This window comes from Alligator mississippiensis, chromosome 1, assembly GCF_030867095.1.
Source record: "Alligator mississippiensis isolate rAllMis1 chromosome 1, rAllMis1, whole genome shotgun sequence".
NCBI lineage: Eukaryota > Metazoa > Chordata > Crocodylia > Alligatoridae > Alligator > Alligator mississippiensis.
Window position 1 is genome coordinate 143,209,912 of NC_081824.1, and position 1,153,433 is coordinate 144,363,344.

General features: G+C 43.4%; 11 protein-coding genes and 3 long non-coding RNA genes across 33 annotated transcripts; 6 read left to right on the forward strand and 8 right to left on the reverse strand.

Annotated features, from left to right (window-relative positions):
* Positions 1–436: 436 nt before the first annotated feature.
* On the reverse strand, positions 437–92,034 carry LOC106737578 (uncharacterized). Of its 3 annotated transcripts, none has more exons than XM_059714824.1 (15): positions 90,635–92,034; positions 89,372–89,538; positions 84,657–84,749; positions 68,665–68,781; positions 64,841–64,999; positions 49,524–49,610; positions 46,507–46,645; positions 44,242–44,342; positions 29,578–29,679; positions 11,999–12,064; positions 7,607–7,713; positions 6,618–6,678; positions 4,359–4,564; positions 3,470–3,563; positions 437–2,006 (listed from the first exon to the last, which is right to left on the reverse strand). In XM_059714824.1, exons 3-15 carry the CDS (start codon positions 84,744–84,746, stop codon positions 1,944–1,946), a joined length of 1,392 nt encoding a protein of 463 aa, XP_059570807.1. In that variant the 5' UTR covers positions 84,747–84,749; positions 89,372–89,538; positions 90,635–92,034; the 3' UTR covers positions 437–1,943. The 3 variants fall into 3 exon arrangements, with proteins under 3 accessions (XP_059570807.1, XP_019335255.1, XP_059570809.1); XM_019479710.2 differs by having other exon boundaries at positions 88,550–89,538; XM_059714826.1 differs by lacking the exon at positions 49,524–49,610 and having other exon boundaries at positions 88,550–89,538; positions 90,635–92,033.
* Positions 92,035–99,261: 7,227 nt separating this feature from the next.
* On the reverse strand, positions 99,262–133,501 carry SFT2D1 (SFT2 domain containing 1). Of its 5 annotated transcripts, none has more exons than XR_009455635.1 (10): positions 133,363–133,450; positions 125,541–125,629; positions 120,249–120,335; positions 114,770–114,852; positions 110,717–110,798; positions 107,457–107,492; positions 106,622–106,680; positions 102,558–104,746; positions 101,965–101,994; positions 100,053–100,108 (listed from the first exon to the last, which is right to left on the reverse strand). XR_009455635.1 is itself a non-coding variant. In XM_014596820.3 (9 exons), exons 1-9 carry the CDS (start codon positions 127,751–127,753, stop codon positions 100,069–100,071), a joined length of 525 nt encoding a protein of 174 aa, XP_014452306.2. In that variant the 5' UTR covers positions 127,754–130,154; the 3' UTR covers positions 99,262–100,068. The 5 variants fall into 5 exon arrangements, 2 of the variants coding, with proteins under 2 accessions (XP_014452306.2, XP_006271701.1); XR_009455634.1 differs by lacking the exon at positions 133,363–133,450 and adding an exon at positions 127,735–131,583; XM_014596820.3 differs by lacking the exons at positions 102,558–104,746; positions 133,363–133,450 and adding an exon at positions 127,735–130,154 and having other exon boundaries at positions 99,262–100,108.
* A 20,265-nt stretch (positions 133,502–153,766) lies between these two features.
* MPC1 (mitochondrial pyruvate carrier 1) lies at positions 153,767–171,603 on the reverse strand. The gene is made up of 5 exons (XM_006271640.4): positions 171,420–171,603; positions 162,514–162,517; positions 160,772–160,868; positions 158,217–158,349; positions 153,767–155,010 (listed from the first exon to the last, which is right to left on the reverse strand). The coding sequence occupies exons 1-5, from the start codon at positions 171,488–171,490 to the stop codon at positions 154,992–154,994; spliced, it is 324 nt and encodes a 107-aa protein (XP_006271702.1). The 5' UTR covers positions 171,491–171,603; the 3' UTR covers positions 153,767–154,991.
* A 21,518-nt stretch (positions 171,604–193,121) lies between these two features.
* LOC109281236 (uncharacterized) lies at positions 193,122–195,710 on the reverse strand. Its single transcript, XR_002087825.2, has 2 exons — positions 195,650–195,710; positions 193,122–193,405 (listed from the first exon to the last, which is right to left on the reverse strand). It is a non-coding gene; the product is annotated as an uncharacterized LOC109281236 (long non-coding RNA).
* Positions 195,711–199,011: 3,301 nt separating this feature from the next.
* On the reverse strand, positions 199,012–733,318 carry RPS6KA2 (ribosomal protein S6 kinase A2). Of its 4 annotated transcripts, XM_059714848.1 has the most exons (22): positions 732,863–733,318; positions 728,186–728,230; positions 389,543–389,659; positions 383,378–383,459; positions 338,348–338,428; positions 337,406–337,485; positions 326,957–327,063; positions 308,171–308,208; positions 307,146–307,288; positions 288,156–288,226; positions 287,023–287,111; positions 270,748–270,812; positions 251,914–252,016; positions 243,584–243,714; positions 240,951–241,076; positions 219,967–220,056; positions 216,514–216,672; positions 215,117–215,278; positions 207,587–207,663; positions 207,093–207,210; positions 201,669–201,806; positions 199,012–201,270 (listed from the first exon to the last, which is right to left on the reverse strand). In XM_059714848.1, the coding sequence occupies exons 1-22, from the start codon at positions 732,923–732,925 to the stop codon at positions 201,145–201,147; spliced, it is 2,211 nt and encodes a 736-aa protein (XP_059570831.1). In that variant the 5' UTR covers positions 732,926–733,318; the 3' UTR covers positions 199,012–201,144. The 4 variants fall into 4 exon arrangements, with proteins under 4 accessions (XP_059570831.1, XP_059570837.1, XP_019335396.2 ...); XM_059714854.1 differs by lacking the exons at positions 728,186–728,230; positions 732,863–733,318 and adding an exon at positions 672,521–672,676; XM_019479851.2 differs by lacking the exons at positions 728,186–728,230; positions 732,863–733,318 and adding an exon at positions 495,553–495,905.
* LOC109281235 (uncharacterized) lies at positions 589,962–620,348 on the forward strand. The gene is made up of 4 exons (XR_002087820.2): positions 589,962–590,110; positions 590,227–590,310; positions 616,671–616,779; positions 619,566–620,348. It is a non-coding gene; the product is annotated as an uncharacterized LOC109281235 (long non-coding RNA).
* Positions 733,319–793,513: 60,195 nt separating the features above from the next.
* On the reverse strand, positions 793,514–841,823 carry RNASET2 (ribonuclease T2). Of its 2 annotated transcripts, XM_014596840.3 has the most exons (11): positions 841,720–841,823; positions 841,283–841,375; positions 838,544–838,648; positions 834,393–834,459; positions 825,792–825,847; positions 821,918–821,975; positions 820,607–820,677; positions 802,665–802,778; positions 799,058–799,103; positions 798,774–798,848; positions 793,514–796,345 (listed from the first exon to the last, which is right to left on the reverse strand). In XM_014596840.3, the coding sequence occupies exons 3-11, from the start codon at positions 838,639–838,641 to the stop codon at positions 796,169–796,171; spliced, it is 762 nt and encodes a 253-aa protein (XP_014452326.1). In that variant the 5' UTR covers positions 838,642–838,648; positions 841,283–841,375; positions 841,720–841,823; the 3' UTR covers positions 793,514–796,168. The 2 variants fall into 2 exon arrangements, with proteins under 2 accessions (XP_014452326.1, XP_006261115.1); XM_006261053.4 differs by lacking the exon at positions 841,283–841,375 and having other exon boundaries at positions 841,720–841,816.
* A 16,507-nt stretch (positions 841,824–858,330) lies between these two features.
* Positions 858,331–901,659, forward strand: CEP43 (centrosomal protein 43). 4 transcript variants are annotated; one of them, XM_019479842.2, is made up of 14 exons: positions 858,331–858,689; positions 863,375–863,428; positions 867,185–867,239; positions 867,946–868,034; positions 868,549–868,683; positions 873,917–874,000; positions 876,992–877,051; positions 888,015–888,235; positions 894,400–894,480; positions 894,694–894,806; positions 895,470–895,538; positions 897,210–897,249; positions 897,833–897,926; positions 899,045–901,659. In XM_019479842.2, exons 1-14 carry the CDS (start codon positions 858,606–858,608, stop codon positions 899,117–899,119), a joined length of 1,254 nt encoding a protein of 417 aa, XP_019335387.1. In that variant the 5' UTR covers positions 858,331–858,605; the 3' UTR covers positions 899,120–901,659. The 4 variants fall into 4 exon arrangements, with proteins under 4 accessions (XP_019335387.1, XP_006261111.1, XP_019335388.1 ...); XM_006261049.4 differs by lacking the exon at positions 894,400–894,480 and having other exon boundaries at positions 858,336–858,689; XM_019479843.2 differs by lacking the exon at positions 876,992–877,051 and having other exon boundaries at positions 858,337–858,689.
* A 51,451-nt stretch (positions 901,660–953,110) lies between these two features.
* Positions 953,111–958,677, forward strand: CCR6 (C-C motif chemokine receptor 6). Its single transcript, XM_014596739.3, has 3 exons — positions 953,111–953,249; positions 954,670–954,738; positions 955,453–958,677. Exons 2-3 carry the CDS (start codon positions 954,688–954,690, stop codon positions 956,533–956,535), a joined length of 1,134 nt encoding a protein of 377 aa, XP_014452225.1. The 5' UTR covers positions 953,111–953,249; positions 954,670–954,687; the 3' UTR covers positions 956,536–958,677.
* Positions 958,678–962,327: 3,650 nt separating this feature from the next.
* Positions 962,328–988,577, forward strand: LOC102563082 (monocarboxylate transporter 10). 6 transcript variants are annotated; one of them, XM_019479707.2, is made up of 9 exons: positions 962,332–962,636; positions 967,883–968,145; positions 969,980–970,195; positions 972,034–972,243; positions 974,834–974,985; positions 976,104–976,266; positions 980,610–980,729; positions 985,282–985,484; positions 987,974–988,577. In XM_019479707.2, the coding sequence occupies exons 2-9, from the start codon at positions 967,899–967,901 to the stop codon at positions 988,184–988,186; spliced, it is 1,524 nt and encodes a 507-aa protein (XP_019335252.2). In that variant the 5' UTR covers positions 962,332–962,636; positions 967,883–967,898; the 3' UTR covers positions 988,187–988,577. The 6 variants fall into 6 exon arrangements, with proteins under 6 accessions (XP_059570875.1, XP_019335252.2, XP_019335250.2 ...); XM_019479705.2 differs by having other exon boundaries at positions 962,334–962,588; positions 980,526–980,729; XM_014596722.3 differs by having other exon boundaries at positions 962,335–962,636; positions 980,526–980,729.
* An 8,877-nt stretch (positions 988,578–997,454) lies between these two features.
* On the forward strand, positions 997,455–1,072,303 carry LOC102561979 (centromere protein J). Its single transcript, XM_019479701.2, has 21 exons — positions 997,455–997,632; positions 1,006,222–1,006,822; positions 1,008,133–1,008,229; positions 1,016,040–1,016,285; positions 1,017,317–1,017,430; positions 1,022,501–1,022,642; positions 1,029,986–1,030,094; positions 1,035,290–1,036,730; positions 1,037,921–1,038,047; positions 1,040,373–1,040,535; positions 1,042,317–1,042,532; positions 1,043,432–1,043,578; positions 1,057,404–1,057,562; positions 1,060,106–1,060,217; positions 1,060,469–1,060,575; positions 1,060,874–1,061,029; positions 1,063,606–1,063,710; positions 1,067,625–1,067,765; positions 1,069,464–1,069,548; positions 1,069,933–1,070,053; positions 1,071,176–1,072,303. The coding sequence occupies exons 2-21, from the start codon at positions 1,006,379–1,006,381 to the stop codon at positions 1,071,363–1,071,365; spliced, it is 4,422 nt and encodes a 1,473-aa protein (XP_019335246.2). The 5' UTR covers positions 997,455–997,632; positions 1,006,222–1,006,378; the 3' UTR covers positions 1,071,366–1,072,303.
* On the forward strand, positions 1,046,300–1,051,211 carry LOC132244016 (uncharacterized). The gene is made up of 2 exons (XR_009455645.1): positions 1,046,300–1,048,262; positions 1,049,821–1,051,211. It is a non-coding gene; the product is annotated as an uncharacterized LOC132244016 (long non-coding RNA).
* Positions 1,072,304–1,078,724: 6,421 nt separating the features above from the next.
* TTLL2 (tubulin tyrosine ligase like 2) lies at positions 1,078,725–1,091,019 on the reverse strand. Of its 2 annotated transcripts, XM_019479703.2 has the most exons (2): positions 1,090,812–1,091,019; positions 1,078,725–1,082,810 (listed from the first exon to the last, which is right to left on the reverse strand). In XM_019479703.2, exon 2 carries the CDS (start codon positions 1,082,791–1,082,793, stop codon positions 1,081,111–1,081,113), a length of 1,683 nt encoding a protein of 560 aa, XP_019335248.1. In that variant the 5' UTR covers positions 1,082,794–1,082,810; positions 1,090,812–1,091,019; the 3' UTR covers positions 1,078,725–1,081,110. The 2 variants fall into 2 exon arrangements, with proteins under 2 accessions (XP_019335248.1, XP_059570892.1); XM_059714909.1 differs by lacking the exon at positions 1,090,812–1,091,019 and having other exon boundaries at positions 1,078,725–1,083,560.
* Positions 1,091,020–1,094,643: 3,624 nt separating this feature from the next.
* UNC93A (unc-93 homolog A) lies at positions 1,094,644–1,128,449 on the reverse strand. The gene is made up of 8 exons (XM_006259329.3): positions 1,128,110–1,128,449; positions 1,121,068–1,121,249; positions 1,115,605–1,115,834; positions 1,109,991–1,110,119; positions 1,104,626–1,104,843; positions 1,102,289–1,102,424; positions 1,100,556–1,100,687; positions 1,094,644–1,095,166 (listed from the first exon to the last, which is right to left on the reverse strand). The coding sequence occupies exons 1-8, from the start codon at positions 1,128,194–1,128,196 to the stop codon at positions 1,094,901–1,094,903; spliced, it is 1,380 nt and encodes a 459-aa protein (XP_006259391.1). The 5' UTR covers positions 1,128,197–1,128,449; the 3' UTR covers positions 1,094,644–1,094,900.
* Positions 1,128,450–1,153,433: the final 24,984 nt, after the last annotated feature.

A 1,153,433-nucleotide genomic window follows, 5' to 3' on the forward strand; every position in this document is an offset into this window, starting at 1 on the left:
CTTGTAGTAAATTTTTTGCATGAAATTTTCCCTTTCTTGGCAACTGGCAAAAAATGTAATTTGTTTTCATCATTCTTTTTTCTTTTAGATCTGAATAAAGGTTAGGCGATTTTCTTCACTAGCCATAGATCAGATTTACAACAATTTGTTCTGGATTCCCTTTGCTGTATTTTTAGTATTAAAAATGGCATGGTTCAGAAATCAGACTAGTTATCTTGAGGTAGAATAATGCTAAATCTTGGTGAAATCTTTTCTGTAGTTGAACTGGATCAGACACATCAATTGAAACTTGAAAGCCTGGTGACAAGCCATGAAGAACAGCTCAGAACTGAAGACTAATTTTAGAGAAGATGGATGTGATTTTTTTTTTACATTGTAGTTGAAGAGCCTCTTAAAACCAGCATACCTTGGAGTGATGGACTGACTGCAATCTCAGTTTGCTATTTCCAAAAATGTTTTATTGCTACATTCTTCATTTCCTAACCTCTTAAGTGCTTGTGTCTTAAGACCTAATACTTATATTTTTATTTAAAAATGTTTAACAGCATTCATTTTTGTATGAAAATATACTCTGGCTATTTAAGCTGTACTTTCTTATTGGCATCTGTAATTTAGTTCCTTGCATGGTGTGGAGAATACTAGATTGCCATTTTTCGTTATTTTTTCAGTTTGCTGCAGTCTATCCATGGGAAATTCATTTTTGATGCCATTACTGAAAGCTAAAGAGTAAGGCTGCTTACTTAACTAGTTTTTAACAGTGGTGACTGTTCATAAAACAATGTGCAACAGCAGTTCCACCCTTTCAATAATTTAAATACAAAGAAATACCGGATACTTGGTATTCATCCATGCATAAAACTGAACTTTAAAAAAAAATTCCATAGCTATAAAAGGCAGAGAAAAACAAATCTGATCCTCTGTAAACTTCACTGATACTACATTTCCTAAAGAATCAGGGATACAAGCAAGACAGTTAACACTGGTAATCTTTCTTTTCTGCAGGGAAACAAGTGCTCAGTAAATGTAGTGATGTTTGAGAGAAACTTTTGATCCACTAACTCTAATTGTTCTATTTCAAAATAGGCAGATCCTAATGTCAAGTTGGCTCACCTTCTCTCATAAGCACTCTCAGTTTGATTTCCACAAGTGTATCTTATCCCCACTCCCATCTGTTCTGTGTCTTCCTACACAGTGCACAATGTCCTACCTCTTTGGAGCCAGTAATGTTGGTTTGCAAAATGTTTGTTCAACAGTAAATGAGAGAGCCTGCATGAACTTAAAATGCAATATCTTAGCATGCCACACACACAAAAACCCCTAGTTACATACATTAAATAATAATTAGACTTTTAATGCCAGACATATTTATGCTGTGTACTAAGAGGCTTGAAATATGGATTATATAGAGAGAAATTACTATAAGACCATACAGAACTTGTATATTTTTGAAGCTGAGTACATTTCTAACGGGTTGCCATAGACAATTTGTCTGCTTTCTCAGAAGGAAATCTTGCGTCCGAGTAATTGATCACTTAAAGTACGCTTACCCTCTTTATTTCCTTTCTTTGATGTCACTGCTCCATGTGAGAGTTCAAGTTGAGAAATTATCACTGATTTAATCACAAACAGTCTTCACTACAGTAGCACAAGTCAATTTGCTGGGGAGAAGCTAGCAAAATACCACAGTAAATTATTGGTTTTCACAAAATAAGACACATATACCATATCTTTTTAAACATTACATAATAATGGTCTAATTGAAATGAATGGCAAAATTCCCCTTTATTTCAAATAGGATCAGGATTGTAAGAAGTGACAGTATATGGATTTCATATTTTACATATCAGAGTCTGCAAGTTATGTAGTTCTTTGATCTACAAATACAAAACTGCACTCGATTATTCCTATTTTGAATGTCTATATTTTTTCCGTCGTTTTCCAGCTTAGGAAAGGGCTGCTTCTTTGTCTGCATAATTTATCCAGTAAGTAACTGCTGATTTTGCCTCCTAAAATAAAAAAAATAGTTTAATTTTATTTGAAAGAAAATGGATATATAACCATACAGTTGTATTAAAATTAATGTATGCAACATAAATCTGTAATTAGTCTAAACAACATTTTAGTTGAAACAGCTTGTTAGAACATAACTTAATACTTTACTATAAATAAATACAGATAAAATAAGCAGTAAGTTTGGTTTAGCTTTCTCTCTTCTGATTGGAGCTAGACAGAAATGTTCGTGTATTACTTGTTGATAGGAAAATGCAGCTTTCATATAACTGAAATTTTCCTAAGGAAATCTGTCAATTTTCCATACAGCAAGCCAAAACTAATATTCAACTTTTGATCACTTCCACATGAATCTGAATATTTAATGTTGCTTAAATGACCTAAATATTTCCATGCAGTATTCAACTGATGTTGTACCAGTGATAGTCCAGGAAATATGCGAGAAGATACCTAACTGAGGAAGGGTACTTTGTGACTAAAAGCTCACAAAAAAACCCACCCCAACATACAACCCCTTGCCTCCCAAATATTTACAGTCAGTTCAGCATTCATCTGTAGTCTGGTGCAGAGTGTGTGTGTGTGTGTGTGTGTGTGTGTGTGTGTGTGTGTGTGTGTAGGGTGGGGTGGGGGGGGGCAGGGTGGGATGCCTCAGCTGTAATTCTCACAAATCTATGAGGCACACTAGGCATATCTGGTTAAATGCTGAACTGACTGTAAGCACATAGCTTGTAACCTGTTTAGGTTTTCCAGAAGAGCACCTGAAGCATGTCCTCAGTGGCTAAGAGCAAAGTAAATCTCCAGTTATCTGCAGCTGGTTCATTCAGTGGAGAACATAAAGAAATGCTACTCATCCCCTTTCTGCCTTCTTACTCTGACATTACCATTAACCGCTCTCTATTTTCCAGCATTATGTTGTCTCTTCCTAATAGCTGCATTCATGCTTCCATGCTTCATTTGTCATTCCCTAACCTTCCTAGTCTACAATGGATCCCACTCTACTTTTATCCAACATAGCCTCATCCTAAAGGCAGCTGTTCAGGAAAAAGGGTATTGTTTTGATGAGCTTTCTAATGATAAAGTGAACCCCAGGAACTTGGTCAAACTTAGATTCTGCCTTTGTTGTAGCAGGGTAATTTGGCCTTTTCTTGACCACTGGCTGCAAAATCAACCTCCACTTTGCCAGACTCTTCCCATTTCAAAACGACAAAGTGGTGGATGAGGTTTCCTTTAAATAGTTTAAGCGGAAAGAAAAGGCAGTTCCCCAAAATGTATTAAAAGTGGTCACTTGCCCAAATTCTGGTTGTTTCCTGGGATGTCTGTGTACATTGGAAGGTAGCACTGGATGTTTCATGAGTTAGTATGACAAGTAACCTTTAATCAATGCTTTAGCAATGGGTGATACTTCTTCACGTTGTGCTGCACTGATTTAATGAAAAAAGAAGAGTGAAGATATACATACCACAACCCGATTCTTCAGAACCACATCTTCCAGGGTTAGAGGCACAGGGATCATTTCAGGCAGGACATGGACATTGGATTTCTGATCCTTCAAACTGTAAGATACAACCAAAACAGCTCTGAAAATAGAACTTCCTCTAAATCATTTGGCTATTCTCTCTGTACAAGTCAATATCATAGTGCCATAGTAGTAACATCATAATTATTATTGAGATAGTGTCTTGTAATTTTTACTTTTCAGTTTCTTAAAACAGCCCCTTTTGGGTAGAGAATTTCCATTCCTTTTCTGACACAGTAAAATTTACCAAGCAGTTTTTTTCTAAACTCCAGAAAAGTCAAATGGATTTTATTTGTTCATGAGAATAAAGTCCACTGGTAAGAAATTTATTTACAAGCATTCCTTCGTTTAGGTAAGTCCAAAATCATTTTGCTTTAAACATTTCAAATTTGGCACAAACTGCACACAGTCTTACAGAGAAAACACATGCTTGTTTGAAAAAAATCTGATTCCAAAATAACAAAATTATGGATATTTTAACAACATTCATCCTGAGTTTGCACAGCAGGTTCTTCTCAACTTCAGAAGAAAGCACCAGGGTGTGATGCTCTGAATATTCACTGGTGAGGATATTTGAAAGCTCACACCTACGTGTATTTGAATATGTGATTGCTCTAAAGAACTGCAGTGTTTAGAGTCAAATTTACAAAAGGAAAAGGGAACAGCAACCTTATTATTTATAATAAAACAAGTTTCTATTTCCAGTCCAAAGCAACAGATACAGGCACTTTATTCAGATGAGCATGTCTGATTCCTTCTGCAAGGACACTGACATAGAACTGTGGCCGGATGATGTGGTTCTGGAAATTACATTTAGACAAAACCTACTCACACTTCAGTGTCTCCTCTATCTTCATCTTGTTTTTGCTCTGACCCATTTCTCAAGCCTTTAAAAACTCTGCTCATTTTGGAGGGGCCCCTGTGATGTTGTTCCTGCTGCTTCTTTCTCATCAAAACTGGAAGTACATTTTCTCTTCGCTCTCTTTCAGTGGGGCTGGTTCCAGGTTGTTTATGATGATTTGGAAACAAATAATCCATCTTGGGATAATAGGAGTACAAATTACTGTTATAAAAAACAGTACTGCATTTCCAAAGCAGAGCACTGCAAACTGGTCTCTAAAACCCCCCAAAAGATACTGGAAACAAAGCCCCAAACAATATGATTTGTTCAATTCAGCACAAGAGCTCAAACTTTTGACTAATATCTGTCAGTTACTAGAACCATCTGTTACGTTTTAGACAAGTTTCTATTCTTGAATCTGCCAACTTTAGTTGGTCACTTTTGTGACCTACTTTGTCTGGGTTCAGGCTGGGGGATCATACTCGGATCTGATGATCACTAGTTCAACTGCCTATAAAATCTAGAACAGGAGGTAGCTAAACGAGTCTTACAGAAGAAGCCTCTGAAAGTTGCGTTCCCTTTTCAAACCAAAGCCATAAAAACCTGACTCCAATAAAGAACAATGTTCAGTATTAGACAGACCTCTTCACAGACTGCTCTTTGGCATTTTTCAATAAATAGGCACCTCCAATCAAATACAGCAGGAGGGAAATGTTATTTATTGCTTATTCCTTTTACCTTGAAAGAATGTTGTCTTATATTTGCCAATAAATCTATTGTTCACAAATCAAATGGAACTCAAGAGATCATTTTAAACACAATTAGATGGGGACAGTCCCTTAAATTTTCCTTTTGTCTTCACACATATTTCCATAGGTTTTATTACCACTATTAAAAATCTAGCTTCACCCATTTGGCATTTTACAAACATTGGGCAGGTGTTACTTCCATTGAGGTCAAGATAAATTTTACTTCTGAGTTCACTAAGACCAGGTCTAGACTCACACTATTGTTTTATTTTACCCATAAACATGACCACAATGTGGAAACTATTCAAATTTGTCACTGGAAATATTTCATTGAATTAATTCTGACATTTCTTCAAACAGATTATTCACCAATACATTTTAACATTTGAAAAAAAAATCTATAGATTAATATTTTACATATGATTTATTCTATGTATTTTTCCCATCAATTGTTAAGTTAGTTACAGGTGAAAGTTTTTTGTTGTTTGTTTGTTTTTTTATTTGACTAGATCTAATTTCAGATGGAGGCATAAACAGCCGTCACTCTGTGAATGTCGAACTAAGATAAAGCAAAACTCAGTTTATGGTAAAACTGAATGAAAGCTCCTACTAGTTTGCAATGGAGCATCCAAATCGCAATTTTAGCTAAGTGGCAAATAAATCAGCTTTACTATAAGAGGGTTTTATTGTATACTTGAGTGGTGCTTAATCTTCTGGCCCCGCAGGCCAGATGAATGGTGTAGGGCTAGTCCACAGGCCGGACTGGGCTCTGTGGTGCCCCTGCCTGGCCCTGTACAACCACATCAGGCCCTGAGCTGGCCCTGTATGACAGGATCAGGCCATGGGGCCCTGTGCCACCCCCATGTGCCAGGATTAGGTCCTGGGGCGCTGAGCATCCAATCCACCACATGGAAGCTCACTCTCCATCCCATGGGGCTCCCCACAGGTTTGAAAATTTGTCAGGAGGGAAGCAGTGCCACCAGTCCCCCACTGCCAAATTTTTAGACCTGTGGGAAGCCCTGCAGGCTGGATGGCCTGGTACTGGGGGCCAGATCTGGCCTGTGGGCCAGGGGTTGAGCACCCCTGGTATACTTTATTTAAAGATCTTGACTACTAAATTTGGCAGATTTAAGAATAAGATTCTAAGAATAATTTTACACACGTACACATGTGCACGTGATATAAGCCCAAGTCAAAATTTTAAGGCTGAGGCATTTTGTGTTACTGCTCTAAAACCTGTTTTTAGGCACTTCTTACATTTCAAAAGGTTCTCTGTACTCATTGCTGTCTTAACAATCAGGCCATTTATTTCTCTGCCTAAAACTCTGATCTCACCTTTAAAAAAAAATTCAAAATATTCTTAAACAAAACGTTCTAGACCTATAACACTTGTAGGGACTACGCACCCCCAAAAAGAGCTTTAGCTATGACTTTGCTTTGGGGAGGTAGTTACTAAAAAGCAGAGGGCAGAGATGATAGCAGTGATTGCTCAGTCACTTACCAGATCACGGACATCATAATCTTGTTCAGTCACTGCAAACTGGCCATTTTTCTCCAGCAGCCTGTTCCAGGTCGCACCAAACAGAGAAAAGCAAATTTAGAAGAAAGGAGAAAAGATCATCATTCTTTGCATATACAGCAGATGTTACTTTAATTGCCCAAATACTGTTCTTTGACAGTGTCCTCTGGCCATTTCCGCTTAAAAATACAGCACCCCTCCTGTCAAGCTGTCAAACTGCCCTGATAAACAGAGTCTATTGTGCGGTGTGCAAGATAGTGAAAGCAGTGCAATACTAAAGTTATACTTTATATACAGCTCTACCCACAGCTACTTCTGTCACCCCCTTCTAACTACACAGTCCTTATTATACAGAACTTGAGGCTGGAGGGTGGTGTGAATGCACACAGATGATTACTGAATAGTCAGTGGTACATAAGCTCCTTTTCTTCTTTGAAGTCCTTTCACTTGTGGGAAAATAGCAAACAGTGCCCCATTAACTAAATATGGACTACAGCACTGTTCTCCCAAACTGGCATCAGAGCACAAGGTGAAACCTAAGGAGCACTAACTGGTAAAGGTGTGTGCTGACCTCTGAGCTACTACTGTTGCAGATTTACATCAATAGAAACTACCTGAAGTAATCCCACAGATTCTGGTGGGGCTCTTATGGAATGGGTCTCTACACCAAAGCCTCTTGCAGCTTGTTCCCAAGATGCTGGTAAAGAAGCCAAGTGCTTATGATAAAACCCTGTTTATTTATGGAGGACACATGGTGAGATCTTTAGGTCATGGACCATCCTTTTTGTTTTGGGTTTCAACAGTGCTGACCACAATGGGATTCTTGTTCATGTCCAGGGCTCCTAGGAACCACAGTCATCACCACAACTAGGTTATCTAGCCAAACACAGAGCTGTGCGTAAAAACAGTAGAAATGCATTATGTTACTTTCAAAGAAAGTTTCATACAATTTGCTCAAGACATTAACTGACCTTTTGGATGATTTCATATTAAGAAGTGCGAGATAATACATATGGTGCAAATAAATGAGACGCCTTTCATCTTCATAATGCTTCCTATTCCTTTTCCAAGTTTTGCTCTGGAAACAAAAAACAGTGTGTTACTATGACATCTTACACAAAATGTAAGTTTACTGAACTTCAGGTGAGATTTCAAAGGAATTTTTACATAAAGGTAGAAAGACAAGGATTCCTTTTAGGTTCCTATACTAACTCTTACTACTTAATGACCACCTCCCAAAATGCCCATGCATAGATTTCATTTGAATAAAAATGAAGTTTTGCATTCAATAAATGCTATTAACCATACTGAAACAGACTCCAATCTACTACAATGATAAAGACACAAAGTAGCAGTGCTGAAGCCATTTTACACCATTGTACATTGGTCAGAATGAGCTCAATGAAATCTAATTCTTTTTTTCTACTAGTGAAAATATAAATTTGTACACAGCACACATTTGAAAACGGTAACCTTTTCAACTGCAATGCAATTCCTGTTGCATTTAGCTTCCCCTATATCGCCACCTGGCCAAATGCACTGAAAATGACTTTATAGCTGATTTCTAGTTTTCCCCTTATTTTGACCAAATCCATTCTCATTGCTTTATGGTTAATTGCATTACCCATATGCAGCATGCTTCTTACACTCTGACATATATGGGATAGGGCTTTCACTATGATTAAGTCTGAAGAACAATTTTTAGCCATTAGGACTGCAGATCTGAGAAAGCAAATCTTTTAAAATGTGTTTATTGGAATTCCACTCCCATACCAAAAAAGAAATTTAGCATAGTAAAAACAGTTATGAAAATCCGCCCACATTTTGTTGATTAAATTATTTCAACTGTCATGGTCATGAAAAGGTGCTGCTTTGGTACTAGAATTTCCTTTCATACATTTCATAGACATTTGGGCTGGAAGGGACCTCGGAAGATCATCGAGTCCAGCCCCCCGCCCAAAGGGCAGGAAGTCAGCTGGGGTCATAGGATCCCAGCAAGATAAGCATCCAGTTTCATCTTGAAGGTGTTCAATGAAGGCGCTTGAACCACCTCCGGTGGCAGGCTGTTCCAGACCTTGGGGGCTCGGACAGTAAAGAAATTCTTCCTTATGTCCAGCCTGAAACGATCTTGTAGTAGTTTGTGACCATTCGTCCTCGTCATCCCTTGGGGCGCTCTGGTGAACAAACATTCCCCCAGATACTGGTGGTCACCCCTGATAAACTTGTAGGTGGCCATCAGATCACCCCTGAGCCTGCGCTTTTCCAGGCTAAAGAGCCCCAGGGCTCTCAGCCTGTCATCGTAGGGTCTGCTTCCCTGACCTCTGATCATGCGCGTGGCTCTTCTCTGGACTCTCTCAAGCTTCTCCACATCCTTTTTGAATTGTGGAGCCCAAAACTGGACGCAGTACTCCAGCTGCGGCCTCACTAAGGCCGAGTACAGGGGGAGAATGACGTCCCGGGATTTGCTTGAGAAGCATCTATGGATGCAAGCCAGCGTTTTGGTCGCTTTACTAGCCACAGCATCGCATTGCAGGCTCATGTTCATCTTGTGGTCGATGATGACCCCCAAGTCTCTTTCTTCCATAGTGCTAGCCAACATAGCACTGCCGAGCCTATAAGGATGCTGCGGGTTTTTCTTCCCAAGGTGGAGAACCTTGCATTTATCGGCGTTGAACACCATCAGATTCTCACCCGCCCACTTGCTGAGCCTGTCCAGGTCAGCCTGGATCACCCGCCTGTCTTCTGGTGTGGATGCTTTGCCCCAAAGTTTGGTGTCATCTGCGAACTTGGCCAGTCCGCTTCTGACTCCAGTGTCCACATCATTAATGAAGATGTTGAACAGTATGGGTCCAAGGACAGAGCCTTGGGGGACCCCACTGGTCACAGGACACCACGATGAGTGACTTCCATCAATTACTACCCTCTGGGTCCGACCCCGGAGCCAATTTTCCAGCCAGTGGATCGTGGAGGACCCAAGGCGACAATTGGCCAGTTTCTCCAAGAGACGATCATGGGACACCAGATCGAAGGCTTTTTTGAAGTCAAGATATATGACATCAATCTCATCTCCCTTGTCCAGGTGATAGGTCACCTGGTCGTAGAAGGAAATGAGATTGGTCAAGCAAGACCTACCCGCAACAAACCCGCGCTGGCTATCCCTTAAGATGTTGGCGTCGGCCAGTCCATTAAGGATGGCCTCTTTAATAAACTTTTCTAAGATCTTCCCCGGGATAGAAGTCAGGCTGATGGGCCTATAGTTAGCCGGATCCACTTTCCTCCCTTTCTTGAAGATAGGCACCACATTGGCCTTCTTCCAGTCTTCGGGCACTACACCAGAGCGCCAAGAGTTTTCAAAGATCCGCGCTAGAGGCTTGGCTATGATGCTCGCCAGCTCCTTGAGTACCCTGGGGTGAAGATTGTCAGGGCCGGCTGACTTGAAGGTATCCAGCTTCTCAAGATGTTCCTTCATGAAGTCAGCATTAATGGAGGGCAGGGGATCACCCTCACCCAGACTTCCCGGCCCTGTAGTGGGCATGGGCGTCCCATGGGGCTGATGAAAGACTGACACAAAGTACCTATTTAATAGGTTGGCTTTTTCCTGGGCGTCAGTTGTCAGTTGCCCCATCTGGTTCAGCAGGGGTCCAATGTTGCCCCTGCTTTTCCTCCGGCTCCCCACGTATCTGAAGAAAGACTTTTTATTGTCCTTGATGCTCAAAGCTAGCTGGAGTTCAGTTGCAGCCTTGGCTTTCCTGGTCAGCTCCCTACAGGACTGGACCAGTGCAGAATAATCCTCCTTGGAGGTGACTCCCATCCTCCATCCTTTGTAGGCCTTTCTTTTTAGCCTCAGGAGGTCTGCTAGGTCCCTGGAGAACCAGGGGGGCTGCTGTGCCCTCTTGCTGCCTTTCCTCCAAGATGGAATAGACTTAGTTTGTGCATTGAGGATCGCTCCCTTGAGGAGCAACCACTCTTCTTGAACTCCCCTCTCCCTGTGGTCACAGTCCCTTAGGGCCTCACTGACAAGCCTCCTGAGCTTGTCAAAGTCAGCTTTCCTGAAGTCAAGGACTTCCGTGTTGCTGACTGACTTGCCAGCTTTTCGGCGGATGGTGAAGGTGATCAGCTCGTGGTCGCTGTCACCCAGCTTCCCATCGATCACTAGGTCGCCGACTAGGTTATCCCCAGTAGCCAGTACCAGGTCGAGCAGCGCTTTGCCTCTCGTTGGCCCATAGACTTCTTGAGTCAAGGTTTCCTTTGTTTATAATTTTCCCCTTCTACTATTATTTTAAATATATATATAAATATTTTGGGAGACTGGGGTTAATGGGTTTTTGGCATGACTGAGAAATACCTTGACTATGCTATCAATTTGCCTGATTGATCAGAGAGCTTGATCCAGTCTCTGAAGCCCTGAAGCAAAATGCCTGGACAGCAGCATTGAGTTTACAGGAGAGATCACAAGAAGGCTAGACTTTACATTTTTGGTGTAGTGGGCTGTGAAACAACTTTTCTACCGTCTACTTCTCAAACTCATTTAACTTTATCCCAAACATCCAATTGGTCCAATAAGAGACATCCTTGCCTCTCACGTAATTCCTGGACCATCACGACTACAAAATCACTCTATTTCTCAAATGCAACTTTTGTTCATCTTTAGCCCACCACTGCACATCAGGCCAGGCTGCAGGGTTTGGGAAGGGATTAACAAGGTAAATCTAAGGAATACACCCCACACCTGACAATGAATGATCTGTCCTGGGTGACCTCAACACTGATAGCAGTCAATCAGAAAGTTGAAGGAATACTTTTCAGCACCAGACCCTATGGAAGATGAAATGTCACTGTGCTCAACCCATTCCCAGTTTGCTATCAGCAAATCCCAGAGGACTGCTTATTTGTTTTGAGCCCACCTTTCATTTTCATTTTTCAGGAACAAAAACTATGTACACAGGGCCACCCTGAATAGCAGAAATGTTAAGTAACAGTGAGCCTCTGCCAGAAAGTCAAAACCAGCTTGCTTGGCTTTGTAGTTCTCTAATCAGTTTAGTAAAGGTGACTTGTGAATCTCTTTGGCAGGAAGCAGTTTATAGTACAGTAACTTAGCCCATTGTCTGGCCTTTCTCAGCTCAGCTTCATTACTATTACCATGATAAAGACAAGTGTTTTTTCTACTTCCCTTTTTTCCTCTTCAAGTCTCTACTTGCTCTTGACTTTTTTGAATTTCACTTTGATACTTTGACACCTTGGTTCCTCTCCCAGACAGAATCATTACAGGAGCTCAAATAAACCCTTTGGGGCTGGGGGGGGGAGGGGGGGGAAGAAGGGTAAGTGATATAGAGATGTTGTGAAGATCTGCTGAAGGGACTCACCACCTGCCAAGTTCTGGATTGCTCTTCAGGATTTTTTTGCAATTCAGAAAGCCAAGAAAACAGCATCTGTAAAAAAATATTCAACACTCAGATACAGCATAAGACAAGAATAACTGAAGTGGGCCCCACAGAGCAAATATGGGCCCCAATTTCCCCACCTAACAAGTATCAACAGTGATGCTCCACTTTGGCTCTAGTGAGACCTCAAGCACCTTCCCTGAAAACCTGAGAAGACTGGCAAGAGTTTGAAAAATTAAGGCCAAAATCTGTTTTATGTCTCGCTCAAAAGCCTACACCTTTCAGGAGCACAGTGGGTGCTACCAACCTGCTGCTCCTATAGCAATAATGATGCAAGTGCGGGGGATGCTACCTAAGTCACCAATGCCATTTCTTGGAATACCTGGATATTTTTTGGGAATCTCCTATCTAAATAAATCTCTTCTTGGATTAGGAGGTCCAGTGACCACAAGCTGCTAGCGCTGCAGTCATAAAATACCCCAGAGAATAATAAAAATATTCTAGTATATAATAAAAAGGCAAATCCCCAAATCAGACATCACCAAGTTATTCTATAGTTCTCTGACATCAAAACAGTAAATCACAACTTAGTCACAATTCTCAGTTAGAGTTGTTATTCCAATGACTGAAAGAGACACTCATTTGCATCAGTACAAAGAAAGGTAGACAGCTGGTAGAACAATGACAGAGCAATATAGCAGTCAGCCAGTCTCCGATCCATGTTGAAAGGGAAAATAATATATTAAATATTTACAACCTGTGCTCTAGTGAGGTCATAAATCATCTCTGTCCAATGTATCTAAATATACCAGAAATCAGCCTCAACAGAAGCATCCCCTTGTATCACTCTCTCAAAGATCTGCTTTATTTATGTGGGATACTGTTACACATTAGGGAGTGAGACAGTTATTCTACAGAAAGTAAATCTTGTTGCCTTTTATTTTTGACTTATGCCCAATGCCTTTCCCACTTCAACTGTATCTTTTCTAGGGCCTGATTCTCTTCCCTGTAGTTCTATAAATTTCAACAAAGTTCATTCTGATTTAGTGTTGTGAGATTTGAATCAGGTTTGACGCATTATGAGGTTAAATTATTGTTGCTTAGGACCACTGTAACTAAGGTTGTAGCATGTGTGACTATAGATAGTTTCTTGGCCACTTTAGCAGAATTTATTACTTTATGGGCATGTTTACCCATTGCCCTATGGCATGCTACAGTGTGCAGCATAGCAATCACACGAGTCTGCATGTGATCACCAGCTACATCACCATAGTGGCACAATCCCCCAGTATAGTGCACCACTATGGCAACGTAGCGGCAAAATCTAACCATGAGCCATGCATACGGTGCAGTAACCACCCATACTGCATCATACCTCAGTACTTCCAAAAGGAAATACTACAGCATGACACCGTAGCAATGTCACTGTACAGCAATGTGTAGACGTGCCCTGTATTCCTCATAACTTGATCTGAGGAGGCGTAACAAATCATTCCAATTGCAAGTGAAGCCTAGAGATGTTCAGGTTAAAGCAGTTTTTTAGAGGTAGACTCTTCCTCACAAAATTTACAGGTACTGCCAGTTTTTCATTAAAAGAAAAAATCTGTGCACCAAGCTGTTAATTCACTAGTATTTTGTCATCCTTTAGAAAAGCCCTTTCCACAGTTCATATTACTTTATCAGTATATTCATAAGGAGCCATTTTTTCCCTATACTTGCTGATTTTAATAAATCAAAACTTTTACATATATAACTCAGTAGAAGCTATCTGTCTTGGTACACATTTATTTACATAAGGAGTCTGAAGGGGAGAAAAAAATTAAATGGTAAGGAATATTAAATGGTTTTATTATGCACTGTTAGAGGATTCTCAGTTACAAAAAAAACAAAACAAATAAAGACTTAAACTAGTCCATAAACACATGTTTTTCCTTTATCTGCCATTGATCATATGGGAAATGTCCTTTAATCTAATAAGTAAATTAAGTTTTAACTGGAGATTGCAAAAATGAGTTAAACATGTTTCTTTTACTTCTGGATTTTAGAACAGCATATGTGAAAGAACACAACAAAATGGAAAATATTTAGATAAAAATTATGCTACTCATACTAATTAGAAAAATTTAGTCAGGCCATATATTGTCTTCTTTTTTGCCACCTTTCTGCCTTTTCTAAACGCATCTCTAACACTTATTGGATCTGGCAACCCTCTGGGTCAAATTCTGCTTCCAGTTATGCTGGTATTAAATTGGTAGAATTACTCTGGCTTCAGTAAACTTGAATCAAAGTCTGGTAAAGTAAAAAGCCCACCCCCAAAACAACAGCAACAAAAACAAATAAAGGGTAGAAACAAGCACAGTGTGTAATTAAAGAAAAAGTAGAATTGTTTTATTCTTAACCATAACTTTTAAAGATAAGTTGTTTACACATACTGTCTATATAAACACACATACAGTTCTCTTAAATACTTTGACAAATTATTAAGGACTTTCTCCTGCAGTTAATAATGTAGGCAATATTTTATTTAGTCTTAGTAGAAATTTAATCTCTGCAACCTCATTTTTCTGTTGCAGGATATGACTTGGTTATGTAACAGAACAATAGATCAAAGGCAGACACTAGGGTTTGGTTTTGTTTTTTAATCTAATGGACCAATTTTTGAGCACTAATGTCTCAAATTATTCTTGGATTGATCCAGCTCCCACTGAAATCAAGAGGGACTCTATTGTAACCTTTTCGGTTGAGTTATCTCATATTGCTTCTCAATGTGTAGACAGAGTTTTTAACCAAAAAGTACTTCTGCAATATTGAAATATGACAATTTGTTTCTCCTTTACATCACCAGTTTGGACTTTTTCCCTCCTTACGTTTTCTTGGGGAAACTGTAAAAACTTACAGAGAAAAAAACTGTTTAGAATTTCACTTCTCCAATTCTAAATATAGTATAAACCATGAAGATGAATGCCTTTACCAGATCTGAAACAACTTGATTTGGAAAGAAAGAACTAACACATCTTATGAATATCCCTTATTTTTCAGTGTTGAAGTGCTATAGCTATTATGGTCCAAGAAGTATTCAAGAAGCAAAGGGGGCTTTTTTTTTGTTGGCGATATCTTTTATTGAATCAACTGTATAGCTAGAAGAGACACCGAGAAATGGCATTGTGTGCCTGAAAACTTAGATCTAACATCTCTTCCTACTATGCAGTTGATTTGATAAAATAGATCAGCAAAAAGCTCCCTTGTTTTCCCCTTACCTTTTTTAACAGATGTCAGGACATGGCAATGTATTTGTACCCACAAGGTAAGTAAACATGTACTCTCCACCTTAAAAATAAATAACTATGTTTATTTCAACAAGTGTACATTCATATAAAAGCATAATTATTTTCATATGAATATTTGATAGGATTCTATGCTTTTAAATTAAACACAGTATGTTAGATTGAGAGAGCACAAATTTAGGGAGGAGAGGGGGGAAAACTCCTATATATTAAGGATCTAATTTTAAAAGCAACATTAACTGCTCTTGATTTATACTAGTTTAGAGTCAATCACTTACATGACCAGTAAAAAAAACAACCTTTTTTATATTATCTTTATCCATCTAAATATTAAAATAAAAGAATGGGAGGAAAAAAGGAAAAACATATTAGTCCAAAATTAAGGCTCAGATTTAAAGAAACTCCATGTACTCTAAGTGTTGGTTCCTGGTTTTAGCCCTCTTTCAAGCAAATTACATTCTTGGTTTTGTTAGATCCAGAGCAATTACTCTGGATCTGCAATGAGATACCAGAGATTAGAATCTGACCGGAAGTTCCCACCATACAAAGCGATTTAAGATTTTACATATGCACAAGGGGACAAGTTATAGCTGCCGTGGGAACTGTAACTACACATTTCCTGGTTTGTGAGAAATTAAAATCTCAACTTTTACTCTGCATTTAATGTAGCTTTTCACACTTGACAAACTGTATTTTCAGCTCAGATTCCAAGATGGAATAAATTATTTCCTTTAACATTTATGGGGTGGTGTTTTCATTTTTTTTTAAAAGAAAAACTGTTTAAAAAAAGTACATACTCATATGCATACACACATCAAACTACACATTTTAACTACAGTACCTTGAGCAGTTCCAAGAACTTCCACCCCCACTTCTTTACTGATATCTCAACGTACCTGAGGCAGCTAATTAAAAAAGGAAGTGGTCAAAGTCATGCTTTTTTGTAAACTTCAAAGGTGATCCCCTCTCCTTCCTCCTCTTTACATTTTACTGTCTGGCTTTCTACCCATCCTGCAGCTGTTAGCTAAGCCTGTGTTTCATGGCGTCAAACCTGCCTCCTCACGGTCCATAAAGTTACAGCAGGAATCGTGATATGCAGGTGTGGAAAAGGGAAAAGTGCAGGATGGGCCCGTTAATGATTTTTCTGGCACCCCATGCTGAGCTGCTGAAGAAAGGCAAGTGGCTCTTTGTTTGGAAAGGTATGCTGGGCCATATTACTTCTCCCACAGCAAAGGTGTTGGTTTTTCACTTTAAGGGCTGTTTACAGAAATGATTCACCTTTAACACAGCTTTTAAAAAATGCTTTGAGGCTTTAATTAGATATGGGAGTTGCATCACACTACTACGAAGACTTTTACTTTCCATTTAACCTCCCATTAGATGATTCAATGATCTTTTCCAATGATGAAAAACAGCCAGTGTCAACTATGCAGACTAACACAGGAAGGGTGACAAAATTAAAAATATTTTTGAGCTAGTTAATGCCACAAGCCTTAACCTGGACCCCTAGCACACATTTATATTTGGTTGGGGAAGATAAAATAACCCAGGCATAAAAAGTCTATTTTCTCTGATTTATGAAATCATCTGAATGTCTGCTTAAGCTTAAGTAGGTGTGCTTAAGTGTGTTCAGAAATAATAATGCTTTCCTGAATCAGATCCCAAATATGTGCAGACTAATTTAGGAATAATTCCAAACAAATTGGAAGGCAAGGAGTTTCAGAAATGGCTGCCTAGAAATAGTCTCCTAAGGCTAACACTTTCAAAAGTGCTTAATTTAGGATCCCACAAGCCCTTGTAAGTCAAGGTGACTTAGGCTCCTCAGCCCTCGAGACTTCTTCCCCTGACTCTGTGCTAAGGTACTAAACAAATGGGGACTGAGGTGCACTATACACTTTGGGACCCTCAAAGTCCACTGAATTTGGTGCCAAAGGACTGAAATTTAGGCACTCCTTTTATAAGATTTTTGACTCGGCATGTGTGCTTTACAGATAGGTGATATTTACTGGTCAACATCAGATTGAAAATAAGGTGCAACAGGGTGTGGGTGGACAGAAAAGGAAATTGTAAGCAACAGAAAATGATTTTTTAAGTTTGAGAAAGTTTAAAAGGGGCTATTGAGACTAACAGGACATCTCATATTTTCTCTCTTATTTTGTCTTTTTTATGTTGTCTCAGTCTGGAAGCATATAGGCAGGGATCTATTTATAGTCTCTAAAGTAAGTTTTTTATCTATACCAAATTTTAAATTGCAGTAAGTGAAAACAGCATGGCTGGTGCTGTTCAAATCAAAAATAAAGTTGCAAGACTTCATTGTGATCTCACTTGGAGCCGCAGGATGCATATGCCTTAAAGGTCTGACGACAAATTGATGAATTTCAAATGCCACACACAGTTTGTGATGATCCTTCCCAAATTGGGACTTCCCCAAATGGTAATATTATCATAGCGATGCAGAGCAGAGCAGTGGCGGGAGCCTTGGTGAGGGCTCTGTATCTGGGGCTGGACTCCATGGAAATCGCGCGTGACCAGGTGGAGAGCTGCATCTGGGGCTGGGAGATGCCGCTCCCTGCCTGGACGCGTTTCCCCATCTGGCCACATGCAGTCTCCATGGAGACCAACCCCCGGCCTTGGCTCCGGCCCCAGGTGCAGCACCCCCACTGGGGATCCCACTGCTACCGCTGTCCCTGCACCGTTATGTCCCATGCCAAGCCATTGGGGCTGGGGGCTGCCACCCCTGTGTGGACATGCTGGGGTGAGCTGAACGCTGGTATGGAATGGGGGTGCCCCAGCCCCATCCACCTCCCCCAGCCCTGGCCTAGTCCTGGCCACTGCAAGCACACAGGGGGGTATGGAGTCACTGCTGGGTCCACCCCACTCCCTCCCCTGCTGTGGGCTGCATGCCTCGGGCTGGGGGAGGGAACGGGCAAAGGGAGGGGGGAAAGAGGATAAGTTCCCCCCACTTGGCGGGCTTAGTAGTGACACAGCTACCCCTGCCTCTGTCTCCCCAGCATCTGCTGTCTTCTCCCCGTCATGGGTGCTGCAGCCCACCAGCGAGGCCTAGAAGTGGCTTCCAGCTCTGCCATGGCCCCATGCTGTCACTGTCCCAAGATCCCAGCCCTGGACGGAGCTCTGGGGAGATGCATGGGCAGGGTGTGCAGACTGGCAGGGAGCTGCTTCTGGGACTGGGCTGGGAATTGTGGGGTGATGACAACATGGGGCTGGGATGGGGCAGAGTTGTGATCCACTCCTTGCTCGCCCCTGCCCGGGCAGCTGAGCATAGCTCTGACCCAGCCGTGGCCCCACACTGTCACAGCCCCACAACACCACCCTGTGATTGTGGCCTTGCCCACCTGTCCTGTTGCTGAACATTGCTGCCAACGTAGGGAGTTAGGGTGAGTTATTACACGGGGGTGGGGGTGCTGACCTGGCTTGCGACAACTCACCAAAACAGCCTGCGTGGCCCTCAGGCTCAAATAATTGCCCACTCCTAGTGAACGGGTTTATTTTTAGTCCCAGGCTTTGACAGAGGAAAACAGAAAAGGATTAAAGGGAACAAACAATTCGGGTTTTTTTGCCCAAATCCCAGATGTTTGTAGTTTTTACAATAGTAGTATATGACCCAAGGTGTTAAAGAAATAAAAGTAAATAAATAAAGATGCTCATGTTAGAGCTGGGAAGAAAGCACTTTGGTTCAACAGTGGTGTGGCAGCTTTATCTGTCTCGCTTCATTCTAGTCTGTGATTACAATACAACTCATTTTTCTTTTTTTTATTTCACAGGATACTATAGACAGACTTTAAAACATAAACTTGGTTTACAGGCTACAAATAAGTATAATTCCTGCCAGGCCAAGACAGCTGCATGAATCAAAGGACTACTGATGCTTCCAACCCAGATGCTTTTGTTAGCTTATCAGTCATACATAACAAGAAACTCAAGGTTTTAAATCAGCCAGGCACTTCTGTGCCTCCTCTCTCTAATTTTAGGGTCTAGATGCTACAGAGACCAGCAGGATTACTCCTAGCAAGTAAAGTTAAGCATGTACCTTCATCTTGGCAAGTTCAGTAGAGCTCTGTTTTGCCTGGCTGGGTGTCAGGAGGCACCATGCCTATGTTGTCTAACTAATGGCAATGCCCTGTTTCAACACCGTTGCATGACAGACATTATAGGGAGTAAAATTGGAATTGAGACCTCACAGTAGTACATAAAAATATAACATGAAATAATTCTTACCCTAATAGGTTTACAATCCTCAGTGCCCTCTCTATGCTCCTGGCAGACCCAAATGCGCTTACATTAGAAATGCTGCACTGAAAGTGTTAAAAAAAAAGCTAGACACCATGGGCATGTCTACAAGAGATGCTTAACTTTGCATTAGCATAGTTTACTGTGAAGTAAGCATGTGCATCTACACGTGCACATGCTTACTTCATAGTAAACTTTCCTAATACTGAGTAAATTTGCTACCTACAAATACAATTAGCAAATTTACTTGGCATTAGTAATGGCACCATAGTGCTTGTGTAGATGCCTGACTGGAAGCAAAATCTGCTCCTGGTCAGCCATCCACCAGGGGGTGGGAGATAGCTCCCTGGGAGCTGGCTGCTGCTGAGGCAGGCTCCACCACAGGAGCCTGAGCAAAGACTATGTTCTCCTGCCCTGGCAGCAGGGAGCTCCAATCCTTATCTCCCAGACCCCACTCTGCCATGGAGCTGGGCAGAGAACAAGCTCCTTGGCCCCTGCCCAGCATGCCCGGGTTGAGACAATGTCCCCCTGCCATGGCACTAGGGAGCTTCCAGCCCCTGACCAGGACATTTCCCAGCCAGCCCCAGGCTGCGTGGGGAAGCAGTGCAGCCTGGAAGTAGCTGGGGACTGTCCTGCACATACAGACTTCCCCATGCAGCCCGGGGCCGGCCAGGAACTGTTCTGGTCAGGGGCAGGTCCCAGGCCCATCCCTCTATTGGGTGATTGAGGTATGGGGCTTGGAAAGAGCTGCAGGGGTGGGTAGGTCCTAGCCCCTTGCCCCAATGTGCCAGTGGGGCAGGTAGTAGTGAGCTAGCTGCTAGTTGCCCCACCTGTGGATAGAGACAGGGGGCTGAGATCTGCCCCTCTCCTGCAGCTCTTTCCAAGTTCTGTGCCCCTGATTGGGGAGCCAGGGCCAGGAGCTCCCTGCTGCCAGGGCAGGAGGACATTGTCTCTGCCCCGGCAGCAGGCAGACTCCATGACCAAGAGACAGCTGTCTCCTGGCCCAGTGCTCCCTACTAGCCCTTGGGCTAGCAATCAGGGGAAGCCCCAGTGGCCACAGGAGTGCACTGCAGTGCTGCAGAGAACTGGGAGCAAATATGCTCCCTAATCTCTGCGTGTGTAGACACCTATGCAAAAACTCTTACTAGGTGTCTACATGTGGCCATTTAATATGGATTAGCCCAATTTAAACCACATTAGAGGTGCGTGTCTAGCCATGTGCACCCTTAATGCAGCTTAAAAATGTCAATCTTAGGCTATATGAGCCTAAATTTGATACCTGCCCAAACCAAGTATCAAATTTAAACAGGATTAGTTAATCCAGATTAATGCACATGTAGATGTGTTAATGCGCATTAACACAAGGGCTTTAGCTCTGGGTATCCCCAGCCACTATGGAGCCGACTGGAGCCTAGCCCCAGGGCTCTTGGTTAGCTGTCTCTCCTCAGCCTTCAGCCATTCTGTACCTTGGGGCACACTGCACAGGGAGCCTAAGGGAGCCATGCTGCCTGCAGCAGTGCACCAGGCCCCATGTGCCCACCTGGGCAGGACCCAGGCCATGGGCGACTGGTGCCTCCTAGGTCTGGGGAGGCACCAGATCACCAATGGAGGGGGGGGAGGGGGGGCAGCAGCCAATCACCAACATAGGGGGGTGTCTCCCAGCAGCCGATTGCTGAGCCAGCGCAGAAACCGGAATTACACCTCTGGTTTTGCAACTGGCGCTTCTAGGGGGCACATGGCCAATCTCAGGAGGTGCACGTGCACCCGCATGCACCCCCTATGCATTGCCAATGATCCAAGCAGCCTCTGCCCATCCTGTCCCCTAGCTGAAGCTGCTCCTTGGCCACAGGTGAGTGTAGCAAAGGGCTGCAGCCTGCTGCATCCCCTGCCCAGCCCTGAGATTCCCGCTAGGGATGCTGGCCATGCTCTTTACGGTAGCAGGGCCAACAACTGCTCCCTGCTGCTCCTCAACCCACAGCCCTCTCTCTTTGCAGGCACTGTAGTGAAGCACCTTTGCTGCACAGTTTCCTCTCCCTGGCTGTTCCCCTGTCCTGGGTGCTGCTGCCAGCTCTCCAGGGCCAGTATCATAGGGACAGCTGTGCAGGGGCCCCAACAGCCAGTGCAGGCACTATTTCAACCCCAACTCCACCCACATGCCCATGCCCATCCTGAGTGCTCAGGCTCCCAGCCGGACCAGCTGGACCTGGGCTGCCCCACAACCCTGCTGTCACCTGGAGGGTTACCTATCACAGCAATACATGTTCCTGCCCCCTGCTACCAAGGAGAACATCACCACTGGCATCAAAACTTTCCTTGGCATGTGACAGGTCTGTGCCTGACCAGCTACAGGGACATGGGCTGCTCAATAAATTGCTGAACTGTGTCCTGCCTGCTTGCATGCTGTGGGGGGCAGGGGGAGGGGGAGAACCTGGGGCCAGGGGAGTGTGGGTGGGCCAAGCAGAGAGCGGGGCTAGGGACTGGGCCGGGGCCAGAGGTGGGGACTGGGAGTGTGGAGGGCCCTCCCCCAGTGTGGGACTTACCACATTTCTGGGGCTGGCAAGGCTGGTGGCTTGGTGTGGGTCTCCCCGTCAGCAAGGGCAATCAGCTGTGCCCAGTGTCCACACCCCATAGTGTGTTGCTGCCTCACTCTCAGCCCAGCCCCACAGCCTGCCATGAGGAGTGGCTGGCCACACTACCGTCGGCTGTCAGCTCCTCCCCAGGGGGAGGCAGGCGGCTGGCCGGGTGGAACCAGGGGACTAGGCTCAGCAGGCACACTGGGACCAGCTGGAGGCCCTGGATCAGTGCCACATGGAGCTGTTCCAGCAGCAACTGGCCAGCCAGGGCTGGTCAGTGGTGCCCATGTCCAGGCCCTCCCACACCTGGCCCCTGGCCCCAGCCCCACAGGAAGGCCTCTGCTGCCTCCTGCTTGCAGTGGCCCCTGACATTTGCTGCGGCTCCTGGACCCATGGGGGAACTGTCCGTGGCCAGGGTGCTGGCTGCCTGTCACTAGGCTCTGTGCCCTCAGCACCCCACTGCACAGCTCCCACTCTGAGACTCAGACAGAGACTCTGCCTCTTGTACATAGTTTTCAGTTTGGGAGGAGGCTTTTTTATTGTTGGTGGGTGAGGAGGGTGATGGAGGAGGTCTGTGTGTTGGGGAGGGAAGGGAGAGGGGACTCTGTTGGTTGAGTGGGGAGGGATGGGGTGAGGCATAGGAGAGAAATAAAAGTTTTCATTGCAAACACATGCATGTCCTGACAGTGGTGCTGGGGGTAGGCAGGGGGTAGTGGGTGTGTGGGCAGCAGGGCAGGTGGGTATTGACAGGGCTAGATGGGTGCACCTCCATGTCCCATTCCTGCAGCATGATGTTCTGTCACAAGTCCTGAGTGGTGCAGCAGCCCCAAAGGCACTGGGACTGGTGGGACAGGAGAGCAATGGCAGTTGTGGCAGAGGCACCCTGGAGCCTGTGGTTGCCGTGGCTGGCAACAGCAGCAGCAAGACAGCAGCTGAGCAGCAGCAGGGGCCCCAGAAACCACGTACCAGTCATCCAGCAGGTGGGGGTGTCAGGCGGTATCAGGTGGCCATGCGCCAAGTGTGTGGAATGGCAGTGGGCAAGCAAGAAACTGTGGCAGCCCTGAGAAGTTCAGGAGTCTGTCCCTGGATGCCAGGGCCAGGAGCTGGGGTAGGCAGGGCTGGGAAGCGCTGCTGTGACAGGGGCACAGCAGGCATATGCTGTCTGTCTCTGCTACACTGCTGCTGTGACACAGCCTAGAGGTCGTAGTGCAGAGGGTGTGTTTTTAAGATGGCTACTAAGTGCTGGGAGCTTGCTATAGCTTTAGCATGGCTGCCAAGAGCTTGCAGCCATGTGTCTGGAGGCCTGAGCTCCTCCAACTGGCCACAGGGGCACATGGCAGGTCTGGACTGACCTGGAACTAAAGTTAATCCCAAATCCCACCACATGTAGACACCTGCCAAAACCCACTCAATCTGCATTACTTTAGCGGGCATTAAATTTAAGACCACTTAAAATCATGTGTAGACATGCTCACTGTGCAGTAGCTTACTGCACAGTAAATCTAGGTTGGAGTAAATGCATGTATAGATGCGCCCCCTGAGAGTATCAGCCAGACTGGCTGTAATGGGTGAAATACACAGTTTGGTCACAATTAAATTATATTCAGCACCGGGTCAGCAGCACTTATTGTTGATGACAGGCAACTACACCAGATAGATTTCTTTAGGAGAATGATGCATAGAGCATATAAACATTTCTGTATGGTCACAGATGAGCTCCTGACAATAGAAATCTGCAGAAGAAAAAAAAAAAACTGAGCTAGTTGCCTTTGCTCGCATAAGGATCCCTCCTGCCATCTTTTTTCCAACTATAGCTGCATGGACTCTCCTTCAATCCTCTTGCCTGGTGCTACAGCAAATATTATTCATTCCAGAACTCTACAGAAGTGGGTTTGTGCCCAAAGTAAAAAGCAAAAATATATAGAATATATTTTGAGTGCTGGAGCATGAAGTAGGAGGAGAAGCTGGAAGAGAGGACACAGTGATGGAAAATGTTGGCTTTAATATATTCTTGCTGAGAAATATCCCAAGCTGGCTTCTCAGCTGTCAGAAGAAAGAGTAAAATGATCTCGTGAATAATTGCCTTTGCCAGTCCCCTTGACCGCCAGACAAAGCTTTATTTACCCATCCTGCAGCCATGTGTAGGGATCCCCGCTTTCTGTTTGACTGGCTACATTTTAACAGTGAAGCGTGAGAAACAAAATCTACTTTTAAACCCAGCAAATATCAGCAAACTTTTTTGTCAAACTTACAGGGCATCTAATTACAGTGACTAGCTATACTTGATCATGTCTGTAATACACAAAAATGTTTTCCCAAATCCACTAATTCCTCAGGGAAAATTGCTATATTGGAAGCTCTTTGGGAGGGGAATTTTTGCTCTTTTGTGTTTTGATAGCACCCGAGTTTCACTAGATGCTATCACAGTCACTATAAGAAGTAAGTTTTAGTAACTGAAAAGGAGAGAAAGAAAGGTCTAGTGCTTAGCCCATTAGCATGGGTCATAAGAGACCTGGTTTCAGTTTCCTACTATATCATAGGCTCTCTGTGTGACCCTTGGGCATGTCACTTAATTTCTCTGTACTGCCATTCCCATGTATAATAAGGAAATTATAGCCTATCCCTAACCCACAAGGGATCTGTGGAGGAACAATGCAGTAAGGATTTTGAGCATCTCACAATCTATAGGTTCCTAATCAATTCGTGATTTCGTGAATTTTATAGAAATCATGAAATTGGACATTGTCTGCAAAATCGGGCATTGCCTGTGAAATTCACAACAACAAAATTACTAAAAATAAAATGCTGACTCCCCTGTGGGAGCCAGCAGTCCTCATGGCTGCTGCTGCCCAGCCATACAGCCTGCCAGAAGGTGGGGGGCCACCAACACAAAAGGGAGCAACCAAGATGACAGCTGCCCCTGCTTCTCACTGCTGACTGGCTGAGAGGGCTGCCTGTTATGCAGCCCCACTCCTCTTGGCCAATCAGTGGTGATGGGCAGGGCTGCATGACAGATAGCCTTCTTGGCCAATCAGCTCAAAAAGTGGGGCCATCAGGAACCCTTGTCCAAGCAAAGCTGTGGGGGGACCCTACTGCAATAAGTCCGTGAAAATGGCAGCAGGCACAGTGATCTGCCCAGAAAATTTTTCACCTGTCTCCTTGATTTGGGCAGGTCCCTTGGCAAAACTGGCTAACTGTGGCCTCGACCTCACCTTGATCTGTTGGCTGGGGAATTGGTTCCACGGTAGGACCCAGAGGGTGGTGGTTGATGGAAGTCAATTGTTGTGGTGCGCTGTGACCAGTGGGGTCCCTCAAGGCTGTGTCCTAGGGCCTATACTATTTAACATCTTCATCAATGATGTAGACATTGGTGTCAGAAGCAGGCTGGCCAAGTTTGCCGACAACACCAAACTCTGGGGTAAAGCATCCACACCTGAAGACAGGAAGGCAATCCAGGCAGACCTTGTCTGGCTCAGGAAATGGGTGGACGAGAACCTGATGGTGTTTAACACCAAAAAATGCAAGGTTCTCCACCTTGGGAGAAAAAACCTGCAGCATGCTTATAGGCTCGGTAGTGCTACGCTGGTTAGCACTACAGATGAAAGGGACTTGGGGGTCATGATTGACCACAAGATGAACATGAGCCTTCAGTGTGATGCTGCGGCTAGTAAAGTGAACAAAACACTGGCTTGCATCCATAGATGCTTCTCGAGCAAATCCTGGGACGTCATTCTCCCATTGTACTTGGCCTTGGTGAGGCCGCAGCTGGAGTACTGCATCCAGTTTTGGGCTCCACAATTCAAAAAGGATGTGGAGAAGCTTGAGAGGGTGCAGAGGAGAGCCACGCGCATGATCAGAGGTCAGGAAAACAGACCTTACCACAAGAGGCTGAGAGCCATGGGACTCTTCATCCTGGAAAAGTGCAGGCTCAGGGGTGATCTGGTGGCCACCTATAAGTTTCTCAGGGATGTTCACCAGGATCTGGGGGAACGTCTATTCACCAGAGCCCCCCAAGGGATGACAAGATCGAATGGTCACAAACTCTGCCGCGATGGATTCAGGCTGGACATAAGGAAGAACTTCTTTACTGTCCGAGCCCCCAAGGTTTGGAATAGACTGCCACCGGAGGTGGTTCAAGCACCCACTCTGAACATCTTCAAGACACATCTGGATGTTTATCTTGCTGGGATCCTATGATCCCTGCTGACTTCCTGTCCCTGGGGCAGGGGGCTGGACTCGATGATCTTTCAGGGTCCCTTCCAGCCTGAATGTCTATGAAATCTATGAAATCTAATAAGGTATCATAAGGGAGGCCACAAAAAATGCATAAAATAGGCCAACCAAAATGAGAACCATTTAACAGAATTCCTAAATGCCATGTAGAGTCCCTTAGAACAGCAGTGCTCAACAGGTGAGTGGTGGCACTGTTAATTGCTGTAGCTTTCGGAGCCACAGCAATTAACACTGCCACCATTCTGGACTGAGGGGGGGATCTTTGCAGGCCAGATGACACAGCCCCATTTGTAGAGCCTGGCTGGTGCGTGGATTGCACTTGCAGACCGAGCTTGCATGCTGACCCCATGCTGGATCAGGCCTGTGGACTGACCCTGCTTGCAGGATCTGACCTGTGGACTGGCCCCATGCTAGTCAGCCAGCCCCTGGGGCTGGAAGGTTAAACACCAGGGCCTAGAAGGATGATTCTTTATTCCACTGAGAAATTCTGTTGTAGGGAGCTCAGGTCTCTCAAATGCTATAGTTTCTCAGAGCAGTTTCTAAAAAAAGCACATTGGTTTTCATCCCTGTTAAGTCCTATAGGACAATTTCATAGCCAAACATTCATATTTATACAAAAGGATCTTTGCAACAGAATATCAGATTCCATTTCTGACAATTCTCTCATTTTCTAATATTACTTTAATGCAGTTATTATTCTATTATAAAATGGGCCAGCTAAAAAGTTTCAACTCTGTCTATATGGGACAGACTGCAAAGGGCAGAACCCTATTTTACTTCATGGGTTTCAGTGGCAGTTATCCAACCATGTAAATGCCACTTTTGGCACTTCTGGGTAGTTTTCAATTCAACAAATGATAAACCTAAACTAACCAGGCCACTGGAACTGCCATTAATCTTTACAGGGAAAGGCTATGTCTTATCACGATGATGAATACAATTTCTTCTGGACAAACAAATATAAATTTGGTTTCTGCAATGCCACAGATTTCAGTCCTTTCAGGGCCATTTGTCCTACATGCTAGAATGTAAAGACAATTCACCCATAGCAATTTAGCAAAAACTTTCTTTATTTTCTCTCTGTCTTGAGTTAAATATACCCAACAGAACCATTCATCTTAATGCTTAGGCCCTGATGCACCCAGTATTTCTGGTGGGCAGAGCCCTGTGCTCATCTAGAAATTAGTAAAATGGGGTACTTCTTTGGCGCTGGAGTCTGCTACTTGGAGCTGCTTGAAGGATCAAAGGCTGTCCCCACACTTCCAGCAGTTTGCTCTGCTGTGGGCAGATGGGCAGATATGGGGCCAGAGCCATGCACTGCAGCCTGGCTCAACCCCTCCTCTCCTCCCATGCTCCCAGAACCAGTGAGAGGGGCTCTGGGGGTGGTCACAGGTAAGGGTCCCCCCCCACCAGCAGCAGTATTAGTGGCAGGGGCCACCCCTGCTCCCTCAGGTACATATCAGGGATGGGGAAGGGGCTGACAATGGAAAGAGTAAGACATGGCAGGGTTCGGATGTGTCCCGGCAGCCTTCACCTGGTACCAGTTAGAGCAGTGTTCTTAATTTTTTTTAGCCTCTAAGCACCCTCTCCATATTTTTTCTGAATTTAGATTGTAGCTCAGTGATTCTGAACTGGGGATCTGCAAAATTCAAAATTGTTATGGAGAGGACCTTGAGGCTAAGAACTTTGAGAAACACTGCCTTAAGCAGACTTGCAGAAGAGGAATTTTAGGAGGAGCTAAAATCATGGACAGGGCTCTGTGGATGAGCTCAGGGAAGGGAGAACTACATGGATGGAGGCATGAAGTACAATAGTGTAGGGATGCTGCTGGGTGTCCTGGGCAGCATCTATCTTTTTTTTGCTCTCCCTTTCCCTCCATCTTCCCACCTCCCAAGCCAGTACCCAGGGCAGTTGCCCTGTTCAACTCACCTTAGTAACATCACTGAAAACAGCAACTGCGGAGGAAGCTGACAAATAGGTGAACCTACTGGCAAAGTGAGACATTCTAACAAAGGACAATAAAGAGCTAACTTGACTACAGCTTTGAAGATGAAGAAAACCAGTTTAAATGCACTGTGATCCCATCAAGTGGAACTGGTGGAAAGACTCCAAGAGAACTGCTTGATCAAAGCAACAGGCAAAGAAACTACTCTGTCAACTGTACTTTGTATGAACTAAAGCAGGGCTGTCGAAGTGGCTGGAGAACTCACTCCCCTCTGCTCCACCATGGTGCATACTATGCCACTCCATTGTGCCACACCTCCAGGAGCAGGGGCATGGGCAGGGGCAGGAATTAAAATCCACAGGAGGGAGGGGGAGTCCTAAGCCCTAGCCTGCTGATACAGCCATAGCAATAGGGAGAGTGACGGCTGGATGTGAGCCCAGAGGCTGCAAATTAACCATTCCCAGCCTGTAGGCCACAAGTTGGCCAGCCCTGGACCGAAACATGTGTGCATCCAGAGGATCTGAGGCTGATAGACAAGTCAAAACAGGATGCTATGAAAGCACAAACATGAGCTTGACTGTCCAGGTGGAAAGAAAAGATGAATTTCAGTATAATGCAACACTGGAAAACAAGCAACCTATGTACTACTTGTCTCCATCAGCAGAAATAACAGGCACGTGTTCATTTTAATGTCACTAAGTGAAGTTCATTTTTTCTCTACCGAGCCTGGGCAAGACCTTGCTGCCACATATCTGAAATAATTAGTAGTGCTGATGGTAAACACAAGGCCAGAAGCAGACTTCCTTGTTGCATGCCATGCATATACAAACAGAGCGTAATTGAAGCTAGAAACCCTACTTTGAACAATTTGGAGACGTTTTCATTAAACACACACACAACTAGCCAAAAACCACATCAGCCCGGTAAAATGTTGGTGATCATTCAGTTATAGCAGAAAGAAGAAGAAAACCAAGTGCCCATTTGTGCATTTGTGTTAGGAGGAGCAGACAGAAGTTGGAATTACCTTGCAGTCTGGTCCGTATGATTTGTCATAGCAAAAAATCACAGCTCCTTAAGGGCTTTAAACCTAGGAATAGGAACCTTCTGACTCATGAGTGCTAACAGCCAAAAGTTATACCTGGTGCGATTCTATTAAAGGGAATCATACTGGGGATGAATTTGGCCTTTATCCCCGATATTCAGCCTTGGCTCGATGAACAAGCAAGCTGAGACATTCAGCTAAATGGATGCAGTGACGGCTGTGGTTTTCTCACTTACCTTAGGAAATATTTGCTCAGTTTCTTCTTGAGGCTTCATATGTTTGCTTGGATGATGAATTGGAGGTTGGTGGGATGCTGATCCCAGTACAGCTTCTGAGTTCTGTAAGAGGATGAAAGCAAACTAAGTCAAGGGCACATGTTCTTCATGGTGCATGAAGAATACGTCCCCAACTGATTATTTCATTACAGATTTGTATATGAAACCACTTCTACGCTATTTTGAAATGCGCCTTCAAGTGGAAAAGTATACATAACTATAACAAACAAAGTCACTGATGTAGAGATCTTTATCAGTTCTTTACTTAGGCACAACTCATTTGCCATAAGTAATATAATATTGAAGAGGGCCATATATGACCCTACTCTTGTCTTTTTAACTCAGCTACATGTTTTATTAACACTGTGATGGATTCTAATTTCATTTGCAGCAGCATAAATACAATATTACTGTATTAATGTAACTGGAATTGCTCCAAATTAACTCCAATATAACACTGAGAGCATATTCTGTTCTAAGTAGATACAGTTATTTAAACATACAAAAAGCCCTATGCATTTTCTACAACTATTTAGGAAACTACACCGGCTCTTTATATTCTTAATACAAGACATAGACATGAGGCATATTATAAGATTTAATTTTAGTCCCAGGCAGACATTCCCAGTACATGGGGGCCCCAGGGCCCTGCCCCCCAACCTCGGGAAGAGGGCTGTTACCTGAAATGCATAAAACTTTCCACATGTCCATTGTCTTAGGGCCCCACCACCCAGCAAAAATAAAAGTCAGGGCTTATGGTACCAGGAATGAAGCATCAGGACTTCTTGGAGTCCAAAATCAAGTCAGTTCAATTCAGTCCTTCATACATCCAAAGTAGATAAATTAAGTAGCATGTAGTTTGTGTGTATAGATAGACTATTTGGAGGAAACCTTAATAACTAAGTTTCTGTTCGCTTTGAGTGAACACTGAAGATACCACAGCACGTTTTGTAAAATAAGCATTATTCTACAGCATCCCTTCACTACAATTTCCTTAGTTTGTCTCACCTCATCACTATGCAGTTGGTTGCCATCCTGTAGGTGGAAATTAACAGAGCTGTACATGATTTCCTGAGCATTTCATTCCATTTTTGTCTGAGCATAAACTACAGAAGAACACCATATTTTTTGATGCTTTCTCTTCCAGTTGAAATGAGGACATGTAAAAGGTGAATAAAATGTGGTAAAAAATCCAAGTGAAACTCAACCACTATATAGATTTCATTTGGGTCAGCTGAACTGCGTTTTGGGCAAAGGTTCAAATGAGTCTTTCAATGAGTTTGGGAATCGTCATAATCCTCATAATTAATGCAGTGAACATGGTTCAATGAAAAAAAAAGGTCTTTATCAAAGAAACCAGATTGTAACTTTGAGATTACAGGTTTGATCGTAACTTCATAGATATAACAGTTTTCCACTTTTTGTGAAACGTTTGACTTAGTTATGCTCGACATTCTGATTACAAATAGAGCATTATACAGGATCAGTAATGCACACTTCCTGACAGTGCTCAAAACAGTTGTCAGTGGAGAGCCATTGTCAAATTGTATTGTTTCTAGAAAAGTTCTGCATGAGGCCCAATAGTATTCAGCATCTTCACCTGTGACCTGGAAGTAAATATGAAATTGCTGCTGCAAAAATTTGTAGATAGCACAAAGATTGATGAAATGATTTCCAACAGTGAAGAGTGGGCAGTAATCTGGATTGCTTGGCAAAACTGGATGCCTCTCTGGAAGATATAGTTTACCGCAAACACCATTAGGGTTAATTCAGATGTGATTGGGTCAAATATAAAATAAGGCCCTTCTGGCCTTAAATTATATGAATTTGCAAAGAAAGTAGTAAATGAACAAAGGGCTGGGTGGGGGGAATTTTAAGAGTGAGTCCCGTGAGGAGCAGACTAAGGCAATATATTGCTACTCATTTTGTAAAACAAACTCACAGGACTAGGGTCCTGTTAGAATTCTTCAGGTCACAAGATTACTGCCCAAGCTTCTATCCACAGAGAAGACAACTACAAACATCCTTATTACAACAGGCAGTTTAAGCACAATGCCAGCTGAACAAAGAAAGAGTGCAGTGTATTAGTCTCCCTGACTTAGGGCCAGATGTTAGCTATCCATTTTACTCTGCAAACAATAAACTGGTTTTCTTTCTCAGAAGCCCACTACATCCTGCAAACAGAGATGAAACAAGAGAGAGTTGTTTTTGTACCAACCCTGAAAGCATAGACAGGCAACATTTCACTGTCAAATTCATGTACTCTTAGCATATTTATTCTCAACTATGAAAATTACAATACATTGAATGCACAAATTTATTCCATGTATGTACATTTTAGACAAGATAATCTCAGGGTAATGAACTTAATTATAATGGCTGTTGCTTGAAATAATGTATTAAATGTAAGGGTTTTGCTTTAGCTTGTTTCTAATAAATAAAAAGCGGGAAAGAAGGTTTTGTTGGGTTTTTTTGCTTTTTGCCTTTTTAAAAAGCTTTACAATGGAGAAGCTGAAATGTTTATAAACTAATAAAAGGTTAAATTTATAAGGAAAATATTCAGGAAAAATCAGCAAAATCTTGTACAATGGGAAAATGGATTGCACAAAACATCAAATATTGTTCAGTCTCTGTTAAAAGAGCAGCACAGGTGAGGTTTGCTTTTTATGTTACCCACCGCACAGTCCTGCAAGTAAATGCAGGTCCATGCTTTTGGCTGAGGATCTCTTTCAGGAGAGATTTTTGCACTCAGCAGCCAAAGTGTGCCAGCACTGGAGTGAGCAGTGTTATCGGGTGTTAGCTGCAGCACTCTGATACATCCTTGAGACCTAGCACATCATTAGTGATATCTTCACAACTGAATGTGCGGGTCTTAGGTCATATCCCAGACAAAGCAAAGGATAATTTTCAGAACCAAAAAAAAAGAAAAAAATTCCTTATTATGGGCCTGCAGGTGTTCTTCTGTACATTTGTTTTCAGCTTTGTTATTGAAGCAACTCGTGTTTTTAATAAAGCTTCTGCACTAAGATGCTGTTTGACAAAAGACAACACTGGGACTTGAACAAATGTTCATCAATGCACTGAAGTAAACTGGAAGAGGAATGGATTTTGCAATGTAACGGAGACCAATGTAAATAGTAGGCCTGATTCTCTGTGTTGGCACCCTGTGGGATCTTTGACACCACTCTGATTTAGTAGTAGTTTACACCTACTTTGAATAGGCATATATGACACTCCAAGGAACGGGGTGACAGAAGAACAGGTCTGAAACACATACATTTCAGAAAAAGTTCATGTAAGAGCGATGTAGTCATGATGGTTCCAGAAATTCTGTGAGGCAAGAATTCCTTAGAGTGATAGCTTTTAATGAACCAATTATGTTGTTAGGATAAAATTAGACAAGCTTTCAGACATTCTTCCTCAGACCTGGAAACCCTCTGATAATTATGGCAGTTGACTTCTGTAGCTATTGCTTCTAAACTACATGCACGAATAACTCCATATTTTCATGTATGTAACAAAATAAAACCTATGTTGAAAGAAACATGTTGCCTAAATAGAGACAGCATGTTATCATTTTATAAATATAGCATGTGTGAGCAGGTTATAGCATAAGCAAGGGTAAAAAAGCTTAATATTTGTAACATCAGTCAACACAGAATTCACAGAAGTCCAGTAACAAGTGTTCAGTCACATGCAGACTAAAGGAAGGATATCTTGCATTCAAAAGCTTGTCTAACGTTACCCTAAATACATAGTTGGTCCAATAAAAGAGACCACTCAAAGAAATCCTTGCCTTTCACATCAGCAAAATACATTCACCACTTTCTTTTATAGCAGTATATGATACATACATATTCTTTATTATATTATACCTTTCCACATGGAAGAACAATGTATTCAAACTGTGACTGAACACTTGTAATAGGAATTATGTGAATCCTATCTGGACATTTATGTACCAATATTAAGACACTTACATACCAATATTAAGCCTTTTCCCTTTCCTATACTATAACCTGCTCACACATATAATATTTATAAAATGATAACATGCTGCCTATATTTAGGCAATGTGTTTCTTTCAATATAGGTTTTATTTTGTTACACACATACACACACAGATACTTTTTATAATGGTTGTTACACTCCTAAAGTTCACTTCTCATCACAGCCCTGAGAGTTTTCTGCCAAGCTGAGAACAGCTCCTTGGCATGGCTGAGGCAGAATGGGATTGCTGAACAGCCATATTTGCACGGAGAATATTGAAAGTTCACACAAGTCATGACAATTCTTCTAGACTTCCTACATTCTGCTGGCAGACTTCTTTTCTAGTTACAGTCTTGTGGGCATGCTACGGACTCCTATTAAACACAGTTGGAAACCCAGTGACAATTATGGCAGCTGACTGCTGTAGCTATTGCTTCTAAACTCTGAGCAAAACCAACCCCATATTTTCATGATAACAAAGGAATATTCTGACTCTTATTTTCAATATGAAACTGCTTTACATGTCAAAAGGCATCAGAAACTATACAGTATAAATTTACAACACACTAGCTGCTCCATATATCAAGGCCTACATGGATCCTCTTGCTGTCTATTAAGTGTGAGGTAGTTCAGTTTGCTTTCAAAGTGGCGTAAACCCCTTTCTTACGAAGGCATAAATGCATGCATGGATCCAAATGAAACTCCTTATTTTAGATAGCCAAGTAGCACTTATGCCATTAGTTAGCCACATAAGTATCATCTTAGGCCACTTAGATTCTAGATCTTATTGCCCCGGGTGCAACTTGGTTTGTTCTTCTGGGCATGTTCAGAAAAAGATCTGCTCTGGCAGTTTATGTTATGTGGCAATCCCATTCTGCTCCGGAACATGTGGCAATCCCATTCTGCTCAGGGAGGTCTTCTTACCTTTTTTGCCCAATAACTGAGTGGTGAGAGCACTTGCCCAGGAGGTGGGAGATCCAAGTTTTAGATCCCCATTCCCCACCCCAGCCAGAGTAGGTTGGAACCTGTATCTCCTGTTTCCAGGGACCATTTCTCTAATCAGGTCAGCAAAACCAAGTGCCCTACATCCCTCTTATTGACATGGGCCCACTGGGAGCCAATAGAGGAAGATATGGGGAGGCAAAGGACTCTGTGGCTCAGTGAGATGGATGTTGGAAGGGAAGAAACCCTGGATTCTGGGCCCTGTCTCAGCTCTCAGTACTGTTTCTCCATTTTGTCCAATGATTATTTCATGCAAATATGGAAGCACTATTAGGGGGACTTCTTCTCCACACTAGCCATGGTTTTTCTGTGACCATGTTTCTAGGGCTCGCATAAGGCTCACATACATTTGGAGCTGTTGTTACTTGTGGACAAGCCAAGAACAATATGCAAGCAAAAACACTCCAACTTTAACTCTGAATGCAGCAATATTAAAGTTGGAGTGATTTTGCTATATTTGTTTTGTTCTCGGCTTGTCCACAAGAAGCAATGAGAACACAACAGCTGCTGCCCCTTTTGCAACATTCCTCTTTGGCAACTGCTCTGAAGGTACTGTGTGTTCATATCCACAGAGCTGTATGCCTCCCTGGGTGGAAAAGAATTACCGCAGAGTGTAAGTGACCAAGGCAGATCCCTTCTGACCATGCCCAGAGGGACCAGGTGAGTTCAGAGTGAGGAATACGCTCCAACTTCTGCTGAAGTATCCCAAAATGCCATGTTCATGGATAGTTACTCTATCCCTGTGGCATCCATGTACAAGAATGTCCTAGAATTTGCCCTCTTCAAAATATGACCCCTAATGCTACATGTCCCTTCAACTGTCATCCCATCCACCTCTAATGCTCTTGAACATGCCATTTAAAAGACTGCTTTGCCTGTCTCTCCTCCAACATACTCCTCACCCCTTTCCTATCTGGCTTTCATCCTCTTATCTCACTGAGTCAGCTCCCACTAACATCCCACTACTCTTTCTGGCTACACTGTCTCAGGATTTTGGCTTTGTCCTCTTCTGCCTCAGGGATCCTGCACTCTGCAGTATAGATTCATAGATGTTAGGGTCAGAAAGGACCTCAATAGATCATCGAGTCCGACCCCCTGCATAGGCAGGAAAGAGTGCTGAGTTCAGATGACCCCAGCCAGATGCCTCTCTAACCTCCTCTTGAAGACCCCCAGGGTAGGGGAGAGCACCACCTCCCTTGGGAGCCCATTCCAGACCTTGGCCTCTAACTGTGAAGAAGTTCTTCCTAATGTCTAGTCTAAATCTGCTCTGTGCTAGCTTGTGGCCATTATTTCTTGTAACCCCCGGGGGCACCTTGGTGAGTAGAGCCTCACCAATTCCCTTCTGTGCCCCCATGATGAATTTATAGGCAGCCACAAGGTCGCCTCTCAACCTTCTCTTGCGGAGGCTGAAGAGATTCAGGTGCCCTAGTCTCTCCTCGTAGGGATTGGCCTGCAAGCCCTTGACCGTACAAGTGGCCCTTCTCTGGACCCTCTCCAGGTTATCCATATCTCTCTTCAAGTGTGGTGCCCAAAACTGGATGCAGTACTCCAACTGTGGTCTGACCAGCATCCGATAGAGGGGAAGAACCAAGGAGGTGATACTGTTTGTCATGCATCTGCTGATGCATGATAAAGTGCAGTTAGCTTTGCTGATGACTTCGTCACACTGACAACTCATGTTCATCTTGGAGTCCATTAGGACTCTGAGATCCCTTTCCGCTTCCGTGCTGCCGAGCAGGCCATTTCCTAGGCAGCAGATATGCTGGATATTTTTCCTCCCTAGGTGCAGCACTTTGCATTTCTCCTTGTTAAATCGCATTCTATTGTTTTTTGCCCGTTTGTCCAACCTGTCCAGGTCTGCCTGTAGTTCTTCCCTGTATGGTTGCCACCTCCTCCTATTTGACATCCACCCTCCCTTGACATTCAGGGTTCTGTCCTCCTTTTGGACAGATATTCTGTCCTCCTTTGATTCTGCTCCCATTTTTCTTGTTTTTCAGGGTCTCCTCTGGTGGGATCCTATTTTGTTTTCCTATGAAAGTCCCAAAGATCTGTAGCCTCCGTTACCTCTTATACATCCTATCTTGGGGAACCTCTCTGTTCATAGTGCTACATCTGTTATCTTTAGGTCAATGACTCACAGATCTGTATCTTGCTCCCTTAAAAACACTGGACTTGCTACAGTCTTTCTAGATCTTCTTCCACAGCATAATAAGAATTCTGTTCTCATCAATTGAATAGCCACCACACTTATCTGACTTTCTTGACAGCTATTAGATTGCTTCTTTGGTAGTCATCACTCTGGTTGATATAAAATAGAACTATGATGATATAGACCTAAATTATGTGCAAGGTCCTTTTACTCTGTGGCAAACTTGTGTAAGACTAGGAATTCTGCAGCAGTTCTGATTGCATTACAAGTTATGGATTTAAGTGTCAAGCATAAAAAAAAAAAATCAGTACAGAAGTCCCCAAGTTCTTATACAAGTTATATACATACATACATACATACATGTGAGATACATGCACACATACCCATGCACATGCATGCATGCATTGCTGTGGCCCCATTTTCAGATTTCAAGAGGACAACGATTTTCAACTTGACCACGCATAATTGTATCCTAGACATCATTTGGGTCAAATGGCAGATTTTAGCAATTGAGTAGGAGGTAGCAGGGCTTTTGGCTAATAAGGAGAAGATAATTAATTTCCCTACCTACTTTGGGAAGGAGAAGACCGTCTAAGAGTCACACTAAGGTTATGAGACAAAGGCAACAGAAGCGTATGTCTGTTAAAGTTAACTCCAGTGAAATATGTTACAATTATGACATTTAAACTGTCATCTTTGCATTTCAGAGCTAATAGCCTTCTAAGAAGAATGGGATAGTTCACACTTACGACAACTACTAGGCCTGGCTGCAGATTCAGAAAGACCTCTTCATCGGTTAGGTTTGCAAGATTTCCTTCACTAATAATTAAGGCTACAAATAATTAAATGGAAGCTTAAGCTCTGGAAGAACATGTCTATGCAAGGGATATCTTTTAATGCAAACTGCATAGCTGTGGAACTGCAAAATATGCAGGGCCCTGCTTATACTGTATCAAGAACATTGCTGAACCTTATTATGTGACAACAGTGCCTTTTTTGAAACAGAATTCACCTTCAGCACCTACTGTGAAGGACAGTATTATCTACAATAGATGGACCTAGTTATCTATTTCAAGTGTTTTTGCTTAGTGACCAGGATTTTGAGGACACTTAACAGAATTACAGCTTTATTGTAAAATATTTTCAACATTGCTTTTTGCTCTGGTTTACCAAACTTACAAGAAGTATTAAAAAGGCATGCCTTTCTTAAAAGATAAATAACATGGGAGAACTACATATTCTGTGCCTGGCTCTCATCTTCTCTATGACCTGTTTCCAACACCTTGGCAGTACAAAAAGCCCCTTATCATAGTAGTATGATGGTCCTTACTATCAATAAGAGTCAGGCCTGGAAATAGTCCTGCCTTCCAGTCCATGACTAGGGGTAAAATGTTTTAAAGAATTGTGAACTGCATGCGTCTGAGACTCTTCATTTAAACTATAAATGAACATTGTCCTCAGCAAAATTGGAATTACAAGCAGGTAAATTATATTATACATTAAAGTGATGCAAAACAGTGTTTAGATTAGAAATATTCTTAAAGTTAAATATAGCCATTCAAAAATCTACAAAAATCTTCATTAATAGGGGTATAGTATATGGCTAAGGGGTGGGGCTACATGGGGTGGGAATATGATACCAAAAAAAATGGGGGATTGTATTCCCCATTTATTGGTATTGGGAATACCTGGGGTGGGAATGCAATATCAATAAACAGTTTAGGCCATGCCTCTACACAAATTTGTGCTAGTTCAACTAAATCAGTTAAAAATGCTTTGTAGCTAAACTAATGCCAGTCTGTAAGTGAACAAGGCCTTGAATTTTTTGAAACCCAATTCTATCTCACAAGACACTCTGAAAATCTTTTGGGTTCGTTTCTTTACTGCTTTTCATTCTATATAGTTATTTATCCCCATGCAAGAGTGAATGTGTAACACTATCATTGCAAACTGTTGGCATTTCACAACCACTTTGTACAGGTTTCAAAGAGGAAGCAAGTTGCCGTAAGATGTTAAAGCCTGAAAAATCAGGCCTTCTCTAAGGAAGATATTTTGCTTATGCTTGTTTGTAAATCCTTGCTCTCTCTTCCCTATGAAAAACAGGGCTCTTTAAGAATTTCACACTTATGCGTCCAAAACACAAACCATTTCATAGCTATATACAGATTTTTCTTTAAGTTATTTTTCCATGCATTTTAACTTTTCTGCACAGCATCTTCATGGCACTTAATGTTGTCTCTGTTGGTGCTCTGTCAGTATAATGTCCTGAAATCAGTTTTAATTCATTTTCAAATGGCACTTTCCCTTCTTCATGTTTAAAAGGCTCCTTCATTTTATTTCTCTCACATCTCTGTGAACAATCTCTTCTGCTTCAGTGAGGCTCATCGTAACAAGGATCGAGCCAAGATATATTTGCCTTAGACCTGGCAAACAGGGGCCCATGTGGCCTACCTTTAGACTGGGGCAGGATGAAAGGGCAAGGAGGCCTCCTCACGGTTTGCTGTCATCTCTACTAATCCTCCCTTCGTTTAGAAACAATTAGAGAAGTCACCTGAAAGTGTCTACAGAGAAAGTTCTCTTGATGAGTTATGAGAAGCCAATCTAACTCCAACAGCCAGTGCCAAAATTCTGCTCTTGCTTACATACATTGGGGAAACACTGTTTAGTGGAGTTACTCAAGATTTATAATTGAATAATACAGGGTTTGGCCTTGAGCCTTAAAAGAGGAGCACTAATTTGTGCATGGTCAGTGGCATAGAGTAAAGCCAGTTTTCCATGAGTGTAATATATTTAAAAGTTATCTTGTGTGTGTGTGTGTGTACACACACACACGATAACTTTTAAATATACTACACTCGTGTGTGTATGTATGTATGTATACACACACACATTGTACTTAATATATTTATTTTTACACAGTGTTTCATACAATAAAATTCACCTTTATGCAGAGGGGCAATGAAAAGTCTCTACGGGATATACACCTATGGGCTCTTTTGAGGTCTTAAGCATCATAATGGGCTAGCCCCCTTACCAAGGACTAATTTCACACACTCTGAATAAATTGGTGGAGACAAAAAATGAGCAAGTGCAGCTTATAGGAGTAACTGTGCAGCAAAGCAAGAGGGAAACGTGAACCTTGTCTAGAAACTACTTTGTGGACAGTGTACTAAACTGGATTTTGCCTGTATGACTCGACTACGCATTGCAATACAAGGGCAAGACTGCAAGACTGTCACCTGAAGTCAAAGTGGGAGTTCTGACCACAAACCAACTAATTGCACAGTGAACCCTCCCTACACAAACCCTCTTTTATACTGCACCTAAGCAATATTATTCTTTTTCTTTAAATACTGTTATATGCAGTTGACGACTCAAGAAGGTATGAGAAGCCCTTGACTGCAGTGCTGCTAGGACTCTGCTGTTATTACGTTCATACGATGGTGGCAACGTGTCCCAGCAGTGACATGCCCAAACAAACATCACTCATCAGCTCCCATTCACATGTTCCAAACCTGTGGCAGTGAGACTACCCCAGAGATGCACTCCCCACTGCCCCATGTTCATTCTCAAGATCTTTGTCTCTGGCATCATTGAGGATGATCACTGAAGACAACCCCTGCACAGCTTTACATGTGCATTTCTGGGTTTGGCATGTGTGAGCAGGACCCAGTGGGTGCTTGGGAGTGCCTGTGTTTGGACATAATTCCAGCAAGCCATGGACATATGCTACATATACCAGCTAAATCAGTCTTTCATTGCAGCCACAGCTAATCCTGCAGCTACAATGACATGATAACATTTCAGAGGAATTAGTACATGATGGAAATAACAGCTGACTATGGCTCAATCCAGCCAAAGAAAAAATGCAAGTAGGAAGAAAAGTTATGCAGAGAGGAGCTGGAGGGGATGCTACCCTCACTCGCTACCAAGGCTACCCACTTTCCAATCACTGAAGGCAGCCTTGCAGTCCTGAGCAACGTGAAATGGCCAAAGTCTGTTGCTTGGGCAGCGCAGATTTGGATCAGTTATAGCACAGGTGGTGTTTGGGCTAGCTTTGGTAGTGGTCAAGTCTCAGCTCTAACAATGACCCCTTCTGTGGCTCAACCATTTAATTCTTTCAGGCCTTCACTTTTCCATCCATAGAACTGCTTACTTACATCACAATATATACTGTTAGGTTTCATTTGTGTTTGTATAGTCATCTAATGATAAACAGTACCATATAAACAGGTTTTTTGCACAAATGGAGCTATCAATTAAAATATAAAAAGAAATAGGAATAACCTTTATTTTGGTCTTATAGCATTCTCAGACCAAGAATATATCATTATGGTTGCCCTTGATGATACTTCACTATCCAGATTATATTTTAGTCAAGATTAATTTAAATAGCCAGACATCAAGCAGAGTCCAAATGCAATTGTACACCTAACTCACACACATACTGTCACTCATTGCATGTATAAATCAGGTATTCATGTGCACAGATGACCAACTGTGCACACTGGTATGCTATTCAAGTAAAGCCACATGCTTTACTTTACAAAGCTAAACCTGCCTGAAAATCTAGACCTGCATTACAACATTTCATTTAGCAAGAAAAGGTGAAAACTGACAATATTTTTTTACTTTTTGTAGTAAGAGAGTGTGTGTATTTTTCCTCATGGCGTAAACAATTTTAGTAAGTCCAGCATGTGAAATGTCTGCCAGACAGACTTTATTAAATTAAAAGATAAACGGGGAGATGGAACTACTGAGTCCATAATCATAAGACTGCTTTTGACTTCTCTCCAGAGCATGCAGTACCCAGGAAAAGAATGCAAACTGCAAATTAAACCTTCAGTTAGCTTCAGCAACCTGACAGACTGGCCCAAGAAATACTGCTATGTCTAGCAAATCGGAAGAGTGATGTGTTCATTGCACTGAGGTGTGAAGAACCCAGCCCATCTCCCAGGGCACAGCTGGTGAACTGTACACAAGAGAGGGGAAACAAGCAGGGTGGAGTGGGGGAAGGATTGGGGAAGGGACCCAAGGTAAATTAGGCAACATCTTGTGCCTCCTACTTCTTCTACCTAGACAGTTTTGGTTGCCACATCACCTGGAAGGGATTTTCTACTTGAGCAATGTTCTGTGGAGTGTTAGATAATGTCACTGGAATTAGGAGTGTGAATTAGGTTCTCAAAGGCTTCAAGTATCATCCATTACTTTGCCTTACACACAGTCTTATTCCAACACAAGATACTGAGAAAGTTCTTATTTGTACTGAAGCTGTCATGGATATGACTAGCATTAAATAAGCAGCCACATATACCATAAGTGAAAGGCAACACTCTTTGGAAAGAAGATTATAACCTGCACACCCATGAGACACAAAGTATATTTGTCAAGAAAGGGAGATTTTTGATGGTGAAAATTCAGCAAGCCTGGTCTCTCAGTCTTTTTAGTCAGCTTCTCTCTGCAGAAAATAAAAATGCTTTTTTGTAAATTTGCATTCCCTAAATCTCTCTCCTTTTCTATTCGTATGCCTTCAGATCCTCTCAAGTGCTTCCCCTTCCACTAGGGCTCTGTATGAAAGGCACAAGATCTGGGATACAAAGAGGAAGGTGCACAGCCACTCCCAGCAGCAGCAGACTCCTCAATCTCACACAATGCTTTTTTTAGCAAGAAAACACTGTGTGAACTTTAATTAATACCGTTGGCTAATTACTTCTTACCTGAAGAGGTAAATGACTTCATACATACAAACAGTGAAACAATGGTAGCCTTACTCTCAAACTTTCAAGAGAGTAAGCGGACAGTCCCAGGCCAGCCTCCTGCTGGCAGGGAAGAAAGGGCAATATCCATTTGTTCTTGTTTCATTTCCAAGAGTCACTCGGGGTACATACAGATGTTTGAGGAGGTTAGAGGGAGTTCAGACTGCGTCAAAAGTGGCCACCCTATCTAATTTACTTAGCCCAGGTGTGGACCTTACACTTCGATTCCTAGTTAGGTCCATCTAAGTGTGATCTAAATCCTGTACAGAAGTTCAAGACAGTTAGATCGGTCTAAAATGGGCCAACCTGATCTAAGTTAAGTGTACTTCTGAGGTAGTCTATCTTAGATTGGGTCTGGTGAGACTGACTAACTGAACTTCTGTGCAGTTCCCAGAACAGATCTGGGACTGGGAAAGCGCAGCCACTGGCCCCAGCCCTTGGGGCTCCACTTTTGCTACCTCCCTCACAACAGGCACTAGGTTATTTTTAGTCCTCCAGCCCCTCCGCCACATGTACAATCCCTGCCCCCATGGACTGGCTGGTCAGGCTCCCTGAGCCCACCAAACTTCCTATCCCTCAAGCCACTTCTGTTGCCAGTTTTACCAGCATTCACTGGTGCTGGGACCCAAGGAAGTAAGTCAGAGGGGGGGAAGCAGTGGGCAAAATGGGGGGAAGGTTAGTCGCTGGAGGGGGTTGTTTGTGTGGGGGGGCAGGGCAGGGGGCTAAAAATAGCCCCCTGGTCCCAAGGGGTGGGGGAAAGACCCCTTCCATCTCCCAAACAGCCCCTCTCCCACGGACTATGCTAGTCCCCTGATCCCATCAAACCCTTCCGAACCCCGCCAACTTCCTCTGTGGACCCTGCTTGCCCCCCAGCCCCTCAATCCCCCCTGCAGACCCACTAGCCCCCCCCGATCTCCCCACAGATCTCACTTGCCCCCCTGATTCCCTTGCAGACCCCGCTTGCCTCCCTCCCAATCCATCTGATCCCTCCCCAAGAGCCTGCTTGCCCCTGATCTTCCCAAGCCCCACCACTAGCCCCCACATCCTGACTTACCTTAGATTGGGTAGCCATTTTTAGCTCAAACCAACCTCCCCCCAACCTCCCCAAATGTCTGTATGAGCCCTCAGATGCTCTGCTCATAGCTACAAGTATAAGAAACTGGACAAACAGAGGTCCCACTTCCTAAATACAATCTGGCCCCTTTATGCTACTTGGTTCCTTGCTGGGCGTGGGATTCTCAGTTGGCAAAGCCAATGCTGACAACAAGAATTCCTTCCCCAACCCAGAATAGGGGCCACGTTGGGGAAAAGGGGGTTGTGGAGGGGCAGAGGTGCAAGCTCTTATGCCTTGATCTATACTTAACATTTTTGGAAGTATACAGCAACTTTTGGTTAAGAATTTCTCTTTTTCTCAAACACACAACATACCCACCTTACCAACATAGCTATGCCAGCAAAACTGTCCCCACAGAAGTACTGTCTTGCACTTTTCATTGCAAATGAGCCCTATGGAGCCTTTGGTTGGGGAACCCCCTAACTGGGTCTGTTGCACGTGCAGACAGGCTTTAACAATTGAGAAGCCTACTCAGAGGTGGTTCTCTCCACCAAAGGATGCTTGGGCTCAGGAGATAATCCATCCTAGGTCAAGCAGGAAGCATGTTGAAGCTGCACTGTTCGGAAGAGGGACTTTTAGGGACTTTCTTTGTTGAATATGAAAGAATGACTTACTTTTTTCAGCTGTCCGTAGCATTTGTTCAGAAGAGCTTTGGTTAATTCTGTTGCACTGCTTCTCCCATGAGCATGTGAAGGTGAAGACTTAAGAGCAATCACTGTAAAATAAAAAAATAAAAAAATAATGGCCATATTTTCCTGTGTTATAAATAATGTTGTAACTAGCAACTAAAATGTGATTCTTTTTGTTCTGGCCCATTATTATAAATGTTCCTTCTTGCTCCCTAGTCTTGATAGTTCAACTCACTCTCTACATGGACTTTGAGAACCTTCAACACCAACTCCAGTTTGAAAGCAGAGCTAGGTTAAGCATAAGTTTTGTAAAATCTTACTAGACTGAAAGGCTCAGTCATTTCCTTCCATTGAAAAACCCACAGAAGGGAACAAAAAATGATTTTTTGGTGCATGGACAATTCAAGTAAATGGTGATTTTCAGTGGGAGGTCAGAGAAAGTAACAGTAAGTAGCAGCTGCATGGAAAGGGCAGGGGGCTGACCTTGGATTCCTCCAGATCTCAAGGTTCTGTGGAGAATCCTGACCCCACTTCATGCACTTCATGCCCTGCTGCATGTTGTCCTAGGAACTTAAAATGACAGCAAAACCAAAATAAGTGGCTGTGATATTACCGATCCGCTGGTCTACAGCTGAGGAGCACTTCCCGTTCCATTCCACTGAAAGAAATTGGACCATGAATTCTAACACCACCGCAAGATCACAGGAGAGTTATAGTGAGCTGTCCACTTAAAAGTGAAAAGGTTTCAGAGAGGCATGCCACTTGGAACATTACCACAAAAGTGATACAAAGTCAGCTGAAACTAGTATTTCTTCCCAGTCTCTGGCTTAATAACTTGTAAAACCATTACAGTATTTCTTGCTTTCTTCCTCAAGCCCTGTAGCCTCCCCTGCATGATTCTCTGCCCATGTTTACTTAGTTAAAAGCCAAAGCATTCGATATATATATAATTCTCTCTCATTATTACACATGCAAAGAATAAACAGAATTTTATTTGATAGAAAGCTTTGGTTCCGATTTTCAAAAGGTCACGTGCAGAACTGAACACAAAAATATGAATTGGCATAGTCGGCAACTAGTTGCAAAAGCTGTTTTGGTAATCATGAATGCAATTTTTTTTTTATATAGATATAGACACCCCCCCACCTATGTATGAAATGACCATGAACATGCAAAAAAACTTTAAAAAAAACCCCAAACCCTGAACAGAAAGAAACTAAAAAAATATGAAGTTTGAGTTGCATTTATTCTACTGTAGTCCATTAATTGTGCACTTTGGCTGCTAAAGCATTGGCCAGGAAGAAACTATTGGTTCTAAAGCATGAATTGTATTGCTGAATTTTCCTATTGCAGTTCTGCTCCCTTTGAAATTGAGTTTACAGTTAAAAAAGGAAAATGTATTTCTACTAAGCTCAAGTCAGCATTCACTGATCTCAACAGGCTTCTTTCCAGTGACAACAATGGACTGTAAATCAAACTCATGATTATGATGCTACAAGTCCTCAGGCTACCTGAAAATGTTTGTGATTGTGATAATGGTGGTTCAAATAGTTTGCATATTTTTTAAAGAATGAACCCAGAATAGTCCTTTAATACTATTACTAATATTATAATTTTCATATTATAATATTATTATAGTGTTACTCAGAGGTCCCAATAAAAGCAATTCCTCATTATAATACCAGTATACCAGGTTATGGGCTAGATCTTCAGTTGGTATAGACTAAGACTGACTGAATTGTATGAATTTATCCTGATTTCACATTAGCTGGATGGCTTGTTCCTCTGACTCAAGTTTTACAGTTTGAGGCTTGGACCCTACAAAAATATTGCTGTGGTCACAACACTAATCTCCTTTAGATCCCTGGGACTAGTCATGGCAAGTAAAGTTATATGCAAACATGTTTGCAGGATCATGGCCTGAATTAAGAGACAATGAATCAAATACATGTAAAACAAATGGAGGGAGCAAGGGAGGAAGGACAAGAGTAACTGAGAGAGGAACACGTGATTCTATACACAGGCTATGAGCACAAATTGCATGTTTTGATGGATTATTTTAAGAGGATACAAATGACTAAACTATATTAAATCAATTATCATAGTCTGTTGAGTGCATCCTCTTGTTTTTATGTTTTATTATGGACATTAAAATTTGCAAATTAAGTTAAATTAACTAAAGGGAAAGAGAGAGAGAGAGAGAACTATTAAAAACATTCTGACACAAAAAAAATGTGTAAGGAACTCAACTTTTTGATTTTACAGCCTGAAGTTTCTCTTTAAGCTGTGTATTGTGACTGCCTTCTAGGATCAGTGTCCAAAAGTCTTCATAATCTTGCTGGTTCTTTAAGATTCCTTGTCTAATCAGGTCATTCTGCAATCCTACAATCTTTAAAAAGAGAGAGAGAGGAAAAAAGGAAGAGAGGAAGTTAAATGAATAAAAAGTATATTATTTCAAGTTCCTATTAGCTTTATATTACTTACTATTCTTATTATGTAATTAACAAATGCAGACTGAATCCTGCCATAGCTGACACAATGCATGTGAGCAGAGAAACTTTCTAATATGCCCACTGTTTCACAGTTTCATAGTTGGTAGGGTTGGAAGGGACCTGAGCAGATCATCAAGTCTGACCCCCTGCCATGGCAGGAAAAAGTACTGGGGTCAAACAACCCCAGCAAGGTGTTCATCTAACCTCCTCTTAAAGACCCCCAGGGTAGGAGCCAGCACCACTTCGCTTGGAAGTTGGCTCCAGATCCTAGCCGCCCTGACAGTGAAGTAGCACCTCCTGATGTCTAGTCTGAATCTACCCTCTGCCAGCTTGTGACCGTTATTTCTAGTCACTCCTGGTAGTGCTTGGGGGAACAGGGACTCCCCCAATGCCTGCTGGTCCCCCCTGACTAGTTTGTAAACAGCCACTAGATCCCCCCTCAGCCTTCTCTTGTGGAGGCTGAACAGGTTCAGGTCCCTTAGCCTCTCCTTGTAGGGCCTGCTCTGCTGGCCCCTGATCATGCGGGTGGCCCTCCTCTGGACCCTCTCGATGCTGTCCACATCCCTCCTGAAGTGTAGCGCCCAGAACTGGACGCAGTACTCCAACTGCGGCCTGACCAGTGTCACAGAGGGGGAGGGTCACCTCCTTGGACCTGCTTGAGATGCATCTGTGGATACATGACAAGGTGTGGTTGGCCTTCCTGACCGCGTCCCCACACTGCCAGCCCATGTTCATTTTGGCATCAAGAAGGATGCCACTGTACTGGAGAAGTTGTATGTGCCTGAAGATTTGTTCAGTGGCCCATATATAAGGTACTCTGGGACATAACATATTGTACTTCTGATACAGACTGAAGCCTGTTCACTTTCCAATGTCTTCTGAGCACAACATCTAGCACCATACTGATAGAATGAATGCTTTACATATGCCTCTTTTCTTGCAGAGCACTCCTCCCTGGGGTTGTGATGAATGCTCCACCACATTAGACAGTGTACCTTCCATCTGATTAGAACGTGCTACGGGGATACTCTGTCTGGCGACCTGTGCAGAGGAAGACGCTCTCTATACGCCCCCTCACCACCGGTGCCACGAGCAACATAGAGCACAAAGTAGGAAGTTCTGGAGCTTTGAATCTAAATATTATTCCTTTAGCACTGGACAACATTTCCTTTAAACCTGTACAATTTCAGTGCCCTATAAAGGTGATGTATGATGGCAAAAGGAGACATCATTAGTATGATATCAAGAGGAGACCTCACCTGTGAACTGTAGGAATACTTCCCCTCCAATTTTAAGAAGCAAGAAGGGCATGCATGTATGGAATGGAGCTAAAAGACGCATGCTGGGCAATTCTGGCATTTAGATTTACTTCTCTCTCAGAGAAGTAAAGAAAAGCTTCTCAGGAGTTCTGCAGTCACAGCAGGCTTTCAACACTAATTCAGCTCTTACTGAACCAGTTTGAGTAATCGTTATCTATTTAATAATAAAGGCAGCATAACCATTTGAGAAGCATGTGAAGGGAAGTTATGGCTTTGGATTCCCACCCCCCCCACCAACCAAGCAGAAAACACAGGACTAAAATTTGTGTGCATCTAAAAAGAAAAGACCAACAAAAACTGCATGCTGGGGGGAATAAACCCACTTCTTCCTTCAGTCTTAACAGATAGTATTCCTTGCGTTTACACATGCAGTTCCATTATATCCTCCTCAGCCAATTAGACCAAGTTAAAAGAGCTACTGTCCATTCTAGTAGGCCATGGTAAAGTGCTGACCACAAACAAACCAAGGACCACAAAGATAAAATGTATTACATTATCTGAAACCTCTCTCCACCACAATAAATCTATTCTACATCAGCACTGGCTGATTTACATCCCCAAATCCTAAGAAACATAAAATGTTCTTACTGCATAGATAGTTCTACACTTATTCTATTACCAAGAAATTGATCCAATCCCCCGTGACTGTGCTTGCTTCCACATATAAAAATCTCTCTCTCTAGCTATATATAGACACACCAAAGTGAAAATCTGCATTTGAGAAAGAACAGTCAGATATGCAGATTAAGCTCAGCTCCTAAAGACAGACATAGATAAGATGCAATTCTCAGGGGTCTGAGAGTTGCTGTTTAGGATCTATTTGTAATTCAAAAACAAAAAATCCCTGTAAAAGAAGCAGATAACTCACAAGCACAGAATTGGGATATTTTTACTAGTTCTATTCTTTCCATATTAGCAGTAACTGAAACTGGTTTCCCTCCAACAGCTGCTCTGTGGCTTTTTCAAAATGGGTAACTTCAGTCCTTTCCCTAATAGACAAACATTTATGTAACAATATGGAGTGGCTAACTGGCATGCTTTTTTGGCAGTCTCAGCAGGGAGGCCAAGAACTGAATAGGAAAAGGGTTTGAAATACTGATCCATAGAAGAGAGAAAATTGCCTGAAGGCAGACTGGTAGGCAGGATGGGAAAGCTCAAAATGCTGCAGTGTACGGTATACTTGCTCTACAAGTAAATTGGAGGAGTTTAATGCAAAAGTTGTTAATTCATTAAGATCAACCAAAGCTGAGAGAAGGAGAAGGCAATTTTAGGTGAATGCAGAGATTTAGATAGACAAAATAAAAACAACATCATGAGTTCATTTAATGTATGTTCAAGCAGAGCTCGATGGCAGACACAATAGCTCCAGATTGCTAAAAATAAGACACATTCATTATAACATTTTACAAATAATTCAGGACCCCTAGTACAAGGAAATGTAATTCTTGCAGCATACCAGATAATTACTGGACTGCGGAATAGACTCAAGGTACTTAGCATCATGAGATAATCTGCAGCAGGGCACTTGATGTCGAGGCGTACACTTAAAAGCAAGATGAAGTTTTGGTCAGTATTTTTTTCCAGTAGCTGGGAAACAAAGCACAAAACAAATGACAAGTAAACATTCAGCCACAGGAAGCCATTAACAACAGTGGGCACCAATTAGGACTCAGCAGGTATTCCTAACACCGCCTGGTGCTCTAGTCCTGCCTCAAATGCTTTGACATAACACTCTCAAACTTAGGCTTAGGAAACAACAGGCTGTTTCATTTACTCAGCAATTTGTAGCCACATATTCCTGCTGATAGGCCCATAAACCTGTTTGTAGTCTTCTTCTGTTTCCCTTCAAGTTTGTGTCATTAGAAACTGCAATTACTGTCTGACCAAAGGAGGACACTTTTCAAGAAAGAAAATAAAATTAAGATAATGTGAGCCTTCTCTCTCTTTCTTGTCTCTTATTTCCAAATTCTCTTCTGGCAATGAATATAAAACACAATGGGTGACTTCAGGAAAATCTGCTCACAAAGAAAATACGTGCTATTTCCAGCTTTTCTCAACATAGGCATTTCAGTTTTTTTTAAATGAAAAAACAAAACAAAAACAAACAGAATTTTCAAACACACTGCGTTGTCAAGGAAGGTGAGGAAACCGTATCCTTCTTAAAATTTAGCCATGAACTTAAATGGTGATCATTTGCATAACAAACACATTTCCCCCAACTGAGAAAAAAGTAAGAGAGCGAAATAGCTGTCATTTTAAAACGTTTGCATTAGTTAAAAGATATTTTCCAATTATACAGCAAGGAATTTAAAAGGATTGTGCAAGCATTTTAAAAACCATTCATGAATTATACTTCACCCAGCATCCTCCTGATAGAGGCAAATACCACTTGCAAAGAATACAGGATGTAATAGATTTTTATTCTTGGGCCTCAAGTCTCCAGAATAAGGCAGGCTGAGAATTCCCAAAGCCATTGGGTCAACTTAAGTCAAGAGGAACAAAACCCCCTGGAGTTACACCATTGAAACATCAGTGAAAGATCAGAATCCAGCTCATGAAACTAGGCTCCTCCTTCGGCACATCATGAGAAATCCTGACCCTGAGAAGTGGGTGGAAAGAGTCAGTGATTCCACTATTTTACATAGATGTCAGGGAAAGTGCTTCAGCCATCGTTCTGCCAGATGTAAGTTGATCAAACCATTGTTACCAGTGAAAATCTAAGAATTCTTCAGATCTTCGTTAATCAACCTGTGATGTTTCTGATTAGCTACTTACTACAGGGAGCTCCTAACAGCCTGTTTTTAAAATACCCAACAACAACAACAAAAACTCTGTAAGTCTGATCTATTACAGATGGTTCAGTACAGTCCCTCTAACTGTTGGTTGTAGTAGACTCAGAAGCTGAATTTCCCAGTGAAAACTAACCATTGGTCTCAAAGGGGTCAAGCCTACAGCAGGGCTTCTAGTAGAACTTCAAAATGTCTTGGGTCTTGTGGTGAACACCCTGGTATGGATATATGGATGCATAGTAGATACATGCTGTTAGGGCTTCCCAGCACTTGGCAGCCAAGATCCCTGAAGGATCATCATCCTAGCACCTCAGAATCCTGAAGTGTCTCATTAGTTCGGCTAATCTGATGGAACGTGGCTAGTAGATATCAAAGGGATATGAGATGCCATCAGCATGCAGAGAAGTAGCCCATTCGTAATATGTTAGTGAAATCTTGACTCCACACTACTCCCTGTGTCACAGGAACACAAAAAATCAGCACTGCAACAGGAAGAACTTGGGGCTCTGGTTGTCAGAGTTTCACTGGTGTAATATGGAGGCTTCAGCTAGTTTGCCAACTTTTATGTCTAGACAAAGAGCTGGGAAAGTATTTGGAAGTACAAAATCTCATAGCGAACTGAAGTGCTGTTTCAACACAAAAAGACATACAAACAACTAGAACTCTTGGTTCCAAAATGATACCTTTTGGATGAACCAAGCGTTCTAGTTTTTTGTATGTATTTTTGTCTCAGACCAACATGGCTACCAAGTACACCCCGTTTCAACACAAAGACCTTTACTGAAGAGACCTTGCCGTGTCAAGACTCCTGCCATACAGGAAGAGAGAAACTGTACTTGGAGTTTAAGATACCAAACCTCTCCAGGCATTGAAACTGAAGTTGCCTGAAAACACAGAGAAGATAGGGAAATCAAGGAGAGAAAGAGAGACACCAAGGAACTTGCTCATAGTCACAACAGAATCTATTGGTGGTAGGACCCAGTTCTGTCCTGAAGACGGATCATCTTTCTTTGACTTGGATCTTGAATGGTCTAGGCTAGAGTACAACATTATATGAGAGCAACTTCCTTAGAACTACTTATTTCTCTTGAGACCACTACTTCATTTCACCTAGCATTTTGCCATCATTGTATTGCCTCTGAGATTCTTTTTTTTTATTCTCAGTGCTGACAGCTTTTTGGCTTCATTGATTATATTGTTTAATTACAAAATACCAGTATTTGTGTCCCTAGTAAAATTAATTTCTTATTGCTCTGAACGTAAAAGGAAAGAAATATTGAATTTAATAAAGTAACTTAAGTTATTTTTTCCTTTCCATGCTAGTACAGGAAACACAAAATAATCCTACGTGAAACATAACACTGAACAGCAAAAATATTCAAACCAATAGGAAACCAAAAGTCTTCTCTCTCTCTTTAAATGTGGAAACAATTTTATACCTCTACTATTACCTATTCATGTAGCCTTTAAATTAATACTCAGGTTGGATCCAATCCAGGTATTTACACTCAGTAAAAACTCCCATGGATGTCATTGGTGAATTGAGTCATTGGTGAATTGGCTACAACTTACACCCCTGTATTGGTGAATTGAAGGACTTCAGGTCTGTGCCCCTAAAAATGCACACTCTGTATTATACTCATCTTTTACATTCAGCACCCTGAAAAAAGCAAACACAGTCCTCAATCCCCTGGAACCCACATATGTGTCATCAATTTGCTGAATATTTTACAAGAACCTTAAAAGACCCAGGATCCAGAACCAGCCTGGAAACAAAGTGGGATTTTTCCTAGCATCTTTTACTAGCTTCTGATTCAGGACTTCTACTTTTGATTTTAACTATTTATAAAAGGCACAAAGCACCAGGTTTGTCTCAGATGTGGGTCTAAGAGATGTACATTGAATGAAACAAGAAAAAGGAAACTTGAAACCCTCGATTCAGTCACATTGCTGTGCTCAGTTAAAGCAGCCATGTCTCAATGAGTTAAAAAGATTAAGGTTAGAAATCTGTATTGCTACAGCCTGGTCTATCTGTACATATGTCACTATCTTACTTTAACCTCACTTTTAACCCATCATGACAATACAGTTACTGATCCCAAAATGGTTAAGGAAATGAACAAAACACTTTATTGCTTTGACAGCTCAGTGCAGCCTAGCCCTGCCTTATCATAGAGCTTTATGCTGCCCTCCAGTAATGCAGCAGACCTAGGCTGTAAGAGAGAGAAGGTGGCATGTACGCTCACATGTGCAGTTCTGCAGCAGGATCCCCAGTGATCCTAGCCCAGGGGAGCCAGCAGGGCTGGAGATCAGCACCTAGCTTTTCCTGTGAACAACAGAGGCAGACAGTGGCCAGCACAGCTCCTTAAAAGTTATGGCAGTTGGGGTACACATCTGCTCACAGATTATCCCCAGGCCTCCCTGCAAAGGCTGTGGGACCTGTGTGAACCTGAGGGCAAGCCCCTTGCCTCCATACTCTCTTGAATTGTCTTCCCCAGCAAGGGAAGCATAAGCAGGAAACTCCCAGAAGCTCTCTGTCCTCCTCTTCTATATTTTTCTAAAGGATTGTAAAATATGGCTTACAATACGAGGAATAATTTTATGGCTTAAAATAAAAACAACTGATATTGTTAATGGGACATTGAAGCAGCTAATGGAACTCTATGAACCAGTCGCAGAATGTAAGATTGAATACGGTTTCACTCTTGATGGAAGCACTTTTCAATACCATGGATGCAACAGATCATGTTCTTAATGTTGCCTGATCTACATAGCAGGTACTTCAAAAGCATTGGAAGTAGCAAGGGCTGGGTGCCCACATCTGCAGCTCATTCTATGGAACCACTGCCATCAGTGGTGTCATTAAGTACTTCTGAAGTCCTGAATCTGCAAAGCATTGACAAAATAATCTAACAACGATGTGCCAAAAAGTACTCATGAAGTCTTTAATCCTTTAATCCATGGGTGCATTGCTTAACTCTGCATAATAAAAATGCTTCCAAAATTTCTGGTGAAAAATACCATTAATTTATAAGTGAAGATATTCTACCCATTTAACAAACTGTCTTAACTCTTGAAAGGCACTAACTGAACTGTGATCATTTTCATGATAAAAAACTCAAAACATTTAATTCTATTTAAAAACTGAGAAAAATATGCATTTTGATTCTAAAATTCTATATTCTCGAGAATAGCAAATATTATTTCTGTTATCTAAACTGTAACATCCTTCCTCTGCTCCATTTCCCTAAAATCCACTCTAGCCTAAACCTTGTATAAACTAAAGTTTAACTTCACAAACTTTTTTAATGAAGCATTATAATCTACACAATAGAGTTTGCAATAGAAGGTTTGAGATGATTTACACTGTAATGTCTATTCAGAGGTATTTGTTATAACTCTTAGTTCATCTATATGCAGAAGCACTATATTATTTTCCATGACTTGCTTTACTTGTTATTCTTTACTTGTTTTCATGTTAACCCAGTTAGCCTAAAAACATGTACATTTTTGCAATATAAAGATCTAGGCAGTTTAGGAAATAATCATTCAACTATTAAATTTAAAAGAATAGAAAAATTATCAGAGCCTCATTTTAGATATTGAGGCCTTAATGATACAGTCCTTGAAATTCACTTTAAAATCTTTCTTTGTCCAGGACTAGGTATGGGGATCTATATTTTTCAGTCTACATATGGAGAAATGCACATACTGAACTCTCATTAACATTCAGTGGGATACAGTAATATGACGCCTTAAACACTGACGTGCAAATAAATCCCATAATAGTAAGTATTAGCATAGTTTTACAAATCTGAATGACAACTTAGTAATTGGATGCAGTGGCTTTCCACAGGATTTTAGGCGCATTGGCACAAGGGTGTGGGATTAGCTTGCACTGAGGCTGCCCACATTGCTTTTGTTTGTGGACAAACAGAAGACACCAGGTTGCACAACTATGCATCTGACACTTTTCTCTGGCAATTAAACTCACTAAAACTCAGACAGTTTAAGAAAAAAAAAAAAAAAAAATCAATCAATCAGCCAGCCAACTAACAAACATTTATAAAACTGATAGGAAAAAAAAAACAACTTTAAAAAACACACAAGAAATTTACTTAAATTCTCTGGATGCTTATTTCTTATTGCATGAATACAACTGTAGTCTCTAACACTAAATGAAATTTTCATGAGCTATGAGATTTTAGTATTATTTCCTATAATTCTTTGGCTCCTTAATGGGACAGAGATGCATGTAGATTTTGCTGGTCACTATGCAAGAATGACACTTACAAAAATCCATCCAATTCCCTCCCCATCTGTGCCTTTCTAACCTGCCTACCATATACAACACACACGCCATCTGGGAGACAACCTCCAGTATAGCCAGGGTAAGACTTGCTATCCTGGTTCACACTGGCCCACAGGTTCATCATCTAGATGACCTTAGGGGGCAGGACTTATTAAAAGTATAATTTTCAAGTGAGGTTTAGAATGAGGGGGTTTGGGGAATTCATTCTTTCATGGCTACCCAACACCAGATTCAAACAACAACAAAGATCTAGAAATGACTGATTAGGCCTAAAGTCAGACAGGAATCTAAAGAAAGGAGAGGGAAATAAATTTAACATTGGTACAGGACACTGGAGAATCTGAACAGCATTCTTATCAGTTCTTAATGATAATGTTTCAGATATACTTTTTCATTTTTGATATTTCTATTATATTTTAATTGATTGGCCTGGATGCTTTAGGAAATGCAGTTTAAAACTGCTGAGAGCTTCAAACATAGCCAGATCTGACTAAGAAATAATCAAGGCAGATTCATCTATCACCAGTTATATAAACAAAGATAGAATGAATAAAAGAATACCCTCAGAGACAAACTTCACAGGAAAAAATGCCAGGTTCATTACAGATGAGTGCAGTGTAAATAGAGACAGAAAACAAGATAAACTGACAGAAAACTATTCACAATGTTTTAAAACGTAATGTGAATTTAACAAGAGTTATTAACCTGCTTGAAAAGCGACTCTTTTCTGCTTTGCAAAGTTTCATACTATTTCCTTGATAATCTGGTCTGAAAGACAGCTGTATTACACTAAATAGGGTTGGAGTGGATTGCAGATGTGATATTCCAGGGCATTCGCAAGATGCAAGGTTTGTTAAGCAATATCTTATATTGGAATAACTATATAGTTGAGAAAACCAGCTGATCTGGCAGCTCTCCCATGCATATAGTTTGTCCAATAAAAGATATTATTAAACAAACCTTGCTCCTTGTACTTCTGGCAGACAGTCCTTTTGTATGACTTCACAACAATTACAAACCTTGCCTACACGCAGACTTGCATTTTTTTTTACTTAAGCATATATTTAAAATTGATTTAGCTACACTGGTGAAAATCTCTTTGTAGATGCTCTCATTTTAGTATGAGAGAGCTAATAATCAATTTAACCTAAATCTATTGGTTACTAAGAGCCTAAATAGAAATAAGCCCTCTTTAAATTTAAATGAGTATCTACGGGGGAATTTTCCCTGTATTAACTAAACATTTTAAAACCAATTTACATTAAACTAGCATAATTTTCTTAAGAAGATAAACCATTAGACTCTCAGAAACAAAATTTACTATAATGGCTGAGACCATGAAATAAAGCTATTACAACAGTATTTTTCTAAGAAAAAATCGTTTTCAAAATCTATTTTTCTGTGGTAAAGTAAACTAATATCCATTACTAAACAAATCGCTATGTATTTGAGGCAGGAAAAAAACCCCTAAAACATTTTACATTTTTTAGATAAATGTCTACTTTAAAAAAGTCAAATTTAGGATTTATAAATATAATATTTAAAGAATGTCTTCTCTGTTGGGAACTATGTAGCTACAAACATAATTCAATGCAATAGTCCCTTGTTAAATATGGAAAAAAGCATTTCCTTTAGAAGAGGAAATTCTCTTAAGGAAGTTGTTTTAAGATAAATAAAAGTTCAGGATGAAGCCAGCAAAAGGTGTGAAGGATTTCTCTTTGATTTCCCAACTTGTGTATTTGGGCTGAGACACAGACTACATTTTATGCACATATTAATAGGATGCTAATAAGTCTACAACTCTTCTTTAACATGGACCTGTAGAGAGAACCAGATATGTGGCACCAGATATATTAGCCTTCTTAAACAGTTTTTTTCTCCCCTTTCTTGCAGAGAGAACCAGATTGTGAATTTTTAATTTCAAGTTAAGTTGAGGATGACTTGCAGTCAGCCTATTAAATTAGACTGTTAACTCTGTCACTCTCCATTCAAGCGGTCTTTAAAGCTCAAGAGAGTAGCCAGGTCTGTTTAGAATAAAAAACTACTCATGTTAACTGGGTCAAGAAAACAACTCTTTCAGCAAAATATTGCATCACTAAACATCCACAGCACGCTGTTATCTGAAGTCTCTTAGAGGACTGAAAAAACTCATCTTAAATTTGCTTATTTTTTGGTTGTTTCTTGTTTGAATGGATCTTCATTCCTGAATAATTTTATCCTGACTGGTTACTTCTCAGCTAATGGTAATATCTTTTTTTCCCCCCAATGACATTACAATAGTTTTTACAAAACTATTTGTGAGTCATAAAAAGATTTTAACACCACACAGAAGATTAGATACTTAGAAGAGATAGTATTAAAAAAAACCCAAGATCCTAATTTCCTGAAATTTCCCTAGCAAATAAGAAAGGAACACAATGCACTAGAAAAATATATACCCAGTTCTACAGGAACTGAATTCAAGAACTAAGTTTAGTGGCACACTATTGATTTAAAAATCATATTGTGAACATTTTACCTCTTTCTAAGCACAGTGTGCTATTATTGACAGTTTGTAGTTATTTTTTATTTATTTTTCAACTGTTTTGTTTTCCCATTTCTTGTAGGACCAATGAAAAAAAAATCAATTGAGCCACATTCAGTTTGGTTGATAAGTCTGTTTTATACTCAAATCAGGAGACACTACAAAGGAAGGTGTATTTGACTCATTTGAAGTTTGAAAGAAAAATCATGAAAATATATATAACAACATGAGGTTGTTAATATAAAAACTAAATCCTGGATCAAACTTCCTGGGGTATGAAGCAAGCTGTTAAAAGTTTCAAAAACATCTTAGGTCCTTTTCAAAATTTACTCAGAACCAGATGAGCTGATTTCTAATGCGTTTTGGCTAAATAGTGTAGATGTGGCCAAATGGTGTCAAAGCAGTATGTAAATCCCTTCTTCTTGGCTAGTAGGTATCTAAGCTGTAAGTCTTGCTTCTCTATGAAACTTATTTTCTATAGAATAAAGGTATTTGTAGCAATGTTTGTCCCCATCCAAATTAGCTAGCAAAGCCTGGGGAGAATCCAGCATCAGGAGTATAGTTTTTATAAGCCAACCTTAATTCAAATTTTAGCTCCATCTATGAAGGGTTTTAAAACAAAAATTATTGTTTTTCTTGTGGCCATGCTTAGAAGCCTAAGCATTGACCAGGACCCCAAGTTGCACAATATTTTCCAAAGTTCTCCAGAAATCATCAGCATTTTTCAGGCCATCGAAACATGAATGGAGAGGAGAAGCTAGGGGGTCTGCACCATGGCAGCTGCACACAGAGAGCAGGATAAGCATTTGTAAGTGTGAAAAACAAGCAGCGGTACACTGCGGGGCTGTACACACATTTGTGGAGATTAGGAAGAGGTTAGATCAAGTTAAAAATGGCCACCTGATCTATGATAAATTGAGGTGGGGGGGCTGGCAGAGGGGATTGAGGGGAAGGCAGTAGGTAGGGTCTGTGGGGAGGGGGTTGCTGGGATCTGGGAGGGTTTGGCAGGATCAGAGGGGCTCACAGGGTCTGTGGTAGGGCTTTGGAGGGGTGGGGAGGCTCTGTCCCCCAACCCCTAGGACCAGAGGTTATTTTTAGCTCCCTGACCCCTCCAGTGAACCAACACCCCATCCCACATGGCTCTCCCCCCACCCCGGCTTACTTTCTTGGCTCTCAGCACTGGTGCATACTGAGTCTGGGGGGAATTTGGTAATATACCTACTACATGCATTTGTGAAGAGCTGAAAGGTAGTGATTCTCAAGTCAGGTGCTGAGGCACCTGGGAACACCATGAGATCCTTGCAAGAGAGCTACACAATATTAGCACTGTTTGGGCTTATCGCATGAGTCAAGTGTAGATGTATGCATGCCTGAGATTTCCAATAGGAATCCGGGGTGTTGTAGCCATTCTGACCTGTGGTGCTCTTTCCGAATTGTTTGCAACACAAGAATGGTTTTATTCTTTTCTTTAATCAAAAAATGAGTGAAAGCAAAGAGCTAGCACTTTGAGAGGTACCAAGAATCTAATGAGAAATGCCTCGTCTTAAAAACATCGATAATTACTGCCTAAAGGAATAATAGGGAAGAGATGGAGCCTGCAACACATTTCAGATAGGACCATGATAAACAAGGAGACATTCTGCCCTTTCACAGAAGCTCAAGTTATAACCTAAAGCTCAGTTAATATAAAGCAGAACCACTGCTTACACTACCAACCAGGTGGCTCTGGACTATGAACGGGTCATGTTTCAGTCTGCAGGACATTTCCACGGATCTGGGAGTATCTGCTGGTGCAGATTTAAATTAGAGCACTGCTGACACTCCACCTAGTACTTCATTGTGGATACAGGCTAACTCAAGATAACATAAGCCAACATCCACCAATCCAATTATTTAGTGCTAGTAATGAAACCAGTGTTGCTTAGGTGTTGTTTCACAGTGAGGTAGCTCTCGTGCCATCTAGACCAGTTAAAGTGAAATAACTGCTGCAGTAAAGATATGCCCTCAGAGACACAAGCATCCTAGAAACAGTACGCGCTATTCAGTCCTGCAGATCCATACGACTAGGCCAGTCTTGATAGCAGAGACAGAACACACTATGTAGTGACTTCTCCAGTCTACTGGAGTAGGGATTGCTCCTCTAAGGAGCTCTGCTTCCTAGGCCGAGTGCTTGACTCAGGTAAGGCACAGATCACCGTGCCTCCTTTCATTTTACCACAAGGTAAACATACTGAAAGTCAACACTACAGTCTGCCATGAAGTTGACCTCAGGAAGTTTACGTGATGGGGAATCCAAGGTATATTAGTTGCCCTATACTTTAAACATGGGATAGCTCAGACTTGTAACTAAACTAAATACACTTACATACACTCCTGTTTTGACACTGAGGATAGGCCCTTAAGAAATATCTTACCAGGCCTCAAAAAAGTCTCACCAATAATTATGTTCTTTTTCAGAATAAGTATGAGTTATATGAAAAAATCTGATTTGTGTGGTTGTATTTGCAGAACAAAGAAGGGCAAGGCAGCTATAATTTAACACAAATAACCCTTGAGTGAATGATAACCTCAATTTCACTCTCACCAGCAAAACCATCTGTTGTAGAGCTAGACTCCTTTATGGAAATGTCTGTAGAAAGTATACATGGAATGGAAGTCCTAAGCCTGAGGTTACATCCTTGACCGCTGTATTTAATAGCCCCAGAAGGATCTACCTTCCATAAATTTGTTTAATCTATTTTTGAATCTGGTTATACTATTAGCCTCCACTGTCCCCTGTAACAATTACCTTCCCAAAAGTTAATTATATGTTGTATAAAAACGCACTTCACTTTGTGTTTGTTTAGTCCACCTAGCCCAGGATACCATCTCTGACAATGGCAGGAGTGGGTTCTATGGAGGGAGAGCAGTGAACTGGATTCAGCTAGTGATACATCTTCATAAACTTGGTTTTTCTTTTCTTTGCAGATATCTTAGGGTTGTTAAGGTGGCTGGTTAGCAACACGTGATCCTGCAAGTTGTCCTTCAAAAACATCTTATTTTGTTTGAAATATTAAAAACAATGGACAAAGGTTGGTGAACTTTAAAAGAAAGTTTGTAGGCCTCAGTAAGATCATAACCATTTGGTAGAAGCTTCCATAGGAAAGCACACAGTGTACTGATTTTTTTCAAATGTAATTGTTCTTTACAAAGTATATTAGAAAAAAATCTTGAAAAGGATATTTATTTTCTTACTGCCTAAAATAAAGTTTCACAAAAAACAGAATTTTCACCTTAAATCTCAAACTTTTATATTTTCTTCCTTTTTTAAGGTCTCTAGAACCTGTTCAAGCTTGATAAGTTGCATACATTTAAAAATGACAGAAAGCCGGGGTGGTTGGGGAAAAGAAGAAGAGGTAAAAAAAATACTGGCCTGGATCTTAGAAGATTGGTGTAACTCCCTGCTCAGAGATCTTGCAATGAAATATAAAATTAACTAACTCTTTCCAGGCCAACCAAAAATGAATTCCATAAAACTCCATTATTTAGAATAAGACATAATAAAAGAATAGCGTGATGGAAATGTGAACAAACTTCAGCATCGTTTGACATGTATGAAGCAGCAAGGAACAAAAAGAAAACCTGGATGTGCGTATTAAAAACCAACTTGGTTTCCAGATTGTCTGTGGCTGGCATTTAAATAAATTTAACATTTATTCTGCATTTAAAATAAGGATTAAATGTTCTGAAACTGCCTCTAATACCCAAGGGAAGTACACGATTCTCTTCCTCCCTGTCTCCTCATCCACCTTCAGGACTTCATTGTAGGATTGGCTGAAATATTTTCCCCCAAAACTGATTTGACCAAGCAAAAGATTTTCAACTAAAACATGTTGATTTCCCTCTTACTTTGAACTTTTCATCAAAAAACCTCAAACCTCTTTGGTTTTACAGTTTTTTATCCTGTTGGTAACAGTAATCAAACATAATATAAGCGCCACCTAGTGCAGCTTGTGATCATACAATTAGTCAACTTCAGGCTAATGACCTCTTTAAACAATTAAAGAGGCAGACTTATTGCTGTCCAATTGTTTTAACTCCAAACTACTAAGAACCCTGTGCATCATAATGCTGCATGATCACAAACAGCAGTGAAATACTGTATTTCCTAGCAAAATCTTGTCTCTTGCATTTCCCAATTTCACCTGCATCCTGCTGGTAAGACAATTCAGGTACCCTGAAAATGATTATTATTTTTTATTATTGAAATGCTGCCGGGGGACACCAGTCATAACTCATTACTTTGTTGTATTATAAACCCTATAGACACCTTACAAAAACCACAATTTTTTCCCAGAGAACCTTATGGGGACCAGTACACAATTAGAGCCCATTTTCACATTGTTGTATGTGTCACTATGTGAAACATGCTAGACTGTAGGTCCTTTACTCATATAAAAAGTCCCATTTATTAACATAAGTAAAGTCAGCTTGCACCAACATGAATTGCACAGCTAATTGATCCTGAGGTCAAAATCCAAAACACTTGCACATATTAGAGTCCTCAGCTTTATCTGTCAATGTAGGATGAAGCATCATCCAGAAATGCTCTCTCTACATTTCTTTCCATTTAACCTCTAGTGAATCACCAAGGTCCAGAATGCTTTATTACCCAGTTTCAATTTTTTTGGCCGCTTCTTCAAAAGGAGATTTACATTAATTCTCAAAAGGGAAATTCTCTAGTTGATACAATTGGGTACAAAGCCACTGACTAATGCTCCAGGTCTCTGCTAGGTCTTCTAAGAAAAGTGACATATGAACAGAATTTCTAATGTAAAAAATAAACAAGAGAATAAGAGTCAAGTCCACAATAAGCTATATCCCCAGACTTCTAATTGAATGTTGTACATCAATAAAAAAAACCCAAGGTATGTGTAAAGCTGGCAGTAATTGCTTGCAATATCTCAGCTTGTTATCATATATTGATTGTATGGGGTATGTAACTAAGCAGTTTCTGTTATTTCAACTATTCATAAGGAAGGTGGAAGTCAGTCTTTGGAGAAGTATCCAAGGTATGAACTAAGCAGATCTGAGAAGAAACCATAGAACAGTCAAACTTGAGAAGAAGGACTGAGCTAGACTTCATTATAAAACACAGAGGTATATAAACAAAATCAAACCCTGGGAAGAGATGTCATTTTGGGCTCTACTGTATTTGTGGACTGTAGCTTACAACAAGGAAAGATAGCTGCCCAAGCAGTTCAGACTTTTCCTTTGCATGAGTTGAACAGTTTCATTGCTACTTAGTCACTTACATAAAGGGCCTTAGTCAACTACATATAGGGCTTGATTCCCAAAAACACTGAGGGCCCAATATTCATACAAACTGCAAAGGAGCTAGGCCAGTGCAAAATGTGTATGTGTTAGTCCAAAAGATTCAGTGTCCCTTACCAACCAGTTGCTCTTCTACAACAGAATCAGAAGGAAATACTGGAATAGGTGAAACAAATATATACAGATGTTAAGGCACAAAGTCCCACATGAAGCCATCTTGTGGAAACCAGTTGGTTTGAGGAAATAAGGGCACCCATGAGAAATCTAGAAAGGTCCCTTTAGCAAGGTGGATAGAGCAGCTGATATTGAAATAGCAAGTGCAACATTTGCGGCTTCCAGAGAAGCCTAATACTGAACGTCTTGCTGTGAAACATTTGGGTTTGCAAATGTTAAAAGGGCTACATTCAGTCTACTTAATTAAAAAATTCTAAAAGATTTTTGAAAATGAATGATGGTGAGCTTCACTCGGTAGTACTATTATGATGTTCACTGGTGTTAACAGTGTAGGCATTTAAAGAACATAGAGAAGATACCAGTAAAATGTGCATGCTTATGCAATTGCAGTTAGTCATTCTTATCGGAGAACACAACACCATAATACAAGAATTCTGAGAAGCTCTAATTCATTTAGGGAGATATTTGTAATTTCACTAAGATTTAAACAGGGGATCCAACATTTAACTTTGGTTTGTATGCTGCAGCCTTCACAAGTACGTTAGGTAAGGAAAACATGGTTTGATGATTTAATTAATTATTGCATGATAAACAGAAAAACACATGTTATTGTCTCATATATAGTCCACTTTGCGTTCAATATCCTTAGAAAAAGAGAAGTTACTTACCAGTAACTACTGTTCACGAGTCACTTCTGTGTATTCTCACCATTTGCCTGCCAGCCTTCTTCTCTGCCTCAAAGCTGTGATGCGTTTTTAAAACTCTTTATTGCAAAATATAAGACACCAAAATAAGGCTGTCTATGCTGAACCTGTACCTTCCTTACTCCCTCCAGAGTTCTCCCTGTTGCTCTGACTAGTCAGCTGAATAGAAAACTGGCCAGGCATGAGAAATGAAGAAAATGCGTATCATAAAGTTCTGCTCTTACAACTGCTGTTATTACTTTCAGAAGAAAATGGGACTAGATTATTTTTACAAATAAAAATCTTTTTATTAATTCAGCCATTGCAAAATTCCCATTTCTGAACCAAATAATGGTCTCCTTGTTCTCCTATAGCATGTGAGACCAGATATTGTAAACTGGAAGAGAAAGGACAACCCCTTCTGGAGATGGAAGCCTTGACAGATACAAATGAATTATCAAAGGGACAGATTTTAGATATTGGTAGGAAATTAAATATCCCTGCTAGCAACCTGCAAAACTGCCATGAAAAGCCAGGTCCACTGGGGATGCATCCTAGTACTTTCATGAGTTTGACATAATTACCCTACTCTGTACAAGGAAGCACATCTCCTGATTATATCACTTGTTATCAGTTTTTTAGTGACTCAAATGAGAGCATTTTTAATCTTAGCCTGGAAAAACTTAAGCAACAGTCAGGCTTTTAGCCATTTTTCTGCCTGCAGAAAGTCCTTTGGTTGGAAATGACCATATTTTACAAGCTATCAATCAACCAAACTGCCAATCCTTCAATAGGAACAGGGATGTACAGTTAGTTAAATCTCATGCAAGCGTGCAAGATTTTTGCAAACACTGAAACAACTCTCAAATTCAAAAAGAAAGCAAAAGGTTTCCATTCAAGTCTTCCATTCTTACCAACATTTCCCAGTCTATACTTTGAGTAAACAAATTCCCTTTCTCCCCCATATAAAATTCCTACCTTTTTTCTTCCTTGATGTTCAAGAATTTGCTTGAACCTGAGATCAGACATTTGGATCTGAATTCGCTGCTTTTGAACTTTCTTATTCAGTAAATCTTTACGGTGCACATACATGGCATTTTTCAGCTTCTGGAGATTCTTGTACGTTTCATGATGACGCTGAAAAAATATAGCCGTATTAAATTTGGGATTATTATTTATTTTTAATATAAGGTCCATTTCCCCCCTAACCAGTCTCTATTTCTTAGTCTCAGGTAGTTTCCTATTCAAAATGTAGGCATATTCCTAGAACTGACTGAGAATCATTTTTTTTTTTTAGTTTCAGGGAGTTGTTTGTGTTTCTATTTCATTTTCCCCCATTCTAGAACAGAACCCAAAATACTTTGAAATCACCTATGATATGAAATTCTGAAAAAAAAGAACCCCCCCCATTGAAGATAAAAGCATACAGTTCTGACAAAAGTGCTTCATTCTAATTTTGACTTTTATAGTGTATTTTTAGTATTAAAAACTGATACAAACCATTTTGAAATAGAAAATCAGAAAAATTCTTCCCTCCCCTCCACAAGCGGGTAAATTGAAACATTTCAACCTTTGTGAAACATTTTTTAATTTTTGTTGCAAAACAGGAATGTTTGAAATTTGTGGCATTTCATTTTTGACCAAATATTTCACTGTGACAAAATGTTTCATTTTTGACCAAATTGGGCATTTTCCCAATGGGAAAATTAACTATGGAAAAAAATTTCTAGCCAGAGGTACTCATTTGATTTGAATTCTAAATACAGGCAGGGAGTACATGGGAAAGTAGGACTCCTAACCCTCAAAGCAGGAGAACATGGGAATGTAAAGTAGGAGCATCTTGAGTTGCTCTTGAAGAAATAATAGGAGGTATCATCTGTGAGAATCTTTGATACTTGTGACTGTGTCGAGTGATATATCAGTGAAAAAGTAAAGCATCTGCATGGGGGAGGGAGCAGAAGAACATGTTGCTTTCATCCACCCAGTGGTTAAGCCTGCAGTACCATCCCCTACAGTAGACACAGGGCTCTTCCAAAGTCTGCAGTGATGTCCTGTGCAATCCAAGGCAGAAGTAAGCAAAGAATTTTGCCCCTAAAGCAAAATTAGGCCCACTCAGTCACAACCAACCCTCCTTTGTAAACAATGGGGTGGGGGGGGGGGCGGATTCTGGAAAGAGAAAGAAAAAAACTCATTTAAGATTTGAATTGCCTGGGACACACCCAATGGAGCTTAGATTTTATTTAAAATATACAAAAGCTATTCATAAAGTAGCTGTAGAAAACTGAAAATATTCCAGTAGAGAGACATACGTGCTAGTCTGAAAGCAGATAATTCTATCGTGTTGGTTAACTTCACATTTCACCACCACCTCCTTGCCAGCGAAACCATGGTTATAGGCCACATGCACACAGAGCTGTGGCTACATTCTGATACAATGCCCACTCATTCAAGCACTGTTTTTATGTAGCACTCACAACAAAGAACCTGCAACCGGCGTGCACTGCTGTTTCTTGTCATACATCAGCTTTACAGGAATGCTCTGTACAAAGCCTTAGAAAGAATAACATACAAAAAACTAGAACCCTTGGTTCCAAAACAATACCTTTTATTAGACCAACTGGAAAATGGCAGAAAAGGACAATTTTCTTGCCATTTTCCAGTTGGTCTAATAAAAAGTATCATTTTGGAACCAAGAGTTCTAGTTTTTTTGTAAGTCTTTTTGTCTCTGACCAACACAGCTACCAAGTACACCCTTAGAAAGAATAAAGCAGCTGCAATCATACTTCTGAGGTGACAGATAAAACCCAGGAAAAAAGAATAAAATCAAAGTGGTTTCAGTTTAGGCTCTTTTTGGAGTGTATGAAAAAATCATGACTCAAAAAAAATAAAAGCCCTTTAAAAAACTATTTGAATAGCTGATTCTAGTTACACTACTTGCATTCCAGTGTCTTTAAATGAAAAAAGGAGGAAAAAAAGTTAAAGATCTTTGATATATTTAAGATTGCCTTATTGCAACAAAAAGCATATCAAAAACACCTACTTCCTCCAGGATTCTTTGGGCTTCTCAGGAACAATATTTAATACAACTTCTATGCTAGCCAAACACCTGCTGGGATTTGGAACACCGGCTACGCTAGGAATGTGCATTATTAAGGTGCTTTAGATAAAGGCCCGATTATTTTTCATTTGATCCAGCAGAAAGCCATTATACAGAATACCTTACAGAAAGATAATATGCTGCAAATGGAAATGTAACAAGCCAATACTGGTTAGCTGGGATGAGATGTTTAGAGGCTGGAGAACAGGTTTAATTTGCTAGTATTTCCTTTCATTTTTTTCCCCACTTGATCCTGTGTTCTTAACTGTAACACCATAAAGAACACAAGAATTGGAGCCTTTGTTATGCATTCATTTAAAGTGCTAATGTACTAATAGGTCATGCACCGACAATAAATATGTAGCCAGACAATGTCCTGTATCTTGCAACGTGCTTGTAATGTAACTACAGCAAAGATGCCAAGTTAAGATGAGCCCCAGCAGGTGGCAATGTTGATTGTAGTTTGGTTCAGCAAGAACCGGTCTCATGGGTCCCCGAGGAGCACTTCCTTATCTACTCTGCCCTAGCCACAGCAGGGGAATTTCCATGGTTCAAGCCCCAGTAAACTGCAAATCCCATTTACAGTGTGTGGTTTATTGTGTAATGTTTTCTTCTTCTCTGTTTCTTGGGGCCCCTGGTAACAGAGGTACGTCAATTATCCAGTGAATGTTGATACATCATATATATTACCATTTAGCCAGGGCAACATATTGTATATATTGCACATACTGTATATGTATAAAGACAATGGAAAGAAGAGGGAAAAAATAAGAGAAAAGAAACTTCACAAAGCTTGAGTTCCTGAAAGGAAAGTGCATTAGAGGCTTAGACAGAACAGAAAAAACACCCATTGCTGTACCTCAATACAGTAACAAGGCTTTGGCACCTCCCAGAACATCATGGCCATGACACTATTGCATGGCACTGCCATTCAAAACTTTATGGGAAGTACCTGACCTAAAGGAAAATCTGCTTTAGTGCTCAGCAATGCTGGGGCTGGCATGCAAAGCATATCATTTCTAATCATATCTCAGAATCTAGTGGTAGACATCCCCCCGTATCTACCAACCACATTACTACTGCATAGTGAAGCATATGTTTAAAAGATGGTTTCTTTTAAAACAAACTGCCTTACTTCATATCACACATGACAACTGTCACAGAATTAAACAGATATTCATGTTGTCCACATAAGGCTGAGCTTAGTTTGATTTGATACCTAGCTGTATATTCTAATAGGCTATCTTCAAACAGTGTGCAAACAGTGACAAAGTGTGGCAATAATAAGCAAGCTGCCATATCTAAAAGGCCATCAGCTAAAAGTATCCTGATTCGCCTGTGAATTATACTGGTAGTTAGACCACTTGGATCTTATGAGTCTTCCTGTTTGCCCTTAGCCTTAGTCTTTAGGTACCTGGAGTGCCTTTGTGAGGACGGATTCTGTTATTAGAACTGGACGGTTAAGCCCATTCCCCTCTTACTTACAATAAAATAAACCACTAAATTTAAACAGTGGGCATGCACAGAATTAACATTATCATTGGCCAACTAATGAACAGCTTTATTGAATAACCACTGTAGAAACCACCAGGACAACACATGGAAAATCCTTTGAGTTGAAACAATGATCATTCCAGTTGTACTGAGTTAGAAACTACTAAGTCTTCAACTGCTGCGCTACGTGCACATATTGCACTACAGTTACCTGTTCCAAAAGGGCCTGTTTCATTACTTCTTCTTTGTCTACCTCATGAAGTGTTGGCTGGTTGTTACTCTTCTGCCTTTTTTTATCTTTCATCATTTGTTTTTGGTTTTCGTCACCCTGGACAAAAGATATCAAAACATGGAGGTGAACACTCCTGGTTCAAAACAATTGCCACATTGTACATATTCAATGCACAACAGAACTTTTGCTTCCTGCTGCCTTTCATTGAAGAACATCCAAATAGGGTTGTGACAAAACTTGGGATAGATTTTAGAAGTATATTTTCAAATTACTACACAAATGCTTTGATTCATTAAAATATTTTCATTCACTTATAGTTAAGTAACAAAACTGGGTAGCAATATATTCCAGAGAACAAAGTACATCGGTATAAGGCTTTGTTTCCAAGGCTTTCAGTAGATGACTTCAACATATGTGCACGGACAGCAGATTGATCACCAACAGCTTTTCACCATCCCCAGAGAAATGTAAAATCTTCAAGTATCACTTCATTCGCTTACTGGGAATTTTGTCTTTTACAAAAAAAGGGGGAAAAGGCAATTATTCCGGGTAATACACACTCACAGACATAGACTTAATTACTGTGTCTAAACAAAGCAAAAAAAACTTCTTTAAATGGGAGTTAAAGTGGAAAACTCTTATCAAGAAATGTTTCTGCCCAGTCTGGAAATAGCGTACGTGCAACAATGCCTACTTTAAGGCATTCCTAGCTGCCATAATCTTATTGTTTCTAGAGACAGGATGCTGCAAGTTGCTGAAAGGAGCCTTGGTAGTTTCCCAGCACACATGGTAATAGCTCCACACAATGCAAAGCTTCTTCAAGCCACTGACACCAACAGATTTTGTAAAGTATACATAAGACCCAAAGTTTCAGGAGTGTGCCTATGGAAGTAATGCACAGGGCAATTTTTTTTACCAGAGAAATTCTGTTGGAATATCAAGATGTCACAGATAAATCCTCAGACCACCAAAAAAAAATCTTAAACCATCAAACAAATAGCCAGTAAGCTAGTAATGAAACCTTCATCATATCTTTTCAATCTTATTAGAACAATATAATTTAATAAGAAAAATGTTAGAATGCCAGGAAATTCCCATTAATGTGATTTAGGATTTCTTAAGTACCTTTAACTTTGTCTTTATATTACACTGTAGGCACTACCATATCTAGTTGGAAGAGGCATCTTTCAGGCTGTATCTAGAATCTAGAAAGTGAGCAGGGCCCACCCCAATACTTACAGAGTGAACATATTCAAAATAGGGACCTGATATTCTTTGAGCATGAGATTTTTGTGGGAATTGTAGAGAGAGAAGATGGGTTATAGGGTGAATGTGGGATGAGTGAGTACCCTGCTCTGTATTAATCTATAATCTCAGCTCAGCTCAGTTTCAGATCAAGGACTTGAAGCCCCAACAATCAGGAAAAAATAATCCGTTCAATTAAGGATTTTTATGCATCCAGCTCAAGATGAGCAAAATATGTGTTTGAGATTTGGTTTGTAACTGTTCCCCCCTCCTATTTACAAAGAATGTGTGTCTGGATGGGGATCAAAGTTTTGCTCAATGAGCCCGTTGCTCACAGCAGGAAGAGTCCCCCTTTCATTGTCGGGAATTCTTTGCTACCAAGGACACAAGGCAAACAGACATAATCCTAACGGCTGCCATTCCACAAAAGGTCTGCATGAGCACACAAAGTTAAGAGGGGGAAAAAATAAGAGAGACAGCCATGACAGCAATTACAACTGAAATTAAAGTGCCTATGAGCTTCACTGGTAAAAATATAAACTAGCTTTATTGTACAGCAGGATTATGGAGTAAGGGGAGGAAAAATTCCTTATGAAGGGCTAAACAAAGTCTATCACAGAAGACTCTACCAATGCCTCTCTCTTGCATTAACACCCATTGTTGTAAGACTTATGAGTGGAGAACAGAGACAATTATTGCCACATGGCCTCAAAAGGCTGTTTTGTAGCTCCCATAGGAAGTAGCAAGTGTAATGAGCACTCTTTAAATCACTGATGGAGATGCATACACTTCCCACATTGAGACTAGTTTTGAATGCCACCTTGGTTATTTGACTCAAGAAATAAACAGATAATAAAAGCACTTGCACTTTACTTCCTTGAAGATGCTGGAGATAGTGCTTCTAAAAGACAAAAGGACATGACTATGGTCCCCCTCTAAAATAATATTTATTGTGCGATTGTGTTAATAGTACTGTACACTGCAGCAGGCTGCATGTTCAAGAAATCTATCTTGTGATACAAATGGCAAACCAGTCACAAAGATGTTACTTATTACACGTGGAATATCTTTGTGGCTGATTCATATTGCACTTTAATTTGAATGTGTGGCACGTTCATTTAAAGGGCACGTGGGGAACTAAGGTGGCCACTGATGCATCCCCAGAATACAGGACATCCCCTTGGTGAAGGATGCTGCCACCACCTCAGTCAATCAGCAGTGAGGGGTGGGGCCACTGGGTCCTCTTGCCAGTCAGCAGCAAGGGGTGGGACCACCATAAAAAGGCCACCTCCCTCCCTTCCAGACTGGCTTGGAACCCTGCCCCTCCTGGCTGTGCACCATCTTACCTCTAGGCACAGCTAATTGAATCATGAGGACAAATGATTGACATGTATTTCCACCAATGAACTGAAAAACAGGACTGTTTGCAGTCTGTTTCTCATTCAGAAACAGGCAGGGGGAAAAGGGTTGAAAAACAGGATGGTCCAATATGAAACCGGACTAATGGCCACCCTGTGCGGAGCCCAGACTCAGGAGCTGCCCCCAATTCCTTTAAAATTGTCAGTATGTGGGGAGTCCCACACTGGAAACCAGCTCCCTGGTGCTGGGCCACCTGCAAGGCCATTTAAACTTTCCAATGCACAGGGAGCCCAGCATCAGTGTGCGGCTCAGCAGCAAGATTAAAAGGTGCATGGGCAGTCCAGCACTGGGGACTGACTGTCCAGTGCTGGGTTCTCTGTGGGCCCTTTAAAGGTTTGGGTGCATGAAAATGTCTTTGGTCTATATATTAATTGCAATTTGCTATTTACATATAATTATTTTATTTGATGCATAATGATCTATATTTGCAATCTGAGGCACTATCAAGAGAAAAAAAATGGGGAAATAGGTACTTTATAAATATATCCAGATGAGGAGGGACTATTATGGCATCTGTGGCCATTTCCTGAACTTGTAACCAGAAAATTCATTTGTACCCCTGGCTCAAGAACAAAGGCAGCTTGCAAAAGTTGTCACTTATTGCAGCAAGGCAGGTCTGAGCCAACTGTAGAATACCAGAAACAGTCTAAGAGGGAGATCACTGATAAGCAAGGTAAATTAGTCTGCTAGAGGCTCCGTGTTCCTGCAGCAGCTACACTATTTCCACCACGTGAAGGTATGCCTATACCTTCTCCCTCCTGCTATCAGGAAAATAACCACACGCACATTTTCGGTGCGTGCCAGATAAAACAAAACAAAACAAAACCAAACCCCAAAATAAAATGTAATATAGCTGCTGCTTGGCGTGGGAGTAGGCTGTATCCAGCCTCACTCCTAGGCTCTCAGAGTCTTAGGTGTGCTTATTGGCATGCCTCCCACCCAGCCCCATTCTCCCCCTGGTGTCATTCTGACAGTAGTGACACCTGATTTTTTATTTTTTGGCATGCACAAAGAAGAACTTCTGGTAGGAAATCACCAGGAAAGAACTTCTGGTAGGAAAACAGCGTTTGAGACACCTTTAAGGCCATTCGGTTGGGCTTCCCAGTCACAGTACGCAAGCAAGGTATTAAACACTAAAGAAAAGAAAAGAAAAAGAAAAACCCTAAACAATAAAAATGCCCTTTGGACAAGCTTACAATGTACACGCTTCCCCCGGTTTATGTGGGTTCTTTATATGCAAATTAGCTCTAATGCAATGAGAATATTTAGACCCATAATTCATTATACGCAGGTAAATTCACTCATGCAATCAGCATAGATGCCCCCCCACCTAAGCAAGTAAGTCTGTGGGGAAAGGGGAAAGAGCCCCACTCACCCCAGCCCTGGCTGCAGCAGCCTGGGAGGAGCCGACACCAGCTGCCTGCACCAGGGCACCGCACAGCCCAGGAGCAGAGATGAGTGGGGACAGGTGGAAACACAGTGCAGCCCAGTGGCTGCAGGCAGCTGGTGCCAGCTGCTCCCAGAGCTGCTGCAGCAGGGGCTGGGGTGAGTGACGCTCTGTTTCCTCTGCTTTGCTGCCTTGTGCAGCCCTGGGAGCGGGACTCCTCCCCCTGCCCCTTCCCTAGTCCCAGCCTTACTCCCACACTGCCATGGGAACCTATCCCTATTTGTTACATTGTAAAGCGGGTTCTTTATGCAAATTTGATTTATGCGCCATTCTCCAGCAACACATGTACAGCATAAATCGAGGGAAACCTGTAGTGAAAAAGAGAATGGGTCATGTGGTCCTTACTTGAACCCTTTGGGAGGAGTTGGGGGGAAAAAAAAGAAAAACTTTGGTAAATGAATCCTTCTATTACTATGCTCAGGAAGTAAGAACTCACCTAACAACAGTCACAACCAGAACATGTGTATTATTTGGGAGGAGGCAGACTGTGCATGTGTACTCCCTCCGCTTCTGCAACTAAGTCTGTGGAGGAAGGGGGGGGCAGATTGAGGCCCCCACGGTGAGGGAGGGAGCAGAGCAGAGGAAGAGACAGGGGCTGGGGTGAATGGGATCCTGGACGGGCGGTGCGACAATCGGAGCCCGGGCAGCTTGTCCAGGTGTGCGAGGGGGCTCCTGCTGCTGTGCGCACCCCAGCAGAGGCCCTGGGGGCACATGCCCTTCCCCAAATCTGTGCGCAGGGTGGAGACAGCTGCTGCTGTAGGCTGCACTTTGCACCCCACAGCAGCTGCTGCTGCCTCCAGACCTGCACAACACTACGTGCATCCCACCGCCGTGGGGGCAGGAGGTGCAGTGCAGTCTAGCAGTGGCAGTTGTGGTGTTGAGCCGCTCCCAGGGCAGCTGCAGCAGGGTGCAAAGCCCAGCCAGGGCTCCTTTCAACCCAGTCCTTGCCTCTGCCCTTGCCTGTTCCCTGCTCCCTCCCCTCACCACAGGGGCCTTGATCTACCTCTCCTCCAGCCCCTTCGTCTTCACAGAATAGATTGATACTTGCCTGCCATGCTGAGCAGACAGTGATCCACACGCTGGGATGTGATCCTGGCTGCATGCACATCCCCCCCACCCCTGCTGCCGCTGCCTGAAGCCCGCAGCTGGGCTGCATTGCGGTCCTACCCACTGCCCCATGTTGGGGGGGGACTGAGCCCCCTTAGCCTCAGCCTGCCACCACCTATGATAAGTCCAATCTAGTAGCACAACAGTAGTTCTGGGTAGGATGCATCTATCAATATACTAACTAACTGTTTCACTTGCTTTAAAATGTGTCCACACCATTCAGTAAACTGTGTATTCAGAAACTGGTTCCAGATGTTTCCAGTTGCTGCAACTGTTGTAAAAAAATATTCCAGACAGAGCCCACCAGTCTCCTTCACTACAAGACCCCAACTGTGAATCTGTACACCAAATGAGGTAGAAGCCCCATAGGGAAAAAAAAGCATGGAATCACATAGTTAAAACCAGTTTTGTCAGTCCTGAATGCATACAGAGGGGCAGATTTAAGATTGCCTAGGCAACCTAATTCTGACAATTCCTAACTTCCCTGTGCTTGACTTTGCATCCAGTTGTTCTCTAGGCTTGCCTGCACATCCTTTACTAAGTTTAAAAAGTAGAACAAACAAACAAAACATTCTGCCATGTAGCTTCATATTGATACTTGTATGGGTTGTCAGCAGGAGTAGGACCTTTAGACCCACAATACTAAGCTGAGGCAAGAAAGTAATTGGCAGTAATTGTTCTCTGTGGACCAGTCACAATAGAGGTAGCTGTCTCTCTTTCACACACACATTTGACTATGAGATTTCACAAATATTTTGTAGTAGTATAGGCATGGTAGGACTTATGATCCTGGGATTTATGCCAGGTTCTGAGGGGAGGATACTCTAAAAAGTTACCGCATGTTTTGTCTGTCCTTCCTAAATCTGAACCCTTTTGCTTCTGACTCCGCATCTTCTTCCTGGTCTTCCTCCTTCATGGACTCCTTGTCCACCATTGTTCCATCCCCAGGACTAGCTCCCTGTCCTGACATTCTTATTCAGTCAAGAAACTTCTTCCTCATCCTCTTCCAGGCTGTCTGTATCCTGGTGACAGAAGTGTTGAGACCACAGGAGGGAGTCTTCCTGCTTCATTGCTATTAGGGGTGTGCGAAGCAGGCCCTATTCAATTCGGATTCAGATTCAGCCCGAATCAGGAACAGTGATTCGATTTGTTGCTTCAGATCACTGTCCCCGATTCAATTCAGCTGCAACTGAATCTGAAGATTTGATGCTGATTCAGAGAATCAGCAATTCGGACATAGACGGCTTTAAATGTTTTTTCTACATACCTTGAAGTACCAGCATAGCTTGTGAATGCTGTGATGCTGGGGCACATGGAGCATCCAGGAGGCTTTGGCTTCCATGACCACAGTCCATGAGCTGCTGGGAAGGGATGGCCCCCACCTCTCTCTGCTGGGGAGGAGACTCTTCTTAGCCAGACTGGCTGACCTGCTCCACCTGGGTTTTAAACTAAACCCTCTGGGGGATGGGGGGGACTACTGCCACTGCTGGCCTGCTGAGCAACCCTTGCAAAGCCAGCAGGCCAAGGCATTTAAGGGAACCCATACTGGCCCCAGCCCTGGAATAAACTGTAGGCAAGGCAAGGGCCCCCAAGGGGATACTTGTGTGCCTATACACAAATGCCAGGAGCTTGGGGAATAAACAGAAGGAACTTGTCCTCCTGCTAAACCAAATAACTATGATATCATAGGGATAATGGAGACCTGGTGGGACTCCACCCATAACTGGGCCACAGGTATAGACGGCTATACCCTGTACAGGAGGGATCAAGTGGACAAAAGGGGCGGGGGCGTAGCTCTTTATGTCAAAGAGAGCTACACGTCCCTACAAGCCAACATCGGTACCCACGGTGGACAACTAGAGACCCTGAGTTAAAATCCGTGGGGAACACGGCACAGGGGATACTATGGTGGGAGTCTACTACAGACCCCCTACCCAGGGTCAAGACCTTGACCAGGAGTTTGCCAGGGAATTGGCTGAGGCCACGTGCTCCCGGTGTACGGTTGTCATGTCTGGATAGTTAAATTCTTCCATCTCATGGGAGGAGCACTCAGACAAATCCTAGCAGTTGCAAAGCTTTCTCTCATGCATGAATGAACTCTATCTGATGCAGGAAGTCTAGGGGCTGATGAGAGGTAAAGTGCTGTTTGGCCTCATACTGGCAACCTGGGATGACCTAATCAGCGACCTAATGATCAAAGGGAAGCTGGGTGACAGTGACCACGAGCTGATCACCTTCACCATCTGCCATAAAGCTGGCAAGTCAGTCAGTAATACAGAAGCCCTCGACTTCAGGAAAGCTGATTTTGACAAGCTAAGGAGGCTTGTCAGTGAGGCCCTAGAGGGCCACAACCCAAAGGGGAGGGGAGTTCAGGATGAGTGGTTGCTCCTCAAGGGAGCAATCCTGGATGCACAAGCAAAGTCCATCCCATCTTGGAAGAAAGGCAGCAGAAGGGAAAAGCAGTCCCCTTGGCTTTGCAGGGAACTGGCAGACCTCCTGAGTATTAAAAGGAAGACCTACAAAGGATGGAGGACTGGAACCACCACCAAGGAGGAATACTCTGCTCTGATCCTGGTTTGCTTTCTGCAGGTCTGGAAAGCCAAGGCTGCAATGGAACTCTAGCTAGCTACAAATATCCAGGACAATAAAAAATCCATTTTTAGATATGTGGGGAGCCAGAGGAAAAGCAAGGGCAACATTGGACCCCTGCTAAACCAGATGGGACAACTGACAACCCATGCCCATGAAAAAGCAAACTTGCTAAATGGGTACTTTGCATCGGTTTTTCACCAGTCCCATGGGACGCCCCTGCCCACTGTGGGTCAGAGAGGCCCAGGTGAGGGAGATTCCTTGCCCTCCATCGAAGCTGACCTCATGAAGGAACACCTTGACAGGCTTGATACCTTCAAGTCAGCCGGCCCTAACGGTTTACAAGGAGCTGGCAAGTATCATAGCTCAGCCCCTGGCATGGATCTTTGAGAACTCCTGGTGCTCAGGTGTAATGCCTGAAGACTGGAAGAAGGCCAACGTTGTGCCTATCTTCAAGAAAGGGAGGAAAGTAGAGCCGGCAAAGTACAGGCCCATCAGCCTGACCTCTATCCTGGGGAAGGTCTTGAAAAAGATTATCGAAGAGGCCATCCTATACAGACTAGCTGATGGCAATATCCTGAGGGATACCCAGCATGGGTTTGTTGCAGGTAGGTCTTGCTTGACCTATCTTGTTTCCGTTTATGACCAGGCGACCTATCACCTGGACAAGGGGGAAGAGATTGATGTCGTATATCTTGACTTTAAAAAAGCCTTCAATCTGGCATCCCATGATCAACTCTTGGCAAAACTGGCCAACTGCGGCCTCGACCTCACCATGATCTGCTGGCTGAGGAATTGGTTCTGTGGTAGGACCCAGAGGGTGGTGATTGATGGAAGTCAACTTTCTTGGTGCACGGTCACCAGCGGGGTCCCTCAAGGCTCTGTCCTAGGGCCTATAATGTTTAACATCTTCATCAATGATGTGGGCATTGGTGTCAGAAACAGACTGGCCAAGTTTGCCGATGACACCAAACTCTGGGGTTAAGCATCCACACTTGAGGACAGGAGGGTGATCTAGGCAGATCTTGACAGGTTCAGGAAATGGGCGGACGAGAACCTGAAGGTGTTTAACACCAAAAAATGCAAGGTTCTCCACCTTGGGAGGAAAAACCTGCAGCATGCTTATAGGCTCGGTAGTGCTACGCTGGTTAGCACTACAGATGAAAGGGACTTGGGGGTCATGATTGAAGGCTCATGTTCATCTTGTGGTCAATGTGATGCTGCAGCTAGTAAAGTGAGCAAAATGCTGGCTTGCATCCATAGATGCTTCTTAAGCAAATCCCGGGATGTCATTGGCCCCTTGTACTTGGCCTTGTGAGGCCACAGCTGGAGTACTGCATCCAGCTTTGGGCTCCACAATTCAAAAAGGATGTGGAGAAGCTTGAGAGAGTGCAGAGGAGAGCCACACACATGGTCAGGGGTCAGGAAAAGAGATCTTGTAATGAGAGGCTGAGAGCCATGGGACTCTTCATCCTGGAAAAGTGCAGGCTCAGGGGTGATCTGGTGGCCACCTATAAGTTTCTCAGGGGTGTTCAGCAGGATCTGGGGGAACGTCTGTTCACCGGAGCCCCCCAAGGGATGACAAGATCGAATGGTCACAAACTCCGCTGCGACTGATTCAGGCTGGACATAAGGAAGAACTTCTTTACTGTCTGAGCCCCCAAGGTTTGGAATAGATTGCCACCAGATGTGCTTCAAGCAACCCACTTTGAACGCCTTCAAGACACATTTGGATGCTTATCGTGCTGAGATCCTATGATCCCTGCTGAATTCCTGCCCTTGGGACAGGGTGCTGGACTTGATGATCCTCTGGGGTCCCTTCCAGCCCAAATGTCTACTAGTCTATGAATCCCACAGGAGTGCGGGGGAGCCCTCCACGTGCTCGGTGGCAAACCCAGAAGTGGATCCACTTCCAGGTCTGCCGCGGAGCGCACTGGGCCCCCTCCCCCATGCTCCCCTGGCTTACCAATTGGCCTCAGGGGGACCCTGGTGCCCCTCCAGACACAGGAGGTACCAGTAGCTGAGCTGGGGTAGGGCAGGGAGGCCCACCCCCCCACACGCTCGCCAGCGGACGCGGCGTGGTGGGGGATGGCCCACATGCTCCCCAGCGTACCCAGAAGTGGACCAGGAGTGTTTCTGTTTCACTTCTGTGTCCACTGCCACATGAATGACTGGTGCCTTCTGATTCGGGGGGGGTGGCACCTGCAGAAGCTGCCAATGGCAGCGGCCCTATCAGGGGAGGCACCAACCCTACCAACAGGATCAGTGTCGGCCATCAGGGGGGCACCAGCCCCATCAGGGAGGAAATGTGCACCCCCATGCACCCCCTAAGTCACCTATGTGCTGCCGAGAGCACTGGGGACCCCCCCCACACACTTCTGTGGGATGCTCCATGAGCCCCAGCATCTCAGCACTAACGAGCCACCTGGTACCTTGAGGTATATAGAAAAAACATTTAAGGGGGTCTCTATTACTGAATCTCCAAATCTTTCCAAATCGATTCAGACGGTTCCAGTTTGATTTGGAGAGATTAAAGGGTCCTCCGATTCAATTCAGATTCAGAGATTCAGCCACCAAATTGGGCCGAATCTCCACCAAATCGAATCAGGGACTGAAGCTTCGCACAGCCCTAATTGCTATGTGCAGGTCGTAGTAGTTTCATAGTTTAATAGTAGCTAGGGTCAGGAGGGACCCAAACAAATCATCTAGCCTGACACCCTGCCACAGGCAGGAATGAATGCTGGGTTCACAAGACCCCACACTGGTGATCATCTAACCTCTTTTTGAATTTGCCCAAGGTAGGGGCAAGGACCACTTCCCTGGGAAGTTGGTTCCAGATTTTGGCCACCCTAACTGTAAAATATTGCCTCCTGATCTCTAACCTAAACCTATTCTCCATCAGCTTATGACCATTGTTCCTTGTCACCCCAGGTGGTGCTGGGGAGAAAAGGGCTCTATTTGCTGATGATTTCCCCTGATGAGTTTGTAGGCAGCCACCAGGTCCCCCCTCAGCCTCCTCTTGCCGAGGCTGAACAGGATCAGGTCCCTCAGTCTTTCCTCGTAGGGCCTGTCCTGCTGCCCTTTCACCAAGCAGGCGGCCCTCCTCTGAACCCTCTCCAGGCTGGCCACATCCCTTTTGAAGTGCGGCGCCCAGTACTGGATGCAGTACTCCAACTGCGGCCTGACCAGTGTCACACAGGGGGAGTATCACCTCTCTGGACCGGCTTGAGATGCATCTTTGGATGCATGACAAGGTATGGCTGGCTTTGCTGGCTGCGGTCTGGTATTGCCAGCTCATGTTCATCTGGGAGTCAGTAATTACTCCAAGATCCCTTTCTGCCTCTGTGCTTTCAAGAGGGAAACTCCCCAGCCTGTATGTATGCTGTGGATTCCTTCTCCCAAGGTGCAGCACCCTGTATTTGTCTACGTTGAACCCCATCCTATTCTCGTCTGCCCACTTTTGTAGTCTGTCTAAATCTAGTTGCAGCCTCTCTCTCCCTTCAAGTGTGTCCACCTCGCCCCACATCTTAGTGTCATCAGCAAACTTGGACAGCGTGCTTTCCACCCCCTCATCCAAGTCGCTGGTGAAGATGTTAAACAGTGCAGGCCTGAGGACTGAGCCCTGGGGGACCCCACTGCTCACATCTCGCCAGGTTGAGTACAACCCGTCCACCACTACTCTCTGGGTGTGCCCCATCAGCCAGTTTTTTACCCATCCAACTGTGTAGGCATCAATGCCACAGTCGCTTAATTTATTGATGAGGATGGGGTGAGAGGCAGTGTCAAAGGCCTTCTTAAAGTCTAGAAAGACCATGTCCACGGCGACACCATCATCCAAGGATTTAGTTACTTGGTCATAAAAGGCAAATCAGGTTGGTCAGACAGGACCTGCCTTTGATGAACCCATGCTGATTGCCCCTGAGCATGATCTCCCCTGCTGGCCCCCAACAGATGTGCTCCTTGATGATTTTCTCCAAGATCTTCCCGAGGACTAAGGTGAGCCTTACAGGCCTATAGTTACTTGGGTCCTCCTTCCTCCCTTTCTTAAAAATGGGGACCACATTAGCTAGTTTCCAATCCCCTGGCACCTGGCCAGATGACCATAAATGCTCATACAGCTGGGCCAAGGGCTCCACGATGACCTCTGCCAGCTCCCTCAATACCCTTGGGTAGAGGGCATCTGGATCTGCAGATTTTAAAGTGTCCAGCCCTTCCAGAAGATCCCTAACTACATCTGCACTGACCCAAGGCCTGATAGAGCTATCCCCAAGATTGTCCCTGCCTCTGGCAGGAGGGATGTCCTGGTCCCTGTTCAAAAAAAGAGGCAAAGAAACTGTTAAAAATATCAGCTCTCTCATCTGGCGTAGTCACAAGGTTACCACTTGAGTCTTACAGGGGCCCTACATTGCCTGGTACCCTCTTCTGGCTCCCAATGTACTTGAAAAAGGACTTTTTGATGTCCTTAATCCTGGATGCTAGCCTGAGTTCCATCTCTGCCTTGGCCTTCCTAATAGCCACAGTGGCCTGCCCATATTTAACATTTCTGAATTCAAGCATGCTCAGTGGAGATGTTGTCTCTAGACAATGTAGCTGCCAAACTCTAACTAGTGTCTAGAGAGCTGGGGGAAGATGACATTTTTCAAAATACTGCAACTTGGCCAACGGTATGTCTTGTCTCCCCACAGGGACAGCAAAAGGCAAATCCTTAAAATAATGGAAAACCTCCAGCTATATTTCATATCCTTGCTCTGCAGCACTAGTTTCCTTAGGGAAATGGTTATATGAATTATTTTAACTTGGGCAAAAGAATGTATTCTCTGGTTATATCCTTGAAAGTGTCTGAATAATTTTGGCAGAAACTTTCAGCAAGGGGGTTGGGGACTTAATTTAGAGCAGACACATGGCCTGGAAAAATATGTCATTCCAAGTGGTTTAAGTACAGCAACATTACAGGCCGATGAAAACATGGGCCAATAATGGGAAACGCTGAGCCAACTTAGACCCTGCTGGAATATCTACTTATTAAAAAAAGACACACACACAAAATCCACAACACATGAGCACTTCAGACAGTCATACCCTGATCCAGCCTCAATCAGAAATTTAAACAATAATAGAAACCAAATTTATGGAAAGAAGTTAAGCAGAAGGAACTGCTGAAGGGGAAGGGTTGGTGTTCTCATGTAAATAAATTGTCAGAACACATTATCTGCTACAGCCCTTTGCAGAACCGCATGATTTTTTTGCGGGAAGTCCAATGCTTGGATTTATAGCACTATAAACGCTTGCCAAATGCCCTAATAGCTCTCACATCATGCAAAGATGCATTCAGTTCCAAATTATGACATACAGGGGAGACCTTAAAATTTCAAGTTACTTGTATCCCAATAACTGTGAGCAGTGCCCATGTTACCTCACCAGTCTGAGGAAAGGCTATAGTTACCACTGTTACTATGGCAATATTATGTACAAAGTACACAAGCAAACTGATGCTTTCATCTTCTGTCTTTGCACTGCCAATATACTCTCTCTCTCTTTTTTCCCTTGTTTTGAGGGTGATCAGCTGTACAGGGGGGAGTGATCGTTGTTTCCCGAATTTTGCTTCATTGCTTTAGTATAATTTGAAAAGGGAGGAAGGGTCATGAAAACATCAGTCACCGAAAACATGGGACAGGCAAACAAAATATTCTTTTTCCACCTTCAAAAGAGATTCAGCACGTCTATTCTTCTTCGCAAGCCCAGCAAACAAAACTGAACCTCTATAGTCCAATAGAAGAATGCCCGGGTGGGAGCAAAGAAACATTTACACACCCTACTGTTGCCAAGGGAACAGCCCAAACATTCGCTTTTGGCATATTTATTAGGAATCACTCCCCTCCCCCCCGGGCCCTTTGCTTCTCCAAAAAAAAAAAGGATTCAGTCCCACATACTTAATGGCTGTGAAAACCGTCTGGTGCATTACTGGGAATGGAGGCATTATTTTTGCTATTCAGAACAAACTCATAATTATTCAAGATAAAAATAGCTAAATGCAAGAACAGATTTTCTGGGTGAGAACACAGTACCAGTATAAAACTTATTCAGCAGTAGACACTAGATTTACAGCAAACTCCTGCTTACTGCTTTTCTATCCCTTTTCTATACTGTTACCAGTTAGCAATACTGGGTCCTTTATACTTCTGCTTGAAACATTTCCTTTTAACTGGTAATCCTTCAGTCCAGGAAGGGTGAGAAACAGGATTATTAAAACTGAAAGGCTGGTTTTCGGTGTTAAGTGAATATGCTTGGTTATCCAGAAGCTATAGGATGCATCAAAAAGGAAGCAGTATTAACTAGCCATTTCAGTCACTGCATTGTGCAATCTCAAGCCAACTCATGTTGACCTGAAACATCTCATCAATAATATATTGATAACACTTACTTCACAAAAAAGACTGTGAAATTTTGTTCATTTAAGCATGTAAAATGGGAAGCACTATAGGAGTGCAAAGTATTATTATAAAGTAGACACTAGCACACAGGAATAGCTGAATTCCTTCATCTTTTTCATTTATTTAGGAAACTTTTGCAAATTTGGGGTATTCTCTTGTGTAATTTGACAAAGTAATAAAACTTTATCAAGCACTCTCTTCCCCACTTTTCATGACTTCCAAGGTACTGAGCAATCACATTAAAAACTGTTTCTCTTTAGCAGTATAATTCTGTTATCATTTCAATTTGGATATTTTGGGGCACTGATTTGTATCCTTTTACTTGTACTCTATTAACTACTATATTATATAGATTTGATATTTTTAAACTAGTGTCTAGTGCATGTTCAGCTCATTTAAGAGTGAAGTTACATGTTACACTTAGATCATACTAAGGGTACTTACAACATGAGAATCCACACATTAAAACTCATTAACTTATTCTAAATACCCTCTGAGTATCTCACCACCTCAGGCAAAGTTTAACTCTGGGCCATGCTACATATCTACTGTTAGGGTAATTTCAGTTGGCTCTGAAGAGAGAAAATGAGCAATCTGCAGTCCTCCAACATCCCAAGATGCACTCCTTCCAACTGCCCCCTTCCTCTCCCCCACTGTCCCACCTAAAGGAAGGATTGCACCTAGGTGTCTTGGTCTCTAGCCATGCCCTTCCTCCCCTACCCTCTATTGGCAAGTCAGAGTGAGGCAGGCAAAAAACAGTATTACCCCTTAACATGCAACTACTCACAGCATGTTCCAACTTTAACCACTTAACATTCAACAGATTTAGTATGGTCTCTAAGGGTAACGTGCAACTTTGCCCAAAGTAAGATTGCTTCATCATAGAAGGCTGGGACAGACTTTTTCTGTCCCCTGTGATGCCCTATGTAACTGTCAAGAAGACAGACTTTTTTGGGTCACAGGAAAAATAAAGTGAATTAATTGCCTAAGGATATAAAGTACAAGGAGAAAGGGGCCCACATCTCTTCCTCTGTTCCAGAGCCTTATAAATTTAACTCTGGCTCCACATTCTCCCAGAATAAGGAAGTACTATACAGACACATGATTAACATGTTATTTTAGGTTAAACCAACCAACATTCAGTTTCACCACTAACCATATCAGCAACGGAGATATGAACCAGAGTTCTGGAAAGACAACCTGTTCCAGAAGCACCAGAAGAAAAAACTAATCCAAATAAAATAGTGGGAACAATAAAAAAGCTTAGTCGTTATTACTCTGTAATCATCATTAACATGGTATTTCCAGATTTAAGTTTCAGGATGTTCTATAACTAGGAAACTCACTTTGAGAGCTCTTCAGAATTAGAACTTATTAAATATGTCTCTGAAGGTGAAGATTAATTCCCCTCAATTCATATTGCCAAATAATCTTCTGTATAAGCAATTAGTTAATGTTTTGCCCTTTCCTTGTTTGTTGCATATCTTTCACCTGAGTCAAAATTTGAGGGGAGAGGAGAGGGACCACAAGAACAAGTGCTTTCCTTATCAAGATATATAAAACAAACAGGAATACTAAGCCAAAAACAGAGACGAGGATTTCATCATCCTGGCTTGCATATTTTATTCATGATGGAGTAAAGAAATACCATCTGAGGATAAATATATACTGCTAACCTTATCACATTAAAAAAAACACTCCATTCATAACAGTCTTTTCTAAAGAATGATTACCTCAGTTCTGCCAGGAAGTGCCTGATAAGTATTCAGAAGTGGAGGAAATGTACTCTTTTTATAATGTTGAAGCTGGTTGCTATGACCCATTGTCTGTAACAAGGAAAAAAAAAGTAAACAACACTATATAAATAGAGGACAATATTGCTACATCTAACTCGGTTCAAGTCAAGTCAAGTCAGTCCCAAAGCCGTTGCGACTCTTGGGGCACTTTAGATGCCGTGCATCATTGAATCCTCAGGCCAAGGGACCTGGTGGTGCCCATCTCCTCTCCAGGTATGGATGGCCATCGGTCTTCTTTTTAGTCCTGTTGTGTGTCCACACACCCTTCTCACCCAGGCAAGCCCAGGTGGGAGTGCCAGTTTAGTCGCCAACAACCTGACCACGGAATAGACTGTCCTGGTTTACCTGGTACCAGACAGCAGACCAGGAGAGGCCTAGCCTGATAGCATCTAACTAGGTTAGAATTACTAAATGACAAAGCCACCCTTAAACATATTATGAAAGATTTATATTAAATCATAAATCTTACCACTTATTCAATTTGGCTTTTGGGGGGAATTACTCATCAGATAGTACACAAGTTAACACTCTTTCAAAGAAACACCTGGCTCTTGAGCATGCTCTTTGGAATTATTTTTCCAGCCAAGAATTTGTGTTTGTTTGTTTGACAGGACATAACCAATTTAAAAAAAAAAATCTTTGAAGAGAACCTGCCACGACCTTTATGGAGCTATGCAAACCATGCCACTGCTGCCATACTCTGGCTTCCAGTAAAACAGTTTAACATTATCCAGTGCCAATTGTCCTGTCTGTCAGCATTTTTAAAAGATGTACACCCCTTTTAATTCCTTTAAATTCTATTGGAAACTGGCTAGCATTCCTCCATCATGCTTAAAGGTAATGCTGCATCAATCATCTTTCTTCTAAATACAGAACTGCAGGTTACATTTCAGTCTAGGTATTTGTATGGACTTCCTGCTCAAACAGAGGTAGCCTTTGTGGGGTAGCTCAGGCAGAGGCAAGTAATTAGCACTATCTCTGCAGCTAATGGACAGACAGGATTGTGTAAAGGCACTACATTACTTATGATTCAGAAAGCAGCCCACACTAGGTAATGTGACATGTTTGAAGCCACTTCTGCATGGCACAGCATGTTTATGTTTTAAATCTGTCTTCTGACATAGACATTAGAAAAACGTGGCTTATCTGGGCTAAGTCCCTAAGGAGGGATGTGGTCCCACAGGTTTCTCTTCTACCCTCACAGATGCCACAGCAACCCCTGCAATGTGGTGGAAATTCTACAGCCCAGGACAGGTAGAAAGGAAGCAAGCATGCTCCACAGCGTGTCTTCCTTCTTAGGGCTGAAAAGATTGCTCATCAGTTTATGAAAGTATATAAATGTTGCCTCCCTGTCAGGCCAGGCCTCTCTTGGTCTGCTACCTGGTACATGTAAACCAGTACAGCCTGTTCCAGGGTTGGGTTGTCGGTGACTAAACCAGCACCCCCACCTGGGCTAGCCTGGGTGAGGAAGGTGTGTGGACACCCAGCAGAACTAAAAAAAAAGACCTGTCAAAGGGCAGATGAGCTCCCTGTGAGCCAAACGCCATCCATACCTGGAGAGGAGATGGGTGCCACCAGGTCACTTTGCCTGAAAAATCACCAATGATGTAATGCAACTCAACTAACTTCAGAAGGGGGCTGTTACAGCCATTGGGAACACATAGAGGGTGAATGCAGGTCCACATGCACGCCCTGAACTTGGTGATGCACCCCCTGCAAAAAGGCGCTGCCGGCTCACCACCCCCACCCCCAACACCATCGGCAGCATCTGCAGGCATTCCCCAATTGGTTCTGGCCACTCCTGACACTGCCAGTGGTGGCTGCCGGTGATCGCTGACTACTGGTCAGTGCTTGCCACCCTGCCTCCCCCCAACACCACCAACAGTGCCACGGCTGCCTGCAGGAGCTCCCTGCTCACTGCCGTCATGCCTCTGCCACCAACAATGCCACTGTTGCATGCAGGAGCTCGCCATACCCCTCCAGCCTCTGGGGGCACGTGGCGTTCATGGTTACAACATCTAAGATGTCTCAATGGTTGCAGTGGCCTCAGGACTAACTTGATTTGATAATGTTGCCTAGGATAACAGACAGCAGATTTCAATGATTCTGAAGGTCCCTTCCAGGCCTCTGCTCACATAGAAGTTACATCACTGGCTGACCTCAAATTAGGTCCTCTTCCATGGCGTAGTTTTCCCCAGAGTTGATGCATGCAACTGCAAAAACAATCTAGACTCCCTGTGCCTACATGTTGGGAGGGCTGATAAGAAACATGGGAAGCACTCGGGCACTCTGGACCTCTACTACTTCAAGGTGGTTAGCCCAGGTGTAGCGTTGTCTACACCTTCAGGGGACAGAACCCTTGGCTAACTGGTAAAAAGAAGGAGCAAGCCCTGGCCATGCCACTTAAATGAGTAAAACTGGCAGGAAACCTTATTCACAGATACTCAATCTTCCCCAAACAGACTGTAAGAACTGTTTACACATTGGCATCTGATAAGGTAGGTTGTTGCCTATGAAAGCTCATGCCTCTGAACCAGTAAGTTTTCAAAGTGCCAGACTGCTCTACCATCGACCTGACTTCAGACTCACACTGCTTTCATTGTTTCCTAGAACACAGAAGAACTACACAAGCAACTCAGCTTTGAAAAGAAACGGTAAAATAGGAGGGAGGAATAAATACAAGAGACTTCATTTCAGCTAGACCTGGGTCTCTCAGCATTAGCAGCAAATGCATTTCACCCCAGAGGCTGCTGCATTTCAGCAGCACAGGGAAAAGCTCTCCTGCCTAGCAGTGGAACTGCTTTTTGCTCAAAGCTTTGGGATTCCTTCAGTAACAAAAAGGAAGCTTATACGAAGTAGAAACTTGGACAAATAACTAGGGAAGAACATAAGAGCACTGCTCAGGCATGCAGGGATGAAGTCAGGAAGGCCAAAGCACAACTGGGGTTGCAGCTAGCAAGGGATATGAAGGGTAACAAGAAGGGTTTCTACAAGGATGTCAGTAGCAAGAAGAGGATCAGGGAAAGTGTGGGTTCCCTACTGAATGGCAGAGGCAACCTTTTTGAGCAGGGGGTTGGACTAGATCAGTGGTTCTTCACCTTTTTTATATCAGGATCCATTTGTAAATATCAATGGCCAGTCCTGACCCAATGCCCCTCATTCCCCACCTGCTGCCCTCCACCCCCAGGGGCCAGCCCCCCAGTATGCGGGGCAGGGGATGGGTGTGCAGTATGGGGGAGGTGTGTGGGGGTGGTGGGGTGCCCCTCGCAGCTTGCAGTTGGCAAAGAGAAAAACCCCGGTTTCCCCACATTTTTCTCCTTTAAAGGAAAACACATTTTTAAAGTTTGTTCATGACCCTTCCATATATTCTTGCAACCCACGGGTTGAGAAGCACTGGACTAGCTGACTTCCTGAGGTCCCTTCCACCCCTAACTTTCTATGATCCCCTAGGAGGGGCAAGGGCACATCCTTGCAAGCTCCCCAGTCTTTCACAGGCCAGACCAGGCTGCAGGGCTCTTCCTGCTGCCCTGTTCTCCAAGGGTGTGGGGGATGTGCCCTCCTCCTGGGTTAGTTTTACAAAAGAACTGAGTACCCACAAGGACCAAAGACGTGAAATTGAGACCAAGACACTGAGCTAGGAGGCAACTGGGTGGCAGCTCAGAGGAAAGGCAGTAGCTCAAGTTGCCAGGAGACAGAGAAGAGAATCATTGAAAGATAGGGTCAGAAAGGACCTCAGGGGCTCATCTCGTCCATCTCCCTGCTCAAAGCAGGACCAGCCCCAGGTAGATCATGACAAGGAGCAGAGCGGGCAGCCGCCGGCCAGGACTTACCGCTGCCGGGCGATGAGCAGCTCGGGGCGGGGGAGGCGCTGGTCCTTGGTGCAGCCGCAGCCGCGTCCTGCGGGGCGTCGCCAAAGCAGCCGCCTCCCGCCCTGCCCCGCCCCGGTGGCAGCAGCGCCCCGCGCCCGCGCGCACGAGCCGGGGGAAGCGGCTAGGCACCGAGCTGGGAGAAGGGGCTGCAGTGCTGGCTTCCCTCTTGAAAGAACAAATAACCCCCAAACACTTCCTGGCTCCCCTCCCGCTGATACTACCACTCCTACTAGTAATCCTTGCTGCTGCTGCGGGAAGGGAATCTTAGTTTTCTGAGTGATGGTAACTAGGGTTTCTGCTGGACTCTGCCATTCGGCTTGCGCTGGGTGCTGCTCGGATCCTGGCTTCAAACTGGAAATCACCCCTTAGCAGCCCCTCCCTGGAAACTTGAAAGAAGTCGCTTTTGAAGCGTCTTTGCCCAGTTTCCTTCTGGTCCCAAAGCTGCGTTCAGAAAGTGCTCTTTCACCCAACCCGGGAACAGTGCGGAGCTGCAAAACGGCCTCGGGCAATTACTTCCTGCTCCACCGAGCGCCTGCTTTTTAGGGGCTGTTAGGAGCCAAGGGCAGGTCACTCAAAAACCTGAAGCTAGTTTCAAATGGAAGTGTCGGAATGGCTAAAATCTGGATTTATTTAAAAAAGAAATCATACAAAACTTCAGGATGGCAACTAGCTTAGCACAGGCAGTCTCATGGTTTCAGCAACAGATACTGCATCCTTTTGGTTAACTTAACGGGCTGCTGCTGCACAGTAACACAGCATCCTGATCAGCTTCTCCCCTTTTACCTAATGCCAGGATGCCGATAGAAAGATGAATGGCACCAGTGCCACCCTTGCACTTGTGGTTGCTGTTCATCCTGGTGGAAACAGCAGGGTCTCCAGGAGATGCAATCACTGCTACTCATTCGTCATAACAGCTGTATAGGAAGTGTTGCCACGTGGAAGAGGTGCACCTGGGGGTGAGCACACCAGAAAGCATCAGTGAAGAAGAGGCACAGTGTGGCACCCAGCATTTCATGCAGGTCTACCTTGGCTATTGGATTTTCAGCACAATTAAAAAAGATGGACAAAATGCAAGGAAGCAACAGTAATGTTTAGGGAACCCTTTACACCCCAGAACTGGCATGTCAAGTCTAATTAAGAATATTTCATTGTCTAGGAGTATGTCAGAAATAAAGTACCTTTTCTTGTTCCCCTTCCTTTACTTTTTTGCGGGGTTTAAAAAGGAGCCTAGAAGCTGTGGCAGTTGGTTTGTGGAATTTTTTTCCCCCATTAGAAATGCAGGTCACATCAGACCTCAAAGACTGCTGTGGCAACTAAAAAACTCAGGAAACTATGATACTGCAAGAGGCATGAGACTCGAGTGCTTTGATTTTAATTTCAGGGGTGTAGTTAGTAGTGGTGTTGGTCTGAGACAAAAAGACATACAAAAAACTAGAACTCTTGGTTCCAAAATGATTGATTGATTTTAATTTGATTCTGCTAATTAACTCCAATTTCTAATGGTATTTGAGAAAAAAAAAACGTTTTAAGAATTACATAAAAATGACCCTCTGCCCTTTTAACTAGAGTGTAAGCATTCATAAGACACATGCTTTAGTACCATTGCCCCCAAACAGAGACTTGATATTTTTTGCTATTTCTAGAGATAAGAACAAACTTGTTAAAAACCCACATCACCTTCCAGTCCTTTTTTTATACATCACAAAGCAGCAGGAAAGAGTGTAAGTTAAACCACTGATACAAACTACATTACTGGCCTTTATGTTTAAAAGGTGGGTGTAGTTGCTCAGAAGTTCTTGAAATGCTTGCAGCACAGTCAACATTTAAAAAATTAGTAAGATATTAAAATTGCATAGGTCTGTCCTAAATGCTATGAATTTCAAATCTCGCTGAAGACAAAGCTGCAAGTGCTCAGTGCATCTGAAGATCTGACCTTATCACATTGATAAGAGATAGGGAATTGAGCTTCGTGGTAACTGATGATTTCTAATCGCAGGTTTATCAGATAGTATCAGAGTAGTAGTTTTAAATGCTCTCACTCCTTACCCAAAAGAAAATAGAAGTGAAGAAAAGCGAGCTGGCTGGAGGGGAGGGAAGAGAACCATCTGTTCACCAGCCAACCTAGCGTGGGAATGAACCTTTTTACAGGGCATATAACACTTTATTATGTGGGACCAAAAGTACTTGGGCAATGCAGAGCACAGCACAATTGTAGGATTTGGGAGAGGATGACTGCATCTGAGAAGTAATAAATCCTTCATGCATTATGATGTAATGGCAGAAAGTTACATCTCTGATAGGCACATGTAAATAAAGTGCAGGAAGACTGTACTGAAAGAATATTACAGTCTCCTTTAGGGACATGTTACATGACTGTGCTAAATGCTGGGATGTATCAATGCACATCACTCACAGCAGGCAGCTGAAAGTATTCAGGCACCTCACAAGGGGCACTCAACAACTTAGTAGAGTCACATGAGAACAAATGAAGCTTTAAGTCTGCCAGGTACTAAAAACTTAAATCAAATAAAAAGCACTATGGAAATGATATACAAATGCATTCCATTGGAAAAAAAGGAGAAAAGCCCAGTATCCATTTTTTGTAGGGTGAGGTTTATACTTTTTTTTTTTCAAATATCACATGCTACAATCTTGGTTTAAATGATTGGCATTGCAATAGGAAAACTTAATGAGGGTGTAGGCAGGTGAGGTTCTTTGGGTAAATATAATATCTTTTACTAGCCCAACTGAGTAGTTGGAAAAAAGTTCTTTGCAAGCTTTGGGGTGCAATCACCCTTCTTCAGGCATAGGGAGTCTGCTGTTCTGAGATTTCCAAGGAATGATCAGCATGAGGATGATCATCTGTCAGCTTTAACTGGTTTATATTGACTGCAGAGAAGGCTCTCTCACATACGTACATGCTTTTGAATAGAAAAGCCATTCATATGGTATTACAAAACATGCAGAAAATGTGTCTGAATTTCCAATCAGGCTAGTTCCACCAGGACTGCCCCTTTGAAACAGCCTTTCAGGGGTGAAACTTCGGGAACCCCTGCTCTTTAGTAGCCATCAATGTCAATAAAGGTGTTTATATCCCAAATCCTAGCCGGAATCTAGAGTTTGCTGGATTGACTGTTAGCTGCAGCAACAGGAATTCCTGGTTGATCTTTGACTAGCTTCTCTGCATTTGCTGAGAAGTATTGTTTGATGCTAGGCAGTATTTAGCTAAAAACATATACAAGATGGGTTGGAAGGAAGCAGGTTTCCTACCCTGAAACACTAGCTATTCATGAATGGCACAATTTGCTCTGTAGCCAAAGTGGTTAATGGCCAGATTCACATGCCTTACGGCTCTTGAGGATCAAGTGTATTGACTTTTAATCACTTAAAGTCACAATGATTAACCAAATTTCCCAAAGTGACAAAAAAGTCAGCTACAACTCAACCACTACTGTTCTATTTAAGTGAATATAGCCTGAAATCAAACAAGGATTAAAAAAAAAAAGTGTGTAGTAAGTTGTAATTGTTAAGGCAAAATAGGTTCAAGTTTAAAGAATGTTTGCTATATTAAGAATGAAATGATAAAATTACAAGTCATGCAATATGGTTCTAAAGGTGCTGAGGTATTTTAAAACAGTGTTATATTTCATGTAATGTTACAAAACACTTTCTAAATTAAGTAAAATCTGAATGATTTTATTTAACATTTTCTAATTCTACATAGTTTTTATGCTTCTTAAAACAGCTATTTTACATTTGTAGTAGATTAGGTCATTATTTTTACAATTGCCAGCACAGGGATATTTAATTAGTAGACAGATTGTTGTAGAGATCAAGACAGAGAGTTTATGCGGTTTCTGAACCACAACTTTCTGAAACCAAATCAGAGAATTTTAGCTATGTTATTTAAAAAAAAGACAAAAAACATAGAATACATTACTACTATTCCCCCCATCCTCCAAAACTGGTAAATTGCTTAAATTCCGTTGATTTCATGGTAGTGCCATAAAAAACGTAATTTGATGTAAAAATTTAATGAGCAATGAACATTTTAGTTTCTAATTACCAAAACTGAACAGTACTTTACAGCTTGCTTGATAATTCTAAATTAGTATTTTCTAATAAATTAAAACATTTCTTATTACAAATTCATAACGTGTTAAATATTTAAAAATGTAACAAAATTCAGTGAATTATAATTGTGGCAACAAGAAGTCAATTACATGATATGCCCATTTTCACATGCTTTCACTTCTCCTTCCAGATAAAGTTTTTCATACTTGTTCTCAGTCCCAAGGACAATTTTTAGGAGCAGGGGGAAATTTCAGTTAAGTGTTGCCTGGCTGTTTTTTAAAGTAATTTAAACACTGTGAGACCGAGACAGGTTTCCCCATGCATATATAAATATATATAATAATATATAAATATATAACATGGAGAATTTGGAATATCATATGTTTATTAGAAACAAGTAACTCTTGACATCTCTGAAAAAAAATTTAGAAAAAAAAATGAGGATTAAAACAAACACTTTTTGTGAACAGAAGCCTATTTTTTCCCCGTTTAACCAAAAAATATACATTGATATTTTTTTCTAAATACAGGTACAGGCATTCAGGGTTTGACAGTAGTTAGACAGTATTATCAGCACACCAACAGCCTATCACACTCATATTATCTCATATTTTCCTTACAGCCCCCATTCTCATCAGTGTTCATCCATTAGAATTTTTTCTTGTACTTTAAGCCAGGGCTGCTCAACCCCTTCCCCCCATGGGCCAGATCTGGCCTCTGGCACCATGTCATCCAGCCCACAGGGACCCCCACAGACTTGTGGGGAGCCTGGCAGGCCATGGCCCTATGTGCTAGGGTGGGCACACAGGACAGTGTGCCCCCCCCCTCCCTTGGCATCTGACCGGGGGAGCAGCATGGGACCCAATGCTGGAGCGCAGGGTCTGATCTGGCGCATGGCCCATGTCTGACCTGCTGGACCAAAAGGTGGAACATCACTGCTTTAAGCTCCTTGAATCAGAAACGTAATCTGTCGCTCTTGTTTTATGTGCCCTGAAACAGATAGGGGCTTAGTTCAAGCACAGGGGGCCCTAAGCACTCCAGTAAGACAAATAGTTAATTCTGCAACCCCAGGCACAGACAGTGCAGAGCAGCTCTGAAGGGTTCAGCTCAACTCTGCTCCCTACTTGACCTGGCTGCACCTCACCATAGCTCTTATTTGAGCACGGAGCGAAAGAGCCACCGTTGCGTCTGTGATGGGCCAGAAACGATGAGAGAGGCGAGGGCTTCTTAGGGTGCTTTAATGGGGCCAGCAATGCAGCCAGGATCAAGGTGGACAGATATTGCTCCTCAGGTCTCTCGCTGATTCCCTAGGAGCACTGGAGGACAAACAAAACTTGTGGCAGAGGTAATATCTGTTATTAGACCAACTAAATAGTAGCAAAACCAAAATTCTTTCTTTTGGGCTTTTGGGCCCAGGCACGGGAGAATTCAAAGCCTGTAAAAGTTCTCCCGGGTAGAAAAGAAACGTCGTCTTGCACAGGGGAGTTCAGAGATGGCAGCGTCCCCCAGGGCACAACAGTCCGTTTCAGAGGCAGGCTGCTCGGAGGCGCGGACAACGGGCAAAGCAGGCTTGTCATCAGGCCGCGTCCGATTGCAGGCAGGGTGTTGACCGTGGCTTCTACCTTGTTCAGCTGGGAAGTTTTCGTTTCAAGACGGCGGATTACCGTATCGCCCGTGATTCAGGGGTACTGGTTTTAGCCAACGCGGCTCCGGTCACCCCCCAAGTGAGCGGGCCGGGGACTCAGAGGGCGCGCAGGTGGGGCAGGGCGCGCAGGCGGTCGCGGCCGGCCGCGCTCTCCACCTCGCGGAGCCACTCGGTGCAGCGCCGCACCAGCCCCTCGCCCGCCACCGCCCCGCGCTGCCCCGGCTCCGGCCTCGGCCCCGGCCCCGGCCCCGGCTCGGGTTGGCGGGCGGCGCGCTCGGGCGGGGGCCGCTGCTGCTGCTGCCGGCGCTGGCGGGAGCCCGTCCTCCCCGCGGCGGCGGCGACCGGGGCCAGGGCGGGCTGCGGCAAGGGCGCGGCGCCGCTCCGCCGCTGCGGACCCATGGGGCGGCTTCCTCCTCCTCCTCCCGGCTCCGGCCGCAGCTCTGCGTCGCCCTCGCTCCCAACGCGGGCTGACGGCCGGGGGCGCCGCAAGGTCCAGCCCCGCCCAGCACAAAGCAACCGCAGCGCGGCGCTCCGGACCCTAGGGGCGGAGGGGGCTCCGCTCCGCCCCGCCGCGGGAGCCAGAGGCATGTGTTCAGGCACTGTGGGTGCACCTACACGTGCACTTCGCTGCACCGCGGGCTAATGCGCTGCGCAGTACATTTGCTGTCGTCTGCACAGGAGACTAACTCATAGGCGATAGTGCCACCTTTGCCAGGGGGGCACGTGCCCCCCCAGCGACCAGGAGAGGTTCCTAGTTGGCACTCGCAGGTGGGGCACCGATGCGCACACCTGCCCCCCATCACCCAAGCAGCAAGCACAGCTGGTCAAGGGGCACACCAGTGCTCTCAGGGGTTCACATGCCCCCCACCTACACTGGACTAACTTGCTGCTGCAGGGGAGTAGTGGCAATAGCTAGCGCTGGTCCTGCTCCGTGGCTATGCTTCCAGACGCCATGTCTGCTGTGGCCAGCTCAGAGCAGGGCCCACACACCGCCTTCCCCAACACAGCTGGATGGGGCAGGGACAGGGCCAGACACAGGCATGGGTGAACCGGGCAGCCACCCAAGGCCCAGGCAGAAAGGGGGCCCAAAAATAGTAATCTTTTAATTATTATCATTATCCTTGGCAAAGGGGAGCTGATACTAAAAGTTCACCTGGGGCCACCAGGAGTCTACACACCATGCCAGGCTGGGATGCCCCCCCAGCCCTATCTCCACAGGGCCAGATCAGGCACGGCCCCTGCTTTGTTCACCTGACCAGGCTGCCCACAGCCCAGATCCTGCCAGCGGGGCAGGGTGCTGCCGACGCAGCGAGTAGGGCAAAAGATTGAGCACTACTGCCTTCAAGCGATGGCTCTCATCCTTCTTAATCTGTAAGACACCCCACATTACACTTGAAACTCCCCTCAGAAAATGCCAGCTCTTACCTCTCTCACATTTGTTTTTTGTTTTTTTCCTAAAGAAAAATACTAGAGCATTTTTTTTTTGGGCCAGGATCTAAGACCACAACAGGTCAGGATGTTTTTAGTGCCCTGGATTCCCATTTGAAATGGGAGCAGGCACAGTGCGAGCTGAGGTGGGGGGCGGGGGACATGGCCGTGTCTTGCACAGGTCCAACAGTGCCCCTTGCCCCTCTACTACTGTATCCCCAGTCGCACTCTGTTCCCCCCCCCCCACCTGTTTACCCACTTGGGCTGAGGGAGGGCAAGTTGTTGGGGAAAGCCCCACCAGGAGTGCCCGCTGGCCGGCAGGTACTCCATGTCTTCCCCCAACACATCCTTGCTCCCTCGGCCCCCAGCCAGCTTCCCCCGCAGTGGCAGTGGTGTGGTGGCAGCCGCCACTTGTGAGCTTCCCCACTCCCCGGCTGGGCAGCACTTGTGTGGCTGCCCTCGCCCCCCTCCCCTGGGAGCAGGCACAGAGATGCACCCCTCCCCCATTCTCAACCTGCCCCCCAACCTTTCTTTAACCCCGTCCCTCTACACACACACACACACACACACACACACACACACCCCTGCTGGGTGTGTGCGCATGTTTGTTTGTGTGCCTGTACGTGTGGGGAATAAGGGGCACAAGCAGGACTGGGGAGGCCGGGGGGGGGAAGGGGAGGGGAGTGACGGACACTAGCCAGGCTGGTGGGGGAGGTGGGGGGCCTTTAATTTTTATCAGAGAATTTGTGATTTTTTAAATCAGGGAAAACCAGGATCCCTGTTATCACTTGTTGAAACTGTCGGTTTACAACCTGGAGCATCCCAGTACCCATATCCTAAGATGACCCACGAAATACATTTTATGAACTGAAACCATCTTAGTTATTTGTTACAGATTTCGTGTCAGAACATCTGTATGCAATTTTTAAATCTTTATCAATGCATGTGGAATGTACGGAAGCTGTAGTATGTTTAAGACTCTTAACCATGTAGAGTTAGAGTTCAGTTGTATATGCAAAGAACAATTTGCCCAGTAACTACCCTATTTTCTCCCCACATACTACATCCCAAGTACTACACACACCTTGTTTTGAAAAGGCAGAATGAAGAAAAAAATCCCTTTAACCCAACTGTTTAGAATCAATTTCTCCTTTAAAGGCATGCACCACAATTTTCAATCACCAGTTTAAGAGGCAAAGGTGAATGTGGTAGGTGAGTAAATATGCACATAGTGTCTTAAGAGAAACAGATAAGGTAGAATTAGGGTAACTAGCAGTGCAAGTCCAAAATTACTTTACAAACATTTCATAAAAACAACTAAAAATCTGAACATTAGCTGATTGAAAACTGAGCGATTAATTTACTAATGTTTGGAGTCCAAGCTACATTTTAGGCAACTTTATGGAAATACTTAAACAATGATTGAGAGAATGAGTGTTTGCACTTCAAAACACCTGTCAGCAAGCTTTCATTTTATGTGACTAAACATTTCTGGTAACGGAATTGGTGTAGATTACAGTTCTGAGTTCTAGAAGACCACTGAACTTTTCACAAAGTGATCTAACAGCAATATGATACTCTAGCTCGTGCAGTTAGGATGATGAATTTAGACAGTGAACACATGGATTGTGTTTAACTTTAAACATCTGTGACCCTCAAGGAGAGAGAGGAAAGCCACAATCTCTTCCATAATATCTATATTTTTTTCATGGACCAGCTATTATTTCTGCTTAAATGGAAAATGCATGGAAAGTAATGTTATAAGTGACAGCAAGTAAACTGCAAAAGAAACTATTCCCATTTCTCAGGATCTTTCTGTCACCTTTTATAATTTTCCGAGAGGAGGCTGCTGTTCTTTCTTACATATAGTGGCTGCACCCCCATGAGTGTGCACGTTTCATGATGCCTCAAAAGTTTTTTCAACCCTGTGCATGTGATTTGGTTCTCTGTGCTGCATATTTACAGAGCAGAGCCAAATTTAGATGCTGGGAAATCCCGGTATCAGGAAAAAATGCAGAAATAAAACTAGGGCAGCACAGGTGGCAGCAGCATGGAACAGGTGGCAGTAGTGTGCACTGCCTGAAACCAGAGCTTGGCTGGCCAGAGCCCATGCTCTGGCTGTTGGCCAGCCTCTGCGCACCCAGATTGCCACTGCTGGAGCCCCAGGAGGCCCCCAGGTAAGGTTGCTGGGCCAGTTCAGGTGCTGGCTCCAGCCTCCTGTACCCCATCTGGAACATTTTTCCCCATGCTAACCCCACATGAAGTGGTGCGTGCTGGGGCAAAAAGCAGCAGCACAAATTTGCGCCGCTTTTTTCTCTGCTTTTTTCTCCTCTGCTTGTAGGGATGCGGTCTGTGGGAGTTAGCAATAGTGCGCTGAAATAGTGCCCTGCCTCCTTCAACCTGACCCTAGGGGACTGTGATGGACAGCTATTATTCTAAGTCCTTGCTTTAAAATCCTCTCCCTCAATCCTGTTCTATTAACTATCTAGATAGAAATGTTGAGCGATCTAGGGGGGGAAAAAAGAAAGGGATTTAAAGGCCAATAATATTCAGACACCAAGCTCAGTTTCACCTATAAAAAATATAAATGCTCTTTCCCAGCTACCCCATCATCTGAGAATGAACTCTCACATGAGAAAGTTTGTCAAAAGGTAAACCTGTTAAAAATGGAAATATCAGTAGCAAAGAGAAGGAAACTTGAGTCTGTCTGCCTGTCCGTAACGCTCCGGGCCAGCTATGCTGAGAGGGCACATGCCAATTGGCTGCAAGGGCTCAGAGGAGCATTACAGAGGAGGTGAGGGAGCTGCTGCCCCCCCCCCTCCAAACAACAGCTGTCAGGGAGGGGGTGGCAGCAGGGAAGAGGGGAGGAAAAGAGGAAAAGGAGTGGGAAAAGGGGGATTCCAGTGGCAGCGCCACCCACCCCCCCGCTACTGCCACCACTGCCTGGCCCCAACAGCCAGCAGAGAGGGGGAGGTAGCAGGGAGGGGGGGGGGGGATAGGGTGAGTAGAGGCATGTTGCATGCCGCCGAGTGTCAGTGGCCGTGGAAGCTTTCCCCCCCTCCACCATTCCTGGGAGCCAGTGGCAGCACGGGATGCTGCAGCAGTGGGTGTGTGGGGCAGGCACAGGCCCGCACCAGGAGCGACGAGGGGTGAGGGGAGCCCTGTGGGGCCAGAGGCAGGGGTTGCCCACAGGGCTGGACATGGTAGGGTGAGGGGACACAGGAGGCAGGGGTGGGGATGCGGGGGGTATATATTCATGTGTATTTAGCCAACAGAAGCAATTCTCCAAAATATAAGTATAAAGATGTTTTATAGTAACAATGTATATATTTTATAACTGACATTTAACAGATTAATTTTCAGTCTGACAAAGCAGGATAGCGAGTAGCAAAATAGATTGGAGGTAGTAAACAAAAGTGTGCTGAATTAATTTCAAAGCGAATTTTATATTGTTATATACCATTTGTGTAATACTTTAATTTCTTGCCTTTGTAGCTCAGATTATGTTTAATAATACCAGCCTCGATACTTTTAAAATAGTTTTTATTTTATTTCACAATCACTGATTTATATTATCCATAAGCTATTTTAGTAAAAGTATTTTTTTTTAAATCTGAAAGTAAAAAAGTTGGCATTCAAAATGTAAGCTCTTTAGCAAATCTCAGCAAGCTTTTAAAAGCTCTCTCTCACATTCACATCAAGCTTTCCATACACTGCACATGTACAGGCACTTCAAAGTAGCAGGGTAACTACACTATACCAAACCTTTCATTTTAGCAATGATTACAAAATCTTGGTTTTTGGGTAAAGCATACAATGAATAATGCATAAATAGTAATGTCATAAATCAAGTCTTAGACAAAACTGTATAGGAAACACATATATATCTAATATATCTAAATATATATATCTATAGGTTGGAAGCAGGAGCCATAGGATAGATGGATATATATATATCTATAGATATATTTTTTCCCTATACATACATAATAATATGTATATATTATCCCAAATCCATAGGCTCTGCACCTATACTGGGGATTTAACTGTGTTAAAACTCTTTGACACAGTTTCCGTTAAGTTGGCTCTGCAGAAAGTGTTAAAGATTATGCTAGTTTTCAAATGTTTCAGAATAAAATACAAGTTTACCCATCCTGTGTTTAAAATCAGTTCTCCTAAAATGATTTAATCCCCAGTGTACAAAAGGGAACAAAACTACAAAACTGTCATTAGGCACTTCAGGAGTTGAAATTTATAATTTTCTAAAGACACTTCTGATAAAATATAGTTGGATTTAAAAAAGAAAAGCATTCCAGAGGTGTTTTTGTTTTGTTTAACTTAGGCAGGAAGTAAAGCATTTCATCACAGCATCCCTAAAAAAAAAAAAAGATGACAATTATTTTTTTTTCACGCACAAAAGCTGCTACATTCAAGTTATCAATGCTTACTACACTATACATTTTTTAGAGTAAAATTCAGTTTTTACAAACAAACCTCAATTATTCATTGCAGAATTCTGACTGATCAGATCCCCTGAGAATTTGAAAGAGTCTAACAGGGCCCTACTGAGCATTTTGTAAATTGGTTTTATTGACGAATCTAAATGTTCACGGTCTTGCTTATTTTTATTTTCACAAAAACAGATTCATTTGTTCATGAGCAGACTTTTTGTACTTTGTTTTAAATCTTTAAAAAAAAAAAAAATCAAGAATGTTATTATACTTATTAGCCAATTGCCCGTCAGGGATGACTGGGGGGCGGCCCATGGGGGACTAAACGCCACCATCCACCACCCCGCACTGTCACCATCTCTCAGGAGTGGGGGGTGGGGTGGGGAGTGTGTGCACGCCCTGCTTTCCCCTCCGTCCTCCTTGGCTACCAACCTGTGCTCCCTTCAGGGAGCAGAGCTGGGGGGGTGGGGAGGAGCCTCACCCCCCGTGCTGCAGCCCTGCTCCTTGGAGGCAGAGGGGGACAGCAGGGACAGCCCTGCCATGACAGCAGGGACTGAAAGCAATCATGGCAGCCGTCATGGCAGTGCTCCACTGCGCTGCTACCGCCTGTCCAGAATGCTCTTGGAGCACTCTGATTGGCTGCCAAGACAACCAATCAGAGCGCAAATAAAGCATGCACAAACAGACTAAGGCTTTTATAATATTAGGATAAGTCAAAAGAAAATCAACTATTACTGTGTACAAGGCAGCAGTGTGTCTTTAAATTAAAATCTCTCTCAAAAATTGATGCCAAGAAGAAAGTTCCCATCAAAATGGAAACAAATGAGCAAGGGTCAGCAACATCCAGCCTGAAGAGTGACTGGATCCGGCTTGTGCTGCTGCCACTTCTTCCTGGTCTTCTCAGTTGTGGTCCAATGTGGGACGGATGGTTTCAGTACTGCAGTAGTGCACTTGTGCCTGAGCCAGGTAGCTGAGAGCTGTACTGCCACCACTTCTCCCTCTCAGCTGTGGCATAAGCCCAGCTTCTAGCCAGTGCAGATCTGTGCTGCAGCCAGGGCGCTGGAGACTGGGAGAAGCAGAAACAGCATGCATGCAGCTCCCAACTGCCTGGCTCCAGTGCTGGCATGGACAAACCCACCGCTGTGCTTCTGAAGTGGCCAGCCTGTGTTGGACTGAAGCTGGGATGTTTTAGCCTGTGCCTTAGCAATAAAAAATTGCTGACTCCTGCCTAAGGGTATTTCTGTTGCTACAGCTTTTTAGTGCAAATTAAAACAAATGGGTACCAAGACAAAATATGCAATATTTTTTCCTATAGCTATAAGAGAGATAACAGACAAATGCTTACTTGAGATGGCAGTTTACTTCTATTATCCCAAAAAGAATTATTAGGCTATTATCACACTTCGTGTTATTAACTAAAAAAAGGCATATGGGGTTTAAATGAACACAAGGTATTGTAAAGATAAGACACTTATATCCTATTTCCATATCAATACTTTGATAAATTTAGGGGTACTATATACAAAGAGTGCATTTTCTGAGTTGAAGACCTAGAAAAATATCTAAAGCTTAAAGTATACAACTAAATTACTGTTAATCTGTTAAATTTCAGAACTATTATGGGTTATATTGCAATTTAATTCCCCTAAATCCTATACTTAAAAAAATACCGGATTGTGTTTATATTTTCACAAATTGAATTTAGAGATGTCTTTTTCCAGAAAATAAATTTTACCAATTTTATTTATATGAACATACAAGTAATTATATTTTCTCACCTTGCATAAGGAATGTATGACAGACTATACCTGAAAAGGAAAGGAAAAAAAGTTGAATTTGAAGGGTGTGTTTCATTTTTATATGGCAATTTACTTTGGATTAGCCAAGAATTAAGGAAACAGGTTTTACTAACAAAATCTAAGCAAGTTACAACTGCTGAAAAATAAAGGGCTCTGCATGCGCTACATATATTGCCAATAATTTCTCATTAATTTTTTTCTTTGAATTTTCTACGCATTACAAATTCCCTTAAATATAGATTTCAGCATATAACAGAATTTGGTGGCTTACTATTACTTGACAACTCTTAACACATTACTTTCTAAAGATTAATTACTTGATTAGATTAAATCTGCAATTCTCCCAGAAATCAAGAAAGGAAAGACATCAAATAAGGTTCAAATATTACAGAAGTAGAGCAGGATTTGATATGTGAATGTGTACATATGTTGTTTTCTATAACTCTACAAATACAAATGAAGATTATAATAAACTAAGGAACGCACAATGGCATGTTATTCTTACAGTTCATATGTCATTACTTTCTGAAACATGTGCTGACAGCTCCGAACATTGCATTTTAGTCCCTTACCTTTCCTGCTCAGATCCAAGGATGGATTTTATAGCCAAAAGCCACAACTTTGTTATTGTTCTTCCTAAGTATAAGGCATTTACTTGGGTCCAGTACCATGTTGAACAGGATCTATTGCAAAATAAATAGTTACCTATCCATAACCTGAGTTCAAGATGGCCTCTGTGTATCCGTGCTCACAGAAAGGCCAGTCAATGCAGAAGGTGGGACAGTTTCATAGCATACTTGTTAGGGTACTCAGGCACCCACCCTCCTATTCTTTTCCTCTGTATTCCTGATTGTGCTGAGGCCTGGGCTATACAATGAGACATGCTGCCCTCTGCTGCCTCAGTTTCTTCCAGCTCCTCAAAATCAAGATGCTATTAGAACTCCTAGGAAGAGGGGATGGGGAATGTGAATATGCAGAGTCCCTCTGTAAGAACTCTGGCTACAAGTAAGAAACCTTCATTTCTAGATTCAGTGTCTTCTCCATACTGCTGTTTATGAGACTGAGGGGGAATTTTAGGTTTTTAATCACCTGAGCTTCCAAAATCTCTACTGGAAAAACTGCTCTACTTGTAAGAGTTGAGAACTGCACCTATGAACAGGGATCATTTTCAAAAGTAGCATGACTCCTAATCTCAAAAAGAGGGAACATGTGTAAAGTATGACTGTTAGGGTAGCTTGTCATATTTTATGCTTATAGAGTGGTGGATTTACATATTGTTTAAACTTTTTTATGTTCAGCCTTATTTAATCATTGCTCAAGTTTTGTATAGCCTCATTACTGTTGATCAGCTGGCCTTGAGTTGCTTTTGTAGAGCTCATAGTGCTTGCTCATTATATCTTTTCCTTTTTATCACTGTGAGAAGTTCTTCTAACGTTAACACAGCAATGGCCTTGTTACCAGCTCAGATTAACTGAATTTGGCACTAGCCAGTTGAATCAAAGGGGTGAAATGGTTGGATATGTTAATGAAAGGTGGTAAGGGAAATCAATAGACACTGCGCACAGTAAGACACAGGAAAAAGGCCAAACTAAGAGGCGTGCTCGTGATGGGTCTGTTGAACAAAGGGATATGCAGACAGGATAAAATATGGACACTATGCTGACTACAGAGAGACAAATCTGAAAGCAAAGAGTCGTTGAAGGAGTGACGTTGAAGAAAAGCATAAAAGAGGGCAGCAAGGAAGCTAGGTGTTGTCGTTGGCATAAATCCAACCTTTAATACCTGCCTGGACTGAACCTGCCAACAATGCACCCTTTGTTTTGAGGAACCGAGTGGCTGTCTTTTCTGTTCAGCAAAGTAACATCTGGGATTGGGTGAGATTATTGTACTGAATGTTCTTCTCTCTCTGTATATAGAAACTATTAGTACAACAAATGTTATCTTAACAAAGTTAGTCTTTGATTTTAGGACACCGAATTGTCCGTGTTCATATTTCACATCCCTAAGCGCTATCTGGTGAGCAGTGGTGCTAACAATGACTGCTGAAAGTCTCTGTTCAACCAGTTGTCTAAACAAGTAAAAAGACACTAGCATCTCAAATGCATGGCTACCATGAGTAGGCACTAAACATCAGTGGGTCATTAGATAAGTCATAAGGCTTGATTTGCATTAAAAGTGGTTGTATCATAACACAAGGTACTTGCAGTGTCTGGGTCTAAGAGAGATACACAATTACACATTATTTCAAGTCACAAGCTACAAAACGACCTAGGTCAAAAAGAGAGGGCACAGGAGCACAGAAATATAGGACTGGGAGGAGCTACCTGGTCTATCAAGTCAAATTCTCTGGGACTACATATAGCCATGTCACAGACATTTAGTTTAAAACAGGCCACGAGACTATCCACTCCAGCCCTTCCCACGTACCAGGCACAGAGGATGTTTTAAAAAACACAGAAACTTTACCTACAAATGAGCCCCCAACTGCACACAGAACCTCAAACAAACCCAATGAGGAGCCACAGGAAAGGAGCAGGAGAGGTATGAGAGCTGCTAGTGTCAACATGAGGAAACAGAACTTTCCAATAAACATGTTGTGCTGCCAAAGAGCCCACACTAGATGAAATTCCTTGTCTTTCTTGGATGTCAGAAAATATCTCAAGTAGATACACCTTGACCTTTGAATTCCTTTGACACCTCCATAGCTCCTGCTTCCAACGGAGGACAATAGTGCTTTTCTGAGAAGTACCTTTGGTCCCAGCTACAAGAAAAAGTTAGCACGAGGTAGACTAGGGTTTGAAAACATATCATTCATCAGCTAGTTTACAGTAACTGCCTGCATGTACAAATTTATCTTGCAGTAAGCATGAAATATGCCTTTTCACTGAAGAGCAAACTAAGTTACTTCCCGTTTTTGAGAGGCACCCTAGCTTATACCTTATATTAGTTTATTTGTGTGATCATATCCTCTAAATAGAAAAGGTGGATGGATAGGGTAGAGAAAGAGATCAAATTAGTGAAAACGAATCTGCTGACTTCCGAACACTGATATAATAAGAAAGTTCTATCTTCCAAAGGTCAAAGGGAAAGGGTTTATTCAAACTGGTCTTACTCATGTATTTGAGGTCTGATGTGCAAACACTTGGTCAAAACAGAGGGCTGTTTTCTGTTCATTCAGGGTTTAAAAGCCTTTATCCACTTCTGTGGCTGAATAGGAGGGGTCTGCTAGTATGAGAATAACATGATGGGGGATAGAACTGAATTTGGCTGTGTAACTGCTTTACAACCACCATCCAGACACTGGTAAATTCTGGCTCATGTCCTCCAACCTTGATCTACAAGAGCATACACCTGCCTTGCAAATATTTCAGACTAAACTACTTTCGTTGTCAGCTCTACACCCGAGTAATCCAATCCATACTCCTGCTATAGTGCGACTCCAATTCAGCCAGGTGCAACTGTATTCTAAATGAACAGTTACAATGTTAGATGGATGCAATTCATCCAAAGACAGCAGAAGGGATATTAGCTAGTCTCAGAATAAGCCCCTGTCTTCCAAATCAACAAAGACCAACTGTTTTGGTCCCACTGTTCCTCTGTCAGACCCCAAAACCAATTTAAAAAAAAATTAAAACAAAAAGCAAATCTGTCACAAAATATTTTTACCTAATACTTAGAGAAAGTAGAGTTATAACAAACAAACAAACAAACACTTAGTCCATAACATCTATTCCGGAAGGAACAGCAGTAGATGTCAGAACAGGGGAAAAAAGTATATAGAGGGGACAGACAGAAGTGATCATTTTTGCCCAACCTTGCCACAGAAAGCGGATTATAACAGAGACCAAAAACTAAGTGCACAGCTGCAAACTGCTTCAAAAATAGCCAACTGGGTGAAAAGCTGAACCCTCATTGCATAAGGTATTAGATGAAGATGTTTCAAAACAGAGCATCTTCTGTAACCTGCGTCTGTGCTACCTTCCAGCCTGTCGCTGTTTTCAGAATGGGAGGGGGGGAAAGGGAGTGGAGGGAATTTGGTCTGGGGTTTTTCAGCCTCCGAGGTGGGGGAGAGGGGGCTCCAATTCACCCACCCTACCCTCCAGCACCAGCTGGGAAACCGCTAGAACGAGCTCCCTCCATTCCCTTTCCCCTCTCCCATTCTGAAAACAGCTGGGGCTGGTAGGGAGGAGGGGCTATTACTAGGGGATACCAGCAGCTAGAGTCCCCTCCCCCCTGGAACCAACAGTGAACTTCTGTTTGGTCTGGGGGATTGTTGCAACTCAGAACATTTCCTGCCAAGTGTTCAGAAGTTCAGCTCCTGGCTGTAACTCAGTCTGCACCCAGACTGTTACTTTCACGGCAGAATACAGAACAACGTGCTATCAATACTGAATACATTTTAAAAGCATGGACTGATTAATAATAAGAGAGTTTAAGGATCACACTGACTACATCTAAAATTACCTTGCAGAAAAACGTTCAATAAGTGTGAGCTAAATCCATACATAAACTCTGACTTAGTTTAAAAGACATGCGAGTTAAACCAGATTTGTTAAATAAAATATTTTCATATGTATTTTGCTTATAAGAAACTGTTGAGGCATGGGCAATTCAAAATTAATTTAAAAAGCCTTACCATGTCATTGCAAAGAACTGCAATATGCAGAATAGCAGGGCCAAACCTTTCTTACCCCACTGAGACAAAACAGAAGAAATATTGCAGGTCAAGTTATTTTCCAGAAATCAATGATATTTGTAACTGAAAATATTAGTTTACTCAACCAAGTCTACCCCAAACTTTAGTTAAACCTGATGCTGAATGGTCAAAACTGAGGAAATTAAACATCTTAGTCGTCTTCCCTTCTTCATTCTACTATTGATTATAGTATTGCAATAGCATTCCAATTGAAAAGATTTTATTAGCATTTTACTATACAGCTCTTCCCTTAATTCTGAAACCCTTTAAGATGAAACAGTTAAAGACTTGACTATCTCCTCCACACTCCCATGCTTATTATTTATGCTTCAACCATGTTGCAAGAGATATTCATTTCTGAAACACATTACTTTCACCCCACATTTTAATATTTCAATTATTAAAATAGGACTGAGATAGTTATGATATTGCTTAATTATCAGTTCAAACTTTGTCTTTTTTCCCTTACTCATATTAAGAGCTTATATTCTAGGCATTACATATTTTCCCATAGTATGCAGCCACAAGACCGTACTTGCGTTGCAGCCAGGATATTTAGAACCACCAGCCCAAATGCAATTGTGGACAAATTCTTCACTTCCATTGAAAGGGAAGAGTGACATGGCACAAGGTCACCCATCCACTTTCTATTTCAGTGAACTTTAAAAATGAAGTTACCAAGTTTTTCTTAACCACTAGTTGGAAGAAACAGACTACTGACAGAGTTAATAGCCCATCTGTGCCAGCTTAGAAAACATAAATTAATATTACTTACCCAGAACACAGCACAGAGTGTGAATATAAAAGAAAACTGGAGGGGTGGGGGGAGGGGGGAAAGAAAAATTAGTGCACGGTATAATTGTTTCTATATGTTTTTATTAAAGTAATGAGCCTTTCAGAATTCACTACCTAAAACAAGTACATTCAAGGCCTGCCCTGCAGTGAGCACTCTGAACTACAACATTCTATTCCTTCAGTAAATGAAATGCCTAAATTAATGTTATCTTTGCAGTCTTAAATCAGACCCCTTGTGTGCATACACAATTCATACTTCAATTACATAATCATTTACTATTTTTGCATAAAAAAACTTTGCCTCATTCTGTGCAAGGAAGGGGTACACTCACTTCACGTACTATCATTTAAAATGTTGCTTTCTCCCTGTTATTTTGGCCCCATACCTTGTTTACTGAATGCTACTGAAACACTAAAGAAATAATTCATTCCCATGGGTATTTCTAGCTGAAAACTGCAATCCCTGTTTTGTGGGAAATTCTGAAATTAAAAAAAAAAATCCAAAAATGAATGCAACCATTTAAAATATATTTAATTTTAAAAAGTCAAAATAGTACTTCGTTTTCAAGCTTCTCAAAACATCCCCATTACTTCTCAAGCCACCCAGAGGCCCAGCACTCTGCCAGACACTTCAAAGAGCTCAGAGGTCCTCTGAGCTACCAAGGAGCCACCTGGCAGGTTCCCTCCCAAGGACAGGGAGTCTGGAACTAGGGACCAATTTCATCCCATCCCTATGTTCCTTCTTCCAAACTACATACCCTACCTCACTCAAATCTGTCTCTGTTTCATCAGAATTCAAGTTTGGTCATCTTCTCTGCCAAGCTGCCTGGGCCCTCGAAGGGGAGATGTGTGGATGTCTGTGGTTCCAGCTCTAGAGGTAGGCTCTCAGCTTTATATTCTTGTTCCTGGCCCTGAACCCAGATTGGCTGCTAATAATCTGGATTTGCAACTGCAGGCATACTGCTCAGCTCTAGGATTTATGCGCATCCAGAAAACATGAAATCTTTGGGGAATTCAACCAAAACGATCTAGCAATTGTTTTCTAAGCATGTACACACTGATATCTCAAAGGCTTATAACAGCCAAATATGGCTGGTTTCTCATGGAGGTTAAAGGCACATCTCAAGCACAAAGGTCAAAATCTTGCTAAGTATCAAGTCATCACATCAAAGAAAGTGGGTAGACTTGAGTTTCTCCAAAATAAAAAAAAGGGTATTCAACTGTTTTTAACATTGTTGCAATATGTATACAACTTATAGCAGCAACCCAAAAAGATGGGGGAGAACTATTATCTCCACCATCTGTAACCAATTAATAAGCTAGAAACAACTACTATACAAGACTAACTCAAGCAGAAAAGGGTATCAGGGTGCTCTGAAAGGAGAAGCATTGGATGACATGGTCCTTAACATAATACTAGGGGTACACCAATAAAGATTTTCTTAGCCAATACCAATGGCCAATTATTAACCAGCTATATCGGCCAATACCGATGAGATAGCCGATTTACAGGAATGCAGCCTGGCAGCTTGAAGAGCAGCATCCAGCGGATAAGTTTGTGGGGAGGAGGGAGCAGGGATGCAGAGAGACCCCAACAGTGAAGGAGGGAGTGGGGCAGGTGCTGCCCAGACAGGGTAGCGAATGTGACCTTGCAGGTGCCTTGTCCAGGAGGGGGGGAAGGGGGGCAGTTCCCCACCACTGCGCACACCCCTGGGGGAGGCACGGGGGGCATATGCCCCTCAAGATTTATTCTCAGGGTGGAGGCAGGCTGGCTGCTGTGGGCTCGGGGCCAGGGGCTGCGCCAGCCTTTTCCTGGTGGGGAGGCTGGGACAGGGCTGCGCTCAGGGAAGGTAGGGTGGACAGTGATGGCACTGAGAGGGGTGGCTACAGGGTGGGCTACAGCCAACCCAAAATTCTCCATAGCGACCCCCACCAGCGCTGCCCACTCCACCCCCACCCATCCCAAGCACAGCCCCTGCCCAGCCCTCTGCCAGGAAGAGGCCGGCACAGCCCCTGGCCCTGAGCCCGCAGTGGGAAGCCCGCCTTTTCCCTGCACACAAATCTTGGGGGGCACATGCCCCCATGCCTCCCCCAGGGGTGCATGCAGCAGCGTGGAGCTGCCCACCCTCCTTCACCTCCTACCCAGCCCCCCACATTTCCAGGACAAGCCATCCGCAGCTCTGTCCCGCTCCCAGGGTCACATTCACTGTCCTCTCTGGGTAGCGCCTGCCCCTACCCCTCTCCCTCCCTCACCATGGGGGCCTCAATCTGCCCCCCCAGGCCCCTTCCCTCCTCCATGCCCCATCCCCCACAATGACTTACCGGCTGGATGCTGCTCTCCAAGCTGCCAGGCTGTCTTCCTGGCTGTGTCCATGCTGCATCTGCGTGCATGCACACAGCATTTAATTGGTGACATTATTGACTACACCGGCCAAAAAAAGCCGATTGCGTTAATTTTCCTTTTACTAGTGCCAATCCAATATATGACCAATATAGATCAGTGCTCCTTTACATAATACAGGATCCTTGAGCTTGAACCCAAGGGAGAGGGTACTCCTTGTCCCCTCCTCCCCCTTCCTTTTCTTTGGAAGAGAAAGTACAGTCCTTGAGATAAAGGACCAAGGACTAATGGAACAGACCATAGAGAAAGCAAAGTTGGCAATCCGCTTTTTTAAAAGCTTTAAATTAACTTTCTGTTCCCCTGTGAAGGACTAGTCCTAATCCATGATGACAAAAAGACTATTCTACTAGGGCCATGCCACACATTCAAATCAAAGTTGGAGAAAAACAAGCTATAAAGTTGTTACATGTTTTCAAGCACTAACTTCATAGCTGGCTGGCTTTTTTATAGCTTGACAGACATTTTTCTGGTGTGTTAATTACTTTGCATATGTGACTGGTCTAAATTTATTGTTCAATTAACCAGATAATTGTATAATATATGTAACGTGTGACAGGGGTCCTACAGGCATTGATGGAGCCATATGACAAGGGGATAACACCTTTTCCTAATTTTATTCTTGGGGATGGTTGAAGGATTTGGGGAGAGAAATTGTCTCAGGCACCACTGACCCCCCATGCATGGAAAAATCTTAGTCCAAATGGCTAGTCTAGAGAAGCTGAAAATAGGGACTTGCTGGAAGAGATGGAGACATTTCTAATAGATGGTGTTCCCAGTCTTTCTGCCAGCAATCCATCTGTTAACCTTTTGAAGCTGAAAAGTAGATAGATAGTGCTTACCAGCATAACGAGTGTTGCAATTAGTCTTGTTGGCTCAAACATTTTTTTCAGCTGCTTCATAGGTCCCATCAGGAAGCATGTACTAATAGGAAAGTAAGCAGGGAGGGAGGAGGAAATGGTGAGTCTCTTTCAAATAAAGCTTTGCAAAGAATTGTAACAGTAACTTGTATTTAGAAAGCCTACCACTGAAGTTTATATATAAACTAGAAAAAAAGCCTCATGTCAACATTCAGTAACAGATCCTGCTAGCATTAAAAATGAAAAATCCCTTTATATTTGGGCCTGAAAACAGCCATATACATCTGCTCCTGATTTCCTATCAATGTTACTAGCTATATTGAAAGGGCAACAATTTTTATTGTCCGGTCATCCTAAAACTGCCTAAAAATGATTTTTTTTCTGACTTTGAGGAAGGTTGGAGGATCTGAAGTAGGAAATTTTGCAAAGTGAGCTTATCCTGTGCCATATATCTACAAGAACTTTTTGCTTCAATATAAATGTATGATCCTCAAAGCTGCAAAGAAACTCTTAAATCTAACCTAAGGAATGAAGCTACTGCAGCTGTTTGGTGGCATGTGTCAGCACTGTTATACACACTCAAGAATGTAGGGGCACCTTTTATTTTGCCTGAGCTCAGCCGATTAGCAAATGAGCAAACATGGGAGCAGGCCCTGCAGTTCTTGCCAAATCCTCCACCCTTCTTTTAAGCCTGAACTGTACCTAATGCACAAAGAATAAACCCTGAAAATATTTCCTGAGGTGATGATACTAATCATTTTCTTTTCCCTATGAAAGGCATAAGAATAAAATTAAGTTAATTTGGCAGGGAATATCAGCTTTGCCTACTTCTAATGTGAATGAAACATCAAGAAATATGTAGGATAGATAAAATAATCACGCAGAAGGGGAGAATTGATTTAAATGTAGTATCTTACACCTCTTACAAAGAACTGAAATGTTACTGAAACAAAGGAACCGGACAAAATAATTGACAGACATTTTGTACTTTTACAGCACCTTTGAAGATCCTCCACATTTTTCAAACATTAGTGTTATACTGCCTGCAAGGTACAACATATTAAGATGACCTTGCACTGTCAGATGGACTAACTGGCTCTGAAGTTAAATGACTATCACTGTTGCAGAAAACTGGCAAGAGCCAGGAACAGAATATATGTATCCCAAGACACCAATCCCCACCTCCTCCCCCAATCATCAGTATATTACACAACCTATTGTTAGAAGTTTCAGAGGTGTGGGAGGGGGCTGTGTCAGGCTTCTGGGGCCTAATCCAAGTGCACAGGGCATGAAGGGGATAGTGGCAGGTGCTAGGATCTGATACTGGCACTCTGGGCTCCATCCAGCCTGTGGATCAGATCTGGGCTGCTCATCTGGCCTGTGGGGCTAAAGGATTAGTGCCACTGATCTAGTCAAACATTATACTACACTGTTAGAGCTCTAATTTAAGAACAATCAGCAGAAATGATCCAGTAGGAACATTTTAGAAACTTGACAGGTACTGTTCTGCAGGATGTACATCCATGTGCAGTACCTGGATATGAACAGCAGAATTGCATGTTGATGTCACTGTAAAATCACCTGTGCATGTAATACAATTCCCTACCAACCTGAGTGGTTATTTTCTCTTTTTAAAACTTCCTATTACATGGTTGCAGTATAAAACTAGTCTTTAAGAAGTGTACATCTTCCCTAGATTAAGCTATTGCCATTTTCTTTAAAGCCATATCTGATCTACTGCTGACAACACCCATAAGGCCTGATGCAGGATGCTAAAGACATTAAACAATAATATCTATATTTCAAAGGAAGCTTTGAAGAAAGGGCAAAGAGAATGAGGTCCCTACTCTGATCCAATTTTCTTCAAAAACTTATTTTAAATGGTACTGCTAATTACTGCTTCTTGGAGGAGTCAGGGAAGGGCATCATAACCCTTTCTAAGCATTAGAGTTCTGCACAACATTAAGATTATACACCTCCTGTTATGCTACCATGTAAGGAGATAAAACACTGCCATCCAAACTCCTAGTATACAGTGCCCTACATGATTCAGTTCTTCCCCTCTAGCTTCTATAAAGGACCATGAAAATGATGAAGTCTTTAGACTTCTGTGTTACCAATACAGAGATATAACTCAAGCACACATCTTCTTAACCACCAGTGTAACCACAGCCGACACATCCTACTGGTTGCAAGGAATCAAAAGATGATTTAAGTTTTGAGACCACTTCTTTCATCTAAGACTGACGTGATGTTTTAAGTGGGGAGTAAAGAACTTGCCAACACTCCTCCAAACTTCTTTCAAAAGAACTGGCCCAAACAACATGCAGCATGCCATACTGTAGTTACTGCTCTATTTGGATGGAGAAAGAGCTGCTTCCACATCTACTTGCATCCTTTCCTATCAGGAAACACTATAACTTGCCTTTATGGTTCAGGTTAACCCTGTACTTTATCTACACATGAATTAACTGTTGTAAAAAGGCTAAAGGAAGTAGCAGTTTCTCTAGTACACAGTAGTGAACACCTCATAAGCCAGAGAGGTAGATATCACCATGTCTGTACAAACCAGACTCTAATGTGGGGGTGTGCAAAATACAGCCCACAGGCCAGATCCAGACTGCCAAGGGATTTTGTCCAGCCTGCAGTGGGTCCCTCGGTCCTGCCCAGGCCAGTTGTGGGGGGCAGCCTAAGCCATGGAGTGTGTAGCCGGTCCCACAGCCCCTAGGCACACATAGCAAGGCTGGGATGGCCAGACTTGTTTTCCAGCAGCCCTGGTGGTGACAGCTCCTTCTGGCTGCCGCAGCCCACACACCTGGCCCTGCTACGTGGGCATCCTGACCCATCCACCCCGCACCTACTGGGCAAGGTGCACAGGTGAATAGCGTCTGGGAGTGAGATGGGTGGGTGGGGCCAGGGAGACCCCGGGATCTTGGGGCAGTGACAGCACGGGGCCAGGACCCAGAGAAGAGCTGTGATCTGCTCCCTGCATGTCCCTGGGACGAGCATGGGTTCTGCAAGCAGGGGCGTGAGGGCAGTGGATCGCGCCACTGGCCCAGCCCTGTTCTGTCACAGCCCCAAGATCCCAGACCTAGACCCAGACATAGCTTCCTTGCCTGCCTGTGGCCCCCATGCCATCCGCCCAGTTGTGTGCCCTCCCCACATGGCTCCCAGCCAGTCTCTATGGAGACGCTAGGATCACAGGGCAGTGACAGTGTGGGGCTGGGGCAGAGACCTGCAGGGAGTGGATTGCATGATCTGCCTATATGCCCCCGTAATGGGTTCCGGTTCTGCAGGCAGGGACATGTAGGGAGCGAACTGAAGCTATGCCCCAGCCCCATACTGTTACTGCCCCATGATCCTGGGGTCTCCATGGAGACTGGCAGGGAGCTGTATGGGTAGGGCATGCAGCCAGGCAGATGGGATGGGGCTGTGGGTGGGGAGCTGTGTCAGGGATCTTGGGGCACAGGTCAGTGACAGCACAGGTCAGGGGCCCGGGGCAGAGCTGCAACCTGCTCCCTGCATACCCCTGCCTGCGGAACTGGAGCCCCTTTCAGGGGTGTGGGCAGTGGATTGCAATTCTGCCCCAGGCCCCAGCCCTGCACTATCACTACCCCATGATCTTGCCCTCTAATCCTGGCCTTGCCCACCCGTCCCACTCCCGAACATGCTGAAATGCCTATATGGAGAAGACTTTAATTATCTGAAGAGGAAGGAAGTCACAGAAGGATGATATGCGCACAGAAATTCAAAATATATAGTCTATACCTGCTAGCCAAAGTAAAAATCCATCTAGATGTATTTATGAAGCAACCATATGAACTACAAAATAATCTGAGAGGGGCAAATAAGGAATTGCTATTCACTTATTGTGATTTAAGTACAAAATAAGAACTTGAAATTGTAAACAGCATTGTTTCTCACAGTGGTCATCTTTAATGTAATGGTCAGAAAATTGGTTATATCAACTGGAAATTCAGATAAAAATGTTAAATACTGTACTTCTTAAATGATAATTAAGAAAATAATTCATACCTGGCTAATGCAGCAACATTTCCTAGGGTATAGAAAACAGCAAACCATTTCAGTCCTGATGGAAGCCATAACAGTGCTGTCCCCTACATGAAATTGAAAATATGCACGTTTTATCTGCTACTCCAGTTTATCTATTTTACATTTACTTTTGCAAGGCACATGTTTTCAGAGACTAACATCTCCATGACCTTCTAGTAGCATAGTGTATTCAGAGATTTAAGTTATCCAGTATATTAATATCTTCCTGTACTGGCAAGTGAGCTACAGTGATTTAACACACTGAACTGGAACTCCTAATAAGCACAAGTGTGAAAATTATTTATGTAATCCCACTGATAAAACTTATGTTTGCACAATGCGGCCTACTCAGGACTATTACAGTTTAAATTAAAAATCTTTCATTTAGAGTTGTAACTTCCTATATGTAAGTGGAAAATATTAACAAAGCCGCAGTAGGCTCGCAGTACTCATACCCAGACCAAACAAATTCATCCTCCCTGACGTTTTACCCTGCACTCACATCCCAGATTAGCCATTCCCCAAAGAGAATTCTGAGACAACAAAGCTAGGCTGGTAAGCCAAGTATGCAAGGGCAGGGGAAAAGAAATGGCTTAGTTTAAATACTTTCCTTTTACAACATCATGCTGTCAGCACCCTGATAACCCAAAAACCCTCTGCTGAGTGCAACTGCCAAGAGCTGGCATGGGAATCCTAAAAGGGAATTGGAACAAAGACATTTGGGGCTTCTTGGGCCACAATCATCATCTTCAACTTCAAAAACCACCCAAAGGAGGTCAGAGCAGAGATGTAGCACTCTCAATGAAGACTCTCATACAGTCACATTCTGCACCAACTATAATTTTATAATACCAACCCACATACAGCACACTGCAATAAACCAGTCTGAATAACAAAAGAAAGAGTACAACTATCCATTTCAATACCCAAAAGGAAAAGGTGCAAAATCTTTGACAACTGCTTGTCAAATACATGTTTACGGTTACTGCTACCTGATCAGCCAGAAATCTAGGCAAGACCATATTATGAATATATGTAGCAACGAGCAAGGACATTTGTACAGAGCTCGCCAATACCTTTTCAACACTGGTGGTTAAGTTACTTCAGATACAAAAGATTTCCAGGTACACGTCAATTTTGTTATGGATTCAGAAGCCCCCCCAAAAATGATCTTCATTTGCCTTCCTAGACTTTCACAGGTCACCTCTGATTCAACATTTTACTGGCCACATTCCAGACCTCATCTTTGGTCTAAATGTCAAGGCAAAGGACACTGCAAGACAGCTGCTATCCTGGAAAGACTATTACTCTCTTTACAACCTCTTCTAGCTCCCAACACTGAAAAGACAAATATTTCCAATTTGATCATGAAGTACCACAAATCCCAAAGCTTTCTAAAGGACTACAGCAGTGTCCATAGGATGAGTGGAGGAACTGATTATTCATTTTATATTTATATATTAGCCTCTATTGTTAACCTGTTAACCCCCAAATAGCCCCTTAAACACTGGCATACACATTTCCTTTTTTTCAAAACACTATGCCAAGTGAAGAAAGGTGGACAGAAATCCACACACCAATCAATGGTAGAAAACAAGGCTGATATGGCCAGGATGAAATGCAGAAAATTCCTCTCAATTCTATGTTGAGGCTGTATTACAGGAAGCTCAGTAAGGAGTTTTCTTAGCCTATTGCTTCACATTTCCACTCCAAGGAGACATCCAGGCTATTAAACTGCTTTATCAGCCTCAAGCTCCTACCAGCCTGCAAAGGTGCCAGTCTTGCCCATAGTTCTGGAATAACAAGCCATGATTGTTGCCAGCCCTGGCCATTTTCAAGGGGCCTACACTAAGCTGCAGGAGTGTTGCTAAGCAGAAGGCCCAAAGCCTATTGCCAAGTAATCAGTGTGAACCTTTGCAGATGTGACAGTTAACTTGGTCAGCAAGTAAAGGAAATGATCAAACACAATTAAAAAGAAATCACAAGGTCTGAAAGGATAGATCGGCAAAATGGCATATTTGACTGGTGACTAGAGTCTATTTCCCAGCAGTCCCGGCTCCTGGCTGGTTTCCACGGAGACTCCAGGAGTGTGGGGCCGCAGAACTGCGGCTGTCCTGACCCAACCTGGCTTCATGGTGTCACGGCCCCTCACTACCAGGGTCTCCACGGAGACCAGCCAAGAGTGGCATGGGCAGGGCACAGAGCTGGGCAGGGAGATGCTCCAGGGTCAGGGCAGAGCCGTGATCCGCTGTCCATACGCCCCTGCAATGAGCGTGGGTTCTGTAGGAAGGGGCATGCAGGGAGCGGATCTCTGCCCTGGCCCCACCCCATGCTGTCACTGCTGCAAGATCCCAGGCCCAGAGCAGCTCACCACTCTGCCACGCACCCTGCCGGTCCCAGCTGGTCTCCATGGGCATCCCAGGAGCATGGAGGCATGACAGTGCAGGGCCTGGCTGGGGCAGAGCCCCAGTTCTGTGGCCCTGAGCTGGTTTCCCTTTGGGCTCCTGGGGTCTCCATGGAGACTGGCTGAGAGTTGGGACTGCTGGGAAATGGAGTCCACCATGGCCCAATTCTGCTTGGACTTGGCCCACCCCTGAGATAAGGAAAGACCACATATTAAATAATCCATATACACTATATCATAGCCTTAACATAGTAGTAGTAGTAGTAGTAGTAGTAGTAGTAGTGAGTGATGTAACTATAAGCCTTAGATGTTATTTTTCTATAATAGATAGATTGTTGTTAACATTCTTAGATTATTTTTAAAAACAAAAACAGACTTGTCAGAGACCATAAACTATAGCAAAGAAGAAACAGGAAACCCTCCCTCTTTCCCAAGGATACAAATCCCAACTAATTGACATCTTCAAGTCCACAAGAGATACAGTTTAGTCGAGTTCCAAAAGTTTCAGTGAAATAAATTAAAAAAAAAAAAATCAATCAGAAATCATTTCTTAGAGTATTAGAACCAGCCATCTATAAATATTGGGAACAGGCTGGAGGGAAATTTGGAGAATTCAGTAGCTTCAAAAAGACCCACTGCAATCTGCGTTCCACCATCCTCCCACTTCTCGAGTCTCCCCAGGTAGTATAGGTCAGAATCTATGTTGTGCTGTTATGGGTAGCAAGATAAACATTTATCCTAAGTCTGTTTTCATGTTTTACAGTGTAAGCAAATAAAAGGTTGGTCTGTAGAACTGTTTCTGCCTCTATCAGTAGCCTACCCACAAGGTTACCTGCAGTCTGGGCAACACAAGCTCCTACCATTCTGCAAAGGCACCAGTCCTGCCCAAAGCTCTGGAATACAAGCCATGGTCAGCAACTTCACTGCTCTGATATTATCTGGGCAGGCCTTCAGCAATTAGGATAAAGCTTTGGGGCACTGCTTGGGGAGTTTATTTCGTTACATATTATTTTAGTTTAATATTTGTATCCATCCTCAGGTTTTTACTGTAAGCCACCCTGAGCCTCTCTGGTTGGGGAAGAAGAGGGGACAGCATATACATTTAATAACAAAACTACCTACAGTAAGAAAGAATGGTCAAGTGCTTCTTTTTGGAAAATAAATTTTTCTTGTGGCTGTTTCAAGACAAGAGTAAACTCTCCAAGGGCTAAGAATCATCAAGAACTTTATCACTTACTGCTCTCAAGGCAAGGTAGTAGTGTTCTCACTGGCTAATTTTGGATCCCCTCTGCCTTAAGTACTTTATAGGACACGATCTCCAAAGGGTTTGAATTGAAACTGCACATGCTTCTCTATTACCGATGCTATGAATAGTTCAGACAAAGAGCTGCATAATTAGTAGCTACATCCAGGAAAGCATACTAAGTATTATTTCCTGGGGAGAAATCTTTCAGCTTTTTTTCTATTTCTACTTAAATATTGCATATATTGCTCCATCTTTCTAAATATTCAGGTTAATGTAGACACCTGGACAGATGTTGAGAACTTATGTAAACAGGTATTATTTGTGTTTGATTTAAAGTGTCTCGTGGCAATGGCACAAACACACAGCAATATTTGCAAAAGCATGCCTCCATTTACCACCAAAAAATATTCCAAAGCAACACTCAACAAAAACTACTTAGCCATGGACCTATGTATCTCTTTGATATGAAAAAGATGATCAAATTATTTTAAATTGGGACAAATAATTCACCATGTTGTATTGAAGCCAATTATACAGATTTTCTGTGTGGTATTCACACTACTGAGAAAGAGAACAAGTCCACAATATCTAATGAGGAAAGTTTTATTCTCTCTATAGCAAGTGATAAGACAATAAATTATGCCTTTTTATTCATTTTTTAATAAAGGAACTTGACTGATAACAATATGCGCAAGAAGTTCCTTTGTATTCCTTTTGTAGTTTGTACTTTATTAAGGCTTTGATGGAGAAGATGGGATCTTTTAACCTCTGATTTTCCCTTGTAGTAGATAACTGATGAGTCCTTTGTCTGTTAGGTGCTCTTAACATTAAAATGATGACTGGGATTATGTCAATATAGAGTATAAATCAAATTTAAAGAGATTAACATAAACCATAGGGCTTCTAAAAAAACAGTCGGTCCAAGCACATTCTGCTCAGGCAATTCTGATTTTTGGAAGATCCCATAACTATACACTAATACATCACAAGAATGTCACTGCTGTACATGATGGTTGACAGTTTTACAAAGGAAAACAAATGGGTAGATAAAAACTACTTTACTTGTACAACTGACTATTAAAATAGGTTTTTCCTCTAATGGCTTAGTACTTTCTACAACATACACACAGACAAATTTTCACAATTGATTCTTGATTCTTGGATACCAAGTGTGATATCTTTTCACCCTGACTTCAGGATCCAAATTAGCTGAAGTCAGTAGGCATCACAGGTGCTCTGTCCCAGTAGTTCTCAAGCAGTAGATTGAAGAGGTGCTGCAAAGGCAGATGGAGAGGGAGGATATCAGCCAACCCACTCCTCACCAAATGTTCCAGAATTAACATGTGCGAAACTAGTTTAAGTGCCTTTACTGCGTGTGTAGCAGATTATGAATGAGGTAGGAACACACCTGCATAGAGGATAGGGAAAGGTGGGATGTGGGGTCAAAGAGCTTGAGAATCACTGCTCTATACCATGCAAAGGGCCACAAAAAGTGCAACGTTTTGCTCTTTCATTTGGATTACTGTATTTTAATTCAGAATACTATGTAATGTACTAGAGACTATAACACAGTATATTTTGTCCATACTTAATAAGACCTATCATTGCACCATCTACTGTAAGTAGGGGAAAGATTGCCAATTGAAGGATCTGATACTTTATAATTCACACAAAGAACTGAATTCCTTTAAATCTCCATTATAACTATTGGCCAAGGGTGTTCAGTATTTAACAGAATCAGCCCCAAAGTGCAAAGACAATCTAAGCTGTATTGTAGTATACTCAGAAAGGTAAAGAAAAACGTCACTTACAAGAATGGAACATACGATGCCACCAACAAAGCATATCGCAAACCATTTCACTCGAGTGCCGAAACTAAGTGATGAGTTATCAAAGACCTTGTAGGGAGAAAAGAAAATTAATGGTTAGTTGTTTGAAATTGATGGTTCCCAAAGTTTATATCATTCATTTGTATTTAAAAAGCTTTAATAGAGTATAAAGAGATACAACTGTTCAACCTGAAACAAATATTAATATTTTATATACTTCTCACAAAAAAGCAACAGTTACCATATTTAACATACTCCGATGTAAAATGAGATGAAAACTTAGGCTTTACAAAATGTCTTATTAATTTCAAATACTCTTATTGACATTAAATAATAAATGCTGCCCCCCACAGACAAGTAAACCTACTCATCATCAAGCACTGACAAGTGAAGGTTCTGGCACAATCATACTAAATTAGCATATGTATCTTCTGGGGTGAGCTCACCTTAGTGAGCAATCTTTACACATTTAGCAGCTGTCAACTACCTTGAATGTCAGCAAGACAGGACCTGCAGGCAGGATTAAGCCTGCAAAGAGATTTGATTTGATACATAGTGGGGGAGGGAAAAATCAGGAGGCATACAGCTGTGCCATGCTGCCCATTCCCTCTGCAGCCATCCCCACTGCTCTCTTGTGCCTCCCTTTATCCACACAGCAGAGGGGCTGGGGATCCACAGTGAAGGGAAGCACAAGTGTCTTGGGTGCTCTGGAATGTGGAGATTTGTGGCCTGCGGCACAAGCTCTAGTCCACAGTGGCAAAAGGCTGACAACTTCTGCTTTAGAGTACGTAGAAAAGGAAAAAAAAAAAGGAGGTACCATCACTGTCGATACTGACACCAATTATGCTACAACAAACAGAAAGCAGCCATTTTGCTGCTGTACAAAAAGGGAATGGCAAAAAACCACCCATTTGCTGAATAGAATAGACCATGTAACCAACTTTGACAGCTGGGGTGTGTGAGGTTCCCAGCCACAGGACTTGGTTCCTGCCAGTGCAGAGGGAGCCTGGGATCAGACTCTCTTTGCACGGACAGTAAGGCACGATGGGATGTAATGTGTGATCTAACAATCACGCCTCCTGGCATGCAGAAGAGTGCTTGGCTACATTTTAACATTAGTTAACAATCTTAACACAAAGGAGACTATTAGTTTTTAGCGACTCGATTTCAAAAAGTGCTTAAACAACTGAAGAAGCCTCTGAAAGTTGTCTTCAGTAGCTATTCTTGCTAAGTTTTAGTTGCACCAATTCCATCATTTGATCACAGGAAAGATTTCAAACATGTTAACATGAGGCAAGCTTACTAAAACACACTAGTACTGCACTTAAGGAGACCATAAAGATACAAGACAAAAAATTCAAAATACGCAAAAGATTTGAGTCAACGTCCCAAAGAAGTTAAACAAAACTTATGTTCTGAGGCACTTATACAAAACATTACCTACAAGCAGATCCACTGCAACCTGTTCTATTACTGAAGCTTGGCCTACTAAACAGGTCTCAAGAAAGTTTTAGGCAACAAGTCTAGTCAGATGGCATGAATGAACACACAGTTAATTCACATTTCTATTGCTCATGTGTCTGTAAAACATAACATTTCACCTAAAACATATGCATAACTTCTACATTTTACTTTAACTGTAGTGTTTTCCTATGGTAAACACACAGACCACTGTATAGCAGTCATTCTTAATCAAATTAGCATATATGAAAAGGAGAAGTTGAGAAAATACTGATCTTCTTAGTATGTATATATCTTGACAATGTGTACTAAAAGATCCCAATCCTGAAAGTAATCATCTAGGCAATGACGCATACTACTGTTAGATTAATTTCAGATAATAAGATTACTCATAGTAGACTTCATCATGTGTGCAAATCCTTGCAAGATCAGGGCCTGTCTGATCCAACTTCTAAGTCAATGGGGACTTAAATACTATGTGGATTGGATCCTGAAGACCTTGAATCCAAAAAGTGCTACAATTTTAAGCACATAAAAATGTTAATGAGTCAATGGGGCTAAACAAAGATAAAAATTTAATGATTTACTTTACTCTTGCCTGAATCTATCTTCCCACTAAAAAGAGAACAAAACATACACCTTACTATATGAATGTTCAGCTTCTTCAATCTAAATAAAATATTCAAGTATTTCATTTAAAAATAAAACATGACTAAAAGTTACCTTTTATATTTACTGTCAGATTGTATTGTTTTCTATCACTGTAGTCAAAATATTCAAGATTTTTTTTCTTGTGTTCAGCAACTAAAAGTCATCTTTACAAATGAGAGATATTCTGCTTACCTTGTTAGATCCAACTGTGTATCCTTATGCAGGCATAAAAAGAAGTAGATAAAAGTGTAACCAATTGTTGTATCAACAGGTGGAGTACAATGGAACAGTTTTATTTATGAACACAGAAGCCACTGAGCAGGAGGGAGACTTCCCTGCAGAGAACTATAGATACGTACATATTTGGATCAGGCATTCAGATACACTGATTCATGGAAATAATTGTATGAGTACATAAACAATTAAATCTTTCCATTAAAAATACAGTATATTATCAAGGGATAAATGCCTTTTGGTCGGGATTCAGAGCCACCAGCATGCTTTGCAGTATGTATATAGGTCACTCAATAGGAAATGAAGAAAAGGATGCATGGGTAAGATTCTAGTCACATCTCCTAGGGGCAGGTGGCATTTATGCCATTTCTTGCAGCTGCAAGTTAGGCCAGTTTCACATTAACAGGAATACAATTATAAAACCCTACCTAGGCTTAATCAGATAAAGTCATAACCTTAGTAATTCACACTTGGAAAGGAGGGAGACCCCATCCCGCTATTGCACATTAGCCTAGTGCAGGGGTTGGCAACCCCGGCACATGTGCGAAGCATGGTATGCCATGGCCAGCCCTGGCTCTGGGTAGCTGCTGCCAGCGGCGGAGCCCAGGCTGCTCCCAGCAGGGCTTGCAGCATCCCAGCTGTCTGCTGGGAGCAGCCTGGACTCCCGGCTGGCAGCAGCTACCCAGAGCCAAGTAGCCGGGAGGCTGCAAACAGCTGTGCTGGGCTGATGCCGGAGCTGTGGAGCCCGGTGCAGCTGTCTGCAGCCTGCCTGCTACTTGCTGCAGCTGCCCAGAGCCCAGGCTGGCTACCAACAGCTGTGCTGGGCTCCGAAGCCCAGTCACCAGCTGCGTGCTAGGAGTGGGGGAGAGACTGCGGTTGTGCTGCCTCAGGCCCCTCCCCCACTGCCTACTCTGATTCACAAGTGCACGCGCTGGTACGGAGCTGATACCTGGGCTCTAAAGCCCGTCACAGCTGTTTGCAGCCTCCGGGCTGCAGCCGGCCCTGGCTCTGGCTAGCTGTTGCCAGCCAGGAGCTTGGGTTGCTCCGAGCAGGCAGCTAGGATGCTGCAATCCCTGCTGGGAGCAGCCCAGGCTCCAGCAGCTACACAGAGCCAGGGGCACAGGGGCTTTGGGTGGGGAGCAGGGGGCAGCAGGGCTGGGGGGCAGGGGCACAAGCAGGGCATCCTGCCATGTACCCCCTGCCCTCATTTTGTTTTTGTGGCATGCCGGCACTCTGGCGCCTTCCCAGGTAGGCATGCTAAGGTAGGCATTGTTTTTTGGGCCAAAAAATGTTGCCTAGCCCTGGCCTAGTGGTTAGGGGAGCCGCTTAGGAAGTGGAGGACTTGGGGTATAGTTGTTCAGCCTGAAGGGGTTTGAATCCTAATCTTTTAGTTCCCAGGACAATCAGGCTACAGGCTGAATTGAGCTGAAATCACCCTCCACCCTTATTGCTGAAGCTGGGTCACTGGACACCAGAGTATGCAGAAGTCATGGGGCCAGGAAGATAGCAGGCAAGACAGCATTCTTCTGTAGTCCAGTAAGAAGGGCCCTCCTCTGGGATGGAAGAACCAAGCCCTGGGTTCTGGTGTCTTAGATCAGAGGTTCCCAACCCCCAGGCCGTGAGGGGTTGGCTGACGGTCTGCAGGAGGGATGGCTGCCGGCTCGGAAGTCCTGAAATGACCGGCATACTGCAGACCAGCAACCAACCCTTTTTTAACACCGAGTATAAAAAAGGGTTGGCTGCCGATCTGCAGTATGCTGGTCCGTGGTCTAAACAGGTTGGGAACCACCGTCTTAGACCACTTATACATTAAATAATTCTTGATCATAAAACACATTGGGAATGTCAGCAAAACTACCCAACCCAGCCTAAAAGAAAAATCTTTAGGAATCCTGCATTTATGCAGGGGGTTGGATAAGATGCCCCTCAATAGCCATTCAAACCATATGATTCCATCTTTAGCCAAGTTATTTATAACAGCAAATTTAGCCGTTGTACAAGTAGTTACAGCTGTGAAAAATGAAGCTCTGTATGCACTACTGAGTTTGTATTTACTACGTAAAAGATGGTCCTGCTCTTTTCTAACCACTCAAGAACCAATGTTTTTATTAGTGATGTTGTATGGCAGAGGTTAGTTATACTAAAGGAGCAATACTTAGTGGATGTCAAAGCACCTCAGACTGAGCTGGCTATGTTTAAAAATTATTTTTAATGCAAGTTAGAATTAATTTCATGTTTGCATAAGTTCTGAATAGACAAGTTTGAATGATAAATTCAAGCGGGGAAGCAGTGGCAGCGGAGCGGAGCGGAGCCACAGAGCAGCGCAGGTGTGGGCTCTGTGCATCTGCAGGAAAGACCCAACAGCATTGAGGGGGAGGCAACCATTTTTCGCCTGCGTTGGAGTAGGTGCAGGGTGGCCTGGGGTCGGGGCTGTGTGCATGGGTTCCAGTTGGTCTGCGCTGGCCAGGGAAGGCCAGGGTTGGGGCTAGGCAGTTAGCTGCTGCTGGGCCTCGCAGCGGTGAGGAGCTGCAGGGTGTACGGACTCTGGCCTGTTGAGTGGGGGTGGAAGGAGGGGGAGGAGAGGTGCTGACCGGCCTGCAACAGCTCTCGAGAATGGTCTGTGTGGCCAGCTGGCCCAAATAATTGCCTGCCCCTGCTCTAACAAATGCCTTTTTAAGTAAGCATCAAGGATCCATTTTATTGGCTACACGGTACTTGAGACATTCAAGTCAGAATGAATCAATAACTTATTTTACTTTTTTTGCTTATTTGGCACATGGAGATAGAAAAATAATTATTTTCCCTGTAGGAAATGTACATATTAACACACTGAATAGACAACTTAATTCTCTGCCAACCTTTAAACCTTATTCATCAATTATATCCTATTATTACCAGCACACACAATAGCAGAATAATGTTTCCCACCATTCTCTGAGGGGCAAGTTTCAGCTTTGTCCTGGAAGGAGCACCTCCAAATAATGCTTCAGTTTTCATGTAATTTCCAGTCTTGGCCTCTGCCAAAAGAGGAGACTGAGATAATTGTATATCAGCATTGTAGTAATATCTCAACCAAGGGGCAGGGGCACACTGTGTTGGGAACTGTTAACAGTGCAAGGAAATATGCCCTATAAAATGTTTACAATCTTAGTTTGACACAAGGACAACAGGAGGAAATAAACACAAGATACAGAAAGTAAGAGAGAGAGACTAATACTGGTAGTTTTTTACTATTGCATTATATTGGTTTAACATAAGCAAAAAGTGAAAAAGATTGATGGCTTCACAACTGTGATACAATACTTAGTAAGCAGCCTTGCTGGAGGGGTGAGCAAAAATACCCATGTAAACTCCATACTGTGTGATTTATCAGAACTGTAAAAAAGGGAAGGAAGTTTGTACAGCAAACACCTCTTACCATCTTTAGTTCTACTGACACTAAGCAGTTTACTTCTGAAAGAAACAAAATCCACAACAACAAAAAGGAACTAGTGAATAAAACCCCCACTGTTTTCTATAATCAAAATTTAATTCATAACCCAACACAAAAATACAGTAAGAGGTCAAGGAAATGGCCAAGTTATCTAGAACTGAGAAGGGAGAAGACAAAATCAGGAAGGGAGGCTTTCTGAAAGATAATAAACTGTTTCATAATGTTCTAAAACAAGGGCCAGCAACGTTTTCAAATGGGCTGGAACAACAAGACTCCAGTTTGGGGCAGGCCGGGTGGCTTTGGCAGTGTCAGGAGCCAGGCATTTTTCCCTGAACCCATGCTGGGACCAGCTTCCCCAGCCGGGGCATGAGCACAGCTTCCACCTGGAAGGGAGCCATGTCGGGAATCTGGTCAGCTGGCTACTGAACCTAAGATGCTCTCACAACTTTGCAGCCCCCTGCTCTGCAGCTGCAGTATAGGCACAGCTTCCAGTCAGTAGAGAGATTCACCAGGGCTGGGCAGCAGAAAGTCACATCCTCAGTGCTGCCACTTCACTCCCCACTCCTCCAGCTGCTATGTGAGTGCAGCTGGAAGGTGCCCAGCCCCATCTCAGTTCCCCACTGGCCGGAAGTTGTGCCTGTGCTGCAGCCAAGGATCAGAGGATGGGAGAAGCAGCTGTAATGCAAGTGCAGCTTCCATCTGCCTAGGCACAGTGCAGCTCCTAACTGCCCAGTCCTAGCACAGGCACAGCCGGAGGCAAAGCCTTCTCAATCCACAGGCCAGATCTAGCGGCTTCATCAAATCCAGCCCATGGACCATATGTTGCCAACCCTGCTCCAATACATAAACTGAGGTTGAAAAAATTAAACAAACAAGTGGTTCTCACTCCTTTTTGGGCTTGAGGCATCCCTCTATAACTTCTGTGAATTGAGTGGCATCCAATTTCAAAGACTAATTTAGATATTATAGTGCATATCTCCTTATACAAAGGCTGGGCAGAAGGGGTGATGACTGTTCAGGTACCCTGAGCCTGGGTTATCTGCTTATCTCCCAACACCTCAGAGCACCCTTCAAAGGATCTGGCAGCACCCCAGGGTGCTCTAGAACCCTGGCTAAGAATCACTGCAACCTCTCCAATGAAGAGAAAAAAGGTTACTATATTTTTCTTTCCAAATTTTTTTCTTACAACTATCTGCTACCAACAATAACTAAAAGCTTTTCTATGTGGGACTTTACATGATCATGGGTAAGTGAAATGTGCTACCAAAAGTGAAAGAAGAACTGTGCATGAGCCACGGCCTACTAAAATGTGATTTACATGGAAAGAAATTTGATGATCCCCACTCTAAGAGATCAGTATTTTTGTTTTGTCAAGGGAAAGAAAAGAGACATACAGGTTTAAAGCTTAGTAACTTGCCTTTTCCATCAAGGACCCGACACATTTTTCCTTAAAATTCAGTAAGGGTCATTCTTAAGCTTCCTGAGAAGCATACATGTGGAAATTAAAAAGTTGGAACAAAAGTGATAAAAGAAACTTTAAAAAAAATCATTATGCACATTCCATTTTACACACAGTTCCAAGTTATAGGAAAACAAAGCACTGTGAATGTACCTAATAAATGTATTCCTATTTACCACGGATGGCAAACTTTCAGTTTGATCTACTGGGAAGCACAGAAGGCTGCTTACTTTCACAGCTGACAGGCATCTTCAGTTAGATAGAACTTGTGTCTGGATAGACATTTTGCATCATCTTTGTAACTAGCACTGCTTGAAGTGCCACCTGGATACCACGTGAAGAACTGCTGCAGTACAGAAGAAAACCCCCCACAAATCGCACACCACGGGTTATGACGTATCACCCCTCCCTTGAACCTGTACGGAAAATCCTCAAAAAATTGCAACCCATACTAGACAGAGACCCTATTCTTAAAAAGATCTTCCCAGAGCCACCCATCCTAGCCTTTAAACAAGCACCAAACCTCGCCAACCTCATCACCAGAAGCAAACTTCCTCAAGCCCAGAACACACCAAAAGGATCCAGACCGTGCCATGAAAAGAAATGCAAAACCTGCCAACACATCTCCACCACCCCCACAATTACTACACCCTACAACAGAGCCATCAGCATCCCAGGATCTTACAGCTGCACCTCCAGAAATGTAATACACCTCATCCAATGCACTAAATGCCCTGATGGAAAATACGTAGGAGACACCAAACAACAACTGCACACCAGAACGAACGCACACTGGAAATCTATCAAAGACAGAAATACCCAATTACTGGTGGGGGCACATTTCTCACAGGAGGGCCACTCTCTCTCCAGTCTCTCAGTCCTGATCCTCAAGGGAAACTTACACAACACTTCCCAGAGACGAGCCTATGAGCTCCATTTCATCAACCTCCTGGATACTAGAGATCAGGGACTAAACATAGACATTGGATTTTTGATACACTATAATTTGCTTGGCAACTGACTCTCCAGCCCAGCCCAGCCCCTGGCTTCTTTACTTTTCATTCCATCCAGGAAGAGCGTGCAACTCCTGAAACTTCCTTAGCCTGACAAAGGGTTTTTGAACCCGAAAGCTTGCTTAATAAATGTTCTCCAACTATTTGGGTTGGTCTAATAAAAGATATTAAATTCACCCAAGCAACCTTGTCTGCCTATGTCCTTAGACCAACACGGCTACAGCCTAAACCCCTGTAACTAGCACTGCTACACTCTAGCAATGATGAAACAGCTTTTGTGACTGAGGACAGACAGAACGGAAGATGGTCCAGTGATGACACTGTCCATCAGTTTTAAATATTCAAGAGAGGGTTTGCACAATAAGAATGCCTACACATGAATTCTACAACTTTTAGAATTATATTTCACCTCAGTGCTGTACAAATATTTTGGAGAAAAGACCTGCATAACTACTAGCAACTGAAAGGTTTTTAGCTTAGTGCTTATAATTCATATAATTTCCAAAAAAAGCCCTACTAATACATTTTAATTAGGTGAATTCATAAATCTCCTCTCTCTTTCACATCTTTATATTTCAAACAGCTGTAAGTATACTGTCATTTTGCAGTGTGATAAAAAACCCCACAAAAAAGCTTCCCTTTCATGTGCTCAGCCAACATTACTTTTTTTTTCTGATACATAACAAAGGTGAATGGTAAGAGATCAGAAGGTTTGTTTAATTTTACTTGCTAGATTTTCACTTTCTAACAGCAGCGCTGACCACCACCAACATTCTAGCTGGAGCTCCTCCTCTCAGAAAAGCTTTGAATCTACTACAGATACTTGGCATTGCCTAAAATACTCCAGTTTACTTCTGCGTTTTTAAAGTGAGCCTTTCTGATTCAACTTCTCAGCTAAAGGTTCTTCCTGAACCATGATGAAAAGGATGTCACAATTTACATGGTGCACATGCAATTTTACAGCTGCTTGGCATCCAACACAGGAAACCTCTCAGTCACATGCCTATAAACAGAATTTAAACTTCAAGCAACTTAAGTGTAGAATGGACAAGTGGATGTACAAGACATGGTGCAGAGCCCAGCAGTCTTGCTAAACAAGGCTCCAGTATTTTTCTGTTACACTAACAACAGCTTTGCAAATACATGCTTTTCAAAGCAAAAAGTGAATGCTACATCTGCACTAGCCGTTCTCTCAAGATGGGTCATAAGAAAACCCACATTCCCCAAGGATGTTCCATGGGCTCAGCTCCACTGGTGACAAACAACATTATCTAATTCTGCTCAGAGCAGCAGACCCATCTATACCAGTGCTTCCATTCTAGAACTGATGGCATGAAGAGGTATGAAAAATCCCAGTCCTTACAAGACCAAGTTTAGCATCACAGCATGTCTGAAAGTACTGATGTGTATCATAAGCATCCTACATTGTAAAAAGATTGGTGTTCATATATTGACATAGTTGTCAGGAATGCAGTTTCAAACTGTACAGAAAAGAGTATGATAATCCTTTATACAGATAAGACCATTATAGCTTTTGATGGTTGATGCCTGTACCAGATCAATCAAACTGTGCGCGCATCTGCTCCTCCACATGGTGGAAAAGGGAGAGCGAGCATCATGAAAGTACTCTCCAATACTTTAAATCTAAGTGAGGTACTTAAGAGATCTAAGTTAAATGAATCAACAATAGGATAAGAGATTAATTAAATAAGTGGGGAAAATGCAGTTTAAGACACAAATGATGCTCTGCCTTAATCATGCACAATACCATCTACTAAATTAGTGGTGCTTAACCTTTTGACCCCACAGGCCAGATGAGTAGCAGGGTGTTGCTCCTTGCATGCTAGGGCTAGGCACTGTGAACCCAACCTCGTGCACAAGGCTTCCCAAGGACCTATGGGGAATAAACACCATTGGCTGGATGACATGGTGCCAGACAGGACCCACAGGCTGGGAGTGGTGGGGTGAGCACCCCTACACTAGATTAGCAGAAAAGGAACTTGGGCATGATTATTGACAGTACAGTGAAAACCTCTGCTGAGCATTAGGTGGACAAAGGACATCAAATGTCCAGATATTTTTTAAAAGGCCTTTATTAGGCCTTCAGCAGTGTTGGCTATAAACATACTGGTCTAACGACATAGGCAGACAAGGTCCTCTGGGTAAGTGTGGCATCTTTTATTAGACGAAACAAATAGTTGGAAAACTTGTTCTTTACAAGCTTCCAGGCACAAACACTTCTTTAGGCATAGGGAGAGCCTGCTGGTGTTTGTGCGCTCTCCTGGGTGGAAGAGAAGCTACCACACTTACCCAAATAATTTTTCTTTATTAGGCCTCCACAATTGTTAAATGGTACATTCCAGCTCAGGCACTCCACATAGAAATAAAATAACAGAAATCAAAGTGGTGTTCAGCAGGATGAAAACAGTGATTTAGGCAGGGAGAGAGGGCTGTATGAAAAGAGAAGGCAGACTGAACTTCAAGGCTAAAACACAGACTGATCTGAGTCAATACCTGGGACAAAAGAAAAAGAGCAGCACAGCTCTGGATTGACTATTCAGGCAATCAACTTAAGTGAGCCTAGATCAGTAGCTCCCAAACTTTTTTTCCTGCAACCCTAAATCCAGGTCACAACCCCTGCTCCCGACTCACTTATGCCCGGGGCCACCAGCTGGGCCAGGATCATGGGGGGCAGCAGCGGCGAGAGCTGAGCAAACCGTGTGCCAGGTCCCACAGACAGGAGGGGCGGAGCAAGGGGCAGATCCCCTGAGATCCTGATTTGGGTTGCACCCCGAGGTTGGGAGACAATGGCCTAGACTGTCCCCAGGAACTGTGTTAACACATATTGCCCTCAGTGCCTGCATTCAAAACAGACACGGATTTCTCCACAACAAAGCCTTTTATCGTGGGATCCTATAGACTCATATTGGGACATCCATTGTCCCAATTTAAGTATCTGTGAAATACCAGAGAGTATTTTTGGCTGTAGCCATGTCTGGCTGTAGAACAGGAGTAGGCAACGTTTTTTGGCCACAGTGCCAAAAAACACCATAATGCCTACCTCGGAAGGTGCCGGAGTGCCGGCATGGCAGAAAAACAAAATGAGGCCAAGGGGTACATGGCAGGATGCCCTGCTTGTGCCCCTTGCCCCCCCCAAGCCCGTAGCCCCCCCCCTCCTGCCCCTTGCCCCCCACCCAAAGCCCCTGCCCCCCAGCTCTGCTGCCCTTTGCCCCTCACCCAAAGCCCCTTGCCCCCACCCAAAGCCTTTGCCCCCCAGCCCTGCTGCCCCTTGCCCCCCACCCAAAGCCCCTGTCCCCCAGCCCGGGCTCTGTGGCTGCCAGCAGGTACCCCAGCTCTGGGGAGCTGCTGGAGCCCAAGCTGCTCCGGGCAGGGCTTGCAGATGCCTGCTGGGAGCAGCGTGGGATTCTGGCTGGCAGCAGCTCCCCAGAGCCAGGGCAACTGCAGCCAGGAGGCTCCAAACAGCTGTGCCGGGCTCCAGCACCAGCTCTGCACCAGCGCGAGCAGACATGCCTTGGAGCAGGCAGTGGGGGCAGGGCCTGAGGCAGCGCAGCCCCAGTCTCTCCCTTGCCTTTGGCACAGAGGTGAGGAGCCCGGTACAGCTGTTTCTAGCCAACCCACTGCTGAAGCTGTCCAGAGCCCGGGCTGGCTACAAACAGCTGTGCCGGGCCCCTCACCTCGGTGCGGGGAGCAGGGGAGAGACCAGGGCGGTGCTGCCTCAGGCCCTACCCCCACTACCTGCTCCAAGGCGTGTCTGCATGGAGCTGGTGCCGGAGCCTCCCAGCTGCAGCCACCCTGGCTCTGGGAGCTGCTGACAGCCGGGATCTCACGCTGCTCCTAGCAGGCAGCTGCAAGCCCCACTCAGAGCAGCCCCGGCTCCGTCGCTGCCAGCAGCTTCCTAGAGCCAGAGCTGGCCACCACATGCCAAGCAAAATGGCCTCATGTGCCACGCTCGGCACATGTGCCAGGGGTTGCGAACCCCTGCTGTAGAACATAGGTAGGCAAAGTTGATGCGTTATCTTTTGGTCTAATAAAAAATATTACACCTACCCAAAACAACAGAGAGAACACTTTTTCCCAGGACAATCAGTAAGGCACTAATTGACGTCAATGGCCATTGTAGCGGCATGTATAAATGGCTGTCCTGTGTGTTCTGATGGGTGACAATCAGACCTAGGGTAAACCCACTGCCTGTTTTTACTTCTGAAGTGGGACAACAGGCCAAACGCAGATAGGATACAAGCGAGAACATTTGTTTCCTCAGGGACAAGTGCTACTCATCACCAGGGAAGGCCTGTGCCACATGGCAGATTACAGTGGGTGGGGTAAGGGAGGCTTGCTGGCTCCAGCAGCAACAGTGGCTGGCCCAGGAACCTTATGGGAGCAGCAGCCGCAGCAAGAAGCCCGGACACCAGCTGGAGTGCAGCTCCAGCCAGCCAGGCTCGGGTGGCGCACACTCATCTACAACCCTGTACTTGGCCCACGGATGCGACAGTCCTCCGGATCGCCGGCGACAGGAAAGAGGTCGTTGGCTCCCACGCCAGAAGGCTTGGTGCCAGCACAGCATGTCTCTGGCTACTTAAAACCAATGTGCCCAGGTGAAAACGGGAGGCCGTGCTGTAGGAACCCCCCGGGGCAAACCGTGTCTCCCCCGCCCAAGGCAGCAGCGCGGGGAAGCGCCTTGGGCGCGCCTACGAAGGGGTTGATTCAAACGGGAGCACGGGAGACCCTAGACGGACGAGCGCACTGCCCCACCCCAGGGGCTTGCGAGCAGACTAACGGCCACAGTCGCTTCTCCCCGGCGCGGGGCCGAGCCCGGAGCGGTACCTGGGCCGTCAGCCCCTGCTCCTCGTCCTGGTCCTGCCCGCTCAGCACGCGCCGCAGCTTATCCATCGCAGCAGCCCGCCCGCCACGGCACTCAGAGCCCGCGCCGCGCCGCGCGCCGCGCCCCGCCCCCGTCCCGGAAGCGCCACACGGAACCGGAAACCGCGAACGGCCTTTTAAAACAACATCGGCTAACGTCCGACACCTGGCTCCGCCCCAGCACCGACCGCGCCCATATAACCACACCCCCCTCCTCCAAACTCGCGGCCGCCAGCCGCTTCTTCTATTCTAAGCCCCGCCCAGCCTGGTACGTCACCTGATTAGCATGGACCCGGCCCCCTTGCCTAACCACGCCCCCTTCCCCAGCCCTCGCGCAGTATCCTGCACCGTTTGCCCCGCCCCTTCTCCTCCCAGCCCCGACCGCCGGCACCGACAGTGCCCATTGGCTCATCTGATGAACGCGGCCCCGCCCCTCTTGTCTAGCCACGCCCCGCTGCCCCAACGATCGCGGCTGCCCACCTGTGCCCTTCTCCTCGCAGCCCCTCCCCCTCGTGGGTGGGAGGGGCTTGCTGCTGGTGTGCTCCAGCTGTGCTGGGTGCTCTGCGTACAGGTACTGCATGTACAGGCAGTATTGCCAACTATATGTAAAAATTTAAATATATAGCTTTATTGTGTGTGTATATATATATGTATATATACACATATATACATATATATAGATACATATACATATATACATACATATATATACATACATATATATAAACGTGAAAAACGTAACTTTTTAAAGAAAGCAAAGTTTTTTCACATTCCCGAAGCGTATACTTTAAGAACAACGCCAACAATCGTGAGAGCTGGCAACACTGTACATGCGCACTTGCCAGGTGTACAATAATTTCAACCCTTGTTCAATCAATAATAGGAAAAGTATTCAAAATGTAGGAAAATTTCTGAGGCAGTTCACTGAGGCAGCGCATGCAAAACCCAAGACACTGTCAGAGAGTCTTAACCTACCAAAAAAAGGTAGTTATATGCAGGTTACATAAAGTGATTCTTCCCACCATTCAGTACTGCTGAGGGCTTACCTGCAATCCTGTGTCCACTTTGGGATCCTGCATTTAAAAAAAATGTGGACACATTGGAAAGAGTCCAGAGGAGAGCAACAAACATGACATACAAGGACAGATTGAAAGAATTGGGATTTTTTAGTCTCAGGAAGACTGAGCAGCGGGGATTTGATAAGACTCTTCAAAAAGGAAAAAAAAAGTTGTCATAAATGAGATGATTGCATTTTCCTGCCCATAGGGGAAACAACAAGAAGTAATGGCTCGAACTATAACAAGGGAGATTTAGGTTGGATATCAGGAACACCTTTCTAACTCTGAAGGACAGATTACTTAAGAAAGTTGTAAAAGTCTCTTCCTGGAAGTTTAAGTGCAACTTAAATAAATATTAGTCTGGGTGGTTTAGATAGGGACAGTTCTGACTTGGAAAAGGGGGGTGTTGGATGAGGTGACCTCCTGAAGTCCTTTCCAGCCATATTTTTCCTATGGTTTTATATCAATGTAAACAATGCTAATTGGACTGCTTAAGCATGAAAATACATTTAGTTTTCCTTTTCTTTCCAGCAATGTAACACAAAAATGGTTCTATGTTAGTGTGGATATTGTAGAAAATAAGAACCAATATCAAATTTGCAACAGAAAGACAAAATGCTCAAATGTCAAGCATTTTGAACTTTGCTGTTAGTATTTCTCTCATCTCTTATACAGTTCAAATACAAAAGGCCTTTTTTTTTAAGCCAAAGGCCAAGGGTTCCGTATTTCAGGTTGACTGTGGTGTCCATACATGTACAACTTCATAGATCTTGGTAAGCTTTCTGGTGAGTGGAGAGAGACTTGGGGTAAAAGTGGTCAAGGTGACTTAAGTGCCTCATCTCATTTTAAAAAGTGACTTAGGCACTTACATCCAGATCTAAATAAGCATTTAGGTGCCTCATGGAGCCAGGTAGAACCAGGCCCAATGGGGCCAGGTTGAAAATAGGAAGGAAGTGGAAGGAAGGTCGCTAGATACAATATTAACTGCTTTTTATTATTATTTTTGCTCCCTTAACAGGGATGCCCAAACCCCAGTCCCATTCTTAAAACTAAAGTTTTTAATGTGCTCAGAGAAAACAGTCATTTCATTTTGCAAAGTACTACTAGACAACAGTAGGAACACGTTTGATGGGATGACGGCTACCATAAGGCAGAAACAAACCAGAAAGTCATTTAATTGCAAACAAAACAAAGTACTGACCTGGATACCAGTGCACAACCTCTCCCCCCCTCCCCAATAAAATAAAACCCACCTTCATAAAGACATAAATGTATCCCCCGCATACAATTAAACATGCGTTTCATCAGAGGTTCTGTGTTTGACAGAGCAACTTTTCTCTTGTAAAGCGAAAACTCGGGAAATACATATATATTTTAAAGGAAGTGCCTTTGGTAGAGCCAAATATTCTTAGCTCAGGAGCTAGCTCTGGCTTGCAGTGCTAGATGGAGGGGACAATTCTGTAAAATCTCTCTCTAGCTGGTAGGCTGGTATCCTGTTTAACCCCTTAGGAAGAATTACTACAATTTTTTTGAGAAGATATTCTTTGAGCCTTTCCAGGAATGTTGCCTTTGTTTGTTTCACCATGATAAGGTATCCAGTTATGATAGATGTCATAGACATTAGGGCTGGAAGGGACCTCGGAAGATCATCAAGTCCAGTCCCCTGCCCCAGGGGCAGGAAGTCAGCTATGGTTATAGGATCCCAGCAAGATAAACATCCAAATTTCTCTCGAAGGCGTTCAAAGTAGGTGCTTGGACCACCTCCGATGGCAGTCTATTCCAGACCTTGGGGGCTCGGACAGTAAAGAAATTCTTCCTTATGATCATCCTGAAATGGTCTTGCAGGAGTTTATAACCATTTGACCTTGTCATCCCTTGGGGCTCTCTGGTGAACAAACTTTCCCCCAGATCCTGGTGAACACCCCTGGGAAACTTATAGGTGGCCATCAGATCGTCCCCGAGCCCACACTTTTCCAGACTGAAGAGTCCCATGGCTCTTAGCCTCTCTTCATAAGGTCTGTTTTCCTGACCTCTGATCATGTGCGTGGCTCTCCTCTGCACTCTCTCAAGCTTCTCCATATCCTTTTTGAATTGTGGAGCCCAAAACTGGATGTAGTACTCCAGCTGTAGCCTCACCAAGGCTGAGTACAATGGAAGAATGACATCCTGGGATTTGCTTGAGAAGCATCTATGGATGCAAGTCAGCGTTTTGCTTGCTTTTTTCAGCATCACACTGAAGGCTCATGTTCATCTTGTGGTCAATCATGACCCCCAAGTCCCTTTTATCCATAGTGTTAGCCAGCATAGCACTGCCGAGCCTATAAGCATGCTGCAGGTTATTCTTTCCAAGGCAGATAACCTTGCATTTTTCAGTGTTAAACACCATCAGGTTCTCATCCGCCCATTTCCTGAGCCTGTCAAGGTCACCCTGGATTGCCCCCCTGTCCTCAGGTGTGGATGCTTTACCCCAAAGTTTGGTATCATCGGCAAACTTGGCCAGCCCGCTTCTGACTCCAATGTCCACATAATTAATGAAGTTATTGAACAATATAGGTCCAAGGACAGAGCCTTGAGGGTTACCACTGGTCACAGGGCACCATGACAGTTGACTTCAGTCAACCACCACCCTCTGGGTCTGACCATGAAGCCAATTCCCCAGCCAGTGGATTGTGGTGGACCCGAGGCCACAGTTGGCCAGTTTTTCCAAGAGGTGGTCATGGGATACCAGATCGAAGGCTTTTTTTAAGTCAAGATATATGACATCAATCTCCTCTCCCTTGTCCAGGTGATAAGTCACCTGGTCGTAAAAGGAAATAAGATTGGTCAAGCAAGACCTACCCACAACAAACCCATGTTGGCTATCCCTCAGGATGTTGCCGTCAGCCAGTCTGTTAAGAATGGCCTGTTTGATAATCTTTTCTAAGACCTTCCCCAAGATAGAGGTCAGGCTGATGGGCCTGTAGTTTGCCAGATCCACTTCCCTCCCTTTCTTGAAGTTAGGCACCACATTGGCCTTCTTCCAATCTTCAGGTACTTCACCTGAGCACCAGGAGCTCTCGAACATCTGTGCCAGGGGCTGAGCTATGATGCCTGCCAGCTCCTTGAGTACCCTTGCTTGTAGATTGTCAGGGCCAGCTGACTTGAAGGTGTCCAGCCTCTCAAGGTGTTCCTTCATAAGGTCAGCATTGATGGAGAGCAAGGAACCACCCTGACCTGGGCCTCCCTGTCCCGTAATGGGCAGGGGCGTCCCATGGGACTGATGAAAGACTGACACAAAGTACCCATTTAGTAGGTTGGCTTTTTCCTGGGCATCGGTTGTCAGTTGTCCCATCTGGTTTAGCAGGGGTCCAATGTTGCCCTTGCTTTTCCTCTGGCTCCCCACATATATAAAAAAGGACTTTTTATTGTCCTTGATACTTGTAGCTAGTTGGAGTTCCATCACAGCCTTAGCTTTTCTGGTTCGCTCCCTGCAGGCCCAGACCAGTGCAGTATATTTTTCCTTGGAGGTGGATCCCATCCTCAATCCTTTGTAGGTTTTCCTTTTTAGCTGCAGGAGGTCCGCTGGTTCCCTGGAGAGCCAAGGGGGCTGCTGTGCCCTTTTGCTGCCTTTCCTCCGAGATGGAATAGCATTAGCTTGGGCATCGAGGATCACTCCCTTGAAGAGCAACCACTCTTCCTGAACTCCCCTCCCCTTGGAGTCATGGTCCCTTAGGGGCTCACCGACAAGCCTCCTGAGCTTGTCAAAGTCAGCTTTCCTGAAGTTGAGGACTTCTGTATTGCTGACTGACTTGCTAGCTCTACAGTAGATGGTGAAGGTGACCAGCTTGTGGTTGCTGTCACCCAGCTTCCCTTTGATGGTTAGGTCACTGATTAGGCCATTCCTGGTTGCCAGTACCAGGTCGAACAGCGCTTTACCTCTTGTTGGCCCATAGACTTCTTATGTCAGATAGAGGTTATCCACGCACGAGAGGAAGCTTTGCAACCTCTCAGATTTAGCCGAGCACTTTTCCTACAAGATGTTTGGGTAGTTGAAGTAGGCTTCTATGACCGTCACTGTGAACAGCCAAGCAGCAAGCAGGCAGAGGCAGCCCTGAGCTGCCCACAGCATCTCCCTTCTCTGAGCTGGTCACCTTTAGCATCACTGCCTCCAGTGCAGTTATTTAGATTTACTTAACTGCTTCTTTACTAATAGCTTAGGAATCTCTCCAACAGCACTCTCCATTCTTGCATGGATACAGCATTATAGGAAACCCCATGCAAGCCATTATGCCTGCAGTTGCACAGTTCTCTCAAACTAGGCTGTCTGGGAAGAAGACTGCCACTCACATACTCCAAAGAAGACTGTTAGAGGAAGTACTTTTAAAGAGTTTTCACACTTTTCTTTTTTCCTACTATTGCAAGTCTAAACATCTCTGTCTGTGTTAATCAGTCTCCTCAGCTGGAGCACCCTTGGGAGGTACAGCTTGCATTACTGCTAGAAGACTGACCTAGATCAGGAAATGAAAGATGTGCACAAGGGAGCAAATGGTCACTGAGCTTCTCCATTTCAGAGAGGTAGCAGTTGATACAATAAGATTGGAGAGACCACTTGCCAGAGAGTGCAGAGATGGATAGAGGCTGGAAGGACAGCATGCTTCAGGAGAAGCAGAAGAACTGGAAGGTGCATTTCTTCAGGCAGCTAACTCAGATGTTGAAGACTTGGAGAAAGCAAAATACCCAAAAGGTTTCCTTCCCCTCAGCTTCCTTTGCATGTTCTAGACTAGCGATTTGGAATCAGGGTGCCCCAGTTAAAAGGAATTCATAGTGTTAAAAACATTCTGATCTGCTGTGGTCTGAGAGGTCCCTTGAGTCTAAAAAGTTTGAAAACTACTGCCCTAGACCAGGGGTTCATATAGCCCCATGGGCTAGATGAGTGGCATGAGACCGATCCATGGGCCAGATGAATGGAGCAGGTCTCCCCTCCTCTCCCTACCCCTACATATAGGATGGATGCTGTGTATGCAGCATTGGTCCTGGATCAGCTGGAGCGAGGTTTGGATCTGGCATGTGGAGGACCCAAGGAGCCCTGCATGCCAGATTCAGTGCCCATTCTGGTTGGTCTGGGATTGTACTGTATTGTACATGGTGCCCACTCCAGGACCTGTTGCACACAGTGATGCCCCAGGTCAGCTGTAGCAGGAACTGTCTATGGCTCATGTTCTGGACTGGTCAGAGTAGGTGCCATGTATGGTGCAGTCCTGGACCAGCTGGAGCAGCGCCACAAGCACTGGAACCAGGATGTGGGTATGGGGGGAGGGGGGGGGGGCCGGGAAGGGAGGCAGACTGGCCCCATGTGGGGTCAGCACTGGGGTCCAGATGATGTGGTTTCATGGGCCAAATCTGGCCTGGCTGCATCTTTGACACCCTTGCCCTGGACAATTCCATGTTTGTGTAGCCATACAACCTCCTCATATAGGGCATAGATCAAGGCAAACCCCTCACCCCATTCCCTGTGACAAATTACTGTATGGTTTTGAACACAATGCAATTCATTTGTCTTTTTTTTAAGTTAAAGACATTAATGAAAAGGAGCTTTGTTTCTAATGCTTTCAGCATACCAGAAGTGAATGTTTCTTTACCTTGTTTACACTCAGTGTTTTTTCTTATTAGCAATCAGAGTGGATTTATTGTAAAACAGCACGTAACAAAGTGGTGCTAACCTTTTCTTCCCAAGGAACATCTAATAGTAGGTCATACATCATTATTATTATTTACTGGTCAAGCTGCTCACACAATAAGAAATTAGCACAATTTTAAGGTACAGAATTGATAGGTATCTTTTAAACCCTTTATCAGTTGAACAGTTCCTAAAAAAGCTTTAGCTGCTGTCCTAGTAGCTAGCTCTTTAACTTTAGCAGGTGGTCTACTTCTACCTGCTATAGTGCTGACAAGGTTTCCTCCTCTTTGCTTAATGTACATTGTTTAATACACAGCATGAAGCAATAACAGTGGTAATATTTGCCTTGCTGGGACTCAGCCGAGTCATGAGGTATGGCCAGGGACATTTCAGTGCCCCAAAGCACAATCAATACAGCCTGCACCTGCTCAAACAATAGCTGAATCTTTTCTTGCCAAGTAACTATTGTATGGCAGGAAAGTGAAGGGTAGGCCAAATCTCTCAATTTTACACAGGAATTTTAATCCCACGAGGATTAATGTGCTGACTGCAGAAGACTGTCCCTGCTTGCATCTTTTGGCGAAGTCCTGCCTTCCTTCCTGAGTGTCAGGGACTTTTCCTGACCAGTCAGCAATCATAACGGTGGAGGCACTGGGGCGGAGCAGATCCACAACAAGCACTACAGAACTGGGATGTGTCCCTTCAGCTGCCTACTAACAGGCCTGAGCTAGCCCAGCATCTGATGCCCCCTTGTGGTCAGACTTGCCTGCCAGTGCTCCTGGGCTTCCTCTATCTCCCCTGTTGCCAGCTACAACTTGATCTTAATATATATTTGAGAGCTGCCTCCCGAGGCTATGGTAGTCTCTTCTTTGGCATCTTCTCCTCTTAGTTTAGTCCCAGGGATTTCCCCCTTACCCCAACCCTCATGGCTACACTGCCCAACTCCCATGGGGATATACTTCCTCTTTAAGATAGACCATAGGGACTATATTGTGGCCTCCAGCCATCCCCAAAGCCACACCTATGCCTTGCAGATGTCTCTCAGTTGTCATTGGAGTAGACCTCTGAGCCCCAAACTGACACTGGACCCCTCAAGGCCCAAACTCTTGTCCAGGTTTCAGCCTTCCTGGCTTCAGCCCTTTATATCTGGTTGAGCCTCCTCAGTCCAGGTCCACTGCCTTAGCCCTTGGTTTCCTCGGTCTGAGCCCTACAAGTTCTTGACCAAAACTGGTCCCAAAGCACACTAAACTCAAAACCAGAAAAAAATAACTGGAACACAAAGACTTAACCACCCAGTTACGGATCCCAAAGTCCCCTCAGGGACATAGCAGTCGCCAGAATCATAAGAAGCCAACTTTATTTCCCCAGCCTCAGGGTGCCTCCTTTTCCCTAGCAGTCAGCTATGTCATCCTTTCCTTGCAACCTGCAGACGTAGACTGGTTGCCCCAGCCCAGAGATGGGCTTAAATGCAGCCAAACCCTGTTTCTTCCGCCCATGTGACTGCTTCCCTTGGAGTTGTGCCCAGTGGTTCCTGTTCAGCGTAACAAGCTGTTTGGATTTCCTCTGCCCCACAGCCCTCTTTAGCTGCTTAGCAGTCCCAGGTGTTGAGGCTGGGTTTCTGCTGGTGGCAGCATCTGCAGTAGTCTGCCACTGCAGGCCACAAAAGTCTTGCTCCCCTGGGGACCCTGATCTTCCCTCCTGCTCCCCACCTCCCACTGAAGCTAATAGGTTTGGAGTCACCTGCCACACTACCACACTTTGGGAAGCCCATTTCTTAAGTTCTTTCAGTTTTTCTACACTATGGGGTTAGACTAGATGACCTAGTTGGACTAGATGGACGTCCTGAGGTTCCTTCCAACCCTAACTTTCTATGATTCTACAATTTCCAGACTCACAATCCTGTGCAGAAGGTTATGCTTAATGACCTTGCATACCTGCCTGACTACTATTCCCCAGAATGTATATTTTTCTAACCTCAAGCTGACCAATAGCAATCTGGACTTGCAAGCTTCCAGAGCACAATCACCACTTATTTTTCCATTTTTCCAGGATGGAATGTAGCTTTCCTCATTTAAAAGGTCTGCAGCCCATGTGAGAGCTGGTTCTCTTTCCTTTTTCTGCTGGTGGTTGCATGATTGTGAAGTGAGGAGGCCCATCCAAGAGACAAGTCCTCTTTCAAGATGTCCAGGCTATGACATAGCTTGAGAAACCTGTGCCTTAGTAGCCATGAAGTCAGCTCCAGCAGGCCTGCAGAATGAGAGCTCCAAGGAGGCACTCATTTGTACTCTCGCACAGAGACAGTTAAAGGATTTCAAAGATCTGCTCATCCTCTCCCACAAAAATGCATGTGAACCGTCTCTTCTCAGCCAGGTCACTCAGCACCGCTCTGAGAAGGCCCTTTTCTCAGTGGCAGCAAGAGTCCAACCAGCCCTTCAAACAAATTTGAAACCTTCTAGCATGAGTCTTCTCTAGGGAAGGAGAGGGATTAACTTGCGTTGAAGCCATAAGCAGTTGCTCTGTACAGTGACACATTTTGACACACAGGATCAATGTCAGCTCTTGTACAAGTAGACCTGGCTCCACTGACGTAGAGCAGTTTCTGCTTATACCAGTGCTGAGTTTGGCTCAGTGTTTGTAGGACAATAGTGTCATGTAGTTGGAACAACATGACCCAAATTTGAGAATGAAAGAGGTGGCTAAAAATTGTTAGGCTTGTTGCCATAGCTACCTGAAAGCTCTAGCAAGAAAAGGCAAGGAGTAAGAGAAAGAGAAGGAGAAAAAAAGGAAGGCTAAAAAAGAATGAGATATCACAGCCAGTCAGAGGATGGGGTACACGGAGAGGGGGGGTACACCCAAAGAAATGTGGCTTTATGAGACTTTGGCTTAAAGCAAGTTTTCAAAAGTCAGGATTTGTGCTTAATGGAGTTCCATGACTTCCGTAGCCTATTTTCTACAGCCGTGGTTTATTGGCTTTGGTTATTTATAGGTGGTTATTACAGTAATAAAATTATGTACAAGGGCAGTGATTAGACTAGCAACAGCAAAAAGGGCTTTTAACACTTGTCCAAGATTAGTAAAAACCAACTGCATCAGCTTAGAAGGCAACTTTGACTGTCTTCAATGAATAAAGTCCTCGGATCTTGCAGTGGCTTACTTCTTGATTTTCAATCAAAACACTCCTTTCTAGACCCCGGGTGCAATGGAACTAGAACTGTGTCTAGCTCCAGTCGTGTTTACACAAGGCACTAGCTCCCAGGGTTCTTCTTCAAATGTGGTCAAGATTTTTAGTGTACCATCTATCTTTAAAGTATCGAGTGGCATAGACTGAAGACCCAAGTGAGGTGGTTAGTGCTTGTCTGCTGTAGTCATTCAAATATTGAAAGCAGTCATCTCTGAAAGCTCACAGTCACATGGTAAATGAACTGTATTAATAAAGGATCTGATTTAAAGCCCACTGAAAATTCCTATGGACTCCAGTAGGATTTGGATCAAGGCAAATGTGCTCTGAATTCCTATCTCCTCCTTTGACCCCATCCCTCAAAAGAAAGTTAAAAAGGGACCATGCATGAATAAGCCTGCCTGAGCTCACTTCCCCTTTTCGATTCACCTCTCTCCTGGCCTTGCCTGGGTCTATCTGTGTCCCAAATAGCTCCTGGCTCTCTGTGGGGTCTGTAAAGTGCCATACCCTTCCATCAACGAGCATGCCGCTATCTGGGCTGGGGGACAGGGGTTTCTTCTCCAGGTGTTGTGAGGTAATCACTGTTACTTGCAATGTGGTGGTGGGGTCTTCACCATGTGTGACTTAGGGATCACTATAGTTGCATCAGTACAGGGACAGCCAAGGGTTTTTGTTGTCCTCTTTTGTCTTCTAATAGGACTGTCACAACTCCTTCCTCAGCATTGCTTCTTATCCCTGTCACAGTCCAGTTTTTGCATTCCCTCTGTACTGTCCATATAGAAATCTTCATTCTGGTGGTTATCTTACAGGCCTTGCACTTCCCCTTCTCTGATAGGCCCAGGACACCGAAACCTTCTTTCTAAGCAGCAGCACAAGGCTTAGGTAAACTTCTGTTTTCATGCAAAGCTGTGCTAATCTGCTCACAGAGATGCTCTAGGAGGAAGAGAAGCATCTTCAGAGCACACTGGAGATCTGAAAAGGAGGATGGGAGGTGACAGTCTTACTAATAATTGCTTTAAAAATCACTTCTGGACAGGATTCTGTCCTGTCAGAAAGTACATCTTCTCCCGTCCCCACCCAGGAAAGCAAAGAAAAACTTCAGTACATCAATAAAAAAAATATTAGGGCTGGGTCTACATCAGGCTTCTAAGACTGGATCTGTAATTGTGATACAATAGAACATCATAGAATTGTGTGTTGCAGACAGCTTGTTCAAGTACAAATGTGTTTAAGCCAAATACTGTGTTTTTAGTGACAACTTGGAGTTTTGCAATGGTGTACAACCCTGCTGACTTTTGACCTTTAATGTGCCTTACTTTTCTGAACACTCTTCATCCTGTTTCCCTTATTGACTCACAGGGTACTGACAGATGTGGAAAATAAAAAACAAAATAAAACAGTGCTTTACTGGAAAAATAACCATGTTAGTTTGACTTGGGTCCCCAGTGTCTGTATAGTAGTTTGTGTGCTTCAGTGGGGCTTTTTGGTGCTTTTATCTAATAGGTGATTGAATCAGCTATTAGATAAAAGCACCAAAAAGTCCTGCTGAAGTGTGTGAGCTATACAAACATTGGGTGAGCTGGGTCAAACTGACGCAATTCCTCCTCTGGGCATGTGCTGTGCTTGGTGTGGGGGTATGCCAAGCTGAAAGTAAAGTGCTATTTTGGGGGGTTCCATGTCTCTAAGCACCCATTATGTGGCAACCACATACAGGGTCAGCCTAGACCTCATTGATGCTGAGGCAAAAAAAGGGGTCTGTCTGAACAGTTTGCTTTCTCTGCTGCTGGTAGTAACTGCTGCAGTATATTCTGCAGTTTGCTGCTGCTTCTGCCTGAACAGCGAAACGTGGATACAGTTGTCTATCTCTTGAATGTCTCTGTTGTTCTTCATGAGCATCTCACTGGAGCCGAGCACAGGGACATCAAAAACACTGGTTTACAAAGGCACTTGCTGAGAATGTAACCAGAAAATGGTTGCAGTTTGCTGCCAGCAGACTCCTCAGATTCTAATAGTTATGGTATAACATTTAAGGTATAAAAAGATCTGACCAACAACTTTACAAAGCCCCATGTTTCCCCAAAATAGGCACTTACCCCTTTACGCTCCTGTAGGATTCCATGCTGTTTATGACGTCCTCAGCTTAGCATGTATCTGGGCATTTCATGGAGCAGGAATAACTAGAAATCTATGTAAGCACTACTGCACAGTGGCACAATTTGGATACAACCATCTTGGTAGTGAGATGGGTCACAATTTGCCATGTTTGCCAGAGGATAAATGCCCTGGCACACATCATGGCTTACTTGGTTGATGCATCTTCACAAGGTAGGCATAGTATATTAAGAGACACGCCAAATCAAATTTGGCTATCCACTAAGTCTGTGGAAATATCTTTCCTACTGGCTATCACCCATAAAATGGGTATATTAAATTTAAAAAGTCCCAATGGAAAGTGTTAATGAACAGCAAAGAAGCAAACCCTTCCAACATTTTGTATCAAACTTTGCATAAAAAAAACAGTGGTGCTTGGCTCACCCTTCTCCCAGCCACCCCTCACAGGCTGCTCTACTTCCTCCTTTCCCTATTCAGCCAACCTACCATTTTCAAAGTCACTTTTCCAAGTAGAAATATACTTTATTATACTAGCGTAAGTTTTGTTCATATGATTTTGACCTTTTTGTCCCTCCTGCATTCTCCCCAACTTATTTTTCATCCTTTTTATCCTCAGTTCTTTGGACTTTTCCTTTTCATCCTTCCCTGCTTTTTGCTTGTAATCCATTTTTTATTTCTCCCCATTTGAACTCTCTTTCCCTTTTTCATAATGGTTACGTCTACACATTCATTAATGCACTTTCAATACTGCGCATTAAGTTTAGTACTTCTAATATGAGGTGCAGCAGCTGCACAAATGTGTAGTAGTAAAAGCAAATTTTTTTTGTGGTGCTTAATGTGCAGTAAACTAATTCTACTACACGTTACTGCATTAGCACAGTTTTTGCTGTGACACACTAATGCGCAGTAGAAAAGTTCACTGCACATTAAGGCACGTTGTGTAGATATGCCTGTCACAGGGCACCCCAGTGCCCCTGCTCCTAGAGAGGAGAGACTGCCAGGGAGAGAGAGAGTGCGCGCGCGCGCGAGCCCTGGCCTGGTATAACGAGCCCAGCTGAGGATTGCCAGAGTAACGAGCGCAGCTGTGGGTTGCCGGAGCAACTAAGGAGAGCCAGCTGCCTGTAGGAGGCAGGGCCTGGCCCTTATAGAGCCCAGGGCGGGAGATCTCTGTTAGCAACTGGAGAGGCAGGAGCTCTCTTGGCTAGGATGGGGGAAGAAGCCAGATTGCAAGTATAGCTCACGATAGCCCTGGAGGCTCAAGCCATGATACTAAGTTATAGCCTAGAGGCTTGTACTTTGAGTTTATATTTGGCTCTGTTTATTATACCGGAGGTTTGGGTGAGGCTGTAGGGGTTGGAGGAGGCCTCATAGGGACCCCATAGGGGTGGGGTGCTCTAGTGCCAGTGAAGGTGCAGCTTGTGCGCCAGTGGAGGTGCAATTGGTGGCGAGGAGCGCAACCAGTGGGTTGTGGGCGGGGAACTGAGACCCTGGGTTGTGTGCAGGGTGCATAGACCCCAGCCCCAGAGAGGAGCCCAGTGTGGCCCAGAAGGTACCAGAGAAGGGGACCAGTGCAAACCCTGAGAGGGGCAATATTGGGGAAGCCCAGGACAGGTGCAGTAAGCCCTAGAGAGGGGGCAACATTGTTAGGAGGCCCAGTACGGGCACGGTGAGCCTCGGGAGAATGGTTACTGCCTAGGCTAACCCTGGAGCAGGGGAGAGTGCTGCAGTTGCCCCCCAGTGAAAGGGGGTAGCAGCGTGGTGTGCCCTGAGAAGGGGAGAGCAGCGCAGTGGGCCAGAAAGGCCGGAGGCTTACTATAGTCCCAGAGCAGACAAGGGTCCCGGAGCAGGACCACACTTCTAGAGAAGGCCCAGAGGGGGCACTGAGACCCCAGAGTGGGGGATATCTAAGAGAAGGCCTAAAGTAGGCCTCGAGAGCCTCAAGAGAGGGGCAGTATATTAGAGAGAGAGAGCCCGGAGTGGGCACAGAGAGGAGGAGCCCGGAGGTGGTGCTTCCATAGAGTGTACGGAGCAGGCCCGAGGGAGCGGGCAAGTTGATTGGTGACAAGACAATGTCCAGAAACATCTGCGAGGCTTGGGGCGTGGTGTTGGAGGAAGTTGGAGCCACACGTAGCCCATAAGGCTAGGGTGCGTGGGGAGCACGCATCATGCCAGGAGACCATAGGAGTCTGGAAGGGCCACGGGGACAGAGGTCCCGAGTAGCTGTGCCCAGGGAGTCATAGGCAGCCTCCCAATCATATTTTCCAGCAAGACATGGCGGGCGAGAATAAGAGGGTGCCTTGGGCCGGCCTTGACACGGAGTGAGGGACCTCGAGGAGATCACGGCCCTCCTGAAGGACCCCACTGTGACAGTGCCCATTATCACTTTAAACATTGACATTTCCCTGACTGCAGCCACCTAAATGTTCAAGAAGACTGATATACATACACTGAGTAATACACACAGGGGTTGTTAGTTCAGGCAATTACTGTCCTTGAGCTGCAAAGGAAGGATGAAACTACAATAAAATCAAATTCAGCATTTTAGGTGAAAGCTACTGAATTAGCTGAATTTCCTTTCTGCCCTGATTTAGCCTGGCAATTCCTAAAGTCCTGTTTTCCAAGTTTTGCCCAATCTCGGCAATCTCCAAATAGTTCATTTGCCTTTTCTAGTGCCAGCTTCTTATTCTAGAATCTTTCTTTGGGTTTCTTTGTCTGCCACTTTTGTCCCTGACTCTCTTCCACATTCCACCCAGCCTGCCCCAGATATCACCATTCTTCTTTGTTAGGAGAATACAGCACTTCCCTCTGTGCCGCGAACAAATATAACTTATTAACAGCACGTTCTCTCCAAGGGCTGGCAGGCCTCATTGTCAGTGATCGGCTGAAGGGAATCTTCACGTGCAGGCTTTACAGTGGAAAGAATCCCGGTATTCATACTGGGAGCAACCAAAGCAGAATGGAGAGAATATACCGTGCACACTTTATTTGAGGCAGGTTATAACAGAATTGCTCTGAGTGCCTTATCTTCATTAAAGGAAACCCTTGAGGCAATCCCTTTCCCTCTCTGGTCCCTCTCCGATTCTTTTTTGTTTGTGATTCATCCTGATAGTACCAAATAATTGCAACCTGTGAATGGCAGAAAAGCTCCCTTTCAAAATCAAGGATTTATAGAAGAAAAACTTTAGTCTCTCAAGGACAGAACAAGTTCTGTGGGTTAATGTCAGGACAAGCTAATAAATAGTCAATCAGTTGAACAATTCAGTAGGGCTTTTCCCCCACAAATTTCCATCGTTTCCTCAATGGAATTGTGATTGCCTCCCAGTAGAATTCCCAAGGCCACAATATTGCTTGGCAGCAGCATGTGGTGCTTACTGAAAGCACCAAGACATCCTTTTCTGTCTGGAAACATGGAAGAAGACCTGCCATCAGGCATTGTAGAGGGCCAGGAGAAGCTAGGCAGGGTCTAATCCTATTGCAATGCAGAAAAACTAGGGAGAAAGAGGAGACAAGTGGGGGTACAACAGCAGCATATGCTTTATCAAGGACAGGACTTATCTGCGCTTGAACATTAATTCAGATTCAGGCAGGGTATGAGTTTAAAGCATAACCATTATTATTCCTGAATACCTTCTTGTCTGAATGCTTCAATAGGCTTTCTGGAATAGCCATTTAGAAATAACCCTGCAGGTAGTCCAGCTGTAACGAGACTTAACTATATTCGTTCTTTATGCCAGGACATCTCCACTCTTTTAGCCTCAAAAATTCTTCATAGGAAATTCTAATGAAATGGGTGTACCAAGTGCAAAGCCCTTTACCACAGTAAGGTGGTCATGGTCAAATAATGTATAATGCCATGTGCTGAAAGGACTTTCTGTAATTTTTCAGTTGTCCAAGATACCATCTCCCCAGAAGGCCAGTACATTAATTAATCTCTGTGCTCCATGTGCAGGGGAACAGAGTGATATTTAGTTACACATTTACAGTAAGTATTACAAAACAGATTGGGAAACATGACAGATTATTCCTGTTGAAAGTGCTCTTGTTTAGGCAACTAGGTAAGCAAGAACAGTGAGGATCTCAAAACGGTCAAAGCCCAGCCACAAGGTGGCACTCTTTCCCTCTAAACCAGCGGTTTTCAAACTTTTTGAACTGAGCCCCTTTGAGCTGAAATTTTATTGGCACCCCCCAACCCAGACAAAAACAGACATGCAAAATATGGTTTCATAAACTTAACTTTTCGTATCGAATTTAGCCATTTCAGCTTCTGCCTTTCCTTTCGGAACAATATCTTTGGCACAAAGTACTGATCCATTTTCATCTTGTAACAGTATGAAAAATATCAAATTCACCAGCAGAATAAGCTGCGCTTAGGGTGACCACCTTTTCAAAAGGGGAAGGCAAGACACATGCCCACCTCCTCACTCCTCTGCCACTGCTGCTGAGTGGAGCAGGGGCGGCTGCAGACTGTGGGCTGGCTGCTGCAGGCTCGGGCTCCCCACCCTGCTGTCTTTCCCTTGGGAGCCCCACACTGGCCATGTGCCCCCTGCCTGCTTGGCAGCAGCAGGGGGCACAACTTCATGCTGCCACTGCCCCCACTGCTGCCGGTGTGGGGCTCCCAGGGAGAGGGCAGCAGGGCTAGGAGCTCTGAGCCCACATCCAACCCTGCCCCGCACACAAATCTGGGGGGGCACATTTCCCCCCCCCCTACAAGCTACCTACAGCTCCATCCCACTCCATGCCCTGGCCAGGCAGCGTCCCAAGCCCTGCCCCACTCTCTCCCTCACCATGGGAGCCTTGATCTGCCCTCCCTTTTCCCTCCACCATACTCTTACCTGGAGGGAGCTGTTCTCCACGCTGCCCAGCTCTTTTTCCCAGCCATGTGCATGTGTGCGGATGCACACATGCACACGGCATCCCGTGTCAGCTCCCAGCAGCCCCTTGCAGGCTGGCAGTGTTCCAGCCTGCAAGAGGAAACACGCCATTTCCTGATCCATGTAGACCATGGTGCCACCCCAAAATGTTCCTTCGTGCACCCCCAGGGGGGCACACCCCGCAATTTGAAAACCGCTGCTCTAAACTGTATGCTGGCTGAATTCAGGCTGACAGGTTATGAAACATCCAAAAGATCATGGCTACGTACCCAAACACCTAGAACCCTCAATTCCCTTTAAAGCTGTATAGTACTTCACAGAGGAGGCCACTTCAGTAAAAACAATTGGTAGCATATACCTTAAGGGAGCATACTTTATTCACCTTCAATTCATGCAAACAGTTCTTGAAGAGCACTGATGCTCCAGATGTGTGACTGATGGTCATTTGCCTGGAGGACTTATACCAAACTCTATACAAATTAGAAGTGAAAAGGGAAGTCGACTCTCCTTCAGAATCCTGCTGGGACCCAGTAGATCCTCATCAAAGCCCAGTTCAAAGGGGTTTTCTACATCTGAAATAAGGTGGCATTTTATGCAGTACCACTGTTACAGTTATCCTGGCTCTTTGCTGACTGCACTGTGGAGCAAGCTTGACAACCAGGGATCCTAGTTTTCTCCAATTTAAAAAAAATCCCCCGTTTTCAGTTAAAAAAATAGTAACCTCAAATCCACATTTTTCTATGAGTTAAATAAAACACCACTAATATATAGATATAGATATCTAGATATACATAATTTCATTTTAATCATGGAACAATGTGGATTTGGGATTAATTTTTCTTTTAACCAAAAATTAGGGATTTTTTTTTTTTTAATCGTCGAAAACCAGGATCCTTGTTGATCACTTTCCTGTAGCTTTCGAGATCGGAGTGAAATCACTCCAGAATGGTTGTACCTGGCTCCATTTTTCATTTGAACTTGCCTGCATAGATGGGACACTGGATGTTTCAGCCAGACTGAACAGCACCACAGTGTACAGATGCCTTTCCTCATTTCAAATGCAAAGCTCCCATGGATGCTATGGACCATAATTGGCAATGCCTTCCAAAAGCAGGGTTTCATTCAGTGAAGACCATATAAAAATGCTCTTAATATCCCCATTATATTCCATGGAGAATCCATGCTGTCTTGCAAAGGGGGTGACTCTAATGAGAAGAACCATTACCCTAGTCTCCCAAATGAAAATGCCACTAATCTCCCAAACCAGAAAGCCAACTCTAATGTATATTTGCAGAAAGTCCACTGAGCCAGAGCTCCCCACTGTCTGCATCTCAACCCAGTATTTCCTGCAGAATTGGAAGGGGAAATTGGGTTGGCCTCCGAGGTATACAAATCACATTTATGAACCCTATTATGTGTTATCCATGACCTTATTTTTTTCATCTTATTAAGAAAACAAAACAACACAGTAAGTGTTATGTTCTCGTGAACAGAAAACTTAAGCACATTACCATGTACCACTCTCCTCCTCTATTAACAAGTCTGAAAATAATCAATTTAGGGATATGTAAAAATGTCAACTAGTCACAAAAAGGGAGCTGTTCTCTTCCCACTTTCCCCTAACTTTTGTAGAGAAACTACAAGAAGTCCCAGTTCCCAGTGGTGTCTTTTTTCCTGAATATGATAAGTCCCACTTAGTATAAACTATCCAAAAGCTGTTTGATATCTGTTAAAATCTCTTTAGTCTGAAAATAATAAACTTAGGTTATTTGCTGGAAGATTTTGAGATGCTATTAATTTACATTTTGCAATTTGACTAAATTAATACTACAGAAATTGAAAGAAAAACTCTTTATAATTTCAGCTGCTGAGATCAATTTTAATACAAATCTTTTTTTTTTTTAAACTAGCGTACAGCTGGAATGCTTGATATGAGTCAACTGCCCTATTGTCCAAATCATCCAGTTGCCTTAAGTTATTCAGTGTCTAGACTTTGGCCCATTTCATCACATAGCCAGAACACTTGGTTTGAGTCAACTGCCCTATTGGCCAAATTATCTAGTTGCCTTAAGTCAAGGTTTTCAACCTTTTTGGATCATTGTACCTCTGGCTGCCAAGTGGTGGGGTGAGGGGTGGGGTGGTGTGAGGCTGGATGTGAAGTGGCAGTGCCTGCTTGGCAGCATGGGACAGTGTGTGGTGGTGCTCCGTCCCTGCCTGCCCACGTGTACCTCCTAGGGCCTTCTCAAGTACCCCCAGGGGTATGCGTAGCCCCAGTTGACAACCCCTGCCTGAAGTTATTCAGTGTCTAGACTTTGGCCCATTTCAATGTCTACACCCAATATTTAGCTCCCCAAATCTTATGGTTAACAGGAACTTCAAATGTCATCTGTCATTAGGAGCTGCTATTCCTAAACCATCCTAGACAGCAGTCTATGCAGCCTCTACATAAAAACTTACAATGAAAGGGATTCCACAAATTTCTTGGGAAGCTTTTTCCATTGTTCTACTGTTTTTGCAATTAGGACATTTTTCCTGAGATCTGCTCCAAACCTGTTTGTTGCTGTCCTAACCCATGGCCTTGCATCCAATCTTTTATGACAAAGGAGAACATTTTTCCCATTTTTCTAGAGCAGCCTTTCAAATATTTGAAATCTGCTATCATGACATTCTTCTCCCCCCCTTTAATCTCCATTCTTCTAAACTGAACATGCCCAGTTTCTTTACCCATTCCTCCTATGGCTTGTTATAGAAACTATAGGTTTTCTATATCCTTCTAAAAATACTGTGCCCCAAATGGGACCCAGAATTCCAGTTGAGGCCAAAACTGCAGATGATAGTTCCATTTTGCAGTGCAGTGTTTAATATACATATAGAAGCACTGAAAGTTTTGACCCGTGTTGGTGGTGTCTTACAAATAAAGGAGCAGAAAGGAACTTCCCATTAGCATTAGCAGCAACATCATGCATCAGTCCTTCTTGTGAAGAATCATACAGCAACTATAACTCTGGGCGGGATTCCCAAATCAGAAAGATGCTACTAGTATAATCATGCTTTTTACTTTGTATTTGTAACCTCTTATTGTCACAGGTCTATAGACGGAGAGGGAAAAAATCAACTATTGCATCATGTGGCCTGCTTGATACAAGATAAATAGTTAACATTATCTTGAAGTTGACAGATTCCCATAGCTGGAAAGACTATCTTCAGTAGCCATTTGTGTGTTATAACAAATAGAATTACAAAAAAAAATCTCTCTCTCTCAGTACTACATGCTCAAGTGGAAATTAATAAATTAGGTTAGATGACAACTCAAATTTGGGCATCAAAGGAGACCAGAAATCATGGTAGTGCAGTTCTTCTTCCCCTGTCTGATCTAATAATGTTCCCTCCCAATTTTTTTAAAAGGAGCAGGTTTCTTACAGAAATATAACCTATATGACAGCAAGTCTGTCACAGGCAGCTGAACACCAAAGAACTCCACAAACCAAAATACTCTTGTTCTCCAGTTTATTTTAATTTTACTTCAGGTCATTACAGTAGATTGCCCATACCAGAAGCTTTGATTCCATGGGAACTTCCACATGTAAAGGATGTTCTTCAATACCTCCGACAGCAGTATTGTGAAAAAAATTAACTTGAAGAGTTGCACTGAAAGGATTTATTGCCAATATTTAGAGACAGATTTTACTGTTAAAAAAATGTTGCATTAGAAACAATGTCTGTTGCACACATTATGTTAAATATATTTGCATATATTAATACCACTATCAAAACATGTGACAGAACTGAATAGAAAAAAAGTCAACTGCCACAACATGAAGTTGGACAACTACAAGCAAAAGATATTTGTCCTTCCCAACTCTTCAACATCAATTTAACTAATAAAAAGTTCTCCATTTCAGTAAGAATTGGAAAGATCTTCAGAGAATCAAACATATAAAGTAAGGATGTCAAAATTCATTTACAGCTTCTTAAATATGGATTGTTACAAAAAAACCCCCAAAAACCAAAAAAATTGTTACGTTCCTTCAGTTTACAACTAGACTTTGCTTCTTTCAGGTTAACTCCAGGGACCAGGGGTTATTTCCTCAAATAAGTAATATACACTTTCAGGTTAGAACATGGGTCTCATTACTAAGACTAGACTGGAACCATAATAAGCAAATAACCTGAAGTGGCCAATGTAGAATGTGTGCTTGCAAATCAGCAAGTCACTGTTGAAGTCTGGTATAAATTCTAAATGATAAAATATAGTCAGGAAATACTACATTAAATGGCTTTTTAATGTTTAATTTGTTCTGCATATGTATGCCACCTACGTATCTGTGGTTATTATCTTCCAAGTTCATGTTGGTTTAGCAAGTTTAACACATTGTGTGAAATCGTCCTGTGCCTTTAGTTTCATAGCTGGTTACAGTTCTCTCTTAAAAATATTCTACACAGGATTTGGAGGAGGAACTTCATTTATAGAAAATAAAAATTGTGAGGCAGCAAACTGATACATGATTTATATTGCTAAGGAGTATTTTTTTAAAAAGCTGTAAGTTAGTGGAAGGATGGTGTGTCATGTTGGTAAAATTTTGTATTTGTGATAAATATTACAATGGATAAAAACAATGCAACAATCTACATCACAACAACTGTAGATGGCAACGCTCTTCCTTTGCTGTAATTCAAGATGAGCAGATTCCCTGGTTTTTTGTTCAAATTTAGAAAATTTACTTCTTCTTTTCCATCCTAGGGGGGAGCAAAAAAGAAGGAAAAAAAAAAAAAATCAATGCAAGGTTAATTACTCAATTATAATTGATTAAAGCTTGGGCTTACAGTGGAAATTGCAACTTGGATATGGCCCCAAATAGGGTGATCAGTCTGACCCCGAGTGGAGATGCAAGCCAGGAACCTCTGGCTTTAAGTCTCAGCAGGAGCAGTGGCACACCCCAATCAAAATCCGCACTGGCTACAGCCAACACCCAATGACTCCCAGGAAAGCTTAAATCCTGACACATGCAGCGGCAAGAGGAGAAAAAGTTCCCTCCTGGCTTTATGAGGCAACCAGCATAGTCCAAAAGCTTGGGAAATACACATAATAGGCTATAGGCATCCATACAATAGGGATACCCATACCCACAGTCGGCCCAAAATCATCCCTGACCAGTGGCTGTCCAACCAGTGGCTGTCCAACCAGGTCCCGGTGGACTGGAAAAGGGCCAATGTGGTCCCCATTTTCAAGAAGGGGAGGAAGGAGGACCCAGGCAACTATAGGGCAGTCAGTCTCACCTCCATCCTAGGCAAAGTCTTCGAAAAAATTATCAAGGCTCACATTTGCGAGAGCCCAGGACAAATTAAGCTGAGCGGAAACCAGCACGGGTTCATAGCAGGTAGATCATGCCTGACTAATCTAGTCTCTTTTTATGACCAGGTTACAAAATGCCTGGACGCAGGAGTAGGGGTTGATGTCGTATACTTAGACTTCAGGAAGGCCTTCGATATGGTATCCCACACCATACTGGCAAACAAGTTAAGAGGCTGTGACTTGGATGACTACACAGTCCGGTGGGTGGCGAATTGGCTGGAGGGTCGCACCCAGAGAGTCGTAGTGGATGGGTCGGTATCGACCTGGAAGGGTGTGGGCAGTGGGGTCCCACAGGGCTCGGTCCTTGAACCGATACTCTTCAACGTCTTCATCAGCGACTTGGACGAGGGAGTGAAGTGTACTCTGTCCAAGTTTGTGGATGACACAAAACTGTGGGGAGAAGTGGACACGCTGGAGGGCAGGGAACAACTACAAGACCTGGACAGGTTGGACATATGGGCAGAAAACAACAGAACGCAATTCAACAAGGAGAAATGCAAAGTGCTGCACCTAGGGAGGAAAAATGTCCAGCATACCTACTGCCTAGGAAATGACCTGCTTGGTGGAACGGAAGTGGAAAGGGATCTTGGAGTCCTAGTGGACTCCAAGATGAACATGAGTCAGCAGTGTGACGAAGCCATCAGAAAAGCTAATGGCACTTTATCGTGCATCAGCAGATGCATGACGAACAGATCCAAGGAGGTGATACTTCCCCTCTATCGGGCGCTGGTCAGACCGCAGTTGGAATACTGCGTGCAGTTTTGGGCGCCACACTTCAAGAGGAATGTGGATAACCTGGAGAGGGTCCAGAGAAGGGCCATTCGTATGGTTAAGGGCTTGCAGGCCAAGCCCTATGAGGAAAGACTGGGGCACCTGGACCTCTTCAGCCTCCGCAAGAGAAGGTTGAGAGGCGACTTTGTGGCTGCCTATGAGTTCATCACAGGGGCACAGAAGGGAATTGGTGAGGTTTTATTCACCAAGGCACTCCTGGGGGTTACAAGAAATAATGGCCACAAGCTAGCAGAGAGCAGATTTAGATTGGACATTAGGAAGAACTTCTTCACAGTTAAAGGCCAAGGTCTGGAATGGGCTCCCAAGGGAGGTGGTGCTCTCCCCTACCCTGGGGGTCTTCAAGAGGAGGTTAGATAAGCATCTAGTTGGGGTCATCTGAACCCAGCACTCCTTCCTGCCTATGCAGGGGGTCGGACTCGATGATCTATTGAGGTCCCTTCTGACCCTAGCATCTATGAACCTCTTCTAGAACACTTCAGTGATGGAGAGTCCACAACTTCCCTAGAAAGTCTATTCCACTGCCTCACTGTTCTGAGAGCAAAACACTTCCTTTGATATCCTACTCTGCTGCAACTTCAAGCCATTGGTCTGTATCCTACTCTCTTCAGCAAAAGAGAAAAGATATTTTCCCTCTTCTTTATGGAAGCTCTTCCAAGTATTTGGAAATTAGTATCAAGTCCCTTCTTAAGCATCTATTCTGCAAGCTGGACATGCCTAGCTCCTCTCCTTGTATGACTGACCTTCCAAGCCCTTTGTCATATTTGTTGCCCACCTCTGGACCCTCTCTGACTTCTCCATGTCTTTTTTCAAATGTGGAGCCCAAAACAGCACACAACACTCTAGCTAAGGCCTAACCAGTACCAAGTAAAGAGGCACTATCACTTCCTGTGTCTTACATCTAATGCTTCTATTGATGCAGTCCAAAACTACAGTTGCCTTTTGTGTGGCTACATCACACACAGCACACTCATACTGAGTCTGTGACCAATAGAAACTCCTAGATCCTTCTCCATAGCGTTGTCATCCAGCCATGAGTCATACATTTTGTATTTGTGTTTTTGATTATGCTTCTTGAGGAGTAGCACCATGCATTTGTTAGGACTGAACATCATCCTGTTAGGTTCAGCCTAGCTTGTGTTGAGATCCCTCTGAATTGTGCTCCCATCTTTCAGTCCTTCCCACTTTTGTGTCATTTGCAACCTTACTCAAGAAACTTTCTATGCCAGTATCCAAATCATGAATAAATACATGGGACAGTGCTGGGCCCAAGACAGACTCGACTCCAAACCTCTTGCCATCCTGACTAGGATCTATTTATAATTACCCTTTGCTTGTGGTTACCGAGCCAGTTGTCTATCCACCTTATAGTGGTTATTCTCATAAACAAATTGGAAAAAATGTGGGATAGACAGGGAATGTGGGACCCTGTCAAATGCCTTGCTGAAGTCCAGAAACACTATATCCACAGCATGCTTTCCTCCACCAGTTACTTTGTCAAAGGAAGAGATCAATGTGACATGGCAGTGCAGCTTTCAGCATTTTTAAGTCTTTTTTTTTTCCATCCCCCCCCCATAGACAAGCTTCCCTCCTTCAGGGCCTGCTTTCTAAAAGCTTAAAGCTAGAACTAGAAAGAAAATTTTACAGTAAGGGTCCAAAAATATCTGGTAGTAGATACCCATCACTAGCTACAGACAATGCAATAAACTGCAACTGTCCTATGCTCAATTCATATATACAATGCACCAAAAATAAGCTTGCAGTTGCACTTTCCGATTCCAAATTTTATAACATCACTTACGTGTATTTCATCAGTCTGCCCCCTTGGATAAGCTGTGCACATTCATTAGTTAAGTGACATGCAAACAAAAGCCAGTTTCTTGGTTGCACCTTATAGGCAAACCTCATAAAAGTCAACGAGTAACAACATAGTGCTGTAAAAACAGAAGACAGCGTGTCAGTGGTTTATTTTTAAGGACACTGTGAATTAAAAAGAAAAAAAAAAAAGCTATATTTTGTGACACCATTTTTATGCCATCAATACTAATTTCACAGCAAACAATGATTCAGTGATGTAGCAAGGCCATTTTCATAAAAGGGAAGGATCTCAGCCCATGCCAACCATTCTACAACATTCTTCTCACCTGCTCTTCAGCTGAAGATGCACAGTTGTTGCTATACAAACACAGAATTAGAAACCCCCACAATGGATTCCCCTTCTAAACCCCAAGTAAAATTTGCTCCATTTAGGATCAAATCAATCCCCCAGGAATCTTCTTTTGCTTTTAAAGACTTAAATGTGAACTCACAAATCTGCAACTACGTTGACATCTTTCTAGCCAAACCCATCTAAAACATGGGAAAGTTTAACACAGGTTTAAAAATGGGACAAAGGTTATCCTCTCAATAAGCCACATTTCCCAACAAGAAAAGTTAAAGTGGGTTAAAGTATAACTTTAACAATCTGAATCTTCACTTAAGTGCACTTATGGCAGGGAGTAGAAAGTTAAAATCCAAGGACAGTTGTAGAGTAAAACATTGTTTTTAGATGAAAGTTCAGAAGCAAAAAATGTGTTTTGTAAACCTTGGTGAAACAGCTCTTGATAACAACAGAGCTCAACTCCGAGGAGAAAAGTTATTTGAAAAGAAGCATTTACTTTTCTAGAAGCAAGAATGGGGAAGAACAAATGGTTTCCACTTATTTGTATAAGGTGTCTTACATAAACTCATAGCAATAATGCTGTGGGAGGAGAACAAGTACAGCAAAGACAGCTAATTGTTGCAATGCTGTCAGAAGGCAGGCGACTGCACTACTAAATGAGAAAACTTAGTTACATAACCTTTAGCTTGAGAAAAGGGGCTCCATGTATACTGTACAACAGTGATGCTCACTCTTTCGGCCTTGTAGGCTGAAAGTGACATGGTGGCAGTCCATGGGGTTGGGCCCTGTATCGCTCAGATCCTGCCCCATGCCACCCAGATCCCGCATGCCTGATCTAGTGTGCAAGGCCATTCTATTAGCCTACAGGGCTCCTCCTGGGTCCGAAAATTTGCTAGCTAGGGAGCAGCAATTAATGCTGTCATCACTTTCCTGCTGCCAAATTTTCAGACCTGTGGGCCGGATGCCAACCTGCAGGCCGGGGGGTGAGTACCCCGATCTACACTAGTTAAATGAACATTGTGCTGTAGTGCACGTATAGAGCAAAGTCCTATTTAAGAGTTGTGTAACTTCACTACTTTAAAATCCTCCTCCAAAAACTAAGGCTATTTTAGCTGCACCTCTCCCCATATGTAGTGGGCAGAGTTTCAACAGTGACTTGAAGCTCCCATTTTATATGAGCAACACATTTTAAAATGAAAAGATGAAACACGCCAGTGCAACAATGTTTTCAGTAACCACTCAGTGTCAGTAGAGAAATTTGGAAGGGCTGAACAAAGTGACACTTCAGTGCTTTCCCAAATGTTACCATTAATTAAGACAAGACAACAGACCCTTTGCATAGTTTCAGGGGATGGGGAAGAATCTGATCAACATACAGATGAGTAAATTAAGGAAAGAGGTTAGCCAAACTATAAATACGTGCATTTATGTGTTCTAAAAGCTGTATATTACACAGTTAAAATGACTTATAATGCAGGGAGAAAGTAAAGTAAAATGAAAATGTATCAGAAGAGGAAGCAAAACAATACACATATCAGAGGGAAAAAAGACCCTTGACAGTAAAAAAAAAAAAAGAAATGTATTTTTAAGAAGTAGATATTCTAAATGCACAAAACAAAGACGACTCATTTCACTACTCTTCCAAGAGTATTTACCAGCAACCTTTGAGATCAGTGTTACTCTCTGAAACCAGCTTATTTTGCTTTGCTAACAGCATTTCAAATTTTAAATTATAAACCCTTTCAGTTCTCTACTTTGCCAATACTGTAACTTAAATCCTGTATCACAAGTAGCATCAATGAAAGTCCTGCTATTGGAAGGATAGGACAAGAGTTAACATAGATGATTAGTAAGAAAAAAAGATGTGGAACCAACTTTCCAAGAGTAACTAGTAATTCTGGGTACCCAGGTCAACATTCTTCAAGGTCTTCATATATCCAAATTACAGCTCATTTCTCCTGGAATATAGGGCTCCCATAAAAGGCGTCTTAAATGACACACCAAAAAACTGAAGTTTAGTTATTTTAAAGTTGCACATTATACCATTTAAAATGTAACAAGCATCTTCCTTTAACAACCAGCTAGCACACAGATTAAAATTAGAACTATATTTAAAGAGAAGCACTTGAGATTTTTTTGTAGACTTTCAATAGTTTGCTGAGATTAAGTGTAATTATTTCAAACACAGGTCTTACCAAATGTCATTCGGCCACTAATGATCTCTGGAGATTTCTTCATATCATTAATAGCAGCGATAGGAAGTCCCCAGTTAGCTACTGGCCCCCAAAAGTGCTGAAAATAGAGAGAAAAAGGAAAATTGACTTTTTTTTAAATCATGCAGAATTCTGGAAAGGTAGCATCACGTTAGAGCTGACTTTCAAGTTAGAATACAGAGAAGTTTCAGGCACGTAATGAGAAAATGCTGGCCTATTTTATATAATATTTATGTTCTTCACTACAGGGAAAATCCCAATATCCTCAAGTAAATAGGTTTAACACAGTTCTGCCTATGAAGAGGATGTGAGCAAAACAAACCAACCATTCGCAGGCCATCAATTAGCAGCACAACTACTCTGCGGTCAGCACTGTAACCTCACATCTAGAAGACAGCTTACCACCCAACTTAATGTGCATCTTATTTGTTAGAGACTGATCTCTAAACTGCAAGTCTAAGTCAATAAAGGTTGGAAAAAACCCTCAGTTTATGAACTGAGGGGTCATTTTAGGGTGAAGGATGGGCAGGTTGCAACCAGTATGTTAGATCTTGAGGTAAATCACACCACCTTAAACCTGCTGGACAGGAGAAGCATTCTATTAAAACTACAGCGAAATAGAACGATGGAAGACTGCTGCTTGAGGACCAGGTTGCACACAAGCTTGAATACTGGCTGGGAAGCCACAGGGATTTCCCAGAGGTCCAGTAAATCAAACACCTATTCTCTGGGTTTAACTGAAGCTCTGCAGTGCTAGTGGCTACATGCATGAAAGAGCCACGGTTAGAGAAAGGAACAACAAAGCTGAAGAAGCACTGAGAGCGACCGAGAAAACAGCAAAGGATTTTTGGGGCAGGATGTTTGCGAGAAAGCTTAGCACCATGCGCAGAGAAACTGCCATCTGTTTGATTTTTACTTTGGGTAGGGAAACAGGACTTTGTACATTCTTTGGTACAATCCTGTTTGTTTGCAGACTATCAACTTGTCCTTCTATAGACAAAGACATGACCCCTCAAAATGATTAGCCACTTAGGTCAGATGGGATAAATAGGAGAGGTATAAATTGGACACTTTCCCCCCCGCCCCCAGGACAATCTATAGACCTTTACAGTTAACAGAGTCATTCTTGTATCTATTTGAAGATGATATTCCAGTAACTCAGTATCACTGGAATCAGGGAAAAATGAGGTTCTTCACATGTAATTGTTCTTTCTTAGCAAATTGTGAAGAGATGAAGTTGACCAAGAAAACGCATCAGCATCAGAATCACTGAATTCAAATCTAACAAGACAATCACTGGTCACAAACCATGAGAATTAAGCTAGTAGGACATTTCATTTGTACCTCAATGGTAATGACTAACTAAAGACAGATGTGCTATAATGGCACTTACCATTCTGAGATTCTACTTCCAGATGACATTTGCTATAGTTAGAAACACAACGGTGGAAATTCAGTAACAAATAGAATTTTGTTATTTTGGGGTGGGAGTTGCATGTGATCAATTTATTTTAAGAGTCTCCAAGCTCATTCTCATAACCATAGCTTATTTGTGACTGGACGTACATTTTTGAAGTTTGGTCTCTTTATGGGGGCTTCTTTACAAGTCTTTTACTAAAACTTGAGAGTCTTGGAACTTGGCAATACATTTCCTCACATAAGAGTCAAGCCAGTTCATAAATTTACAAGTGACTAAAATTAAGTAAAAAAGGTTTTTTCCTTACCGTACTATTTGGTGAGCAATAATCACGGTTCATAATTCAGATGATGCATGGAAAGAGAAAAACAGAGTTAGTTTCCTTCAAAAATCAGTGTCAAACTATTGGTTTGCAATGGAACAAGACATCAGTAAGGCTGATTAGTAAGGCTCAATTAAATTTTAGTATTCAAAATGGAAATGATTACATCAGTTTTTCCCATGTAGAAGGACAATTTACCTAACAAGTGCAATCTTGCCGTTATGTATCTTGCCGTTATGTAACATAGAAGAACCTTATCCTGGTCCCACTGTCGTCAGTAAAAGTTTCATGATGGACTCAAGTGGGGTCAAGATTTGACCCTGGGCCTTTAAAATCAAAAGCATGGCACAAAAGAGTCTAAAGGCCTTCACCCAAGCAACAAGCTGAGACAAAAGTCAAAGAGTTCAGCTTGACTGGTTGCCAAAGAGAATTCTGATATTACAGAGATGAAGCAACCAAACTTAAACTTCAGTAACACTGAACAATTTCAATCGACAACTTCTGTAACCTGTACCTTTAACTGAACTCGATGCTCAGAGCATGTTACGATTCAATTGCCCATGTCTGAATGCTAGATAACAATGTATGTTTAAGATCATCTGCCATTATGTAATGCGAGTTATGCTCTTAAGCAGTCAGAGATTTGAAATTGCAAAGCATTGCCTTGAGCAGTATACCATTCACTCCCATGGTAACACACCCTTACAGCCACATAGAAAGGCAGGCGGTGGTGCTAAATACATTGCTTTTACTTAAGTAAGAGTTTCCAAATGCAATAGCCTGTTCACAACCCATACATATTATGACATCTTTAAGGTGGTAGCCTTTGCTTTTGTAGTCATACTGGATATACATTTCTCTCAAAGCTCCTGATGTCTTCCATATTTTGTAACAAGACACTTTATGGACAATGCTGCAGCAATCCCACATGGAAGCTTGTTACGAAACTATTTTATGACTACAGTTTTTCAAAATGACAAATCTTTAGACATTTGTGACAGAAGCATGGCAAGCTCCTTGAGCACCCTGGGCAGGGTTGGGGTCAGGGATTATGCCATCCACTGGAAGTTAGACGTACCTGCCCGGTCTTCACATTCAGACAGTAACTGTGTGGCCTCAAGCTGTTGCTGCTGGGGGCAGGCTTGTCACACACTGGCTGCAGCAGCCCCTGGGGTCCCCAGGAACTGCCCCTGGTGCCCCATGCACCCACCTAACACCAATGTTATTAGGTTCTGGGTTCTGCCTGCCTTAACAAAGTCTCCTAGAGGGGATGGGGTATGATAGCAGTATAAGGTTTGCCCCAAATAGCCGAAATACTTCAAGGGATGTTCTTGCCTCAGGCAGAGGGTTGGACAAAATGACCTCTGGAGGTGCCTTCCAGCCCTATTTCTCTATGATTCTAAGTACAGGCAGTCTTCAGACTTACGACATAATTGATTCCTGAAAAAAATGTCTCAAGTTGAAAGGCCATAACTCGGAACTGATTTTCCCATAGGAACAATCTTATAAATGGGGGACTGGTTCCTGAACCAAGGCCTGATACCCTATTTTCATGGAAAATAACCCAGAATTTTATACTCAATCAATTATAGTTGAGCAACATCTATATAGCTACATTCATGTATTTACATTGTAAATAGAAATCATATTGATTTGGAAGGACTTCTTTGAGGCGACTTTGCTGGACTTTTTGAAGGGCTCTTGGCTGGAGTCTTGCCTGCAGGTTTTTCTGGAGTCTTGTCTGCTTTCTTAAAGAAAGTGTCCAAGGAAGTTTGGGCAGATGCTCTCCAGGGAGATGGGTGATGCAGTAAACTTGTTCACTGTGGTGTCAATTTATAAACGTCACAGGTGCTGTTTGTTGCAACTCAAAATGTCTTAAGTCAAGGACTGCCTGTATAACTAAAAGGTTGGATATGGACCATTTTGGAAATTTCAAGCTCTTTTTAGAGCATCCCTTCAAAAACTAGTATTTGTACTGGAGACTACAATATAAACTAAAAAAAAATTACTCCGATACAGTAGCACAGATCTGTATTTAATTTTCAATTAAATACTGTTTTATGTTACCACACAATTTAAAAGTAAAACCTTAGGTAAATTGTAAGTACATTATAGGAGTTATTGAATAAAGCTGAAGGTTCTGATAGGTGGGCTTTGGGCACTTAAGTGACAGATGAGACTTGTGATAAGTTTATACCTACTATTTCACTCTTTTTGGAACCACAATCACTTGACTTCTCCCAGACCCGAGGAAGAAAGCAAGAGATAGAGACCACCACAAACTACCCATCTATCTGCATCCAAGGTACAGCCAAAAACTGCTAAATGTAAGCAATCAGACTATCAATAATGAAACCTATTCATGAAGGCTGAGAGGGATGACTAGGATAATTAGTTGGTCTAATAAAAGATAACAGATTTACCTAAAGAACCTTGTCTGCCTAGGATAATTAACACTTTTCTGTATACACTCTAAAAGATAACACTCAAATACCTCCACCACACAAGGGTAGAAAGTTTTTCAAAATATGAAATCTTTTCTTTGCAATTTTATTCAAATCCTTAAGTCCATTAAGTTGTCTTCAATCTATTTTTCTTTGCAACACACTAGGAGAGAAAAAGGCTACAAGTGCAGTAAAAAGTTACACAAGGCATTTCTTTTCTCAGATGAAAAGCATTCTAGGATGAAAGTCATTGCTGGCAAGAGGTAGTTTCAATTTATACCACCCTAAATACAATTGTATCTTTTTATGCAAGGAGTGGCCTGTATTTTTCAAAACCGATTAGGGAAGGACTGGAAGAATCCAGGTTACAGAGTTTGAAGGGGATCCCCCCACAGGGGATTAGATTTGGCCTGCAGGTAGGGACATGTGGGTAGGTTAAAAGAAAGGCAATTATCTTCCTGGGCAGAAGAAAACTTTTCCCCAGCCAAGAAACTAAAAGATCCTTTCCCCCCCCTCTCATCTTAGTGTTTGCATAACTTGTGGCCTTTATTGCAATCTGAGTGTCTAATCTTTCTGATTGGCGCCAACTAGGCTGTGCCCCCATAGTTGTAGGCACTACACTAACATCAGTGACAACCTCTCAAAGAACTTCTACTTTAAGACATGAGCATTTGGTAATGGGTGAATGAGACAAGTGGACCAGAATAATAAATAGAATGTGGATGATTTTTAGTCAGACACTGGTAGAGATCATAGCTCTCTGCTGACTTCCTCATTTTAAGCTTGCACTTTACTGTTTGCATCAAGAAAGAAACAATTTTTGAGGAGGGTCTCAAACAAAAACCACGGTAAAGTGTTTGTGAGTTTGGACAGGAACCTGTTCCATCCTTTTTGTAAGAGATGCCATGGGAATAAGTGTGAAAGTGCTTGTTAAAAGAAGAGACAAGGACTTCTTAGGGTGCTATCTTTTACTTTCCCAACTATACATTAAAAGATACCACCCTAAGAAATCCTTGCCCCTTTCAAAATTCCTGGACTATCATGGCTACAACATCACTCTAACACTACCTTGCTAAAGTAGTAACAAGAAGCTGGCATCACTGGGCCAGTACAATCAGTACTTTTTTTTTTATTAGAAGTGCAAAATAAAGCTGTAGTATGTTGCAGAGAGCTTTGTAAGCAAGGAAAAAAAGTTGAATTTGGGGCACTTGGAACAAGAGTAACAAATAGTAATTGACATACTTAGAGCAAAATGCTAAGATCTTAACAGCAGCATTTGGAATGGATTTGAAAGCCAGGATAATTCAGACAAGGTTCTTTGGATAAAGCTGATATCCTTTTCAGTTGATTTAATAAAAGATATCAGATTTCCCAAAGAACCTTGTCTGCTTTTGTCCTTAGACCAACACGGCTACAACCAACACCCCTGAAACAAGGATAATTCAAAGCACTGAAAACCATGCCCTATTTAATAGAGGCGCACTAATACATCAGCCCAATATTGGATCGGCACTGATATAAAGAAAATTGACTGTAATGGAGATCGGCCTGATATGGCCAATAAGTTGGCCAATAAATGCCTGTGCATGCGTGCAGCACGAGCACAGCCTGGTGGCTTAGGGAGCTGTGTCCAGCTAGTAAATCTGGTGTGGCAGAAGGGGGGGGGGGGGACGACAAATCAAGGCCCCTGTGGTGAGGGAGGGAGGGAGTGGGGTAAGGGCTGGGGCAGGCGTGGAGGGGGAGGTGGCTCCCACTGCTGCGTGCAGCTCAGGAGGGCACAGAGGGGGCATGTGCCTCCCAATCTGCAGGGGCAGGGGGAATGCAGTTGCAGGCTGGGGCGACGCCTGGCTCTTCCCAGCGCATGGGGGCGTTGGACCAGGGCTGCACTTGGGGTGGGCAGCAGCAGTGCTGAGGAGTTATGGGGGGCTATGGTGAATTTTTGGGTGGCTGCAGCTCCCCCCCTGTAACCCCCTCCCAGGGCTGCTGCCACCCACCCTGAGTGCAGCCAGGCCCAGCCCCCCCCACCAGGAAGAGCCCAGCGCAGCCCTGGCCCCAGGCCCAGCCCATAGCTGCAGCCCACCCTGCCTGCGACCCACACAGATATGGAGGTATGTGCCTCTGCTCCCCCCCCCCCCCCCCAATGCCCTTCCAGGGTGTGCACACAGTGGTAGAAGCCAGCCCCACCTCCCCGCATCCCCTGGACAAGCCACAGCTCCATCCCACGCCCACCCTGCCCGGCTGTGCAGCCCCAGCCCCACTCCCTCTCTCACCGCAGGGGTCTTGATCTGTCCCTGCACGCCCTTTCCCTCCCACCACAACAGACTTACCAGCTGCACACAGCTCCCCATGCTATATTGGAAATCGGATCGGTATTGGCCAATATGCCTCCTTAAAAATCAGCTATCAGTATCAGCCCCCAAAATCTCTATCGGTGCACCCCTACTATTTAACACTTGCATACTATAAACTCAAGCACATTTGGTACAATCTTAAGATTCCTGAATACCTCAGGATGCAGCTCCTTGCAAAAGTACATGACAGGTAGGAATAACGGTAGAACACAAAGCGAGGACACAAACGCTTGGAGTCCTTTCAAAAAGGGGAGCAGCTGGTATATTCCAACCATTGTGCGAGAAAGGTTTCAAATGCAGCAAACCCGTTCCAGATTTAATCCTGGATGAAGAAGTGTTAAAAGATGTCGACAGACATAACCCTTAAACCTTTTAAACCACAACCATATATGCAACCATTCTTTAAACCACAAGTATTCAGACATACAAGCCAATTTAGAACGATTTGTACCTCCTGAAATGTTTCAAAAAGTATACCTGGAAAATCAGGTATTATTTTGAAATGGCCCTTCTTGAACCAATGCACTAATATGTGCACACACCAAGCTTTCTATAAATAGTGTCTGGTCCTCCAGGCAGTCCCTTCTGCACCACTCCTCATGCCCTCTCCCTGATACCGCACCAACCCCTGCGTGGCACCTGGGTATTCTGATAACGCAGCCAGAACTCTACTACCCCAACTTATATTGACTGCACTTGATCCAGCCCTCAGCCATCCCCAGGCTGATGGGGGGGGGGAGGGGGAGGAAGCAGGTCAGGTGAGTAGAGGGGGTACCTCTGCTGCTTTTGGTGGAAATATCCCTCCCCATCCCCCCATCAAAAACCACTTGTTAGTTTCATTCCACTGGTGTCAAAGAACCAAACTTCAGGGCATCCCAGCCTGATCTGGCCTGGGGGGTAGAGGCATGTGGGTAGGTGAATAGAGGGGGTGCCTCTGCTTCTGCATTTCCAGCAGGCTGCCCCAGGTCTCCAGGGTTTTTAAACAGCACTTTTCCCCAAACCACTGGTCAAATCTCATTTCATTCTTGGCAATGGACAGAGGCATTGGGCAGCTCTCCAAAGCACCCAGCACCCCAAGAAACCACCTGCCTCCCCCCCCTGCCAATCAGCCTGGGATGCCCCAAAGCCTGGTCAGATGACAGCACTCCAATGCCTAAAAGGCGATTGTTCCATGTAGGACCCTTGGTGGTGTATGTGATGACATCTTTAGACTTAGGCAGCTGAGAACCAGTTCCTAAGCAGTGACATTCTTGGAGAGGTTCATGTGCTATTTGCAGCAACCAAAGTTGGAGTGAGTTTGCTGCACTTGAATTGTTCTCAGCTCCTTCACACACAGACATTAGAACTACCAGCTGGAGCCCTTTTTGAAAGGGCTTCAAGGATTTGGTGTCCACACCCCCACTACCAACAACCATATTGCTTGCATTAGCCAGACACATGGAAAGAACAAGTTTTTCACTACAGCTTTTTTCCCTTTGCCTCTTAGGAGTCATTTGTAAACCAGTGAGTGAACTAGCAGAGCAAAACCAAATAAGTTGTTTTGTGGGACCCTTTATCTACCATTATGGACAATAAAATAATATAAAGTTATCCCCAGAACCCCAGAGCACCCAGCACCCCAGGAAAGTACCTGGCCATCCCACCTCCACTAAGATCAGCCTGGGATTCTGCAAAGCCTGGTGAATTGCCATGAATGGAGTGACATTGATAAGCACACCTTGGGGCAAACGCTGCTGAAAAGCAGCAGAGACTTTGCACAGCTTCCCCACTGATAACTTTTAAAACACCACTTCCCAGCAAGCTGTCCCCTACTTGTAAGGGTAGGGTAGGCAGCAGATGCAAAAGCGGCTCTCAACCCATCTCCCAAAGCTACAGAAAAATGGTGGATCTTGGTTGCTCATTTGAGTGTGTTTTTGATTTTTAGCTGCTCTTGCAACTTCCAGGAAGAAGGAAATAAAACCTTGCATGACTGCCACGTTCCTCCCCCCTGAGAAACAAAGTGAACTTGGGCTCACAAAACCATGTACTCTATGTAGGTATTTATCTTAGTTAGTTATTGTATGAAGGTGCATATCTACCCTGCCTTTTGACTGACTTCAGCCTAAGACAACTAACTACCTCTCTCCTCCCTGTCACCATTTCAAGGCAGATGCATCTTTCAGCCTTTTGAAAACTCATGCCAATTGCTGCATCAAAGGTAGACTGAGTGAGATCAGTCTTTTTGGAGGGCTGAGAAAAACAACCTGGCTGACACATCTGGTGGGAAGTTGTAGCCTTTTGCAAAAGACAAGCCGATCTGTCAATCCCTTGATTACAATCATTAGTTCCTAAAGCACACTTTCCCCTCAAAAATATTTGCTCTACATTAGAGACACACATTTCTAAACCTGAAAATAACAGTTGAATAAAGGAAACCTTGCACAACAAAGCAAAAAGTGTTACCCAAACCTCTAACTTCTTGGTTTTTTTTAAGTGACAGCAAAGCAAGAGGAATAATATGAATCTAACCTGATAGCAAGAAAGGGTCACATAAACTCAAAAAGTCACCATCCTTCAACCTCTGTCAAAGCATTCATCTTCAAGAACTTACTTTCAAATAAATTTCTTGTTTAAAGACTGACAAATTAAGGAGAAATGAGAGTCAGTCAGCCCTATTTGAAGGTTTTATCCCTAGAAATCAGGGCACTCTTTGAAAAGCTGCAAAGGGCTGCAGCCTCATCAGTATTTTTAGTCACTTTCTAGAAAACTGGAGTTAATAAAACGATTCATGCTTTAGAGCATTGGAGTATAGCTAACACAAAATGATTTCTATTTATAGTACATCATGGGACTTCTATGATAATGTTCAGCCCAAAGACGAGATAGACGTCAGAACGACTTAAAACGATGGTGGCAGAAAGTTTCACCTTACAGGAGATTACTAAATTATGTTCCTGTATAATGGATCCCACCTTATTCTCCTAACAGAGAAATACTCCATCATTACTTGCAGGATACCGTTTTCTAGGTGGAAAATGACTTGATTAGAATCTTTTTAATTGCTTCAATCAGTGGTGCAGGAAGTACCTGACAACTAAGTTAGATGGTTCAGTTACAGAATAATCAGCCAAAAGTTTCCTAATTGACTATGTAGTTCTTAACCAAATTTTCAAATGCTACTCAGCCATTTTCAGAGAGACACGACACTCACCTAAATGGACTGTTGCTGTATGTTCTCTCACACAAACCACAAATCCCAAGCCACTAGTGGTTTTTCAATTTTCTTTTGTAGCTTTGTGCAGAAAAGGTCAGGTTTTTACTATATGTGGTGGAGTACGTCTTTTCTCCAGTTGTGAATTACGTGATTAACACCTACACTATCTAGTTCTACTGGTATCAACCAATGTACTCAAGCTCTCTCTTTTAAGCTAGAGTATGTCTGCCACAATTTGCTTAAGACACATTTGTTGTTGCCAGCCTTTTGTTAACACTGATGAATTGTGTAGCTCCAGAGCCAGTCAGGACCAGGTGTCACTGCATTCGATATTTAGGGCCTGTCTACACTGCAAACTTAAGAGTATTCGACAGCAAGCAAGTTGTGACGTTCCATGTGTAGCCCCTCCCCAGCCAGCACCAGCTTGGTTGGGTTGGGACAGCACTGTGGGCAGACTGGTCAACACTGACCCTCACTGATCCGAGTTCAGGTCTACTACAGCTAATGGACCCACACAGCCAACAGGACCAACACATGAAGTCCGCTTCTCGACAGATTTTTTTCCCCCCTCCTTTAGGCTTTCAAGATCTGCTATACACACGCATACTTATGTACCCATATAGATATTATGCATATACGCACACTACACATGCACAACACTACTCATGTACACCAACACTATACACACTATAACCGATGCAGGCATGCCCACACCACATATGCGCACCCCCACTATACCCTACACACATATTTATGTACACATATACACAAACGCACCCACTACACACTCCCACTATATCCTACACACACACACACATATATATATATATGCACGTATATACATGCACATATGTGCACCCCAAGCGCCGGGAGGAGGCAGGGACTCGTTCCCCCGCCGCCCACCTCATCAGATAGTCCCTGAAGTCCTTGCTCCGCACATAGTCCGCCGCCTTGCGCACCAGCGCCCCGGCCATGGTGGAGGTGCTGGGGGGAAGGGGTGCTCTCGCGGCGCTGCCCGTTCCGCCGCGGCCCGGCTGCACTGACACCCCGGCGCGCGCAGCCCGAGCAGCTCCTCCGTCACGGGCCGCGCTCGCTTCCCATTGGCCGAGCGCCGCCGCGCCCCTGTAGCGTGGGGAAGGAGGGGACGGAGGAAGGCTGCCGTAAAGCAGGGCCCACGGAGGAATGGCGGGGGTGGTGGGGCGACGCGTCGCAAAAGCCCGAAGAGACAAGGTGCCCTAGGCCAGGCGCTGGTGGGGGAAGGGATGTAGTCTGGGAGGGGAGCGAGACAGCGCTTTGCTGATTGGCTGCTGGATGGAGACCGCTTGTCTCCTATTGGCTGTCGGAAGGGGCCAGTCCGCCCTCCCCCATTGGCTCATCATCACTTGCTCGCCCCAAGGGCAGCTGAAGTAGAGGGAGGATGGCATGTCCTGCTTATGCGCACGCGCATCGCCTCTCCTTTCTCTGTTTATCAATATACACACACCCCCCGTTCCCCCCTTAAATCCCTTACACACACACCCCCCTTAAACCTCCCGTTGTGCACACACACGTACACACCCTTTCCCTTACACCTCCCCCTTACACCTCGGTATTACACACCCACTCCTTTCCCCCTTACACCCCCCTTAGGCATGCACATACAGACACCTACCTCACCCTTATACACCCCCCCTCCCCTGTACACACACTGCCCCAGAGCAATCGCACACACAGGCACACACACACTGCCCTGCAGCAATGGACTTTCCATTTGTCCCCTACCCCAGATTCATTCTGTGGCAAGCACTTTCCATGGCCTCTCAGGGCAGAGATGCCCTCTGACCCTGTGCACACAGCCCCCATAACACAACACCTGCCGTCCAGCGCAGCCCTGCGGCTACTGGCTAGCTGCTTCCTTATCTCTGACAGGAGAGAGAAAAAGAACCGGTCCCATTAATCCCTGAGGATCTTCCCTTCCGGGGGGAGTTCCCTTGCCCTTGCCCACTGGTTCTCAACCTCTAGGCTAGAGGCCCCCCCTCAAAAAGTGGCAGCTCTTGCCTTTTGCTAGGTTTTTGGCTACAGAACCAGAGCAGTTTTGCTATTGCAAATAATTCAGACCCCACCCATGGATTCCTATTTGAAATCTCTGGGTTTCTTGTGCAAATCAGGCTTGGCCACCTCAGAGTACTGACATAGTGTGACATCCTGTGTCACCCCTGAAAGGATCTCAAGGCACCCCAAGGTGTTGTGGTATTGGCTACAAATGTCCAACTTGGGATCTTTAAAATTCTGGTTTATTAGGCGGATTGAAACACTGTAATGAAGTCAAATCATAACCTTGGGGCTGATCCCCTCACACACACACGCACACACACAATAGTGAGCTACAAACGTTGGGGGCGGGGGGCACCAGAGTCCAGTATACCTATCCTACAAGCACTGGAGTCTACCGTTGATGGCCAGTCGAGGCTTCTTCCAGTGTAGTGTTATCCTCCAGAAGGGGGTCGCCGGCTGGTCCTTCTGGCTGGACAGGTCAGGTGCTGGTCAAGTTGGAGATCAAGAGGATGCCGCTGAGGGTCACTTTTCACTGCTTTTTATCTGTCCTTGGCAGACTTGGGTGACTCCCCAGTTTTCAGGTTTGCCCAATCCAGGGGTCATTGACCCTTGTGGGACTTCCCTCTTGGTGGCTACTGGATGGCATCTGTCAACCCCAGGGGTTGTCCGCATGTACATGCAGGTTTGGGAGTCCATTAATGAATTTTGAATAGGGCCCTGGGAGCGGTCAATCTGGAGATATTCTGCCCCAAAAGTTGGTCCCTGGCGTTGATTAACTCAGACTGGGGCTTCTAGCCCTTGAACAGTGAAGTTTAGAGAATTCCCGGTTGCTACATTGTCTCCTATTGATTTCTTCCCTTGGTTGATCTGCGGTTTCCCTAGGTGTTAATCGCTGCTTGTTACTGAAGCCTGCTACTGTGTTATGCATTCAATCACTGATTCACTCGGTCTTTCAGGGGCGCGCCTGATACAGAGAAGCGGTGGTTTGATTCCTGTCCTTGTTAACGTCGTTACAGTGTATAACTTACTTCTAAAAACTAAAACATTTATTTAAAAGGTGAGGAGTATAAAATATAAGCTACAAGAGTAATGCCATGGCACACAAATAGATAAAAATACCAAAATACAAGGGGAGATACAAAATGCACACATACAAATTTTAAAGCACAATTCCTTATCTTATAGTGAAAGAAAGAGGAAGGAAGAAAAGGTAAAAGAGGAGAAACATATCCAAAGAGGGGAAAGCAAATGCAGGCAAGAGGAAAAAGGGGCTTTCTGCTACAGTGGCACCTTGGTTGCAGAATCACAGCTCTAGCTGGAGCCTTCCAAGCTGGGGTGGGTGTGGTGGCTGTTGGTTGTATCACATCCTCAGCTGCAGAAAATGTGACTCTGGGATCCCTTTTCGCTGCTGTGCTGCTGACAAAGTCATCCCGCATCCTGTAAGGGTGCTGGTGATTCCTTCTCCCTAGGTGCAGCGCTTTGCACTTGTCTTTGTTGAACTGCATCCTATTCTGTTTTAGCCACTTTTCCAAGATGTCCAGATTTGCCTGGATTCATTCCCTACCCTCTAGTGTGTTAACTTTACTCCATAATTTGGTATTGTCTGCACATTTGGATAGAGTGCTTTCTATGCCCTCATACAAGTCACTGATGAAGACATTGGACAGCACAGGTCCGAGGACTGAGTCTTGTGGGACTCCACTGCCCACAATTGTCTAGGTTGATACCAACCCATTCACCACCACTCTCTGGGTGCGACCCCTAAGCCAATTTGCCACCCACCTGACTGTGTAATCATCTACATCACAGTTGCTCAGTTTATTTATGAGAGTAGGATGAGATACTATATCGAAGACTTTCTTAAAATCCAAGTAAATGACAGCTACCTTGACTCCTGCATTTAAGCAATTTGTGACCTGGTCATAAAAAGAAACAAAGGTAGTCAGGCAGGATCTACCTGCTATGAATCTTCCCTTCAGCATTATTTTTCCTGCTGGACTCCCACAAATGTGATCCTTAATAATTTTTTCAAAGGTTTTCCCAAAGATAGAGGTGAGACTAACCGGTCTATAGTTTCCCAGATCCCCTTTCCTCCCCTTCTTGAAAATAGGGACCACATTGACCTTTTTCCAGTCCTCTGGGACCTGACCTGAGCACCATGAGTGCTCAAACAGCTGTACCAGTGGCTCTGCTATGACACTGGCCAATTCCTTCAGCACCCTTGGATGAAGATCATCTGGGCCTGCTGATTTAAACACGTCCAGTCCTTCCAAGTGCCTTTTCACCAAGTTGGCACTAACAGTTGGTGGGCTGGTGTCCCTTTTGTGCCTGTCTATGATCCAGTTGGGATATTTGTCCTGATCCATGTTCAGGAATACAGAAGCAAAAAACTCATTGAAGAGCTCAGCCTTGTCCCCCTATCTGTCACTAACTGCCCTAGTTAGTCCTGTAGAGGTCCTATGCTACTCTGTGCCTTCTTCTTACTGCCTACATACCAGAAGGAGTATTTTTTGTTGTCTTTAATGTTTTTTGCCAGCCTAAGTTGCATTTCCGCTTTGGCCTTTCTAACTGCCTCCCTGCAAGTGTGGGTCAAGTAGGTATACTCCGCCTTGGTAGCTACCCCCTTCTTCCACAGCCTATATGCCTCTTCTTTTACCCCTAGGCTTTCCTGGATTTCCCTGTTCAGCCAAGAGGGTTTCTTGGCCCCTTTGCTCCCTTTCCTGTGCAATGGGATTGTCTCCTTCTGCACCCATAGGATCACTCCCTTTAGGAATGACCACCCTTCCTGGACTCCCATCTCATCAATGCTCCTGTTCTTCAGTGCCTCATTAACTAATCTCTTGAGCATACTGAAGTTAGCTTTTCTGAAGCCTAGCACTTCTGCCCTGCTGGTTATCTTTCCCACCCTATGTCTGACAGTGAATTCAATCAGGTGATGGTCACTGTCCCCTAGGTTACCTTGTGTCTTTAGATCCCCCACCAAGCCATCCCCTGTAGTCAGCACCAAGTCCAGTAAGGCATTTCCCCTAGTGGGACTGTATACTTCCAGTGTTAGGTGAAGGTCCTGTATGCAGGTTAAGAACCTATGTGAATGGTTGGATCTAGCTGCCTGCTCCTCCCAGCAGATGTCAGGGTAGTTTAGGTCACCCACGACAACCATGTCCCTTGACCACATGGCCTTTGAGAGCTGTCTCGAGAATTCCAGGTCCAGCTTATCCTCCTGATGTGGTGGCCTGTAGTAGACCCCACTACCAAGTCCCTTTCCCCTTGACCACCTTGTATTCTGACCCACAATACCTCAATTTGCCCCTCCTCTGATCCCATCTTGACTATGGAAGATATATATTGCTCCTTAACATAGCAACACCCCCGCCCCCTGTTTTCCCTACTCTATCACATCTGTACAGCCTATAGCCCTCAATGCTTACTGCCCAACTGTGGGTAGGGTCCCACCAGGTTTCAGTTAGCAATGTTAGTTGTGCAAACATGATTAGGTGCAATGTTAGCAATGCTTAGTGTGCAAACCCAGACATTTCAAATAGGAATCCAGAGAGTTACAAAAATTCTGACTTGTGGTATGAGTTCTTTGGAATAGAAACTGTTCTTTTATTTTTTCATAATCAAAAAATGAGTGAAAACTAAGAACTGGCATTTTCCAAGGGGTGTCTTGAGTCTAATGAGGAGTGCCTCAAATCTAAAAATGTTGAAAACCACTGGTTTAGGTGCTCAGGTCTTCAGTTCACTCATCCAAGGAACCTGACCTTGCTTCTCCTAGTTTCCTCCTAGATTAATTCCATCACGGTGCCATTCCTTTTGAGAGAGCTTTTAGCACGTGTGCTCATGTGCAGGGTCATGGGACCAGCATAAAAATATTATGGGATACTTGAAGTAACTCCACTGCACCTCTAGGTAGCTGGGGATGGCTAATCCAGGACCTGCCAAAGTTTGTAGGGGATTAAAGTGAATCATTTTTAAGATTGTTTTGGATATGAAAACAAAAGGATTTTTTGGAGACTTGTAAGTAGCTGTAGGGGCCCAAACATACATCATATAAGCTTTTCCTGGATTAAAGGTTCATGTCTAATATGAGAAACAATCAGCATGCTAGCCAGGTATTTTATGGCTCCTACACTCATATGTAAAGCAGCCTGCTAGGAGAGGCCTCCACAAATGTTGAACATTTTTTCTCTGAGGCAATGAATTAGAATGAGGGAGTAAAGGCTCATTTATCCTAAATAAGTATATTTCTACAGTGCTTACGCATTGAGTGAAAATAGATATCAGGATCCCATGTTCAACCAAGGACAGCCTATCCAGATTGGTTGCAAGATCAAGGGTTGACTTGAGATCAGTCTAGCCGGGCCAAGCACAGAGGTTGTTAGGGCATTTGGAGGAGGGTAGAGTGGGTAACAGTTAAAAGTTAAACCAAGGCAATCCTTTAATGCAGATTCACTTAAGCCAAAGTAAGCCTTTTTTATCGAGTTAGCAAGTCAGGAAACTGGCTTGCACAACAAAGATATGAGCCAAGATTAGAACAATCAAAGTACTTCTTCTGCATTTAAAGTTTGCACTGCTTTATCTTGATCTTGAAAAGTTATTTACTTAAGTCAGTGCTCTTTTCTAGTATAGACAAGGCCTTAATTCCTCTCCCTATCTATTCCTAGGGATTGAGAAGTGCCTAGAGACAGAAGGCAAATAGATGAACTGAAAACAGTTAAATCAGTTGAGAAAAAGGGGCAAGGAAAGAGGAAATTTAAATGCTCTATACACTCAACTCCTAATTCAGCCTTGCAAAATTCTACTCCTCCACTTGCCCAAGTTGATATTTTTAACAGTAAAATGAAGTATAATTATGTCTATCACTGTAATCATCAGCTCCAAAAAAGTGGTGTAATTGGCTAGCAGTCTTTGCATGAAACAACTCATCCTCTTAACAGGTATTGAACCTGATGGGAGAGGGTAAAGTATGTAGTGCCCAGTCACTGAGGCACCTTCCCTTCACAGCGGAATGAGTTGGAGTGATTCTTCAGTGAGAGAGATTCAGTGGTGTGGGCTTAACAGTTCTGAGGAAGGAGCCGTAGGTATAACCTAGACTGGTGGAAAGGGTTGGGCTGATTGGGTCTTGTTGTTGTTTTCTTTGTGAATAAAGCCAAAGCCGAAGATTAGGGTTAATTAAATCTTCTACTTAGTGCATGGATTACCCATTTTAGATAGGCAATTATGCTGGACTAATATACTTTCATAACAATTTTGCAAGGCAGCTTTAACATGCCAACTCTGATGCATCATGGGTGAGCCATTCAACTCCACAGGGAGGAGATGGAAGAGAAGATGGAAAACAAAGACACTAGCAAAAATTTCAGTGACAGGTAGCCATCATGAGAAATCATCCAGTTCTTTGTGAGCACAGAAATGGAAGAGTCTTTTGTTGCTAGAAATCAGGATTGAATCTGTAATTATAGTAGAAACTTTGCAGTGGGACCCAAGGGATGTGATTCATGTAATGCAGATATTACAAGGTCCATTGGTAAATCATTATATTCATTTTGTTCATACACTCACCTTATCAGATTCATTTTTTCTGGGTGTACATGGGGTGTGGTTCCATAGGATAAGTACAAACAGAGCCTAACTGGACACTATAGAGAAATTTAGTCTCCGGATACATTTCACCAACGATAAATTCATTTAAAACATTTATAAATATTTCAACAGAGTGGGGGAACACTGCACCATAACAAAGAAAGGAGTAACCTCTCTTTTCCTCCCCAGAAAAAAAAAAAACCTCAGACCCTAAACAGAAACTTGTCCATTTGACCCAGGAAAGCACATAGGGCAGTCATTTAGGCCAGAAAGGGCCACATTTAGGTATGATATGAGCATGGATAACTACACTAGCCTCAGTAGGGTTAAACATGCTTACATTAAGTTATGTTTTTTGCTTTGGTGACTGGAGATTTCCATGATCATCTGTGGGATTGTGACAACAACAAGATAGTTTGGAACCTGTTGATTTATTGGAGAAAGCCACAGGTTCCTTTTGGTGAAATCAGTGATACATATTCTGATAAGGTCAACTCTGTTACCTTTGACCTAATTCTCATTAAAAACACCTTTGACCCAGTTGTTGGACAAGGGCATAAAGGAAAATATCAATAAACCACAGTGGATAAATAAACATTAAGCTAAGCACATTAGATGAATAATTGAAGGGTAAACATGCCAAAGTTTTCCAAAGCCATTAGGATCAAGGTGAAATGATGGATACTGAGCTATCCACACAATGATATTTTAAATATACAGCTGTCTGCATACATCTTTAACCAATTCTTCCATTTGAGATGCTGACCAGTTCATTACCATTCCATGGGAGAGACAGGAAGGAGACAATGACTCTAGTAAAGCGACCAAAACGCTGGCTTGCATCCATAGATGCTTCTCAAGCAAATCCCGGGACGTTATTCTCCCCCTGTACTCAGCCTTAGTGAGGCCGCAGCTGGAGTACTGCATCCAGTTTTGGGCTCCACAATTCAAAAAGGATGTGGAGAAGCTTGAGAGAGTCCAGAGAAGAGCCATGTGCATGATCAGAGGTCAGGGAAGTAGACCCTACGATGACAGGCTGAGAGCCCTGGGGCTCTTTAGCCTGGAAAAGCGCAGGCTCAGGGGTGATCTGATGGCCACCTACAAGTTTATCAGGGGTGACCACCAGTATCTGGGGGAACATTTGTTCACCAGAGCACCCCAAGGGATGACGAGGTCGAATGGTCACAAACTGCTACAAGATCGTTTCAGGCTGGACATAAGGAAGAATTTCTTTACTGTCCGAGCCCCCAAGGTCTGGAACAGCCTGCCACTGGAGGTTGTTCAAGCGCCTTCATTGAACACCTTCAAGATGAAACTGGATGCTTATCTTGCTGGGATCCTATGACCCCAGCTGACTTCCTGCCCTTTAGGCAGGGGGCTGGACTCGATGATCTTCCGAGGTCCCTTCCAGCCCTAATGTCTATGAAATCTATGAAATCATTCTAAAGTGAGTATTAAATCCATTTAGTTTACATACATGTTATCTGAGTTCATTGGATGAGCTAACCTAAGCATACAGAATATATATAAGAACAATACCGACAGAGGATGAGATTTTTAAAACTGTGTATAGGGGTTGACATTACTACGAATTACACCTCTGAATCCACTAGATTGGGGTGGGCAAAATATGCCCACCAGGCACTTTCATTTGGCTTGCGGGCACCCACCAATGACTTGTACTCTGGGCCCCCCACACACTCTCCCACATAGTATGCAGCCCCCACTGCTGGCAATAGCAGCAGGCGGGGGCACTCAGGGCACTCATGCCCGGCACAAGCACTGGTGCTCGTCGCTGTGTGGCTCCGGCTAGTGCTGCACATGAAGGCAGGGAGCACAGCCTGCCTGGCCCACCTCTATTAGAGGGGCTCCATGTAGCATGCTTGAAGTTCTCACATGTGCGCGGCACCAGGGGAAGCCCTGTGCTGGAGCCTACTGCCTTCACCACTCCTTGCCGTGCAGGTCCTGGGACTCCACGGGGAAGCCGGGAGCAGGAGTCCCTCCACTCCCAGTGGAATCCTGGTACCTGTGTGGCAGGGGGCAGGGAAGGCAGCTGGCTCCAGTGCAGGGCTTCCCCTGGTGCTGCACGAGTGTGGGAGCTGCAGGCATGCTACGCAGAGCCCCTGTGATAAAGGCAGATTGGGCAGGCTGTGCTCCTTGTCTTTACATGCAGCGCTAGCTGGAGCCATGCGCCACCAGGCACCAGTGCCTGTGCTGGGTACAAGTGCCCCAAGCACACCCATCCGCTGCTGCTGCTGGCAGCAGGGGCTGCACGCCATAGTGGGGCTGGAGGGGTTCCCCCCCCCCACTGTCTCAGGGCAGGTGTGTGGGAAGTCCCCACACACCCCCGACCCTCCCTCACACCCACATCCTGTCCCCACTCCCCACCACGTATACACCCCCCCAACATACCCTATGCCCCCTCCCACAGCCACACCCTTTCACAACTCTCCACACACATCCAAACACTCCACCATACACACACACACACCCCTACCTCCAACCACACCTCCCACACAATATACAAGAGTAAGACCTTATTTTTGAGTTATTATTCTATCCCCTCTATATACAGTATACAAGCACAAATCATGACAAATATTTTTTGCAATAAAACTAAAATATGTTATATTAGGTGTTTGACTTTTAGTGTATGACTTAGTTTTTTTCTGGTTTCAAGATGGCAACCAACACCTCTCAAAAGGAGTATTTCTGGGGGGCAAGGGGAGGGACTTCCAGTGGCAAAGGTCAGAGGTTAGAAAGCAGAACTTCCAGTCCCAATATGGCAACCAGGGAGTGGAGCAATTGTTGAGCGGCGGGGCTACCCATGTAGCCTTCAACAGCTCACCCAAACTCGTTAAGTGGCCCTCCAGCTGAAATAATTGCCCATCCCCTGCACTAGATGATTTGACTGTCACATCCAGAATAAATTATAGGAAACTGAATGACTGGTTAATGATAATTCCATTAATGGCTGGAACGATAATCCCAGTCAGGGGGCTTGTCAGGAAAAATATATGATGTGATTATCTAATATAAGACTCCTTTAAAACACATGTATAGGGACCACTGTTATTCAGGCTCCAGGGAGGCAAAAGCAGGCTTCCTGCAGGCTCACCAAAGCCAATTTCAATTCTTTTTTAGGGTGGATACTCTCATATCTCTGATTGGCTGAGGGAGCCCACCATGGGACTGATTACCATTGAATGGCAGCACACAGCCTGTTCTTCAGAGCTAGGGACAGAGCGCATTTATATACATACCTTTTCATGCTGCAATGTGCTGGAGATCCAGCACATTGGAGCAGACTTCATTAATTGAGTCAGCTCTGCATGTGACCTTTGCCACCTAACCCTTGACCTTTGACACCAGAAGTTTCTCCCTTTGCCCCCCAGAAGTACTCCTTTCAGCAAGGGGTTTTGCCATCTTAGAACCAGAAAAATACCAAATTATATTCTAAAAAGTGAACATCTATAGCATTCGTTAATTTGATTTCAAAAAATATTTTTGTCTTGATTTACATGTGTTTGTGTAGTGTACATAGAGGTGATCACACAATAGCTTAAATGAAGACTTATTCTTGTATATTGTGGGGAGTGGGTATAGGTTTGCGGGGGGCCGTGGGAGTGTGGGTATGTGGAGTGAGGGAGTGTGGGGGGAGGGTGGCTGGGGTTTGTTTATGGTAGTGAGAGTGGGGTGTGGGTGCATATGTATGGTGGGGTGTGCATGTGGGACTCATCCTATGCACGCACACACACACACACACACACACACAAACACTTTCTCTCTCCCTATGCCTGCATACACAAACACACTCTGCCCCCAAGCCTGCACACATGCACACACGCTGCCCCTGAGCCTACACATACCCCTCCCCACTGTACCAGCGCGGTCCCATGTTCCACGGTCTGGTGATGCAGCCAGGAGCCACAGCCATGTGGTGCTGGAGCACAGCGGGGGCAGGAAAGCAGGGAACTGGCTGGGGGTGGGGTGCAGCTGAGTTGATCAAGCCTGCAAGCCTGCTGAGGACTCCCTCTGGGCCCTACTGCCCCTGTCTCCTGTCAGCTTTGACAGGCAGCTGGGAGCAAATAAATATTAATTTAGTACATATTTTAGGGGCCCCACATGCCGGATAGAATGGTCTGGTTGGCCGTATTTTGCCCACCCCCAGTTTAAGTGATCAGAAACTGGTTTAAACTATAATAGAGTAGAAGTTTAGTGCACATAAACCAGTTTCAAAATGGCTGGAACTGGTTTAAGATAAACCTGGTTGAATGTAGTATCAGACTTAACTGATTTAGGCCAGACCGGTTTATGAAACTTTTGTCCCAGACCCCTTCCTGGTTCAAGTTAAATCAGAGTCCCCCAGCATTCCAGCATTTTGCAGCCCTGGGCTGGGCTGTGCTGTCTGTTCCAGAGAGCAAGGCTGGTCCTGGCCCTCTGGTCCATAGCTGGAGCAGCAAGGACTAGTTCACTTGCCTCACTGCCTGGATCACTGCCCCCCCCACCCCAGGCAAACCCCAGCTGGGGTTTGGGACAGGGATGGGGGTTAAACTTTCCTTTCCCTGAGTACAGAGCAGTCCTGCCCTGCCCTGCTTACTTAGTGCTGGCTGCAACAGTGGACAACAAATCCCAGAGGCACCTAGAAGCATGAAGAGGAAGTGACAAGCAACCCTGTACAGTTCTGATGCTGTGAGTCTGGACTGCAAATCCCAGAGACCTCAGGGGCAGCAGGAAGAGGAAGCAAACACACAGCCCATGCTGGCTACCTGACAGACAGCCACGCTGTAGTGATCCCTGGCTTCTGGCTTGAGCTACTTCAGGTATGTGATTGCATTTCCTGAATCAAAAGTGAATGTCTGTTCATTTGCTTATTGATTCAATCTTTGCAGCTTAGACTAACCTACAAAGATTGAATCAATTCAGCCTTGGGATTTCTGACTGACTGAACTTAGCCCAGCTATTTTAAGAAAGTAAAACTCACCACTTACTAAACAACAACATACAAGTAAAGGTCACCACTTAGAATTCTTAATGAAACCATAATATATAAACTTTATTAAACAGCAACTTTTATTAAGTGCTAACTTTTATGGAATGCTGACCAGCAGGCAAAGTCCAGTGCTGCAAAATCCATGTTAACAATTGAAAGTGAGCATGGAGCAGCCGCTGATATTTCCTGGCAACATGGCCGGTCTTTGTGGAGTGAACACTTAACCATAGATAGAGTTGGCATGCTCCACATCCACCGAATTCATGAGGACTGTGAGACACTGTTTTGCCAGAGTGTAGACAGAATCCTAAAATACAGTTACATTCACAGGCAACTGGCACTCTTTGACACTGCTTAAAGAAGTGGGATATTCCTACTTGTACTGTTTCCCTCACCCAGGAATGGACTTGAGCAGCTGAGCATCAAAGATCAGCAGAGCCACCTGGTTTGGGTAAAAAAAATGCACTTCCCTAAGGAATCAGGCAGCCAGTTGCCTGAACCTTGGTGGATTGGAGGGATCATATCTGTCATACTGGTGGAGCTCAACAGCTACTTCCTGAAATACCTTCCTTCTCCACTGGTTTTCTCATTGACACTTGGAAAGTTTGTGCAATGATGTCCTGGCTTTAACCCAGATTAGTAAATCCATCGCTTTTTTGTGAACCTGGTGGATGGAAGGCTGCTGGCCCTCAAACTGAGTGAAAAGCACCATGAATTTTGTGTCATTTTCTGCCACAAAGGCCACCTACTCTTTAATGTCTCCCTTCTCCAGGATATCCCTTAGCTGAAGCATGCATTGAGTGCCCAGTCTGATTTCCAGCTCTTCAGCCATGAACTGCTGGTAGTACTGGATGTGTTTGGCATGGTACTGGACGATGCTGAACCACAAATTTCAGCGGGTGAGCACAAGCTCTGGTGGCAGCACAACAGTAGCACATGATTCCTCACTCTGATTGGCAATGGACTCCTTGTACCAGAGCTTATGGCCAGGACAGTGTTTGAAGGCTTTCTTCATGCTGGACACCAGACTATCCACAATACAGAACTGCATGTGCGAGATGTCAATCACCAATGACAGGATGTGTGCATTGTAGATGACATGTACAGAGCTGGTTATCACTCCCTGGAGCACATCAGGGAAAGCCTTGCACATGTACCTGGCGTTGTCGGAAAGGAAGGCTGAGAACAGCTTTCACGACTGCCTGTTGAATAACTAACAGCCTCGAGGTGGACTGGCTCTGTCTGTAAAACAGGTAAGTGTTCACCTGTCCAGCTCCCACTTACAAATAAAATATGCAGCACGTAGTTGTCCTGACTGCCTATTGTTTCGTCAGCCACAATGGAATTGGAGTTGAACTCTGATACTGCAGCTTGTGTGGATGGTGTGTGAAGCTATCACCTGTGGAAGATATTCTTCCCGAAGCCTGTTAGCTCTTGGAATACTTCCCCCATTTGGCACGTTGTCCTGCAAGCACTGTGTCTCAGAATCAGGTGGTCAAGCTTCTGCAGAGGGATATTTGAAACTGTGAATGCCTTGACCAGAGCAAATATAGCCTCTCGTCTTGCCAGATTGCTTTCAGTGGTCTTTTTGAACATCAAGGACATGGTGGTTTGTCACTTGCTCTGTCCTTCAGCCTCTGAAGCAGCTTTTTTCTTCTGGTGTACTTCTGACTCTAAATGGTGATTGATACTATTTTTTTGTACGAGATCCAGAGTAACACTACACAAGGAGCAGAAGAGCTTGCCACCATTTGAAGAGGGCCTGCAGGAAACTGCTTTGCTCAATTCATGGCAGAAATTTTCTTTGCTATGTATGGCATATTTACACTGCTCTTGCTCATCTTTTCAGCCTGCACCGTGCAAAATGCTGAAATCATAGAATCATGGAAAATTAGGGTCGGAAGGGACCTCAGGGGGTCATCTAGTCCAACCCCTGCTCAAAGCAGGACCAGGCCCAACTATATCATCCCAACCAAGGCTTTGCTTAGCTGGCTGCATGTCAGGTGAGTGGGGTGAGTCTGGAAAGAAGGAGGAAAAGGGTTTCCCTTGACAGGTGCCTGCCTCCACAGCTGGATGTGGGGCAGGAGCTTCCCCCAGCCTTGCGCAGGTTTTGCTGAGCATTGCTTTGCTCTGCTGCTGCATGAGAGGAGAATTTCCCTCTTTCCTTCTCTGTGCAGCAGGGCGGAGCAGGGCTTGGAAGACCCATGCCAGGTGCTTGCTCCCACTGCCAGGCCTGGGGTGCAGGGTGCCCCGGCTGCTTCCCTCCACCTGACATGGGTCACCTGAGTCCTGCTTTGCCTCGCCACCTAGAGAAGGGGAATGGAAAACTTCCCTCCACTCTTGTGGCAGCAAAATGAAGTGGGGCTTGGGAAAGCTCTGCCGGAAGTGGGGAAGCCTGTGCGCTGCACCTGGCTATGGGGGCAGGCACCCGGCATGCCTATGCATACAGCCTCTAGGGCAGGGGTACTTATCTGCTCCACGTTGGGCAGGGCTTTTAAACTCCCTGCCAAAGCGGGGAATCAAACAACCTGATTGACTGAGCTATGGCTGGGGCTCAGCCTGTACTAGGCTGCCCCTGGAAATGTGTGGGGCTTCCAGTGTTTCTGGGGCTCTGCTGCTTTTCTTCTCTGTGCTTCAGATGTTTTTTTTTTTTAACTTTTTTTCCATGCCCTCCCTCTCCCCCATGGTTTCAGGCTATTTCTGGCCAAATTGCAGTTTCCCAGGGCTTTGCGGGAAAGGTTACATTTTGGGCTTGCCGCTGAAATCCCCTGGAGCCTGAATTACAGTGGCCCCCAACTATAGCCCAATATCCACATACTTCTTGACCTCAGAATTCCCTCCAAAGTATGGTGGTGTCCAATGGTATTATCGAATCCTGGTCACATCATCTCTTAGGAGGACCTCTGTAACAATGTATTTTGAATATAAATGGAGTAGGAAACTCTCAGAGGGTATGAACTTCCTCTTCTCATACCCTCCTCCCTACTCAGATTTAAAATTTACCAGAAAGAGAATTTTTAGTAATCAGTAACATTCCCAACCTCGAAGATTTTGTGTTTTTATTACTCTCTAAGGGGTAGCTAGTTCTTTCATGCCTACTTTGCTTCATCATCAACTGCTTTTTGGTTGTTACTTATTTGCCTTTAGAAAAATGCTAAAGATCCTATAATGCAAATCCTGAAACATTACCGCAATGAGAGGACTGAGGTGGAGTCCCAGGAGGTCACTTTGACTCTGTATAGGCCTAGGAATCTGCCTCTTTGGAAATGTTTTTGCAGGACCAGGCCCCCTTTTTTTTTAGTGTTTATGACCCAATTTTCAAAGATGCCAAAACCCAATAATCCCATTGAATTTGATAGGAGCTGCATGTGCCCAGCTCCAGATGGTATTTTGTTATTAGCAGTGTACCTGAATCACCTAGATAGATAGATAGATAGATAGATAGATAGATAGATAGATAGATGTTAGGGGCTGGGCACATATAGGTAACTTATAGATCATCGGGTCCAGCCCCCCTTGGGCAGGAAAGACTGCTGGGGTAAGATGATCCCAGCAAGATGGGCATCAAGATGCTTTTTGAAGATTGCCAGGGTGGGTGACTGTACCACCTCTTGAGGGAGCCTGTTCCAATACCTTGGTACTCAACTTGTAAAGAAGTTTTTCCAACTCTTAAATCACTTTGCTTTGACACAAATGTAACTCAATTGTTACTCTGTTCAAGGAAGAAGAGAAACAAGCACTATAAGGAGAAACCCTTTTATATAACCCTAGGGTTTTTCTTTAGGGAGAGGGGTCAAATTCCAGTCCCATCAAGGTAATCAGGAGCTTGACCCTTGGTTTGGCTGTTTAGTTTTTTTAATTAAAAAAAAAAGCAAAAACAAACAATGCCCCCCTCCCAGCCCCTCACTGTTCTCAAGCCCTCCATATCATTGATGACAAATTCTGTTCTTTGTTACTACAAACAGTTAATGACTTGGAAAAGGTAAAATAAAAATTCAGTGTGAAAAAGTCAGAAACTAATCAAACCATCATGCTTTCCCAGGATGACTAGTTCATGAAGTCCTTGGAGCTGCACCAAAGATGAATTTGGTTCATTCTAGTTTTAGAAGAGTAATGTATTACTTGACAGTTGGTTCAAGGGGTAAGCCTTCCTTTCCTTCATATAAGGAAACTAAGGGAACTGATTCATGTTTGATAACTATTGCTTTTTCGCCATCTAGTGACCAATATGATTACTGCATCGCTAATGTTACTGCTATTGATTTCCGTTTTGAAGTCTTGAGAATTTTTATAAGAACATATTTCAAACAATCTTACTGCAGATTATTACAGGTTTTGACAACGTAGCACATGACATGACACAGTGGGTGCATCTACATGAGACCCTAACAGTGCAGTAGGTTAATAATACTGTGCAGTAGCATGTCACAGCACAAACAGTGCTAATACACTACTGTGCAGTATTATTAAGCTCCTGAACAGTGCTGTCACTAAAAAGGCATTCACTGGCACTACTATGAAGTAACTCCAGTAATCAAATATTTAGTACTTGATTATACATGTACTAAATTAAATGTGCAGTAACCGCTGCACATTAATGAACATTTAGAAATTAGAACTGCAGATGATGATCAGCTTCAGTTCATAATTTCAGTTCTTTTCCACCCTAGCAAGGCTTTGCAGTAGACCAATGGCTCAGGGGAACCAGCTAGCAGAGGTGCCTATTTTAATAGATCAGATTGCCTATCCTAAGTGTCTGTAGATTCCCAGGCTTTTTTTCTAGTTTAATTACATTTGTCTTTTGGAAACCCAGTGGACTTACTTTCTGCTAATGAGATTTAAACATGTCCACTGCAGGATAACAGTTATTATAATACTGTATGTTCCTTTAAGATCAGAAGGGGCTATTAAGTCATCTAATCTGACTTCCTGTGTATCAGAGGCCATTACATTTCACCCAGCTATTCCTGGACTGAGGAAACACTGGTGCTTGTTTGAGAAGTGCTTGAGTTTTAAAACAAAATGTTATAAAATGTTCCAGCTTAAAAGAGCCCCCTATTCTGGGGGAGGAACAAAAACGTTCTGTATTTATCTGTCAATATAATTGCTCCTGACTCTTATTCAAGTATAGATTTTTTTTCTTGGGGGGTGGCCTTTTGGTTTTGACTACCACAGCGTTGTATTCCACTTTTATTCCTATGCATGCATACATACAAATTGAGTCCATTCTTACTTCCCTAATAGGTTTTTTCCCCTGAATGCTATAGCAAATGAACCCAAATACAAAGCACAACCCTGGCCCATACTCTCAACTTTGCTTAGGTTTTAATGGATATTATTAATCAATTTGTGCAGATGTGCCTGAAGTGAGACAGTGGATGCCAATCAATCTGTATCGACCAATTAACACTTTAAAAAGCACTCACCATTATTACAAACATGGAACTATTGTTACACTTATGGAGCAAAGGCTGCTGAAATAGTGTCAATCAGTGATGCTCCCCTGACTTCCATGACTAATATACCAGTTTATAGCAGATGAGGATCTGCCCTGCTGCTTACAGTCCAACTCTGGTTATTGCAGCTAATAGCATTTAGTCAAAACTTAGCTTCTAAATTCACACTAATGTATACTTGTCATCCACCCATGCTGCACCCAGAAGATGTTTAAAGTTCATACTGAATCTTCAGTTTGAGAAGCAGCTATGTGGAAGGGACGAATAAAGCAAATAAATGCCTAGCATGGAGTATGTTAAAGGGAGAAAAGAGTAGAAAATGATCAGAGGCTTGGAAGGTCAGCATTAATGAACCTGAAGTGGGTGGATGTTTATTTATTAACATGTTTTGAACAGTGAGCTTCTTAATAATATTAAAGTATGCCTCTCACAGCAAGGAGTTAAGATTTATGAACTGAGCTGCTTCTTTCAATAGCAGCAGGGCCCTCGGCACTGGAAGAATCAATTAGGCAAAAGTATGCCAGTCAGAACAGTGCGTAGCATTGCCAAAGACTCTGAATCACTGGCCTTTTTGTAACGTTAGTTCCGAAACAAAGAATGGAGGTGATCCCAGACCAACCTGGGGAGAGGAGTCTGCATGTTTAGAAAACAGAACAAGATCAACTGACTGCATACTTAACTGTTGGAAAGCCTGTCATCCAACAGGTATACTGCAGTGGTAGATGTGGTATCCTTGGGAACTGACCTCTGTGCGACATAAGATCCTGGCCTCTCTGACTGTCTCACTGCTTCTAAAGGAAGGTCCTTTTGTTGGAGACCCTTTGGCTGTTATGATCCAGAAGAAGAGAGATTGGCTGCTATCTCTTCCTTGTATATCCACAGGACCTGGCAGCTGTGATCAGTCTGACAATTTAACAAGGGCCCTTTGGACAAAGCACTGTACCAACATATAGCAAATACGATGATCTGTGCCCCAGGACAATCGATGGATTAAATACTAAGATGGAATTTGGGTAGGTTAGGAGGAAAGGTAAGAGTGTAATGAACTGAGTTTTCTAGAATATAGAAGCACACCTTTTCAATTCCTATTCTCCATCCAAAAGAAAGTGGTTACTTATCAACAACTGCCGTTCTTCAAGGCTGTTGTTGCTGCAGGTTTCTTTGCTTGGTAAATGTTCTTGAAATCCGTTCTTTTGGGGAGTGCACAATCATCTTCCCTTCATGACAATAAATGTGTAGTGTCCCCTGAGCATCTGGTTTGCTCCTTCTCTGTAGTTGTGGGGAGGAATACAGCTGGCGATCAAGTACTTTGAATGCCAGCTGAGCTTGGCCTGTTGTGGAGCCAAAGAAGGGGTTTAGAGGTAAATTTCTTTCCTTCCCTGCAGACTTCTTATTTGAATGCCCTCGCATGTTGTTTTGTTTTCTGGGAAAATCCCATTTTCTGAACTAGAAAGCCTTTAAAAGCAAGTATATGAGACACATTGGCCTGCTAGCCAGGCAAGGCTTTAAAAGTTAGGTCCTTTGAGTCATTCAGGGAATGGGCCTTGTGCTTAGCTCTGCTTAATGTCAGGTTCAGGGATCTCAAACCCCGTCCTTACCCTCAGTTACAAAATCCCTAAATCTGGGCTAATAAATGTTGTGTGGATTTTTTTCCCATCCTACTGGTTTTCCTTTGAGAGCAGATCTTTACAGTTTAATATAGCTCCCTAATGAAACCATGTATTACTGAATATGTGACTGGGAAGAGGTGTTGGCAATGACACTAGATGATGGCAACATGCTTAAAGTGGCCAGGATATATTCTGGCATTTGATTTTGGAAAGTTACTTAAATTCACAAATGCAGTGGAAGTTACTGTTTCCTTTTTCATAGTCATGAACATGGTAGAAGAATACTACAGGCAAGTCCATGAGCTCCCTTCCCACCACCCCCACCTGAAACATGTACCTGTACATGTGAGACATATTGTACTCCACTGCCCAGCACATATTCCATCTACCTGCCGGGGTATTTGCCCTTGCAGAATATTTAAAAGCTCCCACAATGGGGAGCATCTCTCTTCCTCTTACTATGTGTTTGGCAGAAAGAAAATTATGGGAATCAGAAGACCAATTTTTGTGGGCAACAATTTCTGTGCAAAGCATGCACAGAGCTTGGTCTCTATTTCTGCCCCACTACTGACCGGAATAAGTGCCTGATCAAATTGCCCATATGACCCAGTGTAGAGGGAGTGGAGGAATATACCTTATATAATGTTCAGTTTTGATTTTTGTCCCTTGATACCTTGCGCTAGAATAGATTGTTTCATTATAGAATCAGCTGCAGTGCATGGAGTATGTCCAACCCTTCCTTTTGTGTAGGAAGCACCATCCTCTGGCTTGCATTCCTAACTTTGCCAACTGCAGTAGGCTTTACCGACTTTGGGCTAGATCCACAAAGAGGCGTTGGTGCTTAATTGCTGCTTTCGGTAATGTAGTCCAAAATTTAGATTCTTATAACCCTGCTCAGCTGCTGCCTCAACCTGGATGAACCTAAAGTCCCCAGGCACCTACATTTATGCTGCTGGGGAAGATGACCAGAATTTCTCCTGGGCCCTGTCAAGATTCACAGACCTTGAGTTTCTCTGTCTTCCCAATGGGACCTAAAGTAACACGTGTTCTCACAGCACATCTGCAGGGTTAAGACCTTGCTCAAAACATTGGTGATGATACCACTTTTGCCCGATACTCTAGTGTGCTGATTGGACCGTGATTGTGAAAACCCATGTCGTCCTCTGCCAGAGAGAACTTGAAGCTACATCTCCCTTCTCCCTAAATATTGGGGTACTGAGTGTTCTGCAGTGGGGCCCTATGTGGAAGCTGTTCACTTTTGCATGGACTTTACTGGGCCAGAGAGAGAGAAATGGTAACTAGTGCAGGGGTATCAAACTCATCTGGCCCTGTGAGCCAGATTGGGCCCACAAACTTGTCCTGCACACTGGGTCCAGCCCTGCATGTTGCATGCAGTACATGTCAGACTGGCTCCCTGAATCACATGTTTGGCCATATCTTTGACACCCCAGTTGAGTGGTTAGAGCACTCACCTGGGAGGAAAGAGACCTGTGTTCCAGGGTTCTGCTGCAATAAATAGTGAAGTAGTCCATGCAAAGTGGGACAGCTTTAGTGGGAGGGCTTCAGAGCTCACTCATCCCAGTACACCCTACAGTTTAGTGGCTGGGATACTTTTGTGTAACATGTAAGTTCAAGTTTCCTCTTATACCGCAGGGATTTGAATCTGGGCTTCTTGTATATTCCAGGGAAGCATGCTAAACACCAGGACACTGGGTATGCAGGAAGCAATGGCAGTAGCACCCTAGGACCACATCTTTGCTGTAGCTTGTGAGAAGATCTGATTTTGCTGCCTAACTCCAGGAACAGGTTTGTAGCTGTGGATTCCAAACTGAGGAAGGTGTCTAATTCCTAAAAAAGGAGACAGCTTAAGCCACACTCCTCACTGTGGCATTTCTTATCGGCTAGTTTACTTGCTCTGTAGCACACTACCCCTTGTGGATCACAACTTTAGGGCCATAACTTTCCCCATGAATTGCATGGACAGCTTAGGTTCCAAACTCAAGAGTTCTGGACAACACTAGGCATCAGGACACCTGAGTTATTTTTGGATGTAGGCCTCTGCCCTCAAGCCAGGAGTCATGCAGGTGGGAAGTGGGTCACGTTTGTAATTTAGCCCAAGCCAGGGAGCCAGCAGTATGGAAAAGGCAGTGAGAGACCAAGTGACTGAGAAAAGACAAGTGTGATGCATGGGAGAAGTAGGAGTGCTTCTTGACTGATGGAAACCATTGAGAGGGCAGGAGGGGGGTCTGTTCCTTTGGGGGAAGGAGAAAGTCAGGAGTGTGAGAACAAATACAAGCAGATAAGCATGTGTGGAGGAGAACATAGGAAACCAGAGTATTTGCAATCAGAGTTCATGGGATTATGCTCATATTTGCTTCCTTAGTGCTGGGACCCTCATGCTGCTCTTTGGGGAGGTGGGGACACAAACACTGTCTTACATCAGCACTCTTATGCCAGTACAACTCCTCTGAAGGCACTGGAAGAGCACAGGTATTAAACCGGTCACTCCAGAAAAAGCAGAACTGAGCCTTTGAAGGAAGAGGGACTGATATCATTTTACTTTGTGGCCACTGTTAAATTCAGTGGGTAGGCAAAGTTATAAAGGCTGAACGCCAGCCCCCAGCAACATCCACAAGATCCAAACCCAAGAAGACTGCAGAGGGGATAGAGGTAACCATTTAAGGTAGCCTCTGTAGAGACTTTGGTTTGGTTGGAAGTGAATTCCCAGGCTTGTTTGGTGAAAGGACTGAAAGGAAGAGTGAGTAAAGATTTACTTTATTCCCTCCCAAACTGCAGGTTTCACTCCTCTGGCCACCCAGAGAGAATATCTTAGCTTCTGTTTGTAAAGACTACTGCAGGGTTTTATGAGGAACACATTCACTACCTGGCCAGCACTTAGAAACTGGCAATGAATCATGCAAAACCAGAACAGGGTCCATTTTTTTTATTTCTTTATAAAGAAAGAATGGGCATGCTAAGCCAAAATGGCAGCACACAGATGAAGGTCAGTACTGAGGTTTCTCCGCAGGAGCCTGCCACAGGAAACTCTTGCCCTGTTGCAAAACAGCTGAACGTTTGCCCCAGCCAAATCCCCATAGCAGGCAGCCAGCCCACCCTTCAGCACAGTCACAGCTCTTGGACGTTTAGTTCAGACAATTTCACAATACCATCAACCCATGTGACAACATGGCAGCAGCTGTAGCAGCAGCAACACTGGCAGCGCACAGAAAAAAAAAAAGGAGCAAGGAACTTATTTGCAAACAGTTGTATGTAACAATATAGAAAGTCCAAAGATTATCATCGTGTTATAAAAATATTACACTTCATAAAACCATGTATATCCCCAAAAAATTCAGTTCAGAAACTCTGGGAAGCATAATAAAGATCTGTACACTGGTGGCCCATTTCAAACAGGAAACATAAAAAGCACCGACACTGGAAACCATTATTTGTAAATGTGAATGTGAAGTCTGTAAACAAAGTGCTAGATCATGAACTATAATCACACCAGTTACTTAAATAATAAGCAAGGAAACCCCTTGAAATCATTACTTCCCAAAGGCCAGGCTCTGCTACCCTTATGAAAAACAGAACCTGACTCAGAGTTCTCTCTCTGATTTCATAGGAGTTACTTTCCATCTTAAAGCTGCAAGAATAAAGATGGCAAGATTTGGTTCTGAGTTGCAATCAAAAGCAAACTTTTAACAAATGATTTTCTTTCCTGTTTCCCACCTTTTAAAATTATTTTCTCTCCCTGGTTTCAAAATCCTTCTTTATCAAAAAGGCTATAAGTGTCCCTCTTTTGCCTTTCAAGCAACAACATTACAAAAATTATGGATATCACATTTATTTAGGAAACATAATGGTGCACAAGTTGAGCCTCTAATTAGACATAACTAAAAAAAAAATAATTGGTTGTGTAGCTGCAAATGGAACACCATGTTTGAACAATACTGGCTGGCATGAAGGGACGCATTTTCAAATTTAGATGCTAAACTTGCACTCACAACTAAAATATACAGAACATTTACATGTGCAAGCTTGTATTTATATGCACAACCAGGCAACTAGCTAGCTAGCTGATTTGCATGTGGTGTCACTTAATCTACACACCCAAATGCAAGGCTTGTGCTCACAGAATTTAGTAACACAGTTTCACAAGCTGGTTGAAGATTTGGCTCTAGTTACAACATGATTTTTCAATATGTACAACATTTATGCACAAACCCCCCAAACCCTGTTTTAAAGTTAGATTAAAAGGTTTACTTACGTTCCCAATGAAAGCCTTAACTCTTTTTTTGGTGATTTTTCTGTGTTTAATATAACCTATTTGGTCAATTCTTGTAGATCTGATAAAATGCTTGCTTGTTACTTATGTGTGCGGTTTAATATTTATACTTACAGTAGGGAACATATACTTAAACTGCAGACTTGTACTATACAGAGCAGGGGCGGGCAATTATTTTGGGTGGAGGGCCACTTACCCAGTTTGGGCAGGCTGTTGAGGGCCGCATGGATAGCCCCGCCCCTTGACAGGTGCCGTGCCCCCTGGTCACCATCTTGGGACCAATGTCCCAGGGCCAGCACCGGTGGGGCCCAAACCAGGGCACAGTCTGGCAGGGGTCTGTGGAGCTGGGCTGGGCTGCATCAGCAGGGAGAGAGGGGAGCTGGCCCAGCTCTTTAGAGCACCTGCTGGCTGGGACCCCACGCTCCTGCCACCCTGCTCTGTGCCCCGCTGGTACTGGCCCCGGGACACCGGTGCGGGCCCCATGCTCCTGCTGGCTCCCGCACCCGCTCACACTCAGTGCCCCCCAGCCCCGCGGTACAGGCAGGGGGCAGCACACAGCCCCAACTCCCTGCTTGCTGGCAGGGAAGAAGCTGGTGCTGAACATGGGGAAAAGCGGCCCTTTGCCCACCCCATGGCTGGTGCTCCCTGCTTCAGGTGCTCACAGCCCATGCAGGGCTGTCTGGAACAGGCACAGGCAGCCCCATGTGGGCTGCAAGCAGCTACAGCACGGGGCACTGGCCATGGGGCGAGTGAGGGGCCGCTTTTCCCCGTGCTCAGCACCAGCTTGTAACCCGGCCCTGCTGCCAGCCTGGGCTCTGCGCCGGCTCCAGGCTCACCCACCAGCAGCAGCAGCTGCGGCCCCCCAGCTTGCCATGCTGGGCAGTGTTGACTGCTGCTGGCCGCCCAGAGCTCGCGTGCTGGGCAGCCCAGAGGTGGTGGTGGCAAACACTGCCCAGCGCGGCAAGTGGGGGGGCCACAGCTGCTGTTGCCACACGCAGCCCCGATCGGCGAGCCCGGAGCCGGCATGGGGCCCAGGCTGGGAGTGGGGCCGGGTTACAAGGTGGTGCTGAGCATGGGGAGGGGGAGTAGCCCCTCACTTTTCCGCACTTTGCCCATGATCAGCTTTTCCCTGGGCCACTTTTCCCCGGGGTCCTCCCCCCCACCCTTACCTGAGGTTCCAGCACAGGGCAGCCATGTGGTCCCAGGCCAGAAGCCCCTGCTGGGTCTTCGGGGGGGGGGGGGGGTGGGCAGCCAGGTGGGCCCTGCTGTTGTGGGAGTCGCCGGGCTTCCCCTGGGTCCTGCTGCCCTTGGTTCCTGTTGTTTTTGACAGGAACCAAGGGCAGATAAATATTAATTTTCAAAATTTTTTAGGGGCCCCATGGGCCAGATAGAATGGCCTTGCAGGCCAGATCTTGCCCACAGGCCATATTTTGCCCACCCCTGATATAGAGAGAGAAACTAGCTGGGTTACTGGAAGCAGTCTAACTTTAGCAACACACAGCTCTGTGCAGGAAGCAGGGTACCTTAGACATTGCTTTAATGTTTTAAGATATACTTCAAAGGGAAGAAATGACTCGGCTTGCAATTTTTTCTTAGTTATGATGTATAAAGTTATCCTGAACTACTTTACTGAAGTTATTTCAGGGTTGTTTTTTACCTAAGGCATGTCAAAGCTGGTTTTCCCAATTGCATTGCTTGCCTATCTTTGAGGAATCAGGTGGCTAGGGAGGTCTCTGGGCCCTTGTGTAATGGAGTTGATCATAAATCTTTAATATTTCCTCAGTCCTTTATATTGAGTGGCACAGGCCTTAAAATAAAGTTTCAAACAGTCCAAATAAAAAACTCTTCCCTTCTAAATTAATCAGTTTTTACTTTCATGTTTTCTTTAACATCTACCAGTGTTTCAGAAATTCAGTCTTCTATCAAAAACAAAGTATGTAAAATTTGAATCTCCTCTGTAAAACAGTCTGATTTAGAAACAAAACCCAATGTTTCTCACGTCACGCTTATATATTGGATAGAGGAAAAACTGCACAACCCAATTGTTTTTTATTAGTATTTCACTTCTAACTCAGTGCCTACTTGCTAATTGGATTTTTATAAACACTTTAAGAACCGTTTTTCAGAAAAGCTTTAGCCTGCCAGTGATTTCTGAGCATAGTTTTGCATGTTCAGTTTGCTTCTGCGCAAAAATCAGAGTGATTTATTTTTGGGGACTGAAAAGGCAGCACAGCACAGATAGGGCAGGGAGCAGAAAGCAGAGGAGCAGATTGGGCAGAGGAAAGGGATCAGAGTGGTATCATTCAGGGAGGGCACAGGGCTTGATTTGTGGTAGGGGGCAAAAAAGGTTGGCCCCCACTGGTTTAAAGGATGATATAAGGGCTGTGCAGCACAGAGGGGTGGGATAATCTGCCATTCACATAAATTTAATGATGATCTCTGACTGAGACTGACTTAGGCCATGGAGAGGTGTTGCATTTGTAGTACTAAATACAGCTTTGTAGTGCTACAAAAAGTGAGCCTACAGTCATTCAAGCTGTTTGTAGCACTACAAAGAGGCCAAATGCACCACAAAATGATACCTCTCAGTAGAACTACATGTAAAGCTTACATATACTGTCAGTTAGATATGGGGCTATGGTAGTCTGTAGGACCCCCAGCATCCCACAGTCCTCGTCTCTCTTCATGCCCTCCCCCGCACCAAGGCAAAGGGAAGGAAAGGGACTGTCTGGTCTCACTCTACCCATGCCTGAGCTGGCAATTTGACTGAACAGATGGCTCCAGAGGAGTCTTGAGCCATGTGTCAACTCCACTCCCAGGACCTCTGTCTGCCCTGAGGCACGTATTCAGACTCCTTCTGAGCTGATGTCTCTGCCTAATTGCCAGCTTGGGCATAGTATGAGTAGGAGCATGGGGGTGGCATTTATTTCTTAGTGCCAATTCCAGGCTCAGAAAGGAAGTGGTAAAGACATGGCTTTCATGTGCAACAAACTCTAATGTGAGTAACTGTGTGCACCATTTGTGTGTAGACAAAGTGACCAGGTTTTATAAACTGGGTGCTTTCTGCTCAAGCCATAGATGAGACCCAAACATGCCAAGAAGCTCCTGGGAGCTGCTGAGGAATCGCAACTCCTTGGCCACTGATCTGAGTCGTAGGTAAAGCTGGTCTTTACCTTGACTGACTCTGCCCGTAACACATAGATTTCACTGTGCAGGTGTATGCATTGCACTCTAGTTGCTTTGTATACCTTGAAGATGCAGGTATTTAACCATACTAGTTTTAAATAGCCAAAGACACTAGGTCACTGTATAGACTAACAGCCTGCATTGTGATATCTTCTAATTCAAGGTAGTTTTAAGACTTACAGGAGTGAAAAAAAACACCTAATAACTCTCCCGTAAGTTTAAAAAAAAACTTGCTAAGTCTTTGAAGGCAAAATTTTTGACTGAAAATCTTATTGCTGAGCTAAGGAGCTAAAAGTTTGTAAAGGAAATTCTAGCATAAAAGTATCTGCAACAGTGATAGCCTGTAATTCTCCTTTAAATTACTTTTAAGGTTGATTGTAGTGAAGAGAAAGCTTCTCTAAAACACCTCTTCAAATACTGACTGAATATATGTACTAGCCTGGATAAACTGGGACAGTATGTACATATTTTTGGATGCCCTGGCAAAAATCCCCTAAAGGGCAAACACCATTAAACATGATTTATAAGCTCCTGAAGTAAAATAATATAATCAAGGTAAGCTAACAGTTGTTCTTCCACACTTGGCCCACTCTTTGCATGGTGTAGCCAGGGAGATAGCTGGTAAGTCAGAAAACATTATCTTCATGTAGTTGGGATCAGATTCACACTGTTCATCATCTGGCAGAATAGGGTCATGGAAAGTGGTAGACTTGGCCCACAACAGTATTAAGATGAAAAAAGAAGCTTGAGAGAATTCAAATGAAATCTGTCAAAAGGGAGCTGGGCTGAATGAAGTAGCTGTTTCAATTTTCTCTTTTGAGAAAATTGCACAACGGCAGCACTGACGGATCAACAGGAAATCTGGGGGCAGGCAAAAAACTGTACATGATATGTACACAGACACTTTTCCTTTCCCTATATGACATGCTTCTGCACATAGAGCCGCCTTCTCACGTTTGCTCAAGCAGCACAAAGCATTTGGAGTCCCAGAAAATCCAGTTCCCCCCCTCGAAATTTCCCTCTTCTGGGCAGAATCCTTCCCTGAAGCTGCCCTGCCTAGTCCCAAAATAGGAGTTATTCCCAGTGGAAACAGAGTGTGTCCAGTGCTTCTGAATGACTCCATGATATCCACCTGTCCCTTGAGATTGTTGACAGTCAAGCATATGAAGCTGCTGTGATTTGCCCCAAGAGCGACGCAGAAGTGGTCTATAGCCACACCTCCCAGTTCTGTACCAAGCACAGCTTAGTCAGACCAGAAAATCAGGGCCCTCTGTGTTTTATATTACATAAAGATACACAGTCATGTGCATATGTGCTCACACAAATCCAAATTAATCCATTCACCTTGTGAATTTTCACAGCATCATTTATTCTAAAAAAAGAGTAAGAGCTTCAAGGAAAGCTGCTTCGCAGCGATCCTGTGTGCACAGCACATAAACCAGAACATTAAATATTGGCTTAAATTAAGTGTAAATTTAAAAATAGACTCACACAAACAAACATAAATTTCAGATCAACATCAGAACATACAGTCGTAGGAAGTGCATTGCTCTACCTAATGCAGCTCTTTGTTCCCCTGGATACACTGGTGCAATGGGTACAGGTCTACTGATTCCAGTTCAGCATCAAGATGCACAGGCTATTCAGCAAGAAAAGCATGACCTCCAGCATACAAAGCTCCATGTTCACATTTTCTTTTTTCCCCCCCTTTCACAACAGAAAATGAAAGCCAACATAGTACATTAGTTGCTCCTGCAAAGCATCCGAGGTGATGAAATTCACTTGGAAAACACAATTGACAAAAGCACTAAAAATAAACAATTCTAGCCAACTTGTGACCACTCACAGCCAAGATGGATAACAAAAGGAATTAAACATGTCTTGGATCTAGCATCACAAAACCTTGCCCCATTTTTTTCTGAGATCAGAAACTGTAAAGGAAGATTTAACTAAGAGTTTTTTGGTGAGGTTTTCTTTCCCTGCACTTGGAAAACCTAGCCACCGGGGGAGGGATCATTTTTGTTTTCTTTCTTATGTATCCTTCGTCATCACTGTTATCATTGCATCTCATAACAGAGTCACCTGACCTCTTTAAAAATTGGTGCCGGGAACAAACACAGAATAGGAAGCTCAGCCCTTAATGAGGAGAGGAAATGCAAAAGGTAATAACTATTTGGTGTCATATGGCACCAAATAAGACTACATAAGCAGATACTTATGGTCAGAGAAAAGGGCAGGGAGTCAGATGTGATCGTAACTTGGTCTCTGGGGCTGTCTCTCCCTGTGCAAACAAACAAAGGAGGGCTGACAGGACAGATCCAAAAAGAGACCTGGGAAAGCAGCAGCAGCAGCAGCTGTCCATTTGGCCCATCCTAGCTTTAGGAATCTCTTGGCCCACCTGGCAAAGGACCACGGAAAGGAGACTTCCCACCACTCTTGTTGGCATTCCCAATCTGGCTTCCTAAATGTGTGTGTCAAACTCCTTAAACACCTGTTTGTGCTCTCCTGGCCAGGCTGTTCCTGCTCGCAGTAATGCTCCTCAGAGTCATTCTCTGTGCTATCCCTACACCCACCCAGGCCTTTTTCTAGATATATTTCCCCAGACACCCTCAGCTTGTTTTTCCAAACATCCCGCTTGGTCCAACTTAGGCTTGGATGCCATGGAGAGACCAAGCCTAAGTTGGACCTCCCTTCCCATGGAGCCAGAGGTTTCTACTCATGAAGTCCTGGCCAATCTCCTTCTATAGTCACATGAATCCCAACCATTCTTTCTGAAGATTATATTTGTAAGGTTTTCTGCTCTTACAGGGCCAAACCCTCAATTATGTTAGGGTTTGTGACACCTTCTCTTAAAGGGGCTCGGACTCTGTTCCACAGATAACGCTGGGGGAGTGCAAATGGTTTCTCTGAATCAGCAGAGGTGCTCATCATGGGCAGCTCTTTCTCCTTGGCTTTGTGCAGGACTTGTTCCTATGTGGTATCCGGCACTGTCTCCCTAGTCTTCAATTCCTTTGGGGCTTCATTACAACTGATGATCCATTGGCGTATACTGTGTACAGGTTGAGATAATTCACCGTGATGCAGGCTGGCAACATTGAAAACTTTCAAACCAAACCACTTGCTTTCACAGCAAAAAGTGCTTTACAAAAAGAAAGTGTTCTCACAGGATATCTTAAGGATTCCAAAAATAGCACTCTTGGGAGGGAGGGGAAGGGAACACACTTTATTTGGCTTTAACTCAATAAGGAAATGGAGCAATTGGTAAAATTGGCACATCTTTGAGAAGTTGCTAGCTTAGGAACTTGACCGGAAGGGTAAAAAGAACAACAGAGCAAAGGATAACTTTGCCTTATGCTGGACTTCTGCTATTTCTGGTGATTTCATGAGCAAATTGTCTGAAGTTCTGCTAATTGAGTAATAAAGAGGAACCTCTCAAAAAGCAAACTGTTGGTTTTCAGTGAGGCATTCTTGGGGACTGCTACAACCTTGTTGAGGTAAGTCTTTTCATTCCCCTCCTCTGAGCCAGATTGGAGGACAATACAGGTTCCAGCCTTGGTGCCTGAGGTGTTCGGTTTAAAGCAAAGTAGGTGGCTGCCATTGCCCCCTGCAAGAGGAGAAAGAGAAAATGCTGCGATTATGGCCAGTTCTATGATTTCTTCCTTTTCCTTCCCTGACTCTTGTCCCAGAGCAAAAGGATAATCTCCATTAAACATTACAGATATAGGGCTTGGTGATTCTGATTCTAAACATTGGGTAGTGGAACTCCTGCCAGTTCATTACACAGCAATAGAAAGTTACAATTACTTGAAGAGGACAAGTGGAAAAGCTGTATATATTTACTGTAATGCTATATTAGCCTTGGGCTTGTTGGGGAAAAAAACCCCTCCCTAGTTCCTATATCTCCAGCATGTTGACATAAAACCCATCTTCTCATTGTTAGTCAGCAAACGGAAAGGAACCTTTTCACATGGGAACAGGATGTCCAACAGACACTATGCGTACCTTCACCAGGTGAACATCCTGTCTGCTGAGTTGATTTTGAGACAGATATTCCCTGTTCACTATCCACGGGTGTCTTAGCACTTGAACTGCTGTTAGTCGCTGATGAGGATCTACATGGAGCATCTTGGACACAATGTCCTGTGGTTGAAGAGGAAGGGAAGAGTAGTAGGAAGGAAAAGAAAGTAATTACGTTCTGCAGAAACTGATTGGAAATATGTTACCAAGATCTTTCCCTCTCGTTCCACCAACAGCAAATATTGTAAAGGCTTAAATGTGGGAGACATCTAAGCTTTTATAATAATTTGCAAATTAAAAACATAACTTTCTAATCATGATAATAATAGCAGCAATTTTCAAACCCACACTATGCTGAAATCTCATGATCCCATCTTGATCCAGTGGTGCTGCTGTGAAAATGAATTATGATGAAGTAAGTGACAATATAGAGGTGAAATCTGGATAGCTTATTAAACCATCATCTGAAAACTGAGTCTGTAATCTTCACAGAGACACGGGCAGGTTAGTAGAGCTGGAAATTTTCTGATAGATTGTATTTTTGTTGGAAAACTCCAGCTAAGATGGAATAGTGAGTACGAGTAGGGAAGTCATTTCACCTGTGTGTATGGCAATGGTGTGACTGATTCTAGAACACTAGATTCTAAAATCCAAGAATTTAACAAAGAACTGTCTAAATCACAGAGACTGCAGAAAGAGAAGAGCCAAAAAAATGATTCAAGGGCAGGAAAAATGCCACCCAGAAAAGACTTAAAGAGATCAGGTGGTTTAGTTTATAAAAAAAGAATTTTGAGAGGTGGCTTGACTAGTGCCCAAGGACTTCCACAGAAAGAAACTACCAGTTAGTAAAAAGTTCTTTAAAGTACTGAAGAAAGGTAAAAGCAAGAAACAATGGCTGGAAGCCATATTCAAACAAATGTGAATTAGAAATAAGGCACCGATTTTAACATTAGGGATATTTAACCATGGCAACAAACTACCAAGGGAAGTGATGGATTCTCCAGCTTCTAGGCTGTTTACATATGTGAAAAACCCCAAAACAGCACTTCACTTTCAATTCAGCATGCCCCGGCACCAAGTGCACTGCATGCACAGAAGAGGCATTGTGTCAGTTTGACCCAGCTCACCCAGCATCTGTATAGATCACGTGCTACAGCAGGACTTTTTGGCGCTTTTATCAACTAGCTGATTGAATTTATCAAATAGCTGATTGAAAATTGATGTGATGCCTCTTCTGTTAAAGCTCTGTGTTATTGTTTGTCTTTTTTATGTCTGTCAGCAGCGTTAATATCTTTAAGTCAAGACTATCTGGAAGATATGCTTTAGTTGAAACCAAGTTACTGTCTGTATTACAGCAGAAACTGAGTGAAGTTCTTCAGCTCTTGCTTTCTAGGTGGTCAAACAAAATGATCTAAAGGTCCCACCTGGCCTATGGCTGTCTGAGTGGATGTCTTGCAGCTAAAGTGCAGAGGTAAGATTCAAAGGCCATCATTTCTAATGCTTAACTCTTCCACAGACTTCCTGCATTACTGTATTTACACAAATATAAGACAAGGCTTGTACCCACAGTCAGCATGGGGGGAAAAGCCCTCATCTTAGATTTGCATGCAAGGACAACTAGTTAAATACATTGCCTATCATTAAATGGCTGCCAAAAGCAGCATCTGCTCAGTAATGGAAACCACTGGTGACACATAGGGGGTGCACGCACACCCCCTGAGATTGGCAGTGCACCCCCTACAAAAAGCACTGCCAACACTGCTGGTGATGCCTGTGTGCAGTTGCCACTTGCTACCCCCCTCCTTGCTGCTGACACCACCAGCGGTGTCTGCAAGTGGTTCCTGATCGCTGCTGGCCTCCGCCGTTGCTGCCGGCAGCATCTGCGGGTGGTTGCTGACCACTGGTCAGCAGTCACTACCCCCTTCCTTGCTGCCAATGCTGCCATGGCCACCTGCGGGAGCTTCCTGCTCAGCCCGCCCCTGCCACTGACACCGCCATGGCTGCCTGTGGGAGCTCTCTGATTGCCACCACCATGCCTCTGCCACTGCCACCACCTGCGTGGTTGCTGTGCTCCCCCAGCCTCCGGGTCTTCTCGGAGTCGGGTTGCTTGGGAATGCAGCCCAAAGTGAGTGGTAAACTCCATCTAAGGCTAAATACCGGCACGACACTGATAGTCAACAAGTACCGTAAGGGAAAGTTGAAAAGAACTTTGAAGAGAGAGTTCAAGAGGGCATGAAACTGTTAAGAGGTAAACGGGTGGGGTCTGTGCATTCTGCCTGGAGGATTCAACCTGGCGGGCTCGGTCAGCCAGCCCAGGATGGATCCCCCTCGCCCCCCCCTCTGCGGGGGTGGGGCGGGGTAGTTGGGGACCGCTGCCCGGATGGCCCTGGCCCCTGTCAGGCACCCTTTCACCGTGGCGGTGCACTGCAATCAGCTCTGCATCAGCTGGGACGGTCTGGTGGGCAGGTGTGCATACAGCGTTCATGATGGAAACCAACTATAAAGCTAACTGAATGCAGCCAACACTGAGCATGATTATAAAACACATGGCCCATATTGACAAACATACTGATGGGAACTTTTGTTGCATGTGTGCCCCCTAAAAAATGGGTAGTTGTTTCCCCAGGACAAAATAGGCACCGGGCCTGGACGTACCACAATACTGGGCCAGCACTAAGAGAGGCCAGAACAAGCTCCAACATCTCCCTAGGTGCCAAAAAGGCAGATGAGAACCTGAGGATCTTTTTTCTTTTTGGTCTTGAAACAAATCAAAAAGGAAGCTGTTCCCTCCACAGGGAACTGACACCAGGACTGGAGGTACTGCAATACCAGGCTAGCACCAGTAGGGCCAGAGCCAGCCTTAATGCCCTCACCTTAGTGCCAAAAATGTTTGATCTTAGCAAAAGGCTAACACGCTACCTCAAAGATAGGTCAGTGCAGTCCATCTAAATGAGATTTCTGACAGTGTCTATTGTGGTCAGTCCTCCTCAGCACCAACTCTTTTTGAAGTTATGGTGAGCCACTATATTGCATATATTTCAACCTCTTCACTCCCACAGCTGAGCTGTGCCTTCCTTACCCATTTCCAGTGGCTGTGTCGACATGAGATGCTGACTGCACAGTAGCCTGAGATTACTGCGTAGAATTATCATGTGTCAGAAAGCATGATGCAATGCAGTAGTCTGGGGCTAGTGTGCAGTTACCGTTTTGAAAAAGTTGTTTGTCAACACTACTGACTACTGTGCAGTCATTTAGTACTTGTTTATATAAGTACTAAAGACTGCACAATAACGATTGCAGTGTCAGCATCTTGTGTAGATGCGGCCAGTAGGGCTGTGCAAAGCTTTGGTCACTAATTCAATTCAGCGGAGATTCGGCCCAATTCAGTGGCTGAATCTCCAAATCCGAATTGAATCAGGAGACCCTATAATCTCTCCAAATTTAATTGGAATCCTTTGAATTGATTCAGAGAGATTTGGAAAGATTCAACAATTTGGACATAGACACAGCTTTAAATGTTTTTTCTACATACCTCAAGGTACCAGGCAACTTGTGAATGCTGCGATGATGGGGTGGATGAAGCATCCCACAGGAGTGCAGGGGGCTCTGCAGCATGCTCTGCAGCAAACCCAGAAGTGTACCAGAAGCACTTTCTGTCTGCTTCTGGGTCCACCAGGGAGTGCGCTGCCCTGCTTTGGCGACTGGTGCCTCCTGGTTTTGGGGGGGCACTCAGGGTCCCACGGACAATTGCTGAGCCAGGGATGTATGGGGGGGGCCCCCGTGTGCTCAGCAGCAGACCCAGAAGTGGACACTTCCAGGTTTGCTGCTGAGTATGTGGGGGGCCCCCCTGGGCCCCCCTGCACTCCTGTGGGACACTCCTTCCTCCCCACCATCGCAGCATTCATGAGCTATGCCTGGTACCTTGAGATATGTAGAAAAAAAATTTTAAGCTGTTTATATGGCTGAATCGCTGATTCTCCAAATCATCATCGAATCTTTAGATTCAGATTTGGCCAAATCAAATCAGGGACAGTGATCGAAATCAACAGATCAAATCATTGTCCCTGATTCAGGCTGAATCTGAATCCAAATTAAATATGGCCTGTTTTGAATACTCCTAGTGGCCAGTGATTGCTGTTTTTTCACCAGCCTTAAATGTCTGGCAGCCATCACCAAACTGGGCTCCAAACAGTTCATCCAGAATCCCCCTGTCATCCTCTCTCTCAACCTGACACATATGATTAGTGTGGCTCTGCCCTCCATGAGCTGGAGCCAGACCAGGTTGCCCTGTGCCTCATCTGTATATAAATTTTTGGAGGGTCCCAGGACTTGTGACAAGAACACTTGGTTCCAGTCATGAGTGGAGGCTAATTGACTCTCATTTCCATGTTAGCAGGGGGAGCAGGATCTGACAGTAAGGGGCAGGGGGAGAACAGGGAAGAAGTTGCGGGGGTGGGGGGCGGGGGACAGAGAGCAAGGGAACTGCCTGATTCCCCCCCTCCCCACCCCCCTGATTTATTTTCCCTGCTATAGCACTGGCAGGGGGAAAAAATTCAAGGCAAACCTCCAGTAATTAGGTTCTGTACCTGGAAAATTATAACAAATTTATAAATTTTCCATATATATAGAATCTAATTATTGGGGGAATTGTCTTATATTCAGGGCTGTCTTATACTCAAGAAAATAAGCTACTTTGGACAAGACTCTTTGGCCAGTCTGAGACACTTTGGACCTAATTCTCAGAAGTGCTGAGTACTTCAAGCACTTCAGATTTTCTGTACCTTTGAAAACATGTCTGGGACCTCAAACATTTGACTATCCAAATTAGGGGCCACATCTGAAGCTGAAGGCTATAATCACTGTGTGCTGCAGTCTTTTCATCTATAAAATGGAGTCAAGAATATTTGGTCCTCTCTAAAGGAATGTTTGTAAAGTCAACTAAAATATTTGAGTGGAAGGTGCCATGCAAATACAATGTCAATTATTATTAACATAAGACCAAACATTTTCAAGTGTACACTAAAATGTAAGTTTATGGGTTGCCTTTTAAAGGTTTGCTGTAGTGAGCAACAAAGTGATCTACAAATAAATAACACATCTATGGTATTGGGTCACCTACATTTTTGAAAGTTTCTGCCAAATAAAAAAAGGGGGTTTTAATATTTCAGTATTCAATATATTTGTAGGTTACAGGGTCATATAATATGTCACAGTCAAAACATGGTGCAAACATTTCTAATGTACTAATTCAAACGGAACAATAATAACATACACATTTCTCATTGAAGGAGACATAAAGAATGAATATTCTGTTGATTTTTCCTCAGATTTTCTAGAAAGGATCTTATGACAGAAAGAATAATTGTCCGTTTCAGTAAATTAGACTCAAACCATGACAAATCCACTGACCTTTGCAGCATCTGAAACTGAATCCCAATTTCCTCCTGTAAGTGCATATTTGCCACTGCCAATCCTGGCCAAAATCTCTTCTGGGGTGTCATCTGGTCCATTTGCAAAAGGGGTGAACCTGTTCAAAAAACATCACAGACATGTATGTATTGTAGTTTGCAGGCACAGAATTACAGTTTCTTATTTTGTAGTCCTGACGCCTGTAAATAATCATTAGGCCTTTGAGTAAGGACTGCAGAAGCATCTGCTCAGTTTTCATTCAAAGTATAGAATATGCAGACGTGGTAATCTGTGTTAGCTTGAAATCAGGCAGAAGACAGGGCAGTATGGCCTCTTAGGCCAGGTTCACAAGAGCAGGAGCATGCCTTTACAGCAGCACAAATACTAGTGGCACAAATTTGTGCTTCAGTGCACGCCCCTGCCCACGTCTTTTGCAGCAGGACACATTCAAGGAATTTTGAAGTGTCCTGTTAGAGGAAAACTCTTGCACTTACCCCGCCAACATAGTGTACAACAGGATCCCTAAACTCCAGATGTCACAGGCTGCGTCATAACCTTGCCGTTTTAGGACCTATGTTAAAGAAAACAGAAGACAAAAATAAGGGGGTCAATTTATGTTTCTAAATTCGTAACTTCTGAATGTCAGGGATGGATGTAGCGGCAGCAATCTCTTCATATTGGCAGGGTAATTCTGGCATACCAGTAGAGTATGTTGTTGTCTAGGGCAGCAAAATATTCAGTAATTTTGTGTGTATGTAAGGAGGGGATGGAAAAGGAGGACATTTACCGCTGTTTAAGGTAACAATCTATTTAGCTGCCCCTAGACACTTGATTCTAAAGAACCCACATAACAAAGAAGTTTCCTTGGAAGCTTTTAAGAGCAGGTTAGACATTTGACTGGGGTGCTTTAGTCAGGGATGATCTTGTCTTGAGCAGGGAGTTGCATCAGATGACTTCATGAGGTCCCTGCCAGCCCTATTTTTCTGTGAATCTATGAGAAAGAGACTGGGTTTTCAAAGTGTCCCAGGGGAGCGGGGGCACTGGGAGACCCCCGCGGTGGCCAAGGGGTCTGCTTACCTCCCGCAGGGCCGGAAGACCCGAAGAAACTCCACGTGCCGGCGCTGCCGGCGCGGGTCATCAGCCGGGCGTTTATCCGGCTGTGGCTGAGCGGTGGGGGCGAGGCACGCCGGCCGGGAGGAACAAAAGGCGGCCCCGCTGAAGCAGCGGGGCAGCTGAAGGGAGAGAACTGGAGCGCGGAGCCCCAGTGAGCAGGGGATCAGCCGCCACCCGCAGAGGGCGGGACGCCGCCGGGTAGAGGCGGAGCAGGCTGCGAGCAGCGCAGCGGAGCACCCAGAAGGGAGGAGACAGGGGGAGAAGTCAGCCCCAGAGGCGGGGCAGCAGCCGGCGGGGAACCCGACACCCGAGGCAGCGGGAGGCGTAGCAGCTATCCCGAGAGTGGGGCCAGCTGTAGCCGGTATTGCGAAGCCGACGGAGCGGGTAACTGTGGCCGGGACTATTGGGGAAGCAGAGAGGACGTCTGCATCCCAAGGAAGGAGGGATCAGGGCAGCACCCCCCAACTGGGAGGGCATACCCGGTCCGAAGACAGCCGGTAGTGGCTAGGGTGACCGAGCCGAGAGAGGACGAGATGAGGACGGGTGAGAGGCCAGGACAGAAAGACCTGAGGTGGCGTATGGCAGGGGTGTAGGGGAGGACGGAGCCCCGAGAGTACCCGCAAAGAGGCGTGCCAGCACCAGGGGATACCCCAAGGGAAGACCCCCCCACTGAGAGAGTCATCAAAGTCGTGGCAGGCGAGTTCTGGGGTCCCCCTTAATACCAGCCGGGGCAAACCCTGGGGCGTACCAACGAAGCTTGGGGGCGCAAGATCCCGAGCCCGGGCGAAGGCGGCGTGCGAGCTCCTAATCGAACGGAGGCGGGCACACAAAGCAATGGCTCAAACCAATTATTCACACAAGCACACTGAAAATGTGTAGACTGGACAATGTAAAGCAAGGTACAGTCACCCTTACATGCAAACAAATCACAGAAGAAATCAATATTGGGACTGAGAGACACATTACTAACTTTACTACTGAAGCAAAATGTGAACAGTCTTTACAGAGTTTAGTTAAAATGATTCTAGACATTAGTAGCATGAATCTCTGGCAATGTAAAGCGGGGGTACCTTTATACACATCTAGGGTCCCGTTATATGGCTAAAGCATTGTAAAATAGCTTTTGTGTAAATGACATTTAGGCCCAAGGGTTTGATTTTCGAAACGGTCCATGTATGAATTCAGTTATCAGACCTGCATGCCAAAATCAGCTTGAGTGCAGGACGTAGCATTTTGTGAAACCCTGCATCTACACTTGGAAAAATAATGGTTGAGTTTAGATAAGACTTAGTGAGCACATATCAATCAACCTCGCTTGACCTAAACATGACCTTCACCAAGCTTGGGCAATGGCAGAACACGCTTACTCTCCTCCTCTAGGTCTGGCCTTACTGCATCTGCAACACTCTTGGTAATCTCCAACCCAGGAGGGAATGTCTTAAATCTACAGGAAAATGGGTCATGTTTAAAAGCATTTGCCAACATGTTTTAGCAAGTGTTTTTTTTTAAAACACTGGAATAGACCGTTTTAAACTTTAAAAAATATGCTGGCTGGTGTATATTGACCCTAGAGATATGCAAGTCAAAAGGCATCAACCTCCATGTACTCAGATGACAAGGTTCACAGTTAGGGCAGTGGTTACTTAAGGCTATCTAATTGATGGCCCACAGGCTGCATCCAGACCTGAAGTCCCTAGGCCCCTAATCCTGACATGGCTCCCCTCACTGCTCCAACTGCTGCTGCCACCAGAGTCTCTGGGCTCCCCCTCCCTCCTTCTGCTTTTGCTGTCTACCCCTACTCCTGGTGGCCCACGGGGTGGCCCATGGGTACCTGCAGCTGGGAGAGGACCAGGAACCCTGCATGGTGCAGTATGGGGGTGATGGCATGGTCCAGCAAGGGGCAGAGGGGGCCATGTGGTGTGCAGGGCTTTAGCATGGTGCAATGCGGGGCAAGGAGGCACCGACCTGGTGTGTCAGGGAGGCATGTGGCTAGGGTCTTGAGACCACCAGTCACTCAGAAGTTGGACATCCTTGATCTAAGACATATTAGGTGACCCCTCCTCTAGCATTGACCTCCCTTCCTAATCTAGACTTACCCACTGCAAAACAGAACCCCAGAAGGATTTGCTTGTCAAATCACTTCTCAAAATATAACTGCACTTAATATTAATATTGGAATTTTAATCAAATAAGCCCCTTGGGTTATACTAGGGGCACTTAAATTTGACTAGGGAACTGAATGTGGTTTAAAATATGTATCTAATCCAGCTCTTAGCTCAAGAAACTGCAAGCCACTTGAGAAATGGGGGTACTTCAGATGTTACCATTCAGTGCTGAAAATGACCCAGAAGTTTATCTCAAATCATCAAACCACTAGGCTATTGTATCACTGGGCTAAAAATATCATGAACATACTCTCTTCACAGGTATTTTCTGCTTTGACTTGTAATGGAAATTGGGAAATCTACAGGAAAATAAAAATTAAAAATAGCCCTTACATGTTTGTAGACTAGAAAAGGTTCTGTTCAGATTTCCATTGACATTTGAACAATGAAGTTTGCTTGTTTTATATAAAATGTCCTCCTATATTTGGTCATGTAACAAATGGTTTCTTTGGCTTGTTTTTTCCCTGAATGAGCCTGTTTTACTCTTTGCAGAAAGCATTACTCCCACCAGGTGGTGTACTGGTTCTTCCTCTTAGAACTCAGTTAACTATGTGCCTTCTGCTACCAAAAATTAAACGCTTTTCATAATAAAGGGAGATTTATGTAAGCAAAATGTGTTATCTCACATTTGTCATCCTCTGCTTGTATCATATGCTCAACTGACTTCTTAACTTCCTATTTAATTTCATAAGTACATTGCAGAAATAGTTGCAGGGTGGCTTAGAGAAAGTACAAGGCAAGTCTGGGCTGGAGGACACATTATATTATAGGGAAACTGTAGTAGCAGCCCTTAGGATTTATTTAAATTTTCATCTGTAAACTACCAGTTCTGAAAAATGTTTTAACTAATCTCTAATGTTCCCAGAATTTCTAGGACATGTTTTCCTCATTGTGAGTTGCTGAGAGTATGATTTCTGCCTTCACTTGGCCTTAATAAAGTGTAATCTGACAATGTGATGGCCTGGCGATGTTTCTGATTATGGACAGTGTACCAAAATATTTAGTAATCAGAAGAAACACTTAGATAGTGGAGGCATGTTATTCGTTGAGAAAATGTCAATATTAAAATCTTATAAGCCCAGTCCATTTTCAGTAGAAAAAATTCTATGGTTATGCAACCACAGTACCTTTTTTCATTAAACCTAATATATTTTAAAGAGTTAGTTCCACATTTCAGAATTGAAAATCAACCAAACAATGACTAAATAACAGATTTTCCACTTAGCAGTGGAAGACATTAAAACAATAATAAAATACCTGTATTGATTTCATTGTTATGCATTGAATATGGCTATAAGCAGTCAGTGTGGCGACATCTTTCGTTATACCAACTAGATAGTTGCAAAAACAATTTCTTTATTTGCAAGCTTTCGGGCTCATGCACCCTTCCCCAGGCAAAGGAGAATGCAAAGATTGTAAAATTTCTCCCAGGTAGAAATGAAACGTCATATTTCACAGGAGAGCTGGACGGTGGTGTAAGTTATCCCGTCTGGGAAAGTTCATTTAATGCAAATTAGGCTTGGATAAAACCTAAAAACATCCTGCTTGCCATCAGACACCTTTGAGTTAAATAGACTGCTCCGCCTTTTATCTGAGCCTAATCTGCATAAAATGAACTTTTCCAACCAGGAGAACTTCTACCACCCTCCAGCTGTCCTGTGCAATATAAAGTTTCATTTCTACCTGGGAGAAATTTTACAGTTTTTACATTCTCCCTCACTGGAGGAAGGGCACATGAGCCTGAAAGCTTGCAAACAAAGAAATTATTTTTGCAACTGTCTAGTTGGTGTAATATAAGATATCACCTCTACCGCACTGCCTGCTTTTGCTTTTTAGACCAACATGGCTACAACCTTTACCCTTGAATATGGCTATACAGAAGGTCCCTGAACAACCACACTAAGTGGAAAGGAACCCTGTGTAGTTGTTATGAAAATATGGTGGACCTCCTGACACTTTGAAGTTGTTACAAGGAAAGAAACTGCACTGCAGAAACAAGAAGCAGTTGACTGAACGTGTGGTTGATTGGAGTGTGTTGACTGCTCAGTGATCTACAGTAGATCATTATAGGTCACAGAGCAGAAGCTTGTGTCCAACACTGTGAATCTCATCATAAGACAATGAGAAGATGTCAGCTCAATAAATGTCACATTTTGACACTGGATGGCTACAATCCATATTTTTTAAAAGCATCTCAAAAGGACTGCTGATAGGAAAACCAATCCTATTTTTCACTTCACAGTTATAAGCTTAACTAAACTGCTAAGTTTTCTTGTGGTGATTGGAGTATTATGGGGAAATGGGGTTGTGAAATGGGTACCAGCTGACTGAAAAATGATGTCTGACAGAGGACGAGATGCAATCTTATGATAAGAAACACTTCTGTATTTTGTCATAGGGCAGAAACTAGCAGAGACAGACAAAGCTGTACATTGAGGGTACAAGAATAAGCTCATGAACATGACTTGAAGACGTGATAAAAAATCGCGTGGGAGCTAAACTTGTTGAAACTTCATAAGAAGAGCAGATACGGGTTTGTCCACCAGCATTTCAGGTGGACAAACCCATAGAGAGTGGGCAACTTAAATCATTCAAACAGGGAGAGAAACCCAATCCTGTTCCCATGGTTACCAATGAGCATAAGAGAAGTAGAAAGGAAGAATGCTAGTTTAGTTTGGAGCACTAGCCTTGGGACTCAGGGGGTAGTTTCTGCGTTGCTGGGCAAATTGCTTATCTTCCTTTTACCTTAGTTCTCTATGTGTAAAATGGGGATAACAGCTCTTCCTTGCCTACAGTGTTGCAAGGACAAATATATTAAACACTGAGAGATACTTAGATGCAATAGTGATGAGGACCATAAAAGGACCATAACTGAGAAAGAGAGATAACATTCCCATAATAAGCCACACTCTGATACCCTTCCTTACTCTAGACAGCACTGGCTCAACAGGACAACACAAAGGGTCAGGTACTATTCAGTGGGCACATCTACATGTGCTATTCATGCTGTAAAGGCTAACTGCACAGTAAAATACTGTGGGGTAAACCTTCCCTGGGAGCAGGTCTACACATGCTCCCTGTTGGAAGCAAATCTGGTTTGCCCAGTGCAGGGCTGATCCTACCCTCTGACCCCCTGCAGCAGCCGGGGCAGCTCTGGGCTCCCCTGGAGTGCTGGTCTGGGGACTGATAGGAAGCATGGGGGCTGGTCCCTATCTGCATGGTGCCAGAAGAGCTCTGCCAGCTGCAGTGGCAGCTGTCTCCTTGCCCTGTACACATTAGGAGGGGTCCTGATGTTCAGGGGACCAAGAGACTGTTGCCACTGCAGAGCTCTCCCAGTCCCCTGTACATGGGGACAAGCAGAGTGCCCACTGGGACTTCCCTGCACAGTTGGGGGCTGGATGGGAGATGCCCTGTAAGTGGGACAGCTCCTGGTCAGCCCATGGGCTGCTCAGATAAATCCTTGCCCAGTTCTCACCATCCCTGGGCTGCTTGGAGAAATCCCCACACAGTTGGGAGCTGGCTGGGTGTGGTCCCAGAAGTGGGACATCTCCTAGCCAGCCCCCAGATGTACAGGGAAGCAGAGAGCTGCCCAGATCCAGTGCTGCTTGACTCCCAGCTCCTGTGGGGAGCCAGGAGATGAGCAGCACTGGGACAGGGTGGGGCAGAGAGCTATCCCATCCCAGTGTTGCTCCTGGTAGGAGCTGGCAGCACCAGGACCTGGGGAGTTCTCTGTCTCCTGTGGATTTCTAGTGTTGGGGCTGACTGGAAGCAAATTTATTTCTGGTAAGCTTCTACACATGCGCTACTGTGCAGTATGTATTAAATAGTTAGTTTACTACTTGCATTTACAAGTCAGTAAATGCAAGTAGTAAACTAACTATTTAATACATACTGCACAGTAACTAATTTATTGCTAACTGCGCAGTAAACTAATTTATTGTGCAGTAAATGGTGTGCACATGTAGATGGTGATGCTCTATTTCGTAGTAGATTAGTCTACTGTGCAGCAAAGCATCTCATGTAGACACACCCAGTGAAAGTGGCCTACAGGAGAAATAAGTCTAGAGATTTGTACCTCAGATGGGAGTCAGATATGCTGCCACGCTAAGGACTTAAGGAGGATGGGCTAAACTATGCTAGAGTGAGCTGAGTTCCTTACAGTCATAAGACTTTACATCTGTACTATAACTCCACAGATTATACCTACCTGGACTACTGCTTGAGAAGTTCAAAGGGAGGGATATTTTGCAGAATCTTTCTTGTTTGACACACCTGGAATCCTGACATCCTAACTCCAGTGATGTCAACAGCCAAGCTCCCACTGACTTGACCAGGGCCAGGATTTCATCCTAGAGATGGTCTCTCTCCTGATTCTTGATTAATGTTGGCTTTGGCATGGTGAATCTGAATCCTACATTTTGATGTGGTTCACTGAAAGGCAACCAGCCTTCTATTCTTTTTGAAGAAATAGTTGAGGAAGGAAGTGGTGCTTCTACTTTGGTACTCACCAAAGTGATAGATAAGTCAGTCCACCCAGGCACTGGCTTCTCTCATTAGGTGTATGGGGATGACAGCAACGACTGACAGGAAGAGGAAGCAGCTGGCAATGGAGCATATTATTTTCATCCCTATTCTAATTTCTGCCTTATTCCTTTAAAAAAGGCAGAGAGCAAAAAGGACCACAAAGACAGAGAAATGCTTTCTGACCTAGTTTCTGCACGCATAGTTTATGAAAAATAATCCTACCTCAGGGGCTACAAAGTTGGCTGTATAGCATGGTGTCATGAGCAGTCCATTCTCTGCTCTCAACTGTTTGGCGAATCCAAAGTCACAGATCCTGATGGAATCTGGGTTTCCTGATTCATCCATGTAAAGAATATTACTGGGCTTCAGATCTCGATGCACAACCTTCACAGAAAACAAATCAATAATACATATAAAGAAGATGGTTACAGCACTCAAGTTTTTGGTACCATTCTAAATTTCTTAGAGTATAGGACAACAGTGCAAAAAAGTCTCTTATTTGAGGTAGGTAAAGAGTAGTCCTTGAAAGAAATACATTTTTTTGTGTGGTTGTTTTTAAATGAATGAGCTGAGGTTATGGATGCAGAATTGTACTTCCATTAAAATCAGAAATAATAATACTTGTGCTGATATAGCAAGAGGGAGGCAGATGTTCCAGTGGAAGGAGTCTTTTGTGTGGGTTAGCAGAGGCAATTACTGAAGAAATACAATACAGCACTCTAAAAATACAGGAAGCTCTTGGGATCTGAAAGGTTTAATCCTTCCATTAAAAGGGCAGATTGCCAGAGGAGGAAAGTGTTGACTCATTCAAGGGTGAGGATCTTCCTGTGACTTTCTTAACATGAGTGGCTCACAATGAAAAGGAGACATTTTTATTTATCTTCATTTCCCTTCCTAAAATACTGTGCTCTGTTTTGCTAGAAGTGCCTCGATTTCAGGAGACGTGAATAATCTCTATATGTGACAACTCTTTTGGAAAACTGTCATGACAACGAACTAGGCCAGGCCAAAAAAACAATGCTCAAAAGCCCCCGCCAAACTCATTTGGACCATGGTGATGCAAAAAGAAAAGCTATTTTACTAGATCATCAAAAATGTTGATAAATTTTTTGAATTGCTACATGTAGAGAGGGCAGGTTTCCAAACTGAGCGTCATTATAGGATGTTTAAACCTTTTCCCAGTAGATACCTTAATTTGTATGTACACTTGAAAAATAGGCCTTTGCTTTTAGGTCTAAGTGCTGATCTGAATATCCAAAGTGTTTGAATTTTGATATTTTATTATATAGCTCTAATCTACAAGGTGGTTGGATACTACAATGGTAGCTGTGGTATCAATAAATAACACCATCAACATAGGTAGAACTAAAAACTGGAATAATTTAAGATGAAAAATACAAAATAAACAAAAGGCATTTGGTTTGCAGAACATCAGGAGGACCTCAGAGACCATTCTGCACATTGGACATAATTATAGATATTAAAAAAATAAGAATTTCCAAACTTCTGTCCATTCCAAGAACTGGTCACACATTCTGGTCAGTCCCTATTTTACATTTCTTTTCTAGCAAACAGTTGTTAACAAGGCTGATGTAGAAGACAGAGGCAATAACACTCACACCCTGGGAATGCAGATAGTCCACAGTCTTGGCAATAGTGCAAAGGACAGCACTAGCCTCTCGTTCGGAGAAACACTTCTGTCGAAGAATTCTGTCTAGGAGCTCTCCTCCTCGCATGAGCTCCATCACCAGGTACACATATTTTCCATCATCATAAACCTAGAAGAGCAGAAAACCAATAAGATGCTATAGATCTATTAGACTAGCTAGCAGTGGTCTCTTTGCAGTGACCCTGGCATATTACTGTAAGATGCTGAAAGAAGAAAATAGGTGCTAATATTTGAAAAGTGAATTTTATGCTCATTATACCTAAAATGTATAAGTATTTTTTTAGAACAGGGGTTAATCAAGGCTGCCGACTCATCTCTGAAGCCACTATGTAGCCTACCTACACAGAAGCCCAGTTTTCAAAGTCTGCTCTGAAGTCAACAAAATATTAATAAACCAAGCTGTAGATGCATTACCAACAAATGGATCTTGAAATCTTAGCTGGCTTTAAACCAAACTTCCTCACAGTAATTTGCTCTTCCAAGTTCTACAGTGTAAAATTTGCCATTTTAAATATCAATATGTTCCTTTGTCTCATAATCAGCTAAATGAACTGCCTTATTCTTGGCCAAGACTCACCTTCAATGATATCATATAGCACATACTTTGCTGTGCTGGTAAGTAAATCATTTATGTTAGTTTCAAAATATGTTGACATTTTTACATAATTCTAACAAAGCATGACTGGAAGGGATCTCAGGAGGTCATTTAGTCCAACCTGGACTGTAAGGCAGGATCACCCTGTCTAAATCACCCTATCAAATTGTTTGTCTAACCTATGGCTTGTGGGCCAGATCTGCCCCCCTCCCCCCCCAAGTGACTGGATCCAGCCTGTGACATGGGGGATTAGCAACAACAGCTTTCCTAATATCCAGTGATTTACTACCCCCCTCCCCCTCCTGCCCCCATGAGAAAGTTTTTCCTAATATTTAACCTAAACTTCCATTGCTAAAATTTGAGGCTATTGATTTTTCTTCTGTCATCTGCCACCGCTGAGAACAGTGTAGCTCCATCTTCTACGGAACTGCCCTTCAGGTAGTTGAAGGCTGCTATTAAATCCCTTCTCAGTCTTCTCCTCTCCAGACTAAATAAGTCCAGTTCCCTCAGCCTTTCCTCACAAATCCTGTGCCCTAGCCTCCTCATCATTTTTGTTGTCCGCTGCTGGACTCTCCCCAATTTGGCCACATCCTTTCTGTAGTGGCGGGGGGGGGGGGGGAGGGGGCAAAACTGGACATAGTACTCCAGATGTGGCTTCACCAGTGCCAAATAGAGGGGAATAATCACTTCCTTTGATCTGCTGGCAACACTCCTACTAATGCAGCCCAGTATGCTGCCAGCCTTCTTTGAACAAGGGCTTTCTCTCTCTCTTCCCACTATGTCTGATATTGGCAGCTACCTCCCTTCCCCCTTTCTCCCTCTGCACCTCCCCAATTGGAGGGGAATGGTGGCCTGTGGTGCAATTGGATCCCAAGCACATGACCTACTACTCTAAAAGGTGGAGCATCACTGGTCTAACACCTTAAAACTACATGAAGAACCCTTATGCACAGTTACTAGACACAAAGCCCGGAAACATCAGGAGCACCCTAACTTGCCACAGGTAAAGCCAGGGGACAAGGGCATTATCAATGTCCTCCCACTGCAAAGACAGGAAGTAGTTTGTTAAAATACACCTCAATTTTAAATGTGTAATTGAGAAAAAATGTTGCCCAAATTGGAATACAGCAAATTTAATTTCATTATCCTTTGTTAGAATGGGTATTTATATGGATAACAAAAATATCCAGTTCTATAACAGTCGATCCTAAACTTTGCTGGAGGGGTTGTAAAACCTCATGCTTCAGGTCTTAAGACAAATTCCTTCCTATCTATTCAATCTATTAGGGATTCTTATGAGCTCTTTTAGGATCTAGCAATTTCCTGCCCCTTTCCCTAAGCATTTGGTACCAGCCACTGCTGGAGACAAAATATTGGACCAAATGAACCATGAAAGAGACCCATTATGTCAATTCCTAGTTCCTTTGTTTATAGGCTACAGATAATGTATGGGTCTTTTTCTGCCTATTTAGCAAGCACAATACATAGGAAGCTTAAAAAGCTCTTTCCAGACTACTGTCCAAATGAATGGTAATGAGTTTTAATGTGCTTATTCATATAAATATACATATACAAACACATTCTCCTTACTATTCAGTTGGATGCTTGGTTGGAAAGTGCCAATCTCCTATACATTGCTGCAGTTTTATTGTGTTCTATATCGGTTCTTAAACCAAGCTCATGACCATAGTGTTTGAACTCACAAAATCATCCTAGCTATCTTGTTTCCAATTCTTGTAACTCCTAGGCAAATATAGATTAGGGCTGTGTCAATATTACTTAAAGATTATCAGCTCTTGGTATAAAGGAAGGAGTGGGGTGCCAGAAACATCATATAATTTGTGACTTAAAACTTTTGAGAGGCTGCATGATTAGTGTTTCACAGCTTTCTATTTTCCCCTGGCCCACTGGCTTTGCAAATTTGGAACTATGGTACTCCAGGACTTTGCATATTTTTGGAAGGGAGACCATTTTTTGTGAAAGGGCACCTTTTTTGTTTAACTGCTCCACGTGAGACAGCTGGCACAATTAGTCCTCATCTATGTTAGGGAATTTTAGCAAGTACCTTTTCCACCAGTACTGCTATCTCTTGACTCCCTAGTATAGACAAGGTAAGTTCCAACATTTCTTTACTACACTAACGAACGCCACTCAGGGAAAGGGATAAAACATCTTCTAGGGGTCTGGGCTGGTGCTGCCATTGACACCGCTGATACTATGGCTAGCACTAATGGAGATTTTTTCCTAGGGTCGCCTCATGTATACAAAGCCTTAGTGGCCTTGGTAAGGCAAAGTCTCTTCTGCATTTTCTAGTTTCGCAAGTGGAAGTTAAAAAAAAAATCTCTTATCATTATATACAAACCAGGGATATCCCTCAGGTTACATATAACATTACCTCACACAACTAAACAAGTATCAGAATTTGCACATGAATTGCTGTTGAACCTGACATAGCGATTCCAGTTATCTAATCTGTGTTTGACAACTTGTTTTGAAAAAATAGGTGGAGAAATCTTGATCGTAAGCGCTGTAAGAAAACCAAATTAGTTTTGATTCTCTCTGGCATCATGGTATTTCAGATCTGGTTTTAGGGCAGAGTTAATAAAAAGGTATTTGCTGAATGCATGATCTGATGAATTGCCATCTTTTTATCCAGTTATTAAATTGACATTTTTGGTGACTCAAATAGCTGTAGTTTTCACTGTGGCTGCAAATTAAAATTGAAGAGTTTTCCAGATGCATCATAGCAGGTGAGCTTGGTATTATGAGGAGAACTGTTTAATGCCAATGTGTTCTGATATTACTCACGTCTTTCAGAGTAATGATGTTTGGATGCTGCCCATATCTCAGGAGAATCTCGATTTCTTCAGAGGGGTCTCTTTTGCTCTTATCAATTATCTAGAATACAAGAAGCATGGAGCAGTAAGATACAGGCTAACAAAAGTGAACAAAACAGTGCAATATCTACAGTTCAAATGAATTAACTCTGAAAATTCTTCTGTTAACCATCCATCTAGGACAGGCAAACCCAACTTCTATGATCCTGGGTTGGCAAACTACTATAAAAATAGACTGTTTGATAACTAATTTGAATTTTGAAGATGTGCTTTCTCAACCCAGTTATGTTTTTCAGGCCTGCAACTTTGTTTGGGCTTAAATAATTGCAGGTATGAGGGATGTCATCTAGACATCAAACTACTTGAGAAGTTAGATGACAGACTTGTCGTAAGCAAAAATAAATGCCTGCATCCATAATAGTGGCTTATATTTGCATCTCCCTTGATAAATGAGTAGAAATTGCTTGTCAGATAGGTTCAATGACAATGAAAATGTATAGACACACATTGCATTAAAGAGGTATTACAGACTTAAGAGTGGCTGTTGTTGGGGCTACACTAGCAGAGTGATCCAGAAGGAGATGCATTGCACCTAGCACTATGGTTCCACTTTGGCTCCCCTCCTCTGAGGAAGAAATCTGCTTTGTACATCACATTTTCAGCACATACATTTATCTCTTCCACTGTCCAGGAGTACCGAGCTCAGATAAATTCCAGCCTTTAGATAGCAGGTCAGAGGAAAACATTATACCTGCTGTTTAAATGCCACCTGGGCAGGGAAATCCTGCTGTTAGGATGTCATTTATTTCTGATTAGTACTTCTAACAGCTGCACTTGGAATGTCAGTCAAAGAAGCTTGGTCATTTGCCCAACTGAAAGCTTCATGTTCCACACTGAATTTTAATGCTTTTCATTCCACAGACACAAATTGTAAGGTGAAGTAATGCCATTTCAAGTAACCAGAGGAAAGTGTCCTAATTTTGGAGTCTCTGTTATAACTCTTGTCACTAAAGTTCAAAGACCCATTCTACCAAATGCCTAATTTTCCAGGAAAATGTCTTTTGGCTTGAATTTCTCCTGGCCAGAAGAGATTTATTTTACCCTGAGAAGTTTTAGGGGCATCACCAGTGAAGCTTTTGAGTACTGGGGCTCTGAAAAAAATAATTGCAGCATTTTCACATCATAACTCAATAACTGTTGACTTTGTTGGCTTCAAATTCATGATGGGTTTAGTGCTCTAAGGGCCCTGACAGATGTTGAATTAAAGGCATGATGTATTCTGATGCATGATCCCAACAATCACACTTCCTGCCATGCCACATGTGCATGGCAGGAGGTGTGACTGTGGGAACTGAGCATCAGATCCCATCACACCATTTTGCTGGTTCAGGGGGAGCTTGGGATCATGATCCCAAACTTCTGCTGCACTGGCAAATTGCAAACTTGGCTACATGTGCTCCTCCAGCTGGAAGCCTCAAGCTAATGGGCGGTCCCAGCCTCTGGAGCACTCAGGAGTCTTGAAGGGCTCCAGTGTGCTCCAGAAGCTGGGAGCACTGGCCAGATGTTCAGTTAAAGGTGTGATAGGAAATAGCCATAATGTCATTTACACATATTTTGTGTAATAACTTTGTGGCTTATTCCTTGTTTTATCACACCATTCATTGACTGAATGTGTGGCCAGGTCACTACTTAAGACTTAATTAACCAGTTAATCATGTCATAAAAAAAAGTCTGTCAGGGGCCTAAGAGAACTAGTACATGCTGTGAATTTGACACAGTAACATCCACAATAATAATAAAAATCATGAAATTTCTGCACAGTGATCTGTAACTCTGGCACACAATTGAATAGACTAAGTGACTGGAATAGACATTTAAATATATCTGTAGGACTAAAGGAGTCAGTGGTGATAGCACACACCACTGTTCAGTTCAGTGAACTGTTCTCAATTTACATTATGAGACCCTAACCAAGGGTTAGGGAAAGTTCAGTTCTCAATTTACATTATGAGACCCTAACCAAGACCAGGAGCTCACTATGCTAGGCACCATACAAACACCTAATATGTTCTTGCTTTGAAAGGTTTGCAGTCTTAGACAAAATAATGAAAACAGAAACAGGGAGATGAAGTCACTTGCTCAAAGTCCTACAGCAGGAGTGTGGTAGAGGTACCAGTAAAACGAAGATCTCTAACACTAAGCCTAGCATGCTGCTAACCGGACTGTGCACCATGTTTACAGTAGGTTAAACCAGAGAACTTAAAGTGAAGCATTAAAAATATCCACTTCTTTTGGGTTGTTGGTTGTAGTCATGTTGGTCTAAGGACACCTGAGTATACATCAGAAATTTAATACTCATGAACTGTAGTACACATTTGAATTTCTTAAGAAGAATACATCCTAATGATCTGATTCTTCTTCTTCTTGTGCCTCTATACCACATTTGACCACTTGACCATCTGGTTCTTTATCAATAGTTATGTAACACATATTTAGAAATCTGAATGTGGGTCAGTGGTTTTTGCACATATGTGAATGAATGATGAGAAAATGAATAATACTAAAGAAAGCAATTCTAGAAAAAAATCTACTATGGTAATTTCTTCTGGAGTGAGTAAAATAGATGACTTATCTGAAATCATACAACACTAGTTGATAGAGTTGGGAACAGAACTCCTGAATCCTGGACAGTGCACTAGGACATGCTGGAACAATTTTCTCTCTACAATGCTTCTCTTTCATTTTCACAGGGCACATTTACATGTGCAATTAACGCAACTGAATAAAATCCAGTGAAATTTGAGTTGGAGTAAACTAATCTGGATGTCACCACCTACATGTGCATTTAAGCTCAATAATTTACTCCACCATTGGATAGTACTTATGTCTGCTGGGACTATTAGATGGTGTAGTAAATTAGTCTACATCGGCCTAATTGCCATGCAAATGTAGATGGTGATGCTTTACTGGGTAGCAAATTAGTCTATTGTGCAGAAAAGTGCACATGTAGATGCACCCACAGTGTCTTAACACATGACCCATGACTAAAAAAGTGACAAGAAAGGTGTGACTACCACACCTATTGCAGGTGCTTCTACAATTCAGACTGATTGCAGTCTTTGGAATTCGTATATTATATTTTCTTGCATACCATGTGCCCCAAAATAAGAGACACACTTTGTTTTTATAAGGCAGAATGAAGGAAAACAGATTTTTCCTCGTAATAAGTAGCGCAGCTAGGGAGCTGAGCCAGCTCATTGGTTTGTTCCATGTGGATTGTGTGCAGACTTTCCTTTCACTTTTGCTAGTAAGAAGAAGAAACTGGTCTTACCATATTTCCTTGTACATAATGCACACTCAAATTTCCAGTGCTGTTTTCTTTTGAAAATATGACCATAAATGTCACAAAAGGCCCTTCTGGGTCCTGAGAACAACTGCAAACCTTTCCTTATTTAGGTCTCTAAATGGGAACTGAGCTTTAGCCCTATAGTCCCCAGTGACCAGATGGACTAATGAAGCTGTTGCAAGGGTTTAATGTGCCATATTTTCTTGCATATAACATGCCTTTGCATATAACACACTCCCTATTTTTGGAAGGCGCCAAGAAGGAAAAATATCTTACCTTGGAGTACAGGTAAGTACTTCATGTCTGAGGTCTCCTGGTTTGGGCAGGGGGAAGTGTGCACTGAGGCTTGAGGACTGGGGCCTGCGCATTGGCACTGGGGCTGGTTCAACCTGGCATGCCAGTGCTGGGATCATGTGATGGGGCCTGATCTGGCACATGGTTGGGTAGGGGGTGCTCCCCATGTGTCTGGAAATTTGGTGGTGGGATAAGGGTACAGAGCAGTGGCAGCATTAACTGCCATGGCTCCCAGAGCTGTGATAATTAATCCAGCCAATGCTCCATCTCCCTGGCCCCATGGCTAAATTTTCCAGTAGGGAGCCTTTTTCTATTTATATAACCCCAATTTTCCCTAGCTGGTTTTGGGGGTTATATAAGACAGAAGACAGTATGTTCATAATGCCTTGAGATTCTGGCAAAAGGGACAAGAGGTGTGTAAATGTAAAGTGTTACTTTGGAAAGGAGTGGTTATAATATATGCATTGTATATAGTTATCCCTTGTAATTTAAAGTACAAACATTGCTGTATATTTGGGGTAGGTAAAAAGTTACAAAGAGATGCAGGTTCATGAGGTAAAGCTATGAGAGATGATAACAAAAGAGGAGAGTATCAGAGAGTCGGCAGGCTTCGGGCATATATTAACTGTATGCTTAATGAATAGAACTTTCAAAGGCTCCAGACCCCTTCTCAGCTCTGTAAACCATTTATGTACTAAGTTTCTGCTTAACTGCTCTGTCACTTTAAAACCAGTTGGAGAGAGAAGGATTTGACTGACAGTTCACCCTTTATTTTCCTGCATTCATTATTCAAATTAAAGGAGCTAGACTGAGAGTGGGAGAGCAAATTACAGGAAGACAGGTTCCCAAAAACAAGCAACTGAAGGCCAAGATTCCTTTGGGAAGTTTTAAACTGGAGAATGATATACAACCCCACCCATATTTACATGTACATGTTGTTCGTTTTAGTGTTACAGAGTATAGAATGATCAGTAAAACAACAATACAAGTGTGATATTTGGGATGGGACATAAAATTCCTTGTGTCCCTGTGGGGTCACCCCCAAGTCAATCCTCTGAATCAGGCAGGGGACAGAGCCTGATGCCTAGCTGAGCACTGGGATTGGGCATGGGAAGCTCTAGATGCCAGTTGAGGTCTTGGAGCTGCCCCCACCAACTACTGTATGGGCACATCCTCACATGCAGGGGCATATGCCTGCAGCAGCAAAAATAGGAGTGGCACAAATTTGTGCTGCAGTGCATGCCACTGCAGGTGCATTTTGGTGTGGGGAAAATTGCCCCGCTTCAGGGAAACTGCCTGTTCCCCTCCCTCCTAGCTACCAGCATGCTGGAGGAGATAAGGGACAACTAAAGAAGTGGAGACACTCTGGCCGGCAGCCAAAGCATCTCCTTGGAGGACCAAGATTCTGCGTCTTCCAGCACATGCTCCCCTTGTGTGCACTGCACCACTTTTTAAATGCCTTTTTCTTTTTTTTCTTTTTTTTTGCTACTGGGGTTTCTTGGTAAAATTTGCACCTGACCTCCAAATTTGCACAGCAGGGCACCTTTTAACATTCCAGGTATGCAGTTTGTTGTGCCACAAAGAGGTGTGCAGCACCACAAACCACACATCTGCACATCTGGATGTGGCTTCTGGGGCTGGATGAATTTGGTAGCCTTGTTCTACATTATATGTAGAACATCTTTGTGGTTGGGTTGACACCTCAAATTGACTGAATGGTGCCTCAATTGGCTGAATGTATGGCAAGTTGTAGTTTATGGCACAATTAACATGTTAATCAGGCCATAAACATAATGTCTATCAGAGGCCTAAAATGCCACCCTACTTTTCCCTTTGTCTTTCTGTTAACAGAGACCATTCTACACTGATCATTCTGTTTCCCTAAGCCACCTATTTGTCTCTTGACAGTCATTTTTCATCTATCTCCATGATATCCCATGAACACTTCTAGTTCTTTACATACAGAGGTTAACATTTTTCCCCCTGGGAAGTTGTAACTCTCATTTTGAACTGAACTCAAGCAAATAGACATGTGCACATGCACACACATGCATGAACACACTAATATTATATTAGGAGACTACTTTTATTTTCTTTTTCCAATGCTAAGGTATCAAATCATGTGAGAAGGTGCTCCCATTTTGATCTATCTCTCTTCGTGGTGAGGAACACAAGCTCAGAAAGACATACTATTGTATAAACAAACTGAAAGTACATAGTTTCATAGTAGTTTCATAGTTTCATAGTAGTTTCGGGTCAGAAGGGACCTGAACAGATCATCTAGTCTGACCCCCTGCCACTGGCAGGAGCACACGCTGGGATCACACAACCCCAGACAGGTGTTTGTCCAAATTCTTTTTGAATTTACCCAAGGTAGGAGCGAGGACAACTTCCCTAGGAAGTTGTTTCCAGATCCTAGCCACCCTAACAGTGAAATAGTGCCTCCTAATCTCTAACCTGAACCTATTCTCCAGCAGTTTCTGGCCATTGATCCTTGTCACCCCAGGTGCTGCTGAAGGGAACAGGGCCCTTCCTATTTGCTGCTGATCTCCCCTAACGAGTTTGTAGGCAGCCGCCAAATCCCCCCCTCAGCCTCCACTTGCTGAGGCTGAACAGGTTCAGGCCCCTCAGCCTCTCCCCATAGGGCCTGCCCTGTTGCCCTCCAACCAAGCGGGTGGCCCTCCTCTGAACCCTACAGCAAGGGCTTTGGTGCTTTTGCAGAGCAGAGCTAAAAATCAGATATAGGGGTTTTTTATTATGTTGAAGAAAAATAAGGGTGCAAGCCACAGGATCACTATAAATAGATTTTTTATATATGTCAGTCTTCCTGGGTTCACTGAAAGACTCTTCTGTGCTAATCCTAGGTGATGCTTTTCTTTAGTGGGGTGGTTTCAATGCAGATAATATGCAGTGTCTCTTACTGTTTCACTAATAAAATCTTCATGTATTTTACTGTCTAGCAGAAGGCAGGGGTATACTTCCATCTAGGTACATTTACGAAATAAGCCTTATAATATTTTAAAACAAAAGAGGTCCTGTCTAAAGGAAAATACTGAATCTTCCTTGCTTATCATGTCAAGAAGTCATCTCACACTTTGCAAAGTGTTCATAGAATCAGTGGTATGGAGAAAAAAGCATACAAGAGGATTCCTAACTATTAAAGAAGGCAGACATTCTGCAGAGATCCTTGAAAGAGGCCTTCCTTGGAGCAGGATGGGTCTGAATGTTGAAATCAGATGCAAACAAATGTATTCGAGGTAGCCCTAGTCTGAAAAGATGGGCCAGGAAACCAGGTCCTTGATCTCCCATTCAGATGCTGAGAGATGAATCGGCCAAGATGGCCTGCACAGATATTTTGGATACTTGGGAGGTGCCCTGCAGACAGGTATATCTGATGCTGGATGCACCAGTTCCATAGCCAGGCACCTTCCCTGCACAGAAGCACACCACCCTGCCTGGTGTCTACTGTAAGCTGTACATGATACCCTTCAATGGAAAGGAGGAAGGCTTGATAAGGTCTTTGTACCATCATGAATTCCAACATATTGATAATTTTGCTTCACACTGTAACCAAAGGCCTTGTGCCTGAAGTTCAGCAGCCTGGGCTCCTCAGTATAACAAAGAGGTGTCCATTTTTATGAGTACACAGAGATGTAAGGGGAGAAAAGACATTTCTTTACACACATATGGAGTGGGTCCTTCTAAAAGGGAAGGGAAGCCTGGGCAGCACAGGGAACTGTCAATCTCATACTTAGAGAATATTTTCCTAGGGCATAGATGGTCCACATCTAGGACTATATGCACCTGAAATGAAGTCTGGCATGTGACATCATGGAGATGCAGGAGGCCTTGTGGCTGGGAATCAAGAGACAGGTTTTTACTATCATCACAGGCCAGCCAGATGAGTTATTGCAGCACAGGTTTTTTTTTGACCCTGGGAGATCCTGGGGGTCCATCATGGATAAAAACCATCATTCTAACCATGCTACCCCTTTTACCATGCAGTGGTCCACGTAGAAGTAAACAGTGACTTTTTAGGCCATCTCAGCTACTACTGAGAGAACCATGGTGAGAACCCTTGCTGCTACTGAAAATCTGAAGAGATGCATTTTGTGCTGGTAATGATCTTGATACATCACAAATTGGAGGTATTTTCTATGTGAAGATATGAAAGTAATGTGAATGCCAGTCCCCACCCTGCAGGGACATCATAATAGCTGCTAAACTGACTTCCTTGTACTTGAGTCTGTGGATGAAGTTGCTCAGTCTCCTTAAGTCCAGGATAACACAACCTTTCCTCTTCTTGTGCAATCTCTTCTTTCTGAGATGCCAGGGGAGCTGTTTTGTTACTTCCCCTGGAGTTTACAAGGAGTGTTTCTGCTGCATTATATCTTGTGAGAATTGTATCTTGTGAAAAGGAGTAGAAAGGGGGATTTTGAAGGCCTAGCAAACTAAATTTTATAGCACATGATGGTATCTAGAACTCAATGGTCTGAGGTAATGTGAACCTATGCAGATTGCTGGCAGCTGTCGAAAGAGGAGAAAAGGAAAAGGAACATCAAATGCAATGGTAGGCACCTCATCATGACCATATCTTGAAAGGCTTTGTCCACTGCCCCATGTCTGATGTGAGGCAGACAGTGCAGTAGAGGAATGTTTGCACTTATGGAACTCTTGATGTATTCTCAATGGTTGTAGGTGTTAAAAGCTGAGCCTGGCTGGCTAGTCAGGTGACTGGAAGGGGGCAGGCCAGAACTATAAAAACCCTGGGCTTGGTGGCAGTTAGAGGCAGCGGCCAAAGGGGAAGGAGGCTGTGCATTAGAGCTCCACAGAGAGGCTGAGCAGCTGGTCTGGCTGCTGTGAGAAGGGAACTCCTGATGACTCTCAGAGAAGTGGCAGCAGCACCGCAGGGAGAAGCAGCACAGACAGCGGGGAAGCTGAAGAACTAAGAATGTAAGCTAGCATGCTGCCTTCTTTAATTTCTATTTTTTTGTGGTTATAACCCATTGACTTACTGTTTATATATATTTGTTGATTGATAGACCGGTGGTTTGTGGTCAAGGCTGTAGAGGAGGAGGAGGCCTTGTTAGCGCCTTGGGCACAGTCATAAAAGGCCAAAGGGCCTAGTGCACTAGAGTGTGCAGCCGTACAGGGCCGGTGGCTCAGAGCTGGTTGCAGGACTTTTAAGTTGTATCCCAGTGGGGGGATCTTGGCTAGTAGCCCGAGCTAAAGGAAAGGGCGCTCTTGGGTAGTGGGAACTTTGGGCCACTGACCAGACTGGAGTTTGCAGCCTGCTGGCTCTGTGCCCAGTGGACAGGCCTCTGGGCTAGAAAGCCTGGGCTCCAGATTGAAGACAAAAGGAGAGCCATGGGCCCCGAGAGGATTAAGCAGCTAGAGCCTTGGAGTCAAACCCCATCTGGTGGGTTTAGACTGGTAAGCCTAGCTAGAAAAAGATGGGGGACAAGGCCCGTGGTGGCTAAGAACCCCAACACAGAACTACAATAGGTAGTCTCCCACTTGTAAGAACATCTAAATAATATTTACATCAAGATGTGGCAGGCGAGTAAAGGAGGGACTCGAGACGAACGAGAGAAATGAAACATTAAGGGACTTCAGGGGTACCCCTCATAGGCAAAAAAAAGAAAAAATGCCTCTGGGGAGGGCAACCTGTTACAGTGGTAAACAGACTCCAAGGGAGGATAGGTAGTACCACAATGATTGGGTCAGAGATGTGATTGGCTGTGATGCTGGACTCATAGGAGAAACTTTACTAAGGACATCCAAGGTTGAACAACACACCACATGGTACTGTTGTGGACAAGGCAGCCTAGGAAGGAGATAAATGCCAGAGATGAGGAGGGCAAGGTGGATTTGGGAAGTCCCCCTGTGCCCTGACTAGATGAAGCATGAATTGTGGATTTTGGCACTGAAGCAGAAGTTGGAACAGCAGAACTGACATACTGAGGTTCTCAATAGTAGCCTAAGGGCCAGAGCTGAAGGCCAGTTCTGGAACATCAGTGCTGGCAGGTCTACAAACTTCAGCCAATTTTGGGCTTCCATGGGTGAGACAATGGCAAGACAGGTTTTGTGAGGAACCCCAAACAAGTAACCTTCCTTGGAAGCCAGTCTCTCTGGAGCTGAGGAGATGAAAGTTTACTGTGAAAAGCCAGTGATGGAGGACTCTTAGTACCCAGCTGAGTTTCATAATCCTGCAACGGAGATGGATCCCACAACATGAAGTCAGAGCCAAAAGACACATCTGGATGAAAGTTTTTTTTTTCTGGCTGTTGATTTGTAAAGGTTTGAGGGAAATAGGGGATATACTAGAGAGCAAGAGAGAAGGCAGCCAAGAAGCACTAAGGCCCGTGACAGAAGCACCAGCAGTGTGGTCTTGAAAAAAGTTGAGAGAAAGCTTTTAGTCCAAGTGCTGGCTAGGAGAGGTTTGGAGTTGGGAATAAAAAAGTTAGGTCTACTCTTTAATTCTTCCTGTGGTTAGAAAAATGAGACGTTGGTATTAATAAACAAGATAACATCAAAGATGCCTGGCTCCGTCATCATTTTTTCTTCCTAACTGTAATAAACCACAGGGCTCAGAACTGAATCAAAATGATGTAGCAGTAGCCAGCTCCTGCACTCATACTTCCTGAGAGAAATCAGACTAAACATTTCTGGTGGTGGCACTGGGACCTGTGCTACCTGTATATTCCACTACTATGAAGTGTGGTTAGATTCTTCCATTGGAAAACTGGCACTTCAGTAGGGATGGTCCAGATTTATAAGACAGAGCTAGAGGTGTGTCATTCAGTATTAACATGGCTAGGGTTCAGATCAAAAACCATAAAAATCTTCCTTTGATTAAAGTTAGAAAACACATGTAGAGAAGGCAGGGAAAAGGGGGTAGCTTTTATATAACCATTTCCAAAGCTGCTGCTTCTTGTGTAATATGCTTTGAAGTATTCTTAAGTAGCCTCCTTGGGATGTTGGACTGGGTTAATCGCAATTAATAGGGTAGCTGTATGTCGAAGAGTCATGTAATACTACTTGTGAAAGAGTGCTTTACAAGGTGGAGGGCGAAAAGGAGGAAAGGAGTAGAAAATAACTCTTTCCATGGGCTTGTGCACCTTATTTGTGCCACATATCTCCAAGTCATTTAATATTCATGTCACCCCTGATGGAATAGTTCTTCTAACTACAGATAGGATAAACAATGCTTTTGAAGAAAAGCTGTGAAATAGTGAATGCAGATATTTTAAACTGGCTGTTTCACCTGTAATATTAATTCAAACAGAAGTGACATAGAAATTGAAGTCTTCAGTTCTGTATGACTGGAAAATGTACAGGTTTCCATTTCAATAATATTTCTTTCTAAAAATAAGCCTTATTCATGCCAAGCATCTGTTTTAATTTGGTTCTTTTCTGATGTCAAATTATTCAGGCTGGATGAAAATCACTGAAGAAAGGCTAACATTATTTAAAGGACATGGTATAATTTTACATTTAAGATGTCTCAGAGGAGAACTATTCCAAGTCTCATTGTCTCTGAGGGACAATCAGCTGTGCTATTAGTTTTGATTAGCTTCAGTGATTCACTTACCCCCATGGTTAAGCCTTTCAGAAAAAGCAGTACAATGAATATTCAAATAAATTGGCTTAATTAACAATAACACATAAAAAGAATATGGAATGGTCACAAGAACAAGTTGTGAGGGGAGAGTAAAGCTCAACAGATATAGAACATGTCCAGTCACTTCCACATATTGCTGATACAGAACAGTAACCTGCAATGATAGCATCATTACTTAATGCTTTCATGGTAACTATTATTTTCCAAACAATGTACCAACATTAGTTAATCCATCCACACAGTTCTCTGTAAGGTAGGGAAGCTTATTTTACAGGATAGTGTTCTACACAGCTCAGTGGAGAGGGCTTTGCAATAGAAGTGATGGACAATAAATACACTTTTGCCTACCAGGTACTAGTGACTGCCAGTGGTCCATGAAGGCCCAGCAGGGCTGGGATTCAATCCACAGAGAAGGGTGACCAGGAAGCCAAAGAGATCACTGCAACAAAATGACCTTCTCTTTGAAAAAGACCTTTCTCTCTGCCTGGCTGAAACAGCTTCTTGTTTTCAAGTCCTTATGATGGGCCCTTGCACAGTCTAGATCCTTGGACTAAATATACTGTTCCCTTGATCCTGTATTACTTAATTTCTCCCTCCTCAGAGGATAAGCTGAGAAGTGGAGGCAATGACATTTTTCTTCCTAGCATACATGGTCAGAAAAGGACATGTGCCTCTGGCCCTGCATCTGTAGGGCTACTTACTGCATCATACGTATCAACGATAGATCAAACTTATTTTCATCTGAAGTGAGTAGGGTCTTATCACTTCCCTGAGGAGTCCATTCTACTGACTAATTTCTCTGTCAAAATTTTCTCTTAAACTTTTCCTTTCTTTGCTTCGAACCACTGTGTTTCGTCTTTGCTCTCATCAAGGACGGGCTATTTGCCACTCATAATTTATGTCACTTTGAAGATATGCATACACTTTGATCCTGTCTCCCTGGAATCTTGTCTTGCTTACCTTGCCTGGACTCTCTTGACAGGTTGTCTCGAAATCATTGTATAATTTCTGTTGTTTATTCTTTATACTTTTCTAATTTGTCTATATATCTGAAACTAGGGGGACCAGATTGACATGTATAGTCACCAAAGGATCTCCTTTCATTAGTAATGATCTGATATAAATTGATGTGCTACAGGTAGATCTGCTCAGAGAGATTTTGTATACAGGTGTGTAAATAGGTTCGTGCGCACGCGTGCACGTGTGTGTGTGTGTGTGTGTGTGTGTGTGTGTGAGAGAGAGAGAGAGAGATGCTCAGAGTGAAAGAATGATCAACATATTCATTTGTTTTATCATTAAAAAAGAAAGCACCTTCTCATAACTGGAGGCAAGCAGCTTCACAGATTTAATAGACATTAGGGCTAGAAGGGACCTCAGAAGATCATTGAGTCCAGCCCCCTGCCCCAGGGGCAGGAAGTCAGCTGGGGTCAAAGGATCAACACTGACAAGTGCAGGGTAACTGAACCTTTGGGAGGAAGAACCAGTGGCACACCTACATGCTGGGGAACTCCCTTCTCACCAATGTCGAGACAGAAAAGGATCTTGGAGTCATCATTGATGCCACAATGAACATGGGCCAACAAAGTGGGGACGCGGTCAGGAAGGCCAACCATACCTTGTTGTGCATCTACAGATGCATCTCAAGCAGGTCCAAGCAGGTAATCCTCCCCCTCTATGTGAGGGGGAGTACTGAGTCCAGTTCTGGGCACCGCACTTCAGGAGGGATGTGGCCAATATAGAGAGGGTCCAAAGGAGGGCCACCCGCATGATCAGGGGTCAGCAGGGCAGGCCCTACGATGAGAGGCTGAGGGACCTGAACCTGTTCAGCCTCCACAAGAGAAGGCTGAGAGGGAATCTAGTGGTAGTCTACAAACTAGTCAAGGGGGACCAGCAGGCATTGGGAGAGTCCCTGTTCCCCCGAGCACTCCCCAGAGTTACAAGAAACAATGGACACAAGCTAGCGGAGGGTAGTTTCAGGCTAGACATTAGGAGGCGCTATTTTACTGTCAGGGCGGCTAGGACCTGGAACCATCTTCCAAAAGAAGTGGTGCTGGCTCCTACTCTGGCGGTCTTTAAAAAAAGGCTGGATGAACATCTGGCCAGGGTCGTTTGACCCCAGTACTGTTTCCTGCCATGGCAGGGGGTCGGACTAGATGATCTGCTCAGGTCCCTTCTGACCCTACCAACTATGAAACTATGATCCCAGCAAGACAAACGTCCAAATGTCTCTTAAAGGAGTCCAGAGTAGGTGCTTGCACTACCTCTGGCGGCAGTCTGTTCCGGGCCTTGGGGGCTTGAACAGTAAAGAAGTTCTTCCTTATGTCCAGCCTGAAATGGTCTCGGAGGAGTTTGTGACCGTTTGATCTTGTCATCCCTTGAGGCACTCTGGTGAACAGGCGTTCCCCCAGATCCTGATGCACACCCCTTATATACTTGTGGGCATCTACCAGGTTCGTGCTGAGCCTGCGCTTTTCCAGGCTGAAGAGTCCCATAGCTCTCAGCCTCTCATCATAAGGCCTGTTTTCCTGCTCTCTGATCATGCATGTGGTTCTCCTCTGGACTCTCTCAAGCCTCTCCACATCCTTTTTAAATGGTGGAGCCCAGAATTGGATGCAGTACTCCAGCTGCAGCCTCACCAAGGCCGAGTACAGTGGGAGGATGACATCCTGGGATTTGCTTGTGAAGCATCTATGGATGCAAGCCAGAGTTTTGCTCACTTTACCAGCTGCAACATCACATTGGTGGCTCATATTTGTCTTGTGGTCAATCATGACCCCCAAGTCCCTTTCAGCCAAGGTGCTAGGAAGTGTAGCACTGTCGAGCTTATAAGCATGCTGCAGGTTTTTCTTCCCAAGGTGGAGTACCTTGCATTTTTTGCCATCACGTTTTCGTCCACCCATTTTCTGAGCCTGTCAGGGCTGGCCTGGATCACCATCCTGTCTTCAGGTGTGGATGCTTTACACCAAAGTTTGGTGTCATTGGTGAACTTGGCCAGTCCGCTTCTGATACCAACGTCTACATCATTAATGAAGATGTTAAAGAGTATAGGCCCAAGGACGGAGCCTTGGGGGACCCCACTGGTCACGACGCACCACGATGATTGACTTCCGTCAACTACCACTCTCTGGGTCCAGCCTCTGAGCCAATTCCCAAGCCAGCGGACTGTGATGTAGCCGAGGCCACAGTTGGCCAGTTTTTCTATGAGACAATCATGAGATACTAGATTGAATGCTTTTTTAAAATCAAGATACATGATGTCAATCTCTTCTCCCTTGTCCAGGTGATATGTCACCTGATCGTAGTAGGAGATGAGATTGGTTAGGCAAGACCTACCCACAACAAACCCGTGCTGGCTATCCCTCAGGATGTTGCCATCAGCCAGTTTATCAAGAATCATCTCTTTGATATTTTTTTCCAAGATCTTCCCTGGGACAGAGGTCAGGCTGATGGGCCTGTAGTTCCCTGGATCTACTTTCCTCCCTTTCTTGAAGATAGGCACCACATTGGCCTTCTTCCAATCTTTGGGCACTTTGCCTGAGCACCAGGAGTTCTTGAAGATCCGTGCCAGTGGCTGAGCTATAATGCTTGCCAGCTCCTTAAGTACCCTGGGGTGTAAACTGTCAGGACCAGCTGACTTGAAGGTGTCTAGCCTCTCAAGGTGTTCCTTCACATGGTCTACACTGATGAAGGGTACCAATTCTCCCTCGCCCTGGCCGTCCTGTGCCATATTGAGCAGGGCCATCTCTTTGGGCTGATGAAAAACTGACACAAAATACCCATTAAGCTTTTCCTCTGGCTCCCCACATATCTAAAAAAGAACTTTTTATTGTCTTTGATATGTATAGCCAGTTGGAGTTCAGTTACAGCCTTGGCTTTCCTGGTCAGTATTTTAATCTTTATATCTTCTTTGCAAGAAAGAAAACATCAGTGCATATTGAAACAGCTTTTGTTTAAAAAACTGGGGTGAAGATGAATGGCTGGGGTGAAAGTCTTGTGAAGGTCAAGGGTGACAAATAACTTCTGGGGAAATACTGGAAAATATGTAATTTGGCAGGAGCTGATCCAGTAGTGGACTAATCCACACTTGATTAGCCTAATTTCTTGTGAAACCTGTTCCACTTTTATATTAAAAAAAATAAATAAATAAATGAGAGAGGGAGATTATTCTTACTTGTGGCCCTTATCTTCATAGTTTCATAGTTGGTAGGGTCAGAAGGGACCTGAGCAGATCATCAAGTCCGACCCCATGCCATGGCAGGAAAAAGTACTGGGGTGAAACGACCCCAGCAAGGTGTTCGTCTAACCTCCTCTTAAAGACCCCCAGGGTAGGAGCCAGCACCACTTTGCTTGGAAGTTGGTTCCAGATCCTAGCCGCCCTGACTGTGAAGTAGCGCCTCCTGATGTCTAGTCTGAATCTATCCTCTGCCAGCTTGTGACCGTTATTTGTAGTCACTCCTGGTAGTGCTCGGGGGAACAGGGACTCCTCCAATGCCTGCTGCCCCCCCCGGCTGACTAATTTGTAACAGGCCACTAGATCCCCACCTCAGCCTTCTCTTGTGGAGGCTGAACAGGTTCAGGTCCCTTAGCCTCTCCTCCCTCCCTTAGCCTGCCCTGCTGCCCACTGATCATGCGAGTGGCCCTCCTCTGGACCCTCTCAATGCTGTCCACATCCCTCCTGAAGTGCAGCTCCCAGAACTGGACACAGTACTCCAACTGCGGCCTGATCAGTGCCGCATAGAGGGGGAGGATCACCTCCTTGGACCTGCTCGAGATGCATCTGTGGATGCATGACAAGGTACGGTTGGCCTTCCTGACCACGTCCCCACACTGTTGGCCCATGTTCATTTTGGCATCAATAATGATTCCAAGATCCTTTTCTGCCTCTCTGCTGACAAGAAGGGAGTTCCCCAGCCTGTAAGTATGCTGCTGGTTCCTCTTCCCCAGGTGCAGCACCTTGCACTTGTCAGTGTTGAAACCCATCCTGTTCTCATCTGCACACCCCTGTAACCTGTCTAGGTCCAATAGCAGCCTATTCCTCCCTTCTAGCGTGCTCACATCCCCCCACATCTTAGTGTCATCAGCAAATTTGAATATGGTGCTTTTTACCCCCTTGCCCAAGTCACTGATGAAGATGTTGAACAGTGCGGGGCCGAGGACCAAGCCCTGGGGGACCCCACTGCCCACGTCCCTCCAGGTCAAAAATGACCCGTCCACCACCACTCTCTGGGTGCGGCCCTCCAGCCAGTTAGCGACCCATTTGACTGTGCAGGTGTCGACGCCACAGTCCCCTAGTTTTTTAATAAGAATGGGGTGAGAGACAGTGTCAAAGGCCTTCCTGAAGTCCAGAAAGACTACATCCACTGCTACCCCTGCGTCTAAGGATTTTGTGACCTGGACATAGAAGGCCACCAGGTTGGTCTGACAGGACCTGCCTCTAATGAACCCGTGTTGGTTGCCCCTAAGCATAACCTCCCCTGCTGGCCCCTCGCGGACATGTGCCAGGATAATTCTCTCAAAAAGCTTAGCCAGGATCAAGGTAAGACTAACTGGCCTATAGTTCCCTGGGTCCTCCTTCCTCCCTTTTTTGAAAATGGGAACCACATTGGCCCTTTTCCAGTCCTCTGGCACTATACCAGAGCACCACGAGTGCTTGTAAAGCCGTGCCAGGGGTCCCGCAATGACCTCTGCTAATTTCTTCAGCACTCTGGGGTGGAGGTCATCAGGACCAGCTGGTTTAAATACGTCCAGTCCCTCCAGAAGTTCCCTGACTAGGTCCTCACTGACCCTAGGCCTGGGTGTGCCTCTCCTGGGGCCTGAGGGGGTTCCAGGGGGTGGGCTGGTCCAGTCCCTGCTCAGGAGAATCTTATATCATTCCACATACAAATGGACTCCTGACCCCTGGGCAGAACTTCCTTGAAGCCAGTAGGGCTTGCCATGTGGACAGGCCTCTACCTCCACCACTGAGCTGGCAGGATAAGGGCCAATCAGAACCAACTCAAGCTTGCCTAGTGAATTTTTGTTGTAATATTTCCTGCTAGATAATTCATTCATTCATTCATTCATTCATTCATTCATTCATTCATTCATTCATTCTATGACTTTATGTAAGATAGGAGCTTCATAGACAGATAAAAATAGATGTGATCTCTCCCTTGAAGAGTTTATAAGTCTGCTTCATTCTGATGAGACACCTCCCAGTGTCAGAGAGAGAAAATGTCCAGATAATACCAACACTTTGACTATCAAGGAGACTTAGGAACCTCTGGGCAGAATTTTGCCTTTTTCTGCTTCAGTAAACAGGCATTTAAATATCAATTTTGTTTAAAAAAATCCCAAACAAGTGCACCAGCCTCTAGACAGTCTTAGGAGACTACATTTATCTTTGAAGTTGTTCATTGCTTTTTGCACTTAGTAATGAATCCCTGATATGGCTGCGGGTTATAAGGAGAAAACTCTGTAGATCTAAATCTTATTGTGTATTCTCTAGCCTTTAAATAAAAATGCTTACATGTTTATTTAGATCTGAAAACCAGCAAATCATGACTATGAACATTAATGGATGGGAGAAAAGAAGGTAACAATAATTCCCACACAAGTTGGACCTAATACAATTCACTCAGCAACCAATTCAATAAATGCTTTTGGCTGCTCATCTACATGAACTTTGCAATAATAGCTGTCATTCTGGTGGGTTAATGACTTTCCTCTATTGATGGCTTCTCCACTTATATTGTATAAAATATATAAAAACATATATAAAACACAGAAAAAAATGTGAAAACATATTTAAAATTTAAGGGGATGGCTGGAATCATAGTGCTTCCATCAGTGTTTTATCTAAACAGAAATCTCATTTATCCAGAGACGTGTCCAGGCAGCAAAGTTTGGCTTTTAATCCAGACCTTCTCATGTACTGGGAATGTCTGGAATCAGGACATTGGTTTGATAACTTGTAGAGGCATGGAATTCAGCCATGGTTCCCGCTTTAAGTTCTCAAGATCTAAGGGCCTAACTTGGGACCATTTCTACCTTATCCTTTTTCAGACAGATTCTGTCCTGTGGTCCAGCCACTCTCCCTGGCTCCATTCCCATGAAAGGACTGAAGAGCCATCAGATGTTGCCAACAGGAGCTATCTTTGGTATCGGACAGTCCGTATTTGGCATTGAGTTGCCTAGCTGGCTCCTATACCACTAACCCTTGCAGCCTCTGCTATAGTCGGCCTGTTGGGACAGAGGAGGTCACAGCTGCCAGCACCACTCTGCTTTGGCTATTCTCTGCTAATGGACCTCAGGGGCCAGAACCAAGTTCCTAGAATCAGGGAGATACAGCTAGTTCCTTGGCAGTTTTATTTCAGTTTGTGCCAGAGAATGACTGGCACATTGGAGAAACTAGCTCTGTATGGTATGTGTGGATCCAAGCTTAAAATCAGGAACAGTTTTTGAAGAAAATAAACCTTTTCTCCAAGACCATGAACTGTATCAAATCTCCTGCACTTTTTCTGACATCAGATTTGCCATTTGCTCCAGACTATGGTATTTCCTTTCTTCCCCAAAACATAGCACTCAATCTGTTATTTAGGATTTCATATCAGTTGTTTTTCTTCAATACAACATTCCTCTCACTTGCTCCAGCATTGCTTTTTATTTAAGAGACTTATTTTCTCCAAGCATTGAACTAATTTAAACAGTTTGATCTGATTTTCCTTTGCTTCTGACCTCAGTTACAGGCATGCTTAAAAATAAAAAGTGCTCTTTGCTGTTTAATATCACTGTGCATTTACTTTACCCACCTTTGTAAGCATGATTGATATTTTAAAAGAAGAATCTGAAGCAAAGCAGAGCTCTATAAAATGAGGGGTGCTTTTTTCCCCCACATCCCTTAATTTTGCCAGTGTCTCCCCAAGTGACCTCAGAGAAGTGAGTGATATTTATTTATATTTTAAAACTCAGTGCCAAATATTATACCTCTGGAAGTCATTTTGCAAAGAAATGAACTAACTTTGGAATGAGATAGAATAAAGACAAAGGATAGAATTTTCCTTACACACCCAGAAACCTTTCCAAACTTGGTCCCACCAGGATAAATAAGGACAGAGAAGGCATCTCAACAAGACTGGGGAAAAGGGAAGAAATGGTATACATCTTAGCAAATAAGTCCTGCTTCTGGGTTAGGGAGGTTTTCACTTTTCAGGGTGGATTTTCTAGTTGTAGCTCTGACTCAGTTATTCTGTCTCAGTTCTTTGCTGACTCAATATATTCCTACACAGCTACAGTAAGTAAACCCTAACAGTGATTATGCGGCATGGCGTGTTTTATTCTCTGTACAACTGGGAGAAATTATTCATTCAGTGGCATCATTTGCATTTTCCCACAATGATTTCACAGTCATATTTTTTAACTCCGTCACTGTTGATTTATCATTCCAGTGGTGGGATGTCATGGCGCTTCGTAAAATGCCAACATACCACCGTAACAAATAGCCTTTTAATGAGGTAGCACCAGATATCTGGAACATTTGTATATTATAACCATTATTATTATAGAATATAATAGTATATTTTTCCTTATAAACTCACTGTGTTAGGAAGCAAAGAGAAGGTCAATCTTAATCAATAACTCCAAAAAAATCTAAGAAGAATGATTTTCATTGGGCCTGTGCGAGTAGGCAGCTATTCGATCTGGCTTTGGATCTGGCTGCTTTGGATGCCTGTGATCAGATCTGGAGCTCCAGATCGGTTTCCCACTTTGATCCAGCTGAAGCGGCTCCGAAGCTCTGGAGCAATATGAGCTTTTACATAGTATCCATTTTTTTTCTCCAGAGGCTAAAAATGTTTAATATTTGGAACCTTTCCTCCAAAGACAAACCTTTTATACCATTAGTCAGGCTTGTTGGCCTCATCTTATACTATCTCTAACACCTGGATATCCTTTATTTAATACAGGCAACAGATGCTGCAACCTAATACTCCAAGTGTGACCTTTCTGAGGAATTATACAGAAGGACTTTTATGTCATATTAGAAATGAATTCCCTCACGTGTACACCCTAACACCTTGCTAGCTTTCTTTGCTGCAGCTGTGTACTGTGACTCTATTGTTACACTACTGCTCTACAAAGCTTGAAGTCCCTAGATTTTTCTTAAATGTGCAACAAAGTTCCTCTGAGTCAGTGTTTTGATTCTCTGTTGAATCACTCCATTGTTTTCCCCTGTGCAATGATAAGTCTACTGAATGCCAATTAAAAAAAGGAAATCTGATTATTCACAGGTGACCATGATAGTGCGGTGTATTTCACTGTGCAAACATCTCTAATGAGGACAGGAGCCCATTAGAGTTAAATGGACCACAGAGAAAGATAAGCAAAGTTATGTTGTGTTTATAGGGGCTGTATTTTACAATGAATTATCCTTTATTTAGAGCTACTTCAGTTTATATTCTGTTAAAATATTTCATCCAGACATGTAACAAGGAGAGTGACTGAAATGACTAACCATACAGTAAATATGAATGTACATGACTGAGTGGTCCCTTTTACTTGATGAAATTAAGGTAGAAGAATGAACCTTAATATCATCTTCTAATATATCCCTCTGGAAAAAAATCCCCACAACAAAATTCATTGGGCAAAATGATGCCCAGGGTCATGGAGCAGCCTTGACCACATATTTGCATCTGGCAGGGTGATTTCTTACCTTCACTGCAAACTCAGCTTCTGTTGCTTTGTGCACACACCTCTTGCATACTGAATAGGAGCCGACTCCTATGTCCTCCTTGATCTCATATCCATCTGTAAAGTGAACATTGTTCCCATGTAACTGCTGTAGAGAAAGACAAGTAAAACAAGAATAATCAGAAGACAAATCTTCTGGTTGCACGTAACAGGATAATCTAGGACAACCATTATAAAAAGTTTGGTGCACTTTATCCTCTCTATCCAGCTTTCAAAATCCACTTTCCTTAGGCATTATATTGTTTAAGTTCAGTTCAGTAAAACAATAGCTTTTTGGCTGCTATCAAAACAAACATGGAGTTCTTCCTTCTCAGTTTCTTTCCAAAGTAACATACAGCTGTGTATCTAGAAACAATCTCTAGGATTTCCCAAGCCAGCTATAGAATTTGGATAGCAAATTCCCATTAGATATTAGTGGGAAGTGGGGGTCTAAAACTTCTAGGCAGTTTTCAAACAACCCAGCCTACAGCTATTTCTCATGACAACGGAAATGTTTTTATAATACTTTCCAGGCTGGATCCTTGTCTGGTGTAGATATCAGTGTAGTTCCACATGTGTCAAATCAGCTATACCAGGGGTGGCCAACCTGTGGCATGAATGCTACAAGTGGCACAGACAGACTCTATGTGTGGCAAGCAGCAGATCATGGAGAGGACAGCCGGCACAGTGGCAAATAGGGTAAGAAACAGACAACAGAACAGCAGATCACGCAAGGAGCAGAAAGCAGAACAGCACATCAGACATGAAAAGGGGATTGGGGTGGCACGCAGAAGAGCATGGGACTTAATTTGTGGCATGCCTGCCAAAAAGGTTGGTCCCCACCGAGCTAAATCAACTTATACCAGCCAACGATTTGGGCCAGGGCTTTCCAGGCATGTTTTATTCAGATCTGATTTCTAAGGTAGAAAAGTTATTTCTTTCTTAAGTTGAACATAATATAAAATATATATATACATATAAATATTTAACAAGAGCTGGGGAAAAACTTTACAAGATAGGGTTTCCATTCAGTAGTGTACCTAAGGGTGGACAAATGGGCCATCAGCCCAGGTGTTGGTGTAGAAGGGATGCAAGCATGGTGGTTCCCCAGGGAGTCCATGCCATGTAACAGTAGTGGCCTCATCCTGAAGCTGTAGTAGCGGCAGCGAAGCATGTCAGCAATAAGAGGAAGGTTGGGGAAAGTGTGGGCCCCTTACTGAAGGGGGGAAGCAACCTAGTGATAGATGATGTGAAAAGGGCTGACATACTTTATGCCTTTTTCACCTCAGTCTTCACAGGCAAGGTCAGCTTCCAGATTACTGCACCTGGCAGCACAGTCCGGGAAGGAGGCGAGCAACGAACTGTGGTGAACGAACAGGTTAGGGACTATTTAGAAAAGCTGGACATGTACAAATCCATGGGGCTGGATGGGATGCACCCAAGGGGCGCATCCAGACAAGCCCATGAGTGCCTCTTACAGCATCTCAAATGCCTTTGGGATACTGCAAGAGGCATGTGCAGGAACAAGAAAGTGTTCCCTGCGCTGCAAATTTGCTCCAGCTGATGCTGCAGGAATGGCCTCCAAGTTCCCCTACTCTTCTTAGGCTTTAACTTCTTGTCCCCACCCAGGGCAGCACAGGGCAGGGTGACATGGCTCAGTGCAGGCGGAAGTGCTGGGAGAGTCCAGAATGTGGTACAGTGGGGGAGCCTGCAGCCAAGGAGGTGAGGGGAGAGGCTGCCTTCTTGCTTGCCTGAGCAGTGCAGCAGTTGGGAGAGTTGCCTCCCCATGTGTGCTGCCAGGGCTGACCCTAGGAGGGACCTGGGGCAAATCATCCTGTGTGGGGCCCCCTTAACACCACACAGGGCTTGTGGGACCTCCACAAAGGTAGAGTAGGGGTGGGGGTCTCCCCTGCACCCAGGGCAGGGGGGTCTCCATACTTCTTCCATTGCGTGCGGTGGAGCCACCAGTACAAGGCAGGCCCTGCGGGAGGGGCCATGGCCACTCCGCCTGGGGCAAATCAGCCTGTGAGGGGCCCCCTTAACATGTGGGACCCCCGCAAAGGCAGGGCATGGGTTGGGGTTTCCCCCATGCCCACGGCGGGCGCTCTCTAGACTTCTTCCGTGGCATGGGGCAAAGTTGCCAGCACCAGGCAGGCCCCACAGGAGGGGCCACAGATGCTCTGCCCAGCTCTCCAGAACCCCCCAAAGTGCAGGGCCCAGGGCGGTCATCCTGATTTGCTGTACCCTGGGGACAGCCCTCCATGCCGCAGCAATGGGGGTGCTGCCTGACTGCACACATGGTGCAGTAATGGGGGGTGGGTAACCTCTTGCCTTCATGGTGCTGGGGGAGCTTGCAGCTGTGAAGGGGGTGGGGGGAGGTGGCTATAGCCCCCGGCTGCTAATAAGTTGGACAGCTGTGTGCTAGTGAAAAGGAGATGTGAACATGAAAACAAAAACAGAGGACAATCTTCGCTCGCTTTCCACTTATTGCTAGCTATATGTGATCATTCTAGGAGTACATTACTTTGAGGTAGTGTCATGCTGATACAGATGAATGTAACACACATGAATGTACTCAGCTTATCAAATGTGAAGTGACACACCACATGTTAGTACCTGCACAATCGGATGAACTGGGGCTTTGTGCAGATCTTGTTGTGCAGGTTCCTGGATCAAGTTGGATGCAATAAAGCTGAATCCTCGAAAAAGATGATGAGCATTGGCACTTGGAGGAACACCAGGGGAATCTGTGGAGGAAAGGTAGAGGGGACTACATGAGTTGGACAACTACAAATCAGAAAGTCAGTAACTTGCAGCTGTGAGGCTCCCTGCAACTGTCCATCTGTAAACCCCATTAAACCAGCAGTCACAATCCACCCTCATTTCAAGACTCTGATATGCATTAATTACCCTCCCCAACCCCTAGGTCTAAGCATAGGAGGGAGCCTTCATGCATGGATATCCTTTCTCTTGCACAGACAGGTTGCTGCACAGAGTTACTCCAACATCATTCCCACCCAAGTCACTTCAAAGCACAAGGGCCTATGCAGAAAAGGGGCAAAGGAGTCACCAGGCTAGAAGAAGGAAGAGGTAGACCAGGACATAATTTTCTGTTTGCCCCTGTGGAGAGTCCCTAGATAAAATATAATAAAGCTTAAAACTGTATAATCTTTTTAGTGGAGCTCCCTGAATATCTAGGCCACAGGAGCTGCCATGGCCAAAGGGAATTATTGGTGGTATAACATGAATGGAGCTGTATTTAGTGGGACACTAGTGAAACAAAGGTCTTGGACAATGACAGAAGCCTGATGCCTCTACATAACTGATTCCTAGTTTGGTGGGGATCTGGGGGGTTTAGATGTAGGAGCAGCAAGGGTGGCATGTGGGGTTTTCCCCAGATGGACCAAATGGGCAGAAACAGTGAAAGAAACCTTAGGAAAGTTTCCTTCCCCAAAGCCCTAGTCTCTTACTGCAAAACCCATGGTAGGAAGTGATGTGGGTCATAACAGCATTAAATCATTCTGTCCTTAGTATCCTTTGCCCAAACAGCATTCCCTGATAGCCAACCCAACATTCAGCAGAAACTAAACATGCTGCTGTAGCAAGGAAAGGATTTATATTATAGACCACTTAAAAAATCAACACATAATTGTTTTTATGTACACATTTTATCAAGATATTTTCATAAGCAAATAATAGGGGACTTCATAATATCTCCTGGAACCAACCATATCTTTGTGTTAGACAGATATGCGTTATACAGTCTGTGGTATCCAAGCCTGTTTATATTTTATTTGTTCCAAATTACAGTCAGTGTCTTTCTAAAAAGACAAGGTTAAGGAGCTAGAACTCTCTTAGAAAAACCTCTCTTGGGAGAAAACATACAGAAAACTGTTTCACTTGAGCAAATAAAATACAGTCCATTTGAATGATGCACACAACCTGTACTTCCTCCATTAACATTAATACTAGTGTTAATTGGCACCAGCAGGGAAGACATGCAGCGAAAGAGTGCAGTTCATGGTCCTGGAACTACTAGGTAACTCAAATATTTCTTATAAAATGCAGTAAGAATAATGATCTGAGGAAAAGGTGCTCAGAGCAGCTCTTCTGAGGCCTGCATATGAAGAACATAGTAAAGGGAAGTAATCTGTCTGACAGCCGAAGGTTAGCACAGCCAAGACTGCAGCTGGCTCTGTACCTCGTCTGGGGATCAGCCTTGGCTTTGACACAACTAACAAAGGCATGCAGTGAATCACCCCCTCCTTAGAGTGAGAGAAAGAGCACAGTGGTTCATTAAAACGATCTGTGCTGGTTGTTCAGCTCTTGGTGTACTGGAGAGTGCTGTCCTTACAAACACACAGGCAGGAGTCTGCAGGCCTCTTATTTAATCAGCCCTCTGAAAGGCACATGCATTGCAATCGGCTTTTCACACCCAATTATTCAAGGGGAAGAAAACATGCTTTGAAACAGGGATAAACCCATTTCCTAACCTACACAACTGGTTCCTAGCTTGGTGGGGATCTGGTGGATTCAGATGTGGAAGCACCATGGGTGGCATGTGAAATGCTCTTAGAAAACATTTGGGCATATACATTTGCACTTTAGGGAAGCTTGGATCCTGCTCCCACCTTTATCACAGATCTCTGATGAGAAGGTATTTACAACTTCATACAGGGGTATAGGTTGTAGCCATGTTGGTCTAAGGATACAGGCAGACAAGGTCTTTGGGGGAATCTGATATATTTTATGAGACTAACTTAAATAGTTGGAAAAAAGTTACTTTTCATTCCATCTAGGAAGAGCACACACCAACTGCAGAAACTTCCTCAGCCTGCCAAAGGGTTTTTGAACCCAAAAGCTTGCTTAAAATTTTTTTTCCAACTATTTAAGCTGGTCTAATAAAAGATATCAGATTCACCCAAACAACCTTGTCTTTACAACTTCATCACTTAGACCCAATTTCTCTATTAATAATCAGTGATCAACAAGGATTAACAATTTTGTTTCCAAGCATAAAAGCTGCCTAAAATTAGTCAATTTGTCTATAAACATAATTTTGAACTGTCTACACAAAATGCAACCATGTTTCAACAGGGCAGTTAAAACATGATAGTTATGTTTTCCAACCAACTTATTTTTGTACTCTGAACAAATCCAGCAGCATTTAATTCTACTGAGGGCAAAATGATCTTGCACATTCAACTGTCAAATGGTAAAAGTAACAACACTCTGTCTCAGTACAGCATTATTCATAAAAGTATCTCAAAGTTCTGTTGACACCATTGCTCAGTCAGCTTTGGTATACTGTTTTGAGGTAAAGGAAATCATCGTTTTAGTTTTATAGAAGGGAAAACTGAGACAGAGAGATAAAGTGGCAAGGTCACTGAGGAAATAACTGGCAGAGCTCAGAAATTTGCCTGTTCTGTAATACAGGCAAGCATCATCCATTAAGACTGCAAATGACATTTCCATTTGTGACTGGAGCCAAATTTAAGGCTAGGTGTTCAGAAGTTAAATCCTATTTTAAGTTCATTACATCATCTTCCTATTTAGGCTGTGTTAATAGATTCATAGATGTTAGGGGCTGGAAGGGACCTCTCAAGATCATGAGGTCCAGCCCCGCTGCACTTGGGCAGAAAAGACTGCTGGGGTTAGATGATCCCAGCAAGGTGAACATTCAGACATTTTTTTGAAGATATCCAGAGTAGGCAATTGTACCACTTCTTGGGGGAGTCTATTCCAGACCCTGGATACTCAAGATGTAAGGAATTTTTTCCTTACATCTGATCTAATATCTGGCTCAGATTCCCACAGAGCTGAGGAATCTTCAATTGGAAATTGAGCACCTAACTCCCCTAGGCCCTTTTGAAGATCTCAGCCTCAAGGTGCTTCTTTTTAATATTGGATGTTCCTAGTGTCTTATTATATCAAATTTCATCAGATTTCTCTTTTTCATTTATATGTATAAATGCTATATAAATATATCTCATGTGATTTATATATTATATACTATCTATCTATCTACACATATATAGTATATAGCCTTATATATTATATTGTGTGTGTATAATGCATATTCTATAGTATGTAGGTGTGTTTATATGTGTATATATACATACATACATATGTACATACATACATATTATATTCTGTTTCCTGCCCTGAAGGAATTCTATTACACAGTTTCTTCAACTGCACTGCAATATAATGTTATATAAAACTGTCATGTAATCACAGAATCGGAGAGAAGTAGGGCTGGAAGGTACCTCCATAAGGCATCTAGTCCAACCCCCTGCCTGAGACAGGATCATCCCTATCCAAACCATACCAACCTCTGTCTAAGACTACCATCAATCTTGACAAACACAGACCTAACACCCTAACCTGCCACAGGTAAAGGAGGGGAACCATGGCAGCCAATGTCTTGCTTCTATGAAATGTTGTTAATATATGCTCAAGAAATCCCAGGTAGAGGGCCATGCCCCCAACTACAGAGGAAAGCAAAAATCCTCATAGTCCATACCAACCTGACCGTGGGGTAAAATTCCTTCCTGACCCCAAATATGGTGCTCAGTCTGACCCTAAGTGGAGGGGAGAGACCCTCTGGCTTTGGTCCCAGCAGGAGTATTGGCAAACCCCAGTCAAAGTCCTGAGTACTGGCTGTAGCCAACACCCAATGCCTCTGGGAAAGGCTTAAAAACATACTGGCACAAGCAGCAGAAAGGGGAGGGGGAGCGGGGTAACCAACTCCTTCCCTAAGAGGGGGCCCGAAAACATGAGAAATACCCAAAGCAGAACATAGGCATAGCTACACCTAGATTATCCCTGAGCAGTGGCTTTCCAAACTCTTCTTAAACACCTCCAGTAATGAAGAGTCTACAACTTCCTTAGGCAGTCTATTCCACTGCCTCACTATTCTAACCGTGAAGTTTTTCCAGATATCCAAACTCAACTTATTTGCTGCAACTTCAAGCTATTCTCTTCTCTGAAGCAAAAGAGAAAAGGTGCTTTCCTCTTCTTTATGGCAGCCCTTCAAGTATTTGAAGTCTGAAATCATGTTTCCTCTTATGTGCCTTTTCCACAAGCTGAGCGTACCTAGCAAAGGATTGCGTTTGAAGGTGGCACTCTTCAAACTCTAAACTACTGTATTTAAGCACAGTACTGAATGCTAACTGAACTTTTCAAATTCACTTCTCTTCAATCCTAAACAAGCTCATATTGATTATGTTTCCCAGCATAAGTCACTTATTCAGCAACAAACAGCTATTTTACAATTGTGGTTCAGTGGTAGAATCCTTGTTTTCCACACAGGAGACCTGGGTTCAATTCCCAGATGCTTATACAACTACAGCCATGGAGGGACAAAGTGTCTGGACCCAGTCTGACCTTTGGATTGTGTCCCAGTGGCCTAAAGGGAAGATGGGAGGTCTGGGAAGCCTCCACTCCTCCAGAAACTCTTGCCTAGGCATACGCATCAAAGGTCTGGGTGACCTCTTACGCATACACCATCATCCTGAAGAAATTATAAAATATGAATAGCAACTGAAATACACACTAGGCTTCTGCAGTATAATTCCACCTCTAGGTAGGATATAATAAAACACTTAAAATTAAAATATGCATATTATAATGATCCACAGCAAATGGAAGGTGAAAGTTAAATGTTATGAGCAAAGAGGAACACAACCTACCACAACTAAGAAGCTAATTATTTACTGACCCAGACCCAGAGCATGTAGAAGAAGTATGGGACCATTAACAGTTTTCCTTTTCTTTTTCTTAACCTAATACAGTATTGCCATTCAAAAGAATTTGTAAGCCAAGAGATGTCACTGGAACAAAGATTATTTTGGATGGGGCTGACTCTGAAGACCCTTCATGGAGCACTTGAAGTGTAAACAGGTCTTAAAGTGACATTAAAATACCCTAAAGCCCACTTAAGTATTTAAGCCATGTTAAAATCATTGAGCCAGATTCTTTCTTACATTAAGGCCTCCTTATACCATAGGCACAAATACCACAATGGTAGAGAACAGTTTCTCTCTTGCAGTATTTTGCACACCCTAACCATAATAAATGTGTTACATCTCTTTCTTTTGCCAGAAAAGGTAGGGGTTGAATCCAGCTGTTGGGGAATACTTAGATTAGTTTTCAAAAAGGCAAAAGACAAAACTGTGGGGAATGTTAAGTGAGGCCCATTTCCAATTGCTTTTAATTTAATCAAAACTGATTCACTAAAATTTCATAACTCCTATTGTATTTTGGGCCAGTTAGATGGCTGATGTTTGAGGCCAGAAGTCATATTTTTCTAATGCTTAAGTGACCAGTCAATATGCAGGAAGCCAGTGCTAGAGCCGGGATTGGTGTTCAATAATAGGTAGTTATTGATACTCTGATTTTTTGCTCACAAGGCTGCGCCGCTAGTACAATTGCCCCCAAATGTGCAACTTGGCATGCATTATTGCTTTTATGAAATGGAAATTATAAATAAAAATAAGGCTAACAGTACCATGTGGAGCATTTACTGGTCATTAATCATTTGGATGTTATGTGCCAAATTCTCTGTTATCATGACTTCTATTGACTCCAGAAATTTGGACCTTTCATCATTCTTACTATGTATCAAGTTCAGTGTTTTAAGAGATTTACAATTAAATAGCATACCTATGTAATACAGTTGTAACATGTGGCGGTGAAGCGCACCCACAGGCGAGTGAGGGGGAGAAGAGGGGACCCACGGACCCTAGACCCCGAGAGCAAGCCCCCAGGAGGGCATACATACTGGCAGAGAGGCAGCGGGAGGAAGAGCCGCAGCCGCGCGAGCCGCCATTACGCCGGCTCTGGCAACAGCTGTTCATCGCGCGGCGAACAGCTCAGCCAATCCCAGCGGCCGGAGCGGCCGCTGCGGGAGGATTCAAAAACGCCGACAGGAGAGGGAAAGAGAGGAGCCAGGGGGAGAGAGTACGGGTGTGCGGTCCGTGCTGCCGGCTCTCGCACGGAGCGTCGAGAACTCCGACTGCGGGTCTCAAGCAAGCAGTATAGGGAGGAGCGGGACGCCTTTCGCCAGCAGCCAGGCGAGAGGCGATCAGAGAGTGCATGCCGAGGCACTCTCTCCGCTGCATCCTGAAGCGGCAGCCGCACAGGAAGCAGGGGAGCGCCCTGCGGACGGGAGGAAAGGGGAGATAGCGGAGGCCCCAGGAGGGGGCTGGAACCAGGGGAAGCAACCACCAGCTCCCCCTGGTCCGGAGGAGTGTTATCTATAAGGAAGGAAAAAGGAGAAACCCCTCTCTGCAGGAGAGGGGAATGACCGAGAACCGGGGAACCGGGCAGAGGCCATCATACTGGGCCCGACAACACCTGAAGGACATCGCCCGGCGGCTGGCGTATGGATGGGGTGTTGGGGAGGCGGAGCCCCGTGGATCACCGCGTCCGATAACTGTGAGTACCACCGCCTATCGGGAGGCCCCACCCAGGATAAAGAGCTTCACTGGAGACCCCTCCGAAGGTAATTGAGTACGTCCAAGGTGTGGCAGGTGAGTTGAGGGGAGGGGCCACACCCCGATAGGTCAGACGGAGCGAGGCGCAGGCTCCACATAACATAACACAGCATAGTTGTAACGTAGTTTCTACGGTTGGAAGGGACCTGAACAGATCATCAAGTCCGACGCCCTGCCCTGGGCAGGAACGAGTGCTGGGATCATAATACCCCAGCCAAATATCTATCCAACCTCCTCTTGAAGACCCCCAAGGTAGGGGAGAGCACAATTGGGAGCCAATTCCAGAGCCTGGCAGCCCTAACTGTAAAATAATGCCTCTTGATATCAAGCCTGAACCTACTCTCAATCAATTTGTGGCTATTATTCCTTGTTATCCCAGGTGGTGCCTGGAGGAACAGAGCCTCACCTATTTTTTGCTGGTCCTCCCTGGTGAGTTTATAGACGGCCACCAGATCTTCTCTCAGTCTTCTCTTGTGGAGGCTGAATAGATTCAGGCCCTTTAGGGCCTGGCCTGCTGCCCCCTTGACCATTAGAGTGGCCCTCCTCTGGACCCACTCAAGGTTAGCCACATCCCTCTTGAAGTGTGGCGCCCAGAACTGGATGCAGTACTCCAACTGTGGCCTGACCAGTGCCCCATAGAGGGGAAGGATCACCTTCCAGGACCTGCTTGTGATGCATCTGTAGATGCATGACAAGGTGCGGTTAGCCCTACTGACTGCTTCCTCGCATTGGCAGCTCATGTCCATCCTGAAGTCAACAATGACTCCAAGATCCCTTTCAGCCACTGTGTTGTTGAGAAGGGTGTTCCCTAGCCTATAGGTGTGTTGCAGATTCCTTCTCCCTACATGCAATACCTTGCACTTGTCTGTGTTGAATTCCATTCTGTTCTCATCCCTCCACCCCTGTAACCTGTCTAGATCTAGATGGATTCTGTCCCTCCTCTTCAGTGTGCCCACTTCTCCCCACATCTTTGTGTCATCAGCGAATTTGGACAGCGTGCTTTCCACGCCCACCTCCAAGTCGCTGATAAAGATGCTGAATAGTACAGGCCCGAGGACTGAGCCCTGGGGAACTCCACTGCCCACATCCCTCCAGGTCGAAAATGACCCGTCCACCACCACTGTGTACTAACTTGAACAGCTGCAAAGCCCCTTGAACTTGATGTCACTACATTAAAAGTAGTTAAACAAAAATCAGGCAGTCAAAATAGATATTTTTGTTTTATCACAGAAATATCAGAGGTCTTTCCTTTTTGCAGGGCATATCCAGTGACAGGTTGGTGAAGTCATAGGTTTATTCCTAAGTGCAGGGCACCTATAGATTATGGTTTGATGATACAAGATCTACTGCCCCACACAAAGGACCCAGAACTGCTTAATGTAGTTGGGGTGGATCTATTCATGGAAAAGATCTATCACTGCTGTTCTAGTTTACTTCAATGCTAACCTGTGGGGGTTCGTGATGTGAACTCCGGGTCAAAATGAAAGGTGTCTTCTGGCCGTCCCACTGCTGGTTTAAAAGGTGGCTTGATTTCTCTCCTATATAGTTTCTACAAAAACAATGATAGAGAATAATCAGCAACATACTGTAGTGGCAGCAAAGTTCAAGAGCAGGTTATTACAGTTTTTTAGGACATCCACTGATTTATGTGCTACACTTGTAGGGAGTGACATATATGAAGAGAGAGATGCTGAACTCTTGTTGAGTCTAAGGAATTAGGATCTGCGCCCTAGTGGGTTGCTATTTTCAACTTTTATGATCCAGTGTCTATACAAAGATGTTTTGCCTGCTTTTTTAGCCCACAGAATGGCATAACATTTAAAGCTAGGTAGCACCTGGGTATTTGTTGCTCTTTAAGATCTGGCCCAGAATGTCCACTTGGGGTGGGAAGAGATATGTTTCCAAGTGGTTTCTGCAACTGATGGGCTTGGTTAAGTAATGCTAAGGGAAAGGGTTACTTTAAGAACCAAAGTGCTTGGTGCATTGGAAAACAGGAAACAGAAACAGCACCTGCAGCAAGGAGGTTCTGGCTTAATCAAACAAGTTAGTGCCTTGTCATTTATCACACCTGGAAGAGCAGCTGAGAGGGAAAGGACCAGGACTAACCCTTGCCAAAGTGAGAAAGCAAGAGGGTGATCAGGTTAAATAATGGGTAGGTCAACTAAGAGGGAGAACAAAAAACAAGGGATGGTACGGGGCAAGTGCAGGTAAGTATCCCTACATAGGTGGACTTCTTTTGGGGCGACAGAGGCACAAATGGAAGAATCTGCTCACAACCAGTAATAATAATACTTGCATCCCACACTCCTTTCAGATAAGGTTTTCATAGATGCTTTACAGATGTTAATGCATTAAGTCTCACAATACTCTGCTGAAGTAGAAAATAATTTTTTTGTCCTGACCTGAAACCCACTGATGTCACAGGAATCATCCACATTGACTTTAGTGGGTCTTAGGTCAACCCTTCTGGGAACTAGCAAAGATCACACAAGTGCAGCTTTGAGAACTGGAATCAGAACTTAGTTCTGAGTCCAGGCCCTTGTTTCAGTCACCTGACTGTTCTCCTTTATATCAATGGTCTTGCTTTCAGCTGGCAAAGGCCTCCTTTAATTTACAAAGAAAGCCCTCAGTAATTAATATGTGTAAGTACAAATGCAGTGTTTGTATTAACCTTCAATCCACAATTAGAGCTGGGAACTTCATGAACATTTGGAAAGTAAACTTACATTCTAACTCTTAAAAAATAACACAATTTCATAAGGAGTTGATGTTTAAAAACATAAAATGGATCTAATTACACACTATTCCATCCTTTTACTTATGGGAAGATACTCTGTAACTTATGGTTTCTGTGATGAAATATCTCTAATACACAGTAGGGGTGTAAGAAGAGGGCCATATTCGATTCGCATTCAGATTCGGCCCAATTCGGGGGACAGTGATTTGATTCATTGATTCATATCGCTGTCCCAATTCGATTCGGCCAAATCTGAAGATTCAATGCTGATTCGAAGAATCAGCAATTTGGCCATAGACAAAGCTTTAAATGTTTTTTCTACATACCTCGAAGTACCAAGTACAGCTCGTGAACGCTGAGATGGTGGGATGGATGGAGCGTCCCACAGGAGCATGGGAGGGCCTCCCGCATGCTTCGTGATGGACCCCCCCATTCCTCCCTAGCTTGGCAATCAGCTGTGAGGGGACCCTGGGTGCCCCCCCAGACCCAGGAGGCACCAGTCACTGAACCAGGGGGCAGGAGGAGGGTCCCCTGCACTCTCCATGATGGACCTGGAAGTGGACCAAAAGTGCTTCTGGTCCACTTCCAGGTCCGCTGCTGAGTACACTGGGGACTGCCCCCCCCTCCCCCCCCAACTCCCATGGGACACTCTACCCACCCCACCATTTCAGCATTCACGAGCTGCCTGGTACCTTGAAGTATGTGGAAAAAACATTTAAAGCTGTGTCCATGTTCAAATCATCAAATATCTCTGAATCGATTTGGAGGGTTCCTATTCGATTCAGAGAGATTAAAGAGGCTCCTGATTTGGTTTGGATTCGGAGATTTGGCGACCGAATCGGGCCAAATCTCCATTGAACTGAACCAGCGACTGAAGCTTTGTACAGCCCTAATGCACAGTATTATCTACAGTATAGCTAAATCACTGTATTTACTCAATTCCAAGATGAGCCTCCCTTTCCTCCCCATTTAAAGTGGGGAAAAAAGCCCGTCTTGGAACCAAGTAGGAGGCAGTGAGGGGGGTGGAGAGTGGGGGCTGTCAGCTGCTCTTGCTCTGACTCTAGGACAGGGTCAGAGTCACAGCTGCTGCCTGCCCCCACATTGCTTCTGCCCTGCTGCTTTGGGCCCCCCTGCCTGCTTCCCTCTGCTGTTTACACTTGCTCTGGGGCCAGCAGGCTGTGTCCCTGCTCCAGCCTAGGACATGGAGCACATTGTTGCTCCGGCCACAGCCAGCCTGGGAGCAGTGGAAGTGGCACAGCAGCTCCAGCTTGGATTCCCTTGTAAGTCTGAAATGCTGTCTTGGCAGAATTGACACCTTTTTCCCTTTTTCTTCAAATGGACACCATGAGCTGCAAGTGATGTGCACACAGAGGCAACTAAGCACAGAGGTAGTGTAAGCAACTGCTGTATGCAAAACAAAGTGTAGATAGCTGTAGAATGTAGGAAAACCATATAGAAACAAAACCCAAGGATAGCTCAGTAGGGGAGAAGTAAGTTCAGAAAGAAATAAGATGAGGGTGAAAGAGGGTGACAGATTGATAAGGAAACAACTACTGTAAAAAGTAATTGGTGAGGATATATAGCATGAAGTATATAGAAGAGGACTATAAAAGGGTAAAAAAGCCTAAGGAAACAACTATATTTGGGGAGCTATCACCAGCCAGAGGAGACCAAGCTGATCTAAACTGCGACCCCCGGCATCATGATGACACCTAGGTAGTTAAGTCATCATGCATCATTTGGAAGGCAGTGTAAGAATATCTTTACAGACTGTTTGGGGATTTTCTTGAGTAGTGGCATTGCTTTTGTGCTCATTAAATTTGGATTTGAGACTAGAATGGGTAGGATCACTGATCATTTCATTCTGTTCATGCCACCCCTTAATCAAAATTGAGTGTAACAGATTTGGTGTCCCTGAGTAGGCAAAAGCAGGTTGGTGGCTTCAGAGGGTGAACAGAGATTGGAATATCCACATTTAATGAACCTTCCTGGGCTCCAAGGGTTGTAACCTTGACTCATGGGGAGAGGGACTTGCTGAGACCATACAGGATCATAGGCAAGAAGGGAAAATCTGATTTAGGGACCTTTCCCCTTCCAAAACTAACACCATGGCAACAGAAGTAGAAGAGTTTGAGAAATGGGTGCCAGAGTCTACTGTGCCCCAGGTTTGGGGCAAGGGGGCATTTGAGAATGAGGAGAACACTTTAGAGGATTTTTGTAAGTAGTGGTCCTATTGGATCGCCTCTGAGGAAAGTCCATGCCCAGATAAAAAGACTAAGAACTTAGCAGCATTACAGGGTCTATTTATGGTAGCTAAAGGACTGGCCAAGGAGTTGGCATGGGAAAGCAGAAAAGTGCAGAGTTGCAGGATAAGTGCTATCAGTAAGAGCAACAGATAGAAAAGGAAGAGAAACAGAGTCAGGAGATAGAAAATTTAAAGGCACAGATGGCAGTGTTGCAGGAAATGTCTTTGAAGAATGCTTGTAGGATGGCTGAGGCAGGGCAAGGATTCCAGAAAACATTGCAAATGATAGAAGGAAAAGAAAAGGGTAAGGAAAAGCCAGTTGATACCCTTAGGGTGGAAGTATGGCATAAAATGCTACAGTACAAAAAGCAAAACAACATAGATAGTTTGCCCATGGCAAAATCGCTGAAGAGGCTGGCAGAGCATGAAAAAAAAAAAAATAAAGCCAAGGGGAACCAAAGCAAATTCTCAGCTCCCCCATGAGCTGAGAAAGAGTAAAACTGCCTGGCACCTCCAGTTCAGCTCCTTGTTGTCACTGGCATCCATTATAGCTACACTGACTTTGTGCAGTTCAAAAATGTGATACAAAGGGGAGTATTGAGACAGGCAATGGTAAGGAACCCTTCCTCAGCTAAGGGCTACAGACAGAAGTGCAATTCCCAATTTTTGCAAAGTGTTCTGAGTTACAAAGTTACCCTAAACCAAACAGAAGTTCACTATTGGCTCCAGGGGGAAGGGGAATCTAGCTGGGCTGGGAGCCTGCAGTCAGGCTCCCATAGCAATGGCCAGGGCTCTCTATCAGTGTTCCCTGTGTTTAGAATGGGAGCAGGGAAAGGCAGTGGAGGGAGCTCATTCTTGGGGCTCCCCAGCTGGTGCCAAAGAGCAGGGTATCCCATCTCATCTTCTGCAGGGGACTGAAACCACCCCCAGACTACTCTCCCTCCACTCCCTTTCCCCTTTCCCATTCTGAAAACAGCAACAGGCTGGGAGCTCAACAAACGCAAGCTACAAAAGATGCTACATTTTGAAATGTCTTTATCTGATATCTCATGCAAAGAGGGGTCAGATTTTTCACCCAATCAGCCATTTTTGAAGCTGTCTGCAGCTGTGCACCTTTGTTTGGTCACAGCTATAAACTGCTTTCTATGGCCTCATCAGGCAAAAATTGTCACTTCTGTCTGCACCCAAGAACAAGTGGAGGGGAAGAATGGCTTTTTGACTTTAAAGCATTTAATCAGAAAAAAAATCAAATCATTACTACCCTTCTCACAAGTAAAGCAATTTGAAAAGGGAAATCTAAATTCACACAGAACCAAAGGAAAATAGAAACGGAGGGCTCCTTTAGATGTGCATGGAGCCAGCTCTGACACGTTGGAAATCCAGCGAATCGGAGCAGACTCGATTAAGCAAGTCTGCTGGGGTACAGAAATTAATGCGCTTTAGCAGACTCTGGCATCATGTGTATCAGCATCCCTGCACTGAAAAATGGTGGCAGGGCACTTTAAACTAAAGCTCATTCAAAGTGCCCCACTGCCATTTTTCAGCGCAGGGGATGCTGATACATGTGATTTTGGGTGCTTTTAATTAGCATGGCTCACTAAGTAAAGCCCCACCCCCACTGTGCCTCCCCAAGCACATGTAAAAATTCCCTGAAAGATCACAAGCTTTTTTACTTTAAAGAGTTGAATGGTAAATTCTCCCAAGTGTCTAGTTACCCAGGACTCCTTGTTCAGATAAGTTTGAAAAGATGTTGTTAGCTGACCATTGTGGTATTCTGAGGTCACAGATGCTTAAGAAGTTGAAAGCTTTAATTAACTGTGCTAATATTTGTTTGTGAATTGGAATGTGTCATTATCAGGAAGGTGAAGAGGCTATCCTAACTGCAGCCCCTGGTGGGTTTCTTTGTAAACTCATCCCCACAGCCAAATACTGTTGTCAGAAGGGAGTGCAGATGTTGTTGCACTGCTAAAAGAAAAGGTGAGGGGTGTCTTTGTTGAGTAAACAAGATTGTGGTTTAAATAATGTTTGTGTTAATATTGTGGGATCTGATCCTACCCCCCTCCCCCAACAATGTGAATATCTCGAAAGTAGAGGAAAGCTTAGCAATTAACAGTTTGTTGGATCAGAGAATGTTTACAGAAACTCAAAATACAGCTGTGTAATCAAAGGGTGCTTTTTTCCCTTAGATGTTATTTTAAACAAAAAGGGAAGAAGTCCTGACTAGCAGAGAATAGATCTTATCACTAAATTGTCTGCTCCCACAGACATTGCGATTTTGAAGTCCTTTTTAGGACTGCCAGGGTTCCCAAAAAATTGTATCGAGGAATATGCAGAGAAAGCCCTATTGTATAGGTAGTTATGTGGTTTAAAGGAGGGGAGCCATTTGGAAAAGTAAGAGAGAAACCCGGGTTTCTCTAGTTTGTTGATGGATCCAGCTATTATAAAAAAAAAAAAAAAAGAAAACCCACTACAGGTTATGCAGCAGTCACTGTGAAAAATATGAAAGTTCAAAGTGGGAAAAGTGTTCCACATTCAGGCAAGGTGGTAATAGTTGCAGCACTGGAAAAAAAACACTCCTGTAGAAGACAAAGTGAGCATCTACTCAGATTTAGGACTGGGTTATCCCTCATAAACTGACTGCCTGTGTAAAAGACACAACTTATAAATGCCAGTGATGAAAAACCAGTAGCACATGGTACCAAATTAATGTAAGTTTGACCGTTAGCCCTGAGAAGCACAGAGAGCATTAGCAAAGGCATTCAAAGGAAAAGAAATGGTCATTGTCAATAAATGTGGTTTGCTTACAGCAAGTTGATAAAAAGGCAATCCAAATTAATTAAAGATGGGTTGGTTAGGTATTTGGGAACATGGAAAAGACTAGGATGTAAAATTGTCCTTGATCCTCAGGGCCTTAGGGAGACTGCAGCTGTTCATGAGCTCAGTCCTCACAAGGTGATGACAGGCCAAGAAATGCAAATGCCTGAGCAGTGGTGGGTAGCTGGGGATATACCTGAAGGTATGCAGACCTGAGTGTTGAGTAATAAATGGATGCAACAGATGTTAAAAGCAGTCTTAGATACCCATAGACAAGTGGCAGTAACCCTCAAGGTAAACCGAGACCAAATGAATAAAAATTTTGGGCCACTAAAAAAAACTAATAGAATGGAAAGCTGAAGATCAAGGAATGTACTGGGCCTACCAAAAAAGGCACATGCACTGTGCTTTGTTTGGGCTGGCCCTGACAGAATAGTAAAGAAAGCTAGATCACTGGGTGCATCTGCATATACCATTAAGGCGATGTGATAAACGGCGCAGTTTGTGCCAGAGTCAGCTGCTCCCGGGTGCAGCGCCTGCATGTGCGCCTGGGACCACAGAAGTTTGAACCATGGTGGAACAGCTCTGAGCTGGTAAGAGGAGGGCACATGACCCTCCTCTAATTAGATTCTGTACATAGAAAATTATAACAAATTTATAAAATTTCCATGTATAGACTCTAATTATTGGGGGGTCATCTTAAATTCAGGGTCATCTTGGAATTTCATAGATATGGTCATAGCAGACATTTTAGTTTTCAATTTGCTAAGCTGAATAAATGGCAAGACATTATGTAGGACAATATCAGCACCAGCACGAAGCAGATGTTTGTGGCCATGTTATAACACCCTGGAATACAAGGATGTTAATGCTAACAGAGTTGGAAGTGTGGCCACAATAATTAATAGTCAATTCAATGTGAAAAGTTCTGCTTCCCCTTCTCTGTAAGGAAGATGAATGGTTGATTGTTGTGCACCATAATGGAAACTGTGCTCTGAATAATTAAAGCCAAGTGCTGCTGTAATTTGCTACTGTCACTCATCAACACATGAAATGTGTCAACTTAGTCATTAGCACATCCCTTCTTTCAGCTTCATAGAATTTTAAAAACCCTTTGCAAACTCTGGGCCTCACCATGGGCTGAATGCCTCCTGACAGGTGCTGAGTGCCCTCATCTCTCACTTCAATGGGAACTAAAAATACTCAACATCTTGGAGGAGGCCCTTTTTATTGATTGGTCTTCACCTAGAGAAAGTTCTCGCTTTTTGCTTCCCTTATTTTCCTCTTCTTGGAGAATAGCAGCATGTTCTAAAACACTTCTTTTTACTGCACAAGACAGACAAACTGACTGGCCGCATCCAGATGAGCAGGGCCATGCGCTTTCAGTGGCACAAACAGTAGTGGGACAAATTTGTGTTGCTACTCTGTGCTGCAGTGCTTTGTTGTGAGATACATTGTCCTACTCTGGGAAAACTGGCCTTGCCCAGCGTCTCCTTGCTCCCAGTGTGCTGGAGCAGCCAAGGTACAAATGGAACATAGAGATGCTCTGGCTGGAGGACCAGGTCTCTCTTTGTTCCAGTGCACACTATTGTAGTGTGCATTGAGCCAATTTGTTCCCAGCACCTGAAATCCTGGTAGCAAATTTTGCCCGTCTTGCAAATTTGCAGCACAGGGCATGTTTTAATGTTCCACACATGTGGTTTGTGGCACCACAAACCACACTCCCCTGCTCATCTGGACACAGCCCCTTAGGGCTAAGCACATGAACTAACTTTATAGCTCAGCCTTTCAGGTACTAGAAAGTTTAAAAAAAAAAAGTGTTAGAATTGTTTATCATACAAAGAATTCCATTTTCTCCCCAGGATAATGATAATCAATCACTCCCTGTCTGGCCTCCTAGCTTATTTCCTCATCTAGTCTTTCCACATACTGCTGTTGCTGCTTTACTTGTGTTACTTATTCTTAAAGCACATGCTCAATTACCAGGGAAGCACTTCAAATTTGACAGGACCAACCTCACCCCAAAGATATGGCATCACAAACCACTTATTGGGGGAAAGTCTAGAGGAAAAGTGGCATATATCAGTGAAAAAGCCTCAGTCAAAATCCTTCCCTGGCATTTCCATTTCCATTTCTGATTAGATAATTCCTGTGTCCTCTCTTAAACCATGTTATTGGCCACAGCCAAAAGCCAAGCTGCCACTTCTTTATATTACAGCCATGTGTTTCCAGCTTCTTGTCTGTATCTGTGGGTGCAGACAGAAGTGCAACTCCCTGCTGTAACTGAGAAAGCTTTGCACAAAGTGTTCTGAGTTACAACAATCCCCCGAACCAAACAGAAGTTCACTGTTGGTTCCAGGCAGGGAGGCAAATTTAGCTGCTGGCTGCCAGCTTGTAAGTGGTTTCCCCTAGCAATGGATGCTTTTCTCTCCCATCCTGTCCCTGTTTCAGAACTGGAGGGGGGAAAAGGAAGACGGGGAGCTCATTTTAGGGGTTCCCCAGCTGGCACTGGAGGGTGGGATGGGTGAATTGGAGCCCCACTCCCCACTTCAGGGGGGCTCCAACACACCCACTCAGCCCTTCAGCGGGGGCTAAAAAACCCCCAGACAGAACTTCCTCTGCTCCCTTTTGCCCCTCCTGTTCTGAAAACAGCTCAAGTCTGCACTGCCTCCCAGCCAGATGTTACAGAAGATGCTCTGTTTTGAAATGTCTTCATCTGACAATGACGGTTCCTATTTTCACCTGATCAGCCATTTTTAAAGCTGTCTGCAGCCATGCACTTGTGTTTGGTCATGGCTATAGACTGTGTTCTGTGGCCAGATTGGATGAAAATTGTCACTTCTGTCTGTGCCCTATAAGTCAGTTGGAAATCATGGACACCTAGCTTCTGGATTTGACCCCTGAAGGTTTTTTAGGTGCTCTTGATTGCCTACCTTGTTTTGCAGCTCACTGACATAAACCACATATTGTGCTATATCCTGAGAGACTTTTAAGTCCTCCTCAGGCACTTACAAGAACAATTTGGATCAGACCCTCAGTGACTTGCCCACAGTTGCAGGATGGGTTAGGTACAGAGGGAGGAATCCTGGTTTTCAGTCTCCTCTACCTGCTCATGCTGTAAAATTTGATCTAAATTTGGATTCCAAAACACACTGTGAGAGGACAGATCAAGATTTTGGGTTAACTCTATTATACAGGCAGACTCTTTGTTGGATTTTGACCATGATTCAGGATTACAGTTAGATCTTTTTTGAGGGTGAGTGCATTCAGGTGTCTGGTTTCAGTCTGGACCCATCTCTACCTTTTGGAATAGTATAGGAAGGAAATTAAAGAAAATACTCGCATCATGGATAAGGAAAGCACTGGCCATTTACCAAGGCGATAAGAATGTGGATGCTTTCTTTCAAATTAAGCTCTTCAAAGAAAGGTGGGTTTCTGCATGGCTCATCCAAAAGACCAAAATGAAGAAAGGATACAGCAAATCTGGACCCAATCTGGATTCTGAATGTCAGGATGTCCACATCTATCTTTGGCATAACTTTTGGTAAGTTTTAAGTTACAGGGCAGATGCTGAGCTACTATAGTCCTAATTCTATACAAATGAAATCAGTGGGAATTTTCAGTGCAGTCAAGATCTGGCTCAATTTCCCCAGTTATGTGGCCATTTGGGAGTATCCAATTTAACATTTGGAGCATTCACATGCCGATTTGGGTATCTTTATTTAGGTACCCAAGATCGATAATGTATGTGCATCTATTCTGCACAGTTGTAAAGGGCTGGGAAAGAATTCATGTTTTCTCCTTCACATTTCATTTCTGTATCCTTAAGAGAGAAGTTCCTCTCAATCTGTTATTGACTGTTTAATTTTGCCTCAGAGTAAAACAAAAAAACTTCACAGTAGGGCTGTCATATTGGCCAATAACACAAAAATACAAGTGATGGATGTGAGAAATGACAGTGCATCATGCTGAACTGTATAGATTTAGTGACTGGGAATTTTGGCTGCTTACAGACATTTAAAAAAAACTACCCCCAAAACCGGAAGAAGCAGCACATTAGTTTGACCCAGCTCTACAGCATCTGTATAGATTGAGTGCATCAGCAGGGCTTTTTGGTGCTTTTACCTAAAGCTGATTCAATCAGCTATTAGCTAAAAGCACCAAAAAAGTACACTAAAGTGTCTGATCTATACAGATATTGGGTGAGCTGGGTCCATCTAACGCGATGCCTCTTCTGGGCATGAACTGAGCTCGGCGTAGGAGCATGCTGAGTTTAAAGTACAGCGTCATTTTTTTTAATGTCTGTAACCAGCCGTTATGATCAATAGATGTGAGAATGACATAACACAGGGTGTGATGATGAAGGATGCCCTCATCCCTCAACTTTACCTGTGGCATGTTAGAATGTTTTTGGTGGATTTATTTTTTTTTGGCAATATGCCTTGCAGTTATGTGACACGGTTGTTTGTATAGTTTTAGGAATAGGTTAGACAAGCACTTGTATGGGATAGTTTGGATACGGATGATCCTGTCTTCAGTAGTGGGTTACACTAGATGACCATCTGAGGTCCCTTCCTTCCCTATTCTTCTATGATTTAGGCATACAGACTTGGATAAGTATCTAAGCTTCTTTATGTTTCTCATTCCTTTCCTTCCTCTTTGAGCATCTTGCAATTAATATATTCAAATTAATACATAATTGAATCATCCCCAGAATGCACAGAAACCTCTAGCAGTTTGGGAATTAATACCATCCAAAGCCACATATAATTTGGAGGTTTAACCCTGACATTTTTTTGTAACCATGCCCACAAAATGTTTGATATTTTTGACAAAGGTTTAGGAAGCTCATCAAGATTTTAGCTGGTTTGGCAGTTGAAAAGATTTCTGTTATGCAGAAATGCTTCTTATATTCAGTTGAATGTTGGGAGTCGGTTAGGACTTTTCCATCAAAATTTGTTTACAACAGGAAATGCAGAGCTTGATCAATCAAATTTTTCTGCTGAATCTTTAAAATGTACTTTGGATTTTTCCAATGCAAAAAATTTTGCCTTGTGTGGTTTGTTCTGGATCAGTTTTACATCATCTCAGACCTGCTTGCACTGATGCAATGCCACATAAAGTTAGGGTACTTCATGTCCCCATTCTTTCCTTTGGACTAGCCTTTCCTTTGTTAGCCTGTCCCTCCCGGATGGATAGTGATCCCTCCTTTGGTTGAACCACCAAAGCATCTCTTGGGAATCACTTGGCCACAATATGCTAGCTACCATGAAGCACCGTGGCAGCTCAGAAAGGCACAGGCTAATGCTGAACTAAACTGAAATGAAACAAGATGGTACACTGGTTCCATCCCACCCAAAACTTTGATACCCCTGATTTGGGACAAAAGACAAATTTAGGAATGCCATAATTTTCTACAGGATGGAGTTCTGATGGAAAGTCAATACTACTTAATTTGTTTTGCTGTTAGGCTTCGCTAAACTTTCTGTCTTGGTCTTTGCTGCTTGGTTAGTCAATGGACATTTCTTCCACTGGGACTCCTGTAATGTACCACAGAGGCTGGCAACAAAGTTCTGGGACTCGTATCTGTTCCTTATAATTTAGCAATCTTTCATTTATCATAATCTTTTCCTTTCATAAATGTATGCATGAAAAGATAGAGATGTAAAATACCTTGTGCAGGTGTCTTGCACATATCAAGAAAAAGAAAATGATTTAATATAATTAAATAGTATTTAGTCATTCCTTGCACTGAATGAGTTTCTTTGATGAAGACCTGTATACTTTCCAGAAATAGAAAGATGTGGCTGGTTGCAATGATATAAGGGAATAAACTCCCTTGATACATACAACTGTCACAGAAAAGCCAATAAGCAAACAACAAGCTGACCCACCTTTTAAATGTTCAGCTTTAACTAGATGAAACTGTTTCAAAATGACAGAAGAGCTACCAGAATTCAGACCTTGGGGCCTGTTTCTGCTGCTGATTAACATCTATAATTTAGTTCATTTGTATTGTTAATAGACTTTTATCTCTATGATGCAAGTAGTTTGGGTAAAGGAAACAGACTTTGAATGGTCTTCCTTCCCCGCTCCCTCCTTCAGCTACTGAAGGCATTTGATAGAAGGACAATAATTTGCTACTTTGTGATAAATAAAGTCCCAGATTGGCATTTTATCTAGATGATCCTATGAAAAAGCTGCTTTTCAGCTCTTCTGACTGAGGTCTGCAAAAATGGATTTCACAGACCTTGTGGAAATCTAAAAATTCTTCAGGCCTGACCTGTAAGGAGGGAATTAAAAAAAGAAGAAGAAGAAATATGGGTACAAATTCTGCCCTTAGACACTGGTGTTTTTAATCAATTTAAAGTCAATGGGAGCCCTACTTGTTTGCCTTAGGAAGAACATTGTCCTAAATGTTGTAGAAACTAGGTACATGAAATGCAGTGGGAATTAGATACCTAACTGCCTAAGGTTACTTTGAAAATCTCAGCCTTGGCTTTTAATCTAAAAGACAATCCACTTATTTTTGGTAGTACTAGAGTGATGTTGTAGCCATGATGGTGCAGGAATTTATGCAAGAAGCAAAGATTTTTTGGGGTGATATCAAATATCAGGTGATCTGATGAAGAATGCCTTACATGGGAAAGCTTGTCTAACTATCCCAACCCTGAAGGGATAAAGTTAATCATTACATCCTCAAAAAAATCTTTGTCAATTCACTTGTCTAAAAGAAAATCACCAAATTTGTGCCAGGATGGTCTGGGGAAAGCTTCCTAGCACTGAGACCAAGATTCACCAAAGTGATGTCTTTTCTGTTTCATGCTGGGAAGTGTAGACTTACAGCTGTTGTTGCAGTAGCACTAGCAATGCCAAGGAGTTTTTCACAGGGATTAACCTGAGTTGCAATTTGGGCATGTGAATTAAGAACTAGAGACTAGATTATCCATTATTCAATTTGAGCCACTTAATGCAATACAAATTGCACTTGAATTGCCTGGACATTTTCACTTAAGAATTACAAGGTTGAAATAATCACGGATAGCGTAAAATTGGCAAAGAGTGCTCCTATACCACAACCCGCTGTCTTGATGTAAAGGGGAGGAATGCAGCAATGAAGAGATGCGTGTCTGGGATAGGGATGAGAAGGGAGGGGGTCTGATGGAGCAAGAGGACCTTACAATGAAGTTAAAGTTACCTCCCTTCAGCTTTAGCTTATGCTAGGGGCAGGTAGCCAAGGATAAGGGACTTGGGGCCAGCTTCCCTCCTACAACTAAGCAGAAGGCAGGCTCACTTAAGAATCAAGCCTTAATAGCTCAAGTCCCTGTATTGCTGCTGTTATTTATTTCCCATTTGCTGCACAGTGGTTGAAAGACCTATCACCAACATTCCTATCCATGAAAAGGTGCCTGTGGTTGAAATATGGTAAAACATGACTTCGGTTGAAGTACCTAGACTGGGTAAACTCAAGGAAGTACAGTGTGGTTTTTGAGGGAGAAGTGGTAGATATCAAAACCCAACCTGCCTGCCTCTGTGCCCACTGGCTGAGGACACATGCACAGCAACCAGGTTTCTCTTGGCCTCCCACATACATTTAATACTCTCAAATTGCCCCTACTTGGAAGATGACCACCTGATGTATAAACTCAACTCAGGTAGCACCAGGAAAGCAGCTGACTTCATTCATCCATGGGGATGTTCCTCAGTTTTCAAGGGGCTGATTGGAGTGGTACTTGGAAGCATATACTGTTCCTCCTGGCCATTATTCCTTGATGGCTCTTGATACAGAAGTAGATTCTCTGCAGTGTTCAGCTTCTGCTAGGTGCAGCAGAGCAAGGCTTACAGCTCTCCAGTCTGCTGTCCCAGCTCCAGTCCTGGTGCATGTTAGATCAGCCTGTGGGATGTTTGAATGGTATCATCTGTAATATGGCTCTTTATGGATCCTGCATGGCTGGAGATAGCTCCCAGCTGCACTGCATTTTAGCTACTCCTTCTCCCTGATTTCACAATGTGCCTTCCAACCCTCCTTGTAGCTTGTATTTCAGGGGTAAAAGAGAAAGCCAAGGGACTGGTTCTGCTAATGCTACCAAACGATTTAAGGGAAAGTTTCCATTCCCTTTGCTTACTGATCAAGGCAAGGAATCTATTTCAGTGTGCCTTAATCTGAAGCACATATGAGGATCTTTAATCAGTGCTTTCCTTGGAGACTGAGACTTTGGGATGGTGTGTATGGGCAGCAAGGAGGTATTTAACCTCGGCAATGCCTATGCATTCCAGGATCAAGCTTATTTTTTCTTTTTTCCTTTTTTACATACTGACTCTGCATCACAGATGCTGTATTTGGTAGACTTGAAGTGCTGGCACAGCAAGGCTCTTTCCTTACACTGCACATAGCTATTCATTGTGCTGGCTGCCTCATTTACATCAGACAGACTGTCTGGAACATGCTGTGTGTGTGACTGTTCAGAGAGAGAGAAAGATGGAAAAAACACACGAGAAGTGATTATCGCAAGAGGAAGATATGTGGTCCAGAGACTGAGACCTCCACTAACATAACCTAACTCAACTTTGATAGGTATCTTTGTGAAACAGACATCTCAGCTATTCATTTGTCTGTTGATCTATCTGCATTTTCAAGGAGTCCATTAGGCATCTAGGCATCCTGTACATATTTGGAGGGAGAAACTAACTCTTCATTCAGTTTTGAGTCTCCTTTCCCCTTAGAATTACATTTGGTGGTTGCTTCCCCAGTCATCAAATAACTGCTGCATTGGGTAAAGGCTGGTTAAAAAAAAATTCTCTTACACTGAGACAATCAGAAGAGTCTCACTCAGTCTGATCGCTGGCAATAAGTGTGATCCATCTAGAGGACTACTGGCAGAAAATGATTTCCCAACGGTCCCTGAAAGCTTCTGACTGTCAGCTTTGGTGTCCCTTGTCAACCACAGCTGCCACAGTACTTTCAAGGGGACAGGCAATCCAAGAGACACTTTGCCCCTTGCCTATTGATGATCTTAATGATTTTAGCTGTAAAAAAAATGCCAGTATTCACATTCTGGCTCGCAAGTGTTGATCTTTGCTAACAGCCTGCAAGCTGATGTCAAGCATTTCATAGAAAATTAGTACTACACATCTGTTCTGATGCATTCCTACTGCCCAGTTCTGTCTCTTTCAGTCTATGGAGGGCTTGTTAACAGCTGGATGCATCTTTTTATTTAGACATAAAGGCCTGGCTTTTACTGCCAAGCTCATGCTGACTCAAGCCATTTTGAAATGAACACAGTCCACCTGAATGTCTGCTGTTTAGAAAAAGGGCTTAAGTGATGTCAAATTAAGGCTGGATAGGTACAGAGAAAATTCTGTAAATATAGTCCAGGTTAATGCATTGGTGTTTTATGACACTTACCCATCCTACAGGTGCACTCTAAACATTAATCACATTGGAATGGAGTGATTTATCTGAAGCCTACAGTGTGGTTAGAACTGAGCAGTTCCCAAGCGCACTGTAGCTAATGCAGTCACAATGCATCTGAGGGTTGCTATGCCCCCTGGAGCAGGGCCTGATCTTTCTCCTAGCTCCCAAGGAAGTGTCCTAACTACCAGAGATGTGTTCAGCAGGATGAAGAGTACCCTCTACCCTTACTGTTAAAGGTGGCCCATTGGGCAGCCAGGAGGAGAAGGTATGTGGAGCCAAAGGAGAATAAGTCAGTATTGGGTACTGCCCTGCTCTCACTGCTATTTATCCATTTTATCCAATGACTAACTCACTGCAAATCACATACTCAACATTAAGTGTAGGGGCCAGACCCTAGGGTGCCCTCTCTGGCCATGCCCATCACCTTGAACTACAAGGCAAGAATGCCTCTGGCTTGGTCTTTTCCAGCCCTACATCTCTTTTCCTCTTGGTTGTCCAGTGGACCAACCAGGAGGGAAGGAGGATGTACTTGGCCTTGCCTACCCCATGTCCTGAGACTAGGAAACTTTTCTTTGAAGTGGGAGATGAAGACTTACTTCCTAAACCTCTTCATCCCTGGGCCTTACTATTTAAATATGGAAAGATCAACCTGAAATGTAAATATTAGTAAAAACTGGAAATGGAGAGAGAATTCGAGAATGTAATGCTTGGAGAAATGGGAGGACAATCAGCTGGGTTGAAAGTGAAAATCATTTTATCATCTTCTAGCACACTACCAGGTGATGTGCCAACTCCTCTGAGTTCAGTTCAAAGCTGGTTCCTGAGCTTTGAGGGTATAAAGCATGCTTTCATGGACATACACTGCCTGTAGTTTGAAATGATATGGGTTCAAATGAACTCAGTGTTTTCGAAGGGATTAACTTCTTTATGAAGTCAGGGAGAAAGGTTAGAATCTGACTGGTTCAGGTACATTCACACTGTTTTCCCTCAAACAGTAGTTACAATAGTAGCCATGTGACTTGCTTCATGTCACATGTCCAGTGAATACAATGTTAATACTAGAGTGACTGGTGCCACAGAAATACCATAAAAGACATCAGATAAAATGAGATTAGTGAATTTTAAAGGATCTGGCCAGCAGAAAAGTCCAAGAACCAGAGACCCAGGAAGAACAAGAAAAGTCTATACATTTATTTTTACCTAAAAGTTTGTACCTTTGAATAAAATCTGAATTTGTATTAGTGGTAGTTCCAAATCGGAAACTACACCAGAGGCTCATTTTAAACCTGTTAGAAGTTTGAATCGGGTGTTTACCTGAATTATGATGTGAAATCATTATGGCTAGGGACAGAGATTACACATAAATTGTTATAAGTAATTGGAAACCAGTTCAAATTTGTAACATAACAGAAGTTCAGTGCACATAAGCTGCTTTCAAAATGGGTTAAACTGGTTTAAGATAAACCTGCATAGAGGTAGTAACAGACTTAACTTATTTAATTAAATTGGTTTATTGAACTTCTGTCCCAGATCCCCTCTGTATTCAAGTTAACTCACAGTTCCCCAGCATCCCAGGATGTTTTGCACCTCCCCCCTCTACTCCCTCCCCCTTGCAAGGTGGCCAGGCTAGCCTTGGTCCAAGCTGTCTGTTCCAGCAAAGCAGGGAGCATGCTCTAGCACCCCCTAGCTTCTGGCCTGGGTCACTGCAGGCATGTGGCTGCATTTCTGGAATCAAAAGTGAATGTCTGTTCACTTGCTCATTGGTTCTATCTATGCAGATTAGACTAATGTGAGAAGATTGGATCAATTCAGCCTCAGGCTATTTGACCATCTGTACTTAGTCTATAAGATGTAACTGACTGCAGTAAGACAAACTATTGCCTACTGTCTCCTGCGTCACGTTAAACACTTCTTATTTGCACAGTGTTACTTTTGTTAAAATGTCTGCTGTGCCAATTTCAAATGTTGAAACAAAATTAGTCTGTCACCTCAGTAGGCAGTCACCATTTAGATGGAAAGCTGCTGCTTTCTGCTCTGGATGGATGAACTGCATGCTCTATAATGAAGTCTAGTCTTTACACACTGAGCTACTTTATGCTTTTCTATAGTTCTCATCACAATATGTAAGGATGAGTCCTTAGCTTGGGCTTTGGATGAGTTGTGCCCTATAGTGACAAAAAAGAGTAAGAAAGCTACTGGATGACTGAATGTTCTTACAGCATAGGATACTTCAGGAGCTGTCCAGCCACCTATAACAGCTCTTAAAAAGCACCCTGCCTGCCTTCTTAGCAGAGGGATGTACAAGAAAGGCTGTGACATAACTAGAGCACTTTTGTGCTTTGCAATCTCTGTCAGCCCACACTGTCCCTTGAGGCTGCTATTAGTAGCCATAAATTAGGATAGTCTCAAGGCTGTGCTAAATTACCCTGGACGTAAACTGGTTCCTGGCAGCCTCTGGCTTTGCAAAACACAAAGGTGGCATATAGCCATCTTTGTGTCTCTGGTTCTGTACTAAACACAGCTCAACAGGCCTACAGACATGGGCCTAATAATTTTACTGGGGATATATAAACACATAGATAGAAAGACGCAGATCAACAGAGAGCTTTCTCCAGCAGTGCCTTTTTCCAAATGAAGACCATAAGCTTTGTTTTGCTTTCAATACGAAATAGCACAGGAATTCTTTATTTAGAGCTGCTCCATTACACTCCAGCTCCTTGGTTTGGGGCATTAAGTTCTTCAGAGTGCAATGTAGTAATTATTCTGTGGACCTCTGGGAAGAGATTCAAATTGTATCATAATGAGCCAGCTGATTAAACAAAATATAAACAAGAAGTTTGAAAAAGCGGTGGATGCTGAATGTACCTTCGTTTTCTTTGGTGTTAAAAGAGAAACATGGATGCCAATCAAAAGGTTTTAACTCTCAGGTCATGTATTGCAGATTTCATTCAAGTAAGCTTTTCTTTTGTTTTTTTTTTTTTTTTTACATGACAGATCCAGTTTCCAGCTGGTATTCACTAATTCTACCAAATCCCACAGTACAATTAGAAACAATACTGCTCTACTTACATTCCAGTCTATAGTAACAAAGAAAGGGTGACGCTTAATTTCTTCAACTCCATCCAGGCCAGCACCTGCCGAGACAATATAAGAAAGGGAGAGAGAGACGGAGTCAGAGTAAAGCCAGGCCACAAGGAATGGACAATATGAAATGTTTTGTCCTTTTTTGGAAAAGCCAAAACTCCCACCAAACTACCTATTTTACTTAAAAGAACTGAGAAATACCACAAACTGTATAAGCCATCATATATATATTCCAAGATATTTCATGAATGGAAACACAGTGAGCAAGGGAAAAAAAAAACACTTCAAGATGTCAAGGTTGTGTAGTAAAGCGTATGTAAGATCTTCATGGCCAACTTCCCATGCTTCCTATAAGACGTGAATAAACTGCTGACATGCAGCACGTATTAAGAAGGCAAAACTAGGAGTATGCAGAGGAATTTCCAATCCAGTGGTATTACTGCTACCTAACACTTGTACTTCATACCTTAGTCTAAGTCACTGGAGATATGTCTTATTATCCAATTAATGGAAGAGACAGGTGCGGAAAACTGTATTGCAGATAACTTTATGCTCAGAATTTCAAAATTGTCAGTCAATTTTGGGCATCTCAAAGCTATGGGTGCCCATTTAGAGATACAACCCTTTCATTTGCATTGGTACCAAAACCCTGAAAGTCAAATGCTGTTCATTCATTGACAATTTTTATTCTATTTCTTATTTATTCCATAGATGATTTAATGAAACTCCTTTGGGATTTTATTGCAATACATCTAATTTTTTCATTACTTTTACCTTATGTCTTCATTTGACATCCTTTTTCATTCTTTTCAGCACCTTAGTTTACTTGCTTCAGTGCCTTCAGGAAAATCAACAGGTGTTCACTAATAATTAAACAGCTGTCAGATTTAGTGGAGTGTACCATATTTTTGGTTCATTTGCTTTTATTAATAATGTCTTTCATTCTCCTCCAGGGGAAATAAAATCTGGATATGAAGACTCTGCATTGCATTTTTGGGGGCCGGTTCTTCTGAGGTGCTGAGTCCCACCAGCTGTGTGCTAAACATTAATTCCAGCTGACATCAGTGGGAGTTCAGGTGGCTGAGCACCCTGTAGTAGCCATCAGAATCTCAGAGGACTGCATCTTTATATGCAAACTTTGTACTTCCTGAAGATCAACTTAACAAGCAGTTTTATAACAGGTTTTGTAAATTCAAGCTTTTACAAAATGGGACATTACTAGTATTTGCCAAAGTGCACTGACCAGGAACGGCTTCCTACAGCCTGCTTAACACTTGCTGATGACTATAAAAAAAAATTCTTGCTTAGTATATGCAGGGTTGTCAGGCAAGTACACAAAGTAGCTGATCAGACAGGGGTGTTTATAGCTTTTATTCCCCTTCCTGCTGCAGCGTTAACATAGAAGAGACTTCTAGAAATCAATAAAGAATTGGCCAGCTACAAACTTTGTTCCAACTTCTTAATAGGAAGCTGCATACACCCTCTAAGTTCAGTACCCTCACCAAATGACCTATGAAATATCAAGGTAAGCTAATTCTGATTTTTGTATGAAAAAGAAGCAACTGATTAAATCAGCAGGATTATATTAGTGTAAAGCCACTGTCAGAAGAAAATGACATCCAGAAATGGTGCTTAAAAGAAACAATGGTGGAGTCTATGTGTACAGAGGTGGTAACAGAGCTTCATGATTTCTTATATAATGCTTCTTCCTTAACATATGGCAGAAATCATATGCCCAAATGCTGGTCTCACAGAAGTGGATGGAAAAAATGTCTTATTGGCTTCAGTGAATGAGGATAAGCCCCTAAGTATCTGATTAGATTTGATTAGATTAGATTAGCTGGTAGCCTTCTCTTGGATGTGGATGATTGATGATGCTTTCCCTTTTCTTCTCTGCTCCTTTGTTCCTTCCCCTATCCCTGTTTTCCAATGCAATTCACTGCTGCTGTCTCCTCATAAACAGTTGACATCAGTATGTGGCAAGAATGACTCGTCTTTCTCCAGGGACTGAAATCCCTTCCAGGCCTCCTCTCCTATGATCTTATAATCAGCTACAAGTATAAACATCTCAAACATCATGCTTTTCCTCCTTACTTCTGTATCTGAATATCATGATCTGATTAATTCCACTTACACTAAAGTTGGTTTGGAAGATGCACTTAAACAGAAATCCTAGTTGGAAATACCACAGAACGGGGGGGCCAACCTGCGGCTCCAGAGCCACATGCGACTCTTCAGAAGTTAATATGCATTTCCACTTGGAAGCTGGTATGCTTGTGCAAAGATTCAAGGAGATGGATATTAACTTCCGAAGAGCCATGTGTGGCTCTGGAGCTGCAGGTTGGCCACCCCTGCCGTAGAGCTCTGGAATGTTAAAAATGTATTGCTATGAAGTTCATGGTTTGAGTCCATATCATGGTAATGTATTACAGTGAAGAGACTGTGGTTGTTAATGGTCTAATTTTCACAGGAGAAGAATACTCAGGATTTACACTAAAGTTAAAGGGAAAGCAGAGTGCTCTTGCTTAGCTCCTCTGAAAATCTGGTCACAAACTCTATGGGATAACCTTTTCATATTTGCTCATCACACGTACATTGTTGCAGGGCACTAAGATGCCTGCTCCTTTGAGGGCAGAAACTGCCCAGAGAGAGGGCCTTAGGAGCCAGCAGAACACCCACAGGTGCAGGTTACTGTGGCAGCAGGCTAATGAGGGAATTAGCCTGTACCTGCAGCCAGTCAGCTGACTGGAAGAAGGCGGGGCCCTGGGCGCACATAAACCTCAGGGCTGGGACTAGAGAGTTCGTTCCCTGGCAGCAGCCAAGAGGGAAGGAGCTCTCATAGAGGAAGCTAAGTGGAGATGCTTGACTGCCTGTCCAGCTTCTGGTAGGATTAAGGGGCTATAGGAGCTCATAGGTACTGGTGGCCAGGGGAGGTCCAGTAAATTGAAAGAGAAGCTTGTCTTCTAAAAGGGGTTGGAGTGCGGACCTTATGTTATGGTTGTGTTGTAGCCCAGAGGCTTGTGCTTCCTGTTGTTATTTAAACCAGTGGACCAAGCTGAGGCTATTGGGGGAGGAGGAGGCCTAATTGGGACACACTATAGTGTGGAGACCCCAATGCCAGAGAGGGTACAGTGACAGGGGGTGAGCAGACCCCAGTGTGAGAGGGTGCAGTTACTGAGGCTGGACTAAGCTGAGGGCTCAACACAAGAAGACAACGTCTACATAACATCTGTGAGGCATGGGGTGTGATAAAGGGGTGGTTTTGGAGTCCTGCATCTTGCCCATAAGGCTTAATGGTATAAGGCACCTCCTGAGTGTAGGACCCAATAATGGGGTCTAGCAACCCACAGGGTTTAGAGGAGTCTGTCAGGACTGTGACTGGGCAGCAACTCAAGAGCATCCTCACAATTCATCATTTATATCAGCAAGCTGTGGCAGGCAAGATTAGTAGGCTCCCATAGGGCAGAGCTGGAACAGTCACAGTGCCCTACGGACATCATGGCCATCCCAGAAGTGGCTGTACCATGACATACATCTACTATAACTGTAACAAGTAAATATATGTTCTTTGATAAAGAGACATGTAAACAGGACAAGATAATCCGTATGGGTATCTAATTTCATAGGGACTGACAGACCTCAGAATAAAAGGTGAATATGTAGTAGGTTACATAACCACACCATGTAATGCCCACACAACATTCTGATAATCTCACCAACATCCCCTACATCTACCATATTTACTCACAAATAATACACCCCCCCCCCCCCGCATTGGCTTTCCACAATTGTGATGCATATCTTAAGCAGCAAAGCTGCTTTTCTGCTTAGAATACCAACAGTGACATTTCTATTAAGGCAGAACTGAAGGAGTCAATTTTATGGCTTATTAGTATAGTGGGCAGACTGAGCTATGCTAAGGCTCTTAGCCATAGTTTATGCCTTCCCAGAACTAAGCAATAAAATTGTACAGACTGCCTTAGAAGGCAGTGGAAAAAGTGAGTGAGTGCCGTGACTGGTATGGTAGGTGAACCAGGTATATAAGTTTCCCTAAAATGAAACAAAACCAAAAACTGAATAGGACTGGAGTACCTTACCTCAAAAGATGAGGTAAGGAACTTGAGGACTGGACAACTTGGGATGAGAAAGTTATAAAAATAATGGACAAACAAAGGAACAGCTATCTGTTTGTGTTGTTACTGTGGCGAAAGGGACCATCATACAGTGGGTGTCTACTACAGACCACCCAACCAGGGGGAAGAACTAGACCAGGACTTCTCCAGTCAGCTTATGGAGGCGGTTAGGTCAAGAGATGTTATTGTCATGGGTGACCTAAACTACCCAGACATTTGCTGGGAGGAGCAGACAGCCAGGTCTGACTGCTCGTGTAGGTTCCTGGCTGTATTACAGGACCTTCACCTTATCCAGGAAGTGCACAGCCCCACTAGGGGTAACGCCTTGATAGACCTGGTCCTGGCTACGGAGGATGACCTGGTGAGGGGACTGCAGGTCCTTGACCACCTGGGCAATAGCGATCATCACCTGCTGGATTTCACTATCCAACGCAGGGCGTCTAGGGCTCACACCAAGGCTAAAGCCCTTGATTTCAGAAGGGCCAACTTCAATGAGGTTAGGAGACTAGTGGGGGAGGCACTGACGGCCCAGAAGGTAGAGGAGATGGGAGCCCACGAGGGATGGTCGTACCTTAAGGGGGCGATCCTCCAGACCCAAAGGATAACAGTCCCTGAGAGAAGCAAGGCAGATAAGAGTGCTCAGAGACCCCCTTGGCTCAGCAAGGGCATTCAGCAGTGCCTGAGGACTAAAAGGGAGGCGTACAACCACTGGAAGGGAGGAACTATCACCAAGGAGGAGTACTCCTCCTCGACCCGGGAGTGTAGGAGGGCTGTTAGGAAGGCCAAGGCAGAGATGGAACTCAAGCTAGCGTTCAGGATTAAGGACAACAAAAAGTCCTTTTTCAAGTACATTGGGAGCAAGAAGAGGGCACCAGGCAATGTAGGGCCCCTGCAAGATGCAAATGGTAATCTGGTGGCCACGTCAGACAAGAAAGCTGATATTTTTAACAGTTTCTTTGCCTCTGTTTTCCTGAACAGGGACAGGGATATCCCACCTACCAGAGGTAGGGACAATCTTGGGGATAGCTCTATCAAGCCTTTAGTCAGTGCAGATGTAGTTAGGGATCTTCTGGAAGGGCTAGACATTTTTAAATCTGCAGGTCCAGATGCCCTCCACCCAAGGGAGTTGAGGGAGCTGGCAGGGGTCATCGCGGAGCCTTTGGCCTGGTTGTATGAGCATTCGTGGTCACTTGGCCAGGTGCCGGGGGATTGGAAACTGGCTAATGTGGTCCCTATTTTTAAGAAGGGGAGGAAGGAGGACCCAAATAATTATAGGCCTGTAAACCTCACCGTGGTGCTCGGGAAGCTCTTGGAGAGGATCATCAAGGAGCACATCTGTGGGGGGGCTGCAGGGGAGATCATGCTCAGGGGCAATCAACCTGATTGCCTTTTACGACCAAGTAACTAAATCCTTGGATGATGGTGTTGCCGTGGACATATTCTTTCTAGACTTTAAGAAGGCCTTTGACACTGTCTCTCACCCCATCCTCATCAATAAATTAAGTGACTGTGGCATTGATGCCTGCACAGTTGGATGGGTAAAAAATAGGCTGATGGGGCGCACCCAGAGAGTAGTAGTGGACAGGTTGTACTCAACCTGGCGAGATGTGAGCAGTGGGGTCCCCCCCCAGGGCTCGGTCCTTGGGCCCGCACTGTTTGACATCTTCATCAGTGACTTGGACGAGGGGGTGGAAAGCACGCTGTCCAAGTTTGCTGATGAGATGTGGGGCGAGGTGGACACACTTGAAGGGAGAGAGAGGCTGCAACTAGATTTAGACAGACTACAAAAGTGGGCAGACGAGAATAGGATGGGGTTCAACGTAGACAAATGCAGGGTGCTGCACCTTAGGAGAAGGAATCCACAGAATACATACAGGCTGGGGAGTTCCCTTCTTGAAAGCACAGAGGCGGAAAGGGATCTCGGAGTCATTATCGACTCCAAGATGAACATGAGCTGCCAATGCCATACCTTGTCATGTATCCAAAGGTGCGTCTCAAGCTGGTCCAGAGAGATGATACTCCCCCTCTATGCGACTTTGGTCAGGCCGCAGTTGGAGTACTGCGTTCAGTACTGGGTGCCGCACTTCAAAAGGGATGTGGCCAGTCTGGAGAGGGTTCAGAGGAGGGCCACCTGCTTGGTGAGAGGGCAGCAGGACAGGCCCTATGAGGGGAGACTGAAGGACCTGAACCTGTTCAGCCTCAGCAAGAAGAGGCTGAGGGGGGACCTGGTGGCTGCCTACAAGCTCATCAAGGGGGATCAACAGCAAATAGGCAGAGCTCTTTTCTCCCCAGCACCACCTGGGGTGACAAGGAACAATGGTCATAAGCTGATGGAGAATAGGTTTAGGTTGGAGATCAGAAGGCAATATTTTACAGTTAGGCTGGCCAAAATCTGGAACCAACTTCCCAGGGAAGTGGTCCTTGCCCCTACCTTGGGCATATTCAAGAGGAGGTTGGACGATCACCTGTCTGGGGTCTTGTGAACCCAGCATTCATTCCTGCCTGTGGCAGGCGGTCAGGCTAGATGATCTGTTCAGGTCCCTCCTGACCCTAGCTACTATGAAACTATGAGATGGGGGGCAGTTGTGGAATTTCTACTCAAAGAGTGGGAAAGCTGGAAGCAAGCATCCCACACACCCAGCAGAGGACCCAAAGCTGGTACCACCGAAGGTCACTGCTATACAGTCTAAAGGAGCCATTTGCCAGGTCATATTACAGGGAGGAAATTACTAATAGTGTTAGGAGTTACTATTAAAGTTCACTTGATACCAAATCAGATGAGGGGCTGTGTCAAACCTTGGAGGTCTCTGGCAAGAAGAATCCTATTGGTAACAATTAGAATCTACTTGATTCCTGACGGTGCATCTTCACTCAACAGGTGTTAATGACCCATTCTCCTTTAAATGGTTTTGATGTCCCACTACTCAAGCTATCTCTTCTACTGCAATTCTTCCAAAGAATTTAGCTACTGCTGATCTCTCTTCTCCTATTTCACAATCCTGCAGAATATTTTTAGCTCTATTAAAAAAACCTAGGTCTGCCCATGGAGTCCAGTCTTCAGCAGCTGCAGCTTCAGCATTTGGCAGAGCTGCCAAGAGCAGCTGTAAATTCACTTGTGAAAAGGGTTCAAACTGTAACATTTCCCTGAGCAGGAAAGGGAGCATGAGTGAGGTTAAGACTAGGTTCTGTCCCTGTGTATACAGCTGTAACTCTAACTCTGGAAATCTATTTGCTTCTTCATTCTGCCTACCCCAAAACAAGGTGCATGTCTTATTTGGGGTGGCCTTTGTGAGAAAATACGATATTTATTATCTATTGGTTGTTCCATTTAGGATTCTGCAACAGAAATCAGTCCTGTCAGATTCTTCATGCCTGCCAGTAGCCCTGTTAAAGTCAAAGGGGAATTCTGTTAGGGTGTTAAGTTTGATCCATGATCCTTTCCAGGCCTGGGCCTCAAGCCGTGTTAAGCAGTCTTTCAAGTCACTGATATTTGAAGGGTGGCCTATAACCTACTGGAGCATGTGTGATTTGCCCAGAGGACCCTTGAAAAGTAGACACTGAACATTATTTTCACCAACAGCAAATAACCAATTGAAGTACATTCCATAAAACATTAGGATTAATATAAAAGCAGTACATGTTAATAATGGAGAATACAATTATTTTTTAAGACTATGGTTATGAGCACATAATTATTTTAAGTCTCAGTCGTTCAACTAAAAATGCCTACAAACAATAATTATACTCATAATACTTTCCTGTTGTTTTATTATTGAATTGTTATAGGAAAAGGGGCACTGTCAGAAGTGTGGAAGTTGTTGAATTAGTTGTTCAGAAATGAACAGAAAAGGTTTCCTGACTTGCAGTTTCTGTGGATTATATTCTTTACTACCTTTTAGTCTCAGAATTCTTTCCATTAAATCACTTCAAATACATTGCTCATTTCAAATTTGAGAGAGAAAGGTATACAGTGACCCTGACACAGTGGAAAGTTCTTTACAGCAATCAGACCTGTTATTTCAGTAAAATGCTGTAAGATGGAACAAAAAAGTGTTTTCAATTTAAAAACCATTTTCTTTGGGGAAGCTAAGGAAAGTGGGGGAAGGGGAAACTACAATTACTGCTTTGGGTGCCATCTAGACCCTACTGAAATAAACCTTCAACTTACACTTTCTTGGCATGAATTCTCAATTATACTAAGGTCCCCTTATGCTATTCCAGCAGTGTAAAAGGGCCCTGAAATCTTGGTATTAAAGGCCTTAGCACAAATAAGAATCAGGCCCTGTTGTTTCCAAAGTTGGGTATCTGGATACATCTACATATCCTGCCAGTCCTTTCCCTTCCCTGGTGTTTGTCCTGCAATTTCACTTCTTCAGGGACTCAGAACTTCACTGGCCTGTCATTGCTCCCTGACTCAGTGGGATGTGTAGCCAATGCTAAGAGAGCAGTGATATTGGACTCATGTTACACTTGTAGTAGATGGTATAGATCAGGGCTGTCCACCTTCTGGTCAGCCAGGAACCACATACCATGTGGCCCACAACCTTGGGGCCTGCATGAGGTGTGGGCTACAGACCTGGGGGATGCTCACTGTGTTGGTGAGCCACAGACCTGGGGAAAGTTTACCATGTATGTGAACTACATCACTGTCAGGGCGGCTAGGATCTGGAACCAACTTCCAAGGGAAGTGGTGCTGGCTCCTACCCTGGGGGTCTTTAAGAAGAGGCTTGATGCCTACTTGGCTGGGGTCACTCGAGCCCAGTTTTCCTCCTTCCCAGGCAGGGGGTCGGACTTGAAGATCTACAAGGTCCCTTCCGACCCTACTTCTATGATTCTATGTGGGTTACCTCCCCCCACCCCAGGCTCTCCCCCACCATATGGGCAGCCTAGTGAGCACCTCCTACCATGTGCACAGTGCAGGAAACCTGGTTCCTCCCCCTCCCAGTCATGCATGCCATGAGGGCAGTCTCCTGCTGTGCTGTTATGAACCCAGGAGTGTGAGCAGAAAGTAGAAGCCAGATGGGGAGGATGTGGGGGGAGGCCTGAGAAACCCGGCTTCCAGGGCAAAAGCAACAGGGGTGGTGGGGGAGGTCGGGGAACGGCAGCTGGGTGGGAGCCAGCAGGCTGCATACTAACCTTTCAGAGCCGCATGCAGCCCATGAACCACCAGTTGGACACCCGTGGTATAGATCATACTATGGTTGACTCAAAACTGGGTAAACAATGCTTAGCATGAGGGTCTATATCATAAACCTTCTTTAAAGTTTGAGCAGTGTACCAGGCCTTAAAAATAAAACCAGATAAATAGGATTACCACCCTCCCTTTTGCTCTGACCCCTCCTTGTACTTCTAATATTATTCTAGCATTCACAACCTGAAAACAACTAAAGTGTCAGAGCAGTATTTTATAATGGCCATTCACCTCTAATTCTAGTGGTTCATTAAGCACTATTAGTTAGAACATCATAGAGAGAGTTGGGGGGAGGAAGGCAAGATGAAAATCAAAATCAAGTAATTTGTAAATTGTATTTTGCAGCTTGCTAGTTAGAAGTGCTATAGGTGAAAATGCATATGCTTCCTAGATTACTAAACTTTTAAACCAGCAATTGAAAACAAGCGCTTGATCAATGATGCGGTCTCTTCTTTATTTTAGTATGCTTCATTTAATTTTCAAGGGATTTTCTCTGCCCGAATGTCTCACTCCACTTTCCTTTAACTATGGACTTTTATACGTAACTCACTGCAGGCTAATATCTACAAAGCCAAATTATTCCTTTTAAGTACTGCCTTCTACCAAATGGTTAGACAAATTGTTGGCTAATTTAAATTCTGCTCCTCTCATTACGAATAACAACCTGTTTTAATCATCCTGCCTTCACATTCTCATGCCATTAGTCCTAATTCAGATATCCACAATAAGATTATCACCAGTATACCCAAAATGACTATTAATGTTAATTTAGGACAAAAAACATCTTTTCATTTTGCTTTGCCTTAGCTTTAAAAATCTTTATTTAGATTCTTCATTTACTGTTATAATTAATGTCTACCTTGCTCCCAATCCCTTCGCTACTACAGTAAGCATCAAGTTTTAAAACCATGATTGTCAGCAATTACTCATTATTTAAATGGAGAAAACCTTGAGGCTGGGATTTTCATAGCAAGTTCCCAAAGTTAAGCTCCTAAATCCTTACTTAGCTTCATAAATAAAGTGGCTTGCTCTTCATAAGTGATTTGCACCTGGTAGTTCCCACCAACTTCCCACTGCTTCCATCTCTTCTTTTCTGTGGATCCCACTGTGCACCCCTCTTGGCGTCAACAGTTGAGGAAGCCCTGAAAATTAATTCACTCCCACTTTGGATCCTCGGTATAATGCTGGAATCCATGAAAGGAGCAATCTCAAGGACAGGATGCAGACATGGGGAAAGAGAATGCAGACAAGCAGGGAGTCATAGAGCAGAAAAGCTCCCCAACAGTGAAGCATATTCCCTCCAGAGCCTGGACTTGAACACAAGATTCCTAAGTCTCAGCATCCTGTGACTATCAGGCAGCTATCTATGATCCAGGGCTGTCCCAAGAGCTGGCAGCTGGCTTCCCAACTGACTGACTACTCAAGCTGACCAGCTCTCTGGATTCTGGGTTGTCCAGAGGGGGGGCAGGCAGGCTCCCTGGCTTCTGAGCTGTTCATTTGATAGGTAGGTGAGCTACTTGGGTTGCCTGCCTGATAGGTTGGATGGACTGCCTGCCTGCCAGTTTTTTTTAATCATTTTGAGATGTGCTTTTTCTTTCCAGTTCAGAGTTAAAATATTTCTAAATCTCAAAATCCTTTTTCTGTGAAATGGAAAACCTTTTTCCCTGCATTACTCTATGTAAGTAATTTCATGAGATAAAAACAATGTAAAAAACTTCAGATTGAAAAGTCAAGCCCTCAAAAGTTAGGAAATGCAAGAATTAAGGTTTCTTGGTAGACCTGACTTGAAGCTGGTGCTGCCTGACACACTTTGAGAGAACTGACTGTCTATTCCACTTGTTTCAGGAGCAGTCTATAGTCCTATAGTGCAGGATCTTCTGCATCTGTGCCTCCAAAACATTCTTTGGTTGCTCCTATGGATCTTTCCTTTGGAGGAGAAAAACCTTCTGGAAACAGGATTCTCTGCTTTTTACCTGTACCCCCCACAGGTAGTCGAGTATTGTTGTCTTTGATAGATTTCCAGTGTGCATCCATTCTGATATACAGTTGTTGTTTGGTTTCTTTTACATATTTTCCATCAGGGTATTTAGTACACTGGATGAGATGTACAGTATAACATTTCTGGAGGTGCAACTGTAAGATCCAGGAATGTTGATAGTTCTGTTGTGGGGGCAAAGAAGAGGACATGCCAGGTCGAGCTGCTGATCCCCTGTGCCACAGGTCAGATCCAGTCACTTTGGGCCATTAACTGAGCTCCACTGGTTTAGGTACTGGCGTAATAGATAGGGTTCAAAACCTGCATAGGGAGCGGTGGGGTGTAGGCATCGTCACTTAGTCAAGGAGTGTATCTATGATTCCAGCAGTGTAAAACCAATGTGATATCAAAAGAGCTCTGAGGAAATTCAGGCTTGAGGAAGGTTTAGCTGAATCTACGAACTAGTGAGTTGAACACTAATCAATTCTTATCTCACTGCTATGGGCAGTAGGAGGGAACTGAAGGAGGGGTACAGCCACTTCATTCTTTATGCCTTCTCATGGCAACAGGAAATGGCAGAGGGCATAAGTGTTTTCTTGACAAACACTGCTGTTTTTGGTTAACTCGGAGCACAAGCATCTATATTGGGATCCACACTGACACACAGTTGAAGAAGAATGTTCATTTTACACACGAGTACTGCTGTAGCCAACAAAGCATTGAAAGATTGCATAGCAGCCTGAGGACACATACTGAGAAGAAGCTTCCGTTTTCCAAATACACATCATTATTAGAAATTGCAGGATCCATGGCTCAGCCAGATGGTGATGTAACTGGACTGCCAGGCATTTTCCTAAGAGCTGTCTGTCAGAATGCTAATGCTGTGACTGCTACATGTAGACTCGAATGCACTATATAGCATACCTTCAACACTGCCTCAAGTGCTTGAACAGCTAAGTACAGCTGCCAGAAGAAAAGAAAAAAACCGCTCCTGCATTACTTGCTTGAATACATCTTGGAACAAGTTATTTGCTCAATTTAGCTTTGCATTCCTACTCCTGTCCCTAGTCCAAAAAAATCTTAGAAGCATAAATAGTTACAGAAGGGAACAACACATCGCTCTTCACAGGTTTCTCAGTATTTACACTATTCAGTGGTTTCTTCTCCAAAAGGAAAGTAATAAATCAGCCCAGTGGAGGTTTTGGCAGCTAATGTCAGCTAATGACATATTTAACCAGGAGCAATTAGCTATTTCTTTTCCTATGGCAGATCTTGCAGGGTCGAAGAGCCACTTTCCTTCTTTTCCCTGAGGTCTTTTCTTTGCAACCCCCTAAAAGTTTTGAATGCAATGTATTTCCAACTGAATAGTGGGGATATAGGAGAGCATAAAAAGAACATGGCTAATTGGAGGTAATGAAAGCTGTACAGTAAAGCAACTGTTTCCTTTATTTTCTGAAAAGCATAATTACTCCAAAGTAAAACCACTTTTATTCCAGAACAAAGTATCTACATGGTGGAGTTATAGCTGAATGGCTGGGATACTATCCCATATAATCAAGCCCACAGTTTCTATTCGTGTATCCATTTACTATAGGGGTAAGAATTAATGCCAGCATTGTACTAGGCAAATATCAATTATGATGACATAAAAGCTCTGAAAATCCAGCAGTTATCTCAAAGCTACATTTTTTATGACTATCCAGTACAGGATACATAATATTAGTGACTTAAATTCTTCTGGTGGCAGAACTGACAGTGCAACTTTAAATAATGAAATGGAAAAAAATAATGTTTAATTGGACAAGAGTTCCAATCCATTCTCAATGACATCCTCTGTTTGAATTTCAGAATCTTGGGCTTTAAACTTCTCCATCTTGCCTTCCACTTCCCTGAAAACTGTGTCTAATTTCATACTGTGGTATTACTTAATAGTGGAGACTCTACAACAGTGATAACAAGTTTGGAATTTTTTAAATATTCTAAAGACGATGAGAAGCAATAACCTGATTAGTCCCTTAGTTTGCTAGTTTGTCAGTTTCAGGAACAGAGTCCTTTATTATGAGGTAAGGCTACAGTAATCCCCCCAAAACTAAACATGGAAGAAGATGGACCTGCTTAGGATGCAGCAACAGGAAGAATTGTAAAGACTTGCAAAACTTTTAAAGATGGGGAAAAAAAAAGTCATGAAATTGGCAGTAGAGCGGAGAAGAGGGATAAATTACTAAGAGAAATGGAGGTAGGAGAAAAAGGAGAGTTGTCAAAATAGAGAATGAGAAGCTAAATCTTCCTGCAACTACTCTTTTTCCTTTTGCCTCTTTTCTTTTTGAAGTCATTCCCTTGTTTGCCTAGAACAGAGCAAGAGATTAGGGAGGTAGAAAGAACTTAAAAAAATTTCATAGAACAAAGCAATACTTTAATTAATAGTAGCACAAAGCATGTCTACACAAGATGCTTTACTGTAAAGTAGCATAGTTTATTGCACAGTAAGCATGTGTGTCTACATGTGCACATGCTTACTGCACAGTAAACCTTGCTAATATCAAGTAACTTGCTACCTGCAGATGCAAATAGCAAATTTACTCACGAGTAGTTACTGCGCGGTAGTGCTCGTATAGATGTCTGTCCAGGAGCAAATCTGCTCCCGGTGAGCCAGGCACCAGGGGGTAGGATATAGCTTCCTGCCCCTGGGAGCTGCCTGCTGCGAGGGTGGGCTCTGCCACCAGAGCCCTGGCAAGGACTATATCTCCCTGCCCTTGAACCAGGGAGCTCCAAGCCCCCTGCTCCAAGATCATGATGGTGAAGTGGGGGCTGGGAGATGAGGATCCTTATCTCCCAGCCCTCACTTCCCAATTGCAACCAGGGAGATAGGAGATCCTTATCTCTCAGAGCTAGCTCTGTGTTCGTGGGGCTGGTAGCGGGAGATCTTTGTCTCCCAGCCCCCACCCCAGGACCATGGAGCAAGTGCTGGGAGATAAGGATCTACCAGCACTGGCCTCATTACCACAGAGCAAGCATTGGGAGATAAGGACCATGGAGCAGGCGCTGGGAGACAAGGATCTCCCAGCACTGGATTCCTGATTGTGGAGCTGGCCTTGGGAGCTCCCTGCTGGCAGGAGCTGGGGAGCCTGTTCCCTGCTCAGCTCCATGAGTGCAGAACTGGGTGGGGAACAGGCTGGGGAGCTGAGCAGGGAACAGACTCTCCAGCCCCCATGCTCACAGAGCTGAGTGATTGCAGAGCGGGGGCTGGGAGGTCCCAGCCCCAGCTCCCTGATTGAGGCAGGGGACTTGAAAGGAGCTGCAGGTGGTGGGAGGTCCCAGCTCCCAAGCTCCCCAACCTGTTCCCCACTCAGCTACATGCTAGCAGAGCTGAGCAGGGAACAAGCTCTCTAGCCCTAGCCCTGCAATTGTAGAGTGGGAGCTGGGAACTGTCCCCGTCAGGGTCTGTGCCCTGATCAGGCGATTGAGGCATGGGGCTGGGAAAGAGCTGCAAGGGTGGGGCAGATCCTGGCCCCCTTACCCATCTACCGGTGGGACAACTAGTAGTGAGCTCCTGGCTGGGCCACTGTACTGGCACATGGGGCAGAGGGGCTCACTGATACTTGCCCCAATGGTAGATGGGGCAGGCGGCTAGGACCTGCCCCACCCCTGCAGCTCTTCTAAGCCCCATGCCTTGATCGCCCAATCAGGGCATGGGGCTGGGACCTGCCCCACTCCACAACTGCAGGGCAGGGGCTGAAGAGCCTGTTCCCTGCTCAGCTTTGCGAGCATGGAGCTGGGCGGGGAACAGGCTGGGGAACTTGGGGGCTGGGACCTGTCCCTCCCCTGCAGCTCCTTCCAAGTCCCTTGCTCCAGTCAGGGAGCTGGGACTAGGAGCTTCCTGCTTCCTAGGCAGGGGGACGTTGTCCCCACCCCGGCAGCAGGCAGCTGCCTTGAGGGCAGGGAGCAATGTCCCAGCCCTGGCCAAGAGACAGTTGTCTCCTGGCCCTGTACTCCCTGCCAGCCCCAGGCTAGTACCCAGGGGAAGCCTTGATCTTCCCCCTGGTGGCAGCAGGGGCCCATTGCAGCGCTGAAGGAAGTGGCAGTAGTTTGCTGCTAGGAGCAGCAAGTCTGGTCCCACATCCCTGCATGTGTAGATGCTTGCCCGGAAGCATTTACTCATGAATAGTTTACTTGCAAGTAAACTGATCTTGGAACAAATGCATGTGTAGATGCACCCACAGTGTTCCTTTACTAAACTCATCTTTGATACAGTTACTCTTGTTCATCCCAGCATAAACAATTTAACAACCACATTTTCAAAGGCGGTACCTACTACTATAAACTGAATCCATGTACCAAGTCCCTTCTGATATCCCCCCAGAACACCAGTACCTTCTTAATGGAACTCTAAACGGTAGAGACAGCACTAGGTAATCTCAAGTACTTCCTCTACACTTATTAACACTTAAATGGGAGCTAAGACGAAAGATAAAGAAAAAGCATTTATGATAAAGGAGGTATTTATTTTTTTGGTAATGAAGAGGGAGGCTCCTTGTTCAAAATGCTCCCAGAAAGCTAAATGACACAGAAATGTATTATGAGCGGAGATGAAAGAAGAATTTGGCCTCTCTCCCCAAACTGGACCAAAATTATAGACAGCTCATTAAAAATGTCACTAGTGTCTTATTTTCCTATGTGATTATCCACAGGGGTTATATTACTCAGCTCAGAAATGCTGGTGACCTACACTACTTCTTCAGTGAAGAAATAAATTATGAATTAATCTCAAGCTTTGGATTCCAGTGCTGTGCCTGATTTTCTTGCTACTGTGCCCAGTATTGCCTATGGTTGCATGGTTGTATGACAAACATAAATACACATGCACACATAATGGAGAGGACACCTACCAATTACCATGCACTGAAAGAAATTATTGCTGCCACATTCTACACAGCAGAAATGGAAAATGCAGAAATCCATACCTAATCTGTTGGATGGGTTCCTTTTGAAGAGGGCTCGTAACAAACTCTGGGCTTCTATGCTCAAAAACTGAGGCATTCCCAGCTTGGCTCTGAAAGGACAGAACATTTCCTCCAAATTTTCATATTTACAGCTGCAGTTCATAGCTTAACTTAATTGGGGCATACGTGCAGCCACACACACACACACACACACACACACACACACACACACACACACAGAGATGTACGCACATACTCACATGCATTTGTCACCAAAGGTGCAAATACCTGAACAGATTACAAAAAGACAGCATAATCTTCCTCCTATTGAAGCTGAAGGAAGTTTTGCCACTGACTTCAATAAGAGCAGGATGAGACCTGAAGCACCTTATACTACACCACACAGTTAAGGTTGCACACGGGTTCTAAGGGGTTATTTGCAGATGTTTCTACATTTTTTCAGTCTTTTCCCTTTATCTTTGGCAATCTTTTTCTTCTCTCCCCCGCCCTCCACCCCCTGGTTGTTCCTCATTCAAGGGCAAGCACAAATAAATTCAGAAGTCCGAGTGCAAATTTTTGGGGGGAATGTTTTTGAGCCGTAATGGCTTTTTAAAAAAAGGAAGGGAGCAACGGTATATTTTGCTTTGTTTAAAAATCTCATGCTTCTATGAATAGCTCTGGTACTTCAGTGGTACATGAAAGAAATCAGAAATTGACAGGGAGTATGTGCACAACCTTGCAAACTTTTATGCATGTGTTCAACATTGATTTAATGTGAAGAGAGGAAAGTGAAGGGCTTAAAAGTCAAGAAATGACCACACAGAGTTTTTACCACCTTAACTCTGCTCCCCCTTGTACATGTCTTATAAGCGAGTCTTTTATTACATTCAAATATTTTCCCTGAAAAGCCCCCTCAACAGGTTTATCATAAATCACCCATTCCATCTCCTATAATTTATTTCTGAATGTGATTTTCAAACCATCTAGTAGACTCAGAAGTGCAGTTTGTAGTAATGTGAACCCCTATACACAGTTTTCAAAATCTCATCCTCTGTGTGTATTTGTTCTTAGGTACATTCTGTATGCTTAGGTTCAATAGCTCATCCAATGAGCTCAGATAACACGTAGGTAGACTAAACGGATTTCATACTCACTTGAGAATGAGAGCCATTGTCTCCTTCCTGTCTTTCCCCTGGAATGGTAATGAACCAGTCAGCATCTCAAACTGTAGAATAATAAAAAAAGGTAATAAATTGATTTGCTTTATGTAGCATTTCTATATTTGACTTATTTTATTCACTTCAATTTCACTTATAATGAAATGTTTAGACTACAGAGGTCAAAAAATAGAGTTATACAAAGAAGATAGTAGAAATTTACTTGCCATCATAACCTATACAGAATATCAGAGACCAATACTATATTTCTCCTCAAAGGACTGCCTATGGAATTGCTCACACCTAGAACTTGGGAATCATGCACTAGTAGAAATGTATAACAGCTTGGTTCTTAGGGATTATATGAACCTGCTTCCTCCCCCTTTCATTTACCTGGACTCATTCCCATCGTTTTTTTTTACTTTCAGATCTAAACAAACATAAAGACTCGAAGCAAAATCAGCTGCAATTACTAAGTTTTTCCAGACTAATTCATGAAAACATCAATCAGTCAGGGTTCCTTTGAAACTGAGCAATCCTTTCAACAAGCCTGACCTGAATTTCACATTTATAATGAAAGCCCAAACTGAGGAAGCTTCCTGGGTTTGAATTTCATTTTGCTTTTCATGCTCGTACCAACAGCATCATATCTGGCAAGATACGTAGTATTGGTTGATGTGCAGACAAAGAGAGACCAGGGACATAATTCAACTATGGCATATATTAGAGCAACTTCCACTGAGGATAATGGGTATTGTGTCTGCTTACATCTGGATTAGGCCTGGGACCCTTCTTTGTAATAACATATAAACTGCTGAATAGTCAAGTTATTTAATTATAAGCATTTACAATAACACCTTTGTGTTGAGTTGTACCTTACCAGGTGAGTCATTCTGCTAATTACAGGGATGCAATTTGTGTAGTAAGGTCCTATTTAATATTGAAATAGGTGAAAAAATCTTACACAAATTTGACTTCTCCTTTTACACCTTAAATAAGTTCCCCTTAAGTCTTGCCATTAAGTCGTTATTGCTTGCAGAATGCTTTTTCATTTCTGGAAGTCTCAAAGCACCTTACGAAGTTGGGTCAACTTTAATATTACAACAGTTCAGCTGAGGAAACTGAGGCAAAGTGATTTCCCCAAGGCCAAAGAACAAATCACCAGCAGGGACAAGATATCCTGTCAGTCTGTCAACCTGTTGATGCACTGACTCACGTTTCCTCCATTTTGTTTACTATCAGGTAATTAAAATTAACGTAAATTAGTCTAGGAATAATAAGCAAGTACCTGGTGGTTGTTTTTATTTATCTTGGAATAACCAGGACAGTGGTAAAATTTATTCTGCTTTAATTAAAACAAATAATGTAAGACACTAATATAAACAGCTCATGTATACTTACACATATATCCATTTCACTATTTCAAAGAATATAAAAAGTAAAACTAATAAAACCCCCAAGGAATAGCTGCCCTGTATTTATTTAGGGCTAGCAAATTTTTAAAAAAGAAAACAAACAAAAAATCCCTATCCCAAAGCTTAAAAAGGAGCTTAAACTTCTATAAAGGGGAAGGGGAAACCCACATTTTTTTTTTCTCCTGGAAATTTAGGACAATAAACTCTACATCCCATTGACTTCCCTGGGATAACCCCAGTGAAAGGGAGGGCAGAATTTACATTTAAGTTTAAAAGTGTCAGACAAATATTTTTTGATGATATCTAAAATAAGTTCCTCCATTAGGAGATGTGTGTACATGCATATTTGTATGCATGTATAAATACGTACCATATTTACCTAAATCCAAGATAACTTCAAATTTAAGATGATCCCTCAATAGTAAAACTGTTATAATTTTCCATGTTGACAATCTAATATTTGGAGGGGCCGTCTCCAATAAATCCTTAAATTTGTCCTTCTCACTGCTTCAGCAGAGAAAGCAGTGGTAGGGAAGGTCAACAGCTATAGGGGGCAGGCAGAACCAGCACCATGTCAGACCTAGAGCCAGATCTGGAGCTGCTGTAACCAGCACTGCTGCTGCCTAGCTAGGCAGGGACTGCAGCCAGCCTGTGCTCCATGCCCCAGAGTCAGAGCTGCAACTAAGACTTAGCAGCAGTGGGAGGGGGGAGAGAAGAAGTGGCAAGGAGGCAGAGGTGATAGGGAGAGACAGAGGCTGCGGGAGGCAGCTGGCAGGTGGGACAGAAGCTGCAACTCCAATTCTATCTCAACCCCAGGTCAGGTCAGGGCTGGAGCTGGAGCTGCCTGGCCTACCGCCTGGTACTCAAATCAAAATCAAGGGACTTTTCATCCCATACAGAATAGGGGGAAAACCTTGTCTTGGATTTGAGGAAATACAGTATGTATGGGAGGCATGAGATGTCATGCAACAAATAAAAATGAAATGGAAATATTCAGACAAGGCAAAGTGTCAGAAAGATCAGGGCATTTCCTAAAATTGAAAATCTCTGCAAATGTCCCTTTTTTAGATTCACTTTCTGTGGTATTTTAACATATGCTTTTCAAAGGTGAAGCTGAGATGGTTATGAAGTATCTCCTGATTTGTATTAAAAAAAAAAAAAAGCATTACATAAATGTTAACTAGTTTTGTCTTCTTTCATCAGCGCTTCATTTTAATTTTTTAACAGAGATTGGCACTATTTACTCATTGCTGCTTGAAGTGAAATCATTGCATTCCTTGTAGATCTTAAGTCATTCCATATTTAAGAGAGATCATTCATCGTCATCATCATCATCATCGTCAAGCACACTGTAACTTTATGCACACTAAACCTTCACTCCTGTTGTGGTGACCCTAGCACTGAGTTATCTAACGTAGGTGGGGAAAAAACCTAATTTTATTTGAAGATTCACAGTACCATTTGCTGGCAGTGTCTGCACAGCAATAATCCATAAATTCAAAGTCTACAAAAGCAGGCTGCCAAGCTCTAGGGGGTTAGTTTCACTCAGAACATCCCCCAGATTGTTTCATTCTGTTCTGAAGAAGTTTCTCTACCTGAGCTACCCAAGCTACTGCATTTCCTGTTTTAGGTAAGGTGCAGTTCTGTGATGCTCATGAATCTGTCTTTCCTAAAATTAAGAACCTTCATGCTTATGTCATGCCTGAATGAAGGCAGACCTAGACACTTTCAGAACCATAAATATCATGGAACCATTTGACCTGATAAGAGCTCTTAAAATGGTGTCACCAGCAGTCAGTCACCAGGAAAAGCACTGCATGACTTAAAGATCTGGATCAGAGAAAAAAAGAAACACCAGTATGATAGTTGTTTTAGCTGGAGAGAGGACAAATCAATAGTCAGGAAGGCTTAACCTCTTTGAGGAGACACATCATTCACATGTGCAAGCTGGACTAAGATATAAACAAGACCCGACAGGAAGGTTGGGAACGGTGGTAGCCTTGGAGGGTCAGAAGGAAGTTATTATTTTATTCTGATTAAATGAAATTTTCAGTAACACTTTCAAAAAGTGCCTAAGTGACATAGAAGTTTAAGTCCAGGTTTCAAAGAGACCTACCCTTCAGGAGCCTAAGCTTCATTCAAAGGGACCAAGTCATTTTTTTTTTTTCATTGGGACTTAAACACTTCTGAAACCTGAAGCCTTCATTTAAGCAATGAGAGAAGTACTAACCCCAAGCTGTGTCTATCCCACAGCTCCAAAGAAGATGCTGTGAGTGTGAGTTCGGTATCTAACATAGTAATGTAAGTATAGTTGGACGAGCTGGGCATGAGCCCTGGGCACTGCCTAATGGGGGTGCAGAATGGAGCTGGGATGGCACCTTACCCTGCTATCCTCTCTCTCTCCAACCCCTCTGTACTCTTCACCCTCTCTGAAGCAGCTTGGGTTTGGCAGTGGGGAAGGCAGAGGAGTGGCAGTGCTGAGAGTTGCAGGAGCAGTGGCTGGTAGTTTGCTGCTGCTAATGGAGATGTCACCTCCTTTTTGCTGCTGAAAACCATTGTTTTTTGGCTGCTTGACACACAACGGTGGCAAAAAAGGTGGCAACATCTCTCCATGCAGCAGCAAATTTCTGGATGCTGCCCCTCCTCTACACACTGCACTGCCCAGGGTGCAGTGTTGGTCTTTGATCTAACATGTTATCCCTCTAATGCTTTCTCTCTTGTCATCTTCTTGCTATTAAACACCTAATTAAAAAACCTGACTGCTACAGTGATTTAATTTGGTACACTGTCTGATACTGTATCAGGTGACACCAGTCTGAGACAGCCTGGTCAGAGGCCATGTAGAAAGAAAAGGTCTGTTGTTTCCACTCGCATGGGATACCATAGAAAGAACTGATTTACCACACAGGCACAGAGCACCAATCAACCTGAACATAGGCAGTTCAGATGCCACACTGTTTAAAACAAAATAAATTCTGTAAGTGGTAATAAGCTGTGTTAGTAACTCTTGTGCATGGTGAAGAGAACATCTTTTACCTCTACCTTCAATCACCAGCAATTTGTTACTGCATTTCTCTAATTACATGTTTCTATTATAAGGGTCACATCAACTTCAAGAGACATGCACTTAACATTAATATTTAAAAGTCAGTGCTGCTACAGTGCATCATATGTATCTGTGTTTCTTGCTTCACCAAGTTGAATCAAGGCAGCAGCTGGAAGAACGCATTTGTGTTTCTGTAACTGCAATGCTAATGTGCTTAATGTAATGCTGAAGAAGGTTAAAAAAACATTAAGTAAACAGCCAACCCATCTTCAAAAACTGAAACAGCTCATCTTGTCATTAGTTAAAGCCACTGCACAATTCCCTACATATTCCTGTTGCTTATCAAAGAATATTAGCAATCCTGCTCCACCCTGAATATAAAACTTGATAAAGGGAGTTAACAATAACAGCTATAACCCCTTCATGTAGACAGAGCCTTTGTTGGGGGGAGGGAGGAGCACGGAGGTCCACAGTGCAGGGACTGGGAGTGAGGCTGTAGGCCTAAACACACATTATAGGATTTTGGTCACATGAGTAGGCATCAGACCCTCTCTAGAGTGTTGCTAAAAGGTTCAGATTCTATCCACCCCTCGCATGTTGGATATACCTTAGTATGTTCCTCAACCATTGTCTACTTATCCCTGGGATCTTATATGGGGCCCAATGGCCTGGTTCCTGCCCACTCCTCTGTTTCCCACCATATACACACTCTGGCACCATTATGGTATCCTCATTGGATACAAGATGGCAAGTGCACCATCCTTTAGCTCTGAAGGACTGCTGCCTTTTCCCAAGCCTGCCTGCTCTCCTCATACCAATAAGTAATGGGAAAGGTAATATTTTTAATATCCCAGTTAGTTGATCTCATAGAGCATTTAAACACACTTTTTTTTCCCAGTGATGTGCTGGATACCCTCTGCTTCAGAGCAGATTCAATAGAGTCTGCTCCACATGTGAGCTGAGGCAAACTGCACTGCGCCATGTGCAGTTGTATAAGTGGAGAAATGTGTGTCAGCATGCCGAAAATGGTGGTGGCGGTGCACTTTTGAACTAAAGCACCTCCAAAGTGTTTTAGTTCAAAGGTGCACCGCTGCCATTTTCTCAGCGCTGACATGAGTTTCACCACTTATACAACTGCATACATCGCAGCGCCAGGCACTTTTCAAAGTGCCCAGTGCTGCAACGCACACATGTATAAAACAGCTCATAGCGTGCCTATAAATGTGCTGCAGGGAGAGGGAGGGGGGCATTTTATTTAGGGTGGTTCCCAGAGAGACTCTCTAATTAAAATATTACAGTGTCATGGGTACTAAGCCCCTGCGTGTTTAAAAATGGCCATAGGATGCTTTAACTAAAGCTCATTCAATGAGCTTTAGTTAAAGCCCCCCCAGTGGCCATTTCTAAACCCGTGAGGGATTATATATGTGACGCTGCAGCAATATCAGAGCATTCTAGAGCAGATTCAATAAATCGAGTCTGCTCTGATGCATTCGAACCACACCACATCAGATCTCACATATAGGCACCCAGAGCGATGCTCAAAGATTCTCTAGCAACACCATGCTATGGATTATGTAGCCAGTGGTTCCCTAGCAACAGCATACTATGGATTATGAATTTATGCTTGTCTAATGAGTAGCTGTGAGGGAGTCTCTGAGGGCTCCCTAATTACCATGCTAGGCATTATAGGATGCCATATGTTCCTGCCTTAGTTCATAACTAGCTACAGTATTTCCTCCTCTTCTACTTCAACTCATGGTATACTTTGATTTGAACCAGACGGTAATACTTATTTGATTACTCTAGATGGCAAGAAAATGAGAGAAGCAGTCCCGCGGTGCCTACAGTGGAAACCTTGTATAAAGACTTTGCATACTTGTGTAGAAGGGGGAACCGTACTCCTTGAGGGTATATGTAATGGGAACTGGCTCCTGCTTCAGATAAAAAAGCAAGTCAATGTCTGGGTGTGGGGAACACTAGGATGGGAGCAGAAGATGGGAAAAGAATAGGCTACACAAACACTTGAAGGCCTGGTCTGCTGAAATATTGTGAGCTCGGGGTGACGTTCAATGTTGCACTACAAACCTGAGTCCACATGATTTCAGAGAGAGAAACATTTGTGTCAGGACTCCTTGGTTGTGATCTCAGCTCTGCTAGTGACTGCCTATGAGGTCTGGGCAAGTCACTTAATCAGCATCTCATTTTTCCCATTTGGAAAAAACAGAGTTAATATTCATGGTGTGAAACATAACTAATTAGTGCTTGTAAATAGCTTAAAGATCTTCACATAGCAGGTGGTATACAAATCCAAATTCACTTCCACAGGGATGGAAGTACAGTTATACTTAGATTTGATTCTTGGTATTGATCTATTCAAATAAGTACTTGTACACTGTCCAGTGCTTCGTATTTAAGATTTTGTAGTACGATTAAGTTTTAAGTAAAAGTGATAGCGGAACAGAATATTTTCTTTCTGGCCAACAGCCTGGTAAGATATGAAGTAGTTTTGTCTGCTTGCACAGATGTTGTAAGTGCATTCTAAAACAAAAAAAAAGATTTCATTTTATTCATTATGTATTTATCACACTGTGTAGACACATTTTTTTTATCCGTGGTCTCCAAACCTGTCACCATTCACACCCATGACTATTCTTCCCCCACATGCACATAAGGCTGTCTGGCTGGTACAGGCTTTCCCTCACAGTTAGACATCCACAACTGCCTGAAGGTTTACTGCTCTGTAAATCAACCAGAGAGCACAAGAAGAGACCAGTGCATCTCCTGGCCTTCTAACAGACTGATGACAATCTCAAAAACAGGCTAATCCACCAGGATCAAAAATTGTGTTGTGTGTTCCACAAATCTCTCACAAAGCAGCAACAAATAGACCAGATATATCTACAACTATTTAACTCTTCGGGTGAATCACTTAATAATGATATCCTTGATGAAAAGCTTTCAGTAATGTCACTGGAGCAGAACTATATCTAGGTGTAACAGACAGCCCTTGCCCTGTTACTGGGGGAAGACTATGAGGCCAGCAGGACCGTCAAGGGCCCTTTAAGAGCAGGGCCTTTGTGGCCCAGAGAAAAGGGAGCTTATGGGAGGAAAAAAGCAGCTGCAAGGGCCTTCAGAGAGAAATCCCAGGTGGCAAGCAGCCAAAGGGAAAGGGATACAGCCCCTGCAAAGGCCAGTAGCTCTGCCCTAAGGAGTGGCCAAGTGCTTAAGTAATTGCATCCAAAGGAAAGGCAACTAGCAGGGCTGCAGGGTCTAATAATCAACCCCTGTACTCAGGCCAGACAATAGATCTGGCTAGCTGGAAGTGGAGGGGCTTGGGGAATAAGAAGACTTACCCTCAGGCTACAGGGGCATTCTAGCCCTGGCTGGGGAGGAGGCAGGACTCCCAGTCAGAAGACACTGATACCCAGGAGCTCAATAAGAGGAGCCCTGGTGGGTAAAAGGGAAGAGAAGATTTATTTTTTGTGGTTTCCTTTTTATTCTTGGCAGGGTTTTAAATGGATGTTAGTTTTGTTGGCGAGTGCCCGGAGTGGTGGTATTTTAGCTGGAAGTGGTTGCAAGCATTTCTTTTCCTTTTGACTAGAGAACTGGTAGAGGCTTGGAGGGGAGGTGGAGGCTGCACTGCAGGCACCTTAAAGCACCCTCTAAGCTTAGCTTATTGTAGGAAAGAAGACCACACATGAAGGGGGGGGGGAGAGAGAGAGAGAGAGAGAGAGAGAGAGAGAGAGAGAGAGAGAGAGAGAGAGAGAGAGAGAGAGAGAGAGAGAGAGAGAAATTTAATCCCTTCAAGGCTAGACCAGGGGCTTAATCCCCAGTCATGCCGCTGCCGCCAAGGAGACAAGGCCTAGCACTAAAGGTAGCAGCTAGATTAAGTAGGTCTGAACCAAGAGAGATGCGGTCCAGACAAGTATAAACAGGTGGAGCCCTATAGGAAAACATTAACTCCAAGGCTCTGGAAGTCATGTCCATAATTGGTTATTTTATCAAGATGTGGCAGGTGAGACTTTTGGTGGTGGTTTAGAAGAGCTAGAGTGGGGGCAGGCTAGCCAGCCAGAGGGGGCTACTCCTGCCACACTAGAGGTCTAGAATCTGTTCCTAGGAGTGAATGGAAGTCAGGAAAAGGGAAAATAAAATGAGTCTGGTTATAACAAATGCCTCCCTTTCACAATTCTGCATCCCTCATCGCACCTGTATGTAAACAGAGCTAAGCCTGGCACCATCATTTACTAAAAAGAGAATCAGCTATTGACTACTGGGTGAAACAAGATATTGGAGTCAAGATATGATGGCAGATTTATAGTTTCATTGAACAAGACTGTTTTGAGAAACACGCATTGGATTACCTTATGATAACAGTGACACTAGTCAGTATATACAGCAGAAGAGCTACTGTTTCTGTTTCTAAGTGTCTGCCACCAAAAAGAGTCAGAGAGCAATGTTGGCATGAAGTTGAGGCAAACCCTACTTGATTTCAAAAAAGCCTTTGACTTGGTCTCCCATGATGTCCTCATGGTAAAATTGGAGAACTGCAGCCTCGGCAACCTTACAGTCTGATGGCTTGGGAACTGGCTCCATGATCGGACCCAGGGAGTGATAGTTGATGGAACTGAGTCAACATGGCACATGGTGACCAGTGGCGTCCCCCAAGGCTCAGTACTCTTTAATATATTAATAAATAATCTGAATTGGGGTGTCAGAAGTGGACTGGCTAAGTTTGCAGACGACACCAAATTATGGGGAAGTGCAGACACACTAAAGGATAGGTTGGCAATTCAGGCTGACCTGGACAGACTCACAAAGTGGGCGGATCAAAACCTGATGACATTCAACTTGGAGAAATGCAAGGTGCACCTTGTGAGAAAAAACCCACATCATACTTATAGGCTCGACAGTGCTACACTCACTAGCACCATGACCGAAAGAGACTTGGGGGTCATGACTGACCACAAGATGAACATGAGCCACCAATGTGATGCTGCAGCTAGCAAAGCAAATAAAACTCTGTCTTGTATCTATTGATGCATCTCAAGCATGACCCATGAAGTCATTCTTCTGCTTTAATCAGCCTTGGTGAGGCAGCAGCTGGAGTACTGCATCCAATTCTGGGCTCCACACTTTAGAAAGGAAATGGAGAAGCTTGAGAGAGTTCAGAGGAGAGCCATGTGAATGATTAGAGGTCAAGAGAACAGGCCTTATGAGGAAAGGCTGAGTGTCATGGGACTCTTCAGCCTGGAAAAGCGAAGGCTCAGGGGTGACTTGGTAGCAGCCTGTAAGTATATAAGGGGGGGTGCATCAGGAAGTGGAAGAACATCTGTTCACCAGAGCACCGCCAGGGAAGACAAGATCTAATGGTCACAATCTGCTGGAAGACTGTTTTAGACTGGACATAAGGAACAACTGTTTTACTGTCCAAGTCTCCAGAGTCTAGAACAGACTCCCTCAGAAGTGGTGCAAGCACCTATTCTGGATACCTTTAAGAAATGTTTGGATGCTTACCTTGCTATGGTGATCTGACCCCAGCTGACTTCCTGCCCCTTGGGCAGGGGGCTGGACCCAATCATCTTGCAAGGTCCCTTCCAGCCCTAATATCTATAAAATCTACTTAGTTTGGAGTCAGTAGCAAATTTTTTATTGATTAATGAGACCAGGTTTCGATCCTTATCAGGTAAGATTATTTATCTAATACAAGTAAATAATAATAATACTCTGCACATTCCTTCATCCTTTAAGAGGATGTTAGATGAGTCCTCAAAACACTCCTATGTGTTTTGTAATAGAGTAACGGAATAGCATACAGCTTGATTCTCCCCTATGCCTGAGAGAGTAGGGTGACAGGGAGCTGATAGCATCTTCCTGATTCCTCTTTATCCTGTTACCATGTGCTGCGAATTGAGGTCAATGGTATAACAGATGAGATGACTGGGTACTACGACGCAGTGGCAGTTGTGAGTGTTAAGATAAATACTATTTCATTACTCTCTCTTCACCCAAATATTTAGAATTTACTGCAGAGAGTGGATTTCTCACCCTCTTGGTCAAGATTTCAGATATCAATATTATGGCTCTCATATTTGTTTTCTATTAAGGTATATATACACCCCAGCAACTAGCATATTTGCTTTGTGTTCTGTAAAATGTTTTAAGGAATATTTTAACCAGAATATGGACATCATTTCTTTATATCTGATCTTTGGACCATCATAGACACAGCTCTTCTATCAGGGCATGTTACTGAGGGTTCAAGGAAAATAGTGCATAAAATAGGTATGCTCAGGGGAAAGGGATAGAAACAGAAAATCCTCCTGTACCTTTAGCATCTAGAAATCCCTTTTTACTGTTCCAGTCTATTAATTGTTAGAAGGGAAAAAATTAAAGTGATTAAAGCTGCTTTTCTCTGAGGTGTCTGGCAGCACTCAAAGGCTTAAGCACCAGCTTACAGTTGATTTCCCTATCTCAACTTCAACTTTTTTCTGCAGGTCATTTCCAATGTTTGTGGCAGGCTTGCCAGTAGCACCCCAGCTCACCAGCTTGAAAGGGCTCAGAGTGATTTGTGGGGCATCTCCCCCTCCCTACCAATCAGGAAAGGTAAGGGGATAGGCTTGCCTCGCCCCTAACCAGGGGCAAGGTGAGAAGACAGACCAGAGGGGGAACTAACCCCTCTGCTTTCTGATTGGTCCAGTCTCAAACTGGGGGCACAGCCTCCAGAGGGGATAAAAAGGGAGTGTGCCCAGCAGACGGGCAGCTTCAGTGAGGGACAATGAAGAGGGCTGATGAAGAGCTGGTGGAGTTGACAAGCGGGGCAGAGCAGTTGCCCCAGTAGTGTCCAGGGACGGGAGCAGCAAGCGGCTGCATCCCAGCCCCGCCACAGAGGGAGCCGCAGCGACAGTGCACAGCCTGGTGCATGGAGGGTCTGGGAGCGAATGGGACCTCACCCACTGCATGGGGCAGCATGGGTCTCCAACCTCCAGCACGGTGCAGGGGCCATGGTGCACAGGCATGGAGGGTCCAGGAGCAGATGGGACCTCAGCAGCTGCACAAGGTGGTGCAGGTCTCCAACCGTGCATGAGGCAGAAAAAGGGCCATCGGTGCACAGGATGGTTCACAGAGCCATATTGCTGAAGGGGCCCTGGCAACTGCACATGGCAGCATGGGTCCCCAACCCTGCATGAGGCAGGAAAAGGGCCTTTGGTGCACAGGACAGTGCATGGGCAGAGCGTGGGCTGACACACCAGGAAAGCTGCACGAGGCAGCTAGGGTCATTTCACAAAGGGAGGAGACACCTCCCCCCTCCCCCACACCGGAGATGAGTTGGGCCCCATCAGGCCTACAGGGAGTCATGAGTCCCCCTGGAAAGGGATTTCCACAGGGGAGGAGAGCCCACCATGCTATGGGTGATGGAAGGAAAGCCCCCGATGGGAGGGGGACATATTGCCTTGGGGTACAGCAAGGGATCGAGGGCTCCTGCTTGCTAAGGGGGTTCCCAGGTTAAGGGGCCCTGTCAGTTTAGTAGCCTGAGTGGAGTCCAGGGTGCTCTACTGGGCGAAGGGGTTCCTCACCGGGTTGTCATTTCTTCATTGGGCTCAGCTGTGTGCCTGGTATTGGTATTGGCCTGGTATTGGTATTTATCATATATAGTATTTTATGCAAATGTGTTTGTATGCCATGTAACCTCTTATACTAATTCTTCACTATTGACGCATCACTGTCAGTCATTTGATTACTGACCCTGTCAACTAAGCCCCTGAACCTGCCCCCACCCTGAGCCTGTAGGAGGGGCAAGGCTGCAGTCTAACCCAAAGGCCACTGGGAACCAGCCATATGCATGGGTTTGGGGTTTAATCAGAGTGTGTTTGGGTGATTTGTGGGCGTGTATGTATGTATGTATGAGTTGATGATTGTAAATTATAAATACTTTTTTAATATTAAACCTGTACATAGGTAAGATTTATTGAGTGTCCCAGCTCTTTGCTCTTTAGGAAGAAGAGGGGAGCTGCATACAACTAGGCAGTCACACCTCCCACAGCACACCTGCACCCGCTGACCACCCCTTCATTTGGAAAGGGGGTACCTTTCTGCGTACCACCCCAGTTACATGTTAAGTCATGGGGAGGGAAGCAGGGGAGAAAGAGAGATGGAGGGGGAGAAAAAAGTTTCAGATTAGTCAATACCCTGAAGAGGAGACCAAGGAGACTCTACTATTACATGGAAGACAGAGAAAAAAAATCTACGTGGCAAATAAAATTTACTTTTACTGAAGGCAGATCATGAAAAGGCACAGACTTACTCCCAAAGTAGGCATGTAAAAAGGAGCTCAGAAGCTCTTGTGTAGACTGGCATATGAGATAGAAGCTTTTAATTTCACTGATCCAGACTTAAGTAATTATTGCCTTATTGTCAGAGGCACTGAGCACCCATAACTTAGTCAACAAGAAATATGGATAATTAGGCCTTCTGAAACATGGGCCAGAAGTAACAGTTTTGAATTAACAGCAGTCCACCACTTAGTCCAGTGGTACAGCTTACAGAAGTTAAATTTGGCACTGATTTATCATTGTCCCCCAACCTTTTTTCCTTTGGTGACACCTGGTGTATTTGTTTGGGGCAGGAGTGTCAAACATTCAGCCCATGGGTGGGATCCAGCCCACCAGTCTACTGATGGGATCCTGGAAATTGGGGGCATGGCTAGAATGCAGGGCTTATCAGAATCCAGAGCCCCTAGGCCCAAGTTGACAATGCCATTGGTGGCAGGAGGGGAAGCAAAAGCTGTGCTAATACAGACTTCCTCAGGCTGCAGCCCTTTGCCTTACCACTGCTGCTGTCACAGTGGCTGCCATACTGGCCCCTCTAGTTCTGTCACAGCTGCCCGTGACTCTGTCAACCCTTTCAGTCCCACCACTTAGGTATCTAAGAGCCTGTGGATACCTGTAGGTACCTAAGAGCCAACCCCTCTGGGTCCCACTGCTGACCCCTCCAGTCCTGCCGTAGCCATTCTATGCCCTTGGCCAGTTCTATCCCACAAGAATCCCATGCTGTCTGGACCCATCCCAGGACATGGGATGAGTTTGACAGCCCTTGTCTAGGGTATGTCACTCATCAGAAAGCACAATGCAGTGCCATGTTGAGATACTCAAGAAAGCTCAGGTACCAGTAGTGGTATAACTGCATTCTGCTGGGCTAATTTACCCTGCTTACCTTTTTCAGTAGGGTTCATGTCAATGTACTATATCTTTTTTTTCAAAATCTGGACTACATGACACAGTGTTGTGCAATGTAGATACACCTTCAGATAGCCTGCTATTCAGGAAAGGAGCTTTGTTTTTTTTCATCTGTCTGTTAAGTGCCTTGTCAATTAATGAGAATAATTTAATGACAATAAGGCTCAAATGATGTTATTAGCAAAGCTAACCGCACTTTATCATGCATCAGCAGATGCATGACAAATAGAACCAAAGAGGTGATACTTCCTACTCATGACTGTAGTGGCTCAAACTCAATCCTTAAGGGCTCCAGTCATGACCTCCATCCTTCCCTATAGCCACACCCATGCCAAACAAAGTGCCACTGTGTTATCCTTCACTCTCCTGTTCAGGCTCCAGTCCTTTGCGCTTTGGTCCACAGGTCACTCTGGCTGTAGGCCTTGAGCCTAGGCCCACGTGCTGTGGCCCAGCTTCTTAGCCTCCGCCTCTTTCTCAGGCCTCAGGCTCTAGTCTTTTTGATTGCTGCTTGCTCCAGTCTCCCTCTTATCCTCTTTCTCTGTCTATAACACACTGACCCTGGCAGGGCCAAACCTGAACTGCCTCTTTGGTGCCCCTGCATGGCCTCCTAACCACCCAAGAACCACAAACTGGTCCTCTGAATGTTACTATGCTTATCACAACAAAAGAATGAAGCCCATCAAGGTACTCCCAATAAAAAGAATAACCTGAATTAAAATTATCCCCACCCTGGGTGAACTGAGAACAAAAGAAGTGGCTTCTTGCCTTTGTATGTCAGGGTTGCCTTTACCATAACTCCTGGCTCTACAACAGCTTGCCTGGGAGATCTTTATTCTTCCTCAGCCAGAGCTAGAGCAACCCCGCTGGCAAGTCTCTTACACCATACATCCCTCCCCATCCAGCAAACCCGTCCTATCACTTGGCACAAGCACAGTAGTCCCTTATTAGCCCTTTCAGCCCTGCTTGGATTCACTACACTTGTGGCAGGGTTGTTGATGATTTCTGATAGTCTGTCTCCATTTCCCCAATGGCTGCTTGCCTCCAAGGGCTTTCCCCTAGTGACATTGTTGTCTGCATTCTTATCCCTTCAGGCCACAAAGACCCTACTCTTAAAAGGCCCTCACAGGTTTTGCTTATCCCCGAGTCTTCTCTCAGTAACAGGGCAAAGGTTCCCTGCAAGAGAGGGGGAGAAGGGGAAAGAGGAAAAAATACCTCAAATCACTTGGGGATATGAACTGAGTTGCATCCAAATGGCCAGAAAGTTTCTTAGGATAGAATGAATGATTTTATAAAGGAACAAAAATGTGCCCTGAAATTATGCAAACCATAACTGGTAAATGAAGTTCAAAAATGTGGATTTAACTGCAAAAATCATTTAGGTAGCAGGTGTGGCAGAATGCCATCTCAGTCTCTCCCCAAACTCTGCTATCAGGCTTATTACTTATCTGACAATTTGGTTACCATGGTCACTGCAGAGGGCAAGCACCCCTGCCCCTATCTGCTTCAGGTAACCCTGAGTTGTAACCTGAGCTGGATACACTCCTGAGGGAGGAGGGGACCTGCTCGCTCTGCCTATGTGACTGGCCTCACACACCTGGGAAGCGGGGGGGTGGTGCTTGAACTCCCTATTATCCTAAGCAATAACATCAGGACTGGGAGGGGAGCTAAAGACCCAGCAAGTCTACCTGGCAACCAGTGATACATTTCAAATTGGTTGGCTGGCAGCCAACAGCTGCTGGCCTTCATTGGATCAGGTAAATAAGGTTATCAGGTCTATATAAGTTAAAGACCACCCAGGAAAAGGGGTGACAGCCATGATGAAGACACAGAGAGTAGCTCAGCTCTTTCGCTCTCTCTCTTGAAACACATGGACACACTATGAACTGCCTGCCTCCAGAGGAAAGCTTTGTCAGCTTCTGGATGATACTTGTGAGTAAGCTCCTTAAAATCTAACCAGATACATAGCTTACAGTAACATAGATGTGTAATCAAAGGCTATCCAGTCAACCCATTTGCTCTAAGGTATTTCTCTGATATTGCTCTACCCTGTGCCCTCTTCCAAACCTACTCCTTGTAATCAGCTCTCCTCTGTACCTAGCATGGAAGGCTTATTGGAAGAAGGTCTAGAGTATGCTTTAGGCTCCCCTTGGTCCGGCTGACTAAGGGAGACCACTATTTGTGCTTCAGACCAAGGGAAGCACCCCAAGTTCTTCCAGTGGGTCGAGTACCCTTCAGGTCTATAAAGCCTGTGTATCTCATGAGGCACAGAGCCACTAACAGACCGAGACTCGTGAGTGGTGGCAGTATTACCCCCAGGCTTGTGCGTGTGCTCTAGGAAGGGTGTCGGCCAGATGTGAGGTGCCCCCAGGGAGGCGCTTGGAGTCTGGAAGGTGGTCAGCTGCAGTGAGGTGGGTGGCTCAGCACAGGAGCACCACCTACTGGCCTGCCACAGCAGGTATGTGATAGGTCCACAGGACTAGAAAGGCTCTCCTTGGGCATGAGTCCAGTCCCTAGTACTACTGGCATCAGGTCATATAATCCTCTTCACAGATTTATCAAACTCCATCTTAAAATTAGTTAGGTGTCTTTGTTCCCCTTACTCCCATCAGAAGACTATTCCAAAATCTCATTACTCAAATGGGTAGGGACCTTCTTTTAATTTACAGGGTAAATTTATTCATGGCCTGCTTATACCTTTTTGTTCCTGTGCTAATGTCATTCTTCAACTTAAATAGTTCTTCTTCCTCCACAGTGGTAAGTGTTCTGATGCATTTGTATACAGCAATCATATCTTATATTTTAGCTTTTGTTTCTCTAGATGACAAGGGGCTTCCCATTTTCCTAATCATTTTAGTAATCCTTTTTTGCACCTACTTGAATTTCATTTAATCTGCTTTGAACACGGCTGACCAGAACAGTTCACGTTGTTCCAGATGAGGTCTCACTAGAGCCTTTTATAATAGCATCAACACTTTATTTTTTGTCTCTACTTGAAATACCATGACTGCTACAAGATTACATTTCAGTGGGGATGATGTTGGTGCCTCACAGATATCCTGTGATTACCAATATTTCTCTTCCTCAATCATTTGTGATTTGAGTTCCCAACTTCTAGAATAAATTTTTATTATCATTCTCTAAGTGTGTGATCTTGCACCTTGTATTCTTACATTTCAACCCATTCTCAAATATTGTGTTTCTCAAGATCAATTAGTTCTTCCTATAACTTAGACAGCCATATCATAATATCTTTCATAGACCAACTGAGCTCCATCTTAAATGTTTGTGCTCACTATTCTTATTGGAAGCCTATTTCAGAACCTCACTCCTCCAGTGGATAGAAACCCTGTTTCCAATATAAGTTAATTCAGGGCTGTTTATATCCATTTGTTTGTGTGTCAACATTGTTTTTTAGCTTAAACAACACTTTTCTATTCTTATTATTTACCCCCCACCCTCAAAGTCTGTACGGATAATATAGACAACACTTGCAATAATCCCTCAACCCCTCTGATTTAACAAATAATATTCCATGTGGGATTATATCAAGTACTTTATGAAATTCTAGGGAAACTGATTCTACTGCATTTCTTTTGCCTCAAAAACTGGTTATTTTATTGAAGTAAAGACATCAAGTTAGTCTACTTTTGATGAACCATTTTTAATTTTCACTTATTTTCCATTTATTTCCATGTTTTAAAAGTCAGCTGATATAGCTTCTATATGGATGAATCCAGTCTATACAGCTGACCCCTAAACAGTTGTGTAAAGGCAATAAATATTTAAGAAACAACAGAAAGATGACCCTCAACCTGATAATCTAGTTCAATATCTTGTAAGAAACAATTGCCACTGAAGTTCGAATCCCTTTCCTCTGAGCCAATTGATACACTTGTGTATGAGACCACTATGTGATAGGTGGCAGACATAATCCTAATAACTAGACAATTTGAAAGGATAAGCAAAAGACCAAAAGATACCTGCTACCCTAGCAGTTCCTAAGGTCTGTTTAAATTGACTTCTTTCTTTTGTGACTTGGTGATTTTTAAAATTCTGTTTCCCATACCTCATCCTGAAATACCTTCAGCAAACAGTAAGAAGAAAGCAAAGATCCAAAGAGGTCATAATCAAACACGATGATAAGAGATTGGGAGAGAGGAAGAAAGAAGACACACCTTTTGTCAGCCTATTTCTAGCAGAGAAAATAATATGACTCCAAACAGATAATCCCACAGACCACTAACAAAAACTCACCATGTCTGGTGTCAAAACTAGCACTTGAAAGCTTTAGTTTTACTGATATTGAGACAATAACTGAAAAGTGAAGGGGAAGCACAACTGCACACAGAACTACCAAGGTAAAATGAATGCCCTCTAAAATGTGCTCTTTTTACATAACAGCAAAACACAGATGAAGAGGGCAATTTACCCCAGAAACAGGGTAAATTATCCCACACTGAACTCCATGCTGCTGTAAGTAAACTGCTTACTGCAAACTAAGCTAGTTTAAAAGCTGGCCCAGGCATCCCTATGCTATGCTGCAGTCTCCTCAAGTAGGGACTTGAGTGGAGTGTGGTGTCGTACAAAGCTGATCACCTTTTCCAGGATTAACACAAAAATAATGTGGGTGGCAAAAAACAAGGTGAAGTGGAAGGGGGAAGGGAATAGGGAGTGCTGGCCAAGGACACTTTGGTTCTTTGAAGGTGCATTTTTCAAAAACTGATCCCGCTAGGTTCTTATGAAGGAAGATCCTATGAGAACACCTAAATCATTAGAAATCAAACCAAAGAACATGTAAATCTCTCTCTTCTCAGTACTGCCCAGCATTAGATTAAATGCTGCAGAAACTGAGTCCTGCTGGGTTTCCCTGAGAGGTCAGGGACATCCTTCTGACAGCTCCTACTGTGGGAAATTGCTTCCACATTGGAACCGAGTCAGTAGATAACAAAACACTTACTTTATTTGTTCTCAGGGTGCTTGTATTTTTCTGCACTTGTCCTGCTTTTTTCTTTTGGACTACAGTTATAATAATGGCTTATTGTAATCAATTATAACAAGCATTTTATGAGAGAATTAGCAGGAGGAAAGAGAGAAAAATTAGAGGCCAAATGTCATCTCATATGATGTCTGAAGTAATTAGTTTCCTATTGCTGATGCCATGCGAATGATCAAGCAATTACCACCCATATATGCAATCCACTAACTGCTGATAGTGTTGCTACTTAAACTGAAAAATCAAAACAGCTGCTTTTCCCCTTTCCCACCAAGAGAAGAAGTATAAATTCACCATTACCATTAGCACACCGAAGGACCACCAGTCTGCACTCTGTGTGTGCCCTCGCCGGTTGACCACCTCTGGAGCCATGTACTCTATTGTTCCACAGAAAGAATAGGCTCTCTTGTCATGGTCAATGGCCTCTTTGCTTAGACCAAAATCTGGACATATGTTTTAAAAAAAGAGGAATTTGGTTAGGTCTTGATTTACAATCAGAAATGATCAAGTTAAGTTTAAACAGCACTTTTTTGTTAATGAGAAAGGAAACAGCTTATAGCAGGAAGTGAAGAATGTGAAAGCCATGTTTGTCTACAAAATATTTTACATGTACATAAATGCCAAAATGGAAGCTGGAGGTTGCACAGGACATGGTTATGTGTGAGCAATATTGCCAGCTAGTACATGCACTTTGGGGGATGTTCACTATAGAGTGGGTGATATCATTTTCCCACTTGCTCCTGAAGATATGGCCCTGAGATAGAAAAGAGAATTTAAACAAACAAAATGTTGTTGTACAAGCTGGACTGGAGCTGGGCACTGAGAATAACAACTGATTTTTTGCAAATAAAGTACCATGGAGAATATAATAATCACAAATTGACAAACATGAAGTAATACCCTTATAATATCACAATGCAACACACATCTCCATTCATGACATCTTTTCTAGTCTAACAATTTGAAAGATTTCATCTGGAACTAAAATTCATAATGGGAAGGTGTGTTGTTTTAAGGACTCATGGACTAGAAGGCTGAAGCTGGAAGTCATGGTCAGAAGCGCAGTTTTACCTGCAACATTTTATCTTAATGCAAACTTCCCTACTACATGCAAGTGAAGGATGAAGCAATGACCAGAAGAAAAAGGGCCACCTACTGAATTACCAGTACCACCTCTTGTTGCACCTAAATTTCTCTTGCAACCTTTTTCCAAATAGTGACCTAAGATCACAGCTTGAGGGAAAGTGACACATGGTACACAGTACAGTGGATTGGCAGGCTTGTACAAATCAAGTTGCAGTAACCACACACTGCTCTTTACATACCTGTAATCTTAATGTGGCCCTCTTCGTCTAGGAGGATGCTGGAAAGCAAACGAGAGAAAAACAGGATTAGGAAGATGCATGGTATACTTTAGAAACAAAACAAAACAAAAAAAATAAAGGCAAGTAAGGAAATATATAAAAATCAGACACATGCATAGTGGCCTGTATTTTTAGTTCCAAGTTAAAATAAAAAAATCCTCTGGAGTTCCTTTGCCTAAAACATGAATAACCTGTGAGGGCTGCACAAAGAGCCTCAATGATGCACTGAAATACCCTGAACATTTGGTTGGGAATTTCCAGTCCATGTAAATTAAGCCCAGAGGGTGCATCTACACGTGCACTTTAATGTAGACTTACTAATTAGCTTCACAGTAAAGCGTTACTGTCTACACGTGTGCTGGTATCTTATGGCAGAGTAAATAAGTAAGACGAAACACATGTGTGGACAGTGACAGGGGCTGAGTGGGGCACAAGGAAGCGAAAGTGTGGGGACTGCCTGTACACGGCTGTGCACTTTAGCACTCTTGTGCCCCAGCCAACCCCTCCACTGCTTGACGCCACCATGCGGGCCTCAGGGCTGACCCCCTGAGCCTGCTACCAGCCTAGGGCTGCTCTGCCCCAGCTCAAACTGCTGCTGTCTAGGGTATGTGCAAAAGCTGCACCTGGGAGCAGCTGACTCTGGCTGAAACAGCTCTAGAGTTTATAATGTCTCATTAACTGAATGTGCAGATGCACTCAGAAAGACCCAAGGTCTGCAGGAACAGACTCACAGTTTCTCCTTCTAGTTGCTCTTGAGCTCTAAGCTGCTGTGGCTGGACTGCTATTCGTATAGTTTATGGGTAATTTAGGCAACACTACACTAATCTGCAGCTGCTTTACAACTACAATGTAGTCATGTCCCAGGAAGTGCAGAGTAAGTGGACTTTCCCTCTTTTTAAGATCAGATGCATTTCATAAGAGGACCCCACCCACTTTTTGGGTATATCATTATTAAATGTCAAACAAACAAAAACTAAAAAGACATACAGACTTCCATGAATAAATAAAAAAATTTGGATTTAAGGCAGGTATTGTCAATACTCTCAATGCTGCAGGTACTTAAGAGAAGGTGTTTTTATCAAGTAGGATTTAGGCAACAGATAGATCTATGGGCACAGTGTAATAGATCAGTAAAAGGAGGGTACCATATAATACCAAAGAATGGAGGGAAATATTTTTTCTACACTGACCCCAAATATTTTTTTTTAATTTTCCCATCAAAACAAAAACCTAGAAAAAACAGTGGGGAGAGGTCATAGTTTTGGAGAGTTTTAAACTTTTAAAATTAAAGTAACTTTGGAGCCAAAATGTCATATTTCAATTGAAAAATGAAAGGAAAATCAAAATATTTTGTTTAAAAATGATTAAATAAGTAGGCTAAGTACAGACAGTCAAAACTCCTGAGGCTGAATTGATTCAATCTTTACAGGTTAGTCTAAGTTGCATAAATTGAACTGATAAGCAAGTGAACAGACATTCACTTTTGGTTCCAGAAATGCAGCCACATATCTTCAGTGGCCCAGGCCAGAAGCCTGAGGGTGCTAGAGCATGTCTCCCTGCTGGGCCAAGGCTATCCCACCCACCCTGTGAGAGGGATTGCAGGGGAGGTACCAAGCCTCCTGGGATGCTGGGGAACTATGAGTTAACTTGAATCTGGAGGGAATCTGGAACAGAAGTTCAGTAAACTGATTTGACCTAAGTCACTTAAGTCTGATACTACATCCATCCAGGTTTATCTTAAACTAGTTTCAGCCATTTTGAAAGTAGGTTATGCGCACTGAATTTCTGTTGTTTTACAGATTTGAACTGGTTTCCAATCAGTCATTATAGTGGTTTATGTGTAATTTTTGTCCCTAGCCATAGAGTTCAACTTTTCCCATTGTTTTTTTTTTCATTTTCCTCAGTTGAAAATTTAATCGGATGAATTGAAAATGAACTTTCAGAATACTTCAACCGACCCAAATACTCATTTCTGATGGAAAAACATTACTCGTATTGCTCCACTCTAATCCTATTCCCTTGAGCCTCATCTGTTGATTAACACAGTTAATACTGTACCATTTATGCATACCTTAGGAGTTCCAGACTCAGGAAATAAATGTTGCCATCTTGAAGGGAGGTATTGCAAAAAGGATTCATTTAGGCTGTGTTGCTTTCTAACTTATCTTTACAGTATGAAAAGCATAACACAAAGTATTTCATCTAATTGCTGACTCACTTCCTGGAAAAGATTTAATTGGTAGTCCCTGATTGCCTCTGGTTTTTAAAGATGTCTTCCTTCCTCTTTTCATGCTATTAGGGATGTTTTAACCCCAGTATCCCAGCCATATTCCATCATGAAATCCAGTCACCCAGCCACCTAAACTTTCTTTCCAGTCCAACTAAATCATTTTTTGCTACCTGCCCACATTTAGTAGATAATGTTTGTGTGTATTGTTTAACAGATATTTTCATCAGTGAAGATAACTTTCTCCCAGCAATGCGTAATATGATTTCTATTTATAGGCAATTGTGAAATATTTCAGTATTCCAAACAGATTTGTGAAGAAAAAGTGGAGAGGTTTTTGTTTTTTTTAATGAATTCAAGTATAGGAAAACACTGCACAGCTGTCTACACTTATGTGTATTTTTTGGCAGAATGGAGGTAACAAATGTAAAACTTTAGTCTTGCAGCTGATCTCGGGGGTACGTACATTTGTTCCATGCTGACACTGTTTCAGAGGGACACTATGACCTTTCTGTGATAATTTTTCCTGATCACCTTAGTTTTTAGCTTGGAAACAGAAATGAATGAGGTAGACTTGTGACTTGGAGCAATTTTTCAGTATATTATGTTTGTTGCCCTAATGAGATTGGTGTCCTTTTAATCAACAAACAGATGAAACGGTTTTCTCTTTTCAAGCCTGTCAAGTGTGGAGTCTGTCATGCTATCTGGCTTTATACTCTGAAACATTCAGATCACCCTAACACATATTTAAAAGACAGCATAATAGAAGCAACACTGATAGATTAGCATGTACTAGCATTAGCATCTTACTCCATTAAGATGTTGTCTTTGCACTGAAATACAATTAAAAATGGATGATCTTCTGTAGTGCTATTGCAGGCAGGGAACAGGCTTTTACTGTGTATAATTCAATAATAAAGGCTAACAGCTGAGTCACTATTATTTGTTCAATAATTAAAGCTGCTTCTCCTCCACACTCCCTCCCATGTCCTTGAGGCAGCATGATTTTTTAATCTAGCAGTGTAACGGACATATTTAAACATGCCCTAGTGACTGCTTCCTTTCAAGAGGATCCCATTTTAAGTAGAGAATAGAGTCATAAGCTCCATCATCCATGTGATTTAGTCAGAAGCACACATGCACTAATCACAGAGTTTTGACCCTGAAAGAGAGTAAAAAAAATCCCCTTGCCTTCCCCTCCCTCCCCTGAAATTTTTGCCCTGAAGCCCAGGGCAAACCTTCCATAGTAGAAATCCAAGGTTGTAAGCTCTGTAGTGATTGCAGGCATGCTACCACCTACTTGCAGAGCAGGACAGCAAGACCACCCTAATATTCTCACTAGAGACATCAACAGTATGCAGCTGATTTGGTACTGTAACACGCATGCTACTTTTTCCTTACATGACCCATGGCTTTCATATTCCCATGTCCCTTGAACAGTACATAGCAATGGCTTGGAACTAATGTTAAAACAGCCACTAGGCTGCACTGTCAAGGACGAACAGGGGGAAAAATATGCAGTGGACTGTCTGACAATGGCGCCCTTGTCCTCACACATATTTTAATAAAAATTAACAAAACTGGTTTTTGGGATCAAAGGAGTAAGAGCAAGGATAGAATATGGTAATCTAATGGAAGAGTATCTGGCATAAACCACTGAAGTTAAAATTTTACTAGGCCATCTGAATTGTTTTTCGTGACTTATAGTACTATGGCATAATCAATATGAGAAATTAAATACCAGTTGCAGCAACACATTGTATAGCCCTTTGTCTCCTTTTTCAAGACTCCTGTAAATCCTACAACTTTAAGGCACTGTACCATGGTTTTATTTATCAGTGGGTATATCTACATGTGCAATTAATGTGACTTGATCAGCACAAACAGCATTGGAGTTTAAGTCAACTGTTCCCAGGCACAGGATTTCACAATGTCCCCGAAACCACAGTAGTTCGAGCTGGGGTAGAGCAGCCCTGGGCTGGCAGCAGGCTTAGGGGCCCAGCCCTGGGATCTGGGTGGCAGTGTTGGGTAACAGAGCTAGGGACAGACATTACACAGAAAGGGCGCATCCACATGAGTGTGCATGTGCACCTTGCAGTGTCTTGAAGCCCTTTGAGACACTGCAAGAAGTGCATGTGGGAATGAAAAAACATTCCCCACACTGCAAATTTGCAGCCCGGGGGCAAAATCAGACCCCTGGATATCCAGGGGACAAAAAAACCCACGGGGGAAAAAAGTGGGGCAGGACACAGATCCAGACTGTGCCCTGAGGCAACCAGAGGCTTAGTCCTCCACGAAGACACTCTGGTAGCCAGGCAGAGTGTCTCTATGGCTGGCCCTCGCCCCGGTGCAGAAGCATGCTGTTTGCCAGGGCAGGGAGCTGGACCTCAGCTCCTGCTGGTAAGTAGGGGATGGGGGGGTGGAGGAGGGGACCATGGGAATACCATGCCGGTCCCTCCCCAGCCCCCCCGATCACTGCCCTGCCCGGACCCATCCCCCACAAGACCCCCCGAACCCCCGGTGGTTTCCCCACCCAGCCCATTCCCCCGCCTGCTCCCCAGTTGCAGCCCCACCTGGCCCCATCCCTTGCCTGCCCCCTGGCCCCCCCGATGGCTGCCCCACCCAGCCCCATTCCCTGGATGATCCCCCAGATCCGCATCCAGCCCCATTTCCTGGTTGCCCCCCCAGCCCCCACTGATGGCCCCTGCCCAGCCCCAGCATCACAGCAATTAAAAAAAAAAAAAGCCCACACTCACTGGCAGTAGCAGCTGCTGTTGGGGTCACTGGGACCTCGTGGTAGAGCCAGCCCCCACGCAGCATGGGGCTGGGTTACAGCTGCAGCAGCCCCAGCTGCCTGACAGTGCACAGAGCTGCATAGCGCCCTGCCAACCCTGGCCACACCCATGCAATGGGGCAGTGGTAGTGCGGGTGCCAGGCGGCTGGGGCTGAGCCCTGCTGCCCTGCACTGCACAGGGGGGCTCTGCCATGAGGCCTCAGTGACCCCCCCCCCCCCCATGGCAGCTGCTACTGCCAGTGAGGGTGGGGCTTTTTGAGTCCTGGACTGGTGGGGCCAAATGGGTAGAGCATCAGAGGTGGGGTTGGGCGGTGCTGATCGAAGAGCCCCACTACTCCCCACTGTGTGGAGGGGCTCTGCCACAAGGCCCCAGAGCCCCTGCTGTGAGGTGAGTGTGAGGCTTTTTTTTGTTGTTGTTTTTAAGTGCCAGGAGGCTGGGGCTGGAGTAGCCATTGGAGGGGCTGGGGGTGCATGCAGGGAATGGGGCTGGACAGGACAGCCATTGGGGGTCTGGAGGAGTGGGCAGGGGGTGGGGCCAGGCAGGGCAGCAATCCAGGAGGCTGGGGAAGTAAGTGGGGGTGGGGCATGTGGTTCCTGCAGGGGAGGTGGTAGCCCCTACATGGGCTATGTGCTGCCGTGGCGGGGGGGGGTGCTGTGGCCCCTGTGGGGGGAAGCAAAACAGATAGGTATTTAGAATTCATTTTATTATGATGACAGAGACAGTGGTAGCCTTCCAAACTGCCCAACTGATCGCTGTCTCTCTGTCTGTCACTCTCTCTCTCTCTCTGTATATAGTGGTCTTTTGTTTTACTTGTGGAGGAACATGGATTTCAGGGTATTTTACAGAGTGACTTTGGGATTTTTTTATCAGGGATTTTTCAGTTTTCAAATAGAAAACACCAGAATTCCTGCTAGGGAGGCAAGTGGCAGGACCCAGGCAGAGTACCCTGCTCAGAGCTGGCACCTTGGACCCAGCTGGAGGTGACTGACCACCTGGCCAACTGGGGCCAGGAGGACATTCTTTGACAGTTCAAAGCAGGTCACCACACTGGGAACATCTTTTGGGTGATAGCTGCCCAGATGGCTGGGCAGGGGGCACACATGGCAGTAGTGCCACACAAAGGCCAACTCTACAGCCACAGCTCACTGGCAGCTGGCCCAGACTGGCATATGCCTCTACTGACTGTGCAGTCCCCATCTAGGTCTGGCAGGTGCACAGCAGGTCACAGCCAGGCAGCAGCCCCGACTGCCAGACTGCTGCAGTGGGTAGAGGGTGCAAGGAACTCTCAGGGCTGCTTCAGCAGTCCAGCTGGCACAAGGGGTAGTGTCCGCAGGTACCCCAGGCTGGGCCCCAGAAGCTCCTGAGAGCAAGTAGGCCTGAACTACTTGATAGGGCAGCTTTTTATACTGCTGGGGACAGCACAGGTGCTGGCCCTAGGCTCTAGCTCCCCCCGGCTGCAGATCCAGGAGGAGCCAGGCAGGGTTATTTTGCCCCAAATGACACAATTTGCCCCACACCAAAGTGCATGTCCGGGCATACACACTGAGGAAAAAAGCCCCAGCTCAGATTTGCACCATTTCTATTTGAGCTGCTGCAAGCGCATGTGGACGCACCCAAACCAATTTAAGTGATCAGAACCTGGTTTAAATCTGTAACAGAACAGGTGTTCAGTGCACATAAACCAGTTTCAAAATGGCTGAAACCAGTTTAAGATAAACCTGGTTGAATGTATGTGCCCGCCTCCATTCAGTTAGGCACTCCCATGCAGCCTTCGCTCGGACTAGGGATCGTGTCTGTCCTAGGCTCGCAGGTGGACCCCACAGGCTACCCCTGCTGATGTCAGGGGGTCCCCTTAATTCACCTGCCACGACTTGGGATGTCACCTCAGTGGATGGGTTCCCCCTTGGGGCAGCCTCCAGGGTCGCTGCGCCTCCCAACGGGCACTCACGGGGCTTCAACCTCCCGTACACCCCAGCCACTCGCCACCTTGGGTTGCTGATCTTCAGGCCCCTTTTTGGTGTCTTCATCTCTTCCCCAACTCTTGCCCATGGCTCACCTGCTGCGTGCCCAGGTCTTTGGGCCCGGTATGTGGTCCGTGAGGACCTCCGGCCTGGTCCTTCCAGTAAGGCTCCCTATCGTTCTAAACTAATCACCCTGTGACGTTATGTGCTTAATCCCACCACCGAGCTAACCGAGGTTCCTAAGCTAATGGACCAGGAAGCCCGCAAGGGTGCCTCTGGCCTCTGGGCCGCGTGGTTCGCCCTGGGCTCAGGTTCCACCACCCAGGTGGCTCACCCACTGGGGTGTTGAATCCCCGCCTCTTCCCACGGATGCTGTGGGCCGCGACGGTCCACTGTCCAGCCCTGCTTCGGGTCTTCATCCGCCCCTTGGTGTGGCCCGACGAGGCCCCGTTGGACCCGCCCCTCTAGTACCTTTTCTCCAGATCCTCTGCGGGGCGCTGCTGCTGGCTCCGCTGCGAGTGCAGCTGCTGGTACCCCTGTCGGCGTTGCCCCACCTTCTGCCGGTTCTCCAGCTGACTCTGCTGCTGGCGTTGCAATCAGCTTCCCTGCCGCCTCTGCTGCTAATGTTGCAGTCAGCTTCCTTGTCGGCTCTGCTACCGATGATGCAGCTGGCTTCCTGGCCGGCTCTGCTGTCGGCGTTTCTGCCGACTCTCTCGGAGCCTCTCCTAGCTCCGCCCCCGGCTTTCCACGCTGCTGGGCGCAGTGGCTGATTCCCTCTGAGTGAGGGCTCTTCGCTCCAGCCTCCACGCATCAGCCGCCCCTCCGTCTCATCGGGGCCGCTTTTTATGTCTCCCGGGCGGCGTCTCCCGCCCACGCTGCTCGGCCACAGCTGGATATATGTGCGGCTAATCACTTTCACCGGTGGTTTCGCCGCGTGCCTCTCCTCCGGCTCTTCAGGCTCTACGGGAGGTAAGTGGGGCTCTCTTTTGGCCTGGGGCCCTCCTGCCACCCTAGTTCCCCTGGGACAATGTAGTATCAGACTTAACTGATTTGGCTCAAACCAGTTTATGCCATGTCTGTCCCTAACCCCTTGCTGGTTTAAACTAAACCAGACACCCCTAGAATCCTGACATGCTCTCTGGGCTGGGCAGGTTCTCTGCTCCACAGCAGAGCTGGCCCCTTCCCTCTGCTTTTCCCCGTGCCCCCCTCTCCCACTCACCACTTTCTGCTTAAACAAAGATCCCTTCCTTACCTCTCCCACAGCATGGACAGTGACCAGCATGTGGTCTGCTAGCTAATGCTGTGTAAGGCAGATAGAGCAATGTCCTCTTAGGGCTTTTTGGAGGTAATTAACTCTTCAACTGGTAATGTCCCTGCATTGCTTCCTCCACAAAAAGCTGTTTAAGAGCTCGTAATGAGCGAGGCTTTGTTTTCTGATGGAGCGTTAAATGCTGATAACAGAGCTGATAAATTCTCTGTTATCAAGAAGAGGGAGGGGAACCCCATCCTAATCACACTGTCCTAACTGGGCCTGGCCATGGTCCCCTCAGCTCCCTGCAAAAGGGAAGGGAGGGCTGCTTTAGCACCCTCCAGATTCTAGCCTGAGCCACTGCAGGCATGTGCTAGCATTTCCGGGATGTCTGTCTGGGTTACAAACTGATTTAGCTTAGCCAGGTTAGACTAACCTGCAAAGATTGAATCAATTCAGCTTCAAGCTTTTTGAATGCCTGTCCTTAGCTTAGAAGGGCTGGCTGGGGCACAAGAGTGCTAAAGTGTAGAGCCATGCGGCAGGCAGCCCCCTGCAGTTTAGCACCCTCATGCCCCATCCAACCCCTGTCACCATCTACACATGCATTTCAGTGGAGTAAGTAACTGTGCCATAAGATAGTACTGTCCCTAACTACTATCTTACAGTAGAGTTAATTTAGTTTACTGAGTCCTAAAACCAGCACACATGTAGATAGTGATGCTTTACTGTACAGCTAATCAATCAACTTTGCAGTAAAGGGCATGTGTAGATGCATCCAGACTGAGGAAAACAAGAAGGAACTTAGCTTGAAATGTCTTAATATCTGTCACTGAGCATCTGAAGGGTTTGTTTTTGTAGAACAAATAAGCTGCTTTCTTCCACAGAGAATCTGGATCCTCTACACTGAAACGTTTTTGTAAATCAAATGAGACATTTGGTAATTCCTGATGTCTCTGACCTCAAGACAACATTATCACATGTGCACAAATTTCTAAAAAAAGTTCTTTACCAATTCAGCAATACTATTTTAATGAAAGAATTGAGAAACGTTTCTTACAATGTAAACAATTTAGTTCTCTTTGCTTATGAATAAATATACTTGGGAAACAAAGTGCAAACAATCTATGACTAGAAGGAAACATTACTCAATTACTCAACTTTTGGTAAGTTTGTGAAGCAGTCAACATGCCTGACACTAATTATGCTGACAACATTCAGTATATCTTACCAGTGACTGTGGAAAAAAGCTGCTTCTTTCATTGTTACTTTGGTTTCCTCTTTCCCTGCCCTACCATTGTATAGTTCCTTTTTATCCTGTGGTGACCAACCAGAGCATCTGTCCCAGCACGAGAATGACAGTCCCCAAAACTCTCGTGCTGTGGCACCAACAGAACAAGTGTACGGAACTTATGCAGTGGCAGAAGCAGCAGTAGCCAGCGTGAGGGGAGCATCCAGGGTCAGGTACAGCAACTTTATACCATGATAACTGTCCACATTGGAGGTGTGATCTGGTTTAACTATTTTCTGGCACACTTAAAGCTGTACTGACTTTTGTGCATAGACAGGGCCTTAGGAGCACTGATAACATCAAAAGGACTCCTTCTATAGCTTTTATTAGTTGCATGCTTTCATGTTCATTTATAATGGGAAAAGCTTATAGCACGCTCTATGATTCAGGTTGCCTGACAACCCCTTGTAGGGCCTTGTTTCACCTTGCTTATAACTTTGTGAAACTGTAATACTTTGGGTTGAAATTTCCCTACTGGGCATCTGACTTAGGCTGAGTGTGTGCATGAGCATGCGTGTGTGTGTCTGTGTGCAAGCCCATGCAAGTATGTATACAAATTTCAGCCTAAAAAGGTTCAGCCATTTTCAAGAATGAGAATAAGGAAAACAAAACAAAACAAAACATAACATAACATTTTGTCAGTGTTAGAAGATTCTGGTGATATTGTCTTTCCAATGCTCTAGAATCTCCATGTTTTGGAACAATGATTTGTCATTTGGCAGTGACTGGTGCTTGCATCCTGTATCTGCTTTTTGGTATCTCTGAAAAATCCATCCACATTCAGCTAAGTTAGGAACCTTTGAAAAACTGCAATAGCCATACGTTCAGGAGCACCTGCACGGGGTGGGTGGAGAGTGTTGGCAGCTCTCGGCTGCCTGCACTCTCCCACTACAAAGCAGATGTTCACTGCTAAACAGTAGCACAAATTAATACCATCTTTGTCACAGCCACAAATTTGAGCACTTGTGGCCCAGCAAGGGGCATACATATCTGCTTGCTCAGCCTTTGTGCCACCATAATATTTTTTACGGTGGCACAAAGGTGACAAAAGGTGAAGTCTATTCCACCCTCTGATTACTGATCTTCTTCACTATGCTGTTAGCAATGACGTATGAACCCCCTGGCAAAAGTGTTTGGTGCCCTCTAGTACTGGTCCACTATCCCTGCTATCAGATCATAGAATCACAGAAGCAGGGTCAGAAGGGACCTTGTAGATCTTCAAGTCCGACCCCCTGCCTGGGCAGGAGGAAAACTGGGCTCAATCGACCCCAGTCAGGTAGGCATCAAGCCGCTTCTTAAAGACCCCCAGGTAGGAGCCAGCACCACTTCCCTTGGAAGCTGGTTCCAGATCCTAGCCGCCCTAACTGTGAAGTAGTTCTTACGGATGTCTAATCTAAACCTACTCTCCAACAACTTGTGGCCGTTATTCCTTGTTATCCCTGGGGGCGCTAGGGGAAACAAGGTCTTCCCCAAACCCTTCTGGTCCCCCCTAGTGAGTTTATAGACAGTCACCAGGTCCCCCCTCAGCCTTCTCTTGTGAAGGCTGAACAGGTTCAGGTCCTGTAAACTCTCATCGTAGGGTCTGCCCTGCTGTCCCCGGATCATGAGGGTGGCCCTCCTCTGGACCCTCTCAATGTTGTCCACATCCCTCTTGAAGTGGGGTGCCTTCTGAACAGGTTGCTTTTCACCCCGTCGTCCAAATCACTGATAAAGAAATTGAACAGTGCGGGCCCAAGGACGGAGCCCTGGGGGACTCCGCTACCCACTTCCCCCCAGGTTGAATATAATCCATCTACTACCACCCTCTGAGTATGATCCTTCAGCCAATTCGCAATCCATCTGACTGTGTAGGTATCGATGCCACAGTCGCCTAGTTTTTTAATGAGGATGGGGTGGTCGACAGTGTCAAAGGCCTTGCTGAAGTCCAGAAAGACTACATCCATGGTGACACCTGCATCCAATGCTTTTGTGACCTGATTGTAAAAGGCAATCAGGTTGGTCTGACATGACCTGCCCCTAATGAAACTGTGCTGGCTGCCCTTGAGCATCATCCCCGATGCCGGCCCATCACAGATGTGCTCCTTGATGATCTTCTCAAAAGAGTTTCCCCAGGATTGAGGTAAAACTGACGGGCCTATAGTTATTCCAAGAGCTCACATATCAGAGGTCTGTTGTGTGAATCTAAAGGTACCAACCCTGCAGAAAGACTAGGTGGGTACCAATACCAAAGCATACTTGCTGGAATTTCATGTTTTCCCAACTGTTTTCAGGAGGTGAGAGGAGAATATGCTTGACCAATGTGAAATGGGATAACAGAAACTGGCTGGAAAAGTGTGCACAACAGCTAAATTCAAAGACCATTATTAAGGGCACGAAGTCAAGCATCCCAAAGTAAGGAAATGTAAGATTTAAAGTAGCCGGGATTACCTTAGCTTGTCCCCTTGGCATACATGCATCATGATTCAATCTTCAATGACATGATCATATATGATTTTGTACACAGATTCCACTCAGTTCACAAGATTGAGAGTATTCAAGGAATTATCAGGGTTGTACAGTGCTGGATGCTGTTGTTTGTAGGAACCCTGCCTCATTTGTACAAGTTGGACAGTATGTAGTGAATAAGGCAAGGGACTGCAGGTAGATAAAGAATGGTCCCATATTCAAGGCAATTGAGTTCATAGAACCATCAAAGTATAGAAAATTAGGGTTGGAAGGGATGTTAGGAGCTCATCTAGTCCAACCCACAGACATCCAGTTCTGTCCTGAAGAACTGGATTTTACCTTTGCTGCTCCTTCAGAGTTTCTATGTGGTAGTATGTCGCTTATACCAGCCTTTTTTTTTTTTTTTTTTTAAACAAATGGTCACTAGTTGATAACTAATTGGTCACTAATTCATCAGTTTCTAACTGGCTGGGGTGCTGAGCCCTCACAACTATAATCAAAATCAATGGAACATGTACTCCAAGGATATGAAGTGCTATAGCACGGGTGGGCAATTATTTCAGGAGGAGAGCCGCTTACTGAGTTTTGGCAAGCCATCGAGGGCTGCATGACAGGCAGCCAGGGGCAGATAAATACTAATTTTCTTAATTTTTTAGGGGCCCCACGGGCCAGATAGAATGGCCTGGCAGGCTGCATGCAGCCCACCCCTGTGCTATGGAATGCTAAGTATTCTGAAAAAAATCAGCCTCAAACTGCAAGAGGCAAGGATTTTTGTGGCTGATATCTTTTACTGGACCAACTGAATCACTGGGATAGATTTGGACAAGCTTTCAAAGGTGGTGAACTCTTCTTCAGGTCTGCACTGCATGAAAAATCTTGTCTAAGTTGATCCCAATGTTGCAGTTGGTCAAATAAAATATATCACCCACAAAAATCTTTGTGTTGCACATATTTCTGGAATCATCAGAGCTACAGCAACACTACAAGTCTCAAACTTGGTGCCCAAAATTAGTGGATACTTTTGACCTTTATCCCTCTATGGCCAGTTTTTATTTTATTTTTTATATAAAAAAAAAAATCACTGACATAGATCAACAAACTTTACTTCCCCTTAACTATTTTGTTATATAGATTTACATTAGGATTATTTCAGGTGTTGGTCTGAAGCAGGAGGAGATAAAGAATGTGCCAACTATCAAGAGAAAGAAAAGTATCAAAGTGAACTCTAGCATATGATTCCCAGTAAAAAATTCAGAAACAACAATTAAATGTACTGTACTTATTTACTAGCTTCTCTATGATACTCATGACTGTAGTTTCAAATTTCTTAGCAAACATGAACAAATTAATCCTCTAAACAAAACTGCATAAAAGAGTTGCTGGCAGACAGCAATATAAAAGCACATGGCATTTATAGTTATAGGATGACAGATGTTCTCTTATTTTGATATTATGTAATAAAGCAATACACATATTCTTTTATTACTCTAATTCAGTGGGTGGCTTTCCGCATTTGATGAAATATCTGGTTCTTAGTTTCAGTCACTTAAACAAAAATTACTGGAAGTTTTAGTCATCTGTGAAATGGTCTTTTGTCCAAATGACTAAGTTTCAATCATGTCATTCTAATGGTTTACCAAAATGAAAGCAACATATACATGCAATTGCAACTAAAGTTTATCTTACATTGTGTTTTCTTTGTGGACAAATATTTTTTTCCTTTCTTCACCTCCTCACACCTATAAAACCCAGCTTCCAGTATAATTGGTCTCTCATTTCTTTCAGAAACTGAAAAAACTAATCACACACCTTTCTAAAGAAATAATTGCATATTATTGAAATTACATGTCATTAAAGGGAAAAGCATTGCCATGTTATAGTTCATAGAATCATAGAAAATAAGGGTTGGAAGGGACCTCAGGAGGTCATTTTGTCCAACCTCCTGCTCAAAGCAGGACCATCCCCAACCAGATCATCCCAACCAAGGCTTTGTCTAGCTGGGTCTTAAAAACTGCCAGGGATAGGGAGTCCATAGCCTTTCTGGGTAACCTGTTCCAGTATTTTACTACCCTCCTAGTGAGAAAGGTCTTCCTAATATCTAACCTAAACTTCCCTTGCTGCAACTTGAGACCAACTGATCCTTCTGTCATCTGCCATCACTGAGAACAGCTTAGCTCCAGCCTCTTTTCAACCCCGTTTCAACTGCTTGAAGTCTGCAATTACTTCCCCTCTCAGTTTTCTTTTCTCCAGACTAAATAAGCCCAGTTCCCTCATCCTCTGCTCATAAGTCATGTTCCCCAGCCCCCTAACCATTTTCGTTGCCCTCTGCTAGACTCCCCACAATCTGTCCACATCATTTCTGCAGTGGGGAGCCCAAAACTGGACACACCTCCAGATGTGGCCTCACCAGTGCTGAAGAGAGGTGAAAAATCACTTCCCTCAATCTGCTGGCAACACTCCTACTAATGCAGCCCAGTATGCTGTTAGCCTTCTTGGCAACAAAGGCACACTGTTGGGTCATACTCAGCTTACTGTCCACTGTCCCAGCTACTTTTCTGCAGAGCTGCTGCTTAGCCAGTTTGCCCCCAGCTTCTATCAGTGCATGGGGTTGCTCCGTCCTAAATGCAGGACTTTACACTTGTCCTTGTTGAACCACATGAGATTTCTTTTGGCCCAATCCTCCAGTCTGTTGAGGTCTCTCTGAATCCTAGCCCTACTCTTCAGTGTATCTCCCAGTCCCCACAGCTTGGTGTCATCTGCAAACTTGCTGAGGGTGCACTACTTCCCATTTTCCAGGTCACTGATGAAAATGTTGAACAAAAACAGCCCCAGGACCAACCCCTGAGGGACTCCACCTGATACCAGCTGCCAATTAGACATTGAGTCATTGACAACTACTCTCTGAGCCTGATGATCCAGCCAGTTTTCTATCCACTTTACTGTCCATTCATCCAACCTGTACTTACTTAGCTTTCACGCAAGAATGTTGTGAGAGACCATATCAAAAGCCTTGCTAAAGTCAAAGTATATCACATCCACTAGTTTCCCCATATCCACAGAGCCAGTCATTCAAATATAATAAAGGGCTTAGTCTGTTTGGCTGTGTGTCTGTCTGTTCGTAATGTTTTTGGTCAACTGTGCATGTGCCGCCAAGAGGATGGGTGGCAACTGACTGGGGAGGATGGCGATTTGCTGAGGATGCAGAGACGGAGGTGGGCAGGGGTGGAGGCAGACGTGCATGCACCCAACAGCCGGCAGGGAGGGGGAGGCATTGGGGATGGAGGGGAGTAGGGAGGGGAGGGGAGGCAGGGAGGTGGGGGGAAACCCCGCTGGCTCAGGGAAGGATGCGGAGGCAGGTCTGGGGAGGAAGCCCCCATGCCGGTGGCTGGAGGAGGAGGCAGCGATGGTGCAGAGAGTGTTTATATGGCTGGTCCCAAAGGGTGAGCGGGGGGCGACCATGTAAACACTCCATTATTGTAAATCCATCATTCATGATGAGCAATTGGCTAGTGTCATCATAAAGGAAATCAGAGTGATCAGGCTTGACTTGCCTGGTGAATCCATGCCAACTGTTCCTAATTACCTTCTCCTCCAAGTGCTTAGAAATAGATTCCTTGAGGATCTGCTCTACGATTTTTCCAGGGACTGAGGTGAGGCTGATAAGTCCTCCTTCTTCCCTTTCTTAAAGATGGGCACTATATTTGCCCTTTACCAATCATCCGGGTCCTCTCCTGATTGCCACAAGTTCTCAAAGATGATGGCCAGAGGCTCTGCCATCACTTCAGCCTCAGCATCCTTGGGTGCATCCCATGGACTTGTACATGTCCAGCTTTTCTAAATAGTACCTAACATATTCTTTTGCCACTTTGACTACTCACCTCCTCCCCAAACTGTGCTGCTAGGTGCAGTAGCCTGGGAGCTGACCTTGCCTGTAAAGGCTGAGGAGAAAAGGCAATAAGCCTTTAATCCTTGAGCCTTTTTTGTATCCTCTGTCACTAGGTTGCCTCCCCCATTCAGTAAGGGACCCATACTTTCCCTGACACATTCAGAAATCCTTCTTGATACCTTTTACATCCCTTGCTAGGTGCAACTCCAATTGCGCTTTCACCTCCCTGACTTCATTTCTGCGTGCCAGAGCAATACTCTTATACTCCTTCTTAGTTGTTTCTCCAAGTTTTCACTTCTTACAACCTTCCTTTTTGTCATTTATCTCACTGAAGAGTTCCCTGCTAAGATAAGCTGGTTTTCTGCAATACTTGCTATTCTTCCTGGACATTAGGCTGGTTTGTTCTTATGTCCTCAGTAAGGCTTCTTTAAAGCACAGCCAGCTCTCTTGGCTTCCTCTCCCCCTCAGACTGGCTTCCCAGGTGATTCTGCCCATGAGTTCCCCAAGTGAGTCAAAGTCTGCTTTTCTGAAGTCCAGTTTTCTGTGAGTCTTCTGAAGTCTGCTTATTCTGCTGCACTCCATCCTTTCTTCAGGATCCTGAACTCAAGCATCTCATGGTCATTGCTGTCCAAATTGCCATCCACTACTACATTGCCCTCTAATTTTTCCCTGTTTGTGAGCAGCAGGGTCAAGAAGAGCATAGTTCCTAGTTGGCCACTCCAGCACTTGCACCAGGAGATTGTCTCCAACAGTCTGCAAAAACTTCCTGGATTGCCTGTGCACTGATCTATTGCTCTCCCACCAGATATCAAGGTGATACAAGTCCCTCAAAAGAGCTAGGGTCTGTGATCAAGAAACTTCTACTAGCTGTTTGAAGAAAGCCTCATCCACCACTTCCTTCTGGTCTAGTGGTTTATAGCAGACAACCACCACAATGTCACCCTTGTTGCTCTCCCCTCTGATCCTAACCCAGAGACTTTCAACAGGCCTATTTCCAGTCTCATACTGGAGCTCGGAGCAATTATACAGCTCTTTAACATAAAGCTAAACTTCTCCTCCTCTTCTCCCCTGCCGGTCCTTCTTGAACAGTTTGTACCCATCCATACCAGTGCTCTAGTCATGCAAGCTACCCCACCAAGTCTCTGTTATTCCAATCGCATAGTTCTGTGACTGTGCAAGGATTTCCAATTCTTCTTGCTTTTTTCCCAGGCTACGTGTATGCATGTTCAGTCACCGAAGGTAACTAGCTGATTGCCCTGATTTCTCCCCTCCTACTTGCACTTCCTCCAGGTCATCCACTTTCCTGCTTACCTCAGGGCTTTGGTCTCCATTCCCTGGCAAACCTAGTTTAAAGTCTTCCTCATTAGGTTAGCAAACCTGCCTGTGAAGATGGTCTTCCCTCTCTTTGTCAGATGGATCCCATCTCTTCCTAGCAATCCTTCTTGGAACAAGAACCCATGGTCAAAGAAGCCAAAACCCTTCTGGTGACACCAACTGTGTAGCCAGGCATGGATCTGCAGCATGTGTTTTCTCCTGCCCGGGCCCTTCACCATGACCAGAAGGATCTAGGACAACAACACCTGAGCCCCTGTCCCCTTCACCCTTGCACCCAGAGCCCGGTAGTTACTTTTGACCTGCTCAGGGTCTCCCCTCACAGTATCATTGAGGCCCACATGGATGAGCAGCATGGGGTAGTAGTCAGAGGGCCAGATGAGTCTCAGTAATCCTTCTGTGATATCTCAGATTCAGGCTCCAGGCAAGCAGCAGATTTTGAGTCAAAAGTGAGTCTTCAGCCACCATCACATGTTGCTTCTTCTTGGTGGCAGTGGTCTCGATCCTTCCAACTTTGGTGGGGCCTAGCCTGTCCTCCTCCACCAATGGAACATGCTTGTGACAGGGGGCCATTCCTGGGCCTATCCAATGTTAGCCTGGTCCTCTGTTTATGGGTTAACCACCCTCCTTTGTCTCCCACGCCTTGATGGAATAATAATTATGATGTTACTCAGGCAGGAGGCTGCCCATTTACTATACCAGGGGTTGCTATCCACTGCTCCGAATATGGGACACACACACACACACACACACACACACACACACACACACACACACACACACACACACACACACACTCATTTTTAAAACATTATGTTTTTTATGGAAAATTTTAACTAAAATAATCTCTAGTGAAGTAATTGGGATAGTTACTAAAGGTATTTAAAAAAATCCTGGAAGTTCTCTCTTTTGATTCAGTAGGCTTACTAGTATTCAAACCTACTAATTTATTTTAATTTATTTTAAACAATGTTCCTATCAAAACTGAAACCTGCCTAGACACACTTAAACTGGCAGCAGACCTGCACCACACTGTTTACATCACATCAGGATTAAAACCAAATTAAAATGGCTCAAATCTACAGGAATGACATTTTAATCATTACTACTGAAATCAGAATTAGGCCTTTATCCATATTGTTTTTAAAATGGGGCTATTTGGTTTCAGGTAATAGAGCAACCACTCTGGCTGACCACATAACACTGGACTACAGCCAGTTATGTCCCCTCATCTTGGGTTAGAATGGTAGGAAGGATACCCTTATTGATAAGGCATTAGACTGTGACTTAAACAACCTCAGTTCAATTCTTAGCTCAGCCAACATCCTTCTTTTCTGTAACTGTGTGCTAGTCACTTCAACGACCCTGCATTTCAGTCCCCCATCTGCAATGAACAATGCCTAGTAGTCCCTTTGCTCAGATACGTGCAGATGAGGGATATATAAGCAGACACATAAGATGAGGAACAGGAAAGGGCCTTTGGCATTTTGTCACCTACTAGTATAATAAGCAACAGAAACGAATAAAAGCAATTGAAAAGGCTTGCGTATTTTCATTTACTTACTTTTCTGGTTTTAGATCCCGGTAAATAATTCCAAGACTGTGGAGGTGATCTAAAGCCAAGGCCAGCTCAGCTAAGTAGAACTTGACGTCCTCTTCTGTAAACATTACCTAGCCAGAAACAGAAGGACAAGTTTATTTATGACACAGTAAGAGACTGACTTACTATAAGCAACCACAGGGGAGAAATCTCTAACTCTGAAATGCCAGAAAGACCAGAAGATAAGATTCACTCTGCCAGTATTTGCCTGAAAGCATATAAACCATTTTTATCAGGTCCTCATTTCTTACAAAGCAAAAATGTATTAATTCTTTCTATCACTTAAAACATGCTGCTTTCATTCTTCTTTCTGGTATGCTTAGACAATATCACATACTTATTAACATTCGGGCCTGATCCTATAGCCATTGAAGTCGATAGGAAAATTTGTGAGTTTACAGCAAGATCCTTAGAGGATGTCTATATTACTACCACTGTAATTTTGTGCTTGCTGCTGAGAGGACTGCGCACCCCCACCTGTGACTTGCTCCACATGCAGAAATAAGTCAGAGAAGATGCCTTGAAAGTGACTTCCCAACCCCAATGCCACTGTGCTCAAACTCCCTCCAGAAGGATTCCCTACCTTATTTCCAGGTTTGGTTTGTGATTTGGTGGGCATGGCCATACTTTTGGGCAGCACACACAAGAGCACCAACCATATCCTTGATACCTGGATGTACTTTTAGTTCACTAAAATCTCAACATTTCATTCACAAATTCCCATAAACTGAGATGTGGACCTGTTCTGAATGAAAATGAATTTACATGTATGGCAAAGTGGGGCTCCCCGCCTAGCCACAGTGCTAGGTTCCCCACTTGCCTTTGGGCACACCACCCACCTGACTTTCCTGCCATGCCTTGTTCTTAGTTAATTAATAGTTGTTAATTAAGGTAGGAGGCTGCCCATTCATGCCCTGATGCCAGGGGGCACTATCTGCAGCTCTGTACCTCCCCTACACTGCAGCCCATGCCTTGCAGATGGCATCCTGATGTTACAGTGCTCCCAAGTTTAGGCCTCATTGTCAGGCCTCAGTCACACACACATTCATACCGCCCTCCTCTCACCAGGGCCTCTCACACAGGGTCTCTTTCATGCATCGGCAACTTATTCTGCCTTGCTCCCTTTTGAAGCGGGCCCCTTAGAACATAGGCTTAGCTAGTCCATTCCTTGGGTGGCAGACGTATAGTCTTTCGGGCCTCTCCCGCGACCCTCACCGGGGTACTGGCCAGCCAATTACCCAACCAGGTCTAAGCTTGCTCTGGACCCTTCCAGGGGCAACTCTATAAATACATATGTAAGCACACTGGGCTTTCAGCCCTCTGGTTTTTCCCCCTGCTTTACTGGGGCTTCTCATCACCGACCCCTCACTGGGGCTCCACACAGCCCCCTCACTGGGACTACTCATCTCTGCCCCCCTCACTTGGGGCTTCAGATCTCCACCCCCCTCACTGGGGCCACCCCCTCACTCAGGGCTACACACCGCCCCCTCACTCAGGGCCATGGGGGCTCCCCTTCCTGGTGGTCTCAGGTGGCCATAGCTGTGCCTGGGCCCAACTACATTTTCTCTGGGTCTTGCACCCCCCACAGGGCTCAGGTGGCCGCAGCCATGCCTTGCCCCCATCACCGCCAGGTGATATTGCTGCCTGGGCTGCCAGCAGTGAACTGCCCTGTCTATATGGATGGCCAGAGCTTTAAAATGGCTACTGCAATTAAGCACCTGTTGGCTGCTTGGCCCCAGTCTTAAAGTGGCAGGCACCACCAGTGCCCTGCCACACACCTTCCCCCTTTAAATGGTACATGGGGGATGTTTCCCCTGCTGCTCCTCCAAGCAGGCTCTCCTCAGAGCCTGTGAGAGCCCTAAAGTGGCGAGCACCCCAAAGGTGCTCCGCCACACACCTCCCCCCTTAGATCTGGGGGGGGGTTCACCTGGATGCCTTCCCTGCTGGGCTCTGTCCCAGCCTACTGCAGCCCCTGCCATGTGATGAGCCCCCCAAAGGTGCTCCACCACAATATGCTTTCTGTTTTAGAAATTAAACAATGGCACTCTGTAGTGGACGGTTGTGCCCTTGTCTGAATGCGAACAGGACTCCCTACGAGAGCCTCATAGTTAGCTTCCCACTGGCCAGTTTCCAGTGGGAGGATCTTGGCTACATGCTGATTTTTATGGAAATGGGAGACTCCTCCCTAGCTTGCTCCTGCAGCCATACAGCTGAGGGAAAGCAAAACCTTGGGGGCATCTGAACCCCAAGCCTCTGGGGTTAGGCCTGTACAAAGGATGCCCGCAAAAAGACCTGGGAGAATCTGAAGATCCAGGCTGAAAAGTCTGGGGTGGAGGATACTTGCCAGTAGTAGGGCCACGTATGGTTCTTGAATGATTCAAAGGATTTGGAACTGATCTGGCTAATTTGACCTGGGGCATGAAAAATTTTCCATTAAAAAAAATCCCCAGAAACTGAAAGAGAGGGTGTCATGGCTGGCCCGGTGTCTCAGTACGTCCATGCTTGGTGCCAGTTCCCTGTGGGGTTTTTGGAGGGGAGGGTGTTGGAGCTTGCTCTGGCCCCTCTGAGTGTTGGTTTGGTATTGCAGTACCTTCAGGTCTGGTGCTTGTTCCCTCCTGGGGCGAGCAACTGCCAGTGTTCTTTTAAGGGCTTTGCGCACAAGAAAGGTCCCTATCAGTATGTTTACCCCATATGGCCATCTGTTTTATAGTCATGCTCAGTGTTGGCTGCATTTAATCAATGTCATGGTTGGTTTCCGTTACTGAGCACATGCTGCTTTTGACAGCAGTTTAATGACAGACAATGTATTTAATGAGTTTTCCTTGTATGCAGTTATAAGATGAGGGGCTTTTCCCCTCATGCTGACTTAGGGGTGGGGGGAGCACCTCCTCTTGTATTTGAGTAAATATGGTATTTTTTCAACCTATAACTAAAGGGTCATTATAAAATGTGTATATATGTAACTGTGCAGGAAGATAAGAATACACATTGAGCATAAAAGCATAAATATATCATGTAAAAGTAAATAGAACAAGCCACCTCAATAAATATTTATACTACATACGTGACTAAGAATTACTCAGCATAGTAGTGACTAGAAAAGTCCATTGCTGAAAAAAGCTGAAATATTCAAAAGCTCAGATTCAAAATTGCAGGAAACTTGAAACAGAAACTGAAGAACAAGAGATTGACAGAAAAAGTTGCATAATCCTAATTAAGGATACTACTACTCGGGCCATAAAGCATCAGGATTTTGAACTGAAGACCTTGATTTAAAAAAAAAAGAAGTTTAAGCATAAAAATAAATATACTCCATCTAGGATATGCAATTTAAGCAGGAAAGGAAAGCAAAGGAAGAGAGGAAAATAACTAATCTCTATCTTCATATCCTATGGAAGTTATGCATTGCAAAATGACAGAATAATACATTCAGCCACAGCTTTTCAGACTCACATATTGTAATACTATGCACTTTGTTCTAAATCTAGTTAAGTCAATGGGAGTAGAATCAGTTATCCAACTAGGAAATCATAACTAACACACTTTTTTCTATAATGTTTTCTGCCACATTATTTTGGCAGAGAACAACCAATGAGTAGAGATCAACAAGATGTAACTAAGAGTTGTAGATCTTGAAATCCAATTCATATTGAGAACTACCAAGGTGCTGGGACTAATGCTTGAAGGCCAAAGGTCAAGGGAAGCCAGTACATCACTATGGGACACACTCAGGAAGAAGCTGCACTTTTTAGAGTTGAACGTAAATCTGAGGCTAGCATTTAGACTTTGGGGGAAAAAAACCTACTTTATCTGACATAGTTCTTTATCTGTTCAGAATTTATGATTTTACTTTGGAGGCAAGATATGGTATTTCTCCTACCAAAGATGAGATGATTTGTATAAGAAGCCAATAGATCGTGGCCATTAAAAATTGCTGTCACCACAAACTGGAGATATTTACCTTTCTTAATATACATTTATTTTTGTTCTCTTTAGTTCTTTTTCATTTAAAAAAGCCTTCCTGCTGTGTTTCAGATGCCTACATAACATTGTAAGTATTGTTCTCTGTGCAGTTATCTACCTGGGATTAAACTCCTTCACACCAACAAGCAAGACTTGTTCTCACCATCTTTATTCCACACACAATTCCCTGACTCAGTTACAGCAGATACAGTAACATTCCTATCAGGATGCCATTTTAAAATTCATATCATATTTTAAAGATCTAGCTTTAGATCTAATTGAGCATTTTCCACACCACAGAGTGAGAGAAGAGCTGGGACAAATTACCCAGATATTACTCTAATGCCATCACAGACAGAATTCATACTGGACCAGAAATGACTCCTCAAAGAGTCTAGTCTGGGGAGGATATTGGATGCCCTGGAGTTGCCTTTTAACTGATAGAGTGTCACTGTGGCAAGCCAGTAAGGGGTGCTCCTGCACTGAGCCAGCCACCTCACTGTGCCTGACCACCTTCCAGGCTCCAAGTGCCTCCCTGGGGCTGCCTCACATCTGGCCGAGCCCCTTCCTGGAGCACACCTGCTAGCCTGGGGGTATTGTTGCCACCACCCAGGGGCTGACTGGATCCTGACTCTGTGCCTCCCAGGATAACACAGGCCTAGTCATCCTTGAGGGTACTCAACCCACTTCAAGAACTTGGGATGCTTCCCTCAGTCTGCAGCACAAATAGTGGTCTCCCTTAGTCAGCCAAACCAAGGGTACCCCAAGGCATAATTTAGACCCACTCCCAATAAGTCTCCCATGCTAGGTACAAAGGAGAACTTTATTGGTTACATGGAGTAGGTTTGGAATAGGATACAGAGTAGAGCGATATCAGAGAAATCCCATAGAGCAAATTGGCACAGCTGGGTAGAGTAATGTCTGAGTAATTTGTCCCAGCTCTTCTCTCACTCTGTGGTGTGGAAAATGCTCAATTTCCTCAGGAATGTATCCAACTCAGGTTACCTAATGAGAAGGCAGGATAATGCTATAGCCCTAAGTGATAGTCTTGGGAGTTGTCTCCTTTTTCTGGTGGTCAGTAGTGCAAGTCAGAAATGCTTATGGTTCCCTTCCCTTGGTGGCTAAAGCATCTTTCACCATGTCTTTTGGAGCAGAGACGGAAAGGACTGGAATCTCAGGAGCAGACAGAAGCAGAGGTGATCAACTCTGATGCTGCTGCACCTGAGCAAGTGAGCATGAAAAGCAGCAGGTCAGCAGCTGTGACAGGAAAACTTCTTGCCCCACAGGGAGTAGAACTGCTTCTGGCAGCTGCTACAGGAGACAGCATTATTTCTGCTCTCCAGGCCATTGCCTAGTTTCCCTGCTCAGCTGCTACAATCTGCACATTACGTTAGACCTCATGGCTGGGTCCACTTTCCACCCTTACTGCCAGTGGTTCCCTCCAGCCGTCAGACCTTCCTTGCTCCCTTGTGCAGCACGTTACATTTGTTGTGGAGATGGAAGGGACCTCAGGAGGTCATTTAGTCCAGCCCCCTGCTCAAAGCAGGACCAGCCCCAACTAGACCATCCCAGCCAGAGCTTTGACAAGTTGAGCCCTAAAAACCTCCAAGGATGGAGATTCCACCACCTCTCTAGGTAACCTTCTCACCTAAACCCCCTAACCATTTTCACTGCTCTCCACCAGACTTTCTCCAACTTGTCCACATCCTTTCTATGGTAGGAGGCCCAAAACTGGACACAGTACTCCAGATGTGGCCTCACCAGTGCAAAACAGAGCGGAATAATAACTTCCCTCGATCTGCTGGCAACACTCCTACTAATGCAGCCCAGTATGCTGTTAGTCTTCTTGGCAACAAGGGCACACTGCTGACTCATATCCATCTTATTGTCCACTGTAACCTCTAGCTCCAGTTCTGCAGAGTTGCTGCTTAGCCAGTCAGTCCCCAAGCTGTAACAGTGCATGGGATTCTTCCATTCTAGGTGCAGGACTTTGCACTTGTCCTTGTTGAACCTCATGAGATTCCTTTTGGCTCAATCTTCTAATTTTTCTGGGTCACTGTATCCTAGCCCTACTCTCCAGTGTATCTACTACACTCCCCAGTTTAGTTTAATCTGTGAACTTGCTGAGGGTGCACTACATTAACAATCTGGAAGGTGGGATGAAGATATTAAACAAAACCAGCCCCAGGACTGACTACTGGGGCAATCCACTTGATACCAGCTGCCAGCTAGACATTGAGCCTTTGATTATTTACCAGTTGAGCCCAACAATCCAAACAGCTTTCTATCCACCTTAAGAGTCCATTCTTCCAACCCATACTTTCTCAGCTTGCTTGCAAGAATGCTGTGGGAGTTGGTATCAAAAGCCTTGCTAAAGTCAAGGTATGTTATGTCCACTGCTTTCCCCACATGCACATAGCCAGTCGTCTCATCGTAGAAGGCAATCAGGTTAATCAGGCATGACTTGCCTTTGGTGAATCCAGGTTTGATTGTTCCTAATATCATCTTCTTCTCCTCCAAGTGCTTAGAAATGGTTTCTTTTGAGGACCTGCTCCATGATTTTTCTGGGGACTGAGGTGAGACTAACTGACCTATAGTACCCTGGACCCTCCTTCCTCCCTTTCTTAAAAATGGGCACTATATTTGCCCTTTCCCAATCATCCAGGACCTCCCCTGATCACCATGAGTTTTTAAAGATAATGGCCAACGACTCTGCAATCGCATCAGTCAACTCCCTCAGCACCCTTGGATGCACTGCATCCAGCCCCATGGACTCGTACACATGCAACTTTTATAAATAGCCCCATACCTGTTCTTTCACTACTGTTGGCTGCTCATCTTCTCCCCAAACTATGCTACCTGGTACAATAGTCTGGGAACTGACCTTGCCTGTGAAGACCAAGGTAAAAAAGGCATTGGAGTACTTCAGTTTTTTCATCATCATCCATCACTAGGTTGCCTCCCCCATTCAGTAAGGGTTGCACATTTTCCCTGACCTTCCTCATGTTGTTTACATACCTGTAGAAACCCTTCTTGTTATCCTTCACATCCCTTGCTAGCTGCAACTTGAATTGCGCTTTGGCCTTCCTGACTTATCTCTGCATGCCCAAGCAATATTCTTATACTCCTTCCAAATTGTTTGTCCAAGCTTCTGCTTCTTGAAAGCTTCTTTTGTGTGTTTAAACTCACTGAAGAGTTCTCTGCTAAGCCAAGCTAGTTGCTTGCCACATTTCCTATTCTTCCTGCACATTGGGATGGTTTGTTACTGCACCCCCAGTAAGTTTTCTTTAATATACAACCAGCTCACCTGGACTCCTATTCCCCTCAGACTGGCTTCCCAGGGGATCCTGCCCAGGATCCTGCTCAAGGGTTCCGTCTGAGACTTCTAACTTTGGATGAGCATAACCACTGGTATCCCTAGAATATAATGTTCTTAAAACCATAAGAACTGCCATTTCCTCAGTCAGACCACAGGTTTATCTTGCCTAGTATCCTGTGCTGCACAGAGGCAGCATAGATGCTGAAAGGGAGCGTGAAGTGGGTATAACCAGGCTTTCTTCCACTGTTCCTCTCTCACTTCCAGCTTCTACCATTTAAAGGCTAGAAAGTTTGAATTCTGAGGCTGTACCCCTAACTCCCATGCTCAATAGCTATTGATGCTCGTTTCCTCCAATAATCTGTTCAATCCCTTTTTGCATCTGGCTAAATCTCTGCTTCCACAACATCTGGTGGCAATGAGTTCCACACTTTAATTACACGCTGTGTGAAAAGGAACTTCTTTTTTGTTAGTTTAAAAATTAGTTTCCTTTTATGACTGCTAGTTCTTGTATTGTGAGAGACAGTAAATAATAAATCCCTATATATTTTCTCTTCAACATTTAATATTTTGTAAATCCTTATCATGTTCCCCCTCAAGCATCTCTTTTTTAAACTGAAGAGGCTCAGGCTCTTTAGTCTCTTCTCACATGGAAGCTTTTCCATACCACTAATCATCCTTGTTGCCCTTCTCTGTCTTCCTGTCTTCTGCTAGCAAGAGGCAACACCAGAGTTGATCTGTAAGTGAAAATACTGTAGTACTTTTTCCAAAAAATAACTATTTACTATGACTACACTCTGTAAATTTAAAAACATCACCTTTTAGATTAGAGCAATGCTTTAGAAATCTGGTTTGCATTATTCACATGCACCTTATCTCTCTCTTCCCTCCTGTAACTTCCTTCACTTTGGAGACCCACACTCCTATCTACATTTTAACACACAGGGCACATCTACATGTGATGTTTACTACACGTGATGTTTACTGTGGAGCTGGCTAAATAGGTAGTACTACCAGACACAAGTACTATCCTACAGCAGTGCACATGTAGACACTGATGGGACTGGCTAAGGCATGAGGGTGCTTCAGTGTGGGGGCTGCCTGCCGGCTAGCCCTTGCACTGTAGCAAGCACCCTCATGCCCCAACCAGCCCCTCTGCCATATGTTGAGCTAAATCAGAGTAGCCCCAAGCAGGCAGACTGGCCCCTGGGGTTCCCTGCCAGCTGGAGTTGCTTTGTCCTGGCTCAACATGTTGCAGTCCCAGGTGCATGGTCCAATGTGATGCCTGGGAGCAACAAACTCTGCAGGAAAACCCAAATTTACATGTATGATGTTTCTACTTTTGCCAATCTGCTTCAATTTCAGGATTTGCCAAATACTTGTTCCCCGTCAAATCAAATATCTTGACCTTGCATCAGTAAATGTTTTTGATGTCACTTCCACATTTGAGGATAACACATTGGTAAAATTTGAGTTCAGTAGGTTCCATGTTGCAATTTGCGATATGAACTGCTTGAACATTATTGAGTTTTTGGATGACTCGGATGATTGCTTTCCAATGCTGGGTGTTATTGCTTTGGCAAGTCTATCAGCGCCCATTGACACTGCAGGCTGAGAGAGATTTTTTTTTCCCCCTTACAAAGAGGTCTTACAAAATGACAGATGTAGAACTGATGATGACAGCTTCACAGTGTATGACATGTTGTTTCAGAATCAAGGAAGACACTAATTGCAAGTACAAGCTGCCATTAATTCTGCTAAACAAACTAACAGCTAACCTTTTTATTAGCCAATGATTTTAATTGCACACAGCAGTGATGGTGTTAATAACAAATACAGCATTATTTAAAAGCTTCTCTGTATGCCGATATAGTGAAAACTATCTAACTGGTGACCTTTTTATGAATATTATTTTCTCTCACAATGCTGTCAATAATCTACCAAAAATTATTGTACCAAAATCATAGCCTGTATCATGGCCAATGCAAAAGCCTTTTTTGTTGCAGCCCCTGTCTATATCCTGTCTCTCTTCCTCATTCTGTCTTTCTCTTTTTAGAATTCACCTGAAAATAATTATTTTCCTGTGTGCATGTCTGAACTTTCTCCTCTCTGCTTTCTTTTGTTATGTAACTATCATGCTATAGGTTTTTAACTGTAAAGCAGTGTGGAATACTGTCTGTACCAAATGTTCTACACAGGCTAAAAGGTGCAGTATTATGAATGATGTATTTTTAACAAAAAGTAACACAGGAAATGAGAACCAGGATTCTGGATCAGTCTTCATTAAATTAGAGAAAGATCACTGAAGTTGAAGGATTAGTTACCATCTCTCTTCACGTCTGAGCACCGTATTATTGGGACAGAAGAAAAAGATCAGGGTTAACAAGCTGAGGCATGGTGCCATAAGTCTCTCAGTGCTCCTTTCATGGGACTTGACAGCTTTGCTGTGCCCTGCCCTGACAGTGCCTCCAGAGGACCTTGTGGAGACACAAAGCAGATTAAATCCTTGCCTCACTGAAGTCAATGGGAGTTTTGCCACACAGTTCAGTGGGACCAACATCTTGCCCATCATGATTCTGTATTAATTCCCAAGGTTTCAGAAACAACCCAGGGAGGAAGGCAATTAGCCGGTTAACTAAATGAACCTTGTTGCAATAAGGTCAGCAGACTGAGGAGAGAACTGGACAAAGAGATGGGAATTTTACTCACTGGAAGTCAGGATACTGAATGGTAGGGAAATACAAGGGCTACCTTATCATTCAGAACTTGTCCTGCCACACATGGTCATCTCAAGCATGAGCATCCCCAGGTAGAGAATCTGGCTGGGTACTTCTACTCTCTCCCCATTACAGCCAGCCTAAGCATCTTGCTAGCAAGCCTGGGGTTATGCTTCTAAGAAGCAGCAACCAATGACTGGATATTATGTGAGGCAGCACTCCACAAAGTTACATGATGTAAACACAAGTATTAAATATGCTTAGAGAAATTATAACATATTATAGCTTTAATTCAGTTATATTAGAATGGAGACCGCTCCCCCCGCCCAGAGGTCCACCCACCTCCGTCAACCTTATTTGCATTCTGAAAATCCAGGACATTTTTTTTTGAATTCTCACACAAATCTATGGGCTTACCTCTTTAGAGAGCCGTGTGAAAAGGTCCCCTCCCCGCAGGAAATCTAGTATTAGATACAACTTCCCCTCTGTTTGAAATGCTGCATTAGAAAAGGATGGAAAGATTGGAAGTCTTAATCATTACACAGTCTCCAAAGAATGAATATTATTGATTAATTCCACACTGTCCAATCTATAATTCTCCTATCATTTTAAGCTTTCATATTTTTTAAATAAATCATTTAGCTTCTCTACCAAATTGTGCAATATTGCCTAGGCCACAAGGAATAATCTGACATTAGCTGGGAGATAGATGTATATTACTAACATTTTTTTTCCTTCCATTCCTAGTATCTGTAGGTCTAATACCACTTTACAATGAGTAGAGGGAAGGAAGAAAGATAGCTGGGCACAGAAGGCACTAAAACTGTAGAAGGGAGCTTTGCCTATTCAAAATGTTCACATAAGTCCCTTAGCACTAACAATGGGACTCTTCAGTTGGGTTGAGACAAGCAGTTGTATGCAAGAAGTTGCTTTTCATAAAGCAAGCTGTTACATTAATTTATGGACATTTTAATTACTTAGTGTTTATTATTAACAAGTTTTAATTCTTAGATGCTCTGGTTTCCTATTTTTTCCCCTGATGATGGTGGATGATGGGATTGCTATATTCATATTTGTTATCCTACCAGCACCTCCTCACAGCACATTAGCATCACATTACACTTTATATCTAATATACTTTCACAGAGGAGGAGCCAAGATCTCCATCTGCTGAAATTTTCCAAAGAAACAAGGACTAGAAAATAATTTCTCATACTAGTGACATACCTGCAATAAGTAGAAATGGAGTAGTACTGAGCAGAGGATAGTTATGTGAAACAATAACATATCTGGTTACAATTCCCTCCACCCCACAAACTGAAGAGTAAATGCAAATGCTTTTTTTTTTTTTATATTTACCATAATGAAGCTTGACTATGAAAGGATGGTTCACTTCTGCCAAAATATCTCTCTCCATTTTTGATCGTACCCGATCCCAAACTATAAAGAAAGAACAATAAGAATAACAATAGATTAAAAGGTGATGTGGTCCACTAGACAGAAAATGGGGCTGAAGTTCAGGAGACTTGGTTTCTATTCTGGACTCTTGAAAGTAGCCTGCTGTGTGACCAATCAATTCACGACTCTGAGCCTTTGTTTCCTTACCCATCCTCTTGATTGTCTCATCTACGTAAGCAGTGAACTCTTTAGAAGAGGGCTCTGTCTGTTTCTGTCCGTCTTTCTGTTTGTGGACTACCTACTGCAATGGGGCACTACTGTATTCCAAACACCAGGGAGAATATCATGTTTAATGTTCAGAGATTATGTTAATGTAAAAAAGTAAACCTATATAAAATTTAGCATCCCTCTTAAAAATACATAAAGCATAACAGCAACCAAGCCCGCCAGGTTAACCCTGCATGAATTTAAATGGGCTTGTTACACCGTGCTGACATTAGCAGTAAAGATGACTCACTGTATACCACTCTCTAGATCTGTTATTTTAAATCTTGCAATCAAAAATAATCATTAAAGAGAAAAGTCAGCAGCTGAGGTAAGAGAAGAAGGTATTATTTCCATGTGCAGGGGTAATTACTATGGGGGCAAAAGCAAGAGTGATGATTTCTGGTTCAAATGAATGGACAGTAAAAGGAAAAAAATAATTAGAGGTTCACCGGGTGCAAACTAATCAAAACTGAAACTGAAGATTGGGTAGCAGCTGCACTGAGCAGACTGCTGAGGCACCAAGATAGCTTGCAGTTTCCAGACTGAGGTCTCTTGATCATCATCATTTTTTTTCTTGATTAAAGGTTTTATTCTTTTTTTTCCAGATGCCACATTATCAATTCACTTCTCAGCCAGAACACCCACTGTGCATGTTGTGAGGCTATTTTAGACAACAATGCATGACATCTTCTTGTGCTGCGGTTGTCACATGCATGTGCCTGAAGTATGTTGAAAAGTGGGAGACTTCATCAACCAAGTCATGACTATATCCCAGTGCAATTCAGCCAAGTAAGTATGGTCTTGAAATCCTCATTTGCTAATCAGGCTGGTCCCTCAATACAAAAGGCAGGGCAGATTTGCACCATATATAACAACTAAATCAGAACTGTATAACCTAAACTTTTATAAGCAGAGGGTTTACTTCATTGGATGTGCCCCTCCCTGCATACAAGCCATTTTTTAGTTAAAATGAGTTACAGTGGTTGTGTCTACACTTTCATTAATGTGCCATAACAGGTACTAACTTGATGCACTGTAAATGGTGCTGCTGCATATTAGCACAGATGAATGCTTTTTAAGTGACGCTTAGTGCCCATTCAACTAAAGTTTCACTGCATTAGAGCAGATGAACACTTTTTAAGTGATGTTTTATGCCCTTTGGACTAATCTACTTCACATTAGCACAGATTTTGCCAGCTGCACTAATGAACAGTAGAATTAGTCCAATGGTCATTAAGTGACTCATGTAGATGTACCCACTATAACCCAAATCCCATTTCATGTCATGAAATCATGCAATGGAAAAGCTAGGCAGAGGAATCCCATTTTGAATCCCACAGAGATCTGAAATGGGATTTCAGTCCCACTGTGGACTGCTAGTAGCTGCTTAGATCCTTTTGGAGGAATGCTGGGGGAGAAATCACTAGGGTGGTGCGAGGCTTCGAACACTGTTTTGGATCTGGAGAAGCTTCAGACGCTTCAGTGTCCAAAGCAGCATAACCAGAGTGAAGCACTGGTTTCATTAGGCTTTCTGAAGTGGTTTGGAGCTGCCAAAGCGCTTCGGAAAAGTTTCGGAGCCGCTTTGGAGATCTGGCCATAGGGTATAATGGGGAAATCAATGAAATATCTATAACTTAGGGGGTTTTTTGTATGATTTTGATGAAATTTGCAGGAGTGGTAGCCTCTTTGGAGAGCATGAAGCCTGGCAAGTTTCAAGAAGATAAGTGCAGGGGTTCGGGGGGAACTGCACCCCAAATTTGTGAAAGCCAAACTCATGTCACGTCTATGTGTTACAACACAGGGGGGTAAAAACTGCAGGGGTGGTGGCCCCTGGTGAGGCCATAAAGTCTGCTAAGTTTCAAGAAGATCGGTGTAGGGGTTCAGGGGGAACTGCACCTCAAGCTGCCGACAGGCAAAACTCGTGACACAAATGACCCTGTGTGTGTTAATGTGCAGCGGGCTGAAAACTGCAGGGGTAGTAGCCCCTTCTGAGGTCACGAAGCCTGCCAAGTTTCAAGGAGGTAAGTGCATGGGTTTAGGGGTAACTGCACCTCAAGGTGCAGACAAGCAAAACTCATGACATTGATGACACTGTGTGGGTTAAGGTGCAGCAGGGTCAAAGCTGCAGGGATGGTAGCCCCTGCTGCCGCCATGAAGCTTGCCAGCTGTCGAGGAGATAGGTGTAGGGCTTCTGGGTTCTGAGGCCCTGCACCTCTAACTGCTGACAGGCAAAACTCGTCACATGGGTGCTTGTGCAACTGACTGTGTCTTGGGGCAGGAGTGGGGGGGGTGGGGGGAAACTACTGCAGGCTTGGCTGCTAAGCTACTGTGTTATCAGATACCAATCAATCATGATTCACTCAGGGACCAGCTCAATACACAGTTGCTAGCTAATGTAGCCAGTTAATTAGCAACATTGAACACCTACAAAACCAGAGACTAAGGAGAGCAGGCCCGGATGAGCTCCATCCGAGAGTACTGAAGGCACTGGCTGACATCATTGCACAGCCACTGGCGGGAACATTTGAACACTCGTGGCGCACGGGCCAGGTCCCGGAGGACTGGAAAAGGGCCAATGTGGTCCTCATTTTCAAGAAGGGGAGGAAGGAGGACCCAGGCAACTATAGGCCAGTCAGTCTCACCTCCATCCTTGGCAAAGTCTTTGAAAAGATTATCAAGGCTCACATTTGCAAAAGCATGGCAGGAAAAATTATGCTGAGGGGAAACCAGCACGGGTTCGTAGCAGGTAGATCATACCTGACTAATCTAGTCTCTTTTTATGACCAGGTTACAAAACACCTGGACACAGGAGTAGGGGTTGACGTTGTTTACTTAGACTTCAGGAAAGCCTTCTGGCTTTCCTGAAGTCCACCACCTCCATACTGGTGAACAAGTTAAGAGGCTGCGACTTGGATGACTACACAGTCCGGTGGGTGGCGAATTGGCTAGAGGGTCGCACCCAGAGAGTTGTAGTGGATGGGTCGGTATCAACCTGGAAGGGTGTGGGCAGTGGGGTCCCACAGTGCTTGGTCCTTGGACCGATACTCTTCAATGTCTTCATCAGCGACTTGGACGAGGGAGTGAAATGTACTCTGTCCAAGTTTGCGGATGACACAAAACTGTGGGGAGAAGTGGACACGCCGGAGGGCAGGAAACAACTGCAAGCAGACCTGGACAGGTTGGACATATGGGCAGAAAACAACAGAATGCAATTCAACAAGGAGAAATACAGAGTGCTGCACCTAGGGAGGAAAAATGTCTAGCATACATACTGCCTAGGAAATGACCTGCTTGGTGGCACGGAAGTGGAAAGGGATCTTGGAGTCCTAGTGGACTCAAGGATGAACATGAGCCGTCAGTGTGACAAAGCCATCAGGAAAGCTAATGGCACTTTATCGTGCATCAGCAGATGCATGACAAACAGAACCAAGGAGGTGATACTTCCCCTCTATCGGGCGCTGGTCAGACTGCAGTTGGAATACTGCATGCAATTTTGGGCGCCGCACTTCAAGAGGGATGTGGATAACCTGGAGAGGGTCCAGAGAAGGGCCACACATATGGTTAAGGGCTTGCAGGCCAAGCCCTATGAGGAGAGACTAGGGCACCTGGACCTCTTCAGCCTCTTCAAGAGAAGGTTGAGAGGTGACCTTGTGGCTGCCTATAAGTTCATCATGGGGGCACACAAGGGAATTGGTGAGGCTTTACTCACCAAGGCGCCCCTGGGGGTTATAAGAAATAATGGCCATAAGCCAGCAGAGAGCAAATTTAGACTAGACATTAGGAAGAACTTCTTCACAGTTAGAGTGGCCAAAGTCTGGAATCGCTTCCAAGGGAGGTGGTGCTCTCCCCTACCCTGGGGGTCTTCAAGAGGAGGTTAGATAGGCATCTGGCTGGGGTTATCTAAACACAACACTCTTTCCTGCCTATGCAGGGGGTCAGACTCGATGATCTATTGAGGTCCTTTCCAACCCTAACATCTATGAATCTATGAGAGGAAAGAATCAATACAGACAATCAACTGCCCTAAGACAGACACAGTCAGTTGCACAAGCACCCATGTCACAAGTTTTGTCTGTCAGCAGCTAGAGGTGCAGGGCCCCAGAACCCAGAACCCCTGCACCAATCTCTTCGACAGCTGGCAGGCTTTGTGGCCACAGCAGGGGCCACCATTCCTGCAGCTTTCACCCTGCTGCACCGTAACACACAGGGTCACCCATGTCATGAGTTTTGCCTGTCAGCAGCTTGAGGTGCAGTTCCCCCCTACCCCTGGCACTGATCTTCTGGAAACTTGGCAGGCTTCATGCTCTCAGTGGAGGCTACTACCCCTGCAAGTTTCATCCAAATCAGACAGAAAACAACAAAGTTATCGATATTTCACTGATTCCCCATTATACCCTATGGCCAAATCTCCGAGGCAGCTCTGAAGCTTCGGAGCCGCTTCGGCCAAATCAAAGCAGAAACCCAGTCTGGAGCTCTGGATCGGATCACTACCATCTGAAGCAGCTGGATCCAAAGCTGGATTGAATAGCTGCCTACCCACACAGGCCTAGAAATCACTGCTAAACTGCATAGAACTCTATTAGGCCACTCAGACTAATATGAGTGCAACCCCATAACTAGCTGTGCAAAATGAAGGCAACCCCCCCAAAATATACATTTAAGCCATGTCTGTCCTACTGCTGGCCTGTAAGCCCCTGCAGCTGTCTCTCCCACTGTTCCCTAGCAGGACCTGTTCAGTGGAGAGCATGGAGCTGCATTCTGCCAGCACTACCAGAGAGTCAGAGGGGCATGAGCTCCTGGCACTGCTGAGGGGTGGGGGATGTGTGATGCTGGTGCTGCCTGGGGGTCTGTGGGAGCACGTACAGCCAGCACAGCTCATGCAGCACAGACATGTCCCAGCAGGTCATCGCTGCATTGCATGGCCTGCACAATGTGTGGCCTCAGCTGTGTCAAGGAAGGACTGCCCTAGTTTAAGCCATGTATCAGCCCTCTGAGGTGACTAAGTAAACAGGCACCCACCCACACACCACTGATGACTGCATAACTCATTTGTAAAACTAGCATACCCATCAAGGACAAAAGAGGACATTACATCACCCACACCCCATGCCATCCAATGCTCTGCTGCACTGACATTTATTTCTTTACATCACATTATGAAAAAGATTTAGCTTTAGGTAATAATCATTATTAGCAGAGCTGGCATTTGTCTGTCTTTGATGTGGGTGTACACTTGCATCACATATGTACAGCTGGGTAGCTAAAGACATGAACAACAGCAGTCCTCCCTCACTCTCTTGTATATGTAGTCTCTGAAATGTGTCCAGGATGGGTGTGTTTATAGGAGGCCCAGCATCCTGTTGTGCTGGTGAGACCAAGGAGGGTTACTTGCTGTTTTGGGAAAGTGTTCCATATGGAAGGGTGGGTGTATTAAAACAGGATGACAGCATTGCACTGGAATATTGTGGGAGGAGAATATTTGTCAGTAAAGGGGAGACTGAGAGGAGTTGGGTTGGAAGCCATGGATGGGTTTCAATATTGATTCTGCATGTTCCATCTGACTGTAGGTAATGGTCAGTATTCCCTTGGACTGCCATTTGGGATTCCCTTTTATTGTCTGTAAGACAAATTCATTTTGAAAACTGATTTCTAGGTTTGGCTGGCCACAGTGACCGTAACAGAGGACCCATGCTGTGTAACTGTCTCTCTGCCACTCTTCCCACTGTGCCCAGCTGTCTCAGATCATTAAATGTAACTGGGCTGGACAGCGATTACATGTTGTGAGACTTACTCAACCTGTCATGTTGCAATACCATCCACCTCCCCATGTGGTGACAGAAGCAGCAGACTGCGCATGGGGCACTGAGGAAAATACTACATCATCGCACAATGCACATTGCTTTATCTTTGCAGATGAGCTCTTTTTAAGTGTCCTTCACCAAGATGGGATAATTGCCTAGCCAGTAGCAGCAAAAAACCACAAAAGGTTGCTGAAGCACATCCATCCTTAAGCAAGGAATAAGGATTACAGTTTGACATGCAGGTGAGTGATTTGCTTTCCCCACCTTATTGTGTTACAGAGGTCCTTTGGGCGGCAGCCTTGTGAGCTTAGATTTCCCTGGCATCCCACTGTCACAGAACTGGTTGTTCATTCCCTTATTCAGACACCCTTTTACAGTCTGTGGCACTACAGAGATCCTCCTATTCCCCTCCTCCCACAGGCCTGCTCCTACAATGTTGAGCTGTGCATGATATTAAACTTCAAAATGGCCCCATTAAAGTTATCTAGTTCTCTCCAGAGAGTGATGTATGTCAGGGCAGTGTCAGGTGATGGAATTCTGTTCCATCTTGGCTGTTTCTTAAGCACCAATTGCTGTAGTATCTAAGTGACAAAACAAGGTTCTAGGCAGTGTAATTCAAGACCAAGACAGTCTTTCCCTCCTATCTTTACCCTTAATGCTTTGTTGCTGCAAGAGAAAGAAAGGTTTATGCTATCCCATTCTGCCACCTGCTATATGCATATGCTCATCCTCTTCCTGGTCCTGTTTTTATCTTTGGCACTGGTGGTAGGTCGAGCTAGGATCCATGGCAAAAGATCTTCCTGAAAAGATAAGGCTTTCCATTTAACTTTTCCAACATGTCCAGATTCTAGCTCAGGCTGACTGAAGCTCCTGAGGAAATCTACTCCCGCAGTTTTGAAAAGAAAAGTGAAAATGTTCTATCCTTTGCACTTTATTCTTTTGTGCCAGAGTCTAAGGCACCAAAACTGTCCCAAAACTTTTAGTGCTCACATCCAGGCCTATAGTAAGCCACATAAATGGACTGTTCATGATCTGTATCACATTTGGGCTCCATCATTCAGATTGATGAGTTCTGCCTGGTTGGTCTGTGCAAATAAGAGTGGAGTCAGCATATGTCATTGTACTTGTGGGGCCATGACACCTCAGCCAGTGGCTCAAAACACACTTCTGTTCCTGCAGCATTGTGGTACATTGTAGATACTGTCAAGTAGGCCTGTGCGAAGCAGCTAGTATTTGCTTTGGATTCAGATTCGGCTGACTTGGGGGACAGTGGCTCAATCTGGTGATTTGAATCACTGTCCCGAATCGATTTGGCCAAATCTGATTCGGAGATTCAGCTGCCACTGAATTGGCCAAATCTCCAAATCAAACAGGCCCCATCCACCACCCACTCTCCCAGCCCTGTCAATGGCTGCTCTGCCTGGCCCCAGCACCCTGGATCTTTAAAAAAAAGCCCTGCACTCACCGGCTCCTGCCAGGCAGAGGGGGGCAATCCCTGCTACCCCCCACTGCATGGGGGGGGGGCTCTGCTGCAAGCCCCCAACAGCAGCATCTGGTAAGTGTGGGGCTTTTTTTTTAATTTTTTTTTTTTTTTAAAGAGCTGGGAGCTGGACTGGGCAGGGCAGCCATGGGTGGGGGTTAGAGGGTGCTCGGGGGGCTGGAGGAGTAGGCAGGGGATGGGGCCTATGGGGGTCCCACCCTGCTCCCCTCCTTCCTTCTCCAGCCCTCCCTCTTCCACCCCCTACTTAGTGGCATGGAATCCAGGTCCAGCTCCCTGGAACATCAAATGGGGACTGCCTGAATCTCAGAAGCTCTCTAAATCTTATCCAAATTGATTTGGACCTTTTTATTGGTCTCCCAATTCGATTTGGATTTGGAGATTTGGCTGCTGAAATCGGGCCGAATCTCCTCCAAATCAAATCGGCACCCGAAGCTTCACGCAAGCCTATTATCTAGGACTAGGTCATTATGTGGGTGTGCAGAGCTATGTTTTATCTCTTGTTGGATCAGCTGGCATGGGAGACAACTTGCATTAGCCTGGATTCTTTTCCAAAATGATCTTGCCTATGAAGGCATCCTATTCAGATGGATGCCTTCTTTTTGTTTTTATTTTGTTTATAGATTCTTTTACACTGCGCCTTCATACCCCAAGCTTCCTATATCATGTTCCAATTTAGTATGCTCCCATCACTTGACTATATGCATGGGTTTTTCTCTTAAAAGATGCAGTTACTTCTGATCTTTAAAGTGGAGTATCCTGCCTGAGTTGCACTAGCTCCTACCCATCTGTCTGTGCTGTGAAGGATCTTGCTGAAAAGACCAAGTACTGCCTTCAACCCAACCAGCCCCCTTTTAGATTTGCACCACTTGCAGAGGTTTAAGCAGAGCACAGACAGGGAGGCAGACTGCACAGTGGTTTGGCAGGTGATAGGCATACTAACACAAGATGTTTACTTATCTAAGCAAATAATTTATTCACTAAGAATAGGGTTCATCTGCTGAACTCTTATTGACAGGAAAGCTTTTACCCTGTGTATCCAGCACTGGATTTGGTCCAAAATGTGTATTTTGCCTCTACTCATTAAGTTGTACAACACAGGAAGAAAAATGATATAGAGAGAGGAGCACAGACCTCAGAGTTAGAAAGCCCTGGCTTTGCCGCTGACTTGCATGTTGTGTCTTAACCATAAACAACAGATACTAACCTGACTGGTAGAAAGCAGCAATGACTAGATTGTAATCCTTACATGCAACAGTGGAGAAAGCACATGCTAATTTGAAATAAAAGTTATCCACATTCAGTGTGTTCATTTAACATGATGGGTCAGAGAAGGGAGGTGGGGAAGCTGTTTAGAAAGAGGCATGGATTTTTATCTGGAGGATGATTGTAGCTTACCCAGCCAAATTCCTGGATTTCAGATAAGAGGAAAAGAGAAAGAAAGACTACTTTAGAGTGTTTTCTACTGTTAAAAAAGGTCTGCTCTAGAGAAAATCAGTTGTATATTTTACCCTTAAGAAAATTAAACTAAAAAGCCTCTCACCTCATTCAGACTGATTTTCTGACATCAAATCTGGTTAAGATTTAAACAAGTATTAATTTTGGCCAGATGCATTTTACAAAAGCTAGAAGGGTCAGTGCATCTCTACCTTATCTGCTCTGTCAGATAATAATGATCTATTGACTTTCTTTGTTGTAGAAGCCAAAGCATATCCATCAATTCAGCAGGAAGTTGGGCCAATTCAATACAAGCCTTTAATTAAGCAAATTGGAACCTAGAGAATCTGAGAGGAAGGAGTTTATAGCAGATGCAGTTATTTTCTTATAAATGCTGAATAAAATTGGTAGCTAGTTGAGAGGAAAGATGGAGAAACTTACTATAATGTGGGTGACTAGATAGCTTACATGATTTCCTAACTCTACTGAAGCCAACAGGCATAATATTGCCACAGACTTCAGAAAGGCCAAGATATTACCCTTGAATTAATTTGACCAGTCACTGCCCTTAGAAGTCTTCTCATTTCATTCCCAGGGCAGGGTCATTTTAAATTTTATTTAAGGGATGTCACCCTTTAGTCATCATTTAAGTTTGTGGCTTATATTTTATTAGGTTTTGAAATGAAGGGAACTTCCTTTGCTTTGGTTTGATTTGGAGTGCAAGCTGACATTTCCTCTACTAGATAGGTCATTTTCATTTGTTTTGCAGTAAGGTTTTGAATTTTGCCAGGAACTTGATGCTATGTGGCACTTAATGATTTTTGTATAGCCAATATACAAGTAAACAAAAACATACATTTAGGCCTGTGAGGCTGTTTTAATTTATATGAACAAAATTATTTTTAATGTAGTAAAGAGAAATAAAAATGAAATAGCACTGGCTTTTAAACTAAACTATTTATGTTGCTTCATTGATAGGTTGTTCCCCCAGGGAAAATGAGCGAGCAATATGTATGTATGTGTGTGTGTGTGAGCATGTGAATGTGCGCGCGTGCGTGTGTGTGTGTGTGCACGTGCAGGTGTGTAAGAGAAGGAGAAAGAGACAGTTTTTACTGATAGTGGAGGCTATAATTAAACACACAGCTCTAAACAAGAACATTTAAATTATCACAATTTTCTCCAAGAAACTTCTACTTGGGTGGATTCTTTCCATGCTTAGACTTAGCCTGAAAAAGAATTTGTTTGAAAAGTATGAACATAATCAGCTCAGCTATTTATGGGTTATGCAATCATGGAAAAAGCCACACTTGCATGTTCCAATGGCTTCTTTTTTTCCATTTGTCTAATTCCTAGAAGAAAGACAAAGCTCTAAGCTTCAAAATTTGCTTATATAGCAATCTACATGGTGGGGAAATATTATATTGGAACAAATCTGCGAGGCAAGGATTTTCAGCAGGTGATAGTTTTTACGGGACCAGAGATCTTGGACAAGCTTTTGGGCACAAGGTGCCTTATGCTCAAACCTGAAGAATGGTACCTTGTGTCCAAAAGCTGTCCCACTGCAGTCAGTCCAATAAAAGATGTCACCCCCAAATATCCTTGCCTCCTTCCTGGTCCACCACAGCTACAACATCACTCCAGCCCTACCACATATTGGAACAAATCCACTACAGCAGTTTTTATATAGTGTAGCTGAGTTTACTTTGTTTAACATTTGTTTCTGCCAGCATAAGTCAGGGTGCATGGTAGTAAGGGGGTCACAGACTCAGCTGTACCTTGGACAGCCATCAACAAGGAAATGCTGTCCTCAAATTGAGTGGGGCCAGGCAAATGAAGAAAATATACATTGGGAATTGGTGGCAACATGCATATTTGCTGAAACACTGATGCCCCTTCCAGTAGCAGGGCTTGGAAGGAATTAAGAATCCCTGAGGGAGGGAGGTGAGGGAAATTGGCTTTGCTCCGCAACCCCCAAGAAATGAAGCCCATCTGGTGAGCTGCAAGCTTCGCAGTGTGCCTCTCCCTGTGCCAGCTGGGGCCAGTCTAGCACATGAATATCTAAAGGGGAGTGGTCTTGTAATCAAAAGAAATGATGCTCCTTGGATGCTTGCTACAGATATTGGAGAAAGATTCATTAAGGGAGTACTCATTATGAACTTCTTGGTAGGTCTTTGTTCTGCACATCTGAGCACCAAGTGGCCCAATGGAGGACTTAAGCAGCTGGAAATTTCTGTCACAATAAAATCCTTGCAAAGATAAATGCAGCTGAGAAATCCAAAGCAGAAAGTGTTCAAGCCTAGGTTTTATGTTGCTGCTAAACATCAAGGACTTCATGCTGATATCAATGAGTTTTGTGCACAGCAAGAGTGACTTGATTATGTCTTAAAAGAAATACTCTCAGTCAGAAAACCATGGGCTCCTAATGTAATCAAGAGACCCAAATACATATATTCCATCTAATTACACCTGGACACCAAAAACAACATGCCATTTTTATGCCCAGAAGCAGTATTCCCTCTGAGCTGCGCGGCATGTGTGGTCATGCAGGTGCACTCGTCACACTGCTAGGTGCGCCTGCACAGCTGTGCAGCTTAGAGGGAACACTGCCCAGAAGTAAGCATAGTGGACTGTGTTTTTCTGTGAACGTTTGGTCATATTCTAAATAATACTGCTTTGATTATGATCACAATTTTTCTTTCTGAATGTTTGTTCCTTACTGGCATGCACTGTCACAGAAACAAACATTGAGCTAAATGTTCAGCTATCTACCCCTAGCAAATTTTGCATTGTACAGTCGACTGTAATGTTAAAAAAATTGCAGTGGGTAAGGTTTGCAGAAGTACCTACATGATTGAAGAGATCTGCTTACACTATTTAAGAGAATCAATTTTTACAGGTTTATAAGGAGACAAATAGGGAAGACCTTTTTAATAGGATTTCAAGTGCCTAGGTGTCCAATTTCCATTGATTCCTATAGGAGCTTGGCATCCAAGTACCTTTACAAAAGTGGTATTACCTGCTGAACTCTTGAATATAAGGCTAGGTTCCTTAGTCTCATACGTCCATGTTAGGTATTTAACACCTAACTCCTATTTAGAAATCAAAAGGTGTAAAAGGAGTTTACTGGGAGTTAGCAAAGTGGGACTGGCTGGTAGTTCCTAATGAAAATTTTACTTTGTTTTGTTTAATTGCTTAGAATCATAGAAAATGAGGGTTGGAAGGGACCTCAGGAGGTCATCTAGTCCAACCCCATGACTCAAAGCAGGACCAGCCCCAAATAGATCTCCCAGCCAGGGCTTTCTCTAGCTGGGTCTTAAAAACCTCCAAGGATAGAGAGTCCACCACCTCTCTGGGTAGCCCATTCCAATGCTTTACTACCCCCCTCATGAGAAAATTCTTCCTAATATCTAACCTAAACTTCCCTTGTTGAAACTTGAGACCATTGCTCCTTCTTCTGTCATCTGGAGAACAGTCTAGTTCCACCCTCTTTAGAACCCCACTTCAGGTAGTTGAAGGTTGCTATTAAATCCCCTCTCAGTCTCCTCTTTTCAGCTAGGGACAGACATTACACATAAACCAGTTTAAGTGACCAGAAACTGGTTTAAACATGTAAAAGAACAGGCATTCAGAGCACATAAACCCATTTAAAAATAGCTGAAACCAGTTTGAGATGAACCTGTTTGAATTGATGTGGGTCAAACCAGTTTATGCAATGTCTGTCCCAGACCCCTTTCCAGTCTGGGTGCACATGCAGATGTATGCCTGGGAGCTTCCCAGGAGCAATAAACTCCACAATTTATTGCTGCCTCTTAATGGCACATGTAGACACCCCCTTGAGCGCTTAAATATACATTATGTTCTGGAACAAAAAATGTCTCTGCTATAACCCAAAACTTGTAAGGGCCTTGTTACATGTTATACTGTGAGCCTCACAGATGTTTGATGGGTGTTAGCGCTATCTTGAGTTTGGAGCAGTCATACTTCCAGACAGCAGGAACTTGGAGGACTGAAAGGTAAGATTCTGTCCTCCCCATTCTTGGCTTCCCCCTTGTTCCCCATGGCTCCCCCAGTTCCCTGTCCTACCCCCCAGGCTTCTCCTGTTCCTCCATTCCCTCTCCCCCGTTTACTTGTAGGTGCTCATGCTGTCTGTCCTGGGGGAGCAGGTAGGAAAGGGTTAACCTGCCTGTCCAGCCACTGCCTCTGCCACTGGGCTGTGGGCAGAGCCAGCCTAGAGCAGCTTGGGGGCAGGGGGGGAGGCAGGTTAACTCTTCCCCCCCTGTTCCCCCCAGACATACAGTGCAGGCAACCACAAATAAAGGGGGACAGTGTCAGGTTGGGGGGGGGGCAGGCAGTGAGTGGGATCCAATCTGGGCAATCAGGGAAGGGAGGGAACAGGTGGTGTGATTACACCAAGGTGTAGCCTACAGTGTACATTAGTGTTACACTACCTGGGTAACATGGATCAGAGATAATCCTGCTCCAGAGTGGTACAACTTTATTTTGAGACGCCTAATGAGTGCTTAAAACTAAATGTCAGGTGTTAATGTGTTGACAATCCAGATGTCAAGAGCTCCAGAAGCTGCCCAAAATTGCCATGTAACAAGGCCCTAACAATACGTTAGAATTCTAATACATATCAACTTTTCAGAGGCTCTCAGAGAACTTAACATGCATTAATTAAAACTCATCCTTCCACTGTGAGGTCATTATCCTCATGTTAACGAGCACAACTGAAGCACAGGGTATTCCGTTTCCCTTTGTATATATATGGCAGCTTCCTAGCAGCGTACCTGGGCTGACCCTGTCTCTATACTGTGGATGTGTAAATGTATGCATGCACACTGTCTATGTGCAGTTGGGCCATGCACTGGCTGGGCATGTCTGTTCTTGATGCATGCTTTCTAAAATGTAAGCCTGGAAAGAAGCAGCAGGAGGAGTAGGACCCTCCCACCTTTTAGCTCTAACCTCTGAATGGTGAGGGCGCTTACTTAGGAAGCTGGAATCCAGTTCCAGGCTTCTCTCATCCCAGAGCTGAGTTACCAGCACAGTGCTCTAACTACCACACCATAAATTGGGCAATATCTGGTCCCTTCACCACCTCTCCTTTTGAAGCTGAGTTATTGTACTTTACATTTAATGGAGAGCAGTACAGTGGGAAAACTTTTGTTCTACTGGTAGGGTGGCCATCATAGAGGACATTCCAGTTTTCTGCTACTCTGTCCTCTATTGATATGAAACCCGATGCCTTTATGTCCTCTATTTTTCTCTATTTCTTGACGAGAAAAAATAGAGGACATAAAGGCGTCGGGTTTTGTATCATTAGAGGACGGTGGACAACTGGACTGTCCTCTGTGATGTCCACCTTATCTACTGGCCTGTTTCTGTCCTCCTGGCTTCACATATCTCCCTCTCTTGGCTTCCCAGTGGGCCAGATCTAGAAGAAACAGTAGAGAGGAGACTGGATAATACCTACTATGGTGAAAGCATTGTGCTGGGAAGTTGGAGAAATGCAAGTCCAAACTCCTCTGGGTGAGCTGGGGGAGAAGGGGTATCTAGCTTCCTGGGCAAGTGCCCTAACCACTCAGAAACAGGGGATGAAACATAAGAGTTCTCCTCTGCCATCTAATACCAATATTAGTTCCAAGTTTCTGACCCATTCTGTTTTTGTGACTTGGATGAAGGTGTGCATCCAGAATGAGTATACACACTTAGCCACGTGGGGGCAAAGTCATTGCATAGCTGACTGTACCAATCAATCTATGCATACTGCCACTGTCACACAGCTATTTAGACACACAGAGTCATATAAAATACTGCCTTCAGTGTTTGACCCAAGGTCACATTAGAAATCAGTCGTTATGGTCAGGAAGAGAAGCTAGATATCATCGTCTCATTAAACTGCTAGGCAAGCTCCATCTCTTTGTAAAGTTCTTAATAAAAAACTTTAAACTTACAGAAAACAAAAGGCATGTTAAGTTGTGAAAAATCATTTAAAAATATTTACAAAATTAAGGACAAAATATTGCACGCATCAAAAAAGAGGTGTAAGGGTAAAGTTTTAAGTTTTATACATGGGTACATGTTTACTGGCTCTTCAATGCAGTATACCCAAGGTTCCTTAATAGTAGATACATGCTCATATAAAATGAGTCAAATTCTAATATTCACCCTATAAAATACCAAGGAGGGTATAATTAGGATCACACTTATCAGCTACTGCTGTTATTGGATGGCTAGGAGCACATTTACAAAAATCCTGATGAAGAACAGAGACCGCTGCTAGTCACTAGGAGAAGAAGTACTGCCTCAGGAAATATAAGATTGCACAACTTGAAATAAATCTTGTATGCTCATGATCATAGATCACCTATATTGTTTCCTGTAACAATAAAAGTTTAATACCTCAGCACAGGCTTATCAGGTTCCTCTGGTTTTCTTGGTTTAATAAATTACATTTATTTAGAATTATTTATCTTCTTTGCTGTCAAAAATGCAAGTGGTTTAGGCTTTTGTTCTCTTGAATTCTATTGCAACCTACAGCAATTTAATATTAATATTTTCTTTAGCTGCCAAGATGGATGATATATTATTACCACAAGAAATATTAGTACTTATGTTATTAACTGTCTCTTGCAGGTAATAATTGCTAATTGTAGGAATACTAGCAATTTTAAGACAAGAAACAAGTGAATAAAACCAGCCTTTGGACCTTAGAGGTCAAGCTTAACTGGGTCATAAGCAGCTGTGGAAATTGGGATGATCATTAAGAAAAGTTGATAGCTTTTTGAAGCACTTACACTAGGAACACTAAATTGAAAGAGAGTTAGTTAGCTGTGTTAGTCTGGAATCATGCAGAGACTAATCTTAGTCCCAAGTCAGTCCATACACAGTGTCAATGCATTTTAATGCCTGCATGTGTAGATGCTGGCCTATTTAAATTTAAATCAGCATACATGCGTATGTAGACACACCCTGTGACACCTTTTGGACTAATTCATAGAAGTATATGCTTTTGTAAGCATCTGATGAAGTAAGCTGTTGCTTACAAAAGATTATCTCTCTTGTAACAGGAAGCGTGGGGATCCTGTTATTTTAAGGAGAGAAAGAGTAGCTGACAGGGTCCAGGCAGCAGAATACAGACCAGCTGCAAAAGGGAGGGCAGCAAAAGAGCACTGCTGCCTGGGCAGACAACAGCTCGTTAGAGTAAAGGGGCATATCTGTGGCCTGGTCCAGAGAACTCTGCCTACAGCAAGTTACCTGCTAGGAAATAGGCAACCTAGGACAAAAAGCTATGTCTGCCTATGGCAGAGCTAGGTGCTCTGTAATAGGCCAGTAGGACAGAGCCTGGCTTGGGCAGCAGGGTAGAGCAGCAGTCATAAACTGCCATGGAAACCAGCTGTCAGGTTTTAAGGAGAAATCCCTATAGGTGGCTGGGGTCATATACCATGGAATGGGATGGGCCACCTGGGCCATGACCCAACCAGCTTTTAGCATGTTAATTTAGCTAGCTACGCAGCTAAAAAAATACCTATACAGTTTTAACCGGAATGACAATTGCACATTTGTGGGTTATATAAATTAATGTGTTGAAAGTTGGTTGGGGCATGGCCTGGGTGGCCCACCCTATTCCGTGGCCTATGGCTGGGGTGCCACCTGACAGGAAAGGGCAATGCTTAGGCAGCATATAAACCTGCAGCCTGAGCCAGGTCAGGCAGTCTAACCCTGCAAGCCACAAGGAGAGGAGCTTGGGGTCAGGAATACTTCAGGAGGATGCCTGGAAGACTTCTGGGCTGCCAAAAGGACACTGGTGGCTTACAGAGAAGTACAACCCAGTGTAACAAGCAGCCTCACTGCTCTGGCAGTAAGCTACTGCTGATGTCTAGACTTAACGTGGGTTTACTCTGTGTTACAGTTAATGGCCTTGGAAGTCCTTAGTTATAGCCTGTGGACTTATTCCTTTGTTGCAGTTTAAACAAGTGATTTTGGTTGATACTATTGGAATGATATGGAGGTCCCAATAGTTCCTGAGGGCACATAAGTGTTTTGAGCCCTGCAGAGGGCTGGGGGCTTAGATCACCGAGTCGGCATAAGCAATGCCCAGGCAGGGCAGAGACAGGTCAAGGGGGCCCAGTGCCCAAGAAGGGCAGACATTAGCACCAGGAGACCCAGAAACAAAGTGAGCAAGACCAGATCTAGAGTCAAGAAGCCAGGTCCAACACAGTGGGCCTAGGCTAAAAGGCACAGGGAGATTAAAGGGGCAGAGGCTGCGAAAGTCGATGTCCCAACAAGGGAGAATGACCAAACAGTACTGAACAGACCGAACAGTGACCTGCAAGGTCTGGGCAGGACTGTAGCAGGGGTTTGGAGGCTGTGAACAGATGGGCAGGGAGGGTCCATGAGTGTGAGGGCAGGGACAAGGCAAGTGGGGTCTTGAAGGGGCCTGCTGGCTGTCAGAAGAACTGCTCTAGGCCCCATTAGGCAGCCTCCCTTTTGACCAAATAATTACATCAATGCATGGCAGGCAGGTGAGAAGGGGAGGGTACCCTAGAGCTGGAGCAGAACAAGGATTACATGGTCACCAGGTGGCGTCACCGCTGCCCCTGGAGCTTGAACCTCTGTGAATGAGTCAATCTATAAATTGCTACTCTGTTCTGACTCACTAAAAATGGTTTCACAGTGGGATGGTCTCTTTTTCTTCCCCAGATTCATTCTCTACATTTTAAAATTTAGTACCAACTTCTAGACATTAAATATGAAAAAGACCAACAGTTTTACTCTATTTAGCCAATAACCCTACTCTAAAGATAACGAACACGAGCCTAAAATTCCTTAGCACTTTTCTCTAACGTCATCATTTTTATTTTGAATTAATACCCTTATAGCTATTGTCATGTTGATGTGTTGATTAAAAAGTAGCATTTCTAAAATGGGGCATCATCACCTATTTCTCCCTTTTCCAGAGCTCAAATGTTTCGTACCTGTTGGATGTTCCCAAGTTAAGTGACGGTTTGCCTTGTATTCATTATAGTCATGTTACTTATTTAACATGGAAGAACAATTTCTCTTTTCTCATATGAAATAGAATGATTCAGCGTTCCAGGAACTAGTGAATCTTTCTGAGTTACAAATTTTAAAGTCCCTTTTAACCTATAACTTCAGCTGAATGTAAGTGGACTATAAATCTAGCTTGGTGTAATCAATTGCCATTTCCTGTCTTTGCTCTTAAACCACACCTGGCAGGAGGAAGGCGCACACAGAATTGTGGAAGATTTGTGGCTTTCTCTACCATGAAGTGTGAAAGTGACAGTGTTTTGGCTTTCGCACCAGATAGTCACTACAGTATTTCATGAGAATGAAAAATGCAGTTCTTATGATTGAAAACTGGTAAGCATCACCACTGACTTGTCCAGGAACATCTAGAGACATGTGGTGAAGCCCCCTCCCATTCTCTGCCATCACCACATGCAAACACACTAACTACTTTGTGTCAAAGAGGGCCAGACCTACATCAAGGGGCTCCAAAAATCCCAGTTCTGGCCAAGGGAAGTTTCCCCCAGTTCACAGTCAGTGAAGGACTGCTATAAGATTTCCTTCCAAGGAGCTACCTGTAAAATCAGGCATGGATGGCAAGCTGGGGGTAGGAAAGGTATGCTGAGGGTAGTAGAAAAATGCTCATGGAGTAACCATGAGATGATGATGTAATAGATAGTCCCTAAGAACAGCTAAGTTATGACACAGGTTTCCGCCCCCCCCCCCCCCCAACTTCCTGAGGCAACCCACAATGGGGATGGTAAAGGCACTGTTAAAGTAACCTTAGCTTCCCTTGCCTTTGTTCTGTGAAATCTGTGCTGTTCCTCTTAAAAGGAGGAGCACAGCAACCAGCATCTGGTATTTTCAAGCTTGTTAAAGCCAGGGATAAAACCCCCGAAAGGGAATTTCTGGGAGGGAAGAGAGAGAATGTGAAAGAACGCCACAATATCGGAGTTTCTGGAGCTAGTGGAATTCTGCATTATCCCATCAAAAAAAAAATAAATCTTGATTGTGGCTAGCACAAAGACTAGTGGTTCAATATTGCTGGTTGAAGCACACCATTTTTGGTGTTTTGATTTCATTCATGAAAAAATATTTAGAGAGAGAAAATTTTGAAACTTTTCACAAACCAACATTTCTTTTAAAAAGGAGGTAAAAGTTGTTTTTTATGAATAATTTTCAACTCATTTTCCATTGCTTTTATTTTATATTATTACATTCTAAATTTCAATGATCTCAAATTAAAAAATTAAATATACACATTAACTTCAAAAATGAAAAATCAACACTTTCATTAAAACAAAAATTGAAACAGGCTAATTTGGCATTATTAAAATGCTTAGTTTAGATTTTTTTTCTAAAACAATTTTAATTGCAATTCCCATGTTTATGTGGAAAAATGCTCCATTAGAATTTTTTTTTTTTTCCAGCTCTAATATTCAGCATTTGCAAGACTCACTCAGGGGAAGACCAAAAAAGCAGCTCACTTTTTTGCACAGTTGACACCAGGGATTTTTCTAATAAAAACTGTCACAGGAGGGGTGGAATACCATATATTCCTGATTCTAATTTTGAAAAACTCATGGTGATATAATTTTGGATGGCAAAATCATTGTATAAAGTGTCCTTTTTAAAAGCACATACTTAAATTACTAGAGTTAGCTTTTGAATCAGTAGTAACACATGCATATTTCTTAGGCTAGAAGATTTTTTTAAGCCACTTAGTCTTGTGAATGAATTTATCCCAGAACACTGAACAAATGTTAATGTTCCCATTGAGCAAAACAGCAAGTTTGATCATGATCATACTCATTTGACCTTTCACTCTGAACATTATGTATCACACCAAACGCTTGTTCCCCTAGACTGTTTCCTCCTGGTAAATAGAAAGGAAATTTTACTTGCTCTTACAAAGTGTCTCATGCAAATATTTTGTAAAGATTAAACTGCAAATGCTTTGAGTTGTGAAATAAACAACTAGATACAGTTCATCTTTCCCTAAAGAAGGGTTGTTTTGTTTTTTACAAAGTCAAAAACATAAGGACCGTCACTTTATTAAGGAGATGCAAGACACCCTAAATTAAATTAATCTCTTTTTATAAAACTGGGCCACGGGATTCATAAGGCAAATTAAAAACCAGGGTTCTGTAAATATATACATGAGAAGTAAAAGAACAGCTGTTGTCCCAACATTGCAAGGAAAATACAGCACTTAATAGTAATTGGCCCCCTGGCAAATGTTCAATGCCATAAACACCTTCCAAGAAAGTGGATGGTGAAATCAAGCATATCCTAAAGAACTGGATGAACCTGCAGCTCTGAGCTAGCAACAAGATGCTGCACCTCTCCTACTGGAAGGGGGATGGATGCCAGTGTCCCTCATCTGGGAGACCTCTGTGACTTCATGGTAGTTACCCATGCGTTCTGCCTACTGATATGCCCTGATGACCTGGGGAGCACCATCGCCACCAAAGCCCTGAAGGAGACCACTAAGAAGAGGATCGCTAGGCTGCCATTCAACAAGGACCTGGCCACACCCCTGAGCCGACTGCTAGAAGACAAATTTAGGTAACATGGTGGGGACTTTGCCTTTCTATGGAGCTGAGCCCACAGTGCCACGTGGCACCTCTGGAAGTCCATCAGCTGGATGTGGTAGGACACTGCAGGCATTGATCATTGGGACACCTGGAGCATGAGAGCATTCTGATATACTCCAGAGTACCCCCATTGCTACATGGAAAGGATGTGATGCCTCATGGTATCTGATACCATCCGACAGTCAACAGACATCTATGTTGAGCACCTTGATGGGCCATTGCCAATATAAAGACAGCCAACTGAGACCATCTCCCTGAAACAAGACATAGTATGGACTGAAACCCCCTCCCACACCACAGACTCGCAAAGACTGTTTATTGCCCTTGTACAATTACTGGGGTGGGGGGAATGTTCACTTCATACTAATATCCATTTTCTGAGAAAGTCTTGCAACTTGACAAACGGTACAAGTTCAGTTACTATGTATAGGGGCTTGTTTCCCTTCTTTCTATAACATCATTCTGAAACTTACTCCAGACTAACATAGGCTGCATGACTAACTGCATGTTTTAAATTGTGTCAATACATACCAATTAGGTACCCATGTGGTATCCACACGCAAAGTCCTTTATTCTCTTTCAGCTCTACAAAGCCATGTAGATAACCACAATTTTAAGTGTTTTCTAATGAAGTTTCAATCTGTTAAAAAAAAACAAATATTCTGCAAGATAGCTGTCTGGTGATACAACTAAAGAAACCTTCAATACAATCAGCCAGTGGTTTAGTATGTGAAGCAAAAGGAAGGTTATTTCTCATGTTTAAATATGAATGAAAGCTAAATCTAGTTTTTGTGCAGGTGCCAACTCACAGTGACTAAGAGTTTGCAATAGATGATCTTGGGTCATATGAACTGTAGGGTTCTGCTAGAAAAGACTAATCTGCTTTTTTTCCCCTCTCTCACAAGGAGGAAAACATAATGCTTAATCCATTGCAAGTTTCCTTTCCAGTGTAGACTGAAGCAAATGTGGCACTGATGATGAAAGAGATGCCAGGGTTTAGAGAGTTTCTGGGTAGAATCATGGCCTCATTAAAGTCAGTGACAAAATTCCCATCACCTTTAAGAGAAGTATTTCACCCTCTATGTATACATTTCTATAGTCAATTTTGAAAAATGCATCTATCAGTTTTATGTCTTCTCCAGCTATCCAGCAGAAGATCAAATCATCCTCTCTTCTATTTTAGCAGAAAACTCCAGAGTTGAACATGTATAAACTTTATTAGGCAATGACTAAAGGTGAAGAGGATAAAAACAGAAAAGTATTTGAAGGACAAGCACGAAGGAGGGAGAGGAATTATGTATCAAATTAAAAAGAGGGGAGAGGAGTGTATAAATAGGAGCAACTGGATGGAACTCATGAAGAGAACATTTATGCTGAATACCAGGAAATGTTCTTGTCAGTATGATCTATTAGCACTCTAGAAGCAGTGACAAGGGAAGCAATTGGATCCCCTCAGTTGACACATTTTAAAAACACATTAGACAAAACAAACTCCCTGGTAAATTTATAATAGCAAACCAGGCCACAATAGCACAAAAGGAGAAGATGACCTCTCTCTCTCTAACCTTTATGACAGTGGATGTCAGGCAGTAAGAATTCAATCTTGATATAGTGCAGCTTTCAGAAACTTTCAGATTCTGTTACACTCCAAAGGCCTTTGCAGGAGATACTGAAATCTCTCTATTGTCACTAGGATCAGCATTTGAAAACCAGAACAGTAAAAGAAAAGGGAATATTAGAAGTTTGCCTCATTCATGAACCTGATTGAAGGTGACAGAAGTGGCGAGGGACACTGGTTGCCAGCTGTTGCTTTAGCTTCCCCACTGGCAGGCAATCGCAGTGTGACACAGTGAAAGAAAGGCATTATCTCCAGTCAGGTCACTCCTCATTATTCTCTGATTCCAGCTCCCACAACCTTACTGCTCACTCTTCCCCTGCCACTTTTCATGACCTTAATTATCTCCAGGGGCCAACTCTTCCCATGCAATTATTACTAACATTACAGTTCCCATTTTGCTCACGCTATTGCAAATTCCACACCTCTCACTATGTCTCAAACCTCACAAGTAAGTTCTGGAACCCAACCCTACACCAATCCACTGACCCTGTCTCCTGAAATCTCACCCAGCCACAGAGATATACTCCTAAGTATCTGAGCAGCTATTAGCACCTGCCAGACAGCATTCCAGGGTACTCAAAAGTGGGAAAGCTGTAACAAGCTGAGATGAATGAATTACTTAGATTACAGTAGGTTAAGTCATTGGCCAAATCAAGTGAGTTCATGTTTATCTATAAAGAAAAATGGGAAAAGGAGGACCCAGGGAATTGCAGACTGGCCGGTCTAATTTCAATACCTAGAAAGACAGTGGAGCATATCAATCAATTTGTAAGAACCTAGAGAATAAAAATAAAATTGGTAACTGTCAGCATAGTTTTGTCGAGAGCATATCATGCCTAACAACCTGACTTTCTGCTATGTTCAGGTAACAACAGACCTTATGGACTGTGGGGTCAGAGAAACAGTGGATGTGATATACTTCAACTTTAGCAAGGCTTTCAACACTGTCTCATTCCATTCTCATATGTAAGCTACGTAAATGTAACTACTATGAAGGGGATACATAATTGGTTAGATAAAGGTGCTCAAAAATAGTCTTCAATGGCTCCATGTCAAGCTTGGAGGAGGCATCAAGTTTGGCTTCCTAAGAATCTGTCCTGGGTCCACTACTGCTCAACATCTTCATTAATGGGGTGAGATTTTGGGGAATGCTCTAGGCTTCAAATGGCAAAATATTAGTTCTGAGAAACGGAAAAGAAGAAATCCATTTATCTGCATTTGTCTTAGCAAAACTGAACAGTGGATGGAGACAGGCAGGCAGCAGAAACAGGATTTCAGTCACAACGATGAGACCATCAGGCATCATAATGAGAGGCACATCATGTAAAACAACTCTGAACAAATCCAGAGGGAAGATTGGAAGCCAGTTGGGTATAGAGTTGGGCTGAACTCATACATGAATGGGAGCATCCCTAGGTCATTCTTTTGGCTCAGTGATATGGAAGGAGGAGGCTGTTAAGTTTATTGAGACTAAGGTGCTATGAAGTGAGCAGAACCAGTGTGCGCTGCTTGGGGAAGAGTATGCTGTGGGAAAGAGTCTGATCCAAGGGGGCTGTGTGAGCAGTTGAGCAAAGTATGAAAAAAAGAGAGCATGCGAGGCCATCATACAATTCAGGGGGGAAAAATGCATGAGAGGGGAAGAGAAGGAGAAAAGGGTCATATGAAATACTAGCCTGGAGGAAAGTGTGTGTGTGTGTTTTCAGAAAGGAAAAAAAGAGAAGAAACTATTCTTATCTGGCAATGTTAGGTTACTCAATGCTTTTTCATATGCGTTTCAGGGGAGTTTAAAAGTGCCTACTTGCCTATCACTTAGATTCTACTTAACTGTACTACATTATATTTGTGTCTACTTATATGAAGGGAGCCTAAAACTTGTACTTCAAAAACCTGAACTCCATACACATGAAACTCCTTCCAACTTTGAAAGACTCTTGTTAGTGGCAATTGCCTGCATAATGGAAACGATGCTACTCTATGAACAACATCTGCACAATGACCCAGGGCGTAATTCATTGTCTGCATAATATTAACTTTGCCCAAATGTGAAAATATACTGGCCTATAAAATATACTATAGCCTCAGAGAGAATGTCAGTTAAATTACTGCACCATGGAAACCTCACTACTGTGAGCAACTGCAAACAGATAGAAAATGTCACAGACATAATCAAGAAGAAATTGTTATTGATGCTGATTGCTGGTCTCTGATCATCATTTAACATCTTTGAACATATTGCAATTGTGAGGTTAAATTTATAGGGATTGTCATAACCAATGGCTGTTATATAGAGTAGCAAATTATCCATATGGAGTAGCAAATTATTTTTCTTCCCATTGAAAGTAACCTAGATTCCAGACCACAGCTTCCTGAACTATGGAATCTCACTTTGCTTGAAGAACAGCTGATTGCAAGAGTACACCCAGTGCTACCTGTGTGCAGAAACTGTGGCAGTAATAGTGAACATATGGTCAACCTCACATAACAGGTTGATGCTGCAGCAAGTTGTCTGCCACATAAATGAGACCCATTGCCATAGATCATATTGCACTGTAATACAGTAAATGGATGTGTTGGCTTCCACATTAATTGACAAAGAGTAAGCATGCTTTTTCATATTTGAAAAAGAGATATTTTCTACAGATGCACAGAAATCAGTGGATACAATTTGGTGCAACTCCCTGAAGATGACTATGTATTTGGTTTCTCACCAAAGTAATAGGTAGATAGAAACACAAAGGCTTATTATATAAAAGTCATTCCATGAATACAACTCAGTCTGCAGAGGAAAACAACAAATACTTTTCATATAGAAAATTAATCCATGTAATGGACACACATTTCTAGACTATCAGTGAGTTTAGGACTGCTGAGCATATTGCTGTAGCGTTTCCAGCACTGTTTTTTTCATGGAGCTATAAATTTTCAGTCAAGGAGATTTAAGACTGTTAAATCTACAGCTACTGATCCTTGAATGCTTTACAAAAATAAGAATTGTGTTAACAGTTGTTCCTGATGTATAGATGTTTTGCCATGAAATCTAGAATTTAAAAGACTTCAGTTCAAATGGAGAACAACGTGATTTTCATTATCATCACCATCATCATTGCTTTAACATACAACTTCAAACGTGCAGGTCTCTAAATGCTTTACTAAGAACATTAGTATCATTATCCACATTTGGCAGACAGTCATTAAGGATTTGGACATGTGCCTTGTGCCTCGTCCATAGTCACCTTGTAGGCCAACAGCCAAGAATAGAACTGACTAACAATTTAACTGACTTGCACCCAGCCATTATGCAACACTAACACCAATGACGGACTGAATTCTATGATGTCAATTTAAAAGTGAGCTAAAGGAAAGACTGAAAGCCTAGCCCACACATGTCAAAAACCTAAATGTTCTATCATTCGTTTCTGAGAGTACTAATGCATACTGGTGCACATACTGCTATAAGCTCTTGGATATGAAAGTTTTTACAACTTTCAACATGGCTAACATGAAGCACAGCTGCCTTTTACTGGCCTGAACTACACAGATCTCAAGACACAGATGTGCGTCAGTTGATGCCAGAAGGAAGGGTGAAAAGAAGGAATGCAAAACTCCATAATGAAAATCTATTAAGTGTTTCATAGATCTTTGAGAATGGCTCTGTTTTAATTTGTTAATTTGTCCAAGTTTCAATGTTAGGGATTTCTGGTATCACACAAGGTCCAACACCACAAAAAGTCCACAGATCCATACTATTTCATGGCTTGAAGGAATACCAAATGTTTATGCTTGATATGCAGACATTAATAAAGAATATTTATCAATGATAGTGAAATATTTTGGCAACATTGTGACCACAGTGAATCCTCATGTAGACATTTCAGCACCACTCAGACATCTGTTCCAAGGACTGTTATTCAAAAATATGATGTAGTCAAAGATACAATTTTCATTCATGAAGATGCTTAGGTACATTTTATAAATTATTGCCAAAGACACAACCTACATATTGATTAGTAGTGTAGGGTAGGAGGGAGGAGGAAAAGCAGTAACTGGGAGTGCTATTTTAAGATCCCTGGTTGATATCTCACTTAACTGATCAAGAATGAAAGAGAGTGCCACCTCAAAACTGTGAGGAAACAATCCTTTGAGAAACCACAGGAATAATGCATATACTAATACTGCTGGGTCAGCGTTGATATACAGGCATCCTGGCCACTGATGTTCTGGTCTGTTACATATTTAAAATGCAAGTGAAAGAGAACTCAGGTTGACAGCACTCAAGCAACGGTTGGGCTAGGTTCTCAGGAATGACGCAAAGGATAGCAGTGTTGTAAAAGCTGAAGTACAAAGACTGTTTCCCCAAGAACCTGCAGTAAATAATTGTGCTTCACCAAAGGTATACATTTCCTATTTTATTAGAATGAACACTAAAACACTGATTCATTTCAGTTCGTGTTCAGTCAAAACAGTAGTTAGCACAAGGGAAGGAGAGGGTACTGCTGTTACCTTCTGTGGTTAACATTTATCCACTAACTGTAGAAGATCGGGAAGTGCAGACCAACAACAGAGTTTTCAGATTTTTACAATAAAGGGTAAAAATAATTAAGGAAAGAACACCAGCTGTTCTTACGTTCATTCTGAATCTTCAACCAAGAGCTAACACAGAGCACAGTGATTGTTATAAGCACGAAGTTATATCTACAATACTGTCAGAAAAGCTAGAGAAACCAGCAAAGAGATTATGTACATGGAAAGATAATTTAGAGGCAAACATCTGGAAAGAGTCCACATTGTTAGAAATTTCAGAATCTGAGTGTGAACATGAAGCAGGTGCTGAGTATCTGCATGTTCTTCATGAATGGGTGATTGCTGTTGGCATGGGAATGTGACCAGGTCGCTTCTGAGTGCAGGACTAGCTACTGGTATATTCCCAATCAGCTATAAAGAAAAACTATAAGCAGTGAAGTAACTAGGGGGTCATGACTGTGGCAGCCACCCTGTGTGATGAGCTGTGAAGCCGGGGGAGCAGAAAAAAAGCAGGTGCCACTGCAGCTTCATGATCAGGTCAACAGCAGTGATAACCAGAAGCTGCTACTGTCCTTGTGTATAACAGCTGCCTCAGGTGCCCAGCCATGTCAGTAGGCTCTGACTATAAACTCTTCCACCTGGGATACCACTGGCAGGAAACTAACTTACTAGGTAAGCCCTAGTGACAAGTCAGACAAAAGCTCTATGTTCTTCTTTCTCCCCTTAGGCAGCAGTGTTATTTAGGCAGCATTCACACATCAGATCTTCAGCCTCTCAGCAAGGCTGTGATAAACAGTGACCCACTAAACAAGGTCTGGCCTTAACCAGGCCTCTCCCACACAAAGGAGAAAGTTGGAGGTTTGTCTTCTTTTTCGACCAACCTTTTAGAGCTAGTCTACACCACTGTAGCAGTGGTTCCCAGGGAGACAGGGCTGAGTTTTCTCTATGCACACAAGACCAGGTATGTTCCAAGCAAGAAATGCATCTGTGAGGCTACTCTGGGTTCATCCCTCTGTACTTACTCTTGAGCCCTCAGTCTCTGGCAAGCCGGAGAACAGCCTCACTGGCAAAGTTCTGGGTCTGAAGGTTGCCTGCAAACTTGTATGGGTAAGGCCTGCTCAGAACCTCTGCTCAGGGTCAGACAGATCACCATATTTGGGGTCAGAGAGGTTTTTACCCCATGGTCACATTGGTATGAACTGTGGGGATTTCTGCCCTCCTCTGTAGCAGGGGTCATGGTCCTCTGCCTAGGACCTCTGGAGCATATATTGACACCGTTTTATAGGAGGACAACATTGGCTACCATGGTTCCCCTGCTTTACCCGTGGCAGGTTAGGATGTTAGGTTTGTGTTGTGTCAGGGTTGATGGTAGTCTTATTATAGACTACCATGAACCCTGGGATGGTTTGGATAGGGATGATCCTACCTAAGGGGGTTAGCCTAGATTACCTCTAGTCTAGAGGTTCCTTCCAGCCCTGCTTGTCTATGACTCCATGACACTTTCTCACTAGTACCTTCTACTACAAAGGTGTAGACAAGTCCCAGCAGAATTGACCTCTTCCATTTGAATTTTTCCCTGCAAGCCTGATAGCTAATGCAGATATTGCTCCAGGGCTAGTTAACCCTTTCCTGGCCAGCTTGGGACTTGCATAGCCCTCACCAGGATAAGGTGAAGCCACTGCATGTGATACAGATCTCAGTTACAAGTGGAGGGCCACATACAACAAGCCAGGTGGCCTGATCATTTTTTTTATATATAGATCTATACACATACACACCTATCACAAAAGCAAACAACACTAGCCTGATGCTTGATAGTATCAGACACCATATGGGGGTCTTTGCTGCACAAGAGCAGCAGATTTTGGATTTACTACAGTTGGAAATAGCTGCCAAACAAAATAATACAGGCAACATGACAAGAAAAAAGAATTGTATAATCCAGGAGAAAGTTGGAAGTAATAAAAAAAAAAAAAACCAACTATGATCAAGTCCATGACTTGCGCAACAAATAGCAAACATGGGTCTGAAAGCTTTGTACTGATGGTACCTACAAATGCTGCAGCTTTTTGCTCTGAAAATTGGGATTGATAGAAATGTCAAAGGGTTAGATAGCAAACTGGATTTTAAAAAAAAGTTACAAAATTATTTGGAAAAATTGCATTTTATTAGAATAATTGATGAAAGGAGTATGCTAGGCCAGTCAATTATTTGGGGGGGGGGAGAGGAATCACCATTCAGTCTATTGGGCTACTTACAGGTATAATTCCACAGGATAAAGCACAGGTGCTTCTTAAGAGCTTTGAAAAATAATTTTGTTCCATATTTTATCAACAGCAAAGTAAGACCTAATACTCACCTAGGACAATATGAGATACCTTGGACATAAGGGGATGCACAAATGGCTGTTACTAGAAAACTGGTATGAATGGACAAATTTTATTTCTGTAGAAGCCCCCAGACCTTGGAATGCTATCTTTTAGCTCCAGAAAATAAAAATGTGGTCTCTGCAGAGTCTTATGCAAAGCACTATACACATATCTACTAACTGTAATGCAACTCAAGGGGAAAATATTAAGATTATATCTTGAAATTAAGAGCAGAGTTATGCTAAAAGCAATTTTTTTTGACAGATAAAGGACTGGACAGTAGTGCTTTTGGTATGATTACCCACATGGCACATGAGCTGAGGTGCAAAACACCAAAAGCCACATGTCTAGTAATTTGCATAGTGTTTGATAAATACAAATATAGTACATGAATTGCCCACTGCTGGAATGCCAGCAATGTAGTTTGCACTAGGAGACAACAACTTTCAATTGTGGTTTGGGCTACGACTATCCATAAGTTTCAGGACCGCAACATTATCAAGACTGTTGATGACATTAGCTAATATGAATACAAGGTGAATTAAACAAAGGTCACCATTTCCAAGGCCCAAATATTTGAGAACCATGGATTCAAGTGTCAATAGATAAGAATGCAATGAAGTTGGATATTACTTTGGATACAGGTCCAAGAGTCCTCATGTAAAATTGTCTACATGAGGTTATGTACTTCCCTGGAGTTCATGACCCAGGCTAGAATTTGAAGAAAAACATAACTCTGTGTACTTGCCTGTGTATCCTCTTTGAATAAAATCCATATTCAAAAAGACACATTACTAAGCTATAATTTTCTTAAGTTAATTAAAGAATGTCATGATCAAATTAAAGTCACAATTAAAATTCAATGAATAAATTAAAATTGAATGACTAAATGGATACACTCAGGTTATCAAACCACCAAAATAATACAAGCAGACAATGAAATCAAAACAATGAGAATGACATTTCATAGTTTCATAGTTGGTAGGGTCGGAAGGGACCTGAGCAGGTCATCAAGTCCGACCCCCTGCCACGGACAGGAAAGAATGCTGGAGTCAAACGACCCCGGCAAGGTGATTATCCAGCCTCCTTTTGAAGACCCCCAGGGTAGGAGCGAGCACCACTTCCCTTGGAAGTTGATTCCAGATCCTAGCCACCCTGACTGTGAAGTAGTGCTTCCTGATGTCTAGCCTGAACCTACTCTGTCAACTTATGGCCATTATTCCTAGTTACTCCTGGTAGTGCTCAGGGGAACATGGTCTCTCCCATTCCCTGCTGGTTCCCCTTGGTAAGTTTATAGACGGCCACCAGATCCCCTCTCAGCCTTCTCTTGTGAAGGATGAACAGGTCCAGGTCCCATAGACTCTCCTCGTAGGGTCTGCCCTGCTGTCCCCTGACCATACAAGTGGAACTCCTTTGGACCCTCTCAATGCTGTCCACATCCCTCCTGAAGTGCAGCGCCCAGAATTGGACACAGTACTCCAACTTCAGCCTAACCAATGTCATATAGAGGGGGAGGATCATCTCCTTGGCCCTGCTCGTGATGCATCTGTGGATGCATGACAAGGTGCTGTTAGTCTTCCCGACCGTGTCCCCACGCTGTCGGCCCATGTTCATCTTGGAATCAATAGCGACTCCAAAATCCTTTTCTGCCTCTGTGCTGATGAGAAGGGAGTTCCCCAGCCCGTAGGTATGCTGCTGGTTCTTCCTCCCTAGGTGCAGTACCTTGCACTTGTCAGTATCAAAACCCATCCTATTCTCATCTGCCCACCCCTGTAACCTGTCCAGATCTAGTTGTAGCCTGTCCCTCCCTTCTAGAATGCCCACTTCTCCCCACATCTTAGTGTCATCCATGAATTTGAACAAGGTGCTTTTCACCCCCTCATCCATGTCGCTGATGAAGATGTTGAACAGTGCGGGCCTGAGGACTGAGCCCTGGGGAGCCCCGCTGCCCACATCCCTCCAGGTCAAAAATGACCTGTCCACCACCACTCTCTGGGTGTGGCCCTCCAGCCAATTTGTGACCCATCTGACTGTGTAGGCATCGACACCAGTCACTTAATTTTTTAATGAGAATGGGGTGAGAGACAGTGTTGAAGGCCTTCCTAAAGTCCAGAAAGACTACGTCCACCGCGACACCTGCATCCAAGGATTTTGTGACCTGGTCGTAGAAGGCATATACTAATGCTAGGAGCATGGGAAACAAGCAGGATGAACTAGCGCTCCTGCTTGCACTAAACACCTATGACTTAGTGGGGCTAACGGAAACCTGGTGGGATTCATCCCATGACTGGGCGGTACATATTGAGGGCTATAGATTGTACAGAAAGGACAGGTTGGGGAAGAAAGGGGGAGGGGTTGCGCTCTATGTCAGTGAGCAATATACATCAACCCTCATCAAGACGGAATCCAAGGATGAGGAAGTAGAAGGATTGTGGGTTAGGCTACATGGGGGGCAAGGAGAAAGGGATTTGGTGGTAGGGGTCTGCTACAGACCCCCACATCAAGGGGAAGAAAGAGATTCGGGGCTCCTGAGGCAGATCTCGGAGACCATAAAAGCTAAAGAGGCGGTAGTCATGGGGGACCTAAACTACCCGGACATCTGCTGGGAGTCACAGACAGCAAAGTCCCACCGCTCACGCAGGTTTCTAACCTATGTACAGGACCTCCACCTGACACAGGAGGTACACGGTCCCACTAGGGGGAATGCCATACTGGATCTGGTATTGGCAACGGGAGATGACATGGTAGCGGACCTCCAGATCGGTAGCCATCTGGGGGACAGTGATCACCTAATAATAGAATACAGCATAAGACGTCGAGTGGGTAAGGTAACTAGTAGGGTGAAAGTGCTAGACTTTAGGAAAGCCGATTTCAATGAACTCAGGGGATTAGTCAAGGACACACTGCAGAGTAGGAGATTTGAAGAAATGGAAGCCCAAGAAGGGTGGGTGTGCCTTAAGGAATTGATCCTTCGGGCACAAAGCAAGACGATCCCCGAGCGAGGCAAAAGAGGGAAAGGGGCCAGGAGGCTTCCCTGGCTGACCAGAGAAATCCAGGGCAGCCTAAGGGACAAAAGAGGAGCACATAAAAAGTGGAAACAGGGAGAGATCACCAGAGATGTACATACCACCTCTGCTCGTGCTTGTAGGGAGGCAGTTAGACGGGCCAAAGCTACCATGGAGCTGAGGATGGCATCCCAAGTAAAAGACAACAAGAAATTGTTTTTTAGATATATTGGGAGTAAAAGGAAGGCCCAGGGAGGAATAGGACCCCTGCTAAATGGGCAGAAACAATTGGTGACGGACAGGGGGGACAAGGCTGAACTCCTCAACGAGTTCTTTGCCTCAGCGTTCCTAAGTGAGGGGCACGACAAGTCTCTCACTGGGGTTGTAGAGAGGCAGCAGCAAGGCGCCAGACTGCCATGCGTAGACCCTGAGATGGTGCAGAGGCACTTGGAAGAACTGGATGCCTTTAAGTCGGCAGGCCCGGATGAGCTCCATCCGAGGGTGCTGAAGGCACTGGCCGACGTCATTGCAGAGCTACTGGCGGGAATATTTGAAAGCTCGTGGCGCATGGGCCAAGTCCCGGAGGACTGGAAAAGGGCCAACGTGGTCCCCATTTTCAAAAAGGGGAGGAAGGAGGACCCGGGCAACTATAGGCCAGTCAGTCTCACCTCCATCCTTGGCAAAATCTTTGAAAAAATTATCAAGGCTCACATTTGTGAGAGCCCAGCAGGACAAATTATGCTGAGGGGAAACCAGCATGGGTTTGTGGCGGGCAGATCGTGCCTGACCAACCTAGTCTCTTTCTATGACCAGGTTACGAAACGCCTGGACACAGGAGGAGGGGTGGATGTCGTATACCTGGACTTCAGGAAGGCCTTCGATACGGTATCCCACCCCATACTGGTGAACAAATTAAGAGGCTGTGATGTGGATGACTGCACAGTCCGGTGGGTGGCGAATTGGCTAGAGGGTCGCACCCAAAGAGTCGTGGTAGATGGGTCGGTCTCGACGTGGAAGGGTGTGGGCAGTGGGGTCCCGCAGGGTTCGGTCCTTGGACCGATACTCTTTAATGTCTTCATCAGCGACTTGGACGTGGGAGTGAAACGTACTCTGTCCAAGTTTGCAGATGACACAAAGCTATGGGGAGAAGTGGACACGCCGGAGGGCAGGGAACAGCTGCAGGCAGACCTGGATAGGCTGGACAAGTGGGCAGAAAACAACAGGATGCAGTTCAACAAGGAGAAATGCAAAGTGCTGCACCTAGGGAGGAAAAATGTCCAGCATACCTACAGCCTAGGGAATGACCTGCTGGGTGGCACGGAAGTGGAAAGGGATCTTGGAGTCCTAGTGGACTCCAAGATGAACATAAGTCGGCAGTGTGACAAAGCCATCAAAAAAGCCAATGGCACTTTATCGTGCATCAGCAGATGCATGACGAATAGGTCCAAGGAGGTGATACTTCCCCTCTATCGGGCGCTGGTCAGACCGCAGTTGGAGTACTGCATGCAATTCTGGGTGCCGCAATTCAAGAGGGATGTGGATAACCTGGAAAGGGTCCAGAGAAGGGCCACTCGTATGGTTAAGGGCCTGCAGACCAAGCCCTATGAGGAGAGACTAGAGAAACTGGATCTTTTCAGCCTCCGCAAGAGAAGGTTGAGAGGCGACCTTGTGGCTGCCTATAAGTTCATCACGGGGGCACAGAAGGGTATTGGTGAGGATTTATTCACCAAGGCGCCCCCGGGGGTTACAAGAAATAATGGCCACAAGCTAGCAGAGAGCAGATTTAGATTGGACATTAGGAAACACTTCTTCACAGTTCGAGTGGCCAGGGTCTGGAACGGGCTCCCAAGGGAGGTGGTGCTCTCCCCTACCCTGGGGGTCTTCAAGAGGAGGTTAGATGAGCATCTAGCTGGGGTCATCTAGACCCAGCACTCTTTCCTGCTTATGCAGGGGGTCGGACTCGATGATCTATTGAGGTCCCTTCCGACCCTAACATCTATGAATCTATGAAAGGCAACTAGGTTTGTCTGACAGGACCTGCCTCTAATGAACCCATGTTGGTTGCCCCTAACCATAATCTCCTCTGGTGGTCCCTCACAGATGTGCTCCTGGATAAATCTTCTCAAAGAGCTTCCCCAGGACTGAGGTTAGACTTACAGGCCTATAGTTTCCTGGGTCCTCCTTCCTTCCTGTTTTGAAAATGGGGACCACAATGGCCCTTTTACAGTCCTCTGGCACCTGGCCAGAGCACTACGAGTGCTCATAAAGCTGTGCCGGGGTCCCGCAGTGACCTCTGCCAATTCCCTCAGCACCCTGTGGTGGAGATCATCTGCACCTGCTGATTTGAACACATCCAGTCCCACCAGAAATTCCCTGATTACGTCCTCACTGACCCTGGGCCTGGCTGTTCCTCCCCTGGGTCCAGCCAGGATCCCGGGGGGGGGGGGGGAGGGGGGTGTCCTGGTCCCTGCTCAGAAAAATGGAGGTAAAGAATTTGTTAAAGAGGTTAGCTTCATTTAAAGCAACTGATTTCTGTTACCTTTATGTTGAGAATATTTAAGAAGGAAAATCCAAAATTCCAGCCAGGGTTCTAACAAATACAGTGTGTTGACACAATTGATGAAGGACAATTCACAGGAAGTGAGTGTTGGTATGACTCTTGCGTCTGCATTCTGGCCATAACCCTTGTTTCTACTGGGGTAGAATCTATCCCCACTGCTGTCTGTCCATTTTATTCAGTGACTAATAAATTCAAGATTCAGAAAAACTATTGAGGGTCAGGCCAGAAATCAAGGCCTCCTCCCTTCCCAGGTAGCATCCATCTCTGCCACAGTCACTCTGGCCTGCATTCCTCCTGGCTCCAGATATCATTCCCTCCTAGTTCTCCAGTAGGCCAAATTCATGAGGAGAGTTGAAGAGTGCTCTCACTAAGGCCTAGCCCATAGCCTGGGATTAGAGCTTCAGATTCCAAACTCTTCTGGGCTGTGGGGGCTGAGAACCTGGGGTCTTTCACTTCATGAGCCAGTGCCTAACCCTTAGGATATTGGGCAAAGAGATGGAGTGCTCTCCTAAAACCACCCTGGACAATCCTATTCTGATACAGATTAAAATCAAATTTAAAATAAATGTTGGGATTTATGCATCTATATAAGGGGCACATTGTCAATGTGGGATCCCCATACTAACAGAGATATCAGTGAGGACTGTGGCAGATAGGTGTGGGGCAAGGAATGGCAGTCCATTGAACCTAGTGGATAGGCACTTCCACTACCACTTGGAGAAGACTGATTGTCACATACCTAATGAGAGTTTCCCTGGAGAGCAGATGTCTTGTGGCCAGGACTGTAGATACCTGACGTGAAATTGGGCATGTGATAAGAGGCAGCCAAGAATGGACAGACAGGCCCTGACTGATGTACTGAGCTGCTGCTCAACCAGCAGGATGAGTTCTTGCAGGAGTAGAATTGATCCTGTGGGAGATAAGCTCTAGCTATTGCAGAGTTCAAAGCTGCTTCTATGAACTCCAGGCTGGACTTGCTCACCAAGCATCCTATAGCATGAAACACTCATATAGGGGCAAGGAGGCTCACTGGCACCTGCTGGAAGGTGACACCCTTGCACAAACCAGTCATTTAGATAAGTACAGACTTCTACCTCTGACTGTTTGAGGTTTACAACACTGAGAGCACCTTGGCGAAGGCTGTCTGGGGTGTCAATAGGCTAAATGCAAAGATTTTTTTATGGGTTGTGGTCCTAATTCACCATACTCTTACCAGAGTCTGTTTTCTTTAGAAAGATCTTATCATGATATGAAAACTGGTGTCCTGAAGACAGAGATATGAAATCCAATACCATTTCTATCAAGATGGTATGATTTTGGCTAGTATGGCCATCTGAAACTTCAGTTCTACAATGCTTTTATATGGTCTTGGGTTTTGTTGGGATCATTTCCCATGCACTCTGACTTATGAACCACTTGCATTGCTTTGGGGCCAATTATGTAGATCTACAAATTGTGAATAGTCAATCTAGTCCAGTCCTCCCACAGTAGGAAATCTTTAGGCCTTTGGCCATGGTGAAAACTTTCTTCATTGAATGATACTTTATTTCACTTAGTCACTTAGATTTGACTGCAGATCAGACATCCTTCCAAAAACAAACAAACTAATAAAAAATAAAGAAGGACCTGGATAGGATCTTTGCCAAGAAAATGGATCTAAAACTTCTGGTTTAGGTAATGGACATAAGACCCACAATCAGCAAAGCTGTCTCTAGAATCTAATGATCTAACCAACATCCTTCCCATGAAAGTATTCTTGTGGTTGTTCAGGGTTCTCAGAACACCTTAACATATTCAGTTATTTTAACCCAAAAAGTATTGGAGAACTAATATACACGCACAATTTGTCCTACTGTCCTAAAATATGCAAGTAGCATGCAGGCTGATCAGAAAATTATTCTATTTATAAATTAAGTAGTTTTTCCAGGCCCAGCTCAAATATGAGCCCATGAGCTGTGCACACAATATAACAAATATGAAATTATTTTATCAATGAAAAGAGGTGTGGTTCAGATTACTTCAAATTTTGGTTAATCTCCCTTTAGGAGTTTGAATGTAATGGAAAATGTAGCCCTTGAGCTCATCTAATACTAGCCATTTTCCTCACAGTTGTTGCGGTAATTAATTGCCCAGTTAAGATTCCAGTGTAGATAGATGGATACAGTGACAGTAGTTATCATTTAAACAATGCTCCCTAGCAGGGACTAAGGGCCTTGCTAGACCTTATGCTGTAAACCGCACAAATGTTACGTCGGCATTGATTGGCTTAGTGGAGCAGTCACACTTTAAGGTGAAAACTGCCTTTCACCTGCATAGCTGTGACTTACCAAGAGGCTTGGTGAGCAGGGGCAGGACTAGAAGACTATGTAAAATGTTTCTTAATGCAAATGAAGTCAGTGCTGTTAGCCACAATGTCTTCAAGTTGCGTGTGTTTCTTTTTTTAGTCTGTTGTGAAAAAGGAGGAAGCAGAATTGAGGCAGTCAGAGAAGGAAAAAGTTTGTTCTGGGTAGTAATGATCTGGCACTCTGAATGTATTGGTGTGTCCGAATTCTTTCCTTGATTGTAATCTAAGCAGCCAAAGCCAATAAATACACTAGCTCCCACTGGACAGAGCAAGTGCTGCAACCCCAAGGCGCTGCTTGAGCAATGAGGGCCCAATCCTTTTCTCCCCTACACCCTCCCTGAGTACCACTCCGATCCCCCTTTCCTGTCTGATCTCCTGCTCCACTTTCTGCTCCCTGCTCTGTCTTCCCTGCCCAATATGCTACCGTAGTGCCTGACCCCTCCCTGATCTGCTGCACACCACACAGAGGCTGCCAGTACTACTTGTGGCATACATGGCACAGGTTGGCCACCCCTGGCTTAGATAAACAAGGTAGTGTGAGATCCATAAGTTTAATAAAATGCAGCATATGGTAATTTTTGCATTGTACAGTGTCCTTGTCATTTCAGTTCATGAAAAGAAATTAAAAAAAAAAATACATCATTCAGAGGAGCCTCCAGAACTAGGTATACCTGTTAGAATCAGAGTATATTGGATGTATGGGGGAATGCGAGGGGAGAAGTTGTACACTATTGCCTTGCTGTAGGACTAGATGACATTTTAAATCTCTTTTAGTCACTTTCTTAAATTCCTTTGCAGTGGGACTTTTTTGCCTGACAGCAGGATCTTCACAGTGATGCACTATGAATTGTTACAAGGCTATCATTTTATCAAGACCTTATGCAATATGAATTCCCAGCTGGCTTGAACAGAAACAGATAATAGAATCCATAAATGCTGTATGCTCAGAATTTATTTTTATAGCTAAAAGTTTTGCCCTCTCATCCAAATATGAATCCACACTCTGAATGAAATTGCTAAAGAACAGCAAGAAGTAAAAATACACCCATACAGAATATAAGATCTGGATGTATACGAGTCAATCTCCTTGGCAAGAACAAAAAACCCTGAAAAGTCATGATGGTGCTATTTTATATTTCTGAGACAGTTTTGACCTGTGCATTCTTTGCATTGGCCTTTGTGAACTGCTTTGCAATCAATACTAATAGTAGTACTTAAAATTTCTGTATTCTCAAGATGGCATTCTCTAGTATACTTGCCTACACATGTGAATGTACACACAGCTACTTGTCTTTCAGCAAATGGATACATTCTTTTCAGAAATCATCTTCCAAGTAGTCCATTGAGGAAAAGAAATACATAGGATCTGCCTCTGCTCAGGGCAGAATTTTCCCTGATTAAAACAGACCAGCCAGTGTTGGGATGTTACATAGACTTTCATAGACATTAGGGCTGGAAGGGACCTCGGAAGTTCATCGAGTCCAGCCCCCCGCCCAAAGGGCAGGAAGTCAGCTGGGGTCATAGGATCCCAGCAAGATAAGCATCCAGTTTCATCCTGAAGGTGTTCAATGAAGGCGCTTGAACGACCTCCGGTGGCAGGCTGTTCCAGACCTTGGGGGCTCGGACAGTAAAGAAATTCTTCCTTATGTCCAGCCTGAAACGATCTTGTAGTAGTTTGTGACCATTCGACCTCGTCATCCCTTGGGGCGCTCTGGTGAACAAACGTTCCCCCAGATGCATATTGCTTTTCAAATTAGTTTTAGTCTTACCTCTTTCTGCAAGTGTATCTTAGTGTGCCCTAAGCACCCAACATACAGATCACAATGAGTTGGGATGAAATGTATCTGCCAGATCCTGTCTGAAGCCCATTCGCAATATGTTACAGCCTGCCTCAAGGAGAGATGGGAATAGCCAGATAGTCTTGCAATACAGGAAATCAGAATAACCTCTTTATTTCTGGCCCCCAGAACCTATGTGCAAATGGGTTATGATCAGGTTGGTGACAAATGACCATTTACGTGTGGGTGATTGTATGTCTTGCTAACCAGATACAAGTGTCTTATAAGTTTTAGAGTGACTTGTAAGTTAAGCAGTAAAAACAATTATTTTAAGTCAGGGCTGTCCAACTTTGGTACCGCCAGGGGCTGCAGGTGATGGCAACATGTAGTCTTTGGTCTGTATACCACATGGGCAGCCTGCTGCAGAAACAGCCTCCTTGGGATCCTCCCCACTGCACAGGCTGTGCCAGCAGCACACAGCTCCCTGACAGCAGCATGTGGCACCCTGTCTCCTGCCATGTGGGTTATGCTAGCCACATGTGGATCCCCACCTCCCACGCAGCAGTCCCCCAGCCCTCACTGCATGGGCTGCGTTGGTGACATATAGGCTCTTATCCCCTGCCAGCAGCATGTGAACCCCCATCCCCTACCCTGTGGGCTGAGCAAGTATGTCAACCCCTGCCCACCCCACCCCCCCTCCCAACCACATGGCAGCAGAAGAGGCTGCTTCTGGGACCTGTGGGACATATGTTAACAACTCATGAGTCACATGCAACCCACAGGCCACATGCTGGCTCCTCATGGGCTGCCAGTTAGACAGCCCTGTTGCAAGCTGTAAGGAGAAATATTTTAAAATTTGTTTTAGACATACAAAATTTGATTGGGGAAAAGAGGGCTCTTTACCTTTTACAAAGCCTATGCGACAGGATGAAGTATTCTTCAAGAGGCGTGCAAGGCCCAGCTTTCACTTTTTCTGAGTTCAAGACTCGGTGGTGGGGAGGAGGGAGAGAGATCTTCATTGCAGTTAGAGATTACCAGGCTGGCAGCCTGGCTATCTAAGGACAGTTCCCCAAATCTGTCTTTCATAACATCAAGGCAGGGGAGTACTAGGGCACCAGAGTAGGGAGAAGGGCAGAGAAGGTTGTCAGGGGTGCACCCAAGAGAATGGAGTTCTGCCACACCTGTCTAAATGTAGATGCATAAGTGAAATTTAGGGTCACCTGTTTAGATTTTACTTACTCCCCTGGCATAATTAGATTTGTCCTTCTGAGCACACAGGTGCCCCAGCCAGTTAGCTATTAGGCTAAAAAGGGAGAAGGACCTGTTCCACCTTCTCCCCTGTATTACAGAGTATACATTCTGTGTAAGTGGCACTGGCTGCCACTTGTGTGTCTGAATTTAGATATATAGCTGCCTAAAGAGGGGTTGGATTTGGGGCTTAGAATGGAAAACCCAGTTACTTGATACACAGTGTCTTGGGTGGCATCTACTGCAAGGGACTTAGTTTTTTTAAGCTCAGTTGTTCAAAATTTGGACGTTAATAGTTATGAATATCATGACTAAGAACATCCTGGATTCTCTGTGGAATTTATACGGTCTCGTGGAATCTATACATTCCATTGGTGTCATCTGTACAGTTAACATCATAACCCTACCTTAAGCTCCAGGGATAGGGACAGGAATCACTTCAAGTTGAAGTGATTCCCAGCTGTGCACAGTGTAGGTGGGCAGGGATGATCAAACCCTCTTTTAAAGATCAAATAAAGCTGTCAAAACTATTAACCTTGATGCCAAAATTGCATGGAGTCTCATTGACAGGAACTTCCACTCTTGCTCTTTTTTAATTTTCTTTTCCCCCATGACCCTGGGATTGTGTTCACTCTTGTTCCTCAGGTAAAGTGGCTGTCAAGTTAGCATATTTACAGAAGATACTATTGACATCCCCATATGTTTAACCCAAACTACAAACATTTATTCATTGCCTTATGTGGATCCCTATGGTAATGAACAAAAGTTTGTAGCCTGAATCAAAAACTTGGTAGCATCCACATTCATTTTGCAAATATAATCAACTACCTTGAGTTAATCTGCAATTACTTAATTTGTGGTACAACAGTTGATGAAGATGAACTCTGTGATTGGAATTTTGAGTGTGTTACCAACCTGAGCACGGCAGAAACTGGATTCAGGAGAGATCTCAGCATACTTACAGCTTGAGCGCCTTGCAACCAGTGTAAGAAAAGAGAAGGAAAAAGGGGATGCCACGGTACATGCAGCAGGAGGAAAATCACAAGCATTTGAGGTAGCAGAGAGTATTATGGCATGGTAGGAAGATAGGACACTTGGCAAGGTTCTGAAGGACTGTAGGGGCCTTTTCACACATTCACTTGCAACAGGTACAAATAACTAGAATGCAGTTAAACGTCAGTACCTCTTAGGATATAACCCTCACCTGAAAGGAAACGTCAGGAGAGCACTTAACACATGCTGAACTGCTTGAATATGGATGTTATTATATTTTACCCTTCCTGTGTGCTAAATACTCTTGAGACAGCAGGGGAAATATCATGACCACTATGGTGGCAGGGGAAATACCCTGACCAAGGTAATGCAATTAAAATGGCACCGTGTAGTGGAGGGCAGCATCCTTGTCTGCTTGAGGACAGAACTCCCTATGACAGCCTCATAGTTAGCTACCCACTAACCAGCTTCCAGTGGGAGCATCTCGGCAACATGCTGACTTTATAGAAATGGGAGACTCCTCATTAGCTTGCTCCTGCAGCCACATGGCTGAGGGCAAGCCAACTCAGGGACATCCGAACCCCAAGCTTCTGGGCTTGGGTCTGCACGTAGAATGCCTGCCAAAGGATTTGGAAGCATCTGAAGCCCCAGGTTGGGGTGGAGGATGTTTGCTGGTAGTAGGGCCACATTTGGTTCTTGAATGACTCATGGATTTGGAATTGATTTGACTGATTTTACTTGGAACACAAAAAAATGTCCTTAAAAAAAACCCAACTCTTAAGATGGGAGTGTCCATGTGACAGGTCAGAAAATGATGAGTTAGGTGGGCTCTGAGTATCTCAGAGTAACACCTTTTTTAGGTGAAGAATTTCTCTGGCTAGTATTAGGGGGCTTATATTGCAGTAACATCAGTCTGGTTCATGGGGCCAATATGAACAGTTTGCAGTCCTCCAGCAGCCCAAGATGCACTGCTCCCAGCTCTCCCCACATGGATGACCTACTGTCCCAGATTGACAGAGAACCAGAGAGCTGGGCATCCACAGGAGAGCTGGGGCCAGGTTGAGTTGAGTTGCTGGTATCTGCAGGGGAGCTGGGAGAGCCACAAGAGAGCTGGGGAGCTACAGACATACTTGGCAGCTCCTAGCCACAACCCTGCTTACTAGCTGTCTAGCAGAAAGTCAGAGCTAGGCATACCAGTGAGGATATTGACCCTTAACATGCAACTGCTCACAACAAGTTCTAACTCCAAAACTGTATAACGTTTCCTAGAGTTAGCACATGCAAACTGTAACATCTGACAACATCCCATGTGTCTGCTTGCATTTTAGTTGCACTTAGAAAATGTTAAATTGAACGTAGACACCACTCTAGGTCAAACCCCTCTGCAGAGGTTAAAATAATCTCAGCTTTGACACATTTATGTGAAAAGAGCTAAATTTACAGATCTTTTACAATACATTTGGTATCATTTACTAACCATTTTCTCCAGGGATCTAGAATACTAATTCGGTCTATTCAGTGGTGAGGCTGCTGTATGTTGCATGAGACAAAACCAGATGCTGTTTCTCCTCCAAGTATCAAAGTATGTGCCATTTTTGTAGCAGGATGTGAGAAAGCACAGTTCTTACCTCAGAGGAAGGGTTCGTACAAAACAAAAATAAGTGGTGTGTCTGCCTTGTGTGCCTGGAGCAAGGCATACGGCAGTTTCCACAAGGGTGAGGAAACACACACACAAAACTAAAAACGTTGTTCAATTAAAATACAAATAAAAGGACTTGAGGATTTGTTCCAGTATAGGGATTGTGTGCTCGCTCGCTCTCAGTTTTTAATGTTCATACATTTCAGAGACATTTAAGTGGGTATTGGCACCATATTATTTTGCAGGAATATACTTCTAAATTGAATGAAAGATCAGCAGCTACTTCATCGTTTTTAAAATTACTGTTTTTAAAGAAGTTTGACACTGGAAAGAGTGCTGAGCGCTGCTTACTTTTACATTTACCTGTTTTGGTCGGCATCTGAAAGAACTGCTTGTGCCCTGTCATCGGCCACTACTCTATAGGTAGTTTCAACAAAATTTTCTAGGTTGACCACTGACATTGGATTCTCCAGTTGAACACTTAAGAAGGATTTTACATTCAGTGTTCTCAACTTTCTAAAAATTAGTTCCCTCCAAAGCATCTTAGGCTGGGCATGGCATGGGACATATCAACCTCACACTGAAAAAGAAAGGGAGAGGGTGAGGAGCTGATGTGAGTTCATTCAGTCTTGCCTTGCTTTATCTGCAAGCGCTGTCAGGGCCAAGCCAACACAGTTGAGTGAGGTTGAAGGGGGAAAACACATATTTCTTACTATCAACCTGAAGGAAGGTCTGGCTGGGACAAGTAGCTAATCAAATACTGTTAGGTGCCAGAACCTTTCTGGGGGGAGCTCGAACTGACGTGGCAATACCTAGCCCTTTTTCCACCCAAGGTGTCATGTTTACTGCACTACCTGGGAACTACATATGGTCTGAGTGAGACTACTTTAGCTGACAGTCCACTCTAGATGACTGACCAACATCCCACTTCTCTTGGCTTGCTCCCAACTGAAGTCCACACACAAGCTGTAAAGCAGACTGTCAGAAGCACACAGAAGTTATTAGTCAACTGAAAGTCTGGTCCCATAGGTCTTCATCTACATAATGAGAAATCCTTGACAGAGGGCCTTTTTTTAAAACCAATAGAGTTACTTTTTACAGTTGCATTTATTTAAATTTATTTCAACAACAGAAAGTGCCACCACACAGATGCAAAGTAACAGAAGCCCCAGAGATCGTATAAATAACCCTTATTAAAAACAGCCAAGAAATGATGCAGAACTAGCAAATACCAAATTCCTTATCTATTCTCAGGCTCCCATATAGTACGGCCAACAAAGATAACACTGAATCAACCCAGTGAAGTCTATCTGAACAGGTATGACAAGAATAAAATGAAAAAACAGCAGAACATTTCATTTTCCACAAAGGCAACCAAATTTCTTTTTGCTACTTAGCCTGAGTTATTGCATGCATTATAGAGGGAACAACACCGTTTATTTCTCTTTAATGTTATCTTTTTTCATAGCAATCATTGCACAGCTTTGCTTGCACAAGCATTTTACTCCTTATGAACACACAGTGCAACCATACCTTCTGGTGATAGCAACAGCAGCATAGTGGATTTTCTCAAAAATGCCTAAAGCCATCAGAAACAACAGTAAAGATTCTTGTTTTTTAATAAAAATGCAACGGTCCAAGTTTCAGGATCATCTTCCTATTTGGTGCTTAAAATCAGTCTGAATGGAATGTAATCAGAAGGGCAAATATAAATTCAGGCTTATCTGTTGATTTGTGGGTGCTGCCAAATGGTTTACTAAATGTTCCCTCACTTGCATTTGCAAATAATTGCATCTGTTATTCTGTGCTCGAAGTTATTTGCAGGGCAATAGTCCACTGAAAACTTGGTGGTCAGGTTGATGCCCTTTGGGGAAGGAAAAAAAATAAATCAAATCAGGCCCCGTTTACCTACCTTTGCTCTTTATCAAGATCAGCTCAGTAGTGTAACCAGGATGGGGCAACCTGGGTAGCCACCTAGGACGCTGACTTGGGGAGACGGGGGAACAACTGAAAAATATCAGCTGCCACCACAGTCACATAATCATGCTAGTGGCATGGCAGAAACCAGAAGTCATCACTGCCCTTGTGCATCCCTCTGCCCTGGGCACCTGGTTGCCTTCGTTCAGCTCCTAATGATGTGGAATTTTAGAATGTGACAGGAAACATGCTTTTGGCATTTTTAGTTCCTATTATGCTATAGAATTGCAATAATTCCTAAAATTACAGTAAAGGAAATTTTATAGTACAAGAAAGAGGGGGCCATCAGCCTCATAGCTTAATTCTTACCTTTCAGAGTTGCTTTCTTGAGTACCTTCATCGCATAAAGCTGCCCAGCATCAGATCCTTTGATCTTCCTCACCAGAAATACCTACAGAAAGCAGACATCTTATGCAACTAAGAACTATGCTTTGAGCTAAGCATTTGCTGCATTTGACAGAGTAATGGATACAGAGACTTTAAGCATTCTAATGAAAAATAATAGCTGAAAATGTTTTGTTTCTATTTCACTCACAAGTGGCTAAATTAGCCCTGGAGAGCTTCATTTTGTAACCTATTACTCCTCCGTAACAAAAATATGTTCAGTATTATCAAGTGCTCTTACAGGGTGAATAATACCAAACAATATTTGCAAACATGTCATTGACCTGAGAACAACTTGACATGAAAACAAAGGATTTACCATTTATTCCCTAAGGTGCTCACCTATTTAAAATGGAATAGTCATTTGAATCACAGAGAAGAAACAATACCATGTAGTTTAGGCTGTCAGTCATGAATAATGAGTAATGAACAGTCTAACATGTAGTTGTCTGAGACACAGCTGAAATGAACAGTTCACTTAACAACCCATAGGTACTCATTGCAAAATTACATCTTATTACAGTGGCTACAAAACACTACAGATCAAAGTCTGTTCATACAGTCTGCATGAACAGAAAAAGACTAAAATTGGACAGATCAATTGATTACTAGCATATGGGCAGTTTGCCTTACCACATATCTGAGACAGGTTTGTATTATTGCACCTTCTGCCTCTGCAAATTTACAAAGAAAGCAAAATATTTTAAAAGTTAAAATAGTGAACACTTTCTGCTTTGCTATGTGCAGCAATTCTTTCTACCATCATCCAGTGTCAAAGCTAAATCTCAGGTAGGATGAGAATGAAAGTCAATGTGAACCTCGCAATACATCATGATGCTTTGTTCTATCAGATGAGGTGGGAAATGTAAGATAAGCAGGATTTTTCAGTGAATTTCCAGTACCTACAGGTTCTGGGGTCAAAAACTTCAGAGAACAGTTTTTCTTTTTTATTTCAGACTGGGCAGAAATTGGAAGAAAAGCAGAATTCAAAAAAGCAATGAAAGGTAGCATTCAAAATAATAACTGACAATAAGCCTCAATTGGGTTACAAAGTTTTGTGGCTGTCATTTTAGCCTGTATTGGTTCAGGCATCCTGCAACTTTATCAACTCTTCCCACCCACAGCACACTCTTTCACTTGTTCACTGAGAAACATTATTTAAACCATCTCTTGAAATTATTTACACATTTTTGGTGATTTTTTAAAACTATGAGTGGATCCCATTTGGTTTTCTGTGCATGAGGTATATGCTGCTTATTAGTTGGGCTATGCTAGTAAGCAGGGATAAGACAAATATATGTTTTTCATAGATTGTTAGGGGTGGAAGGGACCTTGTAGTTCATCGGGTCCAGACCCCCTGCACTAGGCAGGAAAAGACAACTGGGGTCAAGTGACCCCAGAGAGGTGACTGTCTAGTCTCCTTTTGAAGATTTCCAGGGTGGGTGACTGCACCATCACTGAAGGGAGCTTATTCCACAGTCTGGACACCCTGACTGTGAAGGAATTTGCCCAGGATTTGAGCCTGAAGTGGCCTTCCAGGAGTTTGTATCCATTGCTCCTGGTCTTTCCCAGGGGTTCCCTAGTGAACAGCTGCTCACCGAGTTCTTGATGTACTCCCCTGACGCAGAGATAAGCTGCTACCAAATCCCCTCTCATCCTGCTCTTCTCTAGGCTGAAGAGGCCCAAGTCCTTCAGGCTCTCCTCGTATGGCTTGTCTGACAAGTCCCTGATCCTATGGGTGGCTCTTCTCTGGACACTCAAGTTTTTCACATCCTTGGTGAAGTGCGGTGCCCAGAACTGGACACAGTACTCCAGCTGCAGTCTCACCAGTGCTGAGTACAGTAGGAGCATCACATCCTTAGTTTTTCATGAGATGCAATGGTTAATGCATGCCAGAATGTTGTTTGCCCTGCTGGCCACAACATCTCACTGATGGCTCATGTTCATGTGATAGTTGATCACTACCCCAAGGTCCCTTTCTGCTGTGGTGCAAGTCAATTATGATACCGCTTCTGTTTCCTAATCTAATAAAGGTAGAAGGTAGGGCACAGTGACACCTTGGAGACTAACTCATTCAGAAAGGCATAAGCTATTGTAGGTGACAGCCTACTTTATGACATGCCATGAAATCTGATGAAGTAGGCTGTTGCCTAAAAAAAGCTTCTGCCTTTTGTCTTCTGCCTGGACTTCAGTCTAACACAGCTAACTACCTCTCTAACCTGATAAGCATAAGAGTACTTGCTGGGAGTAATAACTGCATTTGCAGAAGTGCAAAATCTGGCTTCTGTAGGCACAGATACAACTTTAAAATGTATTTTTCCATTAACATCCTTGCTAAGATGAGTTCACTTGTTCAAAAATTTTGTTTGCTTCCCAAAAAGAGGAAGATGAGCAGGGGCAGCGTCAGCCTCTTCCCAGTGTGTGGGCTGAGGTGGGCTAGACAGAAAATTGGGGGTGCTATACTATACAGCTTCTGGACAAATATACTTATTTTTTTTTTTGTTTGTTTTAACAATACCCACTTAAGGCACCACGCCTCTGTGGGCAGGAGCAGGGTGGGCTCAGCTGTGCGGGGTGGGTGGTGGTTGCCTGGGGGGCAGACATGGGGCTTAGACAGGCGTGTCACTGGGAGGGGTGGCCGGGGGGGGCTGAGGCAAATTTTGGGGTGGCTATAGCCCCCCAGCCACCCCCAATGAGACAAAAAATCATAGGCAAGTGATTTAAAAAGCCAGCTATTCACAGAAATCTTTTGTGCTTTTTCAGCCAGCTCTTTTGAGCAGTAGCGTCTGCATTATTCTGACAGGAAGACAGAAGTCACAAAACAGGTCTGACTAACACTAGATTTTGGCATCGATATCCACCTGTACTAACTGTCATGACATCTTTAACACCCAATAAAACAGACAGCATCATAGTTTAACTTTTCTTAAGATGAAGTACACTCTCAAAAGCACAGCAAACTATACTTGCAAGGATATGAAACTCTAATTGTAGAAATACTGATGAAAAAAAAATAGCTCACTGTGCACCACATGATCTTGTAAAGCCTGTAATACCCCTATGGCTGTAATAAGCAAAATTATCAATTTAAGTTATTAGTCACTTGTCAGCTCTTCTGTCACATGGGGTATTGCAGTTGGTCTGCCTTACCCTCCAGAACAGATGAGTCAAGGAACATTGTTTGCTGTTTTAGAGGACATCAAAATAATTATCAAACCAAAAGGGAAAGAGAACAAATGAAAATGTATTGTTGCAAAATTATGTTGTCTTCTTACTATTCTTAAAAGGCACAGTCAAGTGCAGAAGGACTTGTGGAAATTCCTTCAGGTGAAGCAATGTAGGTAAAGTTAGATATTGAAAAAAAATGGCCTAATTCTCAGAAGTGCTGAATACCCACACTGACTTCAGAGTAAGCACTTGTATCTATTAAGAGGAGAGTTGGACTACAGGGAATAATCATGAAGGGTAATGGCTTGACAGCCTGGAGACTACTGGCCTATGAAGTTAAACAGATATTTATAGAACCATAGAAAATTGGGGTTGGAAGGAACCTCAGGAGGTCATTTAGTCCAACCCCCTGCTCAAGGCAGGATCATCCCCAACTAAATCATCCCAGCCGAGGTTTTGTCCACACGTCCCTTAAAAGCTTCCAAGGATGGAGATTCCAGAGCTACTCTGGGTAACTTGTTCCAGTGCTTTACCACCCTTCTGATGGAAAACTGGACAGAATGAACCCTGTGTCCAGAAACTAGATTTTCTTTGGGTAAATACATCAATGGGGGAAAGCACATTAGCAATAGCAGACACTACCTATATTATCTATGAAATGCTAACACACAAACAGTCTACTAACACAATTATTAATAAAAACACAACAGTTTTTTTCTAAGATGGCACGTGAGCTGCTTCTCAGATATTTTGACATACATGAGAAGCTTACACTCACTTTCCTAGGAATTACAAATGGAAGAAAAGATCAGTTCATTAGGAACAAAGGAAATGAGAACTGGCAGTTCTAACTGCTGATCTTGAAAGAAAGCAAAAATCACTTAAAAAAAAACAAACCCCTACATCATGCAGCTGCAGCCAATACTAATCTGGGCTGCTGGTTTCTTCGTGTTTCTTTAGTGCAAGTAATCGCAATAGAAAACTCAGAGGTCTTCTGGGTCAAAAGTCTGGAGGTGAATGATAAGGTTTCCAAATTCCCTCATTCCAGGGCAGATGTAGCAGCCACAATGGTAGCTATCAGTTTGGAACGTTTATGAAATATTTTGGGATGTAGTTTCTTTCAGGAATAAAATTGTAGAACCTGGCTCACCACTGTATTAACTCTGTTGTATGACCCAACAGATTTCAGGGGGGAGAAGAGGGGTCACTTTCTGGGTAAGGAAGACCAATCCAGCATTTAAACCTTGGAAATATTTTTAGAATCAAACCAGCAAAAATAAGAAATTTAAAGTAACTAGGATTTCTGCATGTGGTGTAAATAAGACACACAAGCCAACAGTTGATGGTCACACCTACATAAGTTTGGAAATCTCATTCAGTTAGACGGCAGAAATCTGGTTGGTTTACCCAGAGAACTTCACTTCACATAAAGCTTTGAATTTCTCTTCCTTTTTCCCCTTACCTTATGTCCCCATTTAATGCTACCTGGTTAGCAAAGAAAAATCATCTTGTGGTTAAAGTATCAAAGAAAATAATTTAGGTGAAAGCTTACTCTTTGTATTTTGTTTATATCGTGTATGCATGGCATCCATACAGAAGTCAAAGTGTATGCACAAACATGGCTCTGATGGATATTAAAAAGGGAAGTACTAATTAAAAAGCATCTTAGTTGTATTAATTAGTTAGTTAACAGTCTTTAGTGATATCGTGCTTTTCATCCCAGGTGACACTGTAAATTGTAACCTGAGTTTAGATATGGGGAAAATCATAACAAATGGAAGGAAAGCAATTTGCCCAGTGTCACTCTGAGCACTAACAGACATGACGGTTTGTTGCATGATCAGCTACTGAAAGTGCTTTACAGCCATGTACTGATAGAAGTGCATGGCTGCAGAATGCTTTAAAAATCCCCGATCACATGACAATATGAAACCTCACTGCATGAGGGTTCAGATGAAGGCACTCCAAAGTGGAGTACCTTCATTAACTTCTGTTAGTGTGTGCTGGGATCAGGGCTGGGCTGAAGCAGCCTGGCTCTGCTCCTGGCACTATCTTCAAGTTGGGAGCGGGGGTAAGGGAGGGGAGTGACTATGGCTGGGGAAACCCCAGACTGAACTCACTCCCCTGCCTTACCCCACTCTTTCCATCCTGAGAGATCACAGGAGCTTGGAGAGTGGGGTGGGGCTAGTGGACAGACTAGCAGTTGCATGGGAAGCCTGGCTTGACCGGGGACAGCAGCAGCAGGATACAGTTTCTCCTTCCCTATGCCTGCTTTCAGGTTGGCAGGGAACACCCAGGGAGACAGGGCAAGGAGTGGAATCTGCCCCCCACTACCTGCTATTGCTGCTGGTCTCAGGCTCTTGGCATAGCCCACCTAGAGCAGGTCAGGAGTCTGGAGGTTACCCACACCCCCATATCAGTGGCAAATGGGGAGAGAAGGAATGGGAGGGAAGAGCAGGTATCACTAAGTATGTTGGGGTAGGGAGGGGTTGCTAAGAGGGGAAGGATTCTTATGTGCTTTGAGACTTTAAGTCCCTGGCTGTAGCTCCCATAGCATGGTCTGAAAGGGGTTGGGACCATGCTACTGCATCTCCTCTGGATCAGCCCCAACACTCATGTTGAGTGTATGACCAGGCTCAGGTCCATATTCCCCAACTCATCTCATTTATGGATTTCAGGAAAAAGCAAAGAGTGTTTTTTAAAAGGAAAGGGTTTACTCTGTTCTTCTGTCTTTGCAACTTAATTTCTTTCAATTGGATGGAACTAGTGCAGTTCAAATCAGAGTTAGGGCCATGATGATATATTTTGCCAATGCTTGAGTGGTCTGTAAGGTGGCCACCCTGCACTGCTTTCTGCCTACCTTTAGACTAACTTGGTTAACTATCTTTTCCCATTTCAAATGACAACATACAGTACACTTACCTTTCCATAAGAACCTTGTCCCAATACTTTCAGCAACTCAAACTGTGAAGGATCTGCTTTTTCAAAACCTTCCTTTACATGATGACTGATGTCTATTTCTTTCACTATCCCTTCTTCCTGTAAAAGAAAGGACAAATAAAACATTAAAGCTGTTATGACAAGTGAAAAGAAACACAATGCTTATTTAAAATTCTATCACATTAAGCTACCAATTGTCGGAAACTTCAGATGGTAAGAAGGATGCCTTTTCTAATACGAACTATGTATTAAGATTTCCATTATCATCAATGGAGTGAGAAAGGCAGTTGCTGGTGGGTCATATGCTATCTGTTTGTGGGCCACATGTGGCCTGTGGGCTGCTAGCTGGACAGCCCTGTTTTAAAGTACAAACTTCCACACTTAATGATAGGTGAATGCTTTCTCTAAGTAAATTAGCACAAAACAAAATGTTTTATGAAATGTATTTATGAAATAACTGCCTGCCTGGATTTATTGAAATCTTATGAAGACTCTCACGTGCAAAGGTATTCAGTGAGTTCCTCTAAAGTCAAATTATCATGGAGAAATAAAGCTGGAATGGATCAAGAGATCATCTAGTCCAACTGGGGATCGAAACTGTGACCTTGGTAGGATGAGGGCATTCCACATAATGTAAGAGATGGCCAAGATGGGGCTCTAAATTTGCTGTGATTACAACTGCTATGATACACTGTATTGTGTAGTCTTACCTAACTCAACTCTGATTTGTGTAGAACTCATTTTAGCCAGTGTGAGCCTCAGAAGCATCTCAAACTCACCGTCTGCATGTGTTTTGTTTTTTTTTTTTAATGATGACAGTGTTCTTTATTAGATGCAAGACTTCCTACAAACCAATCACTTCTGATCCTCACATCTGGCAATGTATTTCATAGCATTTGCTCATAGTCAAGATCAACACAGATGGGCTGCCCGTCTCATCTCTGCACGCAACAAACCTGTTGTTTTGCCCCGTTGTTTTCCTGTTCTTTTTTTGCCCCGTTTTTGTATTTTCCCCACAGTATAGAATTGTTAAAACAAACTAAAATGTAACTTAGCAAAACTCACAGCTAGATTAAGGAAGAACAGAGAGGCTAAACAGAAACATTTGAGAGTACCTAAACTTTGGGGTTTGGATCAACTGTGTATTGGTTCTGAACTAAAAAGTTTGACTTAATAAACCAAAATAATCCCATATTTTTGCTAAAATGTGTACCATACAGAAATTGTCTAAAACCAAAATACTCTGTCCAAACCTAGATGAAATGAGAGATGGATCCAAATGTACTCATGTTTTGATTCTGCAAATCATTCCACAGACAAAACTTTGTACATACAAAACCAATCCTGGTTTAATTCACATCAGACTGACTTCTTTAAAAGCACTTCTGACTCCTCTTCACTAAACATTCCTTCTGCCCGCAAAACACCCTGGATGAAATCTTCTTTCCTTGAAGCCCAAAGCAAAACTCTAATTAACTTTTTGGGGCCAGAATTTCAACTTCAGTGCTTCCTATTCATTCAAGCTATGTTAGCAGATTAAAACAATGAATGGACAGGCTGAAAACTATTTCATAGAGAACTGAAGCATCATATACCTACAACCTTATGCTTATTTTTCTGTTATGCTATTGTTTTACCTTTAATTTTTAGTTTCAGGAACTGAATCCTTAAAATGGTGCTAATTTTGTTGGCTGAAAAAATATTAGCAAAATACATTATTCCCTGGGAATAACAGTGCATAATTAATTCATAACTTTTTAATAAGCCAGGATTTTAATCACAAAACAATTTAAGTAACATCAGAGAAAAGAGATTGTTTAAGAGGAAATTCTACACAAAAAATTAGATCTACCTTTTTAATTCAAGGATCACAGATTTTAGAGATGAATAAAAAAACCCAACCCCCTCCCTCCTCAAATAAACCTCTATTAGCTTATTTGACTTGTCTAGGCTAGTTCTAAATGCCTCAAACAATAAGATTTAGACCACTTCCTATGGAAGATTATTCCGCTTTGGTTTGGCTTAATTTCAAAATGCTCAAAGGTACGTCAAGTTACTTCTCATATCTGCCTGCTGTGTTCTTATGAGAAAGCAGGATGTTCTCTAGGAAAGAAGAATTCTTGGGTATTTCTATAATTGGCCTCCTTACGAAAACGGAGCAGAAAGAATGGAAGAACACAGGGGTCACTAGCTATGCCAATAATGGCAAGTCAACACTATGTCTGTATTGTTGATCAGTTACCCAAAAAATGGTTGTTGGCATCTGATTAACATTTTGATGCATCTTTTTGTCACCAAAATCAAGCACAAACTTGAAAAGACTGTTTGAGCCTGTGAACATTTCCAGAATCACTTGGAGACTTCAAGCTCCAGCATATCACATTGCTGATACTGAAATACAGGTGTATAAGGAAGAAAACACTGAAAGTGGAAAAATCAACTGAGGCAGCAAAGCTTTAAGCCACAATTTCATATTACTATAGGGCCAGACTCTGGGAGGTGCCAGCTTCCCCAAGATCACCTGAATACAATGACAGCTGGGGGAATGGGAAGAGGAGGTATTCAACCCCATACAAAATGGAGGCTCAAAAATATTTGCTTTGGCAGTGAAGTTCCTATGTACTGGTGAGATTATAGCAATTCCCTGGTGATTCAAAGAGAGAAGCCATGGACAATCCAAGAATCATATCTTTAGATAAGCAGACTACACATGGCATTAGCAACCTGGAACTTTATTCATGGATGTAAAGAATGGAAACTGAAATGAAGGCTAAAAATAACACTATTAAAAATTCAGTTGAGCTCCACTGAGTATTCAAACCCACCTTAAAAGGAAAACATCACAGAACTATAAACTAGTTCTAATTACAATAGAACACATTACTAAAAGGAAGTTAAAAGTTCTTTTCCTCTATAAAATAATTCATATTCAGATAGGAAAATGTAATCTTGCAAGTAGTTGGCTGGGAATACAGCTTATCATTTCAATACACAATAAACCAGGAGTCTTTTGAAGGCAAATTATTCGGAAAAAAAAAGTTTAATGGTGGTTAATTCTTTAACTGAACAGTGCATTTTACGTATTTTTAAAATGCAGGAGCTTTAGGGTGACCTATGTATAAGAATGAATAAACACCGATCTGACGTCATCTGCAGAAAGACACAGAAGCCTGGGGCAGAACACTTCAATCTGCTTGGACACTACATCACTGACCTCAGGATTGCTGTTCTCAGGCACAAACAAATTTAAGATCAGTTTGAACAGGAAATTGGAACAAGATATCATCCACAAACTGGACTGTGCTGGTATGGTTTAAACAGGGACTATGGATTCTTATTCATTACCTGGATTATCTTTTGTGACCCACTTTATTTTTATGGGTTTACTGCTCGTTTGCTTTTCTCTTAGCACTCCCCTGTCTCTCTCTCCTTCCCTTGTCTTTTATATTCTAATTTCTCTCTCCTTAAACTCTGCTTTCTGCACATACTTTCACAGCATCTGATGAAGTAAGCTTGGGCTCACAAAAGGTAGTGCTTTCTGTATATATTTTATTTAGTCTATAAAGGTGTGTATCTACCCTACCTTCTGACTGACTTCAGACTAACACAGCTAACTGTCTCACTGTAAGGGTCGTCAACATTGGGACAATAGTTATTAAAAGAGCCTCTGTATGTGTGTGTGTGTGTGTTTATATAAACTATTTACTGATCTGATTTTTCCCACCCATCATGTCTTCCGAATTCACTCTTTCTTAACAGAGCACAATATCCAGTGCTTGCTAGAGCACTTCATTTCTCTGATACAGTTAATCAGGGCCAAACTCTGAATTGGATTAGTGGATGGGCAAGGATCAGATTCCCCTAGGCTTTATCACAGTGAGCTGTACGTTAGAATTTACCTGATGGGTGTTCTCTCCCTCTTTTTAATCAGTGCAGTTTAGCCTAATTCACAGCTGCGTGTGATGCTCAGACTGCACCTTACTTTGGGAGCACTCCCACTGAAAGCATTAGGATTATTTGTATAGCCAGGTATCAGTCAATACTATTAGAGCTGGCAGCACTGTGGCCAAGGTGAAGAAAGCAAATTATATTTAAATCAATTGTATAACTGCATGTCAGAGGTTGCTCATTACAGTCAAGGTGACTTTCACTCACTGGTCGTGTCTATACGAGACACTGACTGTTCAGTAGCTCATTACTATTGTGCGGTAGCATCACATGGCATGAAGTGTGATGCTACTGCACAATAGTAACAAGCTACTGCGCAGTCAGTGTCACCAAGAAACTATGCAGGGGCACTACTGTGCAGTAGCGTTAGTAACAACTACAGTCAGCATCTCATGTAGATGCAGCCAGTATGTACAAGCTACAGAACATTTGAGACAAATTTCTGGACTTGATAACCCCCCAAAACCAATGCAGAATAAAGAAAAGATTCTTAACTGTATCACAAATATGGGATTAGTTATTAATTATTAACTGCAGCAGAGGAAAGGTGTAATTTCTCTACCCTCCTAAACCCAGATCTGCAACAATATAAATTTGAGGGGATGGGAAAGCAAGTCTTGGAGGAAGATGTGATGGCCTGGTCCAACACCCACTGAAGTCAAAGGGAACCTTGCCATTAGCATAGAGAGTGTTAGTCTGAAATCAGGCATAGCATAGAGAGTGTTAGTCTGAAATCAGGCATAAGATAGGGTTGTACCTTACATCTTTCCATTACCTTCAACAGACAATGGATTCAGCTGTGGTGTACCGTTATTGGCACACATAATGAGGAAGGGATCTCAGCACACAGGATTTCTTGCTGATGAAATCTCACAGGCAGAATTTTCAAGGTGGGTTTTGATTCACTGGGTGATCGAAATGAAAAAAAGTTGCACAATTCCATCTGTCAACAGCTGTGTATATAGTAGCCAGTCCTTCTGCTCCCTGCTGACACGAAAGGGTGCGCCTGACTTCAACTGAGTTAAATCTTCTATAAACTTCAGTAAATATTTAAGTTTGCACAAAACAGAGGATCCAAATAGTGACATAAGTAAAATGGATGTTATCAGCGGCCTGCGGAAATCATGTGATATAACCACACGCACGCAAATGTGCACACAGGGAGATGAGCCTGAATCCTTGATGACAGAAGATGATCTTGCCAGGTCCCTTCCAGCCCTAATGTCTATGAAATCTGAAAGACCAGAGTGCCTGTCTGCCTAGTGTAGGAAAGGGAAGCGGATGATTTAAGGCTTGGCATTACAGTACTGTATACTCCGAAAATCCTACTGAAATCAGTAGGACTTTTGGATTCCCAACGCACCCTGAAGGATTTGAATGGAAATGAAACTAATTTTCTGCAAGCGTACAGTCCTTTGTGAAATAGGAGAACATATTTTCTTTTCCCACATGCAGAGGTGGATAACGCAGATGCTCCTGCTTTGGAGCTCAGCAAAATGCAAAGGTAGGAACTAGCTCCTCTCCATGGCAGCATTCTCAGTTTAGTCCCCAGATTGATTAATTAATCAATTAATTTTTACACACAAACCTTGGCGAAAGAGCAACTCCATGGCTGCCTGTGAGCAACCAGAGGGAACACGTCCAATTGCAACGTAACTCCTCCTTGCATTGCTGTGTGTGTTGAGGGAAGAGGCACATGGAGTACCTGTAAAAATGGTCTATATCTGCAGTGGTTCTTCTCTCTTCAAATAAGCAGTCTTATGCCCTGCCTGCACCACAGCCCCTAGTCAGCACCTTGGAGAAGTTACTTCTTGAAAAACTTTGAGGCTTCCCTCAGTTTTCTACTTTCAGTGACCTCATCCTTCAGGTGAGGAGGTGACCCAAATCCCTGATTTAAGATACAGGATCCAGCAATTTCAAATCACTTGTGGCATCTTTCCTTGTTTCTTTTCCAAAGCAGCAAAGACATGTAGGATTGTTTACTCCAGCAGTGGTTACATTTCAGAGGCAAGCAATTTCATAAAGAGTAAGATAAATAGAACATAAGATGGGATAAAACTATAAGAAGATTATCCTAGAGACTTTGTGATATGATGAAGTCACTACGCTTGACCCCACCCTTTGCATGTGTAGATACCAAGAACAATAGCCAGCAAAATAGTGCCCCAGAAACGAGCACAAAGAAACCTTACCCTATTTTCTCACATACCACACATCCCCAAATAAAAAACACACACCTTGTTTTGGACAAGGAGAATGAAGAAAATACATTTTCCAAATCATGGCTGAATACAGATGGCAGGGAATCCTAACCGCAACAGCTGGAACTGTGAGAGGTTTACACTGCAGTGCAGACCCTGAAGGGTAAACTCTGCCTCATCCCTCCCTGAGGCTGGTAGGGGAGAAAGCACAGAGCAGCCATTTTTCATCAGGGTCTCCCTGCTTCTATTCTTCCATGTTTCTATCTCAGTAATGAAAAAGATATCAGCTTTCCTACATAAGACACATACCCAATTTTGATTTTTAGGAAATGGGTGTGTGGGGTATGCAAGTAAATATACTAACTTTAATCTTCAGAATAAAATGGGTATTATTCATTTACAACTACCCTCCCACCCTCAAATATGCTGGCTTTGTGCTTTAAAGGGCAAGGAGAAAAAGAGGAAAAAAGTGAATAAGTGCCAAGTGTACAAAGAAATGAGACTAACTCCCAAGAAATAGAAGTTATTTCTCTTCCAGAAAAAACAATATTGGCTCTTTCAACCTGTACACAAGATAACTTACATTTTGACCATCGATCTTGCCATTTGGCTGGTTGCCTCCCATCATTAAACAGCCAATCACCAAATCATGACCAATCACTTCCAAGCATCACAGACAAAGCAATATGCTGTACCAACACTGTTATTTAATGTATGAACAAACGTATTTAGTTGAAATCCTTTCTCTAAAACAAACCTTCTGATGTGCAGAGTAGATGAGACAAGTTATTGATATCAGTAAGTTAAGCTTTTGATCTTGATTTTACAGGTTCTAACTTGGCTTAGGTTACTAGGGAACAATTTTTATTGTCCAATCAAAGACAATTCAAGTGCCACCTAGTACATAAAACAAATTACTGGCCTCAATTCAGTTCTCTGAGGACAGGTATTCATGGAATAAATGAAACACTTCTGCTAGCAAACCCAAGTCAAACTCTAGCAGCTGAAGTGAGAATTTCTAAAAGAAAAAACTCCAAGGATTAATGGTTTATAAAACAGGCCTGTCTTTTGCCCTATTGTGAACTGATGTAAACTGGGCACTAAGACCATAAACATCAGTTTAAATATTTGTTTCATCAACACTGGACTAGATCACATTGAACTCTAGGGTAAGTATATACAGCTTGCAGGGAAGCCATGGAAGTTGTGCCAAATATCAAGTTGGCTTGTTAATGCATAAGTAGTAGTACAAGGAGGCTAACAATACTTTAGGAACTTGTACAGAATTTTAGTATAGAAAATACCTTATAGTATTTTAGTAGAAAGTGATAATCTTGAAATGGGATTTTTCAAAATCATCCTATGGACATTAACAGAAAACTGTACCCTTTGTGTAGAAGCCCATTGGGTGGGTCAATAATCCTTACCAAACATTAATTGGAGAACACTAAGATGTCTCTCTCTAATCTTGTTTCTATAAAGCCCTATTGGGTCAGCCCTATAGAACCCAAGTTGTATAGGACTCTTCCCAAAGGGAAAATATATGACGCTCCCTTCCCCTCTACCCCAGACTTATTTTATTCCATACCTGTTTCCTTCTTATCCCTTTTCTATTTAGAAATATTTCATGAACTTGTTATTTTCACCTCTGATTACTATGTAGTAGGTCAGACTAAATGTTTATAAATGGCCCTTTCTAGTTTTAAAGCTTCTTCATGTTTCTTGACACAAGCTACAATGTGTACTTAAAATTAGGCAACATTTTCATTATTTAATAAATACACAAGCATACACTCAAGCCTCCAATAATAATAACTTGACTTGCTGGGTTTTTTATTATTAGCTGGCAACTCAGCCTAAGTTTATGTAATGATTTTCAACTTGGATGATTCTAAGGTTTTCTTTAAGCTATGTGAAATATAGAGTTTCACATGGTTCAGTGCAAAGCCAAGTAGAAAAGTCTATGCTTTTAAATATTTTTTTTTCTTTTTAGTAACCAGGATTCAGGTGAACCCGATTAAAAATCAGACTTTCAAGCCAAAGCAGGGCTTCAAAAGAGACCACAGGAACCAAAATACAGCTGCATTCTGCTGAATTGACTTGAGGAGGTCCAGGGTTAGGGAACCAACTCAAGTTTGAGTTTATTATTTTTTACAATAAAAAAATAGGTCATTGAAGCAAAGAGTTAAAAGAACAGAACATATGTGCAACCATCTGGCCTCCCAAGAAAGTACAGTTAGCTAGTCTTATTCATACAGTGGCAATCCACAAATACTCAAACACATTTGTGAATTTTTAAGAAAAACAATCTTGAAGTGAGTCACCCTGTTAAAAGGATAAGAACTCAATAATGCCACTCTGTGATACAAGTAAGAACAGGAGCATTCATCTAAGTGTTATTGGTCTGCATCTTTGAAAAGGACTTGAGGCACGTTGTGGTATTAATTCCCAATATACTCCAGTAAGTTGTGTTTTTGAAGGTGAGCATGTGACCTGAAAAGCTATATGGTGACCTAAGAATGCCAGGCAATTGAGACTGCATTCACAGCTACAACAATACTCTACCCCTACTACAACACAGAAGATACTGAAATTCACCGTTTACAATAGAAAATCTACACCAGGAAGAATAAGGAAGCCAGACTACACTGTGAGTCTGTACAAGAAACATAACATTGTTGAACACCTCTCCCACCTATATACTTGGTCCAATAAAAGATATTACAAAAGAATCTTTGCCTTTCATTCTAAAAGAAATAAATGTTACGCTTTAGAAATGCATTTCATAGTGCTCCTAGTAGTGATATTCCATCAACACAATATCATGACATCTATAAAGGTTGACTAAAGCCTTCAGAAGTGACGCTGTAGTTAAAAAAAAAAAAAAATGCTGTATTTTTTTTTAGGTTCTGGTTTTACACAGAAGAGGCTGGAATGCCAGAGCTTGAGTTTTATACCTCTACTTCTTTTAAAGCTTCAACTGCTCCAAGGTCAGAGGCAGAGAGTGTAGGATAAGCAAGGTCAGCTCTGGTCAGAGCAGGAACTGACGCTTCTTGCAAACACATCTGCAGTTCACTCCACAGCTGTTGGTTCTTACTGAGGAGTCAATAAAACACTCAGATTTAGACAGTTCCCTGATCTGTGCATACAGCATGCACTTGGCTAGTAATAGCCTTTGTCATTATGGAGTTCCCTCTCTTTTTCTCTCTCTAACACAATGATTTTGTACAAGCAAAAGGCAGAGGCCATTATATGATGGTTTTTATAAAATGCCACTACATATACTCAACAAGTACAACACAGCAGGTACAAGCCCCTGCTGGTTCAGAAAGCAGGCACAGAAATTATTTTCAACAAACATATGCCATTTTTCCTCATCCCACGACTTCACGGGAAAGGAACGTCTCTCAGCTGTCCTCCTCCAGCCTGAGCACACTAAATGATAACAATGGGAAAATGGATGGGGGGGAATTTGGGAAAAAAAGAAACAGTGCCAAACCAATACGAAGTATCTCCCCACCGCAATGAAAACTTTGAAGAGCTAAATAAGTAACTTCCTACCAACCCAGTCAAAGCTTGTTCTTTTCCCAGCTGACCCTGTCTGTCAACACCACCTAAAGTACAGGTGTCACAGTTCCCAAAGTTCCCAGACCAGGGGGTTGTTTTAATAAAATGCAGCAGTTTTTAAAACAACTTTTTTTGGTCTTCTGTAAACGTATCTCCTCTGCTAAAGAATCTTCCAGGAACACCACCCTCTGCTGTGACCACAGCTTGCTCACCCACGTCGTATCTGTCTGTCTTCTTTGGTAGAGTTCCAACATTTTAAAGGGATCGGACCTTGGAAATCAGAGGCAATACTAGCACTTTCAGTGCCCTGGGCAGATATGTTGTCAAGGGGAAGAAAGGAAGAATACCGAGCACACCCTGCATCATGGCTGCCACCACTGTGCAAGCTCCCAAGTGGTCACTCTACTGGCATCTGGGGTGTGCTCCACTCACCCACCCCTAGTTATGCTACTGTTGGAAATTTACCCTGACTCACATGTGCTACACACACTGGAGTAGCATCAGCTTTTATGTTTTCTGCCAGGATGATTCAAGTCTCTGCTCCATCACAGACTTTGTTTGACCTTGGGCAAACCAGGTTTTCTGGGCCTTAGTCTTCCATCTGTAAAACTAACAGTACGTTCCTACCTCACAGGATAAATGCATTAAAAGGATTAGGAGGGCACTCAGCTACCCTAGTGTTAGGAAAGTAGACAAAGATGCAATATATTCAGGGCGCTATTGATTTAGGAAACGCTAATACTATCAAAAGGCTCCAGTTCGTGGAGTATTCCAGTATTCTGCTACTTTGAGGCCTGGAATAAACACCTGGTTGATGTTTTACTAGTGCACGGGACTGTGAAATAAAATGGAAGCTCCAGCTGCATTTGGCAGATAAACAGCTTAAGGAAAGTGTTTGCCACAATTGTCTGCACTTCTCAGGTGACTGGGATAAAGGTAGCTGCTCACCATGACATCCTAGTATAGCAAATAAAGGATACTGTAATGATGCACTTTTACAGCTACATAGTGATTTCTATTTTTTTTTAAGAATTAGGTCATCTGTAAACTGCAAACCCAGGGAAAGGTCTAAAGTTCATGGCAGAATGCAGGCATGGAGGGATCAGAAGAGAATCTGAAATTTGACTCAATTTGCAACTCAAGAGAGTTTAAAGAGGGGAAAAACAACAAACAACAACACACAATATTTTGCTATTTAGGGTTTGCTTGCATGACATGGTAATTTTGAGGTCCTCAGTGAGAGAAGCATCCATCTGTCATGTCATCTAGCAACAATCCCAAATTGTATAATTAAGCATTAACTAGTGCTCAGCCAATGCTTACAGCTTTGCACAACACTATAATCTAGTTAATGGAAAATTATGTTGTAACAGTTCAGTTGTACTGTATGGGGGGGGGGGGAGGCTATCACAGAAGCAGTTATACCCACATAGTTTCATATCATTTTTTTTATAGTTTGGAAACCCAAAGAAGGAGCTGAAGGCTGAGGGTAACGATGACACTGTAGCACAGAGGAGGATGGTTTCAGTATTTAAAGCAGAAAAAAAAAAAAAATCAAAAGTATGCTGGACCAGCATTTTGGAACAGAGCAAAGGATACAATTCTATATTAGGGATAGAGTGCATATGGGGGGTGGGGGGGGAATATAGAGATACTACTCAAAGGAAAAGGTGACAAGACTTTAGCAACCACCTACATACAGGGACAGAATTGTGTTAACGGAGATTGTGTGAACAAAGAGGACACCAATGGTTTGAGCCTCAGAAGTAGGGACAACAGTGGGTTTTGCCCACAGTAACAGAAAGGATTAGAAAGTTCAGGTTTGAGCTTAAGCAAGTAGGAAATCCCACAGGAGATAAGCACAGCAACAAGCTCAAAAACAATAGTAGTTAAATCTCAAGTGTGGAACCAGGTTTGAGTGTCACTGGTATAATAACAGGGTTTATTAATAACTGTTTATATTAGGCAACTGAAAAGGGAGAAAGGTAGAAAAAGAAAGCAGAAGTGGCTGAGGAATGCAAGCAGAGATGAAGGAAGGTAAAAGACCAAGGAAAGGAAAGGAAACAGAGATAAAGCAGAGGTAAGAGGAGAGTATGGCTTTATATCACCCACACACAAGTGGAAGGGGAGGGATGATTTGAGAGTAACCAAGTCTGTAAACAAATCAAATAGAAGCCGCACAGTAAAGAGCCCTTTTAGTTCTGAAAGGGGGGTCTCAGCTTTCACATGTGTCTTAATTTCCACATCCAAAGTCCAGGAGTGTAACAAGTATCTTGAAACGTATGCACATTGTCCAGTCCACAGTCCCCTCCCTGCAGAATCCTTTTAATCATCTAGTGTAATCAAATCATTTCATACAAGGGACTCACTAACATAGCAGATGCAGTTAGGAGGGAGACCTGGCAACTTGTGACTGATGAGCCTGGTAAAGGACTACACAAACTACTGTGGTTCTGTTTATAACAAATTAGGCATTGCAGCCGGTGACAAGTGTGATATATGCCTGTTCACACCCTTAACAACCACCTACACATCTGTGGAGACAGCACTCACACAGTGCTATATAGTCACTGTCAGATTAGTGAGGTACTGGTGATGGGTGTTATTTACTTCTCCACAAGAAGTGGAAAAATTTCCAGGTTTAATTACAAAATGCCGAAGTGCAAACTTTAGTCCAGTTTGAGATCCCCTACTGCTATTTATGAACAACCCATTTTCATTAGACTTCAGAATCAATTGGGAAGTTTCACAACTGATAACACAGGTAACATTGAACCACAGGGGCTAGACACTGATTTAATAGCCTGCCCAGAGTGACGGGAAGGACACAGCTGCAGAGTCAAAATCTTGCCCTGTTTTCTGCTCACACTGGACAGAAGGGCAATACCACATTTTTTTATACAGTGGCATATCCCTGCCCATACACACAGCCAACTTTCTGGGCTGCTGTGTGCAGATATGGAAGGATAGAACCATAGGTCCTCCCTTCCCCAACTCTTCTTCCACCTGTTACAGAGAAACAGCCCCTGGATTGCCCAAAGGAATCGGAACTCATGGTAGAGGTGATATCTTTTATTAGACCAACTAGATTTTTGCAATCCAATTGGTCTAATAAAAGATATCACCTCTACCACAAGTTCCGATTCCTTTTGCCTCGAGACCAATATGGCTACAAGCTGCAAACCTGAACTCCCCAACACTTTCAGAGCTGTAATCACATCAGTGAAGTAAGAGATTAGAGGGATTAGAGAAAGTAAGAATGTTAGTACTTAGAAATGAGTTGCAATTACTAATCTGGGGTAATTTAAGAAAGGTATAACTCAAAAACATTTACAAGTATTTACTGAATCGTAAAGAAATGCAAAACTCTAGAACTCTTGGCTCAGAGATGATATGTTTTATTAAACCAACTAAGAAATCACACAAAAAAAATCTTTTTATCTTTTTACTGAATTATATTTTACTGAACCTTAGCACATAAAATATTATTTGGTCTTTGTAGTGAGCTTGCTAATTTTAAGACCAAAAACTGTGCTAACCCTAGCCACAGAAGTGCTAAATATGGCCTTAAAAATAGAGCTTGTTTGTAGTTTTACCTACTGGGCATTTCTAATATGGTGGGGACCCAATTTGCATTTACACTGAGGGCCTTGTTATACGTAAATTTTAGGCCGCTCCTGGAGCTTAAGTTCCTGGACGATCCATACAGTAACACCTGAAACTGGTTTTAAGCACACTGGTTTAAAGTTACGCCACTCCAGGACAGGTTTATTTCTGATCCACATTACCCAGCTCGCGTTCATTAATGTGTGGCCACTCCACACAGATGAGCCACCCAAGTTGCAGGCCTCCAGCATCCCAGGGTGCAGTGTCTCCTCCCACACCCTCCTGTTCTGTGTAAACAAACTTTCCACCCCTGAACCCTACTATCCAAGGGGCAATTCTGGCACTAAGCCAATCCCCACCCCCCACCCCCCAGGTGTGACCTTCCCACCCCCAGGGCTGCAACCCTCTGCAAGCAGCCAGCAGGGCACATGCCAGCTAGCCAGGTCATGGAGCACAGGCGGGTCCAGGAGCAGGGTCTAAGGCAGGGCTGAGGCAGGAACAAGCTAAGGGGCTGAATCAGGTCCACATGAGCTGGGGCTTCCTTGCCAGGTCAGGGGCAGTAGCTCCCCCAAAAGCACCTTCCCTCACCACTCCCACCTCCCAGCCACTCCAGGAAACGCAACTGATGCCTCCCAAACCCCAATCCCACATCTCAATTCATTAAAACATGAGATCTTATTTAATTTACTTCTTTATTTCTTTTTAATTTTGTTTCACTTTTTATTTTCTTTCAGTGGCTGACTTCCTTCATTTCACCACCCTTCCACCACCCCCATTTCCTTTTCACACCCATTTCAACTCTCCCCAACCCCTCTCACTCCCCCTCTTCTCCCACCTAGAGCATGGAGAGGAGCCTGTCCTGGCTCACTTGCCCTGTAGTAACTCCTAGCCTGGCTCCCACTCACCAGGCTTCTAGTGGCAAGTCACAGCTGTGCAGGTAGGGGACAATCAGAAAAGGTTTTCAGCCTTAAGGTGTCACTGCTCCAGAATTGAGCTAGCACTAACACCAAGCAACATTTGAGCAGCTCAAAGTATAACATGTAAAGGGCATGAGGTGTCTTTACACTGGGTTCCATGTTGCAGCCATTCCATTCATGGAAATCCTGCTGAAGGCAAGGATATGCAGTCATCACTGACATTAATGGAAGAGAGCCTCATCAGATAAATGTGCTATCGTGTAATATACCCTAATTTATTGAGCATTCTGTCTGAAGAACAATCTCATTGCACTGCTCCCAGTACACAGATTTCCTTGCACTCCAAGTCATGAAAAATGTCAAACCAAGATTAACGTGTCCCTGCCATGTATATTTAATGTGCCTGCAAACATCTGAAACTTTCTTAGCTGTAACTTAAAACTCATTGTGGCAAATCAGCATGGTAACTACTGGAAGGTTTCATAAAACATTAATATGTACTCCAAATGGTTTTACTGAAGCTAGAAAGAATAGTGTAAATGCACAAGCTCTTCTGAGAACACAAACATCCATCTTCAGGGTAAAAATCCATGGCAAAGAAAGATCTTGTAAAAGCAGAAAAAACCCCACAGCTGGAATGGACCCAAACCCCTCCCAAGGCTAGACCAACCTACCTACACCATTCCTGACAGTTTGTCTAGCTTGCTCTTAAAAAAAAATAAATAAAAAATCTCCCATGATGGGGATTCCACAACCTTTCTGGTAATCTATTCTAGCACTTAACTGCCCTTACAGTTGTGAATTCTTTTTCCAAATGTCCAACCTAATTTTCTCCCATAACAATTTGAACCCACCACTTCTTGTTTTATTGTCAGGGGATATGGAGAACAGTTTATGGCCTGCTTCTTTGGCTTTTTTAAAAAACATATTTTAAGACCAGTATCATGCTTCCCCTTGTTCTTCTCTTCCCTATAAGAAACAAACCCAGTTCTTTCAATCTTTCCTCCCAGATCACATTTTCCAGACTTCTGATCATTGTTAACTGCTCTTATGTATTAATGGACATATCCAGGAACCATTACCCATGCTGCCTATACCTGCCAGCCTGGACTGATACAGAGGGAATGTTCCTTTTTGGTAGTCATGGAGCTGCTTCCCTATAGCTACTACAACCCAATAGCTGAAGTGTCTCTGCAGTCCCTAATGTAGCATCTTGTGGGGAGAACTGAATATTTCACCTCCCACCAACACCAGCACACCCACATTGCCCAACATCAGCAGAATCCTGCACCAGTGGGCAATGGAACAGGCAGGAAATGAAAGAGAGGAAAAGGAGCAGTGTCTATTAGGTGGTTTCAACCACAGATCTGTGTACCTTTGATGTGAACGGGACACAGAGAATATACATTTATCTTCCGAGTCTCTAAAGGAAAAACCTGCATACCGTGCTGTTTTTCTTTGGATAGTCTTCCAGCCCCAAATATTTATCGTAAGCTTCAGTACAGCAGATGGTACAGGATTGCCTCTAGCCTTTGAACAATCCATCACAAAGCATTCTGGACTTCAAAATTGGTTAATTTGTCAAGCAGAGAGAAAAGAATGAGCACAGACTCAAGGTATTTTTCCTACTCTGCATTTTATTTACACTCTATCGTGCCAGTTGCTATGTTGAACAAAAATGAACTAACAGTAAAAAGCAACAGCATGATTTACATGGATGTTGCCACCCTCCCACCTTTTTTGCTTTTTTGGGTTTTTTTTACTTCACTGAAGCACAGTACTGGAGTCACACTGAGTCAAAAAACTGCTTCTGATTGCAATCTAAGCCTCCCTGAAATACAATAATATCCTTTGTGATGAAGGCTTCAGTTAAAACCACTATCTGACCCAGCTGGTTCAGGTGTCAGTGAAAACCACAACAGAGCTGGGGCCAAACTTCTCTGTGAGGACCAGATGTAGCAATTTAATCATTTACTGCTCTTATGCAACAAGAATGGAAACCAATTTGAACTCATTAATCCCCTCTGAAGACCAAAGAGCCAAGTGCTGGCTGTTCATGTCCCTTAAACTCGAAGACATATTTTTAACTCATCAGCCAACTCTTGCTAAATGTCCACTAAGTAAGTGTACCTGCCATGGCTTGCAACTCATTGCACTGAGTCTCAGCTCAAATATATAATCTTCATCAAATAACTGGTTTCTTTATTGCCTGTTACTATATGAATTAAATTATAGTAAACAGTGGCATAAAGCACATTGGATGATATGTTAATAAAAGCATTTAAATCAGGGTCAACAACTAGAAGCTAAAATTAAAAATATAGCAAAGAGAAAAGATCATGTGAAGACAATGGGGGAGAGCTACCAAGCAAGGCTGAACACACACTAAAACATGATTTCAGACAAGCATTCAATCAAATGTCTCAGCCTTCTGGCTAATCAAGTGTAGAAGTCCTGTGATCCTTTATTTTTCCAATATAGTCCTTCCTGTTACCATAAACACTAAGCAATGGCAAGCTTCTAGAAGAAGCAGTGGTGGGTAAAACAGTAATATTTCAACTAAACTGGATGAGATTAAAACTTTAATGAAACATCTCAGTTTAAATAGTGCAGAAATTACTAATAATTTGTTAAATGCTGCACACTCTTATTATTTACATCTATATAAAAGCTCCTTCTTTGCTTCTGTACATGTAGAAAGGACATGCAGTGCTTCAGCATGAGACTCAGGCTTCTTGTTTCAGTTGCTCATATTTTTCTTAAATAGGTCATTTTGGGGCAAACAAGTTTTTAGAACTTTGGTCTTTCATCAAATGTGAAAAAGGTGGCATCTCCTTTCCCCAAAACTTGAGATAAATCAGATACTTTAAAGATCTTTTCCAGGTTCCAACATATACATTTTTTGCACAAGATGCTATCAAAGCCTTTGCCCGCATAAAACTCTGTTGAAGCCAGTGAAGTTATTTACTGGTTACAGCCACACATATTATTAAGCAGTGTTGCCAGACACATCTAAAATGACTGTAAGCTGAAAACCTGGGCGTCTCTAAGTGCAAAAACTATTTCTCCTTCTATAGTGAGTAGCAAATAACCTAATATTTTTTTCTTTTGCAGGTAGAGGGAGTGTTAAAACATTAATGTCAAGTTCTAATTTTGACTTCTACTTGTGTCAACAAGCTGCAATGAGGTTTTTAAAGACACAGAAATTGATTTTTAAACTCTTTCTTTAAAAGTGAAAGGCATTTCAATTCCATTTAAATGTATAAAAATAAACCCACCCTTCCACATATGTCATAAATGCATCCAGATGATTTATGCCGCATATTATAAAAACTAATGGAGATGCACAAAATTATGGTTTCTGACAAGTGGATAAAAATCAAAAGCCTTTTTTTTTTTTTAAAGAAGCACTAGAAAAAAAGAATACATATAAATATATCCATAGATAAATTATATAGATTTAGATATAGGTGACAACAGGAAGAAATGATTCAGCTTAATGTCCTCAGCTGATTCCAGTGGCGGCAACGTGGCATTAGGAAAGGTACAAGGAAGAGCAGATGGGTCCCAAGTAGTTCAGGGTTTTACAAATTAAAACCAGAACATTAAACTTTGCTTTGAAAACTAACAGGCAGCCAGTACAGGTCACATCTCAGGTAATATATGCAGCAAAAAAGAAGTAGTAATAGTAAATAAATAAGCTGCCACCTCTTACACAACTGCAAGTGTTCAGATAGACCCAAACTATAGCACACCCTTATAACCCACCCAAGCAGACCAATCTCAAGGTGAAAAGGAGTGGACCATGGCAGTAAGTTCCACACCTGAAAAAAGTGATCAGTCTCCCAGCCAGGGGCAAATGAAAAACAACACTGTCCCATGGTTAGCATACTGGATGTGAAATCTTGAGCAAAGCAAAAGGATTTATAATCTGTGTGGATACTGAAGTAAACCTTAAGCAGAGTCAGCACCTCTAAACCCAAAGTGGCATAGACCATCATTTCAGGTAGGGACTAAGCAATCCAGCAGGGCAATTACTAAAATTGGTGGTTCAAACTAAGCCTCAATCTTTATCTTAATTTATGCCTGCAATTTGCAAACTCAGATCACTCCTTCTACTTTAACATCTACAAAAAAAACCAATCAGCTGATTATAGCAAATGGTATGGGTCACCTAGGGACAACACCTCACTCATCTACAAACAATTCCTATGCAAATCATCACCATCACCACCAGATTGTAGCTATGCCTTGCCTATCCAGTTTATTCAGACACTGTACCTCTTCCCCCTCCCATGCCTTTTGTCACATTTCCCACTTTAACAGCATATGACTTTTGTGATAGAGACCATGCCATCTCCTTCGCATTTGCACAAAGATGGTGAGTATGACTGGAAAATGTTATTCACGAGCAACGGACATCACAGGATTTTATTCCAGATGTTCAGAAACCATTTTGTAAATATAAGAACCAGGTCTAGAAAACCATACAGATGGCAGAGTAGATGTGCACCTTATAAACTAACTAACTAACCAAGATATATACAGAGCATAAACTTTCATAAACTTGAGCTTGTTTCATCAGATGCTGTGAGAGGACAAGCGCAGAGCAGTGTATAGAGTGGAGCGTGATTTGAATACAGAAGGGGGTGGAAAGGAGGGATATTTTTATTCCACAATTTCCCATTCAACTGTTTTTTGAAAATATGCTGCCTGTGAACAGCAAACCTGGAGGTCAGCAATGGAGCTTCCAAGGCAAAGCAACCAAAAATTATGCACAAACTAGATTGTGTTCAGCATGGTTTAAACAAGGACTATGGATTGTTATCTCATCACCTGGATTAGCTCTTGTGACCCCTTTCTTCCTACGGGTCCTTTACTTGTATGCCTCTCCCAGCACTGCCCCATCACCCCTTTCCCCTTCCTACTTCCTCCCTTCCCACCTGTTGTATTCAAATCCCTCACTCTACTTTATATGCTGCTTTGTGCTTGTCCTTTCACAGCATCTGATGAAGTGAGCTCAAGTTCATGAAAATTTATGTTCTATATGCATTTTATTTAGTTACTCTATAAGGTGCATATGTACCCTGCCTTCTTCACAATTTCAGACCAACATGGTTAACTTCCTGTCACTAAAAAAAACATATTCATAGAAGTAGTTTTTATTCTTGCTTGTAGTCCCATGGCTATCAACACGGAGTCACACGTGGAAAAAGAGCTGCTTTTGTGAATAGGAGTTGAAGTATCAGGCACTGCAAAAGGGATATGAAAGGCCATTACAGATGGCTAACACAAGATGTTCAATGAGGGAAAACAACTCTTGCTCATCATGGCAGCCTGCCAGTTTGCTAGAATTTGTTGCTGATGGTACAAGAGGAGGAATTGTCAAATATGTGCCAAATCTACTAATTTAAAAAGTGAATTGGGCATCACCGTCTGTTGCAGCTAATCAACAAAATGAGATAAGTGGGGCAACAAATTATTCCCCTTTGAATCAACTGGTGCTGTTGTCTCTTTAGTAAACACGAACAGTTTTTCAGCATGTTTCTGCTACATTTTCAAGGAGTAAACTAAGGGCCTGATTCAGAGCCTATGGAAAGACTAACAGAGCTGGTCTATACAGAGTCTATACGAGCAAGACTCAGAGAGAGGGCAGGATTGGGCATGTCCCACCAACCCAAGTGCACCAACGTGATCCAGAGCCAGAGGTTGCTCTGGCTCATCCCCAGCACCCACTCTTGAGTCCCCAGTCTCTGGCTGGCCTGAGAGTAGGCAGTAGCATAACAAGTAGAGTTGGCACCCAGGGGAAACCCTGTGGCCTGTGGTAGAGCAGGAAAGGTGTGCGATTCCAAGAGCAAGGGGCGGGAAATGTGTGCAGAAGTCTTACCTACACCAGAAACTCCTATGCAATCTCCAGCTGAGCAGCTGCTGCCACCACCACCACATACTCTGCTCACCCCAGCTGTTGGTCTTAAAGCAGTGGAAACAGCAGCAGTCAGGGACTGTTTGGGAATCCAGGGCATGGGTCTGCTACCAGGATGTAGATGCTGCGGGTGTGGGAATGGGAGTTTCCAACACCTCTCCCACTTGGCTGGGGAAAAGGGTGTTCTTCTTGCCCCTCTCTACACCCTGCCCCCTGAGTTATGCTGCTAGCTCTGGGGACACATGAGGAGCAGGCTAATTTCCAGCTCACAGACAGGTCAACAGACTTGGGTAGATAGGGCAGGCTCAGCACCATTTTCCAGGAGGCCCACTGTGGGCCTGGGACAGACAAACCTACAGGCTGCTCCTGACTTTGAATCAGGCTCAATATACATAATAAAGTACTGGTTCATGTGGAAGACTTGGAATGAGGAATCCACTCTGGATTATCCAGGATATTATATGATCACACAGCAGAGACAGCTAGGACCTGCTTCTGCAAGCCTTACCAAAATAGAGCAGTCACTATGCTTTTTCATGTAACTCCTACTCAGGCTAAAGGTTTGAAGGGTCAGGCCCATGGTCTCTTGCTGAAAAACTGCATCACGTTTTGCACAGTGCTGTTGAACCAGATACATGGCATTATTTCAGACCTACAAAAGGAAGCACTGAAAATGAACACGGAATCTCAACACCTTTAGGCAGGCCAAAGCTACAATGGAGCTGAGGATGGCAACCCAAGTAAAGGACAACAAGAAATTGTTTTTTAGATATATTGGGAGTAAAAGGAAGGCCCAGGGAGGAATAGGACCTCTGCTAAATGGGCAGAAACAATTGGTGACGGACAGGGGGGACAAGGCTGAACTCCTCAACGAGTTCTTTGCCTCAGCGTTCCTAAGTGAGGGGCACGACAAGTCTCTCACTGGGGTTGTAGAGAGGCAGCAGCAAGGCACCAGACTTCCATACGTAGATCCTGAGGTGGTGCAGAGTCACTTGGAAGAACTGGATGCCTTTAAGTCGGCAGGCCCGGATGAGCTCCATCCGAGGGTGCTGAAGGCACTGGCTGACATCATTGCAGAGCCACTGGCGGGAATATTCGAACGCTCGTGGCGCACGGGCCAAGTCCCGGAGGACTGGAAAAGGGCTAACATGGTCCCCATTTTCAAAAAGGGGAGGAAGGAGGACCCGGGCAACTATAGGCTGGTCAGTCTCACCTCCATCCTTGGTAAAGTCTTTGAAAAAATTATCAAGGCTCACATTTGTGAGAGCCCGGCAGGAAAAATTATGCTGAGGGGAAACCAGCACAGGTTTGTGGCAGGCAGATCGTGCCTGACCAATCTAGTCTCCTTCTATGACCAGGTTACGAAACGCCTGGACACAGGAGGAGGGGTGGATGTCGTATACTTAGACTTCAGGAAGGCCTTCGATACGGTATCCCACCCCATACTGGTGAACAAGTTAAGAGGCTGTGATGTGGATGACTACACAGTCCGGTGGGTGGCGAATTGGCTGGAGGGTCGCACCCAAAGAGTCGTGGTGGATGGGTTGGTCTCGACCTGGAAGGGTGTGGGCAGTGGGGTCCCACAGGGTTCGGTCCTTGGACCGATACTCTTTAATGTCTTCATCAGCGACTTGGACGAGGGAGTGAAATGTACTCTGTCCAAGTTTGCAGATGACACAAAGCTATGGGGAGAAGTGGACACGCCGGAGGGCAGGGAACAGCTGCAGGCAGACCTGGATAGGTTGCACAAGTGGGCAGAAAACAACAGGATGCAGTTCAACAAGGAGAAATGCAAAGTGCTGCACCTAGGGAGGAAAAATGTCCAGCACACCTACAGCCTAGGGAATGACCTGCTGGGTGGCACAGAGGTGGAAAGGGATCTTGGAGTCCTAGTGGACTCCAAGATAAACATGAGCCGGCAGTGTGACGAAGCCATCAGAAAAGCCAATGGCACTTTATCGTGCATCAGGAGATGCATGACGAATAGGTCCAGGGAGGTGATACTTCCCCTCTATAGGGCGCTGGTCAGACCGCAGTTGGAGTACTGCGTGCAATTCTGGACGCCACACTTCAAGAAGGATGTGGATAACCTGGAGAGGGTCCAGAGAAGGGCAAGTCGTATGGTCAAGGGCCTGCAGACCACGCCCTATGAGGAGAGACTAGAGAAACTGGACCTTTTCAGCCTCCGCAAGAGAAGGTTGAGAGGCGACCTTGTGGCTGCCTATAAGTTCATCACTGGGGCACAGAAGGGAATTGGTGAGTATTTATTCACCAAGGTGCCCCCGGGGGTCACAAGAAACAATGGCCACAAGCTAGCAGAGAGCAGATTTAGACTGGACATTAGGAAGAACTTCTTCACAGTTAGAGTGGCCAGGGTCTGGAACGGGCTCCCAAAGGAGGTGGTGCTCTCCCCTACCCTGGGGGTCTTCAAGAGGAGGTTAGATGAGTATCTAGCTGGGATCATCTAGACCCAGCACTCTTTCCTGCTTATGCAGGGGGTCGAACTCGATGATCTATTGAGGTCCCTTCCGACCCTAACATCTATGAATCTATGAACCCTGCTTCAGTCTAGGATCTGAAAGACTTTGCAAAGAAATGTCACCCATTCTTTCTACCACTACAAAATAAGTCATAACCATTTATTCTTGTTGGGAATATTTTCAGAAACAAACCCCGAATCCCTCTGCGTCAGTGTCCTGAACACAAAGGGATTCAAGCAGACTACTCATTTCTACTCTAACAATTTCACTGCTAAATGGTCATGCCTGGTATAGAATATTACTCAAAGAGGGGCTGTAAATAAACTGAATAAATAAACACCCCTAGAAATGTCCTAGATCTGAATGAAATTTCCACTGAAAAGACACATGCCTGAGGCTATAACCAACCACAGAAAGAGAGAATATATAGGAAACATTTAGATGTTTCTACCTTCACAGCAAGACTGAAAACTGCTCACACGGCATGAGGACAGCTGCTCAAGTCTGAACAAAACCTTCCTGCTACTCCCAGCTTTATCATGTCCAGTAATTCACAGCTAATTGAACTAAATGTTTAATTAGTAGCTGTACAGTTCATCAGGTTTTATTAATCAGAATCTCCAGTAATCTAGTTAAAGTGGCTCATTAGACAAGCAAAACTATTTGGACATACAAGGTGAACACATGATCAGAAGCTGAGAAGCTTGTTCTTTTATTTTTTGCTTTCTGCCGCATTGTAGCATTCAGCCCCCTTCAAAAGTCCAAACACAGGCTTTATTCTACTGAACACTAGACCCCTAAGCCTTCAAGCCTCTTGTTTTGAAGTGAGGTGCATTTCACAATTTGCAACTGCAAATATGAAGCAATGAAAAATTGATGGCTTCCTTTTGTCCTTTTGGCTGTCATGGAAAGGACTGCTATTTACATTATTTTCTCTGGGGAATACACTGCTAGAATTTTCCATTGGATAATTGCTCTTGTACTGTATTACCAAAGTCCCTTCTGCACTGACCTAATCAACATCAACAGGAACCAGGGCTTAGTCACATTTCTAAAAAATTATATTAAACTCACACAAGTTTACTTTTCTTAATTAACTGTAACTACTGCTATTGAACTATGTGGTTATTCTTTAAAATGTTAGAATACATGTACTGGCTATAACTTCTGCACTTGTGGGTAATATAAACTGAAAAGGTTAATCTAGGTCCATTTTTCTTTATTAATTAAAAAGCTGTTTGCCTCTATAGCATCATCCAGCATTTGTGTCAAAGCGGTTTAAAAACATGAATTTAGCCTCACAAAGCCCTGTGAGGTAGGTATTAACTTATGCAGAGTAGGCACCTGAGAGGCAGCAAGGTTAAGCTGCTTGTCCACAGTCACACAATGAGTCTGGCAAAGCCAGGGATAAAAGCCCAGGTTTTCTGGTTCTTGTGCCTAATTGCAAGACTACACAGCTTTGAATCCTAAGGCTAAATTAATCTGGGCTTTGTGCACATCACATTTTTAGATCTCCAGAACGTGTGCATATTTTGTGCATCCCACATAGATGAATAAAGGACAAACAGATTTCTATTTTACTGAAACAGACTAGCCTCAGCCAAGGTACAGGTATACTTAGAATAGCATTACTGCCTCAGAACTGCATTAATATTTTAAGTATGTAGTTCAATACACTTGGGCTTTCTGTAGCATGAAGACTGCTCCCTCCATATCCCCACATCAAATGTACCCATCTTGATGTCTTAAAACAGGGCTGGCCAACCTGTGGCATGTGTACCATGGCAACCTGTGGCATGTTCATTGGTTATGGTGCCCAAGCCACAGGGCAGCTAACACAGATCCATTTACCCACGTAAGAAGCCCATGCAGTATAGGCAGCCCCTGGCTATTTGCAGGGAGGGGAGCAGTTTAGATCCTGAAGTACAAGATAACAATGTGAAAAAGGTTCTGATCTACCATGCCATCTTGTCCCCCAAACCAAATTCCAACCACAGCATGCATAAATAACTTAGCACTTGACAAATAACAGGGCCTAGTGGTAAGAATGCTAATGTAGAAGCTGGGAAACTCCCTGCCCTGTTGGTGATGTCACTTAGTCTCTTCTCTGGGACTCAAGGAGGATGCACGCTTATTGTGGTTTCCATTAGATTACCACATTAATTTACATATCATATGCCCCTGAATAAGATATAGACCTTATTTTGGGAAACCAGAAGGAAAAGGAAAAAAGAGATTTTTTCAGAGTTTTCCCTACCACAGCACAGGCTGTTGAATCCTCCCAGCCAAGTGCAGGAGGAGCAGAGTCTACTTAGAGTCACTCATCATCCTCTCACTGCCACTCCATGGGTACAGTTTTAACCATCTCAAAGCCACTGCCAAACTGGCAGCAGCTTTTGTCTGCTCCCACATGGAAATCCATTATCTCATTTAAGCCACGTACCCCAATTTTAGAGGGCTAATTTTCAGGGGAAAGAGGTGTGTGGTATACAAGTAAATATGGTAACCTGGAATTCCTCTAAGACTGACATTACATGGGTGTGATAGACCCTTAATGACTAAGTGTTCTTTCCATTTTACAGATGGGTTACTAGAGAAGAAACAACTTAGAGTTGATGTTCAGGAATGCTTAGCACCTATAACTCCAGCTGAAATTGAGCATAGCTGCAGCTCATTATCTTTGAAATATCATTCATGTGTGGGTGAGACTAAAAATCCCACAACTGCATGTCCTCAGCTCCAGTAACAACAGGTGGACCAAGAAAGCTAATTATTCATACACAAGGAATTTACTCTAAATCTCCTGCTGCATATGTCATTTCGAAATTTATTTAGCTTCATTGCCTTTATTGTATCTGCACCCCTCATGCTCATGCATCCTCCTTTTACTTTTTTTTTTTTAATTAAAAAGGCTATTTCCTGTCTAAACTAAATGTTGCATTGATTTTACAAAAACTTGCATCATTGGCCTTAACCATTACATGGGATAGGCAGTGTCTACTCTATTTACTAAAAGATAAGGAATGAACAAGTCAAAAACAGTCATTACCTGCAGATACTTTTGGAATAATAATCTTCACAAATGCTCCACAGTCATTTCTAAAGGTAGAGAGGATTAGCACTAGAGAAGTTACTTTTACCTCACAAAGGGAGAGAATGGTCCTATACTGAAATAAATTAGATCATTTCCTGAAATGCCACTGCTAATATTTCAGAGAAAAAACAAAAAGTGCCCACAGTAATTACTAAGGACAGATTCTGCTATACTTATAGTGAAGAGTATCTGTAATAAAATAAGATTCTACTTACCTTAAGGAATGGGGAAAGTATTTATTCAATACTACCTGAAGCCCTAATCTTGTGACATTTACTCATGAACTTCATTTTTGGGATAACCTGTAGGTATACAAACTTACACACATGCTTAAGTGGCCGAAAGTTTCTTGAACATGGTTAGCTCATCTGTGATATCAAGTTGTGTTTTATTTTTCTTTGGCTTTGCTCTTTTTACGTGAAAAAAATCCATTTATTGCAGAGAAGTGCAATTTTCCACAGAGGAATAACTTATTGGGAATTTGGTTTAGAGAATTCTGTGGTTTTAAGAGTCTTTAAAATACCTGCATGTGAACATTAGAGTTGAGTGATATTTTTAAAATCACGGATATCTTGAAAATATTGTTTTTTAGGTTTTTAAAATGGTCTTTAAGTCTATGAAATGGTTTCCCTGTTTTTAAAATCTTATTTATTTAAGGTCTATCTTTCAAAAATTAGAACTTTTATTTTTTTTTAAAAAAAATCATTGCAAGAAAGACAGGAACAACTTCTTACAGCAACAGGCTACTTTTTTGGCAAAAAAATAATATGCAGGAGGGGAAGTTTTGCAAAAAACTAGAAAAGTTTCTCAACGTTTTTCAGAAGGCTGCTGCTTAGTGAAGATTTTTTTCCTGGTGTGAAAAGTGTCAATGACCTGTAACTGAAAATTCAGGGAAATGGGTTCAGGCAAATTCAGGCAAAGTGACAAAAGCTAGGGAGACAGTAGAAGGAGAAGTAGAACCAAGAATGGAAAATGGAGAGAGACCTGAAAAATCTACCAGGTTTGATATTATCTTATATGGCATGCCATATGCAATACTAAAGATCTTGAAACATTAAGGTTTTATTTCCCTATTACCCACATGCATAATTGAGAACTGTTAAGCCCTTTTATCAACACCTGCTCTCATTAGCTTTTTTGGGACACTTCCTCAGAGGCAATTCCAAAAAGCCACTTAAGCTGGGCACCTATAATTGAGGCTCTCAAAATCAAAACTGCTTATGAATAAGTTCTAAGTTACTTGTTCAAGGATGAATAATGAAGGTTAGTGACAGAGCCAGGTCTTTGACTTATATATAACAGAACTTGTCAAAAGTAATTCAGGAACTCGGGGATATAAGTTTTTCTTTTTGTAATAAATGTTTATACTCTCTTTTTAAAGCATCTACTCTATTTACTAGATCTGCATTTTTGAGCATTAGAAATAATAAACTTATGCCATTTATCTTTTTATTACTTATTCACTGTTATAAGGAATATTAACAGGGAAGCTTTAGCCTAATAAGAATCTATTTCTATGACCCACCCCAAACCTCCTTACCAGAGATCAGGTCATGCAAAGAGAAACATGTAAGGATCTCAGAGCCACTTCATCTGGCTAAAAGAGTTCTCTGTGCAGCTGTATGTTCCATTTGGCATCAGGCTGGGGGGGGGGAAACTATCAGGAGACAAGCACTTTACATTCCCAATAAAAACCATGGGAGATCTATAAGCCCCTGCCTGATGCCATCTTTAAGATCCAGGGGACTATTCCTTTAGAGGAAAATTATATGGCAATATTGCCAGATAAATAAGATCCTTCTATTCAATATAAAGTGCATCTCCTGGGCTAAGTACAGACAATCAAAAAGCCTGAGGCTGAATCGATTTTGTGTTTGCAGGCTAGTCTAAACTGCAGAGATTAAACTGAGAAAGAAGCGAACAGACATTTACTTTTGATTTAGGAAATGTAGCCACATGCCTGCAGTGGCTCAGGCAAGAAACTGGGGGGTGCTAGAACATAGCTTTCTGGTGCACAGCCAGCATAGGCTGTGTGTTTGCTTCTTCTTCCTGCTGCCCCCAAGGCCTCTGGGATTTGCAGTCCAGAATCATAGCACCAGGATTCTGCAGGGTTGCTCAGCACTTTTTCCTGCTTCGAAGTGCCTCTGGGATTTGTAGTCCACAGTCACAGCCAGCAGTAAGTTTTTAGCAAGGCAGGGCAGGACTTGGAGGAAGGGAAGTTTAACTCTCACCTCCCCGGTCCCAGACAGACCTTCAGCCAGGGTTTGCCTGTGGGGGGTGGGGACAGTCCCTGCCTCCCTGACCTCCAACCCTTTTCTGCTAGAGCAGACAGTCCGGCCCAGCCCAGGGCTAGAAAGCATGCTGGGGGACTATAATTTAATGTGAAGCAGGAAGGGTCTGGGACAGAAGTTTCATAAACCAGTTTGACCCAAATCAATTATGTCTGATTCACCCAAATTTATCTGAAACTAGTTTCAGCCATTTTGAAACTGGTTTATGTGCACTGAGCTTCTGTTCTGTTACAGGTTTAAACCAGTTTCTGGTTACTTAAACCCATTTGTGAACTTCTGTCCATAGCCCCAAATGTCATAACTTCATAAAACATGAGTAGTTTTTTTAGTTACATGGGTGTCTTCCTACTGAAATGATTTTTTAGTTTAAATATATTACCGAAAAAATGTTTTTCTTCTTTCCTGCCCAAACTAAAAGTACCTGGCTAGGTGCAGAAGACTGTTGTCCTTGTACAGGTATTCAATTTCCATTGAAAAAGCAATTTTCTGCTCTGGATGAGGTGAAGTATCCATTTTTGAGCTATTATAAAAAGCATCTGGGTTCCTCCTGGGAAGTACTCAAGTCCTAGTATCAAATAGCACAGGCTGAGGTCCTTTAAACAAACATCAAGTGAGCTGTAAAGGGTAAACATACAATGGATGCCACATGGTGACAATGTAGGGAACTCAATGTGCAATGACTTAAGTCACTTTTTTTTTTGTAAGCCAATGCTAAAAAACTCCTATAATACACACAGCCAAAAGCATGTGCTCCATGCCTGAAGTTTCAATAGCTGAGCATTGGAAAAAGAATGAAAGGTTATATACTACCTTAAAATGGGCCCAAAAGTATTCAGTTTAAAGTCAGGATTTGCATTTCTACAGTAATGTGAGCCAGTTGAGGCTGCTGCATGTTGAAAGCACTGATTTGCTTGCTACCCATAAGATTAGCCCCAGCCTCAAGCTGATAGGAGATAACTGATTTGTAAAGGTGACAAATGTTGGTTTTTCCTAAGAGGCTGTGCGTTCAGACATGCAACATTTGCAAAACAGGCAGCTTCTGCCCTGGCCTGACCCATTCAAGAGCAACCATAGTAACAAAATCCATTTCAGTGAAGGGAATGAAGCCTCAGTCTCATGTCAGTTGAAGTTCATGGACAGATTCCAGGTGACTTTGAATCAGGCCAGTACAGAGCTGATATACCCCAAGCAGTATTACTTTTCTGTTCTGAGTCCTACTTTTCCAATACCTGACAGATCACAATGAAAGCTAAGCGCAATCATTTGACCTTTTTATTCACTGTAAAACAAACCAAGCTGTTCTTCCAATCCAGACACTGTCACTATATTTGGCAACATTTAGACTTACTAAAAAATCTTAATGTTAAGTACTATATCCTACTGAACTTTTAAAATGTTTTCTTATACTTTACAGTAGTCACCAACATTATGGCTAATGCGTAAGGTTATGTACAAGTATTGTATTTGGAGTGACCTAATTGGGCTTAGGTTGATCTAACTACCCAATCTTGCAGGTGACTTAAATTGCCCAACAAATGAAAAGCCCAATCTAAGTTAGTGCAGTAACTCTTCAGGTGAACTAACCTGGATAAAGTTGGGTTAACCCAGTTTTGGGAATAAATGTCTGCACATGTTATTTATTCCGATGCGAGGAAAAAGAGGGAAAGGGGACAGGAGGCTTCCTTGGCTGACCAGAGAAATCCAGGGCAGCCTAAGGGTCAAAAGGGGAGCACATAAAAAGTGGAAACAGGGAGAGATTACTAAAGAGGAGTATACCTCCTCTGCTCGCGCTTGTAGGGAGGCAGTTAGATGGGCCAAAGCTACCATGGAGCTGAGGATGGCATCCCAAGTAAAGTACAACAAGAAATTGTTTTTTAGATATATAAGGAGTAAAAGGCAGGCCCAGGGAGGAATAGGACCGCTACTGAATGGGCAGAAACAATTGGTGACGGACAGGGGGGACAAGGCTGAACTCCTCAACGAGTTCTTTGCCTCAGTGTTCCTAAGTGAGGGGCACAACAAATCTCTCACTGGGGTTGTAGAGAGGCAGCAGCAAAGCGCCAGACTACCAAGCGTAGACCCTGAGATGGTGCAGAGTCATTTGGAAGAACTGGATGCCTTTAAGTCGGCAGGCCCGGATGAGCTCCATCCGAGGGTGCTGAAGGCACTGGCCGACATCATTCCAGAGCCACTGGCGGGAATATTTGAACGCTCGTGGCGCACGGGCCAAGTCTCGGAGGACTGGAAAAGGGCCAATGTGGTCCCCATTTTCAAGAAGGGGAGGAAGGAGGACCTGGGCAACTATAGGCCAGTCAGTCTCACCTCCATCCTTGGCAAAATCTTTGAAAAAATTATCAAGGCTCACATTTGCGAGAGCCCGGCAGGAAAAATTATGCTGAGGGGAAACCAGCACAGGTTCGTAGCAGGCAGATCGTGCCTGACTAATCTGGTCTCTTTTTATGACCAGATTACGAAACACTTGGACACAGGAGGAGGGGTGGATGTCATATACTTAGACTTCAGGAAGGCCTTTGATACGGTATCCCACCCCATACTGGTGAACAAGTTAAGAGGCTGTGACTTGGATGACTACACAGCCCGGTGGGTGGTGAATTGGCAACAGGGTTGCACCCAGAGAGTCTTGGTGGACGGGTTGGTTTCGACCTGGAAGGGTGTGGGCAGTGGGGTCCCGCAGGGTTCGGTCCTTGGACCGATACTCTTTAATGTCTTCATCAGTGACTTGGACGAGGGAGTGAAATGTACTCTGTCCAAGTTTGCAGACGACACAAAGCTATGGGGAGAAGTGGACACGCCGGAGCGCGGGGAACAGCTGCAAGCAGAGCTGGACAGGTTGGACAAGTGGGCAGAAAACAAAAGAATGCAGTTCAACAAGGAGAAATGCAAAGTGCTGCACCTAGGGAGGAAAAGTGTCCAGCACACCTACAGCCTAGGGAATGACCTGCTGGGTGGTACGGAAGTGGAAAGGGATCTTGGAGTCCTTGAGGACTCCAAGATGAACATGAGTCGGCAATGTGACGAAGCCATCAGAAAAGCCAATGGCACTTTATCTTGCATCAGCAGATGCATGACGAATAGATCCAAGGAGGTGATACTTCCCCTCTATCGGGGGCTGGTCAGACCGCAGTTGGAGTACTGCGTGCAATTCTGGGCGCCGCACTTCAAGAGGGATGCGGATAACCTGGAGAGAGTCCAGAGAAGGGCCACTCGCATAGTTAAGGGCTTGCAGGCCAAGCCCTATGAGGAGAGACTAGAGAACCTGGACCTCTTCAGCCTCCGCAAGAGAAGGTTGAGAGGTGACCTTGTGGCTGCCTATAAGTTCATCACGGGGGCACAGAAGCGAATTGGTGAGGTTTTATTCACCAAGGCGCCCCCGGGGGTTACAAGAAATAATGGCCACAAGCTAGCAGAGAGCAGATTTAGACTGGACATTAGGAAGAACTTCTTCACAGTTAGAGGCCAAGGTCTGGAATGGGCTCCCAAGGGAGATGGTGCTCTCCCCTACCCTGGGGGCCTTCAAGAGGAGGTTAGATGGGCATCTAGCTGGGGTCATCTAGACCCAGCACTCTTTCCTGCCTGTGCAGGGGGTTGGACTCGATGATCTATTGAGGTCCCTTCCAACCCTAACATCTATGAATCTATGTTCATAGTGTAGCCCAGTTGCTTACCCCAGCTTTAGGGGCTGCACTGTGTCCCCCTCCACCCAACACTGACTGGGCTATAATTAGCCCCCAACCACCAACTCTCCCTCCCACAGACCTTCCATCCACTCTGATCTCACCAATTCCCTACAGACCCAACACACACTCCTGCAGACCTACAAGCCTCCCAGCTTCCTCTCCCAGCCTACTTTTAGGCTACTTAAAAGAAGTTGCACGAAAGTAGACCGGGTGTGGTGACTGTCTGTACACCTAAAGCTTGACCTGCTGGGGCAGATGAAGTGCAGGGGGGCCCTCTGTGCTCGGCAGCAAATCCAGAAGTGGACTGGAAGTACTTCTGGTCCAGATCAAGGTTGGGGGCCCCCCCTCGCACCCCACCAGACCCAGGAGGCACCAGTTGCCAAGCTGGGGAGATGTGGGGGGTGGGCCCAGTGCACTCCCTTGTGGACCAAAAGTGGACCAGAAATGCTTCTGGTCCACTTCTGGGTCTGCTGCCGAGTGTGCCGGGGAGCCTCCCGCACTCCTGTGGGACGCTCTATGTGCCCCAGCATCACAGTATTCATGAGCTGCCTGCTACCCAGTGGTATGTAGAAAAAACATTTAAAACTGTTTCTATGTCTGAATCGCCAAATCTTTCTGAATCGATTTAGAGGGTTCAGATTCGATTCGGAGAGATTAAAGGGTCCTCTGATTCAATTTGGAGATTTGGCCACCAAATCAGGCTGAATCTCCGCCAAACTGAATTGGGGACCAAAGCTTTGCACAGCCCTACTAGAAAGCTTCCCTGATAGAAGAAAGGCTCTCCCCCGTTACCACTAGTGTTGTTAGCAGCTAGGGGACAAGGCTTCAGCTTTAGAAGGTCATCTCTCACCATAGCTGGCAATTTGGATTTTCCAATAAAAAGATTAAACCAAGAGATCTTAGGGTCATGAATGTTGTCACTTTTAGCATTTTACCTGATTGGCTTTCAAGAAAATAACACAGTTCCAAGGCTGTCTAGGAAAAAAAATACACTTCCAAGGATGTCCAGTGTGAGCCATATTCACTGCATTCCCTGATACAAGACTCAGTGCTCAATCACAGTCAATATAGGACACAACTTCCCTTAAGAAGAGGAGAAATTTTGGCAGCTCCATAAAATAAATTATGCTTTATGATGTTGTATTAGAATGGGTGCTAGTTCAAAGACTCCACTTGATCCTTACAAACCGATTCTCAAGGTACTCAATAGTGTGGAATCAGAAAAAATATATGCCTTAAACTTTGATTATTTTAGTTATAAGATGACATAACCGCTTTGTGTAGAATTGCTGGCTCTGTACAGTAGAACAGATAAGGGCAAGTGTTTGTTCTTTGTAACTCTTCTGCAAATGCTTCGCTCACCGCGGCCTTGAAGGTAGAAAAAAAAAGTATGTACAAAGTAGATTTCCAGGTGCAAGAAGGAGGTTTGTAAACTAACCTCACCTCCCTCATAATTCCCATCCTGATTACAGCAAAGAAATAATGAAGTAATATTATAGCCACTTTTCATGCTAATTCCACTATATGATCATGTGAGTTGTAAGCGACTGTTAAAAAGTATATAAGCCTCCTGATTTTGCTCTTGGGGGGGGACCCCTTCCAAGTGCTTGGGAAATCCATGTCACTTTGGAACTCCCCCTACAGCTGTAGTTTCTTTTGAATAAAAGCTTCTGCTGACCTGACCCAAAAGTACTCTGTGTGTGTTTCCACGACAATTCCTGGTGCCGTGATTCGGATCCAGAACACAGGCTGAGGAAGGAGGACCGCAGGCTACCCCCCCCCCCGAACCCTGAGGCGCCAAACTTGAGAGGTAAGAGACCTAATTCAAAATCTCTATTGGGGTTTCGGAGGAGGACTGCCTGTAGGCTCCCAACTTGGCCGTGGTAACTGGATCTGAACCTTGTTAAAACAGGTCAGTCTGAACCTTACTGCCGGCTAAAATTTTCTGTCTGGTAAAGGATCCCATTTTGTGTCTGGTAACGTAAGTTTTAGGGAGAAACTGTTTGAGGCACCTTCATCCAACAGCACATCGGGCTTGTAGTTAATTAAGTAAGGCGGTGTGGGGTAGGAGGTCTGGCTGGCTGAATAAATGTGCATGTGTGTGTGTATTTAGAAATATGAGCCTCTGACCAGGACTGAGACTATGGTTGGGCTCAGCCGCCCCAATTCTGCCTGACGGCAGTTTTGAAAGCAAGGGGGCCCAACTGGAACCTCGTGACCCAGTGGACAGGGCTTATTGAATGAATGTGTGTGTGTATTTAGAAATATGAGCCACTGACCAGGACTGAGACTACGGTTGGGTTCAGCCGCCCCAATTCTGCCTGACAGGGCAGTTTTGAAAGCAAGGGGACCCAACTGGAACCTCGTGACCCAGTGGACAGGGCGTCTGAGTGATTTTGTCTTTTCCAAACCCCTTGTCCCAGTAGCTTCTGCCGAAAGCAGGAGTGAAAGGATCCCTCTAGTGTTTCCCTCCCCATTTCCATTTTATGAGCCGGTGTCGGGTCAGAAGCCTTTTGTCTGGGCAGTGAAAAACTGCGGGGCAAGGCACTGAGCGGCCCGGACATCCTAAATAAGCCTCTCCTACGTCTCCCTGTGTGACTGAAAATGGGAACAAGTCAGTCTAAACAGGTTCCTGTCCCCCCTAAGGGGACTCCGGCATACTTTATGTACACACACTATTCTCCCGAGACTTGCAAGTACCTGGATAAGTGGAACTGGTATACTAGGGATGATCCTGTAAAACATTTTCCACAGGAAGGAACATTTGATCAGGATAAAATAGTACACTTGAGAGGGGCATTAGAGTCCCGTGGATCCAAAACACCACAAAACCCATGGGACGCGTTCTTTTATTGGTATGATGAAATGTCCAAAAGGTGGACAGAATCTCAAACTAGGAGCCTAAAAGACTCTCAAGAAAAATTAAAACAGCAGTTAAAAGCTGTTCGGGAGAAATTGGCTGCTCCCCCAAATTACACGCTGGCCACCGCTCCGATGTATCCAGCATTGCCCAGGGCGCCCCCACCACCGGAGCCAGCAGAGGATATCCTTGACCTTTGTTCGAACCCTGCTCTCCTGGGACTCCCACATCAGCAACAACCGGTTCAACATCAGGCTGCAGCCCAGGCTAGTGACCCATTAGCTGAAGCTCCTTCAGTAAATCCATCCACGGAGCTTAATAGTCCGGACTCATCCACCATATCTGCCACTCAATCATCACCAGTGTGGCAATTTACTCCTGGGTCACAACCCACCACAGGTGTATTTAGAAGAATGGAAATAGGCATGGAAAGATCTCCCATCAATCTGAGATCCCGAACTGCACAAGTTTACCCCCTAAGACAAATGCCAGGCATTGGCACCGATGGACAAAATATAGTACCTGTGCATGCACCCTGGACTCCAGGTGATTTCTACAATTTAACTCAAAAGTTCCCAAAAATCAGGGAAGACCCAAAAAAATTTCAGGAAGAATTGCAGACTGTTATAAATTGTTATAATCCAACATGGGCTGACATTAATCAGCTCATGCGATCCATTTTGCCCAAGAAAACTATGCTACGTCTGTACGCTGCCTGTACTTGGCCAGATCAAAACCCAGGGACTGGCCAAGACTTTATTGACAAGAGAAATGCTTTGGTTCAGGCAGTTCTCACAATTTGCCCAAAAAAGGCAGACTGGACCAAAATAAATACCTGTAAACAAAACAAAAATGAACACCCAAGTGACTATTTAGAACGCCTCAAACAGGCATTTGAATGATACTCAGGAATAGATAACCCAGTCGGAAATGCTAAACAAGCAATAGTGGCAGCATTCGTCCAGGGACTTAACCCTAAAATTGCTGAGAAAATTCAAACAGTAATTATTGGCTGGGAAACTAAAGATTTGACCGAAGTCCTTGCTGCGGCTAACCATTTTCATAACAAATTGGAACAGTCTAAAGACAGTGCCGAGTTTAAGTTAATGGCCTTACAGATTTCTCAGTTGCAGGGTCCAGGTAGAGGAAGGGGACGAGGACGGGAAAGGGGAGGCCCGGGTAGATTCAGGGGAAGAGATAAATCCTTGAGCCCACAAAACCCAGGCTATGGGAACCAATGTCATTATTGCAAGCAAAAAGGACATTGGAAATCAGAATGCCCCAACCGCCCCAGCCAAGGACCCAGACCCCAGCCCCCACCTCCACTTCCTGTCAATTTTCCCAGTGTTGAATAGGACAGCCTGAGGGACAGTGACATCATTGCTCCTTTGCTTGCTATTGACCAATCTGGTCCGTTTGTTGAATGCCTTATTTCTGGTAAACCTGTCTCCTGTCTTGTTGACACCGGAGCGTCCCGCTCCACGCTAAAGGCTGCTGAGTTTCCTTTTCTACCTTATTCTCCTGAAACTATAAATGCTGTCGGTATAGGCGGACAACCTATCCCACATCCCGTCTCTGAACCTGTCTCCATCTCTATTGGCCCTTTATCTGAAAATCATGCCTTTCTTCTTAGCCCCTGTGCACCTGTCAACCTTCTTGGTAAGGATTTGCTGTATAAACTGGGATGCGTGATTTATTGTAGCCCAGATGGTGTTTACCTTGAGGTACCGGAACATAGAAAAACCGAGCTTGTGGCTTTGCTAACCCAGGAATACTCTGATCCCGACACTTCCTTCTTGCAAGAGGAACTGTTGGCACGAGTACCTCCACAGCTGTGGTCCACCCATGCGAATGAAGTGGGGCACATGCTGAGTGCTGAACCAGTGCGTATCATCCTAAACCCTGCCAAGCCACTTCCTCGTGTCCCACAGTACCCCATCTCAAAGGAAGCTGAGGAAGGGATCAAGCCTGTTGTTTCCTCACTCCTTGAACAAGGGATTATTGTCCCAATACGCTCCCCTTGCAACACACCTATCCTACCTGTCAAAAAACCTGGTAAAGATACGTATCGCTTTGTGCAAGATCTTCGAGCTGTAAATGCCGCTGTGTTACCCGCTTTCCCCGTGGTCCCTAACCCTGCCACTATTCTTTCCTGTATCCCTTCAGATGCTACATATTTCACAGTAGTGGATCTTTGTTCTGCTTTTTTCTCTATCCCCGTTCATAAGGATAGCCAGTATCTGTTTACATTTACTTATCAGGTATTTCAATATACCTAAACAAGACTCCCTCAGGGATATACAGAGTCCCCAACCCTGTTTTCCCAGATCCTAAAAAAAGATTTGGATCCTATCACGTTCAAAGGGGGGTCCACCCTTGTTCAGTACGTTGATGATCTATTGTTAGCCTCACCCACTTTAGAGGCCTGTGAGCAAGATACTTTGACACTCCTCACAGCTTTAGCTCAGAAAGGCCACAAGGCCTCAAAATCTAAATTGCAGCTCTACAAGTCTAAGGTACATTATTTAGGGCATGATATCTCAGCAGGAGAACGACACCTTTCCCCTAGTAGAGTTAAAGCTATCCTCAACATTCCCAAACCTATGACTAGAAAACAGATGAGGGGATTCTTAGGTGCAACGGGTTATTGTAGACAGTGGATCCTGGGTTATGCTGCTTTCACAAAACCCTTGCAAGCATTCACTCATGATACCACCCCGGAACCCCTCCCTTGGACTCCTGAAGCCGAACAAGCATTTGTGGCCCTTAAGCAAGCCCCCACTCTTGCTCCTGCTTTTGGACTTCCTAATTATAAGAAACCCTTTACCTTGTTTTGTCATGAACGGGAAGGAATCGCTTTAGGAGTACTCACTCAGCTGCATGGTGAAAAGCATCACCCAATTACATATTACAGCTCTGCCCTTGATCCCGTAGCTGCGGGACTTCCTCCTTGCCTCCGTTCAGTTGCAGCTGCTGCCTTGTTGGTTGAAAAGACAGATTCTCTAGTTTTGGGACACTCTTTAACCGTTACAGTTCCACATGCTGTGATGGCCCTTCTGCTCAAGGGCAAAACTCAGCACATTTCCAATTCCCGTCTTACTAAATATAAAAAACTTCTACTGTCAGCTGCAAATGTAACCTTAAATCGCTGTTCAATTCTGAATCCTGCGTCACTTCTGCCTATTGCCTCTGATGGTGAGCCTCATGATTGCCTGTCTATCACAACTCAATTGTTAACCCCTTGAACTGACCTCAAAGACATTCCTATCCCAAACTCTGACCTTGTTTTGTTTGTTGATGGTTCCTGTCTTAAAAATGATGCAGGCAAATTCGTTGCGGGATATGCAGCATGCACTCAGTATGCTGTTTTGGAAGCCTATTCTTTATCCCAAGCTCGTTCTGCTCAAGTTGCTAAACTCATTGCTTTAACACGTGCTTGCATTCTTGCAAAAAATCAAACCACAACCATTTATACTGACTCTAAGTATGCTTTTGGTGTTGTTCATGATTTTGGACAAATCTGGAAACAAAGAGGGTTCCTCACTTCATCAGGGACCCAAATCAGTCATGGTTGTTATATAAAAGCGCTCTTAGAAGCTGTTCAATTGCCTCTTGCTATTGCTATTGTTAAATATAAAGCTGATGAAAAACCCTTTGATGATGTCACACGAGGAAATGATCTGGCAGACCGTTCTGCCAGAAATGCGGCCCTTTCTGGCCCACAGGCTCCTAACTCTGTTTTTGTTTGTTTTTCAGCAGACCAGTCTCCTTTGGCTAGCCTTTTAAGTCTGGCCCTTCTTCAAAATCAGGCCCCCAAAAAATAAATAAATGACTGGCTGCGTGCAGGATGTTCACTGCACCCCGACTCTCTCTGGCGCTCCCCGGACGGCCGCCAGGTGGCGCCTAGAGAGCTTTTGCCACATCTTGCTCGTTTAACCCACTCTGTGGCCCATACGAGCAAAGGAGAAATGATTGCTACAGTACAAAGAAATTGGTTTGCCCCAAATTTTCCTTCCATGACACAACAGTACTGTAGCTCCTGTCCCATCTGCTTAGCTCACAACATTGGGCAACGGGTAAAAACGACACCTGCAGCCCATCCCCCTCCATGGGGACCGTTTATAAATCTGCAAATTGATTTTGTGCAGCTACCTAAGTGCTGTTCTTATGAATACATTCTTGTTATTATTGATGTGTTCTCTGGATGGGTGAAAGCCTACCCATGCGTACATGCTGATTCCATCACTGTAACAAAGAAATTGCTCAAAGAATTCATCCCTAGATTTGGATTGCCCCTCACAATAGATAGTGACCGTGGCACCCATTTCACAGGACAGATAATAAAAAACATCTGCCAAGCACTCAACATACAGCAACACCTACACTGTAGTTATCATCCACAGTCAAGTGGTGCTGTAGAACATAAAAACTCTGATTTAAAAACGCGCATTTCAAAGATTTGTGCTGAAACAGGCCTCAAATGGCCTGATGCACTGCCCATTGCTCTTATGCACATTAAAAACACTGTTAACAAAAAACATGGCCTAAACCCTTATAAAATACTCATGGCATGACCCATGAGGATGCCAGCTACACCACCTGTTGCCCCTCACCAACAGACCTACAATTAACTGATGAAACTGTACTAAATTATTACAAGACATTAATGAAGTATGCCAGGTCTGTTCATTCACAGGTCCAAGAAGCCTTACCTCAACCACCGGATGTTCCCTGTCACAACCTCGAACCAGGGGATTGAATCTACGTAAAGGTCTATCAACAAAAAAACGCACTTCAACCCAGATGGAAAGAACCTTTCCAGGTACTTCTGACCACTAATTCTGCTGTTCGTTGTCAAGGTCACCAAACGTGGACTCACGCCTCGCACTGCAAAAAGATATCACCTCCATTGGACCCCGAAACAGCTGTATTCCAACCAAGGTTGGGATCTTTCCCTGAGGCCAAGGACAAAGACCCTCAGGATCTCACTCAGGCAAGTGAGGAGCATCAGGGTGCGAGTGCTAGTAACCTCTCCCCTGAACCCAACACCTCAGCCCAGCCGGATTCATCAGTTAAAGAACGAAGATATCATCTTCGGCCTCGAAGAAAGTAAATGCTCCCATTCGAAAGATCACCACCTCGATCAAGACCAAGAGCCGACATTATCAGTCCTTTAGGTAACTTGAGCCCAGAGGACGAAAAAAGACTTTGGCTGCCATCCTGGGTTTGGCTGATAGTGTTCTTTTTCTTACTGGTGCTGGTTATGTTTGTTATTAAGATTCTTTGTCCCTCCTGTATCTAAAAATGACACTGATATCCTTATATATCACACTTGGATATCTCAGTATCACCCAAGGGAGGTGGGAAAAAAATTTGTATTTACAGATCTCCCATGCGGTGGCTCAAGCTGAAAATAAAAGTGACTGCTGGATATGCTCTCACAGCCCAGCACACCTACACCAAGGAATCCCAATGATCGGAGTACCAATATCCCCCCAGCAATGGGAAACAATAAACGGCGGCTTCGTTAGACACTACTCTTTAGCTGCCCATCGGTCCGCTCCTAAAGAATGGAGGGCCGCCCCTGCTAACTGGATAATCTCCCCAAGAATAGAGGTGCCTTTCTGTTACAGATCCAACAACACCGGAGCTTATAATAAAGCCACACCTGTAGGACACTACCCTCATTGCCTAACTACTCTAGATTATAGCCCTAGTAGCACCAGTGGAATCCTGTTGAATAACATACCCTCTCTCAATTATACAGGATTCAAGGTCTACAACTTTTCTAAGGAACCTCATGTTGCACTCATTGCAAACAGATCGGAATTTTACATTCACTCCAATTTTACTTCTTATAATATATCTTGGTCCAGCAGGATAGCAGCTGAACGTGGACCGTCCTATACGATGCATATCAATCAAAAGTGCCGAATAGGGCACAACAACTGTCGAGATTTGAGTACCCTTTCTGCCCCAGGCCTTTACTGGCTCTGCGGAAACAGGGCTCATAAAATCTTGCCCTGGAATTGGGTGGAGACATGTACTCTTGGACATGTTATCCCTGGTTTCGAAATACATAGTGCAATATATCTGGAACAAATAAAAAATTTCAACCATCACATGAAAAGGGCAGTTAACCCCTTAGCTACCAGAAACACAGGGTTCCATCGATTTGTGAGAACCTTCATACCGTGGCTTGGAATAAGAAAATTGGAACTAGCCATAATTAACATTTCAGCCACAATGGAAGCTATGGGAAATGCCACTGCGGATGCAATTCAGGCTCTGCAAAAACAGATCTCCCAGATCTCACAAATAACTATACAACAACGCATAGCCCTAGATTACCTATTGGTATCCCAGGGAGGAGTATGTGCCTTAATAAACTCCACCTGTTGTGTCTATGTCAATCAGGACATGCGAATCGAAACTGACATTCGCAAAATCCGAAATCATTTAAGGGTCCTACATCAAGCGGCCTCAAAAAATACTGACTGGGGTCTAGAAGAAATGTGGTCTTGGCTAACCTCCTGGCTCCCAGATTTCGGGGCCCTTGGCAAGAAAATCCTGTATGGAATATTGTTTGTCTTGATAGTTCTGATAATGTTCTATGTCTTAATGCAACTGATCCTCTGCTGCGTGAAAGCCAGCAGGGAAAGCTTTAACAAGACAAAAAAACCCACAGCAGAGTCTAGAATAATGGTGTTACAAAAGTGTGAGCAGATTAAAAAAAAACATGAAAGGCTGCATGATAAAATAGAGGGGCTCATGAGAATGGAAATTTAAGGCTAAAGTGAGACTAAATAGTCTCAAAGGGGGGGGGCTGTGGAATCAGAAAAAATATATGCCTTAAACTTTGATTATTTTAGTTATAAGATGACATAACCGCTTTGTGTAGAATTGCTGGCTCTGTACAGTAGAACAGATAAGGGCAAGTGTTTGTTCTTTGTAACTCTTCTGCAAATGCTTCGCTCACCGTGGCCTTGAAGGTAGAAAAAAAAAGTATGTATAAAGTAGATTTCCAGGTGCAAGAAGGAGGTTTGTAAACTAACCTCACCTCCCTCATAATTCCCATCCTGATTACAGCAAAGAAATAATGAAATAATATTATAGCCGCTTTTCATGCTAATTTCACTATATGATCACGTGAGTTATAAGCGACTGTTAAAAAGTATATAAGCCTCCTGATTTTGCTCTTGGGGGGGGACCCCTTCCAAGTGCTTGGGAAATCCATGTCACTTTGGAACTCCCCCTACAGCTGTAGTTTCTTTTAAATAAAAGCTTCTGCTGACCTGACCCAAAAGTACTCTGTGTGTATTTCCACGACAATAGGTATGTCTACACATTCATTAATGCACTTTTGCTACTAAACATTAAATTTAGTACCTCTATGTGAGGTATTGAATAAACGTGCATTAGGCTGCCCTAATGCACTGTAGTGAAAGTGCACCCTTACTTTAGTGACGCTTAATGTGCAGCAGCCTATTTTTACTGTTCATTAGTATATTGGCATGGTTTTTAATGTGATGCTTAATGCACAGTAAAATAGATTACTGCACATTAACACACATGTGTAGACACACCCAATGGGGCAATAAAAAGGATTAAAAATCTTTCTATTTCTCTATTATTAAGAAGACTGCTGAAAATTCTTCAGAGATGCTAATTATTGTAGTCTACCTCTGTGGAATCATAAGGGTTGGAGGACTTGTATACAAGTATGGGGGTGAAGGACGTTGAATTCCATGATCCTCCAACCCTTATGATTCCACAGAGGTAGACTACAATAATTAGCATCTCTGAAGAATATTTTCAGCAGTCTTCTATTACCATAACAATATCAAGGTAGTGGTGGCTGAAGCTTGTGTACTTTAAGTCGATCACTATAAAAGCCATGTATCTTGATTTCTATTTGAATTAAAGTCTCTAACTTTTTCTAAGGTAGCATTTAAACAACATGCAGATGCCTATTTTATGCTAGCTGCTTCTTGGTTTTACACTAAAAATGCTTAATTAAATAGTTCTAAGATCTTGCACAGTACTTGGAAAATTCTATGCAGTTCCTCAGATGATTGCTTATAATTCAATAAAGACATAAAGATTACTCATGTCTAATAATAATATTATTGAGGGCAAAGAAACTATTATATTCTTTGAAGCAAATAGACTTGTATTGCTACTCACACCTACGCATAAGTACCCAATGTGTTAGAAGTTAAAACCAACCAGCAAGTTTTTTATTACACATTTAAAAAAAAAAAATCTCTTCAGGTTACTCTCAGGATATAAAACCAAAAGCCACATGAAACTTTTATTCTCCCCACCCCCTTCCCCCCGCACGCGTGCGCACACACACACACAGCCTGCTAGATTGTGCCTCAGTGCAGGTTTTCGTCCTGACATTTTTTACACTTCGATCAACTGTATCCCTATTCTTTCCATCTTCTCCTAAGGTGCATATTATGAGTATCCCAGTGCTCTTAGGCCCTTGTGAAATATTTTCAAAATTATATTGAACGAGAACTTCAAATTGCTTTTGAAAATCCTGCAGAGGGATTCTGACGCACAGAATCTACAATATTATGCCTGTTACTTGGAGGATTGTCTATTGTATTACAATCATTTCCACTCTAAAAATGAATTATTCACCACTGAGGGCTCTCATTGCATGCTCTAGAAATACTTTAAAGAAATCAGACCATTTTGATTTATTTCTGTGTGAGAGAGAAAAAAAGTAGCACTTAAACCTGTAATTTTTGTCTCAAATAAAATTAAGAGGAAAGAGTCCCCTTGATTTGTGATTTCCTGGAATGCCGCTTAATCATGTACCATCCTTGGTATGATTTGTCACCAACAGGGACTGGTACAAGAAACTCTGAAGTAGGCAGCTCAGGGTTTTATGCAATTGCTTGCATTGAATGACTTTTAGAAATTGCCAGAATTGCGAAGCTGAATAGTCTTCACATGCTTCTACAAATTTGGCAGCCATTAAGTGTGATGCATGCTGTCAAAACATGGGGTATGTAACTCAAGCAAGTCATTAGGAAAATAAAGGAAAGTTTCCTTAACTTAGATCAAAAGCACTCTACCTTTTTCCCTTTGGCTTCATACAATACCAAGCATAATGGATTCCTTGCCCATTATTAGGGCTTGTGTGTGCTTTGATAATATAAACAATAAATGACATTTTTTGCAGAATAATATATTGATTCCAATTATAACTTTAATGTGATTGATTGATTAATATTTGCCTTTTATAGTGCTATCCCAGGGCAAAGCCCTGCCCTAACTCTCCAGAACTACACATTGGAGATTAGCTGGGAAAAGAGAGGAAAGTAAAAGCTCCACATGAAGCAGGATGGAGTGTAGAGGCCTTCTTATTCAATCATGTCACACTTGGCACTACAGCCAAGAGGAAGTATTGGCTCCACTTCTGCCATGGACTGCTAGGCTTACCTAAGGGTTTGCTGTTCACCAGCTGCCTATCATTTATTCCATTTGTGAAAGGAATAAAACAGTCACACACAATATGAAAATAATATCTGTATAACTATAGATACATTGACAACCCCTTGGAAATACTCCAGCAAACCTACTCCTGGCAGTCAAACTAAACTAACCATGACCTGAATTTACCTATAAGAGATTAGATGTGAGCTTCCTACAATGAACTTGTCCTTTATCCCCTTTTCTGCCACACTTCACATATTAAGCAATACATTAATAGGATATAAGTTGACATAACATGTTGAGAGAACAAAGATATTATTCAGCAAAATGTTTGTGGCAACAGTAAGCTGAACTACTTTCAGTGCAGCCAATTTTACATGTATGCCTGTACAGTTTTCTAGTACAGATACCAAGGTGTCTTTCAAAAAGAAAGCATCTCACAAAAAGAGATAACAATACTGTAAATTAATGTCATCCCTCACTTCTGAGCTGCAAAAGAGACTTACAAAAATGTTGCCAGCTGTAAGCTACAGTGGGAGAGCAACGTTATAGGTGGTTCACAGAATGAGGGAAGCAAATTTTCTTTGGTAATATCTTCTACTGGACCTACACAGTTGATCCAATAAAAATATAACCAATAAGCCTTTCTGTCAGCTGTAAGATAATTCAATTAAAAAAAAATGCAAATACAAAGTACTTCACAATGCACCCTGAAGGAAGGCAGGCACGGGCTGTGGCAGATCGCTAGAAGTACTGGAGAGTCTGAGGAACTTCAGACTCACTGTAATAATTACTACCCCCTGGCAGTAGCCCTCATAAATTCAGCCCTCAAGGGTCCCCAAGGCAAGAGTCCTATAGGAAATTTTAACTGCGATACAATTGTAACCTGGGTACCTCTTGGAGTACCACCCCCTCTCCAATTGAAGGAATCAAAGCAGGTGCACAAGCACAGTGTTGGTGTAGGGACTTTCTTCCCCCTATAGAGCAGAGCCAGACCACCAATGGGGACGTAACCATATACCTTTTAATGAGAGAACAATACTGGGAATATAACCTCTATAAACCAGGGGTTATAGGGGTCACTACAGTGCCCCAAGGGGCAGAATTCAACAAAGGTTAACAGGGTTAACAAAATATAAAACACAAATAGCAGAACAAACAATACTGTTGGTGAAATATAAAAAGGCACAAAATACAAAGTGTCAAATGACCAGGAATATAGGGCCTAGGTACCTGGAAGGGGAGAAAACACAATGACCCCTTTCTACTGCAAAGAGATTTTTCTCCCTGTTAGCTCATTTACCCCAAGTCACCCCACCTGGGACTTGAACTTAGATCTCTCACATAGTAGCTAGAAACACTACCACACAACCACCAGTGCTAGCATTGCTTCAACTTGCTAGGGGTCTTGACCTTCCCAGGGCCCCAGCCTCATGTCAAGCTACCTGGTCTCTTATTGGAAGAGCTGGAAGCAGGGCTGGGAACCTCTCAGATCCTTGCTGGAGCTACGGAGCCTCTCCTGCTGGCCACAGCCTCTCATATGGGATTCTAGAGCCCAGCGGGGAGCCTCTCCTGCCAGCCCCACGCCGCGCTGCTGAGGGTCCAACTGCTACCTGCAGGTCCTGCTCCTTCAGGCTCTTCTGGGGCAACTGCTTCCACCCCACTGGCTCAGCTCTTGCCAGCTCTTTGAAACTCCTTCTTTGTGGTCCCTCGCTGGTCTCTCCTTGAGTCAGCCGTGCTGCTCCTTTTATTCCCCTCCTGGTGACCCAAGGGGCCAATCAGGGGACATGGAGGGTGAGTCTCTGGGGCCTGGTTGGTGAGGAAGGGAATCCCAAGTCCTCCAATCATCTTTTACCCCTTCAAAACCCCTGGGCCAAATCATTACCAGATTGGTGAGGAAAGATAAATCCCAAGTCCTCCAATCATCTTTTGCCCTTTCAAAACCCCTGGACTAAGTCACTGCCAGCCAGCCCATCACACAAGTAAGTGGCACACAATACAGAGTGATTCCAGGCCATTCAGCTTCAACCAAGCCAGATGAAGAAATAAAATGATCCAGTTATCCATTGTAAGTGTTTCCCATTGTCATGTATGGGCAGATGTTTGCTAATTAACAGATCAATAGCTGCTTGAATCAATTCCTGCCCATTTCCACCTCTACAACCCAATCACAATCCCTTTCCATTTTTTAAAAGGTGAATGCAGTTACACCTGACAATACATAGAACCTGACAATACGTGTTTAATCTATGCGAAAATAATAATAGACATATATACCAAGTTTTACCTCTAAATTGTCACTGTCTTTGACAAACTGGGAATGCCCTCATGTTTAATGGCTTGTATGCTTCTGGTTGGGAGGAATGTGTCATTTACTAATCTGTTTGAGAAGACAAATTCAGTTTTCAGAAGCCTACCTAGATCTCATGTCATAGTTAGAATCTTACTACTAATGTCCCAGGTATTTATTGCATAAAGGATCATATTATATATGCACTAGGTTTTAAAAAATATAATCTATTCCTTTATCCATTTAACACATATATATTTTTTGAAAGGAAAACTGCAATAGGCCTAGGTTGAAGGTTGGACTTTCAGGTTGGTCAAAGTTCACTATGGTCTGAATTGAGTGAATTTAATAACACCAAAGGTTGTTCCAGGAAAATTCTCTTGGCATATATGGGCCAGATGTGGCAGAAAAGTGTCAGGACAGAGGGAGGTATGAGAACGCCATTGGAAACAAGAGGACAGAATGGAGGAAGGATCTGGTGGGCATTATGCCATGGAGGGACCAGACAACTGTATTGTATGATAGAGCCAAAATTCTGGGAACTGCCTTCAGCTCCCTGTCCTTCCCTCTCCACTACCTATGCAGAACTGTAACACAGAGGAGAACTGAGCTCCAGGACTTTTAGGCTTGCCACAGGTATAGAACAGCACATAGTTGTGCTGCCTCTGCAGGTGCAGAGTCAGAGCATGTGTCTCAAATCCACTCCTGTTCCTTCTTGCTTTGTGGGAGTGAGGAGAATACAGCTGCAACTAATTTTGCCCACTGGACCCAGATAGCTCTGCTGTTTGACATAACGTGGTGGTGGTAGAGTGGCTACAGAGATCCTGCTCCCACTCTTTACTCTGGCCCCTTGTTCAGTGTGCTACCAGAAGCAATGAATTGAATAGCTTGGGAGGGAGGTGGTTGGAAGGGTTGGGGGGTGGAAGGGGGAGGTGGGGGGCTATCCTGCCTCTGCATGACCATGTTAAGGGTAAGGACAATTAAGCCCTGCATGCATTCACACATACACCATCTCAAGTTTTCCTTGACATCCAGACTGTGCTCCCAGGATAGCAGGAGTTGGTTTCAATTCCCTGATCCTGGGCCACCAAATCTTAGCAGAAGTTAGAGGGTCTGCTCTAATAGAGCTTATGCCAGCAGATGATCGCTGGGCCCAACTTTGTCCTGCCCCTTCCCCTTCTCTTCTTATTTGCACTATGAGCATGGGAGTGGATAGTTGACATAAAAAGCAGCTAAACTGGTAGATTCCCTTACACAGAGAGTATTCTCCTATGGAGATCACTGCATGATTTGAACTTCATTGTGTAGCATTCATACTGATTAAACATGCATCTGCTGGAGTATCCAGTCCACTATATTTAAAGGGTATAGTACAATGAAAAGAAGTGATGCCAGACCTTTCCTTCATACCCACAAACCTGAAAAAGGAATTAGCAAACCACCTGAGCAGATTACTAATATACTGTTTTGCATACATTGTATCAAAGGAGAAACCAGCAAAACACAGTATTGTTTCTGGAAATCCACTTCTCTCTGTGCCCTACAGGAGGATCATAGTTAATTTTAGCATTACAAATGTTGTGAAAGAAGGTAGCCTTCCCAGGTGAAGGGGGACCAATGTGCACTGATGTTGGAGACCTGCTGTGCATAATTAATGGTGTCCTTTCAGGAATCAAGTTCTGCTTGGATTCCTAAAGGAACTACTCTACTTAAGCAACCACGCTTGTTAAATGTATTTCCCCAGGAAAAAAGAAATATATATATGTTTAATGAAGCAATTTGATCAATTTCTGATATATTTCACCCCAGGTCTCTCTCTGTACAATCCAAATCCATCCAGCAGATAATTAAATCAAAGATGGCTATAATATCTCACTTACTAAATTACCATGCATTTGCCTAATTAGCAATTACAGCCCACTGTTGCCACAGACAGTTGCTGAATAATACCTCTGTTCCACTGTAAGCTCTGACACAACAATAGAATGTAATAATGCACTAAAAATGTACTATGACTGAATAACAAGTGCCTTGCCTAAATTAAAAAGGGGTCCCAACCTCAAAGGCAGCTGAAATGCTAAACAAGAAATGCAGAGACAGGGTAGGCACTAAACCTAAAATTAATTAGAATACCAAGATGTGAAAAACATTTTAAAAACCTAAGGATGCAAGCTTTGGAATAAACAGGCTATAAGTGTTGTTTAAAATGCTTTTCTGGCTTATTGTATTCTTGATCTGCCACTTCTAAGGCCTCTGCCCTTTCCTCCATTAAAGCCAGTGTAGGATTTCACCCCGACTTCAACAGCAACATGAGCAAGCCCATACACTCTAAGGAATTAAATGTTACGGCTATTCTAAAATATTCTGATTTAGAGATCACTTAAACATGGATCCTACAAATCATGTACTAGGTATGAAGTCAGACTCAAAACTCTTTTTTTTTTTTTTTTAGATATTTCAGAGAGTCCAAAATAAAATTACAGTACATAAATATTCACAGGATCATGCACTATAGTCATTGTATTCTTCAGTGAAGTGTACAGACCCACATCAGATGGCAACACCCCCCGCCCACCCTAAAACCTGTTCTAAAATGAACCACTTTTGTCACAGATACAACCTGACAATACTGAACAGGAGCCTTCTGTTTCTCCCTATAGGGAAAATACTTTAGTGTACTTCCCAGCTAGTTTTCTAAGATGCTGAGGGTGAAAAAAAAATATTGGGTTCAAGTAGGCTATCATCTCCATTAGTACCAGTAGGTAGGATTACTCAGGCTAACGCAAGTAAATGGTTTCTTGAAATGCACACATGATGTGGCAGGAACAAATTATATCCAGTTGCCAAGAGCTCATGTTCATGTCAGCTCTTTGTGTGGCCACCAGCTACACGTGCTGTAACTAAGTTAGATTTCACAACTATAGCAAAAAGTGGTGGTGTCAGATCTGCAGCAATTCCTTAACAAATATGTAATCTGGGCACACCCCAGGCTTTCACAAAGCATCAAAGCTATTTGTTCACCTACCCATCTTAAATTCCCATCCAGAGATTATTTAAGAAAGTCAGTAAGTCAACAGGATTCAAGAAAATATAAGAAAAAAATAATTTAAAAAAGGTGTTTTAATAATTCAGCTTCTACATTTTATTTTTCTGTCAAGAAGAATGTCCTATACCTTATCTAGTGACTTCTCAAGTGATACAGGCTTCAAAATAACTGGAATGGCTATCTTTGTAAAAATATTTTAATTTCCTTTTAGAAGCTCATTTATGTATACAACTGATATTTAGAAAAGTTATTTAGACAATAGAAAGAGCCAACCCTTTGCAAAACTTTTGTTGGAAATCTCAATGAAGTTTTATCATATTCTATCCGAGGAAAAAAGTGGGGATGTTTAACAAATGAACTAAGATTTCTACAGAACCAGTGGGAATTCAAAGGGCAAATCAGTTTTATTTTTAAAAAATTCAGATAATGAACTTGGACTGAAAAGATGTTTTGGCCAAGAAAAAAGAAATGTACAAGAATATCTCTTTTTAAAACGCAGCAGCTGAGAAATCAAGAGATACAAGAATTTAACAAATTTAAAAATTTGCAATCGAACATACTAATACACTATACACAAGTACGCAATTTGCAGCTTAAAAATGCTGTCTGCTAAATTTATGACAGTAAGATCCTGTGATACATTTCTGCCTGCAGGTTTCTATATACAGACATATATAAAAAACCACTGATCATCTTTCATACTTATCAGCAATCCAGTGCCTTACTTTGTCCCTTTTCTTTTCACAGGACAGGGTGAATATTGTCTTTCCCAAAACCAGAGCAGCAATAATAACATAATCTCACAGCTGAAGCTATGATTAGTGAACAACATCATATTGAAGTGCTACTATCTAGATGTAAAAGCTTCAGCAATGGATTTTTTTGCATCCACTTGTAGAGATTGGCAGTGCGGTTCTGACGGTACAACTTGGTCACTGAATCAGAACTTCTAAGCAGTTCAACCCAAATTACTGCAATGATGGAATATTTTAATAGCAAAGGGTATGGAAAATGTATGAGTATTATTAATATTCTTGCATATGTGCTAAGTCAGCTGTTCCTCAGATCTGTATATTAATTCATGCCAAAATAGAACTAATAACTGGGTGTATAACTGTTCACTCAAAGGTTACAAAAATGAGTCAATAAAACACCTCTAATTTGTAACTGGACCTTTCTTTCCCCATTCACTGAACCTCTCGTCCTGACAAGGTGTCCATGAATATCTTTTCAGTTTCTTTGTCAGAAGCTTGATAAAACAACAAAGATTGCTAACGTAATCCTGAGATGTTTATATATACAGAGCTATTAAGTCAGCTATTTTCAATATACTAGTTTTAAGAAACAAAAAAATATTAAAACAAGCACATAAGAAGACTGATTCTGCAAAAGCCAAGAAGTCTTCAGATTCTACATGGACTTGAACTGTATGATGGATTTTACATTACTTTTACATTTATAATCTATAGTCTCTAAAGACAGCATTTTTAAGGAGACTGATTTTGGATGTCTCGGTTTTCACTTAGATTGTAAGCCCTTCGGCGAAGAATGGTCTTTTTGTTCTGGGTTTGCACAGTGCTTCTTACAGGGGAGTCCTGACTTACTGTTGTTGCTTCTACATGTCACAATAGTACATTAATGTATAGCATAGACAGCATCTTTTATGGACCTGTTTTTCATAGGTGTTGAATATTTACAGCACCCATTCGATTCAGTTAGAATTGTAAGACATTTCCATGTGCAAAAATTGCAGCTTTACACATGGTCTTCAAAAACAGAAATACCCCAAATCAGAGGACAATTGAAAAATACTGACCCTACAACCTGCACTTGTGAAAGTTGACAGATGGGCTATGGCCTGAGAATACTCATCAATCTGAGCAGAACAGCAACAATGGCTACTGTACAGTCTCACGAGATTTTGAGAGAGAAAGCAAAGCTTCTCAAGCACTGGTACATTAACTTAAAACATGAAGACCTCTTTGTATGCAAAAAAACAAACAGAGAATAATCCATTCTTCAGCTTTAATAGCCTGCATTAAACTGCAGTAGCCAAAGTTGTCCTTCCTCAGTTTCTGTGACAAGTCTGTATTAGCTGTCCTTGTTACATAAGGAAAATCAATCCCAAATCAGGGAACAGTGCCTAAGGGGGTTCATAAAAATTGAGTGCAAATCCTGTACACCAAAAACACAGTACCAAGTCATTCCCATGGCTACACAATCAGTTCACACTGAAGTCAACCTGAAGTCTGCCAGAACAGAAATTACTTCGAAGACTGTGCTGCCTATGAAGGCACAGTAGAGCACTAGCCCACATAATGCCCCTCTGGTCAGCTTTATTGCATCAGTCAGTCCATCTTTTCATATTAAATGCGACTGCTTCACTAACTCCTTCCAATTAGTGTGACACAGAACAAGATAGGCAGGCATTCATTTTATTAGGTGCTGTAAGTACTTCCTTTAATAACATTTCAAGCTATTTTGAAGTACATGGCCCAAAGCATGTCCATTTGCCTAATGTACATATTCATTTTAACAAGATCTACATAATGGATAGGAACAACCAGGGAGGGAAAGAATTCCCTCTCAAGAACATCTTCCTGAATGAATGGAAAACCTGGCTGCATATTAATGCTTTCTACTACTATCTCTGCAGAGTACCAGCATCATATACCACTCAACCTCTAGTTAGTTCAAACACTACTACCTCAACTTTACAAAGGACACAGACTAAATAAATACCCTTATCAAAGAAGAGTTGAGACTCTGTGAATTTAGGCAAGACTGGTCTGTTGAGGCCACCACAATTTCAGTTTTTCTTTTAGTTATAGAACAGTGGTTTTCAACCTTTCTTCATTTGTCGATCCCTAAAATATTTCTAACAGAGGTGCAGACCCCTTTGAATTGTAAGTGTGGGTATTCACTTAAGGGGTCCATGAAAGATGACTATGATCAATCAAAAGTATGTGAATACCCGCATGTAAAGATACCCTTAATCTTTACTCAGGCAAAAGTTGAGGTGGGGATGGTAGAATTTATCCATGCCTTGGGGGCAACAGTTTAGGGCCCAATTCTGATGTTCTTCCACATCCCATATACCTTTGGAAAGCTTACTGTTGATGTCTGCTCTCTGGTAATTTGTTACTGGGGAATTTTGAAAATTGTTTTCCCTATAAAAGAGAGACCATGGAAGGTTTTAACTCCAAAAACAGAACTTGCATTGCTGCTTGTTTTTAACATTGTGTGTTTAGATTGTGTACGGGAAAAAATAGCAATGTCTTCCTAACTAATTAAACTTCCTTGCAGATGTTATCAGAGAAATATGAAGTTTTACTAGACTACTACATTTACTTCCCCTTGTTCAAAGAATCATAGAAAATTAGGGTTGGAAGTGACCTCAGGAGGTCATCTAGTCCAACTCCCTGCTCAAAGCAGGACCATTCCCCCACTAAATCATTCCAGCACCCTCCTAATGAGAATGTTTTTTCTAACATCCAACTTAAACCTCTCTTGCTGCAACTTCAGACTACTGCTCCTGGTTTTGTCATCTGTCACCACTAAGAACAGGTGGAGTTGTTGAGGTGGATTTAGAAGCTGACAGGCACAACCTTCTATTTTTCTTCGTCCTTTATGGTCAGAGAAATATTAGTCTGGGGATCTCCATGGGTCTGCGGACCACTGGTTGAAAACCACTATTATTCCCTAGTGATACATGTGCAGCTATATATAATGTAATATATACACATGCAGCTATATACACTGTAACATATTTGCTGCTGCTGCCACCACCACCACAAAAAGTACTGCCCACAATCACACATTTTTTTGGTGGTGGTAGTGGTGGCAAATACATTATGCAATGTAGGATATACAGCTGCACATGTATAACAAACATTTGTCAATCACTTACATTGAGCTACTGCAATCTTTTGCTTTTAAAATCTATTTCTAAATGTGGGAAAAGTGGGAACTTGGGCCCAAATGAACACCCACTGAAGTCCAAGTGAACCTTTCCATTGGCTCTCTTGAGCACTGGATCTGGCCCAGCCAGAACAGTTACCATACACTGAGGTATAAACACACCTCTTAAATTCTTTAAACACATATTTACACAGTGTTCCAACACTGTTCCCAGAAGAGATGCACATCTTGTCTAAATATTGCAGTATATATGATACATGGACACACTCACTGAGCACAATGGAAGCACTGCCATCAATCAGTACAGATTAAGGAATAGTTTAAGCCTCATCTTTGAATTTCATGCTTTCCATAGTTTTAATCTTATTTTAAAACATAGCATGTGCATCCATATGTCACGTGTGTCTAAGATAATCCTTGAATTACAGAACAAGGGCCAGATGGTGATCTGCAGTTGGAAACATAAAATAATTTTACTTGAGGCTGGTTCTGAAATGGTAGCTCCAAAGTGTAATGAAGATACTAAATAAATAATGCCAAAACCTGCATAGCATTGGTCATTTTCAAAGGGCTGTACCAGCTTCAATCCCAGAGAATTAATGCAGTTTAGAGAACAAGAAACCATAATGCTCATTTTAAATATAGTTGCACACCTGAGTTCAAAGTTCTGTGACAGATTTCACGTCTTAGAAAGAAGGGGGGCAGAGGATAGAATGACAATTATGGGATCTAATATATTTTAAGACTTTGATATATGACTGAAGCCATTTTAATTCTGCCTTGGAAAGGCAGCATTTGAAACCTACTGCACGGTAGGAATAGGTCTATTTTTAGTAACTTTAATTAAACTCTACTTGAGCTTTAAACTTAAAGACCCTTAAAATAAAAGTTTGCACACCAAGACAGTGTCCTCTGAGCCCCACTGAGCACCCCCTCTGAGCAGCCAGCCTTTCTTTTAAATTGCTCTGGTTTCACTAACACTAATTGCTAGGGTGGATTTTACTTCTCTATAAATAGCCCATTTTTGGAAGCAAAAACAAGTTTTCCCCCTCTCTGCACTCTAATCTCAACAGATGAGCCTTAGCAGCATCAGCATATAGGATCTCTGTACCCTGTAACTGGCTGAAACCAGGAAATATTTAAGCCATGGGTGTAGGGCTAGCTGGACCTCTTTTCCTCTTTGGCTTATCTGACTGCACCTACTCTGGTATTCAGGTTTTGTGTCTTTACATTGTTGAGGGTAGATCCACTTGATACTCCAACCCTTAGCTTCTATTTGCGTGCCTACTGGGTTTATTTGAGTGTGACACTGTAGTTCTACTTTCAAGGTCTCTGACCAGTAACAAATGCAGTAAAACTTCCTATATTTAATACAATATAATTATATGGTGAATTTTCTACTAGCCTGGTCAGCATAGCAGTGGCCTAGCTAGGCTGGCGAGACCAGGACAATCACCTTGGGTGCCCACTTGCACAACCTACTAAGGAGGCTGAAGAGGCCTGATGCTAGGTTCAGGGTCAAGGCAACTGGACTGTGAAATGTCCATTCCCAAGATGGGTGTCAGGCTCAGTGTCCAAACACAGTTCATTTGCATGCTGTCCTGTGCTAGAAGCTCAGAGTGTCTAAACCCTGTTCAAACCCAGAAAGTACAACATGGGACACAATGTTTGAAGCCAGTACAGCAGCCAAGTAGATATTTACCAGAAGAGGTCATCCAAGTTAACAGTGGTAAAGGAAAAGTCAGAAGAAATTGGGAACATTTGGGGAATGAGAAGGTTTTAAGTAGATTACAACTTCCTTGCCTCTTGTATCCACTTATCAACATCTCACTGTTTTTTTACCTACAAGTTTGTTCTGTAGGAAGTGCTATACTGAGGTTCAGCAAGGACAAGTCCAAAGTTCTGCACTTAGGACAGAACAATCCCATGCACCAATACAGGCTGGGGGCTGACTGGCTGGGCAGCAACTCTGCAGAAAAGGACCTGGAGGTTACAGTGGATATGCTGAATATGAGCCAGCAGTGTGTCCTTGTTGCCAAGAAGGCTAACTGCATACTGGGCTGCACTGGTAGGTGTGTTGCCAGTAGGTCAAGGGAATTGATCATTCCCCTCTATTCAGCACTGGTGAGGCCACATCTGGAGTACTGTGTTCAGTTTTGGGACCCCCACTACAAAAAGGATGTGGACAAATTGGAGAGAGTCCAGCAGAGGGCAACAAAAATGTTGAGGGGGCTGGGGACATGACTTATGAGGAAAGACTGAAGGAACTGGGCTTATTTAGTTTAGAGAAGAGGAGACTGAGAGGAGATTTAACAGCAGCCTTCAACTACCTGAAGCGGGTTTCAAAAGAGGATGGAGCTAGACTGTTCTTAGTGGTGGCAGATGACAGAATAGGGAGCAATGGTCTCAAGTTGCGGCAAGGGAAGTTTAGATTAGATATTAGGAAGAATTTTCTCACTAGGAGGGTAGTAAAACACTGGAACAGGTTACCCAGAGAGGTGGTGGTGGAAATTTTGTCCTTGGAGGTTTTCAAAACCATTGGAGGTTTTTAAGACAAAGTTTTGGCTGGGATGATCTAGTTGGGGGTGGTCCTGGTTTGAGCAGTGGGGTGGACTAGATGACCTCCTGAGGTCACTTCCAACCCTAACTTTCTATGATTCTATGGTTTTATATTAATTAATGACGGCATTTTCACATCCCTAGTGGCCAGTTTCATCACAAAACATACTTCTACAAGTGTATTTACACCTCTGTTTGGCTATGTGAACAATAAACTCCACATTTTGCTTCTTTCATGGCTCAGTTCCACTGAAAGACTACAAAGAACTGACACAGGGTACATCCGTACTTGCTATTAAGGTGATGCAATACACTCTGGGGCAGTTTGTGCCAGAGTTAACTGCTCCTGGGCACAGCATCTACATGTGCGCCTGGGACCACAGCAAGTAGAGATGGGGTGGAGCAGGCCTGGGCTGGCAGAGGGACAGGGGGTCAGTCCCAGGCCCCAGGTGGCAGTGTCAGGCAGAATTGGGGCTGGTAGGAGCCAGGGGTCTAGCCCCCAGTTGTCTAGGCTGATAGGGTGCAATTTGCACCCAGTGGTCACCATCCACACCAGAGTTTCAGCACTGTTAATTACTCAGCTGTAAGATAGTATTGTCCCTGATAGTACTATCTTACAGTGGAGTTAGTTTACTGCACCCTAATACCTGTGCATGTGTGGATAGTGATGTTTTACTACGGAGCTAATTAGCCAACTGCAGTAAAGCACACATGTAGATACACCCACCATATCTGAGACCTTTACAAAGCAGTCTTTTATAGTTTTAACCCTCAGGACAGAAGGAATTTTGGTTGCTTGCTACTGGGTTATTTTATTGTCCCACTTTCTGCCTAAAGACTTTCCACTGTGATTTTACCAACAAATTGAAAGCAGCTATATGCTCTACTTTGTCACTTATAAACATTCATTTTATAGATGCTAAAAATTACAGGTAATGTAAAAAGTATGCAATATTATTAGTTGGATAACCAGGAGATATTTAACTTGTTAGGACATTCCAAGACAATTAGCTCTTCCCCCATCTGTCTTTCATCATCCCCTATGCCAGTAAAATTAATTTACTGGAGAGTAGGATGGATACTAGAAATAGCTTTCATTTCTTTCACTTATTCCTCTTTCTCTCTCTGCCATCTTTTTCTCCCTCCTACTTCTCCCATTAAGTTCATTCTTGTGTTGTGGGACTGACACATTCCTTCATAAGAATTTGACAGAGATAAATCAGCAGCCAGTCAATACCAGTATTTTCTTTTTCTCTAACCTCTGTTCTTCCTTCAAATGATTTGACATCACAAGTAAATACAGTTTCATTTGCATAGAGCAACCCTATTGGTTAAAATACTTCATTTTGGCATTATTCCTTACACTGAAACAAGGTTTTAGATTTTTTTTTTTTTAATTCTTCCCCTACAGGCATTTTTTCCAGGACAGGGAACTTGTGTTGCTCATACTTGTTAGCATCAGATCCTTTCAATTCTATGGACAGACTTGCTTGTTCATTTCTTTCCTGCAATCTAACCTTACACTGTCAATATTACCCTGCAGCTCTGTAGAAAAAAAATGCATGCAACATATTGTCTGTATTGAATCATCAAATAAACTATTTTGGGAAAGATGAGTCATATGGGATGTACTGAAAAAAATATTAGTGGGTATAAAAACAACGGCTGGGATTTTCGACAGAGTGAGGTAGCGGTTCCGTTAGGCCTGCTCTGAAAATTCCAGCTGACATGAATATTTACTCCAACTCATCATTTTGATTGCTTCAAATCTGCTATAATCCCTTATTTTAATGCTTTCTATTTTAAAAGTTATGCTCAAAAAGAACTTGCATTATCAACATTACCTCTAGTAAAATCTTACAACCTAAAAATCAAAGTTTTGTTCCAAAACCAGCTTGCCTATTAAAGAAAATGTATTTTAAAAGGACACCTTAACCACTTGTATATGGGCAGAAATTATTGAAATAAGCTGATGCACTTGATTTACTGTTTTACTATAAATGACTCTGTCCTACATTTTATGAAGCGTAATGAAAACTGGTTACATTTACTAGTAACATACCCATTGCCCATTTTGGTGAGGTGGCTGGGGTGTAGGCAATTTTGTCCAATGGTCAGAGCCAAGCTCCGTAACCAACGCACAAGCCAAAGGTAAGAGCCAGCTACAACAGACTGGGACATAGGTGGTTAGAAAGTCAGCACCAGGAGGAAAGCAAAAGTCAAAAGCCAGTCAAAGCTGAACACCAGATGAAAAAAAGATACGCTATCTTATATATTACTGACCCAAGCCCCATTTCTAAGGACTTCTGCAAATATCTGGGCAACCCATCCAGGCACAACTACAAAGGCCAACTGATTGGTCCCAGTGGGGGCGGACACTGTTCCAAAAAAGCTGTAAACCAGCCCTGAGACTGTTATACTTTTGAATGGAAGGGTGGCCATTACTTGAGGTCCTGTAGTAATTTCCATTTAGGTATGTAAATCTTGTCTACTTATAAAGAATGTGAAAAATCCTGCTTCACTGACAGCAGGAACCACACAAGTGAAGAGATTCTTTGTTCACAGTTCTACACCCTTTGTAGCCTGCATATTGTCCCCAACAATGTTCTCGGTGTTGTCATGTTCCCAGTGCTTCTCTGGCTGTTTGTTGGGTAAAAACCTGGGGTATTTCAGCGCTTTCACATATGTTATTTTTCCCTGTAAGCTCAATGAGGTAACTCGGGCATGCATGTGTACCTAAATATTTGCAAGCTTTGAGGAGCTTTATTTTTTTATTCTTCAATAAGGAAGTGCACCTGCCATATAAATGTCCTTGTGCTAAAGGACATAAGTTTTCTAACTTTAAAACAGGCCAGAAGTATCAGATAGTTGCTGCACTTCAGTGAAAGAGATTGCTGTGGAGCGATCACAGAGTCCTGCTCCTCCACACCCACTAAACAGGTGGTACTAGGGGGACTAATATAGATTGCACAGTCCCAGGGAAAAGGCAGACCCACAACACACTGTGGTTGCTGGTGTTTCTGACTCACTCACACTATAGTTACAATTTTGTAAGATGTGAAATAAATTAGTGAAAACTACATTTGTAAAAATGTCATTTTGCTTTAAAAAAGCATGTGATCATAAGCACATGCATACATGTTTTGTACGTTGAAGGGGAGGGTACTCATTTGCTATGCCTGCAGCAGTATTTGCAGGATCTAGACCTAAGTCCCAGTTTCCCACCAGTCACTTGTTTCTACTCCATTCACTTTGACAAACAGAGATGCTCACAGCACAATGCACTTTCAGTGCTTTGTATCCACAGCGAGCAATACAGTATTACTCTAAAAGTGTCCAGCATCTGCATGCTGCTCTAGCAAAAAAGCATAAGACTGAAAATCAGCATCTCTGTTGAACTGAACATCATTTGTCCTTCACATTTTATAATACCACCTTCACATTTCTGTGAAAAGTACTTTTCTCTCTACTCACCAGAATGGTGTTATCATTAACATGTTATCCAATGTCTGACATGGCAACCAGGACAGGGATTCATATTCCCTTCTACCTGTTCACTGATGTTCTAAAGGACATACCACAGTCAAGATAGACATAAAAAAAGGGCTGGATGATGTTAACCATACAAATGTTGGATTGGACTCTGCTCTGTCTTACATCCATGGCCCTTCTGGCTGCTCAGGGGAGAAGTGCTGGCTGTTACTGATGGAGATTGTCATTTAGTCCATTTGTGCATACCCTTTTTTCTTGTCATGTGATGCAAACTGGGCTGAAGTACATAGATAATAAGGCCACTTCTTCCTTTTACCATCCAGATCTATTTTCTGGCCTTCCTGAAGAAGAAAAATCAATTGGGAAGCAAACCAAAACAGGATGAAAGCGACTAAGATGAGATATAAGAGTGTATTATCCCACAACTAGTAAAAATGCCAGCGGTAGGCTTGAACTGCATGGGAGGTTTTCAAAGCTTATAATACAAGGGAAGCGCATCCTGCTGCAGTAACAATTTCACTAGTGTATCAGTGGGCATGTCTATACGTGCATTTGATGTGGGAGGAGTTTACTTGCAAATAAGCTACTCATGAGTTAACACTCCCAGGCAGGCATCTACTTGTGCAGGGAAGCAGAAGCAGATTTGCTACTAATGGCAGCAAACTGCTCCCGCTTACTGGGACCTTGCAATGGGCCCCCTGCCACCACCAGGGGGAGCTGGAGGCTTCAGCGGGCTGGAGACCATCTTTAAAATCCAGTCTTGCTCTCTGGCCAGCAGCAGCATCCAGAGCATGGAGGTAGCATGTGCCAGCTGTCTCGCTGCAGCCTCTGCCTCCCTGCACCATGGCTGCTCCAGCCACTGCCCCTGGCAGTGATGCCCAATGTCCCAGGCTGCTGCTGACTACTGCACTGGCCCTGCTCCCGGTTGCCATCTACACACGCATCATCGTGGAGTAACTACTTGTGAGTAAATTTGCTTGTGGCGGCAAGGTGCCCCCACAGGCTCCTGAAGGGGAGAGGGCAGTCTCCGTGGGCCCCAAGCCACACAAGCAGCACCCCCTGCCGGGGAAACTCACCTCCAGGGACACAGCCGGAGCTGGAGCTGGAGCTGGAGCTACGGCCGTGGCCGTGGCCGTGCAAGCCAGCATTATGCCAGCTGTTTAATCAGCTGTTCCCCGGGTGGGGAAAAGCCGAGTCAATTGCGGCAGCCAGAACATCTGCCACAGGAAGATTGAAAAGCCCCACTGGGACCTGGGGGGAGAGGAGTGAGGGAGCATGCCGACATGGAGCACGCCAGGTGTGCTGAGGCTCTTGTGGGGAGCAGGAGCAGTGCAGCCAGCTCGGTGCTGGCATCCGGAGCAGGGGAAGCTGAGCCCCTGTAGTAGACTCGGAGGGAGGAGGCAGTCCCATGCCCCTCTCATAGATTCATAGATTCACAGATGTTAGGGTCAGAAGGGACCTCAATAGATCATCGAGTCCGACCCCCTGCATAGGCAGGAAAGAGTGCTGGGTTCAGATGACCCCAGCTAGATGCCTATCTAACCTCCTCTTGAAGAACCCCAGGGTAGGGGAGAGCACCACCTCCCTTGGAAGCGATTCCAGACTTTGGCCACTCTAACTCTGAAGAAGTTCTTCCTAATGTCCAGTCTAAATCTGCTCTCTGCTAGCTTGTGGCCATTATTTCTTGTAACCCCCAGGGGCCCCTTGGTGAGTAAAGCCTCACCAGTTCCCTTCTGTGCCCCCATGACGAACTTATAGGCAGCCACAAGGTCGCCTCTCAACCTTCTCTTGCGGAGGCTGAAGAGGGCCAGGTGCCCTAATCTCTCCTTATAGGGCTTGGCCTGCAAGCCCTTAACCATACAAGTGGCCCTTCTCTGGACCCTCTCCAGGTTATCCACATCCCTCTTGAAGTGCGGCGCCCAAAATTGCACGCAGTACTCCAACTGTGGTCTGACCAGCGCCCGATAGAGGGGAAGTATCACCTCCTTGCTTCTGTTCGTCATGCATCTGCTGATGCATGATAAAGTGCCGTTAGCTTTCCTGACGACTTCATCACACTGCCGACTCATGTTCATCTTGGAGTCCACTAGGACTCCAAGATCCCTTTCTGCTTCTGTGCCACCAAGCAGGTCATTTCATAGGCAGTAGGTATGCTGGACATTTTTCCTCCCTAGTGTCGGGGCCGAGGGGCTGTGGCCAGCAGCCCAGGCACGTGGGCTGGGGAAGTCGGCACGGCGAACTAGAATTAGGCACTGATGCATGGAGGTTGATTAAAGATTGTTTTACTTACACCGTAGATGGTCGTGGTGCAGGCAGGAAAACTTGCTTGGTTACAGTTGTAGACAGAAGAAAAGAAGAAAAGAAGAAAACTCGAACGATGAGAGCTCTTTAAACTGATACGAGAGTCCGTGCTGTGACTCTCAACGAACGCACAGGGCAGGGGTACGTCAAGGATCATCCGGTGATGGGGAGAGATTCTTGATGGCTGATCAAACCATCATTCGGTCTGAGATATATGTAGAAATCCAGGAGATAATCATGGACTCCTTGCCGGAGTTCTTTCGGATTTCTCCCGGAATTCTTGGAATCAGGGTTCTCAGGATCCTCCTGAGATTCTCGGAGATCTCTGACTTGGGCGGAAACTGCTCAAGCCTCTTATATGGCTAGCAAGCCAATCGCTAGCCGCCATGTGGGAATAATTTAGAAACAGCCAATAATGGGACACAAATTTGCACGCGAGCGGCGGGAACTCCTTTGCACCGGGGTTTTCTCTCTGCAGCTGAAAATTGCACCGTGCAAAGAAAGCTCCATGTGGCGGGAAATAATTCTGCAGTGCCAAAGCGCACACACAATCATTGGGTAATGACACCTAGGTGCAGCACTTTGCATTTCTCCTTGTTGAATTGCATTCTGTTGTTTTCTGCCCATATGTCCAACCTGTCCAGGTCTGCTTGTAGTTGTTCCCTGCCCTCCGGTGTGTCCACTTCTCCCCACAGTTTTGTGTCATCCACAAACTTGGACAGAGTACACTTCACTCCCTCGTCCAAGTCGCTGATGAAGACATTGAAGAGTATCGGTCCAAGGACCGAGCCCTGTGGGACCCCACTGCCCACACCCTTCCAGGTCGATACCGACCCCTCCACTACAGCTCTCTGGGTGTGACCCTCTAGCCAATTCACCACCCACCGGACCATGCACTCATCCAAGTCACAGCCTCTTAACTTGTTCACCTGTATGGGGTGGGATACCGTATCGAAGGCCTTCCTAAAGTCTAAGTAAACGACGTCACCCCCTACTCCTGCATCCAGGTGTTTTGTAACCTGGTCATAAAAAGAAACTAAATTAGTCAGGCATGATCTACCTGCTACGAACCCGTGCTGGTTTCCCCTCAGCATAATTTTTCCTGCCGGGCTCTTGCAAATGTGAGCCTTGATAATCTTTTCAAAGACTTTGCCAAGGATGGAGGTGAGACCGACTGGCCTATAGTTGCCTGGGTCCTCCTTCCTCCCCTTCTTGAAAATGGGGACCACATTGGACCTTTTCCAGTCCTCCGGGACCTGGCCCATGTGCCATGAGTGTTCAAATATTCCCGCTAGTGGCTGTGCAATAACGTCAGCCAGTGCCTTCAGTACCCTCAGATGGAGCTCATCCGGGTCTGCCGACTTAAACGCATCCAGTTCCTCCAAGTGACTCTGCACCACCTCAGGGTCTAACCATGGTAGTCTGGCACCCTGCTGCTGCCTCTCTACAACCCCAGTGAGAGACTTGTCTTGCCCCTCGCTTAGGAACACTGAGGCAAAGAACTCATTGAGGAGTTCAGCCTTGTCCCCCCTGTCCGTCACCAATTGCTTATGCCCATTTAGTAGAGGTCCTATTCCACCCTGGGCCTTCCTTTTACTCCCTATACATCTAAAAAACAATTTTTTGTTATCCTTAACTTGGGATGCCATCCTCAGCTCTATGGTAGCTTTGGCCTGTCTAACTGCCTCCCTACAAGCACGAGCAGAGGAGGTATATTCCTCTTTAGTAATCTCTCCCTGTTTCCACTTTTTATATGCCCCCCTTTTTGCCCGTAGGCTGCTCTGGATTTCTCTGGTCAGCCAAGGAAGCCTCTTGGCCCCTTTCCCCGCTTTTCCCCGAATCGGGATCGTCTCCCTCTGTGCCTGGAGGACCATTTCCTTAAGGCACAGCCACCCTTCCTGGGCTCCCATCTCTTCAAAACTCTTACTCTGCAGTGTGTCCTTGACTAAACGCCTGAGTTCATTGAAATCAGCTTTCCTAAAGTCTAGCCCTTTCACCCTACTAGTTACCTTACCCACTCAACGTCTTATGATGAATTCTATTATTTGGTCTCTCCTCTCCAGCAGTCTATTTTTTTGGGTAAAGAGCAAATTAGAGGTGTCTCGTCCAGAGGCAGCAAGGAATACACCAGCCTACAGAAGCTGACCTTGTCAGCGTCCGAGGCAGAGACACTAGCTGTCAGGACAGCCAGGCTAGCCCACCAGGACCCATGCCACCACTGGTCCCCCTGGCAAAAGGGGTTGACTGAGCATGGTCGAACGACGCAGGTGGCACCCATCCGGTTGGTGAGTGGGCGGGGTGTAGGGCAGGTGGAGCTCTGCAGAACATCACACCCAGACAGTGAGTACTACTGTCCCTGGGGTCCCCCAGGAAGAGGATCTCCACTGAACCCCTCCCTTTCATTCAATAACACCAAGTCATGGCAGATGAGTTGAGGGGAGGGGCCCCGTGCCAGATGGAAAATACGTCACCTGATGTAAACCCCACCTAAGACACCTTCTATCACATTGCTACTAGCATTTGCAGATAGCAAATGTACTTGTAAGTAGCAAAGTTTACTATGTGGTAAGCATGTGCATGTATAGACACACAAGCTTAGTGCACAGTAAACTGAGCTACTGCATAGTAAAAGCATCTCATGTAGATGTAACCAATGCACTTACCTTGGTTTAACTACTGACGCCCAGATTTTCAGAAATCCTGAGGTCAGTGGAAGATGTGGGAGCTCAGCATCTCCACAGCCCAGTGTGCTGGGTCTGCAGTTGTTGAGCAACAGCCACAGGCATAAATGTTTACAAGTATCTTAATAAAAACTGGTATGAAAACCATTAATAAATTAAGTATATACAACAAAATAGTTTCCTGTTCTCAATTTCCAGGTGACAACATTCATTAATTGTGCATCTATCAATCAAAGCCAATGATGGCTAAAATATTTTTCCTACAACCTTTTACTTCTCAGTACTAGCAAGCAAATCATTTAGACAAACCTTGAAGAAAGCAAAGCAGAGCAAACCAAAACAAAACACAGTTTTATCCCTGGTGAAATTTTGTTAGAAAGCGGGTCCAATGGTTCACACTAAAGTTTGCAAAAGGTACATTTTTTCCTTCCAACCCAAATTAGAAGCGTATTTTTTCATTTTAATGAGGCTGCTGGTACTGGAGATAGCACTCCAATTAATCAGTAGGAATTTCCCCTTGCTATTTCATTAAGGAGCTGGCAACAAGGAATGATAAATAAGTCCAAATTCCACACTCCAGTTCCCTTAGCTCAGTGCCTGTGATCCATTACTGTCACCTTTAGCTGTGCTACTAGCAGTAAGCTAGGCACCTTCACAGGTCTTATTTGACTTGTAAACCCAGACAGCTCTGATGTCAACTGCTGTGACAGAACAAAATTCTAATGACAGGGACCACTGTCAACGTATGACACACTTTGAAAAAAGTACTCCTAATGAGAGCCGACCCTGGAACCAATGACACAAAACTGCTCTGCTTTGCAGCTCCAAGGAAGGTAAAAAGCCCAAAAGTTGCCAAGCAGCTGCCTCAGGGTTTAAAGAGTTATGTTTGTAGTTTTCATGCAGTTTATCATTAGCAGCTGTTCACTCGTTCCCTGGTTAGGGATACAGTACTGAAACAGCATGTAAAAGGGAGACTGAAAGGCTTGAGAAACCAGAGGTTGGGGGGAAGGGTGGAAATCAACCACAACAATAATTTTACTGTTTGGAAGAACAGCTCCTTTGTGATAGTGTCTGGATCCCTATGATACACAAAACAAAACTGACTTTGGCTTTCTTTTCAGAGTGGGAAAATGGGTGAATTTAAAAAGGAAAAAAGCCAGTTAGAATCCTGGATGCTGGTAGTGGAAAGAGGACTTTGGGCCTCTCTCATTTCTAATCATAAATTGGAAACTTACCCAGGTCACCTGCTGCCCAGTACCTGCTAGCTACATAGTGTCTTATGCAAAAAAAAATGCTTTTTTTTGGTCTCACGCCAGTCCCCTGCAGGTAAGCATACATGTTAAAAAAAAGCACTAACCCACAAGCTAAGGGCCAAATAAGTACAGAAACTAAAACGACCTTATACCTGTTAAGAAGTGGTTTCTTCAGGGTGTTTTGGCAGAGTAGCAGAGGGAAGCTTGCTTCTAGCCATAAACAAAAGACTTTGGTTTCCAAGACTCTCAACCCATCAACTTTTGCAAATACTTATTCCTCAAAGAAGTTATTATGAAGAAGAAAGGACAAAGATACTATGAATGAGTTGGATAAACATCTGGTAACAGCTGGTATAAACTGTCACCAACTTGCAGTGGAGTTATACAAGTCTACACCTGCTGAATATATGCTCATCTGAACTCCAAACCTTGTAAGATTTGCCTATAGCTACCCAGAAGTTTGGAAAACAAACATAAACATTCGATTTAATTTATGTGGCTGATTTATTCCTTGAGTGTCTTTAGTGTGCTCTTGCCTTTACAGAGGAGATGAGCTAATGTTCCCCAACCCAACACATCTCTGGTAAATAGACACATCATGGACCTGATTACAAGACACCATGGGTGCATCTACAGGAGATACTGACTACATAGTAGCCTGATATAACTGCAATACAGTTGTATGGCAAAAACCATGCCAAGATGCTACTGAACAGTAGTACTAGGCTACTGCACAGTAACGCCACTTAAAAGGCATTCACCAGTGCTACTGTGCAGTAACTCTGGTTACTGCACATTTATTTAGTACTTGCTTATACAAGTACTAAATAAATATTCAGTAACCACTGCACAGTACCTGCTCATGTAGACGCACCCCATAATGCCAAAATGGTTGAAGTAATTCACTTAATTACATTACACATATTTAATTCTTTGGTGGATTAGTTTGAAGAAGCATCATGAAAGATATGCTTTTAAGGAAGGGATTTGAATGAGATGACAGTGAGACATATGTGCAAGTGAAGGAGAAAACTCACAAAGACGTTAATGGTAGAAGAATACATTAAGAGAATCATGAGTAGAAAGCAGACCACTGAAGAAAGAAACTAGCCAAATAGATTCAATTATTAGATATACAATGCCACCCACTTTGGCATTATGGTAGAGTTAGTAGGAATGTAAGTACTTTTTTTTCAGCTTTAAAGAACAATAAGCATCTGTATTTCAAGGTTTTCCTCTCTACAAACAACAGTTCTGTGACTGTCTGCTCCATGTACAGCTGCCTTTTTCAAATTTCTCAACTGACATTAAAAATGTGGGAGTGTTATGGTCGTTTGAGATTGTGCTACTATTCACATGCCTAATGCAACCTGCTGTGATGCATCCTGACAGGACTTGTCACCCAGAAAATATGATAAAAACCTGTGTTCTTGCTTGCAGGTCCTTAACACACAGAGGAAAAATACACCTTTTTACTGATGGAATGATTGGAAATGAGTATTGGTCAAGCAGGTCATTGCAATTGATAATCTGTAAGAAGAATTACTGAAGAGAGAGAGTTTTATTTCCTGTAATGAGTGGAAGAAACTACCCATTCACATTTTCATCACCCAAATATTTCTAAAGCATTCTCTCTCATCATAGTTAGCTTAATAAACCCAGAAGCTATGTGTATAACAAGCAGAGGCACTGTCTACCTTTCTAACAGGAATGGAGCATAATTTTATTTGATAAAAGTACATGGTGTCAACTGGAATCACTGGAATTATTTGCATTGCAACATTTGCCTCTAAACCTGAGAGTACTTTTTTTTCTGGGGGAAATGAAAAAAACAAGCCCACTGTAGGCCTCCCTATTTAAGTGGCTGCATTTCTACCATAATCCACAAAAAGAGATGAACTTATTTGAGATAATGCAATGTCTAATGACTTCAGATACAGAATGAGTTTTTGGACAATATGTGGAGCAGAGGGGTTGAGAGTTTACATGGAGTATTGTATCCTGTTTTGGGCACCATACTTTAGGAAGCTTTGGACAGATTGGACAAAGGAGAAGGACAGCAATGATGAAAGGTCTAAAACTGTGGCATAAAGGAAGGGCTGAAGAATTAGCATTATTTAGTCGGGAGAAGAGAAGTTGAAAGGGGATTTGATAAGCCTTCGAATACAAAAACTTGTTATAAACAGATTGGTAGTTAATTATTCTATAGGTCCACAGGGAAAAAGTATAAATAGCAATAAGATTACATTGCAAGAAGAGAGAATTTGGTGGAATATTAGGAAAAACTGTCTAATGCTGAGGGCAGTGATTACTGGAACCAATGAGATTTTAGGGTTTCCATCCCTGGAAGTTTATAAGGGTAGGTTGGACAAACATTTGTCTGGAATGGTTCAGACTGGGAGGATTCTGCTGTGAGCAGGCAGTTAGACTAGATGCTTTTCTGGGTTCCCTTCCAGCCCCACCTTTTCCTGTGATACTTTGAATGTGAGAACTGGCTGAGAAAAGAAAGTTATTGATAACTAATCCATAATTTCAGATAGTTCATAAGTATTGAGAAGAAATACTTTATTACTCTTTCTTAAAATGGCCAAGACATCTGTTGTGAGCTGGTTGTATCCCTGGCATACAGTACTGTATTACTCAGCTGGTTGTATCCCTGGCATACAGTACTGTATTACTCAGAGGCATTTTAGAGCATCTTTACCTAGGCTTGTTTAGTTTGTGATTTGCAGGAAGTACAGTAGGGTAACATTTTCATTCTCCCCCTAGTATACCATAGGTTACACTATTAATAATAATCAGGCATATAGCTCCATATAATCACACGTTGCTTCTCAGAGTCAAACATATTGCTCACTAGCAATTGTATTTGGTGGATGGCTGTACTCAGCGTAGAGGATGTAAATTGCTCCCCATACATCACTATCCTTGGATTCTAATAAACATTTCAGAAGTGATGGGTATTGTCTGAACAATGATTTATATCCATCAACCAAAATCCACCAACCAAAAGGATACCGTTGTTCAGTCTAACAGTACTCATTCATATCATACCCATAGACCAGAATAGGCAGGAGGAAGGCCAAGGAGCCTAATAAGACCAAGTTGAGCAAGAAGTGAAGTCAACAATACAGTTCCAGAAGTTCAGCTACACTGGAGGTCCACCAATGCAAATAGTTGGACAGCCCCAGCAAATCCCTATTTTTCATATCTCAAATCAAAAGATGAGAGAGTAATTTTAAAAAAGGACCCGACAGGAAAAAGGGGAAAGAAATTGGAAATAGTATTATGGGAGTTCCTGATATTCACCAGCGTGATGTTGGGACTCTGCCTTGTGCTCACCATACCTGAAAAAATAGCAAGAATTGATATAGACATACAGAGATTTTACAAGCTGTCAAAGTGAGAATCCATTACAAAAGATAAAAATCTCCTCCTCTAAGAGGTAAATATTGCATGGGAAATTAATCTCTTGGTCTCTAAATCAGGGGTAGGCAATTATTTTGGCCGGAGGACCACTTAGATAATTTTAGTGAGATGTTGTGGGTTGGGTAAACTCGCCTCTCCCCTTGCCCCCGCTCACCAAAATTCCCTCAGTGACCCCTGTGCATGGCCGAGCAGCAAGCAGCATCCAGGATCAGGATTGGCAGGCAGGATTGGGGCTGGAATTGGGGTTGTGGGGCAATGAGAGTGCTGGGCTGGGGCAGAGTTGTGATCTGTGGCCCGCATGCCCCTGCGACAGGCAATAGCTCCATGGGCAGGAGCCTGTGGGCAGTGGATCACAGGTCTGCCCTGGGCCCTGGAGCCATTCTGTCACTGCCCAGAGATCCCAGGGTCTCCACAGAGACCAGCAAGGACCCACGCAGGCAGGGCACACTGGCCGGGTAGAAAGCCATGTCTGGGAGCAGGACAGGTGGGCGGGGCCAGGACCAGGATCTTGGGGCAATGACAGCACAGGGATGGAGCCCGAGGCAGAGCCGCAATCTGCTGGGACCCACTGCACGGGCATGGGCAGCGGATTGAGGCTCTGCCCCAGGCACCAGCCCTGGACCTGCACTGTCACTGTCCCGTGATCCTGATCCCTGGCCCTGCCTACCTGTCCCAGTCCTGGATGTGGTTCTCTGCCCACCTGTGGCCCCATCCTAGCTGCCCATCCATGTTCCCTGCCCGCATGAGTCCTGCTGCCAGTGATGGGTGTGGGGCAGATGGGCCAGGATACCTGAACAGTGATGGCAGCTGGAAAGAGCCACTGCAGAGGATGCTGGGAAACAGAGTCTGGCCACCGCACTGCTCCATCCCCACTGTGTGCTCAGGAGCAGCAGGACCAGCTGCACATGCCATGGCCCAGCCTGGCCTGGGCAGAGCTAAGGGACTCACTGCGAGATAGATAAAATGCCTTGGAGGGCCAAATCCAGCCCGCAAAGTATATTTTGCCCATCCTTGCTCTAAGTGTTTGATAGATGAACCAGGACCAGAATGACTTATTTATAAACTGAAATTTCTCATTTCACAAGTCAACTTGCTACATCCTTCAATGGGTTAAGGATTTTGTTTTCTGCTTTTGGTCCCTTCAAGCCACCTTTGCCTCTCTCAGCAGTTCCCCCTCCCTGTTCCCTATCTTTTGAATTTAAAGTACTTTATGCCTTTCTATTTTCTACCTCTCCTTTCTTCTAGTCCATTCATAGCTTCTGACTATGTAGGCTATTGTCTGTGAAAGTTCATACCTCTCTGAACAAGTTAGTCTTTAAAGTGCCACCATGCCCTACCTTGTGCCTGACTTCAGACTAACTTGGCTAATTACCTCTTTCCATTTCACAACAATTAAAACTTTAAAGGCACTTTTGAGCAGAAATGGTCTCCTTCCTCCTTTCTGTCAAGCAAAGCCAAAAGGTCTTCAGCATGCAGCAATTGATGAAATTTCCATATTATAAATTATAAAGTCATGTGTAGACTATAGCAAAAGTTTAAAACAAAACTGTTCTGGCCCTCAAGAGGGAAGCAAATTTCTATCCTCCTTCAACTATTCACAACCCCCGTTAACATAACAAGTGGAAAATTAAATTTTAACCTCTGGAGAGATTTTTATTAAACTAAATCAACTGAAATTAGTTTTGCCTCTAGTAGTTGGGAACTGTGTTACTAAAACAGGATCACTGGGAACTGGATTGTAGATAGACACAGGAGGGACACCAGCCCACCAATTGTTAGCGCAGACTTAGTGAAGGGGTACTTGGAGGGGCTGGATGCATTCAAATCAGCGGGTCTGGATGAACTTAATCCAAGAGTGTTGAAGGAATTGGCCAGTGTCATAGCAGAGCTGCTGGCACGGCTGTTTGAGCTCTCATGGTGCTCTGGTCAGGTGCCAGAGGACTGGAAAAGGGCCAGTGTGGTCATCTGACCCCAGCGCTCTTTCCTGCCCAGGACAGGGGGTCAGACTCGGTGACCTACTGAGGTTCCTTCCAACCCTAACATCTATGAATCTATAAATCTGGGGGGAGGAAAGCAAGCCCTGGATGCCCAGTTCCACCATAATATATTTATTTAGGTTATTTTTACAGTTTTCTCCAAACAGTGGGGGCAGTGAGGTATCATGAGAAGTATTACTGGATATCTATATCAATAGGTAGGGTGATTAGGGCAAAGGACTGCTGTCCAGGGTAGTATAGGGTTAGGGGTTTTACTTACTGTTCATTTAAATGTACTGCGAGTTTATTGGCTTTCCCCAAATTAACACTGGGTTACTTATTAAATACAAGCAATTTTAAAGATGTGGGGCTTATGAGAAGACTGTTAATGGTACTCTGCAGAGGCATGTCATTTCCCAGAGTTCTGGGTAGAGGGTCAAGTCCATGGCATTTGTTTTAGGGGAAACCCCTAAGATGTTATAGTGCCTTTGTCTGTCCACAATGTCTGTTCTCTGTTGCATAAGTCGCTACACAGCTGTAAGCCCAACCAGGTTTAAATCACTCCCATGAGAGTTTCTCCTGGGAGAATAAATGTCTATACCCATTCTCTTCTGGGAGAAGCCATAGCACAGTCCTCCAGGCTCCCAGGATGATTTGCCTCCTACCCTTTAGGAAACAGTATATTAACTCACTGGATTCTGCTGCTACAGAGGAGCAGGGAACAGAACACATCCCCATATTGTGCTGCAGGGAGACATAGTTTGGGTCAATCAATCTAGGCTGCCCTGTGCACTGCTGCCATTCTGTCTGTGGGCAAACTGAGGGAATCTGCAGAATGCACCAAGATATATGCATGGGGTCCCCCTACCTACATAGTGTCAGTGCTGCAAACTCTCTGCTCTTCAGAGACTTGGCATATAATGTTTCCCAATTTAGGCATCCCTGGATATGTTTTTCTACCAGGAATACAAACCTGGGAGAATTCTCTTAGATTATTTGAACATGTGTATGCAGGCCTACTTAGACTCTGGCGATCTTGGCAAATAAGCATTTGAGTCCCTAAGAATATTCATTTAATCAAAATTAACATAGAAAAGCTGGACCATGAATGAAAAATTAATTGGCTGATATCCACTGTCTGACCAGTGGGAAAACAAGCAGTAAACCAAACTAATAAAAATAAATAGAGATTTTTAGAGTTATTTCCATTTTCATACTCTAACATGGTATCAGTGGCAATGTCTTGGATGCTGATTTTTGAAAAGCATATGGATTCTAACAAATTATCTCAATAATAGCATTGTCTAATTTCATCTTTTCTGTTGCTTTGTCTAAATGGCGGATCAAGTGAAGCACCTATGAGAAGAAAACAGTAACATCATCCCAAGATATGGATCACCTTTGAAACTAAGCAAGATTGGATACAACACAGTGATAATAAATTCATTTGGAAGAGACTCCAGTTACCAAAGGGAAGGAATTCTTAGCTGATCTGAAGGTTTGCTGGCCTGGAACTGCTAGCGTCTGAAGCAGGCGTTGCTGCTAGTGTCTGAGGCAGGCTTGCTGGAATGGCTGTGTGGGGCTAGGGGTGTAGAGTTAAAAATAAATAAATCATATCCTTGACTTCCGCTCCTATGCTAGGAATAGAGAAGCAACTTACACTGGCTAGACTAGAGTCCCTCTGGGGGTGTAGCTTATGTTACACAGGTGGTGGTTTACACACACCAACAAAGGAACTTGTTTGGGCTGGCATACGCTGCATCTCCATGAGTAGGCTTTGCTTGTATAGTTGGAACAGCAAAACATTTATAGCACAGACTAACCCTTGATATTTTGGTATACTGAATATGGCTTTGGTGGCCATGATAATGATTTCCCTAGAGAAGTCTTGCAGAAGCTGTTAGCAGTAGAATTTGACCTGAAATGAAGCAAAAGCAGAAGCAGCTATATATACCAGTTTACTGACAGTAAACCTTGGGGAAAAACTGCAGAGAGGAGACAGCCCAAAGCTCCTGTAATAGCAGATGCAGAAGCAGTTGAAGCAGGAAAGGCTGGACAGTTAGAGACCTTTGGATGGTTTTGAGTGGTCTTTCTCTGTTCTGTACTGACTGCCTAATCACTCCCTATTCTTCCCTCATTCTCTTCACTTTAGCCTTACTCGTGTTGCCACACCTGCCCTATTCTGCCCTACCCAGCTCCCCTGACCCATCTTCCCTTCTATTTTATTTCTATTTCATATAATCATAGAACCATAGAAGTAGGGTTGGAAGGGACCTTGTAGATCTTCAAGTCCAACCCCCTGCCTGGGCAGGAGGGAAACTGGGCTCAAGTGACCCCAGCCAGGTAGGCATCGAGCTGCCTCTTAAACACCCCCAGGGTAGAAGCCAGCACCACTTCCCTTGGAAGTTGGTTCCAGATCCTAGCTGCCCTAACTGTGAAGTAGTTCATATGGATGTCTAATCTAAACCTACTCTCCAACAACTTGTGGTTGTTATTCCTTGTTATCCCGGGGTGTGCTGGGGGAAACAAGGTCTCCCCCAAACCCCGCTGGTCCCCCCTAGTGAGTTAATAGACGGTCACAAGGTCCCCCCTCAGCCTTCTCTTGTGAAGGCTGAACAGGTTCAGGTCCCATAGCCTCTCATTGTAGGGTCTGCCCTGCTGTCCCCAGATCATGTGGGTGGCCCTCTTCTGGACCCTCTCAATGTTGTCCACATCCCTCTTGAAGTCGGGTGCCCAGAACTGGACACAGTACTCCAGCTGTGGCCTGACCAGTGTTTAACATGTTCCCTCTGAATTTAAGCCCTGATCCACACCAGAACTGCAAATAACATGACATTTGCTGCCATCACATTATTCACTTTGTTTGCGTCTCATCCCCTTTCTCCACTAAGTGTCCAGGTCTGCTGTCTATTTATTGAAAGCTCTGGGATGGTCTGCTAGGGAGTGAACAGACCTTGTACAATGGGATTCTGTTCTTGTTTTGCTCTTACCCACACCTACAGTAAATGTTAGTAACACCAACAGTAATAGCTACTCAATCTTCCTCCTGTTGTGATCAGCTGAAACCCTGTGGCTGCTGCTACAGACTTAGCAGAGAAGGTTGCCCTAAAAATAAACCTATCTATAATCCATTCTATGAAGACATAACTAGATACTGAGCCTAAAGAAAAGAGGGATAAACTGAGTTGGAAATGCACAGCATTTTTAAGACTACAGAGCTTTGGGATAACAGCTGATATTATGAGCTGCTCAGCGAAAACCACTTGAAAGGCACAATAATCACTTTAATTGAACCTACAAAGCCCCCAAGAGACAGTAAGGACTGCTCTATTCATGATTTGCATAGATAAAGTACACCTGTAATAAACATCACCCAAAATGACATTCAGTGCCCTTGGGCTGTGTTCTGGATGGGCACTAAATACCAGAGTTGAGCTCACGAACTATTAGACCATAATTCTGTCCCCAGCCCTATCCCCTGTTTGTCATAGAAGGATAATCTGTAGAGGTTCATTTTCACATGGTCTGAGGGTCGCACCTTTTCAAAATACAGTTTCCTGCATTTGTTTATGCTGCTGGATACATCACTTAAACAAGAAGTGGCAGGGTTTATCTCTGTAGAACTGGTGAAAGTGCAAAGCTGGGTGAGCCTCCCAAAGGCCAAACATGTTGTTAGGAACAAAAACACCATTATCACTGGAGCGTGAAACCCCCTCCTGCATGCTCCTCACAGAATCATAGAAATTAAGTGCTGGAAGGGACCTTAAAAGATCATTGAGTCCAAGCCCCCTGTTTTGGCCAGGAATGCTGAGGTTACATATATAGGCTAAAAACTACATGATGGTGTCATCTTGTCTGGAAAGTTTGAAATGCAGGAGAAGGGGGGAAGGAAGAGAGGGAGAAAAGAAAACAAAACAGGAAACAAGCACACACATGGATTTTCAGAGTGATGGGAAAAAGGAACTATGACTGTCTGGAGAAGTGCTAGGATTATTGAACAAGTAATGGAAATTACCTTTGACCTTATCCCATTATCTGCTGAAAAAATACATACAATTATCAGCTCTCCCTCTGTGCTCAGCAATATTTCTGGACTGACTGACAAAAAACATCAAAGCAGGAAGCTTTCCTATTTTGACCAGAACATAAAAGGCAGTAATTATGAAGCACAAGAAAAACATTTTTCATTGCAAGCCATAATTAGTCTGTACAGACCAAAACCCCAGTTCTGCAACTGGGTCCACACAGAAAATCTATGCAGAGCATCACTAACCCCAGTTCCAAATGCAGGCCTGGGACCTAGCTCACAATACTTCAAGGCATCGATCATGCTAAGCATTTAAGCACCTGCTTAATGCATGGTCTTATTTACAGGTTTCACTCACCAACCGCTGGGGTTAGGTTCCTGAAAGTTCCCGTGGGTGGCAAGACAAAAGGCTTATGGGGAAAAATGGCAGGTGGCGGGCTGATGTGCATCCTCAGAAAACTGTGGTTACTCAAAACTGTATACCATGGTAGCCAAAATGGTATATAGAATATTAAGCATGGATACTCAAAACCATGGTTGGGGAGGGAAACCTGTACTTCAGTGCAATAGTTACATGCTTAAAATTAACTGTGTATATATGCCTGTCTGATTTGAGACGGTGTTCTCAGGTTCAGGCCACCACTGACGTATCTGTTTTGACAAGTTTCATGAGATTCTGATCGGCACCAGATATTTATTTCTGGGCCTTTGACGATGCTAGGTAATTCCAGGACTCAAAACTATGTAGAGTTAACAAAATCAATAAGGCTTCTGATCATCACTTTCCAAAAAGGTGATGGTTGAGGCACATTAGTAAATCAAGGCAGAGGGAGCTCATCTTACTGCTACCCATCCTATACCCAACCCCAAGCCTGAAACACTTACACTCCTCAGTAACTTTATACATGAGCAGTTCCATTAAAGCCTGTAAGTTTTTACAGGACCTCAGATCTCAACTGTGCTGAACAAAGGCCTTCACGATACAGCACTGTTCAGGAGGATCTACTCAATTTACAAAACCAACATGGACACTGTAAAAAAAAATGTGAATCCACCTGTAAAACAAAATACAATTTTTACTATGTTAATAGCTAATAAATGAAGTTTATATCAATAGAATAGAACAACACATTTAATGTCATTTTTGCTGTGCTGGACTTGAATCTCCCCAATAGCTTCAATCCTCAAAGGAGGTGAAGAAAGCAAAACTTTCCAAACAACATCCATACGCCAACAACAACCCTACAGTCCATGATAATGTCATCAACCTATCCAACCACATATGCAGTTCAGCTGAAGAGTATGCACTATTGCATGGTCTTTCTTTCTGCCATACTACTGAGCTCAATAACATGCAGCTGTATGGAGACTTCAATAATATTTTCCGCTGCCTGAAACCAAAGGAATATCTCCATGACAAGGGCCATACAATGATAAACCTTCCATAGACTGGACCCATACACAGCATAAGAAGGACAGCTCCTGGACTCCACTTGAGGGCCACAGCCCCACTCTGGAGTTGTAAGCAAATTGTCTTCGCCCCCATGACCATTCTGAGATCACCAAAAAAAACCATTAACATTACAACCTAAGTCCTGTGGAATAAAGTGCCAAACTCAGCCTTAAAAACAATCCAGATATTATCATACAGTAGGCTGATAAGGGGTGTGCCACTTGTTATGGACAAAACACGGATACATACGGGAAGCTGAGAGAACATTTTCCAGCACAGAGCTTTACAAACTCCTGACAGTATCCTATAGCACAATACCAGGAGGAACTGGATAAACTCTTAAAGGATCTACCTTGGGAATCACAGGAAGGAATTTCTGCCTCTACCTCCCAGAAGCCCAAGCCAAACAACTTTTACTTGTTACCCAAGATCAACAAACCTGGCAATCTAGGACAGCCCCTTGTCTCTGGCATCACTGCCATCATACAGGGAGTTTCTGGCTACATTGGCTTTATCCTATTCTCATATGCTACTGGCGCTGCCAGCTATTTGAAAGACACCACAGATTTCTTAAAGAAACTGGGCTTCGTTGGCAAGCTTCCCCAAAGCACCATATTAGCTACCACGGATGTCACATCTCTGTACACCAATATGCCTCATGAGGATGGATTACAAGCCATTAAGAACATTCTTTGTGACAAGGACACTGCTTCTGTTTCCATTACACTCTCCTGCTTTGCCCTCACCTATTTTAGATTTGGGGACTCCCTATACCTACAAACAAATAGCACTTCCATGGACACATATATGGCCCCGCAGTATGCCAACATACAGTAAAATCCCTGTTATCCGGCATGAGTGGGGAATGGGGGGTGCCGAGTATCTAAAAATGCCGGTTACCTGAGGTGGGTGATTTTCAGCTGCATGCGGAGCAGAAGGGTGAAGGGGGTGGCAGCTGCCGCAAGCAGAGCAGGGGCTGGCGGGGTGGGTGGTTGTGGCGGCCTCACATGGAGCAGCTGCAGTTCAGGGTGGTGGGTGGCAGTGGTGGACGCTATGGCGAAATTCCTCCCCCGCCACTGCGTCCGGCCAGAAATTCCAGTTAAGAGAGTGTTCTGGTTACTCAAATGCCAGATAACAGATAGAAGTCCCCTTTCTCCACAGCTGCCCTCATCCCTGCAAAGTACTTAAGGTACATCAAAGACATCTTCATTGTTTGGACACATGGGAAGACATCTCTAGAGAAATGTCATCAGGACTTTAACAACTTCCACCTCTCCATCAAACTAACTCTGGAATAGTCCACCCAGAAAATTAATTTCCTAGGTACTACAGTGAAAGTTTTCAAATGGATACTTCATCACCATATCATATCAGAAACCAATCAACTGTCACAGCTACCTTCACGCCAACAGCTTTCATCCTAAGCACATTGCTAGGTCAGTTGTCCACAACTAAGTTCTATATTACAACCATATCTGCTCTGATCCCAGCAACTTTTCTGACCCCTTTTTACCTATGGGTTTACTGCTTGCTTGTTTGCCTTTCCCAGCATTGCCCACATCCTGCCCCTTCTTGACTTTTATATTCAAATTACTCTCTCCATTTTATACATTGCTTTGTGCACATCTTTTTACAGCATCTGATGAAGTGAGCATGGGATCATGACAGCTTATGCTATATATACACACATATCTCTGATTTAGTTAATCTATAAGGTACAAATCTACTGTGCCATCTGCTTGAATCTCAATGCCATGGGAAGTTTACAGGATCTCTGCCTCTTTCAGTTTTTCTACGATAGTCCTGTTTTTCCACATTTTCTCAAACAAGGGAAGAACTTCCTTTAAATGAACAAACATCTCACTTATAGTATAAAAGAAAGGCAGAACCAGGTTTCCTGGCATTAAATGAACAGAGATGAATAGGATGTTTTGCCTATTTTCAGTCATTATATTTTCTTCACATCTTTTATTAAACAAGGAATATGGGCGCCTGCAGTCTTCTAGCATAGGGCAGAAAGCAAACAATATACTATGAGCTGGCAATGTAGAAAAAAGCAAATGTAATCATTATCATTTCTGAAGATAACTCACCATTGGCTAAGGGCCAAGCCTGCTTGGAATATCTTTTGGAGGAATGCAGAGACAAAAGGGAGCAATGATTGTGCTGGGCACAGAACCAGGAGCCAGAACTACTTGGATCCCTAACAAGTGAAGTGTGCACGGCAATAGGTAACTGTCTCACAGGCACGCGGTCGATGAGCTGGGCTTCCCACAGGTAAATGACTCAAGATAAAAGCTGGGTTCTAGCACATGCACAAACATGTATACACATATGTACGCTTCAGAACATTTTTCACCCTTCTTAGCTTAGGAACCAGGAGGAGATGGGAGCCGCAGTGGAAAGAAGGTAAATTCTCTCCAACTCCCACATCTTGGGCAGTGGTTGTGCTGAGAGTAAGTGGAGCTGCAGGGTATTTCTTGCCCCTTGCACACTGCAATTGAAGCTCAGCCAGGATTGTGGGAGAAAGGAGAGAGAATCACTGAAAGTATGTGTTGGAAGCGACCTCAGGAGGTCTTCTAGTCCAACCCCCTGCTCAAAGCTGTACCATCCCCAATTACATCATCCCAGCCAAAGCTTTGTCTAGCTGGATTTTGAAAACCTCCAAGGATTTCTTTCATTTCAGCTTTTAGGGAGTGGGACATTCTGGAAAAAAATTCTATCTTTCCATTTTTTAAACCATCCTATAGAGTTTAAAGAACATCCATATAGGATTTAAAAGATATTCAATATCCAGGTGTCTCACTGTGGCTTTCAGAGGCTTGAGCTTGAGTTCCAGGTTGAAATCTACCCCTAAATGACCCTAATTGTAAATGTATACCTCCTTCTTCACCCTGGGGAGTCAAAGGTGGATGGACATAATGCATATAAAATGTCCCCTTGGCTATTGTTGATTACATGAACCAGTGCACTTTAGCCACGTTTACTTGATGGGCCATTCAACTTGGGCAGACCACTGACTTTATAATATAAGTTCTGCAGGATGGGCTTAAATAAGGCATGTGAGAAGGCCAGCACTGCCTGTTAATTCCACCTGTTTTCAGGACATTTTCAAAAGAAATGTTCTTATTTAAATGCATCTTTTATATACCTATGTATAGATACTGATCTATATATTGGGATTTTCTAGAAAGGGACAGAGACCTATGGAAGCTACAATGCTGTACTATTACCTTTCCTTCCTTTAAGCCCCTTAACAATAGTGGGGAACCACATAGTGCTTGAAGAAGGGAGGGAAGGAAGGAAGGAAAAGAGATGTATGTCTATGTACACAAGCATGTGTTTGAAAAGAGTATTCTCTTGAGTCCCTTCACCAGGAAATGAAGCTATTGTATGCTCCAAATCCCAGTAAGGAAATACTGAAAGAACATCAGTTCACTTAATATTTACAAATCCCAGCCTGACAGGGAACTCTCACCCCAGAACTGGAGGGGGGCAGGCCTTTTACAGGGAGAGTCTGTGTGCCTCAGATGGGGGAACTGTGCACAGAGACAACAGAGTGTGGAGAAAATTTCCACGGTTACCAACAGCCCTGGTATTTAATGCATTTATTTATCTGCCCTGTAGCAGATGCATCAAGCCCAGCAAAGCAGAACCACCCAATGAGAGAATCCTGGGTGTGCACAGTGTGATGGGGCAAACTGGCCAGGAGGTGAGGGGCTTAGGAGTAAAAGATGGCTAGCCTCAAGCCAGTGATCAGTTGAACCCTGACTGTGAAAGGGAGAGGACCTTCCAGGTGCACTGCTGTGGAGCCAGAAGGAGACAGTAAGGAGAGCCCTACTATACAGGCAGAGAAGCCTCGTGTTCTTTTGCTCTGCCTTACCTTTACCCCAGGGTGGGAATAATTCTGTTCCACTTGATTTTGTGAATACCCAGGGGGACTGCATCTTCCTTTGTTTTCCACAATGGTAGAGATAACTAAAACCAGAGGATGGGATGTGGCTAATAAGAAAGGACTGGAGACCGTGCAGGGGGTTCCTGGGAGGCATTCTGGGTTATGAGCCCAAAGGGATGGAGACAGGGGCAGGTTGAAGCTGAGGGGGCCAGAGCCTGCATCCTGAAGGCAAGAGAGGGGCATGCTAAAGGCCGAGGGGGCCAGAGCTTGAGCCTTGACAGAGCAAAGCATGTCTGAGGAGAGGCTGGGACTGAGAAGCCAGGCCAGAGCCAGTGGTCCAAGGCTTAGGAGTCCCCAGCTAGAGCAAGTAGTGGGCCAAAGCAAAGGGGGCTGAAACCTGTACAAGCTGGTATCTGGGTTGAGGGTAAAATCTGTAAGGCATGAGTCTGGCTATAGGGACAGTGGAAACCACAAATCCAGCATGTGGTGGCCTAAGACACCAGTAGGACCAGGAGGACCACAACTTAATGCCCAAGAGGCAAGTTAGTAGGGGACTAGTTTCACTCTGGGGACCTTGAGGCAGCCTCTCAAACATCAAGACATGGCAGGAAAATAGCAAGGGAAGACTCTCTCAGGAGCCAGGCTAGGGCATCAGAGGGTGTCACAGCCACCCTCAGGGCATGGGTCCTGTTAGGCTACTGGTGGGTGTAACTAAAGCTGGGTGACTTGGGAGGTGTGGAAAAATAACAGCTGCCATAGCAGCCAATCAGCCATACCACTGGCACCAGCACTAACAACCAGAGCCACCAAGCTGCCTGGCTACATCTCTACTCCCCATCAGACAAAAGCCCCAAAATGAGGTCAACCAGGCTTTGTGATGCACACTGAAAACACAGCCTTCCAAGCTGAGGAATGGTGAGGTGTGCAGATAAACATGTTGAAATGATTTCATTTCGTCATAACCTCTGCTTCCAGGATCTGCTGGACCGAAGCATCCTAGATCGTTCAGGAAGAACCAGTCCTTTTGTTAAACCAGCCAAGGAAGACAAACTACAGCCAGCAAAACACTGAGGTAATAGGCAGTCTCAAATTCTCTCTCATCATATCTCTGTTTGTATTTTTGCAAGGTCACCATTTTGTTCCTACTTAAGAATAGCAAGATTCACTTCTTTTCCTTAACAAACTTATGAACAGCTGTGACAGCTGCAACTCTCCAGGACTCTTCTCCTGGCCCAGCTGAAATAAAAATGGAGATCTCAGAAAAGAAAATGTGGCCTTCACCACATGATGACCTTGGACACATGTTGAGCCTTGTCATATGGAGGGACTAATCCTGCTGTTGCTGAGTATTCCAGGTGGTCCTGCTATATTTCATGCTTTCCCCTTCCTATTCCTCAGTTATCTTTCTGCACTTTCCTGTCTTAAAATTCTCTCTCCAGACTTCCTCTAGGCCTTATATAAGCTGCCAAGCCCCTTCCCCCCCACCCCGCCTCTTTTTATCATTTTTTATTCTTTTTTCATTCTATATTTAGTAGTTTTCCTCCTTTTCCATTTAGTTTCCTCATTCTCTTATTCATATTTGTTTTCTCCTATGCATTTCCGCTTTTCATGGTCTTCCATATGTTTGTTTCTTTTGCTCACCTGCTTCCTATTCCCTCCATTCATTAGCATCACTGTTCCTGCGCAACAGCTCTCTGACCTGCTTCTATTTCAGTCAACTTCCTTCTTTCCACCTGGTGTTGGAAAAAGTGTCACTGAAAACACTTTAGACAAAAGCTCCAGAAGAAGAATTTCAGGAGCATTCAGTACCCAAAAGCTTCCACTAGGAAAAAAAGCAGAGGTGCCAGCTACTGAGAGCTTTTGGAAAATCTGGCCACTTCATTGAAAGTGTTTTCTTGACCATCCTCTGAAGCACTGGATATTGGTAAGAGCTACCATTTGGCAGCAGGTGCACTGGTGGTCCTAACAATACTTAAAAGCTTCTCAGGTGTCTGACTTAGCTTTGGCTAAGAAGCCTAAGCTTACACATAGCTCATGGATTCAGGATAACACGTTATGTTAGAACACATTGTATCATGAATTACATTATATTATGCATTATATCATGCATTACATTATAGTTCACACATTCAGGATCCAACCGATTGTCAGATCTGGGATCAGGAAGGAGCCCTCTCCCCATCTACTGTTCTTCTTCCTTCCCCCAACCAGATCAGACTGGCAAAGCCCATTCTTTTTCTTTTCTCTCCCCTCTAGTGAGGGACACGTCAACCTCCCTAGAATCACCTGGGTCTGTTTTAACATAACAAATTAGCAGCTCTTGCTGTAATTGCCACAGGATTGGTAATATTCTTGTTTGTCCTCACCTTTGCCTACAGCACACTGAATTTGTTTTTTTAACCTGGGGGCATGTTGCTGTGGTGTGGGCAATACTGGATTTTTGGGTGCACCCATTTGGACACCATGGTAACTCAGGGGACTGGACCTGATGGCCAAGGAGGTCCATTCCAGTCCAATGGCCCCAAATATCTAAAGAAGAATGGAAGCCATTGGATAACATCCAGCCCCATTTTAAGTTTACAGCTGATCAGAAACGTAACAATGACTTGGATTTCACCAAAACATGTTAATTTTGCCAAAATCAAGAACTTGTCACAGGAAACACGGTTCAGTGGCAATTTCTCAGGTACAGGATGGATTTTGTAGAGAAACAGAAACTCACACCACAACAGCCAGCAGGTTAGGATACTCACCTGTCATGTGGGATACCCAGGTTCAACTTCCTACTGTCCGTGATTCAGACTTGAGTCACCCACATCACAGGTGAGCTGTCAGGAGTCTGCTTGCCTGATGCCCAGACAAGTCCCAGCTGGCACTGACAGCCTAGGTGAGACTGGCTGCAAGCTGCCTGAGTGCACACTGCTGGCCCCAGGAACGTGCTTGGGTGTGACTGCTGCACAGAAGCAGTAGTCCTTGCAGTGCACTGTGAGTTTGCAACAAGACAGGGTCCCTTTGTCTGGCCCCAGTGTGCCTGATTCCTTGCTCCTAGTCCTGGTTCCTGCTCCTTGGTTCCCTGTTCCCTCTGCCTTGCTCCTGCCCACATCCTTGCCTCGCTCCTACCTGCATCCTGCCTTGAGCACCAACCTCTTGGACTCCCCAGTATTGTGACACCCCAGACATGATCTTCTCAGGCTTGTGCCTTTGCCCCTAAACCCTAATGACTGGGTCGTACCCATGATGTAAGCATGAGGGGGGGGGGGCATAGAGAGGGAGACACCCCTCAGAGGCAGGGAGTTGATGCATTTTTGTGATGATACAGGGAATCTGACTTTTTTAGGTATAGATTATGAAATTGCTGAATGCCTGAGTAGATGTGGAGTTGGTGATACATCGTCAGGACTGCATCTCTTCTTATCTCCCACACCAGAAGCAATGGAGGAAGTGTTCATTTTGGATGGCTCCCATTCAAAAGAACTGCACATTAGATCATTGGAAAAGGCAGTATCCTGGGGAAATAGGTCCTTGAAAGCTAGTGGGCAGACCGAGTTAGTGCTCTGTGAAAGTGAGCATGTAAGCTACTGAGGAGAATGAGAAGGATTAGTACTGGACTGAGGTGCCCAGACCACAAAGTCCATGTTCCATGAACAAGGAATAGGAAGAAAGCCAGTGCCAAAGAAGTGTACTAGGAAGGTCCACAAAGAGAGATTGCCTTTCTGGTTCCAGCCTATTCAAACCAAGGGAAGCTAAGAGCCTGGTGAGCGTCTGTTTAGGGAAACTCTACCAGTGCTTTGTGAAAATACTGCTTAGTGCTTACAGTATAGAGCATTTTCTGTCTTCAAATGCTTTGCAAATGTGCAGCCCCAGAAATGAGATGGGGAAGTTTATGGACTGGATATGAAGCACACACTGGAGTTTGGTGACCTGGAGACTGAAGAAATCTTCATTCAAGAAATACCAGTACATTTTCCAAAGAAATCTATTCTTACTTATTATCTGTGTAAGAGGAAAGCCAAGAATTTTTTTAAAGGGTTTTACCATGATGATCATACTGAGAAAACTCCTTTGATCCAAATAACCTAAGTAAAATTGTTCTCATTTCTCTATATTAGCTACCTTTCAATAATGTTTAAAACTGAACTGTTGAGAGGTTGTGAGATGGCCCTTAATTAAAACAAGTAGTATCTCTCTTAAATAGTTGTATTATTGTATCCAAACAGCTCACAGTATTTAATGCATTTATTTTTACAATACCTCTGTGACACAGGGAAGTAATATCAGCATTATGCTACAAATGGAGAAATGAAGCAGTGTGAGCTAAGTGATTTGCCCAAGGTCACACAAGAAGTCAATGGCAGAGCAGGGAATTGAACTCCAGTCTTTCAAACCCCAGGCAAGTCCTTAACAACTAAATCATCCTTCCCCCATCTAGAACATACTGTAACCCATACTTCACACATTGTGGCAGCTCAGCTATATGCTGTCATCTTGCATAATGGGTGCCGTCATTTTAATGAGAACAAGAAAATATGCATACTGTCACCAGTTCAATTTGTCTTCACACTAGGTTGGTAAATTAAACACCACCACACAGATAAGAAGCAAATACTGAATTTGAAGCACTGATTCTACTGAATTATTAGACTACAGTAGTGAGGGCTAGAGAGATCCATTTTTAGAACCCTGAAAATGTTTTTTAAAATATACAACTAGTGATTTCATAGGTGAATGTTTAATCTACAAGGTAAAAGCACAAATCTTGTCACTAGCTGATGAGAGAAAATATGAATCTGTATCTGAATACTGTAATTACTCATTCCCTAGAAGTCAACAATGTGCTAGATTCTACCTAGAACAAAGACTGTTTCTGCCACCAAAAGTTCATAGTCTTTATTTGGTGCAACAATAACTGAGAGTCATAAACAGACAAAGGGGAAAGTTCCTTTCAGATTTGCTGGCTTTTGGTTGAACTTTCACCCCTTACCTCTCCTGCTACAAGTTTAATTCCAAAAGTGAGTGTATGAGGTACTTAGCTAAGACAATAGAAGTAGCATACGTGTTTCAGCCGGAGGCAAAATAGAGGATTTCATTACCAGTATTTCTGAGGGGGTGGGATAGATCATTAAGGTGAGGGTCTAAAAGACCCAAAAGGAGAAGAGGGTATGAAGGTAGAGAGGAGAAGATCGTGATGTAGAAAAACAATCTGGCCACGGAAAGGGGCAGAATTTAGAACTGTTTATGTAATCATTATGAAACAATTTGAGAGCCCTGGATAAAGAATGAAAAACAGGTTGCCAACCTTTCACTTGGCATCTAGCAAAACTCAAAGCTGAAAGACCACCTGTCATAGTTAGTGAGAGGGCACAAAAAGTATTAGAAGATAAGCATCAATCTTTTTTGATGGCAAGCGCTTTGGGGAAATCTTTTGTTCTTGTTTCTGTACAGCACATAGGACAAAGGAGTCTTGATTTACAACAGGGGCTTTTAAGAGCTACCTCAACTGAAATTAAGGAAGCAATTATGGATATAGGTATGAATATGGACATAGCATTTTCTTTGACAAAATATTGCCATATTACAGGTTTACATGCATCATTCCTTGCAAATAAATGCGTTGTGCATGCACCCACACAATTAATGCAATTGTAGTTGCATCATATTCTTTCTGCACAGTATAAATTTAATGCTTGTACACTACCAAAAAAAAGTAAAATACTACCACACATTTCTGGCTAGCATTCTCTCATGAATATCAAAACAAATTGTCTGACAAGAGTGCATGAAATGCCACTTAGCACGTAATGTCTGTTATACACACCCACATGAGACATTAGCCCCTTATACTAATTAATATATAGTTTATAATGCTTCAAGGCAGGGTATATGGAAGATGGAGAAATACAAGAGATAGATCAGCTCTACTTCACCATTATATCATTTTAAATTTAAATACATTCACGTCCTTTAATTTTGTAAACAAGATAGGCCTTTCCCACTAGCTTCCAACTAAGCATGACTACCAGGCATTATTGGAAGGATAGTGCAAAGTAAAAATCATTACTCAGATTATATTAAGAGAATGCATCACTGAAAACCTCTCTTACAGGCTCATCATATCCTTAAATTCCTGTTTGCTTCCTATTCTGTAATACTATTTCAGTAAACAACTGCACCTGCCTGGCTTCCCCCTGCTCCTCCTCCCCCCCCCCCCCGCACCTTACACAGACACCTCTCAGCATTAGCTAGCAGACCACATGCTGGCTGCAGTCCATACCGTGGCAGACGAGACAAAGGCAGAATCAACAGGTAGCTGGTAGTGTCCCTCTGTTGTTTTCTAATGGGGTGATAAACACTGAGTTGGGGTGATAAAGACTGTTATCAATTTCTTTCTGGGCTGTTGAGAAGAGGGGGAACCCCTCCCTAATCAGAGTGTCCTGTCCAGGCCTGACCATGGCCCCCCCTGAGCTCAGCACCATGGAAGGGAAGGGAAGACTGCTCTAGCGCCCCCCAACTTCTAGCCTGAGCCACTGCAGGCATGTACCTACATTTCTTTGGTCCAGAGGGAATGTCTGAATGGTTGGAAACTGGTTCAGCCTAGCCAGGTTAGACTAATCTGCAAAGATTGAATCAATTCAAGCTCAGGCTTTTTGAATGTCTGTCCCTAGCCTTACAGTTTATAGAGTTTGTGCTAAAAGTCTACAGAACATAATGTAGCATGATAAGCTTTTCTGTGTTTGACTGCATGATAGACAGCAAGAATAGAATTCCCTTTAGCATCTATAAAATTACTACAAACCCTGTCAGCAAATGTATTATTCTATACCAAAATCTGTAGGAATTCTTCAAAAAAAGTTAGTGCAAAGCCTCTTACTTCAAAATACATTATAGTCACTCTAAATGAATGTCTCTCATCAACACAAAGACAATCATTGGATTCCAAACTAAATAAAAGGCTAAATGGTAAAGGTAATGAAACTTGTTCATAACATCGAAAGGATCTTGGTTATCTACATGAAAGACAGTTGCTAACACCCTTACAGCATCATGCACTAGGCCAGTTGTGGCAATTCCTACAACAGATCATCTCCTTTATTTAATGATTATCCAAAATATTAGTAAATAGCTGCCATAAGTAAATGAATTCCTTTAAGGTTCAAAACTAGAACCTTAATTAGAACCAAAAACCAAACTAGAACCAAAACTAGAATTTACTCTAGTTCAAAACTAGAACATGTGTACAGATCAATAAGTGGATATATTTGTTTCCTTTAGCAAATTCAGATACTCACTTTTTTTAAAGCAAAACCCTTGTATACATCCAGAAGTTCAGGTTTAACAGGAATTAACAGATTACTGGAGGAACTAAACAACCTCTTAGATGACTATGTTCATACACCAAAAATCTACACACTACTGCTCTACAGCACTGAGAGAACGTGGTCTCTCAAGAAGCAGATGAAGAGCAATGAGGCAACTTTAGCACTACTTGCAGTATTCAGTGAATCTGGCCTGTTGGTTATATTAAAAGATCTCAACCTCCCTAGAGTCAAGTCTCACTAGCTCAAAATGCATTTACTTAGGTTTTATTTAATGAAAATAAATAGGTGGATATAAACATTTCAAATACCTCATTCCTGCTGCATACACACATCAGGGTGCCTGCCACATGCAATTTTATTAGTGCTTTTTTCTTTTCTGCATGGAAGAATTTTCCATTTTAGAGGAACTGATGAAACTCTCATGATCTGAGCCCAAGTCTGGCAGCAACTACAATTAAGTGAAGGAGAAGGGGGCAGGCAATCTCCTGACCTAAAAATATAATTTTAGAAGTAATATTTATAGAATATACTGTCAGACCTAGCTGCTATACTAACAATCTACAACATACAATATCCAACTGAGACAAATTTAGCATGCAGTGTCTGCAAGCCAGGCCGGAAAGAGACTCCCTTTTCTTTACATGGCCGGCTGCTCCTTTGCACGGACGCCAGTCCTAACGTTATCAATGGTAGTTCACAAAATACAAACAGGACAACTACAGCACCAGAAGGTGGAATTTAATTGATTGGTGCTGTTCTTATTAATATGTGCATTGCTAATATAGAGTAATAATAGACCACCTGTAGTAATAGGGTGTCAGGGGAGGGAAAGGGGATATTCCTGTATTGAAAAAATTACATTTCTGGGTTGTGATGTGCGAAACTGCACCAATCCCCCAATTGTGGCAAAAATCTTTTCATATACCAGGGCTCATTAGAAATCCGAAGCAAAGAACAGCTTTGATTGGGGAAGTAAGTCCCCTAGTTCTAACTCGCAAAGTTTCACACACTGAGTTTTGTTGTGAGGTTCAGGTTTTTAGAGCCTGCTAAAAATCAAGAGGCGGCTTAGCTCCAAAAATACCAGGGCGTATGTGCTTTGAGTTTTATACAATCATCCCCATCTGTAAATCAATGCAGGTTAGCTTAAAATTGTATGTAAAATGGATGAGATGGATACCCGTATCAGTTTACTTCTTTCAACAAAGATAAGTGAAGGGTGGTTTTGAGGGGGAAACCATGCAAAGATCAATGGCTCTGCAGGACTTCAAAGTCCAGAAACTACAATAGGCAAAAGTTAGCAATGTCAGCTGATCTTCCCTCTGTGATTTTAGGTTTGTATAAGTACTGAGAGTTTAAACTAAAATTCTGAGGGTGAACACACACACAAGCCAAAATAGGGGCATAAGTAGGCATTGGTATAGAATAATGACTGAATTAAGCTTTTAAGACAGAAGTGACTAATTGCTCTTTTGCAAGATGCCATAATAACTGGGCTTCACTGCTACTAACTAGTGTTCTGAAAATGCTGCAGTAAGATTTCAGAATTGCAAACAAAGGTTTCACCTTCATTTGGAAACCTGAGCCAATCCCTCGAGACAAAGTTGAAGTTCTGTGAATCTAGGAGGCTCTGCAAGAACTGCTGGTGTTGCAGGAACAGATGGCTAGAGCCAGGTTCCAAGGTGAGAGGAAGGGTAAGCCCACTGGGGATTGGGAAGAGCTGGGTAAGGAAAGCTTTATACAGGTGAGGATTTGCAGAATAGGCTGTGTGGGAAATGGGCATATCATGGTAAGAGCCACATTTTGGATTTGACTTGTAACCACTGGAATATTGTCCAGCCCTTGAACAGAGCTCAAAATCAGGAGCTTAGAGCAGCTCCAAATGAGCTTATTTTACATTGAAGACTCTTGAGTTGAGTTCTCTCCATTGTCTGTGGAAAGTACAAGAAGGCAAAATCTGAACAGCAACAACATACTGTTCCTACTGTTACAATCTGAGATATAGAAAGGGCAAAAACCTGTACAAAAGATGAATGAGACCCCAACAAATCTAAATAACTCTAAATGGTAACTTTAAGGAGATGAAGCCATAATTTGAGAAGAGCGAGACCCTCAGGTCTGATTTTAAAAGGTGCCAAGCAGCCTCAGCACCTTGATTGCTGAAGGATTGGTGGGTATTCAAACCCTGGTAATCAAGCCAGAAGACTATGCCCATCAGTGTTCAGTGTGTCCAGATCCTGGAGCTTTAAAAAAAGAATCAGGAACAGAAAAATCCATCAGGAAAGGCAGCCTACAATATTTTACTTTGTAACTGGAAAATGGGAAGTCTGTGCGTGTCCCAGAAGAGGCAACAGTGAATCCCATACAGTGACAGTCCACTCAGAAGACAGACAAGTGCTTTTAGATGACAATGATAGCCCACTGACAGCTCAGTTCCTGTGCCCGGCTCAGTCTTATGAATGTCACTCTGGAGAAAGAGTACAAAAAGAAAAAGGAAGCAGCACAAAAATCTGTCTCTTGGCTACGTATTAACTGTGCCTTAGCTTCACAGCTCAATGGGGCCGCAATAGTTCCTGTCAATGAGCAAGAAAGAATGGATGAAAGGAAATGGAAGAAAGAGAAATAACAATAAAAAGCCCTAAACAGTAGATAAACAACAGGAATGCAAGCAAGAGAAAAGGACTGACCTATTTCTCATAAACCAGGTTAGTTAAAATGCTCCATTTAAAAAATGACACAGATTATATATTTTAGGGAAAAGATTACATTTTTTATCTATTCATTCCACATGCCTTATAAAGGGATGGACATTTTAAAACCATGAATTAAGTTTTCCATGATTACTCAGGGGGAAAAATACTTTGTAAAGAGGAAAGTAGGGAATTTCCCCTTGCTAAGGAACATCTCATCACATCACCAATGTCTGTCTGTTATGACTTTTAAAATTGTTCTTGCCAACAATTACTACACAAGTGAATTTCATGATTCAACTTAGCCATCTCTCTCAGCGAAACAGTGAGAAATGCAAGTTGCACCAGAGAAAATGCTCTCACTCTGAGCAGAGGCCAGGGGATTAACTGGATATCAGCATCATTTTTGTGATTGCCCTTTTTTAGGGAAAGAAAATGGTTATATGTAGCCTGGCACTTTTGAGTGAGAGAAGAATACTATTATACAGGACTGAAATGATATGCAAATGGCAAGCTGGAATGCAATGGTGTATTATTTTTTAAAAGTCTGACAGTGGACAGCCTTTTTCCATGGCAATTTGAAGGAGTTCACATGAATTTTGCTTGGTAATCCTTACAAGAAACCTTGTACTTCAGAATTTCAGTATCTCCTGCTTATTTACTCATGATCTCTTTTGGGACTTTTCATGAGATTTCTTAGCTGGGAAATGTGCTTCAGCCCAAAGGAAAGATGAGAGGAAAGTAAGCGAAGATTGTATTTCTCTACCCTACCAAGGGAGAAGCCAGAACTGTCAGCAGTCCAAGGAGGGAAGGCGAATGTCTGGACAGAGCAAAGCCCCTATAGGTGTTGTGCGGGGGGGGGGGGGGGGGGGGGGGGGGGGGGGGGATGAAGGAGGGAAGCTCTATTCTTCCATGTTGTACAGTTTTGCTGCTCAGCACATTTTCTTCAGTGCCTCCAGAGTTATTATTTGAATGAAATGTCATTCAGGTTTCTCACCTCCATTCAGAAAGTGTGGAAAGTATTGTGGGTACAGATTGAGAGGGAAAAACAATATAGGGTTGCTTCAATTCCTCCTCTTTTTGCCTCTGCAAAACTTCTGCAAGGGCAACATTTCTCATCGAAAACATCAGTTACTTCCCAGCTCTGGTAACATTTATCATGATGCTTTCTTGCTTAGACCAATTTGCACTTAATATTGTACTCATGCAACTGTCCTATTTTCAGCTGTGAGTTAATCTCTGAGAAGTTTTTATCCTTATTATATTCAGGCGTTAAAGATGGAGTCATTCATCAAATCAGAGAGAAAGGCTACCCTTACATCCAAAATTCAAATGAGAATGAAAAGCTATCCACTTGTCTTAGGTTCCTATTGCCTCTACTTCAGAAGTTACATACATGGTTTTACACTTCTAAATTCCCAGAATTTCTTTATAGACTGAAGAAAAGGTTTTAGCAAAGAGGTTTCCTACCCAAAACAGTGTTGTTTTGCAAGACTAGCAGACATTAAAAAGCTCTCCAGTTTTGTAACTCTGCAGGGCCTGAAAATAATTAGATTACACAAGTATATTTCAATTTGTTTTTTGTGACCCTTGAAACAAAACATAGAAAAGTTCTTCCTCTGAGGGCTCTTAGAATACACTTCAATCCATTTTTAATTAAGTCTAAACAATTTTGAGCAAATACAGTTAAGACCATTGGGCCTTCCATAATGGTGAGTGATTCCAGGGTATTACAGACTTTGATAATAGGAGCATACTAAGATTTACCTCTGTTAATGCCTGTTTCAACAATTAGCAAGCAAAGTCAAACATAACCGGAAAAGGTGCACAAGCCTGATGCAAATGAAACAGCAAACTCATCTCCACCCAGGAAAAATATGTACCTTAAAAGTAGTGGTACAAACAACACTTGCAAGCAAATAGGACAACAGAACAGTTAAGAGGTCTTTTGTGTTTCATCAGGATGAAAATTAGGCCTATCGGGTTGGAGGGGAGAGGGGGGATGGAAAATGAGACCAGAAAGAACTGAAAAGTGATGTTATTTCCCAGCCCCACTCCACTCCATCTTGATTGTTTTCAATGTAGGAACATTTTTAAAATTAAGATGTTTTTGAAGCGCATACAAAATGTCACATCTGGATACAAAGCTTCCAAAAAAAGTTAAAATTTTATTATGTTAAATGGCCTGGAAACAAGTCATAAGTATCTTTTCATCTGAAAATACTGTTTTCAGCTAAGTAGAAATGTAGCAACTTTTTTAGGGCAGTCAGTAACTGTTTCCCAACAGTGGGCTCATCTACATGTTCATTAATGAGCCCTAGTTACTGCGCATTTGGTTTAGTACTTCCTTATGGATGGGTGCTTTAAATCTCTTGCATAGTGCCTCACCTTTTTAGGGGTGCCTCGAGTCTAAAGGGTTTGAGAACCACCAGGCGTGTCTACATGAAACACTTACTGTGCATTAGCCTAATAACACTGCGCAGCAGTGTGACAGTTAAGAGGTTGCAGACCCCAGCTGCCTCACAGCCCTCCCAGGGTCTGGATGCTGTGCGTCCCCCTCAGGAAAGGGGTGTGGCTTTATTTCTCGTGCTGCCTCCTGACTCAACCCAAGCTCTGAAAGGTAAGCCTGCTACACTTACATTACAACAAAGGTCTTCTGGCTGCCTTCAACTTGCACATGAAGGAAAAGGCCAAAGCTGATCACCTGCAGGGATTTTGTTTTGCTGGTGAACTTATAAAATAATAATTAATTGTACTTTGCTTACTTGTTTGTCAGGGGAATTACCTAGGAAACAAATATTATAAAAGGGCTCCTTTAGATCTTCTAACAATATGTCTGCAAATTTACATACAAATTATACTTAGCATTTGGGGTCCTGGCATACTGCCAATGAAGGTCTCTGTTAGAATTCCCAGCCAAAATGCTGATTGCTGGGATTGTCGAGTTTGACAAATGCCAGGGAAGGCAGTCAAGCCAGTAACCTTTTCCAGGGCTCTCCTGGTCCTGGCATACCACACAAAAGATAATTCAAATCTTAAATATATGTGAAATACTGGATGATTTGATTTCTCCTTTCCCTCTCAGAGGATAATATTTTTAAAACCATAAATAGTAAAGAAAGAAAGAAAAAGAATAGATAACAGGCAGCAGCAATGGGTGGGGAGGACCAAAGATGCAATTTGGCAGCTGAAATCTACCCTTTCACTCTGCCTTGCACACACTGGAATGTTGTCCCTGCCAGTTAATACCAACTGTGTGGCATAGAAGACTAATTTAATGTAGAATAGCTTTATTGCACTGCTTTTTAAACCATTGTATATTTGGCAACAGGGATGCCATCTATCCTCTATACCAGTGGTGCCCAACATTTTGGCCCATGGGCCAGATGGGCAGTGCCAGCTTCAGCCTGGACTAGGCCAGCACGCAAGGCCAGTGGAGGGGTCCCAGCTGGCCGTGGGGGGAGGGGGGAGCAGCCCAGTCCTGATCTGGGTGGGATTGGGTGGGCTGAAAAGGCCCCTATCTGGATATGTGGAGGGGGCAGGGAGTAGCCTAGCCCTATGCAGGCATGCACAGGGTGGGCCCAGCCCTGATCCTACTGTGCCACCGTGGCCCAGGCAGGACTGGAGCTGCTCCCCAGCTGCTAATCTTTTCCAACCCATGTTCATGCAGACCAGATGTCACAGATTTGGCCTGTGGGGCAGAAGTTGAGCACCCCTGCTCTATACAAGTGCTCTCTGTAGTCTCCATTGCATTCTATATTTTTAGAGTAATTTCTATGGAGCTCTGCTTACATTGTTACAGTTACAGTAGTCTTACCCCTGATCAACTCTAAATAATGTGAGACAAAGTTCCAAACAGGCGCACACAATGATTGATCATCTCTTCTCTAAAACATACACCCAGTCTACACCAAGTCTAAGCAAAAATAACAAACAAAAAAAAAGCAAACCACAAAAAAACCCAAATCTACTTTCTGCTTATCTTCACTCTCAAGCTGAATAAATAAAATGTAGTGAATAACAAGAACAAACAAACTCATTTCCGATACCCATATGCACTTGCAGCAATCCTGGCTCAGGTCACCAATCTTCAGTTTTCTGCAGTAAATCACAAAGGTAACGAGCTTGCCTGAAAGGCAGCACTTTGGGGAATGAAAGAAAGTTAGGAGCGATGAACCTACCTTTGTAAAGTGATAACAAGATGTTGAGAGATAAAGCCATGCTTATTTTTTTCCATACAATCTTTAGAATCCTCCTGCAGGACTCCAACTATAGTGAATTACTGAGTAAAGCCATGAATCATATCTATTATAAAGTCAGCTCTAGCATGAAGAGGAATAATTCCCTTCCAGTAGAGATTTGCTGACTTACAACAAGATTCAAAGTTACTGGCAAGATGGCTGAAAATGTGTAGGCTGTTGCTTTACATCCTGACAGATAATAGGTACGTATAGGATTATGTCATATTTTACACATACTCTTTCTGGTGGGTTTTTACTGCTTAATTCCAATACAGCCACAATTATAACCCTGCTTTCCCATTCAGGCTGCAATGCAGAGCTGGATCTGCATGATTTTTTATTGTTTTATATGCTCAATCCTACTTTCATATCTGATCGGCTCACCTGACTAAAGGGAAATTCTGCCAAACAAACTGTCAGTGTTCCCTCTATCCACTTATAAATTGCCATGCTCATTTATTTAAGCTTCATAAAATAGCTGTCACTTAGCCAAACTATTAATCTTTCATTAACTGGGATTATAATAGCATCCCCTAGCTTCCCCTGCTCTCTCTTCCCAACACAACACAAAGCCTGGAAATATCAGTAGAGTCGGGGTGGCAGGGGGTGTGGAATGCATCCTGCATTGGAACCTTCTTAAGTATCTTTTCATTGTTAAAACTTGCTGTCTTGCTGCTAAGTCCACCATTACTGAACTATCCCTTACATACAAGACTGAACTGCCAGCATGTTTCCAGTTGTTTCACATCCTACAATACATGTAAATATTGCAGCGCATTAAAATGAGAGAGAGAATGAATGTGTGCATCTATATACCTGTATATTTATCTCTCTCTTTCCTAATACACACACACACACACACACACACAGAGAGAGAGAGAGAATCTCTCAATGTGCAGGAGGTTACCCCGATTCCTTACACTTGCCTGTGACCTGTCTTCTTGTAGCTCAGGACTTACCTTCATGCTTGTGGGGAAGGAAGGTATAGGGGCCAAAAAGCTTGATGCTAAAAAGCTTGTTCAACAGCTCTCCCAACTATACAGTTGGTCCAATAAAAGATACCATAAAAATCCTTGTCTCTCCTACTCACACAAACAGGAGAGAGATTTATATTTATCTAGATATAGATATGATTGATTGATCTCTCTCTCAAATATATATATATATATAGACAGGCATGCACATGGACACACACACACACACGCTGTTAAAAGCCATATCTTGGCAAATAGACCTAGGCAGTTGCACATCATGTATTGAAGTCATATGACTGGATCGATAACTGTAGTTATGCACATGGAGAAAGATTATAAAGCCACTTGCATAAATTTAGGTGCCTGCAACTACAACAAAAGATATAATATAAATAGATGATTGTGATTGCAATAGATGAACAATGGTCTTTACTAAACCTAGACAGGGAAAAGTTTTTTGTTCTTGGCACCTTCCACACTTCCAAAGTAATACCTGCCCCAGCCCTCACTCTGAGAGCTGATGAAGCTGTCTCTGAGACTTTTCAGCATAAGAAATGTAGTTATGTTGTAGTACCAGTTCCATATGCAAATAAATGCTTGCTTACCAATACAGCCTCAGCCAGGAGGCCATAATCAATGATCTAGTTAAACCTTATCCATTTCCCAATACTTAGCTCTTCAGTGAGCAAAGCCAGACCTCATAAGAGCTGATGATACCACAAGTACTGAACCTAAAAGCAGGGCAAAAAAAGCTGCCTTCTTTCCAGTACTGCAGATCTTTAAAACAGCACCAAACTCCTGCTAAAGCATCACAACATCAAAACTCAGCTCTTGTCAAACAAACAAATAGCATCCATATCCTTGTTTTTTTTAAATAACTTATGAATACATCTACATGTATTTCCTATTACTGTTTTAAGTTTTGGGTTGTTTGTGGGGTTTGTTTGTGTTTGTTTAATTTTTTTTAGGAACTTTCTTGTGTGCAAAAGATGCACACAAGGAAATCAATCCTTTCACAAGGGACCAGGTGGAGGCAGAGAAATGCCATTAATATTAAACAGACGCACAGAACTTGGATCTGTGGTGCACTCTTTCTATACTACATACAAGCTGCCTGGTGTGGTTTGGAGCTGCCAATCCCTTCTCAGTTACATGACCCTGATCCCAGCTTAAAAACACAGTACTCAGCAGGGGATTAACTATCCACAGGGTACAGCTGTGTCTCCTCCATCCTCTGGCTTCTGAGCACCTTCACACAGGCACAACTACTCTTGGACTTCAAAACAGTCTGTGTAGTCAAGCCCAGACAATAATGCCTCAAGACTTTAGGCTGAGTTTTTGATTGTAGCTGTGTTGGTATAAGGACATAGGCAGGTACCTGCCAGACCTGACCTGACCTCTTACACTTTTCTTCCCCCCGCCCTGCCTTCCTCCCTTCTCCTCCCATCCTTTTCTGCCCTTTATCTTCCTAATTTCCAGCAATTCACTTTTTCACAGACAGCCTCTTTTCTACCATGAAAATCTACTACTATAGAGGCTCCCTTACTCACTTGTGACTTTTCCCCTCCTCATTTTTCCCCCTTCCCTTCCCTGCTCTACCTTTTTCTTCCCCAAATTTCCATCCATTTACATTCTCACTGACATCCTGCCACACTTTTAGCTTCTCTCATTCCTTGGAGTCTCAGACCAGAGGAGACTCCCTATGCTCGGAGAAGGGTGACTGCACCCCAAAGCTTGCAAAGAACTTTTATTCCAACTACTCAGTTGGTCTAATAAAAGATATCACATCTACTCAAAGAACTTTGCCTGCCTCAAGACATTAGGAAAATGTTTAGAAAGTTGAAAGGGAAAGAAACATGTACACAAGAGAAACCTGAATTGTTTGTTCGGGAAGAGGGAGATCTTTGAAAACAAGGCTAGCTTTCATAAAGGACTGTGACTTCACAAAGGAAGAAGAGCTTCTTCTCAGACAAGTGGCTATTATTGATAGAGGGATTCCAATTGGAGAGACAGTAAAGAAGCCATAATATTTACAGTCTTCAAACGGGGGTAGAGAACAAGTGGTGGATGTAAGTCTTCTCTTCCCACCAGCTCTCTGAATCTTTCAATGAGTAGGATCTTACCCAGATTCTTTACACTTGCCTGTGATCTCTCTTTTGTCATAGCTCAGGACTTACTCTCATATTTATGGGGAAAGGAGATCCAGGAGAAGCCGGCACACGGGATTCTACCTATCTGTTCGGGCTGTAACTTATGACGCGGTTCAGATGCGGAAGAGCTGGGAGGGCTAAAGAATTCCTCAACGCACAATGCACAGCAAGTGTATATGGAAAAGGGGAGGCTGGAGAAGTGCATCAGCCATCTCTCTCCTCATCATGTAATAATAGTTATAGATGGAAAGCAATATAGGAAAGACTTCATTGGTATCATCCTCTATTTCATAACTGGGGAAACCAAAGAGGAGATCTGACTTGCTCCAAGCCACACAGCAAAATTAGTCACAGGGCTGCAACTGAAACATACATCTCCTGTCTCCCAGCCTTCATGGCTCCAAAAACAATCCCTGTAAAAATAGTAGGACCTGCTAATGCCTCTGTCGTGAATAGGTCATCCAAAGACAAGGGAAGGTGAATGATGTTAGACTTGAGGATTTCTCTTGAGGAACAAGACAGGTTGTCCTCAAAGAGCAAACTCTGCAAAAGGAGACTGACAAAAAGCAGGAAGAATGCTTTCTTTGATAATATAACTTTTATTCGGATTAACTTTACAGTCAAAGGATCAAAGGAGAGGTTAGGGGTTAGGAATTTTGGGTACAAAATTCCTTCCTTCAGGTCCAACTGTCCAAAGAGAAAAGTGTTCTTCAAAGCAAAGAATAATTGAACCATAATAATACTTGGTGTTGGCTACAGGAGGAGCATCTGAAGTTGACCAATTAAATTGCATTTCCTGCTGTCAGCTCTCCTTTGTGTTATGCCAGGATAGTTGATGAAAAGCATCCTGTACCTGAAAGCTTGTGTAATATCTAACAGCTCCCTTAACCATAAAGTTGGTTCAATAAAAGACACTAAACAAATTGAGCTTCTGCTTTTACCTGGACCAACCCAGCTACAACACTACAACTAAGTAGGACATATTACTGATATAGAACAACACTTGAGGACAAATGAATCAGAATTTCCCAAGGGAATCCAAAATAATGATTCTGGCATACTGTATAAGGAGAAATCTAAGCAACCATTAGCTATTTTCCTCAAGGTTCCTCTAACATAAGCCTGCTGGAAAAAGAAATATGCCAAAAGGTCAACCAAAAACTGGTAAAAGTCTGTTAGAACAAATATTTTCTTTTCATCTTGCCATCACCCTCTGCCAACACATAGAGCATGCAAAACTTACTCACTGTCAGGATTAGACACCAGATCCCCAGATAGATCATTGTTAAGCTTTTACACGAACTACAGGCTCACCTGACTATACAAGGATGATATAAATATAATGGTGCCTTAGAACTGAGCTCAAGGATGGGATATGGATTTTTTTAAAGACCAGGTTTGTACAGCAGACATAAAGGGGGAAGTGATCAGAAGTGCAAAGCATAATTAAGTATCCAATTTCCTTTGAAAGTTATTGGAGTTGGTGTCTTAAACACTGTTTGCATATTTGACCATCTTTCACAAGTGTGTTCCAACTACCACAATGGACAATGTTATCCCTGAGAAGGAAAAGGATGTTGAACATTATTTTAAAAATACGAGGAGAGATGGAGACCTGGAATAAATGGAAAGGGCTAATCTAGGAACATTTTCATAAAAATGATATGTTGCATTTTAAATAATTCATCTGTTCCAGGCTGGATGATTTCAGCAAGAAAATATCCTTCAAGGAAACTTCTCTTATAAACCTCTTGTTTTACTGTTTATAAATTAATATCTATCTGGATACTTACATAGCCTCAGTCACTATACTGCTGTGGCAGGGCACTCGGGGTACCTGACACTTAGAGGCCAAGCAGCCTGCGAAACCACTAGCAAGTGTGGGCCAGGGCTAAATGGGGGTTCAGCTGACCCAGGGAGCCAGCCAGTATAAGTCCAGGCCCTGAGGGAAGCTAGCAGTAACATCTGGGAGCCTGCTGAGAAAACACCACCTCAGCAGGATGGCTGCAGCTCCAGAAGGCCAGTTTGGAGATAACACCAAAAACAGTCTGGAGGTTTGAGGAGGAGGAGGTTCCCAGGAGGACCAGAAAGCGTCCAGAACTTAGTGCTAGGCTGAGAGTGTGAGAGCAGAAAGGGTCCAGGAACCCCAGAAGGGGGTTTAAATATAAGAAAACATCTTTGAGGATGCCATCTGCGAGACATGGGGCATGGTGTAGGGAAGCAATGCAGCCTCGCAATTAACCCATGAGGCAGAGACCATATGCACCTGATGGTCATTTGGAAGAACAATTTAGGAAGCCCTGGGACAGCCTCCCTCATTAAGATAACTAACATTAAGGCATGGCAGACGTCTTGAAGGGGTGACTGTCCACAAAGTGGGGGCTGCAGGGACTCCAGGGGCTTCACAGCTACCTCTGGAAAAGCACCTTGCCACAATTATCTCTAAAACTCCCAAAGTGTTACACTACAACCAATATTCCAAAAGTGTCAGACAGCTCAGAGTACCTACTTACTATGACATAAAAAAGTATCAAACTGGATTTATGAAGTGGCATAAAGAACTGGAAACATAGTTAGCAAGTCACATAAAAAACAACTCAAAAGATTGGGCATTAGCTCTATGATGCTTTGTTATGACAGATGTAGAGTAAATTAGGAGTGCCAGAAGAGAGAATATCCTTCACCAAAGCAAAGAATGATGGTAGTGCAAGGATATTGGGTATTGGTAACATAAGCAACACCTAATATAGGTCAATTAAACTGAATCTCCCACTCTCAGCTCTCCTTTATAAATGGAGGAATCCTGGACAGAGGTGGGCTGAATGGTCTATTAGTTCTCTACTTTCATGTATCCTGAAGCTACCATCATTCAGCAAATCTTGGAAGTATTGAGGCACAATTTAGAATAGGACTATTAGGAATACAGCTATATAGAAAATGGTTTCTTATGTGATGAAGTTTTTAAAGATTTCAAAGCTTTTTCCACCTTGGAACTAGGATAAAACTGAGATCTTTTGAAGTTAAAACTCACATACACATAGGACATGCACAGGACACGCAGTGCTGTCCTGGAATGTTGGGTTTACCCAGAAATGTGAGACTCACATTCCTGATGTGAGCCAGGAAGACCAAAAACTTCAACTGAGGTCTTCCACATCCCAGGTGAGTCCTCAGCCCTTGGCACTTCAGGGGTGCCTTTTGTTTCCCCATCCATGCCATCGGGACCTGAGAACCATTTCCAGTGAAAGTTCTGTTGGAACGGCAAGGTTCTGCTTAAAATAAAAACCAGTAGCACTCTAGGCCCAGATTACAGTTTGGACTAGCATAGCTGCTTGGAAGGCAAAGTCCTCATTTCTGTTGGGTCCCAGCCCCGTACACAGCCATCCCATTATATCTTTTCCCCTTGCCCGTGCTAAGGCCCTTCAAATTTAATCAAATTCCTACAGTAGAAAGATACTGAAGGAGAATCTTTCTGATGATTGGGCCAATTGGGGAGGCAGTAAAGGTGACATAATATTTATAATGTTCAAATGGGGGTAGGAGAATAAATGGCTGATGTAAACCTTCTCTTCCCTCCACCACTCTGAAAGAGTAGGTGATTACCCAGACAACAGCTCTACAAAACTGTCAGCTAGGACTGTCTCACCCAGGAGTTGTTCTGATTCGCTCAGTACTCCTAACAGATAGGATCAGTCTTTTTCCATTCTCTTCTGTTCCACAAACACAGAGAAGTTGTGGCTGTGTCTACATAATAAACTGGACGCCTTCCTACACTGGATGAAGTGTAACAGCATATCCCAACATGAGCTAGGTAGCCCAGCCCAGAGTTAGCTCTCACCTAAAGTGGCGTAACTTTGAGACACTCAGAGGGCACCTAGCGTAAGTCAGTGAGATTTAACACATGGAGATTCATATTTTAAATGCCCTTAGTGGCTGTGTCCAGATAAGTGTGGACATTTGATTCCCCAGGGACAAGTAGCAGTGCTGTACCTTGCATCCCAGCTACTTGTCCCTGGGGAATGCCTGTACCACGCACACTTTGGCACTTGGCAAGTTATCCCAGGGGTGACAGGGGAGGCTGGGGCCAGCACTGAGCTTTCGCGGTCTTGGGTGCCTCCTGGGGCTGCAGTAGTGGCAATCCTGCCAGGTGGAGCCTGGCTGGCAGCTGCAGCATGGCTACAGGCAGCCAGGCTCTGCTTTTCAGCAGCACACGCTGCTCATGTGTGCGCTGCTCCGCTTCTTTTTTCCATGGGGTTTTTAAACCCCTGGATATCCAGTGGCCAAAAAAAAAAAATAAAAACCATGGAAAAAAAAAGCAGAGTGGCGCACACACAGTCAGTGCACCCTTGCAACACAGAGAACAACTGACTGTGCGGTATGTGGCGCTGCAGACGTGTTTGCTACATACTGCACAGCTTCACTCGTCTGGACGTGCCCAGTATGGTTTAACTGTAACACATAATTTCACTCTTACACTACAGGTATGTTGCTTCCAGCTTAGGAAGACCTTGCACGAAGCTGTGCTGCACACTGAAGGGCACCGTGCCCAGGCATGGTAAATTTACCTGCAGACATGGCCAATGAGATTCAGCATGGGCACACTACATCCTTAATATCACTATCCAGGCATACATCCTTTCCTCAAGCCATTGCAAAAGGAATGGAAGAAGCTAGTGTTCTTATTTGGAAATACTCTGTATGGTTAAGCTTGGTTCTAGACAGCGGGGAATTGGGCCAAAAGACTGTACATTAGGGTACAGAGTGTGGTTTGGCAGTCATATAAACATTACAAGTGCCAACCCTGATAGGGTTTTGGTTTCAGGATGTACTTATGTTTTCACAGTTATGGATTCAGACTGGGGTATAGTGCTCTAAATAGACTACAAACCACAAATCAAGACAGGTACCCATTATTAGGGATGAAAGGTAGAGTTTCAAACTCAAAAGGAAGATGGTGATTATTTGCTCGTTCCTGGAAAATAAATTTTAGTTTTTCCATTTTCTTCAGCAATGTTTAAAAATGAGAAGGGCTCCTCCATCATTGGAGTAAATATTATAATTAAATTCTTTGCTTGTCAAGCTCTTTCCTCGTTTGTTTTAGTAGAATGGCGTATTTAACTTTTTATTTATAAATCAAGGGATATTCATCCCTGCTGTAAGACACATTCCATTGGGGCTCAAAGTCTTTAGCAGATCTGAGATGTGCGCACTTTCTCCTGATGGTTTTCCATTTATGCTCTTTGACACTCAGTCAGAACTATAAACAAAACTCTGCTCTCAGACACACACATGCAATTCCCATTGCCTTCAATGGATTTTCAGTGGATTTCAATAAGAACTGTGTGCACATGTACAATGGCAAAAATTCTCTCTCTCTGATTAAAACATTACATCCCAAAACATCTTATATATGAAGGCCAGTATATTGAAAAATAATAAGCTTCAAAACTAAACATGTAGACAATTTTAAATTTCACCCAGGTTTCTTCAGAATCATACAAAGTATGCATGTTCGATACAATTAAAATAAACGAACAAACCAACCCCCCCCACCACACACACACACACACACAAAATGCATGTTTTTATTTATAACAAAGTTGGTCCTCATTATCTAAACTCATCCTGGAGTGTAAAATCCAACATCCAAATCATTATCCTATTTGTTCTATCTCAGCTAAAGTGATATTGGTGAACTGAGTTAATTAAGTAAAGGTCAAGTTTCAGGCTATGACTTGCAAAGTCATTTTCTGCATCTATACTTCTGATCTGTAGAGCTACAAATCTCATACAGCTAGGCTTAAACAAAGGAACAGCAGCACAAGCATAACGGGGTGGATAAAACGATCAATAAAACCTTAGTTAATAGACCGGATGTTATTTTAAGCTTAATCTATCTATCTGCTGTAGTTTAAAAATATAAATTAGTTGGAGATAAAAGTATCTGGTGGGAGGGTGGAGAACTAGGTGCCTTAACTGCAAGCCAGTAAGCAGAACACTACTGTGTGCATTTTTCTCTAAATTCCTTCCCTTAAGTTTATATTTTTGCTCATGGTAATTTCCATGCACTGACCTAGTACTGTCTTTCTTTATAAAATGTCTACCTGTTTGAAGGAAGAACATTCCTGTGTCTAGATATCTGGTGACTGAGAAGGCTTCTTTACACGTAAAATTTGGTTGATGAATGCTAATTTGCTCACAATTACAAATTTACATACAGAAGGACTAAAGGAGGCACATTCACAGAGGTGTTTGGTGTTCAAGTTTGGTTTTTCCTCTAAATAGGAACATCTCTGATGATTTTCACGCTTAAATAGCAGAACAGATTTTATGAATCATTTTTTCTTCCTGGTTGGAACAACCCCTATTCCCTGCTGCATTATAATACTGAGTCACTTTGCATAAAGTGGGTTATTACTGCCAAATAAAGAAAGGGGGAGAAGGGGAATAGATGTAATACTCCAAACTTAGATGGGTTGTAACATATCTTTTGAGCCACTTCACAAACAAGATCATTTTAAATTTGATAAACTAAACCATTTCAAGACGACATCCTACCTACAGGGATTTAAAGAGGAATCCAGTCAATATAATGTGATAGCTATGGCTGAAAGGAGTTTTAAAGCCTTTTAAAAAATATATATGTGTTTGAACTGTTGTAAATTTAGAGTTGTGCTGGTCAGAGTCAGACTGTGCAGAAAACTAGGTCATTAGTGGAATAGAAACTGCTCCTGATAGACCCATGGCAATGTCCCTGGTGGGACTGTTACCTCAGAAATCACCTTGCCTGCTTGACCCTGGCACTTATGATCAGTCAAGATGCTCTTGTTTGTCCTTACAGTAGAAATCTGTAGTGTAAGTTCCACAGCTCTGGACTAACATTGCATTTACTCTGAAGGAGCATGAATTTGATAACTTCCATGGTGTGTTGCAAGGTGTGTCTATTTGCATTAGGACTGACAAAATTTGGGTACACAGCTGGAGAAGGCAGGGGTGTTGGCATCCTGTAGCTCATCGTTTGATACCAACATTATCTTGTTCATGGTTTTCTATTGTGTAAATGGCTAAGAATGGGTGAAATAAGCTAGGCAAGCAATAGCAAGGGATAGATGTTTTATTATTATTTGAATTGAAATCTTTATCTGTGCCCTGCTTAAGCAATGACATATCAAGAACTTTATGTTCAGTTCCCTGGCACCCAAGGTACAACACTAAGGGAATTAAATGCATTCTCCTATTATAAGCTTGGTCCTCCTCTGAGGTACGCTGGAGAAAAAGCTACACAAAACAAAAACAACAGAAAACCCCAAGAGCAACTACTCCACTAATGTTACTGGAAATATGGAGGCACAAAACAAATGAGAGAGAGGAGGAGGATCAGGCCTCCACATAAGTTTGTTTAAATAAAGGGGTTGCAGATTATCTGCAATGATAAAGTGAGTGACATAAATAAAACTGACGTTTATTCAACTGATCTCACTTCATGCCGACTATTCACAGCTCAAATGCCAGGGCTCAAGAACAATGCCAAAGAAAGGAAACAGAAAATCTGATTCTATCTTCCTTCACACATTCTTGGATATTAATATTTTTTTTCATTCAAAATGCATTTCCTCTCTTGAGACTGCTAAATCATGTTGTGCGTTCATTTGAAATTGCTTCCCTTTCTCTCCTGCTGACCCCACCAAAGATAAACTCCTTATCAATAAGTGAAAAATGCCAGGAAATGCCAGGATGCATGGACTAGAGAAAAACTGAATGTAAAACACTTGGCACAAAAGAGACTCTCTAGGCAGGCAGGCAAGGACAATTCCTAGCCGGTATGGAATAATTAGGAAGTAAAGCAGAAAACTGAATTAAGCGGAAACCCTAAACTGAAGTAGCTTAATGTGTGGGTGGGGCAGGACAAGTAGGATGAGAGGTTGCTATAGATTTTGGTGCTGTTTGTGCAAATTTAGGTGAATCGGCAATTATTTCTTTCAACTTCATGGATGTCCTGAATCAGGTTTCCTTCTCACATGCTACAGTGACAAAATTAGCCTAAGTGACACATTAAACAGATTTTGCAAGATACAGGATACTGCCAAGAAAAGTGCTGAGTGACATCGAAGCAAAGCAGTATCAATGTAATCCTCATCACCTACAGAGAAAGAGCACCTTTAACAGCTTATTGTGTCAGCAAGTGCAGGCATCCTCTCCTATATCCATAAGCAGCACAGAATAGCATTTGCTGCATATAACAAACTTAATTTAAAAAAATTACCTCAAATCTGCTTAAACTTGAGCTCTTGGAGCGAGACTTCTTGCGGAGATAAACCGAGAAGAACCTACGCACTGTGAACTTCTTCATGTTCATTTCCATTGCCCCGTCAGAAGCCCAGCGCAGAGCAGGAAGGAGCTCCCACGGCAGAGAGAGCTAATGCATCCCAATTGCCCCTTATTTATATCCACAGAAGAGAGATTCTCATAAGTATCTGCTTCTCTTCATCGAGTCTTATACAGCTAGATGCACAGAAAGCGTATTGCAACAACCATCAGGGTTGGCAGTGCAGTGCTTGCGGCTCCGAGCATAAAAGCTTTATACTCTGTCTTGCTTTCCACTGTTTACATTTCAGTGCTGCAAGCTGAACTCTCTTTCCACTCCCTCCCTCCCTCCCTTGCCTTAGGTCCTACTACATCCAATCAGACTCTGCTTTTGCTGCATACATAATAAGCCCCGGCAGATGACAGCTCCCACATCCCAGGCATAGCAGGTTGGAGATAAATATTAGATGTGCCTATTGCTTGCACTCTTGTTCCTTTAGTCTTTTTTCAGTTTCCTACTTTGTAAATCAGTGCATGCTGCACTTCTGTTTTTAGCCTGGAATTTCAACACAGTCATAACTACTGTTTTACCATGCTGGCCAGATTAGAGATGAATTAAGCACTCATAAAAGATTCTCTTGGGAAAGGATGGAAGAGAGACACCATAAACCCACCGCAAGGAGAGAAGCATTTGAAACTTGATTTAGTTTGTGGGATACCTTTTTTTTAAATCTGACATAGAGATTTTTTTACCCTAACCAGAAATTATATATTCCCTTGTGCACAAGGCAGAGATGACAGATTATCCACAGGCTTTACATAAAAATAGCCCATGTTCATACAGCTCTTTGAAACTAGAAAGCTGTCTATAATTCTGAAGTATTATGATCATTGTCATATTGTGATGGGAGGCTACAATCCTTCTCTCCAAGGATATGCAAAGCAGTAATGTTAAGGTTCTGATTATACCAGAAGCATGCAGAACTACAGCTTTTCAGCACAATTTTTAGGTTCTTATTAAAACAAACTGAACGCCAAGGTGATCCAAAATGTTTCTGCGTCCACCACTTGCGGTTTGATCAAGTTGTCCTTGTTTGCCCTTCCTTTACAACTACTAAAGAGTATCAAGACGTGGTTTTCCCCCCTTGTCCTCATATGGCAAGTAAACAATCCCAGTGATTTATTTTGAGTCACCTGAACCAGCTATGAGAGAACAATGACAATACAACATTGGGGAAGACTGTCAGAGGCTGGAAGACTTGCACCACAACAGTCAGCCCATATTAAAAAGAAATATATTGATTTTGTGCTGGCTTGCAAGTGTTACAGCCTCCTATTCTATTTTTTTTAATCTAGCCACTATCTGTGACTGCAACCTTCTTCAACCCTACCTTCTGGCACCCTAGTAAGGACCTTGTGGAATCCAGAACATAGTTGGGAGAATCATCTATTTTCCCCATTGCTCTGATCAGGTTCTTCTTTTCATCCTCCCATTTCCTGCACTGGCTTCTTTTCATCTTCTACAACAAATTCAAACTGCCATGCACCCAAGGTCCTCCACAGTTTGGGCTCTGGCTAGCGTAGAGGTGCTATCACAGTATAGGAGTTCTGGTGTACAATACTGGGGAGAAGCGATTACCAGCACAGCTGTACTTTGTAACAGGAAACTGAAACCACCCTTACCAACAAAACATGCTATCAGACACACGTGCTGTTGTGTAATTATAGCTGCACTGACACTAAGGGTTTTTGCTAGCACAGTTATGTCACTCAAGGATCACACCTCTGTATAGCCCTGACTGACATAATTGTGCCAGCAAAAATCTGTTATGTAGACCTGGCCTAAGGTAACCACTTCACACTGTGACCTTTATTCTGCCATTTTTCCCATCCGGTTGCTCTACCACTCCTGCATGCCTAATAATCCTCTTATTACCTTTCTCTTTATCTTATTTCCATGAAATTCCTCATACCTGTAAGAAGGCATGTCCTGGACCACTCAAGGAGAAGCATAAGTCTTCCCAGGGATGACAACATTTAGAACTAATGTTGTGATCGGGGCAGAAAGAGGGGAAGAGAGGAGGTTGTGGTCAACATATACATATTTTAAATATATAAACCATGCTGGGTTTGAAGAATTAGGTAAAAGACATAAAAGATAGAACTGCTGAGCTTTATCATATCTTTCCGTAACACACAAAGGAAAACCTTTTTAGGTCCTACCCTCCTGTTTTGCATGCAAAGGTAATGAGTATTACCCAGCTCTTAAGGCATAGAAAGTTATCCTGCTTGTACAAAAAACTTAAAGCACCCGAACAGTCCTACCATTAAGCACAGCCATTACTATTTTGGTATGAGTTTTGTCACTGCCTTCCCATTCTATTCTGTATTTCGCAATCTAAAAACACAGCATCTTGCAGTCATCAATGAAGGCCATTAAATATGTTTGATCTGCCATCAGCTTCAGAGATCATGACCTAAACTGTCATTTACCAAGTGCTCTTTCTTAATTTGTTGAAAATTATGCTCCTTACCTCCGCTCCCCCAAAATAAATATTAAAGCATGTTCCTACATTCAAAATGCATCAACAATTTAACTATCAGATTAATCACTATCCTTTGATGCTTTACTTTCTCTCATCCAAGAGAGAACTGACCTATGCCTTTGCACATGCTTGTGAGCAGATAGTTAGAAAATTAGTGGGGTGAGGGAGGAGGGGGAGAAAAGTGAAAGGAAGCGGACAGGGAGGAGTCCGATTCCTGGCACTCAGTTGCCTATATAAGGGCAAAGACACAGGGTAGAAAACACATTGGCTGACTAATAGCTTGAACAATAAACTTGAAATAAAAAAATAAAATATAAAAAGATCAATACAAGAAACTAGCCAAAAGAAAAACCCACCACAAAGGATAAGCACAGAAAAAAAGAAAAGATAGATTAAAAAAGTATTATGTTCACCTCTCGTGCTTCCAGGTCACAGCATTTAACTTTGATTCAGAAAAAGGAATGAATAAAATTCAGGTCTCAGAACAGCAAGCCCATAACTTTCAGCAAGCAAGACAACATCCAGTTTGCTCAATAACTCTAATAAAAAGGTACAAGCCAAGAAATAAATTAGATTAAATTGGAACATTCATTGTTATATTTATAAACATGCAAGTACCAGATCACCTACAATGTGAAAAATTCATTGCACTTAGAAATTCATGGCAGTAAATTATTTATCAGCTTCCCTCTGAGTAATGTTACTACCAAGGACCTTGGCTGAAAATGAAATCCACCAAATGGCTATGTTTAAAGCAAGAATAAACAAAGAAAGTGGGGGGGGAGAGGAAGAGTCAAATGACACACTTAGACTCAGCAGTATTATTTATTTATTTTTTATTCTGACTTATGGTTTCTAAACTAGAACAGTAATTGCTGTAACATGCAGTAAAAAAGAAAAATGAAATTACCCTGCTGTCATTTAAGTTAAATGGTAAACTTCATTCATTTTAACAGGAGCAAGGTCAAGACTAAAATGTAATGGGATCTGGGACTCAACCCCAAAACAGAAAGTTAGAAAGGAAACTCAGAGGGAGAATGGATGTTTGTTGATGCAAATTGCTTGGGAAATTCCTAATAATCTTACTACCAGGAATAGCGTGACCCTTCCTGTTGTTGTAGATGGAACATATCCAGGTTAGTAAAAGTCAAGCCACAGGGGCCTCTGGATGCAGATCTAGGATTCTTACATTCAGGAATTAAAACAACGTATGGTAAAGTAGATCCTAAAATTATGTTAGTGGCAGGTGTCACACAAACCACTAGAGACAAAGAAACAAGGCTAATTATTTAATAGAAAGAATACGCAAGTCTGAGACTTATGCCTCAACTGCAAGCTTTAGGTTTGAGGCAGGAATTACTGGGAGAAATTCTATGCCCTATGTTATGCTAGAGGTCTAACCCTGTGACCATGATAATAAGTCCCTATTAGCTTTGAAATACTGGTATGTGAATCTTAAATCACTGTATAAAGCTACAGTGATTCTGCTATTTTAGCAAAGCAAGAGATAATCACAAAAAGATGTTACATGCTTTATATGATACCAGTGTTACCATCCCAAACATATTCCTTTTAGAACAAGGAAGATTTTATTATTGGCCATGAATGCAAGGGGCTTATCAATGGGTAAGTCCCCAGATACCATTGGGCAGGCCAACACAATGAAAAATTTCAAGGTGAAGTGATGAATAATTAAAATAAAAAGCAAATCAGATGTTGAGCTGCATTAAAATTGTGTCAGAATAATACTGAAAGCATATACAATGATGACATTCCCTTACCTTGAATTATGCATTCAGTTATGATTGGCCCTTCTCAAAAAATGTATAGGAAAAATAAAAAGGCTCTAGAGAAAGAAAATAAATTAAGGGTTTCCATATAAAGACCAAATAAGATTAGGAATATATGGTTTACAGAAAGGAATGAGAGTACCACAATATAGGTTAAAGGAGACTATGGTGTAGAAATAGTAAAATAACCATTATTCTTTATGCCTCTTTGAGTATCAGGATTAAAACAGGTGTTCCAGGAGCATTCAATAAGCAAAATAAAGAACAATAACTTCCCCAAGGTGATTATATGTTATGTGACACTTTCAATAATTGCTACTTCCTGGTCATGTATGTTGTGCCAAAGCAGTGGGCAGATTTCCATACAGCTTGCGTTTCTTCAGTATGTAGCTTCACTGCATGTTCTTCTTCAAAATATAGGGTGGATTTTGATGAGTATATCAAAATGGTGTGGTCAAATCTGAGTGCAAATTCAGATGCCAATGTTACTAACTGCTACACTCCCACTTCTATACAGAGCCACACTAGCCTAAAAAGAGGTCCACTGGGGCCCAGAAACATGCCCCAAAAGAGTACGTGGAATAATTTGTGTCAGCCATTACATACCCAGAATGATTCTTACAGGTTGTGAGGGAGTACTGTAAGGGTAACTTCACCAGCTGAACAGAAAAATATGGAAATGTATAAGGCTAGGTTTAGACAATAACAATTACACAAGGGTTAGGGACAGGAAATAATAATGAGGATAAGGTTAAAAAAATGAAACCAGAACTGTAGGGCTAGGGATAGACATTCAAAAAGCTTGAGCCTGAATTGATTCAATCTTTGCAAGTTAGTCTAACCTGGATAGGCTAAATCAGGTTGTAACTGTCCAGACATCCCAGACATGCAGGCACATGCCTGCAGTGGCTCACACTAGAAGCTGGGGACCACTAGAATAGCCTTCCCTTGCCTTCTACAGTACTGAGATGGGGGAGAGCGTGGCCAGGCAGGGAATTGATAACAGTGCTTAATCATCCCATTAAGAAAACAGAGGGACATTACCAGCTACCTGTTGATTCTGCCTTTGTCCCATCTACCACAGCACAGACCAGAACCAGATTGTGGTCTGCTAGCTAATACACAGACACTTCTTAGCAAAGCAGAGGGGAGAGGGGAATTCCTGCTTAGCAGGGAGTGGTGAGGGGGAAGAGAGGGAGCAGCCTGCAGTTTCTTCTGGAGCTGCAGCCAGGGAGCAGAGGGGAGGGGCCAGCCCTGCTGTGGAGCAGAGAACCCTGTACAGCCCAGAGGGGATGCTGGGGGAGTCTAATTTAACTTAAACCAGCAAGGGGTCTGGGACAGACATTGCATAAACCAAATCAGTTAAGTCTGATACTACATTCAACTAGGTTTATCTGAAACCAGCTTCAGCCACTTTCAAACTGGTTTATGTGCCCTGAACATCTGTTCTGTTACAGGTTTAAACCAGTTTCTGATCACTTAAACTAGTTTATGTGTAATCTCTGTCCCCACCTTAGCTGTCTGCTTTTCACCTCTCCATTTTATACTCTTCACAAAGAAGATTGCTGTTGTTACCTCCCCTCCTCCTCCTCCACCCTACCCCATTACAGATGGCACAGAAAGGGGAAATGACTTGCCTAAGGTCACCATGCAGGTCAGTGGCAGAGCTAGGAACAGATTTCCAATCTCCAGCATTCCAGCGCATTTCTCTCTCCTCTGGGCAATAAGAAAAAAAAACCTGTCCATTTCATCCCTTTCTCCCACCACTTTCCTCGCTTGTCTATGCATTCCCTAATTACATCATACCAATGAGTAATTTAGAGACAAGATCTTTCTGTCACGTGCCCATGAAGGACACAGCACACTTTAGGGATAAAAAAAAATGGTACAAGTAATAATACAAACAGTATCAAAAGTAACAAAAGGAACAATATGAACAATAATACCAAAGAGTAACACAAACGGTAACCTGATGCTCCAAGTACTTTTGCAGTTTTGACAGTGCTGTGATAATCTAGACCAGAGCCAACATTTGCAGCACATGCTACTGCCATGTGTTGCATTTGGTAGTATTAGTAAAGTGCTGCCATTAGGCATTTACAACACACCTAAAGCTAATACAGTATGTGAGATGCTCAGGTGTTGGCCACTTGTTCACATACTGAGAATCAAATGTAAAACTCTGTTTCCTATTTGCCTGACAGAATAGCTCACAGTGCCCACGCAAAGAATTTCCTAGAAATTCATGGCAGGGCGATATTAGCAGCAAGTTCCAGAAGGCCCCACAAAATTAGATGTGCTGTCCAATAAACTGGGAAAGATGAGCAGCTGTCCCTCCACAATTCTTTGTCTTTTAAGGAAGAGTAGAGCAGCCTTACAGCACCCACAGTTTCAATGTCTGAGTAGTATGGGCAAGGCCTTAAGAGGCGGTGTCCTCCTTATCCCCTTAAACAGGCACAAAGGCCAAGACAAATGAAGCAGTAAGTCTGTTGATTACTAAAGGCATTATTCAAGTACTCTCTGGTGACCTTCTGAAGGCTGACCAGTGTAAATATAACTGCAGCAATGGTGAAAGTATTTCCTGATCTGAAGGGACCAGTTTTGCTCAGTATATGCTGTAAGCACCCAGACGCAGCACTGATATTCTTTATTCTTATTAATGGATGCTAGCCAACACCTTCAAATGCCAGATCTTAGATGGACACCTAAATAAGATGCTTAATATTCAGAGTTGCTGAGCACCCGTTGCTACCACTGAAGTCAAACACAAGCATTTCATCTACTTTAGTTGTATGAAATAATACTGGGGCAGGGATACACAGTAGCACAGGAGTCGTTCTGTGATTACTAGTGCTTGAAACCAGGGAGAGGGTTTCATAAGTGGTATTAAACTGGTGATACAAAAATAGTGGATATTTTTCCTTTCTCTGGTCTTGCCTTGTTTTCTTTCAGGACAAACTCTGCTATACTCTATTATTTAGCAATAGCTATACCAGATGTGGTGGGTCATCCCAGAAAAAAGACAGCCCATTATTGTAATTATGGTCACTGGAGTCCATATATCTTATCCTATGCACTTCCTCCAAAGTGATCTCAAATCAGTTTGCATTGGATGCTACTTTAAGGGCACATCTACACGTGACACTACATTCACCATTGCAACACCATAGCGATGTAGTGTCAGCGGAAAACAAATCATGATGATGCAGTTACGTCACCATAGCAGTACTCTCCCTCAGTATAGTGCATTGCTACGGTGACATAGAGGCTAAAAATAACCATACGCTACCGGCTGTTACTGCACCATCCTTTAGTACTTCCTTTTGGAAGTACTAAAGGATGGTGCAGTAAGAACGGTGCCATAGGGGCACATGTAGACATACCCTAAGAGAACTTGTTCAAAAGAAATATGCTGAAAACACACCAGTTGTCCTTATTTGTGCGAGAGAACTGGTGCTAAAGCAGAAACACTAATGCCAAGACAAGATGACGATTTTGATTGATTTGCTTGTATAGGAATAAGACATTTCAGTTCTCTCAAGAACTGCTTGGGCTAATAATAATCAGATTTGAGGAGTATCACTATATCATGACTGCGGTAGTCACTGTGGCTCCCCTACCAGACATGCGTTTTGTCACCCACAGATTCACTTTATTAGCATCACTGTACACTGTAGATGGCCGGTTAACTAAGGGTTATGTTTAGCATTGTCTGTCTTGAAAACACGTTAGTGAGCACAGTGCCAACTAGAAATTTTATTGATGTTGTTGGGTCTTTTATTTTCTTGGCTAACACCATCTTCGCTGCTTTTACTTAACTTTGGTTGACTTAGGTTCAAATAGGGGAAAACATTTCCATTTCCCTTACTCTCTGCCAGTCTCTGCCCCAGCATGCTCCAGGGAAACGGCGAAGGATGCAGTTTTCCCCCCATGTCTTTGGAGAATCAATAGAAATAGACACAGTCATCTTATAAGTGAGACTAAAAAAAAAAAAATTAAATTAAATTAAACAAAAAAAATCAGGCTTTGCATACAAGGATGCTATTCAGCTGCTGGTGCACTTTTGCAGATATTTATGAATATCCACTTCACTTCGAACAGCTACCACAATGTTTTGTTTGTTTGTAGACTTCAAACGGTTTCTAGCTTTGGTCAGAAAATAAAATTAGCCATGAATCTGGCAATGCCATGAAGGAATATGTGCATTAAAGGACTACTAATGTGCAGCTCCAACTTGCTGAGACTGGCAGAAAGATCTTATACCTGACAGGATGAGTAATTTATACTTTGGGAACCCTCACCCAAGTCCTTCAGTTTTATTCTTAATAATACGTGAAGACAAAGAACAAAGAGTCTTATCACTTGCTTTTTTAGAGGTGGAGTCACTGTTTGTCCTTCAGATGCTAAAACACAGAGGAAACGGGACTGGGCCTAAAGCTTTCAAATGGTGGAGGCAGACAACATAAAAAAGAAAAAAAATGGACACGCCATGGATTGACTCAGGAGACCTGGATTTTAGCCCGTTCCACTGACACTTCCTGTATGACCATACAGGAAGGGCAACTCATTTATCCCAAATCCTGAAAATTCCCAGGCTCTCTCTCGCTGCTGATCCCCTGAGCTGCAGTTGGCCAGATCTAATCTCTTCATGGACCAGATCTAGTGCATTGGCTGTAGGTTGCCAACCCCTTCACTGAACTATTATTTTAAATTATGGCTGGTGCTTCTTCTACAAGCACCACCAAAATAGAAATGTCTATAACTGCTGTCCTTCGTGTTGAACTCAATGCTGTCCATGTGTGTTATGTGTGCTTGAACAATACTACCGAATCAGGCTCCTCAGGGGACTTAGGTAAAGGGACATATATGTTCCTGAATTACAAAGCAGCCCTATGCAGGAGATAGGCACCAAGATGTTCTAGCTCAGCTAAAATGATAATACCTCCTGCCATGCACTGTAGCAGAACTTTAGGTACCTATGGAACTTTATGGGCAAATACTTAGGCATCTACAGGTACTTAAAGCCATATTTTTCAAAGACACGTGTTGGAACTTTCAAAATAACTCAACTCCCACTGAAAACCAGGACCAACGTGTCTTACGTGGGCACCCAGAAAGTGAAATACAAAAAGTACTTTTGAGTTATTTCCAAACTCTTGAGCTTTAGGGTTTTTTTTTAATTGATGGAGTTGTCACAACTCTTTGCGAGTTATATAAAGACATCCCTACCTCTAGGTATTTTAATACTAATAGCTAATTCCAGATACTCTCACCACTTTCTCTGCCTGTTCTTGAAGTGGCTGCTGTAGAAAAAGCACAAAAAAAAATTAGAAATGTCAGAATACACCCCCCCTCTCTCTCATTGTTGGCAGTCCCTTGATATATGGATAGCAATCTTCCAGCAAGTAGAAAAGTCATCAATGAGTCTGTAAATGCCTGAGGAGGCCAATCTGAGATCCACGTGTTAGACTACAGATATGGCGAATAGTTCTGAGAAGAAAGAATAGATCATGGTGATATCTACCCCTCCATCTCAAATACAGTTATGCATGTGCGGGAATGGGAAAAGGTTTGCAGCCTCTACTGGCTGTGCAGTCCCCATCCAGGTCTGGCAGGTGCACAGCAGGTCACAGCCAGGCAGCAGCCCCCACTGCCAGACTGCTGCAGTGGGTAGAGGGTGCAGGGAACTCTTAGGGCTGCTTCAGCAGTCCAGCTGGCACTGTCTAGTCTCCTCTTGAAGATTTCCAGGGTAAGTGATTGCACCACCTCTGGAGGGAGCTTATTCCACAGTCTGGACACCTGAACTGTGAAGAATTTTTTCCTGATGTTAAACCTGAATTGATCTTCCATTAGTTCGTGGTTATTATTCCCAGTTTTCCCCTCAGGTGCCCTGGTGAACAGTTGCTCACCAAGCCCTTGATGTTACCAGGTCCCCTTTCAGCCTTCTTTTCCTCAGGCTGAAGAGTCCCAGATCCCTCAGCCTTTCCTCATATGGCTTGGCTTTTAATCATTTACATGTCTGATGCTTTACTTAGTCCAATATGTTGTGTGATGCACGCTCCTGGTTCTGAAGTCAGTGTTTTGTGTATAATAAGCCATATCAACAAAATACAGTGCCACCTACTCTAGCAGAAAGCAACATGTTCTAACATATTAATGCCAATTTAAATGAATTATGCTGCCAGTAACCTCATTTTGAAATCTTTTATTTAGAAACAGCACAAGAAACTATAAAACAGTGATTTTCAGCTAGGGTTCCATGCATTCTTAAGGGTGCTGTGGAGTTCTACACAACTTTAGCAATGTTAGATACACAAGTACCTACACACAATTCACAAGATAAACATAGAAATTTCAAGTAGGAACCCAGTGTCAAAAACTTTCTGACCTGTTGTCAGCTTTTTGAGATCCGAGTAACCAAAGAACTACTCTAATATTTTTCCATAGTCTAGAAATGCATGAAAGCTAAAAGCTGGCATTTTTAAGGGGCGCCTTGAGTCTAACTAAGGGTGCCTCAAGCCTACTGAGACTGAGAATCACTGCTATAAAAGTAATTTGGTTTTTGAACAATGACCTGATGCTACCAGAGATTATAAATGGTGTAAAATTGAGTCACTATACAACCACAGAAGTTTGGCACTTTCACCCTGGTATATTACAAAAATGTTTCCCCCATTCAGATAGTTTCCTATGGTGTTGGATATATGTAATTTTATTCTTTTACTGTGGAGAAGTGTGGACTGAATTATCTGCTTAGTGGACAGCTGGTGAGGGCTGCTTCTGCTTTTTTTTTTAAACAGGTACCACAGGAAACAGTTTGTATGAAAGATAAGCAATAAAAAACAATATACTAGCTACGTATGATTCTCACATCTACTCATTCTAAAGAAAATGTTTGTAGAAACAAAACTTCTGCCTGAAAGAATGCCTAGAGATATTCCTATCATAACTGCATTAATGTTTTAAGAATAAACCATATTAAAAGGGTAAAGAGAAGTTGCCAGATTCCTAGTTTTCTTTGGGTTTTATGTTAGTCTTTACCTGTTATAGTTTCAAAGAAAGTGTTTAAGACAGAACTTAAGCATCAGTGATATATGCCTGAGTTTGCAGAGAGCCTGACATACATGCAATTTGTTCCTTTATTTTTATGGGTGTGAACTTAACTTGTGTATGCCATTTCCTACAACAGAAATAGCAGGTACATGTACATGTACATAAAGATCTTTCAGTACATAGATGTCAATTTTGATATTTTCAATGCCACTATTGCTAACAATTTTACTGCTCAAAGCATGCAAGAAATGGAAATATCATATTCTGAAGAACTGTGCCTTTCCAAGGAAATGCCACTCCTCCATGGACTATCGGGGAGCAAAATGCAGAAGGTGTTTAAAGGCTTTCTATTTTAATCATGCATAACACAACTGGTGTGCCCAGAGTATGATTTCATTTTGACAGGGTTGAATTTTGGAAAGGCAAAATGATTTGATGGAAAACATTTGCCACCTTTTCCATTGCTTCTTATACTTTCCCAAGGCAGCTCTTGCCAAACTGTGGGTTAGCACAGTTGGCTAGCAGATGCATTAGAGTAATCTCAAAGAACTACCACCTTTAATGTACTTTTTGGAACACAGCTGCCATAGTTTGATCTCAACTTCACCAGCAAGCCAAATTATGCAGAACGTGACTCAGAGAGAGCACTACTGGAGCTATAGATTCACATAGATTTCAAGCATTACCCTTTCCCCGATGCTCACAATGCCACAGCAGTGTGGCTTGGGTTGGATTCCCAGAAGTCGCAAATACTTTATAGCTGCACACCTTCAAAAATGAACAATGCTGTAGTAGATCTTTTCATTTTACTGTGCTCTCATCTGAGAGAGCTTCCTCCATCCTGCCCCCAATTATTTTCAACTTCTCCGTCACCTCAATATATATTCTATTGCCCTTGCTTGCTAGCTCTTCATCTTTCTTCTCTCTTAAAATGTGTCACTGATTCTCCTCTTCCACATCAAATCACTGCAATAAGTGTTGGGCTCTTTCTATTTACGTTCTGTTTAAGAGCCTTCAGAGAGCACTGCAGCCATGTCTTCCAGCCTTTTCCTAGAACCATGAGAACTAGAAATTTAGTGCAAAAAACAGAGGTATCTATAGGAACAGTGTGGCTATGTTGTCTGGAAAGCCAGCAAACAGCCAGAGAGTCCTAACATATCAGCATTAACCTGCATAGCTGGCCAAGGGCAGCCTTAGCCACCACAAAAACACTTCTTTAAATTCCCAGTCCCCCAACCTCTCTCAAGACATTTAACCTGTAACTGTTAGTGGAGCAAGAGCAACTTCTTACATTTTTTTAAAAACAGAAGCTATAAGGCACTGATAGATTTGCAGACCCCCGCTCTAACTCATGGCACTTTACATAAAGCACCGTGAGTTAGAGCACCCTGCCTGACCCAACCGATGTTTACCTGTTGAGTTGGGGTAGGGAGGGGAAATCAAGCCTGATCCCTTCTTCACACAAACCCCATTCTACTAAGCAAAGGGGAAATGGATGGGAGGAAACACCAATTCAAACCTACAACCTCCTTTTCTTCCAGCCAAGCAGCAGCAAAATAACTGACAGTAACCAGAAGCTGATAGAAGAAAATACACTGACCTGAATAAGTAGCCCCTTGTGAAAGGAGCCCAGATGTGTGACAAGAGGAGCTCACATGTTCTGGAGCTTGTGCTTGTGCAGACTAAAAAATTACTTCAGGCTGCCTGTCCTCAATCAAGTCCCTAAACAGTGTAGGGGAAGGATTTACAAGCCTACATACAAATGCCCTGTCTTCAAAGGACTTATACAGCAGAAGCTTACAACAGAATTTGGCCCACAGTTCTTAGCAGCTGGCAAGTCTTTTTCACATTTGTTCTAAAATGCTGTTCTAGTCCTTGCAATGGAAATAGCAAATACAAAGACACACACAATTTCTGTACACTTAAAAATCTTCCGAAGTCAGCAACCTATTTGTCTTAAAACATATAATACCAAAATACAATTATATCCATATAACAAATAATAAGCTTATTCAATGTGTTGAAAACACTCTTATTTTTACAGTACACTACTTTGAGGGAACCAGTATACTGGTCAAACTCCCTAGATCAGTATTTTGCATTTTGAAGGCAGAGGGAGAAAAAATTATTTGGGGGTGCACCTTCCCAGCAGGCAAGTCCCACCTGGCCAGGGCCCCACTCAGTTTACCTCTGCTCCTGCCTCTGTGGCACTGTCCCTCACTGTGGGGTCCTCAGTCTAGCCCCTGCCCCTTCCCTCCCCCACGCGCTGACCTGCTAGGCTGGGGCGTGTGCGTGCATGCACATGGGTAGTCAGCCCCCCACCCCAGCCTCGGATCAACTCCAAGAGGCTTTGAGATCTACCGGTGGATCGAGATCCATTGGTTGGTGACCACTGTCCTAGGATCGTATTTGCCTTTTGCACAGCTACAGCACATGGGTGGCTCACAGTCATCCTGGGATTATTATAACCACAGGTTCTTCTCCTTAGTCATTTCCAATTGATCAACTGCTAGCCTATTGCATGAGCTTTCATCCCATTTTTATGACTTTAGGCCTTAAGGTCATTCTGTTGTGCCTGAATGATGTCCCAGTCCTCCTCTATATTGATGAGGCCTCCTGATTTTCTACCATTGGTAAATGTCATGAGCACATTCCTCTTGTCACAAGGTCATTATTGAAAATATTAAACAAGATCACCCCTAGGTGAATCCTTAAGGAACTCTACTAGTAAGCTCCCTCCACTCTGACAGCTCTCTTTTCAACTCTATCTGAAATGTTCAACACCTGGAGTTGGGAATACTGTTATCTACTTGCTCATTACTTGCTATGCCACACTTCATTAGGTCTGAGTTTTTCCCCATCCATGCTACAAGATTCTACTGGCATCTGAGAAAATACTTTAAAAACTGAAAGTAACAGGCCATGCTATTATTTAGCACTCCTCTTTCCCATGCCTTGGGAGAAAGGCATGTCTTATTTCTCAGATTACTTTAATTATATGGTATGACATATACAGGGGTTTTTTTAATGCTCATTCCAGAACAAATCACTCCACAGGTATGCAAAAATGTTTAGCAGTAGCTGGAAAGCAGAAGCAGAGGGAGGGACAAATATTTAAGCTTTTGGAGGAAAGACTGATGAAAAGACAAACCACACATCCCTTGCAGTTTGACCTATAGACCTTTCCCATGCTTCTCTCTTTCAACTCCCTTCTAAAACACACCCTAATAATATCCTATATGCTAAAACATGGGGAAAGGAGAGGATGCCAAAGAGGATTTTGCTCAGCTACTACTCTGAAAAGTTGTTCAGGAAAAGGGTTACCTAGCAGGAGTTAATTCTGCTTTCTGAAACATGGGTTCACTTGCCTACTTCCTGGGCATGAGACATTTTTGACCAGTTGGGACCCTGGACAAGTTCTCATATTCCACTGACTGCAAACAGCAGATAGTAAATACCCCTCTCTCTCTCTAATGATCCCTGCACCCAGAGGAGAGTTGAAAGATGAGGGATTTCAAAGCACAGGAGACCTGTGAAGATGACAAACTCAGAGGCAAAAATTACTACCAGTACGTAACCTCTTTTTTCCCCATCATGATTGTCTTAGGACAGTATCTCAGCTTGCAACCTTTCATTGAGACTACTATATTGTATTTACCCAAACCCAACATGACTATGAATTTAAGATGACCCTGCCCCCCCCAGTAATAAGATTCTATACATGGAAAATGTATACATTTGTTATAATTTTCTATGTATAGAATCTAGTTATTGGAGGGTTGCCTTAATTTGTCCCTTTCCCCTTCTCCCCCATCACTGCAGCACAGAAAGCTGTAACGGTGGAAAAGTGAGAGAGTCAAGTGGCCTGGCCTGTGCCCCTTGTTGCCTGTGACTCCCACCATTCACCTCCCTGCCACTTGCCCTGCAGCATCTCCCCCATTGTACCTGCTTCCCCCTGGGCTTGCACTCTCCTGCACCTTCCCTCTGTGATGCCTGCCCCCCAGCCTCCTGCACAACCCCCGGTGCCTGCCCCACCCTGCCACCTGCCCCCTGCGGAGGAGAGAACAGAGGTGACAGGGAAGGGGAGCAGAGGTAAGTGGGCAGAAGTGGCAGGGGGTAGGTAAGAGGACAATGACTGTGGTTTGGACTTCATCCCTGAGCCCAGGTTGGAGCCAGAGCTGCAGTAGCCTCCCGCCTCGTACTTGGAGTCCAAGCCGAGAGGTTTCTCCACCCATGTTGAATAAAGGAAAAGCCTTATCTTGTAGTTGAGCAAATACAGTATTTTAAAGGTGCACTGATTTTTAAAGTGTGTTAATGAAAACAACATTTTTCATTGAGGAAAATAAGTGTCTCCCCTCCCTCCTTCCCCTTCCAATGCACCTGGAAGTTAGATTGGATTCAGAGATACTTTCCATCACCAAGGCAGCACTAAGTAGCCAAAGTGTATGTGAGACTAGCAATATACAAAGAAAGGCAGGAAAAGCCTAGTTTTTGAGTTTTTTCTACTTTCTAATTTTCTAATTTTTTTTCCTAATTTCTCTGTTCCTTAAGAACTCCCAGTATTCCTCCCTGAGTTGCCCAGACAATGGTTTTCAATGTGTAGTGAACCTCAACTGTCAGTGCATTGAGGAGCTATTAAGGTACAGATACCCAAGCTAGTAGGTGACCATGAAATCATTTGGCTCCAGTAGTCTACTAATGAGAGCTCTTAATCCATGTGTCCCGTCTCTGTCATAGGATCATAGAAAAGTAGGACTGGAAGGTCATCTAGGAGATTGTCTAGTTCAATGTCCTGCTCAAGGCGAAATCATCCAAATTTAAATCATCCCAGCCAAGTATTTGTGTAATCTGCACTTAAACCTGGAGACTCCACAACCTCAATAGGTAACTTATTCCAGTACTTAGCCATCCTCACAGGTAGAAAGCTCTTCCTAACATCCAAACCAAATTTTCTTTGCTTAAGATTTACTTGCAATTTAAGTAATACTCATAAGATGGCCTTGTTGGCCTGTCCCCTGTGGTGTCACAGTAGTCTGTCACCATCCTCTTTATAGCCACTCTTCGGATATTTGTGAACTGTTATCAAACCCCTCCTAAGGCTTTCCTTCTCCAGACTAAATAATCCTATTTCTTCCAACCTTTCTTTTTATATCGTGTTTCCTACACCTCTAATCATATTTGCTAGTCTCTTCTGGATGCTATCCAATTCGTCTACATCATTCTTTAAGTCTGATGCCTAAAACTGGGCACAGTACTCCAGGTGAGGCCTCTTAAACCCTGATTAGAGTGGAAAAATCATTTCCTTTGACTAGTAGACAACACGCCTTTTAATTTAACCAGATACTGACTTCTTTTGTTTGCAACAAGAGATGACTCATATATTGACTCATATTCAACGTATGGCCTACTATAACACCCAGGTACTTTTCTGAGGTACTACAACCTAAGCATTCTTCAATTTGTATGTGTGTATTTAATTGTTCCATTCTAAATGCAGGTCCTTACTGAATTTCATTTGATTAATTTCAGACCATTTTTCTAAGTTTGTCAAGGTCACTCCGAACTCTAATCCTATCCTCAACCTAGCTTGGTGTCAGCTGCAAATTTACTGTGTGAAGATGTTGAACAGTATTGGACTCAGGACAGATACCTGGAAAATTTCACTTGATACCTCCTCCCAGTTAGTCAGCAAGCCATTGCTGATTACTGTTTGAGAATGATGATCTAACTAGTTATGTATCCACTTTATAGCAGCTGTATCTAGTATATTTCCTTAGTTTGCTCATAAAAACATCTTAGGAAGCAGTGTTGAAAGCCTTGCTGAAGTCAATCTGTATTGCACCCATTACTCTCTCCCTCATCGTTAAGGTCTTTCACCTTGCTGTACATGGAAATCAGGTTGATCAGGCATGGCTTGCTCTTGATGAATCTGTGTTGGCTGTTCACTACCCATTGAGTTCTCCTCGGGGTGCTTAGAATGAGATTCACTGATAATATTCTCCATAATCTTACTGGAAATTGAGGTTACACTGACTAATTTGTAATTCCTTTGATGCTCCATTTTCCCAGGTTTTTGTAAAGATAAGCTCTATACATGCCTTTTTTCCAGTAATTCAGGCCTTACCTGGCCTCCACGAGTTTTCAAAGATAATAGCCAATGGCTCCGCAATTACCTCAGCCAGTTCCTTGAGTACTCTAGGATGAATTTTGTCTGGTCCTGCTGACTTGAAAATATCCAGCTTCTCCAAGTAATTTCTCTACTTTAGGCTGATTATCTCTTCCCCTATCCTTGTTGTTAACTCTGCTCCTTATCTGATAGGCTTACTCATGGAGACTGGAGTAAAAAAGACATTAAATACTTCAGCCTTTTTGGCATCATCCTTTATTAGACTGCCTTTCCTATTCAACTTGTAGGATTTTTGCAAGCACATTACCTGTAAAGGAAGGGTGGTGCTTGGTTGAGTTGGTTCTAATGTCACAACAGCCCTGCCTAAGCCTTACCAGAGTTGCTGAACTAAGACTTCCTCTAGTCTATACAATCATAGCAATTAGACACAATAATCATTAATAGTTTAATTAAAGCCTAATTTCTTCAAATGATGCCTATCTGCAAGATTTCAATTAATATTAACTATGGAAAGTTGACATTATTCTATTAAGTTCATTTGAGATAAATGAAATACTGACACCTGCTAAATGTTGGAAAAGGCTCCATTTCTAATGAATTTTAATGCAAAACAATGAACAGATATGCACAAACCTTCTCCCAAAAGTCACTTTAATTCAAAGAATAGGTGTCATATGCTCAGTGCTGCCTTTTTCATGAAAAAATAGGTAGCCTGAATTTCTTCTTTAACAATAAGATGAACCTCGTCTTAACTCTGGAATTACAACTATTGCCCCTATGCTTTTATGAATACTTTAACTAGATTTGTTTATCTTTTGCAATAGAAAAAGGAAAAGGCTGGTTCTGGATGACAGAGAACAACCAAGGGAATCCTTGCAGTGAGGAGGGTGTTTATAACCTCTTCCCCTGGAGTGTATGACCTAGGAACATTCCTGCACTCCTGCTTGCCAAGTATGAGTTGAAGAGCTTCCATTGCCAGGTAGCAAGGTATGAAACTGCTATGGTGGAACTCTACAGAGCCAATGCTATGAAGGGGTAATAACAACATAAATGAGCATCTAGATTTTTCTCTGTACATGGCATTTGCTCTGTTACTGAAATGGCCAGAGACATAACAGCCTAGGTCTATGCCCTAGGTGGCAGTGAGGGCAGGGGTGCCAGGAGGAGGCATGACAGCTGCAGCAGTGGCTACTGTTTTTATGCACCTATAGGTGAGCACTCAGGGCTGGTGCTCAAGTTACCCACCGCTTATTATGCTAATGAAAACGACACATTCAATAATACCATCTATAGAGAGAGACTTCTTACCAAGCACCAGGCTCCCTTTGAATACATTTTTTAACTAATATTTAATGAGCTCTCGTTAATGCTTTCTACTGACCCTCCATCCTTCTTTGTCCGTCTTGGTCTGTCCTTTAGTAATAGATGTGTGGAGTAGGAACTGCCTTTATTTATATCTTGCTCAGAACTCAGACACATACTACTGTGAGAATGACTAACCATAATAACATTTCTGGTGAGTTTTCAGTGTACATTCTTTGAAGCTAGTCTGAGAAGTCCTTGGAGCATTGTATCACGTCTGAGTTCTGCAATGTTTTCCTGTTTACACAATTCAGCAGGTTTTGAAGTGTGCTGTACAAGGTGTAATGCAATTCAGCAACCCTTTCAGACTTTGTACGTCTTCTATAAAGAGACAGATTCTTTGCAATTGTCCCTGAACCAGATATTGTGGTTGGTATCCTTTTTCTAGGTATTCATGATAAGCAATACAAGTGTGAGATGCACACCTGCATCACTTAAAGAGTCAAGGTTACACAGAATGTATTGTACTGATCAGGCCTATTGTTCCTTTGAATTCTGTATGCAGCCTCTTTTTTGAGACAATAGTTCATGCTTCAGAAGAAAAATAAAAAATAGAAGTAGTAAGCTCACTGTTTACATAGCTAATTATGTCATACAGCTTGGCCAGGGTGTGGTGATGTGATCTACTGAAACCTACAGGCAATCAGTTCACACCCTGAAGGATAATATTTGATTACCATTACTTTGGTTTGCTTAAACAAAAGCAATTTGACATAAAACTACCAAGCCCTTTATAAATGCCAGCCACAATAGGTATACCTGGTTAACCTTCTGTGATAGTGAATTTGACACATGGTTATAAAGTATTACTGCCTTTTATTGGATCCAAATGTAGTGCTTTTTAATTTTTTATGAGAATGTCCCTTAATTCACTTGATCAGATATGTTCTAAAGCAAGACAATTGTATTATGTCTCCACTGTGAGTTTGAAGACATTGTTTAAGTTTTTTTTTTTCCCTTCTCCTCTTTCTAGGCTAAATAATCTGTTTTGGACAGTATCTTAAGAAAATCCTACCATACCTCTAAGCCATTTTCATTATTTTTCCATTCAACATTTGCAGTTTCCACTAAATATTTGTCAGACTTCAGGCAGCATGCACTAGACACAACCTACCTTAGATAGAGTGCATCTACATTAGACATCTACTGCAGCGTTGATTAATTAGCTCCACAGTAAATGTTGCATATCTAAACATGTGCCCCTATTAGGCTGGAGTAAACTAATTAACTCTGCAGCAGGGTAATACTTGTAAAGACAAGTACTATACTGCTGCAGAGTTTTTTTTACTGCACAGCAGCACAAATGTAGGTGCTACTCTGGGTGACTAGGGCACAAGGGTGCTTCAGTGTAGGGGCTACATGCTGGCTAGCTCCACAATGGAGCACCCTCATGCCCCAGCCAGCCCCTCCACAGCATGTTGGGCCAGGTGGGCCAGCCCGAGGCTGGCAAGCTAGCCCTTCAGTCTGCTGCCAGCCAGGGCTGCTCTGACCCAGCTCAATGTGCTGCAGTCCTAGGCTCACATTCAAATGGCTTGCCCAGGAATAATAAACTCTGGAGCAATAAGCTACACATGTAGATGTGCCTGCTATGATATACATCCTTCAACATAATTCCACATTCATAATGACTTCTATTCCACAGTATATCATCTTTTTCAAGCATCCTATATACTGCATCAGGAAGACAGCTCCATTCTGCTCTTCTTGACTCCCAGTCCTTTTTCCATCAGCATATCAGAGTTTTAAGCTGCATTTACATTTGCCAACATTTGTCATTTTAATAGATTTAATTTATGGAATACCCTTTAATTTCTTTCTATTTTGTACATTGACTGAACAAGACACTGCATTTGCTTCTTTCGATTTTCATTCTATGGGCTTCAGTTTTCTCGATCACAAAATCCAATTTATTTAGACGAGTACTTTGTCCCAGAAACCAAAAATGCACAGAAAGAATACACTCCAAAATAATTCCCCCTGTCCCCGCCCCCCCAAAATGTAAACAGTGAAAAACAACCTCCTCTTTCTCATCCTCTTATTCAGACACCATCTTGTACAGCAGTAAAAGGATAATTTCAAACAACACTGAAGTTAAAAGAGAAAGGGAGCAGCAGCAATGTCCTGTAGATAATTTCGCATCTCTGAAAAGAGGAACAACATTTTTCTTACACATAGAAGGCAGGTTTAGTAAAGACTGGTTGGAAAAGTACAGAACAGCAAAATCTATACAAAGTATGTGAGCCTAATTTTGCAAGTAGTTGAGTGAGTCACATGGAGTGCACAGCACCTTCATCCAATGGTTTAACTAGGAATTGAGGCTTTACAGGAAGCACTTATCATCCAGCTGGATCAGGCCCTTTATGTTTAGTCATAACAGGAATGCATTCCTTAGTTCACTTCCGCTTCTATTGTTTTCATTGTCTCTATAAATCGCTAGATCAACAGGTATATGATGCATTATTTTTAGACCTGTCAAACAGTTTTCAGCGTTATTTTACTTCCAGCTGGCTTTTGGATTTCACAACAGCTTTGAAACAATTGGCTACTAATATTAACATGGACTGAATAGTTAGACAATTTGCTAATATTGGCTCATAGTGACTGCTTACAGTTTCTGTCTTGGGGGGGAGGTGTGTGTATATAATATTACAGTATATATAATATAATATATATTCTTCCTTTGTTCCTTGCCTTCCCTATATCAGCATCATTACCATAATATCTAGGAAGACAGGAATGGAAATGGAAACACTATTTCTTCCTGGTGTACAGTGCTTGCAAACCTTTAAGCCCAATATAAACAAAAACAGATTTGGCCTCATTTTTGTTTTTTTTTCTCCTTTGAAAACTTTTAACTACATAACAGTACCATCTCTGCTGCAAATGTATACTGGGTCTTATGCTCATATGATCAGAGTGTACAGAAACACTATATCAGTTCCTGTTTATAGCTATTACAAACCACAAATCTGCATCTTATACCTCCAAACCTTGGCAGCTTATAAGGGCCACTTTTCTCTTGGGATTCTTTTTTGCAAGTAAAACATTTCTTCCATAATATTAAAAAAAAAAAAATAAGATAATGAAAAAATTAATGGACAGCAGCTTAAAAAGATACAACAATACTGTTCACAAAAAAATCTTGTAACAGTTGCATCTTATTAATTATTATTTGATGCACAGATGGCTTGGAAGAGATTCTGGTGGTAGTACTTGTATTTTCCTCCCAAGCCGTTATCAGTGTAAAAGTAATGACGATTTCTCTTTAATTAAAAGGAAAGCTTCTTTATTAAGCTCCTAGCAGAGCAAATACTGAAATGCACAAAATGAGAGATTGGATGTATTTCTTCCAGATTTAGAGCTCTGCACTTCTTGCTTTTTGTTTTATAATGTCTTCTACCAGAGGAACTCAAAGCACATTAATGACAATTGTCTAAGTCAGAGGTTTTCAACCTTTTTTAAGAAGTGTACCCCTTCCGGTGGCGGCGGCCAGATGTGGAGCTGGGGTGCGGCTTCTACGTAGTGGCCACTACCACCACCCACCTCCCTGAGCTGCCTCTGCATCCCACTTTCCTAGGGCTGGCCACACATGCGGCTCCATGGGCTGCTGATGGGCCTCGCACCCAACCAATTGCATGCCACCTGTCAGCAGCCTGTAGAGCCACATATGTGACCGGGTATGGGAAAGTGGCACACGGTGGTGGTGTGGGGTGGTGGATAGCAGCAGCGGTGGTCATGTGCTAGCTTCCTCTCCTCACCCCCCACATCCAGCTGGCCAGGTCCCATGGTGCACAGGGCAGCACACGGGCCCGAACCTTGGGAGCCAGGGAACAGCAGAGGCTGCTCTGGTTAGCCACCCAGCATGAAGACAGCTGGCCAGAGCCTGAAGGGCCTGGCCTGTGCTAAGAGCCCTCAGTGCCAAGCCAGGGCATGGGGAAATGGTAGTGCTGCAGCATGAGGCTCAGCACCCAGGAGCCAGCAGCTGAGAAGACCTGAGCCCTCGGTGGCCAGAGCGGGGCACAGGGTGGAGAGGAGCCCAGCGGTACAGGAGAGGCGCTCCAGCAGAGGAGACCCCATCGAGCTGCGCCCTGACCACCGCCACCTGAGGGAGAGTGAGTCATTGGGCCCTTGAGTCCCACAGGGGAAAGATGTTTGGGACGGGCAACTCCAGAGAAGGGGCTGGGTGAGCAGTCCCCACCCCCCGCCTAGTCAAAGCCCTAAGGGGAGGGGCCCCTGGTGCTTCCTGGACACGCCACAAGGGACCCCATTGGAAGGAGGACTTTCTCTTGCCATGGGTCAAGGACAATATTAAGGAATAGATGTTATTAAGATTGTTCATGTTTATGCCTTATATTTTGTAATTGAAATGTTGTATTGTGATGTCGTAAATAGTGTTATTTAGGGTTTGACATTGGTTATTCATTAGTGTTCTCTGTGTAAATATATGTATATGATATTTAGTTTTGTTTATGTATATTATATCTTAATAAATTGTATATAGTTAAGAACTTTGGGCTTGGGCTAACTCTATAGAGGAAAGAGGGATCTGCTTGAAATTCTGGCATCCCTCTCACAGCACCCACTCCTGCCTACCCATCCCATCCTATTGAGAATAGGGCACACCCTTGGGTGTACCCGGGTCACATTATCATTAATGATTAGAAAAGTACAAACATTTCAATGGTCAGAAAACCAATTCTCCTTCACTGGTAGTTAGAGTATGGAAAAATATACGACTTCCTGCCCCTTGGGCAGGGGGCTGGACCTGATGATCTCGCAAGGTCCCTTCCAGCCCCAGTGTCTGTCTATCTATGAAATAAATATCACATTCAGATGCATGCCTCAGACTAAATTAAGTGTCAAGGGAAAAACTGTTGATAAGAATATAAGCTTTTAGACTACATGATTCTGATTTTAAACCCTACTCCTGAAAGCATATGCATGCATAACTTCAGACATGTTAGCGATTGCATTGAAATCACTGGGGCATAACTGCACAAGTAGTCTCAATGAATTGAATGGGACTACTTGTGTCCATAAAGTTATAGGATTTCTTAGGGTGATATCTATCATTGGACTATATAGTTGGGATGAAATTAAACAAGCTTTCAAATGTCTCCCTCGGGTCTGATCACAAGGGGCACTTTTACACATGCTCCAGTGATAGGAGGGCGGTGCTTTAATTAGAGCGGCTCTAAGAGCCATTCTGAAGTGCTGCAGCATCTCATGTATCAGCGTTCCTGGACTTCAAAATGCCAGCAGGTGTGCTTGAACTAAAGCTTGTTCAACAAGTTTTAGATCAAGTGCCTCCACTGGCATTTTGAAGCACGGGGATGCTGATACACAAGACGCGGGAGGCTGCTGGAGTGCAGTAATTAGCATACTCCAACAGACTTGATTAAGCAAGTCTGCTCTGATATGCTATAATTACAACGCATTGGAGAAGCCTCTGTGCTTGTGTACAGGCACCCAAGGAGCCAGGCACGACAGTAAAAATAGCAGTGGCAGGGGGTAAAAGAAATTCCCAGGGCAGGCAGACACACAATTAGTAGAAGAAAAGAAGCTAATTGCTAAGAGATCAAGACCTATCAAAAGGGAGGAGGGTTATTTTCACCTTACCTGTGTGGAAAGAATTTAGGGGTCAGGCAAAATATAACGTGCCATAAAAACGATATTAATGTTTAGTCCTCAGTTCTTAGCATCCAGCCAGCTCAGCATCCAGCCAGCATAAATGTTGTAGCTCAGAGCCACAATGTCACTCTTACACTACCATATAGTTATACACACACCGGTGTTTTCAGGATCAGAGCTTTAGACAGCAAACGCCTCTAGGGAAAATGAAATTCACTGAGCATGCAGTGAGTATTTGACTAATACACAAATAATGAATGAAAAAAATATTATAGTGTCTTATCTGAGGAACCAAAATATCTTATAAAACAGAGAAGGAACACAATGAAAGGTACAGAAGAACACTACAGAAAAGGAGATTGAAAACAGAACTTTTGCTTGTTTCACGTGCAGAGATGGGGCCTGGGGTGGCATGGATGCTAAGGCAAGTGTTTGAGAGCTCAGAGGTTGCAAATTCAAGGCCATAGCAGAAGCACTTGTGGCACAGCACTGTCAGATTCCAAGGAATCTGCAAATTCTGCTAAATACCTTGTCACAAAGGCACAGAAAAAGAATACACAGAGACGAACTGAAAGATTAGTATGTGATAATATGTCCTATGGTATTTGAGATTCATATAACTGAGTTCATTGTATTGCTCACAATATGCTATGAACAAATAACAATATGGACTTATCTTCCTTCATGCACCAGAATGGTTCTGGATTGTGATATCCAGGGTATTACTCATTCATCGATATTGTGAATTCTACTAGAGTCTGAAAGCTAAGAAAGATTTCCTTAAAGTAGGTTTATTGCAGAATGACTATTGCTTAGGAGAATGCAAGACAACAAGACTGTTCTTGTCTGAATGTATTGTTTATTCAGCTTTTGTCAAGCCTCATACTAAAGACACCAGAGCCTTGATAAGTAGCAGAATCATCAACACTTTTTATTTAACAGAGTCACTTCACTCATTGCTTACTTTCTATTAGACTATTATTTTCCTGCTTTTTTTTTTTAATTAATTTTTTTTTTAATATTAAACAGCAAAGAACTGCAGGAAAGCATGAGTCACTAGATCTTGGCTTCTGGTACGTTAAAAAGTACATTTTCTGGAGACATTTTCACGTAATGCTTTTTTATATAAACTGCTGTTGGTAATCTTTTAGTGTAAAGACTTTCTCAAAATGCACTAGCTGCAGTAAGAGTTAATGTAAAAGTTTCAGTAGCTCATAGATTCATAGATTCATAGATGTTAGGGTCGGAAGGGACCTCAATAGATCATCAAGTCCGACCCCCTGCATAAGCAGGAAAGAGTGCTGGGTCTAGATGACCCCAGCTAAATACTCGTCTAACCTCCTCTTGAAGACCCCCAGGGTAGGGGAGAGCACCACCTCCCTTGGGAGCCCATTCCAGACCTTGGCCACTTGAACTGTGAAGAAGTTCTTCCTAATGTCCAGTCTAAATCTGCTCTCTGCTAGCTTGTGGCCATTGTTTCTTGTAACCCCCGGGGGTGCCTTGGTGAATAAATCCTCACCAATTCCCTTCTGTTCCCCCGTGATGAACTTATAGGCAGCCACAAGGTCGCCTCTCAACCTTCTCTTGCGGAGGCTGAAAAGGTCCAGTTTCTCTAGTCTCTCCTCGTAGGGCTTGGTCTGCTGGCCCTTGACCATACGAGTTGCCCTTCGCTGTACCCTCTCCAGGTTATCCGCATCCTTCTTGAAGTGTGGCGCCCAGAATTGCACGCAGTACTCCAACTGCGGTCTGACCAACGCCCTATAGAGGGGAAGTATCACCTCCCTGGACCTATTTGTCATGCATCTGCTGATGCACGATAAAGTGCCATTGGCTTTTCTGATGGCTTCGTCACACTGCCGGCTCATGTTCAACTTGGAGTCCACTAGGACTCCAAGATCCCTTTCCACCTCCGTGCCACCCAGCAGGTCATTCCCTAGGCTGTAGGTGTGCTGGACATTTTTCCTCCCTAGGTGCAGCACTTTGCATTTCTCCTTGTTGAACTGCATCCTGTTGTTTTCTGCCCACTTGTCCAGCCTATCCAGGTCTGCCTGCAGCTGTTCCCTGCCCTCCGGCGTGTCCACTTCTCCCCATAGCTTTGTGTCATCTGCAAACTTGGACAGAGTACATTTCACTCCCACGTCCAAGTCGCTGATGAAGACATTAAAGAGTATCGGTCCAAGGACCGAACCCTGCGGGACCCCACTGCCCACACCCTTCCAGGTCGAGACCGACCCATCTACCACGACTCTTTGGGTGCGACCGTCTAGCCACCCACCGGACTGTGCAGTCATCCACATCACAGCCTCTTAATTTGTTCACCAGTATGGGGTGGGATACCGTATCGAAGGCCTTCCTGAAGTCCAAGTATACAACATCCACCCCTCCTCCTGTGTCCAGGCGTTTCGTAACCTGGTCATAGAAAGAGACTAGGTTGGTCAGGCACAATCTGCCCGCCACAAACCCATGCTGGTTTCCCCTCAGCATAATTTGTCCTGCTGGGCTCTCACAAATGTGAGCCTTGATAATTTTTTCAAATACTTTACCTCGGATGGAGGTGAGACTGACCGGCCTATAGTTGCCCGGGTCCTCCTTCCTCCCCTTTTTGAAAATGGGGACCACGTTAGCCCTTTTCCAGTCCTCCGGGACTTGGCCCGTGCGCCACGAGCATTCGAATATTCCCGCCAGTGGCTCTGCAATGACGTCGGCCAGTGCCTTCAGCACCCTCGGATGGAGCCCATCCGGGCCTGCCGACTTAAAGGCATCCAGTTCTTCCAAGTGACTCTGCACCACCTCAGGATCTACGCATGGAAGTCTGGCGCCTTGCTGCTGCCTCTCTACAACCCCAGTGAGAGACTTGTCGTGCCCCTCGCTTAGGAACACTGAGGCAAAGAACTCGTTGAGGAGTTCAGCCTTGTCCCCCCTATCTGTCACCAATTGCTTCTGCCCATTTAGCAGGGGTCCTATTCCTCCCTGGGCCTTCCTTTTACTCCCTATATATCTAAAAAAACAATTTCTTGTTGTCCTTTACTTGGGTTGCCATCCTCAGCTCCATGGTAGCTTTGGCCCGCCTAACTGCCTCCCTACAAGCACGAGCAGAGGATGTATATTCGTCTTTAGTGATCTCACCCTGTTTCCACTTTTTATGTGCTCCCCTTTTGGCCCTTAGGCTGCCCTGGATTTTATATTACATATTAGCTATTTTATATTACACGGAGGAATCACATTATAAAGATATACCATGGTAAAATAGAATTAAAGTCCCAAATTCTTATTCTGCCTTAGCAAGACCCCTTTTATAATAAAACAAAATGTATTACCTATGCCATTTTACATAGAAATTCTGTTTTGGAGTAAATGGTGTGGGCATTTCTTTCATCCCACCTGGACTTGCCAAGACATGGCAAAGAGGCCATACAGGGTCCCTCCAGAAGAGAATCTAATATGAAAAAAATCATACCAAAGTGGATGATTTTAGTAGAAATGTCATTATGTTCTGCTATATATATTATAGAATTCATTTTGTCTATATATACATACACCAGTTTCTTCTCCCTCTATCCTTTCCCAAGAATTTGCAGCTTCATTCTACTGCTAAGTACTTATACTTTCTGAGAAAAGTACATATTAGTGGGGTATTCTCTTTTGTTTACAACACTTCCAATTCCTAGTTTCATAGTTGGTAGGGTCGGAAGGGACCTGAGCAGATCATCAAGTCCGACCCCCTGCCATGGCAGGAAAGAATATTGGGGTCAAACGACCCCGGCTAGGTGATTATCTAGCCTCCTTCTGAAGACCCCCATGGTAGGAGCGAGCACCACTTCCCTTGGAAGTTGGCTCCAGATCCTAGCTGCCCTAACTGTGAAGTAGTGCCTCCTGATGTCTAGCCTGAACCTACTCTCAGTCAACTTATGGCTGCTTTTCCTAGCTACTCCTGGTAGTGCTCAGGGGAACAGGGACTCTCCCGTTCCCTGCTGGTTCCCCTTGGTAAGTTTATAGACAGCCACCAGATTCCCCTCTCAGCCTTCTCTTGTGGAGGCTGAACAGGTTCAGGTCCCATAGCCTCTCCTCATAGGGCCTGCCCTGCTGCCCCCTGATCATGCGAGTGGCCCTCCTCTGGACTCTCTCCATGCTGACCACATCCCTCCTGAAGTGCGGTGCCCAGAACTGGACGCAGTACTCCAACTGCAGCCTGACCAATGTCGCATAGAGGGGGAGGAGCACCTCCTTGGACCTGCTCGTGATGCATCTGTGGGTGCATGACAAGGTGCATTTGGCCCTACTGACCGCGTCCCCACACTGTCGGCCCATGTTCATTTTGGAATCAATAATGACTCCAAGATCCTTTTCTGCCTCTGTGCCGACAAGAAGGGAGTTCCCCAGCCAGCAGGTATGTTGCTGGTTCCTCCTCCCCAGGTGCAGTACCTTGCACTTGTCAGTATTGATACCCATCCTTTTCTCAATTCCCCATGGGACAGGGTCACCCTTGCCTTTCAGAAAAATGAATCCTGGAGTGTTGAGTAATTTGAAGCTTTTAGAATTGAAAGAAGTTAAAAAGCTCATCTGTTGTTGTTTTTAAAATAGAAGCTGATAACCCTTACATATTCTACCCTACATACCTCAATTAACACCTCAGTTAATAGGTACTCTCCTATTATTGTCCTTTGTAGTATGTTCTGTCATAAATCATCCTTACATTCTGAATAAGGAAAATCCAATCCATTTGTCTTAGCATCTGGTTTAAACTTATTTTCCAGGACCTCTAACTTGCTTCTGACTTTATCACTGGTTCTACAGTGCTGCTACTTGGCTTCTCGTGTAAGCTTCTACAACCATTTTGTAACGTGTTTTATTGCTGTGACCATAAAACAACAGGTCATATTGCCAGATATTATTTTACAGACACTTAATATCCGTATTTCTCAGTACTGAATCCAGCACCCCATCACTACTGCCTATCTTTTCTTATGCATAGCTCTTCTTTCTGAGATACAGCTGGGTTCTGAGATGTCTTCATTCTGTGACCTGCAAAATAAAGCCCCTGCCATTGCTTCTCTTCCTGACTCATTTTTTGTGAAGAACACATGACATTACAGAATGTTGCTGTTTATCAGACCTTTTTGCTCCGTACTATATATACTGGAGTTACTGAGAAAATGCAATCAGACACTGTACAACAAAATCAGCTAACTGAGTAAAGTAGGCAGAGGTCTTAGCTAAAGAACAATAAGTATTGAAAGCTGAATCTAGCATATCATTTACAATTTCTGCTTTTGAGTTTTGAAAATGGCAATGAAAATTATAACGACATAGGATCTCATAGAATGTACATGCCTTTTTATACCCTGTCTGCAAAACTAATTGTATCAACACATCCCCACAGCTGCTACTCTTTGGACTTTCTTGTGGATTAGTAAAAAAAGTCGATGCGTCTTCAAAACACAATTCCAAATTGCAATTTGTCTTTCCCTCTCATTAGCATCAATCAGAAAGACTATACTCAAGTCACTAGAGTTAAATCAATTCTGTATTCTGCACTAACAGCACTGTGCTAACAAAAGGTCTTATTGCACCTGCCTAATTCATGCTGAGTAGATGCAGAAGTCCAATTGAAATCAAATTCAACCTGTGTAATGTAGGGCTATACAGCTCAACATGTGTAAGGGTTCCAGCAATGGGATCAATAGTGTTATTCATCCAGGGTCTCATTCATCAATGCATTAGTGCAAGTTTTATAGTGGCATGACTGCACTGAAGACAATGGGCTTACACCCAGGAGAGAGAGCCTCTGTCTGTACAAAGCTTCTGTTAAAGCAACATTAGCCAGGAATCAATATCTTACTTAAAATTCCTTGCATTTGGATTTGGAATTTTCATTTTATCCATTTTTCATTACTTTATAGTGACAAGGATCTGCTCTCAGCAAGATGGGGAGCACAGTCATGGACTAACACCTTAGCAGCAGAAGAAACATAAGAGGTATGGTTTGCAGGAAGATGATGATCATTCCTTATGTATTCAGAGTGAAAATTAATCTTCCAAAACCACATCAAATATAAAAACAATCTGGGGAGCAAGTCTCATTACAGATTTAGCTGTTTAAGGACTGTATATGACATATGAACAGAGAGACAGATAACCGTGTTAGTCTGAAGTCAAGCAAAAGGCAAAGTAGATTGGCACCTTATAAACTAAATTAGGTATACCAAAGCCTTCCCCCCCCGCCCCCTGCCAACTATGAAGTTGATTGAATGTAGACAACACTGAGCATGACTATAAAACATATGGCCCACATTAGGCAAACATAATAAAGGAAACCGTGTGTGTGTGTGTGTGTGTGTGTGTGTGTGTGTGTCCCTTAAAAAAAGAACTGGGCAGTTGCTCCCCTAGGAGAAAATAAGTACCATGTGGGAGGTACTGCTATACCAGGCTGGCACTCAGAGAGGCCAGAACAAGCTCTGACATCTTCTGCTAATGCAAAAAATGCTGATGGGAACCTTTATTTCTGTCCCTTAAAAAAATGGGTGCCACAAGGAACTGGAACTGGGCCTGGAGGTACTGAACTAGCAGTCCAGCACCAGGAGGGCCAGAGCAAGCCCTGACATTCTAGCTGATAGGAACCTTTTTTTTTTTCCCATCTCTCTTCAGTGGCCCTTAAAAAAAGACAAAACAAATCAGGTAAGCGTTCCCTCAGTAGGAAACAGGTACCAGGCCTGGATGTACTGCAATATCAGGTCAACACATGGAAGGTTAGAGCAAGACCCAACACCCTCCCCCTATTGCCAAAAATGCTACTATATGCCAATAGAAACCTACTACAAGGTTACATCAGTATAACCAATCTGAATAAGACAAGTAGTAATGTCCATTAAAGATGGTCCCCCTCAACAGTGACTATTTTTAAAGCCACGGTGAGTCACCGCACTGCATAAATTTTGACTTCCTCTTCACTCCCACTGAGCTGCTCCTTTCTTTCTTATTTCCAATTACTTCTGTTTCTTCACCAGCCTTAAATGTTTGGCAAATATCAACAAACCAGGAGGTGAAGCTGGACTAGGTTGCCCTGTACCTCATCTGCATATAAATTTTTGGAGCATCCCAGGATTTGTGACAAGAACACCTGTCCTTCCTGTCACTGGTCGGGGACTAATTAGCACATGGATCCTTTGTGGCACAGTGTTTGGAATACACACACCTATTGAGTGGTGCTGAGCTGTGGGATTGCCATGGCTTGAAATGCTGTTGACCCTCCTGGGGCTCACCGCAGTGAACTATACAGTAAATCACAATCCTTTGTCTCAGACTAACATCATGAATGGTGCGTGTGTCTACATGAAAAGCCAAATGCACAGTACACTAATTCTACTGAGCATTAGTGCATCATAGCAAAAACCATTCATCAGAATTAGTCTACTGCACATTAGCATCACAGTTGTACTGGCATGACTATGCAGTAGTACCAGTTACTGTACATTCAGTTAGTACCTGTTATTACAGTTACTAAACTTGAATCTGCAGTAACCACAGCACATTAATGAACATGTAGACATGCTCAGCTTGTACTACATATAAGTAGGCACCAAAGTGTTGCTCAAAAGTGTGTTTATGGAGTACCTGTGCTAAAACATGCAGCAGTTTCAAAAAGGGTAGCATGCATCAATTTTGAATGAACTAAGTGCATGGGTGCCATATGCAAACTGCTACAGCCATATTTAATTTCAAGGTTATTGTTTTCAAATTTGCTCCTCACTTTTATGTGGTGAGGGATAGCAAGCTCTGACAATAAGGAGAGGGAGAAAGGGCTGACAATGGAAAAAGTTGGGGGGAAGCAGGCAGCAAAGGGCTACCTAGCCCCCGAGATTTATTTTCCCTGCTGTAACAGTAAGAGGGGGACAAATTCAAGGCAAACCTGCAATCATCAGATTCTATGCCTGGGAAATTATAACAAATTTATAAATCTTCCATATTTTTCATATGGGGTCATCTTATAATCAGAGCCGTCTTCTATATTGTCATAACCCAATGATTTTAGTGCCTCGGCATGATGGAATTTTCCCGCCACATGAGAGTCTCTGTGCACAGCAAACGTTTTCTGTTGCAATAGAAAACTCCGGAGCAAGAGAGTTCCCGCCATTCGTATGCAAATTTGTGTCCTATCATTGGCCGATTCTAAATTATTCCTACATGGTGGCTAGCAACTGGCTTGTTAGCCGTATAAAATTCTGTGCGACTTCCGCCCAAGTCGGAGAACTTTGAGCATGCTGCAGAGTGACTTAAAAGAATTCCTGACTCGTGGCAGAGCGAATCGATAGCCTGATCAACTATTGATTTTTCTCCCCATCGCCGAATGCTATCCCTCGACGTACCCCTTTTCCTGCATGCCTGGTTCGTTTACAGATTTGCTGGCCCGGGTTTTGCCAGCTGGAGCAACTCATGTAATTATTTAAGCAATCAGATCACCTGCATCGCGGCTCCTAGCGGCGTAAGTAAAGCCTTTTTGCAATCAATATGTTTTGTCTGCCTCTCCATTCACCAGCCCGCCCAACGGCCGAGCAATTTGTAGATCACCTCAAGTCGGCTCCGGCCATCTGAGACATGGCGACGAGGATGGGATTTAAGGGCACGGTGATGGAGACAAACCTAATTGGGTGCTGCCCTTGGCGCACCGGGATCCGCTGCATGGAAAATGCAAACAATCTATGGGCGCATATCGCCTACCACCAGGTGGTAGAAGGGGATGAATGAAATATTGACGGCTACTTCTCCGTAAAGAAAGAAGAAGTGATCATAAAAGAGTGGAGAACAAAGCTATCCCTTGGGGAGTTCGGGTGTATAATGGGGAGCGACCGGGTCTACTATCGACCCCTGGAGGAAACATCGGCCATATCCCTAGCCGGGGTGAAGGCGCGGAAGGCAGAAAGGCTGACCCCCACTCAGGAGTTTGCCCAATGCACCCGATACCTGAGGGAAGGAGGGGAACCCACCCCAACGGACTGGTTCAACTGTCCGGATTTGGTGCCTGGGTCATGGGGTCATGAGCTCCTCGTTCAGCTCCGGGAGGATCTGGAGACCAAGGGCCATCACGCGACCAGATGGGGTTTAACCAAGTGGAAAAAGGGAAAAATGATGAATGTGTTGTTCCGTTCAGTTCCGGGTCTACTAAGGGTATATGCAAATTTGGAGGTTCAACTGCATACGGTGGGCAAGGAGTCGCTGGAGTGGACGGCAGAGAACTCCAGAGCGACGCTTATCAATAGTGCTGGCCGCATGATGCCGCTAATAGAAAATGGCACCGAAAGAAACGCGAGCTGTCCGGAGAACCCGGAAAAGAGGGGCGGAGCTTTGGAAGAACCGGTGGAAATCCGCCTAGCGACCCCGCCCCCTGAGGTGACGTTGTTCCCAACGGCCCCACCTCCTTGCCACAGGGAGGGGGCAGTGGGAGGCAGGATGTATCCAGCGCTCCCACCTGATGAATTTAACTCTCCCTCTGCCGCAGCTCACCCGATAGCTGTTATGAAGCGTGTTGCAGATGAAGAAGGTACCACACGTACCACTGTTACCTCTCGCACATGCACCCGACCAGAAATGCAGGACCTTTGCAGGGAATCTAAAATAAAACTGGAAGAGACTTTGGCCATGTGGTTGGGGCGACTAATAGTAGAATTCGGATCTGACATCTTAGACAAGGAAGAAGCAAGTGCCCTGACCCGACAAGCGGCGTGGAGCAGAGGGTGTGCTACTGATCTGAACGTGGTCATGGACAGTACACACTGGCCCATCCCACTCCCGGCGCTTGTAGTGGGACAGGTAACCCACAAATTCCACGCCTGGCATGAGGGTCACCTGCAGAAGGCCACTGCGGAACAACTCCTCTTGGCCATAATTGGAGTGTCATATCTTTCATGGACCCCAAGAGCAAATCCAGTGGGGCTAACGGCAACCCAATGCAAGGAGAGATGGGCTCATCGTCACCTATCAGACCCCAGAGCAATTCCAACGCCTCTGGAAGCTATAGACGCCTGTGTAGAGGTATATGGAGGGACAAATGCTGTTACGCTCCGACTCTTTCTGAACCCGATGGCAGGTCAGCCAGTAGGAAATCTCTTAGGCCATCTCCCACGACTGCAGGCGCTCATGAAACAAAGTGAAGGAACTTCTAATGATGTAAAAGACCGATCTTCGGCATACCCAGTCAAAGCACTGAGACCAAGACGTCAAGAATTTAACCCCTGGCGAGAGCTATGGTGGTCACCTCAAAGAACATTAGAGGAAAAGAACATGTTCAGGTTCCTTCTCAGTCATTCTGGACTCATGAAACCTCAACTGCGTATTTTGGGGGATAAGAACCAATACCGTCTGGCCGAAGCATTAGGATACAAGTTCAAGGACCAACCAAAAAACGAGTAATGGCTGTCGGCTCTGCCGGCGGCCTTCTCCAACTCAAACCTGACCCCACTGACCCTTGTCCTTACGCCGAACTTACTGTCTACGACCCTGCTGATCCAGATGACCAACAACGAGTACTCTTCCTCCTCGATACTGGAGCTCAAGTTAATGTAATTACCTCAACGATACCCCACTAGAAAACCACCAAAATGATTAAGGTACAAGGACTTAACACTATTGCACTCACAACAAAAGTCAAATTCTTAGTCCAAGGTCATCAATACACTCTAGAGGCCGTGCTAGGGGGCATCAACATTCTAGGAATCCCGGGGATTAAAGCGCTTGACCTTAAAGAACAAGTGCTACAAGCGTTACCCATTATTATCCCAGAGCAGGATTGTCATCGACCAACGCTTCGTAACATCTCCACCTGGCAGTATTGACCAATCCCAACCAAGGGTCCCCTAAAAAAGTCCCTTACTGACCTCCTGCGGCGACTCAAGCAACGAGGTTGTATTAAAACCATAACTGCTAGCACCCACCTGTCACCAGGATGGGGAGTCGCGAAACCTGGAAAACCCACCGAAGCCCGGCTAGTCGTCAATTATAGGGAGGCCAACAAAAGATGTCAAGTACTTCAACAACCTAATCCTTCTACTCTACCACAATGCATGTTTGAGATGGCTCAATTCCAGCGAAGTAAGTGGGTCGGGGTCACACTGGATTTAAAAAACATGTTCTTTTCAATTCCGATAACTGACCCTGAAGGAGTACTAAATATGTGCATTGATGGCACTATGTACAGATGGAAGGTTTGCCCGCAAGGGTATCGCAGCGCTCCGTCGCTGGCTACTGGTGCCATGAACAATACCCTGAAGAATTTTCATGCCTCACATTCTCTTCCCCCAGAGGAGGAATTAAGAATCTGGAGTTGCTATCATGGGTCGTGATAGTTCCGTCGTTATTAATATAGTTAACCAACTAGTCGCTCACCTTCAGAGTGAAGGATGGCCGATCAATGAGGAAAAGTCATGCCTACATCCTGTAGATGACATCACGTTCCTCAGCACCCGATATATTGGTTCCATCCGCCACGGAATCTCACATGATGGTCCTAACATCGATCCATTAAAGATGTTCCTCCCTGTTACTAAGAGACACTTTTAACAGCTTTTAGGTCACTTAAACTGGTACCGGCATTATGTTGAACCCAGTCATTTGGCACTCCTTACTAAATTACAGTGACAGATCTGTGACAAATCCCGAAAATCCACACCTTGGATGGAAGGAGATCAGCGGAACCTACTTCGCCTGTTAGCCACAGTTAAAAACACACAGCTCCACGCAACCAATCTTGGTGAGCCATTAATCGTAACCCTTGGGTTCACCACAAACCACGTGTGGGCTGTTGTGCACAACCCTCGCGATGAGCTAGTATACACTGCCCATAAGACGCTTCAAGCGGCACAACATCGGTATGGAGCTATAGGGAAAATCCTCCTAGCTGGACAACTAGTGGAGCCATTAGCAAGGGGGCATGGGACACTATGCGCTCCCGGTACCACATTGTTACCCTTGCTGGATGCAGAAAAAGTTGACCCGCATTTTCAGGGGGAGCATAAAACGTGGAATACGTTGGTGCTTACCCACCATTACAACTGGCACTGCTGGAAGTTTGAAGATACGATGCCCAATCCTAGCCCAGGAGATGAGGAAAAGGTCCCTACACTGTATGGAACCTCTGCCCTGGCATGGATGGCTTCAGATGGAACTTCCCGACATGGCGGAGGCTATAGGTACTATTGCAAGGCTTGTCACGATAAGGAAATATTTCAAGCCTACCCGGATGACAACTCGGCCCAAAAATGTGAATTGTTAGGATTCCTCAAGGTACTGGAGCATTGTCTGACACATCATGACGATACGCTCCCAGTTCCAATTATCGCAATCGACTCGCAGTACATTTACAAGATTCTTACTGGTACAGCCCTTCCCACCGAAAATTTGGATGATTGGCAAGACATCTGGAAAACGTTAACTAAATTTGCACGGCTCCCGTTGGTTAGGCACACTAAGTCACACTGTCCGGACACTGACCCAGTGCATGAGGTCATCGATAAACTCTTAGAAGACACACTTCGGACTGATGTAGTATTACCCATTACCACTAACTCTGGTACTGAAGTAAGTCCGTTCCTTGCGTGGCTTCACGAAAGTTGGGGTCACCTGGGACCGCGAGCTTGCCATCAACGTTGGCGCCAAACCATTACGGAGCCGGCCTCGTATGGAGTTCGGCGCGATTGGGAAAAGGTAGCTCAGGCCTGTGAGATATGTGCTAAGGAGAAGTGTCATTGAACCAAACATCAGCTCGGAGCTTTCGACTCTTCGCAGTTCCAGGCAGGAAAAGTCTGGCAGGTAGATCTGCTAGGACCCCTCCCAGGGTCTAAGCCGCCAAATAAAGGATTAGTCATTGTCGACTTGGGAACAAGACAGTTACAAGTCATTCCCTTATGAAAAAGCAATGCCACTGCTGTTGTTTCTGCTTTAACTGCTGTATTTGCCACCTGGCAACCTCCTCATGAGATTCAGTCTGATGGGGGACCCCCATTTAACTCTAATGCTCTAAACAAATTTGCTCGTCTTCACAATGTAGCATGGCATCTCCATCTGCCGTACCACTCACAGTCCCATGGCGTTGTAGAAAGACATATAGGCCTATACAAAGAACAACTTCGTCTCAGAGGGGGAGGGACGTTTAAAAACTGGATTAAATTCAGTCACGATATTCTCATCTCACTGAACACCGCAAAAACGTTATGGGACGAAGCTAATGTCAAAAAACCTCTACCTTGGGAACCTAAATTCCAACCAGATGAGTTAGTGTGGGTCTCAATACCGCACCCCCGCCAATCTCATCCACAAGTTCACAAAGGAACAGTTCTACGATCGGGACAGTACCCTAATACCTATTCTGTCCTATTAGAGGAAAAGCCTGATTGTCCCCCTATTATCGTTCATCACAACTGGATGACTCGTCGTTCCGACGTTCACCTAGTATCTTTATAGCAAATTCAATTACGATTCTCTTTTGTTTTGTTTTGTTGTTGTTTTCTTTCTTTACAGGCCTGACCTCAACAAAGCAGTAATCTACAGCCGCTCGATTGTGAGATCCGTCGAGCACCCAACTGCGGTTCCTTCGAGTCAACGTAGTGACGGCTATGGAGGGGGCACCGAGGCAGCAAATGTCCGCTGGGCCAGAACTCGCTCTGGCGCTGCTCCTCTCTCATTTCTGCTGCAGTGTATTAGTTAGACCTGTTGTTGATCCATATGTAACAGCAGTTTGGGGGAAGAATGTCACATTAAAATGTATGATTGACATGAATGAAACCATAATACAAGTTTCATGGGAAAAGATATATGATAAAAGTGCACAAACTATTGTTGTGCATCATCCCGAATATGGGGTCTCTGTTCAAAGAAAATACCACGGGAGGGTGTTGTCTAGAAGTTCTTTGCCCATTGATGCAACGATTAGTCTGCATAATGTGAGTTTCTATGATGAAGGAAAGTATATATGCAAAGTAACTACATTCCCATTGGGAAATACACAATCGTTAACAATTGTAACTGTACTTGTTGAGCCCACTGTAAGTTTTACCAAGGGGCCAAATTCTCTAATAGATGATGGAAAGTGGGCAGTGGCAGCCATTTGTACAGCAGCCACTGGGAAACCCGCTGCAAATATAAGTTGGGAAGGAGACTTTGGTAAAATGGAATATAATTCAATTTCCTTTCCAAATAGAACGGTAACAGTTATAAGCCGATATAAGATCATTCCCACTAAATTTGCGAGGGGAAGGCATATAACTTGTATTGTGAAACACCCAGCTTTAAACAAAGAAATAAGATACTCTCACGTACTAGACATCCAATATGCCCCTGAAGTATCAATAACTGGTTATGACGGAAATTGGGTTTTTGGCGGAAAAATTGTTCAGCTTAAGTGCAATGTTAATTCCAATCCGCCACCTATAAAAGTCACCTGGACCAGGCTAGATGAACAGTGGCCTGCGGGTTTAGTATCTGTGAGTGATACGCTATATTTCAGTGGCCCATTAGCCTACGAATACATTGGGACCTATATTTGTAGGGTAACAAATTCCATTGGTCAAAGAAGCGATCAACAAACTATCCATATATTAGATCCTTCTATTATTACTACACAATCATCCACGGTTCCATGGTATCCTTTAACTAATAACATTACAAGTTTGGCATCAGCCTTAACCTTAACAGCGATGCAGGAAGGCAATTGGGGTACCATTATCGGTAGCGTAATGGGTGGAGCTTTCTTTCTAATATTTGTAAGCATTTTAGTTGGGGTTATCTGTTACGAAAGAAGGCGAACGTTCCGTGGCAACTATGTCATTGAGGACCACACTCCATCGACTGACATAGAGGAAGAGTCTCAAGTAAATGTTTCCCAGTCAGCTGATGATTAATAATTATTGTCATAGGTTCAAGTTGTTATATTTTATAGTTTGTTAGAGACCGGTCTATAAAATTATTTGTTAATATATATATTTGTTACTTAAGCGTTGCAAAACCAATGAGTCTTTAGACGAACTTTACTTGAGGCACGCTCATGTGTTTAAAATTCCAGCTGTGCCGTCGGCAAGGGGGCATGTCATAACCCAATGATTTTAAGTGCCTCGGCATGATGGAATTTTCCCGCCACATGAGAGTCTCTGTGCACAGCAAAAGTTTTCTGTTGCAATAGAAAACTCCAGTGCAAGAGAGTTCCCGCCATTCGTATGCAAATTTGTGTCCTATCATTGGCCGATTCTAAATTATTCCTACGTGGCGGCTAGCGACTGGCTTGTTAGCCGTATAAAATTCTGTGCGACTTCTGCCCAAGTCGGAGAACTTTGAGCACGCTGCAGAGTGACTTAAGAGAATTCCTGACTCATGGCAGAGGGAATCGATAGCCTGATCAACTATCGATTTTTCTCCCCGTCGCCAAACGCTATCCCTCGACGTACCCCTTTTCCTGCATGCCTGGTTCGTTTACGGATTCGCTGGCCCGGGTTTTGCCAGCTGGAGCAACTCGTGTAATTATTTAAGCAATCAGACCACCTGCGTCGCGGCTACTAGCGGCGTAAGTAAAGCCTTTTTGCAATCAATACGTTTTGTCTGCCTCTCCATTCACCAGCCCGCCCAACGGCCGAGCAATTTGTAGATCACCTCAAGTTGGCTCCGGCCGTCTGAGACATATATAAGTAAATATAGTATATAACTTATATTTTCATGAGCTGAGGCTCACTTCTTCTGATGCTGTAATGAAGCTTCAGCTCATGAAAGCTTATACTATAGATGGCAGACAAGGTTCCTTGGGTGAATTTGATATCTTTTATTAGACCATGATTTGATAAAAGATATCAAATTCACCCAAGGAACCTTGTCTGCCTATATCCTTAGACCAACACGGCTACAACCTAAACCCCTGTATACTATAGATGCACATCTAATTTAGTTAATTCATAAGGTACCTACCCTCCCTTCAGGAATCAATATCTTATTTAATATTCCTTTTGGATTTGGAATTCTCATTTTATCCATTTTTCTTTATTTTATGGGAAAAAGGATCTGCTCTCAGCAAGATGGGGAGCACAGTTATGGGCCCTAACACCTTAGCAGCAGAAGAAACGTAAGAAGTATGGCTTGTAGGCAAATGATGATAATTTCTTTTGTATTCATTTTATATCCCTGTCCCAAATAGCAGAACAAATGACAAGGCAGCTGAATACCATAGGTTTGATTCTTCTGACAAACGCACCCCTAATGAATCAATAATACAAATAATTCAACCATCCTCAAGTGCTCTGCACGTCATTTGATTAGACTGCAGAGCCCACTGTGGATTAGCATCCACTGAAATAGTTGATTTGTAACAAACTGATATTTCTTCTCCATACAACAGTTTTCACATGCTACTCAGCAGCTCAGTTGTAGTTTCTGCCAGAGAAGCATTCACAACAGCAAACCTTGCATTAGTCACTGATGAAGTACCCCAGCTTTTCTATTGATTTTATTCTGTTCTGTTTCATCTCAGGTGTCTCAAAAAGAAAAGGGTCAACAGGACATAGAAGTTCAGGCTTTAAACTATAAGCCACTGATTTCTGCTATATAACCTAATATACCTCTAGTCTCCATTTCCTTTGTAAAAATTGACTTCTTAAAACCAAAAAAGAAAAGAAAACTGAGCACATTTATACAGGTCAGAACACAAGGGCTCATGATGGCTTTTTCAATAAGAAAAAGACTCAGAGATGGTCACTGAGTTGTTTGGTTTTTTTTTTAATAAACTTGCAATAATTTACTATTGAAGGGAAAAAAGGGTTTTGTTGCACACTTTCAAATCAATAGACATGATGCTACCACTCACAGGCATTTATTCAGGATTGGGTCCTTTAGACTTACAATCTAGTTATTTTTCTATAACAATATACAGTCAACCTTCTCTGAAATTGTAAATTGTAAGGAAATTGAATTGTAAGGAAATTGTAAGGAAATTGAATTGGAAACTGTAAGGAAACCTTCTCTGAAATTGGGATTTAGGCTATTAATGGAGTCATACAGAAACAAACCTGGCTTAAGGGTCAGACCTATATATTTTGGGGCACTATCAGATCCAATTGTATAATGAGAGGAGCATTTTAGCACCTCACAAATTCAGCTCCTTCAATAGCAGGAGCTACTTTACAAATCTTGTTCCCCTCCCCCGACTTGTTTCTTTTTTTTTTCTTTTTTGAAGAAAAAGCTAGTAAGCAAGATGCTAGGTGCAATTGCATAATGAGCCTTACTTTGCTAAATCACAAAAACCCAAGGGACCATTCAAGCAGATACTCCCTGGAATAATATGGTATGGTGCAGGGCAGGGATTTTCTACCTTTTCACACCCCAAATCTCAGCACCATTCAGTAATTTCCCCCCTCAGTGGTCCTTTATCTCCTATTTCTTTAGTTGTGATGATTACTGTTGAAATAAGCAATCACATGAATTCAATAGAAAATTACATCCCTACTACAGAAATAATTTAATTCTGTATATATTTCTACAGGTTTTTTAAGTAACTTTCCAAAACCCTATCAAGTTTTTATAACGCACCTATTGTCTCATCCTCAATAACATCCTATATGACATTCCATATAAGACTAATATTGGGGGGAATGGATTATTCCCCTCTATTTGGCACTGATGAGGCCAATCTGGAGTATTGTATCCAGTTTTGAGCCCCCCACTACAGAAATAATGTGGTAAAATTGGAAAGAGTCCAGCAGAGGGCAACAAAAATGATGGAGGAGGCTGGGGGCACGACTTATGAGGAGAGGCTGAGGGAACTGCTCTTATTTAGTCTAGAGAAGAGATGACTAAGTGGGGATTTAATAGCAGCCTTCAACTACCTGAAGGATGGTTCCAGAGAGGATGGAACTAGACGAGAGGTGGCCAAAATATGGCCCGTGAGCCAGATCTGGCCCACAGAGGGACTTTGTCTTGCCTGAAATGGGTCCAGTGGTCCCACCTGGCCCAGGCACCCTCCAGCAAGTGGTGCATCCTGCCACCCCTGGGTGCACAGCTGGGCTGGGGCAGCTCTGCAGCTGGACTCCATTTCCCAGCAGCCCTAGCAATGGCAAGTCCTTCTGGCTGCCACTGCCACTGCTGACCCCAACCCCATGGAGATGGCCCAGGACATTCACGGGCAGCGCCCGAGCCCTGGACTGAGCATGTAGCCCTGGTCCCAGTCCCTGGCCCAGCCCATATGAGGGGTCAGTGTCTCTGCAGTGCCCATTCTGGACCTGCCCACCACTGCCACCAGCACGGCTTCTGGGCCACCTCAGTCCCCCATGCCCAGTGGGGTGCAACAACAGAGCAGCCCCAGCATGGACTCTGGGCAGTGGCAGTGAGAAGGGCCCAGCGGCAGCAAGGGGAGGCAGTCACACTGAGTACCAAGTCCTGCTTTTTTCCCTGTACTCAGCAGCAGTTTCTGTCCAGCTGCCACAGCCACCATTTATTCTGGTGGTATGGATGGATCTGGAGCAAGTGCTCCAGGGACTCTGACCCCCTGATCAAATTAGGCCAGGGCTAGGGCTGTGCACTGGTGGTGGTGGCAGTAGCAGGAAGGAAAGCCCCGGCGTGGGCTCTGGGCGAGAAGGCTCTGGCAGCGGTGAGGGGAACATGGTTGCAGCTGCCACCATGTCCTACTTTTTCCTGGCACCCAGCAGAAGCTTCTGCTCCTCCTTGGGCTGCACAGCAGCTCCAGCCCTTCCTCGGGGTAGAAGACTGGCCTGGAGGAAGCACTGGTGGCAGCCCTGCTGAAGCTGCTGCCTGCCCGCAGCGCCATCCCACATAAAGGAGGTTTGGTGAACCATTGTGGGGCAGGAGGAGATGGGTGCTGACCCAAAGTGTGACACCTCCCCAAAACTCTTTGTGGCACACAGGTCCAAATAATAGCCCACCCCTAAGCTAGACTGTTCTCAGTGGTGACAGATGACAGAACAAGAGCAATGATCTCAAGTTGTATCAAGGGACATTTAGGTTAGATATTAGGAAAAACTCTCTCACAAGGAGGGTAGTAAAGCACTGGCACAGGTTACTGAGAGAGGTTGTGGAATCTCCATCCTTGGAGGTTTTTAAGACCCGGCTAGACAAAGCCTTGGAAGGGATGATCTAGTTGGGGATGGCCCTGATTGAGGTTGGACTAGATGACAGCCTAAGGTCTCTCCCAACCCTAATTTTCTATGATATATCATTTTTGTTACGTCACATTTTCTCAAGCACATATAGTTTTGAAGATTTTATTCTAGGATACCTATATATATATATATATATATATATATATATATATATACACATACATATACACACACACACACACACAGAGTATTCTTACAGAAAATTTCATGAAATGCACCTTTCTCCCCCTATTATGACAAGTTTATTATTGCACACTGTCACGTACTGAAGTAGAAGTGTTGCAAAGTTCAATATATACATAGGGAATGTTAATCAATGTTTAATTGGATTTGCATGAGTATGTTCAGCAAAATGTTACAAAACATCACAAGAAAGTAGCTGCCTATAAATTGTACTCATTGATGTAGCTAAGAATAGAAGGTGGCCCATATTTTTTATATATACTTTAAATGCTATAAAAAAAAAAACTAAAGAAAGATTTAATCCAAAAATAAACTCCTCCTGAATGTGGATACAAATAAATCTTTTTTTCTGGTGGCAGAAGATACATTGCTCATATTTTTTAGTTTATTTATTTGCTGAGCCTTGTCACTTAAAGACTGAATCACAGATGACACGGCTGGGAGAACTGGGAATTCATTAACATCCATCAACATAAGATGTAAAATATGCTAATCTGTGGTTTGCCATGTGTACCCCAGCTCACTCACATTCTCTGAGTAGTAGCGGTTTAAGACACGTATGCTAGCATAACATTTTGACAGAAAAGAAGGAAATGAAAACAAGTGAAACAAACTGGGAACAACAAAATGGAACCACTGGAAACGGGGAGAGGTCATGATGCCCAACATATTAGTGTTGGTTACAAGATCTGAATTTGTGCATGGACAGCTACTTGTGATCCCATCAGAACAAAAACGAGGGCTGGCTGCCTGAATCCGACACATGCACATTCTGAATCAAAGCCATTAAGGTTCAAAGTCCTTTTCACTGGGATAAATTTGGTACATATATGATGCCTATCACCAGCTCCCATTGGCTTCAGATTGATTGGGCTGTGCATCCCAAATGACAGATTTTCACCTGTTTGTATTACAATCAATAAATCTGTCAAATCCAGAGAAAATATTTTTGCATTTCAAGTCAGTCTGAAGTTAGAAATAGTCCAGAGGTGGGTAACAAGGATGATAAAAGGCTTAGAAAGCAAGTCATATGAGGAGAGGCTGAAGGAGCTAGGCATGTTCAGCTTGAGGAAAAGGCTTGATGAAGAGGAGGAAGAGTGTCTTCACATACAGGCTCCCTAACCTAGTGAGAAAGGCTTTAAATTAGGTTCATTGTCGAGATGGAAATACCAGCAGTAAGTAAAGAGCCAGATGACCTGGATAAATACATAGTAGAGGCTGCAATAGGGAAAGTTTTAACAATATTCTCAGAGAGAAATTAGTTACCTAAAATGTTTATATATATGAGAATCATGGGGAACCAGCAGGAAGAACTGGAAGCCCTGATACAATAATGCAATTATGATGTAATTGGGATAATGGAGATGGTGTAGTATAGTTGGAATACCATCATGAATGGGTATAACTTGCTCAGGAAGGATAGGTAGGGGGAAAAAGGAGCCTGTGTTGCTCTACATAGAAAAAGACATGTACGTTTGTTGCGAGATGCACAGAGATAGGCCTGTTGAAAGCCTTTAGGTAAAGGTCACAGGGGAGAATGGCAGGGGTGATGTCAGAGAGGGCATCTGCTGGAGGCTGTTAACCCAGGAGGAAGAGGTGAATGAGTCTTTCTTTAAACAACTGATTGGAGGTTCCAAATCAGACCTGGTTCACATCAGAGACTTCAATAACTGTGACATCTGCTGGGAGGGAAACACAATAGTGCCGTCAGTCCAGCAAGTTCTTGGGGAATGTTGGGGATAATTTTTGATGCAAGGGGTGGAGAGGCCAGCTAGAGGGGAAGCTCTTTTCAACTTGCTGTTTACAGTAGGGAGGAACTGATTAAGAATGTGAAGATGGAAGGTAACTTGGGTGACAGGGATCAGAAAATAAGATAATTTGGCTCTGACAGGTCCATGCTCCCCTTAATATTGATTGGAAATATAAGCCATGGGGCTTGGAGGTACCCTACCTGTGTCTAGCTAATTTAGAGAAGAAATTCCAAAAGTCTGGGATTCAAAAGTCCATCTCCCTAAGCTCTTGCTACTCTTTTCTGAAAAGAAATAAAAGGAGAGCCTTACTGGGTTTCATAGGTAAAGCCAAGAAGGAGATCTCCCATTACATTTGGATTAACAAACTAAGGGAATACAGACTACATGAAAGTACTGCAGCGTGGATGCATAACTGGTTGGGTCATTATGTTCAGTAAGTAGTCATTAATGGCTCAGTGTCTACTGGGGGGAGATATCGAATGGGACTCCCCAGAGGTCTGTCCTGGGCTCAGTGTTGTTTAATATCTTCGTTAGTGATTTAGAGGATGGGAGTAAATGCACACTTAGCAAATTGGCAGATGACACCAATTTAGTGGAATTCTGGAGGGTAGAGCAAATTCAGAATGACCTTGATAAACTGGAGAAATCAATCAGATTAAATTCAACAAAGACAAGTGCTAAGTCCTTAGTTCAGAACAACTGTGTTCACAAATACAGACTGGGGAATGAGTGGCTAGGCTACAGTACTGCAGAAAAGACCTGGGAACTACAGTGGACTATAAACTGAATATGAGCCCACGCCCTCACTTATCAGGGGGGCTAAGCATTAGAACAGACTACCCAGAGAGGTTTTTGAATCTCTATCCTTAGACTTGAGGTGTTCAGTTCCAGCACTGCCCATTCCATTCTTTTGATCCTCTGATGTGGCCATATTTAAAATTTGTTTTAAGGACTCTGATCTAATCACACAAAGGACTCTCTCCTTCCTCCCGCTCCCTCCCAAGAAAAGGAAAATTATTTTAAGATTTCTTGAAATATGTGTTGCAACTAATTATGTCTGCTTTATCTACTGGGTGTTTCAGAAAGAGCTTTTTAAAATCTTGTCTGATACTACTGTAGATATCACTTCTCTGAACATGCTTTCGGTGATCGTAAGCAAGTCAGAAATGTAGACACATTAGTCAATATAGACACTTGGGATCAGAAAACTACAAATATAGCACAGTCAACACTAGCATGTTTGCTATGTGCACAACAGCAAGAATAATCTAACATCTGTGTCATACAGTTATTCACAACAACCAAGGCACCTGTAATTATTAGCAAATGACTGCACAATGTGCATTAAAACAAGTATAAATAGGGCCTGGTTTAAATCGCAGGCCCAGGTTGCTAATATCATAGCCTGATTGTGGCAGGGGCTGCTATTTTCATGCCCAAATCATGGCATCCCGCCCTGACGCCCCCTGATTGGCTGAGGGGGCAGGTTTAGGGCCAGGTCTAATTGCAGCAGCAGAGGCCTTGCTCTCAAGTTCTCTGATCACTGTTGAAAACCCAAAACCACCTCCCTCCCTGCTTCACTGGACAAGGCAGGAACAATGCTGTTCTCCTCTGCTGGGCTCCTGGCCAATTGGCAGCAAGTCCAACACTGAGGGAAGGGGTCGCAAAAGGGGCAGGGGGAGAAGAGAGCTTGGGGATGGGTAGGAAAGGAGCTGTTTGCTTCTCTGGGTGGGAAAACTAGGGTGCAGGGGGTTGGGGGTGCCTGGGGGCTGCCTTGACAGATGACCATACCACCGAGTAGGGGGGCAGCTGTTTGCTCCTCCGCATGGATATTCTGTCCCCACCCTACCCCCTGTCCCCGACCCCCAGCACCCCAGTTTTCCCACCCAGAAGAGCAAATAGTTCTTCTCCTACCCATCCCCAAGCTCTCTCCTTCCCCTGTCCCTTCTGTGACCCCTTCCACCCTCCCTTGGGCTGCTAGACTTTTGCAGCTGGCTGGAGAATGCTTTCCCCAGACTGCAGCAGCTATCTTGTTGTAATGAAATGCCATGATATGGATGCTTGCTGGAGCAAGTGACCATATTGTAGCTTTTCATTGCAAATTGCATTTTTCACGAAAATACTTAATTTCGTGATTTTCACAAAAAATGCAAGAGCATGATTTAAACCAGGCTATAATTATAAATCAAAGCAACAGATAATCAAGTACTGAATGAGATGGCCCTACATTTTGAATTTAAGACCCCCAAGAACATTCACAACAGCTTAGCTGAAAAATACATCATATTTGTGTTTTTAGCACAATACGAGAGAGGGTGCTGCCTGCATTATGTATTCAGAACTCTGTCCTTGCCAACTAGCTTATTCATGAAGCTATAAATTAAAACAGGCACACATACATATAGAATAAATACACTACTAGACATATTTATGAGGGTAATGGCATTCAGAATAGAAATAAATCTTACCTTTAAAAATTGCTTTTAGATAGCTAATAAGTGATTTCTGTATTTGTATGTTGAAAACTTTGGCCTTTGAACAGACTGATTAGTACATTCAGGTTGAAAAGAATCAAGAAAACCACAATTCCTGTATTTTTCTTTTTAATCTAAACAAAATGTATAACAAGGAACCGAATAGCTGTTAATCTAGATTTGTATTAGATTCATCATTTCATAGCATCACATCCTAAATCTCTTTTCCACACAGACAGAAAAGCAGTTGTCAAAAATAAAGCACATAAGTAAATTAAGCAAATCAATTTTGCATCTAAGGCTCTAAGCCAAAGTCCCTCTGGAAACGGTAGCTGTAGTTTGAGGAGGTTCATTTGAAAGGTTCTTTAGGTCCTTATCTCAACCCCAGGTAATTTGTAAAAAACAATATCCTAGTATAATATATTAAGAATAGCAAATACAGTTTTTGGAACTAAACATTAGGATACTTGCCTAAAAGAAAAAATAAGTTGCAGACACATGCAGAAATTTTTTCCCCACTTTGAAAATAACAGCAAGCAAACAAACAATCCGTTCAGGTTTTGTCAATTTTCAACAGGGAGCATTTTTTCTCCACTTTTTAATCAAAAACAAAACCCCCCAACCTTTTGGCTTGGAGAGTTGAAAAAAATATGCTGCTCCAACCTCCTGCCCTCCCCCAAGGAAAGCAGATATTTTCCTTTAATTTTTTTTTGGCCAACGGACCAATATTTCAATGGGTAATTTTCAAGCAGCATTACTAATTAGCTCTGCTGATATTGCCTTCAATACCAAAAGCCATCAAACCACAAAGATATGCAGTTGAAGAAAGAAATTTCCTAGATTATTGTAAATGGGCCAAATACTTCAGTCCCAGACAAACTAGGTACGTCTACACATATGCTTTACTGCATATTAGACTAATCTAATGCACAGGAAAGCATCACCAGCTACACATAAACAGCAATTACTGTGCAGTACATTAATCTGATGTGCCATTTGTTACGACCGACAGATATGGGTACTAGAAAACAGCGCTTTAAACTAATGCGCCATACCACACATCTAGACACTGACCCAGGAACAAAATAGCTCTTAGGTCAGGCAGAAGGGGGCCACAATGGCTGCTTGGCTTAGCCCCAAGTGCCAGGGGGCAGGGGGAAGCTGTCTCCAGCTCCAAGGGCAGCTCTGATCTCCAGGTCCATGCGGAGCTTGGGACAGCACCCCATTGCCCCGTCCCATCCTCCCACCCCCTGAGCTCAGGGCTAACCCTGAGCTCTGCACAGTTCAGAGCAGCCCCTGAAGCTAGGGACATTCCCCCCCACCCCAAGCTCTGCATGGCTTAGAGCTACCCCTGGAGCCAGAGACAGCTCCCCCATCCCCCGGAGCTCAGGGCTAACCCAAGCTCTGTGCAGCTCACAGTTCCCCCAGAACTGGGGGCAACCTTCCCAACCCCACAGTGCTCAGAGCTAAGCCTCGAGCTCTGTGTAGCTCAGAGCTGCCCCCAGAACTGAAGACACATCCTCCCTGACCCCCCAAAGCCCAGACCTGACTCCCTGTCCCCCCTGCAAGCCCAGGGTTGCCCCCAGAGCCCCCTGCCAGCCTGGGTTGGCACCTGCAGCGGGGGCCTGGAGCTCCCCCTAGCAGCTTCAGGAAGGCAGAGCAAGACAGGAGCAGCTGCAGGCTATTTTGCTCCTGTTGGGCTCAATTTATGCCTGACTCAGGTGCATATGTAGATGTGTGCCCAGGCACAGTTTACTGTGCCTTAATTTACTGCACAGTAAATTTTGGTGCATTAATTCCATGTGTAGACACACCCACTCTGATTGATTTCAGGAAAAGCTTTTCCTGAATATGTGAGTATCTGTTTTATTCTAAGGCAAAGATTTTGTTACTAGTTACTTAAGGGATCATTTTGAAGTGCAAAAACAGAAAACTAATAATGGCAAATGGAAATATACACAATGTAAACTCTTCAGGGGTATATTTAGGGGTACAGTGTACACTCTTTAAGGATTCCTCAGTAGTGCAGGAGCATAACCTGCTGTTAAATAGCCCCAACGGGGATTATAAGTATTCAACACTGCCCCTTACTCCCCAATATAGACTACCTGTATCGCAGATTTATGCAGGATAAACAGCAGTATTATGAGGCAGCTGCCCCCCCCCCCGTCCGCCCCAAACACGTAGGCAGAATTGAGCTGATGCAGACAAGAAAGTTGCCACTACTGATATAGACCTGTAATGGTTCATTCCCTCTGAACAGCAAGAGAGAAATTGGAGAAAGACAGGAGTCAGTTTTCCTCCCACACTTCTCCTGATGTGACAGGACTACAAGCCTTTCTTACTTGAAGAAGAGTATAACTTTGCAGTATACCACATCACCTGTACCAGCTGCAGATAAGGGCTGAGGAGGCAAGTCAGGGCTTTCTGGCTTCCCAAGGCCTGCGCCTTTCCCATGAAACCCACTAGGGGTTTGTTTTTCTTCTACATGGAAAAAAATAATAGAGAGCTTAGGGGAATTAGACTTCTGAATACCAACATTTCAAAATTCAACTAGACATAAGCAGGGTACCTTGAAGCCTCTAAGATGCTGATTCCAGTCAGTATGTAGGGGAGTTATACAAACAGAGCTGGGGAGAAGAAAATGCACCTACCAGAGCCAAATTTGGGCTCATACACAGCTCTATTCAAATACACAAAAGTTAAATGCAAGTATTTAAGGGTAAAATGTCCCTGTTAGTTCTCTAGAAGTCATTAAAATGGCTTTTCTTTATAATTGGCTTCCAACCCTCTCCTTCCCCCCCCACCCCCGAAACAAAACAAAACCAAAACATATACAAAACCACTTTTGGGGGCTTTTATTCAAAATTTCTCATACTAATCTTTTCAACTATTTCTGGAAATGTAGTCTGACTGGAAATTCACTGATCTTTCAGAGCTGTTGCCCTTTCCTTTTCATTTTAACAGGATGTTTTGAGTACAGGGCTTAAATCAGATGAGCCTGTGATCTACCCAGTACCTGCTTATATCACCCATCTGATGCAATCAAATAGTCCCAGAATTCAGAATGGATGCAGAAAGGCGAGGGACAGAGAAGAACAGACTAATGACAGTGCCCCTATGCAAGCTCAGTTGCCAGAAATTGAAACTTAGCAACTGGTTACAGCTTTGTTATGATTCAGTCCCTCTTCAAGTATGTGAAAGTGAGGATGAGGGTTGGTGTCGGGTGGAGTCAGAACATGCAGTTACTGATAATGCAACCACAAAACTCCAACTCTTGATTTGCCAATACATTTTAATGTTTTTTTTCCTGTTTAATGGAACTGTTTCAAGACTTAAGACTTAAATTTACAGTTAAGCACCATTTAGCAGATTAACACAGAAGTCAGATGTATCTTTAAGTCTTTTCAAGGGAAATGGCAAGATGTGTTTAACACCTGTAACATTTCCTGAGCAGATGTTCATAACAAGATCTTTTTGCCTTATCAATAGAAGCAGTAGTTAGTTTTACTTATATGTTTACTTTTCAAAAAACACTAACAAGTTAGTAACATTGTAACATTGTTGCTACAATCAGTTCATTTCCCCCCCCCCCCCCTCATATTTTTGTTCTGGAAAAAAACAAATTGTCTGGTTTGGAAGGTGAGTAATTGTTTAGGTCTTGTGGACTATAAAGGTGGAAGTTCTCTATCAAAGGAGCAGTGTGAGCACCAGCAGTGCAAGCTTTTTCCAGCTGCCTTAAAAATATGTCTAAATTCAGACATGGAAGTACCTGCTGTAAGGTAACAGTAATTTGGGTTCAATCTCATCAATATTTCATCTTCCTGCTAAGGTTTCTACCAAGGGTGTTTCTGTACAATCTTGCCAATTCCCCCTGTTCCCTAGGACCATCCTAGTTTTGACTCTATTAGGCTTCACATCAGTATAATCTGATTTGTCCCATATAGTAGACAACCAGGATCCAGGACAGTCTCTGACACTTGTATCCCCTGGGGCTCAAGTTCAACCTGGCTCTTGACCCTCCACGTGCCACCTGCCAACCACAGTGGAAAATGTGTAGGCTTGAATCACTTTGTCTATGTCCACATATTTCTTGTGCTAGATAAAATAAAGGGTTTGGGGAGCCTTTAAGAGATTGGTTTAATCTGACCACTGCGACTATCACATGTCCCTGTAGAGGTGAACTGTAAACCCAGGGTGCCTGCAAAATTGGAGATCTGTGAAAAGATGGGTTTCATAGGTTACAGAGTCTGGGTTTGGTCATGCGGGGTAAGCATAAAGCCCATGAGTCTCCATTTCCATTTCCCTAAAGGAGTAACAGGTAGAATGTTTATGCCTAGGACATGTGACAGAGAGGCTAGAGAGTACAGTCTTCTCAGATCAAGGAAAGCTAAGAGCTCATAGGCCCCCTGAGGTGGGACCCAAACACAGCAGCCCAACGGATGCCTGGAAATGGCATTTTATCAAGGCTAAGTGGCAAGGGCCAAATATAATTGCTGCATATTTCAGAAGCAGAGCCAAACATATAGTTTTGGTAACAGAGCTAAAGAGTCTGAATTTCACCAACTGGTCTAGTGCCTGTTAAAGCCCTTGGTCTACTAAGAATTGTTCAGAGCAAACAAACATTGAAATTATGGGTCACCATAGATAAACACTGTAACTAAAATTCTTTAAGAATTTGATACCATATTAATTGTGCCTCAAACTCAGGCTACTTTGACCCAGAAATACCCATGCGGGATTGGAAAGTTTAGCAGGAGCAACCAACTAGCTTCTTAGTATCTCAAATCACAGCTATTAGATAGTCACAGCAGAGAGTTCTGTTGCTTGTGAAAAAGAAATCACATCTTAATCTTGCTGTTTGCTTTAAAAGAAATGTTGGCTTGCCCAACAGATGGTCAGTAAATAAGGGGATATAAATATGATAAAAAAATAGCAATTATAATGAGTTTATTATGCCTGGAATGATGTCTTGGTTTCTTAGTTTCCTTATGGCCATTTTCCTGGCCACTGGTTTCCATAGATTCTTGGAAACAGATGGACTAATAAATACTTTTACATGGCGCGGGGGCCATGCATGTAACCCGAGAGAGTTTATGCAGTACTGGATATGTCTCTAGTGTATTCCATTCTCTACTGTAATTACTGCCCTGTACTTGTTTATTGTCCTTAATAAAACATTGCCAGGAGCAGAAAAAATGTGTAGCTTTTGTAGTTCTGTATAGTCCTACCCTCATGTGCAGTGACACTGTCACATCCCCATTTTTTTTTAATGCGTACCTACTCTAAGGTGCTATAGGGAGCAGTGTTGAGGATTCAGTGGGCAGAACTTTTCCTTCTGACTACAAAAATCGGACAGGAACCTAGGTGCTCTGCTTACATGGTGGTGTCAGCCTCAGAGCGTATTAAAAGCAGCAGCTCCCTATTGTGTGGCTGAGGAACCATCAGAAACGAGTTACATAAGCTGCTGTCTCTCCTAGTTAAAGTTCTAGGTGGGATGCTATAAACTTTCTTAATTTAGTCATGACAGTTGTCCTCTACTGTGGCTGCCAGGATATTCAAAGTATAGATACTCTGTCTAAAAGTCTTGTGGTGGCCAGACGCCCTTACTTAAATGTGTGACTTGGAGTAGTGAAACTGTATAGATCTTTCATCTACTGTGCTGTTATTTCAAGAACAGTGAATGGCACATTGAACCAAATGAGATGAAAGCAAATTGATTTCACAGATGACTAAGAAAAGGCTAAAAGAGAAACAGAATGAACTGCAAATATTTGTGGGATGTATATACCAGTGACAGAAAAAAATTACTTTGGATGGTAATAAGAGAATAGAAGAATGAATGGGAGAGAACAGGGGGATGGACATGAAAACTAAGAGAAGGATAATATTAAACAAGAATGAACATTCCAGATGAATAGCTGGACAAACTCTGACTATCTTTAAGGGAGTTGCTGGAAGAACCATTGTTGGGGATATTTAAGACTAGATTATGTATGCTTGTGTAGTTTAACCACAAGTACATTTACTACAGGAACAGGGAGATAAACTGCCTGACCTAATAGATATTTTCCATCCCTAATATCTATGGATTATTTCTTCTAAGCAGGGCAGTGCAGGAGTGGCAGATAAGCCACTGAGTAGCAGTTGTCATTCTTCAAGCCATCTGCTATACATTGTGGTTGTTTTAGCTCCTCACATGTCTCAGCACCCTTTACAGGATCTCAGAGCACTTTTAGGATGCCACATCACTCAACTGAGGATCACTGGCCATCTCAGGGCCAGACAATGTTACTAACTAATGGGAATACCTTTTGAATCAATCAGTACTACTGAAAACAATGGGGATAACTCATGGTGTAAAGCACTAATCAATAAAACGTTAGGGAGAAAATCTAGTCCTTAGTAAGCTGTTTGAAACTTGTGATGCTCCTTCCCATCACTCTTAGACAAGTTCTCCATTATTCGTCCTGTGCCTAATACCCATAGAAAAGTAATCTGGGAATGCAGTGACTTGAAATCTGTTTCAATTAATTAGTCTTTCTAGTACTCCAGCCCAAAATGTCTCCAGCCCAAAATGCTGCTGCACACTGATTGGGAAACGCTGCTGTACATGATGTGTGCATTACCTTCTACAGTTTCTGTAGGCAAGTCTAACAGAATTCCCTCGTTCTGTAAGTCAAACATGCTAAAAGATAGTCATTAGGTATTGCACAGTCTATTCTGCATAATGATGGACATGTGTATATACAGGAAGGTTTCTGCAAAGTATCAACAAACCGGTGCATTGTTAAAATAAAAAGCTTTCAGAATTTGCTGTTAAGTACCCTGTCCATTGAGTCTGTTGAGTACAGTGGCGGGGTGGGGGGAGGTATTCTGATGATGCAATTCCTCCAAATTGTGTTTCACTGACTATGTGAGTCAATAGGTTATCACTAACTATATAAGCACTGAGCCAGGAATTTCATGACTATCTTGCTTAGGTGGTTTAAAGGAAGCTGGGTTGATTTGTTTGTTGGAGGAAATTAGTTAATTTTCTAACTTGAGTCCAAACCTGAAGTACTTTCGTTCCTAACATGGAAGTTTATGAGTAATGTATGAATTTTCCTAAACCTTAACGACAGTTTGGTTCCTTTTTAAAAAAAAAAAAAAGTTAAAAAAAAACAAACTAACCATGCTTAATCAAATGGTTACACATTTAAAAGCTGACAAAGCCTTAACTCCTCTGTTTCTTTGTATAACTCCCAGAAAACATAGAATAATGAGTTCAATAACCAAGGCCTACAATAACCACATGCCACATTGTCTCACATACAACACACTCTTTCCTGAAAACCAGCTACTGGCAATTTTAGTGCACATTATACATGAGAAATACAATAACAGCAATTTTCTCCTGGTAATCTGCTTGTCAAAAAAGGGGTGGTTATTATATCTTGGGGACATGTTATATGAGACAAAATATGATTTGCCAGGGGTACCATATGCACATTTACTTTCACTGGCATGTCATGAACACTTCAAGTTACTAAATGACAATAACCAACCAATCATCTAGTCTATCCTAAAGGTGTCATGCAACCTTTATTTTATCAAAAACAATCTATCATTCAGAAGAACAGTGCACAGATAATTGATGTGTCCTTTATGATCAATGGATCCTAATATAAACCATAATATGTGTAGACAAGTTAACTATGTGTATTATAGACAGTGAGTCAGGCAAGCTGTGTACTGCAGAACCTTTAAAAATGTAGTCAAAGTTACAGAGCCTGGAGACAATGAGCTGAAGATAAAGTTTCCGGAGTTCAGCAATCAACTATCCACTGTATCATCCTGAGATGCTGTAAGTGGGTCACTTAGCCTGCTCACTTTTGCAGAGAATTCACTCCTTAAGAAGCACCTCAGCCAGTTCTCCAACACAAAATTCAGTCTGTAAGAAAGCAAACAACCAAACAAAATCCCTCTGCCCTCTCCAGGACACTGGGATGGGAGCCCCTTTGCAGCACAGAGCAACCTGGTCATTCCTCACAGCAAGCGCTTTCCTTCACAGCTTGCTTTTTCCTCTCTCTCATTTACTTTTCTGGGAGCTTTTAAAGCTCCCAGTGGGAGACTCAAATACTTACCTAAATATACCACAGCTAAGCTTTCTTAACATGGGGCTAACTGTAGACAGACTGTCCTTTTAGATGCCATGGCCTGGAAGTTGATATTAATAATGTAACAGGTTTAAGAAAACTCACAGATAGAGCTGTAATAGTCTAATCAAGTTCTACAGGGCACTACAGAACCTTACTGGTGCTACCAGAATATAAATGTTCTCTATTCATCTTCTAAGCAGTTCTTGGCTCTTCTTCATGAGTTAATATGACTTCAACCTACAAGAAAATCATTGGTTCCAACAGGTCCCACAATAAATACAATATTTTATGGAGATGACCACCAGATTACCATTATAAAATATTTTAAATAGTTAAAGCCAAGTGTACCTCTGGATCTTAGGACACCTGAAGCTAATCATATGCATCCCTTCTGGGGGAAAGATGGGAGAGTATCCCCACATGGACAGCTCCAAATAAGGAATTAGGAGCTGTGGACTTTATGGCATGTGGAGAGCTGGTAATACTATCCTGTGAAACAAAACTAGCTACAGAAAACCATTAAGCCTGTGCAAATAGGGAAGTATTAGATTTAGATTTGGATTTGGATTCAGCTGATTTGGAGGACAATGATTTGATTCAGAGATTCGGGTCACTGTCTGGAATCAATTCGGCCGAATTGGCTTAGAAAGATTCAGTGCCGATTCGGCCATAGACTATAATGGAGAATCACTGAAATACCTATAACTTTGTCATTTGTTGGCAGAGTTGCATGAAAATAGCAGGTATGGTAGCCCCTTCTGAGGGCATGAAGCCTACCAAGTTTCAAGGAGACAGGTTTAGGGGTTTCTGCGAAACTACACCTCAAACTGTTGAAAGCAAAACTCATGTCATGTGTGTGTGACGGTACAGTGGGATGAAAGCAGCATCCCACCGCTTTCCCTTCTGAGGTCATAAGGCCTGCCAGGTTTCAAGGAGATAGGTGCAGGGGTTTCTGAGAAAGTGCACCTCAAGTTTGTGAAAGCAAAACTCATGACGTGTATGTGTTAAGCAGTGTAGGTTGTAGCTGTGTTGGTCTAAGGACATAGGAAGACAAGGTTCTTAGGGTCAATCTGATATCTTTTATTAGACCAACTGAATAGTTGGAAAATATATCTCAGCAAGCTTCCGCGTTTAAAAACCCTTCGTCAGGCTGAGGAAGCATCTGTAGTTGGTGTGTGCTCTTCCTGGATGGAAGGAATAGTAAAGAAGTCAGAGGCTTTCTTGCATGTGAGAAAGCCAGTCAGTGAAAATGTATATTGAGGCATCAGGGAGTGAGAGACAGGCTGGGAGGCGGGGCAGGAGAGGGAATGTAGCAGGTAAAAGTGGAGAGGTACCTGGGGAGTCAGATGTCAGGCAGGTTATAGTGTGTCATAAATCCAATGTCTATATTGAGTCCATGAGGTTTTGTATCCAGGAGGTGGATGAACTGAAGTATGCTGTTTCTACATCCCTCCCCCAGAGCACTATGATTGAAAGTGAACTCGAGGAAAGATCACAGTCACTGCCAGCTACAGATGTCAGTCTCCTGCCCCTCCCCCCCACTCCCCCTTCCTCTTTTCAGTTTCTGTTTCCCTGCAAGACCACCTTCTGAATCTCTGAATCTTTTTCTGAATCTGTTCCAAATCGATTTGGATGCTTCAGATCAATTCAGAGGTTTTTATGGGTCTCCTGATTCGATTCAGGATTTGATGATTTGGCCTTCAAATCGGGCCGAATCTTCTCTGAATCGAATCAGCGACTGAAGCTTCATACAACCCTAAAACTATACCCAGAGTTGAGCCACTTATGGCCCAAAACAAGATATCAGCTTCTTCAGAAGAATGACACCATACAGAAAGGGAAGAAGAGGATGACCTAGAGAAAAATTAAAGTAGAGGCAAAAAAAAAAAAAAAATGTTCCGTCCATCAACATGCCAGCTCAGCCTTAACAAATATGCACAAACAAGAAACAAATGGTGGAAATGAATGAATGCCTTCCAGAATTAAAGTACAGAAAGAAAAAGTAGCATCTTTGGATAAAAAAAAGACTACAATGTTGTGTCCCAGTGCATTCTGGGTGAGAGACTAAAGATGAGGAAAAACATGGAGGTAAAAATGGTATGCATTACATATTGTGTCAGGGACTGCCATTAATGTTGATATATTAAAATATATTCTTTAATATACGTACAGACAAGGTTCATTGGGTGAATTTGGTATCTTTTATTAGACCAGCTTAAATAGTTGGGAAAAAAAATTTCTTAGCAAGCTTTCAGGTTTAAAAATCCTTCATCAGGCCTGAAACTCAAAAGCTTGCTAAAAAAAAAAACTCATCCATGAAAATGCCACTGCTTTTAGTTAAGAGAGAACAACAATGTAAGTATCTTCAGCAGAATGACAAAACGGTTTCAGATGTGAGCTACAGAATACAGTCACTTGCTGAAATAGAAGGGAGAAAGGGAATTTTCCTGGGCATGTGATTAGACCAGCTAATTCACCCAGGCTGAAATACGACCAGGATGCTGAGACAACTTTTGCAAAGAATATGGTATTTTCATAGCCCCAAGTGGTCAGGAAGAAAGCTATTTTTCTTATCTGAAAGACAGGGAATGTAGCAGCATGCAGTATTATTGGTTAAGTAGAAGTTTAGCAAAGGATCACCACAAACGCTATTTGCTTGGTTATCTATGATACCTAGAACCTTTTTCACCCAAGGGCTAGGGACAGACATTCAAAAAGCCTGAGCCTGAATTGATTCAATCTTTGTAGGTTAGTCTAACCTGCAGAGCTTGAACCAATTGGGAGGTGGATAAACATTCCCTTTTCATTCCAGAAATGCAGGCACATGCCTGCAGTGGCTCAGGCTAGAGCTAGAAGCTGGGGGTGGGGGTACTAGAGCAGCCCTCCCTTCCCTTAAACAGTACTGAGCTGAGGGGATGTGACCAGGCCCCGGCAGGATGCTCCGATTAGCCCAGCATGGAATTGATAACAGTGTTTATCATGCCTAAGTCAGTGTTTATCACCCCATTAAGAAAACAACACGGGGACATTACTAGCTACCTGTTGATTCTCCCTTTGTCCCATCTGCCACAGCACAGACCGGAGCCAGCATGTGGTCTGCTAGCTAATACACAGACACCTCTCAGCAAGGGAGAGGAGCGGGGGAGATTTCTGCTTAGCAGGAAGTGGTGATGGGGAAGAGCAGGAGCAGCCTACAGTTTCTGCCAGAGCTGCAGCTAGGGAGCAAAGGGGAGAAGCCAGCTCTGTTGTGGAGCAAAGAGCCCTGCCCAGCCCAGAGAGCATGCTGGGATGCTGGGGGAGTCTGATTTATCTTAAACCACCAAGGGGTCTGGAACAGACATTGCATAAACTGATTTGAGCCAAATCAGTTAAGTCTGATACTACATTCAATCAGGTCTATCTCAAACCAGTTTCAGCCATTTTCAAATTGGGTTATATGCACTGAACATCTGTTCTGTTACAGGTTTAAACCAGTTTCTGATCACTTAAAGCAGTTTATGTGTAATGTCTGTCCCTAGCCAAGGAGTACTCAGCTTTACTTACTTACAAGTACCTGGGCAACCTGGCACTACCACAGTGGAATACAGTATAGCAGCAGACAGAATCTTCTACCACTAAAGAGTTGCCTGTTTCTTGAAGACCAGAGACACAATATTTGTCCCCAGAATGATTTTAAATCCCAAAGACAGGCCTAAAAATGTGGAGCTCAAAACAATTACTGTAGGTTAGATAACCTACCAGCATACTGCTACCTGATATAAATGGAGCATGAGAAAGGGGATGAAGGCAAGCAGATATCTGCAAAACATATCAATAAGCCTATCAGTATTTGCATGCAGGGATGTATATTGGATAAGCCAACATCTGGGATGTAGTTTACCAATAAAACCTCACAAATATTCAGGAGACACTGATATTTTCCCATGTACATTTTAATTTAATTCTCTCATAATGCTGTGGCCCTCTGGATGTTCCTTGCTCACCTGGGCTCTCTGCGTAGGACCTGGAAGACCTCTGAAGTTCAGTGAATTCATTCCCAATGCCCTAGCAGCCTTTATGTAGGAGCAGGTTGCAGGTCAGCATTCATAGTCTAAGCCTGGGACAAAGGCAACCACAATTTATGAATTGACCGGTATGACCTGACATTATTTGGGAAACCATTTTGCACATTTCTGAAGTAATGGTGAAAATACAACAGAAATATGAAGAAAACCAGCTGATAAGGATCAGTCAAGTTGCTTATTACTGATAACTGAAAACTCTGTGATGGAAAAGTCATTTGAATTGGTCATGTAGCACGATTCATGATCACTGTGTAACAAATAGAATCATAGATGAAAACAAGTCTGAGTTCATGAGTAAGGCCACCTCTGTGGTTTGCTTTCTTGTGGTAAGGGATGTTTTTCCTGTACTTGATTCTAGAGCATACATTTTGTTTTCTTTCACTACAGAAGTATTACCATATAGAGATGCTGCTGTAAATTATTTATGTTTCTTGGGCTGGTGGTGTGTGAATAGGAGAGAGAATTGCTTTCCAAGGAAAGGCACTGCAGAGTTTCTGCATAAATCACAGTAAATATCCTGGCCATGATTGTGGCATCATTCATGCTGGTGTAACTCAGGGGTAAGTCCCCTGAAGTCAATGATGTAATGCTGATATAAGTAGGAAGGCCCATTGTCTGATGAGGCCAAAGACAATAAACTGACTGGGAAAGAAACAGCTATGATTGTTAGTATTTTAATAGGATAAATAGTTCTATGAGATCACAAAAGCTTACAGAGAAGTATTGTAACTGCCAGTGGCATCACCTTTATCATTAACAATGACTATTTAATTATGATACTAACTGGATGCAGATAACTGCTTCTGGTACTAACTGTCACAAGGAAAATGCTATTTGTCCTCAGGGAAAAGATCTTGGACAATCATGCTACAAATTGTCTTTCTCTAGCCAGAGCTTTTGGCTGTAGGCACAGCGCATGCCAATAACTTGACTAAAAACTGCAGAGCCTTGGAAAACTTGACAGACCAGAATAAATGAGTGCACTAGAAAAACATTCCATCTCACTCCTTGACCTGTAGACCTTGCTGTTTTTGCCTTTCCAGAGGTTTTCCACCTATTGTGTACTACTTCAACTATTATTCTCAGATATTTGTGGTAAAAAGTTAGAAGTGCATGTTGTTGGAAATACAATCATTTCTGTCTGGACTGGACAGATCAAACATAGCAGGCAATTATGGCACTTCAAGGTTTTCCTGTAGCTGTGGGGAAGGAAATTATTATGGAGATGGAAGCTGTCTAAAATATGCTTAAGCTCGCTCATATTGTGCTTTATTAAAATGGTATGCATTGAACCATGGGTGGATCTAGGATTTTGATGAGTTGGGGGTGAAGGCTTACAGATGGTGTGGTGGATCATTACACATGACATAACACATATTTTTTCCTGTTGAAAAGAAACTAGAAGTTTCAATATTAAGTAGAGGTCTAAAGCTATAATATTCAATTTAAGATTGAAGCCAAAAAAAAAAAAACCCCACAAAAAACTGAAAGAAACCAAAAAACCCCAAAACACTGTATTGGAGTGTGCATTAATTCCCTATATCATATATTATGTATAAAAACACAAAAAAACTAGGCAAAATAATCCAAAGATGTTGTTTCATTAGTCCTGAGTCATTATATTAAATGTGCATTGCTTTTTCAGATTCAGAAGATAAAATGAAACTTTCTTGAGCATCTGGAAAGTGCCTCCAATGCTTCATTGAAAGTAATTTCCGCACCTGAGCAAAGGTTCACCTGAGTCAATATTTCCACACCCAAGTTAATGTTTTTAGCTCATTTAAAAGGAAAGAGGATTGTTAATACCTGTGGAATAGAGTTTAGAAGGCATCAAGCAAACTATAATGAGCCATGAAGTTAATTGACTCCCTCGCTGCTACCTGAAAAGAAGTGCTGCTGCCTCTGCTAGATAGCTGGCTTTAAACTTTGGATGGGCCAAGAATCAAAGGTGGTTGCTAATGTACCAATACACCTCCCTTCTGTCCCCTCTCCCTCCCTGCCCCCAGATTTGTCCTCCACTGAACAAGCTATGCTGATGGGCAGAAGGTCCTTCAGGAAGAAACTGCTAGCCACATGCTACTGTAGCTGGATTCCTACTACAGTACATAATACTTTGGGTGAAAAGGACAGCTCTTCTTTCAGCTTGTCTGCACTTCTATATTCCAACCCTTTGTTATTATACAAATCACAAAGGGCGCTGAACACTCCTGTTGACTAGCCCTGGCTGGGGCAGAAAAGATTTTTTCATTAAAAGAATTATTATGTTTAACTTTAAACTATGCCATTTCAAGAGGGAACTGATGGTCATACCATTTTTGAAGCCTTAACAGTAATTTAAAAAAAATGATGCATAGGTAATGTCAAATCATTTTTTTTACCAGAAAGGTAAATGTATTAGCTTCATTTCCTGAATTCCTACTGCAAGAAGATAATTGCAGATAATTAACCACGGAATCTGAGACCATACTACATAGCATTTCCACCACTTGTAGCCTAGATCTGGTTTACATGAAGTTTGCCCTGGTTGCAGCTAACAGTAGGTAATGGAGTAAATAAGCATGTATAAAATCCTAACCTGGACCAGCACAGTCATTCTTTGCGGCTCCTGACCCTGAAAGATCCTTCCAATCCTCTCACTAGATTATTAGTAGTATTTCTTTCTACTACCATAATGCCTAGAAAGCCTACCCCTGGATCATAGCCCCATTGCGCTGGGCACCGTACACACAGAACACAAAGATGGCTCAAGCTATCCTGGGGAAAATATGGTTCATAGTGGTTTCCCTTATCTTCAGTAAATGTTTGCTTCTAGGGTAGTTATATTGTTGATTAGCCACCACTAGGAGAAGTCAGGGCAAATTTAATATAGACTTGGATGTAGCCAATTCTTGGAAGGAGAATGGGATTACCAATATGAAAGAAAAATCTCAATGAAACAGATGGGCAACCAACCAAAACCTTGCTTGTATAAACTCTCAAGCTCTCAAGAACGGAATGGACAGCAATTACAGTCAGGACTAAATGTTGGCAGTTGGCTTGGAAAACTCAGTAATGCTGCCTTAATGTTTACAATATCCTCTATAGAAAGATTGAAGAATACTGCATACACTAAGACAGAACAGACAGGTTTTTTAAAGGCCATCGCCACACTGTAGTGAAAGGCACATTATAAATGCATTACATAGATTTTGTAGTGTCAAGCTTTTCATCTGGTCCCCATTTCTATAATGGGCTCATTAAAAAAAGCAAGATTTTAGAAATCCCAAATTTTGAATCTGGTTCTGAACATTTCCAATAATAATAAGCAAAATAAAACAAGTAAAGTACTTCTTTTATCTGCGTAAACAGAATCCAACTTGCTGGATCAAAACAATGCTCACCTACAAATGGAGAAGAAGTTTCCATGTCCCTTGGCTAATACAGTTTGTCTCTTTGCCTGGTATATTCTTGGGTCACAAGATCACAAAATCAGCAGCGATGGCAACCCAAAGGACTTGTAAGGATATTCAAACAACCTAGAGAACTGGATTGCTGCTCCTTTGCCTTTGCATTTCTATCACTATCAAATGGTACATACATATTTTAGTAGAGAGAAGATGAATAGTATGGTTATGTGCACTACTTATAAAATGTTTTCTAACTTATGTCAAGAATATAAACATTTATGTCAACCACATTAGATTCCTTATAGATATTGCACTAAAATGGTGTTATGACTGACTGAACAGTTTGAATGGACTTAAAAATCTACAACATGGAATGTTTATAGCCTAATTTTTTAATTCAATAGATCAGCACTCCTAGCATCAGTGCTATATAAATATATTTTCCACAAAGAGTTTACAAAAATGATTAACAGTGACATGTCTTTCTGTTTGTTAATAGAATGTATGGACAGGATGAATGCTATGCTTCCATGGTGATGAACTTCCTTTGCAGAAAGTACTAAAGCAAATATTTTTATTTTATGTTTTCCCAATGAAATCAGATTATTTTGCTGTCAGGCCAACTGAAGGCTAGAATTAAAACCTTTATTAAATCAAATATTTGGAAGTGCCTGGATGCATGCACAGCCTTGCCTGCACTAGGGAATTCTCACCTGGGCTAATATACCAGTTAAGTGTCAGAAATGCTGGGAGCTACAGCATATGCTCTTTGGCTCTATTTTTAATACCATGCCAATTAAATTTGACTTGAGCTGCTTTAGTTGATGTGTTGCTGAAAATAGCTATTGGAGTCAGAGAGCCAGGTACACTAAGGATCTCAATGTTATTAACACTAGCGCAGATAAATGAATACTAACAACAGGGTTGCTCTTTTGTAAAAATTCACTGGTGTAGACAAGGCTTGTAGGTAGTGGAAGGGATGTGAAGGGAGCTGTTCAAAAATAGGAAGTGGTTTTTATGTTTGCTAGTTTTCCTCCCTCGAACACTTGGATATTTGAAAATTTGATGGCTTGGTGCACTGAGATTATAGGGTTTTATGGATTTATTGATTAGTCTTGTAAATCAGAACCCGATCCAGCTCCCATACTGAAATTGAATTTCTCACCATTGACTTAAACCAATGACTGAATTAGGAGTTAGATTGATCCATAATTTAGTATGCCGATTATCTTTATTTTATATTGTAAGGAAAAGTAGGGGAGTATTGGTCTATGTTGGTTACTTCAGTGTTTGTAAAAAAGGGGGACAGGAAAATTAAAGGAAGAAAACAAAAGTAGCAGCATTAGCACTGAATTTTAACAATTTAAATATGAAAGAATCCAAAAAAAGTTATGGATAGAAAATGGCAAGACTTCACTTTGACAAAAGCTGGGAAATCAGACATACCCATGGAAGTTCACTCCTTAGCTTTTACTCACCAGTAGGTAGGCACTAAAATAATTTTACCAGATTTCTTTCTGAAAGATCATCAAACCATTATTAAAATGATGGTGTAACAATATATGTTCACATAAGGTTCACAACTATTTTTACTTAGTGGATTTGGTATTAGATCTATTACAAATCTATCAAAGAATCGGATATTGACTATTTTTGCAAAAGCAGTGAAGGTAGTGAGGCACTAGATGGGGGGATAAGGGGGTGGTGTTCAACTGGAAATCTTGGAAAAATCCAGAACTGTCACTGTTTAAATATGACTGACTTGCAATGAAAGATTTAAAATGGGCTCTGATCTTGGCCCCAGTCCTCAAGACAAGAGGGTCTACTATTGCAGACCTTTTACAGAGAAATAAAATCTTTGTAAGAACAAATGTACTAGCAATATATCATCTATCTTATGGAATATTAAACACCTGAAGTCACTGGTATTACTACCAGGAAGAATGAAGAACTAATGCTTAATTATTTTTGACATGCAATGACTGAAATACAAACATAGAACCTGTCATAATGATTTAGACTAATCCTCATTTATGTAGCATAACCAGTTTGTGCATTCTCCTCAGTAGAAGAAATAGAGTTCTTTCAAATACTTCCCACTAGGACACATAAAGAATGTGAGCTACAGAAAACTTAAAATGTTCTTACTATAGTAAAAATATGAGGCCAGATTCTCCTGAGCTGTTATTAATCAAGTGTGTTTTTATTAAAGTTCAAGGAATTATAATAGCATAAAATGGGGGAGAGAGGCCACATAAGACATTTTGCTTTGAAAAAGAATTTTCAGCACATGGCTGTTCAGCATATTTTGAAAATTGTGCTCTTTGAGATGTCTCTGGTTGGGCACAAAAAACACTAATAATGTTTGATAATTCAGCCAGAGATCTGTTCTCTCCTCACCCCCAGCTTACATGGCATAGAAGGTAATAATAATATTAGCTGCTCAGGAGACAGACGCATGCTAAAGCTTGGGTTTTAATATTGGGTGCCTCAATTACATAGGTTTACGAATGAGTTTGAACTGACACTGCACTGTATTAAAAAAAAGCCCCTTTTTCACCCGAACCTTGGGCCAGAGAGACAGGCCAGTCTAAGACACTCCAGACAGAGCAGTTTGATTCCCTTCCCATCACACTAGTGATGTCCTGCACGATGAATGGTTCTGTGCTGGCTAAACTGAGATTCAGGGCTTTAAGTTGGTTTGATGGCATCCCTGATCTCCAGCTGTCTGCATCACATTCCATGTCTGCAGTGTTGGCATTTAGAGATGGAGGGCTTTAGGTGCTGGAGCATAGGGAGCCCACTGGCTAATGGGCCCCTGCACACGAACAAGTTGAAAGGACGTTGAGAGAAGCACAGCATGAGGGACTGGTCCCCAGTACTGTAGTTCCTAAAGTACTCTTTGAGCATCTGGGTGGGCTGGGACCCAAGCATCAGAGACCCAAATCCTTGATGCTGGGCTGCTCATCGACCTGTCATGTGGGCATATGTAGCATGGCAGGATGTGCAGTTTTGGGGATCCATGATAAAAAACATCATATCCTGATTGCACAAATAAATTAACATCTGCCAGGGGCCTTACAAAATCATACATTTGAAGTACAGCGAACTAACCTAACTCAAAGATGATGATGGATACATTTAGGACACACTTTAAGAATGCCACCAACATTATTTCCATGTCCAATAAAAATATGGACACCATGCACAAGGAGATGAGGAGGTCAAACTGAGAAATTCTATACAGAGTGAGAGAGAAAGAAGCCCAAACCCTCAGCCTGACAGTCAAAAGCCTGAGCAGAGGTGCATAGGATCAGAACAAATGGCAGAAATCCATGGAAGCCCTGAAAATGAGAAAGGATAAAGGAAAGAAAAGAAAAGATCTACTATTAACAACAAAAAATAATTCACAACAGAAGTCCAAAGACATCTCGTAGAATGTAGCTACTGACAGAGAAAAAGAGAAGGTGGGATAAAAACAAGCAATTAACTTACCAATGAATGTCACTGTATCCTTGGTGATGTATCAAGATTTTACTTCATTTTCTCTAATCATAGAGCATCATACAAACATAGTTAATTTCAACAAAGCTTTCTCAGTAATGTCTATATCCCTGCATGCCAAAAAAGCAACAGCCAGAAAAAGATAGAACTGGACTTGCAGTGCAAGAATGAACTGCCATTTTTCTATTATATTCACCTAGCTGTTCTACTGAAATCTTGCATGTTACAGCAGGCTTGCTTAGGTGAGAAACATGAAGAGTATTTTAGGATGATTCACAGGCACCAGACAGCACAATGAAATGCTCATTAAAAATAGAGGCTCTAAGGCAGGGGTGGGCAAAATGTGGCCCGCCAAGCCATTCTATCTGGCCCGCAGGGCCCCTAAAAATTTAGAAAATTAATATTAATCTGCCCTTGGCTACCTGTCATGCAGACCTCGATGGGCTTGCCAAAACTCAGAAAGCGGCCCTCCGCCCGAAATAATTGCCCATGTCTGCCGTAAGGAGCCAGGACAAATTATAGTCAAGAACACTAACAGCTTTAATTTGTAGAATTAATATGTTATATATTATCTCCAAGAGATTGTGAAGCCAAATCATACTTGAAGATACTCCTGCTGAGTTACAGAACCTCCAATGACTCTCAAAATAGATGCAACAATTTAAAAGGTCCAAATCCTTTATTTCTCTCTCATGTGAATCGTTGCACTATTGAAAGCCAAAGCTCCTTCATTTGCAGCTAGCCATCTTCAGCCTGAATGGAAACATTTTACAAAATATGATGTAATCTCTCTGGTCATGTGTAAATAGTAAGCTATCATGTAAAACAGCAAGATTACCAGTGACATCATCATATATGCAAAACTCATTCTTTAATAGATTACAGATTACTATAACTTGAAGTTTAAACTAATATCATACCCATTCATTGATATATAGTGACATTTCTTATTTAGCCACACAACAGGTACAGTCATGAACAGAAATAAAAGTTATCCTAGAATACCAAGCCAGTAAAGTTCAACCATGATATGAAGAAAATATGTAGAGAGGATAATTTGGTATTTTAGCCCATTTGATCCTAGGCCTACCTGCTAGGACTGCCAACAGGCATACAAATGCCAAGTATTGTGTGAAAAGGAAGCTTGCCATGTCTGGTTAACAGTTGATAGACTGTAATGTTTTCTAGATACATCATTTTAATTTTCTAGAAGAAACAAAAGTTAAGGTCTAAAATAGATGTCAGTGTATACAGATAACTCAGGCATATCATTGTTTCTGGACAGAAGGCGATTGAACACTGAAACATCAAGAGCACCAACACTCAGATTCAGAGCAAGTCTAGTAACTTATTCCTCTTCACCTACATATTTATCTTACTATTCACCAGTGATGTTTATCACCTCTTTATATTTAATCCTATCACTGAGTAGTATATCATTTAGCTAATTAACTCAATAAATTAAATAATTCCAGGAAACCTTTATTATTTTGGAACAAATGAATTTCCTATCTTTTAAATTCTTGAGTTTCTTTGAAGTTTATTCTTAATAGAGGTGAAAGTATGGAGTTAAGGATACAGAGTAAGAAGGGGAAGGTGGAGAACAATTTTTGCATTGTGAAAGTCTTCAAGAGATAAGTTATTTTTCCTGTTCTATATCAGGATGAACCTGAGACCATTAAAAGTCCTTTATAAAAATCAGACTGCACCATCCTAGAATAGAGTGGTACCTAGGGCATGTATTTGGGATGTGGGAGACCCAAGTTAAATATTCACTATGTCAGAGAAAAAGGAGGAGAGAGAGAGTCTATAACCCTCTGAAATGTGACACTGAGACATCCCTTTTGTCTCGGACGGCCGGAGCCGACCTGAGGTGATTTAGAAATTGCTCGTTCGTCAGGGCGGGCTGGTGAATGGAGAGGCAGACAAGGTTTAATGGTGGTAAAAACTTTACTTACATCGCGGGTGGTTGCGACGGAAACGGTCCGGTCATCTGAACAACAATGTAAGTTGCTCCAGCTGGCGAGGCCAAAGCCAGCAAATCCGTCCGTAACTTAAGCCGGCGGGAAAAGGGTACATCTGGGATTGCGCTCGGCAACGGGAAGAAGGATCGATAGGTGATCAGTCTATCGACCAGCTAGCCGCAAGTCAGATCTCTTTAGAGGCACTCTGCAGCGTGCTCAAAGTTCTTCGAGTTGGGCGGAAGTCGCGCGAATTTTTAAACGGCCAGCAAGCCAATTACCAGCCGCCACGTGTGAATAATTTAGCACTAGCCAATAGCGGGACACAAATTTACATTCGAATAGTGGGAACTCTTTGCACCGTGCACTTTCTGTGCTGCAAAGAAAAATGCACCCTGCAAAGACAGCTGCAAATTGGCGGGAACTCTCTCCTGCATGCGGGTTCTTTATGCAGCAAAAACCCTTGCTGTGCAAGAGGCTCTCACGTGACAAGAAAATTCCATAGTGCCGAGGCACCAAAATCACTGGGTTGTGACACCTTTCCCAGTAAGTTTTAACTATTTAAAATTAAATGGAACTGCTGCAATGGGAGAAAAAGGGACCCATTCCAAAACGGGAATCTTACCTGGGATATGGAAGACAGACTGAAAACTTCTTCCTGAAATAAATCAAGCATGGATTCCAACGTGAATCTCCCACATCCCACATGAAGGACTTACGGCTCTCCTGCAATGGATCACAGTGTCTCCCTCTCTATCTCTTGGGTCCAGGATGGAATTTTGGCTCAGGGAGAGCTTTCCTACTGACATTGGTAAGTAGGTTCCTTCAACATGTCTGGTTTTAGCAAATTAATCCTGTATTGATGAAAAATTGGAGGGGGGGACGGGGGGTTTGTAAAATTTCCAACCAGTTCTAACCCTTATTGTCCCATTTCCTGGAATTCTAATTGCTGCTGCAATCTGTTGTCAAACATTTTAAACTTTAAAGGGTTTTCTTGTGGAAAAGGGTCAGGGGATAAGTCTATGAATTTCCAAGAGATCATGGCATAGAGTAGGAAAGTGAAAAAATGTAGATTAACCAAGTTGTTTTCTCAGGGTCTGACCCAGAGAAGTGTTCAATGCTTCTTGCAAGACAAAGAGCACTCAAATCCTATTGATATCAATGCTAATTGAAAATACTTCCCAACATACAGAAGGTTCTCAACTCCTCGCACATTTGGGATCTAAATTCTTCAAAAAAACCCAAAACTAGTCTCACACCCAAAGCTACCCAATAGTTTCTCTTTTGCAGCCTCTGGAATTATTCTTTTTTCACACAGCTTGTTTATCATTGTTAATATAAGCAGGAACAAATGTGTTGTAATAAACTACTGTATTGTGTTGTGTATTACTAGGCTTGGCAGGATTCAATTTTTATTGGTAAATGCTGATAAACATCAATTCTGCCTCACTCTTACAGACTGATAAAAAATATTTCCATAATTAATAATCAAAATTCATAGAAAAGGGACACAAGAATCGGCTTCTGTCGCAGTGCCAAGGTAGGCTCCTGCTCAGCAGTGACTAGAGACAGGTGGGGAGGTGGGCTGGGCACTGTGGCTAAGTACAGACAGTCAAAAAGCCTGAGCCTGAATAGATTCAATTTTCACAGGTTAGTTTAACCTGTGCAGTTCGAACCAATAAGTAAGTGAACAAACATTCAGCTTTGCTTCCAGAAATGCAGCCGCATGCCTACAGTATCCCAGGCCAGAAGCCAGGGAGCACAAGAGCCTGCCTCCCTGCTCTGCTGGAGCAGACAGCTTGAATCTGGAGGGGATCTGAGACAGAAGTTCAATAAACTGATTTAACCTAAATCAGTTAAGGCTAATACTATATCCATCCAGGTTTATCTTAAACCAGTTTTGGCCATTTTGAAAGTGGTTTATGTGCACTGAACTTCTGTTGTATTACATATTTGGACCAGTTTCCAATCACTTATACCAGTTTATGTGTAATTTTTGTCCCTAGCCTGTGTGAGTGTGCATGTGCGTATGCATGCGTGCCCCTGACCCCACTTCCTCAGCTCAGTGTTTACAGGGTTCCAGCCAGCTGGCCTTGCAAACTCGGGAGGGAATTGATAGACAGAACAAGCCACTGGCTGCAGGGGGAAGATGCCACTTCAGCAGCTGGAAGTTTCCTTGCCAGGGAGCTGGGGAGAAGAGAGGGTGGGCAGGGAGCAGCAACTACCATGGGGCAAAGGAAAGCAGGCACTGAGTTCAGCAGCACTGTGTACAGGGCCCGGCAGTGGGCTGACAGCCCAGCAGCACAACAACTTCCCCCAGACCTGCTGTGTGCTGGCTGGAGAAAAAAGTGCGTGTGTGTTCATGCGTGCATGCGCACTCCCACACCCCTAATTTTACACAGTCCTGAAAATTTAAATAGATAAAAATCTAAATAAATGCTTAAAAATAAACATCAATTTTAGCCAGCAAAATTATTACAGAATTAAAATTGAATTCTGCCAAGCCTATGCATTACACATTGTTGCCTACAGCATCTAGCACAACAGTGTACTAAGCAATGTTACAAATGCAAGATGTATATGCCACTGTACCGAGTCTGGTATAATCTGGACCAGTATGACACCCAGGTTATGTTCCTTGTTCATAGTCAGCTCATAATCCTTTCCAGATGTAGCTTATTACAGTATCCATGAATGGAAAGGATCCTTCTTCTTACAGAAAGACTCAAATATTTAAGATGTAGTGTACTTTGGAGAGATTCTCGTTCATTGTATTTTTTTTAGATTCTGGAAAATATAATTGCAATAACTGAAAATGTCTGCACGCTCACCTCAGTTGCTGTGACTGCAGTTAGGTTTTTGCACTTCTGTATAGCTATTTAGTAGGGCTATGTGAGGTTTCAGTCCCCGATTCGATTTGGCGGAGATTCGGCCCGATTCAGTGGCCGAATCTTCAAATCAAATCAGGAGACCCTTTAATCTCTCCGAATCAAATTGGAACCCTCCGAATCAATTCAGAGAGATTCAGAAAGATTCAGAGATGTGGACATAGACACAGCTTTAAAATGTTTTTTCTACATACCTCAAGGTACCAGGTGACTCGTGAATGCTGTGATGCTGGGGCAGATGGAGTGTCCCACAGGAGCGCAGCGGGATCCCCAGCATGCTTGAGAGCAGACCTGGAAGTGGACCAGAAGCACTTCTGGCCTACTTCCGGGTCCACCAGGAAGCGAGTCAGGGGGCCCCCCCTACACCCACTCAGCTCAGCGAATGGTACCTCTTGGGTCTGGGGAGGTACCCAGGGTCCCCCTATGGCCAATCGCAGAGCCGAGGGGACTCAGGGGGGCCCCCAGTATGCTCCCCAATGCAGCCAGAAGTGAACCGGAAGTACTTCTGGTCCACTTCCGGGTTTGCTATTCAGCAAGTCCCCCCACATTCCTGTGGGACACTCCATCCACCCCACCATCACAGTGTTCACAAGCCACTCCTGCTACCTTGAGGTACGTAGAAAAAACATTTAAAGCCGCGTCTATGGCCGAATCACTGATTCTCTGAATCAGCTTCAAATCTTCAGATTTGGATTTGGCCAAATAGAATTGGGGACAATGATCCGAATCAATGAATCAAATCACTGTCCCCAATTCAGGCCAAATCTGAATCCGAATTGAATATGGCCAATTTCACACACCCCTACTATTTAGTATGTCTTTCCACACACTGAATAGTTTGTTGTAACAGTTCACTTTAGACAGTAATCGATGGTAGAAGCCATCGTAAATCCATGTTCTATGCAGAAACACCTGCAGTTGATGTGTCATTTTAAGATATTTTATTTAAATTCTAGATGTAGAATTCACAGAATGAAAATATCAGACATTCTCATTATTGTAGTGATAAATATATCCTGATTAAAATGCATAAAAATATCTTCTGTTTAACAGAAAAAAAGACTTTAACAACAGAATGTCAGATTATCCTTCGGGATTTTCACCATAAATTATTTCCATTTTCCAGGACTATAATAGACATTCTGCTAGGCCTCAAAATCTTTCTTCCACATGCTAGTAATCTCACAGGCAAAATGACAGAGAAAGACATCTTCCCAAAGCCTATTATCCTTCCTGTTTCATTTCCAGGCTTTTTACTGGAAAGCATGTGCTTAAGGTGATAAGAAATAGGAATTTTTCAACTCCTCAATATAATTCAAAGGAATTGAATTTGCTTACTATATTTTATTGAAATATATGGGTATTTACAGCCAGACAATGCTAAAATATGTCTACTACTGAGATGTTGATATCTTCATCTTGTTATGGCAACTTATTCTATATAGATGTGTGCAGTATCATTCTGATTAGTTTGTAGGTTTCTTTATGCCAATTCATATTTTTAAGAAATACTCTGGGTATTATGCTATTAAAAAGGACATAAATGAATAAATGCAATAAACATATTTGAAAAGACTGTTTGCAAAAACCATCCTAGCCAGCACAAGCTCCCTCATAACCCACACCTCATTATGTAACGTAATTGCTTAATAAAACATGAAAATACTGATTTGTATATTAAAATGATAATATGGATGCTTCATCAATATACTTTTGTAGGGCATATTTAGCATGAGTATTATTCCAGTGTGAATTTAGAATAGACAGAGAAGCAGTGGCCTCACAGGCTTGTCAAATGAGGACCTAAATGAGGACTGAAAGTATATCTGCATATGGGTGTGCATGTCTTTTGACTCATAACAGGAAGAACTCAGAACATCTTTAGCTACATTATTAGTTTAAGATAAAGAGACTGCAGGGAAAGGAGAGAAGACCTTCTAAACTGAGAATTCAGAAAAAGACAAAGAAAAATAAAACATTTGCAGAATAACTTCAGCTTCAGAATCATGAGTCCTCTATACTTAGATTCTCTATATAGTAGTGTAGCTGGGGGGGGACGGACAACCAGGACAACCAGCCCCAGGCACTGCCTTTGAGGGGATTGGAGAGAGAGGGGAGCAGGTGCACAAATAGCCTCCACCATAGCTGGTGGTTGGATGCACTGCCGCCACCTTGTGTGGTACCACTGCCGTGGGCACAGAGATGTCCTGTTACACTTCTGTCATATAATATCTATCAATAGATACATAGATAGATAATTTATAGTACACTTAAACTGACAAATAATAAATACCCCAGAGTTAAAATTCCTTGAATTGATCAACATTTCTGATGGAAACTTTTCAAGAGAATATGGACAACAATTTCAGTTTTAATTAACTTTTCTGATTTTTCTTTCAGGAAAGTTCAAAGCAAAACATTTGCTTCAAAATGTCAACACTATGAAGTGTTGACATTTTGAAAATAAACATCTTGTTTTGGTAAAAAATGTTGAGATTTTTTCATTTTGTTTTTTTTTCCAAATCAGAGCTGTGAACATTTTTGATATTTTAACTTTTCATCCAATTTTGGAACAAAAACAATTGTTGAAATACTGTAAATTTCCTGAAAGAAATTTTTCAAACAGCTTCTGTAATTATGAAAAAAGGGAAGCAATTGTATGCCTCTTAGGTACCACAACCAGATTAATGTCCACCCTATTATCTCTAGACCCCTAAGATCTAGTGTTGTTTAGGCCATTGATTAAGCAAGCACAATAGTATCACCAAAAGGCTCTCTTCTTTCTAAAGACACCAGTCAATGACATTGGTAGCAATCTCTGTCCTTGGATGATCTATAAATGGAAGAAGTATTGGTGCTCATGACTCATGTATATTTGGCAGCACTGTGGGCAATCTAGCACAGCAAGTTCCCACCCTATGTCTGGTTCCAGCCTGGTATATTCCAGTCTTTCAATTCATTCTTCTCTTTTCAAATGAAATTAAAATTCAGCCATCACCCTAAAGCCTTAAAGAGTAAAAGTAGCAAGAATATTTCTGCTGGGTGGGCAGGGGGCACCTCACCATGTCTGTGCAGCTGGCATGGGGCTCTGAGAGGAAGTGGTAGCACTGAACCTCTCCACCCTCTTGTGCCAGGTCCTGCTTGCTGGGCCACAGAGACCCCAGAGGGCGGGCAGCAGAGCAGGGAGCCCCACAGCAGGCAGCCCCCATCTTCCCCAACCCCCACAGGCTTTGCTCGGCTCTGCTCCAGCTGTGCCTCCTACAGAGGAGAGGGGGGAGGCTGGCACATTTCAAAATGCAAAGGCACAACAAAGTGGTCACCCTGCATTAGCCAGCTACCCATTTCTGCATTAGCCAGCTACCCTTTTCACAGCCCTGTTCTATTCAAAATCAGCTTCTTCAGCCTTAACATATAATTACATTAAATAAACTATTTAATAAAATGCTCCAGCCCTGCATTACCTAACACTGTTATTTGATGGCAAGCAATCCTGGATGAGCAAGTCCCAGAAAACAATTTTGAACTGTGTTAACCAATATATGCATTTACTGTTTAATCACCATTTGTGCTTTCTCCAAAGTTTCCACAAGTGTTCCCACATAAAAAGCCTATAAAATAATAATTTCACTTTATAGTTCTGTAACCTTTACTACAGTCTCCCAATTCATGCAATATTAAAACTGACATCCTTGGAAACAGCTCTCACACTAGGATCAGACATCACATCTCCTTGCAAGTGTCATCAATAGCTGTCTAAGTAGTCAGAGGTTTGCTCCCCTGTCCTGTCTCAGTTTCTGCATTAGCCAGCTTTGCTCAAATGCACTTAATTGTACTTTGATACCAAGAATAAATCTATGAACTCTTGGGCTGATTTCATTAGTACCTGCTTTGAAAATGCACATGCTTAGAAATCTTATTTCAAGCATCAGGAGAAGGTGTTTAAAAGATTCTAGGGTATATTTGAGAAGGACTACCTGAAAAGAATCCAGATACAATTTGCCAGCTAAAACATGGATAAACATGTGTATAGTTACTAGAGTCCTAACCCTAGCATTTGAATTAAACAGGTAGACACCTCCATTCACATGAGCTTTCATTGCCTTTAGTGGAACTCCACACAGTCAGGTTTTTACACCTGTGTAGAATCTCTCTGAAGTTAGAAGTGCTTCTTCACATAAGCAAGTGAGGATCCAGGTCAATGGTGAAGTCACAGCTTAAAATCAAGCCTGACAATTGAAGTTCAGATTCATATCAAAACAGTTTAAAATGGGAATGAAAGGCAGGGTGGCTTAGACACATATTTTAGGGTTAAGAAGGTAAAGGGGGAAAAACCCACACCCTGGGTGTGTCTACATGAGACACTTTACTGCCCAGTAGACTAATCTACTGCACAGTAAGTCATCACCGTTTAACTGTGTACAGCAGCTACTACACAGTAAATTAGGCTAATGTGCAGTTTTCTTCTACCTGTAAATACAGGTAGTAGATTAACTGCACATTAGCTACTGCCCAGTACCGCTCATGTAGACACTATGGAACAACTGTTCCCTCCCTAGCCGCTGTTTCCCAGCCCCCTGCCCCAATCAGCAGTTTCCTAGCCCCCTGCCATGATCAGCAGATTGGGGCACGGGGCTGAGAAAAAGTGTCCCCACCCCTGTAGCTGTTTCCCACCCGTGTCACAATCAGCAGATTGGGGCAGGGGGCTACGAGCTAGGAAAGTGTCCCCTCCCTCGCAGCTTTTTCCGAGCCTCCTGCCCAATCAGCAGATCAGGGCAGAGGGCTGGGAAAGCATCTTCTCCCTTGCAGCTGTTTCCCAGTTGCCAGGGAGGGGACACTTTCCCATCTTCCTGCCCCAATCTGCCAAGCAGGCAGGGGGTTGAGAAAGTGACCCGATCAGGGTATGGGGCTGAGAAACAGCTGCCTGGAGGCAAGACAGCCCTCTGAGCTCAGGCCTCACTCCAGTGCCAGCACCCAAGGGAGCCTACAGCTCCCCCTGGCTGTTGTATGGGAGCAGAGCAGAGCAGGAGTAGTCCTGCTCTGAACTGCTCCCTTTGGGAGTAAATTTGCTCCCAACCATTGCACATGTGGACATGCTCCCAGGAAAAGCTTACTACACAGTATTTTACTGCACAGTAAGCTTGCTGAGCATTAATTGCACATGCCCTCTTTGGCCTGATATAGAGTAATTGATAGTAAAGCAACAGAAAAGTCTGAGTGGTAAATCAGCACTCACTCTAAAGTCGCAAAAAGCTTAACAAGAAAACTGAAAAGAAAACAACCACGCACTATGCTGCTGAAATTTGCACAAGTACAATACAAAATAGGAGATAAAAATATCTCTCCTCACTGAAAGAGATTCAGCTAATCCCATTTCCTAGCCAGTAACCTACTCTTTTTAATCACATAATTTTCAATTCTTCATATTCTGAAGAAAGAATCATTAGTTTGGAAGGAGGGGCGGAGGTTTATTTTGTTTCTGCTTTGCAGCCAGCTTGGCCAGTTGAACAAACTGGATCCAAAGGTAGTTTTCATGAATTAAGAATTCCAATTCCACCTCAGGGATTTATACCCAGCTGTCTGCAGAGAACATGTTAAAGCCAAGAAAGAGCTCTAGAAATACACTGGGCAGAAAAGAATGGCCAGGGAAACTGTGGGTTAACTATTCAGTAGAGAGAGTGAGCAATTAACAGAAGACACAAAGTAGGTAGAATAGCTCACTGACTACTTTGCATCATAGCTCACAAAAAAAGAAAAAAAAAACATCAGCTGTAATCAGGCAGTTGACAAAATTAATACTGACAAAGAAAGAAAAAGGTTGCAGATTATGGGAAGTAAGGAGTGCATCAGAGGGACTCAAAAAATTAATGTATTTAAATCAGTAGAAGCTTGCAAAAATCATCCCAGGTTGCTTAAGCAACTGACTGAAGAAATTTCAGAGCCATTGGCAACAATATTTGCCAAGTCAGGAAATAAGCAAGGTCCCAGAGGAGCAGAGATGGCTAACATAGTACTATTCTCTACAAAGGGGGAATATTGTACTAAGACACTGGAGGTGATACAACCATTTTACTCAGCACTAGTTAGATCTCACTCAGAGTATTACGTGTAGTTCTGGGCTAGAGAAACTGGAGAGGATACAGAGGTAAACAGCAAAGATAAAAGGGACTGGAATGTAAGCTATATACGCTGAAAGGTGGACAGAACTAGGTATGCTTCATTTGGAGAAAAGGAGAATAAGGTGGGACATGATAATAATTTTCAAATACTGAAAGGCTGCCACAGAGAGCAGAAAGCTGAGCACAGATCAGGCAGGGAGCACAGCGCAGGGGAAGGGCTTGATCTATGGCACACATTCCAAAAAAGCTGGCTTACATTGGTGTAGAGACACCTAAGCAAACTTTAAATGAGCTACCCTGGGTACTACAAACAGTCTGGCCATAGTGGCACTGAGTTTTGCATAGATTAATTTATATTGCTTCTAATCAGTGTAAATTAGCTCATGCTGAGCTCCATACTTTCTCAGCTGACTACTTTGAATAGCTCAGCTAGCTCATTTAAAGGTTGGTTTGCTATACCTTAAACTGCTACCTTCCCTGTAATCATAAGTACCAAACTCTGTCTTGCTAGCATCTTGTGCCCATGACGCTAACAGATGCTAAATGATGCTCTTATTCACGTGCTTTGGTCTGAGTCCAAGAGATGTCATTCCTTTGTATCTTTAACCACCAACAAAGAAGAGCATGGAAGGAGACAAAGCTAGGGACTCAAGAGGTTAAACATTCAATTTTCTCACTTCATTTGAGACTCACTGGCCACTAGTAACAATCCCTCTATACTCTTCTACCTTCTGGTTCCCCAAGGACTCGTTGGCCTACACGTTCTGCCATACTGAGTTGACTGAGGGGAAGTATCTTTTGCCCCCAGGCTCACCTGTAGCAAACATTATAATGCAGAGTATGATGATGATATTCTTTTCAGGAAACACTCCACTGACCAGCTTTACTGGATGTTTAAAAAACATTCTGACAAATATATTTTTTGAAAGAAAATTCTGATCAGGTAGAATCAACACATCCTGTGAGAATGTATGAATTTTAATGCAATTTTGATACAAAAATGGATAGAAAGTAGTTATTTTATGTTTCCTATTTTCTATTTCTTATTTTTAAAGCTTTACAAACTAGAATAGTTTCCTACTTAAAACAAACCCACAAAGTAAATTGTTTGAATTTGAAACTAAAAATTGTTTCAATCTTTGTTCCAAACTTCCGTTTTGAAATTTATTTCATTCTGATTCCAAACAAAATAGGGTTTTTTTTCAATTTCAGAATTTCCTATGAAATAGAAATTCTTGTTCATAATCAACTCTGCTATTCAGTATTTATCATTCCACTGTTGGTACTCCCAGCTCAAACAATCAGTTTGTATTAGGCATGAGGGGAAGACCCACAGCTTTAGTACTTATCCCAATATTTTAGTGTAAAAATATTGATTAGAACACCAGTGTAAATACTTAGCACTTATTCAAAAAAAGTCAGATTAGGAACTTTGTTTTACCCAAAACCTTAAAGCTAATACCTTCTGCCGTGACTAATTGCTAAGTTGACACATAGGGAAGCTCTTACCAGTATACATCTTGCTCATAGACACCACCTTCGTGCATTCAAGGACAGCAATGATGGTATTTATCTTCAAACCAGACTAGATGAAGGTTTGTTCAACATCACAAGATTTAGAGCAAAAACAAACATGAAAGAACTGATTCTGAGGGATTTGCTGTCAAGGATGACGTGGTAAATCTCTAGATGTCAGCAACAGCTTTTGCCATTTGGGTTCTAGAATCAGCAGGAATCTTGACTTTCAGACTGAATTGACTAACAGAATTAGAAAAGCAGCTAAGAATTTGGGGCTATTACAGAAACATGCATGAAATAACAGCAAACTATCAATCAAGGTGAAGATACAAATCTATCAGACTTGTATGCTGTCATCCCTGCTTTATGGTTCAGAAACGTGGACTACATATGCTAAGCACATCAGGAGACTGAACAGCTCCACATGAGATGCCTGCATAAAATCCTGAAAATAAAATGGGAAGACAAAACACCAAACACAGTGGTGCTGGACTACACAGGACTGACACACTTAGAAACCATTATCAAAAAGAGGAGGTTCTGATGGCTCGGCCATGTCAGGAGAATGAGAGGAGACCATATCCCCAAGAATATTATTTTGTGTAGCAAGATTCGAGATGGCTCTAGAAAGTGGGGTCACTCTCCATGGTTGGTACCATGACACACACAAAAATAATGAGAAGTCATTCAACATCAATGTAGAAAGCCGAGAGGAGTGTGCAGAATCTCGTCCAATATGGAGAGAGCATCTTGCATTAGGTGCACTTCGGCATAAAGTGGCTTTGATCCAGAGGATGACAGCAAAGTGAAAAAGAAGGAAGCAGCCTGCTGCAACGTTGGACTCCAACTCAGACAACACATGGATATGTGAAACATGTAACAAACTATGTCACTCTCAAATTGGGTGCGAGCCACAAGCAGATTCACCAGGCACCTGACTAGACGTCTTATGCAGTTGCCTATTAGATGCCATCTTTTTTAACTCCCTGGAAGGTCATTATGCAAGCTTAACCTGCATAGCTATGTAGATCTGACAAAAATCACAGACCAAGGTGGTACCTGCTTAGACCCCAGTAACTTAACCATCTCCATATAACCAGGTTAAAGTCTAGGAGGGTATAATACTGCAGTTGCCAGGACTCAGTTAACTTGTTTTCATGCCTTCTGTTAACTAAGTCCTGGCAACTGCATTACTGAACAACTCCTACACTTTTTGCCAGTGTTGTAACATTGGTCCCTCAGGTCAGTTGGAATGTCAATATGATCTTCGCCACTAATAAATATTTCAAAACTAACAATATATTTTCTGTCATCTTCTAGGGGGCAAAGAAACAGAGATAGTCAAGAGACAGTAAGTCCAAAGTGAAGCGAGACAAAATACAGCAAGTATTTCAAACAGCTAAGCCAAGCCCTCCAATCAATATAGCTTTTATCTTCATTACAAAATTTAAAAAAAAAATGAAGTATAGCATACAACACCATGATCACTCACCAGGTTCATGTTGTAAAGTTACATTACTGAACAGGAATCAAAGTATCTCGTCTTAGCTGCACGTTACATAAGAAGTTGACATATATGATTCATGACTCACTTCTCTTTCACACCCCCACATTGTTAAAAATACTTTTTTTCTTAAATAGTTTCTGTGCTAGGTCTTGCTTCTTTCCAAGACAAAATATACATAGAAGAACAATGTTAGAAGAAAAGCTGAATGAAATACCAGGAAATACAGGTTATGTTACAGAAGCAAGAACTAAGGTTACTGCTATTATGCTTGGGGTTGACAGTACTGCCTATTATTAAGTTTCCTGTTATAAGGTCTTATTTTCAGTTGTTTATAACTTTAACAAACTTTGACCATTTTGATGGAAGTTTTCTCTGCTAGGTGTCTCCTGAGGCTGATTTTCTTTGTTTGTTTTATTCAGAAATTTTCAGCCAAAAACCAGTTTAACCATTTTTGAAAATGAGGCTAGAGAAAGAAAAAAAATCATTTTTTAGTGAACAAAATATGCTACATTTCAAATGTCTTTTGATTTTAATCTCTCTGTGCCCCACTTCCCTATATGCAAATTAAGAGAAACGTCTCCTAATCTTATATGGGGATAGTTAAGGGTTTACCTAAATCACAGGGGGACTTACCCATTTTCATAGGTTGATCACAGCATAAAGTTCTAATTCCACAGTAATTTTGTGGTGGCTCAGCCCCTTGGTGCTGATTGGCGGAAAGGTCCCGGCGGGAGGGGAGTGGGCAGCCACCACCTTGATTCCTGGCTGCCTTTTGCAACCCAGCTCCGTGGTGCTGATTGGCAGAGAGGCCTTGGCAGGGGCAAAAGCAACAAAGGGGCAACCATCCCTCTCCCTCAACCTCCCACCCTGCTCCCTCCACCTTCTCCCCATACTCAGCTCCAAGACTACAGGGCTTCCTGTGCACTTTTCTCCTCTTGCTAGTAAGGTTTATTATTATTATTACTATTATTTTATTTTATTTACTTATTCTTTTTGGCAGTGAGCTTGCCAAAAGCATGGAGCCCGTACTTTTTCACGGAGCCCACCCAAAATCATGGTTTCTGCAAAAAATCACACAATCACAATTTTGGTAAGTCCTTAATCATAATGTATATGGAAAGGAAGGCTGAATTAAAGTTCCAGAAGTAGCCTAATTTCTGGCATTTCCTAATTTCTGAGCTCTTGACTTTGCAGCATTAAGGGCATATTTTTAATATAAGGGGTTTTTTTGGTCTCAGAAAAGTTAAACTTTTAATGAGCTCAGCTTTATTTTTACAGTTCTGTTCTTTGATATTTATTACATAGATAAAATAATTTCAAGTCAAATAAAATCATTACAGATACAGAAGTGGGTCCTGCAATATTCTGTGCATTCCCAAGTGGAGTGAGTGGGGATTGATTTATTTTTAGGCAGAAAATGACCATTCATCAAAACCACAACTGCCTCAGGATGTAATTTCTGTCAAACCAGAAATCGAGGGCATGGCTATATTGCTACTCAGGGCCACTGTCAAGCCCATACAGGCTGACCATCTACATTGAAAAATCCCTATGTTTAACCCCTAGTGGTAGGCCATCATGAAGCCATGAGCTTTTCTAAGCCCAGCTTCCACGTTTACTCATCAGCACCTCCCTGCACTGCAGCTGAAACTCTCTTGGAGGTTGTAGACAAAAAAGCATGGAAAATCTTCCAGCAATAAACCCTCAAATTGCTGTTCTCAACTTTCACCCTTGGCACCACACTTCCCATCGCTACTGCCTGTAACTAGGGCTGAGTACCAGCAGAGCAATGAAGTAATGAGTGAGGTGATCCCTAGAAGGGCCCCACTCAAAGAAAAGGAAGCACAGTAGGCAGCAGTCACAGGGTGAGATACAGACACGGAAAGGCAGCTCTTTTGGACTGGGCTAGTTGAAAGAGACCCTCAGGGTTTACTCTAATACCAGTAGAAATTTAGCAAGAGACAGACCTATCCCAGAATAGCTGGGAGGTAAGGGCACTCACTTGGAAACTGGGAAACCCTGGTTCAAGTCTCTGCTCTAAATAAGACAGCATTTTCTTGGAGCATTGTCTATGAAAGGTCTCTGTCCTGTCCCAGCACAGGAAAAAAGCAAGCTAACATTGAAACCCCAATTTTTTCCTTGAATAGAATTCTTACTTCATGGCCAAACCAACTTCCTGAGTTCTCTCTCTACTTGAGTCATTGTGACCAACAGTGTCATCTTTTGACCAGCTATGGCTCCCACAAACCCCAGCACTGTTAACACTGTGAGTATTAAATCTGCTCAAAGAAAGTCTAAGCAACAGTAGTTGTCATGTTCCAATGAAGTCTTTCAGTGTGGCTTTATCCCTTTATCATTTAATTAAATCACCAATAATTTCATTTATAAATGGTTAAGCTTGGCAAAACCTCAGAACAATTATTACGGAAAACCAAAGCTAAAGACACTGAAAATGTATCACAACTGGGGGATTTGGTAATTGGCATTCACCACCTCTGCAGGGATAGAACAAAGTTTTGTGGGAAGATATGCCACAAGTGGCTTTTAGGCTGCCTGCCAAGTGGTAGGTCATTCTGAGATGCATACAACAACATGGCTGCTGACTCAGCTGCAGCAGAATATATCTGTCACCTTCCAAACCACGTGCACTCTGAAGTGCTAGGGGATACCAGCCTGGCAGTGATTTAACCCATCATGTGGAAAATTCAATTTACAGCACAAGCCAATAAAAAGAAAAGAGCTCCATAGAAGGAAGCTAGTGACAACATTACTCGGTGGGATTAGAGATTGTGCAAATGCCTTCTCCTGAACTCTTTCCAGGAGCCAGAGAAGACCCTTCTCTCTGCATGAGCATGCTAGGGAAGTTGCTACATGGCAGCTAAACAGATCGTCTAATTCAGGTAGAGCTATTTGCATTGGACATAGAGAAACTTAGACTGGAATATGCATTTTTCAGCATAGAAGTACTCTCTGTGGGCTGGAGAGCTGAAAATCATCCTGGAACTCCATGTGGACTCTAACATAGTAGTAGAAGCCAAGAGCCAAATGTATGGGCTAATCTGTTACCTGTTCTAGCTCACTTCAAGGAAAATAAAAACATTTTTAAGTTTTGTATGATCAGTAGAGCAATATTATTTTTATGGTGCAATATCTTTCCAAGATAAAGGGATATCAAGTTCACTTTATTCCAGTGTGAGACAGAGTATCGCTCCTGACTAGGGGCACCCAAGGAAAGAAACATTGGCACAGGAATGCTTGACTTGAGATCTCAGGTCCTACAGATCTATTCCGGAAGTGCTGGTGAGGGAGCCCAAGGCTGGGAAAGCAAAGGTCTGTTGGAGTGACGGGCAGCACTGGCAAAACAATGGAGATAGCCCAGAGATGGCATAGCAGAGGACTATGGTTCAGAACTGGGGGTCACTGGAAGAGTTTGGGGAAAGCTCAGGTCTTTGTGGATAAAGCATTTGGGGTACAATTTATTTCCCTATTCTCATGATAGCAGCCAACCTCTGGAATGGCTAAGCCTGCAACCCATGGGTTTATGCTTCTTTTCTCCAAGGGCATTCTGCTTAGTTAAGAGAGCAAGCAAGGTAAACACTGCATCATGTTGAGCATTATGTTGCCTTCTGGTAAGAAGTGAAGACTAGATAGATTTCACAGGATGGTGGGAAAGGATTGGGAAAGGGGGTAAAAAAAACCTCACTAAACCAAAGATAAAGAAGAATGTAGAATGCAGAAAATTACAAATGGGAGAAAAATGAGAAAAAGACTCAGACAAGGACAAGTAAGTGAGACAGAAAAAACGGTTAGAGAAAAGGAGTCAGAAGCAAGTATGTGGGGCATGACATAAGGAATAGGAAACATTCATTTTACTGACCCATTGCAAACTTGTACCCAAAGACACTAGGATCATTAAATATCAATCACAGGAACCCAGTAAATGGTTTTGGATAATGAACCTGATTCTGTAAATGCAAAGGGAGAACATAGGTATTAGTCTGTCCATCTTTAATTGGGCAGCAGAAAGAGAGTGTAGTTAATAATTATGTGCAAAGGAAGGAGCAATAGGAATTCCAAATCACTAGGACTCCCAATACCACACATGCACCAAATACTAACATAGCACCACTTATTGTGCATGGGTGCTCATGTAAAACTTTGTTTATTACCAGGGCTGCCCAAGAATTCTTTTTTAAATTACAATCTACAAACATTTGACTGGCAATTATTTTTTTATTTTTTTTACTGACATACATTTTTACTTGCAACTCCTCTGTCAGGCACTAGATGGCAGTAACAAGGGTCAGGTTCAAATATCAATTTCATAGACATTAGGGCTGGAAGGGACCTCAAAAGATCATTGGGTCCAGCCCTCCACCCAAGGGGCAGGAAGTCTGCTGGGGTCAAATGATTCCAGCAAGATAAACATCCAAACATGCCTTAAAGGCATCCAGAGTAGGTGCTTGCACCACTTCTGGGGGGGAGGGGAGTCTGTTTCAGACTTTGGGAACTCAAACGGTAAAGAAGTTTTTCCTTACGTTCAGTCTAAAAGGGTCTTCCCGGAGTTTGTGACTATTAGACCTTGTCATCCCTTGGGCTGCCCTGGTGAACAGGTGTTCTCCCAGTTCCTGGTGCACACCCCTAATATATTATATAATATAATATAGGCCGCAACCAATCCTGACGGAGATTCTTGCAGGAGGATGAACTGTGCTGATGTTCAGACCCAAGGTGGTGCTGCGCTGTCTGTTCACAAACCATTACATCCAGCCTCATTCCAATGATAGATCTTCAGTTGAGCTCATGATTTCTTAGTTTTTTACAGACAGCTCATTTAAAAAAAAATTATGGACAAGCATTTTTAACTTTTTTAAAAACAGACTGGTTGTAAACTTGCAGACAGCTGGAAATCCCACTTACCCTTCTTTAATACAGTGTTGGTGAAATGCACAATACACATCATAAAGAGAGCATTTCAATTTGCCTTCACTGGGCAGACCTGGATACTAGTGAAAATGTAAAACCCTTGAGAGACTTAAACTTGCAAGTTATTTCACATAGAGGCAAAGTTCACTCACTCTTTTCTAGAGGGGCCCCATCTACTTCTCTGTTGTTTAACTAATCATGAAAGCTGACTAAGTTTCTAGAAGTTCAAATTTCAAAACACTTTGTTGCCATTTGTGACTAGCTGTTCTCCTCACATTCATGAGGATTCCACAAAGCTTAATTAATGGTTATGAAGCTCTTTGCAGGCATAAAACAAATAGCATAAATCATTATTATTTCTATTATCATTCTTCAAAAATAGAATAAAAACCAGGAGACAATAGGAGACAAAACCACTCCATTTAAAATTCAGAATCAATTTCAGTTCAGATTCATTTATAATTGTATATAGATGCATGTGAAAGATATTAAAAGATCCATGGGAACAGGTTTTACATTGCACTGGAAAGATTTAAAAACAAATTAAAACCCAGGAGCCAATTTTACCCCTTGGGCAACTCCACTGACTTCAACCAAGTTACATCAGGAATAGATTTCCTTAGAATGTTAATTAACAAACATTAGAGGGTTCAGATTACTCAGAAATTCAAAATAAATTTGAGTTCATTCCCAGACTACTGTGAAAGACTTAATGGGGAGGGGGAAAAATACCATGGTTTTCATACTGATCTCATTTTAAAACAGTTTTACACTGTTGAACCTCCATTGATTTGACCTGAATTATTTCCAATTTATACTAGTGTTAGTATGATCAGGTTCAGTCTGTATGTTTTCTGCCATCTGGGCTGGGAGCCCCCATCAATCAAGTGTAGCCCACAGAAAAGATAGAAATAAACATAGAAGAAGCAAAAAAAAAAAGCTGGCTGCACCCTGGTTTGTGAACTGGAACAGATTGTGAAAAGGAAGCTGAACTGAAAGAAAAAAAGAATGTTGAAGCATTGTTATCTGCATGTTAAACAGCTTTGCTTTGTCACATACTTAATATTCTCTGCTATACAATGCAGTCTCTTCAGGCCTCATAAAAGTAGAAAAGCCCCTCCTGCCTCAGTTAGCCAAATACTGAACTCACTGGAGTCATACTTACTACGCACCAAGACATTGAATTAAAATCCCATGTTGGCAAAATCACATTGATAAATCTAGTATTATATTAAATTGAAAAAAATCCTTTATCCCACCCCCAGATTAGTGGTTATCAACCTGTTTAGACTTAAGTCACCCAGCTTTATACTCCAGGCTCCTCTTGGAAAATGCCAGCTCTTAGATTTCATTTAGATTTTTGACAAAAGAAAAATGGCAAGGGAATTTTTCTGTTGCAAAGTACTCAGAAAATCCACAACATGTTAGAATGTTTTTGACACTATGGATTCCTATTTGAAATCTTTGGATTTATTTTGTGAATCATGTGTAGGTGTTTTTGTACCTGACACTGCTAATATTGAGCAGCACTCTACACAATGCTTAAAAGGGTGCCATGACTCCATGGTTGACAATCGCTGCCCCAGAACACTTTTTCTGCATGTAGAGTGTACTTCATTTATTTATTTACAGAATCCACATCCCAGTGTTGGCCAAATACCAAATACAAACAAATAATTTTGGTTTAAATGGTCAGCATTTATTTCAGCAATGCAGAAAAGGCATTTTTAGAAATAAATACCATGGCAAATTATATCACTGAAACATGCTGAATATAGGACCTTAAATGCATGGCCCATGTGTTGCAATATTCTGTAAAGAACATTTGGAAATTATCGGCTGTTCTGAGCATAGAGTACACGGCTTTCTAAAGCAGTTTTAATTAAACATAATAACAGCATAATTACATTTCTTAATTCAGTATGTTGGTGAATGGCAATGATTGAAAAGAGCCTCTATAAAACATTAATATCCCCACCCAGTATCTTTTTCATGGGATAACTGCATAGGTTTCAATAAGCCATGCTTGAACCTTCACTGCAACATTGGAGGCAATGCAAAATCTATCCTCATAAAAGGAAACTTATGTTTTTTAAGTAAAAGCACTTATGTTTCATGCCTCTTTTTCAAAAGCACTCCAACCATTACCCATGACAAAGCACATGCTAACCAGCCTTCCTCTCTTGCACTGTTTTTGTAGAGATGAAGGTGGCTCTCTTGGCCAGCTTACTGTTTTTGTCACTTACATATTAGAAAAGTAATATGGATTATATATATCTGCATCTATAGCTATCTATCTATCTATCTATAGATATTTCTACATTTGTCACCTCATGCACCTAAACCCTAACACTGCTAGTGGTGAAGGACATGGGCTTGAAAGGACAAGCAGTGAGTTTGCAAAGAAAAGCAGCAATAAAATTCCGAGGAAAGATGACAAAGGAGCTAACTCCCACTCCAGGCTTCTCTTTACTCATCTTTTTCTAAAAAGATAAAAAGTTGGCATAATTATCTGCTGGAAGAATCTAATAATGGAACAAAAACTGAACACAGTTTTTTAACAACTGACCTGTGAAGAGTTCTCAAACTAATGCTGATTTCTTAGTCATCATGGCCAATGTCCCTATTTACCCAAGGTAAGATTCAGGAAAACTCTGACTACCACATCACAGAAGTCAGCATGAGGCTCTCTCAGTGTTTATGGTTAAGACCTGTATAAAAGCCAGATGGGATTTTATTAAACAGAGTCCCTGCTGATAAAGCCCTTGGTCTGCCTCTGTCATATTCTCATAAGTGCTGCATGAAACCAGTCACAGTGGGTTTTAGCCATGCTTTGTGCTACCTTCTGTAGCTGTAAAATTAATTAAGGCTGTCAGATTTCCTTTTCTCGTCGGCATCTCCATTGCTGTCTACCCCTGGAAATTTCTGTCATATAGTCATCAAACCGTGTTAGAAGACATTTTTCTAGTCAATCCCCCAGTAGTATCTTTGGCAGAAAATAGATACCACAAAACTGTCATAAAACGCTCTTTGTACTGCTGTACTACAAATATTTACAATAATTTATAGTCGTGCTTCCTGAACACTTGTAAAACAGTTATTTTATCTGCAGTACCAGATGAGTAGTCCCCCGTCTTCTGTAGCTCTGATGCTGAACATGTATTTTTAAGGCTGTAAAGCTCAGCACTTAGAGATGCATATAGTCCCTCTCCTTTCTACACACTCCAAGCATACTTTAATAGAAATTTAAATATATTTCTAAAGGCAACCAATGGAAGCAAAAGACTTTAGTAGCCAAGCTCCTACACATCTCCATTCACTTAAGACTTAGGACTTCAGAGTTACACTTCACCTAGACACATTCAGCAATACAGAGCATACAACAGTAAACTGAACCTTAACCCTTGCTGGTTTTGCTTTCAACTATTTTACGTAGTTGAGAGTACCCACACTGATACAAACAAGTTACAGAAAAAAAGTGGCAGGTGAAAAATGTATCTTCTTTTATCACTTAGGCACCTTTAGTGCTGACTGATAGGATCTGAGGAGCATTTTCTTAACAGACTGAATGCATAAAGGGAGGATACAAAGTCACTCAGAAACAGAGTGGTCCAGAGTCCCCAGCCAATGGCTGAGGAACACAGAACTGGATCACTGAATCTAGTCCCCTGCTATCACAGCAACCACAGGATACAATCCCTTTCATAAACTGATAAAGACCTACTCAGGAAATTCTTAGCTAAAAGCTGTGTTTTAAGGGCTTGATTTTCAAAAGTACAGATCTCAAAACGGATACTCATGGATGCTGTAAGCCAGGGCTGTCCAGCTGGTAACCTGCACGCTGCCTGCAGCCTGTGCAGGGTTACTTTGTGAACCCCAGGATCCCGCCCAGCTTCTGTTCCTCCCTGAAGCCAGGAAGGTAAGCGTGAGACCAAGGTGCTCGACTATGCAGTACAGAAGGTGACCATCCAAGGTGTCTGGGGTGTACCCTTACAGTGTGCCACCCCTGGGTACCTGTGGCTTGCACTGGTGTAGCCCACAGAGCATGTGGCCCCTACCTGCTTACAAGCTGGACAGTCCTCCTGTAGGCAAGCAGAACCTCAAAAAAGAAGTCCAAGGTTTACAATGCTTGGAAAAATTGTTTAAAAAACCCAGGGTGGATGCTTACAGGATTCTTTACCCACAAAGGAACAGGGCTGTCATTCAGCAGATACTGATCTTTACAGAACACTTATTTGACTTTAAGCTTCAGTTTCATTGCTTGGTTATAACCACATGTGATGCTCTGTACCCCTGTGTGGAACTTGCAGATAGAAGAAAACCGGACTGGGTGGATACAAGGCTACCGCAGGCATAGGCAGACCACAGTTGTTTTGCTGTTGGCAGATCCTTCAGTTAAGAAGGAATTATTAGTGAATCTGGTTTGTAATTTTTAATCAAAACTCATTTTTGCTGAAAAATGCCATCATCATAGAAATCCAAACATTTCTGAACAAAATGAATTACTTCCACCTGATGCTCTATTTAAAAGACTGAAGGGATGCATTTCCATTTTCAGAACAAAATATTTTGATTTCCAGTTTTGGAATGATTTTTTTCAAAATGAAAACCTTTTTCCACAGAAGAATATTTCTCATAAGTGCAGTAGGATCAAGACCAGAATGAAATATGTTGATTATAACACACAAACATGTCAGTCACCAGCAGATAGAATAAAAAGAAAATGAAGTTAATGCTTCAGGACATAAGACCAAACTGACAGTGGTTGGATGGGGAAGACAGCCTCTTCTGCAATATCTCATCTGGGATTGTAATTCTTAAAACATGTTTGTGGTACAATCAAAAATCATGTGAACATCCTGAACTCCTGTGCAAGTTCGTCCACAAGTGTCAATTAACCACCACAGTCACTTCATATGCAAAGGCTGTGCTTGCTCATGGTGGCAGGGATATGCAGGGATGGTTCTCATCTCATTAATACCCTAGCTCTAGGCTGGGGGGGGGGAAGGGGGGGTGAGGGTAGGAACTTTTAATCACAGAAAGTAACTGGAAAAGGAGAAAAGTCCCTTCTTCACTGTATTTTTTTTTTCCTTTTTCCTTTTTTTTGCTTTACTCTTGAGAGTTAATTTAACAGTAGTCATGTTTCCAGTCTGACATCCCAGGAGACTTGTGGAGTCATTGAATACAAGCAGCAGCAATAGAAACTTCCCAGTGTTACTCTACTAGTGTTCTTCAGTTTAACTTGACAGCTTGTTCAGTCTTCCTGCCTATTCATCCTTGAGCCTTCTGATGTGACAACTTATATAGGGACAACTATGATGGTAGTTTTTGTGATGTGGATGCTTATCTATTAAGCAATGGACCAAGATCACTAGCTAGTTTCTTTTAAACCACTGAGCAGCTGTATTCAGGAGGCAGCTATGTTGGGTTCATCACAAGAGAAAGGGCTTGTACAATCATAAAAGAACTCTGTAAATTATTATGTCATGTTGATAACATTAACACCCTGCCCCCTCCACCCCTCCCCAATAGTCACTACTGACTTGGACTATCAGAAATTAAAAAGAAAAGGCATGCTATTTAATTACCAATCCTGAGCTGTTCAGCCTTCAAGAAAAAAGATTATAGGAAATAATTGCCAAGACAGAAAAGCTCCACTCCCTTGAACTTCACTATTGGATGCTTGGAGTTATACTGAGGGGAGCTAAGGTATGGTAAGTGGTAGTAAGTAGGTATGGTAAGTAAGTAGAATTGTTCCATGTAAGAATTTGGGAGACAGCATGTCGTTATAAATAGGCATCCAAATTGCATTTGTAGTAAATCAGTTACTGAGATTCATTTTACTGTCCTGATTGATAATTCATTTAACAGTCTGCCTTTCCCAGAAACTCATCCCTGGAGTCAACTCGCTGTCAGAGCACTGGGGAAGGCTGCTTAACTAATTTTTGCTGCCAGACTTTTTTGATCATAGCAACCATGCGGACTGCAGAATATTCATCAATATTTGGTAGCTGTGTGCTGAAAAGCAGAGGTTAAAAGAGTTGAGAAATGTCAGTGCGTCTTTCCTCAGGGTTATAATCAGTCTGATTTAACATGTCCTTTAACTACAGAATAAAAATATCTGTTGTATTATTTTTTTTGTTCTTATTTTTTTTCCCTCTCTCTTAGGATCTGATGGGGATTTTATAGATGGTAATTATACATCTTTCTATGTTTAATCAGAGGAATATTCTTTTCTGGCAAAAATGACTCACCTTCATATATCTTTTAATTACCTGTTCTCCAGCCACTGGTAGGAGATAGGGTCACTGCTGATTGGACTGAAAACAAGGAGCTGTTTTTCCACTGCTAACTAGGTCTACTCCGAGATTTCTCAATTTTATGCTATAGAAACCACTTATAATAGAAGGTGTCAGGCAACCTGAATATAGGGGGCTGCTGCTTTTCCTCTAAAACATTTACTGCATGTTACACATTTGAAATGTCACAGAATTGCATAGAAAGCAATAGGAACAAATGTTTTAATAATGTAAACAAAGACATTGTAAATAAATCAATTCTAAGTTCTCCTTGAGAAGTCAGTCTGAGGATTTAAAAAAAAAATCTTCTGTACCTGCTTTTGGAACTGTGAATTCTTTTGGAACAAGTATCAGTTATACACTGTTTCCGTACAGCACTGACCATGCTGTTAGCATGTAAAGAACAATAATTAAGAGCAGAATAAAGCAGATTGCTTTCTTTAGTATAGAGTTGGTTTCTCAGATAATTGTTTCCAAATGAATCAAGAGTGTTTGATCTACACCAGTTTCCTTCTGAGATTCTGTTACAGTCTGGCAGGCCTCACAGTAAAGGAACTTTCACTGATATTTACCCTCAACTGTCTTTAATTCAAATACCCCAGGCTCAAATACATCCCAATACTCTACTTAATCTCACTTTTACTATCAGAAATATGCATCTCCAACTTCTTTCCTATGTTGCTAGAAAAGCTTTTGGTGGTCACACTTTAAAGTTATATTTATAGATAGTTTACTAAAGGGGCTAAATTAAAGATTAATAGATGCTTCAATGAATAAATACATCAATTGCAGAGAGTTAGAGTCGAACAGGTTAATAAGTTTCCATAGGGGGCTGGACCAGATCACCTCCGGAGGTCTCTTCCAGCACTGCTTTTCTACAGTCCTAATTGTTTAGAAAAATATGGCTTACATCTGTCTAGAATACAAAAGACTACTCAAGCTGTTAAAAACGTATTAACCTTTTACATTCTTAATCTATGCATCTTTAATATTGAAGACTGAATATGCTGTGAAAGACTGAAATCTAGATCACTCAGGATAAACAACCATTGTCTGATGTTATGGTGGCACAAATGTGACAATTTGTATGGCAACACAAATGCCAAGCATATAGACAGTCACCACCATTTGTTGTACCACGTAAGTGGCATGACACAAGGTCATGTGCTGCTTCATCATGGGTGACATCTATTTGGTCTGCGGCAGTAGAGTGCGGGCATCCTAGAGCTTCCTGCATTCTACCACCACTCCAGGCAGGTGCTCAGGGGGCTTGAAAGCCCAATCCTACACACCCCAGGTAGGGGAAGTACCCTTAGATCCCCAGAGCCCCTGCCTGGCTTTTTATGCTTACAGAGATGTACCCCAAGGGCATGTCTCCACAAGCGGAGAAAACCTACAAGTCCCAATGGAGGCACAGGACCAGGGGAATCTCAGGTGCCCATACCTCCACAATAGGACCCATGTGACCTCAGACCTCCACACTGCTTCAGGCAGAGGTCAGGTAGGATCCTGACATAGAGCAGCATGGGAGCAGGGGAATCCCTAGCACCTGAGTACCTCCTTGCTAGGACCTGCGCTGGCCTGTGCTTCACGCAGAGGCACAGATCCCCATACGGAGGCACTGGGGGCTGGGGATTCCCCAGCTCCTGAGCTACCCCTTGCCTCTGTGCCATCCTGTGCTGGTACCTGTGCTGACAATGCAGGGCAGCAAGGGAACCAAAAATCCCTGGGCAAGAGGAACATGTAGCCCCTTGTACCACATTAGGACAAAGGGCAAGGCATGTCACCCAATAAAGTAGATCAGCTGTGACCATACATGTCTCGCCACAATGGGTCTGCTTCAGTTTGGTGATGCCCGTTTCTACCCACAGTGCTATGAACTGGAAAGAACATATTCTCAAAAAGAAGCAGTAGCAAATAATGGAAAAGTACAGGACAACTAAATTAGTGCTAGTGAAGAGTTTGCTACTTCATTTCACGTGTACTACTTCCATTCTTTTTTTTCCCCTCTCCTTAAAGTAGTTATTTCATAATCCATTAGTTGAACATGTGGCTCTTGGATTGTCCTCTTCAATCATCTCTGAACTCCCTTTCCTACTTACTAGGAGACTGTTAATCTTGTACCGAAGGACTGCTGTTGATGACCAATAAAAAGTGAGTATTTTCCTTCGGTTACAAAAAGTTTCCATTAAGTACATCATTAAGTTAATTAGTGTAAAACACATACAATTAAAATCTAGACCCAACTTGTTTCCTTCCCTCCCTCACAGATGTACAGTAATGGACCTCTCATCTCTATTGGTGTGAATGTGAAGATAGAACAGATTGTCCTGGAAGCTGTCCAGCAAAAAGTGGTTTGTTTGTGATTCTTTAAAAAGTGTTGTGATTTTTTAGGATAAAAGATGCATTAAGCATTAGCAGTTATATATTAGTGCAATGAATGCATATGAAATACCTTAGCTTTATTGGATGAGCTAGTTAAAATGATCACTATGGCAAACGCAGAACATTTTGTGGAACTCAGATAACTACAACTCAATCATAGGATTCTGTTATGTTTGTCTTGATGTTTGACTTTGTATTACTAACTTCACTCACCTGTAAAGTTGATGTAATATTAACTTACTTGTCCTGCCTAACCAGAGTGTTGTGAGATCTCATCAATGCATGTTTAACTAGCACTTCCATGTCCTGGGATTAAGGGATCTGTGGAAATGCATGGGATTGCCACCCTTATTAGTTTAGCTGCTTCTAAGAATCATACACCTCAATAGTAGGGAAAAAAAAAAATCTTACTTTTAGTATCTACTTATTCTGTTATTTTTTTACTATTCATTTTTAGTTTCAGTTATTGAGTTTCAAGGTACTTAAGACTAACAATTTCCTGTATTAAGGATGCAATGATTTATACTTTAAAGTGGGAATTTGCAAAGGAAAGTGAATGAGTTTGACATCCAGATACCAATGAAAATCTCTCTCCCGCCCCCCAACAATCCTTCCCAATCCCAGAGAATGAAAATGAAAGAAACATGTCTTGGTGTTATAATGGAAGACTGGAAATCAGGATTCCTAAACTCCTCCCAAGACTGTCATTTACTTAGAGTGAACATGTCTATGCAAGACATTTATGGCGGTTGTCTAATTAGCTCTGCAGTACTCTCAGTGTAACCCTATTACACCACAGTAAACTAACAAATGCTGCTGTAGGGTAGTACTTGTCAACACAAGTACTATCCTATGGTAGCCTAATTTAGTGCACTGCAATGCACATGTGAACACTGATAGGGCTGGCTAGCTCCACAATGAAGCACGCTCATGCCCCAGTCAGCCCCTCCGCACTATGTTCTGCTTGGTTGGCACAGCCCTGGGCTGGCAGGCTGACTCCTGGGTGCCCCCTGCCATCCAGGGCCACTCTAACCAGACTCAATGTGCTGTGATCCCAGGCGCACAGGCAAATGTGGCACGTGGGAGCAAGAAACTCCAGCATGAACTGCGCCAGATGTTATTCAGTGGCATTAACTGCACATGTAGACATGCCCTGTGTGACCTCGGAGAGTTACTTTCGCTGAGCCTCCCTGTCCCTGTAAAATTATGATAGTGGTGCTATTTCACCTATATCTCTGTTTAACTTATGCAACACTCCTCACCAAATTATCTGAGCAACACAAGGTGGTGGTGGTGCTTGGTTAAGATATGATGTAGAAAATGCTTTAAAATCCTTGGATGAAAAGACCAAGGAATCCTTTAAAAAAAAGAAAAAAAAATAAGACCCTTTTTACAGAAATTTTAGTAAGAATGTTATGCATGCTCCTTTTGCTAACTGAATGCAATTATCATTATTTATACATGGGAATAAATCTCTAATGCAGCACACATTAAGGTAATCCATACAGTCACAAAAGTGTAGCCCCTTATTAACTCTGAGAGATTAGAAGCTTTGGAATTATTAAAGCAATAGGAATATCCCATGTGGGTCAGAATAACTTCAGTCTTATTCATTTCATTGCACCAATTCTGTAGTTCATTCCACATCTTGAAATGAGTTACGTGAGGTGCCAGCTTGAAAGGAGGTGGCAATAGGTGGATGTCCTTGAAAGCCCATGTAGTAGTGCACAATGTAAAAGATTCTCTGGCATTAATAAGGCAGGAAATGACAACCAGAATGAAAAGGAACTGGGCCAAAGTTTAAGTCTGAGTCTAAGCAGAGCTCACCCAGGTGGTGTGCTGCAGATGCAGGTGACGGTGTGTGTGCAGTCCACCACCCTTGCCCCACCATCCATCCTAGAGCTGTCCTTGTGGTGCTGTGTATGTGGCCAAGTCCTGCCCACTCCCATCCAGAGTAGCCTGCACTGTCCTCTTGCCCATACCTGCTCCATGTCCACCAGACTGCACTGACCCAGCCCCAAACAGCGTGCACAGCTTCCCGGGGGAGCTGCTATCACAGCTGCCAAGGTACTGCTCAGCTTCCCCCCACTACAGCAGCTCCTCCTCCTTCTGCCCCTGCAGCACCACTCCGGATAGCAGGTAGCACGGGGAAGTGGTGGTAGTTGTGGGGATACATGCTGGTACAGTGTAGTATTTAGCTCCCCACTTATGACAGGAAGGACAGGTGTCCTTGTCACAAGTCTTCGGATGCTCCAAAAAATGTATATGCAGATGAGGCACTGAGCAGCCCGGTCCAGCTTGTATGCCTTGGTAAAGACGCTGATGATTCCCTGAAGGTCAGCTTCCAAGTAAACACACGCTACAGCATCATCAGCATGCTGGAGCTTGATGATTGCAGTCAGGGTGTTTTTGGTTTTGGCTCACAGTTGGCTAAGGTTAAGAAGCTTACCATCCATTCAGTAGTTTAGCTCCACTCTGCCTGGAAGCTTTTTGGTGATCAGATGTAACATTGTGGCAAGGAATATTGAGAAGGGTGTTGAAGTGATGATGTAGCATTGCTTAACTCCCATATTAACCTCAAAGGGATCTGTGATAGATCCATTACTGAGAACCATTGCTCACATACCATCATGGAACATGCAGGGAACGGTGACAAATTTCCATGAACCAGTAGCAGCCTTAGGGGAGGCAAATGGGGCGACTGCCTGGGGCCCCACACTTTACAAAAATAAAAATTAATTACAATGAATATTTGTATTTCATTGGTGTCTGAAAGTCCCCATAGGCATGAATGGGGTAGACCTGGCATCTGAAAATCCCCATAGCAGTTTCATGGGTAGCGCAAAGTGAAATTGAAATTGAAAATGTCCAGCTTGCTTATAGATCAAAAATTAAGCCTCTAAGGGGCCCCAAATTACTCTCTTGCCCAGGGCCCCAGCAACCCTTAGGCCACCACTGCATGGTCATCTGTACTTCAGAAGAATCCTCCACAAAACTTCTTGGCTGACACAATTGAAAGCTTTTGTGAGGTCAAAGAAGGCCATGTAGAGAGGTTTAGGTTGCTCCTGACATTTCTTCTGCAGCTGGCAAGCTGTAAAGTTCATGTCAGTTGTGCTTCTTAGTGCCCTAAACCCACACTGCAGGGGTATAAGTTTTAGCCGTGTTGGTCTAAGGACTTAGGCAGACAAGGTTCCTTGGGTGAATTTGATATCTTTTACTAGACCAACTCAAATAGTTGGAGAACAGTTATTAAGCAAGCTTTCGGGTTCAAAAACCCTTCGTCAGGCTAAGGAAGTTTCAGCAGTTGGTGGAAGAGCACACACCAACTGCTGAAACTTCCTTAGCCTGACGAAGGGTTTTTGAACCCGAAAGCTTGCTTAATAACTATTCTCCAACTATTTGGGTTGGTCTAATAAAAGATATCAAATTCACCCAAGGAACCTTGTCTGCTTAAACCCACACTGACATTCCAGGAAGAGCTCTTCAGCAAGTGGAAGGAGATGGTTCAGAAGGGATCTTGCAATGATCATTCCCATGGTAGACAGCAAAGGCAATCCCTCTGTAGTTTCCAGTCAGACTTGTCTCCTTTCTTGAAGATTGTCACAGTCATGGTATAACTGAGGTCATCTAGGATTTCCTCATCATTCCAGATCCTTAAGATGAGGGCATGAGGCTGTGATGTCAGCTCCTCTCCTCCCATTTTAAGATTTCTTTGGAGATTCCATCCACTCCAGATGCCTTGTTTTTCCATCTGCTTCATGACTTTCCTCACCTTGTCAAGGGTTGGAGGGATTCCAAAATTATCTCTGACTGGGTGTTCAATGTATTGGCTCACCATGACTTGAAGAAGAGTTGGTTGAGCACTACCTTATATCTTATTCAGATAGGTTGTACTGCCCTATCCTTGTGGTCGGCTCCCATCAGCATCTGTCTTTTTGACTAAGATCAAATGTAGCACCAGGTCTGCCTCTGTTCCTCCTGGTGCTGGCCTGGTATTGCAGTACTTCCAGGCCTGGTGCTAGTTCTCTCCTTGGGGGAGTAACTGCCCTTTTTTATGGGCCAAAAAGGGGGAAAAAAGGCATTTTTTTATACCAGGGGTAGGTGTTGGAGCTAGCTTCTACCTCTGAGTACTGGCTTGGTATTGAAGTACCTCCAAGCCAATTCTCATTCCCTCCTGGGGGAGAACTACCCCCCAGCCATTTTTTTAAAGAGCCACACCAAAAAAAAGTCCCTATCAGTATGTTTGCCCCTTATGGGCCATATGTTTTAAAGTCATACTCAGTGGTAGCTGCATTCAATCAGCTGCTTAGCTGGTTTCCATTTTAGAGCACATGCTGCTTTTGGCAGCAGTTTAATGATAGGCAATGTATTTAATGAGGTTTGCTTGTATGCGAATATAAAGCACAGGGCTTTCCTCCACCACCCCCCCTCACCCCCCATGCAGAGTGGTGAAAAACCTCATCTTATATTTGAGTAAATATGGTACTTTAAAACTCCACTGAGGAACATGCCCCTCCCCTTGAAGGAGGACACTGGCCTGCCACTTGAGCAAGTTGGGTTCAGTTCCATTTGGTCACTTCCTATTTGATTGGTGTCCCTTTGCTTCACCTGTCTGTAACATGGAAATAATAGCATTTCCCTACCTAATTCACTAGCAGAATCAAAACATTGGAAAAGTCTTCTATTTTGGATTAACTAAAATATTTCTCTTCATTCAGCACAACAAAAAATGAAAAATAATAACAAAAACATATTTTCTTCTATTTTTTTAATATTAAAAAAAAATAAAGTTAGGCTAAGTTAGCCTCATTGTTGTTTTTTTTTCCCAAAATGAAAAAAAAAATCATCATACATGTCCAAATGACACAAGAAAGAGGAGAAAATTACAGATATTTCGTATTTCCTTGCTAGCCAAAGGTTTTCAGCAACCAAATCATCACAATAGTTTTAGTCAATCCAGAACTGTATTTTCTTGGATAAATAAATTATTCACTCAAAAGTTTTGCCTGGGTATACACAAAAGCGCTGAGAGTTATTCATAATGAATGACCAAGAAAATGATGTTTCCAGAAACTGGCCATTTTTAAATGCGTCATTTCAAACCAATATAGACACTCTATGAGCAATGAAATAACATTTTTTTTCAGATGTATATGTAAAACAACCTCATCCAAGTTTCTCCCCTAGTTGGCAAGCAAACATGTACAATTTTAGGAAGAAGGCTTATTACCAAGACTCTGATAGAGAAGGAAGAAGACAAAAATCAAGCCTATTTCTCTCTTAAATATACCATAATACCAGATCCCAAAGGTCTGAAAATATTTTTATTAGCATAAAAGTACAAATAATTAAAAAATGGATCATGATATTGATATGCAGCATTTCCCCACACATCTTTTCAAGGAAATAGTCTGCATATATTTCTTTTGGCAATAGTTCTGCAAGCTTATTCTATCCAAGATCTCCCGCGCAATGAGTGGTAGGTAAATAGCAGATGCTCATATAAATCATCCAAAATAAAGTTTTTATTTAATTGTTTAAACTTCTGTTGAGTTGTGAAGGCACCATCAGTACCAGCATCCTCTATGCTATATTTCGCTGAATGAGGGAAACAACTCTCTCTCTCTCTCTGTAGACAGTCAAAAAGCCTGAGGCTGACTTGATTCAGGTTAGTCTAAACTGCAGTGATTACATTGAAACAGAAGCAAACAGACATTTACCTTTGATCCAGGAAAGTTAGCCACATGCCTGCAGCGGCTCAGGCCAGAAGCCAGGAGGCGCTACAGCACAGCTCTCTGGCACATAGCTAGAATGGGCTGTGTGTTTGCTTCCTCTTCCTGCTGCCCCCAAGGTCTCTGGGATTTGCAGTCCAAAAATCAAAGCAGCAGGACTCTGCAGGACTGCTCGTCACTTCCTCTTTCTGCTTCCAGGTGCCTCTGGGATTTGTAGTCCACAGTTGCAGCCAGCAGTAAGTCTGAGTGGGGGAAGGGGTGTTTAACCCCCCTCCATGGCCACAGACCCCCTCCAGAGTGTGCCTGGGGACTGGTCTGCATTCTCAGCTGGGCTTGCACCCTCTACCCCCTTTGTCAGCCAGCCTTCACTGCTCCAGCTGCAAAGTAGAGGGACAGGGCCAGCCCTGCTCTCTGAAGCAGACAATACAGCACAGCCCAGGCCTACAAAGCATGCTGGGATGCTGAGGGACTGATTTAACTTGAACCAGGAAGGGGTCTGGGACAGAAGTTTCATAAACCAGTTTCATCCAAATAAGTTAAGTCTGATACTACGTTCAACCAGGTTTACCTTAAACCAGTTTCAGCCATTTTGAAACTGGTTTATGTGCACTGAGCTTTTGTTCTGTTACAAGTTAAACCAGTTTTCACTTAAACCCATTCATGTGCAACTTCTGGCCCTAGCCTCTCTCTCTCTCAAAAAATGCTGAGATCTCAAACAGAATTCTAGGGAAATATATGAACTATTCAAGCATTGACAGCTATTTAACTTTTTCTAGTTTTTGAAAGGTGTTAAAGGAGAGAGAGAGAGAAAGGGGGGGGGGTTTGGCCTCATTCCTTTGTATTTTTAATTTTTATTTTTTGTTCCTGCTTAAAAATGTTGCATCTTCCAAACCTTGTGTAGCAGTATTTTTTTATACTTCAGGCATCTTTTATAAGATTATATACTATTATTCAGTGATAGATGGCATTATTCCTGCAACCAGAGATAGGAATTCAGATTTTCTAAAACAGAAAAACCCAATACTAACAGTGGATGTATTGAGATATGTAATCGAAAAATAATTAAGGAGCAAGAAAGGTAGTACTAATGTCTGTCGTACCTTTGAAAGGGTTAATCAAACTTCATAGCTACTAGATAATGACCCACCCTTGGGATCATTGAACACTCTTTTCAGGATTCTCTGATGCAATAGTATTCTTGGGAATGCTACTACAATGAGAGTAGCAACAGCAGTAAGCTGTCCCTCCACTCTACCTTAAAGCTTTGGGGGATGGGAGATGCAGGGATAGGGAGGGTACATATGTTCAGAGAGTTAGCTCAATTCATTTGAGCCAGACAACCTCCTCTCTTGCCTACCTGTACAGCATCCTTTGAGCTGGTCTGTTCTGAATAGATCTTTTAATATCTTTTAGTTGTCATGCTTCTAAATTGTCACCAATTCTTTATCACTACTGCATCATCTATAGACACACTTACCAATCCGTTTATACCTTGCCTGACACCATAGTTCTCCAGCTCTGATTGGAACCCCTGGGTAGCAGTGCAGTGTAAATGAGTACATCTTTGGCAGGTTTCTTTTTTTTTTTTCAAATGACTCTATTTGTAACACTGGAAAGTATTCTTCTTCAAGATATATATACGCAGTAGTCTGTATTACAGAAACTGGAAATAAACAAATGCTACTGTTAAATGTAGAAGACAAATTAAATAATTGCCAAGAGGTATTATTATTTTATTTGATGGGAAACTGATGCCTTAATTCTATGGGTCAAGTTCTACAAACATATCAAATAAATTGCAGTCAGTTTCGGTACTTTCAAGCCTGGCTGGATTGAATAATCAAAACCTTGAGTGAACCTTGAGTGACAGTAAATCTAACCCATCTGTCATACCTGTATGTACTTATACACATGAATGATAGTAAATCACTTCCATACATTTTCCACTGAAATGGCTAGACTTGACCCACAGATACATATCAAGAAGGATGTGTATTTTGTCATCATTCATAAATAGATATCCAGAAGTACTACTTAAAGAATTATATCATGCTAGCAGTTGTTGCTGTTGTTGTTGTTAGTAGTAGCAGTGGTAATTAATGGGCACATCTACATGAGATGCTACATCGTTATGGCAATGTAGCATCTGCAGGCACTAATCATGACATGGGCACTACTGCATAGTAGGGTCGAAAATGACCCATGCACTGCTGGACTGTGCAGTATCAACCATGCGGTCAGTGGCACATAGAGATGTGCCCAGCATGTACTTTCATAAGTGCAAGGAAGAGATAGCACGGGTGTGTAAAGCTTCAAGAATTTAAATGTATAAATCCTACATTACAGCAAATTGTTATGTCTAAATAATGTTACAAGCATACATACTGCAGACTAGTGCATCAACAAATAACTCAAACAGTAATCCAAAGAGATTAATTAGCCTTTCTGGGGAAGTCCTATCAAGTTTACTGGAGAAAACAAGACTTTTTTATAGCATATTTAAACAAACCCCTGCAATTCCATGGCACATATGGTTCTTTCTCAAATTTTATAGAAAAGATTCAACATTCTAGAGAATGGATATTATTCTTTATTATATTCAAAGGTTTTTGGAGTAATTAATTAGTTTGTACACAAACCTTTTTAGTTCTTTGCCACTGGTGACCATGAAGGTTAGCAATAAGGCCCAGAGAACCTGCATTAAGAAAAGCACTTTCCTTTCACCCCGGGCTGATAGCACTCTCAGGAGCAAATCCACTTGCAATTTCAGCAGCAGCTGTAATAGGCTTGAGAGGAAGCTGTACGCAGTAGCTCTCAACTAGGAAGGAAAATCCGCCTAATTATAAAAAAACCCAAAAAAACCCAAACAAAAAAACCCAAACAAAAACCAAACACTATCAGTGAAGTTGCTTGGACCCAGTATATACTCCTAAGGGGGAAAAACCTCTCAAACTGTTGGAGTATGTTAGCATTTTAAAAAGGTAGCTCAAGCCATTATCCTAAGGCATTCACGTACTAGGACTGCAGCCTAGGGGCACTTGTACACATGACGGGGGTTTAATATCCAAGGTTTTATTCTATGCCATCTAAATTGAAACCGCAGTTTTTTAACTGAAATCCACTCTTTCTATTTTTCTATCATATTACGGCAGAGGACCTGATTTTTTTTTTTTTTTTTTGCAGCCAGAATCTGCCCACAGCTAGTTGGTGAGCTGCAGGTGGGCCAAGAAGCCTCTAAGCTGTGGGGGGCTCCAGTCCTTCCCTCCATGGTGGCAGCACCCCCAGGGCCACCTAGGCAGGCTGCTAGCAGGCCAGGTGCTGCCCCATCTTGGAGGCAGCACCTTGCCCTATCCAACTGCTCCCCAAGCCCACCCGTGGAGCAACGCCCAGCCGGCTTCCAGCCTGCAGGCTTGGGGAACAGTTGGATTGAGTCAGGTGCTAGCTCTGAGATGGGGCAGCACCTGACCTGCTATTAGCCCACCCAGTGGGTCCTGGGGGGTGCCACCACCATGGAGGGAAGGGCTGGGGCATCCCACAGCTCAGGGGCCACTCAGCCTGGCAGCAGCTCTCCTCCCTAGCTGTAGACAGACTCCACAGGAAAAATAAATAAATAAAAGGGATCAGGCCCCTCACCACTTCAACCGTCAGAAGGCACCTGTCAGCAGGCCAAGCTACAGGGGACCCTGGTCCTCCCCTCTGCAGTGGTGGCACCTCTCGGCCATGAGCAGCTGGGCTGCTAGTGGGCCAGGTGCTGCCCTAGCTCAGAGGCAGCGCTTGGCCCAATCCAACTCTTCCCTGATCCCAAGCTGGGGCAACACCCAGCCCACTAGCTGCCTACCCCAGCAGCCCCAGGGGGTGTCACTGCTGTGGAGGGAAGAATCAGGGCCCCCTACAGCTCAGGGGCCACTCACCCCTCTGGCAGTGGGAGAAATGGGCAGGCTCTGTTGAAGAAGAAAAAGAAGGATCAGGCCCCTTGCCGCTTTTGCCTTCAGAAGGTGCCTGCTCAAGGCAGAAGCAGTGAGGAGCCCAATCCTTTTTTTTCCACAAATCCTGTCTGCATCTCTCGCAGCTGGGGGGGTGGGCAAGCTAACAGCTGCACTGTTGAAATTTGCAACATTGGAAACTAAACTACATCCAGATGCAGTTTAGTTTGCAACAATGCAAAGTAATTTAAAAACCCCCAAAGTCTTGCACATGTACAATGTGACACCATTAAGCCACACAAAGTTACATTTTTGTCATGTATACTTGCTAATGGCATCACATGCACAAGTGCCTCAGGATTTCATCCTTTTTTTTGTTGCCAGTGTGCATGCTGGGTTTTCTCAACTACAACCACAGGCACCATTTTGCAAGTACACAGGAAATAGTTTCCCATCTCATGGTAATTTTTCAAAATTTGAACATTTTTCTTACTGAAAGACATTTTAAGGTTACTGTGTAAAATATGAGAGCAAGAGGCTAGTGCACATGAAGGACCCACCTCAATATTTAGGATACTCTCCTGGGTCACGGGAAGGAATCCAAGCATCAGTCTATAACATCTCCCAGGGAAGTTCCCTAAGCACCACTTGCTCTCCTTCTGTTGTCTCAGGTCAATAAGAGAGAGACTTTCTGGACAAAAGTGAAATACTTCATCAAAATCAATATGTTCCTGTGAAAAGTTTCACAGGAATAATAATAATAAAGTATTGAGAGAGAATAATAATAATAATTATTATTATCATTATATAAACCAGTCTTAAAGCAGCCCCATAATATACAAGTCAGTTCAAATATCAGGAAACAATTCTTTCCAATAGCTTTTGTTATTATCATCACTTGTAGTGATATAAACTTTCATCTAAAGCTCTTAAGCAAATCTCACAATACCCTTCTGAAGCAAGTGTTACTGCCCTCAACTCATAATGGATAAGGGCGAACTCCCCAGCATCACATAGGAATCAGTATCAGAGACAAGAAATGGACCCAAGAGTCCTGAACCACAGTTGGCTACTTTAGTCACTAGACACCCTCCATCACTATGAAGAACTGATTTAGGGCTTGTGATAGGCATATGTTAACAAACAGATAATATTTTTAACCAGCCAATAAAATAAACTAAAGCTGGGAACCCAAAGAGTTTAGGATTAAATGTGAAAGATCTTTGGGGCTGCTAATGCTAGCTAGGACAAACAAGATATTCAAACTGTTATAAATATATCTGTCATTAAAGTGAGAGATGGTTAAAGGAGAAGTCCTATGATGAAAGACTTGTGACTGAAATGAATGGATGACTCCATAGACAATATTACATTTACAGTGGTAAGTTGCAGAAGACCGCCATCATGGTCTAGTATATAGGGCTGTATGCTGAGAGTCAGGAGACCAGCGTTCTCTTATGTGCTACTACTGACTTACACTGTGGCCTGGGCAACCCACTTCCCCTCTCTATCTAAACTTTATCACTATTTTCCATTTAAATTTTCATCTCTTTAAGAATAAACTGTCTCTTAGTATACATATGTGCAGTGTCTAAAGCTATGAGGCCCTTCCCAAGCAGGGGTCTCTGTACCTCTCTGTAAACAAACAAGAACAACGAAGAAAAGATGGGCCTGAAAATATTAATAGGCCTGTATAGGATGGTGAAAGGCAGAATTAACATGTCACGAGAGAAAGCTGAGGATCTTTTTCATAGGTGTTTCAGAGAAATGAATTATATGGAAGGGGCAAATGAATGAACCCAAGTTACTTGTGAGTATAAAGGACCATAACAAACAATACAGCTATAGGCTTTGAAAAGAACATCCATCATCAAATTTCTTTTTCATCTTGAATGTCTGTTTGAGGAATGTCATGTCAAAAGTTAAGGCAACCACATGAATGATGACAGCACAAAGTCTGTGACTAAATAAAAGTATTTCCTTAGAAAGTGGGACGGAGCAGTTGTGTCAAGAAATGACAATTTTTTTTCTATAAAGAAAAAAAAAATTCCCTAGCTATGAGTGGGTATTTAAATGTTACACAGGGCTCTGGTTCCATTTCTACTTAGTTGGTTCAGTGTGATGGGCCTACTCATGGATTTAGGGTCTGTAGCAGACAAGAAAGGCAGCAAGAGTTCCTAAATGCAATGTTGTAACAAGAAAGGCCACTGTAATACTCAGGAACAGGGAAGTAATTTTATTTGACATAGGACACTGGTGAGACTGATACTGACGTACTTCACACAACTGTGGTGCCCACATCATTAAAAGGATGTTGAGAAATCAGAGGGTGCAGAAAGAGAAGAACCACTAAAATGATTCAGAGACTAGTTAAAATGGCCTATGGTGAGAGACTTAAAGAGCCTGATTGGTTTTGTCAAAAGGAAGTTTGAGAGGTGGCTTGATTACAGTGTATGAGTACCTTCCTGGGAAGAGAATACCAGGGATTGAAGAGGTCTTTAACTTAGCAGAAAGAGCACAGCAAGAACAAAGGCTGGAAGCTGAAGCTGGACAAATTCAAATTAGAAAGACAAGTGGTTTCTTATTTGTTTTCTTTTGTATTGTTTTTAAACAGTTGAGGGTGATTAAACATTGAAACACTACCAAGCAAAGTGATGGGCTCTCCATGTCATCACAAGGCAGGAGGCTTTTCTAGAAAATGTGGTTAAATCAAGTACAAGTCATTGGGTTATACTACGAAAATAGGTGCAAATTAATGGCCTATCATATGTAGCAGTTTATATGATTTAATCGTTTGTTCTGGCTTTAAACTTGGTGCATTTATAACAATTTAGAATATAAGAAGTCACTAATATAAAATTCATCAAGTGTCGTGATATACAGAACCACAAGTTATTTTAAATAATTGCTATTTATTAAATAACTGTAATTACAGACAAACAGAATTTCATATTGCTTGAGTTCTAGCTCTTTCTCCACCAATGATACCCTACCCTAGAACTTCAAGCTGTACATGGAGTTATCTAGTGGTTAAGTAATAGACCACAGTTATACCCCTTGCAATATTTCCAACTCCTAAATGACAGCTATACATATTCTTTTAAATGAAGTATGCCAGTATAAACAAGGTTTTATCACCTTCTTGAAACAAGCTTTTCTGATCAGGCCATAAGTTAGAAGTGAGGGAAAGAAAAGATACAGGATGTTTTGTCCTACTTTTCCAAAGACAGTTTGTTTTATTAGAATAAACTTAAAAAGAAAAAGATTTTTAGAAGATCAAGTTACATGATGATCAATGTTTAGCTCTCCCATGCCACATACGGAGCTTCCATTCATTATCAGTGAGTTTGAGCAAAGTGCTCAACACTTTCCACATATGGCACTTTTATGGTATAAAATCTCAAAGATCAGGAGTGTGAGGTAAAAGTAGTGAAGGGACACAAATAATCCAGAACACCCCTTTGCAAAAGAAAATACACGTTTCCCCCACCAACCTTGGTTCTGCCAACCACGGTTTTGAGTGTCCACACTTAATATTCTATACACCATTTTGGCTACCATGGTACACAGTGTTGAGTAACCATGGTTTTCTGCGGCTGCGCATCAGCCTGGCACCTGCCATTTTTCCCATAAGCCTTTTGTCTTGCCAACCACAGGAACTCCTAACCCCAGTGGTTGGTGAGAGAAACCTGTATTAGTTCGCAATATTTAAAAGACTATCAGGTATACACGTATTTCTTCAGCATCCTAAGTAGCTTGCCCCAGCCAACATGCAGAGCTCATGACTCCTCTGAAGCTGGAGAACTTGAATAATGCCCGTCAAGAGCTCTGAGCTGAAAAGTGGCTTCTCAAGCAAGATTAAGTACCACTGTTCACCATGGGCACTGACAGACATGCAGCTCTCCACTGTAACTCACGGTGCTTTGCAGGAAGCACCATGAGTTTCAGTATTCCCCCCAACCCAAAAGACATTTGCTGTTAGGTCTAGGGGGTTAGGGGAAATCCAGCTCCAGTTTGGAGTCACTGTGTGTCTGCAGCTACTCTCCCTTAGCCTCCCCCGCCCCTGCACACCTCCCCCATCCCAGCTCCAGTGCTGTCTTCAGAATGGAGGGTGGGGGGCAGAGAAACGAGGAGGGAGCTCAGTCTGGGGTTTGCCCACCTGGTGCTGGGGGATGGGGTGGGTGGACTGGAGCCCCTCCCACCTTGGGAGGGCTCCAACCCACCTGGCCCACCCTCCAGCGCAGGCTGGACATACCCCAAACTAAGCTCCCTCCCCTCCCTTTTCCCCCCTCTCATTCTGAAGATAGCACTGGGGGCTCCATTTTGGACTGCCTTCATTTGCACCCTCATGTCACACAATCAGGCTCTTTAAAAGTGCTCTGCAGCCATTTAGTCCTGTAAGGGCATGGCTGTAGATCACTTTCCAGGAGCCAATTGCACAACAAGTGTAACTTCTGTCTGCACCCCATGAGGCACAAAAGTGATAGATAACAAAGCCTGGCTCTTACTATGGTTATTGCCAACATAATAGGAAGTGTTTTCCTTATGTTGAAGTGTTCTTGAGTCATTCACTAACGTCAAGTAACTGATTCATTCACCTGTGTTCAAAAGTGCTCTATCAACTGAAGAGGAAGCTGTTAAAAATTCAGAAGCAACTTTAAATGCTCCCTCCCTCAGAAGACTGGACCCAAAATAGAAACCAGCAGAACAGCAAGTTCTACAAGACCTGCAAAGCCCTATTCTTTAGTCTTCATTTCTAAAAATGACATACGATATAGGTTATAAAACATTTGGTTTACCTAGGTCATAGGTCCTATGACACGAGCTATATGAAATTCAGCAGTTTGGGATCTCCTAGGAGTCAGTAAATGCTTGCTGCTTTGACTTATGCACGTATACGTGCATTTGAGTGAGGTTTGATTTTTCAGGTTCCAGCCAAAGCATTATAACAAACCCCAAACATTAAAAAAAAAAACAAAAAAAAACATGAGTTTGGCCCCCCCAAAATCATAAGACTTGACATAAAAACTGTAAGGTATTTTGAAAAAAAAAAATTTTGGTTTTTATTAATTTGTATTCTGTCCTTTCCCTCCTAAAACATATCAGAGGTGTCACAAGCTTTTCCAGCTCCCTACGAGGGAAGTGAAGAGACAGGAAAAATGGGTATCTTCTCTGGCCAGGTTCTGCTCACTTGAGTGGCAGCCACTTTTGCTGCTGCTTTAACAGCACAGGTTGGGCTGCAGCCTCTGAGGGACAGACAGTGGCACTGGGGAACTGTCCTGGTGCTGTTCAGCTCTTCCCATGTCCAGGGACAGGGATGAGTCTCCCATGGCAAAGCCCCCATAGCAGGAAAAGGGCATCCTTCTACACCCCCTCCCACCATCAAATATTCTGCTGGTCATGGTGCTGCCCCTGGCTGACTGCCCCTGCCCAGCTCCCTATGGCTGGGTTTTGCAGGGCTCTGCATGCTGTGGAACGACTCCTGCAGGGGAGGGTACCACAGGAGTCCTCCCTTTAAGACAGCACCCAAGACTGGTGCCCCTCTCACCCTACTCTAGTTATGTTTCTACCACACACTAGACTTTAGGGTATGCTTCCTGCACATATTTGGGGATTTCTCTGCAACTTTGAGGGTTAAAAACCCTTAGATAAAACATAGGCTGAGTTTTCTATGTACTCTGACTCCAACAGCTGGAGCTTTAAGAATAATACCAACCACAAGACTCAGCAACACTGAGAAAGCTGCCAAATCCCTTTTAGGTTTGGGTCAAAACCCTGAATCACCGCTCCCTCTGCCCCCCCCCTCCCCCTACACACACACCTGTAGGAAATGGGGGTTTCTCTATGAAGCTCTCATTCAAGGTTTCACAAGCTGGAGGTCTGGTTTTACATTACAAAGTTTTGCCAAGGTAGCCATGGCAGCAAGGGCTGTGAAATGATCGCACCCCCAAATTCTTGCAGTAAAGAATTGGCATGGGTTTTTGTTAGTTACCATTTGTGTAATCAGGCCTTTCCTTATTGAGTTTTTTATTGTGAGAAAGGTAGAGGGAGGAATGGCAAGAACAGAATAGTCAGTAAGAGTAAAGGAGCAAAAAAAGGCAAGAAGGGAGGGGAGAGGCAGGAGAGTTGTAGTTTATCACCTTGCAGTTAGAGGTTACAAACTTCTAATTTTCAACCTGGACTGTATAGGCATCACGACTGACATCAACCTGAAGGAAGATTGTGAATGCAGATAAGGTAAAGGATACATAGATTTTATTGATCAGTCCCTCCCCTGTGTACAGAGTAGTTGTAGAGACAGTATTAAATGCTATCTAATTGAATTTCAAATCTCAAACACTATCATAATGTTGGCTACAAATGTCCAACTCGGGATCCTTAAAATTCTGGTTTATTAGGTGGATTGAAACACTGTAATGAAGTTAACTCATAAACCTTGGGGCTGGTCCCCACACACACGCACACACGGTAGCAAGCTACAAGAGTCTGGTATACCTATCCTACAAGCACTAGAATCTGCCGTCAATGGCCAGTCGAGGCTTCTTTCAGTGTGGTATTATCCTCCAGAAGGGGGTCGCCGGCTGGTCCTTCTGGCTGGACAGGTCGGGTGCTGGTCGAGTTGGAGATCAAGAGGGCGCCGCTGAGGGTCACTTTTCACTGCTTTTTATCTGTCCTTGGCAGACTTTGGTGACTCCCCAGTTTTCAGGTTTGCCCAATCCAGGGGTCATTGACCCTCGTGGGACTTCCCCCTTCGGTGGCTACTGGATGGCATCTGTCAGCCCCAGGGGTCGTCCACATGTACGTGCAGGTTTGGGAGTCCATTGATGAATTTTGAATAGGGCTCTGGGAGCGGTCGATTTGGAGATATTCATCCCAAAAGTTGGTCCCCGGCATTGATTAACTCAGGCCAGGGCTTCTAGCCCTTGATCAGTGAGGTTTAGAGATTTCCCGGTTGTTACATTGTCTTCTATTGAGTTCTTCCGTTGGTTGATCTGCAGTTTTCTTAGGTGTTAATGGCTGCCTGCTACCGTGTTACACATTCAATCACTGATTCACTCGCTCTTTCAGGGGCCAGCCTGATACAGGGAAGGGCAGTTTGATTCCTGCCCTTGTTAACATTGTTACAATTATAAGTTACTTATGAAACTAAACACATTTAGTTAAAAAGTTGAAAGCTGAGGAGTATAAAATATAAGCTACAAAAGTAATGCCATGGCACACAAATAGATAAAAATACCAAAATACAAGGGAGATACAAAATGCACACATACAAATTTCAAAACATAATTCCTTATCTTAAAAGTGAAAGAAAGGGGAAGGAAGAAAAGGTAGAAGAGGAAAAACATATCCAAGGAGGGTAGAGCAACTGCAGGCAAAAGGAAAAGGGGCTTTCTGCTACAACAGAGGGTATGTGAAAATATTTGCCACACCTCATCTACAATCAGGCAACTTACTTTAATCCATGTGATCCTAGAACGGAAATGGCTTGTGTACATTTGCAAATTCCAGGAGCCATGCTGGGAAACTGGTGTAGTAACTCCAGGTATCGGAGAGGGGCACGTGGGTCTTCAGAGGGGGTTTATCTGTCTGGGGATGAGGTAGCTAGGGGGCTAAAAATAACCTGGTCAGAGTGTGTCAGGAAGAATGGGAAGGGAAGGGTGGTTAGGAATCACTGCTGCCCTGGGGCTGGAGCAAGTAACCAGACTTTTCCAGTCAGGAGCTGCACTCTGAACGTGTGCAGATGTTCAATTGATTGGGCTAACCCATTCCCTATCTAAGTTAGTTCATCTCCTCAGGTGAACTAGTTTAAAATTGGACATGCCATTTTTTGCCCCATTCCACCTCCCCAGATATCTGCTCAGATCAGCACTTAAATCAACCTAGATTGATTTAAAGGCAACGTCTGCACATACCCAGAAGTGAAACTTTGATTTTCTCCCATAGTGAAAATTAGTAGTTTCGCTGTTTATGGTACTGACAGTGACTCATCTAACATAAAAGGCCCACTACACAGCAAACTACAAAGATCAATGAAGGCACTTAACCCAATCAGAAAGCTGTATAGATTTTAATCATTAAATGAGTCATTTGAATTTTAAAAAGGAATTGATTGCAAAAACAGCATTACTTATGCCATTTAGTTTTTATCCACATAGTAAAATTCTGAGATCATGGGCACATGAACCAGTTATGAGGTAAGTTAAGTTGGGTGAACTCATAGCATCTCCGCTTCTCTGAAGTAGGAACATGCACTTACCCCATAATAAACATTAGGCAGCTCATTCTACTTTCATTGGTGGGGAAAGTATGTGTTCATCTCAGGGTAAGAGTGTGCACATTGGCAGCTGCCAGGAAGTATTCATTATGCCAAAACACCCCCAACCAATAGCTTACCCTGTGGAAACCTGCTCATGTGTCTACCCCTTAACAAAGCTGATAATGATGGGACTAGTTGCAGTGAACATTATGAAAAAATGGGAAAGGAAAGGCAGACAAGGAACTAAAACAGTAACAAAAACATTAACTGGTGCCAAACAGCAGCACCACCTATGTACTTCACATGCCAGGTTTCCCTCTCCCCATTTCACGCATATGTGCAACCCATGGATTGCTGTTTGTTAAATTTTACCACCTTCAGTCTGATTTGCTGAGGGTGCAATTCTGCTACAACCTCTCAGTTTTAACACAAGTTGGAGACAGTGATATTTTTGGCTAAATACAGACATTCAGAAGGTTAAATCAGGCTCAAAATGCCTACTTGATTTTAACTGAGCTTATGCCAGTGTCGACTTTATGTTTACAGACTTGGTCTCAGTGGCTGGCCATTAGTCTAAACCTGTAACTGAACAGAAGCTCCACGTAAACCAGTCTAAAAACAGCAGAACCCAGTTTAAGATCACCCTGGATCTATGTCATATCAGACTCATTCAATTTAGAGTAAACCAGTGCATGGAACTTCTGTCCCCTTCTGCTGCGCAGCCCTGGGCTGGGAAAACCCAGTCACTAGCCCCAGTGCTCTTTTCACTTCCCTCCCACCCTGCACTGATATATTTTTTGCCCCTCTGGCCTCTTGCTCCCCCCCCCCGCCAGATTTTATCAGTGTTTGCCACTGCCAGAGCCAAGCCACTAAGTCCTGGAGGGGGGAGCACATGAGGGACTGGAGTATAGGTTTGCTGGGGAGGACCACCCCACCCCACCTGTAGGTCGTGCCTCCCCACCCATCCTCCAGCAGACCCCTGATCCCCTCCAGCCTGCTGGATCCCCAACCCCCCAGCTACCCCTCCACCCCATCCTGATTTACCTGATGTCGGGCAACCATTTTGAATCAATTTAACCTCTTCCTAAAGCCCCTAAATGTCTGTTCAAAGCCTTAGAGTCTGGAGGTCCCCAATGTGTTGGGTCAAACAACAACCATAACAGTCATTACAACTGGAAGTTTCATTCAACTGCTGCACAAAGATAACAATATTTCCCGAGATGCACCATTAAAAATACAAAGTATTTCTGTACAGCCTCACCTTTCATTACAAAAATTCCAAATCACTTTGCTGGAAAACCAACATTCCCCTCCACCGCTCCCATGAACAATATTGTAAGAAATTCATACATTAGAATATGTTCAGTTAAAAACTTGCTTAGAAGCTTCCCCCAGAAAACAAAAGTTCTGCTTCTTTTCAAAAGATTTCCTAATGCAATTTTACTTTTTGGCTTGCTTTTTTTTTAAAAAGTCTCATCTTACTTTAGTTTTTTTTAAATAAAACCTAAAAACATTCGGTGTTCCAGTTATGGAATTTGGATTGTCAGGACACCTCTCCCCACCACCACCACCTCCCCTTCTTAATTTACCTCTCTTAGAAGAAAAGTTTTACAAAAACAAAATGGGAGGGGCAAAGTTTTTACAGCTTGTTCTTTACAAAACAAAAAACCTCCCAAAAAACCCAAACAAACCGAAAAAACTCCAAAAAACAACCCACCTTTCCAAGTGGAAAACAGTAAGGAAGTGTGAGCCAGTATACTTCCATCCTTTCTCCCCAGTTTTCAAACCTCACTAGTTGCTCAGGTGTCAGAAGCTGCCTCACTCCAGCCCATGCCCCCTGAGCCCTTCCCTCACCCTATCAGCCTTCCCCCTCCCTGCGACCCCTGCCCTGCCCTCACCCCCATATCTCCTCGCCTAATTTAGTGGACTAGAACTCACTATGGAAACCTCCACCCTTCTCAGCCAGGCAAATTAACCTCCTGAACCAGGAGGCCAGGTTGTTTAGACAGAACTAGAAGTAAGTTGTCCTGAAGCAGGGTGATGCAGTTGCCTTTGGGCACTGCTTCAGTGGGCCTCCTCACTTATAGGCAGCACCATACTAATGTGGCTATTTTACTTCTACCTCAGAAAATAACAGCCTCAAATGTGTTATCTGACACCTTCCCCAGGCTTGCCAAGGAATTTGATATGGGCAATGTGGACTCGGGCTGTATATTATTAAGACCCTGAGCTGGACTATGCCTGAGCCAGGTGAGCAAAAAGACCCATGAAAGCAGCAGAGGCCTATACAATGCACTGTCTTCATGAGAGGGAAATTGACAGGAAGTGGGAGGGCTCTTTGGCAGTAGAACCAGTGTCCGCAGATGGGAGCAGCTCATGAAGATTTAGGCGGTCCCCTTTGGAGAGGAAATCAGGGAGATACCAACCAAGACATAGTTTAAGTAAGATCCAACTGGTAAACAAAAACAGGGATGGAACAAAAAGTCTTGCTCGGTTGAGACTGATGCTGTAAAACAAAAAGAAACTAATTTAAAAAGAGGATTCATGAAGAAACACTAGTGCCAAGAAGATCCGTAGGAAGTGACTGCATTTCAAACTAACTTAACAGGCTTGGCAAAGTGAAAAAAGGAGGAGAAAAAAAATAATTGCTCAAACTGCATACATCCAGATTGGAGGGAAAGCCGAAATGCACCTATGCCAGTCAACAGGGCACGTAATGCTAATGCACATAGCTTCTCCTCTCATGTGAAGTCTTTAACTGGAATTGGGATCTCTCCGAATGATATGCTCTTGTTCAACCACAAAATTATAGGGTTCAATGCAGCAGTTACTTGGAGATATTCTGTGGCCCAAGTTATGCAGCCAAGCAGATTAAAATGGTCTCAGGGCCAGATTCTATACTGCCTATTAGGTGTGTAAATGGATTTAGGCACCCAAGTGTGCTTTTGTTTCACCCTGCCCGAGTTCCCCCTCCATTTGTCAGGTTTCTGGCCAGCAATCTTTTCGCGACTTACACAAACTTGTACATGCAGAAGAGCCACACATATGCAATTCCCTACGTACCTAATCGGTGTGTAACCTATCCATCTACACGCATGCACGACCCAGCTACATGCATACTGTAAGAAAGCCCACCTCTGGAGAGGAGCCATGGCACTTCCTAGCAGCCAAATCAACCCTATGCTGCTTACTCTGGTCTCTCTGGCTACTACCCTATCTTCACCTGCTGCACCTTTTGATATTTAAATATAAATTTTATGAATTCAGGAGACTTCCCTCAGAGTCCCAGAGTCAGCCTTGGGTGTTTCACTTGGCCCTGCTCATTACTGGACAGCCTTGGTCTGGACCTGTCCCTAGTAAAACTCCCTGAGCAAGGAACTGTGCTTCAAGGCTAGTCCCAGCCATCGCCACCTCCCTCTTCCTCTCCCTGCCCCCCACCCTGTGCTCGAGGCCCCTGGCCCCATCTCATTGCACTGCACTGGTCCTTCATCAGTACTCTGGGCCCTAAGCCCACTAACTAAAAATGCTCCATGCCTCACTGGCACCCCTTGGTTTCAGTCTACCAGGCACCCTTGCCCTACTTGTCTTTAGCCCACTGGGCCTCATGCCCCCAACTCACAGCATAGAGTGCTTCCCAGATACCCACTATAGCCTCCAACCTCCCTGTAGCCATGCCCATGCCTCACAGCTGAAATGCAGACACAAAGAAAACCAACTATGACACCTAAACTACTTATCTCATGCAGGACTCCCAACCAAACTCCATCCTTCTTCAAGATCAGGACCAGGAAGAATACTCTAACCCTGGCGGCAGGCTTATATAAACCCTAGCTTGTCCCACTTCTGGTCACTTGATCTGGGTTTCCCATTAGTCAATCTAGGCATGTCCCTCTGCAGCCTACCCCACAATAATCAGACTCACAGCTCTGTGGCCAGCTACTCCTAATCAGATATCCTCTACACTGCCTTGAAACTAGGCCAGTTCTTTTGTAAGCTGCCTTCTGAAAAAGCCTTGCAGCCCCTTTGTCTGCTGCTCTATTCTATCTACCAGTAGCAGAGGTTGTTTACCTGCCTACTTAGCAATAGCCTACTTAGTTCTGCTGCAGTTGCTTTTTAATCCCTGCCAGGAGCCCAGCCCTCTAAAGACCTTGTTACACAATAAGTTTAGACAGCTTCTGGAACACTTAGGCCCTGGACTGGCTGCACATTAAGAGTTTAAGTGGCTTAAAATTCTTGTAATTCATCTTAGTTATGTCACTCCAGGGCAGATTTATCTCCAATCCACCTAATTTTTTCCTGTTCCATTACCATGTGGCCCCTTCCCACAACTATTTCATCCAAGTTGAAGTCCTCTAGTATCCCAGAATCCTCTGAACTCTGAGGAGCCCAATCCTTTTTTCTCTGGAGTTCACATGGCACCCGCTGCCCTGCACCCTGCTGGCTGGGTGTCTGCTTGCCAGATGCTACCTGAGCTTTGAGGGACTCAATCTTTATTTTCCCCCAGAGTGCTTAGTGACTCTGGTGCCTCCCACTGCTGCCCAGATCAGCTCTGCTTTCGCTGGCAGCAGTGTGGTGGGTAGGCACTGCCTGAGGTCTGGAAAAAAAAGGATCAGGCCCCTCAGGGAGTGAGCTCCAGGACTGCGGCCCTGGAGCTTTCTGGTCTTGTTGAAGCTGACAGTGGCTCTGCGCTGAAAGCAAGGCTGCCAGGGCTTAAGCCTGGTGGCTCTGTTCTCCGTGTAGAGCCGCTGTGTCAATTTCAGTGAGACCAGAGCGCCCCAGGAAGCTTCTTCCCCAGGTCTCCCTGCTCTCGCTGAAACTTATGTGGTGGTGGGCCTACTCTCTGCCTAGTGGGAGCAATGAGCGGGTCCTGCTCTGAGCCTGCCCTTTGTTTACCAAACCTCTAATGGCAAGTCACAGCTGTGCAGGTGAAGGACAGTCAGAGCAGGTTTTTCACTTTACCATGTGACTGCTCCACTAAGCTGAACAACACTAAGCTGATTAGTATTTGTTCAGTTTACAGCATAAGGTCTAACAAGGCCCATAGTCCATCTCCTTTCCCAACTTGCTCCTTGGTAAGCAGCTGATAGCGTTCTTGCAGCTTTGGAGCACTCTACTCTCAGCTGTCTTTTTCTCCCAGCTGGTCACCAGTCAGCTGTCTCACCCTGTCTGTCACAACCAACTTACACACCCACACTGCAGGGGTAATAGAACTGCAGCCCCTGTCTCTCTCCCCTCCCAAGGTACTCTGAGTAAACTGCATCTTATAACTCAAGGACTCATCAAGTAGAAAAAAACAAGACCAGGAAAAAAATGTTAATCTGATATAAAATACTAGCCAATTTTTAAGCACACGCTGCCTAGTGAGCTGGTATCTGGCAAATCACAACCCAGGATACTGCCAGTACTTTGGATGCATGGCAATCTGAAGAGGTGAAAATGTGAGGAGTGGGCTAGGATTATTTTAAGTTGACAATATATTAATCCAAAACAGGCTATTCTGCAGCTGTTGTTTATTACATATCTATTAGATAGATACAAACCCTGGGATTCTGCTTCGTAAACAAAACAACAGCCCACTTCCCCACAGAACCTGAATTTACAGGTCCAAGTCAAGGATACTTTTTGCATCTGGCTATGCGACTTAAGCTGTTGTCTTATATCAGTGCTTGAATTTACAGCTCCAGAAATGAAAGGTAAATGACCTTATCCTCAGCATCACCTACATCCTATGAAACTAAACCTAGTTTACAAAAACAGCAAAAAATAGCAAAGCCACAAAGTAATCATTTATTAATCACTAATGTGATTCTTTTTCCAAAAAATGGGAGGTTTTTTGTACCTTTCCAACAAGAACAACTATACAAAAACTGTACGATTTAATTTTCCCAGTAAGGGACTTGCTCAAGCCTGGAGCTTGATTCTCACTGAAGGAAGTGTTGTTAAAGCAGAGCTGTAATATATGGTGTTATTAGTCATTCTAACATGAGGGAGAGACTTTGAATTGTTATAGAAACATTAATAAGAAAAAATGAGAGAACTCTGCTAATAACCTATGCCCTGACATCATGAATTCAGGATTGGTGAGGCAAACAAATTGTTCATTCTACCCTTCTGTGGCATCATTGGGCACATCTACACATGCAAATAATCCAGGAGCAAAGTACTCTAGAGTAAACTCTCCTGAGACTGGAAGATTGTTCCCTGCCCTCAGGAGCTGCCTGCTGCTGGGGCAGACTCCACCACCAGAGGCCAGGTGAGGATGTCCCCCTGCCCCAGCAGCAGGGAACTCCCAGGCCCACTCTGCGATTGCAGGGCTGGAGTTGAGAAATCCTTATCTCCCAGACCAAGCCCCACAGTCACAGGGCCTGGCAGCCCAGGCTGGGAAATCCTTACCTACCAGACAGCCCCAAGGTTGTAGGTCCTAGGCTGGGAGATTTTTCTCTCCCAGCACCAGCTCCATGGTCATGGGGCCAGCACTGGGAAATCTTTACCTCCCAGCTCATTCCTCACGACCACAGAGCTGTCACTGGGAGATAAAGATCTCCCAGCCAGGCCCCACAACTACAGAGCTCGGGTTTGGAAATAAGGATTTCCCAGCACAGGTCCCATGATCGCAAAGTGGGGGCTGGGAGCTCCTGGCTGCCAAGGCACTGGGGGGACATAGTCCCCACACGCAGAACCCCACAGGCAGCTCCTGGGGGCAGGGAGAAATCTCCCACCCCCTGCTGCTCAGCTGACTGAGGGCATATTTGCTCCTGGTCACGCATCTACGTGTGCGCTACTGTGCAGTAAGTAATCTTGAGAAAAATTTGCTACTTGCATTTGCAGGTAGCAAATTTACTCAGGATTAGAGCAAATTACTGCACCATAAGCACCCGCACGTGTAGACAGTGACACTTACTACACAGTAATTAGCTCTACTCTTGAAGTAAGCATCTCATGTGGATGCGCCCAGTGAGTAGAAATGACCTTGCATCTGTTTGAAATAAAATCTGCGTATTGTACAATAAAGGTTAGATTTCAATTGCAGAAAATTCCAACTCTCAAGCATCACTCATCTCACTGTGTGGATCAATTTTAATGTGAAAATTATCAATTCTTCAGAGCAAATGGAAGAATTATTATAAACAAGGAAGAAACAATGAGTTTCTAGTTGTCTTACAATGGATGATTAAAACAATTCCTTAATGGATATGATTTTCCAATGGGTAACAGGATAAACATTCCTCCTCCATTAACATTTCTCTTTGCGGATCGTGGGGTACATATAATGATAGTTATGATTTCCCACACTGTTGTAGTAAAAATAGGAACAAAAGGTGCTTTTGAAAGTAGACAACGTAGGTGTCTTGTGTGGGAGCATTTTTATTACAATAGGAGAAATCCTTTCATACCATTGTGAATCTGAATATAACTATACCTGCTATAGCAACACAATGAAAAAATGGAAGGAAATTCTCTGTTCTTAAAAGCAGCCCAGGAAAAGTTATACCCCTGAAGCAAGAGTTCATCCACAGTACACATTAAATATGGGTAATTATGAGGACATTCATTTTGAAAACTGTTTAAACAGAACTGAACTTAATTATAAACCATTCAAAAGGGGAGCTAATTAGCACCAACCTTTGACTCACACCTGAGCCAGTTCTTTGAGTCAAGAGTGTTTCCTGTGATTAAAATATAAAATAGACATACTTTGGCATACACTGGCTTATCAAGAGCATTGCAAATGATAACTCAAGAGTTCTCTGGGTAGACATAGTATATACACATTATTTTCAAGATATTCCCAATTGTACCATACTATAAAATGAACTGTGTGATTGCTCAGCAGGACAAACTGCTGGAATTTTTCCAAATGGGGGGAAAATAGTACTGTAATTGCTTTTATATTTGTAGAAATGTTAAGATTTAAACTACATGTTAGGTGGGGGATTTTCAAAGGTACACAACAAGTAGGCACTTGCACCCTGTTGACTTTTCCACATAATCTGGAAACAGTACCAGCTTTCACTGGGAGTTCAATACCTTGCTGTCTGTGTGCCTTTGAAAATTTTCCCCTATGCACAGCATCCCATTGATAGAATTGGTACCAGTGATCATTTGAAGGACAGCCTAGTTGCCAATACAAAAGCAGACTTGTAAGCACAGCATTCCTTTAGATTTCTAATTTACTTCTTACTGAGCTGGAGGTTAAAAAACCCATGTGTATGAACAACTTTTAATATAGTAGCTACACAATAAGTGGACCTTACCCTAAAAAGCTTTAGTAAGTTTATTCATTCACGTATGCAAGAAAAAAAAAAGATACAAGTCTCCTCGACTACAATAGAACGCCCTCTATCATTTAAGACACCTGGATTGATCTAAATACAGGCTGGTAAATACTTATACAGTCTGTTTGTTTGTTTTATAAGGTATACAGATAATTTCAAAGAAAAGACTCAAGCTATGGCACAAAGGAATATATCCTAAGCTGACTGGAGATCTCAACAGGCCATTTGACTTACACAGCAGGTGTTAAAGGTGAGCTGAAAATGAGCAGGGAACTGATTTTGCACCCCTTTTCTTTCACTGGTTGGGGAAACATCATTATTATTCTGCTTCCTCTTTCCCTTTGAAATAATCATGGATGTCATATGGTGTTCTCTGGTTTTGCAAGAGGATTTCTAAGGAATCTCAAATCCCCTAATATGTGATTTGGAAGCTCTCTCAGCCCTATGTTGAAGAAATATGACTGTTGAATCCTTAACAGAATCATTTATCTGAAATGTTTATAGGATGATTCCGTTAAATAAGGGTTAACAAACACCAGCTAAAAACAAGAGGCCAAATTCTCTACACAGGAGAGACTTCATCCCATACTGTTTCAAACAAGTCTGAGGGAAAAACAACACATCCTCTCTATGAAAAATAATACAACATTTTTTTTTATTGCAAAGCAATCAGAAAGACCACAACAAGCCAAATGTTTGTAACCCTGTGGATTCTTGTTTGAAATGGTTGATTATATCTCATAAATCATGTTTGTACACTTAACAGTGCTAAAATTGCATGGCATCCCACATCACCTCTGAAAGGATCTCAAGGCACCCTGGCTGAAAATCACTCTTATTAGTGTAATGGGCTAGCTGGTAGTGACCTAGCCCAGGGGTTTTGAAAGGGCAAAAGATGATTGGAGGGCTTGGGATTCCCTTTCCTCACCAATCTGGTAATGATTTAGCCCAGGGGTTTTTTGAAGGAGTAAAAGATGATTGGAGGACTTGGGATTCCCTTTCCTCACCAATCAGGCCCCAAAGACTCACCCTCCATGTCCCCTGATTGGCCCCTTGGGTCACCTGGAGGGGTATAAAAGGGCCAGCGCAGCTGACTCAAGAGAGACTAGTGAGGGATCACAAGGAAGGAGCTTTAAAGAGCTGGGCCAGCGGGGCAGGAGCAGTTGTCCCAGAAGCACCTGAAGGAGTGGGACCTGCAGGCCGCAGTTGGACCCTCAGCAGCGCAGTGTGCGGCTGGCAGGAGAGGCTCCCACTGGGCTCCAGGATCCCCTATGAGAGGCTGCCGCCAACAGGAGAGGTTCCCAGCTCTGCTTCTAGCTCCTCCAGCAAGAGGCCAGGCAGCTCAACATGAGGCCGGGCATCCGGGAGGGTCAAGATCCCTAGCAGTGTGGTATAACACCAGTATTGGTGGCTGTGTGGTAGAGTTTCTGTCTACTATGTGGGAAAGCTGAGTACAAGCCTGTACTAGGGTCACTTTGGGTGAGTGAAGTAACAGGGAGAAATTCCTATAGTGGTGGAAAGGGGCCACTGTGTTTTCCCCCCTTTCTCCCCCTCCAGGTACCTAGGCCCTATATTCCTTGTTATTTGACATTTTGTGCCTTTTATATTTCACCAACCAGTATTGTTTGTTCTGCTGTTTGTGTTTTATATTTTGTTGACCCTGTCTTCTGTCAACTGGATGAATATGTATAAGATTGTAAGTGTCTAACCTTTGTTGAATCCTACCCCTCAAGGCATTGTAGTGTATACCCCCTGGTTTATACTGGTTATATTCCCAGTATTGTTCTCTCATTAAAAGGTATATGGTTAAGTCCCCATGGGTGGCCTGGCTCAGCTCTATAGGGAGAGGAGGGTCCCTACACCTCCCACAGCACTTGTGCACCAGCTTTGATTCCTTCAATTGGAGTAGGGGTACCTCTTGGAGTACCACCCAGGTTATATTAGTCTTCAGAAATCATGATAAATTGCAACGAAATAATCAGTGTGCGTGTCTACACGTGCTATTATTGCTTTTGAATAAATGCTGGAGCTTATTGCTCCAGAGTTTATTGCTCCTGGGTGCTGTGTCTGTAAGCATGCCTGGGAGCGCAGCACATTGAGCTGGGTCAGAACAGCCCCAGCTGGAAGGGGGTCCAGGGGAAGCCTGCCAGCCTGGGGCTGCTCTGACCTGGCTTAATGTGTTGCAGAGGGGCTGGTGGGGCATGAAAGTGCTTCAGTGTGGGGCTAGATTCTCACAGAACTATGTCTCCAGAAGCTGGCAGCTCTTTTAAAACATGAGATTCATGGTAAAATATCAACCTGGTTTGCTGGCATTGTGCAATATCAATGTATGCCCTCTCAGGCTGCCAGTTCAAGGCCTGGAGTGAATTTCAAAGGAACAGGGTCAAGCTTTCCCAAGGCCAGAATTACCATACTTCTAAGGGAGGGATTCCAGTTCAAATGTCTGTTTTCCACTGCAGACAATTAAGCCATCTATAAACTTACTAGGGGGGACCAGCAGGGTTTGGGAGAGACCTTGTTCCCCCGAGCACCTCCCGGAGTAACAAGGACTAACGGCCATAAGTTGTTAGAGAGTAGGTTTAGACTAGACATTAGAAGGCACTACTTCACAGTCAGGGTGGCTAGGATCTGGAACCAACTTCCAAGGGAGGGGGTGCTGGCTCCTATCTTAGGGGTCTTTAAGAGGAGGCTCAACATTTACCTGGCTGGGGTCATTTGAGCCCAGTTTTCTCTCCTGCCCAGGACAGGGGGTCGAACTAGAAGATCTACAAGGTCCCTTCCGACCCTACATCTATGAATCTATCAGGCTTCATTTTCTTGGTGTTGTACGTCTTCATCTAATCAGTTCTCCATTGGCCAACTGAGTATTCCAGGAGAGACAAATCCTTAATTTCCAATGTAAAACGAGAAAAAGAACCACCCCCAAAATACAACACCCCCCACCTCCCAACCCCATTTCTTTGGTTTCCTTTATATAACATAAAGCGGCAGGGGGAAAAAAAAGACACTGAGCCTATGCTTTATTTTCATTTGCAGGTCATCTATCATAGATCCCCTTTTGTGGTGCAAAGCACTCTCAGATGAAATGGCTCTGCTACAAGTGAAGGGTCTGTCCTCAGGGAATAGTACATAGACAAAAGAACTGAATTAGCTTTGAATTTGAAGCTAAATATTACAAAGGGAAACATCTGGGCTACAAAGGATAAGGAACTCCGAGAAGAGGAAACAACAAATACCCTGGAGGCAGATTCTCTATTCAGAAGCCTGAATTGTGCTGCTTTGCTGCTAAAATTCATTCTTTTCAAAGTCTATATGCAGAAATTGCATGTGCATGAATAAAAACAGGCCAAGATAATACAATCCTCTAATAATGTCCCCTACCAGAGACAACCCACTTCTCAGTTCTGAGCGTGCTAACCACTTGGCAACACAACAGTATCCCTCTGTGATGCCAAGCAAGTATTGTGCATGTTTAGATTGAAGAATTACATTCCAAAGAATATTTAACCTCAAGGAAAATCAATACTAAATGAGTATGTTCAGCTGTGTATCTGCCACAGTAATACTTCACTGTATTGGCAACTGGGGACCAATTAGTTTTCTGCAACTGGGTATGTTTTGATCTACTCAGCTTCTGGGGTACCACTTCTATCCAATACTATGCTGTTGAAAAAATGCTCTCTAATGCTGATCCATTTCTGCACAGCAAAACTGACTCGTGGTTTGTTTGTTTTTTTTGCTCAGTACCTTATTCATAAACTAAAGCTACAGTCAGGAATTTGAAATAAAGTATGAGATACAACAGCTTGGAAAATTGAAGCCAAACTGTGGGAGCTTGTACGCATGATAGTGGGGCCATGTACACGTGACAAAAAGTGACGAGAAATTGTCATTTGTCTAACATAATGGCATCACCATGTATATGTGCATGATTTATCTTCATGTAAAAATTTATTTGAGCATGGCAACTTAGACTACCTCTGATGTATTTTAGTTTGATCCGGGCAAATCATCCCATTGTGGGTAAAAAAAAAATTGTGCACATGTACATGTCTGGTGGCCAGAGAAGGTGCCAGAGATGGTGCATGGGGTGCTGGAAGCCTGGGTGGGCTCATGGAAGCTTGAGCTTGGTAGGCTTTCAGCACCCCATGCAGCGTCCATGGCACCTTCTCCAGCCACCAGCATACCCAGCCACCCTCCTGCCACCTTACCACACTGCCCCAGGGGCAAGCCAGTGCATTCCTGGGTGGTCCCAGGCAGCAGGAAGGTGGCAGGGAAAGAGCACGGGGCATTGGAAGCCCACCAAGCCTGAGCTTCCCTGAGCACATCCAGGCTTCCAGCTCCCTGTATACTGTTGTATTGGGCCAGGTACTGCCTGAGAGCTGGGGCAGCACCTGCACAGCTAGCACCCTGCCCAGGCAGCCCCAGGAGGTGCCACTACCACAGAGGGAAGCACCGGGCCCCCCACAGCCGAGGGGCCATGTGACCCAGCTCCAGCTCGCGCAGACAGGCTCCGCTGTGGGGGAAGGGGGAAAGTGGTGAGGGGTCCAATCCCTTTTTTTTTTCTTCAAAGAGCTTGCCTGCCTCTTCCATGGCCAGGGAGTCAGCTGCTGGTGGCCCCTGAACTGTGGGAGGCCCTGGTCCTTCCCTCTACAGTGGTGGCTTCCCCTGAGGCTGCCCAGGCAGGCTGCTAGTGGGCAGGTGCTGCCCGGGGAGTGCTACTGCCACGGAAGGAAGGTCCGGGACCACCCACAGTTCAGGGGCTGCTGGCAGCTTGCCCCCCTCCCAGCTGCAGGAGAGGTGGGCAGGCTCTGCTGGGGGAAAAAAGAAAGTTTTGGGCCCCTTGTTGCATTTCCCCACCCCCCCAGAGGAGCCTTCCCCCAGCAGTGGGGGAAGGAGGGAGCTGACTGTCTGCCATCACTCTGACGGAAGCCCCTAAATTGAAACAGTGGGTTTTTAATTTGTGGGTTTTTAACTGTGACCCACCATTTCAATTTAGGGAAACTAAACTGGAAGCTGGATACCTTCAAGTCAGCCGGCCCTGACAATCTTCACCCCAGGGTACTCAAGGAGCTGGCGAGCATCATAGCCAAGCCTCTAGCACGGATCTTTGAAAACTCTTGGTGCTCTGATGTAGTGCCCGAAGACTGGAAGAAGGTCAATGTGATGCCTATCTTCAAGAAAGGGAGGAAAGTGGATCCAGCTAACTATAGGCCCATTAGCCTGACTTCTATCCTGGGGAAGATCTTAGAAAAGTTTATTAAAGAGGCCATCCTTAATGGACTGGCCGACGCCAACATCTTAAGGGATAACCAGCATGGGTTTGTTGTGGGTAGGTCTTGCTTGACCAATCTCATTTCCTTCTATGACCAATCACCTGGACAAGGGAGAAGAGATTGATGTCATATATCTTGACTTCAAAAAAGCCTTCGATCTGGTTTCCCATGATCACCTCTTGGAGAAACTGGCCAATTGTCGCCTTGGGTCCTCCACGATCCACTGGCTGGAAAACTGGCTCCGGGGTTGGACCCAGAGGGTAGTAATTGATGGAAGTCACTCATCATGGTGTCCTGTGACCAGTGTGGTCCCCCAAGGCTCTGTCCTTGGACCCATACTGTTCAACATCTTCATTAATGATGTGGACACTGGAGTCAGAAGCGGACTGGCCAAGTTCGCAGATGACACCAAACTTTGGGGCAAAGCATCCACACCAGAAGACAGGCGGGTGATCCAGGCTGACCTGGATAGGTTCAGCAAGTGGGCGGACAAGAATCTGATGGTGTTCAACGCTGATAAATGCAAGGTTCTCCACCTTAGGAAGAAAAACCCGCAGCATCCTTATAGGCTCGGCAGTGCTATGCTGGCTAGCACTATGGAAGAAAGAGACTTGGGGGTCATCATTGACCACAAGATGAACATGAGCCTGCAATGTGATGCTTTGGCTAGTAAAGCGACCAAAATGCTGGCTTGCATCCATAGATGCTTCTCAAGCAAATCCCGGGATGTCATTCTCCCCTTGTACTCGGCCTTAGTGAGGCTGCAGCTAGAGTACTGCATCCAGTTTTGGGCTCCACAATTCAAAAAGGATGTGGAGAAGCTTGAGAGAGTCCAGAGAAGAGCCACGCGCATGATCAGAGGTCAGGGAAGCAGACCCTACGATGACAGGCTGAGAGCCCTGGGGCTCTTTAGCCTGGAAAAGCGCAGGCTCAGGGGTGATCTGATGGCCACCTATAAGTTTATCGGGGTGACCACCAGTATCTGGGGGAACGTTTGTTCACCAGAGCGCCCCAAGGGATGACAAAGTCAAATGGTCATAAACTACTGCAAGACCGTTTCAGGCTGGACATAAGGATTTCTTTACTGTCCGAGCCCCCAAGGTATGGAACAGCCTGCCACCGGAGGTGGTTCAAGCGTCTACATTGAACACCTTCAAGAGCAAACTGGATGCTTATCTTGCTGGGATCCTATGACCCCAGCTGACTTCCTGCCCTTTGGGCAGGGGGCTGGACTCGATGATCTTCCGAGGTCCCTTCTAGCCCTAATGTCTATGAAATATGAGATCTATGAAACCCCTCTCATGTGTATAAGCACCTTAAGTTGCTGGAGAAAAAAGGAGTGAGAGAAACCTTGGGGACAAGGTCTAGGGAGGAACTGGGTAATAGTTAACCCTTCACCTTCTAGTTAGAGCACTGTGTTAGGAAGTGTGAGAACTGCAAGTTCAAAGCCTTGGTAGGTGAGGGGAGCCTGGAAACTGAGGGTGCATCCAGAAGTTACATTTGTCATGTGATCAGCCCCTTGAAAGCACTCTACAGCCATGCTCTTATAGGCCTGTGTGGCTGTGCATCATATGAGGGTTCAGATGAATGCACTCCAAAGTAGAGCGCCTTCATTAATGTCTGTCAGCACACGGCAGGGGCAGATACTGTCTTCAGAATGGAAGGGGAGGGAGTTGCATCTGGGGTTTGCTCAGACTGCTGGAGGGTGGGGATGGAAGGTGGGGCCCCAAGCGGGGCGGACTCCAATCCACCCACCCCAAACGGAACTCCCCCCCCCCCTTCTCTTCCTCTCATTCTGAAGACAGCACCAAAGCTGGGGAGGTGGGGGGGGGGGAGGTCAAGGGAGCTAGGGGAGAGCAGCTGCAGACAAACAGATGCCCCAAACCAGAGCTCAATCCCCCAACTCCCTGGATCCAACAGCAAATGTCTGTTGGGTGAGGGAGGTATGCTGCAACTCATGGTGCTTCCTGCAAAGCACCATGACTTACAGCAGGGAGATGCATGTCTATCAGTGGCCTGAGTTTCTTGCTTCTGAGGTGAGTGTCCTAGCTGCTCAAATTTTAGGGGCTGAAATATGGGAAAGCCCTTTTCCTCCTGATTTTGCTGGGCCACAATTTTTGGATTTGTGCTCGGGTTCATCCATACAGATTCATGTACCTGCCCAGCCAGAGCCTTGCTTATTCTACATGCTCAGCAGCTGTGTGGAGGACTGAGGCCCCTGGCAGATGTTACACTTTAAGACATGATCAATCAGTTAATTAATCAGTCTTAAATAGTAACCAGGCCACATGTTCATGCAATTAATGATGCAATAAAGCAGGGAATAAGCCACAAAATTATTACACATATTTTGTGTAATAATTTTGTAGCTGGCTTCCATCATGCCATCTGAACTCACGGCCAGGGTGCACCTGGGGCTGAGGGAGCTGATCGCCCAGTTCTTAGAGTACATGGTAGCATTGAGCAAGTTGTGCTTTAAGTGCCAAAAATGGCACTAACTAATGCCCAAAATGTTGGTTATGAAACTTACAGTTTTGTTTGCTGCTTTTGTCAAAATATCCCATGACAAATTTTTTTTTTTTAATTCCACACACCTCAAAACCAAGGAAGTTTTTCTTTTTTTTTAAATATTTCTGTATCAGAAACAACTACTGTATCAGAAACATCAAATGCTTTCTGCTGTGTTTTGTTGATTGTGGTATTATTATTTCTTAAAGAAATACAGGTAGCAAAATTAGGTCTTTGATAGATTTTTGAAAATACCTTTTTTCAAAGGAATTAATGAACAATCCTATTTACAGAAGTCTACCATAGTCTTGAGCCTTTTTGGAGGTAGGGGTATACACTTAAAACAAAGCTCACCTTTCCATTTATAAAACAAAACTAAGCAGCAGATATAATATGCATGCTTCCAACTAGTGCTTTTTATTTGACTCCCCACTTGCTTTATGACATATATCTGTTTAATGCTTTTGACATATTGCTTATGTTAGGTATTGATTTCTACTGTAATTTGGCTCAGCTAGCAGGACATGGGAGGAAAAAAAAGCAGTTCTTCATGTTAATAGAGAATTATAGAAACGTGTCTAATGTAGAGAGAGAGAAGAAGAGTTTGGATATCAAACCAGCAAAGGATTCATTTACAGTGCAACAGCAACAGTTCTAGGAAACTGGGCATGACTTTCAGTATGTATTAGGAGCACATGCATGCTATTCCTTCCCCTTTCCTCCACAGGATGAACCTAAGATCTTTACCCTGGGGAAGATCCTAAGATCTTTACCCTGGAGCCTGAAAGCCTCCAGATCCTTCATAGTTTGTAGGCTCCCCCCAGCCCAGAAAGAGCCTGTCATACAAAGGGAACACTGGGAAGAAGCTGTTCCATGTTTCTTGGAAGCTCCCTTTGTGTTATCTATCCATAGCAGATCGTAACCTCTTTGAGTCTGGGATTGTCCTCAATTGTGAGTTTGTAGAGCCCAGTGGGGACTCCTGATGCTTCTTAGAACAGTTAGGTGTTAGAAAAGTAAACATTATATCATCATCATCTACTGAAAAGTCATACATAAAATTGTAATAGTGCCATAGGCACTGACTTTTATGTTTGCCAGGGGATGCCTAAGATGATGGACATGTGGAAAGTTTTATACATTTCAGGTGACAGCCCTCTTTCCAAAAGGGGGACAGGATCCTCAGATCCACACGTACTCAGCTCCTCTGAATACTGCCACTCTTCTGGTATCATAGCACCATTCAGTCCCCCTTCCAGATTCTGTAAGGCTCCTCATTAGAGTCTTCACACACATACACAAAGGGGGCCAGACTTTTCAGTGCTTTGCATGTGTACAGTAGTTCCATCTTGTGCAAAGGTGGTTCAAAACAAAGTTTACTTGAAATGGAAATGTCATACATTAATATAAAATATAGGAGGGAAACTTGGCCCTCGGCCTTTACTTTTTCTTGACCTGATTAAAAAGGAAAGATGCCCTGAGTAGCAGCCTGTTTTTCTCTTTTTTCAGTAAACACTGCATGCACTTATACTCACTATAAAAAGAAAAAACTGACAATATTTATGGAAAAGTGTGATTTTCATCCTGAACTACATGAGAATATTTGGGTTCCCAGTGATAGTTCTTTGAGTTTGTTCCAGTGGACAATACTGAATGGGCAGAGATTTTAATGAAGTAATATGCCAAAATGAGAACAACTGTATTCTGTAAGACAGCATGCTTGGAGAGGAAGAAAGAACTATCAAAAGTAGCTATTGTGATCATGGTAGCTCAATAGATGGCATCCACAGAATATAATTTTTGTAGCTCAAAATAATTTAAATGGCAATGCTTAAAAACCTGGAAACAGTAAAGATATCAAAAAATGAACGAAGTTAAAAGAGTTTTTATGCCAAAGTGCCATTATATTCAAACAGTGACTTTCACACTGAGGAAAATTAATTAACAGGAGAAACACTTTTATTTCATATTCTATTTGGTTGCTCATTTTCTGCATTCCTTGGCTATCACTTCAGGTGTTAGTGATGTTTAACAGCTTTCTTTCATGGTTGTGCTCCATGTCTTGATGGACCAAGAATGGACGTCATAATCCAGTTTCACGACATTACCCCATCACCATTGAGACTAAATCACAAATTCAGTGTTACCAGTGCAGTGTAGGAAGATGGAATGGAAAGAAGCAATTCTCATTCAATCACGAATTTCTTAAGTCTTTAGAAAATATGGGAGAAACACAAATATTTAAGTGATAATTCAAATTATATTTTGAACGCTCACAGCAGACTGGGAAGGAAATTAGACTGGAAGAACCCATCAACAAATCAGTACTCTATAGCTAGGGACCTAGCAAATTTGCAATTTCACAGATTCTTTGAAATCTGGGCAATATCTGTGAAATCCCCTGGGGGGGAAAACTTACAGAAAGGAAAATGCTGGCTTCTCAGGAGCCAGCAGTCCTCAGTGCACTGCAGCAGCCCTGTGGGGTGGGGAAGGGAGGGCTGCCCAATCCAATGGCTATGGGCAAGATGGCCACTGCCTCTACCTCTCACCACTGACTGGCTGTGAGGTCTGCCTGTCATGTGGCCCTGCCCCTTCAGCAATCAGCAGTGAGGGGCAGGGCTCATTACAAACAGCCCTTAAAGCCAATCAGTGGTGAGGGGCAAGGCCATGTGACAGGCAACCCCTACAGCCAATCAGAGAGGGACAGGGCCACTGCTGCCCTTGGCCAAGGGCATGCAGAGGGTTGCCACGCTCCAACCATGAAATGGCTACCTGGGCCTGCATTCTGCCCATGAAATCATGGGGCAGCCCCCATGAACTAGGTAGGTCCCTATCTATAACAGTTTTGAAAACTCAGAATATGTATAATATTTCAATAAGTTCTGAAAAGCACATTGCAGGTTTTTTTGCATGTGTGAGAAAAACTGGTCATCTCAAGGAAATGGTTCAATAGTTAAGTGTATTCATATCAGCTCATTTTCTTGGATTGAAGAAAATCAGGTAGGAAAAAGACATAAAGATAACACACAGAACTAAGATTAAGAGCCAAAACCTTAGTCACATTAGTGTAAATCTGGTTAGTGAATTGTAACTATAGATACATTTACACCACCAAAAAACAGGGTGAGAGAACACCAGCATAAAGCACACTGCACCTTCTCTACACACAATCTAGCCTCCAAATTACAACTTCCTAAACCTTAAATGCTGGAGACTGCAAGTCAGAGTGGAACAGTGGAGAAAAAAACCCTCAAAACTTGTCATACCCAGTTCACTCTCCCTTTCAGCATCCATTCTCTGCCACTGTGTGACACAAGATACTGGACAAGATGAACCTATGGTCTGCCCAATAAATGGCAATTCTTATGTTCTTACTCTCAAGAAAAAGCTAACATAGCAGCATTCATGTGGTGCGGCATGAAGAGCAGATAGCTTGCTCTCATGGGAATTAGGAATAATTTATTGGAATAGGTTGCTATGTGACATACCTCCTCATTGATTGTATGGACATGCCCTAAATGTCCTGAAGTATGCAGAAAAATAAGGAGATGGCAGCAGAAAAGACTATGTAAGCAGATTTCTCAGAGAGCTTTTAAAATAGTATTGTAAAAAAGCCTCTCAGAGAGGCCCTAACTCATGGATTTACTGAATATTTATAGTACTCATTGTTTCACATCTCTATGCAAGTAACACAGATTTGAGAAACAAGTTCAGTTCTCAGGACTCAGTGATTAATGGTGGCATACATTACTTTCCCAGAAGCCACTGTATTGCTATAACTCATTGAACTCAAGTCCACTAAGGAGTATGTTCTGCAGTTCCATTTACAAAGTAAACACGGCGCCGAATCAACTCTTCTGTCAATTAGCATGTCCTCCCCATATCAGAATTCTTCATAAAGATATTTTCTTGAAATAATATATTCTCTCAAATACTTGATAAGCAGGGATCTGGGTTTTCTGTTTGCTTCAGAGAAATGTGCATTTTCCCTTTAAAGGCAAAAAGCTTTAAAGGAGAAAAATGCAGGAAATTACAGCTTCCCCTTGCAGGCAGACAAAATTCCAGCCTACAAGGGGGTGCTTGGGACTCAGGGGAGTGGGACATAGGGGGTGCCACATGCATGTGTGTGTGCATACACATGCATGTGGCAGCCAGGCAGCAGCAGAGAGTGACTCCTGCAGCTCCTTCCAGGTAAGTCTATGAGAATGGAGGATGGTGAGGGGGCAAAGGTGATGTGTTGGGGGTAGGGGTTCAAGGCAGTGTTACAGGGAGGCACATGCCCCTCCTAGATTTCGGTGCCCACAGTGGGGCACAGGGCTGTAGTGGGGCTGGACAAGCTGTAGGTAGGAGCCATCTCCGCAGCCCAGCAGGCAGGACCCAGCATGGGTGGGAGTACCACTCCACCATGCCTGCCAAGGCGAGGCACCCCTGCCCACCTGGCAGCAGTGGGAGCACAATGCCATGCCTCATCATGGCAGCACAGCATTCCTGCCCAGAGCTGATCCAGGCCAGCTGCAACCCCGTGCCCCACACCCCACTGTGGGTGCAGAAATCTTGGGAGGCACATGCCCCCCTGACCCATTGCCTGTGCCCCCTGCTACCTCCCATGCATGGCCTTTGCCCACACCCCTCCTTCTTCACACACCCACCCCTTTTGTCAGGGCCATCCCTAAGCAGGGTGAATTGGGGCAACTGCCCCAGGCCCCATGCTTTGCAGGGCCCCCATGGAGCTGGGTGGAGTGGCCATGGTGACTCCATGCCACCACTGCCAGTTTCATGCCCAGCCGCTCGCTACCCCTCCCACCACCACCGATTGTGGCAGCAGTTTCTTCGGGTCTGGGGCACATGGGATAGAAGCAGGGGCAGGGCCCCACATGCGCTGATTTGCCACAGGCCCCACACCCTGCTCAGGTCAGCTCTGCCCTTTGTCACATACAGTCAGGAGTGAGGGGCATTGGCATAGCCAAGGGGCTGTGGGTTGGGAGTGAGGGGCCTGCCATCAGCATATCAGGGTTTCTCAGCACAACAAAGTAGGAGGGGAGGGATGCCAGCTGCCGCTACAGCTGGATCTGTGTCCTGGTAAGCAAAAGGGGAAGGGGGATCTCTGATTTTCCATGATAAAAAAAAAAAAAAACAAACCAAAAAAATCAAACAACAAAATATATGGGTATTTAGAATTTATTTAATTATAATTATAGAGGTACTGGTAGGCTTCCAAACTGCATTAAAATTGTAAATATATCAATAAAACACTGTGTTCACTTGATACATAGATACACACACACACACACACACACACACACTATATATATATATATATATATATATATATATATATATATATATATATATATATATATATAGGGTAGGTGTAGGGGCAAGGGCAGGATGGGGCAGAGCCACTGGTGGCTCATTCAAGGAGTGCAGGGGGGATGGTTCCCACCACTGTGCACACCCCAGGAGGTAATGGAAGGGCATGCCCTTGGATCTGCCTGCAGGGCAAGGGTGGGCTGCTGCTGCAGGCTAGGGCCAGGGGCTGCGCCAGGCTTCTCGTGGTGCAGGGCTGGGCCAGGCTGCATTTGGGGCTGATGGCAGCAGCAGCAGTGGGAGGGGAGGGTTGGGGGGGCTGTGGAAAATGTTGAGGTGGCTGCAGCCCCCCACAGAGTCCCACTCCCAGCACAGCCACTGCCTGCCCCAAGCACAGCCCAGCCTAGCCCCGCCACCTGGAAGAGCCCAGTGCTACCCTGGCCCCAGCCCACAGCTGCAGCCTGCCTTTGCCAGACATGCAGATCCAGGGGCACACACACACCCCCATGAGCTCTTGGGGTGCATGCAGTGGCGGGAGCAGCCCCCCATCCCCCGGATGAGCCGCTCCCAGCTTTGTCCTGCGCTCCACTCCGGCTGTATGTGCCTGCCCCTGCCCCAGCCCTACTCCCTCACCACGGAGGCCTCAATCTACCCCCCCATGCCCCTTCTCTCCCCCCTTCCCCCACAACAGACTTACCAGTCAGATGCTGCTCTGCAAGCTGCCTGGCTGCCAATTGGTATTGGCTGATATGGCTTGTTAAAAATCGGCCATCAGCCCAAAAAATCTCTATCAGTGCACCCCTAATACACACACAAAATGCCTCTCTCTCATATATACTTCATGGCATTTTATTTTAATTGTGGAAAAAAGGGGATTTTTAATTTTTTTTTTTTAATCAAAGAATTCAGGATTTTTTAAAATCAGAGAAAACCAGGATCCCATGCTGATAAAACATAACTAATCACTCAGTTCCAGATATATTCCAAGCAAATGGGGATATATTATTTACTTTTCACTTAATATTAGAAAATGTGGAAAGGAAATCTCTAATGACTTCCAAAATTCATGGTTCAATAAGAATTACTTCTTTTCACTCCTCCTTCGTACACTATACAAATAGCACTCACAAAGCCTAATGACCTCTTGGGAGGAGAGATTAAATAGAATGTAAATATAATTATCAGATTATCAGGGACTGTTGATGCTTTCAAAGCAGAGAGCAGTGTATTGGGGCATGAAGTTAGGCAGAGGAATATGTCTCAGAAACAGATTCTGAATAGAAGGGTTTGCTGTCTAGAAGAAGGCCACTTTATGGAGATGGTAAAAGAACAATGCAAAATTCTCTTCTGTTACTCAGCCCTACCTAGTACTCAACCCTGTCCCACAGTAACAAAGATACAGGTTCTTAAGGATTGGCCCAGCCACATCACAGCCACGGGGCTTCACTATAGTAACTTCCAGTAAAGCCATAGGGCTCGAAAGAAGAAATAAACTTCAAACTTAAATCAACAAATGGAAATGAAACATGCTTTCCTACAAGTACAATATTGTCTTCTGTGTAGAGCAAAAATGAAATTCTCCAGTTCAAACACCAGAAAAATAGCATGGTCTTTTCACTGACAAACTGGCAATTTCCTAGGTTTTTAAAACAATAGAGCCCGGTTGTCAGAGTTACTTATTTGTTGTAGTTTATCAAGTGCCTGATATCATAAATGAATCCTGCTGTCAGGCTTGTTGCCCAAAATAAAAAAAAATTATGGCTGAGATTTCTTGTGAGCAGTGTATTAAAGCACGTATCTAATGAATGATGAATAACAGATCGTATCTTTATGCAAACTATTGTACAGGGCATCCTAGAGTAAGTGCCAGCCAGAGTAGTGAATAGCCCCAGTAAACAAAAATGTTATCATACAAAAACAGTACAGGATAAATATTGACTTTTTATGATCTTATGTATCTAGATCATGTTCATATACTATTTATTTGGCACCCAGAAGTGATTTTTCAAATCATCCTTTCCCACTGACTGGCTACTAATTCGAATTCAATGTTGGTCTGCCAGATCTACCAAATATAAGATCTAGGTAACAATGATACATTGTTAGATTATTATTCATTCAAATTAATCCTACAACACTTCACAATTTTACTGATATTATCTGCTCTGACCTAGACCTTTAGCTATGATTGGGAACCTAGTCAATTCACAGTTTCGTGGAAATTCTGATATCAGGCATTGTCCATGAAATTGAGCAATGTCTGAAGAATCCACGAAGAAAAAAAATAAACCTTACTAAAAATAAAATGCTGGCTCCCCAGTGGGAGCCATAAGTCCTCATAGCTGCTTTGGCCTGGCTGTGCAGCCAAGATGGTCACCAAAGGGTACACTACCCCAACAACATCACTATTAGCATGAACAAACTAGGGCTCTCATCCTTCAAAGACTTTACACAATGCGAGTAATCCCATTAAAACCAATGGGACATCTCCAGCAGTTTACTTGAGAATGGTAAATACACATTTGACTGACACAATGATCCATCACCTACAATATTTTCTCACACTGAACCACATACCCCATGAGCTTTCCCTAGAGAGTGGCCTTAAGGCTAGGGACAGACATTACACACAAACTGGTTTAAGTGATCAGAGACTGGTTTTAAACCTGTAACAGAACAGATGTTCAGTGCACATAAAGCATCTGAAAATGGCTAAACTGCTTTGAGATAAACCTGGTTGAATACAGTATCAGACTTAACTGATTTGAGTCCAACCAGCTTATGCAATGCCTGTCCCAGACCCCTTCCTGGTTTACCAGAGTCCCCCAGCATCCCAGATGCTTTGCAGCCCTGAGTAGGGCTCTCTGCTCCACAGCAGAGCTGGCCCCTCTCCTCTGATCCCTGGCTAGAGCTCCAGCAGAGACAGCATAATCAGCAGTGTCTGCCTGTCTTCCCCCTGCCCGCTCCCTTCCCCCCCCCACCCCCGCCTCACCACTCCCTACTCAAGCAGGGATTACCTCCTCCCCTCTCCCACAGCACAGACCATAGCCAGCATTTGGTATGCCTGCTAACGCTGAGAGGTGTCTGTGTAAGGCAGACAGGACAAAGGTAGACAGGACAGTGTCTGCTTAGGGCTTTTTGGAGTTAATCAACAGGTCAGCTGGTAATGTCCCTCCATTCTTTCCTTGGAAAAAGGTCTTTAGACGAGTTTGAACTAATGAGAGATACAAAAAACTAGAACTCCTGGTTCCAAAATGATACCTTTTATTAGACCAAGTGGAAAATGGCAAGAAAATTGTCCTTTTCTGCAAGCTTTCAGGATCAAAGTCCCTTCATCAGGCTCTGGGAAAAGTGTAGATGGTACAAGATGGTAAAAAGTCCCCATACATAGGAAATAAACTTCATTTTTGCACAGAGGGAGCTGAAGATGGAAGTCTGTCCCTCTGGGTCCATGAGTGTCTTTGTGAGCTGTGTTGAGTAGATCTTTGATGTGTTGATCAGGTAGAATTCCTTCCCTGGAGGTGTCAGATGGTAGCCAGGGAGGCAAAACAAACAAACAAGCAAACAAACAAACCCCATTTCCTTGTTGTTCTGCAATGAAGCTTAAAATCCAAAAATTGCCTAATGCCCAAGATGCTGAATTTTAGCCGATTATGGATTTTAAACTTTATTGCAGAACGACAAGGAAGTTTTGGGGGTTTTTTTGCCTCCCTGCCTGCCATCTGACACCTCCAGGGAAGGAATTCTACCTGATCAACACATCAAAGAGCTACTCAACACAGCTCACAAAGACACTCATGGACCCAGAGGGACAGACTTCCATCTTCAGCTCCCTCTGTGCAAAAATGAAGTTTATTTCCTACGTATGGGGACTTTTTACCATCTTGTACCATCTACACTTTTCCCAGAGCCTGATGAAGGGACTTTGATCCTGAAAGCTTGCAGAAAAGGACAATTTTCTTGCCATTTTCCACTTGGTCTAATAAAAGGTATCATTTTGGAACCAGGAGTTCTAGTTTTTTGTATGTCTTTTTGTCTCAGACCAACACAGCTACCAAGTACACCCTTGAACTAATAAGAGAGGTTTTTGTGTTCTTGATGGGGTGCAAAATGCTGTGTTATCAACTCCGTGCTGGCTCCCTCACTGGTCAAGAGGGGAGGAGGGGGGCGAACAAACCTCCCTAATCAGAGTGTCCTCCTGGGCCCTAGCCACACACCCTCCCAGCTCAGCACTGTCGAAGGGAAGGGCGGGCTGCTCTAGCACCCACTGGCTTCTAGCCTGAGCCACTGCAGGCATGTACCTGCATTTCTTTAGTCCAGAGGGGATGTCTGTACAATTACAAACCAATTTAGCCTAGCCAGGTTAGACTAACCTGCAAAGATTGAATCAATTCAGGCTCAGGCTTTCTGAATGTCTGTCCCTAGCCTAAGTGTACGCGAAGTAGAAATGGGATCTTCCTAAACTCTGAAAAGTAATTTATTGTATGGGAACAGAGAATTGGCTGGACAATATCATTGCTACTGGGTTTCCAAGAAACATTGTCGCTAGAATTAACTTGTCTTACCAATTTTCACTACCACCAAGCACAGGAAAGCAAATAAAAATCAAGCCTTTTTGTGCACATTAGACATACTACAGTATCCATTAGCTGATTAGATTTCAGAAAGTTTACCTAGCAAAACTTTAATACCATCTTGATTAAGCAGATGCGACAACTACATTAGCTGTACATGTCGCTTCAGCAGTATTCCTTAGCAAGCTTGTAAACTCTGATCACCAACACAACAAACACGGACTCATTTGCAATAGACTCAGGCCAGTAATGGCAAAAAGAGTAAAGAGATGGTATGACAATGGAGAGGCCAATTACTATTAATAGAGAAGAGTTAAGTGCATTGTGGAGAACCACAGAGAGATTATTTAGTTGCATAAAAACAAGAATTACAGGTGCATAAAATATTCCAGCTATTTGTGCATTTGTAGGTAAGCTAGATGGGTGGAAGAGCCACTGTTGTTTAGAAAGCACTGCTCTGTTCATCTGGATAATGCATTTTATCTTTTGTTCTTCTCAGCATGCATTCCCTCTACCCTCATTGAACTCGTCTAGGCTTTGGTTTTAGTTATGACTAAAGTCACCAGCAGGATGCAAAACACCGCCGAAGGCAACAAAGCACTTCTTATATTATGCATAACACCAGCCAAAATAGAAAAAGGGTTCTTGCTTTAGTGCAGACGAGAAGAAATCATGTTAAGGAAACTCATTCTGGGAATGTCTTGCTACTGTGTGATTCCCAGTCCTTTTTACCTATTCCAAGTGTTCTCAAGTAAGGCCAGTCAAGAGGTATGCATTTTTCATGAAAGAAAAGTTTCTGATTTGTAATGAAAAGCAGAGAGTTTGGGGGGTTTAGAAATAAAAAAATTATTTGACTTTTAGTCCCCCTTCTCCTTTTACCATTTTTTTTCCTATCCCCATTTTACCTCTGAAAAAGGGGGAAAGAAGACAAGAGATAAAATGAGGGAAAACAAGAAGCACAACATCCCAACAATTTCACTTTTAAAAAAAATAAGACTCAGAAAATAAGAAATCTCCAAATTTCCCACATTTTCTAAAAGAAACCAATCAATGGTTTGCTGTACAACATGTGGCAACACAAATTCACTGCTAGCTCTATTCTCATACCATCTCATAGCCTGGCCCACATTTTAATATAATCACTGTTTTCAGGGTTGTTTTTTTTTACTTCCCTAATACTAATTCCCATTTGTGACTGCATAATGTCCATGGGGTATCTACAACAACTGCTTATAAAATGTTATTGTAGTACTAGCAATGCGCTTAGTGCATTGGCACTCATCTCAGTGAATCTTTGTAAGCAAAAGAAATGGAAGAGAGCACTAGCCCCATGTGAGCAACCAGGTTCCTATGGAACATTTTTAGGGAAATCACTGGCTTACCTCATAAAAGCAAGAATTACTGTGTCTTGCCATGTTACAGAACATGTGCATCTCTGATTCTGTTTGCGTAGAAGATGCACCTCCACCTTGCCTTCAAGCAAAAGGAAGATTCAGTAAAACTGATGGAATATGCTGATGCCAGATTATGGGGTTACTGTAATATTTCTATTTTTAAACTGTATTCACATTGTAATAATGTTGCATGCCTCAGTTTCTCTCTAGCTAACTTACGGGGGGGGGGGGGGGAAATGGGTTAAAGAGATGATGAACCCAGACTTTCTGACCACATGATAGAAGATACATTCCTCTACAAAAACAAGTGAACTGCTGCGTTGACTTACTTCAACAAATGGTGGAAATTGCAAGTAATACCTAGGTGTCAAGAGGAGGAGACTGAGATAAACATGTTAATGGGAAGAATGAACAAGGAGGTTGCCAGGGGGAATTTGGGGGAAAGTGCAGATGGAGAGGCCAGAAGAGGAGTTTTGGGGGCTCAGGCCATGAATACTCTTGGGGGCACTCAAGGTTATATGAGCTGGATTGAGGACTGAGGGACTATTTAAAGCCATCAGAGGAGGGGCAGAGATTCTCTAGCTGGCCTATGCCCCAATAAATGCCCTTACTGAAGAAACTGTCTGCTATGCTGCTTGAAACTTTGGGTTGCACTGGGTCTCCCCAACTGGAAGAAAAGTCCCACTCTTAGGAACAGAACTGGATGCTTGCTTCTTCAGTCAAGGCCACAGGGAGGTAGGGAAAGTAAGAGACCAAAAGGCCAGGATCTCAGAGTGGGAAGAAGTTCCCAATGTCCCCCACCCCCTTTAGAAGCCAGGTTTGGGCCGACTTTGGGGAGCTCTTTCAGAGATCAGACAAAGCCTTAGTAGTCCTGAGCAAGCATCCCTCAGGACACTCACGCTAAGTACAGACATTCAAAAAGTCCCTGGTGGAAGTATTCTACTGTACTTTACTTAAAGCACTGTAAGTTAGAAAGGGAACAAACCCAACAGATGGTTGCCATTCAGAGGTAGGGGGTGGGGCTCACAGCCTGCCCACACTGGCCAAGGCCAGCAGGTGAGGGGCACTCCCACACACCTCCAAGAAGGCTGCCAGTGCAACCCCTCTCCCCAGCCCTGACTCCCCACCAACTGGTAGCTGTCAGCACCAGAGGCTGTAAGGGGGAGAGAGCCCCCACCACCACAAGAGTTGCCCTATAGCTCGCTGGCTGAGGTCTCAAGGGTGGGAGGGTGAAGCCCTGAGCTGGTCCATGCAGCAGGGGGGGCTCCCTTCTCCCCCAGCCACAATTCCTGGTGGGGCAAAAAGCTGGCTTGGACAGCCCTGTGCTGCAGTTTCTGGCTGCAAGTATCAAGAGACTGGGGCAGTGTGGCAACGGAGGGAGCACCCCTGCTGCATGGTCTTGGTCTGTGCCCCCCCCCCCCCCCAGACCTCAGCCAACAAGCTGTGGGGGCCCTCACAGTGGGGGGGGGTCCTCCCCCACCCAAGCATCCTTACAATGGCAGGTAGAAGCTGTAACATGGGGGTGCGTGACCCACTTTTTGCCACACCAGGAGTTGCAGCTGAGCGGGGGTGCTCCCCATCATGGAGACTAGCTCCCCCCCCAATACCTCAGCCAACAAGATGCGGGGGGAGAGGGACTTGCAACAGGAGGGGCTCCATTTGCCCTACTCCCCACCTGACCACACAAGAAGGAGACAGAGCCTTTTCGGTCTCCTCTCTGTGACAGCCTGAAGGCTGAGCTACACTGGTGCTCACCAGGAGCAGATCAGTACTGGTGGAGGCTAGCAAGCCATCGAGCAATGGGCCCCTTGGATGCCGGGAAAATGCAACCTACTTTAACTCAGAAGGGATGTGGTACAAGCGCTCATTAAAGCTCTCTAACAGAACGTTTTAGTCTGATGCCACCCACCTCCATCCAGGGTTAACTTGGATCCAGCATTTTTAAAGCACTTTATATACCATAAGCATCTTTAAAGTGCTTTTTGTGTGCTTAACACACATTGTGTAACTTCTGTACCTAGCCTCAGTGACAATGCTTCATAAATAAAACAATCAAATGCAGTATCGATGGGCAGAAAAGAATCAATAATGGGTTGCACTGAGATACAGGAAGAATCACATGCATTTTCTATTGACACAAGAGCCCAACAGCTTGGACTTGACAGTTCATCTGGATTCAGTGTTAAGGCCTGCAGTTCCATACACAAAATCACTGGGAGTTTGGCCCGAGTCAAGATAGCAAAAAGGCTCTTTTTTTTTTTTTCCATGCTGTATAGAGCATCTACATTCGGTTTATAGCAAAAGGACCCATACCATTTGTCAGTCCAATGCACTGTGTAAATTAGTGCTGTGCAATCAGAACTCCTAATACTAGCACACAAAAAGTGGAAGGTTAACAGCAGTAGGAGCAAAGAAGTATTATTCCTTCAGCTCAAGCAGTGTTTCTGGTGGTGAATGTTCCCCCTGATAATGACTCCTTAGGGAAGAAGAGAGTCAAATTTGTGAAGAACTTTAAGAAAGTCTCACATACCGTTTGAAGAAAACTAATGGGTATATTAATTATTGTGTGTTTTATTGCTATTTTTATAGATTTGATATAAACTCTTCTAACAGGTTCTGTAAGTGGATCATAAAACTTATCTAAAGGTGACCAAGTAGTGAGCCCATTACCACTGAAGCTTCCGATCTGTTCTCACAAATCAATACTTGCCAGTAGCCAAGGCCCAAGAGCCAGGGTGTTTTGGAGCCTGCAGAGAGCCATTCATATATATTCGATTAATGCTTGCTTTTATTCCCTTTCCTAGCCTTTCCACTGAAAGGATTTTCACTAGCTGTCAAGTGCTTCTAATTCAGCAAGTCTTTTCATAAAATGCAATGGATTTCTCAACACCAGCACACTATGGCAAATACTGACTGATCAATAGAACATATCAAAGCTCTGGGAGCAACAATGAACCAAGGGATTGCTTCATTTAAAAAAAAGCCACATAAGGGTTTCAGATGTTGTCACTGTCACTTTTTAATGTCTTTTCAGGAAGAAGTGGGAAAGATGCTACCTCAATTTATTCTAACATAAGTGCTGTTTTATTCAAGCCAGACACACCATCCATGCCTGGCCTCACTGTTGACAAAGCAATCAGGTGGATTAAACAGTCTACCATCTGTCTACTCTCCTGAATAAATTGTGGAAATAATACTGCTGGCATTGGAAGGAGCTCCCTGTACAGTAATCAAGACAGCAAAGACTAAAGTAAAGCTTAGGACACTGAACCGTAAATACAGCTGATTGTCCATTAAAAAAAAAAGAATGCTGCATTTGGTTGTTTTTAAGATAACGTTGCTTTGTAAATCAGACATGCAAAAGAAATGTACCTGAACTCAGATCCAAAGAGCTCCCATCCTAAACTAGAGAGGATTTTCAAAGTACAGATCCAAATTTTGGAAATTAGGCCTATAGGCCCATCTAGGATAAAAGGAGAAGAACAATGAAGGTGGAGTAGCTGTTGCATGGAAAAGTCATTTTTGTCCAGGAGGTTTTGCAGCATTTTCCTGGTTAATTATTTCCTGCTGTATTTTTGTTTGCATGACTGACTCTGGAAATATTTTTAAGTAGGCGAGGGCTCTTGGCCTTTCTAAGTACTAGCCCTTTTAAGAGAGAAGTGCTTTGTTAACCCACATTGTCCTAGTGGAAATAACAGCAGGAAGTAACATATCAGAGCACTGTTTGTAGGGGATTCTGCACATAAGAATGAAAAATTAATTTTATTTTGCTTCTCAGGCCAGAAGGATAGTTCATGTCTTAATTAAAATTTACTAAATATTGACATGCAAGCCCGTGGCTTTACTTTAGAAAAGAATGCAGGTTTTTGTTGTTTTCAAAAGACATTTTATAATTTATCTGCAGTGTGTGCCCTTTGCTGGAGAATATTAATGGAAAAAATTTCCAAAGGAGCAAAGGCAATCTTCTTTAGCTGTAGATGGATACATGATTCACTCCACTTGTGCGGTGTTATCTGATAATGAAAGTGCACTCTTATAAGTAGTCAAAGTTACAGCTCCTCTCAGGAAACTGACCATAACTTTCCATTTCTGGTTTATTTAACAATTTCATTTTATCCTCTTTAAAAAAACCCAAAAAACTCTCTTTAAAAAGTCATAGCAGAGGCTACCTTAGAGACTAATTCAGAGAGGCATAAATTATACAGAGGTGACAGCTTACTTTGTCAGACATTATGAATGGATTTGCAAAAAGCAGTTCTAAATAGAAGGGAATTTAAATACAAAGTATGGTGGGGAGGGGCTGGAGAGCAAAGGCAGCTTAAATAGGTAAATATTAAAAAAGGATAAACAAGGTAATTAACCTATAGAGGGACACAGGGGTTATAAAAGCTTTGCAGCCCCCTATGAAAGTGTATGACTCTCTGAATCAGTTGGTCTCCAAGGTACAACCCAGCTCTTCCTCCTGCCTGACTTCAGAATAACATAGCTAACTACTCCTATTTAAAAGGAACAATGTAGGCTATAAAAAGTCATTGTTGGCAACATGGAGATTTTAGATATTCTTGGTTGGAATCAATCAGAGCAAGAGACAGAAAAAGTAAAATGGGTAGGGATGGGGAAAGAGATAACTAGGGTGATAGGGAGCAAAAGCTGTCCCAGTACAGGCTGCTGGCCAATAACTTGAGGAAGAAGGGGTATGACATAGTTGTGTCAGTGCTGATTGCTGGGCACAAGGAGTATGGGATCCAAGCAACCAGGGTGCCCTGAGAGTGTACTGCAGTGGTGGGCAATTATTTGGGCTGGAGGGTCACTTAAGAAGTTTTGGTGAGCTGTTGTGGGCCAGGAGAAGGGAGCACTGATCCAACAAAGCACAGTGTGGGAGGGGAAGGGGCAATTAGTCCTATCTGACCCTCGCCCATCCACCTCACACCCACCACTGGGGTGTCAGACAGAGCAGAAAGGCAAGCTGGGTCTGCATGGAGAACAGCCCCAGACCCCTGCAGGCAGGGCACACCCAGCTGGGTAGATGGCATGGGACTGTGGGCAGGTGGGTGGGTCCAGGGCCAGGATCATGGGGCAACGACAGCACAGGGCCAGTCCTGGGGCAGAGACACAATCCATTCCCCTCGCCCCTGCCCACAGAATCATTGGAGAGTGGATTGTAGCTCTGCCCCAGGCCCCAGCCTCACGCTGTCACCTCCCTGCAATTCTGGCCCCTACTCACCTGTCCCATTCCTGGATGCTGCTCTCCACCTGCCTGTCCATCCCATCTGCCTGGCTGAGCACACCCTGCTCACTGGGGTCCTGGCCTGCTCTCCATGCAGACCCTGCCTGCCTGCCTGCCTTCTCTGTCCAGTGATCGTGGTGGTAGGTGCAAGGTGGACTGGTTGCAGCAGTCAGAGTCCAGCTCCTACACCACCCCCACCCCACTGCATGCCCAGGGGCAGCAGAACCGGCCACACATGCCATGACCTGGGCTGTACCCCATGTCTGGGCTGGGCAGGGCTGAGGGAGTCCCCATGGGCTGGAGAAAATCCTGTGGTGGCCTGAATCTGGCCCATGGGCTATATTTTGCTCACTCCTGGTCTACAGAGTACCCCAGTGCTACTCCAAGCTGATTAAGTGCCTCATGGTATCTCACACCATCAGGTGATCATGGGACGTTTACATTGAGCATATCACCAGTTGTCATTGATATGCATAGGCTGCATGATTAACTGCATGATTTAGATTTCCTTGGCATACCACTGTAGAAGTTTCAGGCTTCATGGCCAGGATCCCCCCTGGTGGCCACACAATCCCTGCTGGGCTCCAACTCTAGGGTGTCCCCTCCTTACTCACCCACCACACCGTGGTGTAGTTGTTTTATTAGGAGGGACGCCATCTAAGGGTCCTAGAGCAAACCTAAATGTAGACTTCCTCCTCCTCAGTTTCTACTCCCATGCCTTGCAGGTGCTACTCTTTCCTCCTGTCACACACCACTCCTGGGCTCTGGGCTCCCAGACACAGTCCTTGCCCCTCCTGGGCTATGGGCTCCTTAGCCCACTCAGTCTTTGGATGTGGTCCCTGACCTCTGGTCTCACTAGACCCTGGCCCAGCTCATAGGCCAGTTGAGATCTCCAAGCAGTGTTTTAGGAAATGCCCTGCTGATGCTTATTCCTCCTAGGCTCCAGACCTCCGAGCACTCTTGCCCTGCTGTCATACTGCCACATATCTGGGCTTTGGCCCTTAGGACCTATCCTCTGCCCCCTGGTCCCAGGCTCTCTTTCTTCTTAGCCCCTCCTGGGCTCAAGCACTCTTCATCTGGGCCCCAAGCCCACTATTCCTTCTGGTCCCTCCTGGGCTGACCTGCTGACATATGCCCTTCCTGGGCTACAGGCCCTTTGGCCCACTTGGTCTCCAGCTGTACAGGCTCCCAGCCCCAGCCTCTATGGCAGGGGCGGGCAATTATTTTGGGCAGAGGGCCACTTACTGAGTTTCAGCAAGCCATCGAGGGTTGCATGACAGGCAGCCCAGGGCAGATTAATATTAATTTTCTAAATTTTTTAGGAGCCCCACGGGCCTCAAGCCCAGCTCCCTCCTGATCAGCACCAGCAGCCTCCGCAAGAAGCCCCTGCCACACCTACAGGCTGCTTTTTCCTCAGCCTCTCGGCTATTAAAAGTACTACAGGTGCACCAAGCTCTGTCACAACCACTCCTAGGTACACATGTAGCTATCATGTGTAGGGTCTCCTGTACGGTCTGCTAAACCTCTCAAACTATGTAAGCATTCTAATTTTAACATTTTGTCCATGAAACCCTGGCATCTGCAACACAGGCGAGGAAAAAGGTGCAATGTTATTCACGAAGGGAACTAGGCAAGTTGCAAGTCTAAAAGCCATGTTTCTGACTATGCTCCTTGTGCTGATTTTGGTAAGGTTTCAAAGGATTATCCACAATCATACAGATTAGTGTGGATTTAAAAAGAATTAAGGGATTTTATATGTTTTTTGTACTCTTCATTCTGTTCAATTCAGTTAATGTGAAACTTTACCACACTGCTAACCTCTATTAACCATTTATAGCTACGGGTCACTTCCAGTTTATGTTTGAGCTATTTGCAAAGCTGTATGAATTATAATAGTTCTTTACTCATAATAAAAGGTTCACAAATTACAAGAACACTTCAAATAAAATGAATGGGCTGAATCAATGCTTTTATCCCATTGCATATTACAGTCGCTATTATTCTGTACAAAGCTCTGTATGGCTGAATGTATGTTTCCACTTTATGTTGTTGACAATGACTCAGTAACCTCTGGTATCTGTAACCTTTGTCAGATGAGCCCTTTTCCATATTTGAAATTTCACTTCAATCCTGTGCTTCAAGACATCAAGGGCCTATTTTTTTTCATTACAGCCATGCACAGTATTTAAAAAGCACCCATCTGTAAAAGCTTTTTTTTTTTTTTTCCTCTCAAAATCGGCTTGTAGGATTTTAGGATAAACTTATTAATTAAAAAATATCTACATGTATCCATTTGGAACAATGTACAATGATAAGAACAAGTAAAACAACAATGAAACAAAGCAAGAGCCACTTCTGCTCCATCGGTGCAGTATTTGAACATCAGCCTGCATCATATTGGCTGAAGGGCACAAGGATGAATGGATGGGCATTAAACCACCTGTTTCAAGGGAGGTGGCTTCCTACACAATGTACAGGTGCTCCTCCTATGTTTGTTTGCATCAATTCAAATAAAACATCTGTCCTAACCCAAAGTTATTTGGGTAAATGTGATACCTTTTATTAGACCAAGTAAATAGTTGGAAAATTGTTCTTTGCAAACTTTTGGGCACAAACACCCTTCTTTAGGCATAGGGAGGGTCTGCTGGTGTTTGTGTGCTCAGGAGCTATGAAGCCTTCTTCAGGCATAGGGAAAAACTCTTCCCTATGCCTGAAGAAGGGTGTTTGTGCCCAAAAGGTGGCAAAGAACAATTCTTCCAACTATTTAATTGGTCTAATAAAGGATATCACATTTACCCAAAGAGCCTCGTCTGCCCATGTCCTTAGACCAACACGGCTAACCCAAGTACTTCGACTGGTGGCTTCAGCTTTGCTCTACCAATCCTATTCGCTAGGATCTGTTGACCTGAAATCCTGTCTTTTCTGATGAACTCCCTCATCTCCTCCGTTTCCCTTTGATGGTTCTTCTCTCTGCCTCTATTGTTTTTGCTTCTGTTGCTTTCTTCCTCTCCACCTTCCTCCCTCCACTTGCATGAGCACCAGCAACCTATGTAAGGAGCAAGTCTGGGTGGGTCTACCTGACCATTTCCTCGTGGTTGCTTATTTACAATAGCTTACATCCCATTCACTCAGCTGCATCAGAGAACGGAGTCTCTTCCTGACTTGAAAACTAGGCCAAGACTGGGGCCCAGGTATATTTTATTCATCAGACTGTAACTTTCATACACATATACTTCCATTCAAATTTCTATACATATTAGGGTAGACCCTCCATGCTACTTTGAGCAGCTCAGAAAACTGGCTCTCTCTTTCTCATTTCAGCAGGGGAGTAGGCAGATAGTTTTGTCATTCTGTATCCTGATTATTAATAATGATTTAAGTCTGTCCATGAGCATGCATGGATGCGTGGTGTTATGAGAGCCAAAACATGAATCACTTTCCCAAGGTATAATCTAAAAATGACTTTGGATTAGAAAAACTGACTGTAATACAAGAAGCAGTCTTCCATTGATGGACTGTACTGGCACAATATTGTGCCCCATTTAGTACTGGCATTGGTGCTTAAAAATAATGCTTGTTCTAGCCCAACAAGAATTGGGATTACAGTGCCATAAACAGCCTGGCAAACCACAGCAGGTAGGTATTTCCTGATGCAGGTTATTATGAGGAGCACTGGAAGGTACTGCAGTGCTATAAAGGCACAACCAGGAACACTTTTTGTACTAAAACAATTAATCGTAACAGTAACATTTTCATGGGGAACTAAAACATTTAGTAAGTATCTTGTTTGCAGAAATGTACAATAAATATTCTGTGTGCTAATGCTGCCCCACAAGACGCCCATTGTCACAGTACAGAAATTTTAAGAAGGCTAATGCTAAGGACTGAACAACAAAGCTTCGATAAGCATAGGACAGGGAAATAAGAAGCTCCTTTGGATGTTTCAGGAACAATGTTACTACTAAAAAGATTTCAGTATCAAGAAGCCATACATACCTGCTGTTTGTAGGAGAAATTAATATCAATATTGTTGATATCTTCTTAGAGAACTGAAAAAATACTAATGTCTTTGTCGTTGTTAAGTGCATAACACTTTGTAGATGTTTCCAATATGGACACCGATTAATTTATTTGCTTTTCTCTTTCAGTGACTTCCTTCATGGTGTCTGTAGTTGAAGTTTAGATTTAATTATTTCAGATGTAATATATGTCTATATCCCAATCTCTAGCAGATCTTTTTGAAAACTGACACACTAGATTTCCATTAGCAAGAGAGAGAGTTGAGGTTTATTAATAAACCAAAATACTGATGAATACTTCTGCATACAATTTGTTCTGAAAGTTTTTAAGTTGTCAGAAAATGTTCATCATTTTTGACCAGCTCTAAACACAGCACAGAGATGCAATCCCATCCTCAATTCTTTCTGTATGGACATAATGGCATAATACTGCATTTGAGAACACCTCTGGTTTTTTTGTGTTCCCAGATGTAAACTGCCATTCTGCAACTTGGGGAATACTTTCCATTTTATCTTTGTCCTCATGACCCACTTCTGCTTTTTGGATTGGAAAAAATCCAGGGACCTAGCAGACCTCCTGAGGCTAAAAAGAAAGGCCTACAAAGGATGGAGGATGGGAGTCACCTCCAAGGAGGATTATTCTGCACTGGTCCGGTCCTGTAGGGAGCTGACCAGGAAAGCCAAGGCTGCAACTGAACTCCAGCTAGCTTTGAGCATCAAGGACAATAAAAAGTCCTTTTTCAGATATGTGGGGAACCGGAGGAAAAGCAGGGGCAACACTGGACCCCTGCTGAACCAGATGGGGCAACTGACAACTGACACCCAGGAAAAAGCCAACCTATTAAATAGGTACTTTGCGTCAGTCTTTCATCAGCCCCATGGGACGCCCATGCCCGCTACAGGGCCGGGAAGTCCGGGTGAGGGTGATCCCCTGCCCTCCATTAATGCTGACTTCGTGAAGGAACATCTTGAGAAGCTGGATACCTTCAAGTCAGCCGGCCCTGACAATCTTCACCCCAAGGTACTCAAGGAGCTGGCGAGCATCATAGCCCAGCCTCTAGCGCGGATCTTTGAAAACTTGGCGCTCTTGTGTAGTGCCCGAAGACTGGAAGAAGGCCAATGTGGTGCCTATCTTCAAGAAAGGGAGGAAAGTGGATCCGGCTAACTATAGGCCCATCAGCCTGACTTCTATCCCAGGGAAGATCTTAGAAAAGTTTATTAAGGAGGCCATCCTTAATGGACTGGCCAATGCCAACATCTTAAGGGATAGCCAGCATGGGTTTGTTGCAGATAGGTCTTGCTTGATCAATCTCATTTCCTTCTACGACCAGGTGACCTATCACCTGGACAAGGGAGATGAGATTGATGTCATATATCTTGACTTCAAAAAAGCCTTCGATCTGGTGTCCCATGATCGTCTCTTGGAGAAACTGGCCAATTGTCACCTTGGGTCCTCCACGATCCACTGGCTGGAAAATTGGCTCCGGGGTCGGACCCAGAGGGTAGTAATTGATGGAAGTCACTCATCATGGTGTCCTGTGACCAGTGGGGTCCCCCAAGGCTCTGTCCTTGGACCCATACTGTTCAACATCTTCATTAATGATGTGGACACTGGAGTCAGAAGCGGACTGGCCAAGTTCGCAGATGACACCAAACTTTGGGGCAAAGCATCCACACCAGAAGACAGGCGGATGATCCACGCTGACCTGGACAGGTTCAGCAAGTGGGCGGACAAGAATCTGATGGTGTTCAATGCCGATAAATGCAAGGTTCTCCACCTTGGGAAAAAAAACCCGCAGCATCCTTATAGGCTCGGCAGTGCTATGTTGGCTAGCACTATGGAAGAAAGAGACTTGGGGGTCATCATTGACCACAAGATGAACATGAGCCTGCAATGCGATGCTGCGGCTAGTAAAGCGACCAAAACACTGGCTTGCATCCATAGATGCTTCTCAAGCAAATCCCAGGATGTCATTCTCCCCCTGTACTCGGCCTTAGTGAGGCCGCAGCTGGAGTACTGCATCCAGTTTTAGGCTCCACAATTCAAAAAGGATGTGGAGAAGCTTGAGAGAGTCCAGAGAAGAGCCACGCGCATGATCAGAGGTCAGGGAAGCAGACCCTACGATGACAGGCTGAGAGCCCTGGGGCTCTTTAGCCTGGAAAAGTGCAGGCTCAGGGATGATCTGATGGCCACGTATAAGTTTATCAGGGGTGACCAAGGGATGACAAGATCGAATGGTCACAAACTACTACAAGATTGTTTCAGGCTGGACATAAGGAAGAATTTCTTTACTGTCCGAGCCCCCAAGGTCTGGAACAGCCTGCCACCGGAGGTTGCTCAAGCGCCTTCATTGAACACCTTCAAGATGAAACTGGATGCTTATCTTGCTGGGATCCTATGACCCCAGCTGACGTCCTGCCCTTTGGGCAGGGGGCTGGACTCGATGATCTTCCGAGGTCCCTTCCAGCCCTAATGTCTATGAAAAAAAAAAAAAATCTATGAAAAAAGAAGTGTGTTGCCTTGCATTTTATTTAGTTATGCCAAAAGGTAAAAATAACCATTTAAATTATTCTTGTTCACCTTTGCTGAGTAACTGCATAATCATACCTGACAAACAGTGTTGGTGCCCAAAAGCTTGTGAAGAACTGTTTCCCCAACTATATAGTTGGTCTAATAAAACATATCACATCCAGTACTGTAGCAAGGAAGTTTGGTGCCCAGGGCAAAGCCCACAGTGGCAGCCCACCCTTGCCCTGCGCACAGATCCCTGTCTGGGCAGTGCCTGTTTGAGCCCTTTCATTTCGGTGCCCAAGCAGTCGCCCCGCTCCCCCCAGTGCTATGGCACTGATCACATCTACCCAAAAGTCTTTCCTGCCTAATCATACTACTGTCACTTTTGTTCCTTCTTCCTCTGTTTACTGCTTTGTTAACCCTTTCATTGCAGCAAGTCTGAAATCAGATTCTAAACTTTTCAAGGCTGAAACCTGTGAGGTGCTATGTACATTTGGGATGCAGCAAAATAATAAATATTAACAAATATTTGCTAACATTCTAGGAAGTACTTACATGAGAGGACTGAAAGATGCATCTCAGGTGCTTCCATTCCCTCAAAAAATGTAGTTACCCTGCCCACTCAGAGAGACCAAAAGGAAGGAGGATACCAGCATCATGTTCTCTTTGGCAGCGCAGAGGAAGATCATAGGTTTGTGGCCCTGAATCTGCTTTTATGTATGAAAAGATCACAGCTGCATACACCATCTGAGGAAGCAGGACTTGTGCATAAATCAAACAGTAACCTTCTGTAAATTAATTTGCCTCTCTTAGCAGACCAAGAATACACTAGAGATTTTTTCTTCAAAGTAAGGCACCACGAGGTTTCTCCTGCCTAGTGCAGGGGGACCAGACCAAGTGATCTACAAGGTCCCTTCCAGCCCCTAACCATCGATGAGTCTATGTCCTTGCATTTTCTATCTACATGATGCCAAATAGCTTGCAACTTTTAAGAGGACAAGGCTATTTAAGGTACAGTTTTGATGCAAAATCTTTTCTCTATAGCTTAAGCAATATGGTCATTAAGGGACAAGATAGAAAAACATTTCACACCAATTCCTGTGTCCCATACAATGCTGATGACACCAATAATGTAGTACAGAACATTCTTAGATTTCTGATCCATTTTCTTTTGCCATCTCCCCTCCTTACTGGTTAGCTGTCTGCCTCACATCCTCAGATGTCTTACCAAAATTTCAGTTTATTTTCCACAATGCTTTTAGAAAATAATACTAATAAATGGTATCATTTGTCAAAAGTCAAGATAATAGAAAGGTATTAGATGCCCAGGGGAAATAAGTAAATGTTGTAGCTCTCATTTCGTTTTTGTTCCTGTCACTGCAGTTATTTTGGACATATGTATCATGTTCCCAGTCTACCTGGGTAGCTGCCTCTTCCCTGCAATAAATGAAGATGAATATCTGCAATTCTAAGTTGTTTATGAGGTGACCCAGGTCCTTGATACCTGGGGCCCAATTTGTCACTGATTTGCATCTGGATGAAGTGAGTGTAGGATGCTTCCGAGTCAGAATCAGTGGTATAACTAGGGTGGGCAAGCAGGGCACCAGTGGCCCTGGGCATCAACTTAGAGGTGTCCCATGACTACTGCTTCTGCTCCGAAAGGCACCATACTTCCTGGTCATCCTCTTGACCACAATGCTACATATTTAGCACAAATAAGTAATTACACAAGCTGCAAAGAGTAAAGAATCTGGCCATCAGAATCCAGACATTTCAGTGTCTGTATAAATGGGTTTTTTAATGCCAATGCTTTCATGGGCTGGAAGTGTCGTTTTCTTACCCTCTCCACTCCGAACACACACACAAAGCCCAGCCCCATCATCTTCTGTTCATAGAGACATTGGCAATTTCCTGCATTAGCAGCTGGATAAATTTGTTTGAGAAGTAGTTAGCCATGTTAAGCTGAGGTCAGGCAGAAGAATGTGCACCTTATAGGCTAACTAAGATATATAGTGAACATAAGCTTTCTGTATGCTCTCTCTATGTAGAGCTCACTTTATCAGAGGCAGAAGCATATAACAGTGTATAAAGTAGAGTGAGTGATTTGAATACAAAACAGTGGGAAGAAAGGAGGGAGAGGAAGAGGGGAGAGGCTAGGGAAAAGAGGGCAGCACATAAGGAAAAGAAGCCATAGGAACAAAGGGGGCACAGAAGCTAATTCAGGTAATGGGATAAGAGTCCCTAGCCCCTGTTTAAATCATACTTAGCAAGATCCAGTCAGTGGATGATTTCTTGTTCTGCAATTTTCAATGCAAACTGGCTTTTGAACATTTTGTTGCCTGAGCACAGCAGTCCTGAGGTCAGTACTTGACTGTCTAGGGAGGTTAAAGAGTTCTTCCCCAGGCCTCTTTCTTTCTGCAGTTGATGTCAGATCAGTGTTCATTCATTCTTACACATAGAGACCACCCCATCTAGGCAAAAAAGAGGAATTTGAAGTACTTATCTCTGCCATTTCAGCCCCAAATGCTCTTAATTTTCTAGGCTTGCAAGCCCCTTTCCTTTGAGCAAATGGTGACAGGCAAGTTGATTCAATGGAAAGATTTTTCCCCCCTCACTCCTCTCTACAGTAAGAAAAGGCTTTGGTACCTAGCAAAAGAGAAGGAAAGAGGAGGATGGAAGAAGCCAAGTGCCAGAGAACATAGCCATAAAAACTGAAGTGCTTCTATTGTGGCATCTGTCCTATGGTACAAAATATCCAGTTATCTGAGCTAGCATTCCAGTTATTAAAGAATACCCTTATATTGGCCAACATGGCCCAGGCAGGGATGTTTCTGCCTTAAGCAGTGGGTTGATTGACATGACCTCGTGAGATCCCTTCCAGTCCTTTTTTTCTATAATGCTAACAAGTTAAGCGTAAGGGACAAAAATGCAGATTATGTCAAATGGGTGTTTCTGGGATGGACTCTCCTTTATACATTATTCATTAAATTTGCATACATTATACACACCACAAAATGATCAGTAATATTTGGACTTCTCTTTCTTACCCCAATTCAATCTGAAAACCTCAGTTTTCTACAGAATGAGTTTTGAAAAAAAAAATTACTTGGCAGGCCAAGAATTGAACCTCCACCCTCAAACAACTGAAAAGCATTATGTAGGTGTTTACATCTTTTTGTTATATACTTTTAGTCATGTCACATCAAATTGAATGGTGAATGCTGCAAAAGGGCAGCTATGACCTATTATGTGGCACATCAATGTGTAGTGTCCTAACATACTGCCTGTTCTAAAACTCAGGAAGGATAGACTGCATTCACCTCTTTCCAGAACTGAAGGCAAGCCAAAGAGCATACATTTTCAGATGGGTCAGAGGCTAATAATGGGTCCTTTATTTTAAGAAATCTTCACAGTGTAATTGTTATTTTGATGTGGAAGTCACATGATACAAAGCCAAGTCTGGTTCCGAACATTCTCCAGATTTGGGGGAGGAGAATTAAAAAAAAAAAAATCATGGCTTGATCCAAATTTTGCTGTTAATCACTAGGATTAACTGTTGGATAAACCCCAAGTCAGAAGACCCATCAGAATTCTTTGATATTCAGAATCCAGGTCCAATTCCAAATTCTAAGGTTTGAGTCTACTGCTAAATTTAGCTTTAAAGGTTATAAACACCTGACATCTAAAAAGGTCAATGAAAGAACACACAGAAATATTTATATTGGGCACATTAAAATCCAGAAAGCATCAGAAAGAAACATCTTCAGTACAGTGTTTTTGGAAGAGGTATTATTCCATACCGAAAAAAAGAGAACTTTCAAAGTAGTTTTAAATAAGTCAATCATTGGCCTTCTGCAGGTTCATTTATTCTTTAATATGTCAAAAAGACAGAGAAGAGCCACAAAAAATTACCACTTAGAAAAAGTAGTGAACTACTTTAACAGGTTAGTAAGATGTTTACTGTGATAGAGTACATGAAATGACAAATGTAGAGCAGTGTAATGGGAAAGTATCAAGCCATGAAAAAAAGTGACAGCAACAGATGATAATTCCAAAGGGTGAGATAAAAGAGAACACAACAGCATAGTAACAAAAGCTGGCTTCATTTGCCTGGAAAAGGGTTGGGGGAAAAAATCCTCATTTTGTAGCTCCTGTGCCACTTTATGAAAAATAAACTGCAAAGGAGCAAAATCTAGGACAGCACTTACTCAAAGCAAAGGATTGTGCTGCCAAAATTTGTAGGCATAGACAGACTAAGCACATCTCCCAGCACCAGGCATCTGCAACAATAACATTTTCAAATAGTATATTTGTGTCTATTTGTATAACAAATGGAGGGACTGGTAACAAAAATCTTATTTTCCTGTAACCCTAATCTTTTAACAGGTAAATACAATGTATAGCAATACATGTGCTGGCTTTTACTGCTCAGATCTGATGAAGAAAGACAAGCTTTTGAATGAAAGTCAAACTCTATCTAAACTATGCAGCTGGTCCAGTAAAAAGATATTACCCTGAGAAATCCTTGCAACTCAGCACAATTGCTGGACTACCACGGCTACAACATTGCTCAAACACATCTACTGAAAAAACAGCTGCCTTCTCCTGCATCATTCTTTCCTTGGATGGCAGGTACATTCATGCAGCCTCCTGGATATGTTTCACTGCTACAACAAGACACAGACATATTTGCCATCTTTAATACTCTACTCCTGCCAATTCTCACAACTTACTAGCTTTCCCTGTGATATTATGGCACCATTTGGTGGCACTCACAGTTTGTGGATTGCATTGAGCAAGAGGCTCCAGAAAAGTTGCTTGTTTACTCCATAGTTGCAACACATAACAGGCTGGAAGGAGAGCAGCATGAAAAAATTTCAACAGAACAATTTTCCATTGAAAAATGCTTTATGGAAGAAAATATTAATTTTGACAACTTTTTAAAGGAAAGACATTCAAATGAATTATTGTAAGCTCTCTGGGGCAGGAATTATTGGTTGTAGCTGTGTTGGTCTAAGGACATAGGCAGGCAAGGTTCTTTGAGTAGATGCAATCTCTTTTATTAGACCAACTGAGTAGTTGGGAAAATGTTCTTAGCAAGCTTTTGAGCGCAGTCACACTTCGTCAGGCATAGGGAGTCTCTGCTGGTCTGAGACTCCAAGGAATGAGAGAAGCTAAAGGTGTGACAGGATGTCAGTGAGAATGTTACAGACTCCACCTAGGAAGGAGGAATCCCCAGCACACCTACAGGTTGGGGGATGTCCTCAGCAGCTCAGAGGCTGAGAGCGATCTTGGAGTCATAGTAGACTCCAAGATGAACATGAGCTGGCAGTGCAACAAAGCTATCGACAAAGCATAATCACACCTTGTCATGTATTAGCAGATGCATGACCAACAGATCGAGGGAGGTGATACTCCCCCTCTATGCGGCATTAGTCAGGCCGCAGTTGGAGTACTGCGTCCAGTTTTGGGTGCCGTTCTTCAAGAGGGACATGGAGGATCTGGAAAGGGTTCAGAGGAGGGCCACCCACCTGATTAGTGGTCTCCATGAAAGACCCTACCAGGAGAGGTTGAGGGATCTGGATCTCCTCAACCATTACAAAAGACGACTGAGGGGTGACCTTGTGGCCACCTATAAATTTATCAGGGGAGGATAGCAGGAAATTGGGGATGTGCTGTTTACCAGAGCACCTCAGGGAGTAACTAGGAATAATGGGTGCAAACTAGTGGACAGTGGATTTAGGTTAGACATTAGGAAGAAATGTTTCACAGTAAGGGTGGCCAGGATCTGGAACAGGCTTCCAAGAGAGGTGGTGCTATCACCTAGCTTGGAGGTCTTCAAGAGGAGGCTTGATAGTCACCTGGCTGGGGTCATCTGACCTCAGTCCTCTTTCCTGCCAGAGGCAGGGGATCAAACACGATGATCCACTGGGTCTCTTCCGACTTTATAATCTATGAAGCCAAGAATGTAAATAGGTAGAAATTAGAAAGACAAAAAGGTAAAGCAAGGGAGAGAGGGGGAAGAAAGCAGGGGGAAGAAGAAAAAAGGCAAAAGGGAGACACACAAGGTAGAAGAGAACAGCAGGAACAGTTTATCAACATGTATAGATCCATCACTTTTTGTATTTAGTGGCACCCCAGTTGAGAACCCTGTTGTGCTGCCTCAGCTTACGCGAGGGGTTCTCAACCAGGGTGTTGCTGCCACTGCCACAGCCACATGGACCTGCCCCATGCACCTTGTACACAGCCAGATAAGCCAAAAGCAGACAGGTGCGCTCACGCCACTCCCCCACATTACTCGCTGAAACAGAAGTGCACAGGACAGTTCCATGTGCCCCATGCTCCCGTTTCAGGGAGAAGTGCGTCAGGCCAGACCAGGAAGGGCTGTGTGGCAGGACCAAGCACTCCTGCCCAGTTTAGAGACTTATCTGACTGTGCAGGAGGTGCATAGAGCAGTTCCACCTTGCTACAGCTGCAGCAGTAGCATCACCCTGATGGAGAACCACTGCTCTACAGCATTTAGCAGATGAAGGGGTCTTGTCTATGACCAGTGCTGCTTAGTACTAATGGTTTCATCTGTCTTGTTCATCTGTATTAAAGACAAATGAGGGTGTTAATATGATACAAAATTGGTCAGATGAAAAAGTCAAAATGAAATTTTTTTTATGTTGAAACAGCATATATGGGGGGGGGGGGTGTTAATAGTTCTGAACCAACATATCTTTCAATTTATTTATGGAAAGTTTCAAAATTGACTCTTTGATCCGATTTGGAACCAAAAGAAAAATCAAGTTTTAAAATGAAAGAATTTCTCATGGAACAGAAATTCTAGTTTCCAGTCATCTCTAGTCTCAACATTGACTTTCATTCAGAGATATGCTATGGTAAGATAACTAAAAAAAGCTTATTTAATTAAGAGAATGATCAGATTAAAAATACAATAAACAGTATGTGTAGTATCTCTAGCCACATAATCAGCAAGAATTAAATTAAAACGGTACCTCTTGGTTTAGTGGTAGTAATGTAATCATTTTACCATCCTAGAGATTGCTTTCTCCCACATCTGACCTTCCACTCAGCCTACATATAAACACAAGCCTTCTGGCTGTCCCCATCTCTCACCCTGGTCATAGATTTCAGACTGCTCTACTCTTCTCATCTTGGCATATGAAACACACATCCAGTAGTGTAACATGGGCTGGGTGAGTGGGGCATGTCCCTTGGGTGCTGCATTAGAGGACAGGGACCAGCAGATGGTATATGCTTCTGCCTCTGATAAAGGGTTGGAAATGGAGAGAAGAACTGACCCCTATTCTTTGGCACCAAATTCAGCATATTTTTTGCCCCCTGGACATGGGCTTCAGCGGCAAAGATATGGAGTGAAAGTTCACCCCCACACCCCACCCCAGCAGCAAACTTCACTGCCAGTCTAGAGAACTAATATTTTCAGTGTCCTGTTGCCATCCATGAGATTGCATGATAAAAAGGAAGGGACAGGACAGGTAAAGGTGAGACAAAGCTGCCCAAGGCACATTTTTCCATGCTGTACCTCTGCGCACATCTCTTCTCTGTTAAGCAGTCTGTCCCAAGATGGCCAATATTCAAGACTACTAAATTGCTATAGCTAAATAGTTTTGCACATTAGTAGTCAAAATGAATGTCCTTCACTCAGTACCTTCCTCCCAAAACAATCTGTGCTTGAGAAATGATCTGAGCAAAAGAAAACCTCTCATTGACTTTAATGGGCTTAGTATTAGGCCCTTGATGCTAGCCTTTATTAATTATGCCTTATGAGTCTTTATCCTTAGAACAGTCATCCTGAAACCAGGTTGGTCTAATTTTAAAGATACAGAAGTTATGGAGTGCAAGCTTAACCTAAATCCTTCTGGATAGCAAATATACATTTATGGTACTTTTCTTAGAGTGTCATCCTAATTACAATGAAAGACTAGCTGAAGAAAGGAGAGGAGAGGGCAAGGGAGGAGAGGGGAGATCAGTAAGTATAAAGTTATGTTCAGATTGAGGTATTAACACTGCAGTCACTTCTACAGGATAAATTAAATCATGCTGAGATCTGGCCTGTTGCAGTTAGACCCTGTATCCAAAACAGCTACTTTAACGTTACCTCAGGTTTCGTGACACTCCTCCTACAGTGAGGACAAACCCATAAAAGAAGCCAAAACAAGAATTAGTTCATGCTTTCTTGAGAATCAAAAACATTTGTTTATATTGCTTACAAGACCACCCAGTTTTAATCCATTTCAGCAGCCTGTATGCATTTCAACCGTGCTTCTTGGTTTTTAAAGTTGATAATTATCTTTGTAAGATATTCAGTGATATCCAGCAAGTATGTTCTTTTTATGACTCATATTCCTAAATATGTGACTTGTATATCATCACTATGAGTTGGGCACAAATCTTTATTGCTCATTCAGTTTTGGCTTCAGAGCTTTAGGAGGAAAAAAATTCCAAAATTTCTCACTTTTGCAGAATTTAAGAAGTTCAGCACCAGCCTTGTGGAAATGATGGCAGCATGTCACCTTCTGAAACTATTAAGTATGTAACATGTTACTACTGTGCCCAATGAACTCAGCAAACCAAGCAAGAAGATAAGTTTGCACAGGAATCATGAAGAAATGCATGGACATTTGGTATCCAAATTCAAGGCAATGCAACTGAAGAAATGAAAGGTTATGCCTATTTATTTGGGTCAAATGATTCATAAAGATAGTGATCAGGATAACAACATAGGGTGAAGACTTTATTTTGAGTAGCATCCTGGAGACAAAAGCAGTTACAGGGAGAATGGAATTATTTTGGGAGGGTCAATTTGATATTTGCCTTCGGTTCCATTGAGGCACATGGCAGTTGGAGTTCAGATTCGTCATGCTCCCTTCTCCAGGCTCCTTAGCCACACTACATCTCCCATGATATCCCATGCCCTCTAACCGAGCCAAATTGTGCATTATGGGAGATGCATCTGCGGCATGTCAAAGACGAAGCTTATTCAAAGAGTTTGACCCACAGGAAAGAACAAGGCACCTGGAATTCCCAGGAGGCATCTTAGGGGGAAGCCTTTTTAGGTTGAATTCATTTGAAAAGAAGCAAAGTGTTTCATTTTGGTGTAATACCAAAAAAAATAACATGCTGGAATTCAGGAATGTTAAAATCCTTCATTCCCAACAAAATGTGAAAATAAAGTTGATATTTCTGAATCAAATTTTTTGGAGATTTTTGCTCTGCAAAATGTTGTAATATTTATGACTTATCTTGATTTGAGAACAAAACAAGTGTCAAAATACTGGAGTTTCCTATGAGACAGAAATACCAATTTTCACTTAAATCTATTTAAAACAAGACCAGGCTCATATTAGAGGAAAAGAACGAGAAAGAAACAAGTTTTTGTTTTAAAAATCTTAGCATAGGCCTCTGGCTGTGAATTTGGTTAATACTGGTATATTGTCTGGACCAGTAGTTTTCAACATTTTTTCATTTGTGGCCCCCTAAAATTTCAAATGGAGGTGCAGACCCCTTTGAATTGTAAGTGTGGGTATTCATGTACTTTTGATTGATCATAGTAATCTTTTATAGATCCCTTAGACATAGTCTGAGGACCCCCCCGGGCCCACTGACTAAAAGGCAGAAAACCACTGTTTTAGACTGAGCGAGTTGCGTCTTATTTCATATTAACATGGCATGAAGAATGGAGCCATCATTATCAGCTAAACCATATGAGGAAATACATTACCAGCCAAGCAAGTTGTAACTAACAAGAAAAAAACTTTAATATTTGAAATGTTGCAGGTTTAACTCTATATCATATCAAGAGACCTGATGAAATACAACTTTTAGAAACCAAACAGCTGAGCAAGAACCTTTAGAGATTTCTATTAGATTGTCTATGTCCAAAGCGCACAAAAAGAGTAGCAATGCTGCAGCTGATCTTACTGCTTTCCAGAAGAGCATGATCTGTGGCTACATCTACACTGCAAGCAAAGGTGCACTTACAGGAAGCGCTGACATACTTACACTAGCTGTATATCACACCAGTCCAGTCAACAATAGCAGTAAAGACAGGACAGCACAGACTTCAGCACAATCTGCACATGCCCAGTGGGGACCCAGAGTACATCTCAAGTTGAAAACCCATACTCAAGTCCCTGTTTCCAGTACTGGTGTCACGTAAGCCTGCTTGGTTCCGACTCCCTGCCCTACATCTATGCCTTCCTTTGGCTGCAAAGGCAAACCCTATTTGTGCTCTTGCCTGCAGAAGAAATGCTTCTAATGCAAGCAATTGCTTCTTAAATTTCAATCTCATTTGATTTAAATCTGTACAGCTTTCTGATTGGGTTAAGTGCCTTCATTGATTTTGTAGTTTGCTGTGTAATAGGCCTTTTATGCTAGATGAGCCACTGTCAGTACCATAAATAGCAAAGACACTGACTTACTGAAAAATTAGTAGTTTTGAAGTATGGAGGGAAAACAAAGTTTCCCTTTGGGTGTGTGCAGATGTTACATCTAACTAAGGTAAGGTTGATTTAAGTGCCGATCTGTGCAGGTATTTGGGAAAGTTGACCCGGGCACAAAAAAAAAAAAAATGGCAGGTCTGATTTTAAATGAGTTCACCTCCTTAGGTGAACTAGCTTACATACAGAATGGTTTAGTCTAACCCATTGAACATCTACACATATTCAGAGTGCAGACCCAGGCTGGGAAAGTCCAATTACTTTCAGAAGGAATCTGAGACTACAGCACCTATTACCAGTGCATACTTTGCAAGCTACTGCTCTAAATTTCTCCTCTATGGGTGTGTCTACACGTGCAATTAATGCGAAGCAATACACTCCAGTGTTTATCACACCAGTTTATTGATCCTGGGTGCACCATTTGAACGTGTGCCTGGGACTGCAACATGGTGAGCTGGGTTAGAGCAATCCTGGCTGACAGGGGATTCTGGGGCGCAGCCTAACAGCCCAGGGCTGCTCCTCCCTGGCTCAGCATGCTGCAGAGGGGCTTGCTGGGGCACGAGGGTGCTCCAGTGTGGAACTAGCCAGCAGACAACCCCTGCACTGAAGAACCCTTGTGCCCCAGTGTCTACATGTGCGGTGCTGCAAAGTAAAAAAATTCTGCATCAGAATAGTACTATCCTGCTGCAGAGTCAGTTAGTTTACTGCTGCCTAATAGCACTACATGCATAGATGCAAGACATTAGTCTACTCCACAGTAATTAGTCTACTCCACAGTAAACATCTTGTGTAAGCATGCCCTGTAGGTCTCAATCACAGAACATATCATAAATTGTGACCTACAAGGAGCAAGCAGGAATTTTACTTAAAGAAATTTGTTTAACTTTAATGAAAAAGCCACTTTTCAGAGCAGAGATACAAGCTGGCAGCACATTCAAAATATCCTAGCTATGGTTATGGCTCTGTTCCCCTTCCCCAACAGCTTACAGCAGTGACCATCTCAGTCTGTTACTGTAGATCTCAAGTAAAAATCTAGAGGCAAGTACTGTGTTAGATATGGAAGTGACAAGTATGCCCAAAAGATAAATAAAAAGAACTTCACAAGCAGACAGGCAGTGCTGAAACCTTTGTGCAAACCATATGTCTATTTTCACAGTTAAGTTTCAGTTATCCAAAGTGCAATGTTAAGAGCTGGAAAGTTGCGAATCTCACATCAGTGAGACTTGAAAAGGCACCGCTAGTGCATGAAGAACATTTTGGAATTAAAATAAAGGAACCAGAAAGGAGCCATACCTGTTATCTAGTGGCCAAAAACAAGTCAAGACATCAAAGCATTAATGCACTACAAGATTTGCCTTATAGGATATAGGCATGCCACAGCAGGAATCAAGATATTCTGCTTCTGTCCTGTAGGTAGTGAAAAGATCCTAAAAGACAACCAACTTTGACATCAATAAAGTACTAAGGAGGATTTGAGGATTTTCCTTATCGGTTCCAGAAAAGGATGGTGTGTGTGTATACACACACACACACACACACACACACACAAACAAACAGAGAAAATCGTCAAACAACTGCAACCCATACTAGAAGAATTCTTAAAGAGCTCTTTCAAGAACCACCCATCCTAGCCTTTAAACAAACACTGAACCTCAATTGGATTCAGACCATAATAGGTCAAGAAACGTAAAACCTGTCAACACATCTCCACTCCACCCCCCCACCTGCCCCCCCCAATAACTACACCCCACAACAGAACCATCAGCATTCCTGAATCTTACACCCGCACCTCCAGAAATGTAGTACCTTACATCTGATGCACAAAATGCCCTGATGGAAAATATGTAGGAGAAACCAAACAACAACTGCGTACCAGAATGAATGCAAACCAAAAATCTATCAAAGAATAAAAATCCCCAATTACCTGTGGGTGCACACTTCTCACAAGACAACAACTCTTTCCCTCCAATCTCTTAGTTCTAATCCTCAAAGGGCATTTACAAAACACCTTTTGTAGATGAGCCTACGAACATCACGTCGTAAATCTACAAACAATCATGGACTAAATATAGATATTGGATTTATGGCACAGTATAACCTTCCTGCCATCTAATAACCCCAAGTAACCTGGGGTTTACCAACTACATTCAATCACCAATTCAACATTCCCCCTTTGCCCCCACACCTGTCTCGCACCTATTGTCTCCCATGGCCTCTGATCCCCACTGTCACATATTTGAATTTTCACAGACCTGTATTTTACATATTCACTTCTCTTCCACCATAGAGAACACATAACACCAGCAGATCCTCCCTATGCCTGAAGAAAGGTGTTTTTACCCAAAAAACCTTGTCTGCCTATGTTCTTAGCCCAACACAGCTGCAACCAACAAACCTAAAGGATATTGGAGGCAGATATAGCCCTCATTCATTAATGGATGTCAGTAGTTTTTAAAGAATAATATCTTTTGGCCTGGTCCTGGAATGCTCCCTATAGGGGGAGAAATATTGAGGACCAAGCCATGTGTTTTGGATAGTTCCACTCATTTAATGTTTAAAGAGCAAGAAGACACAAGATAAAAAGCTTAGCAGTGCATAAAGTGTACAAAGTCACAAGAATTCTTTAAGAGATCTAAGATGGTATTTCTATAAAAGATAAGGATGGGCACATATCAACAACAGGAATACAAAGCAAGTACAAAACCCAAGAGAATGAGCTTTCTAAAAAAATACAACAATGATCAGTCTTAAGAAACCATGCCAGAGGCCAGAAAACTAGGTTAAACCAGCCTGAGGAGGGCCTTGGGGGTGGTGGGGGCAGGAAATTATGCTGAAATCTTTAAATTCCTTCAGAGGGATTGCTTAAGACAGGAGCTTACCTACTGGAAATGATCTTTTGTGTTGATTTCAGCATATATGCCTCAAAGACTCTGTACTTTCCAGCTGGAACTGTGGAATTCTCAAGGTTTTAAAATTATTCATTTGGTAAAAGTTTTCCAGAGATGATAAAACTTTTTTTTTTGTAATAATAGAATAGCCCAGGGGAGTCATCTTATTCCACTGTGCAGGCATATAGCTTTCCCAGTCTCTGAAAAGGGCAGCCCAGCGTGCCTACAGAGCATGTAAGCACTGAGCAGGGAGTTTCTATAGGCAACCAGTAGGAAATGCTCAGGTCCAGAGATGTTTGAATTTCTACCCCTCAAGTATAATTCAGGGCTGCCAATTGCACACCTCAATCCACTCAGGTGGAGGACTCACCTCCCTTTTGCCTAGTAGTACAGGGGTTAGGGCACTCACTCTACAAGTAGTCTACTTGGGATATAGGTCCTACCCACCCTGAGGGGTCTTTAACCTACATCTCCCACTTCCCAGGACAGTGCCCTAAGTAGCAGGCTGCAGAGTCGTCTCCCCTCTCCCCTATTGAATCTAATTACTGGAAAAAAAGGAAAGCAAAATGTTACGGAGCCAAAAGGAGAACAAGTACAAGTGAGTCTGGTTCTGTCACCATGGGAAGAGGCACACACCTAGAAAGGAGGAGTCCTTGGGTTCTGGCCTATGCTCTCAATGCTGTTTATCCATTTTGTATTTTGAGATTATTTGTGAGAATTTCCCGAGTCCTGTTCTACAGCAGTGTTTCCCAAACTTTTCCAGCCGAAGGCACGCTTACATTAATACAAATTTTCTGCACCACACTTGTTAAGGCATTCCCCATCATACCTATTATAGCTCATTGCCATGGCATAATTCCCCAGCACACCTGTTCATTTCTGATGGCACACTTTTGTGCCATGGCACTGGTTGGGAAACACTGCTCTCCAGGTTGACATCAGGCATGCTTACAGTGATGCATAAAACTTTTCCGCATATAAACTACTGACTTTTTCCCCCCTGAAATCTATTGCATGGCACTTGTGGATAGGTCCTTTGACATAAGAATGATATTCCACTCACTATATACCTTAGCAAGAAGAATACATCCTTCTCAGGCTGCTCCCAGCCCATATATTCTCTTCTTATTTGATATTTTACAATATACCCATAGCAATCAACCATGAACAGAATTGTTTTTTGTGCAAAAAAAGCAAACACATACCCTGTAGCTTTTCAGAAATCTTTGATCTCAGTGCATCACCAGCTGCCACCCTCAACGGCATGTTGGAGAGAGTAGGCATATGACTGAGCCAGTCACTAATTTTTCTGTCCAAAAGCCCAAAAAGCTTCATTGGTAAAGAGGTTTATAATACTTTGCCAGGTGCAGAAAATTAATTCTGATCTCCAAAGGAAGAAAAGAGGGGAGGAAAGCGACTTCCTGGAGGCAAACAATACACAAAATACACCAGTATTTTTTAACTCCAGGTTTCATAGATGTTAGAGCTGGAAGGGACCTCGTGAGATCATCGGGTCCAGTCCCCTGCCCAAAGGTAAGTATCCAGGCATTTCTTGAATGTATCCAGAATAGGTGCTTGCACCACTTCCGAGGGAGTCAATTCCAGACTGTGGAGGCTCAGACAGTAAAGAAGTTTTTCCTTATTTCCAGTCTAAAATGATCTTCTAGCAGTTTGTGACGGTTAGACCTTGTCTTCCCTTGGGGTGCCCTGGTGAACAGATGTTCTCCCAGTTCTTGATGCACACCCCTTACATACTGAGAGATGTTCATTAAATGCCAGTGGCAAAATTCTGCAGGACCATGCAACAAAATCTGTTCCCAGCAGGAAATAGATGCTTGAGGCAAGGTCCTTAGCAAATACACAAAGCTGACAGGTTAGTCATACCTAAACTTTAGCCCCCTGCACAATTTTCAAACAATATGTAGCAACCACAAGTAAAGGAGCTGGTTGGAAAAAGTTGGAAGGGAGGTGCAGGGAGAAGGGGTGGTAATGTTCTCTTACCATTTTTTTTCTCAAAATGTTACATTATAGTTAATGCTAAGTTTCAAGAATCAAGTTCTGCGATACCACAGTACTGTAATAAAAAAAGAGTCTGTTGTAATAGCATTGCATTACAGTTTGCTCACTCAGCATAAGGCTCTGGCCTTTAGTTGCTATAACAACACTGCTGCTTAATCTTCAAAGATCTTATTACTATTCTATACCCAAGGGAAGCTATTATCACAACTGGGGAAGAATAACTCTGGGTGGGTCAGGGAAGGTGCAAGAGAGGAACAGAATTATATCATTTAAAAGGGAGATTGCTTTTCTATCAGCAAATTAACTGTTTTGTCCAAATCCATGGTGATACTGCAAAAAGCAGTTTCTTTTCATTATTTTTATTTTCCCAAATTATTTAAAGACAACTAGATAAAGAATTAAGACATACTATTAATGTGCATACCAGGTCAATGCATTGACTAAAATCACATCAGCCAACAAGTAAAATCCCCCACCTTTTTATTTGCCATTTCTCAAGCATATTATTTCCAATATGGCAGAAAGAGTCCTTACGGCTTGTGGCACATAAGGACTGTCCCCCAGTTGAATACTATTTTACAGATTTTTCACTGTGACACTACAGAGACCCTCTCAGTCATAAGTCACCTACCACTATAGATGTGCAAGTTTCAGGAGAAAGGTCAAGAGGTCCTTCATCATCAGCAAGAGAAGCAAAAGCACTGTCCACTGAAAGTACCCCCAAATCCACACACAGGAAGGGCCAGCTTTCTGCTGTATCCCTTTCAGAGCTCGCTAAAATATGCCAGTGGGTCATGGCTGCAGAAGATACGGTAGCCCACAGACTGCAAAACAAAGAGAGCTTGGCAGCTACTACACGAATTACTGCCCAAGTTGGACTGAGAGAAAGCAACAAGGTGCAGTTGCAGCAGGCAGGAAGTGGAGATCTCCTGGTAGTAGTTATGATCCCTGGGGCATTTTCTCTTCCAAGACACAGCCCTGAGACAGAGGACTATGAGCAAAGTTGTTTTGTTCTCAGTACAGAGAACACTGCCAATTAAAGCATTAGCTTCTGGGTAAGCAATATTGTGAGAGCCCAATAAGTGCAGCTAAGACAGGATAATTTTCTGTCAGGTTCATGGATGTGGCAGCCTACAGTTTGTCCATCTTATTTTTATTTTTAAAGGGAACAAGAGGAGGGGGTGCATGAAGAGCAGTGGCCCACCACATCCAATGCCTAGCCTGTGGAAGACGAATCAGATATTTCACCTCCTTATTTTATATTAGAAATACAGGAAGATTTCCTGGAAAACATAAGTCAGCCCCAGAGAGCTACTCCCATCACCTTTCATTTCAAAGATCTCTTGTGAGCTAAGAGGAGGGGCATTAAATGTCCTTGAAGGTTAAAGGCAGCTCAGTTTTCTCAGGCATGAAGTCAAAAAAGTTTTTCCAAACAGGTCCTGGACATCCTTAAATCTTAGAGTAGGTCCCCTAGCATGGATGATTAATAAAATTGAAGGAGAGCACCATCCAACAAATTTCTCATGTGCATAGTTTTCAAGATAGGGCACACTGCTTGTTAATATTAAGCACACGTTGAAGTCAGCCAGCTGTTACTTGCAAAAAAGTCCCACTGATGTCAGTGAAAATGTGTCAACACATAAAGGGTGCCTTGGGATTGAGGACTGTAGGATCAAACCCAGCAGAATTCAAATGCACTAAGGCTAAAAAAATTAACTAAACTATACCATTTCCCTAGGGCACAGAAGGTGCAGCTAAGGTCACCTGTTCCATCCCAACACTGCCAAACTGGACCCATTTGGGCTGAAATTTTCCATGCCACGGGGGTTTACCTTGGACTGAATTCTTTTGGACAGTTCCAGCTAAACTGGTTCCACCATTTCTGAGCATATGCTCAGAGGAAAAAGTATCATTTTGCTCCTGTGAAAAGAATGTTTATAAATGTCACTAGGCTGTCCCGCTCGTTCCCAGAGATCCATCTATTATTCTATACACTAAATGAAGAGGGGGGAATTGGGGCAGACCTAGAATTTTGAAGAGGGGAGTGCACATAGTGCATAGTGCATTTCATACAAATGAAATGACATTTCTCCAGTTAAAAAGAAACTAGATTCTTTACTAATATGCGAGGAACCTATGGCTGTATTATTCAGTTTAAGATTGAAGCAAAAACAAATAAGTTCATTGGCATGGGTTAAAAAACGGTTTGCAGGGCTGTGAAATGGGAGCTTCATTACCAGGAGCAGGTAACAGACAGCAGAACAAAGGATAGCTTGATTGGTGGCACATCAAGACCATTCAAAAGACCAGAGGGTTGTTAACACCTGTGGGCTGAGTTTAGAAGGTTTCTAATAAGCCATGTAGTCAATTGAGTCCCTCAGTTGGGTGGAGCAGGAATCAAGTGGGGGTGTAAGTGAACCCCCCTGGATCCACCCCTGCACATGAACATATCATACCTGTATCACAATGATTATACATAAAAGGCCCAAATTAAAGTTGCATAGGAAACCTTAATTATAGCATTTCCTACCTTTTGAGTGCTTGTCTTTGCAACTTTACTGTTCTTTTAACATGGTCTTTTTTGGATTGAAAATAGTATGCAATATGTTGTGCCATATATTATGCAAGTTAATAAATAGCTGTCATGGTTGTTACAAAAAATTAACTTAAATATATTTATTTTAAAAATAAAGAAATGATGTTAATCCTGAAAAGTAAAGGGCTTCTGAAATTTAATTGTGTTTTGGTGAGTGGGTGTGAGGGAGGAATTAAATTTCAGTGTTAAAAAAAAAAAAGTAGCAGGCAAACAAATGCAGCATATAAACACGCAAGGTAAAATTTTCCAGAGCCTATTAAGGTTCAGTAGAACTTAGGATACTACATTGCTTTTGGGGCATTTGGAAATTTTGCCTCCAGTGTATTTAAACAGACTATAATGAAACCAGTGATTGCATCTGCTGTTGCTCACATTAAAACAGTAATAATTTAGACTGTCAGTTCAAACTACTAAATCCATGCAAGCTAGAAACATAGGACATCTTTACATGTGCTCTGGGTGGGGCATTAAAATGCCATCAGTGTCTCATGTATTCAGTATCTCACGCCCCCTTCCCCTGCTGGAGGGGCAAGTGCCTCCCACACCTGGCCTCCAGTCACCCTTACCCTCCACTCCCCCCAGTGCCAAGCAGCTCCTTGCTAGGGCAAGCTGGGAAGTGCCAGAAAAAAAACTTTGATGCTGAGCAGGGGTAAAGCAAAATCCTGGACATTTGTTGATATTTTTAGAAACCACCCGGACAGACATGGGAGGACCCAAAAGAACGACATGTCCAGGAAAACCTGGATGTATGGTAACCCTAATGTCCCCTGCCACCATTTTATAATGTGGGGACACTGAATACTCATGACGCTGAGGCTGCTGGAGCATTCTAACTAGAAGGCAGGTGTCCGGCACGTGTATACGTGCCCAAAATGAAAGAGTGAATCCTTGCAATACACTCCAAACAGGGGGATGCAGGCACCTATGCGCACTCCACATATCCTCTCACAAATAAGCACTTCCTTTAAAGCGAAGTTACTTTATTAATATTTTATAGGAATGAAGCGTCTCACTACCAGGAGTGTGCCATCAGACTAAGTAGCTCCAGCCAAACGGCAGCATAGACTACTTCGTCATTCATAGAAATGAGAGCCGGGTTCTGCTTGTTCTTAAATAGGTTCTGGTGATGATTTTTTTCAAGGCCTCCATCAAGTCACTTAACCTTTCTGCATTATCTGTAAAAGGGGGATAATATTGTCCACTGTTAAAGTAAGCAATAAGGGCAGACTAAATAATAGCCTGGTAGTTTGAGCACTGTGCTGGGAAGCAGGAGGTTCAAGTCATCTGAGTGAGGAAAGCCTGCAACCTGGATCTTTCTCTTCCCCGTCATGGATTTTTTCTGAGGCTACATCTTCAGGACTTAGCTCACCTAGATATGCACGTACAGAACCCTATACCAGCCTGGCTTCAGCTCAGGCTATTGAACATGCTCAGGAGCTGTGTGGACACGGAAGCAACATCCAAGGGCCAAAACCAGCAGTTACGTAGCTGGATCAATGCCATTTGGGCCTGTAAAGTGAAATAGGATTCTGCCTTAATGTCCATAAACACCATCTACCCAATGCATTTATGAGTTGGTCACAATAGCAGCCAAACCAGAACTGAACTTGTGACCATCACAGCTAAAAGTACACAACTATACAGCTAAAACAAAAAACCTGAGAGCTGTAGCAGATTCATCCTCTGCAAATCAAGCCCAGCAGCAGACAGGTGACACACACTGGCCAACAGGTTACACTAATATTAACCAGAACATGCATCCAATCCTCCGGTGATGAAAAGCCTAGAAGCCCCAGACTCCCTGCTTACTTGGATGAGCGCCTCTTCCAAAGGGCTTTTTAACGTTGGAAATGATGTGCTAATCCCAGTACAAGCAGCCTGTGACTACCTCCTGCAGTAGGGAGTGGGGGCCTCAATAGTCCCCCACCAGCAAAATCCAAGATGCAATCAGACAATAAACCAAGTCAATTAAATATTAACATCACCACTCTGTGCACAGTGTTGTCATCGCAGTGAACATTAATTTGTTACACAGGAAATGAAAAAAATGGCAGTATCCAAAAATGCCAACACCAGCCCTGACGAATTCCAGACCCTTTACAAACTGTATCTGCCGCATCACTGAAATGAAGCCTCCCCCACCCCAACCTGAGGTCAAAAAGGGCACCCTGCTAGACACAATGCTCTGCCTAAACGGCTCAGAACTTAAAAGCAGCCTTGGCAATAGAAAATAAGCATGCATATGCCACAAAGAAAAAACATTACTGTTACAAGCAGTCCTGGATGTAACCACATTGAATTCCATCGCTTTTTGCAGTATATGAAGTACAGCGACAATCAGTTTAAAGAGTAACAAAATACCTTGACCATATATATGACTCGCATATGCATGAAGGTGCACAAAGACATCTACAAGATCTGTGCGCTGTCAGATTCCGTCGGCTTTATGTATCTTTTAGTTCCTTTCTTCTGTATTGATGACTCAACCATATGTTCTCTATGTAAACCTTCATTGGTGGTGGTGGGTAAGAAACAGAAACGTGTGTTACAAGCTATCACTGAGCAATATTCTGCCAATATTGCAATCATTATCAAATCATCATTCTCTGCACGAAAAAAAAAAAAGTCAGGTTCCACCCTCCTAACACTACAGAGGTAGTATGCATTTTCCCAAATGATATCAGCAGCTCTACATTCATGAGGAGGGGGGATGGCAGCTAATGTTTCCATTTCCATTTTTCCTTATTAACAGAAAATGCATCCCATTTATAACCAGTGAACATCTATATAACCCATTTTTAATAAAATATGTTTTTTCTACTCCACCATGTCACTCAAGTCAAAAAGTATTCCACTAGCTTTTTATTTTCAGTCTCAATCACTGAATTATAGTTTATGAAAAAACAGGGACTTTTATATCCATATTGGAAATCAAGTAGCTTTTGTAATGCATGCCAACTTTTACACTGGCTTCTAGTTAAACAGCTTGCAGTATTCTATAGTAGGAGCACATACCACTGCGATTTCCACTTTTCTTTTTTGGTAAAACTTTCAGAGGAATCACCAAATTATGTGAGCAATGGTAATAATGGAAGAAATGTATACTATGTGGTACTTTTAAAGGACTTCTCCATCTTTAGAGTGCAGTTCTTTGAAAAGTAACTGTACAACAATGGTAACAGATCTGTTTGTTTTACATATTCATTCTAACTGCTGACTTCAGTGACAAGAGACCATTTATACTTTTTATTCCTGTTTAGTACTGCAAAACCAAGCCAGTTAAGAGACAGTACATCTTGTACTTTTGTGCAATTGTTTACTAAGTTCCAATCAATTACACCTCTAAGAGTCTGTTGACTAAATGGGTTGAAGAAGTACCTGGCACTAACCTGTAATAATGATGCTAACGCAAATGAGGGAGAAAAAAGTAATTTATTAGTCACCACTTGCTGAGTTGGGGGATCTGGTAAGTAGAGAAACTTTTTTTTACTGTAAACTAGATACATCTGACATAGCAGCACAGGAACACCATAAAAGCTGGAAACCTATAATATCACTTTGTAGAGTCATTCTTCAGAGCAGAACTTACTTTTCACAAGTGACCACTGGAGACAGTCATGCAAACTCTTGTTCAAGTGAATGTCCTTCTTCAAGGGGACAGAATCAATAACGTATAGAGGGTGAGTAAAAGCTACTTAATTCAGTAAATGTTCCAAAGACCAAACCTTGAAAGGAAACTTCCACTATTGTGATGAACTTTCATATCACTCTTCCAGTTGAAATTTTCTGAATAATGTAGTGAAATTGGTACAATTTTTTAAGAAAGCAGTTAATTTGAGGGCACATTCTCCCCCCAAAATTGTTAGCATTTCTACCTCTAGCTTCCTAACCACACCCACAAATCTAAATACTATTATGTCTATGCATGCACTCATGCATACACTCACACAGGCTAGGGACAGACAGTCAGAAAGCCTGAACCTGAATTGATTCAATCTTTCCAGGTTAGTCTAATGTGGCTAGGCTAAATCACTTTGTAAATCGCAAGATATCATCTCTGGACTGAAAAAATACTGGCACATGCCCACAGTGGCTCAGGCTAGAAGCTAGGGGGCCTAGAGCAGCCCTCCCTTCCCTTCCAATGAAGGCTACGGGAGGTATGGCCAGGCCTCAGGGCTGAGCTGAGCGGGGCATGACCAGGCCCCAGAAGGCCACTGTCATTAGGGAGCCCCCGCCCCCACCGCCCCCTTGATAACAGAGCATTTATCAGCATTTAGCACCCCATTAGAAAACAATGCCTCACTCATTAGTTCAAGCTCTCCTTAAACAGCTTTTTCCAAAGGAAGGAATGCAGGGACATTACCAACCCAGCTGTTGATTAGCTCCAAAAAACCCTAAGTGGACACTGTCCTATCTGCCTATACAGCATTAGCTAGCAGACCACATGCTGGCTACGGTCCATGCTGTGGGATAGAGGAGGAAGAGATCTCTGCTTAAGCATTGAGTCGGGAGGGAGGGGGGCACGGGGAAGCCAGCAGACCATGCTGTGCCCACAAGTCTCTGCCAGGGCTGCAGCCAGGAAGCAGAGGGGAGGGGCCAGCCCTGCGGTAGAGCAGAGAGCCCCACCCAGCCCAGAGGGCATGCTGAGATGCTGGGGGAGCCCGATTTAAACTTAAACCAGCAAGGGGTCTGGGACAGACATTGCATAAACCAGTTTGACCCAAATCAGTTAAGTCTGATACTACATTCAAACAGGTTTATCTCAAACTGGTTTCAGCCATTTTCAATGTGCTTTATATGCACTGAATGTTTGTTCTGTTACAGGTTTAAACCAGTTTCTGATCACTTAACGGGTTTATGTGTAATGTCTGTCCATAGGCCCAGTAGTTACAAAACTGCATCTACAAAAAGAAAGAAAAAAAAAAAAAAGAATCAGAGGCCAGGCTCTGGTCCGTTTAGACACCTGCATATTCAGATGCAATCCTCATGACAAAACTGTGGCCCATACATAGATAGTACAGTCATTAGCTAGACTCCACATGCTGCAAATAGCCAAATCTTAAAGCCATCCATTCCATGAAAGCACAGACTTGTCACTACAGATCAAAGAAGTTATCCAGTAGTTATCTATTGACTGTGACTCAAAGGTATCTTTAGTTGTCATAGCACTGAACATTATATCTTTTTAGGTGACTAATAACTAGAAAGTGAGATGGCCATTAGGGCTGGAGTAAAATATTAATTTTTTTGTACAAGAAAGCTCTCCAATATCTTGATAATTGGAATTATCACAGAGAAAGTCTGCAGAAAAACTGGGATTAGAATCCCAATCTGAAGACTGAACTTTAAGAAATCTGAAGTTCTTTAACACACATCCTGAGCTAAATATGCAGGTGTACTGACTTTTTGGAGGCATGTTTGTACATCAGAGGACAGTCATTTTTCTGGCACATTATGCCCATCATCATAAGCATTTGAAGGGATCTGAAGCATCATGTACCTGATTTTCAAGCTCATATTACTATAAATAGAAAATAATTGTATTGAATTCCTCCTACCTTTGATAAAGTAACTAAGCCATAAACATAGGAGCCTATGTGTGAATTCAATCCGGTGTCTTGACTGTGGTACCATATAAATGAACCTTTCCTGGGAGAGCAGGTTGCTATGGGACACCAAACACTATCAATGCCCTACTGCTTTTTCCACACTGAATTATTCTCATTTCTTTCTGGGTTACACCCACCTTCACTTTATCAGTTTAAACAGTAGCCCAGGAGTCAGATCCTGTAATACAGGGATGTATTTCTGAAACTATACTTTGGTAAATCAGAATTTCATAAGGTACACAATTCACCTTGCTGCATCATGCATTTTTACTCATCATTTTTTTAGGTTTGGAGCACTATATGTGAAAGCATGGGGGGAAAAGAAAAAAACATCAACAATGGGATTACACTAAGGGTAAAATTTTCCGATTATGTGATTAGATGTACACACATCCTTAATGACAATAAAACTATGCATTCTTGGGGAGGGTCAAAATACTATTCAATTTGCACCAGGATCTCAAAAGGATTGCAATGCAAAGGTGAAAGATGCCACCATTAAAATCTGAACACTTCTTTAAAAAGAACGCATGCATCTTCAGCAACGAAGAGGCTAAAACCTACGAAAAATTACATGCTGTCTACCCAATTTAAAAAAAAGTGATCCCTCCACTTTTTATTATTCCAGCCAGATTCTAATCAAAATACTGTAACTCTTTGGTTTAACAAAATTTTATACTATAGAAATAAATAAGAAATCCTATTAATATGAAATAACACTATACCATGAAAATGTGAATTCTGAGAGACCCATGCTGAACAAACTGATTATACATCTCATCTGTTGCTAATAACTTGCAAGCTTATTAGGATTGTGAGGAGTGGGGAATGAAGGGAGGGAACAGTAACTGCATATTATTTAAGCCATAGAAAGATGTTACTTTTTTTTCACAATAAGTCTTTCATGCTCAAACAGTGTAGATATCTTATGTGCTTTGCAAAAAAGCCAGACATACAGGTACAAAGTCCACACAACTATGATCTGGGACAAACTCAACATTTTAGACAGTTGGATTTAAACCTAAAAGCAGTATGCTCTCAGTAATTCTCCAGTGTAGCTCTCCTATTCATAAACCTCCCCCTTTCACCATGTATCTGGAAGCAAAATTGGGCCAATAGTATAATTCTAATATATGGGCATTTCTACTTTGAGAAAGTGAGATAACACCAGCTTTTTCCTTTAGGTATTCTTTTAAAACTGAACATTGGTCCATGTGGTGCATCCTTTTCTACTACCTGGGATCAGATGTCTCACATTACATGAAACTATTTCAGAGCTTTCACATTTTACATAAAAGTGTAGAATGCATACTAATACTGAGACAGTGCATTAAGGGTAGAAAATGACAACAAGCACAGGCAGATGAGAAATCCCATAAACTGAAACCATACTCAACTTAGACCATTTAGCATACCTTATCTCTAGGTGCATCTTAAGATACAATGCAACGCATCAAAACCATACACCAGAATTACTTTGCTTAAATAAAAAGTAATGCATCTCACCCAGAAGACCTCACAAGATCAATGCTGCAATTGCCAAACTTTGTTTTCACCCATTTGATTAATAAAAACAAAACCAAAAAAGAAACACCTTACCTTTTTCAGGAACAGTTTCTGTAGTTTTTTGTGAGGCAGCTTTATCATTTTTTTTTTCAGATTCAAAACTGTGATGTGGGTCAGATATTGCAAGTCCTAGAACCATTCTGCCGGGGCTCAACACCTTTCATCTTCTGTATTATCTCGTTGCAACCGGCTTAGCCCAAAGCATCATCAGATTCCAGCTCCAATGAAGCAACAGATTAAAAGGCAAAGGCTAGGCTGGATCTAATCTTCAACTCAAATCAGGTGGATACACACAGCAGCTCTGGCTTCATCTGAAGCACAGCGCTGCTTGTCAGCATGGAGAAAAGAAAGAAAGCAGGCAGCAAGCCTGAGAGCTCCACTCCTCTCTAGAAAAAACTGCAAAGTTAGAAAAGGTTCCCATCTATTTAAAAGAGGCATGTAAATCAACACGAGATGAATGGGAGTTCAATACCTGCCACATCCTTCAAAATGCAGGATACAGAGGAGACTAGATTGTTACCCAGGACTGAAAAGTATCCAGCTCAGCCTGCTGTGTGCAGCTTGCCACAGTACACCTGTTAATTGAGAGTTTTGTATGACTCAACCCAGCACAACAAAATGAGCCTGTCATTTACATTTCTTTTTTTAAATGAGTTAGAGACATTTTTCCTCTGAATGGGCAGAAGAGACTACACAGAGGTTGGTCTCCTATATGTACAGCCAAAGTGATTTATACAAATTACAAATCCTGGGCTTGAGTAATTGCCACATGGACAGGCAGGTTTTCTGCTCCTCTGCCCTCCCTTCAAAGGTCTAACAGGAAGGTACAGCTTTATGCTCTGACCAGGCTAGGCAGCAGGAGGACACACAAGGGTTGTGATGGTTCTGACTTTGCATTGCTTGAGCATGTGTTTCTCGAAACCCAGAAGGAATCCCACTGAAATCAATGGGATAAGCCTATGCAGAGAAAGAAGGAGTTATCTGTGTTAGTCTGAAGTAAGGTGGAAGGCAGGGCAGGGAAGATTGCATCTCTAAGGTGCCACCCTGCCCTGCCTTTTGCCTACGCATAGTGTGGACATAGCCAGCTGAACTGGGACCTAAATTGCTACATTCCTATTACACCAGGCCAAGGCCTTGCCCCGTCCTGTCCACTTTGGGGACTTTTCAGGGGAGAAGAGGTTGCTGGTGGTTTATAAATGCTACAATCCCCCACCTAGCATACTTCCTTCCACCAGTTGCCTTCTCCACCCCAGTCCCCCTCAAAATGTACCATTAGAAAGTGGCATTGCCCACCAGCACCAAGAGTCAGCTGGGGGACAGTGCATGCTGTATTCTGATTGGCTATTTGGGCCATTTGATGTCAGAGTTGTCTGCTAATGCACAGAAGTGTAGAACTGGGATCTCATCATGTGACCTAAAATATGCCCCATAGTGGTAACAGGCAATGGAAAGAAGATAATACAGGGGAAATACAATACTTAAAAGTAAAAAAAAACCAAACAACCCAACCAATCAAAAAAACCACTCTGAAACAAACAACCCACCACCCACTCCCCAATATTTCTGGTTTTGTTTTTTTTCTTTTTTAAGTGCTATGAATCTCTCTTCAAATAAGTTAAAGCTAAAAACCCAATTAAATCTGTAACCAGACTTTTCCCCTGTATCTATGTGTATCTCTGTTCTTCCTCCCCCACTATACTTGCTTTTTTTCCTCTCCCCTCATGTCTCAGCTACCTCAGGAACTGAAATGCCATGGACACTCACAATTCACTGCGAAGTTTTGATCTTATAAAGAGTTGCACATTATGCATAATTTTCTTTTGATGAACCCCATTTCAGAAGCCATTGAGACTACTCATATGATTAAAGGTAAGCATATGCTTAAGTGTTTGGAGTGTTCAACACTTAACAGAGCATTGAAAAGATGACACTACTTATTACCAATGAATGAGGAAGAAATACTTCTTTATCCAAGATAAAAATATTTCACCACTTGTAATTTTAAGAGCACTAGACAGAGCTGGAGAAGCCAACTAGCCACCTGACAAACCTTTTGGAAGGGAGCATGAAGCTTAGTACCTGCAGTCAAACTGGCCCCAGAGATGTCCCACCATAAACTGAACCAACTACCAAAACTATAGTCAATGGCATTCTTCTTGAAGGAGAAGGAAAAGCCAAGGGAGATACAAACCAGGACTATGACAACCTCTAAACAGTTGCCAGGAGCAGAATATTACTCTCAATGAAGACAAGCTGAAGCTAGGGAGAACCAAAGTCCACTATGTTGGGCAATTATTTGCTTCTGGCAATTTCAGAAACTGAGAGCTAGTAAGGAACTGACCGAACCAAAGGATGTCATGGAGTCCAGCAACAGATGTGGATGTCCAACTTCCTTCACAGATTCTTCACATACCTATCTGAAGCCTAGGAGCCCTTAAGATATTCGATATACTATGTGTGCGGGCCGGGGGTGAGCCGGGCCCATCTTTGCGCACGCAGGCTGTGGCCAGCAGCCCGGGCACGCGGGGCCGGAGAGGACCGTAGGGTGGCAAGGCACGCATGGGCTAGAATTAGTCACAGAGGCGTAATGGTTGATTTAAAGATTATTTACTTACACCCAAGATGGTTGCGGTGTAGGCTGGACAGTTTCCAGGTGCAGCTCCGCTTAAATCCTCGTTGGAGGACTATGACAAATTTGGTTCTTTGGCCCTGGAGTTGTTAAAGCTCCGTGGGTTCGAATCCTTAGCATATAGGAAAGGGATACGTCTAGAATTGCGCTCGGCGACGGGGAGAGGCCAGAGGCTGTTTAGACTTCTGTTGCCTTCTTAAGAAATGCGTCGGGTCCGTAAGGATCCACAGCGCTTAGAGATCTTCACACAGCGCAAAGTCTCCTCCTCCTGATGTTCGTGGAGTCTTCCATTGCGGGGGTCTCTTCGGAGTTCTCCAACTTGGGCGGAAACCACCCAAGCTCTTTATATGGCTAGCAAGCCAATCGCTAGCCGCCATGTGTGCATGTATTAGAATTGGCCAATAATGTGGCATGAATCTTCATACAAATGGTGGGAACTCCTTTGCACTGTGCATTTCTGAGATGCAAAAGAAATGCACCATGCAAAGAAAGCTACAAATTGACAGGAAATTCTCCGTTGCACCGGGGTTCTCTTCTGCAGCAGAGAACTCCACCGTGCAAGGAAGCTGCAATTTAGCGGGAACATAATTTAGCAGCGCCGAAGCACACACAAACAAAAAATCACAACTTTGGGTTGTGACATCCCCCCTTGCTGAGAGCATAGCTAAATTATGCTATACACTCATCACTCTAGAACCTTGTCGCGAGTCGTCAAACAAACAGATAAGCAAACAAACAAATAAACAAACATAAAATTTGCTGCCCTGGAATTAAGTTACATAATAATCAAGAAACAATAATTAACACAAATACATAATCTGATTTATAACAAAATTGCACGATCAGGGCTTCAGTGGGCATCATGGCAAAGTCCTACGTCAGGCCCTCACTTCTTTCGGTGATGTTATCCCTCTCAGGGCTCCTCTTCGCCACGCACTCTGAATCTCGGATCTGTAAACAGAAAACTCTCAAAAATAGATTAATGATCTTATTCAACAAACTTAAACAATTTTCATGGCTCAATTGGATGAAATCGTTGAGGATCCATCATCTGGCTCTTCTAAATAACGAAAACCTAACTCATAAGCCAATTGCCATTGGCCTGCGTCTCCTAAAATCTGAAGCTGCCTCTTGTTAAGTCTGAAACGCTGTAGGAGAAATCCAAACATGTATCGCTCCTCTAGGGTTCTCGGTGGCAGTGGTGGAAGATCAGATTCACGATGTCTGGTGCCTTGAGGTCCGGTCGGGTGTCGACGGTCCTGATCAAGAGACAATCTTGGCTCCATCAGGATACGCAGTCATGACAACTGACAAAGAAGATTACTCACAGGTTGGTTCACCATTGGACTGAGCAGAATCCAAAGGACGACCATGTTTTTTCACCCATAAATCTCGAGGCAACTTTCTAGGCTGTGAACGGTTACTGGAACGGTTCCAGGATCTCGTAGATGATGGTGAGGCCATGGTCTTATTTGCTGGAGTGATGTTAGTCCCAGCGCACATGCTCTGGGGTTCCAGGCACAGTACGAGACGCCGATGATTGCTAGCATAAGATGCTCTGCGCTGGTATATTCTGGCCGTCCTGCATGCCATACGTGGGCTTTCTGACTAATTAGTCCTGCAACAAGTGCTGGCAGTGGAATAGGCCAGTGAGTATTAACTGTTATCATGTCGATGTCAGTGACATGTCCTCTACTCCACGAAGCTTGTCTGACTAGGAAGCTTGCTTCTTCCAGGTTCAGCAGGTCGGATCCAAGTTCCATGACTAAACGTCCTAACCATACAGCTAGAGTCTCTTCAGGTTGAATTCTTGATGCTCTACACAAATCCTGCAGCTCAGCTCTGGTGCGAGCATAGTAGGCAGTAGCAATTCGATCAGTCGTTGTTGTAGGGAAACCTGTTCTTTCGGGAGTTGATGTTGTTATAGGCTGAACTGCTGCCGCTGGAGTCACTGCTGCTGTTGTTGCTTCAGGCAGGAGGGGCGGATGCACTCCTCCGCTTGACTCTCTCCTTCGTCAGCAGGAAGGCGTGGTCGGTAGGGGCGTCGCTGCGTTGCTAGGTGGGGTTGCCGGCGACGACGCTGCATCGATGGGCGGAGTCGCTGACCGAAATCTCGCGGGTTCCTCCAAAGCTCCACCCTTCTTTTCTGGTTCTTCCACGCGGTCTCCCTCTTGCTCGGCGCCATCTTGGGCTGGCGTTTCAGGCTCCTTTTTCTCAGCTGCTTCTTTGACCGCTTGGATAGCCATCTGCAGCTGGGCTTTCAAACTTAAATTCTTGTGCATTAGATTCATTACAGTACGAAAAGTTGCACTACATTCTCCCCCCTTGTCGTACCATGGGGCCACCCTCTCATCTGCGGCTCGTTCCTCCGCTTCCAGGTCTTCGCGGAGTTCAGATGGTAGCTCGCGACCCCTCAATCTAGCCGCCATGAGGGGAGGGAACTGGCCGATTGGCTCCGGTTCTTCACTCTCCCGAGCATATCGTAGCCATCGGGCACACTCCCGGGTGAAGGTCGGGTTTGTTTCGCCCGCCAGGTTGGGTCCAGCGAGGGACACAGTATCGAGGGGCCTGAACAGGACCCGCTCGTCTCTCATTATACACCCGAACGCCGCGGGAAGCAAATACACTTCCCTCTCTCTCGGGGCTCCGTCTTCGGAGACTCCCTCTTCTCCCTTTAGCGACAGGTGTCTGCTTACAAATCTTTCACCCGTTCCACCCGCCTGTTGGTAAGCGGTATGCACCTCCAGTTCCTCAAAGCTTTTCACTTGGCATTGGTTAACGCACCAAGGGCAGTTCTTAACCAATTCTAGCTCTAGCGTGTTCTCTCCTGATCCCATCCTCGTTGCCATGTGCGGGCCGGGGGTGAGCCAGGCCCGTCTTTGCGCACACGGGCTGTGGCCAGCAGCCCGGGCACGCGGGGCCGGAGAGGACCGTACGGCAGCAAAGCACGCACAGGCTAGAATTAGTCACAGAGGCGTAATGGTTGATTTAAAGATTATTTACTTACACCCAAGATGGTCGCGGTGTAGGCTGGACAGTTTCCAGGTGCAGCTCTGCTTAAATCCTCGTTGGAGGACTACGACAAATTCGGTTCTTTGGCCCCGGAGTTGTTAAGGCTCTGCGGGTTCAGTAATTTCTTTCCCACGGAGTTGTCGAAGCTCCATGGGTTCGGTTCTTTGGCCCTGGAGTTGTTAAAGCTCCGTGGATTCGAATCCTTAGTATATAGGAAAGGGATACGTCTAGGATTGAGCTCGGCGACGGGGAGAGGCCAGAGGCTGTTTAGACTTCTGTTGCCTTCTTAAGAAATGCGTCGGGTCCGTAAGGATCCACAGCGCTTAGAGATCTTCACACAGCGCAAAGTCTCCTCCTCCTGATGTTCGTGGAGTCTTCCATTGCGGGGGTCTCTTCGGAGTTCTCCAACTTGGGCGGAAACCACCCAAGCTCTTTATACGGCTAGCAAGCCAATCGCTAGCCGCCACGTGTGCATGTATTAGAATTGGCCAATAACGTGGCACGAATCTTCATACAAATGGCGGGAACTCCTTTGCACCGTGCATTTCTGAGATGCAAAAGAAATGCACCATGCAAAGAAAGCTACAAATTGGCGGGAAATTCTCCATTGCACCGGGGTTCTCTTCTGCAGCAGAGAACTCCACCGTGCAAGGAAGCTGCAATTTAGCGGGAACATAATTTAGCAGCGCCGAAGCACACACAAACAAAAAATCACAACTTTGGGTTGTGACACTATGATGGAGTTCAGGGACACTCAAGTAGTCGAGAACAAACAGATGTGATAGAGAGAAAGAGATGGAGACAGAGAATGAGCGCACAAGTAAGTGCAATCCTAATGTACTATAACCCTGTGGAACAACGGTTTCACACTTTTGGCCCCATGGGCCAGGTGAGTAGTGCAAGGCCAGTCCATGGACTAGATGGGACCCCACATGCTAGTCAGGCCCACACACCCAGATCCAGCCTTGAGCACTGGGGATTGGGCCTCCAGTACCCACCCCCATCCAGTCTCACTACAACACTGAGCTACCACAGTGCAATTATTGAGACTCCAGTGTTGTGAGGAGAGAAAGTACTGTCCATGAAAAGTGCTACCGGTGACAGATGCACTAAACAGTGCTCACCTTCCAGGGTACCCCACAGACAGCTCTGTGGAACAGGAAAGACAGTCAATCCACATGCTGATAGAAAGCTCCAGGCACTCCAGCAAAAACAACAGATGTGATGGATTCCTGCAGGCAGTAAAAGAGTTGATGCTCTAGGGCTGGCCAGATCACAAGCAAGCACCATGAAAAAACCCTGTTCTACCCAGGGACAAATGAGCTGTGTGCAAGATGGGAGCTTTTTTGAAGGGGTTTGAGCAGTGATCCCAGCAGATTTAATAGATAATATCATAAGATAAATGCATGTTTCACAGTGAGGGTTATCAACTAATCAGACATGATTCTCCAGTTTTAAAAAAATGCGTCTAGAAAGCACAAAGGGCATGATGACTGACAATGAAAGAGTCTACAGCCTCACAGAATCCCAACCCAGCCCTAGGGGAAGGTTGGAATTAACCTGTTCACATTTAATAGCAAGATCTGCATGGTCTCAGTTCAGATTCTGAAAGCTGGTCCATCTGGAGATGGTGCAGCCAAGAACTGTCATCTAGAAATCACAGGCCCATAGAATCTTAGAAAATGAGGGTTGGAAGGGACCTCAGGAGGTCATCTAGTCCAACCTCCTGCTCCAAGCAAGACCATCCCCAACTAGACCATCCCAGCTAAAGCTTTGTCTAGACAGGTATTAAGAATCTCCATGGATGGAGATTCCACCACCTCTCTGGGTAACCTGTTCCAGTGTTTCACTACTCTCCAAGTGAGAAAATTCTTTCTACTAACCAGCCTAAACATCCCTTGCTGCAATGTAAGACCATTGCTCCTTGTTCTGTCATCTGCAACCACTAAAAACAGTATAGCTCCATGCTTTTCTGAATCCCCCTGCAGATAGCTGAAGGCTGCTATTAAACCCTGCCTCAGTCTCCTCCTCTCTAGACTAAATAAGACCAGTCCCCTCAGCCACTCCTCATAAGTCATGTCCCCAGCCCCCTCACCATTTTTGTTGCCCTCCACTGGGCTCTCTCCAATTTGTCCATATCCTTTCTGTATTGGGGGCCCCAAAACTGGACACAGTACTCCAGATGTGGCCTCACCAGTGCTGAGTAGAGGGGAATAATCACTTCCCTTGTCCTACTGGCAACACACCTACCAATGCAGCCCAGTATGCCATTAGCCTTCTTGGCAACAAGGGCACATTGATGGCTTATATTCAATTTATTGTCCACTGTAACCCCCAGGTCCTTTTCTGCAAAGATGATGCTCAGCCAGTCAGCCCCCAGCCTGTACTGGTGCATGGGATTGTTTTGTCCTAAATGCAGGACTTTGCACTTGTCCTTATTAAACCTCATGAGATTCCTTTTGGCCCAATCCTCCAATTTGTCTAGGTCACTCTGAATCCTAGCCCTACCCTCCAGCATATCTGCTACTCCCCCCAGGTTGGTGTCATCTGTAAACTTGCTGAGGGTGCACTCTATGCCATCTTTCAGGTCATTGATGAAGACATTGAATAAAACTGGCCCCAGGACTGACCCCTGGGGCACTCCACTTAATACCAGCTGCCAACTAGACATCAAGCCATTGATTACTACCCTCTGAGCCTGATGCTCCAGCCAGTTTTCTATTCACCTTTCAGTCCATTCATCCAGCTCGTACTTCCTTAGCTTACCTTCAAGGTGTTGTGGGAGACCATATCAAAAGCCTTGCTAAAATCAAGGTACACCATATCCACCAGTCTCCCTGCATGTACAGAGTCAGTCACCTCATCATAAAAGGCAATCAGGTTGGTCAGGCATGACTTGCCCCTGGTGAATCCATGCGGACTGTTCCTAATCACCTTTTTCTCCTCCAAGTGCTTAGAAATGGATTCCTTGAGGATCTGATCCAAGATTTTTCCAGGGACTGAGGTGAGGCTGACTGCTCTGTAGTTCCCTGGATCCTGTTTTTTCCCTTTCTTAAATATGGGCATTATGTCTGCTCTTTTCCAATCATCTGGGACCTCTCCTGATCACCATGAGTTTTCAAAGATGAAGGCCAGTGGCTCTGCAATCACATCAGCCAACTCCCTCAGCACCCTCAGGTACATCCCACCCGGCCCCATAGACTTGTACACATCCAGCTTTTGTAGGCAGTCCCTAACCTGTTCTTTCACCAGTGAGAGCTGCTCACATCTTCCCAAAACTGTGCTACCCAGTGCAGTAGTCTGGGAACTGACCTTGCCTGTGAAGACTGAGGCAAAAAAGGCACTGAACACTTCATCCTTTTCTGTATCCTCTGTCACAAGGTTGCCTCCCCCATTCAACAAAGGACCCACACTTTCCTTGATCCTCCTCTTGCTACCAACATATTTTGCAAGGAATGGCACAACTGAAGTGCTACGGTCAGACAAGGGGTCACAGTATGCAGCAGAATACAATTAAGAGCCAAATAGGGATTTGAGAACAGGATGTCTTCCTCTGGTACCTGCAAAGCACTAGGAAGCCCAAGTCAGCAGAAAAGACAGCTAAGAGACAGATGGCAAGAGGAAAACAGACAAAAAGGGATCCCTGCCTGGAAATGTTCAACTATCACGATGCCCCTCCCAGATACTACTAGCAGCCCAGCCCAGGATTTTATGGGGCAAACATGGTTTTTTTTCATGACCGTACCTTACTGCTGCTCAGTGAAGGAATAACACATGTGACACAGAAGCAATTAGGAGGCTGCCAAGGTAGGCAGACAGCCAACTATAAATAAGATATGACTGAGACCACTTTAAACAGATAAGGAGGTCTGGGTCCAAGTAATAAATAGCCACACAAAATGGCAAAAATCTATTGTTCAATCTGCAATAGAGCACAAGTCACATCAAGCAGCTGCAGAATCAGGACAGAAGAAGATAAATTTCTGCAGCTACCTGAAGGTTAGTGACACATCTGGACAAACAGTCAAACTGAAAATGAGGAAGTCATAGAAAAAGCACTATCCCTCAGCTGATCTGGTATAGGAGAGTCTGAAAAAGGTATAGAAGCAACTCAGAGTACAGACAGAACACTAAATGCTTTCTTTCAGCAACAGAGTGAAAGCAAGTCTCCCATCAAGGAATGGGAAGGTGGATTGAAGATCAGTGTATATGGCAAACACTGAGGACTGATTGGCTGCCGTGAGCAACCACAACAATTGTTCAAAGGAAAGATGCAACTGACATGGGAACTTGGTAGGAGCAGCACAGGTTGCAGGTAGTTCTCTTATGAAAAAGCCAGTTTAGTTTTAAAAATATGGAGTCCTTTCATATTACTACCCAACATGCAGGACAGAAACTATGGATGGGGCAGCAGCCCTTAAATACCTGCCAGTTGTAACTTACATAAATGTGGCTGTCATATTAGCTCAGTGATTCTCAGCCTGGGCACTGCAGCATCCTGGGCTGCCTTGAACCCTTGTTAGCACTGTTAAGTATGTAACCATGATTCATAAAAGAAACCCAGAGATTTGAAATAGGAATCCATAATCTTAAAACATTTCTGCCCTGTTGTGGTCTTTCTGAGTTCTCTGCAACAGACAAATTGCTCTAGTATTTTTCTGCAGTCAAAAAATGAGTGAAAGCTAAGAGCTGGCATTTTCTGAGAGATGCCTTGGTTCTACCAACAGGTGTCTTGAGTCTAAGAAAGTTGAAAACCACTGTACTAGCTTTCCACGATCTGCAGAGCCTGCCAGCAGAATTCAATTATTTCCTACCTGTGTGGACTTTTAACTCCCTTTAATTTTCCCTGATCCTGAGGAAGGGCATGTGAGCCCAAAAGCTTGCAGAAACAGACAATTTTTTATGATTTCTTAGTTGGTCTAATAAAAGGTATCATCTCTGAACCAAGAGTTCTAGAGTTTTGCATTCCAGCAGAATTCAAGACATTTAAGCAGTGTTAATTTAAGAAGTGTGAGAAATGACAGTATGTGAAAGATCATTTCTCACCCCTTGTCCTCGCCTCTCAGTGGAGATTAGGAGGGTGGCTGAAGCTGGAGCTCCTTTGACACAAAGATAAGCAGAAGCTACATACAAGCTACGGGTCTCTTGATAGTCCCTTGACTTTGGAAGCTCCCATCCCCTTACATCTGCCATGATGTAAAACCCACTTAGTCTGATGAGGATTTTCAACATGGAGTATGTTGGAGCTTGGAGAGCTTTGGATTCAAATGTATCTCCCTTGTAAAAAACTGCTCACCTATCTCGATGATCTCAGCATATTACATCCCTAATGGTCTGTATTTTTACTCGTGAAATGGCACCCCTTATATAGAAAGCGCATTTCAACTGGCTTTTTTCAATCTAAATTAAGCAAATAAATGTACTTTGAAGAAGCACTATAGAAATGTTAACAGAGGATGGTGTTGTGCCTTTAAGGTAAAGTCCCTTGATGTTGGGTCTCTAAGATCAATCCTCTTTTCAAAGGAAATCCTGTTTTACGCTAAATAATTTTAAGGGTTAGACTGGAAACAGCACTGAAGTGCCTTTTTTGTACTGTGTTAATGCATCAGTAATATTTGAAGAGTTCTGAAAAGCCACAGCATTAGGGGGAAGCTTAAAAGCAGTCTGAACTACAATTCTAAATTCCTCCTTTTTTTTCCTTAATGGCTCAAGGCATACCTTTAATATTATTTAAGGGTGTGTGTGTTCTAAATTCTGCCACGGTTACTATGGTAGATAATTATTTTTTTATTAAATGTCACAGTCAATGGACATCACGCATACCATCTCATCCTTGCAGCTGACTGTATCATTTAAACAAGAACTAATGCATTTCCTCCTTACATTCAGGCATCACCACATGCCCTTTTGTCTGCGTCTGCACATTGTTTTGTGCTATATATGGTTCATCTTGGTAGTATAACTGAAAGGCATTCTTTTTTGTGGCACAAAGAGGTGGCTTGGTACATTGCTGAAAATTTACATTACGCCCTGTATGTTACCAATCTGGCCAATGCTGGAAAATCATCACCTTTAATAAACGATAAAGCAAAAAGGCTTAATGAACTATAATCCTGTTCTGTCTCCTGACCCTGACATTTCATAGACTTTATAGATGCTTTGATTTCATAGATGCTTTGCCCCTGTGAGAGAGGAGGGCATTTGGCACCAGACAGAAGCCATTCCACAAACAGAAGGCAAGGTTGTGCCTTGCTTGACTAAAGAATGGATGCAATATCCTCTGAGTAACTCATTCAAAATAATGGAAGAAACTAAATTCTGCATTGTGTACTCCTGTATGTTTGTACCATGCCCACCACTTTTGCATATCATAGAAATAAAAATCCATCACACCGTTCAGTAAGTGTTAAACTGTATTTATTATATTGAGATCTACTGATCAACAGCCCCACATAAGAGCAGGTGTCACATTAATTATTGTTCTATTCCAGTCTATTGTATCTACTGTTCTCGTCTCTTTTGTCATTGTCAATTTTACAACTTAAAAAGGAAAAAAACAAAAACAAGACACCTACTTACCAAGGCGGTGAGGAAGAAACTTGAAAAAGCAGCCATTTAAAGCATTCAAATTTAACATTACATTTTGTCCCTATCAATGTGTAGGACACATCTAGTCAACATGGATTCCTGCACCTGATAACCCTTCCTATTACTTCATGTTCTGAAAGATACTGTTCTTCTCCTTGTTATCATTTAACTCTATGGTTCCAGGTAGTCCAGTCATCAACGACCTCATCATGCTAGGTGCTTTAGAAATGCAGAACAAAGAGAACGCCTCCCCACCCAAAGCCAAATCAGGAATCCAGCAATCCCTAGTGGTGATGGGTTCTGTGCTGTTGCATGGCCCACACAGCATTTTAAATACAGCAATCACGCTCACAAAATGATTAACTAGGAATGCTTTGGGAGTCCCATAATGTAAGTCAGTTTCTTGCTTGGCCAATTGACTTACTTGCAAATATACATTAATATTTAGGTTTCATCAGACCCAGCAAGATTTGCTTGGGTTTAGAGAAGAATCCATGGATATTTAAATAGCCTGAAGTGATAAATTTTCTCTTCACAGTAGGAACTTTGACATACAACTCCTGGTAACAATCATATTGTGTAGTTACCAGTATGTCAATACAATCTCTTTATTTTCAAAGGGCAGCTCTGCTGGGTATGTTGCAGGTAAAAACCATGCATTGGCTACACAGCAGAATCCACTTAGTGTTTGGCCCTTCAAGCAAAAAACTCTTATTCACTTTGTTGAGAGTTTTTCTTGGTAAGGATTGTAGGCTTACACCTGGAAAGACCAGCTTTACTCCAGAAGGCAACCATGTTAAAATGTCATAATCTTACTCCACAGAACTGTTCACCAGGGGTGACCAACCCAAAGCACACATGCCACAAGTGGGGCACTGGCAGCTGCTGCATACAGCACACAAGCCCTGGGTTATCAGTAAATGGCAGTACTGGAATAGAGGTAGCTGGAATTCAGCCTCTGGCTATGTAGAGCAGAGTAGGGGCAAGTTGCTGCTGAGAGTAAGTGTTTGGTATCACCACCAAAATCCAGGCTGACCCTGCCCCAGGCCCCCCGCCTCTATTCCAATGCCCTAGAACACAAAATCTATATCAAGGACACCTCTGGGGAGTAAAGATAAGAGTGGCAAAAAAGGAAGCAACAGAGCTTAACTTGCAGCTCACCAGCCTAAAAGGTTGGCTACCACTGACACATTGTAATAGCAGTTCCCCTTCTCCTCTCGCTCAGAGTCAACCAAGAAAGGATCGTTTGGTAGGGATGATGCTGTCTCAGGCAGGGGGGTGGACTGGTTGACCTTTAGGGTCCCTTTCAGCCCTACTTCTCCATGATTCTGTTCCTTTTGATGTGACATTGGAATTGCTTATTCACTTCCAATCAGCTGTACCCATGTAAATCCATCATGGAAATTGAAACTGTACAGCTGTAAATGAGGAATGTATGCCTAACCCCACCCCTTCTCCCAAATAACTGACAAAACTAGCTTGACTTCCAAATTTGTGGAACTGGCATTTAGGGAAAAAATCTAGTTGTTTTCAAGTACAGTGTGCTTGATTGGGAATCTCAGATTCAGGAAATAAACTCATGGGCCTTTTTTTCAGTCACTTTGTAAAGCTGGAAGTTGCACTGTCAACAAAGTCACTTTGAGGAAGGAGAGGAATGGTGAGTTGGGAATGGTGCCTATTTCTTGCTAGGGCAACTGGGATGCCTCCAACCCCAAGTGCCATGTTTTATTCAGTTTTCTGCCATCACTGGCAGAGGCAACTGAATCTAACTTTTACCCTTGGGTTCTGTTTACTTAGTTTGAGCAACAGCTGGTCTGGTAGAACTTACTCAAGTTTTTGAGACAGCATTTGAGCAACCCCTACCTCGTAGCCCACCCTCACGCCACACACGGGCACCATGTGACCAACCACTACTTCATAGCCACACACACACAGAGCATATGTCCGACCACTACCTCCCTTGATGTTGGGTTTCTAGGATCAACTTCTCTTCAAAGAAAAGCCTGTTTTACACTAAATAATGTTAAGGTTTGGGCTGAAAACAGTACCAAGGTGCCTTTTTGTACTGTGTTAACGCATTGCTAATATTTGCACGCACACACATGCACGTGCACACATGCACACACACAGCATACGACCACTACTACCTCATAGCCACACACATGCGCATGCGCGCACACATACACACACACACAGCATATGACCAACCACAACCTTATAGCCACCTATATGCACACGTGCGCGCACACACACTTTCCTTAGTATCTATCCTTAGAGAACCGAAGCAGAGGAGTGGGTTTCTCTTAACTGTGGGCAGGAGGTGGACCCTACCCAACTACAGCACCTGCTTTCTTCCTTCCTAAAGCAAAAAATAAGAGGCTTCTCCATAGTGTTGCTCTCACCTCCCACACAATGTGTCTAGATTTTAAAGCTTCCAACAATAAATCTGTAGTGCTGTTTTTTAAAACTTCAGCATCTCAGGGCTCTAATTTCTTGACTGAAAACAGGGAGCAATTTTATTCATTCATTTTAAGGAGGATTTTCCTCTTTTCAGCTATAGTTTTGTGGGGGTCAAAATATCTTTACCCTTTGAATATCATTATCATCCCTTTGAATTTGGAGTTCACATACAAAATATTTATTGAAAAGTGGTGCTCACAGATTTGGTCTCCTGGGCCAGATTATTAGCATAGGGCTACTTCATGGGCCTGATCAGGCCATGCTGCCTCTGCCTGGCCAGAGCCTGATCTCAGCCAGTCAGGACAGCACAGGTCCCCAAGGTCTGACCCCAGTTCATAGGGGCAGGGCAGAGGTAGAAGCAGTAGGGCCCCAGGATCCAATCCTAGCTAGGTAGAGGCAGCATCACCCCCACCCAGACTTTGCCTCCTCCTTCCAGCTGCCAAAACCATGCCTACACACACTTCTACGGATGTTTCCTGCAACTTCCTCAGTTGGAATGCTTTGCACACATAGCCCTATGAATGTCCTAGGTTAAGAGGCACAGAAATGAATTTGGGGCAGATCAATAGGATGAGGTTTTTGGAACCTGTGTTCCAATTGTACCTTTTTGCCTCTTTGTCTAGGCACACACAGTTGCAAAGGCCTGGTTTCAGACTTGCACCAAAGGCTGGTTACCCATTTGACCTAGCAGGATACTTGGTCATTCAGGTTAGGAAGTCAAAAGAGGCTGGATGTGATGCTGGTCACATCACTCCCTGCCTATCATGAGCTACAGAACTGAAGTGCCTTAATCATGCCAGCCTAATAGACCAGTTGGCTCAAATAGACCTTTTACCTTTTTCCCCCTTTAAAGACAAACACAGATGCTCCTGCTCAGAGTTTAGTTTGAAGGGACCAGCAGCCTTGTTTTACCCTGGTCAATTTAAATGATAGAAGCAGAAAGGAAATAACTCCTTTCTGAAGAGTTATTTAGATCTGAAGAGTCAGTATTAGAATTTAAGTCTTTTTACCCCACAAATGTAAGTAAATCATCTATTGTGTTGGTATATTTTTCTTCCTTAATCCAAGTGCTGCAGAAACCCAAATGAATCACGTCTGGAAATCTAATCTCAACTGTATGTGCAAACTCTGAAAATAAATTATTTAGAGAGCCTTCTTGAAGAGGCCAGGAAGCCAAGACATCAGAAAGATATCTTGATTTCTGTAAACCAAGCACTGTGTTGGGCTTTCAAATACCCTCCAAGATAGAAAGTTAAGCTGGAAAATGTAGTCAGGTTGCCTAAAACTTGCAGTTTAACCATTCAAGTGTCATTTAAGATGCTGTCAAGTAGTATTGGAGAGATTAAATCTCCTTTACATCTTCAGCTGCTCTACAGCTAAAATTATAGCCCGGGCTTATATTTAAGGTCATTGTTCACCCCCCATTCAGACCTCTCAGCTCATGAAAACAGGAGATATTTAAGAGAAAATTTCAAAAAAATGAGGAAATAGTTTTTGAGAAGACACTTTAATATGCACAGTTCTTTAAATACTTCAAAAGAGTCTAATTTAAGACTTAAAAGTCAAGTAATAGAGCCTTTGAATTATACAGAGAGGTTAGATTTTGAAGAGGGCTTAGCATGTTCAAAACAGTTTTGTACATTGAATGCCGAACTCCTTTTAAGATCTCGGTGTCACTGTCTCAGGGGGTCACTAAGTAGTTTTGAAAATGAAAATCTGGCCCCAACTACAAGTCCTGAGCACTTGAAAAAAAATCTCTCCCCAATTGGTTTTGAAATCTGGTCTATAGTACAAAGATGCCACTGGGAAATTGCATTCCTATTATGGATAGAATGAAACTCTCACTATTTAAGATTGTAACCCAACTTCCATTTTAATATTATCTTATTCCATTTTATTAAATGCATTAATCATGTTTATTAGAGATGTGTTTAAAAAAAATCAGCACAGAATAAGACTACATTCTAGCAGGCATTAAGTTTCATAGTTTCGTCTCATAGTTGGTTTCATAGTTGGTAGGGTCAGAAGGGACCTGAGCAGATCATCAAGTACGACCCCCTGCCACGGGCAAAAAAGAATCCTGGGGACAAATGACCCCGGCAAGGTGATTATCTAGCCTCCTTTTGAAGACCTCCAGGGTAGGAGCCAGCAACACTTCCCTTGGAAATTGATTCCAGATCCTAGCTGTCCTGACTGTGAAGTAGTGCTTCCTGATGTCTAGCCTGAACCTACTCTCGGTCACCTTATGGCCATTATTCCTAATTACTCCTGGTAGTGCTCAGGGGAACAGGGACTCTCCCGTTGCCTGCTGGTCCCCCTTGGTAAGTTTATAGACAGTCACCAGATCCCCTCTCAGCCTTCTCTTGTGGAGGCTGAACAGGTTCAGGTCCCATAGCCTCTCCTCGTAGAGACTGCCCTGCTGCCCCCTGATCATGCAAGTGGATGTCCTCTGGACGCTCTCAGTGCTGTCCACATCCCTCCTGAAGTGCAGCGCCCAGAACTAGAAGCAGTACTCCAACTGCAGCCTGACCTCCCCTCACCCAAATTAATCATATGGTGGTATGTAAATTAAATTTCAGGCTAGGGACAGACATTTAAAAAGCCCAAGGGAGAAATGATGTAAGTTACATGGTTTTCTGTAAGAAGTGTACTTTCAATCAGTAGCGAACAGAACACAGCTTGCCCTGTTATACAAACATATCGGCCAGTCACCATACCGGCCCACCTCTCTGTCTGGACAGCCTCTGCCTGCCTACATGTGCCTGCCATGCCTTGATGTAAACAATAAGTTGTTTTGTTAAGACAGGAGGCTACCTATTTTAAAGCTCAATGCCAAGGGCGTATTACATGTCTCTGAAGCTCCCCAAGCACAGAGCAGCCCCCAGCACTGCAGTGGGGTCTGCACAGCATAGCCGCAGCTGCCACTTGGCTTGTGCTCAGGGCCAGTGGCTGAATAAGCTACCTCCTGCCAGGAGGGGAGCACAGAGCAGTGGCTGTGGCTGGGCTGGGTAGACCCTGATGCAACTCTTCTGGTGCTGAGCCCCACCATTTTGTGGCAAGCATAAAACATCTTCCCTAAACCCTAAAAACATGCACAAACTTTAATTGATTTCTTCCCTTCAAGCTGTGGACAAGCAAAACTCATGACATGGGTGACACTGTGTATGTTAAGACACAGCAGGGTGAAAACTGCAGGCCTGCTAGCTCCTGCTGAGGCCACGAAGCCTGCCAACTGTCAAAGGCATAGGTGCAGGGGGGTTTTGGGTCCCTGTACCCCTAGGTGCTGACAGACAAAACTCGTGACATGGGTGCTTGTGCAACTGACTTTCTGTCTTGGGGCAGCTGATTGTCTGTATTGATTATTTCCTCTTCTTAGTCTGTGGTTTCATAGCTTGTTAACTTGTTATGCAGTAGCTAGGTACTGTGTATTGAGCTGGTCCCTGAGTGAATCATGATTAGTTGGTAACTGGTAACACAGTAGCTTAGCAGCCAGGCCAGCAATAGTCCTCCCCCCTCCCCTCCCCCAAGCACCCATGACGCGAGTTTTGCCTGTCAGCAGCTAGGGGTGCAGGGCCCCAGAACCCCTGCACCAATCTCCGTGACAGCTGGCAGGCTTCATGGCCTCAGCAGGGGCTACCATTCCTGCGGCTTTCACCCTGCTGCGTCTTAACACACAGTGTCATCCATGTCACAAGTTTTGCTTGTCCACAGCTTGAGGTGCAGTTTCCCCCAAACCCCTACACCTATCTCCTTGAAACTTGGCAGGCTTTGTTGCCTGAGGAGAGGCCACCACCCCTACAGTTTTCACCCCCCTGTGGTGTAACACCTACACGTGACATGAGTTTTGCTTTCAAGAATTTGGGGTACAATTCCCCCCAAACCCCTGCACTGACCTTCTTGAAACTTGGCAAGCTTCATGCTCTCCACAGAAACTACCACTCCTGTGAGTTTTATCCAAATCAGACAAACAACAACAAAGTTATAGATATTTCAGTGATTCCCCATTATACCCTACAGCCAGATCTCCGAGGCAGCTCTGAAGCTTCAGAGCCGCTTTGGCCGGATCAGAGCGGGAACCCGGTCCAGAGCTCTGAATCAGTTCCCTGGCATCTGAAGTGGCCAGATCCAAAGCCAGATCGAATAGCTGCCTACTTGCACAGGCCTACAATCTATTATGAGATATTTCATCCACCAGTCCAAACACCGGCAGAAGAAGATTTTAGGGAGATATTTATATTTATTTATGTCAAGAAGCAAGATTTTTTGCGATATCTTTTATTGGACCGATTGTAGAGTTGGAAGAGCTGTTGAACAAGCTTCTGAGCATGAAATGCCCTTCCCTCAGGTTATACAAATCAAGTATGCCCCTGATGGTTCAAAGGTTATGCTGTTGTTTGATAAAGGATGACTAAGATTTAATTCAGTCATAGGTGATTTTGCTTGTTGGAAGGAAGCAAAGTCAAAGGTTTTAAACAGCAGTCACCTGTGCTTAACTGACAATATAGGGGTAAAATTGTCTCTGTCCAGGTTAGGAATGATTCCACTAGCTAGGATAGTGTTTGGGCCCTTCACCAAGGAAACTTAAAAAAAATATCTAGAAATGATGGGGAAGAGAGGGGAGAGAAAGGATCTGCAGCATGGCAGACAGAGTTTTGAGACTAGTATATTGAGGTATCTCAGATTAGTTGTACCTACTTATGCAGTAAGTGAAATAGTAAGCTTTACTTAAGATTGTATGCGTTCATATAGGACTCTTATGCATTCATATAGGACTCATTACTTATTACTATATGGGACTCATTACTCATACAGGACTCTTATTACTTGCATGCACTCATATGGGACTCAAATTACTTGAGTTCTTTTCTCTCCGATTGCTATAGATAAATAAGTACTGTATTATTTGAAGATTTTGTCACTGCCCTTTCCTGCTGACCACAGCTACAAAAAGTCAGTCTCTGCCAGATGTCAAATCCACCAAGGCCTGCTGATCAAACAATGATGGTTAATAAAGAGGTTATAGTCTGTATGATGAGTAAAAAAGAAATAGGATGAATTGGAAGATCCCATGTTGAGAGAAACACGTGCTAAGCCTGTCAGTTCAAAGGGATGCCCATAAGTAGAGTACGAAGAGGTGAGAGAGGCCGAGTGAAAGGTTATAAGCACAGCCAACTCTGAACTGCAATACAGGCAGTTTCTAGAAGAATTCTACATATGTGGCATCCCAGAAGTAACTCTTACTCTGACTCCCAACACAGAGCTACAGCATCAAGACATACAGCACTTCATTGTCTCAGTTATAGAAAGACAGTTGAAAGGGAGTAGGCTCAAATAATTTATTCCAGCACATAAAGCACTGTTGTACCTATAGTAACTATAATTGTCTCAATAGCACACAACCTATACTTTCAAGGTTTGTTAGACACATAGCTATCATCTGAAACCAGCATTTAACTATTTAGACATTATTTTAAAAAATCTAGTTCATATCCAATACTTAGTTAGCCAAGATGTATCCTCCTGAAGCAGGGGTGGACAATTATTTTGGCTGGAAAACCACTTAATGAGTTTTGGTGAGCTGTCCAGGGCGACAAAGGTAGCCATGCCCCTTGGCAGGTGCTCTGCCCACTGGTTGCCATCTTGGGACCAGAAATTCTGCCCCTATCCCTTGACCTTTGCCACTGGACGTCCCTCCCTTGCCCCTGGAATTACTCCTTTTGGGAGGAGGAGGGGTTGCCATCTTGGAACTGGAGAAAAAAAACAAATCATATACTAAAAGTCAAACATCTACTATAACATACTTTAATTTTATTTCAAAAAATATTTTTGTCCTGATTTATGTGCGTTTCCATAGCATATATAGAAGTGACTGCATAATAGCTCAAAAATAAAATTTTACTCTTGTATATTGTGTATGGGAGTGTGTATGGAGTGTGGTTGGGGGGGGTGTGGTGGGGCATGGCGTGGGTGGTGGGGTTGTAAGGGGGTGTGGTTGTTTGTGTGGAAGGGTGGAGGGTATGTTGGGAGTGCGGGTGTGTGTATATGTAGGGGAGTTGTGGGGGCAGCTTGGAGTGTGTCAGGGTGGTGGGAGCACAGAGCTCGGAGCCCATGCCCAGTGGGGTGGCAAGAGTGCAGAGCTCGATATAGGTGTGTGGGGTTTGTGGGGTGTGAGGAAGGGTGTGGGGACCCTCCTCCAGGCACCCACCCCATGTCATACAGCCCCTGCCACTGATGGCAGGCAGCAGGCCCTTGGGGTGTTCGTAGTCTGAGCAGGTGCAGCTGCACAGCGGCACATGGCTCCAGTCAGTTCCAGGAGCTGCACATGGCAGCAAGAAGCAGAGCCAAGCTGACCCACCTCTGTTGCATGGGGCTCCCCACGGCTTATGTGGAGCCCCTGGGACTTATGTGCCACTGGGAGGAAGCCCCACACAATGGAGCCAGTGGCCTGGCCGCACTCCCTGCAGCCTCATGCAGCTCCTGGGACTCCATCAGGAAGCAAGAGAAAGCAGGAGGTCCTGCTGCTGCTGTGGCCAGTGGTGGGGCTGTGTACCATGGGGGGGGTCCCCACACCCCTCCACCCTCCCTCACATGCCACAAACCCACACCTGTAAGCTACCCACCCGAGCTCCACACTCCCACCACCTCACTGGCTATGGGTCCTGGGCTCCGTGATCCTGCCAGCCCCACACTCCATGCTCCCGCCCAGCTGTAGCTTCCCCCACCTTCTGCCACCACTTCCCTACCTGTTGCTTGGAGCAAGTGGTGCAGCAGGGACACGAGGAGCCACTGGAGGCCAGAGAAGCCAAGTAGATCCCCTGGCAGCTGCAGCAGTGATGCCTCCTAGAAGCTATGCGTGCTGGCTGGGGCCGAGGCCAGGGCCAGGGCCAGGTCCCTCCCATGCATGAGGGTGGAAGTAAAGCCCACAGAGTGTGCAAGGTACAGTGCAGTGTACACAGACTGTGCGGGGTACAATTGGTGGGTGCCTTTGGGCCGGATGAAATCACCTGGCAGACCAGATCTGTCCCTCAGGCTGTATTTTGCCCACCCCTGACCTAGAGAATCACTTCTATTCTGCTGAAGTATATAATAGATAAAAGCTCATAGTGTGCTATTTTCCTGATTCATCTTCAGTCAACTGACTATCTCTACCACACTATTGCCCAGACCTAGACTACAAATCTTCCTTGTCTGTCATTGACACTCTCAAACACTCAGCACTGCTCCACAGGAGACTGTCCCCTGAATATCAAAACCATGAAGGCAGTCTATGAACTGCTGAAGATGGGCTAATTAGTATTGGAAGCAAGCTAATCAGTGCTGTCATTCAGGAGTACTAATGAGCCTTCATACAGCATGACTGGTGCAAGGGTGGAGCCAAGATTTCAGAAAAGGGATTGTAAGAGCAATGACATGCTGAAAGGGTGGCTGCACCCTAGCTCCCAGCCCCCCTGCTCCCAACATTAGGTGAGCAGACTGCACTAATGGAGCAGCAGCAAAATTTTTTAAAAGTCTCTCAAGCAGGTAAAAATCTTTCCTTCCCTTCCATGCGCAGAGGTATGTTCCTTTCCCTGCTTGCTACTTCCACGACCCACAGCTGAGCCCTCAGTAAGGGTGGCTCCAGATCCTTACATCCTGCTGCACACGGAGGGGAGGGGATTCTTACTTGCTTCAATGACTTAAAGAAGAGAGGCCCTGGCTGCTTCTCCTGTGGTATAGGTGATTTTAAAAAGTTGAGGGGGGGTGAAGGCAATCAATCCCCACCACTGCACCCCACTTGATCTGCCCCTTAACAGCTATAACTATTGTTTTTGGTTAAGAAGACAACCTGCATGATGCCTTCAAACATGCCACCATAAGCCAAAGCATAGGCCACAATGTTTATTAACACACTGTTGAGCAGCTATTCTTCACAAAGCAAGAGCAGTCAAATGTTGAAAGTTAGTTTTCTAATGCTGTATTTTTTTTTAAGTATTAGAGGCTGTAATTCTTTACACTTGCTTAGGTACTTGAGTAGTAACATTTTAGTATTATTCGGTCTCTAATGTGCATTAATGAGAATAAAGGTACCACAAGCCAAGCGGCAGCTGCGGCTATGTTGTGCAGACCCCACTGCAGTGCTGGTGGCTGCTCTGTGCTTGGGGAGCTTCAGAGCCATGTAATACGCCCTTGGCATTGGGCTTTAAAATGGGTAGCCTCCTGTCTTAACAAAACAACTTATTGTTTATATTAAGGCATGGCAGACACATGTAGGCAGGCAGAGGCTGTCCAGACAGAGAGGTGGGCCGGTCTGGTGACTGGCCGATATGTTTGTATAACTGGGCAAGCTATGTTCTGTTCACTACTGATTGAAAGTACACTTCTTACAGAAAACCATGTAACTTGCATCATTTCTGCCTTGGGCTTTTTAAATGTCTGTCCCTAGCCTGAATGTTAATTTACATACCACCATATGATTAATTTGGGTGAAGGGAGGAAATCAGTTAAAGTATGTACACGTTTTCTAGGGTTTAGGGAAGATGTTTTATGCTTGCCATAAAATGGTGGAGCTCAGCACCAGAAGAGTTGCAGAATAACCATATTGGTACTTAGTTTTGCAAGTGAATGTATAAGTTTCAACTGAGCTGTGCAGTGACAGTTAAATCCAGCCAAGTACGGCGAGTACTAGTGCTTCTGCTTATGGAATGAGGGTCTTCAGAATCTATTCTGCATTTTGGAAGTGCTGAAATGAAGGGAATGGAGGAGGGAGAAAGCTTATTCAGAAAATAATTTCAAAGGTCCTTTGTATATTCTACATGGTGCAAAAATATGTACAATTGTACATAAAATCTGCAGATGCTTTTGCAGATCTATGAATGGGAATTCCATGGAGTTCCTATGTGTATGGCAAATATAGTTTCATAGTTTCATAGTTGGTAGGGTCGGAAGGGACCTGAGCAGATCATCAAGTCCGACCCCCTGCCGTGGCAGGAAAGAGTACTGGGGTCAATTAACCCCAGCAAGGTGTTCATCCAACCTCCTCTTAAAGACCCCCAGGGTAGGAGCCAGCACCAATTCTCTTGGAAGTTGGTTCCAGATCCTAGCTGCCCTGACTGTGAAGTAGCACCTCCTGATGTCTAGTCTGAATCTACCCTCTGCCAGCTTGTGACTATTATTTCTAGTCACTCCTGGTAGTGCTCGGGGGAAAAGAGACTCTCCCAATATCATATTGTTCTGGTATAAATTCACCTCCTCCCTCTTACCCCAAAAAAGAACCATCAAAATCAAAATCAAATCATATGGAAGATCAACCTATAAACAGACCCCTAATAATTGGGTTGTAGTTGTTCCATAATGCCCAATTTTTCAGTTGACTCTCAGAGAGAGACTGACTGAGGTTTGGGAGGGAAAGGTTTTCTCTTCTCCCCCTCCCCCCACAAAAACTGAATCTGAAAATATGGAGCTGATTTTTATGCAGAGTTGACTTATAACCAGAACAATACGATAGCTAGTTTTGAATCTCTATATACTATATTATACACATGCCCCATGAGCCTGAACTTGAGCATTTGGTGTGGCCTTCTAGCAAATTATTACTGCCCTATCAACTTTAAAGGTAATGTATCCAGTCACAGTAGATCATATTTTGAGTGCAAAGATGGATGTAAGATCATAATTTAACCTAGTTTTCATGGCAGACAATATGAATGCGAGGACAGAACTTGGCCATTTAAGGTGTCATGAGAATGGATTAGGTTTTAAACCACGTGCTATTCTTGTAACCATAATTGTCAACAAGGGTGAATTCACATTGCATGTAAAATTCTCATTGGAATTAGCAAATCTGATAAGGGTACTATCAGAATTAACACACTTCATATATTCAGGAAGACAGAACTGAAAGTTGTACTTCTGTATTTCATTGTATTAATGTTCTGTTCTCTTATTCACTGGCCATTCTTTGTTTCCACACAAGTAATCTCAAAGCATTAGAATGGTCAACCAGCCAAAATTAACAAAATACACATTAATGCAATCACTTTTGAAGCTATTAATCACAATCCTTACACCCTCCTCAAGCCTAGGACTGGCTGTACTATATCTAAGTCATGGTCTTTCTAGTCTAGTGTCCAGGACCATAACCTTTTAGGGATGTCTCCCACCTCACCTTAATTATGCAGTTAAATATAAATTTGTTTTTCAGAGACCTTTTTTTCCTAACAGAAAGCAACTAAGTTAAACCTATGGTTTATCTCCGATTTATAGATGTGGTATAGTTGAGAGTATGTGTGTGGGTGTAGCCCTGGCATAGCATGCACATGTATGCGCATACACACACACCACTATAACAATGGTTTATACCCTGATCTTGGGGCTCATACCCCTGATTAATTCACATCCTGAGTCCAGCTCAACTCTCCCTTAACAATATCATGTGTCTTGCAATTTGACAACTCCGTGTCCTGTGTGTAAAGAAGTGTTTCCTTTTACTGATTTTAAATTGCTTTTAAAATGTTATTAGATAGCACCATGTTTTTATATTATGAAAGAGAGGTAAGGGCATGACTACTCATTATTTGATACATCTCACTCACACCCTCTCAAACATATTCTCTCTCCCACCTTAAGGGAGTCTAACCTTCAAAGCATTTCCTCTCGTCAAACTTATAATTATTTACACTGCCTTTTTTCAGATCTTTTCTTTTTCCACACAGTTATACCCTTTTGGCTAAGTAGAGACAGTCAAAAATCCTGAGGCTGAATCAGTTCAGTCTTCACAGGTTAGTCTAAGCTGTGTAGATTGAACCGATAAGCAAGCGAACAGACATTCGCTTTTGATTCTGGAAATACCATCATATGCCTGCAGTGGCCCAGACCAGAAGCTGCGGGGGCACTAAAGCATGCTTTCCTGCCTAGCTGAAGCAGACAGCTTGGGCCAAGTTTGGCCTGCCCACCCTGCAAAGGGGGGTTTGCAGAGGAGGTGCAGGACATCCTGGGATGCTGGGGAACTGTGCATTAACTTGAATCTGGAGGGAATCTGGGACAGAAGTTCAATAAATCAGTTTAACCTAAATCAGTTAAGTCTGATACTCCATCCATCCAGGTTAATCTTAACCAGTTTTGGCCATGTTCAAAGTGGTTTACGTGCACGGAACTTCTGTTGTGTTACAGATCTGAACGAGTTTCTGATCACTTATACCAATATATGTGCAGCTTCTGTCCCTCGCCTTTGAGTTGAAGTGATCAGAACTGAACATGGGATTCTAAGTAAGAAGATGTGATTAGTTTAAAATACCCTTTGTTTTCAATATGTTTTATTTAGTTATTTTTCACAGAGGACAACTTTACATACCTGAAAAGGATTCTGAAGGAGAGATGGTGCTGGAACCCAAAACCAACTTTGCATCCTCAACAGGTACCAACAGCAGCATAAGGGCTAGCAACAGTGCAATATCTGTGTATGATTAAGCACTTTTAAAAGTTATGTTTTGCAACAGTCAAGATGCTGAATTTTAATACATTTAGTCTACCCAGGACCAGTATGTTTTCTCCCCTTATTAAAGGAATCATTAACAAAGTATACACACATGCAGATAGAAAGAGGGAAAAAAACAACATGCAAGGTTTTTCCACCCATTACATAGATGAAAAGCTTCCTATAGCTTTGGAAATTATCCCATTATCTTACAGAATGTAATGTAATAACACTGTCATAATTATAAGCCATCACAGCAGTGGGTATAATATACAAAACCATATTCAATGCAATTAACTACATGAATATTCAGATGGCCAAAAACATAGAAAATCACAGCTGTTACAAGGTCTTTCCTATTTATGGGACAATAACCATATTTTGGGCTAAATAACAACAGTCTGGGTATTTCTAATAGTCCATGATAGTATTACCATCAGGCTAAGAGATAATATACTCAGGTTAGCAGGTCCACAAATTCAAGCAATCATAACACTGAAGTGAATGTATAATTAAACTTTATCTCCAGACTATAATACACTGGACAGACAGGAACCCATGCCAAGGTTTGAAAACACATTGGAGAGTCTAAGAACAACACTTTCTCTACAGGTCTGCACGGCACCATTGAAAAAAATAAGATCCAACTGACTGGGGTAAGGTGGAAGTCAGAATCATAGACTACCAAAGTGGCTCCGGGGCTGGTATTTTTTTTTAATGAACCACATTCAGTACAAAATTCCCTCTCTTAATCAATTAAATTATTTTTCTACATTATCAAATAACAATAGTAGCCACCATGAAATAAGCCACAAATGCTTCGAACTACAGCTGAGTATACAAGAAAATAAATCATGCATCTTTCTAACAATGTCACAGGATCCAAATATCATGGTCACATCCATAGGTAAATCTTACAGAAAGTCTTAGAACTTCAGCAAAAGCTCCTCCATTCCTTTATGTTTCAGAGGTTAATTATTCTCCCTTTCTGGGAGATGCAAATATTAAAGGATATGTATTCAGTTTCAGAGCAGTAGGAACAACGCCAACACTACTTCATAGGAAAAGTAAGTTTGATGTTTTGATATAATTAAACAAAATACAAGAAACTGGAGATAAAGAATAGATCATAACATCTACTCGATAACTCCAGGACCAGCTTGAGAAATTCTGGGTTTTGCCTACTGAGGTATTTCTATTGTACAAGGAACAGAAATAACAACCTTAAGCATAGATAGCTAGAAAGATGTCCATCTCATTTAGGTATAATTATTCTGATTACAGGTACTTGCCTCTGAATAAATCTATATATACTCTTTAGGGATCTATTGCTGTAGAACAGTACTGCACCAAGTAAATGTCCTTAAAAACAAACAAAAAGAAAAGCAACACATACACAGAAAACGACAGTGCACCGATAGTCTGTGTTCTCACCTAAACTCTGTAGATCTCTGCATATGATAATAATTGCTTATTTGTAAATATCTATATAGAACACAATCTTTTTTTTTTTCCTAAGGGAGCAGTCACTTTTTGGAAACAAGGAAACTAAGGCAGCCATATTTGTCAGGGATCAGCCAAAATAAAAGTTGAGCATGGCAAGTGCATGGGTATTTGCATATTGTACTGCTAGCCAGAGTGCAGGTATTGTGGCATGTAATGTGCAACAGTGAGAACGGTACATTCATTCTCATGCTCTAACTGGCTGAAGTAATTTAATATTAGTGAAACAAAAAATAAAATTTCAAAAGTTCAAAATGATGCAATATTGTCACCATGACTACTCTGGGACAGGGTATTCAACTAACTTGACTTCTCAGTATGTTTGTCCAACATTGGATTTAAATGGATCTTGAGATGATCACATGATCAGTTATGCACAAACAATAAACACCCCCTAAAACAGCAGCAGCAGCAACAAAAAATAACGGTTTAGCCCCTGTTTTTGTGGAGAGGGGTGCAGAGGGGCAGGGGGTTAAGACCTTGTGATCCTCAGCTAAGGATGCAACACTCAGCTTTTGTTCATACTCTTACTTAACTACAGTTATATCTGCCTTGTTTTTTTTTCCTCCAAGCAAGACAGACCTCTGCCGTCAGTTAAAGTTATTGCACATTTAATTCATTTGTTTCTATTAAGAAAGAATGACATTTCACTTAGCCTTTCCAATAACAATGTATGTCTGCACTGGAGTCACAAGCATACTGTAGAGATACCCAAGTGTTAAGAAAGCCAGCTTCAGGACCCAGTATAATCACCTAGCCACAGGAACATGAAGCTCAGTACATGGCAATTTACTGTGCTAAGAAAGAAAACAAATTAGCCTATGCTAAGTTCTACCACAGCTAGACCATGAGTTATTTGAGCTACCCTGCTCAAAGCATCAAAGACCAGTTAAACTGCAGTAATTACACTGTAGGCATATCCACAGTCTATTTCTCAGTCTGCTGCATATGGTATCTTTAAGCTACTCTATTAATTAAGAAACAATAGACACTTCTGTAGCACCTTCTATAGAATTAATACCATGTTGTGAGCAAGTCACTCACCCAGCTTCCTTATTGAGGCCAGTCACCTCTGCGGTCAGGTTTATAGGCTGTTTATTTTACCAGGGCAGACTTATTCCCACCCCCAAATAAAAGAAAAGCCAACAAAACAAATAAGTGTGCAAACAGCAAATAATGAACAAACAAAACTGAAAAGCTGCGGTCTTTTCCCAGGCCCTGGGAGGAAGAACACAGACTTGGTGCTTCTCCCTAAGGAAAGGAAGTGACGGGCCAGGACCAGGACCAGATGTGACCACACCCCATGCCTCTTCTCTCTTTTCCACTCTGCTTCTGGAAGTTTGTAGGCCTCTTTGTGGCTCAGGTCCCTCATCAGTTGTAGGTGCTGTCAGCCTTCTAGCTAGGCCGACTCTTAACTCCTGCTGAGTCCCAGGCAGAGCATCTCCTTCCACTTGTGCTTTGCAGACTTCATGGAATTTATCCTACCACATACACTCACCAATACAAGTGAGGTAGGGAAACAGGTCCAACCATAAAGACACTTTGCCAAAGTCAGTCTGCAGCAAATTTGAGGCATGCATCCATGTCTCCTTACTCCCAAAAGGAATTACCGCAGGCCATCCTTCTCCTCCATTTAGCAGCATTTCCAAGAATTACATGGTCTAACCCCTGAACACTGGATTGAAATAGCTGTCCTAGCACTTTCTTGTTTCAATACCAACTAACCTGTAAGCATTACACAGAAGTCAGGGTATCCCCAATGATTTCTCTTACCTTCTCTGTTTCACGTGGTCCTGTCACTTGCCATATTAATTCTTGCTTTGCCTGATAAACATAGAAGTTAAATACTTGAGTTTATATAATAGCATGCACAATTTCCTATGGAGGTTAAAGAAGACAGACAGAAACCGTTACTGAAAGCTTACCACTTTTCTTGCTCTTTTGGTACGAAACATGAAAAGCCTCCACATGCTTATGGTTTTTAAATGCGTACCTAAGTCTTGACTTTTCATGAACTCTTCAGTTAAACCGTCAGAAAGTAACATCATAAAGCTTTGCACAACTTCTTTTTAGTTGACAAGAGGAAGTAGCAATATTTACATCATAAACCTCAAAACTCAGAGTTGTCAAGAACAATGTTAACTTTAACATTGCTTGTTAACTTTAAAATTGCTGGTGCCATTTACTAATCAGGTAGGTTTCCCACAGAAAAAAAGGCAGATTGCCCCATGTCAATTTGTAAGAAGATTCAGCAAAACCATGTTACTGAGGTTATGCTTTACATTTTAAAAAACATGGTTGGCAGAGGCCCATCTTAAATTCCAGTTAAAAAACACTAAGTGATTAATCTTTATTAAAAGTATATCAGTACATTGATTCTTATTTTCTAAGTAGCATCTCAGAGCTGTCATCTGCCACCGTTTTATAAAGATGCACAATCTAGTCTCTAAAGTGATATAATCTAGTCTCATATAGTGATACAAATTGAATATTACATAGTAAAATAATGTAAAATGTTCATTTTTAAAATCCAATACCATGTGAGGTTCCACTGGTTTGAAATTTAATTTAAAGATGGGTTGAAACCAGAACACTAAATGAAAACCCATACCACAGAATTCAATTAAATGTACATCTAGATTGATAGCTGAAACTTTGGCTAGATTCTACCTCTCTTGCTTGGATCTGAAGTAGGCAAACAGAGATATTCAGATTTGGACAGGAAATTGAATTGAACTTTACAACCTGAGTACATCTCTAGTCTAATTAGAAACCAGGAATTCTGCCAAGGTTTGCAAACTTTTTGGACAAGCCACAAATTTTGAGGCAGTGCAGGAAACAACACAACACTCAATAGCTTCAATTCAAAACTAAGAAAGTTGGTTACTCCAGCTGGGTTTCACCATATTTTTGAGAATTGCTTGCACTTTTCCAGCTTCTGCTCTGCTCTCTTCCTGTAGCATAGGAGGAAAAAACCCAAGCACCAATCCAAAGCAAAATAGAGGTGGACTACTAGTAGCAGAAGCTGCTCTATGCTTCAGTAATGTTGGTGTACTCTTTCAGCCTTTATCTGTAGGACCATAGTATTGTATGATAATTGTATATTTGTAATATATATGTTTATTAATATCAATTCCCTTTAATTTTTTTATATATACTGTATATAGTTAAGTATCTCTTGTCTTGGCCTGACTCTATAGGGAGTAGAGGGATCTAGCCTGTATATTGCAGATCCATTTCACAGCACTCCTGCCTGCCACCCATCCCTTCTATCTGGAATGGGGAGCACATTACTTGGGTACACCTGGGTTACATTGGTATTATATTAGTACCCACACCACAAAGGAGGAAAGTTACTAGTTCAAAGATCATTCCTTTATCTGTGTGTAGAAGGTGTTGCAAGGATGACTTCTGTGTCATGTGCAGCTGCGGTTTCTATCTGCTTCCTTTCCCCAATGAGGATATCATCACCAGTATCAAACAACAACATAGGAAAGAGTCCAGTTCTAGAGACTGTCATGGGATTTTAAGGGCTGAAAAAACCACTGGGCTGCTCTTTCTTCTAGATGTAATAGCTCTGTCTGCTACTAGTGCTCATGTGTCTGGGCAAGCGTGTGCATGTCCTACCCTACTTTTTCTCTCACATTCTTCTTTCCTGTATTTCTGATCTACAATTTCTCATTTCCCACCCTTTCAATCTTTCCCCCTCCATAAATCCTCAAGGGCTCCGAAATCTGTGTGGTTTCTTCTTTGATGGTTGACATGATGTGTCTTGTGCCTAAGGATTCTTTGACGCTGTTGGTAGATAGAAAGAGCAGCGGTAAGTGATTAAGGCAGCTGGCATCATGTCGTTATATTGCTGGTGTTTTCTTGACTACTAACTTATTCTAATGTCAGAGTTTTTGTGAAACCCTGTGACATTTTCCAGCATGTTCAGTCTTATACACATACCGCTAGATGTCAGTGTTGCCCACTGTATTTTATGGCTGAAGCCAGCTGTGTCACACAAGAAGTATTATCAAAGCCCTGCTAGTTCTAAATTAAGAGGGGTTTAGATCTGCATAGCACTGTCCAAGGAGGTGTGCAAGAGTATCCTGCTCTTTGCCTCTCACAGGCAGGTCCTAGGAAACTGCAAACTTCTTAGATCATGCCTTTGTAGAGCTAGTCTACTCAGAAGAATGAGACAGGGCAGTACAGTAAAAATGTGGGTCATATACCAGGCATGTATAACTGTTAAAACATTGAGGTTGATACTGTAGGCCTGTCCATTAAAAGAAGCTGGAATGCATGGCTGTACTTTAGTACTTCCTTTTGGGGACGCACCTCTCTTGGCTTACAGGCAGCCCCCAACCTCAGCCGAGATCACTGTAACAACAGGCTATCCAACCCCTAGTCTCAACAAAGGCCTGGCAACAGATCCAAGTGCCAGCTGTGCCCCTTCATTAACACAGACAACATGATCACTGGACCAAATAACACAGATTATAACATTTAGGGTTAATTCACCTGTTCTTCTACCAATGTCATGTATGCTATTACCTGCTTACAGTGCCCCTCTGCTGCCTACATTAGACAGATGGGGAGATCCCTATATGAAAGAATGAATAGACATCAATTTGACATCAATTTCAGAAAGACACAAAGGCCTGTGGTAGAACACTTAAACCTTTCTGGACATTCAGTTGCTGACTTCAGAGTAGCTGTTCTTAAGAAAAGTAAAAAGCAACTTAAATGTGAAATTGCAGAGCAGAAAATCATCCGTAGACTCGATTCTATTAAAATGGTCTAAACAGAGACTCTGGATTCTTATCCCATTACCTGGATTAGCTTTCATAACCCCTATGTCCCTTAATGGGTTAACTTTTCAGACCCAGGCTTTTTCAGCCATAGGGAAACGGAGCTGCCGGCATGTGAGTTACACTGTGGAGGGGGTGGGGCATGCTTAGTAGTTTCCTTAAGGGAATAGATAATGGAGTAGTTTCCTTAAGAAAATAGATGATGCACCCCTGCTGGATCTATCCCTGGCCCTGCCCTCTGCTTTTCTCTCCCTTTCCCTATATTTTGTATTTAAGTGACCTTATTAATTCCTGTGTAGTACCCCTGCTCTCTGAAATCCCATTCATAGCATCTGATGAAGTAGGCAAGAGCCTATAAAACTCATGCCTCTCTGAACAAGATAACCTATACAGGTGCCACCCTTACCTGCCTTCTGCCTAACTTCAGACTAACACAACTAACCCCCTCTCACAAACCTTGTTATTATCACAGGTTAAAACTGTCACTCATCAACTGTGGCTGTCTCTTTAACTATAGAGATGAGACTGAGTGCCCAGCTGCATAATTGCAGTGTCTGTAGTAGTGCAAGCACATTTCAAGGATCCATGAATAAAACCATGATTTTTAAAAGGAGTCACATTTTTGTCCTCCAGGTGTCAGACTGTGCACACGTCTACTCTACAATGTAGGAAGGTTGTTGCAGCTCACGTGGAGTTAGCTTTAACTGGGTAAGCCTGATTACCAACAATGGCATGTGGTCCAGTGTGGGCTGAAAGAGTCTACTTAGTGCCACGGGAACATGCTCAAGAACTGAAGCTTGCGTGGTTGTGGCTTCACTGCTAACAGTAAAGGAGCTGGCTAGAATGAAGCTAACTTGGGCATATCTGCATGAGCTGCCATTAAATCTCAGGACTTCAGTACCAACATAACATGTGTCACATGCAGAACTGGGTCTGCTGGGAAAGGTATCATGATCTTACAGCAACAGCACCAGAGTTCACTATCCCAAAACAGAGCACCCTCTAGTTCTCTTCATTGTGAAGGAAAGCTTGAAAAATGTGACCAGCTCAAGAAAAAAACAAACCAAAAAAAGAACCCAAAGATATGACGGGCAAAATGTCTTGATAACATGAGAGAGGGTTGCCTTATGATTTTTAAACACTTGGGACTGGCAACATTGCATATACAATGCATAGGAAATAAATTTAAATAGCACAGGGCCAAGAGCCATTGCAGGAATTAGAAGTGAAGAGATGGAACGAAAGGGAAAGACCTCCTAGCACCCTGTCAACAGTTCCACCCATTCAGTTCCAGCCTCTCAGAGAGACAGACAGAGAGAGAGAGAGAGAGAGACTGTCCAAAGATCACATCTTTAGAGGACCCTGCTTCCTTCTAAAAGAGGACTAGCATTATACTCTGTTTCTTTTTATTGTTCCTCATGCTCTCATTGTAGAAACGCAGTAAAGAGCAGGTTGCACAGAGATGCTGATCAGGACCGTGCGTATTAGTCAACTGACAACTAGAGTCCTGGGGCCAACTCATAGAACTTGCTGAGCAACAAAACTCATGGGAATGGCAGGTGCTCACCATCTCCCATAATTTCACTGGTACAGAGGAGAACAGTCCTAGTAAGATCCCCTCTGCAGCAAGAGCACAAACCTTTATATTTCCCTCTGCAATCAACACCTGCCTTGTGTAGACGTTACTGCAGTTACACCCTTCCTCCAGACACCTGCAGGGAGCAGGTAGTGGCCTTTTTCTGCCTTAGGCAGTACTAGTGAAGAACCAACCAAAGCTGTGATACGTTTGGGGCTGGATGGATAAGGAATGCAACGGGCCTCATTTTCCAGGGCCCAATTCACACATAACAGCTCTTACACTGATGTGGGTTCTGCCTCCTCTGTGGTTATAAAGACAGCCAGCCTGACCGCAAGAGTCAATTGAAGCTGAAAAGCCAAAGGAGCAGAATCTCACCAAGGCAAGTGGGTTGTGGCTGGACAGCTCTCAAGTTCCTGGGCATGAAAAAATAGTAAAGGCTGGAGGTGAACCATCATGGACATTGGACAAGGTGTATGGAAGAAGAGATCAAGGCATGGGAGAGGAGATAGGACATGACCAGAGAGTATGGCATTAAGTGTTCAGTGGGATGGGCCAGATTTAGCCAGGTCAGTCCTCTAGCACTGAAGAGGACAAAGTATTGCTGTGCAGGAAACAGTGGCATGGGCCAGATGGCCAGGACAACGTGTAAAATGGTTGTGCAGCTGGAAGGAATCTGTACAAAGTACTAGTTTCCTTTGTTGTGGGAAACTACTGTAAACTACTGTTAAACTGTAACTAAGTGGACTAAGAAAGAGATGCCCACCTCCTCTTATAAGTTAGAACATATTATCTTTCTTCTCTTCCCCCCACCTATACTTGTAGGCTGAGCAGATTTTTACAATTTCATTTTTTACACAGCTATTCTTCAGAGTCAAATGTACCGTATGGCTGTCCTCATTGTGGGAAAGAGATATGCTATATAGACTTTTCTTAAAATGCAAATTATTTATTCAAGTGACTAGATAGTAGGAGAACAGTCTGTCTGCCAGCTCATCTATACACATAGTATGACACACCATATTTTAGGCAAGTAGCCCAGGGGATTACAGAGTGCTTCACATCCATTAAACAAGTGTCACAGTGATTCAGGTTTCATGAATCATGAAAGCTATATCACAGGATCAATTCAGAGTAACACCCAAACTGAAATGCCTGCTATTGGACTGTGCAAGCATGAATAAGTAGAGATGCATGAATGCCCCAGTAGTGTAAGAGTGATGCAGCCATGATGGTCCAGAAATTATGTGAGGCAAGGATTTCTTAGGGTTATATCTTTAGTGGACCAACTATATAGTTGGGATAAAGTCAGAGAATGTCCCTAACACTCAATTACTTTCTTCACTGCACTGCCCTTTCCCACAGTACTGCTTTCTGGAAGAAGGAATGTCATAAACACGGTCAAAGACCTTTAAATAAGGTTGTGATGACATGTTAATTGCCTCATCTTAAGATAGTCATAAAGGGCACTGACAGATGTGGAAAAAAACCCAACCCAGCACTTTTTCAGAAGAGGAAGCACAGTTAGTTTGACTCAGCTCCCCAGCATCTGTATAGACTGGGTGCATCAGCAGGGCTTTTTGGCACTTTTATCTAATGGCTGATTCAATCACTCTGTCACCAACCAGAGTTCTGCAATTAATAGTTTTTCACAATACCAAGTAGTTACCACATTATTCATTTGGGACACCTACCACACTGCTTTGAGACACAAGGGGTATGAAATAACATGTTGAACTACAAAAATAGATGTAATTCCTAAAGGGTAGCACCAAAACCATCACAGTTCCATAAGTCCCCGTGTACACTCGAAACTGAACTTTCAGGAAATGCAGATATAACATTGTTGTCCTCTGAACTAGTTACAAGTCCATGATTGTGGTCTTGATCTCATTAAGACCCCTGTGACACCACGAGCCGGTTAGTGGGTACTCTAAACCCAGTTGTATTCAACACAGAGAAACAAAATTTAGCGATGCAATATTTAGCCCTAACTAGCAGAAACATAAACCAAACTTAAATAAAACCAATTGAAATGCTAAGTTAAACAAACATGTTACATCATCCTCTGGCAACTGTCAGACTCTAAAGCTGTTCTACCATCAAGGGAAATTAACAACTCTGAAATAATGTTAGCTTGTGTTAATAGTACAAATTTCTTATGTCATTATCACCATAATGTAGATTTGCAATATAAATGCTGCTCAGAAAGGGCCCCTGGGTTTTTCTCTCAGGTTCATAAATAGTCCTGAACATCAAAACATATCAGTGAACCAGAAATATTTTAATTTGCTACTTGCATTCACTTTCAGATTACAAAAAAGGTTGCATCTCATTTCTGAAACAGATCCCCCTTATCATAAATCTTAGCAAACTTCAGCTGGCACCCAAAGTGCAGAAGATAAGATCAGAGCTAGAGCCACAGTTTGGAGGGAAATGAAGCTGTCATTGAAGTGATCTGATCTTTTATTTTTGCCATTTGCCAATGAAAACTTCTTTTTTATTAGATTTTGCTTACCTGAAATGACAGTTTCTTTTCAGACATCCATAAAGGTGCTTTTAAAATGTAGGGATATAGACAAACTCTCTTGTGGCCCAAAATACAGTAGGAGACAAATACACACTCTCTCACTTAGGCCTTTGGGATGGAGGGGGCAGAGGTGGAGAATGGCTTATGCAGACTGCTAGTAACTGCTAGCCACCATCAAATGAATGGGATACACTACATCAGAGAAGGCATAATAGGAGACAGGGTGGTTGAGGAGCATCTATTTACCATGCTGCCACTGACTTACATTATGATCTTAAGCAAGGTACCTCACCTCTGTGCCATCACAACATACTGCCTTGTTTTCCCCTGAGGACAGTGTTACTGAGAAGTCTCAAAGTAATACCATAGTCCACAGTCAGATTTGTTCTTTATACCAACATTTCTGGATTTCCATAGGCAGAGATTCACACTGTTGCACAGGAGCTGTCTCATTAATAAATATTAATGAATAAGAGACTGCAGGGGGTGATAAACAATTTCTAAAAGAGTAATACAGAGACAAGGTAAAAGACTGACACGTTTTTAAATAACAAAATCCAGGTGGCAACACAGATTCTGATACTGTGTTGAGATAAAGTATCCAGAAGAAGGCACCTAAAGAAATTACTGGAAAAGTGAAGATGCTGTCATGGAGATATTTGCATAAAAGATATAGAGGGAGAGAGGAAAGGAGATCTCCTTCAGTATTTACACTGAGAGTCAGGTTGTAGCTACCCCTCATTTGCAAATTATATCTTCAAGCTAAGCCCATGCTTAAATGCTTTGCTGAAGTCAGGATAAAAAGAGTTTGGAAATAAACTCATCATACTAGTGACTGCAGTTTTGCATGACTTTCAGAAAAGTAAAAGAGGGATCACAGAAAATAGGACCTGAAGCAACCTCAAGAAGGGATGCACTCTATCTTTCTCCTCAAGGCAGGATATACTGTAGTTCCACAATTCCTGACATATGACTGTATAACCTGTTCCCAAAACCACCAAGTGATGGAGGTTCCACAACCTCCCTACCTATCCATTCCAGTTCTTAACTATCCTTACAGTAAGAGAGGTTTTTTTCCTAAAGTCTAACTGAAAATCTCCTGATCTATTTTTGCGCATGACAATTGTATTTGTTCCTTCTCTTGTATTTGGGCAGTTGACTTGTTTCTATTTAAGTGTAGTATTTTTTTGTTTTTCCTTTACTGAATTACATCCTAGTTATTGCAGACCATTTCTTCAATTTGTCATGCTGAATTTGTATCCTGGCCTCTAATACACTCGCAAACCCTCCCATCTTGGTATACTGTAATCCACAAATATAAGGGTATTCTCCATTTTATTATCCAAGTTATTAAATGAAAATGTTGACTAGTAATAGAAGCAGGATGGACCCTTCCAGAACCCCACTTGATGCATTTGACTGTGAACAACTGATCACTGCTCTTTGTGTATGCTTTTCCAGCCAGTTGCATAATTTCCTGTCCTCCAGTAAATCTCATTTAAACTATGTTTCCCCTCATAACTAGTCTCTAACCTGCTCTTTCCTTATTCCAACCTGAATTCTTATCCCTTTGTTGCTGATGGTAATTATATTAGCCATCGAATCACAGTTAACCTATTTAATGACAGCATTTAACACTTTAGCCTTCTTGGCATTATTTTTATTAGCTTTTCTTCCTTACTGAGTAGTTTCCTTAAGGGAACAAATGATGGAGTTATGTTGTGTTTATGCATGTTGAGATTGATGATGCTTTTGTGTTTTATGGTTTTGTTATGCTGGTTTGTAATTAAAAAAAAATAGTAGTTTCCTTAAGGGAATGTCATGTAAGATGGTGGCAAAAGCCTTACTAAGAATCAAGATGTCACATCAACTCCTTCTCCCCTAGCCACAAGGGCAGTTACCCCGTCATAGAAGGGAATTAGCTTGGCAAATCCATGTTGGCTCTGAGTTATCGCCTTATTTCCGAGGTGCTTACAGATAGGTCACATCTAGCCCTCAGGCATGCATCACTGCTCCACTCACCATGCCCATGTCTGCGTGGCACTGAAGAAAGACTAATGCAAACAGTAAATTTTTAGTCTAGACATGGCCACAGATTGTCTGTTTATTTGCTCCAGTATATTTTCATGAATTGAAGTTAGGTTAAATGTTCTAGAGTTCCCTGTTTTTTCCTTTTAACTCTATAAAGACAGGCACTGTTTGCCCTTTCACTGTCTTCTGGAGTGTACATCTTCCAAATTCTTAAAACTTCTTGCTAAAAGCTCTTGGATTGCTTCAGCCAGTTCCCTAAGTACTCTGCAGTGAATTTCATCAAGCTCATCCGAAAATCTCTGATTTACCTACATAGTCTTTAACCTAGTCTTTTCTACTGTAACCTGAGTTCTTGCTCTTTTGTTGCTGATTCTAATTGTGTTAGCCATCTGACTACAGTTAACCCATTTAGTGAAGACTGAAAGCATTACATCTTTTGGCCTTCTTGGCCTTGCCTGTAACCAGCTTTCCCCTCTGTTCAGTAGTAGGACAAGATTTTTCTTGCTCTTCCTTTTGCTACAACTGTACTTGTGGAATACTCTCTCGTTGGCTATTATATCCCTTCCTTATCTTATTTTCTTGGCCATTCTGATTTTATCCCATACATACCCTTTAGCTGACTTCATGAATTTCATGAAATACTTCTGGTAGGCAACTGTGCTTGCTTAAGCTATTGGCAAATTTGACCTCAACCCTAACCTCTATCCCCAGTAAAACAATGGAACACATGCTAATAATGAAAGCAATTACTTGGCTTCTAAAGGATGATGGAAAACAATGAGAAATGAGCAGGATGTCTTTGTTAAAGAAAAAAAATGTTTCCAGGAAAAGAAAGTTAACTCAAATATTAACTAAATAAACTTTGGGTAATGAGAAGTGGCAAAGTATTAAGTTGGGTGATTTTTTCAGCAGGAAACTCTGTTAGAGCTTCTCAGATTAAATTCTTTATTCAGTGACCTAAGAGAGGCAGTAACCAAACTGTTAATGACATACATAGATAATATTAAACTGGGAACACCAGAGTCATTGCTGGTGTCAGACTAGGAGGAGTCGTTGATACTAGGACTGATTTTATTCTGTTCAGCATCTATTTAAAATCAGGCCTAGAAGAGGATATTTATGCTTCTTGTCTCAGCATTGCTTCTTTTAAGTCTCTACCACAATGACAAAGAGAAGAAATGTAAGAATCACTGATTGAAAATCGATAATGTGTATGTGCATGTGTGTGTGTGTGTGTGTGTGTGTGTGTGTGTGTGTGTGTGTGTGTGTGTGTTTATATTCAAGACACATTCAGGTATGAACAATGCATGCCCCTGGAGGCTGGGAGGGCACGGCAACTGCCCACAGGCAGCAGCAACAGCGGCGGTGGCAAGGGAGGAGTGGCAAGCAGCGACTGCCCACAGACGAGGGGGTGCACCGCCAATCTCAGGGGGTCCATGTGCACCCACATGCACCCCCTACACATTGCCAAATGCATTCAGGATATTTTGCTTTTCCTTCATTTTTAGGGCTCCTGAAAAGGTGAGCTGATTAGAAGAAGAGTTCCATGTCAGTGTCCAGGATGGCTAATATAGATTTGCAACCATTTTCAGAGTAGAATATTGTAATCCTGAAAACAGCTCTACATACTGAATGACTTCTACAACCTGTAGTATGCCAACTGCCTTACTTACTAAAAAGTAATTTTCTTCATAAGATGCCTTCAGCTCTGGCAGGCTCACTGACATGACTAACAGTGACTGTTCTAGTGTCTTTCCTTCGATTAGCATAATGTTTAATAGGGATAATTCATAAGGTTTATGAATCTACTATAGAAGGTCTCTCTCTCACAATTTTTGGGGTAATCATGGGCCTTTTTTATAGAAAGAAAAGACAATAAAAATGCTTGGCCTGATGCATTTGGAGGAGCATACATGTTGAAATGCAACTAAAACCTAAAAAACACTTAAGATTGGCATAGTATCTTATTATTCAGAAAAAAAAAATATAATTTTGCCAGTGACTTATTGCTCATCCTTCTGTTCTATAGCATGCTTTCTGTTTTGGCACACACTGTGAAATGTGATGGTAGTACAGACCTAGCATATTAGAGAAGGCTCAATGCCTAAGCCAAAATTCAGACTTGGGTTGTAAATACTTGGGACTTAAAGAAGTGAGGAAGATCCTGAAGGATACTGAGCACTGAGAGTTCCCTATGACTTCAAATGGGAATCGCTGTTGCTTAATATATTAGAAGATCAGTGCCTGATATGGAGGAGTTAGGTGTCTAAGCATCCACATTTGATCATTTGGGGCGTTACACATAACCCCAAACACTGCTGAAAACAACATATGAACCAAACATTGTGCCACATCATGCTTTATATAGGGCACTGATTATTACTGGGTCGGCCTTCCTCTAAGGATCTGCAACATAAAGAGAACTTCCAGACAAGGCTGAAAGAACCCAGTAATTAGTCTAATTACCCACTTCATATAACACACCAATTAAAAGAAAGAAGAAAACATTTATAAATACAGCCAATTCCAGCTCTTAGCCATAGGCAGATCTAGGGTTTTAAGAAGTGGTGTGTAGGAGCAATGACCCTAACTCAAACCTTAACTCTTGCTCCAGTCTCCCTCCCCACACCAGGATGGGCAGATCACACTGTGGGGACTTTGTTTTAAGTCTCTGAATCAGGTAAGAATCTCCTCTCCTCTCAGCTCTCGGCACCCCCTCCTTTCTCCTCCATGCTCAGCAGCACCTCCCTTCCTCTCCCATTTCCCCCCTCCCCCTCTCTAGCTACACCTCTGGATGCAGAAGGGGAGACCCTCCAACTGCTGCTGTCCCAGTCACTCCTGCCCCACTCCAGCTTGGGCTGTGGGGCATGGCTGCATGGGGAGCGCACTTGGCCAGGGACAGAGGTGGCAGGGGTGGGTTTGCCTATCCCTGTGCCTGCTCCCCAAATAGTGAGGAACTCCTGCGGGAATGGGCAGAGAGGGAGAAACCACACTTTTCCGCCACTCCCTGCACAGCCCAGCTGGAGTGGGGCATGAGCAGCTCCAGAGCTCCCCCTCTTCCTGGGTCAGCTGGGGGCAGTGGCAGCACCAGGAGTGGGCAGAGGGGAAAATGGGAGGAGAGAGGGGAGGTGCCACAGGGTATGGAAGGGAAGGGAGGGGATACCAAGAGTGGTGCTGGGGGGAAAATCCCATGACCCCTGGCTACTGATCTTGTGGTGTGGTCTGAAAGGGAGATGTGACCACGCCACTGCACCCCATCTGAATCTGCCCCTGCTCTTAGCTGATTATTACCTGTGTGGCCATCCTGGAAACTGGTGATCTCCTAGGAAATGGGGCAATTCCTCGTAGCGGGGTTGTGTTCTGAGGGCGAGCGGAAGCCAAGCCTAGGTTTAAGAAGCAACTTACTGCTCAGAAGGGTTCTGCAGAGGGCCAAGTCACTGCCTCTGTAGCAAAGGAAAGGCAAAATCCCTTCACCAGCTTTGCAAGAGTGGGAGAGGTTTGTAGAAATTCCATGTGTGATCCTGTCCATTTGCAACTGTGTTTTCAGGCATCAGTGATAGAATTTTCTTCTTCTGACAATGTAAGCAAGGAAACATTGTAGCTCCATAGCATCTGTGGCAGTGGGCAGGGAATGTGATTGCTGTGCTTCATTCATTCTTCCACCCTTCAGCCTCTTGTTTGGGTAGAGTTCTCCAAAATTTTCAGAGTTTGGCAAAAATCTCTATTTTGAAGAGAAATGGCAAGGGAAGAATTCTTATGTCAGGCTGGGAGAAAAAGAGATCTCAATACCCCTGTGTGAGTGAATACAGTCCTATGTATCAGAGGGAACTAGAGCACAAGCAGAGTGAAAGAAAAGCACAGGAAGAATTGGCTTCCCAGGCCTTAGTCACAAGGAAACAACAACTGACCTACCCAATCCACGTCCCTGTGTCTGGAGAATCCTGCCTCACTCATCTTACCTGAGGCAGATCATAGAGTGATCTTGGTGGTTTGGGTTTTGTGCCACGTGCTTGTGCTGCACAAGGTGGCAGAGTGGATGATTCTAGTAATCTCTGGGTAAATGGACGCCTGCAAACAAAAAAATAAAGTATAACCCTGTATATGGTAGTGTAGTCTTCAAAAAACCAGCTACCTTTGCCATTAGGGGTTGTTAAGTGGTTCAGATTCCTGGATGATGCGATTAATAAATAACCCGTCTTGAGCTCCGAATGCTATTATAAAAGGAGTTCATTTTCATGGGGGAATCATTTGCCCATGGAGGAAAACTATTTAAGCTGATGGATAATGAATATCTATTTTAATCGACAGTCTAGCCTAAACCCATTAAACAGTTGGTATCATCTAAAAAGTTTTCCAGGAATTTCACTGTTTGTTGCTTCAGCATTATAGTGTTTTATTGCCACAGCCGAAAGTGCCCCTCTACTTAAAAGGTTCTGAGAACACAATCTGTATATTGAAATCCCCACTGGCCCTTACTGATTTTCTTGCTTTTGCAATGGTCCCAATCTAGGAGTGTGTCTATTTGACAATGAATTGTTTGTCTACCTATTTATTCTACAGTAAAATCCCCATCATTGGAAATGCTTCTTCATTGTCTGTCATGCACTTGTTGTCCTGGGTTTTGTGAGTTGCATTGTCTCACAATAGTACTGCTGTCTTGTCAGGTCATGAAAGATCCCACATGGATGAGGTCACTGATGTAGTTGGGTCCTCATCCAATGAAGGCATTGAAGATGAGGGTTAAGGTTCTTAATGTGACAGATATCACTGACTGGGTGTCACCTGAAGGATCTGAAGAAAGGAGGTGGGCAGCCTCTCTGCACAAGCAGGTTTCTCACTACTTTATCAAGTTGTCTTAGATAGCTCTTGGGACAACTGGGGACAGAATGGATTCCTATGGGACCCTGTGGGCAAAAGCTCTCAAAGCAGAGGATCAGTTACTATTCACTACTGCTTGGGCTCCAAAGGCAAATTACTATGTCAAAAGGGAGTACTACTGTGGCACTGTCGTTGTGGAAAGCCATGAAGCCATTGAGAAGCATGAACACTGGACAACATCTCTGTGCACTGCCATAAGAATTAATGCCATTACTTCTGTCTTCTGATATATCCCACCTTGAACCCCAATAGTGAATGCACTACTTTACTTTTTTAAACTGTCTACCCTGCACTCACTCTGCAGGGTGGACAGTGTAAAAGAGCAAAGCATTTCCAGTTCCTGGATGTGTTTAAGCTGCATCATCTTAACATAGCTGCATCCTGTGTTGAATCCAGTACAGAATCTGGTACTCAAGTGCCTCCTTCCAGAAATTGCTTTAGCGTGTTTTTTATTGATTGGAATCTCCACAAAGATACCATGATCCAAGTCTACAATGCAGTCATCATCCCCACCCTTCTCTACAAATGTGAAACATAGGTGACCTATTATTGTCATCTCAAGAGCCTGGAGAGGTATTACCAATAATGCCTCCAAAACACCTTCCACATCAAATAACAAGATTGCCGCACAAATGCCAGCATCCTTGCTGAGGTCAATGTTACCAGCATTGAGTGGGTGAACCTTAAGCACTAGCTTTGCTGGGCTGGGCAGTGTGTGTGGATGCCCGACTCTCAACTTCCAAAACAAGTGCTCTATTCCCAGCTTAGTTGCAGTCTAAGATTTCACAGCAGCCAAAGGAAACACTCCAAGGATACACTGAAAACATACCTCAACAAACTGGATGACATCAAGAGGTGGAAGCAGCTGGCTGCTAACCAACTCCAGAGGTATTGCAACCTCAACTAAGCAACACTTCACTTTGAGGTAAAGCATCTTGTCCTCAAACCAGAGAAGAGAGAGTGGAGGAAGGAAAAAGAGAAAAAGTCCAGCCTATGGCCTAGTTTCCCTTGAGGAAAGACCTGCAACTTTCATGGAAGGATCTGTGACTCATGAATTGTTAAATCACCTCAAGACCCAATGAGTCATAGTAGAGATCATCCTCAAATCAAGGGCTTGCCAACAATGACTTAACATAGTTATTTGGCTTTGAGGCCATCCATTTAGAATGTAGCAATATATAACAGTGCTTGAGGGATACTTCTCTCTGCCTAAAAAAGGACATTTTGAAAAATATGGTGCATTTTATCTGGCTAAAGGTTGTTTGTTTTGCTTACCTGGAAACCACTGTCAGATCTGTGAAACAATCAATTTAGCAAGTAAAAAAGAATAAAGGTTGTGAATCATGTGAACTTTCAATACATTTCTAAAAGTCTTCTGCAAGTATGAAAAACATTTTTGTGATAAAAGATTATTCTGCTTTTCCTAGAACATGTGCTCATACTGTTGCCTTGTCTCAAAGTGTGAGACATGTATCACTAAAGAGAGCCTAGCCAGACATACATCTCACCATCAGTTATGCAGCTTCATATCAATAATGTTACTGCTTTAAAATGGATTCAGTACTTGGCAAAGGAGTTTGTTACCATATTACTCTCCTGCCAAACCCTAGTGAATGAAAAATAAATACAGTGCTATGCAAAACCCAAATCCAAACCGGTGGTAACAGTCTTTCTTACTCTACTAAAATGAAATGCACTGGATACTCTGGTTCAGTTAGTGAGGAAAGACAAGACAACAAATAGATTACAGCAATAACAATTTATCCTTTTCAACTGCTTTTGGGGCCTCAGAGGGGCGCCTCCAAAGCACCAGAAAGAGGAGACTCTTTACACACTTTAGTACCGTCTGGCCAGCCCCACTCCAGTTCATTCATATAATGGCTAGACATTTTCTGTTCCTTACTTTGCTATGATTTTAGTACTACTTCATCTCAAGACCAAGTGTGACAGCAGGCTGTGTTGGGATGGCTAAAGTAGGCTCCAGATTGGAAACTGACACATGGACACATGGAAGTACACATGGACACACTCCTGCATCTGCATAGGGATCCAATACAATACATTCAATTGGGGTTCACACATCTGTACTGTCATCCCCAGGACTGACCCCTAACTATGTCGGAAGCATCCTGTCTTTTTCCCAGGTGTGCACTGAATTAGACAGAAACCATTATTGTGCTGGAACCCTGACCAGTGTACTCACTAAAAAGAAAGACATACACTTTCTTAATGTATTTATTCTAAAGAAAAATTAGATTTTAAAGAGAAAAGATCCCTAGGGAAATTCTCCATTCCCAAGAAACTCCATTCCAAAGCCAATTAATGTTGCTAAGTTACAGCAATATTTTTACCTTACTAAATCCTTCATAAAAACCTAAGTACTTAAAAGCAAAGAAATCAGTAGATAAGGGCATAACAGCTTACACTACTCACCTCATAAAAATATGCTCATCTAATAGAAACCACATTGAACAAATACTTCATTTCTATTTCTTGAAAATGTTGCAAATTTATAAAAATTCACATCACGTAACCTGTTAATTATAATGATGTGATAATCTGAACCTGAGTCTAGTCAATATGTACTTTTACATATCACACATCCTTTTTCTAAGGGATTGTGCTTTTTATTTTGATATGCTTAATAAAGGAACAGAATAGAGGTTATTTTATTGAGATAATTACACATTACTCAATGAGAATGTGTCTGTCCACTTTTTGGGAATAAGATTCTCTCTGCCTTTCCCTATTATTTCCCTCATTTCTAAGGCTTGGATTTTATATCTGATTTGTTTATTAAGCCCACTATTGCCATATAGTTATCTTACATTTTTGTTTTTAAATCAAGAATTTTGGTGTTATGTTATACAAACATCTATTCCTAGATTGCATCTTATAACATTAATCTGATGATTAGAGTCCTGCTCGCTTTTTCCTAAAAGAACAAACTGTTCCTTCAATAAGAAAGCATGTTGAGGTAACAAGCCTCTATTTTTTTTAAATGTAAGGCCCTGTGGCAAGAAGAATCAAACCTCATGTTTCTAAATTACTCTGACAGATGAATGTCTTCTGCCTTAAAAGAGATCAATCAAGGACAGTTTACACAATTACTTGGTTTATATCCTACATATATGGTAACTTCCTGAATCCTGACAAATGCATTTGTATCCACTTGGTAAAGCAGTTAACATGTTCAGTATTAAAAGTCATCATTAAAATCATGATCATATGATAGATCGTTAACTGATCAGAGGTCCCCAAGCCCACTCCAGCCTGTCCAGTTAATGCATGTGAAACACAAAGGCACTAGGGAAAGCTCATCAACAAACTTATCATTGCAAATATTAATAATAAGAGTCTTATCTAACATTGTAATGAAAATGATTCTTAGCTGGAATACTGGTAATATTCTGATTTCATAGCAATAGTCTGCTCCAAGCAGTGACAGATCCAGTGATTATAGGCTTGCATTTCTTGTTATTCTGTATAGTTGTTAAACTACTCAAATTAATTTTAAGGTAATTTCAGTAATTTACTGAAAACGCATTTCAGATCCATTGATTAAGGACCCCCATTGCTGTTAGTGAAATATATAATCTCAGTGCTATAGGAAAAAATGTATTGCTGGTCATGCTACAAGAGACGTGCTTTGAATATATAAATGCTGGCATGATGACAGAAATGCACGATCAACAAGTCTCAAGCTTTTGTTCCTGTCGAAGGCCAATATTCTTCCTTTACTCTTAGTTCTCAGTTTAGTCTCCTTTCAACTCCTGCGTGTTACTGTTTGTATGAAAATAGATGTTTGATAACTGTGAACAAATTAACATGTGATTACCGCTTGTGACAGGGGGCATCTCTTGGGGCCAGGACTCATGCTGGTCTGCCCTCCTGTCTCTGTGGGGCAGTCCTCCCAGTCTCACCTGCCACGACTTTGCTGTTCCCATAAACTGCGGTATAATGTGGGAGGCTGCCCATTCCCAGCACCGATGCCAGGGGGCACTATCTGCAGCTCCAAAACTCCCCTACACCGTAGCCCATGCCTCACAGATGGCATCCAGATTAATATTACTCCCTGGTCTGAGACCAGAGCAAACCTAGTCCAAAGTTGGGCTCCGCACAGCTGCACATTTACACCACCTTCCTGCTCACAGGAGGCCTCTTGCACTCTGCCCAGCTCTCACTGGGGCCTCTGGCATACCACCCATTACTGGGCCACACTCCACTGCCCTTGCTCCTCCTTGAGTGGCCCCTTTTGGGCCATCAGTCTTCACTACTCACATACTGGCCTTGCCACACAGTCCTTCAGTTTCCGTGAGTTGCCCTACTCTGTGTGGTCTGGCCTTGTGCCAAACCCTGGGCTAATTCTGCCCCAAACCCCTCACTGGGCAACTCCACACTACACCCCACCCTGGAGTCTCTGTCTCATGCTTGCAACCAACTTCTCACAGGGCTGACCCTTGCACTGGCCTTCAGGCTTATTCCCACTTGGCCCTACTCAGCGTGCCCCTAGGACTGTCCTTCAGACCTACTCTTACTTCATGCACAGCCCTTCAGGCCTACTCCCACTTCAGCCCTACTCTGTAAGGGACCTCCCAATGCTCTACACACTACCCAGCCTGGGGTCTCCAGGACCTGCATTCCTGCTGGGCTCAGGCACTTATATGTGGGCATATCTGGCCCCCACTACTCCCCCAATTGTCAGAATTACCCACCGGAGGGTGGGAGCTGGAGTTAAGGCACCCCTACCCACTTTTCACCAGGGAGGTAACTGGCCTGGCATTTCTGGGGGCTCCCATGCCACTAGGAGCCCCACGAGGCCACCCTTCCCCAGCAGGATGCAGCTGTAGTTCATGCACTAGACCAAGAACCTCCTGTTCTTACCTCTAGATATTCCATGCCACTCAGCCAGGCAATGTTTCTGCCTGGGCTGGTGAGAGCAAACTGCATCCTTTATATGCCTGCTGTTCAAAAATGGCTGCCCTCATCAGGCACCTGGTAGCTGCCTGCCTCTGCCCTTAAAGTGGCAGGCACCTAAAGGTTGAACTGACAGTCCCCTATAGCTAAAAATCATAGGCTGCTATGACATGAACAAAGCCCTGTGGGTGAGGGTTGTCATTATTCATATACTAGCCAATTGCCCTTCAGGGATGATGGGAGGGAGGGGGAGATGGGTGGGGTTGGAACACCACCACCCACCACTCTAGGCCACCACCACTTCCCAGGAGCAGGATGGGGAGGGGGAAAGCTTGCCCCACCATCCCCTCCATCCCCCTTGGCCAGCACCCTGCTCTGTCCCCTCCATCATGGCTGCACTCTGCTATACCACTGCTACCACCTCCTGTCCAGAAGGCTCTTGAAGCACTCTGATTGGTTGTTTCATCCAGCATTGTGATTGGCTGCCAAGACAACCAATCAGAGTGTGAATAAAGCATTATGGACAGACAGACTAAGACTTTTATTATATTAGATAGAATTTTTCAGATTGATACTGAGTAGAACTTGTAACACACACTGGGCATGTCTACACATGCACTTTACTGTGCAGTAGACTAATTTACTGTGCAGTAAAACATCATTACCACGTGTGATGCAATTAGGGTGCAGTAGATTAATTTATTCCAGTGTAGGATACTCCCATCAGACACAGGTACTATCCTATGGCAGAGTAAATTACTGCGCTTAAACGCACATGTAGACAGTGACACTGGGATTAGTTTACTCTGGCTCAGTTTGCACCAGAGTTTATTCGGTCACATTAATTGCATGTGAAGACATTCCCACTGACCAGTAGGTTACACATACAGGGTACCTGTCTTGATTGCCCTTGTTGGCATGGCCCAAGAAAACAATAGAATCTCACTATGGTCCAAGGAAGAGTCCTTGCTCACACCATGTTGTTCTGAACAGGTTGCTTCCTAAATTGGAACCTGTGTAGCTGTGTTCATGTGGCACTTCAGGTTAGCTAAACAGGTCTTCTAAATGATACTGCAAGTTAACTTGATTCCCTGATACTAATCCTAGTCTTGATACCATACAGGTGTGGTGACATTGTCATGCCCAGAGTGCTTGAAAATACCACTTGGAGGGAGTACATTAAGTTTAACGTGTAGGCATAGTGTTATTGATCCTTGGACAGTGGTGTGTTTTATGGTTGTTTGAGTGTATAAGAGGTATAGGAAAGTAACTGTTTAAAGTACCACTAAAGCAGCTATTTCTGAGTAGAAACAAGCCAACTGTTTTACATTGCAAGGCATATTTGTTCAACTTTTAGGAAACAAGGTGAAGAACGTTGATTCCAATTGTAACTACAGGAAAAACTGAGAATGTAAGGCCTCAAATTAGAATTGTGGCATTAATACTCTCTCTAAAGAATACTGTAGGATCTTTTAGAGCAATGAATGGTCAAGACTTTGTTAGTTTTTTAGCAGAACAGTTTTCTGTTGGAAAAATGTGATTTGTCAAAAGTAAAACAACTTGCAGAAATAGACTGCTTTTGATAAACCTTTCAATGTAATATAGGCAGGCTTTGACAGTTGCCTGCTAAACACATTTCCAGCAGACTGCTCCTAGAATGGGGACCCCGGGGCTTCCAGACTTCTGGCCTTTGGCTATTCAACTCTCAGGCTCATAAGTTTAATTGCTGGTATTCAGTGCTGAGCAGCAATAAAATGGATAGGAATCACATCAGTTTCAACTGCTGGGCCCCTAAAAACATGTCATTTAGAAGCAGCATATGTCAATGTTTCCAAAATGAAAATATGATGGACTTTCCATTTTGTGAAAAAGATCAAAAGAAGTGGTTTAGTTCCAAAGTATAGCAAAACTAACTTTCAAACAGCAACATTTCCAACAAAACTGAAATTCTAAGTTTTGCCTGATTCTAACCATGTCTTCAGTCTTGTATAATCTGAAATTGACATAGTTAAGTTTCAGATTTATTAAAATTTTAAAGATACTAATGACAACTCTTTTGGAAGTGTCAAAATGCTCTTTTATATAAGAATAACCTTGTGTGGATAGCACTGTCACAGGCTGACTGTCAAAATGCCTAAACTAACTAAGCCATGTATATAGTTATTCTAAGAAATGAGTCACGCAGTTTCCTGCCCCTGGCTGATAGTGGGCAACTTTTTTTTACTACTACAGTTCTACGGTTACCTTACTCATTTTTACCCTGTGGGACATTCAACTTGCTTGTTCACTGACAGCAAAATCCACCACCACTAACAGAAAGAAAATAGGTAGTGTAATTTTGTTGGTTTTGCTGCTTCATTTGACTTACAGAGATGGTGCACAGAAATAGAAGAGGGTGAACAAAAGGATGCTAGTATAACCTCAAGTACTTTGTGTGAGCATATCCCTTGAGTGAACATGATCTAGATCTGCAGTTAGGGGCTTCAATTCACCCCTTAAATCATAAGATTAATATTCCCAGCTAAAGCTGGCTTTGAATTTGGGCATGGTATAGCTGTCAGATAAAAAATGACTTAATCTTCTGTGGCAGACACATTAATCATGCATGGGTAGTCTACATCTCCATGAAACTGAGAGTGTACCTCCCAAGAAATGGGCCTTCTATGCTATTACATACCAGTATGAGTTATGCCCTCAAAACGGTCTTGACATAGGAAACACAAAATAACAAGGTGATCACTGGCTTGTAGATTTTACAATTTGAGAGTTCAAATAGCCTGGTGATGGGCAGCCTATAAAGAGGCAGAGGTGACTATCATTTGTTTGCTTTATTTCTAGGTCTGGTAAAATAAATGGGTGTTTGGGAACCACAGGAAAAAGGACATTTTTTTCATCCCTACAGCGGGGTTGAAACATCCCTACAGTGACTGAGGGATGTTTCAACCCTTATTCTGATTCCATAACCTCCTTCTCTGTGTGTGTTTACAAAAACATGCACCGTCCATGCAGGCTGTTGAGGAGGACATAGCTGTACCCATCTATTCTGGGCCACTGAGTCTATAGTGAATTATGAGGGTGGGGGGAGGTGGCATGGTAGGAAGTAGAGAAAATTGAATGCCAAGAGAGTTGAGTACAAAGAGAGTTGAAATACCAGATAACACTTGGCGCACACTTACAGGTGGAAAGCTAAAGCACATTGGAAAGTGAGGAAACCCAGAACTGAGGTGCCAAAAGAAATAAGTGAGAATCCCAGAAGCTGCAATATAGTCTTCCGAGGTGCATCTCAGAACATTTTACAGGAAGGTCCCCTGTGACTAAGCTGAAAAATAAGTATCTACCTTCCAAGTTTAATATTCATTCTAACTTTCCTGCATTGTTTATTAACAATCTTGACAAATAATATCTCGTGAAAACACTGGTTTGTGCCTGAAACCCACTGTACTAACAAAAACTTTTTAAAGGGAATTAATTTTATTTTTATTTTAATTGACATGCTGTGGAGGGGCTGGCTGGGGCATGAGGGTGCTATACTGCAGGGCTAGACAGCAGGCAGCCCCCACACTGTAGCACCCTCATACCCCAGCCAACTTTGCTCACTGTCTACACATGCTTTTTGGCACACACAACTACTCTGCTATAGGATAATACTTGCCCTGGACAGTACTATCATACAGCAGAGTTAATTAATTTACTGTGCTCTAATACGGACACATGTATAGACAGTGATACTTTACTGTGGAGCTAATTAGTCAGCTCTGCAGTTAAGTACACATGTAGATGTACCTCCTGAGACATTTTGGAAGACAGATCCTCATTAACTTCTTCCAGAATTCAGGAGGGTAGCCAAACTCCCTTGAGACCATTTTTTCATTGTTCAAGTGATTTCCTTTTAAACATAAAGGTTATTATTGAAAATGATCATGCACGGATGGCCAAAAGTCAAAATACCAATTCTGATTACATGTTACAAAAAAAAAAAAAAAAAAATCAGAGAAAGTCTGCACTTTTTGTGTTCAACAACAGCCATTTAAAACAAAAAGATCAGTGCCATAGTGACAAGGCTTAGCAGCCTTGCTTCCCCCTCCCCCAAACCTCCCCCATGGGAATTATACAGCTAGTAGGCCCTTTAAGAGTCATAGCCAACAACCAACTACATAAGCCTTTGCAGGCTCTTGGGAGGCTCATCAGCCATGTGGCCAAAAGCATCCCTTCATGCCTTATCCCTTATGCAGTAACCAACCTGCAGTGCACATGCCACAAGTATCACACATAGTTGCTTTGTTTTGCATGTCATGTATCTGATGGAGAGCAGAAAGGATAGTACAGATAAGGCAGGAAAGGGAGCTGAGCAATGGATTGGGCAGAAAAGAGAGCAGAGGAACAAATGAGGAAGGGGATCAGAGTGGCACTCAAGGAGAGGGTGAGCCTTATTTTAGAGCACATGGGCTAAAAAGGTTGGCCCTCCCTGCCTTAGATGTTTACTAGGCCTGTGCAAATCAGCAGGTATTTGCTTCAGATTCAGATTTGGCTGATTCAGAGCGACAGTGATTCAATTTAGTGATTTGAATCACTGTTCCGATTTGATTCGGCCAATTTGGTTCCAAAGATTTGGCACTATTTCGGAGATTTGGCCACAGACTAAATAGGCAGCAGTCCTCAACCACAGTGGACACAGCTGCCTCCAGCTTGTCTGTTGTGGTGGGTGGAGGGGGGAGGAAGGGACGTGAGGGATGCAGATCAACGTCTCTACAGTGAGGGAGGGATTGGGGCTGGGGCCAGGGCAAGCTGCCCAGCTGGGGCAGGAGGGCACAGGACTCAGGGAGGGGGGCTCCCATCATTGTGTGCCACTGTGCACTGCTGGTCTGGGAGCTGCTTTTCTGGTGGCTCCTCTGGCGGCTGTCACCGCCAGTCTGGGGAGGCATGGGAGTGGGCTTGTGCCCCAGGATCTGTGTAGGATGGGCTGGGCTGGGCTGGGCTGCGCTCCAAATGAGTGGTGGAAGGCACTGGGAGCAGGGGCTATGCCCTCCCACTGCTCACCCAGCTGGGGCGGGGAGGCACGGGTTGGTGCCGCTGCGCTACCTCAGACAAGTTGTGTGCAGTGGCGGAAGCTGCTGCAGCCTCCCTGTGCCTCCTGGACAAGCTGCAGCTTTGCCCTGGCTGGGCAACCAGCGGCAGGGCATGGGGGCGGGCACATGCACCCGGACCACGGCAGGCCAGCAGCAGGGCCTATGAGGAATTTTAGGGTGGCTGCTGCCCCCTGTCACCATTGCTCCACTGTGCTGTGCGGGGCAGGCAGAGCCAAGGCTGCGCTCTGGGCTGCGGCTGGGGCTAGCTGCCCAGAATGCAGCCCTGGCTCCACCCACCCCATGGAGCGGAGTCCGGTGGTGGGCGGCTGGGACTAGTCTCCCAGACTGCAGCTGGCCCAGCTCATCCTGCACAGATCTGAGGGCACATGCCCGCTTCCATAGCCTCCTGAACTGGTGGCAAGAGCTGCTGAAGGAGCCACTGGAAGATCAGCTCCGAGGCCGGCGGTGCGCAGTAGTGGGAGCCCCCGTCCCCGAGTCCTGTGCCCTCCTGCCCTGGCTCAGCAGCTTGTCCCAGCCCCAATCCCTCCCTCCCTGTTGGGGTGCTGATCTTCCCCCACACACACCTCTTCCCTCCCAACTCCATCCACCACAACAGACTTACCAGCTGGAGGCAGCTGTGTCCAGCGCGGTCAAGGACTGCTGCCTGTTTAACCTATGGCTGAATCAGTGCCGAATCTCTCCAAATCGATTTGGAGACTTCTGAATTGATTCAGACCTTTTAATGGGCCTCCCAGTTAGATTCAGATTTGGAGATGTGGCCGCCGAATTGGGCTGAATCTCCTCCGAATCGAATCTGCTACTGAAGCTTCGCACAGCCGTAATGCTTACTAAACCCACCTAATCTTTAGGAAGACATCTGATACACTATGAAACTATGAAACTTCTAAGAACCCCCAACCATTTTTACCTAAAGACTATGGCAGGTTCCTCAGCCTGCAACAAACAAGATTTAGAAAGTTCCCTGTGGTCTTGTCTTATAATTATTTTGTAAGTTGTTTGCGGCAGGAGCTGTCTTTTTGTTCTTTTTGTACAGTGCCTAGAACAAAGGGTTCCTGATCCATGAAAAAGTCTCCAGAGCACTGTGATAGTACAAATAATAGCTTATCTTTATTTTAAATCTCACAAGTGCAAAACTAATTCAGATAAAAAACCCACAAGTTTGGTTGTCTTTAAGGTTAATTCATCAGGAAGTATAATTTCACTGCAACTGGTTCAAATGTACTCCATAATGCTTAAAAACAGACTTTTTTTTCATCATTACAGACTTTCTTGTATAAAATGTGGAATACCACAGCATAATGTATATACCATCATGTTTTACTTTTGCATTTTGCATTGTCCCTTTATCTTTCTGGGTCAAGTTCATTTCTTTCCTATGATTGTCCTTATGCCTTTCTGTTCATATCCTTCTTATAATCCAATTCTCACCTCTTCCTTTTCTTTTTTGAGGCTTCTCCCCTATTCTTTCTTTCAGTTACTTCAAATATTTCTTCCTTTTTTCCTTCATTTTAATCTACAAGATTGTCTCTCTCACAACAGCCAGGCTGCCTCATGCTTAGAATCACATAAACATGTTTAGGATACAGTGTCTACTGGCATGGACAACATTTCTTGATGTATAAGGAATCAGATATAGAATACTGTTAGGGGAATTTTCCTATCCTCTCTACATAACAGAATATAGTTCTTTATTCTACACTCCCAATTTCTTTGTCCTGCCTAGCTTTTAATGATTGAACCAATGCTGTTCTCACAATTTTTCTTGGGAAGCTACTTTACAAGCAAGCAGCCACACTCCCAGAAAGATCCCCAGTTTCAAGCCAGAATATTCTATATTCCCAAGTTTCAATTCTACACTTGAATGAAAATCTATTTTCCTTGGGTGCATACACATATGCATTTTGATGTGCACTAGCCTATTTTACTGTGCATTAAAGTGTCACATAAAAAACCGTGCAATTTTGCTAATGCACAATAAAATAGGCCACTGTGCATTAAGCATCCCCTTGAAAATATGCACTTTTGGTATTGCACATTAGGGAAGCCGAATGCGCATTTATTTAGTACCTTTCATTGGATGCACATTATCTATATTAATGCACTTATAGACACTCCCTTTGAGCTCTGGGGCAGGAAGAAGAAGTATATACTGAAGAATATTTTTTTCCATTAAGGTAAAAAATGGAAAAGCAATCCCATGAAAATATTCAGCAAATGATTGTCATATGCATAGGATTACCTCATTGATTGGTTCTTCATCCAGGTTGGCTTCCTCCAATGCAGGCTGAGAATGAAAGGAAAAAGTTGTTTTGTGAATACAGATTCTGAAAAAGCTAGTTACAATTCTGCCCCACCTTCTTGTGTAAATGAAACTGTTCTATTCAAATCGATGGAGGTACTCCAGATTTGCAGCGGTGTCATAGGACATGTCCATCTTAAGTAATTAGGGCTGAGTGAAAATAATGCCTTCAATTTTGAATCCAGTAATCTATTTACTTTCTTTTAATACCATAATTACCTGAATCTAAGATGACTCTGAATTTTAGATTCCCACCCCCCCAAAATTTAGATTCTACACATGGAAAATTTATAAATCTGTCATAATTTTCTATGTCTAGAATCTAATTATTGGAGGATCATCTTAAATTCATTCTCCCTACCACTACATCAGGGAAAGCAGAAGCAGCAGGACAGGTGGGGGGGGGGCAGGTGGTGGGAAGAGCCTGCAGGGGCAGATGAGGGGGTATGTAGTGGGAGGAGTAGATGAGGGGGGTCAAGCAGCTTACCCTCTGCAGCCTCTCCTCCTCACTGTTTTCCCCCTCTGCTGCCTCACCACCTACTGGCTCTGCTCCCCACAGTCTTGAGCCCCCAACCTGCCTTTCCCCCTATCTCAGTGTTGCAACAAGGGGAAGTGGTGGGGAAGGTGCAGGTGAGGTGGGCACATGTTGTGGAGTGGAGAAGATGGGGGGAATAGTGGATGGGGGTGGGGGAAGAGGCAGGAGGTGTTGGGGGACATGCAGAAGGTGCAGGTCTGGCCCCAACCTGGGGTTGGGGCCAGAGCCACTGCCTACCCCCCAACTGCCTCATGCTCAATTCCAAGATGAGGGGTTGCACCTCCCCCCCCCCATTTGAAAAGCAGGTGGAAACCTCATCTTGGAATCAAGTAAAGATGGTAGATGAAGTAAATCTATAAGTAAAATATACAGAATCTGGTACCAGCAAGTATTGACACTAACAAAAGCTTCTTACCAAGCTGTTATTTAAGTAACTAAAACCTAAATATAGGTCATATCTGATAAGAGGAAAAATAGGGCAATATGAAGAGGGACACTATAATAGGAAGGATTAAGAGTACAAGGTCTCTATTACATAAGATTATAGGTGAATAATCAAAAACAGGCTCCTGCAATTTAGATGACAAGACTGAATGAGAAATGAAATGAGATTATTCATTAGTAGTCTGCATACTAGAGACCTGGAAAGGTCTCTAATACTTTTCACATTCTGGAGAGAAGAAAATACATGAACGCATCAAGCCAGGTTTTCAGAATAGGTCAGCCTCCATTCTGCTATCTAAATGGGAACTCCTGATGGCTCTCCCTTTGGGAAAAAAAAAACACATTTAAAGCAAAAGAAGTTACTTAGGGCTTGATCCCACAGTCCTTATTCAGAAAAATATTGACAAGTCATTCATTCATTTTTTCTACAATAATTTAAATTAATGGGAGCTCTGCTTTAGCAGCCTGCAAGATCAGGCTCAAGATCAAACAAATGTCCTCATTTCTTTATTTTAATGGGTTAGGAAGTAATTTTATTTGCTTTACTTACACAAGTAGTTCCCTTGAAACTCAGTAGGTAAATCAAGTAAGATTTGGCCCTTAATCCTAGTCTGTTTACTTAATGCAGTACATGCCCTTACTGAACTCCTACTGATACAGCAATTGATTTTATTGTAAGTGCTGTACTTAATATTTACAACTGAGTCATGTACAGCTACTGGTAAATGCATCTATTTTAGAAAGATTTTTTGGCATGAAGAGGGGGAGCTTTGTGTACATAAAAGAAAAAATAACTTGTTTGTCTCCCCAGCAGTTTACTAGATGTAAAAAATAATAAATTGCAGACTAGCCCAAAAACATTTTCTCCCATATAAAATTACAGTGGCTTAGTAACAGCCTGATCAGTGCACACCTTGAAATTTAACACACACAAAAACTGAATTCAATTATTACTTTTAAAGGAGGAATGTTCTTTACAGTCAGAACAGTTTGATGGCTTTGGTGATAGGAACACTACCTGCTGAAGACAAAGTGAGAGAACTAACTCGCATCATAATGCCCAAATGAAAAGATATGAAATGGTACCAAAATCCATTAATCTGGGCTACAGTCAAACAAGTTACACTTTATGTGAAAGTTTAATCTCTAATTGGTTATAATGGGTTGACTAACTTGTATGCATGTTACAAAAATGTTACAGCTGGTTATAAACTATGATTATAACCAATATATTCACATTTTGTATTCTATAACAACTTATCAAATATTTTTTTAAACAAATAATAATTTAATGCAGGTATAAGGAGTGACCCAAACAGTTCTGTAGGCCATGACCAAATTCCTGTACCTTTTAAAACAGGAAAGTACACAAAAATACAGGTCTATGGTGCTAACAAAAATAAGAAAAAGCATAGTTTCATAGTTGTTAGGGGCTGGAAGGGACCTTACAGATCATCAGGTCCAGCCCCACTGCACTTGGCATGTGCGTATTATGTTTTCCTTTGCTTCATCATAGGCTCAAAATCATATAGTCCCATCATTAACACCAATTAGAAGGTCTGGCAAAATATCAGTGCACATATGTAATGGATTTGTATGTAAAGGATTTGCACACTGATAACTAAAATGTTAGGAAGCTATTGTCAAAAACATTGAGCTTTATAGCAAAGCTAAATATAACTTAGCTATATGAGCTGAGGGCCGGGAATGGTTCCCAGGGAACAACTGCAAAGGAGCTTGTAGGTGGGTTGGCTGCATTGGGTCTTTCTAGTATGGAAAACTAGAAGAAACCAAGAGAAGGACTTGTGAGTGTAGCTGTGGGAAAAAGTTGAGAAACTGAGCTTCATTTGGGCACAATACTTACTGGAAAGGCAGACTAGGATTTCTGAGTATAATGATGGCTATTTGTTTTCTCTGTATTCAAGACATTATTTATTCTTTGTAAATAGGCAGGATCCCACTAAAGAAATAGCTGACTTTTATGATCAGTTTGCCCTTCTGAAGGAAACAACTCAGCAAGCCCGTGAAAGCTGGCCAGCTACTCAGGCAAAATGGATAATATATGAGAACCTACCACAAGAAATTAGGTGAATGACACCAGAAGCTCTATGTATGACCATTCTTCCCAACCCTGATAAATATGTTCCTGATCTACGGTCTCCATATTAAGCTATGACTATTTTTAATTTGTTTGCCTTATTTTTCCATGTATTTAGCTTAAGGTCACCTCTGGAAACCTTAAGCATTCAACATCTTGATTTCTGACCCAGGACTTTGGGTTTCCAATTAAGTTCCACTCTACAAATGATACTTAACTATTCTAGAATCAGAAAAAGAAAACTCATTATTTTAAATATACATTTATGCTATATGGTTATCTCTACATTAAAAAAAAACTATTGTTTTTAAAAACTCTGCTTTGTGGTAGTGCCTAAAAACCCTGTATGTCATGTACTGCACAAATAAGAACAAAAAGGTACATCTCCACCTTGAAGAGTTTGCAATTTAGGACAAGATTTAAAATTACAAGTATTGCAGATGCTACAAGAGACTGATGCAGTGAGGATGTTCTAGTGAAAGTCTTTTGTTACTATAGTTTTATAATATGTATTGGTTAACAAATACATCTGTGGCACTGTATTGTTCTGGGTTTCAACAAGTGATGTCTAGAAGTGAATAAAGAGCCTGGACATTTTCTATTTTTGTATTAACATAAAAACAAATATTAAGGAGTTCAACATGAGGCTGAGGAGGGTGGAATCCAAAAATCAGTATCAGTGCCCGTGCTTTAAATATTGACTGTTTCACATTGGGAGAACAGTGGTGATATCAGACTACAAGGAAGACAAGTTTGTTTAACAAGCCAGAGTTTGTTTTAAGAAAAGGATTAATGGTTTAGCAAGGAGACAGGAGTACAAAAAATGAATCAGTGTTTCTCACATGTAATTAGCTACATAATTTTCCTGGCCTTCAATTAGATCAAACATTTTAGATTCATTTCACCAGCTTTTATTTTCAAAAATCTAATCTGTCTGTCTGAAGACTGCCCCAGAATGGCCCCAAGTCTCTGGAGCACAATTCTGATCCGCCTTTATTAGATTACCTCTGTAAAACAACTGTTAGCAGTCCCTTGAGAGTTTGCTCACAGTAAATTTCACTGTCTATTAGCTAATCTATAACATTCTCAGTGTGCAATGACTTTAAGTTTCCCATCTCTTCAAAAATTAGCAACCACGGAGCTCAGGCATAACAAGTTTCCTAGTCATTCCTTCATTTTTTTCCTACTTATTTTCAGGGAAGGACTAATGACATTAAACTTATTGTCCAGTTTCACCAATAATTAATGCAATGTTAAAGTGAATAATGCTTTTCCCTTCTCAACCCTGCAAAAATAGATTTTCCAACACCATCAACAAGTGTCATGCATTACAGCACAAAATAAGTCACTGAAAAGGAAAAAAAAGAAAAACTTCTAAAGTTTAGCTACCCAGAGTAGGGGATTCCATGAAAAGGGAAACTCCCCAAAGCACCTACATTACAAAATAAGCTGGCATTTTACATAGTGTCAGTTAACTGGTACATATGCACTAGATGTGGGCTTTCTGTGAAAATTACATTATAACTGCTTTGATGCTTACCTCTGTTTCCATGGGTTCCACCTCTATCCTTTTCCATAGCTCCAGTAAGTGGGCAATTGGCATGTTTGACTTCTGCTTCTGAAGACTGAGATGGAGAAAATGTATGAGTGCCTGAGAGAAGCTGAGACAAGCAAGCGAAAGGTATGTGTCAGAGAGAGACAGCCACACACACAGAGGACTTAGTAGGATGCAGTAGTCTCTGGAGTTTACTGCCTTCTCTCTTCCTGGGTCTTCAGTGTGATTTTTCTCAGGGACCAGCACTCAGCCCCACTGCTCCAAGACAGAGAGGAGCTGCCACTGCTGCTGCTTCACACTCACGCTTGGAAAGAGGAAATGAAGAGACGGGGATATAATTGCAGCTCTAGCTTCTGGAAATTCACTTTGGCAGAGTAAGTGCTTCTCTTGCAGCATTAAACCTCCCTCCCCACACTCACACACTTGGAAAAAAAAAACACCTTAATTTGCTCTTAAATGATGGGTGAAAGTTGACTCTGAGGATGCTGCTGCGGATGCTGCTATAGCAACTGCATAGCAAGCAGGGAAGGGAGGGAGGAGGACAGGCAGGGCTGGTCCCTTCCTCCCAGTCTAACCACTGGCTCCTGCACTGACAGCACCTGCTATGGCTCCTGCTGGGCAAGGTTCCCTTCTAGTGAGGGTGGGGCTGGGAGCTTGGTTCTCTCCTCAGGCAAGATCCCAGTGTCTTGATGCATCATGCCTATCCAGCTGTATTAATGAAAAGGGAGGCAGAAGCTGCCACCCAGGGGGAATAGAGACAGGCACACCATTTATTCACAGGAAGCCAACTGAACTGCTGCTCTGGGTGAAGGGGGGTGAGCTCCCAGAGCTGTGCGTGCCAATTAACTGCTTTCTGTCTTGGATCTCCTATACCTCAGTGGTCTTCTGCTGTCTGATGAGGCTGCCTCTTTGCTTTTTAATTGATTAAAAAAATAAATCTTGGGCCCACTTCTGAGAGATACTAACCGCATTTGCTTTCCAAATGCTCAGCACCTTACAGGCAAGAGGGACATAGATGCCTTTTAGCTTCCTTGGATTTATTCAGAGCCAGAATGCATTGCACTGGGGAATGGGCCATTTCCCAGGGGCAGTGGTGAGTGATCACACTCGTACAGATCCTAGGTAAAGACTGGATAAAAGCTGAGCAGATCCATTCATGATTGACCCATTACAGATACTGCCCATCATTACCCTCCTTTCTTGTCTTGGTACATATGGTTTTTTGGTACTGCTGTCTGCTAAGTTGTACTGCTTTTTCTGAAGTCACAATCAACACATCCCAAGCAAACAAACTAGAATGCCTCATCCGTAAATAGATTGGCAGTGGGGCATATGTGGTGAAGCCCTCCATGAGAAAAATCCCATCACAAAGTGGATATCTTGAGGAAACAGAATGAGTGATCCAGAAAGTGCCTTTTCATTCTTACTAGGATCACTATCCTTCCTGTAGGTCCAGTAGGAAGTCAAAAGATGTGGAATAGCCCTGAAAAATTTGCTTAGGAATGCTGACAAATTGTATCTCATATAGAATAAAACACTCCCTTTCTGTATGGGATGGGACTACTCCCCCTCCAGCTTTCTGACCAGAGCTGGAGGTGATACCACCCCCCAAAAAAATCTATCCATGGTCTTTACACTTAGGCCAGGTCTACATTACAGCCTTCTGCTATGTGGGTCAGGGATCTAAAGGACAATCTCTGACCATGATGCTTATGCTGGCAAAATACTCTTAGTATATATTTAGTTACATCACCAAAACTGCACTGTACTGGTATGGCTTCTTTCACTCTGGAGAGTGTTTATGCTCAGTCTTTCCAGCACAGTCATGTCCACAGTACAGGTGATATCTTTAAACCCTGCTAAAAAGCCCAGTCCCTGGTACATACACAGCCTTACCTACCCCCACAGCATTCTGCAGGAGGAGCTTTGTACATTCTAATATTTTACAATATCCACATTATTTAGAGGAACAGTATGTGGAAACTCTTTTGGACCATACTCCTATAGTAATTGCTTAAGATCAGATTTTGCCCACAGAACTAGCTCTTACCCCTTTGGGAGGATGGATTGAACCAGCTATTAAGTTCTATATGAGGCATAGTTATTCCCCGCTAAGCGGCATGTGCTTATCGGAGCTCTGATCCCTTCTGTTTGGGAAAACTGGAACTGAATTAAGATGTCATAGATTTTTATCCAACACTGTGAGAGTATGTGTTGTGGGGGAAGGCAAAGAATGGAAGGCAAAGGCAGACTTCAGTTTGATGTAATCTGACATCACGGGTTTTTTCTAGGTCAGAGCTCAACTTTGGCACAATTCCAGGATATCAAGCACAGCAGGGGAAAAAAAAAAAACTTATAAAATTAAGATTAAAGAGCAATTCTATTCCTTTAGAATTCTGTTGGAGTAACAGTGCATGTGTCTACCCGAGTCGCTTCATGGGAAAGCACATGCAGCCTGGAGGTGGCTGGGGACTCTCCTGTTTTGGGCAGTCCCCAGCCAGCTCTAGGCTGCACACGCAGACTTCCCTGCACAACCTGGGGCTAGCCAGGACCTGTTGTGGTCAGGGGCAGGTCCCAGCCCTGTGCCCCTGTTGGGTAATTGAGGCATAGGGCTTAGAAAGAGTTGCAGGGGAGGGGCAGGGGCAGGTCTCAGCCCCCTGCCCCAATCCACTGGTGGGGCAGCTAGTAGCAAGCTAACTGCTAGCTGCCCCACCAAAAGATTGGGGCAGGGGGCTGAGAGCTGCCCCTCCCCTGCAGCTCTTTCCAAGCCCCATGCCCCTGATCAGGGAGCCAGGCCCAGGAGCTCCCTACTGCAGGGACAGAGGGACATTGTCCCAACACCAGCAGCAGGTAGGCCCCAGGGGTCAAGAGACAACAGTCTCCTGGCCCAGTGCTCCCTGCCAGGGAGAGCTTGGAGCTCCTCTCAATGGCCATAGGGGCGCATTATAGGGCTGCAGGGAACTGGAGCAAATCTTCTCTATAATCCTCACATGTGTAGACACATACCCCAAACCCCTTATTATGCAATAGCTTACTGCACAGTAAATCTAGAGTAAATGCATGTGTAGATGCACCCAGTGCTGTTTCCTATGACAAGCACTCATGCACCATTGTAATAGTTGTAGAGCTGAAATCAAAAGCCACAATATGTTTGTCTAAGAACTGAATACAATTTGAAACTTGAACAATGACCTCATAGTAACTGAGACTGACAAAAATCACTACAGTAAGTTTTTTTTTTTTTTTTAAGCAAATATGTTGGATCAAATAACCTTTTACTTGTAAATTTTTTAAGTTCTTACAGACAATAGCTTAGGGATCTTAAGCAAAAAAAATATATACACAGCTATGATATAAAATAAAAACCTACCACATATTCCACCCCCACAGTTCACAAATACTGGGCTGCTAAATTTGATCAGTTCTCTCTCTTCAAAAATCACTGCTGTTCAAAGAGCTCTTAAAGAACAAATAATGGATGTGTGAAACATTTTTCTTCTGTTCTCTGTACGAAAAAAGTAGTAGTTTATTTCTGTAGCAGTAATGCTGTCCAAATACACTGTGGATTTTAACAAATAATAAAAACAACAATTCTGACACTATTACTAAAATCAGTGAATTAATTTTATTAATTTTTCCTCAGTACATTCATGCTGGTAGATTACCCACTACTGAGAGAGAAATTTAGGAAGCCCAAGTTGAGTTGAAGAGGTAGATGGTTTCTAAGAACAGAATCTGGTCACAGGTATCTTGTGAAGCAATCAGCTGTAAAGCTAGGAGTAAGGGTGTATACCCATGGCTATTTCTAACAGAGATTGGCATTTATATTTTGGAGTGAAACAAATCTTTTTCTGACATTTCTGCTAACAATGCAGGATTATTTATACTGATTAGGCTGCTTCATCTGTTTACAGATTGCACAGTCAGATTCCTGGTTTCTTTAATTTATTCAAAATTTGTGCTGAAGAATATGGACAAATAATTCTTGCTCTGTTGTCATTTCCTTGAGTATATTTGATATTCAAAATTCAAGCTACATTGACTGGATGTATACATCCTAACTATATTGATGCATCCTGACTAAATATGTAATGGTCCTATGTAAAATCAGGCTTATACTGAAGCATTTCCGTTATCAGGAGACTCAACTCCTGCATGGCACAAACAGAGAACAGGAAAAACTGAGTAGCTCCCCATACCCACAGCCCCAGCAATTGAGAAATACTTATCTGAGATATGCCCAGATGATCCCTGCAGGTGAAAGTCCTGAGGAAGTAAGTGAGGAAATGAGGTGTTCTAAGGTGTGAGCTTCTTAGCATGAATGCTGACTTCGCAGCTCACAAGAAGTCTGGGTTCTTTTCACTGCTATCATTTCTAGGCTAAGTACAGACAGTCAAAAAGTGTGAAGCTGAATTGATTCAGTTTTCACAGATTAGTCTAGGCTGTGTAGATTGAACTGATCAGCAAGTGAACATTCACTTTTGATTTTGGAAATGCAGCCACATGCAGGCAATGGCCCAGGCCATAAGCCAGAGGGTGCTAGAGCACACCTCCCTGCTCAGCTGCAGCACACAACTTAGGCCAAGGCTAGTCTGCCCATGCTGTGAGGGGGAGTTTGCTGGGGAGGTGCAAAGCATTCTGGGATGCCGCGGGACTGTGAGTTAACTTGAATCTGGAGGAGATCTAGGACAGAAGTTAAATAAACTAATTTAACCTAAATCAGTTAAGTCTAATACTACATCCAACTAGGTTTATCTTAAACTGGTTTTGGCTATTTTGAAAGTGGTTTATGTGCATTAAACTTCTGTTGTGTTACAGACTTGATCGAGTTTCTGATCCCTTATACCAGTTTTTGTCCAATTTCAGTCCCTAGCTAAAGGCAATGGTGAGCTCCTCCATGAAGCATTTAGTTAAATAATTTAAATATATGCTATCCAAATGTGCAAACTGGAGTATTAAGTCATCAATCAAGGTGCAAGCTTCTTTAAATTTCCAGTCTTAACATGCCAAAGGCAAGAGAGGGAGAAAAGAAGTAGGAAAGAAAATGAATAATTTGTCTTTACCCTTCCTCCAACACAAAAAAACCTGTTATTGCAGGCATTACTCGTGAGATTAGTACTATTGAATTTAATGATATTGCACAAACCAATACACCTGTACTGTGTTAGGCACATCTGAAAAAATATTCAGATAAGTTGCTACATTAATTTAATGAAACCTGTAGAGTGCTGTTCAACTTTATTTTTAAAAGAAAAGTAAAAGTAGAGTCAAACTCAGCTAATAAAAGAAAAAAAATCAGTTTCTCTGACATCATTAAATTAGTTATAGCAGGATTTTTCAAGCTTTACTCAGAATCCTGACCCAGGGTTTGAAAAATTGGGTGTCTCATTCACGAATGAGAATGACTGGCTGGTTTTTTGTACTGCTTCCAGTAATTAATGCAGTGCTACTATGATCTTTATGCATAAAGGAAAATGTGTGGGTGCATCAACTTGCTTAAAAAATACTAACTTTACATGAATTATTTGCTCTATAGTTAAGCCTTAAGTTTTTACCCTCATTCTACTTAAAAAAAACCCCCAAATATACATTTAGCATATTTGAGGTAACAAGACTAAGGGAACAGCTTGATGCTGAAAAGACTCAAGCTATGGAGTTTACTACCACATTGCCACGCTTATCACTGTAGTGCAGAAGTGGGCAATTATTTCAGCTGGAGGGCCACTTCAGTTTTGATGAGTTGTTGAGGGCTGTACATACAAAATCTTTTAGAAGGTATCACTTTAACAAATTATAGATAAAAAGCAAATCATATACTAAAAATTAAACATCTACTATAACATATGTAATTTTATTTCAAAAAATATTTGTCCTGATTTATGTTTTCTGAGTCCCTAGCTAAAGGTAATGGTGAGCTCCTTCATGAAGCATGGAGTAATATATATAGAGGGGATTGCATAATAACTCAAAATAAAGTCTTAGTCTTGTATACTGTGTGTGGGGAGGTAGGAGGTAGGGAGGGTGGGGGGTTATGTGGAAGGGGGGGTGTGGGACATGTAAGAGGTGAGGGGTGTGTGGGGAGGTTGTGGGGGGGTAGACGTGCACATGTTGAGGGGGCTGCCCACACGCTAGGTACCAGGAGCTGGTGGGATGTGGGGGGAGGGAAGGAAGAAGGACACACTTCCACCCACACCTGCACCACACCCACCAGACAGCACTGCCCTGGCCTCAGCCAGTGTGCACAGCTTTCTGGCAGGGCTGCTGCCCCAGCCACTTGAGTACTGCTTGGCTCCCCCTGCCTTTAGTGGCTCCTCCTCCTCCTGTCCCTGCTGCACTGCTCTGGACTGGCAGCGGGGAAGTCGCAGCTGGGCAGCTCCTGCCTTAGCACACGGGGCTCCAACTCTAGTTTCTGGCTGTTTTTCACCCACTCCACCCATCCGGTGCAATGAGCAGTCACCCGTGGGTGGTGGAGAGTATGGAAGGTGGTTGGGAGCTGGAGCTGGACCGCTGCATGCTGTGGCAGTAGCTGCCCAGCTGCAGCTTCCCCACCAACCTGGCTAGGCATATGGTACCCAGGTACCCTGCATACATCCCTACAGCTGCTGCCCTTCCTCATGCTGCCTGCTGTCCGGGTGGCTGCAGCCTCACTGGGATCAACCCTGCCAGGAAGCTAAGCATGCTGGCTGGGACCAGGGGTGGGTGCACACAGGAGTGTAGCACAGGCTGCCCTGGGCAGGGCAAATGGAGCTCAGCCCCATAGAGAGCACCATGGGGGCAGCCATGGACAGGATACAATCAATTGGTGGGCACCTGCCCGTGGTCTGGAGCCAATCAGTTGGCAGGCCAGATCTGGCCTGTGAGCCATATTTTTCCCACCCCTGCTGTATACCCTAAAGTGGGAAACCAAAAATGGCACCCCATTGTGGTAGGCACCATACATATAGAACAGCAGTTAGTCATTGCCCCAAAGAGCTTGCAGTACAACTTGACTACACAAGAGGGAAATAGGTATAATACACAAGCAGAGTGAACAATCTGTAAGAGCAGCAAATGTTGATCCTTCTGGAATTATGGCATATGCATGAGAGATCACGCAGACCTTGAATGCATATGCCTAGACAGGAGTTTGGGGGAGTGGGTTTCCCCTGAGGAGGCTGCCCAGACCTGCTATCCCCCCTTCAGGCTACTGCAACAGAATCCAAAGGTCAGACTGGGTCTAGACATTTGGTGCCTCCATGGCTGTATTTGTATAAGCATCTGGAAAGTGAACCTGGGTCTCCTGTGTGGCAGACAAGGATTCTATCACTGTACCACAGGGAACTCTGCAACAAATAATATTTAGGAGAGGAAGAACTAAATGAAAAGTGAAGGAATGGAGCAGGTACTGAGGGAAGAAAGCAGGGGAATAGGGCAGAAAAGAAAAGGTAAGAAGACTAGGTGTGAAGTCAAATTAAGGTGACAAGTGTGAGGGAGAGAAAGAAGAGGTTAATAGCATTCAACTGGTCAAAACAGAGAACAAAAAGTCGAGTCAAGAAATGATTGTGGCAGATAGTTAGTCAGGATTTTTTTAAAAGGAAGCCATCCACAGCATAGGAACATGAATAATATTTGCCAATATGCTAACTAGCTCAAGAATTGCAAGAGACTTCATTTAACCTTACTTTGTCAAGGTATAAGATGATTTCTTCTACCCTGTTCCATAACACAGCATTGTACAGCTAGCACAGTGATTTATAATCTATTTTTTTCCTGTTTCTTGAGTACTAGTTAATGACTATTGCCAGATGCAAGATGCTGGTTTAGATGGATCAATAGCCTGCTGTATTATATTAATGCCTATATTTGCAGAAAATAAATACATGAATAATAAACTATGCATTTTGGAAGTGCCATTTTAAAGGATCTTGAAGTGATTTATATTAATAAATTATGCCATCACAAGTCTGTGAAATAGGAAAGTATCATTCCCATTTTGCAAACAGGGAAACTGAGCTACAGAGATCTGTCTGCCTCTGGCTAATGCCAGGAAGTTCTTCCCCTGTTATAAAGACTAATGTTTATATGAGTCGGACAACATTTCGCCACATCCATAGTATATGTTCTTGCTCTCCTCTTACATGTGTTCAGTCAGATGGTTACTGAGGTAGAAACCTTGGGTGCCTGGAGAAGTGCTGGGAGGCTGCTCCAATGCGCTGTAATTACAGCACGTCAGAGCAGACTCAATTAACCGAGTCTGCTGGAGTGTGGTAATCACCATGCTCCAGCAGCCTCCTGCATCTCATGTATCAGTGTCTCCACACTTCAAAATGGTGGCGGGTGCGCTTGAGCTAAAGCTTATCAAACGAGCTTTAGTTCAAGCACCCCCACTACCATTTTGAAGCACAGTGATGCTGATACACAAAGTGCTGCAGTTCTTTAATTAAAGCAGCTTTCAGAGCCACTCTAATTAAAGCACTGCCCCACTCCTGGAGCATGTGTATAAAGGCCCTGAGGTACCAGCTATCTTGTCCTTTTATAAGAGATTGAGAGAGTGTTTTCCAGTGCCCCAAGTATGAAGCCTGAAATCACTCTTGACAGCTACAGGGATTCTCAGGAAGTTTTCCAGTGCCCAACAGTGAAAGACCCAGCACAGCCAGTTACCACAGTAGTCCCCAGTGATGCAGACATGATGCTCTACATTGAAGTTTACAGCCATTCAAGAGAACTATCAGGAAGGCTTTTACCAAGGCCACAACATTCTCGCAGGCAAGCTAAGGAAGTATGGGCTGGATGACTGGACTGTAAGGTGGACAGAAAACTGACTGGGTCATTGGACTCAGAGGGTAATAATCAATAGCATGATGTCTAGTTGGCAACCGGTATCAAGTGTGGGGGTTGGTCCTGGGGCCGGTTTTGTTCAATATCTTCATCAATGACCTGGAAGATGGCACAGAGTGCACCCTCAGCAAGTTTGCAGATGACACCAAGTTTGGGTGGAGTACTAGATATGCTGGAAGGTAGGGCTAAGATTCAGAGAAACCTAGACAGATTGGAGAACTGGAGCTAAAGGAATCTCCCCCACACAGGCTGGGGGTTGACTGGTTGGGCAGCAGCCCTGCTGAAAAGGACCTGTGGGTTACAGTGCACAATAAGCTATGAGCCAGCAGTGTGCTCTTGTTATCAAGAAGGCTAACGGCCCACAAAGTTGCATTGGTGGAGTGTTGCCAGCAGACTAAGGGAAGTGATTATTCCCCTCTATTCAACACTAGTGAGGCCACATCTGGAGTATTATATCTGGAGTATTCAGTTTTGCACACACACACCCCTCCCCCCCCCCCCCCTGCAGAAAGGATGTGGACAAATTGTATAGAGTCCAGTGGAGGACAACAAAAATGGTTGGGGGCTGGGGCACATGACATATGAGGCAAGGCTGAGGGAACTGGGCTTCTTTAGAGAAGAGAAGACTGAGAGAGGATTTAATAGCAACCTCAACTACCTGAAGGGGCAGTCAAAAGAAGATGGAGCTGGACCTTCTCTCAGTGGTGACAGATGACAGAACAAGAACCAATGATCTCAAGTTGCAGCAAGGGAAGTTTAGGTTAGATATTAGGATTAGGATGGTACAGTACTAAAACACTGGAACAGGTTACCCAGAGAGGTGGTGGAATCTCCATTCTTGGAAGTTTTTAAGACCCGGTCAGACAAAGCCTTGGCTGGAAGAGTTAGCTGAGGCTGGTCTTGCGTTGAGCAGGGGGTTGGACTAGATGACCTCCTGAGGTCTCTTCCAACCCTAATTTTCTGTGATTCTAAGGGGAAGAACAGTGCAGGAAACATGTAGCAAAGGAACAGTCTGAATTAGGGGACTGCTGTGTAGTCAAGGACAGTTAGTAGCTTCCCTCATGAGTGTGCAATTATCCCAAACCTGATAATTGAAACCAGGAAAGAATTACTTTCTTTGGCCTCTACTTGCCACAGTGGCAGCCATCTTCCCCTCTGCCTGCAGGTGGGATTCAGCAGGGAAGAAAAGAATCTGATGGGCTACTGGGGAACAGATATTTCTGTCCCATCTTCCAGGCAACTGAGAAGATGCTAAGATGAAGTTTCCTGGGGCATTGATGAAGCCAGTTCTGCTTTGCTCCCCCACTCAACTGCTGCCTATTACTAGAAGAAATGAGCCAGCTGGGATATATGTAGGACCTGATCCCAACTCTACCAGCCCAACATGTACATGAGATCCAAGTATTCAAAAAAAAAAAAAAACCCAAACAACCAGCCATCTCCATTTCTTTTATAGAGTAGTGGGACATGGGTATAAAATAGCTGACAGCTATCAATCCCATGTACAAATGTCCATAAAGCCAGATTTCGGGGGAGGGGTGTCCGTTGACCAAAGGCATTGGGATGTAGGGTCAAAACAGATGCAGAAAGAAGACATGGGAGGACATCTGACAGAGATGCACTGTCACAACAGCTGAAGAGTTGACCATCTCTTGGACCTCCAGGGGGAGATTCTATAGCAGAGGTGTGACCTGGGCTATTGCAGAGGTAATGGAGGAGCAAAAGGAGTGCATCATAGCTAATCATACAACTGGACCAGTGACCAAAACCATGCACACTGACAGTAGCAGTTGGCAATGTCTGGGCACCTGCTGGAGAAGTGCTCAGCAGAAGGCCCAGCAGAAGCCAGACAAAGGTGACCTCAGCACAGGCTCCCACCAGGATGCATCTAAAACAGAGACTAATATATCTGCATCTGGTGTACCATAGCATGCCAAAGATTCTTTATTGCCACCGCCCCTGGACTGGACTGTTGTTTTTGTTCATTTTTTATACTGAGACAGCTCCATCGGAAGCTACTCCTTCAGTTTACTGCTAGAAAAATGATGTGAGCTGTTATCAAAAGCTAAAATGCTCTAGTTCATTGTCAGGTCAAGGTAAATGGATTCCAGCAGCAGAAATGCTGCCTTTGTTCTCTGCCTCAGAGTTAAGTACTTCAGGTTTTTGCACGTTACTATCTGCTGTTGCATTAAGCTTGCACAGTACATGGAGGGGAAGGGTAGTGCCTCCTCCATCACCACTGAGAGCCCCACAAGTGACAGGAACATTCACCACTGCATTAGCCAGCGTACTGGATTGTACTGCTTCCCTCACTACCAGTGAGAGCCCTAGAAAGGACAGGAACACACACTGTATGCTTCAGTTGGAGCCAACGTGGATGCTTGCATTGCTTGTTACTTGCCAACTGCATGTCAGACTCCTCCATTGTATCCACTTCTGAATCGTGAGATGTTAAAAGCAGGAGTGAGAAGTTTTAATTAATTCTTAATCTTGTCAGTGCCTTGCTTTGCCCTTCTATTTTTGCTAAGTGGGCCAAGCCAATATTCTTGCCACAGTAATTAACAACACAAGAATCTTTTAATTTGGAAGTCTAAGACAATTTAGCATCACTCACTAGCTGCAGCACTGATGGCAGACCAGGGACCTCGTGGGGAAGCACCAGGAAGGCAGTATAGGAACCATGTAACTAGGGGTGTCCTTCTGTAACACCAAGAATCTTTTCCTAACTAAGAGGCAGAGTTACTTTATATTTCCATTATGCCATGAAATTTTCAATAACAGACAATTCTTCAGGTGTTCCACTATTTCATTTAAATAACAGAGCAGTACTAGTAGTAATCTGGTCAGATGTATCCCTTATGTTCCTTGTTCTCGTGCACCTAACTCCACCTAGGCACAGTTGAGTTGTCTGTAAGGGTACAGATACCATTACAATCATTTGCCCAGTCTGGATCAAAACATTTCCCTTCCTTTATTCTCACTAGTGTAGCATAGAGCACAATGAGCTGCAGTGATATGGATGGCATTATATATGCTGCAGTCCAAATGGTTTTATAGACAGCCGGAAGGCAGGGTAGAAATAGACTAACTAAGAAAGATATATATGGAGAGAACAAGCTTTTTTGAACCCACACTTTATCACATACTTTGTAGACAGCACCATCCCACCTTTATTAATCCAAAGCACATTTCACAGCCATCCTGGATTTGCTCAGGTATGACTAAACTATCTTCTGACAGTTACTCTGATGCCCAGGTACAGCTTCATTAGCTAGGAAATTACAGTGTGTGGCAGGGCTCCCAAGATACTAGTAGGTTCACACTCCCCATGGATGTCAGGACTATTTGGTGGTAATAAAGATGCCTGTTGTACAAATTAAGTAAGTCCTGATGTTTGCAGTGTTCTGGCATCATGCATGTGTTGCCTTCACATCCCTCAAAGTTGTCTTTAATGTGTCCTTGCTGCAGAGTTGCAGAACCATGTAGTTAACATAATTGTGTGCACCTTGGGAAAGCATACAATTAGCATATGTGCCACAAGCAGCTCCAGTACAGTTTAGAAAGCTCATTCACTCAAAACCAGATATAATATCATATACATTAGCAATTTGCACCATGATGCGGTGGGGGGGGCAGAATATCACATACATTATTTTCTTACATATCACAGGCCTGTGCCACAGGACTTTCCAAGCTCAAACTGATTAACTGCTAACTTTTAACAGCATATAGTATCCAGTGTCCATATGACTATGTCTGCAAGCTTCTAGACTAATGTAGCAGTGCTCATCTGCATCAAATGTCCAAAGCCAACTTATCACAGTTCCACCAAGGTAGCCCATCTCAAAAAGAAATTCTAGGTTCACTGATTTTTATTCCAAACCTGAACTACAATCTATTCCCAACACTTAGTACTTCTAGTCCTGCTCCAAAATGACTCTATAGGAAGACGGCATTTTTTACAAAAGTCAGCCTGAAGGATCTCTATTTGGCAATCAGGCTTTCAAGTTTCTTGTGTGATCATCTCATTTGTCTCCTCCTCCCACTGGAAAGTCAGTGTCAAAAGGTTCTGTATCACATTTCATACTATTGGACCTTACTTCATCTTGCAAAAAAGTAGTTGCAAAAAGATGCTCAGAGCAAGAGCCAAAAATTTCCAGATAAATGCAGACAGAAAATTAAAGGAACTTATTCCCTGAGATGGTGTCTGAAGATAACTCCTTTTCTGCTCATGTGACCAAAAAAGATAAAACATATTTTCCCCAAATACACTGCAGAACTTTTGAAATAGTACAGAGGATATGCCCCTGACTTCCCTTGAGTTACTGTTGCAGAGGTGAGGAATTCAGTAGGCTGAGGAAGGCTTCCAGTACCGCTGTGTGCATGGCCACTTTTACCAGACTTAAGGTAGATCAGTAAAGTACCTAGAGGGCATGTCTACATGTTCATTAATGTGCAGTAGTTACCGAGCATTTAGTTTCATACTTGCTTAATGAAATACTAACTAAATGCTCAGTAACTACAGTTACTGTGCAGTAACACCGACACATGGTTTTTTTGTGACACTTAATGCACAGTAACCTAATAACACTGCGTAGTAGCATATTAGCACAGTTCTTGACCAGCACACTACTGCACAGTGTTATTAGGCTTCTGCACAGTAAGTATCTCATGTAGACATGCCCAGCGTGTATAATCCTGGGCTTAGAACACTAGGAAGATATGCCCATAAGGTTGGTACTTAAAGGGTGCCAGGTGTCAAGAGTCACAGACATGAGTAAGAAAGAAATGAGTAAGAAAGAACATGGGAAAGAACAGTGAAAAAGGTCACTGAGAGGTAAGGTGACCATACATCCCAATTAGCCGGGACAGTCCTAGATTTCATAGGCCATTCTGTTGTCCTGGCTGGTTGATGTAAATTGAAACAAAGCCCCAGAGTCAGCTGTTGCAAGCAGAGACATAAGCTGCTGCATCCACCATGCCCAGTCCAACTTTTGCTGAGCAGTGGCTGGAAGTGGGGAGCAGGCTGGGCTGCGCACTGCTTCCCCTGCCTAAGATGAGGATCAGCCAAGGCGGGGCAGGCCAGGGCAGGGGGGCAGAGCCAAGGCTTGGGCACCTGCATGGGGCAAGCCAGGATGGCTGCCCACCACCAGCATCCTTATGCCCTGCTGCTGTGGCTGCTGCAGAGGCCTGGGCTGTGTGTGGTGGCCCTGGACAGCTGCTGGTGGCAGAGGGGAGGGACCACTCCAAGCTGGGTCCAGCCTATACACATGGGGGATTGAATGGTCAGAGGCTGAGGCATGAAGCACAACTTGTCTACCTGGGTGTGATGCTAGACCAGACATTGAGCTGCTATGAACACTCGAAAAAGACAGCAATGAAAGTTAAGACATGCAACAAGCTCCTTCACAAGCTGGCTGGGTCATTGTGGGGCACAACAGCCTCAGCCCTAAGGATGTCAGCTCTTGCCATCTCATATTCTGTGGCAGAGTGCTGTGCACCAGTCTGGAACTGGTCATCACACACCCAACTCATTGATGTGCAGCTACATTCGATGATGTGCATCATCTCGGGAACTCTTTGACAGACCTCTCTACCTTGGGTTCCAATCCTGAGAAATATTGTTCCCCCTCATATCCTATGACAAGTTGCAACTAGGAAGCTACTGGAGCAGATCTAAACTAATCCAAGCCTGCCACTGTATAGCAATCTCTTAAATCCACCTGCTACACATTTATCATCGCAACCCCCACTGTGGTCCAAACTGCCACACCAGGACTGCACAGCAGAGATCCTCTAGTGTGAGGAATGGAGGTTGACATTACCACCAAACAAGTTCCTTATCACAGATCCTACAGTCTACCCACCTGGCTTCAACCTGCCATGCTGTCAGTGGGCCTTACAGAATAGGTTCCAGACATGGCACGGTCCACATGCAGTCAACCTCCACTGTTGGGGTCTTTGCAACAATTCAGATTGTGGCTGGGGCAAAAAACACACCATGTTGCATACTGTCGATGAGTGCCCACTGACTAAGTTTAGTGGTGGACTACAGGAACTGCACATGGCCACCAAGGTCATTATTGCATGGCTCAACAATTACACACCCACTGACTGACTGACCGGGGGGAGGTGGCAGGAGGGCTATGTGTATGCATGTGTATGCATGCGGCAGTGACAGTACCCCCCATCCCAGATTCTCTTACCCTGTCCCAGATTCTCCTTAACCATAATATGGTCACCCTACTGAGAGGTGCATGTCCTTGCTATTGCACGGAGGAAATCCCCTCTGAATGGCTACCTGCTCGGCTGCCACACCTCCCACCGTGCAGCAAGCAACAGAGCTTCTACTAGAAGCAGACTAAGCCCTCCCTTCTCTCCTGTGTGAATGGCATTGAACAGCTCAGGGAAGTTCTTCTTTTGTATGACAAAAATGGTGTTCATATCTTTATCTTTGCATGCTTTGGCATTTTTGTCGATTCGGAAGTTCTTGGCTGTCAGAAACATTACCAGGGATCACTACGTGAAAGTGGTTCTTGTCAATCCCCACTCAGAGAAGTGAGAAGGAGAGAGAAGAAAAGACTCCCTCACAGAAAGAAACCCCCCAACACCTTGAAGGGGAACTGTGGCTGCCCCTGAAAACCTAGTTGGGAGAGCTTGAAAAGTCCCAGAAGCTCTGGAGAAGGAGCAGGGAGCGACTAGGGACAGGATTTATGTGGGAATAAGAGGAGCAGCAGTTGTAGAAGTAGCGATGGGCTCCCTCCCCATGCATGCACCCACACATTTTTTCAGCCCATTGTAAACACTGCTTATAATGTTGGAGGAATATGAGGGAAAACAAGCGTAGAGCCAAACCCTGCAAAGTCCTTTATTCCTCTAATGTACACTGAGAGTATAGACATCAATGGGATTTCAAAGCGCTTGGCACCTTGCAAGAGGTATTGTAGTGCTTTTGAAACTTTTCCCTGCTTCTCCTGGAATGCCTTGTTTCCATGGGAGCATCTTTTCCGTATGTCCTGCTCTTAAAGACTCATGAGGCTCAACTATCCTTCTTTCTGCACTTGTTTAAATGAAGAATAATTACTTCAATAGAATACCCTTGGGGTTAGAGAGATGCAAGTGAAGGGAAAATCAAGTCCATGAAATGTACTTGTACATCACCTAACTTCCATTGACAGAACAAGGCAATTGCCAACTACCGTATGTCAGTGGGTTGCTTTTTTAATACTTTAGCAAATCACAGGCTCAAATACATTAGCACATTTAATATGAAGTGATTTTGTTGACACTCACAATTGAAATTCAGAGATAAATGGAGGAAAATGCATTTTAGCAGTGGGATGCCTACACAGACGTCAGTTTTTTTTCAAGCCTTCAAAATGATAAATTACAGTATATAAATATTTCAGTAATTCCACATCGAAAACTTACTTCACAGAGGAAAACTGATCAGACATTCTAGAAGAAGGCAAGACAAAAGTACAGTAGAAAAAGAGGCAAAATTACTTAGGAAAAATAAATATATAATGAAATATCAAGAGACCCCCAAGCAGTACATCTGGAAGGCAATTACCAGTAATGGCAACATTAATGCAACAAAAGAACACAGACGGAGTCAGAGAATTCTCAAGCAATTTACCCAGAAAATGTGCTTTGCTATTGGTCAGAGACTTGCTTAAGGTTTTGCCAAAAAAAAAAAAAAAATGTTCATGCATGTACGTGTGCACACCCACACTTACCAAGAAAAACATGTAATCTAACCCTGTAAGATGCTGAGCACAGCTGCTGTTGCTCTTAATGTAATTTCCAGATGCTCTATTTGTCTTTGTCATTAGTATGCTGTGAATTTTGCATTTTTCCTGTATTTTTGCATCATATACACACAAAATAAGAAAAGCAAAGAGTGCAATGAGAGCTTTTTGAAGGTTATTTTTGGGTGTTTTGATAGTAAACAAACTTAGTTGAAAAGTATGGCAGTAGGTACCTATTTCACCAGGCAGCAGAGCTAAACTTGAGAGCAATGGTTCTCAACCTTTTTAAACTTGAGGCACCCCTCAGAAAATGCTAGCTCTTATTTTGTAGTCATTTTTTACTACAGAAAAATAATTGATCATTTTTTCTCTTGCAAAGACCTCTGAAAGACCATGATGTGTCAGAATGGTTTTAATGCTATGGATTCCTATTTGGAAATTCTGGGTCCATATTGTGAATCATGTCCACCCCAGGGTGCCATGAGAATCACTGGTTTAGAGTGGCAGCATTCTAGGATAGGACCTCTGCTTTATTGTACTTGTAACCCAGGTACACCCAAGGGTATGCCCTATTTTCAATAGGATAGGATGGGTAGGCAGGAGTGGGTGCTGTGAGAGATATGCCAGAATTTCGAGCAAATTCCTCTTTCCTCTATAGTTAGCCCAAGCCCAACGTTCTTAACTACATACAATTTATTGAGTTATAATATACATAAACATGAGACTAAATATTATATACATATATTTACAGTGAACATTAACCAATAACTAAGGTCCAACCCTAAATAACACTATTTACAACATCACAATACAACATTTCAATTGCAAAATATAAGGTGCAAACATGAACAATCTTAATAACATCTATTTCCTTAATATAGTACCTGACCCATGGCAAGAGAGAGTCCTCTTTCCAATGGGGTCCCTTGTGGGGTGTTCAGAAAGCACCAGGGGCCCCTCCCCTTAGGGCTTTGACTAGGTGGGGGGCGGGGGGGACTGCTCACCCAGCCCCTTCTCTGGGTTTGCCTGCCGCAAATGTCTTTCCCCTGTGGGACCCAAGGGCCCAATGACTGACGCTCCCTCAAGTGGCGGTGGTCAGGGCACAGCAAAATGGGGTCTCCTCTGCTGGAGCGCCTCTCCAGGCCTCTCCTGCACTGCTGGGCTCCTCTCTACCCTGTGCCCCGCTCTGGGCACCCAGGGCTCAGCTCTTCTCAGCTGCTGCACCACCACTGCTGGCTCCTGGGTGCTGAGCCTCATGCTGCAGCACTACTATTTCCCCATGCCCTGGCTCAGCATTGAGGGTTCTCTTAGCACAGGCCAGGCCCTTCAGGCTCTGGCCAGCCATCCTCGTGCCAGGTGGCTAACCCAAGCAGCCTTCACTGCTGCCTGGCTCCCAAGGCTCGGGCCCATGTGCTGCCCTGTGCACTGTGAGACCTGGCTGCTTGCTGGGAGATGAGGCCTGAGCCGCCTCACTGTGGGCCCCAAGGCCCTGCTGGGGTTGCAGGCTCAAGCTGCCGTTTGCAGCTCCAAAAGCCTGGGCTCCATGCACCGAACTGTGCACCGTGATGGGCCTGAGCAGTCTCACACTGCTCCCAGGGCTGGGTCTCCATGCACCATCCCTGTGCACTGTGAACAGCCCGAGTGGTCTTGCACCACTCCCAAGGCTGCTCCTCCAGTGGCAGCTTCACGAGCCTTGGGCCTATTGCTCGCTGTGGGAGAGCTCCCCAGCTTTTCTCAGCTCCGCTCTTCTTGAGTCCCTCTCTGCATCTGCCCCCCTATGCTGGGCACACAGCTCCTTTTATACGCTCCAGGGCTCCACCCCGAAGTCTTCCGGACCTGACAGTTTACAGTCTTCAATCAGATCCGGGGGAGCTCTTCTCCTCCACCTCAGGAAAAGGGCATGACTTTATTTCTCCTGCTGCCTCCTGATTGGTGGATGGGTTCCACAGCAGGATCTCAAGCCTGGGACTCAACCCAAGCTCTGAGAGATGAGTCTGCTACATACTGAGAGCTGCAGGTAGAGAGTGAGACACAGAGAGAGAAAGAGAGAGAGAGAGGTTGTATCTGTGTTTGCAGCCCATGAATATTTACCCAACCTGGCATGAAGCTAACTGGCTCTAGTACTGGTAGTAGTCTAGTCCAGCAACACAGACTTCTGTGAACCCTCCCAAAGCCATACTAAACTACTGAAGCCCATGATGCTGCCAGGGCTCAACTGCTACTAGCTCAAGTATGCTTACATGAGCTGCACCAATACCTTTGTATTATATTACTCTCAGAGTTACAGCTAACATTCACCAGTACATTACTCTTCTGTACAGCAAAATCTGCTCACGGCATAAGCAGACATTAATTAAATTATTTTACTAAACAGAATTCTTAACAATGAAAAGATGGCCGAGTCCATCCCCCAGTGAGCAAAGATTATCTATGGGCAAAACAAATTGCAGGTGAAATATTTTATGCAAGACAAATCACTACCAGTTCTTTCCATGGGGTGAGCATGGGATGGAGAATGGAAAGAAAGAGGGATGGAATTACTTTCAGAGCTCATATTTCCTAGCATTCAATAGACAGATTAATGTATTGTTCTTTTTTAATTAAAGGGAAAACATTTTCAAGGTTATGTTGTACATGTGTATAAAAAGGGAGACCATTATTACACCCAATGTGTGATAATAGCCAGAGAAATGGAAACCTTTAAGTTACACTCCCACCTTCATCGTCAAAAGCACAGAAGAATTATGGCTTTGCCCACTGCGTAGTAACCACATGGTTGATATGAAATTCTGCTTCGAGTAGAGATCTGGCTTCAACCTAGGTCCAGAGCTGGAGCAGATCCAGGGGAGGAGGGGGGAGGGAGTATAGTGGTGCAGTTCACCCCTCTCTCCTCCTGTTTCCACCCAAACTTTAAAACCAACTGCCCTGGAGAGGGACCATCATTTTTATTCAAGCAGCAGTGAGGGGGTCAATTGCTTTCATGGCTCACTATAACGTGCCTGATTCCTGCTAATCTCTCTTCAGACCATAGGTGTTAACTGTTAGGGTGACAATATTTGGATCTTGGGGAGCATTGGATTTGCACCTGAATAAAAGGTTTTAGCCTGTGGCCAGCAATACTGCTGACCACAAGGCAGAATGATATATTAAAAGTAACCATTATAAGACACTTAGGTAAGCATGTTCTTAACAATATAGTAGTGTTGTAAAATATGTATCATTAGAAGATAAAGCAGATTTCGCTTATGAGTGCTTATGCTAAGTAACCATCTTAACTGTGTCAACCATTTTCAAGTGAGTCTGTATAAGTCTGCGTGTTATAAATGAGGTGAAGCCTTAGGAATGTGGAAGATGGTACAACATGGGACTGAAAAACAGACTGGAATGTAAAAGACAACATGTAACTGGTAACAGAATCCAAGTTAAACATATGCAAAAAGGTGAATTGTGATTGGTGAAGAGGCCTCCAGAAGCTTCCAGGTTTTGGTTAAAGTCCTCCCATTGGCCAAAGAAGTGGAGTCAAGGTCTTAGACATACACTCATAGCAAAAAGTCATGTGAATGAATGAAATGAATAGGCAATTCCATGCTGATGAAGTAAACAGTAAACAGAGGCAGAGCTTGAGATAGGAGGAGATATGGGTGGAACCAAGGGAGGGGCGGAGGTGGAGTAAATGTTAATGAACATGAACCAAGGTGTATAAATGTGGAAAGAACTATTGTTCAGGGCTGCTCCCTGCTTTCATAGGCTGTGTGTCTGTGAGGGAGCTCACCCAAAGCTGTTTCCATTCTGAATAAAGCTGTTGTGAGCAATGTGTGCTGGTGCTTGTTCCCTGCTTGCTCTGGCTAATGAGTAACAGGATCCATGAGCAATTGGATCGTTGTCTCCCTAGTCATTGGGTGCCGCATAGAGTTGGGGTCTAACATTAACAACCCTTTTTTCTTTTTAATGATCTTGATGTTCCATTAATCAAGTTACCCTTTCTTCTGCCATTTTGCTATCTGTTACCTATTCCTGGTAATATTGCTTTTCTATTTTTCAGCCCAAAACATTGTTTTTAGTTCTAGGTCAAAACCTTATCTCAGGTGTGATGACATTAACTCTCAGGAACATCAACTCAGGTCTGGAAATGTTGACAATGAATTGTTGCGTGCACTGTCAAGATGCTCAAGAAGGCTAGATTTTGTTTAAAAAATCTGAATAAGAGATGCACATTTAACTATAATGACTATGGGATAAATAAAACAATATATTTGGACTATTTTTGCCTAGTGTGTTGTGGGTTTTTTATATATATATAATCTAGTAAATTAGTACACATTTCAATAAAGTTATTTGTTTTTGCTTTGACCTTAAACTGCATGTAACAGCTGCTGCTGGATTTGTAGCAGGACTCAGGATCCCTGCAAAGGCAGAGCAGGAAAGTTTGCAAAAAGTTGTTGCATCTGCATGTTTTTGATTGACTCCTGAGGCAGGAGAGGGGAGGGAACTCAGCCCTAGGGACTCAGCCAGGCTCCGAGAAGAAAAGGCGCCCCAGGACCATAGAGCTTGGGGAGAAACCACTCTGTAGCCCACCTGTGAAGTGAACCTGCCTTTAGTGAAGGAGAAGACAACCTGATATCCTTTTTCCCCCTCTGTGAGCCAGAGGGACCCCTATGGAGGAAAAAGGGTGCTAAGGTAGACTTGCCTAGGAGGGCAGGGTGTTGATCTGGGAAGGCTCTGGGGAGAGTTAACTGAGAACCAGCCTGGGGCCAGGTGGGTGATACACCCAGGGTTGTTTCAGTTGTCAGCACAAGGGGCCGTGTCTATGTCTATGTCTGAATCGCCAAATCTTTCTGAATCAATTTGGAGAGATTAAAGGGTCCTCTGATTCGATTCAGATGCAGAGATTCAGCCACCGAATCGGGCCGAATCTCCACCAAATCGAATCATGGACTGAAGCTTCGCACAGCCCTAGTTTCTATTTTTGGACTCAATAAACATCCCTGGTTATAAGACAGTCTGCTAAGTGAGGACAAATATAAAACACGTTAAGAAGAGAAATGCACAGGTAAGATATCAAACAACATTAATCTTGCTCTGTAATGAGGTCAACCTGACATTTATGAGTAAGGTGGTTTATTGCTTATCATCCCAAATTAAATTTATTTTTAAAGATACATTATACTGTATTCATATGTTTCTCCTCATGGTTGGACTACAGCAGGGGTGGGCAAAATGTGGCCCGGGGGCTGGATGTGGCCTGCCAGACCATTCTATCCGTCCCGTGGGGCTCCTAAAAAGTTTAGAAAATTAATATTAATCTGCCCTGGGCTGCCTGTCATATGGCCCTTGATGGCTTGCTGAAACTCAGTAAGCGGCCTTCTTCCCAAAATAATTGCCCACCCCTGGACTACAGGATGGAGATAACATTGTTTGTCTCGATCAATGATGCCCAAAATAGTTTGCAAACAGGGAATTTTTAAAACATGAGAGTTGAACCCAGAGTTCTACTAATGAGGGCAACTGACATGTCCAGTCTCACTTATACCACTGAAAAAAGCAGAGTAGGGTGGCACCTTAAAGACTAACTCATTCAGAAAGGCATGAGCTTTTGTAGGTAACAGTCTACTTCATCAGATAGCCATTGTCCAATTCAAAGCATCTGATGAAACAAGCTGTCACCTGAAAAAAGCTTTTGCCTTTCTGAATGAATTAGTCTTTAAGGTGCCTCCCTGCTTTGCCTTTTGCCTGACTTCAGACTAACATAGCTAGCTACCTGTTTATACCACTGAATCAGTATTGTTGCATACATATTACTTAAAGAAAAAGAATGGTGATTGGTTGAGCTATACCTGAGGTCACAATATCCCCCTAAAAAGGTGCCTAAATTTTTAATCTGAACTGCCTACAGCCCATATAACTGTCATGATTTAGCTTAATTAAAATCTACGTTCTGCCATGTTAGGCAATGCTCAATATTTCAATTAATTTAAATTATAGACAAGTTTAAAATACCTGCCTTCCTCTGCTGCTAAGATAATTCAGGACAATGAAGAGACTGGTTCAGATGTTACATTTCTTAAAAGAACCCTCTCCCCTGTTTTTTTTATTTTAAAAACAAATTAATAAGGGGTTTTATTTCAAAAATTTCAAAAATTCATTCAATATTCAAGGAGGAATCACTGTCCATTTGGGAGACTAGGCTGTATATCTTGCGCAAAACAGAGATATTGAAGCTTTACTTTCAATGCAAAATGGAATTTAGTCATAAAACCAGTCATGAATTGTACCTCCATAATTTGAATTCATGTGGCAACTAGAGACTCTTATCAGAGTTCCATTGTCACAGGCATTACATGTACTGCTAATTACAAAAGAGTTCCCCTGAATCCAATGATTATACTGTCTTGGCAAAAGATGAAAGACTATAGGTGGAGAAGAAGAAAAATGAGAAATGGAAAGGACAAGAGAACAGTGAAATAATGGTTTGATATAGTGGGTAGCAGTCTCACCATACCTGCTTCCTACTCATTGCTGAGTTTTTGTAGCTATGAAGGCAGAAGCTTGAGGAAATACCAGAGGAGTAATGGCACAATAGAATTGCAGATTTTTATGAAGAAAGATTGCCTATTGAGCTCTTATTTTCAGAAGAGATTAGGCAAATGGCATGAAGAGCTAGCAGCCTAGAGACTTGAATAAATAGCCTGCATTTTAAATACTGTAATCTACTGCTAATTTAGTACAGACTATGGAATATATGAGTGTAAATGTTGAATGATGGCAATCCACAGGATGCTAATTTAATTATCAGTGCTATCCAATTGTCTCCTATTCCTTTCGACAAATAAATCCTATTCAGTAAAATGATCTGATGTTATGCTGGGGACAACTCAGACTCTTCTTTTCCTAATATCTTTTACTTGCACATGGTATCCTTAGGGATTGTAGAGTCCTGATGAAGCCATAAATTAATTCATTTGTTCCAATCAACTGATGTTTTTCTTGGTATTTAAATATTTCATTTCCCTAACATAGGCACAATATGGAATCAAGCCGATCTTACATTCAGGAAAAAGGTGTAAGCATTTTCCTGTATATACATATGAATAAATAATGTATTTTTGTTTCTTGGGCTGTCTAAAATGCTTTTATTTTTCACAAAGTGTCTTTGTTTGTTTTAAGAAACAGTATTTGTGTGATTAAGGCATGAAAAACAGCAGCCTGACTAACCTGTTGTATAAGTGCCTACTACCAAAAAGAGCTTGTTGATATGAGAAAGGAAAATACAACTAGGCCTCCTGTGAATAGAAGAGTTTGACATCAATGCAGTACAGGTTGTTTTTTTTAAATATTTTCCATCAGAAACTCAAGGTCTGAAGCAGGAAAGTAGCTGAAGATCAGTCAGAGGCAGTTAAATACTTAAACAAACAAAATCCTCACTACTATTTTTTGGTGGTCTGTTTTTTAAGAATAGTATGATTTGTATACAATTGTATAAATATCTAGTTCCTATAACACCAGCACAAGTTAAAGATCAGATCTTGAACTGCATGCACAATACCAGATTTGGCTCATCCATAAATCCCAGTTCTGTAGGTATCATAATAGCAGATTTGAACACTGAGCTCTTCTCCCTTCGTTGGAACTATACAAGAGGCAGGAGTCCATTTGCAGGGAAGCCATTGCAGGACCAAGGCCATTGGCACTGAAAGGAACAGAATTCATTTCTCAGGGTTTAGCATATCTGTTTGGAGTGGAAAGTACAGCCAGAGCAAAATGAGTGAGAGTCAAAGATTCAGCTTTGAACATAAATCATGCTATTTGGGATGCTATATATTGCAGGGATTCTATTTCAACTCAGATTGGTACCACTTTGGAAGAAGTCTCTTGTTGCATTTCATTTAATGTTTTATAAACAATAAACCAATTATATTAGATATACAAGGCACGGCCTTCGTTTTTGTAGGTTTTGCCTGGTACAACCCCCTATATATTCATTCTTTCTCATAAAACTACCTCATACCTCTTGAACATATTGCAACAAAATTAGCTCAACTATACCTCATTAATTCTTAAATTATAGCAGTAGTACAAACTGTTTAAATCTGAAGTTGTGAATTAAAGATTAAGCCATTGTTTAGACAGTGGGTTGAACCATTCAGGGCTTTCTCTAGGGCATGGGGTAGGAGAACCCAGAGCAGCAACTTAAAAAAAATCTTTTTTTTTAAACAATTTCCTCACACGCCTCTTGGCGTACCAAAGAAAATGTCTCTGCATGCCACTAATTGGCATGCATGCTGGGGGTTGCCTATCCCTGCTCTAGAGGGTGCCAAGAAATTTGTGCCCCTCATTACAGTAGCTTTGCATTCAATTCACTCTACTTGGAAGAGAACACCCCATTCCCCGCTAGAAACTGTCTACATTTACACCCTTTCCAGTGTCATTCCCCTTGGATGTGAAGGCATTCCAGCCTGAGGCTGATGGCCCTCACAGATTGTAAAAGGATTAAAGCTGGACACTCTTTGAGCTATAAATTGCCCGCTGTGACAGTCTCTCATTCCCAACCCAAGCACAAAGTTTGGTTCTGTGGGTTTGTTTTTTTTTTGATAGAAGGTAAAATACGTGAAGAATTGGTTTCCAGCAAATTGACCCTTACTTGGATTTCCTGGGACCAACTGGTCCAGTTCAAAGGCAATTGTATCACCAGGTTATCCCCAACCTCCTCCACCTAAGGCTACCTAGAAAGAAAAGTCAATAGGCTTGAAAAAGTAAAAGTAAAAATTCTTCCAAAAAGTCTTTGTGTTAAAATGAGAATCAAACTTAGGAATTCTCATATTAGATCAATTAAACTACCCTTCTATTTGTTACTAAACTTCTGAGCCATTGTATCTCGATATATATTTCAATGACATGAAGATGCATCTTCCAGGTAACACAAAAATATACACATGCAGCTTGCTTTGCCTTTCTGTTTTAGAGTATCAGTTTAGCCCATTTGATTTAGGAATTCAGCGCATAACACTCATTTTAAGAGCCTGGGATTTTTTCCTGCTCTCAGAAAAGTTTGAGCTCAGCCTAAACTTTCCATTATCTCCTAGCAAGTTCTAGAATCCAGATCCTAAATTTCCTGTAACCAGCATAATATTCTAGGATGCTTGATGAACTAGCATGCATTCGATCCATTCTCTACAGTGCAGTGGGAGCAGATAAATGCTCAACCTCTTATGTCAAGTGGCTTGGGTGAAGAAACACCCCATAACCATTAACTAGCAGTTGCTAGGGAACCCACATCAGTTATATAGCAACCCTATTAGAGATTATGAAGTAGCTACTATCATTTAGCCCTTTCACAGATAGTAGCCAATGAGGTAGGAAGGTTGGTCAAGTCACTATCCTGTTTCATTCAGAAGACCCTTTAGTGATTATGGAGAGTCAGACAACTCTTTGCAGAACTTATTGAAGCAAAAGTATTCCTTCTGCAACACAGGAAGATTACAATGGCCTGAGGCTACCATATCCCATCAAGACTCAAGGTAAGATGTGACACTGAGGGTTTACGGAAGAAGAAAGCTAGCTGTAGGCAGAACAACTATGTAATTTCCTTTTGGGAACTTCAGCCCACAGTTGTAGATCTTCTGTTACTGTACTTTGTCAACAGTGAAACTCAGAAGTAGGCTACATGCCAAAGCCTAAAGTCCACATTCAATTACTATTAAGTCATTTTTGCGATTTGAGGTTCAATATGAATATTATGTGCAGCTCAGCTTGCACCTGCTTAGAGAAGTAAAACACAGCAATGTATATGTATATGTAGGACAGAATCCATGGTAACAACACTTAATACTTCCATATTTTGACATAACCTGGGCCTATATTTTATAGTGTCCCCCAAATCCTTCTTTGTGGGTGCACCCTTCTTTTTCCTTATCCTCTTGGCCCCATGCTTTCACTTAGCATTCATGTAGGCCACCTTCCACCTGTCTCAGTCTTTGCTTGGTCCAGAAAACTCACAAGCTTCCTCTCTGGTCATTCCGTTTTGTTTTAGTCATCAGGCAGACTATGAAAGCACTGTGTTTACGTAGTACTAGTTAGAGTAGAATGATACCTTCTCTAAACTGGCCTTGCAACAGGAAGGAAATAGAAATACAGTGCAATAGTCTGTAAAGATACCTGAGCTGGCTTATTTAGAAGCAGCCTAGCCATGTTAGCAGAGCCTCTGTCCAAGCAAATGTATTCTGTCTTGTGTCTGTACTGCATTTAGTACTTGAGTTAACCCTTTTAGATCTGAGTCAGATATCTCTATAGGGCACTGCATCGTGCTGTGTAAACACAAACTGCTGTGTCAAAACCACACTGAATAGTAGTGTCGATGCGTCTTGTAACAGGCTGTGTAACAAGGTTAACTGCATACAGGGTACCCAGCAGTGTTAGAATCGTCCTCTACCAAGTCCCTTACTTAGAACCATTGAGGAACAAGATGATGCCCAAGAGCTGCCATGATGCCCCCTAGCAGCCACCTTGATCTTGCCTGGCTCCCATTCCAGCCTCCAAGGGTCTCACCATGCTTCCTTTCCTGCCATACCTTGGTGTTAAGGATAATGAAGGGAGGCTGCCTTCAGATTCTGGCGAGCCCTAGGTGATCTTTCTCTGTCCTCAGTTCTTCTCTTGGGCCCAATTTGGACCATCTAAATTTTGGGTTCCAACTCTCCCCATTGGCCCACAGTCCCTTGGCCTCGAAGCTTCCAGCCCCACTGGCCCAAATTGCCTTAAGGGTCAGGTTCATGGCCTACTTCCATTCTTACAGCCATGGCCATGCCTCTCAGGGGTTACTCTGTCTACAGTTCAGTATTCAGCCCACATTTTACTCTGGATTCAGACCTCCAGCCCTGGCTCACTGATTCAGACCCAGCTCTCCCAGCCTCAGTCCTCTCTGTGTCTCTTGCACCTTGTCCCAGCCCTGCTGCAGTCCCTGACCCAGGACATGACTTGTCTCTATTAGGGTCAGCCCCACTGGCATTCCTGACCCAGGGCAAGGATGTTCTCTGCTGGGTGCCACTGGAGCACTCTTGTGGCCTGCAGTCCACTCCTATCAGCCATACCTTGTCCTTCAAACTAAACTAGAGCAAAAAATATCAGCAGCCACTTTGAATTAAAAGTCTTTCCCTCTAGGTCACCATATTGCTGCCCAGCCACCTACCCACTCTCTGGCTCTCTGTCCTGGGAGTACATGGCATGCTTGAAGTTCCCATTCCTCTCCAGCCTGAGTTGGCAGGAGCTCCTCTCCCTGCAGCCTGCAGGGTCTGACTCCCTACTCAGGCTCAGGCCCTAGAATTATAGACCTTGAAGCCATGCCCTCTTTCTGTCATGTGCCTTCTTCCAGCCACACACGGGAGTTTTACCCTCTTATTGAAAGGGCAACCTTCACTCTTTCCACTGCAGTCCCACACAGCCAGCTTAGCCTGATATCTTCTCTTGAAGTGGCAGGACCCTCTGGCTCCTTGTTACAGTCCCCTCTCCTCCTTTTCCATTATACCAAAGTAAGAGGGTTTCAATCTCCGGTTACACATAGAAAAATGAGGGTTGGAAGGGACCTCAGGAGGTCATCTAGTCCAACCCCCTGCTCAAAGCAGAGCCATCCCCAAATAGAACATCCCAGCCAAGACTTTGTCTAGCCAGGTCTTAAAAACCTCTAAAGATGGAAATGACAGAGCCTCTCTGGGTAGCCTGTTCCAGTGCTTTATGTGCAGGCCGGGAGCGGTCCGAGGCCCTCGGGGGCGCGCGGCGGGCTGTGGCCAGCAGCCCTGGCACGCGGGTTGGGGAATGCAGGCCGGCGGACTAGAATTAGGCACGGACGCGTAGCGGTTGATTAAAGATTATTTTACTTACACCATAGATGGTCGCGGTGCAGGCAGGAAAACTTGCTTGAGTTGCAGTTACAGATAGGAAAGAAGAGCGGACAAGAGTTCTAAACTCGCAAACTCTAGCCCAATCCGGCTGAAGGCTCTAAAACGCGAGCCCGTCGTGTCAACCGAAGAAAACAACTCGGAGAAGAGCTCTGGATACGCTCACACGAAGTTTGCTAGGCTCCGTGGAACTTGCGCGCAGGGAAGGGGTTCGTCGAGGGATCGCTCAGCGATGGGGAGAGGCCAGAGGTTGATCAGACCCCTATAGCCTTCTTAAGGTACACGCTGGGTCCGTTAGGCTCCGCAGCGCTTAGAGTTCTTCACGAGACGTGAAGTCCTCCTCCTCCAGATGGTTGTGGAGTCCTCCAACTTGGGCAGAAACCGCTCAAGCCTCTTATACAGCTAGCAAGCCAATCGCTAGCCGCCACGTGGGAATAATTTAGAACTAGCCAATAGTGGGACACAAATTTGCATGCGGGTGGCAGGAAATCCTTTGCACCAGGGTTTTCTCTTTGCAACTGAGAAATGCACCCTGCAAAGAAAGCTCCTCGTGGCGGGAAATAATTTAGCAGTGCCGAAGCGCGCACACACAAAATCACACCCTTGGGTTGTGACACTTTACTACCCTCCTCATGAGAAAGTTTTTTTTCCTAATATCTAACCTAAACTTCCCTTGTTGCAACTTGAGACCATTGCTCCTTATTTTGTCATCTGCCACAACTGAGAACAGTCTGGCTCTGTCCTCCTCGTAACCACCCTTCAGGTAGTTAAAGGCTGCTATTTAATCCCCACTAGTCTTCTCTTCTCCAGACTAAATAAACTCAGTTCCCTCAGCCTGTCCTCAGAAGTCATGTGCCCTAGCCCTCAAACCATTTTCACTGCCTTCCACTGGACTCTCTCCAATTTGAATACATCCGTTTTGTAGCGGGTGGCCCAAAACCGGACATAGTGCTCCAGATGTGGCCTCACCAGTGCCAAAGAGAGAGGAATAACCACTTCCCTCAATCTGCTGGCAACACTCCTACTAATAATGCAGCCAAATATGCTGTTAGCCTTCTTGCAACAAGGGCACGCTGCTGGCTCATGTTCAACTTATTGTCCACTCTACCCCCCCCCCCCCCCCCACAAGAGCTGCTGTTTTCTGCAGATCTGATGTTTAGCCAGTCAGTCCCCAGTCTGTATGGGTTCATGGAACTACTAAGTGCAAGACTTTGCACTTGTCCTTACTGAACTTCATGAGATTTCTTTTGGCCCAATCCTCCAATTTGTCTAGGTCTTTCTGAATCTCAGGCCTACCCTCTAATGTATTATATATATATATATATATATATATATATATATAGTATACTATATAATATATATTATATATACTATATAATATAGTATATATATACACTACTCCACCTAGCTTGGTGCCACCCACAAACATGCTGAGGGTTCACTCTATCCCATCTTCCAGTTTCACTGGTGAAGATATTGAACAAAACCAGCCTCAGGACCAACCCCTGGGGCACTCCACTTGATACCAGCTGCCAACTAGACATCAAGACATTGATTACTATCCTTGGAGCCTGACAATCCAGCCAGTTTTCTGTCCACCTTACAGTCCATTCATCCAACCTGAACTTCCTTATCTTGCTTGCAAGAATGTTGTGGGAGAGCATATCAAAAGCCTTGCTAAAATCAAAGTATATCACATCAGTTGCTCTCTCTGCATCCACAGAGACAGTCACCTCACCATAGAAGGCAATCAGGTTGGTCAAACATGACTTGCCCTTGGTGAATCCATGCTGACTGCTCCTAGTCACCTTCTTCTCCTCCAGATGCTTAGAAATGGATTCCTTGAGGACCTGCTTCATGATTTCTCCAGGAACTGAGGTAAGGCTGGCCAGTTTGTAGTTCCCTGCATTTTCCTCCTTCCCTTTCTTAAAGATGGGCACTATATTTACCCTTTTCCAGTTGTTCCAGACCTCTCCTAATCACCATGAATTTCACAGATAATGGCTAGTGGTTCTCCAATCACATTGGCCAACACCCTCAACACCCTCAGTTGCATTGCACGCAGCCCATATACTTGTGCACTTCCCAGCTTTTTAAATAGTCCCTAACCTCTTCTTTCACCACTGCTCCCCAAACTATGCTGCCAGCTGAAGTATAGGAGCAGACCTTGCCAGTGAAGACTGAGGTAAAAAAGGCATTGTGTACTTCAGCCTTTTCCACATCAGCTGGCACTAGGTTGCCTTCCCCATTCAGTAAAGGACCCATTCTTTCCCTGATCTTCCTCTTGTTGCTGACATACTTGTAGGAACCCTTCTTGTTATGCTTCACAGCCCTTGCTAGCTGCAACTCCAATTGCAGTTTGGCCTTCCTGATTTCATCCCTGCATGCCCAAGCAATATTCTTATACTCCTCCCTAGTCATTTCACCAAGTGTCCACTTCCTGTAAGCTTCTTGCCTATCAGTTACCTGAGTGAGTAGAAGTCTGCTTTTTTGAAGTCCAGCATCTTTACTCTACTGCTCTCCTTCCTTTTTTCCTCAGGATCCTAAACTCGGTCACCTCATGGTCGCTGCTGCCTAAGTTGCCACCCACTTCTACATTCCCCACCAATTCTTCCCTGTTTGTGAGTAGCAGATCAAGAACAGCAGTCCTTAGTTAGCCTCTCTAACACTTGCACCAGGAAGTTGTCACACGTTCCAAAAACATTTTGGATTGCCTGTGCACTGCCATATTGCCCTCCTGGAAGATGTCAGGGTGATTGAAGTCCCCCTTGAAAACCAGGGCCTGTGATAAGGAAACTTCTGCTAGCTGTTTGAAGAAAGATTCATCCATCTCATCCTCCTGGTCTGGTGGTCTATAGCAGACACCCACCACAAGATCACCTTTGTCCTTGTTGCTCTTCCCTCTAACTTTAACCCAGAGACTTTCAACAGGCCTATCTCCAGGTTCATACTGGAGCTCTGAGCAACCACACAGCTCTTTTGCATTAGAGCAAGTCCTCCTCCTCCTTTCCCCTGGCTGTCCTTCCTGAACAGTTTGTACCCATCCGTGACAGTGCTCCAGTCATATGAGCCATCCCACCAAGTCTCTGTTATTCCAATCACATCATAGTTCTGTGACTGTGCAAGGACTTCCACTTCTTTCTGCTTGCTTCTCAGGCTCCATGCATTCATGTGCAGACAACTAAGATAATTAGCTGATTACCCTACTTTCTCATGAAGAATGAGAAGGCCTCCCCTCTTGCCCCACCTGCCTAAGCATCCTCCAGGTCACCCACTTCCCACTTACCTCAGGACTTTGGTTTCCATCCCCCAGCAAATCTTTAACAGCAACTAACTTAAACTTCAAGAGCACTTTGTTACCAAAAGCTTGTCCAATATCTCTTCCGGCTCTATAGTTGACCCAATAAAAGATATCACCAAAAAAAAACTTTGCCCCTCATTAAACTTCTAAGCCAAGTGTGCCAAAATTGGCATCGATATCAGTGCAGATAAGCCTTGGTGTTCTAGAAAAACATGTATACATATAAAAGCAGCCTCAGCATAGTAACAAAAATATAAAGTGGAGAAAGATGGTTTGGAGAGGGCTTCAAAAGTTTTTGCACTCAACTTTAGACAAACTATCAAACTTTTGAATGATTATCTGAGGCTTTTCTTTAAATGAAACTCTTCACTTCCACCGAAGAGAGTTAGAAATCTTGTAAGAAGAGATCCTTCCTCACGCTATTTGAAATATTTAATATTAGTCAGAAATACAGCAAGAGGCTCATTCAAGGCCTCATCCAGAGCTCTCTAAAGTCACCAGGAATCAAATTTTGTCAATACTTTTAAAGATTACTCCTAAAAAGAATGAATCTGTCTTATGATCATTGCCCAAAACATTGCAGTTTATTATTGTGTGTATTTTGGACCACTACTGGAGAACCACACTTTCATTATAGAAATTTTCTCTTTAACCCCTAAAACTATTCAAAATGGGAAAATCAGACTCACATGAGCTGAGGAAGCTATTCTGAAGTATGAAGCATTCATTATATACAGGCAAAATTAAAGCCCATCAAGATTAGGGGAACATTTCCATGTCTGCATGACAAACTCTCAAAAATACTTATCTACCCTTAACACCTTAACCTCAAGACTCTCTGAAGCCCATACTCTCTAGGCAATCCCAGAATAGTCAAATAAGGGCAGAAAGTGGCCTCAAATTCATAGGATTCATAGATATTAGGGTTGGAAGGGACCTATTAGATCATCAAGTCCGACCCCCTGCCCTGGGCAGGAAAGAGTGCTGGGGTCAGATGACCCCAGCCAGGTGCTTGTCCAAGGCAATGATTTCAAAACCATCTAAGAAATATTGAGTAATTCTAGCATTGTTTGCTCTCCATAATGGCTCAAAATACCATAATGCCTTCTCATTAAGATAAGAGGTCCTATTTAATCTCTGAAACTACATGCAAGTAAAAGACCCTTTAACCTGTCTAAAAGAAAAGGATAACTTAGTCTCAGAAACACATTTCCTTAAAGGTACCCTATCTTTAAAGCACCTGATCTGCCATAACAATGATGCAACATAGGAAGCTTGGAAAAATTAATCAGGCTTCAACCAATTATGGAGATTAGCCAGGGGATTTGAGATGGAGAGTCTCTTATAATATAAAAGTTGCTCATTATTTTGTCTCCTTCATGTTGTCACTAACATTTTGTACCAGGTATTATAGAAATAAAACACCCTAAGCTCCTCCTGAGCCTGGAGTTCAACTTTCTGACCAAACTGCTGGATTTGATTTTTAGTCACCTGTGTAGCATGGACCCAAGAGGGGAGGGTCCATGTGGGTAGGTAGTGGTGGGGGGGTCCAGGTGAAGGTAGTGGTGGGGAGAGCAGGAGCCTGCAGTAGCTCAGTATCCTGGTGGGCACAGGATACTGGGTGAGATGGATCTATATCTGACACAGTAAATGACAATTCTTATATTCTGTGTTCGCTTTTCATGTTTCTATTCTTCAAAGCTTTTAGGGTTTGTTTGTTTTTTTCCAAATCCTAATATTCGTAACAACTAGCAAACACACAAACCACTAAGGTGAATTTACTTGGATTTCATAGATTTCTAGAGTTGGAAGGGGCCTAGTAGATCATCGAATCCAACCCCCTGACCTAGGAAGGAAAGAGCACTGGCATTATGTAACCCCAGCCAGGTGCTTGTCCAATCTGTTTTCGAATACCTCCAAGGTAGGGGAGACCACCACCTCCCCTGGAAGCCTATTCCATATTTTGGCAACCCTCACCATAAAGAATTTCTTCCTGGTATCTAACTTAAATCAACTCTCCTTCCATTTGTGGCCATTATTTCTCGTAACTCTGAGAGCTGCCCTGGTAAACAGTGTCCCCTGTTCCCTGCTGACCCCCACCCTCCACCCTGATGAGCTTGTAGACAGCCACAAGATCACCTCTCAACCTTCTCTTGCAGAGGCTGAAGAGATTCAGGTCCCTTACTCTGTCTTCACAGGATCTTACCTGCAGGCCCTCAACCATACGAGTAGCCCTCCTCCGAGCCCTCTCAAGGTTATCCACATCCTTCTTGAAGTGCGGTGTCCAAAACTGGACATGGTACTCCAGCTGTGATCTCACCAACACCACATGGAGGGGAAGTATCACCTCCCTAGACCTGCTCATGATGTACCTACTAATGCAAGAAAGAGTGTGGTTAGCCTTACTTATTACCTTGTCACATTGGTGACTCGTGTTCATTTTTGTGTTGACCAAGACTCCAAGATCCCTTTCCACTGCCATGGTAACTCAGAATGGTACCCCCCCCAGTCTATAGGTGTATTGGACATTCTCTCTCTCTGGGTGCAGCACCTTACACTTATCCTTGTTAAATCGCATCCTATTCTGATCTGCCCACTTCCCCAGTCTATCCAAATCTGCCTGAATTCGCTCCCTCCCTTCCAGTGTGTTTACTATACCCCGTAGTTTGGTGTTCTCTGCAAATTTGGACAGAGTGCTTTTAACATCCTCATCCAAATCACTGATGAAGATTTTGAACAGTATTGGTCCAAGGACAGAGCCTTGGGGGACACCACTGCCCACATCACTCCAGGGAGAAACTGACCCATCCACCACCACTCTCTGGGTGCATCCCATAAGCCAGTTTTTCACCCACCTTACGGTGAGAAAAATCCACATCACAGCCACTCAGTTTGCTTGTGAGAATTGGGTGTGACACCTTTTTAAAATCCAAGTAAATAACATCTGTCTCCACTCCTGCATCTAAGCACTACTTATTTAATTTCATTTCAAAAGCTTTCTGTGTAGGAACTTCCTCGGTTTTTGCTGGAGAGGAAACCTATTTCTAAACTTAACAAAGTCAACAGGAGAATAAACCAAATCCAACAGACTTCAGGGAAGTCTAGGTTCATGAGGAATACCATATTAGTCCGATTATACCCTGCCCAGATCCCTGGAAAAACTGTTAACGCATTTTGTTTTGTAGAGGAATAAGATTATAAGTAGACACCTAATAGGTAAAATAGGATCAAAGTCTCTAATTTACTTCTTTTACCAGTACAGTATACTATTTTGTAGAGGGGAGTCCTGGTACTGCAGTCCTCCTAAGGGTTCTCACATCTGTGAATTCTTGCAGCTTCTTAGGCTTAAGATTCTGTCTTGCGGAGCCTTGAAAATGCTTAGGAGTGTGGCTTCCTTCCTGTTGACTTTTACATATCCAAAGGACTGGACCTTTTCCCATAAGGTCTGCTGTAAGAGTTGTGGGAAAGGAGAATGATAGGAAATTTGGAGGCCAGCAGAACTGAGGGGGATAAAACCTCCCTGCTCTTCCTCCTGCTCTCCAGGCCCCTGAAGATGGTCTTAGGAATAGGTGAACCCCCGTCACTCTCCATATGAGCCTTCCTAGACTGTTCAACCCCATGGCAGCAGGACTTTTCATCAAGGCACCCATAAAGTCAATTCGTGCAATCTTTAGGAAGCTCACCAGCACCCCTTTCCACCACAGACAATTGTTTACTAAGTTTTATTTGGTTTCTATCAAGTAAGAGCTTAGAGCTTGTCACTTAGAGTCTAGATATTTTTTCCTTTAATACTTTGTCGGCCTCAACTCCAGTTTAACAAAGGGTTTCCAGAAATAATTATAAATTACCTTCTATAAAAGTAACACCTGAGGTCAAGTGATATTAAATCTTCTATTACTATTTGAATCCTCCTAGAGGGTCACATGGCTGGTCCAGGAAATAGGTTATTACCAAGAGACAGTATCTGCAGACTTCAGTAATTGTTACATTTTTTTCAACAGAAGATCTCCAGACTCATTCCAAATGTTAATAAATGAATCCTCAAAATATTCTCATGGAGAAATGAGTATTACTATCCTCACTGTTTGGCAGATGAAAGGGGGCACAGAGAAACTACATTAGTTTCCTAATGTCTCATAGGAGGCCTGCGGCAGAACTGGGAAAAGAAACTACATGTCTAACCTTGCAGCCTTCTGCCTTAGGAAGTGTCATTGGTATAAAGGTGAAAGAGTGTTGTAGCTGTGATAGTCCAGGAAGTGTATGAGAAGCAAGGATTTTTGGTGATATCTTTTATTGGAATAACTGTGTAGCTGGAAGTTTTCAGGCATCAAGTGCTCTTCCTCCAGACAAGAATTGAGGAATGATACTTGATGCTTTAAAGTTTGTGCAACAGCTCTCCCAACTGGCCCAATACAGCTGGCCCAATAAAAGATATTACAAGTACGCCTTGCCTCTTGTAAACATGAAGAAAAAAAAGAATAATTTAAAGTGTATACATGTCAAAAGGACCATACAGTTAATAGGGCTCCTATACATGTACAGGGAGGCTGCTCAGATCAGAGCAGATTCAATTAATTGAGTCTACTGGAGCATGGCAGTTACCTCACTCCAGCAGACTCCAGTGTTACATGTCTCAGTGTCCCTGTGCTGAAAAATGGCCGCGGGGGTGCTTTAACTAAAGTTCTTTCCACAAGCTTTAGTTAAAGCTCCCCTGCCACCATTTTTTAGTGTGGGGATGCTCTTGGAGCCGTTCTAATTAAAGTGCCCCCCCCACCACTCTTGGACCACATCTATAAACTCCCATAGTGTCTAACCCCAGGGACTGTCCTGCACCATTGCAAAACATCTTACAAATTTGGCTGTGGTTCCTCTTATGGGAATTCTGTAACTTGATTGATCTATATTTTCTTACAGAAAGCACTTTAAAGCACCCCATGACTGTATTATTCTGCAATAATAGTACTCTGCAGCTAAAAGCCATCTAGGAACAAATGTGTTGACCTGTGTTAGGTGTGTACATGATTACTAAACCTGTCACAGTGGCTTCCAAATAGCTTTTAAGAAAGATAAACTTCCTCCTGTAATCCCTGCTGTACTCATTAACAACAGAAGGCATTCACTTTCTAAGAACACATATTCCAGCCTTAATAATCTTTTACAGGGGGCAAAATACCTAGCCTACCTGTGATTGAGCCTGTTTTTTCTGTTCTTCATTACTTCATTAGCTTTCCCAAATTACACACATACTTGCTGTACTCCTTCTGAGCTCATTTATTTCTCATTTTCCTCTAATTGGTGAAATTAAGTCCTTTGTATTGATTGTTAAGATCTTGAAAGGAGGAAGTAAAGGCTTAAAATCAAAAGTATAATACACAACATGATGATAGAATACTTTTCAATAATGACCACTTGTTTTTGGATCATTGCCCAAAATCTTCAATAAAAGGGAACAGGGAACAGGACAACAATTCTGTTCCCTAGCAACTTCTGAAACCCAAAATGTGGATTGTATGTGTGTCTCACCAGGTGATTAGGGCACTGGCCTGTGGGGCAGCCAGATTCAAGTGTCTTCTCTGCCTGATTCAGAGGAAAGTTTTTCATTCCTGATCTCTCCAAAACTGCAAAGCAGGCATTTGAACCTGTGTTTCCAACAGGCTAACGCCCTAACCTGTGGCATTAGGTTGGGGCTAATCATATTTCTCTCCAGACCAAGATTTTTTCCTGATGAAAACTTCATCTGCACTGACACACTTCTGATGCTTCATTGAAACAGTGTATACCAATGAAATTTCATTTAGTTGAACCTGTTCAAACCAGTCTGTAAGATTTTCAAGGACATCATAAATGAATCCACACAGGCAATGTAAACAGTTCAACTAAGCAGAAGATAATTCTCAAGATAAAACACAATATATGAACTGAAACACTTCTTTTTTTCATGCTTTAACGATGCACATCTTTAAAACATTAACAGCATACACGACTAACCTTCAAATGACAAATAAATACACTTTAATAGCAAATGGCCAGATACTTGATTTCACAGTTCTGCATTCTTCTTGCAGTAATATTGTTTATAAAGCAGTGCATGTCTGTACAGACAAAACAACTGTTTTTATAAACCAACCCTCTGCTACAGAAACATACACCTTCTGACAAGTACCTGTGCAACAAAACAGATCAACTGATTAAAACATACTTAATGCTTTTTTAAAAAGCCCAACATTTTAACTTTGTTAGAAAGCATCAAAATTATAGTTATTACATGGCTTTGTAGAGTTGGGAAACAACACAGCCCCCACCCCACCCCCAAGTGTATGGTAGGTACATAGGTACATTAGTTGGCATATATTAATGCAATCTAAGACATGCATTTAATCATGCAGCTTACATTAGCTAGGGGTAAATAGCCTAGGAAGTTCCAGTGTGACACTATGGAAATTAGAAAGACAAGTCCCCATGCCTGGTAACTGCATCAGTACAGAGTTGTGAGGTTGTAAGACATTCTTAGACCAGGGGAGATCAACCCCTCACCCATGGGCCAAATCTAGCCTGCAGAGCCATGGCATCCAGCCCATGGGGCTCCCCATGGGTCAGGAAATTTGGCACTAGGGAAGTAGTGCCACTCTGCCACCACTTCCAGATTACCAAGCCCCACACAGCTGCTCAGAGCTGAACCACACCCTCTGTCTCCCATGGAGCTGGGTTGGAGCTGGACTGGGTTTTGCCCCCACCCCTTTACCCCATGCAGCCAGGTCAGGGCCAGGCCACACCCCTTCCTCTGGAGCCAGGCTGGGGCCCAGATCATGCCCCCTCTCCCAAGTATCTGGATAGCGGTGAGGTGCCCCCCACCCATCTTTGTGCTGCTGGATCAGATTCCACCCTGAAGCCCTGAATGCTGGATTAAGCCCGCTGGCTGAATCTGGTCTGCAGATGGATGAGGCACTACCTTTCAAGGCAAAAAGGTTGAACACCACTGTCACAAACAATGAATTTAGCATTGCTGGGAATATGCAAAGGCATTTACAAGTCTTTGTAAGTCTATGGCATTTGTATAGAGGATGGGGTTCATCTTTCACCTCAGTTTCGCTTCTGTTGCTAAATGTAGGCTCATTCTAGGACTCTTAGGCAGCCTTCCTCCTAATAAAACAATTACATCAAAGGTGTGACAGGTTAGTAAGGAAGGTACCCTGGAGTTGGAGCTGGGCAGGGATTGTATGGCCACTGGGGCGTGTCATGGCTGCCTCTGGAGTATAAACATTTTACAGTTGTATTAACAGGAGTAGCATATACAAATCAAGGGAAGTGATTTTTCCACTCTGTTCAGCACTGGTGAGGCCTCACCTGGAGTACTGTATCCAGTTTTGGGTCCCACACTTCAGGAAGGATGTGGACATGGATGAATATAGAATTTTGAAAAGGGGGGTGCAGATGGTATGGTACATCTTGACATATAACACAACATTTTTCTCTAGGTAACAAGTAACTAGAAGCTTTCCTACTATGTTAGGAGCCTAGGGGTACATTATTCAGCTTAAGACTGAAACAAAAACAAATATAGCTTTATTAGAATGTGCATTAATTTGTTATATCATATATTACTTATATAGAGCACAACAAACCAGGCAAAAACAATTAAAACGTTGTTTCTTTAGTCCTGTTGTCATTATAACTAAATATGCACCTCTTTCAGATTCATAAAACAAATTCTAGGCTTCTTGTGCGTCTTGATAATGCATCACTGAAAGTTATTTCTACACCTGAGTTGATGTTCACCTGAGTTAATGTTTCTACACCTGAGTTAAAGTTTTTAGCTAGAGTTAAAACCAATCTGCAGGGCTGTGAAATAGGAGATATATTTCCAGGAGCAGCTAACAGACAGCAGAATTGCAGAGGAAAGGCTAGCTTGATTAGTGAAACATCAAGACCATTAAAAGAGGAGAGAGGGTCATTAATACTTGTGGAATGAAGAATTCAGAAGGAATCAGGTAGATTATAATGAACCATGAAGTCAATTGGTTCCCTCACTTTTGCCTGAATAGAAATACTGTTGCCACTGCCAGAGAGTTGATTTTAAACTTTGCGTAGACCAGGGATCAAAGGACAGCACAACTACACCACTGCATTTCCCTGGAATCTGCCCCAGGATGTGGACAGTTTGGAAAAAGTCCAGTACAGGGCAACAAAAATGACCAGAAGCCTGAGAAGCAAGACTTATGAGGAAAGGTTAAAAGAACTAGGGTTATTTAAGCTAGAGAAAAGAAGACTGGGGCTGGGGATTTGATACCAGTTTTCAATACCAGAGGAACCATTATAGAGAGGATTTCTCTGTGGCTGGAAGAGACAGGACTAGGAGCAATGGCCTCAAGTTGCAGCAGAGGAAATACAGATTGGGAGATCAAGCATTAGAAAAGACTACCTAGAGAAACTGTGGACTCTCTATCTGTGGAAATTTTCAGGAGCAGGTTAGACAGACACTTGCCTAGATGCTTTAGTCACGGATGATCCTGCCTTGAGCAGAGGACTGGGCTAGATGACCTGATGAGGTCCTTTCCAGTCCTATATTCCTATGATATATGATCTCAGGTGAGCGCCTTAGCTTCAAGAGTGTGGATAGGTGGGTCTGTCTTGTTCTTGTTTTGGTTCTTTCCTGGACCTAAAAAGCCTTCCTAACAATCATTGCACTAAATCCAGTACATTCTGTGGATACTTCATAACCAGCTCTACTTCAGGCATGAAAAATACTACAAAAAAAAGGCAAATTGATGCTCTGTCTTAGAAGATGCTGTGCTAAAACCTTGAACTATCCACTGCCATAGTAATGGCTCCATGCACATTTTTGTTTTTGTTTAAACTGACTCAGAGATGCCTCTGAGAGCATTTCATGGGGTTTTTAATTTCAATAAACATATAAATCCCAGAAGCAGAACTGGCAAGAAACAGTTTGGCATAATCAGACTAAATTAAGGTTAAATCACTATATAAGAATCTTGTAGCCTTTATAATATGTAATTTACTGCAGGGAATCAGGAAATTCAATACTAAATTGCTATTTTCTCACTGGAAAAACATAACTACTTCCCTAAAAAGATAATGCCTCATTAATATTCTTTCTTCTGCAAAGTATCGTTACATTACCTAAATCAGGCTTATAACTATCTTGAAATAATTTCTTTTAATGACACTCAAGTTGAGTGGCTCATGAGATTTCAGGAAATGGCAATAAAAACCCTGCCTCCATAAAAGAACAACTGAGAAAAATGAGGTTGACTTAAAGCAAAAATATGAATGATACCATGTCACTTGGAAGAGAATGATGCTGCTGAAAACACAGACCCTGGACCAGAGCTTTCCTGTAAGTCATTCACGATGTAGAGATTATTGATTACCAGGGTTTGGCTGCAGACTCTCAAATGATTACAAAGCATTACTTTAAAGGAGTAGAAGATTCTAATCCTGGAAACTGAACCACCCAATAGCATCAGTTTTTGTTACAAGAAAAAAAAAAGATAAAAATAAAAGCAGCCTGTTCCTTCCTATCCATAATGGATGTTTTCATATTATTTAATATCCATTTCTGCAAGCTTTGCCTCAGTAGAAATACTTTTAGCTCAGCCCCCTGGCTGTAATATATTGGCATTATTCTGACACAGATTAATTGTTGTTGGTCAATCCCAGCTAAACATTTTGAGGGGTAAATATAGTTTAAAAACACAGAAATAACTGAGACAATAGATAATGTGCATTTTAATTAAAAGTTCCATATGTTTTTACATATAACGTGTACTTTTTAAAAAAAAAAAACAAAACCTGCTAAAAATTGAAGGCCGGAGGACTGAGGACAGAGTGCCCAATTCCTGAGAGGGATGGAGACAGGAAGCTAGGAACTCTACAGTGAACTAGACCTAGAGGGCTCAGCGAAGCCTAAAGGGAGGAAGCTGAGAAGGTGAAAGCCTGACACAGGAACAACAACAGGCTCACTCAAAGACCTTCAGGCAACCTCCCTCCTAATGAAGTTTAACATCAAAGGTGTGGTGGGCAAGAAAAGGAGATGAGAGGGCACCTAAAGAGCTACAGCTGCGGCAGGAGTTGCATGACTACCAGGGCATGTTGCAACTGCTCCTGGAGCACAAACTTACTACAGACACCTAAATATCTTTTGAAGACTGCTACCTAAATCCCTTGCCCATTGATCACATAGAAAATCCATATCAGAGCAAGCACTTAAGTGCAGACTCCTGCAAGTCTTAAAATAGTTCCCCAGTTACAGAGGCCTCAGTCAAATTCCAAAGTGCATAGCTACTTTTATCAGTGGCAATGCCTAGGGAGGGCATGTGGGTGCACGTGCACCCCCTGAGAGCACTGGTGCACCCCGACAGGCCACGCTCTCTGCTTGGGTAATGAGCAGCAGGGGCAGGCGGGAGCGCCGGTGCCCCCCCTGCAAGTGCCAGCCGGGGAGCAGGAATGCCAGGTGAAGCATCACTGTGACTTTCAGGAGCACTGCAGCCGCTTCCCGGTCAGTGCAATCAGCCACAGGGGGGGACGGGACCCCCCAGTCAGCAAGATTAGCCACAGTCGGCAACATTGGCCACGGAGGGACTACGTGCCCTCCCCCCGATTCTGGTGGCACCAGTTGCCCATGACTTTTATGAAAGGTGCTGTTCTTATTAGCAATCTTAGAAGAGATATAAAGATTAGGCAGCCCAGAAATATGGACTGGACCCTCTAAGTCAGTAATTTTCAACCTTTGTAGATTCAAGGCATCTCACCATAACTTTTCTGTATTTAGCAGCACCGCAGTAGAGAACCACTGTTCTACTACCTTGGCTTATTTCAGCAGCTGTCAATCAGAATGCTGCCACTGCCATAGCCAAGTGAAAGCATCCCACGTGAAAGCAAGGGCCTCGTGAGGACTGTAGAGCCTGCCCAGAAGTGGAAGCAGCTACTGCAGGAACAGGCACTCTTTCCTGCATTAGGTTTATCAGACAAGAGGGGGACCCAAAAATAAACATAATGCAGGCAGAAGCACCCACGTCTGCCACAGCCCTTTCTAGTCTGGACTTGCACACTTCCTCTGGAAACAGAGGTGCACAGGGTAGTTCCAGCTGGAGGCAGCATGGAAACCTAAACACTTATCTATGTGTTTCCTGTCTTTCTTCAGGTTGCCACTGCTGCCAGGGGGAATTGCCCCATGTGTCTCCATTTCCAGGAGCATGTGGGGCCGGACCAAGAAGGGCTGTGGCAGGAGTAAGTGCTTCTGTCTGCATTAGATAAACTTAATGCAGCCAAGTATACCTGTTTCTGCCACAGGCACTTCTGGGTCCGGCCAGTGGTGACACCGTTGCAATGGGTCTTGAGCACTCTTGAAAGAGTCTCGAGGCAACTTGGTTGATAACCCCTTCTCTAAGTCAACCAGGGTTGCCAACCCTCCCAGATTGGCCAGGAATCTACCAGAATCGGCATTGATCTCCCGGTGACTATTGAAAGCAATTCAGGAGATTGATATTGTGAATGGATTGAACAGTACAATTAATGACATTATGTCATGTTGGAAAAAAACATCTCTGGGAATAGCTTCAGTCAGAGTTGGCAACCCTAAAGTCAACAGGACTCTGTATGAATTAGACATGTATGGGAGGGCCACACAGTATGGTCCAAAAGAGGTTTTGACTTCACTAGATGTTGTGCCAGGACTCCATAGCATGACCCAGAATAAAGTCCATTTTCCTGTTATAATACTTTGTACTAATAGGACTGAAGAGTAATAACAATACATGTTGGTCAAAATGGATTATGAATAAATATGGAAACAAATCAGGTTTATTAAGAAGCTGCATCATAATTCTCAGCATATTTGTATTTTGAGGGATTAATTCAGTTAATGAAAAAAGCAAATTAAAAAAATCTGATATATTGGCTGGAAATTGCCTTAATTGGACAAGAATGATTATGACTATATGTTATCTGCTTTCAATGTGACTTTAACTGTAAAGAGAACTTATTAAAATGTCCATGTAAGACAGGTATTCTTTTTGAAGTTTTGGGAAACTATAGCTTTCTCTTCAAATATCCTTTTGAGGTACCATAATAAATACTTGTAATTTAAGTTCATGTCATTCTCATTCTCTGAATGACTGTCATAAAACTCCATTTGTCTTGTAAATTGAGTACTTAATCACTGTCTTGTTACCCAGTGATATCAGGTTATTAGAATGTTCAGTATGTAAAAAATAAGGCTAAAAGTTATTAAGTGTCTGATTTTCAAACCTGAGGGGACTTGTACAATTAAATAATGCATTTAAATATGTTTTTTCCATATTAGAAATGAAAAACTCTAAAACTCTTGGTTCTGAGATGATACCTTTTATTAGACTGTAAGAAGTCACAAAAAAATTATCATTCTTTGCAAGTTTTCAGGCAAAGCATGCTTCTTCAAGCAGAGGGAAAATTATAGATGGTAAAAGTCTCCACTGATAGAAAATACACTTCATTTTGCACAGAGGAAGCTGAAGGTGGATGTCTGTTCCTCTAGGTCCATGAGAGTTCCTTTATATGACTTGTTTCCATATTACGTACTTAAGTGCATCTTTCACAGTATGCATTATAAGTTGCCAGTACATAAGAACTTCTTGCCACTGGCTCTAGAGCAGGCTTGTCCAACATACGGCCTGTGGGCCGCCATGCAGTCCTCCAAGCCATTTTCTGAGGCTCAAGGTGCTGCAACGGGAAACAAAAGTAAACACTGTACTTTCATTTCAGGAGGAGGTGATGTGATACCGCTTCCTGCAAGGTCTTTGAATATGGCTCACTGGCCCACTGGGTGATAAAAAGTTCATGATCCGGCCCCACATTCAAACAGGTTGGACACCCCTGCTCTAGGGCAACTCTGATAATCAGAGATCCTGGTTTTCCCTGACAAAACATTGCAAAGTCTCTGATAAAAACCTTGAAATGACACTGTGTATATACGTGTGTGTGTGTGTGTGCGCGCACGCGCGCACGCACACGTAGGTATCAATTGAACACAATGTTTTATTGCTACATGTACAATTTTAAAGCAATTTGAAAGCTTACCAGGTGCATCAATCACTATAAAAAAATAAATTCTAAATACCTATAACTTTAGGTATCTGATTTGGGGATTTTTATCATGGAAAATCAGAGCTCCCCCTGCCCCCTTAACTCACCAGGGTGCAGGTCCAGACCCCACACACCCAGACCACAGCCCCCCAGCCCTGCCGGTTCCCCTCGCTCCCCACCCGCAGCCCCACAGCCCTGCTAGTGCTCATCCCCCATCAACAGCTCCCTGCACCCCCAACACTGCCAGAGGGGCCCCCAGCTGCCAGCGCTACAGGGCCAGGGACCCAGGTCCACAGACCCTGCCCCTTGCAGCAGTGCTCAAGCCCCAGCTACTACCTACAAGAGATTGCTGCAGCCTGAGCAATGACTGGTTCCCTCTCCCCCATGGGTGGCACAGCTAAAGTGGAGCCCATGGTGGGTGGGTGTGAGCTGCCTGCTGAGGGCTCGGGTGGGAGAAGCTAGCTCTCCACTGATATGTGCATTCCCAGGGGAGCAAGGGGTACCTGTGTTCCCCCCCGCACCAGATCTGTATGCGGGGCAGGGGTGGGAGCGGATGTGGGCAGCCTGCTGTGGGCTCAGACTCCCTGCCCTACTGCCCTCCACAGGGGCCACCATGACCTGGTGGGTGGTACCTGGCATGGTGGGGCAGAGCTGGGCTAAGCACAGAAGCTCCTTGCTGCTGCAAGCCCTGCATTACACCGCCACCCCTGCTGCTGTTGGGCAGGCAGGGGATGCATTGCCCAGGCAATGCAGGGCTTGCAGTGGCAGCAAAGAGCTTCTGTGCCTAGCCCAGCTCTGCCCCACCATGCCAGGTACCACCCACCAGGTCATGGTGGCCCCTGTGGAGGGCAGTAGGGCAGAGAGTCTGAGCCCACAGCAGGTCATGCCAGATCCCACCTGCCAGGCCACAGAGGCCCCAGGGGATGGCAGAAGGGCAGGGAGCCCAAAACCACAGGAAACAGCCTGCCCCTGCCCTGCACACAGATCTGATGGGCATGGGTCCTCCCTACCCTATCAGTAGTGTGTGAAGCAGCAGGGAGCTACCCTCTGACCCGAGCCCACAGTGGGCAGCCTGGACCCACCCCCACCCCGCACACAGATCTGGGGGGAACATGCCCCCCATGCTGCTGGGAGTGCATGCAGCAGCGGGAAGCTGGTCCTGCCAGACAAGCTGCCCACAACCCTGTACCACTCCCCGCCAGGGCCCTGCAGCCACTCATTGCAGCCCTGGGCACCAAGCACCACACACCACCTAGCTGGGCAGCAGCCTCAGCCCTGCCCTGCCCAACTCCCTCCCTATGGGGGCCTGAATTCCCCACCCCACACCAGACTTACCTGTGGGAGCAGCACTCCAGACTGCCTGGATGCCATGAGCATGTACATGCACATGGCACTCACCCTCCTCCTGCTCCCCTCCGCCCCTTGCAGGCTGTACCTCTGCCAGCCTGCAGACAGCTTTTTGCAAAAGAGCAAAATCCATGCATTCCTCTGTTAAAATGAAAAAAATGTGTTTTTCTCAAGTAAAAGAGAAAATCTGCGTTTTTTTTCCATTTTTCTGTGGAAAACAGAAAACCCGGATCCTTGTTGATAATCAGGCTCTAAAGTACAGATCCAAAAAAAAGGAACATAGGGGATAGATTCACGTTAGTTCTGTAGCCAGTGGGTGCACCTACATGTGCAATGAGTGCTATATGGATTTACTCTGCAGTAATTCACTGTGGGGTAAACTCACCCTGGGCAAGTGTCTACACACGCAAGCACTTGGGAGCAGCTTTGCTCCCAGCCTCCTCTGGGGCCACGCCCCCTGCAACAGCCTGGGGGAGCAGGAGGTTCCAGCCAGCCAGGGGCCATATTTAAAAGGCTGCCCTGTGCACTTTCCCTGGCCACCTGCATTTCTGGCCTGGAGCAGCTTGCAGTGTGCTGGCACAGCCCTCTGTGGCTCTGGCACTAGAGCCTATGCCCACCATGCAATTGCTGCTCCACCCTGAGGCTCTGGGAGTGACATCTAGCACACCGGGCTCTGGCTCACCACCCTTTCTATGCTTCACTGCTGCAATGACTGCTGTCTGGCCCAGGTCAGTCTCAGCCCTGGCTGCCCCACTGTGCAGTGCAGCTGCGTGTCTCAGGCCTTCTGTCACCACACTGCTGTTGCCTGGACCCTGTGCTGCTGCCTGGACCCTGGCAGGGGTGCTGATGACATGCACCTGGACACCACCACTGGTGTCATCCATGCATTCCTCGGGCTCCAGCCCCACTGCCTCTGCCCAGCCAGCCTGGACTGGTGGCTACATGTCATCCAGCATACCTGGGATGATGAATAGTGGCTGGAGTCCTTTCACATGACCCAGGCCACCTTCCAGGAGCAATTTGAGCAGCTTTGGCTGAACCTGCAGCTGCAGGGCACCATTATGTGGTGGCCCCTCCCCAGGGACACCTAGCTGGCCATCGCTCTGCTCAAGCTGTCCATGCCTGCCAGCCTGCGCTATATCAACCACTCTTTTGTGTGGGCAAGGTGACAGCTGGGGAGGCCACCCTGTAGGTTTGCAGTGCCCTCCAGGGTGTGCTAGGGCACACCATGCTCCAAGTGCATGACCCCCTGGCAGTGGTGGTGGGGTTCCATGCCCCCAGGCCCCTCCCCACCCTCAACACCCAACTGGAAACCTCTGCCTAGCAGAAGATTCTGGCCTCATGACCCTGAGGCCATTCCCTACCTCCCTCCACCTGAGAGTGCAGTCAGATAAGAACGGGGGGGAGGGGAAGACCACTGGTGATCACTCCAGTCCCACCCACACCCACACACCTATCCACCCCCTGATGCACACACCTTCCATCACACCCCACATATACACATACACACACACCCCACATACACACACATGTATCAACCACCCATACCACCCACACCCCTACACATCCCCCCACAATATACAAAAGTAAGAATTAATTGTAAGCAATTAAGCAGTCACCCCTATGTACACTATGCAAACACATGTAAATCAGGACAAAAATATTTTTTTTAAAGCAAACTAATATATGCTGTAGTAGTTGTTTGATTTTTAGAATATAATTTACTTTTATTTCTGATTCCCAGATGGCAACCCCTTTGCAGAAAGCAGTACTTTCAGGTTCAAGGGGCACCTAAATCCCAAGATGGTGACCAGGAGACGGAGCACCTGTCAAGGGGCAGGGTTACCCATGTGGTCCTCAGCAGCTCACCAAAACTCGTTAAGCAGCCCTCCAGCCAAAGTTTTTGCTTGCCTCTGCTCAAGACCGTGTGCCATGTCAAAAATTGTAACTGCCAGTGTTAAGCCAGCTATGTGCAGATCTGAAGCAGTTGTTAGATGGTGGTTCAAATGTATACATTTCCTTTATCACATTTGGATCTTTTAATGCCTTGGTGGGTAGCAGTGATCCCTATATTTAATTTGTCTAAAAGAGTTAAAAGATTTTCACAGTGGAAAGTATTAAAAAGTTTTTGCCTCTCAATAGGTATTAGGCAGGAGAGTTAGTTCAAACAAACTATGCTTTAATAAACTGTTATCATCTTCCTGATGTCAAAATACTCAGTTTGTAAGATGAACTATAAAAGTATTGAAAGCATAATGAAACACAATGGGGTCACAATACGTTGTGCATGTGTTCCCAGGACAGGATTTCAGAGTACATACTTATTCTTTTTTTTTTTTAGATTTAGTATCAGGCTGCTACTTAACCCCATGCTGTCAGAGGGCTATGCAAAATTTCTCCAGCTGTTTCAACACCGTTTTGACTCATTTTGAAGTCAAAACAGCAAAATTGAAATGAAACAAAGGGCTGTGAAACAGCCTCAAAACGAAGAGAGGCTAGCTGAAATGTTTCTTAAGTCAAAACGTTTTGACCATAGCACTGGGAAAATGAACTCAGCCCAGCTGAGCTGACTTCCCATCCCCAGCGCTAGATGGCACTGGGGTCCGGGAGGCAGCCCAGCTGGGCTGACTTTCCATCCCCGGTGCCATCTAGCACAGGGGATGGGAAGGCAGCCTAGCTGAGTTGACTTCCTGCCCCCAGCACGATCTAGCAAAAGAAACGTTTTGACCATAGCACTGGGGAAATGAACTCAGCCCAGCTGGGCTGACTTCCCATCGCCCGGTGCTGGATCATCCCAGGGTCAGGGAAGCAGCCCAGCTACATTGACTCCCTGCCCCCGGTGCGACCTAGCACAGGGGATGGGAAGTCAGCCCAGCTAGGCTGACTTCCCGTCCCCAGCAAAACAAAAAAACAGCATCAAAACAGCCTTTCTGTTCCGATGGAATGGAACAGAATGGAACAGCTGTTTCGAACTGAAATGAAATTTAAAATGGAATATGGTTTCATCAAATCATTGAAACTCAAGGCAAAATGGAATGGTGCCATTTCGCACAGCCCTACTGTCATCCACTATCCTTTTCGCCTCATCCTCTACTTTGGGTTAGGCTGTTTTTCCTTGTGGTTACATTTAGTATTTGTGATAACTTGTGGAACCATTCTCTTACACCCCTTTAAAACTCAGCCCTGGTATAGACCATGCCTGTCAACCATAACATCAATCTGTTGAGGAATTATTCCCTTCTGGGCACATCTACATGTGCAATTCATGCAAAGCAATAAATTCCAGTGCAATTTGTGATGGAGTTTATTTCTCCTGGGTGCACTGTTTAAATGTGTGCCTGGACTGCAGCATTTTGAGCTGGGTTGGAGCAGCCCCATCTGGCTGGGGAACCGGGGGGTCAGCCTGCCAGCTCAGGGCTGCTCCATCCTGGCTCAGTGTGCTGTAGAGGGGCTGTGTGGGGCATAAGGGTGCTCCAGTGTGGGGCTAGCTGGCAGGCAGCCCCTGCACTGAAGCACCCTTGGACCCCAGCTGGCCCCTCCAGTGTCTACATGTGCGCTGCTGTGGAGTTTTTTTACTCCACAGCAGGATTTACAAGTACTATCCTACTATGGAGTTAACTAGTTTGGAGTTTGCTCCAGCCTAATATATAGCTGCATGTGTAGATGTCCAACATTTACTGCAAAGATAATTAGTCTACTCCACAGTAAAAAGCTTGTGTAAACATACCTCTGTTACCTAGTGTTTTGTCTCCCAGTTTCTACCTCCTTTATTTTGCTCACTATTTGGCAAGAGTTAGTTTCATCTTTGCCATATCATCACTACTAAGTAGTTTGCTAGTAAGACAATCAGCTTGTTTCTCTGAATTTCAAGTCCTTTTCCATATTCTGCTTAAATTAGGTAATGCTATTAAATCTCTCTTCTTAGTTCTGGCATAGAATTGTTAAAGGGATAAGCTAAACACTATTTGCACCTCTGCATACATACCTGGGTAGATCTAGGATTTTGAAAAGGGAGGTTCGGGTAGTGTGGCACTGTAACAAGCATGTGTTCCAGGGGTGTTTATAACACCCCATGATGGCTACTCAGTAGGCCTCTGCGAAGCGACTAGTATTTGCTTTGGATTCAGATTCGGCCGATTTGGGGGACAGTGATTCGATTCACTGTCCTGAATCGATTTGGCTGAACCTCTGAATCAGCCAGGCCCCATCCCCCGCCCATTCTCCCAGCCTGGCAATGGCTGCCCTGCCTGCCCCAGCTCCCAGGGGAAAAAAAAGCCCCAGCTCACTGGGTGCTGCTGGTTGCCAGGCAGGGGGGCAATCCCTGCTGCCCCCCACTGCTGCACGCTGTGGGGGCTCTGCATGAGCCACCCCCCTCACTCCCCCAGCCCCCCCATCAGTGCCCTGCCCAGGCCAGCTCCGACCCTTTAAGAAACCCCCCCCTGCACTCACCGTTCCTGCCAGCAGGGAGAAATCTTCGCTGCCTCGCACCATGTGGGGGGCTCTGCACAAGCCTCACGAAGGCCTAAGACCACTGCAGGAGCGGTGAGTCCCAGGACTTTTCTCCATTTTTGTTTCTTAAAGGGCCGGAGCTGACCCAGGCGGGGCACCCATGGAGGGGCTGAGGGGAGTGTGGGGGGGGGGGCCTGGGGGCTCATGCAGAGCCCAATGCAGTGGGGGGCAGCGGGGATTGCTCCCCCACCCAGCAGCACTCAGTTAACACTGGGGCTTTTCTTTAAAGGGCCGGGAGCTGGGCCGGGTGAAGCACCCATTGGGGGGTTGGCAGGGGTCCCCCCATGTTCCCATCCCCCTTCCCTAGTACTTACCAGCTCGAGTTGGCTGCAGCTTCCTGCTACAGCTACCAGGGACTGCCCAAATCATCAAAGCTCTTTTCCAAAGATTCGGAGAGCTTTGAATCGATTCAGAACTTTTAATTGGTCCCAATTCAATTTGGATTCAGAGATTTGGCCACCAAATCGGGCTGAATCTCCTCTGAATCAAATCACCACCCGAAACTTCGCACAGCCCTACTACTCAGTCCCTGCTTAATTTACCCTGATCATGCTTTTCTGTTCGCCTACAGCACCTTGATGTACTTATACCTTTAAGAAAAGGGAGGCTGCCCTGGGGATTCCCAAGACAGCTCTCATCAGCTCCAGTCTTGCTCCTAGGTCTGAGTCTGTTCTGGTTCTGCTTTGAGCCTACCCTAACTCCCATATCCATGCTATTGCCAGGTAGCTAGTCTCCCCTGGGCACTGGACCCACTCTGGCCCCATCTCTGTCCCACTTCAGAGCATCTGAACTTACCCTAATCCTTTCTCCCCCACTTCACCAATGCTCTGGGGCCCTGCTCCCAAGCCTCTGCCCATCCTTCCTCTGCCCTGTTCCCAGGCTAGCCCTACTCTTCGGCCTCTTGGGGCCTCATCCTCCTTATCATATTCCCCCAACCACCAATTGCTCCCACTTTCACCTCCCCTTAGTCCCTCTCCAAACCACCAGATATTAAATTTCATAGGCATTATTCATGTGCAGCAACCCTGCCCAGATGTTCTCTCAGCAACTTCCCAGGGCCAAACCACCTGCCCAGCTCAGGCCTGAGTTTATATACTGCAAGCCCAGCCCCTTCTAGGCCATGTGACTCCTTATTGTCCCCTGCCACACCTGCCACCTACTTCATTTGCACCCTGCTTGCTCTAAAAGTAGCAGAAGCACAAAGGTTCCTGTTAGATGCATTGTGTTTATATGTGCCTGTTTTCTCCCATTAATGAGAAACTAGAAGCTTTACTAATATTCTCAGAGCCTAGCACTAAATTATTTAAGATGAAAGCAAAAACAAATATAATTAAGAGTACATTCAAATCATGATTCCATGGTTTTCATGGAAACTGCAAAATCTGGAATTGTTCACAAAATCAATTAAAAAAACCCAACAAACCTAAATAAAAATAAAATGCTGGCTCTCCCTCACCCCTCCTCCCTACACCAGGGCCTCTCTGCTAATCAGCAATGAAGGGCGGGACTGGGCTGTCGAAGCACATCCAGGAAATATCTGTGGAATTTGCTATTTATGCTATGACCAACCCACAAAAACTGTTTAGTTTCTCCATGATTTAAGCAGACCCCTATATTGGAATGGACACAAATTTGCTACATTTTATATATAAAGTTTAAAAAGCACAAACTAGACAAAAATAGTCCAAAATAGTTGTATTACTCCCGTAGTCATTATCTAGTTTCATAGTAGGTAGGGTCAGAAGGGACACAAGCAGATCATTAAGTCCAACCCCCTGCCCTGGGCAGGAAAGAATGCTGGGGTCAAATGACCCCGGCTAGGTGATTGTCTAGCCTCTTTTTGAAGACCCCCAGGGTAGGAGCAAGAACCATGTCCCTTGGAAGTTGCTTCCAGATCCTAGTCGCCCTGACTGTCAAGTAGTGCCTCCTGATGTCTAGCCTGAATCTACTCTCGGTCAACTTATGGCCATTGTTCCTTGTTACTCCCAGTAGTGCTCGGGGGAACAGGGACTCTCCCATTGCCTGCTGGTCCCCCTTGGCCAGTTTGTAGATGGCCACCAGATCCCCTCTCAGCCTTCTCTTGTGGAGGCTGAACAGGTCCCGTAGCCTCCCCTCGTAGGGCCTGCCTTGCTGCCCCATGATCGTGTGAGTGGCCCTCCTGTGGACCCACTTGATGCTGTCCACATCCCTCCTGAAGTGCAGTGCCCAGAACTGGATGCAGTACTCCAACTGCAGCCTGACCAGTGTCGCATAGAGGGGTAGGGTTACCTCCTTGGACCTGCTTGTGATGCATCTGTGGATGCAGGACAAGGTGCAGTTAGCTTTCCTGACTGCATCCCCACGTTGGCAGTCCATGTTCATTTTGGAATCAATAATGACCCCAGGATCCTTATCCACCTCTGTGCTGACTAGAAGGGAGTTCCTCAGCCTGTAGGTATGCTGCTGGTTCTTCCTCCCTAGGTGCAGTACCATGCACTTGTCAGTATTGAATCCTGTCCTGTTCTCATCCGCCCACCCCTGTAACCTGTTTAGATCTAGTTGCAGCCTGTCCCTCTCCTCCAGCGTGCCCACTTCTCCCCACATCTTAGTGTCATCCGCAAATTTGAACAAGGTGCTTTTCACCCCCTCGTCCAAGACACTAATGAAGATGTTGAACAGTGCAGGCCCAAGGACCGAGCCCTGGGGGACCCCACTGCCCACGTCCGTCCAGGTCGAAAATGACCCATGCACCACCACTCTCCTGGTGCACCCTCCAGCCAATTTGCGACCCATCTGACTGTGTAGGCATCAATGCCACAGTCGCCTAATTTCTTAATGAGAATGGGGTGAGAGACAGTGTCGAAGGCCTTCCTAAGGTCCAGGAAGACTACGTCCACTGCGACACCTGCATCCAAGGATTTTGTGACCTGGTCGTAGAAGGCCACCAGGTTGGTCTGACAGGACCTGCTTCAAATGAACCCATGTTGGTTGCCCCTAAGCATGATCTCCCCCGTTTGCCCCTCACATATGTGCTCCTGGATAATTTTCTCAAAGAGCTTCCCCAGGACCGGGGTAAGACTAATGGACCTATAGTTTCCTGGGTCTTCCTTCCTCCCTTTCTTGAAAATGGGGACCACATTGGCCCTTTTCCAGTCCTCTGGTACCTCGCCGGAACACCATGAGTGCTCGTAAAGCCGTGCTAGGGGTCCCGCAATGACCTCTGCTAATTCCCTCAGCACCCTGGGGTGGAGATCATCAGGACCTGCTGATTTGAACACATCCAGTCCCCCGGAGAAGAACCAGAAGTTCCCTGACTAGGTCCTCACTGATCCTGGGCCTGGTAGCGCCTCCCCTGTGTCCGTCGGGGATCCCAGTGGGTGGGATGCCCCAGTCCCTGCTCAAAAAGATGGAGGCAAAGAAATTGTTAAAGAGGTTAGCTTTGTCGTTTGGTATGACCACCAGATTTCCCAGCGTATCCTGCAGAAGCCCTACGTTACCCAGTACCTTCTTATAGCTAGATGTACACCTCTTATTCAGATTTGTAAAAACAAAAAAGAATCTTCTTGAGCATCTTAAGAGTGCATCCAACACTTCACTATTGACTAAGGTATGGAAATGATTAATGTTCACCCGAGTTAAGATTTTTAGAACTGAAAACAGTCTTCAGGGCTGTGGAACAGAAGAGACATTACCAGACATTACACTAACAGACAGCAACATTTCAGAAAAAAAGAATATTTCATTAATCAAGTTTATCAAGACCATTAAAAAGGATAATAGAAAATTAGGGTTGAAAGGGACCTCAGGAGGTCATCTAGTCCAACTCCCTGCTTAGACTGGGACCATCCCCAACTAGATCATCCCAGCCAAGGCTTCTTCTACCTGGGTCTTAAAAACGTCCAAGGATGAAGATTTCACAACCTCCCTGGGTAACCTGTTCCAGTACTTTAATACCCTCCTAGTGAGAAAGTATTTTTTCCCCTAATATCTAACCTAAACTTGAGACCATTGCTCCTTGCTCTGTCATCTACTACCACTGACTCCATCCTCAAGGTAGGTGAAGGATGGTATTAAATCCCCCCTCCCCAGTCTTCTTTTCTCAAGACTAAATAAGCCCAGTTCCCTCAGCCTCCCCTCATAAATCATATGCCCCAGCCCTCTAAACATTTTTGTTACCCTCCACTGGACTCTCTCCAATTTGTCTACATCCTTTCTGTAGTGGGGGGGCCCAAAACAGAACACAGTACTCCAGATGTGCCCTCATCAGTACTGAATAGAGGGGAGGAATCATTTCCCTTGATCTGCTGGCAATACTCCAACCAATGCAGCCCAGTATTTCATAAGAATCATAGAAAATTAGGGTTAAAAGGGACCTCAGGAGGTCATCTAGTCCAACCCCCCACTCAAGGCAGGATCATCCCCAGCTATATCATCCCAGCCAGGGCTTTCTCTAGCCGGGTCTTAAAAACCTCCAAAGATGGAGATTCCAAAATCTATCTGAGTAATGTTCCTTCCTGTTGGTGCGTGTTGTGCCTGTTAGAGCAAGAGCCACAGGATCTGGCCCATGAAGCCAGAGGATTTTTGCTTATGCTTGTGCCTTTGCTGGGACCCGGCCGTAAGGAGCTGAACTAATGCCAGGCAGCTTCCAGCTGCATCTGTGCTGTTTCCATTTCCCCTAGCTCCCTGTTCCCTGACTATGAGGGTGCAACTCCCAGCTGGCCACTGCTGATGCACTGCCAAAGTCACCTGGGCTGCATCAAACCATGGCCAGCTGTTTTGGCCTGCGGCTTGTTAAAGGTTACTGGTTTCTGTGTCACAAGATTCCAGCTAAACTGGGCCCCTCAGAAAACTTTGGCTCTATTCTGCCTACATTTTGGATCCTAGGTCTGGTCCACGCTATACAGTTCAGTTGGCAAAACTATGACTTCAGTGTCCACACATTACAGCTCCCTGTGGCAACTAAACTCCTTTCTGCTGACAGAGAAACACCAGCTCTGCAGATGTTAGAAGGCTTCTTCTACACATACTATCAGCTGATGCGTGGTAGTCTTCTGCTTTCTGCCACCTGCTACAGCCACTTTAAGACCTGGTGTATCCCAGGGTGTTCTACATGTCTTGCTGGCAGAAATGAAGGGTGGGTGCATACTCTCAAGACTTGCCTGTGGTAGCTGCTGTTTGTCAACAGAAGTTTTATAATCACCCTCTACCTAGTTTAGGCAGGAGCTTGACATAGCTGTTAAGGCTGGGACATTTCTGGGCATGCATAGACCTACAGATGCCTAGGGAAATTCGGAGTAAAAAAGGGAGGTTCCTAGTATGTTTATGGTGTTAGCCTTCTTCTCTACAAGGGCACACTGCTGGCTCATATTCAGCTTATTGTCCACTGTAACCCCCAAGAAGAGACAGTCATTAGCACCCAAGATTAGCAGAAGTTAACTGACTCCCTCAGCACTGTCTGACTAGAAGTGCCACTGCCCCTCCCAATCAGTTGGTTTTAAAGTTTGTGTAGACCAAAAATGAAAAAGGAGATTGCAACTGCACCACTGCATCCTCCCTAGATCTGCTTCTGCATACCTTTATCATTGCTAACAGCTTTCTGGAAGAGATGGAAAAGAACAAAAGGTGAACGCACTGCAGTTAACTTCCACTAAACATTTCGTACAACAGAAGCCCTCAAAGCAATCACCACTTCACCATTTTTAACAGTTTTTCCTGCTATTGTCAGGCAGATTTGAGTGTGACTATGAAATGAAGTGTAGAAGTGAAGAAGTTCAGCAAGGCAAAAATTAATTGTACAGTACAAACAGACAACACAAGATTTCTGTGGGATTTTTTTCCATGCTGTTCTCATTTATATGAAAGCCAAATAAAAGCCAAACTCAGGAGGGTTCCAAGGTAGCTGCGTTAACTGTCAAGCGTTGAGAACTCTATTTTTTATATTAAATTAGGAACCAAGTTAAGTTAAAAAAATTAACAGTGATGGAAAATGTTAAGCAAGATCTCCATTAGAGCTTCTGGGGAGACTTCAGATACTAAAGCAGGATTATTTTCTTCTGTAAATGCCCAGTAGAACATTTTCTACACTGAGGAAATGAAATGTGAAATGTGAATTTTAGTTTAAATGCCTTGATAGAAAAACTTTTTCTTTTTTTAAGTCTCACCACTCTGTGTCTTAATCACCTAAAAACAAATTATTTTAGTCTGGATAATGAACCACATCAACCATTTTCAGTAGCACACAAAAATGGACCAATAAAAAAATTAATAAGTGGCAGCTTGTAAAGCACCATTCACTGCTAATGCCTGGATGGCTTAGAATTTAAGAATTTAACTATTTTAGAACAATGGTTTTAGACCTTCAGGTTCCTACTTCCCGTACTGAAATGGGACAATTGGCATTACCAGCTGGTTATTAAGTATCATCACATTCTACAGTTTTGTAAAGTCCCATCTCCTAGATCTGCATTGTGTGAGTGCCTTGGCTATTATCTAAAAAACTATTTTCAGACTCCATGACTTATATAAAAACTTGAAAATGGGAAGCTTGAAAGCTTCAATACCATAAGACTAAATAAAATCAAATCCAAGTTATTTAAAGAAAAATTTTTGTGGGAAAAGTTGACAGATTTTTTTTTTTTTTTTTTGATGTTTAGGATTGGCAGTATAATTTATAGTTTCACAGTAGGTAGGGTTGGAAGGGACCTGAGCAGACCACCAAGTCCGACCCCCTGCCATGGCAGGAAAGAGTACTGAGGTCAAACAACCCCGGCTAGGTGTCTATCTAGCCTCCTCATAAAGACCCCCAGGGTAGGGGCAAGCACCACTTCCCTTGGAAGTTGGTCCCAGATCCTAGCCGCCCTGACTGTGAAGTAGTGCTTCCTGATGCCTAGCCTGAACCTACTCTCAGTCAACTTACGGCCATTATTCCTTGTTACTCCCAGTAGCGCTCAGGGGAACAGGGACTCTCCCATTGCCTGCTGGCCTCCCTTGGCCAGTTTGTAGACGACCACCAGATCCCCTCTCAGCCTTCTCTTGTGGAGGCTGAACAGGTTCAGGTCCCTTAGCCTCTCCTCATAGGGCCTGCCCTGCTGCCCCTGATCATGTGAGTGGCTCTCCTCTGGACCCTCTCGATGCTATCCACATCCCTCCTGAAGTGTGGCACCCAGAACTGGACGCAGTACTCCAACTGTGGCCTGACCAGAGTCATATAGAGCAGGAGGATCACCTCCTTCGATCTGCTCATGATGCATCTGTGGATGCACCACAAGGTGCGGTTAGCCTTCCTGACTGTGTCCCCGCATTGGAGGCCCATGTTCATCTTGGAGTCAATAATGACTTTTCTGCCTCTGTGCAGAGGAGTTCCCCAGCCTGTAGGTATGCTGCTGGTTCTTCCTCCCTAGGTGCAGTACCCTGCACTTGTCAGTATTGAATCCCATCTTATTCTCATTCGCTTACCCCTTTAACCTGTCCAGATCCAATTGCAGCCTGTACCTCCATTCATGCCCACTTCTCCCCACATATTAGTGTCAGCTGCGAATTTGAACAAGGTGCTTTTCACCCCCACGTCCAAGTCGTTGATGATGATGTTGAACAGTGCAGGCCCAAGGACCAAACCCTGAGGGACCCCACTGCCCACATCCCTCCAGGTCAAAAATGACCCGTGCACCACCACTCTCTGGATGCAGCCCTCCAGCCAATTGGTGACCCATCTGACTGTGTAGGCATCGACACCACAGTCTCCTAATTTTTTAACAAGAATGGGGTGAGAGACAGTGTCAAAGGCCTTCCTAAAATCCAAAGACGATGTCTACTGCGACACCTGAATCCAAGGATTTTGTGACCTGGTCATAGAAGGCCACCAGGTTGGTCTGTCAGGACCTGCCCCTAATGAACCCATGTTGGTTGCCCCTATGCATAACCTCCCCTGCTGGCCCCTTGCAGATGTGCACCTGGATAATTTTCTCAAAGAGCTTCCCCAGGACCGAGGTAAGATTAACAGGCCTATAATTTCCTGGGTCCTCCCTCCTCCCTTTTTTGAAAGTGTGGACCACATTGGCCCTTTTCCAGTCCTCTGGTACCTCGCCAGAGCACCACGAGTGCTCGTAAAGCCGTGCCAGGGGTCCCGCAATGACCTCTGCTAATTCCCTCAGCACTCTGGGGTGGGTATCGTCAGGACCTGATGATTTGAACACGTCCAGTCCCACCAGAAGTTCCCTGACTAGGTCGTCTCTGACCCTGGGCCTGGCTGTGACTCCCCTGGGACCATCAGGGGTCCCGGTGGGAGGGATGACCTGGTCCCTGCTCAGAAAAATGGAGGCAAAGCAATTGTTATATAGGTTAGCTTTGTCATCTGGTGAGATCACCAGATTTCCTAGCGTGTCCTGCAGAGGCCCCACACTACCCGGAACCTTCTTTTTACCCCCTATGTACTTAAAAAAGGATGTCTTGTTATCCTTGATCTGGGTAGCTAGTCCCAGTCCCATCTCTGCCTTGGCCTTCCTGACCGCCCCCCTACAATCCCGAGCAACAGAGGTATAGTCCTCCCAGGTGATGGCCCCTCCCTTCCATTGGGTGTACACCTCCTTTTTAGCTTTGAGATGTTCCTGGATGCTTTTGGTGAGCCATGGGGGCTCTTGAGCACTCTTGCCCCCTTTGACCCGTGTTGGGATTGCCACCCTTTGGGCTTGGAGGATTGTCTCCTTCAGGAATGACCACTCTTCCTGGACTCCCAACTCCCTATGCCTCCAGAACCTCAGTCCCTCCCTGACTAGTCTCCTTAGTTAAATGAAATCCACCCTCCTGAAGTCCAGGGCTGCTGTCTTGCTGCAGGCCTTTGCCACCCTGCGCTGGATGGTGAATTCCAGTAGGTGATGATCGCTGTCATCCAGATGAGCGAGCACCCGCAGACCCTTCACCAGGTCATCGCTTGTGGCCAGGACCAGGCCTAACAAGGCTTTTCCCCTGGTGGGATTGTGCACCTCTTGGGTTAGATGGAGGTCCTGTAACACGGCTAGGAACCTATGTGAGTGGTCAGACCTGGCTGACTGCTCTTCCCAGCAGATGTCCGGATCGTTTAGGTCACCCAAGATGACCACGTCCTTTGACCACATTTAATGTTCATACAAGAGTGAAATTCAAGGCCCATATATATTTATCACTTAAACCCTATTTTGAGAGGTTAAGTGGGACTAAAGTGAATAGATCTGTGTTGGCCCTTTGCACAGAACTGAATTTTAGCCAGCAGGGATTAATTTTCTGCCACTTTCCCTGCTTGTCAAGAAACAATTCTCTATAAATTAGAAGAAAAATCATATTAATAGTCTCAGGAGGACTTACTTTGAAAGTAAGTATATTCTAGTTATTTTATGTATGTTAGGTTAAAAGCTTGCCAACTTTTACTGCTTGAAAAAGTTCTGGTATGGAGAGAGAAATACTTAAGAACTTGAATTGATACACTTCAGTGGACATTTTGCATACAGTGGAAGTTCCTAGAACACAAAAAATAAGTGGGTCAGGCCTGTCTAAATTGTTTTACCAGGGCCATGTCCCAATTCTCATACCATAGCTACCACATCGGAGTGCAGACTTCCTCTAGGGATACTATGACAACAGGTTTTAACTCACCTAAAACTCGAGTCTCTCATTGCCAGATAAAGGCAATCAAATGCACGATGCATGATGTTGATGCGTCCTCTTGTGCATTTACATATGTTAATACTAAAGTAAAATAGCAGGATACAATCAAAGTAATATATCTTCAGAAGGCCCCTACTCAGACATTTCCTTTGCACCTGCTGTTACAGCCGCCACCATGGCTTATCAAAAGTGAAAATTTAGCTTGTCAAGTTTCTGCTACTTCTCACTTCCCCATGTACCCAGGTTACAGAATGACCAATATGGTTTGTGCTGTTGAGAGTTTCATGCACATAGCAGACAGGTGAAATTTGCATTAAGAAAAAAAGATTGCTGACTTCCAAAAAAATATTTATTTCATTTCATGAAAATATTTTTATCAGGATTTTAAAATGTGATTTTCCCTCTTAAAAATATAAATGTTTCAACTAGCAGGCTGCGTTCCTCAAAAGCCTTAGGTACTATACACTGACAAAGTTATTCAACAAATCCCATAAAATTCTACAGATCATTGAACTAATTAATTTTAAAAGATCCTCCCAATTACCTATTCCTGCTAGAAAAGAAGAATTGAATAATCAGCTATTAAATCAACCTTGGTCAAGCAACTATGGACCTCATAACCTCCGCAGAAGACAATGTTTCAGCTATGAATATTTCACTGCCTTTCTCTGGAATATGTCCAAAGCAATTCTCATGAGCCATGGATTATCTTTACTCTTTGAACCAACTTCTGCTCTTTGGTGTGTATGCAGGTTCCCACTGTTTGGAGCTCACGTGTAGATTCAACAGAAGAATATGCATTTTGTTGCATATGTATCGCCACTAACTTGTTATTCAGGCTTACCATACAAGAATCACAGAAAGCATTGCGTGCTACAGTATCAGCATCTGGTTCACTAACCATACAGTAATACAACTTACTTCTACACCTAGTCAGTATCAATGGTGCAACAAAGCAAAATTCACTCCTGTCCCTTTAAAATCCCTGGATTTAAAAGTTCAGTTCTATCAAGCTATTTTTTTTTTTTTATATGTAAAGGAGAACACAAACATAAGGCTTTTTCTTTGGTTGGCGGGGGGGGGGGGGGGGGGGGGGGGGAAGAGGGGAGAAGGAGAAGGAGGGGCAACTGTCTTCCACAGGACAGGATGGATTTTAAAAGGAGCAGAACTTTATATTAACCAATTCATATCAGTAAAGCTCTCTGCCCTCTGGGATGAAGAGATAAGCAGTAAAATCTGAAAGACCTTTGTAGCATGAAAGGGAAGTACTGTAGAGTATGGAAAGTATTTGCCTTCAGTTTATTAATGTTTCCACTATTTAAATAAACTCTTCAAAACACCACAGCATTCTGGAATGAGAGAGTAGTGGCCTTCCTAAAATACAAGATGGTATATGGGAGACAGAAAGAGGTAGATGGAAAAAACAAAAAACTGTTGACACTCTTAATTGGACTTTAAGAGGAAGTATTACTTTCCTAACTAATACTGGATTTAATATTTTCAAAACAACTTCTCTGTCAGGACATATAGCAGCAGTTCCCAACCTGGGGTTTCAGCACTTAAAGGCGGGACAGTAACCCAATAGAAGTTCTAGTGGAAGAATCAGGCTTTGACTAGAAGTCAAGTAATGAACCCAGAAAGACTAAGAATTACTGCCATACAGTATGTTCCTGCATCTGAAGAATAACTTCCCTTAGATGAAACCTCCTTTTAAAAGCTAAGAAGGGTATTTGCTTGCATGCCCCCTCCTCTCTTGCTCAAGCAAAACACATATTTGGTTTTTAAAAGGCTGAACGTAGAAAAAAAGATTTTTCCAGAGTCATGGATGATTGTGTGACAAAGTCCTCCTGGAAACACAGTGTGTCCAGGAAGTGCAGCATTCCATACTTGTGGGTGAGACAGCAAGAACTTCTTGGTGTGGCATGACAGCAACAAGGCTAGGTCCCAGACACCTGCAAGGGCACTAGCAAGACTATTATTAATTTGGTATAAATAGCTCTTTATGTAAATTCCTGGAAATAATAAAACATTGTTTCTATACCAGAAGCCACATCAAGATGTTACAGAATGCATGCAGCAGCTCACCCACCTTTAACCAGATCAGTGGGGATTCAAAGCTACAACCTCACTAGTGGCTGCAGGAGAGCTAATACTGGACTCTGCCACTGCTGTCTATAGATCCAGGGAGGAGAAGCAGCAACCATCTTGGTACTGGATATAGCTGAAAAAATACATAAGCCTATATATCTGAAGAATGCTGGCCTTGAACCATTCAAAACCAATTGCAGGTTCCTCAAGTTTCATAGTTTCACAGTCTGTAGGTTCGGAAGGGATCTGAGCAGATCAACAAGTCCGACCCCCTGCCAAGGCAGGAAAGAGTACTGGGGTGAAATGACCCCAGCTAGGTGATTCTCTAGCCTCTTTTTGAAGACTCCCAGAGTAGGAGCAAGAACCACTTCGCTTGGAAGTTGGTTCCAGATCCTAGCCGCCCTGACAGTGAAGTAGCACCTCCTGATGTCTAGTCTGAATCTACCCTCTGCTAGCTTGTGACCATTATTTCTAGTCATTTTGGGCCAAGGGGTTAAGTCATGCTCTGTTTGCAAATACAAAAGAAAATAGCCAGATAAAGAATCAGTCATGTTGGAAACAAAGCCATGGACTTTTAAGTCACAGTTCTCACTTTTAAACATACTTTCCTTTTTAAAAAAGTGAACCATATTCTTATCTCATTTACCGACAGAATTTAAAATAGATTAGCACCTCTGTAATGGAGATTAGGATAACCAATGCCTCTAACTGAAAAGCACTTTCCACTGGCAGTACTTCAAAAGCATTAATGCTTCCAAGATTCCAGAAATGTATGCAAGTGTAGTATCATCACCTAATGAAAAAGAGCTGTTCTTGTTGCTTTCCAAGATCTCAATTTTTTTTCTTTTAAGGTATTTACAACAAAACATGTCAAGCTCTTGTTGCTTCAGTTTTAAAATTAAACCTCTAAAGGGTAACTTGTCAGGGTATCATTACAGATAGACAGCTCCTCATGTCTGAATTTCAAGTTATTCTGCATTAGGAAGGAATTAGTCTTCAAGTGTGTGCAGTTTCTCAGCTCCAATTCTTTGGTGAAACAGAATTCAATTTGACCAATCGTTTGCACATCTTCATCCTAGGAACAGTAAAAAGGAGATATTCAGCTTTTAAATACATTTTCAGAGTACTGCAATAGAGGAAAAATGAATTATATACAACACCTTAAATATGTGGTCACATGTAGATCATTTTATAAACGTTAAGTATGGAAGGGTAATGATTCTAGAGGTATCCACTGCATACAACCACCTTTTTCCATTTATCTAATTTGCAAAGTGTGCAAATAAATGAATCAACATGGATGCTTGACAGCAAATATCTGTGATGAACGGGGAAATCTTTCTACTTAACTTATAAAATTGCTGCATCGTTAAGTGTCCCGCTGTCCCACCATGGGCTGATGGGGTGCCTGACATGTACCACACAATAGCTCTGTCTGAAAGCAGCAACAGAACTACCAAAAGAAGTTATTAACCATAACAACTGAGCACTAGCTGAACAACAGGTAAACAAACAAGGATGTCTAGCATGGGAAACCAATTTACTCCCAACTTCTCAGCAGAGACTTGGAGATTAAAGCAACAGAATTTCCCCACAAAGGAAATAGTTATAGTGTTAGCCATATAATATAGAAATACTATGTGCTACTGCTTGAGAACCAGAAGCAGTCTAGCTGAAGTAGAGTGGAACTCCAGGAAGAAATTTAGTTTTCATTGAGCTCCAGGGCTGCCACAGAATCTTGTTTAAAACAAGATGCAATAATAATATATCCCCAGGGCTATCCCGGGGGGAGGGGGGGGAAGGGGGGGGGGGACAAGGAGCCAGGCAGAGCACGCATGGTGACTCTGAGCTGCTGCCAGCTTCAGTCAGCTAGCCGCTCAGCACTCCCCCTTGAATCTGGCATGTCCGGCTGCTCACCACCCACTCCCCACTGAATCTGCCTTCAGCTTCCTTGCGTCTGCAGGTGGGGCCCCACACAGGCTGATTTGCCCCGGGCCCCACACCCTGCTCAGGTCATCTCTGTATATCCCCCAAAGCTATTGTAGAACTGTCTTGTTTAGAGTGTTTGTCTGAAACTTGAGAAGACTTAGACAATTTTTCTTAACTAATTCAATTGCCATTCAAGTATCCTGTGGATGTAAACTGTGGGGGTTAATAACAGGCCATAAAAGAAAGTACTTCCTTTCATTGCCTTTCATTTCACCTACTGTCCCACTTGTTCAGTTGCAAAGACAAAGGAATAATTAGGCAATAAGATCTCTGGCTTGGAAGTCACATTTTGTGTATATTTGTGTGGCATCAATTACAAAGCAGCAACAATCATGATGGGAGCACTGCATCGTAACAAAGACAGGAACATTGGAACAGTTGCAGAGAAAGTGCTACCAACTGAGTGAACCTCCCTGACTGTCCCCTCACCACTATTTTTTACAGCTTAGAACTAACACTGATCTTTAACCACCAAGCCTCCCATGCTCATCAAAATCTGAGTAGTGTCTGGATCCCATTGAAGAGGGAGGTAAAATTGCAATGGACACAAGCCCATGTGACCATCAACTGGACCTTGGTAGTGAACCAATTCAAAAGATTAATCACTCTGCATCCCCTTAATTGAGCAGATGTTTATGAGTATACAGCAACAACCCATATTTAATTATTGTTGAAAATGTCTTTTAAAGGATAGGTTATTGGGTTTAAACTAGAAGATTTAATGTGGGGGGGAGGGGGGAGCGAAAAGAAAAAACTTCAAATAACCACTAAAACAAATGGACAGACAGACAAAAGAGATATTTAAACTCTAATAGCAATTTTAACTTGGCAGGATTTTCATAAAGTAGCTTTCAGTATAAGTGGGATAATATAGCCAAATGTTTTCCAGTAAAACAGTTCAGTAGAGTTAGATAAAAGGGAGTTGTTTCCATTATTGTTCCATGACTTTAAGACACCTTACTAGACAACCATCGTAAAAAAGGCAAATTATACAGCTAAACTGAAGTCATTATCATGTTCACTGTGTTCTACATTAAAACTTTATTTTAACTCAGTTATATAGAACAGTGTTGGGATAAGAGTTTCTGATTGTGCATACCACATTCTTTACTATAGGGAAAATTAGAGACCAGCTGCTCACAAAAGAAGGAAAACAACTGCTTAGTTCTCTTTTTCTGAATCAAAAGGAAAGCCAAAATATATATTTCTGCTTTTCCAAGGATTATTCCTTTAAGAAGAGTCTTAAAGGCACACCCCTGAATTTCCCATGGTCTCATGTACTAGAACAAGAGCTCCCCCCTACTCCCCCAAAAAACACTGCTAAAATTTTGTCTAGCCTGAGACAGTTGGCAAGGTGTTTACTTTTGAGAGAAACATATTTGAGAGGCATCATGTAATGTACCAACACAGAAACCAAACAGAAAAAAACATTAAGAGTGGTTAATAATTTAGTTATACTATACACATAAATGTCTGTCTTCTAGTGTTCCAATAAAACAAAACAAAAAATTAACCTCTTCTGGAGGAATGCACTGAATTTTTGGTGACACTCCATAAAAACTTGTAAGGGCTTCTTTTATGGCACTCATCTGAAGATTTAAAAGACAGGGAGAGTCAAAAAGCACTTCCACAAATAAATACCCTCTTCGTATGTTCCCATTTACCATTTTGCATACCACATAACTCTTAAGTAACTATAAAACTAGATGAGTTTGCTTATCTACCTTGGGTTTGAAACTTCCAATTCCTAAAAGATGCATTAAAATGATTTTATTTAACATACAAGAACATATTTTACCTGGTAATATGTATGGCCTGGTTTTATTCCAACTTTCAAGAGGTAACTGGAACAGACAAAAAAAAACAAACAAAAAAACAAAACCCAACTAGAATACACTTTTACATTTCATTTGGAGTTGATACAAATGAGTAAATAGCCAATCCTAGTGAGAGAGCTAGACAATTAGATTTAATGAAGGAAGAAGCACAGCTCCTCAGTACCCTCCTGGGCTTGAGAAAGCAACTTTCTTTATCGGGTTTCCCAACAGTCTAATCCACAGCTGCAGTTTGGGAGGAGCATGCTAATGTTCTTTGCCCCCACTCTGCAGAGCACCAGGCTGCAGTGTGGCATGCTGGTCCAGACAGAAGTGATAATGTTTACCTGATCTGGCCACAGGAAGCAGTTTATAGCTGTGACCAAACACAAGTGCACAGCTGCAAACAGTTTTAAAAATGGCTGATTGCGTGAAAATATGACCCCTCATTGCATTCGGTATTAGATGAAGATGTTACAAAAGGTAGCATCATTAGCAACTTGTGTCTACAGAGCTCCCAGCCTGTTGCCATTTTCAGAATGGGAGGGGAAAAGGGAGCAGAGGGAGTTCAGTCTGGGGAGTTTTCAGCTTCCCCCACCCTTCCAATACACCCACCCCACCCTCTGGAACCTCCCTGCGGTTGGGGGTGGGGGAGGGCTCCAACTCACCCACCCTTTAGCACCAGCTGCAGAGCCCCAAAAATGAGTTTCCTCCATTGCCCTTCCTCCCCTCCCATTCTGAAAATGGCAAGCACTGGCAGAGAACCTAGCCATTGCTACCTGGCTGCAGGCTCCCAGCCCACAGCTAGATTCCCCTCCCCCCTGGTACCAGAAGTGAATTTGTTTGGTCTGGGGTAATGTTGTAACTCAAAATACTTTGCAAAAATCGTTCTGAGTTACATCTGGGAGCTGCACTTCTGCACTTAGAGCAACCTTCAGAGTTTACCTTCCTTTTCCTCAACCACGGGGAAAAAAGTGGACGAGTTATGGTCACTGCATGCTACTTGAGGTTTCAACTACATAGGAATGGTTTACTGGTTTAGAGCTACTCTGCATTAATGAGGGAGAGCAAAATAGCTGGCATGGAAGTCAGGATGAGCACCACTAACCCTAAAATAATCCAACTAGCGTTCTAGGCCAGGAGCCGCCAATCTATGGCATGTGTGCCACAGGTGGATCAGGTAGCATCTCTGTAGCATGTGGTAGATTGGGAAGGGAACAGGCAGCACAGCTAAAGATAGGGGATGAAGCAGAAAGAAGAGCATTAGATCAGGCAGGAGAAAGGGATCAGAATGGCACTTGAGGGCACAGGGCTGAATTTGTGACACTTACGAAACAGATTGGTTTCTACTGCTCTAGGCCTTTTAGTATCAGAAGCATACTTTAAAGAGGTATTAGAATAAGCAGCACAAGCCTCCAGAACTGGGAATCAATGGATCTTCTTCCTCCAAGCCTGATCCTAAGAGGAAGCAAATTGCTTCAACTGCCAATGAAGTCTCTGGGCCTGTATCCCAACAGGTTGTCAAATACCTCCATTTCCCATTCATTTAAGGAGGAACGGTATGTGTTCAGCAGCCCTCAAATTTAGTTCAGTGAGACCCAATGGTGCTCAGCACCTCACAAGATCCTATATGCCTCAATTTAATGATATGTAAAGACATCTTCCCAACAGAGGAGCTGCCATACTCAGCCATTTGACTCGAGTTCTTTGCAGGTCAATATCTATGCCAATACAACGTAATCCTTACAAACAGCCTGCATAGTTACCACCAAGAAATATATTAGACCAGTGAGGGCCAGCCTTTTTGTCAAATGTGCTACAAATTAGCCTTGCACCCTCCTCCAGAGCCTCTTTCATCCCTTCCCCCCCCCCTCACCCAGCTCGTCTGATCTGCTATTTTGCTTTTTGCTCTGTCCCCTCCCCAGTCTGCTGCATCTCACACAGAGGGTGGCCTGTGCTATTGCTGACATGTATGTTGCAGGTTGACCACCCCTGAGACATGCATGCCCCACGTAGCACAGGCAGTCCCGTCCCCGTCCGCCTCCCACATACACATCATTTATACAGAGGTATGAAAAAGATCATTGTAAATAGAAAACCTAAACCTTTTATCACTTCTGACTTTTCTAATTGTAATGACTTTTACGTTTTAACAAGTGTTTTTAATTAATTTAAATCTTTCATCATTATTATTCCAATAAGTTAATGCTCTTGTTTTTATATTAGTGGGCAGACAAAAACCAGTAGCAATTAACTTCAAAATGTTTCAGTCTCCTTTCTTTGTCTTACAGTGCCACACACAAAGTAAAAAGCCAGACTGTAGGTCACTGTGCCATCTGTAAATCACTTCATAATCATATTGTCATAGCTACCCAGGACAATATAATGCAGGCAATTTACTAAGAAGATGTTATTAAACTGTTTTATTACTACATGTGATGCGTTTTTGTGACTTGGGTCTAGAAAAATCGATGACTAGATTTTAGGAAGCTGCTACAATGACTGTAGAGGAAGAAGATATATTTTACGACATGCATGGGCAAGGAGAATTAGATTTTTTGAACTGAACAGTGACAAGCAAAAACTTGAACATGATTTTTTTTAAAGACACAGTTCAGGAAAATACTCAAGGATTTTTCCCGATGGTCCTTTAGAATTATGTTAGGTGTGGGATTCATGGCAACTGACTAATGTTGTATCAGGGAGATGTTTTCCCTATCCAATGGACAATCTGTGACTTTGCGCTCTTCCCTTTGCAGCTCTGTACATATAAAAGGATATGATAATTGATATCCCAGTTAAAATTTTTACCTGGATTTAATGTGCTGGACCTCTGCATAGGAAAAATTCCATCAGAAAGGAAAATATTCTTCATTCCTGGTGGCTAGGACCTCAGGCACTGATGGACCTTTTCCCTTTCAGGCTGTCTTCTCTTTCCTTTGGAGCTTCTTCTATATTTTTCTGAATTTCAGTCTATCTTTCTCTCTCAGGAGACTAGAGGAAATTTGCCCCTGGCTCATTACTTCACTAGTATGCAAAATCTTAAATTTTATTCTGAAAATACACTAACACAAACAATATATTTTTTGGCCTTGGTACTTCAAAACTGAAGCACAGGAACAGGAGCAAAGGGAAGGCAGTAGGGCTCAAACACAGAGGAACAGGTGGCAGGGAGGTGCATGGTGGGGGATAGGCAGAAGCGAGGGCAGGCAAGAGAGGGGAACAAGGGGCTCAGAGAGCAAGAGGCAGGGGTCTGGCCCCTCACCCCCTGTCACTACTTTCCCCACCACAGCAGTAGGGGAGACAAATTTAAGATGACCTTCCATTAATTGGACTCTATATATGGAAAATTATAACAAATTTATAATTTTTTTTATGCATAGAGTCTAATTATTGGAGGGGATAATCTTAACTTTGACGTCATCTTGGATTTCGGTATATGTGGTATCCATTCGGGAACCAGCACTGTGAAATAAAATAACTGGTGCCCCAAGTCACTACTTCCGTTGCAGAGCAGCTTTTTTAGGTTTAAGTCAAAGCTTCTAATACCTGCTAAAATACTAAACTGACCACAGGGGTAAATTTCCATACCTGTTGAGGTCCACTTTGTGATAGAGATCCAATGCTTTACCAAAATATTTCTTTTGAGAATTAAGAGGCTCTATTGCGGCTGCGCAGGTTCCATGTTTCTGCCATTCATGCTTCCTATGGGGGAAAAACCCACACAACAGAATTTTTAGAAAACAGAATTCATACATATACACACACACTCACATGGACAAAATTACTTACATTTTAGCATTATGTGAACTGATTACATTCACAGAGGAAGTAAAAGAAAAATCATCATTGACAAAACAATGCAGGTGCCACCTGGCATGGACAGATCTAGGACTCTGAAAGGGGCAGTGCAGGTGGTATGGTACATTATCACATATAACGTGGTACATATTTTTCTCCAGTTAAAGAGATACTAGAAGCTTTATTAATATGCCAGAGGCCTATCACTATTGTATTCAGTTTAATATTAAAGTAAAAAAATATATAATTTTATGAGAATGTCCACTCATTTTCTAGATTATATATTAAATTAAAAAACAACAACAACAAAAACTAGGCAAAAAATGGTCAACATAGTCAAAAGATATTGTTGTATTAGTCCTGTGATCAGTACAGGAAACATACTTCTCTTATTCAAATTTGCAAAACAAAATCCAGTCTTCTTGAGCATCTTGACAGTGCCTCCAATACTTCAGTGACAACCAATGCTACACCTGAGTTAATATCACTATATCCCAGTTATGGTTTTCAACTGGAGGTAAAAATAGGCTGTGAAACAGTTGAGAAATATTACCAGGAGTGGCCCCTAGTGGCAGAGCAGGTGGATGAATAAAGAATACTTCACAATAGCTGCAAATACATACTGACATTGATGCACTTCGTGGGAGTTTATACACGTGCTCTGGGAGTGGGGCAGAGGGAGTGCTTTAATTAGAGCGGGGCGTGGGGACTGGGGAAGGGTGGCTCCCACCACTGTGCGCACTCCTGGGCAAGCACGGGGGAAAGGCGGAGGAGGAAAAGGGGTGCCCCCTGAATCTATGCATGGGGTGAGGGTGGGCTACCACTGTGGGCTTTGCCCTGGGTGCCCAACTTTGTTGCAATGGCACTGACTAAGGCTAATTGAATGAGTTTTAGTTAAAGCAACCCTGCCACTATTCTGCAGCATGGGGACGCTAATACATGAGATACTGGAGTCTGCTGGAGCACAGCAATTACCATGCTCCAGCGGACACGATTAAGTGAGTCTGCTCCAATGCGCTGTAATTACAGAGGTGTCAGAGTAGCCTCACTGCCCATGTATAGGTGCCCAGAGACCAGATTCATAGGAGAAGGGCAGCTCACAAAGCACAGGGGTGGCTACACTTTTTTGAAGGGAAAAGCCAAAAGGAAGACAAAACTACAGTCCTGGTTTTGCTATCAAGAGTAAGACTGTTACTCAGATGCTGGAATGTCTAATTGGCATCAATGAGCATTTCATGACCTTTCACCTTCAACTGACAAACAGATAACATGCAGCAGTCATCAGTGCATACGCCCCGACCCTGGATGACAAAACAAAAGAAGAAATCTATTCTAAACTCAACCGAGCCCTATCATCTGTGCCCAAAGAAAATAAGATAATTCTGAGTGATTTCAATGTTACAGTGGGCAGAGACCGAGCTATGGAAAGGAACACAGACAAGAAGGGGTGGAGGATATTCAAATAGAATTCTTCTCCTGAGCAAGTGTATGGAACAAACTCCTTATTCTACCAAAATAAACAAACGGGAGACATCATGGTTCTCCCACCCCCTCCCTTCCAGCTTCAAACAACGACACTCAATGGACTATGTCACAGCATGTGCCTGGGATCATTGTCCATATCACCAGAGCTATGACAAGCACAGGTGACTGCTGGAAAGATTATTGTTTGATACAATCCCTCATGTCCATTCATATTGTCCCAAAATTTTGTAAAACAAAAGAAGAAACCAAGGAAGAGACTCAATATCAAGTGCTTGGAAGACCCTGCTAAAAATCAATTATCTCCATCCACACCTCAGTGAGAAACTCTCCAACCTCTTTAATGATCTTGACACCACTTATAGTGGGAGAGCCTCAAGAAAGGCATCCATGAGGCATGCAAAGAATCTCTAGGCTTCTCCACAAAGAAACGTAAGGACTGGTTTGATGAGAACAACAGGAAAATTCAAGCTCTCATTGACAGAAAAGGAGAGCCTTCAATGCTTAACAGAAAGATATCAACTGTAAACACAAGCTTACTGCCACATTACAGCCAAGACCCAGAGGAAGATTCAAGAGCAAAAAGAACCAGGGGTGGGAGAACAAAGAAAGAAACATTTAAATGTTTACCAATAGCCATGATGTACATAGTTCCTTCAGTGCAGTCAAACCTATTTATAGGTCAAGTACATAGGGAATGGTTCTCTACGGTCCAAGGGTGGAACAACATTCTTTAAAATCAGCTCCAGCTACAATGCACAATAGAAGGAACACTTTCAAGAACTCCTGAACTGATTCTAACATCAGAGACAATATCATCAAAGCCATTCCACAACACCCCATTAGGGATTACCTTGCAGATCCACCAATTTATCAAGGGTCCTTGAAAACCATTAAGCAGATTAAGAACAAAAACAAGTGGTCCTGAAAGAATACATGTCATTATTGAACAGATTCCCAGTGACTCAAGATGCCCAAATTGTTACCATATTTAAAAAAAAAAAAAAGATCATATTGCAGCAATTATTATGTCATTGCATTCCTGTCCATAGCTGGGAAGGTACTCACTCATGTTCCCAACAGATTCACTTTCCTCACTTATTCTACCCAAGTCCCAATGTGGTTTCAGGCCACTTTGAAGTACAATACTTATGATTTTTGTTACTAGACAGATGCAGAAGAAGCTGCTGCAAGAAACAAAGAGATCTTTATGTGGGATTCATTGACTCAAAGGCCTTAGGTTAATCAGAGAAGCCCCAAGGAAGATCCTGATGAGATTTGGACACCCTCCAGAATTTGTTACAATTATCAGGCTTATTCACCACAACTTGACAGCGACTGTGCTACACAATGGCTCAGAAACAGTCCTCTTCATTATTAGAACTGGAGTCAAGCAAGGATGTGAGACTGCACCACTTTTCTATCTACATTTCACCTATTCCACATCTCATTGCTGATAGACTTCCATCTGCAGTCAAGATCAGGCATCATATGGATGGAAATCTCTTAAACATCAACCAATTATGTTCCAAATACAAGATAACAAACACCTACATTAATGATCTTCAACACACCGATGATTGTGTTGTGTGTGCTCACTCAACTGAAGAGCTCCAAGTTGTTCATGGATAGACATCTTCCCAAAAAGTAAACACAGATGATGATATTCAATGCTGGATAAAATCTGCCAGTGCTGCCTTTGTACATCTCTGAAATAGTGTCTTCAATGATCATGACATCAGGACCTAAATCAAGCTTCTCATCTAGTAGGCTGCTGTCATCCCTACCCTGTTGTATGAGTATGAAAGTTGGATGACAAATCAGAAATACCTGAAAGCTTTAGAATGTTAGCATTAGTGATGCTAGAAAATCCTGCATATCAACTGGAAGGATAAAAGAACAAATGCTGGCATTCTGGCTCAGGTAACCACAACCAACATTCAAATCATGTTTATACAGCACCAGCTCCACTGGGCAAGACATGTTACAAGGATGCCTGACAACTGGCTCACAAAATAGGTTTTATAATCCCAACTCAGCAATGGGCACTGCTCTAGACGTGGCCAAAAGAAGAGATTCAAGGACACCTTGAAGGCCAGTCTGAAGAAATGCAATATAAACATTAATATCTGAGAGACTTGAGCACTGCATCATCCCCAATGGCACCATGAAGTATGACAAGACACTGATTACTTTAAGCATACCCGCCCTCACTATGGAGGCAGATAGATGCAAGAGCCTGACATCACCAGGATCTATTCCTTCCTCCCAGATCTAATTTGCCACATTTGCAGCTGAACAGGTGGATCCTGGACTGGCCTCCCTCAGTCACCTATGAACTTGCCAATCACTTTCCTATTTACTAAAAAACCATCATCCTCAAATCAAGGGACCAACCACTGCCGCTGATGATGCACATTAAAATTATATTTGGTGAAATAAGTTATGTTCAGAAGTTAAAACGAAGAATTTGCCTAAAAGTGTTAGCACTTTAAACTTTTTTTAATATATGAGTTTTAGTGATGTCTTCTAAGCTAATACTATGTAGATTATAGCTGACCCTAAACTGATTAATGGTAAATTAGTGTAAAAGAAGAAGAGACAAAGGAAATGAACATGGAAGAAAATGTCTTAGGCAAGAAGGGTTCAGAAGGCAAGATAAAAAGATTAAGAGAAGTTAGCTCAGGGTCACTTGAAGTCACTTAGTAGCTTTATACCAGTTAGATACAGTTTAGGGCAGATGCAGTTTATGCCAATTTTCAATAGCCTATATCTCTGCTTGATAACAAGCACGGTACATTCAGTAACCACATTAGAGAGAGTTCATATTAATACTAAAGATGAAATAATGTAGTTGACACATTTCTGTATTTTCTAGCCCTTTATAGCAAGGTTTTGAAGTTAAGCCAGGTAATAAAGTATAAAAAAAGTCCAGGGTTACTTAAGAATCCTTGCCTTTCAGCCTTAAATTAGTTCTTGATGAACTGGCTATGTGCATATGAACCATGATGAATGCTTCTTTGAAATTTAGTTTTTAAATCTACCAGTAAGTAAGAATTCTATTTTCCCCTGATAGACTGCCCACTGATTAGAGGCTTTTAAGACTTTAGAATACAGTAAATTTAATATTAATCTCTTTGCATTTAATATTAAAAATTCTGTTATTAATGAACATTTGATCATTTGGTTTCATATGCCTTACCTATAACTCACTTATTTGCATTCAATATTAAAATTGATATTAAATGTATTTAAACAAGGGGCCTTGTTGCATGGTAATTTTGGGCAGCACCTGGATTGTCCACGTGTTAACACCAGAAACTAGTTTTAAGCACTCATTAAGCAGCTCAAAGCTACACCATTCCAGGGCAGAATCATCTCTAATCCATGTTACCCAGCTTGTGTTACACTAAAGCTGTGGTGGGCAAAGTACAGCCAGTGGGCTCGCCAAGGGACTTTATCCAGCTTGGGGTGTGTCCTTCGGCCTCACCTGGTCCAGGCACAGGGGACAGCCCAGGCTGTAGCACGTGTGGCCAGTGCCACTGCCCGCTTGCACACAGCCAGGCTGGGGCAGCACTACAGCCAGATTCACTTCCCCAAAGCAGGCAGGATGCACTCAGTAAAGCGGATTTGATGGGGCCGGGGATGGGCAGGGATTGGCATCTGGGAGCAGGACAGGAAGCTGGGGCCAGGGCCAGGACTGTAGGGCAGTGACAGCACATCACGGTGCTGGGAGCAGATTATGGCTCTGCTCTGGGCCCCAGCCCCATGCTTTCACTACCCCACAATCCCAGCCCTGACCTGATGCAGTCCCAGAAGCTGCTCCCTGCCCACCTGCAGCCCCATTACATCCACCCAGCTGAGCATGCTCCGCCTGTGGGGATCCCAGGCTGATCTCCATGGACCCCCCCCCCCCCCCCCCCACCTGCTTGCCCACTCCAGTAATCTACCACTTAAAGAATTTTGGTGAGTTGTTGCGAGCAGGGGAAGGCAGAGGGGGTGGGGGAAAACAGGATGGGAACGCTGACCTGGCCTGCAACAGCACACCAAAACTCCTTAAGTGGCCCTCCATCTGTCCTGTTTGGAAATATGGAGACATCCGGGATACTGCCCCCCTCCTCCCCATCCCCCCCCAAATCAGGGGCACGCTGCAGGAAGAGGTAGAGGCACAGTGGCATGCTGCAGGCAGAGCAGCTGTGGTGATTGCCCAGCTGGCTGCCTGGGGCACTGCACTCCTTCCCTGCACCCAGGGCATTCATTTTAATCTATGCCCTGCACTTGGGACCAACACCTGAAATCTGGGACTGACCCAGGAAAAATGGAACAGTTGGTTACCCAACTTTATTGTAAATACCCCACCTGCCCCCTCTCCCCCGATGGCCCAGATCGGGCCCACTGCCTACCTTCTCCAGCACCCCACATCTCCACTCACTGACCTCCCTCCCTCCCCCCATCTTCTGCTTACTTGTGGCTACCCACGTGGTCTGTCCCAGGGCAGCAGGCAGGGAAGGATTAACTTGCCAGTCTGGCCACTAACACCACTCCTGCTGCTTGCAGGTTTACCCTTCCCTGCCTGCTCCCCTGGGACAGAAAGTGCAGGGCAGCCATAAGTGAGAGGGGATGGGGAGGGAGCCCTGGGGGTAGAGAGAAGCTCAGAATGGTGGTGGTGGGAAGGAGGGATTCTTACTTTTTAGGCCACCAGGTTCCCAGTGGTCTGAAGTGTGCCTATGTCAAACTCAAACTAGCACTAACACCAAATCAACATTTGTGTAGCTCACAGTGTGAGGCATAACAAGGCCCCAATTCTTTCAAGCACCTAATTTGATGGGACAGGTTCCCCAAGCCTTCCTTGATTCCCAGAATACCTCTGTGGGGTCAATAATTAGCAGGCCTAGATCAAGAGAGATTTCAAAAGCAATGAAGATGTTCCAAAACCTTGTATCTACTGTATTATTAAGTCCATCACTACCATAGAAAGGAATGCAAGAAATCCAGTATAGTACTTTTATGACTAAAATATTCAAAGAGATTGGAGATTCAGTCATAGCTCGAAGCATTGAGTTCTAACACATTAATCAAAAGGATGAAAGTGTTGAGAATCTTTCACAAGGAAATCTTTTCCAAGCTTTTGTGAGTCATTGGTGTTAAAACAGATGTCAGCACAACACAAGATACAAAAAGCTTCTAACAGCTGATCAAAGCCTACTTCCTCTCTCAGATGCCCTACTTTTTGTCCCTTGGCACTTGCATCGCTTCTATGCATCACAAAGCAGCAGAGGAGAGGGAAAGCACTTTTTTTTTTCCTTTTGCAAGTTGCCTTTGAGTTACTTACTCACAAGGAAAGCTGAAAAGTAAGGAGACAGGTCTGTTCATATGCACAGATAGTGTTTATTTTTCTGCAGATATGCTATGACAGACAACATTTAAGAATTTTGGTTTAGTAGAAACTGTGTTATTTGCATTCGCTGTCAGGTGCAACCGAAAAAAGGAAACAGTAAACTGAAGCGGCCAAAGCATCCGTGTTAGTCAGAGCTTGCAACAGCTACTAGGAGGGCCAAGAGGAGCTGGTCATAAGTTCAGGCTGTTGTGGCAATTGGGGTATGCTGTCCTCACTGCCAAAAGACCTGAAGCCGGAGAAACAGTATCTACACTCCACTGCCTGCCATCCTTTCTTCCCTCTTGTGTTCTTGTGACAGGATATTTAGCAGAATTCACAGATTTGTTGGAATCTGACAGGGCCACACTGTGAGAGCTTCTGCTATGGCCTCAAACTTGTGACCTCTGGGCTGTCAACCCTGTGCCTTAGTGCCCAATCCACCGAACTCCTGCAGATGATGAGTATGTGGGATCCAAGTTTCAGATCCAGTACAACTGCCTAGGGAGTATCCAGGGTTATAATAAAAGCTTCATATGCCATTTCCTAAAGAGAAGCTACCCATTTTCAACAGAACAGCTATGTGAAAAATGGAGACACATAGAAATATCGAATTATTTCTAACTGTTCAGTATAGAAACACAACATTTTACCTTCATCTCTTCCACTTGATGCAAACGGAAGGATTTAGGAAGCTATGGAAACTGCAGGTGCTAAGATTTCTACTGAAAAATGAGAAACCAATTTCTTTCTTGTTTGATGATGAAATTGATTCATTCTGCCTTTGTGTGGTTCAAAGCAAGAAAGGCAAGGTCAATTCACTTAAGTTTTAGCTCATGCTTGTCATAACCCAATGATTTTTAGTGCCTCGGCACATTGGAATTTTCCCGCCACATGGAGCTTTCTTTGCACGGTGGATTTCTCAGCTGCAGAGAGAAAACCCCAGTGCAAAAAAGAGTTCCCGCCACACGTATGCAAATTTGTGTCCCACTATTGGTCAATTCTAAATTATTCCTAGCTGGCGGCTAGCGATTGGTTTGCTAGCCGTATAAAAGGTTAGAGCAGTTTCCGCCCAAGTTGGAGGACCCCTCAACCATCTTGTGGGGAACTCTAAGCGCGCTGTGGAGCCTAGCAAACTCCACATGCGTCTTGGAGGAGAACTTAGGGGCCTGATCAGTCTCTAACCACTCCCCATCATCGTGGAAATATTGATGTACCCCCGTGTTGAGCGCTCGTGGAGTCGTACACCGACAACTCATCTCGGTTCGAAGAGAGATCTCGCCCCTGTGTGTTTGTGTGCAACTGTAATTCAAGCAAGTTTTCTTCCTGCACTGCGACCATCGGCAGTGTAAGTAAAGCTTTCTTTATACAACCAATACGCTTCCGTGCCTAACTCTATTCCATCGTGGAAAAAACCCACCTGATGGTCCGGGCTACTGGCCATAGCCTTAGACCGCCCTCAGCCACCACAATGCTTAGGTTGAATACAAGTACGAGACAAGTTCCTTGTACTAAGCAGAAATAAACTATCATCACAAACCTCTTTCCTTTCACAGGAAGAGGGGCTGTTTTTTTGTTTTGTTTCGTTTTTCAAAAAAGCCTTGATGAAGAACAGTGGGTGCTAGAGGAAGCAGAAGTTTAAATTACATAGACATGTTTATCATTCAAATAAAATGCTTAGCTGACTACCTCTGCTACTAGGGAGAGGTACAGTAATTTGACTGGCATGCACAAATCCTAGGGGTGAAATCCTGGGTGCTGCTGACAGCCTTAAAATGTAGCAAAACTGGCACAACTGGTGTGGTTCAACTACAGAGGAAGGAAGGAGGAAAAATGTCCAGCACACCTACTGCCTAGGAAATAACCTGCTCGGCAGCATGGAAGCGGAAAGGGATCTCAGAGTCTTAGTGGGCTCCAAGATGAACATGAGTCGTCAGTGTGATGAAGTCATCAGCAAAGCATCAGCAGATACATGACAAACAGACCCAAGGAGGTGATACTTCCCCTCTATTGGGCGCTGGTCAGACCACAGTTGGAATACTGCGTCCAGTTTTGGGCACCGCACTTCAAGAGGGATGTGGATAACCTGGAGAGGGTCCAGAGAAGGGCCACTTGTACGGTTAAGGGTTTGCAGGCCAAACCCTGCGAGGAGAGATTAGGGCACCTGGACCTCTTCAGCCTCCGCAAGAGAAGGTTGAAAGGCTTGTAGATGCCTATAAATTCATCATGGGGGCACAGAAGGGAATTGATGAGGCTCTACTCACCAAGGCACTCCTGGGGGGTCACAAGAAATAATGGCCATAAGCTAGCAGAGAGCAGATTTAGACTGGACATTAGGAAGAACTTCTTCACAGTTAGAGTGGCCAAAATCTAGAATGGGCTCCCAAGGGAGGTGGTGCTCTCCCCTACCATGGAGATCTTCAAAAGGAGGTTAGATGGGCATCTAGCTGGGGTCATCTGAACCCAGCACTCTTTCCTGCCTATGCAGGGGGTCAGACTCGATGATCTATTGAGGTCCCTTCCGGCTCTAACATCTATGAATCTATGAAGGCATGATACAAGGATCTTTCATTTCCTTCAGCACAGCACAGGAACTTTATTCTGCACTGCTCTACTGGGAAGAAGCACTGAGGTACAGGAATGTGTGGCAGACTGAGCTGGAGACATGTAAGATTTGTTGGGAGAAGTGCACAGATCCACTGGCTCCAAAACAAGCATATTGTTGGGCTCAGAATGAAAGAGCTGCAAACACTCCCATCTACAGCATTTTATAGAGATTGGCAGCACTGGCAGAGAATTAGATGCAGACCAGTTGCTGTAGGCTAGGTCTTAGGATTGTTCCTTACATACAAGTTGAACCTGGAGGCTCATACATTTGGGCCAAACTTGCTTTTCATTAAATTCCCCCTAAAGCAGGCACCAGCTGCCTTTAAGGAGCAAAGGGGCTGAATTAAGGCAGCTGGGTCCTAGGGCAGGCTGCTGATTGCAACCCTGACACTCCCACTGCTGCTCCAAGCTACCTTCTGCTGCTCCAGTCCAAATACAGCTGTCACTCTCATGACCCATGACTGCGACCACTGCTGGTGCCACCTGTAGTAGTAATGGTTAACTCCCTTACTAAAGAGTGATGTCATCCACAGGAAGTGGTCAGTGGAACTATTTTGGGTCAGGGGTTAGTTGTTACAATGAAGCTTAATGAAAACAGTCTTCCTGCTTCTTCCAAAAACCCAGAGTAATACATGGTGTCACAAGTGGTGAATCCTGCCACCAACAGGAAATCAAACAGGTGATTTCCAACTGAGAGATCTGATTCTAGGAGCAGCTAAATCCAGGGCAGAGCAGGACCAAGCACCTCTACCTGCAGCAGAGCCCAGCACAGCACTGAGGCTGGCTACAGAGACCATGCAGGTGCTGCACCATTAGAACAGTTTGATTTCCAATCCCCTGGAACATGGCCTCAATGGATCAAGAATTTTAATCACTTCAGGGAAGTGTCAGGCCTGGACAAACAGCTGGAAGCTTACTACGTGAGTACTCTTACCTACTCTATGGGAGATCAGGTGGATGAAATTCTGCTGTCACTGCCTCTTACAGATGCTGGGAAAAAGCAATACGTTGCAGTGATAGAAGCATTAACTGATCATTTTCTGGGCAAGAGAAATTCGATTCATGAATGAGTTAGATTCAACATCAGTAAACAGGAGCCTTCAGAACCTGTGGACAGATTCATCACATCTTTGTATACAATGGCTGAATCCTGCCAATATGGGGAGCTTAAGGAAGAGCTAATTAGGGACTGCTGAGCTGTGGGGCTTCATGACAGCTCTCACAAAAATTACAGTTGGACCCTGATTTACCGCTCCAGAAGGCTATCACACAGGCTCGCCAATCAGAACTAGTTAAACAGCAACAATGAGAAATCCAGAATGACTCTCAGTCCTGTCAGGCATTAGTTAATATGGATGCAATGCACACTGTAAAGAACTACAAACAAATACAAGTAGATCTGACAGGCACAACAAATACAGGAAGTGGCCTCTCCAGTGCCCACAGCAGTAAACAAGCGGGAAAGGAGGCCAGTGCCACAGGTGTGGACAAACTCCAGGACCAAGTCATGCTCAGTGTCCTGCTATGGAAGAGATATGTTGGCGATGCAAAAAGAGAGGTCGCTATACTTCTATCTGTCACTCTACCACTGGAGTCTGTCACAGAACAGGATGCAAAGGATTGCACAGTACTTTTAGATGAAGTTACAGAGTCTTCATCAGATCCAGGAGTCTGGATGACAGAAACTGAGCTCAACGGACAGCCAATAACATTTAAAATAGACACAGGAGCAGCAGTTTCAGCTATTACTACAGCTCACATAGGGATGGGATTCTCCTTACTCCTGGGGACCAGGAGATACTACCCTCAAAGTACTGGGATCCTTTAATGCAAAGATGACACTGAAGCAGAGATGTATAGACCAGGAAGTTTATGTGATTGGTAATCTTGCTGTGCCTTTAGGTGGATTTCCCGCTATACAGGCACTGCAACTTGTCCATCAACTAGATGAAATAGCAGACCAGAAATCCTTGGAGCAGTACTACAGAACCAAATACCCATCGATTTTTTCTGGTCTAGGAAAAAATGTCAGGTGAATATCAGATACGCCTAAAAAGCTGATGCCAGTCCATATGCATTAACTACTCCAAGATGGGTACCACTGCCACTAATGGACAAAGCTAAAGAAGAGCTAACATGCATGGAGGAAATGGGAGTAATTGCAAAAACTGAAGAACCTACTCACTGGTGTGCTGGGATGGTGGTTGTGCCAAAACCCAATGGTAGGATTAGGATACGAGTTGACCTCACACAGCTAAACAAGTATGTGTGCAGGGAAAGACATATTCTTAAAGACCGCCAGAGATGGAACTATGACACCCGGCATGGTTCAAGACATGTACCTGCTCTTTCCTCCCAGCAGGAAGTCTGGATCCCATAGCCAGGGGTCCAAGGTATTGTCCAGGCCAGGGCAGATGATACCCTTTGTTCATACTGGGTGGAGACACCTAGTGGTCTTCTCCATAGGAATCAAGAACAAAATCCCACCTGTTTACCTGTTGTCTGGACACACCTCAGTTTCACCAAAGAGATTAGACCTGTGAATTAGTCAGGTCTAAACAAATAGACTTACCAATAGTTTTGCTTTGTTTAGGTTCATTTTGTAACTAAGTGTGTATCAAGTTATCCCCTGAGAAAGGGAAATGTAGTAGTAAGGGTTAACTCCATTCCTAAAAAGTGGTGTCATCCATAGGAAGCAGTCAGTTGACCATTTTGGGTCAGGGGTAAGTTGTTACAATAAAGGCTTAAAGAGAACAGAGTCTTCCTGCTTCCAAAAACCCAGAATAACACACCACCCCTCATTGCCAATTCCCATTGCCACTGGCTGGCAGAAGCAATGGATTTGGTGGAAAGAGAAGTGGTGGCTGCAGCACAGGGGCATGAGAGAGACAGAAAGAGAGAAAGAGAGAGAGAGAGAAAATAGAGAGGCCTGAGAGCTGCAGGGAGCCTATGGAAAAATGAGCATAGCGGCAAACAGAGATGTATAGGGACAGCAAACATAGGGGCGCCCAATGGTCATCAATGCTAGTGCCCCCATTGCCTGCCCCTACTTAATACCACTGAGCCATGGATGCCAGCTCCTGCTCTAAGGGATTACGTCAAACCTGAAAACAATTTTCAACTGAAAGTGTCCCTGAAAATAACACATCCCCTTTTCCTACACTAGATCTGAGATTCTTAAGCAAAAGGTTTCAGAGTTCCTGCGTTAATTGCATTTCTGATCCTCTTTTTGTCTCTACTAAACCACTTTGGCCTCAGGTCTCTACCACTTGCAATCTGCTCTCTTTAGAATGGGATATTGAAGCCTTCTCCAGTTTAGAGCATTCACTTTAGTACAGTATATCCAATTCCAATGCCTACAGTTATTCTCCAAGATGAAAACAGACTTAAAATCATAGAAATGAAAGGGAGACCAAGAGTCATCTAGTCCAAGCCCCTGCATGAACAAAAGCTGCTCTCTCTCTCTCTTAACCATCCTTGTTACATGCTTATCCAGCCTCTTCTCAGAAACTGCAATTGAAGAGTCTACAGCTTCCCTGAGTAGCCTATCCAACTGTTCTACTGCTTTTAGATTAAGCACCCCCATTTCCCAAATTAAATCCAAGTCTTCTTTGCCACAGTTTAAATCCATGCTTCATGTTCTGCCACCTGCAGCAAAGGGGAAAAGTTGTTTTTCTACTCCTTTAAGGAAGCCTTTCCAACACTTGATGGGGAAATCTAATAGCAGTTTTCATCTCTTTTTTTCTAGTTCTCTCAACCTTTCCTTGCATGGCTTGTATTCCAACCCCTTTATCATCTTTGTTTCTCATTTCTGAATTCTCTCCAGTTTCTCTACATCCTTCCCAAAACACAGTGAGCTGGATACAATATTCCAGCTAAGATCTAACCAGAACTGAGTAGTGATACTATTGTCTCGTGCATTTTACATACTGATAATGATAGCCCCAAATTGCATTGGCTTTCTTTTTCTTTTCTTTATTTTGACACCACTTCACATTGCTCACTCAAGTAGCTAGTGATCCACCAAAACCCCAAATCACCAATGCTGCTGCCTTACTAGTTACCTCCCATTCTGAATTTGTGCGTTTGTTTTTTCTTCCAGTTGTCTCAACTCACACATCTTTGTTCAGTTTCATTTTGTCAGCTATAGCCCAGTTCTCAAGACCCTTTTGAGTTCTAACCTTGGCTTCTAAAGGAATTATAACCTCAACTAGTTTTGTGCCACCTGCAAACTTGATCAGGAGGCTGTCTACCCCTGCATCCAAGTCATTAATAAAGAAGTCAAACAGCACCAGACAGTGGAGTTCCACTTGAGACCTCTTATTATTCCAACACTGATCCATTTATACCTCTTTGCTTGCTGTCATTCAGCCAACTATGTATCAACCTAGCAACAATTCTATCTAGCCACAATTTCTTCAGTTAACTTAGAAGAATGTCATGTGGGACTATATCAAAAGCCTTACTGAAGTCCAAGTATATTATTATGTCCACTGCACTCCCTTGATCCACTGAACTGGTTACACTGTCAAAAAGTGAAAGTGCTTTGGAAATTATATGCTGATGATGATTATTGTAAGGGCAAATTGTAAATGCCCTTTCTCCTCTAGGCATTTACAATTTGATTGTTTTATCATTCGCTGCAGTAACTTCCCAAGAACTAAAATCAGAGGCTGCTTGCACACATGATGGGGGTTTACTTCAGTTTAATTCTCCCTAAATTGAAGTGGTAGTTTTTCAAAACCCCGCTTGAATTTAGGGAGAATCAAACCAAAGTAAACTGTCATGGCATGTACACAAGGATCAGGCCCGATCCTTACCTGCCTCTCCGGCAGTGGCGGTGGCGTGGCGAGGTGCCAGCAGGCCGAGCAGTCCCTGAGCTGCAGCGGGGGCAGTGCTTCCCTACCCAGTGGCAGCAGCGCCCTGGTCCCAGGGGGCACCGCAGCCATAAAGGGGAGCACACACCCCTCACCCCCGCAGCTGCAGAAGGAAGCACCAGGTCCCCACACAGCTCAGGCAGGCAGGCTTCAGAAGGGGGAAAAAAAAAAAAAAAAAAAAAAAAATCAGGCTCACTGGTTTTTGGTTTGTTTTTTCTCCCCAGTGGAGCCTGCCTGCGCCAGCTGTCGCTGGGCTGCCTGCACAGCTCCTGAGCTGCACAGGGCCCAGTGCTTCCCTCCGTGGCTCTTGTACTTTGTTAGGTAGCAAACTAACACACCTCGGAGGTGTTTAAGTCATTTAATGTGCAATATGCCCCTGACAGTGTAAACAGCAATGCCATTAAAGTGGTGCAAAAGGGCATTTAATCCACTTTAAAAGCCAATTTTGTGGCATGTACAAAGGCCCAGAGCAACCAATTTATATTCCCTGAGGTCCTCCGCTCATAAAACAAGTCCTATTTGTTCAGAACAAAAAGTATTTTAGATAAAGAAACCTTAATAATAATACAAATTTCATATGCATGCCCTGCTTGCCAGGTGGCTGAGTATCTTCCATATGAAGACCAGGTCCTCTCCGAGTCAGTTTCATACTTGGCCATTCTTGGATCAAGTGCCTCCATCTCTCTCTCTCTCTCCCTGCCCCCTTATCTCCCCCTTCCCCGCAGTGTTAAGGTTGTCATTTTATACAATTTCAAGTCCTTTTATCTTGTTAGTCCTTATGAGTCAAGTCAAACCAGTCTATGCTTTATCCCCAGGAATGGAGACGGAGTGTGAAACTTAAACAAAAATAATAATTGCTACATGCATCCTTTGCTGTATTAATTACACTCTCCCCCTCCAGTATCTTTCCATCCTGCAGGAACCATTTCTGATCTTACCCACTAAGCCAGGAACACAATCATGAGTAAATGCATAAAAATGTATATGCATAAATACTGATTCAGTCTTTGAGTGTTCTATAGCATTTGTCATATCAGGAGTTTTAAAATCTAATTCTTTGTTACTATGCTTACTCTTCATATAAATTATTTTATTTCTTTTAGCTTGAACAACAAAGATCAATTTAGTCAGCTTTACATTTTTCATACTGCAGTTCTGGGTTTATAACCTGAAGAAAAACTTCTGTAGGAAACATGTATTGAATAAACTAGAATAAAAAAAATGTGGAAGGTCTTTGCTAAAAGCTTGCATTTACAAAACCTATAATTAGGAGCAATTGTGTGCCCTTAGCAATTCTTGTTATGGTATTGCAAAAAATAGTTTCCACTCTTATATATAGCCATATTCCCAGGATTTTTCAATTTTGACACACCTGCTATCGGACATCCTACGACTCAGAAATGCTGAATCGGAATCACCAGCATATCTTGAATTTCTCACTTCAGGCTTCTCTACACACACTATCTGAAATGCTCCTGCTCCTAAAAGTCCAGGGGTCAGAGTACAGAATGTGCCAGTTCTGTGACTTTGCAGGTGTCAGGCTCATTTTGAAAGAAAAAGGAAAGGACCAAAAGGACACACACAGTCTACCCCCCCGCCTTTGCTCCCAGAAACTGCCTAGTCCCATAAATGGTATTAACCCAGGGGTGCCCAACCTTTTCACCCCACAGGTTAGATGGGCAATGCTAAGTCTTCCTGAAGATTGGATCCAGCTAGGGAGAAGCTATGAGAACACTTAATAAGTCAACTGACTTTTTGGATTGAAGTTTTAGACAGGGAGTCACAGGTACACTCTGTCACTTTTTCACGTTTGTATGAGGAACTCTGATGCAAGGTAGATTCCCACCCTCAAGAAATCCAAAGTCTTCACATAGGCTTTATACATGTAGCTCATCTTGCTTGAAGAGTTACTACATTAACAATGAAGCAAGATAGAAAAGGGCTTTTTTATCATCTTTACCTCTGAGTGAGTAGAGAGGAGATAAGGAAACCATGGTAACCATTTTAATCTACTTCAAGTACTAAAGACCTTGCAGAACACCATTCATAATATTACATCTATCCTGTAAACAATACCAGGTCTCACACTGTAGTCCTCCTTTCCAAAACAGTCCTCCATTTCACTATGACCTATACCCTTGGTTCCCAGATGTACAACCTTACATTTAGCTTCTTTAACATCCACAATGCTTCTATTAAACCAGCTTACTGCAAGAGCCAGATTCATTTGTGAAACTGAGCAGGTCTCATTATTTACTGTTCCAGCAAACTGTACTTCACTTATAGCTTTACCAGATCATTAATGAAGATATTAAATAACACTTCACCAAGGACAGATCCCTCTGAAACTCAACTAGAAGACTATTAAATAATGATTCCTCGCACAGAATTTCTTGCAGAGATCTATTAGTTAAACAACGTTTAAATTGATCCCATATGGATTTTTTCGCTGCAATGATTGCTTGCTTTTTTTCTTTCCAAAAATCAGGCTTTTGGATAGAACTAAATAAAACACCCTTAAGGAAGTCTAGATGTCCGCAAGTGGTTTTATCAACCAAAACTGAGGTCTTAAAAATATATATTAGTTTGATAAGACCTGAACTCTGCATTTCTCACCCCCAAGCTACACGCCTTTACATGAGGGCAACCCTTTCCTTTCCTTCCCTCGTAGGACGTGTGCCAAGAATGTTTAAAACTGTGCAAGAACGTTAAATAGAGATGCAAAAGGTTCACGCATAACATGATATGCAACACACTTGTTGGGTTCAGATTACTACAGTATGACTGTAGTGACTGAGGGCACCTATACATGTGCAGAGAGGCTGCTCCAACACACTGCAATTACAACACATTGGAAGAGACTCGATTAATCAAGTCTGCTGGAGCATGGTAATTACTGCGCTCCAGCAGATGCCAGCGTCATATATATCAGCGTCCCAGGGCTGAAAAATGGTGATAGGAGCACTTTAACTAAAGCTGGTTTGACAACCTTTAGTTAAAGCGTCCCTACCACCATTTTTCAGTGCAAGGACACTAATACACATGATGGTCTGGGCACTTTAATTAGAGGTTCTCAAAGTCGCTCTAATTAAAGCATTCCCCCCACCCCATCTTCCAGAGCACATCTATAAATGCCCTGAGTATCCATACTGACATAAGTCAGTCTTTTAGAGGAGTGAGGCCTGAGATGTTTTAATGCAATTATTAATATTAACACATATATGAATGTAAACATCGATACTATGGATGACTAAGGTTTTTAAAAGGTATTTTGTAGAGCTCCAGCTGATATCTGGTGGCTTACACCAGAGGCTTCTCCATACAGTAGTTATTTAGTATGGTTCTTATTAAAAGATATATCCAAGATGCTTTCCCATTTGGTTTGAACTTACCAGAAATGGGTGCTATTTAGAGATGAATGAAGTATATCAGGCCAGTATTGTTTCATGTCTGGTAGAAGATCCTAGAAATAATAATAAAAATATACACCTTACAAAGATTTCTTCTCAAATCACAGCCCATCTACCTTTTTACTTCTTGGTAGAGATGTGCCAGACAACCACAAAAACATGCTGTTAAGAGGCTGAAAGATTCTGTGCCTAGCCTTCTGCCCCAGTAGTTTGGCCTGACGCAGTATGACACTCATGTTCAGTCTTCTATACTTAGAGACTTGAAATTCTCACCTCTCCTCATAAGACATTTGACTTTGACTAGCGAAGAGATTCTTCTGTTCTTTGACTTGAAAGATCGTACGGAAGTAGGGCTGGAAGGGACCTCATGAAGTCATTTAGCCCAGCCCCCTGCTCAAGGCATGATCATCTAAACTGATGATGTTAAACTATACCAGACCTAAGACAGACCCCTGGGAAACCCGACTTGATACTCTTCCTAACTAGATATTGAGCGATTGATGAATACTCATTGAGCACAATAATCCAACCAATTATATATCTACCTTACAATACTTTCATCTAGTTTGTATTTCATTAGCTTAGCAGGAGACTAGTGTGAGATAGTGTCAAGGTTTGACAAAGTCAAGGTATATCACATCCACTGCTCTCCCCTCATCCACAGAGCCTGTCACTTTATCAAAAAAGGAAATCAATCTGATTAGGCATACACCACAGGTCTCTCTCTTCAGCCATCCTTAATTTGCATCCTTTGCACCCATACTTGTAGATACACCTCACAACTGCGAAAGGGCGGGCAACAGACCCAACAGCTTTTTCTTCACTTCAGGGTTCCCACAAAGAAAATGGCTTTGAAAGGATGAAACCTAATAGGAATACTGCTAATTGAAGCTACTGGGAAAAATGCAACTGCAGGTGGCCAGTATCCTCTTATTCTCTGAGCCCTAGGCCTCTCAACTGAAGTACTCATCACATCTTCTTCAGAGGGTGGAAGGACCTCAAAGCCTCTGCTCTTCCAGTTTTTGCTGGAAAAAGCCAGGATACAAATCAAGCCAGTGAGAACACCAGTGTGATCCGGGTGGTGGTGGATGGGCAGGGGTTGTTGATCTTCACCAGCACAGCAGACTTCAAATAATGGATCTTAGACTAGGAATTTGAACAGATGTTAGAATAGGAATTCTAAAAATAATGTCCAGCTCAGATGACAGACTATATCAAAAGTGATATTTTATGAGCATCTCAAAAGGTAATTGCATCCAACTCCACTCAATATTCACATTTTAATTTAAATACCTCAATCTCATTCACATTGAAGTGCCATGTTCTGTTACAGTCTTCTCCTTTATCTGGCCTAGGAAAGAAATTAATGAAAATAAATTTTAAAAAACCCTACTACAAAACAGTGGGTGGAAAAAGTCATGTCACAAGATATTTCATAGTTACAAGATGATAGCATGGAAATCTAACTATAAAAATGCAATAAACCAATGTCACTTTCCACAAAATTTTAATGAACAGAAATGAGCTAGTATTCATTACAAATTTATTTTGAGTCAAATTTTATCAGCCCAGGGGTTCTGTGTTAGCCTTTTACCTGACTAAAGGTGCTTATACATGTGACAGGGGTTTCATCCTTAGGGTTGCATTCTATGCTCTCTAAATTGAAGCAATGAGTTTTTTTATTGAAACCTCACTGTTTCAGTTTCCATTACTGTATATGTGATTATCCTGCTGGCCGCAGGAGCCTGCTGAAGGCAGAAGTGGAGAGGGGCCCAATCCTTTTTTTTTTCTTTTGGCGAAGCTCTCCCATGGCTAGGAGGCCATTAATCTTTCAGCTCACCCTCTGGTCATGGGAGAGACAGACAGGCTCTGCTGGAAAGATTAGCCTACTTGCCATTTCTACCGTCACCACCTTCAGCAGGCTCCTACAGCTGGTAGGACATCTGGGGCTGCCCGGGAATGGGCCGGCTTGCCCCTGGGGTGGTGCGGAAAGGAGGCAGGAAGGCAGCTGGGTTGGCTGGTGCCCAGAAAAGGCAGCAGGGATGGTGCACAGGGCATTGAAAGCCCAAGTGGGGTTCTAGTGGGCCAGGTCCTGCTCCAGCTTAGAGGTGCCTGATTCAATGCTTCCCCTAGCCCACCTAGGCTTCCAGTGCCTCTTGCACCATCCCCTTCACTTTCTCCAGCCACCAGCACACCCAGTTTGGCCTAGAGCAGCACAGGGAGGCAGTTGGGTGTGCTGGTGGCTGGAGAAGGCAGCAGGGAAGGTGCACAGGGTGGTGAAAGCCCAGGCGGGCTCAGGGAATCAATGGATCAGACACCTCCAAGCTGGGCTGTACCTGGCCAACTAGCAGTCTGCCCAGGCTTGCAGCACCCCATGAACTGTCCCTACTGCCTTCTCTGTCCTCCAGCAAACCCAGCCACCCGCCTGCTGCCTTTCTGCGCTGCCCCAGGGTCAAGCTAGCCTGGTCCCAGGTGGCCCCAGGCACCCTGCTGACTGCAGGAACCTACTGAAGGCAGAAGTGGCGAGGGGTCTGGTCCTTTTTTTCACCGTGGAGCCTGCCTACTTCTCCCACAGCTGGAGGTGAGACGACTAATGCCTGCAATGTGCCAAATTACATTGGAGCAAACTAAACTACATTGGGATGTAGTTTAGCTTGCAAGGATGCAAATTCATTTAAAACCCACAAAACTCAGGTACATGTAATGTGTAATGATACCACTAAGCCACACAAAGGGAATTTTTTGTCACATGTACATCGAGACATTCTCAAGTGTACAAGCACCCTTAAGCCCTGCAAAAAGAACATATGGCATGAGAAGGAAATAAAGCATTAGGGATGGCTTTGGCAGGGCTAAAGGCAGAGTAGATTTGTACCTTATAAACTAACTAAATAAGAGATGCAAAAGCATTTATAAGTAGTGGCTTGTTTCATCAGATGTGTATCACTAGTCAAATCCATTTCACCCTAACCAAGTCACTTGGCATGAGAATAAGATTGGGAAATGGTAAGCAAACATCTTTGAGTTCTACCTGTAATGCTGTTCACAGTTTTTACATAATTTCCCAACCTCTTGTATTGTTTCTTCCAATCTCTTATCTTTATGGAGTATTTCATGCCTCTACTGTTCACGCACAGTATAATCAGTTGTTTCCTTTCAGAGATGTTTTCCCCGAGTTTCTATGAATTTTTGTACCATGTTTAGAGTCAAGACCATAGTCAGTTTTGAGACATTAACAAATGCTGTGCACCCAAAACAGCAAGGAAGCTTAACTTCCTCAGTAAGTTTGGAGAGAGATATATAAAGAGCTTATCCTGCAGTGACCTGCAGGGATCCTGGGTTTCTTTGGTAACAAAAAAAAAAAATAAAAATCCCCAATTTTCAGGTTAAAAAGAGTAACCCAAAATCCACGTTTTTTTGTGATTAAAATGAAATGCCACTAATTGATAGAGATGTATAGTGGCATTTCATTTTGATTATGGAAAAATGTAGATTTTGGGTTACCTTTTTTAACCTGAAAATTGGGGATTTTGGTTTTTGGTTTTTTTTTTTTAAATCAGAGAAAACCAGGATTCCTGGTGATCTGTAACTCGCATCACATGTGAGATCATGCATCTGTGTCCACACACTGCTTACCTATTTCTCTCTGGTAGAGCAGGATTCTTATACTGCGATATACCACACAATAAAGAGACAGAGTGGACAAACTGAACCCCCAAGAGTATAAGATTAAATATTTCAGTAAGATAACAGATTTGACCTGATCCCAGATAGACAAGTTCATGCATAAATACAATTCAACCCTGAAAACTCACTATGAGAAACAGCATCTTTCCCCAGCCAGACCTGATCATGATCTGTATTTTAGATCAGATGAGTAGACACAAAATAAAAGGTTTTTTATCATTACACCTGGTAAACCTTGCAGAATCAACACAGGTATGAGAGAATGATCTAACAATTCAGATGTACCAGATTCCTTTTAAAGGCAACAAAGGAATGCAAAGGCTTCACCAAGAACTTAATTTGAAGAACTTGAAATGTAAATGTGCATGTGTCACAGGAAGTCTAACAAGACCTTTAATGCTGGAGGAGGAAAGCTCCCCATCTTGGACCACCAGGGTCCAAGTCTCCTTTGTATTCAATTTACAGTTGTGTAACACCAGTGACTTCAGTTGAGTTGCCTCTGATTTTAATTAGCACACAACAAAGCCTTCAAAGCCCAGGGTGAGTTTGCATGACTGACAGTCTTGTCAGAGAACACCGTTCAATTACTTTTTTTTTATTGCACTTGCTTTTTACATTACAACTGGACTTAGAATTTGGAGTTTCCATGGGCGAGATGGAAAAGAGAAAACACTTTAAATTAGTCTGAACTATTTTATAAACCATAAAATATTAAAAATCCTACTGAAAGCATTTATATAAAGCTACAGTTAGAGTCAGCACTTTGTGGAGAGACACAAGAAACCTTGGTATTGCAATATATATGTTATTGGGCAAATCTGCAGTGGAAGTAGAAATGAAGCTTCAGGGCAGCTGTACTGCATACAAAGCTGATGACATTTTTAGCTGGATTCTTAGTTCTATTTGAGAGCCTTTTACAGTTGACTGAATCAATATAATTGCTGAGTGTCTTTGTGGAACATATTAGAATGATCATTCTGAAAGTGCTAGCTAGAATCAAATCACTAACCCTTCTAAAACTTCCTCATCCCCACTAGACAGTTTTCAAAAGGGTCATTTGACTCACCCAGAGCTATTGAGGAAACCAATGCCAGACCTGGGATTTATATTCACTCCAGCTTCCAGTCTCATGCTCTAGTCACTGGACCACGGGGTAGCCTTCTGCCCTACTGAGGTCAGAGTTTTGCAACTGACTTCAGTAAGACCAGGGTTTTGCTCCATGTCTCTTTAAAACTTAAAATCCTTTAGCATGGAAACATTATCATGATCGTTATTTACTGCATTTACATGGGTACAAATCAACTGACTTTGGGCCTAAGAGACTGATTCTTCTTTCACTTACTCTTGCATGGAGTTACTTCTGATTCACCCATCCAAGCATGACCGGTTCTTAACCATGAAGTCAATTAAATTAAATTTAGTCCAACATGACATTCTTATCCAGTTTGAAAGAAAAAAGGTAGCTGTTTTAAGTGTTTACCATAATCCATGGATTGTCCAGAACTGTGGGGGATCATCACAGTCATTCATATTCATCTGAGGAAAACAGAAATCCAAAATATTTGCCAGATATATTTAGTCAGAAATCAAATGAGTTAATTGGATGTCATGCCAAGGGGTAAACAAAAACATTCTGAATACACAGCACAAATGTATTAAGGAGGAAAGGCCAGATTCTCAGGTGGTATAAATCAGGGTAGCTCTGTTCAGTTAAAATCAAGTCACAAATATTTACATCTGATGAGAATCTAGCCTGCAGTTCCCAGTAGTTTCCCATTTAGGCAATCAGCAGACCTTTCCCATGAGATGAGAGTTGCCAAAATAAGAGAGAACTTAATTCTGTGAGATGCCATCAGCACTGTTAGTTAATCCAACAACAGTTCGTACGTGTCAATGGGCAATGCCAGTATTGTGTTACAAAAGAAAGAGGTAGAATCATATGCTGAAGACTGCAGTACCATATAGGCTGGCTAATCCAAGTTGACATTCAGTATATACTTCCTATAATGTTTAACAGAGAGAACCACACCAACATTCATAACCCAAATAATTATCTGTCCAAAATACTAGGCACTAATAAGTGGACAGTGCAACAGATGAAGAAACTCTCCATGAGCTCAGTTAATATTTTGGATGCCAATCTTGCAAACCCTTCTTGAAAGAAGTAGTTCCATTTATTTCAGTTAACTGTGTATGGCATGTTTTAGGACTATGGCTTGTTTTAACCCTCTCCAAAATGGTAGTTCAAACCCTTAATCATAGAAGGAAAACAATGTTCTATGCATACATATTGATTGTAGAATAGATTACATGCTCCTGGTCACAAACCAAATTTGGTGCTCGCACACCAAAATGTTCTTTTTGTACTTTCCCTATGATGCTTGACAGACGAACATCAAATAGCTTAATGCAAAAAAATAAATAAATAAATAAATAATTTTTTATTAAAAAACCTCACTTTCTTTTTAATCTCCATGTGCCACTGCCTGCCTTAATTACGGTGCGATGCACTTTGTCAAACTGCTGTTCAGATACTGCAGAAGAGCAGAAAAAGTCGAGGAACCTAAATTAATTGTCTAGGCTACTCTAGCTGCATGGTGTGCATAAAAGCTGGAAGTGGTATGAATCTCTTCTGTTTTCTGCCACTTCGCTCCCTTTCTGCTCTTACCATCTACATAGTCCAGTGAACAAAAAACAATTAAACCCAGTGTCAGTTTATGCCTGACAGGAATTTAGCTAAACACTGCAAAGACAAACAATATTGTTCCTGAAAGACAAGACTTGCAAAATCAAAAACCCTTCAGATGGCTATGCCAAAAAACAGTCAGTTATAACTAATCAGGAAATTGCATCTTCCCTTGAGTTACAGTTAACTAGCTCAGGATATTTCTGCACTGAACAGTTAACTCCGGGGTGGGCAATTATTTGAGCCCATGGGCCACATAGGGAGTTTTGGTTCAGCCCCCCACCCCACTCCCGCAACAGCTCACCAACACTTCTAAGTGGTTCTGCTCCCCTGGCAGCCAGGATGTGGTCATGGGCAGGCGGGGAGCAGCATCCAGGAGCAAGATGGGCAGATGGGGCCGGGGAGACCCTGGGATCTTGGGATGGTGACAGCATGGGGCCAGGGCCCAGGGCAGAGGCACAATCCATTGCACACATGTCCCTGCAACGGATGCTGGTTCCATGGGCAGGGGCACGGAGGGAGCAGACAGCAGCTCTGCCCTGGACCCACAGTTACCACCCCATGATCCTAGGGTCTCCATGGAGTCTGCCTGGGACCAAGTGGGCAGGGTGCGTGACCAGGTGGATGGGATGGGGCCACAAGTGGACAGGGAGCAGCCTCTGGGGCCAGGTCCTGAAGCACGGGGTGGTGACAGCATGGGGCTGGGGCACAGCTGCAATCCGCTCCCCACCCACCCTTGCCTGCAGAACCCATGCACATGTATCAGAAACTTGATCTACCCTGCAGTATTATCAACCGTATTTTGCCATCTTCAAATTACTAGTGATGTTGCACAATGTTGCTTTCCAAAATGAATTTCAAATCAGCACTATCAAGGTAGTCAAACACACATTTAGCAAAGCAGATCACTGTCAGATTCACTATTCACTGAATCTTGATCAATGAGGAACAAATTCACCTTCATGACATACACAGGCAGTTCCTGTTGACACGAAAACGGGTGCAAATGTGTGTCGCGAGGCAGACATTGGCTTAAAATGTAGTTTGTAGATAGCTAAATATAAGGAGGATCTGGCTTGCCTATTTTTAAAACTGTTTATCAATAAGATCATACAGCTCAGATTCAATTTGGTCTAAAATAACTTCATTCCTACCATATCAATGAAAATGAAATGCCAGTACAAGCCACTGAAGGATCCTTACAGTACCGTTACTCTTGAAAGGCAGAATACTCTATTGTTAAAACACCACTCTAGGATTAAGTCTACTACAGACACAGGAATGTCTTAGTTTCTCTCATCCTCAGTCCTGTCTGTAAAATGCAGGATATAGTATTACCCTGTCTCAGGGACACACTTGCTGCTTTACAGACGTGAAAAAACTCATAGCTCTAATTTCAACTCAGAGCACCCCTGCACCAAGCCCAACACATGCCCATAAGAAGCATCACGTTAGTTTGACCTGGCTCACCCAACATCTCTGTAGATCAGGTGCTTCAGCAGGACTTTTTGGCACTTTTATCTAATAGCTGAATCGGATGGGAAGAGATGGGGGTGCAGATCAAGCCCCCCCTGCCCCCCCCACCTCTCTCCCCACCATGGTGAGGGAGGGAATGGGGCTAGGGCACAGACAGAGGCTGCCCAGCCAGGGCAGGGCAGGGCAGAGCACGGGACAGAGCTGCAGGCAGCTCATCTGGGGGCACAGGGAGGGGGGCAGCTCCTGCTGCTGCACACACCCCTGGGGAAGGCATGGGGGGCACATGCCCCCTGGATTTGTGTACAGAGCTAGAGCAAGTTATCCGCCATGGGCTTGGGGCCAGGGGCTGCACTGGCCTCTTCGTGGCGAGGGACTGGGCCAGGGCAGGTGACAGCAGCACTGGGAGAAGTTCTATGGGGGGGGCTATCATGAATTTTGGAGTGGCTGTAGCTTCCCCATAGCCCTCCCTCCCAGCACCGCCACTGTCTGCCCTGAACACAGCTTGAGCCCAGCCCTCCCCCCACCGGGAAGAGGCCACAGTGGGTAGCCTACCCTCACCCCATGCATCAATCTGGGGGGCACATCCCCCCATGACTCCCCAAGGGTACACACAGCACGGGGAGCTCCCCACCCCTCAGCCCCTGCATAAGCCACCTGCAGATCCGTCCCATGCCCCGCCTTGGCTAGGCAGCACCTGCCCTGCCTCATTCCCTCCCTCACTGTGGGGGCCTTGATCTGCGCCCCCACATGCCCCTTTCCACTCACAGACTTACCCGTCGGATGCTGCTCTCCAAGCTGCTAGGCTGCATATCAGCAATCAGATGGGTATTGGCCAATATGGCTGGTTAATAATCAGCCTTTGGTATTGGTCCAAAAAAATCTTTATCGGTGCACCCCTACTGACAAATGGTTCCTCCTTCTCTTAGGTTTACCACATTCCCAATGAACAGCAGAAATGCTACAAACTTGCCAACAAAATGGGACAGTTCTCCAGAAATAATTAGCTATACTACCAGTGAGCAATACCTAAAATAGACATTCTAGCTTCATATTCTCCATGAATTAAAAAGTTCAATGATAAAAGCTTCCCTTTTCCTTCATCTTCACTTTGCTCCAAATGAGAATATCCATCTTTAAATATTATAAAGCCCTGTAACTTTTAGTCGAATTAGGATGTCTTCTTTGTGGGAAAGAATATTTCTTTCATCTATAGGATTTGCTCAATTAAATTCCATGTCCCATTTCAATGAAGAACTCAAACAACATATAGAGCCATAATTAACCTTTCTGATCTTAACCTATCAATACAGATCCTAAAGTTGTCCTCTCTAATCTCACTGAGTAAAGGAGAGCTCATACTCAAAAGGTTACCACACAATATATTAAAACACACACGTGCATAATATTGTCTTTCTAGCATTTTGCACTCTCTTTGGTGAAGCAAAAGGAAATCTGACATGGCATTTATCCTGAAAACCCTTGAATAAAAATTTTGTTTCTACAAATCTTTTCTACACATACGATCAGCCACAAGAGACAAAAATTAAGATGAAGGTCACCTACTTCCACACCGAGAGTACAACCCACCTTAAAGAACCTTGAGTAAAGCAGAATTCCTCTCTCTCTCACACGTACACAATGTCAAAACTTATAAACAATGAATATCTGCACTGAGTATCATATCAAAGCACTATGCAGATATGAATAATAGAACATACTTTGAGGTTTCCTTCATTATCTTTAAGTCATTGAGTAGTTTTAGAAGGCAAGGTAGTAATGATATTTTCTTCCTTAAAGCAACATGGAAAAGGTAAGAAAAAGACAGAAGAAACAGATTTTCTTGCATGTTGGAAGATAGTGTACTTAAAAAAAAAAATACAGCTGATATTTAGAACTACAGATCCAGAATTCATGTGATTATCAACAAAAAGCTATCAGTAAGTTTTGAAGACATGGAAGATGGCACTGAAATTAAGATTCTTTTAACCACTCACTGCACTAAAATTCTGTAAGGAGATCACCTAACACAATTCTTAATTCGGTGTTCAAAATTATCTGTAATATTTCAGTGTTCAAACACATCTGTAACCATCTTGATTCCCCTCTCTCCCATGGGACATGGGCAACCAATGTAGACATGTGCTAATAAAAATATATATTTGTGCATTTGATTTTTCCTCCTTTTTGCTCCAGCACACTGAGAAAGGGTGCTGGGGCAGCAGGGCCATGGAGCAGCTACTGAGACACCCTGGTGGGTGCTCTATGAAGCACCCAGCCTCCGGTTGCTTCAGTGGACCTTCCTGCACTTTTTTCTGTGGTTTTTTTTTTTGTTTTGTTTTGTTTTGTTTGGGGGGGGGGGGGGGGGGTTGATACTGGGATTTCCAAACTGATTGACTGTATGCTTCAGTATCTTTCCTGGTATTCAAGTTTGAGCAACTGAACTGTAATTTCTTGGTTTTTTCCTTTTCTTTATTGATGGACACTATATTTGCCTTTTTCCAGTTTTCTGGAACCTCACCTGATTTCCACCAGTTCTCAAGCATCAAAACCAACAGCTCTGGCATTAAATCAGAGAACTGAGTGTTCCAGGGACTCATGAACACCGTCGGTGTGGCACATGCTGGCCCCAAAGAAATGTACACAAGCATCCTTGCTGGTGAGCTTCTGGTTTGGATCAGTCTGAAAGCATGGAGTGGACTTGGACCTGTTGTGGCTGGGATATGCCAACATCTCAGTATAAACAAACACAAGGAAAGCCCACATTAGGCTCAGATGATATGAAAACATCTAACTTACACAAGTTCTTTAATATGGAGTCTATGCTGAGTTCCTATGCTACCCTTGATGCTACCTTTGCTTCAATTTTTTCCAAAATAAAAAAATCAACTATCAAATAACAAGCAAAGCCATTGAATATTTCAGTCTTCTCCCACATAATCTGTCATTAGCTTTTCCTCAATCAGCAAGGGTCACATGTTTTACTTGTTCTTCCTCCCACTTCTAACACATTTTATATAATGCTGTTTTGGTACCATTTTCATGTTCTTTGCCAGCCATGTATCACTTTATGCCTTGGCCTTGCCTTGCTGACTTTCTCCCTATATGTTTGTATGGGCTCTTAATCTCACCTGTAGCAACACAGCCAAGTGCCTGTGTTTTGCACAATTCCTTTTTTGCATCTAGTTTATGTCACTTATCCACTTAAGAAAATGTTTGTAAGGCCACTGTTTTGGGATCGCTTTAGTCCAAGTGCCCAGCCTGATGCCAGATATGCATAAGTGATGTCCACCAAAAACTGCAATTTAAATCAGTACAACCCACATGGACCAACACACTGATGTAAGCTAAAATGCTTTAAGGTGAGCACTCAGAGTCAAAGGTCATCTCCAACTCCACACTTTAATACTATGGAGTACAACTCTTACTTCACTTACAAGGGTTTAGTATTATATTTACTTGCATTACACTATTGCTACTTTTTGTCATAACCCAATGATTTTTAGTGCCTCGGCACATTGGAATTTTCCCGCCACATGGAGCTTTCTTTGCATGGTGGATTTCTCAGCTGCAGGGAGAAATCCCCGGTGCAAAGAGTTCCTGCCACACGTATGCAAATTAGTGTCCCACTATTGGTCAATTCTAAATTATTCCTACGTGGCGGCTAGCAATTGGCTCGTTAGCCGTATAAAAGGTTAGAGCAGTTTCCGCCCAAGTTGGAGGACTCCACAACCATCTCGTGGGGAACTCTGAGCGCGCTGTGGAGCCTAGCAAACTCCGCGTGTGTCTTGGAGGAGGACATAGGGGCCTGATCAGTTTCTAGCCACTCCCCGTCATAGTGGAAATTTGACGTATCCCCCGTGTGAAGCGTTCATAGAGTCGTACATCGACGACTCATCTCGATGCGGTTCAAAAGAGATCTCACTTGTGTTTGTTTGTGTGCAACTGCATCTCAAGCAAGTTTCTTTCCTGCACTGTGACCACCAGCAGTGTAAGTAAAGCTTTCTTTATAAAACCAATACGCTTCCGTGCCTAACTCTACTCCGTTGTCGAAAAACCCCACCTGACAGTCCAGGCTACTGGCCATAGCCTTAGACCGACCCTCGGTCCCCACACTTTTCTTCCTATTGATTCTTGCATCAGGATTGAGAAGCCCAAAAGGCTGCCCATATACAAGAAAGCACATTTGAAAAGCTATACACAGTTACACAGCTATAAATATAAGCATCTCAAACACAGGTTCTTTTTGTTGCAAATATGTAGCAGAGGTAGCTGCCCTAAGCCCAGTCTTCTTTATTAGCCACAGGGTCATATAACCCTGCCTCACCAATCTGATTAAAATGTCAGACTTAAGTTTCTTTTGAAATTTGCAATTAAAAAAAAACACAACAAAAAACACACCTTTGGTTTGTCTCATACCTGTATACATACCCACTCACCCCCAAAGGGCGCATCCCCATAAGCGCACACATGAGTTTCCCTGGGGACAATGAGCAGCAGCATGTAACACTGCGTGCTGCTACTGTCCCCTGAGAATGCCGCCCCTCCCCCCCCCCCCCCCCGGGCCACGGCAAATGGCCACAAGTCAGGTAGGGGAGGCTGGGCCCAGCACCTGAGCTGGCCCCAGAAGCCTTAGTGAGGGTCCTGGGGGCCTCCTGGGGCTGCAGTGGCAGCAATCAAGGCATGTAGAGCCTGGCCATCAGCCAAAGCATGGCTCTCACCAGCCAAGCTCTGGTTTCAGGTGCTGCACCCATGTGCACCACCCCGCCTTTCTTTTTTTTTCTTTTTTTTTTTTTTTTTTAAAGACACCAGGATTTCCTGGTATTTAGTTTTTGGCTCTGTGCTAAAAGTACGCAGCACAGAGAAACTTTTCACATATGCTGCATGCGGTTTGCAGTGCCTAAAAAGCCTTTGAGGCTCCACAAAGCAAACGTTCCAGCTCATCTGGACGCACCAAAATATTTTAATTCAAAGGAATTGGGTTATGCATCTATATAAGAGACAAAGGAATGTACATCTTTGCTGACTACTTGCCAGATGTATCTGTAAAAAAAAAAAAAAATAATAAAAAATATCAGTGATCTGATGGCTGGCAGTACTCCAGGGTTACTACCAAAATATCCCTGTGTTAGATGCTGATTTTTCTTCTCAGTTGAATCTATATTTAATGGCTCAGCATCAAAATTCTGGAGCCAGGTTTGCAAAACTGAATCAAAATGATAGACACTTATTTAGATCAGGGGGTCAGCAGTTGTTTTGGGCCGAGTGCCAAAAACACCCGCAAGCTCAACTTGTAAGATGTTGGCATGCCAGAGGCGGATGGTGGAGAAGCTGAGGCCTGATCCTTGTTGTGGCAACACAGCTCCAGCCCCTTCCCTGCTGTCTGACCAGAGGCATGCACGCACCTGCCACCAGCAGCAAGCCAGGCTGGGATTCCGCAGACCCCAGTATAGTTGCTTGCAGTCTCTTGGAAGGGGCTGGGACTGCACGGCCACAAAAAGGATTGGGCTCCTTGTGGCACACCTACTGAACAGTATGCCTGTGCATGCCATGCTCTGGTACATGTGCCAGGGGTTGCCTACCCCTGATTTAGATCTATTGGCTTCAGTGAGACCATTCATGTAAGTAACTGCTCATAAATTTAAATAACAGTTTCAAGCCTGAATCTTACATTGTGAGGCAGGACTGCCTATTACAGACATAATACTATATGTGCAGCATTCTTTAATGAAGCTCTAGATCTAGCAAGACATGTGTCAAGCTACCAACACTAACCAATATCTTTATTGAGTACTACAAGGCAAGTAAAATGAAACAGGTCATTGACTCTGCTACAATAACATGTTCCTCTTATTTTCAGATATATACTGCATTATATACCCAACTTCATGTATAATTATGAACCCCACTCCCCACCCTCACCTTGCAAACGGTCACTGGCCAATGATGAACAAGGATCAACTTGTCCCAAGTATGTGGGTGGCAGTCACTGGAAAGTAAGACAACATATTTATTTTCCTTTGAAACAAAAATACTTTAAGTAATTCAATACACAAATTTTAATTGGTTTTTATGCAACTCCTTCTATTGGAACAGAGCCAAAGGACCCCAAACAGACAGTAGTCCCACTATAATATGCAATGCACAAAATAAAAATTTTGATAATTTCTAATATTTCCCTATTGCTAACAAACATTCTGCTACAGCAGCCAATCTCTCTACATATTTTCTTTGTCTACATAACTACAAGTTACTTAGATGAGCACCATCTTACCTTTGATAGCAATAAGAAAAAAATCCAGGACAAAGATCTCCTAAATTTAAGTGCATAATTCAAAAAAGCGCATACAGTGCTCTTGAAATTTCAAGTGCTCGCCTAAAATTAGTATCGTGATCCAGCAGGAGCTGTGCAAATGGAGTGTAATGCAACCAAACAATAGAACTGAGCTGATGACCAACCCAAGAACTTGGAGAATGAAAACAACTCTTCAAGGCTTACAATTTAGGTGAAAACGAGGAAAGACAAAAAACAAGGGAAGAAAGACAACTAGATAGCTTCAGATGATAGCAGCAAAAAGCATTAAGAAAAGAGGGCTGTCATGAATAGGTTACTTATTAAAACGCAGGTGAAATCCTTGCAAAATCCAGTTCGCTCAAGCCAACAGAATGACCGCAGAATTGACCGCATAAATTACTATTCATAACAGCTAATTTGTTGTGCATTCTTTGTTAGTGAATGGAAAAACAGCTAAGGCAATTAACTCCTTGAGAAGTTTAATTTTTGCTTCAACATAGGAAAAACAAGCACATGCAGGTATGTTTGTGATGTGAGGTGTGATGAAGTTAACCCATTCTGAAACTATCTTTAGGTTTTGTTTTTTCCAGTATTAGTTAGCCACATTTGACCTGCTAAAACAGTCATGGGATTGGGGGAGGGAGCACGTGTGCGCACACATGTATGTTCATGTTTTGTTTTATTTCATACTCAGACATCTGTGGAACAAGTCAGACATAGTCACAATAAAAATATTAACGTTTCTCTTGCTGAGATTTCTAACTGCTTTTCTATTACACTTGTTCTTCAATTATCTGATCCTGTGCAACATTTGAGACAGTTCCTTGTGCTAGGCAAGTCCCAAGCATAAAAAGAGCAGCAAAAGACTCTTTCTCTGGAATTAAAATTGCAGAAGTTTCACTACCAAAGTCATCATTACACAACCAAAGGTTATTTCTTCGCATGCTTCCCTTAGAGACAGAAGCAAACTTGATTAACCATGGTCCTAAGACTGCTCACATGTATTCCCCGTCAGTGCAATTACTAGAATTTGAAATCATTAATTAAAACATTTAACCATCTGGTCTCACAGACTTGTCAACCGTCCCTTTCAATCCCCAAACTTAATCAACATGAACCCACCCAGTGCTATTTTCCATGGATATGTGTACTTGAAAAGCTTGTAGTGTGCTACTTTGCACTTGATAAAGGAATGACAGCCAGAAATTCAATTTCTGCATTGAAGTGCTACTATGAGAACCAAGTTGTGTACTTTCATAGATTTCATAGACCTTAGGGCTACGTGGTCAAACTAAAAGGGAATTTACTGGGAAGTTGAGAACTAGATATTCAAAAAGCACAGAAGACATATAAGCATTCCACAGAAGCATATAAGCATTCCATTCATTTTCCATGTGACAGATGCTTAACTACCACTCAGGCAGACAAGGTTCCTTGAGTGAATTTGATATCTTTTATTAGACCAACCCAAACAGTTGGAGAATAGTTATTAAGCAAGCTTTCGGGTTCAAAAACCCTTTGTCAGGCTAAGGAAGTTTCAGCAGTTGATGTGTGCTCTTCTGAACTACCACTCATGCATCTTAAAAGTCCTGTTCTCTTCTCCCCAAGCCCAAATACATATCAACATTATACGTATACTAGCCAAATGCCTGTCAAAAATGAGGGGGGGCAGGGGAGTGGGCAGGGACTGAGCCTCATGCCCCCCTCCCCAGCCGGGCCCACTCCCCCTTTACCTCCTGCTGTTTGGGATCCAGGCCTGCTCCCCGCTGCAGTGGTGGGGGGAGGGGAGGAGTGGGCCCAGGGTCAATGCAGGGGAACCAGGCCCAAGTGTGGGGAGAAGGCGGCCCACCACAGCAGGGGGAACAGCAGGCCCAGGCCGACCCAGCGGTGGTGGGGGAACGGGAGGAGCGGGCCTTGGAGAGGGGGGAGGGGGAAGAGTAGGCCAGGGCCCAAGTGAGGGAGAAGACTCGCTCCTCCCCTCCCCCAGCCACTGCCATGTCGGGCCAGGCCTGCTGCTCCCCCCAACCCCTGTGGTGGGCCCGCTTCTCCCCCGGCTCGGACGCAGTTGTCCTCCCCTTCGCGTCGGGCCTGGGCCCACTCCTCCCCTCCCCCCGCCACTGCCACGTCAGGCTGGGCCCGCTGCTCTCCCTGACTGCTGCAGCAGGCTGACTTCTCCACCCCTCCTGAAGCCCAACCCTCCCCCCACCACCACTGTATCGGCCCAGGCCTGCTTTTGCCCCCCACTCCCGCCATGGTGGGCCCACTCCTCCCCCCCCGTGCTGGGCCCGGGCCCTCCCCCCACCACCATTTCCCGCCGCCGCAGAAGGGGGAGGGCAGGAGCATGCACAGGCCCACTCCTTGCTTCCCCACTGCCACGGTTGGCCCCGCAGGCAGTGACAATGGAAAGGGGGAGGAGCGGGCCAAGGCCAGCACCAGGGACCTTGGCACCCTGCAACGTCCCAACCTGATGCTTCTGCCCCCCGTGCTGCCACCACCACCATTACCTCCAAGGAGTGGGGGTTTGGGGGGCAGGTAGGGGGCAAGGCCAGCTCCAGTAGCCTTGTGCCCCCCCCCTTCACTCCATCACCACCTGCAGGGAGCAGGGCAGGGGTGGGGGGGCAAGGCCAGCCTGTTCTGTCCACTCCATTGCCGCTGCCCCTGGGGAGCAGGGTTGCACCCCACTGCTCCATCCCCTGTGTCCCCACCATCGTGGTGGTGGGCTGCCACCTGTTTGAATGCTTTTTCACACTGATTGGCTGTTTGTTAGCCAATCAGAGTGTGAATAAAGTGTGAAAGACAGACAGACTTAGGCTTTTATAATATTAGAATAGGCAGTGCCTTTCCCATGACCTTTCACCTGAGTAAGTAAACAAATCCACCCCTTGCCACTGAAGGTGTGGACAAAAGGACATTTGTGGCTCCAGAGGGGAAGGGGAGCTAATACTGCTGCTCAGGAGAATGGAACAGCTGTAAGGCATTAATGTTACGTGTGCAGGAACCTAGAGGATACAAGAGCACCAACCCCACTCTAACTCTGACCTCGGATGAGTCAGTGTTTCTTGCTGTGATTTATCTCACTTGTATGACTACAGGCTCATCCGTACAGAACTGTTACTGTCTAACAGCTGCTGCTTTCTCCTTTTGAAGGGTACAAACAAATTTACACTTTCTTAGCTAGCATACCTAGGACCCCGACTAACCAAAGTATTAGCACATCTTTTAAAGATGAAATTCTACTATCGTATGTGCAGTTTGTGCATGCTCTTCCTGGACAGAATGGAAGAGCACACACCAACTGCACAGGCTTCTTCAGCCTGATGAAGAAGGGTTTTTAAACCCAACAGCTTGTTAAGAAATGTTTTTTCCAACTATATAAGTTGGTCTAATAAAAGATATCAGATTCACCCAAAGAACCTTCCTGAAATGTTTACATTTATTGTTTATAGGAATTGTCTACATAATATCCCAAATACTGGGTTAAAGTTATCTTTAAAGCAAATCCAGGACTAAATGCAACAACTGTGGCTTAACCTTCACTTTTTTATCCTATCATGTTAACAAGTGTAAAGCTCCATTTTTCCTGCAGCATAAAAAGCAAGTTATTCAGGGAGTATCATTATGCTAGCTAAGCTTCTGAGAAAGAGAATGCATCAAAAATAGCACAAGCTAGCATAGGAAATCTCACACTGATAAATTGTTTAACTATGCTGCAAGAGTCTCAGGTCTGCTTTTAAAAACGATACGGAAATAATGATTTTTTTTCCAACTGATAACTTACCGTTCAAGGCATTTCGCTGAAGTACACCCACAATAGAAAAACATTACAAAATAACCCAGGGTCAAACAGTGTGATATAGAAGGCTTCATTTTATTCATAGTATATCTATGGAGAAAATTAAAAAAACAAAATAGAAAGTTTATCAATGAGTTCAGTAGGTAGCGCATGCTAGAAATAACAACTGAAATGCAAGCACTACAGAGATACTTTACTAACTTATGCCTGACATTAAACCCAGATCGCAGTTTAATACAGGGATATGCCAAGGTGTGTGTTTGTTTTTGAAGAAGTGCATGACTCTGCATTTCCAACAGGTTTCATACTCTACCAGAATCAACCATTCTCTTACCTAGCACACACTACAAATGTTCAGAAGAGAGTTGGCCACTGACATGGATCAATGTTGAACTGTAATCTGTATATGCACTTATACTTAACACAAAATCATATTACACATGCAGAAACAATGCTGAGCATTTAATTTAAAACATTTCAACATCAACATCAGAATTATGTTTAATCAGTCCAAGCTAAACTTTTATAAAAGCTCAGTTATTTTCTAAGCGTGAAAGTCTCCTTTTGGCAGATGACAAGCATAAGGCCTATTAAGTTCTTAACAAGAGTTAAAATTAAGCTCTGGCAATAAGCTTCAAGTGGTTCACTTTTGGTCTTCTCTATATTGTGATGTTTCATTCTAAATATTGAATTAAGGGGGGAAAAGGGTGGGAAAAAAGAGCACATTGCAGTGAAAAACCTGACATAGGGCATGAGTTTTAAAGAAGCCCTTCATTGTCAAGTCAAGCATTGCCAAGTCGAGAACAAAATGAATTACAGAGGCAAACCTAGACACAATTCATTACAAATCAAAGACTGGGCCTGCCAAATTGGAAACTCAATTTGAAAGTGCTAAAGAAGAAAAAGATTTCTTGGAATCTGTAATAAAAGTGTAACCTTGCTAGTCAAAGTTTTTGAAGTTTCATTTTTTGGCCCTCAATAAAATGTCACAAAGATTTTAAATTAAAAAGGTAAATAATTTTTATAAACTTTTCCTCGTGATTTTCCTGCCGTATCTGTAACCAACAGGAGACTTTGATTTAACTTATTTCCCTGAGGTCAGTCACATGCCCTGGGTCAAGCGTACAAAAGTTTAATATCAGATTTCATGACAATACCCAATTTCAGAGGAAGGCACTGTGCAACTACAACTACATCCTCAAGCAGAAGCTCCTAATTTCAGGGAAACAGATGATGCAAATTGCAAATCAAACAAGTCTGGGCAAGAAAAGTCTACTCAGAAGAATCCCAGAGATTATGAGAGCAGGAGACCTATTATAAAATAAAGTGATGTTTAAAATGGCAATTAATTTAGACTGTCTCTACTTTGATCACAGAAGAAATATAAACAACATACATTTCAGCCTGAAAAAATTAAGGAGTAGCTCAGCCTCAGCTTCATCCTCTTTAATTTATTCACATAGATTCAAACTGTGCTTCTCCGTCACTTAACAGAACCAAGCTAATCACTATACACAGGTAAAGTGTCTGCTGAATAGGTATTGGATTCTAATCCTGTTACGCATCTACAGCCTCCATAAGAACATATACCTTGTAACACAGAAGCAGATGAGTCATACAAGGCAATACAAAATAGGTGTTGCTTTTCCCCTAACAAGCTAGCTCCTCAAACTGAAATGTCTAAATTTCTTCCAAATAGCATTTTTTTTATATGTGAACTTAGCATCTCTTTGGCTCCCACAGCACTGACATCACAGCAGGATGCTACTTAAAATGCTCAGGAACAATATTTTCAAAATTTACATCTCCATTTAAGAAAAGATTAAAAAAACAACCCCCCAAAAACCCAGGATGAGCTGGCTTGCTGCAAGTCCCTAAACAAACTTCCTCATTGACCATATCATGCTAAAACACAGATCACAATAACCAAATACATAAATTGAGGAAGGAAAGTGTGGTTAGGCCATGAGCCTGACAGGTGAGCTGGGTTCTGGATCCCAACTACTTGTAAAACCTTGTGCAAGTGTGCACCTCCCTTTTCTCACCTACAAATTATCTACACCTACACCAGGCTGGGGTGTTGCAAGATTTAATTCACAGGTGTTTGAGGTACTAGAATTAATGACTTCTGCAAAAAGCTTCTGACTCAATAAAAGAGTGAAATAGCAACGTACATGGTACAGTGGGAAGTCAAAGAGAAGCAGATGTACACATAAAAGAACACTGAAATGGACTACTGTTTTCGATTCTGCTATCTAAATTACCCAGAAGTAGAAAAGCATTCACTCAGCCAACTGGACATCGTACGGCCTTTTTGGAAAAGAAAGGAAAGAAAAGAGCAATGCAGCACTTTGCCAGGGAGCATCGCCCAGCTGCTTTCCCCTCACTGTGCTTTCCGGTTGGTTTTCTACATGAAGTGTTAGTTTGGGTTTCAGTTTTAGGGTTAGTTTTGCCCTGCGAAGCAGGTCATGAGTGGTTGCTACCCTAAGGCCAAATCCTACCAACAAAAGCATGCATTACTAGTCCCACTGAGGCGAGCGGGATCGCTCCCAGCAGGACTGGGGCAACAGAGAGATGCCCTTTCCCTTGCTGTGCCTGTGCACCCAGGCTCCTGCTCCCTTTGCTCAAAGCACGTGGAAACAAACGCTGGAAGGAGCCGCAGTCTCTGCTGTGGGGCTGATTCCCCCCCTTCTCATCGCCTGCCCCAGCCTGCATTGCACTGACCTGCTGGACCAGCTTTGCCCTGGAGTTTGCCCTATGCCCAGGCAGCCTCCTTGTGCTGTCGTGCTACCCGCAGGACACAGAGAGATCTGTAGGCTTAAACAAAACCGAAAAAAAACATAAAACACAACAGGGTGTGAGCGAAGCGCAGGGCCAGCCTCTGCTGGGAGATCAAACTAGGCACTAGGGGGTTGTTTAGCAAGGATTAGACAGTGGGAACTCCCGTGTGGCCAGCACCACGCAGGGGGGGCAGCACGTGGACGCGCCAGGAAGAGAGCAGCGCCCCCATGCCATACTGAGAGGGCACAAGCACCACCTCGCTGCCAGATGTGGATGGGGGGGGCAGGATGCCCCTGTCTCCCTTCTCTGCACAGCTGGCAGAGAGAGGCGGCAGACTCCGGAGGAAAGCCCCAGCCCCAGCCCCAGCCCCAGCTCCTTACCGGCCTCAGCAGGCGCACGCACAACCCCAAGCAGGTCCCCTCCAGCCCGCAGCTGCTTCCGCCAACAAGCCCAAGCACCGCCCCCGAGTCTCCGCCCTCGCCGGGTCCCTCCCGGCGCCTGCTGTGCTCGGCCTCTCCGGCTGCCTGGTGGGGCGGGCTGAGCTTACTTTCACCTCCCCCCCCCGCCCGGCACGCTCCCTTTCCCCCTTGTGTTCGCATGTCATGCTCCCCAGAGGGAACCGAAAGCACCAGCCTTGCAAGGCTGCAGACCTCTCTGGGCAGGCGAGGTACTTAGATGTGATATCTGAGATGTGAGGTATTATTAGACCAGCTGAGGAGCTGGAAAAATTCTTCTTAGCAAGCTTTTGCGGGGGGCAAACACCCTTCATCAGGCTGAGGAAGCGTCACTCGGGAAGAAATTTTCCAGCTATGTGAGGTGCGCTAAGATGTTAGATTTACTCAAAACTTCCCTCAGACTTCTGTCAACAAGGTGCTTGTATGCAATGAACATCAAAAAAAAGTTGTATGTTTTCCATTTTTTGATTATTCAAACCTAGAGAGGTAGTAGCAGGGCCGTCCCTGTGGGGGAGCGAATCGGGGCAACCGCCCCCAGCCCTGTGCTTTGTGGGGCCTCGCAGACAGTGCCATGGCTGCCACATGCCGCCAGCTCTGCCGTGGTCATCACACACTGCCAGCTCTGCCATGGCCACCATGTGCCTCCAACTCCGCTGTGGCTTTCATACACGGCTCCACGCTTCAGGCGCTCATCCCCACCCCTGCCACTAGCCACCCCTGGCCCCGCACAGGCTGATATGCCCCAGGACCCACACACCCCTAGGGACGGCTCTGGGTAGTAGAATCACTATCCATGGAAATTTTCAAGAGCAGGTTACACAAAGCCCTTGGGTCAGAAGCGATATTAGACCAACTAAATAGTGGCAAAAAAATTCCTTTCTTTGCAAGAAAAGGTTCTTTGGGTAAATCTGATATTTTTTATTAAACCAACTTTGCGAGAGCAGGTTAGACATTTGAGCTCGAGGCTGGACTACTTGACTTCCTGGGGTCCCTTCTAGGTTTACTTTTCTATGATCCTAATAAGAAACAGGAAAGGCTCCTGGGTGGAAGGTGCCCTTATGTGGCACGTTTCTGAAGCTGTCCTCAAAAAAGATTCTGCTGTTTATTGGGCAGAGGATTCCTCGCGCGCACGCTCACGCTGATCTCTTGTTCTAGTTGCCACAGCCTGGGAGCCCAAGAAGCAAGACGTAGTTAGCCCTATTAGTCTCAAGTCAATCAGAAGGTAGGGTAGATATGCACCTTTATAGATTAAATAAACTAGAGAGAGAGAGAGCACAAGCTTTCCTCAGCTAAAGCTCATTTTATTAGATGAAGTGGTGCAGAAAGTATAAAGAGGGGAGAGAAATTGTATTCAGACGGATCAAAACACTACAAAGAAGTGTGTGTATATCACATGCTAAAACTGGACCTTAAATAGGCAGGGTTGGGTGAGGACTTAAAAAATGCACAACAAAATCCATTCAACGACTCCTCTCACAAAAGTGGCTAATCTCAGGGGTCCAAATCTTAAGGGTTTCTTCTCCAAGCACATGCTACTCTGGGAATTGACCTGGCTACTTGTCCAAGTTTCTCCCAAAGCCACCTCCCCAGAGACAGCTGCATTGTTGTACTAGCTGTCTTTTAGGTGGTCCATCACTTGGATTAAGGCAATTCCATAATTATTAAGTAGCGATTCTTGTAGTGATTCCATAATTATTCAGGAGTGACTTCTGCTCTGGTTTTCAGGCCCTTTGCCCTGCTTTTTAGATGTCTGTGTGTAAGAAACATGACATCTTTTTAGATGTCTGTTTGTAATACATCTTTCTTTGTCCTAGTAGTATTTTCACTGTTTTGTGTCTTATTTGCCAAGTTCTATAACAATTATTATTTTGATTTAATCTTAATTGGGGAGTACTGTATACATAAAATGATTTTGTTGGTAAATACATACAATTCTCACGTACCAAACATTACAGTATAAATTAAAATGAACATAGAGGAACAAAGGAGTACTGAGACATGAGATTTTGTATATTGCAAGCTTTACTTCTTTCTTCTAAGGAGTCACAAGGGATGTTGCAAGAGATTACATTCACATGCTAAGAAATTATAGGACAAAAGAACTCAAGAGTTGCAAATCACCACATATCCTGTGCATCCCTTTGGTCAGAAGTTTTCTTAGTGCTGTGATAAATCAGAAAAAAAATCCCAGAGTCCACTTCCATTCTAATAACAAATCATAAACACTAAGCATGATTATTCATTATAGTACTTTATATGGCGTTGAATGCTCTGGGCTGAGTTTCAAACACCCTTCATTAATGCACTTGCAGAATCTGTGGACAGACTGGGTTCCACAGGCAAAACAACTTTATTTGCATGAACTGACTACTTAGGTTCATATTCAAAGTTACATTCTTACGGGCGGGGGGGGAGGTTCAGGTGATATTATCCTCCCATTTACAGAGTTGGGGGGAAATAAAAATAGCCTTTTGCCTACCCTACCTACAGATGTTCAGTTTCTCCTGGGAGAGTCACTTCTCTCCCCATAGAAATCACAAGTGTATGGTCACTCGTGATTTTTCTTCCTGAACAAAAATGGCTGCTTTGGGAGAAAAATAACTTGGGAGCAACCAAAGTGTAATGGCTTCTGGGAGAACATCTCTTGGGAGACTGAACGTATGTACAGTATCTGTCCAAGAGAAGCCACAAAGCTTCTGGAATCCCTGCGAGCTCTGCTCTCTGCCCATTCCCTACCCTCACATGGGGTCCAGGGAGATGACATGTCGATCCCAGCCAAGCAAGGAGCAGAACACATCTACTGAGTGTTTTGGGCTGGAAAAGCCTAACACCAAAGCACTTAGCGGGTATAGTCTACAGTACTCCCAGCTTTTTCAGTCACAGCCAACCCCATCTCCTCCCACTGACCCAGCAGCCCCATTGCTGTTGTCATTGATCCAGCAAATCTCCCAACCTCCCTTCACTCACCCAACAACCCCTGCCCTCCCGGGCCCCTGTCACTGGCCTGCCCTAGTCTAGGGCCTCCACACAGGCCAATGTCAGCGCTGCAGGCTCACTGCTGATAAGCTCAAACATCAGTAGTACAGGGCTCTCCACCAAGTTTTTCTACTGGGAGAATTCTCCCAGATCATTTGGACATATGTACATGGTCTTTCTCGCTTCCTCTTTGCACAGGAACAAATTAATTGTCTTACTGGATTGCAACAGTGCTCTATTTAGTATTTTGTCTCTACCATCCAGGAGGTTACAGTAAGTTTAATCCAATGGTAAAAGAAACAGAGGCCTCTGGAGCTTCTTCTGTTGCTCACTCCCCTGCCATTACTGATAGCGGCACCAAGCAGCCACATGAGAACATTCACTACCCCAATCAGTACTGAAATCTTTGCCAAATTTCCCAGACGGACTGTATAGACATAGAAGCCAAATTATCTGCTCAGCTTCAGGGCTGCCATAAACTAATGTATGCTTCTTGAATTGAAGCTGTCCACTAATATTTTAATGTCATGATATTGATAGGAATTTATTTTGATTATTGAACAGTTTGTGTGCAGAGGATATGGTTTTGGTGAAGATGTAAAAAGTAAAAGAGAATAGAGAGCTATCCTGAAGTACTACTCTCTTAAGACTTTCCATTAAATATTTATAACTGGATGCTGAGAGAGAGATGAGAAAACTGGGAAGAAATAAGTCAATAACTGTAAATCCAATATACTGCAATCCTTAAAAGGTGGGAGAAGTATACAGCTCTTAAAGTAGACTGTTACTTCAATAATGTCAACTTCTGTAGTGGAAGCCTAGCTAGAAATAAATAGCTAATCGTAGGGACTTTTTCCCCCTTTAAAGTAATCATTTATGTAGCAAAAATTCTATCCATCTTTTATTTATAGTTGGTGATCATTTAGGCTATTTTCTTGCAGCTTATTTGGGTCAATTCAAAATGCCATCTTAAAACTGGTGTTCCAAGATGCAAATTGACAAGCATGTCTGAATATGCAGGAACAGCAGATTATTTTTTGATGTAAGTTTATGTAATTTCTATTTGGTTTCAAGACTTAATTTAAATAGGTGCTGCCTAAAAGTTATTATTCATTTTAAAATTACTCAATTTTTCAGTACTCTATGCTCACTGTGAAATTACAAGCCTTTAAAACATAAAATGAAACTGTAATCTGTTTACTACCAGGTGTTTTTTTATTGCCCTAGAATCCTCCAAGCTGTTTTAACAGCATGAAAGATTTTTACTGTTCTGTTTTTGTGTCTTATTTAATTAACAACAATAATTCCTCAATGCGTCTGTAATGTTTATTAGGTGAAATTCATCCAGGCTTTAATGCAATTTATATCAATGTAATTGTAGCAGAGATGATTTATACTAATTGTTTTCAGAGTGCTTTACAAAGAATAGAAACACTTTTTAAATTGATGTGTTATCACCCATTTACATTATGATCATGAAAACAATACAAGCCATTTACTTTGGCACTTCTGCATTTGGAATGCCATAGGAGTTGACATCCTTTACTAGGTCCTTAACAAAAGATTATTGAGTAAGGTTTCTCTTTGACTTAAATGTGCTTGTTTCAAAGAAGAGACCTGATAGAAATCATAGTTAGCTATTCTTTCTGACTCTCAAGTTTACTGAGGGCCATGCCTGCTACCTTTATTCAGTTTGAGTAGTACCCTAAATATACAAGTAGCCCCATTGATTCCAGGGAAATTATCCATAGAATAGCATACCATTCAACAGGAGCAAGGAGGTGATGGTAGAAATGTTCCCTATCTCAATAAAAATAAATGTATGACTACATATAATTTACATAATAGTGATTGAAATAAGAGCCCAAATGAATGCAAATGTCCTTGTTTCCCATCCTGTGAGTACTCAAAATTCACTGTCTGTAATGGTTCTCCATCTGTCTGGATGCCCTTGTTTTGTTTGTGCTATGAACCAGATTTTGACACACCCACTATTTTTTACAGCTACACCCAAATATTAAGCATTGGTGGTTCTCCTAATTCTGGATCAAGAGGACACTTAAAGGTAATTAGCACTCAAATGGATGATTAGAGTGATAACTAGGACTTCTAACTGCCTGCCTGCAGAGGAGGACAGTAGATGGGCACAGATGTATGTCACAGAAGTTTCTAAATCAGGCAAAATCTCATTGATTCTTGACACTCACAAAATACAACTATATGACTATTAGAAACACCCCTGGTCTGGTTATATATGGCAGTTCGTACTTAAATGTCAGTGTTATCTGAGCCAGAACAGCACTACCTGTCAGTATTTCTCTTATTGACTGCAGAATTAGGCCTATGTTGTATGCAAATCTTTTATTGGTGGTTTTATTTTAATAATGGCAAGTTGGTAGGCATTGCTATTGCAGTTAACATAAACTATTTAACTGTTTACTAGGGGTGCACTGATAGAGATTTTGGGGGCTGACATCCGATATTTAAAGAGGCCTAGACTAGGCAAATACCAATAGCCGATATTTAAGGAAGCATATCCGCCGATACTGATCTGATATCCAATACAGCTGTCATCAGGTGGTAAGTCTGGTGTGGTGGAAGGGAAGTGGGGAGGGAAGGGGCGTGGGGGGTAGATCAGTGCATCCAGGCAGGCAGCTCTCGCCACTCTCTTGCACCCCAGGAGGGCAGGGGTAGGGAGGGGTGTGCCCCTGGATCTGCGCGGCACAGAGCGGGTGGCAGCTGCAGGGTGGAGCCGGCGCTGTGTGGGGCTCTTCTCGGTGGGAGCTGGGCTTGGAGCAGGCTCCAGCAGCACTGGGAGGAGGCTGCAGCCACCCCAGATTTTGCCGCAGCTCCACTCCCTGCCCCTTGCCACCACACAGCACAAACCTGGCCAAATGCCCCGCCTCCACCCAAGTGCAGGGAAAAGCCATGGCTATGCTGGACTAATGTATCATGTTTTTTGTTGCTGGGGCAGAGTGAGGACTGAATTAAGCACAAGGAAAACATCTCTATACTTCTCTTTCCCCAATAGCTGGTGATTGGCTTTTTATTAATTTTATAGAAAAAAGCAAAGTCTTGTTTTGCTTCTAACAATAAAAATTATTGTTAATTTATTACATAAATAAACATAGAATTATTCTTTTTGAATAAGGGAATGTGTTACAGTTGGCCTGGGCCCTGATTCAGGGAAGCATGTAAGTGCATATTCAAATCCTTGGAGGAAAGTATATGCTTAAAGGTAAGAATGTTCTTATGTGTTTTCTGAACTGTGGGAGAATTCAGGAGACACTTAAGTACTTTCTTGAATCGGTTTTGACCTTCAACTGCTTTGTAAATAATTAAAAGTATGCATTCAATTTCTAGAGTAAAGTAGACCTCTGAATTGGAGAAGCACAAAAATAATGCATTCTGCTGATGCATAGCATTTGAAAGCTTGTCTAAGTCTATCCCAGCCATGCAGTTGGTCCAATAAAAGATGTGACCCATAGAAATCCATGCCTTTCAGCTAACTTAGGGTTGCCAACCCTCCTGGATTGGCCTGGAGTCTACCGGAATCACCATCAATCTGCAAGTGACTATTGAAAGCAATCCAGGAGATTTTAATAGGATATTAATAGGATATTATATTACATCAAGTTGGGGAAAAAAATCTCTGAATAGCTTCAGTCAAAGTTGGCAACCCTAGTCTAACTCGAGGGAATTTTTCATTAAAAATCATACGGTCTTTATTTTTGTTTTCTCACACTTCTCTCCTGTTTGGTTGTTAAAAATGCATTTATACTTCAAGGTGTGTCCCTGGAAAAGGAAAAATCATTGTGAAGTTCGCACGATAATATTTTTCAACTGTTTGTTTCTTGGACCTAATTTGTTTAAAAAGTATGTTTTGCTAGCTGCCAGCCATGCAGGCTTAGCCTGTGATCTGAGAGTGGGATTACACAGTAGTAGTGTTTTGAAGACTTAAGAAAGTGAAATGTAAAGTATAGCACAGAGCTTGTGCCAACACATCCTTTGAACAATAAAGGTGCCAATCTTACAAGCCTTTTTCACAGCAAAGTCCCAGTATATTTCCTGTGTCAAGGAGTGTCTCTTATGGTTGTGAAGTGCCATTCACACGCATGTTGATATATAGCTAATATAAAATTACTTGGGCCAAAGTTATATTATCTCCTCTGATGTTGCAACATGATTTCAATAAAGGTAGACATGGGACTTCAACATACTTCAAATTAAAATATTCTTAGGATCTGCAAACAATAGACAGTCTGACTCATATTTTGAATGCCAGAATCTGATTCCTTCATTATATAACAGAACATTTCTTTGGCATATAGGTGGTGAATATTTAGCTACACATGTTCCTGCTGTTTTGCTTTGGGATTTATTGCCCTAAATTTGGGTTAGGCAAAATCTTAAAAATGGAAAGGCAACTCAATTATGCAGATTCAGTAGCATGGGATTTCATCTCATGTATCCCATGCTTCGGGTCTGTCTACTTGATGGAAAATTCATTTCTTGGGGAATGTGAAATATTTCTATTGCCCACTAATTATTATTGTTTATATTACTGTGGTACCTATGACTACTTTGAGATGAGGACTCTATTGTCCCACATGCTGCACACATGCAGTGCAAAGATGTTCTCTGTGCCACAGTGCTTTAAGAAAGAGGCAAAGTAAGAGGCATGAGACAAATGGGGGAGGGCAAGGAAGCAATGTGACAAAATTGGTCAGTATGGTAGGCATGAATTTTACAGCACAGCTGTTGTCAAATTTTTTTGTAGGCTTTATGGCAGAGATTTAAGAAAAGCTTTCAAGGGAGATTGTGAATTATCTTTGCAGTTATCTACAGGAAACCCTTCCACATGGAAAGGACAGCAGGAGAGAAAACACAGAGGTGTTTGGCTACCAATATAACAAGCGGTCTAAGGAGGCTGACATCATAGGCCAAGGAGAGGCAGAAGACAAAACCTTTATGACAAATGAGAAACGACAGGGAAAGCTCAGTGGAGGGTTTTGATTATGAAGACAAACATTTTGTTTTTAATAAGACAGACATGACTGACATGGGCAAAGCAGTAACATTCTGAATGGATGGGTCCAGAACAAGATTACATTAGTCAAGCCTGGAGATGAGGATGTAGCAGTAATTCAAATGAGAATTGAGCATGAAAACTGATTAAAATTTTACCTGCGTATATTGACAGGAAGAGCAATTCTTTGCAGAAGTTGTGCATGAAGTTATGGATCTGAGGACCAAACTTCTGGCACTTTGGACTATCCAGTCCAGGAAACATATATGGCCCCTTCTCCACGCTGTAAACCTTAACAATCCATCTACATCTAGAATTTCTTGCTCCATCCAAGTATGCACATCACATGCATCAGTGACTACCCACAATACTCATCAAACAGGCTAAAATTGACATAGGAAAATATAGGCATACTCTGCTCCACTGGGCCCTAAACCAATGAATCCTTCCATGGGTCACTCCCACTAATAAGTCAAAATACATCCTTGGCCCTTGGTATTGAAGTTTCTCTGTGGTCTTGTCCAGTAAACTCCATTTCTTGCTAGGAGCTTCCCTGTGCCGCTTCCCAGACCAGAAGCTTTCACCGCTACAACTGCCCAGATACACAGGAACTTTTGTCCTGACCTGCATGCTTACATAATTCCAGGGAGCAGAGTTGAAAGTATGCAGTCTCCACTGCTTTAAAGGACACCTATACATGTGATGGACCTCTAATTAGCACATGTCAGAGCAGACTCGATTAATCAAGTCTGCTGTGAGTCTGCTGGCACGCTTCAATAGCCTCTGCATCATATGTATTCAGCGTCCCTGTACTTCAAAATGGTGGTGGGGCGCTTTAACTAAAGCTGGTTGAAAGAGCTTTAGTTAAGGTGCCCCTGACGCCATTTTGAAGCTCAGGAAACTGAATACACATGACACTGCAGGTGCTTTCATTAGAGCGGCTCTCATAACTGCTCTAATTAAAGTGCCTCCCCCCACCCCAGACCACATGTATAGATACCCAAAGAGTCCTATTTCAGGGCTGCAAGGGGATTTTTCCCAAGCTCCTTTGAAACAGGAATTTCTTACTACTAAAGGGTCAGACAGAAGTGACAATTTTGCCTGATCTGGCCCCTGAAAGTGTTCTACAGCGGTGACCAAACACATGTCCATGGCTGCAATGCACTTTAAAAGGGCCTGATCCCTTTCAGGAGGTTTCAGATGAAGATGGACCAAAACAGAGTGCCTTCAGTAACTTGTGTCTGCACATGCCAGGAGCAGGGCTGGGCTGACAGCACTGTCTTCAGAATAGGAGGGTTTTTTTGCAGTTGGCACTTGAGGGTGGGGTGAGTGGATTGGAGCCCCCCGAGCTTATTTTTATTCCATTACCCCTACTTGTATAATTTGTACATTACTGAAGAATTTTCCTCCCTTACTGTTCACAAGCTTCAAATATCTGTTACCCACTTAGGCCAAGACCCACTCACTCAACATATCTAGGCAGAAGAACAGTGTGGTGTTAAGTGCTCCTGACTATCCCTAGTACAGGCAGCATGAGGGGAGGAAAAAGCAGCTTCACTGGTACATAAAGAGTGGAAGCAGGAAAGATCAGAATTTTGTCTCTGGGGCCTCAAAATGTCAGCTAACATGGAGGGCAAATGATCTACATGGGAAATAGAACTAGCACAGATTATAACCCCTCTAGAAAACAGAGCTACAACATCACTTCAGCAGAGACCATATTGTGATTTTCAATCAGAATATGGTCCCTGACTTGCTCCTGCAGCAGCACAGCAATGTGCTGGTCATTCCTTATTAGACTTAACGGCAAAGCCACACTTTGACTTTATATATTCAAATAGACAACAGGTGATCCAGACACACTGCCTCCAATTTTGTTCCTACTTTTTTTCTGTGTTTCACCCAGCATAGTATTTACCATATGATGTTGTCCATTAGGAGACTTATCCTAGCAGTACTGAGTGCCTCCTCTATGATGTTAGGTCCCTTCTGCTTCCCATGAGAATAACAACCCTCATCATTCCTTTCAGCAGGCATTTGTTATGAGGTAGAATAGGTTCCTACCTTAGGAGAAATTCTGTTTCTTCTATTCATAACAAAAATGAGAATCATTATGTATTTCTAGGACATATTTCAAATGCCGTACATGCACTCCTTTATTACAATTGTATTTTGGAATGAAGGTTGAAAAAAGACTGTCTTGTTTCAAATTCAAATCAGGTTGTAGATCCTCTTTTGCTATTTAAAGCAGTAAAAGAACACTTTTTTGTCATCTATACATCACTATTTATTGAGCAATCCGAAGAGAAACTTCCTATGAGTTCCCATATTGGTCATCAGTGCTTTCCTAGTTTCTAGCTCTAAAATGTTTGTGTTACTTTTGTCAATTATAGATCAAAAAATGGATTGCTGATTTTCGGCAAAAAGGTCTCTTATGTTTTACAGACAACATAAAATGCCTCAAGGAACATAATATATAACGTAAGATAACACATCGAACAATGAGCATTCTTGATGGTGCCATATTGACATAAGAAAATGCATAGCAATACCATATCAGATGTGATTTTTTTAAATAAACCTGTATTTTTATTAATCCTCTTTGTACCTAAAAAGTTACATTTATTAGCATAAGCAGATGGCATCACGAATGAGTGCTTATGTTGTGGCAGAGATAGTGGATCTATGCTGAAATAAAAATAATTTTATAACAAATGATAACATCCAAATCTACATGAGCTAAGATAAGAGTTAGCAAATACTGTGTTTTGGGGCATCTGCTGACCACCAGAATGGTCAGAACCTAGTTATTAAAATACCAATACTTTGAGGTCTACCTTAACCATCGTAAAAAATAAATAAATAAATAAATAAGAGGCATGTTTTTTCATTTGTATTTCACTTTTATCACCAGAGTGCAATAAAATCCAATTATTCTTTCAGCTTTAGTTTATAAAGATCCAAATCTTACATGTCTTACATAGGTGCTTCCATTTACTTCAGAAGGATTACTGGATTAATAAACATAGCAATTATGTCAGCAAGATCCCACATCATTTTTAGATTGCTCGTTAAAGCAGTATTTGTTTATGGTAATATTTTTAAAAAAGGATGATTGGAGGTTTAGGTTTGAAAAACTGCTGTTCTTATAATTTTTGCAATAAAAGTACATCAACAGCTAACTTTAATGGGGCTTCTCAGTGAGGTAATGATCTGCCCATGCAGAGCAGCTTTCAGAATCAGGCTTTAGACAGCACTCTGTATTCTCTGCATGGTTCTTGCTGTGGGCTGACTCATCAAGCAATAGCAGGCAAGAAAGGGATAAATATCAACACAGTGACAATGTTTTCAAAGTCTCATTTCCCAGTTTCATTTTTAAAGTATTCTTATTCTTGAATTCTGTCAATGAAAACTTGTAACAGCTAACTGGTGCCACCTTCTGCATGTCTCTAGAGACAATATGCGTTCATCATCAATACATATATATTAGTGTAGCATATCTGTATATTATGCTTAAAACACTGAATCTTTATTCCTAGGAGGATTCACCTCTTGACTTTCCTAGGAGGATTCTCCCTGCATTCCTATACTTTTCAGTGCAAAGGAGATCCAAAGATATCTTTAAAACGATATACTGAAAATATGCATCATGTCCTGAACGGTATTTAAATGTCAGTTGCATTTACAGTTAATGCTTTTATAATGCTTTCTGTTTTCAAGACAACATGCAACTATTAACTAATCAATCTGCATAAAGCTCATAAGATAGATAAAACAGTTTTGGTCATCTACAAAACAACTAAATGTTCCAGGCATAATTTCATCGAAACCACTCAGTTCCCTATCTTTTTTTAGGAATATTTTTGACAAACATGAACATTTTTAGAGTAACCCTTGTCTGTCTCTCTCTCTCTTTTTGAAACAGCTGCAAATATTGACTAAAACTGTATCCAGAACTTAAGTCATCGCCCCCCTCCTTTTGCTGCATGTGTGCTTAGTATAACTTCCAAGGGTGTTGGATAGCATCCTAACAGCTGTCCTCCATTAGCGTTGCCCACAACACACAAGTAATCTTGTAATTACTTTGCCAATTAAGGAGTGTTAGAGTGAAGTTGTAGCGGATGGTCCAGGAATTATATGAAAGGCAATGACTTCTAAGTGTGATATCTTTTATTGGACCAACTGCATAGTTGGGATAGAGTTAGACAAGCATTTGACTGCAAGACATTCTTCTTCTAGTCTAACTCCAGAGTTCGTATTATGGGGTAGCTTGGGCAGGAAGGGGCGGCTGAGTCCCCTCATAAGAGATGAGGAACCTCCCACCACAATAAGAAGCAAGAACCACCAGTCAGCCCTTGGCTAGCCCTGCGCCTTTCTAAGCAGCCCAGGTGGCAGAGGCGGTGGCGGCTCCTTCCAGCTGCCACCACTGCAGACCCCCCCCCCCCCCCCCCGCTAAACAAAGTCTAAGTGTAATTCAAACCCTGTCTAACTCCATCCAAAGGTCTAACTCTATTCAAGTTTAACTCTATCTAAGCTTGCCAACTCTATCCCAACTATGCAGTTGGTCCAATAAAAGATACCATCCTAAGAAATCATGGCCCCTCTAATTAAGGAGAACAGGATTTGGTCTGATGGCATTTGTTAAGTATTGTTCACGTTCAGCTTTGACTATTGGGCTTCCCATTGTTTGGCATGTGCTCCCTGCCCCCAAGCTCTGCAGCTTCCCCACCTAGTGGAGGGAAGGGGAGTGGCAGCAGCACAGCAGTCAAAACAGAGAGAAACTTTTAAGGTGTGATAGTGATTTTTTTTAACACCTGTCTCCCCCATCTCTCAGCCAGACTCCAAAACATGACACTTTTAGAAACTTTGTGAAAGTCTGTTTCATTTTGGTGCCAAATAAATACGTACATAAAAGCAACCAACCCCAAGGCACCCTTCTAGCCAGTAGCCCTACCTGCCACGCTGGACAAAGCAGTGCAGGGGAAGAGGAGGTGTCACAGAGTGAAGTTGCAGATTAAACTTAGAGCAGGCATAAGCAACCCTTGGCATGGATGCCAAAGTGTGGCACGTGAAGGCATTTTGCTTGGCACATGCAGCTCAGGGCAGACAGCAGGGAAGTGGCCAGGCCTGTGCTGCCAAACAAGGATTGGGCCCCTCACAGCTCCCCTGCCACCCACCCCTGGCACTCCAACATTTTACAAATGGAGGTTGTATATTTTTGGCACTCTGCCCAAAAATGTTGCCAGCCCCTGATTTCGACCATATTAAGGACACTTAAAACATGAGTCTACACATTAAAGCTCATTAACTCATGCTAAGTGTCCTCTGAGCATCTCAAAGTGATGCCACTTCAGGCATTAACTCTGGACCACACTACCTAGGGTAACTTCAGCCTGCTCTGCTGAGATAATACGAACAATTTGCAGTCCTCTATCATCCCCAAATGTACCACTTCCAGCACCCCCACCTACCTAGAGCAGGGATAGAGCCCTGATGGGGTAGCCACATCCCTGCTCACCAGCCCTGTAGCCACAAAGTCAGAGCTGTACAGGCAGGAAACAGTATTAACCCTTAACATGCAGCTGCTCGCAGCTTTCTAACTTTAGCATTATTTCACGTCCCACAAATGTAGCACAGTCTAAGACAGGAGTGGGCAAAATCCAGCCTTTGGGCTGGACTGTTCCAGCAGTGGACTCCATTTCCCAGCAGCCCCTGCCTGCATCGCTGTGCCCGGTCTCCATGGAGACCCTAGGAGCTGCGGCACAGTGACCGTGCAGCGCCAGGGTTTCCATGGAGACTGGACCCACTAGTGCTGGCAGAGTGTGCAGCTGGGTGGGGAGCTGCTTTGGGGCTGGGATCTTGCAGTGGTGACAGTGTGGTCCAGAGCTGGGGCAGAGCTGCAATCCACTGCCCACACGCTTCGGGCTGGAGTGTGCAGACAGTGCTGAGCTCCAGACCACACAGTCAGCACTGCAAAATCTCAGCCCCAGCCCCAGAGCAGCTCCCCACCCAGCTGCATGCCCTTCCAGCACTGCTGGGGCTGGGCTCCATGGAAACCCTGGCTGGGCACTGCCAAGGTGCCCCCTCTACTAGGGTCTCCATGGAAAACAGCTGCAGTGACATGGGTAGGGGCTGCTGGGAAATAGAGTCTGGCTGCTGGCAAGATCTGCCATTTTGCTCACCCCTGGTCTAAGGCCTCCTCTACACGTTATACTTCAGGCATGATTAATCACTTAATCATGTCTTAAGATGCAACCCAGCTACACGTTTTCAATTAATGGTGTGATAAAACAAGCAATAAACAAGCTAAAAAATGTGTAATAACTTTATATCTTGTTCTAATCAGACCATTAATTGACCATGTAGCCCCTGTGTCTGGGAGCCCCATCAACCAAGGGGCTCCCAGCCACAGGGGTGCACCACCTGCTACCAAGGCTCGCAGTCAGTGGTGGCAGCATTCCTGGCACTGTCCTTGCCGTGAGCCTCCTCAGCTGCAGGGCTCACAGCGGAGACAACACTGCCCTCCCTGTGTGCCTCATAAGGTGTCTCATTAGAGTCCATAGGGCCTAAACCTGCATGTGTAAAGAGGCCCCAAGGGTAGCGTGTCACTTCACCCACAGATAAACCACCCTTTTTCCCCAGTGGGAAGGCCCAGTGCTTTTCCTCTGCCAACTCAAGGCTGCAGCGCCCTGCTGTGCCTTCAAAGCAAGGCTGGACAGAAACCAGCTGTACAGCTGCGACCCATTTTTTAGGCACAAAGTGTAGAGCCACTTGGCTCTTTTTTCTAGCTGGAAAATCATTTTTATCAGGTGGCAATTACAGCCTAGCTGGTCTCCACTAACCAGTGAATGGCGCAAGCATCACTTTGTCTTGTGCTTGTTTCTAGTTAAGGCAGGGTTCAGCCATTAACTTAGCCTTGCCAGGTCTTAAGTATAAAATTATCCTATTGGAAGCTCAAAATTATCTTATTTGCTGAAAAACTACCGTACACTGAAAAATACGTAAATAAGGATGCAAATCAGTCTTCTTGTTTACTTTATATTGTTCACTGTAACTTGCCAGTGACTGAGTGCGAACTTGAAGCATTGCTTTATTTTGAGGCAAGCATCATAAGAAAGTGCAGAGAGCAAACCCAAAAATGAGGCAGCACTGTACATCTGTCTGAACAGCAGGGGCCCTCGACAACCCGTTTCAACCAGTTTGTGTCCTGCAGCAAAGTACAGACACACCGAAACAGACTGTGTTAAAATGTTTCTGAGCAAACATCAGTCCTACTACCAGAAAACAGTGGGAGAGGATGGAGAAGACACAGCTAACTCCACCTGGAAAAGAGATGCTTGGCACAACCTGTTCAAAGACCCCCCTGGGAAGGGAAGAGGACAGAAAGAAAAGGACAATGACACAACTGGACCCCAGGACAGTGAGGAAGACAGCAACAGGTTCAGCAGCAGCAGTGACAGTGATATCAACAGAGACAAGGATAGGGAATGACTGAGAATGTAAACCTAAATCGGGGCTTGGACTACAGGACTGCGATTGGGTTAGGGAAGGGCAGCGGGTGGGTGTGGGCAGAGCTGGTCCAACCATTAGGCAAACTAGGCGGTCACCTAGGGTACCAAAATTTGAGGGAGCACCAAAATATATCCAGAACAAAATAACAGGAACATCATTCTAAATAGCAGCTCTGGCTAGCTACAGCTCCACCTTGGTCTAAGACCTGTGGCTCGGTAAGGGGATAAAGCCCTCTGAAAAGATCTCAGAGGTAAAAGTTCATTTTAGACTTCTTATTTTCCTCTATATTGGAAGTGGGGGGGCACTGAGGTGCACAATTACCCTTGGCCCGGCCTTGGGTGCGGGGGGGTACAGGATCATTTGTTGTGATGGGTACACTGCTTCTTAATGTGGTTTAAAGTGTGTGATGGAAAGTTTTATGCTAGATGATGTATATATATCTATATATATTTATGTCAATATAGCTATGATATAAATATATATAGCTATGTATATATCTCTATATCAATATAGCTATACGATATAGATATATCCATATATAGATGTAGATTTCCACCCCCCCCAAAAAAGAGCAAACCCAAAAGTCGGTCAAGACTCCTGGAGAGTGATTTGGGTTTTGCATTTGCTGCATCAGTGAGCTGCCTCAAAAATTATCGTACATTTTTCAGGGGGAAAAGGACAATTTTCTTGCCATTTTCCAGTTGGTCTAATAAAAGGTATCATTTTGGAGCCAAGACCTCTAGTTTGTACACTTTTACTATTAACCAGCCTACCTGAGCGCGTTGAAACTCTGATAACGATGATAATGACAGTCCGCCTGGCAACATCACTACCAATGAACTGCCTGACATACGTAATCCCGCTCCGCCCCCAGCTGGGAGCGATTGGCTGGGGCTGGACGGGGGGCGTGGCTCAGCGTCCTCCCTTCCCCTCCCGTTCTGCGCTCTGTAACTGAAGCTCTGGCTAACTGCTGGATGGTTAGGAGCGCGCGTCACGCGGCAAGTTCTAGGGGGCGGGACCTCGCAGCCAGCCCCGCCCCCTGTCTTCAAACCTCCCGCCTCATGGCGTCAAGCTAGCGCTGCGCATTCGCATCTACACTTTCAGTCCCGTCCGGTCCCTGCGGTGGGGCTCATCCTCCTCTTCAGGCGGCTGGGCCATGCGGTAGCCGGGCCGCCAGCTTTACGATCCGCAACCGCGGCTGCCCCTGCAGTCCCCCGCCTCCCTGGCCCGTAGCGAATGTGCGGGGCCGACGCGGCCGCTAGCGCGGTTTGGGCGGTTGTCAGGGAGAAACAAGATGGCGGCGGCGGAGGAGGACACGGAGCTGCGGGACCTGCTGGTGCAGACGCTGGAGAGCAGCGGGGTGCTCAACAAGATCAAGGTGCGCGGCGGGGGGCATGGAGCCGACGGGTCTCGCGGCGGGAACAGAGCCTGGCCCAGCGGCACCGGCGCGGCTCAGCCCGGGCCTGCGACCGCCCGGTCCGCGCAGGGGGCTGCGGGGGCCCCGGTCCTGGCACAACCGGAGAGGCGTCTAGTAGGGGCGGGTTGGGAAGGGTCGCGCTGAGTTAGCCCCAAATCCGAGCCGTCCCTTTCTAGCCCGACCCAGAGAGCAGCGTTGCCAGGTCTTAAATAGGAAATTATGGTCTTGGAAGGTCACGATTCTCGCATTTGCGGAGAAACTATCATGTGCTGAAAAACAAATGCAAGTAAGTATGCAGATAAGCCACTTTCTTATTGACTTTATGTTGTTTGTTGTGAGCCACCGAGCACTGGGTCATCAAAATTTAGGTGTTTCCTTATTTTGAGGTGAGCAGTCATAACGTGCTTAACGTAGACCCAAAACCTCCCACTTAGCTGCTGGAGTAGGAAGGTCTTGGCTTTAAGCCTGCTTTATGGAAATGGGAGACTTCTCCCTGGCTTGCCCCAGGGGCTTTACGGCTGAGGGCAAGCAAAACTCAGGGGGATCCGAATAAGTAGGATGCCCACTAAAGATTTTTGGAAACATCTGAAGCCCCAGATGGGGTTGCAGGATGCTTGGTAGTAGTAAGGCAACTTACGGTTCTGGACTAATTCTCAGATTTGGAATTTGTTTTGACTAATTTGGCTTGGACTACAGAAAATTAAACAAAAAAACCAAAACCTCATAAGTCAGTTAAGAAACCCTGAATGTTACCTGGGTTTTGTATACGCTGCATCAGTGAGCTGCCTCAACAATTATCATACACTTTGAACACTTACTGTTATTGATCCTACATTGTACATGGGTTGTAATTGTACAGATACGATAATTATTATACACTTGGCAACACTGACAAAGAGCTGTTCTGCAGCCCAGCTCGGGACCTTGCATCGCCAAATGAGCTGGGGCTGAGTTGTCAGTGAGGGGATTTATTCAGAGCTGTGATCTCTTCCCCTCCCCGGGGTGCCACCAGGTCTGCTGGGACAGCCCTGCCAGCACAAGGCACAGGGTGAATCCAGAGGCTTCCTCCCCCCACCCCTGGTAAAAATGTCCTGCCCTGTTGTGGGTTCCCTGTGGTGCAAGAACTGCCCTGTCATTTCTCTGCAGTCAGAACAAGTGGTGTTTTTCTGATGGGGGAGGGGGAGGCCTGAAGTGTGTTGAGAGCTGCTGATTTGGAGGAAGGTGGACAGCTAGCAAAAGCTCAAGTTGACAAGCATGTTGGAACAAGGGGGAGTTGTTGGTTTGGAAGAGCAGTGGCAGGCTGTGCTGTGTGCCATGCTGCTAAGCAGAAGTCACCTGTTGATGCTTTGCTGCCTCTACCACTTCACATAACAGTTGCGTCCTCAGCTTCATTTCTTGCATCATATTGGTAGGTGAAAAGCACAGTTTGTAGATCCTATATAAGTAATATTGATTATAGTGAAGTTACTGAAGTCCGGCTGCTGCCTCTATTGGGTTTCCTGTGCTTTCTTTCCTTGTGCTTAATTCAAATGTGCAATGTGCTTCAACACGGAAAACTTGCTATAACCAATACAGCACAATTAAGGATTCCTTGGCTGACCACAAATTAATGAAACTTTCATAGAAATATATAGTGTATACTACTGCCTGAATTATTTCTTGTACTTGCAAGGCCTCCTGCACCTACTTCATGAGAACATGAGATTGATTTGTCATGCTGCAGCAGACCAAATGCCTTTGTGCATATCCAGACAAGGTTCCTTGGGTGAATTTGATATCTTTTATTAGATCAACCCACTTTGTGCATATCCTGCCTTTGACAGTGGGAGGTAACTTCTGCCCATAGTTTTCTTGCTCCCAATCAATTGACGTACAGCTTTTCAGTGGCCAGCTAACCAGTAACCATAATCTGAATTGGGAGTAAGCTCAATCTTTTGGTAGTTCTGGTGAAGCAATATTGCTTCTCTTGGTCTCTGACAGATTTTGGTAAACCTTTGTTTTTAAGAACTGTTCAAAAGCAACCCGGTCACTTAAAACCCAAACTTGAAATGGAAGCTGGCTTAATGGGTATAAGGAGAAAGAATACTTTTCTTTCCTGCCAAATGTCAAACAGTGATGCTCATTATATTATTTTCTGTAGTTTTAGTACATATTAATAGCTTTTATTATGGTGCCAAAGTTGAGAGAGAAAGTTATGCTTTGACAGTTGTTGTTTATGTACTGCCAGATGAAATGCAAACTAGTTTCTAGGAACTGGTGAAGGTAAAAACTAGGAAGCAAGTCCTAGAAGGATATCTGTTTAGTGTTGTTTAGAGGTTGATAAGAATAAATACGTAAGAAGATTATCTGGATATAGGTGTGATCTAGCTAAAGTAGACAATGTGAAATTGTCAAGAAGAAAAATATGGAAGGACTGAAAAATAGAACAAAGAGCAGTAGGTAGGACCCGTAACAGGCCTCCAGTAATGCAGCTGAGGGAAATACAGGGCACTTGGGGTCATTGCTGGTCTGCTACAGTGACTTGTGGTGATTAAGTGAAATCTTAGTCCTACCATAGACTAAATGAGGTGGTAATAATCATTAGTGGTTTGGAAACTAGTTTTTTTTGTGCCAAAGTACCCAGCATAGCTATAGATTATTGAACCAGAACATGCAAAGTTTCAATTGCTTTTTAAACCAGTTAATAACTGCTGAACACTGCTCAATATATTTTACTTGTCTTTGAGCACAGCAGAATTGGGGTAAAACCTTAATTTGGTAGTTGGCAGCATACTTACCTACATGTAAATCAATATGTTGTCCACTTCCAGTTGATACATTTTCTATTTCTTTGTCAACTGAACTGAATTATTAACAGAAATATTATCCATGAGAATAGTATTAGTCAGCATTCAAAAATGGCCTGTAAACTGACTGCTGTTTAGATTTGGTAAGCATGGTCCTTTTTAAAAGTAAGTTCTTTGCATACACAATGATCCTGAATGTTCTCCCACTAGTACTGGATGTAGGAGTGTGTCTCTGATGGGATGGAGCTTCTTTCAAGATCATTTTACTCTGATTTAATTGGTTGGAAGTATCACTAATGACGAGGAGTTTCTAGTACTGGCTACCCCTTTTAGCTCTAACAGTGATGGAGCAAGCCTTTCCTGTGATGGTATAAAACTTAACAGGATCTCTGAAAAGTCAGTTGCATTAATTCAATCTAAAAAAAAGAATGTGTAGGAAACTTATTGGGAAGTTGACATCTGGATCCCAGGAGCAAATTAAAAAGTAATAAAGCTGTATTAATTTTAAAGAAGACTTTTTAAAACAACACTTTCAGAGCTCTTTTAAAGATTTTACAAATTTAGGAAATTTTAAGATCTGATTTTGCTTTTATAGCTTCCTTCCATTTGTTGCAGTACACATCTTTTTAAATGCTGAAGTACAGTCTTTTAAAACTGCCAGTCATCTGTCATAGTGAGTGTATTTTACGTGCCAGGATACAGTCATCAACCTATTTCATCTGTTGTCACAGAAGCAACTTCAGAATGACAGCTCACTTTGAACTGGAATAACTGTATAGAAAGACTTAATTCCCCCCTCCCCCCCCCCATACATTTGTTTTTAAATAATGATACCTAAGCTTAGATTTCTTCCACTTCCACTTGGGTGCCAAAGAAAATCAAATGCACTACACACTAAAATGACTTTTAATCGTACAAATCAATATCCATTTCTTAAAAAGCTTTTTCACCTCTGGTCAAATATAAACTTTGGGATAACTTCAACAGCAACTGTTGCTGTTGCTTAACTCATTAAATCTACCTGCTAGCTATTGAGCCATTTAACTAGATGAGGACTTTTTAAAGGGGTGAATTTCTTAGCCAGAAATGTGTAGAACAAAATATTTGAAGGGTATGTAAACACTGAATGAAAGACAAGGGAAAGTGAAATATAAGCATTCAAAATAAAGGCTTGCCTAGAGTGGAATCTCTTCCTTGATTAAGAAAAGATTCATGAAATTATAGTCCACTTAGATTTGTACAACGCATCCATAAATTTTTAAACAAATTCCTGTTATAGTGGTATTTAAGGTTAAAACTTAAGAGATTTGATTTTTTTTTCCCTTTGTAAATGTGCTGACCATTAGATGAATTATTTGTGGATTTTATAATTAAACTTTACTTAAATTTCGATTTGGGCAAGTCAGTCCCAAGGCTGCTGTGACCATTACTTAAACTTTGATTATGTTTTATCTGTACATTTCACAGTAGAACTGTATACTAAGCATGGGGTTTCAAGGCCAGCTGAAGGAGTTGATTTTTTTGGCTCTCTTAAAACCTGCATACAAATTAGATGGCCAAACCTTTTGGCAGTTTGAAAGTCCCATCCTGAATATAGAAATGATGCAATAGGCCATGCTGTTCAAAATCCTTCTCTCCTTGTTGCGTCTGCTCTTTCAGATTAGATTTTTCTTTCCAAGTCATTGCATATTGCTTTAAATATATTAATGACACCAGAGTATATTGAACAATTTGTATTGCTGTTAAGAAGCAGCTTTTAGTTTAAACAAATATGTGGTAGGTAGCTTGCTGCTGCTCGTGTTTTGTTTGTGGGGGGGAAAAACAGTTCTTGAAGAAATACTGTCTTTTTTAATTTGCTAGGCAGAACTACGAGCAGCTGTATTTTTGGCATTAGAAGAGCAAGAAAAGGTAGAGGTAAGGAGACCAGTACCTTCTCTTTCAGCTTTTTATAATTGTTTTGTGAGTAAAACTTATGCAAGTAAACAATATAGTAGTTTCCATTACTTTTCACCGATTCCCTTAAAGTGGTTTGATGCATTTCAATCTATTGTTGTGGTTTGGGGCTTTTCCTCCCTCATTTTTAGTAGCATTAGAATCAGACTTTTAAAATAATAGAACAGGAGTATTGAGTCTTACTGTTTCTTGAATAGTGGTTCACACTAAAGTTATGAAAAACGAGGGTGTTTTTGTTTGTTTTTCATTTTTTAAAGAGCACTTTCTATTGAATCATAAAATCCTGCGTTTTGTAAGATCTGTTTGGATTCACAAAATCTCATTTGGAACGATTTCATATATTTATCCAAAACAATATCTGCATTGTATCCAGTTGACCAGAATGACTGTAAAGAAGAGATTCTAATCTACAAAATGTGTTTTCTGACATGTTTGCTATTGTCTTGATCAATGTTGTACTAAATCACGATAAATTACTTCCAAAATATCGAAGATGATGCCAGTTTCAAGAAACATTATTAATTTGCCAAGAACTCAACCTGTGTGCATGTGTGTACACGCTAGTATTTTCTGTAGGAACACGATTGGTTTACTTAGGGATAAATTACTTGCATCCAGAATTGGAGCCTCTCCATTTTAAATATAAGTTTAAGAAAAATGGTATAATAGTTTAGTTACAGTTTTCAGTAAAACAATAAACAATATATATAATTAAATAACATTATATAATGTATGCTAAAGCATACAATAAAGTTATCTGTTTTACCAGTTTACACAAAATTTAAACACAGGTGACTTGTCCTCTGTTTATTACCCTCCCTGGCATCCACCATGATTGGCTAGGGATGTTTCTTCTGGAGACTCTAAACCATTCTGTTCAACAGCTATTAGATTTGTCATCTGTGAATTAGTCTGGTCCATTTTTTAACCTGGCTGTGTTATCTGCCTCCACTACCATCTCATGTGACAATGTATTTCACAAGTTTCATAGTTGGTAGGGTTGGAAGGAACCTGAGCAGATCATTAAGTCCGACCCCCTGCCATGGCAGGAAAAAGTACTGGGGTCAAATGACCCCAGCAAGGTGTTTGTCTAAACTCCTCTTAAAGACCCCCAGGGTAGGAGTCAGCACCACTTCCCTTGGAAGTTGGTTCCAGATCCTAGCCACCCTGACTGTGAAGTAGCGCCTCCTGATGTCTAGTCTGAATCTACCCTCTGCCAACTTGTGACTTATTTCTAGTCACTCCTGGTAGTGCTCAGGGGAACAGGGACTCCCCCAATGCCTGGTGGTCCCTCCTGACTAGTTTATAAACGGCCACTAGATCCCCCTTGGCATTCTCTTGTGGAGGCTGAACAGGTTCAGGTCCCTTAGCTTCTCCTTGTAGGGCCTGCCCTGCTGCCCCCTGATCATGCGAGTGGCCCTCCTCTGGACCCGCTCCAAGTTGTCCACATCCCTCCTGAAGTGCAGTGCCCGTAACTGGACGCAGTACTCCAACTGCGGCCTGACCAGTGTCGCATAGAGGAGGAGGATCACCTCCTTAGGCCTGCTTGAGTTGCATTTGTGGATGCATGACAAGGTACAGTTGGCCTTCCTGACTGCATCCCCACACTGCCGGCCTACGTTCATTTTGGCATCAATAATGACTCCAAGATCCTTTTCTGCCTCTGCACTGACAAGAAGGGAGTTCCCCAGCCTGTAGGTATGCTGCTGGTTCCTGCTCCCCAGGTGCAGTACTCTCAACTTGTCAGTGTTGAAACCCATCCTGTTCTCATCTGCCCACCCCTGTAACCTGTCTAGGTCCGATGCATTGCACAAAAAATTACTTTCTCTTGTTAGTTTTAAATTTACCTAATCTCAGTAGGTGACTCCTAGTTCTAGTATTCTGGGACTTGGTGAATAACTTCCCTGTTCACTTTATCTGTACCCTTCATGATTTTATAGATGTCTCTTCTCACCACCCACCCTTTCAGCTTTCTTCTTTCAAAACTGAGGAGTCCTAGCCTTTTTAGTCTCTCCTGGTATGGCAGCTGCTCAGTATCCCTAATCATTTTGGTTGTCCTTCTCTTTACCTCTTGTTATTCTACTACATTCTTTTTCAAGTGTAGGGACCAGAACTGCACTTGGTATTCAAGATGTGGCTCACCATGGATTTGTATAATGGCATGATGATATTCTGTTTTGTTTTCAGTTACCTTAATGATGCCCAACATTTTACTGGGTGTTTGATCACTGCTGCACATTGAACTGACATTTTTAGAGCTATGTACAGTGATTCCATAGTCTTTTTCCTGAGTCATAATAGCTAGTTCAGAATACAGCCTTGTATACCTATAGCTCAGTTTTTTTCCTCCATGTGCATTACCTTGCACTTGTTGATATTTGAAGTTCATCTGCCTCTTTATTTTACTCACTCACTCAATTTGGTAAGATCTTTCTGCAGCTCCTCTCTCAGCTTGGGATTTGACTGCCCTGAATAATTTGGTATCATCTGCAACCTTGGAGATTTCAGTGAGCACCATCATTTCGATATCATTGATGAAAACGTTGAATAAAGTTAGGTCTTCCACAGATACCTGCAGAACCTCTCTTTTGACTTCCTTCCATCCTGGAGAGAGAGTACTTAGTCCTATCCTTTGCTTTCTGTCTTTTAACCAGGACTCAATCTATAAAAGAACCTTCCCTCAAATTCTGTGGCTACACTTTTATTTTTTTATTTTTTTTTTAAGCCTTTGAGGGACTTTGTCAAAAACTTTGGGAGTCCAAATATATTATGTCAGTTTGATCTTTCTGGATCTTCCTACGTGCTTGTTAACATTGTCCAAGTACCCCAGCTTATTGGTGAGACAGAATTTCCCATTACAGAAACTGCTGACTTGTTCCCCAGCTGATCATATTTGTCCATGTGACTGCTGATTTATTCTTTATTATAGATTCCACCCAATTGCCAGGGATGGAGGTGAGACTTCCTAGTGTGTAGTTCCCAGAATTACCTGCGGAGTTTTTTATAAAGATGGGTGTTAGGTTGGCAGGCTCCCAATCTATTTGAAATGATAGGTGTTACTGTATAATATTCGCAGTGGTTCTGCAGTTTTACCTTTTAAGTTCCTTCAGATCTCTTGGGTGAACGCTGTCTGAGCCTGGTGACTTATTAGTATTTAATTTATCAATTTGTTCCAAAACTTCTTAAAATGGAACATAGGCAGACAAAGTTCTTTGGGTAAATCTGATATTTTTTATTAGACCAATAAAAGATAATTGTATTAACCCAAAGAAACATGTCTGCCTTAGATGAACATGGCTACAACCAACGTCTGTAAAAACATAACACAGCATATATTAAAACAGAACACAGTATATGGTGATATAAAAATGAAGTTAAGCTTTTTTTTTTTTTTTAAATGCAAAGAAAATAAATGTCATCTAACTTGCCGAGTCTCCTTCAACTTAAAATAATTTTTCACAGTGAAACTACATTCCCAAAGGCTCATAATAAAAGTTTTATGACTATATTTATTATGGCCACATAGCTATGCCACTTTGCTATTATTACTAATATATGTAATATCAAAGTATATTTTTATTTGGTAAACTGAATTATATATCCTAGGTATAATAGTAAACCATTGCATGTGCCAAAACACTTGCTCAGGTCTTACATTTCTTAGCAGTGTAAAAGAATTTATATTAATTACCTTTTTTAATTTTTATCTTTTAACAGAACAAAACACCCTTGGTAAATGAAAGCTTGAAAAAGTTTTTAAGTACAAAAGATGGTAAGTTTTATTTAGGAACTTTAAAAATTTGAGATGTGTAAAACTTAACACTTCTCAAAAACATGTTTGAGGAATAGGAAGTTGAATCTGTTCTTGTTCTAATATGAACTTGATGCTTGTTTATAGTGTCAATTCCTGTTCTTGTTAACGAGAAGTTAGTGCTATCATTGGCAAGCTCTGATCTTGAGTTTTCAAAGCTAATATATGGTGATTGCTGTGTTTGTATTTGGGATGAACAGTTTCTTTAGAGATGAGTAAAGTATTTGAATTAATTGCTTAGAAAACAAATCAAGAAATGGCAAAATAATTCTAACTCAGTCAAGCCTTTCCAGGGTAGGAAAATGACAGTCTGAAATTGTGAAATTAGAGTGCAAATGTGCAGTACTAAAAGTATGAATGGTAGAAGTTCCAAGGTGAAAGTGTGTTTTTGAAATGTCTTAGCTAGATTAGAAAAACATGAATTAATTCTTAGGGCCTGGGTCTTGGAAGCTGCTTCCAAGACTGTTGCTCAAGCAGTTCTTTGGAGAAAATGGTCTAATTTAGATAAGTTATTTATTTGAAATGAATTTTTTTTTTATATAGTCAAATGTTGACATCACTGGTAGAAAATACAAATATGTGTTGAGGATCTCTTGGTTCATATAGGATACAGGATCATTAACTTTTAGATGAACATTTCAGATAACTTTTTCTGTTTTCTTTATAGGTCGTGTGGTAGCTGGTCTTGTTGTAGAATTTCTTCAGTTTTTCAATCTTGACTTTACGTTAGCTGTTTTTGAGCCTGAATCAAGCACAGTAAGGAAGATACTATTCTTAATCCCATGCTAGACTGATAGATAGAACTTGAAATAAAAAAATTCAAAATCTGCATTGGATTTGTCTAAAACATCCATTCATGTTCATAAGGTAACTTTTATAGGATCTTTTATTGAGCTACCTGTTAGTTCACACTAGCCCTAGTTTGGCACTGGGAAAAAATCAGACTTATATGATTGGTGGCTTATTTTTTAGAAGAAAAGTTGACTTAGCTGAAAATTTAATGCTTTGCCAGTTCTTTTGTCTCTCTTTGTATGTCACTTATTAAAATTTGTCATTATTTTAAAAGTTTTGTCTGAGCTGTGTGTGTTCACTAGAACATAGGGCTTATCATAATGGAAAAGTAACAGTCTAGGTCAGATTTTACAAATTGATTTATTTATCATGTGCCTATCAATTTGTGCTAGTCAGACTATTCTGTTTCAACTTCTAAACACTTTCATTTATATTATAAACACTCAAGTGACATATATTTTATATACAACTTTTTCAGCTAAATGGACTTGACAGTCGTGAGAATTTAGCCAGAGACTTAGGAATTATAGAAGCCGAAGGTACTGTAGGTGGTCCATTATTGTTGGAGGTGATTAGAAGATGTCATCAGAAAAAGGTTTCCAGCAGTGCTGAAGTAAGTATTGTTAAGATGTATAATGCTTTTTTCCCATTTAATTCTTTAAGGATAAACTATTTGACCAAATTACAGTGGATGAGCAACCTTTCTCCAAAGTTACTATCTGTGCAGAATTTTCACTCTTGGATCTTAGCTTTTTGGTGTTTGTTTTGGTGGATCTTCAGTAGTTCTTGAAATTGAATAATTGACAAACAACATGCATTAAAATCTTGCTTAGTATGATCTAAGCAAGTTGTTGAATAGCATCAAAAAAGGAAGTATTGTATTATAGACCTCTTCTGCCATGCATTAGATTTTCACTGTACACTACAGGTATTTTTTTTACTAGTTATTAAAATATAGTCCATGTGTGCTGCACAGCTAGGTAGCTATTGAGCAGGTAGTGACTACTGAGACTGTCATCTTGGCATCTGCACATGCTTTTTAGGATAAAGTCATCTGGCTGATGTGATTCTGATAGCTGGTGAACATATCTTGACCGCCAAGATAGTAAATTCAAAGGCTATCGGCTGATAATCAATATGGAATAAGTATTGTTGTGTGTGGCATGAGGCAAAACCTCCAGGATAAAGCAATGTAAAATGATTAACACAGTTAAAAATATGAATCAACTTTAAAATAAACAAATTACAAGGACTAAGAACTATCCATACACATGTTTAAACTGAGTGGTGCAAGTGAGAGTCCCATTAGATTGTATCTTTAGAGAAGCAGAATTATATGGAAGTAATTTGTCATTATTTGCATCCCATCCCAGATCCTCACTCTTATGTAATAAACTGCATAAGGGCTGTCAGAAAAGAGGGGGGAAAAGATGAATTGCAGTGAGCATCAGTAAGAAAGCCATTGCAAACGATGTACGGACAAATGCACGCTTAGTATGTTTAGCACTTATACTGTGCTTATTGAGGTACTGGTATGTTTGCAACTTTTGACCAGTAAGTAAGAAGACAAAGTAGTCTACCCAGCAAAGCTCTGTACATTAGAATTGTGGATCTCGGGTTACCTTTGCCCAGAATAATGTTGCTCCATTTAAGTGAAATAATCTTTCTAATTTGAGTGTATATTCTAATTTGAATATCTATTTATGTCCATTTTTCCTCCCCCAACCAGCTAAAGCATTGTCAGTAGGGCTGTGCGAAGCTTTGCCAGCTTTTTTGTTTTGATGCTGTTTTGACTCGTTTTGAGCTCTAAACAGAGAAATGGAAACCAAACGAAAGACTTTGAAACAGCCTTGAAACAAAATGAGGCCAGTGAAAATGTTTTGAGTTTTGAAGCAGCATCCAGGTGGTAGGAGGCAGGGGAGAGCCATGGCTGTGCTCTGAGCAGCTCCACAGCCGCATGTGACTCAGCCCTGGTGGAGCTGATAGGACACAGCTGGCTGTGCCTGCCTCCAGACACCAGGCTGTGCTCCGATTGGCTCTGCCAGCCCCATGTTGCTCAGCCCGGTGATGGAAGGTGGAGCTAAGTTCCACGTGGCTATTCTCCACCTCCTGCCACCGAGCTGACTTCTCCAGGGCTGCGAGTCGCTGGGATCTGGGCCCGGTGGGGGGGAGCGCCTCCCGCTGTCGGGAGGGCTGCAGGGTCTGTGCTGGATTCCTTCCAGGGGTGCAGGCCCGTGATCTGCCTGCCTGATCACAGGATGCTGCTCCTGCTCCCTGGCTTCTGCTTGTCAGCAGCTTGAGATGTAGTTTCCTAGAAACCCTTACACCTATCTCCTTGAAACTTGGTGGGCTTCATGTCCTGAGAAGGGGCTACGATCCCTGCAAGTTTAATCAGAATCGGGCAAGAAATGACAAAGTTATAGGCTGTTTCATGCTTTCCCATTATAGCCTATGGGTGAAACAGCAAAACAGGTTTGACGGAATGGAACAGTGTTTTCGAAACTAAACAAAACACTGTTCCGTTGAAACGGAAGTCGAAGCGGAACGCTGCTGTTCCGCACAACCCTAATTGTCAGCTCTAACCCTCAAGTTTGAGCATTAGCTTCTTTCCTCTATGGTTCTTTTATATTCCAACTGCATTTCTCATGATTTCCTAATGTCAGACTTGTTTCTTATTTGAGAACCAGTTTAGGAATTCCTTAAGTTATGTGTATTGTATCTCTCTGAAGTACTTGTCTCTTGCAACCCATATTACAAAATAATCCAGAAATGTTTGCAAATCAAAGCATGGATGGGTAAATTTATCCCTCTTCTGTTGCTAACGTACGGAGAAAAATGTTCTTGGTAAGGACTTTTATACTTGCAAGTGTATCAGTTCATTTTTATAAGGTGACTTTTTCCTTAAAATAAATTCAAGAATCAGAATATTTTTATAGAAAACTGGCTAATTGCCCGCAAGAGTGATTAGGGAGGCGGACACAGGAGAAGGGGATGGGATAGTGCTGCCACCTAATGGCCCATGCTGCCACTTTTCTGCCTCTTGCAGGGAGTGGAGTGGGGGAGTTGAGGCCAGCACTGCTGGTCCTTGGTGCAGCTTTGGGATCATGGCGGTGCTCCCCCATGCTTGGAGCACTCTGATTGGCTGTTTCCGTCAGCCAATCAGAGCGCAAATAAAGCATTACGGACAGACGTAGGCTTTTATAACATTAGGATTATAATAATGTTGTTGCAAATGGAATGGAATTCTGGTACAGCTTTGATCGAGTGTTTTTTCTCATGCTTCTTCAAAGTGTTAGATCAGCAAGTAAATATAGGAACAGTAAGTTAATAGGAAAATTTATTAAACATTGTAATAGAATACTATAATAAATTACATAATTACTGTTGTTACTAATATAATTTATTATTCTTCTTACACCTTGGCTTTGAACTGAGGATTGGTCAAATAACACTTCTAACTTTAGTACTCAGCTGGTCTTTGGTACACTTGTGACTTATGCTTTTTTTTACTTTTTTCACTTTTTGATTGAAAGTATTTTTGAAAGATCACTAAAATGTGTTTTACAAAATATTAACTTACAGAAGAGACTAGGGCAACAAATGTCTCCTACACATTCACAGGTTTTACTGGATGTTCAGGATTTTTCTCCAAGAGCAAAAATGGCTGCTCCAGGACAAAAAATAACTAGGGAACAATCAGGGTTAAGACACTCCTGGGAGAGTGAATTCCTGTACATCTTTTCTTTGAGAGAAGCTACAGCAAAGTCCTCCAGCATCCATAGTGTTTTGTTCTTGTCCACAGGAGACAATGTGTTGCTTGCTGGACTGTATTGCTCCAGCCAAGCAGAGAGAAGAACACAATCCCCATATTTTGCTGCAGGGAGATATTGGCTGACCTTGAACAGTCTGGGTCAGTCAGTTGGGACTGTGCTGTGCACTTCTGTCATCTGTCTGTGGGCAGACTTGGGGCATCTGCAGAGCATAATGGGATGTGTGTACAGAAGTCCCTTAATGATGCAGTGTCAGCATTGCAAGCTCTGCTTCTCAGGGCTCATCATTCAAATGTCTGTTCAGGGTCTCTAGGTAAGGCTTTTTTGTTGTTGTTGCTGGGGGGGGGGGTTTCTGCCAGGAAAACAAACCCAGGAGAATTCTTGCAGATCATTTGAATGTGTGCATGCAGGTTGAAGCAGTAAAATTAAATTAATGACATGTGTGCTAGAAGCACACTGAAAGAAATATAGGAGACCACATTTATTTTCAGTTTTGTCTCAGATGGAGATGCATCAGAAAACATTACGCTTACCTGAATTACAAAGCTGATATGTGTAACTGACTTGGACCCAGAACATGTATAAGCTAGAGATGTCAGTTAATCACCATTAATGTGTTAATTGGCTCATGCATTAACTTTGTTTTACCGCATTAGTCAGCCATGTGGTTTTGGAGCCTGCGCCCAGGCTCTGCTCCACCACTCTCATTGCAGCCTCTGGGCCACGCAGCAGTCAGTGGTGGCAGTGCAGAGGAGCCTCAGGGCAGCCTGGGCCTGGGCTCCAGGCAGCTACAGCAGGAAGGCTGGGTGTGGAGGCAGGGACGTGTGTGCACAGACAGACACACAGATGGGGCAGATTGAGGCCCTCACAGTGAGGGAGAGAGTGGGGAAGGGGCTATGGTGAATGGGGCCCTGGGCTGGGCCGAGTTGTGGGACAGAGCTGTGAGTGGCTTGTCTAGGAGCGTGACTCCATGCCTCTGCGTGCACCCCTGAGGGAGGCATGGGCGGTATATGCCCTCCAGATTTTGTGTGCGGTGCAGAGACGGACTGTCTGCTACAGGCTGGGGCTCTGTGCCCTGCTGTCTTTGCCCCAGGAGCCATGCACTGGCTGCACATCCCCTGACCACCCAGAGGCAGGAAACCAACTTGGTGTTGTGCGGCTCTCGAGGCAAAGGCAGCGGAGCGTGGAGCTCCAGCCCACAGAGGGCAGCCTGCGTTTGGCCCATGCACAAATCCAGGGAGCACATGCTTCCCCATGCCTTTCCTGTGGATGCATGTAGTGGCAGGGAGCCATGCCTCCTCCCCCTCTCCCCCTGGACAAACGGCCCACAGCTCTGTCCCACGGCCCATCCCTGCCCTACTCCCTCCCTCATTGCGGGAGACTTGATTTGCACTCCTTGTCCCTTCCTTCTTCCCCCACCCCCCTCACCCATTCCCTTCCATAGACTTACCTCCTGGGTGCTGCTTGACAAACCACTGGGCTGCATTCTGTAGGGTTACCATATTTTATTTAAAAAAAGGACACCTTTCGGGGCGGGGGGAATAATATGATTAGGTGGGGCAGTGATGTGCCCATGTCCTGCCCCTCGCTCCCCAGCCCTGCTGCTGCCCCTTACTCCTGACCCACAGTACCCTGCATCCTGTCAGGGCATGTGGGCATTCCCTACCCCCTGGGCCACCCCCCCCACACCCCCCTCCCCCATAACCATACAAAATACCTACATAACTTTGAATTTTTCTGTGCGTAGTTTTGAGTTTTTAGCTGTGTGATTAAAATTGTGATTAATTGCCACTAATTTTTTTTAATTGCACAAGTAATCACAATCACTTTTTTTTAATAGTTTGACAACCCTAGTTTAAATACTTATATATAAACAAAATGTGAGAGAATTTTACTTCAAAATAGTTATGGATTTCTAAAAATGGAAACTCATTGCTACAATTTAGAAGAAATGGAAGTAGGGAGAGTTGTTTTGTTTTTTATAGTCTTCTATGTTGAACTGTAGCATGATACATTCCTATGAAATCTTAAATATGTTATTTCTTTGGGAAATCTTGATTTTTTTTTTTTTTTTAGGTAGCTCCAGTTCTATCTGATATTGTGCGCTCGCCACCAAAATCACCTGATGAGAGATCAAGCACACATACAATACCAAGTAAGGTAAGTTTGCTATATAAAATAAATTACTAGGTAACATAATATGCAAATGTGTGGTAAAATAAACTAGAAAGGACTTTTCTGTTAAAGATGATTTATTGCAGAAGTGTTGATCAGGTACTTATCAAGAATTTTTCAGCCTTTTTTTCTCAGCTGGTTTTAAGTATTCTCCTTCCTTATACTCTCCTTCTGTATCCAAATCTAAATGGAAGAACCATATTAAGCATGTCAGCAGTAACGGGGGTCAAACCATTTAATCATTTCTTTTAATTTTATAGTCTTAAATGGAAGCTAGTTGTCAAGTCAGTACATACATATACAAATATGAATAGATAAATTTATGCATATCTACATATGGGTGTGCTCTGAAAGGGAATTATCTCATTATCGTCAGTTTGTAGTGTATGGTCACGGTAGCCCTTTGTGATCCATGTTTTTTAAGTTGTAACCTCATTTGGGGTCCTGGCTCACAATTTGGGAACTGCTGTTGTAAGCGGTTTTGGTAAGAAGTGCAGTGTGCTGTTACTATCCCTTTTTGGGGGAGGGATGGATGTCACAATGTATTAAGCATAAATGGAAGGGTTGATATGTTGCAGGTAGCGGTACTATATCATGAGGTACAATATGATGAGGCATACACTGATTTGAGTAACTTGTGTGCAGTTATTTAAAGAAGATTAAAATGCTCTTGTCTGTTTTCATCCAGCTCTAGCTATCCTTTCTTCTTCGTTTAAGATGATTGTTGTTCTTAATTTTAATTTGAATATTAGATTGGTTTCGTTTCTCTCCTTTTATTCCAGTTCTCCAAACTGGAATGTGCATCAGGAGGTGAATGTGTACAGTGTTGTATTGCAGCAGTAGTTTCATACTTTGCTTGTTGTTCTTTCAGATCTGTGTTCCAGCAGCTTTTATTGTAGTATCACGTACAGCTAGACATACATCATCCTTCCTTTTAAATACTGTTATTGAGAGCAGCAGAAATCAGATGAGTCTTTCATGTGATAATAAAACTGAATGTTAAAATATCTTGTGATTAAAAGCAGTGGAGGTTAAAAAAGCAATATGGCAGAATAGGAAAAACAGTATAGCCTGGTAGAAAAAAGGAGAACTGGAATAGTTGCATAATTGGGGCAATTTGAGTTCTTGTGTCCCAATTAAATAGCTCTTTCATTTAACGTTGTGTAAGGCTATGTGTAAGTTTTTGCAACTTAAATCACATCTGTTGCCTGGTTTTGTGTTATCCTTTTTCTTGTTTAGAACTTAACTGTAATAAATGGATCCATTGTAAAGGGTCAGAAGATGAAAGTTGACTAAATGCATTACTGAGTGTCTCATGATTGTTCTATGTAACAGAAAATAAAAGCAAACTGATGAACTTTTTAGTTGTTGTGTAACATTTGTAATTAATGTGGTACTTAGACCAAACATCATCCTAGCAAAGCAAGTTGTAGCAAGTATGATCCTTTTAAAGCAACAAAATACTCATTTATCTTAGAGTATTGTTTTCTGGAGTTGAAGTTAGATTCCCTAATTACTCAGCCCCATTTAAGTGCCTTCAATTGTGTATAGGAATAGCTGAACACCTATTGGGAGTGGGGGCACGTGCCACAAGTGGTATGCAGCAGGCAGGGAGAACAGCAGCAGTTGCTCAAGGAGGAAAGAGCAGAGCAACAGATTGGACAGGAGAAGGGGTAGGGCTCTACCTTATAGCATACTTGCCAAAAAGATTGCCTTCCACTAGTTTAAACTTTGGAATAATCTCCTATAGGATATGATTAGCTGTTCCATAACTTAGAACAGCTTATAGAAAAAAATACTTATAAAACTATCTCTGGGTATATACTTATGCATCCAAAATCTTTAAGTAAAAGAGCAGCCTGTCTCCCCTCTTTTGTGTTTTTTGTTTTGTGTTTTGCTTCTGTAGTTTGTTCTAAGTGTGTTTTTGGGGTGGTGTGTGTGTGTGTGTGTGTGTTTTCCAACCTTAAATGATGACTGTTCTGTTGGCTGGTGCTATTTTGGAATAACCGGAGTGGCATTCATCTCTCTCTAGTTGTATATTCAGACACTATTGATAACTTTGTGCAAATTAACATGTTACGTCCATAATAAATGGAAATTAAATGACAATTTTTGCTGGTTTGAATGCTAGGCTTAGCTGACAGTTCTTGTTATGTACCTTTATATATTTTTAACTTAAGTCTCAGGTTCCTTATTAAGAAGAATTACTTTCTTTACTCTAGCTCCGTTTGGCCATGTTCAAGTGTTATATTTATACCGGGAGAATCGCCACTTTCCCAGTAGAAACAACAAGCATATACATGTTCACACTGTTTCTCCAGGACCATAAATGGGGATTCTGGGGAAATAAACTGGCTCAACTCCAACCCAGGAGAAGGTGCTCCTGGGAGAGTTTCTCACAGGATAATGAATCCTTGTACGCTTTGCATGGTTTTGGTGCCAGGAGCCAAGCGGAAGAAGCAGTTCCACACGCCCCCTTTCCACTTCTCACACCAGGGAACTCCTGTGTAAAGAGCTGGCAGGGGCTTTTCCCTACTGCTTCAATCCTCCTGGGAACAGAAAGATTGGATCAGCTGCTCCCTATGCTTTCCCCAGACAGATCACCCTGGTTTTGGGATGGTGTAACGAGTAAGGGGGAGAGTACAGTTGCAGATGGAACACCTATACTGCTCCCTCTCCAGGAATCATCTCCAGCAGTAGAAATTTTCTACTCCTAGAAACTAGAGCTATATCAACTGTTACCTGACAGATTCTATTTAACATCAATAACTGTCTTTGGGTAGAAGAATTCAAATATTCTTGAAATTTTCAGCAAGTTGGGGGAAAGAGTATGGCTTTAGAAGAAGAGAAGCTTAGCTGCCTTATCTTGCTGTTTAAATTATCATGCTATATAAATAGAAACTGGAGTAGCTTAAACTGCTCAAATTTTGTTTTTCATTTATTTTTGTGCTGTTGTTATTTTATTCTTATGCTCAGATACCAAGGTATAAAGGACTTCGTAAGCAGGAAAAGTGCTTGGACAAGGCTGGTGAGCAGGTAAAATGCACAAGAGAAGGCACTCCAGGTGTTTTTAGTTTTTCTTTTAGGAAAAAAACATACTAAAATTTTAAAAAATTCCCTACAATGGACTTGATGCATACACTAAAATACAACTAGTGGTATACTATGTAGCTGTGGAAATAACACCTTAAGGCACCATACATAATTTATTGTAAATGCTTAGTAATGATTTCAGCAAGCTCTTCTAAAAGATAAGGCTATTCATGTTGGTCTTGGTCATTTAATTGTTAACTAATGTAGTTGGAGGGGATGACAGCCAAGAGTAGAATTTTAGCTTTGAATTTCCTGGGGCTTTTTCTAAATATATTAATTTGTACACTTCCACAAACTAATCTGTGAATCCATTACCCTCTCCTCCTTTAAAGATTCCTTTTCACATTATGTACAAGGAATAACTAGGTGTCAATGGATAAGTAGAAAGGGTTTTTTTTATAATTATTTTTAATTGAACCATTTGAGACCTGTTAAGAATGTCTTTATGGCTGTTTTCTCATGATTCCTCATAGGTTAATACAAAACGCAATATTTTGCCTGAAGTGATAGAACACCACAGCAGAATTTGTCTAGGAAGTGAAGAAGTATTAGACTTACCTTATAATTATCCCCAAGAATTGCAGTGAGCTATCATGGTTATCAATATAAAGAGACGTGGATCATGTATAGCATTTTTATAGGATGAAAGAACACAAATGTGTTTAAAAATAAAATACCACTGTATGCCTTGCTTTCTTGCATATCATTCTCACTTTCAAATTTTAAAATGTCAAATTTTTAGGATAGTTAATTTGTGGCAGGGGGAGAGCTGGTCAAGATTAAAATAAATATGCATGCTAAAGTCATGCCTACTGGGTACCTTCTCATCTCTACCTCAAGTAATTGTAAAACAAAATGAGTTTTCAGTTGCATGTTGAAATTCCCTACTGAACAGTATTATGGAATAGCGGCGTCGCTATGGGGAAGATTAGCTCCATAATTTAATTTCAAGAGGAATATTGGAAATCCATTTAAGTTCCTTCAGAGATGTTTCTTCATGAATGTGGGCTGTGAATAAAAGTATATCTTCTGACATGTTTTGAGATATTTCTGAGAGCAGGAAGTAGGGGAAAAAATGAGGTACAGGAAGCATGTAAAGAATTACTGCAATTCCTTTGGCTACATTTACTATTTTTTATTGAATAAGATGAAGTTTTTTTTCCCATAATCAGCATGGGGGAGGGGGAAAGCTCCTCCTCTTATTCACATGCAGCAAACCACCACATTAAATGTATTGGCTATCGTCAAATTGGTGCTAGAAGCAGCATGTGCTCAGTCATGGAAACCAGCTAATGAAGTTAAGGGAATGCAGTCCATGCTAAGCATGCCCCTAACACATGACCTATATTGATCAAACATACTGATGGGAACTGTTTTTGTTTGTGACCCTTAAAATAACAAAGCAAGAGAGAAGGGCAGTTGCTCACCCAGGAAGAATGAGCACAGGGCAGCACTCAGAGAGGCTGGAGAAAGCTCCATCTAACACCCTCCTCTAATGCCAGACGTGCTAATAGGAACCTTTTGTTGTGTGGGGGGGCCCTTTTAAAAAAAAAAAAAAAAAAAAAAAAAAAAGGTGGGGAGGGGGGCAGGTGTTCCCTCTGCAGGGACCTGGCACTGGGCCTGTACCAGAAAGGCCCAGGCCAGCCCTGACACCCTCCCCTAAGAACAAAATGCTACATTTGATAACTGAAAAGGCCTGAAATGTTGATGGGAGCCTACCACAAGGATAGGTTAGTACAGTCTATTTGAAAAAGAGATGGTGCCTATTGTGCTCACTCCCCCTCAGTACCAACTCTTTCAGGTCATTGTGAGCCACTGCGTTGAGTACATTTAGACTTCCTCATTACTCCCGCAGCTGAGATGTGCCTTTCTTTCCCAGTTCCAAAGTTTCCTGTTTCTTCACCATTTTTAAATGTCTAGTAGACATCATCAAACTTCTGTGTAGCTGAGAGGCTCTGCTGCCCCCTCTCTGCATGTCACATGATTAGTGTGGCTTCTCCTCTGTGGGGTGGAGTTGAACCAGGCAGCCCTGTGCCTCATCTGCATATAATTTTTTGGGAGGTCCCATGACTGGAACAAGGTGCTCTTGTTGCAACCTGTGAGTGTGGGGCTAATTAGCATGTGGATCCTTTGTGGAGGGTATCTAGAATACACACACATAATAAGCAGTGCTGAGCTATGGAGTCACCATGGCTTGAAACATTTTTGGCTCTACTGGGGCCCAGCCTGATTAACTAAATGGTAAATCCTTAGCCTTTTGTCTCTGGACTAACATAATGCACAGCTCATACTACGTATAAGTAGGTACAAAAGTGGTGCTTAGAAGTGTGTTTATGGAATATCTGTGCTGAAATTGCAGCTGTCGGGGTTGAGGCCAGAGTCAGGCCCACAACAACCTCCTGTTCCCCTCTGCAGTTTCTGCTCTCCTCTCTGTCCTTTTGCTTCCCTGTCTTCTCCTGCTCCCCCCTCCCCCCCTTCATACAGCTTGCTTCCACATTGTGCTTGGCTTGGGGAAGGAACAGAGGCTGAACAGGGTCTGGCAGTAAGGGGGGTGGAGCAGGAAGGCTGCCAAGAGAAGGGGGGAGGGCAAGGGAGCTATCTGATCCTGAATCTAATGATAGGGGGCACCCATCTTGTTGTTCTGTGTTGTTATAGTCTCAACTTTTAGGATTTTCAAGGCTTAGGAATTATTGACTTATTTGGATTTTTTTTTTTTTTTTTAAATGGAGTATATTTTACTAGAAACGGGACTGCATGTAGTTTAGGTAAGGGGTATCAAATATACGGTCTGTGGGTTGGATCCAGCCCATGGAGCTGTTGTTTGATTCCTAGAGGGGCTGGGAATTTGGGGGTAGAGCCTGCTACTGAACTTGGGATATGGAGCTTTGCTGGCGATGATGTTGGTGGCAAGGGGCACGTTAAGGTTTTAACCCTGGTGCCTCCCTGAAATTGCTTGCTCTGCTGCTGAAGGTGGGTCCGGATATGGCCCCTGGGAACCAAACCAATTTGATGCCTCTGATTTAGACAGTGGTGGATTAAGATTTATTGGGGCCCTGGGCAAACAGACAATTGGAGGACTCCTGCATCCCATTATAAACATGAGTGTATCAAAAAGCATTAATAAATAGATGCGTTAAATGTTTACAGTGTGCATTAATAAATAAAGCCCAACATGTGATATTGAAATTAACTACTCAATTTTGCCAGGCACAAAACTACAAAACAACTGCCTTAGGAAAATTACTCGCGTGTGTGAAATTGCCATAAATGTATAATAATACAAAAGGAATAATGTTTTAGTTTAGTGGTCATGTAGACTTTTGTTTGACTTCTGTATTAAAAAAAAAAAAAAAAAAAGTACGTTGTACCTACACTATGGGAAACTACTTCAATAAAAATACAGGCCATGTTTATTGGGGTGTACCGATAAAGGTTTTCTTGGCCAATACCAGTAGTTGGTTATTAACTGACCATATCAGCCAATGCTGATCTGATAACCAATATTTAGTAATAATGAAAGTCATTTTAAACTACTGACATAAACCTCCTTTTTTGGGGGGGGCATGCTCCAACAGCCACCTGCTGCACATTATCAGCATCCTGATGCTTAAAAATGGCAGCAGGGGTGCTTGAACTAGAGCTCATCAAATGAGATTTAGTTTAAGTGCTGCCACCACCATTTTTAAGCTCGGGGACACCAATACATGAGACACTGTGTAGTACTTCAGCTAGAGCTGCTCTAATTTAAGCATTATTTACCCCTGCCTTGGAGCGCACACAGGTGCCAAGGGGCAGCTGTCTGAGCCTGCCTAGCAGGGCTGATGGTGGGGGGGAAAGTATGAACCTTTGTGGCTGCTCAGGACTGGGTGGTCTCTGGGCCTGGAGAAATGGAGAAACTGGGCCACAACTCCCCTAAAACTGGGCCCCAGCTCCTGGGAGCTAGACTCCAGCAGGGGAGGAGGTCTTCCCCTCCTGGTGCTGGTGCTGCTGCTGCCAAGGGCTGGGCAGGGTGGGCCTCCCTATTCAATGGGGGAGGCTGAATGGACCTAGCTGGGTAGAGGGTGGTGTGGCACATGCCTGCCTCTCCTCCCTGTTCCCTGCCCCTCCCTCCCCCCTGCTACAGCCAAAGCAGAGTTGAGCAGGGCAGGGGCAGATATGGTCTGTCTGCTGTGGGCTTGGGTCTCTTCATCCTTTCCCCCAAGGGCCCCGTACCACCCATGTGCCCCTGACTACCTAGCAGCAGGAGGTACAACTCACTGCCCCTACTGCTGTCAAGTGGGCAGGGAGTGCATGGCCTGCACAGGTCTCCCAAGGGAAAGTTAGAAAGGCAGCAGAACAGAGAGCCCCAAGCCCACAGTGAGCAGCCCACATTCATCCCATGCACAAATCTGGGACGGGGGGCACATGCCCCTTCCTATGCCTCCCGCAGGGGTATATGCAATAGCAGGGAGCTGCTCCTCTCTTTCACACCACCCCCCTCCTTCCCACCTGTGGCTCTGCCCTACCCCCTCACCATGGAGACCTCAATCTGCTCCCTTCCTGCCCCCCCTCGCTTACCCATGTCCCTTCTCTCTCTCTCCCCCTCCCCCCCCCATTACACTTGCCTGCAGGGAGCTACTCTGCACGCTGCCTGGCTGTTTTCCTGGCCAATGGAACCCAGGGACCCTGATTGGCAAGGCCTCCTGAGCCCAGGCCCCATGGGCCCGTGTGTTAATCTACCTAGAGATTTACATTATTCAGGTCTACGTGAGAATTGTCAGAATCTTCTTGTCAGGCTACCACATGTCTTTGTCTGAACCTTTTCTGGTTACCATGGAACACATTGGAGGTGTAAAGACCATTGAAAGGCTAAATATTTTTTTTAATGACAGATCAGGAGTTTCTCAGGAGGTTGCATGTACTTTGTCCAACAATTTTCCTGACTGGACTGCCTAATAAAATGGCATATGAATAACCTTACCTTTAAACAGCCAGTTCCCCAGTCTCTTTTGCATAATTTCATTTTGTACAGTAGGGGTATCATTAAGGCTGAAGGAGGGTGGCTGAGCTGGTCTGTGGCTGGAGCTAGAGTGTAGGGCCAGTTCAGTAGAGACCTGCATGCAGTGCGCACCCCACAGTAGCTCCCTGTGCTGCATGCAGAGTATATGCCTGATCCAGCTCTGCATGTGTGTGCAGCGCTTGCTATGCCTGCTCCAGGGCTTGTGCTGCATGCAACATGTGGAGTGGACCTGGCTGCATGGGTGCTGTGTGTACCCATTAATTATTTATTAGACTTTATTAGATCCATTTAATTAAAATAAATTAAAATCTAATAATTTAATTTTAATTTAAGGATTTATTAGACCCATTTATTAGATCTGAAGTTGGTCTAATAAAAGATATCAGATTCACCCAAAGAACCTTGTCTGCGTGCAGCAGAGTGTTGGCACCACTGTCTACTAGGTAGAGCTTAGGGATCGTTAATGCACAATTAACCATTAAATGGAACATGAAATATGAACGCAGACAACTTAGTGTCCTAAAATCAAAGCCTAACTTTATTAGAACACCAAGTATTATCTTAGCTTCAACCTGTACCTGGCACAACACCCCAGGAACCACACATCTCAGTTAAAGGCCAACAACTGTCAATGGTCTACAAGTTTGCCTGTGTAGGTAGCATGTTCTCCTGTGCTGTCTACATTGATGACGAAGTCAATGCACGACTAGCAAAAGCTAGCATGGCCTTTGGCAGATTCTGTAAGGCAGTCTGGGACCGCAGAGGTTTCAGAATGTGGACAAAACTGAAGGTTTACAAAGTGTCATCCTTCCAACCCTCCTTTATACTTGCAAAACCTGGACCAGTGAACTAAGAAACTAAACCACTTCTACTTGTGCTGCCTGTGAAAGATGCTAAAGATCAAGCGGCAGGACAAGATTGTGGACGCCGAGGTGTTCGGAAGATAAACTCTCCCTAGCATTCATACCCTGCTGAAATTGGCACAGCTAAGATGGGCTGACCACCTCTCAAGAATGCCTGACACTCTCCTGCCAAAGAAAGTCTTCTATGGTGAACTGTCAAATGGAGTATGCTTTTGCGGTGCACCAAAGAAGCGGTACAAGGACACCCTAAAGGTGTCCCTAAAGAGTTTTGCATCGACCCAGAGTTGTGGGAGCAAATCACTCACGACCATCCATCCTGGAGGTCCGAAATCCAGAACAGAGCACTGGCTTTTGAACAGCAACACACGGCAGAAGCAATGAAGAAACACGTGGCCAGGAAAACAAAAACATCCTATATCCAGTCCTCATCACTCTCCTACCCCTGCTGCAGCAGATTGTTGAAAGCAGAGATCAGACTACATACCTACTTACTCGCATGACCTAGCCTCCACCCCCCTTCATTCTCTTCCCTTTCTCTTTTTTCTCCTTTTCGCTTTTCTCCTTCCCTTTTTCTTTCCCACGTCTTTTCTCTCTTCTTCCTTCCCCTCCCCCCACTGGATGCAGTCATCTTCGCCCGCGAAGGACAAGAGTATATTATCTTAGAAGTTTCTATATTCAGAGAGAGAAAAACACTTAGTTCAATGATCTCACCCAATCCCGGATGTTACTTTGCTCAACAGAAAAAGCAGACACTCAGTTCCTGAAACAAAGGGTGTATTGTTGGCTGGGATGGTCCAGACAGGTGTTGAAGGCTGGATCAATGATGACAATGACGCACTTAACTTTCTTGCTTTTATGCTTTTCTTTAACTTCACTTCTTTGACCCCTCGCTTTCGTACTGGTCTCTCCGCTGTCAGCATATTGTCCATGTTTTATGCTTTGCTCCACAGACCCATCATGAGGACACCTCTTAATTTGGCATTTGTTCTAGCATCTTACTCTGGGCATTGTCCATTGATCTCCCTTATCACCTTTTCATTAACATATCCAATTATTTCATCTCTCTGATTCATTTGGTTAGTACCAAGTTTAGTTAATTTGAGCTGGTAACAAAGCTACTACTGTGTTGTGTTAGAAGAACTTCTCACAGTGATAGAAAAAGAAAGAAACATCATGTGAGCAAACTCAAGGTCACAAGCTGTTTGCAAGAGGCAAGGCCAGTGATATTGCAGAAAATGTCAGATAACCATGAGGCTATGTAGAACTTAAGCAATTATTAAATAAGGCTAAATATAAAAGAAAACTTTAAACAATACTCCAGTTCACCACTCTGTAAACAGGTGCAACTTTAAAACATAAAATATGACAAGCTAGCCTAACACCAGAGGGTCTAGGGCACAGGCTCTATGGCCAGTCCACATAAGGCCCCAGGTCATCTCTGCATGCTGGAAGTAACACTTGGGGCCAGTCTGGTAGGATGCCGCATGCCGAGCGTACCCTGGCTCTCTTTGGAGCTTCCCATGAAGAGGAAGCCCCAAAGTGGGGGCTGGTGCATGCTGCACATAATGCATGGGTCTGGACCAGCCGCGCACACTGCATGTGGTACAGGGCCAGCACTGGGTCTGTGGTGCATGCAGCACTGTGCTAGCCCGGCCCTGCATGCTAGCTTTGGCATGCACAAACTGCCTGGGGCTCTGTCTAGACTGAACCTAGAGCCAGCATGGGGCCAGTCTGGCACACCCTGGACCAACTCCTTGTACTCTGTGCAGCATCCATAGTGCCAGGTCCAGCCTTCATGCCAAACCAGTTCTGCATTGTGTATAGGGTCAGTCTGAGACCCATTGGCTGAATCATATGGCTTCACAGGCCATATGATAATATTTGGCCCATTGGCTGTATATTAGATATCCCTGGTGTGCACCAAGGAGAATGCAGATCCTTGGACCCATAGACTGCTGTAAGAGAACCAAAAAATTAAAAGCTGCTGAGTTGATATGGTTAGAAAAATTCTAATGGAACCTATGTTGTTGGAATTTTACCAATTGACCAAAACTAAAATCCATGAATTTTCAAGTTCCTATTCCAAAACTGTGGTTATACTAGAGTTTTTAAAAAAACTGCTGCTAGGATGTATAATGTGCAAAATCTATACAATTGTTCCCTAAAATTTATTCTGAGAAATGGCTGAACTGCTTTTGATGACATTTTCCAAAATAAATAAAAAAATTAAAATTGGTGTAACTTTATGCTTCAAACCTTGGATGATTTAAGGTTTGGCAAAATTACAAGCCTTACAAGGAAAAGTAGACCATCTCAGTCATCACAGCTGCTGTATGACTGAGTGGTGTGTGATATAAAAAGGTGCTTTAGGTTTCTTCTTCCTATCCCAACTCCCCAATCTTCTAGTGTGTTCTTTAACTTGTACAGTGATCATCTGAATCTGATAATCTGTCCTGTGCAGCGTTTGACACACATGTTTGTGTTCTATTTTATGAGAGAAAGCAAGAAAAGCACGTAGTGGTATTTGGTTAATTTTTATTTCCAAACCAGCCATCTTCTGGAACGCTTCTGGGTCAGTCACTACCCTTAGAAAAGGCCTCTTAGGACATTCATGAAAGTTTGTAAGATAAAGAAAAGTGGTGTCTATGCAAAACATTATTTGTATACTCTTTCCCAAGTGGAACATGCAAAACGCCTCCAAGATTTAGCCTAATGCTAGCAACTTTCTCTGATCAGGTCAGAGTTAACACACTTCTTTATTTCAGTGCTTATTTTGCTAGTGCCAAGTAATTAGGTACCATTTAACTAGGAACTGAGTTCTAGATTTTGCATTTTAATAAAGAAATTACCAAATATCTATTGTTTTACATTGGGCAAAAAGCCTTAAAGGAGAGTAAGTGATCATGCATCGGATCATATTTTTCTCATCTATGCTGGGCTCTCTGTGTATGTTTGGCATAGCAGAACCAGAGATCTGTAACAGGGCTATGTACTTTGGCCTTAAGCAGCAGCAGGTGTTTATGACCAGGCCCATTGTATCTGCCATTTCCATGCTGATCCTTAGCACATAGGTTTGATGGAGAATAAATGAGATGTAAATTCCAGCAACTGATTTGGAACTTAAGATCAGAGTTCCTTGAACTCTGCAGCACAATAGGCTTACTTTAAATTTAAACTTAACTTTAAATCAGCTTAACTGTCACAGCATACACACGTATGTGGAGCAGTCTCAACGTAAATGCGGCGCAGTAATTAGTTAAGTTGACTTAACTTACAAGATGGCTGCCACCATGTCAAGGAGCTGTACATGTGTACATTTCTACGTGGCTTAAGTCAATTTAGTTAAGCTGCCTTACTTTAAGTTGACTTAGTACATGTGTATGCACCCAATGTTATTTCCTGATTAACCTAAGATCATAGCCTGCCTTTTCTGCTTATACCCTCTTTCCTTTTGTTGAAAAAGCAATAGAAATAGAAAATTTAGCGTGCTATAGTTTTGTGTCATTTTGACGTGCAGGCAATGTTTCTGTTCAGTGATTTGGGACTCTGAGGAAAGAGAGGCTAATGGAGAAACATTTGAGAGATTCCATCCTGGTCTTTAGTTATTTAATTTGAGTGATTCTCTTAATTCTATTGCCAAGCTGTCTTCCCGTCTTTATCATGGCATGAAGGAAGAAGCTCTTTCTTTGCTTGTTGTCTTTAATTTTAATAAATGCAGGTGGTAAGTTTACTTTCAGTGTGAAATTTTGATGAACATGTAGTTAATGGCTGAATTTGATATCTTGTAAGGTGTAGTTGTCTACAAATTTAAAAGCTAAAATGTATACTATTTGATCATTTAAGGAAATTGAAATTGTTTGCTTAACTCAGATTTTCTGTTCTTCAGAAGTTCTCTCTGGCTTGAGAATAAAACTACCTTCTATGTGAGGTATTCTCACACAAACGTGGCTCTTCAGTATTTGTAGTGCTTGGGCTTGAAGTGTGTTGCTCCTTATTACAGAGGACAAAGGCTGATAATATCAATTTTGGAAGAAATTTGTTACAGTTTGAAGTCATTTTCTTTGGTTTTGGAAGGAAAGTTGTGGTTGATCTCACTCCTGCCATATTCTGGTTTGGTGCATTTAGAGCTCAGTATTCTGCAGAGTGATTCAGTTGAAATAAAATTAGAGTGCAGGTGGGAACTTTAGAAGCAGCAGGTCTAAAAAGGATTGAAAAAGTTAAAGCAGTGCTAAAATTGCTGTTTATTTCTTTGAGTTTCTTTTAAGCAAGAAATTTATAATGCCCACACATAGTTTGTAGTCTGTTACTGAAATTAAAGTACTGTTATCAAGGCGAGTTTTCATGAACACACATTAAAGGTGTTTGTACTAGTGTAACTAAATTTAACTTTGAAAGTAGTTTTAGTTTAACCAACAGTTGTTTTTATGTAGACCACTCCAAATTGTCAGTATTAAAAATATTGTTATTAATTATATGTTCCAGCAATAGTAGAACTTGCAGCTTTTGAAAGTAGTATTTATCTTTGGCTATAGTCAGGGCTTGTATTCATATTTGGTGTGTGGTTTGTTTTTTCTTCCCCCCCCCCCCCCCCCATGGGTTCCTTTTAGTCAGTTTTTAGTAAGATGGCATGGAACAGAAGTTGAAGATGTACTCTTCATTTATTTTTAATTTAAATGTGGAAGATCTGGATAGTTATAGACTGCAACTAAAACTGTCATACAAAATAGTAAATCTTATCAAATTGTAGTAAATATTTTGAATTATGCTATTTTGGCTGGTTTGACTTGACTGTTAAAGTCATATCTAGTAGCGCAAGTCCAACAACAAATGGGAAAGGATAAAGAATGATCTCTCCTTAGCAATATGATGGACTAGATTATTTATAACTATGATAGTAATGGTTAAAAAAATACTTTTTCCCTTTTTTCTTGGAATTAATTACATGGAGAACTAAATACTGTATATTCTGATTTGTCCTTTCTTAATCATTGCATTACAGTTGCTCAAGAAAAATATCTGTTAAGTGTGATTTTTTTTTTTTAAGGTTGCTGAAGCCAGTGTAAATGATACAAGTATCTCATCAGGAGAAACTAAGAGCAAAAGCAGCATTCACTTTCTGCCAAATGAAACAAAGCTAGATTTGCAAGTACATAACAAAGACTTAAATACCAAAGAGAAAAGTGATCCAGGTGTGGATGAGGATGATGTGGAAGGAGATTCTTTTTTTGATGATCCCATACCCAAACCAGAGAGAACTTATGGCTGGTAAGTAAATAATGTTTACAAGATAATGCACATTTCTTTTATGCTCAACAGGCTTGCAAAATATTCAGGGTTAAGTCAAATTTGCATATAGCCTTATGAAGTGTCACTTAATTCTTCTAACATATCCAGCATACTGGAAAGATGAAGCCTTACCTTTGCATACTTATTTGCCAAACATGAGCATCTGATGTACAAATCTATGCTGCTTGAGTACTGGTGCTGTAATCAGACCTACAGTAGCTGCATAGTTGGGCAAAGAGAAGCCTTACCTCTTAAGATGGGGCAAAATCTAACCTATATATACAAAGAAGGATTATAAAATTGATATCTTGGGAAAGATACTTCCCTGCTTATGGAAAAAATCCCTTATGAATTGGATGGATCAATGTTCACATTCAATTTTTTCTCTGTGCAGGTTGTGTTTTTGTTTTTTTAAGAAGCATATTGTTTTTCTGGGGAAATTTTTTTTTAAGGTTCTGTGCATTCGGGCACTTGCTGTAGGATCTGATAATGATTGAAAATACTGAAAAAATATGATCTGCCCAGTTATAACTGTATTATAAATTGCAGTTCTAGAAAACTAAACATAACATAACATATGGCACAAGTGCAAATTGTACAGTTTTAACATCTATTTGTAACCTTTTAATCGTTCAAAAACATAATAATATATTAACATAATAATCTTGGTCCTGGGGCCAATTTTGTTCGGTGTCTTTGTTACCGAGTCACAGTTGCTGCCTGTGAAAGGCTAGTAAGTTTCAGTTACTGGGTAGTCCCTGGCCTCTGACTGGGAAAAGGTTTGCCACTCACTCCGCTCCAGAAGAGACTACTCCTGTCCTTGCTTAATCTTGCCCGCCACGACTTTGATGGAAAATTTATAGTAGGTAATGTTCGGTCCGAGAACAGTCAATCCTTGAGTGGGAAAGGAATAGCAAGAATTATCCCAGTCTTGTACAGCACTGTCATTTGGGACTGGCCTTAAGGGCCACATTTTTGGAGCTCCTCCAACCCCTACCCTCCCACCTTGTACCTCTAGAAATTTAATTACTTAAAGTCCTATCAGCAACCAGCCGTGTTGCTGTAGGTGCCAGATTTAGCTCATGGGATACCCGAGAGTCCATCCCTTATAACCAGGAATCCTGTTTTTCCCTGAAAAAAAATTGCAAATTCTCTGACTAAACCCCCCCAAATCTGTAATTAAAATTAAAGCCCCCCCCCAGCCCTACTGGTGCTCCTCATTTCCCCCCCCAGCCCTGTCAGAGGAGGCTACAGGGCCAGGGACCCAGGTCCTCAGCCTCCTGCCTCCAACAGAAGGCAGCGGCTGTTGCAGGAGAAAGAGCATGGAGCTGGCTTCCCCCCTGCTGCCTGCCTGCTCTGGGAGGGGAGGGGATAGGACTGGCTCCTGGTTGCAGCACGCGCTCCTGACAGGTGGGGGAGACCTGTGGCCCCCCTTCCCTGCCCCCCCCTTCCCAGATCTGTGCGTGGGGCGGAGACAAGGCAGGGGTGCGCTGCGGGGGCGTGCAGCAGTGAGGGGCACAACCCCACGCTGCTGCCGCCCATGCAAGTGAAGTGTAGCCAGGGCAATGTGGAGCTCGCAGAGGCAAGCAGCCCCACTCTGCCCTGTTGCACCAGGCTGCACATGCTGTGGAGGTCCTGGGGGAGGGCAGAAGGGAGGGGAGCACGAGCCTGCAGTGTGCACCCGCCTTGTCTCTGCCCTGTGCATAGATCTGGGGGGCATGGGTCCCCCCTGCCTCCTGAAAGTGTGTGCTGTGGTGGGGAGCCGGCCCCACCCCCCTGTCCCTGAACAAGCCACCTGTCGCCTCGTCCTGCTCCTCACCAGGGCTCTGAAGCCACACAGTGCGGCCCCAAGCCCCACACACTGACTAGCAGGGCAGCAGCCTCAGCCCTGCCCACTGCCCAGCTCCCTCCCTATGGGGGCTTCAGTCCTCCCATTCCTTTACCTGCGGGAGCTGCTGTCCAGGCTGCCTGTGGCTATGTGCGTGTACATGCATGTGGCGTCCCCTGCCCTGATCCCGCTCCCTCCGAGCCTCCTGCAGACAGGAACTGTGCCAACCTGCAGAGGGCTTGCTGCAAAACTACAAAATCCATGGGTTTCTCTGCTAAAATGAGAAATCTGTGTTTTACTCCATTTTTTCCATGGGAAATCAAAAACTGGGATCCCTGCTTAGAAGAATAATGAAAGTTGAGCAGCTCAGCTGCTCTACACCCATCTGGTGCTTGGCTTGCTCTGATGTGTGTTCACTGCTGAACCCAAATTCTTGGGGCTTTGTGGGCTCTCCCACCGCTGGTGCAGTCTCAGCTGCACAGCTGAGGCTTGTGATCCCTGCGGGGGAAATGACCGAGTCTTGATCAGCTATTTCCTGGCTCGGCCACAGAGCCTGTGCGAGGTTCTGGTCCTGCGCCCTCTCTGGACACTGACTTACATAGATAGATAGTCATAGATCTCCAGCATCAGTCTTGCTCCCCGTGAAGTTTCCTGGTTCAGCCAGGTCTGGGTGAGGTGCTCACTCCAGCTCTTCCGACTTTGCGCTGGTTTGACTGCCTAGGTAAGTCCTGGGTGCTCGAATGATTCAGGCCAGGGTGCGAGCAGGGTCTTTCTCTCCTTTCCTTTACCAACCCTGCCACAGTCTTCATCAGTGACCTGGAAGATGTCTTAAAGTGCACCCTCAGCAAGTTTGCAGGTGACACCAAGTTGTGGGGAGTAGTAGATACACTGGAGGGTAGGGCTAGGATTCAGAGTGACTTCAACAAATTGGAGGATTAGGCCAAAAGGAATCCCATGAGGTTCAACAAGGACAAGTGCAAAGTTCTGCACTTAGTACAGAACAATCCCACGTACAGGCTGGGGACTGACTGGCTGGGCAGCAGCTCTGCAGAAAAGGACCTGGGGGTTACAGTGGACAATAAGTTGAATATGAGCTAGCAGTGTGCCCTCGTTGCCTAGAAGGCTAACGACATACTGGGCTGCATTGGTAGGTGTGCTGCCAGTAGGTCAAAGGAAGTGATTATTCCCTGCTTTCCAGCATTGGCGAGGCCACATCTGGAGTACAGCATCCAGTGTTGGGCCGCCCTTGGGCTGTGGACAAATTGGAGAGAGTCCAGCAGAGGGCAACAAAAATGGTGAGGGGGCTGGGGGACATGACTTGCGAGGAAAGACTGAGGAAATGGGGCTTATTTAGTCTAGATAAGAGGAGACTGAGAAGGGTTTAATAGCAGCCTACAGCTACCTGAAGTGGGGTTTGAAAGAGGATGGAGCTAGACTGTTTTCAGTGGTGGCAGATGATGGAACAAGAGCAACGGTCTCAAGTTGCAGCAAGGGAAGTTTAGGTTAGATATTAGGAAGAATTTTCTCATGAGGAGGGTAGTAAAACACTGGAACAGGTTACGCAGAGAGGTGGTGAAATCTCCATCCTTGGAGGATTTAAGACACAACTAAAAAAAGCTTTGGCTGGGATGATTTAGTTGGGGGTGTTTCTGCTTTGAGCAGGTGGTTGGACTAGATGACCTCCTGAGGTCCCTTCCAAACACTAATTTTCTATGATTTTGTATTGGTATTAGGATTTTCCTTCCGTTTTAGTAATGAATGAAGTTTTAGAAACAACCTTTCTCCTCCAGGATTACAGAAGCAGGCAAAATGTAATAAGCTGTTCAAAAGCAGTGTAAGTTGAATTTATCACTGAATAATAATACTTTTTAATTTCCTACCTGGAAATGCTTGAAAGACAATAGATTGAATCAAACATTAAGTCTTTGAAATGCTTTGAAATGGCATCAAGATAGATTTATCTCACTACCGCTTATTAAAATAATAATAATAAAATAAAAATATGAGCATCCAAGAAAATAATCTTTAAGCAGCAAAAGTAGGAATTGCCTAACACAGAATAAATCTTAATATATCAGGTGAATTGGGTTTTCCAAACTACATATCATTAGTTCAGTTCATTTCCTTATCTATTCCACATACCTTCTTAGACTCTTATCTTTAATACTAGCCAATTGCCTATCATGAGTGACAGATTTAAAATAACAAAGGAGTGTTTATGTGGCCAACCCCTGCTGCCCCCCGCCACCCTCTCACCCTTCAGGGTCGGCCTCCCTGCACCGCCACTGCCACCTCCTCTAGCCACAGCCTGCCTCTACCTCTTCCCTTGAGGAGCAGGGCTTCCCTCTGGCTCCCTGTCTCCCCTCTGTCCCCAGCGCTTCCCCCTCCCTGCCAGCTGTTGGGTGGATATGTGTGCACCTGCCTCTACCCCCTGGTTGCCTCCCTGCCCAGGCCCGCAAAGCCAATTGCCACTCACCCTTTTTGCAGTGCATGCGCAGTTGAACAAAAACATTACAGACAGACAGACTAAGCCCTCTATTATTTTAGAATATGACTTCTGTAATTAGCAGGCTTGGTAGCAAGTAAGGTATTTTTTGTTTGTCTAAACTTTAGTAAATGAATTGGCAAAATGCTAATTAATAAGGCTATAAAGAAATTATTTTCAAGACAGTTCCTTTAGAAAGAATGTTATGGTGTAGGTGTATCTGCAGTTTAGTAGATAGGTCAGTATCGACCTGGAAGGATGTGGGTAATGGGGTCCCTTGGGGTTTGGTCCTTGGACCTGTACTCTTTGGAATCTTCATCAGTGATTTGGATGTGGGTGTGAAGTGTACTCTGTCTAGGTTTGTGGACGATACTAAATTGTGGGGTGAAGTGCACACTCTAGAGGGTAGGGAACGATTGCAGACAGACCTGGACAGGTTAGAAAAGTGGGTGGTACACAATAGGATACAGTACAAGGCTAGGTGGAGAGTGCTGCACCTAGGGCACAAAAATACCCAACACACCTACTGGCTGGGAACTGACCCTCTCAGCAGCACAGCAGTGGAAGGGGATCTCCAAGTCATGGTGGACTCCAGGATGAACATGAGTCGTTCATGTGACGAAATCATCAACAAGGCTAACTGCACTTTGTCCTGCATCAGCAGATGCATGACAAGTGGATCCAGGGAGGTGATGCTTCCCCTCTATGCAGCATTGGCCGGACCGCAGTTGGAGTGCTGCGTCCGGTTTTGGGCGCCGTACTTCAGGAAAGACGTTGATAGACTCGGGAGGGTCCAGAGGAGGGCCGCTCGTATGGTTGGGGGCTTGAAGGATGGGCCCTGTGGGGAAAGACTGGGGGACCTGGACCTTTTCAGCCTCTGCAAGAGTAGCCTGGGAGGTGATCTTGTGGCCGCCTACAAGTTCGTTAGGGGGATGCAGCAAGGGATCGGAGATGCTCTGTTCATCGGGGCACCTCTTGGAGTGGTAAGGAACAATGGTCACAAACTGACAGAGCGGATTTAGGCTGGATATGAGGAAAAACTTCTTCAAGGTAAGGGTGGCCAGAATTTGGAATGGGCTTCCAAGGGAGGTGGTGCTCTCCCCTACCTTGGGGGTCTTTAAGAGCAGGCTGGATAGGCATCTGGCTGGGGTCATCTGAACCCAACACACTTTCCTGCCTAGGCAGGGGGTTGGACTCGGTGATCTGTTGAGGTCCCTTCTGACCCTGGCATCTGAATATAGGACTGTCCATCTGGTGTCCCTTGGGCTGCCCTATGGCTTGGAAGAAGTTAAGTTGCAGCCCCCAGGCTTCTGCCTGGTCGATGCTCCCCTTGTTATTCTGTCTGTTGTTGCCCTCCAGCAGCATCCCTGTTTTCCCCCTGCTCTCCCTCCCCACCATACTTATGCTTTAAATGTGTTGGAAGACTAAGCGCAAAATAAAATTCTGTCCATAATCATCCTGTTAGATGAGCAATAGGTACCATATATAAGGTCACTCACAGCTTGGAAATGAATACACTTTGGGGAATGTTGAAGATTAATTTTAGCTTTATTGCACTTTTCATAATGTTATATTCATAATTAATGTGTTAGCTTAGTATTTAGTATTTCTATTCCTACATATGAAATTCAAGTAAACTGATTTTAATGCCACGATGAAATAAATCCATTTTGCTTTAATGTCAGGGGCATGACTTCATAGAGATACAAATTTTGCTAAGCAAATCTCATCTTGGTTATAAAGCAGGAATAGGTTGATATATTTATTTATGCTTGCTTTTTTTCCTCCCCTCTCCTCTCTGCTCCATTTTATTTGTGGGGGTAACAAAAGGCCCCCTGATAACAATAGTGACACTGAAGATGATGCAGGAGATCTGTCTGTGACAAAAGCCAGGCAGCCATCTTTGCATAGGTGAGAAGTGAATCTTTTGCTCAGTACTTGCCTCGGCAATCACCCAGTATAAATATTTCACCCTCTTTTATTTTTTATTTTTTATTTTAGATTGTAGAATGAATAGTCCCTGCCTGTGTTTTACTGAAGACAGTATTTCTGTCTAGTTGTTTGCATATTTAAGGGACAGTAGAAGAAAGTCATGTGTATAGTTTTAATTATTTCCCTCTTTAGGAAAAATGAGCCCAACAAACAAGGACGAAACGTAGCATCTCTTTCTGATGTACCACCCCTGAAAAGTGGATTAAGCTCCCTAGCTGGAGCGCCTTCACTAAAGGAACATGACAGTAAGTGGGGATATTTAAATCCTTTTCTATCTCAAGTGAAGTAGAGAGAACTTTCAGTTCTGAGAAACTAAATTTAGGTATAAGGGTGAATAATAAGCTAGTACTCTGCCTCCTTGTGGCTGTAATGTATGTTACAATGTGCTTTTTCACTGCATCATCCCATACTCTTTCAGGCAGTGTGATGTAGGAAGGGCCTCTTGCCTAGATTTTTACCTGTCAACCTATACCAATCGGGATTTGTTAGGGGGGTTTTTTGTATTGTTTTGTTTTTAAATCAAAGTACCTATTTTAGCTATGTTCTGTGATTTATGTACAAAACAGCTTCATAAAGCTTCACCATTAATTTTAATTGAAAATAAGACTTAATATTTTTCATAATATTTTTTCACAGACAGGTGCAAAAATTTGGGGGTATTATCTTGGTGGATCAAAAGAGACTGATTGAGTACTGTAGTGTGAAAATAAATAACCAGTCTTGCTGACCTAAACTGGACTGTCTACATATATAAAGTTATTTACCATATCTAAGTGTTTGCACGGTTGGCTTATTGCATATATGGAAAAATGTTACTACTTTTAGCTGGTGACTGGGTATGTTTAAGTAGAGGTTGAGTACCAAAGAATAACATGTCCAATTTATAATTCAGATATTTTTGTTTACAGATTCAAATAGAAACTCTGTTTTGAAAGATCTGCATTTGGTCAATGCAAAACTTGGATCGCTTGAATTAGGTAAGTAATAGTTGGAGCAAGAAAACTTGAATGTCCTAGTTGGGAGTTCTAGCTCAGTTCCTGAGAGAAACTCTGAGACCTTGAAATAGGGATAACCAGTCAAAACCTTCAGTTTTCCATTATCAATCACTGGGACTCTTCCTTAAGTTAGGACAGTACTGTGTGGTCTGCTATATGGTGCACATAATTTCAGTATACTGTCAGGATGTCTGTATGCCGTATAAAATGGAAACAAGCCATTTGATATTTTAATTTTGGTAATAACTTTATATCTTAGTCTGGTACCATGATGCTGCTGACTAGAACCACCAGGGGGAGCCTGAAGTAAGAGCAACTAATCTGTCCTGTAAAGCAGTCAATCTGCATAGAGCTGCTGTGAAATATTGTTCCCTTTTGCTATTAGTGTTATTTCAGGTACAGTATTTAATTCCTCAGTTGTGTGCATTATTCCATAACAGTGGCTGGTTATCATTGTTCCCTACTCTATGACAAAATCCACATATTAAACTACTGTTCTCATAGTTCAGAATTGCGTTCTAAAATATATGTTAATTTGAAAACATCATTTAAAAAGGATATAGGGGAGGAAGTTTCAAAATATTAATATTAATTAGGTATATGGATTTTAGTGGGTTTCAGTAGGAGTTAGGATCATAATTGCACTTGTGCCTTTGACATTTTTAATAGGATGAAGTCCTAATTTCATTGGTAACAAGTTTACAGCCAAAGGATGCATCTACACATACTATTACTGTGCATGAATAAACTGTAGAGCTTATTGCTCCTGGGCACACTGTTTGAACATGTGCCTGGGAGCAATTAACTGCAGATAAATAAGCTCCATAACTTTTTCATGCACAGCACATAAAGCCAGGTCAGAGCAGCTGCGGCTGGCAGGGGCCCCTAAGGGTCAGCCTCCCAGCCTGGGGCTACTCCTCTTGGCTCAACATGCTGCAGAGGGACTGGCTGGGGCACAGGGGTGCTTCACCATGGGGCTAGCCTGCAGGCAGACCCCATGCTGAAGTATCTTCATGCCCCAGCCAGCTGGGTCAGTGTTTACATGTGCACTGCTGCAGAATTTTTCTACTTTGCAGCAGGATAGTACTTGTATTTACTACTATCCTGCTGCAGGGTAAATTAACTTACTTCAGCCTAATAGGGACGCATGTGTAGAAGCTGAGATGTTTACTGCACAGTTGACTAATTAGTTGCACAGTAAACATCTTGTAGATGTGCCCAAAGAGAACTATAAATTGTTTGACTTTTGCCTTTTGGTTCAATAGCCAACATCCCGAAAGGTTGGCCTAGACTAAGGCAGTGACTTCCAGACTTTTTGGACCATAGAGCACTTGTAACCATCAACATTTCTTGCAGATCACCATGTACACTTCTCATCAAACTTTTAATTGAAAAGCATGGGTGTCAGTGCAGTTCATGGACAGTGGTTTGAGAAACACTGATGTTGATGTTTAGATTCAGAAAAGAGATTGAGGTTAGCTAATTCTTATGCAAACTTGATTTTTTGCCCCCCAGTGTTGATAAGATCTGTATTTACTGCTAGCTCTCACTTATTAGTAAACCCTGTATTTTGATGCAGAAATGTAACTGGAACTTTGCATTTCTTGCAGAGAGAATCTGTTTTCACCAGTAAAATACTTTTTTATTATTTAGGAACTGGAGATGAAGATGACTACGCTGATGATTTCAACAGGTAAGAGGAAAAATACTTGGGTGGTTCTAGCTTAATATTTAATACATTGTAAAGATACACAATTACACAGTTCTATTAGAACAGAAATAGCTCAATAATATCTCCGTTTGATAATGCTACCATCTTCTGTATGTCTTTGAACTTCTTTCAACTTTTAAATAAAATTTGGAAAACTTTGGATGAACGTGAGCACTTCATACGTTACTATCTATAGGATACAAATAAGCTTTAAGATTTTAAGAGAAAATACCCTTTTGTGAGCAATACAGTGTTATAACTTCTTTTTTTAACATTATAATTAGCATTTTTTTCTAAAGTGGTAAGGAATTCAACAATAATATTCAATGCCCTGATCCCACAGCTTAAAGCCATAGGCAGTACTAGAATCTAAATCAGTATTCCCACAGCTTAATTCAGTTATAAAAATAAGTTCTAGAACTTATTTTTCTTTTTAAAATTCAGTGTTGAGCGATTTAAATCCGAACAGTCTTTCTTTTAAAGTCATGTGAGAGTTGAGGAAATTATTGCACATCAGAAAAAAGTCCAGTTCTATCTACCTAATACTTTTTTTCTTCTTTGTTAGTATCAGTCACCGCTCAGAGAAAAGTGATGTCAGTATTGGTGAAGATATAGAAGAAATTTCTGTGGAGATGGAAGACCTCAATGCCAGTGATAAAGTAAGGCTTTATTTGTGTGGTCATGCTTTTAATCTTGTGTTGAAAAGATTTGTGTCTTTCTGTAGTCATGTACTGCTAGAGATTCTTTTGTTGCAAGCAGTTATAGTTTTGTCATTGAACTGTCACTTGCGACCATTGTCTTTAATATAAGGTTGGATAAAATTAACCATATGATCTAAGGCAACTTGATCTACTGTGTCATTCAAGGCTATCCAGATTCTGAGTGGCTTGGGGCCACAGAACTACTCTTTTCCGCCCCTTCCCCCCCATCCTCAGTGCTCCAGCACACTGGCTTTCCCCCAGCCTCCACCTGTGGAACCCCTCAGTCTCACTGGCCATGCTGCCCCACCATGTCCCCAGGGGCAGAGACAGGCAGCAGAAGCTGAAGGAGAGGTGGGGAGCCCAGAGACTTGAGCAGCAGGGTGAGTGGTGCCTGAACCAGGAGCCTGGGGGCCACAGTTTAATCCTTCAGGCTGCATATGGCTTGACAGCTGCCAGTTAAACAGCCATGATCTAGTTCATAGGCATGTAAAAGGATTTAAGTTTGTTGACATTTGAGAAGTTGAATGATTGTCTTTGCCTATGCAGGTGTTCTTTTACTGCCCTCAATTGAGTTGAATAACTGAGGGAAGGGGACAGGGGAAAGAGACTTCCATACCTTTACCTTAATTTCTTTTGCCCTTTATAAATTAGGAAACTATAGGGTCTTTGGTAAATTTCAATATCTAGTCAAAGAGCTGCTATTGCAAGCAGAATTACTATGTTCATAAAATTTGCCTACAGTTTGCCTGCAAGCAGCAGATTGCTCTCCAAAATTATATCTTTGTGAATTTTTTTAAACTGTTAGAATAAATTCCAACAAATAAATTTTATTTAAACTGCTTTTTTTCCCCTGGCCTGATTACTGTTTTAGTTGATAAAGTAAAAGCGTTGTCATTATGAACTGAATCCCAGAAATGCGTCTTATTTAACTTCATTGGGGATGGAAGGCTTTAAACTTCAAAGAACTTGACCCCTTGGCCCTTAACCTAAAAAGCACCCTTTTTGTAGGACTACATAACTTAATATATGTTTTAGTCAGATTTCTAAATTTATTCTGTACTTATTTTCTCTTCTAGCTTGAAGATATAACACAGGATCTTACTATTTCTCAGTTAAGTGATGGTGCAGATTATCTAGAGGACGTGGAATAAAATGGGACAGCAGAAATACTTGTGTGCTGGATTTGAGGATTCTTGTGGACAATTATTTTCAGACAATCACTCCTTGCTGAAATGTCCACTCCCTTATATGTGCCTTGTGTTTCAAAAAGACTGCAGGTGTAGAGAGCTCTTACAAATTCATAACAAGAATTGAATGAAATTGTTCATTCCAGTTGGAGTCTGATATTGGAACTGTTATTCTTCATTTGGTTCAGCTATAACTTTCACACCTGGAGTTGGATTTCCCCAACAGGCTGTCCATTGCTGGCGATGGATATACCAAAATGCTGGTCTATATAAGAGCATAATGGATGAGATTGAAAAAGCTTGCAGAACTTCTACACAGAAATGTGTTTTTTTTTTCTAATAAACTTAATGCTGTTATGATAACAGGCTAACTTTTTTAGCTAACCAAAGCAAGAAAATTCAGAAGTAGCCCTTTAGCTTGCTCCTGTTGACTTTATTGTAGTAATGAACCCAGGCTGAGTGATACAACATCTGGTAAACTTGCTGTAATTCCTGGTTACTCCACCCCTACTTTTATAAAAACAGTGGTTAGGACTTTTTAAAAAAAGTGGCTAGGTTTGGGGAGCTAAACTAATATCTGAATTTTCTGAAAAACAGGCTCTTTTAAGGTGTCTTCACTTAAAGCCCCCAGAATTGAGTGCCTATGCTCACTAGGTGCTTTAGAAAGCTTGGCTGTAATATTTATTTCTAACCCTGAACTTTCTTGTTCTAGTATGTTTCTTAGACCATTCAGGTTACTCTAAAGTACTGTTCTGTGTGATAATCTTCATTAATGTTAACAGTTGTTAAAATTGCAATAAATGTGTGATTCACTTAATGATCCATAGATCGTTAACACCAAGAGGACCTGGTTAATGGTTTGTGGAGCTCATATTATTGAGGGCTCTTCATTTGTTGATTCACTTTCATTGTTTAAAATTCATATGGTTTTGAAAGTGAGCGCCAAAAAGTCTGGAATCACTAACCTGTCTGAACAGGTTTAAATCCAAATATTCAGAAAGAAATATTATGCCTAAGACACAATGCACACTAAGTTTTAGCCAAGAGCTAGTTTTTGTACTTTCATTATAAACTCTTGAAAAACAGGGTCAGTAATGGAAATATTGAGTTCTTTAAATATACTGTCATGCATGGCGCTGCTAAAATATATAGGTCATAGACATTTGTAATGTTGAAACAAGCCTTCAAATTGTGCACTTTTTAACATTATAAACACTGGCTCATTGGAAAAGAAACATGTAAATGGATAAAGATTACTTGATTGTTTTTTCTTAAAGATTTGTAATTTTATTTCTGGTGAGCTCTTTAATTGCCATCTCAAAACTAGTAGTATCTTAGAGCACCACCATTGGTTAAGCATATAGATTTGTTACTATGAGCTGAGTCTGCCATAGACCTTTATGCACTGAGCCAGCAGGCATGGAGCAGTGTTGGAAGAAGGTTATGCTTGTATAGTGATCTAAATGAGAAGAGAGGAGGGAAAGTGTGCCTTTTTATTTATGTGCACCTGAAAATAGCCAGCATAAAACAGCTGAATTAGTCATGGAGTTAACTCCATGACCTTGTGCCATATTGCATACAGCTTGATTCTCCTGGATTGTGGTGTATGTATGAGAAGTCACCAGGACCTTCAACGCATAGACCTGGGCAGGAATATGGAGGAGTGGAGGCTGCGCAGACCTTTAACCCCCCCCTCTTTAGGCTACTGGGGATCCAAAGGCCAGATCAAGTCCAGATGTTCAGTGCCTCAATGGCTGTAGTTATATATGTGTCCAGGAATTAAACCCAGGTCTCCCATGTGGCAGATGAGGATTCTCCCACTGAACCACAACAGCGGGTTGCCATGTAGCAGCTGAGCAGAGAAGGGAGACTGTGCCTGCTCAGACCATCCTGAAATCTATGTGCCACAGTCACAAAGTAGCAAAGATCTTGTAGCATCACACACACCCTATCAGAGATGGTTTTAAAGTGTGGGAGAGCCTGTGCCTAGATTCCTATCAATAAAAGGGGGTGTTTAAAATACATGAAAAAAAAGAAGCTGCATATGCTTTTGCAAGAACTTGTGGGAACACATGCTTGTACAGCATTTTGAATCCATGCATGAATCATTTAGAGACCTTTGCATTTCCCATATCTCCAGTAAAACAGAACACTTATGCTCATCTGTAAGCTATATTGAATATGGTAGTTTTTGTCATCCTAATAGGTAATAAATTACTGGTAAATGTTTATAAACTGCATTGTAGAATGTGGCCTTTTTTCCCCCTTGAGCACCAAATTAAATATTTTAGCTGTTAGTATTTGAGAAAATAGGTATTATTCCCCTTCCTCTAGGGGTTGACAGGAGATAGAGAACTTTAGACTATAATTGAAGCAGACACCAAATGTGGGTACAGCTCTTTGCTGTTTTTCCTATGGTTTTTTTTTGTTGTTTTTGTTGTTTGTTTTTTTTACTCGTGTGTGTAACAGTGTTGTTGAAAAATAAAGCTACTGCACTGGCTGGATTCTTAGAGTATGTTATCAAATATCAGCTGCAAAATTTAGAGGCTTGGGTACAGTAAGAAAATAGCTAAGGTCCAGGGGAGGGGGGGTGGAGGGATTAAAGAATGTATTTAATTAAAGTCGGCCAAAACCTCTGTTTGTTTGGAAATGACTTGATTTTTTTTTCCTTTTAAAGCCCACAAAGTTCTGCACTTCTAGATAGTTGTTCATAAAATCTGTACAGGACAAGATTTCCTGGGCTACCAGACACCAGTCTCAGTATGACACAAAATGTACAGTTCACTGAACTGGAACAGGTCACGTCTGAATGAGCAAAAAGGCCATGGGTTTCTCTTTTATAGTAACATAATCAAGTTACCTTTATGATTAAGGTGGCATTTTAATCATGTTTAAGTTAGCCATGCAGTTCAAAATGCATATTATCTGGTTGTGTTTGGGAGGAGCAACACTTTAGAGAACTAATACAGCTGAAGACCATGCTGTTTTGCCTGTCAGCCAGTGGATTGTTCTCTGACTAAGCTGCTGCAAGAGTGGGACTCGGCTCTCCCCTGTTAACAGCCTTGCGTATTACACAAGAGGTGGTCAACCTGCAGCCCGTGTGCCATAAGTGACACTGACAGCCTCTGTGTGGCATGCCGCAGATAGGGGAGGCAACAGACAACGTAATGGCAGACAGGGAAGGGAACAGAAAGCAGAGTAGCCAGTTGGGCCGGTGAAGGGGAGGGAGTGGCATTCAGGGAGGTATGGGGCTAATTTGTGGCACGCCTGTTGAAACAGTTGGCCACCACTGCATTATACCTTCGTACAGTGACTAGAGGGAGAGGAAGCTGGGGAGCTGGCTATGCCTCCTATCTTTCAGCACAGTCTCCTCAGTCAATGGTCTTTTTCCACTGATGAACAGGGGCTGGTTCCTAACCAGCAATGGGTTTGTTAGGAAATACAGTTAGAAGGCATTACTTCCTAAGTAAGCCAAGGACTTGGAAGGTGTATGGTTTTTTTGGTTTTTTTGTTTGTTTTTAATCTTGCCGTAATAAACTCTATGGGAAGCCCCTGAAGAAACTGAAGCTTTGCATCCGAAGAGCCTGTCCTGACAGATGCATCTGAGATGCTGTTTCTGCACAGCAGTGCTGGTTCGCACACCAGCTTGTGAACCACAGAAGTAATCTCATGGTCTGTGCTGCTTTATTCTCTGTGCAGCCCCACCTAGCATACTGTGCATACGCCTAACAGATTAGGGCCCTCAGAAGATGCCACAAGGGTGAACTGCAGCAGAGGAAATTTAGGATGGAGAATAGTAGTAACTTGCTCACTATGAGGATGGTTAAGTTTTTGAACAGGCTACCTAGGGAAGTCATAGAAACTCTATCAAGAGCAGTTAGATAGGCACTGGGCTAGGATGGTTTAGTCAGGAATGATCCTGCCCTGAGCAAGGAGCTGGATTAGATGACCCCATGGGCCATGTCCACATGTGCATGGATGTTTAGTTCCCCGTGGACAAGTAGTAGCAGCGTGCCTTGTGCTGCCACTAGTTGTCCCTGGGGAGTGCCTGTGGCACGCCTGCTCTGCTGCATGGCAGGTTACCCTGGGTGGGGTAGGGGAGGCTGGGGCCAGCAGTCTTACTGTGGGGCCTCCCAGGCCCGCAGCAGTGGTGATCCTGCCATGCAGAGCCTGGCCAGCAGCTGGAGTGCAGCTCTGGTTGGCCAGGCTCCAGTTTTGAGTGGTACATCTGCTCTTGCATGCACTACCTTTTTTTTTAGGGGAGTGGGGGCTGACTCCTGGATATCCAGGGGTCAAAAAACACCTCTGTGCTGCTTCCTTGCAGTATACAGAATACTTGAACACATACTGCACAGCCGCACTCGTCTGGATGGGGCTATTAAGTCCCTTTCAGCCCTACCTTTCTATAAGTACTTACTGTATAACAAAGGTCCACAAGTCGGATTCTAACCCTAAAGCATACAATTCATTCAAAATAGGAAGACTTGCTGAGCATGTGTACCAGCTATGTTTTCAAATACACAGGAATTCTGGCCTAAGACTAGAAAGCATAGATCTTCATAGATATGCTCAGGACTTTATATTTGCACCAGCCTTAAGTGGGACTCAGCTGTATGGCACTTGACCAAAAAGATGCACAAAAAGCAACTAAAGCAACCAGTGAGCATACATGGGTGGCGAATTGGCTAGAGGGTCGTACCCAGAGAGTCTTAGTGGATGGGTTGGTATCGACCTGGAAGGGTGTGGGAAGTGGGGTCCCGCAGGGCTTGGTCCTTGGACCGATACTTTTCAATGTCTTCATCAGCGACTTGGACGAGGGAGTGAAGTGTACTCCATCCAAGTTTGCAGATGACACAAAACGGTGGGGAGAAGTGGACATGCCGGAGGGCAGGGAACAGCTGCAAGCAGACCTGGACAGGTTGGACATATGGGCAGAAAACAACAGAATGCAATTCAACAAGGAGAAATGCAAATTGCTGCACCTAGGGAGGAAAAATGTCCAGCATACCTACTGCCTAGGAAATGACCTGCTTGGTGGCATGGAAGCGGAAAGGGATCTTGGAGTCCTAGTGGACTCCAAGATGACCATGAGTCATCTGTGACGAAGTCATCAGAAAAGCTAATGGCATGTTATCGTGCATCAGCAGATGCATGATGAACAGAACCAAGGAGGTGATACTTCCCCTCTATCGGGCGCTGGTCAGACCGCAGTTGGAATACTGCATGCAATTTTGGGTGCCGCACTTCAGGAGGAATGTGGATAACCTGGAGAGGGTCCAGAGAAGGGCCACTCATATGGTTAAGGGCTTGCAGGCCAAGCCCTATGAGGAGAGACTAGGGACCTGGACCTCTTCAGTCTCCGCAAGAGAAGGTTGAGAGGCAACCTTGTGGCTGCCTACAAGTTCATCATGGGTGCACAGAAAGGAATTGGTGAGGTTTTACTCACTAAGGCGCCCTTGGGGGTTACAAGAAATAATGGCCATAAGCCAGCAGAGAACAGATTTAGACTGGACATTAGGAAGAACTTCACAGTTCGAGTGGCCAAGGTCTGGAACGGGCTCCCAAGGGAGGTGGTGCTCTCCCCTACCCTGGGGGTCTTCAAGAGGAGGTTAGATGGGCATCTAGCTGGGGTCATCTAAACCCAGCACTCTTTCTTGCCTATGCAGGGGGTCAGATTCGATGATCTATTGAGGTCCCTTCCAACCCTAACATCTATGAATCCCTTTTCACATCTGGGCCCTGTTAAAAAAAAAGATAATTTACCATAAAATAACTTATAGAGTGTTTTTGAGCTGTTCACTGGCACAAATTGCTGTGTTTGAATTGCTCTAATACAATCAGGAAACCACAGTGAATACTGGCAGTAAAATCAGGTCATCTACACAGTAACTCTGTAAAAGTACCACATGTTTTCTTGTAGCAGGGGGAGATGTGCCTCAATGCCTTTGCTCTTTTAAGTGGAAAAACTCCCACCTTGGGCTTACGCATTTGTTTATTGTAGCTTTTGGTTGAGAAGTGTGTGTTATACTGCTGTGTCTTTCAGGGCATGCTTTGAGTCTTGTTTTTGGGGAGGTATACAGTCTAAGGCAGGGTAAGTTGCAGGTTTATACAGTTGGATTTTTGTCGTGAATGAGATTGTCTGAAGTCTGCTTTTGAGCTAGTTGCATATAAATGGCAGAGCACACAAAATACCATTTTATACATCTAACTTGGCATGTTTACCTTTGAACAAAACTTGTATGAGAGCAGGGATAATTGCATGCAAATAACACGCAAAATTAGCTTAGAGAAATCTGGTTTTCAGACTCCTAGCAGTACTGAAGATGGCTTTGGAGTCTTACAAGTCTACTGTCTCTTTAAAGGTGAAGAGCTCATGGATTTCAAGGAGGTGCTACAGAAACTGCAAGATCAGTTGCCTATAAATGTAGGAAACTGTGATCCGTATGACAGGCCACTTGAAACATTCAGGCAAACTAAGAAGGTGTCAAATGTCTAGTATTGATTTTTATTTATTTATTTTAAAGAAGCAATCAATTTTGGCAACTATCATCCCTTAAATGTAAGAGGACTATATTGTATAGGTTCAAAAAGAATGGAGATAAGTAGAAATAATATTGTAAGGTACCTTCAGCATTAACTAAAACATTTCCAAGACCTTATGCCCAATTGATTCAAATTGGCATGGATATTAAAAATAAATGGGGACCTGAATCAAAGACTGGGAGACAGTTGTGATAAATAACAAAGGCTCACGTAGGAGGAAGAATCTAGGGCAATGCAAGTACAGTTACATTCTGTTCTTCCATTTTTCTTGGACTGCATTATGTCAATTCTGTGAAATTCACAGATGGTACTAAATTGGGAGGAGCTGCAAATGCTACTGAGGGCAGGGACATGAATGCAAGGGACAGAGAGGATGTGTACATAAGGGAGTGAATGAAGAATAAGCTAGCAAGTAAATTACAAGCTCAGTCACTATTCACACTAATTTCCACTATTGACTAAGAATGGAAATGAATTAGGCTAAACTGCAATAAGGCACCTGCAGTGTGAAATGAGTGCGTTTCTTATACATTCATAGATGTTAGGGTCGGAAGGGACCTCAATAGATCATCAAGTCCGACCCCCTGCATAAGCAGGAAAGAGTGCTGGGTCTAGATGACCCCAGCTAGATACTCGTCTAACCTCCTCTTGAAGACCCCCAGGGTAGGGGAGAGCACCATCTCCCTTGGGAGCCCGTTCCAGACCTTGGCCACTCGAACTGTGAAGAAGTTCTTCCTTATGTCCAGTCTAAATCTGCTCTCTACTAGCTTGTGGCCATTGTTTCTTGTAAACCCCGGGGGCGCCTTGGTGAATAAATCCTCACCAATTCCCTTCTGTGCCCCCGTGATGAACTTATAGGCAGCCACAAGGTCGCCTCTCAACCTTCTCTTGCAGAGGCTGAAAAGGTCCAGTTTCTCTAGTCTCTCCTCGTAGGGCTTGGTCTGCAGGCCCTTGACCATACGAGTTGCCCTTCTCTGTACCCTCTCCAGGTTATCCGCATCCTTCTTGAAGTGTGGTGCCCAGAACTGCACGCAGTACTTCAACTGCGGTCTGACCAACGCCCTATAGAGGGGAAGTATCACCTCCCTGGACCTATTTGTCATGCATCTGCTGATGCGCGATAAAGTGCCATTGGCTTTTCTGATGGCTTCATCACACTGCCGGCTCATGTTCATCTTGGAGTCCACTAGGACTCCAAGATCCCTTTCCACCTCTGTGCCACCCAGCAGGTCATTCCCTAGGCTGTAGGTGTGCTGGACATTTTTCCTCCCTAGATGCAGCACTTTGCATTTCTCCTTGTTGAACTGCATCCTGTTGTTTTCTGCCCACTTGTGCAACCTATCCAGGTCTGCCTGCAGCTGTTCCCTGCCCTCCGGCGTGTCCACTTCTCCCCATAGCTTTGTGTCATCTGCAAACTTGGACAGAGTACATTTCACTCCCTCGTCCAAGTCGCTGATGAAGACATTAAAGAGTATCGGTCCAAGGACCGAGCCCTGCGGGACCCCACTGCCCACACCCTTCCAGGTCGAGACCGACCCATCCACCATGACTCTCTGGGTGCGACCCTCTAGCCAATTCGCCACCCACCGGACTGTGTAGTCATCCACATCACAGCCTCTTAACTTGTTCGCCAGTATGGGGTGGGATACCGTATCGAAGGCCTTCCTGAAGTCTAAGTATACGACATCCACCCCTCCTCCTGTGTCCAGGCGTTTCGTAACCTGGTCATAGAAAGAGACTAGGTTGGTCAGGCACGATCTGCCCGCCACAAACCCATGCTGGTTTCCCCTCAGCATAATTTTTCCTGCCGGGCTCTCACAAATGTGAGCCTTGATAATTTTTTCAAAGACTTTACCAAGGATGGAGGTGAGACTGACTGGCCTATAGTTGCCCGGGTCTTCCTTCCTCCCCTTTTTGAAAATGGGGACCACGTTAGCCCTTTTCCAGTCCTCCGGGACTTGGCCCGTGCGCCACGAGCGTTCGAATATTCCCGCCAGTGGCTCTGCAATGATGTCGGCCAGTGCCTTCAGCACCCTCGGATGGAGCCCATCCGGGCCTGCTGACTTAAAGGCATCCAGTTCTTCCAAGTGACTCTGCACCATCTCAGGGTCTACGCATGGAAGTCTGGCGCCTTGCTGCTGCCTCTCTACAACCCCAGTGAGAGACTTGTCATGCCCCTCACTTAGGAACACTGAGGCAAAGAACTCGTTGAGGAGTTCAGCCTTGTCCCCCCTATCTGTCACCAATTGTTTCTGCCCATTTAGCAGCGGTCCTATTCCTCCCTGGGCCTTCCTTTTACTCCCAATATATCTAAAAAATATATTTCTAAAAAATAGTTCTCTCCACTTGAAGTCAGTATCTGGAGGTTCGTGCTAAAAATTATCTGTCCTTTAAATTAATTTCCTAGCTTGTTCCACACTGACTTTCCTGGGTAGTCAGACTTCAGTGATATTACAAATACAGGCAGAGAACAGACCAGCAAAAACAACTTTGAAAAATCCAAGCAAATATTGTATATCTGAGAGAAAACAACTAGAATAAACACATTCATTGGCAGGGAGAAACTTGACAAGAACTGCAACTGCACTATGGATGATAGAAAATAAGTTATATATTATTGTGAAATACAATAAGGTGTAGAAGAGCAATATGCAGAGTCATACTGCAGGGCTGAAAAATCCCTTTATACTGCTCTAATGAAAGGCCACTTGCAGTAGTACTATGTTTACTTTTGTGCATGAAGTTACCAAACACTTGACAGACAACCAGATACTGACTTCTCAAGAAATTGAGACAATTTAGGGACAGGGAGAGGAAGGAATTAATTGAGAAGAAAACAGTGGCTAAAAGAAAAAATAACATTTCACACACTGAAGACTTCTAAGAAGAACTGATCACTATAACTAATCCTAGGCTGAAGAATGGCCAGGAATAAGATGCTTGCTAGTTTTGCTTGTGGAATTGTTTTCATAGATTCATAGATTGTAGAGTCGGAAGGGACCACAATGGATCATCGTGTCCGACCCCCTGCCCCAGCAGGAAAGAGGACCGAGGTCAGATGACCCCAGCCAGGTGACTATCTAGCATCTTCTTGAAGATCTCCAAGCTAGGTGATAGCACCACCTGTCTTGGAAGCCCATTCCAGATCCTGGCCACCCTTACTGTGAACAATTTCTTCCTAATATCTAACCTAAATCCACTCTCAACTAGTTACACCCGTTATTCCTAGTCACTCCCTAGGGCGCCTTAGTAAACTGCGCTTCCCCTATTCCCCGTTGACTACCCCTAATAAATTTATAGGCGGCCACAAGATCTCCTCTCAGCCGTCTCTTGTGAAGGCTGAAGAGATTCAGCTCTCTCAACCTCCTCCCGTAGGGGCTATCACGAATGCCACTAATCATGTGAGTGGCCCTCCTCTGGACCCTCTCCAGATTCTCCATGTCCCTCTTGAAGTGCGGCGCCCAAAACTGGACACAGTACTCCAACTGTGGCCTGACCAGTGCCGCACAGAAGGGGAGCATCACCTCCTTTGATCTATTAGTCATGCACCTGCTAATGCACAGCAAGGTGCAATTGGCCTTGTTGATGGCCTTGTTACACTGCCGGCTCATGTTCATTTTGGAGTCAATTATGACTCCAAGATCCCTCTCTGCCTCCGAGCTGCTGAGAAGGACACTCCCCAACCTATAGGTGTGCTGGGGATTCCTCCTTCCCAGGTGGACTACCTTACATTTATCTTTATTAAATTGCATCCTATTTCTCTCTGCCCATTGATCCAAACTGTCCAGGTCAGTCTGAATATGCTCCTTGCCCTCCGCTGTACTAACTTTGCCCCATAACTTGGTATCATCAGCAAACTTGGAGAAGGTGGTCTCCACACCCTTGTCCAAATCGCTAACGAAGATATTGAATAATATCGGTCCAAGGACCGAACCCTGCGGGACCCCACTGCCCACCTCCCTCCAGGCCGAGAAGGAACCATCCACCACTCTCTGGGTGTGGTCTCTAAGCCAGTTGGCCACCCACCTGACCGTGTAGGCGTCCACTCCAGTCTGCTAGCTTCCCAATGAGGACAGGGTGCGAAACTGTGTCGAAGGCCTTTCTAAAGTCCAGGAATATGACATCAGCCTCAGCTCCCGTGTCCAGGCAGTGTGTGACCTGGTCATAGAATGCTACAAGGTTTGTTAGGCAGGATCTACCTGTGACAAACCTGTGCTGGTTTCCCCTCAGCGTCGTTTCCCCGCTGGGCCTGCACAAATGTGTTCTTTGATTATTTTCTCTAGCATTTTCCCAGGAATAGAGGTAAGACTGACTGGTCTAAAGTTACCTAGCTCATCCCTTCTCCCTTTCTTGAAAATGGGCACCACGTTGGCCCTTCTCCAGTACTCAGGAACCTGGCCGGAGCGCCACAAGTGCTCGAACAGCTGTCCCAGCGGCTCAGCTATGACACTGGTCAATTCTTTCAGCAGCCGTGGATGGAGGTCATCCGGGCCTGCTGACTTGTACCCATCCAGCTCCTCCAGGACCTTCTTAACTATTTCAGAACTAACCGTAGGCGGACTGGTGCCATGTGGACATCCGTCAATGATTGAGGTGGGGGAATTGGCTTGGTCGGTACATAGAAATACTGAAGCGAAGAACTCATTGAAGAGCTCTGCTTTTTTCCCCGCGTCAACCACCAACTGTCCTGATTTGTCCTGCAGGGGCCCTATGTTGCTCCGAGCTTTCCTTTTGCCCGCTATATACCTGAAGAAGGACTTTTTATTGTCCTTGATTGTTGAAGTCAGCCTGAGCTCAAGCCCTGCCTTGGCCTGTCTAACTGATTCCCTGCAATAGCGCGCCAGGGAGATATATTCCTCCTTGGTGACTGCTCCCTGTTTCCATTGCCTATACATCTCTTTCTTTGCACCCAGACTCTCCTGGAGTTCCCTGTTCAGCCAAGGGGGCTTTTTTGCCCCTTTACCTCCCTTCCTACGTAATGAGATAGACTCTGTTTTGCAGGAGGAAGTGCTAGATTGCACATTATTTGGAAAATGCAATGAATAACTAGACAAAGCAGTAACCATGTAAAGCACAGCGCTGCAATGGCAGAGAGACCATCTAGATAGGTGTCTTCCAGCACATGTTTTGACTGCAGAACATAAATACTGCTGGCCAAGACGGCTACTGGAATACAACAAAGCAGTGAACATTCAGGGCCTAAGCAACAGACCTTTTGGGTCTGTCAAGAATGCTATCTCCTAGGATGAACAAGCAGTGTGCTTTCCTTATTTAATTACTACAAAGATATGGCTTACTCTCCTCTCCCCAGTACTACCCTTGAGTGCTAGTTGCCAGTCAGTGCAGGTTGAACCATGTAGAGAACCTCAACCTTGGACTGGTCAGCACCGGATATGATACTAATCAGATCCCCGCTTCACGGGTGACCGGTGCCTCCTGAGGGCATAGCTTGTGGGCGGCAGTGTCGGCACCGGGGTGCTAAGTGGCAACCGCCCGCAAAAGCCAGTGGCAGCGGGGTGGTGAGCAGCGACTGCCCGCAGAAGCCACTGGCGGTGGCAGGGTGGCGAGCAGCAACCGCCCACAAAAGCTGGTGGCAGTGATGGCAGGGTAGCAAGCGGCGACTCCCCGCAGAAACTGGTGGGTTGGTGAATGGCAACTGCCTGCAGAAGCCCAGGAGTGGGGTTGGATGGTGGCGAGCGGTGACCCTGAGCCAATCTCGGGGTGGCGGGGGGGAGGGAGGGGGAATGTGCCCCCTCCCCACCAGTTGCCTATGCCCTACTTAGGCCTTGATTGTGTAGGCAGCTTCTTTGCGATTGACTCTTTCTAAAGCACCTCAGATGGAGAAACACTGTTTATCTCTTTCTGCCCTTCTCTCTGTGCCTGCACAGGAATTTGTACTGTGTCCCTTTGTTAAGAACAGTATGATGCTCCATTCAAGTTCAGGCTAGAGTGATTATTTATAAAATACTGCTGCCTTTGGGGAATAAGGAAAGGACACGTGCCAGTTACCCAACAAAGCAGTTGTTTTTTTCTGTCCAAGATAAACGACACTCATTTCTTCTCTAGTAAGCAGGTTATGATATGGTATTTGTGCTAAAGGAATAAATCTTCATACTGCAGCTACAGACCTGAAAGTAAAATGGGGTCACAAATATAGGGCAATTACCTATGCATCATGGAACAGGAAATCTTGCAGAACTTTTTCTTCTTTTACGTTGCTAATCTTCCATTTGTGGTTTGCTTATTGTGGTCTTTAAATAAGAGAGGATGCATCCTGACTCGTACAGTTGTATAACTGTACACTTACCTGTTGCTAGCTCAGAGTTGGATCTTGGAAGGAAACACTATTGAATCAATGCAAACCGAAGAGTTGTCAGGTGCTATAGTGCCTCAGGTGCTGAACAGGCTGTAGTAGTGGCTGAACAGGCTGTAGCGGCCCTCTAATGTTAGTCCCTCGCTTGGGTGACCTGTATTTCCCTACTGGCTTTGTCATCTTTTTGGACTTATAACATCTACTAATAAAATTCATTCTGCTGTCACAAATGTACTGCTACCCAAAGCCAACTGCCTTCTCTCTGCAGTAGAGCTGATCCTACTAGAGACTAGTTTATCTATACTCCTGTCTTGTGCAGTTTTGGGAAAACGTAGTAGTAAAACAGTATTATAATTTATCTAGGAACTTTTGAGTTTCTTCTCACTTTTTCAAGCGCTCTTTCACAGCTCAATTTAATTTGGGTGTATTTGCGCTTTTTCTCTTTCTCTTTGGTTATGACATGGTGAGATGCTGAACTATGATAAGCATACCCTATTATTGTGTGCTGGCACAGATAAGAGGAGGCACTCGCAACTTCTGAGTTGTTAGTGCTGCACCACAAACTGAGCTCTTAAAAGAAAAATCAAGGTAGTTTGGGGTTTAAATAACAAGAGAGAAAATTGGCCAAAGCTTTACAGAAACTGGGGAGTTTAGCACTCCAGGATCCGCAGTCCATGAAACACGCTAGAAGTGAGCTCCTTGCTCATTCTGATTACTAGGAGCCCTGAGCCTGAACAACACACAGGTTTGCACCAAGTTAATTAAAGACATGATCCTAAACCAGTTTAGTTGAGCAGCTGCAACTCTTTGAGGCTAGTTGCTAGTTCTGACATCTATTTAAATCTGGCTAATAGTGGTTTAGCATTACAATAAAGGAGTTACCTTTAAATAAATCTCAAGCAATAGATTATGCCAGTGCAGCTGCATGTGAAGGCCAGTCCTGAAGCACAGGATGGAGAAGAGTAGGGCACAGAGGTAATAGAGGGTTCTCCATGTTTGGTGTAGTCTTTAGCTAATGCTATAATCACTATACAAACATCTCCCAGCACAGCAGCAGTGCAAGGTCAACAAAGATTTGGGATTGTGTGGACTGGAGCCTTACTTTCTACAAAGCTTTTAGAAAGAGTTTGCATTGTCTTTATCCTGGCCATTAGTTGGGGGAGGGCTGTAAATCTTAGAAATGCCTCTCACCCCTACTCCTCAAGGTCCTTTGACTGAAAACTCAGACATGACAAGCAACCCTTTTGAAGCCACAATTTGGTGGCTCAAAAAGTCCCTGGACAGCTTGTTCCTTACTCCTTTCCTTTGCATCTGCTCTGTTCCTCTCCTCTTCAGCCTCGCTTTCTAATCCTTCCCTTCCTTTTCTGACCCTTCCTCTTCTTGTTTCCCATTGTTACCTCCCTCCATTCAGTTGCCGCCTCCTCAGCTCCCATTATCTTACAGACTTGCATGGTGCCTGTGGCGTGGAACTACAAACCAAAACTTGCAAAGCAGTGTTGTGAAGAGCAGAAGCAGTGGTATGACACTGAAGGTCCAGTTGGCACTCTCTCACTCAAGCAGAGGCAAGGCAAGGGGTCAGGTGGGTGTTAGTGAGAAGACAGGAGAGTGTTCCTGTGCAACTGAAATCCCGGTTTGCTGGATTCCCAGCTTTGCTACAAGCTTCCTGTGTATCCTTGGGTAAGTTATTTAGCTTTTCTGTGAATTTCCCATTTGTAAAAATCTGGTTGCTAGAAGAATGGTGATTTGGGAGATCAGTCTGTGCAACTTAGAAAATTGGTAGACTTGAGTATGAAATCAATACGATGGCGATTGCTGTATCACTAGTGTCACCATATTTTCCTGATGTCAAAACAGGATATGCTGCTCTCTGTTATGCTCGCCTGTCTCCATGCTTTAGTGCCAGCTGCCTGTGCCAGGGGGAATGGTGTGAAATGCAGAACCCTGTGGAGGGGGTGCAAGGCACTGGAAAGCAGGGGAGTGCAAGGAGGGCAGGTGCAAGAAGGGAGGTGAGTTAAACAGTCCCATTTTTGCTCCGACATTCCTGTCTTAAACACTTGCCCTGCATGTCCCACTGAAAAGTGGACAAAAGGGTTGATTTGACCAGAATAATGAGATGCCTTGGACAGATGTTCAAAATGGGGCTGTCCTAGCAGAAACAGGACAAATGGTCACCCTGTGTCTCACTAAAATGCTGCTTTGCCAATGTAGAATCCACACTTCCCGGGTTGTCACTCTTGGTAGCAGTAGAGGAACTTCAGAGACCCCCTACTTGGAGTGAAGCACTTTGGGACAACAGGTGAGCTGCCCCTGGAGCCTGGGGAGTGGAAGAGCAAAGATGCCAAGATGGTGATGCTGGCATTTGACAAGGACTTGTAGCGGGCGATGGTCATGGGCACATACAGAGAAGTGAAATTCAAGGCAGATCACGAATCCTGTGCACAAATAAGCAGGCGGTGCATTGGAAAGCATGAAAAACGTCCTCTGATTTGTCAAGGGGTAATTTGCCACTGTTGGGGTGGGGCTGTAATACTTTTGGGGGTTGCATTGTGTATTTGCAAGTTGTTTTAACTAGGGCAAGTTGACTTGCCACAGGATAATCTGTGTGCCCAGCACCTCGGAAAGAGACAGGATGCTTTCAAGAGTCAGGGGAGCAGCTAAGTAAGCATGCTTTTGTAGTGGAGGAGAGGGTTGTTTGCCATAGGTATAAAACCACTCAGTGCCAGACAAGACAAACCATGAACTTCCTGTGTATTAATCCAAACAGACAGATGCTCTCCAAGAACCATCAAGGGAAGGATGAACTAACATGAAGGGCATTGCATTCAGGATGTTTCTTTTTCTAAATATGCTTCTTGTACTATTTAAGAAATCAATAGTATGTTTAGGAACTCTGTACAGAGTCTTTCTGTACCATTCGGTGTCTGTTGGCTCCACCTGCCATGTAGCTGCAGAGTTAAAGTGTACACAAAAAGACTCACATCTTCAGTGGGAATCTGAGAAAGTGTGGGTTTAACTTGCTGGGGTTCATGGGAATGGTACTGGACCTAGAGACTAGGCAATCAGACCACTGAGATCTGGGGAAGGCTTTGAAGGGTGTGCTTCACTTCAAGACAGATGTGCCTAGAGATCCCAACACACCAGTGGTGCTTGGACTCTGTTTAGACCCCAGGGATCTAACGCAGGGGTGCTTAACCTCTGGCCCATGGGCCAAATCCAACCCACGGAGCCATGGCATCTGGTCTGTGGATCTACCCACAGGTCAGGACATTTGGTGGCAGGGGAGTGGTGGCAATTAATACTGCCACCCTTTCCTGCTGCCAAATTCCCAAGCCCCATAGCTGGATTGGAGCTGGGTCACTCTCCTCCTTCCATACAGCTCAGTTGGGGCTAAGCCACACACCCTTTATCCTGTAGGGCTGGGCCATGCCCTTCCCCCCACGTGCCTGGGTTGGTCCTGGGTCATGCCCCTTCCCCTCCCCAAAGCTGGATGGGGCCCCACTGCACCAGATCCGGTCTACGGATGGATCAGGCAGCACCTTATCCAGCCCACCAGACAAAAAAGTTGAGCTCCAGTGCTTTAAAGCACACAGTAATTGAACCTCCTGAGAGCAGAAAGGGAGCTTGGCCTGGTTTCGTTATAAGAATTTCCCTCCCTCATAGGGGCATTGTGGGAATAAGCAAATTAGCGATTGGGAGGTGCTCAGGTATTGTGATACTACAGAACGTTCATTATGCTGGGACAGACAAACAGTGTACAAAGGAGCCAGAAGGAAGATTCCTAGGGAAGGACAGTATCACCCCGGGTCCAAAGCTTGGCTGTCATAAAAGTGGTCGGTCTCTAAACAATGCAACCAAGGACTAGTTATGAAGACAGGTAAGAGCGTGGAATTTCCTGTTCATTAGATACAAGGGTTAAGCTTGGCAAGCAAGCATCCTAAGTAGTTGAAGTAGACGAAACTAAGTTCTGCCATATGACTTACCAAAAATATAAGAGAGCTCTTTCACAGATGCTTTCTCTTTTATTCAAATGATACCTGTATTTTTAGTATGTCATAATTTTGTAGAGTAAAAGCTTGAACTATCTTCACAATGGTAGCTCAAAATAACGTTGTTTGTTGTTTTTTTTAACCACAAGTCTCTTACACTTCTGAAAATTTCTGCTCTTATTTTTAAAATTCTGTCTGGCCTCTTTCCATTTCTGTCATTTCCATCACCTTTGAGAACCAAGAATTAGTGTGCAGAAAGGTTATTCAAAAGCGATAAGACAACCTCCATGAGAACAGTGACAGTACAGGCTTTCCCTAACATGTGCTTACTGAAGCCGATCGTGGTCCTGCACAATACCTTTCATTCTTCATTTCATACTTTGTACATCCTTAACCCTCAGTAGCAATGCTAAAGTAGGAAGTCCCAGAATGCTACACAGAAGTTTTCTCCCAGGGTATTTCCAGTGCAGTTGTGTAGAGGCCAGTATTACAGCAGATTGTGGGTAATGCTGAAATGAAAAGATCTGAGTTAATTTACACAAATTCAGGATTTGGGCCCTAAACCTTTAGGAGTTCATCCCAACAGCCCCTGAATTTCCTAATTGTTTTTTAGGTTTGTTTCTCACTTGTATGCAGGGCTTGTTGCAGACTGATTCCTGACAAGATATACTTCAATGGGGAGGCAGACTCTTGAGTTCACCAATTCTATTATCTACTACCATCTGGCACAGCAGGAAACATAAAAAATGCAACTGATTCAGAAAAGGATGTGCCAGTACTGAGGTGGTAAGATACTTAGGATGAGCATAGTATATTGTAATATACCCTGGTGGGTAGAATTTGTCTTTTGAGTAATTCATGCTCTGTCGCACTGAGAATTACTCAAAGTAATTCCTTTTAGCTCAGTGGAGTTGATCCTCTATTACAATGGTATAACTGGGAGCGGCACTTGGGGCACAGTGACTATGAAACTGATAACTGCACTGTTCTGCTGAATTACTAGTACAGGAATTAATGCACTAAATGGAGATGTCCCATTGAACTCCAGTTTATGTTTGCACTTGTATCACTAGAGCAACCCAGGAATGGGAGGGACTTTCTGGGTCACTGATTTCAGTTCCCTGCTGTTGCTGACTATCATAGAATATGGCCCATTCGAAAAACAGCAAAATGTTGGAAAAGAGTCCAGTGATGAGGGCCATGCAAATACTTATACAAATCAGAATGAAAATAAATAGTGGGCACCTCTACACAAGACACTACTTTACTGTGTGTTAGACTAATTACTATACAGTAATGCATCACCATCTACATGTGTGTAGCATTTACTGAGCAGTAATTTAGTCTACTATGAAGTTATGTAAATACAGGAACTAGATTAACTGCAGTAATCACTGCTCAGTAGGGCTCATGTAGATGCTGACCAGGAGCATATTTGCTCTCGGTCAGTCAAGCCAGCAGGGGGCCACAGGGAATGGGGGAGGTGTCTATCCCTGGTCCTTGGGCTGCTCAGCTTCCAACTCCTGTGAGAAGCTCTGGGGACCTCTCTGCTTCCCCATTCATCCAGGGGCTAGCTGGCAGCTGTCCCACTTGTTTTCCTGCAGCTTCCGGCCAGCTCCCTGCCAGGCGGGGATACTCTGCCCAGCACAGGGCTGGCCAGGAGCTGTCCCATCTCCCCCAACACATTCTCATACTTTGCTTCTTACCTGGGGGAGGGGTGAGCCAGGCACCACTGGCCCCACACAGTACACCACAGTGCCACCCTGCCCCCAACATCAGCTTACTCTCTGTGCCCGCTTCCAGGAGCAGGGCCGGGGGGTCAAGGGCAGAGATGCCCCTCTGGGCTGCCTGGCTGGCTGGATGGGGCGAGGGGTGGGGGGAGGCTGCCACCATCACCATCATCGCCACTACTGCGCCCTGAGCCGCTTTCTCACAGCTGGTCGCACATGCAGCTCCACGGACTGGTGATAGGTGGTGTGCGATTGGCCAGGCATGAGGCCTGTGACCAGCCCATGAAGCTGCAAGTGTGACCAGCTGTGAGAAAACAGCATAGGGCATGGCAGCAGCAGTGGCACAGGGTGGTGGTGGTGGCAGCGGCTGCCACTTGCAAGCCTGTCCCATCCGGCCATCTGGGCAGTGCATGTGCAGCCCACAGAGGGCCACTGTTGCCCTGCCCTGCCCTGCCCCCCCCCTCTTCCCCCCCCACCCTGGTCCTAGGAGCGGGCAGAGAGACGCACTCCCCGCCACCCTGCCATTCTCGATCTGGTTCTGCCCTGCCCCTGTTCCCTCACACACACTTACCTGCGGGGGGAGTGTCTGTTTCTGCATCTGCATGTGTGTCCTGCCTGCCCATCGGCAGCAGGGTGCAGAGTCCAGCCTGCAGCAGCTGCCTCCGCCCCATGCACAGATCTGGGGGGCACTTGCCCCTGGGCCTCTGCCAGGGTGCGTGCAGCGGTGGGAGCTGCCCCCTTCCCCCCAGCCTGCAAACAAACCGCCCTCACGTCTCTATCCCACACTCTGCCCGGCTGTGCAGCACCTGCCCCTGCCCCTCCCCCAGCCCCAGGCCCACTCCTTTCTTCACCATGGGGGCCTCTATCTGCCCCCCACCCCTAAAAAACAAGAGAAAAATATGAAGGGGTACATGAGGTGAAACTTTGAGGCAGAAAGGGTACACTTGTCAGAAAACGTTGAAAACCCCTGGCTTAATTAATACCAAACATGATGTTAAAACAACAGCACACCCTTTCAGTTTATTAGGAAGAAGTCTGTTCTAGGGAGATGAGCTTTCCAGGTCCTCCATGCACCAGTCTGTATAGAAGGGCCCAGGAGTGAATGTGCACAAAGAATGCCCTCTGAGGCTACAATCAGTTGTTGCATTTGTCCTAGAATAGATAATTATCCCAGGACAAAGTGCAACCATCCAGACATCCCTGTCTATTATCCCATGCTAAATCTTAAAAAGACTCACAGGAAAAGAAGTACTAACAGTTTAAGCCAGGGCATCATAAAGTGCATCTGAACAGTTATCCTGTGATTGTATCATTGAATCAATGGCAGAAAAGTGGCAGTTCATTTAGCTGTTCAACTCAACCCTGATTAGATGTATGTACGTGCCAGTCTCAGGACATTTGTGTTGTAAAACAAGCACAGGTGCAACTTGTCCAGGGACAAATCTAGCCTGACAGATAGTTGTCTCTTCAGATCAGACCTGAGATATAGGGGTGAGGCAGTCTGGAATTCCAGTCCTGCATTCTTCTAGGCTAGAACATACAACCTTTTTCCCCACTACTTATAACTTAGTCTCTGGAGCAGTCTGGTTTCAAAAGGACTGCTTTTATGAAAGTGTATATACCAATGGCAGTAGGTATTGCAAAATATAACCCTTAATATGGGGAACATCTGTCGTCAGAAGTGTTAGTTCAGCTTTTAACAACCATCAAGGATGAAATCTGGCAAAGCATTTAAACCTCTACTTAACATTAATCCGGTGTGCAGTCCCAATGGTATCACTAGGGCTCTTAACTTGCTAAGGTCAGTTTTAAAGATATACATAGGTACTTTATTAGATTTGTGCCAGAACACTGATCCCACTTTGCAGGATCAAGCCCTACGTTCAAGCCTTAGATTACAAATGGGACTTATGATTCTATTATGGGTTATTGTGAAATTTATAAAACTGATATTTTCCCTGTGGTTTAAATAAGGGGAAGTAGGAAAGGAAATTGTCCTTTTGGTAATACAATGGTGGTATAAATAGCTGTGTTCTCCATCTAGAAACAGTCAGTTTTATCTCCCTTAAATCTTCTTCTTTTTGGGGGGGGGAGGGGAGCCCTAACAACACATTGCCTTGTTTATGTGATTGTTTTTTCCTAAATAGATCTCTCTGGTTAAAAGCTGAAGTATCAGACATGATAGCTAGTATATAATGGGTTTAGTTTGTTCTTAGTTCAGTAAATGCTATAGATTTAGCATGTAAAACTCTGGATCAATGGTAAAGATAAACTATATCATTTAATCCAATAAAAAGTACCACCCTCTCCTCCCCACCTGAATATTTGCTCCAAATTCAAGCCAGGCTGTGTGTCAGAGGTGCATTGATAATTGTTTATATTCAACTATTTCTCCATAAATTTTTGTTACCATGACCATATAGCTCAGACAGTACAGGGCCTGTTCTGAAACGCAACAAAAAAGCCTGTTTTCGTGGTATTTTAGAATACTTTTGCAGACCCAGAAGATGAGGGTAATTTTTAGATACGTATCTTAATTTTGGGACACATCTGAGTTGAACCCAAATCCTGTCTTTTGAAGACTTTTCCATACATCTCCAACCTAGCTATATTGTAGAATGATCCCCAACAGTTTGGTACATCTGAATCAGTAGCTAGTTGCCTTAAATGCATCTACTGAGTATTTGATTTGTTTGTGAAATATCATTTGTGAAATATCTCATTCAAGCCCATGGATGCTCCTATGCAGAGTGTGTCTAGGTGCCAAAGCCAGCACTCTTCTAACAAGCTAGCTCACATGCTGGATATAGCTTAGCTGCAGCAACAAAGATCTCAGTTTAGCCATCAAAAAACCCCCCTGCTCCCAGAAAACATTGTAAATTGGCTCACCTTGGGCATATCTACTTGTGCAATTAATATGACTGAATAAACTTGTGCGGGCCAGGAGCGATCCAGGTCCTTTTTCGCGCCGTGCGGGCTGTGGCCAGTGGCCCGGGCACACTGGGTCGGAGAAAACAGGCCACACGCTAGAATTAGGCACGGACGCGTAATGGTTGATTCAAGATTGTTTACTTATACTGAAGATGGTCGCAGTGTAGGCTGGACAGTTTCCCAGGAACAGCTCCGCTTAAATCCTCGTTTGAGGACTCGGACAATATTCAGATCACTCCCACAGAGTTGTCGAGGCTCCGTGGATCCTTTTGCGCGCAGGGAGAGGGATACGTCGAGGATTGCGAACGGCGACGGGGGAGGCTAGAGGCTGATCAGACCCCTGTTGCCTGCTTGAAATGCACTGGGTCTGATAGGCTCCGCAGCGCTTAGAGATCTTCACACAGCGTGAAGTCTCCTCCTCCTGGTGTTCGTGGAGTCCTCCAATTTGGGCGGAAACCACTCAAGCTTCTTATACGGCTAGCAAGTCAATCACTAGCTGCCACGTGTGAATAATTTCATGCAAGCCAATAATAGGGCTCGAATTATAATACAAATGGCGGGAACTCTTTGCAAAGTGCATCTCTGTGCTGCAAAGAAGAAATGCACACTGCAAAGAGAGCTACAATTTGGCAGGAAAATAATTCAGTGGTGCCAAAGCACACACAAAACAAAAATCACACCCTTGGGTTGTGACAAAACTCTGGAGAAATTTGAGCTGAAGTAAACTAATCCAGATGTCACCATCTACACATGCATTTAACCACAGTAATTTACTTTGCTATCAGGTAGTATCTGTTAGGGCTGTGCAAAGCTTTGGTCCCTGATTCAATTCGGCGGAGATTCAGCCCGATTCGGTGGCTGAATCTCCAAAACTAAATTGAATCGAGATACCCTTTAATCTCTCCAAATCAAATTGGAACCCTCCGAATCGATTCGGAAAGAGTCAATGATTAAGACATAGACACAGCTTTAAAAGTTTTTTCTACATACCTCAGGGTACCAGGCAGCTTGTGAATGGTGAGATGCTGAGGTAGATGCAGCATCCCACAGGAGCACGGGGGGCTCCCCAGAGTGTTCGGCAGCAGACCCAGAAGTAGACTAGAAGCACTTCTGGTCCATTTCCGGGTCCGCTGGGGAGCATGCTGGGGGGTCCTCCATATCCCCCTGGCTCAGTGACTGGTGCCTTTTGGATCTGGGGGGGCACCTGGGCCCCCCCCCCCACAGCTGATCACTGAGCCCGGGGGGTGCCCAGCATGCTCGGTGGCAGACCCGGAAGTGGACTGGAAGTACTTCTGGTTTGTTTCTGGGTTCACTGCTGAACTCGCAGGGGCCTCTCCCCATGCTCCTGTTGGATGCTTCATCCACCCCAGCATCACAGCATTCGCGAGCCATGCCTGATACCTTGAGGTATATAGAAAAAACATTTAAAGCTGTGTCCATGGCCGAATCGCTGATTCTCCAAATCAGCATCGAATCTTCAAATTTGGATTCAGCCAAATCAAATCAGGGACAGTGATCCGAATCAACAAATCGAATCACTGTCTCCAATTCAAGCTGAATCCAAATCCGAACCAAATACAGCCCATTTTGCACACCCCTAGTATCTGTGTCTGATGGGACTATCTGACGGCACTGTAAATTAACCTACACTAGCCCATTTGCCATGCACATGTAGACAATGACACTATCATAGTAAAATACATGTGTAGATCCACCCACTGAGCTCTAGTCTACCACAGGTTTAGACTGTTTCCAGTACCTGAATTATGCTGCCTTAAAGCTCATTTGGGTGTTTGTATGCCACACTGAAGTCTGCAGTGTAGACATACACCCTCATAACTCAGTTGAAAGCTCTTCTATTTAAGTTTAGTTTTTCTTCACTAGGGTCTTTGTGTATAGACATAGACACATATACTATTATTTCTTTAAAAAATAATTTATTTCCCCTAATACTGAGAATGGAAAAAATGAAAAGGTTGTTCTTGTTTCTGTTTTATAGTACTCAGTTGCTGTGGGTAAGGCAGTGGTAGGAACCCAAATAAATAGACCCCTCTCATAAATCTACTACAATCTGTCACATACGCGTGACTATTGTGTATCCTCTATGATTCTGGGATCTCATTTCTGTTACCACTGTCAAGCTAAGCATGAAAATAACTTTTGTTTCGCTTCCCTCTTCTCTAGCCCCTTGTTCTCAACATGCTTGCACAAGCTGCAGTCTCACATGGCTCCCTCTTCTGCTAACCCCTTTCATCTTAGTTTCCTGTCTTTGTCACTTTTCATTGATAGTTCCCCTGGTTCTTGTATGCTTGTGCAGCAGTTAGTACAATTGTCCTGACTGAGGGCTTTGGTCACTACTCAAGTACTAAAATCACATAGATTTGAAACATTCACTAGTCTAACCTAAAAATTACCCATAGAATTTGCTTCATAGTCAAGTCATTGGTTTTATTTATTCTGAAACAGAGAAACCAGGCAACGGAACTGATAAGAGCAACTTCATGTAATAGCATTACTTTAAGAAACTAATTGCAGTTGTGGATCCTTTTTTTAGAAATGTGATACTACAAAGTCATCTCCTTTCTTGCCTCCTATGTCCTGCAACCCTAGTGAATAAGGAACTTGTGACTGACACAGGTGAAGAGGAAGAAGAGTGGTCCAGGCTTGCCAGAGAGCCTCAGATAGACAAAAGGGAGGGAGCTCTCTGCTGATGCCTATCTGTGAGCAAGGGGAAAGGACAAATAGGGACAGGCCTCGTCTGTCTTTCAGTTGCATGATAGCTTGGGGTACAATTGCACTTTGGTTAAAAAAACTGATATGTTTGGAGTTAGGAAGGAATGTTATTATTCCTTTGGGTAATGAGTGGTCAAGAGACTTTCACTACATGTTCCTGTAGTGAGGGGTTGCTCTGAACAAACCACAGGTTGGAGTGGTTAGGTAAGGGAGCTTGGACAAGGCTTAGAGGGAGAAAGAGAAGACAAGAGGTATGCTGCCAGGAATGCCTCCCTGGTGCGAGGAACTGTGTTTAAAGGCTGTCTACAAGGGTGAATGTATGCTTTTGAAAATGGGGTTGCAGATGGTGTGGTGCACCATCACATACAACACACATTTTTTCCAGTTAAAGAGAAACTAGAAGTTTTACTCACATGCTAGGGGGGCCTAGCAATATGTTATTCAGTTTAATATCAAAGCAAAAACCAAGAATTACTGGTATGTGCACTACTTTGCCAAATTATATATTAAGTTTAAAAAAAAGACAACAAAGTAGGCAAAAAATAGTCAAAAATATTGTCTCATAATTTCATAGTAGCTAGGGTCAGGAGGAACCTGAGCAGATCATCTAGCCTGACCCCCTGCCACAGGCAGGAATGAATACTGGGTTCACAAGACCCCAGACAGGTGATCATCCAACCTCCTCTTGAATTTGCCCAAGGTAGGGGTGAGGACCACTTCCCTGGGAAGCTGGTTCCAGATTCTGGCCACCCTAACTGTAAAATATTGCCTCCTGATCTCTAACCTAAACCTATTCTTCATCAGCTTATGACCATTGTTCCTTGCCACCTCAGGTGGTGCTGGGAAGGAAAGGGCTTTGCCTATTTGCTGTTGATCCCCCCCTGATGAGCTTGTAGGCAGCCACCAGGTCCCTCCTCAGCCTCCTCTTACTGAGGCTGAACAGGTTCAGGTCCCTCAGCCTCTCCTCGTAGGGCCTGTTCTGCTGCCCTCTCACCAAGTAGGTGGCCCTCCTTTGAACCCTCTCCAGGCTGGCCACATCCCTCTTGAAGTGCGGCGCCCAGTACTGGACGCAGTACTCCAACTGTGGCCTGACCAAAGTCGCACAGAGGGGGAGTATCACCTCTCTGGACCGGCTTGAGATGCACCTTTTGGATGCATGACAAGGTATGGCTGGCCTTGCTGGCTGCAGTCTGGCATTGATGGCTCATGGTCATCTTGGGGTCAATAATGACTCCAAGATCCCTTTCTGCCTCTGTGCTTTCAAGAAGGGAACTCCCCAGCCTGTATGTATGCTGTGGATTCCTTCTCCCAAGGTGCAGCACCCTGCATTTGTCTACGTTGAACCCCATCCTATTCTCGTCTGCCCACTTTTGTAGTCCTGTCTAAATCTAGTTGCAGCCTCTCTCTCCCTTCAAGTGAGTCTATCTCGCCCCACATCTTAGTGTCATCAGCAAACTTGGATAGCGTGCTTTCCACCCCCTCGTCCAAGTCGCTGATGAAGATGTTAAACAGTGCGGGCCCAAGGACTGAGCCCTGGGGTACCCCACTGCCCACATCTCACCAGGTTGAATACAACCCGTCCACCACTACTCTCTGGGTGCGCCCCATCAGCCAATTTTTTTACCTATCCAACTGTGCAGGCATCAATGCTATAGTTGCTTAATTTATTGATGAGGATGGCGTAAGAGACAGCGTCAAAGGACTTCTTAAAGTCCAGAAAGACTACGTCCACGGTGACACCATCATCCAAGGATTTAGTTACTTGGTCATAAAAGGCAATCAGGTTGGTCTGGCAGGACCTCCCTTTGATGAACCCATGCTGATTGCCCCTGAGCATGATCTTCCCTGCTGGCCCCCAATTAGTCTCATTAGTCCTGTAGTCATTACAGTTAAATGTACACCTCTTATTTGGATTTGTAAAACAAAATTGAGTTTTTGTGCGTGTCTTGACAGTGCCTCCAATACTTTACTGTCTGTCACTTCTAACCTGAGTGAAGGTTTTTGGCTAGATCTAAAAACAGTCTGCAGGGCTGTGAAATAGAACAGACATTGTAATGGCTAACAGACAGCCAAACTGCAGAAGAAAGGTGAGTTTGAATGGTGGAACAGCAAGACTATTAAAGAGAGCATAATTAGCACCAGCTGAGTAGAAAGAGATTAGCACAAATGAGATATATAATAATGATCCATGAAATCAATTGACCCCATTAGCCTGCCTGAATCGAAATGCTGCTGCCTCTCCCAGGCAGTTGGTTTTAAAGTTTGGCAGGAGCAGAAATTAAAAGGGGGTGCAACTGTACCACTGTACTCCCTGGATCTGCTCCTGTGCATATTATTCATCCCTGTATAAGACTCGGTGTAGTAGCAAGGCAGTGTACAAAACTGAGATTGTTTAAGATGAAGTCGGAGAACAGCAGCCTCCGTGGAGGACACAAGGGCGGGCCTCCCTCCCAAGAGGTATCATTGCTGGGATAGGTGACAAAGCCTGGCTGTGGCACATCTCTTTAGAATGAAAAATAGACCTGCCCAGATTTTGGCCTCTGTCAACCCTGAACACAATCTGAGTGGGTTGCAGAGAAGAGGCTAAGGGTACAACACACTGTTTCATTAGCTACTTCCAACTGTACTGTCAAGACAAGACACCTAAGGGGAAGGGAGTCTTTCCCAGTAGGCATTGTTGGTTATTAATTACTGACTGCCCCAAGTTTATTCTGATTCCCCTTTTTCCCCATCAAAAATAGTATCGTTGTTTTAAACCCTTGCACTCAGGGCCTGTGAGTGGAGAAGTATTGTTTGTGAAAGGGCACTCAGGTAAGGTAAGTTAGTTTCCCAGGTGTCGGAGAAAGGGCTCAAGTCAGTAGTGCTACAAGTTTTCAGAAAGAGTCCATACCTACCTGAACCTTACCTCTCTGTGCCACCACCACTACCTGGCACAAGGGTTATGCTAATGCTTATTTATTTTTATTAATAATCCTACCACATTTCTTAACTCCCTGTAATGGTCCAAGTCTCTCCACAGGGTCTCATGCTTACCTACTTAGTGGCTTTTATGGGTGGATTTGCCAATTTGTGTGTGCATGTGTATGTGAGAGAGAGAGAAAAAAGAAAGAGAGACTATATTTATTATTATCATTTATGGCAAGGCTAAGAAAAAAGAACAGCTGGCATCTATCAGGAATAGAAGGCATCTCAATGATCCCTCTAATTCTGTGCACAATGTAAAATAAACATAAAACAATCACTAACCTATGACTTGCAAGAAATCAATCAGTAATGTTGCAGCTTGTTATGTTTTAGGTCATATTTCTGGATCTGTTTTTGGAGTAACAATAAGGACTCTGGAAACATCAGTTATATTAATCTGCTAACATCTGGTAGCTGTCTATGCATTCAAGATGAGAGAACAAAAGATAACATCAACCACAGTAGGAGTCCACTCTTAAAAGTGGTGTGAAAGGTATTCTGTCTGTCAAAACCTGAATTAGCCGATGACAGAATTGCAGGAAGTGCTCCATCTGGCCACCATTCAGCACCTAACACATGCTTCTCTATACCCATCTCTATCTAACAAGGCACTTAAGGATCTAAACCTACATAACTTAAAAGTACTTAAAGGGACTAATTTCCACTGCAGTCAATGTGGGTTAGGTACCTAAGTACCTTTAAAGATATGCACCATAACATCTCATTAAAGTCAATGAGATTTTAGCATGCATGTGCACAAATTGACAGAAGTTTAGGGCTGAAAGGGACCTTGTGAGATCATCAGGTCCAGGCCCCCCTGCTCTGGGCAGGACTGCTTAGTCTTTTATTTGGCAGCTGTTACTTCCAAGGAAGGTGGTATCAGGTGAGAGTAAAAAGCACTCAGTACAGATTATCCCTCCTTTGGGCAAACGGAGGACAGAATACAGGTGTTTGCCACACTGTCTCCTAAGATTTGCTATGGCTTCATTAATTAGTACGACCAGTTTGACAAGACCAGTCTATTATACAATGTCTGCTGAACTGAGTCTCTGCTACCCTGCTTCTGCAAATTAGCCCAGGGGGTTGGAGAGAAAGTAGAGTTATGACTCGGCTACTCCTCTACACCTGTTTGCTGAGCTGAACTGTAGGGGTGAGGGGAACAGGTTTTGTCATCTAGGCTATGTCTGCAGTATATAATGTTCTCATCCAGTATGCTGAAAATCTGAGAAAGGACTTGTGCCTCCTGCAGCACAGTATCTCTCAGTTTTACCTGTGGTTTCCCTAGCCTGAGCTGTGGTTGGTGCCGGTAGTTGATACCTTCATTCATTCCATTTCAGATTTAAGAGATTTCAGTAGGATAAGGCACCTAGATGTCTCTGAAAAATCTCCTTTGGCATTATCTGTCTTTTTAGGAGGACAAATACCTTCAAATATCTGTCCCTTTTTAGATCTTCATTCTTTGCTCAGGCAATTCTACCCATTAATGCTGCTGCTATTGAAACAGAGAATGGGACATTCCATTATTTTCTTGTAAAAACACAGTAGCAGTAATACAAAGAAAGCACAACTCTAAGCTGCAATCAGGTCAATGTATTTAACATGTCTGTATAGAAAGGTCATCAGTTTCATGTGCAGAAATATGATGACAACATCTGGGAAACAACCTGGGTCAACATTTCAAGGAGGCATGAAAGAGAGAGAGAGAAACATTAGCAGAATGGTCTCTGTAAGGCATGAAACGCATGTAATTATAAAATTCAGGCAACTACTTTGTCTGGTGTCCCCAGCATTTATGATATGTAAACTCATTTACTTCCTACCCCTTTTACTCAGGCATGCTTGGTTGAGTTAAATATGGCAATTCTACTGACTCATCTTGCACTGAGTTTAGTTCAGATCTTATGATCACTTTGGCCCTTTTTTGATAATACTGTATCTTGTTTATCTTTTTTTTAGCAGTACAGCTTCTACTGTTATTTCCATGTCTGATAGGTTAATATAACTTTTATAAAAAATACACTGTATAAGAGTCTTTCAATAATGCTGTCTTGTTTCTATGAATTTCTAGGGTCAAATGTGATGCTAATCAAGCCAATGCCATGTTGGGCAAAGTCTTATTATAACTGCTGCTTTTGATACATAAATCCTCATTCTGTGCACAGGAACAAATCCAGACCCCTCACCGCTGCAGCTGTAGAGGGTATCTTTGCAATTAAACTGCTGCCTTTCCACTGAGGTATAGGATGTGGGTGGTTTTGTAAGTTTTGCCAATCCCTTGTGTGGTACACCTCTACATGCAAGGCAAAGCAGAGGCAGCTAAAAGCGAGGGATTTACCCTAATGTCAATCTTCTTTGTGGTTGACAGCATAAAGCACGTGAGTTTTTCCTACATTTTAGCTTCTCTTTTATGGGCAAAGTGGGTAATTGATACTCAGAATAATTATACCTTGGACCTGTAGTTAACTGCAAGTTCAGAAAAAACTATGGGGTGACCAACCTGAAGCATGTGCCACAAGTAGCATGGGGAGCCTCTGTGTCGCACACAGAAGATCAAGGAGGGAAACAGGTAGCAGAGCGGCAGATAAAGTAAGAAGCAGAAAACAAAACAGTAGATTGGACAGGGGAAGGGGATCAGGGTGGCATTTGGGGATAGTGTGAGGCTAATTTGTGGTGAGCATGAGGCTAATCTGTAGGCCTGCCATAAACGCTGATCTAGATGATACCTTGTAAGAGGGTTGCCTAGCCTGATGGCTTCTGTCAGGGGGGGTTGCTCCCTGAGGAGTTACTTAGCCAGCCCTCCCGAATAAAACCATCTTTAAACATCAAACAAACAAAACCAAATCCTTCTGCCCTGTCCCAGCCACTAGAATTCAGCCCTTTGGCTCTAGCCCAGGGTGGCAAAATATGGCCTGTGGGTCAGATCCGGCCTACCAAGGGATTTTATCCAGCCTGTGGCAAGTCCCTCAGCCCCACCTGGCCCAACAGGGGCCAGGGGCAGTGGTGGTGTGGTGGCCAGACTCTCTGGTACCCCACCACTGGGGGTACCAGATGGAGAGGACAGGTGAGTCTGGTCTCCATGGAGACCAGCTGGGGACCCCAGTGAGCAGGGCACATTCGGCCAGGTGGATGGGATGGGGCTTCAGACAGTCAGGGAGTGATACATGGGAGCGGGATGGGCTGGTGGGGCCCAGGGCCAGGATGAAGGGGAGGTGACAGCATAAGGTCAAGGTCTGGGGCAGAGCTGCAATTTGCTTCTGCATTTCTCTTTGGGCACCAGTTCCACTAGCAGCAGCTGGCCCCTGCTTGTGGAACCAGCACCCACCACGGGGACATATGACAAGTAAATTGCGGCTCTGCCCTGGGCCCTGGCCTTGTGCTATTACCACCCCACAATCCTGGCCCCATCGCCTGTCTTGCACTCAGATGTCACTCCCTACCCACCCATGGACCCATCCCATCCAACCAGCTAAGCACACCTGGCCCTCTGGGGTCCTGGATTGGTCTCCATGGAGATCCCACCTGCCTGCCCACCCATTGTATCCAACACCCCCAATGGTAGGTGCAGGGCAGACAGCCCAGGGCCGAATAGGATGAATTCCCCACACCACCCTGCCACACCAGGCCATGTCAGCACCGTTCCCCACTGTGCTGCATCACCACCCTCCCCATGCTGTGCCAGGTCAGCACCCCTCCTCCTCCCCCCTGGCCCACAACAGCTGACCAAAACTCCTTATGTGGCCCTCCAGCCCAAATAATTGCCCACCCCTGCTCTAGCCCAGACACACCAGCCTGGCCCCTGATTGTAACAAGCTGTTCTGTTCATAGCTTGCTTCCTCCCCCTCCCACTTACTCTTCTGGGAGCTTTTTAAAGCTCCTTGCTGGATACTCCCCGCCTATCTGAATGCCCTGCAGCTGGGCTCTCTCAGCAGGGCTGACTATTCACTGTTAAAGGGCTAAACTGCCCTATTACCCACTTTCACCAGTTAAGTTTCTTAAACCTTATTACCCCCAAATAAGTTGCTGATATCCTAACTAGTATCTCATAGAATAGAAAAAGAATGCGCCTCTTAGGGTGAAAAGTATGGCTGGTCAATATTTTTCTGTTGACACTTTTTTCAACGGCAAAAAAATAATTTTTGACTTAGTATAATTTTTAAGTGCTTTTCTTAGAAAAAAAGATAAATCAAAATGCTCTGCAGAAAATTTAGACAAAAAATGGATGCTTTATTTTTTTTCTGCAGGAAAATAAGCATTTTTGACCATCTCTACTAAAAAGATATCTATGAGTGTAAGCATACATGTACTGTTTCTTTAAATCAGTATTTGGAAACTAGAGTGGGTGAAAGCTGGGCAAGATTCTCAAAAGTTCTCCAGTGAGGCAGACTGAAAGAGAGAACAGCTTTAGGAATAGTATTTTTTCCCCTTATTCTAAACATTCCTCATTCAATATTAGAAGAAAGAGATTCTCTCTATGACTGTTTACCATTATCACGTAGCAAGTGACCTATTTTTCCATCCCCATTGTTTTTCATCTTATCTTGTTTGTTACCAAGGTAAGTGATTTATGCATTGGTGACAGAAAATTGATGTGCGGTAAGATTACACAATAGTGGTAAGTATTGCCTGAATTAAGAACAAGAGTCTGACTGCAGGCTCTCCCCTTCTCCTGTATCTTATGCACAATTGTGGCCCAAATCAGCTTCCCTCTCTTCCTTTCCCAAGAAAACCCCTTCTAAAAAGCTAGTTGGGGATCAAGTCTCTATTTTTGGGTTGAGATTACATCAAAATCAATGAACTAAAACCCAATTAATGCTTAAGCGTGGAGACCTGGTATAGTCTCCCTCACCTTTGGTGGGTTAGAAGTGCCCTCTATTACTGTCTCCTACCCTGAAGGAGCATCCACTATCTCTTCCAACAACTAACTGCATACTGGGGGAGATATGGGGAGCACAAAGGATCATCTCTGCGTGTGCATGTGTATGTATATGACAGAGAGAGAAGAGAATATAGGGGCTGGAGTGTGGATGGGTCACAGATAGGAATAAGGAAAAAAAATGAATAATAGCGCATAAAGAGGCAGCACACAAGTACTGTGACAGTCCTACCCTAATTTTCTCAGTACCCCAGACAAAGTGAGGGATTTTCAGCTGGGGGTACACATACCCCAAGGGGTGCTTAGGTCATAGGGGTATGCATGGGTGGGCAGGGACAGAGCGCAGGTTTGAATAAGGAACTGGCTTTCAGACTGGGATTATGGCTAGAAATTCTGCTTGGGCCACCCATCAAAATACCTCTATGCCACCAGGAGACTGTCCTGGACATCTGTGCCCAGAGACTTGCCTGGACCAAAGCGTGGTTTAGCTGTGCCAGGCTGCCAACAGACACCACCCCTCAGCTGCTGTGCTAAATATCTGGAACCAAATAAAGAACTGGATTATGGGCGGGGATTTTACCCAGAAATCCTTCTTGGGCCACCCCAGACCACACCTCGGTGCCACCAGGGGATGCTTCTGGACATCTCTGAATAGAGACCTGCCCAGCCCAAAGTGCGGTTTGGCCGTACCAGGCTGCCAAAACACAGCACCCCAGCCACTTCTGGATTTCTGGGTATAATCCCAGCCCAAAATCCAGTTCCATATTTGGGTCCAGATACTTAGCACAGTGTCTTCAAGGTGGTCTGTTGGCAGCCTGGCACGACTAAACTGCGTTTTGGGCCGGGCAAGTCTCTGGTCAGAGATGTCCAGGACAGTCTCCCGGTGGCATAGAGGTATTCTGATGGGTGGCCCAAGCAGAATTTCTAGCCATAATTCCAGTCTGAAAGCCAGATCCTTATTCAAGCCATTATACTTAGTATAGTGGGCGTGGGGGCTGTTCTGGCAGCCTGGCACAGCCAAACCATGCTTTGGGCCAGGCGGGACTGTGGCCAGGGTTCTTTGGGTCAGTCCCCCAGTGGCATCGCAATGAAATTCGGGGTGGCCTAAGAAGTATTTTGCCCCATAATCCCATCCTAATCTGACCTTCATTTAGGGCTCTGTACTTGATGTGGAATATTATTTTACATATTAATTAGTACATATGCATAGCTAATGAAATTCTCTCTCTTTAGGATGTGGAATTCATTAATAACAAGTTTTTATTGGGTCTAGATTAGCTTTGAAAAAGGAACCGGGAATAAAGAATATGGAACCAGGAATAAGGAACTGGGAAAAAGGAACCAACTTCAGCCTCATCACTGGGCAGTGGTGGTGGCGCTGGCGGCATAGAGCACAGGTGGCAGCACGGGGTGGTGGGTGGCAGCAGCAGTGACTGCTGCATGTGGCCGCCGCTGCCTCCTCCCCCTGTATCCAGCTGGCTGGGTGGCGTTGTGCGGCCCACAGAGGGGCACCGCTCCCCTTGCCCACCCACCCCAGGCCTGGTCCTGGAAGCGGGTACAGAGACACATTTCTCTCCTCCCCCATTCAGAACCTTTATGCCTTGCTGCTGCTGCTCGTTTTGCGAGCAGTATGATGGTCATGTACGTTCTGTTGCTGGGCGGGCAGCAGCCCAGCGGTGAGCTGCCCAGCAGCAGGATGCATATGCCATCACACCGCTCTCAAAGCAGTGGCAGTGAGGCACAGAGGCAGAGCAGAGCCCAGTCCACCTTCACCCTGTACACAGTTAAGGGGGGTACATGCTCCCCCGTGGTGCATGCAGCAGTGGAAGCCCTCCCCGACCCTCTTCCCCTGTGCCCCTGTATGTACCACCAGGCTCCTATTGTCCCATGGCCTGGCCTGGCCTGGGCCACTTCCTCCTGCATTGTGGGGGTCTTGATCTGCCCCCCCCCCTTCCTTCTCCCCAGACCCTGCCCATTCCTCCCACACACACTTACCTGCTGTGGGGGTTGTCTGTATCTGTGTGTCTGTCTGTCCCCTGCCTGCCCAGTGGCAGCAGGCACATGGTGTCATGTGGCTCTTGGGGCAGCGGGGTGCAGAGTCCAGCCTGAAGCAGCAGCTATCTCTGCCCTGCACACAGATCTGGGGAGCGCATGGTCCCTGGGCCTCCACTAGGGTGCATGTAGTGGCAGGAGCTGGCCAACCCTCCCCTGTGCCCCCTGGACAATCCACTCTCGCGGCTTCATCCTGTGCTCCGCCCTGGCTGTACAACACCTGCCCCAGCCCCAACCCCACTCCTTCCCTCACCGTGGGGGCCTTGATCTGCCCCCACCACCTCTTAAAAATGAGGAAAAAAAAGATACAGGGGTACATGAGCTGAAACTTTGAGGCAGAAGGGGTATACTTGTTTTAAAAAGGTTGAAAAGCCCTGGACTAAGTGATAGAGAAGATGAGAGAGGAGGAAAAGACGGACAGAACACAACACAAAAAGGGTAATGTCGCAGAGCACTCGGGTGCACTGCTCCTAAGAAGGGACAAAACTGCTAGGGAAAGAGCCCTAGCGGTGAGTGACGAGCCCAGCTGCTGGTTGCCAGGGCGACCAGAGGAGGTCAGCTAACCAGAAGAGGCAGGGCCTGGCTCCCATATAAAGCCCAGGGGCTGAGGCCAGGCTAGCACTTCCCTACCAGCAGCTAGGGGGGAATGAGCTCTCCCGGAGCAAAGCTGAGAGGAGAGGCCTGACCGCAGGTACAGCCTGAGCCGGGTAAAGGATGGAATATCCCTGGAGTGTTTGGAGTAACGTGGTTATAGCTGGGCAGCTTTAGTTTGTTATAGCCAAGGGGCATGCGTTTTGTTTACTGTTTAATACTGGTGGTTTGGGTGAGGCTATTAGGGGTTGGAGGAGGCCTCATAGGGGACCCTTATCAGTGTGGGGACCCCAATGCCAGCAAGTGCACAGCATTTGGGGTGCACTGACCCTCGCCCCAGAAAGGGGGGCAGTTGAGAAGCCCCAGAGAGGGGACGTTGAGGAGAAGCCCCAGTGCAGGTGTGGAGAAGCCCCAGAGGAGGGGGCAGCGTTATTGTGGGGAAGCCCCAGAGAGGGAGCAGCATTGACAAGCGCCAGAGAGGGCACAGGGTGAGACCAGTGCCGCGCAGGGCCCAGGGAGGCCAAGGGGCCCACATTATAACAAGGCCGTGACCGAACAAAGTCAATTCCATCTGTGACGCTTGGGGCATGGTAAAGGGGTGGTTGGAGCCATGCATAGCCCATAAGGCTAGGGTGCCCCTGAAGCACCCATTGCAGAGCGGGACCCACGAGGGGTCTGGGAAACCACGGGGTCCGAGTGTCCAGCAAGACGTGACCAAGAGGGCGTAAAAGTCAGCCTCCCAAATATATTTTGTCATCAAAGACGTGGTGGGCGAGAGTTGAGGGTGCCCACTGGGTCAATTTGGCATGGTAAAGGGGGCCTTAGGGAGACCATGGCCATCCTACTGGACCCCGCGCCATGACAGGTAAGGAATGAGAGGGGAAAAGAAAGAAGGAAATATACACCATAGACCAGTAACTTTGGAAGTGGGGGGAAGAGGGACATAAAGGTAAAAAAAACTTAAATATGTTGGCATAATTGATTTAAATTCTGCACTCGTTAAGAATGATAGGAAGCCATTTTGACTATATCTATTTTATGAATCAAGAGTAAATTAATCTGAATTAAAACGAATAAACATTAAAAACAATGCAACTGAGTGGGATACACATGACAACATTCTCATAGAACAGCAAGAAATCCCTGGGTCATTGCAGACTAAACCTATGGATTTAATCTGCGTGACAATTTTATCTCTTCCCGTTAACATTTTCTTTCCTTAATTGGTGGTGGCAGAAAACTAACATGTGGTAAGATTGGTTATTGTGGTTTCTTAAATTTAGCGAAATGAAAATAAGCTTCTTTGGTTGTTCAAATTTAAGAACAAAAACTGTCTGTACACGTGTGATTGATTTGCATAACGTGCAGATCTTTTAAGAAGGTGTTTTACATAGGAAAAAAAAATTACTTGCAGCACTGTGGAGGAGAAGACTGAGGAGCCTTGCAGAAAGGTTGCCTGGACTTTAATAACCAAGTCAAACTCTCTGTAAGAGACAAGGTTGTTTGTGAAGAAGGGTGTTTGTGTTCGAAACCTTGCAAAGAACATTTTTTTTCAACTGTTTAGTTGCCCTAATAAAGGTATCATATCTATTCAGAACTTTTTCTGCCTGGGTCAAACAAGAAGGTTTGTGGTAAGTAAAACTAATTAACTAACCTTAATTCTGGCATAAATCAGACTGGATTTAATTCTTGCTCTTCAAGTACCACTGTTGTTAATGAATGCAAATGTATTACAGAACAAAACTATATGGTACACTTTAACTGATGAATGTTAGAATACAGAAAAGAATGAACTCTACTTCCTTTAGTGTGTAAGCTGAACTTCTTATCAGTCTAACCTTTTGATAGTTACTATCCGTATCATTTTACAAAATGTGCTTGTTTATGTATATAACTGCTATCATCCACTCTGATACTACAGGGAAAGTCGCATAACCACTCTAGATCTGTTTATCTGTTTGTAAAAGTGTGATGGTCTCATATATAATTCCGTATCAAGGTACTTTTGTTATTAGCTTGTTCATGTTTGGAAACATTCATAAATTATAACGTTTAATAAACATTTAATGGAACAGTGGATTGACTGAGTCCATTACTAGTAGCAGAATTATTCATTTGGAGGTTAGTAGCTAAAACTACTACACTTACTGCTGATGTGTTTATTAAAGTTTAATGAATCAGCCATTTCTATTCTCCATAGGGTATTTCTGTTTACTTTCTCTGGGTAACCCCATTGAACACAATAGGGATGTTGTGTAATGAAATTTGCTCTGTAAGAATCAGAAGTCTTTTTGGGATGAGAAAAAAAGTTTTAAGAAAGGGATGTTAATGACCCTGATTCTGTAACTGAGTTCTGTAATGGCAGATCCCTTGGCCTGCTCAGATCTCTGTTAAATTCGGCGTAGAACACCTAATATGAATGATGCAGCAAATTACGGCTAGTTATCAAGAATCTGTTTTGGCTAACTGCCTTTTCCCCTAATAAAATCCTGAAGGATTTCCATTTGTAACCTGCTGTGGTGGTTTAAAGGTAGAATCCTTGTTTGCCAATGGGAGATCCAGGTTTTGATTCCTGGATGCACATACAGTCATAGTCTTTGAAGCACTGAATATCCAGGCTCAGTCTAGCCTTTGAATACTGTCTAAAGGGGGGATACAAGGTCTGGGAAGCCTCCACTCCTCCGTACTCCTGCCTGTGTGCGTGTTGAAGGTCCTGGTGACCTCTTACGCATACACCATGATCCAGAAAGAGTGACAGTTGCCTACTACCATGTGAAATAGAAAAAAATTATAAATAACTGCTTCTGTCTTTGTTTGCTCGTGTTTTGTAACAGCTCAAGGAATTTCTGTTAGATTTTTAAAAGTTTTATTATAATTTGTTAGAGGGAAAGTCATTCCTGTCACTGTTAAGGTATATGTCCATACTACTTTCATGAAAGGCGACAGCAAGTAAGGAACTGAGGTGCTGTAATGACTGACACCACAAAGGCAAGAGAAATCATTAGCAATAAACCTAGCATTTTTATCTCCAGAACAGTCAAAACCCGCTCATGCGCCTGATCCAAACCCAGTAAAGTCAACTGGACCACTATCGTTGACTTCAGTAGTATTGATATTGGGCTCTATATACTACATTTGAAAAGCAAATACTCACAAGACAGTGAAACAGGGGGAAAAAAAAACAATCTAAAGCAAAATTGCTCAGGTGAAACTTTCAGGAAAAGATCTTAAAAAATCTGTGTAATGTTTAGATTGTACTGACTGTAGGCTTCATTTGCCCTTAATAAATGAGACTTTGGCTAGACTTTGGTAGCCTAGTGAAATTTCAAGTATGGGTGCATATTCATACACCAAGAAAGAAACAGAGTAGATTATTATTGTGATTTATTAGCAAGTACCCATACACAAGCCCTGGGCACCTTTCCCAATTATCTTAATACACAATTCCAAAATACAATACTATCAGCTCATGCCTTTTACCACTCCATAACTCACACTTGGATTTACCGCTTTAAACACTGGCTGGCAGGTCAACTGATCTACCAATAAACAAAGGCCAACTGAAGCCTCCAGTTCCTACAACGTGTATTGAAAGCTGCCAGATTTTATCTTGGACCACTGTGGGGGAAGTGTAAGCCAGAGCCTTTGTCCCCTGATGGACAGGGATCTACCTAAACTGCAGCGGAAATTTGTGGTGCAGTGGTGCCTTTTAATCTTGCCCTTTTTGCCGCATGCCTCCCTCTTTCCCCGCCCCCGCATCTGCTGAGTGGCCAAGAGGCAAAAACTGTAGCATTAATTACTTCTTGGCCACTCCAGTGGTAAAGGTGTAGGGGAGTGCACTGCAAAAAGACCAAGATTAAAGGCACCACTGTGTTGCTAACTTTCACTACAATTTAGGTAGGTCCCTACTTACGGAGAATGCCTTGTCAGAAAGCCACTCTCCATTGTGCCATGTCAGCACCAGTCCTGATCATAATTGTGATAGCGCTTTATGGGAAGAGAAGCAGGGTCCCAAGTAGATTCATTTTTAGTCCAGGGCTATATCATTTAAAACCAATGCACTAAAAACTGTTCAGAAGCTCTCAGGTAATAAGTGCTGGCACTGGTATTGTGTGTGCTCTAAAAGGCACCTTACTTACCAGCTGGGAATTTGTTTTCTGTACCCATTCTAGTTTATAAACTGATATAAAGTGCAGCTCCATATCACTGTAGTACTCTAGCCTGCAAGTGACAAAGGCATGAATGATAGTCATAAGACTTCTATCAGGCCAGGCATAGACAGTAAAAGGCTGGCGTCTGATCTTCTAAATGCAGCTGTAGGCTCAGATTACCAAAGGCAGTTGGATTTAGAGTGAGATATAGTCCCTGCCATCTCTTCTATTTCTTTCTTTTGACCTACTGTCATCTTATTAGCCATGGTTGACAGTCGCATTGCTTTCATCTGTACCCCAATTTTCGATGGATATTCTCAGTGAGTCTCTCAATTTTATTACCTTAATGACAATCTGCCAAATGCTTGTCTGACTGGAACTGGTTGCATCAGTACAGTAATAAGTGAGGCAAATTCATTCCTGAAATGAATCCAGTGATGTCAACTGAATAGCAACAGATTAATTTAACCTACTTTATTCTACATATGTCTAGAATATACCCTTTTTCACAGCTGCATCATGTTGGCAGGTTGTGATCATCCTATGACTGATTGATTAGTACACCTAGATCTTGTCCATTTTAGCTATTTCTAACTGATGAGCTTCCAGCTGGTAGTTCATTTTTCTGTTATTAGGCCCCAAAGCCTGACTGAATGTTATCCTATTCGAATCCTCGAAGGCAACCAGTACTTCCTGTATGATATATAATTCTCCTCTGTGTTGATGCTACTTCTTGACTCTGTCATCGGAACACTCCTAATATCTGACCCAAGGTCACTAATGAAAATATTAAATAAGATTGGTCCTAAGAGTGATCCTTGAAAAACTGTGTTAGTAACCTCCCTCCAATCTGATCCTGCTTTTCCACACCATGTATTGCTGTCTCTTGAGAGAGTTTGTTTTTTGTGGGTTTGTTTTTTTCCTTACCCACATTGCAATTTCTCTAATAATTCTCCAGCCTCTCTAGTTTCATTAATGGTTTTGTTGTTTTTTTTAACTTGCATGCTATCAAATGCTTTACTAAAAACTAGAAAGAGAAAATTTACCACACTTTCTTTATCCAGAAAATCAGTGACCTTATCAAAGAAAGCTATCAGGTTGGTGTATCATAATCTAGCTTTGGTACACTAAATCTACTTTGGGATTTTTCAGTTCATTTTGGCGTTTTGGTTTTTTTAATGCTATGAAATAGTTTTTTTGTTTGACTCTATGGGTATACCTTTTAGACAGCAACTTAGGAACTAAGATAGGGAACCAGCTTTAATGTTTTACACTCTTTCAAAAAAGAGATATCGCATCCAACATCTAGCACATCTCCACGATTGAGCCTCCTGCTAATTTAAACTTAACTTGAAGCTACCAGTACCATGTAATTACTTCTGATTACTGTGACTCGGTTTTTTTATACCTAGTACTTTTGTTATTTAAAAAAAAAAAATGTTTGTGGTATCTTTTTTAATTTTCTGTTGGTGCAAACATGTTGGTTAGCATAAACACTCTTGGATATAAACACAGATGTTTTCTAAAATTCATTAAAACATAAAATCAAATCCTTCCAAATCCTATTACAACGGTGCAGTAGCGTGTCACAGCACAAACCGTGCTAATAGCCTACTATGCAGTGTTATTAGGTTAATGCTCAGTTAGCATCACTAAATAACCGTACACCAGAGCTACTACGTAGTAACTTTAGGTACTGCACATTTAGTTAGTAACATTTAGTTACTTTATTAAAGAAGTACTAAACTAAATGCACAACATCAAAGGCACACTAATGAACGTATAGACACGCCCTGCATGTCCAAATAGCAAAAGTTTACACAATATGGGCACCTCTGCAAGCATCTGCCTGTTTTCTCCAGGCACATTTAGCTCAAGTATTTCAGGGACAGCATTTTGAATATGTGTATTTCAGAAACTAGTTACAGCTCACTTGAGTGACTAATATAGGCATTAACTGGCAATCATTTATAGATATAGTTAACTTTTATAGACACTGTATACAATCAAGTTGGCTTCATGGTACTTCTCTTATGCCTAAAGTACAGTAGTGTCCTGAAGAGAATTAGGTCCTGGCCTTTAATCGGTTGCTTTCTCCAAGCACAAGGAGACCATTTAATTAACAATTAAACCATTCCATTAGATACCGGCCTGGTCTCCATGGTTCCAGTGCTAATAGCATCATTTAAAAAATATTATCCCAACATGATAAAAAAGAGCCCAATTAGTAAATAAGTAACATCCAGCTATGTTATCTAAAGTGTGCACAGGATTAATTTTTCATGCTTGCATATTAAGCAAGTTATTGTTGTACTCCTCAGGAGGAAGTGGTGATCATTTCAATGTAACCCTGTGCCTTTAACAAATGCTGTTATCTCTTGTTTCTCTGATTCCCAATATTGAAGTATATCACTACGGAAGTTGAGGGTAAATGCACGCAGGCCAGCCACAAAAAAAAAAAAAAAAGGCAGAACAAACATACCCTTCTTGACTTATACTTCAGACATTTTGGGGCTTTTGTAAGTATAAGATTAAAGCAAATGATCTGAAATGTGCAGGGACTTGATACATTGATTTAATCCATGCACTTGAAAAAAGTGTAAAAAGTTGAACTCAGATGATCATTAGCAAAGTTTGGAAGATGCATACTGATTTCACATAAGAAGTCTTCTTACTCTGTAGAGAGATTTTTCTCAACTTACCTTTATCCACCCCCTAGGACTTTTTATTCCATACTGTTGTAATTCCAGGTTATCTTCCATTGTTTAAGTTTGCACTAAAGTCTTGCTTTTGAAAAGTCATATATTATTGTATAGTGAAATGAAATATGCTGAGTTATGTGCATTAGGAAAAAATGCACAATTGAAAATCAGTTGTTGGGCTTATACTGTACTTAAGAGTAAAGGTGTATGTATAATAAATAGCATAAATATATTAAATATATACATTATATATTTAAATGTCTAAATATTTTATATATTAATACATAAATGTGTACATATACTAATGCTAATAAAGAACTGATGTTTTAAAAAAATCTCTAAGGAAATATACTCTTGGTCCTTGGAGTGGTAGAAATATAGGACAAGTGACTGACTATGGCTGGATGAGGATAGGAAGTGACTACACAAGATTTAAATCGGTGTGTGGAGTGGCTGAGGTTCTTGATAGTGGAGCTAGCTAGGGAACAGAGCTGGATGACTATGGGGCTTGTGAAACAATCATGTCTTGTGGATTTAAAATTTTACAGTTCTAAGAACTTCAAATATTGTTCAAGCTTCCTTGCTAAATACTCAAAGCTTCCAGCCTGCAGCAGCTTCATAAAAGCTTTACGTAGCTGGAAGAAGCCAAAACACTGATTAAGATTCTTTAATAGGCAGGCAAAGTTTGAAATGAAGAAGAGCATCTCCCCAGTCAGTCTCAGTCCAACTTCCACCCCCCCTCTCTAGACTCTTAAGAGCTGATCCTTGCAGCCCCCACAATTTCATATGCTAATTTTTTAAGCCTAAACACTTTCCATACAGTAATTATGTTAACTCAGAGCTAAGAATGTTCTGATGAAATGCACACGTTCAATGTGAACACTAAAAGGGATAGAATGAAGTGGTCACAAAATGGATTAGGCACCTAAACTGATTTGCTTGCCTACTTTTTGGCGCTGCAGAATTCCATACACACTTAAACTTAGGATTGTCTGTGTGCTCAGATGCTGTCCAGTCTAAGCAGGTAAGTACCTAACTCACAACTATGCTTCCTTGTGATCCTGCTATGAGGTCGATCAAAACAGGAAAGGTCTGTGCCTAGGGCAGCCATTGATGCACAGGGCAGTACCGGCTCCTGCCACGTTGTTTGCAGCATTGTGGTCAGTCACCACCGGTGGCGGCTATTTTTGGGCCTCCCCACAAGGGTGATGCCTGGGGCTGCTGTCCCAGTTGCCTCCTCTCAGTTACACTACTGGATCAGTGCACACCTAACAGTGACAGCAATTCATTCAGTACATAATATCAGTCACAGTCACTCTAAGTGGAAAGGAGACTCCATGTCTTGCTCTTTCCCCAGAGCAGTGCCCTCCCTCCCTGGCTGGGCTACAGATTTAGGCTTCCTATTAATTTTCTTCTTACTGCTTGAATCTCTTACTCTTGGCTGCCCAGTGACCCAGACTTGGCAGGAGGGATGGAGGATGCTCTCAGCCTCAGGCCTATGGCCTCATGGTTAGTGCCCTGTCCAAGGAAATGGGTCACGTGGGTTCAACAAACCTTGTTAGAGCGAGGGGTCGTAGAACCCATGTGTCCCACTTTCTGGACAAGTACTTTAACCACAAGTCTGTTGGACAAAAGATAAGAGAGACACCCCCTACCAAACCACAAGCAACACCAAACAGTCAGTTCACATGATTTTTCTCTTACTAAAAACATTTAAAAAAAGGATTAGGAGAAGTATGTGGAATTTATGCCTTTTTCCAGATGGAATTGCATTGTAAACATAAATGGAGTTAGATACTTAGGGGCTGAATTTTATTTCCCTTTTTGCACCTAAAGCAACAGACTTTTTAGACTCAAGGCACCCTCAGAAAATGTCACTCATTTCTTAACTACAGAAAAATAGTAGAGCAATTCTTCTGTTACAAAATAACCCAGAAAGACCATAATGAACGTTTCTTGCACACAGATTCGCAGAAGTTTAGGGCTGGAAGGGACCTTGTGAGATCATTGGGTCCAGCCCCCTTGCTCTGGGCAGGAAAGACCGCTGGGGTCCAATAACCCGAGCACGGTGTGCATCCAGTCTCCTTTTGAGGATCTCTAGGGTAAGTGCCTGCACCACTCCTGCTGGTCACATGAGCCATGAAGAAGTTTTTCCTTATATCCAGTCTGAAATCTTCTTGGAGTCTATGAGCTCCTGGTTTTCCCCTGGGGTGAAAAATTGTTCACCTAGCTCCTGATGCTCACACCTGATATATTTGTAAGCTGCCACCAAATCCTGCCGAAGTCTTCTCTTTTCTAGGTGACACTGTGAATTCCTATTTGAAATCTGTTTATCTTGCAAATCATGTGTAAGTATTTGCACACCTAATAGTGCTAATATTGCACAGCACCCCATGGCACTCTTAGAGGAACTTATGGCACCCTAGGTTGCCATAGTACCCTGTTTAAGAATTGCAAACCTTTTAAACCTGAAAGCTTGCTAAACATTTTTTTTTCCCAACTATTTAAGTTGGTCTAATAAAAGATATCAGATTCACGCAAAGAACCTTGTCTGCCTGTGTCCTTAGACCAACATGGCTACAACCTACACCCCGGACCTAAAAGGTAGTTTTCTAGACCTGTTCCTGGGCATTTCTGATGCTTGACTTGCACCAGGGCTAATCAACTTATAGTCTGGGGGCCACATGCAGTAAGATTAAATTGTGCACCCTGGCCTCTCATCCAGCCACTGCTCCCCACATTGATTTGGCTGCAACAGCAGTCCAGATCCCCCTCCCTCCTCTGACTGCCGCTTCCAGCCCTTAACCCAGGGAATGGAACAGCGCTGTGCAGCATGGGGAGCTGAGGGTGAGTCTGGGCCATGCAGGTTGCGATGGGCTCGCGGGAGCAAACTGCCCACTCTGAAGGCAGCAGGGAATGGGTTGAGCGGCGTGGAGTCCTGAGCCACGCTCTTCAGAGTGTATGTCTTCCATGTGCATTGCCACAGCCTAAACCCCTGCAGCCTCACAAAGAGCAGCGGCAGTGAAAGCCTTGGTTTGCCTTTAAAGGCAGAAACTTGTACCTTTAAAAGGTGTCCCAGAGCCATGTCTCCACAGCCCTCTTCACTGCAATGCTTGTGGCAGCCCCACGCCTTCTGGATCTTACTCGGTCATGTTGCTGTTTACTGTTCTTGAGTCAAGGACTTTTTGCACTATCTCTTATTGGACCCACTGTATAGTTGGGACAGCTACTGGACAAGGAAGGGCACTTGGTGCCCAAAAGCTTGTTCAACAACTCTCTCAACTATACAGCTGGTCCAATAAATGATGCCACCAAAAAATCTCTGCCTCATGTACATTTCCTGGACTATCATGACTGCAGCCCTGTTTTTTGAGGCTGAAAGTTATTACAAAGTCAAGTCAACATTATTTTACTGTTTTTCTTTTCTCTATTCTGCTGTTCAAGGTATTTATTCCATGGTGCTTTTTATAAAGCATCTAATAATTTAGGCTGAAATGGGTTTTTTTAAAAGAAAAAAAGGAGAGAGAGAGATATCAGTCATTTTTTTAAAGATGAAAGGTGCATTGACAGTGGGTAGTGTCAGCTCTCTGGGACCTGAAACTAAAACACAAAGTACCAGATTTTGAGTCTACTACTGCACATCAAGATCAACAATCAATGCCAAATCAAAATGATAAAGTTAAGTATAAATTGCTCTCTCAACCCTGCCCCCCTAATACAAGCTATGGGTTTCCAGTACATAACAACTTAGAGAATAGAAAATTTAATTGTGTGTGGCTGACAAATTATTCAGTCATGTTTTACAGTGACAAAGGTGCAAGTGTCTTTTGTTGTGCACTATTCACCCCAATGCATATAGGAAGTTAAAAGCCTTATTAGAAAATCTTTAAAATAATTGTTGTTTACATGGCTTTGTAGAGTTGTAAGATAATATAGGGCCCTGTGCATGGTAACTACATGGTGCAGAAAGGCCCTTACCCCGTTACTAAGAAAGGAAATCCTGGAGGAGGGAATTATACTTCAAGGAATACCCCATGGGGAATATAACCCAGAGGCCACAGCTAGGCCCAGTGCTTGGTGAAAAGTGGAAGTCAGCCTCCCAGGATGCTATGAGAGTCACTACCTGAATCCTGCTCAAGGGTGGCATTGGACAGCAGAATTGTGGGAGCTGCAGTTGCCAGAAGGTTATGCTGGCAAGGTGCAAGCAAAACCACCTCAGCATTTGATTGTGAGAAACAGGACAGCAGCAAGAGCAGAGGCACGCCAGCTAATTAGGCTACTGGGAAGCCACTGATCCTGGTGCAAAGAGACTCAGGCCAGGTGGCCAAGGAAGGGAGGAGCTAAGGCACATATAAGCTGAGTCTCAGTTTTTTGGTCTGACCTTGGCAGAAGCAGGATGTGGTATGCTTTGGAGAGACAGAAGCTGGGCAGGATTTGGAGACTGTGAGCCCACAGATCTGGGAGGCAAGGCACGGCAGAGGCCCTGATGGGAAGGGACTGAGCTGCACATTTTGGTTTACATTGTGGACTGAGTTGGTACGTGAGGCTTGGGAGTGGCTGAAGGGGAGGAAAGGAAACTACTGCGGATGCCCTTCAAAGAAGCTTAGAGCACATTGAGTTGACAGGCTGACAGGGGCCCAGTGAAAGAAGAGTGGGCTGTATGAGGCCCAGCAAACTGACCAAGCTACTAGAGCCTTGAGAGCTGGTGCAGATGGTGTGGGACTCCCAAAAGACTGAACAGGGGCAAAAAGGAGCTTGTGCATTGAGCTGAGAAGAGAGGGAGCCCAGTGAGGAGGGTAGAGAGAGTAGGACAGTCAAAGCCACATCAGTATAAAACAGTCTCTGACATATTCCTAATAACATCAGAGTTGTGGCAGGAGACAGTGAAGAAGGCAACCAGCAGATGGCTAAGGTGCTTAAACAGGCCTTGGTTGGCCACTAGAGGGTGCCAAGTGACTTTGGGGAAACTGAGGCCTGTCCTATGCATGGGTACATAGCTGGTATATGTTAATACCATCTAAGACATGCAGTTAGTTGTGTTGGCTCAGAGCAGAGGGGGTTAAGAGGTTCTGATGCCATGCTATAACAGGGAGAGAGGCAAGACCCCACACATGGTCACTGCATTGGTACGGAGCGGTAAGGTGGCAAGACATTCTTATTTTTATACAATGGTTTTAACATGCAGCATACAAGTGCTGGAGTGGAGAACAGTCAAAGGCATTAAAAATCTTTGTTAGCTAATGGAATGTGTATGAGGGGTTCAGTTCATCCTCTTGGTCTCTATTCTGGCTGGTGGTCTTGAGTAGCTATCTTTATATTGGCAGTGGCCCATGACATGCTGGATGTAGTTGTTCCTTGACCATTGGATGGTATTGGATACCATGAAGCACCTCATCAGTTTTGCATAGTACTATGGTACTCTGCAGGGTTGCAGGATGCTCTCGCTGCTCGGGTTCCATGCTTCAAGTGCTCCAGTGTTCAGTGCCTGTGCCATCATGTCACGGCCCTTCTCCTTCAGGCTGTCAAACAGCGGCCTGTACTTTGCCAGCATTTGCTTTTGAGTTCCAGCAAAAACCTGCTACCTGTTCTCAAATGGGATAGTCACACCAATCAGCAGGACCTGTTTATTGTTCTTGTCCATTACAACACTGAAAAGGCCTTCAGCAGCCAGTCCTGGACAGAGCTGTACCTAGATTCCTGGTGGCCCTAGGCAAACTTTTAGTAACAGGCCCCTCCTTTGCAAAAGTCTTTATCTCTGGCAACAAGAAAATCATTATCACATCTGTGGTATTGATGTCTTCATATAATTTGTTCTGTATTGATAACATTGCCAGTCCTGTATATGTGCAATATTAAAACTTTTATTTGCAATTGTAATTTTTTTTTCATAGTTGGGCCCCCTTTCTGTCCATGCCTGTGTCTGGGGCTGGTCCTGGATGACGTTGTGACAGTTGCCACACTCTCACATGGGGCTTGCAGCCATACAGGACAAGGGGCAGAGTCCCACTCTTGTACCCTCATCTCTTGTCTCGGTGTTTGTAACAAGTAGTGCCCTTGAGCAGGAGCCAATTGAGACAATTGCCCCAGTGTTATATTTGTTTCTCAGTCATATTCAAATTGGCAAGAAGTCAAGATAAGATTGAAAGAGCATACTACAAAAAAGTTTCATGGAACTGCCTCTTAGAAAACACAAATGTTTAGCACATTTTATGAAGATACAGCAAAACACTTCACTCACACAATGAAAAAAGGAAGGTGTGCATAAGTGGAAGCTTACACCTGTCATTGAAACTATTGTTTGTAGGTAAAAAAAGGTCTGCCACTTCAAGGGAAGAATGATGATAGTGAATTTAATATGAATAATGTGAGTAAATCTAAAGCTATTTTCCAATCACTTCTACACCTCTATTGCCAAGCTGATGATATAACCTTGTGTAAACACTTAATTACATGTGTCCAAAAATGTAAAACACTAGCAAAACCATTCAGGATGAAATTACAGAAGCATGTAACTTCATCAGAAGCAAACCAGCAATTGGAATAAATGAGCCGGATTTCTTTACAGTGGGCACATCTAGACAAGACATTTACTGAGGAGCTGACTAATTAGCTCCACAGTAAAATCTCAGTATCTACATATGCAGCCCTATTAGGTCACAGTAAACCAATAAATGCTGCTGTATGATAGTACTTGGGGGGGGGGGGGGGGGCGGGAAGCATTATTTGGCAGCATTATTTAGTGTGCTGCAATGCACATGTAGATGCTGATGAAGCTGGCTAGGGCATGAGAGTGCTTCAGTGCAAGGGCTGCCTGCCAGCTAGCCTCACATTGTAGCAACTCTCATGCCCCAGCCAGCCCCTCAGCAGCACATTAAGCCAGGTAGGAGCAGGCACAGGCTTGCAGGCTGACTCCCTGGGCCCTCTGTCAGCCTGGGCTGCTCTGCCTCAATTTAGTGTGCTGCGGTCCCAGGGAGCAATAAACTCCAGTGTGAACTGTACTGGTGTTTATTGCTTTGAATCAATTACATGTATAGATGTGCCCAGTATTAGCCAATGAAACCTTGGACATTTCAAATGTGGAAAAAGGTATCAGTGGACGCATCTACATGTTTCCACTATGGTGATGTAGCTGCAGAATCTAAGCATGCACCACTAACAGCTCATACTGTGCTGTGTTTTAGTATTTCCAAAAGAAGGTACTAAAGTACAATGATGTGTAGACTCACCCTGTTTGTATGAATTATATCAAAAGCAATCCAGTTACAATTTGTGAAGTTTTCCTGGGTTTTTTACCTGCTTATGACCAGTCAGATGTGTGACAGGGGTCAAGTGGAGGGGCTCTCAGTTTCATTACAGCTGGTCCTGTTGTCCCACAGTCTACTTGGAGACCACCCTAGTCCTGGTGCCCCTGTCATGACTTTCTGGGAAAAAGCAATCTGGAAGATATTCTGCTTCTGTCCAAAGCAGGGTTGGGGGAAGAAACCCAATGACAAGGTCTTACCATACCAGCAGGGCTTTGGTGCCTACTGGCCCCATATCCCAACGGTAGTTGCTCTAGCTTAGCCTTTCAGTCCAGGCTGTTCTGGGCCCTCCACAACCTCTCTGTCTCAAAACCATTTCTGGGTTTCTACCCCTCCACGGTCTCAAGCCCAGTCCCTTATGGTCAACAAATACATTGCTTAACCCCTTAGGCCACAGCAGTAGGTCCTTTAGGCTAGCTGCTAAGTTCAGTTTCTTGCCTTAGGGCTTTGGTTCTTGCACCTCCAACCTCCCCCTCTGATGGGAGACTATCACACAGGATATTGGGGTACTTAGTTATGCAGCCTCTCCCCATCTCCCCTCATAGCTACTCCTGGTCCAACAGGTGTCTGTGGAACAGAAGTTTCAACTTAAGTTCCTCACCACCTTAGCATAAGTGGACATGGTCCACAACTCAAGATATCACACCATGGGAATGCTGCTCAAACAAAAGAAAATCCCAATAGGAACTTATTCCCTCTCTGGGACTACTTATTTCATCTGCCATGGCCATCCCTCCATCCAGTAAGGGCTATCTGTCCTTTTTTTGTGGTCAGGGCTCGACACTCTCTCCCTCTCCTGACTTGAGCAAGCTTTTATACTCCTTAGCCCCTCACTCTTTGTGGTCACCCAACCTATGCTGCTTCCTCTGGTAGGAATCTCTTGCTGTCTGCTGTGTTCATGCCATTTGGGAGTTTGCCACTTTGCTTACCCTGTCTCCTGCAGGCTCCTTTTCCAGCCTCTGAGACCCGCCCAAAAGATTTGAGCTTTATAAAGAGGCCCTGACAGTTTTTCAAGCTTTACCATCTCTTCTCCATAACCAGGATTTGACTCTCTGTTACAGGTGACAAGTAGAAAAAAAACTATTTTGGATTTCTTATGAAAAAGTGGTCTGGATTTGACAAAATTGAGAGAGGCCACCAATATGTCTAGCTGCATAAACAATGTATAGGTTCACATAAAATGTGATTTTTCCAGTACAGTCAATTTGTGTTTAATGCTCTGAATCTTGCCATATTCAAATTTTGTGCAATATGTGGAACAGAAAACATGCTAGGCACTCTGAATGAAGTCATCAATTATGTTTAGGAATCAACCAAATGAATGACAGTGTCCACATGTCCATAGAGCAGGCATATTGCTTGCAAAAGTATGTGCTACTAGGTGGATGGAGCAATATGACAGTATCATGGTGTTCACTGAGCTCTGTCTGTAGCACTGGAAGCAATACAGAAAGATTATGACATCAGAAATAAAGCACATTTGCTTGACAAAAGCATATGCAATTTCAAATATACCATCAACTTGATGATCACTGGATTACTATTAAAAATCACTTTTCCACTGTCCAAGGAACTTCAGAAGGTGAATGTATCATTGTGCAATGTTACAACCATTTGAAAGTAGCAGCTGGGATATTTGAAGATAAAAAGATGAGTTTACAAAAATATTTAATAATAGTCACAACAAATCACAACATTGAGATAAAACTACCTTAACTTGTAGCCAAGCAACAACACAGATGTAATGTTCCATGTGGCAGCGCTGAGAACTACTTTTGAATTAAAACTGATCCCATTTTTGGACTTCATGATCCAAGAACCTACACAGAGGTTCACATCACATGGCAACACTGTACCTGATCTAGTTATTCTAATACTGCATTTTTCGAGATAGTATCCATCTGCAACACTTAGCTGTGTTTTAGAAATATTTAATGAAGACTTGTCAAGTAGCTGGAATGCTGTTTTTGCAGAATCTCAAATATGGAACAAGAAGTGGGAGCATATGGAAAACAGAAAAGTGCGGACCATAGTCATTGATATTCTCTAGTGCAGGGGTGCTCAAGCCCTGGCTGGTGAGTCAAATTCGGCCCATAGAGCCATGGCGTCTGGGCTACAGAGTTCCCCATGAGTCGGGAAACTTGGCAGCAGGGGAGCAGTGGCAATTAATACTGCAACCCCCTCCAGCCCCCACTACCAAATTTCCAAGCCCTGTTCCTCCAGGTGGGGACCAGGTAATGCTCTCTTCCCTGCTTGCTCCCACATGCAGCTGGATTGGGCCAGCCCACACCCCCTCCCTCCCTCCCTGTATGGCTGGCCATGCCCCCTTTCTTCCACATGGCCAGATCAGGCCCACTGTCCAGATCTGTCTTGAGAACAGACAGGGCACTGCCTATCTGGCCTGTGGGGCAAAATAGGTTAGGTACCACTGGTCTAGCAGAGTGCAACAAGAAACAGTTTTCAAATATTCATATTTTATTCAAGATTCTCTACACACTTCCTGTATCTATAGCTCTATCAGAAAGAACTTTTCCTACTCTCCAGGGATTTAAAACTTGGCTTTGTTCAGCAATAGGTGAAGAGCATTTCAGTGGACTGGCCATATTGAATATTAACTCACGTGTGCAAATAACTGTTAGTGAAATATTGGATGCACTGTCAAGATTCTCAAGATTCTCTAGATTTTGTTTAATGAATATAAATAAGAGATGTACATTTATTTCTTATGACTTTAGGATTAATTATACATCTTTTGATTATTATTTGCCTAGTTTGTTGTATTTTTATATGTACTGTATACTATAGAAAATTAATGCACATTCCTATAAAGTTATTTGGTTTTGCTTTGATCTTAAGCTGAATAAGATAGTCTTAGGCCCCTAGACTATTAGCAATGCTTCTAGTTTCTTTTTAACTGGAGAAAAAATTGTTGCATTATATACAACAATGCACCATAACATCCGCCACCCTCCTTTTCAAAATCCTAATCTACCCATGTGCCCATGGCACCAGCTTCAACAGGAACACTGGATGGGACACACGATAATTCCTAATGTGACACGACAATGTCAGCACTATGCTAGCAAGTCAGAGGGGCGCAGCTTCAAACTGGCTGTAGGTGAGGGGGGGACTATGACTTGTGTTTCTGGCTTTCTGGGCAAGTGTCCTAAGTACTCAGCTTTTGAGGCTAAAGAATGGGAAGGCCCCACTTCTCCCCCAGCATCTAGTCATGGGTTTCTGGTCAGCTGTCATTCATGCTTTGGATACACTTATTACACATGCACTATCCACTGTATCAGGGTAATACAATTGCAATCTGAATGTAAGTGCCCAAACTGGCACTTATGCAGCTAGAGAACTGCCAGTTAGGCATGCCATGGGAAACAGAATTCCACCCTAGGTTGTTTCTGAGCAAGTGCAGTAGGGAAGTCCACTTTCACAGGGTGGAAGAGAGTCCAGTTTAGTGGCTGAAGCCTCTGACAGATGTTACAATTATGATGCCATTAACCTGTCAGTCATGCTATAGACACTAACCCTGACACATGTTCAAAGAATTAATGGTACAACAAAATGGGAAAATAGCCACAAAAGATGTGTAGCATTTTTATACCTGGTTTCCATTGCACCTTACATAAAATGTATAGCAGGGTAAACAGAGCTGGTCAAGACTGGTGCAGTCCCAGAGCTGGGACCAATTATCTATTGTTGGTCCCAACCTGTGACCACATGGGAGTCTTGAACCAACTCTGGTACAGTACTAAGACTGAGACCAACAGCCAACTGATTGTGCATCAGGGGCCTTAGGGTATGTATATCTAAGGTAGCCGCACTCGGCTCTTGAAACTGATACTGAAAAATGAGCCATACCTACACACTCTGTGCTCCAAGCCAAGTCATTTGGCAGTGAGGATGCTCAGGGATGCTCCCCACCACTGCTCTCAAGATCTCTCTGGGTGCATCTACATATACCACTAGGGGGCAGCAATAAATTGTGCTGCTTAATGCTCCACAGATTATTGCTCCTGGGAAGCTCCTGGGCACACATCTGCATGTGTGCCTGGACCAAACCACATTGAGCTGAGTTGCAGCAGCCCTGGCTGGCAGGGAGCCTAGGTCAACCTGCCAGCCTGGGGCTCCTCCAGCTGGGCTCAATGTGCTGCAGAGGGGCTGGCTGGGGCATGAGGGTACTTCAATGTGGAGCTAGCTGGCAGGCAGCCCCTGCACTGAAGCACCCTTATGCCTCAGCCAGCTGGTCAGCATCTACATGTATGCTGCTGATCACAAAAAAAAACCAACTCTGCAGCAGGTAGTACTTGTAAATATAAGTACAAGTATTTACAAGTACTACCTGCTATAGAGTTTATTAGTTTTGTGTGCCCTTATACAGACATGTGTAGATGCTGAGACATTTAATGCACAATTAATTAGTAGCTGTATAGTAAATAGCTTATGTAGGTGTGTCCTCTGTGGCACACTTCAGAGTGGTGGAGGGAATGTACCAAGAGCATTCTTACTGCTGCATTTCTGGTTTGGAACTGTGCATAGCAGGAACAGGGTGGAGGGGCTCATTTTTGGGTGCAGTCTCAAGAACAGCGTAGAGCCAATATAGACATAACCTTAGGTATCCTTGGCATTTTTACACATTCTTGGGGAGGTGGGGGAGGGGCTTTCATTAGAGCAGCTCCAAGAGCTGCTCTAATCAAAGCACTGCAGCATCTTGTGTAGCAGCATCTCCACATCTCCGAATGGTAGCAGGAGTGCTTGAACTAAAGTTCGTTGAATGAGCTTTAGTTCAAGCACCCCCACTGCCACTTGGAAGCACGGTGATGCTGATACATGAGGTGCAAAGGCTGGCTGGAGTGCCGTAACTACCATTCTCCAGCACTCAGTTAATGGAGTTATTACTGTAATCAGATAATTACAGTGCATCAGATCTGCCTCACAGCACATTTACAGGCACCCCTAAAGGCCACTTAAATAACACATATAGAATCTGGGCTTTAGGCATCCCAATGGCACTGAACAGATAGAAACTAATAGATAGACAACTAATAGAATAGGATCTGGCCTCAGGCCTTTATTTACGTGATCCTATCTATTTTTTCCATAGGACTCCTGCCTCCTTCCATACACAGAATGGATCTGATCTGGGGATGAACCACTGTTGTGCAGAAAATTATTTTCTCTAGGACGTCTGACTCATTTGTTGTGTGTATCGTCTGAGGTAGGGAATTCCAGAAAAAGAAAGAATGGTCTTTCAGTTAAGGCAATTCAATGCTGCCCTGTAAAACTGGATGCCAACCCTTTGCTGCCACTATATTCTTGTATGGTACTCAGCAAGTTATTTAAAACAGACCTTTTGTAAGTGGTTACTAATGTGTATTTTTTATTTTTTGGGTGCCTGACAAGACCATGAGGCCTGATTTGCAGAAGGGCTGAGCACCCACAGTGGCAAATGAAGTCAGCGAGGCCTTTGCTTGAAACACAAAGTGATGCTTCATATAATGATAAAAAAGCCGAAAAATCAGGTCTTACTGACTTTAGATTGGAAATCAACACTAGTGGACACTTTTGATGTAATCTTTCTATGCCTCAGTTTCCTAGCTGTCAGCTGGGGATAATAATACTTACTTACACCATGGGGTATTGTGAAAATGTATTAATGTTTGTGAAAGATAAGAGACAATTCCTTGCCAGAGAAAATTCCTTGAAGAAATAAATTATTCTTTCTTTGGACTGGGGTTTGAATAATGTGCTGTGAACAAGGATAAAAACAATTTAAAGTAAGTGCTCATTCACTGAGCACTGACTAGCCTGTGCACTGGATGACATAGGCATACTTAATTCTAAACTCAGTTTTGATACTAATTCGCATCTCCACAGTTAAGTCACTCAACTCTTGTTTCCATTTATCTATCTAGCATATCAAAAAGGGCTAGCAATATTTACCTATATTGGGGTGTTGAGGCATACTATTTAGAAAATGTTGCATAAATGCAAAATATTAAGGTATAGTACTACCATGTAAATGACTATAATAATGTGACAGTTTCAGTGTTCCATGTTCACTGTGTTTCATTGACTTCCAGAATCACGAGCTGGCGAAGTTCTTTGGTAAATTCAGTAACTTTTATTAGACCAACTCAAATAGTTGGAAAAATTCATCTTAGCAAGCTTTTGGGCACAAGCACCCTTCATCAGGCTGAGGAAGTGCCTGCAGATGGACTGCGCTTTTCCTAGATGGAGTGGTAAAGTAGCCAGACGCCTGTATATATGCAAGAAAGCCAGTCTGTTAAAATGTAATTTGAGGCCACTTCAATTTACATTTCAGCGTTCTGGCTTTCTTGCCCACAGACTGGCCTCTGGCTGCTTTACCACTCCATTCAGGAAGAGCACAGTCCAAATTTTTGTCTTAGTGGCATCTACACAACTTGCCAAGTTCTAAGAGTTACAAAGGTTGCTGAAGACAAGGGATTTCCTCGTAGAGGAATAAATGTGTTACTTCTAAAACTGAAATGTAATGCTTTTTGTTTGTTTGCTTAAGTGTTTTATTTCTAGTACTCCTGCATTGTTGAACATTACATTTTTTTTTCTCTCTGAACATGTCCTATTGCACTTTCCTGATCTATTCCCCTTCTCTACAGGCACCTAAGAACACCATAATGGAACTCCACGACTTCCTCAGTGGAGACCACATTAACAAAATGAATGACGTAAGTATATTAGTAAGAAACAGTTAATTTGGAAATAACAGTTCTATAAGACTACTAACTTCCCTGACCTAGGGAGTGACTAGCTAATGAAAGTGGTTTGTAACAATATGCTTAATTGATGGAGCATGCTTTCACCGGATTTACTGCAGCTGAGCGATGAGAATGGAATTCTGTGAACTGTCCCAAAAAATGTTTCCAGCACTTAAAGTTCAGTTATGCTTTTGTTAAACCTGGTATTTTTTCTCAGTGGCTCTTCAGAATCCATCAAACTAATTTGTTGTTTTGAGAAATCTCTTCTTATGTTTAAAGTAGTACCTTTCACAGTTGTGTGGAAAAGTTATTATTGGTAGAGACATAATTCAGGATTATCTCAGCTGTAGTGGGCCAAGTTTGAAGTAGGGGAGAGATTTTATTCAGAGAATGTTGCATGTATCACTGGATTGCACAAGGTTAGGTTTTCAGGAGGAAGTAAAAAATGTGGATTTGAAAGGATAAAAGTGACTAGGTTTTAGCATTTTGATGCTTTATTTTCCAAATATTGGGATTGGCTATGTCTATTACTTTCATGTGGACACAGGGTTGTATGTAAACTTAAAAATTGATCTTTTGTGTCTCATACTAGTCAATTCTCCATTGTTTACCAGCTATATAGAACTTGCAGAAATGCATATTAATGTTTGAGTGATTAACTGGCTATATTCATTTTTCTTTCAGGCAGAAATGAACTCCACAGATTATCCATATACCATAGATTATGAAGGACTTATAGAACCATGTAACAAGCAGGAAGTCAGAAACTTCACAAAAGTATTTTTTCCAATCACATACTCACTGATCTGTGTTGTGGGCTTTATAGGTAATGTCTTTGTAGTGATGACCTTTGCTTTATATAAGAACCATAAGTCTATGACAGATGTATACCTCTTCAACTTGGCCATAGTTGATTTATTGTTTGTTCTCACTCTCCCATTGTGGGCAATGAGTTATGCTGCTGACAAATGGATCTTCAATGATGTCATATGCAAAATGACCAGAGGTATCTATGCTATCAACTTCAATTGTGGCATGCTGCTTTTGGCCTTTATCAGTTTGGACCGATATATCGCCATTGTACAAGCAACAAAGTCATTTAAACTTAGGGCAAGAACCTTAGCATACAGCAAACTGATCTGCTTGGTTGTGTGGGTATTCTCAATTTTAATCTCGACCTGCACTTTCATATACAGTGAAAGCTATAGCATTTTTCTGAATGATACAACAGAGATTTGCGAACTCAAATTTAGTAAAGAAGTAAACAGCACTGCACTGAAATTAATGCTCATGGGTATACAACTAGCATTTGGCTTTTTTATCCCCCTGCTCTTTATGATTTTTTGCTATGCATTCATTGTCAAAACCTTAGTGCAAGCTCAGAATTCCAAAAGAAGCAAAGCAATACGTGTAATTTTATTAATTGTAGCTGTCTTCCTGGTTTGTCAAGTACCCTATAACATAGTTCTTCTTATAACAGCCACAAATATGGGCAAATTAAATAGAAGATGTGATAGCGAAAGGCATATAAGTTATGCAAAATGTATTACTGAAACTGTGGCATTCTTGCATTGTTGCTTGAACCCCGTGCTCTATGCATTTGTTGGGGTGAAATTTAGAAATTACTTTTTGAAGATAATGAACAGTCTGTGTTGTATAGGATTCAAGAAATACAAAACAGCCAATTCAAGGATAAGTTCTGATATCTATCACTCAAGGCAGACAAGTGAAATTACGAGTGATAATGTATCATCCTTTACTATGTAATACAAGTAATATTCTAAGCTTTTATTTTTCTCATCCAGCAACTCCAGCCAATCCTATTTTTCATGTTACAGCTAGCAATTATGACTATTTTACACCAAAAATAGTAGTTCCTATGATCATGATAGCTCCCTCCATCAAAACTATTAATAAAAACAAAAGAATAACTCTACTGTATGGAAAACTCATGTATTAATCATCTGCCTAACTAACATTCATGCTGTTCTTCAATACATGCATTTATCATTCTTAGGAAAGCAAGATGTATCAAACAGCTTCCTTTTTCCTCATGCCAGTTTGATCTGATATTGCTTTAGTATTTTGGTTTTGAAGCACTCTCAACTCAGCTGTCCCATATCAACCAAAATATTCCAATTGTGATAATGATTCTTTTAAAAGTCAGACAGACAATTTTACTACAGGCTTGCTGTATTTCTGATTATATTGCTATTAATTATTTACATTGTAATAGTGCCTAGAGTCCATATCCAAATTTGGAACACCAGGGTGAAAGCACTCTACATACATGTATTAGCAGGCAATTCAGACCCAAAGAGCTTGCCCTGTGAACAAAGGATGGGAAGGGGAACACAGAGGTGAAGTGACAGGATCACTGACGCACAGCAGGTGAGTTGCAGAGCTGCAATTAGAATTTAGGTTTTGAGTCACAGTCCAGTCTAGTGTCTTATTTAATAGTTATAGAGTTATGGTTGCCTATATTGGCACAGGTTTGGGTCCAGAGACCATACTAATAGAAGACAGTAATATTTCTTTAAGTAATCACTTAATATTCAACGATCAGCTCACATTTTTTTTTGTTCAAGAATAATAAAAGCTATTTGGGAACTGAAACTGACCATTTTGTGAATGTCATCTTGATAGAGATTGAAATGCCACTTTATTTTTTCTGATTACTTAATACATTTTTTGAATGAAATAATAAATATTTTGAAATATATTTCCAAAATAATTTTGAATTTATCAAAGTGTGTTTCTTGTTTCTTGAGGATGGCTTAGCTCAGCAGTATTTGGCCTTTATTGGAACTAGATTAAATGCACCTTGGCAGCATAAACAAGGCAATTTGCAGTGCACAACTCCTCCTGTAGGGTTTGTTAACTAACTGCAGAAGGGAAACAGCATCTTAAGAGATGAGGGAATACCTGCCAGTGTCAACAGGAGTAGGCCAAGAACTACACTGCTGAGGGAGAGATATGACTGTCTGCATTAGTATGATTCAGCATTGTTTATATGGTACACTGAAATTCTCAGATACAAATACTATATACTATTGGGCATTTATAGATGTGCTCTGGGAGGCAGGCGGGGAGCTTTAATTAGCACAGCTCTAGAGCCATACTAATTAAAAGCACCTGGAGCATCACAGGTATCAGTGGCAGCAAGGTACTTTGAAAAATGAGCTTTAGTTCAGAGCGCCCCCTGCAGCATTTTTCAGCACAGGGACGCTGATACACATGACGCTGGAGTCTACTGGAACACGGTCATTACCACGCTCCAGCAGACTCAATCAAGTCTGCTCCAACATGCTGTAATTACAGCACATCGGAGCAGCCTCACTGCACATGTATTGGAGCCCATTATGTCTGAATATTTTAAATGTGGACATTAAATGTGGCTGAATGTTAATTGAATTCAATTAACTGTAAATTTTGAAAATGATTTAATAAAAATTACATAAATATATATACATATATTTGCTTTATATAGCAGTGTTGTTTCTAGAAGAAATTCCACAAATAAAACTGCAAGAACTGATTGTCAGAAAAACACCACAATTCAGTCTTCATTATCTTGACTTTTAAGTAACTGAATGGGATCATTTGCTACAGCTGTTGATCACAGTGTACATAACTTTATTCATCTTACACCCTTTATTACCCAGACCTGTTCAGTGTCTCCCCTTCTCCTTAAAAATTTGGATATTCGAATGTGTACTATATTTGTTATATATATGATGGAAAATACATCATTTAAAAGTTTGTCTACTGTTATTGCCTTTATTATTTTTGAAAGTGAAACTTTGGCTTCAGCAGATATTCTATGTAGTGTTTGAGAAATTACATAAGTAAGATATGCTTGTTTTATTTTATATTCTGTGCAATAAACTCCTTATTGGGTTTTGTTTACTTGTATTGTGGTGTTTCACATGATGATTGATTTAAGAGCCTGGGGGATGATTTAGGACATGAGGAAGCACTCACAATCCTCGTACCAATTTTATTTCTTAAGACTCATGAAGAGAGTTTTTGCCTGTGCACTTCTGGATCTGCTCCAATCTCTAAGGAGGTGAGATGGAAGTGTAGGTGGGGACACCTCTTTACACTGTCCTCAGACCCACAGAAATTAGAACTGGGGATTTGCAATTGAACAGGAAGTTTGCTGGAAGCAAGAGGAAATACACTGCAGTGAATCTGGAGAGCAGCACAAGGTGGAAACATATGTACAGAACTTCTATGCACATGATGCTGGAAGATCAGCATTCAGAAGATCATTAAACTGTGCAGAAATCTTAAATTCTACCACCCCTCAAGAGACAAAAATTACAGCCATTTTCTTTGTGAATACTCAGAACCCTTGTGGCTGATGTTGGTAATAACCAGGGATCCTGGTTTTCCCTGATTAAAAAAAATAGCAGATTCTCTGATTAAAACCCCCAACATCTATGATTAAAATTAAAGCTCCCCCCCCCATTGGTGCCTCTCACTCTGCCCCCCACAGTCCCTTCAGCCCTGCTGGTGCCCTTTGCCCCCCAGCAACAGCCCCTTGCCCCCCCCCAGGTTGCCAGGGCTATAGGGCCAGGGACCCAGAATCACAGCCCCCTGCCCCTGGCAGGAGGCGATAGCTGCTGCAGCAGAGTGGAGCTTGGCTCCCCCCTGCTGCCTGCCTGCTGCGGGCTAGGGCAGGGAAGGCCAGCTCCCTGCTGGTGCACACACTCCCCAGGGGGTAGGGGGGACTCCCCCCCGATCTGTGCACGGAGCAGGGGTGGGATGGGCTGTGCGCTCAAGTGGGGTGGGGGTGTCTCCCTACCAATGCGCACACTCCCAGGGGGCAGGAGGGACCTGTGTCCAGGGCGGGCGCAAGCTCTCACCTTGCTGCCCTACCCTGGGGCATCCACAGCTCAGCAGGTATGACCCAGCGCGGTAGGGAACAGTGGAGCTGTATGGAGAAGCTGCCTGTTGCTGTGAGCGCCGCATTGCCCTGGTGATACATCCCCTGTGCACATGGCTGCAGCGAGGGCAGTAGTGCAGGGTTGCACTGCTCAGTGCTGCCATGCATGCAGGGAGTGCATCACCAGGGCAGCATGGAGCTCGCAGCAACAAGCAGCTTCTCCGCACAGCCCAGATGATGTCTGCCACGCCGACTTGCGTCCACTGGGCTGTGGAGGCCCCAGGGTAGTGCAGCAGAGTGGAAGCCCGAGCTTGCAGCCCGCACCCACCCTCTCGCCTGCCCCACAGACAGATCTAGGGGGCACAGGTCCCCAGTGTCCCCTGGGAGTGTAGACAGTGATGATGAGATGGCCTTGCCCCCAGGGTGCATGTAGTATATAGAAGTCAGAATTTGGCCACATGGCCAAATAAACATTGCAAAGATGTTAAGAGTGGAAAAGCATAAGTAACAAAAATACATCCTTGATAAAGGGCATGCAAATTGCAAATCAGCCTGCAGTCATAGTGCTCTTATTTATCATCTGTATTTCATTATCATGCTTTCCTTTGCCAACATATTACTTTCTGTGCACTGATTAATTAAAAAAAACTAATAAAGGAAAATTAAGAGTCAGAGGAATTATAAATTCCATGGTTTTATTAATATAATTTAAATAGTTGTAACTTCAGCATCTTAAACCTATAACGAAAATAAAAGCAAAATAAAATACTGTGCACCACCAGGATGACTTAGTAAGCTAAAATAAAGTCTAATCCTACTTGGTTTGAGACAGTGTGAGTTTTACAGTTGGCTTAAATGAGAGTAAATGAAAGTGAGATTCTTCCTAAATTTTGTAGTAATCCTGTTGCCATCCTCTATGCTACTTATGACCGTTTTAAACAGAAATGCTGCACGTATATGTTTAATTTGATGTTTCTGTTGTCACAGTATTAGTGACACGTTCCCTGCACTTCTTACATTTTATTAAGTGGTATCTAACACTTCAAATGCACTTTTCTTCTGTAGATCTCAAAGCACTTAACAAAGGTTAGGCTCATTACCACTAATTTACAAGTGGACATTAGTACAGTATAGTACAGTACACCCTACCCAAATTCTTAGTAACATATAAATATGACTATGAGCAAGTATATTTTTAATACTTCTAGAATATTACAGGTACTATGTATACTAATTGCAAGGCTTCTATTTTGCTAAAGTTTTGGGTGTGTTGCCTTAGCTTACTATTTTTTAGGCTTTTCTTCACTTCCCACATTGTAAAAAAAAAAAGCATTCCTCCAGAAAACATGAAAGTAGTGCTGCTGTCCAATATAAAAAAGGAGGCAGCAGGACAATCACATTTTTATAACACAGTCACCTGCCACAGCCAAAAGTTACTAACAAGACTTATTACAGCCCTAACAATGTCATCACTACTGAAGCAACATCATTCATTTTTCTAGTATTTAAAATCAATATTAATAAAATGTAAAAGGAAAAGTATTTTTAGGAGGATTATTGCCTGTCTTTCATACTTTAACTGAAGTGTGTGATAACAAGGAAGACATTACCAGCTCTTATGCCTGAATTACCCTCATCCTTTAGCTCTGATACCTTGCTGCCTAATAGTAACTGAAATATAAGTCTCTAGCAAGGTATACAATAGATGTTTTCTCACACAAATATGGTGTTTTCTCTTTCTTTCTCTCTTTCTGGTCTCACAGGCCTCAAGGACCTATAACCAGCTTAACCAAAGCCTTCCATCTCCTCCTATCTTGTGCAATTTCCTTCCACCTTGTCACAACTTTGCCTGTCCCTTCCAGATCAGGTTTTGTTATCTTCCCACTGTTACCGTGGTCTGCTTTCTCCACCTCAGCTTCCAAAACCTGCCTCTCGCACTTTCTCCCAGCTGCTCTTGCAATGTGTCCTGTCCACCTCATTGTCTGCGCGCTGATCTTGCTCCAGGCATCAGGCCTGTCATCTTGGGACAATAAATATGAATAAATGTTATGCAAGCGTGCTTGTCTACCTCCAATCAATCTATTAACGCGCATCCAGAAGTAGCTAAAATAAAGCAGCTGAATGAACTTTAAACAGCCTAGTGCGTAAAACAGAACTTTTAAGCAGTCAATGTTTTAATGGAAAAAACCCAGATTTCTGAGTGTGTTTACACAAGACACTTACTGTGCATCAGCCTCATAACACTGTGCTACTGCGTGTCATGGCAAAACCGTGCTAGTAGCCTATGGTGCAGTGTTTTTAGGCTAACGCACAGTAAAGCATCTCTAAATAGGAGCAGAGAGACTTTCCAAGGCCCTCTGCAATGTTTAGCACTCGTGGGCACAAGGCAACCCCAGAGCTTCCACCCAGGAACCTAGTGATATAACGCCCCCCACCCCGTCCTGCAATCCTCCTCCTGGACCACACCTGCCCTACCATTTGCCCCTGGTCAAAAAGCTGACGCCACCCCACAGAGCTCAAACCTATTTATTTGCCGAGGTGCCCATCTCCCCGTGGGGGGCGGGGCCACACGTCACCAACAAGCTCCACCAATCACACGCGCCTATCCCCATCCCCAGCGCTGGGAGGAGGGCAGGAGACACCGCCCTGCTCCGCCTCCCGCTCCACTCAGGCCCCTCCCCCGGTGTGTGCGTGGGAAGGGGCGCGTGTTTCACCCACTCCCCGACGGGATAGGGGGGTTGGCCCCGCCCCCTCGCGCGCGGGGTTCGGAGGGGCGGTACCAACGGCTGCAGGCGCCGCAACAGCGTGGGTAGGGGCAGGCGGCTCCTCCCCCTTGGGCACCAGACCCCGCCCCGTGCCTGAGGGGCCTGCGGCAGGCACAGCTGTGCGGGCTGGACTGCTGTTTAAGACACCGCCTCCTTTCCGTGATGTCAGTTCGTGATGGCTAAGCCCCCCTCCCGCGCAGTCCGCGACCAAGGTGCCCGGGCTGAAAAGTAGCCCCGCGCGGTTCCCACGTGCCTATTGCGTCACGGTGACGTCATAGGCTGCCCCGCCTGCGGTGGGGTGGGGTGGCGCAGCTTTGACATGTCTCGCGCGTGTCATTACCTTTTTGGAAGCTCCAAATTTATCGTATTTGCTGAGGGGGAAATAGAGAATGTTATTTTTTTAATTTCTCAGTTGGGCTGATAAAAGGGATCGTTTCTGAACTATGAGTTTTAGGTTTTTGCATTTTATATTTGCTGAAAAAATGATTGCACACTGAAAAAAATGGAAGGAAGTGCAAATAAGCATGCAAGTAAGTCTGAGTGAGAGAGACCTGGGTTAGCAAAATTGAAGCCTTTCTTTATTTTGAGGCAAGTTGTCAGAAGAAAGTGCCGGCAGATTACCTGAAATACCTAAAGATAGATAGATAGATTTTAATAATTAAAAAAAAAAAAAAAAAAGATTACCTGAAATACCTTATGGCTGAGGGCAAGCAAAACTTGGGGGCATCTGAACCCCAAGTCTCCAGGCTTGTCAGGCATCTCACTTGCAGGCTTAAAGGATTTGGGACCATCTGAAGCCCCAAGGCGGGGGGTGGAGGATGTTTGCCAGTAGGATGTTTGCCACTTTTGGTTCTGGACTAAAGGATTTGGAATGGATTTGGCCAATCTGGCTTGGAATGTGAAAACATTTTTAAAAAATTATTACCTGAAATACCTGGCAGGGGAGATACCATGACTGCTAAGGTGGTTTTCCTAGGGACAGGGGAAGACTACTTTTTTGGCAGGGGGTAGCACTTTGACCAAGGTAAGGCATAGTTTTCCACTTCCAATTCCAGTGGGAAGATCTTGGCTTTGTGCCCATTTTATGGATGTGGCAGACTGCTCCTGTGGCCATATATATGGCTGAGGGCAAGCAAAACTCTGGGGGGCATCCAAACCCCAAGTCCTCAGGCTTGGGCCTGTGCAGAGGATGCTTACCAAAGGGTTTGGAAGCATCTGCAGCCCTGGGCGGGTGTAGGGGATGTTTGCTGATGGTAGGGACACATACAGTTCTTGAATGACTCCATTGATTTGGAATTGGTTTGGCTTGGAACATGAAAAATTTTCCAAGAAGAAGACAGAGGATGTCCAGGACAGTCTCCCGGTGGCATAGAGGTATTCTGATGGGTGGCCCAAGCAGAATTTCTAGCCATAATTCCAGTCTGAAAGCCAGATCCTTATTCAAGCCATTATACTTAGTATAGTGGGGATGGGGGCTCTTTGTTGGCAGCCTGGCACAGCCAAACCATGCTTTAGGCCAGGTGGGACTGTGGCCAGGGTTCTTTGGGACAGTCCCCCAGTGGCATCGCAGTGAAGTTTGGGGTGGCCCAAGAAGTATTTTGCCCCATAATCCCACCCTAATCTGACCTTCATTTAGGGCTCTGTACTTGATGTGGAATATTATTTTACATATTAATTAGTATATATGCATAGCTAATGAAATTCTCTCTCTTTAGGATGTGGAATTCATTAATAACAAGTTTTTATTGGGTCTAGATTAGCTTTGAAAAAGGAACCGGGAATAAAGAATATGGAACCAGGAATAAGGAACTGGGAAAAAGGAACCAAATTCAGCCTCATCATTGGGCAGTAGTGGTGGCACTGAGCAGCAGGTGGCAGCACAGGGTGGTGGGTGGCAGCAGCAGTGGCTGTTACGTGCGGCCGCCTCCTCCCCCTGTATCCGGCTGGCTGGGTGGCGTTGTGCGGCCCACAGAGGGGCACCGCTCCCCTCGCCCGCCCACCCCAGGCCTGGTCCTGGAAGTGGGCACAGAGACATATTTCTCTCCTCCTCCATTCAGACCCTTTATGCCTTACTGCCACTGCTTGTTTTGAGAGCAGTGTGATGGCCATGTACGTTCTGTTGCTGGGCGGGCAGCAGGCCGGCAGTGAGCTGCCAAGCAGCAGGATGCACATGGCATCGCACCGCTCTCAAAGCAGTGGCAGTGAGGCACAGAGGCAGAGCAGAGCCCAGTCCACCTTCACCCTGTACATAGATAAGGGGGGTACATGCTCCCCCGTGGTGCATGCAGCAGTGGAAGCCCTCCCCCACCCCCTTCCCCCGTGCCCCTGGATGCACCACCAGGCTCCTATTGTCCCATGGCCTGGCCTGGTCTGGTCTGGCCTGGCCTGGCCTGGCCTGGCCTGAGCCACTTCCTCCTGCATTGTGGGGGTCTTGATCTGCGCCCCCCTGCCGCTCTTTCCTTCTCTCCAGACCCTGCCCATTCCTCCCACACACACTTGCCTGCTGTGGAGGTTGTCTGTATCTGTGTGTCTGTCTGTCCCCTGCCTGCCCAGTGGCAGCAGGCACATAGTGTCATGTGGCTCTTGGGGCAGCGGGGTGCAGAGTCCAGCCTGAAGCAGCAGCTACCTCTGCCCTGCACACGGATCTGGGGAGCGCATGGTTCCTGGGCCTACACTGATGTGCATGTAGTGGCGGGAGCTGGCCACCCCTCCGCTGCACCCCCTGGACAATCCACTCTTGCAGCTTCATCCTGTGCTCCGCCCTGGCTGTACAGCACCTGCCCCAACCCCACTCCCTCTCTCACCGTGTGGGCCTTGATCTGCCACCACCACCTCTTAAAAACGAGAAAAAAAGATACAGGCGTACGTGAGCTGAAACTTTGAGGCAGAAGGGGTACACTTGTTTAAAAAAGTTTGAAAAGCCCTGGACTAAGTGATAGAGAAGATGAGAGAGGAGGAAGAGATGGACAGAACACAACACAAAAATGGTAATGTCGCAGAGCACTCGGGTGCACTGCTCCTAAGAAGGGAGAAAACTGCTAGGGAAAGAGCCCTAGCAGTGAGTGACGAGCCCAGCTGCTGTTTGCCAGGGCAACCAGAAGAGGTCAGCTAACCAGGAAAGGCAGGGCCTGGCTCTCATATAAAGCCCAGGGGCTGAGGCCAGGCTACCACTTCCCTACCAGCAACCAGGGGGAATGAGCTCTCCCGGAGCAAAGCTGAGAGGAGAGGCCTGACTGCAGGTACAGCCTGAGCTGGGTAAAGGATGGAATATCCCTGGAGTGTTTGGAGTTTAGCGAAATGAAAATAAGCTTCTTTGGTTGTTCAAATTTAAGAACAAAATCTGTCTGTACACGTGGGATTTATTTGCATAACATGCAGGTTTTTAAGAAGGTGCTCACAAAAGAAACGTGGTTATAGCTGGGTGGCTTCAGTTTATGTTATAGCCCAGGGGATTGCATTTTGTTTACTGTTTAATACCGGTGTTTTGGGTGAGGCTATTAGGGGTTGGAGGAGGCCTCATAGGGGACCCACAGCAGTGTGAGGACCCCAGCGCCAGCAAGTGCACAGCATTTGGGGTGCACTGACCCTAGCTCCAGAAAGGGGGGCAGTTGAGAAGCCCCAGAGAGGGGATGTTGATGAGAAGCCCCAGTGCAGGTGTGGAGAAGCCCCAGAGGAGGGGGCAGCGTTTTTGTGGGGAAGCCCCAGAGAGAGAGCAGCATTGACGAGCACCAGAGAGGGCACAGGGTGAGACCAGTGCCGCGCAGGGCCCAGGGAGGCCAAGGGGCCCACATTATAACAAGGCCGTGACCGAACAAAGTCAATTCCATCTGTGACGCTTGGGGCATGGTAAAGGGGTGGTTGGAGCCACGCATAGCCCATAAGGCTAGGGTGCCCCTGAAACACCCATTGCAGAGCGGGACCCACGGGGGGTCTGGGAAACCACGGGGTCTGAGTGTCCAGCAAGACATGACCAAGGCAGCCTCCCAAATATATTTTGTCATCAAAGATGTGGCAGGCGAGAGTCGAGGGTGCCCATTGGGTCAACTTGGCATGGTAAAGGGGGCCTTAGGGAAACCATGTCTATCCTACTGGACCCTGCGCCATGACAGGTAAGGAATGAGAGGGGAAAAGAAGGAAGGAAATATGCACCATAGACCAATAACTTTGGAAGTGGGGGGAAGAGGGACATAAAGGTAAAAAAAACTTAAATATGTTGGCATAATTGATTTAAATTCTGCACTCGTTAAGAATGATAGGAAGCCATTTTGAATATATCTATTTTATGAATCAAGAGTAAATTAATCTGAATTAAAACGAATAAACATTAAAAACAATGCAACTGAGTGGGATACACATGACAACATTCTCATAGAACAGCAAGAAATCCCTGGGTCATTGCAGACTAAACCTATGGATTTAATCTGCGTGACAATTTTATCTCTTCCTGTTAACATTTTCTTTCCTTAATTGGTGGTGGCAGAGAACTAACATGTAGTAAGATTAGTTATTGTGGTTTCTCAAATTTAGCGAAATGAAAATAAGCTTCTTTGGTTGTTCAAATTTAAGAACAAAAACTGTCTGTACATGTGCGATTTATTTGCATAATATGCAGATCTTTTAAGAAGGTAGTTACAAAGGAGAAAAAATTACTCACAGCACTGTGGAGGAGGAGAATGAGGTGTCTTGCAGAAAGGTTGCCTGGACTTTAATAACCAAGTTAAACTCTCTGTAAGAGACAAGGTTGTTTGTGAAGAAGGGTGTTTGTGTTCGAAACCTTGCAAAGAACATTTTTTTTCAACTGTTTAGTTGCCCTAATAAAGGTATCATATCTATTCAGAACTTTTTCTGCCTGGGTCAAACAAGAAGGTTTGTGGTAAGTAAAACTAATTAACTAACCTTAATTCTGGCATAAATCAGACTGGATTTAATTCTTGCTCTTCAAGTACCACTGTTGTTAATGAATGCAAATGTATTACAGAACAAAACTATATGGTACACTTTAACTGATGAATGTTAGAATACAGAAAAGAATGAACTCTACTTCCTTTAGTGTGTAAGCTGAACTTCTTATCAGTCTAACCTTTTGATAGTTACTATCCGTATCATTTTACAAAATGTGCTTGTTTATGTATATAACTGCTATCATCCACTCTGATACTACAGGGAAAGTCGCATAACCACTCTAGATCTGTTTATCTGTCTGTAAAAGTGTGATGGTCTCATATATAATTCCGTATCAAGGTACTTTTGTTATTAGCTTGTTCATGTTTGGAAACATTCATACATTTATAATGTTAATAAACATTTTAATGGAGACCAGTGGATCGACTGAGTCCATTACTAGTAGCAGAATTATTCATTTGGAGGTTAGTAGCTAAAACTACTACATTTACTGCTGATGTGTTTATTAAAGTTTAATGAATCATGTATTCTATGAAAAAAATGTATTTATGTGCAGGTCATAAATTCGAGTCATGTTACAAATGAGAAGGTTACGGACTTTGCTGCATCAAGTTACACGCAACTTGGAGGAAAAAGATAACACTGATAGTCTCCAGAAAGAGATTTCATTTTTGGACCCTCCTCCGGATGGAGGTTGGGGATGGGTTGTAGTGCTGGCTGCATCTACACATGCTTTGCTTGTCAGTGGATTCCATTCTGCTTTTGGTGTTTACATGGTATCCTTACTTGAGACCTTCAAGTCAAGTAGTTCACAGACAGGTAGGTCATCAGTTAATTATATAAAACCAAGGCTTGATATTTCTGTGTAGGTAGCCCAAAACTAAATCAGCATTTCTAATGCAATATATCATTGAAAAGTGATCTAATTAACAGTCTGCTGTTGAAATGCTTACCTCAAAAATTCTAAATGTTTCTTCTTCGGTAGAATGTTTGTTGTATTTAATGTTTCTTTGCTTAGAAGAACTACTATAAAGGTAAATGCAGGGGAATATGAACCATATAGCATTACTGCATTCCAGGTTCCATGCTCTTATAGAGTAGCTGTTTCAGATTTTTTTTCCCCCCCCTAAAATGGTCACATTTTCCAACCTGAATTGCATTTGTTATTTTGTTTGGTCTCCCTTTGTAATATTTTGCCTGGTACAAAATGGATTTTTGGGGGACTTCTGTTTGGTAGGAAAAACAGAAAAAATACTTTGGGTCAATCAGAATCAATCTATTTCTTCAGTTTAGGCACTACTCTAAAATCAGTTATAGCCCTAGTATTGATTTCAGTGGTAACTTTTTTTTAGATTGCGGGTGGTATGTATTTTAAATGTATATTCTGACCTACTGAGCATAATTACAAATATAATTTCTTTTCCTCTTGACTTGAGTTTCACATTCCTAGTGTAATGTGTTTGGATTGTTTTTACTAGAAATACAAAGGAAGGAGTGAATTATTCATTAGATATATTGTATTATTTTAGATTAATATATCTTTTCTTTATGAGAGATTTTAAAAGCTGTGACAAACCACTGTGATATACTTTTATCATAATTTCTGAAATTATATGGTTAAAAGTGGTTAATTTTCAACGACAGTTAATTTGAACTTAACCCTGTCAAGTGCTGAGATTTAGTGTATTCACTCAAATGTAAGGTGATTCTGAATTTAAGATGATCCCCCAATAAGTAAATTCTATGCATGGAAAATACATTTATTATAATTTTCCAGGTACACAATCTAATTATTGGATGGTTGTCTTAAGTTTGTCCCCCCCTACAAATGCTATAGCACGGAAAGCAGTGGCTGGGGTGGGGTCATACAGACCCCTTGCTCTCTGTCCCCCACTTATTCCCTTTTGCAGCCTTCCTGCCCCGCCCCTGCTACTTTCACCTGTCTACCCCTAGTTCCCCACAATCTCTGCCTCTTCGCCTAACCCACTCCCCACAGTCCCTACCCTTGCTTTCCCTCCCCCACAGTGTCTGTTCCTTCTCCCTCCCCTACAATTTCTCTCTCTCTCTTCCCGTCCCGTCCCCCCCCTCCCCCCTTGCTGCTTGGCCTCTGTTACCTTCCAGGTCTTGGAGCACAGCATGGGGAAGTACAGCCCTTGATGGGCCATGCAGCAGTGGTGGTGCTGTTGATGGGCTGGGCAGGGGATGGTGTTTCCCTGTATTCCCTGCCTACGAGGGAATCCAGCCTAAGCCAGAGCCAAGCTGTGCCTGACAGTCAGGGGCAGAGGGAAGGTTGCAGGGGAGGGGTAGAAACAGCAGAAGGCAAGCAGCTCAGAGAAGCAAGAGGCTGCTGTGGGTCTGACTCTGGCCCCAACACAGACTCGGGGGGCTTGTCTTAGTTTCAAAAAACATATGGTACCTAATGGTAGAGAGCACAACACCTCTCACAGTAGCCAATGCTTGGTATTAGAAGTAAGACTGTCTCTTGGATGTAGTAAGTACATATATCTTCATTTGGTTTGAATCAGTAGAAATCAGTTCCACTGTCTTCAGTGGAACGATGCCAGTTTATATCAGTGAAGTATCTGCTAATTCATACGTTCTCGTTATGACTTGTAAAATGCATTTCATTGCAAGGGTGTATTTCCTTTTCCAGCCTGGATTGGATCACTCAGTTATGGCTTCATCATGATTTTTGGTCCTGTTTCTGGAAAACTTCTGCAGAAATATGGAGCCATAAAAGTAGCAGTATTTGGAGCTCTAATTATGATTGCAGGTGTCATTTCTTCATCTTTTGCTCATGATATAAGTATTCTGTTTTTAACCCATGGCCTCTTAGTGGGTATAGGATCAAGTTTTGCTTATACTCCAGGTAATTTGATTTTATTTATTTACTAGTAGACTAATGCATTAAGATAAAACATAGCAAGTTACAAAAAAAAACATTTTTTTTTTTCTTAATTTGACCTTCTTAAAAGTTCTGCCTTCCATTGCTTAAATAAAAAAGGAGAACAGGGCATACAATTATGAAAATAATATCTGCATTAGAAAAGATAAATAGGATGCCTGTATCTTACACTTGGAATTGGCAGTACAGTTTTAACAGATTCCCCTGCAACACCTCACCGGACTGGGGGTACCAGATGGAGTGGGAAGATGGGGTCTGTATGGAGGCTGGCCATGACCCCTGTGGGTAAGGCATGCTCAGTCAGGCACATAGGATGGGGCTGCATGTGGGCTGGCAGCAGCATCCAGGAGCAGGATGGGCGGTTGGGACTGGGGCTGGGTTGGGATCACCGGGTGGTGACAGTGTGGGGCCAGGGCCCAGGGCAGAACTGTAGCTCATTCCCTGCACAGCCCCACACTGTCACCAGCCCCTGATCCCAGCCCCACCTGCCCACCCTGCTCCTGGACTCCACTCCCTGCCCACCTACAGCCCCATCCCATATGCCCAGTTGAGTGCACCCTGCCTGTGGGGGTCCCAGCAGTCTCCATGGAGACCCCGCTCTGTCCAGCACTCTGAGCAGTGGGTACTGGGTGGACGGGCCGGGGTACCCAGGCAGTGGGGCTGGGTCCAGCACTGGCAACAATGCTAGTAGTGGCAGCCAGAAGGAGCCACTGCCTCTGGGGCTGCTGGGAGGTATAGCCTGGCTGCCCTGCCACCCCAGGCCTGCTGCATGCTCAGAGGTGGTGGGACCTATCTCATGGGTGATAACAGTGGCGACGCATAGGGAGTGCACAGGGGTGCATGTGCACCCCCTGAGAGCGCCGGTGCATCCCCTGAGTGGCCACGCTTGGGCGATGGGCATGGGGGCAGGTGGGTGCGCCGGTGCCCCCCCTGCAAGCGCTGGCTGATCACTGCAGTTGCTCCCAGAAGTGGCCATAGCCACTCCCAGTAGCAGCTGGAATGACTGGCTGCCGTGATCGGCAGGATCAGCCGCAGGGTATTCTGCCCCCCCCGGGGCAATGCAATCAGCCGCAGGAGGGGACCCCCTCTCCAGTCGACAGAACTGGTTGCAGGGGGGACACACATGTCCTCCCTGACTAAGGTGGCACCAGTTCCCCATGGGCACAGCTGAGGCTGCACCCCCACCCCCACACACACCTAGGCTAGGCAGGGCTGAGGGATGTGTTGCAGGCCAGGTAAAATGCCATGGTGGTCCAGATCCAGCCCATAGGCTGTATTTTGCCCACCCCTGCTCTAAGGGGCCCTGTTAGGTTGCACGCATCCTAGCTTCAGTATAATGACACAGCTTCTACCCTTCTGGGTGGTGATTCAAGGTGCCAGTCTTCTCCCTTGGCAGGTGAGGAAACAACCTTTGCCAAATGTTAAAAGGGTGTCTGGAAGGGTTGAAGGCCTTTGCCTTGGGTGAAATATGTGAAGTTATTCTTTTGGGAGAAGTTCCTTCTGGGTGGGAGGTGTTTGGGAAGTATGGAGTTATCTCCCATGTGGGGCATGTAAAGAGGATATTTTGGGGAACTTGTAGGTGCAACAAATTTTGAAGATGGACAGTATTCCATTAATCCAAAAAGACTGGTAACCGCTGACCTACAACGTTCTGTGCATTTCTCTTTGTTCTCTCTACCAATGTCTCACTTGAGAGTGTTGTTTTTACTACCCTGATGTGAATGAGATGGAGATAACTGAGTTTTATTATAGTGTAAAACAGATTCTTCGAGTATTTTAAAAATTGTATCCGTTTTTCATAGGTATGATAATGGTAAGCCTTTACTTTACCACAAAGCGATCGTTTGCAACTGGGATTGTGATGGCTGGAGGGGCAGCAGGAACACTAGTTCAGAATCAGGTGCATCGATATCTAATCCGGACGCTTGGATGGAGAACTAGTCTACGTGTGTTTTGTGGAATTCTGGCAATAGGCATTTTTGCTGGGTTTGCCTACAGACCACTGGAAAAACGTACGCCATCTTTTTTACCTTTTTAGTGAACATCTATTGGATTTTGTTCTTGTATCAGTTATAACAACATCAAATTCTTTTTCCGTAACTGAGTCTTTCACTTTGGCTTTATGTTTTGTTAACAAAACATAAAAGAGGCCCTGGTTCAGAAAAATCAACTGTATGTCTACAAGACTGGACTCTAACAAGTTTACATTTGCTTATTAGTTTAAAATAATACGGTTTATTAAAATAGCCCCAAAAGTTGATTCCAAATAATTTGTTTAAAATAATGCAAGTATGTGCTTTATTTGAATGTACTGAGAACATACTAATTGTGTATTTGCTTTGTTCCATGCCACCAACACATAATTGTAAACTTGAGTTACCTGGCCACTTAAATGTGATGTAGAACCTTTTTATAATAAAATATTATGTTAAGTAGCTGGTGAATCCAGGCACTCATTATTTTATTTTATTTTTTTTTAACTTAAGATCTTTTAGGCAATTAAAAAAAAAAACTACTTCCATTTTATATAATACTAATTTATAAAACAGATAAGGAAATTGGGGAGTCATAACCATAATATCTATTTGTGTCTGTATCTGATGACTTTGCCAATAAGAGGAGTTTAGTTTCTCTGTCAGTTTTTTTTCTTTTGCTAGTCCTGGTGGGAAGCTGCTTTGAAACAGGAAAGGTTGTTGTATTTATGTGGTTGATCTTTAGGATTCTAAGCTTGGATTTTTTTTATGGCCCAAAAGCAACTGTGCTTAAAGATGGCAAGATATATAGTATTTTGTTTCTTTTTCATTTATTTTTTTCCCTTTCTCTTATTAGTTGTAGCCAGTTCTACCCACAGAAGGGACCCGTACAAGTCTCCCCTCTCTATTGCATGTCATAATTGTAAACTGTTTTGATTTTTTATTTCAGCATTTTAATCGAGACTGGTGTAGCCCCCATCATGGATTTAATGTAAAAAGTAAAATTAAGTTTTGGGTCAATGCCATTCTGGATCCATTAAAAAAGTAGCACAGCTTGCATCTGTGGCAAGGCCAAATTAATTTCAAGCTGTGTTCATTGTGTGTAGTGAACTATATTTTACATTATATGAAATATTTACAAATATGAACTGATTTGCTGTTGACTTCAGACTAATGTTATAGCAGCAGATCTAAGCCAGAAGTGAGGACTGTAAATGGTGAACTGGGGGCATGGGAATCAGGGACAGGGGAATTAGTGGAAGACTTGGAACAAGGAGAAACATGGGCTGTGGCTAAGAAACTGGGGAACAACTTGAAGAGATACAAAGCAGCGCTCCAAACTTAAGATGAAACATTTCCCTGATAGTTCAGTTTTCTTCTTCCATCTGCCTTAACTACTTAAGCATGTAGAGAAACATGAGAAATGCAGGGTGTTTAGTGGGTCTTCAAAATTTTGCCATTGCTTATTGATAAGTCTGGCATATATGTACTTACTTTGGCCACTGCAAGATTAAGCTTATCCTCTATTGGACTGTATGAATTATCTTATATTTGCATCTGTTTTTTACATATGAGACCATAAAAGTAGTTTCTGACTTTGGTTCATGATTTTTTTCTAATAAGAACAGGATTCACAATAGCTCTACAGACCATATTTTCTCAAATCCAAAACGAGGTTCTTTTCCTTATCCAACATGGGGGTGGGGAACATTCATCTTAAATTTGAGTACTAGCCAGGGTGGCAGGGTGAAGTGCATGTAGCTGCGGGAGGAATGTCAGTGAAAGGGTATGCTATGCTGCAGCAACTTCCTTGTCCTTGTGGACTCCCCACCCACAAGTCCTTTTCAGCTCACTCTGTGTATCTCCTTCTCCATGCTCTCCCTTGCACCAGGTACCCTCTTTCCCTGTGCTCCCCTCACTCTTGTGTGCCCTCTTCCCTGCATTCCCCCTACTCCCACCTGTTCTGCATACCCCTTTCCCCATGCTCCCATTGCTCCCACACCATGGGCCAGTTCCCTGCACTTCTCCTTGTACCACATACCCCCTCCCCTGTGCTCCCCCCATACTCTAGTGTTAATTGCCCTGGGCTGGGGTCAGACCACTGCTACTCCATACCCCAGGTGCTCCATGCCCTGGGGGGAGACAGCCAGAGCAGTTGCACAGGGTAAGCACTGGTGAGAGAGGGGTCGGGGGGGCAGATGAAAAGGGACCAAGTAGCAGGAGGAACAGGTGATGGAGGTGCAGGCATCAGAGAGGGGCAGGTGGCAGAGGGGACAGGCAGGAGTGGGGAGGGTGGGAGGGGCAGGTGCTAGGGGTGCAGGCACTTGTGGGGAGCAAATAGCAGGGGTGCATAGGCATGTCACCTACCCCCAGCTGCTGCTTTCCTTGCCACTTGCCCCCTGCTACTGCTTTTCCCCACTCAATGGTAAGGGCAATTAATTTAAAATGACCCTCCAATAATTAGGTTCTAGAAATGGAACATTAAAACAAATTTATGATTTTTCTTGTCTAGAATCTAATAATCATCTTATGAAGTCATCTTAAATTCAAAGTAGTCTTGGGTAAAAATGGTAATGAAATGTTTACAAAAATTGTAGCTACATTTTTCTTTTAACTTTTTTTCTTAAAGGAAGACATCAAAGTGTTGTTGAAAACTTTCAGACATCACCATTAAGAGGTTTTATAGTTGATCTAAGATTATGGAAGAACAGTGTCTTTGAGCTCTGGGTGTGCGCTCTTGGATTAGCAAAATTTGGATTCTTCATACCTTTTGTTCATATGGTAAGAATGTAATTTCCGTTCTGATTACTACTGATTTAATAGTGATACTTCATGTATTTTTTGCTTTTTAAGTATCCTTCTGTGATAATTTAGCTGTCATTTAGAAAAGCAAGAGATTATAATTACTTGTATTCGAAAGAATGTGGACTTCTTATTAACAAAGATACACATAACTCAACATGATTTGCATAGTTTCAATTGTACAAGATTCTTTTGCAGTTGGATTTTAATATGATTTTCTTCTGAAGTACCTGTACGTTAGCCTTGAATAAGCTAACAAATGGATTAATCCTGTCTTGTGAGAGCCTGGGGTCCAGAGGCATGTTCAATATACCATTTTTCTCCATTTGAGAATAAAATATTACACTAATTATTTTGGGGTCTAAAATGTTAGACCCAATATTTCTACTAGAGTAGCAACAAGATATCTCAGCTTAGATCAGGATTTGCTGGTCACCACAGTAAATTTAAAAAATAGAACTGGAACGGTTAGATACTCCTGATGTTTAGATACTCTTTCCTCTAATTTTTAGGTCAGATTTATTCACATCCAGTTTATACCCATTTTGTCTTGTGCCAACATTGTCCTTTAACTAAAATAGCTCTTATCTTCTGGTGTTTACCTTTATGTGCTGTGAAATTAAACCCATAGTTGAGATGCATTAAGAAGCATGTCTTGGTATTAGCATTGGTGGCCTAGTCAGCAGTGCAGAGACAAGAAGTCTTTCTCCAGCAGATTTCCTGAATTCTGCTGGTTTAGGGACTGGAATTTTTATAGTCTTTCATGGATGGTAGTGGTTCATATTCTGGCCCTCAGCCAAAGGGCTTGGAGGAAATTGAGTTGCAATCAATTATCAGGCCCCCTATGCACATGCAGGTAAAGGTGTGATAGGACCTAATACCTGAGTACAGATAAATGCTTCAAACTTCTAAAGGATTTAAAAAAGGAAAAAAAGTGTTTTATGAACTATGAAACAGTATTTTGTCAATTATTTTTTAAGCAGAGTTTTAATGGAAAATGGTTGGAATAAAATGACAAGTCTGTATGTGCATATGCAAATGAATCTGTGGAAAGTAGCACTGTATTATTTATTTAATTGATATACTGGTATTTACAGATGAAGCTTGCAAATGACTTGGGCATTTCATTGGATGATGCACCATATATTATGGTAGGAACTGGAATAAGCAGCCTGCTTAGTTGTCTTTTCTTTGGAAAGATTTGCGATTCGGAGAATATTAACCGTCTTTTTATTAACCAGGCATCTGTATTTTGTGTTGGTAAGTTTTTCTATTATCCAAATTAAATATAAGAAAATGTTTTTAAAATGGCAGTCATTCTACACTGTATTTAGCTATATATATTCTGATTTTTACTCTGCACCAATTTTTTGTTGGTGGCTCTTGAAATGGAGTTGCACTGCCATTCTCTATGAAGTGGCGAATCCGTCATACTTTTTGTTACAGAACTCTATCAGTAGCTTATTTAAATTACTGTGTCTCTGCTTAATTGCTAATGACTGTAAACTATATTTACTTTTTAAAAATTTTCTATAATTTTATGAATGTGCTCTCTTGTTGCTTGTATTACATGTGTTTTGCAATAGTTGTTCAGTTTCTGCAAAAATAAGTATTTTGGAGACCGATTCTGCCACACTTACTGATTCACGTTGACTAACTTTATTTAACAAATAGTCTTGTTGACTCGATGGGAATATGTTTATACCAAATTACTAGTCCTGAGTAAGGGTAACAGAATCCTGGTACATGTAGGTATGTTTTCAATTCACATGTCATTTTGTTTAGTGATATGCTGTTGTCCCTAAAAAAGGGCAAATAGAATACAGTTGATTACATTTCTCTTGTCAGAACCATTCCTCTGCTCTCGCAATGGATGGCAGAATGTGTAATAAGTGTTCACTGAAACTGAAGAAGCACAAGGAAAATGGGTTAAAGACATTTGAGGTCTACTGTTTATAGCAGAGTCAGATCGACGGTATTATTTGTAGAATATGTTAGCAGATTCCATTTTACTACTACTGTACTTCAGTAATATAAAAGTTTCACTGATAAATAATGGTTGCTTGCTTAGAAATGTAGTGAATCACAATTTCTTCAGAAAGAAGATTTAAATTTTATGAAGATTATGGTAATTTATTTTAAAATCTATTACCAAGTTCTGATTTAATGCAGGCATATCCACAGCTGCTTTATATGTATCTTACAGAATAGAAACTATACTCTCCATCATCTGAGCCATGGGTACAGGGCCAATAAAAGTTTAGGGGCAAACCCTGATGCCAGTGTGAAACCCAAATGTGTTCTCTTTGAGCAGAGGTTCTTGTTGTTCATTTAGCAAGCTTCAATATACAAATGATTTTTGAAGGATTCCAAAGCATCTAGTCAACTATTTTCTGTCCTCTGCCAGGATCTCTTTGTTAAAGGCAAATAGTAAGATTTAGCCTTAATTTATCATTTCAGGCAAATGAATATTTATTGGTAAAGTTACAGAGTCTGAGGTTCAGAAAACCTTCCAGGTGCCCTGCCTCTGCCCTCAACTTCACTTTCAACAGTACTCTTGGGCACCTTATCAGAACAGACTTCAGGAAATCCATTCCTTTCTGCAAAGAGTGCCCTCAAGCCCAGGCCACTGCATTAAAGATGGGAGGGGTTTAATTCCAGTTACTTCCTGATAATAAAAAGCAGTGTTCCAGCTCAGTCTGGCTTTTATGGGGAAACGTCAATATGGTCACCATGAGAATCAGCAAACCTTTTCTAGAAAAAGGTAACTGACTATATGATCTGGATATCTACATTGATTTAGGGATACTACTGTCTCATTTGTTGTAAGAAAAAGCATTGTGAATATCATCTATAGTCTTTTGGACTAGCTTTGATACTACCTATTTTTGCAAACCATGTTTTTGAGTTTCACACTGAACTTTGGTAACCAACAACCTCAGGAACTTTTTTAGTCTGGTGGCTCTCAAAATATTGTCTTCATTTAGAGATGGATTTCTAGATATATCCAAACCCAATTCATACTTACCAGAGATCCTTCCAAATGCTTTATTCATTGATGATAGATTCATTAATAACTATTCAGACAGTTATGAATGTATCCTCTGACACCCCTAAATCAATCATGATACATGCGCAGGGAGGGTATGATGGGATAAATCACTCTAGACATACCCTTCTCATGTCTTGACTCTAAAGCATCTACTACTGCCACTGGACTAGATAGGATACTGGTCTAATCCAGTATGGCACTGCTTATATTTTTGTCACAGGACAGAAAAAACAGGCAGAGGAACTGCACACTGAATAAAGCCTAGATAAACTGTTCAGACATTTCCTAAAGATATGTCTACCCTGCAGAGCCCAGAGCCTCTGAGAAACAAGCCTCTGCTACATTGCCTTCCTCACATGTGCCCAAGCCTGGCAATTAGCAGGTGGTTTAGAGGCACCCTGAATGCTGATCTCAGGCTCTCATTTTCAGGGGCATGCGATCAGGATGTCTTTGAGCCTAGAAATCCTTTGGTTTTATTTCATCTGGAGAGGGGGCTGGAATGTTATAGTGGCAAAGATTTGGTTTGGCCAGTGCAAGCTGCATCTACTTTTGGATTGTTTTTTTCTGTTAGAGTATATCTGCACAACTGTATCATCAAAGTCCTCATAGTGTAGATTTGGATCTAGATGGACTTAAAATTCTCAGTGGAAAAGTTGGTCATATGGTGCCAACGTGCCCATATGTGGCACGTGCCCATGTGTATTCTTTTATTTCCCTATATGAAAACTGTTGTTTTTGTTTTCATCTTCTTAAAATGTTCCTGCCAAAACTGATGCAAACTGCTCTGGATCTCCTTTTATAAGTGTCAGCTTCCTAACTGGAAAGCTACTTTTCATTCTTTTAATACACTTTTTTTATAATTCTGATAATAGGTTGTTTACGTGCTTCAGGTTGTGCACAGTTGCCCCCTACTGGATATAATTAATGGCAACTATGCAAGTCTACTAATGTATTTGAAGTAATACATTGTTTTATTCTAGTGTTCAAACTATACCAGCCACCTAGCCATGAGAAAAGTCAGCTTAAAATGAATGAGCTGAAAGAGCTGTGTTATAGTAATCTTTCAAATTACTTTCCAAGGAGTCCCTCAAGGACACTAGGTAATTTGTTTATATAGAAGAAAGTCATTTGAAAGGAGCTTGATTTATTTGGAATGTCAGAGTAAATAAAAGATAATTCAGAATCTGTGTGCTATTGGTATTTATCAATATTTTTTTATTTTATTTGTGAAGAACAGAAGGCAAGGATTTCTTAGGATCTTATCTTTTATTGGACCAACTGCATAGCTGATATAGTCAGACAAGCTTACAAATGCAAGGCATTCTTTAGCACAGAAGGGAAATGCACGGATTCATAGAAAATGCATAGAACAGAAGGGAAATTCATAGAGTGAATGAAGTTATGAGGAATGAAGCTAGTGGCCGTCTTGGAGCTTAAAGCAGTCTTTTAGATATCCTTGGGCCCAGACCTTTTAGCTCCTTAAAAGAAATGATTGATAACCTGAATTTTATTTTATATTCTGTAGGAAGCCAGTGCAGAGTAGAGGATAGCTGTGATCTGCACAGGGTAGCTTGTGTTACTAAAGAGTTCTAAGCAGTGTTTTTATGAGTAGCTTCTTAGGGTTTTGTAGACAGGTGTGTTGTGGTGATGTAGTTTGGATGAGGGAAGATAAAACCATATATAAATACGCCTCGGTCACCATCCATCACTGCAGGATGGAATCTCTTAGCTCAGTAGTGCACAACCCTTTTGGTCAGTGTGCCTGATGGGTAATGCCCAGGCCAGCCAAGGGCCGGATCTGGTTGATGGTCCTGATCTGGTATGGGGACATCCCAGCTCCAGTCTGGCCCCATGGAGGGGAGGGGGCATGGCTCAGCCCTACAGGGGGAAAGGGGCATGGTCCAGCCCCAGCCTGGCCCACAAGAGGAAGGAGGCTTGAGCTGGCTTCAACCTGGCTCCATGGGAAAAAGGAGGCATGGCCCAGCCCCATTCACCCTGCTGGGAAGAGTGTGGCCCAGCTTCATCCAGCCACAGGGGTGGCAGAGAAGACATGACCTGGCCCCAATCTGCTGCATGGGGCTTGGGATTTGAGAATTTGGCAGCGGGGAGGGTAGCCACATTTATTGCCACTGTTCCCCTGCTGCCAAATATCCCGATTTTATGGGGAGCTCCATGGGCCAGATATGTATGGCTCCATGAGTAGCATTTAGCCTGTAGACAGGAGGTTGAGCACCCCTGCTTTAGCTAGCTGAAGAAGGTAGAAAGTGTTAGACATTGATGCTGCTATGTAAGAGTAAGTATGATCTTTAGTGTACAATGAGATTATATCAAAATGACTACAGAGCAATCAACCAGCTATTGATAGGAAGCACAGTCTTCATCTGTTCCTTTCAGCACATGCATTTCATCCACAAGTCCAAACACGTGCCATGCTAAGCCTATCTTAACTTTTTGTTTTGTTTTTCAGGTGTGTTATTTTTGCTTATACCTTTTTGTAAAACACTTACATCTCTAATTGCCTTTGGCACCCTTCTGGGATTTTTCGATGCAGGAAACTATGTTCTTTTGCCTGTGCTGACTTTTGATTTAATGGGAGCAGAGAAAATGCCAGTTGCTTGGGGTTTTATGATGGCTGTCAATGCAATTAGTTGTTTTGGTCCACCATTTGCAGGTGAGTTATTTAACATGAAGTTATATATGAAGATAGTCCTAAATATTGATTCTCTGCCAGTGCTAATATTTAAATATTTATCCATATTAAAACAACGTATTTTCCTAAAACAATTAATAACATTGCTATCGATATTGAAGGGGGTTTTTTTTTGGGAAGCATCCTTGGCCTGCAATAGTTTAGACAGTCCTGTGCTTCTGTACCTAGGGCAGTGGTTCCCAACCTTGGGGTCACAACCCTATTTGGGGTTGCAGTGATAATAAATGGGGTCGCAAAGACACTCGGCAGTGTTGACCGATTCTGATGAAAATCACAGAAAAAAAGCAGTAAACAGTGGGTTTCCCTTGCAGACTGGCAGAGTTCCAGTCTGCAAGGGGCAGCTTGAGGCTGGGTGGAGTGGAAGGAGGGTGATCAGACAGAGCATGCCACATGCATGTGCAAGCATACACATGCATGTGGCAGTCAGGTGGCATGGAGAGCAGCTCCCATAGCTCTCTCCAGGTAAGTCTGTGGAGGGGAGGGCAGATTGAGGACCCCAAGGGCAGGGAGGGAGGAGGAAGTGGGGCAGGGGTAGAGCTGGGGCTACTGCCCACCCGGAGCCTGGGGCCAGGGCGAAAATATGGAACGTGGTGTAGCAGGATGGAGCCACAGGCAGTTCATACGGGGGTGGGGCTGGCTCCCCACTACTGCATACACTCCTGAGGAGAATAGCATAGGGGGGCACATATCCCCCAGATTTGTTCATGGGGCAGGGGCAGATGCAAGTTGCCCACTACATGCTTGGGGCTCCTCACCCTTCTGCCTTCCCCCTAGGGCCTCCATGGCCCAGTGTGCAAGACCCAGCATGGGAGGGCAGAGCAGGACAGGGAGGCTTGCTGCCCCTGCCAGGAGCCCTACATCACCATGACAAAGCACCCCCTGCCTGCCTGGCAGCAGCAGGGGGTAGACAGGTTACAGGGGTGGGTGAATGAGAACAGGATGGGTTTCAACACTGACAAGTGCAAGGTGCTGCACCTGGGGAGGAAGAACCAGCAGCATACCTACAGGCTGGGGAACTCCCTTCTCGTCAGTGCAGAGGCAGAAAAGGATCTTGGAGTCATTATTGATGCCAAAATGAACATGGGCTGACAGTATGGGGCCGTGGTCAGGAAGGCCAACCACACCTTGTCATGCATCCACAGATGCATCTCGAGCAGGTCCAAGGAGGTGATCCTCTCCCTCTATGCGGCACTAGTCAGGCTGCAGTTGAAGTACTGGGTCCAGTTGTGGGTGCCGCACTTCAGGAGGGATGTGAACAACTTGGAGCGGGTCCAGAGGCGGGCCACTCGCATGATCAGGGGGCAACAGGGCAGGCCCTACTAGGAGAGGCTAAGGGACCTGAACCTGTTAGCCTCCACAAGAGAAGTCTGAGGGGGGATCTAGTGGCCTGTTACAAACTAGTCAGAGGGGACCAGCAGGCATTGGGGGAGTCCCTGTTCCCCCGAGCACTCCCAGGAGTGACTAGAAATAATGGTCACAAGCTGGCAGAGGGTAGATTCAGGCTAGATTGCAGGAGGTGCTACTTCACTGTCAGGGCGGTTAGGATCTGGAACCAACTTCCAAGCGAAGTGGTGCTGGCTCCTACCCTGGGGGTTTTTAAGAGGAGGTTAGACGAACACCTTACTGGGGTTGTTTGACCCCAGTACTTTTTTCTGCCATGGCTTGATGATCTGCTCAGATCCCTTCCGACCCTACCAACTATGAAACTGAAACTCTATGCTGCCACCGTTACTGCTGCTGGGCAGGTAGGGGGTACCTCGCCATGGTGGTGTGGCCAGTATGGGGCTTCTGGCAGTGGCACTGTACCTCTTTGCTTGACCCTGCCCACTGGGCCATGGAGACCCCCAAGGGGAGGGCAGCAGGGTTGGGAGCCCAGAGCCTGCAGTGGGCACCCCACATCCTTCCCCCTATGGGTTTTGCTTCAGCCATGCCACTTGCAGGGGGAGGGGACACTGGTCTTGTCTGTATCATTTTGAGGTCGCAAAAATATCCAATGTTTAAATGAGGTGATGCTGAAGAAAAGGTTGGGAAACACTGATTTAGGAACAGTTTGAGGAATGAATGGTAGGGAGGATTCAATATCTCTTTTCCTCTCATATGGCTACTGCTGCCATAGGCAGACAAGGTTCCTTGGGTGAATTTGATATCTTTTATTAGACCAACCCAAATAGTTGGAGAATATTTATTAAGCAAGCTTTCGGGTTCAAAAACCCTTCGTCAGGCTAAGGAAGTTTCAGCAGTTGGTGTGTGCTCTTCCTGGATGGAATGAAAAGTAAAGAAGCCAGGGGCTGGGCTGGGCTGGGGAGTCAGTTGCCAGGCAGATTATAATGTATCAAAAATCCAATGTCTATGTTTAGTCCCTAATCTCTAGTATCCAGGAGGTTGATGAAATGGAGCTCATAGGCTCGTCTCTGGGAAGTGTTGTGTAAATTTCCCTTGAGGATCAGGACTGAGAGATTGGAGAGAGAGTGGCCCTCCTGTGAGAAATGTGCCCCCACCGGTAATTGGGTATTTTTGTCTTTGATGGATTTCCAGTGTGCGTTCATTCTGGTGTGCAGTTGTTGTTTGGTCTCCTACGTATTTTCCATCAGGGCATTTGGTGCATTGGATGAGGTATATTACATTTTTGGAGGTGCAGCTGTAAGATCCTGGGATGCTGATGGCTCTGTTGTGGGGTGTAGTAATAGTGGGGGTGGTGGAGATGTGTTGGCAGGTTTTGCATTTCTTGGCATGGCACGGTCTGGATCCTTTTGGTGTGTTCTGGGCTTGAGGAAGTATGCTTCTGGTGATGAGGTTGGCGAGGTTCGGTGCTTGTTTGAAGGCTAGGATAGGTGGCTCTGGGTTTTGAACCTGAAAGCTTGCTTAATAAATATTCTCCAACTATTTGGGTTGGTCTAATAAAAGATATCAAATTCACCCAAGGAACCTTGTCTGCCTATGTCCTTAGACCAACACGGCTACAACCTAAACCCCTACTGCTGCCATATGCATTTTTTCCCTTTCTAGACATACGATATTTTTGTTTTTCTGTTGTCATGTTATCAGCTTTTTGGGTCTCAGATGGCGTTAAATATTGGAGATATTTTTCTTGGTAAAGCATTTTTTTTCTGCTGTATTCACCATAAGTTATAAATTTGCCCTTCTGTAAACTACCTACACGAGGCTTGTGTACTATTTAGGTCCCACATAACCCATGTTATACAGAGTTAAGTAGAACCTTGAAGTGGTGCAAAGACCTTGTTGGATGTCATCAACATAGAGGTGAATTTCTTCCAATGTAAAGTTTGAATATCTAATTCATTATACTGGTATTATTTTTCTGTAGCAATTTGGAATGTATTCTAGGCCTTTTTAATTTTGTTGTTGTGGCATCTCAACTCTCCTCTCATCACCTGCCCCCAAAAACTATGTCTGTGAAATAAGAAAGTATCGTTCCTCTACCAAGTGCTCTATTTCAGGTGGCCAAATAAAGCAGTGTGAGACAGCTGTAGTTTTGTTTAAAAAATGGTTCAGAACTTCTCAGAGAATCTATCTTAAAAACTTTACACAAAAAAAGCAGGTTCACTTGCTCTTTGCCTCAATGTCTCCTTTTAGATCCTTTCTTATCTGGGGAAAGGACATTGGTTGTATTTTTATCCCATGGGGTGCCTTACTTAAAACCACCCTCTGGCTTCTATGCAACTGAATCTCCTAAAATTCTAGGTCCTGAGGGAAGCTAGGAGCTGCTCCAAGCAAGCGTCGTTCCTCCCCATTGACCAGGGAAAGGAGTTCCAGTCCATATCTCTTGTGGAACTTTAATCTTGGTTGTAAAAACAGTTTGCTGCATGTTTCTTCCCAAAACTGAGGTGGCCTCCCCAATGCCATTTCCCCTCTTTTTGGTGACTATCCTAGTCCCACAGGTTTATTTTTAAGCAGCAAAATCTAGCACAAGGCAGTGTTGTCCCATGTTGATTTTTTTTTTATCTCAAGCATTAAAAGGTCAGTGCAGTCTTTTACAATTCTAAAATACCTTAAAATAATAGAACTGAATTCACCTAGATTTGTCTCTTGTAAAATCAGTCACCTCAAAACTATTGAGGATTAGTCCTTAAGCTCTGACCAACCTCCAATTAGAAAATTTCTTGCCCTAATAAACCATTTTTACTGTATGCTCCCATTGATTTGCTTTTAGAATGACAGCACAAGAGGCAGTGACGTGAGTGCCCTTCTCTCACACAACACGAGGTGAAGTTTATTGTAATGGATTTACAGTCTATATTGAAAGAGCAGAGTTGTCTGTTGGGCCCACCATAAACATCTCTAATAAGTGTGAGGCTGTTTTCTCACAAAGTTTAGCAATTCTGTATATGTTATATAGATTAAAAGTGCTTATATTATTTTTAGGCTTCTCTGACTTTTCTGTGGTGCTCATGACTGTGGTCCAGGGTTGTAAAGAGGAACATGAAGGAAAATACACGCTCTAATAAAAGAAGAATATGATTTGCATGTAACTGGAATATTATTTTTTTTTCAGGCTGGATATATGACATGTTGGGGAGTTACAACATTGGGTTTGTAGTCCCTGGGCTTTTCTCTGTTGGAGCAGCAGGTATTCTTGCTTTCATTCCCCAGCTGAAGAAAACAGCAGTACAAGAGAAGAAAAATATTATTCATGCCTCTGTTTGTGAGATAACAAGCAGTATAATACCTTGGGGGTCATCATCTATTTCAGAAGGGGTAAGTGAAAGAATGAGTGCATCTATACCAAAATGATTATTTCTGTGCTAAAACGTCTTTATTCGAAGCATGTAGGAACATTTTTCATAATTTATTACATGAAGCTAAAATAGACACATGCCTATATTAAAATATTAGTACAATCTTATTGTTTTATTATTTTTTCTTTTGTTGATTTTTTTTTTTTCTTTTCTGCCCTGGTTGCTATTGTTTCTACTAATCTTTTAAGACAATTTAAAAAATTTTTGCTGATTGGAAAGCTTTTCCTGGTTCTTTTGGTATTCCTCACGGAGTGCGAGTGTGTGAGCATTTAGAAAATGTGTGCATATAGGAATTATTTGAAGTATTTCTCAAATTGATAATAAGTTTCAAACTGGTTTAAACATTTTACACTAAGTTCTCCATTGAAGTAAACAGAATTATGTTAGTCTTTTAATTTAAATCACTGAACAGTAGATTCTAAAGACTAAAAGACTAAAGCTTCTCTTCATATCAAGAGTTGTTTTAAGTTTTTTAATTAAATAGTGTTGGATCATAGGAAATTGGTTGTATTTCTTATTCCATAACTGGCCTGATATAGACAGTGCAAAACCAAGTTATTCATACAAAGCCCTTCCAGCCAAAGACATTCAATCCAGTCTTCTGCTGGAATGTTGAAGGCTGCAATAAAATGTTTTGTGGTACTCAGATTAAAGTGTGGTTATGACTAAAAGGCAGTCTATAAAATTAGCACCTTCTTAATCTCTCCTGCATCTCAGTGTCATATTGGAAAAGATGAAAAGACTGGCAAAGTACCAGAGTATTGGAAGAAAGCAATTGGGCATTTTCCAAGGAGATGGGTGGAGATGGGTGTTTGTGATTTCTTTGTGAACCTCTCTTACCATATTTTGACCCATTCATTCACATCATTACTGTCTAGATTTATTACAAAAAAAAAAAAGCATCTTAGACATATAAAGTGACTCTGGTAGTAAAGTGGTTAAGGTGTCTCACAACAGAATCCGGAAATATAAGTCTAAGCTTCACTCCAGACACACTGAAGACTGTTCCCAGTTGACTCTGTGTATGGGCAGCTGACCATTTGGTCTGGGGAGGTCAAGGATGACTGGATATAATGTTGGTCACATCACTCACTTGGGTCCTGATATGTCCCTTGAAAACTGTTTTAACTTTTTTTATGTCTAAACTAATACATGTGCAACCTATATACAGTATCTATCTGAATTACTTTATCTGTACAAGACAAGAAGATGCTATGTATGTATGTGTGTGTGTGTGTGTGTATTGAAAAATAATGTATCCACCTTTTAAAATAGAAAGATGTCTCAGAAAAGATGCCTCTTTTTTTCTCTCAGACAACTTGACCAGGAACAGGGAGGGACCTTTCTTCCCCTGTGGACTTGTATAGCTCTCCTGTTCTTCCTATGGGGTTTTGGTGCATCCCCAGAGGGAGATCCTGTTTTGTACAGGAATCAAATAGTTCTCCATTCTTTCACTGGAAAGTTTTTGCTGGTGCTTAAATGCTTCTATTTGAGACTTATGGTGTAAGAGACACCTTTAGTGAAGCTAAGAACCTGAATGACTATCTACCTAATAAACAGCAGCATTGACTTCAGTATTAAGGAAATCCTCCCTCTTCTGTAATGGTTGGGACACTTGCCCAGGACATTCTGGAATGAGAGGATTTAAATCCACATCTCCTACTTCCCAGGACAGTGCCCTAAGCACCAAGCTGTGGCTGAGGCGTGGCTGAGAGTATCCTCTACTCTCTCCTGTTGGAACTGGCCCAATGGGCAGACATGAGGAAAAGATTTATGAGGCCAGAAATAGAGCAAGCAAAAGACAGCCCAACTTGGCCTGAGTTTGGTCTCTGGTTCCAAAGCAGCTTATTCATTTTACTCAAAGATGATTTAAAGCAAGATTATTACTTGTACTGATGTTAACCTGCTCTTTGTAAGTAAAGGCTTTCTTTGACACGCACATAAGGGCTAGGCAATTAACAAAAATGTATAGATAAAGGGAGTGAAACTGTAAAAGAACATAAAAAATTAATGGGAAGATTGATTCTGAGGGAAGTTTAAAAGTCTGTAAATACAAAGGAGGAAGAGTAGCTGTTTATCTTAGCCAAATAAAAGCAGAGACTGCAACCAAGAGTAATGGGACGAAGCTTAAGGAGGGAAATTTAGGATGAATGTTAGAGAAAAAAAATACTGAAAAGGAGATACCGTCAGATGAAGAACCAGTTTCCCAATTTCAAGGTCTGGGTTGTTATACTTCAATCAGAAGTTTTAAATGCAAGAATTACTGGGTATACTTCTGTTGGCTGTGTAAATGCAGGATGTCAGATTATCATGGTGTTCCTTTTTTGGCCTTCAAATCTATCAGATTACAAAAACCCAATTTTATTAAAATTTCTGAAGATATTTTAGATATTTAAATTTAACACAGCCACAATAGTTTTCCAATCGTTTATCTATTTTCATACACAGACGCTAAATAATTTTGAAACAAGGCGTTCCATTCCTGTGACTTCAAACACAGATATAACAGAAGATGAAAAAGGAGAACCTTCAGGTTTAGCAAAAGAACCTGAGACTCCTGCTCCCTACGAAAAAGAACACAATGTAGTTTTAAGTGAAGAAGAAGAAGAAGAAGAAGAAGAAGACATACATGAAGTATCAAGTACCACCACTAGTACTTAAATCAATGGTATTAAAATGATTTTCAGTTGATATTTAGCTATACAGCTTTCCAATATGGTCTCAGTGAATGCAATGGTCAGGATCAAAGGATAGTGACAGACTGATGAGATGCAGCTTATCTGTACATTTATGTATTTATTTTTAGTATATCCTAAACTGATAGAGAATTGGTTACCATTTGTTTGATCATACATCCTTGAATATACTTGTTTTAATTACACTTCTGTTTTGTAATTCAGATCTACAATCAGTTTGTTGAACTTCCTGTATTAAATATTTGTAATATATTTAAGAATTTTAAAATATGAACTGCGGTGGGAATTAGAACATTTCTCAAATGTTACATGTTTTTAAATTGCATCTAAATTATATTTTAAGTTTTATTATCAAATTACTTATTACAGTTATGGTGAGCTCTTTTTGTCAGGGGTGGGGTAAACTGGTCAGCCAGTCTTGGAGATCCATTGGACATGCACCGCAATAGTTTCCCTGAACTCTATGAAGACATAATGATCTAGGCTGTACTTTTTAATCCAAGGATCAGAAAACACTTTACCGACAGTTTAATATTCTCACAATGTCTCTAGAAGTAGATAGTAATATATTTACTTAACAGATAACTTCTTCATGCTTCAGTATATCTATGTTACTAGACCAATATCACATGACAACAGGTCAGAAATGGGAATAGAATCCAGGTTTGCCTTTTATCTTTTTGTCGTAACCTCTAGTTAATGTCATCAGCTCATGATGAAAACTAGCATGGAAGCAGTTGTAGGAGATAAGAGTGAGGCAAGGGACTGTGTACACATCCAAGTTCCATGTATAGGGAAAAACAAGCCTGCGTAGGTGGTAAATTTATGGGCTAGGAAAATATCTAAGACTAGTTCTTTAATGGAAATTCTTCAGGATGGCTCTAGCTTAAGTACTTTCTGCAGTTGATGGCGGAAAGGGGGAGCTAGTGGACTGTTCCTGAATTTATGTTGAAGAGTAAAGAGGCCTGTCAACATCTTAGCTATTGCTTCAGTAAAAGCAGAGGGCATGAGAGCTATCAGATAAGACAGTGCAGGGGTAAAAGTGGGCTAGATGGTATTTGTGGATCAGAGCAGTGAGATAAATGTAGTGGATACAGAAAATTAAAGCACAATAAACACAATAGGATGGCTTCAAATTTCCATCAGAATCTTTTTTTAGTACATGTAATAAATGTTGTTACAGCTTTAGAATAATTTTATTTGTGATCTGCTTTTTCATAATTTTCTTACTTGTAGCTAGTGTTTTTGTTGAATAGGTACAAAGCAGCTTAGACTAATTGGGTGCCTATATACATGCTCTAGGATTGCTGGAGGAGGGGGGAGGGCATTTTAATTAGAAAGGCTCTTGGGAGTTGCTCTAATTAAAATATTGCAGCATCTAATGTATTGAGCATCCCACATTTCAAAATGGCGGTGGGGATGCGTTAATTAAAGCTCCTTTGACAAGCTTTAGTTAAGTGCCCCTGCAGCCATTTTGAAATGTGGGGTATTGAATATATGAGACGCTGCAGCATGCTGGCACGTTCTAATTGGAATGCTTCAGCAGACTCGATTGATTGAGTCTGCCCAAGCACTCCAGTTAGAATGCTCCAGCATGCTGCAGCGTCTCATGTATTCAGCATTCCATCTTTCAAAATAGTGGCCGGGACACTTAACTAAAGCTCATCAAACAAGCTTTAGTTAAAGCACCCCTGCTGCCATTTTGAAATGTGGGACACCAAATACACAAGATGCTGCAGCATTTTCATCAGAGTGTGTGTCCACTCGCTTCTGATTAAAATGCCGATGAATCGAGTCTGCTCTGATGCACTCTAATCAGAACACATAGGAGCACATGTATAGGCACCCACTGTGTTACACCTTTTGGACTCACAGGCCAGATGAATGCCACAAGGCCTTTCTGCAAGCTGGATCAAGCCCTGGGCCCTACCACCGCCCCCTCGTGCCCTCTGGTGCTAGGATTGGGTCCTAGGGGGCTGGCATTGTTACCTCTCGCCCCTCACATGCCAGGATTGTGTCTCAGGGGCTTGGCACCACTCTCTCCTTCCCTCTGTGTGCTGGGGCTAGGACTGGGCCCAGGGGCTTAGTGCCATCCCTGCCTGGCCCTGCATACTGGAATCAGGTGGTAGATCCAGTGCTCAGGGCCCACGGCTTCCTATGGGTCCAGAGCTTTGGGAGCAGGGGTGCTGTGCCATTGCTCCCCTGCTGCCAAATTTCCAGACCCACAGGAAGCCCCATGGGCTGGATGACATGAAGCCATGGGCCGAATCTGGCCCGTGGTCTGGAGGTTAAGCACTCCTGGCTTAGACAAAGAAGAATCCTTTGTTGGAGAAAATTTCTGTGGTGCTTCCATACGTGGTAGCACTTTGTCCTCCAGTATCACTTCTGCTGCTTGTTGCTAAGCTCTTTTAGTATGACTGAGGATCACATCAAACAAACAGAACAGGAAGAACAACTGTTCAATTCAGATGTTGATGAAGAAATAACAACAGGCAAAGGGGAGGAGACAGGTAAGATACAAGGAACACAGAAAGAAGAGAAAATTCAAAGGAGAGAGAAATCAAAGGAGAGGAAATTCTTCCCACCAACACAGTGGCTTGTTTTGCCTAGATATCAGAATGTTTTAGAAATAATCTAGGAGAAAGCAACTGTCCTGAGATAGGAAAAAATGAAAAAACCCCAAAGCACCCTCACTTCCTTCATATTTTCCAAAAATTCTTGGGATATAATTGGATTAAAATTACTCCTGCCCTTCAACCATAGACCCTATTTATCTGTTGATGGCTTCTCTTGTCCTCTTTTGCTGATCTGCCCTTTTTCCTTGTCTCATAGTTTTATTTCCTCTCCCCACCCCTTCCTCTTACTGCTATTGGGCTGGGTTCCATAGCTGGCAGCAGAAGAAGTACAGAAAACAAGAGGGAGATAGGGTAAAGGGAGTTGTCTACCAGGTTGTAGTCCCCCCTTCAGAGGTTTCAGTACCAGCTCCCACATTTATGGAACATACCTACCCCAGAAGCAAGGCAAGGCACCTGCTCCTGTCATCCATCACACCTTCACCCTTTGTCCCTTTCTCTGTTGTATCTATGAGTATTACTGGTCCTGGGTATGGCTATAGACTGCATGTCACAGAAGGGTCTGGTGGCAACATGGTGGGGCTACCCGTGGCACTACCTGTGGCAGGGTAGTGCATGTAAAATACCACGATGTTGTAACCTCCAGAGTAAGGCAAGTAAAGCATGCCTCAAAATCCTAGTCCCCCGTTCCTTATTAGATACTCCTTGGTTGCAGAAAGACTAAGGGATATCACCCTGACAGAGAAGTGGCCTCATGGAGGTGTTAGGTAGTCAGCAGCAGTTCTTATCTGTTGCTCTTCAGCAGAAGCTACAATTACCAAGGTACTAAACGTCTGGACTTGGTCTGGCCTTTGGATTCTGTCTCAATGGTCTAAAGGAAGGGATGGTGAGTCTTGGGCAGCCTCCACTCCTCCATCCTCCTGCCTAGACGTATGCCTCAAAGGTCTCAGTGTGATGGTCGCAGGACTCTGTACAAGCAGATTCATCAGGCACCTGACTAGACCTCTTATGCATACACCATGATCCACAGGATCAGCAGTTGTCTATTACAAGTATCCCTTCTCAGCTGTTTTCTTTTGCTCATTCATTTTACTCTTCTCTAGGCCAATCGCAAACCAGGGAGTCAAGAAGCAGAATTATAGGATCTTTTGTCTTCTTATTGCAGCCTGCAGCATGGCAGGCTAGTTATCTGCTATACCTCTGAAAAAAACAGTAGTATGCCTGACATGGATGAAGTTACTTTAAATTTCCATCTGTGTTAATTGTATAGAAGGTTCATAGAAGAAAGGAGGCAAGGGAGTCAGTTACCTCTATAGTAAAATGCCTCCAGATTGCATATATCTTTTAAACATTAAAATAACTCCTAAGTCAACTAGGTTATGACACCAAATTCTGATTATTGTTGCTATATTAGAATTACCTTCCCAAATCTGAACAAACTGTATTTAAAAGAATCCGTTATGATAAGAATATGAGTATTTGCAATAGCACATTAAACTTGGAAAACAAAATAGAAACACATATTAAAAATCATACAGACAATGCAAATCTAAGTAGATATTAATTCACTTAAAATACTTTCCCATCGTCTCCAGCATTATCAGCTTGGACAACATATAGAAATAGAATTATCTCTCTTTGCTTGTGTATTTTATCCAAAGAGGGTGGAGGTACCATATACTTCATATTTTAGATATTTCTGCTATTACAGGGTCATTTTTGAGATCTTCACTAAGTGGTGGCCATCTAAGGGTCTGTCCACTATAGCTGAGTTTATGTTTTCAGACTAGAGGTTAGAGTCACCATCCTAAAATTTAGATTTTAAATTGGGTGTCATTGACAAACTACAAGAATTTGAGCCGTATTTTATACCGGTGAAATTCAGTATGATTCCATTGAAGTCACTGAAACTACAGCAACTTAAACCAGCTGTGAATCTGATCCATAATGTGTGATTATATTTAATGTAAAGTAAATGTTTTAGTAAATATCAAAATCATTCTCACTACTTCTAAATGTATTTTGTGAAGAAGTTATTAGTGGGGATTTAGCAGTTTAGCTTCATGTTTAATAATAATCACTATCAATTATTATTGGATAGAAGAAATAAGCACTTCCTGACAGTCTAAGACAGGGGTGACGTGTAGGGGGTGCACATGGGTGCACGTGCATGCACCCCCTGAGCATGGCAGTACACCCCCTACAAAAAGGTGCTGCTGACACTGTTGGTGGCGCCTGAGGGCGGTCACTGCTCGCCACCCTGCCACCAAAACCACCAGTGGCATTTGTGGGCAGTCAGCGATCCCCACTGGCCGCCACTACTGCCGGTGGTGCCTGCAGGTATGACTCCTGCGTGGTGCTCGCCACCCCTGGCTGCTGACAGCGCCGGCGGCGTCTGTGGGAGCTCCCCACTCACCACTCCCACCGTGCTCCCCCAGCCACCAGGGACATGGGTCGTTCCTGGCCTAAGACAATTTTAGTACTGATCCATATTCAACATGATTTTTTAAACTATATCATAATATGCAGTTGATCATAGTTCTTTTGCCAGTGCATATGTGAATAGCTTCATTTTTTAAAATTAGAACACTCTATAAGTGTTGTATTTAAATAAAGCGCAGATAAAACAGTCTCTTCTCTGAGGGCTTCTGTGCAGTTTATTTGTAGCTATGGCACTGAATAGAAGAACTCTCTTGAAAAGCTGTTGGACAGAAAAAAAAAAATCATTATTATGACTGTTCTCTGATTGCCTCAGTTCCTTCTCAGCCACCTCAGACAGCAAATAAAGCTCACCTTTATATCCTCACTCTAGGTCCTTCATTAGTCGGGCTCATTATTTTCTTGTAAATAGCTAATTTAGTGCACTACAGGATAGTTTTCTCAGCCCTTCATCAGAACCATCTTGGATCCCAAGCCTTATAGCTCTGAGTTCTGAGGTTTCAAGAGGTTTGCCTCCTGCCCCTTGGTCATGAGACACTGGACAAGGTGTTGTCTACGCCTTGTGATTCCAGTGTGCAGTTTGCAATGCTTCTATTCCCTGCACCAGAAGGGAGGCATGTGAGGCCCCAAGTTCAGCAACTCTCCCAGTGCTTAAAGCAGAGGTGGGCAAAATGGCGGATCCAGCTAGTGGCCAGACTCCATTTCCCAACAGCCCCTGCCCACATCACTGTGGCCAGTTTCTGTGGAGACTCGAGCAGCAGGGGGGCCATGACACTGTGGGGCCAGGGTTTCCATAGAGACCGGCCCCAGCAGCACTGGCAGGGCATGCAGCAGGGCAGGGAGCTGCTTCGGAGTCAGGGCTGGGATCTTGCAGTGGTGGCGGCGTGGGGCAGAGCCACGATCCACTGCCTGCACATGCCTGCCCAAGGCACGCAGGTAGCAGATCATGGCTCTGCCTCAGCTCTGGACCCTGCTGTCACCACCACAAGATCCCAGCCCCAGAGCAGCTCCCTGTCCAGCCATGCTGCCCTGCCAGGGCTGCTGGGGCCGGTCTCCATGGAAACCCTGGCTCCATACTGTCACAGCCCTGCCACTACTGGGGTCTCCATGGAAACCAGCCACAGCAATATGGGCAGGGGCTGCTGGGAAATGGAGTCTGCCGTGGGCCGGACTTTGCCCATCTCTGGCCTAAAACCTGACAGTCTGAGGAACCAATGCAAGTATTAAAATCAGCCTCCATGCTCCTCTTAAACAGGACCCAAGATTCATTTTGCCACTCTGGCCTCAATGCTGCCTTCTCTCATGAACTCAAGAAAAGAATATTCTTGGTTTTATCCTGGGAACAAATCCTTCATTCAATCACCATTCAGTGACAATCTGTCAGTCCTGAGGCTGCACCAACCACTGGGACTCCTTTGATGTAGTAATAATGTTCCTCCATTCTTCTTGGTCTTTTGCAATCCTTGTACAATCAGTCAGTTTTAATCCCATCCAGTCTTTGATGTTGGTGGTCCAGCTTGTCCTAGGTCTTCCTTTTCTCTTAGTGACACTAGTACCTTTTAAGTCAAAAATGGCAAAAAAAGACTAGAATAGCACAGTGAATTAAGGCGTGTGATGGGGTCTATGGGCCTCACCTGGGGTTGCCCAGGAAACAGCTAGGCAATAGGCCACTGTCCAGTCAGGACATAAATCCTGCTATGACTAAATGAAAACGGCCAGGCAAGAAGTCACAAGATAATTTAGCAAGATAGCCTGTTTCCACCTAATTGACATCTCAAAGACCAGAGGCTGGGAAAGTCATGCGGCCCAGAGAGGAGAATTGTAGGGAAAACTCCTCAAGTTACAAAATGTTCCAAGGAGAGCTTCAGCTCGAAGGGCAAGTTTGGATTCTGTTGGAGGGAATAGCAAATACACTCCCATTGCAAAGTAGGGCCAAAGCACTAGAGACTGATCTGCATGCCATCCAGAAGCTGACTCTGCCTTAATCTAGTCAAGGATATCTGACTGTCTCTCTCTTCATCCCTATTGGTATCCAAAAGAGCAGATGGGATATCATGTCCTAGCTGATGGGCATCAGTATCTGCTACAGCATTCTTCAGGCTAGTTCCATTTTGGCATCTCCAGCACAGCAGAGAAATGGGGGGGCCAATAAATTGTCTCACTCTGCAGCTCTAACACAGTTCAATGCAAATTGGACATCAGGAAAGCATTGTTGCTCATCTTGCAATGCTTTTGGTGACTATAGTGTTGTCTTGAAAAAATGGTTGGCCAAGGAACAAAAAAAAAGCACTTAAGACTCTGATTACCTTGTCTAGCAGCAGCATAGGTTGCCTCGAACAGTAATGGAAGTCCATAAGAAAGGGTGGTTCTCGGCATATTTGTGGTCTCAGACTTGAATCCAAAGGAACAAAGAATTAAAAAAAAATGATTCTGCCCCTACACTTTCCTGTTTGCGCACATCCAAGTTTACTTCTGATGATGAAACCTGTCCTGGGAAGAAACTGTATGTAAGGAATGGCACCATCGTTTCTTCAAGGAGACATTCCATCCCCCGTCCTCCCCCAAGGGAGACTAATCATGTTCTGCAAACTATCACAATGTAGTTCTGTGTAGTGAAGGTAGGCATAAGTTTCATATGTAGTGGCTGTATTCCAGTTGCAGAAAATGTCTCTAAATGTTGGCCCTGCTACACATTCAAATTAAAACTGGATAGAAACCAGCTATGAAGTTGTTACACATTTTCAAGTACTAACTTTGTGGCTGCTTAGCTCTTTTTTACAGCAAGATAGTCATTATTATGGTGTGGTGATTACTTTGCAAGTGTGGCTGCTCTAAATTTATTTCATGATTAACCAATTAATTGCATAATATATGTAATGTGTAGTAGGAATCTTAGGGACCAAGTTCAGTAGGGATTTCTAGACTTTGCCCTCATTGATTTTTGAGGGACTATTTGAGATAGAGACTGGGCTATGCAATAATGGCTGTAATAACAGCCCCCTGGGCCCCAATGGAGCACATGTTAAAGCTGTACATCAGTGGTTCTTAAACTTTATGGACACAAGGCACCTCTCTATAACTTTTGTGCATCACCATGCCCCTTTATAAATCCATAGTGCATCCTCACTTTGAATACTGTGCCCAGTTCTGGTCCCCACACCTCAAAAAGAATACAGGCAGTCCTTGGACTTACGGCACAATTGGTTCCCGAAAGCTGTGTCTTAGGTCAAAGCATTGTAACTTGGAACCAGTTTTCTCATAAGAAACAGTGTTGGTTCCTGAACCAAGGCCTGATACCCAATTTTCACTAAAAATACCCTAGAATTTTGTACTCGACCAATTATAGATGAGTAATATAGCTACATTAATGTATTTAAATTGTAAATAGCAATCCTATTGATTTGGAAGAACTTCATTGAAGTGACTTTGCTGGATTTTTTGAAGAGGTCTTGGTTGGACTTTTTACAGGGTTCTTGGCTGGAGTCTTCTCAGGAGTCTTGGCTGCAGGTTTTTCTGGAGTCTTGCCTGCTTTCTTAAAGAAAGTGTCCAAGGAAGTTTGGACAGATGTTCTCCGGGGAGAGGAGCGACGCAGCAAACTTGTTCGCTGGGATGGCAACGCATCGGATCAAGTGTTGTAAAGTCGAAAGAGGTCAGAAAGTTGAAACAGGGTGTCAATTTATAAACACTGTAAGCATGAAACGTTGTAACTTGAAACCTAAGTCAAGGACTACCTGTATAGAAGAACCAGAGCAAGTCCACAAAATGGCAGAGCTCCAGGCTGCTTGGGGTCCCCTGCCCCACATGCACCTCACCCTGCCCCCACACTGGGGGGCATGAGAAGATTGATCCAAATCCTAAATGGCAAAGAGGAAGTAAATAGAGACTTATAATTTACTACCTCACAGTACAAAACCTAGCGCTCACAAAATAACTGACTGCAACCAGGAAAGTTTCCCATATCGCTCTCCTTCGAAGGAGAATCGCTCTGCAAAGTTTGCTCAGGACCTCACCCCACTTTTGGGTCCCGATCCCCTGGTTGAGAAACCGGCCCGGATAGTCTTGCAAGATCCCTTCCCCGCCGAGAGCCTAGGCGGGGTGCTGCACCCAGGCCAGGTCGCGGGCTCCCTCCTCCTCCCCCTTTCCGCGCTCCCGGCCCCGGGCCCCGCCACCCCTCCGGACTCAGCCCGCTGCTGGGCGCGGAGGCGGCAGCCCTGCATTGCACGGCGAGAGCGGGGGCGATTGTGGGCGGGGATTTTGCCTTGCATCACCCCCAAACCCTGGCATCGCCCCCCCCCGCCCCCGCGCGGGATCCCGCGGCTGGCGCGTGCCCAGCTGTTGCCAAGGGCAGCCGGACGCGCCGCGCGGGGCTGCCCAGCGCTCCCGGGCTCCTGCCTGCCAGGTGAGTGCGGGCGAGCCGGGGGTCGCTCCTGCCCAGCCCCGCTGCCCCGAATGCCAGCAACGCCCCCCCGGGCAGCAGTCCGCTCCCCGCGCGGCATCGCCCCCGCCCCCCGCCTCTCCAGCAGCGGAAGCGTGGGGTCCGCCTCACACCCTCTGGGAGAGTGAGGGGCACCTGGCTTTCCTCTGCCCGCAGCTTTTGCCCCCCTTTCGAGGTCCTGAGAGGGCAGCGGGGGCTGCTGGGGGCAGCCAGCCTGGGGGGTGGGGACGGCGGGATGCAGGGGGAGGTGTGTGGGGTCCTAAGGAACTCGCCTGGAAGGGGTGTCCAGGGGGCACCTTAGTCCACCTTGCCCCACTAGCTAAGGCAGGGTTGTTCCTAGACAAACTGTTGTGTACAACCCAGAAACTACCCTCTGGCCGGACACAACAGAAGGTGTAAACAGTGCCTTAACCTGCGGCAAGGGAAACAGAGGCCCCGGGTTAACCAATGTCATTCAGAACAAGGCTGGATGGGACCTGCAGAGGGCATCTAATCCAAGCCCCTGCCTGAGGTAGGCAGCTAGGCTGGATGCCCACAAGGCTGGATAGGCATCTGGCTGGGGTCATCTGACCCCACTGCTCTTCCCTGCCTAGGCAGGGGGTCGATGATCTGTTGAGGTCCCTTCCGACCCTGGCATCTATGAATCTTGAGGTAGGATTGTCCCTATCCAAACTCTCCTATTCAAGCCATAAATTCTTTGGAAAAGTATCCTCAAGCCTGACACCACACAAGGCATCACGTCCTAACCCACCACAGATAAAGCAAAGGACACAGTATCACAGAGCAGAGGTTCTCAAACTGTGGTCCGCAGACCACCGCTGGTCTGCGAGCTCCATCCAGGTGGTCCGCAGAACGGTGACCTAAGGCTAAAGCTGACAGACATTACACCCGACTTCCCAGAACTGTTCAAAAAACCAGGCACATCCATCACATTAGAAAGGCAAGACTACTGATATTAAAATATGAGTTGCGTGCTTTGATTTGTAGAACAAAAAAAAGTTCATTAAGTGGTCCACTGAGACCTTCAGCCATTTTCAAGTGGTCTGCCAAAAAAAAAAGGTTGAGGACCACTGTCACAGAACAGGGCTGGAAGGGACCTCCAGAGGGTATCTAATCCAAACCCCTGCCTGAGGTAGGATTGTCCCTGGCCAAACTGTCCCATATAAGCCATAAACTTTTTGGAAAAGTACCTTCAAGCCCAGGGCTTGAATTACATTTTGACTCTTGAGTGGGGTCTTCAAAAAAAATTAAACCAGTTCATTAATTAACAAGTTCAGCTAAGTGAAGGAGCAATCCAATTGGAGACCTCCTCCCAGGTTATGGTTTTCAAATCTTATGGGGGGAGGGCTCTCCACAAGCTCCCCCTTAATTTGCACTCTGCTCAAGCCTGACACAACACAAGATATAACACTCTAACTGGCTATGGATAAAATAGAGGACCCATGTTAACCAATGTCATAGAGAACAGGGCTGGAAAGGACCTCCAGAGGGCATCTAATCCAAGCCCCTTCCTGAGGTAGGATTGTCCCTAGACAAACTGTCCCATACAAGCTATAAACTCTTTAGAAAAGTACCCTTACACCTGACAAGACAAGGTATAACACCCTAACCAGCCACAGTTAAAGCAGAGGACCCAATGTCAAAGAGAACAGGACTGGAAGGGACCTCTAGAGGGCATGTTGTCCAACCCCCTGCTTGAGACAGGATGAGCCCTATCCAAACCATCCTATACAAATCCATAATCTAAACGAAGTAAAGTCTAAGTAAATCTAAGTAAGGTCTACCATCAACCCTGACACGCCACAGGCCTAACCCCCTAGCCTGCCATAAGTAAAGCAGGGGAACCTCGGCAGCCAATGTCCTGCTACTATGAAAACTTGTCAATATAGGCTCAAGAGATCCCAGGGAGAAGGCCATGTCCCTGCCACTGCAGAGGAAGGCATCATCACATATAACATAACACGTATTTAACGCAACACATAGAACACAACACATATTTTTCTCCTGTTAAAAGGAAACTAGAAGCTTTACTAGTAGGCCAGGGGGCTTGGGCTGTGCGATTTGGTTTAAGATGGAAGCAAAAACAAACAGAACTTCATTGGAATGAGTTCAGAAACAATCTGCAGGGCCAAGGAATGAAAGCTTCCTGACCAAGAGCAGCAAGCAGACAGTAGCATGGCAGGACAAAGGTTGGTTTGATTGGTGGAACATCAGTTTCATTAAAAGAAGAGAGGGTGGCTAACACAGGTGGAATGAAGAGTTGAAAAAGGATCAGGTAATGAGCCATGAAGTCAATTGAGTCCCTCCATGCTGCCTGACTAGAAATGCTGCTGCTGCCAGGAGGTTGATTTGAAACTCTGAGCAGAGCAGGAATCAAAAAGGGGCTGCCAGTGCACCCCTGGCATCTGCCACTGCAGCCAGATATTCTTGCCCCTCTGCTCAGGGTCAGACCCATTGCCCCATCTGGGGTCAGGAAGGATTGCTGCCCATGGTCAGACTGGTACAGGTTGCAGGGGGCTTTGCCTCCCTCTGTAGCAGTGGGCATGGCCTTGTTCCTTGAATCTCTGGAGCGTATCTTGAAAACCATGGCAACTGCAGGATGTAGGTTTCCTGCCTTACCTGTGGCAGGTAGGGTGTTATGTCTTGTGCTTGTTTCAGGATTGACTGTGTACTTTTGGTAATAGGGCTGACCACTTTTGGTCTATAGGCTGGATGAGTGACCAGGGCCAGTGTAGGCTGGGGCCTTGCACCGCCCCCTCCCTGCCCTGTCCACCAGAATTGGGCCCTGGGGGCCCAGTGTTGTCTCCTGCTGCCTCCCCATGCCCTGGGATTGAGTCCCAGAACCCAGATGCCATCCATACCCACTGGGATTGGGGCCCTGGGGCTTGGCATTGCTCCCTTCCCCCTGCCATCTGCTAAGATTGGAGCTTTAAGGCTTGGTGTTCAGCCCTGCTCACTGGAATTGGGGCCCTGGGGCCCAGCACTGCTCCCTCCCAGCCCTGTCATATTGTGACTGAGGTCTGGGGCCCAGCACTGTCGTTGTCTGGCCTTGCACTTCGGGATCTGGCACCCTGTCCAGCACACAGGGCCTGGGGCTCCCCATGGGTTGGGAAATGTGACTCTCCTGCCGCCAAATTTCCAGATTTGTGGGGAGCCCTGCAGGCCAGATAACATGAGGCCACAGGCCAAACCTGGCCAGCCTCAGGGTTGAGCACCTCTGGGTTAGTCAATGAATTTGCATAGGATGGTTAAGATAGGGATGATCCTGCCTCAGGCAGGGGTTGGACTAAATATCCTGTGGAGGTCCCTTCCAGCCCCACTTCTCTATGATTCTAGAGTTTAAATATATGTATCCATTCATTCCTGTAAAATTATTAGAAAATTAAAGTAAATGCATATTGTACCATGGGAATTCCAGAGTATAATGGTGTGGGGGGAGGCAATAAAAAAGTTACCAGTCCTCAAAACAATTTTTACCTTAAAATTCCTGAACACTTAGTAACAGTCCATAAATATCAGTGAAGGAAGCATCTGCTACAATGCGTAATCCTGATACTACAATTAAAATAAATACAAAGGTCCATCCCTTCCCCTCCCATTCCCCACTCCTCAGTCTGCCGCAGCCAGGCTGTCCCAGGGAGCTCCTTCCTGCCGATTCCAGCTGGGCTGCATGGGGGTTGGACTCAGTTTAGGACTGTGGCAGCGATAGTAGGCAAGCAGGTTCCTCCTCTCTGCCTGCTGTCCCTGGAAGCAGGCAGAGGGAGGGGGAATGTGTAGGTCTGCTGCTGCAATCCCAGGTGAGCACAGCCCCTTAGCAGTCCAGCTGCAGCGGAACAGAAGCTCCCCTCATCTCCAAGCACTAGGGATCCTGGCAGCTGCAGGAGGAGAAGTGGGGAATGGGAGGGGAGAGGATGTGCCTCTAAGTACAGAGAGGAAGAGAGGGAGGGAATTCTTACCTTTCTCAGGATATAGGCCCTGGGCTGCTTCTCCTGCAGGTTGGCCTGCCTGTCTTGGTGGTGTGGAGGGGAGGCTAGGAGGAGGGGTGCAGCCACACCTGCAACACCAGTTGCTGCCACTGCACTCACTTTGCATTTCTAGCAATTGCCAACTTAAAATCTTGATTACCTGGCAGCATTCTAAAAAATTGGGTAAATAAGTTTCTGCTACAATGCACAGAGCTGACACTAAAATCACTTAGGGGCCCCTTTTAGGGACAGAATTTTTATGAGTGATCTGAGATCAGGAGAAAGCAAAACTATGTTGTGTCCCCATGCATGTAAAATAGCTAACTTGGGGTTTTGTCAATATTGGTATATCCAGAGGCATGTGAAATTTCATAAATTGGGTAATGCATTTTAAAATAAAATCTGCTGAAAGAGCAGGATGAAATTACAGTCAGACTTCTGAACTGACCATTTTATTTCTTATCTCTTCAAAAAAGACCCTTCTGCACAAGTGTTTCAGCTTTAGTTAAAGCAGAAAAAAATGGAAAGATCAGATTTGCACGATCTCAGTTATCAGACTTTATTTATCAAAAGTCACAATAATGAACCCATCTTAAAAGCAACATCAATAAACAATGGCTCTAACATCTATTTTAGCAGTGCTTTTTAGTTTGTCTGAAGGTCATACCATTGCTAATGTAAGCAAGCTTGACATCTGTGGAAGTCCATTTTTATTTAGCCTGTCTGAATTGTGAATTGTGAAGCTAAGGGTTTTTACGGTATCAGTGACAAACCTGTTCTATTTTCATTCACATTAAAACACTACTAGATTAGAGAGAACCTTTTTTTGAGGGTTGGACTTGATGAGCCTGGAGACCCCTTCAAACTCTATGATTTTATGAAAACTGGTTTTCAGATATTCTTGCTTGTCTTGCTGTGCCTCTTAATCAGCCTACTGGAAAGGACTAGGATTCCTTTGGGAGCCAGTTATTTTTTGGGAAATTATTCAGTATTTAAAAATATTTTCTGCTTTGAAATGTGACACCTCATTCTGTATGTTTTACACTAGTGGTGGCCAACTTTTTTGGCAAGCATGCCATAAATACAAAATATGAGATAGTGCCCCTCTAATCATCACTCATCAGCCACTGTTGTCACCTAGTGCCACAGAATCCCATTGCCACAACAAGGACGTGGCAGTGCGGAACTTGGAGGCATTACCCTTCAGCTCCCAAGGGACCAAACCCTTAACTGACATTGACCTCCTACCTCCTGTCCCCTTCCCAACTGCGGCTCCAATCCCTGCCCCTTTCCCAGCTGCTGCTCCACTCCCTTCCCTCTCCTTGCTTCCCTAACTCCCATCACTGGTGCCCCCTTTAACTTGGCCCCTGGGGCTCACATGCCAAACACATTGACTGCCCATGCCACTTGTGGCATATGTGCCGTGTGTTGGCCACCACTGTTTTAGACTGTCTTTAGAAACTGGTTGAAGTCAGTGTGAATTAATGTTAGTTAGTCCTTTTTATGTTTCTATTGTGTATATATATATTCTTCTTTCTCATTATCTGTAAAGCAATATAGCAAAAGTTGAGTACTTAAGACTGTAAGATCTCTTGGGCAGGAATCCTTTTTTTGTTCTGAATGGGGTCTTGGTTCATGACTGAGGGTCCTAGGTAGTGTTACTACTAGTACTAGAACTACTGCTAATGAAGGATTATTGCTTAGTTCAGTAGGAGTTTACAACATGTTATGAATGTAAGTTCAGGCCAATACTTTGATGTTTGTTGGATGTGTTATTTTCTATGTCGCTTAAAATACTAGTAATTACTGTTGATTTATATAACATTATTCTGTTTATTCATGTGCATCGGCTTACTACAGCTGCTGTAGTATACATAATTAGCTAAAAAGGAAGCATAGGGTTTGAAAATGGAAATTTCTGATCACTATCTTCAGTAGAAAAAAACTTTTCGGGAGGTGTCCTGGTGTCTCCTTAGCTGGTCCCATAGATTTACAATGATTTTGGAGGGTCTATTAGAAGCAAAGGTATGTGTGCAACAAAAAAGTATTTGGGTCCAAGCTGTTTGTAGCTTTGAGTCCATCTCCATTGCTCTTTCACTTTCTCCATCTATAAAATAAGAACGATAATCTTTCTGATTTGCAATTGTGAAACTTCAGCACAGTTTTCAGGTGTCTGTTATTAGGTTCCTAACTGTATATTTAAGCACTTTATTTAAATTTACCTGACTTTCAGATGTCTGAACACATAAGGCTAGATCCCATTCTAGATGTTAAGCATCTTCTAAGTGGCACTTAGATGTCTCCGTAATCCTGTTCCATTCTGATGTGGAATAGGAAAGCCTTGAAAAGCCTTTAACATATGTAATTTTGTAATGTGTCTTCTTTGCCTTAAGACTAGGGTCCCAAAAAATGGCAAGAAGGAGGATGCATCTACTTTTTGTGTTTATGTTTTTTTAGGGACTTGAGCTGCACAGGATCTGACTTCAGTGTCATTTTTAGAGATGTGCATGTTCTGAGAAATTTGAATGTAAGTTTGAATTTAGGAGCTTGATTTTATGCATCCCCCTTTGGAAATCACTTAGATGGATGAGATTATTTGGTCAGATCTTTTTATTTAATTCACAACCATATCAACCTTTTGTTGTGGTGTTGTAGCCATTGTGGTTTAGGAATTATGTAAGAAGCAAGGATTTCTTAGGTTTATATCTTTTACTGGACAATCTGCATAGTTGGGATAGAGTTAGAAAAGCTTCTGAATGCAAAACATTCTTCATCAGGTCTGAGCAGCAAGAGCAAACACAACACAATAATTTTTCTCCTGTGCTCCTTACAGTTGCTTACAGCTGTCATTGCTCAGACCTGATGAAGAATGTCTTACATTGAAAAGTTTGCCTAACTCTAGCTCAACTATGCAGTTGGTCCAATAAAACATATCACCCTAAGAAATCCTTGCCTCTTGCAATATCAGTTATTAACATTCCTTTAAGTTAAAACAGCTCAATATATGCAAAATCCAAAACACAGCAGCATGAGACTTTTCTAAATGTTTTGTACTTCCGTGTCTGTTGTTGCCAGCAAAGGTGTTCTGTACAAACAGGTTTAATTTCTCTAACCTGCCTCTCCCTTTCTAACTGAATCAGTCATTTGTGACACTACAACTGCTTTCTTGATGGGAGTGAGTAGAGGCACTGTATAGGACTGAGGCCACAGAAAGAAAGTTTCTTACCTATGCAACCATTTATATAACCAGCAACAATGATCAATTGAATACAAAAAAGTACATAATAAATAGAGTTTCTAGGGGCGGGCTCCTAACTGAACTTAAAATTTAAGCCCATGCCTGCTGTTTAGCTTAAGGGTGGCCAGTGGTTGCTAAAGCCTGAGAGATAATGCCATGCATCTAAATCCTCATACATTCTGCTTAGTGCCTCCCTTCCTGTCTCGTTGTTCAGGCTTTCCCAATCCTCCCCTTTCTGCTTCTGGCTCCTTGTTTTCCTCTGTTTTTTTATCAGTTCCAGTTCCATTTTCCACCTTATCCCCTCATCTGTCACTTTCCACTTTTTGATCTCCATTTACATTTCCTTTCCTACCTATTTTTCCCATCCCTATGGGTTCCCAGTCCCAGTATCCTTTCCTGAGCTTCTTGTCTGTTCTTCATGCCTTTAACTTCTTGTTGCAGATTCCCTCTTTTCTTTTGCTGGCATCCTGTCCCAGTCTTCCGTCATGCTCCCTGTCCCAGGCTTTCCTCTCCCCCTCTTTTCTCAGTCTCTTAAATTCATTCTGGTCCCATCTGTATTTGAGTCAGACAGCTTTCTCTTCTACACTGCCTAGCCAGTACCAGTGAGCCATGGAGAAAACAGGGGAGACAGATTCCCTACTTCATCCTAGCCCAGAGCAGCTATTACAGGGAAAGTTCAAACTTCACCCTTATATCTTTTGGCTGGAGGGAATATACTCAGTTACTCTTTGGGAATGACGTATATACATTTATGTCAGTTCTAGAAACTGAGAGAGGCTCAAGCATGTTCAGTATGTAAGAGGAATTTAACTGTTTAAATTTAAGAAATCTTTAACAAGCAGGGACAAACAGATTTTTCAGAGGCTTATAAATTGACAAAATTGGCATGGATTTTCACAGGAATAGCAAAATGTACATCCCTGATACTAAGGCCACCCCATTGCCAAATTTAAAATCTCTACTTCAAATACTGGGATTCCCAGAATTATGAAAATGATTGCAGATTTTTAACATGGCAAAGATAAGGTATTTCCACTCTCATCTTGCTTGGAAAAACAGCTATACATTTTGTGGCTGAATTTATGTTTTTAATTTCAATCTGAGGCAGACACCTGGCATAGAAACTTTTCAGCCCATGTATTCCAGTTTTGGTGTCAATATAAAGCAACTGAAAACTTAATGGGAAATACTGAGCAACCATAGTAAGAGGCAGTGTTACGAGCCTTGCCTAAAATATTATTCCCCAAATAGTGCTGCTTTATTTAGAGAAAGGAGAGCTGAAAAGTCCTTAAGGTTTAGTAGAAAATTAGATATTACTGTGACTTTTTGTTTGTTTTGTTTTGTTTACAGTTCTTGTGGACAGAAGATCCTTAGCTTCCAGTTTGAAAAAAAAAATCTATGATTTAAATAGATCATATATATATGGAGGCAATGTCTAGGACATACTGCAGTCATTGCTTCAGCACTACATGCTTGTTTTCTGTTGCATTTATTTTGTATCCATAACATGGATTTCAGAGAGCCAGACATGGAAGCAGATGCTCTGAAGGACAAGATCTATATGTCTCAGTGGACTGATCCAGCAAAGCCAGTGCCATCTCCTAACAAGATAATTGAGAAGGCCATGCCGCCTTTGTTGCCGGGCTGGAGGAACATCACGAGTGAGTCATTCAGAGAGCAGTTTGCACCCTTATACTATTCACCAGACAGCAGTATGATAGGCAGCAGAGGCAGCTCATCAAATAATGTGCACCATAACCAAGATTTTCAGGATACAAGACAGTTAAATTATTTGGCCAACTCTATTCTTTTTCCTCACTTGTTGGCATCCAGTTCATCTCAGACTAGCAAAACTAATGACAACTTGGAACCGCTCAGTCCACCTCCTCCACCAACTGCTCATGCACCTCAGACAAGTCAGGAAACTGTATGCTACAGAAATATAGAACAGGTCAGTTTGCCTGCAATGGCATTTTTGATTAAATATACATCTGTTAACATCTACACATTATTTTCAGGTGGAAGTGGTCTAGAAGCTTTTTAATTGGTCTGTATCTGAAAGGCTTTCATAGCAAATGCCAAGAAATGGAACAGAATCTCATGTCAGATTTTGCTGTTTTAAACTGACCATGCAGTAAAATATTACTTCATTATGATGATGTAAAGTAACCAGTTCCCTTTTCCTGGAACAAATCTGTTAGTTTAGCCTCTTGTTCTTCTAGGTTTGATGTTATTCCTATTTGTGTCTCTTTGGGGGAAAAAAAATTCCATGCTTTGGTATCACAACAACACCTGTCTGACTGTTGCCTGAAAAGCCAAAGGTTAAGAGTCTTCTGAGAGTAAACTATTTTTCTTTTTTTCCTCCTAAATCTTCCTATGCCTTTCTCTTCCTCTCTCTTTCTCCTCCTCTCTCTTTTTCTCTCCCTCAGTTCTGCGCAGGAAGGAAGTAAAACCTCTTGTTTCTGGGATAGAAGAGTAGCGTTTATTCTGTTTTGCAGTGCTTGATGCTGGAGTTGTGACGCTCACAGTTGAAAGCCCTGAGATTTTAGGAGCATTCTGAATGTCTCCTCCCCCTTCCAAAGAACAGAGTGAACAGGAGCAGGTAATGTTTGAGTGATGTAGCTGTAATGACCCAGGAATTAGAGAGGCAACAATTTTTGTGGGTGCTATTTTTTTATTGGACCAACTGCATGGTTGGGATGAAGTTAGACAAATTTTCAAATGCAAGGCATTCTTCATCAGGTCTGAGGGAAGAAGCAGGCACCATGAATTTAGGGCTTCTTTGTGCAAAAATGCATCTGCATTGTAGCATCTGTCGCTCTGAATTACAGTTCTGTCTCAAAAATGTTAAGTTTATATTGTCAGATTGTAAAAATTGCAGGTGGACATCAATGTTTAAGGAAAAAAATAAGTGAGAATACTTTCAGGATCAAAAGTTTTTCCTTGTGTTAGGTTATTGCTGGTGAAATAATTTAAATAACTACTTTTCAGCATGTATGTTATTAATTTACATTTAAAATTTTATTCAACAGTGGAAATAAGCAGGCAGTTTCACTTTCTGATTCTTATCCTCTTAACAAACAGCAGTTTTATTTGAGCTTTGACACTAATAAAAGAGTGTTTTAAACCCAGATATTTTCTCTGGACCTCCTTTTTTAAAAACAAAACAAACCAAAATGGAAACACTGAGAACTAGGATTCTTTCCTGTTAAAAATCACAGGTGAGCATATTTTGATACTGTCTCTTGGTGCTGTTCACAGAGCCCAAGGCAGCAAGAACAGGTGATGAAGCAGCAGATGGAGCAGCTGCAAAGGCTGGTGACCGAGCAGCAGAAAATCATTACATACTACAACCCAGGTACTACAGAGAGTTGCTTAAAATTGCACATGACAGCTGTTCCCAGGCTCTCAGTGAAATCCTCTGATTTTCAGAACAGGTGCCAGCAAGGATGATGATTTTTTAGTGGTTTGGAAGGAGTAAGAAACAGGAGGCTGCTTATCTGTTAGTTGTATTAAAATATTTTATTTCCACCACTAAAAGATCATTCAGAAACCTTTTTTTCTTTTTTTACAAAAACTCCATGTGTAAAAGTCCATTTGTGTTTAATAATAGAAACCTGTGCATGTATACCTGCTGACATCTAGATTATACTACATTTGGAAGTATTAAGTTTAATGGCATCATAAAAATATAAAATATCATCGTTGCATTCCTGTATCACAACTAAAAGATGGGAAAAGGGAAGGAAATAAACAAGCAATATTTTTAGAAATGGACTTTCTGATATTGTGGCTCAGTATCTTTCCACAATGCAACACAGCTTCCTGCATGCCTTCATCCTTGGTGAGAGTGTACCCCAAAAATGTCATCAGTCAAGCAAATAAACAAAAAGGAGGCTTCTACCCCTGTGCTTTGACTGTGACTATAAGATTTCCTCTGTGACTTTGGAACTGCCTCAGTTCCATAGTGTAATGGGATACGGATTTGTTGGTAGGGGAAACAGCTGGAATCCTCCCCGCTCCGCAAGAATGCAGTATGGTTTTGCAAGAGCTCAATATATGGCAAAAAGCAGGGGGCAACTAGAAAAGGAACTGTAGGAAGGTAGAATGATCCTTTGACTGCTGCACTTTTAAGGTGTACCACTAGGAGAGAACAGCTGTACTTTATGGATAGGATTTCTTTATAGCAACCCTTTGGGCAGATGTTACCTGGGATATTTATCACATTGGCACGTTTCTCTGGCACCCTGGCCTTTCCTGTCTACTTTTTGGGCTTCACAGCCCAGTTTGTAGGTTAGAAACTTTGTTTTGCTGAGATCCCTTGAGGAGACCCTTTCCACTGCTGGTATAAGCGGTGGGGGAAAATATTATTTGGGGTGGCTGAGCCCTGCCTCTCCCTCCTGTAGGGCTGTTGGTGCTGTACGCGGTGGTGGAGGAGTGACTACGTGCCAAGCAGCGCTGGGCACTGTGGGATAGCAGTGCTGTGGTGCTGATGCTGTGGCCGGCTGCCACAAAAACTTTGGAGGGCCCCCGTTAGCCCCAGCCTTCTGCCACCTATGACTGCTGGAGGTATCAGCCCTAGAATATTCCATCACATACACATACACAAGAGTTAAATATAGCCTCATGGATTCACAAAAGTAGCATTTCATAATCAAAAGTGCAAACCCACTCTCATTCCTACTATCCTGTGTATGGAAAGCCTTCTTGGCAAAACAATCAAGTCCTCTTTGTCATCCCAGTAAACAAATAGTGCCACAAATGTATGGCAGAGAACAGAACTTTGCTGGTTTGAACAGAATTATTCAGTCAGAATTTGAGTTTTAATCAACCAGGAAGGAGCATCTACTTCTAAAGGATAAGTGCTATTTTAGGTAGAGTTAAACATAAGAAAAACATTTTAACTTATTGAGAATTTGCCTTCTGTCTGTATTGAATCTTTAAACTGATCTAGAATTGAATCCTATTCCTACTACAGCCAATGGGAGTTTATTTTTAACTTCTGGAGAAGCAAAAGATGACCCTATATTTGTTGTAAAAAGAAACACATTTTTCACTGGCATTTTTTTCCACTAGTCATCTAAGTCAGTGGAGCTATACCAATATTCACCACCTAAAGCTGTGGCCATTTGCACTGAGCCTACTTACATAGCTAATTACAATTATTGCTTCATGAAATGAAAGGATTTAGAATAGCAGAATTAAACAGCAAATCAGAGTTTATAATGGAAATGCTGACAAACTGTTAATGGCAATCTACCCACAGTGTAGGATGTGCAAACAAAAAAAAATCTTTCAAACCTGTTGCATATATTGAAGTTTAACAGAATGTTTCCCCTGGCTTCAGGTTTCAGAATCTTTGGAAATATCAAGACTCTGGGGCTCTGCTTCATTTCTTTTCAGCCTAATCGAATGAATGAACTTGTTGTAGGAATGTTGAAAGGTTGGGCTTGAGAAACAGTACACAATTGGGTCTATTGCACTGTTGAGGTAGCTCCAGCAGACAGTAACATCAGTTACATGAACAGCGACATGAAAAGCTGCACAGTTCTCAGAGCTCTGGAGGATGTATGTCAGCATTCTGCCCAGCATACTGGGCAAGAAACAGACTCCAAACACCACCACTACTGTGATCACTAACAGCTTGGCTTTCTGTAGCCTCGGTTGCTTTTTTGTGCCTTGGCGGCTCTTCCTGAGCTTCTTGATGATGCCAGTTGTACAAAACAAAATAAGGCTAAAAGGAATCAGCAACTTCAAAAAAAATATCACATCATGCCCAATAGTATGGAAGTTGGTCTCTCCATGTAGGCTGAAACTGCGACACTTGACGTTTTGGTGTTGGGGTGAAAATAGGATCTCAACAGTCAATCCCATTGCAAGAAACCAAACCAAGGAAGCAATGACTTTGACAGTCTTGGTTGTGAAAAACCTGAGATTATTGTTAGGGTGCACCACCCTGATATAGCGTTCTACAGCCATGGCTGTGAGGAATGCAATGGAGACAGCCTGGGAAAGAGATAGCACAAAGAGCACTACTCTACACAGTGTGTCTTTAAAATCCCATGCCATGTGCGTCACAAAAAAGATCAGTCGAAGTGGCAGGCAGATGTTCAGCAAGATGTCTGCGATCACCAAATTTAGCAAATAGATGACATGTGGCTTCCAAATTTTCAGGCGGAAGAAGAAGATCCACAAAGCAATAGCATTATTTGTTATTCCCATCCCGAATTCCAAACTTAGCAAGATGCTCACTGCTGTTTCCATAGCTTTGTCAGGAACAGAGCAGTTTGCCATTTTCTGCTGGTCCTTTAAAAGGACTTGAATGTGTAAGTAATGAAACCCCTCTGGATCCTGTTGCAACTTATACTGCAAGAAAAAGAGGGTTTTCCCCCTGGCACTATAATCACTTCTGCATTTCTCAAAAAAGGAAGTACACACTTGGCACCATGAATTCAAAAGCAGACCAATTATAGAAGCATCAGGAAATGTATTCAGAGTTATGTTTATCTACGTATGCATAAAGTATGTGTATACCTAATGTATAAAACAACACAGAATGATTTCCTAAAAATGAAATTTTGGCCTGAACCAGCATTTCCTGTAGGCCCTGAGCACTCCTAGCTCTCCTTGGAGGCAGTGAAAATTAAGGATGCTCAGGTCCTTGAATAATATGATATGATAATGCTTTAAAGATGCAAAACACCATGGAAATGCTAAGCATTATTATTTATCATGATCCAAGCAGTCATTGACATGTTGCCACATGCTTTAGGAAAAAGAAAATACAAGGATTTTTGGAAAAATATCCAAAGGAGATAGAGGATGGTTAGATCTTAATGTCAATCATTGGCTACAAAAGGACTAATATCCAAGTTCACATGCTTAGAAATCTGGAGAGTGCTACTGGCATTCTTGCTGATGCTGCAGTAAGCAACAATAATTGCACTTCAGTTGCCAGAGAATGAAATTGATCATGCGGTAATGTAATTACTCCAAGCTGCACTGAAGCATCAGTCAGTAGCTTTCATTGTTTGCTGTTGTGCTTGCACACTACCAGGCACTTATTTGAATAATGACTAGACCCTATATATATGGATCAGGGTGCATGTGTGTGTATATACATTTCTTACACATACACACACAAACCATATACATGGGCAAGCATGAAGATTTTTTTTCAGTCTTATGACCACAGAATGATGTTTTGAATCCTTCCATTGGTGGATCAGCCTGAAATTACACCAGTAGGGCAGCATGGCATATCTTCCATCCCACACAGACACAGTCTATATATTGAATTGCATGCTTGTAGAAAGAGCCATTTTGATAACACTGGAAGCTGAAATGCCTCTTTTAACTCATACACTATCTGTTACATGCAACAGCAATATGTCATCTGATCACTCTGCCTCCATCACTGTGCTACCTGACCTATGAGGATAAGCTCAAAGGGCAAAGAGGTACTTCAGTTCTGGTCTCAGCCATTCAGTTTTTACCGCATGTAGATTTCAATTGATGATGCTACAGGCCAGGCTGTAAGTGACATACTGTGGGCCTTCTGCTTGGAGCCTTCTGGTTCTCCTCAATAACAGATTGGTTTTAACTGCATCAGTTTCCTGAAAGTCACTGAGTCATGTAGCTAAAACCCTGGATATCTGCAAGTGACTCTTGTACGTGAATGACTTGAATGACCTTAATGAAGATTTCAACACAATTGAACAGAAAGTAACTAGCCACTTGGCCAGATGTTATACCTAATTCTACTATGGAAAGATGCAAGCTGAACATATACAATTTTAACTCATCTCAGGGGAAACTCATTTTAAAATGATAACTTGTGAAAAGTAAACCATGTACCAAGCAAAGAGCATTTTGATAAAAACTCACTTTCACTAACAGAAACTGTGATATACTGTGACTTTTTCTATTAAGTCTTAGTTTTCAGAAAAACAGAGTCCAGATTTTCAAAATAAGGGACATCTAATTACTTTTTGTCTTGTTGGTTGTCTTCTTCACTAAAAAGAAAGAAAGAAACAAAAATCCCAATTCTCCTTCCCTCTCTAACCTGCCTTTTTTGTAATTTGACATGACTCAAATGCATATATCAAACAGAAGAAAGGCAGACTAGATGAAAGTACTTTAAAGTGTTTGGATCATAAGTGTTTGGATCATCAAGTACACATATGTGTTTGGATCATTGTACACAATCAACAGTCATCAATGACTCAATTTCTAGTTGGGAGGAGGTATCAAGTGGGCTTCACCAGGGGCCTGTTCTGGGTCTGGTATTATTTAATATCATCATTAATAATGTGGATGATGGAATTGAGTGCACATTTAGCAAATTTGAGGACAAGACTAAGTTGGGTGGAGTTGCAGATACTCCAGAGAGTAGGACTAGGATCCAAAAATCCTGAATAGATGGAGAAATGGTCTATAATCAATCTTATGAGATTGCAGAATAACTGCATGGACAAATACAGACTGGGGAATGACTGGCCAGGCTGCACTACCGCAGAGAAGGACATGGGGGTTACAGTGGACCATGAGCTGAATATAAGCCAACAGCATGCTCGTGTTGCAAAAAAACCCAGCAGCATCCTTCGTCATTTTCACAGGAGTGTCACTTGCAAATCAGGGGAAGTGATTCTGCTTTATAGAACTGGTGAGGCCCCACCTGGAGTACTGTTTCCAGATTTGGAGCCCACACTTCAAGCAGGATATGAACAATTTGGAAAGAGTCCAGTTCAGAGCAACAAAAATGATTAGGGGCCTGGCTGGCAAAACTTATGAGGAAAGGCTGAAAGAGCTAGGGTTATTTAGTCTGGAGAAGAGAAGACTGAGGGGGGATTTGATAACAGACTTCAAATACTTGAAGAACAATTATAGAGAGGATGGAGATAGGCTTTTCTCTGTGGCTTTAGGGAACAGGACTAGGAGCAGTGGCCTAAAGCTACAGCAGGAGATATTTAGGTTGGAGATTAGGAGGAACATTTTGACCATGAGGGTAGTCAAGCATTGGAGCAGGCTACATAGATAAATTGTGGAATCTCCATCGCTGGAAGTTTTCACAAGCAATTTAGACAAACGCTTGGCTGGAATGGTTTAGTCAGGGGTGCACCTGACTTGAGACGGACTAGACTAGACGACCTTGTGAAGTCCCTTTTAGCCCTACTTTCCTATGATCTTACGACTAATATGTCAGCTTTCCCAAGATGAAAATACAATGAAAGAAAGAAAGGTATCTTAGTGTTACTCTAGGTTACATTCACTGAGGTCATCCCTCTTATCCTCAGCTGTGGTTGGCTTCAGTTAGATATAAAGCAGCTTTTTTTCACTTTCTCTCTCTCTCTGTTTTTTAAGTAGGGAGGTTAGCCTCCTGAATTATGCATGAATTTTACATGTTTGTTTGATATATACATCTGATACTTAAAAGTACACAGTTGGGATCTAACAGCATATGTACATAAAAACACCTGATTTACAGGAGTTATTTGCATTAAAAGGTTATACACTTGCTGATTTGCCTGCGCAATTATGTCCCAAATCTTTCTCTCTGTTTTGAATATGTTTGTATTGCTGAGTTACATGTAACTTTTTTTAGCCAAACAAAATTGGTTTCTTCTTACATTTTGCACTTCCCTTTTATGGTAATTGAAAAGCAGTCTCATAATTTGTGGTTGTATAGCATAAACAAAACAAGAATTGGTCTAGAATTGTTAAAGGAGCCTAGAGAGATATTTCAGTGGAGCTGCTCTTGTGTTTGTTACATGTTTGCCATTGTTTGTCTCTAATTTAACCAAGGTTTTTATTTTCAGTGACCCATAGTATAAGTAGTGAGTTTCTTCTCAGTCCAGTTCATAAAAAAAACCCAAACACCACTCCAATCTCTCAGTTCTAATCCTCAAAGGAAACTTATAAAACACCTCTCAGAGTTGAGACTATGAACTTCACTTCATCAACCTTCTAGATACTAAAAATCATGGACTAAATATAGACACTGGATTTATGACACACTATAACCTTCCTGACATTTGACTCCCCAGGTACCTCTCCACTATTTAATTGCTAAATTCATCCCCCTTCTCCCCCCCACACCTAGCCTGTCTCTCACCCACTGACTCCTCAATTTACATCTTCACTGACTGTCTTTCTTGTATGCATACCAGCCCAGCCTCTGGCTTCTTTAATTTTCATTCCATCCAGGAAGAGCACACACCAACTGCAGAGACTTCCTTAGCCCGACGAAGGGTTTTTAAACCTGAAAGCTTGCTTACATTTTTTTTCAATTATTTAAGTTGGTCTAATAAAAGATATCCGATTTACCCAAAAAACCTTGTCTGCCTGTGTTTAGTCATGTAATTCCTATTAAAGTACCATGAAAACAATGCATAGGACTTGGATGATGGTCTAACCACTAATATGATGTTCTTTACCAGTGTTTTGTGCTGGTAATAGGGGCTTTCCTGAAGACAATCTCTAGTTTTGTACATGTTATGACAGGGAGCCTTTTATGAAAAGACAAGCCAATCGCCCATCAAGAATGACCCGGGGGGGGGGGGGAGGGGAGGAGGCAGGGACAGAGTCCTGCCAGGACAGCCAATCAGAGTGTGAATAAAGCATTACAGACAGACAGACAGTCGTAGGTTTTTATAATATTAGAATATCTGCTCTGGAACTTGCTTCGCCAGTGGACTGAGAGTACCTTATTTACCCTTTGGAGCCTGTGGCAAGACCTATTAAGCTAGGCTTTTGCTTGATGAGATAGTTGAAAAGGGATGGAGAACAACTGCATTTCTTGTTCTTGAGAGTCATTTATTAGTTCCCTTTAAGTGAGATTGTGCTAATGAGGTGATATCTCATTCTATGCAAATGTATTTTCTTGCAAGAGAGATGGATCCTTTAAACTTATAGCTAGTTTAGTTACGCTTTCATCCCTATGGTGCTTGATTATTGTGGACGTGGATTTGGTGGTTGTACTAAGCATGTTTTGTAAACCAAAAAGAAATAAAATAACAAGATTTAACATCTTGCTTGAATATGCAAAGCCCAGTGAGTAATGTAAAGCAATCCATGGTTTAGTACAGCCCCAGATTTGCAGAAAATTTGTGGTTCAGTACAGAATCATCATCCGGTACCATACTGGTTTCTCTTTTTTGTTCTTTTAGGCTTTTCACCTTCTTCTGGGGTCTCTTCCCACCTACTTTCCACGATGCCACCACTTCCAAGATCTGCTGCCACTTTATTTCCTGTCCAGCTCCCTTCAGAAAATTCTCCACAAGTCCAGAGCCATGGACACTTGCAAACTGATCCCTTAATAATGTGTCCACCCCTGCAAAGAGGTTCCCCAGTTTCTTCACCAAACAATAGCTGTGCAGAAACCTCAGGAGAGAATCCACAACTTCCAGGTCCAGGTTGGTAATGAACTGCAGCAGTGGAAATCTGCACTCATGAACAATGTGCAAAGCATCAGGATTTTTGCCTTTACTTTCCATTTTGACTTTCATGATTTTTTTAATGTTGCTTTAAAAACTTTTAAATTAAGGGTCTTTTCATTCATTTTTGTTTTGTTTTGTTTTGCCTCTCCATGTTTGGAAATGGTGGCCATGTTGTTTCTAGTACTAACAGAGAAATCAGAGGCCTTGTTTCTATGGAATGGATACAGGTGGAATAGAAAAAGTTTAGATTAAAAAGGAAAAGTAGTTACAGCTGTAAGGAATGTGGTATCTTCTAAGAGAGAAAGTTTAAAGGGAACCAGTGTGGCTTCCAGTGATCATAGACTCAGAAAAGTCATGTCTGGAAAGGACCGCTAGGCTAACTACACACACTCAAGGGCATTAGGGGGAGGTTACATTGGATCAAAATGGCTGCCTGATATCAGGTAAATCAGGATGCGCGGGGGGGGGGGGAGGCTGGCAGAGGAGTTGGGGGCCCAGCAGGCTGGAGGGGAATGGGGGTCTACCAGGGGATGGGCAGGTTCCCCCCCACAGGTGGAGTAGTTCCTGGGGCTGTTGCTACACTCACACACACTTCATAATGCTACTGAAATTGGGCACATGGACAGTTACTACAGAGCTAAGGCTCAGTAAATCCTTTGGTAATTGTGAGTAGTGGTAACACGGTATATGGGGTTACATGACATTATTTGGCTGCAAGTGGGGCTGCAACTGGAAACATTTTGAGGACTGCTCCTATAACTATCACAATATAGTGCTATAGTACACCAAAAGATCCCAAGGCCCTAGCTCAGCAGGGTAGTTAAGCCCATTTTTTGAGCATGTGAGTCCATTTCTGAGCATGTGAGTAGTGCACTTGGCTTTAGTGGGATTGTGTGTGCTTAAGGTTTGCTACATGCTTAAGTGCTCTGGTGAACAAGGCAATGGTGATGAGTGTTTTTTTTTCAAAAGCAGTTACAGCACTTTAATTGAAAATATTTTATTTTAAGCTGGTTCTCTGAACATAGGGGCACACCCAGAGCCATTATCTCTGTGTCCTGGGAGCCCCACAAAAAGACTTTCTAGACAAGATGCTCTAGAAGAGGAAATAACAGCAGACAAAGGTAAATACCAGAAAGGATTTGAGCAATATATTCTTATATGCTATTGTGAACAACTAAACTTGATGAAAACATTGAACAGGGCTGTGAATCCGTGGAGGGGTCTTGAAGAATGGCTCCAATTACTCTTGCATCTGTTGCTCCTTCCTCTCAGTTAGAAAATCCCAGTGCTAGAGCAGCTCTGGGATTAGTGAGTTCCCTTTGACTCTCTTTGCAGCAGACCCTCTAAGGTAAGGCAAACTGCCTGGCTCAGTTCATGGGACACATGGGTTGGGGGTCAAGGGACCTGGGTTTGGTTTCCAGTTCCACCATTTCCAGGCTGTTTAACTCAGATCAAGTCACTTGCCCTCTCTGGCTAGTTTTCAGCTAGTGCCAGTGAGCACTGCTTTGTTATCTTCTCCTGCAGCCCCTGCCCTAAACTGAACTAAAGCTGGTATATTTGAAAAAAGGTGGCAGTACAGCTTGCTCTCCCTCAGAAAAGAAGTGATTCTCCCCTAGTCAGGCTGGCACAAGGAGGCTTAAGTTAGTTCTCTCTGCACCTTTGTGGGTGAATCTGATGCTGTGGTCCCTGGCAGATGTTAATTTAGATGTATAATGGGGTTTGAGGAATTGTATCCTGGATCCCAAAAATCACACATTCTGTCATGCCAGATATTTAAAATCTGGCATGGCAAGACACACGGTATTTTTGGGACCTGGGAGAAAATTCCCAAGATCCCATTGTGTGCCTGGACCTTTAAAGCAGAGCCAGACAGCCCACTCTTGGGGACTGGTTGCTGGAGATAGGTTGCCCAGTGCAGCTTTAAGCTTGTCAGAACCATCTTTTGGGCAGGTTTGACATTTTATCAGATGAAAAATGGCTCAATATGTGACATGCTACACTTTATCATGCAAGTAATACGTTAATGGCATGATAAATATAACAATTGCCAGAGGTTTAAAGAAGCTGAGTTGCACTGTATTAAACATGGATGGATTCCTTTTCTCAAGGAGCAAAATCCTGTCCGTTGTGTCAAGTGAAGTAGCAAGGCATGATGGGGTTGGAATGTACTGGGTGGGAGAGAGAGAAAATCAAGAACTCCCCACCCCACCCCCATCAGTAGCACTTGTTGCATTTCCACCCGAAAAGAGTGGACATTGTAGCTACCAGCTCTACATGCAATGTGTATAACAGGAACGATCAGGTCCAGGCCTTCTCTAAGATTACAGGTTTTATTACTTGAGTTACAGGAGTCATTCTACTAGAGGCTAGTGCTAAAGTTATGGCTTTTGAAATGGCAACTAACCCATTTCAGTGAATATAGTCAGCTGCTTCAGTTAGAAGGGTGTGGGGCTTGTAGGCTTTTCTTTTACAAGTTAAAAAAACCCAAACAGGCAGCTCTGTTATCCATTTGGGGGCATCTAATCTGGAGGTAGTGACAGAAATCAGAAAGAGCAAAGTGTGTCATACTACCTTCTAGCCATGGCTATTAAACACTAGTATGGCTAGTAGGGGTGTGCTAAACAGGCTGTATTCGATCCGGATTTGGATTTGGCCTGAATCAGGGACAGCGATTCGATTTATTGATTCGGATCACTGTCCCCATTTGATTCGGCTAAATCTGAATCTGAAGATTTGATGCTGATTCACAGAATCAGCAATTCAGCCATAGACACAGCTTTAAATATTTTTTCTACATACCTCAAGGTACCAGGCATGGCTCGTGACCACTGCAATGGTGGGGTGGATGGAGTGTCCCACAGGAGCATGGGGGGCTTTCTGCGTGCTCGGTGGCGAACCTGGAAGTAAACTGGAAATACTTCCAGTCCACTTCCAGGTCCACCACCGAGCACGTGGGGGACCACCCCCCATCACCCCGGCTTGGCGATTGGCTGCAGGAGGACCCCAGGTGCCCCCCCAGACCCAGGAGGCACCAGTTGCAGAGCCAGAGGGTGGGGGGTGGGGTCCCCCGCACACTCCCTAGCGGACCCAAAAGTGGACCGGAAATGCTTCTGGTCCACTTCTGGGTCCGCTGCTGAGCGCACTGGGGACCCCCCCTGCATTCCCGTGGAACGCTCCATCAGCCCCACCATCTCAGCATTCATGAGCCACCTGGTACCTTGAGGTATGTAGAAAAAACATTGAAAGCTGTGTCTATGTCCAAATCATTGAATCTTTCCAAATCTCTTCGAATGGATTCGGACAGATTAAAGGGTCTCCTGGTTCAATTTGAATTCAGAGATTTGGCTGCCGAATCAGGGCGAATCTCTGCCAACTCGAATTAGCAATCGAAGCTTCGCACAGCCCTAATGGCTAGTATGTGTGCAGAAATCAATTTCTCAGAATTCTGTTAGTTTAATGCTCAATCCTGCCAGCTGCTGAGAACTCTCATCCAAAAGTTACAAAGCCTGCAAGCACTTGCTTACGTATAAACACACAAGTATTCCTTTGATTTGAATGAGATTTGTCAGGCCCCTGCCACATGTTACACTTCCTAAGTAATTAACCACTTAATCATGTCTTAAATTGTGGCCCAGTCATATGATCAATCAGTTAATGGCATGATAAAGTGAGAAATAAGCCACAAAATTCTTCCACAAAACTCTGTTAACCTTGTGACTGGGTCCTATTACACCATTAATTGAATGTTTGCAGGTGTGCCCATATAGTTTCATAGTTGGTAGGGTCGGAAGGGACCTGAGCAGATCATCAAGTCCAACCCCCTGCCATAGGCAGGAAAGAGTACTGAGGTCAAACGACCCTGGCAAGGTGATTATCTAGCCTCCTTTTGAAGACCCCCATGGTAGGAGTGAGCACCACTTCCCTTGGAAGTTGGCTCCAGATCCTAGCCGCCCTAACTGTGAAGTAGTGCCTCCTGACGTCTAGCCTGAACCTACTCTTAGTCAACTTATGGCCGTTATTCCTAGTTACTCCTGGTAGTGCTTTGGGAAATGGGGACTCTCCTGTTCACTGCTGGTCACCCTTGGTAAGTTTATAGATGGCCACCAGGTCCCCTCTCAGCCTTCTCTTGTGGAGGCTGAACAGGTTCAGGTCTTGTAGCCTCTCCTCGTAAGGCCTGCCCTGCTGCCCCTGACCATGTGAGTGGCCCTCCTCTGGACCCTCTCAGTGCTGTCCACATCCCTCCTGAAGTGCGGCGCCCAGAACTGGATGCAGTACTCTAACTGCAGCCTGACCAATGTCACATAGAAAGGGAAGATCACCTCCTTGGACCTGCTTGTGGTGCATCTGTGGACGCATGACAAGGTGCGAGTAGCCTTACTGACCACATCCTCACGTTGGCGGCCCATGTTCATCTTGGAATCAATAGTGACTCCAAGATCCTTTTCTGCCTCTGTGCTGACAAGAAGGGAGTTCCCCAGCCTGTAGGTACGCTGCTGGTTCTTCCTCCCTAGGTATCTTACACTTGTCAGTATTGAAACCCATCCTATTCTCATCCTCCCACCCTTGTAACCTGTCCAGATCTAGTTGTAGCCTGTCCCTCCCTTCCAGCATGCCCACTTCTCCCCACATCTTAGTTTCACCTGCAAATTTGAACAAGGTGCTTTTCACCGTCTTGTCCAAGTTGCTGATGAAGATGTTGAACAGTGCGGGCCCGAGGACCGAGCCCTGGGGGACTCCATTGCCCACATCCCTCCAGGTCAAAAATGACCCGTCCACCACCACTCTGTGTGTGTGGCCCTGCAGCCAATTTACAACCTATCTGACTGTGTAGGTATCGACGCCATAGTCGCCTCATTTTTTAATGAGAATGGGGTAAGAGACAGTGTTGAAGGCCTTCCTAAAGTCCAGAAAGACTATGTCTAGAACACCTGCATCCAAGGTTTTTGTGACCTGGTCATAGAAGACCACCAGGTTGGTCTGACAGGACCTGCCTCTAATGAACCCATGTTGGTTGCCCCTAAGCATAATCTCCCCTGCTGGTCCCTCACAGATGTGCTCCCAGATAATTTCCTCAAAGAGCTTCCCCAGGACCAAGGTATGACTAACAGGCCTATAGTTTCCTGGGTCCTCCTTCCTCCCTTTTTTATAAATGGAGACCACATTGGCCCTTTTCCAGTCCTCTGGCACCTCACCAGAACACTACGAGTGCTGGTAAAGCCATGCCAGGGGTCCCACAATGACCTCTGCCAATTCCCTCAGCACCCTGGGGTGGAGATCATCTGGACCTGCTGATTTGAACACACCCAGTCCCACCAGAAGTTCCCTAACTAGGTCCTCTCTGACCCTGGGCCTGGCTGCGCCTCTCCTGGCTTCGTCTGGAATCCCGGTGCGGGGAATGTCCCAATCCCTGCTCAGAAAAATGGAGGCAAAGAATTTGTTAAAGAGGTCAGTTTTATTGTCTGGTGCAGAGAAAACCCTGGATGTAGGGGGTCCAGCTGGGAGTCTGAGCACATACACAAGCTTGAATTCCTAACGCTTTAGCTCTGGAGTCAGCACACACTCCCCTAGGCCACACAGGCAGGCCTAGGGAGCTGATGGGGCTCCCAGCCCTGGGGTCATACCATGCTCCTCTGAGCACAACTGATGATGCTTCCAGCTGTGGGGGTGCACCAGGCATGAGAGCCCGGTTCAGCTCATGGGCTCCCAGCCACGGGACCTCATGGTGCATCCCTGTGGCTGGGTTCCTGGATCACCTGACAGGGCTCCTAACTGCGGGAGTTTGCTGCTTGCTGGTGCAGGGGGAGCCTGTGATCATGATACCAGGCTCCCCCTGCACCAGCAAGAAAATGTGATGGGATCTATCATATGTTCCCCAATTACACCTTCTTCCATGTACATATGGCATGGCAGGAAGCATGATTGTGATGATCATGCCTCAGTTTCCATCACACCTGTACCTGCATGTCTAGCTGGGGCCCAGGGAACATCCATTAAATCCTTTTAATGTTTTCCTCTTTTTGGTCATTAGACTTAGCAGTGAGATATATTTAAGTATATTTTATTCTCCATTTAGGTAATTTTAACTTTTTCCATGAAGCACTTTCAAAATATATAAAAAAAATCTTAGACTATGTAGAAAACAATGAAGAAAAAAATTAAGGCTGTATATTGACACCTATTCTGACATATAGATAAAGATCTACTAGAGGAAGAGGCTTGCCTTGAAGCCTTGCCTGCCATTGAAGAAAAAGGAGGAGAACAAATTGATGAACAGATTCCCCTTTCACCCTTTGGCATAAGAATCAAGACAAGGAATAGAAATCTGGAAGACAGGTGAGGAATGGGTTTAGTTTGAGACAAAATTGAAGTTATCTGTAAAATAGTTTTCTAGCTTTGCTTGCTGTGATACATGTACAGTTACGGTTTCAGATGTTAGCATATTGGTGGGTTTTATGTACAAAGATTCTCTCCCTAGAACGACAGTGGCTTGTAAGCATAGGCAGAGGTGAGACAAATCTGTGGCTCTGTGGTGGGACTGCCAGGTCCAGAATAGAAACATCACTGACAATATTTAGCTGGCTCTTAGAATAAAGCCAAGTAGGAGAGGCCTATGTGTCTGGTGGGAATGTGGTAACTATGAGCACAGTTCAAACCTATCTACAGTCTTCAGACTTACCAGCCAAACAAATAAGTAAAGACTTAACAAGAGGTCTTTTCATATACTTTTCCCTTAGGACTTGTCACTTTCTGCTACCTTCCCTTATTTTTCTTCTTTCTTTCTTTTTGTGTCCTATATAGTAAAACTCTGGCTCAGCGAGAGTTAGCATCAGAAACAAAAACTGTATTTTGTATCCTGCTGTTTTTTTCTCTTCCCTTTTGTGGGTTTATTTTGTTTTGCTTTAAAGAAAAATGGGTCAGACTTCAACTGCAATAAGAATTCAAGGCCATCTAAGCTAAACTTTTCCCTTTTCTCCCTAAATGGACCTTTTGCTTTTGCAGAAAAGGGAACCACATCAGAGGGACAACTGAAGATCTGAATAACAGGCCAGGGCAGCACAGCAAGTACAAACATTTTAGTGCCAATACAGATCTATGTAAAAGCTTACTTCAAAATGTTCCTGCAATAACAGAAAGGGAAATAATCATGACAATAATGCAATGCAAAAACTTGAGGATGTCATACATGCATAAGACAGCTTCACAGGATCTTAACTTCCTTTAGAAAATCACCTCTGTAATTAGGTCACTGATTTAGTGCTCTCTGGGTGTGTCTGCATGAGACACTAAATGCACAGTAGACTAATTTTACTGCACATTAGTGTGTCACACCAAAAGTTGTGCTATTGTGCTAATGCATGGTAGAATTAGTCTGCTGTGCATTAGTGTCACTAAAAAGACATGCACCAGTGCTACTGCATAGTAGCTCCAGTTACTGTGCATTCAGTCAGTACCTGTTATTACAGGTACTAAATTTAATATGCAGTAACTGTGGAGCATTAATGCATGTGTAGACATGTCCTCTGAGGCTCAGTGCATAGATGATTTAGGCTATAATGCACATTGCAGCTAATGATGAAGAACAAGAGTAGTCTTAAGGAACAAGATTTTTTTTTATACTTTAGCTTGATCACTAAAATAGATATTCTATTTGAGGAAACTCAGGGTTGCATTTTTCAGTGGGCCTTAATCTATCCTTTGTTTGCTCACATGAAATTTTGCACATGCAGATGATATTTCAGATACTTTAACCATCTCATAAACCATCTAAAGGCATGTCCAAACATGCAGGCATGTGCATCTGCAACAGCTCAAATAGGAGCGGCACAAATTTGAGCCAGGGATTTTTGCCTCAGCGCACATGCCCAGAAATGCGCTTTGGTGTGGGGCAAGTCATGCCACTTGGGGCAAAATAACCCTGCCCAGCTCCTCCTGGGTCTGCAGCCAGGGGGAGTTAGAGCTGGGGCCAGCACCTTTCCTGGCCCCAACAGTATAAAAAGCTGCCCTGGCAAGCAGCTCAGGGCTGCTTGCTTCCAGGAGCTTCTGGGGCTTGGCCAATTGGTATCTGGGGACACTAGCCCCTTGTGCCAGCTAGACTGCTGAAGCAGCCCTAATCGAGAGTTCCCTGCACCCTCTACTCACTGCAGCAGTCTGGCAGCAGGGGCAGCTGCCTGGATATGACCTGCTGTGACCTGCGACAGTATGTGACCCCAAGGCTGTGTGCCTGCCAGACCCAGATGGGGACTACACGGCCACAGCCAAGGCATCCGCACGTCTGATCTAGCTGCCAGCAGGCTGTGACTGCACAGTTGGCCTTTGTGTGGCATTACTGTCATGTGTGCCTTCACCCTGCCATCTGGGCAGCTATTGCCCAGATGTTCTCAGTGTGGTGGCCTGCTTTGAACTGTCAAAGCATGTCATTCTGGCCCCAAGTGCCCAGGAGGTCAGCCACCTCCAGCTGGGTCCCAGGTGCCAACTCTGAGCAGGCTTCTCTGCCTGGGTCCTGCCACTTGCCTCACTAGCAGGAATCCTGGCATTCCCTATTTAAAAACTACAAAATCTCTGATAAAAAATCCCAAATTCACTCTTTAAATACCCCCAAATCCATGTTATTCTACAATTCATACAAAAGACCACTAGAGAGAGAGAGAAATCAGTTGGGCAATGTTTTATTGATATATTTACAATGTTAAAGCAATTTGGAAGCCTACCAGTATCTCTATCATCACAATAAAATAAATTCTAAATATTTATATGTTTTGATGTTTGCTTTTGATTTTCTTATCATAGAACAGTTAGAACTCACCCCACCCCTTCACTAACTAGGATGTGGGGACAGCTGCCCCCGCAGTCACAGCTCCTGCCAGCAGGTCTCATCCTGTCTGGCAGCTGGGCACAATGGGTGTGTGATGGGTGGATGTGGGGTTTGCAGGAGGGGGGTGGGAAGGGGTGTGGGGGGATATGGGTGGGTGTGGGCTGTGTGGGTAGGTGTGGGGGGACTGTGGGGTGTGGGGCTGCTCAAGAGTGGTGGGTCCCCTACCCCCCCGCAGAGCCCACATGCTCCTTTGCAGGGCCCACGTGCCCCCCGCAGGGCCCCAGCCCCCCTGCAGGGCCCACATTCCCCCCTGTACAGCCCACATGCCCCCCTGCAGGGTCCCAGCTCCTTGGCTTGGCGCACAGCTCACCTGCAGCAACAGCGACCATTGGGGTGCTCGGGGCCTCCTGGCACAGCCATGCTGAGCTGGGCCAGGTCCATGTGATATGGCACGGGGGGCTATGACAGGAGGCCCTGAGTGCCCAGATGGCTGCTGCTGCTGTAGGTGAGCTGTGGGCTGTGGCAGGGGGGCATGTAGTCCCTGTGGGGGGGTGGCCCACCCCTCCCGAGCTGCCCCCCCACCACGGTCCCCTGCACTCTCACAGCCCCCCATCCCTCCAGCCCTCCCACACCCTACTTACCTGGATTGGAGCCCGGGTCCAGGTTGCTGCAGCCTGCATTGCTGTTTGCCCTGCATAGGCAGGCAGTGTGCTCAAGCATCGGGGCAAGGGGCAGCCATAGAGATGCTCTGGCTGGCTACCAGAGCATCTCTTTGGAGGACCCGAGCCTTCGGTTGCCTCAGGGCACGGTCCTGGACCATGTCCTGCCCTGCCTTTTTTTTTTTTTTTTTTTGGGTGGGGGTTGATACCTGGATATCCAGGTAGCAAATTTTGAGCCCACGCTGCAAACATTTTTTTGTTCCCAGCGTGCCTCTTGCTGCGTCTCAAACTGCTTTGAGACATGGCAAGAGGCATGTGTGGGATCATCTGGACGTGCCCTAAAAAACTATCATATGGGTTTTTCCTTTATAAGTTGTTAAAGACCTAATGATAAACAGAAGAGGGGGACTTGTTAGAAAGAACATTGCTGACTTTTACTTTTCAAGTGCTTTACCTGTTTGCCTTCTTTTTCTGTGTCTTAAATAGAAAGGAAATAGATTTTAATAGTGATTCATAGAATCATAGAATCATAGAAGTAGGGTTGGAAGGGACCTTGTAGATCTTCAAGTCCGACCCCCTGCCTGGGCAGGAGAGAAACTGGGCTTAAGTGACCCCAGCCATGTAGACATCGAGCCGCTTCTTAAAGACCCCCAGAGTAGGAGCCAGCACCACTTCCCTTGGAAGTTGATTCCAGATCCTATCCGCCTTAACTGTGAAGTAGTTCCTACGGATGTCTAATCTGAACCTACTCTCCAACAACTTGTGGCCGTTATTTCTTGTTATCCTGGGGGGCGCTGGGGGAAACAAGGTCTCCCCCAAACACTTCTGGTCCCCCCTAGTGAGTTTATAGACGGTCACCAGGTCCCCCCTCAGCCTTCTCTTGTGAAGGCTGAACAGGTTCAGGTCCCGTAGCCTCTCATTGTAGGGTCTGCCCTGCTGTCCCCGGATCATGTGGGTGGCCCTCCTCTGGACCCTCTCAATGGATCCACATTCCTCTTGAAGTGGGGTGCCCAGAACTGGACACAGTACTCCAGCTGTGGCCTGACCAGTGTCGTGTAGAGGGGGAGGATCACCTCCTTGGCCTTACTTGAGATGCACCTGTGGATGCACGATAGGGTCCGGTTAGCCCTGCTGACCGTGACCTCGCATTGTCGGCCCATGTTCATCTTGGAGTCAGTGATGACTCCAAGATCCCTTTCTGCCTCCGTGCTCTCAAGAAGGGAGTTTCCCATCTTATAAGTGTGTTGCTGGTTACTACTGCCCAAGTGCAGCACCCTGCACTTGTCCGTATTGAAACGCATCCTGTTTTTGTCAGCCCACCCTTGCAACCTGTCCAGGTCTTTCTGCAGTCTTTCCCTCCCTGCTAGCGTGCCCACCTCACCCCAGATTTTGGTATCATCAGTGAATTTGAACAGGTTACTTTTCACCCCATCGTCCAAATCGCTGATAAAGAAATTGAAGTTATTGTTAAAATGGGATTGTGATCTAAGAAAACCTGATGTGAAATCCTGAAATATATTTGACATTTCACTCCTACAGCAGGTGCTTTTTTAACATTTTATTCCTTGTTGAGCTTGGAGAGAGCTCCTTATTACTGCATCAGGAGACTGCCTTTCCTATGGTAACCCCCTTCATTGTTGCTTCCCCTTTCCCTGCCCAGATTAGCCGTGTGTAAAGCAGGAACCATATATTTTCTTGGAGAACCTTTACACTGAATTGCAGCCTTAGAATTCCCCATCAGACTGTGGAGACTCACTTCCACTGTCTGTATTGCTTTCACAGTCCTTCTGAGAGCGCTGCTTGTAAGCACACACCACTTTTGCTCCATGCATGTCACACCTAGAAACAAGGCGGTAAAGTTGGTCTGAAGGCTGTACCCCACATCTGGTGTGCTTGAGAACAAGTGGCAGGCAGTACCCTCGGTACAACTTTATTGCCTTATTTCTGCATTTGGTGCATGTGGAACAGCAGTGGTTGGGTAGGGCCATGCCTCTGGATGGTGCTATCCAGCATGCCATGGAAGCAGTGTACACATTCCCAGTATTGCCAGCTCTGTCCCTTGGATCCCCTTAAATCATGAGGTTTTGAAAACAGAGGCCCCCTGATGCATATTACATTTAAAATGTTAACAGGTGAATTGTGCCTTAAATAGTAACCCAGCCGCACATTCAAGTCAATTTAAGGCATTCATAGATTCATAGATGTTTGAGTCGGAAGGGACCTCAGTAGATCATTGAATCTGGCCACCCCTCAGTAGATCATTGAGTCCGACCTCCCTATATACCTGCAGGTACCTTCCGAAGGTACCTTACTGTATGATCATACGGTAAATGAACCTAATTCTATTCCACATATAATGTGTAGTAACTTTGTGGCTTGTTTTTCATGCCTTAAATTCAATGTGTGGTGAGTTGGGGCTGGCCCATGACAAATCCCAACACTCAGCTCAGTGTCAGGGTCCAGCATGGGGCAACCTCAAGATCTGGAACACAGCTGTCCCCTGCCCAGTCAGGCTGGGGAGAACCATTCCCTGGACCCAAGGGTCCCACTTGGCCCCCAGAGGCAGAAGGGGGATGCAGTGATCCTGATATCAGGGAGTGTCTCCTCCAATTTCAGGCTCACTGCACCCCAGACCTTTAAAAACCATGTGTGTAGGTGAGCTGCATGAACAGTTTTCTGACATTCTGGTCCCTGGGACCCTGGGGTTAGGAGCCTGTCCCTGATCCCACGATCCCCAGCACCTATGTTGTCAGAAAACCATATGTACAGTTCAGCTTCACACGTGGTTTTTAAAGGTTCCAGCATGATGGAACCCCAGGACTGCAGAAAGGCTCCCTGATCCTGGGGTCCCTGTGTACCAGGATCTACAAAAACCATGTGTGCTGTGCAGCTGGGGGGGCGCACACAGTTTTTGCTCATTTCCCATTATGGGAACCCCAGGATCAGCAACCACAGCCCGATCCTGGGGTCCCTGTGCCCAGGGATGAGTAAAAATCACATGTGCCTCCCATCTAGGGTTTTGTCTGATTGTGGGCACCTAGCTTTCAACTTGTTGATGCAAGCTTGGGATCATGGTCCTGGTGTCCCCTTGCACTGGCAAGTAAAGTGTGATTGGAATTTAATGCCTGATCTCAAAATCACATGCACTGCCATGCATGTGTGGTATGGCAGGAGTTGCAGTAGTTGGGACTGCAAATCAGATACCATCATGCCTTTAAGTGAATGTCTGTTAGTGGCCTGAGATTCTCACAGAAGCCAGAGGAGTCCAGGAAAGGAGGCTTTGGAGAAATCACCATGGACCATGAGACTCATGTTAAAGTTGCAAATGTTAGGAGTACAGAGGATGAGCATATGAGGATGCACACAAGATCTCACAGCTCCCTGCATGTACACTCTCACTCATTATTCCTTTCATTGCCACTGGGTCAGCTCCTATTGTGTGGCAACATCTTTGAAACATGAACAAATATGAGTAGATTAAAAAGGAGGAGGATGACAGAAGACCCAGGAAAAAAAATCTGACCACTCTGGGACCACTCTCTTGGCAAGGAATCCAGATCTAGTTTCCCTCCTCCCATCCTCAGAAAGCACCCACTGCTCATGAATGTACAAACAACTTCATACACATGTTTTGAACAATAGTGTCTGCACCAAGATAGATAGACTGTACACTTGCAAAAGCAATCTTTGCTCAAGTGTTAGAGTATATTAGCTCCACACACATGCAACTATTTGCTACACTACCCTGGCCTGTTATTCAGACTTTCAGTTGTCCCTCTGATGTGTTCCCTTTTCTTACAAAGCAAAGGTACTTTGGAGATTGGTGTTCTTTTCATCAAATATTTCAGAAATTTTCCTTTGACTAAATCATTCTTTACTAGAGCTATTCGTAGTCTAGAAAAATGTTTAGAATAAACGTGGTTTGCAGGGTTGAAAAAAGAGTCCAGCTTTTGAGATTTACTTTTCCCTTTAGGTATGTTCCATTTCCCTTTTTCTTTTTTCCCTATTTTTAAGGAGAAATTGATATTGATCTGAAAGTGAAAACAGTTTTTAGATGACAGTTTTGCACTACACTTATTGCTCACTTCTTCTTTTTGTTAAATGCAGATCAGCATTGAAATCTGAACTAGATGTCAGCTGCTTCATAATTACAAAGAAAATAGTTGGGAATCATTATATTCACTGCCCTTTCATTCTTTGCCTAGGCCAATCAGACCAGGAATTGGTATAAGACAGAAGACTTTTGAGGAATTTGTTGAAGAACAATTGAAAGTAGACTCTCAAATAGTAGAAAAACATCAGCAGGAGCAGCAGGTATTGTGCTGTTTGCTATACTGGTGGTGTTCTGCTTCTACTTTCTGATGTGCCCTTCTGCTTGCCAGTGATGCGTAGGCCTTGTTCTAGCTCTCTGCACAAGAATGTCTCCTATTGCCTTTTTAACACCAAATTAAAAAAAAGGTCAAAAAGGGTCAATCATCTACCCAAATTCAGCAGCTTACTGGGTTAAGGCATTTTGATTTCTATAGGCAATAGCACCCAACAGAATGGTGTGGCTAGCATCCCACCTAGAAGCTGATCCAGAGGTAGTGAAGTGGCATAGATAAACCCCATTTTGGATCACTCCACCCTCTTTTTTAAGTCCCTGGAGCAGGTAAGAGTTTCCACTTGTCTCCCCATCCCTTCCCCTCCTTATTCAGCAGCACCTCAACTCCTCTCCTCTTCCCACTCATTCCCTCCCTGTCTCCACCCACCACTGCTACTATTCCTGCTGAATTCTAACCATTTCCAACTAATTTAAAGGAAATCTATTTCAGGATGACCCTGCTAGTCTATTTATCAGCCCTTCCTATCAAAAATCTGTATGGGTCTGATAATCATGTCCCTTTGACTTTTGGTCTGTCATTTTGGGGGGGTGGGGAAGGGCAGGTTCTTGCCAGGTAGTGAGTGCTCTGATCCTAATGTTTCAAAGACTGCAGGCTTACGCTTACCTGTAAACACACAAGTATTCCCTTTGATTTGAATGAGATGTCTCACATGCTTAAAGATAACGATGTACCCAAATGCTTTGAATAGACCGGAATGCTCAATGCTTTGGGCAGCTTCAGTCCACTGATCTTTGTAAAATGTGCAGAATTATAAGCCCTGAAGGCTGAGCTCTTTAGTTATTTCAGAAGACAGGTGTAGCTTGGACATTAACAGTTCAGACTTCTCAGTTGTTATTCTCCGCAGCTGACCTGCATGACATACCTGTAGGGACTAGTAGACAATTCATTTTCCATGGCCCATTAAATCCTTCCTGCTGAGGTGGACCTCAAGCAAGATCTAGTAGTATCTCCAAGCACTGTTGGCTTTTAAGCACTTTTTAAAAGGTGGACCCTGGGCCCCTACCATGTGTTACACTTAAGATGTGATTAACTGGTTAATCACATCTTAAATTGTATCCCAGCCATGTGTTAAAGCAAAGAATGGTGCGATAAAGCAAGGAATAAGTCACAAAGTTATTACACAAAAATGTTCAATAACTTTTTGGATGGTTCCTATCATGCCATTAATTGAATGTGTAGCCAGGTACTTCTCTGTGGCTGGTGGACCCATCAGCTGAGGGGCCTTCCAGTTGCGGGAGCTTGCTTCCTGCTGCTGCAGGGTCAGTCTGGGATCGTTATCCCAGGCTCCCCCTGCACCAGCAAAAAGCACGATGGGATCTGATATTCAATCCCACAGTCATGCCTCCTGCCATGTATGTGTGACATGGAAGGAAACATGATTGTGGGGATTGCGCATCAGATCCTATCATGTCTTTGCCTGCATATCTGGCAGAGGCCTTAGTGTCAAATATGACAGTGTTTTTTGTCCACTTATAATTGCATTTATCTTTAAGCACTAGTTTTGCTGTCTTGCAACATTTACTGACCTGCAAAATATAGTTTTGTATCAAACATATTTTGAAACCCAGAGCATTAAACTCCAATTCTCTTTGTTCACTAACAAAGTAACACACTCAGATTCCAAGTGATTCTTGTTTATTTGTTATGCAGAGCATACATATTTCCTTTAGGTGAAGGCAGACCCAAAAGCAAAACTTCTTACCCACAATAGTTATTCTTTTTTTCTTCATTCTTTCTTACACTCTCTAAAACAGGAACACAAAAGGCAAAAAGGTGATGTATGCATAAGAGAGTGACATTTAGTATCTATGTCTTGGTGAGGAAAACTGGTATGTTAATGCAATGGAAGCAAATGCTATGTAGTTATAGATATTAAGACCAACATTTTCAAACTTGAATGCTTAAACTAAGCAATTAAATGCATATATAGCCACCTGAATTAAGTATTCCATTTTGAGAGATGCTGGGAAATCAAGTAGTCAAGTAGTCAATCCATTTTGAAAATCAGACTATTAATATAGATGCCTTACTTTAGTCACTCACATTTGAAAATGTTGGTTTGTCAGTACAGACACCTGAGAAAATTATCACATAACATGGGACTAGACTAGAACATCATCTTGCTTTCCTATTAAAAAATGACTGCCACCTACTACTTGAGCTGAAGGAGAAGTCCTACAGTTGCTGGTAGTAGAAGATCTCATATCCTTCTAGTAGGCTCACTGCTTGAGCTTTACCCATTTGCTTAGTTACTCAAAGTAGGTACTGTATGCTAGACTTCTGGAGGCCCAGTTGAGTATCCTGTAAAATCCTTTGCTTGTGCAATATTGTACATTGTTTGAGTCTTCGTATAATTTATGATTAACAGAACACTCAGAACCATGTACTGTCAAGAACTTATATGCTAATTTCCATTCATATAAGGGAAATAATAAGAATTGCTTGAAGATGGTAAGGAACTTAAACATAAAAATACCAAAGTCGAACTTCCATTTTGCCTCTAATGTGATGCAGATGGGGTATCAAACTCTTCTGGCCCCACAGGGCCAGATGAGTGGCATAGAACCAGCCTATGGGCTATATAAATGGTGTGCAGCCATCCCCATGGAGTGGACTGGGCCCACAGATGCCTCTTTCCCACCCCCCACAACATGCAGGATCCAGACCCCCAGTGCTCACTCCAAGGTCCAGGGCTGCTGCCCGTCCACTCTAGCTGGATCAGGATGTGATCTGCATATGGTGCCCACTCCAGCTGGTCTGGGGTGAGCGTTGCATGCAGCATCAGTGCTGGAGCAGGAGTCACATGCAGCACACATGTCAGACTGGCTAGAGCTGGCTCTGGATAAGACATGCAGGGGATCCATGGCCCCTCCCCTCCGTGCATGCGGCATGGGAAACATGGCACATGGTGCCATGTGCGCCATGTCCCCAGGACCTGCATGTGGGACTGGTCCAGCATGCACCATATGTGGCATGTGAGTTAACTCAAGACCCAGGGCCAGCTGTGAGGGCTGGATGATATATCTCTGGCCTGTGGGCCATACCTTTGACATCCCTGAGTTGATTTAGTTGCTGATTACCTCAAACTTTCTTGTCTCCTTGGGACTCCTCTGTTCTACTTCTATCATTTCCCATTCTTTCCATGACAGCCTAATGCATCCTCAGAGATTGATCTTGTTTCATAAGAATTGCTACACAATGCATTTAGTTCATCCAGCCCAGTATTCTGTCACCAACCATGGCAAATAGTAAATGCTCTGGAGAAAGAGTGTAAGAAACAGGACATGTTCAGAATGATCTCTCCCATATCACATCCTTCCAGTTTCCAACAGTCATAAACTTAGGGAAGCCTGGGATTACATCCCTGACTATTGCATTTTAATAGCCCCTGATGGACCTGTCCTCTATAAATTTATCTAAAGCCCTTTTTTGAACCCAGTCATATTGTTGGCACCCACGTTGTCCTGTGGCAGGGAGTTCCATGAGTTAATTATGCATTCCGTAAAAATGTACTTCCTTCTATTTGTTTTACATTTGCTGTCTGACAGTCTTATTGTGTGCCTCTAAGTTCTTGTATTATGAGACACAGTGAATAACAGTTCTCTGTCCACTTGTCTCAAACCATTTCCCTTCTCATATCTCCTCTCAGTCACCTCTTTTCCAAGCAGAAAAATCTTAATTGTTTCAGTCTCTTCTCATATGGAAACCATATGGCACATACATCTCCCATTATCTCAAAGGATAGACTTATGGGCAGCCTGACACACTTCAGACTTGTCTGAATTCAGCTTGATCAGACTCACTAAGAAGGGACACCCCTCCTGGGATTCAGCTGTGAGAGGAGGCTTCTACCAATGAACTTAACTGATTGACAAACTTTAGAGTTAACAGAGGGAAAAAGGTAGGTGATGATGGTGCTTACTTTTGCCCGCTAGCCTAATGTTTAATGCACTTGCCCAGAAAGTGGGAGACCTGGATTATAGGCCTCCTCAGACTGATAGGTTCCAAGGCCACATCTCCCACTTTCTGGACAGTGCCTTAACCACCAGACCAGTTAGGTAGGGCTGAGGGCATCATCCTCCATCCCTTCTGTTGAAGCTGGGCCAGGGGGCAAGGAATGCAAGAGGCAGGGCCTAGAAGACCATGCAAGGGTGTGCCAGATTGATCCTCAAGGTGGGCAGAGGGAGCCCTGGGTTCTGTCCCTTGTCTGTGTCATAAAAGAAGAGCTTCTGAAGTTCAAAAACTCTTTCGACTACTCCCTCTCAGAATTTTTAGAGGCTTTTCCTGGATCACATCAGCATAATAGTAGGCATCCATGGCTTATGTGAAATTATCCATGATGTTTGATGTCATTGCCAAACAATTTGCTGAAGTGACTATGGGTCAGATTCTGTTTCCATTTTCTGTGTATGGTTTCTTTGTAGATCTGAGATTTGAAGGTGGCCTTTGCACTAGTTTTGATATCACCAGCCTGTTGCTGAGAACACAGGGCCCTAAAGTCTCACTAAATATAAGGACATCATATAAAGTGGTCAATCAATAACTTTTAAATGATTTAGTCCTTATCTTTTACCGGAGGTATCAAACCTGTATTTCATTGGTGCAAAATAGAAATAGAAAAATATTTTGATAGCACTGAAATGAATGTACTGTGAGAACTGTTCACAAGCATTCTAAAGTAGGACTGTTATAAAGAGTAATTGGGTGTTTCAGAAGTGAATTTTAAGTAACCCCTTTTCCAGGCTTTAAGGTTTATAAAAATTATTGAGCATTTTAACATTTTTTTAACATTATACTTTTCAAGTCATGTAATAGAAAGCAAATTCTCTAAGGAGGAAATATATATATATATATATATATATATATATACACACACATATATATATATATATCCTTCTAATTTTCTATCAACTTTATATATATATATATAAACTATATATATAAAGTTGATAGAAAATTAGAAGGATATGTATTTTTTTTATTTGATGTACTAGGAAACATAAAATTTCAGGTTACAATAAAGAAGCTGATTTTATTAACATAGTCTTCTCTGAATGGGATCTGATGTTTCTTTCCATTTTTAAAGAATGATTCATAATTTTACACAATTTTTGGTATTTGCAGAATTTCTGCAAGGGTAAAATATCCCCTCGAAAATCTTTCCTGAAATGTGGAGAAGGCATTGCAAGGCATGAAAAAAGAAAAGGAAGCTTTGGAAAAGAACAAACCAAGCATTCTAGAAGAGTTAGTTTTGACTGCCAGAATCACTTCTCTTGGCCTGGCTGTCAAACTTGGAAATTACATATGGGGAAAGGCTCTTGTTTAAATCGGCAGGCCAGTAGTCCCATGATGTTGAGCACAACTGAGAAAAATACAACCAGTGCTATGTCTGTGAGTGAAATAAAGAATCTGGGGGACTGTAAGGCAGGTGGTCCTGAGGAAAGGCCGGGAGAAAGAGAAGGAGGTGAGGGAGAAGAGAGTATAAAGGGGGAGCCTGCTGTATCACCACAGATGAATTGGCCTGAGCTTATACGGCAGTGTCATGAGCAAATAAGTGGAATGAACCTCCAAGCAGGTGAGAGGAATGAAACGCAGTGTGCTGATTCTCTAGCACACCTTGATGGAATGGATAAAAGATCCATGGAGCCTAAAGTCCCAAAGCAGTTAGATCTTGTGGATCAGTCTGGGAAGGGCAACATAGCAGAGGCAGCAGAAAAACCTTTGGAAGCCCTTCAAGAAGATTCTGTGTTTCAGAACTTAGAAGAAGCAAACCAAGCAAAGCATGTGGATTGGAGCATAGGTCTGCAATTCACGTCCTGCATGAAAGGGGCTCCCGGCTTGCAAAATAAGTTCTGTATTGTGAACCCAAACTCAGAGAGCAAGAGAGGAACCAGCACTGGATTTAAGCTGGTCAATGACAAAATAGTGAAAGTTTCCCATACATCAGCCCAGCACATGGACAGGGAAAAGGGTGACACATCTGTTGGTCACCAGCGTTTGTGTCAAAGCAGTGGAAATGCTCCCTGCCAGTGGAATGCCTTAGCTGTGGCCAGTGAGTCAAGCCACACATCAACTGACAGTGAGGATGATCCCAAATCACACTGCAGTCAGTATCCCACACAGGCTGCACCACAGAAAGTAGGTCGGACTGACAGACATTTGGATCTCTCTGATGCTGATTATGCTAGTGATGAGCCCAGTGGAGCAGAAAAGATGACCCTGAAAAAGCACAGCAAGTCTCAGCCTAAGAAACGGGGGCTTTCAAACCAGCAGGATTCTTCACTCAGCACAAGCAGCAGTGAGTCTAGTAATGGAGTTGCCAGGCTGAAAGGGAGTAAGCCTTGCTCCTCTTTTCAAAAGTGTCCTTTTCATCCCCCAAGATCCATGGGAGGCCAACAACAGCCTCAAGCAAAGAGTGAGAGTTGTGCTGGGGACATTAAAACTGTAGATCTGTACTCACTACCCTCAATGGGCAATCTTGTAACTACTCTGTTCCCTACTTTCAAGAGTAAAGACACCCTTGCTGAAGAAAAGGAACATAGAAAGCTGTTTTTGGGGACACTAGGTAAGAACTATTAAGACTAGTGTTTATGGGGGTGCTAGGTAAGGGTTACTGACATCTTACCCTATGTCAGTAGTAACTGAATTTCTCTTGACTTATAATAATTCTATTCTTGTACCATTATTATATACTGCCAGTATTCCTCAACTTGGATCTGGGGAAAAAAGGCCATCAGCAGTTAAAAAAAGCTAAAAGTATAAGTCAGTCTGTGTGTGCTTTCCAGTCTTGGGCTCTTTTCTGAGACTGCTAAAAAGTATGGTATTCATCAATTTAAAATAAGTCAGCTTAAGTGGGTCAACTTAAGTTAAGCCATGTCAGAGCATACACATGTACACCTCCTTGACATGCTGGCAGCCATCTTGTAAGCTAAGTTGATTTAACTAATGCAACTTAAGATAATACACCTCAGAGGTATATTATCTTGCACCACATTTAAGCTGACTCTGCCCCACATATGTGTATATGCTCTGACAGGTAAGTCAACTTTAAACAGTTTAGTTGCCTTAACTGTCAGAAAGTTAGCATGTGTGTACGCACCCTCAGTGACACTTGTAGCAATGTTTTTTACGGTACAAAGTGAGAGAAATAGGTTCAAAACCCCTTCAGTTGAGGGGGTGGTAGGGAGAGAGGGTTATAGAATCAAAACTCTGCATAAGTGGTCTAAAATGCCACTTACATGAAGGAAGGGGAATTGGATTTCTCCATTAATTGTCAAGCTCCTGCAACAGAATTAATACTTAGAGCCACAGCAATTGTTCCATTCAAAATAAAGGCCAAATACATTTTAGCAACCACAATATCATAATGGAATTCATACACTGATGCAGATATCACCTCCATCCTGTCCCACTTACTACCAACAGCAGTGCTTGTTTCATGCTAGTAAGCAGAAAAAATGGACTTGATAATACAGGAAGCTCATTCCACTTCTGTGTGGAAGATGTTCTCCTAAGAACCAACTTCCGAGGGAAGTGGTCCTCAGCCCTACCTTGGGTAAATTAAAAAAGAGGTTAGATGATCACCTGTCTGGGGTCTTGTGAACCCAGCATTCATTCCTGCCTGTGGCAGGAGGTCAGGCTAGATGATCTGTTCAGGTCCCTCCTGACCCTAGCTACTATGAAACTATGAAACTAAGTGGAAGATGTTCATAAATAACCACTAAGTTATATATATTAATGTAAATGTCTTTGTAGAAGACACTCAGAAAAGACTGACTGGCAAATTTTTGGAATCGGAAAGGGAGGTTGGTGTGTTTCTTGGAGAAACCCCTCCACTAGCTGGGATGAAAGAAGAGCAGGAGAAAGCAATGCATTTTCTCAGGTAGGTAACCATCCCTTCTCCTGGAAAACAAATCTATCTCTAGACCTTGATACCTAAAAGTAGGCTGTCAAACTCACGTTTGGGAACCTGAATAAGTGGCCTTTTTCCATTGGCAGCTGTGTGTGTTTGGAAAATCAGGCCATTTATTTTGGTACCTAAATACAGAAATAAGTGTCTGACAAGGCACCCATGTTTAGAAACTCGGACCTGAGCTGAAAAATAGGGAACGCTTTGTACAAGTTGCTGAGCATCCTCAACTCTCAGAAAGTCACCAAGAACTCACCAAAAGTTGGGGCACTTCACCCCATATGATCAGGTCCTTAATGAAAGAGAGGATCATTTTCCTACATCACATTCAGATTTACCCACTTAGATATTTTTGTAAAGATGTTTGTTTCTGAGATTATTCACAATTTATGACTGTTACTTCATATCCAGGTCAAACACCACCAACAGTATTATTTCAAGACTACATTTCTTCAAACCAGGCAACAGCCAGAATGCAGTTTTTTAAGTGTGACCAAAATCTGTTAGAACCTGCACTCACCAACATCTAAATTTTATACAGACTTTTTTGCATTACTGTGTTTTTTTTCTCATTCTCACTAGGTCTGAGACTTTTCTTATACAAAATAAATAGTATTTCTTGGTTTGCCATTCTGTTTTCATTCCTTCCTTAATTTGAACAAATGTTTAAGATGAAAAACAAATTAAGTGTTGACATTCTTTTGTTTATGCCCTTGTATTTCTCTGAGTTTTGGATCAGGTCCTTACAGCATGTCATTAATCAGCTTATACAGTTTTATCCCCATAGTTATCCTTGACATAAAATATTTTGCATCTATTAAAAATACTTTATCAAAGGCTATTTTGGATGTGATCTTGCAAACATGTTCCAGTGACTGTGATAGGAATTCCATATCTGAGCTGTTGGGTCTGTTTTTTTACATTTATAATCTGAAAAATGAAGCTGTCAAGGAAATTAGGCTATTGTTTCTAGTGTAATGTACTGATAGTACTTTCAGCTGCAAAATAATGCATCTGATGCAGAATTAACTGCATCATTCATTCAGCATTGTATTCTGTGCCTGTGATAAACAATGCTGTCTGGTGGGGCTGTTTTATAAAGCTTGGTATTTTGGCATTTGAAAAGAGTGTTTTTAGTGGAGTTTTGGTGGTGGATGTTTACCTTCAAATCTACACGTGGCTTGTCAGGTACACCTTTATTTCTTTTTTCTAATTTGTGGACCAAAATGTAGGCAGGTGTAGATCAATTAACTGCAGTGGCTTTATGCTGTTTTATACCAGCTGAGGATCTGGCTTTGTATTTTCAAAGTAGAGTGTGGCAGGAGCTCTTGCCGGTAACCACAGTGATTGCACTTCACTCACACCCTGTGATGTTTTTCTTTGGTAGCAGCAATAAAAGTGCTTTTGAGAGTCAGATGACATGCCTGGACCTGTCCAGTCGTCTACCCCTTCTTTGGTTTCCAAGCACATTCTTTTAGAACTATGCAGACACGAGGTTTAGAATTTTGCATCAAATCCACTGCTTAGCAGGGACTGGAGCATGGATAAGAGCTGGAAGGCTTCAGCTCCACTCAGGGAAAATTGAGGAAATTCTTGTTGGTTGTGGGCAGCTGTCATGAGACTCACTGGAGGTTGTTTAGGTTTCCAGGACCAGGAGATTGCCATTTGTGGTGCACCTCCTGCCCTTCTTGTTGAATCCACAGCTCTTCTGATTGCCTTAGTACAGGGATGGGCAAAATACAGCCTGTGGGCTGGATCCAGCCTGCCAAGGGATTTTATCTGACCCATGATTGGTCCCTTGGCCCCACCTAGCCCAGCCGCGGGAGGCAGTCCGAGCTGGTCCTGCTGCCCTTGGGCACGCAACAGTGTTGGGTTGGTGTGGCAGCTGGACTTAGTTTCTCAGAAGCCCCAGCAGCAGCAGCTCATTCTAGCTGCCACCACTAGTGTCACCTCTGACACAGGGCCTGCTGCCTGGGCACCCCAGCCCATCTGCCCTCCACCCGCTGCCAGGGGTACCGGATGGAGTGGGCAAGCAGGGTCTCCATGGAGACCAGCCTGGGACCTGCACAGGCAGGGCACGCTTAGCTGGGTGCATGGGATGGGGCCACAGATAGGTGGGGAGCAGCCTCTAGGAGCAGGATGGGTGGCTGGTGCTGGGGCCAGGATCTTGGGGTGGTGACAGCATGGGGCCATACTTATTACTCCTAACAGATGTTCCAGCCCAAGGATATCCAAAGGCAGGATTTTATCTGCATCCTTTACATCACTTCCATAATCCCCAATTTGGTCTTTGAACAGAACACGAACGGATCAGTTTGAGACCATCAAGGCTCAGGAGCTGAACCATGCAGAATACAAGAGAGGTCAAATTCCCATGCTGCTGAAAGAAAATGTTGAATCTGATAAGTACTTGGCAACAACTAGAATCACTGGAGAGAATGGGAACTCCAAAGAAATACAAGTAAGTGCTGCTCTGTCTGATAGTCTGTTCACTTTTATATGGGTTCTTTGTCTTTATTGTACTCAAGCCCTTTCAGCAATATCTGGGTGTCAAACGGCATTGGTGTAGGCTGCTAGGCTGTAACTTATGTCCGGTTATTAGGGCTGTGTGAAACAGCACCATTCCGTTTTGACTTGCATTTCAGCGTTTCAATGGAACAGTGTTTCATTTCGAATTTCATTTTGATTCGAAACCACTGTTCCATTTCATTTTGTCGAAACAATTTCACTGTTTTGACGCTGTTTCAACATTTCACCCATAGGCTATAATGGGGAAGCTCGAAACAGCCTATAACTTTGTCATTTCTGGCCTGATTTGGATGAAAACTGCAGGAATGGTAGCCCCTTCTGAGGGCATGAAGCCTGCGAAGTATCAAGGAGATAGGTGAAGGGGTTTGGGGGAAACTGCACCTCAAGCTGCAGACAAGCAAAACTCATGACATGGGTGACACTGTGTGTGTTAAGGCACAGCAGGGTGAAAGCTGCAGGCTTGCTAGCCCCTGCTGAGGACACGAAGCCTGCCAGCTTTCAAGGAGATAGGTGCAGGGCTTCTGGGTTCTGGTGCCCTGCACCTCTGGCTGCTGACAGGCAAAATTCATGACATGGGTGCTTGTGGAACTATGTCTGTCCTGGGTTACAGGGGGGTGAAAACTGCAGGCCTGCTAGGCGCTGCTGCAGCCATGAAGCCTGCTAGCTGTCAAGGAGATAGGTGCAGGGGGAATCTGGGTTCTGGGGCCCTGCACCTCTAGCTGCTGACAGGCAAAATGCGTGACAAGGGTGGGTGACACTCTGTGTGTGTTAAGGTGAACCCTCACTCAACTGACACCAAGGCAGAAAGCAGGGCAGTTCAAACAATGCTGCCTTTTATGCGGTTTTTCCATCCCTCCCCCAGAGCACTGGGATTGGAAGGGACCTCAGGGAAGGATGACTGTCACTGGCCAGCTGCATAGTCAATAACAAGAGTGGTCCTTCCCCCTCCCTCTCCTCACTTTAGTTTTTGTTTCCCTGCAGGCAAGACCAGCTTGAACTTCAAAACTCAAAACATTTCGAAAATTTTGAAATGTTTTGACTTGCCTCATTTCATTTCGAGGCTGTTTCAAAGCTCTCTGTTTCATTTGAATTTTGCTGTTTCGAGCTCGAAACAAGTTGAAACAGCATCGAAACAAAACTGCCGGCGAAATTTAACCAGTTATGTTGGGATGTAATGGTTATGTTCTATTACTACACACACCAACACAGCTACAACCATGTTGCAGTATAGCAGTGGACATTGGTTTGCTTTGTGGTGAGAGATTGCAGGAAACCCAGAGTTTCCCATGCTCTTGAGTGGCCCTGGCAGGGGCTTTGGGTGTTGAGGGGCCCAATCCTATGCACCTGGGAATTCCTGAAACAGGGACCTGATTCTGAAAGTTATTGAGCATGTGCAACACTCATTCACATAATCTGGAAAGGTAGGTATTCACCATTTGGTAGCTGATGGTGTCTTCCCTAGATTCCTGTTAGCACATCTTCTGTCTTGCACAGGATTACTCCTTTTCCTTGTGCTCCTTTTTCTTTATTTGGGTCTCCTCTAATCTGGATGTTTCCTTTATTATTGCTGTGTATCTTAATATCTCTTTTTGCCTTGTTCCTGTCATAAAGAAAAATCATGGTAAAGTATCAAACAAGATGGTAGAAGTTGAGCTTTGCTCAGAATGTTCTTGGAATGGTGCAGTAATGTCACATGCCTTCGTCTAATGGCAGATATTAAAGCAACAGATTGCAGGGCTCCAGGAGGAATTCAGAAGAAATGAGTCCCACTGGCATGCTGCCCATGGCCAGCTGAAGAGTCAGATTGAGATGCTGACCAAACAAAACCTGGAGCTTCGAGGTGAGCTCCGAGTTTCAAAGCATCAGAGGCTGGAATCAGAAAAAAAATCCAGAGTTGTGGATTTCAGAAGCAGAACATCAGAAACCCCGGTATGAAAGAACCTGTTGCTCATGGGTATTTTTTGAGGAGTGGAAATGTCTTGTATAGCAATGTATAATTAATCTTGGTGTAGTTTTACATATATATTTAATTCAGTTGTAATGAAACGTAATCAGGGTTAAGTACCTAAGCTTCTGTAGGCTTTTTTGAAGATGTCATCCCAAATAAATATTTATTTTTTGTTTTTTAAATTGCCCATAATCTGTCTGCTAGTTACAGTGATCCATGCTTTTAATACAGAGTCTGGGTCACAAAATTCCAGCAGTACCTTAATCAATGTAGAGGACACCCATGCACAACCATCAACATCCTAATAAAAACAAAGGTTAAGGAAGGCAAAATATTCTTTGAGCCAGATTCTCTCTCCCACTCCACCTACTGTAGTTCACTTCAGTGGTTCAAGACAGCCATTAAAAACTGTAGCTCCAGGCACTGAAGAGACCCTCTCTGCGAGGGAACCGTCAGATGGCAGAAGGGAGTATAAATCAGGTATGGGGCATAGACCTGAAATTGCTGTAACTTAGATTAGGGCTCATACAATTCTTGCCTATGTGCAGGATCCAAGGGAGCATAATGTAGTCAGATGGGGAATTTAAGTCTTTGTGTTTACATTTTAGAGTCTTTCTGTTTCATTTGTCAATACAGCCAATAAGCTTTCCAGTTTCAAGGTCTGCTTAGTGTGTGACTATTATTCTGTATTGGTTTCTTCAATATATGAGGCCACCCCTTGTCTAGTGGAGTAATGATTATCTTCGTATTTGTGAGATTGGATTGTTATAATAAAAAACCTAAAGGGGGTTTTTGCCACATGGAAAAAAGGAACAAATGGTTAGTTCTGCTAGGCATGAAGAATAAATTGTTGATGTGTTTGTTGTAAATTCTCCATTAGGTGTCAGAAGCTATTCTGACAGGATTGTCATCCCTGGCTAAACGGGAAGAAAGCCCATTGAGAGGCAGCCATAAAAGTCGAAGCTCCACTCCCATGGGCAGGAGAACACCATTGGAGAAACAGCATCCCAGAGATGCAAATATCAAAGTATGGATAAAACCTGAGGACTGAGAGTATGAAATGTTAACTTGTTGTTTCCCTACTTTGAATGGGGCTGTCAAGATTGGATGTTTGTCTCAAGAGTGCTTGTCTTTCTAAATGATATATGCCATTGTTCAAACAGAAGTTATGGGCTTGAGGCAGGAATTACTGAGTGAAATTGTAAGGTTGGTGTTATGCTGTATGTCAAACTAGGAACAACATTTTCAGAAATTCAGATGTGACTGAGAAACTTAAATTTCATCTTCAGAAATGACTTAGGCACTTAAGGGCCTAAGTCTCATTAAAGCATAATAGGAATTAGGCTTTAAAATTACTTACATGATTTTCAAAACAGTTTGGGTACCTAAACATGCAAATAAGTGCCTAGCAAGATTTCAAGATCGCATACGGAGGTTAGGTATCCAGTTGTCATTGATGCCATAAATGTTGATAATGAAAGCATTGATTTCAGTGAGATTTAGATATCAGTTTGCCTCTCTAGTTGCTTTTCAAAATCCTAGTGGGCACTAACATGCATCTTTAGTCTCATAAATGCCTTTGAAAACCTCAACCTTTAGAGACTCTGAGCATTAACTTTCAAGCAAAACTAAAGGTGCCTAAGTCACTTTTGAAAACAAGGTCTTAAGTCACTTAAGTGCTCTTGAAAATGTAACCCAGAGGATCATGATCGTTCTTTCTGACCAATTCTAATTCTGTTGAAGTGAATGGGAGTTTTGCAGTTAACTTCAATGTGGTCAGATTTTCACTCTATAAATTAAATAATGTCAAACAAGTAGATATCCTTCTGCAGTATTTGCATTCTGTTTATAGCCTTTTGATAATTTTATAAAAACCAGAATATGAGATGAATTAGCAGAAGTGAAAGTGGCTTATCACTGGGCCAGCTGATCCCATTCTGTCATTCTGACAGATCCCTTCAACTAGCAGCCCCTGACTGAGGCTGTTCCCTCACAGCCCAATTCACAGTGAGACTGGTGATAGCTAGGAGAAGGATTTTTGAGCTGAAGTACCATCTCCACAAGTGTGTGCGCCATATTTGCTTGTTTTTACTTTCTCAAGTAATACTTCTCTGACTCCTTCTATTGCCTGGCTTTATGCCCTCTGCAGTGTTGATCTAGGAGTTGTAGGCCAGACCAGAGGTGTCTATGAATCACAGGGTGCATCTACACATGCAATTAGCATGTAACAATAAACTCCAGCACAGTTTGCACTAGAGTTTATTTCTTGTGGGCACAGTGTTTACAAGTGCACCTGGGACTACAGCACATTTTGCTGGGGTGAAGCATCCCCAGGCTGCCAGGAGGTCCAGGATTCGTCCTACCAGGCTGGACTTTCCGTCTTGGCTCAACATGCTGCAGAAGGGCTGGCTGGGGCACAAAGATGCTATAGTGTGGGGGCTAGCTGGCAGGCAGCCCCTGCACTGTAGCACCCTCATAACCCAGCCAGCCCCTGTCGCTATCTACACGTGTGTTTTGGCACGTGTAGCTACTTCTCCGTAGGATAGTACTTGTCCTGGACAGTACTACCCTACAGTGGATTTAGTTAATTTACTGAGCCATAATACAGGTGCACAAGTAGATGGTGATGCTTTACTGCAGATCTAAATAGTCAGCTCCTCAGTAAAACACATGGGTAGATGCACCCACATTAATACAGATTGCCCTGACCCTTTCTGTTGCCTAGCTCTGTGCTGTCAGTCAATCAGGGTTGATCTAGGATATCTATGTATCACAGGGATGTCTATGAATCACAGGTGTATTGTGGTATGGGACCTTCCACCAACAGGAGCAGATGTCTAGGCTGAAAAACCATTCCTGTAATACTTAGCTACTGAGTATTTAGTAAGTACCATCCTGAAAGCCCACAGTTCATGATAGAGGTCACTCTGTTTAAAGACCACAATCTTTTTTTTCCAAAGTCAGGGAAAAAAGATAGAAAAAACATGGTATTGTTCCTTCACCAAATCTGTGAGACCTATGGAGTGTAGTTTACCTTCTGGGTGCTCAACCCACCTGCATAGGAAAGGCTGTCTTAGCCATAGTTCCTGAGAAGTAGGAAGTTGCCCTCTGGACCAGCTGCTACTTGAAACAGACAAGAGGACTCAGACAAATCTGAAACAGACTGGTTAGCATGATTTCTAGTCTCCTGAAACAGGTCTCAAAGAACTGGAAAATGCTGCCCATACTTTGATTTGACACTGGAAGAAAGTACTTGTGAGCACATGAATATGCTGGCAGATGATCTGAATCAAGATGTCAAAGCTCAGGTAAGTAGGACATTTAAAACAACATAGAAAATATCGGAGGACGAAGAGAGTATGCTTGGCATAGGAACTGCGCATGGCTGGTTAAATCTAAAGTAAGGACTTAGCTGTGTTTCTTTTGTATTGGAAATCTCTGTTACCCCAGTCTGCTTTTTCTAGAGGATTCTGAAAACCTAGGCAGAGATAATTCTATGAACGTAGATGAATTGGGTGCTTGATGTTTTTGTTCAGACCTGAGACACTCTAGAAGACATCGACTGAAGGCAGATGCTAATTCTACTGAGGAGGGATATGTGACTTTTCAGAAGCTAGCTGGTGTATTTTAAGTAGCATCTTAGGGTGTGTGCAGATGAAACAGGGGCCCTAAATTGAAGCAGTGGGTTTTTAAAATCACTGCTTCAATTTAGGGCCCTTTAAACCCCTGTGTCGTGCACACACCTGAACTTATTTGTCTGTCCAGTGTGTGGAGAGGTCCCTGGGCTGCAGGAGGGGGCTGGTGCTTCCCTCCACAGCAGCGGCAGCCCCCACCAGGCAGCACCCGCCTGCTGGCACCTGGCTCAGGCAGTCCCAGGGGGCACTGCAGCCGCAGAGGAAGCACTGGGCCCCTGTGCAGCTCAGGCAGGCAGGTAGGCTCCAGGGGAAAAAAAAATGCAGGTTCTCCGCTTTTCTTGGGCAGAGCCTGCTTTCTTGGGCTGCTGCCAGGCTGCCTGCATGGGCTTCCTGCAGAGCCCCTGAGCTGCATGGAGCCTAGTACTTTGCTCTGCAGCTGTAGGGCAGTAAACTAAAACTCCTCAGAGGAGTTTTAGTTTGCTGTGCCCTGAGTTATTTAAGGCTCATTATGCTGCTGAATTAGGTACAGCGGCTGGAATTACTGTGCAATACGCTGCTGACGCATGCAGACACCAACATCATTAAAGCGGTGCAAAAGCATTTAACTTGCTTTAAAGTGTCGTGCACATATGCCCCTCATTTCATCTATACATGGCCTTAAAGACCAGTTGTTTGAAGACTGTGAAGTGTATGTTAACAAAGCACTAGGATAGGGCAGCCAGGCTAGCATAAACTGCAAAATTCTGCAGCTTTGTATTAGCCTATGTATGAAAAATGAATTAAATATGATTATTGCATTAGGGGAACAATGCAATGTCTGTATTAAATCCAAGGATATTTAGAGTGAGGCATATTACTGTAAGGGCTTTGTAAAAAGTTAATAAATTTAAGAGTGTGTTGAATGAGATAACCAACCCAACAAATCAGTACTTCATAGTAGGAGTCACAAAGTCATACATCACAAAGAAAAGAGTTGCCTGTAAGAAATCTAGAAAGGTTAAGTTAGATTATCTCACGTGCAGAAAACTAGAGGATGTAAGTCTACATGAGTGGCTGACTGCTTAACCAAGTGCTAAATGATTGTGTAGTAACTGGCGTTACTGCACTGTCTCATCACCGCAGTTATTTTTAGATGCTATTGCATAGTAGGAACAAGCTATTGTGCAGTAGCTTATTACAACTGTGCAGTAGCGTCACTGTTGCAGTTCACGCCTGGTGACATTACAGCATTGTAGCAATGAGCTACGACGCAGTAGCATCTCATGCAGATGTACCTAATGGTAGCTAAAAATAATGCAACAATTGAAATTGACTTTGCTGTGATTTTATTAAAAAAAAAAAGAAGAGGTAACAGTTTTGTGGGAAACTCAATAATTTTAATTCCATAAAATCGTTTGGGGATCAATTTTAGTGTCTTTAATAGAGAAGATCTCTATAGTAGCAACATTTTTAAAATAAGACAGTTTAGTATCATGGAATGTGCTAATTAAGGCCCTTGGGGCTAAAAAGCTTGCACAACTTATCAAGCAGGTGGATGCCCACTGACAGCATTATGGTTGTTATGCCTTCTGGGTGGTGCATTGGCACACTGCATTGGTAAACAACCCTACTGAAATTAAGGAATGTCCTGAACTGCTCCTGCATCATCTTTGGTCACACAGACACATATGCTGCTTTATCAAATATTTTAAGTAGAACCAGGTGTGGTTGGAATAGCTGCACAGGTTTAGCAAGGTGCATAGACACCACTTGTTGGCCTGCTTATGTCAAGAGTTGCTAGTATTTAGGAATATATGAAAAGAAGTTTTGGTAAACAAAGCTGACAGACTGTCAGTAGAAAATAAAAAACCTGGAGTTTTTGGAGGCTGTCACTTTACACAAGAAAACATCCCTGAGAGAGTACCCAGTGCTCCTGGAGCAGGGGAGGTAGGTTGTTTTTTCATTTCTGGAAAAAAGAAAATCTATTTTTTTCTGTTTGATTGCACTGCTTTTATTAACGGTGGTTCATGTGTTTACTGTAGTGTAATCTGTTTGGTGGGTGAGCAGAGACTTCAAGCTATGTTTCATCAAAGCAAGGTAAAAATAATTTTTAACTTAAGTGTGTGTACACTTCATGGTTTGTTGAAACCTTATTTTTAAACAGATGGCATATATAGGCATATATGCATGGATGAGGGGGTGAAAGGCACCTTGTTCAAATTCACAGATGACACTAAGATGTGGGGAGAAGTGGGCACGCTGGAGGAGAGGGACAGGCCACAACCATATCTGGACAGGTTACAGGGGTGGGCAGATGAGAACAGGATGGGTTTCAATACTGACAAATGCATGGTACTGCACCTAGGGAGGAAGAACCAGCAGCATACCAACAGGCTGGGGAACTCCCTTCTTGTCAGCACAGAGGCAGAAAAGGATCTTGGTGTCATTATTGATTTCAAGATCAACATGGGCCGCCAATGTGAGGATGTGGTCAGGAAGGCTAACCACACCTTGTCATACATCCACAGATGCATCATGAGCAGGTCCAAGGAGGTGATCCTCCCCCTCTATGCGACATTGGTTAGGCTGCAGTTGGAGTGCTGCATCCAGTTCTGGGTGCCACACTTCAGGAGGGATGTGGACAACATGGAGAGGGTCCAAAGGAGGGCCACTCGCATGATCAGGGGGCAGCAGGGCAGGCCCTATGAGGAGAGGCTACAGGACCTGAACCTGTTCAGCCTCCACAAGAGAAGGCTGAGGGGGGGATCTAGTGGCCGTCTATAAACTGGCCAAGGGGGACCAGCAGGCAATGGGAGAGTCCCTGTTCCCCCGAGCACTACCGGGGTAACAAGGAACAATGGCCAGAAGTTGAATGAGAGTAGATTCAGGCTAGATATCAGGAGGCACTACTTCACAGTCAGGGTGGCTAGGATTTGGAACCAACTTCCAAGGGAAGTGGTGCTTGCTCCTACCCTGGGGGTCTTCAAAAGGAGGCTAGATAATCACCTAGCTGGGATCGTTTGACCCCAGCATTCTTTCCTGCCCATGGCAGCGGGTCAGACTTGGTCTGCTCAGGTCCCTTCTGACCCTACCAACTATGAAACTATGAAACATTTTAATCATAGTGAACTAAGCAGTTAAAGAGTAGTATTAACTAAAATCTTGCTTCCTCATTAACCAAGAGGACTAAAGGATTGTGGGAAAGAATAGGAGGGGTTTTAACTTAGAGTAGAGGGCAAATTGCTATTAAAAATAAATTATGAATATAGAGTATGCTTTTTCAAATGGTTTACAAAGCAGGGTTTAAAGCCTACACTGTGCTAAATGTGGTTTAGGGAACAAGTATGTGGACTTCTCTGTGACAAAAATATTTGCATGTATTCCCTTCCCTGTCAAAAGTATGTGACTATGTGTTTAGCTTTTCCAAGGGTTGATGTTTTGTATTGCTATTAGTTTCCTTGTTTTTCTCTAATATATGAAGTTCTAGTATACTATTTTATTTTAAACATAAAAGTAAACCATTTTGTCTTTGTGGGAAAAAATGTTCAGTTGTTGTCTGCATGCTTTAAAAGCACCTAACGATAACCATAATAATTGCCAAGGATATGAATTACATGGATGTTTTATCTGTGTGTTGTACTAATGTCATTCACAGTTCTGCTGATGCAAGAGAAGACCTTCAGCTTGAGTGTCAATACATGGAAAAGGAAAGAGAAGAAGGAAAGAATTGTTAGAAAAAGAAAATTTATCAACACAAGCATATAGTTGAACAATGGAAAAGATATGATTGCTTTATTTTTTTGTATATTTTATTTAAAAGCAGACTCCTTTTTGTAAAAATGAGGTAGGGGGTGTGAGAGAGAGAGAGAGAAGGAGAGAGAAATTGAGAGGGGTGTGGAGTTAGTTTTCTTATGAGGTTTTTTTTTTAATTATGTTTGATCTAAGTAAGTCTGCTGATATCATAGATAAATCTCCAGATTCAGCAGCGTTGGAGCTTCCAAAGGCCAGGAGGCTCATTCCAAAATCTTTAATACCAACACCCCAAAACAACATGGACATTTGGCCTGAGGGCCTTGTTACACCTTACACTGTGAGCCAAACAAGTGTTGATTGACTTGCTGCTAGCTTGAAGTGTGGAGAAGTCACACCTTCAACCTGAGTGGCCCATCTATGAGGAGTGGCCACACCTTAATGGAACAGGAGCTGGGTTGCATGGATCAGAGATAATCCTGCTCTGGTGTGGTGTAACTTTGAGCCACATAATAAGTGCTTTAAGCCACTTTAATGTGTTAATGTGCAGACAGTCCAGGGGTTAAGAGCTCCAGGAGCTGCTCAGAATAGGAAGTGTAACAATGTCTTGAGAATCAGAAACACTTAACACTTCCTCTGATGACAGAATTAAAAAAAAAGGAAAACCCTGGCCAAAAAAGTCTATGTAAACACCACTTTGGTTCTCCAGAAACCCATAATAAAGTTGAGAGAAGGAATAAAGAAAATCACAGTTCCAAAGCAAATGCTTTAGGAACTGTGAATAAAAAAAAATCCATGGACTGCAAATTCCCATGGTTTAGTAAGGTCTTCTCATGAACTATATGAAAATATTGGCAAAATATTTTCTCTCTCAAGAGATGGCTACTCATTTGTTAAAGCTTCTCGAAGATATAAAGAATATTGACATGTATTACTTTGTATATGTGTATTTCAGCGCATATGCCTGTAGGGTAAAGTTTTTATAGTGCCAAGTTAAGCAGTTAACTGGCAAAGTATAATGGGAATTTGGATCATGTCAGTAGCCTAATCTTTGTATTTTAAGCACTGTTAAGGAAAGGTCCTTTTCCTGTATGCTGAACCAAATGAACTCTGTGTATCTTTCACTTCTATTTTTTCTTTTAAGTTTGCCAGTTAGCTACCAGTAAGAATAATTTGTATGCTTTCTGTTATGTTATTTTTAATACACTTTTCTATCAATGTAAACATGTAAATGAACTAATAATATAGGATTTTAATCTGAAAACAAATTTAGCTATAAAAAGGATTGACTGAAAATATGTGCTCAGCTGAATTACTTCTTGTTTGGGAGTTATCACATGTGTTGTGGTGGCAATGTACCTCAACAGACCTCTTCCTGCATTGTATAAATATTTCATTATAGTCTTAATCAATAGTCCAATTGAATTACTCTGGTTTGGTTGCCTGAACTTTTTAAACCTAACTCAATAAGACACTTTAAAAAGGGAGCGGGTAGGTGCTGTTGTCTTAGAGGCTACTACTTTGGGTGGCAGAAGGAAGTCTCCAGCATGTAAAAATATATATAATACTTTAACAAAATGTGAACACTTTTCATCAGCTCATCTGTAGTTTTAAATAAAAGGATCAAAGGGTGATGCTCAAAATAAGCAGTATCTAAAATGTGCCAAGGCTTAGCAGGTGAGGCTGAGAGTGACTGAGCACCCCCCCCTAGTGGATGTAACTGTTACAAGTACCAGTGTACCAGGCTGTAGTGTTTATGCACACTCTTGCCAGTGATGACCCTAGCACCAGCTGGGTGGCAGCAGGCAACAATATATATTAGCAATCGCAAAACGAGTGTATTGACAGACTTGTAGAAGGAGAATCCAACAATCCTGAAAAAATGAATGCATAAAATCCCTCAAGGTTACTATGGAGCTAGCAAAGAACAGACAGAGAGAGCTTAGGACTATGTTGCATTATGAGGCATTTTGCTTTGTTAACTTGGGCAGGTGTTGGGGGCAGTGTGCGCCATGCACAACAAATGTGTGATAGTATGGATGCCCAGATCTGCATGGGTTTAAACAGCTGTGTTTGGAAGGAGGCAGATTTACTAAACCTTTGTTCATAGTAAGAAAATAAAGGAGTGTACTGAATACAGATTTCCTAAGTCAAGTCAGTAACTTGCTACAGAGTAATACAGAGATAATGAGCCATTAGGCACAGCATTTCCCTGTCAGAGTAATAGTTCATAGTTATAAGATCCCTTTCTGTGCAGTTGATTTACATATTGTAATAAGAAGGTTTTAGTAGATTTAAGCAATGATGGTTGTGATCATTTTTAAGTTGGGGACTAGTGTATCTCAGGATGCTTGATACATTATACATTCCAAATATATGTGTGTGTGTGTGTGTGTGTGTGTGTGTGTGTGTGTGTGTGTGTATGTTGTGTGTATACCATGCAAATGTGTGCAAGATATCAGTCTAGATAGCAGGGAGACCTGGTGGGAACTTAAAGGTATAGAATATCCTGTGAACTTTGTCAGGACCTTCATGGCTAAGCAGCTTGTGGGCATACATTTGGTGGGAAAGCTGGAAGTAAAATTCATAGCTCACAGAGGCAAGCTAATGAGTGTGAAGGTGAATGCCTTGAACTTTAATTTTATCAATGCTTTAAATTTCTTACCCATGAAACTGGCAAAGATGCCTCGGGCATTGCATTTTGAAGGGCTTGGAGACTATTTTCAGCATTCATTGCTGAAGTTGGAGGGGAGAGTGTTAAACTGAAGATCTGACTTGCTCAAGGGACAGGGGATTGTAGTCAGAATATTGCCAGAGCACATATGGAAGACTATAGGAGGAACAGACAGGGACCTTTCTTAGGTAAAGAACAGTTTCCTCCATCCTTGGACCCCAGGGATTTTGTTTTTAGGGTCTTGGACTAATGCTATCTGTCTCTATTAGAAGCCTATAGCCAATAAGCACTACTAATTTTACCAGTTGGTACCTATAGGCAAACAAGGGTGATGAATACTCATTAGGATCCACTGAAATAATTGGTGACAACTTTGTCTCCTTTTTGAAGTACTTTGTAACTGCCAAAGTTAAACTATACCTTCTACAAGGATTATTTTGGCCCCTGTTCATTGTTAAGGTAGATACCAGAATCACTGGTCCCTTTGTGTCTGCTGTGCAGCATCTAAACAGCAGCAGCATTGCACATCCAGGCTTGATGAAATGAGGGCCATTGCAGTCATCTGCTATAGGGTGGAATCACAAGTAGTTATGAAGAGGGGGCACAGGTTGGTAAGACCTTACACAATCTGGAATTTTCTTTAAAACTCATAATGTGTTGTCTCAGCATGCCAGATTTAACCTCTGGCAGAAGCATGATGTGTCCACATTTGATGTCTGACATGCTGACATGGAAAAGCAAAAGCAGTGCATTAGTGATCACCATAAGAAAGAAGACCTTAATTTACACAGAGATCAAATTGAGGCAAGCCTAGGTAAAAAGCAATTTTCTAACTTGTTTTTAAATTCCTTTTAAGAAAATTCTGGATAGAGTTCAAGCCTAACATCAGGCTTGTGAGAAATCCTGACAAACTTTTTGAGAGCCCCTTATCAGGTTTCTTTCTGCAAGTGAATTGATTATGAAACCATTTGTGTATTCATAAGGAGGCATTCTGAAATCACCAGCATGTTCATGACTGTATTCACCACTGCTTATGCTCATTTAGAGATGCATATTCTATTGGACAAGGCCTAGCAATATTGCCTGCTCCATAATACAGACTAAGGTATTTGAAGGTTGTGAGGGATCCTCCTTTGCAGAATTATTTAAGGGACAAGACAAGCAAGATCTCACCACACCAGTAGTACATTTACTAAGTTTGTGAGACATATTGGAAAGATCAGGTTTGAAAGCATGAAAGGTCAGTCTAAGAGTATTGCCTAGACCCTGTGCAACCCCCACAATCATAGACACAGAAGGGACCTTGAGGTTGGCAACCTCTGGTCCAGACTGGATTCAGCTAAGTGAAGGTATCTGGTTTGGAAGCAGCAATCCTGTGGTGGTAGGTGCCAGGTCAGGAGCACAGCACTGGCAAGAAGTGTTTCATCTTCAGAACCAACTGTGCTAATTTGGCCCAGCTTAAAAGCATTGCTGCAGACTACCTACATGCAGGTGTCTGTATTCCTAACAAGAAACACAATGATGTTCTTGAAACTCCTCCTTACCTTATTCTCCAGGTAACCTGTTCCTATCTTTTTAAGTTTGATGTTATTTTCCGTTTTTCTTGCCTACATCTCCCTCACTTCCTTGTTCTACCCTAACCTTAATCCTGTGCACTGGATCCAGTATGTGGGCCAGTCTGTGGGTCTAGTCCAGCCCACAGACTGGTCCTGAGCCCCTCATTTGGCTCATGGGACCAGATGGCTTCGGCCCCTGTACTGTGTGTCCCCTGCACCAGACAGGCTCCATATACCTCATGCAGTGCACAGGGCTGGTCTGAGACCCACAGACAGCACTGTGAACTGGATAATAAAGATCAGTCCAGTTTATGGGCTATACTTTTGAAACCCCTGCCTTAAAGGACACAGAAAACAATTGATTCACTGTCCTCTTTATAACTCTTTTACATATTAGAAGTCTGATAGCCTGCCCCCTCCAAACCGTATCATCTTTTTTTCCTACCACAACAGACTCCCGTGGAAACCCAATAAAAATGCCTGAAGGAGACAGCAGGGTATGAGAATTGATTTACTGTCAGTTTCTTTTTCAAATGTGGGTCTGCTGACTGAAAACGTATCTAGTGGTGTGACAAGAACGTTTGAAAGCTACTTATTAAGGCCTCCCAACAGAAGGAAGATTATATTACGTTCATCCTCTGAGTTAAAAGCAGTAATTTCTGAAATACTTCTAAATGTCATAAAAGAGAAACAGTACTGACACAAAAACAAGCATCTCCCCTGAAAAAGACACCCAAATGCATAAAAAGTATGTGTAATACTGAGCAGTTACCTAGGCTCAAAAAGACAGAACAAAAGACAGAAAGAAAGCTTGTGAAACAGTTTGGGGAGTTCATTAACGTAGGGCGCAGACAGAAAGGACAATTTTTGCCCGCTCTGGCCACAAAAAGCGGTCTATAGCTGTGACCCAACACAAGTGCATGGCTGTAGACCACTTCAAAAATGGCCAATCAGGTGAAAATCTGAACCTTCATTGTATGAAGGTTCAGGTGAAGATATTTCAAAACAGAGAGTCTTCCGTAACTTGTGTCTGCACTGCCTGCCAGCCTCCAAGGTGTTTTCAGAATGGGAGCGGGGAAAGAGAGTGGAGGGAGTTTGGTTTGGGTTTTTTTTCAGCCCCGGCTGGAGGGTGTGGTGGGTGTACTGGACCAGCCCCCCCCCCTCCGGGGGTGGGTAGGACTCCAAATCACCCATCCCCCCTCCAGTGCCGACTGGGGAACCCCTAGAACAATCTCCCTCTGCTCCCTTTCCCGCCTCCCATTCTGAAAACAGCTGGGAGAGCAGTGGCCTCAGCTGTCTCAGAGGCCATGACATGGTACCGTGTGTAAGAAAGTTTCCTTTGCGTAAAGAACCATTGATAAAATACTAGCTATACAGGGTCCGTGTTCACATGTGGCCAAACAGGATGTTTCTTCTCTATTGTCTCTATAACATAATCAAAAAACCTTTTACTCGGTCATATTGACAGTGACATTTGCGAAACATATGGTTGTTATTAGGTTATTAGGTTTTATAAAAAAGCAATTCATTCTTGATCTGGAGATGGGACAAAGGGCAAACAAGGTATAACCCTATGTGAACTCCCTGTTAGCAGGGCACATTCTTTATCAGCCATCTATACCACATTCCTATACTCTTCCCTGCTCTTCCCAGTTTCAGAGTCCAAGTTCAGTGGGTCACTTCACCAGACGCATACAAGCAACAAAACTAATACCATACTGTTTTAACCTGATGAGTTTTTAAGTTTGAGTTTCCACTGAGGGCTTTTTTACTCATGGAGATAGCAATAACTGCTTTAGCTAGCTTGTCCCCTGGTTAGTAATGTATCTGCCTGTGAAGATACTAACCAGCATTATCCCTGCAGGTTCTACAGGTATGTAATACATTTTCGCTAACAGTTCCTCCTGTGTGTGATTAAATTTAATGTGAGAATGGTAGTTTCACCTACACCACTAACACAGCAAAAAAAAAAATCATTAAAATATATTTTATTAACCAAATGTTGGAACACAACAGATATCTTTGAAAAATGGACATAAGGACCCATGCTGTGACAGGATTAGGAATTTGCAGGCCTCTCTGTCCTTTCACATGACACATCTTTGTCCTGGACAAAAACATCTGATGGAACCTAGATTCATCCTCACAGGACTACCTACATGCAGATTTCCAAAGGCCTATAGAAAAGCAGCATCCAGTTTTCAAATATATCATACTTACTCAAATAGAAGATGGCCCTGATGATAAAATGACCCCCAAAATTATCCCTATGCCAACTGTGGGGGAGGGGGGACTCGTATTTGACTAAATAGGATAATAGAAATCTGGATAAGTCATCATTTTAAAGATTTATTCAGTCTTAGTTTGTTCTATCCCTGTTCAATCTGCTTTGACTTCCAATACCCATCTACATTTTTTGTAATGTCTTGCATTCTTGAGCTTCACTGCTCTTCTTTAGATCACTTGGTAGCTCAGCGTGTTCATAAACAGTGCGCTCCAGGCTCCATTTGGGCGAAAGGTAGCAGTCATATCCCACTAGTTCTGAGACAACTTGGAGATTTTGAGCTTTAGGCATATTAGTGTCTCTCTTGCTTGATTGCTCTGTTAATGGTAAAGGCCTTATGATGGTGGTGCGGGGATATATATTTTTTTCAGTGTTTCTCTGATGTCAGAAAATATCTTACAGCCTTCAAGCAAGTCGGCCTCTTTCTCACCTTGAAGGCTTCCAGGATTGTAGTACTGAGCAGCTAGTTATCTGATATGTTTGGCTGGAGGTCCCATATCCCATAGCCCCCAGTACACTTCTGTTGAGGGTTGCAAGGCCTGAATCAATCTCAGCTGATAGATTCATAGAGAGACAGAATGTGGAAGGGGTTAGGGGCACTGCCCTACCCCAGAAAATAGAAACAAGCACTAATGACATGCATCCCAGTGCTTGCAACATTGAGGTAGTATCTAGTGAAGGGATTTTTGAGCCCATGCGTTACTTTGAATTGGTCTGACAGTTGTGGCTCGGGGGAAACTGTCCAATTAATGGAATGGTAACCCTGAGGTTAATATTGTCTCATTCTGTTATCCAGTCAGAGAGAGAGAAAAGTGAAAAGCAAACAAGCAGCATAAATACCGAAATAGTAAAGTGTTGTCTTCTGAATTTCTGAAACAAGTACATTATTTATACTCACATTACGTAAGGATTGCAGTGACATTTTTTAAACATTACATTTTCCATTTAATGCAACAATATTCAATACCTGCTAGGCAGCAAAAAGTGCACTGGAAAAGACTGAGTCTTTAAAATCAGTAACAAGGGAACAGAGAGAGAAGATATCATCTGATCGCCTCCATAGCAGAAGTGCAACACCCACTGGTAGGAGAACACCCCATGCAAGAAGATTAACACCATTTGAGCCTGATAAGGTAACAAATCAGTACTGATTTTCATTATTTATAGTTACAGTGCAATATTCAGAGACCTTGGTTGGGATCATAGTCCCTTTATGACATATGCTGTAGAAGAGAGCTGTGCCTGTGGAGCTTACAAACCAGAAAGACACACAACATACATGAGGAATGGGAGAAAGAGCATTAGAAAAGCAGTTAGCTCTGGTTTTGTAATGAGCTACCAAATGTTGACTTTCCACAGCTGCCTCTCAGCTTAGCCATTAGCAGAGATCCTGGTTTTCTCTGTTTAAAAATCCCAAATTCTCTGATAAAAATTGCAAGTTCTATGATTAAAACCCCTCAAATTTGTGATTAAAATGAAATGCCACTATATATATAGGTATCAGTTGAACACAATGTTTTATCAATATATTTACTATTTTAAAGCAATTTGGAAGCCTACCAGTCCCTCAATCACTGTAATAAAGTAAATTTAAAATTTTGACATTTAATTTTGGGTTTTTGCTCACCAAGATGCAGGTCTAGCTGCCCCTTCTCCCCTGCTTTGTGGTGATGAGCCGCCCTGATATGCTGGTCCCCTGCCCTTTCCATTATCCCTCACTCCTGACTCACAGCCCGCCCCCCAGCCTTGGTGGTGCCCTTCACTCCCCAATCACAGTCCCATGCCTCCCGCTAGCTGCCAAAGCTACAGGGCCAGGCACTCAGGTTCACAGCTCCCTGCCCCCCACATCAGTGCTCGAGTCCCAGTGGCTGCTCATGGGAGGTGGCAGCTGCTGTGGCAGAGCAGAGCACAGAGCCTGACTCCCCCTTTTCCCACGGGCAGCACGGCTGAAGTGGAGTCTGTAGTGGGAGGGTGTAGGCTGCCTGTTTTGGGCTCAGGTGGGGGTGGACCAGCTTCCCACCACTGTGCACACTCCTGGGGTGGGGCTTGGGGGCACATACCTTCCAGACTTGTGAGTGGGACAGAGGCAAGTGTGGGCTGCCCACTGCAGGCTTGGGCTCCCTGCCTTGCTGCCCTTCTCTCAGGGCCTCTGCATCCCAGCAGGTGGGACCTGGTGTGGTAGGGCAGAACAGGGTCCAGCACCACCACTGTGAGCCCTGTGTCACCATGGTGAGGTTCCATCCATGCTGCCATCCCTGCTGCTGCTGGGCAGGCAGAGAATACTTCGCCATGGCAGAGCAGGGCTCCCAGCAGTGGTAGCATTGAGCTTCCCTGCCCCTCCCCATTCTGCCCTGCAATGCCAGGTCCTGTCTGATAGGCCATGGAGGCCCCAGGAGGAGGTAGATGGGCAGGGAGCCCTGAGCTCACAGCAGGGAGTCCACCCCACCCCTGCCCCACATACAGATCTGGGAGGCATGTGCCCCCCATATCCCTCCTGGCAGGGTGCGCAGCAGTGGGGAGCCAGCACCACCCCCCAAATGAGCTGCCTATGGCTCTGTTTTGCTTACTGCCTGGGCCTTATGGTCGCACATTCCAGCAATGAGCCCCAAGCCCCACATACTGCCTGGGCTGGGCAGCAGCCCCAGGCCCATCCCCAGCCCCAACCCTGCCCAACTCCCTCCCTTACTATGGGGGCCTCAATTCTACCCCTCCCCCACCAGACTTACTTGCGGGGAGCTGCTCCCCAGGATGCCTGGCAGCCATGTGCCAGGAAGGAAGAAGAAGGAAGTTTTTCCTCTTAAAATGAGACAATTTGTCTTTTACTGCATTTTACCATGGCGAACAGAAAACTCAGATCCCCAGCCATTATGTACAGGTTCCTCTTTATGTTGCCTTACAATCAACATTTTTACCTAGATATGTTGGAGTGATGGAAGAAATTGCTCCTGTTATATATTTTCTGGTTAATTTCTGCAGAACCAGAAGGGAAATTATGTGTTTACTGCTCACTCTTCCTTCATCGTCCATCCTTTTCTTCAGTCCTTTCACCAACACATATCTTAAGCTTTCCCTAGGCATGGATTTATTCAGGAAGTAATATTCCTGATTAACTGCATGCATAGATACTCTTACAGTGCGATAAGTATGCCTTGTTCATTTGCATTGTAAGTACTTGTGCACTCTGATTCTAGAACCCATATGCCTTGTTCCTGGTTACCTTAACCTGCTCTTGGGTGAGCTTACTAGGAACAAGGCATTTTTACTTTAGAATAAAAGTATCCACACGTGGCATTGCTCTGGAATAACTAAAAAGAACATAGGCCTATAAGGAATCTCTTGGATCATCAAGTCTGTCCTATTAGTGTATACATTATATATTTCCATTAGCAAATTGTTTTGGAATAGTTTTTCATGGAGCGTGCCTTCCATACACACAGCAAGGAGGTTCAGTGTAGTTTTGTGTCAGGTCAAGAACCTTTAGGCATAGAGGTGGTTCTTCAAGTTAGGCCTGAAAGGGTCCCTAAAAAGATGCTGTCAGCTGTGACTCAAATCCAAGAGAAATTACAGTTTCAGCTTCAGAGGACATCATCTCTGACCATTTGTACACTGAGAATTCCCAAGTTACAGCAATGGTATGAATGATTCCATATGGTGAACCCTCTCCATTTTGATTCAGGTCACACATCGACCCTCTTATACTGAACCAAGAGCTTATGGATGGAAGTCACTTGTGCCAGTCTCCCACCCAAATGTGTTTGAGGACATTAACTCATCGTCTTATGTAAAAGGTAACATTTTTTGGAAAGCGTTATTGCTACCAGCTGTAATCTACAAGTGAGTCCAGTGCATCCTTCTTTTGCTCTAGGAAGAGGCAACACTTCATGTTGCTGTAAGTAAGAATGACCTTGCCTCTGCAGTAATAATGGGTTGAATGTGGGAGTCAGCATTTTCTTTCATGGACTTTGAAAAAGGTGTGGAACAACCTTATACTTCAGCTTTTTCATATGCCCTCATTGATTTGTTTTTTTTCACCTGGTAGACAGGTATTCATCTACCTCCGGTAGTTCGGAGGACATGCCCCTCTTGCACAGCCAGAATGACAACGTATGTAGCTCAGCTTCCTGCAGTAACAATGAGGAAGCACAGGTATGTTTGTGTGTGCAACAGTGTAATGATCCACTAAGGTTTAAGACTTTAGCTTCCACAGACAGCATGCTAAGTCCTAGTTCCAGTTTGGTGAAAGGCAAAATAGCACTGATTTCAGTGGTACCAATAATCTGTCTGCTTTCCTTTCCCACCCATTGTTTGGCAGTGGGCTCTATTTTTAAAAATATTGTCTTATTTTACAAATGTCATTGTAGGTTTCTTTATCAAAGTAGTCTCATGTAACAGTTTGGCATAAGCATGTTTACAGGCTAACTAATCTATATTTTTTTGGGCACAGGAGAAAGAGAATCTTAGCTTTAAAAAGGCTCAAAAATCCCTGAAACCTTTGACTAAAACTACGTCCTTGACTGCCTCCAGAAAAAATGGCATAACTTCAAGTACCAGCACAACACCTACAGGAGGTTCTCAAAACTTTCTGGATGCTGAAGCAAAGGTTTGAACTTACTTTAGGTATTGCCTTTTGTGCTGATTTCTGACAGTACCAGCTCCAGCCATGCCGCTGTGTGCTGCACTAATATGTTTCATCAATCCATGCAAAATGAAATTCATAGATTTATTCATTGATTCGTAGATGTTAGAGGCTGGAAGGCACCTCACAAGATCATTGGGTTCAGTCCCCCTGCACTTGGACACCATTTTTGCATGAGCAAAAAAGAAAGTCCCCATTTCAACCTTCTTTCCTAGCCACTCTAAAATAGAACATTTCTTTCACAGGTTAATATTAGCTGAGAGTCTCCTAAAACTTCAGGCTTTCTTATTGCTTGATAAAAATGTGTACAATATTGTGAGATAGAAAAAACTTTCTTTCCTATCTACAAGACTTATCTGCTCACAGCTCCCATGCAAAGCTTAAAGAAGCAAAAGTAAATATTTTATTCTCCCCCCTACAATTTAGCTGCCACTTCACAGCTGTGCAGCGTGTGTTTTCCATCTGTTGCCTGACATTGCTAATGTACTTCCCAAGGCTTTGCTGCAAAGGCAGCACTCAGAGGCTTTTGAGATGTCTTGAAATAGATAGGCAGGCAGCAGACAAAAAAAGCGCCGAACTGATTTGGGTTGTAGATAGATCTCGACAGGGGAGAGAAATAAGAATAGGAGGCAGTTGCATTTGAGAAGGGAAGCCACTGGGAAACATGTCAAGGAAGTAATGCTGAAGCTGAGGGAGGGCATTATATTAGTTGTGAGGGATTAGGCCTTGCTAAAGAACAGTGCAGAGGATAGACAGCTTTGGGATGTGGCTGGCAGTATCAAGAGTTGGTGTACTTTTCCCCATAAACTCTGTGGAGTTGGGCCTTTGCCCTCCTGTTGGGCACCTGAATGCATCCCTAACTGGAAAGGAGAAATACATTGTGTTCCATTGTATTCCTACCTTCAAAATAAATGGCATGCTCTCTGACTGTAGGTGATATCAGCTGAAACTGATTTGTGGCACTATGAACTTAAGTCTCATTTACATTGAGAACCCTTTACACCCTTGATGTTTGTACTGTTGCCAGAGTAGTGTAAATGAGAACTGGACCTCACACTTGGGTACCACAAGCACATGAGGCACCCTTGTGTACTTGGCTCCCATGGCAGGGGCTTTTTATTTAAGAATGCATTATATTGAAAGCTTGCCTAATTTTGGACCAATTGAATGGTTGGAACAATAAAAGATATCACCCAGGAAAACCCTTGCTTTTTGCACATTTACCCTCTCCACAGGTGTGTCCTCACATGCAGGGGCATGCATTTGCCATGGCACAAATACCAGGAGCACAAATTTATGTTCCTGCTTTTTGCCACTGTGCACATCCCTGCATGTGGAGTTTGCTGCAGGGCAAAATGTCCCACTTCGAGGAAACTACTGTTTCCCTGCTCCTAGCTCCTGGCCTACTGGAGGAGCCAAGGGATACCTAAAGCAGTGGAAATGCCCTGGATGGCAGCCAGAGCATCTTCCTGGAGGGCCCAGCCTCCAGTTGCTCTGGCAGATGCTTCTGGAGCATGCACCATGCCGCTTTTTTTTGCAGCAGTTTTTTTTTTTAATTCCAGGAGGTCCTAGTATCAAATTTTGGTGCAATGCTACAAATTTGCAGTGAGGTGAAACAGCTTTGAGGTGCTGCAAACCACATGTGCATGCTCATTTGGATGTGCTCCCTTTTTATAAATTTACTTTCAAAGTGCATTGTTTGGCTCTCTCCTTCCCCTTAAAATTGTCCCCTCAGGCCAAATCCAGATGAGCATGGATGTTTGGTTCCCTGGGGACAACTAGTGGTGGTGGCTCACCTTGTGCAGTTGGTAGTTGTGCCCAGGAAACGCCTGTCAACATGCACTGTGGTGCATGGCAAGTTACCCCAGGTTGGGTAGGGGAGGCTGGGGCCAGCACTGGGCTGGCCCCAGCAGCCTTACCTGGGGTCTTGGGGGCCTCCTGGGGCTGCGGCAGTGGTGATCCTGCCACTTGGAGCCTTGCTGGAAGCTGTAGCATGGCTCCACCAGCCAGGCTCCGGTTTTGAGCAGCACACACTGTCCCCATGTGTGCCACTCATTTTTTTTTTGCATCAGTTTTTTTAACCCCTGATTATCCAGGAGTGAATCCTCTCCCTTCCCTCCATGCTGCTTCCTTGCAGCACAGAGAACAACTGAACGTGTGGTATGTGGTACTGCAGATGTCTCTTTGGCACCCCATACCACATGGCCACGCTAGTTTTGAAGGCAGCCTCTGTGTCATTTTGTTTTCTTTGAGGCAAATGATGTGAGTGAATATTCTGATTTAAAAATGAGAAGGGAACTTAATGAGAAGGAAACCAAAGAAGCATAAGTGCTGCCACAGAGAAAATGGATTTGTTCTCACCACAGATTCTTTTTCTGAAAGAACAGTCTTTTACAGTATGTCCCATACATTGACCTTCGACATGGATTGGTGTTTATAATGGTTACATAGAGAGTTATATTTTCTGCAGAATTGATTAAGGCTGTTGAAAATATTAGCAAAAGTCTATGTTCATATAATGGCATACAATGTTTCTGTAGAGTTTGCTGCCAAAGTCAGTGTTATCAAGAAGGCCATCACTGTATGAAGAAAAAAAGAAGAATGATGAGGAGGTGCGAGAAAAAATAGAATATCCAGATGGAAAGGTGAGAGATCCTAGACATGTGGACATATGGAAAAGGTGACCAAGATGGAAAAGGCAACCTCTGCTATAGGGTTTGAATTACTATTATATACCTTGAAGGGAACATTTTGCAAATGAAGTTTCCTTTCTCCACAAAGGTGAACATCATGACATGTCTTTTCTTGGGCTAAGTACAAACAGTCAAAAAGCCTGAGGCTGAATTGATTCAGTCTTTGTAGGATAGTCTAAACTTCAGAGATTAAATTGAAACAGAAGTAAACAGACATTTATCTTTGATTCAGGAATGCAACCACATGCCTGCAGTGACTCAGGCCAGAAGCCAGGGGGCACTAGAGCATGGCTCTCTGGCATGTAGTCAGGATGGGTTGTATGTTCGCTTCCCCTTCCTGCTGCCCCCAGGGTCCCTGGGATTTGCAGTCCAAAATCACAGCAGCAGGACTATGCAGCAGGGGTATGCAAAACGAGCCCTATTAGATTCGGATTCGGCCCAAAGCAGGGACAGTGATTTGATCTGTTGATTCAGATCACTGTCCCTGATTTGATTCGGCCAAATCCAAATCTGACGATTCAATGCTGATTCGGCGAATCAGTGATTTGGACACAGGCACAGCTTTAAAAGTTTTTTCTACATACCTTGAGGTAGCAGGCATGGCTTGTGATCGCTGTGGTGCTGGGGCGGATGAAGCATCCCACAGCAGTGCAGGGGGCCCACCACGTGCTCAACAGTGAACCCGGAAGTAGACCGGAATTACTTCTGGTCCACTTCCAGGCCCGCCAGGGATCACATGCCCCCACCCCCCTGTCTCCTCCCCAGGCCCGGCGATTGGCTGCAGAAGGACCCAGGAGGCACCAGTCGCCAAGTCAGGGGGGGACCCCCAGCACGCTTCCCGGTGGACCCAGAAGTGCTTCTGGTCCACTTCTGAGTCTGCTGCCAAGCGCACTGGGGAGCCCCCGGTGCTTCTGAGGGATGCTGCATCTGCCCCAGCACCGCAGCATTCAGAGCCCCTGCTACCTAGAAGTATGTAGAAAAAAACATTTAAAGCTTTATCTACATCCAAATCGCCAAAATGTCTGAATCTTTCCAAATCAAGTCAGAGGGTTCTGAATTGATTTGGAGAAATTAAAGGGTTTTCTGATTCGATTCAGATTTGGAGATTCAGCCACCGAATTGGGCTGAATCTCCACCAAATCGAATCAGGGACCGAAGCTTCACACAGCCCTACTATGCAGGGTTGCTCATCACTTCTTCTTCCTGCTTCCAGGTGCCTCTGGGATTTGTAGTCCACAGTCACAGCCAGCAGTAAGTTTGAGCAGGAGAAGGACTGTTTAACGCCCCCTCCCTGGCCCCAGACCGCAGCCAGGGTTTGCTGGGGGGGGGGGCAGTCCCCCCGCCAGACTAGGCTGCATCCCTAGCTGGGCTTGCCCCCTCCCACCCACTTTGTCAGCCAACCCTCACTACTCTGTCTAGGGAGCAGAGGGGCAGGGCCAGCCCTGCTCTCGGGAGCAGACAGCATAGCCCATCCCAGGGCTGAAAAGCATGCTGGAAAGCTGGGGGACTGTGATTTAACTTGAACCAGGAATGGGTCTGGAACAGAAGTTTCATAAACCAGTTTGACCCAAATCAGTTAAGTCTGAGACTGCATTCAACCAGGTTTATCTTAAACCAGTTTCAGCCATTTTGAACCTGGTTTATGTGCACTGAGCTTCTGTTCTGTTACAGGTTTAAACCAGTTTCTGATCACTTAAACAGGTTTATGTAACTTCTGTCCCTAGCCTTAATGATGTAAGACTATAATGGACTGTGAATCTGGGCAGCTTGGTTCTCTTCCCAGCTGTGCCATTGGTTTTCAGTGTAATCTTTGGGATGTCTTCCCTGCTTTAGTTGCCCTGTTAGCAAACTGGAAGTAATGATAACTACCATGGTTAGGTGAAAATCTTCTACTTAAGCAATGATTGAGCTTTGAAAAACAAAGATTAAAGACAATTTCTTTTTGTTTATTTTTCTTTTGAAGTGATTCTAGTGCTAGAGAAAAATGACAGCTCTGGTGACTGAAAGCCATCTACTGCACACAGATTAGGCGCAGATGAAGTAGTGACAGAGGTGGCACTCTCTCACTATACCTAAATAATGATCTTCAGAGGCCATCTCAGTTTGTACTTGGAAACTAGCTCATTCATTCTGAGCCTGGCTGTCCCAATAAACCAGCATCAAAAACAGTTGTATCACTTAGGTCTGTGGGGCAGCACTAGTTCTAGTACCTTTACAGGAAGCATATCTGATGTCTGAACTCATTTCAACTACCACTTCTGTTATGTATCCAGGCAGTCCTGTCTTGTTCAACTCTTTCTTCAGTACTAATTTAGAGAGAGAGAGATTTTTTGCAATTGCTGTCAGCTCTGGAACAATTTTCTCATGTAAATGGAGTTTAAAACATGAGACAACAGTTCATTTTTTTATTTCTGTTCCTTCTTTAGCCTTTCTGTTAATACTACCAGTGATGCTGTCAATTCATGCCAGTTGTTGTAGTTTTTGTGATATAGGCATCCATCAGTGAAGGCTGGTCTGAAACCACCCACTTTTTATAGTTAATATTAAGTGGACTTTTGGAAACTTCTGCCTATCGTAGCTCCTTCTTACAAAAATGTCAAATGCAGTAGTTCAGCAGCTTGAAAGAAAATAACTGAAAAGAATTGGCCTGTGCTTTTTCACTGCTGTATTAAATTAATAAAATCATGAGATGGGCTGGCCTTTTTGCAGGGCTGGAGTGAGAATTTTATGGCATTAGAGCAGGAGAAAAACAACAATCCCTGCCCTAAAGCACATGGGCTTGCTAGTAGCAATATTTCTTGTTTTAAATTGCTCTTAAGAACAATTTTTAGTTATTAACCTCTAATGTTTAAGTAAAAATGTATTTAAAGAGAAATATGACCTTAAGAAATAATTGTTCTGCCTGTTTTCATAAAACCCTAGGTCCCCCTTCCCCTAAATGTATTTATTGCTCCTCTTTGTTGTGGGAGACCTTCCTTCCCCATCAGGGAATCTCTGATGATATTGGAGCCATAGGGTAATATTAAGGAACAAGTTATTCTGACTTCTCCACTGAGATTTTACTAAATGGGGTCTGTTATGTAAATCAATGTAAGCTAAGCAAAAGCAGATACCGAAGTAGCTCCAGCAAAGGCTACTTGGGTTAACTAGAGGCTGTGCTAGACAGCAGATCTTGTCTGAAACATCAGCTGCAGAAACATGCACTGCTGACATGTTTCTTCTCATCAAGAGCTTTTGGGGGATTTTCTAGGAGTTCTCTGCATGCAGCAAAGGTAATTTATGTAGAGCTGATGCACTTCTGATGGGGTTACATTATCTGGAAATATGACTGGCTATTTTTTGTTCTCACCCTAAGATAACTCATTGATCCCCATTGTTTTGGTCCCCCTTTATTCTGGTCTCCTAGATGATTCCATTTCTTCTGACTTGCATGCAATATAAATACAGAATACAAACTTTAACTAGTGTGTGGTTGTCAAGGCCTTAGCTCATCACAGCGGTGTGGCTAAGAAATCTCTGTCTTTCACAGAATCACAGTGCTCCCTTACATTATTAAACTTGAGTTGGCTGATACAAAAAACTACCTGGCCAGCCTCTTGCAAAACAAAAATAGGATTTATATAAAATAGATGTCAAATGTTTTAGCTGTTTCCTGGCACACAGACTATGCAGAAATTACTTACTGGTGTAGCAGAAGTAGGCTATGAAATACTGTGATGTAGCCTGGAGTCCCTCTGTTAATTAAGTATTGGGGGTGAATTCTCCTTTGAGTTACACAAGTGCCATTTCACTGACTGCACAGAGGCTGCACTGGTATATCTAGGAGGCAATTCTGGCATGGCTTGTTTTTATTTGTGCACTTAAAGGTTGAAGAGGTACTTACTGATGGCCGTAGAGTCATTACTTTTCGCAATGGTACCAAGAAAGAGATAAGCGCTGATAAAAGGATGACTGTGGTTAGCTTTTTCAATGGAGATGTGAAGAAGATCATGCCAGACCAGAGAGTGGTATGTAAACATTTTGGCTTTCCTTTTTTTCAAAGAAGAAAAGCTTTTATATATATTGTGAAAGTGATTTGTATGACATTTTTGGGTAGTAGGAAAGGGGAACATTTTCACTAGGGATCTAAATGAGAAGGGTGGTAGTGAACTAGGCCAGGCAGGCTGTTCCACAAAGAAAGGGAAGCATGGAAGAGGATGCAGGCTAGCAACTAAGAAAGAAAGAAATAGAGCATTGTTGCCAGCATCTTGGGTGGACAAATGGAAGGGGGAGAAGTGAGACAAGGTAGGGGGAGATGTAACTCTTTGGAACAGGGATTGTTTCCTCCTTACATATTTGTACAGGGCCCAGAGCAATGGGGCTCTGTCTTTTGGGTGCTGCAGTAATAATGATGATGATAATAGTAATGCAATAATGACCTCATAGTAATGAACTGTCAGCTGGGATATAGATTTGAGGAATACTTCGAGATAAAGATGAATATTTTAGTCCGAATAAAGTGTGTTAATGAGCCATAGGAATGATCCAGTGGTCAAGGAAGATCATTTTAACAGCTGTATGTGTCTGTTTTATATTATGCTTGTTCTTTATGCTGCTAAGTATGAGCACAGTGCTTGAACCATCACACTGCAGGTTAGGTATTATGCATGTCTCCTTTTGAAGCTGAGCAACTACATCTTGCATTTAATAGTCACTGGTTAGAGAGCAATGAGGAAGTTTCTGCTGTGTTGGAAGTAAGACTCCAGTCTAGAACCTGCTCCCTTCAGGGCAGCATCTGTTCCACTGGGCCACAGACCCTCCAGGTGGCTCTTATATTCCTATAAACACATATCTCCCCCTCCTGGCAGTGGAGGGGGGCACGTTAGGTAGTACCAGACTGGGTCAGAACACAGGCCGGTCTAGCCTATGTATATCAGTGGCAGAGTGAATCCTAAGTGGATGTGTATGTATGCAGAACCTACCCAGACTGATTTGCCCCCTGCCTCTCCTCTCTTCCAGCTTCCAAAGGAGGGAGTGAATAATGCCTAACCTGTACTGTGGTGGTTAGAGCACCATGCAGGGAAGTCAGACAGAGGGAGTGAAATCTCCTTTGGATGAAAAGGCCTAGAACCTTCCTGTCTGACTATCATAATCACTCAGCTTAAATATGGGTAGAGTCCTCTTCTACCTGCTTAATACCTGCCAGCCATAGGGAGGTTTGTCTGGCTAGAATTTTGTGACTTAGACGCATATGTTAGGGTATGTAACCATGTAGCTCCCCAGCCAGTGCATAGTTTACTGTGCATTCACACTATACACACAAATGCTTATATGTCCACCTTGTGCAGGTAATTCAGGGTAGTAGTGTTGTAAACTGTATAAATTCCAGAAAGGCCACTTACATGGCTGGAAAGCCACCATTTTAAGGGCCCAATAGGTAAATGAATTTGACACTCAAAGGGGTGTAGGTTGTAGCTGTGTTGGTCTAAGGACATAGGCAGACAAGGTTCTTTGGGTGCATCTGATATCTTTTATTAGACCAACTTAAATCTAAATTTAAACTTAAATTTAAGTTGGTCTAATAAAAGATATCAGATTCACCCAAAGACCCTTGTTCAACACTCAAAATCACTTTTCCAAGAGAGATTTTTTTAGGTACATTTAGTATAATCATATTACTATGAAAATATTGTGAACAGACTACAAGCCCTTCACTCTGCTTGCAGATTTATTTCTATGCAGATGCGCAGACAACCCACACCACTTATCCAACTGGCTTGGAGGTGCTGCAGTTCCCTAATAATCAAATAGGTATGTAACAGCTTGTAAACTTGAACTACTGTTGCAGGATTGTTTTGTTATAAAAATGAACTCATTCTGACCGTGGCAGACTGGGTTGTGTCTCTGGGTTTGACTATACTTTCATTTGAGTTGTTACGTGATAATGGGCAAGTCATTAAGTCTCTTTGTACCTCTCATTCTCCATCAATAAACTTCAAACCAGTGATACTTGCTTTGAAATCTACTGAGGTAAAAGTACCATTTACATGCTTATCATTATTGTTATTTATTCTTTTGTTTAGTGGTACATCATCTGTGCTACCTTTCCCTCTGTTATGTTCAGTAAAAGAATATAATGTAGTTTCAAAGAAACCAACAATGGGGGAGTTTCTAAGCAGACTTTTTTTCCTACAGAAAAACACCATCCTGATGGCACCAAAGAAATTGTGTTCCCTGATCAGACAGTGAAACGTCTCTGTACTGATGGGCTAGAGGAAACAGTTTTTGCAGATGGTACTTTAGTAAAAGTAGAAAAGTAAGTTTCATGCAAGGTGTCATGAACTGGACATAGAGCATATGTGTAATGGTTAGATTTGAGTAGTGGGCGAATTCATAAAACTTTAGATGGATTCTTAGAAAATGGTATCTTACCAAGGGAATGTTAATTGTGTTCTAAGTGTGCACAGATTTATTTGAAACCTTTGAAAGGATGAAAGGAAGAAGGATTTGGATTATAATTAGAGGAATGTGGCGACCAAAATGAGGTGTGGGGGTTTATTGTCTACTGCCTTGCACCTTGTGTAGTCTCTTCTAGCTGGACTGAGTGGGTCCTAGTTTGGTCTTGTAGCACCTTACTTGCACTTTGTGTGCACTCACCTTGTGTAGCTGTAAGTGATTGACATCACATCCAAGGCACTGTCAGGCATGCCATGAGAAATGTGCAATAACAGAAATGGTACTGTCCTATGCATAGCTCATAGGAGCACTGTGGCAGTTGGTACTTGTAAAGTGCCTTAAGGTCCTTGGATGAAGAATGCTGTGCAAATGCTGATTACATTATTCATTGTTATTTTAGTTACATTTATGAACTGAAGAATCTGTGTGATGAAGATCTGATTGTGAGAACTGCTGAGGGCCATTATCCACCTGTAAATGTCATCATAGTTAGATGGTTGATGGTCTGAAATGAAATGAAATTGTCACAGGGAAGCTTTCCCGTACAACTTTATGTTCCATTCTCACTGCTGTAAATCAGTTCTATTCACACAAAGACAGTCTCAGCTGTGCTTGTCCCTGAATCTCCTGCAGTGGTGAAGGCAGTACATGGGTTAGAGTTATCCCTGGTGGCACAGGGAGATATCAGTTACAACTCCTTGCACCAACTGAAACTCGTATGCTATATGAGGGATTCAATGGGAGTGAAATCAGACACACAACTCTGACTTCTCCTTTATATCTTTTACCACATTTCTCCACTGCCCCATGCTGTCCCGGCCAATGCTGATCACTCTGGAGGAGGTCCTGGCCATCAGCAAAGGTGATACCGCTGCAGCTTTCTGTTCTTGCAGTTTCTCCCCAGGGTATTTTCTGCTGCCAAGAACTATGTTAGGTTATACTGTAGACTGTGAGATGTATCTGGTCCTCTTGTTGTTTTTAGGAATGGAGACAAAATGGTGATATTCAGTAACGGGCAGAAGGAGATTCATACTGCACAGTTCAAGAGGAGGGAGTACCCTGATGGCACCAGAAAGACTGTGTACTCCAATGGACGACAGGAAACAAAGTATTCCTCTGGACGGGTTCGAATCAGAGATGAAGAAGGCAATATCATCCTTGATAAGAAGTGATTCATCTCCCTGATGTGCCAGGTTATATGTAGGTGGTCTGTCCAGGCTAGTTTCTGCTTGTGATTTGATATCTTTATCCCTTGGAAGCACACACCTGTTACATGATTCTTTCTTTGTCTCCTTACCTATTTTTCTGTTCCCTGAAATAACTAGAACCTGGCCTTGGAATATTTAAGCTCCTGCTTTTCCAAATGAACATGCCAGGTTGAATTTTATTTATACTCAGTGGGTGTGTCTACACGAGACACTTACTGCACATTAGTGTAATAATAATGTGCTGTAGTGTGTCACAACAAAAACTGTGCTAATATCCTATTACGCCGTGTTATTAGGCTCATCCTCAGTAAGTGTCACTAAATAACCATGTGCTGGTGCTACTACACAGTAACTCTAGTTACTGTGCATTCAGTTACTACTTCATTAAAGAAGTACTAAACTAAATGCACAGTATGTAAGGGGCATTAATGGACATGTAGATGCGTCCACTGAATGTTAGGTGCTTAACCTAATGGGTAAGCCTAATGGGTGAGCATCTCATGAATGAACTGCAGTCATGCCCATCCCACACAAATATTAACACACCAATGATCCTTTTCATAAGAGCATTTGCCTGGTGATCATGGCCAAAATGTATTTGTGTGCTGGTTGCTTACCCTGTCCATTGCTGGAGTGGCTGCATCTCAGTGCTTTTATGTGCACCCCACAGGGGCAAGACACTTTAGGATTCTTTGGAATTAATGCAATAGTATAAATATAAGATGTTAGTTTCCAGGTGCCTGGTCCCAGAAGTGGAATCCAAAACCCTGAAGGGAGTGCCTAGCCTCCCTATAGGCAGACAAGGTCCTTTGGGTGAATCTGATATCTTTTATTAGACCAACTTAAATAGTTGGAGAACAATTTTTAAGGGTTTTTGAACCCAAAAGCTTGCTTAAAAATTGTTCTCCAACTATTTAAGTTGGTCTAACAAAAGATATCAGATTCACCCAAAGAACCTTGTCTGCCTATGTCCTTAGACCAACACAGCTACAACCTACACCCCTGTAGCCTCCCTATATAGTCATTAGGGAGACTTAGTCTCAGGTTGGGATTCAAACCACCAGCGCGCACACTTAAAATCAGCATATTCTGTGGGAAGCTGTCTAATGCTTAAAGAGTAGGGAAATGCTAAAGACAGAGGAATGTCTTAATTTCTGCCTCTCTTGGAGCAGGGAGGCACTTTACTCAATGCTGTAGGGCTGCACCTATGACCCCTTGTGTTGAAGCTGTTTCATCATGCAGTATGAGTTCTGCTGGCCAGGGCACTCAAGGCCTGTCTGTTTTGTATCCAATGGCTGTTTAGTGTAAAATATAGAAATCATCCTGGGAGCAGGAATTAGAATGAGTACTCTAAATCATTAGGCAACAGGCTCATGTTCTTTCTCTCTCTCTCTCTCTCTCTCGCCTAATGAATCTTGAATTATTTTCTGTACAGTGGAACAGCTTCAGCAGGAAACATAGAAAGTGTCCTGCCCAAACAGCTTATAGCTTGATGGCTACGTGTGTCATCCCTCCAGAGAGGTGACATTTAAAATTTTCACAGAGTCATAGATCCATAGGATTGTCCATGACTAAACCATCCCAGTCAAGTGTTTGTCTAACCTGGTCTTGAAAATGTCCGGGAATGAAGAATCCACAGCCTTTCTATGTAGTCTGTTCCAATGTTTAACCACTCTCATAGTGAGGAAGGAAGTTCTTCCTAGTACCTAACCTAAATTTCCCTTGATGCAGTTTGAAGTCCTTGCAGCCACATAGATTATTCTATTTCCATCCTACATATAACAACATTTCAGGTATTTGAAGACTGGTATCAAATCTCTCTTCAGTGGGTGCATCTAGATGTACATTAATGTGCTTTTCCTAATGCGCATTAAATTTAATACCTCCAATATGAGGCACTAAATTAATTCACATTAGGCTGCGCTAATGCACAGTAGTGGAACAACATGCTTTTAGGTGATGCTTAATACGCAGTAGCCTATTTTAATGTGCATTAGCATAGTAGCACTTTTTAAGTGCTCCTTTAAATAGGCAGTAAAATAGGTATTAAAGTGCATGTGTAGACATGCCCAATCTTCTATTCTCCAGTCTAAATAATCCCAGTTCTTTCAGTGTTTCCTTGTAAGTCATGTTTCTCAGACCTCTAATAATTTTTATTGCTCTTCCCTGGACCTTTTCTAATTTGTCCATTTAAGTGTGGGGCCTAATACTAGACACAGTATGCTTGGTGGGGCATCACTAGAGCTTAATGAAGCAAAAGAATCACTTCTCTTGATTTACAAGTGACACTCCTGGTAATACAACCCAACATGCTGTTGACTTTTTTTTTTTTGCAACAAGAATGCATTGTTGATTCATATTCCACTTATGGTCCACTGTAACCCCCAGGCTCTTTCTTTGCAGTACCACAGAATAGCCATTAGTTCCCCATTCTGTATTTGTGCATGTGATTTGTTGTGTCCTAAGTGGAGGATTTTGCACTTGTCCTCATCAAATTTCATCCAACTGCAAGGCTCTGGAGACAGCCCCATATACCTAGGGGAATCTTAGTGGAACACAGGGATTACTCGCTTATCAGATGCTACCTGCAACTGCTTTCCCCATGGATCCTGTCTGTCACTCATCTTGGATTTTTCTACAGTAATGAAACATTTATTTTCTGAGGCCCAGGTCATCTCTTACTCTCTGGCAATGAACTCCTTATGCCCTTCAAGCTTCTACAGACTTCCTCCTCTATTTTTTCTTCACATGCAAGTGTAAAATAAATAAGTGCAAAACTATGAAATTGCTTGTTCTTCTGTTTTGTTTCTGGCAGCTCAGCTTAAAAAATTTGCAGTTACTCTCCAGAGCACGCAGCAATTTGAATGGAACAAAATGCGTGCAACAAGTTGCTTCCTATTAATATTGACCACAGGCTTCAGTGTGTGTATAAATTCAGTTACTCTTCTTTCAAAACATTCATTGATTAATACATTTTAAAGTAATGTGGGTGTGATGATATAGTTGTATTTTGTTCCTTTATCCCTGTGTACAAAACAAAATGTTTAGAAGTGTGCTTTTTACAGTTGTAATCTATTTATATTTGTGTACTCTACAGAGGTAATCTCTTATTAAAGAAACCCCACAAAAAGATATCCCTTAAGAGACCATTCTATTTCAAGTACTTTGTCAAAGAATGATATTTCCATGTTGCTAAAGAAAATCTGAAACATGGCAAAATGATTTGTCTCACATAACTCCTACAGCAATATTCCACCACTAAAAAGCCTCATTCAATTTCACTTGAAAAATAGACAGGGGCTGTGTCTGGATGAGTGTAGCCATGCGATATGTGGCGCCACAGACACATCTGCAGTGCTACATACCACACAGTCAGGTGTTTTCCAAGTTGCAAAGGAGCAGCACAAGGGTTTTTTTGACCCCGGATATACAGGGGGTCAAAAAAACCTGCACAAAAAAAGGTGGAGTGGTGCACGCAGGGTCAGCGTGTGCTGTTCAACACTGGAGCCTGGCCAGCCAGAGCCACACTCCAGCTGCCGGTCAGGCTCTGAATGGCAGGATTGCCACTGCTGCAGCCCCATGAGGCCCCCAGGACCACCAGTAAGGCTGCTGGGACCAGCACAGTGCTGGCCCCAGCCTCCCCTACTCCACCCAGGGTAACCTTCCATGAGCCAGAGGATCCATGGCATAGGCATTCCCTGGGCACAACTAGTGGTGGCACAATGTGTCTTGCTGCTAGTTGTCCCAGGAGAGCCAAACATCCATGCTTATGTGGACACAACCACAGTGGTTAGTTCTGTCAAAGAGAAGCATCAATCTTGAGGAAATCCCTTTTATGAAAAGTTTACTGCTCTTCAGTGAACAAGCAGGTTTTCAAATTGTTTTATGGATGTTTTGGAATCATGAAGTAGGTTTACTTGTTGGTTTTACCTCAAACCATGGTTTACTATCCAGTAATCCACTTTTTTGATCCACTTATTATTACAATCTACAGTTGACAATGGAAATGTCTTGTTTAAAAGTGCCGGTTTCTAAGCAGTGACGGGCGCACTTACCCTCCAGGGGGCTTTAAGAAGTTGTACTCATAATCTTCAGAAAGATTTGGACCCTGCTTGCTCCTGCACAAGGTAGGCTTGTGGCTGTGTTTAACTATGAGTCTGGTCCTGTTCCTGCTCCCATTGAAATTTGTGGACAAAACTTCCCTTAGCTTCTGTGTGGCTAGACCAAGCTTTGTGTGAGCACAGAGACTGCTGATTTATGTAGGCGCATTAGCAAGATGGATGGGCATTGTTTTTGCAACCCCTCTAATAAACAGCTTTTCTATCTATGGAGCCTCTACCTTTTCTTCGTAAAACTGTGTTATTGCAGATATAGTTTTATCAATAAAATGCCTCCATACTGACCATCTTAGCCCTACCTATAGCACCTGGTAACATACAGTTAATGCAATTTATCAAAAATTGGAGAGAGAGAACATTTCTCTCATTCCTGCAAAACACATCATAGAAAGTTCAAACTATCCTTCTTCCTGTCTTAGGTAAATTCCTAAGAAGTTAGTTGGAGTCATGCTATGTCACCCTGGTAGAGGAAGCAAATTCCAGAGCTAACCGTTTTCCACTAAAACTGCCCTGCTTCTAGCCCACTGGCATTTATGTCAAGGGAATGTTGCTTTGAGCAGAGGGTGAAGTGAGCTTGAGCTCACAAAAGTTTTATGCCTATGTAGATCTTAGATTTAGTTAGTCTACAAGGTGCAAACCTGTCCTCCTTTTGCCAGTGTTGCTTTGCACACCCAAACTGACCTCTGCTACAAAGTGGTGTGCTTCCATTGTACATTTGAGGAACACTTAGAAAGCTCAGCCACCCCAAAATACAGCATTTTGCTTTGTTAGCAGCAGTGCTGTTCACTTACCAATGAATCACCTGCTCTCCCATATTCAGTTCCCAGTGCAGTTTGAGGCATTGGCCGTCATCTTTAAAGCTCCTTCTCTTGAGCAACTACCTTCCTCTTCATGTGATACCCTGACTGGGAAATTAGCTGGGATTGTCTTGCTAACAAATCCCTAGATTTGTATGTAAGAGCAGTGAGGGCAAGGCATTTCCAGTGGAGAGTAGAGGGGAAATACCATGATCGCCAGGTCTCTTGTGGGCTAAGAAGTGGTTTTCCTAGGGTGACGCCTGTCCCTTGCACTCTGGGCTCACTGACTTTTACAAGTCTTCCCCAAATGCAGGAAACTCGACTGCACAATTTTGTGGCAATAGAAGACAGCTTTCTTGCTTTCCCTCTGGCTTGCTCCCTGGCCTTTTGGCTAAACAGGAAGTGAGATAAGGAAGCATCTGAACCCCAGGGTCCCTGAGCCCTAGGCTTGCACATAGCATGTCTGCCACAGATTTGGGGAGTATCTGAAGCCCCAGACTGATACTTGCCCAATAGTAGAGCCACACAGACTTGAACGATTATGCTCTGCTCAGTCAAAACTTAGAACTTGACTATTGGGCTTTGTCCAAGAGACTTTGGAACTGATTTGGCACTTGAAACAAACAAACAAAAAATCTTTACCCTGGAATTCCTGACCCTGCTTCTTGAACAGAGGGAGAATCATTTGATTTGCAGGATATTATTTTACAGCCTGCTTAGACAGGCTTTCTCAGAAGGTTTGTTGGGTTGCTTGTGTTGACTAATGCCAGTTGCCAGATGCATTATTTTGCTGTGCTTGTCCTTATTGTAAATGTGCCGAGGGTGGTAATGCATGCTGTCTGTGAAATAAATTCAATTTATGCTGTGTTACATGAGAAGAGAGGGGCCTTAGCAAATAACAAGAGTCTGAATGTTGTAGTAAAGAATTTTATAGATCAAAAGGAACACCTTGAATCTGACCCTGAAATAAACATAAGGAAAGAGCAAACAGCAAAGAATCAGTGAGTTAACCCACCTACCGGTTATGTAGTAGGATTCTTTTTCTACCACCACTTCCCTGAGAGATGGGTTCATGGAGGTGCAGAGTATGTGGCAGTAATCCTCCCTGGAGGTCACAGTGGGCATGTCTACACGTGCAATTAATGCACTAAAATACTGTGAAGTAAGCTTTCCTCAGCAGGGCATTTACATGTGCTCCTGTCAGGAGCAAATTTGCTCCCAAGGGGAACAGTTTCAGTGCAGGGCTACTCCAGCCCTGCTTTGTGCCCTCTACACCATTCAGGGGGATTTTCAGGCTCCCAGGCGTGCCAGCCCTGGGCTGGTAGGGAACACTGAAGTCAGGCCCTGGTCTCCAAGGATAGGGGAAGCTGTCCTGCCTCCAGGCCAGCTCCCTTCCAGCCCCATGCCCAATCTGCAGATTGGATATGGGGGCTATGAAAATGTGCCCTCCTGCAGCTGCTGCTTCCCAGCCCTGTGTCCTAATTGGTAGATCAGGGCAGGGGGCTGAGAAAATGTGCCCTCCCACAGCTGCTGCTTCCCAGCCCCCTGCCTTGATTGGTACATCAGAGCACAGGCTGGGAAGCAGCAGCCCATGGTAAGGGACTGTTTTCCTGCCCCTTGCTGTCTTGGCTGACTGGGAGCAACTTGCTCCTGGTCAGCACTCTACATATGCGCTACTGCACAGTAGTTTATGGTTAATTTATCTGTATTTACAGATAGTAGGCAACCCCACAGTAGACTAATGTACTGCACAGTAAATGCTGCACATGTGTACAGGGTGTTACTTTCCTGCACAACAGATTAGTCTATTGCGCAGTAAAGCATATCATGTAGACACACCCAGTGTCATGGATTTCTGTGGTAAGCCCCTGATCCAAACTAAAATATATGAGTCTCACCTTTTTATGGGAATGTTCCAGTTTGGGCAGAAATTTCAAGGGAGGTTTCTCAGGTCCAGGGTGGGATTTCTGCTGAGAGTCAGAGAGCAAGGCATCTGTTCTTGAATAGCCTGGCAGTGGGGGCACACACTGGTTTCTGCATCTGAGAGCACATGAAGGAACAATGTGGCTGGTGGCATATACAGATACCTATTTAGAACTGGGTTGACTAGGAGCAACCTTCAGCAAAAATCTAGAGCAGGCCTCAAATTCAGACCTCTGGAGATGCAGCAAGATCCTTTAACTGCTCTGCCATCATAACTTGCTGCTGCACGCGTGCATGCGCACACACATGAACACACAAACACTCATTCTCTCTCTCTCTCTCTCTCTCTCTCTCTCTGCTACAGCCCAATCCACCTTACATTCCCCCCAGGATCCTAACATCATACTGACCAGGTGCAGTAACAGAACTCTTTGCAATTGCCCCGCAGTATAATTCAAAGAATACCGGTACCATATGAGGAGAGATTAGTTATAAGCTTTTAATAGTCATTGCGTTATCCTGTACAACTACCATTGCTTACATAGTAATTTACTATTATCAGACAACATTTAAAAGTGCAAAAGCAAAGGAACCATCAAACTATGTAACTGAAGTCCAGCTTGCTCTCAAACAGAAGGGAGCAGATGCTGACAAAAATTAAGAGGAGCTACTTTGACTTGCAATAGTCAGTTCCCTTCCAAGGGAAATGAAACTACAGTAAAATATTAGTATTGATTTAATCATTCTTTGTACAGAAAAGCACACTGCTCCTCATGTTTCTCTCTCTTTTCAGGCTTTGTACTGCAAAAGCAGGGAAGCATGCTCTTCTACTCTGAATGGCAATGGCCCCTCCCAGTCACAGATTATCTTGGCTCTTAGAATGAATAGTGATCACGATTATGACTACATTGTACCCTTTTGCTGAAGCAGTCTAACACATGAACACTGCTGTCCCCAAAACATCCCTCTGTGATTCCAGTCATGAAAGGTACTCGGGATGACCACTTTGAGAATCTTGCAAGGAAATTAAAATACAGTTGGAAAACCTCATGACTCTGCTGTCTGCAGATTATCAATTAGATTATCATTAGATTAACCGCAAAGCAGCTGGAATTTGTCTTCCCTTTTGGAACAAATGTGAGGCTGTACGGTGGGTTAATACAGGTACTGTTACTGCCATACAGCCAGTTGGTGGCAGTAGAGATGCACTGTGGGATGATTCTGGTTTGAATTAATGGAGAGTTTTGATTTAGTGGTAGCATTTTTTCCACTTAGTTTTACTGAGAAAGTTTTATACCGTCAGTCAGGTGTAAGCTAGCACACTGATGGCATAACACTATGAAGTGACCGTTTAACAACAATACATTTCCAGAAGGCATTCAGTGGACTGTGTGCAAGAGAGAGGTTTGATCTAGTGGTTTGAGTAGGGTGTTGGCAGCTTACAGCTCAGCTTCAGTATTGAAGTCCTCTGTTGCTTTGAGAAACCTAATGAAAATATTTTTTTCACAAAGCCTCTTGTGGGGATTCTTTTGTTTAGAGTTTGTAAAGTCTGCAAAGCAGTTAGGAACAGCATAAAGTAGCGATTCTCAACCAGGTATGTGGCACCCTTGGGTGCCATAAGATCCTTTTAAAGATTCTATAAGGTGCTGCACAGTATTAGCACTTGGTTTTGCAAACTTGATTCAAAAGATAAACCCAGAGATCTCAAATAGGAGTCCATAGTGACAAAAATATTTTGACCTGTTGTGGTCTTTCCGAGTTCTTTGCAACAGAAGTATTGCTGTGTTATTTTTCCATAGGCAAGAAACATAAGAAAGCTAGGAGCTGATATTTTCTGTGCCTTGAGCATAGCAAGGGGTGCCTTAAATCTAAAAAGGATGAGAACCACTGGCATAGAGGATTTTTTTGTAATTAGATTTCATAAGAATTTTTGAAGATATCTGTTTCAAGGAAACGAACAGTTCTACTGGAATTATATTTCTTTCACACAGCATGTACTGAATGCCAGATCTCTTGAGGGCAGACAAGGTTCTTTGGGTAAATCCGGTATCTTTTATTAGAGCAACTCAAATAGTTGGAAAAATTCTTCTTAGCAAGCTTTCGGCACAAGCACCCTTCGTCAGGCTGAGGAAGCATCTGCAGATCTCTCCAGAGTATTTTAACATCCCTGGTAGCAGCAGGGTACTGACCACTTGTCTTCCTACTTTACCTGTGGCAGGTTAGGAAGCTATGCCTTGTGGTTGTGTAGTTTTAGTAACAGGTTAGACAAGGCTTTCTCCAGGATGGTTTGTATAGCAGGGGGTTAAGCTCTGATCTCTGGAGGACTCTTTCAGCCCTACTTTTCTAAGATTCTATGAAAGCTCAGTTGAGCAGAGCCAGACTTGGATTATTAAAAAAAACCCAACACCCTTATAATACTGGCAGCTTTGTAAATTAAGAGGCATGGATATTAAACTCTATGCTTCAGCATGTAAACTGATGAGCTTTTTAAAGTTATAAAGCCTTCCAGGGGAGAAAAACAGCATAAACAAAGGACCCTGAATTACAGGGGAGAAATTCGTAAACAAATATTAGACAGAGACAAGGACTGACGTTTAAAAGAAAATTAATGCAACTTTATATTTTCCTCTTTGTGTTATTTTCATGTCAGAATACCTTTTAAAAGTATTTAGGAATTCTTTTATTTAAAAATAATTTATTAGGGGTATTGTTAAATAAGCAATAGTACTAGTTACAGTTTAAAGTCTTGTGATATCCATATTTATGAAATAAGTATAGAGCATACCTGTCCTTTTAAAACTAAACAACCAGGTTAGTATCTCAGTACCCCTTGGTACTGTTTATAATCTGACTCTTTCATTGTGTTGTAGCTTATAGACATTTTTTAATAGTTAAATAATCTTTTCTGTCCTTTACTTTTTGTATTCCCCGGGACAACTGTTCAGTCATTAATTTGTGTATTTCTTGTATGATGCCTTTTACATCTATTCCATTTCTGGAAGCTTGAAGTGCAGCATCATTGAAAGGGAATATAAGGACAAAATCACCTATTCGAGGAAAGGGCTTCTTGTCTTGATCTGTGAGAAAATAAGGAGGGATGCTTAATTTGTTTTTATATAACTCAATGGGCAGCCATTGGGTGGATTGGCCAGGCACAGGCACAGGCACATGATGTAAAGTTCCTTGTATTGGTTTGCTATTAGATGCAGCTCTGGAGGGGAAAGATGTTTTTGGCGTGTTCATCCTCTCCCGGAGCTGAGAGGTCAGTGTTTTCCTTGGATGTACTCTGGCTGCTTTCCTAGTCACTATGGCCTCTTCACTAAATGATCTTCCTGCAACTTCCAAGAGAGATTGTACAGGAGAAGCGACAGTGCATTCAGTCTGTGGTTGCCTAGAAGCAAGGAAATGTGGGGCAGAATCAGTTGTACTTTTACTGTGAATACTCAAGGAGACCTGTGACTTACTAGCACAGGATGCTTTAGTCCTGACTCCTTTACTTTGTCTCAGGGTGTCAATTTGTTTGTAGTTTAGTAATTCAATGACATCATGGAGAAGTCCTTTTTTCACTGTTGCATCAATGGAGCAGTCTAAATGTAAGGCTGGGCTGCAGTTCACTTCTAAAAGCCATGGTTTGAATTTGTCATCTATCAGAATATCAAACCCAAAGAGCTCAAAGCAATTGTGAGTCAATGGTACAGAAGGGGTGATAGCAAGAAGGGTCAGTGTCACAATGTTGTTGATTCTTTGCCACAAAAGTAGGTCGTCTACGCCAATGCTGCGTAGGTAAGAACGGCATTTGCTGAATGTCCATTTGCAACCACGGCCAATCCCTACTTTATCTTTTTTATATGAGGGCCCAAACTTATTGATACTGGTGTTTGTCAGATGGGCGTATACATTGTCTAGAGAACTGAGGTCAAACTTTTCTGTGGCAAACCTCACCAGTCCTTCTTCATAAGTGTAAATGGTGAGGGGGCAAAAACTAGTGACACAAACATACAGGCGGAGATCCCATTTGTACCCAGAAATAAGCAAAGGGTTACTAATATACTTCTGCACAATGACCACATAATCATATATGAGATCCTTAATGTCCTGGAAAATGAGTATCCCCCTTCCTCGAGACAGATTCACAGGTTTGCAAATCCAGTAGCTTGACTTTCTGCCTTGGGATTGTCTCTCCTTGCTATATTCTGCTATAAACTTGACATAGTCGTTTGGCATAATGAATGCCACTGGACTAAATTCATACAGTGCTGATCCATAAATTCCTTTCATACGTTTAAGGTTTCTTGCCAGATAGTCTTTCCTTGTGATCTTGACTGTTTCTGGATAGTGATTGAGCCTCTGCCAGGGTTTAATGTTACGGTGGTCTGTCACATGGAAAGGGGTGTTCCGCCAGTACAGATTCCAGTCTGATTTGTCCTGCTGTCGTTTATCAAATTCACTCCAGCCACGTTCCATTAAGACTTCACGGACCATTTTAGGAACGCTGTCGTGGAGACGGAACACCAGGGGTTTCAAGGTGTCTTTTGTGTTGTGGTCCTCTGCCATTGTACAGCCCTTACTTCCTGAAAAGGAATCATCAGGAGGATTAACAATCAGATAAAAATGGATTGTGCTGGAAGCCATTACATACATCTTACTGCTCCTTAATTATCCCTGCTTCTTTGTGACATTAATTTGCAACTTGTGAATGCAATCTAGAGTGAAAAACTAAATTTACTGTTGGAAGAGCAACCGTGTGGGCCCCATGTATACAAGAGTCTTGATTTCAGGCAGAACAAAGTATTGCCATCTCTATCCAATTCAATGTCCATTTGTATTTGCTTCTTTTTTTTTTTAAAGAGGCCCTACTTTAATAACGTTTGGCTTGCCCAACAGTCTGAAGGTTTTGTAATTCACAGGAGTCTTTTTATCATTTTATAGTTTCATTGTTCAGTTCAGTGGTCATAGTTTCTACCATAAGGCCTTCATTCTGCTAGGTATATCGAACCTATAATTCCCCGCAGCTGCAGCAAGGAAGAGACTTTTTGCCACTAAATTGGCTAATCCTACTCTGAGAATAACCCCAGTGTAGATGGAATTTTAGGACTTCATCCAAAACTCATTTAAGTCACTAGAAAGGCACTTATTGACTTGTGGTCTAGAGCTGTAGTATCTGCTGAGTAGTCTGCCTCATACTTTTCGTCCATCAGTAAAGCTTTCCCCACTTTGTGGGGTGTTATGTACACTTTTCTCAATGTTTTTTTTTCCTGCAAAGTAGCTGGCACACTTATGTAAAGAACTTGGTATAGAAATCCCAATGAAACTCTCTGCCTTAGGGATATTGCTATTTCTATGGCAGTGTTCTTTCTTCTGCTAACACCCCTCATGATGATTAGCAGGGATCCTGGTTTTCTCTGATTTTAAAAAAATCCCCTATTTTCAGTTAAAAAAAACTAACCCCAAATCCACATTTTCCTGTGATTAAAATGAAATACCACACACACACACACACACACGGTGTTTCATTTTAATCATGGAAAAAATGTGGATTTGGGGTTACTTTTTTTTAACCAAAAATTGGGAATTTTTTATTTAAATCAGAGAAAACCAGGATCCTTGATTAGACACTTCATCAAGACAAAGAGCAAATCTGAGGCAATGCCGTGTCAGGATTAATTTATCTACTCTACCCACATCAGGATTGGCTTTCTTTTACTGCCCTACACTCTGTAATGTCCTAAAGAAAAATTTTAAATTTGAACCCTGGAAATACTGAAAATAAAAGTAAAAATGTATTTTTCCTAATCATACTCTTACTTGTGGGAAGGGTCTGACATGACCCAGGGGTAAATATCTGCTATGCAGTGGTCAACTTCCTACTCATACTGTTTTCAGAGAAAAGTCTTGATATAGCTCATCAGATTAAGAATCCTTCCTTTGGGGCTATAAATTCTCAGTGATAGAAGAAAAGCCCAGAATGTATATTCCATGTATTCTAAATCACCATAGAAACCCAGGATGCATGTTGCATGTCCTAGGGTTCCCTTTCTTCACCCCTTCCTTCCTTCCTGGGATGATGGAAGTTAGAGATGGCTTGGAATTTTTAGGCAAAATATCTTTTCACTGACTCATCGTGATTTGTTGAAACTACAGCATTTTGTTGAAAACTGGCAGTATTGATTAATTTCCTTCTTTGTTACATTTTTTTAAAGTTCTGAAATTATGTATATTTCTCTTTTTATGTATTTTTAGAATGCAAAACTCAGTTTTTCAGTTCAAAAGACATTGGTTTTGAAACATAAGCTAAAATGTATTTTAAAAAGGAAAAAATAAAAAAGTCAAAAAATGGTTGAAAACAATAAAAAAATGGTTGAAATGAAATTTTTCTAAATGATCCAAGTTAAATGTTTCACTTGACTAGATCCAGTTAAAAAAAAATGTTTCAGTTCACTACATTTTTCAGTATTTCAAATATTTATCCTTCTTTGGATGTGATTTTTAAAATGTGTTTCCTATCTTGCTATCATAATCTCTAGTGTACAAGTGATATTGTAGCCATGATGGTCCAGAAAGTATGCTAGACACAAGGGCTAGAGACACACATTCAAAAAGCCGCAGCCTGAATTGATTCAATCTTTGCAGGTTAGTCTAAGATTCAGTCTAAATCTAGATTGAACCAATTTGCAAGTAAATAGACATTCATGGTTGACTCCAGAAATGCAGGGCACATACCAGTTGCTGCCTATGCCCTTGGGTTGTGGGGCCGGGCCAGATTGAGCTGCAGCGATCCATTGCCTCCCTCTGCCGAGGCCTATGCCCCTGGCCTGCAGCAGCCCACCCTGAGTGCCTGGCACCGCTGTGAGCTGGCGGTGAGTGATGGGTGTTTCACCTCTACCCGCCGCAATAATTCGCTTTGCCGCTAGCACTGAGAGAGGCATGAGGGTGGGGAACCTCACTGTAGCAGCAACCTGCCTGCAAACCATGGCTTCCCATGTGGGGCTAGAGGTGGGAGGCAGTGGGGACTGACTGCTGCCAGCTGGGGCTGCCCCAGCCTGGGCTGCGCTGCCACAGTGGGAGACAGGGTTGAGTCAGACTTCATAACTAGCCCCAGCTCCCTCCCCTCCCCACCCAGCCAGGTCACTTCCCCCCTCCTTGCCCCCTCCCCATGGCCATCTGGGCGTTCCTCAGAGGGATGGCCCAGGGCACCATGTTGGTGCCCCCACCATTGCTGCCTGCAATGGGGGGATTAAACCCCCACTTCCCCTCAGGCTACTGTGGTCTGGCTTCTGCAGTGCTGGGTGCACATCCCTGGGTGCACAAGCAGAGCCTATCAGTGCCTGTGCCACCCCCCTGCAATAGAGGGAGTAAACCCCTGCTTCCCCTCCTGCCACTGGAGCAGTTAGGGGGTAGGGAGCTGGGGATGCCTGCAAGGGCTGCTGCCTCACTATGAGGCAGACTCGGCTGCACTCCAGAGCAGGGTTTCCCACCCTCACACCTTTCTCAGCCAGCCAGAGCAGTGATAGTGCTCCAGCTAGGGAGGAGAGAGGTGGGACCAACCCTGCTTGGCTGGAACAGACAGCTCAGCCCAGCCCAGGGCTGCAGAGCATGCTGGGATGCTGGGGGACTGATTTAACTTAAACCAGGAAAGGGTCTAGGACACAGGTTCCATAAACCATTTTGACCTTGTGCCCACCTGGTCTCAAGAATACGCTTGTGTGATGCCCTGGCACATGCGCCAGGTGCTGGCTGCTGCATGGATCTCAGCGACCTCTGAATGAGCCCACAATCACCTTGGGGAAAGCCCAGAGACTCTCCTGCCATGACTTTGGTGATTTCTTCAGTGGTGGGCTCCCCTTCTGTGGGCTCGCTCAGATTGGCTGCAACCTTTGGTGGGTATCCATGGGGCTCCGCCTCCCCTATACCCCATCCATGCGCCAGCCTCTAGGATGGCCCTCGGTATTCACAAGGCTCACCCTCCACTGTCATCTCTTCCCATCCCTCTCGTGGGGAGGGAGATGATGTTTTGTGTTTCCCTCTGTGTTCCCGGGTGTCTTGAGTTGTTCCTGGCCTCCTGATGGACCTCTGGCTAAGTCTGGTTATTGGCCACGGTCCTTCAGCCACTCCTACCTTTGGAGTGCTGACTATGCCTCTGCCCTTGCCTCAGGGCCTCTTGGGGCTGATCCCCATTAGAAAAGGGAGAAACACAGAAATAACCACAGACACAAAAAAAGGATTTCAGCAATAATATGGGGTAGGGTCCTGGCCTGTCCCCTTCCCACTCACGGACTCCGTGTTTTATGGTCTTTGTCATCCCTCAATATCATCCGACGTCCTCTTCCCTGCTGCGGACCCCCTCTGATGCTCCAGCTCTGGGTCCAGGTCCCAAGCTTCATGCCAGTATTGGGAACACCCGATGTGGGAAGCACCCTTGGCGTGCACCTCCTGCAGTGCCTCCCTGGCGTGTCCCTCGATGCCAGCTTTTATCCCGGCTGGGCAGCGTCCAGGGATGACGTCACCTGCCCATGCCGGCTTAAGCTGCTCACAAACTACGTACCTGTTTGGTGCCAGCACAGCGCATCCGCCTCCTCTTGTCCTGTAAGACGTAAGTTTGCCCTGGTTTCAGGGCTTTTTGTGCAAGGGTGGGCTGACCTGTTCCCTGTCCCACCGCTGGGTGGGGAGATCCCCCATCTCCTGGTGGCTGTCCTCCTGGGACAGACCTCAAGTCAATTATGTCTGATACTACATTCAACCATATTTATTTAAAACCAGTTTTGGCCATTTTGAAAATGGTTTATGTGCACTGAACTTATCTTCTGTTATAGTTTTGATCACTTAAACCAGTTTATGTGTAACTTCTGTCCCTAACCAAGGATTTCTTAAGGTGATATCTTTTATTGGAACAAATATGCAGTTGGAATAAAGTTAGACCAGCTTTTGAATGCAAAATAGTCTTTGTTAGTAAAAGCTCAGATCCAGGTCTCACAGAAGCCTGGATTTTCTTTTTTCCCCAGACCATCAGAATGGAGCTAGGCCTGCTGGGAAGAGGGAACCGATTTAAAAGGCTCAGTGAGGAGAGAAAGCTGACAGAATCAGCAGTGAGAGAGATCTTGGGAATAGTAATAGCAGTGATGCCATCCAGTCACCAAATACCAAGCCGGATCTCAATGGAAAAGGAACGGGGAGAAAACACACAGGATTTAGGAGAGGAGTTATGAGATGAAGGTATAGGGAGTAACCTGATAATGGGCAGCCTAGGAAGTGGCTTGATGGAAGCAATAAATTAGGGCTGGTAGAATCCGAGGGCATTATTACACATGTAAGTCCTGTAGCACCAGGAGCTTGGAAAAGTGCCTGGCGCTGCAACGCTTACAGTTGTATAAGCAGCAAAATGTGCATCAGTGCTGAGAAAATGGCGGTGGCACACTTTTGACATAAACCACCTCAGAGGTGCTTTAGTTCAAAAGTGCACCACCACCGTTTTCTGCGTGCTGACGTGCATGTTGTCACTTATACAATTGCATGGAGTGCAGCACAGTTCACCTCAGCTCGTGTGTAGAGCAGACTTGATTAATTGAGTCTGCGCTGAAGTGGCAGATCTCTGGTGCATTGCAAGAAAAAAAGTATGTGTATAAATGCTCTGAGGGTGTGGACACACACCACGTGTACTCAGGAGGGAAAGTCTAGCAGATACACGACGCACAACATTTATTCCACAGGGATGCTGTTTTCCAGTGTAAAGTTACTTATGAATAAGTGAAATTTCACTCCAAAGAAGCTATGTTCTAAATGCAGACCAGTTTCCTGGCTGCCTAATATCCTTGTGCAGCTAGCTTTGGAGAGCTGATTGAGTGTCTACTCCTTAGTGCAGAGTAAATTTACGGTAGAGCAAAATCCAGGGTAAATTGCTCTAGAGTAAATGTGTCATGTGTCTGTACCCTGTCACACACCTGCTTCATGGCAGGACTTTAGGGCAGGGACTCAAGGGCCTGGAGAGCAAAGGGAAAGAGGTACTAGTAAAACAGGTTGGAGACCAGTCATAGTCCAGAAAGCATGAAGAATGACATGGCCCCTTCTGAAAGGAGACCAGGAATACCACTGTCCCGAGGTGGCAGAAACAATTGAGGCCTTAGGACTGGGTTGAAATTTATTAAAACTATATAGTTAAAAATATGAATCAGTAGACTGATCCATTTCTCTGTTCCTTGGCAGCTGAACCAGAAAAGGAAAGGAGCTAAACTCATGCTCGAACTGAGCCAGTTCTTCCCACACCCCACTGTGTCCTTTCACGTGGCCCAAGTATGCCTCTCCTCACATCCCTTACACCCATATAATGCAACAGAGTCCCTAGTGGATTTAGCACTCCTATGAGGGAATGCTTAGAGGGACAATGAGTGGATACTTAAGTACCATGGTGATGGAAATGGATTTACTTGAGTATTACAAAGGGGAAAGCAGCTTTGTGTGCATCTTCCAGGCAGTGATGTCTTCCTGTTCTTTCAAGTTCTCAGAAGGGTAGGGGATGTTGCTGAGATGGCACCTCCATTTCTGTTGCAGTGTTCAGTATCATAATTTCATGATGATTAGTTACTTTCCTTGTTTCTATTTTCTCTATAGTTCTACTACTCCTATATGTCCCTTTTTCCTGATATGTTTATTAAGCATAAAAACATGCAAGTGAATTAAAAAAGGTTGTGCTGCTAGTTTTGTCGAGCCCGGCTCAACCTCTTAGACAAGGAAGGTTAAATAAAAAAAAACATAATGAACTGTAGTGGCCATGTTTGGCTGAGTCATAGTTTAAAGATTGCAGTTACGTTTGTATATTATGCACTAATCAATAGCACTACTAGCAACACATCTTTGAAAAGCACTATATTGCACAAATACAGAGCATGGTAAACTCCACCACCACAGCATCTTAACTGAAGGAGCGCAAATTGCTTAGTAATGACTGTACCTAAACAATAAAGCTTTTAATGGCAGTTCGCTCTTTGAAAACCTGTGACATTGACACTCATGGAAAAGTTTGTTGGAAAGTGCTTGGCAAGCCTAGATATTACAAATAGCAACATCCCACTCTTTCAGTAAGTACTGTATACGGAGTGCAAAGGTAATAAAATGATTAAACAAATCTGTTCTTATCTTGCCGGAAGATAAAAAAACCCAAATAGGATCAATAGAACAAGTTGATTCTCTTGTTGTGAAGAGTGTTACTAATAAAGAACATTTCCCTGCTTTTAAACAAATTGGTCTCATATGTAAAAAGAAGCCCTTCAAAGTACAATTGGAGGAAAACTATTATCAGGGCTAGGCATCCGTCTAATTGAGTGAATACAAATGTCGCCCCCCTTTATTTCCTCTATACATGTGACTAAATGTACACATATCTTTTCATTCAGGTGAATTTGCCCGAGTTGCCCATATAATTTAAAGTCCCACGAATGTACCTGAGTTAGGTACTTACTGTTGTTTCACAATGCAGAGAAAATTGCACTTTAGTAGTGCCAATCAGAAGTTAACACTGCCCAAAGTTCCTAGAAAGTGGTATAAACTGCTGTATTTTCAAGTACATTAAATAGAAAATAACTGTGCTCCAGTAAGTATTTCCATTTCAAGCAACTGTATATTAATTCTTTCATTGTAATGGCAACTATAGGAGATGTATAAATCCAGTTCTTTGTGGCAAATGCATGTGCTCATGTACTCATCTGCTTTTTCACACCTCCCTGAGCCAGGCACAGTTTTGAAAAGACAGTTCTTAGCAGTTAAAATTTAAGTTTGTTTTCCTAATTAACTGAAAACCTTTCTATAATGATGGAACCCACCTTAGAGGCTTGCATTATCTTGCAGTATGCTATTACATATCCCCTCTTGTCATGATTTAATAAAGTTGTCTACTTTGAGATTTAATGTCAAATAGACTCATTGTAATTATACCTATTACTTAAAAGAAAAACAAAAAAAAACTATGCCATGATTTATGTGTGGTGAGAGTTTGTGTGTTTTAAGGTCAGAAGGGATCCCTACATCATCTAATTTAACTTTTTTTTTTTATAAATCGGAGACCATAGGATTTCAGCCAGTTACTGCAGGGTTGAGCCCAATAAATTATGTTCAACTAAAGCAGGCCTCCCAGAATGACATTTGGTCCAATTTAGTGATAAGGGTTTTGCTTTAGTGGTATCAAATCTAATACTAGTTAGATTACACTGTAATTAATATATAACCCATGGTACAGTGAACAAGTTGCATGCTAAACATTAATATGTAATCTCATGTTGTCATTTAAAATGCGAACACTAAGGACTGGCAGCCCCCCTGCTACACCCTCCACCCCTTTCTCTTGCAATGGAAATGCTATTGACTTCAGCCTATTGCAGGTCACCTCGTCTCTGTGAGTATAGTATGAAACAAAGAACAATTCTGTTATACTTTGTTCCCAAAAGTCACATTATCAGCTCTGCGTTCCCCTGGGAAAGGAATCCTTTTCAAGAGGATTTCGTTCTATCTGAAGTCCCTGTTTTTACAAGCAAGTGCTTAACACAGGGCCCTATTTGCTTCCATACCCCTTCAAAGTGAGCACATACCTCTTCCTCTGGAGCTTTTACATTCACAGACTGGTGCATTCTTTGAATGGTAATTGCCTCCATACACAATGCAAGCTGCTGGCACGCTCCAGCTTCACCATGCACTTGAATTTTCAAATATGGACATAAGGAAACGCCTCCTGCATGCTCATAAATTCCAAAGAGGAATTTGCCAGTTGACTTACTTAGCAGCTCTGTCTGCCTGATTGTTTTCCTTGACTGCATGTTTCAAAGTGTGGGCCAAGAGGGTTAAAGCCTGGTTGCCTAGCAATACAAAACACGGATCCTGTATACAAAGGCGAAGAGTGACAGCACACGGAGAGAAGTACTTTCTTGCATTATTTCAATTTCACATCACCAGCCTCTAGGTTCCTCTTTTGGCATGAACCAAATCCAACAGTCCTTGCTCAGGCAAAATTTCCTGCCCCTGTCTCTCTCCTAACTGCCTCAAATCATCTCTTCTTTGTTCCCCTCCCTTGCCAGTTCAGTTCTGCAACCTCACTTCCTAAGTTGCCCTCATCTGGGCTACAGCCTGAGAGTGGCCTGGGAGCTGATGGAACATGGCAGCATGCTGGAGGAATCCCCCAGCCATCTCACCTGTGGGGACCAGGTCAATGGGCCTTCTCTGAATAGCTCTATTAAATGAAGCCTTACACAAGAGGCAGCTGAAAACTGGTCCTTTTTGGGGCAGAGAGGTACATCCACTACCTCAGTGAAAAGGATGCTTACTGGGAAGAGAAAATCCTGTTTTCAAATCTTAACTCTTCTTGATTTAGTGTAAAAACTGGATCCCAGATATCACACATCCCAGAAGACTGGCCCCAGTATTGGGCATAGTGGGGTGAGTATATCTAATATCAATAAATGCATTTTTGCATAAATACTAAAGCATTCCTTGGAGCAGTCTTGTATCTGACTCTCTCACGGTGCAAATGAGTGACCCCTTGACCACCATGTCTCTCTGTATGATGGGAAAGGCACCTCTATCTGGCCAAGAGTTAGGTTTGTAAGTCCTGTTAAGGGTCGACCCTAACACCTCTGCTATTTGCTATCAGCTTGCTGGCTTCTATGAATCCCATTTTAAGTGCTTAACTCTCTTTGTACTTGATATAGGCTCCCACCTTAGGGTAGAGGATTCCACTCAGTATCAACTGTGTCTTAAAATTTAGTTGTTGCTACATTGAATATGTATTTCTACATCCTTTGTCCCTTTCCCTCTCCCCTCCCCCTGAGGTTCTGTTTCCAGTAACTTAAATCCCTGAACCATGTACCCAGTGGGGGTGTGCAGCATACCACCAGAATGGTTTTTCATTAGAGTCACACAAGCGGAGTGAGACTGATACTGCAGTGGAATGAAAATGGTTGCTGCTACCCACTAGGTAATAGCTGGGTGTTTAGTCAAGTGTTTGGTAATTGGGATGTGCAGACACAGTCAGCCAAACCCAGGATCATGGGATGTTCTTCCAATAAAGAAACCTCATACCACAGGAGCATCAACCAGAATTTTGTTTCTCTTGGTGTAAGACAGGGATTTCTCTGCCTTAGCTCTTCACCTTCTGTTTTGATGCTCTGAGAATGCAACACAATCTCAGTTTGCTATTTTATATTAAACTACTGCAGTGTCAGATCACTTCTTGAATCTCTACATTTCTTACCTAACCAAAAACTTCAGATTTCATTATACAGGTTTGGTAGCTTCCTCTAACAGCATCTCACTGTAGCTTAACCCTGAGGAAGTCATACATTTCACCTCACTTTGTCCTAAGAATTCTCAAACACACTATCTATCCAAGTGGCTATATGACTCCCATGACCTGTCTGAACCTGGCTTCACAATACCCCTGCAAGAACAAAGATGTTATCCTCATTTAAATATGGGAAACTGAGGCACTGTAAGATCAAGTGATTTGCTCCAATCTAGGGTACAGCCAGTTACCAAATCTCCAATCCAGTGCTACAGCCAGAATGCTATCCTTCCAATTCTGACTGTCTCACTGGTGCTGAAATCCCCCTGGTGCCAGTTGCGTACTGCTTTGGTCAGGCCCTTGAAATCTTAGCTGGGATTTATGTTCTCGTTAATATCCCATTCTAATTTCATTACTTAATTTTGCTCCAGCTGTGTCCACAATTTGTCAAGAAAAAGAGGGATTTAATTACCTAGAAAGTGTTTCAAATCCATGGTGCTGGGTACTGTAGGGGAAAAAAATCTGCTCTTTCAACAGATACGAATGTGTCCATGCGCCAGTGAGAATTGGGTTGAAAGATATTGAAGTTGCATGCAGGTACAGCACAGCAAAATGAGGTTTGTATGTGTTTCACCTGTCTAAGTGCTTGAGAAGTCCATGCTGGGTGTTGCATGCACAACATTTTGTGTCCTACATCAGGGGCCATTTTTTGAACAGTGGATGCAGGAAACTCATGCTGGTTTGCAGCCTCAGCGAATAAGGAAAATGAATGGGCAGAGTTTATAAGGTGAGAAGGGAGAGAAAGGGAAGTCAACCTGAGGAGAAGAAAAAGAAAACTTAGACATTAGCTTTGCTGTCCAGAAGAGGCAAAAAAAGGGTCCTTCCCATTTGCCCTATATGACTAGCACTGGGATGGCCAAAGGTGTGGTGAGGGGCAGTGGTCACAAGTGTCTCATGACTGGCTGAGGAGTGAGGGCTCAAGTATTGCTGCCTAATTGCTGCTTGATGATGGTGGGTACGCTGAAGGCTTCTGCCCATGGTGTTAAGCTGTAAACTCTTTGGGCAGGGACTATCTTTTCCTATACCCCTGGGACCTTCATTCACTATGTGGGAAAGTGACTTGTAATAGAAAAGGCTGTACAGAAACACAGGTGAAATCTACATAGGAATTGTGATGCAAAAAGGTATCATTTGAGGGATGACAGTGGTACAGAAAAAACACTTCCAGGTTTGTCTTTATGAATTTGATTATTGAGGATATTGTTACATCTACAAGTTCTGCTTCCTCAATGCCTTGCTCTCTTGGCATGGTTAATAACTGGACCTCTTAGTCTCACAGTGCCGTAGCAAGGGGGGTGAGCAGGGCGACTGCCCTGGGCGCCAAAGTGAAGTGGCGCCAATAGGCGCTGCCCAGCCGGGGTGGGGCATGGGACAGAGCCTCAAGCTACTCGTTTGAGGGGCGCTGGGATGAGGGGAGGGTGGCTCTCGCTGCTGCACGCACCCCCGGGCAAGCATGGTGGGGTGGTGCCCCCCGGATCTGTGCATGGGGTGAGGACGGGCTGCAACTGTGGGCTAGCCCCAGGTGCCAAACTTCCTTGCTATGGCACTGTAATCTCATATGATAGTTTTGTGACATAACACAATATAACTAATGCTGTAATGTAGTTCATTTTCAGACAGACACTAATGGTAGAGGTTGGCAAATCTTCAATTTCTCTTGGCATTTTGTCCACCTCATAAAGAGGATGATTACAGTTCTGCTGTTGTTACAATTGCTACTACTAACTGCATTTATATAGTAGCAAGTGTTATAAAAAGGTAGGACAAGACCAATATTGTCAGAGATACTTGGCCAGTGAGTAGCCACATTGTTACATTGTGCATAGACAGCAAGCAAGTGAAGCCTTGCATGAAAGTGGGCCAGTGCTCATTAAGCTGTACAGTTATGTTGCTACAGGATAGCTGTTAATAAGGATCCAGTCCCTTGTGAACAGTCAAGGACCCTTTACTCCTACTGACTTTTGTGGGAACTGAAGAGTATACTTTGTACGCATTGTACTATTGGATGTAAACTTTTTGTACCATGATTGTTTCAAGGGTACATAAAATATAACACAGAATACAACAGTCTTTTTCATATTTATTATTCTTTTTTGTAAAAAAATCCAACACGGTTTTTTTAATGGTTATTAGTAAACTTTTACATGTAGTGGTAAAGTCAGATAACCCTTTAAAAAACAGATGTATTGAATAAGCTTTGGTTCTTATTTATTTATACTGCACTGACCCTGAAAAAAATCAGTTCTTTTAAATTCTTCCTAAAAATTGATTGAGCACCTTGGAATCTCCTTTTAAAAACCTGTTGCAGTGAGGTGACTTGTTTTCACTACCCTGGTCCTTTGGGTTACAGGGGTGTTTCTTGGGCTGGGGCTCCTGTTATTTCTTTCGATACTGGGGTGGGTGGTCTAGGAGACTCCTTTGATTCCATATACTCAACTATTCCATACCCCACCATGGACATCACCAGGACAGACAATAAGACATACAGTTTAATGTAGACCTGCAAGAATGTGCTGTATCCAAAGGCTATGACAAATCCCAGTGATTCCCAGAGACGATAGTTAGCAAAAGCAGCTTCCTTGTTCTTCTCAAATAAAACTCCATAGAGAGCTGCAAGGAATGAGAAACAACGTTTGTGATGGCAAGTTTGAAATGATGGCATATTCTGTGTTCACTACAACAGGAACTCAGCTCTCTTCCTGGTAAACAGTCAATCACAGGAGACTTACAAATGTGTATCTGGGTCATACAAATTTATATGAGACTAAATATACAGTGAAAGTGGTAAATAATACATATGCTTCATAGATTTCATAGACATTAGGGGCTGGAAGGGACCTCATGAGATCACTGAGTCCAGCCCCTGCACTCCGCCATAGACAGGAAGTCAGTTGGGATCAAGTGATCCCAGCAAGAAAAATACCCAGATGTTTTTTGAAAGAGTCCAGAGTCAGTGCTTGCCCCACCTCTGGGAGGAGTCTGTTCCAGAACCTGGACACACTCACCGTAAAGAACATTTTTCTTACGTCTAATCTAAATTGGCTTTCCTGGAGTTTATGGCCATTAGATCTTGCTATCTCTTGGGGAGCTCTGGTGAACAGATGTTCTCCCAGGTCCTGATGTACCCCTCTTATATAATTGTAGGCTGCTACCAAGTACCCCCTGAGCCTTCTCTTTTCCAAACTGAAGAGTCCCAAATCCCTCAGCCTCTCCTCATATGGCCTGCCCTCCAGGCCTTGGATCATATGAGTGGCTCTCCTCTGGACTCTCTCAACCTTTTCCACATCCCTCCTGAAGTGGGGGGTCCAAAACTGGATGCAGTACTTCAGCTGCGGCCTCAGTAAGCCCGAGTAAAGCAGGAGGATGACATCCCTGGTTTTGCTTGAGATGTATCAGTAGATGCATGCCAGAGTTTAGTTTGTTTTGCCAGCCACAGCATCGTATTGGTGACTCATATTCATCTTGTGGTCAATCAGGACCCCCAAGTCTCTTTCGGTCATGGTGCTAGTGAGCGTAGCACTGCTGAGCTTGTAAGTATGCTGAGGGTTCTTTCTACCGAGGTGCAGTACCTTACACTTCTCTGCATTGAAGGCCATCAGGTTTTGGTCAGCCCATCTTGAGAGCATGTCCAAGTCAGCCTGTATCCCCAGCCTGTCCTGCAGTGTGACCACCCTTCTGCATAATTTGGTGTCATCTGCAAACTTTGCCAGTTTGCATCTGACTCCCAACTCCAGATCATTAATGAAGATGTTAAAGAGTATTGGCCCAAGTACCAAGGCCTGAAAGACTCCACTGGTCATCTTGTGCCATGTTGATTTGCTCCCATCAACTAGTACTCTTTGAGTCCAACTCCGTAGCCAGTTACCTAACCATTGGATCGTAAGATGATCAAGGCCACAGTTCCCCAGCTTAGCCATGAGAACATCATGGGGAACTAGGTCAAAGTCTTTCTTGAAATCCAGATATATGACATCCACATCATCTCCCTTCTCCAGGGCTCATGTCACCTGGTCATAGAAGGAGATGAGGTTGGTTAGGCAAGATCTGCCAGTCACAAAGCCATGTTTGCTGGCCTTCAGAAGCTTGCCTTCTGGTAGTCTGGTGTTGATGCATCCCTTGACAATTTTCTCTAGGATTTTGCCAGAGGTAGATGTCAGACTGATTGGTCTATAATTCCCCAGGTCATCCCTCCTCCCTTTCTTGAAGATAGGCACCATGTTGGCTCTTTTCCAGTCTTCTGGGGCCTCGCCCGAGCACCACGAATTTTCAAATATCTTTGCCAAGGGGGTGTGCAATGATGTCTGCCAGCTCCTTCAAGACTCTCAGATGCATGCTAGTTACAGACAAGAAAGACTGGATGTTTTGTGTTGATTGGAGATAGCAGGGGTTTATTCTGGAATCAGAGCTTCAAAGGAGAAGATTATCATAGTGAGCTGTGAGAGTATATGAAGGAAAGGAGAGAAGGTCAGAGTTAAGTGAATCAGTAGGACAGAATGAGGACTAGAATGTGCAAAACTCTCAGCAGCTGTTTATATGACTCTCATCTCCCTAATACCTAAATGTAAGATGTCTGAGGGATGCTGAGCCAAGTCCATATGGACCTTCAAAGAACAAGCAGAGCAGCTTTCCAGGTAGACTTTCACACACAGTTCTGCTGAAATCATCTCTTTCCATTATTAAGGAGCAAGCTCTGGCTCTCCCCAGCAGCATAATATCCAGGAGATGCATTTACAGCTGAGGAACTGAGGCAAATAAGAAGTCTGTGACAGGGCAAGGTTGAAAAGCAGCCAACCTACTGTAACCGATGTCAGGCCTGAGAAAGATAATCAAGGAAACATAAGCAGCTCTTTGTTGGCATTATACTATTTACATGACATATAAATTAGCTTAGCTTCTGAGGACCTGACCTGGTCCTTTGGAAATGCAGGGAGGGCTTCACAGCCATGGCTGTCCCAGGGGTAAAAATTCAAGCTTTCCATGATAGGTTTAAAAACAAACAAACAGATCAGCAATGCCTTAAATCAGGGAAGAGCAAAAATTCAGCTGCAACCTACGTGGCCACAACAAAGTTCAGATTAAATCACAAAAGGGATGTGTTTCTTTGCAATAATCAGTATTTTGAGTGTGTTGTTAAAAATCTACCTTATTGGGCCACAAGAAAAGAATAGCAATTATTATCCTTAATACACACTATGCCTAGGTATTAGTTGAATTAGATGCTCAGCAAAATAGCCTACTTGCTCACATGCTCAGAGCTGAAGTGATCACAATGGGCCCAATTTCATTTTCATGGTAGGTGGCTAGCAGCTTCACTAGGTGACAGGCTGGAATTCTCAACCCCTGAGGCCATGTTGGCAAGGAACTTAGAACAGAGAAAGGGGGGAGCTGCTTTTTAGATGATGGAGCAAGCATCAGTCATTACAGTTAAGTAGGCATATCCATGCAGCCAGCTGTAGATGGAAAGCTTGCATGAACTGCGGTTCTGCTTCTATATTAAACAACACAGTAATGTACACAGTCATTCAGAACAGTTGCAGAAGAACAAATTTCCCAAGAATCAGGTGAACTCTGAATGACTTTCAGCTTCACTAAGGGGAACAGTACTATCTGTATGTAGAATATCACTAATTCCTACTAATTATAAAGGGACACTTATTGAATTGTCCAAATTAGTGACTCAGTAAACAAGCACAATGAAAGATCTAGGCTAATAACGTATCACAAAATCTGCTTAGATCATTGAGTTGAATGAATGTAGTGTAGGGTCAGTTATGTGCTAATCCATCATAATATGCAAGCAAAAGTCCCGTAGTACATTTTATAACAGGAATGAAGTCTTAGTAGCAAGAAACTAGGTCATTATGCCCATAGTTAATATTTCTACCTGGGTGAAAAAGATCAGGCTTCTGGATTAATGAAGTGAGTATTAATAGAGGATTTGATAACATTCATAACCCCTTAGATAAAGGGGTTGGATTTTAGGAGGGTTTTTTTCCCTTTGTTTCTTTGGTGGGGAATGGCCTTCCCAGGGTGGTGGGAAATTCAAGTGGCTCTCACAGCTGAATTCAGCGGATTGGCTGCACTAGCAGTATAAACTATAATGCTTGAGATGAATGGGTTACACAGGAATAAAAGTTTGGTGTTCATTTGGATTGCTGACAAGCGTTTGTCTGTGTCACAATTGTGATACACCCTGGCTTTGGGATACAACAGAAGTCTGCACTAAGAAGTGTGCACTGTGCTTCCATGATGAATACTGGTGGCAGCACCAAGTCCTACATTTTGTAAGTGAAATCCACAATTCCCCCCTCCACCTTTTTTCTTTTTGCCTTTTCACTTCAGTCCCATCCTCATCCTGCCCTGTGCTTCAAGGAAGAATGGGTACATGGTGGAACTGCTGTAAATAACTTGAATTCCAGTTCCACAAAGTTACCAGACTGATTCATATCCTTTCTAATGCAGCACGTCAGGCTGGAAAGAATTTTATTTTGTTGCTCTGTACCTGGTTGTCCTGTGCCATGCAATTGTTATTAGGAATCATAATTATTACCAGGAAAGACTTATGGGAGCAGTGTTTAGTTAGATAAGAGAGGGTAATGGCACGTTCTAAAATGGAACAGATTTAATTGAAAATAACTAAGAACAAACACACGTACACCTAGGAATACACACATTGGGTGAAATGGATAACGGTGAAAGGGTTTGTCCAGTTCTAATTAACATCCTCAAGGGGGAACTCTTGATCAGTAGAAAATATCCTTAACTCAAACTAAATCTTTTGACTATTCCATTAGACTTAATAGTGGACTGCAACCTGATAGCTTTACCTAGTTTTTATTCAGTCTTTGATCTGCTGTGAACCCGATGGACATTAATAAGAATCTTTCAGAGTAAGGGCTACAGGATTTCAACTACTAATGTAAAGGCCTGAATCTCAAGTCACACAGCTCTAAATCTGCAATAATACCAGTATAGTCAGTGGTGTAACCCCTTTGTGAGAGGAATGTAGGTGAGAGGAGGATCAGTCCCATGCCACACGTATGGCTGGTATGATGCAGCATTCCTGAGCAACAATCTCACATTTCTCCATGAAGGTCTAGTCTCATCATTCTGTAGTGACATGCCACACTGCGAAGATGCACACCTTGAGTTATTTTGCTTCTACTTTGAGCTACAGAATAGCTACAGATGCATAGGAGAAAGAAATGCAGGTTTTGTATTTCCTGGCCAAACACTTAATATAATTTTTGATTTATCTTCCAGGTGCTTAGGAAAGAAGGTGGCACCTGCGATAGTATTATATCAGTGGTTAACCAGGTCATAATGCCACAATGCTCAGTAACCACACTCACTCACTCTTGACCAGTATGAGGTACAACTTGTTCTCTGCCCCCTCTCTCCCTCCCCCTATATGGTTGGCAATTGCATCCTTTTCTCATCCTGCTTGTAAGATCCTGTGTGCCTCTAGGTAAGACAGGCCTATTTTTGCTTTCTCCACAGAAAGTGTATAAGCCCCCTTCAGCAGGACTGCTATGACTGTTAGCAGTTAGACCAGACAAGAAAGTACTTTCTCAAGTGACTATAGCCAATAATTCTTTCTTGTCTCTTCCTGTTGCAACCTTTTTTTCTTTAGGTTGCACATCTGCCCATTTTTATATAAAAGAAGTTTCTTAACTCTTAGCAGAATGAATTTATTAACTTCTTAATTTTATTATATTTGCACCAGCTCTTTATCTAAGATGACAAAATACTCCCACAATAATACCACCACTCCTTTACAATATATTAAGTTCATTGTCTCTGAACCTTTTATTTTTCTTCTGGATTTTTAGAAACATTTCAAAGAGTTATCCTGATTGCCCATTACTTTTGACAAGAATGCGCCTTTCTCTACCTGTTCCTTCTAAAAAGACAAACTGCCTGGTATAAGACTATACAAATAAGAATGTACAGAATATTATATCTCAGAGAGAGTCAGTTACTTGTCACAGATACTTACCATTAGTTTGCGTCTGCCAGATGGCATCAGCCATGCCCCAAAGAGCAGGAAATATGAAGAACACAGCAAACTGTGAAGGGTGAGGTTTCCACAGCAATAGGGCTATTATACAGGAAAGGTTTATAAGTGTACCTGCATGTACAGGAGGGAGGCAGAGAAAAAATAATCAGATGTGATTATGAACTGGAGCTATTATGGGAGAGACAGGTTCAGAGTCTTCAGCTAACTACAGCACAAAACAAGGTCAGAGCCCCACTGGTTCACTAACATTTACACTCCTCAGGTTATAATTACATAAAATATAAGATAATGCAGTACTTTGTTCAGGCATAATTTAATACTGTGTAAACTTGCTATAAAGGATGTAAAGAGGTAACTGAAGGGATATATGTCTCTATCACAAACCATTATTAAATAATAGATTTCTTTCTAAAGGCAAGAAGCAATGAATGAGATCACCTTGGCTGTCTGTTGAAAGGGCAGATACCATTTTGTTTTTTCAGTTTAGACACAGAATGCAAATGAATTACTGATTTTTTTCTATCACTTCATGTGTGTTTGATTCAAAGTCCCTTAAAGCCAGTAGAACAACTCGGGGGTTTTGGATGAGCTTTTGGATGAGAATAAGAGTCTGTATTTTCTTTATTTGTGAAATGAGTCACCTAAAGTAGAGAAATGTGCAAAAGGGAAAGACACAGGAAAACTGAGCACTTAGAACCTGCAAAGTTCTAAGCGTCAAAGTTAAGGACTTTTATTGTAATACTATTTCTTCAAATGGAAATGGAGTCTGGTTTTCAGATACTGAGATGGAAGGAAAGAAATACCCTCAACAGCCTTCTGTCCTGGTAAATTATTTAGTGGGACTACCTGGTTTTTACATTGCTCTGTGGTAAGAAAGTGCCTTAAAAATAGCTTAGTAAAAATAGCTTGTCCACACAGCATCCTACAGGTTTCTTGGTCTTATGCAGCCCCTTCCTTATCTAAAATGAGGCACTGGTATAGCCCATTCTCACTCACTCTTATTTTACCTCTCTTCCCATGTACAAAACAATTGGAAATTAAAACCCAGGACCAATGTTCAAAACTTGTCCTGCAATTATCAGACTGGCTGCTGCAGCCTAAGATTTACTTTTCCTGGGAACAGCAACATAACAATGTATCACCTAAGGTTCTCAAGGTTTTTGATCAAAAAAGCAAGGAGATTGTCCCGAGGGAGCTACTGATCTCTTTGATGCAAACAGTGAAACACCAGTTGACTTCAACAAAATCAGGATTTGGCCCAATCATGAAAGATCATTTGTCGTCAGTCATATTAGATCTAAGGAACTAACAGCTCAGTCTTTGGATGTATATCATGCCATCAAAGATGGGATGAACTGAGTCCCTCAGCAATTCAAAGATGCTAGTTCACTGCTTCATACAGTATTAAATGTGGATCTGGTTTGCTATATTCCTAGCTTGGCCACACATAATAATCAGGTTGTGCTAGCTGCTGCCCTTTTGAAATGTTCCCCTTTTGAAATGGCTCCAAATGTACCTGGGTCTATACCCTTAAATATGCAAGTTAACCTAGCCTCCTCTCCTCCAATGTACAAAGAGTACGCTTCTAGATTGATGTTAATCTAATGGGTAGCATATAGCATGATGTCCAGCATCTGACATGTAGTAGAAGGGAGCCACAGGATTTGACATACCCAATGAGACAAGCAGTCCTCAGAGTGGTCTTTACCTACCAAATGAAAACAAGACTTTTCGTCCAGTGAACTGGGAAATTTTCCCAAAGAGCATAGAACAGAGCGAATTTGTAGCCGCAAAACAGATCATCACATAACCGACAAAATGTATTCCCAGGGAACAGGTCACATAGGACTAAAAGGGAAGAGACACAGGGGGCATTATTATTCACACTGACTTCCATGCATTTCTGAGGCTGAGGGTTGTGTGCGCCCAATTCTGAGATGTGACTATTTCAATGGGGCAGGTACTGTTAATAAAACAGTTGTGCATTTTGCTGTCAGGTCTCCTGGATGCTGCCGTATTCAGCCTTCGGCAGCAACAATTCTGTCTAGTCCCCAGTTGGATTAGTGCCAAGTCAGTAGCATTTGGTGAAGAAACAGGCATTGCATCTGGAGTGCTGCTTCTCGTCCAGCATAAATCTTGATACTAGTGGCACAAAGAATTCTCTGCCTTTTTCTGTCTAGCTTAAAAGATGATGATGTCTAGGATCAGGACTCTAGTCTCCATAAAACAGCATCATTCATAGTATCATAGTACTTAGGGTCACAAGGGACCTAAACAGATCATCGGGTCTGACCCCCTGCCCCAGGCAGGAACGGGTGCCGGGGTCATAACACCCCAGCCAAATATCTGTGCAGCCTCCTCTTGAAGACCCCCAAGGTAGGAGAGAGCACCACCTCCCTTGGGAGCCCATTCCAGAGCCTGGCAGCCCTAACTGTAAAGTAATGTCTCCTGATGTCCAGCCTGAACCTTCTCTCTAACAATTTGTGGCCGTTATTCCTAGTAACCCTGGGGGTGGGGGGGGGGGTGCCTGGGGGAACATAGCCTCCCTCAATTCCCGCTGGTCCCCCCCGGTGAGTTTATAGATGGCCACCAGGTCCCCTCTCAGCCTTCTCGTGTGGAGGCTGAATAGGTTCAGGCCCTTTAGCCTCTCTTCGTAGGGCCTGACCTGCCACCCCTTGACCATGCGTGTGGCCCTGCTCTGGACCCTCTCAATGCTAGCCACATTCCTCTTGAAGTGTGGTGCTCAGAACTGGACGCAGTACTCCAGCTGTGGCCTGACCAACACCACATAGAGAGGAAGGATCACCTCCCAGGACTTACTTGTAATGCATCTGTAGATGCACGACAGGGTGCGGTTAGCCTTACTGACCGCTTCCTTGCATTAACGGCTCATGTTCATCATGGAGTCAACAATGACTCCAAGATCTCTTTCTCCCACCGTGTTGACAAGAAGGGTGTTTCCCAGCCTATAGGTGTGTTGCTGGTTCCTTCTCCTTAGATGCAGCACCTTGCACTTGTCTGCGTTGAATATCATCCTATTCTCATCTGCTCATCTCTGTAACCTGTCTAGATCTAGCTGGATTCTGTCCCTACCCTCCAGCGTGCCCACCTCGCCCCACAACTTGGTGTCATCAGTGAATTTGGACAGCATGCATTCCACACCCACATCCAGATGGCTGATAAAGATGTTGAACAGTACAGGCCCCAGGCCTGAGCCCTGGGGGACTCCACTGCCCACATCCCTCCAGGTTCACGCCGGGTAAGTGAGCAGATCTCATATATAAGTACCAATCATTTAAATGGCCACAGAAAGCTAGTTCTGAGCCTTTCAAGGAGGCTCTTTCCCCCTCTGGATATTCATAGAGCTTGAAAGCTGCAGTTTCATATGAGCAGCCCACTGTGTTCATATCTCTCCCTACTATTGATTCTTTGAAGCCTGAGTTCACAGCTAGGGAATAAGCCTTTTGTGTGGGATGTCATGACGTTTCAGAACCCATGTGAGGAAGGCTGGTTCTGACTCTTCCTGATCACTTCAGGATGCCTGCTTTGAGTAGGCCATGCAAGTACCTAGTGTTTTACAGCCAGCCACCTTTTTGGTCTGACCCATAGCATAAAGGTTTCCAAAACATAACTCTGTGCTTGTCTGCTAACTTTCACTTAAACAAGCTCTTGAGAAACTGGAAGGAAGATACAACAAAGCTTAGCCTCTGAATGATTTCAGACTTCTGGCTTTATTCCTGCCTTGTTTTTTTTACAAACAAAGAGCTTAACTCTGTATTTACTTGGGTGTAGCTTCCAATGATGTATGAGTTAAGATAATTTAAGGTATTTTTTCTTAATGATGTCCCAGGAGGCACACTCATTGCCACCCTCTCCTATTTAATGATGTCACTCAGAGTAATTTCAAGTAGGAAGAGACAGTAATTTAGCTTTACCCCCCAAAAGTTATCCCTGCTATTGAATATGCATTTTTTTACTGATGAAATAGTATTAAGCAAAGGAGGATTATAGAAAGACCAGGAAAAATAGACTTTAATTTTTACTCTCACCTTTGTATAATCACCAGCAAGAAATCCCTGTTCAAACCCACTCCACATTGTCAATGGGATAAGGAAACATTGTCTCTTATCTTTAAGAAGCCTGAAAGTTGCTAGGACCAAGGACAAAGGGGACTCTTTCTTCATTGTTTCCTTTTCACTTTCTACTTCATTGGCTTTAATCTGATCCAGAAATGTGACAATCAGCAACACAGCCAGGACACCGCTACCTGAAAAACCAAGACAAATGAGAAAATGTGAAGTAGCCAGGGGAATGGTGGGCAGATGATTTTTTTAAAAATTCTGATTTAGCGCAAAGTTCTGGGTCAGATGTTTTGTCAGAGGAGAGAACCTGATTTAAATCCAGTGTAAAGGTCATTACCATGTACATAAAAATCCTCTATATTTAGTTGTATGCCACACAAATTCCCTTTGCTTCATTGGGGTGTGCATGTTATGACAGCCACAAGGCCAGCTGCACTAATTCATAAGAGAGATCTCTCATCCCTTTAGGTCAAGTCAGAGGTCACAGGGAGGCTAGCATTAAAAAGCTTCCTCTTCTTCTGTCAACAATCTCTAGATCAACGGACGATCATTTATGTTTTTATGTGCGAAAAGGAAAATAACTCTCTGGAAGTAGAATGTATTGGTATGCTGGAGACCACTCTACATTGCTCCTTTCTGATTTGCCTAAACCAGCCATGGACATGTTGATTTATGAAGGACACCAATTCTGTGGAACTTGATAGATGAATTATACTACCTTGTACCTGTTCACCCACAGGCATAAATTGCCAACTGAATATGTTGCATAATAACAACCAGAAGTGGTCTTATACATATAAGGTCCCATTTTCCTCCCCCTTGATAGTGTCAATACAGTAGTTGCAATTGTTTTCTTGATTAAAAATGTAGGGTCTACCTCTGGCTTTGCTCATACTCATAGTAAGTGCAAGTAAAACATTGAAGCGAATGGCATTACAGAGCAAGAGAAGAATCAGGCCCTCTACACATGCTTAGCTTGCCACTGTATTTCTATATGCATCTGCATATCTCTGAACCCAGAGTTAGTGGCTTGTGCTTTTCATTTTAAAGTACAGTAGTGGGTTCATAGCAAAAAGCCCCCAAACCCAGTATTATTTGGTTATTCAATGTTTATATATGCCCTTTATCACAGTATTATATTCTATTCAAAACAGGTTACAAGTTCTTTGTTACTCCTGAAGTGTACCCACAAGTGTTGTAAGTTATTTCTGATGTATAGTAATGCAATAGATTTGCTGCAGGGAACTAAGGAGTGTAGCAATCATAGGGGGGCTTATACGGGACTATGTTTGAATAATTAGAAAGTTCCACATTTTGATTAAAAAAGGAACAGTAGCTATTATTCTCTCTAGCCAAGATCTGCCAAATATATATTCAGGGAAGAAACTGAGAATAAACTAATCTGAACTATTCAGATATTTGGTTTCTCGCAAAGTGGGCAAAGACATTGTAAGACATGCTGAGTCTTTCTGGGAAAAGCAGCATAAAAATGAAATGAATGTATGAATCAATCAATCAATCAATACCTATGTCTTATAAAAAACTTAAGTAGAAAATGAGGCTTTGTGGCTGTGAGGTTAGTAGAAGGAGGATTCCATTCATTTTGCATGAGCAAAGTCTAAGACAGTACTGTATATGTTAGCAATTGATTTAAAAACTCACAAGCCAAAGTCAAAATTTGCAGAAAGGCATTAGTTTCAACATATTCCAGCTGGAGGTGTGGAAGAAATGCTCAACAAATGAAAAATTGATGCTTGAAAAATTTTCTAGACTGTATCATCCTTAGAGTGGAGTATTTCAAATTCCATGCTACAACTCCATAAGGAGCTATATATAAAAGCATGTACAACTATCTCAGAAGATGAAGAGCTACATAGCATGTTGTCAGAAGCCCTTTTAACCAGAGGAAGCAGGGGAGATTTAACCTACTCCACTTTGAGGCAGGTGCTTCAAGAGTTTTACTCATTGGTATACAATGACTATGAGTGACAAATACACAAAACAGGTTTTTTGCCTTTCAGTAGTTAGAGGGTACCAGTCTCCACTGAGTTTAATGTCTCTGGAGTTTGTGGGATGTCATGGATGTTTTCTTGAGTTTGTTTTACTGATACAGCATGTGTAGTTTCAACAGAGAGATAGTGTCAAGATGGTCTTGCTTTGAGCAGGGGATTGGATTACATGACCTCCTGAGGTCCCTTCCAACCCTAATTTTCCATGATTCTATGATTTTATATTTAGCTTTATTATCCTTATGCTTATATGAATTGTTTTATTTGATATAAAATATATTTCTTATATAACATACTAGGGCTGGGATTATACAATATGATAATGACTTTCAAGTGATAAACCATGAGTTTCTTTGGCACCTAGAAGGGTCTCAGGGCACAGATAGAAATGCAGCTCCCGCATCTAACTCATGGCAATTCATAGAATGTGCCATGAGTTAGATCAATCCTCCCAACACAACAGATATTTAGGGCGTTTTAACTAAAGCTTGTTTGACATGCTTTAAAGTGCCCTGCCACCATTTTGAAATGTGGGGACACTGAATACATATGACACCGAAGCTGCTGGAGCACTCTAATTAGAATGCTCCAGGAGACTTGATTAATTGAGCATTCTAGTTAGAACATGTCGGAGTAGGTGTTGGACATGTGTATAGGTGTCCTGTGATTCCAGAGCATTGGACCATTCAGGCAAGTTTCTTCCAAGGAAGGGGGGATCTATCTTTTCTGAGCGCATGATCAGACAATGGTGTGATTCTTTTAGCTGGCAAAATACACTCTGCCAAGAACTGGCAAGATGTAGGTGAAATGGGTAAAGCGGAGGCACCATAGACCAAGAAAAGGGCCTCTGGCACATCTCAGCTGGTTCTTAGTGGTCAAACAGCAGATGGCAGAGAGGGGCTTGGGGCAGAAAGGTAACCCTGAAAGTGTGAGAGTACCTTGAGAGTGTGTCTCAGAGGTGCACATGACTTCATTTTGGGGTTGGGGAGTGTCACAATCCTTTGAATCTAATGAAACCCAAGGCTGACAATGAAACATAGTATTTGTGATATATAATATGCCTTCAGGGCAACCCTGTGGTGGGACTGCAGCTCAGGTGACAATAAGAGAGTAGCTGTGGTGGCATAGGGTTTAGCATTGACTGCACCAGCTACCTAGAACCTTGGATCAATAGGTTGCAGCTCAAACCCAAGTCCCCCATACACAGCTATCAGTAGCACCTCTAGGTCGCAGTGTAGTTCTTTGGTTCTAATAAAATATGCCTGTTTTTCTAGTGCTTCTGCTTGACCAGTGTATGCTGAGGGGAACACTGGAGGGGAAAGAATAAATTCGGAACAGTTTCCTAGTGTTTTTTGTGTACTGCTTTGAATATTTTCCTACACTGTCCTTTTCCCCCTCAGCAGCTAGACTCTGATCTTAGATCCAGCAAAATAATATATTGGCAAAACTAGCCAGACTAAAGTCAACAGACTTTTATGCCTTATAGTGTGCTATATTCAAACAGCACAATCAGGCCTGCAGTGACTCCAAATCTGACTTTACTTCAGTAACTTGGAGCCTACGAGCACCTTTCACATGCAGTGGTGGGTCACATATGCAGTATATTGCTGCTGGTAGTACTGATGCATTGAGATGTAAACCTCAGCACAAGTGTGAAAGGGAAGTAGTTAATTCTCTCTCTTTGGTCTGAGGAAGAAACTCTGCTTGCATCCTTGAGGTATTGCAGAGGCTTGAAGGCAGGACCCTATATGAAGAATTATGTTCTCTAAGCATGCTTGGACTTACTTGGGCTAATATAAAAAGATTTTGTAAATACTTTAACCGTTAGCTCACATGTTTTAACTCACACATTTAAAACTGTAGTGTTGATTGGTGAAATAACTTATAATTATATTATATTATAATTTTATAATGTATCTCAATCTGACTCTCTTTACCTCAGGCAATTAAAATGTGTTTAAAATATAAATAACCAACTCCATTCCAGACTTTCAATAGAGTCTGCTCCAGAGCACTGGAATTACAGTGCATCAGAGCAGGCTCCCTGCATGTTTATAGGAGCCCTTACTGTCTGCCTACCTGTGACCCAGCAGTGTTACAGGCAGGCATGGGATAACGCAGCAGCTCATAGCTGAAGGAGGAAGGCTCCTTTGGGCTTACAAAACTCTGTATGTTCCCTGCAGGGTGCTGTGCTCCTGCAGTCACCAGGTGGAGCTGCTCTGCTCTTTTTGTTTTTCAGCATCACATCCAGGCTCATTCAGACCATGGAGTTTCAATCAAATTCCCAGTTGCTTAGCTTTTTAGGGATGGCTGCATTTTTTATGGACTTTATGAACAGGGTTTTTTAGCTTGCTTTTCTTTACAGGCTGTCTGTAAATTTACAGGCAGTTGCAATCCTGCCTTGCCATTAGAATTTGTTCCAGGCAGGCCCCCATTCCCCAGCTGTGGTGTAGATGCAGCTTCCAGCCAGTGGGGAGCTGTGCCATGGCTGACAGCTGCAAACTGTGTCCATTCTGCTCCCACCTCTCACCACTCCTCCCACCCCCTGCCCCTCAGGTGCAGTGTGGGCACAGGTGGAAACTACCCAGTCGTGGCACAGCTCCCCACTGACTGGAAGCTGCACCCATATCACAACTGGAAGGCCAGGAGGGAAGCATAGTGGGAGAAGGGGTGGCAGCATGGATGCAGTTTGCAGCTGCCCTGCAGTGACACAGCTCCCCTCTGATTGGAAGCTGTGCCTGAACTGCAGCCAGGCTGCCCATCTCCTCCCCAGTCTGCCACATGCCACATGCAGAAGCTGCCTATGCTACTTGTGGCACCCATACTGCATGTTGGCCACCCCTGCTTTAGACTTTGCCAAAGTAAAACACTGGGTGGAGTTTAAACAGTTTAACTGTGATTTTTTTCTAAGTCAAAAAGTAAATATAAAGGCTTCAAGGCTTTTAGGCAGGGCTGTGCAACATGACTGGGAGCCACAAGCCCCCAGCCACATGCTGTATGGGCTACACATCTCTGGGCTGTATGCTGTGCAGGCCACGGGGAAGGGCTCATGTGGTATGGCAGGTTGAAGGCTTACCCTTTGGACCTGACTGCAGCCTGCATGCTGCTGATTGGACAGCCCTGCTTTAAGGACTGAAGACATGCAGAGTTGGCATGAGGCATTCAGGGTTATCAAGAGGGAGCTATAGACAGATTGAGGAGAGACGCTTCCACCTTTCATCAACTCAGATTAGAGTATGAAGTTGGAATTTATTCTGCAAAGTCATCCCCTGATTCCACTTGCATCTAATTCCCAATAAATGAAGTTTAGTCAAGACACATACCAGTGTAGATACCCAACATGGTGTAGACTAAGGTCATTTCTGGCTTCTTAAATGCAGTGGTGTTATTTGCAGCAGCTGTTATGCAGTCATATGCTCCACAACATTTCAGGTCTTCTTCTGAGATTTCCACTAGTTCAGTAACAATCAAAGCAAAAGCAGAACATATGCAGATAAGTGCAGACTATATTCAAGGCAATAAGAAGAAATGGTTGCAGTTAACAGTGGTATATCACTCATTTAAACTTCCACCTGAAGTCTGATTTCACAAGTTAAAGTTTGGCTTAGCAGAGGGTCTAGAATACAGAGTAAGTCAGGCATTCACAACTCAATCTTTACCAAGGCCGCTTGCTCTGTACACTTTCCAGTGGAGGGACACCAATATTAGGATATGCTCTGAGAATGTAAAACCTCAGAGCAGGAAACTGGATCACATATGCTAGCACATATGTAAATTAATGCATTGCAGCAAGGACCCAAGTCTTGCCATTTTGATTTTAATAAAGTCATTAATTAATGAATTATTGTATTGCTCTGGGATTGTTTTGGCAGGCTGCATGTGGCCAATGGGCCACTTGCTATGAACCCCTGGAATAAGGGATTATATACACAGGTGGAATTAAATCAATAGCTACAGCTCCGAACAGGAGCTCCATTGCTGGAAGTTGGCAGTTCAGGTCTGTATCTGGATCCCAGACTTTGCAGACAGACTTACAATCCTCAAACCAGAACTCTTCATTTGGAACATCTAGATCTGAATTCTACAGCTGGGGTCCACTGCCACCTCCAGCTAGGTTTCCTACTTATTTGTTACATGGTGGGGTCAGCTGGAGTGGGGAAGAGTATCAGTGGTAAAGGGGAGCAGAAGAGTCCGGTTAGACAGGGTACCAAACTCAGAACTAGGAGAACTTTACTCTGATAGCCACCCCTTAGCATAGTGCCCCAGAGCAGTCATATCACTTCTCTGCATCTTGGTTTTCCCATCTGTAAAAGGATGTTAAAGTTGCCATTCCTTACTAAGTACAATGGACGAAACAGAACACTCTAAGAAGAGCGAAGTATTTATTAATAAATGAGATTAGTATTTAAAGCACTTTGGCACTAGGGAATTATCCTATCATTAAGGCAGGGTGATCTAATCATTTGGAGGCTCCTGACAGATCAGAAGAGGGAACACAATCCTCTCCAAATCTTTCTAAGGGTTACTCTTTTTTCTCTTCTCCTGTATTAATTTATATGTGCCAGCAGCATGCTGTTGGGGAAGGCATCCTTGAGACTCTTATTCTGATTGATCTGTGTGACATTTGGCCATAATTTACCCCTGCAAAGAACTTTCCTGATTTTATTGTCATTGGATAATATACTGCAAACTAAAGCAACTCCACTAGGTTTGGGTCAAGAACTTTGTTTGACTTAATCCTTTAAATACTGGGCTGAACACATGACAAGCCACACACACACACACACACACACACACAACTCTGTGTCTTGATCACATACAATTTCCTCATGTGCACATTATATAAATGCAAAGTAGTTATCAGAAATGTTCCTCAATGGGTCATGAATGCCAGGAAGGGAAGGGAGGAGGGAGGGAAAGGAAGGCATAACATTGTTTCAACAGCCTTCATTGCAGAGTTTGTTCAAGAACAAGAAATGGCAATAAAGCTTATCTAGGGTCATTCTTTAATTAGCCCTATTGTATGACTATATAATAATATATTCATTTAATTTGGTTTGCTTTCATCACCACTTCCAAACAAATCAACAGCTACACGAACTAACTGTTTATTAACATAAACACATAAACAGCTCTGTGTTTACCCTACTATAACATTTTAAATTGTGGATAAAAAGAAAACTTTGCTGTTATCACTGGCCACAGTTACATAGCTCTGGATAAATGGACCTTCAGAAATCCTATTGTATTCAGGAAGTATGTTAAACTGATGAGGGTCAGTGCTCCATTCTCACCCTGACTTTTTAGGCCACTTTTGAAGTTTATGGAAAGTGTAAGTAAATGGCCATTAGGAAATAACTCTGCATTTGATCTGCCTCATCAGTTCCCAGACACTGTACTCTGACTGTTTGTAACAGTTCCAAAGGCCCCTGGAGAAGAAAATCAGAAGTTAGAGCATTTCTGAAGCTTGGGAACAAAGAAGTAAATCTAGAAGTAAATCTAGATCAGGTTTTCACCCACACTAAACAAACCTTTGTACCTTTCCTTGTGTTCATATGCCATATCCGGTGTTGGGGTGAGTATAGCTAGTATCATGCATCCAGAAGTCAGTGGGTACTTTGTGGGCACATCTCCACAAGATGCTTAATGTGCAGTAGCCTAATAACTCTGTGCAGTAATGTGCCAGGTAAAAATTGTGCAAATATGCTACTGTGCAGAGGTATTAGGCTACTGTGCAGTAAATGTCACTGAAAACCCATGCACCGGTGCTACTGTGCAGTAACTGTAGTTAGTAGTTCATTAAGCAAGTACACATTAATGAACATGTTGTTGTGCCCAGTACCTCTGAAAAATCATGCCTAAAGTGGTGTTGGTAAGAATGGAAGGGGAATATGAATATTTCAGTTTTCATCCGGTGACTGCCCTTGGAACTGCCTCATCTGTGGTAGCTTTACCTTGTTATGGTTTGCAATGCTGTGTCATGACATGGAATATCTCCCTGTGTCACAAGGCTTCCCATTACAATCAGAAATGTCCTGCCTGTGCTGGGATGATGGGCTCTTGTGATGGGGTTTTGCCTGGTTTATAAGTACAAGTAATTGGGGGAGATCTGCATTTTAAAGGTTTTATTCCAAATGAGCATATTTTACCTTTTTAAAGGTATTACAACAAAAATAATTGTTCATGTTGGAAAACACACCAGGTTACCCCTTCTGATAACCTCAGAGGGGCTAAAAATTGAATGGCCAGGAGACTGCACTTCTGTCTCACCCACAAAGCATGTCCCTTCAGGTCACAGCTGAGTCCAGCTGTTGAGGCCACTCTCCAGGCTATAATTGCATTGTGGATACATTTGGACTTCTGATTTGAGAGTTGCTAATTCAACACTTTTCTTGAGCACTCTAACAAGCCAGGCTGTGTGTAGACAAAATGAGGGGCACGTATGCATGGCACTTTAATACAGGCTAAATGCTTTTGCACCACTTTAATGGTGTCAGTGTTTGCACACATTGGTGGTGTAATGCGCATTAATTCCAGCCACTGTAGCAAATTCAGTGGCGTAATGTGCCTTAAATGACTTGGAGCCCAGCAAACTAAAACTCCTCCGAGTTTGCTCTATAGCTGCGGAGTGAAGCACGGGTCTCTGTGCAGCTCGGGGACTCTGCAGGCAGAGCAGGAAGCCCTGCAGGCAGCCTGGTAGCAGCCTGGGAAAGCAGGCTCCATCCAAGAAAAGCGGCAAGCCTGATCTTATTTTTTTTTCCTCCCTGGAGCCTGCCTGGCTGCCTGGACTGTGTGAGGGACCAGTGCTTCCCTCTGCAGCTGTGGTGCCCCCTGGGACCACCCAAGCTGGGTGTCTGCGGGTGGGTGCCACCTGGTGGGGGGGGACACTGCTGCCACAGAGGGAAGCACCAGCCCGTCCTCCACCCCCAGCCCAGGGACCACTCTGCCTGTTGGCAGCTCACCTGCCCCTCCCTGCTGCCAGAGAGGCGGGTAAGTCAGTGGGGTATGTGCACAACATGGGGGTTTAAAGGGCCCTAAATTGAAGCGGTGTTTTTAAAAACCCACTGCTTCAGTTTAGGGCCCTTGTTTCATCTACACACACCCATAAATGTAGAGACCTTTGGAGATGGCTTTAGAATCTTACAGGAAACTCCTCCAAGACAGTTATAAACCACACATGAACTGCTAACCTACTTCTGGCTACAATACAGCTCAATCGCAGGGAGAGGGGTCTAGATTCCCTAGTGCCTTGCACTTGGTATAATTGCTCATCACTTGGATCTGGTATTGCTTTACATTCATTTGTTCGTTTAGGAACAAAGAAGTGGAAATTCAGACCCAGGAGGTGTGACTTTCTGCTCTGTGCCATAGATTTTGCACCAACAATTTATACTGATAAAATATGTTGTCAATTCCCTGAACATTTATGGGAGTACATTTTAAACTCTGAGACAAAAGTCATTTTGCCTATATGACCTGGTGGTTTCTTGGCATGCAATAACCAGAACAGATGTAGCAAGCTCAACATCTGATTTCCATCATATCCTGACCTTTGGGTGAAGCACTAGGCCGGAATGTGCATTCAAGATATATGAGTTCATAATACTTTATGACACTATCTATTAGGTAATGTCTAAATGTTAACTAATTCAATTTCATTAAGATTTGTTATACCAATTTTAAAATTGGGAAACTGAGGCAGAGAAATGAAATAATTTGTCCAAGCCACACAGTTCCCTGGTACAGTATGATTTAGGACACAAGGTGCTCCAGAGTGGAGGGGAGGTGGTGATTTAATTAGAGCTGCTCTAATTAAAGTGCCTGCAGCGTCATGTGTATTCAGTGTCCTGCCCTTCAAAATAGCAGCGGGGGTGCTTTAACTGAAGCTTATTCGACGAGCTGTAGTTAAAGTGACCCCTCCGCCATTTTGAGACACGAGGATGCTGAATACATATAATGTGGAGGCTGCTGGAGAGTGCTAATTAGCATGCTTCAGCAGACTCTCAGCAGACTCAATTAACTGAGTCTACTCATAGTTTCATAGTTTCATAGTTGGTAGGGTCGGAAGGGACCTGAGGAGATTGGATCATCTAGTCCGATCCCCTGCTGTGGCAGGAAAGAGTACTGGGGTCAAATGACCCCGGCCAGATGTCCGTCCAGCCTCCTTTTAAAGTCCCCCAGAGTAGGACCCAGCACCACTTCTTTTGGAAGTTGGTTCCAGGTCCTAGCCGCCCTGACAGTGAAATAGCGCCTCCTAATATCTAGCCTGAAACTACCGTCTGCTAGCTTGTGTCCGTTGTTTCTTGTAACACCCGGGATTGCTTGGGGGAACAGGGACTCTCCCAATGCCTGCTGGTCCCCCTTGACTAGTTTGTAGACTGCCACTTGATCCACCCTCAACTTTCTCTTTTGGAGGCTGAACAGGTTCAGGTCCCTTAGCCTCTCCTTGTAGGGCCTGCCCTGCTGACCCCTGATCATGTGGGTGGTCCTCCTCTGGACCCTCTCCATATTGGCCACATCCAATATGGATACTCCAATGCATATTAATTAGCATGTGTCAGAGCAGAGATCCATTACATGTATAGGTGTCCTAGAGTCCCAGTTTCTAGTCCGATGCTCTAATCAGCAGGGAATTCTGCCTCTTCCTCGGTGATTTGTTTCAGTATTTCAAAATCAGTTCCATTAGGCTTCATTGATTAAACTTTGATTTACAAGTTTTAAAATTTAAAATGAGAATTTGCATTTTATTATGAAATGATTAGTCCATTAATCTGCCTGCTTTCTTAACCCAGTTATAAAAGGTAAAATCTAAAAGACTCCCCCCCCAAGTCAGCAGCGTACCTTTTTTGAAGAAACAGGGTAAAGTTGGAAGAAACTGATGATGTATTTCAGACCTTTAACTACATATTTTAATATATATGTGTATGTATGTATTACCTTGTTGGGGAGACTGCCCCAATACCAGAGAGGAAATAAGATTTCCCCAGACTCCGGAGGACTGAAATATGAGAAAGAAGACCCCGAAATACTGGTTGATGATATCTCTTCCAATTTTCCCTGCTTTCTGGGCATATGAATTGCCAGCAATTGTCAGGTAAGTGCATTTGGCAGACCAGAGTGGGGCTCCCCCTAGGCCCAGGATCACAGAAGTAGGGATCAGTGTGTACCTGCCAAAGAATACTATGTTTAGCATAAATTTTAATGTTTGCCAAGCTGCCTACCCTCCCAGATAGCCCTCTGAAAACTGCTTTATATCAATGAAAGGAAGGAACCATATCATTCCCAGAGACTTGGATTTATTGATGCCATAGCAGGAGGGAATAGATACTTCCTTTATACAAATATGCCCCAATGCATTGACACTAGGCATGGGTGGAACTAACATTATCTGGTGGCATATAAGTTTCACATAACTAGTTAGAATTCATGAGCCTTGTCTCCCGTCCCCGTCCCCCCCTTCAAATAAGGGCTGGCTTGTACCCACTAAGTAGGGGCGCAAAAGGAAGTGGAGGGCAGCAAATACAACTACCTTTCCCTACAGCCTTATTTCCCCTACTCAGTGAAGGGTGGATGTGAGTTGTTGTATGGAACATTACAGTCTGAAAAGAAGCTGCACTGAAAGCCATACAGATCCAGAATGCCCCAGTACTCCCAGAGGCAGTAAAGACAGCCTTTTCTTAAACATTTAAAAAATATTAAGGGGAAAGTCAATTTAAAATGGAACATTTTTGTAGCTAAAGGGAAGGTGGCGTTATATATCTGGGGTACATAAACCCAAGGCTGCTTAAGATGTGCGGTATACATTGAGTTCTGCTTTTTAAAGTTAGAATGTTATACTCTCTGCTCCTTTCTCTTATTCCAGGGATGTCAAACTCATATGGGGCCTTGGGCCAGATCTGGACCATAGGACTTCTCCCAGCCAGATCTGGCATGGGGCATGGGGTGGTGGCAGTGCAGTGACAACAGTCACCATGGCGGTAACCATTACCATAGCAGTAGGGCAGGTAGCTGTGGGCAAGGCAGCCACTTGCTGTGGCAGAGGTGCACAAGCAGTGGCAGGCCAGGTGGCTACGGGGAAGCTGAAGGTTGAGTTGCAGTCATCAGTCGGGTCATGTTCATCAGGGTTCTAGGTTCTTTGGCAGCCCATGCCCACTGATGGCCATGTCCACTGGTGGTCACATTCCCAAATTCCCTGGCTCGCTGGTAGCTGGGTGGGCTGGATGGAGTGCTTGTTGGGCCAGATGTTTGACATCCCCGCCTTACTCTAATTGTTTTAAATCCTTTCCTATCCTTGCTCCACTTCTCACTTTTAACTCTTCAGCAGTGTGCTTTAGGAATAGGGTGACCATATGTCCCAGTTTGCCTGGGACACTCCCGAATTCCCTAAGCTGGTCCCAGTCAGTTGGTCAAAAGTCCTGGGCCGGAGTTCAGTGGGGATCCAGAGTGACATGGTGCACCAGGCAGGGAGCCAGGCAGGCACTGGTGCTGCTGTGTGGGAGTAAGGACGTGCTACATGCAGGTGGGGTGGTACTTGCTCCACTCTGCCCACCTTGCTCCCACACAGTAGCAGCCATGCCTGCCCTCCCACCTTCTTGGCATACCATGCCGCTCTTCCTCCCCGCTGGACTCTGGTCAGGACTTTTGACCAACTGACCAGGACCGGCCTACAGAATCCAGGAGTGTCCTAGCCAAACCGAGACATACGGTCACCCTAATTAGGAAGAACATGAACTCAATTACTTTCAGGTTCATGTTGGGCTTTCTAATCTATAAATGAGGTGCAAGAGAAAATCATCAAATTAAGCTGTATCCATTCATAAGGAACCTAATATTGGTTTAGGCAGACAACAAATGAACTGCTGAAGATGAAAGTAGAGTGTCAAAGGGAAAATTCAGTATTTTGACATTTAGTTTTTGTTCCTGTTCAGGGCTGCCTAGGGAGCCAGGTGGTCTAAGAGGTGGGAAACTTGAGAGTATATGATCCAGGAAGTCCTTTTGGCAGGGTTGCCTTGAAGTCGTGGGCTCTGGAAAGTCTGTTACAGAGTTTCTAGGTCCTGGGTTTGCATTAGGGGCAGTAGAAGACCAGTGAACCCTGTTTCAGTCTTGGATTTTCAGGGCTCTTGGGCTCCCTAAGGAAATTGAGACCAAAACAGTGTTTCCCAGGGCTTCCAGGACAGACAGACTCAGCTGTATGGCAGGGCACCTGGAGCCTCTAAGAGCCCTGACTTATGCCAGGATTATCAAAGCTTTCAAGCTCCCTATTCCAGAATTGTGAGCTAAGACCTACTTAAACTCTGACACAATACAGCTGTGCTAGGACCATCAACCCTGAAAACCAGGCAAGTTTCCCTGGAAAACCTGCATGCAATTTGCAGAAAGTTTAATCAAACCTGAAGGGTCTTCATGAAACACTTTGGGCCCAAATTTTGTATTATAAGTCTATCCAGACTACTATCCTTTGGCACTTAATTTACTTGCATCTGTTTGATTTTAGTTGGCAAAGAGCAATGTTTACTGCATGAAGAGGGCCATATGATCACCTAGACTACAAGAGCAGTTTATAAATACAGGTTTCATTTGCCAGCCACTGGGGTTAGGTTCCTGAAAGTTCCCGTGGTTGGCAAAACTGTGGTTGGCAAAACAAAAGGCTTATGGGAAAAATGGCAGGTGGCGGGCTGATGTGCAGCCACAGACAACAGTGGTTACTCAAAACTGTATACCGTGATAGCCAAAATGGTATATAGAATATTAAAGCATGGATACTCAAAACCGTGGTTGATAAGGGAAACCTGTACAAGCACAGATTAAATCATTGCATATGCTGTTATTTTACTCAGCTTTATCCTTTTTCCTCTGTTGCATTGCAAAAAGCTGAAGAGCTAAGCTGCTTTGTTCTTAGAAGCTACTGACTGAAAAATAGCTGTGGGCTTATAACCTGCAAGAAGATCTGGGGAAGCTTAATTTGGAGCTGGATTTGAACTTTGTGACTTCTTGCCTCTCTCAAATGAGTAAAACCTAAGCCCTCAGAAACCTGACCTGAAGCCAAATACCACCTGTAAATGCAACTGGTTAGACGAGTGTTCACCAGTACTTTGCCACTCCCATGCCTTCTGTGAAAGGACATTTATTGTGAACCACATACCTACCACTGTAGTCTGTGATTCCTGCATAGTGCTTCAGAATGAGGTTAGCCTCCCTTGACCTCACTAACCTGCCATTAGGATCTGAGGAGAAAGTCTCTCCCAACCCCCACCAGTCTATCCCTCTGCATATGAACAAGAATTTCTTCTTACAAAAGCTTCTGATTCTGTTTATGACTCAAGAAACCATTGTCTCCCAAGTAATTGTCCATTGTAGAATCTAAAAGTTCTTTCTGTCAATACCACTGTATAGCAGTAATTGGAGAGATGTTTGATAAGCTTGCAAATACAAAGTGCCCTTCCTCTGATCTGGAAAAGAAGTAGATACAGCCTAAGCCAAAGAACAAATAATATAACAATTTTTATTTCAGGGGTCTGGGTCCTATGGCCTGCGGGGCACATCCAGCCCACAGAGCCATTGGATCTGGCCTGTGGATCTGGGGGCTTCAGCAGTGTTCTAGTAGTGGGTGGCATCAGTGGCATTCTAGTGGCAGGGACTTTGCCTGTATTATGCCACACCTGGAGAGCAAGGAGTTTCACCTGGGATGTAGCTGTGCAGCTGGGGGCAGGGATAATAGGTGACAGGGGCCAGGTCCTACTGCTGGCCTACCTTAGACCAGACCCAGGCCATTCTGGCCCACCGCTACAAAAAGGTTGCCAACCACTGCATTATGTAAATGAATATCAGAGGCATAACTAGGGTGGGGCAGCCAGGGCAACTGGCCTTGGTGCCAACTATGGGGTGAAGTCACCACTGCCCCCTTTGCCTGCCCTAGGCACCCAGCCACATTGCTATGCCTCTGGTGAAAATAGTCATTTGGAAAAGTGGAAGAGGACTGCAAAGCTGTGGAGCAAAGAGAAAGTATCAAAAGTAGCACAAAACAAGTAAAGGGCAGCTGAAATAGGTAACGTGGTTATATAAAATTTAAAAAGTATTTGATAATGCAAGAACTAAAATGATGTGTAATGTACAGTCTTCTTTTCCTCCTTGAAGTGACTATTTAAATGTATATAATAGAATTAAACAAAAGGCATTGCTTTTCCTGGTATTTAGCTTAGGCTTCCTTCCCAGACCTGAGAAAGGGCACTTTAAACCTCAAAACTTGCATGACGAATAGGTCGAAGGAGGTGATACTTCCCCTCTATCGGGCGCTGGTCAGACCGCAGTTGGAGTACTGCGTGCAATTCTGGGCGCCACAATTCAAGAGGGATGCAGATAACCTGGAGAGGGTCCAGAGAAGGGCCACTCGTATGGTCAAGGGCCTGCAGACCAAGCCCTACGAGGAGAGACTAGAGAAACTGGATCTTTTCAGCCTCCGCAAGAGAAGGTTGAGAGGCAACCTTGTGGCTGCCTATAAATTCATCACAGAGGCACAGAAGGGTATTGGTGAGTATTTATTCACCAAGGCTCCCCTGGGGGTTACAAGAAATAATGGCCACAAGCTAGCAGAGAGCAGATTTAGATTGGACATTAGGAAGAACTTCTTCACAGTTCGAGTGGCCAAGGTCTGGAACGGGCTCCCAAGGGAGGTGGTGTCTCCCCTACCCTGGGGGTCTTCAAGAGGAGGTTAGATGAGTATCTAGCAGGTGTCATCTAGACCCAGCACTCTTTCCTGCTTATGCAGGGGGTCGGACTCGTTGATCTATTGAGGTCCCTTCCGACCCTATGAATCTATGAATCTATGAACTTGTCTAATGTCTCTCCCAGGCTAAGTACAGATATTTGGGGCGATTAGGGGGATGTTAGATTGTGTTTAAAATGGCCAACTGATCAAAGGTAAGTTGGGATGAGAGGGGCTAGATGACTTCTGTACTGCTATGGGTTTAGATTGATTTCCAATCACTGAGTCCAGGTCTAAGTGTAAGGTCCACACCTGGGTGAACTAAATTAGACGGGGTGGCCATTTTTTACCCAATCTTACTTCCCCCTGACCCTTCTCAAACATCTTCACTTAGGCCCAGCTATACAGTTGGTTCAACAGAAGATACTACCAAAAAACCCTTTGCCTTCTACATATTCTCTGGACCATCATGACTACAACAACACTCCAACCCTATTAATGCTACTGTAGGCAGGAAATTTCTAAATGCTGGTAACTCTGGGAAGACAGACAATTTCCCCCGTAGATATTTAATCCAAATGTAGCAAATTATAAGCTACTCTGAGCATTTTTGCACAGGGAGTAGGGGATATAAATCTAAATAAGAATAACAACAATTAATTAAACTCCTCTGGAATAGTATAATAGATCATCGGTACCAGCTGGAATAGAAGTTGCCCAAGAAGAATGCGATGTAACAGCACATAGAGCATGCTATGGTCCATTTGCAGCCCAGCTTCTCAATTAGGAATGGAGGTAGAAACATAGAAGAGATGATAAGAGCAGCATAGAGAACACTCAATGAGGCAACGCCCAGGCCTTCTTCAGAGTTGAGGCTGCTCTGTGTAGGCAAAAACAACAAATGACATGGAATTTAGTTTACGTCATGTAAAATATGGTGAGAAGGGAAGCTCAGGTAGCTGGGACATCAGTGTTTGCAAAACCACAGTGGGAAGGATGGCAGAGACTGGGAACATGAAAGCCATCACACAGAAATAGGAAAGAAACTAGATTGGGATTTAAACAATGCCTGCTCTTCAGAACCCTAGCAAACTCATTCTCAGGTTCTGGTTTAAGTATAGGGACCCTTTGCATAGTTCTGATCGAGATTTAGGTTTGGATTATAAAGAATCTTAAAGTCGAGGAGGCAGAATGGAGCTCAGATCCAGGGTTTTAATTCTGAGACCAGCTGTTACTGCTTATGTTTTTAAGTCAGGACTGTCCAGCTTCTAAGCCGGGGCTGCTTGCTGTGTGAACTGCACCAGTGGGAGCCACTGACCCCCAGGGCTATATAATGCATGGGGGTGCTGGGTGGTAGCAGGAAGCAGAAGCAGGATGAGGGAGGAGGAGCCCAGAGACCCCCAGCTGCTGCTGCAATAGGAGTGATGGAGGCAATAATGACTGGACAGGAACTCAGGGAGGGACTGCAAATTAACCTCTTGAAATAACCTGCATGTGGCCCAGAGGTCAGCAGTTGGACAGCCCTAATTAAAGTGATTTGATTTTTATTTTCAGAGTTATCTGATTTAAGCAAATTCTATCCACTCTATATCTTTCTTTTAGGTTTGGCCCTGAAACCTTCTTGAATCTTAATTCCAAGTGGCTTTCCACTACAGGAAGTACTTTGGTACAATAAACATCATGGTGAAAGCTTAGGGTTAAATCCTATTTCACCTTTATGGGCTGGACTGGAGTGATAAATGTATAAATACAATTTTTGGCACATATGCAACTTGAAGACGCTGTTCCCACCCATATTGGAACAGGATTGCCCCAGTATGCATATAGCTGCTGGAAATAACATGGAGGAGGCCCCATACACCCTTTTTTGCCTATAGTTTAGAGGTGAGGGCACTTGCCTAAGGAAATTGGAGACTGAAGTTTCAGCCCCCTTTCCTACAGAGGGGCTTTGAAGCTGTATCCCCCACTTCACAGCAAAGTGAGATAGTTGCTGCCTTTGAAGTGAGGCACTCTGGGGGCATTTGTACATGCTTGTGCCACATGCATTTGCATAAATGGCAAAATGCACATCAGCACTGCAAAAATGGTGACAGCATGCTTATGAACTAAAACACATCGAAGGTGTTTTAGTTCCAAATCACACTGCCGCCATATTCTCAGCACTGACACACATTTCGCCATTTATACAAATGCGTGCGACACAACGCCAAGCACGTCCGCTCAGTTAATCAAGCCTGCGCCAACGCATCGGATCTCCAGCATGTCAGAGCACACAAATGTATGTGTATAAATGCCCAATGTCCTGGCCCATGCCCCTGCTCTATGTCCTGTATTTAATGTTCACTGGAGAATCAGTGGTGGAATAGTATTTATCTCATTGGGAACCAGAATCTAGGACTCGCCCTTCCAGGGCAGTGATCATCTTATTTAGCCACATTCCCTCTAGCTTATGCTTCTCTGAGCTCCACATAGTTTCCCCTCCTGGGGGCCTACCAGGTCAGCTTCAAAGAAATGGTGGAGAACACTGGCCGATGCCTAGCACGTGGCCTGCTGGTTTGAGCACTTTGCTAGAAAATGAGAAATATTGGTTCAAAGCTGGGAGGGCTTTCCTCTTCCACCACAACTCCTACTCTTGAATTTTCAAATTATTGGAATGTAGTGACCTACAGAGTTAGTGCCTGTTAGAAGATAACCTGCACCTGAAAGGGAACAGCTTTGCAACACCATGAAGGCACTTAACACATGTGAACTGCTGGAATGTGCATTTGCTCACTTTTTAACTGCTATTAGTGAGTGTTAAGTTGAATGTGTGATGCCACCCTAACATTTTGGGGATCTCATGGTGTCGCTTGTATGGCTGGGAAAGTCTGTTCTATCAGGGAGCCTATGCAGCTGGAGTGGAGCTTCTGTAGCAAAGCAGATAGAAATTGAACTATGTGTAAATGCCAGAAATTGCACTTATGCATCTACATAAGGGCCACTTGGGCATGTAAAGTTGAAATAGGATTTAGCTCTTAGACTCTGGAATCAAAGATTCAAGACTTCAAGCAATTTTCCAGGCATCTAATTCTCACCAGTCCAGAGACTCATGGTTTTCAGTGGTTGAAAATAGCAATTCTTAGTCATACACACATACACAGACACACATGCCCATATTTACACAAATCTACGATGAGACTGAATTTAGGATGAGCTCCCTCAAATAATTAGATTCTATACATGGAAAAAATAAGTTATAATTTCCATATATAGAATCTAATTATTGGAGGGTTGTCTTCAACTCTTCCTCCAAACCTCTGCAGTGGCAGCAAGGCAAGTGGTGGGGCAGGCAGTGAGGGGCAGGCAGCGGGGGTGTCAAGCAGCCTGACCCCTGTCCCTTGCTGCCTGTCTGCCCCCCCATACCCCACTGCCTGCCATTATGCTACCTCTGCCCCACCTAGTCCTTGACCATGTCCCTAGTTACTACAGTAATACAAATAAAAAATAACTATGAGCCAGATGATATGCGCTACTTCTATAAGCAGAAGATTTAGGGTTGTAACTGGAAAGAAATAAGACTTCTAATTCTGTGAGGAAGTTCCAGACATTTTGAAACATTTTCCTTATAACTTGGAAAAGCCAAAAACTTTGAAATTTCATAGATTTCATAGACATCAGGGCCAGAAGGGACCTTGGGAAATCATTGAGTCCAACCCCCTGTTCTAGGGGCAGGAAGTCAGCTAGGGTCAAAGGATCCCAGCAAGATAAGCATCCAAACATTTCATGGGGGAAGTCTATTCCAAGCCTTGGGGGCTCGGACAATTTCATAGTTTCATAGCTGGTAGGGTCGGAAGGGACCTGAGCAGATCATCAAGTCCAACCCCCTGCTGTGGGCAGGAAAGGATGCTGGGGTCAAACGACCCTGGCTAGGTGATTGTCTAGCCTCCTTCTGAAGACCCCCAGGGTAGGAGCCAGCACCACTTCCCTTGGAAGTTGGTTCCAGATCCTAGCCGCCCTAACTGTGAAGTAGTGCTTCTTGATGTCTAGCCTGAACCTACTCTCAGTCAACTTATGGCCATTATTCCTAGTTACTCCTGGTAGTGCTCAGGGGAACAGGGTCTCTCCCGTTCCCCGCTGATCCCCCTTGGTAAGTTTATAGACAGCCACCAGGTCACCTCTCAGCCTTCTTTTGTGAAGTCTGAACAGGTTCAGGTCCCATAGCCTCTCCTCGTAGGGCCTGCCCTGCTGCCCTCTGATCATGAGAGTGGCCCTCCTCTGGACCCTCTCAATGCTGTCCACATCCATCCTAAAGTGCGGCGCCCAGAACTTGTCTCAGTACTCCAACTATGGCCTGACCAATTTCGCATAGAGGGGGAGGATCACCTCCTTGGACCTGCTCGTGATGCATCTGTGGCTGCATGACAAGGTATGGGTAGCCTTACTGACCGTATCCCCACATTGGTGGCCCATGTTCATCTTGGAGTCTATAGTGACTCCAGGATCCTTTTCTGCCTCTGTGCTGAAGAGAATGGAGTTCCTCTGCCTGAAGGTATGCTGCTGCTTTTTCCTCCCCAGGTGCAGTACCTTGCACTTGTCCGTGTTGAAACCCATCCTATTCTCATCCGCCCACCCCTGTAACCTGTCCAGATCTAGTTGTAGCCTGTCCCTGTCTTCTAGCGTGCCCACCTCTCCCCACATCTTAGTGTCATCTGCGAATTTGAACAAGGTGCTTTTCACCCCCTTGTCCAAGTCACTGATGAAGATGTTGAACAGTGTGGGCCTGAGGACCGAGCCCTGGGGAACCCCACTACCTACATCCCTCCAGGTCGAAAATGACTTGTCCACCACCACTCTCTGAGTGCAGTGCTTCAGCCAATTTGTGACCCATCTGACTGTGTAGGTATCGACACTAATTTTGTAATGAGAATGGGGTGAGAGACAGTGTTGAAGGCCTTCCTAAAGTCCAGAAAGACTACATCCACCACGACACCTGCATTCAAGGATTTTGTGACCTGGTCATAGAAGGCAACCAGGTTGGTCTGACAGGACCTGCTTCTAATGAACCCATGTTGGTTGCCCCTAAGCATAATCTCCCCTGCTGGTCCCTTTCAGATGTGCTCCTGGATAATTTTCTTAAAGAGTTTCCCCAGGACTGAGGTAAGACTAACAGGCCTATAGTTTCCTGGGTCCTCTTTCCTCCCTTTTTTGAAAATGGGGACCATATTGGCCCTTTTCCAGTCCTCTGGCACCTTGCCAGAGCACCATGAGTGCTCGTAAAGTTGTGCCAGGGGTCCCGCAATGACCTCTGCCAATTCCCTCAGCACCCTGGGGTAGAGATCATCTGGACCTGCTGATTTGAACATGTCCAGTCCCACCAGAAGTTCCTTGACTAGGTCCTCACTGACCCTGGGCCTGGCTGTGCCTCCCCTGGGTCTATCCAGGATCCTGGTGAGGGGCATGTCCCAGTCTCTGCTCAGAAAAATGGAGGCAAAGAATTTGTTAAAGAGGTTAGCTTTGTCATCTGGTGCGACCAGCAGTTTTCCAAGTGTGTTCTGCAGGGGCCCCACATTACCCAGTACCTTCTTTTTACTCTCTATGTATTTAAAAAAGGACTTCTTGTTATCTTTGATCCGGGTCGCTAGTCCCAGTTCTGTCTCTGCCTTAGCCTTCCTAACAGCCCCCCTACAATCTCGAGCAATGGAGATATAATTCTCCTTGGTGATTGCTCCTCCCTTCCATTGGGTGTCCTTTTTAGCTTTGAGATGTTCCTGAATGCCTTTGGTGAGCCATGGGGGCTTTTGAGCACTCTTGCCCACTTTGATCTGCATCGGGACTGTCACCCTTTGGGCTTGTAGGATCCTCTCCTTAAGGAACAACCACTCTTCTTGGAATCCCAATTCCCCTCCCCTCCGGGACCTCAGTGCCTCCCTGACCAATCTCCTTGTCCAGCCTAAAACGGTCTGGAGGAGTTTGTGACCATTGGATCTTGGCATCCCTTGAATAGCTCTGATGAATAAACAAAATTCCCCATGAAAGAAAAATTCTGGGGAAAAAAATCAATTCAGGGGGGTTGATACATTTCAGTTAGATACGGCAGAGGCTTGTTGTGACTTATGTATTTAAAATATTTTACTAAAACCTGACAAAATCCATATGGATCCTGCAAAGTGTTTTGCTTTGGCATTTTTCAACACAAAAGTGTTCTGTTTGAAGTGGTAGTGTTGGATTAATCTCGTTGTGTTCAATTTCATTTGGAATTGCACTAGTTAAATTTAACAAATCTAAGCGAGTGGGCCAAGGAACCATACTCACTTTATTATCTCTTACACCTGAGCCTGCAGAAGTTTCATGGGGAACGTTGAAAGGCAGCCTCCAGTTAAGGATCAGCTGCCCATTATGTTGGCTTACCCTGAGAAGAGCAGTTTGGAGATCTGAGTGGTACTAAAACTGCCTGAAGCAACTTTTACTTTGCTTTTGTCCAGTTGTGGAAAACCAAGAAAGTGGCAACATGGCTTTTTCAGGCACAATGCAGTGGGGACTGGACCAACAGTGTGGTCTCTGCCTGTAGACATCTAGGGAGTAAAGCCAATGGTTTAATAGCTCTGCAAAAATTGACTTTCTGATCACAAACTGGCATTTACTTATGTTTCAGGTGTACAGTGTACAGTATTGCCAGCCCATAGAATTCAAAACAGTCATAAAAGTCACAAAACACAGAAACAAAAGTTGTAAGATTGGCTTAAAAGACATAAAAATCATAAGACACAAAAGACATAAGATTGACTTAAATATCACAAGATTCATTTAAAAAAAAATAATTTCAAGATGCCTCCCATGCTACAACACAGCCCGCTAACATGGCTTAGGTGTGTCCTGTTGTTTCTTACCAACACTTCTCAGTCAAGATGAATTGGGCTGCAGAAGAGAGCCAACTTGGAGGTGGGAACATGTCTTTCTACAGCATCCTGGGTTAATTTAGCAGGATTTTATTTCAAAGTGAGTTCTGCTGAGATCACAGCTTTGAGACAGTATGGAGATCTGCAGACAGCAGAGCATTTCTCCTTCTCTTGTACTACTTGTTAAGCATTTCTTTACAAGTGATGGTATTTTTAGCACACTTTCTGCAATTGCCATGCTGCTTGGATTTGAGCTGGTTCATAGTTAGACAAAACGTCAGATCATTTCATTAAGACTAATGGATCCTTTGTTTTAGAAAACAAGTTACAATCTGCCAATCAGTAGACATGTCAGTTGCCCTCCAGGATTTAAAAAATAAAAATACAAGAATATGCTGACTATCATTTTATGTTAGGTCAGCAGCATTGCTTAAATGATGTACAGATTAACATAGCAATAAAAATAGTAGAATCACATCTGTAAAGAAATTCAGAAGTGTTCAGAAACAAGGCATCCTAAAATATCATGCTTTTCATTTTCAAATATTTTTCTATGGGAATTTCCACTGAGACCAGCACTCTTTCATGATCAATTTCAGTGTCTGAGGAAAAAAAAGTTTCAAGATGAATTTTCTGACAAGCTCAGCACCTTAGACCTCGAGGTGTATTCTTGGGATAAAATACTTAATAGAAGCTACAAAACTTGGAAATAACATATCAGCATTTGTCAAGCTGGACGCACATCAGAGAAATTACACCATCTTCAAAGGATAAGAGAAGACTTATATTTCACACCTATTGACTGGTTTGATGCTCCTACAGAGAGTATCAGCTCCCAGTAACTATAGAAGGCAGTTCCACTTACCTGCAAACTCTGAAGCCCGCCGTAAGCCGTAAATAAAAGTAAAAATCCAAAAGAAATGACAAGAACATTCTTAAGATTCCTTTCCATGTTGATTTATACGAGACAGTGTCAGTTCAAGCAATAGCTTGAAGATAGTGCTCTGGAAGCGGAAAATAGGATTGGTTGTTGGAAAAGATCGCTTCTCACTGCATTTGCATTGGGAAGAGCTGTTAGTCATTTAAGTGTCAGCCAGTGAACTTTACTTTTTTAGATACTGAAAACTTCATATGAAACTGATCCCAGTTTGACCTATGAAGTTTCATATGAAACTGTTACCAGTTTGGACTATGAAGCAACAATAACTTCACCCAGAAGACTTTTATCAGCACTGAGTTACAGAAGTCACTTAATGCCACGTAATGAATACAAGCCTAATGACTTCCCTGCATGCTCCACGTGAAACATAAGTGGGTGGCTATGCTTCATAGTGAGTATATTCATCGGGAGCTCACAGTGAAGAATTGCTTTCCAAGCCAGTAGATGGCACTGTGTTGCTTTCTATCAAATCAAGCCAAAAGCAGGTGGAATTTCACTTGCCAACAAATCAAAACTAACTCCTGCTTTTGAGGAAAATCTTGTTTGTGCAGCTTGGTTTTAAAACTTTTTGATACTAGCCAATGCAGAATAAAAATATTCTGCCCCTGCCTACATCCTGGTAGTCAGGAAGTTTTACAACCTGCTCTTAGAATGAGACCTTTCTAAATATGTGGACTCTTTCTAGACAGTGAACTCTTGGCTTTTCATATGAAGGCCTATCACACTTGGAGCATAAACAGTGTCAGCTTGATTTCAGCGGATGCAGCTGTTCAACACGTAACCTTCTTCTGTAGGCTTTGTTGTGAGAACTGGTGCCACATTGAGCCAGTGCATAAGGTCACAAAAGCAATGCTGGTTCGAAACAAAACTGAACTTCTCCCTATGCAGGCTCATGCAAGAGCTAAACACAGCACATTTGGCAGCAGTGCAGAGCAAATTAGAAGTTTAAAATCCATGTCTCTTTCATAGTTTGCCTTGTTATTCATAATAAAGCAAAGGAAGACTTTTAAAAATAATTTGTAGCCTGGCACTTCATTTTAAAGGTGTGGGCAGACAAATTGTCTTATCAAAAACTCATATTCTTTGGAATGTCCCAACTCCAAATTCACCACCTCTTCCCCTATTGAGAGAGCTCTCTTAGGCTCTGCATTTTTGATTGATCTGTGACACAGAGCTATTCCATTTCCCTGTCCAGAGGCCTGGGTTATCCAATGGCCTGGTAATGAGTCTCTCTCAAGGAATGTACAGAATCCTCACCAGTGAAATCTGATAAGGTTGAGGAGCTCTTCATTTTGTACTGAGCGGTGAATGTCTCCAGTAGGCCTGTTGTATATCAATTCTGACACCTCTTTCATTCGTTCTGTCATTCTAGCTAAGATTAAGTGAGTCTCAAGATCTGAGCAAAACTCCTTGGTTACTGCTCTCCCACAGGGAGTCTGCAAACTCCTAACTAAAATCTCTCACAGGATGGGAAGATAGCAACTAGAGAGGGAAGAGAGCAGTTTAATTAATGACTCCATCCCACAGCCAAGAATGTCTGTTCCCTGAGATGACTGTAACTGAGCCCAAGCTTCCCTTAAAACACAACAAATCCTCTGTTTTATCTTATTTTTTAAGGTGTCCCCCCTTGCCCTCACCATCTACACACACTTTATTGGAGTCCCTGTTTCTTTTAGCCTATTAGTTGAACAAGCCAAACAGAAGCAAAAGACTTACCAGAGGCCCCCCTATTTCAGGCCACAGAACCATTTATGTTTTATTTGCTTTGATCCTTGACTGTTCCCAGTACCCGTGGGCTGCAGATGTGGGAGAGATGAATAGTCATTGTAGCTCCCAGTTCCAGGATCCATCTGGGGTTGGGTTTGGTCATGCACGTAGTGTGGGTAGCCCAAGAGTTTCTCTAAACTATATTTAGGTGGTAAAGGCCCTGAAGGGGATGAGCACTAACTGAGAGTTGACAGATTGCAGCATATGGTGGTGCCCACTCTCTCACACAAGTGCCCTTAGCCCCAGGATCAGGGTGAAGGGAGTGGAGAAGGAAGCTAGCCATAGCTGGTCTCTGCTCCTGAAAAGTTAATCTAGAGTTACCATATTTCCAGCTTGTTTTGTCAGTCATTACTTTCAGCTGGTAGCTCTCACAGCAGCAGAAATTCTGTTTCTCCTGCGTAAGTGCATTGTATTCACTTCTTTATATGCATTAGGTGTCATATGTTTCAGCCCGTAAACATTTTGCCATCTGAAAAATTGCTGCCTGGTTGCAGCACCTGCACACATTTGCCACTCTGCACTTGTACATGCTTCACAGTTACTTATTAAAGCTGGTTTCACACCCGGATGCATCCAACATGACATGAGATCAGTAGGACTTAGCACTGCTAACAAAAACACCTCGCTGGTGTGATATGAATTTTGCTTACTGAAAAGAAGAAGTGGATCCTGTTTGTGACCAACAGATTTCTGAACAGCAGTCAGATCTTAGGAGTTCAGAAAGGTTGTTCAATGGCATATTAGTAGTTCATATGAACCCACACCAAAAGTATGCAGATGACTATGAGAGTGTCCCTCCCTTTTTTGAATCCCTCTACTAGTTCCGTTTCAGCTTCAGTGAAGCTTAATTTTTAGCTCTTTTCTTCAGGGCCCTGGACAATTCCACCATGCCTCTATCTCTGCTCTCATTTCTTACCCCTTGCCCCTTTCTGTGCTGGTTAAATGAGCTACACTATTAACTCCTGCTCTCATCTCTGAGCCTATTCCAGTCTGCCTGCTGTGTCTGGAATATCCTGCCTAGCTGAGTGAAGAGAAGATGGATGGCTCAGTAGTGAGGGTCCTAATTTAAGCCTGGGAGATGGGGGTCTCACTTCTATGCTTCATCACAGATTTCCTGTGTTTCTTAGCCTCTCTATGCCTTAGTTTCCCACCTGTAAAACAGGAATAATAATACTTTGCTATTGCATAGGAGTGTGACAAGGATGAATGATTGTGAGGTTCTCAGATATTAGATGAGAGGACAAAGGGGAAAGATCTGGATACCTTTTTAACGTGGTGAAGGGATGGAAAGCATTGAAAACCCCGAATGCAACGTGCAGAAAACTCCTTAATGTCTTTCAATGTGTCTGTTATTGAATGCCTGTCATGAACTAGCAGTTCTGATTCTATACCGTCTTGTACCTTGCGTGGTCATGTACACCTGGGCACAGCGAGTAGTATTTGAGTTGTACTTCACGCCCACTTTGCCCAGGTGGCTAGGCAATGTGGTGGATGAGAGACTCAGCATGAGTCAGTAATATGATGCAGTTGCTGAAAGAGCAAATGCAATTTTGAACTGCATTAATAGGAGCAGGGTATGTAAGGCATGGGAGATGGTGGTGCCACTATACTTAATGTTGGTTAGGTCTCAGCTGGAGTAGCGTATGCAGTTCTGGGCTCCACATTTTAAGAAGGATATGGAGAAACCAGAAAGAAACGATAAATGAGTGGCAGATGATACAGGGACTGGAATGCAGGCCAGGTAAGGAAAAGCTGAAGGAGCTGGGTATGTTTAGATTATAAAAAAGGAGACTAAGAGAGGTTGTGATGGCATTTTTCAAATATCTGAAATGCTTCCACAACAAAGAGGGAGAAGAACCATTCTCGTTTGCTACAGAGAAAGGTCCTGAGCTGTGTTAGTCTGCAATCAGGCAGAAGGCAGGGCAGGGAGCTCTCTTTTGTATTTAAATTACTTTATTCCTGTCTATTTAGTACTTACATACTCTGTAAGTCCAGTCCTAGCAAAGTATTTGGCAAAGTAGGGTCTCACCTACAAATGGTCATGCTTTCTGAATGTGTTAGTCTCCAAAATACAGTAGCCTAACAAAAGGGGATGAGCTGAGGCACCAAGCCCCAGGCACTGACTCTGGCAGGGGGTGCAAAAATAACAACAGCTATGATGCTGGCCTGGCTGCCTCAGTGCCAGTGGCAGAGCAATTCCTAACACTGCCCCATGCACTGCTGGTGCCCAGGGTATGCATACATCCAGTTTCAACTCTGCTAAAGTGCCAGTCTGCCCTGCCTTGTGCCTTGTTACAGAAGGCCAGATATGAATCAATGAGATCAAATGGTAGCAAAGGAGATTCAGATTCAATCAAAGAAAAAAGACTTCTTAACTGTAAGAATAGTAGGACAATGGACCAAGCTGCCTGGGAAAGTTGTCTTCTTTGGCAAACCCTTGCAGTCGATGATGATTGTCTTCCATGACTGTCTTATCTGTGTGCCTGAAGATGGCTGATGAGCCCTATCTGGGATCATAGGTTCATAGACATTAGGGCTGGAAGGGACCTTGGAAGATCATCGTGTCCAGCCCCCTGCCCCAGGGGCAGGAATTCAGCTGGGGTCATAAGATCCCAGCAAGAAAAGCATCCAGGTTTCTCTTGAAGGCGTTCAAAGTAGGTGCTTGAACCACCTTCGGCGGCAGTCTATTCCAGCCCTTGGGTGCTCGGACAGTAAAGAAGTTCTTCCTTATGTCCAGCCTGAAACTGTCTTGCAGGAGTTTAAAACCATTCAAACTTGTCATCCCTTGGGGCGCTCTGGTGAACAAACGTTCCCCCAGGTCCTGGTGAACATCCCTTGTAAACTTATAGGTGGCCATCAGATCACCCCTGAGCCTGCGCTTTTCCAGGCTGAAGAGTCCCATGGCTCTCAGCCTCTAGTTATAAGGTCTGTTTTCCTGACCTCTGATCATGCGTGAGGCTCTCCTCTGGACTCTCTCAAGCTTCTCCATATTCTTTTTGAATTGTGGAGCCCAAAACTGGATGCAGTACTCCAGCTGCAGCCTCACCAAGGACGAGTACAACAGGGGAATGATGTCCTGGGATTTGCTTGAGAAGCATCTACAGATGCAAGCCAGGGTTTTTCTCACTTTACTAGCTGCAGCATCACATTGCAGGCTCATGTTCATCTTGTGGTCAATCCTGACCCCCAAGTCCCTCTTGGTCATAGTGCTAGGCAGCATAGCACTGCCGAGCCTATAGATATGCTGCAGGTTTTTCTTCCCAAGGTGGAGAACCTTGCATTTTTCGGTGTTAAACACCATCAGGTTCTCATCCGCACATTTCCTGAGTCTGTCAAGGTCAGCCTGGATTACCCCCCTGGGCCTCAGGTGTGGATGCTTTACCCCAAAGTTTGGTGTCATCGGAGAACTTGGCCAGTCCTCTTCCGACTCCAATGTCCACATCATTAATGAAGATGTTGAACAATATGGGTCCAAGGACAGAGCCTTGAGGGACCCCACTGGTCACAGGGCACCATGATGATTGACTTCCATCAACCACCACCCTCTGGGTCTGACCATGGAGCCAATTCCCCAGTCAGTGGACCTGAGGCCGCAGTTGGCCAGTTTTGCCAAAAGGTGATCATGGGATACCAGATCGAAGGCTTTTTTAAAGTCAAGATATATGACATCAGTCTCTTCCCCCTTGTCCAGGTGATAGGTCACCTGGTCGTAAAAGGAAATGAGATTGGTCAAGCACGACCTACCCACAACAAACCCATGCTGGCTATTCCTCAGGGTGTTGCCATCAGCCAGTCCATTAAGAATGGCCTCTTTGATGATTTTTTCTAAGACCTTCCCTGGGATAGAGGTCAGGCTGATGGGCCTGTGGTTTTCTGGATCCACTTTCCTCCCTTTCTTGAAGATAGACACCACGTTGGCCTTCTTCCAATCATCGGGCACTTCACCAGAGCACCAGAAGCTCTTGAAGATCTGTGCCAGGGGCTGAGTTACGATGCAGGCCAGCTCCCTGAGTACTCTGGGGTGTAAATTGTCAGGGCCGGCTGACTTGAAGATGTCCAGCCTCTCAAGCTGTTCTTCATGAGCTCAGCATTTATGGAGAGCAAGGAACCACTCTGACACGTAATGGGCAGGGGCGTCCCATGGGACTTGTGAAAGACCGATGTAAAGTACCCGCTTAGCAAGTTGGCTTTTTCCTGGGAGTTGGTCATCAGTTGTCCCTTCTGGTTTAGCAGGGGTCCAATGTTGCCCTTGCTTTTCCTCTGGCTCCCCACGTATCTAAAAAGGGACTTTTTATTTTCCTTGATACTTGTAGCTAGCTGGAGTTCCATCGCAGCCTTGGCTTTCCTGATTCACTCCCTGCAGGTCCAGACCAGAGCAGAGTATTCCTCCTTGGAGGTGGATCCCATCTCCATTCTTTGTAGGTCTGTCTTTTTAGATGCAGGAGGACCGCTAGTTCCTTGTTGAGCCAAAGGGGCTGCTGTACCCTCTTGCTGCCTTTCCACTGAGACGGAATAGCCTTAGCTTGTGCATCTAGGATCGCTCCCTTGAGGAGCAACCGCTCTTCCTGGACTCCCTTCCCTTTGAGGTCGTGGTCCCTTAGGGCTTCACCGACAAGTCTCCTGAGCTTGTCAAAGTCAGCCCTCCTGAAGTCGAGGACCTCTGTACTGCTGACTGCCTTGACAGCTTTTCAGCAGATGATGAAGGTGATCAACTCGTGATCGCTGTCACCCAGCTTCCTTTCAGTCGTTAGGTCACTGATTAGGTCACCCCTGGCTGCCAGTACCAGGTCAAGCAGCGCTTTGCCTCTTATTGGCCCGTAGACGTCTTGAGTCAGATAGAGCTCATCCACGCGTGTGAGGAAGCTTTGCGACAGTTTGGATTTGGCTGAGTGCTCTTCCCATGAGATGTCTGGGTAGTTGAAGTCCCCCATGACAACCATGGACCAGGAGCATGCAGCCTCAGCCAATTCTCTGGCGAACTCCTGGTCAATCTCTTGATTCTGGGAGGGAGGTCTGTAGTAGACTCCCACCATTGTATCTCCTGTGCCGTGTTCCCCACAGATTTTAACCCAGAGGGTCTCTAGTCATCCACCCTGGGTGCTGATGTCAGCTTGTAGGGACATGTAGCTCTCCTTGACATAGAGAGCTACACCTCCGCCCCTTTTGTCTACTTGATCCCTCCTGTACAGGGTATAGCCATCTATATCCGTGGTCCAGTCATGGGTGGAATCCCACCAGGTTTCTGTAATCCCTATGACATTGTAATTGTTTGTGTTGAGCAGGAGGACAAGTTCCTCCTGTTTATTCCCCAAGCTCCTGGCATTGGTGTACAGCCATGCAAGTGTTCCCTTGGGGGCCCTTGCCTTGCCCGCAGCTTGCTCTAGGGCTGGGGCAGGGGTAGGCTCCCTTAAGTGCCTTGGCCTGCTGGCTCCTCTGCGACTGCTGTTTTTGGTCTGTGACATCTGCTTTTCCATCTCCTGTTGTTGTCATGATGTTTCAAAGTACTGAGATCCCTGCAGCAGACTCTCCCTTCTTTTGGGGAGGTCCTGGGAGATAGTATCCCATGAATTAACATCAGTGTTACATTTTTTTAAGTTGGTCATTGTGGCAGGGCACTGTTGGTGCCTGCCACTTTAAGGGACGAGTCAAGCAGCCAGAAAGTGCTTGATTGTAGCAGCCATGTTATAACCATGGCCGCCTATATAAACAGAGCAGTTTGCTGCCAGCAGCCAGGCAAGAAACATTGCTTGGCTGAGAATATCTACAGGTAGAAGCAGGAGGTTCTTGGTCCTGGGCATCACTTAAAACTGCATCCTGCTGGGAGTGGGTGACCTGGTGGAGCTCCCAATAGTGTGGGAGCCTCCAGGAAAATACCAGACCAGTTACCACCCTGGTGGAAGGTGGGCTGGGGTGCCTCAATAACCCCTAGCCCCCACATCACTGTGGGTAGCAGTTGGGGCCAGGCATGTATGGCCACTTGAGCCTCCACCGGGGAGGGAAGCTCTGTAGCCCCAAGGAGGGAGGAAGGGGGTGGATGTGGAGCCTCAGAGAGGGGGCAACCAGAGGGCTGGGAGCCCAATGTGTGTGTGAGTTTGTATAGAGTTGCCCTGGAAGGGGTCAGGGCGAGTTTGGCCCTGGTTGGGTAATTGGCTGGCCACTAACCCTGTGAGGGTCACAGGAGAGGCCCAGAAGATGGTATGTCTGTCACCCAAGGTGTGTGCTAGATAAAGCCTGTGGCTGAAGGGGCCTGCTCCAAGAGAGAGCAAGGCGGTATAAGTTGTTAATGCATGAAAGAGACCCTGTGAGAAGGGGGAGGTATGAATGTGTGCAAGTGTCTGAGGACTGACAAAGAGGGTAAGCTTGGTCCAACTGTAGGCTGGGAGCATTGTCACCTGAGTGCTATCTGCAAGGCTTGGGCTGCGGTGTAGGGAAGGAATGGAGCCACAGTGCCCTCTGGCACAGGGGTAAGAATGGGTAGCCCCCTGCCTAATTAGAACCAATTAAGAAACAACAAGGTGTGGCAGGTGAGTGAGGTGGGCGGTTGGCCCAGAAGCAGGTGGGCAGGCCAATGGCAGACAAGCCCCAGGAAGGCCCCCTGTTACAGCCGTGAGGATTTCCTTGAAGTGCTTTCTCTGCCTTCCTCTTGAGCATACACCTTGGCTGAGCTGGGAGAATAAAACTTGCTTCAGGAGTCTGGAGTTGGACATCTGGATGATGTAGCTAGTCCAACAAAATTTATGTCAGATGATCATTAGGGCTGTGCAAAATGGCTGTTTCAATTCAGTTTCAGAGGACACTGATTCGTTTCAGTGTTTAGGATCACTGTCCTGTTTCATTTCTTCTGAATGTTTCAAATGGGCTGTAAGGGAAGTTTGCACAGCCCTACCCTGCCTTCTGTGTAGGTGAGGAGACCCACACACAGATCTCTGATCCCTGTCACACTGGGTCACAGGGCGGGGAAGCAGCACAGAGCAGTGAGCAAGCCTGCTGGCCCCTGCCATGCAGCTAGACTCCACAGGGAGCAGAGATCCACGCTGGGGGGTCTCCTTACTGCCACTGCCCACCCAGTGCTGCCCTGGCACAGGCAGTGGTGGTGAGGAGACTCTGGCATGGATCTCTGCTCTCTGCAGAGCCAGGTCACATGGCAGGGATTCCCTAGGTCCTGGTTCAATTTCCCCAGCTCTTCCTGGGGAGCGCAGGCCCCTGGATCTTCGCACGGGGTTTCAGTAGGCTGCTGCTGCAGGCTCTGGCCAGTGGCAGCACCACAATCTTCCTGGTACTTGGTGCAGATTGCATTGAGCGGCTGCCACTGGCCCCAGCCTGCAGCAGCAGCCTGCTAAAACTCCATGATCAGATGGGGGGCCTGCACCCCCCTCCCCTGAAGAGTTGGGGAAGCAATCAGAGAGCTGGGGATTTGAACTGGGAGCTAGATGTCAGTATCAGAGCAGTTCTTCCCTTCTTGTCCCCCTGCTCTGCCCCACCCCTCTCCCCTCCCTCTGCTTAGTTTGTTTCCCTGCAAGCCTGGCTCCAAAATTCTCTGAAACAATTCTGAAACATTTTGATTCAGATTCAGTATTTTGGGCACTGAAATGGCTTGAAACACCTCTGAAACAAAACATCTGCTGAAATTTTGCACGGCCCTAATGATCATCACTTCAATACTCATGGTGTTTGCAGGAGGATATTAACATTAGTGCATCTGTCTTCCCACTGGATTCAGAGGATCTTCTGCAGGCAGCATTGATGGTACATTTCCAACAATTTTAGATGTCTTCTGTATGTTGTCCATATCTTAGCTCTGTATTCCAAGGTGGTGATTGCAACTGCTTGATAAACCATGAGCTTGGTTTTGGATCTGATGTTGTAGCAGAAAGCCCCCTTTTCCTCTTGCCTGCATTTGCTTTCCCCTCTTTAAATATGTTTTTCCTCTTCTACCTTTTCTTCCTTCCTCTTTCTTTCATTTTAAGATAAGGAATTGTGTTTTAAAGTTTGTATGTCTGCATTTTGTATCTCCCCTTGTATTTTGGTATTTTTTATCTATTTGTGTACCATGGCATTACTCTTGTAGCTTATATTTTATACTCCTCACCTTTCAACTAAATGTGTTTTGTTTCAGAAGTAAGTTATACATTGTAACAATGTTAACAAGGGCAGGAGTCAAATTGCTGCTTCCCTGTATCAGGCGGGCCCCTGAAAGAGCGAGTGAATCAGTGATTGAATTCGTAACACAGTAGCAGGCAGAAATTAACACCTAGGAAAATCACAGATCAACCAATGGAGGAAATCAATAGGAGACAATGTAGCAACTGGGAAATCTCTAAACGTCACTGTTCAAGGGCTAGAAGCCCTGGTCTGAGTTAATCAACACCGGGGACCAACTTTTGGGATGAATATCTCCAGATCAACCGCTCCCAGGGCCCTATTCAAAATTCATGAATGGACTCCCAAACCTGCACGTACATGCGGATGACCTCTGGGGCTGACAGATGCCATCCAGTAGCCACCGAGGGGAAAGTCCCACGAGGGTCAACGACCCCTGGATTGCACAACCCTGAAAACTGGGGAATCACCAAAGTCTGCCAAGGACAGATAAAAAGCAGTGAAAAGTGACCCTCAGTGGCGCCCTCTTGATCTCCAGCTTGACCAGCACCTGACCTGTGCAGCCAGAAGAACCAGCCGGTGACCCCCTTCTGGAAGATAACACCACGCTGAAAGAAGCCTCGATGGCAGACTCCAGCACCTGTGGGATAGGTATACCTGACTCTTGTAGCTCGCTACTGTGTGTGTGCATGTGTGTGTGGGGGGGGGGGACCAGCCCCAAGGTTTATGATTTAACTTCATTACAGTGTTTCAATCTGCCTAATAAACTAGAATTTTAAGGATCCCAAGTTGGACATTTGTAGCCAACATTATCATGATCTTCGAAAACCCATTTCTTCAGGTATCCAAAGGCTACACTTGCACACTTGGGACAATGTTGGATTTCTTCATTAATGTCAGACTTCTGTAAGAGATGGCTTCCAAGGTATGAGAAATACTCAATGTTCTCCAGAGTCTCACTGTGAATCTGGATTACTGGAGCTTTGGCCAGTTCATTCAGAGTTTGTTGGTGGAGGACCTTAATCTTCTGAATGTTAAGCATCACTCCTATTTTCTTGTATGCCTTGGTAAAGATGTCCACAATTGCCTGAAGATCAGCTTCCGAGTTGGCGCACAATGCAGCATCATCGGTATATTGGAGTTTAGTGATCGGAGGTCAGGGTGGTCTTGGTTTTGGCCCAGAGTCAGCTGCGATTAAACAGTTTAGCCTGAGGAGGAATCAATTCAATATATGCAGCTTTCTCTAGGCTGCATAGACTGGACTGTTAACTGACAGAATACAAGTTCACTTATCAGTTGGCTAAGGCAGGAAGATGTCTGCACTGGCCAAGGCCAGAAAGGTAGAGGGCACTTGTGCACATGTCCTAGCTCACTGGGCTGCAAATGCCCCACTGCCCCCTCACCAGCCCCTGGTCCCCCTGCTCTCTGCCGTGGGGGTGAGGTAGGAATATGGAGGGAAAATGGATTCCCCTGCCCCAGCCCTGCATCTCCCTGGTGGGGTCTGCACAATTAGTAGAGGGTTTTCCCCCTCTCAGCATGGATCCATCAGGCTGTGAATGCCCCAGCCCCACCCCCTCATCAGCCCCCACCTGTCAGCCATGGGGGTGGGGGAGTAGGTGGGGAGAAATGGGATCCCGCTCTGGCCCCCCACCCAGGGTCTGCACAGTGGTGGGGGGGAAGCCACCATAGTTGACAGGCTGGGGGCTGCTGAAGTGGTGGGCTGGGGCATTCGCAGCCTAGCAGACCTGTGTTACAGGGGAGAAAGCCCCCACCTCAGGGGCTTCACCCTTTCCTATCCTCCATGCAAACCTCAACTCCGGCTTGGGGCCAGAGTGGGAGGTCCATTCTTCCCCCTCTGCCCAGCCCCCTGTGACTGAGAGCTGGGGGGAGCCAGCAAGGGTGTGGGGCTGTGGCAGTTGAACTGTGGAGGGGAAAGCCCCACATTGGGGGACCTCCCCCCTGTGGAAACCCCAACTGGGTCCAGCCCCATGCTTCTCCAGCTCTATGCTGCCCCCAGCAGGGCTGGGGAGGCTGCCTCAGCTCTGTGACAGCGGGGGGTGGAACCACTCAGTTTGGCTGAAGCAGACAAGCTGGTGTGGAGGTTAGCCTGCCTGACATGTGAGGGGGGGCTAGCGGGAGGGGTGCTGCAATACATCCTGGGATGCTGGGGGACTTCTTCTTTTATATGGCTGATGTAGATACAGAATAGCAACTAAGGGCACTTCTACACGTGCTCTGGGGGTGAGAAGGGGCGGTGCTTTAATTAGAGAGGCTCCAAGAGCGGCCATTTTTAAGTGCAGGGATGTTGATACATGAAGCATAGGAGGCTGCTGGAACGTGGTAATTGTTATGTTTCAGCAGACTTGCTTAATTGTGTCTACTCCAATGTGATGAAATTCCAGTGCATCAGAGCAGCCTCCACACATGTGTATAGGTGCCCTACAATTTTACTCTTAGGTGGTTGAGCCAAACAATTGTCAGGAGCAGCAGAGTGCTTGGGCACTGAGACTTAACTTGTGTTAGGAGGGGATCTGGGGTGCAGTTTAACCTAAATCAGTTAAGTCTGATACTACATCCATCCAGCTCTATCCTACACTGGTTTTGGCCATTTTGAAACCACTCTATATGCACTCAACGTCTGTTCTGTTAGAGTTTTAAACTAGTTTCCAACCACTTATACCAGTTTGTGTAATGTCTGTCCTTAGCCAAGAGGTTTTTTATTGCTGGGGAAAATGCTGATGAAAATTTCATACCCACCTTGTACAGATGTCAGTTACTATGAGAGGCAAGATACTTGACCATAAGGACTGCAACACTGCTGGCCTTGTCTGTGTTTCTCAATATGGGAGAAGCCCTGTATTCTCCCACTCATGGGTACACAATGTACAAGGGCTACTCAGAATCTAGTCCTGTCCAATTATCTTTCAAAAGGCTTTCTGTGATTTGCAGTTTTACTAGTGATGATAGACCTTCCCGAAACAGTCATGGGAGTGGCAGCGATTTACAGCACATTCCTCTAAAGCACTCCTGTATTTCCCGTCTGTTCTGTAGGATTGGAAAACATTCTTGCATCATTCTAATTCCAAATAAATCTCATAGTATACGATCCCTGTACACTCTTAAGAAATGTGAAACTCTGTATTTTGTTCCTTGCTTGTTTTGAAACTCTCCTCATCATGTCAGGTTTTGGTGTACACTCTGAGCTCACAAAATTAAAATATTTATGAACTATTATTAAAAGTAATCACAATCATTGCTTCCTTTCCTGAACATGTTTCTTCTGAAGCATTAAAATCCTGTAGGGAAGGGTACCCAACTCCTGGAAGTGTCCAGGTACCTGTAGATCAGCTTTTCAGACTTTCTTGCTATTTTTGAGGCAACTGGCCCCAGTGATATCCTTTCTACCTCTCAGAAGGCTCTGTCTCCCTGAGGTGTACATTTGAAAATTAAGTACCATTCTTTAGTATCCAAGCTAAAGAGAATGGGACTGAGGGGACAAGCAAGCACATCCCAATCTTTGCTCTTAATCCTAGATTGTCTAGTAACAAAACCATGAGCACTGAGCTCACCTGAAGGGTTAGAGGGTAACTCATCTGCCCTGCTCCTTCTCTTCCTGGTCACTGCTGAGGCTGCCAACAGTAATGGTAGATTCATCAATACAGAAACTAATTTAAGATAACCATACATATTTTCAGTTAGAACCAGAGCCCCACAACTCATTTCATATAAACCATCTGTCACAAACCCCTCATTCTGAGGTGTCTGTGGGATGACATGCATGTTTTGTCAAGTTTGTTTTTCTGATATGGCAGTTGTAGTCTTGTTGAAAAGCCAATGTTGTATTCATTTACATTCCTTGCATCACTATAGATTATATTATGTTGTCACTGGGCACATCTACACGTGCACTTTAATGTGTAGTAGCCTATTTTACTGCACATTAAAGTGTCACTTAAAGCCATGCAATTATGCTAATGAACAGTAAAATAGGCTACTGTGCATTAAGCAGCACTTCAAAACCATGTGCATTCATTACTGTGCATGAAGGCAGCCTAATGCCTGTTTCTTTAGTACCTCACATTGGAGGTACTAAATCTAATGCACATGTAGATGTGCCTGCCACTTTAAGGGCCTGGAGCTGGCAGCCTCCAGGTGCCTGATTAGGGCAGCCATTTTAGAGACAAGGGCTGCCTTTATAAGCAGGGCAGTTTGGCTGCTGGAGGCTGGGTAGCAATGTTGTCTAGCTGTAGGGCTGCTGTGAATGACCTGGAGATAAGGGGGAGCTGCAAGGGGATAGTAAGGAGGCTCCTGGTTCTGGGCATGACCTGAAACTGCACCCTGCTGGGAGTGGGTGGTTTGGTGGGGCTCTCAGTGGCATGGGAGCCCCCAGGAAATGCTAGGCCAGTTACCACCCTGGTGAAAGGTGGGTTGGGGCACCTTAACCCCTAGCTCCCACCACTGGGTGGGAAGCCCCATGTGTAGTTTGAGGGGCCTGGGGGGCTGGTGTTGTGAGAGGCCCAGAGGGCAGACCCTGAGAGAGAGAGGGGCTAGAGACCTAGCCTGAATGAGATAGTACCCTTGACTGGCCTGTGCTGGGGCCAGGACCAGAGAGGGTCAAAAGGGCCAGGGGCCCACCGTGAGGGATGTCCAAGAGCTAGGGGCCTGGGGTCCTGACTGGCCTGGAGGTGGGCCAGGGCTAGTTAGCCAATGGTCCCAGGGGGACCACACCCAAGAGGGGAAAATGGCTTTGGGGGGGTCTAGTAGCCTGGATGAAGGTGGAGAGGCTACCTGATCAGGAGGGATCATAGAGGGGTCCTGTTTAGAAGATTCTGGGGCCCAGTGTGGGGGCTGGAAGAGATGAACACCTAGATGCCATCTGCGAGGCTTGGACTGCGGTATTAGGGGAGGTCGGAGCCGCAGAGCGCCCCTGGCATTGGGGCACTAGATGGGTAGCCTCCTGCTTAATTAACATCTTAATTGAACTAATTATCATCAAAGGCGTGGTGGGTGAGATAGGTGGGTGGTTGGCCCATTGAGATGGGGCGGGCCATGGAGATCGGCCCCGGGAGGCCCCCTGTCACAGTGCCCTTTATGTATGTTTATGATTTTGGACATGGTTTAGTCAAAAGAACTGAGGAATGCATACTTAAGGCAAAGGAAGTAGGCAAAACTGCTAAGTATCCCTTGCCATTTATGTTATTAGAGCAAGAATGATTGCCACTCCCAAATACAGGTAGAAGGGGCTATTGTTGGAATGGGCAGGCACCCAAGGTGTATTTTCTGCATGTCACAGTAGTGAAGGCATCCGAGAGAAATGGGCCAGTAGATAAAGGAATTCCAGATGTCCCAGGAAGAAAAAAAATTTCTGGAGGATTGTTACTTATCAGCAATGGAGACCGTGCTGATCAGGAGTGGTGGCTGACTTGGAAGCATTAAGGGACTACCTATGAGATTATTGTGGCTTTTAGATTATTCCAGGCTTTGGAGGAGTCCAAGTCCCCAGGAGTCAGAGCTCCGAAACACTGGCAGGACTCTTAGAGGGGTAATGTTGTAGCTAGATGAGAGGGTAAGAACCTTAACATGTCTTTTTGTTCTGTTTTCAAACTACATGGTTAATTTTCTTGTAGCATCCTTTTCTCCTGTGGGATCATAGGCAAGTAGGACTGGAAGGGTCCTTGTGAGTCAGGCTAGAAGGGGCTTCCATTTGTTTCATAGATTTCATAGACATTAGGGGCTGGAAGGGACCTCAAGAGATCATCAGGTCCAGCCTCCCCTGCTATAGGTGGGAAGTCAGCTGGGATCAAGTGACCCCAGCCAGAAATATATCCAGCTGTTTGTTTGTTTTTTTTGAGGAATCCAGAGTAGGTGCTTGTCCCACCTCTGGGGGGGGGGGGCGGAGTTTGTTCCAGACCCTGGAATACACATGCACCGTAAAGAACTTTTTTCTAATATCCAGTCTAAATTGGCCTTCCTGGAATTTATGGCCATTAGACCTTGTTATCCCTTGGGGAGCTCTGGTGAACAGATATTCTCCCAGGTCCTGATGTACCCCTCTTATGAAGTTGTAGGCTGCCACCAAGTCCCCCCTGAGCCTTCTATTCTCCAGACTGATAGACCCAAGTCCCTCAGCCACTCCTCATACAGCCTTCCCTCCAGGCCTTGGATCACATGAGTGGCTCTCTTCTGGACTCTCTCAAGCTTCTGCACATCCTTCCTGAAGTGGGGGGTCTAATATTGGATGCAGTACTCCAGCTGCGGTCTCACCAGGGCCAAGTAAAGTGGGAGGATGACTTCCCTGATTTTGCTTGAGATGCATTGGTGGATGCTCGCCAGAGTTTGGTTAGCTTTGCCCACCACCCCATCACATTGGTCATCTTGAGGTCAATTAAGACCCCCAAGTCCTTTTCAGTTGTGGTGCTGGCAAGCGTAGCACTGCCAAGCCTGAAAGTGTGCTGTGGGTTCTTCCTACTGAGGTGCAGCACCTTACACTTCTCTGTATTAAAGGCCATCCAGTTTTGGATGTCCGACCTTCAGAGTGTCCAAGTCGGCCTGTATTCCCAGCCTGTTCTGTGATGTGACATCCCTCCCCCATAATTTGGTATCATCCGTGAACTTGGCCAGTTCATATCTGACTTCCAAATCTAGATTGTTGATGAAAATGTTAAACAGTACTGGCCTGAGTACTGAGCCCTGAGGGACTCCATTGGTCATCCTGCACCATGTTGATTTGCTCCCTTCAACTACTACTCTTTGGGTCCAACCCAGTAGCTAGTTGCCTAGCCATCGGACTGTATGATGATTTAAGCCACAGTTCCCCAGCTTAACCATGAGGACATCATCAGGAACTAGGTCAAAGGCCTTCTTGAAGTCCAGATAAATGACATTGTTTTGTTTCTGTACTGATTGCGTATGGTAAAGTGTGATATTCGGGCAATTTTTAATATTTCAGGGTAGCGCATTCTACATCAAGGGGAAGCTACAATTCTTTCACAACCAAAGAGGAAATTACCTGGAGCTGGCAGATATTCCCCTGCTGCAGCTGTGCGGTTGGGATTAAGGGCAGTGGAGCTGAGGCTTGAGGGGATAAGAAGTTATCCCAGGGCTAACCTTGGTCTGTTTCTTGAGACAACCAGCAGGACAGCTGGGAGAAACTTGGGGTGAAAAGCTCAGTATTTCATTAGTGTCCAAGTCAATCAGTGACACCAGTGGAATATTCACTAGGCACAGACACTTTCAGACTACATTGTATTACTGGATGTGTGGGCTCTCCTTTACTATTTTTGTTTTTCCTACTAAGCCATGACACAGGGAAGCTGGTCCAGCCCCCTTGTACTCAATGGCAAGGTTCTCACTGATTTGAATGAGCAATGGACATGTGAAAGTTGCACATGGAGTAACCTGCTACATTGAAAGATACCTGTGACATTTTAACAGGGTTGGAGCAACACTGAGAACTCATATGATAGTGATGGGACAACATCAAGGCAGGCAGCTAGAGAACTTCCAAGCACTTCTTATGGGTGCGAGGAAGAGCCTGAGAGTGAAGCTAAACATGGGAGTATCATCCAGTTCCCAGTTCAAGCACTTTCACTAACCTTCATAGACCTCTCTGTATAGTCCAAGGAACATCTTTTTGGTTTGTTTGGTTCCCAAAAGCCACTGAGCCAGAGCAGGGGCAAATTTGTTTGTGGCTACTTTTAAAAATAAATTCCAATAGATATAACTGTCAAAAGTAATAAAAATAAGAGTGAACCAGCATTCTTCCATGCCAGCCATCTGGATGTGCACTGGTATTAATAACTTAGCATTAAAGACAGAATTAATTAAGTTTCATCTTAAACATATTTTCTTCCAAAAGTAGCATTTTAAATGACTGCAAGTATTTTTTCTTAAACAGGCTGGTGGGGGAAAAAATCAAGAAGATGAAAACTTAATCTACACTACACTGCAGAGAACCTTGGTGCCTTTTATCTGCAAGACCTCTGCTGTGAGGAAGAGGCAATCGGTGAGTGAAATGGATTTACAAAAAGCAAGAACATCAATTTATAGAAGCAAGCAGAAAAAAGTAGTCAAACCAGTGACCTCTGTCTCTGATTACCAAAGCCCTAGTTAACTAATCCTTCACATCTCATTTTAATTAGAGACTTCTAGGAATCTACCTGAGGAACAAAAATGCATGAACTGAGCTCTCAACAAGCCTATACAATTATTAAAATAAACAATTAATGGGAAGGGTTTTCTTAATTGAATTCTAAGTGCAAATGCTCCTGCCTCTATTTATAAATACAAAGAATTGCTTTCAGTCCCTCTAAGCTAGTTTCTTTGGCACAGACATAGTGGACTAAGTTCAGCCCCAGTTGAACACTGCAAGGTGTAAATTAGGGCAGAGTTTGGCCCCACAGCTTCTGTATGTGATTACTTTTTAGCTGTCTCTGCATCTTATAAAATCACCAGATATTTCAGTGACTATTAAGACAAGCTGAGCCCTATCCATATTCACGGCGCTGTAGAATGTGCCAACAAAACTAGAGCCCCTGCCCTCAGGGCCAGATCCAGGATTTGACAAAGGGGGTGCAGGAGCAGCCACCCACACTGTAGGGGTGGCTGATGCTATTCCCAGCTTCCTACTACCCTCCCCCGCCACCAGTGTGGGCAGACTAGGATGCATAGGGCTCTGCTGAAGAGCAGATGACCTAGCAAGGACTTTCCTTTGTAACTGGGTTAAAAGTCCTCTTTCCTATGTAAATGGTGCAGAGATCCCATATTAAAATGGGAACTGAGGGCAGAGAGTGAGAATAAGGGCCAGAAGGGAGAAGGAACTTTGGCATCGTGGCACAGTGTCCCTGCACCAAAAAGTTAGATTTTATGGAGAGAATCCACAAATGCAAGTTGGGTGTCTCCATTCCTAATACTTTAAATGGAGAAACTCAGGGCCCAGGACTCAGTAGGCTGAGATGGGTAGGTCTAAATCAGGCAACAGGAAATTTTGAGGAGAGGTGTCTGAAATCTTGCTGCTCCTAAACTTAAGTTTGTTTGTGAAACTGAGATTTGCAGGAAACCCATGAAGCCCACAGGCCTATGTGGAGGACCTGCTGAGTTGCGTGGCTATGCAATACCTCGGGCTTGCCTCCAACCCTCCTCACTGTTAGCTGCTCAGCTAAATGGATCTGGCCTACTAACAGGTGAGTCAGGACCTGTATCTTTTTCTCTGTAATATATAACAACATTGACAGGGTCACTAACTCACCTGTGGGGTCACTATCACAGGGGACTACTGCCCCACCAAACCTGTGCCCCATAAATTCCCAGATTCTCCCATACCTGGTGTTTTATTAATGGGGTGTAGGGCAATAACAGCACAGGCATTGGTGCCCTATACCCTAAGCCTAAGACCATAGGTGATGCATGGAGGGGGCACATGGCCCCCCCCCCCCCCCCCGAGATTGACCGCCAGTGAAGCTGTCGCCAGCTTCTGTGGGTGGCTGCCTCACCCTGTTGCCAATGTAGCCACCACCAGTTGCAGGCAGTCCCCACTGCTGCCGCTGACACTGGTTCTGGGCGGTGCCCACTTGCCACTCGCCGCCATGGTGCCCCCCAGTTGTGGGAGGCACCAGTCCTTCATGCCTAAGACTGAAAGGTGCAAGCCTTAAACTAAAAAAGATGTCTTTGAAGTTAGCTTGATAAACCTTTGACAAAAGTTGATTGTAAAGATTGATTGATTGATAGGGTTGAGTGCCAAAGAGTCCAAAACATGCATGAAAGAGAAGCATACCCAGCTTGTCATTCATTCCCTCATTACTGAGGAAGATGGAGGGCAGGGGGGAGAGAGTTCAACAGGAAGGTAACTGCTTTCAAGATCTGATCTTAGAGGTGTCTTAAGTCAGCAGTATTTAATATTTGAAACATTGCTTGAGGGAGGAGATGCTATAATTTGTAAGTTTGAGTAATTATGGTTGGTTCTTGGCAAGTCATCTCCAGATAATACATGCTGCTCCTCAGATGACTCCATGAATTAGAATCAGTAGGTAAATGGATGTAAAATTGACACTAACAATTGAGACCTTTGAAACCTGCAAATATTTGAGGGAGGAAGCAAACAAAACTCAAACTGAGGCATGCAGCATTTTGCTGCAGACTTGAGAACAAGTAAACCAGTCAGTCCCTCAGCACAAAAGTTAATTCATTGTTACTAACCTACATTTTTTTTCAGTTTCTTTTTCCCATGTGTTTAAAAAAAAATCTGCATGTGCACAAACATATGCCCCACTGTTCCAAGGATAAAGATGTAGGACAGTGTGAATACACTTCCTACGCCAGCATTCAAATAAATGGAGCTGTTTATGAAAAGAGACTACTATTCAGTATAAGGAAACATTTCCTATTGTGGGTTCTTCGGCTCTCTAATTCTATGCCACATTTAGATTCCCCAAGGACTGGTGCTTTATTTAAACATATTAGATAAAACATGGGATGGGCCTTGATATTACTTAACATGCAGTGGATTTTAATGTTCATGTGATACCAGCATTTGTCTTAAGCAAAGTGCTGGGTTTAATGGCAGCTTCCTCTGCACAGCTCTGCTGATGACTCAGTTCTACTCCAGAAGGTCCTGTTGCTGAGACTTTGGGGATGCTTAAAATGACACGGAGAGGCTTGAAAAGGTTTACGTGGTTTATATTATGGACTAACGGTTGCAATAGGAAATTTCACAAAGTGATAGAAAAAAATGGTATACAGAGTTCAGTGCTTCTTTTTCTAGTTCCAGCTTGAAAGTGTTGATTTAATTAATATTTATTATAAGTATTTTTTTAGAAATGGACTTTACCCAAATGCAGGGTATGACACCAAATCTTGATCTAAACCTTGGTGCTGAGCTCACAACTTGAGTCTATTTCTAAATAATGCATCTGAATAACTAGCTCTTTGCCATATTCTGGACTCAGATCCAGATGTAAAATTATGGCTTATATTTTACTAAGCCTTCCTCAGGGGCACTGGGTGTTGGCTGCAGCTAACACTGGGGATTTTGACTGGGATGTGCCAATGCTCCAGCTGGCACTTAAAAGCCAGAGGCTCCCGGCTAGAGGGTCCTGCCCCTGTGATCAGGGTCAGACCAATCACCATATTTGGGGGTGGAAAGGAATTTTACCCCATGATCAGATTGATACTGACTGTGGGGGGGGTTTTTTGTCTTCCTTTGTATCAGGGGCATGGCCCTCTATCTGGAATCTCTTGAGCTTATATTAACAACTTTTACAGAAGCAGGACATTGCCTGCCATGTTAAACCTACTTTAGTTGTGGCACATTAGGGTATTGTGTCTTGTGTTGTGTCAATGTTGAAGGTAGTCTTACTAAGAGGTTAAATTATGGATGTGTATAGGATGGTTTGGATAGAGATGATCCTGCCTCTGGCAGGGAGTTGGTCCCTTCCAACTCTTTCTCTATGGTTCTTTGACCTAGGGTTTGGTTCAAACTCACACTTAAAATTGTTTTATATGTTACATTTCCACTACAAAGAATAGGAATGATGGTTATTTCCAGCAAGATGCACTTTGATGCATTCACAAGAAGTCCAGCATGATGGCATTTTAGGAACACAAAACGCCATTTGGCACCTTTGACTTTTCCTCTGCTTTTTCTCTGTTCAGTACTGATGCATTTTTGCTCTACAAACACCAACACCTTCCATTAGAAGAAAATCTGAGGTATTTGTTAGACTCTTTGCTTCAGTAACTTTGCTGATAATGTACTCCATCTATTTATTATCCTTTGGGAGAAGCTGGTCTTCTTTTTTTATTTTGAGCCAGATATTGAACAATGTTATGTCTGGCCCTGACTTTTTTTTTAGGGGCTTTCTTAACCCACTCTTCAGAACACGTTTGTATAATGCTTGACAAACAGAAAATGAATGTAACAAAGAGCATCTCAGGTTGACCTGTCACCTTGAACCAAGAAACCTGCTCATTCAGCATCTGACTCTGTAAGTAAACACCAGGCCTAGCAAATTATCAAAAGAAACTGTGGCATTTATCACATTATCCCTTTCTTTAAGAATTTTCTGTGAAACTGTTTGTCATTTTAAATGCTTTATGACTGTGAATAAAGCTACCTTCCAGAGACACAGATGCACGCTGGAAGAGGGTGAAAGAAAATGAAAGCCAGATGTTATGTTAGGAGCTGCAAAAATAGCATGATCATCCACATGGGTCCATGAAATTTCAGAAGGTGGCTTGTGGAAACACGTAGGTAGCGTGTTATTTCATCTGGAGATAAAATAGCACTTCCCACTCTTATCCCGCAATGCAGCAAATTCATGTGAGAAATTGACTGTACCCAGCTGCTTTGGTTTGGCAGTAGTTTTAGCTATTGAAATTTTAGCTGCAAAGGTCATGGCAGAAATTACCTGTATAGTATTATTTTTTTTTTTTTGGTCTTTGGGAGTTTTTTACAGGGAATCAAAGAAACCATTCTTCTGAGATGAGAATGAAAGTAATCTTGCCTAGAATCATCGTGCCCTCCATCCAAGCTCATCAACCATAAGGTGGCTGTGTTGGGTGCATGTCTGGGAAGAATGTGACCCCAATTCCCTTATTGGAAGAAAAAAGTAAGATGGGGCAATGGATGTTCTCAGAAGGCATCTCTGCCCTGCTGTTCTCAGTGCTAGAGGTGATAATTCACACAGAGACATAACTACTAGTGTCTGTACCCTGGCTGGCAATGGTGCCAGGGCCAGTAGCAGTCCTTCAAGTGGATGTCTGGGACTCGTGCCATAGTTGCCCACCCCTCATTACACCCCTGAATTCCATATTTGCTTCTGCCAATCCTTGGTGCTTTAAAAAATAATTGAAACACAAGAGCAAAAACTTACCCACTGAATTCCCTGTGACCCAAATATCCCAGTCAAGCAAGCAGTTGGGAACTGGATTACAAATTATTTCCTTACTCTACAACAAAATATATCCATAACTCCAGAGCATGTTTTACATTATACAGTATAATGCTTCTCTAACTGCTTGAAACATGAACACCTGTGTCATGCATTGATATTTTTTATCTATAAAACATTCAAAGGGAAACTGAGGCACCATGCAAGGTAAGGTATAGTATATCTGTATATTCATGTAAGGTATAGTATATTGGATGAGTTAGTACATTGATTAAGAGGGATGAAGGACACCAAACACATGAGACCACGTTCTCTGCTCAAAGAATGCGCCTAATTCCTATCTATGCCATTTGAGGCAAAGCTATATTGCTGAATGACCTGAGTGGCATTTTAGTGGTTTGCCAAGTTTGCTGTGAGGGAAGATGGTTATGGTTATTTCAACAGGTGAGGCCAAACCTTTACCCGTACAGTTAAGCTTCCCTGAAATCAGTAGGGCTAGGGCAATTTACTCCAAATTAGCAGCTGGCTTCTATTGCAGTCATGTTTCTCTACCTGACTTTGCACCTTCTGGAAGCTGAACTGAAAGCCGAGTTTTATTCGGAACATTGTCCTCTTCTAATAAATATAGTGGAAGCCAATCCAGAATTGTTCCCAGCTAAACCTATTAGCTGCTCTTACAATGAATGAACAAGTTACAGAGGTGAGGCGAAGTGGCCATTTGAGGAATTCCTTGAGGACTGCAAATGCAGGAGACTTGGCTCAGTGACACAGGAGACCCCTTCCAGTTCATTGCTCCAGTCTTCCTAACCTACATCTCCTCTCTTCCTAAGTAAGTAGCTTCACCAGTGAGGTTCTCGCCTCACCTCTGTAGCCTGCTGACTAGGCTACACAGTCACGACCCTGCTAGGTCCCTCTGTCTGGTCCATGGAATGCCCCATTCTTTTCTGCAAACAGCTTCAGTAGGAAGGCTTTTGAGTGTCTACCTTCTCCAGAATTGCCCACAGCTTGGTAATTAGGGCACTGTAAAAGTGACCCTGGGATTACTGTTACCTTAAGGGAAATACTGCAGCAGGGGTGTCTGCAGGTGGGAGGAAGAATACATATTAAGGGCTAGTTGCAATGGAGCAGGCTGTCGGGGACCATAGGCTGCAAGTGCCTATTGCAGGGCTAGCAGCCTAACAGTAGGATAGTAGGGCAGAGCCTGCCCGGGTCAGGCAACAGGACCCCTACTACTGCTTGACTGGAGAAATAGCAGTAAGTTGCTCTGGAGGCTCAGGGGGCACACATGTGACTGGTCAGAAGATCACCTATCTGGAAGGGGAGGAGCCAGTGGATATAATCCTGGGTCCCTGAGGCAGAAGGGAGTGCAGCTCTGAACTCTTTAGAGAGAGGAGTTCCTGCCAGCTCAGGCTGGTGGGGTCTGAGGACTGCAGGCCATGGCCGGTATCCCCAGGGTGGAAGAAGTCGGAGAGTGAAAAGGTAGCCTGGTAGTGGTATGATGGCTCAAAGGGAGGACTTTGAGTTTAAAACAGCTGCTTGCATTTTTTTGCACTAGTTGTATACCAGAGGAGCAGGTGTGGCTGTAGTAGGTGGAAAGGGGAAGCCACAGGGGTGCCTGAGGAGCATGCTAGGTTTTGAAAACTGCCAGAGGCAGGGGTGGAAGGGATAGGCAAGCTGAGGCCAAGAAGGTCATGGCCTGAGCTCAGAGAGGAGGCAACAGAGGTGGCCTGAGGCCAATAGGGCCAGAGCCTGATCCCAGAGTGGGTGATCAAGAGGCTGAGGCTGAAAGGCCAGGCCAGAGCCAGAGTAACCTGTAAGCTAAGGTTAAGATGGCCAAAGCCTATACTGGTGACAGAGTGACATCTGTAAGGCATAGGCTATGCAGATGGCAGGAGGCCATGAGTAGGCAGCCTGGCCCTAAATAAGGGCCATTTGAGTCATAGGTGGTGACCACTGGCTCCTTATGCCAGCTAGGCACCCCTTTCCACCCCCTAGTAGGACTGTTGGGGTGAAGAGAGACACCTACAGAGGAAAAAAGTAGCAAGCTAAGGACTCAGAGGGGTCAGTTAGATTGATAGAGGACAGTGAGAGCACTCCAGGACTCAGGAGTGGCCTCCCAATTAGTATCAAAGGAACATCGAAGCGTGGCAGGCAAGATAAATGGAGAGGTGGGGATGGGAGTTATATAGAGAACTGGGAGTGCAGGCAGGATAAGGGTGGTCCTGTGTCACAGGCACTCTTCTGGGAAATGGAAGACACGGGTTTAACCCTTCAACAAACATTGGACAACGACCCGCACATCACGACGAGGGACATGCTCAGCTGGGATGGGCTTCACCTGTCCCCCAAAGCTAAGTGTGTGTTTTCTTCTAGGTTGGCGGATCTCCTCTGGCGGGCTTTAAACTAGGCTCGTCGGGGGGAGGGGAAGATGAGGGCGGGGGAAGCTGTGGACCACCAAACCATGTGGCACCCACAAGGACAGCCCAGCCTGAAGA

What these genes read in the sequence shown, in the direction of transcription:
- SFT2D1 (XM_014596820.3), bottom strand. An exon ending in GCATCGTATGTTCCATTCTT is followed by an intron (nt 114,853 to 120,248) that starts GTAAGTGACGTT and finishes AATTTCATGTAG; the next exon opens with GGGACAGCACTGTTATGGCT. An exon ending in CACTCTGTGCTGTGTTCTGG is followed by an intron (nt 106,681 to 107,456) that starts GTAAGTAATATT and finishes GTTTTGTCTCAG; the next exon opens with TGGGGTAAGAAAGGTTTGGC.
- LOC106737578 (XM_059714824.1), bottom strand. Translation starts at nt 84,746, where the DNA reads ATGGGTCATAGCAACCAGCTTCAACATTATAAAAAGAGTACATTTCCT. An exon ending in CACTTCCTGGCAGAACTGAG is followed by an intron (nt 68,782 to 84,656) that starts GTAATCATTCTT and finishes TCTTTTGTCCAG; the next exon opens with GGTGACGAAAACCAAAAACA. An exon ending in TCAGGCTGTAAAATCAAAAA is followed by an intron (nt 44,343 to 46,506) that starts GTTGAGTTCCTT and finishes TTTATTTTACAG; the next exon opens with TGATTGCTCTTAAGTCTTCA.
- LOC102561979 (XM_019479701.2), top strand. Translation starts at nt 1,006,379, where the DNA reads ATGGATTTCAGAGAGCCAGACATGGAAGCAGATGCTCTGAAGGACAAG. An exon ending in TAGAATATCCAGATGGAAAG is followed by an intron (nt 1,063,711 to 1,067,624) that starts GTGAGAGATCCT and finishes GTGCACTTAAAG; the next exon opens with GTTGAAGAGGTACTTACTGA. An exon ending in ACTTTAGTAAAAGTAGAAAA is followed by an intron (nt 1,070,054 to 1,071,175) that starts GTAAGTTTCATG and finishes TGTTGTTTTTAG; the next exon opens with GAATGGAGACAAAATGGTGA.
- UNC93A (XM_006259329.3), bottom strand. Translation starts at nt 1,128,196, where the DNA reads ATGGAAAGGAATCTTAAGAATGTTCTTGTCATTTCTTTTGGATTTTTA. An exon ending in AAAAGTCTTGTTTTCATTTG is followed by an intron (nt 1,100,688 to 1,102,288) that starts GTAGGTAAAGAC and finishes CTGTACATGCAG; the next exon opens with GTACACTTATAAACCTTTCC. An exon ending in CTGGCAGACGCAAACTAATG is followed by an intron (nt 1,095,167 to 1,100,555) that starts GTAAGTATCTGT and finishes CATTCCTTGCAG; the next exon opens with CTCTCTATGGAGTTTTATTT.
- TTLL2 (XM_059714909.1), bottom strand. Translation starts at nt 1,082,880, where the DNA reads ATGTATGTAATGGCTTCCAGCACAATCCATTTTTATCTGATTGTTAAT.
- LOC102563082 (XM_019479705.2), top strand. Translation starts at nt 967,899, where the DNA reads ATGTTACAAATGAGAAGGTTACGGACTTTGCTGCATCAAGTTACACGC. An exon ending in GTCAAGTAGTTCACAGACAG is followed by an intron (nt 968,146 to 969,979) that starts GTAGGTCATCAG and finishes TTCCTTTTCCAG; the next exon opens with CCTGGATTGGATCACTCAGT. An exon ending in GGCATCTGTATTTTGTGTTG is followed by an intron (nt 976,267 to 980,525) that starts GTAAGTTTTTCT and finishes TTTGTTTTTCAG; the next exon opens with GTGTGTTATTTTTGCTTATA.
- MPC1 (XM_006271640.4), bottom strand. Translation starts at nt 171,490, where the DNA reads ATGGCCGGGGCGCTGGTGCGCAAGGCGGCGGACTATGTGCGGAGCAAG. An exon ending in TAGTGGCCGAATGACATTTG is followed by an intron (nt 158,350 to 160,771) that starts GTAAGACCTGTG and finishes CTGTTTTTACAG; the next exon opens with CACTATGTTGTTACTCGTTG.
- CCR6 (XM_014596739.3), top strand. Translation starts at nt 954,688, where the DNA reads ATGGAACTCCACGACTTCCTCAGTGGAGACCACATTAACAAAATGAAT. An exon ending in ACATTAACAAAATGAATGAC is followed by an intron (nt 954,739 to 955,452) that starts GTAAGTATATTA and finishes TTTTTCTTTCAG; the next exon opens with GCAGAAATGAACTCCACAGA.
- RNASET2 (XM_014596840.3), bottom strand. Translation starts at nt 838,641, where the DNA reads ATGAATAAAATGAAGCCTTCTATATCACACTGTTTGACCCTGGGTTAT. An exon ending in GGCCAGTGACCGTTTGCAAG is followed by an intron (nt 825,848 to 834,392) that starts GTGAGGGTGGGG and finishes TGTTTTCCTCAG; the next exon opens with ATGAATATGAATGACTGTGA. An exon ending in TGGACAATCCATGGATTATG is followed by an intron (nt 821,976 to 825,791) that starts GTAAACACTTAA and finishes TTTCTTTCCTAG; the next exon opens with GCCAGATAAAGGAGAAGACT.
- RPS6KA2 (XM_059714848.1), bottom strand. Translation starts at nt 732,925, where the DNA reads ATGCCAATTGCCCACTTACTGGAGCTATGGAAAAGGATAGAGGTGGAA. An exon ending in ACAATGGCTCTCATTCTCAA is followed by an intron (nt 287,112 to 288,155) that starts GTGAGTATGAAA and finishes CTGTCCTTTCAG; the next exon opens with AGCCAAGCTGGGAATGCCTC. An exon ending in CACATCACGAACCCCCACAG is followed by an intron (nt 243,715 to 251,913) that starts GTTAGCATTGAA and finishes TTTCCTCCACAG; the next exon opens with ATTCCCCTGGTGTTCCTCCA.
- CEP43 (XM_019479842.2), top strand. Translation starts at nt 858,606, where the DNA reads ATGGCGGCGGCGGAGGAGGACACGGAGCTGCGGGACCTGCTGGTGCAG. An exon ending in TTGAGCCTGAATCAAGCACA is followed by an intron (nt 868,035 to 868,548) that starts GTAAGGAAGATA and finishes CAACTTTTTCAG; the next exon opens with CTAAATGGACTTGACAGTCG. An exon ending in TGGACAAGGCTGGTGAGCAG is followed by an intron (nt 877,052 to 888,014) that starts GTAAAATGCACA and finishes TTTTTTTTTAAG; the next exon opens with GTTGCTGAAGCCAGTGTAAA.